Source organism: Corythoichthys intestinalis, chromosome 5, assembly GCF_030265065.1.
Source record: "Corythoichthys intestinalis isolate RoL2023-P3 chromosome 5, ASM3026506v1, whole genome shotgun sequence".
NCBI classification, from domain to species: domain Eukaryota; kingdom Metazoa; phylum Chordata; class Actinopteri; order Syngnathiformes; family Syngnathidae; genus Corythoichthys; species Corythoichthys intestinalis.
In genome coordinates this window covers 17,363,244-18,516,676 of record NC_080399.1, presented here as the reverse complement: position 1 = coordinate 18,516,676, position 1,153,433 = coordinate 17,363,244, and the positions used below count along the sequence as shown (strand labels likewise).

Here is a 1,153,433-nt window from a genome sequence, read left to right as displayed (position 1 = left end):
ACACTTTTGGGCCAGGGAGCGCCGGGAAACGTTCCAAAAACCTGCCAAGACTCTCGGCAGAGCCCAAATATGCAAAAAAAGTGGACTTTTGGCGAAAGTCAATTTTTGACTTTTTCGTAAGGGGGGGTGGTTACGCATTTTTTCAAAATTTCAAAAACGGTCAAAAAACACTTTTGGGCCATGGAGCGCCGGGAAATGTTCCAAAAACCCGTCAGGACTCTCGGCACAGCCCAAATATGCAAAAACAGTGGACTTTTGGGGAAAGTCAATTTTTAACTTTTTCGTAAGGGGGGGTGGTTACGCATTTTTTCAAAATTTCAAAATCGGTCAAAAAACACTTTTGGGCCAGGGAGGGCCGGGAAAGGTTCCAAAAACCCGTCAGGACTCTCGGCACAGCCCAAATATGCAAAAAAATTGGACTTTTGGGGAAAGTCAATTTTTGACTTTTTCGTAAGGGGGGGTGGTTACGCATTTTTTCAAAATTTCAAAATCGGTCCAAAAACACTTTTGGGCCAGGGAGCGCCGGGAAACGTTCCAAAAACCCGTCAACACTCTCGGCAGAGCCCAAATATGCAAAAAAAGTGGACTTTTGGGGAAAGTCAATTTTTGACTTTTTCGTAAGGGGGGGTGATTACGCATTTTTTCAAAATTTCAAAAACGGTCAAAAAACACTTTTGGGCCAGGGAGCGCCGGGAAACGTTCCAAAAACCTGCCAAGACTCTCGGCAGAGCCCAAATATGCAAAAAAAGTGGACTTTTGGCGAAAGTCAATTTTTGACTTTTTCGTAAGGGGGGGTGGTTACGCATTTTTTCAAAATTTCAAAAACGGTCAAAAAACACTTTTGGGCCATGGAGCGCCGGGAAATGTTCCAAAAACCCGTCAGGACTCTCGGCACAGCCCAAATATGCAAAAACAGTGGACTTTTGGGGAAAGTCAATTTTTAACTTTTTCGTAAGGGGGGGTGGTTACGCATTTTTTCAAAATTTCAAAATCGGTCAAAAAACACTTTTGGGCCAGGGAGGGCCGGGAAAGGTTCCAAAAACCCGTCAGGACTCTCGGCAGAGCCCTAATATTAAAAAAAAGTGGACTTTTGGGGAAAGTCAATTTTTGACTTTTTCGTAAGGGGGGGTGGTTACGCATTTCTTCAAAATTTCAAAATCGGTCAAAAAACACTTTTGGGCCAGGCAGCGCCGGGAAATGTTTCAAAAACCCGTCAGGACTCTCGGCAGAGCCCAAATATGCAAAATAAGTGGACTTTTGGGGAAAGTCAATTTTTGACTTTTTCGTAAGGGGGGGGTGGTTACGCATTTTTTCAAAATTTCAAAAACGGTCAAAAAACACTTTTGGGCCAGGGAGCGCCGGGAAATGTTCCAAAAACTCGTCAGGACTCTCGGCACAGCCCAAATATGCAAAAAAATTGGACTTTTGGGGAAAGTCAATTTTTGACTTTTTCGTAAGGGGGGGTGGTTACGCATTTTTTCAAAATTTCAAAAACCGTCAAAAAACACTTTTGGGCCAGGGAGCGCCGGGAAACGTTCCAATAACCCGTCAGGACTCTCGGCAGAGCCCAAATATGCAAAAAAAGTGGACTTTTGGGAAAAGTAAATTTTTGACTTTTTCGTAAGGGGGGGTGGTTACGCATTTTTTCAAAATTTCAAAATCGGTGAAAAAACACTTTTGGGCCAGGGAGCGCCGGGAAACCTTCCAAAAACCCGTCAGGACTCTCGGCAGAGCCCAAATATGAAAAAAAAAGTGGACTTTTGGGGAAAGTCAATTTTTGACTTTTTCGTAAGGGGGGGTGGTTACGCATTTTTTCAACATTTCAAAAACGGTCAAAAAACACTTTTGGGCCAGGCAGCGCCGGGAAATGTTTCAAAAACCCGTCAGGACTCTCGGCAGAGCCCAAATATGCAAAATAAGTGGACTTTTGGGGAAAGTCAATTTTTGACTTTTTCGTAAGGGGGGGTGGTTACGCATTTTTTCAAAATTTCAAAAACGGTCAAAAAACACTTTTGGGCCAGGCAGCGCCGGGAAATGTTTCAAAAACCCGTCAGGACTCTCGGCAGAGCCCAAATATGCAAAATAAGTGGACTTTTGGGGAAAGTCAATTTTTGACTTTTTCGTAAGGGGGGGTGGTTACGCATTTTTTCAAAATTTCAAAAACGGTCAAAAAACACTTTTGGGCCAGGCAGCGCCGGGAAACGTTCCAAAAACCCGTCAGGACTCTCGGCAGAGCCCAAATATGCAAAATAAGTGGACTTTTGGGGAAAGTCAATTTTTGACTTTTTCGTAAGGGGGGGTGGTTACGCATTTCTTCAAAATTGCAAAAACGGTCAAAAAACACTTTTGGGCCAGGCAGCGCCGGGAAATGTTCCAAAAACTCGTCAGGACTCTCGGCACAGCCCAAATATGCAAAAAAATTGGACTTTTGGGGAAAGTCAATTTTTGACTTTTTCGTAAGGGGGGGTGGTTACGCATTTTTTCAAAATTTCAAAAACGGTCAAAAAACACTTTTTGGCCAGGGAGCGCCGGGAAATGTTCCAAAAACCCGTCAGGACTCTCGGCACAGCCCAAATATGCAAAAACAGTGGACTTTTGGGGAAAGTCAATTTTTGGCTTTTTCGTAAGGGGGGGTGGTTACGCATTTTTTCAAAATTTCAAAATCGGTCAAAAAACACTTTTGGGCCAGGGAGGGCCGGGAAAGGTTCCAAAAACCCGTCAGGACTCTCGGCAGAGCCCTAATATTAAAAAAAAGTGGACTTTTGGGGAAAGTCAATTTTTGACTTTTTCGTAAGGGGGGGTGGTTACGCATTTCTTCAAAATTTCAAAATCGGTGAAAAAACACTTTTGGGCCAGGGAGCGCCGGGAAACCTTCCAAAAACCCGTCAGGACTCTCGGCAGAGCCCAAATATGAAAAAAAAGTGGACTTTTTGGGAAAGTCAATTTTTGACTTTTTCGTTAGGGGGGGTGGTTACGCATATTTTCAAAATTTCAAAAACGGTCAAAAAACACTTTTGGGCCAGGCAGCGCCGGGAAATGTTTCAAAAACCCGTCAGGACTCTCGGCAGAGCCCAAATATGCAAAATAAGTGGACTTTTGGGGAAAGTCAATTTTTGACTTTTTCGTAAGGGGGGGTGGTTACGCATTTTTTCAAAATTTCAAAATCGTCAAAAAACACTTTTGGGCCAGGCAGCGCTGGGAAACGTTCCAAAAACCCGTCAGGACTCTCGGCAAAGCCCAAATATGCAAAATAAGTGGACTTTTGGGGAAAGTCAATTTTTGACTTTTTCGTAAGGGGGGGTGGTTACGCATTTCTTCAAAATTTCAAAAACGGTCAAAAAACACTTTTGGGCCAGGCAGCGCCGGGAAATGTTCCAAAAACTCGTCAGGACTCTCGGCACAGCCCAAATATGCAAAAAAATTGGACTTTTGGGGAAAGTCAATTTTTGACTTTTTCATAAGGGGGGGTGGTGACGCATTTTTTCAAAATTTCAAAATCGGTCCAAAAACACTTTTGGGCCAGGGAGCGCCGGGAAACGTTCCAAAAACCTGCCAAGACTCTCGGCAGAGCCCAAATATGCAAAAAAAGTGGACTTTTGGCGAAAGTCAATTTTTGACTTTTTCGTAAGGGGGGGTGGTTACGCATTTTTTCAAAATTTCAAAAACGGTCAAAAAACACTTTTGGGCCAGGGAGCGCCGGGAAATGTTCCAAAAACCCGTCAGGACTCTCGGCACAGCCCAAATATGCAAAAAAAGTGGACTTTTGGGGAAAGTCAATTTTTGACTTTTTCGTAAGGGGGGGTGGTTACGCATTTTTTCAAAATTTCAAAATCGGTCAAAAAACACTTTTGGGCCAGGCAGCGCCGGGAAACGTTCCAAAAACCCGTCAGGACTCTCGGCAGAGCCCAAATATGCAAAATAAGTGGACTTTTGGGGAAAGTCAATTTTTGACTTTTTCGTAAGGGGGGGTGGTTACGCATTTCTTCAAAATTTCAAAAACGGTCAAAAAACACTTTTGGGCCAGGGAGCGCCGGGAAACGTTCCAATAACCCGTCAGGACTCTCGGCAGAGCCCAAATATGCAAAAAAAGTGGACTTTTGGGAAAAGTAAATTTTTGACTTTTTCGTAAGGGGGGGTGGTTACGCATTTCTTCAAAATTTCAAAATCGGTGAAAAAACACTTTTGGGCCAGGGAGCGCCGGGAAACCTTCCAAAAACCCGTCAGGACTCTCGGCAGAGCCCAAATATGAAAAAAAAGTGGACTTTTGGGGAAAGTCAATTTTTGACTTTTTCGTAAGGGGGGGTGGTTACGCATTTTTTCAAAATTTCAAAAACGGTCAAAAAACACTTTTGGGCCAGGCAGCGCCAGGAAATGTTTCAAAAACCCGTCAGGACTCTCGGCAGAGCCCAAATATGCAAAATAAGTGGACTTTTGGGGAAAGTCAATTTTTGACTTTTTCGTAAGGGGGGGTGGTTACGCATTTTTTCAAAATTGGTCAAAAAACACTTTTGGGCCAGGCAGCGCCGGGAAACGTTCCAAAAACCCGTCAGGACTCTCGGCAGAGCCCAAATATGCAAAATAAGTGGACTTTTGGGGAAAGTCCATTTTTGACTTTTTCGTAAGGGGGGGTGGTTACGCATTTCTTCAAAATTTCAAAAACGGTCAAAAAACACTTTTGGGCCAGGCAGCGCCGGGAAATGTTCCAAAAACCTGTCAGGACTCTCGGCAGAGCCCAAATATGCAAACTAAGTGGACTTATGGGGAAAGTCCATTTTTGACTTTTTCGTAAGGGGGGGTGGTTACGCATTTTTTCAAAATTTCAAAATCGGTCCAAAAACACTTTTGGGCCAGGGAGCGCCGGGAAACGTTCCAAAAACCCGTCAAGACTCTCGGCAGAGCCCAAATATGCAAAAAAAGTGGACTTTTGGGGAAAGTCAATTTTTGACTTTTTCGTAAGGGGGGGTGGTTACGCATTTTTTCCAAATTTCAAAAACGGTCAAAAAACACTTTTGGGCCAGGGAGCGCCGGGAAACGTTCCAAAAACCTGTCAGGACTCTCGGCGGAGCCCAAATATGCAAACTAAGTGGACTTTTGGGGAAAGTCCATTTTTGACTTTTTCGTAAGGGGGGGTGGTTACGCATTTTTTCAAAATTTCAAAAACGGTCAAAAAACACTTTTGGGCCAGGGAGCGCCGGGAAACGTTCCAAAAACCCGTCAAGACTCTCGGCAGAGCCCAAATATGCAAAGAAAGTGGACTTTTGGGGAAAGTCAATTTTTGACTTTTTCGTAAGGGGGGGTGGTTACGCATTTTTTCAAAATTTCAAAAACGGTCAAAAAACACTTTTGGGCCAGGGAGCGCCGGGAAATGTTCCAAAAACTCGTCAGGACTCTCGGCACAGCCCAAATATGCAAACTAAGTGGACTTATGGGGAAAGTCCATTTTTGACTTTTTCGTAAGGGGGGGTGGTTACGCATTTTTTCAAAATTGGTCCAAAAACACTTTTGGGCCAGGGAGCGCAGGGAAACGTTCCAAAAACCCGTCAAGACTCTCGGCAGAGCCCAAATATGCAAAAAAATTGGACTTTTGGGGAAAGTCAATTTTTGACTTTTTCGTAAGGGGGGGTGGTTACGCATTTTTTCAAAATTTCAAAAACGGTCAAAAAACACTTTTGGGCCAGGGAGCGCCGGGAAATGTTCCAAAAACTCGTCAGGACTCTCGGCACAGCCCAAATATGCAAAAAAATTGGACTTTTGGGGAAAGTCAATTTTTGACTTTTTCGTAAGGGGGGGTGGTTACGCATTTTTTCAAAATTTCAAAAACGGTCAAAAAACACTTTTGGGCCAGGCAGCGCCGGGAAATGTTCCAAAAACCCGTCAGGACTCTCGGCAGAGCCCAAATATGCAAAAAAAGTGGACTTTTGGGGAAAGTCAATTTTTGACTTTTTCGTAAGGGGGGGTGGTTACGCATTTTTTCAAAATTTCAAAAACCGTCAAAAAACACTTTTGGGCCAGGGAGCGCCGGGAAACGTTCCAATAACCCGTCAGGACTCTCGGCAGAGCCCAAATATGCAAAAAAAGTGGACTTTTGGGAAAAGTAAATTTTTGACTTTTTCGTAAGGGGGGGTGGTTACGCATTTTTTCAAAATTTCAAAAACGGTCAAAAAACACTTTTGGGCCAGGGAGCGCCGGGAAATGTTCCAAAAACCCGTCAGGACTCTCGGCACAGCCCAAATATGCAAAAAAAGTGGACTTTTGGGGAAAGTCAATTTTTGACTTTTTCGTAAGGGGGGGTGGTTACGCATTTTTTCAAAATTTCAAAATCGGTCAAAAAACACTTTTGGGCCAGGCAGCGCCGGGAAACGTTCCAAAAACCCGTCAGGACTCTCGGCAGAGCCCAAATATGCAAAATAAGTGGACTTTTGGGGAAAGTCAATTTTTGACTTTTTCGTAAGGGGGGGTGGTTACGCATTTCTTCAAAATTTCAAAAACGGTCAAAAAACACTTTTGGGCCAGGGAGCGCCGGGAAACGTTCCAATAACCCGTCAGGACTCTCGGCAGAGCCCAAATATGCAAAAAAAGTGGACTTTTGGGAAAAGTAAATTTTTGACTTTTTCGTAAGGGGGGGTGGTTACGCATTTCTTCAAAATTTCAAAATCGGTGAAAAAACACTTTTGGGCCAGGGAGCGCCGGGAAACCTTCCAAAAACCCGTCAGGACTCTCGGCAGAGCCCAAATATGAAAAAAAAGTGGACTTTTGGGGAAAGTCAATTTTTGACTTTTTCGTAAGGGGGGGTGGTTACGCATTTTTTCAAAATTTCAAAAACGGTCAAAAAACACTTTTGGGCCAGGCAGCGCCAGGAAATGTTTCAAAAACCCGTCAGGACTCTCGGCAGAGCCCAAATATGCAAAATAAGTGGACTTTTGGGGAAAGTCAATTTTTGACTTTTTCGTAAGGGGGGGTGGTTACGCATTTTTTCAAAATTGGTCAAAAAACACTTTTGGGCCAGGCAGCGCCGGGAAACGTTCCAAAAACCCGTCAGGACTCTCGGCAGAGCCCAAATATGCAAAATAAGTGGACTTTTGGGGAAAGTCCATTTTTGACTTTTTCGTAAGGGGGGGTGGTTACGCATTTCTTCAAAATTTCAAAAACGGTCAAAAAACACTTTTGGGCCAGGCAGCGCCGGGAAATGTTCCAAAAACCTGTCAGGACTCTCGGCAGAGCCCAAATATGCAAACTAAGTGGACTTATGGGGAAAGTCCATTTTTGACTTTTTCGTAAGGGGGGGTGGTTACGCATTTTTTCAAAATTTCAAAATCGGTCCAAAAACACTTTTGGGCCAGGGAGCGCCGGGAAACGTTCCAAAAACCCGTCAAGACTCTCGGCAGAGCCCAAATATGCAAAAAAAGTGGACTTTTGGGGAAAGTCAATTTTTGACTTTTTCGTAAGGGGGGGTGGTTACGCATTTTTTCCAAATTTCAAAAACGGTCAAAAAACACTTTTGGGCCAGGGAGCGCCGGGAAACGTTCCAAAAACCTGTCAGGACTCTCGGCGGAGCCCAAATATGCAAACTAAGTGGACTTTTGGGGAAAGTCCATTTTTGACTTTTTCGTAAGGGGGGGTGGTTACGCATTTTTTCAAAATTTCAAAAACGGTCAAAAAACACTTTTGGGCCAGGGAGCGCCGGGAAACGTTCCAAAAACCCGTCAAGACTCTCGGCAGAGCCCAAATATGCAAAGAAAGTGGACTTTTGGGGAAAGTCAATTTTTGACTTTTTCGTAAGGGGGGGTGGTTACGCATTTTTTCAAAATTTCAAAAACGGTCAAAAAACACTTTTGGGCCAGGGAGCGCCGGGAAATGTTCCAAAAACTCGTCAGGACTCTCGGCACAGCCCAAATATGCAAACTAAGTGGACTTATGGGGAAAGTCCATTTTTGACTTTTTCGTAAGGGGGGGTGGTTACGCATTTTTTCAAAATTGGTCCAAAAACACTTTTGGGCCAGGGAGCGCAGGGAAACGTTCCAAAAACCCGTCAAGACTCTCGGCAGAGCCCAAATATGCAAAAAAATTGGACTTTTGGGGAAAGTCAATTTTTGACTTTTTCGTAAGGGGGGGTGGTTACGCATTTTTTCAAAATTTCAAAAACGGTCAAAAAACACTTTTGGGCCAGGGAGCGCCGGGAAATGTTCCAAAAACTCGTCAGGACTCTCGGCACAGCCCAAATATGCAAAAAAATTGGACTTTTGGGGAAAGTCAATTTTTGACTTTTTCGTAAGGGGGGGTGGTTACGCATTTTTTCAAAATTTCAAAAACGGTCAAAAAACACTTTTGGGCCAGGCAGCGCCGGGAAATGTTCCAAAAACCCGTCAGGACTCTCGGCAGAGCCCAAATATGCAAAAAAAGTGGACTTTTGGGGAAAGTCAATTTTTGACTTTTTCGTAAGGGGGGGTGGTTACGCATTTTTTCAAAATTTCAAAAACCGTCAAAAAACACTTTTGGGCCAGGGAGCGCCGGGAAACGTTCCAATAACCCGTCAGGACTCTCGGCAGAGCCCAAATATGCAAAAAAAGTGGACTTTTGGGAAAAGTAAATTTTTGACTTTTTCGTAAGGGGGGGTGGTTACGCATTTTTTCAAAATTTCAAAAACGGTCAAAAAACACTTTTGGGCCAGGCAGCGCCGGGTAATGTTCCAAAAACCCGTCAGGACTCTCGGCAGAGCCCAAATATGCAAAATAAGTGGACTTTTGGGGAAAGTCAATTTTTGACTTTTTCGTAAGGGGGGGTGGTTACGCATTTTTTCAAAATTTCAAAAACGGTCAAAAAACACTTTTGGGCCAGGGAGCGCCGGGAAACGTTCCAAAAACCCGTCAAGACTCTCGGCAGAGCCCAAATATGCAAAGAAAGTGGACTTTTGGGGAAAGTCAATTTTTGACTTTTTCGTAAGGGGGGGTGGTTACGCATTTTTTCAAAATTTCAAAAACGGTCAAAAAACACTTTTGGGCCAGAGAGCGCCGGGAAATGTTCCAAAAACTCGTCAGGACTCTCGGCACAGCCCAAATATGCAAACTAAGTGGACTTATGGGGAAAGTCCATTTTTGACTTTTTCGTAAGGGGGGGTGGTTACGCATTTTTTCAAAATTGGTCCAAAAACACTTTTGGGCCAGGGAGCGCAGGGAAACGTTCCAAAAACCCGTCAAGACTCTCGGCAGAGCCCAAATATGCAAAAAAATTGGACTTTTGGGGAAAGTCAATTTTTGACTTTTTCGTAAGGGGGGGTGGTTACGCATTTTTTCAAAATTTCAAAAACGGTCAAAAAACACTTTTGGGCCAGGGAGCGCCGGGAAATGTTCCAAAAACTCGTCAGGACTCTCGGCACAGCCCAAATATGCAAAAAAATTGGACTTTTGGGGAAAGTCAATTTTTGACTTTTTCGTAAGGGGGGGTGGTTACGCATTTTTTCAAAATTTCAAAAACGGTCAAAAAACACTTTTGGGCCAGGCAGCGCCGGGAAATGTTCCAAAAACCCGTCAGGACTCTCGGCAGAGCCCAAATATGCAAAAAAAGTGGACTTTTGGGGAAAGTCAATTTTTGACTTTTTCGTAAGGGGGGGTGGTTACGCATTTTTTCAAAATTTCAAAAACCGTCAAAAAACACTTTTGGGCCAGGGAGCGCCGGGAAACGTTCCAATAACCCGTCAGGACTCTCGGCAGAGCCCAAATATGCAAAAAAAGTGGACTTTTGGGAAAAGTAAATTTTTGACTTTTTCGTAAGGGGGGGTGGTTACGCATTTTTTCAAAATTTCAAAAACGGTCAAAAAACACTTTTGGGCCAGGCAGCGCCGGGAAATGTTCCAAAAACCCGTCAGGACTCTCGGCAGAGCCCAAATATGCAAAATAAGTGGACTTTTGGGGAAAGTCAATTTTTGACTTTTTCGTAAGGGGGGGTGGTTACGCATTTCTTCAAAATTTCAAAATCAGTGAAAAAACACTTTTGGGCCAGGGAGCGCCGGGAAACCTTCCAAAAACCCGTCAGGACTCTCGGCAGAGCCCAAATATGAAAAAAAAGTGGACTTTTGGGGAAAGTCAATTTTTGACTTTTTCGTAAGGGGGGGTGGTTACGCATTTTTTCAAAATTTCAAAAACGGTCAAAAAACACTTTTGGGCCAGGGAGCGCCGGGAAATGTTCCAAAAACCCGTCAGGACTCTCGGCAGAGCCCAAATATGCAAAAAAAGTGGACTTTTGGGGAAAGTCAATTTTTGACTTTTTCGTAAGGGGGAGTGGTTACGCATTTTTTCAAAATTTCAAAATCGGTCAAAAAACACTTTTGGGCCAGGGAGTGCCGGGAAACGTTCCAAAAACCTGTCAGGACTCTCGGCGGAGCCCAAATATGCAAACTAAGTGGACTTTTGGGGAAAGTCCATTTTTGACTTTTTCGTAAGGGGGGGTGGTTACGCATTTTTTCAAAATTTCAAAATCGGTCCAAAAACACTTTTGGGCCAGGGAGCGGCGGGAAACGTTCCAAAAACCCGTCAAGACTCTCGGCAGAGCCCAAATATGCAAAAAAAGTGGACTTTTGGGGAAAGTCAATTTTTGACTTTTTCGTAAGGGGGGGTGGTTACGCATTTTTTCAAAATTTCAGAAACGGTCAAAAAACACTTTTGGGCCAGGGAGCGCCGGGAAATGTTCCAAAAACCCGTCAGGACTCTCGGCACAGCCCAAATATGCAAAAAAAGTGGACTTTTGGGGAAAGTCAATTTTTGACTTTTTCGTAAGGGGGGGTGGTTACGCATTTTTTCAAAATTTCAAAATCGGTCAAAAAACACTTTTGGGCCAGGGAGGGCCGGGAAAGGTTCCAAAAACCCGTCAGGACTCTCGGCAGAGCCCTAATATTAAAAAAAAGTGGACTTTTGGGGAAAGTCAATTTTTGACTTTTTCGTAAGGGGGGGTGGTTACGCATTTCTTCAAAATTTCAAAATCGGTGAAAAAACACTTTTGGGCCAGGGAGCGCCGGGAAACCTTCCAAAAACCCGTCAGGACTCTCGGCAGAGCCCAAATATGAAAAAAAAGTGGACTTTTTGGGAAAGTCAATTTTTGACTTTTTCGTTAGGGGGGGTGGTTACGCATATTTTCAAAATTTCAAAAACGGTCAAAAAACACTTTTGGGCCAGGCAGCGCCGGGAAATGTTTCAAAAACCCGTCAGGACTCTCGGCAGAGCCCAAATATGCAAAATAAGTGGACTTTTGGGGAAAGTCAATTTTTGACTTTTTCGTAAGGGGGGGTGGTTACGCATTTTTTCAAAATTTCAAAATCGGTCAAAAAACACTTTTGGGCCAGGCAGCGCCGGGAAACGTTCCAAAAACCCGTCAGGACTCTCGGCAGAGCCCAAATATGCAAAATAAGTGGACTTTTGGGGAAAGTCAATTTTTGACTTTTTCGTAAGGGGGGGTGGTTACGCATTTCTTCAAAATTTCAAAAACGGTCAAAAAACACTTTTGGGCCAGGGAGCGCCGGGAAACGTTCCAATAACCCGTCAGGACTCTCGGCAGAGCCCAAATATGCAAAAAAAGTGGACTTTTGGGAAAAGTAAATTTTTGACTTTTTCGTAAGGGGGGGTGGTTACGCATTTTTTCAAAATTTCAAAATCGGTCCAAAAACACTTTTGGGCCAGGGAGCGCCGGGAAACCTTCCAAAAACCCGTCAGGACTCTCGGCAGAGCCCAAATATGCAAAAAAAGTGGACTTTTGGGGAAAGTCAATTTTTGACTTTTTCGTAAGGGGGGGTGGTTACGCATTTTTTCAAAATTTCAAAAACGGTCAAAAAACACTTTTGGGCCAGGCAGCGCCAAGAAATGTTTCAAAAACCCGTCAGGACTCTCGGCAGAGCCCAAATATGCAAAATAAGTGGACTTTTGGGGAAAGTCAATTTTTGACTTTTTCGTAAGGGGGGGTGGTTACGCATTTTTTCAAAATTTCAAAAACGGTCAAAAAACACTTTTGGGCCAGGCAGCGCCGGGAAATGTTTCAAAAACCCGTCAGGACTCTCGGCAGAGCCCAAATATGCAAAATAAGTGGACTTTTGGGGAAAGTCAATTTTTGACTTTTTCGTAAGGGGGGGTGGTTACGCATTTTTTCAAAATTTCAAAAACGGTCAAAAAACACTTTTGGGCCAGGGAGCGCCGGGAAATGTTCCAAAAACTCGTCAGGACTTTCGGCACAGCCCAAATATGCAAAAAAATTGGACTTTTGGGGAAAGTCAATTTTTGACTTTTTCGTAAGGGGGGGTGGTTACGCATTTTTTCAAAATTTCAAAAACCGTCAAAAAACACTTTTGGGCCAGGGAGCACCGGGAAACGTTCCAATAACCCGTCAGGACTCTCGGCAGAGCCCAAATATGCAAAAAAAGTGGACTTTTGGGAAAAGTAAATTTTTGACTTTTTCGTAAGGGGGGGTGGTTACGCATTTTTTCAAAATTTCAAAATCGGTGAAAAAACACTTTTGGGCCAGGGAGCGCCGGGAAACCTTCCAAAAACCCGTCAGGACTCTCGGCAGAGCCCAAATATGAAAAAAAAGTGGACTTATGGGGAAAGTCAATTTTTGACTTTTTCGTAAGGGGGGGTGGTTACGCATTTTTTCAAAATTTCAAAAACGGTCAAAAAACACTTTTGGGCCAGGCAGCGCCGGGAAATGTTTCAAAAACCCGTCAGGACTCTCGGCAGAGCCCAAATATGCAAAATAAGTGGACTTTTGGGGAAAGTCAATTTTTGACTTTTTCGTAAGGGGGGGTGGTTACGCATTTCTTAAAAATTGCAAAAACGGTCAAAAAACACTTTTGGGCCAGGCAGCGCCGGGAAATGTTCCAAAAACCTGTCAGGACTTTCGGCAGAGCCCAAATATGCAAACTAAGTGGACTTATGGGGAAAGTCAATTTTTGACTTTTTCGTAAGGGGGGGTGGTTACGCATTTTTTCAAAATTTCAAAATCGGTCCAAAAACACTTTTGGGCCAGGGAGCGCCGGGAAACGTTCCAAAAACCCGTCAACACTCTCGGCAGAGCCCAAATATGCAAAAAAAGTGGACTTTTGGGGAAAGTCAATTTTTGACTTTTTCGTAAGGGGGGGTGATTACGCATTTTTTCAAAATTTCAAAAACGGTCAAAAAACACTTTTGGGCCAGGGAGCGCCGGGAAATGTTCCAAAAACTCGTCAGGACTCTCGGCACAGCCCAAATATGCAAAAAAATTGGACTTTTGGGGAAAGTCAATTTTTGACTTTTTCGTAAGGGGGGGTGGTGACGCATTTTTTCAAAATTTCAAAATCGGTCCAAAAACACTTTTGGGCCAGGGAGCGCCGGGAAACGTTCCAAAAACCTGCCAAGACTCTCGGCAGAGCCCAAATATGCAAAAAAAGTGGACTTTTGGCGAAAGTCAATTTTTGACTTTTTCGTAAGGGGGGGTGGTTACGCATTTTTTCAAAATTTCAAAAACGGTCAAAAAACACTTTTGGGCCAGGGAGCGCCGGGAAATGTTCCAAAAACCCGTCAGGACTCTCGGCACAGCCCAAATATGCAAAAACAGTGGACTTTTGGGGAAAGTCAATTTTTGACTTTTTCGTAAGGGGGGGTGGTTACGCATTTTTTCAAAATTTCAAAATCGGTCAAAAAACACTTTTGGGCCAGGGAGGGCCGGGAAAGGTTCCAAAAACCCGTCAAGACTCTCGGCAGAGCCCTAATATTAAAAAAAAGTGGACTTTTGGGGAAAGTCAATTTTTGACTTTTTCGTAAGGGGGGGTGGTTACGCATTTCTTCAAAATTTCAAAATCGGTGAAAAAACACTTTTGGGCCAGGGAGCGCCGGGAAACCTTCCAAAAACCCGTCAGGACTCTCGGCAGAGCCCAAATATGAAAAAAAAGTGGACTTTTTGGGAAAGTCAATTTTTGACTTTTTCGTTAGGGGGGGTGGTTACGCATATTTTCAAAATTTCAAAAACGGTCAAAAAACACTTTTGGGCCAGGGAGCGCCGGGAAATGTTCCAAAAACTCGTCAGGACTCTCGGCACAGCCCAAATATGCAAAAAAATTGGACTTTTGGGGAAAGTCAATTTTTGACTTTTTCGTAAGGGGGGGTGGTTACGCATTTTTTCAAAATTTCAAAAACGGTCAAAAAACACTTTTGGGCCAGGCAGCGCCGGGAAATGTTCCAAAAACCCGTCAGGACTCTCGGCCCAGCCCAAATATGCAAAAAAAGTGGACTTTTGGGGAAAGTCAATTTTTGACTTTTTCGTAAGGGGGGGTGGTTACGCATTTTTTCAAAATTTCAAAAACCGTCAAAAAACACTTTTGGGCCAGGGAGCGCCGGGAAACGTTCCAAAAACCCGTCAGGACTCTCGGCAGAGCCCAAATATGCAAAAAAATTGGACTTTTGGGGAAAGTCAATTTTTGACTTTTTCGTAAGGGGGGGTGGTTACGCATTTTTTCAAAATTTCAAAATCGGTCAAAAAACACTTTTGGGCCAGGCAGCGCCGGGAAATGTTTCAAAAACCCGTCAGGACTCTCGGCAGAGCCCAAATATGCAAAATAAGTGGACTTTTGGGGAAAGTCAATTTTTGACTTTTTCGTAAGGGGGGGGTGGTTACGCATTTTTTCAAAATTTCAAAAACGGTCAAAAAACACTTTTGGGCCAGGGAGCGCCGGGAAATGTTCCAAAAACTCGTCAGGACTCTCGGCACAGCCCAAATATGCAAAAAAATTGGACTTTTGGGGAAAGTCAATTTTTGACTTTTTCGTAAGGGGGGGTGGTTACGCATTTTTTCAAAATTTCAAAAACCGTCAAAAAACACTTTTGGGCCAGGGAGCGCCGGGAAACGTTCCAATAACCCGTCAGGACTCTCGGCAGAGCCCAAATATGCAAAAAAAGTGGACTTTTGGGAAAAGTAAATTTTTGACTTTTTCGTAAGGGGGGGTGGTTACGCATTTTTTCAAAATTTCAAAATCGGTGAAAAAACACTTTTGGGCCAGGGAGCGCCGGGAAACCTTCCAAAAACCCGTCAGGACTCTCGGCAGAGCCCAAATATGAAAAAAAAAGTGGACTTTTGGGGAAAGTCAATTTTTGACTTTTTCGTAAGGGGGGGTGGTTACGCATTTTTTCAAAATTTCAAAAACGGTCAAAAAACACTTTTGGGCCAGGCAGCGCCGGGAAACGTTCCAAAAACCCGTCAGGACTCTCGGCAGAGCCCAAATATGCAAAATAAGTGGACTTTTGGGGAAAGTCAATTTTTGACTTTTTCGTAAGGGGGGGTGGTTACGCATTTCTTCAAAATTGCAAAAACGGTAAAAAACACTTTTGGGCCAGGCAGCGCCGGGAAATGTTCCAAAAACTCGTCAGGACTCTCGGCACAGCCCAAATATGCAAAAAAATTGGACTTTTGGGGAAAGTCAATTTTTGACTTTTTCGTAAGGGGGGGTGGTTACGCATTTTTTCAAAATTTCAAAAACGGTCAAAAAACACTTTTGGGCCAGGGAGCGCCGGGAAATGTTCCAAAAACCCGTCAGGACTCTCGGCACAGCCCAAATATGCAAAAACAGTGGACTTTTGGGGAAAGTCAATTTTTGGCTTTTTCGTAAGGGGGGGTGGTTACGCATTTTTTCAAAATTTCAAAATCGGTCAAAAAACACTTTTGGGCCAGGGAGGGCCGGGAAAGGTTCCAAAAACCCGTCAGGACTCTCGGCAGAGCCCTAATATTAAAAAAAAGTGGACTTTTGGGGAAAGTCAATTTTTGACTTTTTCGTAAGGGGGGGTGGTTACGCATTTCTTCAAAATTTCAAAATCGGTGAAAAAACACTTTTGGGCCAGGGAGCGCCGGGAAACCTTCCAAAAACCCGTCAGGACTCTCGGCAGAGCCCAAATATGAAAAAAAAGTGGACTTTTTGGGAAAGTCAATTTTTGACTTTTTCGTTAGGGGGGGTGGTTACGCATATTTTCAAAATTTCAAAAACGGTCAAAAAACACTTTTGGGCCAGGCAGCGCCGGGAAATGTTTCAAAAACCCGTCAGGACTCTCGGCAGAGCCCAAATATGCAAAATAAGTGGACTTTTGGGGAAAGTCAATTTTTGACTTTTTCGTAAGGGGGGGTGGTTACGCATTTTTTCAAAATTTCAAAATCGGTCAAAAAACACTTTTGGGCCAGGCAGCGCCGGGAAACGTTCCAAAAACCCGTCAGGACTCTCGGCAGAGCCCAAATATGCAAAATAAGTGGACTTTTGGGGAAAGTCAATTTTTGACTTTTTCGTAAGGGGGGGTGGTTACGCATTTCTTCAAAATTGCAAAAACGGTCAAAAAACACTTTTGGGCCAGGCAGCGCCGGGAAATGTTCCAAAAACTCGTCAGGACTCTCGGCACAGCCCAAATATGCAAAAAAATTGGACTTTTGGGGAAAGTCAATTTTTGACTTTTTCGTAAGGGGGGGTGGTTACGCATTTTTTCAAAATTTCAAAATCGGTCCAAAAACACTTTTGGGCCAGGGAGCGCCGGGAAACGTTCCAAAAACCCGTCAACACTCTCGGCAGAGCCCAAATATGCAAAAAAAGTGGACTTTTGGGGAAAGTCAATTTTTGACTTTTTCGTAAGGGGGGGTGATTACGCATTTTTTCAAAATTTCAAAAACGGTCAAAAAACACTTTTGGGCCAGGGAGCGCCGGGAAATGTTCCAAAAACTCGTCAGGACTCTCGGCACAGCCCAAATATGCAAAAAAATTAAACTTTTGGGGAAAGTCAATTTTTGACTTTTTCGTAAGGGGGGGTGGTTACGCATTTTTTCAAAATTTCAAAATCGGTCCAAAAACACTTTTGGGCCAGGGAGCGCCGGGAAACGTTCCAAAAACCCGTCAACACTCTCGGCAGAGCCCAAATATGCAAAAAAAGTGGACTTTTGGGGAAAGTCAATTTTTGACTTTTTCGTAAGGGGGGGTGATTACGCATTTTTTCAAAATTTCAAAAACGGTCAAAAAACACTTTTGGGCCAGGGAGCGCCGGGAAATAGTCCAAAAACTCGTCAGGACTCTCGGCACAGCCCAAATATGCAAAAAAATTGGACTTTTGGGGAAAGTCAATTATTGACTTTTTCGTAAGGGGGGGTGGTGACGCATTTTTTCAAAATTTCAAAATCGGTCCAAAAACACTTTTGGGCCAGGGAGCGCCGGGAAACGTTCCAAAAACCTGCCAAGACTCTCGGCAGAGCCCAAATATGCAAAAAAAGTGGACTTTTGGCGAAAGTCAATTTTTGACTTTTTCGTAAGGGGGGGTGGTTACGCATTTTTTCAAAATTTCAAAAACGGTCAAAAAACACTTTTGGGCCAGGGAGCGCCGGGAAATGTTCCAAAAACCCGTCAGGACTCTCGGCACAGCCCAAATATGCAAAAACAGTGGACTTTTGGGGAAAGTCAATTTTTGGCTTTTTCGTAAGGGGGGGTGGTTACGCATTTTTTCAAAATTTCAAAATCGGTCAAAAAACACTTTTGGGCCAGTGAGGGCCGGGAAAGGTTCCAAAAACCCGTCAGGACTCTCGGCAGAGCCCTAATATTAAAAAAAAGTGGACTTTTGGGGAAAGTCAATTTTTGACTTTTTCGTAAGGGGGGGTGGTTACGCATTTCTTCAAAATTTCAAAATCGGTGAAAAAACACTTTTGGGCCAGGGAGCGCCGGGAAACCTTCCAAAAACCCGTCAGGACTCTCGGCAGAGCCCAAATATGAAAAAAAAGTGGACTTTTTGGGAAAGTCAATTTTTGACTTTTTCGTTAGGGGGGGTGGTTACGCATATTTTCAAAATTTCAAAAACGGTCAAAAAACACTTTTGGGCCAGGCAGCGCCGGGAAATGTTTCAAAAACCCGTCAGGACTCTCGGCAGAGCCCAAATATGCAAAATAAGTGGACTTTTGGGGAAAGTCAATTTTTGACTTTTTCGTAAGGGGGGGTGGTTACGCATTTTTTCAAAATTTCAAAATCGGTCAAAAAACACTTTTGGGCCAGGCAGCGCTGGGAAACGTTCCAAAAACCCGTCAGGACTCTCGGCAGAGCCCAAATATGCAAAATAAGTGGACTTTTGGGGAAAGTCAATTTTTGACTTTTTCGTAAGGGGGGGTGGTTACGCATTTCTTCAAAATTGCAAAAACGGTCAAAAAACACTTTTGGGCCAGGCAGCGCCGGGAAATGTTCCAAAAACTCATCAGGACTCTCGGCACAGCCCAAATATGCAAAAAAATTGGACTTTTGGGGAAAGTCAATTTTTGACTTTTTCATAAGGGGGGGTGGTGACGCATTTTTTCAAAATTTCAAAATCGGTCCAAAAACACTTTTGGGCCAGGGAGCGCCGGGAAACGTTCCAAAAACCTGCCAAGACTCTCGGCAGAGCCCAAATATGCAAAAAAAGTGGACTTTTGGCGAAAGTCAATTTTTGACTTTTTCGTAAGGGGGGGTGGTTACGCATTTTTTCAAAATTTCAAAAACGGTCAAAAAACACTTTTGGGCCAGGGAGCGCCGGGAAATGTTCCAAAAACCCGTCAGGACTCTCGGCACAGCCCAAATATGCAAAAACAGTGGACTTTTGGGGAAAGTCAATTTTTGACTTTTTCGTAAGGGGGGGTGGTTACGCATTTTTTCAAAATTTCAAAATCGGTCCAAAAACACTTTTGGGCCAGGGAGCGCCGGGAAACGTTCCAAAAACCTGCCAAGACTCTCGGCAGAGCCCAAATATGCAAAAAAAGTGGACTTTTGGCGAAAGTCAATTTTTGACTTTTTCGTAAGGGGGGGTGGTTACGCATTTTTTCAAAATTTCAAAATCGGTCAAAAAACACTTTTGGGCCAGGGAGGGCCGGGAAAGGTTCCAAAAACCCGTCAGGACTCTCGGCAGAGCCCTAATATTAAAAAAAAGTGGACTTTTGGGGAAAGTCAATTTTTGACTTTTTCGTAAGGGGGGGTGGTTACGCATTTCTTCAAAATTTCAAAATCGGTGAAAAAACACTTTTGGGCCAGGGAGCGCCGGGAAACCTTCCAAAAACCCGTCAGGACTCTCGGCAGAGCCCAAATATGAAAAAAAAGTGGACTTTTTGGGAAAGTCAATTTTTGACTTTTTCGTTAGGGGGGGTGGTTACGCATATTTTCAAAATTTCAAAAACGGTCAAAAAACACTTTTGGGCCAGGCAGCGCCGGGAAATGTTTCAAAAACCCGTCAGGACTCTCGGCAGAGCCCAAATATGCAAAATAAGTGGACTTTTGGGGAAAGTCAATTTTTGACTTTTTCGTAAGGGGGGGTGGTTACGCATTTTTTCAAAATTTCAAAATCGGTCAAAAAACACTTTTGGGCCAGGCAGCGCCGGGAAACGTTCCAAAAACCCGTCAGGACTCTCGGCAGAGCCCAAATATACAAAATAAGTGGACTTTTGGGGAAAGTCAATTTTTGACTTTTTCGTAAGGGGGGGTGGTTACGCATTTCTTCAAAATTTCAAAAACGGTCAAAAAACACTTTTGGGCCAGGCAGCGCCGGGAAATGTTTCAAAAACCCGTCAGGACTCTCGGCAGAGCCCAAATATGCAAAATAAGTGGACTTTTGGGGAAAGTCAATTTTTGACTTTTTCGTAAGGGGGGGTGGTTACGCATTTTTTCAAAATTGGTCAAAAAACACTTTTGGGCCAGGGAGCGCCGGGAAACCTTCCAAAAACCCGTCAGGACTCTCGGCACAGCCCAAATATGCAAAAAAATTGGACTTTTGGGGAAAGTCAATTTTTGACTTTTTCGTAAGGGGGGGTGGTTACGCATTTCTTCAAAATTTCAAAATCGGTCAAAAAACACTTTTGGGCCAGGCAGCGCTGGGAAACGTTCCAAAAACCCGTCAGGACTCTCGGCAGAGCCCAAATATGCAAAATAAGTGGACTTTTGGGGAAAGTCAATTTTTGACTTTTTCGTAAGGGGGGGTGGTTACGCATTTCTTCAAAATTGCAAAAACGGTCAAAAAACACTTTTGGGCCAGGCAGCGCCGGGAAATGTTCCAAAAACTCATCAGGACTCTCGGCACAGCCCAAATATGCAAAAAAATTGGACTTTTGGGGAAAGTCAATTTTTGACTTTTTCATAAGGGGGGGTGGTGACGCATTTTTTCAAAATTTCAAAATCGGTCCAAAAACACTTTTGGGCCAGGGAGCGCCGGGAAACGTTCCAAAAACCTGCCAAGACTCTCGGCAGAGCCCAAATATGCAAAAAAAGTGGACTTTTGGCGAAAGTCAATTTTTGACTTTTTCGTAAGGGGGGGTGGTTACGCATTTTTTCAAAATTTCAAAAACGGTCAAAAAACACTTTTGGGCCAGGGAGCGCCGGGAAATGTTCCAAAAACCCGTCAGGACTCTCGGCACAGCCCAAATATGCAAAAACAGTGGACTTTTGGGGAAAGTCAATTTTTGACTTTTTCGTAAGGGGGGGTGGTTACGCATTTTTTCAAAATTTCAAAATCGGTCCAAAAACACTTTTGGGCCAGGGAGCGCCGGGAAACGTTCCAAAAACCTGCCAAGACTCTCGGCAGAGCCCAAATATGCAAAAAAAGTGGACTTTTGGCGAAAGTCAATTTTTGACTTTTTCGTAAGGGGGGGTGGTTACGCATTTTTTCAAAATTTCAAAATCGGTCAAAAAACACTTTTGGGCCAGGGAGGGCCGGGAAAGGTTCCAAAAACCCGTCAGGACTCTCGGCAGAGCCCTAATATTAAAAAAAAGTGGACTTTTGGGGAAAGTCAATTTTTGACTTTTTCGTAAGGGGGGGTGGTTACGCATTTCTTCAAAATTTCAAAATCGGTGAAAAAACACTTTTGGGCCAGGGAGCGCCGGGAAACCTTCCAAAAACCCGTCAGGACTCTCGGCAGAGCCCAAATATGAAAAAAAAGTGGACTTTTGGGGAAAGTCAATTTTTGACTTTTTCGTAAGGGGGGGTGGTTACGCATTTTTTCAAAATTTCAAAAACGGTCAAAAAACACTTTTGGGCCAGGCAGCGCCGGGAAATGTTTCAAAAACCCGTCAGGACTCTCGGCAGAGCCCAAATATGCAAAATAAGTGGACTTTTGGGGAAAGTCAATTTTTGACTTTTTCGTAAGGGGGGGTGGTTACGCATTTTTTCAAAATTGGTCAAAAAACACTTTTGGGCCAGGGAGCGCCGGGAAACCTTCCAAAAACCCGTCAGGACTCTCGGCACAGCCCAAATATGCAAAAAAATTGGACTTTTGGGGAAAGTCAATTTTTGACTTTTTCGTAAGGGGGGGTGGTTACGCATTTCTTCAAAATTTCAAAAACGGTCAAAAAACACTTTTGGGCCAGGCAGCGCCGGGAAATGTTCCAAAAACCTGTCAGGACTTTCGGCAGAGCCCAAATATGCAAACTAAGTGGACTTATGGGGAAAGTCAATTTTTGACTTTTTCGTAAGGGGGGGTGGTTACGCATTTTTTCAAAATTTCAAAATCGGTCCAAAAACACTTTTGGGCCAGGGAGCGCCGGGAAACGTTCCAAAAACCCGTCAACACTCTCGGCAGAGCCCAAATATGCAAAAAAAGTGGACTTTTGGGGAAAGTCAATTTTTGACTTTTTCGTAAGGGGGGGTGATTACGCATTTTTTCAAAATTTCAAAAACGGTCAAAAAACACTTTTGGGCCAGGGAGCGCCGGGAAATGTTCCAAAAACTCGTCAGGACTCTCGGCACAGCCCAAATATGCAAAAAAATTGGACTTTTGGGGAAAGTCAATTTTTGACTTTTTCGTAAGGGGGGGTGGTTACGCATTTTTTCAAAATTTCAAAATCGGTCCAAAAACACTTTTGGGCCAGGGAGCGCCGGGAAACGTTCCAAAAACCTGCCAAGACTCTCGGCAGAGCCCAAATATGCAAAAAAAGTGGACTTTTGGCGAAAGTCAATTTTTGACTTTTTCGTAAGGGGGGTTGGTTACGCATTTTTTCAAAATTTCAAAAACGGTCAAAAAACACTTTTGGGCCAGGGAGCGCCGGGAAATGTTCCAAAAACCCGTCAGGACTCTCGGCACAGCCCAAATATGCAAAAAAAGTGGACTTTTGGGGAAAGTCAATTTTTGACTTTTTCGTAAGGGGGGGTGGTTACGCATTTTTTCAAAATTTCAAAATCGGTCAAAAAACACTTTTGGGCCAGGGAGGGCCGGGAAAGGTTCCAAAAACCCGTCAGGACTCTCGGCAGAGCCCTAATATTAAAAAAAAGTGGACTTTTGGGGAAAGTCAATTTTTGACTTTTTCGTAAGGGGGGGTGGTTACGCATTTCTTCAAAATTTCAAAATCGGTGAAAAAACACTTTTGGGCCAGGGAGCGCCGGGAAACCTTCCAAAAACCCGTCAGGACTCTCGGCAGAGCCCAAATATGAAAAAAAAGTGGACTTTTTGGGAAAGTCAATTTTTGACTTTTTCGTTAGGGGGGGTGGTTACGCATATTTTCAAAATTTCAAAAACGGTCAAAAAACACTTTTGGGCCAGGCAGCGCCGGGAAATGTTTCAAAAACCCGTCAGGACTCTCGGCAGAGCCCAAATATGCAAAATAAGTGGACTTTTGGGGAAAGTCAATTTTTGACTTTTTCGTAAGGGGGGGTGGTTACGCATTTTTTCAAAATTTCAAAATCGGTCAAAAAACACTTTTGGGCCAGGCAGCGCCGGGAAACGTTCCAAAAACCCGTCAGGACTCTCGGCAGAGCCCAAATATGCAAAATAAGTGGACTTTTGGGGAAAGTCAATTTTTGACTTTTTCGTAAGGGGGGGTGGTTACGCATTTCTTCAAAATTTCAAAAACGGTCAAAAAACACTTTTGGGCCAGGGAGCGCCGGGAAACGTTCCAATAACCCGTCAGGACTCTCGGCAGAGCCCAAATATGCAAAAAAAGTGGACTTTTGGGAAAAGTAAATTTTTGACTTTTTCGTAAGGGGGGGTGGTTACGCATTTCTTCAAAATTTCAAAATCGGTGAAAAAACACTTTTGGGCCAGGGAGCGCCGGGAAACCTTCCAAAAACCCGTCAGGACTCTCGGCAGAGCCCAAATATGAAAAAAAAGTGGACTTTTGGGGAAAGTCAATTTTTGACTTTTTCGTAAGGGGGGGTGGTTACGCATTTTTTCAAAATTTCAAAAACGGTCAAAAAACACTTTTGGGCCAGGCAGCGCCAGGAAATGTTTCAAAAACCCGTCAGGACTCTCGGCAGAGCCCAAATATGCAAAATAAGTGGACTTTTGGGGAAAGTCAATTTTTGAACTTTTCGTAAGGGGGGGTGGTTACGCATTTTTTCAAAATTGGTCAAAAAACACTTTTGGGCCAGGCAGCGCCGGGAAACGTTCCAAAAACCCGTCAGGACTCTCGGCAGAGCCCAAATATGCAAAATAAGTGGACTTTTGGGGAAAGTCAATTTTTGACTTTTTCGTAAGGGGGGGTGGTTACGCATTTCTTCAAAATTTCAAAAACGGTCAAAAAACACTTTTGGGCCAGGCAGCGCCGGGAAATGTTCCAAAAACCTGTCAGGACTCTCGGCAGAGCCCAAATATGCAAACTAAGTGGACTTATGGGGAAAGTCCATTTTTGACTTTTTCGTAAGGGGGGGTGGTTACGCATTTTTTCAAAATTTCAAAATCGGTCCAAAAACACTTTTGGGCCAGGGAGCGCCGGGAAACGTTCCAAAAACCCGTCAAGACTCTCGGCAGAGCCCAAATATGCAAAAAAAGTGGACTTTTGGGGAAAGTCAATTTTTGACTTTTTCGTAAGGGGGGGTGGTTACGCATTTTTTCCAAATTTCAAAAACGGTCAAAAAACACTTTTGGGCCAGGGAGCGCCGGGAAACGTTCCAAAAACCTGTCAGGACTCTCGGCGGAGCCCAAATATGCAAACTAAGTGGACTTTTGGGGAAAGTCCATTTTTGACTTTTTCGTAAGGGGGGGTGGTTACGCATTTTTTCAAAATTTCAAAAACGGTCAAAAAACACTTTTGGGCCAGGGAGCGCCGGGAAACGTTCCAAAAACCCGTCAAGACTCTCGGCAGAGCCCAAATATGCAAAGAAAGTGGACTTTTGGGGAAAGTCAATTTTTGACTTTTTCGTAAGGGGGGGTGGTTACGCATTTTTTCAAAATTTCAAAAACGGTCAAAAAACACTTTTGGGCCAGGGAGCGCCAGGAAATGTTCCAAAAACTCGTCAGGACTCTCGGCACAGCCCAAATATGCAAACTAAGTGGACTTATGGGGAAAGTCCATTTTTGACTTTTTCGTAAGGGGGGGTGGTTACGCATTTTTTCAAAATTGGTCCAAAAACACTTTTGGGCCAGGGAGCGCAGGGAAACGTTCCAAAAACCCGTCAAGACTCTCGGCAGAGCCCAAATATGCAAAAAAATTGGACTTTTGGGGAAAGTCAATTTTTGACTTTTTCGTAAGGGGGGGTGGTTACGCATTTTTTCAAAATTTCAAAAACGGTCAAAAAACACTTTTGGGCCAGGGAGCGCCGGGAAATGTTCCAAAAACTCGTCAGGACTCTCGGCACAGCCCAAATATGCAAAAAAATTGGACTTTTGGGGAAAGTCAATTTTTGACTTTTTCGTAAGGGGGGGTGGTTACGCATTTTTTCAAAATTTCAAAAACGGTCAAAAAACACTTTTGGGCCAGGCAGCGCCGGGAAATGTTCCAAAAACCCGTCAGGACTCTCGGCAGAGCCCAAATATGCAAAAAAAGTGGACTTTTGGGGAAAGTCAATTTTTGACTTTTTCGTAAGGGGGGGTGGTTACGCATTTTTTCAAAATTTCAAAAACCGTCAAAAAACACTTTTGGGCCAGGGAGCGCCGGGAAACGTTCCAATAACCCGTCAGGACTCTCGGCAGAGCCCAAATATGCAAAAAAAGTGGACTTTTGGGAAAAGTAAATTTTTGACTTTTTCGTAAGGGGGGGTGGTTACGCATTTTTTCAAAATTTCAAAAACGGTCAAAAAACACTTTTGGGCCAGGCAGCGCCGGGAAATGTTCCAAAAACCCGTCAGGACTCTCGGCAGAGCCCAAATATGCAAAATAAGTGGACTTTTGGGGAAAGTCAATTTTTGACTTTTTCGTAAGGGGGGGTGGTTACGCATTTCTTCAAAATTTCAAAATCAGTGAAAAAACACTTTTGGGCCAGGGAGCGCCGGGAAACCTTCCAAAAACCCGTCAGGACTCTCGGCAGAGCCCAAATATGAAAAAAAAGTGGACTTTTGGGGAAAGTCAATTTTTGACTTTTTCGTAAGGGGGGGTGGTTACGCATTTTTTCAAAATTTCAAAAACGGTCAAAAAACACTTTTGGGCCAGGGAGCGCCGGGAAATGTTCCAAAAACCCGTCAGGACTCTCGGCAGAGCCCAAATATGCAAAAAAAGTGGACTTTTGGGGAAAGTCAATTTTTGACTTTTTCGTAAGGGGGAGTGGTTACGCATTTTTTCAAAATTTCAAAATCGGTCAAAAAACACTTTTGGGCCAGGGAGTGCCGGGAAACGTTCCAAAAACCTGTCAGGACTCTCGGCGGAGCCCAAATATGCAAACTAAGTGGACTTTTGGGGAAAGTCCATTTTTGACTTTTTCGTAAGGGGGGGTGGTTACGCATTTTTTCAAAATTTCAAAATCGGTCAAAAAACACTTTTGGGCCAGGGAGCGGCGGGAAACGTTCCAAAAACCCGTCAAGACTCTCGGCAGAGCCCAAATATGCAAAAAAAGTGGACTTTTGGGGAAAGTCAATTTTTGACTTTTTCGTAAGGGGGGGTGGTTACGCATTTTTTCAAAATTTCAGAAACGGTCAAAAAACACTTTTGGGCCAGGGAGCGCCGGGAAATGTTCCAAAAACCCGTCAGGACTCTCGGCACAGCCCAAATATGCAAAAAAAGTGGACTTTTGGGGAAAGTCAATTTTTGACTTTTTCGTAAGGGGGGGTGGTTACGCATTTCTTCAAAATTTCAAAATCGGTGAAAAAACACTTTTGGGCCAGGGAGCGCCGGGAAACCTTCCAAAAACCCGTCAGGACTCTCGGCAGAGCCAAAATATGAAAAAAAAGTGGACTTTTTGGGAAAGTCAATTTTTGACTTTTTCGTTAGGGGGGGTGGTTACGCATATTTTCAAAATTTCAAAAACGGTCAAAAAACACTTTTGGGCCAGGCAGCGCCGGGAAATGTTTCAAAAACCCGTCAGGACTCTCGGCAGAGCCCAAATATGCAAAATAAGTGGACTTTTGGGGAAAGTCAATTTTTGACTTTTTCGTAAGGGGGGGTGGTTACGCATTTTTTCAAAATTTCAAAATCGGTCAAAAAACACTTTTGGGCCAGGCAGCGCCGGGAAACGTTCCAAAAACCCGTCAGGACTCTCGGCAGAGCCCAAATATGCAAAATAAGTGGACTTTTGGGGAAAGTCAATTTTTGACTTTTTCGCAAGGGGGGGTGGTTACGCATTTCTTCAAAATTTCAAAAACGGTCAAAAAACACTTTTGGGCCAGGGAGCGCCGGGAAACGTTCCAATAACCCGTCAGGACTCTCGGCAGAGCCCAAATATGCAAAAAAAGTGGACTTTTGGGAAAAGTAAATTTTTGACTTTTTCGTAAGGGGGGGTGGTTACGCATTTTTTCAAAATTTCAAAATCGGTGAAAAAACACTTTTGGGCCAGGGAGCGCCGGGAAACCTTCCAAAAACCCGTCAGGACTCTCGGCAGAGCCCAAATATGAAAAAAAAGTGGACTTTTGGGGAAAGTCAATTTTTGACTTTTTCGTAAGGGGGGGTGGTTACGCATTTTTTCAAAATTTCAAAAACGGTCAAAAAACACTTTTGGGCCAGGCAGCGCCAAGAAATGTTTCAAAAACCCGTCAGGACTCTCGGCAGAGCCCAAATATGCAAAATAAGTGGACTTTTGGGGAAAGTCAATTTTTGACTTTTTCGTAAGGGGGGGTGGTTACGCATTTTTTCAAAATTGGTCAAAAAACACTTTTGGGCCAGGCAGCGCCGGGAAACGTTCCAAAAACCCGTCAGGACTCTCGGCAGAGCCCAAATATGCAAAATAAGTGGACTTTTGGGGAAAGTCAATTTTTGACTTTTTCGTAAGGGGGGGTGGTTACGCATTTCTTCAAAATTTCAAAAACGGTCAAAAAACACTTTTGGGCTAGGCAGCGCCGAGAAATGTTCCAAAAACCTGTCAGGACTCTCGGCAGAGCCCAAATATGCAAACTAAGTGGACTTATGGGGAAAGTCCATTTTTGACTTTTTCGTAAGGGGGGGTGGTTACGCATTTTTTCAAAATTTCAAAATCGATCCAAAAACACTTTTGGGCCAGGGAGCGCCGGGAAACGTTCCAAAAACCCGTCAAGACTCTCGGCAGAGCCCAAATATGCAAAAAAAGTGGACTTTTGGGGAAAGTCAATTTTTGACTTTTTCGTAAGGGAGGGTGGTTACGCATTTTTTCCAAATTTCAAAAACGGTCAAAAAACACTTTTGGGCCAGGGAGCGCCGGGAAACGTTCCAAAAACTCGTCAGGACTCTCGGCACAGCCCAAATATGCAAACTAAGTGGACTTATGGGGAAAGTCCATTTTTGACTTTTTCGTAAGGGGGGGTGGTTACGCATTTTTTCAAAATCGGTCCAAAAACACTTTTGGGCCAGGGAGCGCAGGGAAACGTTCCAAAAACCCGTCAAGACTCTCGGCAGAGCCCAAATATGCAAAAAAAGTGGACTTTTGGGGAAAGTCAATTTTTGACTTTTTCGTAAGGGGGAGTGGTTACGCATTTTTTCAAAATTTCAAAATCGGTCAAAAAACACTTTTGGGCCAGGGAGTGCCGGGAAACGTTCCAAAAACCTGTCAGGACTCTCGGCGGAGCCCAAATATGCAAACTAAGTGGACTTTTGGGGAAAGTCCATTTTTGACTTTTTCGTAAGGGGGGGTGGTTACGCATTTTTTCAAAATTTCAAAATCGGTCCAAAAACACTTTTGGGCCAGGGAGCGGCGGGAAACGTTCCAAAAACCCGTCAAGACTCTCGGCAGAGCCCAAATATGCAAAAAAAGTGGACTTTTGGGGAAAGTCAATTTTTGACTTTTTCGTAAGGGGGGGTGGTTACGCATTTTTTCAAAATTTCAAAAACGGTCAAAAAACACTTTTGGGCCAGGGAGCGCCGGGAAATGTTCGGAAAACTCGTCAGGACTCTCGGCACAGCCCAAATATGCAAAAAAATTGGACTTTTGGGGAAAGTCAATTTTTGACTTTTTCGTAAGGGGGGGTGGTTACGCATTTTTTCAAAATTTCAAAATCGGTCAAAAAACACTTTTGGGCCAGGGAGGGCCGGGAAACGTTCCAAAAACCCGTCAGGACTCTCGGCAGAGCCCAAATATGCAAAAAAAGTGGACTTTTGGGGAAAGTCAATTTTTCACTTTTTCGTAAGGGGGGGTGGTTACGCATTTCTTCAAAATTTCAAAATCAGTGAAAAAACACTTTTCTGGCCAGGGAGCGCCGGGAAACCTTCCAAAAACCCGTCAGGACTCTCGGCAGAGCCCAAATATGAAAAAAAAGTGGACTTTTTGGGAAAGTCAATTTTTGACTTTTTCGTAAGGGGGGGTGGTTACGCATTTTTTCAAAATTTCAAAAACAGTCAAAAAACACTTTTGGGCCAGGCAGCGCCGGGAAATGTTTCAAGAACCCGTCAGGACTCTCGGCAGAGCCCAAATATGCAAAATAAGTGGACTTTTGGGGAAAGTCAATTTTTGACTTTTTCGTAAGGGGGGGTGGTTACGCATTTTTTCAAAATTTCAAAATTGGTCAAAAAACACTTTTGGGCCAGGCAGCGCCGGGAAACGTTCCAAAAACCCGTCAGGACTCTCGGCAGATCCCAAATATGCAAAATAAGTGGACTTTTGGGGAAAGTCAATTTTTGACTTTTTCATAAGGGGGGGTGGTTACGCATTTCTTCAAAATTTCAAAAACGGTCCAAAAACACTTTTGGGCCAGGGAGCGCCGTGAAACGTTCCAAAAACCCGTCAAGACTCTCGGCAGAGCCCAAATATGCAAAGAAAGTGGACTTTTGGGGAAAGTCAATTTTTGACTTTTTCGTAAGGGGGGGTGGTTACGCATTTTTTCAAAATTTCAAAAACGGTCAAAAAACACTTTTGGGCCAGGGAGCGCCGGGAAATGTTCCAAAAACTCGTCAGGACTCTCGGCACAGCCCAAATATGCAAACTAAGTGGACTTATGGGGAAAGTCCATTTTTGACTTTTTCGTAAGGGGGGTGGTTACGCATTTTTTCAAAATTTCAAAATCGGTCCAAAAACACTTTTGGGCCAGGGAGCGCCGGGAAACGTTCAAAAAACCCGTCAAGACTCTCGGCAGAGCCCAAATATGCAAAAAAATTGGACTTTTGGGGAAAGTCAATTTTTGACTTTTTCGTAAGGGGGGGTGGTTACGCATTTTTTCAAAATTTCAAAAACGGTCAAAAAACACTTTTGGGCCAGGGAGCGCCGGGAAATGTTCCAAAAACTCGTCAGGACTCTCGGCACAGCCCAAATATGCAAAAAAATTGGACTTTTGGGGAAAGTCAATTTTTGACTTTTTCGTAAGGGGGGGTGGTTGCGCATTTTTTCAAAATTTCAAAAACGGTCAAAAAACACTTTTGGGCCAGGCAGCGCCGGGAAATGTTCCAAAAACCCGTCAGGACTCTCGGCAGAGCCCAAATATGCAAAATAAGTGGACTTTTGGGGAAAGTCAATTTTTGACTTTTTCGTAAGGGGGGGTGGTTACGCATTTCTTCAAAATTTCAAAATCAGTGAAAAAACACTTTTGGGCCAGGGAGCGCCGGGAAACCTTCCAAAAACCCGTCAGGACTCTCGGCAGAGCCCAAATATGCAAAAAAAGTGGACTTTTGGGGAAAGTCAATTTTTCACTTTTTCGTAAGGGGGGGTGGTTACGCATTTCTTCAAAATTTCAAAATCTGTGAAAAAACACTTTTCTGGCCAGGGAGCGCCGGGAAACCTTCCAAAAACCCGTCAGGACTCTCGGCAGAGCCCAAATATGAAAAAAAAGTGGACTTTTGGGGAAAGTCAATTTTTGACTTTTTCGTAAGGGGGGGTGGTTACGCATTTTTTCAAAATTTCAAAAACGGTCAAAAAACACTTTTGGGCCAGGCAGCGCCGGGAAATGTTTCAAGAACCCGTCAGGACTCTCGGCAGAGCCCAAATATGCAAAATAAGTGGACTTTTGGGGAAAGTCAATTTTTGACTTTTTCGTAAGGGGGGGTGGTTACGCATTTTTTCAAAATTTCAAAATTGGTCAAAAAACACTTTTGGGCCAGGCAGCGCCGGGAAACGTTCCAAAAAACCGTCAGGACTCTCGGCAGATCCCAAATATGCAAAATAAGTGGACTTTTGGGGAAAGTCAATTTTTGACTTTTTCATAAGGGGGGGTGGTTACGCATTTCTTCAAAATTTCAAAAACGGTCCAAAAACACTTTTGGGCCAGGGAGCGCCGTGAAACGTTCCAAAAACCCGTCAAGACTCTCGGCAGAGCCCATATATGCAAAGAAAGTGGACTTTTGGGGAAAGTCAATTTTTGACTTTTTCGTAAGGGGGGGTAGTTACGCATTTTTTCAAAATTTCAAAAACGGTCAAAAAACACTTTTGGGCCAGGGAGCGCCGGGAAATGTTCCAAAAACTCGTCAGGACTCTCGGCACAGCCCAAATATGCAAACTAAGTGGACTTATGGGGAAAGTCCATTTTTGACTTTTTCGTAAGGGGGGTGGTTACGCATTTTTTCAAAATTTCAAAATCGGTCCAAAAACACTTTTGGGCCAGGGAGCGCCGGGAAACGTTCCAAAAACCCGTCAAGACTCTCGGCAGAGCCCAAATATGCAAAAAAATTGGACTTTTGGGGAAAGTCAATTTTTGACTTTTTCGTAAGGGGGGGTGGTTACGCATTTTTTCAAAATTTCAAAAACGGTCAAAAAACACTTTTGGGCCAGGGAGCGCCGGGAAATGTTCCAAAAACTCGTCAGGACTCTCGGCACAGCCCAAATATGCAAAAAAATTGGACTTTTGGGGAAAGTCAATTTTTGACTTTTTCGTAAGGGGGGGTGGTTGCGCATTTTTTCAAAATTTCAAAAACGGTCAAAAAACACTTTTGGGCCAGGCAGCGCCGGGAAATGTTCCAAAAACCTGTCAGGACTCTCGGCAGAGCCCAAATATGCAAAATAAGTGGACTTTTGGGGAAAGTCAATTTTTGACTTTTTCGTAAGGGGGGGTGGTTACGCATTTCTTCAAAATTTCAAAATCAGTGAAAAAAAACTTTTGGGTTAGGGAGCGCCGGGAAACCTTCCAAAAACCCGTCAGGACTCTCGGCAGAGCCCAAATATGAAAAAAAAGTGGACTTTTGGGGAAAGTCAATTTTTGACTTTTTCGTAAGGGGGGGTGGTTACGCATTTTTTCAAAATTTCAAAAACGGTCAAAAAACACTTTTGGGCCAGGGAGCGCCGGGAAATGTTCCAAAAACCCGTCAGGACTCTCGGCACAGCCCAAATATGCAAAAAAATTGGACTTTTGGGGAAAGTCAATTTTTGACTTTTTCGTAAGGGGGGGTGGTTACGCATTTTTTCAAAATTTCAAAATCGGTCAAAAAACACTTTTGGGCCAGGGAGGGCCGGGAAACGTTCCAAAAACCCGTCAGGACTCTCGGCAGAGCCCAAATATGCAAAAAAAGTGGACTTTTGGGGAAAGTCAATTTTTCACTTTTTCGTAAGGGGGGGTGGTTACGCATTTCTTCAAAATTTCAAAATCAGTGAAAAAACACTTTTCTGGCCAGGGAGCGCCGGGAAACCTTCCAAAAACCCGTCAGGACTCTCGGCAGAGCCCAAATATGAAAAAAAAGTGGACTTTTGGGGAAAGTCAATTTTTGACTTTTTCGTAAGGGGGGGTGGTTACGCATTTTTTCAAAATTTCAAAAACGGTCAAAAAACACTTTTGGGCCAGGCAGCGCCGGGAAATGTTTCAAGAACCCGTCAGGACTCTCGGCAGAGCCCAAATATGCAAAATAAGTGGACTTTTGGGGAAAGTCAATTTTTGACTTTTTCGTAAAGGGGGGTGGTTACGCATTTTTTCAAAATTTCAAAATTGGTCAAAAAACACTTTTGGGCCAGGCAGCGCCGGGAAACGTTCCAAAAACCCGTCAGGATTCTCGGCAGATCCCAAATATGCAAAATAAGTGGACTTTTGGGGAAAGTCAATTTTTGACTTTTTCATAAGGGGGGGTGGTTACGCATTTCTTCAAAATTTCAAAAACGGTCCAAAAACACTTTTGGGCCAGGGAGCGCCGTGAAACGTTCCAAAAACCCGTCAAGACTCTCGGCAGAGCCCAAATATGCAAAGAAAGTGGACTTTTGGGGAAAGTCAATTTTTGACTTTTTCGTAAGGGGGGGTGGTTACGCATTTTTTCAAAATTTCAAAAACGGTCAAAAAACACTTTTGGGCCAGGGAGCGCCGGGAAATGTTCCAAAAACTCGTCAGGACTCTCGGCACAGCCCAAATATGCAAACTAAGTGGACTTATGGGGAAAGTCCATTTTTGACTTTTTCGTAAGGGGGGTGGTTACGCATTTTTTCAAAATTTCAAAATCGGTCCAAAAACACTTTTGGGCCAGGGAGCGCCGGGAAACGTTCAAAAAACCCGTCAAGACTCTCGGCAGAGCCCAAATATGCAAAAAAATTGGACTTTTGGGGAAAGTCAATTTTTGACTTTTTCGTAAGGGGGGGTGGTTACGCATTTTTTCAAAATTTCAAAAACGGTCAAAAAACACTTTTGGGCCAGGGAGCGCCGGGAAATGTTCCAAAAACTCGTCAGGACTCTCGGCACAGCCCAAATATGCAAACTAAGTGGACTTATGTGGAAAGTCCATTTTTGACTTTTTCGTAAGGGGGGTGGTTACGCATTTTTTCAAAATTTCAAAATCGGTCCAAAAACACTTTTGGGCCAGGGAGCGCCGGGAAACGTTCCAAAAACCCGTCAAGACTCTCGGCAGAGCCCAAATATGCAAAAAAATTGGACTTTTGGGGAAAGTCAATTTTTGACTTTTTCGTAAGGGGGGGTGGTTACGCATTTTTTCAAAATTTCAAAAACGGTCAAAAAACACTTTTGGGCCAGGGAGCGCCGGGAAATGTTCCAAAAACTCGTCAGGACTCTCGGCACAGCCCAAATATGCAAAAAAATTGGACTTTTGGGGAAAGTCAATTTTTGACTTTTTCGTAAGGGGGGGTGGTTGCGCATTTTTTCAAAATTTCAAAAACGGTCAAAAAACACTTTTGGGCCAGGCAGCGCCGGGAAATGTTCCAAAAACCCGTCAGGACTCTCGGCAGAGCCCAAATATGCAAAATAAGTGGACTTTTGGGGAAAGTCAATTTTTGACTTTTTCGTAAGGGGGGGTGGTTACGCATTTCTTCAAAATTTCAAAATCAGTGAAAAAACACTTTTGGGCCAGGGAGCGCCGGGAAACCTTCCAAAAACCCGTCAGGACTCTCGGCAGAGCCCAAATATGAAAAAAAAGTGGACTTTTGGGGAAAGTCAATTTTTGACTTTTTCGTAAGGGGGGGTGGTTACGCATTTTTTCAAAATTTCAAAAACGGTCAAAAAACACTTTTGGGCCAGGGAGCGCCGGGAAATGTTCCAAAAACCCGTCAGGACTCTCGGCACAGCCCAAATATGCAAAAAAATTGGACTTTTGGGGAAAGTCAATTTTTGACTTTTTCGTAAGGGGGGGTGGTAAAGCATTTTTTCAAAATTTCAAAATCGGTCAAAAAACACTTTTGGGCCAGGGAGCGCCGGGAAATGTTCCAAAAATTCGTCAGGACTCTCGGCACAGCCCAAATATGCAAACTAAGTGGACTTATGGGGAAAGTCCATTTTTGACTTTTTCGTAAGGGGGGTGGTTACGCATTTTTTCAAAATTTCAAAATCGGTCCAAAAACACTTTTGGGCCAGGGAGCGCCGGGAAACGTTCCAAAAACCCGTCAAGACTCTCGGCAGAGCCCAAATATGCAAAAAAATTGGACTTTTGGGGAAAGTCAATTTTTGACTTTTTCGTAAGGGGGGGTGGTTACGCATTTTTTCAAAATTTCAAAAACGGTCAAAAAACACTTTTGGGCCAGGGAGCGCCGGGAAATGTTCCAAAAACTCGTCAGGACTCTCGGCACAGCCCAAATATGCAAAAAAATTGGACTTTTGGGGAAAGTCAATTTTTGACTTTTTCGTAAGGGGGGGGTGGTTAAGCATTTTTTCAAAATTTCAAAAACGGTCAAAAAACACTTTTGGGCCAGGCAGCGCCGGGAAATGTTCCAAAAACCCGTCAGGACTCTCGGCAGAGCCCAAATATGCAAAAAAAGTGGACTTTTGGGGAAAGTCAATTTTTGACTTTTTCGTAAGGGGGGGTGGTTACGCATTTTTTCAAAATTTCAAAAACCGTCAAAAAACACTTTTGGGCCAAGGAGCGCCGGGAAACGTTCCAATAACCCGTCAGGACTCTCGGCAGAGCCCAAATATGCAAAAAAAGGGGACTTTTGGGAAAAGTAAATTTTTGACTTTTTCGTAAGGGGGGGTGGTTACGCATTTTTTCAAAATTTCAAAATCGGTGAAAAAACACTTTTGGGCCAGGGAGCGCCGGGAAACCTTCCAAAAACCCGTCAGGACTCTCGGCAGAGCCCAAATATGAAAAAAAAGTGGACTTTTGGGGAAAGTCAATTTTTGACTTTTTCGTAAGGGGGGGTGGTTGCGCATTTTTTCAAAATTTCAAAAACGGTCAAAAAACACTTTTGGGCCAGGCAGCGCCGGGAAATGTTTCAAGAACCCGTCAGGACTCTCGGCAGAGCCCAAATATGCAAAATAAGTGGACTTTTGGGGAAAGTCAATTTTTGACTTTTTCGTGAGGGGGGGTGGTTACGCATTTTTTCAAAATTTCAAAATTGGTCAAAAAACACTTTTGTGCCAGGCAGCGCCGGGAAACGTTCCAAAAACCCGTCAGGACTCTCGGCAGATCCCAAATATGCTAAATAAGTGGACTTTTGGGGAAAGTCAATTTTTGACTTTTTCATAAGGGGGGGTGGTTACGCATTTCTTCAAAATTTCAAAAACGGTCCAAAAACACTTTTGGGCCAAGGAGCGCCGTGAAACGTTCCAAAAACCCGTCAAGACTCTCGGCAGAGCCCAAATATGCAAAGAAAGTGGACTTTTGGGGAAAGTCAATTTTTGACTTTTTCGTAAGGGGGGGTGGTTACGCATTTTTTCAAAATTTCAAAAACGGTCAAAAAACACTTTTGGGCCAGGGAGCGCCGGGAAATGTTCCAAAAACTCGTCAGGACTCTCGGCACAGCCCAAATATGCAAACTAAGTGGACTTATGGGGAAAGTCCATTTTTGACTTTTTCGTAAGGAGGGTGGTTACGCATTTTTTCAAAATTTCAAAATCGGTCCAAAAACACTTTTGGGCCAGGGAGCGCCGGGAAACGTTCCAAAAACCCGTCAAGACTCTCGGCAGAGCCCAAATATGCAAAAAAATTGGACTTTTGGGGAAAGTCAATTTTTGACTTTTTCGTAAGGGGGGGTGGTTACGCATTTTTTCAAAATTTCAAAAACGGTCAAAAAACACTTTTGGGCCAGGGAGCGCCGGGAAATGTTCCAAAAACTCGTCAGGACTCTCGGCACAGCCCAAATATGCAAAAAAATTGGACTTTTGGGGAAAGTCAATTTTTGACTTTTTCGTAAGGGGGGGTGGTTAAGCATTTTTTCAAAATTTCAAAAACGGTCAAAAAACACTTTTGGGCCAGGCAGCGCCGGGAAATGTTCCAAAAACCCGTCAGGACTCTCGGCAGAGCCCAAATATGCAAAAAAAGTGGACTTTTGGGGAAAGTCAATTTTTGACTTTTTCGTAAGGGGGGGTGGTTACGCATTTTTTCAAAATTTCAAAATCGGTCAAAAAACACTTTTGGGCCAGGGAGGGCCGGGAAAGGTTCCAAAAACCCGTCAGGACTCTCGGCAGAGCCCTAATATTCAAAAAAAGTGGACTTTTGGGGAAAGTCCATTTTTGACTTTTTCGTAAGGGGGGGTGGTTACGCATTTCTTCAAAATTTCAAAATCGGTGAAAAAACAGTTTTGGGCCAGGGAGTGCCGGGAAACCTTCCAAAAACCCGTCAGGACTCTCGGCAGAGCCCAAATATGAAAAAAAAGTGGACTTTTTGGGAAAGTCAATTTTTGACTTTTTCGTAAGGGGGGGTGGTTACGCATTTTTTCAAAATTTCAAAAACGGTCAAAAAACACTTTTGGGCCAGGCAGCGCTGGGAAATGTTTCAAAAACCCGTCAGGACTCTCGGCAGAGCCCAAATATGCAAAATAAGTGGACTTTTGGGGAAAGTCAATTTTTGACTTTTTCGTAAGGGGGGGTGGTTACGCATTTTTTCAAAATTTCAAAAACGGTCAAAAAACACTTCTGGGCCAGGGAGCGCCGGGAAATGTTCCAAAAACTCGTCAGGACTCTCGGCACAGCCCAAATATGCAAAAAAATTGGACTTTTGGGGAAAGTCAATTTTTGACTTTTTCGTAAGGGGGGGTGGTTACGCATTTTTTCAAAATTTCAAAAACGGTCAAAAAACACTTTTGGGCCAGGCAGCGCCGGGAAATGTTTCAAAAACCCGTCAGGACTCTCGGCAGAGCCCAAATATGCAAAATAAGTGGACTTTTGGGGAAAGTCAATTTTTGACTTTTTCGTAAGGGGGGGTGGTTACGCATTTTTTCAAAATTGGTCAAAAAACACTTTTGGGCCTGGCAGCGCCGGGAAACGTTCCAAAAACCCGTCAGGACTCTCGGCAGAGCCCAAATATGCAAAATAAGTGGACTTTTGGGGAAAGTCAATTTTTGACTTTTTCGTAAGGGGGGGTGGTTACGCATTTCTTCAAAATTTCAAAAACGGTCAAAAAACACTTTTGGGCCAGGCAGCGCCGGGAAATGTTCCAAAAACCTGTCAGGACTCTCGGCAGAGCCCAAATATGCAAACTAAGTGGACTTATGGGGAAAGTCCATTTTTGACTTTTTCGTAAGGGGGGGTGGTTACGCATTTTTTCAAAATTTCAAAATCGGTCCAAAAACACTTTTGGGCCAGGGAGCGCCGGGAAACGTTCCAAAAACCCGTCAAGACTCTCGGCAGAGCCCAAATATGCAAAAAAAGTGGACTTTTGGGGAAAGTCAATTTTTGACTTTTTCGTAAGGGGGGGTGGTTACGCATTTTTTCAAAATTTCAAAAACGGTCAAAAAACACTTTTGGGCCAGGGAGCGCCGGGAAATGTTCGGAAAACTCGTCAGGACTCTCGGCACAGCCCAAATATGCAAAAAAATTGGACTTTTGGGGAAAGTCAATTTTTGACTTTTTCGTAAGGGGGGGTGGTTACGCATTTTTTCAAAATTTCAAAATCGGTCAAAAAACACTTTTGGGCCAGGGAGGGCCGGGAAACGTTCCAAAAACCCATCAGGACTCTCGGCAGAGCCCAAATATGCAAAAAAAGTGGACTTTTGGGGAAAGTCAATTTTTGACTTTTTCGTAAGGGGGGGTGGTTACGCATTTTTTCCAAATTTCAAAAACGGTCAAAAAACACTTTTGGGCCAGGGAGCGCCGGGAAACGTTCCAAAAACCTGTCAGGACTCTCGGCGGAGCCCAAATATGCAAACTAAGTGGACTTTTGGGGAAAGTCCATTTTTGACTTTTTCGTAAGGGGGGGTGGTTACGCATTTTTTCAAAATTTCAAAATCGGTCCAAAAACACTTTTGGGCCAGGGAGCGGCGGGAAACGTTCCAAAAACCCGTCAAGACTCTCGGCAGAGCCCAAATATGCAAAAAAAGTGGACTTTTGGGGAAAGTCAATTTTTGACTTTTTCGTAAGGGGGGGTGGTTACGCATTTTTTCAAAATTTCAAAAACGGTCAAAAAACACTTTTGGGCCAGGGAGCGCCGGGAAATATTCCAAAAACTCGTCAGGACTCTCGGCACAGCCCAAATATGCAAAAAAATTGGACTTTTGGGGAAAGTCAATTTTTGACTTTTTCGTAAGGGGGGGTGGTTACGCATTTTTTCAAAATTTCAAAAACGGTCAAAAAACACTTTTGGGCCAGGCAGCGCCGGGAAATGTTCCAAAAACCCGTCAGGACTCTCGGCAGAGCCCAAATATGCAAAAAAAGTGGACTTTTGGGGAAAGTCAATTTTTGACTTTTTCGTAAGGGGGGGTGGTTACGCATTTTTTCAAAATTTCAAAATCGGTCAAAAAACACTTTTGGGCCAGGGAGGGCCGGGAAAGGTTCCAAAAACCCGTCAGGACTCTCGGCAGAGCCCTAATATTCAAAAAAAGTGGACTTTTGGGGAAAGTCCATTTTTGACTTTTTCGTAAGGGGGGGTGGTTACGCATTTCTTCAAAATTTCAAAATCGGTGAAAAAACACATTTGGGCCAGGGAGCGCCGGGAAACCTTCCAAAAACCCGTCAGGACTCTCGGCAGAGCCCAAATATGAAAAAAAAGTCGACTTTTTGGGAAAGTCAATTTTTGACTTTTTCGTAAGGGGGGGTGGTTACGCATTTTTTCAAAATTTCAAAAACGGTCAAAAAACACTTTTGGGTCAGGGAGCGCCGGGAAACGTTCCAAAAACCCGTCAAGACTCTCGGCAGAGCCCAAATATGCAAAAAAATTGGACTTTTGGGGAAAGTCAATTTTTGACTTTTTCGTAAGGGGGGGTGGTTACGCATTTTTTCAAAATTTCAAAAACGGTCAAAAAACACTTTTGGGCCAGGGAGCGCCGGGAAATGTTCCAAAAACTCGTCAGGACTCTCGGCACAGCCCAAATATGCAAAAAAATTGGACTTTTGGGGAAAGTCAATTTTTGACTTTTTCGTAAGGGGGGGTGGTTACGCATTTTTTCAAAATTTCAAAAACGGTCAAAAAACACTTTTGGGCCAGGCAGCGCCGGGAAATGTTCCAAAAACCCGTCAGGACTCTCGGCAGAGCCCAAATATGCAAAAAAAGTGGACTTTTGGGGAAAGTCAATTTTTGACTTTTTCGTAAGGGGGGGGTGGTTACGCATTTTTTCAAAATTTCAAAAACCGTCAAAAAACACTTTTGGGCCAGGGAGCGCCGGGAAACGTTCCAATAACCCGTCAGGACTCTCGGCAGAGCCCAAATATGCAAAAAAAGTGGACTTTTGGGAAAAGTAAATTTTTGACTTTTTCGTAAGGGGGGGTGGTTACGCATTTTTTCAAAATTTCAAAATCGGTGAAAAAACACTTTTGGGCCAGGGAGCGCCGGGAAACCTTCCAAAAACCCGTCAGGACTCTCGGCAGAGCCCAAATATGAAAAAAAAGTGGACTTTTGGGGAAAGTCCATTTTTGACTTTTTCGTAAGGGGGGGTGGTTGCGCATTTTTTCAAAATTTCAAAAACGGTCAAAAAACACTTTTGGGCCAGGCAGCGCCGGGAAATGTTTCAAGAACCCGTCAGGACTCTCGGCAGAGCCCAAATATGCAAAATAAGTGGACTTTTGGGGAAAGTCAATTTTTGACTTTTTCGTAAGGGGGGGGTGGTTACGCATTTTTTCAAAATTTCAAAAACGGTCAAAAAACACTTTTGGGCCAGGGAGCGCCGGGAAACGTTCCAAAAACCTGTCAGGACTCTCGGCGGAGCCCAAATATGCAAACTAAGTGGACTTTTGGGGAAAGTCCATTTTTGACTTTTTCGTAAGGGGGGGTGGTTACGCATTTTTTCAAAATTTCAAAATCGGTCCAAAAACACTTTTGGGCCAGGGAGCGGCGGGAAACGTTCCAAAAACCCGTCAAGACTCTCGGCAGAGCCTAAATATGCAAAAAAAGTGGACTTTTGGGGAAAGTCAATTTTTGACTTTTTCGTAAGGGGGGGTGGTTACGCATTTTTTCAAAATTTCAAAAACGGTCAAAAAACACTTTTGGGCCAGGCAGCGCCGGGAAATGTTCCAAAAACCCGTCAGGACTCTCGGCAGAGCCCAAATATGCAAAAAAAGTGGACTTTTGGGGAAAGTCAATTTTTGACTTTTTCGTAAGGGGGGGTGGTTACGCATTTTTTCAAAATTTCAAAATCGGTCAAAAAACACTTTTGGGCCAGGGAGGGCCGGGAAAGGTTCCAAAAACCCGTCAGGACTCTCGGCAGAGCCCTAATATTAAAAAAAAGTGGACTTTTGGGGAAAGTCCATTTTTGACTTTTTCGTAAGGGGGGGTGGTTACGCATTTCTTCAAAATTTCAAAATCGGTGAAAAAACACTTTTGGGCCAGGGAGCGCCGGGAAACCTTCCAAAAACCCGTCAGGACTCTCGGCAGAGCCCAAATATGAAAAAAAAGTCGACTTTTTGGGAAAGTCAATTTTTGACTTTTTCGTAAGGGGGGGTGGTTACGCATTTTTTCAAAATTTCAAAAACGGTCAAAAAACACTTTTGGGTCAGGGAGCGCCGGGAAACGTTCCAAAAACCCGTCAAGACTCTCGGCAGAGCCCAAATATGCAAAAAAATTGGACTTTTGGGGAAAGTCAATTTTTGACTTTTTCGTAAGGGGGGGTGGTTACGCATTTTTTCAAAATTTCAAAAACGGTCAAAAAACACTTTTGGGCCAGGGAGCGCCGGGAAATGTTCCAAAAACTCGTCAGGACTCTCGGCACAGCCCAAATATGCAAAAAAATTGGACTTTTGGGGAAAGTCAATTTTTGACTTTTTCGTAAGGGGGGGTGGTTACGCATTTTTTCAAAATTTCAAAAACGGTCAAAAAACACTTTTGGGCCAGGGAGGGCCGGGAAAGGTTCCAAAAACCCGTCAGGACTCTCGGCAGAGCCCTAATATTAAAAAAAAGTGGACTTTTGGGGAAAGTCCATTTTTGACTTTTTCGTAAGGGGGGGTGGTTACGCATTTCTTCAAAATTTCAAAATCGGTGAAAAAACACTTTTGGGCCAGGGAGCGCCGGGAAACCTTCCAAAAACCCGTCAGGACTCTCGGCAGAGCCCAAATATGAAAAAAAAGTGGACTTTTTGGGAAAGTCAATTTTTGACTTTTTCGTAAGGGGGGGTGGTTACGCATTTTTTCAAAATTTCAAAAACGGTCAAAAAACACTTTTGGGTCAGGGAGCGCCGGGAAACGTTCCAAAAACCCGTCAAGACTCTCGGCAGAGCCCAAATATGCAAAAAAATTGGACTTTTGGGGAAAGTCAATTTTTGACTTTTTCGTAAGGGGGGGTGGTTACGCATTTTTTCAAAATTTCAAAAACGGTCAAAAAACACTTTTGGGCCAGGGAGCGCCGGGAAATGTTCCAAAAACTCGTCAGGACTCTCGGCACAGCCCAAATATGCAAAAAAATTGGACTTTTGGGGAAAGTCAATTTTTGACTTTTTCGTAAGGGGGGGTGGTTACGCATTTTTTCAAAATTTCAAAAACGGTCAAAAAACACTTTTGGGCCAGGCAGCGCCGGGAAATGTTCCAAAAACCCGTCAGGACTCTCGGCAGAGCCCAAATATGCAAAAAAAGTGGACTTTTGGGGAAAGTCAATTTTTGACTTTTTCGTAAGGGGGGGGTGGTTACGCATTTTTTCAAAATTTCAAAAACCGTCAAAAAACACTTTTGGGCCAGGGAGCGCCGGGAAACGTTCCAATAACCCGTCAGGACTCTCGGCAGAGCCCAAATATGCAAAAAAAGTGGACTTTTGGGAAAAGTACATTTTTGACTTTTTCGTAAGGGGGGGTGGTTACGCATTTTTTCAAAATTTCAAAATCGGTGAAAAAACACTTTTGGGCCAGGGAGCGCCGGGAAACCTTCCAAAAACCCGTCAGGACTCTCGGCAGAGCCCAAATATGAAAAAAAAGTGGACTTTTGGGGAAAGTCAATTTTTGACTTTTTCGTAAGGGGGGGTGGTTGCGCATTTTTTCAAAATTTCAAAAACGGTCAAAAAACACTTTTGGGCCAGGCAGCGCCGGGAAATGTTTCAAGAACCCGTCAGGACTCTCGGCAGAGCCCAAATATGCAAAATAAGTGGACTTTTGGGGAAAGTCAATTTTTGACTTTTTCGTAAGGGGGAGTTGGTTACGCATTTTTTCAAAATTTCAAAATTGGTCAAAAAACACTTTTGGGCCAGGCAGCGCCGGGAAACGTTCCAAAAACCCGTCAGGACTCTCGGCAGATCCCAAATATGCAAAATAAGTGGACTTTTAGGGAAAGTCAATTTTTGACTTTTTCATAAGGGGGGGTGGTTACGCATTTCTTCAAAATTTCAAAAACGGTCCAAAAACACTTTTGGGCCAGGGAGCGCCGGGAAACCTTCCAAAAACCCGTCAGGACTCTCGGCAGAGCCCAAATATGCAAAAAAATTGGACTTTTGGGGAAAGTCAATTTTTGACTTTTTCGTAAGGGGGGGGTGGTTACGCATTTTTTCAAAATTTCAAAAACGGTCAAAAAACACTTTTGGGCCAGGGAGCGCCGGGAAATGTTCCAAAAACTCGTCAGGACTCTGGGCACAGCCCAAATATGCAAAAAAATCGGACTTTTGGGGAAAGTCAATTTTTGACTTTTTCGTAAGGGGGGGTGGTTACGCATTTTTTCAAAATTTCAAAAACGGTCAAAAAACACTTTTGGGCCAGGCAGCGCCGGGAAATGTTCCAAAAACCCGTCAGGACTCTCGGCAGAGCCCAAATATGCAAAAAAAGTGGACTTTTGGGGAAAGTCAATTTTTGACTTTTTCGTAAGGGGGGGTGGTTACGCATTTTTTCAAAATTTCAAAATCGGTCAAAAAACACTTTTGGGCCAGGGAGGGCCGGGAAAGGTTCCAAAAACCCGTCACGACTCTCGACAGAGCCCTAATATTCAAAAAAAGTGGACTTTTGGGGAAAGTCCATTTTTGACTTTTTCGTAAGGGGGGGTGGTTACGCATTTCTTCAAAATTTCAAAATCGGTGAAAAAACACTTTTGGGCCAGGGAGCGCCGGGAAACCTTCCAAAAACCCGTCAGGACTCTCGGCAGAGCCCAAATATGAAAAAAAAGTGGACTTTTGGGGAAAGTCAATTTTTGACTTTTTCGTAAGGGGGGGTGGTTGCGCATTTTTTCAAAATTTCAAAAACGGTCAAAAAACACTTTTGGGCCAGGCAGCGCCGGGAAATGTTTCAAGAACCCGTCAGGACTCTCGGCAGAGCCCAAATATGCAAAATAAGTGGACTTTTGGGGAAAGTCAATTTTTGACTTTTTCGTAAGGGGGGGGTGGTTACGCATTTTTTCAAAATTTCAAAATTGGTCAAAAAACACTTTTGGGCCAGGCAGCGCCGGGAAACGTTCCAAAAACCCGTCAGGACTCTCGGCAGATCCCAAATATGCAAAATAAGTGGACTTTTAGGGAAAGTCAATTTTTGACTTTTTCATAAGGGGGGGTGGTTACGCATTTCTTCAAAATTTCAAAAACGGTCCAAAAACACTTTTGGGCCAGGGAGCGCCGGGAAACCTTCCAAAAACCCGTCAGGACTCTCGGCAGAGCCCAAATATGCAAAAAAATTGGACTTTTGGGGAAAGTCAATTTTTGACTTTTTCGTAAGGGGGGGGTGGTTACGCATTTTTTCAAAATTTCAAAAACGGTCAAAAAACACTTTTGGGCCAGGGAGCGCCGGGAAATGTTCCAAAAACTCGTCAGGACTCTCGGCACAGCCCAAATATGCAAAAAAATCGGACTTTTGGGGAAAGTCAATTTTTGACTTTTTCGTAAGGGGGGGTGGTTACGCATTTTTTCAAAATTTCAAAAACGGTCAAAAAACACTTTTGGGCCAGGCAGCGCCGGGAAATGTTCCAAAAACCCGTCAGGACTCTCGGCAGAGCCCAAATATGCAAAAAAAGTGGACTTTTGGGGAAAGTCAATTTTTGACTTTTTCGTAAGGGGGGGTGGTTACGCATTTTTTCAAAATTTCAAAATCGGTCAAAAAACACTTTTGGGCCAGGGAGGGCCGGGAAAGGTTCCAAAAACCCGTCACGACTCTCGACAGAGCCCTAATATTCAAAAAAAGTGGACTTTTGGGGAAAGTCCATTTTTGACTTTTTCGTAAGGGGGGGTGGTTACGCATTTCTTCAAAATTTCAAAATCGGTGAAAAAACACTTTTGGGCCAGGGAGCGCCGGGAAACCTTCCAAAAACCCGTCAGGACTCTCGGCAGAGCCCAAATATGAAAAAAAAGTGGACTTTTTGGGAAAGTCAATTTTTGACTTTTTCGTAAGGGGGGGTGGTTACGCATTTTTTCAAAATTTCAAAAACGGTCAAAAAACACTTTTGGGCCAGGCAGCGCCGGGAAATGTTTCAAAAACCCGTCAGGACTCTCGGCAGAGCCCAAATATGCAAAATAAGTGGACTTTTGGGGAAAGTCAATTTTAGACTTTTTCGTAAGGGGGGGTGGTTACGCATTTTTTCAAAATTTCAAAAACGGTCAAAAAACACTTTTGGGCCAGGGAGCGCCGGGAAATGTTCCAAAAACTCGTCAGGACTCTCGGCACAGCCCAAATATGCAAAAAAATTGGACTTTTGGGGAAAGTCAATTTTTGACTTTTTCGTAAGGGGGGGTGGTTACGCATTTTTTCAAAATTTCAAAAACCGTCAAAAAACACTTTTGGGCCAGGCAGCGCCGGGAAATGTTCCAAAAACCCGTCAGGACTCTCGGCAGAGCCCAAATATGCAAAAAAAGTGGACTTTTGGGGAAAGTCAATTTTTGACTTTTTCGTAAGGGGGGGTGGTTACGCATTTTTTCCAAATTTCAAAAACGGTCAAAAAACACTTTTGGGCCAGGGAGCGCCGGGAAACGTTCCAAAAACCTGTCAGGACTCTCGGTGGAGCCCAAATATGCAAACTAAGTGGACTTTTGGGGAAAGTCCATTTTTGACTTTTTCGTAAGGGGGGGTGGTTACGCATTTTTTCAAAATTTCAAAATCGGTCCAAAAACACTTTTGGGCCAGGGAGCGCCGGGAAACCTTCCAAAAACCCGTCAGGACTCTCGGCAGAGCCCAAATATGAAAAAAAAGTGGACTTTTGGGGAAAGTCAATTTTTGACTTTTTCGTAAGGGGGGGTGGTTGCGCATTTTTTCAAAATTTCAAAAACGGTCAAAAAACACTTTTGGGCCAGGCAGCGCCGGGAAATGTTTCAAGAACCCGTCAGGACTCTCGGCAGAGCCCAAATATGCAAAATAAGTGGACTTTTGGGGAAAGTCAATTTTTGACTTTTTCGTGAGGGGGGGTGGTTACGCATTTTTTCAAAATTTCAAAATTGGTCAAAAAACACTTTTGTGCCAGGCAGCGCCGGGAAACGTTCCAAAAACCCGTCAGGACTCTCGGCAGATCCCAAATATGCTAAATAAGTGGACTTTTGGGGAAAGTCAATTTTTGACTTTTTCATAAGGGGGGGTGGTTACGCATTTCTTCAAAATTTCAAAAACGGTCCAAAAACACTTTTGGGCCAAGGAGCGCCGTGAAACGTTCCAAAAACCCGTCAAGACTCTCGGCAGAGCCCAAATATGCAAAGAAAGTGGACTTTTGGGGAAAGTCAATTTTTGACTTTTTCGTAAGGGGGGGTGGTTACGCATTTTTTCAAAATTTCAAAAACGGTCAAAAAACACTTTTGGGCCAGGGAGCGCCGGGAAATGTTCCAAAAACTCGTCAGGACTCTCGGCACAGCCCAAATATGCAAACTAAGTGGACTTATGGGGAAAGTCCATTTTTGACTTTTTCGTAAGGAGGGTGGTTACGCATTTTTTCAAAATTTCAAAATCGGTCCAAAAACACTTTTGGGCCAGGGAGCGCCGGGAAACGTTCCAAAAACCCGTCAAGACTCTCGGCAGAGCCCAAATATGCAAAAAAATTGGACTTTTGGGGAAAGTCAATTTTTGACTTTTTCGTAAGGGGGGGTGGTTAAGCATTTTTTCAAAATTTCAAAAACGGTCAAAAAACACTTTTGGGCCAGGCAGCGCCGGGAAATGTTCCAAAAACCCGTCAGGACTCTCGGCAGAGCCCAAATATGCAAAAAAAGTGGACTTTTGGGGAAAGTCAATTTTTGACTTTTTCGTAAGGGGGGGTGGTTACGCATTTTTTCAAAATTTCAAAATCGGTCAAAAAACACTTTTGGGCCAGGGAGGGCCGGGAAAGGTTCCAAAAACCCGTCAGGACTCTCGGCAGAGCCCTAATATTCAAAAAAAGTGGACTTTTGGGGAAAGTCCATTTTTGACTTTTTCGTAAGGGGGGGTGGTTACGCATTTCTTCAAAATTTCAAAATCGGTGAAAAAACAGTTTTGGGCCAGGGAGCGCCGGGAAACCTTCCAAAAACCCGTCAGGACTCTCGGCAGAGCCCAAATATGAAAAAAAAGTGGACTTTTTGGGAAAGTCAATTTTTGACTTTTTCGTAAGGGGGGGTGGTTACGCATTTTTTCAAAATTTCAAAAACGGTCAAAAAACACTTTTGGGCCAGGCAGCGCTGGGAAATGTTTCAAAAACCCGTCAGGACTCTCGGCAGAGCCCAAATATGCAAAATAAGTGGACTTTTGGGGAAAGTCAATTTTTGACTTTTTCGTAAGGGGGGGTGGTTACGCATTTTTTCAAAATTTCAAAAACGGTCAAAAAACACTTTTGGGCCAGGGAGCGCCGGGAAATGTTCCAAAAACTCGTCAGGACTCTCGGCACAGCCCAAATATGCAAACTAAGTGGACTTATGGGGAAAGTCCATTTTAGACTTTTTCGTAAGGGGGGGTGGTTACGCATTTTTTCAAAATTTCAAAAACGGTCAAAAAACACTTTTGGGCCAGGGAGCGCCGGGAAATGTTCCAAAAACTCGTCAGGACTCTCGGCACAGCCCAAATATGCAAAAAAATTGGACTTTTGGGGAAAGTCAATTTTTGACTTTTTCGTAAGGGGGGGTGGTTACGCATTTTTTCAAAATTTCAAAAACCGTCAAAAAACACTTTTGGGCCAGGCAGCGCCGGGAAATGTTCCAAAAACCCGTCAGGACTCTCGGCAGAGCCCAAATATGCAAAAAAAGTGGACTTTTGGGGAAAGTCAATTTTTGACTTTTTCGTAAGGGGGGGTGGTTACGCATTTTTTCCAAATTTCAAAAACGGTCAAAAAACACTTTTGGGCCAGGGAGCGCCGGGAAACGTTCCAAAAACCTGTCAGGACTCTCGGTGGAGCCCAAATATGCAAACTAAGTGGACTTTTGGGGAAAGTCCATTTTTGACTTTTTCGTAAGGGGGGGTGGTTACGCATTTTTTCAAAATTTCAAAATCGGTCCAAAAACACTTTTGGGCCAGGGAGCGCCGGGAAACCTTCCAAAAACCCGTCAGGACTCTCGGCAGAGCCCAAATATGAAAAAAAAGTGGACTTTTGGGGAAAGTCAATTTTTGACTTTTTCGTAAGGGGGGGTGGTTGCGCATTTTTTCAAAATTTCAAAAACGGTCAAAAAACACTTTTGGGCCAGGCAGCGCCGGGAAATGTTTCAAGAACCCGTCAGGACTCTCGGCAGAGCCCAAATATGCAAAATAAGTGGACTTTTGGGGAAAGTCAATTTTTGACTTTTTCGTGAGGGGGGGTGGTTACGCATTTTTTCAAAATTTCAAAATTGGTCAAAAAACACTTTTGTGCCAGGCAGCGCCGGGAAACGTTCCAAAAACCCGTCAGGACTCTCGGCAGATCCCAAATATGCTAAATAAGTGGACTTTTGGGGAAAGTCAATTTTTGACTTTTTCATAAGGGGGGGTGGTTACGCATTTCTTCAAAATTTCAAAAACGGTCCAAAAACACTTTTGGGCCAAGGAGCGCCGTGAAACGTTCCAAAAACCCGTCAAGACTCTCGGCAGAGCCCAAATATGCAAAGAAAGTGGACTTTTGGGGAAAGTCAATTTTTGACTTTTTCGTAAGGGGGGGTGGTTACGCATTTTTTCAAAATTTCAAAAACGGTCAAAAAACACTTTTGGGCCAGGGAGCGCCGGGAAATGTTCCAAAAACTCGTCAGGACTCTCGGCACAGCCCAAATATGCAAACTAAGTGGACTTATGGGGAAAGTCCATTTTTGACTTTTTCGTAAGGAGGGTGGTTACGCATTTTTTCAAAATTTCAAAATCGGTCCAAAAACACTTTTGGGCCAGGGAGCGCCGGGAAACGTTCCAAAAACCCGTCAAGACTCTCGGCAGAGCCCAAATATGCAAAAAAATTGGACTTTTGGGGAAAGTCAATTTTTGACTTTTTCGTAAGGGGGGGTGGTTAAGCATTTTTTCAAAATTTCAAAAACGGTCAAAAAACACTTTTGGGCCAGGCAGCGCCGGGAAATGTTCCAAAAACCCGTCAGGACTCTCGGCAGAGCCCAAATATGCAAAAAAAGTGGACTTTTGGGGAAAGTCAATTTTTGACTTTTTCGTAAGGGGGGGTGGTTACGCATTTTTTCAAAATTTCAAAATCGGTCAAAAAACACTTTTGGGCCAGGGAGGGCCGGGAAAGGTTCCAAAAACCCGTCAGGACTCTCGGCAGAGCCCTAATATTCAAAAAAAGTGGACTTTTGGGGAAAGTCCATTTTTGACTTTTTCGTAAGGGGGGGTGGTTACGCATTTCTTCAAAATTTCAAAATCGGTGAAAAAACAGTTTTGGGCCAGGGAGCGCCGGGAAACCTTCCAAAAACCCGTCAGGACTCTCGGCAGAGCCCAAATATGAAAAAAAAGTGGACTTTTTGGGAAAGTCAATTTTTGACTTTTTCGTAAGGGGGGGTGGTTACGCATTTTTTCAAAATTTCAAAAACGGTCAAAAAACACTTTTGGGCCAGGCAGCGCTGGGAAATGTTTCAAAAACCCGTCAGGACTCTCGGCAGAGCCCAAATATGCAAAATAAGTGGACTTTTGGGGAAAGTCAATTTTTGACTTTTTCGTAAGGGGGGGTGGTTACGCATTTTTTCAAAATTTCAAAAACGGTCAAAAAACACTTCTGGGCCAGGGAGCGCCGGGAAATGTTCCAAAAACTCGTCAGGACTCTCGGCACAGCCCAAATATGCAAAAAAATTGGACTTTTGGGGAAAGTCAATTTTTGACTTTTTCGTAAGGGGGGGTGGTTACGCATTTTTTCAAAATTTCAAAAACGGTCAAAAAACACTTTTGGGCCAGGCAGCGCCGGGAAATGTTTCAAAAACCCGTCAGGACTCTCGGCAGAGCCCAAATATGCAAAATAAGTGGACTTTTGGGGAAAGTCAATTTTTGACTTTTTCGTAAGGGGGGGTGGTTACGCATTTTTTCAAAATTGGTCAAAAAACACTTTTGGGCCTGGCAGCGCCGGGAAACGTTCCAAAAACCCGTCAGGACTCTCGGCAGAGCCCAAATATGCAAAATAAGTGGACTTTTGGGGAAAGTCAATTTTTGACTTTTTCGTAAGGGGGGGTGGTTACGCATTTCTTCAAAATTTCAAAAACGGTCAAAAAACACTTTTGGGCCAGGCAGCGCCGGGAAATGTTCCAAAAACCTGTCAGGACTCTCGGCAGAGCCCAAATATGCAAACTAAGTGGACTTATGGGGAAAGTCCATTTTTGACTTTTTCGTAAGGGGGGGTGGTTACGCATTTTTTCAAAATTTCAAAATCGGTCCAAAAACACTTTTGGGCCAGGGAGCGCCGGGAAACGTTCCAAAAACCCGTCAAGACTCTCGGCAGAGCCCAAATATGCAAAAAAAGTGGACTTTTGGGGAAAGTCAATTTTTGACTTTTTCGTAAGGGGGGGTGGTTACGCATTTTTTCAAAATTTCAAAAACGGTCAAAAAACACTTTTGGGCCAGGGAGCGCCGGGAAATGTTCGGAAAACTCGTCAGGACTCTCGGCACAGCCCAAATATGCAAAAAAATTGGACTTTTGGGGAAAGTCAATTTTTGACTTTTTCGTAAGGGGGGGTGGTTACGCATTTTTTCAAAATTTCAAAATCGGTCAAAAAACACTTTTGGGCCAGGGAGGGCCGGGAAACGTTCCAAAAACCCATCAGGACTCTCGGCAGAGCCCAAATATGCAAAAAAAGTGGACTTTTGGGGAAAGTCAATTTTTGACTTTTTCGTAAGGGGGGGTGGTTACGCATTTTTTCCAAATTTCAAAAACGGTCAAAAAACACTTTTGGGCCAGGGAGCGCCGGGAAACGTTCCAAAAACCTGTCAGGACTCTCGGCGGAGCCCAAATATGCAAACTAAGTGGACTTTTGGGGAAAGTCCATTTTTGACTTTTTCGTAAGGGGGGGTGGTTACGCATTTTTTCAAAATTTCAAAATCGGTCCAAAAACACTTTTGGGCCAGGGAGCGGCGGGAAACGTTCCAAAAACCCGTCAAGACTCTCGGCAGAGCCCAAATATGCAAAAAAAGTGGACTTTTGGGGAAAGTCAATTTTTGACTTTTTCGTAAGGGGGGGTGGTTACGCATTTTTTCAAAATTTCAAAAACGGTCAAAAAACACTTTTGGGCCAGGGAGCGCCGGGAAATATTCCAAAAACTCGTCAGGACTCTCGGCACAGCCCAAATATGCAAAAAAATTGGACTTTTGGGGAAAGTCAATTTTTGACTTTTTCGTAAGGGGGGGTGGTTACGCATTTTTTCAAAATTTCAAAAACGGTCAAAAAACACTTTTGGGCCAGGCAGCGCCGGGAAATGTTCCAAAAACCCGTCAGGACTCTCGGCAGAGCCCAAATATGCAAAAAAAGTGGACTTTTGGGGAAAGTCAATTTTTGACTTTTTCGTAAGGGGGGGTGGTTACGCATTTTTTCAAAATTTCAAAATCGGTCAAAAAACACTTTTGGGCCAGGGAGGGCCGGGAAAGGTTCCAAAAACCCGTCAGGACTCTCGGCAGAGCCCTAATATTCAAAAAAAGTGGACTTTTGGGGAAAGTCCATTTTTGACTTTTTCGTAAGGGGGGGTGGTTACGCATTTCTTCAAAATTTCAAAATCGGTGAAAAAACACTTTTGGGCCAGGGAGCGCCGGGAAACCTTCCAAAAACCCGTCAGGACTCTCGGCAGAGCCCAAATATGAAAAAAAAGTCGACTTTTTGGGAAAGTCAATTTTTGACTTTTTCGTAAGGGGGGGTGGTTACGCATTTTTTCAAAATTTCAAAAACGGTCAAAAAACACTTTTGGGTCAGGGAGCGCCGGGAAACGTTCCAAAAACCCGTCAAGACTCTCGGCAGAGCCCAAATATGCAAAAAAATTGGACTTTTGGGGAAAGTCAATTTTTGACTTTTTCGTAAGGGGGGGTGGTTACGCATTTTTTCAAAATTTCAAAAACGGTCAAAAAACACTTTTGGGCCAGGGAGCGCCGGGAAATGTTCCAAAAACTCGTCAGGACTCTCGGCACAGCCCAAATATGCAAAAAAATTGGACTTTTGGGGAAAGTCAATTTTTGACTTTTTCGTAAGGGGGGGTGGTTACGCATTTTTTCAAAATTTCAAAAACGGTCAAAAAACACTTTTGGGCCAGGCAGCGCCGGGAAATGTTCCAAAAACCCGTCAGGACTCTCGGCAGAGCCCAAATATGCAAAAAAAGTGGACTTTTGGGGAAAGTCAATTTTTGACTTTTTCGTAAGGGGGGGGTGGTTACGCATTTTTTCAAAATTTCAAAAACCGTCAAAAAACACTTTTGGGCCAGGGAGCGCCGGGAAACGTTCCAATAACCCGTCAGGACTCTCGGCAGAGCCCAAATATGCAAAAAAAGTGGACTTTTGGGAAAAGTAAATTTTTGACTTTTTCGTAAGGGGGGGTGGTTACGCATTTTTTCAAAATTTCAAAATCGGTGAAAAAACACTTTTGGGCCAGGGAGCGCCGGGAAACCTTCCAAAAACCCGTCAGGACTCTCGGCAGAGCCCAAATATGAAAAAAAAGTGGACTTTTGGGGAAAGTCCATTTTTGACTTTTTCGTAAGGGGGGGTGGTTGCGCATTTTTTCAAAATTTCAAAAACGGTCAAAAAACACTTTTGGGCCAGGCAGCGCCGGGAAATGTTTCAAGAACCCGTCAGGACTCTCGGCAGAGCCCAAATATGCAAAAAAAGTGGACTTTTGGGGAAAGTCAATTTTTGACTTTTTCGTAAGGGGGGGGTGGTTACGCATTTTTTCAAAATTTCAAAAACCGTCAAAAAACACTTTTGGGCCAGGGAGCGCCGGGAAACGTTCCAATAACCCGTCAGGACTCTCGGCAGAGCCCAAATATGCAAAAAAAGTGGACTTTTGGGAAAAGTAAATTTTTGACTTTTTCGTAAGGGGGGGTGGTTACGCATTTTTTCAAAATTTCAAAATCGGTGAAAAAACACTTTTGGGCCAGGGAGCGCCGGGAAACCTTCCAAAAACCCGTCAGGACTCTCGGCAGAGCCCAAATATGAAAAAAAAGTGGACTTTTGGGGAAAGTCCATTTTTGACTTTTTCGTAAGGGGGGGTGGTTGCGCATTTTTTCAAAATTTCAAAAACGGTCAAAAAACACATTTGGGCCAGGCAGCGCCGGGAAATGTTTCAAGAACCCGTCAGGACTCTCGGCAGAGCCCAAATATGCAAAAAAAGTGGACTTTTGGGGAAAGTCAATTTTTGACTTTTTCGTAAGGGGGGGTGGTTACGCATTTTTTCAAAATTTCAAAAACGGTCAAAAAACACTTTTGGGCCAGGGAGCGCCGGGAAATGTTCGGAAAACTCGTCAGGACTCTCGGCACAGCCCAAATATGCAAAAAAATTGGACTTTTGGGGAAAGTCAATTTTTGACTTTTTCGTAAGGGGGGGTGGTTACGCATTTTTTCAAAATTTCAAAATCGGTCAAAAAACACTTTTGGGCCAGGGAGGGCCGGGAAACGTTCCAAAAACCCATCAGGACTCTCGGCAGAGCCCAAATATGCAAAAAAAGTGGACTTTTGGGGAAAGTCAATTTTTGACTTTTTCGTAAGGGGGGGTGGTTACGCATTTTTTCCAAATTTCAAAAACGGTCAAAAAACACTTTTGGGCCAGGGAGCGCCGGGAAACGTTCCAAAAACCTGTCAGGACTCTCGGCGGAGCCCAAATATGCAAACTAAGTGGACTTTTGGGGAAAGTCCATTTTTGACTTTTTCGTAAGGGGGGGTGGTTACGCATTTTTTCAAAATTTCAAAATCGGTCCAAAAACACTTTTGGGCCAGGGAGCGGCGGGAAACGTTCCAAAAACCCGTCAAGACTCTCGGCAGAGCCCAAATATGCAAAAAAAGTGGACTTTTGGGGAAAGTCAATTTTTGACTTTTTCGTAAGGGGGGGTGGTTACGCATTTTTTCAAAATTTCAAAAACGGTCAAAAAACACTTTTGGGCCAGGGAGCGCCGGGAAATATTCCAAAAACTCGTCAGGACTCTCGGCACAGCCCAAATATGCAAAAAAATTGGACTTTTGGGGAAAGTCAATTTTTGACTTTTTCGTAAGGGGGGGTGGTTACGCATTTTTTCAAAATTTCAAAAACGGTCAAAAAACACTTTTGGGCCAGGCAGCGCCGGGAAATGTTCCAAAAACCCGTCAGGACTCTCGGCAGAGCCCAAATATGCAAAAAAAGTGGACTTTTGGGGAAAGTCAATTTTTGACTTTTTCGTAAGGGGGGGTGGTTACGCATTTTTTCAAAATTTCAAAATCGGTCAAAAAACACTTTTGGGCCAGGGAGGGCCGGGAAAGGTTCCAAAAACCCGTCAGGACTCTCGGCAGAGCCCTAATATTCAAAAAAAGTGGACTTTTGGGGAAAGTCCATTTTTGACTTTTTCGTAAGGGGGGGTGGTTACGCATTTCTTCAAAATTTCAAAATCGGTGAAAAAACACTTTTGGGCCAGGGAGCGCCGGGAAACCTTCCAAAAACCCGTCAGGACTCTCGGCAGAGCCCAAATATGAAAAAAAAGTCGACTTTTTGGGAAAGTCAATTTTTGACTTTTTCGTAAGGGGGGGTGGTTACGCATTTTTTCAAAATTTCAAAAACGGTCAAAAAACACTTTTGGGTCAGGGAGCGCCGGGAAACGTTCCAAAAACCCGTCAAGACTCTCGGCAGAGCCCAAATATGCAAAAAAATTGGACTTTTGGGGAAAGTCAATTTTTGACTTTTTCGTAAGGGGGGGTGGTTACGCATTTTTTCAAAATTTCAAAAACGGTCAAAAAACACTTTTGGGCCAGGGAGCGCCGGGAAATGTTCCAAAAACTCGTCAGGACTCTCGGCACAGCCCAAATATGCAAAAAAATTGGACTTTTGGGGAAAGTCAATTTTTGACTTTTTCGTAAGGGGGGGTGGTTACGCATTTTTTCAAAATTTCAAAAACGGTCAAAAAACACTTTTGGGCCAGGCAGCGCCGGGAAATGTTCCAAAAACCCGTCAGGACTCTCGGCAGAGCCCAAATATGCAAAAAAAGTGGACTTTTGGGGAAAGTCAATTTTTGACTTTTTCGTAAGGGGGGGGTGGTTACGCATTTTTTCAAAATTTCAAAAACCGTCAAAAAACACTTTTGGGCCAGGGAGCGCCGGGAAACGTTCCAATAACCCGTCAGGACTCTCGGCAGAGCCCAAATATGCAAAAAAAGTGGACTTTTGGGAAAAGTAAATTTTTGACTTTTTCGTAAGGGGGGGTGGTTACGCATTTTTTCAAAATTTCAAAATCGGTGAAAAAACACTTTTGGGCCAGGGAGCGCCGGGAAACCTTCCAAAAACCCGTCAGGACTCTCGGCAGAGCCCAAATATGAAAAAAAAGTGGACTTTTGGGGAAAGTCCATTTTTGACTTTTTCGTAAGGGGGGGTGGTTGCGCATTTTTTCAAAATTTCAAAAACGGTCAAAAAACACTTTTGGGCCAGGCAGCGCCGGGAAATGTTTCAAGAACCCGTCAGGACTCTCGGCAGAGCCCAAATATGCAAAATAAGTGGACTTTTGGGGAAAGTCAATTTTTGACTTTTTCGTAAGGGGGGGGTGGTTACGCATTTTTTCAAAATTTCAAAAACGGTCAAAAAACACTTTTGGGCCAGGGAGCGCCGGGAAACGTTCCAAAAACCTGTCAGGACTCTCGGCGGAGCCCAAATATGCAAACTAAGTGGACTTTTGGGGAAAGTCCATTTTTGACTTTTTCGTAAGGGGGGGTGGTTACGCATTTTTTCAAAATTTCAAAATCGGTCCAAAAACACTTTTGGGCCAGGGAGCGGCGGGAAACGTTCCAAAAACCCGTCAAGACTCTCGGCAGAGCCTAAATATGCAAAAAAAGTGGACTTTTGGGGAAAGTCAATTTTTGACTTTTTCGTAAGGGGGGGTGGTTACGCATTTTTTCAAAATTTCAAAAACGGTCAAAAAACACTTTTGGGCCAGGCAGCGCCGGGAAATGTTCCAAAAACCCGTCAGGACTCTCGGCAGAGCCCAAATATGCAAAAAAAGTGGACTTTTGGGGAAAGTCCATTTTTGACTTTTTCGTAAGGGGGGGTGGTTACGCATTTCTTCAAAATTTCAAAATCGGTGAAAAAACACTTTTGGGCCAGGGAGCGCCGGGAAACCTTCCAAAAACCCGTCAGGACTCTCGGCAGAGCCCAAATATGAAAAAAAAGTCGACTTTTTGGGAAAGTCAATTTTTGACTTTTTCGTAAGGGGGGGTGGTTACGCATTTTTTCAAAATTTCAAAAACGGTCAAAAAACACTTTTGGGCCAGGGAGCGCCGGGAAATGTTCCAAAAACTCGTCAGGACTCTCGGCACAGCCCAAATATGCAAAAAAATTGGACTTTTGGGGAAAGTCAATTTTTGACTTTTTCGTAAGGGGGGGTGGTTAGGCATTTTTTCAAAATTTCAAAAACGGTCAAAAAACACTTTTGGGCCAGGGAGGGCCGGGAAAGGTTCCAAAAACCCGTCAGGACTCTCGGCAGAGCCCTAATATTAAAAAAAAGTGGACTTTTGGGGAAAGTCCATTTTTGACTTTTTCGTAAGGGGGGGTGGTTACGCATTTCTTCAAAATTTCAAAATCGGTGAAAAAACACTTTTGGGCCAGGGAGCGCCGGGAAACCTTCCAAAAACCCGTCAGGACTCTCGGCAGAGCCCAAATATGAAAAAAAAGTGGACTTTTTGGGAAAGTCAATTTTTGACTTTTTCGTAAGGGGGGGTGGTTACGCATTTTTTCAAAATTTCAAAAACGGTCAAAAAACACTTTTGGGCCAGGCAGCGCCGGGAAATGTTCCAAAAACCCGTCAGGACTCTCGGCAGAGCCCAAATATGCAAAAAAAGTGGACTTTTGGGGAAAGTCCATTTTTGACTTTTTCGTAAGGGGGGGTGGTTACGCATTTCTTCAAAATTTCAAAATCGGTGAAAAAACACTTTTGGGCCAGGGAGCGCCGGGAAACCTTCCAAAAACCCGTCAGGACTCTCGGCAGAGCCCAAATATGAAAAAAAAGTCGACTTTTTGGGAAAGTCAATTTTTGACTTTTTCGTAAGGGGGGGTGGTTACGCATTTTTTCAAAATTTCAAAAACGGTCAAAAAACACTTTTGGGCCAGGGAGCGCCGGGAAATGTTCCAAAAACTCGTCAGGACTCTCGGCACAGCCCAAATATGCAAAAAAATTGGACTTTTGGGGAAAGTCAATTTTTGACTTTTTCGTAAGGGGGGGTGGTTAGGCATTTTTTCAAAATTTCAAAAACGGTCAAAAAACACTTTTGGGCCAGGGAGGGCCGGGAAAGGTTCCAAAAACCCGTCAGGACTCTCGGCAGAGCCCTAATATTAAAAAAAAGTGGACTTTTGGGGAAAGTCCATTTTTGACTTTTTCGTAAGGGGGGGTGGTTACGCATTTCTTCAAAATTTCAAAATCGGTGAAAAAACACTTTTGGGCCAGGGAGCGCCGGGAAACCTTCCAAAAACCCGTCAGGACTCTCGGCAGAGCCCAAATATGAAAAAAAAGTGGACTTTTTGGGAAAGTCAATTTTTGACTTTTTCGTAAGGGGGGGTGGTTACGCATTTTTTCAAAATTTCAAAAACGGTCAAAAAACACTTTTGGGTCAGGGAGCGCCGGGAAACGTTCCAAAAACCCGTCAAGACTCTCGGCAGAGCCCAAATATGCAAAAAAATTGGACTTTTGGGGAAAGTCAATTTTTGACTTTTTCGTAAGGGGGGGTGGTTACGCATTTTTTCAAAATTTCAAAAACGGTCAAAAAACACTTTTGGGCCAGGGAGCGCCGGGAAATGTTCCAAAAACTCGTCAGGACTCTCGGCACAGCCCAAATATGCAAAAAAATTGGACTTTTGGGGAAAGTCAATTTTTGACTTTTTCGTAAGGGGGGGTGGTTACGCATTTTTTCAAAATTTCAAAAACGGTCAAAAAACACTTTTGGGCCAGGCAGCGCCGGGAAATGTTCCAAAAACCCGTCAGGACTCTCGGCAGAGCCCAAATATGCAAAAAAAGTGGACTTTTGGGGAAAGTCAATTTTTGACTTTTTCGTAAGGGGGGGGTGGTTACGCATTTTTTCAAAATTTCAAAAACCGTCAAAAAACACTTTTGGGCCAGGGAGCGCCGGGAAACGTTCCAATAACCCGTCAGGACTCTCGGCAGAGCCCAAATATGCAAAAAAAGTGGACTTTTGGGAAAAGTACATTTTTGACTTTTTCGTAAGGGGGGGTGGTTACGCATTTTTTCAAAATTTCAAAATCGGTGAAAAAACACTTTTGGGCCAGGGAGCGCCGGGAAACCTTCCAAAAACCCGTCAGGACTCTCGGCAGAGCCCAAATATGAAAAAAAAGTGGACTTTTGGGGAAAGTCAATTTTTGACTTTTTCGTAAGGGGGGGTGGTTGCGCATTTTTTCAAAATTTCAAAAACGGTCAAAAAACACTTTTGGGCCAGGCAGCGCCGGGAAATGTTACAAGAACCCGTCAGGACTCTCGGCAGAGCCCAAATATGCAAAATAAGTGGACTTTTGGGGAAAGTCAATTTTTGACTTTTTCGTAAGGGGGGGGTGGTTACGCATTTTTTCAAAATTTCAAAATTGGTCAAAAAACACTTTTGGGCCAGGCAGCGCCGGGAAACGTTCCAAAAACCCGTCAGGACTCTCGGCAGATCCCAAATATGCAAAATAAGTGGACTTTTAGGGAAAGTCAATTTTTGACTTTTTCATAAGGGGGGGTGGTTACGCATTTCTTCAAAATTTCAAAAACGGTCCAAAAACACTTTTGGGCCAGGGAGCGCCGGGAAACCTTCCAAAAACCCGTCAGGACTCTCGGCAGAGCCCAAATATGCAAAAAAATTGGACTTTTGGTGAAAGTCAATTTTTGACTTTTTCGTAAGGGGGGGGTGGTTACGCATTTTTTCAAAATTTCAAAAACGGTCAAAAAACACTTTTGGGCCAGGGAGCGCCGGGAAATGTTCCAAAAACTCGTCAGGACTCTCGGCACAGCCCAAATATGCAAAAAAATCGGACTTTTGGGGAAAGTCAATTTTTGACTTTTTCGTAAGGGGGGGTGGTTACGCATTTTTTCAAAATTTCAAAAACGGTCAAAAAACACTTTTGGGCCAGGCAGCGCCGGGAAATGTTCCAAAAACCCGTCAGGACTCTCGGCAGAGCCCAAATATGCAAAAAAAGTGGACTTTTGGGGAAAGTCAATTTTTGACTTTTTCGTAAGGGGGGGTGGTTACGCATTTTTTCAAAATTTCAAAATCGGTCAAAAAACACTTTTGGGCCAGGGAGGGCCGGGAAAGGTTCCAAAAACCCGTCACGACTCTCGACAGAGCCCTAATATTCAAAAAAAGTGGACTTTTGGGGAAAGTCCATTTTTGACTTTTTCGTAAGGGGGGGTGGTTACGCATTTCTTCAAAATTTCAAAATCGGTGAAAAAACACTTTTGGGCCAGGGAGCGCCGGGAAACCTTCCAAAAACCCGTCAGGACTCTCGGCAGAGCCCAAATATGAAAAAAAAGTGGACTTTTTGGGAAAGTCAATTTTTGACTTTTTCGTAAGGGGGGGTGGTTACGCATTTTTTCAAAATTTCAAAAACGGTCAAAAAACACTTTTGGGCCAGGCAGCGCCGGGAAATGTTTCAAAAACCCGTCAGGACTCTCGGCAGAGCCCAAATATGCAAAATAAGTGGACTTTTGGGGAAAGTCAATTTTAGACTTTTTCGTAAGGGGGGGTGGTTACGCATTTTTTCAAAATTTCAAAAACGGTCAAAAAACACTTTTGGGCCAGGGAGCGCCGGGAAATGTTCCAAAAACTCGTCAGGACTCTCGGCACAGCCCAAATATGCAAAAAAATTGGACTTTTGGGGAAAGTCAATTTTTGACTTTTTCGTAAGGGGGGGTGGTTACGCATTTTTTCAAAATTTCAAAAACCGTCAAAAAACACTTTTGGGCCAGGCAGCGCCGGGAAATGTTCCAAAAACCCGTCAGGACTCTCGGCAGAGCCCAAATATGCAAAAAAAGTGGACTTTTGGGGAAAGTCAATTTTTGACTTTTTCGTAAGGGGGGGTGGTTACGCATTTTTTCCAAATTTCAAAAACGGTCAAAAAACACTTTTGGGCCAGGGAGCGCCGGGAAACGTTCCAAAAACCTGTCAGGACTCTCGGTGGAGCCCAAATATGCAAACTAAGTGGACTTTTGGGGAAAGTCCATTTTTGACTTTTTCGTAAGGGGGGGTGGTTACGCTTTTTTTCAAAATTTCAAAATCGGTCCAAAAACACTTTTGGGCCAGGGAGCGGCGGGAAACGTTCCAAAAACCTGTCAAGACTCTCGGCAGAGCCCAAATATGCAAAAAAAGTGGACTTTTGGGGAAAGTCAATTTTTGACTTTTTCGTAAGGGGGGGTGGTTACGCATTTTTTCAAAATTTCAAAAACGGTCAAAAAACACTTTTGGGCCAGGGAGCGCCGGGAAATGTTCCAAAAACTCGTCAGGACTCTCGGCACAGCCCAAATATGCAAAAAAATTGGACTTTTGGGGAAAGTCAATTTTTGACTTTTTCGTAAGGGGGGGGTGGTTACGCATTTTTTCAAAATTTCAAAAACCGTCAAAAAACACTTTTGGGCCAGGGAGCGCCGGGAAACGTTCCAATAACCCGTCAGGACTCTCGGCAGAGCCCAAATATGCAAAAAAAGTGGACTTTTGGGAAAAGTAAATTTTTGACTTTTTCGTAAGGGGGGGTGGTTACGCATTTTTTCAAAATTTCAAAATCGGTGAAAAAACACTTTTGGGCCAGGGAGCGCCGGGAAACCTTCCAAAAACCCGTCAGGACTCTCGGCAGAGCCCAAATATGAAAAAAAAGTGGACTTTTGGGGAAAGTCCATTTTTGACTTTTTCGTAAGGGGGGGTGGTTGCGCATTTTTTCAAAATTTCAAAAACGGTCAAAAAACACTTTTGGGCCAGGCAGCGCCGGGAAATGTTTCAAGAACCCGTCAGGACTCTCGGCAGAGCCCAAATATGCAAAAAAAGTGGACTTTTGGGGAAAGTCAATTTTTGACTTTTTCGTAAGGGGGGGTGGTTACGCATTTTTTCAAAATTTCAAAAACGGTCAAAAAACACTTTTGGGCCAGGGAGCGCCGGGAAATGTTCGGAAAACTCGTCAGGACTCTCGGCACAGCCCAAATATGCAAAAAAATTGGACTTTTGGGGAAAGTCAATTTTTGACTTTTTCGTAAGGGGGGGTGGTTACGCATTTTTTCAAAATTTCAAAATCGGTCAAAAAACACTTTTGGGCCAGGGAGGGCCGGGAAACGTTCCAAAAACCCATCAGGACTCTCGGCAGAGCCCAAATATGCAAAAAAAGTGGACTTTTGGGGAAAGTCAATTTTTGACTTTTTCGTAAGGGGGGGTGGTTACGCATTTTTTCCAAATTTCAAAAACGGTCAAAAAACACTTTTGGGCCAGGGAGCGCCGGGAAACGTTCCAAAAACCTGTCAGGACTCTCGGCGGAGCCCAAATATGCAAACTAAGTGGACTTTTGGGGAAAGTCCATTTTTGACTTTTTCGTAAGGGGGGGTGGTTACGCATTTTTTCAAAATTTCAAAATCGGTCCAAAAACACTTTTGGGCCAGGGAGCGGCGGGAAACGTTCCAAAAACCCGTCAAGACTCTCGGCAGAGCCCAAATATGCAAAAAAAGTGGACTTTTGGGGAAAGTCAATTTTTGACTTTTTCGTAAGGGGGGGTGGTTACGCATTTTTTCAAAATTTCAAAAACGGTCAAAAAACACTTTTGGGCCAGGGAGCGCCGGGAAATATTCCAAAAACTCGTCAGGACTCTCGGCACAGCCCAAATATGCAAAAAAATTGGACTTTTGGGGAAAGTCAATTTTTGACTTTTTCGTAAGGGGGGGTGGTTACGCATTTTTTCAAAATTTCAAAAACGGTCAAAAAACACTTTTGGGCCAGGCAGCGCCGGGAAATGTTCCAAAAACCCGTCAGGACTCTCGGCAGAGCCCAAATATGCAAAAAAAGTGGACTTTTGGGGAAAGTCAATTTTTGACTTTTTCGTAAGGGGGGGTGGTTACGCATTTTTTCAAAATTTCAAAATCGGTCAAAAAACACTTTTGGGCCAGGGAGGGCCGGGAAAGGTTCCAAAAACCCGTCAGGACTCTCGGCAGAGCCCTAATATTCAAAAAAAGTGGACTTTTGGGGAAAGTCCATTTTTGACTTTTTCGTAAGGGGGGGTGGTTACGCATTTCTTCAAAATTTCAAAATCGGTGAAAAAACACTTTTGGGCCAGGGAGCGCCGGGAAACCTTCCAAAAACCCGTCAGGACTCTCGGCAGAGCCCAAATATGAAAAAAAAGTCGACTTTTTGGGAAAGTCAATTTTTGACTTTTTCGTAAGGGGGGGTGGTTACGCATTTTTTCAAAATTTCAAAAACGGTCAAAAAACACTTTTGGGTCAGGGAGCGCCGGGAAACGTTCCAAAAACCCGTCAAGACTCTCGGCAGAGCCCAAATATGCAAAAAAATTGGACTTTTGGGGAAAGTCAATTTTTGACTTTTTCGTAAGGGGGGGTGGTTACGCATTTTTTCAAAATTTCAAAAACGGTCAAAAAACACTTTTGGGCCAGGGAGCGCCGGGAAATGTTCCAAAAACTCGTCAGGACTCTCGGCACAGCCCAAATATGCAAAAAAATTGGACTTTTGGGGAAAGTCAATTTTTGACTTTTTCGTAAGGGGGGGTGGTTACGCATTTTTTCAAAATTTCAAAAACGGTCAAAAAACACTTTTGGGCCAGGCAGCGCCGGGAAATGTTCCAAAAACCCGTCAGGACTCTCGGCAGAGCCCAAATATGCAAAAAAAGTGGACTTTTGGGGAAAGTCAATTTTTGACTTTTTCGTAAGGGGGGGTGGTTACGCATTTTTTCAAAATTTCAAAAACGGTCAAAAAACACTTTTGGGCCAGGGAGCGCCGGGAAATATTCCAAAAACTCGTCAGGACTCTCGGCACAGCCCAAATATGCAAAAAAATTGGACTTTTGGGGAAAGTCAATTTTTGACTTTTTCGTAAGGGGGGGTGGTTACGCATTTTTTCAAAATTTCAAAAACGGTCAAAAAACACTTTTGGGCCAGGCAGCGCCGGGAAATGTTCCAAAAACCCGTCAGGACTCTCGGCAGAGCCCAAATATGCAAAAAAAGTGGACTTTTGGGGAAAGTCAATTTTTGACTTTTTCGTAAGGGGGGGTGGTTACGCATTTTTTCAAAATTTCAAAATCGGTCAAAAAACACTTTTGGGCCAGGGAGGGCCGGGAAAGGTTCCAAAAACCCGTCAGGACTCTCGGCAGAGCCCTAATATTCAAAAAAAGTGGACTTTTGGGGAAAGTCCATTTTTGACTTTTTCGTAAGGGGGGGTGGTTACGCATTTCTTCAAAATTTCAAAATCGGTGAAAAAACACTTTTGGGCCAGGGAGCGCCGGGAAACCTTCCAAAAACCCGTCAGGACTCTCGGCAGAGCCCAAATATGAAAAAAAAGTCGACTTTTTGGGAAAGTCAATTTTTGACTTTTTCGTAAGGGGGGGTGGTTACGCATTTTTTCAAAATTTCAAAAACGGTCAAAAAACACTTTTGGGTCAGGGAGCGCCGGGAAACGTTCCAAAAACCCGTCAAGACTCTCGGCAGAGCCCAAATATGCAAAAAAATTGGACTTTTGGGGAAAGTCAATTTTTGACTTTTTCGTAAAGGGGGGTGGTTACGCATTTTTTCAAAATTTCAAAAACGGTCAAAAAACACTTTTGGGCCAGGGAGCGCCGGGAAATGTTCCAAAAACTCGTCAGGACTCTCGGCACAGCCCAAATATGCAAAAAAATTGGACTTTTGGGGAAAGTCAATTTTTGACTTTTTCGTAAGGGGGGGTGGTTACGCATTTTTTCAAAATTTCAAAAACGGTCAAAAAACACTTTTGGGCCAGGCAGCGCCGGGAAATGTTCCAAAAACCCGTCAGGACTCTCGGCAGAGCCCAAATATGCAAAAAAAGTGGACTTTTGGGGAAAGTCAATTTTTGACTTTTTCGTAAGGGGGGGGTGGTTACGCATTTTTTCAAAATTTCAAAAACCGTCAAAAAACACTTTTGGGCCAGGGAGCGCCGGGAAACGTTCCAATAACCCGTCAGGACTCTCGGCAGAGCCCAAATATGCAAAAAAAGTGGACTTTTGGGAAAAGTAAATTTTTGACTTTTTCGTAAGGGGGGGTGGTTACGCATTTTTTCAAAATTTCAAAATCGGTGAAAAAACACTTTTGGGCCAGGGAGCGCCGGGAAACCTTCCAAAAACCCGTCAGGACTCTCGGCAGAGCCCAAATATGAAAAAAAAGTGGACTTTTGGGGAAAGTCCATTTTTGACTTTTTCGTAAGGGGGGGTGGTTGCGCATTTTTTCAAAATTTCAAAAACGGTCAAAAAACACTTTTGGGCCAGGCAGCGCCGGGAAATGTTTCAAGAACCCGTCAGGACTCTCGGCAGAGCCCAAATATGCAAAATAAGTGGACTTTTGGGGAAAGTCAATTTTTGACTTTTTCGTAAGGGGGGGGTGGTTACGCATTTTTTCAAAATTTCAAAAACGGTCAAAAAACACTTTTGGGCCAGGGAGCGCCGGGAAACGTTCCAAAAACCTGTCAGGACTCTCGGCGGAGCCCAAATATGCAAACTAAGTGGACTTTTGGGGAAAGTCCATTTTTGACTTTTTCGTAAGGGGGGGTGGTTACGCATTTTTTCAAAATTTCAAAATCGGTCCAAAAACACTTTTGGGCCAGGGAGCGGCGGGAAACGTTCCAAAAACCCGTCAAGACTCTCGGCAGAGCCTAAATATGCAAAAAAAGTGGACTTTTGGGGAAAGTTAATTTTTGACTTTTTCGTAAGGGGGGGTGGTTACGCATTTTTTCAAAATTTCAAAAACGGTCAAAAAACACTTTTGGGCCAGGCAGCGCCGGGAAATGTTCCAAAAACCCGTCAGGACTCTCGGCAGAGCCCAAATATGCAAAAAAAGTGGACTTTTGGGGAAAGTCAATTTTTGACTTTTTCGTAAGGGGGGGTGGTTACGCATTTTTTCAAAATTTCAAAATCGGTCAAAAAACACTTTTGGGCCAGGGAGGGCCGGGAAAGGTTCCAAAAACCCGTCAGGACTCTCGGCAGAGCCCTAATATTCAAAAAAAGTGGACTTTTGGGGAAAGTCCATTTTTGACTTTTTCGTAAGGGGGGGTGGTTACGCATTTCTTCAAAATTTCAAAATCGGTGAAAAAACACTTTTGGGCCAGGGAGCGCCGGGAAACCTTCCAAAAACCCGTCAGGACTCTCGGCAGAGCCCAAATATGAAAAAAAAGTCGACTTTTTGGGAAAGTCAATTTTTGACTTTTTCGTAAGGGGGGGTGGTTACGCATTTTTTCAAAATTTCAAAAACGGTCAAAAAACACTTTTGGGTCAGGGAGCGCCGGGAAACGTTCCAAAAACCCGTCAAGACTCTCGGCAGAGCCCAAATATGCAAAAAAATTGGACTTTTGGGGAAAGTCAATTTTTGACTTTTTCGTAAGGGGGGGTGGTTACGCATTTTTTCAAAATTTCAAAAACGGTCAAAAAACACTTTTGGGCCAGGGAGCACCGGGAAATGTTCCAAAAACTCGTCAGGACTCTCGGCACAGCCCAAATATGCAAAAAAATTGGACTTTTGGGGAAAGTCAATTTTTGACTTTTTCGTAAGGGGGGGTGGTTACGCATTTTTTCAAAATTTCAAAAACGGTCAAAAAACACTTTTGGGCCAGGCAGCGCCGGGAAATGTTCCAAAAACCCGTCAGGACTCTCGGCAGAGCCCAAATATGCAAAAAAAGTGGACTTTTGGGGAAAGTCAATTTTTGACTTTTTCGTAAGGGGGGGGTGGTTACGCATTTTTTCAAAATTTCAAAAACCGTCAAAAAACACTTTTGGGCCAGGGAGCGCCGGGAAACGTTCCAATAACCCGTCAGGACTCTCGGCAGAGCCCAAATATGCAAAAAAAGTGGACTTTTGGGAAAAGTAAATTTTTGACTTTTTCGTAAGGGGGGGTGGTTACGCATTTTTTCAAAATTTCAAAATCGGTGAAAAAACACTTTTGGGCCAGGGAGCGCCGGGAAACCTTCCAAAAACCCGTCAGGACTCTCGGCAGAGCCCAAATATGAAAAAAAAGTGGACTTTTGGGGAAAGTCCATTTTTGACTTTTTCGTAAGGGGGGGTGGTTGCGCATTTTTTCAAAATTTCAAAAACGGTCAAAAAACACTTTTGGGCCAGGCAGCGCCGGGAAATGTTTCAAGAACCCGTCAGGACTCTCGGCAGAGCCCAAATATGCAAAATAAGTGGACTTTTGGGGAAAGTCAATTTTTGACTTTTTCGTAAGGGGGGGGTGGTTACGCATTTTTTCAAAATTTCAAAAACGGTCAAAAAACACTTTTGGGCCAGGGAGCGCCGGGAAACGTTCCAAAAACCTGTCAGGACTCTCGGCGGAGCCCAAATATGCAAACTAAGTGGACTTTTGGGGAAAGTCCATTTTTGACTTTTTCGTAAGGGGGGGTGGTTACGCATTTTTTCAAAATTTCAAAATCGGTCCAAAAACACTTTTGGGCCAGGGAGCGGCGGGAAACGTTCCAAAAACCCGTCAAGACTCTCGGCAGAGCCTAAATATGCAAAAAAAGTGGACTTTTGGGGAAAGTCAATTTTTGACTTTTTCGTAAGGGGGGGTGGTTACGCATTTTTTCAAAATTTCAAAAACGGTCAAAAAACACTTTTGGGCCAGGCAGCGCCGGGAAATGTTCCAAAAACCCGTCAGGACTCTCGGCAGAGCCCAAATATGCAAAAAAAGTGGACTTTTGGGGAAAGTCAATTTTTGACTTTTTCGTAAGGGGGGGTGGTTACGCATTTTTTCAAAATTTCAAAATCGGTCAAAAAACACTTTTGGGCCAGGGAGGGCCGGGAAAGGTTCCAAAAACCCGTCAGGACTCTCGGCAGAGCCCTAATATTAAAAAAAAGTGGACTTTTGGGGAAAGTCCATTTTTGACTTTTTCGTAAGGGGGGGTGGTTACGCATTTCTTCAAAATTTCAAAATCGGTGAAAAAACACTTTTGGGCCAGGGAGCGCCGGGAAACCTTCCAAAAACCCGTCAGGACTCTCGGCAGAGCCCAAATATGAAAAAAAAGTCGACTTTTTGGGAAAGTCAATTTTTGACTTTTTCGTAAGGGGGGGTGGTTACGCATTTTTTCAAAATTTCAAAAACGGTCAAAAAACACTTTTGGGTCAGGGAGCGCCGGGAAACGTTCCAAAAACCCGTCAAGACTCTCGGCAGAGCCCAAATATGCAAAAAAATTGGACTTTTGGGGAAAGTCAATTTTTGACTTTTTCGTAAGGGGGGGTGGTTACGCATTTTTTCAAAATTTCAAAAACGGTCAAAAAACACTTTTGGGCCAGGGAGCGCCGGGAAATGTTCCAAAAACTCGTCAGGACTCTCGGCACAGCCCAAATATGCAAAAAAATTGGACTTTTGGGGAAAGTCAATTTTTGACTTTTTCGTAAGGGGGGGTGGTTAGGCATTTTTTCAAAATTTCAAAAACGGTCAAAAAACACTTTTGGGCCAGGGAGGGCCGGGAAAGGTTCCAAAAACCCGTCAGGACTCTCGGCAGAGCCCTAATATTAAAAAAAAGTGGACTTTTGGGGAAAGTCCATTTTTGACTTTTTCGTAAGGGGGGGTGGTTACGCATTTCTTCAAAATTTCAAAATCGGTGAAAAAACACTTTTGGGCCAGGGAGCGCCGGGAAACCTTCCAAAAACCCGTCAGGACTCTCGGCAGAGCCCAAATATGAAAAAAAAGTGGACTTTTTGGGAAAGTCAATTTTTGACTTTTTCGTAAGGGGGGGTGGTTACGCATTTTTTCAAAATTTCAAAAACGGTCAAAAAACACTTTTGGGTCAGGGAGCGCCGGGAAACGTTCCAAAAACCCGTCAAGACTCTCGGCAGAGCCCAAATATGCAAAAAAATTGGACTTTTGGGGAAAGTCAATTTTTGACTTTTTCGTAAGGGGGGGTGGTTACGCATTTTTTCAAAATTTCAAAAACGGTCAAAAAACACTTTTGGGCCAGGGAGCGCCGGGAAATGTTCCAAAAACTCGTCAGGACTCTCGGCACAGCCCAAATATGCAAAAAAATTGGACTTTTGGGGAAAGTCAATTTTTGACTTTTTCGTAAGGGGGGGTGGTTACGCATTTTTTCAAAATTTCAAAAACGGTCAAAAAACACTTTTGGGCCAGGCAGCGCCGGGAAATGTTCCAAAAACCCGTCAGGACTCTCGGCAGAGCCCAAATATGCAAAAAAAGTGGACTTTTGGGGAAAGTCAATTTTTGACTTTTTCGTAAGGGGGGGGTGGTTACGCATTTTTTCAAAATTTCAAAAACCGTCAAAAAACACTTTTGGGCCAGGGAGCGCCGGGAAACGTTCCAATAACCCGTCAGGACTCTCGGCAGAGCCCAAATATGCAAAAAAAGTGGACTTTTGGGAAAAGTACATTTTTGACTTTTTCGTAAGGGGGGGTGGTTACGCATTTTTTCAAAATTTCAAAATCGGTGAAAAAACACTTTTGGGCCAGGGAGCGCCGGGAAACCTTCCAAAAACCCGTCAGGACTCTCGGCAGAGCCCAAATATGAAAAAAAAGTGGACTTTTGGGGAAAGTCAATTTTTGACTTTTTCGTAAGGGGGGGTGGTTGCGCATTTTTTCAAAATTTCAAAAACGGTCAAAAAACACTTTTGGGCCAGGCAGCGCCGGGAAATGTTACAAGAACCCGTCAGGACTCTCGGCAGAGCCCAAATATGCAAAATAAGTGGACTTTTGGGGAAAGTCAATTTTTGACTTTTTCGTAAGGGGGGGGTGGTTACGCATTTTTTCAAAATTTCAAAATTGGTCAAAAAACACTTTTGGGCCAGGCAGCGCCGGGAAACGTTCCAAAAACCCGTCAGGACTCTCGGCAGATCCCAAATATGCAAAATAAGTGGACTTTTAGGGAAAGTCAATTTTTGACTTTTTCATAAGGGGGGGTGGTTACGCATTTCTTCAAAATTTCAAAAACGGTCCAAAAACACTTTTGGGCCAGGGAGCGCCGGGAAACCTTCCAAAAACCCGTCAGGACTCTCGGCAGAGCCCAAATATGCAAAAAAATTGGACTTTTGGGGAAAGTCAATTTTTGACTTTTTCGTAAGGGGGGGGTGGTTACGCATTTTTTCAAAATTTCAAAAACGGTCAAAAAACACTTTTGGGCCAGGGAGCGCCGGGAAATGTTCCAAAAACTCGTCAGGACTCTCGGCACAGCCCAAATATGCAAAAAAATCGGACTTTTGGGGAAAGTCAATTTTTGACTTTTTCGTAAGGGGGGGTGGTTACGCATTTTTTCAAAATTTCAAAAACGGTCAAAAAACACTTTTGGGCCAGGCAGCGCCGGGAAATGTTCCAAAAACCCGTCAGGACTCTCGGCAGAGCCCAAATATGCAAAAAAAGTGGACTTTTGGGGAAAGTCAATTTTTGACTTTTTCGTAAGGGGGGGTGGTTACGCATTTTTTCAAAATTTCAAAATCGGTCAAAAAACACTTTTGGGCCAGGGAGGGCCGGGAAAGGTTCCAAAAACCCGTCACGACTCTCGACAGAGCCCTAATATTCAAAAAAAGTGGACTTTTGGGGAAAGTCCATTTTTGACTTTTTCGTAAGGGGGGGTGGTTACGCATTTCTTCAAAATTTCAAAATCGGTGAAAAAACACTTTTGGGCCAGGGAGCGCCGGGAAACCTTCCAAAAACCCGTCAGGACTCTCGGCAGAGCCCAAATATGAAAAAAAAGTGGACTTTTTGGGAAAGTCAATTTTTGACTTTTTCGTAAGGGGGGGTGGTTACGCATTTTTTCAAAATTTCAAAAACGGTCAAAAAACACTTTTGGGCCAGGCAGCGCCGGGAAATGTTTCAAAAACCCGTCAGGACTCTCGGCAGAGCCCAAATATGCAAAATAAGTGGACTTTTGGGGAAAGTCAATTTTAGACTTTTTCGTAAGGGGGGGTGGTTACGCATTTTTTCAAAATTTCAAAAACGGTAAAAAAACACTTTTGGGCCAGGGAGCGCCGGGAAATGTTCCAAAAACTCGTCAGGACTCTCGGCACAGCCCAAATATGCAAAAAAATTGGACTTTTGGGGAAAGTCAATTTTTGACTTTTTCGTAAGGGGGGGTGGTTACGCATTTTTTCAAAATTTCAAAAACCGTCAAAAAACACTTTTGGGCCAGGCAGCGCCGGGAAATGTTCCAAAAACCCGTCAGGACTCTCGGCAGAGCCCAAATATGCAAAAAAAGTGGACTTTTGGGGAAAGTCAATTTTTGACTTTTTCGTAAGGGGGGGTGGTTACGCATTTTTTCCAAATTTCAAAAACGGTCAAAAAACACTTTTGGGCCAGGGAGCGCCGGGAAACGTTCCAAAAACCTGTCAGGACTCTCGGTGGAGCCCAAATATGCAAACTAAGTGGACTTTTGGGGAAAGTCCATTTTTGACTTTTTCGTAAGGGGGGGTGGTTACGCATTTTTTCAAAATTTCAAAATCGGTCCAAAAACACTTTTGGGCCAGGGAGCGGCGGGAAACGTTCCAAATACCTGTCAAGACTCTCGGCAGAGCCCAAATATGCAAAAAAAGTGGACTTTTGGGGAAAGTCAATTTTTGACTTTTTCGTAAGGGGGGGTGGTTACGCATTTTTTCAAAATTTCAAAAACGGTCAAAAAACACTTTTGGGCCAGGGAGCGCCGGGAAATGTTCCAAAAACTCGTCAGGACTCTCGGCACAGCCCAAATATGCAAAAAAATTGGACTTTTGGGGAAAGTCAATTTTTGACTTTTTCGTAAGGGGGGGTGGTTACGCATTTTTTCAAAATTTCAAAAACGGTCAAAAAACACTTTTGGGCCAGGCAGCGCCGGGAAATGTTCCAAAAACCCGTCAGGACTCTCGGCAGAGCCCAAATATGCAAAAAAAGTGGACTTTTGGGGAAAGTCAATTTTTGACTTTTTCGTAAGGGGGGGTGGTTACGCATTTTTTCAAAATTTCAAAATCGGTCAAAAAACACTTTTGGGCCAGGGAGGGCCGGGAAAGGTTCCAAAAACCCGTCAGGACTCTCGGCAGAGCCCTAATATTCAAAAAAAGTGGACTTTTGGGGAAAGTCCATTTTTGACTTTTTCGTAAGGGGGGGTGGTTACGCATTTCTTCAAAATTTCAAAATCGGTCCAAAAACACTTTTGGGCCAGGGAGCGGCGGGAAACGTTCCAAAAACCTGTCAAGACTCTCGGCAGAGCCCAAATATGCAAAAAAAGTGGACTTTTGGGGAAAGTCAATTTTTGACTTTTTCGTAAGGGGGGGTGGTTACGCATTTTTTCAAAATTTCAAAAACGGTCAAAAACCACTTTTGGGCCAGGGAGCGCCGGGAAATGTTCCAAAAACTCGTCAGGACTCTCGGCACAGCCCAAATATGCAAAAAAATTGGACTTTTGGGGAAAGTCAATTTTTGACTTTTTCGTAAGGGGGGGTGGTTACGCATTTTTTCAAAATTTCAAAAACGGTCAAAAAACACTTTTGGGCCAGGCAGCGCCGGGAAATGTTCCAAAAACCCGTCAGGACTCTCGGCAGAGCCCAAATATGCAAAAAAAGTGGACTTTTGGAGAAAGTCAATTTTTGACTTTTTCGTAAGGGGGGGTGGTTACGCATTTTTTCAAAATTTCAAAATCGGTCAAAAAACACTTTTGGGCCAGGGAGGGCCGGGAAAGGTTCCAAAAACCCGTCAGGACTCTCGGCAGAGCCCTAATATTCAAAAAAAGTGGACTTTTGGGGAAAGTCCATTTTTGACTTTTTCGTAAGGGGGGGTGGTTACGCATTTCTTCAAAATTTCAAAATCGGTGAAAAAACACTTTTGGGCCAGGGAGCGCCGGGAAACCTTCCAAAAACCCGTCAGGACTCTCGGCAGAGCCCAAATATGAAAAAAAAGTGGACTTTTTGGGAAAGTCAATTTTTGACTTTTTCGTAAGGGGGGGTGGTTACGCATTTCTTCAAAATTTCAAAAACGGTCAAAAAACACTTTTGGGCCAGGCAGCGCCGGGAAATGTTCCAAAAACCTGTCAGGACTCTAGGCAGAGCCCAAATATGCAAACTAAGTGGACTTATGGGGAAAGTCCATTTTTGACTTTTTCGTAAGGGGGGGTGGTTACGCATTTTTTCAAAATTTCAAAAACGGTCAAAAACCACTTTTGGGCCAGGGAGCGCCGGGAAACCTTCCAAAAACCCGTCAGGACTCTCGGCAGAGCCCAAATATGAAAAAAAAGTGGACTTTTTGGGAAAGTCAATTTTTGACTTTTTCGTAAGGGGGGGTGGTTACGCATTTCTTCAAAATTTCAAAATCGGTCCAAAAACACTTTTGGGCCAGGGAGCGGCGGGAAACGTTCCAAAAACCTGTCAAGACTCTCGGCAGAGCCCAAATATGCAAAAAAAGTGGACTTTTGGGGAAAGTCAATTTTTGACTTTTTCGTAAGGGGGGGTGGTTACGCATTTTTTCAAAATTTCAAAAACGGTCAAAAAACACTTTTGGGCCAGGGAGCGCCGGGAAATGTTCCAAAAACTCGTCAGGACTCTCGGCACAGCCCAAATATGCAAAAAAATTGGACTTTTGGGGAAAGTCAATTTTTGACTTTTTCGTAAGGGGGGGTGGTTACGCATTTTTTCAAAATTTCAAAAACGGTCAAAAAACACTTTTGGGCCAGGCAGCGCCGGGAAATGTTCCAAAAACCCGTCAGGACTCTCGGCAGAGCCCAAATATGCAAAAAAAGTGGACTTTTGGGGAAAGTCAATTTTTGACTTTTTCGTAAGGGGGGGTGGTTACGCATTTTTTCAAAATTTCAAAATCGGTCAAAAAACACTTTTGGGCCAGGGAGGGCCGGGAAAGGTTCCAAAAACCCGTCAGGACTCTCGGCAGAGCCCTAATATTCAAAAAAAGTGGACTTTTGGGGAAAGTCCATTTTTGACTTTTTCGTAAGGGGGGGTGGTTACGCATTTCTTCAAAATTTCAAAATCGGTGAAAAAACACTTTTGGGCCAGGGAGCGCCGGGAAACCTTCCAAAAACCCGTCAGGACTCTCGGCAGAGCCCAAATATGAAAAAAAAGTGGACTTTTTGGGAAAGTCAATTTTTGACTTTTTCGTAAGGGGGGGTGGTTACGCATTTCTTCAAAATTTCAAAAACGGTCAAAAAACACTTTTGGGCCAGGCAGCGCCGGGAAATGTTCCAAAAACCTGTCAGGACTCTAGGCAGAGCCCAAATATGCAAACTAAGTGGACTTATGGGGAAAGTCCATTTTTGACTTTTTCGTAAGGGGGGGTGGTTACGCATTTTTTCAAAATTTCAAAATCGGTGAAAAAACACTTTTGGGCCAGGGAGCGCCGGGAAACCTTCCAAAAACCCGTCAGGACTCTCGGCAGAGCCCAAATATGAAAAAAAAGTGGACTTTTTGGGAAAGTCAATTTTTGACTTTTTCGTAAGGGGGGGTGGTTACGCATTTTTTCAAAATTTCAAAATCGGTCAAAAAACACTTTTGGGCCAGGGAGGGCCGGGAAAGGTTCCAAAAACCCGTCAGGACTCTCGGCAGAGCCCTAATATTCAAAAAAAGTGGACTTTTGGGGAAAGTCCATTTTTGACTTTTTCGTAAGGGGGGGTGGTTACGCATTTCTTCAAAATTTCAAAATCGGTGAAAAAACACTTTTGGGCCAGGGAGCGCCGGGAAACCTTCCAAAAACCCGTCAGGACTCTCGGCAGAGCCCAAATATGAAAAAAAAGTCGACTTTTTGGGAAAGTCAATTTTTGACTTTTTCGTAAGGGGGGGTGGTTACGCATTTTTTCAAAATTTCAAAAACGGTCAAAAAACACTTTTGGGTCAGGGAGCGCCGGGAAACGTTCCAAAAACCCGTCAAGACTCTCGGCAGAGCCCAAATATGCAAAAAAATTGGACTTTTGGGGAAAGTCAATTTTTGACTTTTTCGTAAGGGGGGGTGGTTACGCATTTTTTCAAAATTTCAAAAACGGTCAAAAAACACTTTTGGGCCAGGGAGCGCCGGGAAATGTTCCAAAAACTCGTCAGGACTCTCGGCACAGCCCAAATATGCAAAAAAATTGGACTTTTGGGGAAAGTCAATTTTTGACTTTTTCGTAAGGGGGGGTGGTTACGCATTTTTTCAAAATTTCAAAAACGGTCAAAAAATACTTTTGGGCCAGGCAGCGCCGGGAAATGTTCCAAAAACCCGTCAGGACTCTCGGCAGATCCCAAATATGCAAAAAAAGTGGACTTTTGGGGAAAGTCAATTTTTGACTTTTTCGTAAGGGGGGGGTGGTTACGCATTTTTTCAAAATTTCAAAAACCGTCAAAAAACACTTTTGGGCCAGGGAGCGCCGGGAAACGTTCCAATAACCCGTCAGGACTCTCGGCAGAGCCCAAATATGCAAAAAAAGTGGACTTTTGGGAAAAGTAAATTTTTGACTTTTTCGTAAGGGGGGGTGGTTACGCATTTTTTCAAAATTTCAAAATCGGTGAAAAAACACTTTTGGGCCAGGGAGCGCCGGGAAACCTTCCAAAAACCCGTCAGGACTCTCGGCAGAGCCCAAATATGAAAAAAAAGTGGACTTTTGGGGAAAGTCCATTTTTGACTTTTTCGTAAGGGGGGGTGGTTGCGCATTTTTTCAAAATTTCAAAAACGGTCAAAAAACACTTTTGGGCCAGGCAGCGCCGGGAAATGTTTCAAGAACCCGTCAGGACTCTCGGCAGAGCCCAAATATGCAAAATAAGTGGACTTTTGGGGAAAGTCAATTTTTGACTTTTTCGTAAGGGGGGGGTGGTTACGCATTTTTTCAAAATTTCAAAAACGGTCAAAAAACACTTTTGGGCCAGGGAGCGCCGGGAAACGTTCCAAAAACCTGTCAGGACTCTCGGCGGAGCCCAAATATGCAAACTAAGTGGACTTTTGGGGAAAGTCCATTTTTGACTTTTTCGTAAGGGGGGGTGGTTACGCATTTTTTCAAAATTTCAAAATCGGTCCAAAAACACTTTTGGGCCAGGGAGCGGCGGGAAACGTTCCAAAAACCCGTCAAGACTCTCGGCAGAGCCTAAATATGCAAAAAAAGTGGACTTTTGGGGAAAGTCAATTTTTGACTTTTTCGTAAGGGGGGGTGGTTACGCATTTTTTCAAAATTTCAAAAACGGTCAAAAAACACTTTTGGGCCAGGCAGCGCCGGGAAATGTTCCAAAAACCCGTCAGGACTCTCGGCAGAGCCCAAATATGCAAAAAAAGTGGACTTTTGGGGAAAGTCAATTTTTGACTTTTTCGTAAGGGGGGGTGGTTACGCATTTTTCAAAATTTCAAAATCGGTCAAAAAACACTTTTGGGCCAGGGAGGGCCGGGAAAGGTTCCAAAAACCCGTCAGGACTCTCGGCAGAGCCCTAATATTAAAAAAAAGTGGACTTTTGGGGAAAGTCCATTTTTGACTTTTTCGTAAGGGGGGGTGGTTACGCATTTCTTCAAAATTTCAAAATCGGTGAAAAAACACTTTTGGGCCAGGGAGCGCCGGGAAACCTTCCAAAAACCCGTCAGGACTCTCGGCAGAGCCCAAATATGAAAAAAAAGTCGACTTTTTGGGAAAGTCAATTTTTGACTTTTTCGTAAGGGGGGGTGGTTACGCATTTTTTCAAAATTTCAAAAACGGTCAAAAAACACTTTTGGGTCAGGGAGCGCCGGGAAACGTTCCAAAAACCCGTCAAGACTCTCGGCAGAGCCCAAATATGCAAAAAAATTGGACTTTTGGGGAAAGTCAATTTTTGACTTTTTCGTAAGGGGGGGTGGTTACGCATTTTTTCAAAATTTCAAAAACGGTCAAAAAACACTTTTGGGCCAGGGAGCGCCGGGAAATGTTCCAAAAACTCGTCAGGACTCTCGGCACAGCCCAAATATGCAAAAAAATTGGACTTTTGGGGAAAGTCAATTTTTGACTTTTTCGTAAGGGGGGGTGGTTACGCATTTTTTCAAAATTTCAAAAACGGTCAAAAAACACTTTTGGGCCAGGGAGGGCCGGGAAAGGTTCCAAAAACCCGTCAGGACTCTCGGCAGAGCCCTAATATTAAAAAAAAGTGGACTTTTGGGGAAAGTCCATTTTTGACTTTTTCGTAAGGGGGGGTGGTTACGCATTTCTTCAAAATTTCAAAATCGGTGAAAAAACACTTTTGGGCCAGGGAGCGCCGGGAAACCTTCCAAAAACCCGTCAGGACTCTCGGCAGAGCCCAAATATGAAAAAAAAGTGGACTTTTTGGGAAAGTCAATTTTTGACTTTTTCGTAAGGGGGGGTGGTTACGCATTTTTTCAAAATTTCAAAAACGGTCAAAAAACACTTTTGGGTCAGGGAGCGCCGGGAAACGTTCCAAAAACCCGTCAAGACTCTCGGCAGAGCCCAAATATGCAAAAAAATTGGACTTTTGGGGAAAGTCAATTTTTGACTTTTTCGTAAGGGGGGGTGGTTACGCATTTTTTCAAAATTTCAAAAACGGTCAAAAAACACTTTTGGGCCAGGGAGCGCCGGGAAATGTTCCAAAAACTCGTCAGGACTCTCGGCACAGCCCAAATATGCAAAAAAATTGGACTTTTGGGGAAAGTCAATTTTTGACTTTTTCGTAAGGGGGGGTGGTTACGCATTTTTTCAAAATTTCAAAAACGGTCAAAAAACACTTTTGGGCCAGGCAGCGCCGGGAAATGTTCCAAAAACCCGTCAGGACTCTCGGCAGAGCCCAAATATGCAAAAAAAGTGGACTTTTGGGGAAAGTCAATTTTTGACTTTTTCGTAAGGGGGGGGTGGTTACGCATTTTTTCAAAATTTCAAAAACCGTCAAAAAACACTTTTGGGCCAGGGAGCGCCGGGAAACGTTCCAATAACCCGTCAGGACTCTCGGCAGAGCCCAAATATGCAAAAAAAGTGGACTTTTGGGAAAAGTACATTTTTGACTTTTTCGTAAGGGGGGGTGGTTACGCATTTTTTCAAAATTTCAAAATCGGTGAAAAAACACTTTTGGGCCAGGGAGCGCCGGGAAACCTTCCAAAAACCCGTCAGGACTCTCGGCAGAGCCCAAATATGAAAAAAAAGTGGACTTTTGGGGAAAGTCAATTTTTGACTTTTTCGTAAGGGGGGGTGGTTGCGCATTTTTTCAAAATTTCAAAAACGGTCAAAAAACACTTTTGGGCCAGGCAGCGCCGGGAAATGTTTCAAGAACCCGTCAGGACTCTCGGCAGAGCCCAAATATGCAAAATAAGTGGACTTTTGGGGAAAGTCAATTTTTGACTTTTTCGTAAGGGGGGGGTGGTTACGCATTTTTTCAAAATTTCAAAATTGGTCAAAAAACACTTTTGGGCCAGGCAGCGCCGGGAAACGTTCCAAAAACCCGTCAGGACTCTCGGCAGATCCCAAATATGCAAAATAAGTGGACTTTTAGGGAAAGTCAATTTTTGACTTTTTCATAAGGGGGGGTGGTTACGCATTTCTTCAAAATTTCAAAAACGGTCCAAAAACACTTTTGGGCCAGGGAGCGCCGGGAAACCTTCCAAAAACCCGTCAGGACTCTCGGCAGAGCCCAAATATGCAAAAAAATTGGACTTTTGGGGAAAGTCAATTTTTGACTTTTTCGTAAGGGGGGGGTGGTTACGCATTTTTTCAAAATTTCAAAAACGGTCAAAAAACACTTTTGGGCCAGGGAGCGCCGGGAAATGTTCCAAAAACTCGTCAGGACTCTCGGCACAGCCCAAATATGCAAAAAAATCGGACTTTTGGGGAAAGTCAATTTTTGACTTTTTCGTAAGGGGGGGTGGTTACGCATTTTTTCAAAATTTCAAAAACGGTCAAAAAACACTTTTGGGCCAGGCAGCGCCGGGAAATGTTCCAAAAACCCGTCAGGACTCTCGGCAGAGCCCAAATATGCAAAAAAAGTGGACTTTTGGGGAAAGTCAATTTTTGACTTTTTCGTAAGGGGGGGTGGTTACGCATTTTTTCAAAATTTCAAAATCGGTCAAAAAACACTTTTGGGCCAGGGAGGGCCGGGAAAGGTTCCAAAAACCCGTCACGACTCTCGACAGAGCCCTAATATTCAAAAAAAGTGGACTTTTGGGGAAAGTCCATTTTTGACTTTTTCGTAAGGGGGGGTGGTTACGCATTTCTTCAAAATTTCAAAATCGGTGAAAAAACACTTTTGGGCCAGGGAGCGCCGGGAAACCTTCCAAAAACCCGTCAGGACTCTCGGCAGAGCCCAAATATGAAAAAAAAGTGGACTTTTTGGGAAAGTCAATTTTTGACTTTTTCGTAAGGGGGGGTGGTTACGCATTTTTTCAAAATTTCAAAAACGGTCAAAAAACACTTTTGGGCCAGGCAGCGCCGGGAAATGTTTCAAAAACCCGTCAGGACTCTCGGCAGAGCCCAAATATGCAAAATAAGTGGACTTTTGGGGAAAGTCAATTTTAGACTTTTTCGTAAGGGGGGGTGGTTACGCATTTTTTCAAAATTTCAAAAACGGTCAAAAAACACTTTTGGGCCAGGGAGCGCCGGGAAATGTTCCAAAAACTCGTCAGGACTCTCGGCACAGCCCAAATATGCAAAAAAATTGGACTTTTGGGGAAAGTCAATTTTTGACTTTTTCGTAAGGGGGGGTGGTTACGCATTTTTTCAAAATTTCAAAAACCGTCAAAAAACACTTTTGGGCCAGGCAGCGCCGGGAAATGTTCCAAAAACCCGTCAGGACTCTCGGCAGAGCCCAAATATGCAAAAAAAGTGGACTTTTGGGGAAAGTCAATTTTTGACTTTTTCGTAAGGGGGGGTGGTTACGCATTTTTTCCAAATTTCAAAAACGGTCAAAAAACACTTTTGGGCCAGGGAGCGCCGGGAAACGTTCCAAAAACCTGTCAGGACTCTCGGTGGAGCCCAAATATGCAAACTAAGTGGACTTTTGGGGAAAGTCCATTTTTGACTTTTTCGTAAGGGGGGGTGGTTACGCATTTTTTCAAAATTTCAAAATCGGTCCAAAAACACTTTTGGGCCAGGGAGCGGCGGGAAACGTTCCAAAAACCTGTCAAGACTCTCGGCAGAGCCCAAATATGCAAAAAAAGTGGACTTTTGGGGAAAGTCAATTTTTGACTTTTTCGTAAGGGGGGGTGGTTACGCATTTTTTCAAAATTTCAAAAACGGTCAAAAAACACTTTTGGGCCAGGGAGCGCCGGGAAATGTTCCAAAAACTCGTCAGGACTCTCGGCACAGCCCAAATATGCAAAAAAATTGGACTTTTGGGGAAAGTCAATTTTTGACTTTTTCGTAAGGGGGGGTGGTTACGCATTTTTTCAAAATTTCAAAAACGGTCAAAAAACACTTTTGGGCCAGGCAGCGCCGGGAAATGTTCCAAAAACCCGTCAGGACTCTCGGCAGAGCCCAAATATGCAAAAAAAGTGGACTTTTGGGGAAAGTCAATTTTTGACTTTTTCGTAAGGGGGGGTGGTTACGCATTTTTTCAAAATTTCAAAATCGGTCAAAAAACACTTTTGGGCCAGGGAGGGCCGGGAAAGGTTCCAAAAACCCGTCAGGACTCTCGGCAGAGCCCTAATATTCAAAAAAAGTGGACTTTTGGGGAAAGTCCATTTTTGACTTTTTCGTAAGGGGGGGTGGTTACGCATTTCTTCAAAATTTCAAAATCGGTCCAAAAACACTTTTGGGCCAGGGAGCGGCGGGAAACGTTCCAAAAACCTGTCAAGACTCTCGGCAGAGCCCAAATATGCAAAAAAAGTGGACTTTTGGGGAAAGTCAATTTTTGACTTTTTCGTAAGGGGGGGTGGTTACGCATTTTTTCAAAATTTCAAAAACGGTCAAAAACCACTTTTGGGCCAGGGAGCGCCGGGAAATGTTCCAAAAACTCGTCAGGACTCTCGGCACAGCCCAAATATGCAAAAAAATTGGACTTTTGGGGAAAGTCAATTTTTGACTTTTTCGTAAGGGGGGGTGGTTACGCATTTTTTCAAAATTTCAAAAACGGTCAAAAAACACTTTTGGGCCAGGCAGCGCCGGGAAATGTTCCAAAAACCCGTCAGGACTCTCGGCAGAGCCCAAATATGCAAAAAAAGTGGACTTTTGGGGAAAGTCAATTTTTGACTTTTTCGTAAGGGGGGGTGGTTACGCATTTTTTCAAAATTTCAAAATCGGTCAAAAAACACTTTTGGGCCAGGGAGGGCCGGGAAAGGTTCCAAAAACCCGTCAGGACTCTCGGCAGAGCCCTAATATTCAAAAAAAGTGGACTTTTGGGGAAAGTCCATTTTTGACTTTTTCGTAAGGGGGGGTGGTTACGCATTTCTTCAAAATTTCAAAATCGGTGAAAAAACACTTTTGGGCCAGGGAGCGCCGGGAAACCTTCCAAAAACCCGTCAGGACTCTCGGCAGAGCCCAAATATGAAAAAAAAGTGGACTTTTTGGGAAAGTCAATTTTTGACTTTTTCGTAAGGGGGGGTGGTTACGCATTTCTTCAAAATTTCAAAAACGGTCAAAAAACACTTTTGGGCCAGGCAGCGCCGGGAAATGTTCCAAAAACCTGTCAGGACTCTAGGCAGAGCCCAAATATGCAAACTAAGTGGACTTATGGGGAAAGTCCATTTTTGACTTTTTCGTAAGGGGGGGTGGTTACGCATTTTTTCAAAATTTCAAAATCGGTCCAAAAACACTTTTGGGCCAGGGAGCGCCGGGAAACGTTCCAAAAAACCCGTCAAGACTCTCGGCAGAGCCCAAATATGCAAAAAAAGTGGACTTTTGGGGAAAGTCAATTTTTGACTTTTTCGTAAGGGGGGGTGGTTACGCATTTTTTCCAAATTTCAAAAACGGTCAAAAAACACTTTTGGGCCAGGGAGCGCCGGGAAACGTTCCAAAAACCTGTCAGGACTCTCGGCGGAGCCCAAATATGCAAACTAAGTGGACTTTTGGGGAAAGTCCATTTTTGACTTTTTCGTAAGGGGGGGTGGTTACGCATTTTTTCAAAAATTCAAAATCGGTCCAAAAACACTTTTGGGCCAGGGAGCGGCGGGAAACGTTCCAAAAACCCGTCAAGACTCTCGGCAGAGCCCAAATATGCAAAAAAAGTGGACTTTTGGGGAAAGTCCATTTTTGACTTTTTCGTAAGGGGGGGTGGTTACGCATTTCTTCAAAATTTCAAAAACGGTCAAAAAACACTTTTGGGCCAGGCAGCGCCGGGAAATGTTCCAAAAACCTGTCAGGACTCTCGGCAGAGCCCGAATATGCAAACTAAGTGGACTTATGGGGAAAGTCTATTTTTGACTTTTTCGTAAGGGGGGGTGGTTACGCATTTTTTCAAAATTTCAAAAACGGTCCAAAAACACTTTTGGGCCAGGCAGCGCCGGGAAATGTTTCAAAAACCCGTCAGGACTCTCGGCAAAGCCCAAATATGCAAAATAAGTGGACTTTTGGGGAAAGTCAATTTTTGACTTTTTCGTAACGGGGGGTGGTTACGCATTTTTTCAAAATTTCAAAATCGGTCAAAAAACACTTTTGGGCCAGGCAGCGCCGGGAAACGTTCCAAAAACCCGTCAGGACTCTCGGCAGAGCCCAAATATGCAAAATAAGTGGACTTTTGGGGAAAGTCAATTTTTGACTTTTTCGTAAGGGGGGGTGGTTACGCATTTCTTCAAAATTTCAAAAACGGTCAAAAAACACTTTTGGGCCAGGGAGCGCCGGGAAACGTTCCAATAACCCTTCAAGACTCTCGGCAGAGCCCAAATATGCAAAAAAAGTGGACTTTTGGGAAAAGTAAATTTTTGACTTTTTCGTAAGGGGGGGTGGTTACGCATTTTTTCAAAATTTCAAAAACGGTCCAAAAACACTTTTGGGCCAGGGAGCGCCGGGACACGTTCCAAAAACCCGTCAAGACTCTCGGCAGAGCCCAAATATGCAAAAAAAGTGGACTTTTGGGGAAAGTCAATTTTTGACTTTTTCGTAAGGGGGGGTGGTTACGCATTTTTTCAAAATTTCAAAAACGGTCAAAAAACACTTTTGGGCCAGGGAGCGCCGGGAAATGTTCCAAAAACTCGTCAGGACTCTCGGCACAGCCCAAATATGCAAAAAAATTGGACTTTTGGGGAAAGTCAATTTTTGACTTTTTCGTAAGGGGGGGTGGTTACGCATTTTTTCAAAATTTCAAAAACGGTCAAAAAACACTTTTGGGCCAGGGAGCGCCGGGAAACGTTCCAATAACCCGTCAGGACTCTCGGCAGAGCCCAAATATGCAAAAAAAGTGGACTTTTGGGAAAAGTAAATTTTTGACTTTTTCGTAAGGGGGGGTGGTTACGCATTTTTTCAAAATTTCAAAATCGGTGAAAAAACACTTTTGGGCCAGGGAGCGCCGGGAAACCTTCCAAAAACCCGTCAGGACTCTCGGCAGAGCCCAAATATGCAAAAAAAGTGGACTTTTGGGGAAAGTCAATTTTTGACTTTTTCGTAAGGGGGGGTGGTTACGCATTTTTTCAAAATTTCAAAAACGGTCAAAAAACACTTTTGGGCCAGGGAGCGCCGGGAAATGTTCCAAAAACTCGTCAGGACTCTCGGCACAGCCCAAATATGCAAAAAAATTGGACTTTTGGGGAAAGTCAATTTTTGACTTTTTCGTAAGGGGGGGTGGTTACGCATTTTTTCAAAATTTCAAAATCGGTCAAAAAACACTTTTGGGCCAGGGAGGGCCGGGAAACGTTCCAAAAACCCGTCAGGACTCTCGGCAGAGCCCAAATATGCAAAAAAAGTGGACTTTTGGGGAAAGTCAATTTTTCACTTTTTCGTAAGGGGGGGTGGTTACGCATTTCTTCAAAATTTCAAAATCGGTGAAAAAACACTTTTGGGCCAGGGAGCGCCGGGAAACCTTCCAAAAACCCGTCAGGACTCTCGGCAGAGCCCAAATATGAAAAAAAAGTGGACTTTTGGGGAAAGTCAATTTTTGACTTTTTCGTAAGGGGGGGTGGTTACGCATTTTTTCAAAATTTCAAAATTGGTCAAAAAACACTTTTGGGCCAGGCAGCGCCGGGAAACGTTCCAAAAACCCGTCAGGACTCTCGGCAGAGCCCAAATATGCAAAATAAGTGGACTTTTGGGGAAAGTCCATTTTTGACTTTTTCGTAAGGGGGGGTGGTTACGCATTTCTTCAAAATTTCAAAAACGGTCAAAAAACACTTTTGGGCCAGGCAGCGCCGGGAAACGTTCCAAAAACCCGTCAGGACTCTCGGCAGAGCCCAAATATGCAAAATAAGTGGACTTTTGGGGAAAGTCAATTTTTGACTTTTTCGTAAGGGGGGGTGGTTACGCATTTCTTCAAAATTTCAAAATCGGTCAAAAAACACTTTTGGGCCAGGCAGCGCCGGGAAATGTTCCAAAAACCTGTCAGGACTCTCGGCAGAGCCCGAATATGCAAACTAAGTGGACTTATGGGGAAAGTCCATTTTTGACTTTTTCGTAAGGGGGGGTGGTTACGCATTTTTTCAAAATTTCAAAAACGGTCCAAAAACACTTTTGGGCCAGGCAGCGCCGGGAAATGTTTCAAAAACCCGTCAGGACTCTCGGCAAAGCCCAAATATGCAAAATAAGTGGACTTTTGGGGAAAGTCAATTTTTGACTTTTTCGTAAGGGGGGGTGGTTACGCATTTTTTCAAAATTTCAAAATCGGTCAAAAAACACTTTTGGGCCAGGCAGCGCCGGGAAACGTTCCAAAAACCCGTCAGGACTCTCGGCAGAGCCCAAATATGCAAAATAAGTGGACTTTTGGGGAAAGTCAATTTTTGACTTTTTCGTAAGGGGGGGTGGTTACGCATTTCTTCAAAATTTCAAAAACGGTCAAAAAACACTTTTGGGCCAGGGAGCGCCGGGAAACGTTCCAATAACCCTTCAGGACTCTCGGCAGAGCCCAAATATGCAAAAAAAGTGGACTTTTGGGAAAAGTAAATTTTTGACTTTTTCGTAAGGGGGGGTGGTTACGCATTTTTTCAAAATTTCAAAATCGGTCCAAAAACACTTTTGGGCCAGGGAGCGCCGGGAAATGTTCCAAAAACTCGTCAGGACTCTCGGCACAGCCCAAATATGCAAAAAAATTGGACTTTTGGGGAAAGTCAATTTTTGACTTTTTCGTAAGGGGGGGTGGTTACGCATTTTTTCAAAATTTCAAAATCGGTCCAAAAACACTTTTGGGCCAGGGAGCGGCGGGAAACGTTCCAAAAACCCGTCAAGACTCTCGGCAGAGCCCAAATATGCAAAAAAAGTGGACTTTTGGGGAAAGTCCATTTTTGACTTTTTCGTAAGGGGGGGTGGTTACGCATTTCTTCAAAATTTCAAAAACGGTCAAAAAACACTTTTGGGCCAGGCAGCGCCGGGAAATGTTCCAAAAACCCGTCAGGACTCTCGGCAGAGCCCGAATATGCAAACTAAGTGGACTTATGGGGAAAGTCCATTTTTGACTTTTTCGTAAGGGGGGGTGGTTACGCATTTTTTCAAAATTTCAAAAACGGTCCAAAAACACTTTTGGGCCAGGCAGCGCCGGGAAATGTTTCAAAAACCCGTCAGGACTCTCGGCAAAGCCCAAATATGCAAAATAAGTGGACTTTTGGGGAAAGTCAATTTTTGACTTTTTCGTAACGAGGGGTGGTTACGCATTTTTTCAAAATTTCAAAATCGGTCAAAAAACACTTTTGGGCCAGGCAGCGCCGGGAAACGTTCCAAAAACCCGTCAGGACTCTCGGCAGAGCCCAAATATGCAAAATAAGTGGACTTTTGGGGAAAGCCAATTTTTGACTTTTTCGTAAGGGGGGGTGGTTACGCATTTCTTCAAAATTTCAAAAACGGTCAAAAAACACTTTTGGGCCAGGGAGCGCCGGGAAACGTTCCAATAACCCTTCAGGACTCTCGGCAGAGCCCAAATATGCAAAAAAAGTGGACTTTTGGGAAAAGTAAATTTTTGACTTTTTCGTAAGGGGGGGTGGTTACGCATTTTTTCAAAATTTCAAAAACGGTCCAAAAACACTTTTGGGCCAGGGAGCGCCGGGACACGTTCCAAAAACCCGTCAAGACTCTCGGCAGAGCCCAAATATGCAAAAAAAGTGGACTTTTGGGGAAAGTCAATTTTTGACTTTTTCGTAAGGGGGGGTGGTTACGCATTTTTTCAAAATTTCAAAAACGGTCAAAAAACACTTTTGGGCCAGGGAGCGCCGGGAAATGTTCCAAAAACTCGTCAGGACTCTCGGCACAGCCCAAATATGCAAAAAAATTGGACTTTTGGGGAAAGTCAATTTTTGACTTTTTCGTAAGGGGGGGTGGTTACGCATTTTTTCAAAATTTCAAAAACGGTCAAAAAACACTTTTGGGCCAGGGAGCGCCGGGAAACGTTCCAATAACCCGTCAGGACTCTCGGCAGAGCCCAAATATGCAAAAAAAGTGGACTTTTGGGAAAAGTAAATTTTTGACTTTTTCGTAAGGGGGGGTGGTTACGCATTTTTTCAAAATTTCAAAATCGGTGAAAAAACACTTTTGGGCCAGGGAGCGCCGGGAAACCTTCCAAAAACCCGTCAGGACTCTCGGCAGAGCCCAAATATGAAAAAAAAGTGGACTTTTGGGGAAAGTCAATTTTTGACTTTTTCGTAAGGGGGGGTGGTTACGCATTTCTTCAAAATTTCAAAAACGGTCCAAAAACACTTTTGGGCCAGGGAGCGCCGTGAAACGTTCCAAAAACCCGTCAAGACTCTCGGCACAGCCCAAATATGCAAACTAAGTGGACTTATGGGGAAAGTCCATTTTTTACTTTTTCGTAAGGGGGGGTGGTTACGCATTTTTTCAAAATTTCAAAATCGGTCCAAAAACACTTTTGGGCCAGGGAGCGGCGGGAAACGTTCCAAAAACCCGTCAAGACTCTCGGCAGAGCCCAAATATGCAAAAAAAGTGGACTTTTGGGGAAAGTCCATTTTTGACTTTTTCGTAAGGGGGGGTGGTTACGCATTTTTTCAAAATTTCAAAAACGGTCAAAAAACACTTTTGGGCCAGGGAGCGCCGGGAAATGTTCCAAAAACTCGTCAGGACTCTCGGCACAGCCCAAATATGCAAAAAAATTGGACTTTTGGGGAAAGTCAATTTTTGACTTTTTCGTAAGGGGGGGTGGTTACGCATTTTTTCAAAATTTCAAAATCGGTCAAAAAACACTTTTGGGCCAGGGAGGGCCGGGAAACGTTCCAAAAACCCGTCAGGACTCTCGGCAGAGCCCAAATATGCAAAAAAAGTGGACTTTTGGGGAAAGTCAATTTTTCACTTTTTCGTAAGGGGGGGTGGTTACGCATTTCTTCAAAATTTCAAAATCGGTGAAAAAACACTTTTGGGCCAGGGAGCGCCGGGAAACCTTCCAAAAACCCGTCAGGACTCTCGGCAGAGCCCAAATATGAAAAAAAAGTGGACTTTTGGGGAAAGTCAATTTTTGACTTTTTCGTAAGGGGGGGTGGTTACGCATTTTTTCAAAATTTCAAAATTGGTCAAAAAACACTTTTGGGCCAGGCAGCGCCGGGAAACGTTCCAAAAACCCGTCAGGACTCTCGGCAGAGCCCAAATATGCAAAATAAGTGGACTTTTGGGGAAAGTCCATTTTTGACTTTTTCGTAAGGGGGGGTGGTTACGCATTTTTTCAAAATTTCAAAAACGGTCCAAAAACACTTTTGGGCCAGGGAGCGCCGGGACACGTTCCAAAAACCCGTCAAGACTCTCGGCAGAGCCCAAATATGCAAAAAAAGTGGACTTTTGGGGAAAGTCAATTTTTGACTTTTTCGTAAGGGGGGGTGGTTACGCATTTTTTCAAAATTTCAAAAACGGTCAAAAAACACTTTTGGGCCAGGGAGCGCCGGGAAATGTTCCAAAAACTCGTCAGGACTCTCGGCACAGCCCAAATATGCAAAAAAATTGGACTTTTGGGGAAAGTCAATTTTTGACTTTTTCGTAAGGGGGGGTGGTTACGCATTTTTTCAAAATTTCAAAAACGGTCAAAAAACACTTTTGGGCCAGGGAGCGCCGGGAAACGTTCCAATAACCCGTCAGGACTCTCGGCAGAGCCCAAATATGCAAAAAAAGTGGACTTTTGGGAAAAGTAAATTTTTGACTTTTTCGTAAGGGGGGGTGGTTACGCATTTTTTCAAAATTTCAAAATCGGTGAAAAAACACTTTTGGGCCAGGGAGCGCCGGGAAACCTTCCAAAAACCCGTCAGGACTCTCGGCAGAGCCCAAATATGCAAAAAAAGTGGACTTTTGGGGAAAGTCAATTTTTGACTTTTTCGTAAGGGGGGGTGGTTACGCATTTTTTCAAAATTTCAAAAACGGTCAAAAAACACTTTTGGGCCAGGGAGCGCCGGGAAATGTTCCAAAAACTCGTCAGGACTCTCGGCACAGCCCAAATATGCAAAAAAATTGGACTTTTGGGGAAAGTCAATTTTTGACTTTTTCGTAAGGGGGGGTGGTTACGCATTTTTTCAAAATTTCAAAATCGGTCAAAAAACACTTTTGGGCCAGGGAGGGCCGGGAAACGTTCCAAAAACCCGTCAGGACTCTCGGCAGAGCCCAAATATGCAAAAAAAGTGGACTTTTGGGGAAAGTCAATTTTTCACTTTTTCGTAAGGGGGGGTGGTTACGCATTTTTTCAAAATTTCAAAATTGGTCAAAAAACACTTTTGGGCCAGGCAGCGCCGGGAAACGTTCCAAAAACCCGTCAGGACTCTCGGCAGAGCCCAAATATGCAAAATAAGTGGACTTTTGGGGAAAGTCCATTTTTGACTTTTTCGTAAGGGGGGGTGGTTACGCATTTCTTCAAAATTTCAAAAACGGTCAAAAAACACTTTTGGGCCAGGCAGCGCCGGGAAATGTTCCAAAAACCTGTCAGGACTCTCGGCAGAGCCCGAATATGCAAACTAAGTGGACTTATGGGGAAAGTCCATTTTTGACTTTTTCGTAAGGGGGGGTGGTTACGCATTTTTTCAAAATTTCAAAAACGGTCCAAAAACACTTTTGGGCCAGGCAGCGCCGGGAAATGTTTCAAAAACCCGTCAGGACTCTCGGCAAAGCCCAAATATGCAAAATAAGTGGACTTTTGGGGAAAGTCAATTTTTGACTTTTTCGTAAGGGGGGGTGGTTACGCATTTTTTCAAAATTTCAAAATCGGTCAAAAAACACTTTTGGGCCAGGCAGCGCCGGGAAACGTTCCAAAAACCCGTCAGGACTCTCGGCAGAGCCCAAATATGCAAAATAAGTGGACTTTTGGGGAAAGTCAATTTTTGACTTTTTCGTAAGGGGGGGTGGTTACGCATTTCTTCAAAATTTCAAAAACGGTCAAAAAACACTTTTGGGCCAGGGAGCGCCGGGAAACGTTCCAATAACCCTTCAGGACTCTCGGCAGAGCCCAAATATGCAAAAAAAGTGGACTTTTGGGAAAAGTAAATTTTTGACTTTTTCGTAAGGGGGGGTGGTTACGCATTTTTTCAAAATTTCAAAATCGGTCCAAAAACACTTTTGGGCCAGGGAGCGCCGGGAAATGTTCCAAAAACTCGTCAGGACTCTCGGCACAGCCCAAATATGCAAAAAAATTGGACTTTTGGGGAAAGTCAATTTTTGACTTTTTCGTAAGGGGGGGTGGTTACGCATTTTTTCAAAATTTCAAAATCGGTCCAAAAACACTTTTGGGCCAGGGAGCGGCGGGAAACGTTCCAAAAACCCGTCAAGACTCTCGGCAGAGCCCAAATATGCAAAAAAAGTGGACTTTTGGGGAAAGTCCATTTTTGACTTTTTCGTAAGGGGGGGTGGTTACGCATTTCTTCAAAATTTCAAAAACGGTCAAAAAACACTTTTGGGCCAGGCAGCGCCGGGAAATGTTCCAAAAACCCGTCAGGACTCTCGGCAGAGCCCGAATATGCAAAAAAAGTGGACTTTTGGGGAAAGTCAATTTTTCACTTTTTCGTAAGGGGGGGTGGTTACGCATTTTTTCAAAATTTCAAAATTGGTCAAAAAACACTTTTGGGCCAGGCAGCGCCGGGAAACGTTCCAAAAACCCGTCAGGACTCTCGGCAGAGCCCAAATATGCAAAATAAGTGGACTTTTGGGGAAAGTCCATTTTTGACTTTTTCGTAAGGGGGGGTGGTTACGCATTTCTTCAAAATTTCAAAAACGGTCAAAAAACACTTTTGGGCCAGGCAGCGCCGGGAAATGTTCCAAAAACCTGTCAGGACTCTCGGCAGAGCCCGAATATGCAAACTAAGTGGACTTATGGGGAAAGTCCATTTTTGACTTTTTCGTAAGGGGGGGTGGTTACGCATTTTTTCAAAATTTCAAAAACGGTCCAAAAACACTTTTGGGCCAGGCAGCGCCGGGAAATGTTTCAAAAACCCGTCAGGACTCTCGGCAAAGCCCAAATATGCAAAATAAGTGGACTTTTGGGGAAAGTCAATTTTTGACTTTTTCGTAAGGGGGGGTGGTTACGCATTTTTTCAAAATTTCAAAATCGGTCAAAAAACACTTTTGGGCCAGGCAGCGCCGGGAAACGTTCCAAAAACCCGTCAGGACTCTCGGCAGAGCCCAAATATGCAAAATAAGTGGACTTTTGGGGAAAGTCAATTTTTGACTTTTTCGTAAGGGGGGGTGGTTACGCATTTCTTCAAAATTTCAAAAACGGTCAAAAAACACTTTTGGGCCAGGGAGCGCCGGGAAACGTTCCAATAACCCTTCAGGACTCTCGGCAGAGCCCAAATATGCAAAAAAAGTGGACTTTTGGGAAAAGTCAATTTTTGACTTTTTCGTAAGGGGGGGTGGTTACGCATTTTTTCAAAATTTCAAAATCGGTCCAAAAACACTTTTGGGCCAGGGAGCGCCGGGAAATGTTCCAAAAACTCGTCAGGACTCTCGGCACAGCCCAAATATGCAAAAAAATTGGACTTTTGGGGAAAGTCAATTTTTGACTTTTTCGTAAGGGGGGGTGGTTACGCATTTTTTCAAAATTTCAAAATCGGTCCAAAAACACTTTTGGGCCAGGGAGCGGCGGGAAACGTTCCAAAAACCCGTCAAGACTCTCGGCAGAGCCCAAATATGCAAAAAAAGTGGACTTTTGGGGAAAGTCCATTTTTGACTTTTTCGTAAGGGGGGGTGGTTACGCATTTCTTCAAAATTTCAAAAACGGTCAAAAAACACTTTTGGGCCAGGGAGCGCCGGGAAATGTTCCAAAAACTCGTCAGGACTCTCGGCACAGCCCAAATATGCAAAAAAATTGGACTTTTGGGGAAAGTCAATTTTTGACTTTTTCGTAAGGGGGGGTGGTTACGCATTTTTTCAAAATTTCAAAATCGGTCAAAAAACACTTTTGGGCCAGGGAGGGCCGGGAAACGTTCCAAAAACCCGTCAGGACTCTCGGCAGAGCCCAAATATGCAAAAAAAGTGGACTTTTGGGGAAAGTCAATTTTTCACTTTTTCGTAAGGGGGGGTGGTTACGCATTTTTTCAAAATTTCAAAATTGGTCAAAAAACACTTTTGGGCCAGGCAGCGCCGGGAAACGTTCCAAAAACCCGTCAGGACTCTCGGCAGAGCCCAAATATGCAAAATAAGTGGACTTTTGGGGAAAGTCCATTTTTGACTTTTTCGTAAGGGGGGGTGGTTACGCATTTCTTCAAAATTTCAAAAACGGTCAAAAAACACTTTTGGGCCAGGCAGCGCCGGGAAATGTTCCAAAAACCTGTCAGGACTCTCGGCAGAGCCCGAATATGCAAACTAAGTGGACTTATGGGGAAAGTCCATTTTTGACTTTTTCGTAAGGGGGGGTGGTTACGCATTTTTTCAAAATTTCAAAAACGGTCCAAAAACACTTTTGGGCCAGGCAGCGCCGGGAAATGTTTCAAAAACCCGTCAGGACTCTCGGCAAAGCCCAAATATGCAAAATAAGTGGACTTTTGGGGAAAGTCAATTTTTGACTTTTTCGTAAGGGGGGGTGGTTACGCATTTTTTCAAAATTTCAAAATCGGTCAAAAAACACTTTTGGGCCAGGCAGCGCCGGGAAACGTTCCAAAAACCCGTCAGGACTCTCGGCAGAGCCCAAATATGCAAAATAAGTGGACTTTTGGGGAAAGTCAATTTTTGACTTTTTCGTAAGGGGGGGTGGTTACGCATTTCTTCAAAATTTCAAAAACGGTCAAAAAACACTTTTGGGCCAGGGAGCGCCGGGAAACGTTCCAATAACCCTTCAGGACTCTCGGCAGAGCCCAAATATGCAAAAAAAGTGGACTTTTGGGAAAAGTAAATTTTTGACTTTTTCGTAAGGGGGGGTGGTTACGCATTTTTTCAAAATTTCAAAATCGGTCCAAAAACACTTTTGGGCCAGGGAGCGCCGGGAAATGTTCCAAAAACTCGTCAGGACTCTCGGCACAGCCCAAATATGAAAAAAAATTGGACTTTTGGGGAAAGTCAATTTTTGACTTTTTCGTAAGGGGGGGTGGTTACGCATTTTTTCAAAATTTCAAAATCGGTCCAAAAACACTTTTGGGCCAGGGAGCGGCGGGAAACGTTCCAAAAACCCGTCAAGACTCTCGGCAGAGCCCAAATATGCAAAAAAAGTGGACTTTTGGGGAAAGTCCATTTTTGACTTTTTCGTAAGGGGGGGTGGTTACGCATTTCTTCAAAATTTCAAAAACGGTCAAAAAACACTTTTGGGCCAGGCAGCGCCGGGAAATGTTCCAAAAACCCGTCAGGACTCTCGGCAGAGCCCGAATATGCAAAAAAAGTGGACTTTTGGGGAAAGTCAATTTTTCACTTTTTCGTAAGGGGGGGTGGTTACGCATTTTTTCAAAATTTCAAAATTGGTCAAAAAACACTTTTGGGCCAGGCAGCGCCGGGAAACGTTCCAAAAACCCGCCAGGACTCTCGGCAGAGCCCAAATATGCAAAATAAGTGGACTTTTGGGGAAAGTCCATTTTTGACTTTTTCGTAAGGGGGGGTGGTTACGCATTTCTTCAAAATTTCAAAAACGGTCAAAAAACACTTTTGGGCCAGGCAGCGCCGGGAAATGTTCCAAAAACCTGTCAGGACTCTCGGCAGAGCCCGAATATGCAAACTAAGTGGACTTATGGGGAAAGTCCATTTTTGACTTTTTCGTAAGGGGGGGTGGTTACGCATTTTTTCAAAATTTCAAAAACGGTCCAAAAACACTTTTGGGCCAGGCAGCGCCGGGAAATGTTTCAAAAACCCGTCAGGACTCTCGGCAAAGCCCAAATATGCAAAATAAGTGGACTTTTGGGGAAAGTCAATTTTTGACTTTTTCGTAAGGGGGGGTGGTTACGCATTTTTTCAAAATTTCAAAATCGGTCAAAAAACACTTTTGGGCCAGGCAGCGCCGGGAAACGTTCCAAAAACCCGTCAGGACTCTCGGCAGAGCCCAAATATGCAAAATAAGTGGACTTTTGGGGAAAGTCAATTTTTGACTTTTTCGTAAGGGGGGGTGGTTACGCATTTCTTCAAAATTTCAAAAACGGTCAAAAAACACTTTTGGGCCAGGGAGCGCCGGGAAACGTTCCAATAACCCTTCAGGACTCTCGGCAGAGCCCAAATATGCAAAAAAAGTGGACTTTTGGGAAAAGTAAATTTTTGACTTTTTCGTAAGGGGGGGTGGTTACGCATTTTTTCAAAATTTCAAAATCGGTCCAAAAACACTTTTGGGCCAGGGAGCGCCGGGAAATGTTCCAAAAACTCGTCAGGACTCTCGGCACAGCCCAAATATGCAAAAAAATTGGACTTTTGGGGAAAGTCAATTTTTGACTTTTTCGTAAGGGGGGGTGGTTACGCATTTTTTCAAAATTTCAAAATCGGTCCAAAAACACTTTTGGGCCAGGGAGCGGCGGGAAACGTTCCAAAAACCCGTCAAGACTCTCGGCAGAGCCCAAATATGCAAAAAAAGTGGACTTTTGGGGAAAGTCCATTTTTGACTTTTTCGTAAGGGGGGGTGGTTACGCATTTCTTCAAAATTTCAAAAACGGTCAAAAAACACTTTTGGGCCAGGCAGCGCCGGGAAATGTTCCAAAAACCCGTCAGGACTCTCGGCAGAGCCCGAATATGCAAACTAAGTGGACTTATGGGGAAAGTCCATTTTTGACTTTTTCGTAAGGGGGGGTGGTTACGCATTTTTTCAAAATTTCAAAAACGGTCCAAAAACACTTTTGGGCCAGGCAGCGCCGGGAAATGTTTCAAAAACCCGTCAGGACTCTCGGCAAAGCCCAAATATGCAAAATAAGTGGACTTTTGGGGAAAGTCAATTTTTGACTTTTTCGTAACGGGGGGTGGTTACGCATTTTTTCAAAATTTCAAAATCGGTCAAAAAACACTTTTGGGCCAGGCAGCGCCGGGAAACGTTCCAAAAACCCGTCAGGACTCTCGGCAGAGCCCAAATATGCAAAATAAGTGGACTTTTGGGGAAAGCCAATTTTTGACTTTTTCGTAAGGGGGGGTGGTTACGCATTTCTTCAAAATTTCAAAAACGGTCAAAAAACACTTTTGGGCCAGGGAGCGCCGGGAAACGTTCCAATAACCCTTCAGGACTCTCGGCAGAGCCCAAATATGCAAAAAAAGTGGACTTTTGGGAAAAGTAAATTTTTGACTTTTTCGTAAGGGGGGGTGGTTACGCATTTTTTCAAAATTTCAAAAACGGTCCAAAAACACTTTTGGGCCAGGGAGCGCCGGGACACGTTCCAAAAACCCGTCAAGACTCTCGGCAGAGCCCAAATATGCAAAAAAAGTGGACTTTTGGGGAAAGTCAATTTTTGACTTTTTCGTAAGGGGGGGTGGTTACGCATTTTTTCAAAATTTCAAAAACGGTCAAAAAACACTTTTGGGCCAGGGAGCGCCGGGAAATGTTCCAAAAACTCGTCAGGACTCTCGGCACAGCCCAAATATGCAAAAAAATTGGACTTTTGGGGAAAGTCAATTTTTGACTTTTTCGTAAGGGGGGGTGGTTACGCATTTTTTCAAAATTTCAAAAACGGTCAAAAAACACTTTTGGGCCAGGGAGCGCCGGGAAACGTTCCAATAACCCGTCAGGACTCTCGGCAGAGCCCAAATATGCAAAAAAAGTGGACTTTTGGGAAAAGTAAATTTTTGACTTTTTCGTAAGGGGGGGTGGTTACGCATTTTTTCAAAATTTCAAAATCGGTGAAAAAACACTTTTGGGCCAGGGAGCGCCGGGAAACCTTCCAAAAACCCGTCAGGACTCTCGGCAGAGCCCAAATATGAAAAAAAAGTGGACTTTTGGGGAAAGTCAATTTTTGACTTTTTCGTAAGGGGGGGTGGTTACGCATTTCTTCAAAATTTCAAAAACGGTCCAAAAACACTTTTGGGCCAGGGAGCGCCGTGAAACGTTCCAAAAACCCGTCAAGACTCTCGGCACAGCCCAAATATGCAAACTAAGTGGACTTATGGGGAAAGTCCATTTTTTACTTTTTCGTAAGGGGGGGTGGTTACGCATTTTTTCAAAATTTCAAAATCGGTCCAAAAACACTTTTGGGCCAGGGAGCGGCGGGAAACGTTCCAAAAACCCGTCAAGACTCTCGGCAGAGCCCAAATATGCAAAAAAAGTGGACTTTTGGGGAAAGTCAATTTTTGACTTTTTCGTAAGGGGGGGTGGTTACGCATTTTTTCAAAATTTCAAAAACGGTCAAAAAACACTTTTGGGCCAGGGAGCGCCGGGAAATGTTCCAAAAACTCGTCAGGACTCTCGGCACAGCCCAAATATGCAAAAAAATTGGACTTTTGGGGAAAGTCAATTTTTGACTTTTTCGTAAGGGGGGGTGGTTACGCATTTTTTCAAAATTTCAAAATCGGTCAAAAAACACTTTTGGGCCAGGGAGGGCCGGGAAACGTTCCAAAAACCCGTCAGGACTCTCGGCAGAGCCCAAATATGCAAAAAAAGTGGACTTTTGGGGAAAGTCAATTTTTCACTTTTTCGTAAGGGGGGGTGGTTACGCATTTCTTCAAAATTTCAAAATCGGTGAAAAAACACTTTTGGGCCAGGGAGCGCCGGGAAACCTTCCAAAAACCCGTCAGGACTCTCGGCAGAGCCCAAATATGAAAAAAAAGTGGACTTTTGGGGAAAGTCAATTTTTGACTTTTTCGTAAGGGGGGGTGGTTACGCATTTTTTCAAAATTTCAAAATTGGTCAAAAAACACTTTTGGGCCAGGCAGCGCCGGGAAACGTTCCAAAAACCCGTCAGGACTCTCGGCAGAGCCCAAATATGCAAAATAAGTGGACTTTTGGGGAAAGTCCATTTTTGACTTTTTCGTAAGGGGGGGTGGTTACGCATTTCTTCAAAATTTCAAAAACGGTCAAAAAACACTTTTGGGCCAGGCAGCGCCGGGAAATGTTCCAAAAACCTGTCAGGACTCTCGGCAGAGCCCGAATATGCAAACTAAGTGGACTTATGGGGAAAGTCCATTTTTGACTTTTTCGTAAGGGGGGGTGGATACGCATTTTTTCAAAATTTCAAAAACGGTCCAAAAACACTTTTGGGCCAGGCAGCGCCGGGAAATGTTTCAAAAACCCGTCAGGACTCTCGGCAAAGCCCAAATATGCAAAATAAGTGGACTTTTGGGGAAAGTCAATTTTTGACTTTTTCGTAAGGGGGGGTGGTTACGCATTTTTTCAAAATTTCAAAATCGGTCAAAAAACACTTTTGGGCCAGGCAGCGCCGGGAAACGTTCCAAAAACCCGTCAGGACTCTCGGCAGAGCCCAAATATGCAAAATAAGTGGACTTTTGGGGAAAGTCAATTTTTGACTTTTTCGTAAGGGGGGGTGGTTACGCATTTCTTCAAAATTTCAAAAACGGTCAAAAAACACTTTTGGGCCAGGGAGCGCCGGGAAACGTTCCAATAACCCTTCAGGACTCTCGGCAGAGCCCAAATATGCAAAAAAAGTGGACTTTTGGGGAAAGTCAATTTTTGACTTTTTCGTAAGGGGGGGTGGTTACGCATTTTTTCAAAATTTCAAAATCGGTCCAAAAACACTTTTGGGCCAGGGAGCGCCGGGAAATGTTCCAAAAACTCGTCAGGACTCTCGGCACAGCCCAAATATGCAAAAAAATTGGACTTTTGGGGAAAGTCAATTTTTGACTTTTTCGTAAGGGGGGGTGGTTACGCATTTTTTCAAAATTTCAAAATCGGTCCAAAAACACTTTTGGGCCAGGCAGCGCCGGGAAACGTTCCAAAAACCCGTCAGGACTCTCGGCAGAGCCCAAATATGCAAAATAAGTGGACTTTTGGGGAAAGTCAATTTTTGACTTTTTCGTAAGGGGGGGTGGTTACGCATTTCTTCAAAATTTAAAAAACGGTCAAAAAACACTTTTGGGCCAGGGAGCGCCGGGAAACGTTCCAATAACCCTTCAGGACTCTCGGCAGAGCCCAAATATGCAAAAAAAGTGGACTTTTGGGAAAAGTAAATTTTTGACTTTTTCGTAAGGGGGGGTGGTTACGCATTTTTTCAAAATTTCAAAATCGGTCCAAAAACACTTTTGGGCCAGGGAGCGCCGGGAAATGTTCCAAAAACTCGTCAGGACTCTCGGCACAGCCCAAATATGCAAAAAAATTGGACTTTTGGGGAAAGTCAATTTTTGACTTTTTCGTAAGGGGGGGTGGTTACGCATTTTTTCAAAATTTCAAAATCGGTCCAAAAACACTTTTGGGCCAGGGAGCGGCGGGAAACATTCCAAAAACCCGTCAAGACTCTCGGCAGAGCCCAAATATGCAAAAAAAGTGGACTTTTGGGGAAAGTCCATTTTTGACTTTTTCGTAAGGGGGGGTGGTTACGCATTTCTTCAAAATTTCAAAAACGGTCAAAAAACACTTTTGGGCCAGGCAGCGCCGGGAAATGTTCCAAAAACCCGTCAGGACTCTCGGCAGAGCCCGAATATGCAAACTAAGTGGACTTATGGGGAAAGTCCATTTTTGACTTTTTCGTAAGGGGGGGTGGTTACGCATTTTTTCAAAATTTCAAAAACGGTCCAAAAACACTTTTGGGCCAGGCAGCGCCGGGAAATGTTTCAAAAACCCGTCAGGACTCTCGGCAAAGCCCAAATATGCAAAATAAGTGGACTTTTGGGGAAAGTCAATTTTTGACTTTTTCGTAACGGGGGGTGGTTACGCATTTTTTCAAAATTTCAAAATCGGTCAAAAAACACTTTTGGGCCAGGCAGCGCCGGGAAACGTTCCAAAAACCCGTCAGGACTCTCGGCAGAGCCCAAATATGCAAAATAAGTGGACTTTTGGGGAAAGCCAATTTTTGACTTTTTCGTAAGGGGGGGTGGTTACGCATTTCTTCAAAATTTCAAAAACGGTCAAAAAACACTTTTGGGCCAGGGAGCGCCGGGAAACGTTCCAATAACCCTTCAGGACTCTCGGCAGAGCCCAAATATGCAAAAAAAGTGGACTTTTGGGAAAAGTAAATTTTTGACTTTTTCGTAAGGGGGGGTGGTTACGCATTTTTTCAAAATTTCAAAAACGGTCCAAAAACACTTTTGGGCCAGGGAGCGCCGGGACACGTTCCAAAAACCCGTCAAGACTCTCGGCAGAGCCCAAATATGCAAAAAAAGTGGACTTTTGGGGAAAGTCAATTTTTGACTTTTTCGTAAGGGGGGGTGGTTACGCATTTTTTCAAAATTTCAAAAACGGTCAAAAAACACTTTTGGGCCAGGGAGCGCCGGGAAATGTTCCAAAAACTCGTCAGGACTCTCGGCACAGCCCAAATATGCAAAAAAATTGGACTTTTGGGGAAAGTCAATTTTTGACTTTTTCGTAAGGGGGGGTGGTTACGCATTTTTTCAAAATTTCAAAAACGGTCAAAAAACACTTTTGGGCCAGGGAGCGCCGGGAAACGTTCCAATAACCCGTCAGGACTCTCGGCAGAGCCCAAATATGCAAAAAAAGTGGACTTTTGGGAAAAGTAAATTTTTGACTTTTTCGTAAGGGGGGGTGGTTACGCATTTTTTCAAAATTTCAAAATCGGTGAAAAAACACTTTTGGGCCAGGGAGCGCCGGGAAACCTTCCAAAAACCCGTCAGGACTCTCGGCAGAGCCCAAATATGAAAAAAAAGTGGACTTTTGGGGAAAGTCAATTTTTGACTTTTTCGTAAGGGGGGGTGGTTACGCATTTCTTCAAAATTTCAAAAACGGTCCAAAAACACTTTTGGGCCAGGGAGCGCCGTGAAACGTTCCAAAAACCCGTCAAGACTCTCGGCACAGCCCAAATATGCAAACTAAGTGGACTTATGGGGAAAGTCCATTTTTGACTTTTTCGTAAGGGGGGGTGGTTACGCATTTTTTCAAAATTTCAAAATCGGTCCAAAAACACTTTTGGGCCAGGCAGCGCCGGGAAACGTTCCAAAAACCCGTCAGGACTCTCGGCAGAGCCCAAATATGCAAAATAAGTGGACTTTTGGGGAAAGTCAATTTTTGACTTTTTCGTAAGGGGGGGTGGTTACGCATTTTTTCAAAATTTCAAAAACGGTCAAAAAACACTTTTGGGCCAGGGAGCGCCGGGAAACGTTCCAATAACCCTTCAGGACTCTCGGCAGAGCCCAAATATGCAAAAAAAGTGGACTTTTGGGAAAAGTAAATTTTTGACTTTTTCGTAAGGGGGGGTGGTTACGCATTTTTTCAAAATTTCAAAAACGGTCAAAAAACACTTTTGGGCCAGGGAGCGCCGGGAAATGTTCCAAAAACTCGTCAGGACTCTCGGCACAGCCCAAATATGCAAAAAAATTGGACTTTTGGGGAAAGTCAATTTTTGACTTTTTCGTAAGGGGGGGTGGTTACGCATTTTTTCAAAATTTCAAAAACGGTCAAAAAACACTTTTGGGCCAGGGAGCGCCGGGAAACGTTCCAATAACCCGTCAGGACTCTCGGCAGAGCCCAAATATGCAAAAAAAGTGGACTTTTGGGAAAAGTAAATTTTTGACTTTTTCGTAAGGGGGGGTGGTTACGCATTTTTTCAAAATTTCAAAATCGGTGAAAAAACACTTTTGGGCCAGGGAGCGCCGGGAAACCTTCCAAAAACCCGTCAGGACTCTCGGCAGAGCCCAAATATGAAAAAAAAGTGGACTTTTGGGGAAAGTCAATTTTTGACTTTTTCGTAAGGGGGGGTGGTTACGCATTTCTTCAAAATTTCAAAAACGGTCCAAAAACACTTTTGGGCCAGGGAGCGCCGTGAAACGTTCCAAAAACCCGTCAAGACTCTCGGCACAGCCCAAATATGCAAACTAAGTGGACTTATGGGGAAAGTCCATTTTTTACTTTTTCGTAAGGGGGGGTGGTTACGCATTTTTTCAAAATTTCAAAATCGGTCCAAAAACACTTTTGGGCCAGGGAGCGGCGGGAAACGTTCCAAAAACCCGTCAAGACTCTCGGCAGAGCCCAAATATGCAAAAAAAGTGGACTTTTGGGGAAAGTCAATTTTTGACTTTTTCGTAAGGGGGGGTGGTTACGCATTTTTTCAAAATTTCAAAAACGGTCAAAAAACACTTTTGGGCCAGGGAGCGCCGGGAAATGTTCCAAAAACTCGTCAGGACTCTCGGCACAGCCCAAATATGCAAAAAAATTGGACTTTTGGGGAAAGTCAATTTTTGACTTTTTCGTAAGGGGGGGTGGTTACGCATTTTTTCAAAATTTCAAAATCGGTCAAAAAACACTTTTGGGCCAGGGAGGGCCGGGAAACGTTCCAAAAACCCGTCAGGACTCTCGGCAGAGCCCAAATATGCAAAAAAAGTGGACTTTTGGGGAAAGTCAATTTTTCACTTTTTCGTAAGGGGGGGTGGTTACGCATTTCTTCAAAATTTCAAAATCGGTGAAAAAACACTTTTGGGCCAGGGAGCGCCGGGAAACCTTCCAAAAACCCGTCAGGACTCTCGGCAGAGCCCAAATATGAAAAAAAAGTGGACTTTTGGGGAAAGTCAATTTTTGACTTTTTCGTAAGGGGGGGTGGTTACGCATTTTTTCAAAATTTCAAAATTGGTCAAAAAACACTTTTGGGCCAGGCAGCGCCGGGAAACGTTCCAAAAACCCGTCAGGACTCTCGGCAGAGCCCAAATATGCAAAATAAGTGGACTTTTGGGGAAAGTCAATTTTTGACTTTTTCGTAAGGGGGGGTGGTTACGCATTTCTTCAAAATTTCAAAAACGGTCAAAAAACACTTTTGGGCCAGGCAGCGCCGGGAAATGTTCCAAAAACCTGTCAGGACTCTCGGCAGAGCCCGAATATGCAAACTAAGTGGACTTATGGGGAAAGTCCATTTTTGACTTTTTCGTAAGGGGGGGTGGATACGCATTTTTTCAAAATTTCAAAAACGGTCCAAAAACACTTTTGGGCCAGGCAGCGCAGGGAAATGTTTCAAAAACCCGTCAGGACTCTCGGCAAAGCCCAAATATGCAAAATAAGTGGACTTTTGGGGAAAGTAAATTTTTGACTTTTTCGTAAGGGGGGGTGGTTACGCATTTTTTCAAAATTTCAAAATCGGTCCAAAAACACTTTTGGGCCAGGGAGCGCCGGGAAACGTTCCAAAAACCCGTCAAGACTCTCGGCAGAGCCCAAATATGCAAAAAAAGTGGACTTTTGGGGAAAGTCAATTTTTGACTTTTTCGTAAGGGGGGGTGGTTACGCATTTTTTCAAAATTTCAAAAACGGTCAAAAAACACTTTTGGGCCAGGGAGCGCCGGGAAATGTTCCAAAAACTCGTCAGGACTCTCGGCACAGCCCAAATATGCAAAAAAATTGGACTTTTGGGGAAAGTCAATTTTTGACTTTTTCGTAAGGGGGGGTGGTTACGCATTTTTTCAAAATTTCAAAATCGGTCCAAAAACACTTTTGGGCCAGGGAGCGCCGGGAAATGTTCCAAAAACTCGTCAGGACTCTCGGCACAGCCCAAATATGCAAAAAAATTGGACTTTTGGGGAAAGTCAATTTTTGACTTTTTCGTAAGGGGGGGTGGTTACGCATTTTTTCAAAATTTCAAAATCGGTCCAAAAACACTTTTGGGCCAGGGAGCGGCGGGAAACGTTCCAAAAACCCGTCAAGACTCTCGGCAGAGCCCAAATATGCAAAAAAAGTGGACTTTTGGGGAAAGTCCATTTTTGACTTTTTCGTAAGGGGGGGTGGTTACGCATTTCTTCAAAATTTCAAAAACGGTCAAAAAACACTTTTGGGCCAGGCAGCGCCGGGAAATGTTCCAAAAACCTGTCAGGACTCTCGGCAGAGCCCGAATATGCAAACTAAGTGGACTTATGGGGAAAGTCCATTTTTCACTTTTTCGTAAGGGGGGGTGGTTACGCATTTTTTCAAAATTTCAAAAACGGTCCAAAAACACTTTTGGGCCAGGCAGCGCCGGGAAATGTTTCAAAAACCCGTCAGGACTCTCGGCAAAGCCCAAATATGCAAAATAAGTGGACTTTTGGGGAAAGTCAATTTTTGACTTTTTCGTAACGGGGGGTGGTTACGCATTTTTTCAAAATTTCAAAATCGGTCAAAAAACACTTTTGGGCAAGGCAGCGCCGGGAAACGTTCCAAAAACCCGTCAGGACTCTCGGCAGAGCCCAAATATGCAAAATAAGTGGACTTTTGGGGAAAGCCAATTTTTGACTTTTTCGTAAGGGGGGGTGGTTACGCATTTCTTCAAAATTTCAAAAACGGTCAAAAAACACTTTTGGGCCAGGGAGCGCCGGGAAACGTTCCAATAACCCTTCAGGACTCTCGGCAGAGCCCAAATATGCAAAAAAAGTGGACTTTTGGGAAAAGTAAATTTTTGACTTTTTCGTAAGGGGGGGTGGTTACGCATTTTTTCAAAATTTCAAAAACGGTCCAAAAACACTTTTGGGCCAGGGAGCGCCGGGACACGTTCCAAAAACCCGTCAAGACTCTCGGCAGAGCCCAAATATGCAAAAAAAGTGGACTTTTGGGGAAAGTCAATTTTTGACTTTTTCGTAAGGGGGGGTGGTTACGCATTTTTTCAAAATTTCAAAAACGGTCAAAAAACACTTTTGGGCCAGGGAGCGCCGGGAAATGTTCCAAAAACTCGTCAGGACTCTCGGCACAGCCCAAATATGCAAAAAAATTGGACTTTTGGGGAAAGTCAATTTTTGACTTTTTCGTAAGGGGGGGTGGTTACGCATTTTTTCAAAATTTCAAAAACGGTCAAAAAACACTTTTGGGCCAGGGAGCGCCGGGAAACGTTCCAATAACCCGTCAGGACTCTCGGCAGAGCCCAAATATGCAAAAAAAGTGGACTTTTGGGAAAAGTAAATTTTTGACTTTTTCGTAAGGGGGGGTGGTTACGCATTTTTTCAAAATTTCAAAATCGGTGAAAAAACACTTTTGGGCCAGGGAGCGCCGGGAAACCTTCCAAAAACCCGTCAGGACTCTCGGCAGAGCCCAAATATGAAAAAAAAGTGGACTTTTGGGGAAAGTCAATTTTTGACTTTTTCGTAAGGGGGGGTGGTTACGCATTTCTTCAAAATTTCAAAAACGGTCCAAAAACACTTTTGGGCCAGGGAGCGCCGTGAAACGTTCCAAAAACCCGTCAAGACTCTCGGCACAGCCCAAATATGCAAACTAAGTGGACTTATGGGGAAAGTCCATTTTTTACTTTTTCGTAAGGGGGGGTGGTTACGCATTTTTTCAAAATTTCAAAATCGGTCCAAAAACACTTTTGGGCCAGGGAGCGGCGGGAAACGTTCCAAAAACCCGTCAAGACTCTCGGCAGAGCCCAAATATGCAAAAAAAGTGGACTTTTGGGGAAAGTCAATTTTTGACTTTTTCGTAAGGGGGGGTGGTTACGCATTTTTTCAAAATTTCAAAAACGGTCAAAAAACACTTTTGGGCCAGGGAGCGCCGGGAAATGTTCCAAAAACTCGTCAGGACTCTCGGCACAGCCCAAATATGCAAAAAAATTGGACTTTTGGGGAAAGTCAATTTTTGACTTTTTCGTAAGGGGGGGTGGTTACGCATTTTTTCAAAATTTCAAAATCGGTCAAAAAACACTTTTGGGCCAGGGAGGGCCGGGAAACGTTCCAAAAACCCGTCAGGACTCTCGGCAGAGCCCAAATATGCAAAAAAAGTGGACTTTTGGGGAAAGTCAATTTTTCACTTTTTCGTAAGGGGGGGTGGTTACGCATTTCTTCAAAATTTCAAAATCGGTGAAAAAACACTTTTGGGCCAGGGAGCGCCGGGAAACCTTCCAAAAACCCGTCAGGACTCTCGGCAGAGCCCAAATATGCAAAAAAAGTGGACTTTTGGGGAAAGTCAATTTTTGACTTTTTCGTAAGGGGGGGTGGTTACGCATTTTTTCAAAATTTCAAAAACGGTCCAAAAACACTTTTGGGCCAGGGAGCGCCGGGACACGTTCCAAAAACCCGTCAAGACTCTCGGCAGAGCCCAAATATGCAAAAAAAGTGGACTTTTGGGGAAAGTCAATTTTTGACTTTTTCGTAAGGGGGGGTGGTTACGCATTTTTTCAAAATTTCAAAAACGGTCAAAAAACACTTTTGGGCCAGGGAGCGCCGGGAAATGTTCCAAAAACTCGTCAGGACTCTCGGCACAGCCCAAATATGCAAAAAAATTGGACTTTTGGGGAAAGTCAATTTTTGACTTTTTCGTAAGGGGGGGTGGTTACGCATTTTTTCAAAATTTCAAAAACGGTCAAAAAACACTTTTGGGCCAGGGAGCGCCGGGAAACGTTCCAATAACCCGTCAGGACTCTCGGCAGAGCCCAAATATGCAAAAAAAGTGGACTTTTGGGAAAAGTAAATTTTTGACTTTTTCGTAAGGGGGGGTGGTTACGCATTTTTTCAAAATTTCAAAATCGGTGAAAAAACACTTTTGGGCCAGGGAGCGCCGGGAAACCTTCCAAAAACCCGTCAGGACTCTCGGCAGAGCCCAAATATGAAAAAAAAGTGGACTTTTGGGGAAAGTCAATTTTTGACTTTTTCGTAAGGGGGGGTGGTTACGCATTTCTTCAAAATTTCAAAAACGGTCCAAAAACACTTTTGGGCCAGGGAGCGCCGTGAAACGTTCCAAAAACCCGTCAAGACTCTCGGCACAGCCCAAATATGCAAACTAAGTGGACTTATGGGGAAAGTCCATTTTTGACTTTTTCGTAAGGGGGGGTGGTTACGCATTTTTTCAAAATTTCAAAATCGGTCCAAAAACACTTTTGGGCCAGGCAGCGCCGGGAAACGTTCCAAAAACCCGTCAGGACTCTCGGCAGAGCCCAAATATGCAAAATAAGTGGACTTTTGGGGAAAGTCAATTTTTGACTTTTTCGTAAGGGGGGGTGGTTACGCATTTCTTCAAAATTTCAAAAACGGTCAAAAAACACTTTTGGGCCAGGGAGCGCCGGGAAACGTTCCAATAACCCTTCAGGACTCTCGGCAGAGCCCAAATATGCAAAAAAAGTGGACTTTTGGGAAAAGTAAATTTTTGACTTTTTCGTAAGGGGGGGTGGTTACGCATTTTTTCAAAATTTCAAAATCGGTCCAAAAACACTTTTGGGCCAGGGAGCGCCGGGAAATGTTCCAAAAACTCGTCAGGACTCTCGGCACAGCCCAAATATGCAAAAAAATTGGACTTTTGGGGAAAGTCAATTTTTGACTTTTTCGTAAGGGGGGGTGGTTACGCATTTTTTCAAAATTTCAAAATCGGTCCAAAAACACTTTTGGGCCAGGGAGCGGCGGGAAACGTTCCAAAAACCCGTCAAGACTCTCGGCAGAGCCCAAATATGCAAAAAAAGTGGACTTTTGGGGAAAGTCCATTTTTGACTTTTTCGTAAGGGGGGGTGGTTACGCATTTCTTCAAAATTTCAAAAACGGTCAAAAAACACTTTTGGGCCAGGGAGCGCCGGGAAATGTTCCAAAAACTCGTCAGGACTCTCGGCACAGCCCAAATATGCAAAAAAATTGGACTTTTGGGGAAAGTCAATTTTTGACTTTTTCGTAAGGGGGGGTGGTTACGCATTTTTTCAAAATTTCAAAATCGGTCCAAAAACACTTTTGGGCCAGGGAGCGCCGGGAAATGTTCCAAAAACTCGTCAGGACTCTCGGCACAGCCCAAATATGCAAAAAAATTGGACTTTTGGGGAAAGTCAATTTTTGACTTTTTCGTAAGGGGGGGTGGTTACGCATTTTTTCAAAATTTCAAAATCGGTCCAAAAACACTTTTGGGCCAGGGAGCGGCGGGAAACGTTCCAAAAACCCGTCAAGACTCTCGGCAGAGCCCAAATATGCAAAAAAAGTGGACTTTTGGGGAAAGTCCATTTTTGACTTTTTCGTAAGGGGGGGTGGTTACGCATTTCTTCAAAATTTCAAAAACGGTCAAAAAACACTTTTGGGCCAGGCAGCGCCGGGAAATGTTCCAAAAACCTGTCAGGACTCTCGGCAGAGCCCGAATATGCAAACTAAGTGGACTTATGGGGAAAGTCCATTTTTCACTTTTTCGTAAGGGGGGGTGGTTACGCATTTTTTCAAAATTTCAAAAACGGTCCAAAAACACTTTTGGGCCAGGCAGCGCCGGGAAATGTTTCAAAAACCCGTCAGGACTCTCGGCAAAGCCCAAATATGCAAAATAAGTGGACTTTTGGGGAAAGTCAATTTTTGACTTTTTCGTAACGGGGGGTGGTTACGCATTTTTTCAAAATTTCAAAATCGGTCAAAAAACACTTTTGGGCAAGGCAGCGCCGGGAAACGTTCCAAAAACCCGTCAGGACTCTCGGCAGAGCCCAAATATGCAAAATAAGTGGACTTTTGGGGAAAGCCAATTTTTGACTTTTTCGTAAGGGGGGGTGGTTACGCATTTCTTCAAAATTTCAAAAACGGTCAAAAAACACTTTTGGGCCAGGGAGCGCCGGGAAACGTTCCAATAACCCTTCAGGACTCTCGGCAGAGCCCAAATATGCAAAAAAAGTGGACTTTTGGGAAAAGTAAATTTTTGACTTTTTCGTAAGGGGGGGTGGTTACGCATTTTTTCAAAATTTCAAAAACGGTCCAAAAACACTTTTGGGCCAGGGAGCGCCGGGACACGTTCCAAAAACCCGTCAAGACTCTCGGCAGAGCCCAAATATGCAAAAAAAGTGGACTTTTGGGGAAAGTCAATTTTTGACTTTTTCGTAAGGGGGGGTGGTTACGCATTTTTTCAAAATTTCAAAAACGGTCAAAAAAACTTTTGGGCCAGGGAGCGCCGGGAAATGTTCCAAAAACTCGTCAGGACTCTCGGCACAGCCCAAATATGCAAAAAAATTGGACTTTTGGGGAAAGTCAATTTTTGACTTTTTCGTAAGGGGGGGTGGTTACGCATTTTTTCAAAATTTCAAAAACGGTCAAAAAACACTTTTGGGCCAGGGAGCGCCGGGAAACGTTCCAATAACCCGTCAGGACTCTCGGCAGAGCCCAAATATGCAAAAAAAGTGGACTTTTGGGAAAAGTAAATTTTTGACTTTTTCGTAAGGGGGGGTGGTTACGCATTTTTTCAAAATTTCAAAATCGGTGAAAAAACACTTTTGGGCCAGGGAGCGCCGGGAAACCTTCCAAAAACCCGTCAGGACTCTCGGCAGAGCCCAAATATGAAAAAAAAGTGGACTTTTGGGGAAAGTCAATTTTTGACTTTTTCGTAAGGGGGGGTGGTTACGCATTTCTTCAAAATTTCAAAAACGGTCCAAAAACACTTTTGGGCCAGGGAGCGCCGTGAAACGTTCCAAAAACCCGTCAAGACTCTCGGCACAGCCCAAATATGCAAACTAAGTGGACTTATGGGGAAAGTCCATTTTTTACTTTTTCGTAAGGGGGGGTGGTTACGCATTTTTTCAAAATTTCAAAATCGGTCCAAAAACACTTTTGGGCCAGGGAGCGGCGGGAAACGTTCCAAAAACCCGTCAAGACTCTCGGCAGAGCCCAAATATGCAAAAAAAGTGGACTTTTGGGGAAAGTCAATTTTTGACTTTTTCGTAAGGGGGGGTGGTTACGCATTTTTTCAAAATTTCAAAAACGGTCAAAAAACACTTTTGGGCCAGGGAGCGCCGGGAAATGTTCCAAAAACTCGTCAGGACTCTCGGCACAGCCCAAATATGCAAAAAAATTGGACTTTTGGGGAAAGTCAATTTTTGACTTTTTCGTAAGGGGGGGTGGTTACGCATTTTTTCAAAATTTCAAAATCGGTCAAAAAACACTTTTGGGCCAGGGAGGGCCGGGAAACGTTCCAAAAACCCGTCAGGACTCTCGGCAGAGCCCAAATATGCAAAAAAAGTGGACTTTTGGGGAAAGTCAATTTTTCACTTTTTCGTAAGGGGGGGTGGTTACGCATTTCTTCAAAATTTCAAAATCGGTGAAAAAACACTTTTGGGCCAGGGAGCGCCGGGAAACCTTCCAAAAACCCGTCAGGACTCTCGGCAGAGCCCAAATATGAAAAAAAAGTGGACTTTTGGGGAAAGTCAATTTTTGACTTTTTCGTAAGGGGGGGTGGTTACGCATTTTTTCAAAATTTCAAAATTGGTCAAAAAACACTTTTGGGCCAGGCAGCGCCGGGAAACGTTCCAAAAACCCGTCAGGACTCTCGGCAGAGCCCAAATATGCAAAATAAGTGGACTTTTGGGGAAAGTCCATTTTTGACTTTTTCGTAAGGGGGGGTGGTTACGCATTTCTTCAAAATTTCAAAAACGGTCAAAAAACACTTTTGGGCCAGGCAGCGCCGGGAAATGTTCCAAAAACCTGTCAGGACTCTCGGCAGAGCCCGAATATGCAAACTAAGTGGACTTATGGGGAAAGTCCATTTTTGACTTTTTCGTAAGGGGGGGTGGATACGCATTTTTTCAAAATTTCAAAAACGGTCCAAAAACACTTTTGGGCCAGGCAGCGCCGGGAAATGTTTCAAAAACCCGTCAGGACTCTCGGCAAAGCCCAAATATGCAAAATAAGTGGACTTTTGGGGAAAGTCAATTTTTGACTTTTTCGTAAGGGGGGGTGGTTACGCATTTTTTCAAAATTTCAAAATCGGTCAAAAAACACTTTTGGGCCAGGCAGCGCCGGGAAACGTTCCAAAAACCCGTCAGGACTCTCGGCAGAGCCCAAATATGCAAAATAAGTGGACTTTTCGGGAAAGTCAATTTTTGACTTTTTCGTAAGGGGGGGTGGTTACGCATTTCTTCAAAATTTCAAAAACGGTCAAAAAACACTTTTGGGCCAGGGAGCGCCGGGAAACGTTCCAATAACCCTTCAGGACTCTCGGCAGAGCCCAAATATGCAAAAAAAGTGGACTTTTGGGAAAAGTAAATTTTTGACTTTTTCGTAAGGGGGGGTGGTTACGCATTTTTTCAAAATTTCAAAATCGGTCCAAAAACACTTTTGGGCCAGGGAGCGCCGGGAAACGTTCCAAAAACCCGTCAAGACTCTCGGCAGAGCCCAAATATGCAAAAAAAGTGGACTTTTGGGGAAAGTCAATTTTTGACTTTTTCGTAAGAGGGGGTGGTTACGCATTTTTTCAAAATTTCAAAAACGGTCAAAAAACACTTTTGGGCCAGGGAGCGCCGGGAAATGTTCCAAAAACTCGTCAGGACTCTCGGCACAGCCCAAATATGCAAAAAAATTGGACTTTTGGGGAAAGTCAATTTTTGACTTTTTCGTAAGGGGGGGTGGTTACGCATTTTTTCAAAATTTCAAAATCGGTCCAAAAACACTTTTGGGCCAGGGAGCGGCGGGAAACGTTCCAAAAACCCGTCAAGACTCTCGGCAGAGCCCAAATATGCAAAAAAAGTGGACTTTTGGGGAAAGTCAATTTTTGACTTTTTCGTAAGGGGGGGTGGTTACGCATTTTTTCAAAATTTCAAAAACGGTCAAAAAACACTTTTGGGCCAGGGAGCGCCGGGAAATGTTCCAAAAACTCGTCAGGACTCTCGGCACAGCCCAAATATGCAAAAAAATTGGACTTTTGGGGAAAGTCAATTTTTGACTTTTTCGTAAGGGGGGTGGTTACGCATTTTTTCAAAATTTCAAAATCGGTCAAAAAACACTTTTGGGCCAGGGAGGGCCGGGAAACGTTCCAAAAACCCGTCAGGACTCTCGGCAGAGCCCAAATATGCAAAAAAAGTGGACTTTTGGGGAAAGTCAATTTTTCACTTTTTCGTAAGGGGGGGTGGTTACGCATTTCTTCAAAATTTCAAAATCGGTGAAAAAACACTTTTGGGCCAGGGAGCGCCGGGAAACCTTCCAAAAACCCGTCAGGACTCTCGGCAGAGCCCAAATATGAAAAAAAAGTGGACTTTTGGGGAAAGTCAATTTTTGACTTTTTCGTAAGGGGGGGTGGTTACGCATTTTTTCAAAATTTCAAAATTGGTCAAAAAACACTTTTGGGCCAGGCAGCGCCGGGAAACGTTCCAAAAACCCGTCAGGACTCTCGGCAGAGCCCAAATATGCAAAATAAGTGGACTTTTGGGGAAAGTCAATTTTTGACTTTTTCGTAAGGGGGGGTGGTTACGCATTTCTTCAAAATTTCAAAAACGGTCAAAAAACACTTTTGGGCCAGGCAGCGCCGGGAAATGTTCCAAAAACCTGTCAGGACTCTCGGCAGAGCCCGAATATGCAAACTAAGTGGACTTATGGGGAAAGTCCATTTTTGACTTTTTCGTAAGGGGGGGTGGTTACGCATTTTTTCAAAATTTCAAAAACGGTCCAAAAACACTTTTGGGCCAGGCAGCGCCGGGAAATGTTTCAAAAACCCGTCAGGACTCTCGGCAAAGCCCAAATATGCAAAATAAGTGGACTTTTGGGGAAAGTCAATTTTTGACTTTTTCGTAACGGGGGGTGGTTACGCATTTTTTCAAAATTTCAAAATCGGTCAAAAAACACTTTTGGGCCAGGCAGCGCCGGGAAACGTTCCAAAAACCCGTCAGGACTCTCGGCAGAGCCCAAATATGCAAAATAAGTGGACTTTTGGGGAAAGTCAATTTTTGACTTTTTCGTAAGGGGGGGTGGTTACGCATTTCTTCAAAATTTCAAAAACGGTCAAAAAACACTTTTGGGCCAGGGAGCGCCGGGAAACGTTCCAATAACCCTTCAGGACTCTCGGCAGAGCCCAAATATGCAAAAAAAGTGGACTTTTGGGAAAAGTAAATTTTTGACTTTTTCGTAAGGGGGGGTGGTTACGCATTTTTTCAAAATTTCAAAAACGGTCCAAAAACACTTTTGGGCCAGGGAGCGCCGGGACACGTTCCAAAAACCCGTCAAGACTCTCGGCAGAGCCCAAATATGCAAAAAAAGTGGACTTTTGGGGAAAGTCAATTTTTGACTTTTTCGTAAGGGGGGGTGGTTACGCATTTTTTCAAAATTTCAAAAACGGTCAAAAAACACTTTTGGGCCAGGGAGCGCCGGGAAATGTTCCAAAAACTCGTCAGGACTCTCGGCACAGCCCAAATATGCAAAAAAATTGGACTTTTGGGGAAAGTCAATTTTTGACTTTTTCGTAAGGGGGGTGGTTACGCATTTTTTCAAAATTTCAAAAACGGTCAAAAAACACTTTTGGGCCAGGGAGCGCCGGGAAACGTTCCAATAACCCGTCAGGACTCTCGGCAGAGCCCAAATATGCAAAAAAAGTGGACTTTTGGGAAAAGTAAATTTTTGACTTTTTCGTAAGGGGGGGTGGTTACGCATTTTTTCAAAATTTCAAAATCGGTGAAAAAACACTTTTGGGCCAGGGAGCGCCGGGAAACCTTCCAAAAACCCGTCAGGACTCTCGGCAGAGCCCAAATATGAAAAAAAAGTGGACTTTTGGGGAAAGTCAATTTTTGACTTTTTCGTAAGGGGGGGTGGTTACGCATTTCTTCAAAATTTCAAAAACGGTCCAAAAACACTTTTGGGCCAGGGAGCGCCGTGAAACGTTCCAAAAACCCGTCAAGACTCTCGGCACAGCCCAAATATGCAAACTAAGTGGACTTATGGGGAAAGTCAATTTTTGACTTTTTCGTAAGGGGGGGTGGTTACGCATTTTTTCAAAATTTCAAAATCGGTCCAAAAACACTTTTGGGCCAGGGAGCGGCGGGAAACGTTCCAAAAACCCGTCAAGACTCTCGGCAGAGCCCAAATATGCAAAAAAAGTGGACTTTTGGGGAAAGTCAATTTTTGACTTTTTCGTAAGGGGGGGTGGTTACGCATTTTTTCAAAATTTCAAAAACGGTCAAAAAACACTTTTGGGCCAGGGAGCGCCGGGAAATGTTCCAAAAACTCGTCAGGACTCTCGGCACAGCCCAAATATGCAAAAAAATTGGACTTTTGGGGAAAGTCAATTTTTGACTTTTTCGTAAGGGGGGGTGGTTACGCATTTTTTCAAAATTTCAAAATCGGTCAAAAAACACTTTTGGGCCAGGGAGGGCCGGGAAACGTTCTAAAAACCCGTCAGGACTCTCGGCAGAGCCCAAATATGCAAAAAAAGTGGACTTTTGGGGAAAGTCAATTTTTCACTTTTTCGTAAGGGGGGGTGGTTACGCATTTCTTCAAAATTTCAAAATCGGTGAAAAAACACTTTTGGGCCAGGGAGCGCCGGGAAACCTTCCAAAAACCCGTCAGGACTCTCGGCAGAGCCCAAATATGCAAAGTAAGTGGACTTTTGGGGAAAGTCCATTTTTGACTTTTTCGTAAGGGGGGATGGTTACGCATTTCTTCAAAATTTCAAAAACGGTCAAAAAACACTTTTGGGCCAGGCAGCGCCGGGAAATGTTCCAAAAACCTGTCAGGACTCTCGGCAGAGCCCGAATATGCAAACTAAGTGGACTTATGGGGAAAGTCCATTTTTGACTTTTTCGTAAGGGGGGGTGGTTACGCATTTTTTCAAAATTTCAAAAACGGTCCAAAAACACTTTTGGGCCAGGCAGCGCCGGGAAATGTTTCAAAAACCCGTCAGGACTCTCGGCAAAGCCCAAATATGCAAAATAAGTGGACTTTTGGGGAAAGTCAATTTTTGACTTTTTCGTAAGGGGGGGTGGTTACGCATTTTTTCAAAATTTCAAAAACGGTCCAAAAACACTTTTGGGCCAGGCAGCGCCGGGAAATGTTTCAAAAACCCGTCAGGACTCTCGGCAGAGCCCAAATATGCAAAATAAGTGGACTTTTGGGGAAAGTCAATTTTTGACTTTTTCGTAAGGGGGGGTGGTTACGCATTTTTTCAAAATTTCAAAATCGGTCAAAAAACACTTTTGGGCCAGGCAGCGCCGGGAAACGTTCCAAAAACCCGTCAGGACTCTCGGCAGAGCCCAAATATGCAAAATAAGTGGACTTTTGGGGAAAGCCAATTTTTGACTTTTTCGTAAGGGGGGGTGGTTACGCATTTCTTCAAAATTTCAAAAACGGTCAAAAAACACTTTTGGGCCAGGGAGCGCCGGGAAACGTTCCAATAACCCTTCAGGACTCTCGGCAGAGCCCAAATATGCAAAAAAAGTGGACTTTTGGGAAAAGTAAATTTTTGACTTTTTCGTAAGGGGGGGTGGTTACGCATTTTTTCAAAATTTCAAAAACGGTCCAAAAACACTTTTGGGCCAGGGAGCGCCGGGACACGTTCCAAAAACCCGTCAAGACTCTCGGCAGAGCCCAAATATGCAAAAAAAGTGGACTTTTGGGGAAAGTCAATTTTTGACTTTTTCGTAAGGGGGGGTGGTTACGCATTTTTTCAAAATTTCAAAAACGGTCAAAAAACACTTTTGGGCCAGGGAGCGCCGGGAAATGTTCCAAAAACTCGTCAGGACTCTCGGCACAGCCCAAATATGCAAAAAAATTGGACTTTTGGGGAAAGTCAATTTTTGACTTTTTCGTAAGGGGGGGTGGTTACGCATTTTTTCAAAATTTCAAAAACGGTCAAAAAACACTTTTGGGCCAGGGAGCGCCGGGAAACGTTCCAATAACCCGTCAGGACTCTCGGCAGAGCCCAAATATGCAAAAAAAGTGGACTTTTGGGAAAAGTAAATTTTTGACTTTTTCGTAAGGGGGGGTGGTTACGCATTTTTTCAAAATTTCAAAATCGGTGAAAAAACACTTTTGGGCCAGGGAGCGCCGGGAAACCTTCCAAAAACCCGTCAGGACTCTCGGCAGAGCCCAAATATGAAAAAAAAGTGGACTTTTGGGGAAAGTCAATTTTTGACTTTTTCGTAAGGGGGGGTGGTTACGCATTTCTTCAAAATTTCAAAAACGGTCCAAAAACACTTTTGGGCCAGGGAGCGCCGTGAAACGTTCCAAAAACCCGTCAAGACTCTCGGCACAGCCCAAATATGCAAACTAAGTGGACTTATGGGGAAAGTCCATTTTTTACTTTTTCGTAAGGGGGGGTGGTTACGCATTTTTTCAAAATTTCAAAATCGGTCCAAAAACACTTTTGGGCCAGGGAGCGGCGGGAAACGTTCCAAAAACCCGTCAAGACTCTCGGCAGAGCCCAAATATGCAAAAAAAGTGGACTTTTGGGGAAAGTCAATTTTTGACTTTTTCGTAAGGGGGGGTGGTTACGCATTTTTTCAAAATTTCAAAAACGGTCAAAAAACACTTTTGGGCCAGGGAGCGCCGGGAAATGTTCCAAAAACTCGTCAGGACTCTCGGCACAGCCCAAATATGCAAAAAAATTGGACTTTTGGGGAAAGTCAATTTTTGACTTTTTCGTAAGGGGGGGTGGTTACGCATTTTTTCAAAATTTCAAAATCGGTCAAAAAACACTTTTGGGCCAGGGAGGGCCGGGAAACGTTCCAAAAACCCGTCAGGACTCTCGGCAGAGCCCAAATATGCAAAAAAAGTGGACTTTTGGGGAAAGTCAATTTTTCACTTTTTCGTAAGGGGGGGTGGTTACGCATTTCTTCAAAATTTCAAAATCGGTGAAAAAACACTTTTGGGCCAGGGAGCGCCGGGAAACCTTCCAAAAACCCGTCAGGACTCTCGGCAGAGCCCAAATATGCAAAATAAGTGGACTTTTGGGGAAAGTCCATTTTTGACTTTTTCGTAAGGGGGGATGGTTACGCATTTCTTCAAAATTTCAAAAACGGTCAAAAAACACTTTTGGGCCAGGCAGCGCCGGGAAATGTTCCAAAAACCTGTCAGGACTCTCGGCAGAGCCCGAATATGCAAACTAAGTGGACTTATGGGGAAAGTCCATTTTTGACTTTTTCGTAAGGGGGGGTGGTTACGCATTTTTTCAAAATTTCAAAAACGGTCCAAAAACACTTTTGGGCCAGGCAGCGCCGGGAAATGTTTCAAAAACCCGTCAGGACTCTCGGCAAAGCCCAAATATGCAAAATAAGTGGACTTTTGGGGAAAGTCAATTTTTGACTTTTTCGTAAGGGGGGGTGGTTACGCATTTTTTCAAAATTTCAAAAACGGTCCAAAAACACTTTTGGGCCAGGCAGCGCCGGGAAATGTTTCAAAAACCCGTCAGGACTCTCGGCAGAGCCCAAATATGCAAAATAAGTGGACTTTTGGGGAAAGTCAATTTTTGACTTTTTCGTAAGGGGGGGTGGTTACGCATTTTTTCAAAATTTCAAAATCGGTCAAAAAACACTTTTGGGCCAGGCAGCGACGGGAAACGTTCCAAAAACCCGTCAGGACTCTCGGCAGAGCCCAAATATGCAAAATAAGTGGACTTTTGGGGAAAGCCAATTTTTGACTTTTTCGTAAGGGGGGGTGGTTACGCATTTCTTCAAAATTTCAAAAACGGTCAAAAAACACTTTTGGGCCAGGGAGCGCCGGGAAACGTTCCAATAACCCTTCAGGACTCTCGGCAGAGCCCAAATATGCAAAAAAAGTGGACTTTTGGGAAAAGTAAATTTTTGACTTTTTCGTAAGGGGGGGTGGTTACGCATTTTTTCAAAATTTCAAAAACGGTCCAAAAACACTTTTGGGCCAGGGAGCGCCGGGACACGTTCCAAAAACCCGTCAAGACTCTCGGCAGAGCCCAAATATGCAAAAAAAGTGGACTTTTGGGGAAAGTCAATTTTTGACTTTTTCGTAAGGGGGGGTGGTTACGCATTTTTTCAAAATTTCAAAAACGGTCAAAAAACACTTTTGGGCCAGGGAGCGCCGGGAAATGTTCCAAAAACTCGTCAGGACTCTCGGCACAGCCCAAATATGCAAAAAAATTGGACTTTTGGGGAAAGTCAATTTTTGACTTTTTCGTAAGGGGGGGTGGTTACGCATTTTTTCAAAATTTCAAAAACGGTCAAAAAACACTTTTGGGCCAGGGAGCGCCGGGAAACGTTCCAATAACCCGTCAGGACTCTCGGCAGAGCCCAAATATGCAAAAAAAGTGGACTTTTGGGAAAAGTAAATTTTTGACTTTTTCGTAAGGGGGGGTGGTTACGCATTTTTTCAAAATTTCAAAATCGGTGAAAAAACACTTTTGGGCCAGGGAGCGCCGGGAAACCTTCCAAAAACCCGTCAGGACTCTCGGCAGAGCCCAAATATGAAAAAAAAGTGGACTTTTGGGGAAAGTCAATTTTTGACTTTTTCGTAAGGGGGGGTGGTTACGCATTTCTTCAAAATTTCAAAAACGGTCCAAAAACACTTTTGGGCCAGGGAGCGCCGTGAAACGTTCCAAAAACCCGTCAAGACTCTCGGCACAGCCCAAATATGCAAACTAAGTGGACTTATGGGGAAAGTCCATTTTTTACTTTTTCGTAAGGGGGGGTGGTTACGCATTTTTTCAAAATTTCAAAATCGGTCCAAAAACACTTTTGGGCCAGGGAGCGGCGGGAAACGTTCCAAAAACCCGTCAAGACTCTCGGCAGAGCCCAAATATGCAAAAAAAGTGGACTTTTGGGGAAAGTCAATTTTTGACTTTTTCGTAAGGGGGGGTGGTTACGCATTTTTTCAAAATTTCAAAAACGGTCAAAAAACACTTTTGGGCCAGGGAGCGCCGGGAAATGTTCCAAAAACTCGTCAGGACTCTCGGCACAGCCCAAATATGCAAAAAAATTGGACTTTTGGGGAAAGTCAATTTTTGACTTTTTCGTAAGGGGGGGTGGTTACGCATTTTTTCAAAATTTCAAAATCGGTCAAAAAACACTTTTGGGCCAGGGAGGGCCGGGAAACGTTCCAAAAACCCGTCAGGACTCTCGGCAGAGCCCAAATATGCAAAAAAAGTGGACTTTTGGGGAAAGTCAATTTTTCACTTTTTCGTAAGGGGGGGTGGTTACGCATTTCTTCAAAATTTCAAAATCGGTGAAAAAACACTTTTGGGCCAGGGAGCGCCGGGAAACCTTCCAAAAACCCGTCAGGACTCTCGGCAGAGCCCAAATATGAAAAAAAAGTGGACTTTTGGGGAAAGTCAATTTTTGACTTTTTCGTAAGGGGGGGTGGTTACGCATTTTTTCAAAATTTCAAAATTGGTCAAAAAACACTTTTGGGCCAGGCAGCGCCGGGAAACGTTCCAAAAACCCGTCAGGACTCTCGGCAGAGCCCAAATATGCAAAATAAGTGGACTTTTGGGGAAAGTCCATTTTTGACTTTTTCGTAAGGGGGGGTGGTTATGCATTTCTTCAAAATTTCAAAAACGGTCAAAAAACACTTTTGGGCCAGGCAGCGCCGGGAAATGTTCCAAAAACCTGTCAGGACTCTCGGCAGAGCCCGAATATGCAAACTAAGTGGACTTATGGGGAAAGTCCATTTTTGACTTTTTCGTAAGGGGGGGTGGATACGCATTTTTTCAAAATTTCAAAAACGGTCCAAAAACACTTTTGGGCCAGGCAGCGCAGGGAAATGTTTCAAAAACCCGTCAGGACTCTCGGCAAAGCCCAAATATGCAAAATAAGTGGACTTTTGGGGAAAGTAAATTTTTGACTTTTTCGTAAGGGGGGGTGGTTACGCATTTTTTCAAAATTTCAAAATCGGTCCAAAAACACTTTTGGGCCAGGGAGCGCCGGGAAACGTTCCAAAAACCCGTCAAGACTCTCGGCAGAGCCCAAATATGCAAAAAAAGTGGACTTTTGGGGAAAGTCAATTTTTGACTTTTTCGTAAGGGGGGGTGGTTACGCATTTTTTCAAAATTTCAAAAACGGTCAAAAAACACTTTTGGGCCAGGGAGCGCCGGGAAATGTTCCAAAAACTCGTCAGGACTCTCGGCACAGCCCAAATATGCAAAAAAATTGGACTTTTGGGGAAAGTCAATTTTTGACTTTTTCGTAAGGGGGGGTGGTTACGCATTTTTTCAAAATTTCAAAATCGGTCCAAAAACACTTTTGGGCCAGGGAGCGCCGGGAAATGTTCCAAAAACTCGTCAGGACTCTCGGCACAGCCCAAATATGCAAAAAAATTGGACTTTTGGGGAAAGTCAATTTTTGACTTTTTCGTAAGGGGGGGTGGTTACGCATTTTTTCAAAATTTCAAAATCGGTCCAAAAACACTTTTGGGCCAGGGAGCGGCGGGAAACGTTCCAAAAACCCGTCAAGACTCTCGGCAGAGCCCAAATATGCAAAAAAAGTGGACTTTTGGGGAAAGTCCATTTTTGACTTTTTCGTAAGGGGGGGTGGTTACGCATTTCTTCAAAATTTCAAAAACGGTCAAAAAACACTTTTGGGCCAGGCAGCGCCGGGAAATGTTCCAAAAACCTGTCAGGACTCTCGGCAGAGCCCGAATATGCAAACTAAGTGGACTTATGGGGAAAGTCCATTTTTCACTTTTTCGTAAGGGGGGGTGGTTACGCATTTTTTCAAAATTTCAAAAACGGTCCAAAAACACTTTTGGGCCAGGCAGCGCCGGGAAATGTTTCAAAAACCCGTCAGGACTCTCGGCAAAGCCCAAATATGCAAAATAAGTGGACTTTTGGGGAAAGTCAATTTTTGACTTTTTCGTAACGGGGGGTGGTTACGCATTTTTTCAAAATTTCAAAATCGGTCAAAAAACACTTTTGGGCAAGGCAGCGCCGGGAAACGTTCCAAAAACCCGTCAGGACTCTCGGCAGAGCCCAAATATGCAAAATAAGTGGACTTTTGGGGAAAGCCAATTTTTGACTTTTTCGTAAGGGGGGGTGGTTACGCATTTCTTCAAAATTTCAAAAACGGTCAAAAAACACTTTTGGGCCAGGGAGCGCCGGGAAACGTTCCAATAACCCTTCAGGACTCTCGGCAGAGCCCAAATATGCAAAAAAAGTGGACTTTTGGGAAAAGTAAATTTTTGACTTTTTCGTAAGGGGGGGTGGTTACGCATTTTTTCAAAATTTCAAAAACGGTCCAAAAACACTTTTGGGCCAGGGAGCGCCGGGACACGTTCCAAAAACCCGTCAAGACTCTCGGCAGAGCCCAAATATGCAAAAAAAGTGGACTTTTGGGGAAAGTCAATTTTTGACTTTTTCGTAAGGGGGGGTGGTTACGCATTTTTTCAAAATTTCAAAAACGGTCAAAAAACACTTTTGGGCCAGGGAGCGCCGGGAAATGTTCCAAAAACTCGTCAGGACTCTCGGCACAGCCCAAATATGCAAAAAAATTGGACTTTTGGGGAAAGTCAATTTTTGACTTTTTCGTAAGGGGGGGTGGTTACGCATTTTTTCAAAATTTCAAAAACGGTCAAAAAACACTTTTGGGCCAGGGAGCGCCGGGAAACGTTCCAATAACCCGTCAGGACTCTCGGCAGAGCCCAAATATGCAAAAAAAGTGGACTTTTGGGAAAAGTAAATTTTTGACTTTTTCGTAAGGGGGGGTGGTTACGCATTTTTTCAAAATTTCAAAATCGGTGAAAAAACACTTTTGGGCCAGGGAGCGCCGGGAAACCTTCCAAAAACCCGTCAGGACTCTCGGCAGAGCCCAAATATGAAAAAAAAGTGGACTTTTGGGGAAAGTCAATTTTTGACTTTTTCGTAAGGGGGGGTGGTTACGCATTTCTTCAAAATTTCAAAAACGGTCCAAAAACACTTTTGGGCCAGGGAGCGCCGTGAAACGTTCCAAAAACCCGTCAAGACTCTCGGCACAGCCCAAATATGCAAACTAAGTGGACTTATGGGGAAAGTCCATTTTTTACTTTTTCGTAAGGGGGGGTGGTTACGCATTTTTTCAAAATTTCAAAATCGGTCCAAAAACACTTTTGGGCCAGGGAGCGGCGGGAAACGTTCCAAAAACCCGTCAAGACTCTCGGCAGAGCCCAAATATGCAAAAAAAGTGGACTTTTGGGGAAAGTCAATTTTTGACTTTTTCGTAAGGGGGGGTGGTTACGCATTTTTTCAAAATTTCAAAAACGGTCAAAAAACACTTTTGGGCCAGGGAGCGCCGGGAAATGTTCCAAAAACTCGTCAGGACTCTCGGCACAGCCCAAATATGCAAAAAAATTGGACTTTTGGGGAAAGTCAATTTTTGACTTTTTCGTAAGGGGGGGTGGTTACGCATTTTTTCAAAATTTCAAAATCGGTCAAAAAACACTTTTGGGCCAGGGAGGGCCGGGAAACGTTCCAAAAACCCGTCAGGACTCTCGGCAGAGCCCAAATATGCAAAAAAAGTGGACTTTTGGGGAAAGTCAATTTTTCACTTTTTCGTAAGGGGGGGTGGTTACGCATTTCTTCAAAATTTCAAAATCGGTGAAAAAACACTTTTGGGCCAGGGAGCGCCGGGAAACCTTCCAAAAACCCGTCAGGACTCTCGGCAGAGCCCAAATATGAAAAAAAAGTGGACTTTTGGGGAAAGTCAATTTTTGACTTTTTCGTAAGGGGGGGTGGTTACGCATTTTTTCAAAATTTCAAAAACGGTCAAAAAACACTTTTGGGCCAGGCAGCGCCGGGAAATGTTCCAAAAACCTGTCAGGACTCTCGGCAGAGCCCGAATATGCAAACTAAGTGGACTTATGGGGAAAGTCCATTTTTGACTTTTTCGTAAGGGGGGGTGGATACGCATTTTTTCAAAATTTCAAAAACGGTCCAAAAACACTTTTGGGCCAGGCAGCGCAGGGAAATGTTTCAAAAACCCGTCAGGACTCTCGGCAAAGCCCAAATATGCAAAATAAGTGGACTTTTGGGGAAAGTAAATTTTTGACTTTTTCGTAAGGGGGGGTGGTTACGCATTTTTTCAAAATTTCAAAATCGGTCCAAAAACACTTTTGGGCCAGGGAGCGCCGGGAAACGTTCCAAAAACCCGTCAAGACTCTCGGCAGAGCCCAAATATGCAAAAAAAGTGGACTTTTGGGGAAAGTCAATTTTTGACTTTTTCGTAAGGGGGGGTGGTTACGCATTTTTTCAAAATTTCAAAAACGGTCAAAAAACACTTTTGGGCCAGGGAGCGCCGGGAAATGTTCCAAAAACTCGTCAGGACTCTCGGCACAGCCCAAATATGCAAAAAAATTGGACTTTTGGGGAAAGTCAATTTTTGACTTTTTCGTAAGGGGGGGTGGTTACGCATTTTTTCAAAATTTCAAAATCGGTCCAAAAACACTTTTGGGCCAGGGAGCGCCGGGAAATGTTCCAAAAACTCGTCAGGACTCTCGGCACAGCCCAAATATGCAAAAAAATTGGACTTTTGGGGAAAGTCAATTTTTGACTTTTTCGTAAGGGGGGGTGGTTACGCATTTTTTCAAAATTTCAAAATCGGTCCAAAAACACTTTTGGGCCAGGGAGCGGCGGGAAACGTTCCAAAAACCCGTCAAGACTCTCGGCAGAGCCCAAATATGCAAAAAAAGTGGACTTTTGGGGAAAGTCCATTTTTGACTTTTTCGTAAGGGGGGGTGGTTACGCATTTCTTCAAAATTTCAAAAACGGTCAAAAAACACTTTTGGGCCAGGCAGCGCCGGGAAATGTTCCAAAAACCTGTCAGGACTCTCGGCAGAGCCCGAATATGCAAACTAAGTGGACTTATGGGGAAAGTCCATTTTTGACTTTTTCGTAAGGGGGGGTGGTTACGCATTTTTTCAAAATTTCAAAAACGGTCCAAAAACACTTTTGGGCCAGGCAGCGCCGGGAAATGTTTCAAAAACCCGTCAGGACTCTCGGCAAAGCCCAAATATGCAAAATAAGTGGACTTTTGGGGAAAGTCAATTTTTGACTTTTTCGTAACGGGGGGTGGTTACGCATTTTTTCAAAATTTCAAAATCGGTCAAAAAACACTTTTGGGCAAGGCAGCGCCGGGAAACGTTCCAAAAACCCGTCAGGACTCTCGGCAGAGCCCAAATATGCAAAATAAGTGGACTTTTGGGGAAAGCCAATTTTTGACTTTTTCGTAAGGGGGGGTGGTTACGCATTTCTTCAAAATTTCAAAAACGGTCAAAAAACACTTTTGGGCCAGGGAGCGCCGGGAAACGTTCCAATAACCCTTCAGGACTCTCGGCAGAGCCCAAATATGCAAAAAAAGTGGACTTTTGGGAAAAGTAAATTTTTGACTTTTTCGTAAGGGGGGGTGGTTACGCATTTTTTCAAAATTTCAAAAACGGTCCAAAAACACTTTTGGGCCAGGGAGCGCCGGGACACGTTCCAAAAACCCGTCAAGACTCTCGGCAGAGCCCAAATATGCAAAAAAAGTGGACTTTTGGGGAAAGTCAATTTTTGACTTTTTCGTAAGGGGGGGTGGTTACGCATTTTTTCAAAATTTCAAAAACGGTCAAAAAACACTTTTGGGCCAGGGAGCGCCGGGAAATGTTCCAAAAACTCGTCAGGACTCTCGGCACAGCCCAAATATGCAAAAAAATTGGACTTTTGGGGAAAGTCAATTTTTGACTTTTTCGTAAGGGGGGGTGGTTACGCATTTTTTCAAAATTTCAAAAACGGTCAAAAAACACTTTTGGGCCAGGGAGCGCCGGGAAACGTTCCAATAACCCGTCAGGACTCTCGGCAGAGCCCAAATATGCAAAAAAAGTGGACTTTTGGGAAAAGTAAATTTTTGACTTTTTCGTAAGGGGGGGTGGTTACGCATTTTTTCAAAATTTCAAAATCGGTGAAAAAACACTTTTGGGCCAGGGAGCGCCGGGAAACCTTCCAAAAACCCGTCAGGACTCTCGGCAGAGCCCAAATATGAAAAAAAAGTGGACTTTTGGGGAAAGTCAATTTTTGACTTTTTCGTAAGGGGGGGTGGTTACGCATTTCTTCAAAATTTCAAAAACGGTCCAAAAACACTTTTGGGCCAGGGAGCGCCGTGAAACGTTCCAAAAACCCGTCAAGACTCTCGGCACAGCCCAAATATGCAAACTAAGTGGACTTATGGGGAAAGTCAATTTTTGACTTTTTCGTAAGGGGGGGTGGTTACGCATTTTTTCAAAATTTCAAAATCGGTCCAAAAACACTTTTGGGCCAGGGAGCGGCGGGAAACGTTCCAAAAACCCGTCAAGACTCTCGGCAGAGCCCAAATATGCAAAAAAAGTGGACTTTTGGGGAAAGTCAATTTTTGACTTTTTCGTAAGGGGGGGTGGTTACGCATTTTTTCAAAATTTCAAAAACGGTCAAAAAACACTTTTGGGCCAGGGAGCGCCGGGAAATGTTCCAAAAACTCGTCAGGACTCTCGGCACAGCCCAAATATGCAAAAAAATTGGACTTTTGGGGAAAGTCAATTTTTGACTTTTTCGTAAGGGGGGGTGGTTACGCATTTTTTCAAAATTTCAAAATCGGTCAAAAAACACTTTTGGGCCAGGGAGGGCCGGGAAACGTTCCAAAAACCCGTCAGGACTCTCGGCAGAGCCCAAATATGCAAAAAAAGTGGACTTTTGGGGAAAGTCAATTTTTCACTTTTTCGTAAGGGGGGGTGGTTACGCATTTCTTCAAAATTTCAAAATCGGTGAAAAAACACTTTTGGGCCAGGGAGCGCCGGGAAACCTTCCAAAAACCCGTCAGGACTCTCGGCAGAGCCCAAATATGAAAAAAAAGTGGACTTTTGGGGAAAGTCAATTTTTGACTTTTTCGTAAGGGGGGGTGGTTACGCATTTTTTCAAAATTTCAAAATTGGTCAAAAAACACTTTTGGGCCAGGCAGCGCCGGGAAACGTTCCAAAAACCCGTCAGGACTCTCGGCAGAGCCCGAATATGCAAAATAAGTGGACTTTTGGGGAAAGTCCATTTTTGACTTTTTCGTAAGGGGGGATGGTTACGCATTTCTTCAAAATTTCAAAAACGGTCAAAAAACACTTTTGGGCCAGGCAGCGCCGGGAAATGTTCCAAAAACCTGTCAGGACTCTCGGCAGAGCCCGAATATGCAAACTAAGTGGACTTATGGGGAAAGTCCATTTTTGACTTTTTCGTAAGGGGGGGTGGTTACGCATTTTTTCAAAATTTCAAAAACGGTCCAAAAACACTTTTGGGCCAGGCAGCGCCGGGAAATGTTTCAAAAACCCGTCAGGACTCTCGGCAAAGCCCAAATATGCAAAATAAGTGGACTTTTGGGGAAAGTCAATTTTTGACTTTTTCGTAAGGGGGGGTGGTTACGCATTTTTTCAAAATTTCAAAAACGGTCCAAAAACACTTTTGGGCCAGGCAGCGCCGGGAAATGTTTCAAAAACCCGTCAGGACTCTCGGCAGAGCCCAAATATGCAAAATAAGTGGACTTTTGGGGAAAGTCAATTTTTGACTTTTTCGTAAGGGGGGGTGGTTACGCATTTCTTCAAAATTTCAAAAACGGTCAAAAAACACTTTTGGGCCAGGGAGCGCCGGGAAACGTTCCAATGACCCTTCAGGACTCTCGGCAGAGCCCAAATATGCAAAAAAAGTGGACTTTTGGGAAAAGTAAATTTTTGACTTTTTCGTAAGGGGGGGTGGTTACGCATTTTTTCAAAATTTCAAAATCGGTCCAAAAACACTTTTGGGCCAGGGAGCGCCGGGAAACGTTCCAAAAACCCGTCAAGACTCTCGGCAGAGCCCAAATATGCAAAAAAAGTGGACTTTTGGGGAAAGTCAATTTTTGACTTTTTCGTAAGGGGGGGTGGTTACGCATTTTTTCAAAATTTCAAAAACGGTCAAAAAACACTTTTGGGCCAGGGAGCGCCGGGAAATGTTCCAAAAACTCGTCAGGACTCTCGGCACAGCCCAAATATGCAAAAAAATTGGACTTTTGGGGAAAGTCAATTTTTGACTTTTTCGTAAGGGGGGGTGGTTACGCATTTTTTCAAAATTTCAAAATCGGTCCAAAAACACTTTTGGGCCAGGGAGCGCCGGGAAATGTTCCAAAAACTCGTCAGGACTCTCGGCACAGCCCAAATATGCAAAAAAATTGGACTTTTGGGGAAAGTCAATTTTTGACTTTTTCGTAAGGGGGGGTGGTTACGCATTTTTTCAAAATTTCAAAATCGGTCCAAAAACACTTTTGGGCCAGGGAGCGGCGGGAAACGTTCCAAAAACCCGTCAAGACTCTCGGCAGAGCCCAAATATGCAAAAAAAGTGGACTTTTGGGGAAAGTCCATTTTTGACTTTTTCGTAAGGGGGGGTGGTTACGCATTTCTTCAAAATTTCAAAAACGGTCAAAAAACACTTTTGGGCCAGGCAGCGCCGGGAAATGTTCCAAAAACCTGTCAGGACTCTCGGCAGAGCCCGAATATGCAAACTAAGTGGACTTATGGGGAAAGTCCATTTTTCACTTTTTCGTAAGGGGGGGTGGTTACGCATTTTTTCAAAATTTCAAAAACGGTCCAAAAACACTTTTGGGCCAGGCAGCGCCGGGAAATGTTTCAAAAACCCGTCAGGACTCTCGGCAAAGCCCAAATATGCAAAATAAGTGGACTTTTGGGGAAAGTCAATTTTTGACTTTTTCGTAACGGGGGGTGGTTACGCATTTTTTCAAAATTTCAAAATCGGTCAAAAAACACTTTTGGGCCAGGCAGCGCCGGGAAACGTTCCAAAAACCCGTCAGGACTCTCGGCAGAGCCCAAATATGCAAAATAAGTGGACTTTTGGGGAAAGCCAATTTTTGACTTTTTCGTAAGGGGGGGTGGTTACGCATTTCTTCAAAATTTCAAAAACGGTCAAAAAACACTTTTGGGCCAGGGAGCGCCGGGAAACGTTCCAATAACCCTTCAGGACTCTCGGCAGAGCCCAAATATGCAAAAAAAGTGGACTTTTGGGAAAAGTAAATTTTTGACTTTTTCGTAAGGGGGGGTGGTTACGCATTTTTTCAAAATTTCAAAAACGGTCCAAAAACACTTTTGGGCCAGGGAGCGCCGGGACACGTTCCAAAAACCCGTCAAGACTCTCGGCAGAGCCCAAATATTCAAAAAAAGTGGACTTTTGGGGAAAGTCAATTTTTGACTTTTTCGTAAGGGGGGGTGGTTACGCATTTTTTCAAAATTTCAAAAACGGTCAAAAAACACTTTTGGGCCAGGGAGCGCCGGGAAATGTTCCAAAAACTCGTCAGGACTCTCGGCACAGCCCAAATATGCAAAAAAATTGGACTTTTGGGGAAAGTCAATTTTTGACTTTTTCGTAAGGGGGGGTGGTTACGCATTTTTTCAAAATTTCAAAAACGGTCAAAAAACACTTTTGGGCCAGGGAGCGCCGGGAAACGTTCCAATAACCCGTCAGGACTCTCGGCAGAGCCCAAATATGCAAAAAAAGTGGACTTTTGGGAAAAGTAAATTTTTGACTTTTTCGTAAGGGGGGGTGGTTACGCATTTTTTCAAAATTTCAAAATCGGTGAAAAAACACTTTTGGGCCAGGGAGCGCCGGGAAACCTTCCAAAAACCCGTCAGGACTCTCGGCAGAGCCCAAATATGAAAAAAAAGTGGACTTTTGGGGAAAGTCAATTTTTGACTTTTTCGTAAGGGGGGGTGGTTACGCATTTCTTCAAAATTTCAAAAACGGTCCAAAAACACTTTTGGGCCAGGGAGCGCCGTGAAACGTTCCAAAAACCCGTCAAGACTCTCGGCACAGCCCAAATATGCAAACTAAGTGGACTTATGGGGAAAGTCCATTTTTTACTTTTTCGTAAGGGGGGGTGGTTACGCATTTTTTCAAAATTTCAAAATCGGTCCAAAAACACTTTTGGGCCAGGGAGCGGCGGGAAACGTTCCAAAAACCCGTCAAGACTCTCGGCAGAGCCCAAATATGCAAAAAAAGTGGACTTTTGGGGAAAGTCAATTTTTGACTTTTTCGTAAGGGGGGGTGGTTACGCATTTTTTCAAAATTTCAAAAACGGTCAAAAAACACTTTTGGGCCAGGGAGCGCCGGGAAATGTTCCAAAAACTCGTCAGGACTCTCGGCACAGCCCAAATATGCAAAAAAATTGGACTTTTGGGGAAAGTCAATTTTTGACTTTTTCGTAAGGGGGGGTGGTTACGCATTTTTTCAAAATTTCAAAATCGGTCAAAAAACACTTTTGGGCCAGGGAGGGCCGGGAAACGTTCCAAAAACCCGTCAGGACTCTCGGCAGAGCCCAAATATGCAAAAAAAGTGGACTTTTGGGGAAAGTCAATTTTTCACTTTTTCGTAAGGGGGGGTGGTTACGCATTTCTTCAAAATTTCAAAATCGGTGAAAAAACACTTTTGGGCCAGGGAGCGCCGGGAAACCTTCCAAAAACCCGTCAGGACTCTCGGCAGAGCCCAAATATGAAAAAAAAGTGGACTTTTGGGGAAAGTCAATTTTTGACTTTTTCGTAAGGGGGGGTGGTTACGCATTTTTTCAAAATTTCAAAATTGGTCAAAAAACACTTTTGGGCCAGGCAGCGCCGGGAAACGTTCCAAAAACCCGTCAGGACTCTCGGCAGAGCCCAAATATGCAAAATAAGTGGACTTTTGGGGAAAGTCCATTTTTGACTTTTTCGTAAGGGGGGGTGGTTACGCATTTCTTCAAAATTTCAAAAACGGTCAAAAAACACTTTTGGGCCAGGCAGCGCCGGGAAATGTTCCAAAAACATGTCAGGACTCTCGGCAGAGCCCGAATATGCAAACTAAGTGGACTTATGGGGAAAGTCCATTTTTGACTTTTTCGTAAGGGGGGGTGGATACGCATTTTTTCAAAATTTCAAAAACGGTCCAAAAACACTTTTGGGCCAGGCAGCGCCGGGAAATGTTTCAAAAACCCGTCAGGACTCTCGGCAGAGCCCAAATATGCAAAAAAAGTGGACTTTTGGGGAAAGTCAATTTTTGACTTTTTCGTAAGGGGGGGTGGTTACGCATTTTTTCAAAATTTCAAAATCGGTCAAAAAACACTTTTGGGCCAGGCAGCGCCGGGAAACGTTCCAAAAACCCGTCAGGACTCTCGGCAGAGCCCAAATATGCAAAATAAGTGGACTTTTGGGGAAAGTCAATTTTTGACTTTTTCGTAAGGGGGGGTGGTTACGCATTTCTTCAAAATTTCAAAAACGGTCAAAAAACACTTTTGGGCCAGGGAGCGCCGGGAAACGTTCCAATAACCCTTCAGGACTCTCGGCAGAGCCCAAATATGCAAAAAAAGTGGACTTTTGGGGAAAGTCAATTTTTGACTTTTTCGTAAGGGGGGGTGGTTACGCATTTTTTCAAAATTTCAAAAACGGTCAAAAAACACTTTTGGGCCAGGGAGCGCCGGGAAATGTTCCAAAAACTCGTCAGGACTCTCGGCACAGCCCAAATATGCAAAAAAATTGGACTTTTGGGGAAAGTCAATTTTTGACTTTTTCGTAAGGGGGGGTGGTTACGCATTTTTTCAAAATTTCAAAATCGGTCCAAAAACACTTTTGGGCCAGGGAGCGGCGGGAAACGTTCCAAAAACCCGTCAAGACTCTCGGCAGAGCCCAAATATGCAAAAAAAGTGGACTTTTGGGGAAAGTCAATTTTTGACTTTTTCGTAAGGGGGGGTGGTTACGCATTTTTTCAAAATTTCAAAAACGGTCCAAAAACACTTTTGGGCCAGGGAGCGCCGGGACACGTTCCAAAAACCCGTCAAGACTCTCGGCAGAGCCCAAATATGCAAAAAAAGTGGACTTTTGGGGAAAGTCAATTTTTGACTTTTTCGTAAGGGGGGGTGGTTACGCATTTTTTCAAAATTTCAAAAACGGTCAAAAAACACTTTTGGGCCAGGGAGCGCCGGGAAATGTTCCAAAAACTCGTCAGGACTCTCGGCACAGCCCAAATATGCAAAAAAATTGGACTTTTGGGGAAAGTCAATTTTTGACTTTTTCGTAAGGGGGGGTGGTTACGCATTTTTTCAAAATTTCAAAAACGGTCAAAAAACACTTTTGGGCCAGGGAGCGCCGGGAAACGTTCCAATAACCCGTCAGGACTCTCGGCAGAGCCCAAATATGCAAAAAAAGTGGACTTTTGGGAAAAGTAAATTTTTGACTTTTTCGTAAGGGGGGGTGGTTACGCATTTTTTCAAAATTTCAAAATCGGTGAAAAAACACTTTTGGGCCAGGGAGCGCCGGGAAACCTTCCAAAAACCCGTCAGGACTCTCGGCAGAGCCCAAATATGAAAAAAAAGTGGACTTTTGGGCAAAGTCAATTTTTGACTTTTTCGTAAGGGGGGGTGGTTACGCATTTCTTCAAAATTTCAAAAACGGTCCAAAAACACTTTTGGGCCAGGGAGCGCCGTGAAACGTTCCAAAAACCCGTCAAGACTCTCGGCACAGCCCAAATATGCAAACTAAGTGGACTTATGGGGAAAGTCCATTTTTTACTTTTTCGTAAGGGGGGGTGGTTACGCATTTTTTCAAAATTTCAAAATCGGTCCAAAAACACTTTTGGGCCAGGGAGCGGCGGGAAACGTTCCAAAAACCCGTCAAGACTCTCGGCAGAGCCCAAATATGCAAAAAAAGTGGACTTTTGGGGAAAGTCAATTTTTGACTTTTTCGTAAGGGGGGGTGGTTACGCATTTTTTCAAAATTTCAAAAACGGTCAAAAAACACTTTTGGGCCAGGGAGCGCCGGGAAATGTTCCAAAAACTCGTCAGGACTCTCGGCACAGCCCAAATATGCAAAAAAATTGGACTTTTGGGGAAAGTCAATTTTTGACTTTTTCGTAAGGGGGGGTGGTTACGCATTTTTTCAAAATTTCAAAATCGGTCAAAAAACACTTTTGGGCCAGGGAGGGCCGGGAAACGTTCCAAAAACCCGTCAGGACTCTCGGCAGAGCCCAAATATGCAAAAAAAGTGGACTTTTGGGGAAAGTCAATTTTTCACTTTTTCGTAAGGGGGGGTGGTTACGCATTTCTTCAAAATTTCAAAATCGGTGAAAAAACACTTTTGGGCCAGGGAGCGCCGGGAAACCTTCCAAAAACCCGTCAGGACTCTCGGCAGAGCCCAAATATGAAAAAAAAGTGGACTTTTGGGGAAAGTCAATTTTTGACTTTTTCGTAAGGGGGGGTGGTTACGCATTTTTTCAAAATTTCAAAATTGGTCAAAAAACACTTTTGGGCCAGGCAGCGCCGGGAAACGTTCCAAAAACCCGTCAGGACTCTCGGCAGAGCCCAAATATGCAAAATAAGTGGACTTTTGGGGAAAGTCCATTTTTGACTTTTTCGTAAGGGGGGGTGGTTACGCATTTCTTCAAAATTTCAAAAACGGTCAAAAAACACTTTTGGGCCAGGCAGCGCCGGGAAATGTTCCAAAAACCTGTCAGGACTCTCGGCAGAGCCCGAATATGCAAACTAAGTGGACTTATGGGGAAAGTCCATTTTTGACTTTTTCGTAAGGGGGGGTGGATACGCATTTTTTCAAAATTTCAAAAACGGTCCAAAAACACTTTTGGGCCAGGCAGCGCCGGGAAATGTTTCAAAAACCCGTCAGGACTCTCGGCAAAGCCCAAATATGCAAAATAAGTGGACTTTTGGGGAAAGTCAATTTTTGACTTTTTCGTAAGGGGGGGTGGTTACGCATTTTTTCAAAATTTCAAAATCGGTCAAAAAACACTTTTGGGCCAGGCAGCGCCGGGAAACGTTCCAAAAACCCGTCAGGACTCTCGGCAGAGCCCAAATATGCAAAATAAGTGGACTTTTGGGGAAAGTCAATTTTTGACTTTTTCGTAAGGGGGGGTGGTTACGCATTTCTTCAAAATTTCAAAAACGGTCAAAAAACACTTTTGGGCCAGGGAGCGCCGGGAAACGTTCCAATAACCCTTCAGGACTCTCGGCAGAGCCCAAATATGCAAAAAAAGTGGACTTTTGGGAAAAGTAAATTTTTGACTTTTTCGTAAGGGGGGGTGGTTACGCATTTTTTCAAAATTTCAAAATCGGTCCAAAAACACTTTTGGGCCAGGGAGTGCTGGGAAACGTTCCAAAAACCCGTCAAGACTCTCGGCAGAGCCCAAATATGCAAAAAAAGTGGACTTTTGGGGAAAGTCAATTTTTGACTTTTTCGTAAGGGGGGGTGGTTACGCATTTTTTCAAAATTTCAAAAACGGTCAAAAAACACTTTTGGGCCAGGGAGCGCCGGGAAATGTTCCAAAAACTCGTCAGGACTCTCGGCACAGCCCAAATATGCAAAAAAATTGGACTTTTGGGGAAAGTCAATTTTTGACTTTTTCGTAAGGGGGGGTGGTTACGCATTTTTTCAAAATTTCAAAATCGGTCCAAAAACACTTTTGGGCCAGGGAGCGGCGGGAAACGTTCCAAAAACCCGTCAAGACTCTCGGCAGAGCCCAAATATGCAAAAAAAGTGGACTTTTGGGGAAAGTCAATTTTTGACTTTTTCGTAAGGGGGGGTGGTTACGCATTTTTTCAAAATTTCAAAAACGGTCAAAAAACACTTTTGGGCCAGGGAGCGCCGGGAAATGTTCCAAAAACTCGTCAGGACTCTCGGCACAGCCCAAATATGCAAAAAAATTGGACTTTTGGGGAAAGTCAATTTTTGACTTTTTCGTAAGGGGGGGTGGTTACGCATTTTTTCAAAATTTCAAAATCGGTCAAAAAACACTTTTGGGCCAGGGAGGGCCGGGAAACGTTCCAAAAACCCGTCAGGACTCTCGGCAGAGCCCAAATATGCAAAAAAAGTGGACTTTTGGGGAAAGTCAATTTTTCACTTTTTCGTAAGGGGGGGTGGTTACGCATTTCTTCAAAATTTCAAAATCGGTGAAAAAACACTTTTGGGCCAGGGAGCGCCGGGAAACCTTCCAAAAACCCGTCAGGACTCTCGGCAGAGCCCAAATATGAAAAAAAAGTGGACTTTTGGGGAAAGTCAATTTTTGACTTTTTCGTAAGGGGGGGTGGTTACGCATTTTTTCAAAATTTCAAAATTGGTCAAAAAACACTTTTGGGCCAGGCAGCACCGGGAAACGTTCCAAAAACCCGTCAGGACTCTCGGCAGAGCCCAAATATGCAAAATAAGTGGACTTTTGGGGAAAGTCCATTTTTGACTTTTTCGTAAGGGGGGGTGGTTACGCATTTCTTCAAAATTTCAAAAACGGTCAAAAAACACTTTTGGGCCAGGCAGCGCTGGGAAATGTTCCAAAAACCTGTCAGGACTCTCGGCAGAGCCCGAATATGCAAACTAAGTGGACTTATGGGGAAAGTCCATTTTTGACTTTTTCGTAAGGGGGGGTGGTTACGCATTTTTTCAAAATTTCAAAAACGGTCCAAAAACACTTTTGGGCCAGGCAGCGCCGGGAAATGTTTCAAAAACCCGTCAGGACTCTCGGCAAAGCCCAAATATGCAAAATAAGTGGACTTTTGGGGAAAGTCAATTTTTGACTTTTTCGTAACGGGGGGTGGTTACGCATTTTTTCAAAATTTCAAAATCGGTCAAAAAACACTTTTGGGCCAGGCAGCGCCGGGAAACGTTCCAAAAACCCGTCAGGACTCTCGGCAGAGCCCAAATATGCAAAATAAGTGGACTTTTGGGGAAAGTCAATTTTTGACTTTTTCGTAAGGGGGGGTGGTTACGCATTTCTTCAAAATTTCAAAAACGGTCAAAAAACACTTTTGGGCCAGGGAGCGCCGGGAAACGTTCCAATAACCCTTCAGGACTCTCGGCAGAGCCCAAATATGCAAAAAAAGTGGACTTTTGGGGAAAGTCAATTTTTGACTTTTTCGTAAGGGGGGGTGGTTACGCATTTTTTCAAAATTTCAAAAACGGTCAAAAAACACTTTTGGGCCAGGGAGCGCCGGGAAATGTTCCAAAAACTCGTCAGGACTCTCGGCACAGCCCAAATATGCAAAAAAATTGGACTTTTGGGGAAAGTCAATTTTTGACTTTTTCGTAAGGGGGGTGGTTACGCATTTTTTCAAAATTTCAAAAACGGTCAAAAAACACTTTTGGGCCAGGGAGCGCCGGGAAACGTTCCAATAACCCGTCAGGACTCTCGGCAGAGCCCAAATATGCAAAAAAAGTGGACTTTTGGGAAAAGTAAATTTTTGACTTTTTCGTAAGGGGGGGTGGTTACGCATTTTTTCAAAATTTCAAAATCGGTGAAAAAACACTTTTGGGCCAGGGAGCGCCGGGAAACCTTCCAAAAACCCGTCAGGACTCTCGGCAGAGCCCAAATATTCAAAAAAAGTGGACTTTTGGGGAAAGTCAATTTTTGACTTTTTCGTAAGGGGGGGTGGTTACGCATTTCTTCAAAATTTCAAAAACGGTCCAAAAACACTTTTGGGCCAGGGAGCGCCGTGAAACGTTCCAAAAACCCGTCAAGACTCTCGGCACAGCCCAAATATGCAAACTAAGTGGACTTATGGGGAAAGTCAATTTTTGACTTTTTCGTAAGGGGGGGTGGTTACGCATTTTTTCAAAATTTCAAAAACGGTCAAAAAACACTTTTGGGCCAGGGAGCGCCGGGAAACGTTCCAATAACCCGTCAGGACTCTCGGCAGAGCCCAAATATGCAAAAAAAGTGGACTTTTGGGAAAAGTAAATTTTTGACTTTTTCGTAAGGGGGGGTGGTTACGCATTTTTTCAAAATTTCAAAATCGGTGAAAAAACACTTTTGGGCCAGGGAGCGCCGGGAAACCTTCCAAAAACCCGTCAGGACTCTCGGCAGAGCCCAAATATGAAAAAAAAGTGGACTTTTGGGGAAAGTCAATTTTTGACTTTTTCGTAAGGGGGGGTGGTTACGCATTTCTTCAAAATTTCAAAAACGGTCCAAAAACACTTTTGGGCCAGGGAGCGCCGTGAAACGTTCCAAAAACCCGTCAAGACTCTCGGCACAGCCCAAATATGCAAACTAAGTGGACTTATGGGGAAAGTCCATTTTTTACTTTTTCGTAAGGGGGGGTGGTTACGCATTTTTTCAAAATTTCAAAATCGGTCCAAAAACACTTTTGGGCCAGGGAGCGGCGGGAAACGTTCCAAAAACCCGTCAAGACTCTCGGCAGAGCCCAAATATGCAAAAAAAGTGGACTTTTGGGGAAAGTCAATTTTTGACTTTTTCGTAAGGGGGGGTGGTTACGCATTTTTTCAAAATTTCAAAAACGGTCAAAAAACACTTTTGGGCCAGGGAGCGCCGGGAAATGTTCCAAAAACTCGTCAGGACTCTCGGCACAGCCCAAATATGCAAAAAAATTGGACTTTTGGGGAAAGTCAATTTTTGACTTTTTCGTAAGGGGGGGTGGTTACGCATTTTTTCAAAATTTCAAAATCGGTCAAAAAACACTTTTGGGCCAGGGAGGGCCGGGAAACGTTCCAAAAACCCGTCAGGACTCTCGGCAGAGCCCAAATATGCAAAAAAAGTGGACTTTTGGGGAAAGTCAATTTTTCACTTTTTCGTAAGGGGGGGTGGTTACGCATTTCTTCAAAATTTCAAAATCGGTGAAAAAACACTTTTGGGCCAGGGAGCGCCGGGAAACCTTCCAAAAACCCGTCAGGACTCTCGGCAGAGCCCAAATATGAAAAAAAAGTGGACTTTTGGGGAAAGTCAATTTTTGACTTTTTCGTAAGGGGGGGTGGTTACGCATTTTTTCAAAATTTCAAAATTGGTCAAAAAACACTTTTGGGCCAGGCAGCGCCGGGAAACGTTCCAAAAACCCGTCAGGACTCTCGGCAGAGCCCAAATATGCAAAATAAGTGGACTTTTGGGGAAAGTCCATTTTTGACTTTTTCGTAAGGGGGGGTGGTTACGCATTTCTTCAAAATTTCAAAAACGGTCAAAAAACACTTTTGGGCCAGGCAGCGCCGGGAAATGTTCCAAAAACCTGTCAGGACTCTCGGCAGAGCCCGAATATGCAAACTAAGTGGACTTATGGGGAAAGTCCATTTTTGACTTTTTCGTAAGGGGGGGTGGATACGCATTTTTTCAAAATTTCAAAAACGGTCCAAAAACACTTTTGGGCCAGGCAGCGCCGGGAAATGTTTCAAAAACCCGTCAGGACTCTCGGCAGAGCCCAAATATGCAAAAAAAGTGGACTTTTGGGGAAAGTCAATTTTTGACTTTTTCGTAAGGGGGGGTGGTTACGCATTTTTTCAAAATTTCAAAATCGGTCAAAAAACACTTTTGGGCCAGGCAGCGCCGGGAAACGTTCCAAAAACCCGTCAGGACTCTCGGCAGAGCCCAAATATGCAAAATAAGTGGACTTTTGGGGAAAGTCAATTTTTGACTTTTTCGTAAGGGGGGGTGGTTACGCATTTCTTCAAAATTTCAAAAACGGTCAAAAAACACTTTTGGGCCAGGGAGCGCCGGGAAACGTTCCAATAACCCTTCAGGACTCTCGGCAGAGCCCAAATATGCAAAAAAAGTGGACTTTTGGGGAAAGTCAATTTTTGACTTTTTCGTAAGGGGGGGTGGTTACGCATTTTTTCAAAATTTCAAAAACGGTCAAAAAACACTTTTGGGCCAGGGAGCGCCGGGAAATGTTCCAAAAACTCGTCAGGACTCTCGGCACAGCCCAAATATGCAAAAAAATTGGACTTTTGGGGAAAGTCAATTTTTGACTTTTTCGTAAGGGGGGGTGGTTACGCATTTTTTCAAAATTTCAAAATCGGTCCAAAAACACTTTTGGGCCAGGGAGCGGCGGGAAACGTTCCAAAAACCCGTCAAGACTCTCGGCAGAGCCCAAATATGCAAAAAAAGTGGACTTTTGGGGAAAGTCAATTTTTGACTTTTTCGTAAGGGGGGGTGGTTACGCATTTTTTCAAAATTTCAAAAACGGTCCAAAAACACTTTTGGGCCAGGGAGCGCCGGGACACGTTCCAAAAACCCGTCAAGACTCTCGGCAGAGCCCAAATATGCAAAAAAAGTGGACTTTTGGGGAAAGTCAATTTTTGACTTTTTCGTAAGGGGGGGTGGTTACGCATTTTTTCAAAATTTCAAAAACGGTCAAAAAACACTTTTGGGCCAGGGAGCGCCGGGAAATGTTCCAAAAACTCGTCAGGACTCTCGGCACAGCCCAAATATGCAAAAAAATTGGACTTTTGGGGAAAGTCAATTTTTGACTTTTTCGTAAGGGGGGGTGGTTACGCATTTTTTCAAAATTTCAAAAACGGTCAAAAAACACTTTTGGGCCAGGGAGCGCCGGGAAACGTTCCAATAACCCGTCAGGACTCTCGGCAGAGCCCAAATATGCAAAAAAAGTGGACTTTTGGGAAAAGTAAATTTTTGACTTTTTCGTAAGGGGGGGTGGTTACGCATTTTTTCAAAATTTCAAAATCGGTGAAAAAACACTTTTGGGCCAGGGAGCGCCGGGAAACCTTCCAAAAACCCGTCAGGACTCTCGGCAGAGCCCAAATATGAAAAAAAAGTGGACTTTTGGGCAAAGTCAATTTTTGACTTTTTCGTAAGGGGGGGTGGTTACGCATTTCTTCAAAATTTCAAAAACGGTCCAAAAACACTTTTGGGCCAGGGAGCGCCGTGAAACGTTCCAAAAACCCGTCAAGACTCTCGGCACAGCCCAAATATGCAAACTAAGTGGACTTATGGGGAAAGTCCATTTTTTACTTTTTCGTAAGGGGGGGTGGTTACGCATTTTTTCAAAATTTCAAAATCGGTCCAAAAACACTTTTGGGCCAGGGAGCGGCGGGAAACGTTCCAAAAACCCGTCAAGACTCTCGGCAGAGCCCAAATATGCAAAAAAAGTGGACTTTTGGGGAAAGTCAATTTTTGACTTTTTCGTAAGGGGGGGTGGTTACGCATTTTTTCAAAATTTCAAAAACGGTCAAAAAACACTTTTGGGCCAGGGAGCGCCGGGAAATGTTCCAAAAACTCGTCAGGACTCTCGGCACAGCCCAAATATGCAAAAAAATTGGACTTTTGGGGAAAGTCAATTTTTGACTTTTTCGTAAGGGGGGGTGGTTACGCATTTTTTCAAAATTTCAAAATCGGTCAAAAAACACTTTTGGGCCAGGGAGGGCCGGGAAACGTTCCAAAAACCCGTCAGGACTCTCGGCAGAGCCCAAATATGCAAAAAAAGTGGACTTTTGGGGAAAGTCAATTTTTCACTTTTTCGTAAGGGGGGGTGGTTACGCATTTCTTCAAAATTTCAAAATCGGTGAAAAAACACTTTTGGGCCAGGGAGCGCCGGGAAACCTTCCAAAAACCCGTCAGGACTCTCGGCAGAGCCCAAATATGAAAAAAAAGTGGACTTTTGGGGAAAGTCAATTTTTGACTTTTTCGTAAGGGGGGGTGGTTACGCATTTTTTCAAAATTTCAAAATTGGTCAAAAAACACTTTTGGGCCAGGCAGCGCCGGGAAACGTTCCAAAAACCCGTCAGGACTCTCGGCAGAGCCCAAATATGCAAAATAAGTGGACTTTTGGGGAAAGTCCATTTTTGACTTTTTCGTAAGGGGGGGTGGTTACGCATTTCTTCAAAATTTCAAAAACGGTCAAAAAACACTTTTGGGCCAGGCAGCGCCGGGAAATGTTCCAAAAACCTGTCAGGACTCTCGGCAGAGCCCGAATATGCAAACTAAGTGGACTTATGGGGAAAGTCCATTTTTGACTTTTTCGTAAGGGGGGGTGGATACGCATTTTTTCAAAATTTCAAAAACGGTCCAAAAACACTTTTGGGCCAGGCAGCGCCGGGAAATGTTTCAAAAACCCGTCAGGACTCTCGGCAAAGCCCAAATATGCAAAATAAGTGGACTTTTGGGGAAAGTCAATTTTTGACTTTTTCGTAAGGGGGGGTGGTTACGCATTTTTTCAAAATTTCAAAATCGGTCAAAAAACACTTTTGGGCCAGGCAGCGCCGGGAAACGTTCCAAAAACCCGTCAGGACTCTCGGCAGAGCCCAAATATGCAAAATAAGTGGACTTTTGGGGAAAGTCAATTTTTGACTTTTTCGTAAGGGGGGGTGGTTACGCATTTCTTCAAAATTTCAAAAACGGTCAAAAAACACTTTTGGGCCAGGGAGCGCCGGGAAACGTTCCAATAACCCTTCAGGACTCTCGGCAGAGCCCAAATATGCAAAAAAAGTGGACTTTTGGGAAAAGTAAATTTTTGACTTTTTCGTAAGGGGGGGTGGTTACGCATTTTTTCAAAATTTCAAAATCGGTCCAAAAACACTTTTGGGCCAGGGAGCGCTGGGAAACGTTCCAAAAACCCGTCAAGACTCTCGGCAGAGCCCAAATATGCAAAAAAAGTGGACTTTTGGGGAAAGTCAATTTTTGACTTTTTCGTAAGGGGGGGTGGTTACGCATTTTTTCAAAATTTCAAAAACGGTCAAAAAACACTTTTGGGCCAGGGAGCGCCGGGAAATGTTCCAAAAACTCGTCAGGACTCTCGGCACAGCCCAAATATGCAAAAAAATTGGACTTTTGGGGAAAGTCAATTTTTGACTTTTTCGTAAGGGGGGGTGGTTACGCATTTTTTCAAAATTTCAAAATCGGTCCAAAAACACTTTTGGGCCAGGGAGCGGCGGGAAACGTTCCAAAAACCCGTCAAGACTCTCGGCAGAGCCCAAATATGCAAAAAAAGTGGACTTTTGGGGAAAGTCAATTTTTGACTTTTTCGTAAGGGGGGGTGGTTACGCATTTTTTCAAAATTTCAAAAACGGTCAAAAAACACTTTTGGGCCAGGGAGCGCCGGGAAATGTTCCAAAAACTCGTCAGGACTCTCGGCACAGCCCAAATATGCAAAAAAATTGGACTTTTGGGGAAAGTCAATTTTTGACTTTTTCGTAAGGGGGGGTGGTTACGCATTTTTTCAAAATTTCAAAATCGGTCAAAAAACACTTTTGGGCCAGGGAGGGCCGGGAAACGTTCCAAAAACCCGTCAGGACTCTCGGCAGAGCCCAAATATGCAAAAAAAGTGGACTTTTGGGGAAAGTCAATTTTTCACTTTTTCGTAAGGGGGGGTGGTTACGCATTTCTTCAAAATTTCAAAATCGGTGAAAAAACACTTTTGGGCCAGGGAGCGCCGGGAAACCTTCCAAAAACCCGTCAGGACTCTCGGCAGAGCCCAAATATGAAAAAAAAGTGGACTTTTGGGGAAAGTCAATTTTTGACTTTTTCGTAAGGGGGGGTGGTTACGCATTTTTTCAAAATTTCAAAATTGGTCAAAAAACACTTTTGGGCCAGGCAGCACCGGGAAACGTTCCAAAAACCCGTCAGGACTCTCGGCAGAGCCCAAATATGCAAAATAAGTGGACTTTTGGGGAAAGTCCATTTTTGACTTTTTCGTAAGGGGGGGTGGTTACGCATTTCTTCAAAATTTCAAAAACGGTCAAAAAACACTTTTGGGCCAGGCAGCGCTGGGAAATGTTCCAAAAACCTGTCAGGACTCTCGGCAGAGCCCGAATATGCAAACTAAGTGGACTTATGGGGAAAGTCCATTTTTGACTTTTTCGTAAGGGGGGGTGGTTACGCATTTTTTCAAAATTTCAAAAACGGTCCAAAAACACTTTTGGGCCAGGCAGCGCCGGGAAATGTTTCAAAAACCCGTCAGGACTCTCGGCAAAGCCCAAATATGCAAAAAAAGTGGACTTTTGGGAAAAGTAAATTTTTGACTTTTTCGTAAGGGGGGGTGGTTACGCATTTTTTCAAAATTTCAAAAACGGTCAAAAAACACTTTTGGGCCAGGGAGCGCCGGGAAATGTTCCAAAAACTCGTCAGGACTCTCGGCACAGCCCAAATATGCAAAAAAATTGGACTTTTGGGGAAAGTCAATTTTTGACTTTTTCGTAAGGGGGGTGGTTACGCATTTTTTCAAAATTTCAAAAACGGTCAAAAAACACTTTTGGGCCAGGGAGCGCCGGGAAACGTTCCAATAACCCGTCAGGACTCTCGGCAGAGCCCAAATATGCAAAAAAAGTGGACTTTTGGGAAAAGTAAATTTTTGACTTTTTCGTAAGGGGGGGTGGTTACGCATTTTTTCAAAATTTCAAAATCGGTGAAAAAACACTTTTGGGCCAGGGAGCGCCGGGAAACCTTCCAAAAACCCGTCAGGACTCTCGGCAGAGCCCAAATATGAAAAAAAAGTGGACTTTTGGGGAAAGTCAATTTTTGACTTTTTCGTAAGGGGGGGTGGTTACGCATTTCTTCAAAATTTCAAAAACGGTCCAAAAACACTTTTGGGCCAGGGAGCGCCGTGAAACGTTCCAAAAACCCGTCAAGACTCTCGGCACAGCCCAAATATGCAAACTAAGTGGACTTATGGGGAAAGTCAATTTTTGACTTTTTCGTAAGGGGGGGTGGTTACGCATTTTTTCAAAATTTCAAAATCGGTCCAAAAACACTTTTGGGCCAGGGAGCGGCGGGAAACGTTCCAAAAACCCGTCAAGACTCTCGGCAGAGCCCAAATATGCAAAAAAAGTGGACTTTTGGGGAAAGTCAATTTTTGACTTTTTCGTAAGGGGGGGTGGTTACGCATTTTTTCAAAATTTCAAAAACGGTCAAAAAACACTTTTGGGCCAGGGAGCGCCGGGAAATGTTCCAAAAACTCGTCAGGACTCTCGGCACAGCCCAAATATGCAAAAAAATTGGACTTTTGGGGAAAGTCAATTTTTGACTTTTTCGTAAGGGGGGGTGGTTACGCATTTTTTCAAAATTTCAAAATCGGTCAAAAAACACTTTTGGGCCAGGGAGGGCCGGGAAACGTTCCAAAAACCCGTCAGGACTCTCGGCAGAGCCCAAATATGCAAAAAAAGTGGACTTTTGGGGAAAGTCAATTTTTCACTTTTTCGTAAGGGGGGGTGGTTACGCATTTCTTCAAAATTTCAAAATCGGTGAAAAAACACTTTTGGGCCAGGGAGCGCCGGGAAACCTTCCAAAAACCCGTCAGGACTCTCGGCAGAGCCCAAATATGAAAAAAAAGTGGACTTTTGGGGAAAGTCAATTTTTGACTTTTTCGTAAGGGGGGGTGGTTACGCATTTTTTCAAAATTTCAAAATTGGTCAAAAAACACTTTTGGGCCAGGCAGCGCCGGGAAACGTTCCAAAAACCCGTCAGGACTCTCGGCAGAGCCCAAATATGCAAAATAAGTGGACTTTTGGGGAAAGTCCATTTTTGACTTTTTCGTAAGGGGGGATGGTTACGCATTTCTTCAAAATTTCAAAAACGGTCAAAAAACACTTTTGGGCCAGGCAGCGCCGGGAAATGTTCCAAAAACCTGTCAGGACTCTCGGCAGAGCCCGAATATGCAAACTAAGTGGACTTATGGGGAAAGTCCATTTTTGACTTTTTCGTAAGGGGGGGTGGTTACGCATTTTTTCAAAATTTCAAAAACGGTCAAAAAACACTTTTGGGCCAGGCAGCGCCGGGAAATGTTTCAAAAACCCGTCAGGACTCTCGGCAAAGCCCAAATATGCAAAATAAGTGGACTTTTGGGGAAAGTCAATTTTTGACTTTTTCGTAAGGGGGGGTGGTTACGCATTTTTTCAAAATTTCAAAATCGGTCAAAAAACACTTTTGGGCCAGTCAGCGCCGGGAAACGTTCCAAAAACCCGTCAGGACTCTCGGCAGAGCCCAAATATGCAAAATAAGTGGACTTTTGGGGAAAGTCAATTTTTGACTTTTTCGTAAGGGGGGGTGGTTACGCATTTCTTCAAAATTTCAAAAACGGTCAAAAAACACTTTTGGGCCAGGGAGCGCCAGGAAACGTTCCAATAACCCTTCAGGACTCTCGGCAGAGCCCAAATATGCAAAAAAAGTGGACTTTTGGGAAAAGTAAATTTTTGACTTTTTCGTAAGGGGGGGTGGTTACGCATTTTTTCAAAATTTCAAAAACGGTCCAAAAACACTTTTGGGCCAGGGAGCGCCGGGAAACGTTCCAAAAACCCGTCAAGACTCTCGGCAGAGCCCAAATATGCAAAAAAAGTGGACTTTTGGGGAAAGTCAATTTTTGACTTTTTCGTAAGGGGGGGTGGTTACGCATTTTTTCAAAATTTCAAAAACGGTCCAAAAACACTTTTGGGCCAGGGAGCGCCGGGAAACGTTCCAATAACCCGTCAGGACTCTCGGCAGAGCCCAAATATGCAAAAAAAGTGGACTTTTGGGAAAAGTAAATTTTTGACTTTTTCGTAAGGGGGGGTGGTTACGCATTTTTTCAAAATTTCAAAATCGGTCAAAAAACACTTTTGGGCCAGGGAGGGCCGGGAAAGGTTCCAAAAACCCGTCAGGACTCTCGGCAGAGCCCTAATATTCAAAAAAAGTGGACTTTTTGAGAAAGTCAATTTTTGACTTTTTCGTAAGGGGGGGTGGTTACGCATTTTTTCAAAATTTCAAAAACGGTCAAAAAACACTTTTGGGCCAGGCAGCGCCGGGAAATGTTTCAAAAACCCGTCAGGACTCTCGGCAGAGCCCAAATTTGAAAAAAAAGTGGACTTTTGGGGAAAGTCAATTTTTGACTTTTTCGTAAGGGGGGGTGGTTACGCATTTTTTCAAAATTTCAAAAACGGTCAAAAAACACTTTTGGGCCAGGCAGCGCCGGGAAATTTTTCAAAAACCCGTCAGGACTCTCGGCAGAGCCCAAATATGCAAAATAAGTGGACTTTTGGGGAAAGTCAATTTTTGACTTTTTCGTAAGGGGGGGTGGTTACGCATTTTTTCAAAATTTCTAAATTGGTCAAAAAACACTTTTGGGCCAGGCAGCGCCGGGAAACGTTCCAAAAACCCGTCAGGACTCTCGGCAGAGCCCAAATATGCAAAATAAGTGGACTTTTGGGGAAAGTCAATTTTTGACTTTTTCGTAAGGGGGGGTGGTTACGCATTTCTTCAAAATTTCAAAAACGGTCAAAAAAATCTTTTGGGCCAGGCAGCGCTGGGAAATGTTCCAAAAACCTGTCAGGACTCTCGGCAGAGCCCAAATATGCAAACTAAGTGGACTTATGGGGAAAGTCCATTTTTGACTTTTTCGTAAGGGGGGGTGGTTACGCATTTTTTCAAAATTTCAAAAACGGTCCAAAAACACTTTTGGGCCAGGCAGCGCCGGGAAATGTTTCAAAAACCCATCAGGACTCTCGGCAAAGCCCAAATATGCAAAATAAGTGGACTTTTGGGGAAAGTCAATTTTTGACTTTTTCGTAAGGGGGGGTGGCTACGCATTTTTTCAAAATTTCAAAATCGGTCAAAAAACACTTTTGGGCCAGGCAGCGCCGGGAAACGTTCCAAAAACCCGTCAGGACTCTCGGCAGAGCCCAAATATGCAAAATAAGTGGACTTTTGGGGAAAGTCAATTTTTGACTTTTTCGTAAGGGGGGGTGGTTACGCATTTCTTCAAAATTTCAAAAACGGTCAAAAAACACTTTTGGGCCAGGGAGCGCCGGGAAACGTTCCAATAACCCGTCAGGACTCTCGGCAGAGCCCAAATATGCAAAAAAAGTGGACTTTTGGGAAAAGTAAATTTTTGACTTTTTCGTAAGGGGGGGTGGTTACGCATTTTTTCAAAATTTCAGAATCGGTGAAAAAACACTTTTGGGCCAGGGAGCGCCGGGAAACCTTCCAAAAACCCGTCAGGACTCTCGGCAGAGCCCAAATATGAAAAAAAGTGGACTTTTGGGGAAAGTCAATTTTTGACTTTTTCGTAAGGGGGGGTGGTTACGCATTTTTTCAAAATTTCAAAAACGGTCAAAAAACACTTTTGGGCCAGGCAGCGCCGGGAAATTTTTCAAAAACCCGTCAGGACTCTCGGCAGAGCCCAAATATGCAAAATAAGTGGACTTTTGGGGAAAGTCAATTTTTGACTTTTTCGTAAGGGGGGGTGGTTACGCATTTTTTCAAAATTTCAAAATTGGTCAAAAAACACTTTTGGGCCAGGCAGCGCCGGGAAACGTTCCAAAAACCCGTCAGGACTCTCGGCAGAGCCCAAATATGCAAAATAAGTGGACTTTTGGGGAAAGTCAATTTTTGACTTTTTCGTAAGGGGGGGTGGTTACGCATTTCTTCAAAATTTCAAAAACGGTCAAAAAACACTTTTGGGCCAGGCAGCGCCGGGAAATGTTCCAAAAACCTGTCAGGACTCTCGGCAGAGCCCAAATATGCAAACTAAGTGGACTTATGGGGAAAGTCCATTTTTGACTTTTTCGTAAGGGGGGGTGGTTACGCATTTTTTCAAAATTTCAAAATCGGTCCAAAAACACTTTTGGGCCAGGGAGCGGCGGGAAACGTTCCAAAAACCCGTCAAGACTCTCGGCAGAGCCCAAATATGCAAAAAAAGTGGACTTTTGGGGAAAGTCCATTTTTGACTTTTTCGTAAGGGGGGGTGGTTACGCATTTTTTCAAAATTTCAAAATCGGTCCAAAAACACTTTTGGGCCAGGGAGCGGCGGGAAACGTTCCAAAAACCCGTCAAGACTCTCGGCAGAGCCCAAATATGCAAAAAAAGTGGACTTTTGGGGAAAGTCAATTTTTGACTTTTTCGTAAGGGGGGGTGGTTACGCATTTTTTCAAAATTTCAAAAACGGTCAAAAAACACTTTTGGGCCAGGGAGCGCCGGGAAATGTTCCAAAAACTCGTCAGGACTCTCGGCACAGCCCAAATATGCAAAAAAATTGGACTTTTGGGGAAAGTCAATTTTTGACTTTTTCGTAAGGGGGGGTGGTTACGCATTTTTTCAAAATTTCAAAATCGGTCAAAAAACACTTTTGGGCCAGGGAGGGCCGGGAAACGTTCCAAAAACCCGTCAGGACTCTCGGCAGAGCCCAAATATGCAAAAAAAGTGGACTTTTGGGGAAAGTCAATTTTTCACTTTTTCGTAAGGGGGGGTGGTTACGCATTTCTTCAAAATTTCAAAATCGGTGAAAAAACACTTTTGGGCCAGGGAGCGCCGTGAAACGTTCCAAAAACCCGTCAAGACTCTCGGCACAGCCCAAATATGCAAACTAAGTGGACTTATGGGGAAAGTCCATTTTTGACTTTTTCGTAAGGGGGGGTGGTTACGCATTTTTTCAAAATTTCAAAATCGGTCCAAAAACACTTTTGGGCCAGGGAGCGCCGGGAAACGTTCCAAAAACCCGTCAAGACTCTCGGCAGAGCCAAAATATGCAAAAAAATTGGACTTTTGGGGAAAGTCAATTTTTGACTTTTTCGTAAGGGGGGGTGGTTACGCATTTTTTCAAAATTTCAAAAACGGTCAAAAAACACTTTTGGGCCAGGGAGCGCCGAGAAATATTCCAAGAACTCGTCAGGACTCTCGGCACAGCCCAAATATGCAAAAAAATTGGACTTTTGGGGAAAGTCAATTTTTGACTTTTTCGTAAGGGGGGGTGGTTACGCATTTTTTCAAAATTTCAAAAACGGTCAAAAAACACTTTTGGGCCAGGCAGCGCCGGGAAATGTTCCAAAAACCCGTCAGGACTCTCGGCAGAGCCCAAATATGCAAAAAAAGTGGACTTTTGGGGAAAGTCAATTTTTGACTTTTTCGTAAGGGGGGGTGGTTACGCATTTTTTCAAAATTTCAAAATCGGTCAAAAAACACTTTTGGGCCAGGGAGGGCCGGGAAAGGTTCCAAAAACCCGTCAGGACTCTCGGCAGAGCCCTAATATTCAAAAAAAGTGGACTTTTGGGGAAAGTCCATTTTTGACTTTTTCGTAAGGGGGGGTGGTTACGCATTTCTTCAAAATTTCAAAATCGGTGAAAAAACACTTTTGGGCCAGGGAGCGCCGGGAAACCTTCCAAAAACCCGTCAGGACTCTCGGCAGAGCCCAAATTTGAAAAAAAAGTGGACTTTTGGGGAAAGTCAATTTTTGACTTTTTCGTAAGGGGGGGTGGTTACGCATTTTTTCAAAATTTCAAAAACGGTCAAAAAACACTTTTGGGCCAGGCAGCGCCGGGAAATTTTTCAAAAACCCGTCAGGACTCTCGGCAGAGCCCAAATATGCAAAATAAGTGGACTTTTGGGGAAAGTCAATTTTTGACTTTTTCGTAAGGGGGGGTGGTTACGCATTTTTTCAAAATTTCTAAATTGGTCAAAAAACACTTTTGGGCCAGGCAGCGCCGGGAAACGTTCCAAAAACCCGTCAGGACTCTCGGCAGAGCCCAAATATGCAAAATAAGTGGACTTTTGGGGAAAGTCAATTTTTGACTTTTTCGTAAGGGGGGGTGGTTACGCATTTCTTCAAAATTTCAAAAACGGTCAAAAAACACTTTTGGGCCAGGCAGCGCCGGGAAATGTTCCAAAAACCTGTCAGGACTCTCGGCAGAGCCCAAATATGCAAACTAAGTGGACTTATGGGGAAAGTCCATTTTTGACTTTTTCGTAAGGGGGGGTGGTTACGCATTTTTTCAAAATTTCAAAAACGGTCCAAAAACACTTTTGGGCCAGGCAGCGCCGGGAAATGTTTCAAAAACCCGTCAGGACTCTCGGCAAAGCCCAAATATGCAAAATAAGTGGACTTTTGGGGAAAGTCAATTTTTGACTTTTTCGTAAGGGGGGGTGGCTACGCATTTTTTCAAAATTTCAAAATCGGTCAAAAAACACTTTTGGGCCAGGCAGCGCCGGGAAACGTTCCAAAAACCCGTCAGGACTCTCGGCAGAGCCCAAATATGCAAAATAAGTGGACTTTTGGGGAAAGTCAATTTTTGACTTTTTCGTAAGGGGGGGTGGTTACGCATTTCTTCAAAATTTCAAAAACGGTCAAAAAACACTTTTGGGCCAGGGAGCGCCGGGAAACGTTCCAATAACCCGTCAGGACTCTCGGCAGAGCCCAAATATGCAAAAAAAGTGGACTTTTGGGAAAAGTAAATTTTTGACTTTTTCGTAAGGGGGGGTGGTTACGCATTTTTTCAAAATTTCAGAATCGGTGAAAAAACACTTTTGGGCCAGGGAGCGCCGGGAAACCTTCCAAAAACCCGTCAGGACTCTCGGCAGAGCCCAAATATGAAAAAAAAGTGGACTTTTGGGGAAAGTCAATTTTTGACTTTTTCGTAAGGGGGGGTGGTTACGCATTTTTTCAAAATTTCAAAAACGGTCAAAAAACACTTTTGGGCCAGGCAGCGCCGGGAAATTTTTCAAAAACCCGTCAGGACTCTCGGCAGAGCCCAAATATGCAAAATAAGTGGACTTTTGGGGAAAGTCAATTTTTGACTTTTTCGTAAGGGGGGGTGGTTACGCATTTTTTCAAAATTTCAAAATTGGTCAAAAAACACTTTTGGGCCAGGCAGCGCCGGGAAACGTTCCAAAAACCCGTCAGGACTCTCGGCAGAGCCCAAATATACAAAATAAGTGGACTTTTGGGGAAAGTCAATTTTTGACTTTTTCGTAAGGGGGGGTGGTTACGCATTTCTTCAAAATTTCAAAAACGGTCAAAAAACACTTTTGGGCCAGGCAGCGCCGGGAAATGTTCCAAAAACCTGTCAGGACTCTCGGCAGAGCCCAAATATGCAAACTAAGTGGACTTATGGGGAAAGTCCATTTTTGACTTTTTCGTAAGGGGGGGTGGTTACGCATTTTTTCAAAATTTCAAAATCGGTCCAAAAACACTTTTGGGCCAGGGAGCGGCGGGAAACGTTCCAAAAACCCGTCAAGACTCTCGGCAGAGCCCAAATATGCAAAAAAAGTGGACTTTTGGGGAAAGTCAATTTTTGACTTTTTCGTAAGGGGGGGTGGTTACGCATTTTTTCAAAATTTCAAAATCGGTCCAAAAACACTTTTGGGCCAGGGAGCGGCGGGAAACGTTCCAAAAACCCGTCAAGACTCTCGGCAGAGCCCAAATATGCAAAAAAAGTGGACTTTTGGGGAAAGTCAATTTTTGACTTTTTCGTAAGGGGGGGTGGTTACGCATTTTTTCAAAATTTCAAAAACGGTCAAAAAACACTTTTGGGCCAGGGAGCGCCGGGAAATGTTCCAAAAACTCGTCAGGACTCTCGGCACAGCCCAAATATGCAAAAAAATTGGACTTTTGGGGAAAGTCAATTTTTGACTTTTTCGTAAGGGGGGGTGGTTACGCATTTTTTCAAAATTTCAAAATCGGTCAAAAAACACTTTTGGGCCAGGGAGGGCCGGGAAACGTTCCAAAAACCCGTCAGGACTCTCGGCAGAGCCCAAATATGCAAAAAAAGTGGACTTTTGGGGAAAGTCAATTTTTCACTTTTTCGTAAGGGGGGGTGGTTACGCATTTCTTCAAAATTTCAAAATCGGTGAAAAAACACTTTTGGGCCAGGGAGCGCCGTGAAACGTTCCAAAAACCCGTCAAGACTCTCGGCACAGCCCAAATATGCAAACTAAGTGGACTTATGGGGAAAGTCCATTTTTGACTTTTTCGTAAGGGGGGGTGGTTACGCATTTTTTCAAAATTTCAAAATCGGTCCAAAAACACTTTTGGGCCAGGGAGCGCCGGGAAACGTTCCAAAAACCCGTCAAGACTCTCGGCAGAGCCCAAATATGCAAAAAAATTGGACTTTTGGGGAAAGTCAATTTTTGACTTTTTCGTAAGGGGGGGTGGTTACGCATTTTTTCAAAATTTCAAAAACGGTCAAAAAACACTTTTGGGCCAGGGAGCGCCGGGAAATATTCCAAAAACTCGTCAGGACTCTCGGCACAGCCCAAATATGCAAAAAAATTGGACTTTTGGGGAAAGTCAATTTTTGACTTTTTCGTAAGGGGGGGGTGGTTACGCATTTTTTCAAAATTTCAAAAACGGTCAAAAAACACTTTTGGGCCAGGCAGCGCCGGGAAATGTTCCAAAAACCCGTCAGGACTCTCGGCAGAGCCCAAATATGCAAAAAAAGTGGACTTTTGGGGAAAGTCAATTTTTGACTTTTTCGTAAGGGGGGGTGGTTACGCATTTTTTCAAAATTTCAAAATCGGTCAAAAAACACTTTTGGGCCAGGGAGGGCCGGGAAAGGTTCCAAAAACCCGTCAGGACTCTCGGCAGAGCCCTAATATTCAAAAAAAGTGGACTTTTGGGGAAAGTCCATTTTTGACTTTTTCGTAAGGGGGGGTGGTTACGCATTTCTTCAAAATTTCAAAATCGGTGAAAAAACACTTTTGGGCCAGGGAGCGCCGGGAAACCTTCCAAAAACCCGTCAGGACTCTCGGCAGAGCCCAAATATGAAAAAAAAGTGGACTTTTTGGGAAAGTCAATTTTTGACTTTTTCGTAAGGGGGGGTGGTTACGCATTTCTTCAAAATTTCAAAAACGGTCAAAAAACACTTTTGGGCCAGGGAGCGCCGGGAAACGTTCCAATAACCCGTCAGGACTCTCGGCAGAGCCCAAATATGCAAAAAAAGTGGACTTTTGGGAAAAGTAAATTTTTGACTTTTTCGTAAGGGGGGGTGGTTACGCATTTTTTCAAAATTTCAGAATCGGTGAAAAAACACTTTTGGGCCAGGGAGCGCCGGGAAACCTTCCAAAAACCCGTCAGGACTCTCGGCAGAGCCCAAATATGAAAAAAAAGTGGACTTTTGGGGAAAGTCAATTTTTGACTTTTTCGTAAGGGGGGGTGGTTACGCATTTTTTCAAAATTTCAAAAACGGTCAAAAAACACTTTTGGGCCAGGCAGCGCCGGGAAATGTTCCAAAAACCCGTCAGGACTCTCGGCAGAGCCCAAATATGCAAAAAAAGTGGACTTTTGGGGAAAGTCAATTTTTGACTTTTTCGTAAGGGGGGGTGGTTACGCATTTTTTCAAAATTTCAAAATCGGTCAAAAAACACTTTTGGGCCAGGGAGGGCCGGGAAAGGTTCCAAAAACCCGTCAGGACTCTCGGCAGAGCCCTAATATTCAAAAAAAGTGGACTTTTGGGGAAAGTCCATTTTTGACTTTTTCGTAAGGGGGGGTGGTTACGCATTTCTTCAAAATTTCAAAATCGGTGAAAAAACACTTTTGGGCCAGGGAGCGCCGGGAAACCTTCCAAAAACCCGTCAGGACTCTCGGCAGAGCCCAAATATGAAAAAAAAGTGGACTTTTTGGGAAAGTCAATTTTTGACTTTTTCGTAAGGGGGGTGGTTACGCATTTTTTCAAAATTTCAAAATCGGTCCAAAAACACTTTTGGGCCAGGGAGCGGCGGGAAACGTTCCAAAAACCCGTCAAGACTCTCGGCAGAGCCCAAATATGCAAAAAAAGTGGACTTTTGGGGAAAGTCAATTTTTGACTTTTTCGTAAGGGGGGGTGGTTACGCATTTTTTCAAAATTTCAAAAACGGTCAAAAAACACTTTTGGGCCAGGGAGCGCCGGGAAATGTTCCAAAAACTCGTCAGGACTCTCGGCACAGCCCAAATATGCAAAAAAATTGGACTTTTGGGGAAAGTCAATTTTTGACTTTTTCGTAAGGGGGGGTGGTTACGCATTTTTTCAAAATTTCAAAATCGGTCAAAAAACACTTTTGGGCCAGGGAGGGCCGGGAAACGTTCCAAAAACCCGTCAGGACTCTCGGCAGAGCCCAAATATGCAAAAAAAGTGGACTTTTGGGGAAAGTCAATTTTTCACTTTTTCGTAAGGGGGGGTGGTTACGCATTTCTTCAAAATTTCAAAATCGGTGAAAAAACACTTTTGGGCCAGGGAGCGCCGTGAAACGTTCCAAAAACCCGTCAAGACTCTCGGCACAGCCCAAATATGCAAACTAAGTGGACTTATGGGGAAAGTCCATTTTTGACTTTTTCGTAAGGGGGGGTGGTTACGCATTTTTTCAAAATTTCAAAATCGGTCCAAAAACACTTTTGGGCCAGGGAGCGCCGGGAAACGTTCCAAAAACCCGTCAAGACTCTCGGCAGAGCCCAAATATGCAAAAAAATTGGACTTTTGGGGAAAGTCCATTTTTGACTTTTTCGTAAGGGGGGGTGGTTACGCATTTTTTCAAAATTTCAAAAACGGTCAAAAAACACTTTTGGGCCAGGGAGCGCCGGGAAATATTCCAAAAACTCGTCAGGACTCTCGGCACAGCCCAAATATGCAAAAAAATTGGACTTTTGGGGAAAGTCAATTTTTGACTTTTTCGTAAGGGGGGGTGGTTACGCATTTTTTCAAAATTTCAAAAACGGTCAAAAAACACTTTTGGGCCAGGCAGCGCCGGGAAACGTTCCAAAAACCCGTCAGGACTCTCGGCAGAGCCCAAATATGCAAAAAAAGTGGACTTTTGGGGAAAGTCAATTTTTGACTTTTTCGTAAGGGGGGGTGGTTACGCATTTTTTCAAAATTTCAAAATCGGTCAAAAAACACTTTTGGGCCAGGGAGGGCCGGGAAAGGTTCCAAAAACCCGTCAGGACTCTCGGCAGAGCCCTAATATTAAAAAAAAGTGGACTTTTGGGGAAAGTCCATTTTTGACTTTTTCGTAAGGGGGGGTGGTTACGCATTTCTTCAAAATTTCAAAATCGGTGAAAAAACACTTTTGGGCCAGGGAGCGCCGGGAAACCTTCCAAAAACCCGTCAGGACTCTCGGCAGAGCCCAAATATGAAAAAAAAGTGGACTTTTTGGGAAAGTCAATTTTTGACTTTTTCGTAAGGGGGGGTGGTTACGCATTTCTTCAAAATTTCAAAAACGGTCAAAAAACACTTTTGGGCCAGGGAGCGCCGGGAAACGTTCCAATAACCCGTCAGGACTCTCGGCAGAGCCCAAATATGCAAAAAAAGTGGACTTTTGGGAAAAGTAAATTTTTGACTTTTTCGTAAGGGGGGGTGGTTACGCATTTTTTCAAAATTTCAGAATCGGTGAAAAAACACTTTTGGGCCAGGGAGCGCCGGGAAACCTTCCAAAAACCCGTCAGGACTCTCGGCAGAGCCCAAATATGAAAAAAAAGTGGACTTTTGGGGAAAGTCAATTTTTGACTTTTTCGTAAGGGGGGGTGGTTACGCATTTTTTCAAAATTTCAAAAACGGTCAAAAAACACTTTTGGGCCAGGCAGCGCCGGGAAATGTTCCAAAAACCCGTCAGGACTCTCGGCAGAGCCCAAATATGCAAAAAAAGTGGACTTTTGGGGAAAGTCAATTTTTGACTTTTTCGTAAGGGGGGGTGGTTACGCATTTTTTCAAAATTTCAAAATCGGTCAAAAAACACTTTTGGGCCAGGGAGGGCCGGGAAAGGTTCCAAAAACCCGTCAGGACTCTCGGCAGAGCCCTAATATTCAAAAAAAGTGGACTTTTGGGGAAAGTCCATTTTTGACTTTTTCGTAAGGGGGGGTGGTTACGCATTTCTTCAAAATTTCAAAATCGGTGAAAAAACACTTTTGGGCCAGGGAGCGCCGGGAAACCTTCCAAAAACCCGTCAGGACTCTCGGCAGAGCCCAAATATGAAAAAAAAGTGGACTTTTTGGGAAAGTCAATTTTTGACTTTTTCGTAAGGGGGGTGGTTACGCATTTTTTCAAAATTTCAAAAACGGTCAAAAAACACTTTTGGGCCAGGCAGCGCCGGGAAATGTTTCAAAAACCCGTCAGGACTCTCGGCAGAGCCCAAATTTGAAAAAAAAGTGGACTTTTGGGGAAAGTCAATTTTTGACTTTTTCGTAAGGGGGGGTGGTTACGCATTTTTTCAAAATTTCAAAAACAGTCAAAAAACACTTTTGGGCCAGGCAGCGCCGGGAAATTTTTCAAAAACCCGTCAGGACTCTCGGCAGAGCCCAAATATGCAAAATAAGTGAACTTTTGGGGAAAGTCAATTTTTGACTTTTTCGTAAGGGGGGGTGGTTACGCATTTTTTCAAAATTTCAAAATTGGTCAAAAAACACTTTAGGGCCAGGCAGCGCCGGGAAACGTTCCAAAAACCCGTCAGGACTCTCGGCAGAGCCCAAATATGCAAAATAAGTGGACTTTTGGGGAAAGTCAATTTTTGACTTTTTCGTAAGGGGGGGTGGTTACGCATTTCTTCAAAATTTCAAAAACGGTCAAAAAACACTTTTGGGCCAGGCAGCGCCGGGAAATGTTCCAAAAACCTGTCAGGACTCTCGGCAGAGCCCAAATATGCAAACTAAGTGGACTTATGGGGAAAGTCCATTTTTGACTTTTTCGTAAGGGGGGGTGGTTACGCATTTTTTCAAAATTTCAAAAACGGTCCAAAAACACTTTTGGGCCAGGCAGCGCCGGGAAATGTTTCAAAAACCCGTCAGGACTCTCGGCAGAGCCCAAATATGCAAAAAAAGTGGACTTTTGGGGAAAGTCAATTTTTCACTTTTTCGTAAGGGGGGGTGGTTACGCATTTCTTCAAAATTTCAAAATCGGAGAAAAAACACTTTTGGGCCAGGGAGCGCCGTGAAACGTTCCAAAAACCCGTCAAGACTCTCGGCACAGCCCAAATATGCAAACTAAGTGGACTTATGGGGAAAGTCCATTTTTGACTTTTTCGTAAGGGGGGGTGGTTACGCATTTTTTCAAAATTTCAAAATCGGTCCAAAAACACTTTTGGGCCAGGGAGCGCCGGGAAACGTTCCAAAAACCCGTCAAGACTCTCGGCAGAGCCCAAATATGCAAAAAAATTGGACTTTTGGGGAAAGTCAATTTTTGACTTTTTCGTAAGGGGGGGTGGTTACGCATTTTTTCAAAATTTCAAAAACGGTCAAAAAACACTTTTGGGCCAGGGAGCGCCGGGAAATATTCCAAAAACTCGTCAGGACTCTCGGCACAGCCCAAATATGCAAAAAAATTGAACTTTTGGGGAAAGTCAATTTTTGACTTTTTCGTAAGGGGGGGTGGTTACGCATTTTTTCAAAATTTCAAAAACGGTCAAAAAACACTTTTGGGCCAGGCAGCGCCGGGAAATGTTCCAAAAACCCGTCAGGACTCTCGGCAGAGCCCAAATATGCAAAAAAAGTGGACTTTTGGGGAAAGTCAATTTTTGACTTTTTCGTAAGGGGGGGTGGTTACGCATTTTTTCAAAATTTCAAAATCGGTCAAAAAACACTTTTGGGCCAGGGAGGGCCGGGAAAGGTTCCAAAAACCCGTCAGGACTCTCGGCAGAGCCCTAATATTCAAAAAAAGTGGACTTTTGGGGAAAGTCCATTTTTGACTTTTTCGTAAGGGGGGGTGGTTACGCATTTCTTCAAAATTTCAAAATCGGTGAAAAAACACTTTTGGGCCAGGGAGCGCCGGGAAACCTTCCAAAAACCCGTCAGGACTCTCGGCAGAGCCCAAATATGAAAAAAAAGTGGACTTTTTGGGAAAGTCAATTTTTGACTTTTTCGTAAGGGGGGGTGGTTACGCATTTCTTCAAAATTTCAAAAACGGTCAAAAAACACTTTTGGGCCAGGGAGCGCCGGGAAACGTTCCAATAACCCGTCAGGACTCTCGGCAGAGCCCAAATATGCAAAAAAAGTGGACTTTTGGGAAAAGTAAATTTTTGACTTTTTCGTAAGGGGGGGTGGTTACGCATTTTTTCAAAATTTCAGAATCGGTGAAAAAACACTTTTGGGCCAGGGAGCGCCGGGAAACCTTCCAAAAACCCGTCAGGACTCTCGGCAGAGCCCAAATATGAAAAAAAAGTGGACTTTTGGGGAAAGTCAATTTTTGACTTTTTCGTAAGGGGGGGTGGTTACGCATTTTTTCAAAATTTCAAAAACGGTCAAAAAACACTTTTGGGCCAGGCAGCGCCGGGAAATGTTCCAAAAACCCGTCAGGACTCTCGGCAGAGCCCAAATATGCAAAAAAAGTGGACTTTTGGGGAAAGTCAATTTTTGACTTTTTCGTAAGGGGGGGTGGTTACGCATTTTTTCAAAATTTCAAAATCGGTCAAAAAACACTTTTGGGCCAGGGAGGGCCGGGAAAGGTTCCAAAAACCCGTCAGGACTCTCGGCAGAGCCCTAATATTCAAAAAAAGTGGACTTTTGGGGAAAGTCCATTTTTGACTTTTTCGTAAGGGGGGGTGGTTACGCATTTCTTCAAAATTTCAAAATCGGTGAAAAAACACTTTTGGGCCAGGGAGCGCCGGGAAACCTTCCAAAAACCCGTCAGGACTCTCGGCAGAGCCCAAATATGAAAAAAAAGTGGACTTTTTGGGAAAGTCAATTTTTGACTTTTTCGTAAGGGGGGTGGTTACGCATTTTTTCAAAATTTCAAAAACGGTCAAAAAACACTTTTGGGCCAGGCAGCGCCGGGAAATGTTTCAAAAACCCGTCAGGACTCTCGGCAGAGCCCAAATTTGAAAAAAAAGTGGACTTTTGGGGAAAGTCAATTTTTGACTTTTTCGTAAGGGGGGGTGGTTACGCATTTTTTCAAAATTTCAAAAACAGTCAAAAAACACTTTTGGGCCAGGCAGCGCCGGGAAATTTTTCAAAAACCCGTCAGGACTCTCGGCAGAGCCCAAATATGCAAAATAAGTGAACTTTTGGGGAAAGTCAATTTTTGACTTTTTCGTAAGGGGGGGTGGTTACGCATTTTTTCAAAATTTCAAAATTGGTCAAAAAACACTTTTGGGCCAGGCAGCGCCGGGAAACGTTCCAAAAACCCGTCAGGACTCTCGGCAGAGCCCAAATATGCAAAATAAGTGGACTTTTGGGGAAAGTCAATTTTTGACTTTTTCGTAAGGGGGGGTGGTTACGCATTTCTTCAAAATTTCAAAAACGGTCAAAAAACACTTTTGGGCCAGGCAGCGCCGGGAAATGTTCCAAAAACCTGTCAGGACTCTCGGCAGAGCCCAAATATGCAAACTAAGTGGACTTATGGGGAAAGTCCATTTTTGACTTTTTCGTAAGGGGGGGTGGTTACGCATTTTTTCAAAATTTCAAAAACGGTCCAAAAACACTTTTGGGCCAGGCAGCGCCGGGAAATGTTTCAAAAACCCGTCAGGACTCTCGGCAAAGCCCAAATATGCAAAAAAAGTGGACTTTTGGGGAAAGTCAATTTTTGACTTTTTCGTAAGGGGGGGTGGTTACGCATTTTTTCAAAATTTCAAAATCGGTCCAAAAACACTTTTGGGCCAGGGAGCGCCGGGAAACGTTCCAAAAACCCGTCAAGACTCTCGGCAGAGCCAAAATATGCAAAAAAATTGGACTTTTGGGGAAAGTCAATTTTTGACTTTTTCGTAAGGGGGGGTGGTTACGCATTTTTTCAAAATTTCAAAAACGGTCAAAAAACACTTTTGGGCCAGGGAGCGCCGGGAAATATTCCAAGAACTCGTCAGGACTCTCGGCACAGCCCAAATATGCAAAAAAATTGGACTTTTGGGGAAAGTCAATTTTTGACTTTTTCGTAAGGGGGGGTGGTTACGCATTTTTTCAAAATTTCAAAAACGGTCAAAAAACACTTTTGGGCCAGGCAGCGCCGGGAAATGTTCCAAAAACCCGTCAGGACTCTCGGCAGAGCCCAAATATGCAAAAAAAGTGGACTTTTGGGGAAAGTCAATTTTTGACTTTTTCGTAAGGGGGGGTGGTTACGCATTTTTTCAAAATTTCAAAATCGGTCAAAAAACACTTTTGGGCCAGGGAGGGCCGGGAAAGGTTCCAAAAACCCGTCAAGACTCTCGGCAGAGCCCAAATATGCAAAAAAAGTGGACTTTTGGGGAAAGTCAATTTTTGACTTTTTCGTAAGGGGGGGTGGTTACGCATTTTTTCAAAATTTCAAAATCGGTCCAAAAACACTTTTGGGCCAGGGAGCGGCGGGAAACGTTCCAAAAACCCGTCAAGACTCTCGGCAGAGCCCAAATATGCAAAAAAAGTGGACTTTTGGGGAAAGTCAATTTTTGACTTTTTCGTAAGGGGGGGTGGTTACGCATTTTTTCAAAATTTCAAAATCGGTCCAAAAACACTTTTGGGCCAGGGAGCGGCGGGAAACGTTCCAAAAACCCGTCAAGACTCTCGGCAGAGCCCAAATATGCAAAAAAAGTGGACTTTTGGGGAAAGTCAATTTTTGACTTTTTCGTAAGGGGGGGTGGTTACGCATTTTTTCAAAATTTCAAAATCGGTCCAAAAACACTTTTGGGCCAGGGAGCGGCGGGAAACGTTCCAAAAACCCGTCAAGACTCTCGGCAGAGCCCAAATATGCAAAAAAAGTGGACTTTTGGGGAAAGTCAATTTTTGACTTTTTCGTAAGGGGGGGTGGTTACGCATTTTTTCAAAATTTCAAAAACGGTCAAAAAACACTTTTGGGCCAGGGAGCGCCGGGAAATGTTCCAAAAACTCGTCAGGACTCTCGGCACAGCCCAAATATGCAAAAAAATTGGACTTTTGGGGAAAGTCAATTTTTGACTTTTTCGTAAGGGGGGGTGGTTACGCATTTTTTCAAAATTTCAAAATCGGTCAAAAAACACTTTTGGGCCAGGGAGGGCCGGGAAACGTTCCAAAAACCCGTCAGGACTCTCGGCAGAGCCCAAATATGCAAAAAAAGTGGACTTTTGGGGAAAGTCAATTTTTCACTTTTTCGTAAGGGGGGGTGGTTACGCATTTCTTCAAAATTTCAAAATCGGTGAAAAAACACTTTTGGGCCAGGGAGCGCCGTGAAACGTTCCAAAAACCCGTCAAGACTCTCGGCACAGCCCAAATATGCAAACTAAGTGGACTTATGGGGAAAGTCCATTTTTGACTTTTTCGTAAGGGGGGGTGGTTACGCATTTTTTCAAAATTTCAAAATCGGTCCAAAAACACTTTTGGGCCAGGGAGCGCCGGGAAACGTTCCAAAAACCCGTCAAGACTCTCGGCAGAGCCCAAATATGCAAAAAAATTGGACTTTTGGGGAAAGTCAATTTTTGACTTTTTCGTAAGGGGGGGTGGTTACGCATTTTTTCAAAATTTCAAAAACGGTCAAAAAACACTTTTGGGCCAGGGAGCGCCGGGAAATATTCCAAAAACTCGTCAGGACTCTCGGCACAGCCCAAATATGCAAAAAAATTGGACTTTTGGGGAAAGTCAATTTTTGACTTTTTCGTAAGGGGGGGTGGTTACGCATTTTTTCAAAATTTCAAAAACGGTCAAAAAACACTTTTGGGCCAGGCAGCGCCGGGAAATGTTCCAAAAACCCGTCAGGACTCTCGGCAGAGCCCAAATATGCAAAAAAAGTGGACTTTTGGGGAAAGTCAATTTTTGACTTTTTCGTAAGGGGGGGTGGTTACGCATTTTTTCAAAATTTCAAAATCGGTCAAAAAACACTTTTGGGCCAGGGAGGGCCGGGAAAGGTTCCAAAAACCCGTCAGGACTCTCGGCAGAGCCCTAATATTCAAAAAAAGTGGACTTTTGGGGAAAGTCCATTTTTGACTTTTTCGTAAGGGGGGGTGGTTACGCATTTCTTCAAAATTTCAAAATCGGTGAAAAAACACTTTTGGGCCAGGGAGCGCCGGGAAACCTTCCAAAAACCCGTCAGGACTCTCGGCAGAGCCCAAATATGAAAAAAAAGTGGACTTTTTGGGAAAGTCAATTTTTGACTTTTTCGTAAGGGGGGGTGGTTACGCATTTCTTCAAAATTTCAAAAACGGTCAAAAAACACTTTTGGGCCAGGGAGCGCCGGGAAACGTTCCAATAACCCGTCAGGACTCTCGGCAGAGCCCAAATATGCAAAAAAGTGGACTTTTGGGAAAAGTAAATTTTTGACTTTTTCGTAAGGGGGGGTGGTTACGCATTTTTTCAAAATTTCAGAATCGGTGAAAAAACACTTTTGGGCCAGGGAGCGCCGGGAAACCTTCCAAAAACCCGTCAGGACTCTCGGCAGAGCCCAAATATGAAAAAAAAGTGGACTTTTGGGGAAAGTCAATTTTTGACTTTTTCGTAAGGGGGGGTGGTTACGCATTTTTTCAAAATTTCAAAAACGGTCAAAAAACACTTTTGGGCCAGGCAGCGCCGGGAAATGTTCCAAAAACCCGTCAGGACTCTCGGCAGAGCCCAAATATGCAAAAAAAGTGGACTTTTGGGGAAAGTCAATTTTTGACTTTTTCGTAAGGGGGGGTGGTTACGCATTTTTTCAAAATTTCAAAATCGGTCAAAAAACACTTTTGGGCCAGGGAGGGCCGGGAAAGGTTCCAAAAACCCGTCAGGACTCTCGGCAGAGCCCTAATATTCAAAAAAAGTGGACTTTTGGGGAAAGTCCATTTTTGACTTTTTCGTAAGGGGGGGTGGTTACGCATTTCTTCAAAATTTCAAAATCGGTGAAAAAACACTTTTGGGCCAGGGAGCGCCGGGAAACCTTCCAAAAACCCGTCAGGACTCTCGGCAGAGCCCAAATATGAAAAAAAAGTGGACTTTTTGGGAAAGTCAATTTTTGACTTTTTCGTAAGGGGGGTGGTTACGCATTTTTTCAAAATTTCAAAAACGGTCAAAAAACACTTTTGGGCCAGGCAGCGCCGGGAAATGTTTCAAAAACCCGTCAGGACTCTCGGCAGAGCCCAAATTTGAAAAAAAAGTGGACTTTTGGGGAAAGTCAATTTTTGACTTTTTCGTAAGGGGGGGTGGTTACGCATTTTTTCAAAATTTCAAAAACAGTCAAAAAACACTTTTGGGCCAGGCAGCGCTGGGAAATTTTTCAAAAACCCGTCAGGACTCTCGGCAGAGCCCAAATATGCAAAATAAGTGAACTTTTGGGGAAAGTCAATTTTTGACTTTTTCGTAAGGGGGGGTGGTTACGCATTTTTTCAAAATTTCAAAATTGGTCAAAAAACACTTTTGGGCCAGGCAGCGCCGGGAAACGTTCCAAAAACCCGTCAGGACTCTCGGCAGAGCCCAAATATGCAAAATAAGTGGACTTTTGGGGAAAGTCAATTTTTGACTTTTTCGTAAGGGGGGGTGGTTACGCATTTCTTCAAAATTTCAAAAACGGTCAAAAAACACTTTTGGGCCAGGCAGCGCCGGGAAATGTTCCAAAAACCTGTCAGGACTCTCGGCAGAGCCCAAATATGCAAACTAAGTGGACTTATGGGGAAAGTCCATTTTTGACTTTTTCGTAAGGGGGGGTGGTTACGCATTTTTTCAAAATTTCAAAAACGGTCCAAAAACACTTTTGGGCCAGGCAGCGCCGGGAAATGTTTCAAAAACCCGTCAGGACTCTCGGCAGAGCCCAAATATGCAAAAAAAGTGGACTTTTGGGGAAAGTCAATTTTTCACTTTTTCGTAAGGGGGGGTGGTTACGCATTTCTTCAAAATTTCAAAATCGGTGAAAAAACACTTTTGGGCCAGGGAGCGCCGTGAAACGTTCCAAAAACCCGTCAAGACTCTCGGCACAGCCCAAATATGCAAACTAAGTGGACTTATGGGGAAAGTCCATTTTTGACTTTTTCGTAAGGGGGGGTGGTTACGCATTTTTTCAAAATTTCAAAATCGGTCCAAAAACACTTTTGGGCCAGGGAGCGCCGGGAAACGTTCCAAAAACCCGTCAAGACTCTCGGCAGAGCCCAAATATGCAAAAAAATTGGACTTTTGGGGAAAGTCAATTTTTGACTTTTTCGTAAGGGGGGGTGGTTACGCATTTTTTCAAAATTTCAAAAACGGTCAAAAAACACTTTTGGGCCAGGGAGCGCCGGGAAATATTCCAAAAACTCGTCAGGACTCTCGGCACAGCCCAAATATGCAAAAAAATTGAACTTTTGGGGAAAGTCAATTTTTGACTTTTTCGTAAGGGGGGGTGGTTACGCATTTTTTCAAAATTTCAAAAACGGTCAAAAAACACTTTTGGGCCAGGCAGCGCCGGGAAATGTTCCAAAAACCCGTCAGGACTCTCGGCAGAGCCCAAATATGCAAAAAAAGTGGACTTTTGGGGAAAGTCAATTTTTGACTTTTTCGTAAGGGGGGGTGGTTACGCATTTTTTCAAAATTTCAAAATCGGTCAAAAAACACTTTTGGGCCAGGGAGGGCCGGGAAAGGTTCCAAAAACCCGTCAGGACTCTCGGCAGAGCCCTAATATTCAAAAAAAGTGGACTTTTGGGGAAAGTCCATTTTTGACTTTTTCGTAAGGGGGGGTGGTTACGCATTTCTTCAAAATTTCAAAATCGGTGAAAAAACACTTTTGGGCCAGGGAGCGCCGGGAAACCTTCCAAAAACCCGTCAGGACTCTCGGCAGAGCCCAAATATGAAAAAAAAGTGGACTTTTTGGGAAAGTCAATTTTTGACTTTTTCGTAAGGGGGGGTGGTTACGCATTTCTTCAAAATTTCAAAAACGGTCAAAAAACACTTTTGGGCCAGGGAGCGCCGGGAAACGTTCCAATAACCCGTCAGGACTCTCGGCAGAGCCCAAATATGCAAAAAAAGTGGACTTTTGGGAAAAGTAAATTTTTGACTTTTTCGTAAGGGGGGGTGGTTACGCATTTTTTCAAAATTTCAGAATCGGTGAAAAAACACTTTTGGGCCAGGGAGCGCCGGGAAACCTTCCAAAAACCCGTCAGGACTCTCGGCAGAGCCCAAATATGAAAAAAAAGTGGACTTTTGGGGAAAGTCAATTTTTGACTTTTTCGTAAGGGGGGGTGGTTACGCATTTTTTCAAAATTTCAAAAACGGTCAAAAAACACTTTTGGGCCAGGCAGCGCCGGGAAATGTTCCAAAAACCCGTCAGGACTCTCGGCAGAGCCCAAATATGCAAAAAAAGTGGACTTTTGGGGAAAGTCAATTTTTGACTTTTTCGTAAGGGGGGGTGGTTACGCATTTTTTCAAAATTTCAAAATCGGTCAAAAAACACTTTTGGGCCAGGGAGGGCCGGGAAAGGTTCCAAAAACCCGTCAGGACTCTCGGCAGAGCCCTAATATTCAAAAAAAGTGGACTTTTGGGGAAAGTCCATTTTTGACTTTTTCGTAAGGGGGGGTGGTTACGCATTTCTTCAAAATTTCAAAATCGGTGAAAAAACACTTTTGGGCCAGGGAGCGCTGGGAAACCTTCCAAAAACCCGTCAGGACTCTCGGCAGAGCCCAAATATGAAAAAAAAGTGGACTTTTTGGGAAAGTCAATTTTTGACTTTTTCGTAAGGGGGGTGGTTACGCATTTTTTCAAAATTTCAAAAACGGTCAAAAAACACTTTTGGGCCAGGCAGCGCCGGGAAATGTTTCAAAAACCCGTCAGGACTCTCGGCAGAGCCCAAATTTGAAAAAAAAGTGGACTTTTGGGGAAAGTCAATTTTTGACTTTTTCGTAAGGGGGGGTGGTTACGCATTTTTTCAAAATTTCAAAAACAGTCAAAAAACACTTTTGGGCCAGGCAGCGCCGGGAAATTTTTCAAAAACCCGTCAGGACTCTCGGCAGAGCCCAAATATGCAAAATAAGTGAACTTTTGGGGAAAGTCAATTTTTGACTTTTTCGTAAGGGGGGGTGGTTACGCATTTTTTCAAAATTTCAAAATTGGTCAAAAAACACTTTTGGGCCAGGCAGCGCCGGGAAACGTTCCAAAAACCCGTCAGGACTCTCGGCAGAGCCCAAATATGCAAAATAAGTGGACTTTTGGGGAAAGTCAATTTTTGACTTTTTCGTAAGGGGGGGTGGTTACGCATTTCTTCAAAATTTCAAAAAGGGTCAAAAAACACTTTTGGGCCAGGCAGCGCCGGGAAATGTTCCAAAAACCTGTCAGGACTCTCGGCAGAGCCCAAATATGCAAACTAAGTGGACTTATGGGGAAAGTCCATTTTTGACTTTTTCGTAAGGGGGGGTGGTTACGCATTTTTTCAAAATTTCAAAAACGGTCCAAAAACACTTTTGGGCCAGGCAGCGCCGGGAAATGTTTCAAAAACCCGTCAGGACTCTCGGCAAAGCCCAAATATGCAAAAAAAGTGGACTTTTGGGGAAAGTCAATTTTTGACTTTTTCGTAAGGGGGGGTGGTTACGCATTTTTTCAAAATTTCAAAATCGGTCCAAAAACACTTTTGGGCCAGGGAGCGCCGGGAAACGTTCCAAAAACCCGTCAAGACTCTCGGCAGAGCCAAAATATGCAAAAAAATTGGACTTTTGGGGAAAGTCAATTTTTGACTTTTTCGTAAGGGGGGGTGGTTACGCATTTTTTCAAAATTTCAAAAACGGTCAAAAAACACTTTTGGGCCAGGGAGCGCCGGGAAATATTCCAAGAACTCGTCAGGACTCTCGGCACAGCCCAAATATGCAAAAAAATTGGACTTTTGGGGAAAGTCAATTTTTGACTTTTTCGTAAGGGGGGGTGGTTACGCATTTTTTCAAAATTTCAAAAACGGTCAAAAAACACTTTTGGGCCAGGCAGCGCCGGGAAATGTTCCAAAAACCCGTCAGGACTCTCGGCAGAGCCCAAATATGCAAAAAAAGTGGACTTTTGGGGAAAGTCAATTTTTGACTTTTTCGTAAGGGGGGGTGGTTACGCATTTTTTCAAAATTTCAAAATCGGTCAAAAAACACTTTTGGGCCAGGGAGGGCCGGGAAAGGTTCCAAAAACCCGTCAGGACTCTCGGCAGAGCCCTAATATTCAAAAAAAGTGGACTTTTGGGGAAAGTCCATTTTTGACTTTTTCGTAAGGGGGGGTGGTTACGCATTTCTTCAAAATTTCAAAATCGGTGAAAAAACACTTTTGGGCCAGGGAGCGCCGGGAAACCTTCCAAAAACCCGTCAGGACTCTCGGCAGAGCCCAAATTTGAAAAAAAAGTGGACTTTTGGGGAAAGTCAATTTTTGACTTTTTCGTAAGGGGGGGTGGTTACGCATTTTTTCAAAATTTCAAAAACGGTCAAAAAACACTTTTGGGCCAGGCAGCGCCGGGAAATTTTTCAAAAACCCGTCAGGACTCTCGGCAGAGCCCAAATATGCAAAATAAGTGGACTTTTGGGGAAAGTCAATTTTTGACTTTTTCGTAAGGGGGGGTGGTTACGCATTTTTTCAAAATTTCTAAATTGGTCAAAAAACACTTTTGGGCCAGGCAGCGCCGGGAAACGTTCCAAAAACCCGTCAGGACTCTCGGCAGAGCCCAAATATGCAAAATAAGTGGACTTTTGGGGAAAGTCAATTTTTGACTTTTTCGTAAGGGGGGGTGGTTACGCATTTCTTCAAAATTTCAAAAACGGTCAAAAAACACTTTTGGGCCAGGCAGCGCCGGGAAATGTTCCAAAAACCTGTCAGGACTCTCGGCAGAGCCCAAATATGCAAACTAAGTGGACTTATGGGGAAAGTCCATTTTTGACTTTTTCGTAAGGGGGGGTGGTTACGCATTTTTTCAAAATTTCAAAAACGGTCCAAAAACACTTTTGGGCCAGGCAGCGCCGGGAAATGTTTCAAAAACCCGTCAGGACTCTCGGCAAAGCCCAAATATGCAAAATAAGTGGACTTTTGGGGAAAGTCAATTTTTGACTTTTTCGTAAGGGGGGGTGGCTACGCATTTTTTCAAAATTTCAAAATCGGTCAAAAAACACTTTTGGGCCAGGCAGCGCCGGGAAACGTTCCAAAAACCCGTCAGGACTCTCGGCAGAGCCCAAATATGCAAAATAAGTGGACTTTTGGGGAAAGTCAATTTTTGACTTTTTCGTAAGGGGGGGTGGTTACGCATTTCTTCAAAATTTCAAAAACGGTCAAAAAACACTTTTGGGCCAGGGAGCGCCGGGAAACGTTCCAATAACCCGTCAGGACTCTCGGCAGAGCCCAAATATGCAAAAAAAGTGGACTTTTGGGAAAAGTAAATTTTTGACTTTTTCGTAAGGGGGGGTGGTTACGCATTTTTTCAAAATTTCAGAATCGGTGAAAAAACACTTTTGGGCCAGGGAGCGCCGGGAAACCTTCCAAAAACCCGTCAGGACTCTCGGCAGAGCCCAAATATGAAAAAAAAGTGGACTTTTGGGGAAAGTCAATTTTTGACTTTTTCGTAAGGGGGGGTGGTTACGCATTTTTTCAAAATTTCAAAAACGGTCAAAAAACACTTTTGGGCCAGGCAGCGCCGGGAAATTTTTCAAAAACCCGTCAGGACTCTCGGCAGAGCCCAAATATGCAAAATAAGTGGACTTTTGGGGAAAGTCAATTTTTGACTTTTTCGTAAGGGGGGGTGGTTACGCATTTTTTCAAAATTTCAAAATTGGTCAAAAAACACTTTTGGGCCAGGCAGCGCCGGGAAACGTTCCAAAAACCCGTCAGGACTCTCGGCAGAGCCCAAATATGCAAAATAAGTGGACTTTTGGGGAAAGTCAATTTTTGACTTTTTCGTAAGGGGGGGTGGTTACGCATTTCTTCAAAATTTCAAAAACGGTCAAAAAACACTTTTGGGCCAGGCAGCGCCGGGAAATGTTCCAAAAACCTGTCAGGACTCTCGGCAGAGCCCAAATATGCAAACTAAGTGGACTTATGGGGAAAGTCCATTTTTGACTTTTTCGTAAGGGGGGGTGGTTACGCATTTTTTCAAAATTTCAAAATCGGTCCAAAAACACTTTTGGGCCAGGGAGCGGCGGGAAACGTTCCAAAAACCCGTCAAGACTCTCGGCAGAGCCCAAATATGCAAAAAAAGTGGACTTTTGGGGAAAGTCAATTTTTGACTTTTTCGTAAGGGGGGGTGGTTACGCATTTTTTCAAAATTTCAAAATCGGTCCAAAAACACTTTTGGGCCAGGGAGCGGCGGGAAACGTTCCAAAAACCCGTCAAGACTCTCGGCAGAGCCCAAATATGCAAAAAAAGTGGACTTTTGGGGAAAGTCAATTTTTGACTTTTTCGTAAGGGGGGGTGGTTACGCATTTTTTCAAAATTTCAAAAACGGTCAAAAAACACTTTTGGGCCAGGGAGCGCCGGGAAATGTTCCAAAAACTCGTCAGGACTCTCGGCACAGCCCAAATATGCAAAAAAATTGGACTTTTGGGGAAAGTCAATTTTTGACTTTTTCGTAAGGGGGGGTGGTTACGCATTTTTTCAAAATTTCAAAATCGGTCAAAAAACACTTTTGGGCCAGGGAGGGCCGGGAAACGTTCCAAAAACCCGTCAGGACTCTCGGCAGAGCCCAAATATGCAAAAAAAGTGGACTTTTGGGGAAAGTCAATTTTTCACTTTTTCGTAAGGGGGGGTGGTTACGCATTTCTTCAAAATTTCAAAATCGGTGAAAAAACACTTTTGGGCCAGGGAGCGCCGTGAAACGTTCCAAAAACCCGTCAAGACTCTCGGCACAGCCCAAATATGCAAACTAAGTGGACTTATGGGGAAAGTCCATTTTTGACTTTTTCGTAAGGGGGGGTGGTTACGCATTTTTTCAAAATTTCAAAATCGGTCCAAAAACACTTTTGGGCCAGGGAGCGCCGGGAAACGTTCCAAAAACCCGTCAAGACTCTCGGCAGAGCCCAAATATGCAAAAAAATTGGACTTTTGGGGAAAGTCAATTTTTGACTTTTTCGTAAGGGGGGGTGGTTACGCATTTTTTCAAAATTTCAAAAACGGTCAAAAAACACTTTTGGGCCAGGGAGCGCCGGGAAATATTCCAAAAACTCGTCAGGACTCTCGGCACAGCCCAAATATGCAAAAAAATTGGACTTTTGGGGAAAGTCAATTTTTGACTTTTTCGTAAGGGGGGGTGGTTACGCATTTTTTCAAAATTTCAAAAACGGTCAAAAAACACTTTTGGGCCAGGCAGCGCCGGGAAATGTTCCAAAAACCCGTCAGGACTCTCGGCAGAGCCCAAATATGCAAAAAAAGTGGACTTTTGGGGAAAGTCAATTTTTGACTTTTTCGTAAGGGGGGGTGGTTACGCATTTTTTCAAAATGTCAAAATCGGTCAAAAAACACTTTTGGGCCAGGGAGGGCCGGGAAAGGTTCCAAAAACCCGTCAGGACTCTCGGCAGAGCCCTAATATTCAAAAAAAGTGGACTTTTGGGGAAAGTCCATTTTTGACTTTTTCGTAAGGGGGGGTGGTTACGCATTTCTTCAAAATTTCAAAATCGGTGAAAAAACACTTTTGGGCCACGGAGCGCCGGGAAACCTTCCAAAAACCCGTCAGGACTCTCGGCAGAGCCCAAATATGAAAAAAAAGTGGACTTTTTGGGAAAGTCAATTTTTGACTTTTTCGTAAGGGGGGGTGGTTACGCATTTCTTCAAAATTTCAAAAACGGTCAAAAAACACTTTTGGGCCAGGGAGCGCCGGGAAACGTTCCAATAACCCGTCAGGACTCTCGGCAGAGCCCAAATATGCAAAAAAAGTGGACTTTTGGGAAAAGTAAATTTTTGACTTTTTCGTAAGGGGGGGTGGTTACGCATTTTTTCAAAATTTCAGAATCGGTGAAAAAACACTTTTGGGCCAGGGAGCGCCGGGAAACCTTCCAAAAACCCGTCAGGACTCTCGGCAGAGCCCAAATATGAAAAAAAAGTGGACTTTTGGGGAAAGTCAATTTTTGACTTTTTCGTAAGGGGGGGTGGTTACGCATTTTTTCAAAATTTCAAAAACGGTCAAAAAACACTTTTGGGCCAGGCAGCGCCGGGAAATGTTCCAAAAACCCGTCAGGACTCTCGGCAGAGCCCAAATATGCAAAAAAAGTGGACTTTTGGGGAAAGTCAATTTTTGACTTTTTCGTAAGGGGGGGTGGTTACGCATTTTTTCAAAATTTCAAAATCGGTCAAAAAACACTTTTGGGCCAGGGAGGGCCGGGAAAGGTTCCAAAAACCCGTCAGGACTCTCGGCAGAGCCCAAATATGCAAAAAAAGTGGACTTTTGGGGAAAGTCAATTTTTGACTTTTTCGTAAGGGGGGGTGGTTACGCATTTTTTCAAAATTTCAAAAACGGTCAAAAAACACTTTTGGGCCAGGGAGCGCCGGGAAATGTTCCAAAAACTCGTCAGGACTCTCGGCACAGCCCAAATATGCAAAAAAATTCGACTTTTGGGGAAAGTCAATTTTTGACTTTTTCGTAAGGGGGGGTGGTTACGCATTTTTTCAAAATTTCAAAATCGGTCAAAAAACACTTTTGGGCCAGGGAGGGCCGGGAAACGTTCCAAAAACCCGTCAGGACTCTCGGCAGAGCCCAAATATGCAAAAAAAGTGGACTTTTGGGGAAAGTCAATTTTTCACTTTTTCGTAAGGGGGGGTGGTTACGCATTTCTTCAAAATTTCAAAATCGGTGAAAAAACACTTTTGGGCCAGGGAGCGCCGTGAAACGTTCCAAAAACCCGTCAAGACTCTCGGCACAGCCCAAATATGCAAACTAAGTGGACTTATGGGGAAAGTCCATTTTTGACTTTTTCGTAAGGGGGGGTGGTTACGCATTTTTTCAAAATTTCAAAATCGGTCCAAAAACACTTTTGGGCCAGGGAGCGGCGGGAAACGTTCCAAAAACCCGTCAAGACTCTCGGCAGAGCCCAAATATGCAAAAAAATTGGACTTTTGGGGAAAGTCAATTTTTGACTTTTTCGTAAGGGGGGGTGGTTACGCATTTTTTCAAAATTTCAAAAACGGTCAAAAAACACTTTTGGGCCAGGGAGCGCCGGGAAATATTCCAAAAACTCGTCAGGACTCTCGGCACAGCCCAAATATGCAAAAAAATTGGACTTTTGGGGAAAGTCAATTTTTGACTTTTTCGTAAGGGGGGGTGGTTACGCATTTTTTCAAAATTTCAAAAACGGTCAAAAAACACTTTTGGGCCAGGCAGCGCCGGGAAATGTTCCAAAAACCCGTCAGGACTCTCGGCAGAGCCCAAATATGCAAAAAAAGTGGACTTTTGGGGAAAGTCAATTTTTGACTTTTTCGTAAGGGGGGGTGGTTACGCATTTTTTCAAAATTTCAAAATCGGTCAAAAAACACTTTTGGGCCAGGGAGGGCCGGGAAAGGTTCCAAAAACCCGTCAGGACTCTCGGCAGAGCCCTAATATTCAAAAAAAGTGGACTTTTGGGGAAAGTCCATTTTTGACTTTTTCGTAAGGGGGGGTGGTTACGCATTTCTTCAAAATTTCAAAATCGGTGAAAAAACACTTTTGGGCCAGGGAGCGCCGGGAAACCTTCCAAAAACCCGTCAGGACTCTCGGCAGAGCCCAAATATGAAAAAAAAGTGGACTTTTTGGGAAAGTCAATTTTTGACTTTTTCGTAAGGGGGGGTGGTTACGCATTTCTTCAAAATTTCAAAAACGGTCAAAAAACACTTTTGGGCCAGGGAGCGCCGGGAAACGTTCCAATAACCCGTCAGGACTCTCGGCAGAGCCCAAATATGCAAAAAAAGTGGACTTTTGGGAAAAGTAAATTTTTGACTTTTTCGTAAGGGGGGGTGGTTACGCATTTTTTCAAAATTTCAGAATCGGTGAAAAAACACTTTTGGGCCAGGGAGCGCCGGGAAACCTTCCAAAAACCCGTCAGGACTCTCGGCAGAGCCCAAATATGAAAAAAAAGTGGACTTTTGGGGAAAGTCAATTTTTGACTTTTTCGTAAGGGGGGGTGGTTACGCATTTTTTCAAAATTTCAAAAACGGTCAAAAAACACTTTTGGGCCAGGCAGCGCCGGGAAATGTTCCAAAAACCCGTCAGGACTCTCGGCAAAGCCCAAATATGCAAAAAAAGTGGACTTTTGGGGAAAGTCAATTTTTGACTTTTTCGTAAGGGGGGGTGGTTACGCATTTTTTCAAAATTTCAAAATCGGTCAAAAAACACTTTTGGGCCAGGGAGGGCCGGGAAAGGTTCCAAAAACCCGTCAGGACTCTCGGCAGAGCCCTAATATTCAAAAAAAGTGGACTTTTGGGGAAAGTCCATTTTTGACTTTTTCGTAAGGGGGGGTGGTTACGCATTTCTTCAAAATTTCAAAATCGGTGAAAAAACACTTTTGGGCCAGGGAGCGCCGGGAAACCTTCCAAAAACCCGTCAGGACTCTCGGCAGAGCCCAAATATGAAAAAAAAGTGGACTTTTGGGGAAAGTCAATTTTTGACTTTTTCGTAAGGGGGGGTGGTTACGCATTTTTTCAAAATTTCAAAATTGGTCAAAAAACACTTTTGGGCCAGGCAGCGCCGGGAAACGTTCCAAAAACCCGTCAGGACTCTCGGCAGAGCCCAAATATGCAAAATAAGTGGACTTTTGGGGAAAGTCAATTTTTGACTTTTTCGTAAGGGGGGGTGGTTACGCATTTCTTCAAAATTTCAAAAACGGTCAAAAAACACTTTTGGGCCAGGCAGCGCCGGGAAATGTTCCAAAAACCTGTCAGGACTCTCGGCAGAGCCCAAATATGCAAACTAAGTGGACTTATGGGGAAAGTCCATTTTTGACTTTTTCGTAAGGGGGGGTGGTTACGCATTTTTTCAAAATTTCAAAAACGGTCCAAAAACACTTTTGGGCCAGGCAGCGCCGGGAAATGTTTCAAAAACCCGTCAGGACTCTCGGCAAAGCCCAAATATGCAAAAAAAGTGGACTTTTGGGGAAAGTCAATTTTTGACTTTTTCGTAAGGGGGGGTGGTTACGCATTTTTTCAAAATTTCAAAATCGGTCCAAAAACACTTTTGGGCCAGGGAGCGCCGGGAAACGTTCCAAAAACCCGTCAAGACTCTCGGCAGAGCCAAAATATGCAAAAAAATTGGACTTTTGGGGAAAGTCAATTTTTGACTTTTTCGTAAGGGGGGGTGGTTACGCATTTTTTCAAAATTTCAAAAACGGTCAAAAAACACTTTTGGGCCAGGGAGCGCCGGGAAATATTCCAAGAACTCGTCAGGACTCTCGGCACAGCCCAAATATGCAAAAAAATTGGACTTTTGGGGAAAGTCAATTTTTGACTTTTTCGTAAGGGGGGGTGGTTACGCATTTTTTCAAAATTTCAAAAACGGTCAAAAAACACTTTTGGGCCAGGCAGCGCCGGGAAATGTTCCAAAAACCCGTCAGGACTCTCGGCAGAGCCCAAATATGCAAAAAAAGTGGACTTTTGGGGAAAGTCAATTTTTGACTTTTTCGTAAGGGGGGGTGGTTACGCATTTTTTCAAAATTTCAAAATCGGTCAAAAAACACTTTTGGGCCAGGGAGGGCCGGGAAAGGTTCCAAAAACCCGTCAGGACTCTCGGCAGAGCCCTAATATTCAAAAAAAGTGGACTTTTGGGGAAAGTCCATTTTTGACTTTTTCGTAAGGGGGGGTGGTTACGCATTTCTTCAAAATTTCAAAATCGGTGAAAAAACACTTTTGGGCCAGGGAGCGCCGGGAAACCTTCCAAAAACCCGTCAGGACTCTCGGCAGAGCCCAAATTTGAAAAAAAAGTGGACTTTTGGGGAAAGTCAATTTTTGACTTTTTCGTAAGGGGGGGTGGTTACGCATTTTTTCAAAATTTCAAAAACGGTCAAAAAACACTTTTGGGCCAGGCAGCGCCGGGAAATTTTTCAAAAACCCGTCAGGACTCTCGGCAGAGCCCAAATATGCAAAATAAGTGGACTTTTGGGGAAAGTCAATTTTTGACTTTTTCGTAAGGGGGGGTGGTTACGCATTTTTTCAAAATTTCTAAATTGGTCAAAAAACACTTTTGGGCCAGGCAGCGCCGGGAAACGTTCCAAAAACCCGTCAGGACTCTCGGCAGAGCCCAAATATGCAAAATAAGTGGACTTTTGGGGAAAGTCAATTTTTGACTTTTTCGTAAGGGGGGGTGGTTACGCATTTCTTCAAAATTTCAAAAACGGTCAAAAAACACTTTTGGGCCAGGCAGCGCCGGGAAATGTTCCAAAAACCTGTCAGGACTCTCGGCAGAGCCCAAATATGCAAACTAAGTGGACTTATGGGGAAAGTCCATTTTTGACTTTTTCGTAAGGGGGGGTGGTTACGCATTTTTTCAAAATTTCAAAAACGGTCCAAAAACACTTTTGGGCCAGGCAGCGCCGGGAAATGTTTCAAAAACCCGTCAGGACTCTCGGCAAAGCCCAAATATGCAAAATAAGTGGACTTTTGGGGAAAGTCAATTTTTGACTTTTTCGTAAGGGGGGGTGGCTACGCATTTTTTCAAAATTTCAAAATCGGTCAAAAAACACTTTTGGGCCAGGCAGCGCCGGGAAACTTTCCAAAAACCCGTCAGGACTCTCGGCAGAGCCCAAATATGCAAAATAAGTGGACTTTTGGGGAAAGTCAATTTTTGACTTTTTCGTAAGGGGGGGTGGTTACGCATTTCTTCAAAATTTCAAAAACGGTCAAAAAACACTTTTGGGCCAGGGAGCGCCGGGAAACGTTCCAATAACCCGTCAGGACTCTCGGCAGAGCCCAAATATGCAAAAAAAGTGGACTTTTGGGAAAAGTAAATTTTTGACTTTTTCGTAAGGGGGGGTGGTTACGCATTTTTTCAAAATTTCAGAATCGGTGAAAAAACACTTTTGGGCCAGGGAGCGCCGGGAAACCTTCCAAAAACCCGTCAGGACTCTCGGCAGAGCCCAAATATGAAAAAAAAGTGGACTTTTGGGGAAAGTCAATTTTTGACTTTTTCGTAAGGGGGGGTGGTTACGCATTTTTTCAAAATTTCAAAAACGGTCAAAAAACACTTTTGGGCCAGGCAGCGCCGGGAAATTTTTCAAAAACCCGTCAGGACTCTCGGCAGAGCCCAAATATGCAAAATAAGTGGACTTTTGGGGAAAGTCAATTTTTGACTTTTTCGTAAGGGGGGGTGGTTACGCATTTTTTCAAAATTTCAAAATTGGTCAAAAAACACTTTTGGGCCAGGCAGCGCCGGGAAACGTTCCAAAAACCCGTCAGGACTCTCGGCAGAGCCCAAATATGCAAAATAAGTGGACTTTTGGGGAAAGTCAATTTTTGACTTTTTCGTAAGGGGGGGTGGTTACGCATTTCTTCAAAATTTCAAAAACGGTCAAAAAACACTTTTGGGCCAGGCAGCGCCGGGAAATGTTCCAAAAACCTGTCAGGACTCTCGGCAGAGCCCAAATATGCAAACTAAGTGGACTTATGGGGAAAGTCCATTTTTGACTTTTTCGTAAGGGGGGGTGGTTACGCATTTTTTCAAAATTTCAAAATCGGTCCAAAAACACTTTTGGGCCAGGGAGCGGCGGGAAACGTTCCAAAAACCCGTCAAGACTCTCGGCAGAGCCCAAATATGCAAAAAAAGTGGACTTTTGGGGAAAGTCAATTTTTGACTTTTTCGTAAGGGGGGGTGGTTACGCATTTTTTCAAAATTTCAAAATCGGTCCAAAAACACTTTTGGGCCAGGGAGCGGCGGGAAACGTTCCAAAAACCCGTCAAGACTCTCGGCAGAGCCCAAATATGCAAAAAAAGTGGACTTTTGGGGAAAGTCAATTTTTGACTTTTTCGTAAGGGGGGGTGGTTACGCATTTTTTCAAAATTTCAAAAACGGTCAAAAACCACTTTTGGGCCAGGGAGCGCCGGGAAATGTTCCAAAAACTCGTCAGGACTCTCGGCACAGCCCAAATATGCAAAAAAATTGGACTTTTGGGGAAAGTCAATTTTTGACTTTTTCGTAAGGGGGGGTGGTTACGCATTTTTTCAAAATTTCAAAATCGGTCAAAAAACACTTTTGGGCCAGGGAGGGCCGGGAAACGTTCCAAAAACCCGTCAGGACTCTCGGCAGAGCCCAAATATGCAAAAAAAGTGGACTTTTGGGGAAAGTCAATTTTTCACTTTTTCGTAAGGGGGGGTGGTTACGCATTTCTTCAAAATTTCAAAATCGGTGAAAAAACACTTTTGGGCCAGGGAGCGCCGTGAAACGTTCCAAAAACCCGTCAAGACTCTCGGCACAGCCCAAATATGCAAACTAAGTGGACTTTTGGGGAAAGTCAATTTTTGACTTTTTCGTAAGGGGGGGTGGTTACGCATTTTTTCAAAATTTCAAAATCGGTCAAAAAACACTTTTGGGCCAGGGAGGGCCGGGAAACGTTCCAAAAACCCGTCAGGACTCTCGGCAGAGCCCAAATATGCAAAAAAAGTGGACTTTTGGGGAAAGTCAATTTTTCACTTTTTCGTAAGGGGGGGTGGTTACGCATTTCTTCAAAATTTCAAAATCGGTGAAAAAACACTTTTGGGCCAGGGAGCGCCGTGAAACGTTCCAAAAACCCGTCAAGACTCTCGGCACAGCCCAAATATGCAAACTAAGTGGACTTATGGGGAAAGTCCATTTTTGACTTTTTCGTAAGGGGGGGTGGTTACGCATTTTTTCAAAATTTCAAAATCGGTCCAAAAACACTTTTGGGCCAGGGAGCGCCGGGAAACGTTCCAAAAACCCGTCAAGACTCTCGGCAGAGCCCAAATATGCAAAAAAATTGGACTTTTGGGGAAAGTCAATTTTTGACTTTTTCGTAAGGGGGGGTGGTTACGCATTTTTTCAAAATTTCAAAAACGGTCAAAAAACACTTTTGGGCCAGGGAGCGCCGGGAAATATTCCAAAAACTCGTCAGGACTCTCGGCACAGCCCAAATATGCAAAAAAATTGGACTTTTGGGGAAAGTCAATTTTTGACTTTTTCGTAAGGGGGGGTGGTTACGCATTTTTTCAAAATTTCAAAAACGGTCAAAAAACACTTTTGGGCCAGGCAGCGCCGGGAAATGTTCCAAAAACCCGTCAGGACTCTCGGCAGAGCCCAAATATGCAAAAAAAGTGGACTTTTGGGGAAAGTCAATTTTTGACTTTTTCGTAAGGGGGGGTGGTTACGCATTTTTTCAAAATTTCAAAATCGGTCAAAAAACACTTTTGGGCCAGGGAGGGCCGGGAAAGGTTCCAAAAACCCGTCAGGACTCTCGGCAGAGCCCTAATATTCAAAAAAAGTGGACTTTTGGGGAAAGTCCATTTTTGACTTTTTCGTAAGGGGGGGTGGTTACGCATTTCTTCAAAATTTCAAAATCGGTGAAAAAACACTTTTGGGCCAGGGAGCGCCGGGAAACCTTCCAAAAACCCGTCAGGACTCTCGGCAGAGCCCAAATATGAAAAAAAAGTGGACTTTTTGGGAAAGTCAATTTTTGACTTTTTCGTAAGGGGGGGTGGTTACGCATTTCTTCAAAATTTCAAAAACGGTCAAAAAACACTTTTGGGCCAGGGAGCGCCGGGAAACGTTCCAATAACCCGTCAGGACTCTCGGCAGAGCCCAAATATGCAAAAAAAGTGGACTTTTGGGAAAAATAAATTTTTGACTTTTTCGTAAGGGGGGGTGGTTACGCATTTTTTCAAAATTTCAGAATCGGTGAAAAAACACTTTTGGGCCAGGGAGCGCCGGGAAACCTTCCAAAAACCCGTCAGGACTCTCGGCAGAGCCCAAATATGAAAAAAAAGTGGACTTTTGGGGAAAGTCAATTTTTGACTTTTTCGTAAGGGGGGGTGGTTACGCATTTTTTCAAAATTTCAAAAACGGTCAAAAAACACTTTTGGGCCAGGCAGCGCCGGGAAATGTTCCAAAAACCCGTCAGGACTCTCGGCAGAGCCCAAATATGCAAAAAAAGTGGACTTTTGGGGAAAGTCAATTTTTGACTTTTTCGTAAGGGGGGGTGGTTACGCATTTTTTCAAAATTTCAAAATCGGTCAAAAAACACTTTTGGGCCAGGGAGGGCCGGGAAAGGTTCCAAAAACCCGTCAGGACTCTCGGCAGAGCCCTAATATTCAAAAAAAGTGGACTTTTGGGGAAAGTCCATTTTTGACTTTTTCGTAAGGGGGGGTGGTTACGCATTTCTTCAAAATTTCAAAATCGGTGAAAAAACACTTTTGGGCCAGGGAGCGCCGGGAAACCTTCCAAAAACCCGTCAGGACTCTCGGCAGAGCCCAAATATGAAAAAAAAGTGGACTTTTTGGGAAAGTCAATTTTTGACTTTTTCGTAAGGGGGGTGGTTACGCATTTTTTCAAAATTTCAAAAACGGTCAAAAAACACTTTTGGGCCAGGCAGCGCCGGGAAATGTTTCAAAAACACGTCAGGACTCTCGGCAGAGCCCAAATTTGAAAAAAAAGTGGACTTTTGGGGAAAGTCAATTTTTGACTTTTTCGTAAGGGGGGGTGGTTACGCATTTTTTCAAAATTTCAAAAACAGTCAAAAAACACTTTTGGGCCAGGCAGCGCCGGGAAATTTTTCAAAAACCCGTCAGGACTCTCGGCAGAGCCCAAATATGCAAAATAAGTGAACTTTTGGGGAAAGTCAATTTTTGACTTTTTCGTAAGGGGGGGTGGTTACGCATTTTTTCAAAATTTCAAAATTGGTCAAAAAACACTTTTGGGCCAGGCAGCGCCGGGAAACGTTCCAAAAACCCGTCAGGACTCTCGGCAGAGCCCAAATATGCAAAATAAGTGGACTTTTGGGGAAAGTCAATTTTTGACTTTTTCGTAAGGGGGGGTGGTTACGCATTTCTTCAAAATTTCAAAAACGGTCAAAAAACACTTTTGGGCCAGGCAGCGCCGGGAAATGTTCCAAAAACCTGTCAGGACTCTCGGCAGAGCCCAAATATGCAAACTAAGTGGACTTATGGGGAAAGTCCATTTTTGACTTTTTCGTAAGGGGGGGTGGTTACGCATTTTTTCAAAATTTCAAAAACGGTCCAAAAACACTTTTGGGCCAGGCAGCGCCGGGAAATGTTTCAAAAACCCGTCAGGACTCTCGGCAAAGCCCAAATATGCAAAATAAGTGGACTTTTGGGGAAAGTCAATTTTTGACTTTTTCGTAAGGGGGGGTGGTTACGCATTTTTTCAAAATTTCAGAATCGGTGAAAAAACACTTTTGGGCCAGGGAGCGCCGGGAAACCTTCCAAAAACCCGTCAGGACTCTCGGCAGAGCCCAAATATGAAAAAAAAGTGGACTTTTGGGGAAAGTCAATTTTTGACTTTTTCGTAAGGGGGGGTGGTTACGCATTTTTTCAAAATTTCAAAAACGGTCAAAAAACACTTTTGGGCCAGGCAGCGCCGGGAAATTTTTCAAAAACCCGTAAGGACTCTCGGCAGAGCCCAAATATGCAAAATAAGTGGACTTTTGGGGAAAGTCAATTTTTGACTTTTTCGTAAGGGGGGGTGGTTACGCATTTTTTCAAAATTTCAAAATTGGTCAAAAAACACTTTTGGGCCAGGCAGCGCCGGGAAACGTTCCAAAAACCCGTCAGGACTCTCGGCAGAGCCCAAATATGCAAAATAAGTGGACTTTTGGGGAAAGTCAATTTTTGACTTTTTCGTAAGGGGGGGTGGTTACGCATTTCTTCAAAATTTCAAAAACGGTCAAAAAACACTTTTGGGCCAGGCAGCGCCGGGAAATGTTCCAAAAACCTGTCAGGACTCTCGGCAGAGCCCAAATATGCAAACTAAGTGGACTTATGGGGAAAGTCCATTTTTGACTTTTTCGTAAGGGGGGGTGGTTACGCATTTTTTCAAAATTTCAAAAACGGTCCAAAAACACTTTTGGGCCAGGCAGCGCCGGGAAATGTTTCAAAAACCCGTCAGGACTCTCGGCAAAGCCCAAATATGCAAAATAAGTGGACTTTTGGGGAAAGTCAATTTTTGACTTTTTCGTAAGGGGGGGTGGTTACGCATTTTTTCAAAATTTCAGAATCGGTGAAAAAACACTTTTGGGCCAGGGAGCGCCGGGAAACCTTCCAAAAACCCGTCAGGACTCTCGGCAGAGCCCAAATATGAAAAAAAAGTGGACTTTTGGGGAAAGTCAATTTTTGACTTTTTCGTAAGGGGGGGTGGTTACGCATTTTTTCAAAATTTCAAAAACGGTCAAAAAACACTTTTGGGCCAGGCAGCGCCGGGAAATTTTTCAAAAACCCGTAAGGACTCTCGGCAGAGCCCAAATATGCAAAATAAGTGGACTTTTGGGGAAAGTCAATTTTTGACTTTTTCGTAAGGGGGGGTGGTTACGCATTTTTTCAAAATTTCAAAATTGGTCAAAAAACACTTTTGGGCCAGGCAGCGCCGGGAAACGTTCCAAAAACCCGTCAGGACTCTCGGCAGAGCCCAAATATGAAAAAAAAGTGGACTTTTGGGGAAAGTCAATTTTTGACTTTTTCGTAAGGGGGGGTGGTTACGCATTTTTTCAAAATTTCAAAAACGGTCAAAAAACACTTTTGGGCCAGGGAGCGCCGGGAAATGTTCCAAAAACTCGTCAGGACTCTCGGCACAGCCAAAATATGCAAAAAAATTGGACTTTTGGGGAAAGTCAATTTTTGACTTTTTCGTAAGGGGGGGTGGTTACGCATTTTTTCAAAATTTCAAAATCGGTCAAAAAACACTTTTGGGCCAGGGAGGGCCGGGAAACGTTCCAAAAACCCGTCAGGACTCTCGGCAGAGCCCAAATATGCAAAAAAAGTGGACTTTTGGGGAAAGTCAATTTTTCACTTTTTCGTAAGGGGGGGTGGTTACGCATTTCTTCAAAATTTCAAAATCGGTGAAAAAACACTTTTGGGCCAGGGAGCGCCGGGAAACCTTCCAAAAACCCGTCAGGACTCTCGGCAGAGCCCAAATATGAAAAAAAAGTGGACTTTTGGGGAAAGTCAATTTTTGACTTTTTCGTAAGGGGGGGTGGTTACGCATTTTTTCAAAATTTCAAAAACGGTCAAAAAACACTTTTGGGCCAGGCAGCGCCGGGAAATGTTCCAAAAACCTGTCAGGACTCTCGGCAGAGCCCGAATATGCAAACTAAGTGGACTTATGGGGAAAGTCCATTTTTGACTTTTTCGTAAGGGGGGGTGGTTACGCATTTTTTCAAAATTTCAAAAACGGTCCAAAAACACTTTTGGGCCAGGCAGCGCCGGGAAATGTTTCAAAAACCCGTCAGGACTCTCGGCAAAGCCCAAATATGCAAAATAAGTGGACTTTTGGGGAAAGTCAATTTTTGACTTTTTCGTAAGGGGGGGTGGTTACGCATTTTTTCAAAATTTCAAAATCGGTCAAAAAACACTTTTGGGCCAGGCAGCGCCGGGAAACGTTCCAAAAACCCGTCAGGACTCTCGGCAGAGCCCAAATATGCAAAATAAGTGGACTTTTGGGGAAAGTCAATTTTTGACTTTTTCGTAAGGGGGGGTGGTTACGCATTTCTTCAAAATTTCAAAAACGGTCAAAAAACACTTTTGGGCCAGGGAGCGCCGGGAAACGTTCCAATAACCCTTCAGGACTCTCGGCAGAGCCCAAATATGCAAAAAAAGTGGACTTTTGGGAAAAGTAAATTTTTGACTTTTTCGTAAGGGGGGGTGGTTACGCATTTTTTCAAAATTTCAGAATCGGTGAAAAAACACTTTTGGGCCAGGGAGCGCCGGGAAACCTTCCAAAAACCCGTCAGGACTCTCGGCAGAGCCCAAATATGAAAAAAAAGTGGACTTTTGGGGAAAGTCAATTTTTGACTTTTTCGTAAGGGGGGGTGGTTACGCATTTTTTCAAAATTTCAAAAACGGTCAAAAAACACTTTTGGGCCAGGCAGCGCCGGGAAATTTTTCAAAAACCCGTCAGGACTCTCGGCAGAGCCCAAATATGCAAAATAAGTGGACTTTTGGGGAAAGTCAATTTTTGACTTTTTCGTAAGGGGGGGTGGTTACGCATTTTTTCAAAATTGGTCAAAAAACACTTTTGGGCCAGGCAGCGCCGGGAAACGTTCCAAAAACCCGTCAGGACTCTCGGCAGAGCCCAAATATGAAAAAAAAGTGGACTTTTGGGGAAAGTCAATTTTTGACTTTTTCGTAAGGGGGGGTGGTTACGCATTTTTTCAAAATTTCAAAAACGGTCAAAAAACACTTTTGGGCCAGGGAGCGCCGGGAAATGTTCCAAAAACTCGTCAGGACTCTCGGCACAGCCCAAATATGCAAAAAAATTGGACTTTTGGGGAAAGTCAATTTTTGACTTTTTCGTAAGGGGGGGTGGTTACGCATTTTTTCAAAATTTCAAAATCGGTCAAAAAACACTTTTGGGCCAGGGAGGGCCGGGAAAGGTTCCAAAAACCCATCAGGACTCTCGGCAGAGCCCAAATATGCAAAAAAAGTGGACTTTTGGGGAAAGTCAATTTTTCACTTTTTCGTAAGGGGGGGTGGTGACGCATTTCTTCAAAATTTCAAAATCGGTGAAAAAACACTTTTGGGCCAGGGAGCGCCGGGAAACCTTCCAAAAACCCGTCAGGACTCTCGGCGGAGCCCAAATATGAAAAAAAAAGTGCACTTTTGGGGAAAGTCAATTTTTGACTTTTTCGTAAGGGGGGGTGGTTACGCATTTTTTCAAAATTTCAAAAACGGTCAAAAAACACTTTTGGGCCAGGGAGCGCCGGGAAATGTTCCAAAAACTCGTCAGGACTCTCGGCACAGCCCAAATATGCAAAAAAAGTGGACTTTTGGGAAAAGTAAATTTTTGACTTTTTCGTAAGGGGGGGTGGTTACGCATTTTTTCAAAATTTCATAATCGGTGAAAAAACACTTTTGGGCCAGGGAGCGCCGGGAAACCTTCCAAAAACCCGTCAGGACTCTCGGCAGAGCCCAAATATGAAAAAAAAGTGGACTTTTGGGGAAAGTCAATTTTTGACTTTTTCGTAAGGGGGGGTGGTTACGCATTTTTTCAAAATTTCAAAAACGGTCAAAAAACACTTTTGGGCCAGGCAGCGCCGGGAAATGTTTCAAAAACCCGTCAGGACTCTCGGCAGAGCCCAAATATGCAAAATAAGTGGACTTTTGGGGAAAGTCAATTTTTGACTTTTTCGTAAGGGGGGGTGGTTACGCATTTTTTCAAAATTTAAAAATTGGTCAAAAAACACTTTTGGGCCAGGCAGCGCCGGGAAAAGTTCCAAAAACCCGTCAGGACTCTCGGCAGAGCCCAAATATGCAAAATAAGTGGACTTTTGGGGAAAGTCAATTTTTGACTTTTTCGTAAGGGGGGGTGGTTACGCATTTCTTCAAAATTTCAAAAACGGTCCAAAAACACTTTTGGGCCAGGGAGCGCCGTGAAAAGTTCCAAAAACCCGTCAAGACTCTCGGCACAGCCCAAATATGCAAAAAAAGTGGACTTTTGGGGAAAGTCAATTTTTCACTTTTTCGTAAGGGGGGGTGGTTACGCATTTCTTCAAAATTTCAAAATCGGTGAAAAAACACTTTTGGGCCAGGGAGCGCCGGGAAACCTTCCAAAAACCCGTCAGGACTCTCGGCAGAGCCCAAATATGAAAAAAAAGTGGACTTTTGGGGAAAGTCAATTTTTGACTTTTTCGTAAGGGGGGGTGGTTACGCATTTTTTCAAAATTTCAAAAACGGTCAAAAAACACTTTTGGGCCAGGCAGCGCCGGGAAATGTTCCAAAAACCTGTCAGGACTCTCGGCAGAGCCCGAATATGCAAACTAAGTGGACTTATGGGGAAAGTCCATTTTTGACTTTTTCGTAAGGGGGGGTGGTTACGCATTTTTTCAAAATTTCAAAAACGGTCCAAAAACACTTTTGGGCCAGGCAGCGCCGGGAAATGTTTCAAAAACCCGTCAGGACTCTCGGCAAAGCCCAAATATGCAAAATAAGTGGACTTTTGGGGAAAGTCAATTTTTGACTTTTTCGTAAGGGGGGGTGGTTACGCATTTTTTCAAAATTTCAAAATCGGTCAAAAAACACTTTTGGGCCAGGCAGCGCCGGGAAACGTTCCAAAAACCCGTCAGGACTCTCGGCAGAGCCCAAATATGCAAAATAAGTGGACTTTTGGGGAAAGTCAATTTTTGACTTTTTCGTAAGGGGGGGTGGTTACGCATTTCTTCAAAATTTCAAAAACGGTCAAAAAACACTTTTGGGCCAGGGAGCGCCGGGAAACGTTCCAATAACCCTTCAGGACTCTCGGCAGAGCCCAAATATGCAAAAAAAGTGGACTTTTGGGAAAAGTAAATTTTTGACTTTTTCGTAAGGGGGGGTGGTTACGCATTTTTTCAAAATTTCAGAATCGGTGAAAAAACACTTTTGGCCCAGGGAGCGCCGGGAAACCTTCCAAAAACCCGTCAGGACTCTCGGCAGAGCCCAAATATGAAAAAAAAGTGGACTTTTGGGGAAAGTCAATTTTTGACTTTTTCGTAAGGGGGGGTGGTTACGCATTTTTTCAAAATTTCAAAAACGGTCAAAAAACACTTTTGGGCCAGGCAGCGCCGGGAAATTTTTCAAAAACCCGTCAGGACTCTCGGCAGAGCCCAAATATGCAAAATAAGTGGACTTTTGGGGAAAGTCAATTTTTGACTTTTTCGTAAGGGGGGGTGGTTACGCATTTTTTCAAAATTGGTCAAAAAACACTTTTGGGCCAGGCAGCGCCGGGAAACGTTCCAAAAACCCGTCAGACCTCTCGGCAGAGCCCAAATATGCAAAATAAGTGGACTTTTGGGGAAAGTCAATTTTTGACTTTTTCGTAAGGGGGGGTGGTTACGCATTTCTTCAAAATTTCAAAAACGGTCAAAAAACACTTTTGGGCCAGGCAGCGCCGGGAAATGTTCCAAAAACCTGTCAGGACTCTCGGCAGAGCCCAAATATGCAAACTAAGTGGACTTATGGGGAAAGTCCATTTTTGACTTTTTCGTAAGGGGGGGTGGTTACGCATTTTTTCAAAATTTCAGAATCGGTCCAAAAACACTTTTGGGCCAGGGAGCGGCGGGAAACGTTCCAAAAACCCGTCAAGACTCTCGGCAGAGCCCAAATATGCAAAAAAAGTGGACTTTTGGGGAAAGTCAATTTTTGACTTTTTCGTATGGGGGGGTGGTTACGCATTTTTTCAAAATTTCAAAAACGGTCAAAAAACACTTTTGGGCCAGGGAGCGCCGGGAAATGTTCCAAAAACTCGTCAGGACTCTCGGCACAGCCCAAATATGCAAAAAAATTGGACTTTTGGGGAAAGTCAATTTTTGACTTTTTCGTAAGGGGGGGTGGTTACGCATTTTTTCAAAATTTCAAAATCGGTCAAAAAACACTTTTGGGCCAGGGAGGGCCGGGAAAGGTTCCAAAAACCCATCAGGACTCTCGGCAGAGCCCAAATATGCAAAAAAAGTGGACTTTTGGGGAAAGTCAATTTTTCACTTTTTCGTAAGGGGGGGTGGTGACGCATTTCTTCAAAATTTCAAAATCGGTGAAAAAACACTTTTGGGCCAGGGAGCGCCGGGAAACCTTCCAAAAACCCGTCAGGACTCTCGGCGGAGCCCAAATATGAAAAAAAAAGTGCACTTTTGGGGAAAGTCAATTTTTGACTTTTTCGTAAGGGGGGGTGGTTACGCATTTTTTCAAAATTTCAAAAACGGTCAAAAAACACTTTTGGGCCAGGGAGCGCCGGGAAATGTTCCAAAAACTCGTCAGGACTCTCGGCACAGCCCAAATATGCAAAAAAAGTGGACTTTTGGGGAAAGTCAATTTTTGACTTTTTCGTAAGGGGGGGTGGTTACGCATTTTTTCAAAATTTCAAAAACGGTCAAAAAACACTTTTGGGCCAGGCAGCGCCGGGAAATGTTTCAAAAACCCGTCAGGACTCTCGGCAGAGCCCAAATATGCAAAATAAGTGGACTTTTGGGGAAAGTCAATTTTTGACTTTTTCGTAAGGGGGGGTGGTTACGCATTTTTTCAAAATTTAAAAATTGGTCAAAAAACACTTTTGGGCCAGGCAGCGCCGGGAAAAGTTCCAAAAACCCGTCAGGACTCTCGGCAGAGCCCAAATATGCAAAATAAGTGGACTTTTGGGGAAAGTCAATTTTTGACTTTTTCGTAAGGGGGGGTGGTTACGCATTTCTTCAAAATTTCAAAAACGGTCCAAAAACACTTTTGGGCCAGGGAGCGCCGTGAAAAGTTCCAAAAACCCGTCAAGACTCTCGGCACAGCCCAAATATGCAAACTAAGTGGACTTATGGGGAAAGTCCATTTTTGACTTTTTCGTAAGGGGGGGTGGTTACGCATTTTTTCAAAATTTCAAAATCGGTGAAAAAACACTTTTGGGCCAGGGAGCGCCGGGAAACGTTCCAAAAACCCGTCAAGACTCTCGGCATAGCCCAAATATGCAAAAAAATTGGACTTTTGGGGAAAGTCAATTTTTGACTTTTTCGTAAGGGGGGGTGGTTACGCATTTTTTCAAAATTTCAAAAACGGTCAAAAAACACTTTTGGGCCAGGGAGCGCCGGGAAATGTTCCAAAAACTCGTCAGGACTCTCGGCACAGCCCAAATATGCAAAAAAATTGGACTTTTGGGGAAAGTCAATTTTTGACTTTTTCGTAAGGGGGGGTGGTTACGCATTTTTTCAAAATTTCAAAAACGGTCAAAAAACACTTTTGGGCCAGGCAGCGCCGGGAAATGTTCCAAAAACCCGTCAGGACTCTCGGCAGAGCCCAAATATGCAAAAAAAGTGGACTTTTGGGGAAAGTCAATTTTTGACTTTTTCGTAAGGGGGGGTGGTTACGCATTTTTTCAAAATTTCAAAATCGGTCAAAAAACACTTTTGGGCCAGGGAGGGCCGGGAAAGGTTCCAAAAACCCGTCAGGACTCTCGGCAGAGCCCTAATATTCAAAAAAAGTGGACTTTTGGGGAAAGTCCATTTTTGACTTTTTCGTAAGGGGGGGTGGTTACGCATTTTTTTCAAAATTTCAAAATCGGTGAAAAAACACTTTTGGGCCAGGGAGCGCCGGGAAACGTTCCAAAAACCCGTCAAGACTCTCGGCAGAGCCCAAATATGAAAAAAAAGTGGACTTTTGGGGAAAGTCAATTTTTGACTTTTTCGTAAGGGGGGGTGGTTACGCATTTTTTCAAAATTTCAAAAACAGTCAAAAAACACTTTTGGGCCAGGGAGCGCCGGGAAATGTTCCAAAAACTCGTCAGGACTCTCCGCACAGCCCAAATATGCAAAAAAATTGGACTTTTGGGGAAAGTCAATTTTTGACTTTTTCGTAAGGGGGGGTGGTTACGCATTTTTTCAAAATTTCAAAATCGGTCAAAAAACACTTTTGGGCCAGGGAGGGCCGGGAAACGTTCCAAAAACCCGTCAGGACTCTCGGCAGAGCCCAAATATGCAAAAAAAGTGGACTTTTGGGGAAAGTCCATTTTTCACTTTTTCGTAAGGGGGGGTGGTTACGCATTTCTTCAAAATTTCAAAATCAGTGAAAAAACACTTTTGGGCCAGGGAGCGCCGGGAAACCTTCCAAAAACCCGTCAGGACTCTCGGCAGAGCCCAAATATGAAAAAAAAGTGGACTTTTGGGGAAAGTCAATTTTTGACTTTTTCGTAAGGGGGGGTGGTTACGCATTTTTTCAAAATTTCAAAAACGGTCAAAAAACACTTTTGGGCCAAGGAGCGCCGGGAAATGTTCCAAAAACTCGTCAGGACTCTCGGCACAGCCCAAATATGCAAAAAAATTGGACTTTTGGGGAAAGTCAATTTTTGACTTTTTCGTAAGGGGGGGTGGTTACGCATTTTTTCAAAATTTCAAAAACGGTCAAAAAACACTTTTGGGCCAGGCAGCGCCGGGTAATGTTCCAAAAACTCGTCAGGACTCTCGACAGAGCCCAAATATGCAAAAAAAGTGAACTTTTGGGGAAAGTCAATTTTTGACTTTTTCGTAAGGGGGGGTGGTTACGCATTTTTTTTAAATTTCAAAAACGGTCAAAAAACACTTTTGGGCCAGGGAGCGCCGGGAAACGTTCCAATAACCCGTCAGGACTCTCGGCAGAGCCCAAATATGCAAAAAAAGTGGACTTTTGGGAAAAGTACATTTTTGACTTTTTCGTAAGGGGGGGTGGTTACGCATTTTTTCAAAATTTCAAAATCGGTCAAAAAACACTTTTGGGCCAGGCAGCGCCGGGAAATTTTTCAAAAACCCGTAAGGACTCTCGGCAGAGCCCAAATATGCAAAATAAGTGGACTTTTGGGGAAAGTCAATTTTTGACTTTTTCGTAAGGGGGGGTGGTTACGCATTTTTTCAAAATTTCAAAATTGGTCAAAAAACACTTTTGGGCCAGGCAGCGCCGGGAAACGTTCCAAAAACCCGTCAGGACTCTCGGCAGAGCCCAAATATGCAAAATAAGTGGACTTTTGGGGAAAGTCAATTTTTGACTTTTTCGTAAGGGGGGGTGGTTACGCATTTCTTCAAAATTTCAAAAACGGTCAAAAAACACTTTTGGGCCAGGCAGCGCCGGGAAATGTTCCAAAAACCTGTCAGGACTCTCGGCAGAGCCCAAATATGCAAACTAAGTGGACTTATGGGGAAAGTCCATTTTTGACTTTTTCGTAAGGGGGGGTGGTTACGCATTTTTTCAAAATTTCAAAAACGGTCCAAAAACACTTTTGGGCCAGGCAGCGCCGGGAAATGTTTCAAAAACCCGTCAGGACTCTCGGCAAAGCCCAAATATGCAAAATAAGTGGACTTTTGGGGAAAGTCAATTTTTGACTTTTTCGTAAGGGGGGGTGGTTACGCATTTTTTCAAAATTTCAGAATCGGTGAAAAAACACTTTTGGGCCAGGGAGCGCCGGGAAACCTTCCAAAAACCCGTCAGGACTCTCGGCAGAGCCCAAATATGAAAAAAAAGTGGACTTTTGGGGAAAGTCAATTTTTGACTTTTTCGTAAGGGGGGGTGGTTACGCATTTTTTCAAAATTTCAAAAACGGTCAAAAAACACTTTTGGGCCAGGCAGCGCCGGGAAATTTTTCAAAAACCCGTAAGGACTCTCGGCAGAGCCCAAATATGCAAAATAAGTGGACTTTTGGGGAAAGTCAATTTTTGACTTTTTCGTAAGGGGGGGTGGTTACGCATTTTTTCAAAATTTCAAAATTGGTCAAAAAACACTTTTGGGCCAGGCAGCGCCGGGAAACGTTCCAAAAACCCGTCAGGACTCTCGGCAGAGCCCAAATATGCAAAATAAGTGGACTTTTGGGGAAAGTCAATTTTTGACTTTTTCGTAAGGGGGGGTGGTTACGCATTTTTTCAAAATTTCAAAATCGGTCCAAAAACACTTTTGGGCCAGGGAGCGCCGGGAAACGTTCCAAAAACCCGTCAAGACTCTCGGCAGAGCACAAATATGCAAAAAAAGTGGACTTTTGGGGAAAGTCAATTTTTGACTTTTTCGTAAGGGGGGGTGGTTACGCATTTTTTCAAAATTTCAAAAACGGTCAAAAAACACTTTTGGGCCAGGGAGCGCCGGGAAATGTTCCAAAAACTCGTCAGGACTCTCGGCACAGCCAAAATATGCAAAAAAATTGGACTTTTGGGGAAAGTCAATTTTTGACTTTTTCGTAAGGGGGGGTGGTTACGCATTTTTTCAAAATTTCAAAATCGGTCAAAAAACACTTTTGGGCCAGGGAGGGCCGGGAAACGTTCCAAAAACCCGTCAGGACTCTCGGCAGAGCCCAAATATGCAAAAAAAGTGGACTTTTGGGGAAAGTCAATTTTTCACTTTTTCGTAAGGGGGGGTGGTTACGCATTTCTTCAAAATTTCAAAATCGGTGAAAAAACACTTTTGGGCCAGGGAGCGCCGGGAAACCTTCCAAAAACCCGTCAGGACTCTCGGCAGAGCCCAAATATGAAAAAAAAGTGGACTTTTGGGGAAAGTCAATTTTTGACTTTTTCGTAAGGGGGGGTGGTTACGCATTTCTTCAAAATTTCAAAAACGGTCAAAAAACACTTTTGGGCCAGGCAGCGCCGGGAAATGTTCCAAAAACCTGTCAGGACTCTCGGCAGAGCCCGAATATGCAAACTAAGTGGACTTATGGGGAAAGTCCATTTTTGACTTTTTCGTAAGGGGGGGTGGTTACGCATTTTTTCAAAATTTCAAAAACGGTCCAAAAACACTTTTGGGCCAGGCAGCGCCGGGAAATGTTTCAAAAACCCGTCAGGACTCTCGGCAAAGCCCAAATATGCAAAATAAGTGGACTTTTGGGGAAAGTCAATTTTTGACTTTTTCGTAAGGGGGGGTGGTTACGCATTTTTTCAAAATTTCAAAATCGGTCAAAAAACACTTTTGGGCCAGGCAGCGCCGGGAAACGTTCCAAAAACCCGTCAGGACTCTCGGCAGAGCCCAAATATGCAAAATAAGTGGACTTTTGGGGAAAGTCAATTTTTGACTTTTTCGTAAGGGGGGGTGGTTACGCATTTCTTCAAAATTTCAAAAACGGTCAAAAAACACTTTTGGGCCAGGGAGCGCCGGGAAACGTTCCAATAACCCTTCAGGACTCTCGGCAGAGCCCAAATATGCAAAAAAAGTGGACTTTTGGGAAAAGTAAATTTTTGACTTTTTCGTAAGGGGGGGTGGTTACGCATTTTTTCAAAATTTCAGAATCTGTGAAAAAACACTTTTGGGCCAGGGAGCGCCGGGAAACCTTCCAAAAACCCGTCAGGACTCTCGGCAGAGCCCAAATATGAAAAAAAAGTGGACTTTTGGGGAAAGTCAATTTTTGACTTTTTCGTAAGGGGGGGTGGTTACGCATTTTTTCAAAATTTCAAAAACGGTCAAAAAACACTTTTGGGCCAGGCAGCGCCGGGAAATTTTTCAAAAACCCGTCAGGACTCTCGGCAGAGCCCAAATATGCAAAATAAGTGGACTTTTGGGGAAAGTCAATTTTTGACTTTTTCGTAAGGGGGGGTGGTTACGCATTTTTTCAAAATTGGTCAAAAAACACTTTTGGGCCAGGCAGCGCCGGGAAACGTTCCAAAAACCCGTCAGACCTCTCGGCAGAGCCCAAATATGCAAAATAAGTGGACTTTTGGGGAAAGTCAATTTTTGACTTTTTCGTAAGGGGGGGTGGTTACGCATTTCTTCAAAATTTCAAAAACGGTCAAAAAACACTTTTGGGCCAGGCAGCGCCGGGAAATGTTCCAAAAACCTGTCAGGACTCTCGGCAGAGCCCAAATATGCAAACTAAGTGGACTTATGGGGAAAGTCCATTTTTGACTTTTTCGTAAGGGGGGGTGGTTACGCATTTTTTCAAAATTTCAGAATCGGTCCAAAAACACTTTTGGGCCAGGGAGCGGCGGGAAACGTTCCAAAAACCCGTCAAGACTCTCGGCAGAGCCCAAATATGCAAAAAAAGTGGACTTTTGGGGAAAGTCAATTTTTGACTTTTTCGTAAGGGGGGGTGGTTACGCATTTTTTCAAAATTTCAAAAACGGTCAAAAAACACTTTTGGGCCAGGGAGCGCCGGGAAATGTTCCAAAAACTCGTCAGGACTCTCGGCACAGCCCAAATATGCAAAAAAATTGGACTTTTGGGGAAAGTCAATTTTTGACTTTTTCGTAAGGGGGGTGGTTACGCATTTTTTCAAAATTTCAAAATCGGTCAAAAAACACTTTTCGGCCAGGGAGGGCCGGGAAAGGTTCCAAAAACCCATCAGGACTCTCGGCAGAGCCCAAATATGCAAAAAAAGTGGACTTTTGGGGAAAGTCAATTTTTCACTTTTTCGTAAGGGGGGGTGGTGACGCATTTCTTCAAAATTTCAAAATCGGTGAAAAAACACTTTTGGGCCAGGGAGCGCCGGGAAACCTTCCAAAAACCCGTCAGGACTCTCGGCGGAGCCCAAATATGAAAAAAAAAGTGGACTTTTGGGGAAAGTCAATTTTTGACTTTTTCGTAAGGGGGGGTGGTTACGCATTTTTTCAAAATTTCAAAAACGGTCCAAAAACACTTTTGGGCCAGGGAGCGCCGGGAAACGTTCCAAAAACCCGTCAGGACTCTCGGCAGAGCCCAAATATGCAAAAAAAGTGGACTTTTGGGGAAAGTCAATTTTTGACTTTTTCGTAAGGGGGGGTGGTTACGCATTTTTTCAAAATTTCAAAAACGGTCAAAAAACACTTTTGGGCCAGGGAGCGCCGGGAAATGTTCCAAAAACTCGTCAGGACTCTCGGCACAGCCCAAATATGCAAAAAAAGTGGACTTTTGGGAAAAGTAAATTTTTGACTTTTTCGTAAGGGGGGGTGGTTACGCATTTTTTCAAAATTTCAAAATCGGTGAAAAAACACTTTTGGGCCAGGGAGCGCCGGGAAACCTTCCAAAAACCCGTCAGGACTCTCGGCAGAGCCCAAATATGAAAAAAAAGTGGACTTTTGGGGAAAGTCAATTTTTGACTTTTTCGTAAGGGGGGGTGGTTACGCATTTTTTCAAAATTTCAAAAACGGTCAAAAAACACTTTTGGGCCAGGCAGCGCCGGGAAATGTTTCAAAAACCCGTCAGGACTCTCGGCAGAGCCCAAATATGCAAAATAAGTGGACTTTTGGGGAAAGTCAATTTTTGACTTTTTCGTAAGGGGGGGTGGTTACGCATTTTTTCAAAATTTAAAAATTGGTCAAAAAACACTTTTGGGCCAGGCAGCGCCGGGAAAAGTTCCAAAAACCCGTCAGGACTCTCGGCAGAGCCCAAATATGCAAAATAAGTGGACTTTTGGGGAAAGTCAATTTTTGACTTTTTCGTAAGGGGGGGTGGTTACGCATTTCTTCAAAATTTCAAAAACGGTCCAAAAACACTTTTGGGCCAGGGAGCGCCGTGAAAAGTTCCAAAAACCCGTCAAGACTCTCGGCACAGCCCAAATATGCAAACTAAGTGGACTTATGGGGAAAGTCCATTTTTGACTTTTTCGTAAGGGGGGGTGGTTACGCATTTTTTCAAAATTTCAAAATCGGTGAAAAAACACTTTTGGGCCAGGGAGCGCCGGGAAACGTTCCAAAAACCCGTCAAGACTCTCGGCATAGCCCAAATATGCAAAAAAATTGGACTTTTGGGGAAAGTCAATTTTTGACTTTTTCGTAAGGGGGGGTGGTTACGCATTTTTTCAAAATTTCAAAAACGGTCAAAAAACACTTTTGGGCCAGGGAGCGCCGGGAAATGTTCCAAAAACTCGTCAGGACTCTCGGCACAGCCCAAATATGCAAAAAAAGTGGACTTTTGGGGAAAGTCAATTTTTGACTTTTTCGTAAGGGGGGGTGGTTACGCATTTTTTCAAAATTTCAAAAACAGTCAAAAAACACTTTTGGGCCAGGGAGCGCCGGGAAATGTTCCAAAAACTCGTCAGGACTCTCCGCACAGCCCAAATATGCAAAAAAATTGGACTTTTGGGGAAAGTCAATTTTTGACTTTTTCGTAAGGGGGGGTGGTTACGCATTTTTTCAAAATTTCAAAATCGGTCAAAAAACACTTTTGGGCCAGGGAGGGCCGGGAAACGTTCCAAAAACCCGTCAGGACTCTCGGCAGAGCCCAAATATGCAAAAAAAGTGGACTTTTGGGGAAAGTCCATTTTTCACTTTTTCGTAAGGGGGGGTGGTTACGCATTTCTTCAAAATTTCAAAATCAGTGAAAAAACACTTTTGGGCCAGGGAGCGCCGGGAAACCTTCCAAAAACCCGTCAGGACTCTCGGCAGAGCCCAAATATGAAAAAAAAGTGGACTTTTGGGGAAAGTCAATTTTTGACTTTTTCGTAAGGGGGGGTGGTTACGCATTTTTTCAAAATTTCAAAAACGGTCAAAAAACACTTTTGGGCCAAGGAGCGCCGGGAAATGTTCCAAAAACTCGTCAGGACTCTCGGCACAGCCCAAATATGCAAAAAAATTGGACTTTTGGGGAAAGTCAATTTTTGACTTTTTCGTAAGGGGGGGTGGTTACGCATTTTTTCAAAATTTCAAAAACGGTCAAAAAACACTTTTGGGCCAGGCAGCGCCGGGTAATGTTCCAAAAACTCGTCAGGACTCTCGACAGAGCCCAAATATGCAAAAAAAGTGAACTTTTGGGGAAAGTCAATTTTTGACTTTTTCGTAAGGGGGGGTGGTTACGCATTTTTTTTAAATTTCAAAAACGGTCAAAAAACACTTTTGGGCCAGGGAGCGCCGGGAAACGTTCCAATAACCCGTCAGGACTCTCGGCAGAGCCCAAATATGCAAAAAAAGTGGACTTTTGGGAAAAGTACATTTTTGACTTTTTCGTAAGGGGGGGTGGTTACGCATTTTTTCAAAATTTCAAAATCGGTCAAAAAACACTTTTGGGCCAGGCAGCGCCGGGAAACGTTCCAAAAACCCGTCAGGACTCTCGGCAGAGCCCAAATATGCAAAATAAGTGGACTTTTGGGGAAAGTCAATTTTTGACTTTTTCGTAAGGGGGGGTGGTTACGCATTTCTTCAAAATTTCAAAAACGGTCAAAAAACACTTTTGGGCCAGGCAGCGCCGGGAAATGTTCCAAAAACCTGTCAGGACTCTCGGCAGAGCCCAAATATGCAAACTAAGTGGACTTATGGGGAAAGTCCATTTTTGACTTTTTCGTAAGGGGGGGTGGTTACGCATTTTTTCAAAATTTCAAAAACGGTCCAAAAACACTTTTGGGCCAGGCAGCGCCGGGAAATGTTTCAAAAACCCGTCAGGACTCTCGGCAAAGCCCAAATATGCAAAATAAGTGGACTTTTGGGGAAAGTCAATTTTTGACTTTTTCGTAAGGGGGGGTGGTTACGCATTTTTTCAAAATTTCAGAATCGGTGAAAAAACACTTTTGGGCCAGGGAGCGCCGGGAAACCTTCCAAAAACCCGTCAGGACTCTCGGCAGAGCCCAAATATGAAAAAAAAGTGGACTTTTGGGGAAAGTCAATTTTTGACTTTTTCGTAAGGGGGGGTGGTTACGCATTTTTTCAAAATTTCAAAAACGGTCAAAAAACACTTTTGGGCCAGGCAGCGCCGGGAAATTTTTCAAAAACCCGTAAGGACTCTCGGCAGAGCCCAAATATGCAAAATAAGTGGACTTTTGGGGAAAGTCAATTTTTGACTTTTTCGTAAGGGGGGGTGGTTACGCATTTTTTCAAAATTTCAAAATTGGTCAAAAAACACTTTTGGGCCAGGCAGCGCCGGGAAACGTTCCAAAAACCCGTCAGGACTCTCGGCAGAGCCCAAATATGCAAAATAAGTGGACTTTTGGGGAAAGTCAATTTTTGACTTTTTCGTAAGGGGGGGTGGTTACGCATTTTTTCAAAATTTCAAAATCGGTCCAAAAACACTTTTGGGCCAGGGAGCGCCGGGAAACGTTCCAAAAACCCGTCAAGACTCTCGGCAGAGCACAAATATGCAAAAAAAGTGGACTTTTGGGGAAAGTCAATTTTTGACTTTTTCGTAAGGGGGGGTGGTTACGCATTTTTTCAAAATTGGTCAAAAAACACTTTTGGGCCAGGCAGCGCCGGGAAACGTTCCAAAAACCCGTCAGACCTCTCGGCAGAGCCCAAATATGCAAAATAAGTGGACTTTTGGGGAAAGTCAATTTTTGACTTTTTCGTAAGGGGGGGTGGTTACGCATTTCTTCAAAATTTCAAAAACGGTCAAAAAACACTTTTGGGCCAGGCAGCGCCGGGAAATGTTCCAAAAACCTGTCAGGACTCTCGGCAGAGCCCAAATATGCAAACTAAGTGGACTTATGGGGAAAGTCCATTTTTGACTTTTTCGTAAGGGGGGGTGGTTACGCATTTTTTCAAAATTTCAGAATCGGTCCAAAAACACTTTTGGGCCAGGGAGCGGCGGGAAACGTTCCAAAAACCCGTCAAGACTCTCGGCAGAGCCCAAATATGCAAAAAAAGTGGACTTTTGGGGAAAGTCAATTTTTGACTTTTTCGTAAGGGGGGGTGGTTACGCATTTTTTCAAAATTTCAAAAACGGTCAAAAAACACTTTTGGGCCAGGGAGCGCCGGGAAATGTTCCAAAAACTCGTCAGGACTCTCGGCACAGCCCAAATATGCAAAAAAATTGGACTTTTGGGGAAAGTCAATTTTTGACTTTTTCGTAAGGGGGGTGGTTACGCATTTTTTCAAAATTTCAAAATCGGTCAAAAAACACTTTTCGGCCAGGGAGGGCCGGGAAAGGTTCCAAAAACCCATCAGGACTCTCGGCAGAGCCCAAATATGCAAAAAAAGTGGACTTTTGGGGAAAGTCAATTTTTGACTTTTTCGTAAGGGGGGGTGGTGACGCATTTCTTCAAAATTTCAAAATCGGTGAAAAAACACTTTTGGGCCAGGGAGCGCCGGGAAACCTTCCAAAAACCCGTCAGGACTCTCGGCGGAGCCCAAATATGAAAAAAAAAGTGGACTTTTGGGGAAAGTCAATTTTTGACTTTTTCGTAAGGGGGGGTGGTTACGCATTTTTTCAAAATTTCAAAAACGGTCCAAAAACACTTTTGGGCCAGGGAGCGCCGGGAAACGTTCCAAAAACCCGTCAGGACTCTCGGCAGAGCCCAAATATGCAAAAAAAGTGGACTTTTGGGGAAAGTCAATTTTTGACTTTTTCGTAAGGGGGGGTGGTTACGCATTTTTTCAAAATTTCAAAAACGGTCAAAAAACACTTTTGGGCCAGGGAGCGCCGGGAAATGTTCCAAAAACTCGTCAGGACTCTCGGCACAGCCCAAATATGCAAAAAAAGTGGACTTTTGGGAAAAGTAAATTTTTGACTTTTTCGTAAGGGGGGGTGGTTACGCATTTTTTCAAAATTTCAAAATCGGTGAAAAAACACTTTTGGGCCAGGGAGCGCCGGGAAACCTTCCAAAAACCCGTCAGGACTCTCGGCAGAGCCCAAATATGAAAAAAAAGTGGACTTTTGGGGAAAGTCAATTTTTGACTTTTTCGTAAGGGGGGGTGGTTACGCATTTTTTCAAAATTTCAAAAACGGTCAAAAAACACTTTTGGGCCAGGCAGCGCCGGGAAATGTTTCAAAAACCCGTCAGGACTCTCGGCAGAGCCCAAATATGCAAAATAAGTGGACTTTTGGGGAAAGTCAATTTTTGACTTTTTCGTAAGGGGGGGTGGTTACGCATTTTTTCAAAATTTAAAAATTGGTCAAAAAACACTTTTGGGCCAGGCAGCGCCGGGAAAAGTTCCAAAAACCCGTCAGGACTCTCGGCAGAGCCCAAATATGCAAAATAAGTGGACTTTTGGGGAAAGTCAATTTTTGACTTTTTCGTAAGGGGGGGTGGTTACGCATTTCTTCAAAATTTCAAAAACGGTCCAAAAACACTTTTGGGCCAGGGAGCGCCGTGAAAAGTTCCAAAAACCCGTCAAGACTCTCGGCACAGCCCAAATATGCAAACTAAGTGGACTTATGGGGAAAGTCCATTTTTGACTTTTTCGTAAGGGGGGGTGGTTACGCATTTTTTCAAAATTTCAAAATCGGTGAAAAAACACTTTTGGGCCAGGGAGCGCCGGGAAACGTTCCAAAAACCCGTCAAGACTCTCGGCATAGCCCAAATATGCAAAAAAATTGGACTTTTGGGGAAAGTCAATTTTTGACTTTTTCGTAAGGGGGGGTGGTTACGCATTTTTTCAAAATTTCAAAAACGGTCAAAAAACACTTTTGGGCCAGGGAGCGCCGGGAAATGTTCCAAAAACTCGTCAGGACTCTCGGCACAGCCCAAATATGCAAAAAAATTGGACTTTTGGGGAAAGTCAATTTTTGACTTTTTCGTAAGGGGGGGTGGTTACGCATTTTTTCAAAATTTCAAAAACGGTCAAAAAACACTTTTGGGCCAGGCAGCGCCGGGAAATGTTCCAAAAACCCGTCAGGACTCTCGGCAGAGCCCAAATATGCAAAAAAAGTGGACTTTTGGGGAAAGTCAATTTTTGACTTTTTCGTAAGGGGGGGTGGTTACGCATTTCTTCAAAATTTCAAAAACGGTCAAAAAACACTTTTGGGCCAGGCAGCGCCGGGAAATGTTCCAAAAACCTGTCAGGACTCTCGGCAGAGCCCAAATATGCAAACTAAGTGGACTTATGGGGAAAGTCCATTTTTGACTTTTTCGTAAGGGGGGGTGATTACGCATTTTTTCAAAATTTCAAAAACGGTCCAAAAACACTTTTGGGCCAGGCAGCGCCGGGAAATGTTTCAAAAACCCGTCAGGACTCTCGGCAAAGCCCAAATATGCAAAATAAGTGGACTTTTGGGGAAAGTCAATTTTTGACTTTTTCGTAAGGGGGGGTGGCTACGCATTTTTTCAAAATTTCAAAATCGGTCAAAAAACACTTTTGGGCCAGGCAGCGCCGGGAAACTTTCCAAAAACCCGTCAGGACTCTCGGCAGAGCCCAAATATGCAAAATAAGTGGACTTTTGGGGAAAGTCAATTTTTGACTTTTTCGTAAGGGGGGGTGGTTACGCATTTCTTCAAAATTTCAAAAACGGTCAAAAAACACTTTTGGGCCAGGGAGCGCCGGGAAACGTTCCAATAACCCGTCAGGACTCTCGGCAGAGCCCAAATATGCAAAAAAAGTGGACTTTTGGGAAAAGTAAATTTTTGACTTTTTCGTAAGGGGGGGTGGTTACGCATTTTTTCAAAATTTCAGAATCGGTGAAAAAACACTTTTGGGCCAGGGAGCGCCGGGAAACCTTCCAAAAACCCGTCAGGACTCTCGGCAGAGCCCAAATATGAAAAAAAAGTGGACTTTTGGGGAAAGTCAATTTTTGACTTTTTCGTAAGGGGGGGTGGTTACGCATTTTTTCAAAATTTCAAAAACGGTCAAAAAACACTTTTGGGCCAGGCAGCGCCGGGAAATTTTTCAAAAACCCGTCAGGACTCTCGGCAGAGCCCAAATATGCAAAATAAGTGGACTTTTGGGGAAAGTCAATTTTTGACTTTTTCGTAAGGGGGGGTGGTTACGCATTTTTTCAAAATTTCAAAATTGGTCAAAAAACACTTTTGGGCCAGGCAGCGCCGGGAAACGTTCCAAAAACCCGTCAGGACTCTCGGCAGAGCCCAAATATGCAAAATAAGTGGACTTTTGGGGAAAGTCAATTTTTGACTTTTTCGTAAGGGGGGGTGGTTACGCATTTCTTCAAAATTTCAAAAACGGTCAAAAAACACTTTTGGGCCAGGCAGCGCCGGGAAATGTTCCAAAAACCTGTCAGGACTCTCGGCAGAGCCCAAATATGCAAACTAAGTGGACTTATGGGGAAAGTCCATTTTTGACTTTTTCGTAAGGGGGGGTGGTTACGCATTTTTTCAAAATTTCAAAATCGGTCCAAAAACACTTTTGGGCCAGGGAGCGGCGGGAAACGTTCCAAAAACCCGTCAAGACTCTCGGCAGAGCCCAAATATGCAAAAAAAGTGGACTTTTGGGGAAAGTCAATTTTTGACTTTTTCGTAAGGGGGGGTGGTTACGCATTTTTTCAAAATTTCAAAATCGGTCCAAAAACACTTTTGGGCCAGGGAGCGGCGGGAAACGTTCCAAAAACCCGTCAAGACTCTCGGCAGAGCCCAAATATGCAAAAAAAGTGGACTTTTGGGGAAAGTCAATTTTTGACTTTTTCGTAAGGGGGGGTGGTTACGCATTTTTTCAAAATTTCAAAAACGGTCAAAAACCACTTTTGGGCCAGGGAGCGCCGGGAAATGTTCCAAAAACTCGTCAGGACTCTCGGCACAGCCCAAATATGCAAAAAAATTGGACTTTTGGGGAAAGTCAATTTTTGACTTTTTCGTAAGGGGGGGTGGTTACGCATTTTTTCAAAATTTCAAAAACGGTCAAAAAACACTTTTGGGCCAGGGAGCGCCGGGAAATGTTCCAAAAACTCGTCAGGACTCTCGGCACAGCCCAAATATGCAAAAAAATTGGACTTTTGGGGAAAGTCAATTTTTGACTTTTTCGTAAGGGGGGGTGGTTACGCATTTTTTCAAAATTTCAAAAACGGTCAAAAAACACTTTTGGGCCAGGCAGCGCCGGGAAATGTTCCAAAAACCCGTCAGGACTCTCGGCAGAGCCCAAATATGCAAAAAAAGTGGACTTTTGGGGAAAGTCAATTTTTGACTTTTTCGTAAGGGGGGGTGGTTACGCATTTCTTCAAAATTTCAAAAACGGTCAAAAAACACTTTTGGGCCAGGCAGCGCCGGGAAATGTTCCAAAAACCTGTCAGGACTCTCGGCAGAGCCCAAATATGCAAACTAAGTGGACTTATGGGGAAAGTCCATTTTTGACTTTTTCGTAAGGGGGGGTGGTTACGCATTTTTTCAAAATTTCAAAAACGGTCCAAAAACACTTTTGGGCCAGGCAGCGCCGGGAAATGTTTCAAAAACCCGTCAGGACTCTCGGCAAAGCCCAAATATGCAAAATAAGTGGACTTTTGGGGAAAGTCAATTTTTGACTTTTTCGTAAGGGGGGGTGGCTACGCATTTTTTCAAAATTTCAAAATCGGTCAAAAAACACTTTTGGGCCAGGCAGCGCCGGGAAACTTTCCAAAAACCCGTCAGGACTCTCGGCAGAGCCCAAATATGCAAAATAAGTGGACTTTTGGGGAAAGTCAATTTTTGACTTTTTCGTAAGGGGGGGTGGTTACGCATTTCTTCAAAATTTCAAAAACGGTCAAAAAACACTTTTGGGCCAGGGAGCGCCGGGAAACGTTCCAATAACCCGTCAGGACTCTCGGCAGAGCCCAAATATGCAAAAAAAGTGGACTTTTGGGAAAAGTAAATTTTTGACTTTTTCGTAAGGGGGGGTGGTTACGCATTTTTTCAAAATTTCAGAATCGGTGAAAAAACACTTTTGGGCCAGGGAGCGCCGGGAAACCTTCCAAAAACCCGTCAGGACTCTCGGCAGAGCCCAAATATGAAAAAAAAGTGGACTTTTGGGGAAAGTCAATTTTTGACTTTTTCGTAAGGGGGGGTGGTTACGCATTTTTTCAAAATTTCAAAAACGGTCAAAAAACACTTTTGGGCCAGGCAGCGCCGGGAAATTTTTCAAAAACCCGTCAGGACTCTCGGCAGAGCCCAAATATGCAAAATAAGTGGACTTTTGGGGAAAGTCAATTTTTGACTTTTTCGTAAGGGGGGGTGGTTACGCATTTTTTCAAAATTTCAAAATTGGTCAAAAAACACTTTTGGGCCAGGCAGCGCCGGGAAACGTTCCAAAAACCCGTCAGGACTCTCGGCAGAGCCCAAATATGCAAAATAAGTGGACTTTTGGGGAAAGTCAATTTTTGACTTTTTCGTAAGGGGGGGTGGTTACGCATTTCTTCAAAATTTCAAAAACGGTCAAAAAACACTTTTGGGCCAGGCAGCGCCGGGAAATGTTCCAAAAACCTGTCAGGACTCTCGGCAGAGCCCAAATATGCAAACTAAGTGGACTTATGGGGAAAGTCCATTTTTGACTTTTTCGTAAGGGGGGGTGGTTACGCATTTTTTCAAAATTTCAAAATCGGTCCAAAAACACTTTTGGGCCAGGGAGCGGCGGGAAACGTTCCAAAAACCCGTCAAGACTCTCGGCAGAGCCCAAATATGCAAAAAAAGTGGACTTTTGGGGAAAGTCAATTTTTGACTTTTTCGTAAGGGGGGGTGGTTACGCATTTTTTCAAAATTTCAAAATCGGTCCAAAAACACTTTTGGGCCAGGGAGCGGCGGGAAACGTTCCAAAAACCCGTCAAGACTCTCGGCAGAGCCCAAATATGCAAAAAAAGTGGACTTTTGGGGAAAGTCAATTTTTGACTTTTTCGTAAGGGGGGGTGGTTACGCATTTTTTCAAAATTTCAAAAACGGTCAAAAACCACTTTTGGGCCAGGGAGCGCCGGGAAATGTTCCAAAAACTCGTCAGGACTCTCGGCACAGCCCAAATATGCAAAAAAATTGGACTTTTGGGGAAAGTCAATTTTTGACTTTTTCGTAAGGGGGGGTGGTTACGCATTTTTTCAAAATTTCAAAATCGGTCAAAAAACACTTTTGGGCCAGGGAGGGCCGGGAAACGTTCCAAAAACCCGTCAGGACTCTCGGCAGAGCCCAAATATGCAAAAAAAGTGGACTTTTGGGGAAAGTCAATTTTTCACTTTTTCGTAAGGGGGGGTGGTTACGCATTTCTTCAAAATTTCAAAATCGGTGAAAAAACACTTTTGGGCCAGGGAGCGCCGTGAAACGTTCCAAAAACCCGTCAAGACTCTCGGCACAGCCCAAATATGCAAACTAAGTGGACTTTTGGGGAAAGTCAATTTTTGACTTTTTCGTAAGGGGGGGTGGTTACGCATTTTTTCAAAATTTCAAAATCGGTCAAAAAACACTTTTGGGCCAGGCAGCGCCGGGAAACGTTCCAAAAACCCGTCAGGACTCTCGGCAGAGCCCAAATATGCAAAATAAGTGGACTTTTGGGGAAAGTCAATTTTTGACTTTTTCGTAAGGGGGGGTGGTTACGCATTTCTTCAAAATTTCAAAAACGGTCAAAAAACACTTTTGGGCCAGGCAGCGCCGGGAAATGTTCCAAAAACCTGTCAGGACTCTCGGCAGAGCCCAAATATGCAAACTAAGTGGACTTATGGGGAAAGTCCATTTTTGACTTTTTCGTAAGGGGGGGTGGTTACGCATTTTTTCAAAATTTCAAAATCGGTCCAAAAACACTTTTGGGCCAGGGAGCGGCGGGAAACGTTCCAAAAACCCGTCAAGACTCTCGGCAGAGCCCAAATATGCAAAAAAAGTGGACTTTTGGGGAAAGTCAATTTTTGACTTTTTCGTAAGGGGGGGTGGTTACGCATTTTTTCAAAATTTCAAAATCGGTCCAAAAACACTTTTGGGCCAGGGAGCGGCGGGAAACGTTCCAAAAACCCGTCAAGACTCTCGGCAGAGCCCAAATATGCAAAAAAAGTGGACTTTTGGGGAAAGTCAATTTTTGACTTTTTCGTAAGGGGGGGTGGTTACGCATTTTTTCAAAATTTCAAAAACGGTCAAAAACCACTTTTGGGCCAGGGAGCGCCGGGAAATGTTCCAAAAACTCGTCAGGACTCTCGGCACAGCCCAAATATGCAAAAAAATTGGACTTTTGGGGAAAGTCAATTTTTGACTTTTTCGTAAGGGGGGGTGGTTACGCATTTTTTCAAAATTTCAAAATCGGTCAAAAAACACTTTTGGGCCAGGGAGGGCCGGGAAACGTTCCAAAAACCCGTCAGGACTCTCGGCAGAGCCCAAATATGCAAAAAAAGTGGACTTTTGGGGAAAGTCAATTTTTCACTTTTTCGTAAGGGGGGGTGGTTACGCATTTCTTCAAAATTTCAAAATCGGTGAAAAAACACTTTTGGGCCAGGGAGCGCCGTGAAACGTTCCAAAAACCCGTCAAGACTCTCGGCACAGCCCAAATATGCAAACTAAGTGGACTTTTGGGGAAAGTCAATTTTTGACTTTTTCGTAAGGGGGGGTGGTTACGCATTTTTTCAAAATTTCAAAATCGGTCAAAAAACACTTTTGGGCCAGGGAGGGCCGGGAAACGTTCCAAAAACCCGTCAGGACTCTCGGCAGAGCCCAAATATGCAAAAAAAGTGGACTTTTGGGGAAAGTCAATTTTTCACTTTTTCGTAAGGGGGGGTGGTTACGCATTTCTTCAAAATTTCAAAATCGGTGAAAAAACACTTTTGGGCCAGGGAGCGCCGTGAAACGTTCCAAAAACCCGTCAAGACTCTCGGCACAGCCCAAATATGCAAACTAAGTGGACTTATGGGGAAAGTCCATTTTTGACTTTTTCGTAAGGGGGGGTGGTTACGCATTTTTTCAAAATTTCAAAATCGGTCCAAAAACACTTTTGGGCCAGGGAGCGCCGGGAAACGTTCCAAAAACCCGTCAAGACTCTCGGCAGAGCCCAAATATGCAAAAAAATTGGACTTTTGGGGAAAGTCAATTTTTGACTTTTTCGTAAGGGGGGGTGGTTACGCATTTTTTCAAAATTTCAAAAACGGTCAAAAAACACTTTTGGGCCAGGGAGCGCCGGGAAATATTCCAAAAACTCGTCAGGACTCTCGGCACAGCCCAAATATGCAAAAAAATTGGACTTTTGGGGAAAGTCAATTTTTGACTTTTTCGTAAGGGGGGGTGGTTACGCATTTTTTCAAAATTTCAAAAACGGTCAAAAAACACTTTTGGGCCAGGCAGCGCCGGGAAATGTTCCAAAAACCCGTCAGGACTCTCGGCAGAGCCCAAATATGCAAAAAAAGTGGACTTTTGGGGAAAGTCAATTTTTGACTTTTTCGTAAGGGGGGGTGGTTACGCATTTTTTCAAAATTTCAAAATCGGTCAAAAAACACTTTTGGGCCAGGGAGGGCCGGGAAAGGTTCCAAAAACCCGTCAGGACTCTCGGCAGAGCCCTAATATTCAAAAAAAGTGGACTTTTGGGGAAAGTCCATTTTTGACTTTTTCGTAAGGGGGGGTGGTTACGCATTTCTTCAAAATTTCAAAATCGGTGAAAAAACACTTTTGGGCCAGGGAGCGCCGGGAAACCTTCCAAAAACCCGTCAGGACTCTCGGCAGAGCCCAAATATGAAAAAAAAGTGGACTTTTTGGGAAAGTCAATTTTTGACTTTTTCGTAAGGGGGGGTGGTTACGCATTTCTTCAAAATTTCAAAAACGGTCAAAAAACACTTTTGGGCCAGGGAGCGCCGGGAAACGTTCCAATAACCCGTCAGGACTCTCGGCAGAGCCCAAATATGCAAAAAAAGTGGACTTTTGGGAAAAATAAATTTTTGACTTTTTCGTAAGGGGGGGTGGTTACGCATTTTTTCAAAATTTCAGAATCGGTGAAAAAACACTTTTGGGCCAGGGAGCGCCGGGAAACCTTCCAAAAACCCGTCAGGACTCTCGGCAGAGCCCAAATATGAAAAAAAAGTGGACTTTTGGGGAAAGTCAATTTTTGACTTTTTCGTAAGGGGGGGTGGTTACGCATTTTTTCAAAATTTCAAAAACGGTCAAAAAACACTTTTGGGCCAGGCAGCGCCGGGAAATGTTCCAAAAACCCGTCAGGACTCTCGGCAGAGCCCAAATATGCAAAAAAAGTGGACTTTTGGGGAAAGTCAATTTTTGACTTTTTCGTAAGGGGGGGTGGTTACGCATTTTTTCAAAATTTCAAAATCGGTCAAAAAACACTTTTGGGCCAGGGAGGGCCGGGAAAGGTTCCAAAAACCCGTCAGGACTCTCGGCAGAGCCCTAATATTCAAAAAAAGTGGACTTTTGGGGAAAGTCCATTTTTGACTTTTTCGTAAGGGGGGGTGGTTACGCATTTCTTCAAAATTTCAAAATCGGTGAAAAAACACTTTTGGGCCAGGGAGCGCCGGGAAACCTTCCAAAAACCCGTCAGGACTCTCGGCAGAGCCCAAATATGAAAAAAAAGTGGACTTTTTGGGAAAGTCAATTTTTGACTTTTTCGTAAGGGGGGTGGTTACGCATTTTTTCAAAATTTCAAAAACGGTCAAAAAACACTTTTGGGCCAGGCAGCGCCGGGAAATGTTTCAAAAACCCGTCAGGACTCTCGACCGAGCCCAAATTTGAAAAAAAAGTGGACTTTTGGGGAAAGTCAATTTTTGACTTTTTCGTAAGGGGGGGTGGTTACGCATTTTTTCAAAATTTCAAAAACAGTCAAAAAACACTTTTGGGCCAGGCAGCGCCGGGAAATTTTTCAAAAACCCGTCAGGACTCTCGGCAGAGCCCAAATATGCAAAATAAGTGAACTTTTGGGGAAAGTCAATTTTTGACTTTTTCGTAAGGGGGGGTGGTTACGCATTTTTTCAAAATTTCAAAATTGGTCAAAAAACACTTTTGGGCCAGGCAGCGCCGGGAAACGTTCCAAAAACCCGTCAGGACTCTCGGCAGAGCCCAAATATGCAAAATAAGTGGACTTTTGGGGAAAGTCAATTTTTGACTTTTTCGTAAGGGGGGGTGGTTACGCATTTCTTCAAAATTTCAAAAACGGTCAAAAAACACTTTTGGGCCAGGCAGCGCCGGGAAATGTTCCAAAAACCTGTCAGGACTCTCGGCAGAGCCCAAATATGCAAACTAAGTGGACTTATGGGGAAAGTCCATTTTTGACTTTTTCGTAAGGGGGGGTGGTTACGCATTTTTTCAAAATTTCAAAAACGGTCCAAAAACACTTTTGGGCCAGGCAGCGCCGGGAAATGTTTCAAAAACCCGTCAGGACTCTCGGCAAAGCCCAAATATGCAAAATAAGTGGACTTTTGGGGAAAGTCAATTTTTGACTTTTTCGTAAGGGGGGGTGGTTACGCATTTTTTCAAAATTTCAGAATCGGTGAAAAAACACTTTTGGGCCAGGGAGCGCCGGGAAACCTTCCAAAAACCCGTCAGGACTCTCGGCAGAGCCCAAATATGAAAAAAAAGTGGACTTTTGGGGAAAGTCAATTTTTGACTTTTTCGTAAGGGGGGGTGGTTACGCATTTTTTCAAAATTTCAAAAACGGTCAAAAAACACTTTTGGGCCAGGCAGCGCCGGGAAATTTTTCAAAAACCCGTAAGGACTCTCGGCAGAGCCCAAATATGCAAAATAAGTGGACTTTTGGGGAAAGTCAATTTTTGACTTTTTCGTAAGGGGGGGTGGTTACGCATTTTTTCAAAATTTCAAAATTGGTCAAAAAACACTTTTGGGCCAGGCAGCGCCGGGAAACGTTCCAAAAACCCGTCAGGACTCTCGGCAGAGCCCAAATATGCAAAATAAGTGGACTTTTGGGGAAAGTCAATTTTTGACTTTTTCGTAAGGGGGGGTGGTTACGCATTTCTTCAAAATTTCAAAAACGGTCAAAAAACACTTTTGGGCCAGGCAGCGCCGGGAAATGTTCCAAAAACCTGTCAGGACTCTCGGCAGAGCCCAAATATGCAAACTAAGTGGACTTATGGGGAAAGTCCATTTTTGACTTTTTCGTAAGGGGGGGTGGTTACGCATTTTTTCAAAATTTCAAAAACGGTCCAAAAACACTTTTGGGCCAGGCAGCGCCGGGAAATGTTTCAAAAACCCGTCAGGACTCTCGGCAAAGCCCAAATATGCAAAATAAGTGGACTTTTGGGGAAAGTCAATTTTTGACTTTTTCGTAAGGGGGGGTGGTTACGCATTTTTTCAAAATTTCAGAATCGGTGAAAAAACACTTTTGGGCCAGGGAGCGCCGGGAAACCTTCCAAAAACCCGTCAGGACTCTCGGCAGAGCCCAAATATGAAAAAAAAGTGGACTTTTGGGGAAAGTCAATTTTTGACTTTTTCGTAAGGGGGGGTGGTTACGCATTTTTTCAAAATTTCAAAAACGGTCAAAAAACACTTTTGGGCCAGGCAGCGCCGGGAAATTTTTCAAAAACCCGTAAGGACTCTCGGCAGAGCCCAAATATGCAAAATAAGTGGACTTTTGGGGAAAGTCAATTTTTGACTTTTTCGTAAGGGGGGGTGGTTACGCATTTTTTCAAAATTTCAAAATTGGTCAAAAAACACTTTTGGGCCAGGCAGCGCCGGGAAACGTTCCAAAAACCCGTCAGGACTCTCGGCAGAGCCCAAATATGAAAAAAAAGTGGACTTTTGGGGAAAGTCAATTTTTGACTTTTTCGTAAGGGGGGGTGGTTACGCATTTTTTCAAAATTTCAAAAACGGTCAAAAAACACTTTTGGGCCAGGGAGCGCCGGGAAATGTTCCAAAAACTCGTCAGGACTCTCGGCACAGCCAAAATATGCAAAAAAATTGGACTTTTGGGGAAAGTCAATTTTTGACTTTTTCGTAAGGGGGGGTGGTTTCGCATTTTTTCAAAATTTCAAAATCGGTCAAAAAACACTTTTGGGCCAGGGAGGGCCGGGAAACGTTCCAAAAACCCGTCAGGACTCTCGGCAGAGCCCAAATATGCAAAAAAAGTGGACTTTTGGGGAAAGTCAATTTTTCACTTTTTCGTAAGGGGGGGTGGTTACGCATTTCTTCAAAATTTCAAAATCGGTGAAAAAACACTTTTGGGCCAGGGAGCGCCGGGAAACCTTCCAAAAACCCGTCAGGACTCTCGGCAGAGCCCAAATATGAAAAAAAAGTGGACTTTTGGGGAAAGTCAATTTTTGACTTTTTCGTAAGGGGGGGTGGTTACGCATTTTTTCAAAATTTCAAAAACGGTCAAAAAACACTTTTGGGCCAGGCAGCGCCGGGAAATGTTCCAAAAACCTGTCAGGACTCTCGGCAGAGCCCGAATATGCAAACTAAGTGGACTTATGGGGAAAGTCCATTTTTGACTTTTTCGTAAGGGGGGGTGGTTACGCATTTTTTCAAAATTTCAAAAACGGTCCAAAAACACTTTTGGGCCAGGCAGCGCCGGGAAATGTTTCAAAAACCCGTCAGGACTCTCGGCAAAGCCCAAATATGCAAAATAAGTGGACTTTTGGGGAAAGTCAATTTTTGACTTTTTCGTAAGGGGGGGTGGTTACGCATTTTTTCAAAATTTCAAAATCGGTCAAAAAACACTTTTGGGCCAGGCAGCGCCGGGAAACGTTCCAAAAACCCGTCAGGACTCTCGGCAGAGCCCAAATATGCAAAATAAGTGGACTTTTGGGGAAAGTCAATTTTTGACTTTTTCGTAAGGGGGGGTGGTTACGCATTTCTTCAAAATTTCAAAAACGGTCAAAAAACACTTTTGGGCCAGGGAGCGCCGGGAAACGTTCCAATAACCCTTCAGGACTCTCGGCAGAGCCCAAATATGCAAAAAAAGTGGACTTTTGGGAAAAGTAAATTTTTGACTTTTTCGTAAGGGGGGGTGGTTACGCATTTTTTCAAAATTTCAGAATCGGTGAAAAAACACTTTTGGGCCAGGGAGCGCCGGGAAACCTTCCAAAAACCCGTCAGGACTCTCGGCAGAGCCCAAATATGAAAAAAAAGTGGACTTTTGGGGAAAGTCAATTTTTGACTTTTTCGTAAGGGGGGGTGGTTACGCATTTTTTCAAAATTTCAAAAACGGTCAAAAAACACTTTTGGGCCAGGCAGCGCCGGGAAATTTTTCAAAAACCCGTCAGGACTCTCGGCAGAGCCCAAATATGCAAAATAAGTGGACTTTTGGGGAAAGTCAATTTTTGACTTTTTCGTAAGGGGGGGTGGTTACGCATTTTTTCAAAATTGGTCAAAAAACACTTTTGGGCCAGGCAGCGCCGGGAAACGTTCCAAAAACCCGTCAGACCTCTCGGCAGAGCCCAAATATGCAAAATAAGTGGACTTTTGGGGAAAGTCAATTTTTGACTTTTTCGTAAGGGGGGGTGGTTACGCATTTCTTCAAAATTTCAAAAACGGTCAAAAAACACTTTTGGGCCAGGCAGCGCCGGGAAATGTTCCAAAAACCTGTCAGGACTCTCGGCAGAGCCCAAATATGCAAACTAAGTGGACTTATGGGGAAAGTCCATTTTTGACTTTTTCGTAAGGGGGGGTGGTTACGCATTTTTTCAAAATTTCAGAATCGGTCCAAAAACACTTTTGGGCCAGGGAGCGGCGGGAAACGTTCCAAAAACCCGTCAAGACTCTCGGCAGAGCCCAAATATGCAAAAAAAGTGGACTTTTGGGGAAAGTCAATTTTTGACTTTTTCGTAAGGGGGGGTGGTTACGCATTTTTTCAAAATTTCAAAAACGGTCAAAAAACACTTTTGGGCCAGGGAGCGCCGGGAAATGTTCCAAAAACTCGTCAGGACTCTCGGCACAGCCCAAATATGCAAAAAAATTGGACTTTTGGGGAAAGTCAATTTTTGACTTTTTCGTAAGGGGGGGTGGTTACGCATTTTTTCAAAATTTCAAAATCGGTCAAAAAACACTTTTGGGCCAGGGAGGGCCGGGAAAGGTTCCAAAAACCCATCAGGACTCTCGGCAGAGCCCAAATATGCAAAAAAAGTGGACTTTTGGGGAAAGTCAATTTTTCACTTTTTCGTAAGGGGGGGTGGTGACGCATTTCTTCAAAATTTCAAAATCGGTGAAAAAACACTTTTGGGCCAGGGAGCGCCGGGAAACCTTCCAAAAACCCGTCAGGACTCTCGGCGGAGCCCAAATATGAAAAAAAAAGTGCACTTTTGGGGAAAGTCAATTTTTGACTTTTTCGTAAGGGGGGGTGGTTACGCATTTTTTCAAAATTTCAAAAACGGTCAAAAAACACTTTTGGGCCAGGGAGCGCCGGGAAATGTTCCAAAAACTCGTCAGGACTCTCGGCACAGCCCAAATATGCAAAAAAAGTGGACTTTTGGGAAAAGTAAATTTTTGACTTTTTCGTAAGGGGGGGTGGTTACGCATTTTTTCAAAATTTCATAATCGGTGAAAAAACACTTTTGGGCCAGGGAGCGCCGGGAAACCTTCCAAAAACCCGTCAGGACTCTCGGCAGAGCCCAAATATGAAAAAAAAGTGGACTTTTGGGGAAAGTCAATTTTTGACTTTTTCGTAAGGGGGGGTGGTTACGCATTTTTTCAAAATTTCAAAAACGGTCAAAAAACACTTTTGGGCCAGGCAGCGCCGGGAAATGTTTCAAAAACCCGTCAGGACTCTCGGCAGAGCCCAAATATGCAAAATAAGTGGACTTTTGGGGAAAGTCAATTTTTGACTTTTTCGTAAGGGGGGGTGGTTACGCATTTTTTCAAAATTTAAAAATTGGTCAAAAAACACTTTTGGGCCAGGCAGCGCCGGGAAAAGTTCCAAAAACCCGTCAGGACTCTCGGCAGAGCCCAAATATGCAAAATAAGTGGACTTTTGGGGAAAGTCAATTTTTGACTTTTTCGTAAGGGGGGGTGGTTACGCATTTCTTCAAAATTTCAAAAACGGTCCAAAAACACTTTTGGGCCAGGGAGCGCCGTGAAAAGTTCCAAAAACCCGTCAAGACTCTCGGCACAGCCCAAATATGCAAAAAAAGTGGACTTTTGGGGAAAGTCAATTTTTCACTTTTTCGTATGGGGGGGTGGTTACGCATTTCTTCAAAATTTCAAAATCGGTGAAAAAACACTTTTGGGCCAGGGAGCGCCGGGAAACCTTCCAAAAACCCGTCAGGACTCTCGGCAGAGCCCAAATATGAAAAAAAAGTGGACTTTTGGGGAAAGTCAATTTTTGACTTTTTCGTAAGGGGGGGTGGTTACGCATTTTTTCAAAATTTCAAAAACGGTCAAAAAACACTTTTGGGCCAGGCAGCGCCGGGAAATGTTCCAAAAACCTGTCAAGACTCTCGGCAGAGCCCGAATATGCAAACTAAGTGGACTTATGGGGAAAGTCCATTTTTGACTTTTTCGTAAGGGGGGGTGGTTACGCATTTTTTCAAAATTTCAAAAACGGTCCAAAAACACTTTTGGGCCAGGCAGCGCCGGGAAATGTTTCAAAAACCCGTCAGGACTCTCGGCAAAGCCCAAATATGCAAAATAAGTGGACTTTTGGGGAAAGTCAATTTTTGACTTTTTCGTAAGGGGGGGTGGTTACGCATTTTTTCAAAATTTCAAAATCGGTCAAAAAACACTTTTGGGCCAGGCAGCGCCGGGAAACGTTCCAAAAACCCGTCAGGACTCTCGGCAGAGCCCAAATATGCAAAATAAGTGGACTTTTGGGGAAAGTCAATTTTTGACTTTTTCGTAAGGGGGGGTGGTTACGCATTTCTTCAAAATTTCAAAAACGGTCAAAAAACACTTTTGGGCCAGGGAGCGCCGGGAAACGTTCCAATAACCCTTCAGGACTCTCGGCAGAGCCCAAATATGCAAAAAAAGTGGACTTTTGGGAAAAGTAAATTTTTGACTTTTTCGTAAGGGGGGGTGGTTACGCATTTTTTCAAAATTTCAGAATCGGTGAAAAAACACTTTTGGCCCAGGGAGCGCCGGGAAACCTTCCAAAAACCCGTCAGGACTCTCGGCAGAGCCCAAATATGAAAAAAAAGTGGACTTTTGGGGAAAGTCAATTTTTGACTTTTTCGTAAGGGGGGGTGGTTACGCATTTTTTCAAAATTTCAAAAACGGTCAAAAAACACTTTTGGGCCAGGCAGCGCCGGGAAATTTTTCAAAAACCCGTCAGGACTCTCGGCAGAGCCCAAATATGCAAAATAAGTGGACTTTTGGGGAAAGTCAATTTTTGACTTTTTCGTAAGGGGGGGTGGTTACGCATTTTTTCAAAATTGGTCAAAAAACACTTTTGGGCCAGGCAGCGCCGGGAAACGTTCCAAAAACCCGTCAGACCTCTCGGCAGAGCCCAAATATGCAAAATAAGTGGACTTTTGGGGAAAGTCAATTTTTGACTTTTTCGTAAGGGGGGGTGGTTACGCATTTCTTCAAAATTTCAAAAACGGTCAAAAAACACTTTTGGGCCAGGCAGCGCCGGGAAATGTTCCAAAAACCTGTCAGGACTCTCGGCAGAGCCCAAATATGCAAACTAAGTGGACTTATGGGGAAAGTCCATTTTTGACTTTTTCGTAAGGGGGGGTGGTTACGCATTTTTTCAAAATTTCAGAATCGGTCCAAAAACACTTTTGGGCCAGGGAGCGGCGGGAAACGTTCCAAAAACCCGTCAAGACTCTCGGCAGAGCCCAAATATGCAAAAAAAGTGGACTTTTGGGGAAAGTCAATTTTTGACTTTTTCGTAAGGGGGGGTGGTTACGCATTTTTTCAAAATTTCAAAAACGGTCAAAAAACACTTTTGGGCCAGGGAGCGCCGGGAAATGTTCCAAAAACTCGTCAGGACTCTCGGCACAGCCCAAATATGCAAAAAAATTGGACTTTTGGGGAAAGTCAATTTTTGACTTTTTCGTAAGGGGGGGTGGTTACGCATTTTTTCAAAATTTCAAAATCGGTCAAAAAACACTTTTGGGCCAGGGAGGGCCGGGAAAGGTTCCAAAAACCCATCAGGACTCTCGGCAGAGCCCAAATATGCAAAAAAAGTGGACTTTTGGGGAAAGTCAATTTTTCACTTTTTCGTAAGGGGGGGTGGTGACGCATTTCTTCAAAATTTCAAAATCGGTGAAAAAACACTTTTGGGCCAGGGAGCGCCGGGAAACCTTCCAAAAACCCGTCAGGACTCTCGGCGGAGCCCAAATATGAAAAAAAAAGTGCACTTTTGGGGAAAGTCAATTTTTGACTTTTTCGTAAGGGGGGGTGGTTACGCATTTTTTCAAAATTTCAAAAACGGTCAAAAAACACTTTTGGGCCAGGGAGCGCCGGGAAATGTTCCAAAAACTCGTCAGGACTCTCGGCACAGCCCAAATATGCAAAAAAAGTGGACTTTTGGGAAAAGTCAATTTTTGACTTTTTCGTAAGGGGGGGTGGTTACGCATTTTTTCAAAATTTCATAATCGGTGAAAAAACACTTTTGGGCCAGGGAGCGCCGGGAAACCTTCCAAAAACCCGTCAGGACTCTCGGCAGAGCCCAAATATGAAAAAAAAGTGGACTTTTGGGGAAAGTCAATTTTTGACTTTTTCGTAAGGGGGGGTGGTTACGCATTTCTTCAAAATTTCAAAAACGGTCAAAAAACACTTTTGGGCCAGGCAGCGCCGGGAAATGTTCCAAAAACCTGTCAGGACTCTCGGCAGAGCCCAAATATGCAAACTAAGTGGACTTATGGGGAAAGTCCATTTTTGACTTTTTCGTAAGGGGGGGTGGTTACGCATTTTTTCAAAATTTCAGAATCGGTCCAAAAACACTTTTGGGCCAGGGAGCGGCGGGAAACGTTCCAAAAACCCGTCAAGACTCTCGGCAGAGCCCAAATATGCAAAAAAAGTGGACTTTTGGGGAAAGTCAATTTTTGACTTTTTCGTAAGGGGGGGTGGTTACGCATTTTTTCAAAATTTCAAAAACGGTCAAAAAACACTTTTGGGCCAGGGAGCGCCGGGAAATGTTCCAAAAACTCGTCAGGACTCTCGGCACAGCCCAAATATGCAAAAAAATTGGACTTTTGGGGAAAGTCAATTTTTGACTTTTTCGTAAGGGGGGGTGGTTACGCATTTTTTCAAAATTTCAAAATCGGTCAAAAAACACTTTTGGGCCAGGGAGGGCCGGGAAAGGTTCCAAAAACCCATCAGGACTCTCGGCAGAGCCCAAATATGCAAAAAAAGTGGACTTTTGGGGAAAGTCAATTTTTCACTTTTTCGTAAGGGGGGGTGGTGACGCATTTCTTCAAAATTTCAAAATCGGTGAAAAAACACTTTTGGGCCAGGGAGCGCCGGGAAACCTTCCAAAAACCCGTCAGGACTCTCGGCGGAGCCCAAATATGAAAAAAAAAGTGCACTTTTGGGGAAAGTCAATTTTTGACTTTTTCGTAAGGGGGGGTGGTTACGCATTTTTTCAAAATTTCAAAAACGGTCAAAAAACACTTTTGGGCCAGGGAGCGCCGGGAAATGTTCCAAAAACTCGTCAGGACTCTCGGCACAGCCCAAATATGCAAAAAAAGTGGACTTTTGGGAAAAGTAAATTTTTGACTTTTTCGTAAGGGGGGGTGGTTACGCATTTTTTCAAAATTTCATAATCGGTGAAAAAACACTTTTGGGCCAGGGAGCGCCGGGAAACCTTCCAAAAACCCGTCAGGACTCTCGGCAGAGCCCAAATATGAAAAAAAAGTGGACTTTTGGGGAAAGTCAATTTTTGACTTTTTCGTAAGGGGGGGTGGTTACGCATTTTTTCAAAATTTCAAAAACGGTCAAAAAACACTTTTGGGCCAGGCAGCGCCGGGAAATGTTTCAAAAACCCGTCAGGACTCTCGGCAGAGCCCAAATATGCAAAATAAGTGGACTTTTGGGGAAAGTCAATTTTTGACTTTTTCGTAAGGGGGGGTGGTTACGCATTTTTTCAAAATTTAAAAATTGGTCAAAAAACACTTTTGGGCCAGGCAGCGCCGGGAAAAGTTCCAAAAACCCGTCAGGACTCTCGGCAGAGCCCAAATATGCAAAATAAGTGGACTTTTGGGGAAAGTCAATTTTTGACTTTTTCGTAAGGGGGGGTGGTTACGCATTTCTTCAAAATTTCAAAAACGGTCCAAAAACACTTTTGGGCCAGGGAGCGCCGTGAAAAGTTCCAAAAACCCGTCAAGACTCTCGGCACAGCCCAAATATGCAAACTAAGTGGACTTATGGGGAAAGTCCATTTTTGACTTTTTCGTAAGGGGGGGTGGTTACGCATTTTTTCAAAATTTCAAAATCGGTGAAAAAACACTTTTGGGCCAGGGAGCGCCGGGAAACGTTCCAAAAACCCGTCAAGACTCTCGGCATAGCCCAAATATGCAAAAAAATTGGACTTTTGGGGAAAGTCAATTTTTGACTTTTTCGTAAGGGGGGGTGGTTACGCATTTTTTCAAAATTTCAAAAACGGTCAAAAAACACTTTTGGGCCAGGGAGCGCCGGGAAATGTTCCAAAAACTCGTCAGGACTCTCGGCACAGCCCAAATATGCAAAAAAATTGGACTTTTGGGGAAAGTCAATTTTTGACTTTTTCGTAAGGGGGGGTGGTTACGCATTTTTTCAAAATTTCAAAAACGGTCAAAAAACACTTTTGGGCCAGGCAGCGCCGGGAAATGTTCCAAAAACCCGTCAGGACTCTCGGCAGAGCCCAAATATGCAAAAAAAGTGGACTTTTGGGGAAAGTCAATTTTTGACTTTTTCGTAAGGGGGGGTGGTTACGCATTTTTTCAAAATTTCAAAATCGGTCAAAAAACACTTTTGGGCCAGGGAGGGCCGGGAAAGGTTCCAAAAACCCGTCAGGACTCTCGGCAGAGCCCTAATATTCAAAAAAAGTGGACTTTTGGGGAAAGTCCATTTTTGACTTTTTCGTAAGGGGGGGTGGTTACGCATTTTTTTCAAAATTTCAAAATCGGTGAAAAAACACTTTTGGGCCAGGGAGCGCCGGGAAACGTTCCAAAAACCCGTCAAGACTCTCGGCAGAGCCCAAATATGAAAAAAAAGTGGACTTTTGGGGAAAGTCAATTTTTGACTTTTTCGTAAGGGGGGGTGGTTACGCATTTTTTCAAAATTTCAAAAAGAGTCAAAAAACACTTTTGGGCCAGGGAGCGCCGGGAAATGTTCCAAAAACTCGTCAGGACTCTCCGCACAGCCCAAATATGCAAAAAAATTGGACTTTTGGGGAAAGTCAATTTTTGACTTTTTCGTAAGGGGGGGTGGTTACGCATTTTTTCAAAATTTCAAAATCGGTCAAAAAACACTTTTGGGCCAGGGAGGGCCGGGAAACGTTCCAAAAACCCGTCAGGACTCTCGGCAGAGCCCAAATATGCAAAAAAAGTGGACTTTTGGGGAAAGTCCATTTTTCACTTTTTCGTAAGGGGGGGTGGTTACGCATTTCTTCAAAATTTCAAAATCAGTGAAAAAACACTTTTGGGCCAGGGAGCGCCGGGAAACCTTCCAAAAACCCGTCAGGACTCTCGGCAGAGCCCAAATATGAAAAAAAAGTGGACTTTTGGGGAAAGTCAATTTTTGACTTTTTCGTAAGGGGGGGTGGTTACGCATTTTTTCAAAATTTCAAAAACGGTCAAAAAACACTTTTGGGCCAAGGAGCGCCGGGAAATGTTCCAAAAACTCGTCAGGACTCTCGGCACAGCCCAAATATGCAAAAAAATTGGACTTTTGGGGAAAGTCAATTTTTGACTTTTTCGTAAGGGGGGGTGGTTACGCATTTTTTCAAAATTTCAAAAACGGTCAAAAAACACTTTTGGGCCAGGCAGCGCCGGGTAATGTTCCAAAAACTCGTCAGGACTCTCGACAGAGCCCAAATATGCAAAAAAAGTGAACTTTTGGGGAAAGTCAATTTTTGACTTTTTCGTAAGGGGGGGTGGTTACGCATTTTTTTTAAATTTCAAAAACGGTCAAAAAACACTTTTGGGCCAGGGAGCGCCGGGAAACGTTCCAATAACCCGTCAGGACTCTCGGCAGAGCCCAAATATGCAAAAAAAGTGGACTTTTGGGAAAAGTACATTTTTGACTTTTTCGTAAGGGGGGGTGGTTACGCATTTTTTCAAAATTTCAAAATCGGTCAAAAAACACTTTTGTCCAGGCAGCGCCGGGAAATTTTTCAAAAACCCGTAAGGACTCTCGGCAGAGCCCAAATATGCAAAATAAGTGGACTTTTGGGGAAAGTCAATTTTTGACTTTTTCGTAAGGGGGGGTGGTTACGCATTTTTTCAAAATTTCAAAATTGGTCAAAAAACACTTTTGGGCCAGGCAGCGCCGGGAAACGTTCCAAAAACCCGTCAGGACTCTCGGCAGAGCCCAAATATGCAAAATAAGTGGACTTTTGGGGAAAGTCAATTTTTGACTTTTTCGTAAGGGGGGGTGGTTACGCATTTCTTCAAAATTTCAAAAACGGTCAAAAAACACTTTTGGGCCAGGCAGCGCCGGGAAATGTTCCAAAAACCTGTCAGGACTCTCGGCAGAGCCCAAATATGCAAACTAAGTGGACTTATGGGGAAAGTCCATTTTTGACTTTTTCGTAAGGGGGGGTGGTTACGCATTTTTTCAAAATTTCAAAAACGGTCCAAAAACACTTTTGGGCCAGGCAGCGCCGGGAAATGTTTCAAAAACCCGTCAGGACTCTCGGCAAAGCCCAAATATGCAAAATAAGTGGACTTTTGGGGAAAGTCAATTTTTGACTTTTTCGTAAGGGGGGGTGGTTACGCATTTTTTCAAAATTTCAGAATCGGTGAAAAAACACTTTTGGGCCAGGGAGCGCCGGGAAACCTTCCAAAAACCCGTCAGGACTCTCGGCAGAGCCCAAATATGAAAAAAAAGTGGACTTTTGGGGAAAGTCAATTTTTGACTTTTTCGTAAGGGGGGGTGGTTACGCATTTTTTCAAAATTTCAAAAACGGTCAAAAAACACTTTTGGGCCAGGCAGCGCCGGGAAATTTTTCAAAAACCCGTAAGGACTCTCGGCAGAGCCCAAATATGCAAAATAAGTGGACTTTTGGGGAAAGTCAATTTTTGACTTTTTCGTAAGGGGGGGTGGTTACGCATTTTTTCAAAATTTCAAAATTGGTCAAAAAACACTTTTGGGCCAGGCAGCGCCGGGAAACGTTCCAAAAACCCGTCAGGACTCTCGGCAGAGCCCAAATATGCAAAATAAGTGGACTTTTGGGGAAAGTCAATTTTTGACTTTTTCGTAAGGGGGGGTGGTTACGCATTTTTTCAAAATTTCAAAATCGGTCCAAAAACACTTTTGGGCCAGGGAGCGCCGGGAAACGTTCCAAAAACCCGTCAAGACTCTCGGCAGAGCACAAATATGCAAAAAAAGTGGACTTTTGGGGAAAGTCAATTTTTGACTTTTTCGTAAGGGGGGGTGGTTACGCATTTTTTCAAAATTTCAAAAACGGTCAAAAAACACTTTTGGGCCAGGGAGCGCCGGGAAATGTTCCAAAAACTCGTCAGGACTCTCGGCACAGCCAAAATATGCAAAAAAATTGGACTTTTGGGGAAAGTCAATTTTTGACTTTTTCGTAAGGGGGGGTGGTTACGCATTTTTTCAAAATTTCAAAATCGGTCAAAAAACACTTTTGGGCCAGGGAGGGCCGGGAAACGTTCCAAAAACCCGTCAGGACTCTCGGCAGAGCCCAAATATGCAAAAAAAGTGGACTTTTGGGGAAAGTCAATTTTTCACTTTTTCGTAAGGGGGGGTGGTTACGCATTTCTTCAAAATTTCAAAATCGGTGAAAAAACACTTTTGGGCCAGGGAGCGCCGGGAAACCTTCCAAAAACCCGTCAGGACTCTCGGCAGAGCCCAAATATGAAAAAAAAGTGGACTTTTGGGGAAAGTCAATTTTTGACTTTTTCGTAAGGGGGGGTGGTTACGCATTTCTTCAAAATTTCAAAAACGGTCAAAAAACACTTTTGGGCCAGGCAGCGCCGGGAAATGTTCCAAAAACCTGTCAGGACTCTCGGCAGAGCCCGAATATGCAAACTAAGTGGACTTATGGGGAAAGTCCATTTTTGACTTTTTCGTAAGGGGGGGTGGTTACGCATTTTTTCAAAATTTCAAAAACGGTCCAAAAACACTTTTGGGCCAGGCAGCGCCGGGAAATGTTTCAAAAACCCGTCAGGACTCTCGGCAAAGCCCAAATATGCAAAATAAGTGGACTTTTGGGGAAAGTCAATTTTTGACTTTTTCGTAAGGGGGGGTGGTTACGCATTTTTTCAAAATTTCAAAATCGGTCAAAAAACACTTTTGGGCCAGGCAGCGCCGGGAAACGTTCCAAAAACCCGTCAGGACTCTCGGCAGAGCCCAAATATGCAAAATAAGTGGACTTTTGGGGAAAGTCAATTTTTGACTTTTTCGTAAGGGGGGGTGGTTACGCATTTCTTCAAAATTTCAAAAACGGTCAAAAAACACTTTTGGGCCAGGGAGCGCCGGGAAACGTTCCAATAACCCTTCAGGACTCTCGGCAGAGCCCAAATATGCAAAAAAAGTGGACTTTTGGGAAAAGTAAATTTTTGACTTTTTCGTAAGGGGGGGTGGTTACGCATTTTTTCAAAATTTCAGAATCGGTGAAAAAACACTTTTGGGCCAGGGAGCGCCGGGAAACCTTCCAAAAACCCGTCAGGACTCTCGGCAGAGCCCAAATATGAAAAAAAAGTGGACTTTTGGGGAAAGTCAATTTTTGACTTTTTCGTAAGGGGGGGTGGTTACGCATTTTTTCAAAATTTCAAAAACGGTCAAAAAACACTTTTGGGCCAGGCAGCGCCGGGAAATTTTTCAAAAACCCGTCAGGACTCTCGGCAGAGCCCAAATATGCAAAATAAGTGGACTTTTGGGGAAAGTCAATTTTTGACTTTTTCGTAAGGGGGGGTGGTTACGCATTTTTTCAAAATTGGTCAAAAAACACTTTTGGGCCAGGCAGCGCCGGGAAACGTTCCAAAAACCCGTCAGACCTCTCGGCAGAGCCCAAATATGCAAAATAAGTGGACTTTTGGGGAAAGTCAATTTTTGACTTTTTCGTAAGGGGGGGTGGTTACGCATTTCTTCAAAATTTCAAAAACGGTCAAAAAACACTTTTGGGCCAGGCAGCGCCGGGAAATGTTCCAAAAACCTGTCAGGACTCTCGGCAGAGCCCAAATATGCAAACTAAGTGGACTTATGGGGAAAGTCCATTTTTGACTTTTTCGTAAGGGGGGGTGGTTACGCATTTTTTCAAAATTTCAGAATCGGTCCAAAAACACTTTTGGGCCAGGGAGCGGCGGGAAACGTTCCAAAAACCCGTCAAGACTCTCGGCAGAGCCCAAATATGCAAAAAAAGTGGACTTTTGGGGAAAGTCAATTTTTGACTTTTTCGTAAGGGGGGGTGGTTACGCATTTTTTCAAAATTTCAAAAACGGTCAAAAAACACTTTTGGGCCAGGGAGCGCCGGGAAATGTTCCAAAAACTCGTCAGGACTCTCGGCACAGCCCAAATATGCAAAAAAATTGGACTTTTGGGGAAAGTCAATTTTTGACTTTTTCGTAAGGGGGGTGGTTACGCATTTTTTCAAAATTTCAAAATCGGTCAAAAAACACTTTTCGGCCAGGGAGGGCCGGGAAAGGTTCCAAAAACCCATCAGGACTCTCGGCAGAGCCCAAATATGCAAAAAAAGTGGACTTTTGGGGAAAGTCAATTTTTCACTTTTTCGTAAGGGGGGGTGGTGACGCATTTCTTCAAAATTTCAAAATCGGTGAAAAAACACTTTTGGGCCAGGGAGCGCCGGGAAACCTTCCAAAAACCCGTCAGGACTCTCGGCGGAGCCCAAATATGAAAAAAAAAGTGGACTTTTGGGGAAAGTCAATTTTTGACTTTTTCGTAAGGGGGGGTGGTTACGCATTTTTTCAAAATTTCAAAAACGGTCCAAAAACACTTTTGGGCCAGGGAGCGCCGGGAAACGTTCCAAAAACCCGTCAGGACTCTCGGCAGAGCCCAAATATGCAAAAAAAGTGGACTTTTGGGGAAAGTCAATTTTTGACTTTTTCGTAAGGGGGGGTGGTTACGCATTTTTTCAAAATTTCAAAAACGGTCAAAAAACACTTTTGGGCCAGGGAGCGCCGGGAAATGTTCCAAAAACTCGTCAGGACTCTCGGCACAGCCCAAATATGCAAAAAAAGTGGACTTTTGGGAAAAGTAAATTTTTGACTTTTTCGTAAGGGGGGGTGGTTACGCATTTTTTCAAAATTTCAAAATCGGTGAAAAAACACTTTTGGGCCAGGGAGCGCCGGGAAACCTTCCAAAAACCCGTCAGGACTCTCGGCAGAGCCCAAATATGAAAAAAAAGTGGACTTTTGGGGAAAGTCAATTTTTGACTTTTTCGTAAGGGGGGGTGGTTACGCATTTTTTCAAAATTTCAAAAACGGTCAAAAAACACTTTTGGGCCAGGCAGCGCCGGGAAATGTTTCAAAAACCCGTCAGGACTCTCGGCAGAGCCCAAATATGCAAAATAAGTGGACTTTTGGGGAAAGTCAATTTTTGACTTTTTCGTAAGGGGGGGTGGTTACGCATTTTTTCAAAATTTAAAAATTGGTCAAAAAACACTTTTGGGCCAGGCAGCGCCGGGAAAAGTTCCAAAAACCCGTCAGGACTCTCGGCAGAGCCCAAATATGCAAAATAAGTGGACTTTTGGGGAAAGTCAATTTTTGACTTTTTCGTAAGGGGGGGTGGTTACGCATTTCTTCAAAATTTCAAAAACGGTCCAAAAACACTTTTGGGCCAGGGAGCGCCGTGAAAAGTTCCAAAAACCCGTCAAGACTCTCGGCACAGCCCAAATATGCAAACTAAGTGGACTTATGGGGAAAGTCCATTTTTGACTTTTTCGTAAGGGGGGGTGGTTACGCATTTTTTCAAAATTTCAAAATCGGTGAAAAAACACTTTTGGGCCAGGGAGCGCCGGGAAACGTTCCAAAAACCCGTCAAGACTCTCGGCATAGCCCAAATATGCAAAAAAATTGGACTTTTGGGGAAAGTCAATTTTTGACTTTTTCGTAAGGGGGGGTGGTTACGCATTTTTTCAAAATTTCAAAAACGGTCAAAAAACACTTTTGGGCCAGGGAGCGCCGGGAAATGTTCCAAAAACTCGTCAGGACTCTCGGCACAGCCCAAATATGCAAAAAAATTGGACTTTTGGGGAAAGTCAATTTTTGACTTTTTCGTAAGGGGGGGTGGTTACGCATTTTTTCAAAATTTCAAAAACGGTCAAAAAACACTTTTGGGCCAGGCAGCGCCGGGAAATGTTCCAAAAACCCGTCAGGACTCTCGGCAGAGCCCAAATATGCAAAAAAAGTGGACTTTTGGGGAAAGTCAATTTTTGACTTTTTCGTAAGGGGGGGTGGTTACGCATTTTTTTCAAAATTTCAAAATCGGTGAAAAAACACTTTTGGGCCAGGGAGCGCCGGGAAACGTTCCAAAAACCCGTCAAGACTCTCGGCAGAGCCCAAATATGAAAAAAAAGTGGACTTTTGGGGAAAGTCAATTTTTGACTTTTTCGTAAGGGGGGGTGGTTACGCATTTTTTCAAAATTTCAAAAACAGTCAAAAAACACTTTTGGGCCAGGGAGCGCCGGGAAATGTTCCAAAAACTCGTCAGGACTCTCCGCACAGCCCAAATATGCAAAAAAATTGGACTTTTGGGGAAAGTCAATTTTTGACTTTTTCGTAAGGGGGGGTGGTTACGCATTTTTTCAAAATTTCAAAATCGGTCAAAAAACACTTTTGGGCCAGGGAGGGCCGGGAAACGTTCCAAAAACCCGTCAGGACTCTCGGCAGAGCCCAAATATGCAAAAAAAATGGACTTTTGGGGAAAGTCCATTTTTCACTTTTTCGTAAGGGGGGGTGGTTACGCATTTCTTCAAAATTTCAAAATCAGTGAAAAAACACTTTTGGGCCAGGGAGCGCCGGGAAACCTTCCAAAAACCCGTCAGGACTCTCGGCAGAGCCCAAATATGAAAAAAAAGTGGACTTTTGGGGAAAGTCAATTTTTGACTTTTTCGTAAGGGGGGGTGGTTACGCATTTTTTCAAAATTTCAAAAACGGTCAAAAAACACTTTTGGGCCAAGGAGCGCCGGGAAATGTTCCAAAAACTCGTCAGGACTCTCGGCACAGCCCAAATATGCAAAAAAATTGGACTTTTGGGGAAAGTCAATTTTTGACTTTTTCGTAAGGGGGGGTGGTTACGCATTTTTTCAAAATTTCAAAAACGGTCAAAAAACACTTTTGGGCCAGGCAGCGCCGGGTAATGTTCCAAAAACTCGTCAGGACTCTCGACAGAGCCCAAATATGCAAAAAAAGTGAACTTTTGGGGAAAGTCAATTTTTGACTTTTTCGTAAGGGGGGGTGGTTACGCATTTTTTTTAAATTTCAAAAACGGTCAAAAAACACTTTTGGGCCAGGGAGCGCCGGGAAACGTTCCAATAACCCGTCAGGACTCTCGGCAGAGCCCAAATATGCAAAAAAAGTGGACTTTTGGGAAAAGTACATTTTTGACTTTTTCGTAAGGGGGGGTGGTTACGCATTTTTTCAAAATTTCAAAATCGGTCAAAAAACACTTTTGGGCCAGAGAGCGCCGGGAAACCTTCCAAAAACCCGTCAGGACTCTCGGCAGAGCCCAAATATGAAAAAAAAGTGGACTTTTGGGGAAAGTCAATTTTTGACTTTTTCGTAAGGGGGGGTGGTTACGCATTTTTTCAAAATTTCAAAAACGGTCAAAAAACACTTTTGGGCCAGGCAGCGCCGGGAAATGTTTCAAAAACCCGTCAGGACTCTCGGCAGAGCCCAAATATACAAAACAAGTGGACTTTTGGGGAAAGTCAATTTTTGACTTTTTCGTAAGGGGGGGTGGTTACGCATTTTTTCAAAATTTCAAAATTGGTCAAAAAAATACTTTTGGGCCAGGCAGCGCCGGGAAACGTTCCAAAAACCCGTCAGGACTCTCGGCAGAGCCCAAATATGCAAAATAAGTGGACTTTTGGGGAAAGTCAATTTTTGACTTTTTCGTAAGGGGGGGTGGTTACGCATTTCTTCCAAATTTCAAAAACGGTCCAAAAACACTTTTGGGCCAGGGAGCGCTGTGAAACGTTCCAAAAACCCGTCAAGACTCTCGGCACAGCCCAAATATGCAAACTAAGTGGACTTATGGGGAAAGTCCATTTTTGACTTTTTCGTAAGGGGGGGTGGTTACGCATTTTTTCAAAATTTCAAAATCGGTGAAAAAACACTTTTGGGCCAGGGAGCGCCGGGAAACCTTCCAAAAACCCGTCAGGACTCTCGGCAGAGCCCAAATATGAAAAAAAAGTGGACTTTTGGGGAAAGTCAATTTTTGACTTTTTCGTAAGGGGGGGTGGTTACGCATTTTTTCAAAATTTCAAAAACGGTCAAAAAACACTTTTGGGCCAGGCAGCGCCGGGAAATGTTTCAAAAACCCGTCAGGACTCTCGGCAGAGCCCAAATATGCAAAATAAGTGGACTTTTGGGGAAAGTCCATTTTTGACTTTTTCGTAAGGGGGGGTGGTTACGCATTTTTTCAAAATTTAAAAATTGGTCAAAAAACACTTTTGGGCCAGGCAGCGCCGGGAAAAGTTCCAAAAACCCGTCAGGACTCTCGGCAGAGCCCAAATATGCAAAATAAGTGGACTTTTGGGGAAAGTCAATTTTTGACTTTTTCGTAAGGGGGGGTGGTTACGCATTTCTTCAAAATTTCAAAAACGGTCCAAAAACACTTTTGGGCCAGGGAGCGCCGTGAAAAGTTCCAAAAACCCGTCAAGACTCTCGGCACAGCCCAAATATGCAAACTAAGTGGACTTATGGGGAAAGTCCATTTTTGACTTTTTCGTAAGGGGGGGTGGTTACGCATTTTTTCAAAATTTCAAAATCGGTGAAAAAACACTTTTGGGCCAGGGAGCGCCGGGAAACGTTCCAAAAACCCGTCAAGACTCTCGGCATAGCCCAAATATGCAAAAAAATTGGACTTTTGGGGAAAGTCAATTTTTGACTTTTTCGTAAGGGGGGGTGGTTACGCATTTTTTCAAAATTTCAAAAACGGTCAAAAAACACTTTTGGGCCAGGGAGCGCCGGGAAATGTTCCAAAAACTCGTCAGGACTCTCGGCACAGCCCAAATATGCAAAAAAATTGGACTTTTGGGGAAAGTCAATTTTTGACTTTTTCGTAAGGGGGGGTGGTTACGCATTTTTTCAAAATTTCAAAAACGGTCAAAAAACACTTTTGGGCCAGGCAGCGCCGGGAAATGTTCCAAAAACCCGTCAGGACTCTCGGCAGAGCCCAAATATGCAAAAAAAGTGGACTTTTGGGGAAAGTCAATTTTTGACTTTTTCGTAAGGGGGGGTGGTTACGCATTTTTTCAAAATTTCAAAATCGGTCAAAAAACACTTTTGGGCCAGGGAGGGCCGGGAAACGTTCCAAAAACCCGTCAGGACTCTCGGCAGAGCCCAAATATGCAAAAAAAGTGGACTTTTGGGGAAAGTCCATTTTTCACTTTTTCGTAAGGGGGGGTGGTTACGCATTTCTTCAAAATTTCAAAATCAGTGAAAAAACACTTTTGGGCCAGGGAGCGCCGGGAAACCTTCCAAAAACCCGTCAGGACTCTCGGCAGAGCCCAAATATGAAAAAAAAGTGGACTTTTGGGGAAAGTCAATTTTTGACTTTTTCGTAAGGGGGGGTGGTTACGCATTTTTTCAAAATTTCAAAAACGGTCAAAAAACACTTTTGGGCCAAGGAGCGCCGGGAAATGTTCCAAAAACTCGTCAGGACTCTCGGCACAGCCCAAATATGCAAAAAAATTGGACTTTTGGGGAAAGTCAATTTTTGACTTTTTCGTAAGGGGGGGTGGTTACGCATTTTTTCAAAATTTCAAAAACGGTCAAAAAACACTTTTGGGCCAGGCAGCGCCGGGTAATGTTCCAAAAACTCGTCAGGACTCTCGACAGAGCCCAAATATGCAAAAAAAGTGAACTTTTGGGGAAAGTCAATTTTTGACTTTTTCGTAAGGGGGGGTGGTTACGCATTTTTTTTAAATTTCAAAAACGGTCAAAAAACACTTTTGGGCCAGGGAGCGCCGGGAAACGTTCCAATAACCCGTCAGGACTCTCGGCAGAGCCCAAATATGCAAAAAAAGTGGACTTTTGGGAAAAGTACATTTTTGACTTTTTCGTAAGGGGGGGTGGTTACGCATTTTTTCAAAATTTCAAAATCGGTCAAAAAACACTTTTGGGCCAGAGAGCGCCGGGAAACCTTCCAAAAACCCGTCAGGACTCTCGGCAGAGCCCAAATATGAAAAAAAAGTGGACTTTTGGGGAAAGTCAATTTTTGACTTTTTCGTAAGGGGGGGTGGTTACGCATTTTTTCAAAATTTCAAAAACGGTCAAAAAACACTTTTGGGCCAGGCAGCGCCGGGAAATGTTTCAAAAACCCGTCAGGACTCTCGGCAGAGCCCAAATATACAAAACAAGTGGACTTTTGGGGAAAGTCAATTTTTGACTTTTTCGTAAGGGGGGGTGGTTACGCATTTTTTCAAAATTTCAAAATTGGTCAAAAAAATACTTTTGGGCCAGGCAGCGCCGGGAAACGTTCCAAAAACCCGTCAGGACTCTCGGCAGAGCCCAAATATGCAAAATAAGTGGACTTTTGGGGAAAGTCAATTTTTGACTTTTTCGTAAGGGGGGGTGGTTACGCATTTCTTCCAAATTTCAAAAACGGTCCAAAAACACTTTTGGGCCAGGGAGCGCTGTGAAACGTTCCAAAAACCCGTCAAGACTCTAGGCACAGCCCAAATATGCAAACTAAGTGGACTTATGGGGAAAGTCCATTTTTGACTTTTTCGTAAGGGGGGGTGGTTACGCATTTTTTCAAAATTTCAAAATCGGTGAAAAAACACTTTTGGGCCAGGGAGCGCCGGGAAACCTTCCAAAAACCCGTCAGGACTCTCGGCAGAGCCCAAATATGAAAAAAAAGTGGACTTTTGGGGAAAGTCAATTTTTGACTTTTTCGTAAGGGGGGGTGGTTACGCATTTTTTCAAAATTTCAAAAACGGTCAAAAAACACTTTTGGGCCAGGCAGCGCCGGGAAATGTTTCAAAAACCCGTCAGGACTCTCGGCAGAGCCCAAATATGCAAAATAAGTGGACTTTTGGGGAAAGTCCATTTTTGACTTTTTCGTAAGGGGGGGTGGTTACGCATTTTTTCAAAATTTAAAAATTGGTCAAAAAACACTTTTGGGCCAGGCAGCGCCGGGAAAAGTTCCAAAAACCCGTCAGGACTCTCGGCAGAGCCCAAATATGCAAAATAAGTGGACTTTTGGGGAAAGTCAATTTTTGACTTTTTCGTAAGGGGGGGTGGTTACGCATTTCTTCAAAATTTCAAAAACGGTCCAAAAACACTTTTGGGCCAGGGAGCGCCGTGAAAAGTTCCAAAAACCCGTCAAGACTCTCGGCACAGCCCAAATATGCAAACTAAGTGGACTTATGGGGAAAGTCCATTTTTGACTTTTTCGTAAGGGGGGGTGGTTACGCATTTTTTCAAAATTTCAAAATCGGTGAAAAAACACTTTTGGGCCAGGGAGCGCCGGGAAACGTTCCAAAAACCCGTCAAGACTCTCGGCATAGCCCAAATATGCAAAAAAATTGGACTTTTGGGGAAAGTCAATTTTTGACTTTTTCGTAAGGGGGGGTGGTTACGCATTTTTTCAAAATTTCAAAAACGGTCAAAAAACACTTTTGGGCCAGGGAGCGCCGGGAAATGTTCCAAAAACTCGTCAGGACTCTCGGCACAGCCCAAATATGCAAAAAAATTGGACTTTTGGGGAAAGTCAATTTTTGACTTTTTCGTAAGGGGGGGTGGTTACGCATTTTTTCAAAATTTCAAAAACGGTCAAAAAACACTTTTGGGCCAGGCAGCGCCGGGAAATGTTCCAAAAACCCGTCAGGACTCTCGGCAGAGCCCAAATATGCAAAAAAAGTGGACTTTTGGGGAAAGTCAATTTTTGACTTTTTCGTAAGGGGGGGTGGTTACGCATTTTTTTCAAAATTTCAAAATCGGTGAAAAAACACTTTTGGGCCAGGGAGCGCCGGGAAACGTTCCAAAAACCCGTCAAGACTCTCGGCAGAGCCCAAATATGAAAAAAAAGTGGACTTTTGGGGAAAGTCAATTTTTGACTTTTTCGTAAGGGGGGGTGGTTACGCATTTTTTCAAAATTTCAAAAACAGTCAAAAAACACTTTTGGGCCAGGGAGCGCCGGGAAATGTTCCAAAAACTCGTCAGGACTCTCCGCACAGCCCAAATATGCAAAAAAATTGGACTTTTGGGGAAAGTCAATTTTTGACTTTTTCGTAAGGGGGGGTGGTTACGCATTTTTTCAAAATTTCAAAATCGGTCAAAAAACACTTTTGGGCCAGGGAGCGCCGGGAAACGTTCCAATAACCCGTCAGGACTCTCGGCAGAGCCCAAATATGCAAAAAAAGTGGACTTTTGGGAAAAGTACATTTTTGACTTTTTCGTAAGGGGGGGTGGTTACGCATTTTTTCAAAATTTCAAAATCGGTCAAAAAACACTTTTGGGCCAGAGAGCGCCGGGAAACCTTCCAAAAACCCGTCAGGACTCTCGGCAGAGCCCAAATATGAAAAAAAAGTGGACTTTTGGGGAAAGTCAATTTTTGACTTTTTCGTAAGGGGGGGTGGTTACGCATTTTTTCAAAATTTCAAAAACGGTCAAAAAACACTTTTGGGCCAGGCAGCGCCGGGAAATGTTTCAAAAACCCGTCAGGACTCTCGGCAGAGCCCAAATATACAAAACAAGTGGACTTTTGGGGAAAGTCAATTTTTGACTTTTTCGTAAGGGGGGGTGGTTACGCATTTTTTCAAAATTTCAAAATTGGTCAAAAAAATACTTTTGGGCCAGGCAGCGCCGGGAAACGTTCCAAAAACCCGTCAGGACTCTCGGCAGAGCCCAAATATGCAAAATAAGTGGACTTTTGGGGAAAGTCAATTTTTGACTTTTTCGTAAGGGGGGGTGGTTACGCATTTCTTCCAAATTTCAAAAACGGTCCAAAAACACTTTTGGGCCAGGGAGCGCTGTGAAACGTTCCAAAAACCCGTCAAGACTCTCGGCACAGCCCAAATATGCAAACTAAGTGGACTTATGGGGAAAGTCCATTTTTGACTTTTTCGTAAGGGGGGGTGGTTACGCATTTTTTCAAAATTTCAAAATCGGTGAAAAAACACTTTTGGGCCAGGGAGCGCCGGGAAACCTTCCAAAAACCCGTCAGGACTCTCGGCAGAGCCCAAATATGAAAAAAAAGTGGACTTTTGGGGAAAGTCAATTTTTGACTTTTTCGTAAGGGGGGGTGGTTACGCATTTTTTCAAAATTTCAAAAACGGTCAAAAAACACTTTTGGGCCAGGCAGCGCCGGGAAATGTTTCAAAAACCCGTCAGGACTCTCGGCAGAGCCCAAATATGCAAAATAAGTGGACTTTTGGGGAAAGTCCATTTTTGACTTTTTCGTAAGGGGGGGTGGTTACGCATTTTTTCAAAATTTAAAAATTGGTCAAAAAACACTTTTGGGCCAGGCAGCGCCGGGAAAAGTTCCAAAAACCCGTCAGGACTCTCGGCAGAGCCCAAATATGCAAAATAAGTGGACTTTTGGGGAAAGTCAATTTTTGACTTTTTCGTAAGGGGGGGTGGTTACGCATTTCTTCAAAATTTCAAAAACGGTCCAAAAACACTTTTGGGCCAGGGAGCGCCGTGAAAAGTTCCAAAAACCCGTCAAGACTCTCGGCACAGCCCAAATATGCAAACTAAGTGGACTTATGGGGAAAGTCCATTTTTGACTTTTTCGTAAGGGGGGGTGGTTACGCATTTTTTCAAAATTTCAAAATCGGTGAAAAAACACTTTTGGGCCAGGGAGCGCCGGGAAACGTTCCAAAAACCCGTCAAGACTCTCGGCATAGCCCAAATATGCAAAAAAATTGGACTTTTGGGGAAAGTCAATTTTTGACTTTTTCGTAAGGGGGGGTGGTTACGCATTTTTTCAAAATTTCAAAAACGGTCAAAAAACACTTTTGGGCCAGGGAGCGCCGGGAAATGTTCCAAAAACTCGTCAGGACTCTCGGCACAGCCCAAATATGCAAAAAAATTGGACTTTTGGGGAAAGTCAATTTTTGACTTTTTCGTAAGGGGGGGTGGTTACGCATTTTTTCAAAATTTCAAAAACGGTCAAAAAACACTTTTGGGCCAGGCAGCGCCGGGAAATGTTCCAAAAACCCGTCAGGACTCTCGGCAGAGCCCAAATATGCAAAAAAAGTGGACTTTTGGGGAAAGTCAATTTTTGACTTTTTCGTAAGGGGGGGTGGTTACGCATTTTTTCAAAATTTCAAAATCGGTCAAAAAACACTTTTGGGCCAGGGAGGGCCGGGAAACGTTCCAAAAACCCGTCAGGACTCTCGGCAGAGCCCAAATATGCAAAAAAAGTGGACTTTTGGGGAAAGTCCATTTTTCACTTTTTCGTAAGGGGGGGTGGTTACGCATTTCTTCAAAATTTCAAAATCAGTGAAAAAACACTTTTGGGCCAGGGAGCGCCGGGAAACCTTCCAAAAACCCGTCAGGACTCTCGGCAGAGCCCAAATATGAAAAAAAAGTGGACTTTTGGGGAAAGTCAATTTTTGACTTTTTCGTAAGGGGGGGTGGTTACGCATTTTTTCAAAATTTCAAAAACGGTCAAAAAACACTTTTGGGCCAAGGAGCGCCGGGAAATGTTCCAAAAACTCGTCAGGACTCTCGGCACAGCCCAAATATGCAAAAAAATTGGACTTTTGGGGAAAGTCAATTTTTGACTTTTTCGTAAGGGGGGGTGGTTACGCATTTTTTCAAAATTTCAAAAACGGTCAAAAAACACTTTTGGGCCAGGCAGCGCCGGGTAATGTTCCAAAAACTCGTCAGGACTCTCGACAGAGCCCAAATATGCAAAAAAAGTGAACTTTTGGGGAAAGTCAATTTTTGACTTTTTCGTAAGGGGGGGTGGTTACGCATTTTTTTTAAATTTCAAAAACGGTCAAAAAACACTTTTGGGCCAGGGAGCGCCGGGAAACGTTCCAATAACCCGTCAGGACTCTCGGCAGAGCCCAAATATGCAAAAAAAGTGGACTTTTGGGAAAAGTACATTTTTGACTTTTTCGTAAGGGGGGGTGGTTACGCATTTTTTCAAAATTTCAAAATCGGTCAAAAAACACTTTTGGGCCAGAGAGCGCCGGGAAACCTTCCAAAAACCCGTCAGGACTCTCGGCAGAGCCCAAATATGAAAAAAAAGTGGACTTTTGGGGAAAGTCAATTTTTGACTTTTTCGTAAGGGGGGGTGGTTACGCATTTTTTCAAAATTTCAAAAACGGTCAAAAAACACTTTTGGGCCAGGCAGCGCCGGGAAATGTTTCAAAAACCCGTCAGGACTCTCGGCAGAGCCCAAATATACAAAACAAGTGGACTTTTGGGGAAAGTCAATTTTTGACTTTTTCGTAAGGGGGGGTGGTTACGCATTTTTTCAAAATTTCAAAATTGGTCAAAAAAATACTTTTGGGCCAGGCAGCGCCGGGAAACGTTCCAAAAACCCGTCAGGACTCTCGGCAGAGCCCAAATATGCAAAATAAGTGGACTTTTGGGGAAAGTCAATTTTTGACTTTTTCGTAAGGGGGGGTGGTTACGCATTTCTTCCAAATTTCAAAAACGGTCCAAAAACACTTTTGGGCCAGGGAGCGCCGGGAAACCTTCCAAAAACCCGTCAGGACTCTCGGCAGAGCCCAAATATGAAAAAAAAGTGGACTTTTGGGGAAAGTCAATTTTTGACTTTTTCGTAAGGGGGGGTGGTTACGCATTTTTTCAAAATTTCAAAAACGGTCAAAAAACACTTTTGGGCCAGGCAGCGCCGGGAAATGTTTCAAAAACCCGTCAGGACTCTCGGCAGAGCCCAAATATGCAAAATAAGTGGACTTTTGGGGAAAGTCCATTTTTGACTTTTTCGTAAGGGGGGGTGGTTACGCATTTTTTCAAAATTTAAAAATTGGTCAAAAAACACTTTTGGGCCAGGCAGCGCCGGGAAAAGTTCCAAAAACCCGTCAGGACTCTCGGCAGAGCCCAAATATGCAAAATAAGTGGACTTTTGGGGAAAGTCAATTTTTGACTTTTTCGTAAGGGGGGGTGGTTACGCATTTCTTCAAAATTTCAAAAACGGTCCAAAAACACTTTTGGGCCAGGGAGCGCCGTGAAAAGTTCCAAAAACCCGTCAAGACTCTCGGCACAGCCCAAATATGCAAACTAAGTGGACTTATGGGGAAAGTCCATTTTTGACTTTTTCGTAAGGGGGGGTGGTTACGCATTTTTTCAAAATTTCAAAATCGGTGAAAAAACACTTTTGGGCCAGGGAGCGCCGGGAAACGTTCCAAAAACCCGTCAAGACTCTCGGCATAGCCCAAATATGCAAAAAAATTGGACTTTTGGGGAAAGTCAATTTTTGACTTTTTCGTAAGGGGGGGTGGTTACGCATTTTTTCAAAATTTCAAAAACGGTCAAAAAACACTTTTGGGCCAGGGAGCGCCGGGAAATGTTCCAAAAACTCGTCAGGACTCTCGGCACAGCCCAAATATGCAAAAAAATTGGACTTTTGGGGAAAGTCAATTTTTGACTTTTTCGTAAGGGGGGGTGGTTACGCATTTTTTCAAAATTTCAAAAACGGTCAAAAAACACTTTTGGGCCAGGCAGCGCCGGGAAATGTTCCAAAAACCCGTCAGGACTCTCGGCAGAGCCCAAATATGCAAAAAAAGTGGACTTTTGGGGAAAGTCAATTTTTGACTTTTTCGTAAGGGGGGGTGGTTACGCATTTTTTTCAAAATTTCAAAATCGGTGAAAAAACACTTTTGGGCCAGGGAGCGCCGGGAAACGTTCCAAAAACCCGTCAAGACTCTCGGCAGAGCCCAAATATGAAAAAAAAGTGGACTTTTGGGGAAAGTCAATTTTTGACTTTTTCGTAAGGGGGGGTGGTTACGCATTTTTTCAAAATTTCAAAAACAGTCAAAAAACACTTTTGGGCCAGGGAGCGCCGGGAAATGTTCCAAAAACTCGTCAGGACTCTCCGCACAGCCCAAATATGCAAAAAAATTGGACTTTTGGGGAAAGTCAATTTTTGACTTTTTCGTAAGGGGGGGTGGTTACGCATTTTTTCAAAATTTCAAAATCGGTCAAAAAACACTTTTGGGCCAGGGAGGGCCGGGAAACGTTCCAAAAACCCGTCAGGACTCTCGGCAGAGCCCAAATATGCAAAAAAAGTGGACTTTTGGGGAAAGTCCATTTTTCACTTTTTCGTAAGGGGGGGTGGTTACGCATTTCTTCAAAATTTCAAAATCAGTGAAAAAACACTTTTGGGCCAGGGAGCGCCGGGAAACCTTCCAAAAACCCGTCAGGACTCTCGGCAGAGCCCAAATATGAAAAAAAAGTGGACTTTTGGGGAAAGTCAATTTTTGACTTTTTCGTAAGGGGGGGTGGTTACGCATTTTTTCAAAATTTCAAAAACGGTCAAAAAACACTTTTGGGCCAAGGAGCGCCGGGAAATGTTCCAAAAACTCGTCAGGACTCTCGGCACAGCCCAAATATGCAAAAAAATTGGACTTTTGGGGAAAGTCAATTTTTGACTTTTTCGTAAGGGGGGGTGGTTACGCATTTTTTCAAAATTTCAAAAACGGTCAAAAAACACTTTTGGGCCAGGCAGCGCCGGGTAATGTTCCAAAAACTCGTCAGGACTCTCGACAGAGCCCAAATATGCAAAAAAAGTGAACTTTTGGGGAAAGTCAATTTTTGACTTTTTCGTAAGGGGGGGTGGTTACGCATTTTTTTTAAATTTCAAAAACGGTCAAAAAACACTTTTGGGCCAGGGAGCGCCGGGAAACGTTCCAATAACCCGTCAGGACACTCGGCAGAGCCCAAATATGCAAAAAAAGTGGACTTTTGGGAAAAGTACATTTTTGACTTTTTCGTAAGGGGGGGTGGTTACGCATTTTTTCAAAATTTCAAAATCGGTCAAAAAACACTTTTGGGCCAGAGAGCGCCGGGAAACCTTCCAAAAACCCGTCAGGACTCTCGGCAGAGCCCAAATATGAAAAAAAAGTGGACTTTTGGGGAAAGTCAATTTTTGACTTTTTCGTAAGGGGGGGTGGTTACGCATTTTTTCAAAATTTCAAAAACGGTCAAAAAACACTTTTGGGCCAGGCAGCGCCGGGAAATGTTTCAAAAACCCGTCAGGACTCTCGGCAGAGCCCAAATATACAAAACAAGTGGACTTTTGGGGAAAGTCAATTTTTGACTTTTTCGTAAGGGGGGGTGGTTACGCATTTTTTCAAAATTTCAAAATTGGTCAAAAAAATACTTTTGGGCCAGGCAGCGCCGGGAAACGTTCCAAAAACCCGTCAGGACTCTCGGCAGAGCCCAAATATGCAAAATAAGTGGACTTTTGGGGAAAGTCAATTTTTGACTTTTTCGTAAGGGGGGGTGGTTACGCATTTCTTCCAAATTTCAAAAACGGTCCAAAAACACTTTTGGGCCAGGGAGCGCTGTGAAACGTTCCAAAAACCCGTCAAGACTCTCGGCACAGCCCAAATATGCAAACTAAGTGGACTTATGGGGAAAGTCCATTTTTGACTTTTTCGTAAGGGGGGGTGGTTACGCATTTTTTCAAAATTTCAAAATCGGTGAAAAAACACTTTTGGGCCAGGGAGCGCCGGGAAACCTTCCAAAAACCCGTCAGGACTCTCGGCAGAGCCCAAATATGAAAAAAAAGTGGACTTTTGGGGAAAGTCAATTTTTGACTTTTTCGTAAGGGGGGGTGGTTACGCATTTTTTCAAAATTTCAAAAACGGTCAAAAAACACTTTTGGGCCAGGCAGCGCCGGGAAATGTTTCAAAAACCCGTCAGGACTCTCGGCAGAGCCCAAATATGCAAAATAAGTGGACTTTTGGGGAAAGTCCATTTTTGACTTTTTCGTAAGGGGGGGTGGTTACGCATTTTTTCAAAATTTAAAAATTGGTCAAAAAACACTTTTGGGCCAGGCAGCGCCGGGAAAAGTTCCAAAAACCCGTCAGGACTCTCGGCAGAGCCCAAATATGCAAAATAAGTGGACTTTTGGGGAAAGTCAATTTTTGACTTTTTCGTAAGGGGGGGTGGTTACGCATTTCTTCAAAATTTCAAAAACGGTCCAAAAACACTTTTGGGCCAGGGAGCGCCGTGAAAAGTTCCAAAAACCCGTCAAGACTCTCGGCACAGCCCAAATATGCAAACTAAGTGGACTTATGGGGAAAGTCCATTTTTGACTTTTTCGTAAGGGGGGGTGGTTACGCATTTTTTCAAAATTTCAAAATCGGTGAAAAAACACTTTTGGGCCAGGGAGCGCCGGGAAACGTTCCAAAAACCCGTCAAGACTCTCGGCATAGCCCAAATATGCAAAAAAATTGGACTTTTGGGGAAAGTCAATTTTTGACTTTTTCGTAAGGGGGGGTGGTTACGCATTTTTTCAAAATTTCAAAAACGGTCAAAAAACACTTTTGGGCCAGGGAGCGCCGGGAAATGTTCCAAAAACTCGTCAGGACTCTCGGCACAGCCCAAATATGCAAAAAAATTGGACTTTTGGGGAAAGTCAATTTTTGACTTTTTCGTAAGGGGGGGTGGTTACGCATTTTTTCAAAATTTCAAAAACGGTCAAAAAACACTTTTGGGCCAGGCAGCGCCGGGAAATGTTCCAAAAACCCGTCAGGACTCTCGGCAGAGCCCAAATATGCAAAAAAAGTGGACTTTTGGGGAAAGTCAATTTTTGACTTTTTCGTAAGGGGGGGTGGTTACGCATTTTTTCAAAATTTCAAAATCGGTCAAAAAACACTTTTGGGCCAGGGAGGGCCGGGAAAGGTTCCAAAAACCCGTCAGGACTCTCGGCAGAGCCCTAATATTCAAAAAAAGTGGACTTTTGGGGAAAGTCCATTTTTGACTTTTTCGTAAGGGGGGGTGGTTACGCATTTTTTTCAAAATTTCAAAATCGGTGAAAAAACACTTTTGGGCCAGGGAGCGCCGGGAAACGTTCCAAAAACCCGTCAAGACTCTCGGCAGAGCCCAAATATGAAAAAAAAGTGGACTTTTGGGGAAAGTCAATTTTTGACTTTTTCGTAAGGGGGGGTGGTTACGCATTTTTTCAAAATTTCAAAAACAGTCAAAAAACACTTTTGGGCCAGGGAGCGCCGGGAAATGTTCCAAAAACTCGTCAGGACTCTCCGCACAGCCCAAATATGCAAAAAAATTGGACTTTTGGGGAAAGTCAATTTTTGACTTTTTCGTAAGGGGGGGTGGTTACGCATTTTTTCAAAATTTCAAAATCGGTCAAAAAACACTTTTGGGCCAGGGAGGGCCGGGAAACGTTCCAAAAACCCGTCAGGACTCTCGGCAGAGCCCAAATATGCAAAAAAAGTGGACTTTTGGGGAAAGTCCATTTTTCACTTTTTCGTAAGGGGGGGTGGTTACGCATTTCTTCAAAATTTCAAAATCGGTGAAAAAACACTTTTGGGCCAGGGAGCGCCGGGAAACCTTCCAAAAACCCGTCAGGACTCTCGGCAGAGCCCAAATATGAAAAAAAAGTGGACTTTTGGGGAAAGTCAATTTTTGACTTTTTCGTAAGGGGGGGTGGTTACGCATTTTTTCAAAATTTCAAAAACGGTCAAAAAACACTTTTGGGCCAAGGAGCGCCGGGAAATGTTCCAAAAACTCGTCAGGACTCTCGGCACAGCCCAAATATGCAAAAAAATTGGACTTTTGGGGAAAGTCAATTTTTGACTTTTTCGTAAGGGGGGGTGGTTACGCATTTTTTCAAAATTTCAAAAACGGTCAAAAAACACTTTTGGGCCAGGCAGCGCCGGGTAATGTTCCAAAAACTCGTCAGGACTCTCGACAGAGCCCAAATATGCAAAAAAAGTGAACTTTTGGGGAAAGTCAATTTTTGACTTTTTCGTAAGGGGGGGTGGTTACGCATTTTTTTTAAATTTCAAAAACGGTCAAAAAACACTTTTGGGCCAGGGAGCGCCGGGAAACGTTCCAATAACCCGTCAGGACTCTCGGCAGAGCCCAAATATGCAAAAAAAGTGGACTTTTGGGAAAAGTACATTTTTGACTTTTTCGTAAGGGGGGGTGGTTACGCATTTTTTCAAAATTTCAAAATCGGTCAAAAAACACTTTTGGGCCAGAGAGCGCCGGGAAACCTTCCAAAAACCCGTCAGGACTCTCGGCAGAGCCCAAATATGAAAAAAAAGTGGACTTTTGGGGAAAGTCAATTTTTGACTTTTTCGTAAGGGGGGGTGGTTACGCATTTTTTCAAAATTTCAAAAACGGTCAAAAAACACTTTTGGGCCAGGCAGCGCCGGGAAATGTTTCAAAAACCCGTCAGGACTCTCGGCAGAGCCCAAATATACAAAATAAGTGGACTTTTGGGGAAAGTCAATTTTTGACTTTTTCGTAAGGGGGGGTGGTTACGCATTTTTTCAAAATTTCAAAATTGGTCAAAAAAATACTTTTGGGCCAGGCAGCGCCGGGAAACGTTCCAAAAACCCGTCAGGACTCTCGGCAGAGCCCAAATATGCAAAATAAGTGGACTTTTGGGGAAAGTCAATTTTTGACTTTTTCGTAAGGGGGGGTGGTTACGCATTTCTTCCAAATTTCAAAAACGGTCCAAAAACACTTTTGGGCCAGGGAGCGCTGTGAAACGTTCCAAAAACCCGTCAAGACTCTCGGCACAGCCCAAATATGCAAACTAAGTGGACTTATGGGGAAAGTCCATTTTTGACTTTTTCGTAAGGGGGGGTGGTTACGCATTTTTTCAAAATTTCAAAATCGGTGAAAAAACACTTTTGGGCCAGGGAGCGCCGGGAAACCTTCCAAAAACCCGTCAGGACTCTCGGCAGAGCCCAAATATGAAAAAAAAGTGGACTTTTGGGGAAAGTCAATTTTTGACTTTTTCGTAAGGGGGGGTGGTTACGCATTTTTTCAAAATTTCAAAAACGGTCAAAAAACACTTTTGGGCCAGGGAGCGCCGTGAAAAGTTCCAAAAACCCGTCAAGACTCTCGGCACAGCCCAAATATGCAAACTAAGTGGACTTATGGGGAAAGTCCATTTTTGACTTTTTCGTAAGGGGGGGTGGTTACGCATTTTTTCAAAATTTCAAAAACGGTCAAAAAACACTTTTGGGCCAGGGAGCGCCGGGAAATGTTCCAAAAACTCGTCAGGACTCTCGGCACAGCCCAAATATGCAAAAAAATTGGACTTTTGGGGAAAGTCAATTTTTGACTTTTTCGTAAGGGGGGGTGGTTACGCATTTTTTCAAAATTTCAAAAACGGTCAAAAAACACTTTTGGGCCAGGCAGCGCCGGGAAATGTTCCAAAAACCCGTCAGGACTCTCGGCAGAGCCCAAATATGCAAAAAAAGTGGACTTTTGGGGAAAGTCAATTTTTGACTTTTTCGTAAGGGGGGGTGGTTACGCATTTTTTCAAAATTTCAAAATGGGTCAAAAAACACTTTTGGGCCAGGGAGGGCCGGGAAAGGTTCCAAAAACCCGTCAGGACTCTCGGCAGAGCCCTAATATTCAAAAAAAGTGGACTTTTGGGGAAAGTCCATTTTTGACTTTTTCGTAAGGGGGGGTGGTTACGCATTTTTTTCAAAATTTCAAAATCGGTGAAAAAACACTTTTGGGCCAGGGAGCGCCGGGAAACGTTCCAAAAACCCGTCAAGACTCTCGGCAGAGCCCAAATATGAAAAAAAAGTGGACTTTTGGGGAAAGTCAATTTTTGACTTTTTCGTAAGGGGGGGTGGTTACGCATTTTTTCAAAATTTCAAAAACAGTCAAAAAACACTTTTGGGCCAGGGAGCGCCGGGAAATGTTCCAAAAACTCGTCAGGACTCTCCGCACAGCCCAAATATGCAAAAAAATTGGACTTTTGGGGAAAGTCAATTTTTGACTTTTTCGTAAGGGGGGGTGGTTACGCATTTTTTCAAAATTTCAAAATCGGTCAAAAAACACTTTTGGGCCAGGGAGGGCCGGGAAACGTTCCAAAAACCCGTCAGGACTCTCGGCAGAGCCCAAATATGCAAAAAAAGTGGACTTTTGGGGAAAGTCCATTTTTCACTTTTTCGTAAGGGGGGGTGGTTACGCATTTCTTCAAAATTTCAAAATCGGTGAAAAAACACTTTTGGGCCAGGGAGCGCCGGGAAACCTTCCAAAAACCCGTCAGGACTCTCGGCAGAGCCCAAATATGAAAAAAAAGTGGACTTTTGGGGAAAGTCCATTTTTGACTTTTTCGTAAGGGGGGGTGGTTACGCATTTTTTCAAAATTTCAAAAACGGTCAAAAAACACTTTTGGGCCAAGGAGCGCCGGGAAATGTTCCAAAAACTCGTCAGGACTCTCGGCACAGCCCAAATATGCAAAAAAATTGGACTTTTGGGGAAAGTCAATTTTTGACTTTTTCGTAAGGGGGGGTGGTTACGCATTTTTTCAAAATTTCAAAAACGGTCAAAAAACACTTTTGGGCCAGGCAGCGCCGGGTAATGTTCCAAAAACTCGTCAGGACTCTCGACAGAGCCCAAATATGCAAAAAAAGTGAACTTTTGGGGAAAGTCAATTTTTGACTTTTTCGTAAGGGGGGGTGGTTACGCATTTTTTTTAAATTTCAAAAACGGTCAAAAAACACTTTTGGGCCAGGGAGCGCCGGGAAACGTTCCAATAACCCGTCAGGACTCTCGGCAGAGCCCAAATATGCAAAAAAAGTGGACTTTTGGGAAAAGTACATTTTTGACTTTTTCGTAAGGGGGGGTGGTTACGCATTTTTTCAAAATTTCAAAATCGGTCAAAAAACACTTTTGGGCCAGAGAGCGCCGGGAAACCTTCCAAAAACCCGTCAGGACTCTCGGCAGAGCCCAAATATGAAAAAAAAGTGGACTTTTGGGGAAAGTCAATTTTTGACTTTTTCGTAAGGGGGGGTGGTTACGCATTTTTTCAAAATTTCAAAAACGGTCAAAAAACACTTTTGGGCCAGGCAGCGCCGGGAAATGTTTCAAAAACCCGTCAGGACTCTCGGCAGAGCCCAAATATACAAAATAAGTGGACTTTTGGGGAAAGTCAATTTTTGACTTTTTCGTAAGGGGGGGTGGTTACGCATTTTTTCAAAATTTCAAAATTGGTCAAAAAAATACTTTTGGGCCAGGCAGCGCCGGGAAACGTTCCAAAAACCCGTCAGGACTCTCGGCAGAGCCCAAATATGCAAAATAAGTGGACTTTTGGGGAAAGTCAATTTTTGACTTTTTCGTAAGGGGGGGTGGTTACGCATTTCTTCCAAATTTCAAAAACGGTCCAAAAACACTTTTGGGCCAGGGAGCGCTGTGAAACGTTCCAAAAACCCGTCAAGACTCTCGGCACAGCCCAAATATGCAAACTAAGTGGACTTATGGGGAAAGTCCATTTTTGACTTTTTCGTAAGGGGGGGTGGTTACGCATTTTTTCAAAATTTCAAAATCGGTGAAAAAACACTTTTGGGCCAGGGAGCGCCGGGAAACCTTCCAAAAACCCGTCAGGACTCTCGGCAGAGCCCAAATATGAAAAAAAAGTGGACTTTTGGGGAAAGTCAATTTTTGACTTTTTCGTAAGGGGGGGTGGTTACGCATTTTTTCAAAATTTCAAAAACGGTCAAAAAACACTTTTGGGCCAGGCAGCGCCGGGAAATGTTTCAAAAACCCGTCAGGACTCTCGGCAGAGCCCAAATATGCAAAATAAGTGGACTTTTGGGGAAAGTCAATTTTTGACTTTTTCGTAAGGGGGGGTGGTTACGCATTTTTTCAAAATTTAAAAATTGGTCAAAAAACACTTTTGGGCCAGGCAGCGCCGGGAAAAGTTCCAAAAACCCGTCAGGACTCTCGGCAGAGCCCAAATATGCAAAATAAGTGGACTTTTGGGGAAAGTCAATTTTTGACTTTTTCGTAAGGGGGGGTGGTTACGCATTTCTTCAAAATTTCAAAAACGGTCCAAAAACACTTTTGGGCCAGGGAGCGCCGTGAAAAGTTCCAAAAACCCGTCAAGACTCTCGGCACAGCCCAAATATGCAAACTAAGTGGACTTATGGGGAAAGTCCATTTTTGACTTTTTCGTAAGGGGGGGTGGTTACGCATTTTTTCAAAATTTCAAAATCGGTGAAAAAACACTTTTGGGCCAGGGAGCGCCGGGAAACGTTCCAAAAACCCGTCAAGACTCTCGGCATAGCCCAAATATGCAAAAAAATTGGACTTTTGGGGAAAGTCAATTTTTGACTTTTTCGTAAGGGGGGGTGGTTACGCATTTTTTCAAAATTTCAAAAACGGTCAAAAAACACTTTTGGGCCAGGGAGCGCCGGGAAATGTTCCAAAAACTCGTCAGGACTCTCGGCACAGCCCAAATATGCAAAAAAATTGGACTTTTGGGGAAAGTCAATTTTTGACTTTTTCGTAAGGGGGGGTGGTTACGCATTTTTTCAAAATTTCAAAAACGGTCAAAAAACACTTTTGGGCCAGGCAGCGCCGGGAAATGTTCCAAAAACCCGTCAGGACTCTCGGCAGAGCCCAAATATGCAAAAAAAGTGGACTTTTGGGGAAAGTCAATTTTTGACTTTTTCGTAAGGGGGGGTGGTTACGCATTTTTTCAAAATTTCAAAATCGGTCAAAAAACACTTTTGGGCCAGGGAGGGCCGGGAAAGGTTCCAAAAACCCGTCAGGACTCTCGGCAGAGCCCTAATATTCAAAAAAAGTGGACTTTTGGGGAAAGTCCATTTTTGACTTTTTCGTAAGGGGGGGTGGTTACGCATTTTTTTCAAAATTTCAAAATCGGTGAAAAAACACTTTTGGGCCAGGGAGCGCCGGGAAACGTTCCAAAAACCCGTCAAGACTCTCGGCAGAGCCCAAATATGAAAAAAAAGTGGACTTTTGGGGAAAGTCAATTTTTGACTTTTTCGTAAGGGGGGGTGGTTACGCATTTTTTCAAAATTTCAAAAACAGTCAAAAAACACTTTTGGGCCAGGGAGCGCCGGGAAATGTTCCAAAAACTCGTCAGGACTCTCCGCACAGCCCAAATATGCAAAAAAATTGGACTTTTGGGGAAAGTCAATTTTTGACTTTTTCGTAAGGGGGGGTGGTTACGCATTTTTTCAAAATTTCAAAATCGGTCAAAAAACACTTTTGGGCCAGGGAGGGCCGGGAAACGTTCCAAAAACCCGTCAGGACTCTCGGCAGAGCCCAAATATGCAAAAAAAGTGGACTTTTGGGGAAAGTCCATTTTTCACTTTTTCGTAAGGGGGGGTGGTTACGCATTTCTTCAAAATTTCAAAATCGGTGAAAAAACACTTTTGGGCCAGGGAGCGCCGGGAAACCTTCCAAAAACCCGTCAGGACTCTCGGCAGAGCCCAAATATGAAAAAAAAGTGGACTTTTGGGGAAAGTCAATTTTTGACTTTTTCGTAAGGGGGGGTGGTTACGCATTTTTTCAAAATTTCAAAAACGGTCAAAAAACACTTTTGGGCCAAGGAGCGCCGGGAAATGTTCCAAAAACTCGTCAGGACTCTCGGCACAGCCCAAATATGCAAAAAAATTGGACTTTTGGGGAAAGTCAATTTTTGACTTTTTCGTAAGGGGGGGTGGTTACGCATTTTTTCAAAATTTCAAAATCGGTCAAAAAACACTTTTGGGCCAGGGAGGGCCGGGAAACGTTCCAAAAACCCGTCAGGACTCTCGGCAGAGCCCAAATATGCAAAAAAAGTGGACTTTTGGGGAAAGTCAATTTTTGACTTTTTCGTAAGGGGGGGTGGTTACGCATTTTTTCAAAATTTCAAAATCGGTCAAAAAACACTTTTGGGCCAGGGAGGGCCGGGAAAGGTTCCAAAAACCCGTCAGGACTCTCGGCACAGCCCAAATATGCAAACTAAGTGGACTTATGGGGAAAGTCCATTTTTGACTTTTTCGTAAGGGGGGGTGGTTACGCATTTTTTCAAAATTTCAAAATCGGTGAAAAAACACTTTTGGGCCAGGGAGCGCCGGGAAACCTTCCAAAAACCCGTCAGGACTCTCGGCAGAGCCCAAATATGAAAAAAAAGTGGACTTTTGGGGAAAGTCAATTTTTGACTTTTTCGTAAGGGGGGGTGGTTACGCATTTTTTCAAAATTTAAAAATTGGTCAAAAAACACTTTTGGGCCAGGCAGCGCCGGGAAAAGTTCCAAAAACCCGTCAGGACTCTCGGCAGAGCCCAAATATGCAAAATAAGTGGACTTTTGGGGAAAGTCAATTTTTGACTTTTTCGTAAGGGGGGGTGGTTACGCATTTCTTCAAAATTTCAAAAACGGTCCAAAAACACTTTTGGGCCAGGGAGCGCCGTGAAAAGTTCCAAAAACCCGTCAAGACTCTCGGCACAGCCCAAATATGCAAACTAAGTGGACTTATGGGGAAAGTCCATTTTTGACTTTTTCGTAAGGGGGGGTGGTTACGCATTTTTTCAAAATTTCAAAATCGGTGAAAAAACACTTTTGGGCCAGGGAGCGCCGGGAAACGTTCCAAAAACCCGTCAAGACTCTCGGCATAGCCCAAATATGCAAAAAAATTGGACTTTTGGGGAAAGTCAATTTTTGACTTTTTCGTAAGGGGGGGTGGTTACGCATTTTTTCAAAATTTCAAAAACGGTCAAAAAACACTTTTGGGCCAGGGAGCGCCGGGAAATGTTCCAAAAACTCGTCAGGACTCTCGGCACAGCCCAAATATGCAAAAAAATTGGACTTTTGGGGAAAGTCAATTTTTGACTTTTTCGTAAGGGGGGGTGGTTACGCATTTTTTCAAAATTTCAAAAACGGTCAAAAAACACTTTTGGGCCAGGCAGCGCCGGGAAATGTTCCAAAAACCCGTCAGGACTCTCGGCAGAGCCCAAATATGCAAAAAAAGTGGACTTTTGGGGAAAGTCAATTTTTGACTTTTTCGTAAGGGGGGGTGGTTACGCATTTTTTCAAAATTTCAAAATCGGTCAAAAAACACTTTTGGGCCAGGGAGGGCCGGGAAAGGTTCCAAAAACCCGTCAGGACTCTCGGCAGAGCCCTAATATTCAAAAAAAGTGGACTTTTGGGGAAAGTCCATTTTTGACTTTTTCGTAAGGGGGGGTGGTTACGCATTTTTTTCAAAATTTCAAAATCGGTGAAAAAACACTTTTGGGCCAGGGAGCGCCGGGAAACGTTCCAAAAACCCGTCAAGACTCTCGGCAGAGCCCAAATATGAAAAAAAAGTGGACTTTTGGGGAAAGTCAATTTTTGACTTTTTCGTAAGGGGGGGTGGTTACGCATTTTTTCAAAATTTCAAAAACAGTCAAAAAACACTTTTGGGCCAGGGAGCGCCGGGAAATGTTCCAAAAACTCGTCAGGACTCTCCGCACAGCCCAAATATGCAAAAAAATTGGACTTTTGGGGAAAGTCAATTTTTGACTTTTTCGTAAGGGGGGGTGGTTACGCATTTTTTCAAAATTTCAAAATCGGTCAAAAAACACTTTTGGGCCAGGGAGGGCCGGGAAACGTTCCAAAAACCCGTCAGGACTCTCGGCAGAGCCCAAATATGCAAAAAAAGTGGACTTTTGGGGAAAGTCCATTTTTCACTTTTTCGTAAGGGGGGGTGGTTACGCATTTCTTCAAAATTTCAAAATCGGTGAAAAAACACTTTTGGGCCAGGGAGCGCCGGGAAACCTTCCAAAAACCCGTCAGGACTCTCGGCAGAGCCCAAATATGAAAAAAAAGTGGACTTTTGGGGAAAGTCAATTTTTGACTTTTTCGTAAGGGGGGGTGGTTACGCATTTTTTCAAAATTTCAAAAACGGTCAAAAAACACTTTTGGGCCAAGGAGCGCCGGGAAATGTTCCAAAAACTCGTCAGGACTCTCGGCACAGCCCAAATATGCAAAAAAATTGGACTTTTGGGGAAAGTCAATTTTTGACTTTTTCGTAAGGGGGGGTGGTTACGCATTTTTTCAAAATTTCAAAAACGGTCAAAAAACACTTTTGGGCCAGGCAGCGCCGGGTAATGTTCCAAAAACTCGTCAGGACTCTCGACAGAGCCCAAATATGCAAAAAAAGTGAACTTTTGGGGAAAGTCAATTTTTGACTTTTTCGTAAGGGGGGGTGGTTACGCATTTTTTTTAAATTTCAAAAACGGTCAAAAAACACTTTTGGGCCAGGGAGCGCCGGGAAACGTTCCAATAACCCGTCAGGACTCTCGGCAGAGCCCAAATATGCAAAAAAAGTGGACTTTTGGGAAAAGTACATTTTTGACTTTTTCGTAAGGGGGGGTGGTTACGCATTTTTTCAAAATTTCAAAATCGGTCAAAAAACACTTTTGGGCCAGAGAGCGCCGGGAAACCTTCCAAAAACCCGTCAGGACTCTCGGCAGAGCCCAAATATGAAAAAAAAGTGGACTTTTGGGGAAAGTCAATTTTTGACTTTTTCGTAAGGGGGGGTGGTTACGCATTTTTTCAAAATTTCAAAAACGGTCAAAAAACACTTTTGGGCCAGGCAGCGCCGGGAAATGTTTCAAAAACCCGTCAGGACTCTCGGCAGAGCCCAAATATACAAAATAAGTGGACTTTTGGGGAAAGTCAATTTTTGACTTTTTCGTAAGGGGGGGTGGTTACGCATTTTTTCAAAATTTCAAAATTGGTCAAAAAAATACTTTTGGGCCAGGCAGCGCCGGGAAACGTTCCAAAAACCCGTCAGGACTCTCGGCAGAGCCCAAATATGCAAAATAAGTGGACTTTTGGGGAAAGTCAATTTTTGACTTTTTCGTAAGGGGGGGTGGTTACGCATTTCTTCCAAATTTCAAAAACGGTCCAAAAACACTTTTGGGCCAGGGAGCGCTGTGAAACGTTCCAAAAACCCGTCAAGACTCTCGGCACAGCCCAAATATGCAAACTAAGTGGACTTATGGGGAAAGTCCATTTTTGACTTTTTCGTAAGGGGGGGTGGTTACGCATTTTTTCAAAATTTCAAAATCGGTGAAAAAACACTTTTGGGCCAGGGAGCGCCGGGAAACCTTCCAAAAACCCGTCAGGACTCTCGGCAGAGCCCAAATATGAAAAAAAAGTGGACTTTTGGGGAAAGTCAATTTTTGACTTTTTCGTAAGGGGGGGTGGTTACGCATTTTTTCAAAATTTCAAAAACGGTCAAAAAACACTTTTGGGCCAGGGAGCGCCGTGAAAAGTTCCAAAAACCCGTCAAGACTCTCGGCACAGCCCAAATATGCAAACTAAGTGGACTTATGGGGAAAGTCCATTTTTGACTTTTTCGTAAGGGGGGGTGGTTACGCATTTTTTCAAAATTTCAAAAACGGTCAAAAAACACTTTTGGGCCAGGGAGCGCCGGGAAATGTTCCAAAAACTCGTCAGGACTCTCGGCACAGCCCAAATATGCAAAAAAATTGGACTTTTGGGGAAAGTCAATTTTTGACTTTTTCGTAAGGGGGGGTGGTTACGCATTTTTTCAAAATTTCAAAAACGGTCAAAAAACACTTTTGGGCCAGGCAGCGCCGGGAAATGTTCCAAAAACCCGTCAGGACTCTCGGCAGAGCCCAAATATGCAAAAAAAGTGGACTTTTGGGGAAAGTCAATTTTTGACTTTTTCGTAAGGGGGGGTGGTTACGCATTTTTTCAAAATTTCAAAATGGGTCAAAAAACACTTTTGGGCCAGGGAGGGCCGGGAAAGGTTCCAAAAACCCGTCAGGACTCTCGGCAGAGCCCTAATATTCAAAAAAAGTGGACTTTTGGGGAAAGTCCATTTTTGACTTTTTCGTAAGGGGGGGTGGTTACGCATTTTTTTCAAAATTTCAAAATCGGTGAAAAAACACTTTTGGGCCAGGGAGCGCCGGGAAACGTTCCAAAAACCCGTCAAGACTCTCGGCAGAGCCCAAATATGAAAAAAAAGTGGACTTTTGGGGAAAGTCAATTTTTGACTTTTTCGTAAGGGGGGGTGGTTACGCATTTTTTCAAAATTTCAAAAACAGTCAAAAAACACTTTTGGGCCAGGGAGCGCCGGGAAATGTTCCAAAAACTCGTCAGGACTCTCCGCACAGCCCAAATATGCAAAAAAATTGGACTTTTGGGGAAAGTCAATTTTTGACTTTTTCGTAAGGGGGGGTGGTTACGCATTTTTTCAAAATTTCAAAATCGGTCAAAAAACACTTTTGGGCCAGGGAGGGCCGGGAAACGTTCCAAAAACCCGTCAGGACTCTCGGCAGAGCCCAAATATGCAAAAAAAGTGGACTTTTGGGGAAAGTCCATTTTTCACTTTTTCGTAAGGGGGGGTGGTTACGCATTTCTTCAAAATTTCAAAATCGGTGAAAAAACACTTTTGGGCCAGGGAGCGCCGGGAAACCTTCCAAAAACCCGTCAGGACTCTCGGCAGAGCCCAAATATGAAAAAAAAGTGGACTTTTGGGGAAAGTCCATTTTTGACTTTTTCGTAAGGGGGGGTGGTTACGCATTTTTTCAAAATTTCAAAAACGGTCAAAAAACACTTTTGGGCCAAGGAGCGCCGGGAAATGTTCCAAAAACTCGTCAGGACTCTCGGCACAGCCCAAATATGCAAAAAAATTGGACTTTTGGGGAAAGTCAATTTTTGACTTTTTCGTAAGGGGGGGTGGTTACGCATTTTTTCAAAATTTCAAAAACGGTCAAAAAACACTTTTGGGCCAGGCAGCGCCGGGTAATGTTCCAAAAACTCGTCAGGACTCTCGACAGAGCCCAAATATGCAAAAAAAGTGAACTTTTGGGGAAAGTCAATTTTTGACTTTTTCGTAAGGGGGGGTGGTTACGCATTTTTTTTAAATTTCAAAAACGGTCAAAAAACACTTTTGGGCCAGGGAGCGCCGGGAAACGTTCCAATAACCCGTCAGGACTCTCGGCAGAGCCCAAATATGCAAAAAAAGTGGACTTTTGGGAAAAGTACATTTTTGACTTTTTCGTAAGGGGGGGTGGTTACGCATTTTTTCAAAATTTCAAAATCGGTCAAAAAACACTTTTGGGCCAGAGAGCGCCGGGAAACCTTCCAAAAACCCGTCAGGACTCTCGGCAGAGCCCAAATATGAAAAAAAAGTGGACTTTTGGGGAAAGTCAATTTTTGACTTTTTCGTAAGGGGGGGTGGTTACGCATTTTTTCAAAATTTCAAAAACGGTCAAAAAACACTTTTGGGCCAGGCAGCGCCGGGAAATGTTTCAAAAACCCGTCAGGACTCTCGGCAGAGCCCAAATATACAAAATAAGTGGACTTTTGGGGAAAGTCAATTTTTGACTTTTTCGTAAGGGGGGGTGGTTACGCATTTTTTCAAAATTTCAAAATTGGTCAAAAAAATACTTTTGGGCCAGGCAGCGCCGGGAAACGTTCCAAAAACCCGTCAGGACTCTCGGCAGAGCCCAAATATGCAAAATAAGTGGACTTTTGGGGAAAGTCAATTTTTGACTTTTTCGTAAGGGGGGGTGGTTACGCATTTCTTCCAAATTTCAAAAACGGTCCAAAAACACTTTTGGGCCAGGGAGCGCTGTGAAACGTTCCAAAAACCCGTCAAGACTCTCGGCACAGCCCAAATATGCAAACTAAGTGGACTTATGGGGAAAGTCCATTTTTGACTTTTTCGTAAGGGGGGGTGGTTACGCATTTTTTCAAAATTTCAAAATCGGTGAAAAAACACTTTTGGGCCAGGGAGCGCCGGGAAACCTTCCAAAAACCCGTCAGGACTCTCGGCAGAGCCCAAATATGAAAAAAAAGTGGACTTTTGGGGAAAGTCAATTTTTGACTTTTTCGTAAGGGGGGGTGGTTACGCATTTTTTCAAAATTTCAAAAACGGTCAAAAAACACTTTTGGGCCAGGCAGCGCCGGGAAATGTTTCAAAAACCCGTCAGGACTCTCGGCAGAGCCCAAATATGCAAAATAAGTGGACTTTTGGGGAAAGTCAATTTTTGACTTTTTCGTAAGGGGGGGTGGTTACGCATTTTTTCAAAATTTAAAAATTGGTCAAAAAACACTTTTGGGCCAGGCAGCGCCGGGAAAAGTTCCAAAAACCCGTCAGGACTCTCGGCAGAGCCCAAATATGCAAAATAAGTGGACTTTTGGGGAAAGTCAATTTTTGACTTTTTCGTAAGGGGGGGTGGTTACGCATTTCTTCAAAATTTCAAAAACGGTCCAAAAACACTTTTGGGCCAGGGAGCGCCGTGAAAAGTTCCAAAAACCCGTCAAGACTCTCGGCACAGCCCAAATATGCAAACTAAGTGGACTTATGGGGAAAGTCCATTTTTGACTTTTTCGTAAGGGGGGGTGGTTACGCATTTTTTCAAAATTTCAAAATCGGTGAAAAAACACTTTTGGGCCAGGGAGCGCCGGGAAACGTTCCAAAAACCCGTCAAGACTCTCGGCATAGCCCAAATATGCAAAAAAATTGGACTTTTGGGGAAAGTCAATTTTTGACTTTTTCGTAAGGGGGGGTGGTTACGCATTTTTTCAAAATTTCAAAAACGGTCAAAAAACACTTTTGGGCCAGGGAGCGCCGGGAAATGTTCCAAAAACTCGTCAGGACTCTCGGCACAGCCCAAATATGCAAAAAAATTGGACTTTTGGGGAAAGTCAATTTTTGACTTTTTCGTAAGGGGGGGTGGTTACGCATTTTTTCAAAATTTCAAAAACGGTCAAAAAACACTTTTGGGCCAGGCAGCGCCGGGAAATGTTCCAAAAACCCGTCAGGACTCTCGGCAGAGCCCAAATATGCAAAAAAAGTGGACTTTTGGGGAAAGTCAATTTTTGACTTTTTCGTAAGGGGGGGTGGTTACGCATTTTTTCAAAATTTCAAAATCGGTCAAAAAACACTTTTGGGCCAGGGAGGGCCGGGAAAGGTTCCAAAAACCCGTCAGGACTCTCGGCAGAGCCCTAATATTCAAAAAAAGTGGACTTTTGGGGAAAGTCCATTTTTGACTTTTTCGTAAGGGGGGGTGGTTACGCATTTTTTTCAAAATTTCAAAATCGGTGAAAAAACACTTTTGGGCCAGGGAGCGCCGGGAAACGTTCCAAAAACCCGTCAAGACTCTCGGCAGAGCCCAAATATGAAAAAAAAGTGGACTTTTGGGGAAAGTCAATTTTTGACTTTTTCGTAAGGGGGGGTGGTTACGCATTTTTTCAAAATTTCAAAAACAGTCAAAAAACACTTTTGGGCCAGGGAGCGCCGGGAAATGTTCCAAAAACTCGTCAGGACTCTCCGCACAGCCCAAATATGCAAAAAAATTGGACTTTTGGGGAAAGTCAATTTTTGACTTTTTCGTAAGGGGGGGTGGTTACGCATTTTTTCAAAATTTCAAAATCGGTCAAAAAACACTTTTGGGCCAGGGAGGGCCGGGAAACGTTCCAAAAACCCGTCAGGACTCTCGGCAGAGCCCAAATATGCAAAAAAAGTGGACTTTTGGGGAAAGTCCATTTTTCACTTTTTCGTAAGGGGGGGTGGTTACGCATTTCTTCAAAATTTCAAAATCGGTGAAAAAACACTTTTGGGCCAGGGAGCGCCGGGAAACCTTCCAAAAACCCGTCAGGACTCTCGGCAGAGCCCAAATATGAAAAAAAAGTGGACTTTTGGGGAAAGTCAATTTTTGACTTTTTCGTAAGGGGGGGTGGTTACGCATTTTTTCAAAATTTCAAAAACGGTCAAAAAACACTTTTGGGCCAAGGAGCGCCGGGAAATGTTCCAAAAACTCGTCAGGACTCTCGGCACAGCCCAAATATGCAAAAAAATTGGACTTTTGGGGAAAGTCAATTTTTGACTTTTTCGTAAGGGGGGGTGGTTACGCATTTTTTCAAAATTTCAAAATCGGTCAAAAAACACTTTTGGGCCAGGGAGGGCCGGGAAACGTTCCAAAAACCCGTCAGGACTCTCGGCAGAGCCCAAATATGCAAAAAAAGTGGACTTTTGGGGAAAGTCAATTTTTGACTTTTTCGTAAGGGGGGGTGGTTACGCATTTTTTCAAAATTTCAAAATCGGTCAAAAAACACTTTTGGGCCAGGGAGGGCCGGGAAAGGTTCCAAAAACCCGTCAGGACTCTCGGCAGAGCCCTAATATTCAAAAAAAGTGGACTTTTGGGGAAAGTCCATTTTTGACTTTTTCGTAAGGGGGGGTGGTTACGCATTTTTTTCAAAATTTCAAAATCGGTGAAAAAACACTTTTGGGCCAGGGAGCGCCGGGAAACGTTCCAAAAACCCGTCAAGACTCTCGGCAGAGCCCAAATATGAAAAAAAAGTGGACTTTTGGGGAAAGTCAATTTTTGACTTTTTCGTAAGGGGGGGTGGTTACGCATTTTTTCAAAATTTCAAAAACAGTCAAAAAACACTTTTGGGCCAGGGAGCGCCGGGAAATGTTCCAAAAACTCGTCAGGACTCTCCGCACAGCCCAAATATGCAAAAAAATTGGACTTTTGGGGAAAGTCAATTTTTGACTTTTTCGTAAGGGGGGGTGGTTACGCATTTTTTCAAAATTTCAAAATCGGTCAAAGAACACTTTTGGGCCAGGGAGGGCCGGGAAACGTTCCAAAAACCCGTCAGGACTCTCGGCAGAGCCCAAATATGAAAAAAAAGTGGACTTTTGGGGAAAGTCAATTTTTGACTTTTTCGTAAGGGGGGGTGGTTACGCATTTTTTCAAAATTTCAAAAACGGTCAAAAAACACTTTTGGGCCAAGGAGCGCCGGGAAATGTTCCAAAAACTCGTCAGGACTCTCGGCACAGCCCAAATATGCAAAAAAATTGGACTTTTGGGGAAAGTCAATTTTTGACTTTTTCGTAAGGGGGGGTGGTTACGCATTTTTTCAAAATTTCAAAAACGGTCAAAAAACACTTTTGGGCCAGGCAGCGCCGGGTAATGTTCCAAAAACTCGTCAGGACTCTCGACAGAGCCCAAATATGCAAAAAAAGTGAACTTTTGGGGAAAGTCAATTTTTGACTTTTTCGTAAGGGGGTGTGGTTACGCATTTTTTTTAAATTTCAAAAACGGTCAAAAAACACTTTTGGGCCAGGGAGCGCCGGGAAACGTTCCAATAACCCGTCAGGACTCTCGGCAGAGCCCAAATATGCAAAAAAAGTGGACTTTTGGGAAAAGTACATTTTTGACTTTTTCGTAAGGGGGGGTGGTTACGCATTTTTTCAAAATTTCAAAATCGGTCAAAAAACACTTTTGGGCCAGAGAGCGCCGGGAAACCTTCCAAAAACCCGTCAGGACTCTCGGCAGAGCCCAAATATGAAAAAAAAGTGGACTTTTGGGGAAAGTCAATTTTTGACTTTTTCGTAAGGGGGGGTGGTTACGCATTTTTTCAAAATTTCAAAAACGGTCAAAAAACACTTTTGGGCCAGGCAGCGCCGGGAAATGTTTCAAAAACCCGTCAGGACTCTCGGCAGAGCCCAAATATACAAAATAAGTGGACTTTTGGGGAAAGTCAATTTTTGACTTTTTCGTAAGGGGGGGTGGTTACGCATTTTTTCAAAATTTCAAAATTGGTCAAAAAAATACTTTTGGGCCAGGCAGCGCCGGGAAACGTTCCAAAAACCCGTCAGGACTCTCGGCAGAGCCCAAATATGCAAAATAAGTGGACTTTTGGGGAAAGTCAATTTTTGACTTTTTCGTAAGGGGGGGTGGTTACGCATTTCTTCCAAATTTCAAAAACGGTCCAAAAACACTTTTGGGCCAGGGAGCGCTGTGAAACGTTCCAAAAACCCGTCAAGACTCTCGGCACAGCCCAAATATGCAAACTAAGTGGACTTATGGGGAAAGTCCATTTTTGACTTTTTCGTAAGGGGGGGTGGTTACGCATTTTTTCAAAATTTCAAAATCGGTCCAAAAACACTTTTGGGCCAGGGAGCGCCGGGAAACGTTCCAAAAACCCGTCAAGACTCTCGGCATAGCCCAAATATGCAAAAAAATTGGACTTTTGGGGAAAGTCAATTTTTGACTTTTTCGTAAGGGGGGGTGGTTACGCATTTTTTCAAAATTTCAAAAACGGTCAAAAAACACTTTTGGGCCAGGCAGCGCCGGGAAATTTTTCAAAAACCCGTCAGGACTCTCGGCAGAGCCCAAATATGCAAAATAAGTGGACTTTTGGGGAAAGTCAATTTTTGACTTTTTCGTAAGGGGGGGTGGTTACGCATTTTTTCAAAATTTCAAAATTGGTCAAAAAACACTTTTGGGCCAGGCAGCGCCGGGAAACGTTCCAAAAACCCGTCAGGACTCTCGGCAGAGCCCAAATATGCAAAATAAGTGGACTTTTGGGGAAAGTCAATTTTTGACTTTTTCGTAAGGGGGGGTGGTTACGCATTTCTTCAAAATTTCAAAAACGGTCAAAAAACACTTTTGGGCCAGGCAGCGCCGGGAAATGTTCCAAAAACCTGTCAGGACTCTCGGCAGAGCCCAAATATGCAAACTAAGTGGACTTATGGGGAAAGTCCATTTTTGACTTTTTCGTAAGGGGGGGTGGTTACGCATTTTTTCAAAATTTCAAAAACGGTCCAAAAACACTTTTGGGCCAGGCAGCGCCGGGAAATGTTTCAAAAACCCGTCAGGACTCTCGGCAAAGCCCAAATATGCAAAATAAGTGGACTTTTGGGGAAAGTCAATTTTTGACTTTTTCGTAAGGGGGGGTGGTTACGCATTTTTTCAAAATTTCAGAATCGGTGAAAAAACACTTTTGGGCCAGGGAGCGCCGGGAAACCTTCCAAAAACCCGTCAGGACTCTCGGCAGAGCCCAAATATGAAAAAAAAGTGGACTTTTGGGGAAAGTCAATTTTTGACTTTTTCGTAAGGGGGGGTGGTTACGCATTTTTTCAAAATTTCAAAAACGGTCAAAAAACACTTTTGGGCCAGGCAGCGCCGGGAAATTTTTCAAAAACCCGTAAGGACTCTCGGCAGAGCCCAAATATGCAAAATAAGTGGACTTTTGGGGAAAGTCAATTTTTGACTTTTTCGTAAGGGGGGGTGGTTACGCATTTTTTCAAAATTTCAAAATTGGTCAAAAAACACTTTTGGGCCAGGCAGCGCCGGGAAACGTTCCAAAAACCCGTCAGGACTCTCGGCAGAGCCCAAATATGCAAAATAAGTGGACTTTTGGGGAAAGTCAATTTTTGACTTTTTCGTAAGGGGGGGTGGTTACGCATTTCTTCAAAATTTCAAAAACGGTCAAAAAACACTTTTGGGCCAGGCAGCGCCGGGAAATGTTCCAAAAACCTGTCAGGACTCTCGGCAGAGCCCAAATATGCAAACTAAGTGGACTTATGGGGAAAGTCCATTTTTGACTTTTTCGTAAGGGGGGGTGGTTACGCATTTTTTCAAAATTTCAAAATCGGTCCAAAAACACTTTTGGGCCAGGGAGCGGCGGGAAACGTTCCAAAAACCCGTCAAGACTCTCGGCAGAGCCCAAATATGCAAAAAAAGTGGACTTTTGGGGAAAGTCAATTTTTGACTTTTTCGTAAGGGGGGGTGGTTACGCATTTTTTCAAAATTTCAAAAACGGTCAAAAAACACTTTTGGGCCAGGGAGCACCGGGAAATGTTCCAAAAACTCGTCAGGACTCTCGGCACAGCCCAAATATGCAAAAAAATTGGACTTTTGGGGAAAGTCAATTTTTGACTTTTTCGTAAGGGGGGGTGGTTACGCATTTTTTCAAAATTTCAAAATCGGTCAAAAAACACTTTTGGGCCAGGGAGGGCCGGGAAACGTTCCAAAAACCCGTCAGGACTCTCGGCAGAGCCCAAATATGCAAAAAAAGTGGACTTTTGGGGAAAGTCAATTTTTCACTTTTTCGTAAGGGGGGGTGGTTACGCATTTCTTCAAAATTTCAAAATCGGTGAAAAAACACTTTTGGGCCAGGGAGCGCCGGGAAACCTTCCAAAAACCCGTCAGGACTCTCGGCAGAGCCCAAATATGAAAAAAAAGTGGACTTTTGGGGAAAGTCAATTTTTGACTTTTTCGTAAGGGGGGGTGGTTACGCATTTTTTCAAAATTTCAAAATTGGTCAAAAAACACTTTTGGGCCAGGCAGCGCCGGGAAACGTTCCAAAAACCCGTCAGGACTCTCGGCAGAGCCCAAATATGCAAAATAAGTGGACTTTTGGGGAAAGTCCATTTTTGACTTTTTCGTAAGGGGGGGTGGTTACGCATTTCTTCAAAATTTCAAAAACGGTCAAAAAACACTTTTGGGCCAGGCAGCGCCGGGAAATGTTCCAAAAACCTGTCAGGACTCTCGGCAGAGCCCGAATATGCAAACTAAGTGGACTTATGGGGAAAGTCCATTTTTGACTTTTTCGTAAGGGGGGGTGGTTACGCATTTTTTCAAAATTTCAAAAACGGTCCAAAAACACTTTTGGGCCAGGCAGCGCCGGGAAATGTTTCAAAAACCCGTCAGGACTCTCGGCAAAGCCCAAATATGCAAAATAAGTGGACTTTTGGGGAAAGTCAATTTTTGACTTTTTCGTAAGGGGGGGTGGTTACGCATTTTTTCAAAATTTCAAAATCGGTCAAAAAACACTTTTGGGCCAGGCAGCGCCGGGAAACGTTCCAAAAACCCGTCAGGACTCTCGGCAGAGCCCAAATATGCAAAATAAGTGGACTTTTGGGGAAAGTCAATTTTTGACTTTTTCGTAAGGGGGGGTGGTTACGCATTTCTTCAAAATTTCAAAAACGGTCAAAAAACACTTTTGGGCCAGGGAGCGCCGGGAAACGTTCCAATAACCCTTCAGGACTCTCGGCAGAGCCCAAATATGCAAAAAAAGTGGACTTTTGGGAAAAGTAAATTTTTGACTTTTTCGTAAGGGGGGGTGGTTATGCATTTTTTCAAAATTTCAGAATCGGTGAAAAAACACTTTTGGGCCAGGGAGCGCCGGGAAACCTTCCAAAAACCCGTCAGGACTCTCGGCAGAGCCCTAATATGAAAAAAAAGTGGACTTTTGGGGAAAGTCAATTTTTGACTTTTTCGTAAGGGGGGGTGGTTACGCATTTTTTCAAAATTTCAAAAACGGTCAAAAAACACTTTTGGGCCAGGCAGCGCCGGGAAATTTTTCAAAAACCCGTCAGGACTCTCGGCAGAGCCCAAATATGCAAAATAAGTGGACTTTTGGGGAAAGTCAATTTTTGACTTTTTCGTAAGGGGGGGTGTTTACGCATTTTTTCAAAATTTCAAAATTGGTCAAAAAACACTTTTGGGCCAGGCAGCGCCGGGAAACGTTCCAAAAACCCGTCAGGACTTTCGGCAGAGCCCAAATATGCAAAATAAGTGGACTTTTGGGGAAAGTCAATTTTTGACTTTTTCGTAAGGGGGGGTGGTTACGCATTTCTTCAAAATTTCAAAAACGGTCAAAAAACACTTTTGGGCCAGGCAGCGCCGGGAAATGTTCCAAAAACCTGTCAGGACTCTCGGCAGAGCCCAAATATGCAAAAAAAGTGGACTTTTGGGGAAAGTCAATTTTTCACTTTTTCGTAAGGGGGGGTGGTGACGCATTTCTTCAAAATTTCAAAATCGGTGAAAAAACACTTTTGGGCCAGGGAGCGCCGGGAAACCTTCCAAAAACCCGTCAGGACTCTCGGCGGAGCCCAAATATGAAAAAAAAGTGGACTTTTGGGGAAAGTCAATTTTTGACTTTTTCGTAAGGGGGGGTGGTTACGCATTTTTTCAAAATTTCAAAAACGGTCCAAAAACACTTTTGGGCCAGGGAGCGCCGGGAAACGTTCCAAAAACCCGTCAGGACTCTCGGCAGAGCCCAAATATGCAAAAAAAGTGGACTTTTGGGGAAAGTCAATTTTTGACTTTTTCGTAAGGGGGGGTGGTTACGCATTTTTTCAAAATTTCAAAAACGGTCAAAAAACACTTTTGGGCCAGGGAGCGCCGGGAAATGTTCCAAAAACTCGTCAGGACTCTCGGCACAGCCCAAATATGCAAAAAAAGTGGACTTTTGGGAAAAGTAAATTTTTGACTTTTTCGTAAGGGGGGGGTGGTTACGCATTTTTTCAAAATTTCAAAATCGGTGAAAAAACACTTTTGGGCCAGGGAGCGCCGGGAAACCTTCCAAAAACCCGTCAGGACTCTCGGCAGAGCCCAAATATGAAAAAAAAGTGGACTTTTGGGGAAAGTCAATTTTTGACTTTTTCGTAAGGGGGGGTGGTTACGCATTTTTTCAAAATTTCAAAAACGGTCAAAAAACACTTTTGGGCCAGGCAGCGCCGGGAAATGTTTCAAAAACCCGTCAGGACTCTCGGCAGAGCCCAAATATGCAAAATAAGTGGACTTTTGGGGAAAGTCAATTTTTGACTTTTTCGTAAGGGGGGGTGGTTACGCATTTTTTCAAAATTTAAAAATTGGTCAAAAAACACTTTTGGGCCAGGCAGCGCCGGGAAAAGTTCCAAAAACCCGTCAGGACTCTCGGCAGAGCCCAAATATGCAAAATAAGTGGACTTTTGGGGAAAGTCAATTTTTGACTTTTTCGTAAGGGGGGGTGGTTACGCATTTCTTCAAAATTTCAAAAACGGTCCAAAAACACTTTTGGGCCAGGGAGCGCCGTGAAAAGTTCCAAAAACCCGTCAAGACTCTCGGCACAGCCCAAATATGCAAACTAAGTGGACTTATGGGGAAAGTCCATTTTTGACTTTTTCGTAAGGGGGGGTGGTTACGCATTTTTTCAAAATTTCAAAATCGGTGAAAAAACACTTTTGGGCCAGGGAGCGCCGGGAAACGTTCCAAAAACCCGTCAAGACTCTCGGCATAGCCCAAATATGCAAAAAAATTGGACTTTTGGGGAAAGTCAATTTTTGACTTTTTCGTAAGGGGGGGTGGTTACGCATTTTTTCAAAATTTCAAAAACGGTCAAAAAACACTTTTGGGCCAGGGAGCGCCGGGAAATGTTCCAAAAACTCGTCAGGACTCTCGGCACAGCCCAAATATGCAAAAAAATTGGACTTTTGGGGAAAGTCAATTTTTGACTTTTTCGTAAGGGGGGTTGGTTACGCATTTTTTCAAAATTTCAAAAACGGTCAAAAAACACTTTTGGGCCAGGCAGCGCCGGGAAATGTTCCAAAAACCCGTCAGGACTCTCGGCAGAGCCCAAATATGCAAAAAAAGTGGACTTTTGGGGAAAGTCAATTTTTGACTTTTTCGTAAGGGGGGGTGGTTACGCATTTTTTCAAAATTTCAAAATCGGTCAAAAAACACTTTTGGGCCAGGGAGGGCCGGGAAAGGTTCCAAAAACCCGTCAGGACTCTCGGCAGAGCCCTAATATTCAAAAAAATGGACTTTTGGGGAAAGTCCATTTTTGACTTTTTCGTAAGGGGGGGTGGTTACGCATTTTTTTCAAAATTTCAAAATCGGTGAAAAAACACTTTTGGGCCAGGGAGCGCCGGGAAACGTTCCAAAAACCCGTCAAGACTCTCGGCAGAGCCCAAATATGAAAAAAAAGTGGACTTTTGGGGAAAGTCAATTTTTGACTTTTTCGTAAGGGGGGGTGGTTACGCATTTTTTCAAAATTTCAAAAACAGTCAAAAAACACTTTTGGGCCAGGGAGCGCCGGGAAATGTTCCAAAAACTCGTCAGGACTCTCCGCACAGCCCAAATATGCAAAAAAATTGGACTTTTGGGGAAAGTCAATTTTTGACTTTTTCGTAAGGGGGGGTGGTTACGCATTTTTTCAAAATTTCAAAATCGGTCAAAAAACACTTTTGGGCCAGGGAGGGCCGGGAAATGTTCCAAAAACCCGTCAGGACTCTCGGCAGAGCCCAAATATGCAAAAAAAGTGGACTTTTGGGGAAAGTCCATTTTTCACTTTTTCGTAAGGGGGGGTGGTTACGCATTTCTTCAAAATTTCAAAATCGGTGAAAAAACACTTTTGGGCCAGGGAGCGCCGGGAAACCTTCCAAAAACCCGTCAGGACTCTCGGCAGAGCCCAAATATGAAAAAAAAGTGGACTTTTGGGGAAAGTCAATTTTTGACTTTTTCGTAAGGGGGGGTGGTTACGCATTTTTTCAAAATTTCAAAAACGGTCAAAAAACACTTTTGGGCCAGGCAGCGCCGGGTAATGTTCCAAAAACTCGTCAGGACTCTCGACAGAGCCCAAATATGAAAAAAAAGTGGACTTTTGGGGAAAGTCAATTTTTGACTTTTTCGTAAGGGGGGGTGGTTACGCATTTTTTCAAAATTTCAAAAACGGTCAAAAAACACTTTTGGGCCAGGCAGCGCCGGGAAATGTTTCAAAAACCCGTCAGGACTCTCGGCAGAGCCCAAATATACAAAATAAGTGGACTTTTGGGGAAAGTCAATTTTTGACTTTTTCGTAAGGGGGGGTGGTTACGCATTTTTTCAAAATTTCAAAATTGGTCAAAAAAATACTTTTGGGCCAGGCAGCGCCGGGAAACGTTCCAAAAACCCGTCAGGACTCTCGGCAGAGCCCAAATATGCAAAATAAGTGGACTTTTGGGGAAAGTCAATTTTTGACTTTTTCGTAAGGGGGGGTGGTTACGCATTTCTTCCAAATTTCAAAAACGGTCCAAAAACACTTTTGGGCCAGGGAGCGCTGTGAAACGTTCCAAAAACCCGTCAAGACTCTCGGCACAGCCCAAATATTCAAACTAAGTGGACTTATGGGGAAAGTCCATTTTTGACTTTTTCGTAAGGGGGGGTGGTTACGCATTTTTTCAAAATTTCAAAATCGGTGAAAAAACACTTTTGGGCCAGGGAGCGCCGGGAAACCTTCCAAAAACCCGTCAGGACTCTCGGCAGAGCCCAAATATGAAAAAAAAGTGGACTTTTGGGGAAAGTCAATTTTTGACTTTTTCGTAAGGGGGGGTGGTTACGCATTTTTTTCAAAATTTCAAAAACGGTCAAAAAACACTTTTGGGCCAGGGAGCGCCGGGAAACGTTCCAAAAACCCGTCAAGACTCTCGGCACAGCCCAAATATGCAAACTAAGTGGACTTATGGGGAAAGTCCATTTTTGACTTTTTCGTAAGGGGGGGTGGTTACGCATTTTTTCAAAATTTCAAAAACAGTCAAAAAACACTTTTGGGCCAGGGAGCGCCGGGAAATGTTCCAAAAACTCGTCAGGACTCTCGGCACAGCCCAAATATGCAAAAAAATTGGACTTTTGGGGAAAGTCAATTTTTGACTTTTTCGTAAGGGGGGGTGGTTACGCATTTTTTCAAAATTTCAAAAACGGTCAAAAAACACTTTTGGGCCAGGCAGCGCCGGGAAATGTTCCAAAAACCCGTCAGGACTCTCGGCAGAGCCCAAATATGCAAAAAAAGTGGACTTTTGGGGAAAGTCCATTTTTCACTTTTTCGTAAGGGGGGGGTGGTTACGCATTTCTTCAAAATTTCAAAATCGGTGAAAAAACACTTTTGGGCCAGGGAGCGCCGGGAAACCTTCCAAAAACCCGTCAGGACTCTCGGCAGAGCCCAAATATGAAAAAAAAGTGGACTTTTGGGGAAAGTCAATTTTTGACTTTTTCGTAAGGGGGGGTGGTTACGCATTTTTTCAAAATTTCAAAAACGGTCAAAAAACACTTTTGGGCCAAGGAGCGCCGGGAAATGTTCCAAAAACTCGTCAGGACTCTCGGCACAGCCCAAATATGCAAAAAAATTGGACTTTTGGGGAAAGTCAATTTTTGACTTTTTCGTAAGGGGGGGTGGTTACGCATTTTTTCAAAATTTCAAAAACGGTCAAAAAACACTTTTGGGCCAGGCAGCGCCGGGTAATGTTCCAAAAACTCGTCAGGACTCTCGACAGAGCCCAAATATGAAAAAAAAGTGGACTTTTGGGGAAAGTCAATTTTTGACTTTTTCGTAAGGGGGGGTGGTTACGCATTTTTTCAAAATTTCAAAAACGGTCAAAAAACACTTTTGGGCCAGGCAGCGCCGGGAAATGTTTCAAAAACCCGTCAGGACTCTCGGCAGAGCCCAAATATACAAAATAAGTGGACTTTTGGGGAAAGTCAATTTTTGACTTTTTCGTAAGGGGGGGTGGTTACGCATTTTTTCAAAATTTCAAAATTGGTCAAAAAAATACTTTTGGGCCAGGCAGCGCCGGGAAACGTTCCAAAAACCCGTCAGGACTCTCGGCAGAGCCCAAATATGCAAAATAAGTGGACTTTTGGGGAAAGTCAATTTTTGACTTTTTCGTAAGGGGGGGTGGTTACGCATTTCTTCCAAATTTCAAAAACGGTCCAAAAACACTTTTGGGCCAGGGAGCGCTGTGAAACGTTCCAAAAACCCGTCAAGACTCTCGGCACAGCCCAAATATTCAAACTAAGTGGACTTATGGGGAAAGTCCATTTTTGACTTTTTCGTAAGGGGGGGTGGTTACGCATTTTTTCAAAATTTCAAAATCGGTGAAAAAACACTTTTGGGCCAGGGAGCGCCGGGAAACCTTCCAAAAACCCGTCAGGACTCTCGGCAGAGCCCAAATATGAAAAAAAAGTGGACTTTTGGGGAAAGTCAATTTTTGACTTTTTCGTAAGGGGGGGTGGTTACGCATTTTTTCAAAATTTCAGAATCGGTCAAAAAACACTTTTGGGCCAGGGAGCGCCGTGAAAAGTTCCAAAAACCCGTCAAGACTCTCGGCACAGCCCAAATATGCAAACTAAGTGGACTTATGGGGAAAGTCCATTTTTGACTTTTTCGTAAGGGGGGGTGGTTACGCATTTTTTCAAAATTTCAAAAACGGTCAAAAAACACTTTTGGGCCAGGGAGCGCCGGGAAATGTTCCAAAAACTCGTCAGGACTCTCGGCACAGCCCAAATATGCAAAAAAATTGGACTTTTGGGGAAAGTCAATTTTTGACTTTTTCGTAAGGGGGGGTGGTTACGCATTTTTTCAAAATTTCAAAAACGGTCAAAAAACACTTTTGGGCCAGGCAGCGCCGGGAAATGTTCCAAAAACCCGTCAGGACTCTCGGCAGAGCCCAAATATGCAAAAAAAGTGGACTTTTGGGGAAAGTCAATTTTTGACTTTTTCGTAAGGGGGGGTGGTTACGCATTTTTTCAAAATTTCAAAATCGGTCAAAAAACACTTTTGGGCCAGGGAGGGCCGGGAAAGGTTCCAAAAACCCGTCAGGACTCTCGGCAGAGCCCTAATATTCAAAAAAAGTGGACTTTTGGGGAAAGTCCATTTTTGACTTTTTCGTAAGGGGGGGTGGTTACGCATTTTTTTCAAAATTTCAAAATCGGTGAAAAAACACTTTTGGGCCAGGGAGCGCCGGGAAACGTTCCAAAAACCCGTCAAGACTCTCGGCAGAGCCCAAATATGAAAAAAAAAAAGTGGACTTTTGGGGAAAGTCAATTTTTGACTTTTTCGTAAGGGGGGGTGGTTACGCATTTTTTCAAAATTTCAAAAACAGTCGAAAAACACTTTTGGGCCAGGGAGCGCCGGGAAATGTTCCAAAAACTCGTCAGGACTCTCCGCACAGCCCAAATATACAAAATAAGTGGACTTATGGGGAAAGTCCATTTTTGACTTTTTCGTAAGGGGGGGTGGTTACGCATTTTTTCAAAATTTCAAAATCGGTGAAAAAACACTTTTGGGCCAGGGAGCGCCGGGAAACGTTCCAAAAACCCGTCAAGACTCTCGGCATAGCCCAAATATGCAAAAAAATTGGACTTTTGGGGAAAGTCAATTTTTGACTTTTTCGTAAGGGGGGGTGGTTACGCATTTTTTCAAAATTTCAAAAACGGTCAAAAAACACTTTTGGGCCAGGGAGCGCCGGGAAATGTTCCAAAAACTCGTCAGGACTCTCGGCACAGCCCAAATATGCAAAAAAATTGGACTTTTGGGGAAAGTCAATTTTTGACTTTTTCGTAAGGGGGGGTGGTTACGCATTTTTTCAAAATTTCAAAAACGGTCAAAAAACACTTTTGGGCCAGGCAGCGCCGGGAAATGTTCCAAAAACCCGTCAGGACTCTCGGCAGAGCCCAAATATGCAAAAAAAGTGGACTTTTGGGGAAAGTCAATTTTTGACTTTTTCGTAAGGGGGGGTGGTTACGCATTTTTTCAAAATTTCAAAATCGGTCAAAAAACACTTTTGGGCCAGGGAGGGCCGGGAAAGGTTCCAAAAACCCGTCAGGACTCTCGGCAGAGCCCTAATATTCAAAAAAAGTGGACTTTTGGGGAAAGTCCATTTTTGACTTTTTCGTAAGGGGGGGTGGTTACGCATTTTTTTCAAAATTTCAAAATCGGTGAAAAAACACTTTTGGGCCAGGGAGCGCCGGGAAACGTTCCAAAAACCCGTCAAGACTCTCGGCAGAGCCCAAATATGAAAAAAAAGTGGACTTTTGGGGAAAGTCAATTTTTGACTTTTTCGTAAGGGGGGGTGGTTACGCATTTTTTCAAAATTTCAAAAACAGTCAAAAAACACTTTTGGGCCAGGGAGCGCCGTGAAAAGTTCCAAAAACCCGTCAAGACTCTCGGCACAGCCCAAATATGCAAACTAAGTGGACTTATGGGGAAAGTCCATTTTTGACTTTTTCGTAAGGGGGGGTGGTTACGCATTTTTTCAAAATTTCAAAATCGGTGAAAAAACACTTTTGGGCCAGGGAGCGCCGGGAAACGTTCCAAAAACCCGTCAAGACTCTCGGCATAGCCCAAATATGCAAAAAAATTGGACTTTTGGGGAAAGTCAATTTTTGACTTTTTCGTAAGGGGGGGTGGTTACGCATTTTTTCAAAATTTCAAAAACGGTCAAAAAACACTTTTGGGCCAGGGAGCGCCGGGAAATGTTCCAAAAACTCGTCAGGACTCTCGGCACAGCCCAAATATGCAAAAAAATTGGACTTTTGGGGAAAGTCAATTTTTGACTTTTTCGTAAGGGGGGGTGGTTACGCATTTTTTCAAAATTTCAAAAACGGTCAAAAAACACTTTTGGGCCAGGCAGCGCCGGGAAATGTTCCAAAAACCCGTCAGGACTCTCGGCAGAGCCCAAATATGCAAAAAAAGTGGACTTTTGGGGAAAGTCAATTTTTGACTTTTTCGTAAGGGGGGGTGGTTACGCATTTTTTCAAAATTTCAAAATCGGTCAAAAAACACTTTTGGGCCAGGGAGGGCCGGGAAAGGTTCCAAAAACCCGTCAGGACTCTCGGCAGAGCCCTAATATTCAAAAAAATGGACTTTTGGGGAAAGTCCATTTTTGACTTTTTCGTAAGGGGGGGTGGTTACGCATTTTTTTCAAAATTTCAAAATCGGTGAAAAAACACTTTTGGGCCAGGGAGCGCCGGGAAACGTTCCAAAAACCCGTCAAGACTCTCGGCAGAGCCCAAATATGAAAAAAAAGTGGACTTTTGGGGAAAGTCAATTTTTGACTTTTTCGTAAGGGGGGGTGGTTACGCATTTTTTCAAAATTTCAAAAACAGTCAAAAAACACTTTTGGGCCAGGGAGCGCCGGGAAATGTTCCAAAAACTCGTCAGGACTCTCCGCACAGCCCAAATATGCAAAAAAATTGGACTTTTGGGGAAAGTCAATTTTTGACTTTTTCGTAAGGGGGGGTGGTTACGCATTTTTTCAAAATTTCAAAATCGGTCAAAAAACACTTTTGGGCCAGGGAGGGCCGGGAAATGTTCCAAAAACCCGTCAGGACTCTCGGCAGAGCCCAAATATGCAAAAAAAGTGGACTTTTGGGGAAAGTCCATTTTTCACTTTTTCGTAAGGGGGGGTGGTTACGCATTTCTTCAAAATTTCAAAATCGGTGAAAAAACACTTTTGGGCCAGGGAGCGCCGGGAAACCTTCCAAAAACCCGTCAGGACTCTCGGCAGAGCCCAAATATGAAAAAAAAGTGGACTTTTGGGGAAAGTCAATTTTTGACTTTTTCGTAAGGGGGGGTGGTTACGCATTTTTTCAAAATTTCAAAAACGGTCAAAAAACACTTTTGGGCCAGGCAGCGCCGGGTAATGTTCCAAAAACTCGTCAGGACTCTCGACAGAGCCCAAATATGAAAAAAAAGTGGACTTTTGGGGAAAGTCAATTTTTGACTTTTTCGTAAGGGGGGGTGGTTACGCATTTTTTCAAAATTTCAAAAACGGTCAAAAAACACTTTTGGGCCAGGCAGCGCCGGGAAATGTTTCAAAAACCCGTCAGGACTCTCGGCAGAGCCCAAATATACAAAATAAGTGGACTTTTGGGGAAAGTCAATTTTTGACTTTTTCGTAAGGGGGGGTGGTTACGCATTTTTTCAAAATTTCAAAATTGGTCAAAAAAATACTTTTGGGCCAGGCAGCGCCGGGAAACGTTCCAAAAACCCGTCAGGACTCTCGGCAGAGCCCAAATATGCAAAATAAGTGGACTTTTGGGGAAAGTCAATTTTTGACTTTTTCGTAAGGGGGGGTGGTTACGCATTTCTTCCAAATTTCAAAAACGGTCCAAAAACACTTTTGGGCCAGGGAGCGCTGTGAAACGTTCCAAAAACCCGTCAAGACTCTCGGCACAGCCCAAATATTCAAACTAAGTGGACTTATGGGGAAAGTCCATTTTTGACTTTTTCGTAAGGGGGGGTGGTTACGCATTTTTTCAAAATTTCAAAATCGGTGAAAAAACACTTTTGGGCCAGGGAGCGCCGGGAAACCTTCCAAAAACCCGTCAGGACTCTCGGCAGAGCCCAAATATGAAAAAAAAGTGGACTTTTGGGGAAAGTCAATTTTTGACTTTTTCGTAAGGGGGGGTGGTTACGCATTTTTTTCAAAATTTCAAAAACGGTCAAAAAACACTTTTGGGCCAGGGAGCGCCGGGAAACGTTCCAAAAACCCGTCAAGACTCTCGGCACAGCCCAAATATGCAAACTAAGTGGACTTATGGGGAAAGTCCATTTTTGACTTTTTCGTAAGGGGGGGTGGTTACGCATTTTTTCAAAATTTCAAAAACAGTCAAAAAACACTTTTGGGCCAGGGAGCGCCGGGAAATGTTCCAAAAACTCGTCAGGACTCTCGGCACAGCCCAAATATGCAAAAAAATTGGACTTTTGGGGAAAGTCAATTTTTGACTTTTTCGTAAGGGGGGGTGGTTACGCATTTTTTCAAAATTTCAAAAACGGTCAAAAAACACTTTTGGGCCAGGCAGCGCCGGGAAATGTTCCAAAAACCCGTCAGGACTCTCGGCAGAGCCCAAATATGCAAAAAAAGTGGACTTTTGGGGAAAGTCCATTTTTCACTTTTTCGTAAGGGGGGGGTGGTTACGCATTTCTTCAAAATTTCAAAATCGGTGAAAAAACACTTTTGGGCCAGGGAGCGCCGGGAAACCTTCCAAAAACCCGTCAGGACTCTCGGCAGAGCCCAAATATGAAAAAAAAGTGGACTTTTGGGGAAAGTCAATTTTTGACTTTTTCGTAAGGGGGGGTGGTTACGCATTTTTTCAAAATTTCAAAAACGGTCAAAAAACACTTTTGGGCCAAGGAGCGCCGGGAAATGTTCCAAAAACTCGTCAGGACTCTCGGCACAGCCCAAATATGCAAAAAAATTGGACTTTTGGGGAAAGTCAATTTTTGACTTTTTCGTAAGGGGGGGTGGTTACGCATTTTTTCAAAATTTCAAAAACGGTCAAAAAACACTTTTGGGCCAGGCAGCGCCGGGTAATGTTCCAAAAACTCGTCAGGACTCTCGACAGAGCCCAAATATGAAAAAAAAGTGGACTTTTGGGGAAAGTCAATTTTTGACTTTTTCGTAAGGGGGGGTGGTTACGCATTTTTTCAAAATTTCAAAAACGGTCAAAAAACACTTTTGGGCCAGGCAGCGCCGGGAAATGTTTCAAAAACCCGTCAGGACTCTCGGCAGAGCCCAAATATACAAAATAAGTGGACTTTTGGGGAAAGTCAATTTTTGACTTTTTCGTAAGGGGGGGTGGTTACGCATTTTTTCAAAATTTCAAAATTGGTCAAAAAAATACTTTTGGGTCAGGCAGCGCCGGGAAACGTTCCAAAAACCCGTCAGGACTCTCGGCAGAGCCCAAATATGCAAAATAAGTGGACTTTTGGGGAAAGTCAATTTTTGACTTTTTCGTAAGGGGGGGTGGTTACGCATTTCTTCCAAATTTCAAAAACGGTCCAAAAACACTTTTGGGCCAGGGAGCGCTGTGAAACGTTCCAAAAACCCGTCAAGACTCTCGGCACAGCCCAAATATTCAAACTAAGTGGACTTATGGGGAAAGTCCATTTTTGACTTTTTCGTAAGGGGGGGTGGTTACGCATTTTTTCAAAATTTCAAAATCGGTGAAAAAACACTTTTGGGCCAGGGAGCGCCGGGAAACCTTCCAAAAACCCGTCAGGACTCTCGGCAGAGCCCAAATATGAAAAAAAAGTGGACTTTTGGGGAAAGTCAATTTTTGACTTTTTCGTAAGGGGGGGTGGTTACGCATTTTTTCAAAATTTCAGAATCGGTCAAAAAACACTTTTGGGCCAGGGAGCGCCGTGAAAAGTTCCAAAAACCCGTCAAGACTCTCGGCACAGCCCAAATATGCAAACTAAGTGGACTTATGGGGAAAGTCCATTTTTGACTTTTTCGTAAGGGGGGGTGGTTACGCATTTTTTCAAAATTTCAAAAACGGTCAAAAAACACTTTTGGGCCAGGGAGCGCCGGGAAATGTTCCAAAAACTCGTCAGGACTCTCGGCACAGCCCAAATATGCAAAAAAATTGGACTTTTGGGGAAAGTCAATTTTTGACTTTTTCGTAAGGGGGGGTGGTTACGCATTTTTTCAAAATTTCAAAAACGGTCAAAAAACACTTTTGGGCCAGGCAGCGCCGGGAAATGTTCCAAAAACCCGTCAGGACTCTCGGCAGAGCCCAAATATGCAAAAAAAGTGGACTTTTGGGGAAAGTCAATTTTTGACTTTTTCGTAAGGGGGGGTGGTTACGCATTTTTTCAAAATTTCAAAATCGGTCAAAAAACACTTTTGGGCCAGGGAGGGCCGGGAAAGGTTCCAAAAACCCGTCAGGACTCTCGGCAGAGCCCTAATATTCAAAAAAAGTGGACTTTTGGGGAAAGTCCATTTTTGACTTTTTCGTAAGGGGGGGTGGTTACGCATTTTTTTCAAAATTTCAAAATCGGTGAAAAAACACTTTTGGGCCAGGGAGCGCCGGGAAACGTTCCAAAAACCCGTCAAGACTCTCGGCAGAGCCCAAATATGAAAAAAAAAAAGTGGACTTTTGGGGAAAGTCAATTTTTGACTTTTTCGTAAGGGGGGGTGGTTACGCATTTTTTCAAAATTTCAAAAACAGTCGAAAAACACTTTTGGGCCAGGGAGCGCCGGGAAATGTTCCAAAAACTCGTCAGGACTCTCCGCACAGCCCAAATATACAAAATAAGTGGACTTATGGGGAAAGTCCATTTTTGACTTTTTCGTAAGGGGGGGTGGTTACGCATTTTTTCAAAATTTCAAAATCGGTGAAAAAACACTTTTGGGCCAGGGAGCGCCGGGAAACGTTCCAAAAACCCGTCAAGACTCTCGGCATAGCCCAAATATGCAAAAAAATTGGACTTTTGGGGAAAGTCCATTTTTGACTTTTTCGTAAGGGGGGGTGGTTACGCATTTTTTCAAAATTTCAAAAACGGTCAAAAAACACTTTTGGGCCAGGGAGCGCCGGGAAATGTTCCAAAAACTCGTCAGGACTCTCGGCACAGCCCAAATATGCAAAAAAATTGGACTTTTGGGGAAAGTCAATTTTTGACTTTTTCGTAAGGGGGGGTGGTTACGCATTTTTTCAAAATTTCAAAAACGGTCAAAAAACACTTTTGGGCCAGGCAGCGCCGGGAAATGTTCCAAAAACCCGTCAGGACTCTCGGCAGAGCCCAAATATGCAAAAAAAGTGGACTTTTGGGGAAAGTCAATTTTTGACTTTTTCGTAAGGGGGGGTGGTTACGCATTTTTTCAAAATTTCAAAATCGGTCAAAAAACACTTTTGGGCCAGGGAGGGCCGGGAAAGGTTCCAAAAACCCGTCAGGACTCTCGGCAGAGCCCTAATATTCAAAAAAAGTGGACTTTTGGGGAAAGTCCATTTTTGACTTTTTCGTAAGGGGGGGTGGTTACGCATTTTTTTCAAAATTTCAAAATCGGTGAAAAAACACTTTTGGGCCAGGGAGCGCCGGGAAACGTTCCAAAAACCCGTCAAGACTCTCGGCAGAGCCCAAATATGAAAAAAAAGTGGACTTTTGGGGAAAGTCAATTTTTGACTTTTTCGTAAGGGGGGGTGGTTACGCATTTTTTCAAAATTTCAAAAACAGTCAAAAAACACTTTTGGGCCAGGGAGCGCCGGGAAATGTTCCAAAAACTCGTCAGGACTCTCCGCACAGCCCAAATATGCAAAAAAATTGGACTTTTGGGGAAAGTCAATTTTTGACTTTTTCGTAAGGGGGGGTGGTTACGCATTTTTTCAAAATTTCAAAATCGGTCAAAAAACACTTTTGGGCCAGGGAGGGCCGGGAAACGTTCCAAAAACCCGTCAGGACTCTCGGCAGAGCCCAAATATGCAAAAAAAGTGGACTTTTGGGGAAAGTCCATTTTTCACTTTTTCGTAAGGGGGGGTGGTTACGCATTTCTTCAAAATTTCAAAATCGGTGAAAAAACACTTTTGGGCCAGGGAGCGCCGGGAAACCTTCCAAAAACCCGTCAGGACTCTCGGCAGAGCCCAAATATGAAAAAAAAGTGGACTTTTGGGGAAAGTCAATTTTTGACTTTTTCGTAAGGGGGGGTGGTTACGCATTTTTTCAAAATTTCAAAAACGGTCAAAAAACACTTTTGGGCCAAGGAGCGCCGGGAAATGTTCCAAAAACTCGTCAGGACTCTCGGCACAGCCCAAATATGCAAAAAAATTGGACTTTTGGGGAAAGTCAATTTTTGACTTTTTCGTAAGGGGGGGTGGTTACGCATTTTTTTTAAATTTCAAAAACGGTCAAAAAACACTTTTGGGCCAGGGAGCGCCGGGAAACGTTCCAATAACCCGTCAGGACTCTCGGCAGAGCCCAAATATGCAAAAAAAGTGGACTTTTGGGAAAAGTACATTTTTGACTTTTTCGTAAGGGGGGGTGGTTACGCATTTTTTCAAAATTTCAAAATTGGTCAAAAAACACTTTTGGGCCAGAGAGCGCCGGGAAACCTTCCAAAAACCCGTCAGGACTCTCGGCAGAGCCCAAATATGAAAAAAAAGTGGACTTTTGGGGAAAGTCAATTTTTGACTTTTTCGTAAGGGGGGGTGGTTACGCATTTTTTCAAAATTTCAAAAACGGTCAAAAAACACTTTTGGGCCAGGCAGCGCCGGGAAATGTTTCAAAAACCCGTCAGGACTCTCGGCAGAGCCCAAATATACAAAATAAGTGGACTTTTGGGGAAAGTCAATTTTTGACTTTTTCGTAAGGGGGGGTGGTTACGCATTTTTTCAAAATTTCAAAATTGGTCAAAAAAATACTTTTGGGCCAGGCAGCGCCGGGAAACGTTCCAAAAACCCGTCAGGACTCTCGGCAGAGCCCAAATATGCAAAATAAGTGGACTTTTGGGGAAAGTCAATTTTTGACTTTTTCGTAAGGGGGGGTGGTTACGCATTTCTTCCAAATTTCAAAAACGGTCCAAAAACACTTTTGGGCCAGGGAGCGCTGTGAAACGTTCCAAAAACCCGTCAAGACTCTCGGCACAGCCCAAATATGCAAACTAAGTGGACTTATGGGGAAAGTCCATTTTTGACTTTTTCGTAAGGGGGGGTGGTTACGCATTTTTTCAAAATTTCAAAATCGGTCAAAAAACACTTTTGGGCCAGGGAGCGCCGGGAAACCTTCCAAAAACCCGTCAGGACTCTCGGCAGAGCCCAAATATGAAAAAAAAGTGGACTTTTGGGGAAAGTCAATTTTTGACTTTTTCGTAAGGGGGGGTGGTTACGCATTTTTTCAAAATTTCAAAAACGGTCAAAAAACACTTTTGGGCCAGGCAGCGCCGGGAAATGTTTCAAAAACCCGTCAGGACTCTCGGCAGAGCCCAAATATGCAAAATAAGTGGACTTTTGGGGAAAGTCAATTTTTGACTTTTTCGTAAGGGGGGGTGGTTACGCATTTTTTCAAAATTTAAAAATTGGTCAAAAAACACTTTTGGGCCAGGCAGCGCCGGGAAAAGTTCCAAAAACCCGTCAGGACTCTCGGCAGAGCCCAAATATGCAAAATAAGTGGACTTTTGGGGAAAGTCAATTTTTGACTTTTTCGTAAGGGGGGGTGGTTACGCATTTCTTCAAAATTTCAAAAACGGTCCAAAAACACTTTTGGGCCAGGGAGCGCCGTGAAAAGTTCCAAAAACCCGTCAAGACTCTCGGCACAGCCCAAATATGCAAACTAAGTGGACTTATGGGGAAAGTCCATTTTTGACTTTTTCGTAAGGGGGGGTGGTTACGCATTTTTTCAAAATTTCAAAATCGGTGAAAAAACACTTTTGGGCCAGGGAGCGCCGGGAAACGTTCCAAAAACCCGTCAAGACTCTCGGCATAGCCCAAATATGCAAAAAAATTGGACTTTTGGGGAAAGTCAATTTTTGACTTTTTCGTAAGGGGGGGTGGTTACGCATTTTTTCAAAATTTCAAAAACGGTCAAAAAACACTTTTGGGCCAGGGAGCGCCGGGAAATGTTCCAAAAACTCGTCAGGACTCTCGGCACAGCCCAAATATGCAAAAAAATTGGACTTTTGGGGAAAGTCAATTTTTGACTTTTTCGTAAGGGGGGGTGGTTACGCATTTTTTCAAAATTTCAAAAACGGTCAAAAAACACTTTTGGGCCAGGCAGCGCCGGGAAATGTTCCAAAAACCCGTCAGGACTCTCGGCAGAGCCCAAATATGCAAAAAAAGTGGACTTTTGGGGAAAGTCAATTTTTGACTTTTTCGTAAGGGGGGGTGGTTACGCATTTTTTCAAAATTTCAAAATCGGTCAAAAAACACTTTTGGGCCAGGGAGGGCCGGGAAAGGTTCCAAAAACCCGTCAGGACTCTCGGCAGAGCCCTAATATTAAAAAAAAGTGGACTTTTGGGGAAAGTCCATTTTTGACTTTTTCGTAAGGGGGGGTGGTTACGCATTTTTTTCAAAATTTCAAAATCGGTGAAAAAACACTTTTGGGCCAGGGAGCGCCGGGAAACGTTCCAAAAACCCGTCAAGACTCTCGGCAGAGCCCAAATATGAAAAAAAAGTGGACTTTTGGGGAAAGTCAATTTTTGACTTTTTCGTAAGGGGGGGTGGTTACGCATTTTTTCAAAATTTCAAAAACAGTCAAAAAACACTTTTGGGCCAGGGAGCGCCGGGAAATGTTCCAAAAACTCGTCAGGACTCTCCGCACAGCCCAAATATGCAAAAAAATTGGACTTTTGGGGAAAGTCAATTTTTGACTTTTTCGTAAGGGGGGGTGGTTACGCATTTTTTCAAAATTTCAAAATCGGTCAAAAAACACTTTTGGGCCAGGGAGGGCCGGGAAACGTTCCAAAAACCCGTCAGGACTCTCGGCAGAGCCCAAATATGCAAAAAAAGTGGACTTTTGGGGAAAGTCCATTTTTCACTTTTTCGTAAGGGGGGGTGGTTACGCATTTCTTCAAAATTTCAAAATCGGTGAAAAAACACTTTTGGGCCAGGGAGCGCCGGGAAACCTTCCAAAAACCCGTCAGGACTCTCGGCAGAGCCCAAATATGAAAAAAAAGTGGACTTTTGGGGAAAGTCAATTTTTGACTTTTTCGTAAGGGGGGGTGGTTACGCATTTTTTCAAAATTTCAAAAACGGTCAAAAAACACTTTTGGGCCAAGGAGCGCCGGGAAATGTTCCAAAAACTCGTCAGGACTCTCGGCACAGCCCAAATATGCAAAAAAATTGGACTTTTGGGGAAAGTCAATTTTTGACTTTTTCGTAAGGGGGGGTGGTTACGCATTTTTTCAAAATTTCAAAAACGGTCAAAAAACACTTTTGGGCCAGGCAGCGCCGGGTAATGTTCCAAAAACTCGTCAGGACTCTCGACAGAGCCCAAATATGCAAAAAAAGTGAACTTTTGGGGAAAGTCAATTTTTGACTTTTTCGTAAGGGGGGGTGGTTACGCATTTTTTTTAAATTTCAAAAACGGTCAAAAAACACTTTTGGGCCAGGGAGCGCCGGGAAACGTTCCAATAACCCGTCAGGACTCTCGGCAGAGCCCAAATATGCAAAAAAAGTGGACTTTTGGGAAAAGTACATTTTTGACTTTTTCGTAAGGGGGGGTGGTTACGCATTTTTTCAAAATTTCAAAATCGGTCAAAAAACACTTTTGGGCCAGAGAGCGCCGGGAAACCTTCCAAAAACCCGTCAGGACTCTCGGCAGAGCCCAAATATGAAAAAAAAGTGGACTTTTGGGGAAAGTCAATTTTTGACTTTTTCGTAAGGGGGGGTGGTTACGCATTTTTTCAAAATTTCAAAAACGGTCAAAAAACACTTTTGGGCCAGGCAGCGCCGGGAAATGTTTCAAAAACCCGTCAGGACTCTCGGCAGAGCCCAAATATACAAAATAAGTGGACTTTTGGGGAAAGTCAATTTTTGACTTTTTCGTAAGGGGGGGTGGTTACGCATTTTTTCAAAATTTCAAAATTGGTCAAAAAAATACTTTTGGGCCAGGCAGCGCCGGGAAACGTTCCAAAAACCCGTCAGGACTCTCGGCAGAGCCCAAATATGCAAAAAAAGTGGACTTTTGGGGAAAGTCAATTTTTGACTTTTTCGTAAGGGGGGGTGGTTACGCATTTCTTCCAAATTTCAAAAACGGTCCAAAAACACTTTTGGGCCAGGGAGCGCTGTGAAACGTTCCAAAAACCCGTCAAGACTCTCGGCACAGCCCAAATATGCAAACTAAGAGGACTTATGGGGAAAGTCCATTTTTGACTTTTTCGTAAGGGGGGGTGGTTACGCATTTTTTCAAAATTTCAAAATCGGTCCAAAAACACTTTTGGGCCAGGGAGCGCCGGGAAACGTTCCAAAAACCCGTCAGGACTCTCGGCAGAGCCCAAATATGCAAAAAAAGTGGACTTTTGGGGAAAGTCAATTTTTGACTTTTTCGTAAGGGGGGGTGGTTACGCATTTTTTCAAAATTTCAAAAACGGTCAAAAAACACTTTTGGGCCAGGGAGCGCCGGGAAACCTTCCAAAAACCCGTCAGGACTCTCGGCAGAGCCCAAATATGAAAAAAAAGTGGACTTTTGGGGAAAGTCAATTTTTGACTTTTTCGTAAGGGGGGGTGGTTACGCATTTTTTCAAAATTTCAGAATCGGTGAAAAAACACTTTTGGGCCAGGGAGCGCCGGGAAACCTTCCAAAAACCCGTCAGGACTCTCGGCAGAGCCCTAATATGAAAAAAAAGTGGACTTTTGGGGAAAGTCAATTTTTGACTTTTTCGTAAGGGGGGGTGGTTACGCATTTTTTCAAAATTTCAAAAACGGTCAAAAAACACTTTTGGGCCAGGGAGCGCCGGGAAACCTTCCAAAAACCCGTCAGGACTCTCGGCAGAGCCCTAATATGAAAAAAAAGTGGACTTTTGGGGAAAGTCAATTTTTGACTTTTTCGTAAGGGGGGGTGGTTACGCATTTTTTCAAAATTTCAAAAACGGTCAAAAAACACTTTTGGGCCAGGCAGCGCCGGGAAATTTTTCAAAAACCCGTCAGGACTCTCGGCAGAGCCCAAATATGCAAAATAAGTGGACTTTTGGGGAAAGTCAATTTTTGACTTTTTCGTAAGGGGGGGTGTTTACGCATTTTTTCAAAATTTCAAAATTGGTCAAAAAACACTTTTGGGCCAGGCAGCGCCGGGAAACGTTCCAAAAACCCGTCAGGACTCTCGGCAGAGCCCAAATATGCAAAATAAGTGGACTTTTGGGGAAAGTCAATTTTTGACTTTTTCGTAAGGGGGGGTGGTTACGCATTTCTTCAAAATTTCAAAAACGGTCAAAAAACACTTTTGGGCCAGGCAGCGCCGGGAAATGTTCCAAAAACCTGTCAGGACTCTCGGCAGAGCCCAAATATGCAAAAAAAGTGGACTTTTGGGGAAAGTCAATTTTTCACTTTTTCGTAAGGGGGGGTGGTGACGCATTTCTTCAAAATTTCAAAATCGGTGAAAAAACACTTTTGGGCCAGGGAGCGCCGGGAAACCTTCCAAAAACCCGTCAGGACTCTCGGCGGAGCCCAAATATGAAAAAAAAGTGGACTTTTGGGGAAAGTCAATTTTTGACTTTTTCGTAAGGGGGGGTGGTTACGCATTTTTTCAAAATTTCAAAAACGGTCCAAAAACACTTTTGGGCCAGGGAGCGCCGGGAAACGTTCCAAAAACCCGTCAGGACTCTCGGCAGAGCCCAAATATGCAAAAAAAGTGGACTTTTGGGGAAAGTCAATTTTTGACTTTTTCGTAAGGGGGGGTGGTTACGCATTTTTTCAAAATTTCAAAAACGGTCAAAAAACACTTTTGGGCCAGGGAGCGCCGGGAAATGTTCCAAAAACTCGTCAGGACTCTCGGCACAGCCCAAATATGCAAAAAAAGTGGACTTTTGGGAAAAGTAAATTTTTGACTTTTTCGTAAGGGGGGGGTGGTTACGCATTTTTTCAAAATTTCAAAATCGGTGAAAAAACACTTTTGGGCCAGGGAGCGCCGGGAAACCTTCCAAAAACCCGTCAGGACTCTCGGCAGAGCCCAAATATGAAAAAAAAGTGGACTTTTGGGGAAAGTCAATTTTTGACTTTTTCGTAAGGGGGGGTGGTTACGCATTTTTTCAAAATTTCAAAAACGGTCAAAAAACACTTTTGGGCCAGGCAGCGCCGGGAAATGTTTCAAAAACCCGTCAGGACTCTCGGCAGAGCCCAAATATGCAAAATAAGTGGACTTTTGGGGAAAGTCAATTTTTGACTTTTTCGTAAGGGGGGGTGGTTACGCATTTTTTCAAAATTTAAAAATTGGTCAAAAAACACTTTTGGGCCAGGCAGCGCCGGGAAAAGTTCCAAAAACCCGTCAGGACTCTCGGCAGAGCCCAAATATGCAAAATAAGTGGACTTTTGGGGAAAGTCAATTTTTGACTTTTTCGTAAGGGGGGGTGGTTACGCATTTCTTCAAAATTTCAAAAACGGTCCAAAAACACTTTTGGGCCAGGGAGCGCCGTGAAAAGTTCCAAAAACCCGTCAAGACTCTCGGCACAGCCCAAATATGCAAACTAAGTGGACTTATGGGGAAAGTCCATTTTTGACTTTTTCGTAAGGGGGGGTGGTTACGCATTTTTTCAAAATTTCAAAATCGGTGAAAAAACACTTTTGGGCCAGGGAGCGCCGGGAAACGTTCCAAAAACCCGTCAAGACTCTCGGCATAGCCCAAATATGCAAAAAAATTGGACTTTTGGGGAAAGTCAATTTTTGACTTTTTCGTAAGGGGGGGTGGTTACGCATTTTTTCAAAATTTCAAAAACGGTCAAAAAACACTTTTGGGCCAGGGAGCGCCGGGAAATGTTCCAAAAACTCGTCAGGACTCTCGGCACAGCCCAAATATGCAAAAAAATTGGACTTTTGGGGAAAGTCAATTTTTGACTTTTTCGTAAGGGGGGGTGGTTACGCATTTTTTCAAAATTTCAAAAACGGTCAAAAAACACTTTTGGGCCAGGCAGCGCCGGGAAATGTTCCAAAAACCCGTCAGGACTCTCGGCACAGCCCAAATATGCAAAAAAAGTGGACTTTTGGGGAAAGTCAATTTTTGACTTTTTCGTAAGGGGGGGTGGTTACGCATTTTTTCAAAATTTCAAAATCGGTCAAAAAACACTTTTGGGCCAGGGAGGGCCGGGAAAGGTTCCAAAAACCCGTCAGGACTCTCGGCAGAGCCCTAATATTCAAAAAAATGGACTTTTGGGGAAAGTCCATTTTTGACTTTTTCGTAAGGGGGGGTGGTTACGCATTTTTTTCAAAATTTCAAAATCGGTGAAAAAACACTTTTGGGCCAGGGAGCGCCGGGAAACGTTCCAAAAACCCGTCAAGACTCTCGGCAGAGCCCAAATATGAAAAAAAAGTGGACTTTTGGGGAAAGTCAATTTTTGACTTTTTCGTAAGGGGGGGTGGTTACGCATTTTTTCAAAATTTCAAAAACAGTCAAAAAACACTTTTGGGCCAGGGAGCGCCGGGAAATGTTCCAAAAACTCGTCAGGACTCTCCGCACAGCCCAAATATGCAAAAAAATTGGACTTTTGGGGAAAGTCAATTTTTGACTTTTTCGTAAGGGGGGGTGGTTACGCATTTTTTCAAAATTTCAAAATCGGTCAAAAAACACTTTTGGGCCAGGGAGGGCCGGGAAATGTTCCAAAAACCCGTCAGGACTCTCGGCAGAGCCCAAATATGCAAAAAAAGTGGACTTTTGGGGAAAGTCCATTTTTCACTTTTTCGTAAGGGGGGGTGGTTACGCATTTCTTCAAAATTTCAAAATCGGTGAAAAAACACTTTTGGGCCAGGGAGCGCCGGGAAACCTTCCAAAAACCCGTCAGGACTCTCGGCAGAGCCCAAATATGAAAAAAAAGTGGACTTTTGGGGAAAGTCAATTTTTGACTTTTTCGTAAGGGGGGGTGGTTACGCATTTTTTCAAAATTTTAAAAACGGTCAAAAAACACTTTTGGGCCAGGCAGCGCCGGGTAATGTTCCAAAAACTCGTCAGGACTCTCGACAGAGCCCAAATATGAAAAAAAAGTGGACTTTTGGGGAAAGTCAATTTTTGACTTTTTCGTAAGGGGGGGTGGTTACGCATTTTTTCAAAATTTCAAAAACGGTCAAAAAACACTTTTGGGCCAGGCAGCGCCGGGAAATGTTTCAAAAACCCGTCAGGACTCTCGGCAGAGCCCAAATATACAAAATAAGTGGACTTTTGGGGAAAGTCAATTTTTGACTTTTTCGTAAGGGGGGGTGGTTACGCATTTTTTCAAAATTTCAAAATTGGTCAAAAAAATACTTTTGGGCCAGGCAGCGCCGGGAAACGTTCCAAAAACCCGTCAGGACTCTCGGCAGAGCCCAAATATGCAAAATAAGTGGACTTTTGGGGAAAGTCAATTTTTGACTTTTTCGTAAGGGGGGGTGGTTACGCATTTCTTCCAAATTTCAAAAACGGTCCAAAAACACTTTTGGGCCAGGGAGCGCTGTGAAACGTTCCAAAAACCCGTCAAGACTCTCGGCACAGCCCAAATATTCAAACTAAGTGGACTTATGGGGAAAGTCCATTTTTGACTTTTTCGTAAGGGGGGGTGGTTACGCATTTTTTCAAAATTTCAAAATCGGTGAAAAAACACTTTTGGGCCAGGGAGCGCCGGGAAACCTTCCAAAAACCCGTCAGGACTCTCGGCAGAGCCCAAATATGAAAAAAAAGTGGACTTTTGGGGAAAGTCAATTTTTGACTTTTTCGTAAGGGGGGGTGGTTACGCATTTTTTTCAAAATTTCAAAAACGGTCAAAAAACACTTTTGGGCCAGGGAGCGCCGGGAAACGTTCCAAAAACCCGTCAAGACTCTCGGCACAGCCCAAATATGCAAACTAAGTGGACTTATGGGGAAAGTCCATTTTTGACTTTTTCGTAAGGGGGGGTGGTTACGCATTTTTTCAAAATTTCAAAAACAGTCAAAAAACACTTTTGGGCCAGGGAGCGCCGGGAAATGTTCCAAAAACTCGTCAGGACTCTCGGCACAGCCCAAATATGCAAAAAAATTGGACTTTTGGGGAAAGTCAATTTTTGACTTTTTCGTAAGGGGGGGTGGTTACGCATTTTTTCAAAATTTCAAAAACGGTCAAAAAACACTTTTGGGCCAGGCAGCGCCGGGAAATGTTCCAAAAACCCGTCAGGACTCTCGGCAGAGCCCAAATATGCAAAAAAAGTGGACTTTTGGGGAAAGTCCATTTTTCACTTTTTCGTAAGGGGGGGGTGGTTACGCATTTCTTCAAAATTTCAAAATCGGTGAAAAAACACTTTTGGGCCAGGGAGCGCCGGGAAACCTTCCAAAAACCCGTCAGGACTCTCGGCAGAGCCCAAATATGAAAAAAAAGTGGACTTTTGGGGAAAGTCAATTTTTGACTTTTTCGTAAGGGGGGGTGGTTACGCATTTTTTCAAAATTTCAAAAACGGTCAAAAAACACTTTTGGGCCAAGGAGCGCCGGGAAATGTTCCAAAAACTCGTCAGGACTCTCGGCACAGCCCAAATATGCAAAAAAATTGGACTTTTGGGGAAAGTCAATTTTTGACTTTTTCGTAAGGGGGGGTGGTTACGCATTTTTTCAAAATTTCAAAAACGGTCAAAAAACACTTTTGGGCCAGGCAGCGCCGGGTAATGTTCCAAAAACTCGTCAGGACTCTCGACAGAGCCCAAATATGAAAAAAAAGTGGACTTTTGGGGAAAGTCAATTTTTGACTTTTTCGTAAGGGGGGGTGGTTACGCATTTTTTCAAAATTTCAAAAACGGTCAAAAAACACTTTTGGGCCAGGCAGCGCCGGGAAATGTTTCAAAAACCCGTCAGGACTCTCGGCAGAGCCCAAATATACAAAATAAGTGGACTTTTGGGGAAAGTCAATTTTTGACTTTTTCGTAAGGGGGGGTGGTTACGCATTTTTTCAAAATTTCAAAATTGGTCAAAAAAATACTTTTGGGCCAGGCAGCGCCGGGAAACGTTCCAAAAACCCGTCAGGACTCTCGGCAGAGCCCAAATATGCAAAATAAGTGGACTTTTGGGGAAAGTCAATTTTTGACTTTTTCGTAAGGGGGGGTGGTTACGCATTTCTTCCAAATTTCAAAAACGGTCCAAAAACACTTTTGGGCCAGGGAGCGCTGTGAAACGTTCCAAAAACCCGTCAAGACTCTCGGCACAGCCCAAATATTCAAACTAAGTGGACTTATGGGGAAAGTCCATTTTTGACTTTTTCGTAAGGGGGGGTGGTTACGCATTTTTTCAAAATTTCAAAATCGGTGAAAAAACACTTTTGGGCCAGGGAGCGCCGGGAAACCTTCCAAAAACCCGTCAGGACTCTCGGCAGAGCCCAAATATGAAAAAAAAGTGGACTTTTGGGGAAAGTCAATTTTTGACTTTTTCGTAAGGGGGGGTGGTTACGCATTTTTTCAAAATTTCAGAATCGGTCAAAAAACACTTTTGGGCCAGGGAGCGCCGTGAAAAGTTCCAAAAACCCGTCAAGACTCTCGGCACAGCCCAAATATGCAAACTAAGTGGACTTATGGGGAAAGTCCATTTTTGACTTTTTCGTAAGGGGGGGTGGTTACGCATTTTTTCAAAATTTCAAAAACGGTCAAAAAACACTTTTGGGCCAGGGAGCGCCGGGAAATGTTCCAAAAACTCGTCAGGACTCTCGGCACAGCCCAAATATGCAAAAAAATTGGACTTTTGGGGAAAGTCAATTTTTGACTTTTTCGTAAGGGGGGGTGGTTACGCATTTTTTCAAAATTTCAAAAACGGTCAAAAAACACTTTTGGGCCAGGCAGCGCCGGGAAATGTTCCAAAAACCCGTCAGGACTCTCGGCAGAGCCCAAATATGCAAAAAAAGTGGACTTTTGGGGAAAGTCAATTTTTGACTTTTTCGTAAGGGGGGGTGGTTACGCATTTTTTCAAAATTTCAAAATCGGTCAAAAAACACTTTTGGGCCAGGGAGGGCCGGGAAAGGTTCCAAAAACCCGTCAGGACTCTCGGCAGAGCCCTAATATTCAAAAAAAGTGGACTTTTGGGGAAAGTCCATTTTTGACTTTTTCGTAAGGGGGGGTGGTTACGCATTTTTTTCAAAATTTCAAAATCGGTGAAAAAACACTTTTGGGCCAGGGAGCGCCGGGAAACGTTCCAAAAACCCGTCAAGACTCTCGGCAGAGCCCAAATATGAAAAAAAAAAGTGGACTTTTGGGGAAAGTCAATTTTTGACTTTTTCGTAAGGGGGGGTGGTTACGCATTTTTTCAAAATTTCAAAAACAGTCGAAAAACACTTTTGGGCCAGGGAGCGCCGGGAAATGTTCCAAAAACTCGTCAGGACTCTCCGCACAGCCCAAATATACAAAATAAGTGGACTTATGGGGAAAGTCCATTTTTGACTTTTTCGTAAGGGGGGGTGGTTACGCATTTTTTCAAAATTTCAAAATCGGTGAAAAAACACTTTTGGGCCAGGGAGCGCCGGGAAACGTTCCAAAAACCCGTCAAGACTCTCGGCATAGCCCAAATATGCAAAAAAATTGGACTTTTGGGGAAAGTCAATTTTTGACTTTTTCGTAAGGGGGGGTGGTTACGCATTTTTTCAAAATTTCAAAAACGGTCAAAAAACACTTTTGGGCCAGGGAGCGCCGGGAAATGTTCCAAAAACTCGTCAGGACTCTCGGCACAGCCCAAATATGCAAAAAAATTGGACTTTTGGGGAAAGTCAATTTTTGACTTTTTCGTAAGGGGGGGTGGTTACGCATTTTTTCAAAATTTCAAAAACGGTCAAAAAACACTTTTGGGCCAGGCAGCGCCGGGAAATGTTCCAAAAACCCGTCAGGACTCTCGGCAGAGCCCAAATATGCAAAAAAAGTGGACTTTTGGGGAAAGTCAATTTTTGACTTTTTCGTAAGGGGGGGTGGTTACGCATTTTTTCAAAATTTCAAAATCGGTCAAAAAACACTTTTGGGCCAGGGAGGGCCGGGAAAGGTTCCAAAAACCCGTCAGGACTCTCGGCAGAGCCCTAATATTCAAAAAAAGTGGACTTTTGGGGAAAGTCCATTTTTGACTTTTTCGTAAGGGGGGGTGGTTACGCATTTTTTTCAAAATTTCAAAATCGGTGAAAAAACACTTTTGGGCCAGGGAGCGCCGGGAAACGTTCCAAAAACCCGTCAAGACTCTCGGCAGAGCCCAAATATGAAAAAAAAGTGGACTTTTGGGGAAAGTCAATTTTTGACTTTTTCGTAAGGGGGGGTGGTTACGCATTTTTTCAAAATTTCAAAAACAGTCAAAAAACACTTTTGGGCCAGGGAGCGCCGGGAAATGTTCCAAAAACTCGTCAGGACTCTCCGCACAGCCCAAATATGCAAAAAAATTGGACTTTTGGGGAAAGTCAATTTTTGACTTTTTCGTAAGGGGGGGTGGTTACGCATTTTTTCAAAATTTCAAAATCGGTCAAAAAACACTTTTGGGCCAGGGAGGGCCGGGAAACGTTCCAAAAACCCGTCAGGACTCTCGGCAGAGCCAAAATATGCAAAAAAAGTGGACTTTTGGGGAAAGTCCATTTTTCACTTTTTCGTAAGGGGGGGTGGTTACGCATTTCTTCAAAATTTCAAAATCGGTGAAAAAACACTTTTGGGCCAGGGAGCGCCGGGAAACCTTCCAAAAACCCGTCAGGACTCTCGGCAGAGCCCAAATATGAAAAAAAAGTGGACTTTTGGGGAAAGTCAATTTTTGACTTTTTCGTAAGGGGGGGTGGTTACGCATTTTTTCAAAATTTCAAAAACGGTCAAAAAACACTTTTGGGCCAAGGAGCGCCGGGAAATGTTCCAAAAACTCGTCAGGACTCTCGGCACAGCCCAAATATGCAAAAAAATTGGACTTTTGGGGAAAGTCAATTTTTGACTTTTTCGTAAGGGGGGGTGGTTACGCATTTTTTTTAAATTTCAAAAACGGTCAAAAAACACTTTTGGGCCAGGGAGCGCCGGGAAACGTTCCAATAACCCGTCAGGACTCTCGGCAGAGCCCAAATATGCAAAAAAAGTGGACTTTTGGGAAAAGTACATTTTTGACTTTTTCGTAAGGGGGGGTGGTTACGCATTTTTTCAAAATTTCAAAATCGGTCAAAAAACACTTTTGGGCCAGAGAGCGCCGGGAAACCTTCCAAAAACCCGTCAGGACTCTCGGCAGAGCCCAAATATGAAAAAAAAGTGGACTTTTGGGGAAAGTCAATTTTTGACTTTTTCGTAAGGGGGGGTGGTTACGCATTTTTTCAAAATTTCAAAAACGGTCAAAAAACACTTTTGGGCCAGGCAGCGCCGGGAAATGTTTCAAAAACCCGTCAGGACTCTCGGCAGAGCCCAAATATACAAAATAAGTGGACTTTTGGGGAAAGTCAATTTTTGACTTTTTCGTAAGGGGGGGTGGTTACGCATTTTTTCAAAATTTCAAAATTGGTCAAAAAAATACTTTTGGGCCAGGCAGCGCCGGGAAACGTTCCAAAAACCCGTCAGGACTCTCGGCAGAGCCCAAATATGCAAAATAAGTGGACTTTTGGGGAAAGTCAATTTTTGACTTTTTCGTAAGGGGGGGTGGTTACGCATTTCTTCCAAATTTCAAAAACGGTCCAAAAACACTTTTGGGCCAGGGAGCGCTGTGAAACGTTCCAAAAACCCGTCAAGACTCTCGGCACAGCCCAAATATGCAAACTAAGTGGACTTATGGGGAAAGTCCATTTTTGACTTTTTCGTAAGGGGGGGTGGTTACGCATTTTTTCAAAATTTCAAAATCGGTCAAAAAACACTTTTGGGCCAGGGAGCGCCGGGAAACCTTCCAAAAACCCGTCAGGACTCTCGGCAGAGCCCAAATATGAAAAAAAAGTGGACTTTTGGGGAAAGTCAATTTTTGACTTTTTCGTAAGGGGGGGTGGTTACGCATTTTTTCAAAATTTCAAAAACGGTCAAAAAACACTTTTGGGCCAGGCAGCGCCGGGAAATGTTTCAAAAACCCGTCAGGACTCTCGGCAGAGCCCAAATATGCAAAATAAGTGGACTTTTGGGGAAAGTCAATTTTTGACTTTTTCGTAAGGGGGGGTGGTTACGCATTTTTTCAAAATTTAAAAATTGGTCAAAAAACACTTTTGGGCCAGGCAGCGCCGGGAAAAGTTCCAAAAACCCGTCAGGACTCTCGGCAGAGCCCAAATATGCAAAATAAGTGGACTTTTGGGGAAAGTCAATTTTTGACTTTTTCGTAAGGGGGGGTGGTTACGCATTTCTTCAAAATTTCAAAAACGGTCCAAAAACACTTTTGGGCCAGGGAGCGCCGTGAAAAGTTCCAAAAACCCGTCAAGACTCTCGGCACAGCCCAAATATGCAAACTAAGTGGACTTATGGGGAAAGTCCATTTTTGACTTTTTCGTAAGGGGGGGTGGTTACGCATTTTTTCAAAATTTCAAAATCGGTGAAAAAACACTTTTGGGCCAGGGAGCGCCGGGAAACGTTCCAAAAACCCGTCAAGACTCTCGGCATAGCCCAAATATGCAAAAAAATTGGACTTTTGGGGAAAGTCAATTTTTGACTTTTTCGTAAGGGGGGGTGGTTACGCATTTTTTCAAAATTTCAAAAACGGTCAAAAAACACTTTTGGGCCAGGGAGCGCCGGGAAATGTTCCAAAAACTCGTCAGGACTCTCGGCACAGCCCAAATATGCAAAAAAATTGGACTTTTGGGGAAAGTCAATTTTTGACTTTTTCGTAAGGGGGGGTGGTTACGCATTTTTTCAAAATTTCAAAAACGGTCAAAAAACACTTTTGGGCCAGGCAGCGCCGGGAAATGTTCCAAAAACCCGTCAGGACTCTCGGCAGAGCCCAAATATGCAAAAAAAGTGGACTTTTGGGGAAAGTCAATTTTTGACTTTTTCGTAAGGGGGGGTGGTTACGCATTTTTTCAAAATTTCAAAATCGGTCAAAAAACACTTTTGGGCCAGGGAGGGCCGGGAAAGGTTCCAAAAACCCGTCAGGACTCTCGGCAGAGCCCTAATATTAAAAAAAAGTGGACTTTTGGGGAAAGTCCATTTTTGACTTTTTCGTAAGGGGGGGTGGTTACGCATTTTTTTCAAAATTTCAAAATCGGTGAAAAAACACTTTTGGGCCAGGGAGCGCCGGGAAACGTTCCAAAAACCCGTCAAGACTCTCGGCAGAGCCCAAATATGAAAAAAAAGTGGACTTTTGGGGAAAGTCAATTTTTGACTTTTTCGTAAGGGGGGGTGGTTACGCATTTTTTCAAAATTTCAAAAACAGTCAAAAAACACTTTTGGGCCAGGGAGCGCCGGGAAATGTTCCAAAAACTCGTCAGGACTCTCCGCACAGCCCAAATATGCAAAAAAATTGGACTTTTGGGGAAAGTCAATTTTTGACTTTTTCGTAAGGGGGGGTGGTTACGCATTTTTTCAAAATTTCAAAATCGGTCAAAAAACACTTTTGGGCCAGGGAGGGCCGGGAAACGTTCCAAAAACCCGTCAGGACTCTCGGCAGAGCCCAAATATGCAAAAAAAGTGGACTTTTGGGGAAAGTCCATTTTTCACTTTTTCGTAAGGGGGGGTGGTTACGCATTTTTTCAAAATTTCAAAAACGGTCAAAAAACACTTTTGGGCCAGGCAGCGCCGGGTAATGTTCCAAAAACTCGTCAGGACTCTCGACAGAGCCCAAATATGCAAAAAAAGTGAACTTTTGGGGAAAGTCAATTTTTGACTTTTTCGTAAGGGGGGGTGGTTACGCATTTTTTTTAAATTTCAAAAACGGTCAAAAAACACTTTTGGGCCAGGGAGCGCCGGGAAACGTTCCAATAACCCGTCAGGACTCTCGGCAGAGCCCAAATATGCAAAAAAAGTGGACTTTTGGGAAAAGTACATTTTTGACTTTTTCGTAAGGGGGGGTGGTTACGCATTTTTTCAAAATTTCAAAATCGGTCAAAAAACACTTTTGGGCCAGAGAGCGCCGGGAAACCTTCCAAAAACCCGTCAGGACTCTCGGCAGAGCCCAAATATGAAAAAAAAGTGGACTTTTGGGGAAAGTCAATTTTTGACTTTTTCGTAAGGGGGGGTGGTTACGCATTTTTTCAAAATTTCAAAAACGGTCAAAAAACACTTTTGGGCCAGGCAGCGCCGGGAAATGTTTCAAAAACCCGTCAGGACTCTCGGCAGAGCCCAAATATACAAAATAAGTGGACTTTTGGGGAAAGTCAATTTTTGACTTTTTCGTAAGGGGGGGTGGTTACGCATTTTTTCAAAATTTCAAAATTGGTCAAAAAAATACTTTTGGGCCAGGCAGCGCCGGGAAACGTTCCAAAAACCCGTCAGGACTCTCGGCAGAGCCCAAATATGCAAAAAAAGTGGACTTTTGGGGAAAGTCAATTTTTGACTTTTTCGTAAGGGGGGGTGGTTACGCATTTCTTCCAAATTTCAAAAACGGTCCAAAAACACTTTTGGGCCAGGGAGCGCTGTGAAACGTTCCAAAAACCCGTCAAGACTCTCGGCACAGCCCAAATATGCAAACTAAGTGGACTTATGGGGAAAGTCCATTTTTGACTTTTTCGTAAGGGGGGGTGGTTACGCATTTTTTCAAAATTTCAAAATCGGTCCAAAAACACTTTTGGGCCAGGGAGCGCCGGGAAACGTTCCAAAAACCCGTCAAGACTCTCGGCATAGCCCAAATATGCAAAAAAATTGGACTTTTGGGGAAAGTCAATTTTTGACTTTTTCGTAAGGGGGGGTGGTTACGCATTTTTTCAAAATTTCAAAAACGGTCAAAAAACACTTTTGGGCCAGGCAGCGCCGGGAAATTTTTCAAAAACCCGTCAGGACTCTCGGCAGAGCCCAAATATGCAAAATAAGTGGACTTTTGGGGAAAGTCAATTTTTGACTTTTTCGTAAGGGGGGGTGGTTACGCATTTTTTCAAAATTTCAAAATTGGTCAAAAAACACTTTTGGGCCAGGCAGCGCCGGGAAACGTTCCAAAAACCCGTCAGGACTCTCGGCAGAGCCCAAATATGCAAAATAAGTGGACTTTTGGGGAAAGTCAATTTTTGACTTTTTCGTAAGGGGGGGTGGTTACGCATTTCTTCAAAATTTCAAAAACGGTCAAAAAACACTTTTGGGCCAGGCAGCGCCGGGAAATGTTCCAAAAACCTGTCAGGACTCTCGGCAGAGCCCAAATATGCAAACTAAGTGGACTTATGGGGAAAGTCCATTTTTGACTTTTTCGTAAGGGGGGGTGGTTACGCATTTTTTCAAAATTTCAAAAACGGTCCAAAAACACTTTTGGGCCAGGCAGCGCCGGGAAATGTTTCAAAAACCCGTCAGGACTCTCGGCAAAGCCCAAATATGCAAAATAAGTGGACTTTTGGGGAAAGTCAATTTTTGACTTTTTCGTAAGGGGGGGTGGTTACGCATTTTTTCAAAATTTCAGAATCGGTGAAAAAACACTTTTGGGCCAGGGAGCGCCGGGAAACCTTCCAAAAACCCGTCGGGACTCTCGGCAGAGCCCAAATATGAAAAAAAAGTGGACTTTTGGGGAAAGTCAATTTTTGACTTTTTCGTAAGGGGGGGTGGTTACGCATTTTTTCAAAATTTCAAAAACGGTCAAAAAACACTTTTGGGCCAGGCAGTGCCGGGAAATTTTTCAAAAACCCGTAAGGACTCTCGGCAGAGCCCAAATATGCAAAATAAGTGGACTTTTGGGGAAAGTCAATTTTTGACTTTTTCGTAAGGGGGGGTGGTTACGCATTTTTTCAAAATTGGTCAAAAAACACTTTTGGGCCAGGCAGCGCCGGGAAACGTTCCAAAAACCCGTCAGGACTCTCGGCAGAGCCCAAATATGCAAAATAAGTGGACTTTTGGGGAAAGTCAATTTTTGACTTTTTCGTAAGGGGGGGTGGTTACGCATTTCTTCAAAATTTCAAAAACGGTCAAAAAACACTTTTGGGCCAGGCAGCGCCGGGAAATGTTCCAAAAACCTGTCAGGACTCTCGGCAGAGCCCAAATATGCAAACTAAGTGGACTTATGGGGAAAGTCCATTTTTGACTTTTTCGTAAGGGGGGGTGGTTACGCATTTTTTCAAAATTTCAAAATCGGTCCAAAAACACTTTTGGGCCAGGGAGCGGCGGGAAACGTTCCAAAAACCCGTCAAGACTCTCGGCAGAGCCCAAATATGCAAAAAAAGTGGACTTTTGGGGAAAGTCAATTTTTGACTTTTTCGTAAGGGGGGGTGGTTACGCATTTTTTCAAAATTTCAAAAACGGTCAAAAAACACTTTTGGGCCAGGGAGCACCGGGAAATGTTCCAAAAACTCGTCAGGACTCTCGGCACAGCCCAAATATGCAAAAAAATTGGACTTTTGGGGAAAGTCAATTTTTGACTTTTTCGTAAGGGGGGGTGGTTACGCATTTTTTCAAAATTTCAAAATCGGTCAAAAAACACTTTTGGGCCAGGGAGGGCCGGGAAACGTTCCAAAAACCCGTCAGGACTCTCGGCAGAGCCCAAATATGCAAAAAAAGTGGACTTTTGGGGAAAGTCAATTTTTCACTTTTTCGTAAGGGGGGGTGGTTACGCATTTCTTCAAAATTTCAAAATCGGTGAAAAAACACTTTTGGGCCAGGGAGCGCCGGGAAACATTCCAAAAACCCGTCAGGACTCTCGGCAGAGCCCAAATATGAAAAAAAAGTGGACTTTTGGGGAAAGTCAATTTTTGACTTTTTCGTAAGGGGATGTGGTTACGCATTTTTTCAAAATTTCAAAATTGGTCAAAAAACACTTTTGGGCCAGGCAGCGCCGGGAAACGTTCCAAAAACCCGTCAGGACTCTCGGCAGAGCCCAAATATGCAAAATAAGTGGACTTTTGGGGAAAGTCCATTTTTGACTTTTTCGTAAGGGGGGGTGGTTACGCATTTCTTCAAAATTTCAAAAACGGTCAAAAAACACTTTTGGGCCAGGCAGCGCCGGGAAATGTTCCAAAAACCTGTCAGGACTCTCGGCAGAGCCCGAATATGCAAACTAAGTGGACTTATGGGGAAAGTCCATTTTTGACTTTTTCGTAAGGGGGGGTGGTTACGCATTTTTTCAAAATTTCAAAAACGGTCCAAAAACACTTTTGGGCCAGGCAGCGCCGGGAAATGTTTCAAAAACCCGTCAGGACTCTCGGCAAAGCCCAAATATGCAAAATAAGTGGACTTTTGGGGAAAGTCAATTTTTGACTTTTTCGTAAGGGGGGGGTGGTTACGCATTTTTTCAAAATTTCAAAATCGGTCAAAAAACACTTTTGGGCCAGGCAGCGCCGGGAAACGTTCCAAAAACCCGTCAGGACTCTCGGCAGAGCCCAAATATGCAAAATAAGTGGACTTTTGGGGAAAGTCAATTTTTGACTTTTTCGTAAGGGGGGGTGGTTACGCATTTCTTCAAAATTTCAAAAACGGTCAAAAAACACTTTTGGGCCAGGGAGCGCCGGGAAACGTTCCAATAACCCTTCAGGACTCTCGGCAGAGCCCAAATATGCAAAAAAAGTGGACTTTTGGGAAAAGTAAATTTTTGACTTTTTCGTAAGGGGGGGTGGTTACGCATTTTTTCAAAATTTCAGAATCGGTGAAAAAACACTTTTGGGCCAGGGAGCGCCGGGAAACCTTCCAAAAACCCGTCAGGACTCTCGGCAGAGCCCTAATATGAAAAAAAAGTGGACTTTTGGGGAAAGTCAATTTTTGACTTTTTCGTAAGGGGGGGTGGTTACGCATTTTTTCAAAATTTCAAAAACGGTCAAAAAACACTTTTGGGCCAGGCAGCGCCGGGAAATTTTTCAAAAACCCGTCAGGACTCTCGGCAGAGCCCAAATATGCAAAATAAGTGGACTTTTGGGGAAAGTCAATTTTTGACTTTTTCGTAAGGGGGGGTGTTTACGCATTTTTTCAAAATTTCAAAATTGGTCAAAAAACACTTTTGGGCCAGGCAGCGCCGGGAAACGTTCCAAAAACCCGTCAGGACTCTCGGCAGAGCCCAAATATGCAAAATAAGTGGACTTTTGGGGAAAGTCAATTTTTGACTTTTTCGTAAGGGGGGGTGGTTACGCATTTCTTCAAAATTTCAAAAACGGTCAAAAAACACTTTTGGGCCAGGCAGCGCCGGGAAATGTTCCAAAAACCTGTCAGGACTCTCGGCAGAGCCCAAATATGCAAACTAAGTGGACTTATGGGGAAAGTCCATTTTTGACTTTTTCGTAAGGGGGGGTGGTTACGCATTTTTTCAAAATTTCAGAATCGGTCCAAAAACACTTTTGGGCCAGGGAGCGGCGGGAAACGTTCCAAAAACCCGTCAAGACTCTCGGCAGAGCCCAAATATGCAAAAAAAGTGGACTTTTGGGGAAAGTCAATTTTTGACTTTTTCGTAAGGGGGGGTGGTTACGCATTTTTTCAAAATTTCAAAAACGGTCAAAAAACACTTTTGGGCCAGGAAGCGCCGGGAAATGTTCCAAAAACTAATCAGGACTCTCGGCACAGCCCAAATATGCAAAAAAATTGGACTTTTGGGGAAAGTCCGTTTTTGACTTTTTCGTAAGGGGGGGTGGTTACGCATTTTTTCAAAATTTCAAAATCGGTCAAAAAACACTTTTGGGCCAGGGAGCGCCGGGAAACGTTCCAAAAACCCGTCAAGACTCTCAGCAGAGCCCAAATATGCAAAAAAAGTGGACTTTTGGGGAAAGTCCATTTTTGACTTTTTCGTAAGGGGGGGTGGTTACGCATTTTTTCAAAATTTCAAAAACGGTCAAAAAACACTTTTGGGCCAGGAAGCGCCGGGAAATGTTCCAAAAACTAATCAGGACTCTCGGCACAGCCCAAATATGCAAAAAAAGTGGACTTTTGGGGAAAGTCCATTTTTGACTTTTTCGTAAGGGGGGGTGGTTACGCATTTTTTCAAAATTTCAAAAACGGTCAAAAAACACTTTTGGGCCAGGCAGCGCCGGGAAATGTTCCAAAAACCCGTCAGGACTCTCGGCAGAGCCCAAATATGCAAAAAAAGTGGACTTTTGGGGAAAGTCAATTTTTGAGTTTTTCGTAAGGCGGGGTGGTTACGCATTTCTTCAAAATTTCATAAACGGTCAAAAAACACTTTTGGGCCAGGCAGCGCCGGGAAATGTTTCAAAAACCCGTCAGGACTCTCGGCAGAGCCCAAATATGCAAAATAAGTGGACTTTTGGGGAAAGTCAATTTTTGACTTTTTCGTAAGGGGGGGTGGTTACGCATTTCTTCAAAATTTCAAAAACGGTCAAAAAACACTTTTGGGCCAGGCAGCATCGGGAAACGTTCCAAAAACCTGTCAGGACTCTCGGCAGAGCCCAAATATGCAAAAAAATTGGACTTTTGGGGAAATTCCATTTTTGACTTTTTCGTAAGGGGGGGTGGTTACGCATTTTTTCAAAATTTCAAAAACGGTCAAAAAACACTTTTGGGCCAGGCAGCACCGGGAAATGTTTCAAAAACCCGTCAGGACTCTCGGCAGAGCCCAAATATGCAAACTAAGTGGACTTTTGGGGAAAGTCCATTTTTGATTTTTTCGTAAGGGGGGGTGGTTACGCATTTTCTCAAAATTTCAAAAACGGTCAAAAAACACTTTTGGGCCAGGCAGCGCCGGGAAATGTTTCAAAAACCCGTCAGGACTCTCGGCAGAGCCCAAATATGCAAAATAAGTGGACTTTTGGGGAAAGTCAATTTTTGACTTTTTCGTAAGGGGGGGTGGTTACGCATTTTTCAAAATTTCAAAAACTGTCAAAAATCATTTTCTCGCCTAGAAGCACCGGGAAATGTTCTAAAAACATGTCAGGACTCTCGGCAGAGCCCAAATATGCCAAAACAGTTGACTTTTGAGTAAGGGGGGGTACTTACGCATTTTTCAAAATTTCAAAAACGGTCAAAAATCATTTTTTCGTCAAGGAGCGCCGGAAACGTTCTAAAAACATGTCAGGACTCTCGGCACAGCCTAAATATGCCCAAAAAGTTGACTTTTGAGAAAAGTCAATTTTGGACTTTTTTGTAAGGGGGGGGGGGTACTTACGCATTTTTCAAAATTTTAAAAACGGTCAAAAAACACTTTTGGGCCAAGGAGCGCCGGGAAACGTTCTAAAAACATATCAGGACTCTCGGCAGAGCACAAATATGCCCAAAAAGTTGACTTTTGAGAAAAGTCAATTTTTGACTTTTTTGTAAGGGGGGGTACTTACGCATTTTTCAAAATTTCAAAAACTGTCAAAAATCATTTTTTCGCCAAGGAGCGCCGGGAAACGTTCCAACACATGTCAGGACTCTCGGCACGGCCCAAATATGCCTAAAAAGTTTACTTTTGAGAAGTCAATTTTTGACTTTTTTTTAAGGGGAGTGGTTATGCATTTTTCAAAATTTCAAAAACGGTCAAAAATACTTTTGGGCCACGGAGCGCCAGGAAACGTTCTAAAAACATGTCAGGACTCTCGGCAGAGCCCAAATATGCCTAAAAAGTTGACTTTTGAGAAAAGTCAATTTTTGACTTTTTGTAAGGGGGGTGCTTAAGCATTTTTTCAAAATTTCAAAAATGGTCAAAAAACACTTTTGGTCCTAGGAGCCCTGGGAAACGTTCTAAAAACATGTCAGGACTCTCGGCACAGCCCAAATATGCCAAAAAAGCTGACTTTCGGGAAAAGTAAATGTTTGACTTTTTGTAAGGGGGGGTGGTTAAGCATTTTTTCAAAATTTCAAAAACGGTGTAAAACACATTGGTCCTAGGAGCCCCGGGAAACGTTCCAAAAACATGTCAGGACTCTCGGCACAGCCCAAATATGCCAAAGAAGTGTACTTTTTAGGTTACGCAATCCTTGTGCAAATCACTCCTGCTGTTTGCATGGGATACAGATTTCATTCTGTTTCAACATAAATCCAGCGTTAGATCGCTGTCTGGTGTTTGGGAATAGCTCCTCTTGATGTGGGCGGCCCCCTACTTGAATGCGAGGCGCAGTACATGACCAACCTGACCCGTCAATACCATTATGAAGTCTAATGTTGACCTCTTTAAAATGTTAGCATGTCCTGTTAACCAATGCTTAGCAAAATGAAATGCTTCCTCAAAATTAACTTTTTAATGTTTGCATACAAGTAGTTGGAGCTTTGGTGTGCCCGTTCCCCCATTAAGTGTGTAATAAACAACCAAGTAAGTACGTTTTGTGGCAATGTGCTCATACACTGTCATGAAACATGCTTCAAGAATATGTCCTTAGCAGGCCCGGATCTAGGTTTACCCACCAGGGTGGGCACTAAGAAAACTTGAGGGGGCACCCCAAATGTGGGCTTTTTTTTAACCCTCTGCATTTCTCCAGGCTTCGGAACGGCGCAAGTAGGACACTGGCTTGTGTCCCGTTGAGGCTGCATTAATTTTGGGGGGGTTTGTTTTTTGTTTGTTTGTTTTTTTTCATTCTCGCTGTCGGCGTGATGTCACGATGACGTCATCTCGCATAGCAACGTGTCGCCATTTTGAGATGGGGGCACACACAGGTAAACATCCGTAGACAAACGCCTGAAATTCATATATTTCAGGTGTGTTTTGCGTCTTTTTTTCATTAAAAACATCTTAAACATGACTTATTATCAGGAGTCACTGCCGACAGACGCGAGGAGGCGATACAACTTAAAATTAGCGTGTATTGGCCAGCAAATCTGCCTATACAAAGTCGCAGCTGATAGCTGGATAAGCAATCCAAAGGAATTGCCTGCAGTGGAGTTCGGTAACATCTACAACTACCTCACAAAGTCACCCAGTAAGTTGACCTTTACCAATTACGTGGAATATGTACTGTGAGGAACTAAGAAAACTGGTAGTATATACGGAGTGATCATTTCTGCCGTAACCGGTAATTTGCCTCCAAGCGTTATTTAGCTGTGAACACGTCACGGCAAAATAACCAATTCCCACCAGGCCAATAATATACCGATTGACCGATCAGAGCAGTTCATGGCAAAAGAAAAATAACGCTTTGCAAGTTGTCAGTTACGGTAATAATAAAAATGCTTAGTCTATTGAATCCTAGCAGCTAATTGGGGCAAGAAAAATCGATTAAAGTTTACTCACCAGTAATAAAATGTCAGCTGCAAACGTACAGTAAATGTGCCTGGATTTAGGTTCCCACTGGCGAGAATGGTCCACTGAACCGTCTTGTTTTACTGTTCCTTAATTAATTGCTTTCAGCCATTTGCTTGTCCTTTTCTTCTCACGAGGAAGAATAAAGAACTTCAAATGCGGCTCCGAACTCTTCCTTGTGTTACAAACCTCAACACGGCAACTTTTAGTCATTCCGATGGAAAAAAAGACCGCAAATAAGACAAAAGTTCAACGCGTTTGTACTTCAATAAAGGACAGAGCAACTGCTTGTGACTCGTGTTTTGCCCCCATTTCAATATGGCGACGCATTGTTGTGGCTGGTGACATCATTAATGCCCGGATGTCCGACTGCGAGAATGTGTCTGGAGGAGAGAGAGGAAGCGCGCGGATAACAAATGAGGTTGGAAAAACAGCTTGTTTTGGTGATTGCTTGTTCGGCGTGGTTGCGGCCAACAGTAACCGTTAATCCTGCAATAAAAAAGTAGGTGAGACCAACTCTCCGTGCGTTCTCTATATCCAATGCGACGCTAAATAGAGACTGTGCCGTCACGATAGTCGTGGCTATGAACACCTTTCTCGTATCAACGACTCTACAGACGTGGCTATGTCTAAGCAGGTTTATTAACACTCAAAAGGGTGAAACTAAAGAAAACAGACAAAACAACACAATCAAATTATGCACAATATATGAAATCGCATATGTACTGCCCTATCTGTAGCAAACTGCATATGAAAATATGAATAAACAATTAGCAGAGCGCCCGAAACGCCATTTTGCCGACCCTCTAACTCGTGGGTAATTAGCATATCACAAGTTTCATGCTAAGTAAATCTGTCTCACTTTTTTAGCACTTAAGTACACACAATTCACATATTTACGTTTTTAAACACATTTAAACAATACCTACCGGCGATGCAACCTCAAATTCAAGGCAAAGTGGTCACAGAGATGGTGCGAACTGACTGCGGCCGTCGTCGTGTGATTCCCTACTGAACAACTACTGAACATCCGTGTGACAGTTTCTTTCAAATAAAATGCACATGGGATGCAGTAAATTAAGGCGTCCACTAGGTGATGCTAATAAGACGTAAAAGCAATAAACTCAGGTATTCAATCACAAAACCCATCAATCTTTTATGCATAACAGAACACCGACATTTTGATTGGGTGGGCACGACTCACATCTGGGTGGGCCGTGCCCACCCTGGCCCACCCATAGATCCGGCCCCGGTCCTTAGTTCTTGATCCTTGGAGTATTTTTATATTAAAGCAAATTAGAACTGTTTTAAATTGTGAAAAAAAAGTGCCTTTAATTTTTGCACAAAACAATTGGCATATGAGATACAGCGTTTTAGAGCGTGTACAATGCAGGTTTTTTTGAGTTGGGTGCGCATTCAAACATTTTTTTGTGACAGGAATAAATAAATAGAAGATCAAGTGGGATGATTCCAAAAGCGAGATTCCCTATGGTCTTTGACAACACGGTGACTAGTCCCTGTTTGTCACCTCACACTCATAAATAGACAAGAAGGCTTGTGTCAGAGATGCGAGTTGAGCTGTCACTCAGAGTTCTTGTAATTGGTGAACAGGTTGTAAAGGACTCTAAGGGTGGACTTGAGGTTCAGGTTGACCACATCTGCACAAAAGACAATGCAAGTTTTGATCATTCATCAAGAAACAAACAATGGAAAAAATAACAACATTGAACCACAGCTCCTCAATTAATGTAGTGTGCTTCTTATAGAGGACAAACTAGGCCAAAAAAAGAATTTACATGTATTGCGATAGCAACCACCAGGCTTATTTGCATATTGTAATCTTCTCTGAACTAGGTCTTTGGAGATAAATTGTTTGGTTGAATAACATTACGATGGGGTGTAATTAGGATTCAAGGTTAAGCACGACTTGGCCACATAAAAAAATATGCCGTCCCCGCTGAGGTATGATGTTGCGAGAATAGAATGAGCAACAAAGGAAAGGGATTATTCCAACTCGGGTCAGCTCGTCTGATGAAATGCGAGCTCATGCTGATGATAACTTAATACAACAAAATGTATCACTTCATCTTACCATTCCAGTCACTGACTGAAATTACCTTAATGGCATAAAATGTTGATTAACCTTTAAGAAGTCCATCCGTCATTACTATTAGATTGCTTTTCAAGCTAAATAGATTATGATCTATTTGTGTACATTGATGCATGACATGCTACAGGCTGCTGCTTCTGATGGTTCATTCAATTACAAAGAAAAAGCAATGGACAAGATGGTACTTTACTTGGCTGACGCTTTAAACATGAGACAAGGTTTCCCTCTTGTGGAAAGTACCAGAGCATGGCAAAAATCATTAAAAAAAATATACATATGGAATGAATGGCACAGGTACATACAAGTACAAATAAAATCACTTTCTAGAGCAGTGAACTAAAACAAGTAGTTTCAAAGATAACGTTTTACAGTGGCAGAACAAATGTGAACAGGACCCAGGTGCGATGAGCATAAACGTAACCCCCCCAAGTGGATCGCTCGCTGGGATGGGGGTGGGGGGTGCTAGTGGACAATTATTCACGGGCCATTCAAGACAATCGCTCGGTGTATGTGTGTTTGTTGGTGCAAGTGGAATTTTTTTTGTAGGCACCTCCAGACAACCAGTAAAGCAGAGGGGGGGTTGTGTAGGGGGCTGCAGAGATATTTTAACACCTAAAACACTACATTAAAGCTCCGCGCATCCTCTTACCTTTCTGTATGACTGTCCCCTCGCGCAACCGCACCCACTTTACGCCCGCAAACCGGGCCCCCTCGAAGCGAAGTTCTGCCCCTGAAGTTACACTATTACGGAATAAAAGTTGTATTTTCATGACAAAACTACCGTAAATAAAATAAGGCCAAACTTTATTACAAAAATTATAAAGCAATATTACATGAATGTGTCATCCCCCCCATCAGAATTTCATTGTAATAATGCAAGTAAAATGTTGGAAAGCTAAGGAAAATAATCTTGTAATTTGTGGGGAAAAAATACATCATACTAAAATTACAGTTTAGAATAGAGGTATGATGTTATGAGAATACGAATGTAGAAAAGTCATGGTACTAGAATATTCATAATATTACATGAAAAAGTTAACAAAAAATCAATCATGAGGGTTTTTTGAGAGAAAAATATCTCGCAAAAAAAAAAAGCTAATTTAAAAGAGTCTTATGCAACTACACTTCCCATGTTGCATCTAGTTCCTGGACACGCAGACGACCAAGAAGTTAGGAAAAAGTGGGTGAAAAATATTAACGGAAAGGCCTTTGTTGCAAATCACAACAGCTGGGTGAGTTTTCATTATTAAAATTGAATCTTGTTGCACTTGGATAATTTTATTGCGTGTTCTGTCTTTATTATCAAGAACACCAGCATTAGCCACCAGCAGTAATTGTAAATGCAGGTAGTCAGCTACTGTGTGCTTCATATTTAATCGAATAAATAATAATTGAGACGATGCAGCATGTGCAGATGTTTATTTGTTGAACAACACTGAATCTCATAATTGCCCAACGCTGAAAAATGGTATTTCTCAGTGTGGGCATCTAACGTACAGGCTAACGTCATTAGCCATTAGTTGGGCCACCCTGGTTGCTGGTAACTTAGTTTATCTAGAAAGCCTTTGAATAGGGAAAAAATATCTTGACAAAAAAAGATTTTTCATCTTTCATCATTTTTATTTATCTGGGCCAGTGTGGATGGGCATTTAATGATGTATTGCTGGGTTAACTTATTTACTGAATGTATTATTATTTACTGTTCATGGCACCAGGTTTATTGTCGGGATTAAAAAAAAAAAAAAAAAAACAATACGTAATTTTCTCTTTTATAGTTTTCTACTTTAATCACTGCAACCCCCCCCCCCCCCCCAATGGCTATTTCGATCAGTGTGTCTCTACTATTTATGGGTAACCATATCTGTCCATTCTCTTCATAACGTTATCTAGAAAGGTATATATCTTTAAGTTCTTGTTTTAATCTAAATCTAAATGTAATATTTGCATTCCGTCCCTTTATTTCATTTTCTGTGATTCCGGTGTTCGTATGAATCTAAATGTGATGATTTGGTACACAATTACAATGATATTGTTCTATAACGTGTTGATGACAGTGTTGTTTTCTATTCGCTATTCCCCCCTCCCAATAAAGGTCTTTCACAGTCAATCTAAATCTAAATTTAACATTTGCAACCCATCCCTTTATTTCATTTTCTGTGATTCCGGTGTTCGTATGAATGTTAATGTGATAATTTGGTACACAATTACAATGTTATTGTTCTATAACATTTTATGTCATTACTTTATTAATTATTATGTGCTAGAGTTGTCAAATATGGAAAATAATGAAATAATAGTTTAAAAAAAAAAAAAAAAAAAAAACTACTGATAGTGGCTCAGTGAAAATCTGATGTGGTTTGTTCTCAGATGAACAATTTGAGGAAGGAATTTTGATATAGAGGTTGAAGGAAGAAAAGAGGCAAATACTGAGTCACAGCCAGAAAGTTTTGATGACAGTGTTGTTTTCTATTCGCTATTCCCCCTCCCAAAAAAGGTCTTTCACAGTCACAGCCAGTTATACTCTAAAGCTGGTTAAACTAAGTTATGCTGTTGTAAGGTGTTTTAAATTCTTGTTCGAGTGCCCCTTTTGATCTATTTAGCACCTGCCTCTCCATCTGTCTCTGCACGGCCCTGCTACATACCGAATGATTTGTCTTTTTCTTGGTTATTTCACTTGTTGCCACACAGAATTATTGAGGCATGGTCTTTTTGTGCCTCAGCACTTCAAAAATATAATAATTCATTTCAGAAGGTTCTACTTTGCAGAGAAATGTTTACTGTGAGTTTATATTTACCAATTTCTTTCGTAACTTTATAAGATATTTAAAAGCAACAGCAATTGTTTTTTTAACACAGCACCACCAGCTGGGCTGGAACAGTTGTGGAACTTTACCTTCTGGTCTTGCTTTAGGCTTTTTCAGGCCGCCATCCTGCATGAGCTCAAAGGCAAATGCCACATTATGGACCTAAAGGAAAACACACCATAAATGCTCATGACACAACGCATGACAACACAGTTTTTTTGACAGCCAAATTACCTTTTGGTCAAAGTTCTCAGGGGTGAGGAAAAAGTTGTACAGAGGCACGAAGTAGTCCTCCAACAGCCCCATCAAGAGGATCAGGTAAACTCCATCTGCAAACTAAACAGGATATTGAGGAAAAAAAAAAAAAGATTCGTTGATGCAACACAGAAGGCTTCAATAGTATTTATGTATGCTGTCACCATGTGTTGCTATTATTTGCAACACATGATTCATGATTAAATATTACCTCATACTGTAGCTGAAATTTGACAAAATGATGGCTCATCTCTCCAGTGCTTGACAGTCACTCGTAATTTGAGTACTACAACTCAAGAGCGTAGGTTTGGTCTCAACATTGGTCGGGACGATAACCGGTATGTAAACTTTTTGCTCAAGATGGGACACTAATAATACCAAACAGATTGGCTGAACAGGGGTCAGAGCTACATTTCTAACAAATATGAACCTTTTCAATAATTGTTATGCTAAGTCAAGGGTGCTCGTTACGTCGATCACGATCGACCATTCGATCGCAACGCTAGTGTGGGTAGCTCGCGGCAACCCCTCAAAAAAAAAAAAAAAAAAAATTAAAATTTTCTTTAAATGTACGAAGTTAATGATGATTTTGTTGCGTGTATGTTGTGTTGTGTGAGAAACATATGACAACGCTCTCTCTAAGCAGCTTCTTGCTCTCGTTTTTTTAGTTCTACAGTTTCCAGCAGAGTTCACTACATTTCTTCCAGTTTAATTAACGTTAACAGTAGAAAACACAAAAAGAAGGACACCTCTCTAAGGAACTTCCTACTCGAGTTTTGCAGGTTAGCAAGTTCACACAGATTAATGTTATGCTAACTCTAATGCAGGTTGGACTTTCAGTAGCAAAATTAGTGATGTGTTTCCCAACTCCACAACATTGGCGCCTTTAAATTACTTTTAGTGGCTGCTGCTAGCCAAAAAAAAATGTATACTATCCCCTCCTTGGAAGGGGGCGGAGGAGGAAGCATGTGGCTGACATGTATTTCTGTCGGGGCTGTGTGAGCCTGTGTGTGTCGGGGGTGGGTCAAGTCATCAGCAAACAGTGTTGTCAGTAACGTGTTATTTAGTAATCTGTAATCTGATTACTTTCTTCAGTAACGAGTAATCTAACGTGTTCATTTTTCCAAGCCAGTAGTCCGATTAAAGTTAGTTTCCCTAGTGCCTGTGCGTTACTATTGTGTTTTTGCCTCATAATAAATGTAGAATTAAGAATACTGTAGTCATGTACGAAGAGCATTTGTCATCGGGGGGGACGGGGTCACGTGTATTACGGTGGTGACTGAGGCTGAGCGCTGTCTGCCACGGCGGTCAACAACATAGCATTCTGACGAGGCAGCGAGGCTAACAGTGAAAGGCAGAATATATACTGCAAATGGATGCCTTTGCTCACTGGAAATACAGCCATTACTTCACATTTCTGTCCAGTAAAAATGACAAAAATATCTCTGTGCGTTGCAAACTTTACGCTGGCTGAAAATGACTGTCGGTCGCTAAATCAACAAGGAAGCACTTGGAATTACAGTACAACGCGACAAAACTCGAAACAGCTTACAGGTAACAAGACAGCCAGCACTTCTACAGTTTGTAACCAGCCTTTATACACATTTTATTGTCAGTGTTTGTAACCATAGGCGGAGTTTTACGTTTGTGGGGCTGGGGGTAAAGCATGTTGATGACAAACAAAAGTCAAAAGTTTGGACACACCTAAACATTTTTACGTTTTATATATTTTCAATAATATTGTAAATCCTCTCTGAATAAATCAAAACTATGAACGAACATGTGGAATGGCCAAAAAAAGTGAAATAACTGAAAACAGGTGTTATATTCTACATTCTTCAAAGTATCCACCTTTGAGGTGTCGCCAAACTGTATACTACAGTGGGTAGAACAAGTATTTGATACACTGCCAATGGGAAAACCCATTGGCAGTGTATCAAATACTTGTTCTCCCCACTGTATATACATATATATAAAACTGTTCAAGCTCAATTGTTGTTGGTTGCGTTTGAAAGCTTAGGTTTACAGAAATTCTAAATATCCATCTTGCCTCCACAGGTGTAGTTTTGGCTTAGCAAAGCAAAAGCTAGTGTCTTAGGTGCTAGTCAAATGATCTGCTCGAAAAATGATTTTGACCCATTATGAAATATGTTGTAGGATTCTTCTTCATTTCATTAATTTTTGTTGTTTGTTTTATTGCTTTACAACTTTTATAGACAATATTTTAACAACAAGGTATTTATTTTAAAGGGGAAGTTCAGAATTTTTTACATTAGGCTTTATCTTGGAGTTAGCGGGGGTTTATATAGTCGTTGGAGTTGATTTGAACAAATTCCGTGCAGTTTGTCAGTTATTTGTTAGTTTCAGGGCTCCGGGGTAGCTAAGGGGCAGTTTACATGGCGACTCTGCGACACAAAGACGCAATGACTGAGTGGCGGACTCGCCTCGCGTGCATAAGTTGTCGGCGAAAACGGAAGGCAAAGACGAAAAATTCTGAATCCTCCCTCCAAAGTGGAAGAATCTGATTGCGGGGGGTTGAGGGGGGCTTCCTCGGCATGCATATTAAAGGCTTGTGCGGCGCGAGACCGCGTCGTTAACGTCAGCACTCGTACACGTCTCATTAGGCGTGCGCAGCGGTGCTACTAAACATTAAAAACAGCAAAAATGGCGGAATGTCGGCTTTAATTTACTGTTTTGATGATATTTTTAAATATGTTGAACATTTCAATTTTTGTGCCTTTTTGAACAAAAGACAAATGACATTGCTTTGAGTGGGCGGGCATATTTTTTTTCCGGGCTGAGGGAGCTTGGTGGGGTCAAAGTGCATCATTCTCCGTCACCCAGTAAATCTGCACTGCCCCCTAGGGCCTGGCAGGAATACTACATCGTTTTCATGCGGAATCGCGACATTGTTCAAATGGAGACGCAAATGCAAATGCAAATTTGACATTTTTCGTTTTCTCGGAGAGTCACCATGTAAACGGCCCATAAGCTAGCGCGAGTCAATGGTGGATGAAATCAATTCCATTGACTAATTAAACCCCCGCTAACTCAAAGATTAAGCCTTACGTGAAAAATTCAATTACATGTGATGACATTTTTTGTTGTCATTTTTATGTTGAGGCAGCAAAAGGAGAAAAATTGGTACGTTACTTTTAAAGTAACTTAGTTACTTTGATAATAATCGGTAAAGTAACTAGATTACTTTTATGATGTGTAATCAGTAATCAGTAATTAAATTACTTTTTTAAGCAATCTGTGACAACACTGTCAGCAAATCAAACTTGCGTTTGAGGGGGGGAAAATGGACCGGCGCGTTCAGCAAGTGAAAAGGGGTAAATATAAGTTTGAACATCATGAAAATAATTCACTTAAAGGGTATGTAGCGGCAAAGGGGGTGTGAGACATCAATAGAACCGGTATGTGCCAAGATAACAAATATTGATAAAGTTAACAAAAAAAATCAATCACATTAATGAGCAATTATCGAAAATAGATCGAAAATGACGAACATTTCCGAAAGTGTTCCGGAAACAGCCGAATGGGGCGGGGACGTCACGACAAGTGAATGAAAGTCGAGGCGGAGCCAGGTGCCATTGTTTTTTTATCGACGAGAGAGTAGCGTTCGGGTTTGTTTGACCAAAACATCACTAGAATGGTTTAAAACTGCTGTGCTATGTGGTGTACAAATAGCTATTTATCGGAATAGGGTATCCATGAGTTCCTGAACGCGAAAAAAAAAGCTGGACTACGCAGACAATGGGTAAAGTTCGTCCGTGCAAAGAGGGCTAATTTTCTAGACACAGCCTCCGGCACGGTTTTCTATGGTGCGCATTTTCCACCTGAAAGCTTCTCGAACTATGGACAAGTGAAATCGGGTTTTGCTAAAAGATTGCTGCTCAAAGGAGATGCGGCGCCGACCATACACGCGCAGCCACCTAAATGTCCCTAGATATCAAGAGGACGATGACTGGCAAAGGAGGCTAAGGCTAAGCAAAGGAGGGGAGCAGCCAAGCTCGAAATGGCCAGAGTGAGTACTCTTTTATAATAAAAAAATATCACGCATTGGATACAGGACTGGACACATGTATAAATTATCGCTCGTAAAATATATAGAACGAATCCTCTGATCCCATTCATATTTGTGTCTGTTGGCAGAGCGAAAAGCTATGATAGCGCAATAAATGATAATTATTCTATGCATTCCTTTATTTTGCAGTCACGGTGTATCAGCTTCACAAAAAGAAATGCACAACAAATCATTGGTGTTTCCCACACGATCTGCTGCAGATGTTTCATCAGTGTCATTGCTCCCCTCAATGACCGTTTCATTACGCTGCATTGGCGTCGTTTGGGCTCAAATTGGTAACCTAAAACACCACTTAAAGCTTCGTAACTCTCCTCGTCACCATTAGATGAACATTCGTTACGTCCTTCTACGTCGGATTCGTCGCTGAAACTAGAAACGAAATTGTCTGCCATCATCGCCGCCATTCAGTATTAAAGCACTGAGCCTTTTTCTTGTTGAAGAAACACCCCTCACTGTCAATTCTGAATTCTCTTTTATTGACAACGAGGGGTGTTTCTTCATGAGGGAACCTGGAATATGTGCCGGACGAACACAATGCATCAGCATAAACAGCTCAAAACACTCCTAATTCTCCCCTCACTAGAAGGAATTATATTGATGCAGACAGGCGCTGCCCCCCTAGTGGCCGGTGGCACTCTCTTCACTTGTCGTGACGTCACGCACACAATCTGCCAGATCTCGGGCGCCGGTCGTTTTACCTTGACAATCGAGCCAAATTTCTCTCATTTTCTTGTGTGTAATTATACGAAGTGGCATGATATGAATACAAAAGGCATGCGTTTATGGATAAATGATGGAATATTAACATTTTCCCAGGGCCTATATAACCAACCTCATTCCATAATGCATATAAGGTTGCTTAAAAGTTGGTGGGAACAATTTGAGTATCCATAAAATGTGGTAGTGTTATGTCCCTACCGTCTGATTGCAAACCTACGTCCTTGCTACTACTGTATATGGCTGTGGTCATACAGTATGTGTGTGGATCAACTTTTACTACGTACCTGAGATTCCAGCTCAGTGACTTCCAGATTCAACTTGTTCAAGTGCTTGTTTACAAAGGTAATGAGAGACTGATGTAGAAACAAGGGGATCATCATTAAAATGACTAAAAAATCTCATTTTAAAATGTTTGCATCTTTAAAAAAAAATTTGTTTCTTACCGTTTTGACCACATTGAGTTTGTCCGGCGCATGATCCAAAAGTGTGTCAAAAGCATCTCTTTCTGTTATTGAAACAAACACAGAGGAACTTGATGAGGAATACTCAAATGAAGAGTAAACTGTTATTGCCGATTCATTGTTTAAGTTAGCTTAGCATCAGCTAAGCATCTACAGTACATGAAAACAATAATTCAGACTTACCAAACCTTCCCATCATCATCCTGCAAAGTAAACAACACAAAAGAAATATTCAGTTGACCATCTCACAATGTAAACGTGGATACAAAGATGAGCAAAGAGCACTCACTCTGTGGTGCTAGTCAACTCCTTGTTGACAAGGGCAGTCTGCAGCATACCCTCTCGCTTCTGATTAACGACAACAACGGGTGAGCATTCAAGTTGTAAAAGTGACATAACATCATAGCAGTAAGTCGCCTCACCTTGACCACCACCACTTTGACCGATACGTGCTCAGGCAGCCTAATGGCTGCCTGGAAGTGCATGGCCAAAGACACGAGAAGGTACACGATGGCCACCAGGTTTTTGGAGTGGATGGCTGCAGAGAACAGGCACTTATAGTATATGCATACTACAGTCTTTGTTTTTCACTAAAATGTCTGGTGAGTGCGTGCTCGGAGCGAACACTTAATAGCTTCAGGAATACTGTGGGCTACTGGATTTTTGAGAACACACCACAGAGTTGCAGTCAGCATTGGTGGTATAGTGGTGAGCATAGCTGCCTTCCAAGCAGTTGACCCGGGTTCGATTCCCGGCCAATGCATGTATTTTTGGGTAACCTGCCCCGAAAACTCTTTATTTGAAAAAGTATTCTAAAATGTATTTCATTGGGATTTTTTTATATATATTTATTGAGGAATTACAACCTCTCAGTGTCAGTGGCGCAGTCTATAGACTTGGTTTTTCGCTACACACAACACTGGTGAGTGCGTTTCTTAGTGAAGGGGAAAAGATATCGTCATCGCACACACCATATAATTGTTTGCATTAGTCTAACACATATATAGTCTAACACATACATATGGTACAGGTTCTCGTAGGCACCATCTAACTGTTTGCATTACTCTAACACACGTAATATAATTTATCAGGAAATAGTATCATTTTCATATTTACGGTAGGACCGCACTACTAATATAAAATAAATAGCACACCATAGTTTAATGAGAAGAAATGGAAGCAATACACAATGCCGTCTTATCACAGAAGCCCAACGCATGCGTCACGAACAAGATTGACGCACCAACTCTTGCAATCAGCTCTCCCAGCAAACTCCAAGGACAAAGCGCTTTGTCCTAAAACAAGTACAAGCCAGCCCGAACAACAAAGTTGATGGCGGGCATCCCATCCGCGCACGAACCTAAGCCGCCCAAAACCGGCCACAGAGGGGAAGATCCAAAAGCAACGCCCAGACACACCTTCGGACACACCTTTGACCCGGCCCGCTTCAGGAAAGATTTTAAAAAGACTGGACACTGAGATAACACAGATTTTTGCTGCTAGGAAACATGTAGCCTTGTTTTGGATCCAGAATTGTCCCTCTGTCGTCTGTTTTTGCCGTGTTTTTACCATTGTCGACGAATAAATTGTCAACCTGTTTTCGGTGAGTGTTCTTCAAGCTTTTGAAACATGGAGTCAGTACAAAGGGTTAAAATAAGGACGCGCGAAGTTCTGCCTTCCCGGTCGGCGCACGCGGAGGCAGCGTCGGCCGAGTGGCACCTGTTTTGGCTGGTGCTGTTCCTGGGTGTGTCTGGGCCGGGGGGGCGAATTTCAACATTAGTTAGCACTTCGTGGCGTCAGGAATACTATCGACTTTCCGATTTTTTAGAACACACCATGTGAATTTCTCAGGGTTGGTGGTGATCATAGCATCCATACCAAGGAGTTGACCGGGGTTTGATTCCAGGCTGATGCATGTGTTGTTTGGCAACTTTTCCCCAAAAAAACATGATTGGAACAAGTATTGTCTGTTTTTTTCACGTCTCAGAAAAATTGACGTGACAGTCCAATCCATTTGACAGACACTGATATGTATACCAGCAATTGACTGGCTACCAATTCAGGGTCTAGCCCACCTAATGCCCATAGTTAGCTGGGATAAGCTTCAGCACCCCTTTGGCCCGCGTGAGGATAAGCGACATGGTAAATGGGTGAATGAATGAATGTTATGTATGCTGTACAAGTCTTTGTCTTTAACTACCGACAACGCAAAAGACTGTGTAAGCGTAATAAAATGTCTGGCGGGTGCGTGCTCTGCTGTTGATTTACTGATTATTTAGAACATACTTTTTCCATCTAACAGCATTGGTGGTATAGTGGTAGGCATAGCTGCCTTCCAAGCAGTTGACCTGGGTTCGATTCCCAGCCAACACACGTGTTTCTTGTAAAGCTTCATTTGAACAAACATTATTATTAGGATTCTGTGGTTTAGCTGAGCATATTTCTTTCATTTGGGTGTGATGGCTTGATATCGTTGTTGATAAATGATAACGACTCAGTGCCATTGATGCAGTAGGCATAGAATCCATTTGAAATACACTGATATTTATACTCCAGATTTTTTTTTCATGGCACACAACGCAAAAGTTGATGTCGGCGCACCTAATACAATGTCTGGTGAGTGCATGCTCTGAGTTAGCGCTTCATGGCTTCAGCAATGCTGCTGATTTCCGATTGTTTAGAACACACTTTCGCCATCTAACAGCGTTGGTGGTATAGTGGTAAGCATAGTTGCCTTCCAAGCAGTTGACCCGGGCACGATTCCCGGCCATCGCATGTGTTCATAGACCCCACTCACCAACGTTACACAATGACGTGTCGCTGTATCCAGCCACCATATTGTCAGTCATTAGCCACGTTTACATGCTGACTTTTATTCATACCGATTCAAATCATTCTGAATGGAAATTTCACATCAGCTGTTTACATGTCACTTAATCTATTCCGATCCAGCGTTTATATGTGACTGCCTTTATTCCAAAAGGACGTTTGACAACTGCCGTCTGACATGCGCAGATTAATCAAAACAAAGCGTCACGTTGCAAAACATGGAGATCGATCGTCAGATCAGCTGCTGTTTTAACTTTTCGAGTGGAAACAAAACTTCAGAATGACACGCCGTTCATTTAAAAAGTTGTGTGGGTGCGCTGTGCGTGTGCTTGGAAGCCATGTTGCAAGTGACGTTACTTACGTCACCAAGTCACGTCACCATGTCAGTACGGAGCATGCGCAGAAAGAACGCAACCAGACACCATTCTGCTTCCCTGTTTACATGATATAATTTTACTTGTAATTGGTTTGGGAAAAGGAATATTCCACCCCTGTGAAACGGAATGAAATTCCATTCGGTTTGGGCCTGTTCATTCTGAATGAGGTGTTTATATGGAACACATTTATTCGGTTTGAACAAATATTCCGATTGTAATTGGAATATTTGGCTCCATGTAAACGTGGCTATTGTCTATCCGTATTCTCAATGGTTACAATTTGTCGTGCAATTCATGGAAGCCCCGGTGCTTTCAGACGCTGGAAACTCATTGGATGTGTTGCATAAAAAGCGTTATGTGGAAAGCTCCAGTTTATCCATTCGCCAGATACATATTTGATGCCTAAATCGATATTTTTCGACCCGCTGTCTTTGCCGTCTCTGCCTGACATCTGCTACCCTGATATCTACAACTATCTTGTCCATAGAAACAGAGCCTATTCTCACAAAACTTTGAAAAACTTTAAGAGCAGCACTCTAAGCAACATTACCCCGTGTGACCCTTTACTTTCAATTTTCCAAAATGGCGACAATCAATAAAAATAAAGTTGACTGCGATGGCCGACGCTTCAAGGATAGGTGGATATTGGACTATTTCTTCAATACCATACGCAACAACTGTGTCTGCCTCATTTGCAAAGAGACAGTCGCTCTTTTCAAAGACACGCTGACATGTACCACAACATTACAAGGAAGATACGCAGCGAGAAATTATAGCAACTTGAAGCTAGTTTAATTTAACAGCAGCAGTATTTCGCAAGAGCCCGAGTGTCGAAAGAGAATGCCACAAAGGCGAGATTGTTGAAATTATGAATTTAAAAAAATAATAAAGCAAATGTGACACACAGAAGGGCTTGCTAAAAATTGTTTAAATATATTGTTCTACGTAAATCAGCCAAGGTAGCCCCCCACATTTTTACCACACAAAATCTGGCCCCCTTTGCAAAAAGTTTGGAAATCCCTGCTTAACTGATGATCCGTAGACGAGGCCAGCTTCTTTCACTTGGTACCAGCTAAATATTATTCAAAAAATAATGATGGCGGAAGAAATAAACATCTTGAATTTGAAATTGTATGTTGTCGGCGATTAGCCTCGCAATGATCTTAATTGTGATTGTCTGGCCCAAACCCTCTAAATATATATTAAATGCATATTACCAAGTATAAAATGACTACTACATAGTCTGTGGTGATCGTTTGGTGCCCAGTTTTCTCGTCGAATTGCAGCAGTCCATCTCGCGCTCCTCTCCAGATCTCTCGGAATACGGTAGAACTTTAAGTCTCTCTGTCTATCTTCTCTGTTACTGCAACCAACCGCCACACACGCCTTCACCATTTTGATTATTAATGTTAACGAGCAGAAAAACACGCCATAATAGGAAGAATTTACGTAGCGGTTATGCGTAAACACGACGAGCTGACGAAAAATATGGCGCGGAGGTGTGGTTGTGACGTCATGTGAGTAGGGTCTATAGGCATTCTTTCTTGAAAAGCTTCATTTGTACAAATGTTATTATTAGGATTCTTTGGTTTAGCTGAGCAAATTTCTTTCATTTGGGTGTGATGACTTGATATCTTTGTTGATAAATGATAACGACTCAGTGCCGTTGATGCGGTAGACGTGGAATCCATTTGAAATACACTGATATTTATACTCCAGATTTTTTTTTTCATGACACACAACGCAAAAGTCTCTGTCGGCGTACCTAATAAAATGTCTGGTGAGTGCGTGCTCTGAGTTAGCACTTCATTTGCCTGGTACACCAGACTCACCGCTGTTCCAGCTATTGAGTCTGGCAACCATTCACGCGGATACAATTTCCAGGGCGGAGCAAGCCACAGCAAACAGACAGCGAAGTGGACCAATCAGTGACGGGCAGACGTGACGTTAGTAAAATGATGAGGGAAGGACGAGGGACTTGTGCGCGGAAGTAAACATACGAAGAGAGCGGAGTTTATTCAACATGGCTAGCGCGAGACAGACTGTTGTCAATGACTCGTGTCGATGTGTTTTTGGTCATTTAAAACTGATTTTAACATATTCTCGGCTCTCCCGTTCAGCATCTGTGTTGTTGTTGAGACGACTTTCGACGCGCAAGAGTGACGTTGCTGGTTAAGTTCACGTCACGCAAATAAACGAATCTGATTTGTCAATTGATTTTGTACCTGCTTGAGAGGCCGTTAATGGGCTGGTTCCAAGACTGTACTCTCAGTGTTTGAAAAATACAGGGAGAATAGTCTGGCAGAGCCAGGCAAGCACTTCATGGCTTCAGCAATGCTGTTGATTTCCAATTTTTTAGAACACACTTTTACCGTCTAACAGCGCTGGTGGTACAGTGGTAAGCATAGCTGCCTTCCAAGCAGTTGACCCGGTTTCAATTCTCAGCCATCGCATGTGTTTATAGGCATTCTTTCTTGAAAAGCTTCATTTGAACAAATGTTACTATTAGGATTCTTTGGTTTAGCTGAGCAAATTTCTTTCATTTGGGTGTGATGGCTTGATTTATTTGTTGATAAATAATAACGACTCAGTGCCATTGATGCGGTAGACGTCTAATCCATTTGAAATACACTGATATTTATACTCTAGATTTATTTTTTCATGACACACAACGCAAAAGTCTATGTCAGCGTATCTAATACAATGTCTGGTGAGTGCGTGCTCTGAGTTAGCGCTTCATGGCTTCAGCAATGCTTTTGATTTCCGATATTTCAGAACACACTTGCTTGAGCTAACAGCGTTGGTGGTATAGTGGTAAGCATACCTGCCTTCCAAGCAGTTAACCCGGGTTCGATTCCCGGCCATCGCATGTGTTTATAGGCATTCTTTCTTGAAAAGCTTCATTTGAACAAATGTTATTATTAGGATTCTTTGGTTTAGCTGAGCAAATTTCTTTCATTTGGGTGTGATGGCATGATATCTTTGTTGATAAATGATAACGACTCAGTGCCATTGATGCAGTAGACGTCGAATCCATTTGAAATACACTGATATTTATACTTCAGATTTTTTTTTTCATGACACACAACGCAAAACTCTCTGTCGGCGTACCTAATAAAATGTCTGGTGAGTGCGTGGTCTGAGTTAGCATTTCATGGTGGCTTCAACATTGCTGTTGATTTTCCGATTGTTTGGTTCGCACCATTTCCAACACCCAGCGTTGGTGGTATAGTGGTGAGCATAGCTGCCTTCCAAGCAGTTGACCCGGGTTCAATTCCCGGCCAACGCATTTGTTTACAGACAACCTAACCCAAAAACTGCTTTGTAGGAACGAGATTTATCATAAAGATTCTTTGGTCTAGCTTATTCAATTTCTTTCATTCCGGTGTGTTGATTCGATATCATTGTTGATAAAGGATAACGACTCAGTGCCATTGATGCAGTAGATGTCCAATCCATTTGACAGACACTGCTATTTATACTCCAGACTTTGTTTTTCATGAAACACAATGCCAAAGTCTATGTCGGCGTACCTAATAAAATGTCTGGTGAGTGCGTGCTCTGAGTTAGCAATTAATGGTGGCTTCAGCAATGCTGTTGATTTTTCGATTTTTTGGTTCATACCATTTCTACCTCTCGGCGTTGGTGGTATAGTGGAGAGCATAGCTGCCTTCCAAGCAGTTGACCCGGGTTCGATTCCCGGCCAACGCATATGCTTATGGGAAACCTTCCCTGAAAAACTACTTCATAGGAACAATTGTTATCATGAAGTTTCCTTGGTTTAGCTCAGCTAATTTCTTTAATTACGGTGTTTTGGTTTGATATCAGTGTTGCTAAATGATAACGACTCAGTATCATTGATGAGGTAGACGTCCAATCCATTTGACAGACACTGGTATTTATACTCCAGACTTTGTTTTTCATGACACACAATGCAAAAGTCTATGTCGGCGTAACTAATAAAATGTCTGGTGAGTGCGTGCTCTGAGTTAGCATTTAATGGCTTCAGCATTGCTGTTGATTTTACGATTTTTTTTGGTTTGCACCGTCGCAAGTACTCAGCGTTAGTGGTATAGTGGTGAGCATAGCTGCCTTCCAAGCAGTTGATCCGGGTTCGATTCCTGGCCAACGCATTTGTTTACAGACAACCTTCCCCAAAAGCTGCTTTGTAGGAGCAAGGTTTATCATAAAGACTCTTTGGTTTAGCTTAGTCAATTTCTTTCATTCCGGTGTCTTGGTTCGATATCTTTGTTGATAAATGATAACGACTCAGTGCCATTGATGCGGTAAATGTCCAATCCATTTGACAGACACTGGTATTTATACTCCAGACTTTGTTTTTCATGACACACAATGCAAAAGTCTATGTCGGCATACCTAATAAAATGTCTGGTGAGTCCGTGTTCTGAGTTAGCATTTCATGGTGGCTTCAGCAATGCTGTTGATTTTCCGATTTTTTGGTTCGCACCATTTTGAACTTGCAGTGTTGGTGGTATAGTGGTGAGCATAGGTGCCTTCCAAGCAGTTGACTCAGGTTCGATTCCTGGCCAACGCATTTGTTTACAGACAACCTTCTCCGAAAACTGCTTTGTAGGAACAAGATTTATCATAAAGATTCTTTGGTTTAGCTTATTCAATTTCTTTCATTCTGGTGTGTTGGTTCGATATCTTTGTTGATAAATGATAACGACTCAGTGCCACTGATGTGGTAGACGTCCAATCCATTTGACAAACACTGATATTTATACTCCAGACTTTGTTTTTCATTACACACAACACAAAATACTGTGTCGGCGTACCTAATAAAATGTCAGTTATGTGCGTGCTATTTGTGACGGCACTAAATGGCTTCAGCAATTGATGATTTTCAGATTTTTTTTTTTAGAACACGCGACTCCTCGCTAACAGTGTTGGTGGCATAGTGGTGAGCATCGCTGACTTCCAAACAGTTGACCCGGGTTTGATTCCTGGCAAAAGCGTGTGCACGTTGGCAACCATCCCATGAAAAACTACTCTGTTTAATTAATGGCTTCAGCAACGCTGTGGATTTTCTTTATAACACACTATTTCAGCTAACAGCGTTGGTGGTATAGTGGTAAGAATAGCTGCTTAATAAAGGAACAATTGTTATCATTAGGATTATTTGGTGTAGCTCAGATAATTTCTTTCATTAGGAAATCTTGGTTTGATATCTTGATAAATGATAACGACTCAGTCACATTGACACAGTAGACGTCAAGTCCGTTTGACAGACACTGATATTTATACTCCAGACGTTGTTTTTCATGACATACAACGCAAAAGACTGTGTATGTGTACTAGCAGTGCAACGGTTTGCGATTCAAAGCCGAACCGTAGGGTTCAAGACGCCTTTATGAACCGCGCCTTTTCGGTTTTGCAATTTATTCGGAACGCTTATGGAATGAATTGGTTGAGCTCTATGTGTCTGTGTGTGACGTGAAGCACCGCTGTGGAGAAATTCCTGCCCCGCATGTAAATGTCCGATCCCTGTCAAGCACCTGTGTAATAGAAGCCGAGTAACGCCCTCTCTCGCTTACGAGCGAAGTGAAAGTGAAACAAGAAAGAAAACAAAAAGCTATGACGAGCGGAGGAGTGGAGAGACGAATTTTGAGGAAGCATCGGCTTCTTTCAAATCTGTGGTGTGGCAACATTTCGGTTTCTCCATGGACTACAATGCGGAGGAAGAGAAAATATTGAAAAAAAAAAAACAACAATTTGCAAGCATTATTCAGTGCTTGTTCCCTATGCTAATTGCAACACTTATAACATAACTCTGGCACCTCAGCCGGCATCACCTACAGATATCACTTTCTCAGAACAGGACAACCCCGAAGATGACACCAGTGAAAACACACGGCGGACTTCGTTATTTTATTTTTTATTCATTTATTTATTTATTTGTTTAATAACGGTTGACCCACATTACAGTGTTCCCTCGCGGACATATTTCCCCAACAACGTAATCCCGACATTTATGAAATGGAACGCAAAGCCATCGAAGATGATTTCGCTACAGCACATAGTTTCGCCCTGACCACTGATAGTTGGACGTCCCGTGCTATAGAGTGCTACTACCTAACGGTGACGGTCAACAATAATTCATACCTGTTAAGTCGTACGGTCTCGGGGTAATTTGTACAAGTGAGCACTGATTTTTAAGCGTGCACGCCGTACGTTACGTTCAAAATCTGTACGTTTTTCGTGCGTTACGTTTTTTTTCCTCCGTTAGGATTTTGTCACCGTTTCGGCAACGAGACAATGTGCGTTAATTCGTTGGTTGAATGACGCGAGAAAAGTCAAGAGACACGGAGTGTTTGTTGTGATGCTGTAGCAAAAGCGGTGCTAGGCTAGGTGGCTCCAATATTTCCTGACTTTAGCCGACAGCCTACAATCTACGCCTAGACATCTCATGCATATAGAACTACATGCGAGATGACAGACTCTGTAGCGTTAGTAAACAGCCGCCATTGAACAGCAGTAAACTTCTCAGAAAGGCTCTGTTGTAGTGAACCTTCCTGGCGAACCTAGGTAAGTTTTTATCTAAAATACCCCTAAACCGAACCGAAACCGTGATCCCAAAACCGAGGTTCAAACTGAACCGTGCGCAAACTGAACCGTTGCACCCCTAATGTGTACCTTATAAAATGTCCCCAGAGCGCATCCTCCTTTATAGCACTTTGTGGCTTCAGGACTTCTGTCGACTTTTCTTTTTCACAGAACACACCAGTGTAGATTCTCAGGCGTTGGTGGTATAGTGGTGAGCATAGCTGCCTTCCAAGCAGTAGACCCGGGTTCGATTCCCGGCCAACGCATTATCATTAAGATTATCTGGTGTAGCTCAGATAATTTCTTTCATTAGGAAATCTTGGTTTGATATCTCGATAAATGATAACGACTCAGTCACATTGACACAGTAGACGTCAAGTCCATTTGACAGACACTGATATTCATACTCAAGACTTTGTTTTTCATGACATACAACGCAAGAGATGTGGACCTAATAAAATGCCCCCCTGAGCGCACCCTCCTTTATAGCACTTTGTGGCAGGAATTCTGTCGAGCTTTCGTTTTTTTAGAACACACCAGTATACATTCTCGGCGTTGGTGGTATAGTGGTGAGCATAGCTGCCTTCCAAGCAGTTGACCACTACTTTAAAGGAACAAGTATTATCTAATTTATTTCATTCGGGTTCGCTGCCCACATCTCCCAGTTCAACTGGATTGGACGTCTATCACCTTCAATGACAGCTACTAGGTGGACATGAAAGTTTAGTAACAGTGGCACTCACAGTCAACACTCCACTCAATGGACCAGCCGTGAGGACGTAACAGCTCGTTTACGGCCTCCAGAACTGTCTGGAGCTTCTGCTTCTGTCCGATCTCCGACTGGGTCACCTCTGCCACGTTCAGCTTGCGACCCGACAACTTTTCTGTAAGTAAGGAGGAGATTAATATCATAAAAATATACAATACATAAAAATGGATTTGCATCTCACTTCTCACCAAACAGCTTCTGCAACACTTGTCCGTCATAGCAGTCTTCCTCCAAGTCTTTCACAATAATCCTGTCTTCCTCCAGCTCACTATTGATCCAGTCAATGAGGACCTGTCCACATTGTCAGTAGATCAAAAAAAGTCTCCACACCCCTGTTCAAATGCCAAATTGAATTTGTTCTTGCTTCTCCAAATGTTACCTTCAGAAGATCTTTAAATTTGGGGTTCTCCCTCGACGTCGGGTCTAGCATAATTCTTTCGGCATTCTCCTCTGATCAACATCACATGAGAAGAGGATTTTAAAGTGTTGATGCCTCCCCCTTCTATTCACACAAGTTGAGTGCAGACATGTTCCAGTCCCTTGTGAGGATTAAAAATTGCCAGCCGTAAAAGCGTCAAGAGCAATTTTGGCAGTGATGTGAGAAAAAAAAAAGCCTTTGCGATTTTTCTTCATTTCCTGCTTCTCCACTTTCACTACCACCTCCTCATCAATCACGCTTACCTCCGTGACCTCGCACAGGTCTGCTTAAATTAAGTCAAAGTAGAGAAGCTGAGAAAGATGAATACATCTACACGTGCATTTATTTAAAGCTGAGTAGTTGAAAAAAATGGGCAGGTCTCTCATTTTAGTACACATCTTTAAAGCCTAACTGCGGTAGTCCTAGGTTGTGTGCTCCTACCCAGCAGCGTGTCCTCTGGATGGACGTCCGTCCCGGAGGGGAGCATCGGCGCGTTGATGGCATTCTTGCCTTCCTCGTGGAGGTCACTCACTGGTCGCACAAGCATACAATGCACAATTAGTAGGGTCCATATGCAAAACTACATTGTTAGCCCTTTATTGGGCACTCATTTAACTTAGTGGCTGCCAATGACGGAACTAGACATCCAATCCACTTCGACTGGGGTAAGCTGAGACGCTCCTAGTTAAAATGGATTGGACGTCTAGTGCGGTCAATGGCAGTAAAACATGAGCGTTCACAAATCGTACATCTATTTTCATCAATACACACAATTACTTGAATAGTAATTATGAAATTTAAAACAACTGTAATAACTTTAGAGTGTTATTGGTGATCATAACTAAAGATGCACCTCGGCAGGGGAGGCCAATCCGGCCCGAAATGGTGGTATCGATATTGGGGAGTGCCAACAAAGAGGGCGCTGATGCCATTTACCGGTCCACTATTATAACACTTTATCACAGCCGTTTTTTCTCCTGACGCTCACTACACTCTCTGTTGTGTGATGACACGTGATCACTTTGCATGCCAAGCAGCTATCGCTATAGGCCTGCTCCAGACCAATGAGAGCGAGCCAATAGCCGCTCTTAACCAATGCCGGGGCAGCTTTTTTTTTTTTGATATGTAGGAAAAACAAAACTACGACAGGAAAATGTCGGCAGTCTGGAAATATTTCAGTTTATAATATCCGTCGAGTACAATGGCAGCATGCAAGATGTGCGGCCCTAAGGTTTTGAGAGATGGAGTTAAATCAGCCACTTTCAATACCTCGAACCTGATAAAACATTTGAAGATGAAATGTGAACGAACAAAAAGAGTTTGAGGCTACAACAGCAGCAACCGCTACCAAGAGAAAGGGGGGTACATATATATAAATCTCAAACAAAGTGGTATCAGTATGGTATCGGCCGATACTGCACAGCCAGGTATTGGTGTAGCGGCCAAAAAATGGTATTGGTGCAACGTTAGTCAGCAGAATAAACCATAGTGTCTTTCTGTTTTTATCAATTTTAATTTCATTTCATTTGAATACATTATATTCATTTATAATTTTATTTATTCATAAAAATGATGATTCATAATTAGGGTTGTTCCACTCATGTTTTTTTTGCTCCCGATCCGATCGTTTTAGTTTGAGTATCTGCCGATCCCGATATTTCCCGATCCGATTGCTTTTTTTTTTTTTGCTCCCGATTCAATTCCAATCATTCCTGATAATTTTTCCCGATCATATACATTTTGGCAATGCATTAAGAAAAAAATGAATAAAACTCAGACGAATATATACATTCAACATACAGTAAATAAGTACTGTAATTGTTTATTATGACAATAAATCCTCAAGATGGCATTTACATTATTAACATTCTTTCTGTGACAGGGATCCACGGATAGAAAGACTTGTAATTCTCAAAGGATAAATGTGACTTTGTATATTGTGACTAAATATTGCCATCTAGTGTATTTGTTGAGCTTTCAGTAAATGACACTGTAGCCATTTAACTTCTGCCCAAATGCATGATGGGAAGTGCAACCATGACTGTGAGTCGTGGTACCATTTGATATATCTTTTCTGAGTTGGGAAATAACATAGGGTGTTAAGAAAAAGATTAACTACTACCTTTCTGCCCCACATGGCTTCCCACGATTATTCTAATCGTTAGGAGAAGAATTCTAAGGCTTTAGCCATTTAAAAAAGGCTCCAAAGGCTGCCAAAATTCACTCTACTCATTTTACGCTGCCTTTTAGCTCTATATACTGTATGGGTAAAACGGCGCCATTATAGATTAAACGCGATAATGCATGAGTGGGTCGTGCAGCGCATGCATTAATTGCGTTAAATATTGTAACGTGATAAATGTAAAAAATATTAATTCTCGCCGTTAAAGCCAATAATTTGATAACCCTACTTTAAGCTTAAACTAAAGACTCTGGAAGAGTGTGACACATTATGTCTGTAACGTTAAATACAATTAGAAAACGATTTAATTAAAAAATATATATATATATTAAAAAAAGGCATTTCCGATATTTTTTTGCCGATTCCGATACTTTCAAAATGACGTGATCGGACATCTCTAATATACATACTGTATACACTGTTTATAATTTTTCGGTCTCCGTATGTTGCAATGTAAATGAATGTGAATGGAAGGAACATAAAAAAGTCTACACACCGCTGTTCAAAAGCCATTTTTGGGGGTTTAAAAACATAAAAAAGCAGGAAATATTAATAAACAAAAGAGATAACGTGATTGCATAACAGTGTGTATTATCCAGCCACATTTAAACTCACGATGTCAAGTGGCTCCGATTCAATCCAAATGGGGTTGAAATGTTGTAGTATAGTTTTCCTGATAATCCTTTGCCATTAAGTTTGAGTCATCACAAAAAAGATACTTTACATTCAATGCTTTACGTTAAATTTGGCGTGATATCTGCAGAATTAAGACAAGTCCCCACCAAAGTTCCTGGTTTAAAATGCAAAGCCACATCACTGGTGTTGGTACATGAATGGGTTCTATATGTATATAATTTTCTTTTCAGCGAAAAAAATGGATTCCATGATCACTATTACTGTACACTATTTTTTCCAAGTCAACTTTGTTCATCAATCTTGACATAACACCATTTTATCCCAGTCTAATGTCTTTACTTCTGTTTTTCCAAGGATTTGCTAAAGCTGCTGCCAGAGAGAAACACTTGCTCATTTTTTCCACGGGCCACATGATGTTCCATCAACACCTTTATCTCATGATTCTTCCTGTTTGGCCAAAGAAGCCAAGCCTTCAGGAATTTAGATAAAAATTAGGACTTTTAAGTGATGGAAATATATAAAAGCAATGTGAACGGAATTGAGAGATAATATCTGCTTTCACATAAGAAAAAAATAAGCTTTTCCCGTGAACGGACACATTGATTTTATGTACTATCATCAGTTTCTATGCAACACAAATGTTTACTTTCCATGTTTAAAATATACAAAAATGACATCACTGGAAATAAGTAAGGAAATCACAACTTCAAAGCAGTGATTCACATTTGCTCAGAGGGGAAGGCGGTCACCACCACATTTCCCATCTGATACTGCAGTCACTTTTAGCATGGAATCTCCTCATGCATCAACGTTTGGCGACATAATTACAAACCAGCGTTGGTGTATTTCATCCTAATTGCTTTGCTTCCCCCCGCGTGGCCCATTTGCCTGAATTATGCTTGCTTCCATGTAAAGTACAACCTGCCTCAAACAGTCCAACTGTACAGCAAAATAAAGCCAAATAACCACCTATTACAACAAATCCTTATACAGTACATGCACAATGATCACAAAGGCAGTGATACAAAATTCCTGAACCAAAACAGACTTCCTACTTGAACCAAATCTCACCTGGTTTCTTTTTTTTGGTTCCACAAAGCAGCCCCGCCATGTCCCCACTATAAACTCCTGATGGAAGTCAGTGCACCACACAGTTGATGCATGCACAGTATTTTCAATGTGTTCGTCAATATGTGTGAGTAGGATTGAACAGTAGCAGGAGGGGGGGGGGGGGGGCGTGTTTATTTCTGTCACAAATCTCCTCCCTAACTTGGAGGTCCAGTTACTCGAGATGGCTAAGAGTGTCGAAATATGACAGTGGTAATAGAAGAAGACTATCTGGTGTAAGTTATCATGATGTAAAGGTTGAAGATAATCATCAGTAGTCATGCGGATTGAGAAACGAAACTGTTAGTCTGTTATTGCTTTTATTTTGGTAGTTGCCAATTTACTATTTTGTTCCATGTCTATTTTTAAGCAAATGTTTAAATTGGGAATATTTCTCCCAATCAAGTATATGATGTCTAAATCCTTGGCTGCCATTGACGGTAATAGACAGCCAATCCATTTTGACTGGGAGGATTGGCAACGATCATTCACAACTCTTCCCAGTTAAAATGGATTGGGTATCATTTTCTGTTAAAAGGTGTATTTAAAATAATTTTTCTTATCATTTTACTAACTACAACATCACATACTGTACTTTACATACATGTGGGCCTGCAGTACACGAGGTAATTAATATACTGTTATGCATTACAGCACTTTTAATACATCTTCATTCAAAAACACACCTTTTTTCTTCTGAACTGACGGTCTTACTCAGCATAAATGTCGCGTTTCAGCAAGCCGCCAAATGAAGCCTTTAATAGATCTCACAGCAGCACACAATCAATCAGGTAGAGACTCTATTACCGCTAACACAATTACACTAATTCAATCCAGAGCAAAGTTGGCCTCTGAGATAGAACATCTCATACGTACATACGGTGTTTCCATGTTATAAATACACACACGTACACACAATATCATTAGTTTTTGCTTTGTGTAAGTAAATCTTTTTAGAGAAAAGATACAGTATTTGTCGGAAACATGGAGTTCCTACCAGCCACATAAATTTAAATACATAAAGTGATAATTTAAAAAAGTTAAAATAAAAAAATAGAAGCTAAGTAAGCTGTTTTAAATTGCTCACATTTCCCACAAAAAAATGTATATAAAGTAGTGCTGCAATGATTAATCGATTAACTCGAGTAATTAGATTAGAAAAAAAGCGTCGAATCAAATTTTGCTGCTTCGAAGACTCGTTTGATTGTGGTTTGTTTTGAAAGTGTTTGCATTTAGTTTTATTGATTTGGGAGGATACACTACCCTCTAGTGGCTGAGGCTAAATTCAGGTATTTTAATCTATTTTTAAATGCATTAATTACGTTTGTAAAATGAAATTACAATCCTGCATAGTTTGAAGAAAAACTTGGGAATTTTATTGTGTGTTCGCATTTAATACTCTTTTGAAAGTACAATCTTAGCAAGGCTTTATTTTACACCTCCAGAAATGTATTCTGCAACGCATTAAGTGATCGTAAACCGATTACTTGATTGTTCGAACAAGCTAAATGATAGATTAATCGATTACTTAAATAATCGATAGCTGCAGCCCTAATATAAAGTATATATAGACGATATATAAAGTAAATGTACCGTATTGGCCCCACTATAAGACTGTGTTTTTTGCATTGAAATAAGACTGAAAAAGAGGGGTTTGTCTTATATTCGCGGTCTAGACATTATACCCATTCACGACGCAAGATGGTGCCAGATATCATTGAAGCGATGTTCTGTCATGACAGATCTCAGCTACTCTCCCCATTCACGACGCTAGATGGCGCCAGATATCGTTGAAGCGATGTTCTGTCATGACAGATCTCAGCTACTCTCAAGTTTAACCAGTTTGCATTTCTTTATTGCAATGTTTTTCCTTATTCAGATTTGTTTCAAGAATACAGTTACAGTTAGACTTCACTTTGATGGTTAATGCAGTTATTGCAATTTTGTTGTTTTATCACACAATTTGTTTATTTACATTTCAAAAACCAGAAGCCATTCATTTACGAATGTGATTGCACTTTAGTTTACATATTTAAATGATCAGATATTAAGATTTGAATGAGGCAAAACAACATGCTTTTTCTCTCAGATATATTGTTATAATTATTTTTTTCGGATGTACTGTAATTATTTTCTGCATAAAAATTAATTTGGTGTTCAAAAAGTCTTTTTTCAAACTTGAGTCTTGAAAAAGAGGGGGTCGTCTTATAATCAGGGCCGTCTTATATTCGGGCCAATACAGTAATATCGCAAAATAATATAGCAATATATAGCAAATCCACCGAAATGATAGTTTTTTCCATTATTGTTCAGGCCTAATACAGATTGTTATTGGTGTCTCAGCAGGCAGGGCATTTCCATTCATTCTCAACAGGTAAGGTGAGTTGAGATGCAAGTGCTTTGTGTCAATGAATGTACAATAGGTCAAAATAAAAATTAGTTGAGTATACTTGTAGATGAACATTTTGTATAGTCAAAACAGGAGTAACATTAAATAGCATTAAAAATGATATGTATTCTAAAAGTAATTCATTTTGTAAAACGCCAACAGACACCAGTAAAATACAGTTAACGATTCAAAGGCAATGGTGTGAGCAGCATACAAATAAAACAATGAAGCTAAAGTGAGCCCCCATTGGAGCTCTTGTACAGAAGGGGGTGGGAGGCACTTTACAAGGGAAGGATATAAATAAAGTGGCAGTATATGGAGGAGACAGACTGGCTCTTAAATATAACGCTGGTTATTTACACCGGCACGGGATTGGAGAGGAACACAAGCCCTCAGCAGACGACAGCAGGGAGGGGGCTCTGCATATATTTGTAATGATGACTAGAGAATGCCATGGGAAGAGGCGGTGGGACACAATGGAGAAGAACTATAATGGTTCACTAAAGACTAAAATTTCCATGGATGTCAATGTGAATGTTTTTTTTTTTCCTTCATGTGCCCTGTGATTTGCTATTGACCAGACCAGGGTGTACACCCAAAGTAAGCTTGGATAGACTCCAACTCACCCCCCGTGACCCTAATGAGGTTAAGTACTAAAGACAAACAGATGCCTAAAATATGTCCCCTAGCCCAGAGGCAGTCAACTTTTGGGGAAAAAAAGAAACTCGTGCTATAAGTGATTGCTAGTTTGCATTTAATGCCACCTGTTTATAGTAATGCTTACTACTACTGCACTACTTGTTTGCAACCAAACAATCACTAACATTTTAATAAGAACGGAAAATGAGTATATATTTTATTTATTATTTTCTTTTACCTGAAATCTGAAAGCGGTTTTTGATAACTGCTGCGACAAAAGATATCATTACAAGTAAAGATGTCCCGATCGATCGGGTCGGATCACGTCATTTTCAAAGTATCGGAATCGGCAAAAAAATTTCGGACATGCCTTTTTTTAACATATATATATTTTTTAATTAAATCGTTTTCTAATTGTATTTAACGTTACAGACAAAATGTCTTACATTCATCCAGAGTCTTTAGTTTTGGCTTAAAGTAGGGCTATCAAATTTATCGCATTAACGGCGATAAATAATCTTTTTAAATTAATCACATTAAAATATTTCATGCAATTAACGCATGCACTGCACGCCCCACTCACGCATTGTCGCGTTCCATCTATAATGGCGCCGTTTTATCTATATATAGAGCTAATAGGCAGCGTAAAATGAGTAGAGAGAATTCTGACAGCCTTTGGAGCCACTTTTTAATTGGCTAAAGCCTTAAAATCCCCCTCTCAACAATTAGAAATATCGCGGGAAGCAATGTGGGGAAGAGCGGTAGTGGTTGATCTTTTCCTTAACACCCTGTGTTACCTCCCAACGCAGAGAAGATATATCAATTGGTGCAACTACGCAGAGCAATGGTTGCACTTCCCATCATGCATTTGGGCAGAGCAGTTAAATGGCTACAGTATCATTTACTTAAAGCTCAGCAAATACACTAGATGGCAATATTTAGTCACAATATACAAAGTCACATTCATCCTTTAAGAATTACAAGCCTTTCTATCCGCGGATCCCTCTCACAGAAAGAATGTTAATAATGTAAATGCCATCTTGAGGCTTAATTGTCAAAATAAACAAATACAGTACTTACGTGCTGTATGTTAAATGTATGTATTCGTCCGAGTTGTATTCATTTTTTTCTTAATGCATTGCCAAAATGTATATGATTGGGAAAAATTATCAGGGATGATTGGAATTGAATCGGGAGCAAAAAAAAAGCAATCGGATCGGGAAATATCGGGATTGGCAGATACTCAAAATAAAAACGATCGGGATCGGATCGGGAGCAAAAAAAATGATCGGAACAACCCTAATTACAAGTGTTGTCTGTCACGGGGCTATAACATAATTAGGGCTGCAGCTATCGATTATTTTAGTAGTTGATTAATCGATGAACTGGTTAGTTCGAATAACCGAGTAATTGGATAAGGAACATAAAGAATCGAAATACCTGACCTGGGCCTCAAACGGTATAAAAAATAAAGATAGATGTACAACAAAAGAACAATTGGCTAATTTGCATAACAAAAGTTACAATGCTCTTAACAAATAGTTCAAACACATATTCTCACAAAAAACGGCTAAATATACCTTTGAATTACAAATGCTTTAAAAAAAAAAAAAAACATTAGCTGAAACAAAAACTTATGTTGGTCCTAACAGGGAGCAGCTGGATTCAGCCATGTGAAATGAGGCAGATTAGAGGGCAGTGTATCCACCCAAATCAATAAAACTAAATGTGAGCACTTTCAAAACAAACCATTACAAAGTCACTTTAATTAAACGAATACTCGAAGCAGCAAAATTTAATTCGAATATTTTTTTTTCTAATCGAATACTCGAGTTAATCGATTAATCGTTGCAGCACTAAACATAATTACAGTGAACTACATTGAATAAGACACAGTATCTAATTGAAAACGTGAAAAAAACAGTACAATGGTAATTAAGCATGGCCTTTTTGTGCTGAGTGACATCTTTTTATATTACTGCGGAAACAAGTTACTGAATTATAACCATGAAAAATAGGACAATAGTATATATGTACAATCCCCTTGTATAAAGTAACTTACTTTTTGCAGTCATCACTCCAGAGTGAGCAGACGAACAATGTTTGAGTTTAAGAAGTGCATGTCTACAGTAAAATGTGAGATTACATGATCAGGATGTGACTGGCATTTCTTATAACTCATGTTCGTGACATGTCTGCCTTGTCAAAAAAATACACACTTCCTGTCAGTTTTTCCACAATTAACCAAAGAAAACTGCAATCTGGGCCCAATGGGAGAAAGTGATCACGATCAAGTTGTGTACAAGATACATAGAACTAGATGAGGGCTCAAAAACAAGATGTCAATATGCTGACGAGGAAAATGAGTTTTCTGCAAAAAGTTACACAACTTCTCTCGACGCAGCTCATCTTTAGGGTGTTTCCTTTTTAAACTCAAGTCACCACTCCCAACATAAAACCACAACTGCAAGATGATCTATTGAAAATATTAGCTTAACCGTTTCATGCAAAAATTACGATAAAAAAAACAAAACAAAAAAAAAACAACCTTACAGGGCATTCATTTGCTGTCATTGACATGGCATTTAAACATGAACATTACCCGCCAGTCTTTACAGTAGAGCCGGGCGGTATACCGAAAATGTTACAGTTACCGAAATTCTTCACGATGACCGACATAATTTTGACCATGTCGGTAAATTCGGTAATTTAATAAAACACGAAAATATAGTCTTTTCATCCCGCTTTGTCTCTGTGTTGTTCAGCTTTGTTCATTCACCTTTAAGAGAGCGGTCAGTGTGCTTATGTATGAAGTCACGTGGTTATCAGGAAATCAAACAAACAGAAACCCGGTAGTCTAACGATAGCGGCTAACACTACAAGCAAACTTGATGGAGTCAGGCTTAAGGAGGCTTCGCAAAAACTTTCACCCGACATTAAGTAGACCCTTGGCGGCTTCCAGACGGGCTTTCACCCACTGTCCTTCCTAGTAGAGCAGGGCGGTAAACCGAAAATTTACCGTTACCGAAATTCTTCACGATGACCGACGTAATTTTGACCATGTCGGTAAATTCGGTAATTTAATAAAAGAAGAAAATATAGTCTTTTCATCCCGCTTTGACTCTGAGTTGTTCGGCTATGTTCATTCCCCTTTAAGAAAGCAGACAGTGCGCTTACGTTTGGAGTCACATGGTTTTCAGGAAGCCAATCAAACAGAAGCCCGGTAGGCTAACGCTAGCTGCTAACGCTAGCGGCTAACGCTACAAGTAAACGAGATGAAGTCGGGCTTAAGTTAGCTTCGCCAAACTTTCACCCGACATTAAGTAAACTCTTGACGGGTTCCAGATAGGGATGGAAAAACCGAGGCTTTCTGAAACAATGAACCACTTTTAAGACAATTGCCCTAAATTGAATCACTGTTTGACACACTGCAAGAGCCCCATCTACTGGATAAACAGTGCACGTTTCTTTTTAAAAGTAAAGTTGACAAATTGCCTCAGCATTACATATCTTCAATAGAATTAAGTGGATGTCGTCTATTTCAACCAGGAGATCGTGTCGTCATTAAGTGTGATTTACACAATTAAAGTTGACCTCCTTAAGCCTGTGTCATTGCTTTTATCTGTGAAGATGTGTTCAAAGCAGTATTTGTAATACACGACAGTGCTCGTCTTGTAAGTAGCTCGTCCTAGATGACGGGGAGTAACAATGTATTGCTTATTTTTTGTAAAAATTACAGTACAGTAAGCACAGTGCTTGGGAACAGGAATATTATTTATTGCATACTGTAAGGATTTCTAAAATCATAAGATGTAAATAACTGAGCCGAATAAAAGAAAGGGAAGGTTTGTGAAACATTTTATTTTTTAATTAAGTATAATTTCTGGGGGGCGGGTGGATGTGTCGTATTTGTATCTATTCTAAATATCTAAACGCATGCCACTATCTAGTGTATAACAATGCGGAATGAATTTAATGAAATTCAAGTGATGATATTTTTCAAGTCATACAAGCTGTTATAAATGTTCACACAAGAATTCTTATTGTTTACAAGATTTTTTTTCTTTAATACTTAATGTTTAGACTGCATGTGCAACTTTTAAATTGAAAGCTGGTAAATACATTTAACGAGAAACTGTTAATTTGTATTCCATGCATTGATTCAAATTTTCAAATTATATAACAGTTTGCTTGGGCGAATTTATCATCATTTATCGTTATCGAGGTAAATCTGCTCAATTTATCGTGATGGGTACTTAAGGCCATATCGCCCAGCCCTACTTCCTAGTTATCACGATTTCAGGAGAGGGTGTTTTCAGTGCTTTTTACTGGTAGCCAGGCCACAATCTAACGCTAGCGGCTAACGCTACAAATGAACGTGGTGGAGTCGGATAGCGGCTCTAACCTTGTCGAAATGGCTGAACTAAATGAGGGGATTGGGCACAGACTGCATCTAGCAATCAGTATGTTGCGTAATTTGTATCTCTGTGTGTGTGTGATTTCTCTGATAGCTTTTATGATGATAAAGCATTCAGCATAAAGTGCAATCCAACAGTGAACCCTATGATATGGCCACAGCTATTTTTCTGTATGTACTTGCATAATTCTGTGTCATTACTGCCATCATAAAATCTTAAATCTTTCACTGGCATAAGAGCAATATAGCTTTAATGTGGTTATGTCTGTGTGTGGGGTGTATGAATAAAAAAAAATCTATTTATGGAATTTTTTTTAAACATTATATTCTATTTGCACAAATGACGCTGCTAAAATTAGGACAGCATTGCACTATTTCCGTCATGTTCATATTTCAGTCTAAGCTATGCACCTATAGCTCTGGAGCATATATTTTTCTATGTATTTATTTATCAAATACATCATACTGGAGTGCCACGTTCAATTTCGTTGTTCACAATGTTGTGTTGTTGATAATGACAATAAAGATCTATTTTATTCTAAAATGCTCTCGAAAAAAAAAAAACTGAAACCTTGAAGTAAACACTTGTGTTGAGTAATTATGTCACAGCAGCCATTAACAATAAGTTGTCTGTTTGAAGTGTCAAGCTGTAAGTCATTTGTGTTACAATGACATGTTTAAACAGTCGTCGTATTGATTTTTATAATGTTGTACATTGTTCAAGTCATTCAAGCTGTTATAAATGTTCATACTTGAATTCTTATAGTGTACAAGAAAGCCTGCATGTACAATTGTTAAATTGAAAGCTGGCAAATAAATCAACGAGAAACGGTTAATTCGTATTTCATGCATTGATTCAGATTTTCAGATTATATAATAGTCCGCTTGGGCGAATTTATCGTCATTTATCATTATTGAGGTAAATCAGCTCAATCTAACGTGATACGTACTTAAGGCCATATCGCCCAACCCACTTCACAGTTTAAATGAATTGGGGGTATTTCGCCATTCACAGTACAGTAGGGCTGCAGCTATTGATTATTTAAGTAATCGATTAATTCATTGATTAATTAGTCCGATTAAACAAGTAATCGGATAACAAACATTAAATGCTTTGCAGAATAATTTTATGAGATATAAAACAAAGACGTTTTTCCTTGCAATAACATTAATTATGACCTAAGATTGGCAGCAAGATAGCACTTTCAAAAGGGCAAATGCAAATACAAAATTACCTCAGTGTTTCTTCAAACTCTATAGATTTGCACTTTAATTTCACAAGAGCAATAAATGCATTAAAAATTTTTTTGAAATATCTGAGCGTAAACGGTAAAACGATATTAAAAAAAGATTTTTATAAGTACAAAAAAAATTTGAATGAAAACTGGCAATGTATTTTTTAAAAATTAGCGATTTGCTACTTTTTATGCTAATCAGCCATTTAGAATACATCTGTTCTGTCTTCACTGAATGTGACGTAATTCATTTTTTGTAAAGCTGTAATACATGTAAAACTATGAGCATAAAGACACACATTTCGGCAATAAATTATTTAATACAAAACATTTGGGGTTAAAATGTCTAATTAGTCAAACTGATATGTAAATTTGGCAGATAAAATTAACCTAACTTAAATAGCAAATGCCTGCTATCTTAAATGCTATAAAATGTTTTTTTTTTTGTTTTTTTTTTTAATTCTCAACAAATCATTTAAACACATGTCCACCAAAAACTGCTAAACAAACTGCATAAACATACATATTAGCTCAAACGAAAACAGCCTTATATTGGCCTTAACAGGGAGCAGCTGCTCTTCAGCCAGACAAGAGTTATGTCATATTCAAAGTTGCCACCAGAGGGCAGTGTATTCTCCCAAATCCATAAAACTAAATACTGTACAACACTCTCAAAACAGACCATTTCAACGTCACTGTGATTAAACGACTAATCCAAGCAGCAAAATTGAGTTCGAAGTTTTTTTCTAATTGAATAATATGATTTAATCGAGTAATCGTTGCAGCACTACAGTACAGTATGCATTTAGCATGTCCTAATGACTCTTACCAAAAAAGTACACAACTACTATGGGACATAATATTAATAACACATATAATAATATTAATAATAAGGGTATATTTTGTCATGTATAAGTTTAGGAATATAATAGAAGAGTCAGTCAACATCTAAATTGGAAATTCAAACAGTCCCTTACATACAAGTGGACCATGGTAAACTCTCTCACACACACTCACACAAACACACAGGCGCTAAATCTCGCAGCTGTCTCTTTTACCACACATACTCACAGCACTGTGGCTCCAAAAAGTTAAGACAACAACTGGCAAGTGCGTATAAAATCTAACTAAAAACTGTTTTTCCTTTCTCATGACTATGTAGCGTTCATAGGTGGATCTATTTATGTCAATTACCTCATGGTAAATACGAGCAGGGCATACTTTTTCTCCGACATATTGTTTGATGTTATTAAATGAATTCATTATAAACCTGACGTCACAATATTATCATCGAGTCCGCATTTAACGAGCGTACCACGTGATTGCGATACATGAGCATAACAATAAAAAAAAAAAGTAACACTTTAACGAAAATATAAGGAGGAAAAAAACAGTAGAAAATGTAAACAAATGACTTACCTTCTTTAGCTTTTTTCCTCCGAACCAACGTGCCCCCTAGTCTGCCCAGAAATGACTCGTCCTTTTTGCTTTTGGCGGACTGCGAGCTGGCGGACATCTTTCACACTGCAAAAGTATGTCCGTTTGTGTGAGTGTGTCCTTCTCACACACGCAATAGTGATGACAATCAGGGACGGGGCATGTACACAGAGCGGCCAAGCCAAGGACAGGCAGGCAGGCTAGGACGACGTTTTGTGTGACTCACATGGACCAGTGCGTCTGTGTACAGCGTCCCCAACAGGCTACAAGTGAAACTACATATGCATGGATTAAAGCGGGATTTTTTTTTTTTTTTTGCTGAAACACTTTTTCCGTTTTTGTATTTTTATTTTTAAACAATGCCAAGACCAAATTTGAGGGGGGCAATATTGTTGAGGTGGTATTTGTTTGATCTAGCCAAATATTTTACTCAAGTAAGAGTAGCGTTACTTCAAAATAATAATACCTTTACTCAGGGGGGAAAGTGGGCCAGAACGGTCAGGAACGCAGTTCCGGTATAAGATTCAGGGCCAGAACGCAGTTCCGGTATAAGATTCATGATGCTTTGATTCCGAAAATATGACAGCAACTGTCAAAATGCTATGTAAAAAAAAAAAAATGTTAAACTGCCACATGCATTTCAGCTCCAAGAAGAAAACAATCTACCAACATCAGATTTGCATACACAAGTGTTAACAACAAGCATAATAAAGTGCTTGTGTAGCGTAATCCGTCTCCACCAATATCTATTATTGATTTTATTCCACGGACGACATGGAGGTTTCCCCAGCTACTGCAGTTATCTGAGTCTGACAATGATGAGTCATGTCAATGTGCGAATGCACGCAGCAAAGCAAAACGCCTGGACTCATTTATCCGTTCAATCAGCAGAGATGGTTAGCTCTGATTGGTTCAAATGTGCATGTTTTCTGGAACAGCAAAAAAGAAAAAAAAAGCTTGTTAAATTTGTGCGACAAAAAAAGGGCAATGCAACATAAAATGGATCAAACGAAACATTTGAGGAGGCTTATTTATCATATTCATAGTTTTATTTGCTCTGATGGGGAGGTTCAGAACATCTTAGCTGTCAATGTGCACTTTAGACTTAAATTTGTTCATTTATGTTAGGCTATTTATTCATTTCCTCATGATTTAAAAAAGTCAATGTTTGCACGATCTTCAAAATCTATTCCATTTCACTCTGCATAATATGTCATTTGTACTTATTTTTCTGAATGTATGTTACTTATATCTTTATTATTAAAAAAAATGTTTACATTAACTTCAATTTGAGTTCTTAAGTAGTTAAAATTGAGATTTGGCATTTAGTATGTGAGGAAATAAGGGGAAATACAAATTAGGAGATGGAGGTTGGGGTTATTGCTGTTTTTGTTAAATTTTATTTTGCAAATCATTTAAAAATTACAATTTTGAATGGAAAATAAATAAAATTTCTGGCTCCGTGGCGACCTTCACGTCGGGGAGTTCCGGCAAGAAATTCTAGCCACTTTCACCCCTGCCTTTACTCAAGAAAAAGGAAAGGTACTCATCCAAAAATGTACTCAAGTACAAGTAAGAAAGTATTTCATGAAAAGAATACTCAAGTCACGAGTAACATTGAGAGTAACTACTTAGGACAGGCATCTCCAAAGTCCGGCCCGGGGGCCAAATGCGGCCCGTGGTCAAATTTCATCCGCCCCACAGCCTCTGTCATAAAACCCATAACTTCTGGCCTGCACATAGACTTAATAAATTGAGCAGCATATGAAGTAGCTTAGACTAAATGCTGTTCCTCATTTACCTACAAGAGCAGCACTCTGAGTGACATCAATCCGTGTCACGCTTTACCCCAAATTTTCTAAAATGGCGACAAGAAACGAAAAAAAGGAAAGTTGACTGTGAGGGCTGGCGCTTCAAGGGCAGGTGGAAATTAGACTACCGTATTGACCTGAATATAAGACGGTGTTTTTTGCATTGAAATAAGACTGAAAAAGTGGGGGTCGTCTTATATTCGCGGTCTAGACATTATACCCATTCACGACATTAGATGGCGCCAGATATCATTGAAGCAATGTTCTGTCATGACAGATCTCAGCTACTCTTTTTAGTTTAAACAGTTTGCATTATTTTATTGCAATGTTTTTCCTTATTCAGACTTGTTTCAAGACTACAGTTACAGTTAGACTTCACTTTGATGGTTAATACAGTTATTGCAATTTTGTTGTTTTATCACAATAGATTGGTTAATTTACATTTGAAAAACCAGAAACCATTAGTTTACAAATGTGATGGCACTTTAGTTTACATATTTAAATGTTCAGATATTAAGATTTGAATGAGGCAAAATAACATGCTTTTTCGCTCAAATATATTGTTATAATCATTTGTTTCAGATGTACTGTAATTTTTTTCTGTATAAAAATTAATTTGGTGTTCAAAAAGTCTTTTTACAAACTTGAGTCTTGAAAAAGAGGGGGTCGTGTTATAATCAGGGCCGTCTTATATTAAGGCCAACTCGGTATTTCTTTACTGAAATACGCAACAATTGTGTCTGCCTCATTGGCCAGGAGACAGTGGCTGTTTTAAAAGAGTTCAATGTCAAGCGACATTACCAAACGAGACACGCTGACATGATTGTACGACAAGATTGCAGGGAAGGAACGCTACAAGAAATTGAAGCAACTTAAAGCTAGTTTGTTTAAGAAAAAAAAGTTAAGTGAATATTCAACTGCATGTGATATGCATGTTTCAAATGAACCAAAACACATGCTTAAGATACTTAAAATTATAATAAAAAAGCAAATGTGAAACAGAATGGCTTGCTAAAATTTGTTTAAATACATTGTTGTTGTACGTAAAGAACCTCAGCCAAGGTCGGCCCCTGACATTTTTACCACACCAAATCTGGTCCCCTTTGCAAAAAGTTTGGACACCCCTGACTTAGGATGTTTGATTTTTTTTTTTCTTAAACAATATTTTTTTCTTAGCACAAAGATATCTATATAAACTGTTAGTATTATTATACTTTACTATAACAAATTACATAACCACATTAAGTCAGAGAAATACAACAACAACAGCAACAAAAAAAATTGAATTCCGGCGAGAGAAAAAAAATCGACAGAAATTTAGCATTATTCGTCCCAAGAGCATGAGTGCCCTCTAGTGGAGAAAACATTTTCTATTATGAAACTAAAAGGAGCATATCTCCGGTTTTCCGTGGTTAATCGGTGCCAAATAAAAGATTAAAATCCGCACTTTAGAGTCATGTTGATGTCAAATACTTAATTTTTTTTTTACGGTGGTTTAAAGACACCACGTAATGGAACAGGCCTGCGTGATCATAGAACGGCAAGCTTAAGTCTGATTGGTATAATGGAATCACGTGATTATTATTGCATCGTCTCATTGGTGAAACTGATTGAGCCACTGTTGGCGTCTCTGGCAAAAGTCGAATATGTAGATTAAAGAGGTAACCAGTAGTGTAGCCCAAAGTAGGTACAAAGTAGGTAAGAGTAACGTTTCTTCTTAACAAACCTACTCAAGTAAAAAGTATGGCTTAGTAAAACTACTCTTAGAAGTAAATTTTCTCAAAAAATTACTCAAGTAAATGTAACACGTTACTACCCATCTCTGCTTTTCATTAATTTAGTGCTGCAACGATGCTGCTTCCAGTATTCGTTTAATTAGAATGATGTTGTAATGGTTTGTTTTGAAAGTGGTTGCATTGTTTTATTCTATGGGTGGATACACTGCCCTCTAGTGGCAACAGTGAATATGACATAACTCATTTAACATGGCCTGAATCGAGCTGCTCCCTGTTAAGACCAAAATAAGGTGTTATATGTATATAGTATATATAACATATATATATATGGTGTAGGTAATATTTTTTTAAGCGTTCGTAATTTAGTTTACAGGTATATTGAGCTGTTTTTTGTGGGAATATGTGAACAATTTGTTAAAAGAATTGTAAAAAAAAAAAAAAAAAAAAAAAAGTTAGCCTTTTATAGCATTTAAGATAGCAAACTTTTGCTATGCAAGTTAGCCAATTGTTATTTTGTTGTACTTAGATCCTCATTTATTTATACCGTTTGAGGCTGAGCTCAGGTATTTTATTTTTAAATGAAAGTGCAGTTCTGCATTGTTTGAACAAACACTCGAGAATTTTATTTTGGATTTGCATCTAATGCTCTTTCGAAAGTCCAATTTTAGGAAGCCTTTGTTTTACGTCTCCTAAAATGTATTCTGCAACGCATTAAATGTTCCGAATACGATTATTCGAACTAACTAGTTGATAGATTAATTAACTACTAAAATAATCGATAGCTGCAGCCCTACATTATTTGTTTATTTGTTGTATAATGAGGTTTTCAGTGTAACTGCAATAACAATACTTCAATAATGTATGCAGTAATAAAAAAAGTGCTGTTGCAAACCAATTGCATCACTGGAATACTCGCCTTCAGCCTCAAACTTGGAAGTTATTATCATATTTGCTCAATTTCATGACTCGGGACACAAGTTGGCCCTGGACTGTTTTGGAAAAAAGTGCTTTTACAACCTGCGTCATTTTTTGTGAATCGGTGAAAATGGCCAGCCCAATAAGTATTCATAAATGTAGCCACAATCCAACCCGGTCTATCTCAAAGGCCAATGATTAAAAATTTTTTAAAAAGGGCTTGGAGGTAATCATGGGCAAACTGCATGTACACCATAGACTTCATAACATAGGTTATGAAGTCTATGTGTACACACTGGATTGTTTCCAATCGAATAGCTTTATCTTGTGGGTTTATAATAATAGAGCGTAATTAATTAAAGAAATTAGAAGCTAAAGCCCAGCAAAAACAACTGTCACAATCACTGATGCTTGTAAAATACAGGTAGTCCCCAGGTTATGACGTACCCAATTTATGTGATTTCGAGTTTACGAAGCCAGAGTTTCGTCCGCCATTTTGTCTCCAGTCGTTTTTTGTTTTTGTTTTTAAAGTCGCATAACACTGTCTAGTCCACCTCCTCTCAGCATTGATGATAAGTACAGTGTCATGTTTTTTTTCTTCTTTCCTTTATTATATGATATGTAATAAACGTTTTTGGATATTTATTTTGAGATTTAGGAGTACTTAAAGGGTTAATTCTGATTTACGCGGAAATTCGGGTTACCTCGCCAACTGAACTCATTTGTAACCCGAGGACTACCCCCTCATGCATTACCACCCACCAGCACCCCCTGCTGACGGATTTTTGTCACTACGACAGAGAATTTATATTAATCCATGCACACGAGGTTTGCTTTGAGAGTGAAGGAAATATTGTGCAGAACCTGAAAAACTGGGGAGCACACATGATGCAACGAGAGTGAAATCTTTTAATTTGGTATTTAAAAAAAAAAAAAAAAAAAAAAAAAAAAAAAAAAGGTAAATCTGTCTCAAAGTCAAGAAAGACGTCCTGGTTTGAGTTTTGGATCAAATGAGTTTGAAAGTTTGCAGGCTACAGTTCAAAACCATCCTTATGAGGACAAGTGCTATATACAAAATGGAATACAGTACAAAAAATATACCGGCAGCACAGCTGAATATGTGGTTTGTACACATGCCACACAGTTCTCAAATATTAGGTTTGAGTCCAGGTAGTTTGCATGTTTTCCTCATGCTTGTGTGGTTTGTAAATGAATGGACAGAATTAATAGACAGTGAAGCTTCATTTGTCCTCGCCTCCATGTTCTTGAACTGTTTTAAAGCGAAAAGATTTAAGCAACACACAAAATTGTCAGTTAAAAAATAGATACATTTTAAATACATAGGGTAACATACATTTTAATATTATTCAAAATTCTTAAAAGTATTAATTAAACAAGTAAAAAACAGATATAGGTATATAACTCTAGAAAACAGAAAATATTGCTTACAATATTCAAAATATATTCAGTTGCATCATATGGATTGTGCAAGAGTATCTAATGCGGTGTCTGATAATTCATTTGCATTCACCTGACATCCTCAGCAGCATCCAGTTGACCTGAAGGCGGCGTCTCAAACTGTCAAGTGCTTCAACAGTTTCAGCTGGGGGAGCACAAAGTCGACCAAGAGAGGGTGCCGGAGTACCAGTAAGCGAGGATGCCGTTGGCCCGAGTAAAGCCTTGTAACCCTCCTAAAATTTACATCATAAGTAATTATGTTGTCATCGTGTTGTGACCAGGCTATTCTTACCTGCATGAGTACAAGCATGCGAGCCTGAGCCAGGCCTAGCAGGAGGCCGACCAGCTGCTGCCACCAGCTGTAGCTGGGCCGGTCTGTGCAAGGAATTTGTGCCAGCAGAACCAGCCCCGGGTCGTACTCGTAGGCAATAGGCAGCAGGAGGCTGAGTGTGGCCTGCGCCAACTCTGACACGTCCTCGAAGCCGCTCTTAAGACATACCGGTATGTAGTGCTTGCATCTGAGCTCCTCTGGTTCTTCCTTTTTGATGTGCACTGTAAGTGTTGTCCTAAAACAGGACCGTGTCATTAGAATGTTCAATTGGCTGTCATTGAAGGTGCTAGACATCCATCCATTTTGACTGGGAGGGGAGAATGAACATTCATTTATTCGCTGTCTCCCAGTCAAAATGGATTGGAGATTGGACGTCTAGCGCCGTCAATGGGACAGAAAGATGATCATCCACGGCCATTCCTCCCAGTTTCAATGAATTGGACGTCTATCATTGTCAGTGGCATGCAATAAGTTAAAGGTGCATCTAAATGGTGACCATGTCAAAAAAATGAAAATTATTGCACTAATGTAATTTCATATGTAAAAAACAGAATTTGGTACTGAAATCTGGCAGCTTTTTTTTTTATCTCCGCATTTCAGTTATTCCAACCAAAACAATGCATCAGGGAACGCCCACTTTTTCCCAGCAATTCTGGTTGTTCCATCACAACCAGAATTGATGCTCATGTCTAGCTTTCTAGTACTGCGCTAGCTAGCTAATAGATGTTGAATGAATGAGAGAATTGTCAGACGGCAACAAGAGAATAGAAAGCCTATGGATAGCATGCTACCAGACTGTAAAAATATGTAGCTTATTCTGGGTGTGACATTATCTTCTGTCTGGAGTCAAGGCAGCTGAGAAAGAAAGACTAATCACTAATCTTTCACTTTTTTATGGATTTGTGTCCTGCTTTCATTTTAAAGTCCACTTGCTGTAGTATTTCATTGCGCCTTTAAACACTACTATTAGGGTTGTTCCGATCATGTTTTTTTGCTCCCGATCCGATCCCGATCTTTTTAGTTTGAATATCTGCCGATCCCGATATTTCCCGATCCGATTGTTTTTTTTTGCTCCCGATTCAATTCCAATCATTCCCGATAATTTTTCCCGATCATATACATTTTGGCAATGCATTAAGAAAAAAATGAATAAAACTCGGACGAATATATACATTCAACATACAGTACATAAGTACTGTATTTGTTTATTATGACAATAAATCCTCAAGATGGCATTTACATTATTAACATTCTTTCTGTGAGAGGGATCCACGGATAGAAAGACTTGTAATTCTCAAAGGATAAATGTGACTTTGTATATTGTGACTAAATATTGCCATCTAGTGTATTTGTTGAGCTTTCAGTAAATGACACTGTAGCCATTTAACGGTTCTGCCCAAATGCATGATGGGAAGAGCACCCATGACTGTGCATAGTGGCACCAATTGATACAGTGGCTGTATATCTTCTCTGCGTTGGAAAATAACACATGGTGTTAAGAAAAGATCAACTACTATCTTTCTTTCCCACACTGCTTCCCACGATAGTCCTAATTATTGAAAGGGGGATTGTAAGGCTTTAGCCAATTAAAAAAAGGTTCCAAAGACTGCCAAAACTCTCTCTACTCATCTTACGCTGCCTTTCAGCTCTATATGTAGGTGAGACGGCGCCGTTATAGATTGAACGCGACAATACGTGAGTGGGTCGTGCAGCGCATGCGTTAATTGCGTTAAATATTTGGACGTGATTAAATTAAAAAACATTAATTACCGCCGTTAACGCAATAAATTTGATAGCCCTACTTTAAGCCAAAACTAACAACTCTGGATGAGTGTAAGACATTTTGTCTGTAACGTTAAATACAATTAGAAAACGATTTAATTAAAAAATATATACGTATATATATTAAGAAAAGGCATGTCCGATATTTTTTTGCCGATTCCGATACTTTGAAAATGATGTGATCGGACCTGATCGATCTCTAACTACTATGAAACAAAAAATCTAGTTTTGACTGTTTCTTGGGGCTAATTTATCAATTTAGAAATGTATTTACAATAATCTAAAACTAATATAATAATAATTGCTAATATATATAAATATGGCGGAAAATGCAGACAAGGCTGAAAGAGCAGTTTCTGCTCTTGCACCCCTCTTTAAAATAAACTGTTGTATTTTAAGCCAAAACAACTGTTGTGTTTGATAGAACAATATGTCTATATGCTGCCATAGCAGATTAATGGCGCAATAAGCCCCCAAACTATTTTTAATTTGTCCGCTTTATTCTGGAAACACCCGTTTACAACCGCTTTTGTTTCAACCCAGCCATAAAATGAAATTTTTAGCTTAGAATCATTAATTGATGTCTAATATCTCGTTTAAAAACAAAAAAAAAACAACTTTAAAAAATGATTCACTCGCATATTTTAAACTTTTAAACAAATTACATCACAATGAAAAAACAGTATATATAACAATACAGTATATACCTCATAACTATCGCTTAATTGTATTTTATTTTGTTGCTGTCACATTTTCATTGATATGTTAGATGATAAATAATCGATCCAAACAAACAAAAAAAAAAAACGTTAAAAAGGGTAAATATATGGAAAAGAACATCTCGACCACTCCTTGATGTCTGCGATTTCTGCATCGCGACCCTTGTTATATTACCATGTTTCACCCGTAAAATTCCCAAAAAATCCAGCTGTGGCCATTCACAGCTGTGTCTTGACACTCAGTGATACATGCTACATGGAGTTTTTGGATCGAAACAAGGTAAGTACGCGATAATATCTCGTTAAAGTCATGGCGTCTGTAATTCTGCTCTCGTGTGCTCTCACCTCCAGATAGGGTTTTGCTGTTTAAAAAGGTTTTTTTTAATGCCCTCCTGTTCAAAATTGTTCTTCCCCCAGAAAATTGAGATTTTAAGCTTTCCAATGATGTATCACACATGCATATCACAATTTTGAAAGTTGCCCAAACTGGGGGTCTCAGAGCGGAACTTCAAGTCACCTGAGTGTTTTCCGCCATATATATTTTGATTACCTAAAATAATCACTGGCCCTATAAAGGGTAAAGGTCTTAAGTGTCAACTTTCGAATAGTCACTGTAGTGACCCTGAAAGGGTTAATATGGCATTATCTCAAAGAAAAGTATATTATATATCAATAAACATAATAGTGACAAATAATAAGACTATATCGAACAAAAAAAAAAACAACTGGTGCACAAGATGTTCTGAAAAAATTCTGCAAAAGTAAGAATACTCACCCATTTTCTGGCATGTGACTCAGTATTCCAGTCCCTCCAACACAAACTACCAAAACACTGCAAAAAGGCGAGAAAAAACTTGGTGTCATTGCTATTGCTAATCCAGTTACATTTGGATATTTACTGTTTTACCGTTGTTTGAGAGCAGTTGCATGCCAGGCGACGGACGCCATTGCCACAGAGACGTCACCAACCAAAGCTAAGCCATTGCAGATCTTGGCAAGGACAATATAATGTTAGATTTTAACATCCCCCTCCCTCCAAAAAATCCTAAAAAGTACACTTTTAAAAAACATTCTGACAGTACCTCGTTCTCCATTTTCCCAACAAGCGCAGTTAGGGTGGCTAAGGTAGCATCATCTGAAACATTTTCTCTTTTTTGGAAAAAAAAAAAAAAAGAAAATTAATTTTAATGAGTTATTCAACTTTAGTAAAAACAGACTGACTGTTGACTGAGAGCAAATCAACATACTGTGACAAGTTGAAGCGTTTGCATCCATCGGGACAGGTCACGTCCTTGGGGAGAACCACCGCTGTGCGGACAGAGGGAGGACTACACTTTTGTGGCTCAGGCCATGTTATAGCATCTTTGCTATCAGCTGCTTCTCCTCTTTTCATCTTTTCGTCCGTCTCTTCTCGCTTTATCCGCTTTGTGCTTACTTCTAAGTGGTGTGCCTCAGCTGGAGAAAGGTACAAAGACAGATTAGGCACTTTACATTGCATCAAAGTATAATACAGTACAAATATGTTATGTGTTTGAAAGATTAATAGTGGGTAAAACAGTTTGACTGAACAGAAACTATTTTCAATAAAATACTCGTGAGTCCAAACTTACGTGCATGTCTGAGGCAGGACCAATACTTCCGATGTGCTGCACGGACACAGTGAATGGACTCAACTGCACTGAAAGATATAAGAGTTCCACTCTAAGTAACTAGAAGTCATTTACAAGCTCATAGATTGGTGTGGCAGAACCTCTGAGAGGGACTTTGAAGGTTGGCAGGCCGGGGTGCTGGATCACCAAGCAGAGTTTGAACTGTGGCACATACAGACTGGCTGAGTGAAGTCAAGTTGTATCCTCCCTAGAAATAAAATTTGCAGGTTGTTATCAAAAGGTCCAAATACACTATGCTAATTTAGATATCTGACCTCCAGCACCGCACACAGTTTGCCTCCAGCGAGGTTCATTAGCAAGTGTGTCAGATGTGCAAAGATATCTGGTGTAGCGCACATTTCTCCCTGGAAAATAGGGAAACTACACTAAGTTAGCGATCAAGACTGATATACTGTACAATTTGTACCTCTGGGTCACCAATAGCCGAGTCAAATCCCGCACACACCAACACTAAGTCGGGGCAAAACTGTAACAAAAGTCTATAAAGTTCAGTTAATAAGCCCCTTGTACTTTCTTTTCATTCATTTCACCTCGTAGGCGACTGGCAACAGGATGTGAAAGAAGACGGCAAGATAGTCGCTGTTCTGCATCCCAACCTGGAAATGAGACAGAAGAACTTCATAAAAAACAACAGAGCATAAAAGTGTTTAAAAGATACCATATACTGTCACTGACCTTGTTCCATGGCACATTTATATTAAAACCAGCACCTTTATCCTTGCCAACACTGTCATAGTCTGATTCCCTGAGTTCAGGCCAGAATTTCTGATGCTCGTAACGATGCCAAGAGAAGTAAAGCACACTGAGAAAGGTAAAAAGAAATCGAAATCATAATACAGTAGAAAGAAACTCAGTAAATGTACACACTTGGGATCATCCTCAAAGGCATACTGCACTCCCTGACCATGGTGTATATCCCAGTCAACTATTAGGACCCTAAAAATAGGACAAAATTTAAACAGAGTATCAAGAAATTAGTTCATTTTGCAACTATCTTACCTTTGAACTCCATACTTTTGCTGAGCGTATTTGGCTGCTATGGCCACATTGTTGAACACACAGAACCCACTGGCAGCACTGCGCATGCTGTGGTGCCCTGGGGGTCTATTCATAAAACAAAACAAAAAAATGACAGGGGGATGTGGTATAACTAAACCTAGCAAGATGACCTAAACATTCTTACCTGACCAGAGCAATGCCGTTTCTCACAGTCCCGGTCAAAACGCCATCTACCAGCTGCAGTGCAGCTCCCACTGCCAGTGTTGCACAGTGATAACTGTTCTACAGCATAAAATGGAACGGAAATGCAACTTTTGACTAATATATTACAAATGGCTGCTGAGTGAAGTAGAACTACAATTAGGGTGAAGATATTTTGAATTCCAAAAAAGAAAAAAAGTTCATTCAAAAATGACTTATCACTTTAATATATTTAAAGTGTGCCTCCTCGTTCTGGATACAAAAATTCAATGTTGTAAAAAAATAAATAAATAAAAGCTACATAACCAAGACACAACGCAGACGCAGAGGTTAACTAAGAGGCTTTGCTATTCCTAAAATAACACCAAAAAAAATCTTGAATGCTGGGACAAAATAATAGCTGTCTTTTCAATTCTTACTGTACAAATACATAATCTGCAACAATGTTATAAATAATACCTCTTCTGTAGAAAATCCAATGTTCACAAAAAGCTCAATTCTCTTTCCAGTGAAATAATGTGAATTAAATCGTAGCCTCAAGACTATCACTACAATTGTCATTGACAAATTGTTATTCCCACTCAATTATCATTCTCATTCAGTGTTCTAGATTGTACGCAATCAATAACCGAAATAAACAAATTTAACCAGCACGTTTCCAAACGCACCAATTCAAAACTACATATCCCATAATGCCTACCGCGGCTTACCCCACTGACAGCTAGCACTGGTAGCCGAGGCAAAAATCAAACATTGTTATAAAAGTTTACAATCATCAGCAGCGGAACATCAACATAAGTTTAGCAAGTGTACATACTAATAGCCTGTGAGCTCCTGTCGTCACGACTCACGAAGGTTTGTTTGTGAATGAGAATCGACAGTTGACGCCATGATAAAGCCAGTCTGTGACTGTGCACGCATGCGAAACATTGGTATCCAAAGTAGAATAAAGGTATTTTTGACTTATTAACACTTTTAGGTACATGAGAATATGGTTATACAGTATTGAACGCAAATCTTAACAACTGGGCAGGCTCTTTGGGAACATGTCACAGGGAGCACAGTACCGTAGTATTCTGTGCAAATCGTTAGTCAAAAAAACTGGACATTTTCTTTAATTTATTAAAGCCTGCCAGACGCCCCGGACAGGGTTCAAAAAGTGGACATGTCCGGGCTAAAGAGGACGTTTTGTCACCCTAACTAAAATGAACCCCTAAACTGTTTTAACTGTTCAATAAAGAGAAGTAGTACATTGGCTACTCCTTTCCCACGTCAAGGGGTATTACATTAATAATTGTGTATGGTAAAATCCCATTGAAAAAAAACTATCGTGATCTACCTGATAAAAAGGTAACTCTAAATACCACTTACAGGGTGGAAATAGACAGCACCATAATGCTGGGTGAACACCTGCAGGTCTTGCAGAGTCATGTGTGGGGTCTTCTTCACCGCCTCCAGGTACTCCTCACTAAAACAATTTGGTAATCCATTAGGAAAAATAAACGAGAGACAAGATTGGGCGTGCAGGTTTTACCTGTGAATAAGGAGAATTTCAGCATCCGTAGCCTGGCGAACAGGTATGGAAACACATCGTGTAGCCAGGCCACTCTTTAGCAACGCTTCATGACTTGCTGTCAGACGCTCGGGCCTCTCAATCTCACAATCTGGACTGGAATTTTTTATGTGACAGTTTTAATTTCAGAATTAGGAATATATCGAGTATAAAATTGGTAATTTATTGAGTGAATTTGGGAAGTTTCTCCTAAGTAGTAACATTTATAGTGCTGAAACGATTATTCGATTAACTCAAGTATTCGTTTAGAAAAAAAATATTCAAAATACATTTTGCTGCTTTGAGTATTCCTTTAATAAAGTGGTGTTGTAATGCTTTGTTTTGAAAGTGTTTGTATTTAGTTTGATTGATTTTGGTGGATACACTGCCCACCCGTCTGCCTCATTTCACATGGCTGAATCCAGCTGTTCCCTGTAAAGACCAGCATAAGCTAAGTTTTTGTTTGAGTTAATGTTTTTTTAACGCATTTGTAATTTAGTTTAAAGTTATATTTTGCTGTTTTTTGAGGGAGTATGTGTTTGAACTATTTGTAAAGAGCATTGTAAAAAAACGTTGGCATTTTATAGCATTTAAGCTAGCGGACTTTTGCTATGTAAGTTAGCCAATTGTTCTTTTGTTGTACATACAGCATATCCTCATCTATTTATTTATTTTTTATACCATTTGAGGCTAAGGTCAGGTATTTTTTAATGTTCCTTATCCGATTACTTGATTATTCGGACTAACTAGTTTATCGAATAATCAACTACTAAAATAATAGATAGCTGCAGCCCTAAACATTTAACTTTAAAAACTATATATGAGAAAAAAATATTTGGACTAAATAAAGTTTTCCACAATTATGTAATTTATTGAGATTAACCTGTACATACCTCACCAATAAGATTCATATTCTTACATATCGCCATAGCAGTTTGTTGGGAAAATTTCATTGTATAGTTTCGAGTAGAAAATAAATTAATATAAAAATGTCAAATTTATGAAAAGAAAATTATAATAACTAAACAATCCGAAATTTGTGCAGCGTCTTAAACACAACACTGTTGTGATAAATAATAAATAAGTTTAATTGGTTATTTTGAAAAAATGTAAATAATATAAAGCGTTTTATTTGTTACCAAAAAAATAAATAAATAAATAAAAACCGTAAATATTGCTAATAAATTGCATTTATGATTTTCAATCATTCGGGCAACGTTACAGGCTTAATAGTCCGACCAGCAACAATGCACGGACACAAAACTATTCCGACAAAACACAACAGCGGAGTACTGCTCGAGTACAGCACGTGCATTCAAAATGTTAGTACAGCAACAACAACAATATCCATCGTTTTCATCTTTGAAAGAAAAAACTATTTTTTAATTATTGTTCCAAGTTTATAGTTAAGTGCATCAACCAACCAATCCGACCGGAAACAACAACAACCAACGCTACAAACACTTTTCCCGACTACTGTATGAAAATGCGAAATATTATGATACAGACGTTTGGAGGCGACTGTTCACTCAAAAATCCCAGCTTGAATAGTACTAAATTTCAAACTATAATGGCATATTAGTCAAAAAGACCGGGAGCTCAATATCGCTCATTTCTGTCAACCATTGTTGCGTTTGAGGACCATAGCGATGAGAGGTAAATTAGCGATTTATATTTTGAAAAAAAAAAAAAAAAAAAAAGTTTCAAAACATACTCTGAATGAATTGCTTTGTTCCAGTCCCATCTTACACTTACTCCAGCCAAAGCAGTTTGTAGCGAGTCATCTCCTCATCGTAAACCAAGGCTGTGCCCATCGTGGATGTAAAAGTACTGGTGTTCCTGATGGAGAGGGGAGAACTCGAAGACTACTACCGACTCGAGCTAAAACTACAGTGGCCGCGTACTTGCTGTATGGATCATAGCGCCTCCTCTGAAAATATCACGTTATTGCGCTTTGCCTCCAACACAAGTGAATGTTGTTTATTTTGGGTGTCATTTATTTATAAGTGGGGGCACAAAAATATAATGGTTTAATAAACAGAGGGGGAAAATATACTAATAAACTGTGTGTAAAAAATAATAAAATCATTTTACACATTTTAAATTTATACTGCACAACATAGGAAAGATATTTGAAATACAGTTCAAACAATATACACCTTAACACGTTATTACACACCAATAACTATAAATACAAAATATATAACTCGATATAAAATGTTAACTACAATACAATTAAATAACACTGTAAATATGCACATCTTGAGTATTTTTTTCAGGTTTATTTCTTCATTTATATAGAAATAAGTCAAAACGTCTTGAAAAGCTCTTTGGACAAACCGTACTGTAACCATCATTTCATACGTTCTTAACAAAATTTTTCGATAGGAAAATATATAATAAAAGCATAAAATATTTGCAGTATGATAAAAAAATCAGCAAAAAAACTCCACCAATTTAGCTTTTTTCTCTTCTGAAGCAATTCATTGTTCCTCTCGTCTTTCTCATTCACGGTTTCCTCTTTTTATCTACTACCCAGTTCATCTCCGTGTCTCCAGTTGTAGGTTTTCTCTCTAGGTTCTCGCTCCTCTGTTTACATGCTAGCCATTCTCAACAGAAATTCTATCACGGAGACGAGGACATTGACCATAGACTAATAGGTAAGCGAAAGGACAAATATTTGTAGGAATGAGACAATATTTCCTCAAATATGTAATCTTAAGGAGACATTAAGTGCAAATGACAGCAGGCCATTGACGCATGTCACATTATGCTTTATATTTCAAGTGGGATTCAATGGAAATACTGTACAATGAACACTAACTCTTCAAAACTTTCAATGGTTGTGATTGGTTGATTTTGACCTTTGAGGATTTATAACACGTCCAAAGACTAGAATACATCAGAGGTCCCTCGATTTAAGCTAGGTTTTGGAATCCGCTCAGTGCTTGATTGATGATGCTATATTAGGAGTGTGGTTCTTAAGCTGTGCCTTGAGAAAAACTAAACTGCTTGCCCTTCAGTGACCATGTCCGTCTCCTGAATCTTGTCTGCAGTTTCCTCCTGTGTCCTCATAGGGCTGTCTGATCTCCTTTCCACCACCTCCTTATGGGACAAAATTATTTTCACTTCTTTTCTCCTTCGTGCTTCACACAGTAGCATAAGCATCTGCCTGCACCTCTTACAGAAAGATGGGTCGCAAGCGGCGTACAGCAGTGGGTTGAGGCAGGAGTTAAGGTAGGCGACGCAGGTGACGTACGGGTGCGCCGCCAGCAGAATCTGATCCAAAGTGCAAGAGTACGGCAGGTACCCAAACTCCAGGAGTAGGGACAAATTCTTGTTGACGTGCAGAGGAAGCCAGCAAAGGAAAAAGGCCAATACCAGGGTTACGATGACCCTGAGGAGCCTACGCTGGCGGCGGCGGTCAGGTCGAGGTCCACGGCCGAAGTGTCGGCTGAGAAGTCGGGCTAGGGAACAGTAGCACATCAGTAGGATGACTAGGGGCAACAGGAAGCCGGCCAACGTGGACTTGAGGCTCAGGACCGCCGCCCACCACAACTGGGCACGCTCTCTCTCGTCCTCGTCGAGTTCGTCACCTATCAGGGCGGAGTAGTCCATCTGGCACGCTACGGAACCTGACTCATCCGGCCAGTCGGCCTCCTGAACGGAACGCAGCAGCAAGCCGGGAAGTGCCAGAACCCCAGCTAGCAACCATAACCCTGCCAACACCCATGGGGCCTGGCCGGGTGGGCGGCGGCGACGTAGTCCGGTCAGAACCCAGTAGCGCTCCACGCTGAGGACACTCAGGCTGAAGACGCTGGCATACATATTGAGGGCGGTGAGGAAGCTGCTGAGACGGCACAGTGTCTGCCCGAATGGCCAGTGGTACCCCAGGGCCGTGTATACCGCCCACAGGGGAAGGGTCACGAGGAAGCACAGGTCTGCTAAAGCTAGGCTAGCTATCAAAGAGTCAGTCAGGGAGCAAGGCTGAGTTGTGGCGGATGAGGAGGAGCTGGAGGAAGTGTTTCTCCTAGTGCGGTAACCACACTCCTTCTCATTCCAACAACAAGGCCTGTAAAGTCCCTTAAGATTACGCCTCCTCCCGTCGACTCGGTCCAGGTAGGCCCACAGCACCAGAGCGTTGCCTAGGCAACCCAGAGCAAAGGCCAGCAAGTAGACGCAGGGGATGATGGAGAAAGATGGAGACCAATCAGTGTAGTCACATTGGAAGAAAGGAGGTGAAGGGGAGGTCATGTAATCCAAGTCCGACGTGTTCGACTCCATTGAAATGGCAGCTTCGACTCTGATTAGTTGATCGCTCTTCACGTCTACGCAATCAAAATGCAGAACCGTTAGCTAATCAACCAGGAAATGTCTTTTAAATCAGCTTTTTAGACTACTTTTACACAAGCAACATATATTTTAAAACTATTCATAATTTCTTCCACCTCAGTTAAGGCCCCAGGTCTATCTGAAGACAACCCACAAAAAACATTGTCGCGCGATTGTTTGCGGCAAAGAATGAAATCTAAAAAATACAGTTTATCTCCCAAAAACTTTGAATGGTGCATACAGTTAATCTTCTGTTCTTTCCATTTAAAAAAAAAAACTATTGAGTTTTAACTGCCAGAGAAAAAAAATAAAAGACAACCTTTTGTTTTGTTTGATGCTGAATTACCTGTAGGAACTCCATTTGCTTGAGTTCAAATCCAGTGCAATGCAGAGAAAAGTCAGCTTCTCTCAGGCTTTCTATTAGTCTCTGAGATGTGCATAGTAAGGATGGTGCGTCTATCCTTATATAGAAGCTATGAACTCCCCAAGACACACACGCACACACACATCCCTTCTTACAGCAGACCACACCAGTGGAATGACATGACATGCAAACAGCCCCCCCAGCTAGAGCAATAGAGACACAATAAGTCATCCCCCAGCCCCACGGTCTCCTTGCAAACACACATACACACAAATGCAAAACGCTAATTCAATGTATCCAAATACAAGTCAATACGAATGTGTGCTCACTTCGCTGTTTGTTTCTCCCGCGCAACAAAACTCACAAGTTGACAAACACAAAAAGTCAACATGCACTCACGAGCATCGCAAGTTATTGTAGTAAAGACGGAAAAAAAAAGGAAAAGGTACTTTTAGTGTATTCAGATAATATACTGTAGTTATCCACACTGAACTTAAGAAATGAAACATTTTGATATATTTCTTGCCATAACAAAGTATTAAATATTTAATTTTTCGAAAAATAAAAAAAACTTGCCCAAAATCTGAGTTTCAAAAGAACTTTGACTCTGACCAAAACACAAATCTTTTGGAAACATTTATTTTAAATAAAATAATTGAAAAACAACTTTGTTTTTTTCAAAAGCCCCCCCCCCCATTGGAAAAACATAAAAATCAACCTTTAAAAAAACAAAACCAAAACCCAAACAAGAACACTTCTGTGTCTATTATATCTGTGTCCAACATTATAGTATTTTGTTCACCCCAAAATGTTTAACTGTTTAACGCTAATTTTCCCCCCCAAAAAATAAACAATGCTTAATTTAAAAATTCAAAACTAATTTTCTGATAAGATCACACCTTTATTCTAAAGACAGACTTAGAGCATACTTTTTTTTTTCTTCCCAGAGTGCAATAGCCCTTACACTGTTGATACATGACTACGTTAGTTTGGCTTGGGGTTGCTGTGTAAACAAATGAGATGCTCCGACAGTAAACAAAAAGTTCAGAGGTCACGTTAACATCGAGCTGTTGTTACGGGAACAGATGTTTCTACATACATTCCCATCTTTTCTCTGGCGAGTCAACATACGCACACAAACAGTGTAAAAGGAACTAAAGGTAAAGCAAATACTAGCGTTTCCATGGCGCAAGCTAGGCTGGAAGCAACACGGCAGATATACTATGCTTCTCCGCATCTAATGAGATTAAAAATCCAATACAATGTATCCATCTAGTCATTGAATTTTCTGGCGATTCTAATATGCACATGGATGAAAGCACATTGTTTACTCACGACGTGAACAAAAGAAACAATCATCTTCTCAATGATTTTAATTCATCCTCTCAGAGTCACGCTTACAGTTGAATTATATATATATATATATATATATATATATATATATATGTTTTTTTTTTTTTTTAAGAAAGCAAAGTCTCTGCGTAAGCAGGGAAAAAATATCTCTAGACACATGTTTTAGAGTAATTTAAAATGTCAAAAAAAAAAAACCACTGTTATCAGTGCCTTCTATAGTAAAAAGGAAAAAAATAGCTAATCATCTTCCAGCCTGCAGTTGTGCGCAACAGTCACCTTGCACGAAATTAGCATGTGCATGGGTACCTAATATTGTCTGTCATCCCTGAGTCAGTTGAACCACGTGGTGTTGAGCTGTGTCTGTTTCTTGATGCTGGTGTCCAACTTGAGTACTTCCCGAATGGCCATGGTGGCGTACGTCGAAGGCGGCAGCGAGAACTCCAGACGAAGAGCGCGGTATTTCCCTTCTGTTTGGATTGTAAGCCTTCAACTCAGCACTTGCTTTCTGTGTGTGATTTCAAAATTACATTTTGAGTGCTGACCTTTGTTGAACACCGGCGCTGGTTTGTTCTCAATTTTCTCAAAGTCGGTGTGGACGAGAGAGAGCTTGGGGTCATCGTACTGGATCACCTCCCTGCACAGAAAAGAAAACCACTGGTAGTGAATGATTATGTTTCTGTGCTGTTCACGGCAATGGATGTCCCATGGCGCACTGCAAGCAACACGTCACTTCCGCTCATTAATATTCATGATGTTAGCTACTGTTGCTAAGAGGGGACTCGCCACCGTTTGTCCCCCATAGGAAATGAATGGAAATGTTTACAGAGCTAAACCTACCAATTCTCTCCAAAAAATATGTCCCTGGTGCCAAATTCACTCGCAAATATGTGGACGAACATAAAAATGTTCAGTTAAAGAGATGGCTTGAGTGTCGAGGGCTGAAAAAGACGAAAAAAAACGAGCCGACCTTAGCATAGTCTTAACTTTTTTATCGACACCTTTTTCTTCCGCGACTGTCAATGGCATTCTCCTGTTTCAACAAGCTATCCTTTACCACCTCTTTCTTATATATTATATCCTCTGGTTGTCCTACGTCTCTGACCATTCTTGGAGGTAATTTATTTTTTGCGTAGCGATCGCAAATGCTACTCAGTGACAGCCAACGAACACTTTTAATTTTTTCAGTGATGACAAATCTTAATTTGTTTACACTTCCCCCTTACTAAAGTTTTTTTTTTTTTTTTACAACAGAAAAGGTAACAGTGGCAGTCAGATACCATTTTAATTCTTTTCAGGTCATTCATTGTCAGACAGAAGCAGCACGGCACAACGTCACGCTAAAAAATAAGTTAAAAAATATCAAAATGGCTTAATTCTTTGACCTCTGAAAGATCATGCCAACCTTAAAAAATGTTTACTGCATATAAAATGTGAATGGATTCACTGAGCTGGTGTTAAAAGTCCGCGCAAGTTGATTCATTCTTCACATTTTTTCCTCCGAGTTTTTGGTTTTGGGAAACGTATGAAGAAAACATCGTTCATATGTCGTAATGTCTAGAGTCGCTTCAACAAGTTCCTAAAAAAGCAATGTGTGATCGGCATGTTCGTTTTTGAAAGATTACTGGAGAAAAGTAGCAGAATTAACATGGTTTCTATGCGAGGGCGGGTCTATAATGTCCCACTTCTGCTTTACTTCCGCTTTACGATGCGACGTCATGGTCTAAAAATAGCATGGGTGCGGTACGCCATTAATATCGCCATCAATCACACACATTCTCATGACATTTGGTACGATTTATAATCTGAAAAATAAATGAGTGTTTAAAAGAAGCACCCACCAGCTGACATCAGTGGGTCTGATAAGGACTCGTCGGTAGGCTCCTGCCAGTGAGTAGTCCTTAATTTTGTGTCGCATGTTATCGATGTCTAACCCGTCTGCACTCAGCATCTCTCTGTAACCTTTGCCCACTGACGAACACACAAAGACACATTTTGTCATGTCTATTTTTAAAAAACTGAAGTTTAGCACTCTTACCGTGGTGCGTTGGGTAGATGACGTCGAAACCCGGAAGTGGCATCACAATGTCATGGATGGAGTGGCTCTTTGCCTCCTCCTCTGACAATATGTGCGCTTTGGCTTTATAGAAACAAATGCATTGATTCTAGAAAACGTCTGAATTACAATATCAGCTATCCTAGGACAGATACTAACTTCCTCGTAGCACGAGATCACCCTCCACGGCCTTCAGCCCGAAAGCGTCGATCCGGCGGCTCACCATGGTGTTCCACACCACGCTTTGGTAGCTGTGGATGTACATCAGACGGTTGTTCCGGGGGATCTGCACAAAAAGAAGACAGAATATTGTCGAAAAAGGGCCTCAACTCGAAATTTAACAGCACATACCAGGCCAAAGGCAGTGACGATGTTATTTTTGCCATGCTGGGACAGGCCACGTAGAAGCTGGCCTTCTACACAGCGCTTGTTGGGCAGCTTCTTCAAGGCCGCATCCGGATCCTGAGTCTTGGCCCACTCTTCCCTGCAGCGCACCAGGAATTCTTTCTCAGCTGTGAAAGAGGCGGAAAAAAACCCCAACAGAAAACTTTAGCAGGACCACAAAATTCCACTCAAGGCAGATTAGGAATAATTTAGCACCTCCAGGACGAGGTTTGAGAATCAGATCCACCACTAGCTTCCAGTCATTCTTCAGGATGGCCCTGTTATAATAGAGGAAATAGGAAGTAGCATGTTGTGAGACTTTACTCTTTATAAGACATCTAGAGCTGTCTCGACTAGTCGACACTGTCGACGTCATCGATGACGTAAATCCGTCAATGGTTAATGAAGGGTTAAAAAAAATATATGCGTGGAAAGTTCAGAATGTAGGACGCTTGGTATGCAAGCGGGGAAAGCGGCACAATGCCGAAGTGGCACAAAGCCAAAAAAAAAAAAAAAAAAAAACAGAAAAAAAGTCCACCAGAGAGTCCAAAACATTGACTTATTTTTAAAGAAATAAAGGAGGGTACACTGTTGTGTTCTGTCTCATCAATGCCAAGCTTGGTTGCACGTCGGCCGTGAATGATAACGACAGGAGATTGTAAGTGCATCTAACTAACTAATGACTTGTACTATTAAAGTTGCTAAGCCTGTCGCGATATGCAATGATCCATATATCGCATGGTAAATAAAAATTAGGGCGGTCATTTTCACGGCTGCGTTTTATCGCGTGCGTGCGTGCAGATGGCATCTGAGACTCCAGTTCTTTTCTCTCATCAACACGCTGTAGAATTAATGTTCAGACATACAAAATAAGAAAACACATCTATATTAAACACTATATAGGTTAGCATTGCTACACTGAGGTGAATGGGGAAAAAAGATGACCTACTTTAGCTGGCTATAAAACAGGCAGCCTTCTCCAAAACTTGCAGTTAAAAGGTGACATATCATTAGCAGTGCAACGGTTTGCGGTTCAAAACCGAACCGTACGGTTCGCCCTGTACGGTTCAATACGCCTTTATGAACCGCGCCTTTTTGGTTTTGCAATTACAGTAATTTATTCCGAATGCTTGTGGAATGAATTGGTCAAACTCTGTGTGCCTGTGTGTGACGTGAAGCGCAGCTGTGGAGAAATTCCCGCCCCGCGAGTAAATGTCCAATCGCTGTCAAGCACCTGTGTAATAGGAGCCGAGTAAGGCCCTCTCTCGCTTACGAGCAAGGTGAAAGTGAAACAAGAAAAAAAAAAAAAAAGTTATGGCGGAGGAGTCGACAGACCGATTTTTGAGGAGGCACCGGCTTCTTTCAAATCTGCGGTGTGGCAACATTTCAGTTTCCCCGTGGACTACAATGCAGACGGAGAGAAAATATTGAAGAAAAAAAAAAACAATTTGCAAGCATTGCTTAGCGCTTGTTCCCTATGCTAACGGCAACATTTCTAACATGACTTGGGCACCTCAGCCGACATCACCCACAGACATCGCTTTCTCAGAGCAGGACAACCCCGAAGATGACACCAGTGAAAACACACGGGTCTATAGAAGAGGCGTTCCAAAAGCCTTACAATATCAGGTCAGAAAAACACAAGAAAATAACCCACGCAGTGGGGATGTGCATTGCAAAAGACATGCAACCATATTCCGTGGTTGAAGATGCGGGCTTAGTTAATTTAATTGCAACGCTTGACCCGCGTTATATTGTTCCCTCGTGGACATATTTCGCCAACAACATAATCCCCGACATTTATGAAATGGCACGCAAAGCCATCGAAGATGATTTCGCGAAAGCACATAGTTTCGCCCTGACCGCTGATAGTTGGACGTCCCGTGCTACAGAGTGCTACTACCTAACTGTGACGGTCCACTATAATTCATACCTGTCAAGTTTTACGGTCTCGGCGTTATTTGTACAAGTGAGCACTGATTTTTAAATGTGTATGCCGTACGTTACGTTCAAAATCTGCACGTTTTTCGTGCATTGCGTTTTTGTTTTTTTTTCATCCGTTTGGATTTGGTCACGCGTTTGGTTTGTAGCAAACGCGATGCTAGGCGGCTCCAATATTTCCTGACTGTGGCCGACATCATACAATCTACGCCTAGATAACACATGCGAAATGACACACGGTAGCGTTAGTAAACAGCCGCCATTTTAGAGCAGTATACTTCTCAGAAAGGCTCTGTTGTAGTAAACCTTCCGAGCGAACCTAAGCAACTTATTATCCAAAATACTCCTAAATCGGCAAAGTCTTGACTTGAGTCTATCTTTAAAGGATGAAACAGTTTTGAAATTTTCACATGTCGAAAGTAGACAGAAGGGAACTAAGGCAAAAACGGGAGCAATTTTATCAACTTTAACGGTTGATTCACAACATTAAATGACCTCCAAACATAGCAAAGGTTACTATGTTTTGGGGTTTGTTTGGGTTTTTTTTAAATGAAAAAAAAACAAACATGAAAGGTATCACCAGTTACTTTGCCAAGTAACTTTTTTACTACTGTGTGTGTATTTAAGTAGTCAGTCAATACACTTGCCAAAGAGCTAAGAGGCATTTTAACAGTCGAAAATGTTTACATTTTAAGTGTTTATTTCATTTTTAAAAGCAAAATAAAGGCAGTTAAAAAAAAAAAAAAAAAAAAGCAAAACGCAAACCGAAACCGAACCGAAACTGTGATCCCAAAACTGAGGTTCAAACCGAACCGTGGGCTAACTGAACCGTTAAATCTATTACTGACACCATATGCAATCACAAAAAGTGCTAAGCGCTTTGAGCATCTTGAAAGGTGGAAAAGCGCTATACAAGTAGAACACCATTTTTTGCGGAGTGTAAAGCTTAAATTAGCGGTTTAGCGAACGTACTTCCGGTGAGCATTTCAAAATAAAAGCATGTCATGTTCGTCATATAAATAATGATTTCTGGAGTTAATCCCACATACTTTAGATTCTTGACTAAGAATACCTTTAAAACAACACACTTTATGAAAAGTCTGATTGGCAATGAATAATTATTATAACACTATTATATATAGTACTACAATAGTTTAGAATATTAATGCTAGGTATTTTTTTAAGAATTGTTTTGAATCATGTTGGAAAGGAGAAGTCAGTCTTCTGAATCTGTTTACATTCCATTCTTTTGCACAAGTTAATTCTATCAGCATTTGAAGTAATTGTTTATTTGTGATTTATTATTGTTATTTATCTGTTTATTTGTACTTCAATAAAGAATTTAAGTGTTCCAAAATGTTTTTGTGAATTGATAAGCGTCAACAAAAATTTCATTGCTAAATTAGTAAATTAAAAAAATTTTTTTTTAAATTATAAGATTAGTCGACTAATCGTAAAAACAGTCGGCTAACTAATCGGGAGAAAATTAGTCGTTTGGGACAGCCCTAAAGACATCCTATCCATTTTGACTGGGAGCGGCTGGCAGCAAATGATAAAATAGTCACTTGCCCCATAAAGGTGACATCTGTGTGGAATGGTGTTACCTGCCGACTTGGTGCGTGGGCACCGCTGTGGTGCCGAAACGCTGCATGCCGTAGTAGTTGATAAAGCCTGTCTGCTTGAGTGACGACAAGGCCTGATGGACCTGGGCATCCGATCCCGAGATGTTCCTGGTGTGTATTGAGAGAAGTGACAATGAATTCTGTAATATTTTTAAGGCAAGTTTCATTGCCTCATTCACCTTCATTGGCACTAAAACATGGTCATTCATTCAACGTTCTGCTTACCGAATGACCACAGTGAAATGGTTTCCTTGCAGCTCTCCAAGCTTCAGCGGGTGATTCTTGTAAGAGAAATTGCCCAGCTTTAGGTTCATCAGGCACTTGTTGAGGTGGCCTAACCTCTCTGCTGTGATTCTGAGATGGATACAGTTAGCAGTGACGCATTTAATAGCTATATACTTATTACATCCTCAACACTTACTTTAGTACAGCGATTTCCTGCACAGTGATGGCCCTCTTGTCCTTGGTTCCCATATACGAGAACATATTAGGTCTAAGCCTGGCATAAAAAAAAAGAAAAAAATCGTACAGAGGTATCAGCTGAGCTGAAAAGACACCGATGCTGCATTGTAGGAGTAGCAGTAGTAGTAGCAGCACCATAGTGGTAGCTGTCACAACACTTAAGTGTGCGCTGAAATGTCACCGTCATTGCACTGCTAATGCCACAGCATTGTCCCATGAATCTCCCTAAGTAATATGTTCTCAAACATGTGTCTCAATCTGGGTACTGCATAACCTAGGTACTGCACATGCAGTATTTGCAGTTACATTATAGCATTTTTGCACTGTTACTCCTGTCCTGATTACCGGTTTGAAGGTACACCGTGGCATGGAAACGTCACGGTTTCAAAACCGCAACAATTCCTCATGTCCCAAAAAGTCAGGGAGAAATCCCTCGCTTGCATCTGCAAGGCTTAACCCACCCCCCTCGGTTGTTGCTCAGATTCAGTGAGTCAGCTGTGCTACCCAATGGCTGGAGGAGGTGAAACTCCTGAACTTTGCCCCACCCCCCAATCAAAGAAAACGAAATCACTGGTATGGGAATACTTCGGCTACGGAAAAGGCGGCCACGGCTTAGAGGAGGAGGGCCAACCAATTTGTTAAACATGTTTGCGGCGGGTTGCTGCTGAATACCTCCGATATGATTTCTCTGTTATGCAAAATTAAAGGTTAGTAAATACTATCATGAAGTTTCCCACCAGCTACGGGAGTTAACTCCAGCGTGTTTAGTGTGTCTAGCGGTGTTTTTTCCTCTCACGCAACTAGAGGTGGGAATCTTTGGGTACCTAACGATTCGATTACGATTCAGAGGCTCCGATTCGATTATAAATTGATTATTGATGCACCACAATCCCCCCCACCCCCCGCTTTTATTTTTTTGTACACTAGTTCCAAAATTGTTCAAAAATCCTCTCAGGCTAAACCAAACTACTATTTCAGTGTCAAGTTAACCGTTAAAAACAGTAAATAAAATACTCAAGTCCCCATTCTGTATCAGCAGCTCAATTAATTTAATGTTGTGAATCAACCTTTAAAGTTGTTAAAAATGCTCCCGTTATTCCATAATTTCCCTTCTGTCTACTTACGACGTGAAAGTTTTAAAACTGTTTCATCATTTAAAGATAGACCCCACTCACATGACGTCACAACCACGCCTCCGCACCATATTGTCCGTCAGCTCGTCTCGTTTAAGCATTACCGCTACGTAAATTCCTCCTATTATGGCGTGCTTTTCTGCTCGTAAACATTAATAATCAAAATGGTGAAGGCGTGTGTGGCGGTTGGTTGCAGTAACCAAGAAGATAGACTGAGAGACTTTAAGTTCTACCGTATTCCGACGGACCCGGAGAGGAGAGCGAGATGGACTGCTGCAATTTGACAAGAAAACTGGGCACCAAACGATCACCACAGATTATGTAGTAGTCATTTTATATCTGGTAAGATGCATTTAATATATATTTAGAGGGTTTTGGGCTGACAAGCACAATTAAGATAATTGCGAGGCTAATCGCCGACAACATACAGTTTCAAATTCAAGATGTTTATTTCTTCCGCCATCATTATTTTTTGAATATTTAGCTGGTACCAAAGTGAAAGAAGCTGGCCTCGTCTACGGATCATCAGTTAAACAGGTGTGTCCAACCTTTTTGCAAAGGGGGCCAGATTTGGTGTGGTAAAAATGTGGGGGGCTACCTTGGCTGATTTACATAGAACAATATATTTAAACACATTTTAGCAAGCCCTTCTGTGTGTCACATTTGCTTTATTATAATTTTTTAAATTCATAATTTCAACAATCTCACCTTTGTGGCGTTCTCTTTCGACACTCGGGCTCTTGCGAAATACTGCTGCTGTGAAATTAAACTAGCTTCAAGTTGCTATAATTTCTTGCTGCGTATCTTCCTTGTAATGTTGTCGTACATGTCAGCGTGTCTTGTTTGCTAATATAGCGTTAACACATCGGACTCTTTGAAAACAGCGACTGTCTCTTTGCAAATGAGGCAGACACAGTTGTTGCGTATTTTATTGAAAAAATAGTCCAATATCCACCTATCCTTGAAGTGTCGGCCATAGCAGTCAACTTTTTTTTTTAGTTGTCGCCATTTTAGAAAATTGGAAGTAAAGGGTCACACGGGGTAATGTTGCTTAGAATGCTGCTCTTAAAGTTTTTCAAAGTTTCGTGAGAATAGGCTGAGTTTCTGTGGACAAGATAGTTATAGATATCAGGGTAGCAGATGTCAGGCAGAGACAGCGAAGACAGCGGGTCGAAAAATATCGATTTAGGCATCAAATATGGATCTGGCGAATGGATAGACTGAAGCTTTTCCATATAACGCCTTTTATGCAACGCATCCAATGAGTTTACAGCATCTGAAAGCACCGGGACTTCCATGAATTGCACTATAAATTGCACGACAAATTGAAACCATTGAGAATACGGATAAACAATGACGGAGAATATGGCGGCCGGATACAGCGACACGTCATTCTGTGACGTTGGTGAGTAGGGTCTATAGATTCAAGTCAAGATTTTGCCGTTTTTTTTTTTTTTTTTTTTTTTTTTAAAGATAAAAAGTAATTAGGTTCGCTACAACAGAGCCTTCTAGAGAATTCTACTGCTTTAAGATGGCGCCTGTTTACTAGCGCGGGAAAGTGTCATTTCGCATCTAGTTCTTGGTATATGATCTAACATGGCCGACGTCTGTCATTTCACATCTAGTTCTAGATATATGTGATATCTACCATAGCCGTATGTTTGTAGCAACTGGGCGCTGTTTGTAGCGGCTGATGGCCGCAGTCAGTTATGATTGTTTTTTTTAATATCTAGCGGCATGAGTTGAACATGATAGTTACTCTCGGTCCGTTCCTCATTGCGTCCCGAAGATCACGATGACTGTGTTTTATTTCCGCTTTACCTGGTATAATTCAATAATCGGAATTTGGATGTTTGTGAATCGTTCTCCAATCTTCCACGGCCGAATCACGAATAATCTAAGAATCGGAAACTTCGCACGCCTCTACTGGAAACTGTCTCTTTTGAGAAAAGAGTGTGTGTATAATGTTCTTCATATGGTAAGTAATTTTATGGTAAGTAATTAAATTATTTTCATTATGATAGTAATAATGTTGCGCTGTGGCTGTGGGTTTACGCTCGCCCAAAGGACTGAATTTATTATAATTTTATTTAGAATCGTTTTTTTTTTTTTTTTTAATTCATTAACTTAACATTATACTTATGTTGCAATTTGCTAATATGTTTTCAAAATTAAAAATCCTGTTCAATGGAAAAAAGTTTTTATAAACCAAGATATTTCAAAGTAACACATTTTAGAGCTGTAATTGCAAGACCGTGATACCGTGATATTCTTGCTTAAAGTTATCATACTGTCAGAATCTCATACCGACCCATGCCTAATTACATCAATATCTATGCACAAACTGTCATTTGCTCTATCAAATCAAGTCAGCCATCTGCCTCCTAGTCAAAGCACTGTAAATTGCCATACGCACTGTTATATTACCACGACATAACCACTTATTGCTTGTCACATATTTACTTTATTCCCAATCCGTCACACTGTAACCATTTTTTTTTTTTTTTTTTTTTTACTAGTCTTGTTGTACGTTTGCTTTTGTTTTATGTGATGCACGTTATGACGAAGCTTTAAATCTCAGTGTACTCTGTAAGATGACAAAGCTTTCTATTCTATTCTAGTAGATATATTGAGTTAAGTGGCTGGACATTAAATTATTTGCAACCTTTTTTTTTTTTTTTTAAATAAAACATTATTGGAGAAAGTCTGACATTCATACCTGAGGAATTTTGACAGCACATTGATGGCATCCATTGTGTCTTTGTTTTCCTTGTAAAGGACAAAATGGCAGAAATTGCCGCGGTTTTTCGGCCAGGAGTGCTTCCTCGGTGCTTTACAAATACACACAAAGAAAAGCCCACACATAAATATAAAATACTCATTTGAACCCTTGAATGAATCTGTACTCTGCCTAAAAACTTTTAACAGAAGAGCAAAACCTGCTTTAACACCTGACATCTCCTGTCCTTGTTTGTGTGGAGATGGATTTCTTACCTGCAGATGTCTTGACCTCTATCCCAAGAAGAGCAAAATATAAACAATAGGAGAGTGTTACTTCGCAATGGATTTTGGATTGAGGCGCTGAGCTGTATGCATGAATCCATAACTGGATTGGATTGGGTTTGAATGGATTAAAAAAAAAAAAAAGGATTGGGAAGGCATTCACAGTGAGCAACATGGGTCGTGGCGCAAAATCTGAACGTCAATGAGGGGTTTATATGATGACAAAACTCATGCAATTGTTTTGGGCTGGATTTACAGTGCATGGATCAACTGAAATTTTGACATTTGTCTCTCAGGCAGAAGAATTAGTATACGGGGCAGTATGAAATAATAGAATAAAACAAAATGCAAATTAGAATCGGGCATTTTCCAAGTTGTGGAGCTATTAAATATCTTTCGAGTTCAGTATTTGATCAATTGACTACGAATAATCAAGGGATCCGATGTCACTGAAGCGACTGCTTGAAATATACTGTATATAGGAATAGAAAAACACTGAATCTTCACATTAAGTGAAGCTGCACTGAAATTCAGCCTGATAGTCATGCACATGCCGTTTGATTCTCAAAAATGTCTGTAAACATAAGTGCTGTATTGTAAAGTGAAACATTTGTGTCAAATTGGAACGTGACCAGCATTTTCATACCAAATAAGCTTTGACCTTTCGACAGGCATTGTCACTTTTTAGTCAATGTTGTTTTGGTGAACTTCAATTGAGGTTTTTTAACATTATATTTCTTTTTACAATTAAGATGCATTGTTTTGCAACGTAATAATAATGCACGAAACGAAACTTTTTATGACTGTCTTGTGCTTTTCAGATTTGCAATGGGATTCCAATGCCTTCATACCCAATATTTAAAGTTTGAAATGTTCTTGCACAAAGTTCAGTGTGCTTCATCCGAGTTTCCCTCCACCGGCTTTAACCACGCGCTGAACTCAAGCCAAAAATCATTAAATTTGCACTAATCCATGTATGTAACTACTGTAAATCGGTTAAGTTTTCTCCGCTATGACTATGCTAACTAAGTTGTCAACGGGCAACTGCGTGCACACAACAAAACCTGCTTGTGTTGGATAAATTCTGACTGGGCAGCGCGGGTAGTTCGGCTTTACGTTATAGCGTCCTCAAAAATCGATCAATAAATTTTTAGACCTTTTATGAGATTTTAGAAGAATATTAGACATTTTAAGGCCTAAAAAAATCAAATTATTGGATTGAAGACTTTTGACTTTTTAAGACCCCGCGGATACTCTGATGAGATTTATATATTTCCAATGGGAAATATTTTAGTGTTACAGCTTTGTGGTTGCACTTTACGAATAATTTATTGTGTCCACTCACCAGCCAGCGCCTTTTTGCCAGCAGCATGGTAGGCCACAATAAACCTGCGGCCATCTTTCTCCTCCGTCTTTGTTTCCAGGCCAGGGAATTGAATTTTGATAGCTTTGTGTACGAGTGTCCGCTTATCCTTTGACTCATCTCCCTTTTATAAATGGATTTTAAAAGGTTTAAGACATGGTGATGAATTACCAACAGAACATAAGGATACAGTGAGTATGAACTCACCTCGATGGAGACGAAGCTTTCTTTGTTCTTGAACATCTGCAGATCCCCAAGCTGCTTCTTTTGCTCCTCAGTAAGCAAACTACATTCAGGTGCTGGAGATTCTACTTCTGCTGCTGCTGCTTCTCTTTCCTGTTGAGGGGGAGGGGATTCCGATCAGAAAAAAAAGTTTGATTCAACATTTTTCCATTCTTTAGTTTAACAAGGGAATGTTTCGCTTACCTCAACCTCTTTAGGTATAGTTAGGTCATCTAAATGCACTATCTTCCCTTCTTTGCTGATTTCATGCACCACAAAATCTGAGTATCTGAGAAAAATGAAGAACCGTTAGATGTGTGAGAAGAGCAGTGGAGGAAAAGAGTAACTTTGGCGTACAAACCTCTCCTTAAGAATTCCTGAGAAGCCTTCGTGATCACTGACATACTTGCAGATTCCCACATCCAGCTCGGTAAGGCCGTGCTTCATCATGTCGGCAAAGGTCTCACCACTGCAGTCCTCCTCCTCTTCTTCTTCTTCAGCATTGCTAGTTGCTTCCTGAGGAGCTCCATTCTCATGTTCATTCTCAACTCGGGCTCTCTTGGTCACAGCCTCTTCATCATCCTCCGGACAGCCTCTTTTTTCCCCTGGTTTGACCGGAGCCGATTCCGGTTTGGATTCCTCCATTATAAGAAAACTGTGGCACAGAAAGTCATTTTCAAGGTGACAATTTTTTTGTGTGTATGTCAAAATACAGTGGAAAATTTCCATGTCACACGTGTACAATGAATCATTATACTAGGTGTTCTTTTATACTTAGGACACATGGCAAATGCGTTATATTTTGAGGAACATGCATACATTGTCTCTGCATGCAGAAAACGAAACATTAGTTGTTGCATGCATGCATCAAACGTAATGTTAAACAAATGGTAACATTTGAACACTAAGAAAAGACGCATCAAACCTACCCTTTAGGAAGAGCAGCTTAGCATTCGTAGATATTAGCGCAAGGTACCAAAACAAGGGGTGTATTGTATCTAATGGGGTGTTTATCTATGAGTCATGAATTCCTTGAGTGGGCATGAATTGTGCTAAATTCAAATGAATAAAATGGATTTTTAACAATCCATACAAGCTAGTGCAAACAACCTAAAGTGTGGCGCTAGCACAGCAATGATCGAGGTAAGGTCCTCCCCCGAAAAAAGACGCGTGTTCGTAGGCGCATGTGCAAATCCACTTCCGGGTTGTGACAGCAAATCCCCGCCCACTTACAAACTCCTCAGTCAGAAATCTGAAAAAAAGGCGAGATCAAAGCGCGCGCCGTACACGTTCACCTCACATGACGTAAAAATATGTTTCTATGACTAAGACGCTTGAGTAATTGGTGCAGAATCTACCAAATTACGTTTATCTAGAGCTCAAGTTTATGTTTCACCAAATATGGTTCAATACTTGCCTTTAAAAACAATGTGCATCGTTGGGTGAGTCTGGATTTGCGTCAGAGGACGCTCATTTACGGCAATTGTTTTGCTGTGTTATATTTCCTATCGCTCGATGATGTTTTTACGATATTTTTTATAAAATGCGTAAATAATTTTGATAAACAAATGGGCAACCTCGCAGTAGAGTCATTCGTTGACCATAAGAAAAAACGATAAAGACAAGTCGTAAAAAAGGCTTCCATGTTAAATTGTTGCAGATACCAAAACGCGGCCACTCAATATTTGGGCCGTAGCCCTGTTCCTCTTCTTTCTTGATTCGTCAGTCCGCTAGATGACAGTTATTCAACCGTAAAAGCTTCTAAGTTCTCAATAAACACGCCAAATATAAGGGTTTGTCTGCTACTCTTGATTGTCTTCAGGAAATTGTGAACATGAAAACAAATTTAACGTTAAAAGTTTGAGGTTAGTCGCTTTGACACGAGGTAGCACACTCAGTTCGATGGACCTGCCGTGGAATAGTGCATCGTATTGAGATGATGGCTTATGATTATGAATAAGACCCAATTGTAATAATAATGAGAAACGTGTAAAAGGCGCTATAATAATCCGCTTTACGTACTTTACATCAGACAGGGAAGAAATGCATAACCATAAAAAGAAAGTATATTACGTATACACACGTGTCGTTGTTTATTTCCCCCATGTGAGTGCGGAAGGATGTTTTGTTTGAACGACCTTAGTAAAATTTTGAACTAATTGAGACAATGTCAAGTTGTTTCCCAGTAATTGAATTTGCGCCGCCGCGCTCAGTGCATCTCTAAACTCAGTTAATCTCTACTACTTGGAATGCCTTTCTTGCAATTTTGGAGTACCACAGTACAATTAATATGGATGCCGTAGCAGCAGCAGCAGCACAAACTTGAAAACTTTCGTCGTATTTTCGGGTTAGTATACTCGTATTATTATTACATCACAAACTACAAGTTCACGGCCATGTGGGTAACTTCCCCATCTAGGACTTTTTGAAAGATATTTAAGAAATCCCTGCGGAATGGGACCGGCGCCGTGGCTTAGTTGGTTAAAGCGCCTGTCTAGTAAACAGGAGATCCTGGGTTCGAATCCCAGCGGTGCCTTTTACTTTTTTCCCCCATTACAATGACTAACCACGGTTATAATTTTCAAGACTTGGCATCAAAACTCACTATGTCGATGCTCTGGAAATTTATAAATATGTTAATTTATGAATAGTAAAGCGCGAATATGTTAGGCATTATGCTTTATGACATTGCCAAAACAGCAAATCAGTGTGAATTTAGACTTTTGCACATTATTGTATGTTTACTTATTTGCGCTTGTATTTTAATTAATCAATATTCTCTTCGGGGGTTTAGGACCTCTAAATTCCAGATCCTGCAATCGCACTGGATCCCCACTGGAGTCGAGTAGTTGTTGCCCGCAATTCCTATTTTGACCGACAGAGGGAGCAAAAAAGAAAAAGAAAACGCACAGAGTGGATGTAAGAGTGCGTGTCAGTGCTGGCCGCTCCCGCCCAGAGAGCAAGAGGAGGAAAAAACATGATCTCTAGGAAAGGTGCGTTGATCCCCCGCAAATGAACTGAACTCCCAACCTTGCTTTTGCGCCTGCATTTGCGCCGAATCAAACCGGAAGTGGCGCCGCAGATTCATGTCTCGTTCTGACGTGGGTTCTCTCGTTTCCTCTCTCATCCCTTGCTTCCTTGCACCCTTTCCCCTCGGACCGCTCGTGCCATGCCCGGTGCCAACTCACTAGTGTTGACCATGCAGTCCCGGAAGAAGAGGCCGAAGGGGAAGAAGGAAAAGCCGGCTCATTTTCGGAGGTAAGTCAGGATGTGGGTTTGGGGGCTGGGGTAGCCAAATATTTTTCTGCCGGGGTTCGTCTGTGCATGACGTTTGTATGCTGCACATAAGTTGCAAGTGGGCTGACATTAGTGCTGTACATATTAAGGAAAGATTTTTACAAGATAAATGCATTTTGCATTCTACCTTGGCTGTGGAGAATTTTATAAGTGTCTGCAGTGCCTTTGTAAGGTGCATGCGAATTGGAGTGAGTGAGTGTGAGTGCGTGTGAATGTGAGGTGGATTTTTTTTTTTAATGGTGGGTTGGGACTGACACGACGTCACTCAATGACACCCACAGGAAGTGTTCAGTTTTGGTCACATTCGTGTCGTGTATTATGTGCTGAATGGCTCTGCGAAACAGCTTGAGAAGGAGCTTTAAATGAAAATTTACGGACAAATTCTGAAAGTGGTTGCTTAAAGGAGACAAAAATATTCGCCCAACGTGGGGCTCGAACCCACGACCCTGAGGTTAAGAGCCTCATGCTCTACCGACTGAGCTAGCCGGGCGTGAAAGGGTTTAGGATGCTGTGACGTTTTTGTTCAGAATATAAGTACCCCGTTTTGTATGATTAGTTGGAAAAATAGCGTACAAAAGGGGAGTTCGATTCCCGATCGTGTCGCTCCATTTCATTGAGCAACTGTGACTACTAGAAAGTTATATAATGGGATATAAACAAAACTGTTTGTGTTTTATCACCTAATAAGCTAGCTTTAAACTCGCATTGACTCTGTTTCCATGCATTAATTATAAGCAATGTTTGTATTTCATTGTATCATTTATATAAGTTATTTCTGTTTTAAATGATTTATGAGTATTTTCCTTCCCTGATGTTTTGTTTTCATTTTCAAAGCATTTTTGCCCATATATGTTGTTGTAAAATGTGGTAATCAACAAAAACTAGATGCCAATGAAGTAAACACAAGACGACCTTGTCGCAGCACAAGTGCCTCCTGGTTCTTTTCCACTTGTTGTACCTAATGAACAAAATGTGCATAGGTTTTTGTATTTACTATTTATTATTTTGTAAGTATTTGGTATTATGGTAGGACGGGCCCAAGGTCTACTTTTATTTTCCCTCTTGAACTATGCCGCCTCTTGGGAGTCATTCAAAATTATGCACCCATTAGGTCTCCTTTTGAATATTGGATACATCTCGAAGAGATAAACAACACATTAAAACCCCTTATAAATTAGTGAACAAAAAACGTTTTGATATTAAAAGCACATGGTTAACGACTACGTTTGTAACAAATAATACTTACACATTACCTCTGGGGTAAACTACATCTAAAACAGGACTGATTACAAAAACTATTGATCATTTTACTATTTAAAACAACAGGTCAGTAGCCAAACTCAAGCAAGTAAAAGAAAAACACTTTTCAATGAGGCTACACAGAACATCAATATTTATTGTGGTTAGACTCACAATGTTTACAGACTTTAAAAAAAAAATCACTAACAACACGGACTACTTTTCAAAACAACAGGCTAGTAGAATAAACCGGGTGAGTTAAGACATTCACTTGTTGGAACATCAAAAAACATTTAAATTGGTTTGTTTTACTTCATTTACTTTCTTAAAAAGTACCAAAACGCGGATATTTTTTAAAAATAACAGGGTAGAGGGTAATAGCCTTAACTTTGAAATAAACTCACTGTTTTTTTTTCGATTATTTCATTGTATGCCGTCCGTCTAAAAATTGCAAGCCATCCTTGTCTAGTTAATTCTGTTCTCTCTTCCGAAGCTGCCCGAAGCGACTTACAACGCATCTCGTATTGCCATTGGCTGCCACTTTGAGTAACACGCAACGCTATTGGTGGCATTTTACAACATGAAACGCTATTGGCTGACATGGGAGAACGCTATTGGCTGGCATGCCAAGAAATTGAGCTGCCATTCCAAGAAATGGGAGAACGCTATTGGCTGGCATTCCAAAGAATTAACCTTGACTATAAACTCGTTCGCAGTTTTTGCGCCAGCCCGGCTTTAACGTCATTTGAAGTCTGTGGCGTTATTGTCTGAAAAAGCAATAGTTTTCAAACAGGTGTAAAACATTTTTGGATACAATCCAGGCAAACCTTGAACATTTTTATTTCAAAAATGATATTTTTTCTTCCACCGAGTAACATGTTTTCAAACATATTTCAACAGTTATTGGGCCATGCCTTGGCATGAGTTTATGTGGTGATTGTTTAGATGAATTTTGGTTGAATGCACCATTCAGGGTTTCCCATGGTGCTTTATCATTCCAGGCTTTTTTGCCCACTCCCCAGCCAGAATAAAACAGTGCTACAAAAAAAAAGTCGTACATATATTTCCTGATACGTTTGAAGGCACGATGGTGACATCTCATAATTGATATGCAAACAAACCTGTCCTGGTGTTGTGCCATTGCACTGAAATTGCATTGCATTTTTCTTTGGGCGTTTGTTAAAATTACATTTCAAGCTGTGCCTTTTTGTTGGACTCATCATTTAAATATTGTTAATAAATGGCTTGTAATAACACAAAATACTCATGAAGTAAACATTTTTGTCAACTTAACATTTTTATTTTATTTTCCAAAAATTTGGAAGGTGGTGGTGGTGAGGACGCTCACCAAATTAATTAGTATTAGATGGCATGCGCGCTCTTCGGGTGTGCTGATTAGGTCTCTGGGTTGTTGACACGTTTAGGGAGTGAGCCGGGTGGTCATAATTCATTTGAACTAGTTTTTTTGGTAAACATTTCTGTGATTTTTATTTGGAAGGCTGCTCAGTGATCAAAACTACTGCATTACAGGCAACTTTACATTGTTGGTCTCCATCACATGCACAGCTGTCATAGTTAGTCCTTGAATTACAAAATGGCTCCGCGCATTTGTTTTATGTCCCAATTGTTAAATTTACTTTTTGTTCTGTAAAAGATCATGTTTTTGTGTCATTGACGGCAAGCGACGTCCGATTCATCATGAGTGGATGGAGCAGTTGGATGAATTTTTTGACGAGAGATATAATGTTTGTTAAAACTGTTACATCAAACAGCGCTAAATAACAAAAGTCTTCCAATGGTGATGATGCCAAGCAGATACATTTGCTCTACAGTTTCTTATTCCAGAGTAATCCTCCTGTCTGTACGGCATTAGGACTGCTCCCTAAAATAACGTCCTGCCATACTCTTTGCTGTGTGTGTGTGTTGTGCACATTACCATGGAAACATGTTCTCGAGCAGGCCGTAATGCAGCCAGGCTCAGTCGGTTGCTGAGATTGCACTCGCTTGTCCGGACAGTTATTGTGCTTCTCATTTTTTATAAACAGCATGGACCTGTCTGAGGTTCGTTGACGGTGAGTAGATTTGCGCTCTTAAAAAAATACACTCAAAATAATTTGGGTACGAGGTTTGGATGTGATTTTTTTTTTATGGCAGGATGCTTGTCAAGAGATGGATTAACTTCATATCAACAAATATTTAAAATTGACTGGTTGGATGAATTTTGTACATATTAGCTAGAAATCGACTGAATTGTGGTTGAGGGCATTTCTGGTCTTTATGATGGGATTCCAATGCAACACAGTTAGGTATCCAACTAGTCAGGCTTGAATTGTTACCGCAATGGTTAAAAATGACCCATTGTAGTTAAATTGTGCTTACAATGTGAGGACTTTTTAAAAAAATCTTTTAATGATAACATATTAACTTTATCTTGGAAATGTTTATTTCAAATAGTCTCCAAATAAAGTTTTTTGTTTTAATTTCTATGGCATCCCATTTCGGTTGCCAACTAGTCAGGTTTGAATTGATTTCGTTCGTAATTAGTGAAATAAATTTTATAGTGAAATGTCACACTGCCGCAAACCAACAGCAGAAACACTTTATTCTAATTTTATTTGGGTAAAATCCCAAACTGCCTTGATGTTGTATTGACTGGACCGCCAGGCATTTAAACGTTTCTTCCCCCTTCACCGGCTAGTAATAATGAATGCCGGTGCAGGTACAACCCAGTTGATATTCGTTCCTCTGGCTTTGAACTGCTCCGTCCTTTCCGCTTCCTTGTTTTCAGCCCACTTAGGTTATACAGTGGGGCAAATAAGTATTTAGTTAACCACTAATTGTGCAAGTTCTCCCACTTGAAAATATTAGCGAGGCCTGTAATTGTCAACATGGGTAAACCTCAACTATGTACCCATTGTTGGCAATAACAGAGGCCAAACTTTTTCTGTAACTCTTCACAAGCTTTTCACACACTGTTGCTGGTATTTTGGTCCATTCCTCCATGCAGATCTCCTTTAGAGCAGTGATGTTTTGGGACTGTCGTTGGGCAACACGGACTTTCAACTCCCGCCACAGATTTTCTATGGGGTTGAGATCTGGAGACTGGCTGGGGCACTCCAGGATCTTGAAATGCTTCTTACGAAGCCACTCCTTTGTTGCCCTGGCTGTGTTTGGGATAATTGCCATGCTGAAAGACCCAGCCACGTCTCATCTTCAATGCCTTTGCTGATGGAAGGAGATTTTCACTCAAAATCTCTCGATACATTCTTTCCTTTACAGCGATCAGTCGTCCTGGTCCCTTTGCAGAAAAACAGCCCTAAAGCATGATGTTTCCACCCCCATGCTTCACAGTGGGTATGGTGTTCTTCGGATGCAATTCAGTATTCTTTCTCCTCCAAAGACGAGAACCTGTGTTTCTACCAAAAAGTTCTATTTTGGTTTCATCTGCCCATAACACATTCTCCCAGTCCTCTTCTGGATCATCCAAATGCTCTCTAGCAAACCGCAGACGGGCCTGGACGTGCACTGGCTTCAGCAGGGAGACACGTCTGGCAGTGCAGGATATGAGTCCCTGGCAGCGCATTGTGTTACCGATAGTAGCCTTTGTTACTGTGGTCCCAGCTCTCTGTAGGTCATTCACTAGGTCCCCCCCGTGTGGTTCTGGGATTTTTTTTTCACAATTCTTGTTATCATTTTGATGCCACGGGGTGAGATCTTGCATTGGGGCCCCAGATCGAGGGAGATTATCAGTGGTCCTGTATGTCTTCCATTTTCTAATAATTGCTCCCACAGTTGATTTCTTGACACCAAGCGTTTTACCTATTGCAGATTCAGTCTTTCCAGCCTGGTGCAGGTCTACAATTTTGTCTCTGGTGTCTTCGACAGCTCTTTGGTCTCGGCCATAGTGGAGTTTGGAGTGTGACTGACTGAGGTTGTGGACAGGTGTCTTTTATACCGATAATTCGTTAAAACAGGTGCCATTAATACAGGTAACAAGTGGAGCCCCGTAAGACTTCATTAGAAGAAGTTAGACCTCTTTGACAGCCAGAAATCTTGCTTGTTTGTAGGTGACCAAATACTTATTTTCCACTCTAATTTGGAAATAAATTCTTTAAAAATCAAACAATATATATATATTTTTTTCCACATTCTGTCTCTCATGGTTGAGGTTTACCCATGTTGACAATTACAGGCCTCTCTAATCTTTTCAAGTAGGAGAGCTTGCACAATTGGTGGTTGACTAAATACTTATTTGCCCAACTGAAGATGTATGTTTGTGTGACCTTCACATTCTATCAGTACTTTTTGAAAAAGACTCCTGCCATTGAGAACATTAAGTCATTCACTGCCATAGACAGTGATCGATTTCAAATCTATTTGAACGAGGCATTATCTGGCATTGAATGATGATGCTTCAGTGCCATTCAAGACAATTTGGACGTCTTACTGCCGTCAATGGCAGCCAGTGAGTTAATTTATGACGTAACACTAAGCCGTTGGAACAGTAGGAAGCTTCTTAATGTTCATATATCACTGACAGGAGCAGTCAATGAATTAAATTAGTTTCTTCTCAATGTAGTGTTGCATAAAAAGTACAATATTGGCTGTTAAAACAAATGCTATTCCAACGACAGAGGAAAAACTACAGGTAATTGATGGTATATATATATATATATATATATATATATATATATATATATATATATATATAAATTTAAAAAAAAAATATATATATATATATATGTATATGTGTGTGTGTGTATGTATATATACAGTGGGGAGAACAAGTATTTGATACACTGCCAATGGGTTTTCCCATTGTCTGTGTATCAAATACTTGTTCTCCCCACTGTGTGTGTGTATATATATATATATATATATATATATATATATATATATACCATAAATATCTTTATAATATATCTTTATATATGATATTATAATTTTTATTTTTGTTAAACAGTCCATGTCGAATTAGAAAATTATTGTAAAAGCATAGTGCGTATAATTTAACATGATAAATTAACAAAATCAAATGTTATAATTGACTATATAGAGGGTTTTTATGACAAACTATATGACTAAATTCACACCAACTTGCAAAAAATGCCTTGACACTTGTCTCTACACCAATGGACTATTTTTCTTGATGCTATCTTTTGGCATGTTAAGGAATTTTAGAGAGAATGCATTCACTCGTCATAATTTCTCAAATTTCTATTTTCACTAATCAGTTAATGCGAAATTTGAAATAGCTCTCAAAGCATAATTGGCATGATTTAACATGACAAGTTAGTCAAATTAAATGTAAAATGACTCCATCTTGGAGTGGCTATTTAACTATTGCTATATTTTGTAGCAGCAACAACTTGTCATTTATGGACAAGAAATTATTTTAACAATGAAACACTATCAAATCACATGTAAAAATCAGATTGCAGCGATCCCGCACTACTTGGCGCTTCAAACTTCGCACCCTCAGTCCATTGCGGATCTGTTTTTTCAATTAAAAAAAAAAATACATATGAGCTGTCCCGATCCGATCACATACTCTTATTCCCCCTCCTCCTTTTCTTGGTCAGGCAGTGCAATGGACTTGCTTATTATAGTTAACGATGATTGACAGACGTTAAGGTTTGATCTTGCCATAGATGCCCGGAAGCCGAAATTTCAAAGCGCCAATGCGTCTATCATCGTTTTAACTTGTTAAAGAGTTGCTGCGGAAACTCACTGTGTGCAAGTGAGCAGCTTAAGTGGATTTGAGTGGACTCACTCAATGAAGCATTTAATAAAGACAAGCATTTTTCTACTTTATTTTTGTTTAAAAATCATTCTGTCGGACAGTAACATGTTGAAAATGTATCATAATTGTTACATTTTAAAATATTTAAAACCATTTATTAAAAAATATATATACTTAAGTTTTTAAAATTATTTTAATTGATTTATTTTTTTTTAATTGAAAATATCTCGTATGTATCGCTTTCATATGCTAAATCTGAATAAATACATTGAAAACACACACACAAAAAACAAAAAAAATATTTTTGAGGGGGGGCGCTACTTCGCGGTTTTTCTCTTATCGTGAAAAACAAGGGATCACTGTACTCAAAATTAAGGGAAGAAAGAAAGCCCCACTTCATTACTGTTTAGGTTTTGTACTTCTCAATGTGAACGTCAGGGGGCAGAAATGTTCTATCAAAACCCCAGCTACAACTCTCCTTTCCAACAATGATAAATGCCCATCTTCTGAGTGCTCTTTTGTCTCCATTTTGAATTAAGCCTTTATTAATATTGCGTGTGTTCTCCAATGTAGACCTATTCCCCTATTCCTTTTTTATGTGAGTGTAACACAGTGTTGGGGTATGTTTATGTAAACAAACTCCTTTGTAATGGCATCCATCTTGAGTGAGGTGGAGGTAATAAGCCCTTACTCAGCAAGTGAAGTGCTATGACTCTCCCGCACCCCCATCCCCCTTGTCTCCCATAACATGCTGCTGCCATCTGCAAGAATAGTGGTGACCCACATTTGTAAACAGGCGAGAATATTGTGTGGATAAGAACATGGGTGTTCTAATGTATGGTTGAGTTTTATCAATATTGACGAACCATTGAAGGTTTTTAACTCATTCACTGTCATTGACAGCCGTTAGATATGTTTGAACTGGGATACCTATCATTGAATGCTCATGTTTCACTGGTTTTGACAGCAATAGATGTCCATGATTGCTGCCAGCCCCCCTAGTCAAATTGGATGCGATGTCTATGGCAGACAATGAGTTAAATGTTACAATGTTATTAATGTACAATTTGGCCCACATAAAATCACATAATATAACCTTGTATATTATGCTGGACTTTTACATTTAGGCTGTAAATGTGCTTTGGAACCCAACACTGAGCTTAGAAAAGTTGACTATGAATATTATGCAGTCATGTAGGGTTATGTCATTGACTCATCATCATTGTTTTCCAAAGCAAATGTAGATGTTTGAAAATTACAAATAATCATCTGATTTACTTTAAAACCACATAAAAATTGTTCATTGTTTTATTTTTTTTTTTAAACTAAAGTGCCTGTGACAGCATAACAAAAATCTTAAATCACATTATTATGTAAATTAGAATCATATTTTGCGACAATTTGACTATATACAACAATTTGGCAAAGCGCAGATGATGAGAAATTAGTCTTTTAATCTGTCATTTAGCCCTGCCTTTCATTATAGACCCCACTCACATGACGTCACAACCACGCCTCCGCGCCATATTGTCCATCAGCTCGTCGTGTTTACGCATTACCGCTACGTAAATTCCTCCTATTATGGTGTGTTTTTCTGCTCGTTAACATTAATAATCAAAATGGTGAAGCCGTGTGTGGCGGTTGGTTGCAGTAACAGAGAAGATAGACGGAGAGACTTGAAGTTCTACCGTATTCCGAGAGACCCGGAGAGGAGAGCGAGATGGACTGCTGCAATTCGACGAGAAAACTGGGCACCAAACGATCACCACAGATTATGTAGTAGTCATTTTATATCTGGTAAGATGCATTTAATATATATTTAGAGGGTTTTGGGCTGACAACCACAATTAAGATCATTGCGAGGCTAATCGCCGACAACATACAGTTTCAAATTCAAGATTTTTATTTCTTCCGCAATCATTATTTTTTGAATAATATTTAGCTGGTACCAAGTGAAAGAAGCTGGCCTCGTCTCCGGATCATCAATTAAACAGGGGTGTCCAAACTTTTTGCAAAGGGGGCCAGATTTGGTGTGGTAAAAATGTGAGGTGCTCCCTTGACTGATTTACGTAGAACAATATATTTAAACAAATTTTAGCAAGCCTTTCTGTGTGTCACATTTGCTTTATTATTATTTTTTTAATTCATAATTTCAACAATCTCGCCTTTGTGGCGTTCTCTTTCGACACTCGGGCTCTTGCGAAATACTGATGCTGTGAAATTAAACTAGCTTCAACTTGCTATAATTTCTCGCTGCGTATCTTCCCTGTAATGTTGTACATGTCAGCGTGTCTTGTTTGGTGACATCGCGTCACATCGAACTCTTTGAAAACAGTGACTGTCTCTTTGCAAATGACACAGTTGTTGCGTATTTTATTGAATAAATAGTCCAATATCCACCTATCCTTGAAGCGTCAGCCATCGAGGTCAACTTTTTTTTTTTAATTGATTGTCGCCATTTTAGAAAATTGGAAGTAAAGGGTCACACGGGGTAATGTTGCTTAGAGTGCTGCTCTTAAAGTTTTTCAAAGTTTCGTGAGAATAGCCTGTTTCTGTGGACAAGATAGTTGTAGATATCAGGGTAGCAGATGTCAGGCAGAGACGGCGAAGACAGCGGGTCGAAAAATATCGATTTAGGCATCAAATATGGATCTGGCGAATGGATAGACTGAAGCTTTTCCACATAACGTCTTTTATGCAACGCATCCAATGAGTTTACAGCGTCTGAAAGCACCGGGGCTTCCATGAATTGCACTATAAATTGCACGACAAATTGAAACCATTGAGAATACGGATAAACAATGATGGACAATATGGCGGCCGGATACAGCGACACTCACGTTGGTGAGTGGGGTCTATAGTGCTCTAGCGTCCCCAGCTGGAGGATGACGTCGGCAGGGTCACGATTCAGCCCATTGAGGTGGATGATGCAGAATGAGGAAAATTGTGACAGAGTGCAGCAAAATGTCATTGTTTCAATATCTCTACTCCAATATTTTACAGGATATTCTTTTTATCTAAGTAATTTTCCCGAATTGCTAACAAATGGTATGGTCATGACAAATAACAGTCTTGTGCTAAATGGAAAATGAAATATTAAAAATGCATATTTTCTGTACGACAGGGTAAAATTACTGCATAATGGTAAAAAACGTCGACTTCTTGCACCTCCCGAACAGGATTTTATTCCACCGGGGTTAATCAGGCTTTTGTCATTTCCCTGCTTCGGCTTCGAAGGCGGAGGAAAGAGCGTAAAAAAACAGGAGGTGTGACAGCTAGCCGACATGCTAACCCAAACTGAGCGGCGTTTTTAAGTTTTTTTTCTGCGGCGGGCAGGCAGTACTTGTCGCCGGGGAGAGAATGGGAAACGCTGAAAATTACAAATCCCACAAAACTACCCCAAATCATGACACACATGGTGGCGGGGTTGATTGTCCTCACCGATCGGCCAGCCCACGGCGGTGGGTAGGCAGTGCTCGTCGCCGGGGAGAGAAGAGGAAACGCCGAAAATGTAAACAAAACAGGAGTAGTATTATCACCCACAAAATGCAAACCACCTCCTTATTAAAACGCTTGTCATGATCCCAGTATTTGACATAATATAAAACAGGAAGCTTACTCACTTCTTTGTCTGTCCAATAGTTCCTCGGTTGTCGGACTTGTTTTGTCCATCGCGGTGAACAAGAATCTTTTGGAAGATCTTTTCCAAAATGCCTCACACCTCTCTCCCTGGTGCAGCAACAAAAGCTTTCAGCACATTGGGCTGGCGTGACGCAAAAAATAAACAATCCGCAAAATCAGCTGAATCCGCAGTCCATCTGCATGCTATAAAGCAATGGTTGTGTTGTGAGATGGTGACCCGGGTGACGTCACATTCGCATTCTTTCTCAACCTGAGACTGGAGCCGGAAGTCACTCATTTTCATGGCGCAGGATTAAAAGCGCAGAATTTGAAAAACTGAATAAATAAAACGATCGCGTCAATACACATCCAAGCTGACCATTTCATTCAGGAGCATAAAATAACGCGTGAAATATGAAAAAACATGCTTTTTGCTGTCATAGGCACTTTAAATGTATATATATATATATATATAAAATAAATACAACAGATTCTAAGTAGTTTTTTTCCTTTTGGATTTTTAAAATTAAACAAATTGTGAAATATATAAATAAATAAATTAAACAAGTATAGTGGCTCAAAAGAGCATTTGAACAATTTTTAGGTTAACAATTTAAAGTGATGAACTGGCAAAATAGTTGTCAAAATAAATAATGAAAGATCACCTTCAACAGTGTAAAAAAAGAAAATAAATTCTCTCCCGTCTTGGTGATTTTTGTCCACAAAGGCTATAAGGAGCTAATCATTTATATTGTGTGGCCACAATTATCTTTTTGTGCCCGTTGTGTGTGCGTGTGTATGTGTGTCTTTTTCCCACTCGAGGGCAGTGCTTGGTAATTAGACATTACAGCTGCTGACATGAGCGCATTTAGCGTTGACAGACACAAAAAGAGCAATTGGCATATCTTCTCTGTTTTCTTTTCTTTGATTCATTGCTGCTTTGTGTGTCCAGACGTGTGTGCATTTGTGTGTGTGTGCAACTGTGTGTGTACATCCTCTCCCCAGCCAGCATCCACCAGGCAGTATGGAGAAGTAGGCCGCTTAAAGATAGCTCGTGGCAGCCTCAATACTGACTCCTAAAATATTTCTGCTCATGAGAGTCATCATCTCTCTCTCTGCTCATCTCTTAACCCCCTCCCCTTCCCTCTCTTTCCTCATCTTTGGAGTGAAAACTCATCCTCGGAATTTTCACATGGATTTACTGTACATGCTAGACTGCATGAGCGTGTTTCTTACACGTGAGTGAGTGTATGTGTTTCCTCTCATGGGGAAACTCGCTAAGCAACTGTCCCTAAACGCCCTCCCCACACCCTCGCAGCCTGACCTGACCCCAAGAAATGCTTACGTAGAGACTCACAAACACACGGGAAGGGAATTCATGGGCTGGCAGGGAGTTATCATGTTTCACTGCCACTGACGACAATAGACATCTAATCCATTTTGCCTAGGAGTAGCTGGCAGCGATCATTCGATCTATCGCCGTCAATGATAGCCAATGAGTTGAAGCCCTTGTAGGAAACCCCTTTCTACACGCTGGCTTTCCCCAACCATTTACTTAAAAAATATCATTCTTCAGCCTTCACACTGACGTGCATGTACTCATTGCTGAGCTGACAAGAAAGCACTCTAAGAAGGAGACTAGCAGGCTATCGGAAAGGAAGATGCATTTTTGAAGTATAGGGATAGCTAGATAGATAATACCGGGGAACAACATTTTTGTGGAGTTCAGTCTGGCAGCTGCTTTTAATGTCGCTATTTTTTTTCCCAACACTCTTTAGCCGTCCCTCTATGATGTGCATGCACTCATGGCGGACAACGAGGCACCTGATTGAGGCCACTACATCAAGCTTTAGGAAAGTGAAGAGCAAATTTGACATTTGTTTAGGCATGTGCCATTATGAGATTCTGACTGTACGATAACCTTAAGCCAAAATATCACGGTTTCCCAGTGTTGCAATTACAGCTCTAAAATGTCCGTCCGTCCGTCCATCCATCTATTATCTTCCGCTTGCTCCGGGGTCGGATCGCAGGGGCAGCAGCTATAACAGGAAAGGCCAGACTACCCTCTCCCCAGCCACTTTAACTACCTCCTCCGGCGGGATCCCAAGGCGTTCCCAGGCCAGCCAAGAGACATAGTCTCTCCAGCATGTCCTGGGTCGTCCCCGTCCCTCCCGCTGGTGGGACATACCCGGAACACCTCTCGGGGCGGCGTCCAGGAGGCATCCGAACCAGATGCCTGAGCTACCTCAGCTGGCTCCTCTCAACGCAGAGGAATAGCAGCTCGACGCCGAGTCTCTCCCAGATGACCGAGCTTCTCACCCTATCTCTAAGGGAGAGGCGGACACCCTGCGGAGGAAACTCATATCGGCCGCTCGTATCCGGGATCTTGTTCTTTCGGTCACGACCCACAGCTGGTAACCAAAGGTGAGGGTAGGAACGTACATCGACTGGTAAATCGATCCGCCTGTCAATCTCCCGTTCCCTCCTACCCTCACTCATGAACAAGACCCAAAGATACTTGAACCCCTCCACTTGGGGCAGGATCTCATCCCCGACCCGAAGAGGGCACTCCAGCCTTTTCAGACTGGGGACCATGGTCTCGGATTTGGAGGTGCTGATCTTCATCCCAACCGCTTCACACTTCGCCGCGAATCACTCCAGTGGGATTTGGAGGTCACGGCTTGATGAAGCCAACAGCTCCACATCATCTGCAAAAAGCAGAGATGCAATGCTGAGGTCACCAAACCGGACACCCTCAACGCTTCGGCTGCGCCTAGAAATGTGTTACTTTGAGATATCGGGGGTTAAAAAAAAAAAAAAAAAAAAATGATATCGGGGTTTTAAAAAAAAAACTTTTTTTCATTGAACAGGATTTTTCTTTTTTTAAACATATTCACAAATTGGTATAATGTTAAGTTTGAATAAATTTAAAAAAATAAAATATTCTTTATATTTCATATTTGAGCCTAAACCCACAGCCACAGCTCAACATTATTACCATCAAACAAAGTAATAAAATTATTTTCCATAAAAAGCACTTGTGTATGACTCGCATCATGTTTACAATATACACACACTCTCTTTCTCAACACAGACAGTTGCTAGAGAGAAAACATGTTTCACCACCGCTAGACACACTAAACACGCTGGAGTTAAATCTCATAGCTGGTGGGAAACGTTCATGACAGTGTTTACTAACCTCTAGTTCTGTATAAATGCGAAATCATATCGGAGGTATTGCCTCCACGGCAGCCACCCTCCGCAAACATGTTTTAAATGTTGGTTGGCCCTCTTCTAAGCCGCGGCCGTCTCTAACTTCTCTATATTCCCATACTACCGATTTTGTTTTCTTCAATGGGAGTTTCACCTCCTCTAGCCTCTGTGTAGCACAGCTGAATCACTGACACTGAGCAACAACCGGTGGTAGAGGGTTGAGCGTTGCAGCTGCGAGGCATTTTTTCTTGCATTTTTGGGACATGAAAAAATAGCTAATACCGTAGGGACGGTATGTCGGAATTTTTTTGTGGTTTTGAAACCGAGAGGTTTTCATACCACGGTATACCTTGAAATCGGTAATCGGTACATGTCTACATACATTTAGGCATAGCTAGATAGCTAATGCTGGGGAACACATTTTTGTTTAAGACTGACACCTGTTTTTTACACATTTTTGGGTGTTGAATACAAAACTGTGTTGTTGTTTTTTAGTCACCTCAGGTTTTTGAACTCTAGGATCCCTGTTTTGTGTTTTTTTTTTTTTTTTTTTTAATGAAAAATATTTTACTTAGTATTTGTGTTTTACTTATGTTTGGGTGCTGAATCTAGAGTTGAAGCCCTCATAGGAAACCCCTTTCTACACGCTGGCTTTCCCCAACCATTTACTTAAAAAATATCATTCTTCAGCCTTCACACTGACGTGCATGTACCCATTGCTGAGCTGACAACAAAGCACTCTAAAAAGGAGACTCTTGCAGGCTATCGGAAAGGAAGATGCATTTTTGAAGTAAAGAGATAGTTAGATAGATAATACCGGGGAACAACATTTTTGTGGAGTTCAGTTTGGCAGCTGCTTTTAATGTCGCTATTATTTTTTTCCAAAGCGCTTTAGCCGTCCCTCTATGATGTGCATGCACTCATGGCGGACAACGAGGCACCTGATTGAGGCCACTACATCAAGCTTGAGGAAAGTGAAGAGCAAATTTGACATTTGTGTAGGCATGTGCGATTATGAGATTCTGACGGTCTGATAACCTTAACCTTATGTTTTAAATGTTGGTTGGCCCTCTTCTAAGCCGCGGCCGTCTCTAACTTCTCTATATTCCCATACTACCGATTTTGTTTTCTTCAATGGGAGTTTCACCTCCTCTAGCCTCTGTGTAGCACAGCTGAATCACTGACACTGAGCAACAACCGGTGGTAGAGGGTTGAGCGTTGCAGCTGCGAGGCATTTCTTCTTGCATTTTTGGGACATGAAAAAATAGCTAATACCGTAGGGACGGTATGTCGGAATTTTTTTGTGGTTTTGAAACCGAGAGGTTTTCATACCACGGTATACCTTGAAATCAGTAATCGGTACATGTCTACATACATTTAGGCAGATAGATAGCTAATGCTGGGGAACACATTTTTGTTTAAGACTGACACCTGTTTTTTTACACATTTTTGGATGTTGAATACAAAACTGTGTTGTTGTTTTTTTGTCACCTCAGGTTTTTGAACTCTAGGATCCCTGTTTTGTGGTTTTTTTTTTTTTAATGAAAAATATTTTACTTAGTATTTGTGTTTTACTTATGTTTGGGTTCTGAATCTAGACTAACCCCATATTTTCAATATCATATCAAGTTTTTGAACTAGTTTAAAACAAGTGGAAACTACTGTGCTTAATATATTGAGACCTTCTTATAATAGCCACTGAATGATTAAAATGAAATATGATTAAAATTGCTAGAAAATATCAAAAAATTAACATGGTTCAGTTTTTTGCTTCCTAAAAATCAGAAATAATGACTCAAGCAATTATTTTAAGAAGCGGTCACTCTATGTTTTATGAATTTTTGGGTAGAAAATCTGATCTAATTTTTTCTCTACCATGTCAATTTTAGAACTAACGAAAATAAAATGGAAAAATACTGTACCCTATATGTGCTTCTTTTATTTTAAAAAATGACTTACCGTATTTTTCGGACTATAAGTTGCACCTGAGTATGAGTCGCACCACCCATAAAATGCCCAATGAAGAGGAAAAAAACACATATAAGTCACACCGGAGTATAAGTCGCAGTTTTGGGGGAAATTTACTTGATAAAATCCAATACATAGAACAGATATGTCATCTTGAAATGCAATTTAATATAAAAATACAATAGAGAACAACGTGCTGAATAAGTGTACAGTATGAAGTTACATGATGCATGAACAACGAAATGCGAATATACTGTCCTCACCAGGACGCTATGGCTAGGTCCTGGCTATGCAGCGAGCTAAACTCCCAAATGACGATGCTGGATGACCGTATAATTGGCTGAATTAGTTTCGTCCTCGATACCAAACAGGTTCGCATCAACGAACGAATTTCTCTCTCTCGCTCTTTCTCTCGCTCAGAGACGCTGCATAGCTGTCCGTCTTCTTCTGGCGTGTGAGCGCTGATCTTCACGTAAACAAGTGCGAGTGCTCCCCTACTTGGGCGTGAAAGCACATCAAACTAAAAGCACGCATTTCAATATAAAAAAGTCAGCAATACAATTGAACACTCATTGCCAAAGGCAGAACGCGAACGTGGCCATAGCTATTAAGTTATTCAGATAACTATAGCATAAAGAACATGCGAACAACTTTACCAAACCATCAGTGTCTCTCCGAAACACCAAAATAACATGTGAAATGATATCGTAATGTGTTAATAATTTCACACATACGTTTCTCCTGGGTATAAGTCGCACCACCAGCCAAACTATGAAAAAACTGTGGCTTATAGTCCCCAAAATACGGTACAAATGTGTGAGTAGTAACAACATGGCATTACAACAAGTATCGGTAGGTTGGCCCTGGCATGAAAACAACTCAACGTACTAGAAAAAAGTGACGTCAATTTTGGAATCAGTTTGCCCAATTTAGTTTTGATTTAGCATCAAAATCTTATCAGAATTGTTATTTCAAATGTTTCCCCAGTGTTGGATACAAATCTCTGAAGTCACTTTACAGGAAAAGGTAAAGTAAATTGTGGAGCAAATGAAGCGCCGTGAATACTTTAAGCTAAACATAGCTACCACCTATCATACAGCTAGCTTAATTTAATTCTAGGAAAGTACCAGCCTGTCAATGAGATTTTCTGGCAATCCCAAAGTCAGTTCCACCTCATCTGCAACCCAAATGAGGTCAGGTGCTAACAAATGTTTTTAAAATTTCTCCATCATCAGTCATGTGACCCCCAAAAGTAGGTGTGTTAAAATAGGCATGCAGAATAAAAGCATGCGCCCCGCAGCTCAATGTTCTCTTGTCGCCAAGACCCAGTGTGTTCTTTCTATCCGTTGGCCCACATGAGTGCAGAATGAGGACAATAGTTTAGCTAGGAGACATGATGTCGTCCTTTCATGTGGGAAAGTGGAACTCGTGCTTTTTCTTTAAGCGACATGGATATCATTGCTTTTAAGCTGGTGGTCTATTACTAGACACAACTCTTTTCATCATTTTCTGGCATTTCATGAGATTTAGAAACAAAGCCCTCAATCAAGTGTACACTTGTAATTGGAAAGCGGGTGATAAATAGATTGTTAATAGCTGCCCTACTTCCTTCTGCCCTTTTGCAAACATGCTGACATTTGAAATCAGAAAATTGTTTTAGTGGAAAACATATTTGACGTGTTCGACTAAAAAGTTCAAAAGCTTGTTTGTCAGTAATTACGAAAATTATACACCCTAATCACCTTTGAATTGATGCTTATACAATGGCGTTTCGAAGTTTGGTCACGTTCTCACGAGATTCACAATTGAGTGAGACTAGGGAAAAATGAGTGGAATGGAAATTTGCCTAAACTGCGCCTCACTCACCACAGGATAATAACTCAGGATAATCTTTTCGAGTTATCTGATACTTTGACGTTAATCAAAAATGCTTAAATTCGGTGCTGATTGAATGTGTACTGCAATCCATGTTTTACCCATACATGTTCTCTTAAGCCACAAAAGCTCTTTACGTGTAGGAACAGTTGCTTCAAAGACATGTGTTTTTGTGATATATCTGAACTGAGAGATTAGCTTTGTATGTTGAGCAGGAACAAAATTAAGCCTGAGTTGCTACAGAGCGTCTACGCTGCAGAAGGATGGGTGTTTTTGTTTTCCAGATCAATTTTTTAAGGGAATGAATGAACTTTTAGGTGTGTAATGATCTAAGATGGTTTATATATGTCGATTGGTTTGACAAATATCTAATTGAATTGATTGAAATTAGGCATGTGCCGTTCATTGATTTCAAGGTATATGAAAATATACCTTGAAATCCGCCAGCGGGTCACGTACGGATTGCCTGGCTTCGTTCCTTCGTCGCCTTACCGGAGCGTTGGCTCCTGCTCATTTGTCACGGTAAGCGTTTTTCATTGCTAAGGGACACCTGGTTGTACTGTAACGTAGCGCAGGGATTCTGGGATTGACAAACTCAAATCTAGCATCATCGTTACCCTTGTTATGCTTGTTTTTGATGCTTGTTGCTTGCTCTTGTGAGATTGTAATCAATAAATCTCATTCATTCTGCATTTTCTAATCAATAAACATTGTCTATTGAGCAAAAGTGCCTGTTACTGATTCACCGCGAACCTGGAAATTTCCGAAAACAGATACCTACTATGAAAACAGATACCTACTATGAAAGCAAAAACCAAACTTATTGCAGCCCACTTCTGGTGATTTCCAGTTGAAAAACATTGTGAATTTGGGAACCTTGGGACCTTGGGAACTTAACCGTAGCTGGCAAGAAAAGGGAGTAAAATCTGATAAGACAGTCGACAGAAACTCTTTGTATTATGTTCAAAGAAATAGGTAGAGCACACGAACATGAATAAATACAGTCACAGTACAAATGAATATAGAATCACAGCAGTTACGTGTTTTATAAGCATGAATAAAATTCTTTCACATGATCATGTTCGTCGTTTGTGGGTTTGAACTTGTTGGATTGGATATTATCAATATGTGTAGGTGAAATATCATTTTATTTGCTATTGGCAGTAGGTTATTAGCAACATTTACACAAATCCAAATAATATAATAACAGTATTATTGTCCGTCATCCTCTCCCAGTTAAAATGGATTCGACGTCTATTACCTCACACATTTCCACACATTCCTACAGTGGATACCGTTTGTTATCTAAACACGACAGCATCAGCCTCCAGAATTCCCCCACAACTCGCTATACTCACACACACACCTACGCCTAAATGCATGGGTGCACCCACAGACTAATATTGAGGTCAGACCAAGGGATCGAGACGGACACCCCCCACCACTCAATAACATGACAGGCCCTCTGGCTAGCACACAGTGAGCTGATCACTCATGTAGAAGCGCGCCCATCTGCTTAAAAATGGCCAGGGAAAAAAGCTCCCAAGAAGAGGCTGAAATGAAAATGACTTTTAAGAAAAGGCAGGGAGGATGCAAGATAAAGAGGAGAGGGAAGAAGGAGGGGGAGGAAGATCTGTGTCGCGTTGCCCTGAGATACAGGATGTCGTAATAAGGCAATTGGGAGTTAGGAAACGCGAATGAGCGAGGTTGGGGAGGGACGAGGCATAGATATATTTATCAAAGACTAGATGTTTTATTTGTGCTGTGAGCCAATAGGGACGGATGTCGTCACTCGTCGCCCATACTAAGGACCGAAGCATTCAAACCACATCACACTGACGTTAATAGAGCGTTCATTTAGTAATTACTTCAGATTAGGGGTGTGACAAAATATCAAAATGGTGATATACCGTGATACTTTGTATCCCAAAAGGTTATCGATATGCTCCTGCCAAGAATCGAGATATCGTTTTAAAAAGGTGTCAATATCTGAAAAAAAAAAAAGGATTCAACAAGTTGCTACCAAAATCTTCCACCATAATAGTGTCTCAGTTTACTCTACGGCTGCAATTACGGTGCACGATGCCCAATCCATTTAGAGTGGGGGTTTTCAGGGCATTTACATGTCACTTGCTTGCTGTTCATTTTAGGGCATTTATAGGTAATTTCCTGTTGAGTTTGAGTCACTGCCTATTCATTTGGGTGATTCCCAGGTCACTTCCTGTTCTGTAACTCAAAATCAACAGGAAGTGACCCATAAAATACCCCAATATCAACAGGAAGTAACTGAATATCAACAGGTAAATGACCTTAAATGGCCCAAAATTGCCTCATTGCCTGGCATTGGCTGCCACTGACGACCATAGACGTTCAATCCGTTTGAACATTCGTTCATTAGCTGCCACCCTCCCATTTCAAATGGACTGGACGTCTTCTAGTGATAAACTCATTCCAATTCACAGCAGAAGCTTGTTTTTCTATTTATTAGTTGTTGGTCAGAAAATCATTCTATACAGAAATTAAATTAAATATTATCAATAAGCCTCCTCAAGTCTTTCATTGCTCTTAAAGATTTGATCCATTTTATGTTGCATTGCCCTTTTTTTGTCGCATCAATTCAACCTTTTTTTTTTTTTTTTTTTTGCTGTTCCAGAAAACCTGCACATTTGAACTAATCAGAGCTAACTATCTCTGCTGATCACATGTCAGTATGACAGTATGACAGCCAATTGAACGGATAAATGAGTCCAGGCGTTTTGCTTTGCTGCGTGTATTCGCAAATTGACGTGACTCATCATCGTCAGACTCTGATAACTGCAGCAGCTGGGAAACCTCCATGCCGTTCGTGGAATAAAATAAATAATAATTATTGTTGGAAACGGATGACACTACACAAGCACTTTATTATGCTTGTTGTCAACACTTGTGTATATAAATCTGATGTTGGTAGATTGTTTCTTTTCTTGGAGATGAAATGCATGTGTGGCAGCTTAGCATTTTTTTTTTACATAGCATTTTGACTAGGGCTGTCAAAATTATCGCGTTAACAGGCGGTAATTAATTTTTTTAATTAATCACGTTAAAATGTTTGACGTAATTAACGCACATGTCCCGCTCAGACAGATTTAAATGTCAGTAGAGTGAAATGCCCACTTGTTAATTGTGTTATATGGAGTTTTGCCGCCCTCTGCTGGCGCTTGGGTGCGACTGATTTTATAGGCTTCAGCACCCATAAGCATTGTGTAAGTAATTATTGACGTCAACAATGGCGGGCTACTAGTTTATGTTTTGATTGAAAATTTTACAAATTTTATTAAAACGAAAACATTAAGAGGGGTTCTAATTTAAAATTTCTATAACTTGTACTAACATTTATCTTTTAAGAACTACAAGTCTTTCTATCCATGGATCACTTTAACAGAATGTTAATAATGTTAATGCCATCTTGTTGATTTATTGTTATAATAAACAAATACAGTCCTTATGTACCGTATGTTGAATGTATATATCCATCTTGTGTCTTATCTTTCCATTCCAACAATTTATTTTACAGAATATATATATAATTTACAGAAAAATATGGCATATTTTATAGATGGTTTGAATTGCGATTAATTACGATTAATTAATTTTTAAGCTGTAATTAACTCGATTAAAATTTTAATCGTTTGACAGCCCTAGTTTTGACAGTTGCCGTCATATTTTCGGAATCATAGCACCGTGTACCGGAACAGCATTCCGGCCCTGAATCTTATACCGGAACTGCGTTCTGGCCCTGAATCTTATACTGGAACTGCGTTCCTGACCGTTCTGGCCCACTTTCACCCCTGTAAATAACTAATTACTCTTACATTCAGGTTACTGACGCAATTACTTTTTGGGAGAAGTAATTTGTAACTGTAATTAATTACTTTTTTAAAAGTAAGATTAACAACACTGTCTGTGGCTACTCTACCCACTTCTGGTTAAATCACTCATCTTACTTTCGCTTGGACGCATGAGAAATCTTCTGTCGCAAGATGGCCGCAGCGCCTTAGACATCTAGCTGCTACATACGCCAATGACGAGGTCGGAGGTGGAGGAAGGGGAGGGGAAAGTGAGTGCGCCAGAAGGAAAAAAAATGCATTTATTTCCTTGTTGCTGTCACAAGGCGACACCCCTACACGCGCGCACGCAGTGGAATGTTCCACCGGACTCCGGGCTCTGTTGTTGTGCAGAGCTGCAGAAGGCCTGACAAAGGCATTGGAGAAAGTAGTGTGAGAGACAGGAGTGACACTTGGACGTGGATGGGAGTCTTTTTTTTGAAGGGGTCTCCCTTTCACTGGTCTGTTGGACCAGGATCGGAAGGAGGAGGAGAAAGGGAGCGAGCCAAGGAGAAGGAAGAACAGAAGGGAGGAAGAAAGGAAGGTGTAGTCAAAAGCGCCTGACTAACAACACTGGTTCTGTCAGCATCTTAAGCACATTGCTTGTTTTTGTCCTCCATCATCCTTGGAGAAAGAGGACAGAAGAGGAGGAGTAAAAGGAGGATGGGGAGATAGTAACCCACTCCTCTCCTTTCACTCAGACACACATCAGCAAGATCCAAACACCAGGAAAAATAAAGCGCCTCATCAGTTTGCTTTCGGTCCCTCGGTCAGCGAGCGGCTAACAGGCACCGCTCATGTCAGTGAACTCGGAGAAATCCTCGTCCCCGGAAAGGTAACGTCCTTCTCCTTTTGCTGCGTCTCCTCGTGTCCCTCAGCATGTCCTCCTCATGTTTCCGTATGAGCACCTTGCATGCTTCGGGCCTTCATGTCTCTTGTCGTCTGTTGGGTTTCATCATTGTCTGGGTAAACAAAACCTAACAACAATGCAGTGATGCATGATGGAACACAGCATCCTTATACAACGGACGCAGAGCTTTGTCTCGCTCACACGCACACACACAAACCATTCATTTTCTGTTTGTCCTGTTCAGGGTCACGGGGTGCTGGTGTCTTAACCGAGATGATTTAGGGCAAGACCTTGCCAATCAAAGTCCTCTCACATACTATAGAAAGAGAAAGAACCTCACCTTTACACCTGATGACAATTGAGTCTCCAGTGAGCATGCTTTTGTAAACAATGAAGATTGCTAATTGTCTTTATCGTGTCTTGTTAGGTCATTGAGAATCGATCATGTATTTGTGGACCAGAATAGAATTTGTTGTCCAATTGTGTTAGTTTGACTCGAGACTCTAAAATTATTCGGTGTTTACATAAGCGGATAGGATCATAGAAGACAAATATTTATACAAACACGCCTGTTAGGTTTGCTGGAGACCGTATGACAAAAACAGAGATATTACCTCATTGGCTGCCATTGATGGTGATTGTTGTCCAATCCATTTGAACTGGGAGATTTGGCATGTAGTTTTTCAACAAATCAGAACACTGTAAATGTATTAATTTAATGTTTACACGAGTCTATATAACATCTGTCAGGTTCACTGTAGACCAATCCCAGATAGCAGACAGACGTTGAAAAGATGTTGGATGTCGATCTTATATCGTTGAACTAACGTCACTTTTGCACCCTCAATGAAGGTTGTTTCAACGTTGAAATCCTTACAAAACCTATTTTTGTCATTTCGATTATTAATAATATTGGAACAAACCTGAATAAATGTTATGTTTTCGACCAAAACGCCAGCTCATCCATTATTCAATGACTTTTCAATCATATTTCCCGGTCAATCAGAAATCAACTATTTGTCAACATTAGTTCATCAACTGTAAAACAATGTTAACCCAACCATCACCTGACATACTATAGAACAACGTTGTTTCAACGTTACGTGACCAAGACTTGATAACCTATTGACGTGACACTGGAAACTGGGCCGATTCGTAGGAAGCCTATTTTCAAAAACTTCTAATTCAAATATTTTCAAAACCAAAGCTGCTACTGACCTAAAACCAAAACTGGCACCTACCTTAGCCATATATGAGTCTCCATGAGCAGCGGCATAAAAAAATTCAGTGGTTCCCCTATAAAATCCCGATTAATTATTTTTTATATAAGTACAACACTACTTAAAATGGCTATAAACGTCTTAGATTTTACACTAGATGCGCAAAAATCACCAAATGCAGAGATACCTATATTTTCAGTATTGATAGCAATATTTAACATCTATAGTCTTTGCCCAAAATACCAACAGAGTTTTCTTTTATTTACTGCATGTTTTCAACAGCTAATAAATCACTCAAATTTCACATCAGAAACTTAATACTTGAGGAAATAATGCAGAATCAATTATAAATAATATGTTAATAGATTATTAATAAATTCTATATACAATCACAACTTATTATAGAATAGAATAGCCCTTTATTATCATTATGCACTATATACTGTTAGCGAATGAGGCTAGCGGCCGCCTGACGTAAGCAGAGCTTTTCTGGTGAAAATTCTTGTGAATAAATGCTTAAATCCCTGAATTCTTTATAGATATGGAGGTAAAACAGTCTCGATTCTTGGTTAAAAGCAAAGAAACCGTGCAGTTAGTGTTTATTTTACGTATATATGTCGAAGTACAATGCTACTCTGTTAGCCAATGAGGCTAGCGGCCGCCTGCCGTAAACAGCTTTTCTGGCGAAAATTCATGTGAAAAAATGCTTAAATCCCAGAATTCTTCATAAATATCGGGGTAAAGCAGTCACGATTCTTGGTTAAAAGCAAAGAAACCGTGCAGTTAGCATTTATTTTACGTATATATGTCGAAGTACAATGCTACTCTGTTAGCCAATGAGGCTAGCGGCCGCCTGACGTAAACAGAGCTTTTCTGGCGAAAATTCTTGTGAATAAATGCTTAAGTCCCTGAATTATTTATAGATTTGGATGTAAAACAGTCTCGATTCTTGGCTAAAAGCCAAAAAAAAAAAAAAAAAACCCCTCCAGGTAGCCTTTATTTCGTGTGGCCTTGATTATAGGCTAGTCATTTACGAAAATTAGCCACCTCCAGGTGTAAACAAAGAAGAAAATTCCTGCAAATAAATGCTTCAATCACTGAATTCTTTGTAGATATGGACGTAAAGCTGTCTTGATTTTTTGTTAAAAGAGCAAAAAACAGGGCAGTTACGCATCTATTTTATGTATATATCTCGAAGAACGATGCCATTGCCGTGGCGGTTCCCATTCTCCCATTGATTTTTTTCGCAACATTTCAAAATGCATGCATGGTACGAAAAATATAATATTTACCTTGAATCCTCGAACAAATCACTCCTGAGACAATCCTTCCTGTTTGTATGCGGTACAGCTTTCGTAGTTCTTCAAAAATCCAAGCTTGAATCCAGCTTAGACATGAGTGTGTGCCGTCTTCGCCTGACTATTCTAAATGAAACTCGGCCCCCTCTGATAAGGCGTGACGCAAAGAATGACCAAGTGTCACGTTTCACGTCGAAAATTTCGATGTCAACCATACTGATTATTTTGATGGAAAATCAACGTTTATTCAATGTCTGTCTGCTATCTGGGATGTTTACAAAATATAGCGTTTGAACATCGCCATCGCAATATGCGCATGTGCAATAGTCCCATCGCAGGACGTGCTATTGTTCTCATTCTTAGGTCTGTTGCGATAATAAATTCTAGTAGGCGACATATTGACTCATCAATTGTTGCTGTTATGCGATGTTATTGCCATTTAAAAAAACAAAACAAAACAAAAAACAACAACAAAAAACCAAACAATTCAACGACTAATTTTGTGATAATTCATTCTAATAAATCACCCTTTCAACTGCAATAAATTGTGATTCTTGAATAAAACACAAACTACATTAAAGATAATATTTAAATTAAAATAATGCATACAATGCATCATGTGCCATTTGAAAGCAAGCAAAGTGCAGAATATGAAATAGGTGAGAAATCCAACGCCATTTCTGTTCTCTGCCAATTAGGAGCCCATCAAAAGTGTTGATTTTATCCAAAATGACTGTCATCTTGTCCTGCAAAGTGTGCATGTTAGCAAATTGGAAGCCAAATTAATCATTGCCAATCAGATTTTTCATAATGGGTGTCATTTTAAAGTTGCTCTCAGTATAGAATGTGAAGTATGTGAGATTAACTCCAGAAATCTTTATTTACATGTTTAACATGAGATGAGCTTATATCTTGAAATGTTCACCTGAAGTACGTTCGCTAAGCCGCTAACCGTAAGCTTTACACTCCGTAAAAAAAAAAGGACACTAGTCTTCTATTTTCGTCTTGCATGTGGTGTCAGTAGCTGATTATTTCTTTTTTTCGCATCGTTTACAAATGCTGTAAACCAGAGAGTTTTCATGTTTGAAGGGTCGACTTTTAACAGCAAATTTGCGTTTGGGGGAAGACTGCCAATGTTTTATAGCAGGCTAAAGTGGTTATTACTCTATCTTTTTTCTATTAGCCTCAATGTAGCAATGCTAACGTTTTACAATGTTTAATATTGATGTGTTTCCTTGCATATCTTAACTTTAATTCTATGGCATGTTGATAACCAATAAACATCAGTGAAAGGAACTGGAGTTTCACGCTTACGGTAATAAATCGCAGCCGGGAAAATTACCGCCCTCATTCTTATTTACCGTGCAATTAATTTGACTTATTGCATATCGCGACAGGCTTTGTGTTTTTTGTTGTTGTTGTTGTTGTTTTTTTTTTGTTTGGTTGATTTTTTAATGTAAACTTTTTGTTTTTCTTCATAAAAGCAATTGTGCAGAGACATGGCTTCCTGGATCCCTTTTGGATACACAAATCGTCATCATTCCCAGATAAACCCACTTAGCCTGAATTAAACGGTATTATATGAATAATAGGGATGTTCCGATCGCATATTTTTGCACCCAAGCCGGAGTACAAATCACCTGATTTTGAGAATCTGACAATAAAGTCCCGATTCATACCTAAAAAAAGTTTTTTATTTTTTGCTTTGACACGCTGCCGAGAACAGCCTCTCACACAATGAATGAGTTGCCACTGCACTTTTCAGACTGTACAAAGCGATGATTAACACATTTGTGCCTTGGATCATAGAGCTGTCAATCATCATTAAGTTTAAGTACCAAACGCCAGTTGCACTGGAGACCAAGAAAAACAGTTTGGTCACACTGCTTTTCAGGAGGGAGGGTGAGAGGCTGTATGAGCATGAAGCAGAAAAACATAAAGGTATATTTTTTAATTAAAAACTATCCCGATCCTCTGAAAAATCAGATCAGGACATTTTTAATGATGCTTTTCAAGTCTGGTGAAAATTATTTTTTTACATATTGCAATATATGTCGCAATATACCTATCGCAAATCTACAAAAATCGCAACGTCAGTTATTTCCCATATCGTTCAGCCCTAATTTCTACTAAACTGTTAGGTTAGTTAAGTATTGTTTAATACAACACATTTGAGTTACTTGAAGGCTATTGGTTGGAGTCATTTATGGATGTAACATTTGTGTTTTTGTTGACATCAAAGACTCACAAGTAAGTTTTATATGAGTCTTCCATTTTAGAATCTTCATTTACTAAAATAATTGAAGATTCTAAACTCAACATATTTTTGTACACACTGAAGAAATTTTAATCTTTTGACATTCTGCACTGCAACATGTTTGTTATTTTATAAACATCAAGAGCAACTTCACTGAACCGAAATAGCATGATTCAAAGAGCAAAACAAAAATGCAAAGAGACAATATACAACTGCAATAAACAAAGTGTCACCAAGACTGTCAACGCAGGTCAACATTAGCGGCGTTAGGCTCACCCGTTTACACACAACTCCCCTCGGCGCCTAGCGTCGGCCCGACAACGAGGCATCTCCTCAAACGGCATCATTCGTACGCGGCGCGAAGCGCCATGAGGCGAACAAAGCGGCTGTTTGAACATTCTCAGCTGCTCTATTTCATAACAGACAAAGACCGGAAAGATGGGGCTTCTCCAGACAAACGCGGGGTAAATGTAGCTACAATAAGATATTTGTGTTTAGATTCTACTCACACTTTATACACTCGCTTTCATGGTTGTCTTAGAGTAGCAGTGCTTCCTCACAAATTACAAAAATATCAATGTTAAGTTCATTGAAGGCTAAATTTTGATCGTGAGTTGGACGATAGTGTATATATGCTATTTTTACCCAAATCTGTAATTGAATGAATTGATGATACGTTTCGGAGTATATTGGTACCTTGACCTACGAGTGACTTGACTTGCTTTTCTACGTATGAGAAAAGTGACTCTTGGGATTTTTTTGCCTTTGACTTAAAATTTTCAACCACTGCAGTTTTAGTTTACTGCCAAACTAAGTATACAACTCTGAGAATAACTTTGCACATTTGGAAAAAAACACATAACTTTGTTCTAGGAAAATCTGTAAAGTCTAATACGATGAAAAAAATCTCAGTGCTATAACTCTTTAGACAACTATTATTGGAACATAAATGGTGCAATAACACCTGTAGACAGGCAAACTGACAACACTTACATTCTTTATACGTCTCATGACTAATAAGGAAGTTCACGCAGTCAGTTTTAAAACTGTAAAAAATTGTCTTAATGTACAGTGGGGAGAACAAGTATTTGATACACTGCCAATGGGTTTTCCCATTGACAGTGTATCAAATACTTGTTCTCCCCACTGTATATCTAAAGTGGTATGAAAAAGTATCTGAACCTTTTGGAATTTGTCACATGTCTGCATAAAATCACCATCAAATGTGACCTGATCTTTGTCAAAATCACACAGATGAAAAAACGGTGTCTGCTTTACCTAAAACCACCCAAACATTTATAGGTTTTCATATTTTAATGAGGGTAGTATGCAAACCATGACAGAATAGGAAAAAATAAGTGAATCATCACATTTAATATTTTGGGGTCATCTTTGGTGGAAGGCCACTCCTTGGGAGAGAAGCAACAGTGCCAAACTCTCTCCATTTGTAGACAACTTCTCTGACTATCAATTGATGAACATCCAGACTTTTAGAGATGGTTTTGTATCCTTTCCCAGCTTTATACAAATCAACAATCCTTGATCGCAGGCCTTCAGACAGCTCTTTTGACCGAGCCATAATGCACATTAGACAATGCTTCTCATCAAGACATTTCTTACAAGGTGTGGGTTTTATAGTGGGAGGGGAGCTTTAAACCACACATCACCACCACTCAGTGATTGGGCACACACCTGACTTAAATTGTTTGGTAAAAATTGGTTTCAATTGCTCTTTAAGTCTCCTCCCCTTCTGTCATTGTTTGCATGCTACCCTCATTAAAATATGAAAACCTATAAATATTTGAGTGGTTTTAGTTAAAGCAGACACTTTTTTTTTCATATGTGTGATTTTGACAAAGATAAGATTTGATGTCTGGTGCATTTGATGGTGATTTTATGCAGAAATGGGAGAAATTCCAAAAGGTTCAGATACTTTTTCATACCACTCTATCTTACGTTATTTCTCTAGTTAAAACAAGTTGTACAACACATTGAATCTTCAATCGATTGAAAGATCTAAGATTTGTTTTGCGGCGTGGTCATGGAACAAATTAGATTTGTAAGTCAAGGCACCACTGTATTTACGACCCACATTTTTTTTAGATAGATGCAAGCTGACCGAAGCCCTAAATGTGCTGGCGTTGAAAGATCTCGATCTGACGCGCACAGCCGCAGGCTGAGGAGCAGACAAGATGACTCAGGTAGCTTCCGATTGAGTGCCAAGTACGATCAGGCGGCTTTATGCCAGGGCCTTTAGACTGGCTCAAGCATACTCTGAGCCCATATCTATCCCACTAAGAATTACTGTACTGCACCAGACTAGTAGCTTTCTGTAAAATGGGCTGAATAGTAGGTTGAACTTAGGAATCCGAGCATAAAAGCATAATCGCAGCATCGTATTTCCATCCTGGCATTGCTTGGCTCACGGTCTTCTGACTGTAATTAAGAGTTAAGCAGTGGTCCATTGTTGCTCAGCCGTTGTTGGCCAAGAGCTACACACGATGTAGCGATGCCTTGCAACATATCAAATAACAAGACACCCTTGTTTCTTTTTTCTCTATACGCATTGACCAGTTTAGGAGCATCGTGACTGCGGGGGGTCATGAGGCTTCATTTCTGAGTTGTTCCTAAAATAACCAACAAAGATTTATTCATTACTGCAAGACTAGAGGGTGTAAAATAGATATTTGGTTTGGTGTCGGCTGATACTGAACAATTTTTAGTTATTTTCAGAATTTAAAAAACAAATTGTTGACGTTTCAGGCGTCACTAGCAGACATTCTATTAGTGGTCATCAAAAGAAATGTGATACTATGGTTAATAATTTATAATTATGTGGACAAGGGGAATTCTTAAAGAAACGCTGCAGTAGCATTTCTGACAACATGATATGCCGCATGAATGCTGACACGAGGCAATGGTCGGTAAACTACCAGTTTAATCAGTTTGATGCTTCTACAACAGATTCCCAGTTTTATCATACTTCCGGTCCTATGACCTATTCCATGTCTCCAAAGTTAGAACACAACAGTCTATCAATAACTGTTGCGAATGTAATGGCGTACCGCAAGCAACACGTCACTTTCGCTCATAAATACAGTGCCCTCCATAATTATTGGCACCCCTGGTTAAGATGTGTTTTTTAGCTTCTAATATTTTTTTTAATTCAACTAATATGAGACTTTAATGGAAAAAAAGAGAAAAATCCAGCCTTCAATACAAGTGCATTTATTCAGTGGGAAAAAAATCCCACATAAAGAAATAATTATTTGACATCAAATAATGTGTGTCACAGTTATTAGCACCCCTGGTGTTAATACTTTGTACAACCCCCTTTTGCCAACAAAACAAGGTCTGGGGACTGAGATGGCCATGGGAGGAGCTTGATTTTGTGTCTGGTGAACCATTTCTGTGTAGATTTGGCCATATGTTTAGGGTCACTGTCTTGCTGAAAGACCCAGTGACGACCCATCTTCAGCTTTCGTGCAGAGGCCGACAGATTTTGATTTAAAATGTCCTGGTATTTCAAAGCATTCAAGATGCCATGCACCCTAACAAGGTTCCCAGGGCCTTTGGAAGCGAAACAGCCCTACAGCTCAATCTTGGTCTCATCTGACCAAAGCACACGGTCCCAGTGTGCTTTGGTCAGATGAGACCAAGATTGAGCTTTTTGGCAACAAACACTCTAAGTGGGTCTGGCGTGCCACGAAAGATGCGCATGCTGAAAAGCACCTCATACCCACTGTGAAGTATGGGGGTGGGTCAGTGATGCTGTGGGGCTGTTTCACTTCCAAAGGCCCTGGGAACCTTGTTAGGATGCATGGCATCATGAATGCTTTGAAATACCAGGACATTTTAAATCAAAATCTGTTGCCCTCTGCCCGAAAGCTGAAGATGGGTCGTGACTGGGTCTTTCAGCAAGACAATGACCCTAAACATATGGACAAATCTACACAGAAATGGTTCACCAGACACAAAATCAAGCTCCTCCCATGGCCATCTCAGTCCCCAGACCTTGTTTTGTTGGCAAAAGGGGGTTGTACAAAGTATTAACACCAGGGGTGCTAATAATTGTGACACACATTATTTGATGTCAAATAATTATTTCTTTATGTGGGATTTTTCCCCCGCTGAATAAATGCACTTGTATTGAATGAAGGTTGGATTTTTCTCTTTTTTTCCATTAAGGTCCGATATTATTTGAATTTAAAAAAAATATTAGAAGCTAAAAAACACATCTTAACCAGGGGTGCCAATAATTATGGAGGGCACTGTATTTATGATGTTAGCTACTGTTGCTAAGGGGGGACCCGCCGTTTGTCCTTAATAGGAAATTAATGGAAAACGTTTACAAAGAAGATGTTTACAGAGCTAAACCTACCAATTCTCTCTGAAAATGATGTCCCTGGTGCCAAATTCACTGGCAAAGATGTGGAAGAACATAAAAATGTTCAGTTAAAGAGATGGCTTGAGTGTCGAGGGCTGAAAAGACGAAAAAAACGAGCCGACCTAAGCATAGCCTTAGCTTTAGCTTAGCTCACCCTGGCTTCACTTAGCTGGCGTTAAAAAGTCTGCGCAAGTTGATTAATTCTTCACATTTTTTCCTCCGAGTTTTGGTTTCGGGAAACGTATGAAGAAACATCCTTCATATGTCATAATGTCTAGAGTCATTTCTACATGTTCCAAAAAAGCAATGTGTGATCGGCATGTTCGTTTTTGAAAGATTACCGGAGAAAAGTAGCAGAATTAACATTGTTACTATGCGAGGGCAGGACTATAATGTCCCACTCTTGCTTTACCTCCGCTTTACGATGCGACGTCACGGTCTAAAAATATCACGCATGCGGTACGCCGTTGTAAAGTTACTGCATTCACGCTAAGTTGTTTAAGTATAGAGCTTACTCTCTGTCAAACTTGTGATGAAGTTTACCTTGTAAATGATCAACACCATGCTTGTGTCTACAACTCCATCTGTTCCTAAGACGCCCTCATGAAAGGTTTTGCACTGTTTGCCCGGAGTAAGACCGAACAGATTGGTCGACTTATGTGTGTCGGAACAAATGATCTGCTGGATGGATGGACTGAGCTGTGTTTAATTAAAAGGAGAACGAGGTTTCATTTGGAAAGTTTGTTTCCAAAGTAAGATAATGCATTTTGTTATCGTGACTTCTTCATAATTGCAATTTGCTCGTTTCGGTTTAGCCATGTTCAGTTGTGTGTGCGTTAGTGACTGACAGTCATTGGTATGGATGAATAATAGACTGGCCCATCGCATACTGGTTATTTTTTGAAGTTTTTTTTTAATTTCTCCTCCACAAGGCTGTTTACAAGACATCTGTGTGAAGTTTGGCGCCATTCGGTATGCAGTTACTGTCTTCGCCTTCCATGATTGTTTTTCCCTTTTGCATTCCCACAATGAACCGACAAAGTGAGCCGAAGTGGTGGCTGATTAGTGGTCCTCTGGACAGGTTCTCCACCTCCCACGTTCCCAGACATGTGGAAGCCGCGCTATATCTCTGAACCCTTTGCGATTCGTCGAATGCTTCGTTGCGGGAGGCCGCCAGACTACCTGGAACCCGCAAGAAGGCTGCGCTGTCGTCAAAAAAGTGAATGCGGCGCAAACTGCCCGGAACTTAAGGGTACCTTACGATATGATACGATTTGCGATACAAAGCTCACGATAACGATGATCTCATGATATGGCAATACAACGATTATCGTTACATTGGTTAGGAAATCATTCTAGGATATTCTACAAAACAACTAATCAACAGACAAGCTTTCTTCCTCCTTCTGCTGTAAGTTTATCACAAGTAGACGTCCTGTCCATTTGAACTGGGAGGGTGGCTGCGAATGAACCCCCGCCCTCTTCAAATGGGCCGCTCCCACTTCTATGGCCGTCAGTGGCAGCCAATGCCAGGCAACGAGGTCATTTTGGGCCATTTCAGGTCATTACCTGTTGATTTTCAGTCACTTCCCGTTGATTTGGGGGCATTTTATTGGCCACTTCCTGTTGATTTTGGGTTACAGAACAGAAAGTGACCCAGGAATGAATTGGGTTAGACTTCAATTCAATTTTATTTGTATAGCCCTAAATCACAACAAGGTTGTCTCAAAGGGCTTTTCAGAGGCAATATGATAAACAGTCAGAAACAGTAGATGAATTAAATGAAGTCCTGTAGAGGTGTGCAAAATTTCCGATTCTTAGATTATTCGCGATTCGGCCGTGGAAGATTCGAGAATGATTCACAAACATCCAAATTCCGATTATTGAAATATGCTAAGTAAAGCGGAAGTACAACACACTCAGCGCGCCGCGCAGTCAATGAGGAACAGAGCAAGTGTAGCTAAACATCATGCTTATCATTACCCAGCCCCTCCGGGAAATGCCAATGCTCAACTCACGGCTCTAGCTCAACTCATGCCGCAAGATAAAAAAAAGACAACAACATACCTGACTGCTGCCGAAAAGCTGCTACAAAGTACATCCACATAATGTTACGGTAGATATCATTTATATAGGACTAGATGATATAACGGTTCAATAGCGTTAGCAGCACACCTACAAAAAGCTAGATGTGGGCGTTAGTAAACGGCCGCCATCTTAAAGCAGTACTCTTCCCTGCAAGGCTGTTGTAGCGAACCTTCCAAACAAACCTAATTAACTTTTTATCTAAAATACTCCCAAATCGGTAAAATATTGACTTGAATCCATCTTTAAAATAGTTTTAAAACTTTCACATGTCGAAAGTAGACAAAAGGGAAATTATGGAATAACGGGAGCAATTTTAACAACTTTACGGTTGATTCACAACATTAAATTAATTGAATGTAGTTTAAAGCTGCTGATACAGAATAGGGACTGGAGTTTTTTTATTTACTGTTATTTTTGTATATTTGTTTACTGCTGTATGTTAACTTGATACTGAAATAGTAGTTTGGTTTAGCCTGAGAGTATTTTTGAACAATTTTGGAACTAATGTACAAAACATTTAAAACAAATAATAATTTTTTTTTTTTAAAAGGAGGGGGGTGCATCAAAAATCGTTTTATAATCGCATCGGAGCCTCTGAATCGTAATCGTAATTGAATCGTTAGGTGCCCAAAGATTCCCAGCTCTAAAGTCCTGGGCATCCCTCATCCTTAGACCCTCCATGTCGGCAAGGAAAAACTGCAAAAACCCTTTGGAAAAAATGAAAAACCTTGGGGAGAACCACAGTCAGGAGAGATCCACTCCCAGGATGGATAGACAAAATGCACCAGGACTGTTAATGGGAATTAGCAGACGGAGTTACAGTTTATAAAGATGTAATAGAGTGAGGGAACAAGAGGAGCTCCATCTAGCCAGATAAGACGGGGCGGGGGGGCAACGAGGACGTCCATCCAGTCAGGGGTCCGGATAGTCAGGAGGCTGCGCATGAAAAATAGCCCCTCCCCACCGGGTGACTAGTCATGAAGAGACTAGTCAACTAGATATTAGAATTAGAAAAGAGAACTAAAGTAAGACAAGTGGTAGGTAGAGTGAGACTTGAACCCCATTAAGATGCTGTGGCATTGAGATGCTGTGCCATGAACTAAAGACAGCGATTCATGCCAGACATCCCTGGAATCTGACTGAACTACAGCAGTTTTGTAGAGAAGAATGGGCCACGATTACTCCTGATCGATGTGCCAGACTGATCTGCAGCTACAGGAAGCGTCTGGTTGAAGTTATTGCTGCCAAAGGGCGGGCCACAAAATATTAAATGTGACGGTTCACTTACTTATTTTTCCCCTTTCTGTCATTTTTGCATACTATCCTCGTTAAAAAAAGAAAACCTATAAATGTTTGGGGGGTTTTAGTTAAACCAGTTTTTTTCATCTGTGTGATTTTGACAAAGATAAGATCACATTTGATGATGATTTAATGCAGGAATGTGAGAAATTCCCAAAGGTTCAGATACTTTTTCGTACCACTGTAGTACTGTACATAAGTTCAGTAACCCACAACTACTATATTTTTAGAATATTTGTTCAAAGGGTGAGTAGTTATTCACTTGTTGGGTCAGTGGACCAACGTCAACTTGTTTGATCCACCCTTCATTGTGTGTGTGTGTGCTCTGTCAACAGTTGAGCAATCAGTTCTTTTAATGAAGCGTGACGTTCAGGTGAAAGGTGAAAAGAGTACAATCAGAGGGGAAAAAAATTCATGGTTAGACATACAAAGGCTTAGATTTATTGTTGAGCATTAGCACCAGATGACACACACATGCAGCAGGCTAAAATGTTCCGTCTCGTCTCCTCTTTCATCTACTCGACACCCGGCCTGGAACACAAGTTGCAAGTGCTGATATGCTACCTCCTTCTCGTGTAACTGGCTTTTTTTATGTTCATGGTTAACCTGAAGATAAAATTGACTAACTTTGGATGTGAAAGGCAAAGGGATACACGTCTTTTTTTGTGATGGAGTGAACTAATTGCTTTCACTGACCCCTGATTGATTAGTTTGTTAAAGGCTGTGTCCTTAAGCCTTTTTGACAAATCTCCACTTGATAGGATTATTCATTTATCGGGCTGTTCATCTGTTGTTGTACAAACAAGGTTATATTTAAAGGTTGTTTTTAGTTTTTTCTGATTAATTTGCTGCTTGTTCCTACAATGCTGAAGGGACGAAGGCCTGAAATGCTAATAAATCAGTCACAAAACAAGTTTTCTTGGCACAAACATTGTCAGGAGGAAGAGAGAGAGCAAACAACAAAAGAATGGAAGATAATTGAGTGGAAGAGTCAGGAATACGGTAAATGTGGATAGTCTAAAATAGACGACCGTAATGTCATATTAGAAAAACCTGCACAAAATGTTTTCAAGCAGTACATTATGTATATCAGTTAACCTTTCCATGTTAAACAGCTTCACCCGCCACCATCTTCTCTTCCCTGACCCACATTTCTACAGGCACACACGACATACAAACAGTGAAACACACAAAGGCGAGCAGGAGTCAGGAACTAGCCAAGCTGCAACACGACAATATCTAATGATGCAAACAAGCCTGCTTGCCCCACTCGCCTTCTTGCTCCGTGTCCTCCATTACGCCTCCCATTTACGACCCACGCCTCCTACTCATGGCACAGGAGGAACACATAATTGGTTTCCGTTACCTTGCCACCTGCTTTTTACCCATTTATTTGCCTGCATTACTTTCCTCTTTCATTCAGTGAATAACCAAAACTGGATGTCTCGTCGTCCCTATTTTTAGTAATGCGGTAAAATAAGGCATACAGTGCGGCAAATAAGTATTTAGTCGACCACTAGTTGTGCAAGTTCTCCCACTTGAAAATATTAGAGAGGCCTGTAATTGTCAACATTGGTAAACCTCAACCATGAGAGACAGAATGTGGAAAAAAAAACTGAAAATCACATTGTTTGATTTTTTAAAAAATTATTTGCAGATCATGGTGAAAAATAAGTATTTGGTCAATACCAAAAGTTCATCTCAGTATTTTGTTATGTACCCTTTGTTGGCAATAACGGAGGCCAAACGTTTTCTGTAACTCTTCACAAGCTTTTCACACACTGTTGCTGGTATTTTGGCCCATTCTTCCATGCAGATCTCCTCTAGAGCAGTGATGTTTTGGGGCTGTCGTTGGGCAACACGGACTTTCAACTCCCTCCACAGATTTTCTATGGGGTTGAGGTCTGAACAATGTTCCCTCTAAGCTGTGCGCGTGCGCAATCGCGCACTGCTGGCACATACTCTGCGCACAAGAAATGCAATGCTGCGCACAAAAACAAAAAACAAAAAATCAACAGAAACATATAAATTGCGTAGAAACTCGGTGAGTGACAGGTGTCCAGCCAATGATACGATATGGTTCACTTCCGCTACGCAGCCAATCATAGCATTGACATTGCTTGCGTATTGCCCAGCCTACATGCTCGTTGTAGGTTAGCAATAGCAAGCTGACTGCGTGAGTGCGGTGGCGGAGACGCTAAGACCAACCCATGGCGAAACGAACGGGAAGCGACTGTCATATGACAAGGACATATCCACTTACCAAGCCAAAGTAAATAAGAAATGCGGTTCATTTAAGATGGAGTGGCTGTCGGAGCGTGTGCACATAGACGAACAAGCGGGGAAACTGGGTGATATTTGCAGCGAAGCCAAAGTACCAAGTGAGTTTTAAGAGGGAAAAATGTGGACTGAATGGAAGTTGGACTACCTCATCCGTCATATTCAGCAGAAAAGTCATTTGAAAGCTGTTGAAAATTACGAAGACTCAAGATGGGACAGGGGATTGATACATTATTGCGGGAGAATGCAAAAGACCGACAGAAGAGAAACGAACTGTCCCACAAAACAAAATCTGACCCAGAGCAAGTTGAAGTTCTCGTTGACAATATTTTACTTGCCATCAAAATGAATGCGTTAATGGTGTCAGTTCAACAAATACGCAATCACATTGCAAAGTATGTGAGTATACCAAAAAGCTGGCGAAGTAAAAACTATGCCTTTGCATTTGTAAACTCAATCAATGAGATAGTGGAGAATGAGACTATGTGCAGTGTTTAAAATGCCCCCTGGCATACACTGATAGTAGATGAGAGCACTGACATATCAATACACAAAATGCTACTCCTATATGTTAAGACGTGAAAAATAAGGTACAATTTAAGTCAGATTGGTGTGTATTTTGGTGACATTAATTAAGATTTTTTAATAATGGATATCATAAAATGCTGTTACTACTAGATAATTTACGGGCAGTAGAAAGGCTAATCGTCGTGAAGAGGCGTGATGCTGGTGTGTGGCCGCCATGTACCGTATTTTTCGGACTATAAATCGCAGTTTTTTTCATAGTTTGGCAGAGGGTGCGTCTTATACTCTGGAGCGACTTATGTTTGAACTAATTCACAGGCATGTTCTCAGTTCGTTGTTTATGAGTCAGGTAATGTTAGCATACCGTACACTTATTCAGCCTGTTGTTCTCTATTGTATTTTTATTCTAAATTGCCTTTCAAGAGGACATGTCTGTTCTTGGTGGGTGATTCTACCAAATAAATTTCCCCCCAAAATGCGACTTATACACCTGTGCGACTTATATATGTTTTTACCTTTTCATTGCACATTTTTTGGCTGGTGCGACTTATACTCCGGTGTGACTTATATTCCAAAAAATACGGTACACATCTGATGTTGCTCACCGTGGGCCGCATTGTGCTCAGGGAGCTTGTGTGTTTGCTCAGACACATGAAAAATTAGAGGGAACATTGGGTCTGAAGACTAGCTAGGCCACTCCGGGACCTTGAAATGCTTCTTACGAAGCCACTCCTTTGTTTCCCTGGCAGTGTATTTGGGATCATTGTCATGCTGAAAGACCCAGCCACGTCTCATCTTCAATGCCCTTGCTGATGGAAGGAGATTTTCACTCAAAATCTCTCGATACGTGGCCCCATTCATTCTTTCCTTTTCACAGATCAGTCGTCCTGGCCCCTTTGCAGAAAAACAGCCCCAAAGCATGATGTTTCCACCCCCATGCTTCACAGTGGGTATGGTGTTCTTCGGATGCAATTGAGTATTGTTTCTCCTCCAAACACGAGAACCTGTGTTTCTACCAAAAAGTTCTATTTTGGTTTCATCTGACCATAACGCATTCTCCCAGTCCTCTTCTGGATCATCCAAATGCTCTGGCGAACCGCAGACGGGCCTGGACGTGTACTGGCTTCAGCAGGGGGACACGTCTGGCAGTGCAGGATTTGAGTCCCTGGCGGCGCATTGTGTTACTGATAGTAGCCTTTGTTACTGTGGTCCCAGCTCTCTGTAGGTCATTCCTAGGTCCCCCCGTGTGGTTCTGGGCTTTTTGCTCACCGTTCTTGTTGTCAAGGGGTGAGATCTTACATGGAGCCCCAGATCGAGGGAGATTATCATTAGTCTTGTATGTCTTCCATTTTCTAATAATTGCTCCCACAGTTGATTTCTTTACACCAAACGTTTTACCTATTGCAGATTCAGTCTTCCCAGCCTGGTGCAGGTCTACAATTTTGTCTCCGGTGTCCTTCGACAGCTCTTTGATCTTGGCCATAGTGGCGTTTGGAGTGTGACTGACTGAGGTTGTGGACAGGTGTCTTTTATACCGATAATGAGTTAAAACAGGTGCCGTTAATACAGGTAACGTGTGGATCCTCGTTAGACCTCGTTAGAAGAAGTTAGACCTCTTTGACAGCCAGAAATGCTTGTTTGTCGGTGACCAAATACATATTTTCCACTCTAATTTGGAAATAAATTCTTTAAAAATCAAACAATGTGATTTTCTGTTTTTTCTTCCACATTCTGTCTCTCATGGTTGAGGTTTACCCATGTTGACAATTACAGGCCTCTCTAATCTTTTCAAGTAGGAGAACTTGCACAATTGGTGGTTGACTAAATACTCATTTGCCCCACTGTAACTTAAATTGAAGTTAATGTCATTAACTCTAGGAGTGCCACAAAATATCGAAATGGTGATATATCATGATCCTTTGTATCCCAAAAGGTTATCGATATGCTCCTGCCATGAATCGAGACATCATTTTAAAAAGGTGTCAATGTCCAAATAAAAGATAAAAAGGAACAAACAAGTTGCTACCAAAATCTTCCACCATAATAGTGCCTCAGTTAACACTAAAGCTGCATTGATGGTGCTTGACGCCCAATCCATTTAGACAAAGAACGTTCGATCATTCGAAACCAGAACATTCAGTCATTCTGTTATTTTTAGGGCATTTACAGGTCACTTGCTGTTCATTTTAGGGTTTACAGGTCATTTCCTGTTGAGTTTGAGTCACTGCCTATTCATTTGGGTGATTCCCAGGTCACTTCCTGTTCTGTAACTAAAAATAAACAGGAAATGACCCATAAAATACCCCAAAATCAACAGGAAGTAACTGAAAATCAACAGGTAAATGACCCTAAATGGCCCAAAATTACCTCATTGCCTGGCATTGGGTGCCACTGACGGCCATAGACGTTCAATCCGTTTGAAGTGGGAGGGTTCAAATGGATTGGACGTCTACTAGTGATAAACCCATTCCAATTCACAGCAGAAGCTTGTTTTTCTGTTTATTTGTTGTTTGTAGAATATCCTAGAATGATTTCCTGACCAATGTATAGATAATTGTTGTATCGCCATATCGTCAGATCGTTATCGTGAGCTTTGTATCGCAAATCGTATCATATCGCGAGGTACCAAGAAGTTCCCACTCCTAATTAACGTATTGGCAGCTGTTGACTGTGGTTTTTTCACTGCTAGTCTCTGCCAATTAACGTAATTTTCGCACTATAAGGCGCACCTGACTATAAGCCGCCACCCACCAAATTTGACACGAAAACAGCATTTCTTCATACATTAGCCGCTCTGTACTATAAGCCACAGGTGTCCTTATTGTATTATGGGATATTTACACCAAAAGATATTAACCGGTAACACTTTATTTGACAACGGTAATGCGACTGTCATCAGACAAAATTAACCACCCTGAGGCTTTGAACCAATTGGTTGCAAAGCTTTATTGCTTCAGGAAGCTTCATTAGGTCATCACTGTTCCCTTGGAGGAGACAGTCAACTTCGGGTGCCACCTGCTGTCAACACTGTTTTTACCCAACATGCCTCCTAGCATGCATTGCAGCACTAGAGATGTAAATAACAATCAAAATTCATGTTCTGTGATAATTATTTCTTCAGTTACTGTTCCAGTTGTTTCATTATTTGCTAACACTTTGACAATAGCGCCATAAGACTCATTAGTCAATCATAATTATGATATGACACTGTCATGATAGGAGTGGGGAACCTCTTGTTACCTCACGACACAAACATAGGACATTCCAATGCAATGACAATTCTCAAGATGCATTTTGCTGGGCTTTTGTACAAATTTGTTTTTATATTTATTTTTATATTCAATCATAGTTAGGTATGTTATTACTTTTCTTAGTGACTATTTCTTCCCAAGCATCTTAGTTTTGAGACATCTCGTGGTCATTCTAAGTACAGCTGCTGTGCTAAGCTGTGACCAGACCATGCGCAAAGTCTGCCGGCTTGTAAATTAATTTGTAACCTAGCATACGTACAGTCGATATTATCGTGTTGTGGATATTATCAGACAACTCTACATGCAACATTATTTGTTACATTACTGTCCTTATTTTTACGCCACCTGAACTGGAAGTTGTTTGGTTTTGCGGACCTTAACAGTTAACAGTCAACACAAAACCAGTTTTGGTGACGAGTGAGGCGTTTTGACGCGACGGTTTAACTTTGGTCTAAACGTAGCAAATTTTTACCTATCTTCGTCAGTTTTTCCTCTTCTTTGTATGATCGTTTTATGATGTGAAGCTTCGTCTCCATTGTAATTGCTTTTCTTTTTGCTGCACCAGCATAGCCTGAAGACCCATATTTCTTCTTTGGGGCCATAATCATGAAAAAAGGAGGGAGAAAATGGCAAATATACTCCCGGCGCACAAACGCAGACAAGCACTATGCACTAGCTAAGCAGAAACTATGGCACTGGGGACTAAATGGTGGACGAGGCACAGCCGTTGTAAAGTCGAAACATCGTAGGTCATGGACATTGTAACCCGAGGACTCCTTGTAGTCAACGCTGGCTATCCCAGTTCTAATGAATCTCTAAATAAAATCTCAAATGTTGTACACATTGGCATAAAATAAAACATAATTACGGTACGTATTGTATAAAATTTAATACAAGAAAATACATGTATGTTTAAATAAATATAATTCCATTGAGGGGGGAAAAAATAGTTACAAAATATTCAAAAACATTTAACAAAATTAAAATAGACATTAATTGCATTAAAATAAAACTACTTGATTATTATTGAAATGCAGTTGCAATCCATGAGATGAAAAATAATTTAATGGAATAAAATTACAAAATACATTGGAATACACGATCATATTGTACACAATTAAATTTTATTGAATGCACCAATGAATGCATTGAATTAGAATACTGAAACTTAATGAAATTCCAAAAAGTGGCCAGTAAAATATACAGTTCCTGACAATATCTTGTCGCTTATCCATTTTGTAGAAACGATTGCTAATAACTTGTCTTTTTATTACTCAATTGGTTTCAGAAATGGCTCATATGAAATATAAGACCCTCCCAAATGACGTTGAATGTAAAAAAATATATTTGTTTCACTGAAAAAAGATTTATCATTTCATGAAGACATCAAGGTCAAATTCTGGCAAGACAAAAGTTTTGTTGCCTACAAAAAGTAGTGTGAAAATTGAACAAAAAATGTACTTGTAGTGGTGCTGTGAGATCCAATTTTAATATTTTGTATGACTTCCATGAGCTTGAAGGACTACATTCATGCGGTTCGGCAAGGATTCATACAATTTATTGATGAAGTCATCAGGAACATCAAAGAAAGCAGTCTTGCATGACTCCCAGAGTTCAACATTCTTGGGTTTCGTCTTCCATGCTTCCTCTTTCATCCTACCCCAGACATGCTCAATAATGTTCATGTCTGGTGACTGGGCTGGCCAGTCCTGGAGGATGTTGATCTTCTTCGCCTTGAGGAACTTTGAGGGAGAGATTGAAGTATGTCATGGAACAACCTCCTGCTGCAGAATTTGTCCCTTTTTATGGTTAGGAATGTAAGAAGCAGCTAAGATTTGTTGATATTTCAGACTATGTTGCCTTCCACACAGCAGATCTCTCGCACACCCCCATACTGCATGTAACCCCAGACCATGATTTTGCCACCACCAAACTTAACTGTTTTCTGAGTGAATCTCAGATCCATGCGGGCTCCAGTAGGTCTCCTGCAATATTTGCAGCGACTGTGGTGTAATTCAATGAAAGATTCATCTGAAAAATCCACGTTTTGCCACTTTTCCAGCGTCCATCTTTTTGACAGGCTGTGGCCCTTGGCAAATGCCACACATTTTTTTAAATTGTCTTTTGTTTAATGCTGATTTCTGAGCACTGATTCGAACATGGAGGCCATTTCTAGACAGAATTCGACAGACTGTTCTGGTTGACACAGGGACTTCAGGTCTGCCTAACCTGGGCTTGTCAACAACGTCTCCAGTCTGTTCATATCCTTTTTTTTTTTTTTTTTAATCCTCTTTACCTGACGCTGAGACACATTGAAGGTGTCAGTCACATCTGCAGTGGATCTGGTCTTCAGGCTCTTGATAATTAACACTTTGGTCTCAGGAGGAATCTTAGGCATCTGTCAGAGGTCACGTTGCAGTTGATGTGGCAGTCTATTGCACTGTTTTATATACACCTGAGATTTAATTGATCCACTATTGGTAACGGATGAAGCTCTAATCTGGGATTGTGTGCATCATTTGACAAGGCGACAAGATTTATGTCTTTGCAAAAATTGACTCAATTGGCTTTACCAAGCTGAAAACATCAGAACACTTTTCAACAGTTTTGTTTGGCACCGAAATGTTATTCCAAAACCTGTTGGGATTAAATTCATCCATTTCTTGTAAGAAAATATTGATGATAAATATATTAGAGCAGGGATGTCCAAACTTTTTGCAAAAGGGGCCAGATTTGGTGTGGTAAAAATGTGGGGGGCCGACCTTGGCTGACATCCTTTACGTAGAACAATATATTTGAGCAAATTTTAGCAACCCATTCTGTGTGTCATATTTGCTTTATTTATTTATTTATTTTTATTCATAATTTCAACAATCTCACAACTAGCCTTTGTGGGATTCTCTTTCGACTCTCGGGCTCTTGCAAAATACTGCTGCTTTGAAATTGAACTAGCTTCAAGTTGCTTCAATTTCTCGCTGCGTATCTTCCCTGTAATCTGGTCGTACATGTCAGCGTGTCTCGTTTGGTAATATCGCCTCACATTTTGAACTCTTTAAAAACAGCGACTGTCTCTTTGCAAATGAGGCAGACACAGTTGTTGTGTATTTCAGTGAGGAAATAGTCCAATTTCCACCTATCCTTGAAACGTCAGCCGTCGCAGTCAACTTTTTTTTGTTGATTGTCGCTATTTTAAAAAATTGGTGGTAAAGGATCACACGGGGTAATGTTGCTTAGAGTGCTGCTGCCTTTTAGTGGGTCAATGAGGAGCAGCATTTAGTGAGTAAGCTACATATGCTGGTAGCTGTACTGCTGATCAATTTATTAAGTGTGTGCGGGCCAGATGTTATTGATTTTATGACAGAGGCTGGGCGCCGGATGAAATCTGAGCACGGGTCGCATCTGGCCCCCGGGCCGGACTTTGGACATGTCTGTATTAGAAGGACACTTCAGGTCCATGTGTATGCAAGCGACAAGACTTTAGTCAGGTACTGTATTTAAAAATAAAGCAAATTAAAATGACAAGAAAACAAATGTAGTAGACTGAAATACGTTCAAAGAGAATGAAGTTTAACAGAATCATGTTAATTCTAATTTAATTCAAATTTAATGAAATGAAAATTTAATTAAATAGATTCATTTCATTTAACCTAAATACAGTTTTGAATTTAATTGGAACAAAAATTAAATTGGAATCCAATCAAGTCTAACTAAAATTAAATGAAACCTAAATGAACCAAGACAAAATGTTGTTTATATGCCCTAAGAGCAACACCGTGGCAACTTTTGAGCCAGCAGACGGCTCAATTAAAGATGATGCTTGCATGTTAATCAGTAATGGGAATAAGTAAGGGAACAGGACACCTTACCGAGTGGCGTACAGTCGCCACGGTGATACACCTGATCTAACACACCAGGCATCTCAGGCGGGCTGTTTAAATGGGTTCAAAGGTCACCTCCTTGGGAATCTTGTTGGAAAAAAAATCTAAGAAAACTCTTCGGAACTGACGGAATAGGCATTAATCTCACATTCAATCATTTTTTCCCCCCTTCCCGATTTGGTCGAGTGAGTGTCGCCTGTGACATGTAGCTAATTTTCTTACAGTCTTAATCTTTTGACATTTAATCCCCTCGAGATGCAGCGCAAATTGATGCAATGATTGTTATTCTGTATGCGTCCTGTTAGCATTTGAGGCATTCCAGTCTTTTCCGGTGGCTGCAATGTCCCATTGTTGACCTCCTCTGTCGTCTCCTTCTAAAGACTTCTCTCTTTTTTTCTCCTACCGCTCATTGACGTCTCTGTTGCAGCCTGTTATTGTGTCGCCTGGTTTTTACTGTGAGTTTTAACAGCATCGCAAGCTGAGAGAGTGAGCCATTCGTTTTTTAGAATCCCAATTTAATTTCTGCACGGTGGCTTTGATGTGAGATGATAAAGAAATAAAGGCCAAGGAGGGGAATAAATGTGAGAAAGGAAAGATAGCCTTCGAGGAGAGGGATGATAATGACGCCAAAAGGAAAAGGCTTGAGAGGATGGAGGAAAGATGTACACGAGAGGGAAAGGCGGAGGGAGATGAGGGTGAAATGTGTGAAGATGGAGGAAGGAGATAGGAGGCGAGTCTCCGTGGACTCGGGTGATGTCGGGTCAGCGTTGCATTGAGGCGGTGGAATCTTAATAACCTCTTCCTTCATGTGTGTGTGTGTGTGTGTGTATGTGCGGTGTTGCATAATGCCCATGTGCATGGAAAGTAATTACATTTGCAAATTTAAATTAATGTAATTGTTGATGTGACGCATGCAAATGAACTGATGCACACATTTTAAAAAATGTTTTTTATTTTTTTAAAGTTACTTGTGGTATATTGAAGGAATACCATATACAGTGGGGAGAACAAGTATTTGATACACTGCCTTCTCCCATTGGGAAAACCCACTGGCAGTGTATCAAATACTTGTTCTCCCCACTGCCACCAATACTTGTTCTCCCCACTGCCAATGGGGGCAATGTATCAAATACTTGTTCTCCACACTGTACATCAAATGATAACAAATGGATTTAAGTAAATAAGAATTAAAAATCAAATTTGTAAATTTAAATTAGTGTAGTTGTTGGTGTGACACATGCAAATGAATTTGAATGCACAAAATGTTTTGGTTTTTTTTTTAAGTTGATTTTTATATTGATTTAAGTATATAAGAATTAAAAATACATTGAAGTAGTGCTGCAACGATTAATCGATTAACGCGAGTAATTCGATTAGAAAAAAGCTTCGAATCAAATTTTGCCAGCTCGAGGATTCGTTTAGCTCGAGTGGCGTTGTAACGGTTTTGAAAGCGTTTGCATTTAGTTTTATTGATTTGGGTGGGAATACTGCCCTTGAGTGGCAACAGTGAATATGACATAACTCATTTAAAACGGGTGAATCTAGGGCTGCAGCTATCGATTATTTTAGTAGTCAATTAATCGATGAATTATTTAGTTCGAATAATCAAGTAATCGGATGAGGAACAGAAAAAATTAAAATACCTGAGCTGAGCCTGAAATGGTATAAAAAATAAATATATGAGGATCTAAGTACAACAATAAAAAATTGGCTAACTTGCATAGCAAAAGTCCGCTATCTTAAATGCTATAAAAAATGCTAAATTTTTTTTACATTTTTTGAGTTGAGTTAATCACATATTCCCACCAAAAACGGCTAAATATACTTATAAAGTAAATTACGAATGCATTTAAAAAAAAAAAAAAAAAAAAAAGTTAGCTCAAACTCAAAACTTGGCTTAAATTGGTCTTAACAGGAAGCAGCTGGATTCAGCCATGTGAACTAGGTTATGTCATATTTACTGTTGTCACTAGAGGGCAGTGTATCCAACCAAATTAATAAAACTAAATGCAAACACTATCAAAACAAACCATTACAACGCCACTTTAATTAAAAGAACACTCGAAGCAGCAAAATCTAATTTAAATCTTTTCTAATCCAATTACTCAAGTTAATCCAGTACTTCTCAAATAGTGGGGCGATGCCGGGGGGGGGCGCATGTGTCCTCGGGGAACATGCTTTTTTTTTTTGCCGGACTGGAATAAAGTGTACTTGCACATCCACTCAGTGGGTGGCAGTGGCGCTCTCATTTTCAGAGTGCGTGCAGTATTTTTGAACTAAGGAAGAGCACTCAGCACACAGGAAACAGATATGAAGAGCAGTGCGCCGCCGCCGTTTTCGAAAGCCGTTTTCCGACCGGACTCACTCACGCAGCGACCCACTGTCTTGTCCGGTTCTCACGTCGCCGCCCGAGAAGTGCCATTTTCGGCTTGGGATCGTCACGATGACCGCCCTCACCTACGGTTCTACCTCGGCCGCCGAGAATGCGCTTTTTTCGTGCCGTTTGCCTTTTAGCTTTGACTTTTAATACAGTGGGGTGATGAGGAAAGACTACTGTTTACTGTGTCTGAAAATAATTATAGCGGACTGCCAGAAGCCAAATCAATTAAGACGCCACTTAAAGACATTCGACCCCAATCTCATTGATAAACCGCTTGATTGTTTTTCAGTGAATACGTGCCGAATATTGCCAACAATAGTCCTGCTTTGTCAGTGTTATATCAGTAAACCAGTGAGCATTGTTAGCATGCTCATTGCAAAATGACTCCACACCATTGCAAAGGAGGTAATACTGAGTGTGAGCAGCAAAAATAAAAACCGTCCTTCTGTCCAAGGACACTTTTTTTTTTTTCCTTTATTCATTTTTGTTTTTTCCGTCAAATTTTTTGGCATATTGTCCTCATGAGTAAATGTTTGTAATCAATTTGAAATTGTTATTATTTACGGATTTTATTACATTTTATTTTTCTGTATCAAACGGTCAAAAATGTACCTTGAGTGTATTTTTACAGTTTGAATGTGACTTTTTTTTTTTTTAAATTCAGGCAAATTGATGCACGTCAAGTCTTCTCTGTTACAAACAAAACAATGTTAATAAAGTTATACTTTATTATAAGTTGATCTGTTACTTTTTTTCTGTATTAGAAAAAAAGGACACAATGTTAGGCAGATGCGTATTTATAATAGTAATTTTATAGACAAATAATACTATTTACAGTGGCGGCAGAGAGTTTGGGGGTGCGCGAAACATTTACGTCTTGCTTGGGGGGGGCGTAACAGAAAATAATTGAGAAGCACTGAGTTAATCGATGAATCGTTGCAGCACTAGCTGTATGAAGATGCTCTTTGTTAAAGTGATCCTTTGATTTAAATACATGTAGGCTCTAATAAACCACAATTGTTCTCTTGTACTAAAATATGTTGTTAGAAACACATAAAATGGTAAATCAATGGCAATATTTTATAATATTTAGTCCATATTTTGACCGTTAGTTGGCGCCATGGTTTGCGGGCTCGCAGTGATGACGTAATTGGTATCTTTCCGAATGTGTAGCGTGTTCAACAATTGCTTATTGCTGCCTGCAGTCGAGTCTGTCGTTTTGCATCTAGTTCTATATACATATGATATCTACTATCTCCAGTAAAACGACGTTGACGTAGTTTATAGCGGCTTTCAGCAGCAGTGAGGTATTCTTGTGTTTTTTATCCAGCGGCATGAGTTGAGCTAAAGCCGTGAGTTGAGGTTTGGCATTACCCGGGTCTATGACAAGCATGATGTTTACTCTCGGGACGCAATGCGGTCCGTTTCTCATTGCGTCCCGAAGACCGCGCTGTGTATTAGTTCCGCTTTACTTGACCTATTTCAATAATCGGAATTTGGATGTTTGTGAATCGTTCTCGAATCTTCCATGGCCGAATCGCTCAAGGATGTAATGACGGCTGGGCATGTTGTACCGTGGTTCTAAGTGTTGGATGGTGCGTCTTTACTCACGAGAGATAATGGCTCGTCATCCAGAATGAATTCTTCGGCAATGACTCTTGTCATTCCCTGGGGTTTGGGACTGTCGAGTGCCAGTTTGTCACGCATAGCAAAGGTTTCTGCCAGAGTTAGTTGCGTAGGACCTTTCTTTTTGTCTTCGGTTTTCTTTACATATTCCTTATATTGTTTGTGGTGGTATTTCGCTAAATGCTTGATTAGGTTGGTTGTATTAAAACTTCTTACAGTTTTACCACCACGCTTGACTTTATTGTGGCATATGTTGCACTCTGCCTCTTCGTCTTTGTCGTCCTTTAAGGTGAAATGATCCCACACAGACATTTTTACCGATAAAGTCGGTAAATTGGGAGGCGTAATGTAGTTTGTTGAAGGTGTGCCGTAAAATGCGGACCGGATTTTAGGGAAGCCGAAGCAAAAACTGGAATGGATTATGTAAATCAGTGCGCTGGAAAACCCGGACCGGACTCCATCGGTAGTCTGGATCGGACTTTTTCCGTGTCGGCCGATCCGATGCGCATTTTTTTGCCCATATCGGCGTTCGATCCGATCCAAATATCGGATTGGGACATCTCTAAGATTCACTCGTCAAAAGAGCCAGATATGGCTCGCGAGACATAAGTTCCTGACCCCTGCCCTACAGGAAGGCTGGAGCCTGGGATTGAACAGTTGATCTCAACTGTGACGTAGACCTGCTAACCACTCATCACCATGCCCATTCAAATATAATATGTATTAAATTTAGTGAAATTATGCATATGCCTGATAACAGTTCTAGTCACTTATAAAGTAACCACTTTAGTCTGCTTTATATTCTCAGCTAGTCGCATTAATATCACAAATTGACACACGCACTCACAAGCACGCGAACACTGTTTCAAGCTTAGTCACAGTCTGTTAGAGAAAAGTGGTCACGTTGCGTCTAAGAACACTCTTCACTTATTGGTAGGACGTCTTTCTCAAGCACACATGCCTTTCCTCACAAGCCTCCAGTCACTTGCTGTCATCCAATTCGCAGTTCTTATTGGTTTTGGTTCCCTGGACAAGCAGAGTGTGATTTTGCATTGCACGTTTAAAAATGGCTATGGCGTGACATTCTTTTCCTTTTCAGTACAATATTAAATCATTATTTTTGACTCATTGGCCATCACATAGCAGGGCATTCCTGTATATGTATTTCTGTGCTTATGCGGGTCCAAATATTAAGCAGTGTTGGACATTGTCAAAGATCCTTAGCATGTGGGTGTCATAGCATCATGTGACTCAGAGGTGCCACCCAAATTCTGTTGAGTTCTGTTTGTGTGTCACCAAGGAGGACAGTAGGCATTGTTTTCTTGCATTGTTCTTGCTCTATGGAGAATAAATTGGTCTCTAAGACGAGATGGAGTTTGGCTTCCTGTGCGCAACGACTGCGACGCTGGGCCCTTCGAATAAGGTAGCTCAGATATTGTATATAATATTCGGTACTTCCTATAGGTTGCAGTAACACCACACTGAGATGTTTCTATATGTATTGTCCTTTCATGCATCTAAATAATTAAAACAGAAAAAATGGCTTGACCAAGCTTTAAAATGACAGTATTACTTGTGCTACTTTTACTTATTGTGCACAGTTGAGTGAATGTAATGTGAATTGGTTAGATGTCACTAATTATCTGACTGGAATAACATAAGTAGCACAAATTCCAGCATCATGTAGGCCAATTAGTCGTGCTATTCATTAAAGCAAGTCACCCCAAGCCTACTGTTTTTCTTTCTTGTAGGTTTGTGTTAGCATTTAACATGCATGGCTCCATGCTGGTCGCGAGTGGATATGTCATGTCGGTATGTGTAAATACAGAATGTCCAGTGAGTGATTAAGTGCGCTATGCAGAGAGCAAAGTGCGCCACACAATGGAACAAATGGCGGATACCCAGCGGGTATGTTTGTAGATCCCCTGAATGCAAGGCTAATGGATTTTTGCACTATTGTTGCACGTATAGCACAGTGTAATTGTCTCAGGTCATCACTAGCTTTGTTTTTGACTCCATGGCTACCATGGACAGCGATGAAGGGCTAATCCATTTTGACTAGATGGGGTGGTATTGAATGATCACGCTTCAGTGACGGCAATTGACGGCTATGGACGTCCAATCCATTTGAACTAGGAGTAAATGTGAAGTACAGTCCTCGGGATACGATGCCCTCAATCTAGTTTACGATGCCTGTGCCTTGGCCACTATTTAGTCCTAAGCGCTTATGTTTCTGCTTAGCTCATGCTCTGTGTTTGGGCGCCTTTTTTGCGCCGCTTTTTTTTTTTTTTTTACATTATAGCCCGAAAGAAGAAAGCTGGGTCTTTGAACTATGCTGATCCAGCCCAAAAAAAGCAATTACCATGGAAATGAAGCTTAACATTATAAAATGATCGGAGAAAGGATTGTTTTATATCATGTCAAATAAGATTTTTTTGTAAAACATTTTTTTTCCCAAGAACCATAACAAAGACCTATTTGCAAAGTTTGCATCCTGCCCGCACTTGATTTTCCTAAACAAAAGGAAAAAGTTTTTTTAATAACAATTTGAGGGCTCTTTTATAAGGGCAATCGGTGGTCCAAGTTAAGAGTCAATGTGAGGCATGCTTCCAGTCACCCTGCAGCCGGTTCCTAATCTGAAATTAAAATGAGTGACATCTGCAACGAAAAAATGCTATGCTAGGTAGCGACGATTCAGGTCAAAGACACGCCATAAAGAACTTGTCCATATTAAGTTTGTTATTCTTGGCTTAAACCACAAGTTCATTAAGTTGAAATACCTTGCTGCAGATTTTTACCCCTATTTCCAACTCCGCGCCAACGAACTCAGGCGCAAGTTAACAACAGAAGAACCGATGTGATTTTCAAAATAAGGCGTGTAAAGGAACACTTGTATTTGACGTGTTATTTCAAACGACTTATGGCAAATAGTGCACATATAATGAGCTATATATATTCTTTTAGATGTCATTTGAAATTATACAAATTAGAAATTAGAATGAAGATTCTTAATATATAAGAATAAGAATCTTTAAAGCTTAAAAAAAATCTCATTTGCAATGTGTGGCGGTTTTTATTTTGGTGTGGCAGTGCGCCACAATCTTGTCTGTGAATGGGAAACCCTGCAGTTGACGTCTGCAAAACCAAACAACTTCCGGTTCATGTAAAGCAAAAACAAGGACAGTAATGTAACGAATCAGGTTGTCTGTATGCTTCATGTTGTAATGTTGATGTGTCGAGTATGGTGTTTTCTGCGCTGTGCTTAATTACACCTCAACTGAAGTGAGGGAGGGAGGGGTGGACGAGTGGGGGCGAAGGCTCTTTTGACTTTTGTTTTCGTTTTTTTGGCTTCAGTAGTCTTGTTCCGTGCTTTAACTGGGAAATCTGTCTTAGCGGGAATTCTGGTTACATCGCCAGCACTGGAACGGAACTCGGGCGTAATTCGAAGACTCCTTGTGTGTAGTTGCCCTGCTATGCATACCAAAACATTTTTGAGGAATGTCCATTATTTTAGCTTTAGGATGTCAAATTTGACCAGAAAAAAACATGTAACTGAACTTGCATCAGTGTTCATAGTTTCTTATAATAATATCCATCTTTCAATTTGAAATTTCAGTGTATTTAAAAGTTAACCATCATACAAAAAGGAAAAATTTGAAATTGAATTCCATTCTTTTGCAATATGTGCGAAAAATGGACCAGGACTGAGGCTGTTTAACTCATTCACTCCCAGCCATTTTCACCGGTTCAACCCCCTTCGCTCCCAGCCGTTTTACTGGATTTTGACTGATTTTGCAAGGCCCACAGAAAATTCTGTTCTATTGTTATATAAACATGGAACCCACTAAAAGAAAGATTAGACTCTCTTCTTTCAGCAGGAAAAAAAAGTAAGTTCATATCTTTTTCCATTCTTTAGAAATCAGCATTTGAAAATAGCAAAGTTTGAGCAGTTTTTCAATTTCTGATGAAAAAACGGAGAAATTGAGCTTTTTGTGAACGCATACATTTCAAACATAACTTTGACTTTAACGCTGCTATTTACTAGTTTGCTAGTTACATCCCAAATATCTTAATAATGTTTTCCGTTTACAAAATAACATAAACAACAACACAAATAGAGCTTTTGATAGCAAAGTAACAATTTATTTACACATAACTAACTGAGAGATGACGCTGTTGAGGCCGTGACAGCCGGGTAAACTTTTCCCTCATCGCAGCCTGCCTCATAAGGATGGATTTTTTTTTAGTCTCTGCGGGGTCTGCTCGGCGAGCATCACGGATTCAATGGCATCGTCCGCTGCACTGGTGGTCCTGGTCGTTCTGCTCGGTTGTCCAGCGCCTGGCATCCTGAGCGTCCTCTAGGTTGTTCTCCATTTGGTTGTCTTCCATGCGGCCGGGCCGTTCGTTGCCGTTGAATCGGGTAGAGGGTCTTACCAAATGCGCTACTGCCCTCCATTGGCCAGTTTTACTGCTTTAAAATGGATTTTCAGCTTTGTGCTTTGGAGCTAAATTGAATCAAAACTCAGAGATGTCTCTGGTAAAAAATAAATAAATAAATAAATAAATTGTAAAAGATGTATAAATACGTCTTTGGGACACTGAAACAATTAAAAATAGAACGTATTTATACGTTTTTGGGAGCAAATTAGTTAAGGTCAATTTTGACTTATGTCAACTAAGATTTTGGATTGTATACTTTGGACATGTGCAGGTGTTATAAAAATGTGTTGCCTTGGTCACTGCACATTTTGTAACCCTAATAACCTAAACAAGCTCTTTTACAAATGAGTGGTTGAGAAAAATGTCATCAATAGACTGATCATGGCAGTGCTTGTCTGTTCATCATCTTCCACGAACCAGGAAGTGTCTTGCTGACAGATGGACGAGCAAAGAAAAGCACAGATTTTGTTTGGCCTTGGCAAAAATATACACTCTTATGCGTAACAGAAGTTGCTCATGATACCATTGCTTAAACAGAACATCTACTGGTGGCCAAAGACTGCTTCAGTCTTGTGAAGCTTTTATTTTCTTACCATGCAAACATTTTTCCTGATGAGCAGGTTTTATTACACAATTTGACTTGCGCCAGTTGTTTTTGCATGCGCCGCAGCGTTTTGCATGTCTCTCGCTAATGATTAGATTGCCTGTTTTCAGAGCCTCTGTAGAGTTCATAGTCGAATCGTCGCAACGCGTGTGGTCTTGTGTCCGTCGGAAGCCTGCGGGGGGAGTTCAGCATCAGTCAATTCAGCCTGTATAGATCCCCAAAGCCTGGACGCTGTGAAAAACAAAGCCCTGGTTATTTGTTTTGTTTACAGAAGGCTGCAACAAAATGATATTCAGCAGTGGACTGCAATAGGGGACTTTTACTGTTTTTATCTGAGCAATTAATTTAGCGCCATCTAACTAATCAATGCAGAAATAGAAAATAAAGATTATGGAAAACTATCCTTGAATAAAGACCTGTCCAGGGTGTATACCACCTCTCCCATAAAGGAAAATCCCACATTACAGCAAGGCTGCAGCACCGAGGGAACAGTAATGACAGGATGACATAGTACCCGAATTCTGTGTCGGTGCATTTCATACAGCGGCCGATAAAAAACCTGGGGAAAATCCCAGCTATAGCCAACAGTGTAAAAGGGGCTGATGTGTCTTTATACATCTGTGTTCAGACAGGCACAGGCTTCAAAGTGATAAACCTACAGGCAGGTGTATCAGTAAATGGATGTGAAAAAGTCATGTGTGGGCATTTCAAGTGAAAATAATGTCAGGTCTCGGGTCTGAACTCAGACAAATGCTCCAGAGCAGAGCAGGGAATGAGTCAGCTGTCCCGCCGACACAGGCCGAGACGGAGACACTCGGGGAATAAAAAATGGCTGGCACGCAAATCAATGGTAGACCTTTGGAATGTTTGGCAGACCTGAAGGACACCGGCAGTGCGAATCCCACGCCTTAAGACTGAATGCGGAAGATGATGATGATGATGCTCTTGTTACTAAGGAAAAAATACTTGGTTACCTAGGTGATAACCAGACATATTAAAGAATGAGTCATCATGTTTGAACTAGTAAGCCAATGGACACTTGCATGGGTACTAGGGGTGTAACGGTACACAAAAATCTCAGTTCGGTACATACCTCGGTTTTGAGGTCATGGTTCAGTTCGTTTTCGGTACAGTAAGGAAACAAAATGCAAAATATAAATGTGCTAGTTATTTATTACACACTTTTGTGCTTTCAACAATAGGAACATAAGCCTATAGAAAGCTAGAATTCTGCTCAAAAATAGAAAATACAATATTCTGAAATGTAGATATTTTGAAAAACAAAATAAGAATAGATAGCATTGGCTCAGACTTTAAACAAATATCTGATGCGCAAAATTGAACAGTGACAACACTGAACAGTTTCAAGTTTCTCATATTAACTTTATGACCACAGCCTCGAAAAGTAAGGGTTACATTTGAGGCTGTCAAACGATAAAGTTTTTTAATCGAGTTAATCACACCTTAAAAATTAATTAATCGCAATTCAAACCATCTGTAAAATATGCCATATTTTTCTTTAAATTATTTTGGATAAGACACAAGATGGATATATACTTTCAACATAATGTACATAAGTACTGTATTTGTTGATTATAACAAAAAATTCACAAGATGGTATTAACATTCTTTCTGTTGAAGACATTTTCTTTTTCTCTCAACAAAAACACACACAACAGAGCCTTAGAACAGCAACAAAAAAGTATTATTTATAATGTGTGCAAAGTGTGTGTAGTGTACACATAAATGTGGCCCTCTTCTATACTCATCCTCTAGCCAGTCGCTGAGGCAAACCAACTTATTTACATTTTCTGAGAGTTGTTCCATCTATATTCTTTTTTAATTTGACTTCCCCATCCAGAGGGCAAACCTGATTTTCTTCCATGTTTACATTTAACTGTTACCCACGCTGCTCACTGCACTTCTGAGTGGTGCGACGGCCCTGGCCGTTTAATTGTTTTTCCTTTTTTGAGACTGTCAGTCAGCTGATCGTCGCGTCCGCCCCTCCCAACGTGACGTACTCTGATTGACGCCGGTCTGATGGGCCACCCAAGAAAGGGTGCCAACTTCTAAGACTTGAAGCTCTCTGTCATGTATCCATTGTGCAGCGCTTTGTTTACATTTGCGGCAATAACGACACTTGCTTTACGGCAGCCAAGCCGATACAAGGTAATACTATTAGGCTGTTGTTTGAGCTCGCATCCCCGCGTGTGTGTTGTGTTGTGCCTGAGTCTTGTTAACCAAATAAAGGCAACTTAACAAAAGTCATCCGACGGCTTGTCATTTTACAGTCAACACTCTGAGAGTTCGCATTTGACAGCATACGTGCCGTGTACCTCCTCGCCAGCTGTTTGCTCGCCATTCATTCACCTGTGCATTTGATCGCTATTTTGTTACACTCCCTCTTTTTCGGTGAGGTCTTTTGTGTTCATTCGTTATTGGATCGTTTTTGTTCACTTTAAATAAGCACCGCAGCAGCAGGCGTAAACTGCCGTCTTCTTTTTATTTCCTTTTTACGATCAGGGTTTACTTAGCGGGTGGGTTTTAATTGTAGTTTCATTTTGTTTTTTGTTTTGTCCTGGGCCTACGCTGAAGCCAGCTTCTTCCGCATTTTGTATATTTTGTTCGAGTTCGACTTGTGTGAATAAATTTGTGTCCACTTGCAACTTGTGTGTGGCTCGTTTTATGTTACGCCCTTAGTGTGCCGTCCGTGGGATTATGGGAAGCATGAGCGGGTCATTTCGCGCTTGCGTTAAATGCGTCAAATATTTTAACGTGATTAATTCAAAAAAATTAATTACCGCCCGTTAACGCGCTACATTTGACAGCACTAGTTACATCACGTCAGAAACTTGTTCGGTACGCCTCCGTTCCGAACCGAGCACCCCGGACCGAAACGGTTCAATACAAATACATGTACGATTACACTCCTAATATGTACATGCACTAGTATACGTGCTGTTGATGAGTGTGTTGCGTGTGATGTACAGTGGGGCAAATAAGTATTTAGTCAACCACTAATTGTGCAAGTTCTCCCACTTGAAAATATTAGAGAGGCCTGTAATTGTCAACATGGGTAAACCTCAACCATGAGAGACAGGATGGGGAAAAAAGCAGAAAATCACAGTTTGATTTTTGAAGAATTTATTTGCAAATCATGGTGGAAAATAAGTATTTGGTCAATAGCAAAAGTTCATCTCAATACTTTGTTATGTACCCTTTGTTGGCAGTAACGGAGGCCAAACATTTTTGTAAAATGCATGTTAAAATCTTTATAATTGCAATTGTTTTTCTCTTTAGCACAGGAAAGAAAGCCGACCAACATACGGGGTCTGAAAGGCAAATGGTTGTTGTATTGTTATCTTTAACACTAGAAAACCCAGCAGAGGCCGACTTGACCTTTCCCAAGACAAACACTCTTAATATTCCCTAGCAATGGCCGATTTGGCCTCTCCTCCGTGACTCATGTGATAGTTTGTGTCAGTTCAAGTCAAGCTACATTTATTTAGTTACATTTATTTATGAAGTTTGACACTTTTTACGCATTTTTTAATTCACTTCTCCTACACTCCACACATAACGACAGAAAGAATGGCCCAAATGTCTATATTGTTTTGAAGAAGAAGAAAAAGCGTTTTAGAACTGCAATTTGAGTGTAAAGCAGGAATTGTGTCTATAGTTTAGAAGGACTGAATCAGGGGCATGGAGTATGGATTGTGGTCATTGTGTCTGAAGTTAATGTATGTTTAGTGGTTGCATTTCCATATGAACGGCTGTTGTCTGTCCAACAACGACTTGCCAATTCAAAAGCACTTGGGTCATTTTTGCCACCTCTGGGTTTTCCGGGGAAGAGGCCATATCGGCCATTGTTTGGGACCAGTAGGTGTACCAGAATTCTCTGGGACTTAAAGTGTTAAACACCCGCTACTCTCGCGCGATCTTGCAACCCTTGTGTGAACCGATCGAGCCGCTCCTCAGTAAAACGCATCTTGAGGAAATTGTGGGGATGAGCATCAGCAGTGCGTTGGTGCATCGGCAATGCTGACTCGCCTGGTGTATTACCAGAGTAATACACTATGAAAAAAAACTTTGGCTTATAGTCCGAAAAATACTTAATACAGTTTACTTAATTGTACAAGTCATTTTTAACTTACTGCCACACTAGCAAGAGTAAGAATGCTGGCTACAAATGTTTTAATTATTGATGCCTCCATAGCTTTCGATGGTAATCAGCAAAGGTTAACCCAAGTACGGCTCCAATGTGCAAATTTTGCCGCTAGTGAATTGTACAAGAAGCTCAAATAAGAAACAATCAATAAATAGAAAGCTTTTCTACCAAGGAGCAAACCCGCTTGACAAAAAACATGTCAGTCATAGTGACAATGCATCTTGCATGGGCACCTTATTTGTGTTTAAAAGGTCTGCCTGTTTAGAGGGTAAATCTTGGAAGTTGTTTTGACATTTTCAGCTGTGCCCTGCCGAGTCAGCAGTTAACAGCAGTCAAACTGCTCACACATAGACAATCCCGGCACTGTGCAATGGGATTCTGATGCAGGATGATTGACTAAGAGGCCTTTGTGTTCATGTCATCATTGTCACACCCACTAAGAATTGTTAAGTGGCAGGCATCTGATGTGGATCAGCGTTTACTTAAACAAGACACATTTTACTGTAAAAAAAACAATAGTGCTTGCTGGTTGCCAGGTTATGAAAATTCTTAAGTGTTTCAAAAGCTGCCTTCGGAGGGTGTGTCCGAGATCGACTGTAATCAGTTCATTCTGTCCTAACTGGCCGTCCCAGAAAATGGAATTCTCATCTGTTATTGTCTGCCATAAACATTTCATCACGCTTCATCATAACCTCAAGACAAAAACGACAGGCACCACAGACAACAATTTGACCTTGTACTTGATAAATGGCCGAATCTCATTGCTAGATCATAAAAAACTTTCTCCTTGGGTTTTTTTGACGCGTGTTGGTAAATATTTGTACGTCTGGAGGACTCGATGATAACGAACGAAGTTCTACGTCAGTCATTTTGATGTTTGTTGTCAGCAGTCATCATAGGGGTGCTGTTCCTGTTAGAGGAATTTCAAATGTGACAATCTGATGTGTATTCTTTTTCTTTTTTTATGCCTTGTCCCTACCCCCGATGATCCACTTGTGTGTTGCGGTCACTGAATCATTGTAATGTTTACTCAGTATGGTCCTTAGTTTTGGAAGGTCAATCACTGTTAGGAACTGGAGCCAATCACAGTAGCTATGGTTACTGTGTAAACATGTGGTGTAGCAGCAAATTGGTTCTCCTAATGTGAAAATGAGTCCCCATTAGAAGATGAGGAAGTAGTTAGCACTTCTTCATCAAAGGGATTGGAGTGTGCTAATCACAGCTGATTGGCACTGCTGGATGGTATGACTGAAGATGTCTTATCATTGACCTAAGATTCATAATGATACATGTGGTCTAAGCCTCTATATAAAAAGGGAAAATGACTTTTTCGTTTCTCAGTTGTGGGTGTGCTGTCATTGTCTACCGCTGCCTGTTTTTCAAGTGAAGGTTTGCGCTATAGTAAACCCATTTATTGTGCGCAGAATACTTCCTTGACCTAGGGTCAACAACCTATTGAAGCCAAGAGCTACCTCTTAGCAGGGTTCCTGTACGGTTTTAAAAGGTTATTTTAAATAAATTTTCTAGTCTTGATAAAGTGTCTTAAAAATGTATTGTGTTTTGACTCGCTGGTCGTAAGTTCCTTCAATTTTAAATTGCACCGCATTGCGCTAAATGGTGGCTTTAGAAATGTCCACGTGTCAAATGAATATATTTTCTGACATTCTGGGAGTTTGTGATTTTTTTGTTGTTGTTGCAAGGTTAACTATGAGATTTGCCCTTGAAATGGCATTAATTTTTGTTCTTATTCACTCGAAAATGATCGTAAAAAGTCCTAAATTTCACTTGTTGAAACCTGTATGAACCCTGTCTTAGGTACTGATTCAAGGTCTAAGAAGAACTGTATCGAATCGATACATCAATTGTTTAACCAATGATCCAATAAAATAAGTTGAAATTCTAAACTATCAATATCACTGTCTTTCAGTATTATGCTGTTTTATTTCCAAAAACATTTTTCATTCAAATGTCTGAAATGTTCTAACAATAAAGATGTCAAAATCGTAAAATTGCTTCAGAAAATGTAACTGATTGGTAAGGGTGTGCCATCTTAGGCACCCCACGATTCGATTACGATTACAATTCAGGGCACTACGATTCGATTACTGGACGATGATCACGGTATTGACAATTATAGATGCATCATACATTATTAATTAATAAAGTAGCCAAACAAATTTATGTCCATTACTCATTTAAAATATCCTAATGATTCAGCAGGAACGATGGAAACATGCCCATACAAAAAAGTGCAAAAACATTAACCATTTTAAAGGCAGTACTTACTCATCAACATGCCTATACAACACAAAGCTGACCTTGAGATGCTGTTCTTCACACGAAGGTGCCAAAACATTAGCTGCTTCAAAGACAGGACTATTTCTCTTCACAATACAATAAAATTTACTCTCGTGAATTAATTCCACATTTTCTGGAAACAAACAAATTGTCTTTAGAAATAAGATTTCTTTTAACCAATTTACTTTGTTTTCATATTTCTGTACTATTTCCCATGTTTGTAGTGTTACCGCTGTACTTAATCCTGGTTTTACACATTCTGCATCTGGAGTAACTTTTGTACACCACCAAACAACGCGCAAATTGACATGGAAGTATATGTTAGCAAAGTCGCTAATTAGCATAGCGCTCGGTGATAACTAGTGACATCTCAAAAACAACAACAATAAAAGCTAAACACTACAAGAGGGTTTGTGTACTCACCTCTGAGAGACGGACACGTGACTTAGCAAAACCACTAGGGACTTTTTCCAATTAACACGACTTGAACCTACTGCTGGACAACTGAAAGACAAGGGGCAATAAACCCTCTCTCTTCCCCTCTTGCTCTACAAAATAACTAGCGCAGAGAAGAGGACCCAAAGCGCGACCGCCGGGTTCCTGCCTGTCTCATACACAAATTTATTTTCGAGTCATTTGAACAGGTATAAATACGTTCTATTGTTAATTGTTTCAGTGACCCAAAGACGTATTTATACGTCTTGATGGTTTTTTTTTTTTTTTTTTTTTAACAAGACATCTCTGGGTTCTGATTCAATTTAGCTCCAAAGCACAAAGCTGAAAATCCATTTTAAAGAAATAAAACTGTCCACTGGAGGGCGGTAGCGCATTTGGTAAGACCCGCAACCCGATTCAACGGAAAGAACCGCCGGGCCGCACGGCCGGGGTGCCGGCGGAAGACGACCGATTGGAGAACAACCTAGAGGACGCCCGGGATGCCAGGCGCTGGATGACCGAGCAGAACGACCGGGACCACCAGTGCAGCGGACGATGCCATTGAGTCTGTGCTGCTCACCGAGCAGACCCCGCAGAGACTCAAAAAAATCCACCTTTATGAGACAGGCGGCGATGAGGGAAAAGTTTAACCGGCTGTCGCGCCCAAAACAGCGTCATCTCTCAGTTAGCTATGTGTAAATAATTTGTAACTTTGCTATCAAAACCTCTATTTGTCTTGTTGTTTATGGTATTTTGTAAAAGGAAAACATTATTCAGATGTTTGGGAGGTAACTAAAGCAAAAAATAGCTGTGTTAAAGTTAAAGTTATGTTTGAAATGAAGGCTTTCACAAAAAGCTCAATTTCTCTGTTTTTTCATCAGAAATTGGAAAATTGCTCAAACGAAGCCATTTTCTAATGCTGATTTCTAAAGAATGGAAAAGATATGAACTTACCTTTTTCCTGTTGAAAGAAGAGTCTAATCTTTCTTTTGGTGTGTTCCATGTTTATATAGCAATAGAACAGAATTTTCTGTGGGCCTTGCAAAATCAGTCAAAATCCAGTTAAACGGCTGGGAGCGAAGGGGCCTTGCTCCGGTGAAAATGGCTGGGAGTGAATGTGTTAAAGGTGTCAGGGCAACAGACTGGTCTTGAATTTTGTTCCGCTACTAGAGGCTGTCATAAAGTTAGGAGGGAAATCATCCATTTTGAATATTTATGAACCGTAATTGAATTGTCACGTGTCGAATCTCGATGCATCTAATAATCAATTTTTTTGGCACACCACTACTGATTGGATCGGATGTGCACATAACATCTTTTTAAATCAATCAAAGGCCTTTGGATCGCAAAATATTATTGGCAAATATTGTATTGCTGTCCAAAGCAGGAAATTGTATCATCATTAAATTGGTGATCAACATTATTACTAGAGGCGATTGATCGGGTCCGATCACGTCATTTTCAAAGTATCGGAATCGGCAAAAAAATATCGGCCATGCCTTTTTTTAATATATATATTTTGTAATTAAATCGTTTTCTAATTGTATTTAATGTTACAGACATAATATGCCACACTCATCCAGAGTCTTTAGTTTAGGTTTAAGGTAGGGTTATCAAATTTATCCCGATAACAGCGGACATTTTTTTTTTTTTAATGTATCAAGTTAAAATATGTAACTCAATTAATGTATGCGCTGCACGACCCACTCACGCATTGTCGCGCGCAATCTGTAATGGCGCTGTTTTACCTGTATAGAGAGATAAAAGGCAGCATAAAATAAGTAGAGTGAATTTTGGCAGCCTTTGGAGCTTTTTTTGAATTAGCTAAAGCCTTACAATCCCTCTCCCTACGATTAGAAATATCATGGGAAGCAATGTGGGGAAACAAGGTAGCAATTGATCTTTTTCTTATCACCTTATGTTACTTCCCAACACAGAGAAGATATATCAATTGGTAGCACTACGCACAGTCATGGTTCCACTTCCCATCATGCATTTGGGCAGGGCTACAGTATCATCTACTGAAAGCTCAACAAATACACTAGATGGCAATATTTAGTCACAATATACAAAGTCACAAGTCTTTCTATCCATGGATCCCACTCACAGAAAGAATGTTAATAATTTAAATGCCATCTTGAGGATTTATTGTCATAATAAACAAATACAGTACTAATGTACTATATGTTGAATGTATATATTCGTCCGAGTTTTATTCATTTTTTTCTTAATGCATTGCCAAAATGTATATGATCGGGAAAAATTATCTGAATGATTGGAATTGAATCGGGAGCAAAAAAAAAAGCAATCGGATCGGGAAATATCGGAATCGGCAGATACTCAAACTAAAACGATCGGGATCGGATCAGGAGCAAAAAAAACATGATCGGAACAACCCTAATTATTACCAATTCAGTAATGATCAACGTAAAGAGCTACCAATTTGATACACATGCCAGAAATATATATTTTTTTCTCTAATTCTTTTGTTTTTCTATGATTATTAACTGAATAGCTCACAATTATCACTACCAACCTTCCAAGTTCAAACGGATTGGACATCGATCACCGTCAAAGGATGCCAATGATTAAAACGTCACATGACCTTGGTTCTAACAACCTTTCTGTCTTTCCATCTTTCTCTTTATTTGCTGCTAGTTTGATCGCCTCCATTTCGCCCGTCTCTAAGGCTGCGGCGTCTTTGCGGGCCTAATGTTCTAGCGGGGCTCGGCTCGCGTCCAGAAACTTATGAGGGGGTGGGAGGTGTGGCTGAATTGTGGTACCACCGGCCATTCGTGTATAGATGTGATGTAAACAGTCTACGTGACTGCTTTGGGAAAGACACAGCATCCTGTTGTGCAAGGACACGGCGTAAGTTGTAAAAGATGGACAATGAAACGGTGCGCCCTTCATAGCAGCTCCGGGAAAGCCGATGATGTCGTTGCCGCTTTTAACGCTTCGTGTCCCGGATTGCCCAGAAACCACCCCCATAACCCAGCACCCCTTCTTTCGCTGCAGTTGCCACGGCAACACACCGAGAAAGGCTCGATCATGTGTCTGCGCTTGTGACTGCCGTTAAAAGCAGCTCTCACCCGCTGGCTTTGTGTTGATGTTTTGGTTTCCATATTGCAATGATAAGGATGATGGGGATTTACACCATAGGTATAAGTGCCTTATTTAACGATTTAGTGCCTATAGAATTTGGGGGGGGGGGACTGTCTATTTTCGTGTATGTACAGTGGTATGAAAAAGTATCTGAACCTTTTGGAATTTCTCATATTTCTGCATAAAATCACCATCAAATGTGATCTGATCTTTGTCAGAATCACAAAGATTTTAATAAAATACAGTGTCTGCTTTAACTAAAACCACCAGAACATTTATAGCAAAGGTGTCAAACCGATTCCAGAAAGGGCCAAGTGGGTGCTGGATTTTGTTCCAACCGATAACGCGCAGAAAGTTTAACCAATTAACTTCCTGCTGAAACAAGCAGCACCTGACAAAGTTTAACTGATTACACATGTAAAAGATCTAATTGGTGAAAAGGTGTCCTCTTCATTGGTTGGAAAGCGAACCTGCACCCACTTGGCCCTTTCTGGAATCGGTTTGACACCTGTGATTTATAGGTTTTCATATTTTAATGAGGATAGCATGAAAACAATAACAGAAAGGGTAATTATAAATAAGTGAATCCTCCGCCTCAGGAGACTTAACGAGCAATTGAAACCAATTTTTACCAAACCATTTTAAGTCAGGTGTGTGCCCAATCACTGATGAGTGGTTTAAAGCTGCCCTGCCCACTATAAAACACACACCTGGTAAGAAATGTCTTGATGAGATGCATTGTCTGATGTGCATCATGGCTCGGTCAAAAGAGCTGTCTGAAGACCTGGGATCAAGGATTGTTGATTTGTATAAAGCTGGGAAAGTCTCTAAAAGTCTGGATGCTCATCAATTTACAGTCAGAGAAGTTGTCTAAAAAGAGAGAGTTTGGCACTGTTGCTTCTCTATCAAGGAGTGGCCATTCCTCAAAGATGGCGCCAAGAGTTCAGCGCAGAATACTTAGAGAGGTAAAAAACGAACCCTAGAGTGTATGCTAAAGACTTACAGAAATCACTGTGCACACATCAACTATATGTAAAACTATGGCCAAGAATGGTGTTCATGGGAGGACTCCACGGAGGAAGCCAATGCTGTCAAAAAAAAAAAGATTGTTGCTCGTATAATTTGCAAAAAGTCACTTGGACACTCCACAGACGTTTTTGGCAAAATATTTTATGGACGGATGAAACCAAAGTTGAATTTTTTGGGGGAGTAGCACGCAACGTCGCGTGTGAAGGAAAAATGGAAGAGCTCACCAACATCAACACCTCATCCCCACCGTGAAGCATGGTGGAGGGTGCATCATGATTTGGGGCTGTTTTGCTGCCTCAGGGCCTGGACAACTTGTAATCATTAATGGAAGAATGAATTCAAATGTTTATCAGGATGTTTTGCGGGAAAACCCGAGGCCGTCTGTCAGACAGTTGAAGCTAAAAAGAGGATGGATGCTGCACCAAGATACTGATCCAAAACACAGAAGTGAATCAACTTCAGAATGGTTTTAGAAGAACAAAATACACGGTCTGGAGTGGCCAAGTCAAAGTCCAAACTTGAACCCCATTGAAATGCTGTGGCATGACCTAAAGACTGATTCATGCCAGACATCCCAGGAAACTGACTGAACTACAGCAGTTTTATAGGGATGAACAGGCCAAGATTAGTCCTGATCAATGTGCTAGACTGATCTGCAGCTACAGGAAGCGTCTGGTTGAAGTTATTGCTGCCAAAGGCGGGGCACAAAATATTAAATGTGGTGGCTCACATACTTATTTGTCCCCTTTCTTTCATTGTGTGCATACAATCCGCATTAAAATTTTAAAACCTATAAATGTTTGGGTGGTTTCAGTTAAAGCACACAGTTTTTTCATTTGTGTGATTTTGACAAATATTATATTACATTGGATGGTGATTTTATGCAGAAATGTGAGAAATTCCAAAAAGTTCATTTATACTTTTTCATACCACTGTATCTTGGAATAAGTGTTTAATTAGTCTTATGACATTGCTTTTAACTCACTTAGTCATACAGCAAATTATTTTGTTTCCCTATTAATATGAATTTAAAGGGACAGAAAACACCTACTTTAAATGAATTAAATGTGAAAGATTGTCTCTTAAAATATCTAAGTACGCAAATGGTGAATTCCTCAGACCTCTGATTAATAGAGAAAATAAATTTTAACCAAAAAATGGCACCGCTTACGAGCGTAGCCATTTTGTAACGTCACTCCTATCTACGCACATATGCTGCATTCAAGGAAGGTGGGAAGTCCACGCAGATGGTACCAATCGCGATCTCAAAGCGTTCGAAGCGAGTGTAAACAGCAACGATGGCTGATTGCGACAAGTTGTTTTTTATTTTTGGCATTTTGACCACCAACAAGCAGAGACTGTAATTTCTTTGCTTCCTGGGGTTTTTCTATGAGGTTGGGATCCCACTTGTCCTCCACACTCCCTACAACGGCTGACATTCAAAAAGTACTTATAACATATCACAAGTTATTATCAAATCTGAGTCACACTCTTGGTGTGCGTCACAGCCACAAAGACCAGAAAACACTTGAGGCAATCATTTCTATTGTCTGCTCTTTTGTCATCGGCAGGCCTGAGACGCAGCAGAAAGCCTCGGCGAGTGTTCCTCCTCCCCCGCCGCCCCCTCCGCCTCCCCCTGAGCCAGCGGGGCCCCCGGAGCCGGAGGAGGAGATCCTGGGCTCTGATGATGAGGAGCAGGAGGACCCAGCGGACTACTGCAAAGGTCTTGAGAGAAAACAAACATGTATTTGAACACCTATCACTGATTCACTTATAGATCAGGTGTCAAACTCGATGCCTCGATGGGCCTAAACCGACTCCCCTGGTCATTTGTGTGGTCCGCGAAAGTAAATCATGTGCATCGTCTTTACGTTTTTCTGCGAAAATGCAATTTGAATGAAATATCTGTCGTCTTCAATGAAAATTAGAGAACTACAGAAATAATAATTTCTTAAAAAGTAGATATACAGTATATGTACAGTGCCTTGCAAAAGTATTCGGTCCCCTTGAATCTTGCAACCTTTCGCCACATTTCAGGCTTCAAACATAAAGATATGAAATGTAATTTTTTTGTCAAGAATCAACAACAAGTGGGACACAATCGTGAAGTGGAACAACATTTATTGGATAATTTTAACTTTTTTAACAAATAAAAAACTGAAAAGTGGGGCGTGCAATATTATTCGGCCCCTTTACTTTCAGTGCAGCAAACTCACTCCAGAGGTTCAGTGAGGATCTCTGAATGATCCAATGTTGTCCTAAATGACCGATGATGATAAATAGAATCCACCTGTGTGTAATCAAGTCTCCGTATAAATGCACCTGCTCTGTGATAGTCTCAGGGTTCTGTTTAAAGCGCAGAGAGCATTATGAAAACCAAGGAACACACCAGGCAGGTCCGAGATACTGTTGTGGAGAAGTTTAAAGCCGGATTTGGATACAAAAAGATTTCCCAAGCATTAAACATCTCAAGGAGCACTGTGCAAGCCATCATATTGAAATGGAAGGAGCATCAGACCACTGCAAATCTACCAAGACCCGGCGGTCCTTCCAGACTTTCTTCTCAAACAAGGAGACAACTGATCAGAGATGCAGCCAAGAGGCCCATGATCACTCTGGATGAACTGCAGAGATCTACAGCTGAGGTGGGAGAGTCTGTCCATAGGACAACAATCAGTCGTACACCGCACAAATCTGGCCTTTATGGAAGAGTGGCAAGAAGAAAGCCATTTCTCAAAGATATCCATAAAAAGTCTCGTTTAAAATTTGCCACAAGCCACCTGGGAGACACACCAAACATGTGGAAGAAGGTGCTCTGGTCAGATGAAACCAAAATTGAACTTTTTGGCCACAATGCAAAACGATATGTTTGGCGTAAAAGCAACACAGCTCATCACCCTGAACACACCATCCCGACTGTCAAACATGGTGGTGGCAGCATCATGGTTTGGGCCTGCTTTTCTTCAGCAGGGACAGGGAAGATGGTTAAAATTGACGGGAAGATGGATGCAGCCAAATACAGGAACATTCTGGAAGAAAACCTGTTGGTATCTGCACAAGACTGGGACGGAGATTTATCTTCCAACAGGACAATGATCCAAAACATAAAGCCAAATCTACAATGGAATGGTTCAAAAATAAACGTATCCAGGTGTTAGAATGGCCAAGTCAAAGTCCAGACCTGAATCCAATCGAGAATCTGTGGAAAGAGCTGAAGACTGCTGTTCACAAACACTCTCCATCCAACCTCACTGAGCTCGAGCTGTTTTGCAAGGAAGAATGGGCAAGAATGTCAGTCTCTCGATGTGCAAAACTGATAGAAACATACCCCAAGCGACTTGCAGCTGTAATTGGAGCAAAAGGTGGCGCTACAAAGTATTAACGCAAGGGGGCCGAATAATATTGCACGCCCCACTTTTCAGTTTTTTATTTGTTAAAAAAGTTTAAATTATCCAATAAATTTTGTTCCACTTCACGATTGTGTCCCACTTGTTGTTGATTCTTGACAAAAAATTAAAATTTTATATCTTTATGTTTGAAGCCTGAAATGTGGCGAAAGGTTGCAAGGTTCAAGGGGGCCGAATACTTTTGCAAGGCACTGTATACAGTATATATATATTTCTAAAAAAAATAATTTATCTATAGAAAATAGTTTTTTTTGTTTGTTTTTGTTTTATTTAAAAATCTAAATGAATAAAAATTAAAAAATAACATTTCTCTTTTAATTGAAGAAACACAATTAAAAATATTTCAAGAATACTCTTCCCCACTTTTATGTTCATAATTAAAAAATTCAATGAATAAGAATAAAATTAAAATAAAAAAAGAATGAAAATAAATATTTACAGTTTTTTTGTCTTTTAATTTTCTTAATTCTTTTCTGTCTTAATTAAAAAATGTAAAAATAGGAAATTTTAAAAATTGAAAAATATACAAATTGCTATTGAGAGGATAAAAAAGAGGATGGTGACTACTTTTCAACAATGTTGCTAAAAAAAAAAAAAAAAAAAGAATACTAAAATAGTTGATCATCGATTAGATGTGGCAACCCTAGTTGTAAGTTAATGCCATTGACGGCCATGGACGTCGAAATTTTTTTTTTGTGTGATCAAAACAATGTCACCAAATCAACAGGAAAATGACCAGATATCAATAGGGCACGCCCCCAAATGTCCCCAAATGACCTGTTGTAACTAGGCCACACCCTCCAAATGTTGCCAAATGACCTGATATGACCAGGATACGCCCCCCGAATGTTACCAAATGACCTAATATGACCAGGCCACGCCCCCAAATGTTCCCTAATGACCTGATATGACCAGGCCACGCCCCCAAATGTTTCCAAATGAACTGCAATGATGAGGCTACGCCCCCTCAAACGTCCCAAATGTCCTCATTTGACCAGGCCACGCCCCCAAAATGTCCCCAAATCAACAGGAAGTGACCTGAAAATGTCCCCGAAATGTCCCCAAAGCAATCTAGGCTGGGCTAAAATGTGTATCTCCACAGAGCAAAGACCCAGAGTAATTTCTCCAGAAATTGCAGTTTCTAGCTGGTAGACAACATGCCCCTCCGAAGGAAAACATAAATACAGTGTGGCATGTGAGTTTGACAGCTCGGATCTATAGCTTATATGTGTTACAATATTCTGAATTTTGTTCAATAAAATCCACCTAAAACACATTTAATAAGACCACCTTTTTTCTTATTTTGTGTCTCAGGAGGCTACCATCCGGTCAAGATCGGGGATTTGTTCAACGCAAGATACCATGTGATAAGGAAGCTGGGGTGGGGCCATTTCTCCACAGTATGGCTGTGCTGGGACATACAGTGAGTGAAGCACTTTTCACTGCAAAAACACACACACACATGCACACACTGTGCACGTTTGCACTATCGTGGCAGTTTTTTTTTTTTTTTTTTTTTTTGCGTGACATGACCCAAGTGTCAGTTTTCTAACACACTCACACGCAAACGTATTTACCCACGTCATCGGTGTTAATTACAGTAATGGAAGTACAGTGACTTGGCGTAGCTTACATGCAGAGCACCAAGTAATCAGTCTTTATCGTCAATAAGCAACGATCCCCACTTAGATTTTTTGTGTTAATGCTACACATGCCTTAGCACAAATTCAACGGTGAAGTCTCTAATAGTAAAATATTTTCCAGAAGTAACAAAGTATAACTTGAAAAAGCGCCAGTTTTTACTGTAGGCAGTATGTTAAGTAATATTTTAAAACGTAAAAGTTCTTGAGCTTTTTTAACATATTATGGTCACATCTGCTCTTGCCCACATCACAATTGCCCCAATGTTTTGGACTTTGGGTTTTGAGTGTGATTTTCGTAAAGATAAAGGAGCCTTCAAAGGGCAAGTAGTTATTTTAAGATTGCCCCAAAACGGATTTATATTATTGAAAATTAACCCTTTCAGCGACCTTGGTCACTACAGTGGACAGCTATTCAAAAACACTTAAGCTATTTTTGGTCATTTAAAAAGAAAAAAAAAAAACTCTAAGTATCAGGGGTAGACAATCAGGGAAAGCTTTTGAAGTTCACTCGCCCCACTGTCAAAACCACTGACCCTACCTGGCAGCCACAGTAATAGGGCGGTACGTGGGTCCCACACTTTTTCTATGACGTGGCTCCTGGGGCGTGGTCTCCTCTCTGCCTGGGCTGCCGGCCGCGGGGGTGGGAGAGGTCAGGGCTCCAATCTCGGCGCTCTCCTGCTTCCGCCTTCCCCCCTCTTTTCTACCTGGGCGTCCTCCCTGCTCTCCAGCGCGGGTCGCTGGCTGGTTGCCGGCGGGTCGGCTGGGTATTGCCTGCTCCGGTTGTGGATCCTGCCCTGCTGCTGCTGGGCATCCCCGCGGTGTGCCGTGCCGGTTGGGGGCTGTGACGGTGGCTCGTGGACCGGGTGGGTGTGCTGGGGTGGTGGCGTGCCCCCTCCTCCCAACCCTGAAGGCCTGTTGATGGGGGCGCGGATGGCCTGGGGAACCACGCTGGATCCCGTGGGGATGACAGCAGCCCCCTTGCTGGGCTGCAAGAGGAGAAATTGGCTGGGGAAGGGCCACGGCTCTGGGGTATCCCGCCGACATTTCCACTCATCTGCACGACTATCTCGTTTGATGGGATTCACGCATGACTAGGTGTAATTAGACACTCAAGTAGTAAAACTCGGGAGTCAGGATTAACGATCAGATTGCATAGAATTGGATGCCAGCATACTCGCACTCACAAGGGGATTCACACAAATACAGTGATACCTAGGGTTGCAGCCATCGATTATTTTAGTGGTCGATTATTAGATGAACTAGTTAGTTCGAATAATTGAGTAATCGTATAAAGAACATGAAAAATTAAAATACCTGAGCTTAGCCTCAAACGGTAAGGTAAACGGTAAACGGTAAAGTCCGCTAGCTTAAATGCTATAAAATGCAAACTTTTTTTTGTCTTTTAACCAATGCTCTTAACAAAAGATTTAAACACATACTCCCACAAAAACGGCTAAATATATCTATAAACAAAATTACGAATGCATTAAAAAACATTAGCTCAAGCAAAAACTTAGCTTATGTTGGTTTTAACAGGGAGCAGTTGGGTTCAGCCATGTGAAATGAGGCAGACCAGAGGGCAGTGTATTCACCCTAATTAATAAAACTAAATGCAAACACTTTCAAAATAAACCATTACAACACCACTTTAATTAAACGAATACTCGAAGCAATACAATTTTATTCAAATATTTTTTTCTAATCGAATACTCGAGTTAATCGATTAATCGTTGTAGCACTAATGATACCTCTACATACAAAGTTAATTCGTTCCAGGACCTTGTCTGTTAGTCGAAATAGTCCTACGTCGAGCAGGATTTTCCTATAAGAATACATTATAATCCCATTAATTCCACAGCCTGAAAACCTACACTAAATCCTTAATAAATGCTACTGGTTCTAGTGCAAATAGCAATTACACAGAGCAAAACAAATAAATTACGAATAAAAAATCAGAATAATAATATAATAATAATAGTAATAATAATAACTGTAATAATGTAACGAATGGGGTTTTAATGTGGTGGATGTGTTTTGCGTGGTGTACCTTAACACACCACATGGCTGACTTGACAGAGTGAAGGAGGACTTATTACTTTCACTTTGTCCAGCTGCTGTGGACAATAGGCATGTTTTGTTGCACAAGTTCTGAAATAAATGATTAAAAACCTGACGAAGCTGGGGACTTTTTGGCGATGTTACCACAATAATAATTGTAACCTTATAAAGAACGAACGGATGTTGGAGGAGGACTATCAAGATTCTAGACATTCTACAGCGGTATTGTCAAGTCAGTTCACGGACGCTCCCACCATGCTCATTTTTTTTTTTTTATCATTTCCATGGTAAGCCTCACATTTTTCCTTTTTATGTCACCTGCACTAACATTCTTGGAACCCATGTTGATTTCTCTCGCAAGAAAATCCGGTGTCCGTCAGTCATGCGGTAAAACAAAGTAACTGCGGCGCTGTCATAAATCGTCAGATTTCGAGCATGTTGTCGGATGTAGACACAAATGGCGAATCAAATTTTATGTCGGATGTCGAAAAAAAATCATGTGTCGAAGCAATCGTATGTCGAGGTACCACTACACCTCACATGGCTGATTTGTGTACACTACACCCCTCCCAAATACGTATCTTTCTGACTCTCCCCCCCCTCTTCTTTTTACCTTGTTTGTCAGGCACCCCACATGGTGTCAACTCGAAATACCACTGGCTAACGAGAGCCCCAACATATTCATAGTTAGTGTAGGCGTTCAATGTATTTATTGTTGTTGTTTGTACCTCTTATGTCTCTCTCTCCTTCTTTCCGTCTTCCTCCCATAACTCCTTCCTGTTCACTGCTTTCTACTACTAAACAAGGCATGTTGAATAATCACAATGGGAGTATGCCATACTCCCATGTGATACATTAAACACTGTTCAGACCAGAGGTTGCGCTAGACTTTTTCGTTGTCTGTCATTTTGACTGACAGGGTAATAAAAATCCGGTCATAATCTATTTTTACCCGTCACTTAAATTTTTAAAATGATGATAATGACATTATGGTGACCCTTTGTTTGGCATAATTCACCTTCCGTACTTGTGTGTCCATTTGGCCGAGCGCGTTACCGGCTACGACACAGTCACGTGACAGAGACACTTAAGAGCCGCGCGCGTTCCGACTTGAATAGAGAGTTCACAGAGAGCAGCAGAGCTACAGCGGCTGGACACAGCAATTCGAGCTAACAAAACTCTTAACATTGCTTACCGCTTCAACATATTCAATAGTATTTAGTTTTCATTCATTTTAAATTAATATTCTGTCCGAACAAGCTTAACAGAGAATCCACACCGTGCCATCATCACACATCAAGCAGATGAGGTTACATATGGAACAATGAAATTAACAGTTCACCTGCTGTGGCCTGAACGCAGTCTCACACTTTCCTCCTGGTGCGCATGGACTTGAATTGCGTGCCCGCTTGTGCAGTCCCTCTTTTTTCACCTCTTTTATCAACACCATCGTCGTTTTGGGGCTTTTTGAAGAAACTTCGGACACTCAGTTGCCTTGACATTTTTCAGAGTGAGGCCAACGACGTCATGCATCAAGAGAGACAAGAGCTAATTAATATGCTCACTCGCCACCCTGTGGTCTGGGGTGTGAATTGCAACCTGTCAAAATGACTGATGGACTTCAGTTTTTTTCCGTCACCGTTTTAAAAAATCGGTCAATGACGGAAAATATTCGGTTAACGCGACCCCTGGTTCAGACCAATCTGACACTCAGATTTCCATTCTCTGTGTCAAGCAGCTGAACAGGACAGGTTAAAAAAAAACACACACACACAAAAAAACGACTGGACCAGGTCAATGCGTCAGTTGTTGATCCCTGGTTGAACACTGGTCATGGCCCAAAATAATATAATTGATAATTAATGATTGAACGTCTAGCGCTGTCAATGGCAGCCAGTGAGCTAAATGACTTTTAAAAAAAAAATATATATATATATATATATATATATATATATATATATTAGGGCTGTCAAACGATTAAAGTTTTTAATCGAGTTCATTACAGCTTAAAAATTAATTAATCGTAATTAATCGCAATTCAAACCATCTATAAAATATGCCATATTTTTCTGTAAATTATTGTTGGAATGGAAAGATAAGACACAAGATGGATATATACATTCAACATATGGTACATAAGGACTGTATTTGTTTATCATAACAATAAATCAACAAGATGGCATTAACGTTATTAACATTCTGTTAAAATGATCCATGGAAAGAAAGACTTGTAGTTCTTAAAAGAAAAATGTTATTACAAGTTTTAGAAATTTTATATTAAAACTAGGGCTGTCAAACGATTAAAATTTTTAATCAAGTTAATTACAGCTTAAAAATTAATTAATCGTAATTAATCGCAATTCAAACCATCTATAAAATATGCCATATTTTTCTGTAAATTATATATATATTCTGTAAAATAAATTGTTGGAATGGAAAGATAAGACACAAGATGGATATATACATTCAACATACGGTACATAAGGATTGTAGTGGGCATTTCACTCTACTGTCATTTAAATCTGTCTATGCTGTCCTCACTCCGAAGCGTCTACTTTTTCCAAAGCTAGACAGCTAGTGAACGACGCCTCAATAATCAGACTTCTTCCTTTTTCATCTGATTTATTAATAAAATGCCCTTACACCTACGTTGTAATGTTGTGCTTATATGATCCTTGGACAAGATTTGTCCGTAAGTATGGTTGTTGTAAAGAATGTACATATTATGTTAGTAAGCGAAATGTTCTATTTTTTGTATGAGACGCTTTTTGTTTATGTTTAGTGAACCTGCATAGCATGCTAAGCTAACGTTGTTGCTAATGCAATGCTTGTGTACTTTTTGTTGTTGTAGTTTTACGACGGTCTAAAGAGGACAATGGTTTGAGGCTATTTTATTAATAAATCAGATGAAAAAGGGAGAAGTCTGATTATTAAGGCGTCGTTCACTAGCTGGCTAGCTTTGGAAAAAATAGACGCTTCGGAGTGAAGACAGCATAGACAGATTTAAATGACAGTAGAGTGAAATGCCCACTACAGTCCTTATGTACCGTATGTTGAATGTACAGTGGAGAGAACAAGTATTTTATTTTACACTACCAATGGGAAAACCCATTGGCAGTGTAATAAAATACTTGTTCTCCCCACTGTATATATCCATCTTGTGTCTTATCTTTCCATTCCAACAATTTATTTTGCAGAATATATATATAATTTACAGAAAAATATGGCATATTTTATGGATGGTTTGAATTGCGATTAATTACGATTAATTAATTTTTAAGCTGTAATTAACGCGATTAAAATTTTTAATCGTTTGACAGTATATATATATATATATATATATATATATATATATATATATATATATATATATATATATATATATATATATATATACATATATAAAATATATTCTTTCACGAAAGGGTTGATATTGTCTGTTTTATTTTCCAGGGCAAAAATACAAAAAGTGAGCTCGTTAGGGAAAATGGATCACAGTGACTCTACAGCCACATTAAGTCATCTGCTTTTTCAAATAGAATGGTTATACACCATGTAACTAATAAAAACACAACTTTCATAAATATGCATGTGCATTATTAGAAGACTGCTAATAAGTTGCTGCATCATCATTACTGTGTTTATGCGTCCTTATTAATGCGTTTTTTTTCACACGTTTGCCGACTTGGTGTAAGTGTGGGGTGTGAAGAAGGTGACGAGGGAAATTAATGATGCGTGCCTATGTGTATAGAGTGAAGAACTTTGTGGCCATGAAGGTAGTGAAGAGCGCACAGCACTACACCGAGACGGCCTTGGATGAGATCAAATTACTGCGATGTGTAAGCATGTGATTGGTTCTCCTGTCCTTCTCTTTGCATTTCCCCTCCGCTTTTGCTTCCGTCATCTTTTTTTCCGTGCTTCAGGTGAGGGAGAGTGACCCCGCCGACCCCAACAAAGACATGGTGGTCCAGCTGATCGATGACTTCAAGATATCTGGCGTCAACGGCATTCGTATCCTGCTCATGAAAGAGTTTTTATGTACTTGTGCGTTTTCTGCATCTGTATGTCTTTAACTTTCGGTCCAGATGTGTGCATGGTGTTTGAAGTGCTCGGTCACCACCTGCTCAAGTGGATCATCAAGTCCAACTACCAAGGCCTGCCACTACCGTGTGTCAAGAGCATCATCAAACAGGTGTGGACGCATGCTGTGGAACAGTGTTGTTTTCAGCAACAATGACGATAACGAAACTATTTCATCACTGAACAATTTTTTTCATGACAATGACGAGCTAAAAATATGTCTTGGAAGACTATAACAACAAGATGGATTCCAGTTTTCATCTGACTAGACGAGAACATGATGATAGTTTCAGTTAACAGTGTGTGATATTTTTTTACCATATGTGTAGTTAGCACATATCTTAGCAGTGTTTGGTCGTGTCACTCATGTGATGTGCTGCGCATCCCCCCCACACACACACGCTTACTTACCGGACTTGTGCCCCCTCCAGGGTCCTTTGTGAAACATGTTGTAGAAGCCTAAATAACGTTCTGTTAATTATGCATGTTGGTTGGGGATTATTTGATTTGTTTCTATAAGACAGGCTTGCGATTTGTTTGTTTGGTTTCGAGAGACGGGCTTGTGACGTCATGTCGTATGATATAAAGGGCGAGTCATTTAGCGTGAAGGCAGTAAGGAGGAAGCATAAGAGCCCAAATATTTTTTTACCTTTACCTATTTAACTCTCTAGATTGAAGACCAAATGTAATTTCATAAAATGGCAAATAGGGTCACATTTAACGTAATTAAAAATTGTCCAACAAATAAAGCATTAAGAAATAAATAAATATGTTGCATATTTGACAAAATAATCGCGTTTCCAAAGTTCGAGCCTGAAAGGGGACGAACCCGGAAGTGATACGTCACACCGAGAACAGCGATGGGCAGCGCTCCATACGGCTGCCATACAAAGCCCTTCAAACAATGATTCAGACAGCGATATAAGCGATAGATCGAGCGCAAGTGAGGAGATCCAAGTTTTTGAAGAGTTGGAGGAAGAGGAGGAGGTTGGAATTTTATTTTGGACCGTACATGTATTAGCCAGATGCTAATCAGGATGCAAACAATGTGCCCAGACTACCTGACACGGAATGGAGACAAGACCCATCGAGATTACAAGATTGGTAAAATATAGGCTGTTATATTTTTATGATTTGAAGCATGTCAGGTAAATAAACCACCTACTGTTGCCTGGAGACTACCTGACACGGAATGGAGACAAGACCCATCGAGATTACAAGATTGGTCAAATATAGGCTGTTATTATTTTTATGATTTGAAGCGTGTCAGGTAATAAACCACCTACTATTGCCTGGGATAAAAGAAAAGTTTTGACGAATCCCCGATCATGTTGTGGAATGAACAGTAGAAGCTAGCGACGTTAGCTTTTATTTACTTGACATGTTTCGGCGAACACTTCCGCCTTCGGACCCTATGACGAAGGCAGAAGAGTTCGCCTCAACATGTCAGGTAAATAAACCACCTACTATTGCCTGGGATAAAAGAAAAGTTTTGACGAATTTATAAGTGTAGGCAAAATGAACTCAATACAACAATGATCGGGGATTGCCACGAGTTAGCTTTCGGCTAACGTCGCTAGCTTCTACTGTTCATTCCACAACACGATCGTGGTTTTGCCCCGAGTTTACCTTTCGGCTTACGTCGCTACCTTCTACTGTTCATTCCACAACAGTTGGCGGCTCTGCTTTGACAAAGTCATCAGTCATCTATCCAAAAATCACACTTACTTTTTCGCAAATCCTTGATTATAAGCAGACCGGTTGAGGAAGCAGGCATCTTCGAAGTGTTTATAGCAGAGAATACTACTTGATGATGGCGTGAAATTCATTCGCTTCGTGCGAACGAAAGATGTCCATTTATGTGCTCTGCTATCCTTTGGCCACTCATAAATCTTTTCTTTAAATTGAGAACAATACATCACACACCACTATGGCATCTTACCGAGAAGCAATACTGTTCTATGGCGGACTTCCCTCGCAGTTCTCTGTGTTGAGGTGGTTGCAGCTCAAAGTTGCATTCGTAGGAAGAATTGACGGAGAATAAGTTGTCTTTTAGCCAAAACTTGGCGTGTTTAATTTCTACTGACATGCGGATACATCCTCTCTCATTGCGGTCTTCACAGGCAATCCCACAAATCAAAGTCATCAAAGTCAAACACAAAGAAGTAATAAATGTAGCACTTTAGACAATTAAGTCCCATCCTGCCATCTTGTGGCGAAAAGATAATATGTCAATATTAACAAGCAATAGGAACATTATTTCAACATCAACTGAGGACACATTTATGAATACAGAACATTTCCTCCACCATTTCTCTCAACACTCTGTGTGACGTAATTTTCGAAGATTGTCGAAGAAAAGCATTTTAGTTGTCAAGGGCGTTGCTATGAGTTAAACAAACAATCTGGAAGGGTTGCGTTAAAAAAAAAAAAAAACGAAAATATGCTTATAATTGTTTAGCCATTGATATTCAAAAACATGGTTGGCCAACCTTATTTCACATTTGGTCTCTAATCTTCCTCTTTACTCTATATTTTTTATCTCATTTGATCTTTTGTACATATTTTTGGAGCAGTTTTTCTGTTGGATTAAAGGACAAACACATAAAGAGTGGCATGAGAGGTTTTTTTTATTTTTATTTTTTAAGCTGCTGTCCAGCGGTGCGTGAGGAAGACTGAAGAGGAAAGTGTTGGTTTGAGGGTTTTTTTATGTTGTGGATCCTACTCGTGTTAGGTGTGGCTTGGTAAATATTGGTATTTAGCCCCTAAAGGTCTATGCTGAGTGATCATCGCACACTACGTAACTTGGTGGCATTAGCATAGCATTCACGTTAGCATTTAGCGTGGTGAGTGTCGTCTTTAACTCTTGGAAAACTTTTTACAAGGAATTTTTTTGGCGTCCAGGTGAGTTTAATTGAAAATAATGTGCTTTTTTTCCTGCTGAGTGTGTATTATCCTCACGAAGATGGTGATGTCCTTGTAGACTCGACAATATGTGCTCATCTGTCGATGTTCAGTCTAAAGAGTTGAAAACCTTTTATTTATTTATTCATGGACTAAAACTTTTGAAGTTTAAAGACGAAAACATTTTGAGTAATTGTCGAATAAACCTAGACGAAATTTGTTGAGTTTTCGTTGCGAGTGTGACCTATGTTTTACCTTTTTTTTGGAATGAAAAAGACAATTCAACCAGTTAATATAAACATTTGATGTGAAAGACATTATAGGATTGATCATGTAATAACATGTTGAACATGAAAAGTACCATAATTTCTAATCAAAAGTAAGATTAGCAACACTGATCATCACACAATAAATGTAACTCGTCGCATTAGCGTAGCATTCGCGTTAGCATTAGCAGCAACTTTAGCGTGTTGAGCATACTTTTAAATGCTCAGACAACTTTTTTATATATACAGTTCATGGCTTCTAGGTGGGTTTAATTGAAAATATGTACTGCTTTTCATGCTGATTGTGTATTATCATGACAAAGTTGGCTTGGTCCTTGTTGACGCTACAATATGTGTTCATCTATCTTCGTTCATTCGTAATTGTTGGAAAACTTTTCTTTTTTGGACTAAAACGTTTGAATTTTACAAACAAAAACATTTTGAGTAACTTAATTTTGTCAGCTAAAACTAGATAAAGACAAACATTTTCAAATGACTAAGACTAAAAAGTAGGGCTGTCAATTATTGTGTTAATGGGCGGTAATTAATTTTTTTCTAATTAATCACGTTAAAATATTTCAAACAGATTAAAATGACAGCACAGTGTAATGTTCACTTGTTACTTGTTTTTTTGTGTTTTGTCGCCTTCTGCTGGCGCTTGGGTGCGACTGATTTTATGGGTTTCAGCACCGTGATCATTGTGTAATTATTGACATCAACAATGGTGAGCTACTAGTTTATTTTTTGATTGAAAATTTTGAAAATTTTATTAAAACGAAAACATTAAGAGGGGTTTTATTATAAAATTTCTATAAGTTGTACTAACATTTATCTTTTAAGAACTACAAGTCTTTCTATCCATGGATCGCTTTAACAGAATGTTAATAATGTTAATGCCATCTTGCTGATTTATTGTTATAGTGAACAAATACGTACAGTACTTATGTACCGTATGTTGAATGTATATATCCGTGTGTCTTTCCATTCCAACAATAATTTACAGAAAAATATGGCATATTTTGTAGATGGTTTGAATTGCGATGAATTACGATTAATTTTTAAGCTGTAATTAACTCGATTAAAAATTTTTATCGTTGGACAGCCCTACTAAAAAGTATTTTCGTCCAAAAGACTAAGACAAAAATGAACGAGGTTGTCAAAAACAACAGTGATTTCTTCTTATCTTATCAACTCTCATTGACGGCTATAGACGTTCAATCCATTTTTGTTCGCTGCCAGCTTCTCACAGTCAAAATAGATTTGACGTCTATCGCTGCCAATGGCAGATTGAGTTAAAAAAGTGTAATAGTACCTATGTAATTTGTGTGTAGGTCTTGCAGGGGCTCGACTACCTTCACACCAAATGTAAAATCATCCACACGGACATCAAGCCTGAGAACATCCTCATGTGTGTGGACGACACATTCGTGAGGCGCATGGCCATGGAAGCCACCGAATGGCAGAAAGCCGGTGCGCCGCCCCCATCCGGATCGGCAGGTATGACCCGTTTAATATCGCAAAGAAATATGAATACATGCTTTTTTCCCTACACCACACTTCACCACAATTGTGCAGCATTTGTACAGTATTACAGCAGGTTGTATGTATTTTTTATTGCTCTTTGGCGCCCTCTACAGTTGAGAAGTTCACCCTGTCCAAATTGTATGGTATCGCTTGTGGTAAAAATTGGCTACAATTTTTGTTTAAAGCACGCTTTTTCTGTTTAGCATTGTGTGTAAAGCTGCTCTCTTTTGTTTAGTTGCATCTTGAACGTGTCTGATGATTGTTTCTCCTTGTGTGTGTGTCAGTTAGCACAGCCCCACAGATCAAACCGGTGAGTACGACTGATGTGAGTATGACATGAGAGGACACACACAAACATACGCACACTTAGAAAGCTAAATGCTGTCGTTGGACGCACATCTGTAACCTGTATTTGAATAGTTTTCTGGTTTTGTTCCAAGGTGGGAAAGATCTCCAAGAACAAGAAGAAGAAGCTGAAAAAGAAGCAGAAGCGTCAGGCAGAGCTGCTGGAGAAGAGGATGCTGGAGATCGAAGCCTTGGAGAGGGAAGCAGAGAGGAAGGACGGACGGGCCAATGAAGAGTGTGACGAGGAGGAGGAAGAAGAAGAGGAGGAAGGGGGGAACGAAGAAGACGCGCCAGAGAAGGTGAAGCCAGAGACTCCGTCCACTCCGACCTCGGCGCCTCCTCAAACAACGCCGCCGGGCCCCGGTGTGGCCGTCGGGGAGAGCGATGAGGACGACGATGAGGAGGATGGAGAAGAGGAGGAGGAAGGTGGCGAGAGGCCCGCCAGGTTGACCAATCATACATGTGAGTTTAACATGATCTTTTTGCTACAATGTCACACGTACGTTCGGGTGTGAAGTTTGCTTGACAGTCGGAGTTGATTGTGATTGGTTAATTATTTTATTTTTATTTTTAAACCTGTCATGTTCAGCTTCGAAACGGAGAATAGGAATCTGAATGTCCTTATGGTCTAAACAGTTTTATTGCATTCACATGAGTTGGATCTACTTCATTGCAGTTGTTCATTATATTTTATTTACTTCAGTTTACCGGTTTCAAGGTATACCGTGGTATGAAAACGTCAAGGTTTCAAAACCGCAAAAATTTTCCGTCATATCGTCCCTAAGGTATTAGCTATTTTTCATGTCCCAAAAATGCATAGAGAAATCCCTCGCTTGCAGCTGCAAGGCTCAACCCTCCCCCATCGGTTGTTGCTCAGTGTCATTGAGTCAGCTGTGCTACACGATGGCTGGAGGAGGTGAAACTTTTTTTCCCCCATCGAACAAAACGAAATCGCTGGTGTGGGAATACTTCGTCTACAGAAAAGTTACAGACGGCTACGGCTTAGAGGAGGAGGGCCAACCGACATGTAAAACATGTTTGCGGAGGATGGCTGCCGAGCAGGCAATACCTCCAATATTATTTTGCATTCATACAAAATTAAAGGTTAGTAAACACTGTTATGAACGTTTCCCACCAAGTGCGAGAGTTAACTCCAGCGTGTTTAGTGTGTCTAGCGGTGATAAAACGTTTTTTTCTCTCTAGCAAATGTCTGTGTTTAGAAAGGGAGAGTGTAAATGTAAACGTGATACACACTTGCTTTTTATGGAAAATAATTATTTTTCGCCTGATGGTGATAATGTTGAGCTGTGACTGAGGGTTTAGGCTCACCTAAAGAACTGCATTTACTTTATTTAGATTTTTTTTTTTTTTTTTTTTTAACTTCACATTAAACTTATGCTCCAATTTCCTAATGTTTTGAAAAATGAAAATCCTGTTAAATGGAAAAAAGTTTTCTTTTTTTTAAAAATCCCAGATATCTCAACGTAACACATTTCAGAGCTGTCATTGTGATACCGTGAAACCGTAATATTTTGACTTATGGTTATCATGCCGACACATGCCTAATTGTTACAAGCCTATGCTAGCTATGAACATAGTGGTGTCCTCTTTAGCTAATTAATTTAATTACATTTGGTTGTTTATGTTTGTAAGCCGTTCCTCCAAAAGTTGCTTCTCTCAAGGTGGTAAAGTCAGATGACGCCCTTTAAATGGATTTTTTTCTTTTTTTCTTTTTTTTTTTCTTTTTTTTTTTTTTTTTATAAATATAGTGGTACCTTGATATACGATTGCTTCCACACACGATCTTTTCGACGTCCGATGTAAAATTTGACTCACCATTTGTTTCTACATCCAACGAAATGCTCGAAATACAACAATTTATGACAAAGCTGCAGTTTCTTTGTTTTGCCGCAAGATGGACGCACAGCGGATTTTCTCATGACCGAAATCAACACAGGTTACAAGAAGTTAGTGCAGGTGGTGAAAAAAATGAAAACGGTGACGCTTACCTTTGAAATGAAGTCGGAAATGATAGAAAAATATGAGCTGGGTGTGCGCATCCGTGAACTGGCTCGAAAATACAACCAGAGAATGTCTACGACCTCGACGGCCCACCTCCGTCCTCCGTTCGCCAGTCTTAATAAGTTAACCCTTTAACACCTAAGCCTATTTTGGCTGAATTTGCATGCATTTGATGTTGCCTTTATATTTCAAAGAAAAAATTTTTCACAATGGCCAAGTTGGGTCCCTTTTTTCAGGACACCTTGAACTTCATGTCCAAACTGTTGTTTTCTTCACTGACCGATTATAATCCACATTTTGGACCCAAAAAGACAAAAAAATCCCAAAATATTTTTTCAAAATTTGTAATGTTGGTGTCCCATTGACAACCAAACATGCTCGACCAACCGTTTTGAAGCTTGATAATATTTATTCAACTTGTTAGGATAAACATTCAATAGAAAAAAATAAGATTGAGTAGTTTTATGTTTGACTATTCAACACAAACACCGGGTATGGTCATAGGCGTTTTTGGCCTTTACACATACTATGGTCAAAACAGGTTATATACAGTGCAAAATAGTGAGAAAAAAATTATATATATCATCTAACACAAAAAAGGTTTGGAGGATATCTCTTTGTGAAGTTAGGTATTATAGAGCCTACCCACGTACCACGTGCTCGCTGTATGGTTCCGCCCACTTGTCCGTCATTTTGACTCTGTATTAGCATTGTTTTCAATTGATGGCGGAATTTAAAATGCATTTCATGGAAGACCCGGTGCTTTCTGATGCCCCAAACTCACTGGATCTGTTGCATAAAAGGCGTTATGAGGAAAAGCGTCGTTCTATACAGTCGCCAGATCCATATATGATGCCCAAATCGATGTTTTTCGACCCACTGTCTTCGCCCTGTCTGCCTGACATCTGCTACGCAGATATTTACAATTATCTTGTCCACACTAAATCAGCCTATTCTCACGAAAATATGAAAAACTTCAAGAGCTTGGAGGCTTATAAATACTTCGTTGCTGGTTGGGTGAAACAGGTCCTCGTCCACGAAAATTCGGCAGAAATCTATCTTGTGCTTGGAAAGGTGAGTTACGAAATTTTCAATTCAAAATCTTTTGTTATTGCTAACATCCACTGTCAAGTCTAATGTATTTCATGTCGTTTGTCAATGGAGTTAAGGCTTTTAATGTTTATATGGTTTAGCGATAGCACTCTCACTACATACATACGTGTATGTTGTCGGCGATTAGCCTAGCAATGATCTTAATTGTGGTTATTTGTCAGCCCCGTAGACGAGGCCAGTTTCTTTCACTTGGTACCAGCTAAATATTATTCAAAAAATAACGATGGTGGAAGAAAGGGAAGTCACAAACATCTTGAATTTGAAACTATGTCGTACTACGTCGTATGTTGTCGGCGATTAGCATCGCAATGATCTTAATTGTGGTTATTTGTCAGCCCCGTAGACGAGGCCAGTTTCTTTCACTTGGTACCAGCTAAATATTATTAAAAAAATAACGATGGTGGAAGAAAGGGAAGTCACAAACATCTTGAATTTGAAACTATGTCGTACTACGTCGTATGTTGTCGGCGATTAGCCTAGCAATGATCTTAATTGTGGTTGTCAGGCCAAAACCCTCTAAATATATATTAAATGCATCTTACCGGATATAAAATGACTACTACATAGTCTGTGGTGATTTTTTTGGTGTCCAGTTTTCACGTCGAATTGCAGCTGTCCATTTCGCTCTCCTCTTTGGATCCCTCGGAATACGGTAAAACTTCAAGTCTCTCCTTCCATCTTCTCTGTTAGTGCAACCAACAGCCACACACGCCTTCACCATTTTGATTATTAATGTTAAGGAGCAGAAAAACACGCCGTAAATAGGAGAAATGTACGTAGCCGTAACAGGTTAACACTATGTTTTGACGGACAAGTGGGCGGAACCATACAGCGAGCACGTGGTACGTGGGTAGGCTCTATACCCATCACCTTATCTAAAGTATACGTACATGCAATCAAGCTTCTCGAACACACATCTATATAAAAATTGAAAAGATTCATAGAGAAGAAAAAAATATATATAACATTGAAAAAAAGTATTTTCAAAAATATTGACAAGTAGTTCAGTTCAATTCAATTTTTTCAGGCATGCGACCCGATAAAGTTTTTTTTTTTTTTTTGCGCACTCAGTAAAGTTTGGTTTTGAACAGGTCACGGAGCTGCGTCACATACGACGTCACAGTACACACAGCCTACTCTTCTGCCGTTTGAGCGCTGCTGTCACTTCTTCTCACCGAGACGCCGACTAATCCGAGGAAAACAACGACAAATGCAGCTCATCCTATTCCTTGAGTTGATGAAAAAATGCATTAGGTTGCGCTAAATTTAGTTTTCGATTCATTCTGCACGTTTCAAAGTCGCTCGCGCAATCCAACCGGTGTTCATGCCTCCTTTTCCTTAGTTGGCGCCTAGCTCGGCAATTTACTAAAAATGTTCACATTCGGTTCGTCCTTCTTGACATCACAACGGATCTTGGGATATGTAGTCTTTTGTGCTGCTTTTGGTTTTGAAAAAGGACAAGAAATGATGGAAATATGGAGATAGATACATGGTACATGCAGCGTTTTAATGCATATTTATGAGTGCAATAAAACTATAAAACTCAAATGACATATTCTCCCGTTTTTCTTGGTCGATTGACTTCAAATAAAAACTGGCGTGGACATCAACTTCCGCACTTTCAAATGAGACCAACCAGCGGCACGTGGGTGACGTGATTACAGCGTGATGAAGCTTCAAAGACGACATGCATAAACGCGTCGCTGCTGACACGTTCGGTGTTAAAGGGTTAAAGAGCATACGACATGAGAAAAAAAGTCTTAAATAGCATTATTATGTGAATTAGAATCATATTTTGGGACGATTCGACTATATACAACAATTTAGTAATGCGCAGATGACGAGAAATTAGTCTTTTAATCTGCCGGTTAGCAATGCCTACCATTATATTGTTCTAGCGTCCCCAACAGGTGGATGACGTCAGCGGGAGACTGGGCTCATCGGTTTTACTATTCAGCCCATTGAGGGGGAATTGTTCAGAACGAGGAAAACGCGACGAAGAGAGCCGCAAAATGTCATTGTTTCAGTCTCTCCAATATTTTTACAGGATATTCTTTTTATCCAAGTATTTTTCCCCAATAGCTAAATAAATGGCTTGAGAAGGACCAGTCAGCCAGTCGAGGGGGAACTATTCACAACGACGAAAACGCGACAAAGAGAGCTGCAAAATGTCATTGTTTCTGTCTCTTTACTTCAATATTTTTACAGGATATTCTTTTTATCCAAGTATTTTCCCCAATTGCTAAATAAATGGCATGGTCATGACAAATAATAGTCTTGTGCTAAATGGAATATGAAATAATAAAAATGCACTTATTCAGGACGACATGGCAAAATTACTCCATAATGGTCAAAACTGTCGACTTCACATTTACTGTCGCACCTCCCGAACGATATTTTATGACACCTAAATCGGACATATGTCATTTCCCTTCCCCAGCTTCGGAGAATGTAAACAAACCAAGAGGCGTGACAGCTAGCTGACATGCTAACCCGAACCGAGTGATGTTTCAAAGTCTTCGAATCGGAAAGTCACACATAACTAGCCCGGATTATTTGACATGACGACTGGGTTGTCGATTGTTTTCGCGGATCGGCAAACCGCCCGGCGGAGAGCAATTTACAGTTAGTTCCCCGGAGGAGGGCGGCTGCAGTTGATGTGCAGCTAACATGCAGCTAATGTTTTTATATGCCTATCAATGATCAAACGTAAGTAGTCCTTTATTTAAAGAAAGTTTGTAGTGTTTACTTTGTAATCGCTGTATTCGTATTTGACATAATACAAAACAAGATGTTTACTCACTTCCTCCTAAGTCCAATGGTCCCACAGTAGTAGGGCTTGTTTTGGCGAATTCCTACGGTGAATGGGAACCTTTTGAAACTCCAAAAAGGCGCACACGCCTCTCCCTCATAAAGCAAGATTTTTCTGCAGCCGTTTGGCTGGCGTGATGCGAAAAATAAACGTATTAATCTGCAAAATCAGCTGAATCCTTAGTCCTCATACACAACAGTATGGCTGTTTAGTGAAGAGGACGCCTTCACCCGTACACGTCACAGCGCCCTCCTCCTCAATGCAAGACCGAAGCCGGAAGTCACTCATTTTCATGGCGCGGGATTCAAAAATCTAAATAAGTATAGCGATCGCTTCCACACACATCCAAGCGGTCCATATCATTCAGGAGCATAAAATACCGCGTGTATTATGAAATAAACATGCTTTTTCGTGTCACATGCACTTTAAGGTGGCAATTATTATTATGGTAACATCACCAAAGAAATCACCAGCTTCGTCAGGTTTTTAAACATTTATATTCTAGAACTTGTGCAACACAACACGCCTACTGTCCGCCGCAGTTAACGCCAACAACAAAACATTAAAAAAGTAAAATCTCCACCGCACCTTTCTCACTCTGTCATGTCAACCATGCGGTGCGTTCAGGTACACAACACAAAATAGGTCAGCCACATTAGAACCCAATTCGTTACAATATTACAGGAATTATTATTGTTATTATACTATTATTCTTATTCTGATTTTTATTTATAATTTCTTTGTTTTGTGCAATTGCCATTTGTAATTGGGCAGTATTTATTAAGGATTTAGTGTAGGTTTTTGGCCTGTGGAACGAATTAATGGAATTATAATGTATTCTTATGGGAAAATCCTGCTCGACATTCGACCATTTCGACTTACAACAGGCATGAAAATCACTCACCTTTCGGCAAAATTCGCCGTTTTGAAGTCAAAAAGGGTGACCTACGTGAATTGTGTAGATCCGAGGAGAAAATTTTTAGGGGGGGAGGGAGGGGTGGTAAGTCCATCTAACTAACAACATGTTTTATTGAAGTTGCTAAACCTGTCGCGATATGCAATTAGTCCATTTATCGCAAGTAAATAAAAATGAGGGCGGTAATTTTGACGGCTGCGTTTTATCACCGCGTGCGTGCGTGTAGATGACATATGAGACTCCAGTTGTTGTGTCCAGATGTTTATTGGTCAACAACACGCCGCAGAATTACAGTTCACACATTCAAAATAAGAAAACACATCTATGTTAAACACTGTAAACGTTAGCATTGCTACACTGGGAGTAATGGGGAAAAAAGACAACTTACTTTAGCCTGCTATAAAACATTGGCAGTCTTTTCCAAAATGCAAACTTGCGGTTAAAACACTTCAAACATGAAAAATCGCTGGTTTACAGCATTTGCAAACGAAAAAATGGGGGGGGGGGGGGGGGGGAATTATATTAGTGACACCACAAGCAATGACGAAAAGTGGTTTTTGCGGAGAGTAAAGTTGTTAGCGGTTTAGCGAACGTACTTCCGGTGAACATTTCAAAATAAAAGCACGTCACGTCACATAAATAACGATTCCTGGAGCTAATACCACATACTTCGGAATTAAAATGACACCCTTTTTAAAAAATATGATTGGCAATTAATATTATAATTATTATCATACTATTGTATATAGTAGTATACTATAATAATAATGCTCAACATTTCTTTTATAAGAATTGTTTTGAATCATGTTGGAAAGGCAAAGTCAGTGTTCTGAACCTGTTTACATTCCATTCTTTCGCACTAGTAAATGCAATCAGCTAAGCCTGCACAATACATCGTTTGAACATCGCCATCACAATGTGCGCATGCGCAATACTCACATCGCAGGACATGCATTTTTTCCCCTTTTTTTTCAACATTTAAACTTTTGTTTTACTTCATGAACGCAGCAAGTGTGCAGATCCTGGATTAAACTGAGTTATAAAAATTAGGGCCGATGGCGCCATTTTTCAAAGCATCGGAATTTAAAAACAACATACATTCATGTTTTTCTGCTTCATGCTCATACAGCACCACAGTGTCTCACTCTAGTGACGGGATCTGTCGTTCACTTGAGTAAACGAATCCATTCCGGTTCGTTCAGTAAAAAGATTCGTTCAAACAAATCGTTCAACGAATCGTTCGCCCCCCTCATCTCCCACCCCGCCCAAACGAATCGTTCGGTTACTGAACGGGAAGTGACGTTGCCGAACGAATCACCAAAGACCGCTTCGCAGTATAACTGAACGGGAAGTGACATTGCTTGGTCCCTCCCTCTCTTGCACACAGGCACCACTCGTCGTAGTTTCAGAAATGAGTGACAGGCGGTATCGTTCTGCTTTCACAGACAGCCTCGTCTCCCTCCTGCTGCTGCAAAAGCGAGGGAGAACTTTCGCGTCGTCTGTCCTAGTTCTATGGGCTCAAAGTCATGGCTCGTGCTTGCATTTCGATTTAGGACCCGGTTAAACATTTTCCTTTTGTGGGGGGAGTGGGGGTTTGGGGTCGGGGGCACACGGACTTTCTTTAGCATGATCTTGATCACATATGCTACCAGCCAACGCGGCATGCTTGCTGTCACGAAAATAAAAATAAATCGAAAGTTTAATTTCTAAATATGGAACGACCAACACATCATATTTACCTCTCGCGCTGTTGTATTTTTGTTTTTATGCTCATCACTATTATTTTAGGTCACTATTGTTAAAACTGAAGTGTAAATAGCTAGTTGTCAAATGTGCTGCTCTGAAATAAAAACAATACTACATTTTGATATTCGACAGTTTAATTGCAAATCAGTATTAAGATGATCGTATTGAATTTTTGCACTGGTATTAACAAATAAAATAATCCGGTCAGCTCCCCTGTCGCCCCCCCCATCTCAGATTGTCAAATGCTGACGAGAAATAATTGTTTGCTCTTTACGATGTTGTCTTTCTACTCTCATTAGTCTGTTAAGAAAAATGTAAACATATTGCGACATCTCCCGTGTCCGCGTGCGTTGTTTTTGAGTAGCACATGATGGACGGATGGACATAATTTGTCAAATCAACACCCGACACGCTGACACAAAAAAAAAAAAAAAAAAAAAACAGTCGGAAAAAATTGACATGTATATACAGTTTCATTGCAAATCAGTATTATGGTGATAATACTAAATATTTTTTCTGTGCGCATATGAGGTAAATAACGCTGCCATGAAGCCTCCATATAGTGACAGTTCTCTGCCCCCTTCACTGCCGTGAGTGCCGTCACGCGACCGCAGCTCACTTTTGCTTGCCTCGTAGCTACCCGTGTTTTTTTATTTATTTATTTTTAGCTACCCGTGTTTTAACTACTGCAAATTTGATAGTATGTTGTTAGTCATAGGTAGTCCCGAGTCTGTTGAGAAAAGTAGTACACTAAACCATGCTCGCTAGATTTGTGTGGTGTTTTGTCTGTTTGAGCAGCATTTGATAGGCTCCACGTTAACAAATATGTGACAAAGTCATTTCCTTTCATTTTATGACTCGTTCACCGCATAGTCATTACTGGAAAGTCAAGTTAGCAGCAAGCTAGGTCAGGCACCGGAGGACCGAATCACTGAACGGGAAGTGACAAAACTCAGTCTTTCCCCCCTGCCTGCACGCTGGCTGCTTATTGGCCACACGTGGAAATGAGTGACAGACGCCTTGATTCTGTTTCCGCTCCCTCCCCTGCCCGCGATGAGGCTGGCGTCTGATTGGTCGTGTGCGATGTCAGAAGACGCTGCCGCTTGCTCAACGCCCTCCCACGCAGCGAACAAGCGCCACCAACTTCATAGAACGAATCAGTGCAGATGGTGATTAGTTCGGTCTCGTTCACCCAAACAATTCGTTCAAAAAGACCGAATCGTTCGCGACCGATACAACACTATCTCACTCTCCCTCCTGCTAGGCGGCGCGACCAAACTGTTTTTCTTCGTCAACAGTGCAGCATCTCGAACGGAGCTATTCATGTTATTTGGTGAAAATGTTCTCGTTTTAATATCGCAATATAATATCGCAAACTCCCCAAAAATCGCAATGATAGTTTTTTCCAATATCGTTCAGGCCTACTATCAGCATTTGACCTCAGTTTTCATGTGTGATTAATTATTGTCATGTACATGTTTATTTGTACTTTAATAAAGAATTTAAGTGTTCAAAAATGTTTTTTTGTGAATTAATAAGCGTCAACAAAAATTTAATTGGTAAATTAGTAATTTAAAAAAAAAAATAAAAATTATTAGTCGACTAATTGTAAAAATAGTTGGCTGACTAATCGGGACAAAAATTAGTCATTTGGGACAGCCCTACCGGAACATTTTCCTCCACGCCCTTCTCACCTTTTTAGCCCCTGACCCATTTTCATGCCTCTTACAAACAAGTTCCTGGAACGAATTAACTTCGTATGTCGAGGTACCACTGTATATGTTTTCCAAATAATTTACAAATAAACTTTCACTTCGGTTAAATGTTCACCTAAGTCAGAGGTCAGGGACCTATGTCTCGAGAGCCATATCTGGCTCTTTTGATGAGCGCATCTAGCGCCCCGCCAAGCCGTAATTTTAAATGTGGAGCCGGCCAGCTCATTTGACATGAATGAGCGCTGATGAACTGATGGTCCATTCACACATTTTTTGGGCCCTTTAAACATACGTCGCAATAATATGCTTCAATTCAGTGCCAATTGGTGGTCCTCCCGTCGTGGATGGCACGGAGCTGGGTGTAAGTACATGGCTCGTCTTGCGCCTTAAATCTCTGTTCAGCCAGAAGCGGAACTGCCCCCCCCCCCCCCCCCCCCCCCAACTCAATGCCGAGCGATCTGGAGTATATAAAAATGCGTAAGGGAAAATTAAACCACCAAAGTGAACAGCGTGGTACCTCAAATCATAGAATTGCGCAATCAAATGAACTTCCATGACTTTTCAGGCTGTCAAAATTGTTGAGTTCCCTGGTTGTGGTTTTACACTTCCAGGAAATATATGCATATTTGTTATTTTCCAAGTGGTGAGTGTACAACGATTGTAACATACCAAGTAACGATGTCAGGCTTTCGTTGTTGTTTTCTAAAGATTTATTTCGATCACAACTCGGTGACTGCTCGTAAAAGCATGATACGTTCAAATGTGCTTACGAAAAAAAAAAACATTGATCACAAAGCCGACTCGGACAAGCTGGCAACAGAATATGTAGAAGTACACAGTATATACTGTGAGGCAAATAAGTATTTAGTCAACCACTAATTGTGCTCCCACTTGAAAATATTAGAGAGGCCTGTAATTGTCAACATGGGTAAACCTCAACCATGAGAGACAGAATGTGGGGGGGGGAAAAAACAGAAAATCACATTGTTTGATTTTTAAATAATTTATTTCCAAATTAGAGTGCAAAATAAGTATTTGGTCAGTACCAAAAGTTCATCTCAATACTTTGTTATGTGCCCTTTGTTGGCAATAACAGAGGCCAAACGTTTTCTGTAACTCTTCACAAGCTTTTCACACACTGTTGCTGGTATTTTGGCCCATTCCTCCATGCAGATCTCCTCTAGAGCAGTGATGTTTTGGGGCTGTCATTGGGCAACACGGACTTTCAACTCCCACAGATTTTCTATGGGGTTGAGATCTGGAGACTGGCTAGGCCACTCCAGGACCTTGAAATGCGTCTTACGAAGCCACTCCTTTGTCGCCCTAGCTGTGTGTTTGGGATCATTGTCATGCTGAAAGACCCAGCCACATCTCATCTTCAATGCCCTTGCTGATGGAAGGAGATTTTCACTCAAAATCTCTCGATACATGGCCCCATTCATTCTTTCCTTTACACAGATCAGTCGTCCTGGTCCCTTTGCAGAAAAACAGCCCAAAAGCATGATGTTTCCACCCCCATGCTTCACAGTGGGTATGTTGTTCTTCGGATGCAATTCAGTATTGTTTCTCCTCCAAACACGAGAACCTGTGTTTCTACCAAAAAGTTCTATTTTGGTTTCATCTGACCATAACACATTCTCCCAGTCCTCTTCTGGATCATCCAAATGCTTCTAGCGAACCGCAGACGGGCCTGGACGTGTACTGGCTTCAGCAGGGGGACACGTCTGGCAGTGCAGGATTTGAGTCCCTGGCGGCGCATTGTGTTACTGATAGTAGCCTTTGTTACTGTGGTCCCAGCTTTCTGTAGGTCATTCACTAGGTCCCCCCGTGTGGTTCTGGGATTTTTGCTCACCGTTCTTGTTATCATTTTGACGCCACGGGATGAGATCTTGCGTGGAGCCACAGATCGAGGAAGATTATCAGTGGTCTTGTATGTCTTCCATTTTATAATAATTACTCCCACAGTTGATTTCTTTACACCAAGCGTTTTACCTATTGAAGATTCAGTCTTCCCAGCCTGGTGCAGGTCTACAATTTTGTCTCTGGTGTCCTTCGACAGCTCTTTGGTCTTGGCCATAGTGGAGTTTGGAGTGTGACTGACTGAGGTTGTGGACAGGTGTCTTTTATACCGATAATGAGTTAAAACAGGTGCCATTAATACAGGTAACGAGTCGAGCCTCGTTAGACCTCGTTATAAGAAGTTAGACCTCTTTGACAGCAAGAAATCTTGCTTGTTTGTAGGTGACGGAATACCTATTTTGCACACTAATTTGGAAATAAATTCTTTAAAAATCAAACAATGTGATTTTCTGGGGGTTTTTTTCCCCCACATTCTGTCTGTCATGGTTGAGGTTTACCCATGTTGACAATTACAGGCCTCTCTAATCTTTTCAAGTAGGAGAACTTGCACAATTAGTGGTTGACTAAATACTTATTTGGCCCACTGTAAGCACATACACACTGTATGGCTCTGGTGGAATCATATTTTTAAAATATGGTGGGTTGGCTCTCTTGGTCAAAAAGGTTCCTGACCCCTGACGTAGGTTAAGGCTTCACGTTCTCTGTGGTAGGGATTTTTGAAAGGCAAATATTTCTTTCTTGGAAAAAAAAGTGATTACCTGGTCAATCAGATGTCAAATATCTTTGCAGTTTTGGAAAGCTTGTCAAAAGCACAAAAACTCTACACAGATTTTTTGAAAGATTGTATACGTGCTATAGGTCACATTAATTATGGCAAAAGTTCAGGTTTATCACAAGTTTAAGGTTGTAACTATAAACTATAAATCAACTTGTTGTTTAACTAGTTATTGCTGCATTCACAGGAAGTCCGCAAATTTTTATTTTGGAATTTGGAAAGTGACGTTCCTCATACAGTAGCTGGAATATTGACCGCCCATTCTAATTTTTCAGGCGCTGCGCACAACGAGGAGACCGACAGGGAGGAAGAGAACAACCCCTGCATCGTCAATAATGAACGAGAAGAAGAAGAAGTAGAGGAGGAGCCCACGCCCGTGGCTGAAAAAGAAGCCCCCTTCCCTCCTGATAACGGCGATTGGACGCAGATAGAGGAGCGGGAAGAGGAGGCACTGAAAGGGTCTGAAGTGGAGAAGGAAGAAGAGGAGGAGACACGGGAGAGAGTCAAGGACGATGAGAAAGAAAATGAGCTTGACGAAAAGGAGATGGACAAGACAGAAGAGAAGGAAGAGGAGGATGAAGAAGAGGAAGATGACGACACCACCGCTGATCTCCTCACAGACACCAGCTCCCCACTCAATACGCACACGGACAAACCCGACTTAGCCAAAACCAATGGTCACGTCCTGCTAGCCACAGAAGAACCTGATGTCCCCTTACCTCCAACGCCCGAGCCCCTTCTCTGCCCACTTGTGGAGTCTGAACTCAGCTACACCGACAGGGACCTCTCGCTAAGCTCCGGTTACGAGATGTTCAACGGTGAGGCGGGCGAGCCGGGACTTACCAACGGCGAGCGACCCAGGCCGGCCGTGCCCATCTTTCCCGAGTTACCTCTGGATCCCGAGCCAGGAAGTAACACATGCGGGGGGACAGGCGACACTGGAGCGGGGAGGTCGCCCGACAGCCCCACGGCAGACCGCAGCCGCACCGTGTCATCTTCCAGCACGGGAGATACGCCCAAAGGTACGAAATATGCTTGACATAAGCGTGTAATTGGTTCAGTGACAAACCTTGAATGACCATGTTTTAATGACATTGGTGGAGCTCGACCTCCAATTCATTTGAACTGGGAACAATTTGCGGCCAACCCTCCCATTTATAATGAATTAACTATATTAATTATAAGCCCCCACCCACTGAATTTGACACGAAAACCTTATTTGTTCAAAAAAAAGACGGACTGGACTATAATCCGCAGCTGTCCTCACTGTATTATTGGATATTTACCCCAAAAGATATTAACCATTAACACTTTATTTGACAGCGGCATCATAAGACTTTTTAAGACAAAATGAACCACCATGAAACTTTGAACCAATTGGCTGTAAAGCTTCATTGCTTCAGGATGTTTCATTTGCCCGTCACTGCTGCCTTGGGGGAGACAGTCAACCTCTGCTGCCACCTGCTGTCAACATTGTTTTCGTCCAACATGCCTCCTAGCATGCATCGTAGCGCTACAGATGTAAATAACAATCAAAATTTATGTTCTGTGCAAATTATTTCTTCAGTTACGGTTCCAGTTGTTTCATTAATAACAAGTTATGGTACTTGGTAACACTTTATTTGACAGTGGTGAAAGTGGAAGACAATCATAATTATGACATGACACTGTCATGAGCATTAATGAATGTTTATGTCTTTTATAGGGCTGTCAAAATGATCGTGTTAACGGGCGTTAATTAATTTTTTTAATTAATCACGTTAAAATATTTGACGCCATTAACACAGATGCCCCGCTCAGACAGATTTAAATGACAGTACAGTGAAACGCTCACTTATTGTGTTTTATGGAGTTTTGCCGCCCTCTGCTGGCGCTTGGGTGCGACTGACTTTATAGGCTTCAGCACCCATGAGCATTGTGTAAGTAATTATTGACATCAACAATGGTGGGCTACTAGTTTATTTTTTGATTGAAAATTTTACACATTTTATTTTTGTGTCTAAAAACATTAAGATGGGTTTTAATATAAAATTTCTATAACTTGTACTAACATTTTTCTTTTAAGAACTACAAGTCCCTCTATCCATGGATTGCTTTAACAGAATGTTAATAATGTTAATGCTATCTTGTTGATTTTTTGTTATAATAAACAAATACAGTCCTTATGTACCGTATGTTGAATGTATATATCCGTCTTGTGTCTTATCTTTCCATTCCAACACTAATTTACAGAAAAATATGGCATATTTTATAGATGGTTTGAATTGCGATTAATTGCGATTAATTACGATTAATTAATTTTTAAGCTGTAATCAACTCGATTAAAAATTTTAATCATTTGACAGCCCTAGTCTTTTAGTATCATCCGGCAAAATATTTCCCTTTTGAATGGATGAGCTGGACGTTAGTGACATAATTAGCCCGATGACACTGAATACATCTGTCATACGCATATAGTAATGCCCACGATGAGTGTCATAATTATACGGTCTTAATACAGTCTTATGACGCTGCTGTCAAATAGTCTTACCTATTAACCCAAATAAATCAACAAATAAGACGCACTGGACTATAAACTGAAGGATTTATAAAGAATTAGCGGTTTATAGTTAAAAAAAATTACAGCATTTTGGCATTCCACCACTATTAATTAAAAAGCCCTAAGACAAAAAAAAAAAAATCAAGTCGGGTTCCAAGGATTGATGCGTATACATCCCGCGAATATACCTAGCAAACGTCATTCTGTCATTCACAAATAATGGACGCGTATCAATTTTAGTAAAGTGTCCCCCCTGAGAAAAAGAACAACAAGAAGAAAGCAAGCGAGATTTTGAGACCTCCCGGTCTAAAAACCAAAGTAGATTTTCGTTTTTTTAAATAAGGATTGTAGCAATCTAAAGTTTCATGAATGCACTGTAGACTCATAAAAGAAATGTCAAGGTAACCTGATTTTTAACGTCCACTTCCAGTACGAGCCAGAGCCGCAGACCTCCTGATAAACCCACTTGACCCCCGCAACGCTGATTCCATCCGAGTGAAAATTGCTGACCTTGGCAATGCCTGCTGGGTGGTAAGAACCAAACTTTACTTAAATGTGGTGATACTCTTATTTGCTCTTTCACTGATATTGACTGCTATAAACATCAAATCCATTTTAACTGGGATGGTTGACATTGAATCATCTTGTTTTAGTGACATTGAAGGCGTTGAGAAGTGGTAATATGCCATAGACAGTTCAACGTAAAAACTGGCAGCCACTTAGTTAATAGCAGTGTATTTAATTCAATTTTTGAGGATTCAAACAAGTACAAAACAATGAGAAATACGAATATAAGAATGTAATAAGTAGGGATTATCATTTTATTTGAATACTCAGATAAACCTATTGTGACTTGCAATAAAGTCAATCAATCGCACGGTAAATAAAAATGAGGTCGGTAATTTTTCCGGCTGCAATTTATCGCTGCATGCGTGGTTGCATAAATTTGTGCATGCGTGCACTCGGCACACTCATGTGTTGATTGTATATGAGACTCCAGTTCCTTTCATGATGTTTATTGGTCATCAACATACTGTAGAATTAAAGTTCAGAGATACAAAATAAGTAAACACATCTATATTAAACATTGTCTTTAGCCTGTTATAGAACATTAGGAGTCTTCTCCAAAATGCAAACTTGCGGTTAAAAGGTGACACTTCAAACATGGAAACTCGCTGGTTTACAGCATTTGCAAACAACGCGAAAAAGCAAAAAATTTTTTACTGACACCACATGCATGACAAAAATAGAAGACAAGTGAGTGTAAAGCTTACGGCTAGCGGCTTAGCAACCCTCCGGTGACCATTTCAAAATAAAAGCATGTGATATATTATACATGTGAATAAAGATTTCTGGAGTTAATCTCACATACTTCAGATTCTACACTAAGAATAGCTTTAAAATGACACCCATTTTGAAAAATCTGATTGGCAATGAATAATTTGTCTTCAAATTTGCTAACATGCACACTTTGAAGGACATGATGACAGCCATTTTGGATTATATAAACGCTTTTGATGGGCTCTAATTGGCAGAGAACAAATATGCAGGCATGAAAATCTCTCACCTTTCGGCGAAATTCGCCGTTTTGAAGTCAAAAAGGGCGACCTACGTGAATTGCGTAGATCCGAGGAGAAATTCTTTTTGGGAGGGGGGGGGGGGGGTCAGGAGGTTTTATTTAATTATGATTATTATCATCATGTGATTAACTTAGTACGTAAACTGAGCACTTAAGAACACAGTCAGCAAATCCTTCTAGATGCTTCGCTGACGAGAACCAATCATCGGCCCAAGCTGCGTTCCATTATTCCAAACGTGCGCACTCCTTACGCGTGTACATGGAGTGCTCGGAGAGCCTTCGGTTGCATTGCAAAGCAGCGAAAACAAAAAGCAGGCCTTATCCACATCGGGGCAGACCAGAGCACAGCATACACACTTGCCTGTATTTGCCAGCAGATTGAATTTGGTGAGTAATGGTTTCAATCGTTTTCACGTTTTGCGATATAAAAAAGTTACTGCCATTCGTTGCAGCTTGCGTTGAACACTGCCAGAGCTAGCCAAATCTCCCATGAAAAAAAATAGCTCCCGTTAAATTGGCGTCAAGCTTGTGTATTTAGCGGTAATATAAACGAAGAAACACACTGTTGAGTCAAATTAAGCGGCATTCTCTCGGATGGAGGGGGCGCCTCACATCGCTCCCGTCGTCCGCCGGAGACGCGTTATTTTCGGCTTGGATTTGAGCTGACGGCCGGTGTCGGCACAACAGCGGCCCGACGAGTGGTGGGAATGAGTCCTGCTTCTTAAAGCTTTTCAGAAATACAGGGATCCCTCGTTTTTCGCGGTTAATGGGGACCAGAACCCGCCGCAATAAGTGAAAACCGCGAAGTAGTGCCCCAACCCCCCCCCCCCCCCTTTTTTTTTTTTTGGTGCGTGTTCAATGCATTTATTCAGATTTTACATTGGAAAAAAGATACATATATATAAGACATGTTTTTTCACTTTTTTCACCAAAGTATCATTTATAAATGGTTTTCAAGCACTTCAAAATGTAAGAATTATGATAAGTTTTAAACATGTTACTGCCCCACCGAATTATTTTTAAACAAGAATAAAGTAGTTAGAAAATGCTTGGCTTTATTAAAAGCTTCATAGTGAGTCTACTCAAACCCTCTCAGGCTTTGGTAAACGGTGATTGGCACATGTGCAAAGTTTTTCTTTTTATACATATTTTTTTGTTTGAAGCAACTTATTTGATTGAATAATAAAGACACAAATGTCCTAGCCAAAATGTGGCCCAAACGCAAAACATTACTTAAATGGAAACATTTGTTTCAATCAAGAAAAATAGTTTTCAAATGCTTTTTTTGTCTCAAATTTATTATTGGAATCAAAAACATTTTTTTTTTATTGAAGCTACTTTTTGGGATTAAAAGTATATACTGTATTTTGATTGAAGCAACTTTGTTTTTGATAGAAGTAATTTTGTTTTTTGATTGAATAATAAAAACACAAATCTAACTCCATCGTTATTGAGTGAGAAAGAAATTAAGAAAGCTTTAAAACTAAAAGCCACCGGGGAGTCTGTTTGTTTTTTGAAATATTTATATTTCATTACATAGACATGCGTCGTAGGGAAGGGAGATTGAGGGATAAAAAAAGGAGTTAGATGAGGCTGCTAAAGGCAGTGGATACCTCATCAGCTGGGTGAATAGCAGACCTGGTAAGAACAAGTTTGCAAGGATAGTCGGGTATTAAATCCAATTATAAACACAATTACAATGTTATTTTTCTATAAGATTTTTATGTCATTGCTTTATTAATCATTAGGTGCTAGAGTTGTTAAGTATGGATAATAATGAAATAATAGTTTTAAGAAAACTGTGGTGTTGGTGGCTCAGTGACCATCTGATGTGGTTTGTTCTCAGATGAACAAGTTGAGGAAGGAAGTTTTGATGCAGACGTTGAAGGAAGAAAAGAGGCAGACTGACTGAGTCACAGCCAGAAAGTGTTGATGACAGTCTTGATTTCTATTCACTATTGCCCCCTCCCAATTAAAGTATGTCACAGTCACAGCCAATTATTATCCAAAGCTGGTTAAAATTGAAGTTATGTTGTTTTAAGGTGTATTAAATACTTGTTCATGTGCCCCTTTTGATCTACGAGCACCCACCCCTCCACCGGTCTCTGCATGGCCCTGCTGAAACACAGTGTGGGTCGACAGAGCTCAATATTTTGTTGGGGTGTACAATACAGTGTACTGGAACATATTTCCTCCACACCCTTCTCACCTTTTTAACCCCTGACCCATTTTCATGCCTGAATATGGCGTTGAGTTTCTCACCTACGTATATCATATTCTGCACTTATCTAGCTTTCAAATGATTCGTTATGCTTTTTTTAAAATATTATTTTCAATATAGTTTGTGTTTAATTTAGGAATAAAATATATTGCATTTGAATGGGTGATTTATTGAGATGTATAGTCATTACATTAGTGGCTGAATTGGTTAGCAAAAAATTGACAATAATTAGCATATCGGCAACAATAATTATGAGGCAATATATAGCCGACTAAACTTTGTTATTGTGACAGGTTTATACTCAGTTGTTTTTAGTTTTCATATGTAACATATTTGAACACTGAATGGCAGCAAGAAACCACATGGTTTTGATGTCCATAATAGAAATGTTAGCAATTAGTGAAAAATCGTTGTACAAAAATGTATGAATAATAAATAAGCAACTGACAGAGTATTTTAGATCGCTAGAATATCATTCATGAAAGATTAATGACTGTAGTAATAGATTTTGCTTTTATATGACTCAATCTACACTGTTCAAAATGAGAGGAATACATGTTTAATCGTTTTTTTAAATTTTATTATACCAAGTAACTTCACTTATTAGCAGGGGAGAATTTTTTTTTTTAATTATCTCATATTCTCTGGTGTATTTTTCATGGTAGCGTTGCATTCCATGCAAAAGCTACCATCTATAATATTCTGTTTTTTATTATTATTATTATTGTTCTTCTCTTTAATCTTATTCTCACTTTTTTGAGTACACTACTCCCTCCACATGCTTTCACTTATCGACGCCGTTCCAACATCAACTTATCCTGAAAATCCATGCCACGTGGGTTTCTATTGTTTTTGCCAAAATTTCACATTTCTTCTTTATGACCCCCCAAAAAATTTCCGTTCATTTCCTATGGCAAATTCAATATTTCAGCTAGGAAAGCTTCCTAATCCTTTTGCATGGCATTCACATCATTCCATCTTTAATATATTCAACGAAGATTTCACATATTTTCAACTCTTTACATTTTTGACCAAAATTTTACCATATTTTAGAAATTTCGGAATTTTCACAATTTTCCACCGAAATTTCAGTTTCTGACCGAAATTTTACCATTTTTGACCAAAACGTTTTTTTTTTGTTGTTGTTTTTTTTTTACTAAACTTCCCAGGGCAGGATGAGTGCAGAAAAAGTAAAAAATGGGAGCACACTTCCACTTATGCACTTTTAATACACAAAAAAACAAATCTAGCTCAACCACATGACATTCGGGAGTGCAACGGGCCATGCACACATTATCACACTTGACTCCCCAAAAGTAGGTAGCAACTGAAGAGGAAAGTGAACATAAAGAGGCACCACCATGTGGTGGATGTCACAATTTTTTCCCCTGAAATTTCAGACTTTTCCACCAAAATCTGTTTTTCCAACAAAAGTTTACCATTTTTGACCAAAACTTTTTGAATAATGTTTTTTTACCAATATTTCAAAAATTTCTCTCAGATTTCACAATTTTCCACCCAAATTTCACAAATTTTGAACAAAATTTTACCATTTTTGACCAAAACCTGTCAGAAAAATGTCAACATTTTGCACCAAAATTTCAGTTTTCACCAAATTTTTACCATTTTTGAACAAAACTTCATTTATACAAACATTTCAGAATGTTTCACACAAATTTTAGTTTTTCACCAAAATGTTACCATTTTTGACGGAAATGTCACCATTGTTCACCAAAACTCCATAAAATATTTGCCGAATTTTCAGAATGTTACACCAAAATTTTAAAAAGTTTCTCCAAAAAATTACAAATTTTGAGCGAATCTTCACAAATCTTTACCAGAACATTTTTGACTAAAAACTATCAAAAGGAACCTGCCAAAGCAAAACTACCATGGCGATTTCTCCAGAAATTGCATTTTCTAGTTTAAATTACTGTTAGTTTCTCATTGGTTGGACAATAGACATATCAATTTTTTTTAATTATTGACTATGGGTAAAAAAAAAAATCTGACCTCATAATTTTAAATTAGTACCTCTGACTCTGCAGTACATTAGAAAAAACTGCTTACAGTTGAAAACAATTTCTGTCTTGGCTTTTGTAGTACTGTATACGTTGTGTGAATAATTCATTAAAAAAAACATCTTCGACTGGTGCTTTGCAGCACAAGCACTTTACGGAGGACATCCAGACGAGACAGTACCGCTCCATCGAAGTGCTGATAGGAGCAGGTTACAGCACTCCTGCCGACATCTGGAGCACTGCCTGCATGGTAAATACAGCAACACACTTGATATGCGCAACGCGTGCCATGTGCTGTTTAACCAGAGCGCCGTCCGTCTCCTTTTGTTCACGGCAGGCGTTTGAGCTGGCCACGGGAGACTACTTGTTTGAGCCCCATTCGGGCGAGGACTATTCGCGGGATGAGGGTGAGGATTAACGCAGTACAAAAACTTTCCCACATAAAGTTTAAGAAATTTAAGTGCAAAGTGCCATAAATGACTGATGATGTCTGTAACGTTTTCTTGAGCAGGGGTTCTCAAACTAGTGTTCTTGATCCATAGCTTCCAGGTATGAAAAAAAAAAATGAAATGCAATCGAGTGCTATGCTGAAAAAGTCCAACCTTCATATGGGATCTGGTGTTCCCATTAAAACAAATTATAATAATAATTCAATGTAGTTGTACAAAAAGTGATTACTCTGTTTTTATGAAATGATCTTTGACAAAATGACAGTAAAAAAGTTTGAGAACCCCCGTTTTGAAACTGCTTCTGAAAATTGATAGATATGCAAATGACATGTCTACATACCAACTGTACTCGACTGTAAATCCTGTCCTTGAATTCTAGTGCTTTACCTTCGCTGAATTTCATGATATTCTGAAAACTAATGACGCCCACGTGCACTGGAAGGTCCTTAGATGATTGAGGGAACATGTGCAGTTCCATTGACGGCAATGGAAGCCAATGACTTATCAAGCACAACATTTATAAGATTTACTGTTGTCTCAATTTAAACTTGTAGTATTATATTAGGATCTACAATGGAGATTTTACAAAGTTCAATTTTTATGGGATTGATGCTAATTCTGAAGGCCTTGTTTAGATCAACAAGGCAACAGAGGCTGCAATCTGATTGGATGCTTCACCACTGCGTTCCGATGTTCCTGAAGCAAACCACTGTGCAGTTGGCCCCCTATCAAACGCTAGTTCATGTGAAAATTATGTCAATCGTTTGTGCAATTTTGTGCTGTAAAAAGTTTGGTTTGTGCTGCTATTTTGTTTTTCAGATATTTACAAGTCTCTGATAGGTCAATCTGAGGTCAACCAGTCTTCTATTTTGATCTAAGCCGTCTTAAAATGGTGTCGTTTGTGCTGGTTTGTGCTGTAAAAATTTGCGTTTGCCCTGCAACGGTTTAACCTTTAATTTGTAGTAGGGATGTCCCGTTCTCATATTTTTGCACCCAAGTCTGAGTTACCTGATTTTTGAAAATCTGTCGATACCGAGTCCCGATCCTATACCGAAAAAATGTTGCTCAAAAAAAAAGTTTTAAACATGTTACTGTCGCACTAAGCCACCTTCATAATGTGAATTATTTTAAAACAAGAATAACGTAGAAAAACGTATGTCTTTTTTAAATGCTTCACTGAGTGAATCCGCTCACACTGCTGAGAACAGCCTCTCAATTACACAATGAGTTGCCACAGCACACTACCGCTAGTGTTTAACAAGCTAAACGATGATTGACACATTCGGCGCTTTGATGGTAGAGCTGCCAAGCTTCTCTGGCAAGATTAAATGTAGAAACCTGTCAATCATTGTTAACTTTATGGGCCGTTCACATGGTGACACTGTGACCACCAAAGCATCATGCGGCGTAGTTTTTAGCAACGTCGGCATAGTTTGTAGCGGCTGTCGGCTGCAGTCAGGTATTATTGCTTCTTCTTTTACGCGCGTGACGTCAGCGCGTTGTCCCGCATTAAAAGTAGTCCGGGCAAAACGTGATGCTTAGAGCTGGTATAATTAAACGATTCCTCAAAGCGAATAAAATAACGCGGATCAGTTTTTAACCCTTGGGGTTAGAAATAACTTTATCTACACTCGAGGTATTTTGACCATGGAATGTCCAGGCCTTTGGGGTGTTATAACTTTGTCATTTCTGATTTTTTTTTTTTTTTACTTCCAACACTTCAAAATGTTCAGGGGGACCTGAGCTACGCGTACAAATATGCTTTTTTTTTAATTTTTTTTATTTTTTTTTATGCCTTCTATGGACAGTAACAGCTGTGCTATGCTAATAGCAAAATTAACTATGCTGTATATATCTTTTGAAGGTCCCTATTTTTGATACTGGCAATTACTGTCTATATAAAAAGTCACACTACCAGTTCGTCAAACCTTTTCTTTTATCCCAGGCAATAGTAGGTGGTTTTATTTACCTGACATGTTTTGGCGAGCACTTCCGCCTTCGTCAGAGGGTCACTGATGTTGGTGTGACGCGTCTTTATCAAAAAAGACAATTCAATTTTGATTTTTATCAGCTGTTAAAAACGCGTCACACCAACATCAGTGACCCTCTGACTAAGGCGGAAGTGCTCGCCGAAACATGTCAGGTAAATAAAACCACCTACTATTGCCTGGGACAAAAGAAAAGGTTTGATGAATTTATAAGTGTAAGCAAAATGAACTCTATATATAATCACACTACCAGTATTTTGACCATGGAATGTCCACGCCTTTGCGGTGTTATAACTTTGTCAATTCTGATTTTTTTTTTTTTTTACTTCCAACACTTCAAAATGTTCAGGGGGACCTGAGCATTTATGTACATTTATGCTTTTTTTTTTTTTTTTTTGGATGCCCTCTATGGACAGTAACAGCTGTGCTATGATAATAGCAAAGCTAACTATGCTGTATATACATATATATACATATATATATATATATATATATATATGGCGGAAAACACTCAGGTGACTTGAAGTTCCGCTCTGAGACCCCAAAATTAGTCAACTTCCATATTGTCCGATATGCATGTGTGATACATCATTGGAAAGAAAATTTTTGAACAGGGGGCATTTTTTTTTTTTTTATGTTTTTTAAACAGCAAAACCCTATCTGGAGGTGAGAGCACGCGAGTGCAGAATTACAGAAGCCATGACTTTAACAAGATATTATCGCGTACTTCCCCTGTTTCGATCCAAAAACTCCATGTAGCGTGTACAGTGGGGAGAACAAGTATTTCATACACTGCCAATGGGAAAACTCATTGGCAGTGTATCAAACACTTGTTCTCCCCACTGTATCACCGGGTGTCAAGACACAGCTGTGAATGGCCACAGCCGGATTTTGGGGGGATTTTATGGGTGAAACATGGTAATATAACAAGGGTCGCGATGCAGAAATCGCAGACATCAAGGAGTGGTCGAGATTTTCTTTCTCATATATTTACCCTTTTAAACGTTTTAGTTCAATTTTTTTGTTTGTTTGGATCGATTATTTATCATCTAACATATTGGAGAAAATGCAATGGTAACAAAAAAATACAATTAAGCGAGAGTTATGAGGTAGATATCTGTGACTTTTTTACAGACGCCATTGTTTTCATTGTGACATTATTTAAAAGTTTAAAATATGTAAGTGAATAATTTTTAAAGTCGTTTTTTTTTTTTTTTTTTTTTTTTTTAAACTAAATATGAGACCTCAATTAATGATTCTAAGCTAAAAACGACAGACATTTTGAATAATATAATTAATTACCTTCGTTTTATGGCTGGGTTGAAACAAGCTGTTGCGCGACGTCTGTAAACGGGGGTTTTCAGGGTAAAACGGACAAATTAAAAATAGTTCGGGGGCTTAATGCACCATGAATTTGCTATGGCAGCATATAGACATATTGTTCAATCAAACACTACAGTTCTTTTGGGTTAAAATACAGCAGTTTCTTTCAAAGAGGAGTGCAAGAGCAGAAACTGCTTTTTCAGTCTTGTCTGTGTTTTCCGCCATATAAAAAAAATGAAATATTTCATATGGCATAATTAGATCATTGAATAAGTCAATAAGTCATAACGACAGAATTTTTTGAAGGTCCCTATTTTTGATAATGGCAATTCTATATAAAAAGTCACACTACCAGTATTTTGACCATGGAATGTCCACGCTTTTGTGGCGTTATAACTTTGTCATTTCTGATTTTTTTTTTTTTTTTTTTACTTTCAACAATTAGAAATGGTGGGGGCAGAATTTGCCTCAAATTGACCGATAAAAGAATTGCAAAAATCTGAAAAAGGACAGCAGCACTAACGAAATTTTTTTACTGCACAAACAATTGACAGATTTTTTTTATATAAATTTGCGTCTGACGGGTGAGCAACTTCACGGAGTTCTGAAGCATACCTTCTTAGCTTGGAATTGCAGCTTTATACTAACAACTCTTTTCTCCCTTTCACTCTGTATGACTCTCTCCCTCTTTCCCACCATTTTTCAACCAATCATTTCTGTCCTTCCCGTCTATCCCTCCCCTTTTACACCCGACCCCACTCCACCCGACACGTACACAAATCCCTGTCTCCACTTTAGACCACATAGCCCACATCATAGAGCTACTGGGCTGTATCCCAAGGCACTTTGCGCTCTCCGGAAAATATTCACGAGAGTTCTTCAACAGAAGAGGTAGCGCTGGCCTTAGAGCCGGCAGGGTCGACGCACGCGGACGTCTACGGGTGGACACGCGGAGTCCAGGAGGACCCGCCTGGCCTGGTGCCCGGCAGGCGGAAGCGTGTGTCGGTCCCCTTTGCGTGTGTGTTCGTTTGCATGCTGTAATGGTGCCTGTTCCCTCTATGTGGTGGCTTTGGGCGCGCAGACCACATCGCTCTGATCTCGGAGCTGCTGGGGAAGGTCCCGCGTAAAGTGTACGCTGCCGGGAGGTACAGCCGAGAGTTTTTCTCCAAGAAAGGTAAACGGATGGACGCCTGCGCTCGCTGTGAGGAGGCGAGAAAGAGCCAGACGTCGTGGCCGTGCCCACAGACGTGCTAATACTTATAATCATAATGATAGGAGTAATGATCAATTATAAACAAGCAGAGTGACTCATCGGTTCGGATGCAAAAGACATTTAAGTTTATCACATTACACTCAGATTGAAATTTATAGACACAACACTACAGTAGATGTCAAAGGAGCTAATCTCATGTAGTGCTGCAGCGATTAATCGATTAATCAACTCGAGTATTCGGTTAGAAAAAAAGATTCAAATTAAATTTTGCTGCTTCGAGTATTTGTTTGATTAAAGAGTCGTTGTAATGGTTTGTTTTGAAAGTGTTTGCGTTTAATTTTATCGATTTGGGTGGATACACCGCCTTCCAGTCGGCCTCATTTCACTTTGCCGAATCCAGCTGCTCCCTGTTAAAACCAACATAAGTTTTTGTTTGAGCTAATGCTTTTTTTTTTTAATGCATTCATAATTTAGTTTGTAGGTATATTCAGCCGTTTTTTGTGGGAATATGTGTCTGAACCATTTGTTCAGAGCATTGTCAAAAAAATTTAGCATTTTATAGCATTTAAGCTAGCGAACTTTCGATCTGTAAGTTGGCTGATTGTTCTTTTGTTGTACACAGATCCTCAGCTCAGGTATTTAAATTTTTAATGTTCCGTATCCGATTACTCAATTATTCAAACTAACTAGTTCATCGATTAATCGACTACTAAAATAATCGATAGCTGCAGCCCTAATCTCAAGGTTAAAAAAAAAAACTTAAAACAATTTTAGGTCAGGAAAAAATATCAAAATTTGAAATGGGAAAAACACAAATAATTATACATTTTCTTGGTATTTTTGGTTTGAATTTTTTTTTATTTAATATCATTTATCCAACATTGAATATTTTCCTGTGAATATGCGGTCTACTCTTTTGTTTTGTTAGTACAAAAACAACCATCTATAAATTTCAACATTCAGGGGCGGATTCACCAGAGTGGCACAGCATTGCTACCCCAGTCAGCACCAATTAAAACTTAAATTTGAGATTTACTGCCATCAAATTAGTCGTGGTATCAGTGAGGATCCTTATAATAATAATAAATTAATATTAAAAAGGTATATATAGTAATTATACAGTACAGGTCAAAGGTTTGGACACACCGTATTCAATGGATCACAAATGAAGGTCCCAACCCTTTGATAAAGCAATAAATTCCACTAATCAACCCTGAAAAGGCATACCTGTGAAGTAAAAAAAACCTTTTAGGTGACTCCTACTTGGAGCTCATCAAGAGAATGGAAAGAGCATGCAAAAAATGAATCAAATCAAAGGGTGGCTACTTTCAAGATACTAGAATATTACACGTTTTAGTTATGTACTTAACAATAAAAGGTGAAATAATTCAACACATGTTCATCATTGTATTATTACATTCAGTGAGAATTCACAATGTAAATAGTCATGAAATTAAAGAAAACGCACGCATGAAGGTGTGTCGAAACTTTTGGCCTGTTCTATTATGTATACAGTAAATATATTTATGTATAGTGTGCCGTTTTGTTAAAAAAAAAAAAAAAAATCAACAAAATTGTCATAAATCTCTAAAATGATTTTTATTTTTATTGCGTTAGGCAAATTAGAACTGATTGTGGTAAAATTTTTCATAAATATGTATTAAATCAATCAAGGTCTTTGAATCAAATCCCTGCAAAATATCGCATTATTGTCCAAAAAAATACCATCGAAATATTTACCAGCCTCAAAAAGTGCCTGCCCCCCCTATCGCCACCCTATGAATATTTTTTTGAATATTTTTTTAGATCCGCCCCTGTAAACGTTTGGCTACTGATCCAAAAATTAGATTTCTATTACAGTATCATTAGAATTATAATAATCATTCATCTTTTGAGCCGCTTATCCTCTCGAGGGTAACGGGGGAGCTGGAACCTATCCCAGCTGACTATGGGCAGTCGGGGTACACCCTGGATCGGTTGCTAGCCAATCACAGGGCACAAAGAGACAAACAACCATTCAAGCACAGACTCGTACCTAGGGACAACAATTTGGAGTGTTTAATAAGCCTTCCACGCTTGTTTTTGGGATGTTGGAGTAAACCAGAGTACCCGGAGAAAACCCACACAGGCACGTGGAGAACATGCAAACTCCACACAGGAAGGCCAGAACCCGGGATTTAAACCTTGATCTCAGAGCTGTGAGGTAGATGTGCTCAAATAATATTCTGATATAAAATTTTACTTGGAATATTTTTTTTTACAATTTTCATTCGACAATTATTTCTAAAACACAAATAACAATATTGTCTATAATTAATATAATGAATTTAAGTAATTTTTAAAACTGCATTTAAAAAATACTCTACTACAAATCAGCATTGGGAATAAAGTCACTACATAATTAATAAAAGCAAATGTTTGACAAGTTATCTTTTATAACCATTGCTTTCTCTCTAATTATGATTCATCTCCTTGAGATGTTTTTCAAAATTTTGGAGGCAAAAATTAAAAAAAAAAACGCCGTGGGCACAGTGATTGTTGCAGCGACATTCAGCCAATCAAACTTCATCCTGCATGATTGTGGCAATGTGAATAACCAATAGGAAAGAGGTGAAAAAAATCATGCTCTCTTACTAGTTATGAAAGCATAGTAGTCACAACATTTGGTGCATAATCTACCATGGATTTGTATTACATTGTAGTGCTGAAACTATGAAAGTGTAATTTTAGGCTGTTACTAGAGTTTTAAACTTCACTGGGTCATTGTATGGACAGTAAAGTAAAAGCTTCACAACTATATTAAGATGACTATTCAAGGCAACCCAGGAGTCTTTTGTTGAAAGTAAGAGAACATGATTGTTTTCATTATTATTTTATTATTAATGGCCTTGTTTATGAAAGTGTATTAGGGTTAGACTGAAAAGAAAAACATAAGAGTTCACCTAATAATGTAACAATGTTTTAACAAAGAAAGTTTATTTTATTTTCTTGGTGGTAGTAAAATTTTTTTTTTTTTTCAAGATGAAAGATGTATTCATCAAGAAGACATTACACAGTGTTATGAGACCAAGTCACATTTTTTCTTCTTTAGAGTAAATACAACTTATTTTTAGAGCTGTTAGATACTATCGGGTAGCTGATAATATCGGCCGATGAAATAATTTTAAATTGATAATCGGTTTTGGGCTAATATGCATGTTGCCTTCAAAGTGAATGTAGAAGCCTTCTGCCTTTGTACAAGGGCTGGTCTCAGCTTAGCACAGCAGTTAAGCTTATTGATCATTAGATGTCTCCAAACTTAGGGGCTGTTTACATGGTGACGCTGTGACACCACACCAAGACACAACGATTGTGTTGCGGAATGGCCTCGCCTTTACATGGTGACGGCAAAAACGTCCAAAATGGAACGATTCGATTGCGGGGCTTGCAAAGCAAAAGAAAAACATTGTGGACGCCATTGCTTTGTGTTGGCACGTACAGTGGTATGAAAAAGTATCTGAACCTCTTGGAATTTCTCACATTTCTGCATGAAATCACCATGAAATGTGATCTGATCTTTGTCAAAATCACACCGATAAAAAAAAAGTGTCTGCTTTGACTAAAACCCCCCAAACATTTATAGGTTTTCATGTATTAATGAGGATAGCATGCAAACAATGACAACATACGGTGGGTTTAAAAGTATCTGAAGCTTTTGGAAATTCTCACATTCCTGCATAAAATCACCATCAAATGTGATCTGATCCTTGTCAAAATCGCACAGATGAAAAAAAGTGCTTTGACTAAAACCCCTCAAACATTTAAAGGTTTTCGTATATTAATGAGGATAGCATGCAAACAATTACAGAAGGGGGGGAAATAAGTAAGTGACCCCTCTGCCTGAGGAGACTTAAAGAGCAATTGAAACCAATTTTTACCAAAAAAATTAAATCAGATGTGTGCTCTATCACTAATGAGTGGTTTAAAGCTGCCCTGTCCACTATAAAACACGCACCTGGAAAGAATTGTCTTGATGAGAAGCATTGTCTGATGTGCACCATGGCTTGGTCAAAAGAGCTGTCTGAAGACCTGCGATCAAGGATTGTTGATTTGTATAAAGCTGGGAAAAGCAAGGCAAGGCAAGGCAAATTTATTCATATAGCACAATTCAACACAAGGCAATTCAAAGTGCCTTACATCACATGAAGACCATAAAAATCACATTTAAATCAACACAACGTACAAACCAAGACAAAAGATCGCATTTAATCACAGAATAAAAATAAATAAATAAAAATAAAACAAATAAAATTAAAGCAAAAACTACTACTAATAATAATCATTGAAAGGATACAAAACCATCTCTAAAGGTCTGGATGTTCATCAATTGACAGTCAGAGAAGTTGTCTACAAATGGAGAGAGTTTGGCACTGTTGCTTCTCTCCCAAGGAGTGGCCGTCCCCCAAAGATAACGCCAAGAGTTCAGCACAGAATACTCAGAGAGGTAAAAAAAAAAAAAAAGAACCCTAGAGTGTCTGCTAAAGACCTACAGAAATCACTGGCACACTCCAATCTCTGTGAACACATAAACTATGGCCAAGAATGGTGTTCATGGGAGGACTCTAAGGAGGAAGCCACTGCTGTCTAAAAAAAACCCAACATTGTTGCTCGTTTAATGTTTGTCAAAATGCACTTAGACACTCCACAGAGGTTTTGGCAAAATATTTTGTGGACTGATGAAACCAAAGTTGAATTGTTTGGGAGTAACCCCCAACATCATGTGTGGAGGGAAAATGGAACAGCTCACACCAACACCTCATCCCCACCGTGAAGCATAGTGGAGGAAGCATCATGATTTGGGGCTGTTTTGCTGCCTCGGGGCCAGGACAACTTGCAATCATTAACGGAAGAATAATTTCAAAAGTTTTGCAGGAAAACCTGAGGCCGTATGTCAGAGAGTTGAAGCCAAAAAGAGGATGGATGCTGCAACAAGACAGTGATCCAAAACACAGAAGTAAATCACTTCACCATGGTTTCAAAATACACGTTCTGGAGTGGCTAAGTCAAAGTTTAAACTTGAACCCCATTGAGATGTTGTGGCATGACCTAAAGACAGCGATTCATGTCAGACATCCCAGGAATCTGACTGAACTAAAGCAGATTTGTAGAGAAGAATGGGCCAAGAGTAGTCCTGATCCATGTGCCAGACTAATCTGCAGCTACAGGAAGCATCTGGTTGAAATTATTGCTGCCAAAAGGGGCGGGGGGTGGCACAAAATATTAAATGTGATGGTTCACTTACTTTTTTTCCCCCACCTTCTGTCATTGTTTGCATACTATCCCCAATAAAATATAAAAACCTATAAATCTTGGGGTGGTTTTAGTTAAAGCACACAGTTTTTTCATCTGTGTGATTTTGACAAAGATCAGATCACATTTGATGGTGATTTTATGCAAAAATGTCAGAAATTCCTAAAGCTTAAGATACTTTATCATACCACTGTATGTTGTCTTCCGGGCTGAGGAAGTTTTTGTCAAAGAAGTGCATCATTGGCTGTCACCTTGTAAAACTGCACTGCCCCCTAGGGCCTGGCATGAATAATATATCATTTTCACGCGGAATTGTGACATTGTTCGAATGGAGACGGAACTATGTAATGCAAACATGAAATGTGTCATATTCTCAGAGCATCACCATGAAAACGGCCCCTAAGATGTTTGGGAAATGTTTTGTGACAATTATCATTACTAAAGCAACCAATGGGGCATCACGGTACATTTAGTCTTAATACGTTAAGTCCATGACCGCATATACTGGTATGTTTTGATATAGTTATCGGATTTTTGTAGTTGGACAATATCGGGATATCTGTTAAAAGTCATTATCCGACAACTCATTTTCTTAGAAAATAGACCGTTGTGTTTATACTGTATGTAAAATATAAACATAAAAAAGAAAATTTGACTTTTTTTCGCCATTAAAAACAATTTATTTTTAGTTGCAAAAGACAGTAATATTACTAATTTTTTTCTAAACAAAACGAACCAAAATACGACTTCACTCTTCACTCTTAGAGCATTAGAGCATTTTGTTCAATCATGGAAAAGATGTTTTTCAAAATTAAATGATGAAAAAAACTTCTGCAATTTAATGTATAACTATTTCTAGGGATACTATTTTAGTTTTCTTTTCAGTGTGGCTCTAATACTACACAATAACTCTCTAAACTTCTACCTACTAATGCCCACCTTTACTCACAGGCGAGCTGCGACATATCACCAAGCTGAAGCCGTGGTCGCTGTTCGACGTGTTGGTGGAGAAGTACGGCTGGGCTCACGAGGACGCCGGCCAATTCACCCAGTTCCTACTACCAATGCTGGAGATGGTCCCAGAAAAGAGGGCCTCGGCGGGCGAATGCCTCAACCACGCGTGGCTCAACTCGTAGCCACACACACGCCTATTGAACCCCCTCATCCATCAAACCCTCCCTCCTTTTCACCCTCTAATTCCCCCCACCTGGTGGTATTACAGCAAGCCCCTCCATGATGTCCTTAACGGAATGTAAAGACAAACGTGGATAAATAATAAATAGACATCATGGCTGTCTCCTAAAGCGAGAACTCATGAAAAGGACCCCCAAATGGGATTATCGGAGATATTAAGGAAATGGGAAATTACTGCCCAGAGCTGCTCCTGCCATGAACCTTTGAACCCTTGCTTCATACTGGGACCTTCACTGGACGCTCTCGATGATGCGCCGTAAATTTCCTGCGTGGTGGTCTGTCCTACAGGGGGCGCCACTGCAAAACATGTGAGGACTAGTTTAGAAAAAACATGCATGGTGAACGGTTGGAGGTACGACTTTATTGGACATCCGGTGTTGCTGTGACCCCTTAACCCCGCCCCGCCCTAATTTTAATGCTTACCACCCTCTACTTCTCTACTCCTAGTGTCAAAATGGACATTCTTGGCAGAGGTTGCACTTGTCCTTCAGGAATTTGAACACTGTACATAAAAATGAATCCGCGGGAAAACACTTGCACATGCACACTCACTTCAAACATTAATTAAAAAAAAAAAATGAGGCTGTGACCCCCCACCCCTCCCCGGTTTCCTACAACACACCCGTATCTCCCCCTTAACCATTTATCACAACTAGTCCGGTTGCCTATTTTTTGCAATAAAAAAAGTATAAGTAAATGGTGAGATATTTTTCAAAAAATAAAAAAATATTTAATTCATCAAAAAACAAAAACTAGGACAAAAAAAAGCAAGAATTCCGCTTTTCTCTGGTTGTCGTAACCGTGACAGAATCTTATACTGAGGTGATTGTGTTTGTCTATTAGAGATTTTTTGCTGTTAATTAATATAACTATTATTAGATTTTTTTCACACCGATATTGTCCCTCATCTAGCTGATCAGTGCTGCCCTACCTGGGCTCTTTATGGTGATTTAATACACAAACGAAACAAAAAAAAAAAATCAATTTTTTGCATATGTAATATTTTATTTTGATTGCACCAAAACTTCTTTATTTCATTCACTTTTTCTCAGCCATGCTGACTGTTCTTCCTGATGACAAAAGTGCGTCTGTTGTCTGTGTTTTTCATTGACAGATTTAATAAAATGCTAAATGAATGGACCTTGTGCCATTGTGATATTGTCTTTTAAACAAGAGACATGTTTTAGCATGGTGTTGATCCCTTTACCATTTCCTGTTACAGTATTGTGTAATGTAAACAGCTCATTAACCCTTCATAGGGCCCTAACTCAGTTGCTGTTGACGGCACTAGACGTCCAATCGAGATTGGTAGAGGCTGGCAGTTAATGAGTGAATATAATTACAATTCAGACCTGGTGTTAACTAGGGTTGGGCATCGTTTGAATTTGAACGGTTCCGATTCAGATTCTTTTGAAAGGCAAGGTAAAAAAAAATTGCATAGTTTATATTAATTTAATTTTATTAATTAATTTAATTTTAAATTATACGAATTTTCATTTTCATTTAACTGTGCTATGAATTTCTCACAGGGCTATTTTTAACTTGTATATAAATATCAGTCTTTAAACTTGAATTTCCACAGGAGTGCACTTTCACAAAGATGTTCATTTTTCAAAAGCTCACAGAGAAAACATTTACACATTTTCTTTTGCCTATGTTTTAGAGTGTCTTATGCTGCAGGCATTTATTATATTGCATCGTTTGTTTTAGGTGGTATTTCAAAGTTATTTAAGGGCTGACATCTTGCAGATGTCAGGCGGGGAGTGTTCCATCCCTTGATCTCAACTCATTTGCTCCCAAAATCATATAAATAGGTTATATTTTTAAATGCTTCATTGTCCCAAAAACGTGTTTATACGTCTTTTGCGTTTTTTTTTTGTTTTGTTTTTTTACAAGAAGCATTTATAGCTTCCGCTCTATCCGAGGAACAAAAAAAACAAAGCTCCAAAACCATTTTAAAGCAATAAAACTGGCCACTGGAGGGCAGTAGCGCATTTTGTAAGACTCTCAACCTGATTCAACAGCAATGAAAGGCCGGGCAGCACTGTCGGAGCGCTGGTGGCATGATGCCAGGCTGCGGACGACCGAACAAAACGAGAGGACGCCTGGAATGCCAGGCGCTGGACGACGGAGCAAAACGACTGGGACCACCGTGCAGCGGGCTCGTCAAGCAGACCCCCGCAGAGACTCAAAAATAATCCATCTTTGTGAGACAGACAAAGATGAGGGAAAAGTTTACACGGCTGACGCGGCAACAACGGCGTCATCTCAGTAGTAATGTGTAAATATATTGTTACTTTGCTATCAAAAGCTCTATTTGTCTTGTTCCTTATGATATTTTGTAAAAGGAAAACATTCAGATGTTTGGGATGTAACTAAGGCAAAAAAAATAGCTGTGTTAAAGTCAAAGTTATGTTTGAAATGTATGCGTTTACAAAAAGCTAGTTTTCTCTTTTTTCATCAGAAATTGGAAAATTGCTCAAACTAAGCTATTTTCTAATGCTGATTTCTAAAGAATGGAAAAAGATATGAACTTAATTTTTTTCTGCTAAAAGAAGAGTCTTTCTTTTGGTGGGTTCCATGTTTATATAGCAATAGAACAGAATTTTCTATGGGCCTTGCAAAATCAGTCAAAATTCGGTAAAACGGCCGGGAGCGAAGGGCCTTGCTCTGATGAAAATGGCTGGGAGTGAATAAGTTAAATTGACTACTGTTTAAGTTTCTTTCTAAACTGATGTTTTTCATCCGTCCACAAAATGTCACTATTGTAACTCCAGACTTTAGAGTTTGGTTTTGGTTTTGCTATGTACGCTTGCCTTCCCCTAGTGGTGACTTACTGGAAGCAGGCAAAAATAACTTTTCTTTTGCTGGAAAAGAATCCTTGAGGTGTACAGACGCTACACACCTCCTCTGCACTACACATCGTTGGGAACCCTTGATAAACCACAATCTGTAAGTCTGCACGTTTTAACATTTCAGTGTGTTAATTCTGTTACTTTGTTGTCATTTATGTGAAGCGACGCAACACGTTTTTGTGCTAAGCTAAAATAGCCACTTCGTTTGATTTGCTCATAATTGAGCTAGTCTTCATGTGGCTTCTTCTTTGTGGTGTTCGGCAGCTATTTTTTCCAGTCGGCGGTTAGGGCGTCCAAACTTAGAATCGAAATTTTAAAAAATCGAACAGTTCCGGGACAACCGGAGTGTTAGTCCTGGATCCCATCGATGCTCAACCCTAGTGTTAACACATGCATACATCAAATTTTAGGGTCAGCTAGGTCACAATGGTCTACTAAATGTTAATGTTGTGACCTACATGACCCAAAATGTGCTGTCCACATATGTTGACGCCAGGTTTTCATAGGGTTAGGTTTTTTTAAATTACAAAAATAGTCATTTACCCTATAAAGGGTTATAAATATTTAATCTCCTACCATCCCAAAAAATCTGAAAAAGTTCCAAAACAGCTTTTACAGTATTGTTTCCGCAAATACTGACATGTGCTCAAATAAATGCCATACTCCAATTAGTCTAAGTAAAAAAATATAAAAAATAAAAAAAAGCTAAACAAGAAATCACTTATGTCCAACACTATCATAAAACATAAACTGACTGACTGACAAAGTACCATATATTTAAACAATCCGGTAAACATTAGCATTATATAGCAGTTAAGCTAGCGGACTTTTGCTATGCAAGTTAGCCAATTATTCTTTTGTAAGACCCAAATTTTTTTTTTTTTAATCTTTTGAGGCTAAGCTCAGGCGCTAGTTGAGTCCAAGCGTGAACTAAAGCTCAACTAAATCCTGTATTTTTAGTACGCTGAAACTGCTGGTGTCCGATGCACGCCTGACCTAACCCCCAAACGATAAGAAAATTCCTAAATGAGGGTCTTACAATAGAACAATTGGCTAACTTGCATAATAAAAGTCTGCTAGCTCAAATGCAATCTAATGTTAATGTTTACCAGATTGTTTCAAATGGTTTGAATTTATTTAGCCTATTTTGCCTACTTTAGTGAAATATTAGGTTTTATTGACACATTTTTTCCCACTATTACACATCAGGAAAAAAACGTGTCCTTTCACTTTATTTAACAAGATTCTTCCGCTGTGATGAACATGATCATGTTGTTGTCTATCCCTTTAAGTAGCGCTTGAGAAAAAAATTCACACAATTAAAAAACTCCCATCCTTCCCTACCACTATATGAGGAAATATTCTTCTTGTTGCACTTCAATGTTTGTTTGTCCATGATTGAAATTGTTGAGGTATTTATGCGTCAGTGAAAGAATGTGTTAGTGTTGGTTTATACGAGTGAGGCACAGTTTTTGAGCAGCAGCGGTTTGGCCAGCTCCAAGATGTCCAAGTTGGGGTCCAAAGAGCGGCCCAGGCCTTCCAGTACCATGATAGCAAGGACGATGGATGCAAAGTTACTTTCCAGTTTCACCTGGAGTATGCAAAACAAAATGGGTCATTATATAAAAATGACTAATAACTTATTCACAACCCTAGTAATAACACTTGTATACATCAAATTTTGGGTCAGCTAGGCCACAATGGTCTACTAAATGTTAATATTGTGACCTACATGACCCAAAATGTGCTGTCCACATATGTTGACACCGGGTTTTCATTGGGTTACGTTCTTTTAAATTACAAAAATAGTCAACTGCCCTTTAAAGGGTTATAATTATTTTGTCTCCTACCATGCCCCAAAAAAATGATAGCAAGGACGATGGATGTAAATTTACTCTCCAGTTTTACCTGGAGTATGCAAAACAAAATGGTTCATTATATAAAAATGACTAACAACTTATTCACTGCCTTAATGTAGTATATTTTTCATTGGTGGAGGTAGAAGGTTCAATCTTATAATAATTTTTACCTTGTGTTTGATTAGTAGGCCAAAGACTCTAGAGAGCAAGTCGGCTACTTGGATCTGTAACGCACACCAAGTTTAATGGCATCACAGACAAAAAGTCTTTATATATACAGTATAATTTTAAGACAAAAGAACAACCTACCTTTCCCAGGGAGAGGGTGCTGCTGAGGGCAACGTCCACCAGCTGGGCCATCTCCTTCTTAAAGCGTGGCACATCTTGGCACTCGTTAGCCCGAGCGTGATGGAGGATTAGCTCTGCTACTCGTTCACCCTGACGAGACAGAAAATATTAGTTGTTAGTTGACTATGTTATGTTTATCAATTGACACAGACACAAAACGGCCAACAAATGATAACGGATTGTCTCTCTTTATATGTGATATATATGGTTAAGAAGCCGATAAATTGGACTCAAGTAGACTCGAGTCGCAAATTTGATAACTTGCAACTCGACTCGGCCTTAAAGAATAAAAACGAAGACTCAGACTTGACTCACTTGAGCTGGGAAGGTCTAAGAATCGACTTGTGAGGCAATAATTTGAAACTCGACTCGTTAGACAATGACTCGAGAAGCTGACTCAAAAAACTCGAATCAGAGATTGGTTTCCACCTGTTAGTGATCCATTTGGTTGCCTTGGTCATTTTCGCCACACCCTCACGGAACATCGTGGGAATCAAAAATCAATCAAATTCCATACAGACTATAATGCATAGCTGTTGTTTTTTTACACTGACAGATTTCCCTAAATGATAAATCCGAGTGCTTTGTTGGTGGGCTGGGGAACAATGGTGAAGGCCTTGACTAACCTTTGACTCGACTCAACAACTTGACATGAATTGTCTTTACAGTCTTGGGACCGAGACTTGGCTCGACATAACCATGTGACTCAGCTCGACATAACCTTGTGACTCGGCTCGACATAACCTTGTGACTCGACTCGACCTCGTGACTCGATGTGACCTCGTGACCTTGTGACTCGACGTGACCTCGTGACTCGACCTCGTGACGTGACTCAACTCGACATAACCTCGTGACTTGACTCGACTTGACTCAACGAGACTTCGTGACTCGCAAGACCTCGTGACTCGACCTCGTGACTCGACTCGACATGACCTCGTGACTCGACTCGACATGACCTCGTGACTCCACTCAACTTGCCCACACCTGCTAATATTCGGAAGTCGGGACTTACTTGTGACTCGGATCATGGTGATTCATGCAATTGTCAGCTAAGAAGACACAAGAGGCACTAATGGCGAAGGAAAGAGTCAATGCTTACCTGGCGCCGCACAACGGCAGTGAAGACAGCCTTGAAGTTGTCCAGGTCGCGACCGCTCAGCTGCGCCACGATGCCGGCGTCCAGCAGCACCAGCTGGTAAGGACACGTCTCGGGCCTGACGCTCACAACCACTGTATCCCACAGGTCGGTCAGGGTGGTCTTCCCCTGGTCTGCAGCAGGGACATCTGAGGACCCCGCGGGTGGGCCGCAATGCTGTACTAAGATGTTGCCAGGATGGAGATCAGCATGGACGAAGTTATCCACAAAAACCTGGAACAGAATAATCCTTATCCAGTGGGAACTTGACTTATCAGTTTTTCAAGATAACGTATGTGCTGTAGCTTGGACATTTTTTTTTTACTTGCAAATATGAAAGTGCATACACTATGTACACTTTATGAGGCAAGGAGCATCCTAAAAGACTTTACACACCTCAGCATCCACCTCTTTAACCTATTGCCCCCTGGCAGGCTCTACAGGGCCACAACAGCCAGAACAAACAGAATGAGATACAGTTTCTTTCCAAGAGCTGTCATCATACTGAACTCAAGTTTGCTCTGAAATGTCACTGCCATTGCACTGCTAATGCCACATTGTGACGTGTGTCATTACGTAGTATGTCTCCTCTTGTGCTTTATCTCAGTTGCTGATTTCAATTATTATTATTTTTTAAATATCCGATTATTATGTATAATTGCTGATTTCAATTATTATTATTTTTAAATGCGATTCTTATGTATAATTTTATTTCCTGTTTCGATTGTCTTTGTTTTTACGTTCTATTGATTTAATGTGATTTTTATGATCTTCAAGTGATGTAAAGCACTTTGAATTGCCTTGTGTTGAATTGTGCTAAATAAATACATTTGCCTTGCCTTGCCTTTCCTCAGTCTGGGTGCTGCATATGCAATATTTGCAGTTACATTATAGCATTTTTGCACTGTTACATCAATATCTTATCAAGTCAGCCATCTGCCTCCTAGTCTGAAGACTGTAAATTGTCATTTACTCTCGTTATATTACCACTACATCACCACTTGCTGCTAGTCACTTATTCACGCTATTCCTAATCTGTTTACACTTTAACCTTTGTTTTTATATTATTGTACTTCAGCTTCTGTTTTATGTGGTTCATGTTTTGGCGAAGCTTTAAATCTCGTACTCTGTACAATGACAATAAAGGCTTTCTCTTCTATTCTATTCTGAATGGTTGTCTCCTGCGATTGGCTGGCAACCAATTCAGGGTATACCCTGCCTACTGCCCGTTGTTAGCTAGGATAGGCTCCAGGCAAATGAATGAACAACTGTGCTCACCATTTTTAACAGAGTGTCAACTCCCATCCTGGCAATCTTCTGCTTCACCTTCTGTGGAGTCTCTACTCCAAGGTAGTTTGAGATGGGCTCGCTCTCCTAGATGACGGAGAACAACAACTTGTTTGATTAATGACTTGTCCCGCGACCTTATTAAGAAAAAAATAAAACCTGCAGTACTCACTTCAAATGTTTCGACCAGAATTGTCCTGGTGACAAAAGGCCGCAATGGAGTAGGAAACTTCACGTAGTCGACGTTGCGGAAATTCTCGCGAAAGCGCTCAATATTCTTGGCCTCAAAACGAAGGTCAATCTGGAACAAATAAACAGTCGGATTATCTGTCCTGAAATGTAAAATCATGTGACTAGACTACACGCTCAAATGTTTCTGTTAAATCATTGGCTGCTTTTGACAGTGATAGATGTTCAATCCATTTGAACTGGAAGATGCTAGCAGCGATTTATTCGCTTACCAGCCCTCCCAGTTCAAACGTATTGGACGTCTATCGCCGTCAGTAGCAGTCAACGTTAAAAATAAAAACTCTCGGTTCGCTGTAAAGTCCGTGATTACCTGTTTAGTCATGAGATTTTCAAACTCGCTGACAATTTCTGGCAGGCTAAGCCACTTAAGTCCAGGTAGGCAGTGTAAAAGGAAGCTAGCTGCCTTCATCAGCAGCAGGTCCATCTCCACTTGTCGTCTCAGGCCTGGATGAAGCACCTTCAGAACATACATTAATAAATTTAACATTTAGGAATATTTTATTTTTCTTCCTTCAAAAAGTCTTGAGTTTATTTCAACAAATGGTATGACTACAGACAGAAAGATTAAGTTTGTTTGGTCATAGAAGTAGCATTTTTTTTAAGCTAAGAACAGAATAGCGCTGCAACGATTAGTCGATTAACTCAATTCGAATATTTCGTAGTATTTGTGAAATTAAGGTGGCGTTGTAATGGTTTGTTTTGAAATTGTTTGCATTGATTTGGGTGGATACACTGCCCTCTAGCGGCATCAGTGAATATGGCATAACTTATTTCACATGGCTGAATCCAGTCGCTCCCTGTTAAGACCAACATAAGCCAACGTAAGTTTTTGTTTGACCTCGTTTTTTTTAATGGATTCGTAATTTAGTTTATAGGTATATTTAACAGTTTTTTTGGGGGGGGAATGTGTTTGAACCATTTGTTAAGAGCATTGTAAAAAATAAATAAATAAAACCTAGCAATTTAAATAGCGGACTTTTGCTATGTAAGTTAGCCAATTGTTCTCTTGTCGTACTCATTTATTTTTCATACCGTTTGAGGCTCAGCTCAGGTATTTTATTTTTTTATGTTCCTTATACGATTACTCGATTATTCAAACTAACTAGTTCATCGATTAATCAACTAATAATCGATGGCTGCAGCCCTTGAACAGAATTTTACAAGATTTCTTGAGGAGGCCTCACATATTTCACATATTTCTGGAGTTAACCCACCCACCTTAATAGCCACAGGTATCCTGTGATCTTCGTGCAAGGTGTTCTCATGAAGCTTCTCCTCATCTTCCTTGTTTCTTCCTTTCCAGAAATTCCACATAGAGCTCAACACTCCACTCAGACCAGGAATCTCCCACGCTTCTAGAAGATCCTCCCTTTCCATCTCCTCCACTAGCGTTTGAAAGTCCGGGTCCTCCACCTGATCCTTTTTGGCCCAGCCGCGGTAAACCTGGGCCACGCAACCTGAGCCCACCGGTTCTTTGCTCTCGAACATGAGAACTTTCTTCCAGCCTTCTCCAAAAGCCCTTTTGAGGCACAGCTTGGTGTGGGCCCATGAATGAGGACGGACCTTCACGTGAAGTCTGGAAAAACGGTCGCAGAACTCCTGAGGGAAGATGTCTCTCCTGGTGCTGGCCCATTGCCCCAGCTTAATGAAGGCTGGGCCAGAGCTTTCAGTCACCCACAGCAGGGCATCCAACCAGCACGATGCCCAGCGAGCGGAAATCAGAACCAAGGGGGAAAGAAGCAGGAAAGGGGAGAATTTCATGAAAAGCACTAACGCACGCACACCTAGGCGGATGAGAAAGACTAGTTTGTGCACTTGAATCTTGGCTAGAGACTTCCTGTTGGTGATTTGGACTGGCAGAGCAGCTTGTTGGCATTTGGCTGAGGGTACACTTGCTGTACCCCAAAACAGCAACGCGAACTTGGGGATGTTGGTCAGAACGTGCCCCCTCTTGACCAGATATGACCTAGAACTCTGGATAAGTCTGGTTTGACCAAAAAGCCGTACTCTTTGGAAAGTGGACCTCATGTTGACAAGAACCGTTCTAGCTCCTAACACAGCAACAGCCATACTGCCGGCTCACATTTAGCAGTGCACAGCGAAAATGTATTTTAATGAGTAACTAACATTATATGACAAACTAGTAGAAAACCATTAGCTAAAACGCACTCATTCCACTTTTAAAAAATATGAAGTAATTGCCAACATTGGCTATCGTTGACATAGAAAAACAATATAATTTACGGAAAAGAAAAGCAACATAATAGCGAAAGTTAAAGAAATACTTAATGTTAATCTTGTCGATAACCTGTCGCCACCAAAACAAGCCATTGATTCCAACGAATGACAAGTTACGGTTGCATTTCCGGGTTTGACGTTACGTTAATCAAATCACGTGGTTTATCCTTAAAGGAATACCGCGAAACCAACAACGCAACAAAAATGCAATTATTTACATTGTTTTCGGAGGATTTGTTACAAGGCATGTTAGTGTTGTTCTTTTTCAAATCACATTTTAAATAAGCAATTAAAAATGAAAACGCATGTACAGTAATGTAGTTCAGCACACTTGCATGGTTTGGTTAATGCGACAAGTATACGAGACGCTCGAGCCATGGAATGTTCAGGAACGTTTTCCTTCAAAGTAAGTCAAATAAGTACACTAATTTAACACGTTTTGATTTGATAATGCTTTGTTCACTGCAAACTACAGTACTTAAAATTGTAGTATCGTTGACTGCCCGACAGATAGCGACATAATACGCTCAATTTTCTGCCACTTACAGTACTTTTTAAACCACTTTGTTGTTGTCAAACAAAATAAAGGCAATTAGTACTGCATTTGCACTTTGGAGCCTCCCATCTATTGTTTTAAATTAGAACTTGAATTCTGTGTGCCTTCACATTTGACTTACAAGGGAAATACTAAGGAAAATGGACTCCTAAAGGTTTGCAGCTGTACAAATAGTTGGTTGTCCGAGTGGCTGTCCTTCCATCAAGTGTAAAAAAAAAAATATATATATATATATCCAAGTAACTGTGATCTGCCTGTGATCTGTGAATGAGTCCTTCTGCACTCCGACTCTTGGCAACAGTAGGGCCACTAAACAACCACCCAACAGTTTTCCCTTCATTGCCTTGTGAAGGGAATAGTATCTTTTCTCATATTTAGTGTTTGACTGTTTGTATTACTCTAACACACTTATATAATTAATCAGGGAATAGTATCTTTTCTCATATTTACTGTTTGTGTTACTCTAACACACCCAATATAAAATAAATAGCATTTATATCATAGTTTAAGCAAAACAAGCAGAATATATTTGATATTATGAACAGTTGGACTTGAAATGATTAGAATTTGCAGCGCCAAGACAACGGGCATATACAGATACAGGTTGCCTTCTGACCACGGAAGCCCAACGCACGCGCCATGCAGCTGACAGAGCAAGATTGATGCAGACAAGCAGGTAATAGCAAGACATTTACAAGCCCATATCTGCACCACCAAATCCAGCAATCAGCTCTTCTGGACAGTCCAAAACAAATGGCGGGATATCTTGTTTTGTCACAAGGAACATCTGATACGGAGGAACCCGTGACTTGAGATGTGAATACTCAGCACTCACGTGGTGCTGAGGATGGCAAAATCCTTAACTCTCGTTGCCCTGACAACAGTAACGCCCAAATTCTCCTGTCAAACCAACAACAGACAATAATCCTACACAACGCCCAGACACACCCTTCTTCCGGACCACAGCCCGCCTCACCAGAGCCTTTAAAAGACTGAATGTTTAACTAATCGTTGTCATTTTTCTTTGGAATCTTTTGTTGACTTGGGATATGGTGACCCTGGATCCAGTTTGCCTCCTCGCCTGGGTTTCACTGTGCTGTATAATTGCTGCCAACCTGGAATAAATTATCAACTTGTGTTTCAAAGCCTTTTTCCAGCTTTTAAAATGGAGTCAGTACAAGGTGTTAGAACTAAGGTGAACGCGTGGAGTTCGGTCTTTTGGCCGAGTAGTCGGGATCAGCCGGCCCGGGTCGTTGGAATTGCAGTACCGCGGTTGCAGCGGTTCGGCTGGCGTAATTCCAGCAATCTGGCTAAAAGGTCAGATTCCTTCACTTGACAGGCTTGCAGAAGTTCCAGAGTGAAATAATGACTTTGAAGCATTGAGAGAATCAATCATGTCAAAGCCAAAAGGTAACCGAAGCTGTTATGTCAGTGCAGATTAATGTTAGCCAACAGTTTTATCTGCAAGATCCTCTGATGTATGGATGCTATCTTAATTTTGAGAATGTGACATGTAGTGACCACGCACGAGTCATGGAATGTTCACGAACCAGGGGGCCTCAAGACCAGATGCCCGAGCCACCTCATTTAGCTTAACTTTGACCCCTTCCTTAATTGGTAGAACCCTGCACCCATCTCCAGAGAGCCCAGGTACCCTGCGAAGGAAAACATTTAATCTTCATAGGGATAAATAGGGATCTTTGTTTTTGGCTCGATTCTTCTTGAACATGACAACCAAAAACAAAGCCTCCTGCACCATTTTTTTTCCATCACTCAGGCTACACTTGGGCTGGATTCTCTCCATTGCACCTTTTTCCAAGAGGGGACAGGGTTCTGATTTTCATCCCAACCACTTCACATTTGGCTGCAAGCTGCTCCAGGGAGAGTTGAAAACTGCGACTTATGCTAACATCACTGGTCACCTGCAAAAAGCAGAGACGTATACTGAGGACACCAAACAGGATCCCATTATTGCTTTGGCTGCACCCAGATAACTATTCAGTCCATAAAGATATTTATTTTCTGTACAGTATGAATCCAAGATTCATGGTGGCAAATAAAAATTAAGGGTAAGCACAAAACTGCGGTGGTCCAAATGTGTTTTTAAAAGGACAATTATGGTTCAAACGAATGAAGGTGTATATTGGTCATAAAATAACAGCCTTTGTAGTTCCATGTGTTGTGGATATGACTAGAAGTAACACAACTTCCTGTAAGGATACTCCTGTTTCCTGAGTGTAATTCACTATGAACACACTTTAGTGTATCAAAGCAGTATTGGTATGGCAGTGGAATGCTTCTGGGTCATTAAGGACAGGAAACGAAGAGGCAGGGCCCAAATGTAAATTGTATTGTCTCTTTTTCTCTTTAAGAGGAGCTCTTGCATGTACCCTGCAAGGAGGGATGTGAACCTGGTCCCACAGTCTTCCCAGTCACGGGTCGTTTCCCTGGACAGTGCACTCCTGGAATCCCAGCTGTAGGCCTGGTTGAGGACACTGCAACACAATAAGGTGGGATGAACGCCAAACAGATGTTGTTCCCACCACCCCCTCCCTTACCCATTAATGCTCCCCCTGTTCCCACCACAACTGTTGATTGACACCAAAGGCTTTTATTTTATTTTATTTTGTTAAACCTGCTTGCATTTCAAAGGTAGGGTCACAGTTTTGGGCTCAGGGTTCAGCAGAAACGGAGACTTTATGAAGCGGCACATTAAAACTACAGTACAGAGATGCCATTTCTCTTACAGGGTGCAAAGGCTCAGTGAAATGTGACCCAGATGCATGTGCCCAAAAAGTAGTGAGTGCAGCATACAGTTCAATTACTATCATGGTCATTTATACATTTTGTGAAATAAAATACAGCTACATAAAAAATAGCCTAATCAAAGCTTGGCCATGAGGAAGGTTCAATTTTAGTATGCTTAATGTTGGGGCAATTTTGGATTTAACATTCAAATGTGACGGAACTCAGTTCTGAAAGTGATTCCAAAATTGCGATACAATAAGTGAGCAAGTTGATTCCGCTAACAGAGTGTCAATATTTGAATCTAGGCTGAACCTTCGCAATATGGCTCACTTACTAGCAGTGTTGTCACTAACGAGTTACTGTAGTTTGATTACTTTTAGTAACAAGTAATCTAACGCGTTCATTTTTCCAAACCAGAAATCTGATTAAAGTTTGTTTCCTTAGTGTCCGTGCGTCACTATTTTGTTATTGCCTCATAATGTATGTAGAATGAAGAATCTTGTAGTCATGTACAAAGAGCATTTTGAATAGAAAATGCTAGAAAGTTGTCCGCTACTTGTCCATTTCCATGGTAACCGCTAACATTTACGTCCTGTTTTGGCCTCGGGTCACACGTGCTAAGTGTTTTGGGACTGATTAAGGCGTGTGCCAACGCGGTTGCACATTCGAGGCGAGTGCAGCTACCTATTGAGATGTGCGAGGGAATGTTGATCTGTGTACGTCCATGAATGAACGTATTTTTCCTTAATTCTGGAGGGTTCCAGCGATAGGCTGGACCCCCTACATGCTTGGCCGTTTTGTAGCTTTGCCGTTGCAACGCCGTGTAGTCATCGCTCCAAGTTAGCAAGTATTGTTTGCATCATATTCGTGTTGCTCGGGAGGGAGGTCAGGTGACAGCTCCAAAACACTTGGCTACGTTCACACTGCAGGGTGAGATGTCCAATTCGGATTTTATGTTAATCAGATTTTTCTGTGTAAAATAAAAGACATTTTTTGTGCCTTTGACTTTGCCTGGTATACCAGACTCACCGCTGTTCCAGCGATTGAGTCTGGCGACTGTCCGGCGGATCAAATTCCGAGGACGGAGCAAGCCACAGCAACAAACAGACAGCGGAGTTGACCAATCAGCGACTGGCAGACGTGACGTTGTTAAAGCGACAAGTAATTAGCTTGAGCGGAGACTGAAGAAGTTTATTCAACACGGCTAGCGCGAGCCATGTTGAGTGTTGTCAATGACTTTTTTCGATGTGTTTTTGGTAATTTAAAACTGGTTTTACCACGGATTGGAACATATTCTCGGCTCTCCCGTTTGCCATCTATGTTGTTGTAGAGACGACTTTCGGCGCGCAAGAGTGACGTTACTCGTTAAGAACACGTCACGCAAATAAACAAATCTGATTGGACGATTGATTTTGTACCTTGCTCGAGAGGCCGTTAATGGGCTGGGTCCCAGACTATTTCTCACAGTGTTTGAAAAATACAGGGAGAATAGTCTGGCTGTGCCAGGCAACCTTTGACTACCATTTGCTCATCTATTTTTGTTGTTTGTTGTTGAACTGGGGTGATGTATTTCACTTTTTGATGACGTATGGCTGACATTCATACAGATCTGCGTTCTTAGATGCAGAGCTGTCAGATAGATGTCTAATTTTTGTTCACATATGAATCATCCCAGGTTGTGTTTTGGGAGAAAGAAATCATAATTGGAAAGTTTACACAGTTTGAAAAGTATCAGAATTGCCTAAGAGAAGTGACATTTCAAAGTGTGGTACGAGTATCACTTGTGGCAGTTGGGCTTGGTCTAGTGCGGTTGTCAGCAACTTGCGGCTCTAGAGCCAAATGCGGCTGCCCTAGTGGCTCCCTGGAGGTTTTGTTTTTTTAAATGTTTGAAATGGAAACAGATGGGGGAGGGAACTATATATTTGTTTTAATATGGTTTTTGTAAGAGGACAGATATAACACAAACCTTCTTCTAATTCTTTAAAATTGTAATGAAGTTAAACTTGATGCGGCACCATACAACAGAGTCATCACGTGGTGCGTCATTCGCTATGGGATGCACTGCATGATAAATAAACATTTAATCATGAACGCTCATTATGTATTTGTAGCCAGCTTAGTCATTTTGGTATTAGGCTAATATAGATACTGTACATGCAGCACGTGTTGCCTTCATTATAAGGCTAATATAAGGCTTTTAATTCTTTGCGGCTCCGGACATTTTTGGGGGGGCGGGGAGCAATATGGCTCTTTCAACACTTTGGGTTGCCGACCCCTGCGATTATAGTGGCACACAAAAGACTGACATGATACTTTCTCAATAGATCTAGTTTTTGTGTGGAATTCAGGAATAGTTGCTCCGCCTGCTGTAGTTCATCACAAAGTGTGTTTTTTTTTCTATTCCGCCACTGAGCAAGTTACAGCACTTCACAAGCACTTGTCACTGATGTTGACCAGTCCAAATGAAAAAGACAAACATGCTGTCCCAAATAAATAGGAAGGGCAACTTCTTGAAATGTCTCCCATAGGAGGAAGTTATTTATGCGTTTAGTGGTGCCTCTTCCTGATCTCATTCCTGCTATTTTTTGGAACAGGACACTCTGGTTTCCTTGACAACCTGTGCTCCAATCCCCTGTCCAGCTGCAGATTAGTTCAGCAGTGGGGGGTTTTAGTTTTGGTAGGAGGAGTTGAAGAGTCGGGGGGTGATGATGGAAAATAGAGCAGGAGGAGAGAGAGAGAAAAAGACAGGGAGAAAGGGGGGTGGCCTGGGGAATGCAGCGCTGTGAAAACTTTGAGGAATAGAAAGAGAGAAAGCAATAGGAAAAGAGGGAGGCATTACTATTGAAAGAAATAGGAGACAGAGTGGAAGGAAAATGAAAAAAGCTGTCAACATCTGATGCGGCACTACGCTTGGAAGGAGGGATTGTCCTGAAGTTTTGTGCCTTTTTCTTCAAACGCTGGTTAGACAGGCGTTGGAATGCCTGCCGAGAGACGCCGGGGACAGCGGCATAGGGAGTGAGGAGAGCCATGCAAGACTTGGATGCTGCCTTCTGCCGTGTCCGGTTATGCAAAATGAGGGACGACCAGGGGAGCGCTTTATCATGGCTCAGCCAGCTTGGAAAGGTAAGGAGCACTTGTCTAGGCCACATGGCCTCTGTTGAGAAATGAATGAAAATGTGATCCAGGTGAGATGAGCGAGGATGGTATTCTCACCCTTTGCTTTGACTTTTGAGTTAAGTGAGCAAATTCATACTCAGGCAACCTTAATACATGTGATTCACCCCCCACATCCCCCTCTTTCTCATCCTCGATGGTTGGCCGCGCACTGTAACTGAAAACATTTGGATAAAAGTCAGAGCGCATGCTGAAGCCATCACAAATTGGCAGGTTAAAGGAAAGGGGAGGCGGGGGGAAATGGGGGGTGTAAACCGGGATGAGCATTCTTCAGAGTGAACAAAAGCAGCTCTTCAAGCAGGGCCCCTGCGCCTGCATTGTTGCGAGAATACATAGGCAGGCGTGGAAACCTCTCCCAGGGTGCGCGCAAGACTTGTTGCTTCAGGTGAATGGAGTTGAATTGATACTATGGCTGTCAAATTATGGTGAAAAAACAATGTCCTCTCTTTTAAAATACAAGGTGTCTCACAGATAAGTTGAGGTCTGAAATAGTGTAGCGATTGTGAAGTTTACCCTTAAGATGCTCACTGAAGTCCAGAATGGTCATACAAAATTGAGGTTCAGCCTGTAAGTTTGACTTTTGAATCTTATTTCTTAGGCTATTATGTTGTCATGTCACCATAGTACTTAACCCTTTGTAAGGACAAGTGACTATTTTTTGCCATTTAAAAGAAAAACAAATTACCTGGCATGTAGATACAGTATGTGGACATCACATTTTTGGGGCCATGTAGGCCCCAATATTAACATTTGGTATAGAAGTATAGCCAACATGACCCAAAATGTGAGTATGTGCCAGGTGTGAACTGTAATTATATATACTGTTATATATATTATACATGTATAGAATATTTTTTTAAATGAATAATTGTTGTGTTTTTCTTCAAATATATTTTTAACATAATGATGTTTATGAATAAATATATTATAAATTAAGAAAATAAAAACAGAAAAACACATTGGTTATGGCCCCCATTAGGCTTATTTTAGTAATTCATAGTGTTTAACTTATTGTCCCGCCATTGACAATCATAGACGTCCAATTGCTTTAAATTGAGAGGACTTGCTGTAAATGCTCATGTTTCAGTTCTTTTGACAGCGTTAAACGTAGGGCTGCAGCTATCGATTATGTTAGTATTCCATTAATCTGTCAACGAGTTAGTTCGAATAATGGAGTAATCTGATTAGAAACATTTAATGCGTTGCAGAATAAATTTTAGGAGATGTCAAACCAAGACTTGCCAAGATTGCGCTTTCAAAAGAGCATTAAATGCAGTTACAAAGTAAAATTCCTGAGTCTCTCTCAGTTTCATTTAAAATACTTTAAAATACCTGACTTTAGCCTCAAACAGTATTACCGGTAATTTTTTTCCCAAAATGAGGATCTAAGTACAACAAGAGAACAATAGGCTAACTTGAATACCAAACGTCCGCTAGCTTAAATGCTATAAAAAGCCTTTTATTTTTTATTGTTCAAACATTCCCAGAAAAAATGGCTAAATATGCCTATAAACTAAATTACAAATGCAAAAAAAAAAACATATTAGCTCAAACAAAAACTTACCTTATGTTGGTCTGAACAGGGAGCAGCTGGATTCAGCCATGTTAAATGAGTTATGTCATATTCACTGTTGCCACTAGAGGGCAACACCCAAATCAATAAAACTAAATGCAAACACTTTCAAAACAAACCATTAAAATGCCAATCTAATTAAACGAATATTCGAAGCGGCAAAATGTGACTCGAAGTTTTTTTCTAATCGAATTACTCGAGTTAATTGGTTGATTGTTGCAGCAATAGTTAAACGTCCAATCCATTTTGAATGGGAGGGAAATCATTCGCTGCCAGCCCCTCCCAGTGAGTAAAGCCAATAATATGACACAGTTACATTTGGTATTACCAACAATAAAATAACAATTCTCTGTCAACCAATCAATAGACAGCACCCTATATAACGTCACCCCTGAAATATTTTGTACAAAAAAAGGCATTCCTTCAAGTATGCCTGATACTCATACATACATAGACTATGACTCATATTAATAAAAGCCCCCCACCAGGCCGCAATTTGAGTAAATCACACATATGGAAGTGGAATCGCACATTAAAGTCACTTCATGACATCTGTCCGCCACTGCACAGGAAGTGATGCATTTTTAGAATTTAGGGCTTTGTTCAGCATCTGTGGTCAACATCAGCTCACGTGATATCATGGTTGAATGGACATAGTATCTGCTTCAAAGAACTGACACCCCAACTCCTATGAGGAATTAATGTCATCCATATGTATTTTTTGAGTTGCCCTTTCCAAGTTGAAAAATGTGGTTTTAATTTTTCTGTTTTCTTCAGATTCTATTTGAACTCTTTATATAAAGACAACCACTTTAATGTACAGTCGCTAATTAGCAAAAACTGGCCCTATGGCCATTGCCAAGGCTAAACAAGTACAAAATGATGATATTCCAGCAAATGTGTTTAAAATTCAGTGCTGTAGACTGCACTAAATGGGCTCAATATTTACGGTCACAAATTTTATGTATGGTCAAAACAATGGACTGGAGATATTGTTATACAGTCCCTGACAAAAGTCTTGTCGCTTATCCATTTTGTAGAAACAATTGCTAATAACCTGACTTTTAATTTTTCAATTGTTTTCAGAAATGGCTCATATGAAAGCTAAGACCCTCCCAAATGATGCTGAATGTACAATAATATGTTTGTTTTACTGTAAAAAGATTTATCATTTAATGAAGACATAAAGGTCAAATTTTGGCAAGACAACATTTTGGTCGCCTACAGAAAGTAGTGTGAAAATTGAACAAAAAATGTACTTCAAATACAAAAAAATGTTACATAACATAAGTGAATTAAGTAGTAGTGCTGTGAGATCCAAATTTAGTATTTTGTATGACTTCCATGGGCTTCGGCAAGGATTCATACAATTTATTGATGAAGTCATCATCTTGAATGCGCTCCCAGAGTTCATCAATATTCTTGGGTTTCGTCTTCCATGCTTCCTCTTTCATCCTACCCCAGACGTGCTCAATGATGTTCATGTCTGGTGACTGGGCTGGCCTGTCCTGGAGGATCTTGATCTTCTTTGCCTTGAGGAACTTTGAGGTAGAGATTGAAGTATGCGATGGAGCACCATCCTGCTGCAGAATGTGTCCCTTTTTATGGTTAGGAATGTAAGAGGCCGCTAGGTTTTGTTGATATTTCAGACTATTCATGTTGCCTTCCACCCTGCAGATCTCTCGCACATCCCCATACTGGATGTAACCCCAGACTAATGATTTTGGTAATGCTGTAACCACCAAACTTCTGTTTTCTGAGTGAATCTCGAATCCATGCGGGCTCCAGTAGGTCTCCTGCAATATTTGCAGCGACTGTGGTGTAATTCAATGGAAGATTCATCTGAAAAATCCATCTTTTGCCACTTGGCGACAAAACTTTTGTCTTGCCAAAATTTGACCTTTATGTCTTCATTCAATGATCAATCTTTTTTCATTGAAACAAATACATATTTTTGTACATTCACCATCATTTGGGAGGGTCTTAGCTTTCATATGAGCCATTTCTGAAACCAGTTGAATAATTAAAAGTCAGGTTATTAGCAATTGTTTCTACAAAATGGACAGCGACAAGACATTTGTCAGGGACTGTACATCTGGTGTGCTGTTTTGGACATCAACAGCCTACTCAAAAAACAATCAGGTCAATGACAACAGTTGAAAGATAATTTCATAGTAAGCAGAGACCTTAAGTGTTCATACATCAGGCAATAACAAAGAAAAATAAATTATATTGTTTTGTTTCCTTTTGTGTATTTTGTTGTCTGCTTTGATAAGACACACATCGGCACATCATTTTCTGTTCCTTGCTAGCTATCAGGAATGTCTGCTATGTCCTTTAAGTGCTGACCCAAACCAGATTCTTATCAGACAGCCAACATCAGCCAGTCATTTGGCTGATTTTCTGTGATTTTTAACTACCAAAAATAGGAGCGGGACATTTGATTTACTACTCAAATGCTTCAGCGGCGAAGGAGCTCTTTGATTTAGGGACACACATTTGTATTCCCTTTCAAATGTGAGTTAAATGCCAAAAAAACTGTGGCTTTTGGAGCACAGCAATGCACGCACTCCATTTAGTTTTGAAGTTTACTGTGTATGGATGTTTTACAGAGGTGAAGATAAAGAGCAAGGGACTGTCTGTCTGCTCGTCTGCGGGTTTGTAATAAAGAGGCTGCAATCTTGTCATGGCTGGCTTGCATGGAGCCATTTTGTGTCAGAGTGGGTCTGTTGTTTACATTGAAGTTAGGGGCACTGACTAACTGTCTGCAGTTTATACAAATTGTTGCGTGTTCCCCTTTATGTTCCTGCGTTCATGGCCTTCTTGGGCCTTTTCATGGTCAGTGAGACAAGATTTGAAGCATATGCATTTACAGTAGGATGTAAACATACACCAATTCATCAGCATGCATGCTGTTCAAGAGGGAATACAAGAACAACACCAGAGGCTTATTCTCGTGACAAGTAAGTGAATCATGTTTTGGGGGGATGGAAGTGAATACTTGGATTTTGTTGATTAGTCATATGACTTCACAGTCATTCATGAGACAGTGGGTCCTATTGTTGTCATTTAAAATAGTCATGTTTTTATTTTAATAGCTATGGTAAATTCAGGTTCTATGGTTTTAATCAACGGATTATGGATAAAACGTTTGGGACACAATGATTAAGTGATCAGTCAGCAGTTTATTTTGTTCCATTATTATTAAAAAAAAAAAAAAAAACACTCTTAGACACTTGTAAAAAAAAGTTTACACTCAGTTGACTGCTTGTTTAAAAGCCACTGAAACATATCTAAATAGGTTGTCATGCTTAAGTGATTCATTAAGGTCACTCAATGCAGCTGGTAATCTCTACAATTCCTGTGCTTCAGCTGAAAATGAAGAAAACTTTAGCTGTACCTGAATTGCTGCGTGCCGGTCTGACACCTACTGAGATTGCAGCAAATCTGAGAATATCCAGATGTGCAGTCTACAAAGTTAAAAAGAAGCTGAAAGATACTGGAACAGCCTCACGAAAACCTGGGTCTGGAAAACCCGATCTGTGCGGACCAAAAAGTTGATTGACAAGGTGATATGTGGCCACCCCAGAGTCCAGATCTCAATCCCCTGGATTATAGCATATGGGCAACTGTGGAGGACAGTGCCTGTAAGAAGCCACAAACTTCTGTGGCAGCCGTGGAGAGGTCCATTGTTAGATCTTGGGGAAAAGATGACAGCATCCTACATAAAGAAGACCTGTCAAGCGTTCCGCAGGCGCCTGGAGGCTGTTGTGACACTTAAGGGAGGACACATTGAAAAATAGAGTGTATTGTACATGTTCTTTACAATAATGTATAATTTGTGATTAAATTCTAATTCTAAACTGAATAAACATGGCATTTAAGTTGTATTATGGCAGTGTAAACTTTTTTTTGGGTCACCCTGTATGTATGTATATATATATATATATACATATATATATATATATATATATATATATTTTTTTTTTTTTTAATGTGGTTTTAAGCACTTCAAATGTAATAATTATGATAAGTTTTAAACATGTGACTGTCCCACCGATATATTTTTTTTAAACAAGAATAAAGTAGAAAAATACTTGTCTTTATTAAATGCTTCATTGAGTGAGTCCACTCAAATCTGCTCAAGCTGCTCACTTAAATACGAGTTGCCACAGCAACTGTTTAACAAGTTAAACGATTATTGACACATTCGGCGCTTTAAAATTTCGTCTTCCAAGCGTCTCTGGTAATATCAAACCTTAACATCCGTCAATCATCGTTAACTTTGATAAGCAAGTCCAGTGCACTGCCTGAACAAGAAAAGAGGCAGGAGTGAGAGTGAGAGACTACGTGATTGGATCGAGACAGCTCTATAAAATACTGCATTTATTTATTTATTTATTTTTAATTGGGAAAAAAAAATCCGCAATGGACTGAGGGTGGGAAGTTTGAAGCGCGAAGTAGTGAGGAATCACTGTATTGTTATATTATCTGTCGACACATGTTGCCTCATCATTTTTGTTCAAATAGCCATTGCTTCTAAAATCATGACTGGCAAGACACCCATTAGCATGTCAATGGCAATTTGCGTTGTCTGTCAGTAATAAGTTAAATGGCCTTTCCTAAGCAGACCTATTCATTTGTTGAATATACACAACATGAAATAGTCAATTCTATGCTTCCGATTTGGTAGAAATTGTTTGGGGAATGCTCTTTTTTGTGCAGTTCATTGTTTGCTTGGATGAGTTGGTGGCTGAAGACCTTGAGAACCCTAATCTCAACTCCATCAATATTGTTGGCCTTTAAGGTTAGGCCAGACTTCACATTTTCTTTCATTCATAACATTGGAATGGCCAGATGTACTTATACTTTTGTCCGTAAAACATATAGTGGGCGCAACTTGATGATTTTTCTATTCTTTTTGGATCAAAAACAGTGACAGCAGGGTCGGAGGAGGTTCCAACCCCTTGCACCCCTTCCTTCCCTTACAGGAACTGCTCTTTGACAGCCACTCAGCAGGGCGGCCTGCCAGCCTCTGTATTAGGCCGTGCGGTTGTTGCCACGGTGACACTCTGAAAAGAACGTGTCCTGCCGTGACGGCAAAAGAATCCTTCTCCCTGAGCAGATATGGTGGGGGTATTGTCTGTCAGGTTGGCAGATGGCCATGGTTTAAGTCATGATCAAAAACACCCCCAACCTCTTCCTCCACATCCTCTACACTCACACATGTGCACACATGTGCACACATGCATGGATAATGCATACCACATTACACACATAACTTGTCTGAGTTCAATCAAGAAATCTGCATTATTAACTACATGGTAGAGGTGGTGATCATTAAGTGCAGTATACTGTGATACTAAAGCCTGACAACTTTGAATGTGATTCTGTGTGCTTCTCCATGCTTCTTGGTCTATTCTTTTTGTACTCATAACTAGGCATGTGCTGGTATGATATTCTGACAGTGTGATAACCTTAAGACCTTAAGCCAAAATTCCATGGTTTCACGGTATCACTATATTGCAATTACAGTTGTAAAATGTGTTCCTTTGAGATATCTGGGTTTAAAAAAATAAAAAAAACACTTTTTTTCCCCATTGAACAGGATTTTTATTTTTCAAACCATTAGCAAATTGGAACATAAGTATAATGTTAAGTGAAAAAAAAATAAAAAATCGAAACAAAATTAAAATAAATGCAATCCTTTAGCCTAAACCCACAACCACAGCTCAACATTATTACAATCAGAACAAAAATAATTGAATTATTTTCCATAAAAGGCATGTGTGTATGACTTGTATCATGTTTACATTATACACACACTCTTTCCCAACACAGACAGTTGCCAGAGAGAAATAAACAACACATGTTTTACCACCGCTAAACACACTAAACACGCTGGAGTTGACTCTCATAGTTGGTGGGAAACGTTCATCACAGTGTTTATTAACCTTTAATTTTGTATATTTGTGAAATCCTCTTGGAGGTACTGCCTCCTCGGCAGCCACCCTCCACAAAAATGTTTTAGATGTCGGTTGGCTCTCCTCCTCCTTTAAGCCGCGGCCGTCTGCAATTTTTTTGTAGCCTAACTATTCCCATTCCAACAATTTCATTTTCTTCGATAGGGAAAAAGTTCAGGAGTTTCACCTCCTCCAGCCATCGTGTAGCACAGGTGACTCACTGACACAGAGCAATAACCGGTGAGGGAAGGCTGAGCCTTACAGCTGCAAGTGAAGGATTGGGGTTTTGAAACCTTGACGTTTTCATACCACGGTATACCTTGAAACAGGTAATCGGCATATGTCTACTCATAACAGTGTTAATACATCTTTTGGTAGTGCAATAGAAAAAGCAAAATGGAGGAAAAGTGACACAATAGTTTGAAGTTCAGAGTTTTTGTGCAATTTTTGGTTGGTTTCTCAATCATGCGACCTCAGCGATGTTTGGAGGTTCAACAGTTATTTCAACTCTTGGTCCACGTAATATTTGGCTGCAGATGCAAAGACAATGTTACTTACTGTATGGCAAATTTCAGTGCCGTTTGACAGAATTATCACACACACAGAATGATGATCACAGCTAGTTAAAATACCACCTTAGTTTCACCACAGTGTGGACCAATGTGGTGGCAAACACACTCCATTAAATACTTGTATGCAACTTGGAAGGAAGAAATAGGATAGCGAACGTGCATTTAGTCTTTTCAGTCTTGGTTCAAGAGAAGAAGGCTGACATCTGGAAAAGAATGTGGCTATCTGGGTTCAAAGTGGACCTCAAATGTGGCCTCAGAACTCTTTGATTTGGTCCTGGTTCATCATATTATGGAGAGCATTCCAAGCAAAATGGGAAAAGGTTAACATACATTTTGCTAGCTTGGCTTTGCAGAGTACGTACACCACAATGTTTGAGATGGAAACACTGTAAGTTGTTGAAGTAGTTCCAGACGTACTTTGTGAGGACCGAATGCTTAGAATAAGTCAAGTAGGTTGTTATGAATAGAAACTACAATGACACTCTGCACAGTAAAGTACAATACAATGGAGTGCAGACTTCTGGTTAAACTTTTAACAATCATTTTCTGTTTTTGAGTTAGCAATGACTTAGCACTATTTCTTTCCTGGAAAGAAATTATTTTGATCTTGTGTCAAAGATTGCATTGATAGAGAATATTCTTCAAAGACTTTAATAAATGTTTTTTTTTTGTACGGTTAGGATTAGAACCAGGGTTAACTGCAAACATTGGGTTAGAGGTTGTGGGATCGTGTTGAAAATAGAACTGAAAAAAGTGGGACTGGAGCAGGGTAAACTGAAAATAGTTATTAAGATTTGGGTTGGATTTTTGGTTTGAAAGAACGCATATTCGGTTTAGTGTTTGGAAAACTGCCCATTGTGTGTTTATGTTAAAATGTGACACAAGGTCAAATAGCATGTATAATCTCTAAACCCTGAAGACAAAACTGGCTATTTCCCCAATCCATAAATTTAAAGACATAACACATATCAGATCATTTTCTGATTGATTAATCTGATGGATATAAATCTGAGGTAATCAGAATCAGAATGACGTTTATTGTCATTATACAAATCACTTGATAATGAATGTAGAAAATCTAGAAATGTGTTGACATGGGATTCCCAGCTGTAGACTGGGGCATTCCCAGACAAACCATGAGGTATGCTAACCATATAGTCAACACCCGTCTCCATTTGTTTCAATCCACTTTCTTAGCTCAGACCCGCAGATGTCGGTCACTGGGTGTCAGGAGGTCAAAAACGTCCCTCTGACTCTGGAGTTTACACTCCGGAAGTGTACTTTCCCAAGCTCTCGCCTCATTGGGCTCCCCCGGGATGCTGGGTGGGAATGACAAAAATCTGTGTTTCAGCTCAGGCATGTAGGAGAGCAGCGATGGGACCATGAGGGAGCGCTGGTGGGAATTTGCAACGAGGAAGCTGTTAAAACGAGAAGCAGTGGGTTACAGGAAGTCTGATGGAAAGGAGCTTGGCTTTGCAGCTCAGTTGAGAAATTTTGGCTTGGAGGAGAAATCTGATCTGAAGTCCAGAGGATAACGTTAACACGCAGTCAGGTTGTTGAAAAGATTTGGGGCCTTATTTTCATGCGCAAATCTAGACCAACGTGGGCTCCTCCAGGCAAATGGGTATTTTAGATCAGGTTTTCAAAGAGGGCAGGATGTGATCCATATAGATGTGAAAACTGCCAGCTCTTTTGAACCAATAAGCATGCTTCTTTGCATTCCCTTTAACTGTTGTCGAATTGTTGATGCAAATTGCTCTCTACCAGATGAAAGAAGATGCAGACTCGCTCAAGGGAAGGTTGATGTGTGCTTGGTATCAGGACGTAAAAGTAAACCTGCAGGCTGTTTGAATTAGGCACTTCGACAGGGATCCCCTTACAAGGTGTCTAAAAATATTTTGTGTCATTATCAGATTCTTATTACAATGGTTGATAGATCGTATGGCAAATAATTATGTTAAAAGGTTATGCAAACTATGAGCTATACAGCTGATACTAGTTGCAAAATTGCAACATATTGGACTCAGGAATGAATTATTACAAATATGTTTGATCTCAGTTGGAAATTTTTTTTCGAGCAAAGCGTCACAAGTATGGATTGTGGTCAAACTTTGAGTTACAAGTTTGTTTCCAGGATCTTGAATGCATTTCTCTGGGTTGAAGCCTTAATGTCTTAAGCTTTTTGCCTGCATATGCCGCATGAAGTTGTTGGAGCTGTTTAATCTGACACAGAAAGTGCTGTGCAGGAGGTTAAGTGGGCCAAAGTAAGAGCGGTTTAGAGGAGGGCCTGAAAAACCATTGGCTTTGGCCCCCAGTTTGTGGAGCCAGTGGGATAATTGGGAGCAGACTGGGGATGAGTTAAGGGCTCAGCCGATGGGATCTTTTTTGACAGTCAGGAGGAGGAGCTGACTCCCCATCTGCGAGATGTAAGATGATCTCCCAAGATGGAGAGAAGCAAGAGATTTGTTTGTTATGCCTAATAAATATGTCCCCTTCCCAGCTAACTCATTCTTTCCAAGTTCTGCAAGCTTTCTTATGCAACCGATTCTGTGTGCTTAATGCTGATGCTCACGGTCCGACCCACCAATATAACTGACTAATAAACACTGGAAGGCATTTAAATACTGTGTGCTGTCCATTGAATTATAGCCATTTAAACCAAGTGGTTATATAATTACAGGACATTCATTTGTAAACTCCGATAGGCTACTCATGAGGTTTTCTGAAGTTTTCCTTCTGTTTTGTGTCATTTTAACATCGCAGTAGCAGGTGTGTATGAATTAGAGGTTAATCCCATGTCAACAGTTGCATTTTTAAATACTTTTGGACTTATTTTTGCAGCTTGAATTTACAATAATGCTCTGCAAGACACTAAACAATTCCATTCTGTTTGCTGGTACAAAGACAAACAAGAAAATGACCATTCATTACGGAGCAATCAGAAACTCTGAAGTGTAATTTGGTGTTTATTTACGCCTTCGCCTAGGTAATAATTTAGCTCATTCTTATAAATCTCACTGGAAAAGGCAGACACAATAAAAACACCATAGTCTATGGGATCTCAGAAATGCAATAATTGTGTTGTATATCTGATGATGATGGGGCACAGCACAGCAGGACACATGAGTTTTTAATGGTTTGGACTGAGCCTTTGCCTACAGGGAGCATCAATGGATGGAAAACATCCAGTACAGTACCAATAAATGTCTCAATCCCAATTGGACACACATCTACACAGTCATAGTGTTGGCCTGTTTGGCACATGGCCAAGACTTGCAATGAAATCAGCTTGGGAAAGCAGCAGGGCCCTCCGAGCAGGACAGAGACACAACCAGAGAGAGTAAAAGAGTGAGAGAGACTGCTGAGCCGAGATAAAATTCCATTGTTTATTTGCGTGACCCCCTCCTTCCCATCCATACATCTCTTCCTTTGCCATCATGTCTTCTTCCCTGTCTCCTTATTAAGGCAGCTGAAGCAAAATGGTTTGGTAGAAACACCGTAAAGAGACAGTTGACCAGACATTCTGAGTTTAATTACATTGATAGTAGTTTTGGGTTTGTCCCAGGCCAATGTGGACCACATCTTTAAAGAATAGAGTCCTCTACTCAGTGTGGGTGCAGAGCGAAAGTAAAGAAAATACATATTTTCCCCTCTTTTACATTACATAAATTCAAATAAGGCCGATCATGTTGCCTCACTTTTTTGAGTAAAACCTCATTTTTTTATTTGTACGTACGGTTCAAGTGTGCACCCTGACTTAAGGCGCTCGAATGCAGCCAGCGACTTTTGTCCTTTTTAGGCATTTAGAAAGCAGAGACAAGAGAGCAACGGTGCTGTTTCGGGGGAAGGGAAAGCGCGGGACGATGAAGTCACGTTTAGCTGTTTCTGCAGGCCTAGATGGTGCGATGAAGCTTTGGATCTTGATGAGAAGCAGCTGTTCGGGAGAGAAGCAAATCGCTGACAGCAACCCAGAAGCCCGATAAAGCCAGTTATGAAGCACAATGTAAGAAGACAAGAAGTCCTTAAAAAGCAGAGCCATGTCATTTTATCACCAAGCATTAACACCAATGGAAACTAAGTCAAGACATACCAGACCGACTTGAATTCGTGTGTCTGTGGAGCACATTGGCATATTGGCACGAGTCGGCTCTTGTCCTCCCTTCGTCAGCAGCTTTTACAGCCAACAGAGCATGTGGAATCTGTCAGGGAGATAAATCGCTCTCTCAGGTGATCGCTCGGTGAGTGTCAGTGAAGTGAAGCAGTGCTCATGCATTTCCTTTTCATTTCTCATCCTTATCTTATGTAATCACTCTAAGACAGGATGTATTGTTTTCATTGCAGTTTGTTAGATAACTTAGGAAGAGGAGAAAAATATCAATGATTTCATGGAAGCTTAGGTAGTGGTCCAAGAGTCAAGTTACACAATGGCTCAGAGTGGCGTAATTCAGATATGTGTAATGGCAGTGTTAAGTGAAAATAGGAATGTATAAAAACAAGTCAATTATATCCTTAGATTGGAATCAGGCCTCTTGGATGGGACTTGGATATGAATAGGATACCTGGCAGGGTAAACATAAAGACTGATGCTTCCTCCATCAATACGAGTCTGACATTAAACACTCACACTGGTGACCTTTACGGACCTGTGTCTGCTCAGACAACAGAAATGAACACTTCAACAGAGCTTTTTAGTATAGTCTGAATCGAAAGATCATTAAAAAGGAAGATAACAGTCATCTGTTGCCAGCAAGGGCATTTAAAGGGAACCTCGGATGTAAAGACTTGTAGGGTCTAATAAGCCACAATTGTTCTCTTTTACTAAAATATGTTATTAGAAACATGGGAAATATTGCCATTGATTTATAAATCTATAATATTTAGTACATGTTTTGACCTATGGAGGGCGTTGTGTTTTAAGCACGCAATGGACGCTCGGGGTGATGACGTATATTGTCACTGTCACTCGTCGAATACTACCGGGTTACTGCAATTCCTTATACGTGGCAAGACTAGGCATGTGCCGGTATGAGATTCTGACAGTATGATAACCATAAGCACAAAATATCATGGTTTCAGGGTATAATGGTATTGCAAGTGCAGCTCTAAAATGCGTATCTGGGTTTAAAAAAAAACACAACTTTTTTCCATTGAACAGGCTTTTTAATTTTCAAAACATACAAGCAAATTGGAACATAAGTATAATGTTAAGTTAAAATAAATAAAAAAAAAGTGAAATATTCTTAAAAAATTAAAAGACATACAGTGCTTTAGGGAAGCCCAAACCCACAGCCACAGCTCAACATTATTACCATCAGAACAAAAATAATTGAATTATTTGCCATAAAAGGCCCGTGTGTATAACTCAAATCATGTTTACATACATACCAAGCCTCTTTCTCAACAGAGACAGCTGCCAGAGAGAAAAAAAAACACATGTTTTACAACCGCTAGACACACTAAACACGCTGGAGTTAACTCTCGTAGCTGCTGGGAAAGGTTCATGATTATGTTTACTAACCTTTAATTTGTATAAATGCGAAATCACATTTGAAGTATTGCCTCCCCGGCAGCCACCTTCCGCAAACATGTTTTGCATGTCGGTTGGCCCTCCTCCTCTAATCCGCGGCCATCTGTAACCTTTCTGTAGCCGAACTATTGCCATACTAGCGATTTCATTTTCTTTGATGGGGGAAAAAGTTCAGGAGTTTCACCTCCTCCAGCCATTGTGGAGCACAGCTGACTCTTTGACACTGAGCAACAACCTGTGAGGGAGCCTTGCAGCTAGGGATTTCTCCCTGCATTTTTCGGACATAAAAAATAGCCAATACCTTATGGGCGGTATGATGGAAAATTTTTGCAGTTATGAAACCGTGACGTTTCCATACCACGGTATACCTTGAAACCGGTAATCAGCACATGCCTAGGCGAGATGTCCAACACATGCACTCATCGGTTAAAAGCGGCGGATAGTTACTATATATATTTTTATTGAGTCTTTTATTACCTTTTCATTGCCTCAAAATACTTTTTGCATGTGTTTCCCTCTAACAGAGTGTTTTCTTGTGGTAGCTTTAAAGCAAATTGTTGATCTGTTGACCACATTAGTCACGTAGCATATTTAAACCACCCTTATTCGATATTACTACGTTTAAGTATTTTCTTAAGGCATCTTTAGTATGTTCTGTCTGTATGCATCTAAATAAAGCAAGTTGAAAGCGCACAGTAGTGCTTTGGGTGTGAAATTCGCCAGCGTAGCACATTATGCAGAACACTGTTTTTTTCCTACTCTCGTCTCATCTCATCCCGTCTTTCCTCTTCATTTTGCTTTTGCTGCTTTTGTGAAATATCGACAGTGCTGTCATGCTCAATAATGTTCGTCTTGGGTTCAAATTGAAAGAGTTGAACACATGACATGTTTATGTCGCTGAAGTCCTACTCTGGAAGCCCGGCAGCGTAACCGTGTGACATCACCGCCCTGCGATGTCAACAACAATGGCGACCTACTAGTTAAACTAATTTTACAAATTGTGTAAAAACGAAAACAACAAGAGAGGTTTCAATATCAAATTATTTTAACTCATAATAACGTTTATCTTTTAAGAACTACAAGTCTTTCTATTCGTGATTCCCTTTAAAATTATCCATCCATCCATCCATTATCTTCCGCTTGTTCCGGGGTCGGGTCGCGGGGGCAGCAGCTTTAACAGGGAAGCCCAGACTTCCCTCTCCCCAGCCACTTCAACCAGCTCCTCCGGCGGGATCCCAAGGCGTTCCCAGGCCAGCCGAGAGACATAGTCTCTCCAGCGTGTCCTGGGTCGTCCCCGGGGCCTCCCGCCGGTGGGACATGCCCGGAACACCTCTCCAGGGAGGCGTCCGGGAGGCATCCGAACCAGATGCCCGAGCCACCTCAGCTGGCTCCTCTCTACGCGGAGGAGTAGCGGCTCGACGCCGAGTCCCTCCCGGATGACCGAGCTTCTCACCCTATCTCTAAGGGAGAGCCCGGACACCCTGCGGAGGAAACTCATTTCGGCCGCTTGTATCCGGGATCTTGTTCTTTCGGTCACGACCCAAAGCTCGTGACCATAGGTGAGGGTAGGAACGTAGATCGACTGGTAAATCGAGAGCTTTGCCTTTCGGCTCAGCTCCTTCTTCACCACTACGGACCGGTGCAGCGTCCGCATTACTGCAGACGCCGCACCGATTCGCCTGTCGATCTCCCGCTCCCTCCTACCGTCACTCGTGAACAAGACCCCAAGATACTTGAACTCCTCCACTTGGGGCAGGATCTCATCCCCGACCCGGAGAGGGCACTCCACCCTTTTCCGACTGAGGACCATGGTCTCGGATTTGGAGGTGCTGATCTTCATCCCAACCGCTTCACACTCAGCTGCGAACCGCTCCAGTGAGAGTTGGAGGTCACGGCTTGATGAAGCCAACAGCACTAAATCATCTGCAAAAAGCAGAGATTCAATGCTGAGGTCACCAAACCGGACCCCCTCAACGCTTCGGCTGCGCCTAGAAATTCTGTCCATAAAAGTTATGAACAAAATCCGTGACAAAGGGCAGCCTTGGCGGAGTCCAACCCTCACTGGGAACGAATTCGACTTACTGCCGGCAATGCGGACCAGACTCTGACACCGGTCGTACAGGGACCGAACAGCCCTTACCAAGGGGCTCGGTACCCCGTACTCCCGGAGCACCCTCCACAGGATTCCCCTAGGCACACGGTCGAACGCCTTCTCCAAATCCACAAAACACATGTAGACTGGTTGGGCGAACTCCCATGCACCCTCGAGGACCCTGCTGAGGGTGTAGAGCTGGTCCACTGTTCCACGGCCGGGACGAAAACCACACTGCTCCTCCTGAATCCGAGATTCGACTTCCCGACGGACCCTCCTCTCCAGCACCCCTGAATAGACTTTACCGGGGAGGCTGAGGAGTGTGATTCCTCTATAATTGGAACACACCCTCCGGTCCCCCTTTTTAAAAAGGGGGACCACCACCCCGGTCTGCCAATCCAGAGGCACTGTCCCCGATGTCCACGCGATGTTGTAGAGGCGTGTCAGCCATGACAGCCCTACAACATCCAGAGCCTTTAGGAACTCCGGGCGGATCTCATCCACCCCCGGGGCCTTGCCACCGAGGAGCTTACCAACCGCCTCAGTGCCTTCAACCCCAGAGATCGAAGAGCCCACCTCAGAGTCCCCAGACTCTGCTTCCTCAAAGGAAGGCGTGTCGGTGGAATTGAGGAGGGCTTCGAAGTATTCTCTCCACCGACTCACGACGTCCCGAGTCGAGGTCAGCAGTACACCATCTTCACTATACACAGTGTTAATAGTGCACTGCTTTCCCCTCCTCAGACGCCGGATGGTGGACCAGAATTTCCTCGAAGCCATCCGGAAGTCGTTTTCCATGGCCTCACCGAACTCCTCCCATGTCCGAGTTTTTGCCTCGGCAACCGCCGAGGCCGCAGTCCGCTTGGCCAGCCGGTACCTGTCAGCTGCCTCCGGAGTCCCACAGGCCAAAAAGGCCCGATAGGCCTCCTTCTTCAGCTTGACGGCATCCCTTACCGCTGGTGTCCACCAGCGGGTTCGGGGATTGCCGCCACGACAGGCACCAACCACCTTACGGCCACAGCTCTGATCGGCCGCCTCAACAATGGAGGTGCGGAACATGGCCCACTCGGACTCAATGTCCCCCACCTCCCCCGGGACAAGGGAGAAGTTCTGCCGGAGGTGGGTGTTGAAACTCTTTCTGACAGGGGATTCTGCCAGACGTTCCCAGCAGACCCTCACAATACGTTTGGGCCTGCCAGGTCTGGCCAGCATCTTCCCCCGCCATCGGAGCCAACACACCACCAGGTGGTGATCAGTTGACAGCTCCGCCCCTCTCTTCACCCGAGTGTCCAAAACATGCGGCCGCAAGTCCGATGACACGATTACGAAGTCGATCATCGAACTGCGGCCTAGGGTGTCCTGGTGCCAAGTGCACATATGGACACCCCTATGTTTGAACATGGTGTTCGTTATAGACAAACCGTGACGAGCACAGAAGTCCAATAACAGAACACCACTCGGGTTCTGATCGGGGGGGCCGTTCCTCCCAATCACGCCCCTCCAGGTCTCACTGTCATTGCCCACGTGAGCGTTGAAGTCCCCCAGTAGAACGAGGGAGTCCCCAGAGGGGGCGCTCTCTAGCACACCCTCCAAGGACTCCAAAAAGGGTGGGTATTCTGAACTGCTGTTCGGTGCATAAGCACAAACAACAGTTAGAACCCGTCCCCCCACCCGAAGGCGGAGGGAGGCTACCCTCTCGTCTACCGGGGTAAACCCCAACGTACAGGCGCCAAGCCGGGGGGCAATAAGTATGCCCACACCTGCCCGGCGCCTCTCACCATGGGCAACTCCAGAGTGGAAGAGAGTCCAACCCCTCTCGAGAGGATTGGTACCAGAACCCAAGCTGTGTGTGGAGGAGAGTCCGACTATATCTAGTCGGAACTTCTCTGCCTCACACACCAGCTCAGGCTCCTTCCCTGCCAGAGAGGTGACATTCCATGTCCCAAGAGTTAGCTTCAGCAGCTGGGGGTCGGACCGCCAAGGCCCCCGCCTTTGGCTGCCGCCCAACTCCCTACGCACCCGACCCCTTTGGCCCCTCCCACAGGTGGTGAGCCCATGGGAAGGGGAACCCACGTTGCCTTTTCGGGCTGAGCCCGGCCGGGCCCCATGGGGACAGGCCCGGCCACCAGACGCTTGCCTTCGAGCCCCACCTCCAGGCCTGGCTCCAGAGGGGGGCCCCGGTAACCCGCGTCCGGGCAAGGGAAACTGGGGTTCAATAATCTTGCTCATCATAAGGGGTCTTTTTGAGCCATACTTTGTCTGGCCTCTCACCTAGGACCTGTTTGCCATGGGTGACCCTACCAGGGGCTTAAAGCCCCAGACAACATAGCTCCTAGGATCATTGAGACACGCAAACCCCTCCACCACGATAAGGTGATGACTCATGGGGGGCCTTTAAAATTATGGGCCACTTATTGATATTTAGAAATTGAATGTGAATAACTTCAAGTAAAAGGGTGTATAGTCGGTAAATCCAACGTGGCACCAGTCAGCCAGAGTGTCACCCAAGAGAATATATGATTGTCTGTTTGTTTTGGTAGCCTCAGTTGCCAAATTTTCAACAGGAGATATAATCTTCCACAAGGTTTGTTATGCAACTGATTCTTAACGCTGATGCTGTCCGTCTGACCCGCCTTTATATCTGTCTAGTAAACGCTTTAAGGCATTTTAAGAGGGTGTGCTGTGCTGTCCATTGTTCAGTGTTTGTTTTTAGGAAATGATCTTTAATTTGTAGAATGACATCTGACCATCGATGCTCACAGTAAATCATCGTTGTTTATTGCTGATTCAGGGAAGGACAATCTGAAAGCTACAATTTTTGGTATATTGCGCTATCATCCATTGGTAAAATCTGTTTTTTTTGTTTTTGTTTTGTTTTTGATTAAAGATACAGTGGGGCAAAAAAGTATTTAGTCAACCACCAATTGTGCAAGTTCTCCGACTTGGAAAGATTAGAGAGGCCTGTAATTGTCAACATGAGTAAATCTCAACCATGAGAGACAGAATGTGGAAAAAAAAACAGAAAATCACATTTTTTGATTTTTAAATAATTTATTTCCAAATTAGAGTGGAAAATAAGTATTTGGTCACCTACAAACAAGCAAGATTTCTGGCTGTCAAAGAGGTCTAACTTCTTCTAACGAGGTCTAACGAGGCTCCACACGTTACCTGTATTAATGGCACCTGTTTTAACTCATTATCGGTATAAAAGACACCTGTCCACAATCTCAGTCAGTCACACTCCAAACTCCACTATGGCCAAGACCAAAGAGCTGTCGAAGGACACCAGAGACAAAATTGTAGACCTGCACCAGGCTGGGAAGACTGAATCTTCAATAGGTAGAACGCTTGGTATAGGGAAATCAACTGTGGGAGCAATTATTAGAAAATGGAAGAAATACAAGACCACTGATAATCTCCCTCGATCTGGGGCTCCATGCAAGATCTCACCCCGCGGCGTCAAAATGATAACAAGAACGTTGAGCAAAAATCCCAGAACCACACTGGGGGACCTAGTGAATGGCCTACAGAGAGCTGGAACAACAGTAACAAAGGCTACTATCAGTAACACAATGCGCCGCCAGGGACTCAAATCCCGCACTGCCAGACGTGTCCCCCTGCTGAAGAAAGTACACGTCCAGGCCCGTCTGCGGTTCGGTAGAGAGCATTTGAATGATCCAGAAGAGGACTGGGAGAATGTGTTATGGTCAGATGAAACCAAATAGAACTTTTTGGTAGAAACACAGGTTCTCTTGTTTGGAGGAGAAAGAATACTGAATTGCATCCGAAGATAACCATACCCACTGTGAAGCATGGGGGTGGAAACATCATGCTTTGGGGCTGTTTTTCTGTAAAGGTACCAGGAGGACTGATCTGTGTAAAGGAAAGAATGAATGGGCCCATGTATCGAGAGATTTTGAGTGAAAATCTCCTTCCATCAGCAAGGGCATTGAAGATAAGACGTGGCTGGGTCTTTCAGCATGACAATGATCCCAAACACACAGCCAGGGCAACAAAGGAGTGGCCTCGTAAGAAGCATTTCAAGGTCCTGGAGTGGCCTAGCCAGTCTCCAGATCTCAACGCCATAGAAAATCTGTGGAGGGAGTTGAAAGTCCGTGTTGCCCAACGACAGCCCCAAAACATCACTGCTCTAGAGGAGATCTGCATGGAGGAATGGGCCAAAATACCAGCAACAGTGTTAAAAGCTTGTGAAGAGTTACAGAAAATGTTTGGCCTCCGTAATTGCCAACAAAGCGTACATAACAAAGTATTGAGATGAACTTTTGGTATTAACCAAATACTTATTTTCCACCATGATTTGCAAATAAATTCTTAAAAAAAAATCAAACAATGCGATATTCTGTTTTTTTTTCCCACATTTTGCCTCTCATGGTTGAGGTTTACCCATGTTGACAATTACAGGCCTCTCTAATATTTTCAAATGGGAGAACTTGCACAATTAGTGTTTGGCTAAATACTTATTTGCCCCACTGTATTTAGCATCATGTAAAATCTGGTATGTTGCTGTTCAATGTAAGCAACAGAATGGGGGACAGAACTGGACTCACAAGTTTTAGACTTTTAGCAGGAGTATCAGAAGCGTAACATAAGGATATTCCACAGTGCCGAACCCACTTGTAACAATATATCCAATTACAACAATTCCTCAAAAAACAGGGCTTGAAACTGATTACTATAGAGAATGCTGTTTTAATCAATTACAATCTCTGCTGCCAGTTTCAACTCTAAGTTACACCAGGGCTATCAGGAAGAAGAGCCCGGACCATGTTGAGGTCTTCAAGTTTGCAGTTTCCTGCAAAGTTTTTATTGGCCCCAGCAGATGGCTTCCCTCACCCCTTTCTGCATTGTTATGGTGGCCATCTTTCTTCAAGGGTGAGGAGGTCACCATAACGGCAGATAGCCACAGGACGCCGAGCATTAGCGGCCGTTTCCTGAGCAACTAAAAGCTGTAAAACTGGCCAATTGGATAAATTTGGAGGCACTCCTTGACAGGTTCAAGCAAGGAAACAAAATGTAATGTGAATGAGTCCAGTTGGAAACATGCTCAAACATGGTTATATCCAAATTGAAAAGCATTTTTTAAAACGATATTTATTAAGGCATTAAGGTATTTCTTGAAAAGCGCTTTTCCTTCTGGCCTTCGGGCTCAAAACATTGAGGCTGGCAGACTGGAAGAGAGTTGTTTTGGTAGTGTGATTCTATACTTGTATTATTCTTTGCAATATCCATTTTCCTCTTTAGTTTTGACAACCCCAGTTGACCCCACCCCCTCTCAAACTTTTAGTTTCTCCCATCTTTCCACTGACCATTTGATCACAAAAAACTCTAAGGCACTACATATATTTTTCAGAACCCCCCCCCTTGTGAGACCAGTATTTATGTTATTTATGTCATTTAAGACAGAGAAGGGGAGGGAGAAACCATCTATGTTTCCCTTCAAACTTGATCTCTGTTCTGCTTACATCTGAAAATAATTTGGGCCTACACGCTGACTAGTATATGCCTCACAAAAACTCTTGTCTTGTTTGGAGGGGTTGGTGGTTGATTGAGTTAGTGCTAATGACGAAGCAGTGAAGACCTCTATGTTGAACCTTTAGCCAAATGAGCTTGAGTGATAAATCAGCATGCTTCTCAGTAGGAAACAATTGTAAGATAGTTACTCATAGATAGGCCCAATTATATTATGTCTGTATGTCATGGAAGGTCATCCTTTTTTGTGTACCCACACAAAATGATATAAGGAAGGCATGAATGTTTTAAATATGGCAGCATGCAACCATTCACCAGAGCAGTGTAGCCAAATTCAAGCCTGACCTATTTTCTTTTATTTGTTGACATTTTTGCCACACAACTGTTAGAGTTGGCCTAAAAGTAACTAATGCCTCTGCACGACTGGTTTCTAATATGATGAGCCATGTGGCAGATCCTTCCTGCTTTCCAAAAGGCTCTAGTTTCATTATGCTCTGACAAATTAATCAAAAAAATAATTTCAAAGTGGCGAAGCACTCCCACTTGTCTTGGCAGCACATATCTCCAATAAAGTACACCCGGATAACATCAAAGTTATTTTGTGGATCCATAGGAGATTTATAAATATATAATGGTTGGGATGTGAGAACGACATTCTTATTTTTCTCATTGCCTGTCTGTTGCTTGTCATTATTCTTCATTTATAAAATAAATATTTAATATCGACACAATAAAATTATTTATACAGGTAGTCCCCGGGCCACGACGTACCCAACTTACGTGATTTCGACTTTACGACGCCGAAGTCTCGTCCGCTGTTCTGTCTCAAGTCGTGCTTTTTTTTTTGTTTTGTTTTTTGTCGCGTAAACAGTACTCTCTTGCTGCTGCTGCTGCCGCTTCTTCTCTCCCGGCGCCGACTCCTCTTGTGAGTCCCAATCGTTTTTTTTTTATTTTTTTATTTTTTAGTTCGGACGGCGGGCTCGCGTTAGGAGAGGCGACCTGAGCGGCCGTGATATCTCCCCTTTCTTGCCTCCCTACTCTTTCCACAGTGTCCTTTTCTCTCAGCAAAGCGACTCAGTCCCGAGTAGAGCACGAATATTTTTTTTCTCTATTTTTTTAAGCCCTTATAGTCATTCAATATATCGGCATTTAACACAACGTACGTCACAGTATCTTTTTTTTTACTTGATCTAATTAATATGATGTAACATACATGTTTTTGGACAGTTATTTTCTATTTAGAGGTACCTAAAGGATTAATTCCTATTTATGCGGAAATTCAGGTTACATCAACGGCCTAGGAACGGCGTTCGTTTGTAACCCGGGGACCACCTGCAAGTAGTAAAATTTATAAAACAAAACACAAATCCACCACAAATGCTAATAGATTAACAGTTTCAGAGGTTAAGTTTATGGGAACACAAGATTGTCAGCTTGTTGTGGGAGCCTGACTATGGTGCCTCAGACTGAACATTAGGGGTACCTGTTAAAAAAATACAAAAATGATGTATATTTCAGACAAAGACAATAGTTATGTGAATGCCGATGACACAGATGTTGGCTCTGACAGCTGATCTGTAAATCGGTACAAGAATATTACTCTGCAGAGGAATTTAAAAGACACTGCTGCATCATAGCGACAAGGGAAATCTTAAAATGATAAACTAGTACAGGTGGAAATGATATTTTTTGCAAAATCAGATGCAAGGATCTCTTCATGTCTGTTACTGTTTTTCTCAATTGCTTTGGTACGTTACTCAGATCAGAATTGAAATTCTCAAAACTACTTGTTCAATCACTACATGTCGCACAAGTAGCAAAAGAACATGGATTACCTGCAAAACCCAGTTTTCTGTGGAAAATACTTAGTCTATCGCTCAAAATTAAATTTCTGTGTCAATGAACATGTCAGTGTTGTCAGAATTACAAGTCCTTTTTTCATTTTGTACAGACAAGAGAGTCAAATTGCTTAGTTATGCTATCACTTGAACAGTTAGTCTGGTAAAAGGCTCAGATGCTGAAGATGGTGTAGGTTAGTTTTGATGAAAAATGCAAGTTACACCTTTGTGTGTGGGAGATTCATTTCAAGAGACTGGACAAGATTCAGTTGACACTTTTCCTGTTTTTACAATGTCTTGACAGACCGTGTCATTGCAATACAGAAAGCAAAAGACAGCACTGAGTATCACAAAGAAATATAACATAAAAGCAAAATTAGAAATGTGAACATAACACAATCGGCACAACTAAACTTCAAATGCTGTCAGGACTATTCACCCATTCTTTCTACACATCTTGACGTTCCTCTTTGTTTGGCCACAAATTTTCATCCACGTCACAACGGATGTCCTCTCTTGCTATACAGCGTGTAGAGAATCTTCTCGAATGGCTTACCCAGCCTCTGCAGGCATCTGCTGTGATGACATTGCATGCTGCCTTGATGACATCCAGGAGAGTCATCTGATTGTGAGGCTTGCAATCTCCATGTGGAGAAAAAATTTTCTATGGGACTGCGGAATGGGGAGTATGGAAGTAGGAACTGCATGACCATTCTGTTGTGGGTTGCAAACCATTCCCGGATTATGTTGGCATGGTGGAAACTCGCATTGTCCCAAACTATTACAAATTTTTGCACGTTAAAATAAATTACAAAAATTAAGTAATGAAAATGCTCAGAAATACGCACACACATGTTGACATATTCTGACAACATGTTCATTCATTTTGCATGTAAAGGCTTATGCAATGAAGTAACAACTAGATGTTGTGGGTGGTGTGACTATTCATTAGAGACACATGATAATCCATTTTGACCATCATGGCAGATGCAACTGTAGGAAACAGCCGAGAATTGTACAAAATCATTTGCATGAATGCACAACTGCAACAACTGCAACTTGCTCAAAGGAATGAGAAACTGCTTTTTTGATATGAACTAGTGATGCGATGTTGTGAGGATGGAACAAGTAGTTTTGAGAATTGCAAGTCTGATCTGAGAAACGTACCAAAGCAATTGAGAAAAACTGCATTAATGTATGTATTTATTGTCCATAAACAAACAAACAAAAATTGCACATATATCAGATGATACAACGCACCTTTATACCATTATGTCCTATTTTTGTCACAGTTACTATTCATAGTGTTGTATAGCTTAACTGTACTGTGTGTTAACCAATTGTTGTCCTCTTCCTGTCTACCCATTCAGGATGCCAGCTGCTAGCACAATGACTGGTGGGAGGGCACTGCTGCTCTGTACAAACACTGACAACTGTATCTACCAATCAGTCAACGGGTAGGTCTCTCAACTAATTTTTTAGCAGTTTTATTAGCGTAATGTACTTAAGATGTTAGGTAGTTTTATTAGATATTTCTTTTTATAATTAGCATTTAGAAGTTTAAGCTAATTGAGGCAAATTGTCGTTCTATGAACTCAAAATCCGTCAGTAAAATATAATGGAGCAAGGGACAAGAGCAGGGCAATTAGCCATCTAGTTACTGTTATTGTCTATGTGCTCTCACTGTCTAATGACCTCTTGCCATCGGACCATATGTCATTGTTTTTTAACGCTCATTAGCGCTTTTTCGATTACAATGAACAGATTTTGTTCTTTGTGTTGACAGTTGGAATGTCTGGAAAAAGTATTACATGTTTTCAGGTTTTAGGATACTTGTCAATGGATTGTCAGTCAAATTTTTCCTACAAACTGTCAGAATTCTTTTTCTCAACTAGATCAGTGTTAGCTCAGCTGGTTCTTTGTGTCCTTATTTCTATTCCCCTCCCTTTGCTCTCAATGACCCTCATCTCAATCCGTCTGGCAAGTGTTTCTTATTGTTCATCCTAATAGCTACCTCCTAAGTCGCTTGCCTAATCATAAACAAATTCAACATTAATTCAAACCCCCTGCAGGTCCTATGCTTTTCCTTGGATTTTCTCTTTGACCTACTTTTTACGCCCCTCTGTTCCTTCTTCCTTTATAAAAACTGTTGTTTCAACTGAAGGACACGGAGTTGAGTGAAAACTGGACACAAGAAAGGAAATGAACGAGCCAAACTAATAAAACTAAATCCAATTTGGACGAGGATTGCTTGGTTACATGTTCTTGTCGGGCATACTTTTATTTAGAGAAACATTTCATTTTCCCATGAGGTTTCCTCTGGATAGCATAAACGTCAACCAATGCAAGGTCATATTTCCTCTGTTTGTTGGCAATTCAATTTAAGAATGGATTTGGGGATTTGAGAAAAGTTGTTTGGCTTGCTGTAGAAAAGCTCGATCTACACCTCGCCCACTTCTTTTGTAGACTTTTGTTTCTATTGCTTACATAGACTAGCGCTGTGTTGAGCTTGTAAACTTTGACCTTGTTGCAAAAGGTTCAAAGAGTCATGACTCACTAATCTTTACAGAGTTACACAGGCACCGTGCAGATGTCTGGGATTTTTTCCCTTCAACTAGAATTCTTGTTTTCCAAAATGAAGTTCAACCAAGTCTGTTTCAATTGACACTGTGGGACCAAATGCTTTGATATTTGTAGAATATATTTAGCAAATAAACAAAACAAAACAAAACGGAACTTTCGATGCAAGTAAAAATTGCTTGCATGCGTTGCAACTGTTGATCTACTCCAAAACCATTCCAAGTTAGCCTGTTCAAGAGATTTTGTTTAATTGCAGCTAATGTAAATAATGGAAATCATTACGGTGAGTTGCAAAGGCTGCTTTTATAAGAAACGCAAAAATTCAAATTAAATATAAAGCTCTTGGGAAAAAAATAAATAAATAAATTTAGTGTAAAATACTGGCAGCTTTGTAAAGTTTACTGTCAAATGAACTACAAACTCCCATTAAATGAACCATATTTTAACTGTTGTTTCACAGCAAATGACTAGTATGTATGCTTAATCGGTCTGATTGTTGTGATGACATAACTGCATTCTTCTTGTCATTCTGCCCCTGCCAACCAGGGTTTGAATTTGCAATGTCTCTGTGGCAGTTGAGCGCACTGACTACTGAGCTAACAGTCCAGTCTAGGTTTAGCTGCTCGTATGCTTTTGTAAATTCTCGGGGAATAAGGTTTTCCGAACATTCTACATACACAGCAGCTGCTCCAGAGGTGTGGAGGTGTACATGTTACTTTTACTCTGTTGCATTTACTTGAGTAACTTTTTGATAAAAATGTACTTCTAAGAGTAGTTTTACTAAGCCATACTTTTCACTTATACTTAAGTAGATTTGTGAAGAAGAAACGCTACTCTTACCCCGCTACTTTGGGCTACACTAGTCATTACATTTTTCCTCTTTATTCAACATCTTAGATTTTGCTTCTTTTTTTTTGCCAGAGATGCCAACAGTAGCTCTACCACTTTCACTAACAAGACGCCGCAACAGTAATTACATGACTCCATTATTCTCGAGCTTGCCACTCTATGATCATGTCGGCCTGTTCAATCGTGTGGCGTCTTTAAAGCACTGTAAAAAAATTAAGTATTTGACATAAAGCGCTGCAGTCAACATGACTCGAAAGCGTGGATTTTAACTTCTCTCCCTGTTTTTATTTGGCACCGACTGACCACGGAAAACCGCCAATATGATCCTTTTAGTTTCATAATAGGAAATATGTTTTCTCCAGTAGGGGGCACTCATGCGCTTTGGTTGAATGATGCTTTATTTCAGTTTTTTGACATTTTTTTTTTTTTTCTCTCACCGGAATTCAATATTTTTTTGTATTCCTTTAGCCTGCTTTAGCTTAATGTGGTTATGTAATAGGTTATAGTACAGTATAATAATAACAGTTCATTTAGGTGACTTTGTGCTAAAAAAAAATCCGTTGTTTAAAAAAAAAAAAATAATAATCAAATTTCGTTACTCACAGTGTTACTCTTTACTTGAGTATTCTTTTCACCAAAAACTTTTTTACTTGAGTACATTTACTTACTACTTTTACTTGAGTAATATTATTTTTGAAGTAATGCTACTCTTACTTGAGTAAAATGTTTGGCTACTCTTCCCACCTCTGAGCTGCTCAAATTGGTCTTATTTAGTTAAGTAGTCAGCATGCTTGACTGCCAATATGATTATGTGGGTTTGAAATCAGTTGGAAAGAGGGATCACAATAATAGGAGCACAGTGATCTCACCTCCACCATCCAGAGAGACCATGTATAGATCACAATATGAATAATTCATTTTTTTCAACTATGATTAGATTTAAGGAATCTACTGTGAAATATGCGTTTCCCTTTTTTTTTTTTAATCTTCTGTGAATAACAGCTGCCAGTATTTTACTCTTACTTTTTTTCCCCACAGTTTAGAGCCAATGTAAAGATAGTCAAGACCATTTTTGATTTGTGTATTTTATATTGTCTTTCTGTTCTAGGCTCCAGTGCTGTGGCTTGAATATTGGGGAGGCTCCCTCGTCTGTGGTGCCCCAGTGCCAAGAGGTGTGTGGGCTACCAGCAGACAGAGACAAGAGGGACATTGCTGTGCGCACCACTTGTCCCATCTCCCCCTTAATCAGCCAGAAGGACATCCAGGATCCTCCAGACAACATGCTGACTCACAGGAGAGCAGCTAGCACCAGTGACCCGAGAACTTCCAACGTGGAGAACGGACAGTGCGGCAAGCTGAATAGGTGCCAAGCAGGAGTCAAGGCTGCAAGCATCCGTGATAAAATCTCCCAATGGGAGGGCAAAAAGGATCCTATCCAAGCAATTTCAATGGACATTTGTCCATTTAGCACAACACAGAAGGAAATTGAGTCCGTGAGAAAAAAGGAATTCAAAGTTTCGGAGGTCCAACGAACAAACAGCAAGAGGTTTGTAAGCTGGGACAGGCAAGACTCAGGAAAGGAAAATGCCGGAAAGCTCGGGGATGTGAGGGCTAAATCTCCAGAAGGCTCAACAAACAAGGACAAAGAACTGATTTTAGAACGCGGACTGTGGGCTTCTAAGGCAACAGAACAGGCACAAGACAAGAAAACTGTTTTAACTCATGTTAAGAAACTGGAAAAGGCAACAAAAGAAGTTTCTGGTGGAACATCGCTGTCTTTTCCAGGGAATTACTTCAGCCCACCGTCAAAAGAGGAACTGGAAGAAACAGAAAAACGTGGCATTGAACCAATTTTTGGAACTTTCGATGTGTCTCGGCCTGCTGGTTCGCGGTGGAGGAGAGAGGGAGATCCAGAGAACGTATACAGTGAGCCAGGAGCTCCGTCTATTAACCCTTTGCCAAAACCTCAGAGAACCTTCCAGCACCACACACCGCCTTCTACCCCAATTTCAAGGCCTGGCTCTTGTAAGGGCAAGAGGACTTTGCCGCCATTGCCCTCCATTCCCCCTCCACCTCTGCCTACCTGCCCACCTCCTGGAGTTTGCAGGAGACCGTGGAAAGAAAGATCTCATGACAGCAACAACCGGTAAGACTGGATGGATAATATATTCAACTCTAAACATTTCGGCCACAAATGAAGTGGAACAACACACATATAACTGACGTGAAATTTTATTTAATCAGCTATTAGCAATTTACTAATTCACTGCCATTGACGGTGATAGAAATCAAAACCATTTTAACTAGGATGGCTGGCACTGATTGATCATGTGTCAATGCTATTGACGGCAATAGATGTACAATTCATTTGGATTGGGAGGAACTGTCAGTGATCGTTCACTCACTGCCAAATGGATCGACGTCTGTCACTGCCCATGGCAGCCAGTGAATGAATTTATGATTATGAACTAATGTTAAAGTGCCAATGACACCAGAAAAAAAAGTCTTAAATAGCATTATTATGTGAAATAAAATCATATTTTGAGACAAATCGACTATATACGACAATTTGGCAAAGCGCAGATGACGAGAAATTAGTCTTTTAATCTGCCGTTTAGCCCCGCCTGTCATTAAAGCACTCTAGCATCCCCAGCTGGACGATGACGTCGGCAGGGTAACAGTTTCAGCTGATTTAGAATCCAGCCCAATGAGGGGGAAGATTCAGAATGGGAAAATACGGCAGAGAACAGCAAAATGTCATCATTGTTTCAATCTCTGTACTCCAATATTTTTACAGGATATTCTTTTTATCTAAGTATTTTGCCCCGATTGCTAAATAAATGTTAATGACAAATAACAGTCTTGTGCTAAATGGAATATGAAATATTAAATATGCATTTATTCAGTACGACAGGGCAAAATTACTGCATAATGGTCAAAACTGCCAACCTCTTAAAATCTTCTGAACAGTATTTTATGACACCGGAGTTAGTCCGGCTTTTGTCATTTCTCAGCCTCGGAGACGGAGGAAAGAGCGTAAACAAAACACGAGGCATGACAGCCAGCCGACATGCTAACCCGAACCGAGCGGCTTTTCCAAGTCTTTTTCTCACCTTTCGAAAACAAAAAAATCACACAAAACTACCCCGAATCATGTCACACATGGCAGCGGGGTTGATTGTCTTCACCGATCGGCCAGCCCCTGGCGGCGAGCAAGTTACGGCTCGTCGTTCTGCTGCGGCTCCAGCGGGCAGGCAGTGCTCTTTGCAGAGAGTGGAGAGTGGAATGAACGCCGAAAATAGCACATTCTCGGTGGGGTGGACAAACCGGCTGACATTGGAGTGGGTGGCTGCTTGGGGCCAAGCCGAGGAAAGCACTATGTGGGCGGGCACGCGAAGAGGACCAAGGGTGGTGTGCGAAAAGCCGCCGGTCGTCGGCCGTGTGGCCTTCTCAGTGGACAGGGCGCATTGTCACCCACAAAATGCAAGCCACCTCCTTATTAAAACGTTTCCCATGATCCCCAGTATTTGACATAATATAAAACACGAAGCTTCCTTGTCTGTCCAATGGTTCCTCGGTTGTTGGACTTGTTTTGGCCATCGCAGTGAACAAAGATCTTTTGGAAATCCAAAAAGCCTGACACTACTCTCCCTGGTGTAGCAACAAAAGCCTGCAGCACATTGAGCTGGCGTGGCGCAAAAAATAAACGAATTCATCCGCCAAATCAGCTGAATCCGCAGTCCTTCTGCATGCTATATCATAATGGCTGTATTCAGGAGCATAGAATACCGCGTGTAATATGAAAAAAAAATGTTTTTTTTGTGTCACAGGCACTTCAGAGCTGTTAGAACAGTAGGAAGGTGTATTGATGTGTTTCCTTGGTGTGAGTGTTGTAAGTGGTGGTTGTAAAATGTCAGTTACTGTGTCGTCAATAAGGCTAGGTATCGCGGCTTAAGATATGATCGAATATGGCCAAGGCATATTGCACAATGTATTGCATTATAATGTACTGTATTAGGAAATGCTTTTCAAAACTAGCTGTAGCCATGTAGCAAGGCCTACATATTTGGCGTTTATAATAAAAATCGGCTCAGACAATAGTCGTGAGATTATTATAATTGTAGTTGCATCAGGGACTTATTCGATAAGTCTATATCCATTGTCTTTGGGTGCACCTTGTTTTAAACAAGAATCTCGTATTTGCATAACCTTAACCCGGTACGTCACATGGCAAAATGGCGTCTGTGAGGAAAATTGACGAAGAAAATAAATGGATACTTATGAAGTATTTCTCAAATAGATATTTATGCACTATATTGGAAACCCAAAATTGTATTGCAATATGCATATTGTGCCACTTCATAATACAATATACTGAAATACCGGTAATATTTTGTAGCACCAGTGGTCAATGTAAAAGTAGTTCATTCGTAGTTGCCTCCATCATTGTTTGTGTTTCAATGGCAAGTACACATGAGCTAGTTTTGTCAATGTGGAATGGGTTGCCAGATTCGAGCGAATGAAATATAAACCCTATTTTCTTTCTTTAATGGCAACTCGAGTCTAACTTAAGTCATGCCCCACAAAAATACATTCTTATTTGTTCATTTTACTGCTATGTCATTTTCAGGAAATTCACTCATCTACATTCCTCTTACTTGTCTAAACATTGCAAATTATTTCCTTCCCCGTACCGCTATTACTGTACTAATGAAACTACACTACATGAAAAATACTTTTAGGTCTCAAGGCTGAGTAGGATGTTTAGTTCACATTTAACATGCGCAAACCCAACCAAACAGTGACATAAACATCTCCCAACAACATCTGCTGTAAATCACAAACACCAGTGCAGTGACATCACTTAGTTTCTTCTATCCCACAGAATTAGCTCACTGGTTGGATGAGAGGAATGTACATATAACTCACTCTGTCTTCTAAAGCTGGAAGATGTAGCAGTGTGAGCCATGTCAAATAGAGCCCCCCTTGCTTCTTTTAATAAAGAAAAAGTTTTGGCGTAAAAACTTCACATGTAAGGCCTTTTTCCACATTGCACATATGTTACCAAGAATTGATTTTGCACAATAAGAAATTGTGTATGCAAAAGCCCTCCCTCTCAATGACCTGGATTCTTGTGAGCATGAAGCTTGATGTGAAATGGTTGCATTCCGCAGCATATGTGGAAGCTGCACTCTTTTCTACAGTTCTGTGGTTTTTCCCAAAGTTTTTCTTCTTCGGACACGAGTTGAGAACTATCATTTGCACATAAAGTATTTGCAATCAATGGCAGTGAATGGGTTAAAAGAAAAAAGAAAAACTTGACTGGAACGCAATTTATTCACACACAAACTAAATGAAATCCTCATGATCTATCCTCATGAAGTCTCTTTAAAGGTGATAGATAACATTTACTCATTGACATCCAAACCAATTTAGTGTCCCGCTTTATGACCCGAGGAACCAAATTACATTTTCAACTTTTTTACTGCCAGGCATTTTTAAAACAGTTATTGTATTGTCGATTATTTCAGAGCATTTTGACTGATCTAAAAAAAAAAAAAAAAAAAAAACAGAACATAGTCAGACAGAGATCTTAAAAAAAAAAATCAACAGAACATAGTCAGACAGTCAGACACAGACAGTCAGAATTAACCGACTCATGGTCCAAGTTACAACAACACAATACATGAAATGGTTAAAAATACAATGATAACAATTAGTGCTGCAACAATTAATGGATTAACTCAAGTAATTCGATTAGAAAAAAGCTTAGAATCAAGTTTTGCTGCTTCTAGTATTCTTTTACTTAGTCACGTTGTAATGGTATGTTTTGAAAGTGTTTGCATTTCGTTTTATTGATTTGGGTGGATACACAGCCCTCTAGTGGCAACATTGAATATAAAATAACTTATTTCACATGGCTGAATCCAGCTGCTCCCTGTTAAGACCAACATAAGATAAAGTTTTGTTTGAGGTGATGTTTTTTTTTTTAATCATTTTTAGATTCGTAACTTAGTTTATAAGTGTATTTAGCCGTTTTTTTGTGGGAATATGTGTTTAAACGATTTGTTAACAGCATAGTAAAAAAAATGTTAGCATTTTATAGCATTTAAACTAGCGGCTAAGATCAGGTATTTTAATGTAATTTTAAATCAAATTACAATTCCGCATAGTTTCAAGAAACAACCGGGAATTTTATTTTGTATTCGTATTTAATGCTCTTTTGAAAGTGCAATCTTAGCAAAACTTTGTGTAACAACTCCTAAAATTTATTCTGCAACGCATTAAATGTTCCTAATCCGATTACTTGATTATTCGAATTTTCAAATTGATAATAGAATACTAAAAGGTATAAGTATAATTAGCCGTTTTTGTGGGAATATGTTTAGAGCATTGTAAAAAAGTTGGCATTTTATAGCATTCAAGGTAGTGGACTTTTGCTATGCAATCTAGCCAATTGTTCTTTTGTTGTACGTAGATCCTCATTTATTCTTTTTTTTTTTTTTTTTTTTTACAGTTTGAGGCTAATCTTAGGTATTTTAATTTATTTTTCAAATGAAAGTGCAATTCTGTATAGTTTGAAGAAACACTTTGGAATTTTATTTTGTATTCGCATTTAATGCTCTTATGAAACTACAATCTTAGCAAACCTTTGTTTTACGTCTCCTAAAATTTGTTCCTAATCCGATTACTCAATTATTCGAACGAACTAGTTGATAGATTAATCGACTACTAAAATAATTGATAGCTGCAGCCCTAATAGTCATAAAAAGTGAAGTAAAGTGAGACAGCACTGGGTCCCCCACCAACTTACAGTTAAAGGCACCTATACTAGTGCATCCAGAACTTTGACAAGTACCGTGTAAAACTGTGCAAAGTGTTAGTCAGGCCCAAGAAAATCACATTCTAGAACCATCCAAACGACAAAAAAATAAATAGATAAATAAACAGAGACTGTAGTGTTGTTTTGTTAGAATATATGCTCCGAACCTACACTGTGAAAAAAGGAACGTCCTATTTATCATGTTAAAACAAAATATTTTAAATTGATATAACTAAAAATTCTTCACTTGTCTGAAATAACTCGTTATCCGGAGTATTTCCTCAGTGACAGTCTGGGTTCGATTCCCTCTTGGAGCAGAATATTATATGCTAATGTAAACTGACTTCCAGTTTACTTAATATGCTGAGTTCAAGAATGAACTTTACTTATTTATTTAGAACAAACTCTGTTAAAGGGAGCCATGGATAGCAATAATTGTAGTTCTTAAAAGATAAACGTTAGTATGAGTAAAATTATTTGATATTAAAACCCCTCTTGATGTTTTCGTTTTTATACAATTTGTAAAATTAGTTGAACTAGTAGGTCGCCATTATTGTTGACGTTGCAGAGAGGCCTTTCAATTTGAACTCGAGAGGAACATTAATGAGCTGTCAATATTTCACAAAAAAAGCAGCAAAAGCAAAATGAACAGGAAAGACGAGATGAGATGAGACAAGTGTAGGACAAAACTGGTGTTCTGCCAAAATGTGCTACACTGGCGAAACGTCCTACAAGAGGCGAATTTGACACCCAAAGTACTACCGTGCGCTTTCAGCTTGTTTTGTTCAGATGCATACAAGCAGAACATACTAAAGATGCCTTAAGAAAATACTTAAAAATAGTAATATCAAATAAGGGTGGTTTAAATACGCCACGTGATCAACAGATTAACAATCTGCTTTAAAGCTAGCACAAGAAAACACAATGCTAAAAAGTATGAGAGGGAAACACATGCAAAAAGTTTTATGAGGCAATGAAAAGGGAATAAAAGATTCAATAAAAACTAGGGGTGTCAAACGATTAAAGTTTTTAATCGAGTTAATTACTGCTTAAAAATTAATTAATTGTAATTAATCGCAATTAATCACAATTCAAACCATAACCATCTATAAAATATGCCATATTTTTCTGTAAATTATTGTTGGAATGGAGAGATAAGACACAAGATGGATATATACATTCAACATACAGTACATACTGTAAGCACTGTATTTATTTATTATAACAATAAATCAACAAGATGGATTAACATTATTAACATTCTGTTAAAGCGATCCATGGATAGAAAGACTTGTAGTTCTTAAAAGATAAATTTTAGTACAAGTTATAGAAATTTTATATTAAAACCCCTCTTAATGTTTTCGTTTTAATAAAATTTGTAAAATTTTCAATCACAAAATAAACTAGTAGCCCGCCATTGTTGATTTCAATAATTACTTACACAATGCTCATGGGTGCTGAAGCCTATAAAATCAGTCGCACCCAAGCGCCAGCAGAGGGCGACAAAACTCCAAAAAACACAATTAACAAGATGACATTTCACTGTGCTGTCATTTTAATCTGTTTGAGCGGTGCATGTGCAGTAATTGCGTCAAATATTTTAATGTGATTAATTAAAAAAATTAATTACTGCCAGTTAACGAGATAATTTTGACAGCCCTAATAAAAACACAAGTGGTAAGTACTCGCCACTTTTAACCGATGTGCGGATGTGTTGGATGTCTCACCACGTAAAAACCAAGGCAAGCAACGAAGGGATTGAGAATACAAACTGTCAAGCTGTAGCAAGTCGATATCTTGGCACCCTGCCTAAGATCGGTTTAAAGACACTGCTGATGAGCTGGAATTGGATGCAGGTACGACGTCGGGAACTCATCCCACAGCTCTGTAACAAAAAAATCTGACCAGCAGCAGAATGTGACAAAATCATGCCAGTCATCATACTAGCTTCGCTTGCTAGCTAGCACAGCTATTCTTCCAGTCCAGGCCAACTACGTCATTACCCCGAGTGTCCACCGCGCACATAAAACGTGGCGTCCTCCGTAGGTCAAAACATGTACTAAATATTATAGATTTTTAAATCAATGACAATATTTTATTTGTTTTTATTAACATATTTTAATACAAGAGAACAATTGCGGCTTATTAGAGTTTACAAATCTTTAATTCCGAGGTTCCCTTTAATACACAGAGCTTCTTGTAGCATCATTACACTTTTCATTTTGGTGTTTTTCAGAACAAATATCCATGTTTCTGTGTTCTTTTCAGAAAGTCATACGAATTTGAGGACCTGCTCCAGTCATCATCAGAAAGCTGCAGGGTGGACTGGTACGCTCAGTCCCGCCTCGGCCTCACACGCACTTTATCGGAGGAGAATGTCTATGAGGACATAATCGGTAAACAATGCATTATGCATATTAATTCTGTTTATTTAGCATGTGTGCTGCTTAGGTGGAGGTGGGTGGGTAAAGAGGTGACTCCTTGTTTGCTCTGGTTTTAATTTAGAGACACGTTGCTCTAGTTTTATTAAAAAATGAGATGCCAAAACCTGACCTACATTCCTGCCTTATTGTCTGCGGTGTTATGCCAACCCCACCTCGAGCCTGTTTAATATCGTAACATAAAATAGTAATGTCGTATGGTCAAAGTTGACTGCAGGGATAGCTGGCGGAGGGACTTTATTGGCCGGGATCCGCGGCACATTACTGGCAATAGCTTCAATGTTATTCCCCTTGAGTTTGCGTTTACGGTAATTCCTGCTGGTTGAAACAGTCAATTATAAATTGAATTGGATTTAAGTGATGAACATGATTATTGTCTTTCATTTCCTATAACTGACAAGAAGAGGTAAATGATGTTTGGTTGGAAATCCCCCAACCAACGAGTTAAAAAGCTACTTTGTTAGATTATGCAGTTGTTTAATTGAGTCAATCCCAATGTTGTCAAAGCCATTAAAGGTAGACAGTGGGACAGACAGCTCTCTTTAGGAGGCCGCACGTGTAATGTCTTCATGTGCGTTAGTGTTTCCAGATGGAGTGGAAAGCCAGTGTCATCAGTATCTGTATCCTGACACATTCCTACACGACTGATGCAAAGCCACATGTGCACAGCACGCTCGCAAAAACACTCAGAGATTATTACAATGCTAAAAAATAGAATGCTGTTTTCCTCAAGAAAGGAAAAAAAAATCTCAAAAGTCACACTAAATGTAAGGTGTCATGGTGTTTCATTGGCATCAAAGAAATAATATTGCTTTTTAAGTTTCTTTGGTTTAAGTCAAGAGATCCTACATTATACAATTATACATCATTGACATTTTGACTGGTTATAGACTGACTAAAGACTTGTTTTTTTACGATGAGAAGTAGTAGAAATTTGTGGGGATGCTTTTCTCTGCTGGTCGGTAAACTCCAATGGCTCCCTGTTGTTTTTGGGTATTTACAGGTCACTTACTATTTCTTTTTGGGCCGTTATGAGTCATTTCCTGTTGATTTGCATCACTTCCTGTACATTGTAGGGTATTCTCAGGTCACCTCCCATACATTTTTGGTCACTTCCTATTGATTTTGGGGCATTTCCAGGTCACTTCCTGTTGATTTGGGGTAAATTAGCGATGACCTTAACGTGCTTTGCGTTGGTCTTCCCCAAGTCCTCTATTTTTCGTCTGCAACTTGTTCAAAATGCTGCTGCTCGATTCTTAACCAGTACTCCTAGACGTGACTATTATTACCCCTGTGCTATCGTTGCTCCACTGGCTTCCATTTCATTTTAGAATTGATTTCAAACTTTTACTGATTGTTTTTAATTATATTAATGGCCAGGCTGCTTCTTATTTATCGGGTTTAACCCGGCCAGGTTCTTTTGCAAGTTCCAAGGTCGAGACTTAAACAGTGGGGAGACCGATCTTTTGCAGTTGCTGCCCCCAGGTTGAGGAATAGCCTGCCCCCTGAAATTCGCACCATTACGAATCTTGGCCTCTTTAAATCACGGTTAAGAACCCACTTTGTTAGACTCGCTTTTTCTCCAGACTAGAGTAGCCTGGTTTTATTTCTTAAGGGTTTTAATGTTTTTGGATTTTATCTTTTTTATTGTTTTAATTGCTGTTTTGATTACTATAGCGATGCATTTTTTTTTGTTTGTTTGTTTTTTTCCTAATGTCATTGTATAGTAGGGCGGAACCATATTGGAAAAAACTGACATTGCGATTTTTTGGGGAGTTTGCGATCTATTGCAATATACACTATATTGCGATATAAAAACTCGAAGAATTTTCACCCGACTTGAATACTTCTGTTTGGGAAGACTTTGCTTGACTCACTATGGCCACATTGTATTCATTAGAGATGTCCTGATCCGATCACATGATAGAAAATCAGGCTGATTTTTCAGAATATCAGAATCGGGTAAAAGGGATCAGGTTTTTAATTAGGAAAAAAAAAATGTAAGCTTAGTACATACACAGTCTGAAATGTGCTGTTGCAACTCATTAATTGTGTAAGTGAGAGGCTGTTCTCGGCAGCGTGAGCGTAAAAGCAAAAAACGTTTTTTTTCTGTATCGGATTGTATCGGATAGGGACTCTGTATCGGCAGATTGTCAAAATCCTGGACTCAGACTCCGGTGCAAAAATATGCGATTAGGACATCCCTGGTATTCATTTAATACTGTTTAATCCAGAGTAAGGGGATTTATCTGTGAACGATGAATATTGTGTCCATTAAAGGGATTCAGGAAGCCATGTCTCTGCACAATTATTGCTTTTATAAAGAATAACAAATGTTTAAATGAAAATAAATAGCAATTGCACCTCCTGTGATGGGACTACTGCGTTTGCGCACATTGCGACGTTCAAACGATATATTGTGCAGGCCTATGATGTAGTACTTTCCTGCCTTTTATTTATAATGAACTACGTTTGTCGTTGTTGTAAAGCACTTTGAGGACCTTGGGGGTTTTTGTAAATTGCTACAGAAATAACCTGATTGATTGATTGACCTGGGGGCAATCTCTGGTCAATTCCTGTTTATTTTGGGGTATGTTTGGGACACATCCTGTTGATTTTGGGTCACTTTCTTTTGATTTTGGGCAATTTTTTTTCCCCCTCAAAAAAAATGAGCACCGATAGAGATTAATTTTTTTCTGCAAGTCCGAATGAATGAAAATGTTTTTTTTTTTTGGTCTTGAATGTGACATCGGAAATGAATGGAGGTATTGAAAATGAATGGGGTCACTTAAACTGTATGGGGAAATTTTTGTCAAATTTGGAACGTAATCGTATGTTTTTGTCCAAAACTGGCCAATAACATTTGTGCATCCATTTTGTCTTTTTTGTTGTTGTTTGAATTAGAGAAAAACTGTAGGACAAGTAGCAATTTGAAATGTCTTTGCCATTGGAAATGAATGGGGCTTTTTTAGTTGTTAAAAAAAAGTGTTTTGCCGCATCTAGTGTATGGACTTAAGGAGGGAAATCAAGAGATTTGCTACCAGCCTCTTCCAGTGAAAGTGGATTGGACGTCTATCAATGTCAGCGAAACATTAACGGCACCAAAAACAGCTGACAATGAAATCACAAGGCATGTGTATTATACAGTAGGTATGACATCATCCGTGCTCTGCAAGTGATTAGATTGTCTTGGATGACACAATCGCCACATCATTTCCCCCTGTCTTGTTCCTTTAAACTTCCACTAGAATAAAATGTCTCGCATTTCATTTGTAATAATTGTTTGGACAAAGAACAGCAATAACTCACTGGTCCCTGAATGAGACGCACATCTTTTCTTTGAAGTTCTAATCCATTGAGAGGTGGTTATGCTATTATGGGCCGTTAAAATATGAGGTGCAATAAAAGTCAGAAGGAAAATGCTACTTATGTTGGCATTCGCGTGGCTGCTTAATTCTCTGCATTGCCGCAATGAGCTGAGTAAGCACGCCACTATGTCGGTTTGCTCCGCACATCTGGAGTAGGAATCTGGCTGATATGGAAATATTTTTTGATGATTTTATAAGAGGCTATTTCGTAATTTAGGTCTTTTTGTGATTATTTTCCTGAAGATCCCCCATCCAAAGAGAATCCTTACGAAGACATTGAGCTGGAGAGAAGTTGCCTTGGTAGCAAATGTGTTTCACCTGTTTCTTCTTCTCCCATTCCTGACACGCCAACTAAGGTACAACAAAATCCAGGATTAAAAAATCTTTAATAATAGCAAATAAAGTTGAAAGTTAATGTCTGTGTGTCAACAGCTTTGTTCCAAGCCTGGTTTCTTCAGACAGAACTCTGAGCGACGAAGCTTCAAACTCTTAGAATTACGTAAGACCAACAGGGACGCCGGTGTGTCCTCACCATTGCGTGCCAGCCCACCTTCTACACCCAGCAGCCCGGATGATACTCCTTGTCTCTCCGGAGACCCATACAACCGTCGACGGCGGAAAATCCCCAAGGTATTGTTCCACATGATAGATTGTCATGTGTCTTCAGAAAACCAAGAAAAGGCCATTCTAGACAGAAAAAGACAATGGTCAGAAAACAAATTCCCTTTTAACATTATACAGTGTTTAAAAAATATATTTGACAGCTTGAAATTTCAAGCAAACCAATTTCACTTGAATTTTCAAGTTTTCATGGAAAAACAAAAAAAAAAGAGTAATTGATTTTAACTCAAAATTAAAAAGAAAAAAAAACTTTTTTTTTAATGTTGTTAATTAAGAAAAAAAAGATAAGACATAAAGATATGATGCACACATGGACATAATATTTTGGATCATGAAGGCCACAATATTAAGATTTGGTATACAAGTGTTGCCTACATGCAAGGGCATAGGTTTGGTATCAACATTGGTATGGACGAAAATAATAGCATAAAACTTTTTGCTGGCGACGGGACATTAATAAGAACAAACAGATTATTAAACGGGGGTCAGGGCTACATTTCTCACGAATATGAACCTAATTAATTGATTGGCTAAAATTTAGCAGGTCGGACTTTCAGCAGCAAAATTAGTAGTGTTTCCTCTGCCTCCACAACATTGATGTCTTTTTACATTACTTACAGTGTCTATAAAAACTTCTAATAGTCCTCTTCTTCGAAGGAGGCGGAAGAGGCGGTGTCATGTTGTATTCCTGTCGGGCTGTCAGTGGGGCAGTGTGGGTGTGAGTGTGCGTCTGTATGGCGGGAAGGGGCGGAGGTGGGGGGGGTGTCAAGTCATCAGCCGATCAAATGTGCGTTTGAGGGGAAAAAATGGACCAGCACATTTAGCAAGTGAAAAGAGATAAGTGTAATTCTGAACATAATGAAAATAATTAACTTAATAATGGTCGGGTCTATTCTATCCTTACAAAATATGGGAAGACAATCTAAACTGCTTATACAACTAAACTTATCATAATGCAAATAAGGTTGCTTAAAAGTTGGTGGGGACAGTCTGAGCATCCTAAAAAGTTGGTCGTGTTATGTCCCTACCGTCCCTATGCAAACTTACGCCCTTGCCTCCATGACCCAAAAAGGACGCAGACAACTGAGCAAAACACTCCAAATCATAAACACTGAGTTCAGTTTAATCAGAAGTTTAAGTACAAAAAATAATTTGTAATAACTGAAAAACCGTGTCAACTTTTTACAGCACAAACGTAGGACAAACGAACAGCACCACTTCGGGTCCATTTTGCAGTAAATGGGAGGCTGCGAGTGACATCATCACTCAAAATGAATGACACCATTTATAGCCATTTCTGATCAAAATGGGGGGCTGCTTGACTTCAGAAAGAATTGTAAAAACCTCCAAAAACGATAGCAGCACAAACAAAAGTTTTTACAGCAGAAACAAGCAAAAACGTAGCACAAACAATTGACATAATTTTTTAGGTAAATTTACATCTAACGGGGGGCCACAGAGGTGTGTAGAGGTGGTTGAAAGGACCAACGAAGAGTTTGAAAGATATTTTGGACATGTTCAAACAAAATTGCCTTGTAAACATGAAAAATGACATCATATTATGAAAAAATGGGGGAAAATATATGAAAGGCTAACTTTAAGTATATGAACAAAGCTGCCATTGACAGCGGATAGCTGTCAATCCATTTGAACTGGGATGGTTGGCAGCGATTAATTGTGTCAATGGCAGCTTATTAGCTAAATTAATGAGATGAAGTATTTAAAAGGTTATTTTATTTGACCAATTCCAGATGGTGATGAAAATCAATTGCATCTTCGAGGCTCGGAGGGGAAAGAAGCGCATGAAGAAGGTGTCGCAGTCAACAGAGTCCTGCTCAGGCAGAGGTGAAGCATTACTCTAAAATTTTTTAGGGAATTATCTCATTTTGTCTATTTTCAACATAGTGACTGATGACAACAGTGAGTCAGAAAGTGATACAGAGGAAAAACTTAAAGGTGAGAGACAGTACTTACTGTATCTCTGTGTTGACAAGATGTACTGTATAATAATGCCTTTTGCATCCCATGTGGTTTTTGCTGTTCTTTAGCTCATAGCCAGAGACTAGTGTCGGTCCAGTCTATGTTGAGGCAGACGGGACGGTATCGGACATTGGAAAGGGATGTGATTGAGGAGAGAAAACTCTTTGAGTATTTTATTGTAGTGGCTCTCCACAAAACCAAAGCTGGAGTGCCTTATCTGCCGGAGGTCACGCAGCAGTTCCCTCTTAAGGTAACAATACAAATAACTGAATAGTAAGTACAGTACTTTACATGAAAAACATAATTGGATTTAAAAGGAAAACCACACTTGCCAATTAAAAAAAAAATCTACAATTTCCATTCATGCTAACCACTTAACCACCGCAACAGTTTGATGCACTACCTTGCATTGGCAGTGAAACCGCTTATCAAAAAGACTGACGCTATTACAAGTGCTCCTAGAGAAAATATAATGATAACGTTGAATTTTCCAATCCAGCTTGAACGGAGCTTCAAGTTCATGCGGGAGACAGAGGACCAGTTGAAGGTCATCCCGCAATTCTGCTTCCCTGACGCAAAAGACTGGGCGCCTGTCGACAACTTCCCCAGGTTGGTCATAGCATACTATGCATACTAGCATACTAATGACTAATGATAATAAAGGGGGGGTTGATGACTTTGGATGCTCAAGTTTAGTTAGGTATTGCTCGAACAGCTTTTCAATCTAGCAGGTTTTAATTCAAAAGCTGCTCAGTGCTCACATTGTTTTGAGAGACAGGCCCAGACTGCAGTGGCTAATAATTAGCTGCAAGGAAATGATTAGCAGGTGAGGGGTCACAGACCTGCATACCAGTAGATCAGGTCATCAGTGGTCAATGGACACTCAGAACGGTAGTACCAGTACCTAGAGAGCGTGTGTTGTAACAGTTCATAGGGCACTCATTTAACTCACTGGTTGCCATTGGCGGCTCTAGACGTCCAAACCATTTTGACTGGAATGGCTGAGAGAGATCAGTATTCAATGGCCCTGAAAGATGAAACATTTTTCACTATATTCCCCTGCTTTTCCGCGAAAAGCGTGAAAAACAAGGGAATACATTCCCAGCATTTCAGCGAAAACCGTGAAAAATGCGCAAAACGAGGGAATACAGCGAAAAAATATTTCACTGTATTCCCCGCATTTTGCACTGTTCGTGGTTTTTACGAAAAACAAGGGAATACAGTGAAAACATTTTTTCTCTGTATTACCCCGCTTTTCCGAGAAAAATGAGGGAATACAGCAAATTTTTATCACTGTATTCCTCCGCTTGTCTGCGAATACCGTGAAAAACGGGGGAATACAGCGACAAAAAATTCACTGTATTGCCCCGCTTTTCTGCGAAAACCGCAAAAAACTATTCCCTCATGTGTTTACATGTGATTATCTTTTTGTTTCTTTCATCTCCCCAGTGAAACATTCTCATTTGTGCTGACTGGCGAGGATGGAAGTCGTCGGTTTGGCTACTGCAGACGATTACTGGTACGTTCTAAAGGTGTCCTACTGCTGATACTAAGCATTTGATCCACAGTTGGTTTTGTAGGTTAAAAAAATACTCAAATTTTATGGTTGTGTAATGATAATGGAAGTAAAAATTATACCTGTCAAAACTGCATGAAGAAAAAAAAAATACTGTAAAGTTGGAGTGAAATAAGTATTTCAACGTATTTAGACAAGTGATAGTACCTCAACTAATGAGATGAGTGGGATATCGTGTTGTCATTGCTCAGTCAACTTATTGGTCAAAAAGCAGGAGAGGCGGCGGAATGCGTTTCCCTGCATATTCTTGGAAAGCATCATACCAGTACAGTGGTACCTCTAATTAAGAACGTCTCTATATACAGAATTTTTAGGTTAAGACTCAACTCAATGGGAAAATATTGCTTCTTGTTAAGAAAGAAATTTCAGGATACAAAAGGCAGAAATACAGTAGGGATGGTACTCGCAGATCCCAGAGTTTACTGAACGTAACTTAGTTATAGCTGCTCTGCCATTGGCTATTGCTTAGCATTCCTGGCATCTAATTGGCGAAGAGGGACCTCTACTGTATGTGTATGTGTGTATAACAGCATCCTCTTCATTCATCCCTTGTGCTCTGACAGCTTTACATGAGTGTATTAACTCATAGACTTCACTATCAGTTGACGAGACACAGGACCAATCCGTAAGGGGCCAATTTTCAAATATTTGAGATTAAAATATTTTCCAAACCAAAGCCGCTAGCGGCCTAAAACCAAAACGGACACCTCCCTGAGGCATATAGGAGTCTCCATTAGCAGCGCCATAAAAAAATTCAAAGTCGTTCCCTAATAAAATCCCGATTATTTTTTCATCCAAGTATAACAAAACTTAAAATTGCTATATAATTCTCAAATTTTACGCCAGATGCACAAAAATCACCAAATGCAGAGATAATCACCTATATTCTTAGGATCACTAGCAATATTTAACTTATAAGTTTTTGCTCAAAATAGCAACTTTTTTTTTTTTTTAATATGGTGCAAGTTTTCAACAGCTAATAAATCACTCAATTATCACATCAGAAAGTTAACACTTGAGGAAAGCATGCAGAATCATCTTAATTTTACTCAACAAAAGCAAAATTTGCATTTTTCTGTATAAAATCACAACTGATTTAGGTTGAATTCCGCTATTGTGTAGCGATAAAAAAATCCAACATGGCGGCCATCACAAAACAAAGAGCTTTTTAAGGAGAAAATTCTTGCAAATAAATGCTTAAACTGCGTAATTTATATAGATATGAAAGTTAAACAGTCTAGATTCTTGGTTAAAGGCCAAAAACGGGCAGTTAGCGTTCATTTTACATAAATATTTCAAGCCAAAGTTACGGTATTGTTTAATCCAATATGGCGGCCGTCACGAAACAAAGAGCTTTTTAAGTTAAAAATTCTTGCAAATAAATGCTCAAATCGCGGAATTTCTGTAGATATGAACGTAAAACAGTCTAGACTCTTGGTTAAAACCAAAAACACGGGCAGTTCTCATTCATTTTACGCAAATATTTCAAGCTAATTTTTTCCATTAATTTCATTGTATTCACGTTTCTAAGTGCATCGATGGTGCGAAAAATATAATAATTGCCTTGAATCCTCGACCAAATCACTCTTGAGACACTCCTGTCTCCTTGTATGCAGTAAAACCTTCGTCCTATTTCCACCTAAATCTGGCGTTAGAACGCAGCGTGTGTTTGAGTTTATGACAGAGAATGGTGAAAGCCACCTCAGCGCTCTATGGGTCGGTCCTAAAGGAAGGCCAAGTCTGTGGGAGTTGTCTTGTCAACTGATATTGGAGTCTATGATTAACTTTTATTCTTTATTCTTGGCTTTTTCATTATGCACATAACTCAGATTGTATGTTTATTGTACAATAATGTAATTTTTACATGTTTTGCTGCATTTTTATGCTCTGTAAAAGATCTATGTCTGAATTTTGCGGGGCTTGGAACGGATTAGGGCATTTACAAAGAAAACCAGTCTTCAATTACAGGTTTTTCAAGTTAAGAAACTACTTCCAGAACTAATCAATTTCGTCAGTAGAGGTACCACTGTATTCGTTCATTCTACAAATAAGACTATTTTCGAGTTTCATGATAATACAGGATAAAACGCGTCCCTTGAAAGCTCAATACGGGATACATACTTTTGTCTGAATACGAAGATTCCGTTTTTCAAGGGACGGTTGGCAACCATAGTTGAGGCACACTAATGTTTTAACACCTTCTGCCTCTGTCCGTCCCCCCTGCTTATCCACAGCCCAGCGGTAAAGGTCGGAGGCTCCCCGAGGTTTACTGCATCGTCAGCCGGTTGGGCTGCTTTGACCTTTTTTCTAAGGTACAATTCAAGCTAACACACCCCAAATTGCTTCAACATACAAACAGTGATGGTAAAAGAGAACCGGCATGACCACCCTCTGCGCCCGCAAAGGCACACCCGCCCCCGTGTGCGGTCTTGCTCCCTAGCTGAAGCTCAGGCTCCAGCACAGAGGTCTGTGTGTGTGTGTGTGTGTGTGTGTGTGTGTGTGTGTGTGTGTGTGTGTGTGTGTGTGTGTGTGTGTGCAGCTGCTGCGGTTACTACAGTGGAAATGAAAGCTTTACAGGCATTTCCACTTTAAAATGTCTGTTTACACACGCCATCACTTAATTAAAGTGGCGAGTAAATATGTCCTTGAAGTGGTCCTGTGCTTTGCTTTGCAGCTTTGTTCAAACTGCTTAATGATGAGTAAGTTTGATGATATCATATTTAATTGCGCCATAAAAATTCTAGATTTTAATTTGGAACGGGAGACATTCTTTTAGCGCAAACCTATTGAAATAGATGGAAATTACATTTTCAGATCCTGGATGAAGTAGAGAAGAGAAGAGCCATTTCTCCTGCCTTGGTGCAGCCTTTCATGAGAGGCATCATGGAGGCTCCTTTTCCTGCTCCGGGACGGACCATAAGTGTCAAAAACTTCCTCCCTGGATCTGGAACTGAGGTGAGGCATAATCAGTCGCCCTCGTATTCAGTCGCATCACTTTCCCTGTGGTCCTGCTTGCAGGTGATCGAGCTTTGTCGGCCGTCTGATTCTCGCCTGGAACACGTCGACTTTGAATGTCTCTTCTCCTCGTTGAGCCTGCGCCTGCTCCTGCGAGTGTTTGCTTCCCTGCTTCTGGAGCGCAGGGTCATCTTTACTGCTGACAAACTCAGGTTGGCTCAGTGTCCGTATCACTCACCCAAGAAGTATGAAAAGACAGAATGGCGCTGTGTTATACGGTTGTCCGGGGAACAATGGCGTTGTCTTTGGAAAACTGCATGGATGCCAGTGTGGAAAGAAACACGCGCCCACACAGCTCGCTAAAGCTTTTAAAAGTCTGCACCTATTACATTAGCACAGTGGCTCCAAGCTGTGCCACACCTGGTTCAGCTTCAGTGGCAGCAGCCATTTAATCGGGATTTAATGAAAACAACATGCATTTTAGGTCTCATGAACACACAATAATACATAGGGGCTTTTGATATCACGTCCCTTTAAAGGAGAATTAGGGCCATATGGAAAGAGCAAAATACTGTTTTTGCAAAAATAATAAGGCTGTATTTTTTGGAGAGAAAAAAAATCATTGGAAAAAGGTTTTAGGAAGTTGTTTTTTTTGTTTGTTTTTTTTTTACCAAGAAAATATTCATGAAGATCTTTTTCCTACTTTTTATCTAAAATATATATATATATTTAAGACAATATAAGAATAAGAATACATCATTTTATTAAACAAGTTTTTTTAATTCCTAAAAATTTTTTAGGCTCTTCAGAAATAGAAAAAGCTGATTGTGTTGAGAAAAACTTCATATGGGATAAAAAAAAATTCCAGAAAAAGATGCGCTTTGGAAAAATTGTGATTTATTTTAACTTGAAAATATTTTTTTATTTTACATGCTTTCAAAAAAGGTAATGTTGAGGCAATGTTTTAATCATTCACTTATTCATTCACAGCCTTTTTTAACCTAGAAAAAATATCACTTTTACCGCTTTAAATTATGACTTTATTCTCAGAATTGCATGTTAGTAGTCATTGCTTATTTCCAGCAACGGGCGACTAGCAACTTGGTCTCATCAATCAATAAATTAAAATGACAATAGATAAAACGGGCTGTGCTTCCCCCCCCCCCCAAGTGCAACATTCCACTCATACTCAGTGCATAGTTCATCTCCAATTTTCCCGCCTTTAGTGGTTGAGCGCGCACTCACTCAGATTAGTCTACTGCTATCTAGTGACGGAAACGTGCTATTACATTTGTGTTTCTTTAGGCTATTTATCCGAACAACACAATTTCATAGGTTTTTAAAAATGAACATTTTCCATAGTACAAAGTGTTTACATAAAGGACTCATCCAACACACAATGGCTGTAGAAAACACAGTATCAATTGTAACATTTCATATCATATAATGTACAGTGCAATATTTACTATGATGTAACTTCAGTGGTATTAATAGCAATTCCTTATTGTATTTTGGCAGCACCTTGTCGCAGTGTTGCCATGCCGTAGTGGCTCTCCTGTACCCATTCACCTGGCAGCATACGTACATTCCTGTGTTGCCGCCTTCCATGTTGGATATTGTGTGCACACCCACACCTTTCATTGTCGGACTGCTCTCCAGCTCGCTGTCTCGACTCAAAGAACTGCCTATAGAGGAGGTAAAACCAAAAGGAAAATGAGGTGTTCTGCTTCCTTCTCTATCCACATTAACACATTCACTGCTATTGATGACGAGAGACGTCCAATCCTTTTTGACTGGGAGAGGCTGGCAGTGAATGATCGCTGCCAGCTTCCCTCTCAAAATAGATTAAATGTCTTTCGCCGTCAATGGCAGCTAAAGAGAACCGTACTAAGGTTCCTTATCCATTTCATTTATGAGTTGTCCGATAATGACTTTTTAACTGATATCCCGATATTGTCCAACTCCCAAAATCCAATACCGATATCAAGCCGATACCGATACATGCGGTTATGGATTTAACATATTATTGCTAAATGTGTTGTGGTGCCCAGGTCAAATGGTCTGCTCACATAATAAATCCCAAGCATCGTAGTTTGGAGACAACTAATGGTCCGTAAGCATAACTGCTTTTCTATGCCGTCCCTTGTACGAAGGCAGAAGGCTTCTACATTCACTTTGAAGGCCACATAAATATTGGAAATATCGAATGAACATTGACAGACAAACACATAATTGTAGTCCACAAGGACACCAACATCTTCATGATGATAATACACACTCAGCAGGAAAATGGCACATTATCTGCAATTGATTTAATTCACCTGGACGCCACAGACTGTATGTAAAAAGTTTTCCAATACTCCTTTCCCACTGAAACTAGTGGGTCAACGCGTGTTTTTCCAAGCCGATGCATCCCACTAGCAATTGGCATTTGGCACCTTTCCCATTGACGAAAAAAGCCGTGTCTTTTTTAATTCTTTTTTTCACCCGTTTAACCCCCACCCCTCCTCAGCCGTGCGTAAGGTGCGTGACGTCACCACGCTAAGACGCGCTTCGACAAGTGCGACCGAATTCATTCAGTTCAAGGAAGTTAATGCAAAGCAACATGGAAGCCTCCTTTCCGTTTGTGTTCTCTGTTTTCATGCTTTTTACTGCCCGCAAAAAGGTCGAAATGCAGCAAAGGATCAACACTGTGCTTGTGCTGAGGCAACGTAGGCGACGTACATTTTGGTTTGAAATTGAAAGGAGTCGTGTACGTCACAGAAGGAGGAGAAGAGCCTTTGTTTCGTCTCTTATGGCTATTGCTAACGCTGCTACACCGACTGTTCGCCGTATGTGGATTAGTGTTGTATCGGTCGCGAACGATTCGTTCTTTTTGAACGAATTGTTTGGGTGAACGAGACCGAACTAATCACCATCTGCACTGATTCGTTCTATGAAGTTGGTGGCGCTTGTTCGCTGCGTGGGAGGGCGTTGAGCAAGCGGCAGCGTCTTCTGACATCGCACACGACCAATCAGACGCCAGCCTCATCGCGGGCAGGGGAGGGAGCGGAAACAGAATCATGGCGTATGTCACTCATTTCCACGTGTGGCCAATAAGCAGCCAGCGTGCAGGCAGGGGGGAAAGACTGAGTTTTGTCACTTCCCGTTCAGTGATTCGGTCCTCCGGTTCCTGACCTAGCTTGCTGCTAACTTGACTTTCCAGTAATGACTATGCGGTGAACGAGTCATAAAATGAAAGGAAACGACTTTGTCACATATTTGTTAACGTGGAGCCTATCAAATGCTGCTCAAAAAGACAAAAACACCACACAAATCTAGCGAGCATGGTTTAGTGTTCTACTTTTCTCAACAGACTCGGGACTGTGCCTATGACGATATACTATCAAATTTACAGTAATTTAAAACACGCGTAGCTGCGAGGCAAGCAAAACCTGAGCTGCGGTCGCGTGACGGCAGTGAAGCGGGCAGAGAACTGTCACTATATGGAGGCTTCATGGCAGCGATATGTACCTCATATGTGCACAGAAAAAAAATAATATTTAGTATGATCACCATAATACTGATTTGCAATGAAACTGTATATACATGTCAATTTTTTCCGAGTGTTTTTTTTTTTTTTTTTTTCGTGTCAGAGGGTGTCGGTTGGTTTTGACAAATTATGTCAATCCGTCCATCATGTGCTACTCAAGCGCCCCAAAAACAAAGCGCGCGGACACGGGAGATGTCGCAATATGTCTACATTTTTCTTAACAGACTAATGAGAGTAGAAAGGCGAAATCATAAAGCAAACAATTATTTCTCGTCAGCATTTGACGATCTGAGATACGGGGACGACAGGGGAGCTGACCGGATTATTTTATTTATTAATACCAGTGCAAAAATTCAAAACGATCATCTTAATAATAAAAAACAAAAATACAACAGAGCGAGAGGTTAATATGATGTGTTGGCCGTTCCATAATTAGAAATTAAACTTTCGATTTATTTTTATTTTCGTGACAGCAGGCATGCCGCGTTGGCTGTTAGCAGCAGCATTGTATATGTGAGCAAGATCATGCTAAAGAAAGTCCGTGCGCCCCCGACCCCAAACCCCGACTTCCCCCTCAAAAGGAAAATGTTTAACCGTGTCCTAATTCGAAATGCAAGCACGAGCCATGACTTTGAGCCCATAGAACTAGGACAGACGACGCGGAAGTTCTCCCTCGCTTTTGCAGCAACGGGAGGGAGACGAGGCTGTCTCTGAGAGCAGAATGATATCGCCTGTCACTCATTTCTGAAACTACGACGAGTGGTCAATGTGCAAGAGAGGGAGGGACCAAGCAATGTCACTTCCCGTTCAGTTATACTGCGAAGCGGTCTTTGGTGATTCGTTCGGCAACGTCACTTCCCGTTCACTAACCGAACGATTCATTTGGGTGGGGAGGGAGATGAGGGGGGCGAACGATTCGTTGAACGATTCGTTTGAACGAATCGTTTTACTGAACGAACCGGAATGGATTCGTTTACTCAAGTGAACGACAGATCCCGTCACTAATGTGGATCCGGGCTAGAGCACATGGTTTTTGTTTTTTGTTATGACGCATCACGTACTAGCCTACGTCACCACGTAGATTAGGGTGTTGACTGTTGACCCGGGGTTTTGCTTTCACACTGCATGGCGATCAGAGCCGAGGTGATTTTAACGCGGGTCGCTTGGCGGGTTGATTGACATGGGTCGAGGCGGGTCGCTGCACCTTTCCCACTGCCACCAAAAGCCGATTGTTAGCGGGTTGACACAGGTTTTTTGGCCATTGGGAAAGGGGTATTGAGTTTAAGAAGACATTCACAGAGTCACCGCGCTAAATGCTAATGGTAACGTGAATGCTATGCTAGCACTACAAGTTAGTTTAGTGTATGATGAGCACTCAGCACAGACCTGTAAAGGCTAAAGCAACAGGGCATAGCCAAGATAAGAAAACAGCTGGCTGGGATAGGCGCAACACGTCACATGAGTGACACGGCCAAACACTGGTAAGATGCGTGCTAACTACATATACGATAAGAAAATATCACACATTGTGAACTTATGACGGAAACTATGGCGAATTTTCATCTCGTTCTCGTCTCGTCAGACGACAACTGGCATTCATCTCGCTATGTTTTAGTCTCCCAAGACACGTTTTTAGCTCGTCATTGTCATGAAAAAATTGTTCGTTAATGTATTTTCGTTATCATCGTCATTCATGAAAACAACACTGTACAGGAAGTGCCATCACTGATATCAGTGATTATGAAAGCTGTACAGAAACACCCTGAAATGTTCAAATTTTGCAAAAAAGGCTTGAATACAAAAATTAAAAAAAAAGAACTCTGGCAGTAAATGATAATGTTTTGGTGCTATTGATGGAGAAAAATGTGTTAACGTTACAGTGGCCGACAATAATTATTATACTTCTCGGGAATAAAACTTCTGTCATCACTGACTGACTGAAAAGCATTGACATTACTCCTCCACAGGTCCTGGTGGTCGACCTCGGAAACAGCCGCTTCTTACGGCAGGTAGAGACCTGAAAGACATATGGAGAACAGCCTAAATGTGCAAAATAACTCACTGGAGTACATGTTGAGTTTTGATTTATTGGATCTCCCGCATGCAGATGGATGATGAAGACTCCATTCTCCCCCACAAGCTGCAGGCAGCTCTGGAACATGTACTCGAGAAGAGGAGGGAACTGGCCTCGGATAAAGGAGATCTGCTCAATGGTTTCATGCACATTTATGCTTATATAGTAATATAATGGAGGATGATGGAGTGGAATGAGTCTTCCTAATTTAATACTTTTGTCCGTCTCCCCTCCAGACTCCAGCTGTCTGAGCACAGTGGTGTCTGAGGCGTTTGTGCGTTTCTTTGTGGAAATGGTCGGCCATTACTCGCTCTTCACGAGCGGGTCAGAGCGGGAGGATGAGTTTTCTCCCGCCTCACCTAGCCCCACCTCCTCCTCCTCTTCGTCGTCCTGCTCCTTGTCCTTTCAGCGGGAGGCCTTTCGTAAGGCGGTCACTTCCAAGAGTTTGAGGAGGTTCCTGGAGGTCTTCATGGAGACACAAATGTTTACAGGCTTCATTCAGGAGAGAGATTTACGAAGACAGGGCCTTAGAGGTACTTCAAAAAAATGAAAACCTACTACCAACACTGACTAGTAGAATGAATTGCGGTTCCCAAAAGTCATCTTATTGGATTTTTCCTCCAGGTTTGTTTGAGGTGAGAGCACAGGAGTATCTTGATGCACTTCCTGGCAGTGAACACCGAGGTGTCAACAAATTCTTAAAAGGCTTAGGTAAGATTTTTACTGCTGGCAGATTAGTACACTTTTTCTCAAACTGGTGTCCACGGGCTCCCGAATGTCCATGAGACATAGGTAGGAGGTCTGCAGAATAATTAGAATTTTTTTTTTCTTGTAAAAATTATGACTTTTTAGCTCAAAAATATTAATTTGCTATCTTAACATGTTTCTCGACTATAGGCAAGCTATTAATCCCTATATAGGGGCATGCATGGTACAATTATTTTAGGATTTTGAAGCAGTATAAATAAAAATATCTCCTCTCAAATGTTTTGTTTTGCTCTAATATTGTCTTTTTCTTTCCTTTTTTTTTTTAGGAAACAAGATGAAATTCCTCTCCAAGAAGTGATGCCTCCAACATGATAACAAAAGAAGGCAGGAAAAATAATACTGAGTGCTCTTTCCGATGAAAGGAGAACCCTTAAAAGTTGAATAAACTCTTTCCAAGTTGTGTGTGAACTCCTATCCCAGATGAGCTTTCAGTGTAAAGCCAAGCACAGTGTAAATACTTGAGGAACTTTCCAGACAACTCATACATTCCAACTACCGGTCATTCCCATAGAAGTTTTGACATGAGTACAACTTCTTCTTCAACAGGAGGCTTTAAATTAATTTATATTGTTTTCCTTTGTTTTTTTTCCTTTGTTTTTTTTAAATCAACATAATCTCCTTTTTTGTGTGTGTGCAACTAGTTTGTTCATGGGCTTTATTTAACAAGATCTAGACTTTGTTGGCTGTACGTACCACTTTTTCCAAGTAAATTAACTGTGTTATACGTTTATTATCAGAGTAGAAATGAGCACCAAGTGAAAGGCAAAGGAGGAAAATGTGAAAGAAAATGAATGTGAACGCTTCTCTCGAGTGTCAAAAGGTATAATGGATGGATGTGCGTGTTTGTGTGGTAGGTCAATCAGTTTGCCTTAACCTTTGAGAATGGAACTTTATAAATAAAGTTGTAAATGTCTTTTTGACAAATGATGCTTCTTTGGACTGCAATTTTTTTCATGTCAAAACCCTGAGGCAAACAACACACGAAAATGAAAACAATCCATTTAAAATGCTTCTTATTAACCACATTTGTCTACATTTTATAATTCATAGCAGGCTTTTCCTGTCTTTCTTTGGGATTTTATGTGTTTTATTTATTTTTCAAAATGTAGCCAAGCTTTATTGGCCATTGTCAAATTATATTGACCCGTTGTATGTGTTTGCCTTTCTTTCCAATCCATGGGAGATTACCTGATGGTCCATGATGTGGTTTCTACACTCTAAGTGAGGGAAGTAACATCTCTGTACATTATGTAATGCGATTTAAATGTGCTGGACATGTGATCTCAATGAACCACATGATTTATAGTTCTGCATTCAAGGGCAGTAATTCCTAATATCACCACTGGGAGGTCCCAGTGGTTCAGAGGGTGGTTCGTGCTATTCGCAGAGAATTGGCCTTTAACGACGTGAAACAATGTAAAATATATCATATCATTAAAATAGGATAATATATGAACTAAAGATTAATATAAAACACATTTTGATTAACACTATCATTAATGTGCATGCTAGATTCCACAGGGAAGAAAGATAATCATAACTTTTTAACATACCTCAAAATTAATTAGAATGAATGACCTTTAACTTTCACTTGCGAAAACGGTCACAATTCACGCAACCTGGCCACACTTTCAGCATTCATATTAAAAGGTCTTGTTTATTAAGATATTAATTTTAGTTAATTAAAACATTTTAGGTCACATAGTATCATTAGACAATGTTGACAGATGATGACATTTTAATTCTTGAACTTCATCCTTCCACATTACAAAAGGCAACATATTATTGTACTTTATTGTTATTACAATTGCTTAATTTAGCAATAACAGTATATTTGGATGTATTAAATATTATTCATTACTGTACTGATGCTGAACAAGTCACCATGTGTGAAGGGCAGACATCAATATAAACACAAATAATTTCGACTCGCTGTCGGTGAATGATTGACATTCAGCATTATTGTGACTTGATTTGCAGAATATATGCATTAATGTTACGCGTCAACTCGACATGTGCTGATTACAGGTTTCAAGATATACTGTGGTATGAAAATGTCAAGGTTTCAAAACCGCAAAAATTTTCCGTCATACTGTCCCTGAGGTATAAGCTATTTTTCATGTCCCAAAAATGCATGGAGAAATCCCTCGCTTGGAGCTGGAAGTTTCAACCCTCCCCCACCGGTTGTTGCTCAGTGTCATTGAGTCAGCTGTGCTACACGATGGCTGGAGGTGAAACTCCTGAACATTTTCCCCCATCAAAGAAAATGATATCGCTGGTATGGGAATACTTCAGCCGAGAAAAGTTAGACGGCTGCGGCTTAGAGGAGGAGGGCCAACCGACTGTTAGGGCCTCAGCCCCTCCCTCCTGAGACCTGGGTCACCTCCGGCAGGTGTGTATATTTCAATGTAATTTAAAGGTTGGACGTCAGACGGGTGGCGCGACCACAAGTGCAGGCTATCATCATCAGCAGCCTTGAAAAGCCAGTGGACGCCTCACCTTGTAGCCAGATCAACTTGTCTGTTTCCACCGTCAGTTGCTTCTCGCATTCATTTGATACTTTTTTCTGTGTTTCTCGGCTCATGATTTTTTGCACTCGTCCCAGGACCTGTCTCTGTGCGCCCCACGTCGGAGCATCAAGTCTGATTTTCTTCCCGATCCTTGTCAGCCTTCCTATATGCTCTTGCATGTAGCAACAAAAAATCATTTTTGATCACAGTCACTCATGCCATTGTCTGCTTTGGGATCCCGTTCCATCGCGCATCCTTACACCAACATGTAAAACATGTTTTCGGAGGGTGGCTGCCGAGGAGGCAATACCTCCAATATGATTTCGCATTCATACAAAATTAAACGTTAGTAAACGCGGTCATGAGCGTGTCCCACCAGCAACGAGAGTTAACTCCAGCGTGTTTAGTGTGTCTAGCGGTAGTAAAAGGTGGTGTTTTTTTCTCTCTGGAAACTGTGTTGAGAAAGACATTGTATGTATAATGTAAACATGTTACAAGTCATACACTTGTGCTTTTTGTGGAAAATAGTTCAATTATTTTTGTTCCGATGGTAATAATGTTGACCTGTGGCTGTTTTTTTTTTTTTACTTAACATTACTCGAATAGCAGACCGACGTTGAAAAGATGTTGGATCAACATTCCGCCGTCGATCTTATATCGTTGAATCAACGTCACTTTTGCACCCTCAATGAATGTTGTTTCAACGTTGAAATCCTTACAAAACCTAACCGTCATTTTTATTATTAATAATATTGGAACAACACTGAATCAATGTTATGTTTTCGACCAAAACGCCCGCTAATCCATAATTCAATGACTTTTCAATCATATTTCCCGGTCAATCATAAATCAACTATTTGTCAACATTAGTTCATTATCTATAAAACAATGGTAACCCAAACTTTGCCTGACATACCATAGAACAACGTTGTTTCAACGTCACTTGCCGTCGAAAATTTCTATGTCAACCATACTGATGATTTTGATGGAAAATCAACGTTTATTCAATGTCGGTCTGCTATCTGTTTATACTTATGTTCCAATTTGCTAATATGTTTTGAAAAAAAAATTTTTTTTTTTAATTTATTTATTTTTTGAACCCAGATATGGCGGAAAACACAGGCAAGGCTGAAAAAGCGGTTTCTGCTTTTGCACCCCTCTTTAAAATAAACTGCTGTATTTTAAGCCAAAAGAACTTTTGTGTGTGATAAAACAATAAGTCTATATGCTGCCATAGCATATTCATAGCGCATTAAGTCCCCGAACTATTTTTAAGTTGTCTGTTTTACCCTGGAAACCCACGTTTACATATGTCGCGCAACCGCTTTTGTTTCAACCTAGCCATAAAAAGAAGGTAAGTAATTGTATTTATTATTCAAAATGTCTGTCATCTTTAGCTTACAATCATTAATTGATGTCTAATATTTAGTTATATATAAAAAAAAAAAACGACTTTAAAAAATTATTCACTCGCGTGTTTTAAACTTTTAAACAAATACATCACAATGAAAAAATTAGCGTCTGTAAAAAAGTCATGGACATCTATGTCATAACTATCGCTTAATGGTATTTTTTTCGTTACTGTCACATTTTCCCCAATAGTTTAGATAAATTATCAATCCAAACAAAGAAAAATTGGGAAAAAAAAAACCTTTAAAAGGGTAAATATATGAAAATCTCGACCACTCCTTGATGCCTGCGATTTCTGCATGGCGACCCTTGTTATATTACCATGTTTCACCCGTAAAATCCACAAAATATCCAGCTGTAGCCATTCACATCTGTGTCTTGACACTCAGTGATACATGCGACATGGAGTTTTTGGATCGAAAGAGGTAAGTACGTGATAATATCTCATTATAATCATTGCGTCTTTAATTATGCTCTTGCGTGCTCTCACCTTCAGTTAGGGTTTTATTGCTTAAAAAAAAAAAAAAAAAAAAAAAAAATTTTTTTAAATGCCCAGCTGTTCAAAAATTTTCTTACCCCAGAAAATTGAGATTATACGCTTTCCAATGATGTATCACACTTGCATATAGGACAATTTTAAAATTTGGCCAAATTGGGGGTCTCAGAGCGGAACTTCAAGTCACCTGAGTGTTTTCCACCATATATCAATGTAACACATTTTAGAGCTGTAATTGCAATACGTGAAACTGTGGTATTTTGGCTTAAGGTTATCATACCGTTAGAATATCATACCGGCACATACCTAGCGCCAACCATTCACACTAATATTATTTTATTAAAATGAGTGTACGAGTATGCAGGCATTCCAATTTGATTGTCAACAAAAACATACCATGAAACTATTGACCACTTGAGTTCCAGTGTTTGAGTGAGCATTTCCAATTTTACACAATGTGACTGCCTCCGTCAACTCCACTCCCCGACCCCTCCCCTTCCACTCACCCCTCCACAATGACGCGGTGACGGGTCAGACGTGCCTCCCCTCCCGTGGTCTTTTCTGCGGCTTTTTTCCGGGCTTCGTGTCATACCACGGTAATTCCACAAATTCCTGCCTTGCTCTCGCTTCAAACAAGCGGCACTGAGAAGAAGGTCAGAAGGACATCAATAAAAGAAAACAAAAGAAGAGTTTGCAAACTGTTGCTTCACCTGTGAGGATTCCCGCCAGGTAAGCGCTTTCTTGCGTTTTTTGAACATTTACAGCCTGAATAAAGTTTCTCAAATTTGACAGTACGCCACTATTTGTAGTCATTTTTACGCTGATGGTGATTCCCAGTCAACGTCGGCGACAACATTCCTAGAATATTCCACATTGTAAAATGGCATTTTACACATTTTAAAGTCCGCGTCCCGAGTCGCTTAGCTGTTACTCGGCGGGATACTTTGGAGCACTTTACAATGGACTCACGTCATTGTTTTTTGCTTAAATATTAACCGTGTCAACTTTAAGACAGACTAATTGGTTTAACTATTTTGTGTGTAGAATTCCCAGAATGTATTACATGTGTCAGCGCGTGACGTAGTTCATGAAAACACCTGCCGTTGCAGTAATATAGTTAAAGTCATTTATTTAAAAACAGAATTCACATTTCGTGAGGTTCATATTGCTGCCCTAAACAATCGAAGCTGATTTCATACTCATACTACACGCCACAAAATAACGATAAGTTTCTCATTTTGTCGGTGGTGGACTGTGAAGTATTAGTACTTGTAATTATGAATGTCTGTACTTTTGCCCCTGCTTCATTTTAAAATTTAAAGTGAAAAAGTTTACCTAAAGGGTAATCACAACACTCACACTAGGGCTGGAGCTATCGAATATTTTAGTAATCGAGTAATCGACTGAGAATTCTATCGATTAATCAAGTAATCGGATAAAACAAATATATTTTCAGGTGAAGAGCCATTATAAATATACATGAGAAAACAAAACATTTCATCTAATCTTGAACCATTTTCATTCAATCAATGTCTTTATTTTCGATGTATATTGTTGAAAACAGCCAACAATTGCATCTCAAATGTAACTAGAATAAAAAGACTAATTCACTGCTTTCACTCAAAAAACCTTTAGATCTTTTTTTTTTTTTTAAATGGATATAAATATACCTAAAAATGCCGTTCTGCTTGATAACACAAATCACTTAAAAGTTAGGATTTTTTCCCCATGTGTTTCAATTGAATTTATTTGTGTCAAGCCATTTTTAAGTTCTAGTTAAGTTCTAAGTTAGTCTAAACTGTAAGTCCTGATAGGATTTTGAGTTTTTGCAGTGTTCAAAATAAATGTATGATACAGGTTGTATATGGAGCACATTAGGGACCAGTGCTACTTGGTGTTTTATCCAGCAATGACTACTGAGCTAAAACTGATAGTTAGCATTATTAAGTTTTTATTTTACACCCTCATCACTCCACATTAACGCTATGTTATGTTAAAGCCTGTATGTAAGACACGTTAGCCACGCATCGAAAGTGGTCATAATTAATAAAAACCTAGCCCTCCGCAGGGCTAACGTTACTTGAGCTAGTGACAGTATTGTTAATCTTATTTATTAGCGCTATGCGCTCTTTATTAGCGCTTAGCGCTCTACTGCTTTAAGATGGCGGCTGTTAACTAACGCTGCCCAGACGCGGCCGAGTCTGTCATTTCACATCTAGTTCAACATACTACGTGATCTCTATGAGACTCATCAGACGCTACCTGCTACCAACGTAGCATCGTGCGGGCTAGTATTTAGCAAAGTCGGCGTCGTTTGTAGCGGATGTCCGCTGCAGTAAGTTTTTTTTTTTTTTTTTTTGCTTCTTCCTCTACGCATGTGACATCAGCGCGTTGTCACGCATTAAAAGTAGTCCGAGCAAAACGTGATGCTTCGAGCTGTCAAAATAAACGATTACTCGAGGTGAATAAAATTACTCGGATCAGTTTTTAAACTCGAGTTACTCGAGTTGCTCGAGTATTCGTTTCAGCTCTAACTCACACTCTTAATATTTAATTAATAATTATTTCAATCAAACATTTTCATAACTAGGATATTTGTTCTCAACTTTGTTGTGCATGAATACCTTGCTAAAAAAGATAGTATATAAAAAATAGTATAATAATAGTATTTGCTGGTTTCTGTACCAGCAAAGCTAGTACTAAAACACCATTAAGATCCTGCTGGATTTGTTGTTTTTGGTACTGGTCTTGCTGTTTCACAAACCAGCATATGCTGGATTTCTTAGCTAGTCAATATTAAAGATTGAAATCAATAACACTGTATAGTAGGGCTGTCAACACTCAGGTGACTTGAAGTTCCGCTCGGACGCCCCCAATTTAGCCAACTTTCAAAATTGTCCGATATGCACATGTGATACATCATTGGAAAGCTTAAAATCTCAATTTTCTGGGGGAAGAAAAATTGTGAACAGGAGGGCATTAAAAAAAATTCAAAATTTAAACAGCAAAACCCTATCTGGAGGTGAGAGGACACGAGAGCAGAATTAAAGACGCCATGACTTCAACGAGATATTATTGCGCACTTACCTTGTTTCGATCTAAAAACTCCATGTAGCATGTATCACTGAGTGTCAAGACACAGCTGTGAATGGCCAGAGCTGGATTTTTTTGGTGAAACAGGGTAATATAACCAGGGTTGCGATGCAGAAATCGCAGACATCAAGGAATGGTCAAGATTTATTTTTCATATATTTACCTTTTTAAACTTTTTTTCCAATTTATCTTTGTTTGGATCGGTTATTTATCATCTAACATATCGGAAAAAATGCGACAGAAACAAACAAAAAAATACAATTAGGCGACATTTATGAGGTAAATATCTGTGACTTTTTTACAGACACCATTTTTTTTATTGTGACGTAATTCGTTTAAAAGTTTAAAATATGCAAGTGAATAATTTTTTAAATTCGTTTTTCTTTTTCAAACCAAATATTAGACATCAATTAATGATTCTAAGCTAAAAATGACAGGGATTTTAAATAATAAATATAATTAATTACCTTTGTTTTATGGCTGGGTAGAAACAAAAGCGGTTGTGCGACGTCTGTAAACGGGGGGTTTTAGGGTAAAATGGGCAAATTAAAAATAGTGATGGCAGAATATAGACATATTGTTCTATCAAACACAAAAGTTGTTTTGGCTTATAATACAGCAGTTTCTTTTAAAGAGGACCACAAGATACCAAATATGATGCATTGGTGTAAATTAGTACAGGGTGTCCTTAAAATCTCTTGACGAGTTAGCACAAATTCTGTATTACAAAAGCAAATCACTGACCATTGTTGAGTTGGGTGATGGTGTGTATGGTTTTCTGTCTCTGTTTGTACCCTGAAATTGAGTGATGACCATTCCAGGGCGTATAATCAGCTTTTGGATTTTATCTTGGATGAGTGGCTAGCACGCGTGTCTTACAGTTCAGAAGTTCTTGGTTTGAAGACATTGTGACAACAATTTAATCCTATTTAAACTACGGAGACTTCATAATTGTAAAGACTCAGGGCTCATTTGAATTGGTAAATCATATTTCTTAGTTACTTTCTTTTCAACTGTTGAATTTGTTTTACAGTGGTATGAAAACGTTTCTGTACCTTTTGGAATATCTCACATTTCTGCATAAAATCACCATTAAATGTGACCTGATCTTTGTCAAAATACCACAGATGAAAATACTTTAACTAAAACCACCCAAACATTTATAGGTTTTCAGATTTTAATGAGGGTAGCATGCAAACAATGACATAAGGGGGAAAAAATAAGTAAGTGAACCCTCTGCCTAAGGAGACGTAAAGAGCAATTGAAACCAATTTTTTACCAAACATTTTAAGTCAGGTGTGTGCCCAATCACTGGTGAGTGGTTTAAAGCTGCCCTGCCCACTATAAAACGCATACCTGGTAAGAATTGTCTTGATGAGAAGCATTGACTGATGTGCATCGTGGCTCGGTCAAAAGAGCTGTCTGAAGCCCAGCAATCAAGGATTGTGGATTTGTATAAAGCTGGGAAAGGATGCTAAACCATCTCTAAAAGTCTGTTCGTGAATCGACAGTCAGAGACGTTGTCTACAAATGGAGAGAGTTTGGCACTGTTCCATCTCTCCCAAGGAGTGGCCACCCACCAAAGATGACGCCAAGAGTTCAGCGCAGAATAGTCCGAGAGGTAAAAAGAACCCTAGAGTTTCTGCGAAAGACTTACAGACATCACAGGCACAGTCCAATATCTTTGCGCACACATCAACTATATGTAAAACTATGGCCAAAAATTGTGTTCGAGGGAGGACTCCACCGAGGAAGCTACTGCTGTCCCCCCAAAAAACATCGTTGCTCGTTTAATGTTCACAAAAAGGCACTTGGACATTCCACAGAAGTTTTGGCAATATATTTTGTAGACTGATCAAAACCAAAGTTCAATTGTTTGGGAGTAACACACAACGTCATGTGTGGAGAAAAAATGGAACAGCTCACCAACATCAACACCTGATCCCCACCTTGAAGCATGGTGGAGGGAGCATCATGATTTGGGGCTATTTTGCTGCCTCAAGGCCTGGAAAACTTGCCATCATTAATGGAAGAATTAATTCAAAAGTTTATCAGGATGTTTTGCAGGAAAACCTGAGGCCGGGTGTCAGACAGTTGATGTTAAAATGAAGATGGATGCTGCAACAAGACAATGATCCAAAATACAGAAGTAATTCAACTTCAGAATGGTTTCAGAAGAACAAAACACATGTTCTTCTTGCATACTATCCTCATTAAAATATGAAAACCTATAAATGTTTGGGTGGTTTTAGTTAAAGCAGATAGTTTTTTCATCTGTGTGATTTTGACAAAGATCAGATCACATTTGATGGTGAGTTTATGTAGAAATGTGAGAAATTCCAAATGGTTCAGATACTTTTTAATACCACTGTATTTTAGTATTTCTTTCTGGTATCTACATTTTCTGTATGAACGTGGAATCTGCTGTATTTACATAAGCCAAGTTGCACTTACTATGTCCTTTGCTGTTTGCAGCAGTATTTGACTCTGGCCACCACACACATTACAGAAAGATACGTTAAGTTATTTGATTACTCAAAATTGTTCATAGTTTGATTAGGAGAGTAATTGTTCCGCCGTATGCACCCTGCACGCAGACCAGGGTGTATTCCGTCTCTTGGTCAAGGTCAGCTTGCATAAGGTTGATGAGAACAAGCGCTGTTGAAGATAAATGGACAGTATATTTTTAAAATTCGGTGTGAAGTTACTTACCTCATGTTGAGTCATGTGTTGAACGTTAAAAAAACAACACAATCAGTTATAAAATATGATACCTTGGTGTAAATAAATATAGCAAACGGTATTTAAAGCAGCAACAACTACACATGCGAGTTATCCTTTGGACATTTATGTGCAACGTGGATTGGGCCTACTAGCCTGTGGTGTTGTTGTTGTTTTTTTAAATCATTCAATTTTTTTTTTTTTTTGGCGGGTATCATGGGTCAGGAGATGGTTGGGTAGGAAATTGTCAACTAAGGGGTGGATGAGATCTGTATAAATTGGTTAACTACCCAAATCCTCTCAAGCTGCTCACTTAGTTAAACGATGATTGATGCATGCGCAAACTTTTTGTATGATTACCATTTTTTTTTTTTTTTTTTTTTGGATTGAAGTAATTTTTTTTATTTTTATTTTGTGTTTGTTTGACGCAACTTATTTTTGATTGAATAATAAAGACACAAATGCCCTTGCCAAAATCTGGCCCAAACGCAAAACAACATTACTTCAATTAAAAAAGTTGTTTCAATCAAGAAAAATATGCTTTTTTTGTCTCAAATTAATTTTTGCAATCAAACACATTTTTTTTTTATTGAGGTGACTTTTTTTGGATTGAAAATATATATTTTGTTTGAAGCAACTTTTTTTTTTGATTGAATAATAAAGACACAAATCTCCCCTTATAGTTATTGAGATAGAAAGAAATTAAGAAAGCTTTAAAAATAAAAGCCACCGGAGAGTCTAAAATTTAAGATTTTTCATTATGTAGACATGCCTCGTAAGGAAAGGACATTGTGGGATTAAAAAAAAGGAGTTGGATGAGGCTGCTAAAGGCAGTGGATGCCTCATCAGCTGGGTGAATAGCACACTGGGTAAGAATAACAGTTTGCAAGGATAGTCGGGTATGAAATACAATTATAAACACAATGACAGTGTTATTTTCCTATAAGATTTTATGTAATTGCTTTAGTATTGGTGCTAGAGTTGTCAAATATGGATAATCATTAAATAATAGTTTTGAGAAAACAGCTGTTGGTGGCTCAGTGACCATCTGATGTGGTTGAGGAAGGAAGAAAAGAGGCAGACTGAGTCACAGCCAGAAAGTGTTGATGACGGTATTGATTTCTATTCACTGTTTCCCCCTCCCAATTAAAGTATGTCATAGTCACAGCCAATTGTAATCTAAAGCTGGTTAAAGTTGAAGTTATTTTGTTGTAAGGTGTATTAAATACTTGTTCATGTGCCCCTTTTGATCTATGAGCACCTGCCCCTCCACCGGTCTCTACACGGCCCTGCTGAAACACAGTGTGGGTCGACAGAGCTCAATATTTTGTTGGGTTGTACAGTGTACGGGAACATATTTCCTCCACACCCTTCTTACCTTTTTAACCCCTGACCCATATTTTCATGTATGTAACAAACTAGAATGTAATACTTGGTATTTGTAATCTAAATGGCTAAATAATTAGTTTAATATGATTCAAACTCCAGTTAGTAAAAATGTTGGGAAACATCTCGGGCATTAATCCAATGCTTGTCATTAGTCTGTTACTTCAATTGGTACAGTAAAACAGCATTACTTTCATTTACAATAATCCAACTTGTAAATTTTATGAGCTGATACAAGTTTTTGTCTTAAGGTGTGACCAAATATTTAAAGTTACAAATGCTAAATGGAGCTTGAGAACTTAAGTTGCAGCTGATTTTTTTTCTCTCCCCAAACTGAGTGCCACGGGCGGGTTATTGAAACTATAATCAATGCTGCAGTAATTATAACTAGGGCTGTCAAACGATTAAAAATTTTAATTGAGTTAATCACTGCTTAAAAATTAATTAATTGTAATTAATCGCAATTCAAACCATCTCTAAAATATGCCATATTTTTCTGTAAATTATTGTTGGAATGGAAAGATAAGACACAAGACGGATATATATATATATATATATATATATATATATATATATATATATATATATATATATATATATATATATATGTATATATAGATATAGATATAGATATATATAGATAGATATAGATATATATTCAACATACTGTACATAAGTACTGTATTTGTTAATTATAGCAATAAATCAACAAGATGGCATTAACGTTATTAACTGTTAAAGCGATCCATGGATAGAAAGACTTGTAGTTCTTAAAAGATAAATGTTAGTACAAGTTATAGAAATTTTATGTTAAAACCCCTTTTAATGTTTTCGTTTTAATAACATTTGTAAAACTTTCAATCAAAAAATAAACTAGTAGCTCGCCATTGTTGATGTCAATAATTACACAATGGTGCTGAAACCCATAAAATCAGTCACACCCAAGCGCCAGCAGAGGGCGACAAAACACCCAAAAGCACAAGTAACAAGTGCACATGACACTGTGCTGTCATTTTAATCTGTTTGTTTTATCTGTTAACGCGATAATTTTGACATCCCTAATTATAACCTATTAAATGAGCGATATGTGAACACAAACAGTGCAGAAACCACCTAGACAGACATAACAGTACTACAAAGAATTTATTTTATTCATGCTCTGAGAAAAATATTACTGTTTTGAATTGAAAATGTTGATTTGAGATAAGCATTTTAAGTTTTGAATGTGGTCACAGAACTAACTTAACTCGTAAGTCAATGCACAATGCTAGCCTGTGTCATCAACCTGTTGTTACACCATGCCGTATATCTCAGTTGGTACAGCTGCTGGAGCTGAGAGTCCGAGTGTGAGTAATGTCAGTCATGGTTTAAGCTCGCTAGTGTGTGTGTCATGGCGTCCCACAGGGCAGCTGACAGGAGTGTGTGTTGCAACGGGTGCAACAGGTGGAATGGCGCAGGGTGACGGGGCGGTAAAGAACACAGCTGTCAAGCCACTGAGGAATGTGACTGTTTGTCCTTTTTGCAGAATACGTTTTTGTCGCCGCTTTTTACCGCCGTGTTCTGATTATGCTTTGTTGGTGGCTGTGTGTGATGAGTGTGTGGGTGTAAAGACGGAGTCGCTCTGAGACGCCACTGCGCTCATCCCACATAGCGATCATTCCTCCTCGGCTCGCATGAGAATGAAGAATAATGCCTTGCATATGAGCCTTGTACAACAAAGACTTAGTAACCCCTTTCTTTGCTATGTTTACATGTATGTGTTTGTGAGGCAAAAATGCTAAAGAAATTGTTTTGTATCTTCAACCTGTTCAGGTCTGAATGAATGTTATTGTGCTCAGCATATTTGCTATAGAACAGGTGGATCTGGAGCATTTGTTTTCAAACTTTTTACATCAAGTATACAACATCAATGTGGTATGGATGGGTAACTTCAACAATACAACAACAATAATCAACATTAAAGTGCAGAATTATTAAATGTTCAGTCCCCGTTGGAATTTATGGCAATTCCATAAATCCGTTTCAGCCCCACTTTTTTTCCCCCAACAGTTCCTCTCTTGGCTCCTGGCTACGTCAGAAATATTAATTATTCTCTGCAGAGGATAAAGAATGTATTCTATGTGAGCATTAACTTATCTGCCAAATAGATAAATTCTAGAGGTCGATTTGGGATTTTCAAATGCCGATGCCGGTATCTAAAAAAAATTCAGACGATTGCTAATATCCAAACCCGATCTGCTGTTTTAAAGCACGTAAATTATTTAAAAAAAAATATATAAAAATTGCTTCAACATCTCCAAATTTAAAATGACGACCTGAGACATAAAGGATTAATTCTGTCTAGTGCTACCAAACCAAAGACCGCAGCACTTCTTTTGATGATTATACAAACTCAGGGAGAACAGTATATTACTTTCAAATAATTAAATCTATCAGCAGAGGCGTAGCAAGGGTCCCCTGGGGCCCCAGGCACCATCAGCAGAGGCGTAGCAAGGGTCCCCAGGAGCCCCAGGCAACATGGGGCCCTTTGAGAATGTGCAAGTCAGGGGGACAGTTGGACTTGGGGAAATAGCATATTTAATAAAGTATAATAACGCCTCGGTCTCATAGAGTGCTTTTTAGGACACTCAAAGTGCCCAGCTTCTACTACATTAGGACATAAAACTACAGTATCATAGTACACTCACCGCAGTCTTGCTTCCTTTTCTCCTCTTCTGCTTTTATTTTTCTTTCTTTTGTCGCTTCCAGAAGGATAACTTCTCTTCATTTTGGATATACGGCAATTAAAAGAAAGCCAAATCGCCGCTCACTCTCATTCTGAGTCACGTGGGGGGGGGTAGTAGAGCGAGTGAAGGGGCCCCTTCAGGGAACTCAGACACAAGGCTTTCACTGGCACTGTCGCACTTGTCGCTGTGACAGTGCAGTAAAGCTGCGTGTGCTAAATATGTTGGCCCTCTGGGGGCCCCTGCTGGCTGGGGGCCTAGGCAGTTGCCTGGTTTGCCTAATGGGATGCGATGCCTCTGCCCATCAGGACGTCACGACGAGATCTAAACTGATAGGATTCGCGGAATGGAGAGGATCCCTGAGTAAACTCAAGCACGATTTGATGATGGACAAAACAATTTATTTGTGACACGACCAAGCTTTCCGCTCGGGGTAGTTGAGCCATTGTGAAGCGATGAAACTTGAGAAGGTGGCAGCCGTAGAATCCGACAAGAAGCGTGCAAAAACAGGACCTTGGGTGAGAGCAAAGACGTCGTGAGCCGGGATCAGATAAACAAGAGAGAACAGGAGATACAACTGACGTAGTAAACAGACTAGTGGATCTGGCGACGAGGTAGCGGCGTACACTGGCTTTTAAATACTGCTGATTGTCATTTCCAGCACTTGTGGCCGCTTTACCCATCTGACATCCAACCTGCAATTAGGTAGGCCAGGTCTCAAGAGGGAGGAGCAAAGGCCCCAACATAAACAAGTGAGAGTGACAGTTCAAAAGGATGCTCTCCATGCTAATGTTAACACGAATGCTACGCTAATGCTACAAGTTACGTTTAGAGTGTAAGGATCACTCAGTAAACACCTTAAAAGGCTAAAGCAACATTGCATATTCTCTCATGCAAATAAAAAAACAACACATTTACAATGTTAAAATCACAATTACAATCAAGCGGCTGCAGGGTCCTTCCGGGGTCCAACTGTCAGTCAGCGGCGGCCACAGTTGCCCACACAGATGCCTGATCAAAGTCTTTTTTTTATCGGCTTAATTTTTCTTTTGTTAATAGGCCGATGGCCGATGTTGGAAAAAACTCTATATATCAGCCTGATATATCGGCCGGACGATTGTATATCTGTCGACCTCTAACTGTAATTATTAGCCTTGGTGCTTCCTGGTTAGTTTTCCATTGTTTGTTACAGTAAAGGTAGTGACCCCTGTATCAGATAAATTGTAAGTCGAGACCAAACTATGTGAACCTGTGTTATATTTTCCTTCCTTGTTCTTTGGGTTCTATTGGTTTTTGGCAAAGTTTAATGGTGCATTACTGACACCAACTGTTATTTTCTATCTACTGCAAGGAAACCAATATGAGTTGATGGTGGCTGAAAGTTGTAAAGTTTGCTGCTGCAATCTAGTGGTCGAGCACGGGACTGTGCTTGTATCTCAAAATTTCGCTCTCATCTCAAGAGAAAACTCACATCAAATTCGTATCTCGAAAGATTACAATAGGCCACTGTAACATTGTGCACAGTCTGAATATTTGACTCAGTGACAACTTCACGTATCACTACAGGGAGCCCATGTACCACTCTCGCACCACTTATTTAAAAAGATTTGTCAGGAGTACTCTTCATGTTGTCTTTTGGTTATAAGGCAAATTATCTCATTTGTTTTTTACTTGTAGTGTAACCCGATTGTAAGTGGTTTAACAGGGCACAAGCAGGCAGAACCGAGAGAATGAAATGACCAAGAATAATAACAGTTAACTGTGGAAAAAAGAAAACAAACATTAAAACAAAATAAATTGGCAATAAATGGACCTAGATACGGAACTTTGAAATGAACAAGAAACGACAGAGATCAATAACAAAAGTCTTTGCAACTGATGTAAATTGTCATTTCAAGGACATTTTTTCTTAACAAATGCTGTGTTTTTGTGTTCTAATTACAACTAGGCAGAAAAACCAACACGCTGTTCATGGTGCCTCACTGCAACCTTCCATCATTCCAGCTTGATCCCGTACCGTTGCCTTATATACATTTACATTCCCAACCTGATTAGTGCAGTTTGTAACCAGTGGAGACAGTTTTAGATAAATAAAAGTGATATTTCATTCTTTTCTTGGATATTTTTGTATGTACTTTTGTATCTTTAATGCATTTTTCATAGTGATGTATAACCAAATCTAAAACTCATCTGTTTTTTTTTTTTTTTTTTTTTTGGGTCACTATAAATTTGTTTGTTTCGACTGGGTAAGCAGTTGTGTTACCGCAGCACCAGCTGGGGGGATTATCCCCTTGAGCGGATCCAGGCAAGAGGGGCCTCGATGGGGGTGACTGTAGGCCCATGCTTGGGATGTGTCAATGAGTGAGTGTAGAATGGGTGCTTTTGGTTAGTGAACCTGCTATAGGCCTACAGTTTGACTTTGTGAGTGTTAGTGATGTTAGTAACCAGCGATGTCAAAGATTACTTGAAAAAGCAATTTAAATACTGATTACGCCTCAAAAAAGTAACCTAGTTACTTTACTGATTACTTTATCAAAGTAACGAAGTTACTTTAAAAGTAATGTACCGGTTACTTTTCACTAGTTTTTCTCTCTCTGCTGCCTCAACAGAAAAATGTCAACAGAAAAAAGTCATCACATGTAAGTGACTTTCCGATAATTGTATTTAAAGGGGAAGATTATTTACTCGATGGAGTTGATTTCTACCACGTAGAAATACGCCGTACACACACATAGTCAATTTGGCCACAAAATGGGCGGCAACTAAACACGTTACACTCAGTCGGACTTGCAACATATCCCAAAGATGCTAAAAGAACACGTCACCTCACGGCATAAATGTGAAACACGAAAATGATGTAAAAAAGGCAAAACTACAAAACAGCCAAGCATGTAGCGGCCCCACCCTATCGCTGGAACCCTCCAGAATGAAGAAAAATTATGTTCAATCATGGAAGCAAATAGATCAACATTCCCTCGCACATCTCAACCGGTGGCTGCACTCGACTGGAATCTGTAACCGCACTGGCACACGCCATTCTTCGTCCCGAAACACTTAGCGCGTGTGACTAGAGACAAAAACAGAAAGTAACGGTGAGCGGGTAACATGGAAACGAATCCGTAGTGAGAAGATGGGAATCTTTCTAACATGTTCTATTTGAAATGCTCTTCATACATGACTACAATAGTCTTCATTCTACATACATTATGAGGCAATAACAAAATAGTTTAATCAGATTACTGTTTTGGAAAAATGAACGTGATATAGATTGCTCGTTACTGAAAGAAAGTAATCAGATTACAGTGAAGCCTGAGTTATGCTTCTGCGTTGCGGTGACGGCGAAACGACTATGGCGTCAATTAGCATTCGATAGTTCTGCGGCAAGGGAACGCGTTGATCTGTAATCCACCTCCAAGCCACTAGAGGGGGGTGGCATTGTGTTTGTAGAGTTTTGGGGACTCTTGTCGACTTCCTCTAGTTTTCTTCCGGTTACACAACATTCCCAACGGAAATGGAACGCTTGAATGAACAAATGTTGAGGCGCAGGTGACGCAGATGACGGTTTCGGAGGTGGTCTGTCCGACTGTTGATGCCGCACATAGACTTCTAGCCTCGGGTGGAAGCCAGCAAGCTGTGGCGGCTGGCTTCAAACTGGCGTCGAGCACTGTGTCCAGCATTTTGTCCAAGGTCTGCAAAGAATTGTGAACAGCCCTCCAGCCCGATTTTTTTTGCCATGTCCTACAACTAGCCAGTGCGAAGCCTTTCAGATTACTGGGGGCTATGAAACTTCCCAAACTGTGTTGGAAGCCTCGATGGTAAACACGTTATCATAACAGCACCAAGGCACTCTCAATCAGTGATCATGTATCAAGTGTGTGAACTCTTTTGACACCAAACCTGTGCTTTATTCTTCATATACTTGAAGTGTGACATGTAAATAAGTCACAGACTCACAGCAAACATATGTACACAATAAATGATGAAGTGCAACAACCAAAAATATGACACACAGTGATAAAAAGCTGGCAGTTTTTGGCCGACCGGGTCACCGCTTAGGGTGGCCATTCGCTTCTGAACACACACGTACTTATCTTGGTGGTTCTTCCATTTTTCATGCAATCACTGACCTTGCCATTTGACAATCTTTATAATGTCTTGACAAGACTTTGTATAAGATGTCGCACATGCTCTTGGATGATGCTCCCGTTGGCTTGGTCCATTTTTGCATGTAGCAAAACAATGTTTGAAAACGGCGATAGTTTCGTGCTGAACCGGAAACAACAGTCTGAGCGGACTAATCACAGTCCATTTGTGCCACGTCACCATGCGCTGACGCCGCATAAGTCAAGATTTTCTTGAAGTGCACGACAGGCTACGGCGGAGGGTCGTAAATTGGGTCTGCCTTGATGGCGCAGGTCTGCCGCAGAAGCATAACTCGGCCTTAACGCGTGACTGACACTGTTAGTAACCTATTGTAAACCTTAACACTACCTTCTTTTAAAAAATTTTTTTTAAAAACTATCCAGTACCTTGCTCAAGGATATGTAGACAAGGTCACGAGGGTGAGAAATCAAACCCATAACATCTGGATTGGGGAGAGACTTCTCTGCCCCTGAGCCTTATAAACTATACAAATAATCTCAACTGAGATCTGGCGTCCACATATGCGGACATCACATGTGGATTCCTGGTCATTTTTTTCCTTTTTTTATTTTAATTACCAAAAATATTGCCATTACAAAGGGTTAAAGAGGAATTTTACTAAATGTATAGTCATGTTGATAGTATTTACCCGAAGCATCTGTGTTATTTAAGATGTCCTTAAATTTCAGATTTCATTTGAATTAATGTATTCAGTTCACAAATTTGAACCCAAAACCAAGATTGAAAGCCCTTGAGCTCTGATTTCTCTGAAAATCAGCATAGTTGTGTAACCATATTGCCTCATGGGCTCACTGTCAGGTAACACAGTTCATTGCTAAAGCTTGATATTCAAGTAAAAACAAAGTTGAGGTACTTGTTGTGTGGAAACGTAGACAATTGGGTGAAGTCAAGCACCTCTTTGTTGTGATGATTTAGCTTTGCTTGGATATTGTACGATGTGAGAAGAAACCGAACCGAAGTTTTAAGGCTGTATATAAATCGTGTGCTTTTGGTGCAATTTAGTAAGCTCAAAGGAAGAATGGCAGTGCTTTCCAAGAGTTTCTTCCTTTCACTTTACACCCGACTACTTTTGGCCATTCCCCAGTGTAATCTGCTTTGAAGCAGCCGTTTTTCCTCAGCCGTTTTTCCTCCACACGTAACTCACACTCATGTTTGGGCTTATAAATGACGTCGCTTCCCGCCCTCCCTGTCCTTTTCTTGCCCTAAATGGACAGGCAGGGGAGTCCACACGGAACGGACAAAGCTCCAATTGTACTGACTCATGAGCTCCTTGTCCAAAAGGGGCTTCCGTCTTGGCCCGTTTCCATTTTACACGCACATCCTAAACAACATTGTGGTGAGAGCAAACAGGATGTCCATCTGTCGGTGGACTTCTCAGTGCTTCCGCTCCATGCCTGCATATGTCACTGAACAGAACGTCAAGCTCAATTTACCTTATTAAAAGGCTATTAGATTCAGCAGTAATAGAAATTCCACATTAACAATTAAGAGTTTAGACATTTAAAGTGGAAATGATAGAATGGTTGAACTAAATATCCCCCTCGGGCTTTAATAACCTACTATGATCCTGTGCGTGTGTGTGTCTAGTCGGTGATCCCTCTTTAATGTGGCTTCACGTGTATTGACTTTTGCAGCCTCCAGCGCACCCTCCCTCCCCATCCAGCTCATCTTCACACCAGGCGCAGCTTTATTTGTTTTCCTTTGCAAAAAATCTCAAACTCAAATCAAGCTCACTTATTAAATGTGAGTAATGGCAGCTGTGGGATAGTAGTGATTTTTATGAAAATATAGAAGAACCTAACATGTTTTATGTACAATACTGATTTTCTTTCTAGAAGCATTGAGGCTCCCTAGAATTTGACATTGTAACTAATGGTCCAATGTTCCAGTGATTTTTAAACGTTGGTCTGTGATGACTCGAAATGACCTAATCAACTGACCATCAAATGAATTGGCAACTAATTCAGGGTTTAGAGACCTCCTTTGTTTTTATATTGTCTAGACCTTTAGAAAGTCTCATCGAAAAATATTTCACAAATTTCTCGTCTTCCATGAAGACAACCCCAATCTTTGTTTAATCAAAACAAGACATTTTATTGGAACTAATTTTTACATTTAATTGCACAAATTAAAGGCAGAGTGGCACAAAGATTCTCAGTGCCAGGATTAGTGATAAGGTAGCATAAAATCCGATGTCAGCATATCCACACTTTAAGGCGATTTACATAATACTGGGTTCCCCACCTCACATTGCTGAATTGTATAGGCTCCACAGCGCCTAATCACGTCTCCTTTTGATCCACCGTCCCTCCTCTTTCTCCTCATTTATCAGGCCCTTCACATGATGTCCACGGGTAAATGCAATTAGCTAACGAAAGAACCACTACAGTGGAGCAAATAAGTATTTATTCAACCACCAATTGTGCAAGTTCTCCTACTTGAAAAGATTAGTGAGGCCCGTAATTGTCAACATGGGTAAACCTCAACCATGAGAGACAGAATGTGGGAAAAAAAAAAAAAAAGAAAATCACATTGTTTGATTTTTAGAGACTTTATTTCCAAATTAGAGTGGAAAATAAGTATTTGGTCACCTACAAACAAGCAAGATTTCTGGCTGTCAAAGAGGTCTAACTTCTAACGAGGTCTAACGAGGCTCCACTCGTTACCTGTATTAATGGCACCTGTTTTAAATCATTATCGGTATAAAAGACACCTGTCCACAACTTCAGTGAGTCACACTCCTAACTCCACTATGGCCAAGACCAAAGAGCTGTCGAAGGACACCAGAGACAAAATTGTAGACCTGCACCAGGCTGGGAAGACTGAATCTGCAATGGATAAAACGCTTGCTGTAAGGAAATCAACTGTGGGAGCAATTATTAGAAAATGGAAGACATACAAGACCACTGATAATCTCCCTCGATCTTGGGCTCCATGCAAAATCTCACCCTGTGGCGTCAAAATGATAACAAGAACGGTGAGCAAAAATCCCAGAACCACACGGGGGGACCAAGTGAATGACCTACAGACAGCTGGGACCACAGTAACAAAGGCTACTATCAGTAACACAATCCGCCGCCAGAGACTCAAATCCTGCACTGCCAGACGTGTCCCCCTGCTGAAGCAAGTACACGTCCAGGCCCGTCTGCGGTTCGCTAGAGAGGATTTGGATGATCAAGAAGAGGACTGGGAGAATGTGTTATGGTCAGATGAAACCAAAATAGAACTTTTTGGTAGAAACTCAGGTTCTCGTGTTTGGAGGAGAAAGAATACTGAATTGCATTAGAAGAACACCATACCCACTGTGACGAATGTGGGTGGAAACATCATGCTTTGGGGCTGTTTTTCTGCAAAGGGACCAGGACGACTGATCTGTGTAAAGGAAAGAATGAATGGGGCCATGTATCGAGAGATTTTGAGTGAAAATCTCCTTCCATCAGCAAGGGCATTGAAGATGAGACTTGGCTGGGTCTTTCAGCATGACAATCATCTCAAACACACAGCCAGGGCAACAAAGGAGTGGCTTCATAAGAAGCATTTCAAGGTCCTGGAGTGGCCTAGCCAGTCTCCAGATCTCAACCCCATAGAAAATCTGTGGAGGGAGTTGAAAGTCCGTGTTGCCCAACGACATCCCCAAAACATCACTGCTCTAGAGGAGATCTGCATAGAGGAATGGGCCAAAATACCAGCAACAGTGTGTGAAAAGCTTGTGAAGAGTTACAGAAAACGTTTGGCCTCCATTATTGCCAACAAAGGGTACATAACAAAGTATTGAAATGAACTTTTGTTATTGACCAAATACTTATTTTCCACCATGATTTGCAAATAAATTCTTTAAAAATCAAACAATGTGATTTTCTGTTTTTTTTCTGTCTCTCATGGTTCAGGTTTACCCATGTTAAAAATTACAGGCCTCTCTAATATTTTCAAGTGGGAGAACTTGATTGACTTGATTGACTAAATACTTATTTGCCCCACTGTATGTTCATAGGTAGCATAGACATGTAATGATGTATTCCTTGTTCTTGTTTGTACTTCTTCGCTTCTGTCTGCTTCTTTCCTTTCTGTCCTCCAATAACCCCTTCCTGCTCACTTCCTTTCTCCTAAAAAAAGGGAAAGAAACAAGCAACATTTATCTTCATATTTTACTCTATTTTCTTGCTGTTTTTCTTTCACCTGACCAGTTCAGCTGCTTAGACCACATCCGATCTCGTAATTGGAAATCGGGCCGATCGCGCCATTTTTCATGGGATTGGAATCGGGTGAAAAGGATCAGGTTGGGTTTTTTTTTGTTTGTTATTTTTTAAGGGCTAAAAGGTAAAACATAAACCATAAATACAATAGCATTGCCAAAAGAAACAAAATTACAGTATATGTTTTATACCCCGCAACACTCCTGGAAAAAGCCAAATAGGAAGTACTGTAAACAGTACAGTGCTGAAACTTGTTTGGAACTTTTGTTAAAAAAAAATCGGATCGGCAGATATTCAAAATCAGTTGACTCGGACTCGGGTGCAAGAATATGCGATCGGGACATCCTTTTTAAAGTTTGAAAAGGTTTCAGTCTGCTACAACGATGTTTGGTGTACTCTCTTTGTGGTTGTTTATATAGTGTTTATTGCAACTGGACAGAAGCAGGTTAAGTGGGACCGAGAAAAAAACAACATAGAATGGTGAATCAAAAACCTAAATATGTACAGTATGTTACCTGGTTGTAATTAGCGTAACGGCCTTTTTAGGAATACTCTTGCCAACACCAATTGTGGAGAGGGTACACCTAGGAAAAAAAAGGGAAGGGGAAGCTAGGTCATATACGGGTTTGATTGAGCAATGTGATATTTTTGCACGGCTTAAATGAATAGCTCAGAAAAAATTCATGTCTGAGCATTTTCTGCAATGTCAATTTCGAAAGTCATTTTTTTAATAAATGGATGGAAATTAAATCTTTATTTTTCTGGCTGAACTATCAATTAATCGAAAAATAATGAAGAGGTTAGTCGATTATTAACATATTTTCTTGCTTGTCTAGGGCTCCCCCAACATCATCACATTGGTGGATTCTACGCCGTCAATCCAACCGACCTATTTTCTACCCTCACTTGTCCCAAAACAGCACCCCTAACCGCCAAGCACCCACACCTTGCTCCCTGGTCCCCATCCCTGCTTCCCACCACGTCTACGGAGTGGGTGCCGGCTCCCTCCCCCAGGGCTGGGAGCGAGGAGCTGGGGGACGTGTTAGATAAGCCCTTGGAGAATGATGCAGAGGGCGTATGGAGCCCCGACATCGAGCAGAGCTTCCAAGAAGCCCTGGCCATCTACCCGCCCTGTGGCCGCAGGAAGATCATCCTCTCTGACGAGGGCAAGATGTACGGTACGCCCCGCCCCTCTATCTGTTTCACTTTCAGATACCGTTTATGACAGAGATTATTTTACACACGTGCACACACACTCTTTCACCTTCTTGTGTTTCCTGCACAGCTGTCACTTCCACTCGGTCCCACAACATAACAAATTGTTGGCCAAATCCTCACAGATGCTCAGTCTTTTCTCATAAAAATATCAGAATCCAGGCTTGGAATCTAGTGAAATCTATTACAATTTTATTTGGAAATCAAGGTGTGACAGTCTGATCAAATATAAAGCAGAGAAGTACGTAGTGTAGTGGTTCACATATCTGACTTTCATGCAACTGGCGTTGCATTTCAACCAGGGGTGTAGCTCTCATTTGGCCACGAGTCAGCTGGGTTTGGCTCCCGCTCCTATGTGACCCTGAATATGATAAGCGGTATGGAAAATGGTGGATAGATGAAATATGAGGCATAGGACGAGGACCACGTGTTGCATGTCAGGATGGGTATTCATAGATAAAATGACCAAGACAGTTTGTTCTCAAATAGAAACCGTTTCAACAATTTTCTTCTCTTTGAACGTGCTTGTTAAAAACAGTGATGGGGGTGTACATAATGGATGTGTGATTTATATAATTTGTATAAGGCTTGGGTGATAAATTGATTTTATGAACCAACTCGAGTTTTTGTTTGGGATGTCCTGATCCGATTCCGATCACGCGATTTTTCAGAGCATCGGAATTGGGTGAAAAAGATCAGGTTTTTAATTAAAAAAATGTACTGTATTTGATGTTTTTGCTTTATGCTTGTACTGCCTCTCACCCTTCCTCTTGCTGCTTTTCTTGCTCACCGGTGCGGCTTGCGTGTGGTACTTAAAGTTAACGATGATTGACAGGTTTGTAGCTTTGATCTGGTGAGGTAACACCATAATCAAAGGCACAATGTATTAATCATCGTTTAGTCAATCTTCGTTGTCGACAGGCTGTTCTCGGCAGCGTGAGTGAATTTGAGTGGACTCACTGAATGAAGCATTTAAAGAGAATTACAACACCTGGGGAAATGCTAATATTCCATCATTTATCCATAAACGCATGCCTTTTGGATTCATATCATGCCACTTCATGTAATTACACAAATCGCAACACTAAGAAAATGATAGAAATTTGGATCGATTGTCAAGCTAAAACGACTGGCGCCCGAGATCCCGGAAATCTAGCATATTGTGTGCGTGACGTCACAACTAGGAAACACCCGGCTCAGTGCTTAATACTGAATGGCGGTGATGATGGCGGACAATTTTGTTTCTAGTTGCAGCGACGAATCCGACGTAACGAACATTCTTCTAATGGTGACGAGGAGAGTTATGAACTTTTCTTTGGTGTTTTGGGTTATAAATTTGAGCCCAGACGTAAGCCAATTCAGCCTAATGAAACGATCATTGAGGGGAGCAATCACACTGATGAAACACCGGCAACAGATCGTGTGGGAAACACCGAATAGTTTGTTTTGCATTTCTTTTTGTGAAGCTGATACACCGTGACTGCAAAATAAAGTAAGGTATAGAATAATGATCATTTATATGTGTGTAACAGACACATATGAATGGGATTAGAGGATTTGTTGTATATATTTTACGAGCGATAATTTATACATGTGTCCAGTCCTATATCCAATGCGTGATGTTTTTTATTATAAAAGAGTACTCACTGTGGCCATTTCGAGCTTGGCTGCTCCCCTCCTTTGCTTAGCCTGGGGTGGTGGGGTGGTCTCATCAGTGCCAGTCATCGTCCTCTTTCTTGATATTTCGGGACATTTAGGTGGCTGCGCGTGTATGGTGGGCACTGCATCTGCTTCAGCAGCAATTTCTTAGCAAAACTTGATTTCATTTGTCCATAGTTCGAATAGCTTTCAATGCGCACCACACAAAACCGTGCCGGAGGCTGGGTCTGCAAAATTAGCCCTCTTTGCACGGACGAACGTTACTCATTGTCTGCATAGTCCAGCTCTTTTTCTCGCGTTCGGGAACTCATGGGTACTAACTACATTGCGACAAATGGCTATTTGTACACCACATAGCATGACAGGTTTGAACCATTTTAGCTATTTCTTGATAAAACACGAACGCAACTCTCTCGTCGATAAACAACGATGGCACCTGCCTCGACCTTTTGTTGTTGGCTGTGACGTCAAAGCCCCATTCGGCTGTTTCTGGAATACTTTCGGAAATGTTCGTAATTTTTTGATCTATTTTCGATAATTGCTAATGAATTGATTTATTAATTGATTAAATTTATTTTTTTTTGTTTACTTTATTAATATTTGTTATCTTGCAACATAACGGTTGTATTGATATCTCACAGCCCCTTAGTATTATAATTCTCTTTGATAAAGGCAAGCATTTTTCTGTTATTCTTAAGTGGGTTTTCTCCAGGTTCCTGCCACATCCCAAAAAAACCGCGAATGGTATGCTGATTGAACACTCCAGATTGTCCGTAGGTGTGAGTGTGTGCATGAATGGTTGTGTTTCTAAATGTGCCCTGCAAGTGGCTGGCAATCTGTTCAGGGTGTACCTCACTTGCTGCCTGGAGTTAACTTACGTGGTGAGAGGGAACGCAGAGGATTTGGAACAAATGTGGAAACCTTCATTGGACTTTATTGACAAGTGTGGTGTACAACCACCTGTGGTATCCTAATGTGTGGGAAAATTATTTGACTTGTGGAGTTTTTGTTTGTCTGTTTTTGTTTTGTTATTTTTTGTTGTCATGCAAAGTGTGTATAATCAATAAAAATATTGTGTGGGGGTTCGGGGTCTCTGTTAGGCTCAAGCACCCCCGCGACCCTCGTGAGGATAAGCGGTTCGGAAGATGAATGAATTACATGAAGGTTATGGAGAATAATTAAGAGTATGGCGTTAAAGGTGATGCAATGAAAATTGTGTGCGCACCTACATTTTATGTTGGTGCACCTTAAGAAAAAAGTTAGGCTCATCAGTGCAACCAACGCAAAAAGTAAATGTGGACTCTTATATATCGCAATGTTCATTTTTTTCCACTATCGTTCAGGATGATTTTATTTATATATATATTTTTTTTACTTTTTAAGGGCTAAAAAGTAACAAAATAATCCAGAAATACAATGGCAAAGCTAAAAGATTATAAAATGTTTTATACTCTGCAACACTGCCCGAGAAAGCGGAAGTACTGGAAAAAGTACAGTTGTTTGGAACTTTTGTTCAAATAAAACAAAACAAAAAACCTTTATTTTTCGGTATCGGATCGGGACGCGATATCAGCAGATTCTAAAAATCAGGTGACATCCCTTGTTTTTGTTGTTGTTTTGTGCCAATCAAGCAACCAATTATTCATTACATTATTCCATGAGAAAAAAAATTATTTTTTTTTGTTCCGTCATTGCATTGTATTTGGGGCTAGGCATGTGACGATATGAGATTCTGACGGTATTTATTTAATTTATTTATTTTCAGTTCAGGCATGACAAATCCAAACAAACATACAGCCTTTATATGTGTTCACATTTAATTCAACCTGAAAAGAAAAGGGCAGATGGGGGAAGCCGAAGGTATGATAACCAAAATATCACGGTTTTCATGGTATCACGGTATTGCAATTACAGCTCTAAAATGTGTTACTTTGAGATACTTGAGTTAGAAAAAAAAAATTCTATTGAACAGGATTTTTATTTTTCAAACCATATTTGCGAATTGGAAAATAAGTATAATTTTAAGTTAAAATAATTTTTTTTTTTTAAATTTAAAAAAAAACTGATATATTCTAAATAAAATTAAAATAAATGCAGTTTTTCAGGTGAGAACAGCTTAACATTATTGCCATCAGAACAAAAATAATGTAATTATTTTACATAAAAAGCACGTGTGTACGACTCGTATTATGTTTACATTATACACGCACTCATTCTCAACACAGACAGTTGCCTGAGAGAAAAAAAACCCACCAGGTTTTACTACCACTAGACAAACTAACCACGCTGGAGTTAACTCCCATAGCTCATAGCTCATATAGCTCATTACAGTGTTTACTATAGGCGTGCGAAATTTCGCATTCTTAGATTATTCGCGATTCGGTCGTGGAAGATTCGAGAACGATTCACAAACATCCAAATTCCGATGATTGAAATATGCTAAATAAAGCGGAACTAAAGCACAGTCAACGCTGTCTTTGGGACATAATGAGGAACGGACCGACAACTTATGCCGCTAGATAAAATTTTTTTTTTAAAAAGATAATAATTCCTGACTGCGGCCGACAGCCGCTTCAAACAACGCCTACGTTGCTACAAACTGCGTCCACATAATACTACGGTAGATATCACATGTATTTAGAACTAGATGCGAAATGACGGACTCGGCGGCGTTAGCACATGTGTAGAGAACTAGATGTGAAATGACAGATTTGCAGGCTTTAGTAAAGAACCGCTATCCTAAAGCAGTAGACTTCTCTGAAAGGCTGTTGTTGCGAACCTAATTAACTTTTTATCTAAAATACTACTAAATCGGCAAAATCTTGATTCGAATCTATCTTTAAATGATGAAACAGTTTTAAAACTTTCGAAAGTAGACAGAAGGGAAATTATGGAATAACGGGAGCAATTTTAACAACTTTCAGTCCTTTAGGTGAGAACAGCTCAACATGATTACCATCAGAACAAAAATAATTGAATTATTTTCCATAAAAAGCATGTGTGTATGACTCGTATCATGTTTACATTATACACACACTCTCTTTCTTAACACAGACAGATAGTTGTCAGAGAGAAAAAAACCACCACATTTTACCACCGCTAGGCACACTAAACATGCTGGAGTTAACTCTCGAAGCTGGTGGGAAACGTTCATGACAGTGTTTACTAACCTTTAATTTTGTATAAATGCGAACTCAAATTGGAAGTATTGCCTCCTCGATAGCCACCCTCTGCAAACATGTTTTACATGTCAGCTGGCCCTCCTTCTCCTCTAAGCCGCAGCTGTCTGTAACTTTTCTGTAGCCGAAGTATTCGCATACCAGGGATTTTGTTTTCTTCAATGGAGCAAAAAGTTTAGGAGTTTCACCTCCTCCAGCCATAGTGTAGCACAGCTGACTCACTGACACTGAGCAAAAACCAGTGAGGGAGGGTTGAGCCTTGCAGCTGCAAGCGAGGGATTTCTCCCTCCATTTTTGGGACATAAAAAATACGTTAGGGGCAGTATGACGGAAAGTTTTTGCGCTTTTTGAATATGTGACATTTTCATACAACGGTATAGCACACGTCTATTTGTGACTGACAGTACAATTAGGGGTCATCATTCACTGCCGTCCCTCGCAGTCATAATGAATTGGACGTCTATCACTGGCAATGGCAGTCAATTAATAAATCAGGATAACTTTCCTTTTAACTGTCAAGAATCTGAGCGTTACCGCTGCCAAACAGGTGTCTGCAAAGGTAAGCTGGCGTTCCTCCATGACACGTCGCTGAAAGATGTTTGTTAACAAATGGCTTTGGCACGATGTGACCTGTGATGTCTTGGACGGATCCGGTTGTTGGAAAACACGTTGGACAGAAGTATTGGCGCAATCAGACAAGTTCTGTCATCACCTTGTGTTGTGACAGTGCCAAACCGCTACTTTGACGGTTAGCATTGCCACCTGCTGCCTCCTGACACTTTAGCCTTTAAAAAGCTACACAAGATCAACCTGAAGAGGTGTGTTTTAGGTATAACTTTTTCAACAAGAATGATAGGTTATACGGGCAAAGTGTGTCTTAGGGGTCCACAGGGGGCGTGTGATGTGCACCAGGAGCGCACTGGCCTGCCAGGAATGGCATGTGCTCTCGGTAGTCCGGGGGTTCAAGGCAGCTCAGCTGTAACCCTAAACCAGAATAGACGTTTACCCTTTGAGGGCCTGGAGGGGGGGGGGGGCGGACAAATAAACACCAAGGTGGACAGTGGTGTCTTGCATGGCCTTGGGGCCCCCCAGTAGAGCTCTCTCACACCTGTCCACTCAGTGCCGAGCGCTATTTTAGTGGATTTACCTTGTCCTCACTTCCCGGTTTGAAAATTACTCTTCATCTCTTTAACCCTTTACATGGCACTCATTTAACTCAATAGCTGTTATTGACAGTGCTAGCTGTCCGATCTATTTGGACTGGGAGAGGCTGGCAGCTTGGGCAGCCCTCCCAGTCAAAATGGATCGGACGGTTAGCGGCATCAGTGGCACTGTAAGATGAGCATTCACAGCTAATCCTCCCACTTTAAGTGGATAGAGGTCTATTGTTGTCCCTGTTAAACGGTACACTAAAATGTAATTTCGGTTTGGTTTTGGAAGTGAAAAAGGCGAGAAAATGCTTTCATTTTTAAAAATGTAAACAATAGAACTATTCTAAATAAAGAAAAGTTACCCTTTTGGGTTAAACTTTCAAATAAATTACACTCTGAGTTCATAAAAGTAAAACATACATAAAACAATTTAAAAATCTTAAAATTAGAAGTAAACAAGCAAAACTGTAAGTTTTGAATCCTTAGCAGCAACAACCTGAACATGACAAATGTTATTATCCAAGTTTACATGTGGTTGTAATGAGAGGAGGGAATGCAAAGGACAGGGTAAGATGGAGGCATCTGATTAGCTGTGGCGACCCTTGAAGGGAAAAGCTGAAAGGAAAAGAAGAAGAAAGTTGTTATGCCTGTAAAATCTAAACCACTTATTCAGAGCCCTGATTGTTTGACACTTAAAGCGTCTGCGTGAAAACTCTCACAGTCTGCATGCAGCGCTTAGCTAGCGCTAATAATACATTTTATGAGAAAACGGTTTAATGCATCTACTTGAACAGATACCCCCTTAATTTTTATCCGTCATTTCCAATGACAGCTTGTCCATCAAAGCTAATGGGCATATACGACAATGCCAAATATGGCTATACAGTGTTTGTACATTGGTAATATAGAAGCACCTTAGGTATTAGTTATTTTTTATGTCCCAAAAATGCATGGTGCAATTCCTCGCTTGCAGGTGTAAGACTCAATCCACCCCCACCGGTTGTTGCTCAGTGTCAGTGAGTCAGCTGTGCTTGAAGATGGCTTGAGGAGGTGAAACTCCTGCTCTATTTCCCCCATCGAAGAAAACAAAATTGCTGGTATCGGAATACTTCGGCTACAGAAAAGTTACAGACAGCCGCAGCTTAGAGGAGGAGGGCCAACCGACATGTGTCACATTTGGCTGCAATTTTCTCAATTTTCAATTTTCAATGTCAATTTTCTCATTTACAAGTGTGGGCGGTGTTCCCTGGACCCAGGTGCATCCAATGTTCATCAGCTGTGTATTTAAACGCAGGCAACCCAAGCAAGGTGTGCTGAGATATTAACTTGCTGATCGCCATTCAACACTTGTACTTTCGGGGCTTATTGTATTTAGGTAGCTTGTTCGTCAGCTGTTTTTGGTTTTGTGATTCCTCTACCTTGTGCAGGTATTGAGTGTGTTCTTTTTTGTTATCTTATTGGCTCTCTGCCCACCACTTAGTTTAGTGTTATTTGATCCCCGTCGACCCCTTGTCACGGACCCTTTTTGTTATTCCCCCCCCTTTTCTGTGATCGCGTGTTAGTTTTGTTTGTATGAATAAACCCTTGTACGCATCCCCTCAATTGTTGTCTGCTCCTTGGTCCAATCTTGTATTCCGCAGTCGCGGACCGTAACAACATGTGAAAAAACATGTTCTACAGAGGGTGGCTGCCTAGGAGGCAATACCTCCAATATGATTTCGCAGTTACACAAAATTAAAGGTTAGTAAACACTAGAGGTGGGAATCTTGGGGCACGTAACAATTGAATTACGATTCAGAGGCTACGATTCAATAATAAATCAATTATTGATGCAACCCAAGCTATTAGCTGCTTTTAGTGTTTCGTATATTAGTTACAAAAATTTTACAAAAACAGTAAAGAAAATACTCAAGTCCCCATTCTGTATCAGCAGCTTTAAACTACATTCAATTAATTTAATGTTGTGAATCAACCGTTAAAGTTGTTAAAATTGCTCTCGTTATTCCATAATTTCCCTTCTGTTTACTTTCGAAATATGAAAGCTTTAAAACTGTTTCATTATTTAAAGATAAATTCAAGTCAAGATTTTGGAGATTTAGGTGTATTTTAGATAAAAAGTTAATTTGGTTCGCTACAACAGCCTTTCAGAGAAGTCTACTGCTTTAAGATGGCAGTTGACTAACGCCTGCAAATCTGTCATTTGTCATCTCGTTGTTTACACATGTGCTAATGCCGTGAGTCCGTCATTTCGCATCTAATTCTAAATACATGTTATTTCGACCGTAGCATTATGAGGATGTAGTTTGTAGCAACGTGGGTGTAGTTTGAAGCGGCTGTCAGCCGCAGTCAGGTATTATTGTTTTTTTGTTTTTTTTTCATTTGGCGGCATAAGTTGTCCGTCCGTTCCTCATTGCGTCCCGAAGACCACGCTGACTGTGCTTTAGTTCCGCTTTATTTGGCATATTTCAATAATCGGAATTTGGATGTTTGTGAATCGTTCTCAAATCTTCCACGACCGAATCACGAATAATATAAGAATCGGAAATTTCGCACGCCTCTAGTAAACACTTACATGAACGTTTCTCACCAGCTATGAGAGTTAACTCCAGCATGGTTAGTGTGTCAAGCGGTGGTAAAACCTGGTGTTTTTTTTTTTCTTTGGCAACTGTCTGTGTTGAGAAAGAGAGTGTGTGTATAATGTAAACATGATACGAGTCATACACACTTGCTTTTTATGGAAAATAATTCAATTATTTTTGTTCTGATGGTAGTAATGTTGAGCTGTGGCTGTGGGTTTAGGCTCACCTAAAGGTCTGCATTTATTTTAATTTTACTTATAAGATTTTTTTTAAAAATTTATTTTAACTTAAAATTATACTTATGTTCCAATTTGATAATGTTTTTTTAAAACCCAGAAATCTCAAAGTAACTCATTTTAGAGCTGTAATTGCAATACCGTGATGCAGTGAAACGGTGATATTTTGGTTTAAGGTTATAATACCTAAGCCTGTCGCAATATGCAATAATTCCATTTATCCCGCGATAAATAAAAATGAAGGCAGTAATTTTTTCGCTGCGATTTATCGCCTCGCATGCACGCGCGTGCGGCAGACGTGCTGTTAAAAGTTCGGATTCCTCGTTACCAACTGCGCAAAATGCATCTTTGTTCCAGGTCCGGCAAAAACTAGCACCGGAGCCAATCGTTCCCATTATAATCTATTGTTCAACGTATACCGGCCGCGTCAGTGCTCCGGAGTGACTGTGGACCATCAACGGCGCGCCGGTGTTGTTGACGTGTGGGCGCTCCCGTCAGGAGTGACATTTCACGCGGGGCAGCTATTTTTTGGGCACAACACCGGATATTTACAACGAAGTCCGCCAAAACATTGTTACCGACTTGGCTGCTACAAACAACCTCACTTTGACAACGAACAGCTGCTTCAAACTCGTCCTGTTTATGAAAGTTGATTGTCATATGCTGGTGTTGTGTAGTAATGAGTAGACGTGACTTCAGCGGCGCTTGCTAACTTTTTTAATGCGCCCACACACTAGATATCATGAAATAGCAAACTAGATGTGCTACGTACCATGCCATTGGCTACGTGAGCCCAGAGTGATTAAGGGACACGTAGTCCGACTCCATATACTACATCGATGAATTCTAAACTGTCATGACTGAATGGGGCTTGAGCAGGCCAAATCAATCCATACCATTGACTATAGATAATGTTGCAAATATTGTTAATTCAGTATGTGACACAGATGGATTCGGACCACAAATAGGATGTCTTGCTCATGTAGTAAACCTAGCTGCTATGCTAAGAGAGCTGTAGCAATCAACAGTGTGCCCTGCCTCACTTTACAAACAGTAAAGATTGTTCTCAGCACTTTTATACAATCTTTTTTCAGATCAGTAAGAAGTAAGCACATAAATATTATGCACTAAAATGCATGTTTATATGATGGAAATTTAATTTTTGCTCGTTAGCAAAGAAAAAAGAAAAAAAGAAAAAAAAATGAAACAAAAAATATAATTGTTATTTTTTTTTACACAGCATTAAATGTATTGAATCGGATCGAAAATCGTGTCCCCCATATTAAAAATCATACCGAACCGTGACTTAACTGTATCGTTGCATCCCTATGGAACACCACTGCAGAAGTTATGACGGGAAAAGTTTTCATTTGCCTAAATGCTTAAGTTATTAAGTGCATTTTTTTTTTAAACACATTTTATTTATTCTGTGTTTCTGTGGAGTATCAATATTGTTGTTTTTTTACTTAAGAGGCATGGTCTATTGTTTTTAGTTGTGATTTCTTAAAAAGTATTTTTGAATTTAAGAGTAAATATTTATCGCATTTAAATGGGTGTACTTGATCTATTAATATATACTGTATTCTCACTGTGTTATTGTAAATTGGTTAAAAAAAAATGGGGGGGGCACAATAATATCGCATATCGCAATAATTTATGAGAATAATTATCGCACACTAAAATTTGTTATCGCGACAGGCCTAATAATACCATCAGAATATTATACCGGCACATGCCTAATCTCGTCCAATTTTACCCACATATGTACTGTACGTAGTGTGGAATCTGGGTTTGTTGAACAAAAAGCTATGATTCTGTTGCTTGAATCACAACAGTTGAAAACACATATTAACTGTACCTTTGGCCATGTAGTGGAAGTGCATTTAGTATCTGTCCATTTCCGCTTTTGAAAGACTGTCCCAGCTGCTTTCCTGGTTAAACCCAACAGTGTTGTTGTGACGGTTCAAGATTTAGTCGGATGCCGACTTTATGGATAACAATTCCCCTAAAGCAGGCCAGATGTTTCAGAGTTTATTGTCCCTGCAGCTCTACAGGTGTCTACTTAATCACCATTTAAGGTCACCACTGACCAGCCACTCAAGTCATTCAACCAGCTCCAATCAATGCAAAGCAACTTTGTAGGTCTTTAGTGTCGATCATGCTGTCACAGTGGCAACTGGTTGTCCTCTCTCAGGTTTCCAAATCAAATATCGACAAGGCAATGAGCTGATCCTCTTGAAAAGGTTATTTGGTGGCCTTCCACACGCTAAATATGTACTCAAAGACAAAACAGAAAAATAACAGTATCTACTACCGAATGAATGTGACATACTCTGAATTTTAGGTCAAATTCCCGAATGAGGAATGAATGCCATTCTTCGGCTCAGCTATGACATACAAGCGTTGATGGAATGTCTGCTTGTACCCATTGTGATTTCTGTAATTGAACGAAATGTTTTCAGCCGACATCCCCTGTATTTTTGCCACATTTTTTCTGGCACTTGAGCTCATTACTCAACAGGCCCATTAGCTGGCTTATTAGGGACGGTGTCGAGGATATTGCCGCGGTCTGCGCGCTTGTGTTAATTCGACACGCGTCTGCCAAGGAAAACATTTCCTGCCTTGTGTGGCTCAGCAAGGAACATGTCTAGCACTCTGACCAGAGACCACATGCTGGAATAATGGAAAAAAGAAAAAAGTTGCTCATAGTAGTACAATGCAGAACAGTGTGGAATGTAGTGTTGAAAAATAATTATCCTCTCATACAACTGTGAAAGCTTTTTTTTTTTTTTTTTTTTTAATTTTATCATGCCATTATTCATTGTTATTTACTCATCGGGCAGGGTTAAATCTTGTTATTACATCCTGTTTGATGCAGCTGTTTGGTTTCGTCACACTTGATTCGCTAACAGCTGTGAGAGCAGCTCTTACCCAGGATTTCGATGGTTCTGTTCACGTGGGGGGAAAAAGAGGAGGCTTTCATTGCCGTTGTGAATGAAGTCAACAAAGCTTCCCTGAATGCTGACAGGATTTTCACAGTTTCACAAACAAAGAATATGCACACACCGAAACATTATCCCGCTAAGCTTAGCTCGTGAAGCCTGTTATCCTATTGTTGTCTTTTTTGTACGACGATATAAATATGTTAAATGGCTTTCAGGGCATTGGTATTAAAATTTTAATATTAAGGTCAGTGGAAAGCAACAGGGAGTACTCTCACTCAAGTGTAAACGTTGCCAGTCAAGTGAGAGATTCACAGGCAGTCTTGACCTGTGTCTTTTTAAATGGTGCCTCATAGGATAGTTAACTCCTTTGTTGCCATTGACGGTAACTTGGTGGGTACTAGTGACAGCATGTAACACTGGTTCATAGAAAATGATATCTTCATCTGAGCCATCTGTCCATATGAAGTCGACACTAAGGGTGGGAACCTCTGGGTACCTCACGATACAATACGATTTGCAATACAAGGCTCACAATAATGATGATCACTAAGGAGATATCCTGATCGATCGGGATCACGTCCTTTTCAAAGTATTGGAATCGGCAAAAAAAACAAAACAAAACAAAAAAATATATATATATTAACGTTACAGACAAAATGTCTTACACTCATCCAGAGTCTTTAGTTTTGGCTTAAAGTGGGGCTGTCAAATTTATCGCCACAACGGCGGTAATAAAATTAAAATATTAAACGCAATTAACGCATGTGCTGCACTACCCACTCACGCATTGTCGCGTTCAATCTATAATGGCACCGTATTACGTATGCACAGAACTAAAAGGTAACGTAAAATGAGTAGATAGAATTTTGGCAGCCTTTGAAGCCTTTTTTTAATTGGCTAAAGCCTCACAATCCCTCTCTCAGCGTATAGATATATCGTGGGAAGCAATATGGGACAGAAAGGTAGTAGTTGATCTTTTTCTTAACACCCTAATTTATTTCCAAACGCTGAGAAGATATATCAATTGGTACCATTACGTACAGTCATGGTTGCACTTCCCATCATGCATTTGGGCAGAAGTTAAATGCCTGAATTATCATTTACTGAAAGCTCATAAAAATCCACTAGATTGCAATATTTAGTCAAAAGCCAAGTCTCACTTATAATAAATTATCTTTTTTTTTTTTTTTTTTTTAATTAATCATTATGTTTATATAGATTAATATACTTAAAATGAATAAAAGCTAAAATATATTCTGGTTATGGCCACCAATAACACCAATAAAAGACAAAGTCACATTTGTCCTTTAAGAATTACACAACTCTTTCTATCCTTGGATCCCTCTCACAGAAAGAATGTTAATAATGTAAATGCCATCTTGAGGATTTATTGTCATAATAAACAAATACAGTACTTATGTACTGTATGTTGAATGTATATATTCGTCCGAGTTTTATTCATTTTTTTCTTAATGCATTGCCAAAATGTATTTGATCGGGAAAAATTATCAGGAATGATTGGAATTGAATCGGGAGCAAAAAAAAAAAGCAATCGGATCAGGAAATATCGGGATCGGCAGATACTCAAACTAAAACGATCGGGATCGGATCGGGAGCAAAAAAACATGATCGGAACAACCCTAGGTGTAACGGTACATGTATTTGTATTGAACCGTTTCGGTACGTGGTGCTCGGTTCAGAACGGAGGCGTACCGAATGAGTTTCTGACGTAATGTAACCCTTACTTTTCGAGGCTGTGAGTCGATCGGGTTACAGTTTCTTTGTGTAGATTATATTTACTCCGTCTTCTCTACTGCAATGAGGACCAACACGGTAGGACAGAAATGTCAACGGCACCATAACGTGGCCGCCGCGAGAACGCAGTGAAACGCGGGTGTTAAAGTCAATCAGCCAATGCACACCAGTCGCAGTGCGGCCGCGTGTTAGACGCGTCCCAGAAGCGGCTCAACACGACGCACGCGAAAAGAACGGCAAAGTTTATTATTTGACGCGAGACGCGACCCTCCTGCATCAATACTACTACCGGTAGCTAGGATTGGGCAGACCGGAAGTCACTCGTGTAAAAATACGGTGGATCCGGTCGATTTTCAAACTAATATGCAATCGTAACCTACTTTTTGAGTCCATCAGATCTCTTGAGTGGTAGATCGGGGTACAATTGGCTTGTCTTTGTTGATTTACTGCTGTCTTCTCTGCTATAATAATAACCAACATGGCCCTGTGTTCAATACAAAACCCCCCTACCACAACAAAACAAGTAGGAACTAATATTCACATAGGAAGTAAAGTTATACAACATAAAATATACAATATAAATGAATACTACATCACATTTGTAAAATATAAACACATATTAAAATAAATAATAGCCCATTTAAATAAAATAAATTGAAATGAGCTAAAACACCTGTAATTAAATAATAAGAATAATAGACAGATCCTGCTTACACAATTAAATTTATTAATTTCTGTGTGGCTCTTTAACTTGAGAAAATCCACCAATAAAGCTTTTGAAAACCGTTCATAAGAAAAAAAAAAGGGACTCAGTGAGGCATTTCATTTGCAAAATACATGTTAAAATCTTTGTCATTGGGATTGCTTTTCTCTTTAGTACAGGACTTCTTTTTTCTTCTTTCTTTCGAAAGAAAGCTGACGAATACGTTGGGTCTGAAAGGCAAATTGTTATTGGATTATCTTTAAATACCCGTGATTTTTGGGCAGAATTCTAGCTTTGTATAGGCTAATGTTCCTATTGTTGAAAGCACAAAGGTGTGTAATAAACAACTAGCACATTTATATTTTGCATTTTGTTTTCTTATTGTACCGAAAATGAACCGAACCGTGACCTCAAAACCGAGGTACGTACCGAACCGAGATTTTTGTGTACCTTTACACCCCTAAAGATCACACAATATGGCAATATACCGTAATTTTCAGACTTAAAGCCGCTATATTTTTCCTTCATTTTGAATCCTGCGGCTTATAGTCCAGTGTGGCTTGTTTGTTGATTTATTTGGGTTAATAGGTAACACTTTATTTGACAGCGTCAAAATTGTGACATGACACTATCATGGGCATTACTGAATGCTTATGACATGACACTTCCATTAGCATTAATGAATGCTTATGATAGATGTCATTTTGTGTCATCCGGCAAATTACCTCACTTTTGAATTGATGCAAAAGATCCGAGCTGGATATCAATGAACCTGACGCTGTTGTGGCCGTCACCGTCTGTCTCATCAAGATAGATTTTTTTGAATCCTTCTTTGACGATGGTTTCGTTTTCTTTTCAAAACACCCCTTCAATGTCGTTTGCCTTTTTTTCCCCGATCATTCTCCATATTTTTCTCAAATTCTCACGCGTCTTCACAAGATCCCTCCAACTTCCGTTTCCTGACTATTTTTCTTCTTTCTTTCTTGGCCCGAGATGAGTTCTTACAAAATGCGCTACTGCCCTCCAGTGGCCAGTTTTATTGCTTTAAAATGAGTTTTGAGCATTGTGCATTGCAGTTTAGGTGCAACAGAACCTAGAGATGCCTTTTGTCGAGAAAAAAAAAACGTAAAAGACGCATAAATACGTTTTTGGGACACTGAAACAATTACAAATAGAACGTATTTATACGTTTTTGCTGGGTTCCATGTTTATATAGCAATAGAACCGAATTTTCTGTGGGCCTTGCAAAATCAGTCAAAATCCAGTAAAACGGCCGGGAGCGAAGGGCCTTGCTCTGGTGAAAATGGCTGGGAGTGAATGAGTTAAGTGTCATCTGGCAAATTATGTCACCAACTCCATTGATATCCAGCTCAGATCTTTTGCATCCATTCAAAAGTGAGGTAATTTGCCGGATGACACAAAGTATCATATCATATCATAAGCATTCCTTAATGCTAATGGAAGTGTCATGTCATAATTATGAGTCTTATGGTGCCACTGTCAAATAAGGTGTCACTAAATACCATAACTAGCAATTAATGAAACAACTGGAACAGTAACCGAGGAAATAATTAGCACAGAACATGAATTTTCATTGTTATTTACACCTGTAGTGCTGCAATGCATGCTAGGAGGCATGTTGGACAACAACAGTGTTGACAGCAGGTGGCAGCAGAGGTTGGCTGTCCCCCCAAAAGAGCAGTTATGGCCAAATGAAGCTTCTTGCAGCAATGAAGCTTTGCAGCCAATTGGTTCAAAGTTTCATGGTGGTTCATTTGGTCTTCTGACAGTCGTATCATCCCTCTGTCTAATAAAGTGTTACGGGTTAATATCTTTTAGTGTAAATATCCCATAATACAGTGAGGACAGCTGCGGTTTACAGTCCAGTGCAGCTTATTTTTGATAAAATGCCGTTTTTGTGTCAAATTCGGTGCTTGGAGGCTTATAGTCAGGTGCACCTTATAGTGCAAAAATTACGGTAATTATCGATACATGGGTCAAGAAATTCATTCTACAATATTTTACTATGCAAGTAATAAACAGAAATATGGATTGGACATCAATGGCGTTCAATGACAACGAATGAGTTTTATTGTGGGCATTTCAGGTCATTTGCTGATTTCCAGGACTTTGGGGCATTTCTGGGTAACTTCCTGTTGATTTTGGGGAATTTCTGGGTCATTACATGTTGATTGGGTTACAGAACAAGAGGTGACCCATGAATCTCCTCATATGAATAGGCAGTGACTCAAACTCAACCTGTAAATGCCCCGAAAATCAGAAAAACTGGCTGCGAATGCTCTGGTTTCAAATGAACGAACGTCTAAATGGATTGGGCGTCTAGCGCTGTCAATGGCAGCAATCGAGTTAATAGAGACACTATTCTACTGGAAGTTTTTTGTAGCAACCTGTAGGTTGCTTTTTTTTTTTTTTTTTTTTTTTTTCTTAAACAGATAAATCTTTTCAAAATGATACTGTATATCAATTCTTGACAGGAGCATATCGATAACCTTTTGGGATACAAAGTATCACGATGCAGTATATCACCATTTCAATATATTGTCACACCCGTAGTAGGCCCCTTGTAAGAAGCCTCATTGAATTAATTATACCTCATTATCATGACTGCTTTATTCTGTTTTCTGTTTATCACAATACAATCCATCTCGATTGTGTTTGCCATATCATCATTAAAATAGTGTTTGCCTTCAAGCTAGATAGGTAGAAACGTGTATAAGCACAAGGTCAGGAGATGGTAGTGGTAAAGAATGCACAATTGATTTTTTAAAAGAGAATGTTTTTCATGCCTCCACAATACAAATGATGCTAAACTGTAAAATGTAAATGGGTCAAAATGTTTCTCTTGGAAAATACCGGTTTAGAACTCAACAAGAAAATGTGAAGGAAGAACACAAACACTTAGTTAAAATTCCAGAGATCTTGGTCACCTTTGACTGGAACATTGCAGGGCTGACACACACTTCGACACTGATATAGACGGACGGCATCCCCATTGAGAACGGGATAATTAAACCGAGTTAGCTACATACTTCACAAACCAACAAACAAAGGGAGATTCCATATGATTGTGGTTTCATTAACTCATTGCCTCCCATTGACAGCAATAGACGTCCAATTCATTTAAACCAGTGCTTCTCAATTATTTTCTGTTACGCCCCCCCAAGGAAGACGTAAATGTTTCGCGCCCCCCCCAAACTCTCTGCCGCCACTGTAAATAGTATCATTTGTCCATAAAATTTTATAAATACGCATCTGCCTAACATTGTGTCCTTTTTTTCTAATAAAGAAAAAAAGTAACATAGATCAACTTATAATAAAGTATAACCTTATTAACATTGTTTTGTTTGTAACAGAGAAGACTTGACGCGCATCAATTAGCCTGAATTTTTAAAAAAAAGTCACATCCAAACTGTAAAAAATACACTCAAGGTACATTTTTGACCATTTGATACAGAAAAATAAAATGTAATAAAATCAGTAAATAATAAAAAATTAAAATTGATTAGAAACATTCACTCATGAGGACAATATGCCAAAAAATTTGACCGAAAAAACAAAACTGAATAAAAGAAAAAAAGAGTGTCCTTGGACAGAAGGACAGTTTTTATTTTTGCTGCTCACAGTATTTACCTTCTTTGAAATGGTGTGGAGTTATTTTGTAATGAGCATGCTAACAATGCTCACTGGTTTACTGATATAACACTGACAAAGCAGGACGATTGTTGGCAATATTTGGCACGTTCTAAAAGGCAAACGGCACGAAAAAAGCGCATTCTCGGCGGCCGATGTAGAACCGTAGGTGAGGGCGGTCGTCGTGACGATCCCAAGCCGAAAATGGCACTTCTTGGGCGGCGACGTGAGAACCGGACAAGACAGTGGGTCGCTGCGTGAGTGAGTCCGGTCAGGAAACGGCTTTCGAAAACGGCGGCGGGACACTTCTCTTCATACCTGTTTTCTGTGTGTGCTTAGTGCTCTTCCTTAGTTCAAAAATACTGCGTGCACTCTGAAAATGAGAGCGCCACTGCCACCCACTGAGTGGATGTGCAAGTACACTTTATTCCAGTACGGCAAAAAAAAAAAAAAAAAAAAAAAAAAAAAAGCATGTTCCCCGAGGTCACATGCGCCCCCCCTGGCATCGCTCTGCGCCCCCCCAGGGGGGCGCGCCCCACTATTTGAGAAGTACTGATTTAAACTGTGAGGCTAGCTGTGAGTGCTCATGTTTTGAAACCAATGCTGGCGCTAGATGTCCAATTAGACATGTTCCGGTATGAGATTTTGACGGTATGATAACCTTAAAGGGATCCTCTATTTTTAAGACAAGTAATTCTTAAAACATAAATGTTAGTATGAGTTATAATAATTTGATATTAAAACCCCTCTTAATGTTTTTGTTTTAATAAAGTTTGTAAAATTATTTTAAGTGATAGGTCGCCATTCTTGTTACGTCGCAGTGTGTGACGTCACTGGCCCCGAATGCCGAAATTCCTTGCCTGGTACACCAGACTCACCGCTGTTCCAGCTATTGAGTCTGGCCACCATTCAAGCGGATACAATTTCCAGGGCGGAGCAAGCCACAGCAAACAGACAGCGGAGTGGACCAATCAGCGACGGGCAGACGTGACGTTAGTAAAATGACGAGGGCAGGACGAGGGACTTGCGCGAGGAAGTAAACATACGAAGAGAGCGGAGTTTATTCAACATGGCTAGCGCGAGACAGACTGTTGTCAATGATTCGTGTCGATGTGTTTTTGGTCATTTAAAACTGATTTTACCCTGGATTGGAACATATTCTCGGCTCTCCCGTTCACCATCTGTGTTGTTGTAGAGACGACTTTCGACGCGCAAGAGTGACGTTGCTCGTTAAGAACACGTCACGCAAATAAACGAATCTGATTTGTCGATTGATTTTGTACCTGCTCGAGAGGCCGTTAATGGGCTGGTTCCCAGACTATACTCTCAGTGTTTGAAAAATACAGGGAGAACAGTCTGGCAGAGCCAGGCAAGAAATTCCAGCTTGTCACTCGTTAGCTTTCCCAACATGTCGTCAGTTCTACCCTTCCTATTTGAACCAGATCTGAAAAGTGAAGAGCAGGACAGCACTGTCGGTCGTTCACAAGACGAGCTTCAGGGAAAAATGCGTGCAGCAAATACCTGATAAGACAAAAGTTGGGCAAAACTGGTGATGCGAGAGAGTCCTGTTGTGAACTCCAGTTGGGAGCGAGAGTGCATTCTGTTGGGATTCGGGAACTCCAGTTTTTATTAGCAGATATTCAAGGTAAGCATATTGCATTTTCAAACGTTTTCCCAATATAATTATGTATATTGTTAGCATCCAGAGCTGCCGTGTGCTTTACATACAGTACAGGCCAAAGAGCACACCTTGTGTAATCCAGGTCTTGTACATTGTAACACGTGGTAGCTAGGATATGTGTATAAAAGTACCAGAAAGGGGAGAAGCTTCCACTTATGCACATTTATTCACAAAAAATAATATTTCCACCTTGACCACTCTTCACTCGGGAGCTCAGCATTACGCAAACACGCATTCCCTGACCAACTCCAACATTGTTGTAAGGTCCACGTCAGAGTCACTGTCGCGTGCCTTAGTGCTTTAATTATTTAGTATGATTTGGGGAAAACTCCCACGAAGAATAGTCAACAAAAAAGATAGCAATACTAATCCAAATCTGCGTTTTTTACTCACTGGAAGTTCCAGGAATTAGACCGATCCCATGGCAATATCGCAGCCACGATTAGGCTGTCGATTCCACAAAATAGACTGATCCGAAAAGCCGCTGTGGGACTGACGAATAAAAATAAATGGACAGATCCAAAACCATTATTGCAGACGCGATGGGACCCTTACTTGACTGAGGATCCAGGAAAAATGTTGGGCGCCAGTTGTAACGCGTGGTGGGTAGGATACATGCATACAGGGACCAAAAAGGGGGAGAAGCTTCCACTTATGCACATTTATTCAATAAAAATAATAATTCCACCTTGACCACTCACTTCACTGCCCTTTTTTCCATTTGACTGGAAATTGCATCCAAAAGCAGCACATCGTGGCATTTTACTTCATGAGTTTAGGCAGCAATAAGCAATTGTTGAACACGCTACACATTCGGAAAGATACCAGTTATGTCATCACTGCGAGCCCGCAAACCATGGCGCCAACTAACGGTGAAAATATGGACTAAATATTATAAAATATTGCCATTGATTTAACATTTTATGTGTTTCTAACAACATATTTTAGTACAAGAGAACAATTGTGGTTTATTAGAGCCTACATGTATTTAAATCAGAGGATCACTTTAAGCAAAATTAGCGTGGGTTCACGGTATCACGGTATTGTAATTATACCTCTGAAATATGTTATTTAGAGATGTATGTATGGGTTAAAATATATTTTTTCATTGAACAGGATTTTTTTTACATTTTTCATAACATATTTGCAAAATTGAACATCAACATCAATATAATGTTAAAATAAGTAAATGAAATAACAAAAAAATAAATAACTGAAGTATTTTAAATAAAACTGAAATAAATTGAATTTATAGAGAAACCCAAAGCCACAGCTCAAGTTGCTAAACAGTAGAACAAAAATAATTATTTACTACTATTAATATTGATTAGTTGAATATTAATGGAGAGTGAGAGCAAGAGACAGAGCGCATGTGTATGACTCATATCATTATTTACGCTTTATACACTCACCCTCTCTCAACACAGAAAGTCACCAGAGAGAAAAAACACCACAGGCTGTAATATGAAAATGTTATTTTGAACAGATGTTTACAATGGCGGAAGACTTTACAAAAGTACTCTTACAGTGAGGAAACTACTTAGCCGTCTTGCCATGCTAACGAGCGACGTTAACAGCCTCGTTAACAAGCTTACGTTATAGTATTTCTTTTACCATCGTTAGACACACGAAACACGCTGGAGTGAACTCTCTTAGCTGGTGGGAAATGTTCATTACAGCGTTTACGGTACTTACCTTTAATTTTGTGTAAAGTGACAGATTATGGTCTCGTAAATGTGAAATCATGTTGGAGGTGTTGCCTGCACGTCGGCGTTCCTTGCTCCTCTAAGCTGCGTCCGTCTGTTTGTTTTCGGCAGTAGAAATACTCCCATACTAGACTAAACTTTTTTGAAAAAGTTTCGACAGCAACAGCAGTGTCACCGATAGAGCAAAAACCAGTGGGGGAGGGGTAAGCGCTGCCACTCCAAGCTATTTCTAGCTGCATTTTTGGGGCATGAAAAATAGCTAATACCATACTACAGTATGATGGAAAATCTTAGTGGTTTTGAAACTGTGACATTTTCATACCTCGGTAAACCTTGAAACCGGTAACTGGCACATGCCTACGTTCAATCCATTTCGACTGGGAGCACTGTTTATGAGGTGTTAAACATGAACATGTATGTTTAAGTTAAGAATTAGTTTAATCAGAGTTCTGTCAAAAATCCATTTGTTTTGTCTGACCGCTAGTTTACTTATTTATTTTTGAAAAATGTTCATGTTTAAATAATTTAACCAGGCTATGAAAGCAACTTCCCATACAGAAAAACATGCAGAGGTCTGTAGTGGAGTTTTATTGCACGACTTGTTAATGGATTTCCCAATTGAATGTTATTCAAACAATCAAATGTCAAGAGACACAGTATATTATGTAATCATTGCTGAGTTTATGGTAGTGCAAATGTCTGTAGAAATACTTAATTGTTTTACCACAGAAGTATTGGTTGGAACTCATGAGTCACCCTAAAATTTCATGCATTATCGCCACATGTTCTTGTCTCATTAGCATTGATATATGACACACGTCTTTTCAGGCAACAACTGAGCAAACTAGGGGGTCGTGGTGGTGGATAGCACCCAACCAAGACATTCCGTTAGCTTTTATGTGACTTTCCTTAGCAGACATAGTTTAATCGCTGGAAGGTGGCTGCTAGAGAAAAATGGTAGTTTTCATATTTTCAGATTATGTTGCTAGTGTCACATGAGATCTGATGCTGCTGTAGATGTACCGATGAGCGATATAATGTTTTGTCAGTTATTCCACAAAAATTTGTTGTTGAGCACAAACAGGACATGGACCTGTTGAGCAGATGCAGAAGTCAGTGTATAGGAATTTCAGGAATGTACTGAGCGGGACTGATCGCACTGGGCCATTGATGCAGATTTATAACCTGCCTGGTCAAAGGATTGATTCTGGAGGGAGACACCATAGTGTGCCTTTTCTAGCGCTATCTACCTAGCCTATGATGTACAGCAAAATGAATGAGTTAGATCCAACAGTTGGATATGCCTGCAACTGTGATTGAAAAAAAAACGGCTGGCTGTTATACATTTTTTCAGTAATGGGATAATCTAACTAATCATTTTTTCCGCCGTTTCAACGCCGTTAGCGTTACTGACGGTCAAAAGCGCTGCGTTACTTACTTTGAATAAATTGAAGAAACTACCAGCCGTAGCGAGTCTACTCTGCTCTGCTCACTTGTCATCCAAGACTTGGGTTGCGTTCGGGTTCATGGCAATGTAAATAGTAAACACACATAGCCTACCTTTGCTAGAACGATGGAGTTGCCGTTTGATACGGTCATAATGTGCAGGTCCTGCACCCATCCGCAGCAAAACTGTCGTAGCTTTGTAGCAATTTGTAATTTCGGAATCGCTGATGAGTTTAGTAACATACACCAAACAATAAATACAGCAGAATGTCCATTTCACGTAATTGTGGAAGCCCATCGACATCTTTACTCCATTTGTCTTCGGCTTGCTCGTAAGGGTCAACATTGTTCACATCCTTAAGTTTGATCACATATCTGTTCTTCACCTTAGTAACGAGTTTGTCTCTTTATCGAACTGGCAAGTTAAAGTTTAATGTCCAGCGAGCCAGACCTGCTCCCAATATGGCTGCGTTGTTGTCAAATCACACGAGATCCCCCATTCTGTGACGTAAACGCTCGAGCCTAATAGCGCACGTACTTCAGAGCCGGTGTTTTCACACACAAACCGGAACAGCGCGTGCGGCAAACACACACAAGCAAAGCAGATGCAGAGGGATATGATGACAGAGCATTCAGAGGAAAATATGTCCTTTACAAGGTGGAGATATAAACACTATTTCAAATTGGTCGAAATTAAAGGAAAGAAAGTGCATGTAAAGTGTAATTTATGTCAACGCTTTTGTCGACATCTGTGGTAAGCAATTCAAATCTGTTTATTTTTGTTGCACTTCAACTGTATGATAAATCTGTTGCTGGTGAGGTGCAATAAATATTACTAGGTTCTATAACACAACTACCTGTCTGTTCTTCTCTATTCAACTGACTCCAATACTGCTCAGAAAATCTCAAATTCTTTGACATACAACAACTTTTTGTTAAAGTAACGGAAATAGTTACTTTCCCTGGTAACTAGTTACTTTTACTATAGAGTAATTCAGTTACTAACTCCGTTACTTTTTTGGAAGAAGTAGTGAGTAACTATAACTAATTACTTTTTTAAAGTAACGTGCCCAACATTAATGACGTGTGGCTTTTAGCGACAATTTTGTAACGCGCATCACAGCCACCTGTAGAATTGGAGTGGCAGTGGAAATATGCCCAACTCACTGCTCTAATTTTGTGTGCCCTTGAGAAACCCCCCCTTGCGTCAAACTAAGCCTCGGTTGGCACAAGTCGTCTGTCTGGATAATTCTCATCAGATAGCATGATCTCATCACTAAGTGAGTGACTCGCCACTGATCTTGTGAGTGTGTTGGAAAGTATTTTTGATGGGACCTTCCCCAAGCATTAGTCCAAGGAGCATCTGATACGAGACCAAACGCAACACATATATTTGCTTTCAAGGTTACAATATATTACAGTCATTTTCAACAACTGATGCCTTTTTGCCTGTTTTCAGAATTTCTATAAAAGGAATGGACTTGGTCCTAAATTTGAAACACTACCTGCCACTGATCTTTACGTTCTAATGGATGCAAAACAATTTGTGCATTCATATATAACAATTAACAACAAGTAACTCCAAATTTTGGGTTACTTGATGTTCCACTGGAACAGCAAGGTGAGGTTGAAGGAAACCTTGTGACCATTGCCCTCCGGTGTAAGCCGAGCCCCACAACGGGGCGAGTGAGGGTGACTGTGGAGAAGGGAACAAGGCCAAGATTTACTGTGGGCGTAAAGGCATATTCCATAAACATTGACACACACCAGCTGCCTGGCAGTGTCAGTAGACTGGGCCCCCTTTTGGTGCGGTGGCCTGTGCTGTCTGTTCCGTGTCGAGTCCGGAGGATCTGATAGCTGCCGCGGTCGCCACCTGCTCCGCTAGTCTGAGCTGTCTGTCATTAATGGATGTGCACTGATCCACACCCGCTGTGGAAGTACAAGTGTGGACTCTTACACTTTGACACTAAAGCAGGACTTCACAGAGACACTTGTACTGTATATACCAACTGTTTTGAATTAATGCTGTTACAATTTTAATGGGAATTCTCTCTACAACAAAACTAGGTACAAGTACCAGCGTTTTCAGAGTAATGAATTTAACTTGTAAATCAAAGTACTAGTGAATGATCATATTTCAGTGTTATTGTGGCAATAGACACAGTGGGGCAAATAAGTATTTAGTAAACCACCAACTGTACAAGTTCTCCTACTTAAAAAGATTAGAGGCCTGTAATTGTCAACATGGGTAAACCTCAACCATGAGAGACAGAATGTGGAAAAAAAAACCAGAAAGTCACATTGTTTGATTTTTAAAGAATTTATTTCCAAATTAGAGTGCAAAATAAGTATTTGGTCATCTACAAACAAGCAAGATTTCTGGCTGTCAAAGAGGTCGAACGAGGTCTAACGAGGCTCCACTCGTTACCTGTATTAATGGCACCTGTTTTAACTCATTATCGGTATAAAAGACACCTGTCCACAACATCAGTCAGTCACACTCCAAACTACACTATGGCCAAGACCAAAAAGCTGTCGAAGGACACCAGAGACAAAATTGTAGACCTGCACCAGGCTTGGAAGACTGAATCTGCAATAAGTAAAACGCTTAGTGTAAAGAAATCAACTGTGGGAGCAATTATTAGAAAGTGGAAGACATACAAGACCACTGATAATCTCCCTCGATCTGGGGCTCCATGCAAGATCTCACCCCGTGGCGTCAAAATGATAACAAGAACGGTGAGCAAAAATCCCAGAACCACACGGGGGGACCAAGTGAATGACCTACAGAGAGCTGGGACCACAGTAACAAAGGCTACTATCAGTAACACAATGCGCCGCCAGGGACTCAAATGCTGCACTGCCAGACGTGTCCCCCTGCTGAAGACAGTACATGTCCAGGCCCGTCTGCGGTTCGCTAGAGAGCATTTGGATGATCCAGAAGAGGACTGGGAGAATTTGTTATGGTCAGATGAAACCAAAATAGAACTTTTTGGTAGAAACACAGGTTCTCGTGTTTGGAGGAGAAAGAATACTGAATTGCATCCGAAGAACACCATACCCATGATGAAGCATGGGGGTGGAAACATCATGCTTTGGGGCTGTTTTTCTGCTAAGGGACCAGGACGACTGATCTATATAAAGGTAAGAACGAATTGGGCCATGTATCGAGAGATTTTGAGTGAAAATCTCCTTCCATCAGCAAGGGCATTGAAGATGAGACGTGGCTGGGTCTTTCAGAATGACAATGATCCCAAAACACAGCCAGGGCAACAAAGGAGTGGCTTCGTAAGAAGCATTTCAAGGTCCTGGAGTGGCCTAGCTAGTCTCCAGAGCTCAACGCCATAGAAAATCTGTGGAGGGAGTTGAAAGTCTGTGTTGCCCAACGACAGCCCCAAAACATCAATGCTCTAGAGGAGATCTGCATGGAGGAATGGGCCAAAATACCAGCAACAGTGTGTGAAAAGCTTGTGAAGAGTTACAGAAAACGTTTGGCCTCCGTTATTGCCAACAAAGGGTACATAATGAAGTATTGAGATGAACTTTTGGTATTGACCAAATACTTATTTTCCTCCATGATTTGCAAATAAATTTTTTAAAAATCAATCAATGTGATTTACTGTTTTTTTCTCCACATTCTGTCTCTCATGGTTGAGGTTGACCCATGTTGACAATTACAGGCCTCTCTATTATTTTCAAGTGGGAGAACTTGCACAATTAGTGGTTGACTAAATACTTATTTGCTCCACTGTATGGATAAGATACTGTATCTGTATCCACAACTATCCACACTTTTTGCAAACAATTTAGACCAACTTAGTATTCTGCATGTGCTGTAGACCAATATTTCCACTTAAACATTACAAATACAACATGGACTCCATGATAATTCAGATTTTCTTTGAAGATACAGGCAACAAAATGTTCTTTTTCTCCACAGGACGGAACGAGCTGATTGCACGCTACATCAAACTTCGCACTGGAAAAACGCGGACCAGGAAGCAGGTTAGTCCAATGGGCCCAACGCCACTTGTGAGCTGTCCCTATTTTTGAACCCCTCTGAGAACTAGCCCCCGCTGAGTGATGCCTTTGACTCTCCTGGGTAGTAGCTTCTGAACCACTGCAGCGACGACTGATTCAGGGCCAGCCGCCCGGCATACGGCTGCAACGGGATCGTGTGTTGGCGCCGCTTCTTTTGCACCTCGCAAACGTGTTGCTCGTTAGAAGCGGCAAGACGCTGGGGAATATGGTCATGTGGATAGGGCGAGGGATTTGCAACGCCATCCTCAAGCGTGACATCGGATACGCAGAGACTGATGTCAGGTGGCAATGATGGATGTGCGTAGGGAGAGACCCTGCTAAGTCATCTGGCTCGGTCAGTGTGGGAGTAGTGATGAAAGAGGCAGCATGGGACCAGAGATGGGACAGCTTCAGATTCACATAACTTTATTGAACCTAGTGAGGGTAACAAACACCTGATTAAACAAGGTCATATAAGACATGGTAAATAGATTAATAGGCTGTGCGACTGGTTCCAATCACAAGAGGGAGTCATGCCATTTTACCAATGGCAAAACTCCTTACAACTATGCATATCCCTACATCTGGAGGAGAAACAAATTTTATCACAGGACACACACAAGTGAAGTTCAGTACCACTCATCTTTGGAGTCTACATCTAAAATGTATGCATGTTTTTGGACACCCATACAAAATACAGGTAGTCCCCGGGTTACGACGTACCCGACTCATGTGATTTCGACTTTACGATGCCGGAGTCTCGTCCGCCATTCTGTCTCCTGCAATGTTGTTTTTGGCAGCCATTCTAATTTTCGTGTCAGTCTTAGTCTTTTGGACGAAAATAGTTATAAGTCTTAGTCATATTTTAATCATTTCAAAATGTGTTCGTCTTCGTGTAGTTTTAGTCAAAGAAAACTCATACAAATTTCGTCTAGTTTTAGTCGCCAATACTCAAAATATTTTTGTCTATAAACCTGAAAAGTTTTAGTCCATGTATAAATCCCAATAAAAAATAGGTTTCCATAAATTTCGAATGAACATGATAGACGAACATGTAACTGTAGAGTCTACAATGACATCACCATTTTCATGATGATAATACACACTCAGCAGGCAAATAGCCCATTATTTACAAATAATTAATTTCACCTGGAAGCCACAAACTGTATGTAAAAAGTTTTCCAAGAGTTTAAGAAGATACAGTCACCGCGCTAAATGCTAATGCTTACGCGAACGCTTTGCTGACGCTACAAGTTAGTTTAGTTTGTGATGATCACTCAGCACAGACGTTTAAAGACTAAAGCAACATGGCATATTTAGCTAAGATCAGAAAGAAAAACTTACCAAGCAGTACTTGACATATATGTTTCACAAAAGGAGCCTGGAATGGGCACAGGCTTACTCACCTGAGTAAGCGTATTGTGTGGGGCAGGGGGCTCGAGGGGAGGCGCAGCGTGTCACATGAGTGACACGACCAAACACTGCTGAATGCGTGCAAATTACACATACAATGAGAAAATATCACACATTGTGAATTTATGATGAAAACTATGGCAAATTTTCATCTCTTTCTCGTGTAGTTAGACGACAACTTTCATCGGTGACAAAAACAACACTGGTCTCCAGTCATTTTTTTTGTCTGCTTTTTTTTTTTTTTGTTTTGTTTTTTTTGTTTTTTTTTGTCGCGTAAACCGTACCTACAACCCCTAACAAAAAGTATGGAATCACCAGTCCCGGACAAGCACTCACTCAGACATTTTATCATGTAGAACAAACTCAGATAAAAAGCTTGAAAAAATAACGAATTAGTTCAAAAGTGCAACTCTTCAGCATTCAGAAACACTAAAAGAAATGAATAAAAACATTGTGGTGGTCAGTAAATGTTACTTTTATGGAGCAAGTGCAGGGAAATATAATACCAATGCAGAATCTTGACTCTTGACACCTTTTCCAATGCAGATTCTTGAAAAGGTGATGATGCTGGAACTTTGGTTTGGTGCTGTTCCAGTGAGATTTACAAAGATGACTGCCTGAAGAAAACATACAAATTTCCTCAGTCCCTGATGATATGGGGCTGCATGCCAGGCAAAGGCACTGGGGAGATGACTGTGGTTAAATCTTCAATAAATGCACAAGTTTACATTGAAATTTCAGACAACTTTCTTATCCCTTCAATTGAAAATATATTTGTCATTTTCCAAGATGACAATGCATCATGCCACAGAGCTAAAACTGTTAAAGCATTCCTTGGAGAAATACTCATTCAGTCAATGTAATGGCCTGCAAATAGCCCAAATCTCAACCCTATTGAAAACATGTGGTAGAAGTTGAAAAAAATGGTCCACAACAAGGCTCCGACCTGCAAAGATGATCTGGCAACTGACATCAAAGACCGTTGGCACCAAATTGATGAAGAATACTCATCAAGTCCATGCCTCAGAGACTGCAAGCTGTCATAAAAGCCAGAGGTGGTGCTACTAAATACTAGAGATGTGTTTTGATTGTTATTTCTTTGTTTCACATGATTCCATTTTTTTTCCCTCAGAATGGAGTGATTCCATATATACAGTATTTCCCTGCACTTGCTCTATAAAAGTAACATTTACTGACCACCACAATGCTTTTCATTCATTTCTCTCATTGTGTCTGAATGCTAAAGAGTTGCACTTTAAAATAATTCATTATTTTTTCAAGCTTTTTACCTGAGTTTGTTCAACATGATAAAATGTCTGAGTGAGTGCTCGTCCGAGACTGGTGATTCCATACTTTTTGCTGGGGGTTATGGTTCTTGCCATGTCAGGATCCCCTCCTCCCCCAGCAGCGTCGCTGCCGTCATGCAGTTCCTGACGGCGTCAGGTCCAACTTCTTTGTTCTCATGCTGCTTCTGCTTCTACCGCGGCGCCGATTGCTCTTGCAAGTCCCAAGTTCGGATGGCGGGCGTGAGTGACGCACAAATTTAAAGCCCGAATAGTCATTGAATATAATGACATTTTACACAACGTACCTCACAGTATCCTATTTTTTACTTTATCTTATTAATATGACGTATAATACATGTTTTTGGACAGTTATCCTGAGATTTTGGGGGGTAATTAGGGGTACTTAAAGGGTTAATTCCGATTTATGCGGAAATTTGGGTTACATCGCCGGCCTAGGAATGGAACTCGTTCGTAACCCGGGGACTACCTGTACAAGCTCCACAAAGAAAGGTTTCAGCCTATGAGCAAAACCTAGATATTTTCAATGACCACTGGTTTACTGTTCCACACAGACCAAGTAATTTCAGTTTCCAATGCATTGTCACCTTGAGAAATAATAGAAATTAATTGAGGCTATTTCAAACACTGCCTTAAAATATTATGTAGTAACAGTTTAACTTCTCTAGCTAAGGTTGAGCTAATTTATAGTATAACATTGCATTTTTTTAGTGTAGTGTCTGATTTGTGTAGAAGAAGTCAATGGAAGTCCTGTTCAGTGGTCTGGCATTTATTTTAAAACTTATTTACTGGTTAAAATTTGAGGTTTTGGTAATAAAAACCTCCACTAACTAAATACATGATATTGAACAAAATTCCATATTTTTTTGTGTGTTCTTCAGGTGTCTAGTCACATCCAGGTTCTAGCACGACGGAAGGCCCGGGAAATCCAGGTGAAGCTGAAGGTACGCTACGTGAGTCAACCTTTTTTCTTTGTTTCCATTGTTTATTAATACATAACAGTTTGCCAGATGTTTACAGTGTAGTGGTGCTTTGACATATGAGTTCAGTTTGGATCGTAACAACACTTGGAACCTCAAAATATCTTTCCTTATTAAACTGGGTGGAAATGCCAAAACTATAATAGACATGTGCCGATTGCAGGTTTCAAGTAGGGCTGCAGCTATCGATTATTTTAGTAGTCGATTAATCGATGAACTAGTTAATTCGAATAATCGAGTAATCGGATAAGGAACATGAAAAATTAAAATACTTGAGCAGAGCCCCAAACGGTATAAAAAAATCAACGAGGATCTATGTACAACAAAAGAACAGTTGGCTAATTTACATAGCAAAGGTCTGTTAGCTTAAATGCTATAAAATGCAAACTTTTTTTTTTTTTTTTTTTTTTAACAATGCTCTTAACAAATGCTTCAGATACATATTCCCTCAAAGAAATGGTCAAATATACCTATAATCTAAATTACGAATGCATTAAAAAAAAAAAAAAAAAAAAGTGTATGTTGGTCTTAACAGGGAGCATCTGGGTTCAGCCATGTGAAATGAGGCAGACGAGGGGGCAGTATATCCACCCAAATCAATAAAACTAAATGCAAACACTTTCAAAATAAACCGTTACAATGCCACTTTAATTAAACGAATAATCGAAGCAGCAAAAATTTATTCGATTCTTTTTTTCTAATCGAATACTCGAATTAATCGATTAATCGTTGCAGCACTAGTTTCAAGGTAAACGGCGGTATGAAGACATCTCGGTTTCAAAATCGCAAAAATTTTCCGTCATACCGTCCCTAAGGTATTAGCTATTTTTTATGTCCCAAAAATGCAGGGAGAAAGAGCTGCAAGGCTCAAACCTCCCCCACCGGTTGTTGCTCAGTGTCATTGAGTCAGCTGTGCTACATTATGCCTGGAGGAGGTGAAACTCCGGAACTTTTTCCCCCATCGAAAAAAAAAAAGATCGCTGGTATGTGAAAACTTACAGACGGCCACGGCTTAGAGGAGGAGGGCCAACTGACATGTAAAACATGTTTGCAGAGGGTGACTGCCGAGGAGACAATACCTCCAATATGATTTTGCATTTATAAAAAATTTAAGGTTAAATACATGTCGGCTGCAGTCCGGTATTATTGTTTTTTTTTTTTTTTTTTTTTTTTTTTCTTTTCTTTTCTTTTTTTTTTTTTTTTTTTTTTTTTTTAATTCTAGTGGCATAAGTTGTCGGTCCGTTCCTCATTGCGTCCTGAAGACCGCGCTGACTGTGCTTTAGTTCCGCTTTATTTGGTTTATTTCAATAAGCAAATTTAGATGTTTGTGAATCATTCTCAAATCTTCTCGCCCAAATCCCGAATAATCTAAGAATCGGAAATTTCGCACGCCTCTAGTAAACACTGTAATGAAAGTTTCTCACCAGCTACGAGGGTTAACTCCGACGTAGTTAGTGTGTCTAGCGGTGGTAAAACCTAGTGTTTTTTTTCCCTCTGTCAACTGTTTGTGTTGAGAAAGAGAGAGGGTAAAATGTAAACATGATACGAGTCATACACACATGCTTTTTATGGAAAATAATTCAATTATTTTTGTTCTGATGGTAATAATCTTGAGCTGTGGCTGTGGGTTTAGGCTCACCTAAAGGACTGCATTTATTTTTATTCTATTTAGAATGTTTCCGTTATTTTTTAAATTTATTTTAACTTAACATCATACTAATGTTCCAATTTGCTAATGTGTTTTGAATTTTTTTTTTTAACCCAGATATCTCAAAGTAACACATTTTAGAGCTGTAAATGCAATACCGTGACACCGTGAAACCATGATATTTTGACTTAAGGTTATTATACCGTCGGAATCTCATATCGGCACATGCCTAAATTAAAATAAGAACCTTGGCCAACGAGGTTAATTTGATAGTAGACATTGAGACACATACTTAAAAACAGTTGCGCAACTGACACAACAGTGGCTAATTTCTTCAAAACCTCAGATATTTGTTTATTTGTATTGCAAAGCACCACTATACAAATATTTTGTCCTGTACTTGCTATCAAAACAGGGTACTGTTATGACCTCTAATAGAGATTAGCATGTTTTCACATTCCCTTATCACTTGAGCACACATACTATCGTTTGATGCAATTGCAGCCTCTAATTGAAGGTTTTAAATGTGATATTTCATGAAGCATATTTGAGGAAGGCTCTAGGCTTTACTATGTATGATTATGAGTCAATTGAACTAAACACAATTGTCAGGGAACAAATGAATCCCCGTGTTATTCCCCTAAAGGTATTAACACTCAAAAGTGTTCCCATGTCATCCCAGTCTCTCCAATACTTTCTCAGTTTGCATTTCTCCTTCACTTCGCCACGGCGGGGCTCTTCCTCCCCTTGGATGTGCGCCACGAGTCTTCAGTTGGCTTGGCCCCGAGTGGTCACAGGGTTAGAGTATATGATGGAAGGGCACTTTTTAAATACTCCTTCGCTGTAACTGAGATCCAGACCACTTGCAGCCGTGCTCCCATATTTCAGTTATGCCCTTGTGTCATCCAGCTTTGGCAGGAAGAATGCATCGGGTGGCCTTGCCGTTTAAAGTCCACTGTGCTTTCAGGAAACCACTGTGGATTTAGATGGAGGCGTATCACATTGCCACAATGCACAGAAGAGACAGTCGATGAGCAGCTGACTATGTTGTTTTTCTCTTTTTGGTGGCATTACAGCGTTGCCCTTTTTATTTTTTAACATAATGATTATATCTTCTTGTGACCTCGTTCGTCCTCGAAGAAAAGCTGCTTGTCACCACCCTGCCAAAGCAATAAACAAAACTCTTGACTGTAATATCAACTTATCTTCACCTGAGCTGCTAGCTGGCCTTCAGCCCTTCAGCTCCCCTTCGGCGCTCCTCTTGGGTAAACGGCAAAGTGAGGGTGTCTAATGAGGGTTCTCCGTTTGCGTTACTGTGTCCCCCTATCTGTCCTCCACCTATAGGACCAGGCTGCCAAAGACAAGGCGCTACAGAACATGGCCACCATGTCTTCAGCCCAGATCATCTCGCCCACTGCCTTCCAGAATAAGATGGCCCTCCAGGGGCTCTCCAGGCCGGCTTACCCCACAACTGGTGGGGTGAGTTACTCAACAGAGTACTTTAGTCTCTTTTCATGAACCTGATGTTTTTCCATACTCATCGGTTAAAACGTGGAATCACACGCAAAAATAATACAGGTTGTCCCCAGGTTACGACGTACTCGACTTTCGTGATTTTAACTTCACGGCGCTGGAATTTTTTTTTTTCGTTTTAGTCGCATAAACAGTACCTAGTTCTTGCCATGTCAGGATCCCCTCCTCCCCTAGCAGCGTCACCACCATACTGCAGTTCCTGGCGGCGTCAAATTCCACTTGCCTCCCAACTCTTTCCACAACGTCCTTTTCTCTCATCAAGGCGACTCATTTGCGGGTAAAACCTGAATAGTCATTGAATATAACGGCATTTAACACAGCTTACCTCACAGTATCTTATTTTTTACTTTATCTTATTAAAATGACATATAATACATGTTTTTGGACAGTTATTTTGAAGCTAAAGGGATATTTCGGGGGGTACTGAAAGGATTAATTCAGATTTACGCAGAAATTTGGGTTACATCGCCAGCCTAGGAATGGAACTCGTTCGTAACTTGGGGACTACCTGTAATGCCTATGCAGAGATTTTCTTGTAGGTTTGAAAACAGATTACAGGTTTTACTTGATTATTGTTGTTCCAATACCGATACAAGTTTCAGACAGTGCCCCGATATGTCACTAAAATGCTAGTATCGGTATCGCTGAGTACTGAAACATAATGTGCAGTGTTCAATTCAATTACAATTTAATTCAATTTTTTATTTGTATAGCCCTATATCACAATAAGGTTGTCTCAGAGGGCTGCGGGAACCTTTTCGCGGAGGGTCTCCGTAGGGCGCGCCCGGCCCGCCTGCGGAGGGGGGCACAGGCCCTTACAGAGTCAATTTGAAACACAGTCAGATACAGTAGATGAATGAGATGAGTTCATGTCCCGGGCATCCCCCATCCTTAGACCCTCCATGGCGACAAGGAAAAATTAAAAAAACACAGATGGAAAAGAGAAACCTTTGGGAGAACCACAGTCAGGAGAGATCCACTCCCGGGATGGACAGGCTATAGATGCACCAAGACTGATGATGGGAATTAGCAGACGGAGTTACAGTTTGTAAAGATGCAATAGAGTAAGGGAACAAGAAGAGGTCCATCTAGCCAGATGAGACGGGGGGGCAACGAGGACATCCATCCAGCAAGGGGTCAGGATAGTCAGGCGGCTGCGGCTGAAAAAGTAGGGGGGAAAGTGGACACCGGGTGGTAGGTAGGGTGAAAAACAGGATATAAGAGTGGCTGTACTTCCCCCAGCATTATAGCTCCTAGGGCAGCTTAGACTCAACAGTGAGTCCAGTCAGTTTTCAACTAGCCTGACCATAAACTTTGTCAAATAGGAAAGTTTTTAGTCTAATCTTAAATGTACAGACTGTGTCGGCCTCTTTAATATTAGCTGGAAGCTGATTCCATAAGACAGGAGCTTGGTAACTGAAGGCTCTAGCTCCTATTGTACTTTTAGAGACCCTAGGAACTACCAGTAGACCTGCATTCTTAGAACGAAGTGCTCTGTTGGGGCGGTATGGAACAAGAGCATCTGTGAGATAAGATGGCCCCATACCATTAATGGTCTTAAATGTAAGAAGAAGGATTTTAAATTTAATTCTAAAATCGATTGGAAGCCAGTGAAGGGCTTGGAGCACAGGGGTGATGTGCTCTCTTCTATTAGTTCCTGTTAAACGTCTTGCTGCTGCGTTCTGGACTAACTGAAGACCTTTTAGGGAACTTTTAGGACAAGCTGCAAGTAAGGAGTTACAGTAATCCAATCTAGATGTAACGAAGGTGTGAATTAATTTTTCTGCATCGTTTTTAGACAATATTTCTAATTTTGGCTACGTGTTGTATGTAGTTTTTGGGATTTTCTTTCCAGTTGTCATAAAACCACAGAAGCTGGCAAGTAGAGTTGGGTACAGAAACTTGGTGCCTATTGAGTAGCATTTCTGACATAATTATATAATTACATAATTATATTCATAATTACTAATGTCACTAAATAAAAACTATTTTGCATATTTTTTCAAACGGCCACTGTATCAATACTGTTATACCTTTGGCCAATATTACACATAGCCATGTATTGGAATCGTATAAGGAACAACACTAGTCTTGATCATGTACAAATTTACGTGCATAACTGTTATCGAAAAGGTATTATTTAGTGTTTCAAGTTAGGATGTCAAGCTTATAAGTTAAGGCAAAAGTTTCTCCCTTGGGTTCGAATTACAAATTACGGTGCAAATCACTTTGTTGCGAATGGTCCATCACTGTTCCGTTCATTTTGCATCCATGAAGCATTAAAAATAAATTATCCATCAAATATGATGAAAAATTAAGTCATGTATCATTTCTAATGCGTTCATTGTGTGTGTGTGCGTGTGTGTCTTAGAAAGACACGGAGTCTATTCAACAATTAAATCCATGTATAATGGAGCTAATCTCTCGTCTCTCCATTTATTCCAGTTTTGGCACGGGGCTCTTCCAGGACAGCCAGGAGGCCATGAAGAGTGAGTGAGCCCTTCTCCACACTCATGATCGTATCATTCGCATTTCATCTGATCCGCTGAATGCGCATCAGATGCATTTCAGATTGGGTGGACAAATTAAAGCGTGTCCGTGTAAATGATAAAGTCAGCTGTCAGACATTGGGCATGCCGCTGTGCCCCTTTGCGCCTTTAGAGGTCAGGCGGTCCAATTAGTATGTGAGATGGGGTCACAAGGCAGCGCTAGTGCCTAACATGCCTCTCTCTCTTTCTCCCCCTTCAGCATTAAGCCCTTCTCCCAGCAGAGTTACGCCATGCAAGCGTCCGGCCCAGCCCCCATAACAGGTGGGCATGCTCTCTCTTTCTCCTGTTGTGTTGACAGAGTGCCATCATCCCGGAAAAATGATACGAGAATGAGATGATGATACAGAACCTGCACCAATCTTTGCATGTTTTTCACTCAAATGGCCCACCACCTCACTTGTCAGGTTATGAAAGCACTGCAGGGCTGTCCATGTCACCTGGTGCCCCCCCTTGGCAGGGGAGATGTATCGCCAGCTCCAAGCTGCGGATGCTGGAGTTCTCCGCTTTCCTGGAGCAACCTCAAGATCCTGAGACTGTAAGTAGGCAAAGATAACTATTTTACAACTTGAATGTTAGGAATTTGACAATATGTGAATCATGTGTCTTTAAAGGGAACCTTGGACCTCAAGACTTGTAGGGTCTAATAAGCCACAATTGTTCTCTCGTACTAAAATATGTCATTAGAAACAAATAAAACATTTCCATTGATTGAAAAATCTATAATATTTAGTACGTGTTTTGACCTACCGAGGGCGCTATGTTTTATGCGCGTAACGGACGCTTTGGGTGTTGACGTAGTTTGTCACTGTTACCAGACAAACACTACTGGTGATCTGCAATTCCTTCTGATGCGGCGAGACGTCCAACACATGTGCACATCGGTTAAAAGCAGCGAGTACTTACTATTTGTGTTTTTATTGAGTATTTTATCTTTTCATTGCCTTAAAATACTTATTGCATGTGTTTCCCTCTCCTAATTTTAAGCATTGTTTTCTTGTGGTAGCTTTAAAGCAGATTGTTGATCTGTTGGCAACATTAGCCATGAAGCGTATTTAAACCACCCTTATTTGAAATTACTAGATTCAAGTATTTTCTTAAGGCATCTTTAGTATGTTCTGTCTCTATGCATCTAAACGAAACAAACTGAAAGTGCACGGTAGTGCTTTGGGTGTCAAAAGCGCTTCTTGTAGGACGTTTCACCGGTGTAGCACATTTTGGCTGAACACGTTTTTTTCTAGGCAAGGCAAGGCAAATTTATTTATATGGCACAATTCAACACAAGGCAATTCAAAGTGCTTTACATCACATGAAGACCATAAAAATCACATTTAAATGAACACAACGTAAAAACCAAGACAAAAGATCGCATTTAATCACAGAATAAAAATAAATACATAAAAATAAAACAAAAATAAAAATAAAGCAAAAACTACTACTACTAATAATCATTGAAATCAGCAATGGAGATAAGCACAAGAGGAATAGAAGGCAGGTAGATTGAAATATATAGACAGTTATGGATATGCAGTGCTAAACAAGAGCGTTTTTAGCTCTGATTTAAAGGAGCTAACAGTTTGAGCATACTTCAGACGTTCAGGTAACTTGTTCCAGAGGTGAGGAGCATAATAACTAAATGCTGCCTCACCCTGCTTGGTTCTTGTTCTTGGAACATGCAGAAGACCCGTTCCAGACGACCTTAGGGGTCTAGATGTCTCATAGGAATCTAACAAGTCAAGCATGTATTTTGGTCCAAGGCCATTAAGTGTTTTGTAGACGAGCAGTAGTATTTTATAGTCTATCCTTTGACTCACTGGAAGCCAGTGTAGCGATTTCAAAACCGGTGTAATGTGGTCCAGCTTCCTTGTATTTGTGAGGACTCTGGCTGCAGCATTCTGTACTAGCTGCAGCTTCCTGACTGATTTTTTATCAAGACCTGTAAATATACCGTTGCAGTAGTCCAATCTGCTGAAAATGAATGCATGCATAAGTTTTTCCATGTCTTGTTGTGTCAGAAGCCCCTTAATTCTGGTTATATTTTTTAGGTGGTAATAAGCGGATTTAGTGACGGACTTTAGATGGCTATCAAATTTTAGGTCTGCGTCAATAATTACGCCAAGGTTTCTGACTTGATTTGTAGCTGTAAGTGACATTGTGCTAAGTTGGCTGCTTATCTTTGCCCTTTCCTTTTTTGGCCCAAAAATGATCACCTCTGTCTTCTCCACATTTAACTGGAGAAAATTCTGGCACATCCATTCATTGATTTGATGAATGCATTTACTCAGGGAGACTAAGGAATGATAATCATGTGGGGACACAGAAATGTACAGTTGTGTGTCATTTGCATAGGCGTGATAGGAGATGTCATACTGTTCCATTATCTGAGCTAACGGATACTACTCTCGTCTCGTCTCATCTCGTCTTTCCTGTTCATTTTGCTTTTGCTGCTCGTTTTGTGAAATATCGACAGTGCTGTCCTGTTCATTAAAGTTCCTCTCGGGTTCAAATTGAAAGGGCTGAACATATGACATGTTTATGTCGCTAGAGTCATACTCTGGAAGCTCGGCAGCGTAACCCAGTGACGTCACCGCCCTGCGACATCAACAACAATGGCGACATACTTGTTAAACTAATTTTACAAATTATATGAAAACGAAAACGTCAAGAGGAGTTTTAATATCAAATTATTGTAAAATCATAATAACATTTATCTTAATATAAGAAGTCTTTCTATCCGTGGTTCCCTTTAACTACATAAACATGTGGACTAGTTTTTGGCGATATGACTGTGCCATATGTACCGCCAAAATGGTAGTAGATAATGTCTTTTATCATTAGTATTGCCAATTTTAATAATACAGTATATTAAAAAATACACTGTACTTAAGTCTACAGTGCTGATACTTTTTAAATTGATGACACTGAATTGCTAATAGGTGTGATAAATCATCACACAACACAAACATATGGTGCAGAGATATATTATTCAATGTTTACGCAAAACCACAGGTTTCTTACGGGTTTCTTCAAATTAAATTTAAGACTTTTGAAGACCAATTGGAAAATAATTTCATGCCAATTCCAGGCCAACCTTGCAAAAAGACTAAAGCCCCTTTCAGCCATTTATCCTGGTAAATTCCCGTATAACATGACGCAGGACTTACCCGTGTCATAGCTGTCAGACATGGGGAGATATCCTGGGAATAACCCGGGTTGGACACTTTCAGACTTGTCCCGTGTTGGCGACTCGGCGCTCTCTGTGTGGGAATGGCGGGAGACCGGATTTTATAACCCGGACATGACATAATTTTTGGTCAACATCAGCGTCAAAATAAACCACACATTTCCAAAGATGGACGATGGACTGTCTCTTCCTCGGCTCAACAATCCAGTAGCAATTTAATTTCGTTATTGTGTTCAGTTTAATTTTCAGTTTGCCATGTTAATAACTGGGATGTTTGTTTACCACTTTTCGTCTTACTGCGAAGAAAGAGGAAATGATGATTGGCTCGCCATGATATCTAGGTCATCAGCCTTCGCGCTGTGACCTGGGAATTCAACGCCTGCTTCCATACATGCCGCATCCGGATTAAGTCCCGGACATTATACCAGGACGTGACCTGGTAGATGTCCGTGTAATCTCCGTGTTAGTCGACCCGGCAAAATGCTTTCACACATAAGGGCTAACAGTTTAAAGAGTGTTCAGGTATGTGTGAAAGGGGCTTTTCTTAGGGTCTAAGAAGAGTCTGTGTCTAAGACTTAGACACAATATTATGTAATAAGGCACAATCAAGACAAATATATCTTTTTTTTTCAACCTTCAAACCCTTCATTCATTTTCCATCCATACACTGTAATTTTAATACGGCGCATCTGACTACAAGTTGCCACCCACCAAATTCGGCACAAAAACGGCATTTGGTCATAGATAAGCCACACTGGACTATAAATCACAGCGGTCCTCACTGTATCATGGGACATTTAAACCAAAAAATATTAACCGGTATCACTTTATTTGACAGCGGGATCATACGACTGTCATAAGACCAAATGAACCACCATGAAGCTTTGAAACAATTGGCTGCAAAGCTTCATTGCTTCAAGAAGCTTCTTTGGCCTTCCCTGCTCCCTCAGAGGAGACACTCAACCTCTGCCGTCACCTGCTGTCAACACTGTTGTTGTCCAACATGCCTCCTAGCATGCATTGCAGCACTACAGAAAATCTAAATTCATGCTCTGCGCTAATTATTTCTTCAGTTACTGTTCCAGTTGTTTCATTAATTGCTAGTTATGGTATTTAGTAGAGGTGTGCATCGGCACTGCCCTCACGATTCGATTCGATTACGATTCGGAGGGCCGCGATTCGATTCGATTCAGAGGGTCATGATTCGATTCGGTTCGATTCGGCAATGCATCACGATGCATTAAAGCCTGGGATGCATAAAAATTCTAAAGCAAAGCATATTTTTCGTGAATCACGAGGCAACACAAGCGGTCAGACATTAAACAACTTTTTATTGGCTCTTGTGCCACTCCTGGTTGAAGTCAAATGAAAATACTTTCAATATATACATATATATATGTGTGTGTGTGTGTGTGTGTGTATATATATATATATATATATATATATATATATATATATTTAAAAAAACAAACTGATCACAGCTGCTCCTTCAGGGGAGACAATCAACCTCTGCCGTCACCTGCTGTCAACACTGTTGTTGTCCAACATGCCTCCTAGTATGCATTGCAGCATTACAGAAAATAAAAATTCATGTTCTATGCTAATTATTTCTTCAGTTACTGTTCCATTTGTTTTATTAATTGCTAGTTATGGTATTTGGTAACACTTTATTTGCCATAAGACTGTCATTAGACAATCATAATTATGACATGACACTATCATGGGCATTAATGAATGCTTATAACAGATGTCATTGAGTGTTAATTATTATCTAATTACCCCACTTTTGAATGGATGTTAAACATCCAAGCTGGACATAAATGGAGTTAGTGACATAATTCACCGGATGACAGTTCATGACATCTGTCATAAGCATTCAGTAATGCCCATGATAGTGTCATGTCATAATTATGACGGTTTTATGACAGTCTTATGACGCTGCTGTCAAATAAAGTGTTCCCTATTAACCCAAATTAATCAACAAATAAGCCGCACTGGACTATAAACCGCAGGATTAAAAATGAAGGAAAAACGTTGGGGCTTATAGTCCGAAAATTACGGTAATTAAAAATATTCTAAAATTATATGTGATATAAAATGGTCTATATCATAATAGAAGATTTTTTTCCCATAACGCCCACTCTAGTGTGAAATTACCATCTTGGAAGTTGATTGGGAAAAAATTTCCTAGTCTTGGTAACGAATAACTCAATAATATTAATAGTAATGGCTAACTAATAATAACTAATAATTTATAGTAATTAATAGTAATGAATAACTCAGTTTTTTTTGCCTCCCCAGTTCAACAAACACCTTTTCGTGCACATTGGCCAGTCGAACCCCAGCTACAGTGACCCCTACCTGGAGTCAGTGGACGTAAGGCAGATCTACGACAAGTTCCCTGAGAAGAAAGGAGGCCTGAAAGAGCTCTTCGACAAAGGGCCGCACAACGCGTTCTTCCTCGTCAAATTCTGGGTAAAACAACATTTTTTTCATATGTAAATTAGCTTAAATAGTTCATTCATTCTGATCGCTCTTTAAACTGGAAGTGTCACCGCAGCTTATGCTCCCTCCCACGGATAAAGGTGAAGTACAATGCGTACTCCTGTTAATGTTTTCTTGCACCTGTTGGCTGTTAATGGTGCTGCAGTGTTAACTGTGTTGTGAGAGCTTAAATATTGGAGTCAAAGGACATTAAGGACAATTCAGACAGTTAGCACATTGTGATGAGTCGATGAGCCCACTACACACACACCAGACAAGAGGCAGTGATGCCTAGCTTGCTTTTGCAATGTTTGTATTTTCCTCTGAAAATGATGATAAAGTATGTGTGCAAGAAAGAGTATGTGAAAGCTGCCGTTGGGAGACTGGCAGCTCTGAACTTCACCAGAGGAAATGTGAGCCCGGGCACCTGTCCCTGTGCGATTACACCGAGTCCAACACTTTTGCAACCCCCTCCTCCTAATATACTTATTTTTAGAGCAGCTCCACCCCTAAACACATGTACATGACAGAACCACCAGAAAGCAAAGCACGGTGACTAAAGTTAAAAACTGTATAAAGTTCTCATCCACAGAAACTGTCGCAAAACAACATTTTTACTTCTAATGTTATTGTTAAATTCCACATTGAAGATTTCATAAAGTCAGAGATTGATGTACTGTAGTTCTATTGTTCATGTCAGGTGACCATGCCTCCCCATATAGCCCTAGACAAGCTTCAAGCCACTGTAGTGACAAGGAATTAACAGATTATCATGTACACCGCATGGCATGAATGGGAGGGCAATTTGTCAGCCCACCTTGTGTTTGTTTCTTATAAACCTATTTTTAATATCGATTAAAACTTGAGAGCTCAGCGGCGGAACATTAGATGCCTGACAAGCCCATAAGTCCACGTCCACTTTGCAAACGGTCTTTTCCTGGCTGTTACTGTGCAACCTTAGATTGTTCAATTTTATTGTTGTTTGTAAGCAAAATTGGGTGGGTAAATGGTTTACTAAAGAACCTGTTAAGTGAATTCAAAACTTCATGAATATTGAAGTCTGTGGACCTGTAAAGCCCAAACCATTAAATAAGTGACAGAAAATTGTTATTCTTTGAAGTTGAAGCCAACATACTGGCCCCTCAGATCAAACAAAAGGATAATATGTACCGTATTTTCCGCACTATAAGGCGCATCATAGTATAAGGTGCACCTTTTGTAATGAACGGCAAGCCGTTGATGTGGATCCCAATCACAGACCCGGAGACCAGGAATAGTGAATGTTTGTATTTTTAATAAGTACAACAAAGGGAGCACGCCAAAAAAACGTGAGTATAACAAAGTACAATTAAGAGAGCATGCTACAAGACATGACTATAACAGTACAAAAATCTAACTACAAAGTCTGAAAGAGCACAAAAGTAAAAATGATCAAACCAGGACACGACCATAGAAACGTCGGGAAGCACGAAGGATGATGAGGTACACACAGCGATAAGCAAGGCAAGTAGCAAGCAATTCTCCGACACTGGCAGATGGTGGTAGGCGTCCTTAAATATGAGGTATTCCTAATGCGCCACAGGTGTGTCGTATGGCCCCGCCCATCCGGCTCAATCAGGTGCTGAATGAAAAAACAGGAGCTGAGAACACACAAATGACACCTTCAATGAATGGGCTATTTTAAAAGTATCCATAAATAAATAGGGCACATAAGGACAAACAGGGCATTATAAGGCGCAGTTATAGTAGTGGTTGGGGTTGCAATATACATAAACTATATGGTTCTGCGCTACAGGGAATGTCATGCCATGGTTAACCAATACAGGTAGTCCCCAGGTTACGACGTGCCCGACTTATGTGATTTCGACTTTGCCGAAGTCTCGTTCGCTGTTTCGTCTCCAGTTGTTTTTTTTGTTTGTTTTTTTTTAAATCGCATAACAGTGTCTTGTCCGCCACCTCTCAGTATTGGTGTTAAGTACAGTACAGTGGTATGAAAAAGTATCTAAACCTTTTGGAATTTCTCACATTTCTGCATTAAATCACCATCAAATGGGATCTAATCTTTGTCAAAATCACACAGATGTAAAAACTGTGTGTGCTTTAACTAAAACCACCCAAACATTTATAGGTTTTCATATTTTAATGAGGATAGCATGCAAACAATGACAGAAAGGGGGAAATAAGTAAGCGAACCCTCTGCTTAAGGAGACTTAAAGAGCAATAGAAACCAATTTTTACCAAACAATTTAAGTCAGGTGTGTGCCCAATCACTGATGAGTGGTTTAAAGCTGCCCTGCCCACTATAAAACACACACCTGGTAAGAAATGTCTTGATTAGAAGCGTTGTTTGATGTTCATCATGGCTCGGTCAAAAGAGCTGTCTGAAGACCTGCAATCAATGATTGTTTATTTGTATAAAGCTGGGAAAGGATCCAAAACCATCTCTAAAAGTCTGGATGTTCATCAATCGACAGTCAGAGAAGTTGTCTACAAATGGAGAGAGTTTGGCACTCTTGTTTCCCTTCCAAGGAGTGGCCGTCCACCAAAGAATTCAGCGCAAAATAGTCCAAGAGGTAAAAAAGAACCCTAGGGTTTCTGCTAAAGACTTACAGACATCACTGGCACAGTCCAATATCTCTGTGCACACATCAACTCTGGCCAAGAATAATGTTCATGGGAGGACTCCACGGAGGAAGCCACTGCTGTATAAAAAAAATATTGTTGCTTGTTTAATGATCACAAAAAGGCACTTGGACAATCCACAGAAGTTGTGGCAAAATATTTTGTGGACTGATGAAACCAAAGTTGGATTGTGTGGGAGTAACACACAAAGTCATGTGTGGAGGAAAAATGGAACAGCTCACCAACATCAACACCTAATCCCCACCGAGAAGCATGGTGGAGGGAGCATCATGATTTGGGGCTGTTTTGCTACCTCAGGGCCTGGAAAACTTGTAATCATTAATAGAAGAATGAATTCAAAAGTTTATCAGGATGTTTTGAAGGAAAACCTGAGGCCGCCTGTCGGACAGTTGAAGCTAAAAAGAGGATGGATGCTGCAACAAGACAATGATTCAAAACACAGAAGTAAATCAACTTAAGAATGGTTTCAGATGAACAAAATACACTTTCTGGGGTGGCCAAGTCAAACTCCAGATTTGAACCCCATTGAGATGCTGTGGCATGACCTAAAGACAGCGATTCATGCCAGACATCCCAGGAATCTGACTGAACTACAGCAGTTCTGTAGAGAAGAATGGGCCAAGATTAGTCCTGATCGATGTGCCAGACTGATCTGCAGCTACAGGAAGCGTCTGGTTAAAGGTTAAAGTTATTGCTCCCAAAGTGGGGGAGGCACAAAATAATGAATGTGATGGTTTACTTACTTATTTTTCCCCCTTCTGTCATTGTCTGCAACTCTGCATACTATCCTCATTAAAAAATAAAAACCTATAAATGTTTGGGTGGTTTTAGTTGAAGCAGACACAGTTTTTTCATCTGTGAATCTGATCTGAATTTGACAAAGATCAGATCACATTTGATGGTGATTTTATGCAGAAATGTGAGAAATCCCAAAAGGTTCAGATACTTTTTTTTTTTTTTTTTTTTTTTAATAAATTTGGATTTTAAGATTTAAGATTAAGATTACTTTTTCCTGTTTTCCAACAATTTTTTGTTGTGAGCAACATCGTTGTAATGGTCTCCCTCAGTATCAATATTACTGCGCACCCATAAAAATTTATGACCACCTCGTATCATTAGAAATATACAACAAATTCATGCTTGGTTTTAAAATCCGAAGCAAGTAGAAGCTTTATATTGAACAACTATTCAATCTATTATCAACAGGGATTGGTAACTAAAATGCTTGCAGTATTCCAACTTTTTAAAAACTGACAAAAAATAGGCAATGCACATGATTTGCTTTCGCCTACCAACCAAAATCATGTCGGAGGCCAACTCTAACCCCTGGCCTTGAGTTTGACACTTGCCTGATTTTATACATCAGGTTTTAAAGGGGGTAAATATCTAAAAAAACAGTATGTACGTTTGGCGCTTTAGGTTTAAATCATCCATTGGGATGAATGTGGGTGTGATCTTCAGTACATGTATCCTGTGATTGACTGACGACACATCCAAAGTCAAATGTGATGGACGCCAGCTCGCTGGTGACCCTGAACAGGACAAGTGATAGAAAATGAATGAATGGATGCACTGAGCGAAAACCATGAAGGATAATTGTAAAATATACAGAGGACTCTTTGCTTTGCCAAGGAGCGTGAATGTCAAGTTGAAAGTACCGCCTCACCCTGTCATGCCTGCCAGATGGCTTTTGTATGTATGGGGTTACCCTTCTCGCATGTTCGACTTCCGCATTATTTATCGCGGCAGGATAAAAGACATTTGTGAGTGACACCATTTTGGAAGTGGACTTAGGTGGGCCTTTAGGGAAGGGCAGCTGGTCAGATTCCTTGATGGCATTTGAATGAGGGCAAGATGAGACCTGTCATCTATATATCATAGGAAAAAAAGGGGAGTGGGGCTGTAATGAAACTGAGGAGATAGAAATGGAGACTTGGAGTGTGAACCAGAGAAAGAGATCAGTCAGTCAATGAAGTATTAAACTATTGCCAAATCTGAGTTCATCTTAAGCCATGTTTTCACCAAGTTCCAGTTTGGTTCCCTATAGTCCAATTCAGATAAGCGTCATTAAAACTAAATACAGGGAGTCCTCGAGTTACTAACGAGTTCAGTTCCTATGCACGTAACCCAAATTTCCGCTTAAGTCTGATTTCCCTGTTAAAGTCGAAATTTATGTCAAAATGTTTGGTATAAAAACTAAAATACATCAACATAATAATAAAAAAACATTTAAAGCAACTCTATGTACGTTTTCAACCTTTATAAAATATTTTTATAACATTTGTGATAATATGTCGACTCACAACTAGTTGTTTGACACCTTTTTTTATATCTTGAGGGGGTCTGTATCGCTTTCACCGGCACTAATTAACTTTGAGGAGGGTGGCAGGAACCCTGCCACACAAAAAAAACTACAAATGTGCTGACTGCTTTACAGCATACGTCACTTTCCCTTTTCCCAATTCATTATATGGACGAAAGTCGATGCTAACGTTTTCACGCAAATGCTGCACAGATGGCTGACAAGTTTGGGTGGGATAGCCACAAGGTTGCTAACCGTCATATGCATAGGCGGAGTTTGACTTTTGGGGCAGGGAGGGCACAACGTGTTGATGACCCCGAAACGTAGTGTCAGCAATAAAATTAACTTACAAGAATATTTATAATCATAAGTTGACAATGAGTGTTTTTTGTTTCCCATTATTCTTGAGGGGAATTCTAAATCAGGCTGCTTAGGCAATACTTTTCGCCAAGATTGTCATCCATTGAATATGGTACATGCCAATACGGTGTCGTGCCAATGTAGTTACCCCAGCCAAGGCAAAAATTGTATCCTCTGAGTGGAGCCATATGTAGATTTGTGTCGTTATTATTCAACCCAAAAAAATGTCGCTTCAATTAAAAAAAATGTGTTTGAATGCAAAAATAAATTTAACACTCAATGTGTTTGAATGCAAAAAAATACATTTGAAACTCAACCCCCCCCCCCCCCCCCCAAAATGCATGTGAAAGCTATTTTTCTTTTATTTATTTATTTATTTATTTAAGTCAAGCAACTTTTTTGATTGATGTTGATGTGTTTTTGGGCTACATTTTGGCTAGGACATTTGTGTCTATATTATTCAATGAAAAAATAAATTGCTTCAAAAAAATATAGATTTTAAAAAAGAAAATCACTTCAATCAAAAAAAGAAAAATTTCAATCAGAAAATTTTTGAATGTGAAAAAATATTTGAGATTGAAATTTTGTTTGAAAAAGTTGAAAAAAGTTTTCTTTGATTGAAGCAATCCTTTTTGTGTTTGGGACATATTCTGATTATGATATTTGTGTCTAAATCATTCAATCCACCCAAAAAATTTCAGTCAACGAAAAAAATCTTTTTTTAAAATATCTCCCAAAAAAAAAAAAAGAAATGTTTTTTTTTTTTTTAATTATATGCAAAGCAAATGACCGTCTAAGGTGCTCGAAAAATATTTTTGACCCATTATAAAAATATATATTGTTTTTCATTTCATTCATTTTTGTTGCAGTTTTATTGCTTTTCAACTTTTTTATATATAGGAAAGTCAATTATATGCAATGACACTTTTCGGACACCAGGGGGGGCCTGGCCCCCCTGGCAGACCTGTTAAGTTTCACGATTTGGTCGGGAGACTCCCGATTTTGACCCCAATGCTCACGCCTCACGATTAGAAAGCCAAATCTCCCGATTTTCCAAAAATGTCAATTTTTTTTTTTTTTTTTTTTTTTTTACGTTTTCGTTTGTCACCGTTTTGTAAAGATACCATTCGGCCCGATTCGGAAAGTGACCAACAACGAATAGCCTGGCCGTCTCCGACTTCCCTGCCCTCCCTCCCCTTCAGAGCTGGAAGAGCCCAACCCATACATCTGACAGGGAGGGAAGAGGCGAAGCACCACCGACTTCCCAAGATGCTGGCACTAATAAACCGGCTTTTAGACTGGTTCAAGTCTTTATTTTGGAAGGAAGAGATGGAGCTGATTCGGGAAAAACGACATTCATCAACGTAATTGCCGTAAGTCTTACCTGCCAGCGATAGCTAACTAGCCTAATGCTAATAGCATTAGAGCTAATGATGGGAGAACGATGACGAGGAAGAAGTCGCTGCTTTACTCTGTGTTTTCATGGATCAAACATCATGGAATATTAAACCACTGCGGTCCTACCCCCACAATATATGAATTTAAGTGAGAAAGCGTATCGTTACTTACTTGAAGTTTAATCATTTAGATTCGCTATTATGCTAAAGCTAAAGTGTATACTATACACTTTATTACATTATATCATTATTACTGTGCTGAAACAAAAAATATAAAGTTTCAATTCTAGGTTACAATTCAATTAAAAAACTGCCATGACAAAAATACTTTTAAAAACAAATATGATTAATTTTCTAAATGATGTAATTAATGTTTTTAATCTTGCTGATTTAGTCTGACGAAACCCTAATTGGAGTGATGGTTGATGAGATGAAGAGGCTGCTGAGGAAGCTGATGTCCAAATTTGTGCAAATGGATGTGATCAGGAAAGCTGAGGATATCCTAGATGTTGATTACAGGAACAAGGAGAACTGGCATGACACAGGCAACATAGCAGTATCACATGATGCCAGACAATACATGGAGCAAGTTGAAGACTATCTCTGATGCCACCAAAAAGAGGTTCTTTGACAGCGTACTTAATTTTTACACAAGTGTTGTGACCAAAATGAACTTGAAAAAAAATGGTTGCATTTTGTCTTAGCGATTGTCGCGCGAGCGCGCGTCATCAGGGTTGGCAAACAGAAATCTCCCTATTTGCAATTTCTACAACTTAACAGGTATGCCCTGGCTCTTTCATAAAATCCGCTTATGGTCATATGCTATTGTTTAGCCACAACTGGATTCATTACCTTATTACTATTCGTCCTTCACACAGCCGCTGGAAACAGAAATGTTGTTTAATCCATATGCAGGTGAACGAGAGATTGATTTTTGGTTCCTTGATGATTTTACGACACTATTCAGGTGTGCACTGGTCCTCATGGGAAGTGCAGTCTTCCTGAAGGCAAAACATTACCGCTTTTGTCCACCGGCGTCGCTAAAATCGACCAAAACTGAAAAGCTTTCTTTAACTTTCGTCCAAATGCAACTTATCTTCACCAATGTAGTAACGCATAGTAACGTACGCCTTTACATCCTCAGTAACAGTAACGGCATTGCAAAGATGGGAAAAGTACTTATTAGATTACTCAGTAGTGACAAAAGCAACGCTGTTAGCAGTGTTGTCTGACTAAGTAACGCGTTACTGTAATCTGATTACTTTCTTTCTGTAACGAGCAATCTAACGCGTTCATTTTTCCAAGCCAGTAATCTGATTAAAGTTAGTTTCCTCGGTGCCTGTGCGTTACTATTTTGTTGTTGCCTCATACTGTATGTAGAATGAAGAATATTGTAATCATGTACGAAGAGCATTTGAAAATAAAATACTGCGCTTGGGTTTGGGAGTGACATCACATCTCACGTTTTCTCATCGGGGGGAGAAAAACGGGTCACGTGTATTACCATCCTGCCTGCGCGCGCGCCGTCTGCCACGGCGGTCAACAACATAGCCTGGCTAGTGGCTACCTATCAGGATGCTAACAGTAAAGGAGCCGGAGAGATACAACAAACGGCTGCATTTGCTCACTGGAGATACAGCCATTACTTCACATATCCGTCCAGTAAAGATGACAAAAATATCTCAGTGCGTTGCAAACTCTGCGCAGGCTCAGAAAGACTGTCGACCGCTAAAAACTCAACATCCAATTCAACAAGGAAGCACATGGGATTACAGCACAACACGAAAAAACTCGAATCAAAGCCGACAGGTAACGAGACAGCCAGCACTTCCAAAGTTTGTAACCAGCCTTTATAATATGTGTAATTATGTACATTTTATACTTAGAGTTTGTAACCATAGGCGAAGTTTTACATTTGTGTGACTGGAGGAAAAGCATGTTGAAGACTGAAACAAAAGTCAAAAGTTTGGACACACGTCATGATTTTTGCGTTTTATATATTTTCACTACTATTGGAGATTCTCACTGAAGACATCAAAACTATGAACGAACATGTGGAATGGCAAAAAAAAGTGAAATAACTGAAAACAGAGTAGTTTTCAAAGTATTCACAAACTGTCTCCAAACTTTTGGCCAATGCTGTATATATACAGTATGTATATATACATCTTGACACTGTTCGAGTTCAATCAACTGTTCAAGTTGTTGTTGGCAGCGTTTGAAAGCTTAGGTTTAAAGAAATTCTAAATATCCATCTTGCCTCCTCTGGTGTAGTTTTGGCTTAGCAAAGCAAAGGATAGTCTCCGAGGTGCTATTCTCATAATCTGCTCGAAAAATGATTTTGACCCATTATGAAAACTTTACGTTGTAGGATTTTTGTTCATTTCATTCATTTTTATTGTTTGTTTTATTGCTTTACAACTTTTGGAGACAACATTTTAACGGCTAGGTCTTTATTCCAAAGCGGAAGTTCAGAATTTTTTACATTAGGCTTAATCTTGGAGTTAGCGGGGGTTTAATTAGTCGTTGGAGTTGATTTAAACAAATTTTGTGCAATTTGTCAGTCATTTGTTAGTTTTAGGGCTCCGGAATGGCTAAGCTAGGGCGTGTCAATGGCTGGTCAACGAATTAAACCCCCGCTAACTAAAGATTAAGCCTTATGTGAAAAACTCAATTACACGCGATGACATTTTTCAGTTATTTTTATGTTGAGGCAGCAAAAGGAAAAAAAATTGGTAAAAAGTAACTGATAACTTACTTTTAAAGTAACTTAGTTACTTTGATAACAAAGTAATCACTAAAGTAACCAGATTACTTTTTTTTAGGTGTAATCAGTAAACAGTAATTCAATTACTTTTTAAAGTAATCCGTGACAACACTGGCCGTTTTAACGCCGCTATACTCTAACAGCCTTATTAACAACACTGCTCCTGGCGCACAAACACAGATGAGCACTGTCCACTACCTAAGCAGAAGTTATGGTGCTACAAACCAAATGGCAGACCAGGCACGGGCTTTGTAAAGTTGAAATGTCGTAGGTTGAGGACATTGTAACCCATGCACTTCCTACATACAGTATGGGTTGTATATTTGAGATATGTTGGACTTTTGCATGCTCAAATGCTGAAAAATTAAACGGTGCTGTTTTCTACGTATAAATCAAGGGTATCCAAACCCGTCCTCAAGGGCTGCTATGGGTGCAGGGTTTTGTTCCATTGGATCCAGCACAGACAGTTTAATCAATGAGGTTGCTGAAACCAGTAGCATTTTGCAACAAACAAACAGTTAAAGCAGTTAACTGCAATCAACTGATAACACTTGTACGACACCAGATTGGTGAAAAGCTGTCCTCTTGATGGGTTGGAATGAAAACCCCCTGCACCCATTACGCCCTTTGTGGAATAGCTTGTACACCCCTGATATAAATGCTTCTTTTCCAGTCATCATTCCAAAACTGAGATCTGAGAAAACAATCTTTGAATTAGGACAGCAATATTATTCCTGTCCTCATTGAAAAAGTACCTTCTTTTCTTACCCTCATCAAGAACAGCAGGAGGCGCCTTGGGAGGTGGTGACCCCAGGGTGTGCACTGAGGAACAGGTTGGCATGGCGACAGTGACAAGCAGATGGCCCACCACCAAAACTATGGCATTCTAGATTGAATTTCCAGTAAACGCCCCTGTCGGCCACTGGCTGACCTGACAATACCCCCTCCCCGTCTTCCCCTCTCCTTAGCGCCCGTGGCCCTGTCCTAACAGATTGTCGCACGCTTTTGAAGTGCCCAGTGAATTTGATTTGAGCTGCCTCTGCTAAATTGTTGCACAGCCGGCCGGCTCAGGGTGATCTAATCAGCCAATTGTACACCGCTGATTGTAATTGAATGAATTCCCTCGCAGGCCGTAAGGCGAGCGATGGCGCTTGGGTGAGGGTCGCCGGGCCTCGGGGATGAAGACAAATAGAGGAATTACACGAGGCCCATATGAAGATGAACGTGGCGAGGAAGAGATGAGGAGGCTAGGTAGTGTCTCAATGGCCCATTAGAAGGCAGAGTGGGGGGGGGGGGGGGGCGCCAAAGCGAGAATGCACCTCGGTCAGATCTGAAATCGGATAACACTCGTCAACTCCGACATTAACCCATTGGTGCATCTGCATGCACTTCAGATTCAAAATGACCTCAAGAAATCTAATTTTTAATATTTATAGTACATTCAATTGGTTTAGGTCTACTCGGCTTGGACAATTTTCTTCCTTTCCGACTAGCTATCATCTCAAGCACCAATTTGACATCTAAAAAGGGGGTGGTTTGGTTTGGCTCACATGATCAGTGGTCTGCTTCCGTGCCTGGGTCAAAGTATCCTTCAGCGAGATACTGAACCCCCAGTTTTTCCTGAAGCTAAGCAGGATGATTGAATGAAATGTCGGTATGAAAGTGCTTTAGCTGCCTTGAAATGAGATCTATACAGTGTATTCTGTAACTTATTTCTTCATCTTTGCTCAAAACCTCACAGTGTATTTTTGCCCATTTTGTGGAAATCCTTAAGAACCCATGAGCGGTGCCAAAGCTCTGTCTAGTGCAGTACTTCTCAAATAGCGGGGCGAGCCCCCCCAGGGGGGCGCAGAGCGATGCTGTGGTTGGCGCATATGATCTTAGGGAACATACCTTTTTACCGTACGAGAACAAAGTGTAATTTCACATCCACTCAGTGGGTGGCAGTGCCACTCTCATTTTCAGCGTGTGCGCAATATTTTTGAACCAGACAAGAGCACACAGCAAAGAGCACTGGATATATGTAAAGCTAAAACAAGGAAATATGACGAAGCGTATGTAGCATTTGGCTTTGACTTTTAGTACAGTGGGAGACGAGGAAAGGCCAGTCTGTTTACTTTGTCTAAAAATGTTTGCTGCGGACGGCAGGAAATATTTTTTTTCCAGCTAAAACGTGCCGAATATTGCCAACAATCCTCCTGCTATGTCAGTGTTACATCACTAAACCAGCGAGCACTGTCACCATCATATAATGTGGCATACCAAGTTGCTCAGTGCAAAATAACCCCACATCATAAGAAAGGAGCTGATACTGCCTGCAGCAAAAATAAAAACTGTCCCTCTTTCCAATGACAATGTCGTTTTTATTCGATTATATTTTTTGTTTTTTCGGCCTAATTGTTTGGCATATTGTCCTCGTGAGTTAATGTTGCTAATCAATTTGAATTTAATATTATTTATTGATTTCATTAAGTTTTATTTTTCAGTATCAAACGTTCAAAAAATGTATCCTGAGTGTATTTTTACGGTATTCATGTGTTTTTTTTTTTTTTTTTTTTTTACAGTTTTGTAAGTTGATCTACATTACTTTTTTCTTTAAAATTAAAAAGAACACATTAAGTGTTTCCCATAGGATTTTTTGAAACTGTGGTGGTGGGCTGCATCGGAGTCGGACAGCCTCACCATGTCGTGCCACGGCGAATTTTTTTTTTTTTCTTCATTATTTTTTTCCCCCCAAGAAGAACCATAACAAAGATATATTTGAAATATTTCATTAGCTAGGCTAATGTTATAGCTCTCAGCTACGGTATATGTATGTAAAATGCGTAGCTGATTACAGCTACGTTACCCTATGTAATAATGCGACTTTTTTCTCGTAGCAATAGTACGACTTACATCTCGTAGTGACTCAGGGTTGGCAACCCAAACTGTTGAAAGAGCCATATTTGACCCCCCCCTCACAAAAAAAAAAACAAAAAAAACTGATACAGTATGTCTGGAGCAGCAAAAAATTCAAAGCCTTGTACAAGCCTTATAATTATCAATACTAGCTATATTAGCCTACTATAAAAATGACTAAGTTGGCTAGAAATACATAATTAGCCTTCATGATTAAATGTTTATTTTCCCTGCAGTGAATCCTATAGCGCACCACGTGACTACTCTGTTGTACGATGCCACCACAAGTTTAACTTACTTACAATATTAATGAATTGAAAGAATGTTTGTGTCATGTTTGTCCTCCTAGAAATCCTATTAAAACAAAAAATATATTTCCCTCCCCCATCTTTTTCCATTAAAAAAAAAAAAAAAAAAAAAAAAGCAGCGCTAAAGAGCCGCATGCAGCCCGAGAGCCGCGGGTTTCAGACCGCCGTCGTAGTCCTCCTTTTTCCTTTTTATTTGACCCTCGTAAGTACTACATTACCACAACAATAACAGTCCTTCTGTCAACTGACCCATTTACAGGACTGGGGGAATTCTAATAGCCGTGTAAAGAGTTTTACTTGATTCGGTGAGAAGGTGAATAGTTTTTTCCCCGTTGTTCGTGAACTAAATTTCCACACAAACGCACATCGAGGTACCATTAACTTAGCAAGGAGAGGTATGAGAGTCATTTTTCGAGTGTCCCAGAGCTTGCGAAATTGGGAGGGGGGGGGGGGGGGGGGCATTTATCAAAGTTTCGTCAGCCGTAATTTGTCTGAAGTTGGCGCGCCGGTGTTGTGCCGAAAAATAGCCACTCCACGCGAAATGTCCCCCCTGACGGGAGCGCCCACGCGTCACTCGTACAAACAGCCTTTTCTTACCAATCGATGGACACGAAAACGACGTTCTTGTACCGTGAATATGCATCATTTTACTCTGCTTGAACTAATAAATATTTTACTGTGACCAACGCTCTGAAAATAGAGCAAGGCTTTATTTTGGGCCCCGCCTCTCCGCGCAAGTTCAATCAAAGTTTGCTTTACGTCCAAGACGGCCGTCCACCGCTCATTTTCGCCGAAAAGTCCGATCCAAACTATTGTAATGCCCCGGATATGGGGAAGAAGGAGAGAAGTCTGTATTTGCTTACCCACTTGATTGTGGTAACAATAATACAGAAAAACAATAACAAAATAACAGCGTGCTGCTAAGACATGCGACCGCTATCTCTAGCTATCTCGCTCGTTCTCCCATTCTTCCTACTCGTTCCCCTTGAGTCTCTTAAATAAATAAATAAATAAAATACTACTCTAAAATGCTACTCTACTACCCGCGCGCGCTCTCGCGGGTGCGGAACGTTTACGTCTTCCTGGGTGACGCATAACAGAAAATAATTGAGAAGCACTGGTCAAGTCGGAAAGTACTTATTGGTGTCAATAACATTTTTATACATCAGGACTGAAAGACATCACAAGGCAGTTAGGAGCTAAAGTACAGTTAGCTTGCATCATCTGTTGAAGTTTTATATATTCTTTTCGACACAGTATATGCATATACTTTTGTGTTTCTGGTGCATTTTATCCAAATAAAGTCTGTAAAAGTCATTTATATCCAAAGGTAATGTAAGATCAGATTGATATGATGACTAAATCAAAGTGTTTTTAGATTTTTAGTGCTGTTTTATGGCTTCAACCAATAATAGAAGGAATAATAAACTTGTTTTTGGAGCGGATGTTGATTACTCATGTTTACTCAGAGGTGGGTGGAGTAGCAAAATATTCTACTCAAGTAAGAGTAGCGTTACTTGAAATTAATATTACTCAAGTAAAAGTAGTCATCCAAAAAATGCACTCAAGTACAAGTAAAAAAGTATTTGGTGAAAAGAATACTCAAGTAATGAGTAACATTGTGAGTAACTGCGTCCATCTAAAAAAATACAAATAAAAATTTTACCAATGGTATTTTTTCTTCTCAGTACAAAGTTATCTGTATGAAGTGTAGTTACAACAACAACAATGATAATGTACAAGAACTCATGACATAACTACATTAAGCCAAAGAAATACAAAAAACAAAACAAAAAAAACTCAAAAGAATTTCGGCAAGAGAAAAAAAAAAATGACAGAAATGAAGCATTATTCATCCAAAGAGCATGTGTGCCCTCTACTGGAGAAAATAGTTCCTAGTTTGAATAGTAGATACTGTAGTTCCCTCATAGTTACTCTTATGAAATTAAAAGGATCTTATCCCCGGTTTTCCGTGGTCAATCGATGCCTAATAAAAAACTGGGAGAAAGGTTAAAATCCGCGCTTTCGAGTCAGATCTCTATGTGAAATACTTCATTTTTGGATTGAACAGGCTGGCGTAATCATGGAATGGCAAGCTTGCGTCTGATTGGTAGAATGGTGTCATGTGATTATTGTTGCGACATCTCATTGGTGAAATTGGTAAAGCTACTCTTGGCATTACTCGCGAAAAAAAAAATCTAATATGTAGAATAAAGAAGAAAAATGTATGGACTTGTGTAGCCCAGTGCTTCTCAATTATTTTCTGTTAAGCCCCCCCGCAGGAAGACGTAAACGTTCCGCGCCCCCCCCAACTCTCTGCCGCCACTTTAAATATACTGTTGTGTCATTTGCATATAAAATTCTTATTATTATAAGTACATCTCTGCATAACAATGTGTTCTTTTTAATATTAAAGAAAAAAGTAATGTAGATCAACTTACAAAAGTGTAAAAAAAAAATGTTTTTTAAAACACATCCATACTGTAAAAATACACTCAGGATACAGTTTTTGACCGTTTGATACTGAAAAATAAAACTTAATAAAATCAATAAATAATATTAAATTCAAATTGATTAGCAATATTAACTCACGAGGACAATATGCCAAACAATTAGGCCGAAAAAAACATAAAAAATATAATCGAATGAAAACAACATTGTCATTAGAAAGAGGGACAGTTTTTATTTTTGCTGCAGGCAGTATCAGCTCCTTTCTTATGATGTGGGGTTATTTTGCACTGAACAACTTGGTATGCCACATTATATGATGGCGACAGTGCTCGCTGGTTTAGTGATGTAACACTGACATAGCAGGAGGATTGTTGGCAATATTCGGCACGTTTTAGCTGCAAAAAAAATATTTCCTGCTTTTCGCAGCAAACATTTTTAGACAAAGTAAACAGACTGGCCTTTCTTCGTCTCCCACTGTACTAAAATTCAAAGCCAAATGCTACATACGCTTCGTCATATTTCCTTGTTTTAGCTTTTCATATATCCAGTGCTCTTTGCTGTGTGCTCTTGTTTGGTTCAAAAATATTGTGCACACGCTGAAAATGAGAGTGGCACTGCCACCCACTGAGTGGATGTGAAATTACACTTTCTTCTAGTACGGTAAAAAAGTATGTTCCCTAAGATCACATGCGCCACCCCCAGTGTCGCTCTGCGCCCCCCTGGGGGGGCCCGCCCCACTATTTGAGAAGTAGTACTGGTGTAGCCCAAAGTAGCTGAGTAACTGTAGAATTTTTTTCTTCACAAATCTACTCAAGTAAAAGTAAAACGTATGGCTTAGTAAAACTACCCTTAGGAGTACATTTTTCTCAAAAAAAAAAAAACTCAAGTAAATGTAACGGAGTACATGGAACGCATTACATCCCACCTCTGTGTTTACTGTACTATAAAAAAAGCATCATCCATTCATAAGTTGGATCTGTAAAATTATTAATATTCAGTCTACTAAGTACACTTAGAGTCAAAATTGCACCATTGTTCCAATGTGTCTTTACTAGTTAATCCAACAAAGAAAGACATGGGACTCATAAGGAGCCATACATATCTTAGGAATGTTGAGGCTGCATTGGCAGCGTTATCCAAGGTCAACAAGGATCGGCACTTTGGATGCCTCATGGCTTTACAGAGAATTACTTTCAAGCTTGGCTGAGCCGTAAGATTCTTTGTCAAACTGACACGTAAAACATGATGGACCAAAGTAATGAGAAACCTGGCCAGTGCGTAGTCTTGAGGTGCTCTTCTCAAAATAACTTTTTACAAGAATTCGGAGTCCCATTTTTCCATTTATCCACAGGAATCGGTAGTCCACTCCATTTTGGTGGTTTGTTTCATGGCCTTGAGGTCAGGTTTATTAAGTATACAACACTTAGTCGAACCTCTGTGTCTTCCCTGTAGGCGGACCTGAGTGTGAACCTGCAGGATGACAGCAGCTTCTTCTACGGTGTTTCCAGCCAGTACGAGAGCTCCGAGAACATGATTATTACCTCGTCCACCAAGGTCTGCTCCTTTGGCAAGCAGGTGGTGGAGAAAGTGGAGGTAAGAAGTCACAGGGCTCACAACTATAGTTGAGAACTATGGCCAGAAACGGTGCCTGGCAAAATGATGGGTTTACTGCTTCCAGTTACCGGTTCAACACATCTTTTATTGTTTTAAATCCAGACACAGTCAACTGTTTTCAAAACAGTCAATATGTAGTACATAAATAGAAAGAATGGAACCCCCTTCTTTCACTAGGAAATATTTTTCAATTCTTTACTTGTCAGCAGTGTTGTTTTTTGCAACCCTTTTAATTTTCGTCTTAGTCTTTTGGATGAAAATACTTATTAGTCTAGGTCATATTTTAGTCATTTTAAAATGTGTCTTCGTCTAGTTTTAGTCGACGACTACTCAAAATGTTTTCGTCTGTAAAATTCAAAATTTTTAGTCCAAAAATAAGTAAAGGTTTCCAACTATTTTGAATGAACATTGACAGACAAGCACTTTTGCGCAGGATTTAATTCCAACCAGACTAATGACCAGCGTTGTTAATCTTACTTTAAAAAAGGTAATTAATCACAATTACAAATTACTTCTCCCAAAAAGCAATTAGTTAGTAACTCAGTTACCTGAATTTAAGAGTAATTAGTTAATTAGTTACTTGGCAAAGTAACTGGTGTTACTTTTCATGTTTTTTTTTCACTGTGTGTAAGCTACTTCATATGCTAGTAGCAGTACTGCTGAATAATTTATTAAAATCTGTGTGTTGGCCAGACGTTATTGATTTTATGACAGAGGCTGGGTGCCGGATGAAATTTGACCAGGGGCCGCATTTGGCCCCCGGGCCGGACTTTGGACATATCTGATTTAGACTATGAACGTTCGTTCATTCGAAACCAGAGCATTCACAGTCATTCTGTGATTTTTAGGGCATTTACAGGTCGCTTGCTGTTGATTTTAGGGCTTTTAAAGGTTATTTCCTGTTGAGTTTGAGTCACTGCCTATTCATTCGGGTGATTCCCAGTTCACTTCCTGTTCTGTAACTCAAAATAAACGGGAAGTGACCCATAAAATACCCCCAAATCAACAGGAAGTAACCGAAAATAAACAGGTAAATGACCTTAAATGACCCAAAATTACCTCATTGCCTGGCATTGGCTGCCACTGACAGCCATAGACGTTCAATCCCTTTGAAGTGGGAGGGTTCCCAGGAATCCCAGCTCAAATAGATTGGATGTCTACTAGTGATACACTCATTCCAATTCATAGCAGAAGCTTGTTTTTCTTTTTATTAGTTGTTTGTAGAATATCCGAGAATGATTTCCTGACAATGTATCGATAATCGTTTTATCGCCATATCATCAGATCATCGTTATCGTGAGCTTTGTATCGCAAATCGTATCGTATCGTGAGGTACCAAGAGATTCCCACTCCTAGGTTCAAGTATCTGTGCTGGATTGGCAGGAACAAAAACTACGACCCACAAGCGGGCCTTTGAGGACAGGGTTGGAGACCACTGGTGTACAGGACAATGGCAACTTTGTGATGAAAATACACACTCAGCAGAAAAACCGTACATTATTTTCGATTAATTGTACCCACCTGGACGCCACGAACTGTATGTAAGAAAAGTTGTCCGAGAATTTAAGAGACAACGCTTCCCACACTAAATATTAAAGCTAACGCAAACCCGAATGCTATGCTAACCTATGAATTACATTTAGTGCGCGACGCAAAATTGCATATTATCTCTTGCCAAGATAAGAAAATTAATCTTATTATGTTTGAAGCCCCTCCTAACACTGAGGATCAGGGAGGGGGGAGGGACCTCTCACATACGTGGCACAACCCACGTACTCCACGTACAATATGAAAAAGTCATGCTTGTGAAAATATGACAGAAACTATGTCACATTTCATCTCGTCAGACAAAAACTGTCTTTCGTCTAGTTATGTTTCAGTCTCCCAAGCCATGTTTTTATATCAGCATCGTCACGTCATCGTCATGAAGAACTTTTTCATTGACGAAATATAAAGCAATGCTTATCAGCGATAAAACATGTGTTTTTACCAAGAATGTAGTCATTCATCTCAGAAATTTCAGTTTGAACTCATTAACTGAGCTGATCTCATCCAAAGTGGTGCATCACTCATCTGGCCTACTTGTTTTTGTACTTACATGTCAGTTAACTATGCTAAATTGTTACTTAATACGTAGCCAGCATTATACTACAGTTTAACTTGTAGAATTGTTCAATTTTCTATTTCTCATGTAAACTGTACAGTATTTGAAATCAGAATAAACAGAAGGTCAATCGGTCTCATGGAGTGGATTGTTTTGAATTCTGAGGGGTCCAGTGTAATTCCAGGACTGAGCTTCTTAAATCCCGAAGTGAGAGCCAACACCACAATCCTGCATGGGCAAGCATTAAATAAATTCTGTTGTTTGCAGCCAAAGACCTGTGGCTTGTGCAATGCGCTTAAATGGTGTTTCTTTCCACTTGAGACAATAGGCAATTGTCTCCGTGTATTCTAGTTTCATTCTGCTGGAGAACTCTAGAGATACTGGATACACAAACTTGAAACTGGAAGTATTTGCTTCAACTCTTGTTCTGATTTCTCTTTAATCATTTAAAGAAAGTGAGCGGTCATGATGTAAGAATTTTTGGTGAATTCCAGTCACCGAGCGCTGCTGTGGTCAGGAAGTTGACGTGAGAAAAGAAAAAAACCCGAATGACTCACTTACACTTCCCGTTAAATGGACACAATGGAAAGGCAACCCCCACCTGCTCCTGATGGATTGTACAATATACAATATAAACACACACACAGCCTTGGGTTGAGGCCTCAATCCGCCTCATAATGACACATAATGGCTTCATGATTTGATTAGTCTTGTCACGAGAATTATGTTTATTGTCACAACCAACAACATGCTGCATTTCATCTATTGCATTACACATATTACACTTCATCACACAGATGCTAGTATATATCAATGCCCCATTCTTCTTTCACTAAAAAAAAATATAATCCTCTTTATTGACCTTTGAAATGGTCTTTCTCCTTGGCATGGACTGTATGCAAGGTTGGAAATTTCCACAACGCCCAAAAAAATACTTTTTGGCATTTGAGGAAAGAAAAATCACAACATCGAACTCAAGCATACTCCCCATTCATATTCCTATCCTCACAAGTAGGGCTGTTCCAAACGATTATTTTTCTCCCCATTAGTCTGCAGACTTTTTTAACGATTAGTCATCTAGTCTAATAATTCTTTAACAATTTTTTTGTTTTGTTTTTTACTAAACTTGCAATTAAAGTTTTGTTGACGATTATTAATTCACAAAAACATTTTGGAAAACTTAAATTCTATGTAAAAATACAAATAAACACATAAATAAAAATAATAAATCACAAATAAACAATGAGGTCAAATATTGATGGCATTATCAAGTGCAAAAGAATGGAATATAAACAGATTCAGAACAGTGTGACTTCACTTCTCTCTCTACCCACCTCTGGAGGGAGCTATTTCCTCTTCTATTTGTCCAATCGATGAGTGCGCCTTCATTCGCGAGTGTTGTTGCGAGGTAGCTCTCCAACAGGACCCTGGTCCGCTTGGTCTAACACATTATTCTCCCCTTCCCAGGGGGGCACAGAGCGATGCCGGTGGTGGCGCATGTGACCTAGGGGAGCATACTTTTTTGCAGTACTAGAAAAAAAATGTAATTGCACATCCAATCAGAGGGTGGCAGTGTCGCTCTCATTTTCAGAGTGTGTGCAGTCTTTCTGAACCAAACAAGAGCACACAGCAAAGAGCACTGGAGATTTGAAGAGCTAAGACGAGGAAATATGACTAAGCGTATTCAGTGTTTGGCTTTTAGCTTTGACTTTTAATACAGTGGGAGACAAGGAAAGGCCATTCTGTGTACTGTGTCTAAAAATGTTTGCAGCAGACAACAGGAAGCCAAATCAATTAAGATGACACTTAAAGACATCAGACCCCAATCACATTGATGAGCCGCTTGATTTGTTTTTTCAGAGAAAATGTGCCAAATATTGCCAACAATCGTCCTGCGTTGTCAGTGTTACATCAGGAAACCAGCGAGCACTGTTAGCATCATATAAGGGAGCATACCAAGTTGCTCAGTGCAAAATAACCGGCACCATAGCAAAGGAGCTGATACCGGCCTGCAGCAAAAATTAAAACTTTCCAATGACACTGTTGATTTTGTTGTATTAATTGTTTGTTGTTGTTTTTTTTTTTTGGGTCAAATTGTTAGGGATATTGTCCTTATGAGTTAATGTTGCTAATCATTTTGAGTTTATTATTAGAGATGTCCCAATCGATCGGCATCCCGATCGATCGGGTCCAATCACGTCATTTTCAAAGTATCGGAATCGGCAAAAAAATATCGGCCATGCCTTTTTTTGATATATATATTTTTTTTAATTAAATAGTTTTCTAATTGTATTTAACGTTACAAGCATAATATGTTACACTCATCCAGAGTCTTTAGTTTAGGCTTAAGGTAGGGTTATCAAATTTATCCAGATAATGGCGGTAATTAATTTTTTAAAAAATGTATCACATTAATATATTTGACCCAATTAATGCATGCGCTACATGACCCACTCACGCATTGTCGCGCTCAATCTGTAATGGCGCCGTTTTACCTATATAGAGAGATAAAAGGCAGCGTATAATGAGTAGAGTGAATTTTGGCAGCCTTTGGAGCCTTTCTTCAATTGGCTAAAGCCTTACAATCCCTCTCCCTACGTTTAGCAATATCATGAGAAGCAATGTGGGGAAGCAAGGTAGCAATTAATCTTTTTCTTAACACCTTATGTTATTTCCCAACGCAGAGAAGATATATTAATTGGTAGCATCAGTTGGTAGCACAGTCATGGTTCCACTTCCCATTATGCATTTGGGCAAGGGTACAATCATTTACTGAAAGCTCAACAAATACACTAGATGGCAATATTTAGTCACAATATGCAAAGTCACAAGTCTTTCTATCCGTGGATTCCTCTCACAGAAAGAATGTTAATAATGTAAATGCCATCTTCAGGATTTATTGTCATAATAAACAAATACAGTACTTATGTACTGTATGTTGAATGTATATATTCTTCTGAGTAGGGATGGGAATCGAAATCCGATTCCAATTCGGAACCGGTTCCGAGTGTTTCGAGGCCTCGACATCACAATGAAAAAGCCTTAACGATCCCTTTAACGATTCCTAAAGACGCGTATTGCGTCGTGACGTGTCTTGCTGTCCAGACGCATCAAACTAGCATGGCGCCAAGAACCACTCGCTCCAAAGTTTGACTACACTTCACCAGGAAAGAGTGTGAAAATGAAAGGTTACGACGGGTAAGCACGAGCATTGCAGCCATAAACATAACAATGACAGCACGTAGGTTCAAACGCTCGAAAGTATGTCTTCACTTCACGAGGAAAAATTACAACAAAGCGACTTGCAGTCATTGCAAGGTGGAGATAACTGCATCGGGAGGGAATACGATTGCGCTGTCCTCACAGAGAGGCTAAGGCTCAGTCCTAGCTATAAAAAAAAAAAAAAAAAAAAAAAGTCCCGGCTATACAGCTAGCTAAACTCCCAAATGACGATGCAGAAGATGTTGGTATAATTTGCTGACTTTATTCACCCATCACTTGAAGAGTGAAACTAAGAATAGAAATGAAACAAATCAATTTCGTCCCCAATAACAAACAGGTTTGCATCAACGTAAATCAGCGATGATTAGCTGCTAATAACAGTATGGTTAGCATTCGTTCGCTAGCATTAGCACATCTTTCAAACCACTACACAACTGGATTTAAGTGTCCGATCGCGAGTGGAAACACAACAACAACAACACAAAAGATGATACATACAGGCGTTGCCTCTGTAGATATTAACATTAACAAAGAACGTAGGCTCGTAGAAGTGTTTCCCTCTCTCACTCACTTGGATGCGGCATTTCTTCTTTGGGTGTATGCGCGCTCCAGCAGTCCTCAAACTGCGGCCCGCCTCCACATTTGGTCCGGCCATTTTGAATTTTTTTTTTTTTGTCTCAGTCGTGTTATTTATTTTCTGACCTTTTCCTTGAAGAATTCAGAGAGGGTTATTTGGTTATTATCTATTTAATTAATAGTGTTTTTATTATTAATTATTATTATTATTATTATTATTATTATAAATAATCCAGAAAGGGTTATTTGATTGTGGCTTTCTGAAAAACAATAATTTTTTACATTTATGCACTTCTGCAATCGTCACACTTTTTCTGTTACAAACTGACCCCGGCCCCTCATCAGAGAAGGGAAAAGTTATGTGGCCCTCACAGGAAAACGTTTGGGGACCCCTGCTTTAATACATATTGCCAAAGGCAGAACAAAAACCTATCTGCCAATATATACCAATATTTTTTATTTCTATTAGATAAATGTTTCAGTAAAATGTTACACATTCTTGTGTATTTGCCACTTATTGCCACAGTTAACATTGAGGCTTTGGGCCTCTTTTGATCTCGTTGTGAGTTTGTAAGGTTGTGACTTCTGATTAAACAAACTCGATGCCAATCAAAACATTTGTTCTTTTCCCCCAAATTAGAATCGATAAGAGAATCGATAAAGAATTGAATCGTTAAGCAATATCGATAATGGAATCGGAATCGTAAAAATCCTATCAATTCCCATCCCTACGTCTGAGTTTTATTCATTTTTTTCTTAATGCATTGCCAAAATGTATATGATCGGGAAAAATTATCGGGAATGATTGGAATTGAATCGGGAGCAAAAAACAGCAATCGGATCGGAAAATATCGGGATCGGCAGATACTCAAACTAAAACGATCAGGATCGGATCGGGAGCAAAAAAAATGATCGGAACAACCCTATTTATTATTATTAATCGATTTTATTAAATGTTATTTTAAATTAGTGTAATTTTACTGTTTTGATGTGACCTTTTTTTAATTTTTTTTTTTAATTCAGGCAAATTGATGCGCTTTAAGTCTTTTCTGTTACAAACAAAACAATGTTCATAAAGTGATACTTTTTTGTAAGTTGATCTTTATTTCTGTTTCCTTCAATATAAAAAAGGACACAATGTTATGCAGAGGTGTACATATAATAATAATATTTTCTAAATGACACTATTTACAGTGGTGGCGGCAGAGTTGGGGGTGGGGTGCGAAACGTTTACGTCTATACATAACACTGACACTATACAATTGAACTAAACTCACCAATACAGTCACACTGACAACAGAAAATGATCATCAATGGCATTAGAGCAGCGGTCTCAAACCGACTCCACAAAGGGCCGCAGTGGGTCCTGGTTTTTGTTCCAACAGATCCAGCACAAACAGTTCAACCAATGAGGTTTCTACTAACATAAGCAGCACCTGATTGCAATCAACTGATTACACTTGTAAGAAACCAGATTGGTGAAAAGGTATTTGTCTCGTTTGGTTGGAATGAAATCCAGTACCCCCTGCGGCCCTTTGAGGACCGGTTTGAGACCACTGCATTAGAGCCTAGGAGTTGACAGCAGTTCCTACGTGCTTAACATTACCTTTCTGTAGCGATTCTTAATGCAGCAGGCACTCATTAACACACTGGAGTGTTTTGCATTCAGGTCCACCTCCAAAAAGAAGGATAAATAAGTGTCCTGCTTGAAGCCGTGTGAGGCATTTCAAATCATGACTGTCCTGCATAACACACAACGTGTTGGAGTCATATTATTCATAGCAAAGTTGTGTTCATACTAGGGATGTCCCGATCCAGGTTTTTGCACTTCCGATCCGATACCGATTTTGTTTTGCACTTCTGATCCGATACTGATACTTGCCTATCTGAGCATGTATTAAAGTTTAAAGTTATTTAGCCTCCTTATTTAGTTTTCAGACTCATGTTGAAAAGGGTTTTAGTACTCTTGATAACAACTAGTCAGCTGAATTAGGCGAGTTTGAATAACACACAATGGTTGGTAACAAGACACTGACCTGTTTATTCAGTGATAAACACAAAACATTATAAATAACATACAGAAATGGCATATTCAGTCAGTAAAACGTGCATATAATATTGTAAACGGTCTTAAAAAAGCAAAACACACAAACAACCTCAGTGGAAAATAAACTATTAACTCAGCATCAGTTCTCTGCTCCTGAACAACTGTACCAAGACTTTAAAAAATCTGTGCAAATAATACTATTTTAAACCAAAAATGGCTTCTATTCCCCAATCTTCTCCACACTTTGTTGCTCAATCTCCATCTATTCTACACACTCCCTTCAGCTGTTTGCCCTGGATGCAATCCCAGCATGATGGGGAGATTTTTTTAAATTGGGAGACAGTAATGCAAGTGTGCTGAAGGTGTGCCTTAAAATGCAGACCGGATTTTAGGAAAGCCAAAGCAAAAACTGGAATGGATTATGTAAATAGGTGCACTGGAAAACCCGGACCGGGATTTAAAAAAAAAAAAAAAAAACTGGATCGTGAGTCGGGATCAGAATTTTTTTTGTGTCGGCCGATCCGATACCGATGCGCATTTTTTTGCGCATATCGGCGGTTAATCCGATCCAAATATCGGATCGGGACAACCCTAGTTCATACTCTTATACCCCGATTCGGCCGGCTACTTTGTCATCGAAAGCTGCTACACGATGCATGGCCACTCGACTTCTATAGTATCCTCTCATGTGATTTTTTTTTTTTTTCGCTTTCTCAGACAGAGTACGCCCGCTTCGAGAATGGCCGATACATGTTCCGGATCCATCGCTCCCCTCTGTGCGAATACATGATTAACTTCATTCACAAGCTCAAACACCTGCCAGAGAAGTACATGATGAACAGCGTTCTGGAGAACTTCACTATCCTTCAGGTACGTAGGAATACACACACACACACACACTGAAAGTAAATCTTTCGCACTTGTTAACAATGAATGCCTATGGCAGAAAACACAGACAAGGCTGAAAAAGCAGTTTCTGCTCTTGCTTTTTAAAATAAACTGCTGTATTTTAAGCCAAAAGAACTGTTGTGTTTGATAAAACAATATGTCTATATGCTGCCATAGCAGTTTCATGGCGTATTAAGCCCCCAAACTATTTTTAATTTGTCCGTTTTACCCTGGAGACCCCCATTTACAGACAACGCGCAACCGCTTTTGTTTCAACCCAAGGTTAGGTAAGTAATTGTATTTATCATTATATTTATTATTCAAAATGTCTGTCATTTTAAAGTTTAGAATTATTAATTGATGTCTAATATTTAAAAAAAAAAAAAAAAAAAAAAAAAGCGACTATAAAATTATTCACTCGCATATTTTAAACTTATAAACAAATTACATCACAATGAAAAAAATAGTGTCTGAAAATAGGTCACGGATATCTACCTCTTGACTACCGCTTGATTGTATTGTTTTTTGTTTTTTGGTTACTGTCGCACTTTCCCTGATATTTTAGATGATAAATAATCGATCCAAACAAAAAAAAAAAAAAATTAGGGGGGGGGGGGGGGGGGGGAACGTTTCAAAGGGTAAATATTTGAAAAAGAAAATCTCGACCACTCCTTGACGTTTGCTATTTCTGCATCGCGACCCTTGTTTATTGTGTATTACCGTGTTTCATACATAAAATCCCCTAAAAGTCCGGCTGTGGCCATTCACAGCTGTGTGTTGACACTTGGTCGGACATGCTACACAGAGTTTTTGGATGGAAACAAGGTAAGTACGTGATAATATTTCATTAAAATCATGGTGCCTTTAATAATGCTTTCTCATGCTCTCACCTCGAGTTAGGGTTTAGGGGTTAAAAAGATTTTTTTTTTTTTTTTAAATGCCCTCCTGTTCAAAACTTTTCTTCCCCCAGAAATTTGAGATTTTAAGCTTTCCAGTGATCTATCACACATGTATATAGGACAATTCTGAAATTATACATACTGTAGAATGGATTCTCCTAATTTAAATAGTGCCTGTTCAGTGAATAACACTTTTTTGAGCAAAAAAAAAACTTTTCACTTGGAAAAACTGAATTAGTTGGTTATTTAGCGAGTTAAATTCTAAATTTGAAAATTTAGCTATGCTACTGTAGTTCACAGATTAGAGACAGAAAAAGTTTCCTGAATAAAGCCCTAATGCTATTCGTGCGCTTTATTAGCTCTTTTCCCACAGCTTATCCCGGCTCCAAGAATCGGAATATTGGACCTAATCTGCAACGCAACAATTAGACGTCGTGCTATTTGATTTGTTAGTACTGCGAGTTGATCACATACTCGCTTTGCTGTTGGTTGCATGGTAACAGGTCGTTAACAGCTGGTTGTCGGTTGGCCGAAAGGGGGGTTATTAACAGACTCTGATTACACTTGGCCTAAGTTCTCGGAGGTCTAGAGGGGGACTCAAGATGGTGGACAGCAGGGTTCAAAGACACTAGTGGCTGCATTCCTCCTGGCAGACAGACAAAGGCCATATTGAGCCCACGCGGCTGACTACATGACAGCATGTCATCAGGCCTCTCAATGGACTGATTTATTTTCTATTGACTGACACACGCACACACATGCACGCACACGCTGTCTGAGTACAATGGATCAGCATAAAACAAGCAGTGTTTTCAATGTCAGACAATTGTGCATAGTGGACTAACAAAGTGTGTGCTTGTTTTGCGTTGCCTCGTCAATGGCATAGATATCAACAGTATGGAGCCTTTTTGCCTTTTGGAGTCGGTGTAGTTATTGCTCAAGCTCCCTGATGCGTGAATCGGATTTTTGGTCACGAAATTTGCTTTTGGCACCAGTCATCACTTTGACCATTAGGGAACACAGACAATATAAATATTAGAGGTGGGAATTTTTGGGTACCTAACGATTACGATTCAGAGGCTCCGATTCGATTATAAATCGATTATTGATGTCACGCAAACCCCCCCACTTTTAATGTTTTGTACATTAGTTCCAAAATAGTTTAAAAATCCTATTAGGCTAAACCAAACTAATATTTAAGTATCAAGTTAACAGTTAAAAACATTAAATAAGATACTCAAGTCCCCATTCTGTATCAGCAGCTTTAAACTACAGTTGTAGTCAAAAGTTTACATACACTTGTGAAGAACATAATGTCATGGCTCTTTTGAGTTTCCAGTTATTTCTACAACTCTGATTTTTCTCCGATAGAGTGATTGGAACAGATACTTCTTTGTCACAAAAAACATTCATGAAGTTTGGTTCTTTTATGACTTTATTATGGGTTAACAGAAAAAGTGATCAAATCTGCTGGGTCAAAAATATACATACATGGATCTGAAAAAGCGAATCATTGACTTGAACAAGTCAGGAAAGTCACTTGGAGCCATTTCAAAGCAGCTGCAGGTCCCAAGAGCAACACTGCAAACAATTGTTTGTAAGTATAAAGTGGGTTAACAGAAAAAGTGATCAAATCTGCTGGGTCAAAAATATACATACAGCAGCGCTAATATTTGGGAATATGTCCCTTGGCCATTTTCACTTCAATTAGGCGCTTTTGGTAGCCATCCACAAGCTTTTGGCAAGCTTCTGGTTGAATCTTTGACCACTCCTCTTGACAGAATTGGTGCAGTTCAGTTAAATTTGATGGCTTTCTGACATGGACTTGTTTCTTCAGCATTGTCCACAAGTTCAAGTCAGGACTTTGGGAAGGCCATTCGAAAACCTTAATTCGAGCCTGATTTAGCCATTCCATTACCACTTTTGATGTGTGTTTGGGGTCATTATCCTGTTGGAACACCCAACTGCGCCCGACCCAGTCTTCGGGCTGATGACGTTAGGTTATCTTGAAGAATTTGAAGGTAATCCTCCTTCTTCATTATCCCATTTACTCTCTGTAAAGCACCAGTTCCATTGGCAGCAAAACAGCCCCACAGCATAATACTACCACCACCGTGCTTGATGGGAGGCATGGTGTACTTGGGGTTAAAGGCCTCACTTTTTCTCCTCCAAACATATTGCCGGGCATTGTGGCCAAACAGCTCGATTTTTGTTTCGTCTGACCACAGAACTTTCCTCCAGAAGGTCTTATCTTTGTCCATGTGATCAGCAGCAAACTTCAGTCGAGCCTTAAGGTGCTGCTTTTGGAGCAAGGGCTTTCTTCTTGCACGGCTGCCTCTCAGTCCATGGAGATGCAAAACACGCTTGACTGTGGACACTGACACCTGTGTTCCAGCAGCTTCTAATTCTTGGCAGATCTGCTTTTTGGTGATTCTTGGTTGAATCTTCAACCTCCTGACCAATTTTCTCTCAGCAGCAGGTGATAGCTTGCGTTTTCTTCCTGATCGTGGCAGTGACAAAACAGTGCCATGCACTTTATACTTACAAACAATTGTTTGCACTGTTGCTCTTGGGACCTGCAGCTGCTTTGAAATGGCTCCAAGTGACTTTCCTGACTTGTTCAAGTCAATGATTCGCTTTTTCAGATCCATGTATATCCATGTATATATGTATTTCTTCCTTATTTTTGGACCAAGACTTGAATTGTACAGTTACAATTAAAACATTTTGAGTAACTGTCTACTAAAACTAGACAAAATTTGTATGTATTCTTAGCTTTCCACAGATCGATTTTTTAAAAACCCTTCATTAACCGCCGATGGGATGCTGTGCTCGTCGATGGATTTAAGTCATCGATGACGTCTACTACATCGAATAGTCGGGACAGCTCTACATTTGATACACAGAATTGGGTTCTAATGTGACGATTGTGTTTTGCATGCTGTTGTTGAACTTACCGGGGAAGAGTGACTGGCCGAGACAGGCGGTGCCTCTCGGGGGGGCCGTTTCGTGAGTGTCATGCTCCTGGAGGTGGTGACAATTTGACAGTCCAAAAAGTCACGAAAGTGAGAGCAATTGCGCGCCTGTATTTTGGAGTAACACGCGCTTCCCTTTCATTGTTTAATATTCCCCGATGCATTTTTTATACACTCCAGGCAACTTCCTGTGTTATGCTACATTACGGTTTTTGTTTTGTTTTTTAATTAAATAATTTATTAATTATTTAATAATAATAATTGATTAAATAAAAAAAAAAGCTAAATACCAAGGCACCAAGGTAACTGTGCTATAAAATTATATTTAACACCATATGCTTCATGGATAGTCGTTGATGGTGTAGTGCAGTACTTCTCAAATAGGGGGGCGCAGAGCGATGCCAAGGGGGGCGCATGTGACCTCGGGGAACATGTTTTTTTTTTTTTTTTTTTTTTTTTTTTTTTTTTGCCGTACTGGAATAAAGTGTACTTGCACATCCACTCAGTACTGTAGGTGGCAGTGGCGCTCTCATTTTCAGAGTGCGCGCAGTATTTTTGAACTAAGGAGAGCACTCAGCACACACAGACAACAGATATGAAGAGCAGTGTGCCACCGCCATTTTCGAAAGCCGTTTTCCGACCGGACTCAATCACGCAGCGACCCACTGTCTTATCCGGTTCTCACGTCGCCGCCCGAGAAGTGCCATTTTCGGCTTGGGATCATCACGACGACCGCCCTCACCTACGGTTCTACCTCGGCCGCCGTGAATGCGCTTTTTTCGTGCCGTTTGCCTTTTAGCTTTGACTTTTAATACAGTGGGTGATGATGAAAGACCACTGTTTACTGTGTCTAAAAATAATTATAGCAGACAGCCAGAAGCCAAATCAATTAAGACGCCACTTAAAGACATTAGACCCCAATCTCATTGTTAAGCCGCTTGATTTTTTCAGTGAAAACGTGCCGAATATTGCCAACAATCGTCCTGCTTTGTCAGTGTTATATCAGTAAGCCAGTGAGCATTGTTAGCATGCTCATTGCAAATTAACTCCACACCATTGCAAAGGAGGTAAATACTGTGAGCAGCAAAAATAAAAACTGTCCTGTCCAAGGACACTTTTTTTTTCTTCTTTTATTCAGATTTGTTTTTTCGGTCAAATTTTTTGGCACATTGTCCTCATGAGTGAATGTTTCTAATCAATTTTAATTTGTTATTATTTACTGATTTTATTACATTTTATTTTTCTGTATCAAATGGTCAAAAATGTACCTTGAGTGTATTTTTTAGTTTGGATGTGAATTTTTTTTTTTTATTTAGGCAAATTGATGGGCGTTAAGTCTTTTCTGTTACAAACAAAACAATGTTAATAAAGTTATACTTTATAAGTTTATCTCTGTTATTTTCTCTAATAGGAAAAAAAAGGATACAATGTGAGGCAGAGACGTACTTATAGTAGTAATATTGTAGACAAATGATACTATTTACAGTGGCGGCAGAATTTGGGGGGGCGCGAAACATTTACGTCTTCCTTGGGGGGGCGTGACAGAAAACAATTGAGAAGCACTGGTGTAGTGGTACATTTGCCTGACTTTGGCGCAGGCAGCGTGGGATCAATTGGCTGCCTGATTCTAAGCATAAATGGTTGTCTGTTTATGAGTGACTGGCGACCAGTTTAGGGTGTAGTCAGCCGGGATGTTAAGGCTCCAGCACTCCATGACACGGAAAAGCGGTGCTGAAAATGGATGGATGGATGCTTCATGCATTGTTTTCACCATGTCTTGTTACCATCCCGTGCAGGTGGTGTCCAATCGGGACACTCTGGAGACGCTGATGTGTGTGGCCTACGTCTTCGAAGTGTCCACGAGCGAGCACGGCGCCCAACATCACATCTACCGGCTGGTCAAGGACTGACACGAGAACGTTACTGCTCCTCCGAACAACGGTGCACTCTTCTCGGCGAGCCTCAGGCTTGATCGCGACCCGACCTGGGAAGCGCCAACGTCTCCCAGGGATGACACCATACTGGATTTTCAAGATCAGGAACCAGGCCTGGTGTGTTGACAGTGATGAGAAAGGACCATGATGCACTGCGGTTTCCATACCAAAGCCTGGCCTTGAAAAAAAGCCCTGCATGAGAACGTTGTCATTGGTGTTTCATTTGTATTTTTTTTTTTTAAAGACATGATTCTGATAGTGCTTGTTTTGCTTTGATTGTGTCATGCATGTGCAGGAGTTTGGCTGTCTCAGGGTGCCACCTACTGACCGCAAGATGAATGGCACAAACGTAACTGAAAAATGTAGGCAGAAAATTGCACAACCTGTTTTTGTTTTGTCTCAGTGCCAATCGCGTGTGTACTTTTTGAATAATGAGATTGTAAACGTGCTGCGATACGAGAGGCTCAAGACGTTAGTGTGTTTGCTGTTTCAATGTCTCCCGTGTTGTCTTAAGGCTCCCAACAACAAAAATGGCACATAATAATAGTGATAACACTGCTACCTTGACGCACAGCACAGTTGGATCTTTAAGTGGATTGCAGAGGTCAGCTGTTTTATGTCATTTGCCCTGAAGTGTCAAATGAAAATATAAGTGTTTCTTACAACAACAACAAAATAATACTCGGTTGTTTTTTTGTGTTTGTGTGTTTTGTTTACAACAGTTGAGCTTTAAGATTTCATCTAACTTAACTATGATTGATTTGGGTTTGTATTGATAGTTACACGTGTATTTCAGTAAATAGTTATTAGTCAAGCAATTGTGCAAAACACTTTTTTTCTTTCGTGAAATGATTGTTTTATAAAATATTTAAGCATTAAATCTCGGCCAAATTATTTTTACTCCCAATATTTTTAATCAATATAAAAATATTGAAGCATCCATCCACATACTGTAAGTAAACAGATATATATATTAGGGCTGTCACACGATTAAAAATTTTAATCGAGTTAATTACAGCTTTAAAATTAATCATAATTAATCGCAATTCAAACCATCTATAAAATATGCCATATTTTTCTGTAAATTATTGTTGGATTGGAAAAATAAGACACAAGACTGATATATACATTCAACATACGGTACATAAGTACTGTATTTGTTTATTATAACAATAAATCAACAAGATGACATTATTAACATTCTCTTAAAGTGATCCATGGATAGAAAGACTTGTAGTTCTTAAAAGATAAATGTTAGTAAGTAAAGTTATAGACATTTTATAATAAAACCCCTATTAATGTTTTCGTTTTATTAAAATTTGTAAAATTTTCAATCAAAAAATAAACTAGTAGCTCGCCATTGTTGATGTCAATAATTACACCATGCTCACTCATGGTATTAAGCCATAAAATCAGCGCCAAACTTACAAAAAAAAACAAGTAACAATCGGACATTACACTGTACTGTCATTTTAGTCTGTTAATCGCGTCAATTATTTTAACGTGATTAATTTTAAAAATTAATTACTGCCCGTTAACGCGATACTTTTGACAGCCCTAATATATATATATATATATATATATATATATATATATATATATATATATATATATATATTTATTTTTTATTTTTTACCTTAACCCTTATCGGGCACATGTTTAACTATACACCGGAAAACACAGAAAAGGCTGAAAAAGCAGTTTCTGCTCTTTGCATCCCTCTTTAAAATAAACTGCTGTATTTTAAGCCAAAAGAACTGTTGTGTTTGATAGAACAATATGTCTACATGCTGCCATAGCGGTTTCATGGCGCATTAAGCCCCCGAACCCCGAAATGTTTGCATGCTATCCTCATTAAAGTATGAAAACCTATAAATATTTGGGTGCTTTTAGTTAAAGCAGACAGTTTTTTTTTTTTTTATCTGTGTGATTTTGACAAAAATCAGATCACATTTGATGGTGATTTTATGCAGAAATGTTAAAAATTCCAAAAGGTTCAGATACTTTTTCATACCATTAGAAGCTAATCTCAGGTATTTTAATTTTTTTTTATGTTGCTAAGCAGTTTACCCGATTATTTGAACTAACTGGTTAATGGATTAATCGACAACTAAAATAATCGATAGTTGCAGCCCTAATGTTGAATAATTGCTTATGTTGGCTGCGATGGTGTTTTTCTGCCCGACTGGGTCTCCTCCTCCAGGTGAATATTAGACACCCACCTAGGGAGAGTTAGGAAGGGATCAAGTAAACCCTTTGCTCAAAAGTTTCTGATCTTTAATTACTATTCTCTGGTGGGCAAACCATGAACATCGCGCAGGGCTTCCAGATACTTGTAGTTGTAGTTCTCCGGGCCGAATCGCGCTGCTCGCCCAACTCTTATTACAAAAACTGCTGGATTCGGAGCTTCCCGGGAATCCTGGTGGATACCGACGCGTCTGGGAAGCGAGGGGCGCGTCTGCTGAGGACTTACCGGGAGGAGAGAGCGCTGAAATGCAGCCGCAATTGCTGCCTGGCGGTAAATGGTGAGTTTAAAACGAGCCGTTCTTTCTCCAGTGGTTTTCACGCTATATTGAATCTCATTTCTTTCTTCGAGCGTCCTGTAATGTGGCCGTCTTTCATTATGACGCCTCTCAAGACAACTGTTACCACTTGCACTGTCCAACTTTGGAGAGCTGCATCATCAGCCATAGCACTGATGCTGTTCTCTACAACATTACCAAAGGTAAGTATTATTAACCTACGGAGCCCCTAAAGGGACATCGATAGAAGTAAAATAAATTTAAACCATGGTGCAAACTAGAATCTATCTGGTGCGCACCACAAGATAGTATGTGGTGCGCACCAGATAGTATGTGATGTGCGCTAGAAACTTTATGGTGCGCACGAGAAACAATGTGGTGCGCACCAGATAGTATGTGCTGCAAACTAGAAACTATCTGGTGCGCACCACAAAACTGTTTGGTACGCACCAGAAAGTTCTCTTTTGTAGGCCACAAACTGCAGGAGCGCATCGGAAACAAGCAGTTTTGGCGATATAAAAATGATAATACTGTACAGCAGACATGTCCAAAGTCCGGCCCGGGGGGGCAAATGCGACCTGTGGTCAAATTTCATCCGGCCCCCAGCCTCTGTCCTAAAATTTAATAACCTCTGGCCTGCACACAGACCTAATAAAGTGGTCAGCAGTACTGCTACCAGCATATGAAGTAGCTTACACACTAAATGCTGCTCCTCATTTACCCACTAAAAGGCAGCAGCACTCTAAGCAACATTACCCCACGTGATCCTTTACTCCCGATTTTCTAAAATGACGACAATCAACAACAAAAAAAAGAAAGTTGACTGTGACAGCCGACGCTTCAAGGATAGGTGGAAATTGGACTATTTCTTCTCTAAACCACGCAACAACTGTGTCCGCCTCATTTGCAAACAGACAGTCACTGTTTTTAAAGAGTTCAATGTGAGGCGATATTACCAAACAAGACACGCTGACGCTTACAGGGAAGATACATTGTGAGAAATTGAAGCAACTTGAAGTTAGTTTATTTCACAGTAGTATTTCGCAAGAGCCCGAGAGTCCAAAGAGAATGCCACAAAGGCTAGTTGTGAGATTGTTGAAATTATTAATTTAAAAAAATAATAAAGCAAATGTGACGCACAGAATAACTTGCTAAAATTTGCTTAAATATATAGTTCTACGTAAAGGACGTCAGCCAAGGTCGGCCCCCCACATTTTTACGACACCAAATCTGGCCCGCTTTGCAAAAAGTTTGGACACCCCTGCTGTACAGGATTTAATTGAGCTTTACTTCAATCTTGGTCTCAACTATAAAGATATTACTGCTTTACTTGCACATTGTCACCATTACACATACTACCACGTACTATCTTGTGCGCACCAGATTGTTTCTAGTGCGCACCACATACTATTTCGTGCGCACCAGATAGTTTCTAGTTTGCACCAAATACTATCTGGTGCGCACCACATAGTATCTCGTACGCACCAGATTGTTTCTCGTGCGCACCAGATAATTTCTCGTGCGCACCAGACAGTTTCTCGTTTGCACCACATACTATCTGGCGTGCACCATTGTTTCTTGTGCGCACCATATAATTTACTAGTGTGCACCACATACGATCTGGTGCGCACCACGTTGTTTCTCGTTCGCACCAGATAGTTTATAGTTTGCACCACATACTATTTCCTGCGTACCACGTTGTTTCTCGTGCACACCAGATTGTTTCTAGTGCGCACCACGTACTATTTCGTGCACACCAGATAGTTTCTAGTGCGCATCACATTCTATCGAGTGCGCACTAGATAGTTTCTAGTTTGCACCACATACTATCTGGAGTACACCACATTGTCTCTTGTGCGCACCATATAGTTTCTAGTGTGCACCACATACTATCTGTTGTGCACCAGATAGTTTCTAGTTTGCACCACATATTATCTGGCGTGCACCACATTGTTTCTTGTGCGCATCATACAATTACTAGTGTGCACCAAATACTATCTGGTGCGCACCACGTTTTTTCGTGCGCACTAGATAGATTCTAGCTGGTCCCACATACTATCTGGTGCGCACCAGGTTGTTTCTCATGCGCACTAGATAGTTTCTAGTTTGCACCACATACTATCTGGAGTACACCACATTGTCTCTTGTGCGCACCATATAGTTTCTAGTGTGCACCACATACTATCTGTTGTGCACCAGATAGTTTCTAGTTTGCACCACATATTGTCTGGCGTGCACCACATTGTTTCTTGTGCGCACAATACAATTACTAGTGTGCACCAAATACTATCTGGTGCGCACCACGTTTTTTCGTGCGCACTAGATAGATTCTAGCTGGTACCACATACTATCTGGTGCGCACCAGGTTGTTTCTCATACGCACTAGATAGTTTCTAGTTTGCATCACATACTATCTGGTGCGCACCAGGTTGTTTCTCGTGCGCACCAGATCGTTTCTAGTGCGCACCAAATAGTATTTGGTGTGCACCAGATAGTTTATATTTATTTGATTGATATCGATGTCCCTTTAGGGGCTCCGTATTAACCCTTTCACTACAGTGGACATCTATTCAAAAGTTATCATTAGCTTAACTCATTCAGTACCAGGCCAGGTCACAATGTATGTTTTGTGATAATTATATAGTAAAAGGTGGAAATTAATATTGAAAATGAAAACAACTACTGACGGCATTAGATGTCCAATCATTTCAAATGACTGCTTGGAGATATATAAAAAGTACAAACAAAATTAAAAAAAAAATTTTTTTAAAAATCTTTCTTAGCCTATATTTTTTCCCCAATTCATTACAATTTGGTTTAAGCAATTTTTGAAGTTTTAATTTTCCTAATTTTATTTAGAAGTATAGTTTTTATTACTCATGGTTTTTTTTTGTTATTATTATTTGAAAAATACATATTTTTTATTACTGTTTAAATAACTGTCCTCCCCCCAAATGGATCCTTCAATTCATCGATTCATTTATTTAAAATTATATATATATATAAATATATATTTACTGCCCATCGCAAAATACGTGCGGGCAACACAAATTACTACAATTGAATGTCAAATGAATGCAGCAAAACATTGTCCCATGGGCCGAAATTGGTCCCTGGGCCGCATTTTTGACACTCCCTGTCTTATATGAATGTTATAAAAACAAACAAAACCCCCCCCCAAATTATAATTTGGCCACGAAAGGGTTAAAATTTTGTTGTCTCATAATGTGAGGTCTTAGAACTACCAATAGTATATTTTCCAACTGTCTTATTTTTCTTTTTTTTAATATAATAGAAACACTAATATATACTGGTGTGTTTTGACGTCCGTTATCTTGCCTAACAGTCCTTCGAACATGTGTGACTGAAAAGATAACACTTTGGAGGGAAAGTCACTATATGCAGTAATTGAAAAAAAAAAATATTAATAAATATTTTATTCTTCATTATTACTATCTGAATTAAAATATATATTTAATACATTCCTAATAAAAAACTAGCTGAATAAAGACATAAATTTCATAGTACTGTACTTAACTCATTGGCTGCCACTGACGGCACTCGACGTCCAATCCATTTTGATTGGGAGCACTAGCAAGGATCATTCGCTGCTAGCCTCTCCAAGATGCTTAGCGCCGTCAATGGCAGCCAATGAGTGCCCATGAAAGGGTTAATAAGTAAGCAAAAAGATATAAATATTGTGAATGACTTATTCAGGTGTGGATCCTGATCTCTTGGTGTTCGGCAAGCACTTCAACTCCAACATCCGCGTGGGTCGCATCAATGCCTCTGAGCTGCTTCCATTGGACAAACGCCAATTCTTCCATCCGCCTCCAGCTGCTGCCACTGTAAAACCGACCCCCAGCCGGAGATTTTCAACAATCACGCTGAAACCATCATCCATCACAACATTCCAAACAACCATACATACCCTTTCCACTACTATTGTTCATTACCGTACTCCGACTCCTCCTACTTTACGCTCTATAACCAGCACCAACACCAAAGTTCCAAAGACTGAGACTCCGGTTAAAGAGCGAGACACGAACGACCCCAACACTCAAGTATGGACTAAAAAACGAGACATTAATTATCGGAGCACCAAATCATTGCATAAAGAGCTAGGTACCAACAATCCAAGCACCCAAACCTCAGTTAAAGAGATTGACGCCAACAATTTAAGCAAGCAAATGGCGATTAAAGAACAGGAAACTAGTCATGCGAGAACCTTGTCTTCGGTTTATGCACGGCAAACATGGGCTAAAGACCGAGGCACCAACAAATCATTCACCCAATTATCGGTTAAAGAACGCGATACCAACAATCCGGGCACCCAGATGTCGGTGAAAGAGCGAGGTTCAACTCCTGGCAGGGAAGACCCCCTGGCGGATTTGGGGCAAGGGTATCAGGGCCTGCCAGTCGTGCTGGTTGTCTGTGTTGCAGTACTCCTGGGCTGTTTTATCTGGCTGCTTGCACGCTGGAGGACTAAGAGGAGGAGGATGGAATACTATCATACATCTGGGAGAAGAGGGGCCATGCATCTGATTAAGTACCATCTGGTTGCAGAGGGTAACACCTGACTGACGGTTTTAACCGTGAGGAGGGCAGGGTCTGACCTTAATGAACTGTATTAAATCAGTTTTAAAACTTTTTGGATCCAGGGATTTCTTACAGGGAGACATATTTTCACAGACCTCCTTCACAATCTTCATTAAGGTAACAGATAAGGTACAACGAGTAATTAGACTGTACTGAGCCGAAGCTCTGGAGAGTGTGCTAAGAAATCCAGTGTGATTAAGGATGAGTGACGTCACGAATGACGTCGCGGTTCAAGTTTTGCGTGGGCTTTTGGAACAAATACACTCACCGGCCACTTTATTAGGCACACCATGCTAGTAACGGGTTGGACCCCCTTTTGCCTTCAGAACTGCCTCAATTCTTCGTGACATAGATTCAACAAGGTGTTGGAAGCATTCCTCAGAGAGTTTGGTCCATATTGACATGATGGCATTACACAGTTTGTGCAGATTTGTTGGCTGCACATCCATGATGCAAATCTCCCGTTCCACCACATCCCAAAGATGCTCTATTGGATTGAGATCTGGTGACTGTGGAGGCCATTTGAGTACAGTGAACTCATTGTCATGTTCAAGAAACCAGTCTGAGATGATTCCAGCTTTATGACATGGCGCATTATCCTGCTGAAAGTAGCCATCAGAAGTTGGGTACATTGTGGTCATAAAGGGATGGATATAGTCAGCAACAATACTCAGGTAGGCTGTGGCGTTCCAACGATGCTCAATTGGTACCAAGGGGCCCAAAGAGTGCCAAGAAAATATTCCCCACACCATTACACCACCACCACCAGCCTGAACCGTTGATACAAGGCAGGATGGATCCATGCTTTCATGTTGTTGACGCCAAATTTTGACCATACCATCCGAATGTCGCAGCAGAAATCAAATCTCATCAGACCAGGCAATGTTTTTCAAATCTTCTATTGTCCAATTTCGATGAGCATGTGCAAATTGTAGCCTCAGTTTCCTGTTCTTAGCTGAAAGGAGTGGCACCCGGCGTGGTCTTCTGCTGCTGTAGCCCATCTGCCTCAAAGTTCGACGTACTGTGCGTTCAGAGATGCTCTTCTGCCTACCTTGGTTGTAACGGGTGGTCACTTGTGTCACTGTTGCCTTTCTATCAGCTCGAACCAGTCTGGCCATTCTCCTCTGACCTCTGGCATCAACAAGGCATTTCCGCCCACGGAACTGCCACTCACTGGATATTTTGTCTTTTTCGGACCATTCTCTGTAAACCCTAGAGATGGTTGTGCGTGAAAATCCCAGTAGATCAGCAGTTTCTGAAATACTCAGACCAGCCCTTCTGGCACCAACAACCATGCCACATTCAAAGTCACTCAAATCACCTTTCTTCCTCATACTGATGCTCGGTTTGAACTGCAGGAGATTGTCTTAAACCATGTTTACATGCCTAAAAGCACTGAGTTGCTGCCATGTGATTGGCTGATTAGAAATTACGTGTTAACGAGCAGTTGGACAGGTGTAACTAATAAAGTGGCCAGTGAGTGTATATAGACCCTACCCACCGACATCACAAAATCACGTGATCGCTGTATTGTTCCGCCCCATTGTCCGTCATTTTGTGTCTGTATTATCAATGGTCTCAATTGATCGAGCAATTTATAATGCATTTCATGGAAGACCCGGTGCTTTCGGATGCCGTAAACTCACTGGATGCGTTGCATAAAAGGCGTTACATGGAAAAGCTTCAGTTTATCCATTCGCCAGATCCATATTTGATGCCTAAATCGATGTTTTTCGACCCGCTGTCTTCGCCGTCTTTGCCTGACATCTGCTAGCTACCCTGATATTTACAACTATCTTGTCCACACAAAATCAGCCTATTCTCACGAAAGTTTGAAAAACTTTAAGAGCTTGGAGGCTTATAAATACTTCGTTGCTGGTTGGGTGCAACAGGTCCTCGTCCACGAAAATTCGGCAGGAATCTATCTTGTGCTTGGAAAAGTGAGTTACGAAATTTTCAATTCAAAATCTTTTGTTCTTGCTAACATCCACTGTCAAGTCTAATGTATTTCATGTCATTTGTCAATGGAGCTAGGGCTTTTAATGTTTATATGGTTTAGCGATAGCACTCTCACTACATACATACGTGTATGTTGTCGGCGATTAGCCTAGCAATGATCTTAATTGTGGTTGTCAGCCCAAAACCCTCTAAATATATATTAAATGCGTCTTACCAGATATAAAATGACTACTACATAATCTGTGGTAATTGTTTGGAGCCCAGTTTTCTCGTCGAATTGCAGCAGCCCATCTCGCTCTCCTCTCCGGGTCTCTCGGAATCCGGTAGAACTTCAAGTCTCTCCGTCTGTCTTCTCTGTTATTGCAACCGACCGCCACACACGCCTTCACCATTTTGATCATTAATGTTAACGAGCAGAAAAACACGCCGTAAATAGGAGGAATGTACGTAGCCGTAACAGGTAAACACGATGTGTTGACGGACAATTGGGCGGCACCAGTCAGGAGGGCGGAGTTGTGACGTCACGTGGGTAGGGTCTATATACAGCACTTTGTTTAACGATGGAGGATACACTGCCCTCTGGTGGCAGCGTTGGGTCTGGCTGGACTGTCACCTTGTATAACTGAGAAACCGACATCTGGCTAAACAAAGGACAGCTGTGCTCTGGTTTGGCCCACATAAGGCTATACATTGTTTCAGCTTATATGTTTGTGTACGCATTTCTAATTAAGTTTACGTCTACAGTTTGTGGAGTTACGTGTAAGCGATTTGTTATGAGAATTGTAAATACGTTAGCATTCATAGCATTTAAGATAGAGGATTTTTGTTAGGCAAATTAGGCTAATTTAATCTACTAAATTTACATATTGACTAGCTGGACGTTTGAGCACCAATTGTTTTGTGTTAAATGTATTATTGTTAAAATACGTGCCGTTTTGAACATAAGTGTACATATGTGTTACAGCTTTACAAATTGTCAAAAGTGAAGTAAAAAGCAAAGTTGCCTTGTTTGCTTTCTGTAAAGCTGAACAGCTTCACGTTTAGTGAGGACAGAACATGTCATATTGAAAAATTAAAGTAAAAAATAAGATCCTGTGATGTACAATAAGGTATTGTCTCCGCGACTAAAAAAACAAAAAAATGACTGGAGACAAAATGGCAGACAGGACTCCGGCATCGTAAAGTCGAAATCGCGTAAATAGAGTACGTGGTAACCTGGGGACTACCCTTACTTTGAGATTTAGGGGGTATTTAGGGGTACTCAAAGAGTTAATTCCGATTCATGCGGAAATTCGGGTTACGTTGACAGCGCAGGAAAGGAATTCGTTCGTAACGCAGGGAAATCCTTTACTGCACTGCAAAGGTTTCATATTTTCTATCCCAGTTAAATCACATCAATGTTAATCAACTGGCAAAAATGTGGGCAGATTTCTAACACAACACAAGGGTTAAGATAAGTGGCATTTTTATTAGATTTATTTTACAATATATGCTCTAGGTATACTGATGGCTTCTGTTGATATTTCAAAACAAGGATATTTTAGTGGGGAAAAAAAAGTTTTGTTTGGGCGGAGTTTAGCATGTTTTTTTTTTTTTTTTTTTTTTGCTAACAAATCTGAGATACTTCTTCCCTGTTACATTTTTTAAAAATTTGGTCAGGTCAGAGAACTAAATAGAACATGAATGCATTAAACAGTATTGGCGATGTTCCACTAGAACATTACATTTCCTTTTGAAATGTTGCTCCATGTCAGAGCTTGAGCACTTTCTTGACAGCTTCTTTGTACTGCAGCACTGCACCCTCGCTGTCTCCTTGGTTCTTCAGTCTCGTGACCGAGTCCTTGTACGCTTGCATTTCGCTTCTCCCCAGCAAACGCTCGCGTTCCTCCTCACTGCCGTCCGGCTGTCGCAGCAACGTGTCAAGGATGTTCTTCTGGGACGGGCTGTCCTCCCATGAATACTCCTCCATGTCTGCTACAGTCTTATCGGCCTCCCATGCCTCAGTTTTCTGAAGAAAGCAATTTTTATTAGTAGCTATTAAATTTCACGTTACAATTTTTGCAGTGAGTTTGGTGATGTATATTAGGATGAATTGCTTAACACATACAATGTTTTTAGTGGGTGGGACAAAGGCAGCAGAGATAGGAAGACTAGTCACTTCGTTTAAAGGATTTGTGTCAAAATTTTAGTCTGCACTTATTTTAAACTCAATTCTTGTAGTATTTCATCGCACTTCTAAGTCAAAAATAAAGTGAAAATACAGTGGGGCAAATAAGTATTTAGTCAACCACCAATTGTGCAAGTTCTCCTACTTGAAAAGATTAGAGAGGCCTGTAATTGTCAACATGGGTAAACCTCAACCATGAGAGACAGAATGTGGGGGGAAAAAAATCACATTGTTTAATTTTTAAAGAATTTATTTCCAAATTAGAGTGGAAAAAAAGTATTTGGTCACCTACAAACAAGCAAGATTTCTGGCTGTCAAAGAGGTCTAACTTCTTCAAATGAGGTCTAACGAGGCTCCACTCATTACCTGTATTAATGGCACCTGTTTTAACTCATTATTGGTATGAAAACACCTGTCCACAAACTCAGTCAGTCACTCTCCAAACTCCACTATGGCCAACATTTTACTCAAGTAAGAGTAGCGTTACTTCAAAATAATACTAAAGTACAAATAAAAATAGTCATCCAAAAAATTTACACAAGTAAAAAAGTATTGGATTAAAAAACTACTCAAGTAGTGAGTAATTCCTTATAACATCTCATTTTTAAAACAGTAGCATACTTTTTTTCTCAGCATAAGGTCACTTATATCAACTGTTACTATTATTATTAGAGCCGGGAATCTTTGGGAACCTAACGATTCGATTACGATTACGATTCAGAGGCGATTCGATTATAAAACGATTACTGATACACCCCCCTCCTTTTTTTTTTTTTAAATTTTTTTTTATGTTTTGTACATTAGTTCCAAAATTGTTCAAAAAACCTCTCAGGCTAAACCATACTACTATTTCAGTATCAAGTTAACATATAAAAGTAAACAAATATACAAAAATAACAGTAAATAAAAAAACTCCAGTCCCCATTCTGTATCAGCAGCTTTAAACAACATTCAATTAATTTAATGTTGTGAATAAACTGTTACAGTTGTTAAAATTACTCCAGTTATTCCATAATTTCCCTTCTGTCTACTTTTGTCAAAGTTTTAAATCTATTTCATCATTTAAAGATAGATTCAAGACAAGATTCTGCCGATTTAGGAGTATTTTAGATAAAAAGTTCATTAGGTTCGCTACAACAGCCCCTTCTAGAGAGGTCTACTGCTTTAAGATGGCGGCTGTTTACTTACGCCGGAAAGTCTGTCATTTCGCATCTGTTCAATAATACATGTTTTAACACCGACGTCGTTTGTCATTTTTCATCTAGTTCTACATATATATGATATCTACTGTAGCCGTATGTTTGTAGCAACTAGCAACTGGGCGTTGTCTGTGGCGGCTGTCGGCCGCAGTCAGGTATGATTGTTTTTTTCTCGAGCGGCATGAGTTGAACATGATATTTACTCTCGGTCCGTTCCTCATTGCGTCCCAAAGACCGCGCTGACTGTGTTTTACTTCCGCTTTACCTGGTATGATTCAATAATCGGAATTTGGATATTTGTGAATCGTTCTCAAATCTTCCACGGCCAAATTGCGAATAATCTATGAATCGGAAATTTCGCACGCCTGTAATTATTATACTATAACTAGAGATGTCCCGATCGATCAGGTCCGATCACGTCATTTTCAAAGTATCGGAATCGGCAAAAAAATATCGGCCATGCCTTTTTTTAAATATATATATATATATATATATATTTTTTTTTTTAATTAAATCGTTTTCTAATTGTATTTAACGTTACAGACATAATATGTTACACTCATCCAGAGTCTTTAGTTTAGGCTTAAGGTAGGGTTATCATCTTTATCCCGATAACGGCGGTAATTAATTTTTTTAAAACTATCACGTTAAAATATTTAATGCAATTCATGCATGCGCTGCACGACCCACTCACGCATTGTCGCGTTCAATCCGTAATGGCGCCGTTTTACCTATATAGAGAGATAAATGGCACCGTAAAATGAGTAGAGTGAATTTTGGCAGCCTTTGGAGCCTTTTTTAATTGGCTAAAGCCTTACAATCCGTCTCCCTACGAGTAGAAACATCATGGGAAGCAATGTGGGAAGCAAGGTAGCAATTGATCTTTTTCTTAACACCTTATGTTATTTCCCAACGCAGATTAGATATATCAATTGGTAGCACTACGCACAGTCATGGTTCCACTTCCCGTTATGCATTTGGGCATGGCTACAGTATCATTTACTGAAAGCTCAACAAATACACTACATGGCAATATTTAGTCACAATATACAAAGTCACAAGTCTTTCTATCTGTGGATCCCTCTCACAGAAAGAATGTTAATAATGTAAATGCCATCTTGAGGATTTATTGTCATAATAAACAAATACAGTACTTATGTACTGTATGTTGAATGTATGTATATATTCGTCCGAGTTTTATTCATTTTTTTCTTAATGCATTGCAAAAATGTATATGATTGGGAAAAATTATCGGGAATGATTGGAATTGAATCGGGAGCAAAAAAAAAAAAAGTAATCGGATCGGGAAATATCGGGATCGGCAGATACTCAAACTAAAACTATCGGGATCGGATCAGGAGCAAAAAAACATGATCGGAACAACCCTAACTATAACCTATTACATGACCATATTATGACAAAAATATACCAGAATCACTCAGACTGAAAAATTTGAAATTAAAACCTTTGGTGAGCAATACATTTTAATTGAATTCATGTCCAGATGAATTTGCTGTATCCAAGCACAGTGGCTTACATTAATATGAAATATACTTTTTAGGAATAAAACATTTAACTGGATTTGAATACTGCTAATAATGGTGGTTACGTATTTTTGAAGTGATACTTGGTGAAATATTAACAAAAGGCCACTTTGAGGAATTCATTACAATTTCTTAGTTCCCATGAAGTGATGCCCTCTCACTGATCAGCAGATTTCAGCCTCATTCTCAAAGTTGAGGTTTACAGTCACCTCAGCAGTAGCAGCTGACAAGCGCTCTCTTTGTGGGCTAGCGTTACAAAAACACATCCCGACGCTTGCGCAAGGACTGTGCCGCTCATTGTTCGCGCTAAAGGTCAATCGAAGCCATTAGACAATACTTCCTGCCAAGTGCATGATGGGAAATACAGAATGCACAGGATGACTGTGTCTTTTTTTTTTTCTTCTTATGGCACTCACCCAGGATTCGTGATAAACGACGGTCAGCAGGTACATGGCGTAGTCGTAATTCTGTCGTCTTAGCGGACAGCTAAAGGGGACATACAGACCATTATTTTCATTTTTCTTATTTAATACAGTCATCATTAAGTGTCGATGGGGTGTTCACCTGTCAGTTCTGATGGTGAGGACATCTGTGTCTTTGCAGTATCTCTCTCCCACAAGTTTGAGCATTTTCTTTCTGGCGTGGTCATCCAGGTTCAAACTGGACAACTTCACCTGCACAACATTAAAAGACTTAGATCTAAGACTAAATGTGTTATTGTTGGGAATTTGACAAAATATCGAAATTATACTGTGGTATTTTAATATATAAATGGCGGAAAACACGGACAAGGCCGAAAAAGCAGTTTCTGCTCTTGCACCCGTCTTTAGGCAAGGCAAGGCAAATTTATTTATATAGCGCAATTCAACACAAGGCAATTCAAAGTGCTTTACATCACATGAAGATCATAAAAATCACATTTAAATCAATACAACATAAAAAACCAAGACAATCAAAATCGGAAAAAAAATTATACATAAAAATCGCATTTAATCACAAATAGAATAAAAAAATACATAAATAAAAATAAAACAAAAACTACTACTACTACTACAGTGCCTTGCAAAAGTATTCGGCCCCCTTGAATCTTGCAACCTTTCGCCACATTTCAGGCTTCAAACATAAAGATATGAAATTTAATTTTTTTGTCAAGAATCAACAACAAGTGGGACACAATCGTGAAGTGGAACAACATTTACTGGATAATTTAAACTTTTTTAACAAATAAAAAACTGAAAAGTGGGGCGTGCCGTGCAATATTATTCGGCCCCTTTACTTTCAGTGCAGCAAACTCACTCCAGAAGTTCAGTGAGGATCTCTGAATGATCCAATGTTGTCCTAAATGACCGATGATGATAAATAGAATCCACCTGTGTGTAATCAAGTCTCCGTATAAATGCACCTGCTCTGTGATAGTCTCAGGGTTCTGTTTAAAGTGCAGAGAGCATTATGAAAACCAAGGAACACACCAGGCAGGTCCAAGATACTGTTGTGGAGAAGTTTAAAGCCGGATTTGGATACAAAAAGATTTCCCAAGCTTTGAACATCTCAAGGAGCACTGTGCAAGCCATCATATTGAAATGGAAGGAGCATCAGACCACTGCAAATCTACCAAGACCCGGCCGTCCTTCCAAACTTTCTTCTCAAACAAGGAGAAAACTGATCAGAGATGCAGCCAAGAGGCCCATGATCACTCTGGATGAACTGCAGAGATCTACAGCTGAGGTGGGAGAGTCTGTCCATAGGACAACAATCAGTCGTACACTGCACAAATCTGGCCTTTATGGAAGAGTGGCAAGAGGAAAGCCATTTCTCAAAGATATCCATAAAAAGTCTCGTTTAAAGTTTGCCACAAGCCACCTAGGAGACACACCAAACATGTGGAAGAAGGTGCTCTGGTCAGATGAAACCAAAATTGAACTTTTTGGCCACAATGCAAAACGATATGTTTGGCGTAAAAGTAACACAGCTCATCACCCTGAACACACCATCCCCACTGTCAAACATGGTGGTGGCAGCATCATGGTTTGGGCCTGCTTTTCTTCAGCAGGGACAGGGAAGATAGTTAAAATTGACGGGAAGATGGATGCAGCCAAATACAGGAACATTCTGGAAGAAAACCTGTTGGTATCTGCACAAGACCTGAGACTGGGACGGAGATTTATCTTCCAACAGGACAATGATCCAAAACATAAAGCCAAATCTACAATGGAATGGTTCAAAAATAAACGTATCCAGGTGTTAGAATGGCCAAGTCAAAGTCCAGACCTGAATCCAATCGAGAATCTGTGGAAAGAGCTGAAGACTGCTGTCCACAAACACTCTCCATCCAACCTCACTGAGCTCGAGCTGTTTTGCAAGGAAGAATGGGCAAGGATGTCAGTCTCTCGATGTGCAAAACTGATAGAAACATACCCCAAGCGACTTGCAGCTGTAATTGGAGCAAAAGGTGGCGCTACAAAGTATTAACGCAAGGGGGCCGAATAATATTGCACGCCCCACTTTTCAGTTTTTTATTTGTTAAAAAACTTTAAATTATCCAATAAATTTTGTTCCACTTCACGATTGTGTCCCACTTGTTGATTCTCGACAAAAAATTAAAATTTTATATATTTATGTTTGAAGCCTGAAATGTGGCGAAAGGTTGCAAGGTTCAAGGGGGCCGAATACTTTTGCAAGGCACTGTATGTCGTTAAAATCATGGTGTCTTTAATTATGCTCTCACCTCGAGGTACGGGAAAGCCACAAAATGACATACATTGCAGTCCAACACTAGTGCTAGAATTATGGACATAGCAGCCTAACAGACTAGCATGCTGTCCATTAGCTTTCCGACCTTTGTTGCCATTGGGATTGCTTATTATGTGATAATATCGATGTATTAAATGCTTAAATCATAAAGCCTAGGTCCTAGGCTTCAAGGTTAAATACAATAGTGTTATGTACTCACATTTATATGTTCCCTTTATGCGTATAGAGCCTTTTATTCTCAGTATCTTGCATTCACATTCTTTAATCATAATCGAAAAAAATATTTTAAAAGCCCACTGCAAAAATTTTAATATTATAGTATTGGAATTTAACCCCTAAAATCCCCCTGGAAATGTTTTTTCTTTGCACAGATTATGATAAAGCCAAATCTAAAACTGGATGCAGTAAAGTTATCATTAACAATACAGCTAACTCCCCGTTTAGCCATGTTTGTTTAAAAAATAAAACAGGGCTAAATTAAATCTACATTTACTCACACACCAATTTCCTTTATTATTGTACATCCACCCATGTCTTAGTGGATGCATATTGATTATCAAGGACTTGAGTAGACAAAGGGAAATCATCTTGAAGTGTTCGTTTTTTATTATGTACCAGTATGGGTGTCCAAAAACTTTTTTAAATGAGAAAATTTCAAAGGTCTCAAATATGTCTATTTTTCACTCACCTGATTCGACCTACTTTTAAGGTGTCAAAAAATGCCCTCCAGTTCAAAATTTTTCTTCCCTCAGAAAATAGAGATTTGAAGTTTTCCAAAGATTTATCACACATGCATATAGGACAATTTTGAAATTTGGCCAAATTGGGAGTCTCCGAGCAGAACTTCCAAGTCACCCGAGTGTTTTCCGCCATATAGATATCCCAGTTGAAATCAATTTGACGTCTACTAATAATAAAAAAATTCAATTCACAGCAGAAGGATGAAAAGAACTTGTTTTGTTTATTACTTCTATAACTAAAATATAGTAGAATTATTTCCTGACCAATGTATAGTATTGATAACTCATATCACCATATTGTGAGATAATCGCTATCGTGAGTCTTTTATTGTAAATCATACCGTAAGGTTCCCATCCCTTGTTATTATCATATTTCAGTATGATTTATAACCTACAATATAGTGGAGTGCTATTTTCCGTCCCTCCTTTGTAGACCGTCTCGTCACGAGGGCTCCCCCTGGTGTGTCTGCATGAGCAGGGCGATAGGGTTAATGACGGTCACGACTGGAGATCAGCAAGATCCTCTGTGTTTTTTTGATTAAACGCTACTCGTATGTATTGTCCTGTGTGACCCGAGCATGAACTTGTAAACTCCTACTAAAACACAACAGATTAGGCTTGATAATAGTGTCTTGATAATGTACAGTCTTTGTTGTGTGCCTGAAGATGAATGTACGTGTTTGTGAGACTTCCCTCCACTGGACAGTTGAATGTGTTTTCATTTGTTCATCATCTAACAGTTAGATTATCTTTCTGTCTAATCCACATGGATTAATATCGCCGTAATACCCACCTTGCTGGGGGAATCAAATGGTAAATGGTCTTGATGCTGGAGCAGTCAATGATTCAAAAGGTTTTAAAAAAAAAAATTAAAATTACATTTTTTTCCCCCTCTATAACTCCAGGGTTGTTTTTGTCAAGAGTACCGGATATAACGGAAATATTTCTTCCACAAACAATTTTTTCATGACCATGACGAGCTAAAAACATGGCTTGGACCACGAGAACAGTATTTTTCAACCTTTTATGACTACATTAACCCTTTAACACCGAACGTGTCGGCAGCAACGCGTTTACGCATATCATTTTTGAAGCTTCGTCACGCTGTAATTACATCACCCACGTGCTGCTGGTTGGTCTCGTTTGAAAGTGCCGAAGTTGATGTCCACACCAGTTTTTATTTGAAGTCAATCGGCCAAGAAAAACGGGAGATAATGTCATTTGAGTTTTATAGCTTTATTGCACTCATAAATATGCATTAAAACGCTGCATGGACCATGTATCCATCTCCATATTTCCATCATTTCTTGTCGTTTTTCAAAAGCGAAAGAGCACAAAAGACTACTTATCCCAAGAGTCGTTGTGATGTCAGGAAGGACGAACCGGATGTGATCATTTTTAATAAATTTCCGAGCGAGGTGCCAACTATTGAAAGGGAGGCATGCGAAGCAAACAGCGGCCGGTGTCGTGCCGAAAAATGCACAACACCGTTTGGTTTGAGCGAGCGACTTTGAAACGTGCAGAATGAATCTGAAACTGCATTTAGCACAAGCTAATGCATTATTTCATTAACTCAAGGAAGAAGATGAGTCGTATTTGTCGTTGTTTTCCTCTGATGAATCGGCGTCTCGGCGAGTAGATGTGACAGTAGAGCGCAAACGGCGAAAGAGTAGGCTGTGTGACGTTGTGTGTGACGCAGCTCCGTGACCTGTTCAAGAAGCTTTATTGAGTGCGCAAAAAAAAAAAAAAAAACTTTATTGGGTCGCATGCCTGAAAAATTTGAATTGAACTACTTGTCAATAGTTTTTAAAATACTTTTTTCCAATGTTATATATATTTTTTCTTCACTATAATCTTTTAAATTTTTATGTAGATGTGTGTGCGAGAAGCTTGATTGCACGTACGTATATACTTTTGATAAGGTGATGGGTACAACACCTAACTTCACAAAGAGATATCTTCCTAACCCTTTTTGTGTTAGATGATATATATAAATTTTTTTCTCACTATTTTGCACACTATATAGACTGTTTTGACCATAGTATGTGTAAAGGCAAAAACGCCTATGACCATACCTGCTGTTTGTGTTGAATTGTCAAACATAAGACTATTCAATCTTATTTTTTTCGATTGAATGTTTATCCTAACAAGTTGAATAAATATTATCAAGCTTCAAAACGGTTGGTCGAGCATGTTTGGTTGTCAATGGGACGTCAACATTACAAATTTTGAAAAGATTTTGGGATTTTTTTTGTCTTTTTGGGTCCAAAATGTGGATTATAATTGGTCAGTGAAGAAAACAACAGTTTAGACATGAAGTTCAAGGTGTCCTGAAAAAAGGGACCCAATTTGACCATTGTAAACAATTTTTTCTTTGAAATATAAAGGCAACATCAAATGCATGCAGATTCGGCCAAAATAGGCTTAGGTGTTAAAGGGTTAACAGTATAAAGACGTGAACTGAATACGAATCAAACAAACAAAGAAAAGACATTTTATAATGATATATTAACTCAATGAGTGTGATGACCTGGGCCGCGATATTAGAGTAAGTTGCTCTGCATCTCTGTTGAAAGTTAATCACGCTATGTTCAGTTCTATACCTTCTAGCGTGAAATCCCAATGAAAGATACCTTTTGCTTTGCATCCTTTTGACCGCTATTCAATAAATTTTGTCCAGTTCTGAGTTTGTATCTGTCCTTAAAAAAAAAAAAAAAAAAAAAAAAAATGTTTTGCTAGCTAGCCGGTACTGCTAGCCCCAATGCCACTTTTACACTGTAAAAACACACCTCCTTAAAAAGCTAAATTCCCTTGTTTTCAGTTCAAATCTTCTAGGAATAAATTATCTGCCAGTGCTTCAAGTATATTTTACTTAGATATCTTGAAATATGAAAAATAGCGAGCTGAAAATATGCCTTATTTTCAACAATTACTGTATGGCGGAAAACACAGACAAGGCTGAAAAAGCAGTTTATGCTATTGCACCCCTCTTTAAAATAAACTGCTGTATTTTAAGCCAAAAGAACTGTTGTGTTTAATAGAAAAATATGTCTATATGCTGCCATAGCAGATTCATGGCGCTTTAAGTCCCCGAACTATTTTTAATTTGTCCGTTTTACCCTGGAAACCCCTGTTTACAGACGTCCCGCATCCGCTTTTGTTTCAACCTAGCCATAAAAACAAGGTAAGTAATCGTATTTATTATTCGAAATGTCTGTCATTTTTAGCTTAGAATCATTAATTGATATCTAATATTTAGTTTGACAAGAGTTTAAAAAATTATTTACTCATACGTTAAACTTTTAAACAAATTACATCATAGTGAAAAAATTAACGTTTGCAAAAAAGTCATGGATATCTACCTCATAACTATCGCTTAATTGTATTTGTTTTTGTATTTCTTAATAGTTACGGTTTGGTACAATTTACAGTACGAGGGACATGGTTTTCGTTTCGGTTCAATACATTTAATGCTCTGAAACAAAAAGTAAAAGTTTTTTTTTTAATTTTATATTTATGCTTTTTTATTTTGCTAACAAGCATAAATAACAATGCCATCATATAAACATGCATTATAGTGCATACCGTAATACTTATGTGCTTACTTCTTACTGATCTTAAGAAATTTTGTATAAAAGTGCTGAGAACAATCTTTACTGTTTGTAAAGTGAGGCGGGGCACACTGTAGCAGGTATGTTTACCACATGAGGAAAAACATCCCATTTGTGGTCCGAGTCCATCTGTGCTACGTACTGAATTAACAATATTTGCAGCATTATCTATAGTTACTGGTATGGATTGATTTGGCCTGCATAACTTCCATTCAGTCATGGAAGTTTTTAATTCATCGATGTAGTGTATGGACTACGGGTGTGACAAAATATCGAAATGGTGATATATCGTGATACTTTGTATCCCAAAAGGTTATGCTCCTGCCAAGAATCGAGATATCGTTTTAAAAAGGTGTCAATGTTTAAAAAAAACAAAAACAAAACAAAACAACGAAAAAAAAAAAAAAAAAAAAAAAAAAAAAAAAAAAAAACCACCAACAAGTTACTACCAAAATCTTCCACCATAATAGTGTCTCGGTTAGCTGTAAGGCTCCATTACAGGTCATTTGTTGTTCATTTTAGGGCCTGTTGAGTTTGAGTCACTGCCTATTCATTTGGGTGATTCCCAGGTCACTTCCTGTTCTGTAACTGAAAATAAACAGGAAGTGACCCATAAAATATCCCAAAATCAACAGGAAGTAACTGAAAATCAACAGGTGAATGACCTCAAATGGCCCAAAATTACCTCATTACCTGGCATTGGCTGCCACTACCGGCCATAGACGTCCAGTCCGTTTAAAGTGGGAGGGATCCCTCCCACTTCAAATGGATTGGACGTCTACTAGTGATAAACCCATTCCAATTCACAGCAGAACCTTGTTTTTGTTTATTAGTTTGTAGAATGATTTCCTGAATGTATCGATAATCATTGTATCGCCATATCGTCAGATCATCGTTATCTTGAGCTTTGTATTGCAAATCGTATCGTATCGTGAGTTACCAAGAGGTTCCCACCCCTAGTATGGATTGCGCGTCCCATGAGCACTCTGGGCTCACTCAGCCAATGGCATGGGTTCTAACGTAGCACATCTCGGTTGCTATTTGATGATATGTAGTGTATCTAGTGATCTTGTTTTTTCAAGGTAAAGCGGCATTTTAGCGAGACAGACGACAAAAATAAATTCGGAAAATACATTTTGGGAGCTTTTCATTTGGATCGAATGTTTTTGCGTATTGAATCGAAGAGGGCGCATCGAACGGTTCAATATAAAACAGAGTATTGTTGCATCCTTAATGTGGAGTATGTCAGTTTGCGTCGTAGAAGTGTTTGGGTCGTATCACTCATGTAAGATGTGCTGCGCTGTTTCTGACCGGAGTTTAGGATGAGTCTCAAGCTAGGCTGCACTCCATCATGCCGTTTGGAAACACGGTAAGATTTGTTTTCTTATCTTGGCAAGAGAGAATATGCAAAGCTACTATAGGCTTTATAAAGGTCTGTGCTGAGTGATCATCAGATGCTAAATGTAACTTGTCCTGTTAGAATAGCATTCGCGTTAGCATTAGCTTCCGAATGGCGAGCGACCTCTTAAAACCCTGGCCTGTCTAAAGCAGAGCCACTTAAGCTTTTCTGGTCAGTATTTTGCGAAATGGCATTTATTAGACGCTCTTTATACTGTAGTTGCCTAAATGAGGCTAATTGCTTACATGCTCAGAAATTAATACTTTGTATATTGTAGAATGATTTCCTGACCCATATATGACAACTGTTGTGGGGCTGCAGCTATCGAATATTTTAGTAATCGAGTAATCGACTGAAAATTCTATCGATTAATCGAGTAATCGGATAAAACAAATATATTTTTAGGTGAAGAGCAATTATAAATATACATGAGAAAACAAGACATTTCATCTAATCTTGAACCATTTTCAGTCAACCAATGTCTTTATTTTCAATGTATATTGTTGAAAACAGCCAACAACTGCATCTCAGATGTAACTAGAATAAAAAAAAAAACTAATTCACTGCTTTCACTCAAAAAACCTTTAGATCTTATTTAAAAAAAAAAAAAAATATATATATATATATATATGTATATATATAAATGCCGTTACGCTTGATAACACACATCACTTAAAAGTTAGGATTTTTTCCCACGCGTTTCAATTGAATTTCTATTTGTGTCAAGCCATTTTTAAGTTCTAGTTAAGTTTTAAGTTAGTCTAAACTGTAAGTCCTGATGGGATTTTGAGTTTTTGCAGTGTTCAAAATAAATGTGTGATACAGGCTGTATTGGAGCACATTTGGGACCAGTGCTACTTGGTGTTTTATCCAGCAATGACTACTGAGCTAAAATTGATAGTTAGCATAATTGAGTTTTTATTTTACACCCTCATCACTCCACAACGCTATGTTATGTTAAAGCCTGTATGTAAGACACGTTAGCCACGCATCGACAGTGGTCATAATTAATAGAAACCTAGCCCTCCGCAGGGCTAACGTTACGTTAGCTAGTGACAGTAACGTTAATCTTATTTAACATACATGTGATCTCTATGAGACTCATCAGACGTTACCTGCTACCAACGTAGCATCGTGCGGGCTAGTATTTAGCAACGTCGGCGTCGTTTGTAGCGGCTGTCGGCTGCAGTAAGTTTTATTTATTTATTTATTTTTTTTTTTGCTTCTTCCTCTACGCACGTGACATCAGTGCGTTGTCCCGCATTAAAAGTAGTCCGAGCAAAACGTGATGCTTAGAGCTGTCAAAATAAACGATTACGCGAGGTGAATAAAATTACTCTGATCAGTTTTCAAACTCGAGTTACTCGAGTTGCTCAGGTATTCGTTTCAGCTCTAAACTGTTGTATTGCCATACCGTGAGATGATCATTATCATGAGGCTTGTATCGCAAGTCATATTGTATCGTGAGGTATCCAGAGGTTCCCATCGTTTATAGTGACAAAGTGTTAAAGAAAAATAAAATCAAGCCATTCTTACTCGGAGATGAACGACGCGAGCTGCAGGGTTTCGTATGGATAGACCCGCTGACAAGTAGTCGTTGCTCTCCACCTGGATAGGAAAATGCTCCTCACACTTGGCGTCCGTGTCCAGTGCGGACGGCCAAGCGTTGCAGAACGCTAATGATACAATGCCGCCATTTTTATTAATGTTTTGCGGGTATAACGAAAAAGTCTTAGTACTTACGTTTGAGAGCTTCACAGTGTTTCCTAATGGCTGCTGGCGTCAAGTGAAGAAAATTGGGAATCTGTTAGATGAGAAATAATGGTTGAAAGGTGTATTTTTAAATGATGTACAATACATGCGCACATGGACAGAACCTTAATCAGCTCCAAATTGCCCTGCTTTTCTGGGGGCGCTCCTCCTTTTATGGGATAGCCCATTCTCACAGGAAGGGGCACAGTGCCGGCTCTGAAGGGGGCCGCCGCCGGATAGACCACAGTCCAATCCTGGTCTTCTGTCATCTTTTCTGTTCTGGGTGGTCCAGCCTGCCAGCCCAATCACACACACGGTAAACAAGTTATCGCCATTCAAAGCACTGAAATACAGACAGCTTACCTCTGTTCTACGTTTTTTGTTGAAAGTTCCGCTACCATCCCTCTCAGGAAAATCTAAAAAGAGAAAAAAATGGTAATTTTATTTTTTAATCCACCAATATGTGCACACAAGAACGTGGAAACGTTTATGTCGCTTATACCTGCTTTGACCACAATGTCAGAACTTTCTAGCTTGCTCATTAAACTTTAGCTTGGAATATGGCATGCATTTAACTCACGGGCTGCCATTGAGAGCAAACTTTTGTTATTTATTAATAAAAAAAAACGTATACAGGTAGATGCCGGGTTATGACGTACCCGACTTAAGTGATTTCGACTTTAGGATGCCTGTTTGGTCATTTTTTCTTTTTTAAATGTGGACTTTTGTTTTTGTGGTGCAGGCTTTTATTTTGGCGCAGGAAGTGTAGAGCAGGTTGTACTTCCGCACGCAAGGGCATTTACACACCGCCCATCCAACACACGGCACGTACATATGAGTAAGACCACAGCCGAGTGAAGAGGTGACAGCCTGCGCTCACATTTGAGGCTTGTGAAGCATCCAGAGGCAACGATTGTATATAACCTCTTTTGTACTGTTTATTGTGTGTTTTCAATTGTGGTTGAACACTTGGGGAGAGTTTAGGTGATGATTTTTGATGATGTGCCGACGCTAACTGATACATGCTAATCGTTTGTTGTTGCTGTATCAGCTGCTACTTGTAAAAGCAAATTTGAATTGCAGTTATTTAAGATGAGACTGATTGAATTTCATTTTATTTTAGTTTCATTCTGCAAGTGTTGATGTCATGAGCAGCTGAATAAAGTCTGGAAACCATATGGACGTCTCACATCGTCATTTCGGAGCATAGACCGTGTCTAGCTAGGACTTAGCTTCAACGACTTAGCGAGGTATGATCCATATTTTTGGATTTTTTTTTTATTTTTTTAATTTAGAATGTGTTTAGAGGTATTTAAAGGGTAAATTCCGACTCGCGCGGAAATCCGGGTTACATCGCTAGCGCAGGAACAGAACTCGTCCTTCAACCGGGGACTACCTATAATACATTATTTAATTATACAGAGATCCCTTGCTACTTTGCGCTTCAAACTTTGCATCCTCAGCCCATCGCAGATTTTTTTTTCCCAATTCAAAAAAAAAAGAAAAAAAAAAAATACAGATGAGCTGTACCGAGCAGTCTCACACTCGTTCCCTCCCTCCCTCTTCCTGCTCTTTGTTCGTCAGAGATTGAACTGGAGTTGCTTATTAAAGTAAACGTTGATTGACAGACAGTTAAGCTTTGATCTTCCGAGAGACTCGACCTTCAAAGCGCCCCATACGTCAATCATCGTTTAACTTGTTAAACAGTTGCTGTGGCAACTCAATGTGTGTAAGTGAGCAGCTGGAGCGGATTTGATTGGACACTCAATGAAGCATTTAATAAAGACAAATTTTTTTTTTTACTTTTTTAAAATGGATTGAGCGTCTATTTTTTTTCTTGTTCAAAAATAATTATGTGGGACAGTAACATGTTAAAAACTTATCATAATTATTACATTTAAAGTGCTTAACATTATTTATTAAAATATACATTTTTTTAAATTATACTTTGGGGAAAAAAAAGGTAAAATAAAAACATGTCTTATATGTATCTCTTTCCAATGATAGATCTGAATAAATACATTGAACCAAAAAAAAAAGGGGGGGGGGCGCTACTTTGCGGTTTTTCACTTATAGCAGCAGGTTCTGGTCCCATTATACGCGAAAAACGAGGGATCACTGTACATTTTTTCGTGTCATGTCGGCCACGCATGTATTCCAAATATTAATACATTACATTGTGCTAGACGTATGTTTTTTTAAATGACCAAAAATAGTAATTTGACCTATATAGGGTTAAAAATTGGAGATGAGATTAATAACACCGAATTAATATGTACATTAAAATAAAACTAAAATGTGATGGTATAATATATATATCATGTACTGGACCTAAAAGTCCACTTTATTCAACACAGGGATTCAACTTGTTCATTACGTCATCAAAACGTGCCGAAGACGATCACAAAAACTCATATCGATTTTGACACATTCTGCTCCCGTTTTAAATTTGTACATGAAAAATATGTAATAGAAAAGAGTAAAGGTAAATTGTTCGTAGTGAACTCGCTAGAGCGCAACACATTAGCGTAGCAGAAAGCTATTGCACCGATCAAGGTGAACTACAACAAGAACGCGTGCAATACTCACTTTTCTTTCCAGGCATGTTGATTTGGAAAGCTGTCGCGTATGTGAGCCTGCTCGATACATTTGGAAAACCTGCACCAACGACGTTTAATCGACTAAAGCACAGCAGCAATTTCTTGCTTGTGTGAACAGCCATGTTTCTTCAGTCACTCCGGACGGAATCCGATAAAGGACAAACTTCCGATTTGCCACTGATCAATACGGGAGGTTATTTAACCCTCTTGGAAAATTAAAAAAAAAAAAAAAAAAAAAAAAAAGCAAAAATTTTATACACAGCTAATTTTAATTGCAAATCATTATAAAACCGAATGTGTTCGTGAACTCGCGATTAGCTGGTGTCTTCGTTCGCTCGCGTGATATGTTCAATTGCCCTCGTAAAGGGACATTTCCAGCAAAAACTCGCATCTGTCATGCTCCTGCAAAACAAACTATCCGACTTAGCCCTGGAAACAAGTAATTTAATACGGAAGGATAACTGTTTGCCCTCAGTGTTTTAAATGTAACACAAAAGAAAACGCGCGTGCGGAAAAGAAAACTATCGAGTAGCCTTGAACTCACCATAATGTCCAAGCTGTACCAGTGATTCACTTCAAAGTCCTGCAAGCGGACACCGACTTTACGCCTGTGGCTCCGTGTTGATTTTCACTTTACCCCTCGTTTATCGTCGATATCGAGTGATTCTCACAATTCACCGAACTTAAAACGCAAACGAAATTTATTCTGCTGAAGATATTTTAATGATTCTGTCTGCTACTGGCGTTGTTTGCACGTTTGAAGGTAAGCCATTTCACGTATTGATCAGTAATTTTTGCTAATGTAAGACAGCTGATGAGGCGTCACTCGATTTTTTTCCCCCTGCTAGGGATATGCTTTATTATTATGACTTAAATATTTCACTGTCTGCCTCTTGTGCTTCCTATACATTTTAGAACAGATGTACTTTCTTCAAAATCGACTCTAATTTGAATGTAGTCATATTTTTCTCCTTCCATTAAACTATTAAAATAGAAACTGTTTTGTTTACAGAGCTGGTTAAAAAATTTTAATGTATAAAAGTCAAATATCCACTGTCTGTAACTTTGAAAGTGATTTGGTATTTCTGAGCACAGCCTTGGGTAGTTTTGAAATGCAATCTTAGTCCATTTTTTCAGTATAACAAAACAACAGCAGGGGACAAAACAGTTCTTTTAAATTCACTGTAAACGTTTTATACTGTTCATCAAGTCTACTTATTTCAAAGTACGTGACAGTGGATATCATTTAGACAGCAAGTGATCTATCATTGTGACATTCATGATCAAATTCGAAATTCAATCTTCTCAATGACAGCAGTCCATGTGGTCCTTGTCATGGCTTTCTATAGCCGAGAACTGATGTGACACTTTTTTCCCCCATGACATCTTTTCCAATTCCAAGATACAGTTCATACTCGTATCAGGTTCAATGTCTTTTCAGAGACACAATAAACAGTTTTTTTTGTTGTTGACGACCATTCAAAAGTTTGGAGTTACTCAGAACTGTCCGTTTTTTTCTTCTTCAGTAAAGATATCATCGAATTAAGTGTATATGGCGGAAAACACAGACAAGACTGAAAAAGCAGTTTCTGCTCTTGCACCCCTCTTTAAAATAAACTGCTGTATTTTAAGCCAAAAGAACTGTTGTGCTTGATTGAACAATATGTCTATATGCTGCCTTAGCAGAGTCATGGCGTACTAAGCCTCCGAGCTATTTTTAATTTGTCTGTTTTACCCTGAAAACCCCCGTTTACAGACGTCGCGCAACCGCTTTTGTTTCAACCTAGCCATAAAAAGAAGGTAAGTAATTATATTTATTATTCAAAATGTCTGTCATTTTTAGCTTGGAATCATTAATTGATGTCTAAATTTTAGTTTAAAAAAAAAAAAAAAAAACTTTAAAAAATTATTCACTCGCATATTTTAAACTTTTAAACAAATTACGTCACAATGAAAAATTTGGCATCTGTAAAAAAGTCATGGATATCTACCTCATAACTATCGCTTAATTGTATTTTTTTGTTACTGTTGCATTTTCCCCGATATGTTAGATGATAATAATCGATTCAACAACAAAAAAATTGAAAAATAACGTTTAAAAGGGTAACTATATGAAAAAGAAAATCTCAACCACTCTTTGTTGTCTGCGATTTCTGCATCACGACCCTTGTTATATCACCATGTTTCACCCATAAAATTAAAAAAATATCCGGCTGTGGCCATTCACAGCTGTGTCTTGACACTCGGTGATACATACTACATAGAGTTTTTGGATCGAAACAAGGTAAGTACCCGATAATATCTCGTTAAAATCGTGGCGTCTTTAATTCTGCTCTCGCGTGTTCTCGCCTCCAATAGGGTTTTGCTGTTTAAAAAACATTTCTTTTAAAAAATGCCTTCCTGTTCAAAATTTTTGTTCCCCCAGAAAATTGAGATTTTAAGCTTTCCAATGATGTATCACACATGCATTTCGTACAATTTTGAATGTTGGCCAAATTGAGGGTCTCAGAGCGGAACTTCAAGTCACCTGAGTGTTTTCCGCCATATACTAGACACGGTTTCAAGGTACACAGTTATATGAAAACGTCAAGGTTTCAAAACCTCAAAAAATTTCCCGCATACCCTCCCTAAGGTATGAGCTATTTTTTTGTGTTCCAAAAATGCATGGAGAAATCCCTCGCTTGCAGCTGTAAGGCTCAACACTCCCCCACCGGTTGCTGCTCAGTGTCAGTGAGTAAGCTGTGCTACACGATGGCTGGAGGAGGTGGAACTTTTTTCCACCATCGAAGAAAAGGAAATCACTGGAAGGGGAATACTTCGGCTATAGAAAAGTTACAGACGGACATGGCTTAGACGAGGAGGGCCAACCGACGTGTAAAACTTGTTTGCGGGGGGTGGCTGCCGAGGAGGCAATACCTCCAATATGATTTCGCATTTATACAAAATTAAAGATTAGTAAACACTATCATGAACGTTTCCCCCCAGCTACGAGGGTTAACTCCAGAGTGTTTAGTGTGTCTAGCGGTAGTAAAACGTGGTGTTTTTTTTCTCTCTGGCAACTGTCTGTGTTGAGAAAGAGTGTGTGTATAATGTAAACATGATACGAGTCATACCCTCGTGCTTTTTATGGAAAATAATTCTATTGTTTTTGTTCTGATGGTAATCATGTTGAGCTTTGGCTGTGAGTTTAGGCTCATGTAAAGGACTGCATTTATGTTAATTTTATTTAGAATATATACTAGGGCTGTCAAAATTATTGCGTTAAAGGGCGTGAATTATTTTTTTAAATTAATCACTTTAAAATATTTGACGGAATTAACGCACATGCCCCGCTCAAACAGATTAAAATGACAGCCGTGTAATGTCCGCTTGTTAGTTGTTTTTTGGTGTTTGGCGCCCTCTGCTGGCGCTTGGGTCCAAATGATTTTATGGGTTTAAGCACAATGAGTGAGCATGGTGTAATGATTGACATCAACAATGGCGAGCTACTAGTTTATTTTTTGATTGAAATTTTTTACAAGTTTTAATAAAACGAAAACATTAAGAGGGGTTTTAGTATAAAATTTCTATAACTTGCACTAACATTTATCTTTTAAGAACTACAAGTCTTTCTATTCATGGATCGCTTTAAGAGAATGTTAATATTGTTAATGCCATCTTGTTGATTTATTGTTATAATAAACAAATACAGTACTTATGTACCGTCTGTTGAATGTACTGTATATATCCGTCTTGTCTTATCTTTCCATTCCAACAATAATTTACAGAAAAATGTGGCATATTTTATAGATGGTTTGAATTGCGATTAATTACGATTAATTAATTTTCAAGCTGTAATTAACTCGATTAAAAATTGTAATCGTTTGACAGCCCTAATATATACATATACTTTTAAAAATATATATTTTAACTTAACATTATACTTCTGTTCCAATCTGCGAATGTTTTGAAAAATAAAAATCCTGTTCAATTCAAAAAAAATTTTTTTTTTTTTTTTTTAAACCCAGATATCTTAAAGTAACACATTTTCGAGCTGTGATTGCAATACCGCGATACAGTGAAACCGTGATATTTTGGCTTAAGTTTATCATACTGTCAGAATATCATACCGGCACATGCCTAGTATATACAGTATGTCACAAAGCTCAAGGTCTGCACGTACCTATCTTGTTAATGAAAGCGACTCATGAAATGAAATTAGGATGTGTACTATGGTCAATGATGATTATGTTGGAATAGGGCTCTTTGGTACCTTTAGTCATCCGAATGAAATCACTGCTGCTCTGACCTTTTTTCATGTTAGTCTATATTACTGCTGCATTGAACTTTCTTGTTTCCTATCTGGTGTTCTTCTGTCTACTGCACTCCACGTTTTATGTATTTATTTTTTTATTTTTTAACCTATCCTGGTAAGCTGCCTCACAGTCTGAACAGTTTGAATGTCTCACATGGGAGTTATATGATAAACTCCCATTTAGTGCTGTAACGATTAATCAATTAACTCGAGTAATTTGATTAGAAAACATTTTTTGAATCAAATTTTGCTGCTTCGAGTATAGGTTTAATTAGAGTGGAGTTGTAATGGTTTGTTTTGAAAGTGTTTGCATTTAGTTTTATTGATTTGGTCAGATACACTGCCCCCTGGTGGCAACAGTGAATATGATATAACTCATTTAACATGGCTGAATCCAGCTGCTCCCCGTCGAGACCAACGTAAGGTAGGTTTTGTTTGCACTAATGTTTTTTTTAAATTTTTTAAATTTATTTATTTTTATATATATATATATATATATACATTCGTCATTTAGTTTTTAGGTATATTTAGCCATTTTTTGTGGGAATACTGTATATGTTGGAACGATTTGTTAAGAGCATTGTTAAAAAAAAAATAATATATATATATATATTTATATATATATATATATATATATGTATAGCATTTAAGCTAGCCGACTTTTGTTATGTAAGTTAGCCAATTGTTTTTTTGTTCTACTTAGATCCTCATTCATTTTTTTTTTTAAACCGTTTGAGGCTAAGCACAGGTATTTTATTTTTAAATGAAGGTCCAACTCTGCATACTTTGAAGAAACACTTGGGAATTTTATTTTGTATTCGCATTTAATGCTCTTTTGAAAGTGCTATCTTAGCAATCCTTCATTTTACATCTCCGAAAATCTATTCTGCAATGCATTAAATGTTCCTAATCCGATTACTCGATTATTCAAACTAACTAATTGATAGATTAATCGACTACTAAAATAATTGAAAGCTGCAGCCCTACTCCCACTGTGGTTGTTCATTCAGTTTATTTATTAGGAGAGGGCAGCAAACAGGAAAAGGTTATGGGGGACAGAAAGGAAGGAAGCAGACAGTAGTGCAGTACTTCACTCCACATGTGATCACATGAAGACTAACTGATCAACACATAGTAACACAATGGATAGTCGTGGTAATATATGCAGTATACTGTGTTGGTGGTATTGCAATTTTGGAAAATCAGATGGGGATAGCACTCTCCACAGGCCTGTGCATCAATCTTTCTGGTATTAAATCTGAAATGCAGTTTTACGTGTTGGTACTCAGTAGTATAACATGCATTGAAAATAAAAACTTGGAATGAAAACTTGGAAAGGTTCAGATACTGTGCAACTTAAGAATAAATTCTGAAATATCTGAAATCACATTGTGGCTTTAAATGTTCGCAAAGTGCTGTGCATTTATTTTACTTCCCCAGATGGCCAACTTGACAGGTTTTGACCTCCATCAGGGACAGTGCAACATAACACTGTTTGTACGTGGAAAATCCTCAATGATGGACGTGTGTGCGTGTGCATGCAAGTGTGTTGCTGACCCATCTCTGGCTCACACACGGTCTAACTAAACTCTGAGGAAATGACAGGCCTGGAAATGAATTTGTGTCTATTTGCGCCTTTCTAATATGGAAATTCACCTGTTTGCATTTTTTTCTGTGTAACTGATCCTTGGCAATTTGCTGAAATCATTTTTTTTTTCCCTAAAATATTGCACCAAAGCTCTGTCTGAATAATAGAGAGCAGTCATATCATCTCTCATCTCACATCACTTTTTCCCACACCAGGTATGGACACACATGTCGGCTCGCAGAGAGAGCCTTCCTCCGCAGCGGGAAGCTAGCCATGTCTCGCTAAGACCATCATCAGGACTTCCTCTGAGAACTCCCTGCCCTTTGTGGACCCTCCATTGGCTCCATCTCTGAAGTTTGGAAGCAACATGGGAGAGAGACGGGCACGCTCCTTCCATATGACGTGCCACCTACAGCGGGACTATGGGACAAGGCTGGGGGGTCCCTTCGCCAGATACAGCCCCAATGGCTATGCTGGGACCAGTCTGAGTCTAGACCAGGAGATGGAAGCTGACGATTCTCCAGCCGTGGTTGCCGAGAACGAGGCCTCCATGCCCAACAGCAGCCTTTACTCTCCTGTTTCACTGGAACTGGACCCCAGTGCGGTAAATAATGGATCAGACGTCCGCCACTGCTCGACGGCTAAAGACACGGCCCTGCAGATCGCACACGGCCAGCTCCCCGTCGCTTCGGCGCCTCTGCCGCAGTCCAGCTGGCTGCACCACCACCAAAAAGAGTTCCAGCGGCCGTACGTCAAGACGAGCATGCAGGGCGATGTTTACAACTTCCTCGAGAGACCTGCTGGGCTCAAGTGTTTCCTCTACCACTTCCTTGTGTAAGTTGCACTTTTACCTTAAACTCGGCATACATCTGCACCACTTAGGGTACAAGTAGGGTTGTCAAAAGTATTGAATAGTATTGATACTGAAATGTTTTATGCAGAGTTAAGCTATTTGATTGCAAAGTATCGATATTTAGTTCTATTCATCTATTTGTTTTTGAACTGCAACAGGTTACCAGAATTGTTTTTGTCTTGGGAGAAATTTAATTTTGAACTTCTTTTGATAGCAATGGAGGATATTTTAGCATTTTCCTTGTTAATAATAACTAAAAGAAATCATTCATAATTATTTTAAAACGGGTACTTTCACAGGTAACTCTAAAAATTTGGAACTAGAGGTGCAACAATTAATCGATTAGCAAATTAATCGACAACTATTTTGGTAACCAATTAATCGTTTAGGACCTTCTTCACCTTAAACTTGTCTAGATTCTTGAAATTATAACATACATATAACTTCTCAGTTGTAAATATTACCAGATTTCTTCATTATATTTTTGTTAAGTCATAGTAAGACATGAACAAAAATCTGCTTTTACTTTGGAAAACAACAATTTTCGGACATCTTACTGTCTAAACTAGCTTCTTAAAAAGGCTGCAACAACTAATCGATTAAATCGATTGATAAATTAGTTGCCAGCGAATTTGATAATCGATACAGTTGTAGACTACAATTAAGTCAGGAGCTGTAATAAAATATTTTTGACGGAAATAGTCATCCATTTTTTCTTTATTGTTACTTACAACATGCCTAAAACAACTTCAAGGTAAATTGTGAAGGTAGTTTTGGACATTTATCCAATTAATCGTTAAATTAATCGTCTGATTAATTGATTATGAAAATAATTGTTAGTTGCAGCCCTAATTTGAACATGGAAAAGTTATTTAATTTTGGCAATTTAACAGAGAAGATGAAACTAATAAAACGTTATTGAGCCAGAAATACATTGTTTTGCATTTTATGTCAAATATAGTATCGAATTTGGCATCGAAGATTTTTTGTGTATCGATATCAAGCGGAAAATTTTAGTATCATGACATACAAGATGTTATTTTGTCATTAAATAATGATAATTTTTCAGACCAAATATATTTCTGGTTCGGGTGAGTAAAGCTAGGGGGTTAATATCAGGGTTTAGTAATGTAGAATTAGTTTGAAAACTCTTTCTAACAGGTTAGAATGAATTGTTTTGTGTGCTTTTTGGATACCTCTGCTTAAAGGGAAAGTTCAGAATTTTTTACACAAGGCTTAATCTTCGAGTCAGCGGAGGTTTAATTAGTCACTTAATTATTACTGACAGTTAGTTAAATATTTATTACTTTTAGGGCTCCGGAGTGGCTAAGCTAGCGCGAATCAATGGGTCCGTCCTAGCATGTCAATAAAATAACAACATATGCATGCATGAAAATCACCGATGACCCATGCAATCTATAGTGTTGGCTATGTTTCAGGATTAAGTTATTAAAATTTACCATTGCATGTCGATAACTGTAGTATGAATAGCAACATTTGGAATCCAGCAGCTCTGTAGGTACCAGGGTGCAGAGCGGAGTGATGTTTTTTTCCATCGGTGTGTTTATGTCATAGTCAGTAGCAAGTATCCACAGTATTGTTCCTCGTTCTTCAGAGGGAATTTGTGGAAACGCTCATTTGCCCATTTCTTCTGTCTGTTTCCACAGACTCTAAATGCACGTTTCACTATTTTGCCGTTCTTCAGTCAAGACTCCGTAGACTGATGCTGCATTCGATGAAGGTGTGAAGTCAGAATATAAGACGCTGCCCGTTGAAAAGCAGACCGTCAATAGTAAAACTAAAAGAGGCAGTTAACAGTGTGTTCTATTTACCTTAGCCATCGTTTTTGCTCCACTATTTGATTGCTTACGAGAAGGCAGGTTTGTTGCTGGAGGTCAACATTTCTTTTGATGACCAAAATAAAAAAACGCTTGGAACGCTTTGAGGTCGCAACTGGCACCATCCGAGTGGGATAAGTCTGACTTCCCACCTTCCTCGAATGCAGCGTGAGCATGAGTGGCCGAAGCACTCCTCTCTATTGAGGAGTATAAAAACAGTCCTGCAGAAATAAATGAATTACCGCAGTTTGGTGTGACATTGTTTTCCCCACATGGGTATTTTTAACAATGATCTGCATTTTGAATTTATTTGACTTAGATCTGTTAATATCATTTTTATTGGCATGCTAGGATGGGATGGGACCACTGACTTAAGCTAGCTTAGCCACTCCAGAGCCCTTAAATTAATAAATAACTAACAAATTGCACGGAATTTGTTGAAATCAACTCTACTGACTAATGAAACCCCCGCTAACTCGAAGATTAAGCCTAATGTCAAAAATGCTGAACTTCCTTTTCAAGTTTCATAACATTGCAGCCCAAATCAAGATACTGCTTGCCCATCCTTCCTGTATGAACTACATGATCTGTATCATTGAAAAAAATAGAAATACACAGAAGTGATTGAGAGTTAAATCAGTACCTGACTGAGAAAGGATTTCTTCTAACTGAGCAGGTGTGCTAATTGTTTTGGCCATTCGTTGTGTATTAACGTCTATCCTGTGTCCGTCATCTGCAGCCCTCTGCTGTTAATTACATCTTGTACAGTATTAGGTTCTGGCTTCCAGTAACAGAAGTAGTGTGTGTGTGTCGTGCTTGTTTAAAGTGGCCGTCAGAAGCAGGTCAGTGTGATCTGGTCAACCATAGACAGCACCTCTTGCCGAGTCCGAGCTTCCGCCGTCTTGTTCCGCTTCGGCCTGCTATCAACAAATGGGGAGCCTCATGCATGAAACATGGAGGTGTTTGTGTGTGCGTTTGTGAAGTTGACCTGCAATTGGAGCGCAATGACCTGAACTTAAAAGACAGCTTACATAAAGCGTTCAATTAAATGTCACCTAGAAGCTTTCCTTTATTGGTGTGAAGATGTCTGGTGTTTGAGTTGTTTGAACAATATGGTATTGGCTGGGCCACCAAAGGTTGAACTTTGCCTTTTTTACCAAATGAGATTGATTTAAACATATGCCAGCACTGTCCCGCTAAAGAAAACGTAACAGTAGTAATGTAGCAACCATTTGGATTCCCACATTATGTCTGTGTGGAGGGTAATGCCTTTATCTCGGTCATTGTCGGGTTTGCACGTAGCATGGTGCTGACCTGGCTGCTAGTGTCTCACTTTAACAGGATGCGTGTGGATTAGAGCTGCTGTTATTCCACATGTATACTGAACTGGGAATAGGCCTACTGACCATTTGTTTCTCTCACATGAACTTTGGTAGGAAAAAAATGGTAAAAAAGGGCAACATTTTTAAATTCTGGTATTTTTTTTTTTCTTATCAATGTTAAATTTGAAACGTGATGGCTTTGGTCTTAACTAGATGTTAAGTGGCATTACACATTACACCTTTACATGCATGAATTACAACTTTTTCTGGTACCCTTTAAGGGCACTCATTTAACTCACTGGTTGCCATTGACAGCGCTAGACGTCCAATCCATTTTAACTGTTAAAATGAATTGGATGAGCATTCGTGGTGAGTCCTCCTTGCCTGGTATAGACTCTACTCACCAACGTCACAGAATGACGTGTCGCTGTATCCGGCCGCCATATTGTTCGTCAGTGTTTATCCGTATTCTCAATGGTTTCAATTTTTCGCGCAATTTATAGTGCAATTCATGGAAACCCCGGTGCTTTCAGACGCTGTAAACTCATTGGATGCGTTGCATAAAAGACGTTATGTGGAAAAGCTTCAGTCTATCCATTCGCCAGATCCATATTTGATGCCTAAATCGATATTTTTCGACCCGCTGTCTTCGCCCTCTCTGCCTGACATCTGCTACCCTGATATCTACAACTACCTTGTCCACACAAAATCAGCCTATTCTCACGAAAGTTTGAAAAACTGTAAGAGCAGCACTCTAAGCAACATTACCCCGTGTGACCCTTTACTTCCAATTTTCTAAAATGGCGACAATCAATAAAAAAAAAGTTGACTGCGATGGCCGACGCTTCAAGGATAGGTGGATATTGGACTATTTCTTCAATAAAACACGCAACAACTGTGTCTGCCTCATTTGCAAAGAGACAGTCACTGTTTTCAAAGAGTTCGATGTGACGTGATAATGATATTACCGAACAAGACACGCTGACATGCACGACATTACAGGGAAGATACGCAGCAAGAAATTATAGCAACTTGAAGCTAGTTTCATTTCACAGCAGCAGTATTTCGCAAGAGCCCGAGTGTCGAAAGAGAATGCCACAAAGACGAGATTGTTGAAATTATGAATAAAAAAAAATAACAAAGCAAATGTGACACACAGAAGAGATTGCTAAAATTTGTTTAAATATTTAGTTCTATGTAAATCAGCCAAGGTAGCCCCCCGCATTTTACCACACCAAATCCGGCCCCCTTTGCAAAAGGTTTGGACACACCTGTTCAAATGATGATCCGTAGATGAGGCCAGCTTCTTTCACTTGGTACCAGCTAAATATTATTCAAAATATAATGATGGTGGAAGAAATAAGCATCTTGAATTTGAAACTGTATGTTGTCGGCGATTAGCCTCGCAATGATCTAATTGTGGTTGTCAGCCCAAAACCCTCTAAATATATATTAAATGCATCTTACCAGATATAAAATGACAACTACATAATCTGTGGTGATCGTTTGGTGCCCAGTTTTCTCGTCGAATTGCAGCAGTCCATCTCGCTCTCCTCTCCGGGTCTCTCGGAATACGGTAGAATTTCAAGTCTCTCCGTCTATGTTCTCTGTTACTGCAACCAACCGCCACACACGCCTTCACCATTATGATTATTAATGTTAACGAGCAGAAAAACACGCCATAATAGGAGGAATTTACGTAGCGGTAATGCGTAAACACGACGACCTGACGGACAATATGGCGCGGAGGCGTGGTTGTGACGTCATGTGAGTAGGGTCTATACCAGACTCACTGCTGTTCCAGCGATTGAGTCGGGCGACCATCCGGCGGATCAAATTCCGAGGGCGGAGCAAGCCACAGCGGAGTGGACCAATCAGCGACGGGCATACGTGACGTCGTTAAAGCGACAAGTAATTAGCGTGAGCGGAGAATGGAGAAGTTTATTCAACATGGCTAGCGCGTGCCATGTTGACTGTTGTCAAGGACTTTTTTCGATGTGTTTTTGGCCATTTAAAACTGGTTTTACCGCGGACTGGAACATATTCTCGGCTCTCCCGTTCGCCATCTGTGTTGTTGTAGAGACGACTTTCGGCGCGCAAGAGGGACGTTACTCGTTAAGAACACGTCACGCAAATAAACGAATCTGATTGGACGATTGATTTTGTACCTTGCTCGAGAGGCTGTTAATGGGCTGGGTCCCGGACTATTTCTCACAGTGTTTGAAAAATACAGTGAGAATAGTCTGGCTGTGCCAGGCAACAGTCCTCCCATTTTAAATAAATTGGACGTCTATCGCTGTCAATTGCAAAAGGAGTTAAATACTATGAAAAAAAATAATAAATACAACTACAGACGCACTTGGGCCCGTAACCTGAGTGTATTTCTGTTTTTATGCATTTTCATTTCTTTAATTTAGCTTTTATCAGCACTTTATTAAATCATAAATATATTTGTAACTATATAAAGGTAAAATAAAAAAATACAAAATTATTAATAGTACAAAAAATATAATAATAAGTTATAATAATAGTTTTTTTTAATGACCAAAAATAGTTACAGTGAGGAAAATATGTATCTGAACACCCTTGGATTTTGCAAGTGCGAATTTAACTAACTAAAATTCTCCCACTTAGAAACGATGGGCGGGTTTGGACGACCAGGACGCATCAGCAGTGCAAAACTGAGCCTGAAGTGAGAAGGAGGGGAATATTTATTTAAATTTTTTTTTTTTTTTACTTTATTCACTTTATTACTTAGATCTTTAAATCTCATAGTACTCTGTATAATGACAAAAAAGGTTTTCAATTCTATTCTATTCTATTTCTATTCTATTCTATTTAGTACAAGCCTTTAAATTATTATATTTTACCTTAATGGAAACACCAAGTTACCTCTTCTTATGAGTGCTTCATTACTGATGAACCCTGCAATAACTGAGGCTCAAATGTTACACCATGACAAAGGAGTGAGAACCTGAGCCTGTCTGTCATTTCAATTGATAGCCTCCATTTAAGTGACTATCACTTGTTGGTCCCGACAGCAGGGGACCGTCCTTTCACCGGGCAGTTTGAAATGCCATTTTCACAATTCGCAATCCAATCTTTGCAAATTGCTGTCGCAGCATCTCCGTGTAAACTGCCTGTCAAGACTCATGACAGCCCATAATAGACCCGCTTTGTGTTAGGATGGCACAAATGCAAACAAGTGGTTGTTTAAGTCGTCACTAAAGCATGGATCGGCTGCATTTTCCACTGGCAATGCAGACACGGACTACTGTAGATACTTTTTAACAAATGCATTATATTTAACTCATTGCCTGCCATTGAAAAGGACAAACTTCGGATTCATTTAAAGGGGTCCTCGCACTGAAAGACTTGCAGTCGCTAATAAGCCACAATTGTTGTCTTATGCTAAAATATGTTATTAGAAACTAGGCCTGTCGCGATAACAAATTTTAGTGGGCGATAAATTATATCATAAATTATTGCTATATGCGATATTATTGCCCCCCCCCCCCAAAATAAATTTTTTTTGAGCGTTTATTTATTTATTTATTGTCATCATCATCTGTATCATTGACAGTTGCAAGATGTGATATGAGCAACCCGAAAAAAACGAAGAAAAGACAAGGGCTGACGAGAGAAGCATATGCTTATCAAGTCCCATCCCCTTTTAACCGATTTACAATAACAAAGTGAGAATACAGTATATATTAATAGATCAAGTACACCCATTTAAACGCAATAAATGTTTACTTTTAAATTAAAAAATACCTTTTAAGAAATCACAACTAAAAACAATAGACCATGCCTCTTTCAAGTAAAAGACAACAGTATTAATACCACACAGAAACACGTAATAAATAGCTTTTTTCAACAAAAAATGAAATTGCACTTAATAACTGAAGCATTTAGGCACATAGGTATAAAGTTGCAGTAACAGTAATTGCACTTCAACAACAACAGAGGAAAAATAGACTAATTAAGTAGCAGTAACACAAATTTGGCTCCCAAAGGTATCAAATATCATTTAACAGAGGTAAAACGGTCTCATTTCTTCCGCAATGTAGCGTACTTCACTTTCTGTGAGGGAACGCTATTTTGCGCGGTGTCGTCTGTATTTCTCACATCAAGCGAATACCTCTAATTGTCAATTAACGTGATGAGGAGGCTCCGCTTGTTGCGATGCAGTTTTCTTACTAAGCAGTGAAAACTGGAGAGGATGATAGTGTTTCGAATGAGCATGTAGATTTATTCTGTTGGCCATCTTTGTTGAAAATACCTCGAGAAACATTTTGCAGACTGGTTCGTCCTCTTCCTCATTCCGCTCGCTCATTGCTGTGCGCCACCAGTGCACTCGGCCCTGCCTCCATCCATTAAATGACGGTCACTCAAACTCAAATGTATAAAACGAACATACCCAGAAGTCAATAAAACAGTGGCACAAGGAAGCTGAACTTTAAACAGCGCTGTCAAGCACGTCTGCCACACATCTGCCGCAAGCGCGTGCCTCACGCGCGCACGTGCACGCGAGGCGATAAATCGCAGCAGGAAAATTACCGTCTTCATTTTTATATACCGCGCGATAAATGGAATTATTGCATATTGCGACAGGCTTATTAGAAACACTTAAAATGTTGCTATTGATTTAAAAATCTATAATATTTAGTACATATTACAACCTACGGAGGGTGCCAACTGCCATGTTTTATGCGCACAATGGACGTTCATGGTGATGATGTTCAGTGAGGATCTCTGAATGATCCAATGTTGTCCTAAATGACCGATGATGATAAATAGAATCCACCTGTGTGTAATCAAGTCTCCGTATAAATGCACCTGCTCTGTGATAGTCTCAGGGTTCTGTTTCAAGTGCAGAGAGCATTATGAAAACCAAGGAACACACCAGGCAGGTCCGAGATACTGTTGTGGAGAAGTTTAAAGCCGGATTTGGATACAAAAAGATTTTCCAAGCTTTAAACATCTCAAGGAGCACTGTGCAAGCCATCATATTGAAATGGAAGAAGCATCAGACCACTGCAAATCTACCAAGACCCGGCCGTCCTTCCAAACTTTCTTCTCAAACAAGGAGAAAACTGATCAGAGATGCAGCCAAGAGGCCCATGATCACTCTGGATGAACTGCAGAGATCTACAGCTGAGGTGGGAGAGTCTGTCCATAGGACAACAATCAGTCGTACACTGCACAAATCTGGCCTTTATGGAAGAGTGGCAAGAAGAAAGCCATTTCTCAAAGATATCCATAAAAAGTCTCGTTTAAAGTTTGCCACAAGCCACCTGGGAGACACACCAAACATGTGGAAGAAGGTGCTCTGGTCAGATGAAACCAAAATTGAACTTTTTGGCCACAATGCAAAACGATATGTTTGGCGTAAAAGTAACACAGCTCATCACCCTGAACACACTATCCCCACTGTCAAACATGGTGGTGGCAGCATCATGGTTTGGGCCTGCTTTTCTTCAGCAGGGACAGGGAAGATGGTTAAAATTGACGGGAAGATGGATGCAGCCAAATACAGGAACATTCTGGAAGAAAACCTGTTGGTATCTGCACAAGACCTGAGACTGGGACGGAGATTTATCTTCCAACAGGACAATGATCCAAAACATAAAGCCAAATCTACAATGGAATGGTTCAAAAATAAACGTATCCAGGTGTTAGAATGGCCAAGTCAAAGTCCAGACCTGAATCCAATCGAGAATCTGTGGAAAGAGCTGAAGACTGCTGTTCACAAACACTCTCCATCCAACCTCACTGAGCTCGAGCTGTTTTGCAAGGAATAATGGGCAAGAATGTCAGTCTCTCGATGTGCAAAACTGATAGAAACATACCCCAAGCGACTTGCAGCTGTAATTGGAGCAAAAGGTGGCGCTACAAAGTATTAACGCAAGGGGGCCGAATAATATTGCACGCCCCACTTTTCAGTTTTTTATTTGTTAAAAAAGTTTAAATCATCCAATAAATGTTGTTCCACTTCACGATTGTGTCCCACTTGTTGTTGATTCTTGACAAAAAATTAAATTTTTATATCTTTATGTTTGAAGCCTGAAATGTGGCGAAAGGTTGCAAGGTTCAAGGGGGCCGAATACTTTTGCAAGGCACTGTATCGACGGTGCTGTCATACTAATTAATGTTCCACTCGGGTTTAGATTGAAAAGGCTGAACAGATGAGACTTTTGTCGCTAGAGACATACTCTTGAAGCCTGGCATGTAGTGACATCACCGCTCTGCCACGTCAACAACAATGGCGACCTCCAAGTTAAACTAATTTTACAAATTGTATAAAACCAAAAACATCAAGAGGGGTTTTAATATCAAATTATTTGAACTCATAATAACGTTTATCTTAACTTTTAGGACTACAAGTCTTGGTTCCCTCTAAACTGGAAGGACTGGCTGTGCATAACTGTTTTGGTGCAATTGACAGCGCTACGCATCCAATCCATTTTGACTAGGAGGGCTTGCAGCAATCATTGGCTGCGATTGTCTTTATGTCAAAATGGACTGCATGTCTAGCGCCGTCAATAACAGTCGATAAATGAAATAAGTGCTCTATAAAACGTTAAAAATGTCAGAAGTCTCCAGATGTTTCACACTCCTTCTTAGACCATAACTACATGACACCATCTCTTGCATTTTAGTAACACTGGTCTTAATCTTACATAAATTGTGTCCAAGATTTAAGAGATTGCGTGCTGACGCATATGGCCAACCAGGGCCCGAGATCATATTTGGACACTCTCTTTGAGTCTTTTACATAACTGAATAGAACAAACTGTACAGTTATGATTCCTAAATGCCCTCCAACTGAAAGCCTAATCCAACCCTACAATTTACTTCTATTCCTCATCCACAGGTTCTTTATTCTATGGTACTGCTGTAAGAAAGACTAAGCAAAGACAAAGCCATGCCAATCTTTAGCGTTTTAATAATCACAAAGGTCAGTTATAGATATTGACGTCATGAAACGCTAAATAGTAGACGTCACACCTGTCCATCCAAGTTAAAATGCAGACATCCAGCTGTTGTCTGCAATACTTGGTTGTGCTTTGTTTATTTATAACCCTGCAGATTACGGAAATCACCCTCCAGGCTTTAGCCTCCTCCTATGTATTTATGTATGTATGCATGTATGTGGGACTAAACCCATATATTGGATATCTGCTTAGAAGAGATTATCGTCTGTGTGGGTCACTTCCATTTCTTAGCAAGTCATGTGCTCGGGTTTGCTGCTCTTACACAGTGTTTAAAATTATTATTAAATTATTTTTTGGATGAAATTATGGTACATTCGCCTGATTGCAGTGCAGGCAGTACAGGTCCTGCTTTAGAGGGGGTTATTAGCTTTGACATTTGAGTTGAAATTAACCGAAACCATAGCAGAATTAACTTGCAAGCTTAGTCTGTAGTTTGGTAGGCACTATGGTTTAAAAATTAGCCTTCACACTTAAACCAAAATGACCTAAACACTACACATTTGCTTCACAACATCGGTATGCTGGCTTGCTGTGTACCAGGCTTTGGATATTATGTTTACCGTATATTTCGGACTATAAGTCGCAGTTTTTTTCATAGTTTGGCTAGGGGTGCGACTTATACTCAGGAGCGACTTATGTGTGAAATTATTGACACATTATGATATCATTTCACATGTTATTTTGGTGTTTTGGAGTGACAATAATGGTTTGGTAAACTTGTTAGCATGTTTTATATGCTATAGTTATCTGAATAACTCTTAATAACTTTGGCCACGTTCGCGTTCTGCCTTTGGCAATGTGTGTTCAATTGTATTATTGACTTTTTTATATTGAAATGCATGCTTTTAGTTTGTGGTGCTTTCTTGCCCACGTGAGGGCGCACTCGCACTTGTTTACGTGAAGAAGACCGCTCACTCACCAGAAGAAGACGGACAGCCACGCAGCTTGACTGAGTGGGCGAGTTAGCGAGAGAGAAACACAGCTGCAAACCTACGTTCATTGTTTATGCTTGTAAAATATCTCTACAGAGGCAATGCCCGTGTGTATCATCTTTTCTGTTGTTGTTGTGTGTTTTCCACCCGCGATCGGACACTTAAAGCCAGTTTTGTGGCTGTTTGAATGATGTGCTAATGCTAGTGAACGCATGCTAACCGTTTGTGTCATGGCTGTAACAGCACCTAATTATCATTTATTTACGTTGATGCGAACCTGTTTGGTATCGAGGACAAAATTGATTCCGCAAATTATACGGACATCAAGCATCGTCATTTGGGAGTTTAGCTTGCTGTATAGCCAGGACCGAGCCGTAGCGTCCTGGTGAGGACAGTATATTCGCATTTCGTTGTTCATACACTGTACACTTATTCAGCATGTTGTACTCTATTGTATTTTTATATTAAATTGCCTTTCAAGATGACAGATCTGTTCTATGTGTTGGATTTTATCAAGTAAATGTCCCCCATAATGCGACTTATACTCTGGTGCGACTTATATATATTTCTTTTCGTTGGGCATTTTATGGCTGGTGCGACTTATACTCAGGTGCGACTTGTAGTCCAAAAAATACGGTAAATATTCCTACTTTATCAAAGGAAGCGGCTTTCCAAGCAAGCGTACAAGAGTTGATTTCAACAGAATTGAACCTGGTAGGAACCCCTCCTTAGAAGTTAATATGTCAGCTTTACTACATTCCATTTTTCATTCATCGCTCCCTACTACTATGTGAGATGATTTCCCATTCATATCCCAAGTATTGGGCAGACAAGATAATAGCTCAACCAGCATGAAGTATCGGTGCCTCTGGCTGCAGGCTGATGTGCTGTAATCCATCCTTAAGCCCCCCCCCCCCCAGATGGGATGGCGAGAGTTGGACTGTGGGGGTCACGGAGGACTGCTCTGTCACTCACATGCTTGCTGTACAGTCATGGCCAAGGCAATTTGTGCGCTGATTCATGCTTTTGTAGCTCGAATTAAATTGTGAATGAATTTTGCTGAACACTATGAATGTAATTGTCAGTTATGAACATACAGGGTGATCGAAAAGTAACTCCCTATTTCAAAAAATCTTATAATTTATTCAAATGTTTTAATATTGTTCTAATTTTTTGTGTGTGTACCTTGACGTATGGCAAATAAATCTGTGTTGTCATTTTCCCCCCCCAGATCTGTTAATTTGTTGAGATTTGAGAGCCCTACCTACCAAAAAAGACTTTTTCGGGCTACGGGTAAACATTTCTTGAACAACGTGCACTATCCTCAAGTCTCTGGAAGTTGAAGAGTGACGGCTCTTCAGTTATCAGCCAGAGATCCTGTGGTTATGAGTTTTTAATGACAAGTCCTGATTGTCTTAGCCTCAACTTATGCATGTTTTCTTTTAGAGGTTCTCTACCATCTTTGCACTTGAACAACGGATCTCCAAACTAGGTTCAGCCATTTCTGTAGGGCTCTGAAATCTCGAACAAATGAACAGATCTGAAAAGAAAACAAGAACATGAACATACATAGAGAAATTGAGAAATATATTAAAACATTTGAATTATGAAACAGTGAGTTACTTTTCAATCACCCTGTATTTACAATATTTCACACAACTTAGTACAGTCCATACATTTTTGAATACAGTGGAACCTCATTATACCAGCACCTAACTTATGAGTTTCTTAAGATACGAGCATTGCCACGGGAAAAACTGTCTCATTATGCAAGCAAGAGCCTGACAAGCCTCTGTCTCTAGCTCTCTCGCTTGTCTGCAAGAGTGAATACAAGCATATCGCATCAACCACCTTCCAAAATTTCTGGAATTTTTCTAAAATATATTTTTTTAAATGGCGACCACACATAGTGGTGAGAAAAATAATGCTCAGAATTGAAACAAAGCAAGAAATAATAGGAAAACCTGAAAAGCGTGTGAGTTTTAGTGATCTTTGTAAAGAGTATAAGCTTGGCTGGCTCGCACTTTTGTTACATCGCTAAGATTTTAGCTCTCATGGTAGTGTACAAGCTCTCATGCTTGTATTTAGACAACAATGTTTACATTAATGATACACATTCATGTTACGAGCTTGGTCATGGAACGGACTGTGCTCGTATCATGAAGGTTCACTGTATTATTTATAGTTTTCATGGCTCCCTACTGAAAATGTTCAATTTAGTATACAGATATTAAATAGTTTTAGCTCAGTTTTCCAGATATTCTTCATTTTCTCATCAAAATTGTCTTGGTTTTTTTTTTCCCCCAGGTGACAGTACATTTACCCTCTTCTGGAACAGTGAGCTATTTCTTTTGAAAACATTAATTCCATGTAGCATATACATCTAATGTCAAGCATCTTTCTGCCGCATGTCTGGGTATTTTTAAGTCACGTCTGAATAGCAAATACTCATTACAATACAGTTCTTGTTCTCTTTGATATTTGTGAGAGTTAAACCATTAAGCATGTTTACATTAAAGAGCCAGAGTATGAAAGCATAACCCCAAGCAAAAAAAAGAGAAGTCTAAATCTATAATACAGTCTGAAAGCAAAACAGTTATTCCAGCCAAAGCCAGAAGCTGGCTGAAATATGTTCGAAAGTTAATAGGCTTAGTGTATACACACAGTTCTCTCCACACACGTAAATATACAATTTTGAAATAGTCTTCATATTTGAACCAGGTATGTGAACCGGGTTTGTTCTTATTTTTTGGATGAAGCGACATCCTGCATGTCGTCAGTAATTCTCGCTAAAGCCCCAGCTGTTTTGTTTTAATCAGATCCCTGAGGTTTTTGGCCCCGGTCTGCCGAGCAAGGTTGGCTAATGGTTTTGGAGTGACCTCGGCCTGTTCTGCTGTCCTGTATGTCTGTCCACAGCAAAAACATTTCCATGTGCAAGCATTACAGTAATACAGATTCATTCAATGAAATCTTGAATCGACACAAAGCGTTGATCTTAAACCAGTCGAGGAAGGACCACTTACAGTGTATCACAAAAGTGAGTACACCCCTCAGATATTTAGGTACAGTATATCTTTTCATGGGACAACACTGACAAAATGACATTTTGACACAATGAAAAGTAGTCTGTGTGCAGCTTATATAATAGTTAATTTATTTTCCCCTCAAAATAACTCAAAGTATAGCCATTAATTTCTAAACCGCTGACAAAAAAAATGAGTGCACCCCTTAGAAACTACGTACATCCCTAAATCTCCAAATTGAGTACTGCTTATCATTTTCCCTCCAAAATGTCCTGTGGCTCTTTATGGAGGGCTGCCAGCATTGCTGCATAGATTGAAGAGGTGAGGGGTCAGCCTGTTAGTGCTCAGACCATACGCCGCACTCTACATCAAATTGGTGTGCATGGCTGTCACCACAGGAGGAAGCCTCTTCTGATGACTGTACACAAGAAAGCCCGCCCGTCTCATCAGACCATAGGACATGGTTCCAGCAATCCATGTGCTTTGTTGACATGTCTTCAGCAAACTGTTTGCTGGCTTTCTTGTGTACCGTCCTCAGAAGAGGCTTCCTCCTGGGGTGACAGCCATGCACACCAATTTGATGTAGAGTGCGGCGTATGGTCTGAGCACTAACAGGGTGACCCCCCACCTCTTCAATCTATGCAGCAATGCTGACAGCACTCCTATAAACCCCAATCACCAATGTCACAAAATCACGTGATCGCTGTATTGTGCCGCCATATTGTGTGTCATTGTGTGTACGTATTGTCAATGATCGTAGTTTCTAAAGGTGGATTCACTTGCAAATTATGGAAGCCCCGGTGCTTTCAGACGCTGTAAACTCATTGGATGAGTTGCATAAAAGCCGTTATTTGGAAAAGCCTCCGTCGATCCAGTCGCCAGATCCATATTTGATGCCCAAACCGATGTTTCCTCCTGTCCGGTCCCATCCCGTGCGTCACAGCTCGTCCTGAGACCACAAAATTTCCAATCATACTCCAGTTTATGTCACGATGAGGAATCGGGTACCCAAAATCGGCACCGGCCCGAATATAAACCGATATCTGGTCAGCTGAGCGTCACCGTTGTCACGATTGTAAAATGAAACTTGATCGACAACGGGCCGGTGTGTGCCGAAAAATAGCTGCCCAGCGTGAAATGCTCCCCCTGACGGGAGCGCTTATTTGCAACACTTTATTGACGTGAAAACATCAAATGTTTTCATGGATGCATTACAGTAATGGATTTACGACTGTAAGATCAGTTTTAAATAATTAAATTACACAAAATATTAGTACTGTATTTTAGTAACAAATCGTGGACTGGGCCATATAACCATCTTTGAACAGAAATGTATTAGTCTACAGGTTTTCACGACCATATCCCAATGGCAATCACACAGGTATGTGTGTACCCACTTTTGTGATACACTGTATGCTATTCACAACTGTAATTAAACTTTTAAATAGTTTTAAATAGTTTTTAATCACTTTAATTTTTAGCTGCAGGACGTAATGTCAGTATCAAGTATCTGTATATCGACGAGTGCCATTGGCTTGTTGCAAAACAACACACCTGGTCAGGTTTGCACAGTAGCACCAAGGTATGTAGGTTCTGCAGATTATTTTTAGTTTTCTGGCACATGTCAGATGCTGCGGCGCCATATGTCGAGGACACAACAAAAAGTGGTGTACTGGGAGAACCATGTTCAGGACAGGGTTACCCATGACACGTCTCTTTTTAAGGCCTCACCTGCGCCCTCGTCCAGTTTAAAGCAGAGACCTTCGGAGTCAATCATTTTAGCATGAGTTTGGGCTTTTCGTTTGACGGAATCGTGCATACGGGAGGGGAGTGTGGCATCTGTGTGTGTGAGGGGTCAAGTAATCCTCAGTCTGTAAAATCACTGTCCCATCTGCCCAATGTGTCAGCAAGTCTTTACCTTCCATCACCCCACTTGACAAATTTCACACTGCGCCTCTCAAAAATAAGGAATGTCCAGTTTCAGGGCCATATACGTAAACATGGACGTAAACATACTTTGCAGCAGTAATAGCAAAAGAAAACAGCTGGTGATATGTGGTTTTGCAAGACAGAGTGGAGAATGAAAACAAACAGACAAAAAAAGCAGCCCCATTACAATAGCAACCACAACATCTGTTTGTAAACTGTTTGGTGGTTTGTTACTTGCTCTCAATATATGACCTTGTGTGATATGAACACAACATAATCTGTTTTTTAATGTTCTCAAACAAGTTTCGGGTTTTCCATTGATTGATTGTTGTTTTAACAAATAACCAACATAATGTTTTATGTTGAACCAGCTATTTTCTAGCTTGAGTGTGAGCATGCCTATCATGGTGGGTTTTAAAGTGACCGAGGACAATATGACGGTTATGTCTCTTTGAGTTGATAACTTTGGATGTCATCGTTCTCGTTTTCATGATTTTATTAAAATCATAATCTAGGGTGACCAAACGTCCCCTTTTGTCCGGACATGTCCAATTTTTACATCCTGTCCGGGACGTCTGTAAATTAATGAAAATGTCCGGTTTCATTATTTTTCACGGGACAAGTTAGCATGTGTTAAAATTGACTGACGGTTTGCACAGAATACTACGATACTATGCTGTCTGTGACGTGTTCCTGGAGAGCCTGCCCAGTGGTTGGTTCTGCTGTGCTCAGTAACAGAGAAAGCAGACGTTGGAGCAGTGTTCCATCATCCCCCCAAAAGTGCTAAAACACAAAAAACTAAAGACTAAAGTGTCTAAATATTTTTTTTTTTTTTTTTGAATTAGTATTGTTGTGAGGTTATGGTTTGATTTACATTATTTCACTGGAAAGAGAGAGAGTTTTTTTTTTTATTAAAGCTGAGAACTTGAATTTTGTCTTTGGTTATATAGCTATTATTTTGTTATAAAACTAAATTTTCTATCCCTGACACTGAAAAAAATAACAAGTGGATTTATTTGATAAAATCATTGTAACAATTTGCACTTACTTTTATGATGTAAATTTTACTGCTTGCAATTTTAAGTTCATTTCACAAGTTATGTTTTTTCAGTGCAGATGAAGGAGGCCCACTTTAATTATAATAGAGTGATAAGGCATCTTTGAGTGAACTTGGAGTAAAATTTAAATATCATGATGCTGGGCCGAGTATCATTTTTTTGCAAATCAAAATATGGTCACCATATCATAATCCATAAATCGGAAGTTGAACTCACTCCACGTTCATTTTCTCACTAAGGGGTTAGCTCTTCTTGTCATATCAGGGCAGTTTACTGGGTTGCTAGGTTAGCGTGTGCTACACAATATATAACTTTTCTTTTAGAGCAATATCAAACCACACAATCTTAAAAATGCAGATTTTTAAATGTAAGACAAAAAGATGTGCAAAGCCATGTAGTTTATGTCCAGTTGAGACTTTCAAATGCTGTAGCCGCAAACTAATATGGAGATGGAAAATACCATAGATACAGTGGGGCAAATAAGAATTTAGTCAACCACTAATTGTGAAAGTTCTCCCACTTGAAAATATTAGAGAGGCCTGTAATTGTCAACATGGGTAAACCTCAACCATGAGAGACAGAATGTGGAAAAAAAAAAAAAAACAAGAAAATCACATTGTTTGATTTTTAAAGAATTTATTTGCAAATCATGGCAGAAAATAAGTATTTGGTCAATACCAAAAGTTCATCTCAATACTTTGTTACATACCCTTTGCTGGCAATAATGGAGGCCAAACGTTTTCTCTAACTCTTCACAAGCTTTTCACACACTGTTGATGGTATTTTGGCCCATTCCTCCATGCAGATCTCCTCTAGAGCAGTGATGTTTTGGGGCTGTCGTCAACACAGACTTTCAACTCCCTCCACAGATTTTCTATGGGGTTGAGATCTGGAGACTGGCTAGGCCACTCCAGGACCTTGAAATGCTTCTTACGACGCCACTCCTTTGTTGCCCTGGCTGTGTGTTTGGGATCATTGTCATGCTGAAAGACCCAGCACCGTCTCTTCACTCAAAATCTCTCGGTACATGGCCCCATTCATTCTTTCCTTTACACAGATCAGTCGTGCTGGTCCCTTTGCAGAAAAACAGCCCCAAAGCATGATGTTTCCACCCCCATGCTTCACAGTGGGTATGGTGTTCTTCGGATGCAATTCAGTATTCTTTCTCCTCCAAACACGAGAACCTGTGTTTAAACCAAAAAGTTCTATTTTGGTTTCATCTGACCATAGCACATTCTCCCATTCCTCTTCTGGATCATCCAAATGCTCTCTAGCGAACCGCAGACGGGCCTGGACGTGTACTTTCTTCAGCAGGGTGACACGTCTGGCAGTGCAGGATTTGAGTCCCTGGCGACGCATTGTGTTACTGATAGTAGCCTTTGTTACTGTGGTCCCAGCTCTCTGTAGGTCATTCACTAGGTCCTCCCGTGTGGTTCTGGGATTTTTGCTCACCGTTCTTGTTATCATTTTGACGCCATGGAGTGATATCTTGCATGGAGCCCCAGATGGAGGGAGATTATAAGTGGTCTTGTATGTCTTCCATTTTCTAATAATTGCTCCCACAGTTTATTTCTTTACACCAAGCGTTTTACCTATTGCAGATTCAGTCTTCCCAGCCTGGTGCAGTTCTACAATTTTGTCTATGGTGTCCTTTGACAGCTCTTTGGTCTTGGCCATAGTGGAGTTTGGAGTGTGACTGACTGACATTGTGGACAGGTGTCTTTTACACCGATAATTAGTTAAAACAGGTGCCATTAATACAGGTAAAGAGTGGAGCCTCGTTAGACCTCGTTAGAAGAAGTTAGACCTCTTTGACAGCCAGAAATTTTGCTTGTTTGTAGGTGACCAAATACTTATTTTCCTCTCTAATTTGGAAATAATTTTTTAAAAAATCAAACAATGTGATTTTCAGTTTTTTTTTTCCCACATTCTGTCTCTCATGGTTGAGGTTTACCCATGTTGACAATTACAGGCCTCTCTAATCTTTTCAAATAGGAGAACTTGGACAATTGGTGGTTGACTAAATACTTATTTGCCTCACTGTATATATATATATATATATATTTTTAAAGGGTTCGATTTCTTTTTGACCCCGTCATAGATAACCAGTCCAGGTCCACGGAATGGTAGTTAGGGATGATCATTGTTAACTCATTGCTCCCATACATTCTATTTTTAATTGTTTCAGTGTCCCAAAGATGTATTTTTCACAAGAGACATCTCTGGGTTCTGATTCAATTTAGCTCCAAAGCACAACGCAGAAAATCCATTTTAAAGCAATAAAACTGGCCACTCGAGGGCAGTAATGCATTTAGTAAGACCAGCAACCCGATTTAACGGAACGAACGGCGGGGCCGCACGGCCGGACACCGGAGAAAGACGACCGAATGGACGTCCAGGATGCCAGGCGGCGGACGACCGAGCAGAACAATCGGAAGGACGCCTGGGATGCCATGCGTTGGACGACCGAGCAGAACGACCGGGACCACCAGTGCAGTGGACGATGCCGTTGAGTCCGTGCTGCTCGCCGAGCAGAGACAGGCGGCGATAAGGGAAAAGTTTACCCCGGCTTTTGTGGCCACAACAGCATCATCTCTCAGTTATGTGTAAATAAATTGTTACTTTGCTATCAAAAGCTCTATTTGTGTTGTTGTTTATGTTATTTTGTAAAAGGAAAACATTATTCAGATGTTTGGGATGTAACTAAAGCAAAAAACAGCAGTGTTAAAGTCAAAGTTATGTTTGAAATGTATGCTTTCACAAAAAGCTCAATTTCTCCTTTTTTTCGTCAGAAATTGGAAAATTGCTCAAACTAAGCTATTTTCTAATGCTGATTTCTAAAGAATGGAAAAAGATATGAACACACTTTTTTTCCCCAGCTGAAAGAAGAGAGTCTAATCTTTCTGGCTTCCATGTTTATATAGCAATAGAACAGAATTTTCTGTGGGCCTCGCAAAATCAGTCAAAATCCAGTAAAACCGCCGGGAGCAAAGGGGGTTGCACCGGTGAAAATGGCTGGGAGTGAATGACTTAATTACAGGAGCCTATTTGAAATTGTGTTTACTTTATGCGCGACATGAATGGTAATAAACAACAGACACTTACATAACCCCTTTTTCAGCATATGGCATGTAATCCAACTTGTAGCACACAGAAACGCAGCACACCCTCTGCTGTTTGTACTGTATGTGTGCAATGCTGTGTGAGTGTTTTTCTTTTTTTGTGTGTGTTAAAAGTGAGCCCGATCACGATGATGGTGCATGCAAATATTGCTGCCATGTCATGTAAAAGCAAGCCAAAGATGTGTCCAAAGGATTATTTCTGGAATCGTTAAAACACACAACTGATTCTGCTCTTAATCCCGCCAGGGTTTGGAAAGAGACCTGGCAAAGCTGCAAGGCCAACATTTCCCACTAGTCACCCACTTTTTAGCCCAAAGGTCTCTAGAATAGTCAAAATGAAATCAATGAAAGAGCTGTAGTTGGAAAAGAAGTTAGAAAGTGAGCACACGCCTGTTGAAATCATAATGTAATGGGACAATGTGTAATTTTTGCAATATACTAGTACTTCACACCTACTTTACTGTGTGAAAGTAGTGTGAGAACAAGTGGTCGGAATGGCTGATGGCACGGATTGGCTGCCTTGCTTTTGTCGTCTGCCCCAGGGCAGCTGTGGCTATAGTAGTGGCTTCCCACCATCGAGTGCGGAGTGAAGAAAAAACAAAACAAAACAATGTAAAGCGTCTTTGAGTGTCCAAAAAAGCGCTACTTAAATCCAAGGCATTATTATTATTAAGACAAAATGAATAGATTGTTTTGCATAGGCGCGATTTTTTCGCAAAAGTGATCATTTTGTAGTGGTCTGTTTATTTCTATTGTGCAAATTTGTGCTTATCATAAATAAGTGATGTAAAAGAGTGATGTTATTAATTATATCTGTTGTTTATTAATTAATTTAATTATCTTTTTTTTTTAATTTTTATTTTTTAAGGGAAATGTAGTGAGAGAAAATCCAAACTCATTTGAGTGAGACAATTTTGCTCAAAAAATAATAGAAATAATGCTTTGGTTTAGCCACAAATGTAAGATTTTATGCGGATTTATTTCTGCCTATTGCCAAATAGCACACCAGATGGACTGTTCCATATAAACGCTATGAATATATTCCATATATCAATCTGGGAAAGGTACAATCGAGACCTGTTTCATGGGTGGAGCCTCCAAAAAATATACGGCTGCTGATTGGACGATGGCGTTTCTCGCCGCACTCGTGAAAACATTGTTTCCCGTCAAAAAAAGCTTTTTGTGATGTTGTTTTGCACCTCTTTTAATTTAAGTGTATTCCAGACAGAACTTGGAAAATTGACCTATCTACAAAAAAGCTTTGCATTCTGCCATAATATTCAAGCAGATAATCGGTTCCTGGTCATATCTGCAGCTCCCGCCTCTTTTTCATGATTGGCTCGAACATCAGATGACCAGGGAAGTAGTCGAGCAGTTATAATTTGCATGATCAGCCAATAAATGAGAAAGTACCTTCTTGCTTGCCTATTGCGTTGTTTTACTTAACCCTTTAAAACCGAACGTGTCAGCAGCGACGCGTTTACGCATATCGTCTTTGAAGCTTCATCACACTGTAATTACGTCACCCACATGCCGCTGGTTGGTCTCATTTGAAAGTGCGGAAGTTGATGTCCACACCAGTTTTTATTTGAAGTCAATCAACCAAGAAAAACGGGAGATAATGTCATTTGAATTTTATATTTTTATTGCACTCATAAATATGCATTAAAACGCTGCATGGACCATGTATCTATCTCCATATTTCCATCATTTCTTGTCCTTTTTCAAAACCGAAAGCAGCACAAAAGACTACATATCCCAAGAGCCGTTGTGATGTCAAGAAGGATGAACCGAATGTGATCATTTTCAATACATTTCCGAGCGAGGCGCCAACTAATGAAAGCGAGGCATGCGAAGCAAGCAACGCCCGGTTGGTTTGAGCGAGCGCCTTTGAAACGTGCAGAATGAATCTAAAACCACATTTAGCGCAAGATAATGCATTATTTCATTAACTCAAGGAAGAAGATGAGCCGTCAGTGTTTTCCTTGGATGAGTCGCCATCTCGGCGAGTAGAAGTGACAGCAGCGCGCAAACGGCGAAAGAGTAGGCTGTGTGACATTGTGTGTGACGCAGCTCCGTGACCTGTTCAAGAAGAAGCTTTATTGAGTGCGCAAAAAAAAAGAAAAAAAAAAACTATTGGGTCGCATACCTGAAAAATTGCAATTGAACTGAACTACTTGTCAATATTTTAAAAAACACTTTTTTTTCAATGTTATATATATTTTTTCTTCACTATAATCTTTTCAATTTTATGTAGATGTGTGTTCGAGAAGCTTTGTTCGAGAAGCTTGATTGCATGTATGTGTATACTTTTGATAAGGTGATGGGTACAACACATAACTTCAAAAAAGATATATATATACAGTATATATAATCTTTTTTCTCACTATTTTGCACTGTATATAACCTGTTTTGACCATAGTATGCGTAAAGGCCAAAAACGCCTATGACCATACCTGCTGTTTGTGTTGAATTGTCAAACATAAAAATATTCAATCTTATTTTTTTCTATTGAATGTTTATCATAACAAGTTGAATAGATATTATGAAGCTTCAAAACGGTTGGTCGAGCATGTTTGGTTGTCAATGGGACATCATCATTACAAATTTTGAAAAAAGATTTTGGGATTTTTTTGTCTTTTTGGGTCCAAAATGCGGATTATAATTGGTCAGTGAAGAAAACAACAGTTTGGACATGGAGTTCAAGGTGTCCTGAAAAAAGGGACCCAACTCAGCCATTGTAAACATTTTTTTCTTTGAAATATAAAGGCAACATCAAATGCATGGAAAATTCGGCCAAAAAAGGCTTAGGTGTTAAAGGGTTAAACAATAATACCCTTAAAAAAATAAATCCTAAAATATGATTTTTGAAACGCTAGGATTCCAAAAGACAAGTGACAAGGTGATTTTACCTGACCTAGATTGTACTGGACATGTACTTGAAGGCTAATATTTATTCCAATCATGTTTTACGTGCTATTTTGTCCATTTTTTTCTAACCCAGCACTTGTTTTCCTACCCACAGATTCCTCATGGTCCTGGTGTGTCTCATCTTCAGTGTTTTGTCCACAATCGAGCAGTATGCCGATATTGCCACTGGATCCCTCTTCTGGATGGTGAGTAAAAATAAACAATCCGCCGCCCGAAACTCATTTCCTTTAAGAACTAGAATATCATTTGGTATTAAATATAGCAGAGACTTCCTTTAAAGTGGGATTATACAGCCTAGGGGTTGGACAAAATAGTGGAAACACCTAACATTTTGGCATCATAATCATTGAACATAATTGTTCATGAATGGCATGAGGAACATTCTAATGAAGTTGAGCATCTCGAATGGCAGGCACAATCCCCAGACTCAGGCACGTTCAGGGGAGTGGGGGGCGGAGGGTTCTGGAGCACCTGCCCCTTAGCCCCTACATGCCCAAACTTTTGACTGTTTTTTTTTTTTTTTTTTGGGGGGGGGGGGGGGGTAATGTGTGTGCTGACGTCACCAAGTACTTTAATTGAACACCGAAAACACCTAAAAAAAAAAAAAAAAAAAAAAATTAAAGCGTCTGTGTACCTCTAAACCGCCGCATAACCACCCCCTCCTCCCCCTGCACGCTGTTCTTCTGTAACCTGGGTGTGTGGTGAGGAGTCTGAGGACATCTGGTGGTTGAAAACAAACAGTGTTACCCTATTAAACCGTGTTCGAGCAAATACTGTAGTAAAAATTCTTACACCAGGTTTATTGTGGGGATTTAAAAAAATAATATGTAATTTACTCTTATATACAGGGGTGCACATAAGTGGTCCGCATGCGCGCATGCGTACTGGACGTAGACAAACGCGCGGGCACTCAACGGATTCCATACGCTTTTGCGTACCGATGGCTGACCACTGTATTTGCGGCGGACACGAGAAAATCACTTCTCAAAATGTCAAAGAGGCAGGCCCCACGGAGTACCGGTAATTATTTCCGTGTTCCCCCACCCCCGTCAAAAGACAGACAGACGAGAGAGACGTCACCGGAGCTACCGAAAAAAAGGACATTTGCTGAAAAGTGGCTGCAGGAGGTAGGTACCATGGCTAGAAGCAAATGATGCTTGCACGGAAATGTGGTACAAAATTTGCCGTGAGAATTCCAATGTCGCTAATAAAAGCAGCGCATTTTATGTCGTAGGGTCAAAGAATTTCAGCCATCCAAACTTTGAAAAGCACGAAAAAAACAGAGCATGTGGCACTTAAGCAAACTATCGATGTCAGACAGCACCCCACTCGCCCTGCACAGCGCTATGCACTGACAAACGTGTTTTTGCTCGCATTTCACAAAGCTAAACATGTACGTTCAATGAGCTCTTATGAGGAGGAGGGCATCCCACTTTTACAAAGGCTTGGAGTTAATGTGGGAGCCGCATAATGCCCTTTATTTTGAATTGGTGCTTTTATGTTTATTTCTGTACATTTCACTTCGAAGTAATGGCAATTTTGTTGTGCCAGTTGATGTTAATCGAGCATTAATTGTTAATATAATTATTAAAGATAATTGGCTCTAAGTAAAGCTTGTCATAATTTTATCGCATCAGGCGGGTCGGCTCTCAAGCTCAATGAGGACCAAGTCACATCTCCAGGTCCTCCTCTGAGAACCTGGGCAAAAAAATTATGTGCACCCCTGCTTATATAGTTTTCTACTTTAATAATGAATTACTCCCTGCACCAAGGCTATTTCGACCCGTGTGTCTCTACTCTCTATAGGGAACCATATATGTATGTTCGCTTCACAACCTTATCTAGAAAGATACACATCTTTAAGTTCTCTAATAATGATATCATAGTTTTGAAAAAAAAAAAAAAAAACTGCTGGTGGCTCAGTGAACATCTAATTTGGTTTGTTCTCAGATGAACAACAAGTTGTTTAAGGAAGTTTTGATATAGAGGTTGAAGGAATAAAAGAGGCAAAGACTGACTGAGTCACAGCCAGAAAGTGTTGATGACAGTGTTGATTTCTATTCACTCTTCCCCCCTCCCAATTAAAGTCTGTCACAGTCAAAGCCAATATACTTTAAGGCTGGTTAAACTGGAAGTTATGTTGTTTAAGGTGTATTAAATTTTTGTGCATATGCCCCTTTTGATCAATGAGCACCTGCCCCTCCATCGGTCTCTGCACGGCCCTGCCCAGACCTTAGCGTTATTGAGCATTTATGGTCAATTTTAGAGATTCAATTAAGACGTCGATTTCCACCGCCATCGTCTCTAAAAGAGTTAGAGGGTATTGTAATTTAATAATGGCTTAAAATTCCTTTGGAAACAATTCACAAGTTGTATAAATCAATACTTCGGAGAATTGAGGCTGTAATTGCCGCAAAACGCAAACATACACTATATTAAATAAATTTTCGTAATTTTTTGTGGTGTTTGCATTATTTTGTCCAAAAATTGTATTTTTCATCTTTATTTTATTGCCAGATTCCATGTTATTTCGTTGTCCAAATAGTGTGGCTGTGAGATTAAACCAATAAGATGTAGTACCTACTGTTAGCCACATAGTGGTGGTAGAAGATCTCAATTGAGTTGACCTTCTATATGACACGAGAGCAAATTGAAGCCCCCAACTGTGCTGTGTGCCATGTAAGATCCACTCAAGCTTTGTAACACATTTTGCCCTTGTCGTTTACAGCGTAACCCCCCCCCCCCTTTTTAAACAGAGATCACAAGCATTTATTTCACCGAATCCCTTTATTAAGCCTTAAATCTGCAATAGTTTCCTATTTATATATTCCCAAACCACAATTTTATGGTAGCCCTAATTGATTTTAATTGAAACTAAGGTGATTAAACATTCACTGTATATTACTTTCAGTCACATCAGCCCAACATGAAACACCACAACTGTAATATGGCCAACAAGTAAAATGAGTTTCTCATCTCATGCATATGATCACCATGAAAACAACATTATGGAATAACGTGGCTACACAAAGACTACTTACTACTAGTTAAAATGACTTTTCTAAGGCCTATCAGCTGGATCATTATTGAGGCCGTTTAGTGATGCAATAAATCGGGATCTTACAACAGGTGGAGGACGTGATGGCTGCTGGTTTGGAAACTCTTCAAAGAGCTTGCATCATCCGCCTTTTTTTTTTTTTTTTTGCCAGCAGACTGGGAATATAAAGTATAAATACACACGTAGCTACTGCGCCCACACAAACATACACACACACACACACACACAGCTTTTGGTACCACCTCCTGAGTTGACGAGGCCAGCCAGAGGACAGGAGTGAACGCTGTGTTCTGTAAACTTTTGGCCAGTGCCCTTTGAGGACTTTCTATCATGGTTATTCATTTATTTATAGCTGAGAGGAGCTGAATAAAGCAGAACACTGTACGCGCATACAGATATGTTTTGTTCTTCTTTTTCGTGACCGCTTTAAAAAAAACGTTAAGTCTGAGTACAAAGTTCACATGAAAAATTAATGAATAATTATGAAAAATAACATTTATATGACTAAAGTGACACGCTCAACACGTTGCCCCTCATTTTGCGTATGCTACAGTTAATCTTCTCACCCGGATTTTGTTAGTTTTCAAATCACAATCCAACAAGCTGGATTCTTGATCGTTAATGTTGAACAGATTTAGCATTTTTGATTGTTGGACATTTTAGGAGCAGATGGGGGGGGGGGGCGGAAAAATGTTCAAAATTGGCCCGATCATCTCTATGGACTTGTTCAGACTGGCAGTCTAAATTCGATTTTTAGCCCATTTAGATTGAAACTGGATGGCTTTTTTTTTGTCTGAACAGTCACAAAGCACAGAAATCTGATTTTTGCGAGAAGGATTGCAACCACTTATGTGAGGTAGTTTCATGTCAGATATAGACAAGATGCTTCTCAGGCCATTTCTACACCTAGCAGGGTATTTGGCAAAAATAAAAACTTTTTCTATGGTTTAGCCAATCATCCACATGCACACACACATTTAAACGAGGGTTCTTAAAAACTGCGTCCAAAGTAAAGATGAGCGAATTCTGCTTTGTGGTACTCACTTACTTCGACAAACTTTGTCTCTACATCACACATGAGACCAATGTTTACATTTGGAATAAATTAGACAGGTGCTTTTTGGCGTCCATTTATTTACAAACTCTTGCAGTGCTTCATATGAAGAACACGTACAAAAGATGGGTTATTATGGACAATTATTTTTCACGCATTGTTATGAATGTACTTAAAAATGAATGAATGCGATTGGCTGTGGAAGCTTTTTTTTTTCTACAAACGTGCTGGTGTGGACGTAAGTATTTTTTCCCAACGTAATAGGGCAGGATCCTCGGTTTTGAAAACTCCTGCTAGGTGTAGACATGGCCTCAGTCTGAACAGCTCACTCTATGCTGGATGACGCCTTCATTGCCACAGCAACCTTTCAGGTGTAATAATATGTGGCCCAGTCTGAATAGGCCCAGATCTGATTTGGATACTTGCAAATAATTGTGTTAACAGCCAGCTCTAAAACTCTGATTTGAGAAGAAATTTGATTCAAATCAGATTTGCCTGCAGTCTGAATGCAGCCTATGTGTGGCTTACAACTTTTAAAATGCTTAATCCAGGGGTCGGCAACCCAAAATGTTGAAAGAGCCATATTGGAGGGGGAAAAAAAAAAAAAAATCCCTAAAACCAAATATGTCTGGAGCCGCAAAATAATGAGTCTTATAATGAAGGCAACACATGCTGTAAATGACTAAATTGGCTACAAATACAGCCTTCATGATTCAATTTTCTCAAAAGCCGACAGTGCTCCACTAGTCCTTTTCAAAAAATTAGCATATTGTGATAAAGTTAATTATTTTCTGTAATGTACTGATAAACATTAGACTTTCATATATTTTAGATTCATTACACACACACACAACTGAAGTAGTTCAAACCTTTTATTTTTTTAATATTGATGATTTTGGCAAAAAAGACAAGAAAAAACAAAAATCCCTATCTCAAAAAATTAGCATATCATGAAAAGGTACTCTAAAGAAGCTACTAACCTAATCATCTGAATCAACGAATGAACTCAAAACCCTGCGAAAGATTCCTGAGGCTTTTAAAAACTCCCTGCCTGGTTTATTACTCAAAACCGCAATCATGGGCAAGACTGCCGACCTGACTGCTGTCCAGAAGGCCATCATTGACACCCTCAAGCAAGAGGCTAAGACACAGAAAGGAAATTCTGAGCGAATAAGCTGTTCCCATAGTGCTGTATTAAGGCACCTCAGTGGGAAGGAAAAAGTGTGGCAGGAAATGCTGCACAACCAGAAGAGGTGACTGCACCCTGAGAAAGACTGTGGAGAAGGGCCGATTCCAGACCTCAGGGACCTGCAGAAACAGCGGACTAAGTCTGGAGTAGAAACATCCAGAGCCACTGTGCACAGGCGTGTGTGAAACAGCGGCAGAAGCGCCTGACTTGGGCTACAGAGATGCAGCACTGGACTGTTGCTCAGTGGTCCAAAGCACTTTTTTCAGATGAAAGCAAATTTTGCATGTCATTCGGAAATCAAGGTGCCAGAGTTTGAAGGAAGACTGGGGAGAAGGAAATGCCAAAATGTCTGAAGTCCAGTGTCAAGTACCCACAGTCATTGATGGTCTAGGGTCCCATGTCAGCTGCTGGTATTGGTCTACTGTGTTTTATAAAGGGTAGAGTCAATGAAGCTAGCTATTAGGAGATTTTGGAGCACTTCATGCTTCCATCTACTGAAAAGCTTTATGGTGATGAAGATTTCATTTTTCCGCGCGACCTAGCACTTGCTCACAGTGCTAAATCCAATGGTAAATGGTTTACTGACCATGGCATTACTGCGCTCAATTGGCCTGCCAACTCTCCTGACCTGAACCCCAAAGAGAATCTGTGGGATATTGTGAAGAGGAGGTTGAGAGACACCAGACCCAACACTGTGGATGAGCTTAAGGCCGCTATCGAAACATCATGGGCCTCCATAACACCTCAGCAGTGCCGCAGGCTGATTGCCTCCATGCCACGCCACATTGAAGCAGTCATTTCTGCAAAAGGATTCCCAACCAAGTATTGAGTGCGTTGCTGATATAATTAATTGAAGGTCGACTTTTTTGTATTAAAAAACACTTTTTTTGTATTGGTCGGATGAAATATGCAAATTTTTTGAGATAGGGATTTTTGTTTTTTCTTGACTATATTGTCAAAATCATCAATATTAAAACAATAAAAGGCTTCAACTACTTCAGTTGTGTGTAATGAATTTAAAATATATGAAGGTCTAATATTTATCAGTACATTACAGAAAATAATGAACTTTATCACAATATGCAAATTTTTTGAGAAGGACTAGTATACATGGATCAATATTCCGTTTAGCTCAGCTCCATCTTGTGGATGCATAACGCAACACCAACCACTACTACTACTACTACTACTACTGCGCCTTATAATGCAGTGCACCCAATACATGAAAATGGTTTTAAAAGAAGCCATTAATTGAAGGTGCGCCTTATACTCGATGCGCCTTATAGTGCGGAAAATACGGTAAATGTTTATTTTCTCTGCAGTGAATCCGATAGAGAATGATGCACCACGTGACTACTCTTTTGTATGATGCCGCCTCAAGTTGAACTTCATTACAATAATAAATTAATTAAAAGAATGTTTGTGTCATGTTTTTCCTCCTCCAGAAACCATATTAAAACTAAATATAAATTTCCTTTCCCCATCTTTTTCCATTTTCACTCATTTTTGAAAAAGCTCCATGGAGCCACTAGGGCAGTGCTAAAGAGCTGCAGGTTGCTGACCCCCGGTTTAATCTATGCTTTAGCTCATTAAAGGTTGTTTTATGCGTCCCTCCCTGGTAGGGTTGTCAAAAGATCGAAAAGTATTGTAGTATCGATACTGAAATGTTGCGCCTGGATAGGCCCGATGATATCTGATCGCAAAAGAATTGATATGCAGTTATTGAATTGTTTTTGTACTACCATAGGTCACCATGAATTTTTTTATCATGCGGTAAATTTTCATTTTTTTATAGTAATGGAAAATATTCATATGTTGTTAACTCATTGTCTGCCATTGACGGCGCTAGACGACTAATGCATTTGAAATAGGAGGGTTGGCAGCGAGTTCATTTGCTGCCAACCCTCCCACTTCAAATAGATTGGACTAGGGCTGTAGCTATCGATTATTTTAGTAGTCGATTAATCGATGAACTAGTCAGTTCGAATAATCTAGTAATCGGATAATCATCAAAAAAATTAAAATACCTGAGCTGAGCCTCAAACGATATAAACATAAAAATAAAAAATGATCTATGTCCAACAAAAGAACAATTGGCTAACTTACATAGCAAAAGTCTGCTGGTTTAAATGTTATAAAATACTAGTTTTTTTTTTTTTTTTACAATGCTCTTAACAAATGGTTCATACATAGTCATATCATAGTACATATTCCCACAAAAATTGACTAAATATACCTTTAAACTAAATTACGAATGCATTAAAAAACATTAGCTCAAACAAAAACCTAGCTTATGTTGGTCTTAACACGAGCAGCTGGATTTGGCCATGTAAAATGAGGCAGACTAGACGGCAGTGTATCCACCCAAATCAATAAAACTAAATGCAAACACTTTCAAAAACAAACCATTACAGCGCCACTTTAATTAAACGAATACTCGAAGCAGCAAAATTTAATTTGACTCTTTTTTTCTAATCGAATTCTCGAGTTAATCGATTAATCGTTGCAGCACTAGATTGGACGCTTTCTAGTGATAAAATCATTTAAATAGTTTTAATTTACGTTCGGATGATAAGACACTGAAACGGTTCGAAAACAAAAAAAAAATAATTTTGAGTTTTTTTCAATTCATGTAGTATCAAAAATAGTATTTTTGAGTATCGATATCGAGTTGAAAATTAAAGTATCGTGACAACAGTACTCCCAAGTCCTCAAAACATACACTTTGTTTGGCAGCTTGGCAGCGTGAAAATTCTTCCCCCCCAACATGTCGCAATCTAAATGACGATAAGATAAACGACTTATCTTGCTTGTGTGCGTAAAGGGGGGCACGGGCATGTGTTACGGTGGTGGTGATTGGTGGCGGTGGCTATACTTAGAAAGTTCAGGGCCTGCTGTCATGCATGAATCACAGGCTGCTTGTTTTGGATGGCACAGAGAAGGGGTTGGCGTGGGGGGGACGTTGGTCCTTGAGGATGTTTGGCCTTGGGTGCAGCTGCCAAAGTAAAGCAAAGCAAGCTAAGGGCAGGAGGCACACATGCGCGCACACATGCATGGTCTAATGAGGTAGCTCATCTCATGTCTTTTGTGTTATCCACACAATAATGTCAAGGTGCCATGCACTCTAAGGCATTTTTAGGGCAAAGGAAATCTTCTCTAAATCTCCTCTCTAATCACTTTTTCCCCTGATCTCTATTTCTCCCATGATCTTTATCTTACTGTGCAAGATTATCGCTGTTTTCAGTAAACATGATATAGCTTCCACGTATTCAATACGCATATGGGACAAGCATCTGGGTGACCCATTTTATCGAATTATGACTGTAATCCCCTCTCACATTTTTTCCGAATTTGCGGCGTACTGTATACCCTTGACTTGCAAATATTATCCAGATGTTGATATCAAAAACACACTAAAAGGGAGATTGTGTGGAGATTTTGAGTCCTTCTGTTTTTGCATAAATGATGTGGGGATAAATAAATTCTTTAAGAAAATGTATCTATTAAAACTCTCTCTTTATTAAAGCAGATCGTTTTGAATTGTTTATATAATGTAAATTTAAATAGCTATATAATGCAAGTTAGTTACAGTACCATATGTGTATATAATATATATATATATATATATATATATATATATATATATATTCACTCCTTTTTTGAAAATTAAATGAATTCATTAATTTTGTTTAAATATTAGGGCTGTCAAACGATTAAAATTAAAGCTTAAAAATTAATTAATCACAATTAATCGCAATTCAAACCATCTATAAAATATGCAATATTTTTCTGTAAATTATTGTTGGAATGGAAAGATGAGACACAAGATGGATATATACATTCAACATACGGTACATAAGTACTGTATTTGTTTATTATAACAATAAATCAACAAGATGGCATTAACATTATTAACATTCTGTTAAAGCGATCCATGGATAGAAAGACTTGTAGTTCTTAAAAGATAAATGTTAGTACAAGTTATAGAAATTTTATATTCAAACCCCTCTTAATGTTTTCGTTTTAATAAAATTTGTAAAAGTTTCAATCAAAAAATAAACTAGTAGCCCGCCATTGTTGATGTCAATAATTACACAATGCTCATGTGCTTAGGCCCATAAAATCAGTCGTACCCAAGCGCCAGCAGAGGGCGACAAAACTCCCAAAAATACAACTAACAAGTTGGCATTGCACGGTGCTGTCATTTTAATCTGTTCGAGCGGGGCATGTGTGTTAATTGCGTCAAATATTTTACGTGATTAATTTAAAAAATTAATTACCGTCCGTTAACGCGATAATTTTGACAGCCCTATTAAATATGTAATTAAAATTAAATACAATACCACAACTAAAACAGCAAAATATTAAAAATAATATCTGGATTAATAAGAAAAACTTTAACATTATTGATGACAATTTTAGATATTGCATAATATTACATTTTAAAAAATGCGTTTGTTTTCCCAATACATTAGGGTGAAATTTGAAAATTGAGTTTGATTGTTTGTATTATTATCATTTATAGTTTCATTATTGTTATTAAATTAGAAACACCAAATTTGCACATTTTCATTCAATTAAAATTGTTTTTTTTGTTTAAATTAGTTCAAATTGACATATTGTTTGTTTGATACACACACACACACAAGAAAATTACAACCTTATGAGCACTAATTGTACAAAAACACTTTAATAGGTTGTGTGAATCTTATGAACTTTTGATTCAATGTCATGAGAACATAATTATTTTCATAACGGCTATTACAAATCTTTGCTATATTAACTAAATGGAAATACAGTAGAATTACAGTTGAAACAACACACCTATTAGTTTCTACATCCCAAAATGCTTACAACGGTAACCACTGTTTATCACCGCTAATTTGAAACTACACACCATAGTATATTGATAACATAGTTCATTACTTCTTTATGCAAACATGAAGTGATACAGCAGTAGTTAATTATTATACTGTCTACATTTTCTGCTGATAATAAAAGCAACGTTGCTCCTGTCAAAATATTGCTAGTGATGATTGACATCTCATTGTTTTGAGGCTCCACAGTACCGTGTTATTGCAGCAGGGCTCAGAGGATCTAGTTTCATGCGAGGGGTGGCCCTTCACGAGTACCCGACGGCCACCCACACGGCCCTACGCCCGACTCACAGCACGGTGGCTAAATATTATGCATACTTGGTGGCCAGGAACACGATCTCTATCGGGCTGACTTAATTAATCCGCACATCACGTATTTTCAAAACATGCCACACAGTGAAATTTGGGTGGGAAACCTGCCAAAGTACAAAGTAGCAAGGCAGGGGGTAATTAGTGATTAGAATTTAAACTGAGTAGTTTTTTGGGTTCACATATTTAATCTAGAATGGCTGGCAGTGAATGATCATATTGAAAGGTGAGTAGTAAGGCGTTATGTTTACTCTGTTACATTTACGTGAATAACTAGAGTTGTTACTTTTTTCCTCTTCTACATATAGTGTAAGATTTAAATGTATTTTTGCCAGAGATGCCAACAGTGGCTCTATCAGTTTTACCAATGCAACAGTGCAACAATAATCACACGACTCCATCATACCAATCACGCGTAACAATACATTCACATGACCACACGTTAGCTTGCAGTCGGAGGTCCTATTATCATGCCAGCATGTTCAATCGCGTGACGTCTTCAAAGCTCCATAAAAAATAAACAATTTCACATAGGTATGGATGTATGTTTTCTTCTCTACCGAATACTAATGGTCTTTGGTGGAGTGATATTTCATTTCTGTAGATTTTTCTAAACGGAATTCGATGATTTTTGTCCTTTTTTTGGCCTAATATGGTCATGTAATAGATTATAGCAGTGGTCCCTTTTTTGCACTGCGGACTGGTGTGACATGGGCTTTTTTCACGGACCGGCAATGTGTGGTAGAAAATGACAGTAAATATAAAATAACACGACGGGGCTAAAAACAAACTTTAAGTGCAGGGAAAATGTAACACACCATATGTTTAATCAACCTTTTTAACTCATTTGCTCCCAAAAACGTATAAATACGTTCTATTTTCAATTGTTTCAGAGTCCCAAAAACGTATTTACACGTCTTTTACGTTTTTTTTTCCACAAGAGATATCTCTAGGTTCTGTTGTAACTTTCCTCCAAAGCACAACGCTGAAAATCCATTGTAAAGCAATAAAACTGGCCACTGGAGGGCAGTAGCGCATTTGGTAAGGCCCGAAACCTGATTCAATGGAATGAACGGCAGGGCTGCACGGCCGGGGGCATCGGGAGACGACGATCGAATGGACGACCAGGACGGCAGGCGCGGGAAGTCCGAGCAAGACGACCAGGAGGACGTCCGGTACGCCAGGCAGCGGACGACCGAGCAGAACAACCCGGAGGATGCCTGGGATACCAGGCGCTGGATGACCGAGCAGAACGACCGGGGCCACCAGTGCAGAGTATGATGCCGTTGAGTCCGTGCTGCTCGCTGAGCAGAGCCTACGCCTCGGTGCTCGGCCGCTCGCATCCCCTCCAGTGTCCCGCGTTTCAGCCGGAAACACGCACAGCCAGACCAGTCCCCCCCAAGGAACTCTAACCCTAACCCAACACAAGTTCCCCAGGCGAACTCCACCACGAGGCGGTGGTCACCACAAAGAAAGACTAAAAAAAAAATCCATCTTGATGAGACACTACAGGCGGTGACGAGGGAATAGCCCACCCCGTCCGCCGAGACAGCCGCAGCGGCCACAACAGCGCCATCTCCCAGCCCAACAGTCCAGCCATGTGCAAATAAATTGTTACTTTGCTATCAAAAGCTCCATTTGTCTCGTTCTTTATTATTTTATAGCAGGAAAACATTATTCAGATGTTTGGGATGCCCCTAAAGCAAAAAATAGCTGTGTTAAAGTCAGTTATGTTTGAAATGTATGCTTTTACAAAAAGCTCAATTTCTCTGTTTTTTCATCGGAAATTGGAAAATTGCTCAAACTAAGCTATTTTTTTTTTTTTTTTTGTAATCTTTGTTTATTGAACCAATATAGTACAAGCAAATTAAGTAACAACATTTGAGCATTCTTCTTTTTTTTCATATTGAAACTAAATTAAAAAAAACAAACAAACAAAACAAAACAACAAAAAACAAAAAACCCTCACCCACAAAGCTATTTTCTAATCTTGATATCTAAAAAATGGAAAAAGATATGAACTAACTTTTTTTTCTGCTGAAAGAAGAGAGTCTAATCTTTCTGGGTTCCATGTTTATATAGCAATAGAACAGAACTTTCTGTGGGCCTTGCAAAATCAGTCAAAATCCAGTAAAACGGCCGGGAGCGAAGGGGGTTGCACCGGTGAAAATGGCTGGGAGTGAATGAGTTAAACAGCGGCCTCTGCTAAAACTTGACGGCAAATATCCTTGGTCATAGGCATAATGAGTTCTTCTCCAATCGTGAAAGGTTTCTTGGCTTTAGCAATACGATTCTCCATGAGATATGATATTCTTAGTGAATTTGTTGCTGTTGCCTTGTTTGCTAACTTCTAGCCACATATTGTGCAGAATGGACTTGGTTGTAGGCTCCTCTTCTGGCTTACGGCCTTTTCGCCGTAAAAAGCAATCCAAAGACCTCGCCGCCCGCAGCACACAGCCAACTGCAGTTAACGTTAGTGTGTACATGGACTGATGCTGGGCTGCTATAGTTTTGCAAACACCCCAGTAATGTCGGTCAACCACTAGAGGGCGACGTATACAAATTTCTACTCGGATTAGTCAATAGGTGTGCAAACACCCAAGTAATGGCTTTCAACCACTAGAGGGCGATGTACACAAACAGAATCGTCAAGATGCACAGGCCAGATTGTGATGGTTAACAAATTATTTATCATTTCTCCTGGTACCAAATGCGCCAAGGACCGGTATCGATCCCTGGCCTGGTGGTTGGGGATCACTGGGTTATAGTACAGTAATAAGGTCATATAGATGACATTGTAATTTGTAGCCAGTTATTCAGGACTTCAGTATTCTTTTCACCAAATACATTTTTACTTTTACCTGAGTGCATTTTTTTGGATGACTGCTTTTACTTTTACCTGAGTAATATCATTTTGAAGTAACACTACTCTTTACTAATTTTTGTCTGCTCTACCCACCTCTTATCCTGTTTCAGTGCTATTGACGGCAAAAGATGTCCAATCCATTTGGAATCTAACTTTTCGGTCTTTAAATTCTTTCTCTTAACATATCTCACTGTACATTCTCAGCCCTGCTATCAAAGCCCATCTCTCCTCCTCGGTGGTCCACCCCTATACGAGACCGGCACTTTGCTTCTGTCTCTCATACACCTGCTCATACTGCTGTAACGGACAATACTGGGCTCAATGCGTAACATTGCCTTATCTGCATCTCAATCATGTCTTGTTGTAGCCACGTCGAGGTATCTCAGCGCTGATGGAATCATGTTGCCTTGTGTTCTGCAGGAAATCGTGCTGGTGCTGTTTTTTGGAAGCGAGTACGTGGTGCGTTTGTGGTCGGCCGGCTGTCGCAGCAAATACGCTGGCATCCGAGGACGCCTCCGCTTCATCAGGAAGCCCATATCAATCATAGGTGCACATGGCCTTTTCTTTGCTCTATTTGGCAGTGTGGGAGCTCACAATCTACAAATACATTATTACTTAACATATTTAGCTTTTTCATATATTTTTACGTATCTTTATATCGATTTTTTTACACTCATTACTTTCAAAAACAGAACTATTTCAACACACTGACATGATCATTCTCTTGTCACAGATTTGATTGTGGTTATCGCCTCCATCATTGTGCTCGCTGTGGGCTCCAATGGTCAAGTGTTCGCCACATCTGCTATCAGGTAGATTGCTTTATCTCGTCCACTACTATTAACAATAAGACTGTTATATGTGTGTGTTACAGGGGCATCCGTTTCCTGCAAATCTTACGTATGCTGCATGTAGACCGACAGGGTGGAACGTGGCGGCTTCTAGGATCTGTGGTCTTCATTCATCGACAGGTGTGTCGAAAACCACGCAATAGTGGTGAATCAAGATACATGGACAAATAAGTGACCAGAGCACAGGCTTTATATTAGCAGTGTCCATATTGTGGACGCTGCCCAGTTTTTATTGACACGCAGCAAGTTATGAAAATATCAGTGACATAGGCCTGCACAAGAGTCTTAAATTCAGCCTACATTCTTGTGCATTTCTCAGCTTTAACACTAGATGGAGCTAGTCACTTAAAAAATGCTTCTCCGTTAGCTCAATGGTCAAAATCTGACAGTTTGAAATCCATGTAGGAAACTTCCGAATTCCAGTATTTTGTTTTACATAAATACATTTATATATATAAAAAAAAAAAAAAAACATTGTGATGACTTGAGCTACCCTGGTTGTAATTTTCTAGACTTTTTTGCTGTTTCTGGACGTTTTCTTTTTGTTCTGCAAAGTTTGTTTCAGTAGTTTCAAACTTTTTCAACCATTTTTGAGCCACGGCACACTTTTTTCATAAAAAAATCCCAAGGCCCTACACCTGTAAAAAATGTAAAACTAATTTCTGTAGACCAGACATGTCCAAAGTCCGGCCCGGGGGCCAAATGCGGCCTGTGGACAAATTTCATCCGGCCCTCAGCCACTGTCATAAAATCAATAACGCCTGGCCCGCACACAGACTTAATAAATTGGTCAGCAGTACTGCTACCAGCATATGGAGTAACTTACACACTAAATGCTGCTCCTCATTTACCCAGTAAAAGGCAGCAGCACTCTAACATTACCCTGTGTGACCCATTACTCCCAATTTTCTAAAATGACGACAATCAACAAAAAAAGAAAGTGGACTGCGATGGCTGACGCTTCAAGGACAGGTGGAAATTGGACTATTTCTTCACTAAAATACACAACATTTGTTTCTGCCTCATTTGCAAAGAGACAGTCGCTGTTTTTAAAGAGTTCAATGTGAGGCAATATTACCAAACAAGACATGCCAAGATACGTAGCGAGAAATTAAAGCAACTTGAAGCTAGTTTAATTTTACAGCAGCAGCATTTCGCAAGAGCCTGAGAGTTGAAAAAGAACGCCACGAAGGCTAGTTGTGAGATTGTTGAAAATATTAATTTTAAATAATAATAAAGCAAATGGCACACACAGAATGGTTTGCTAAAATTTGCTTAAATATATTGTTCTACTTAAAGGATGTCAGGCAAGGTTGGCCCCCCACATTTTTACCACACCAAATCTGGCCCCCTTTGCAAAAAGTTTGGACACCCCTGCTGTAGACTATCAATTAAAAAACAAAGTCATGTGTTGAACAGGAATCAAACAAACACAAGAAAAAACACATTTTATAATCATTTTTTTCTTCACTCAGTGTAACATCCGGGCTAGTGTATTGTAGGTATCACTGTATTTCCCGGTGAAAGTTAATCACACTATGGTCAGGTCTTCTTTACATTCTAGCGTAAATCCCAGTGATAGATAGCTTTTTTAACCATTTCACTAGCTAGCCGCTACAGCTATCCCCAATACCACTCTTACTGCTTACGAATCACTAAATAAATTAGCTACTATTGACACCTACTGATATGAGTATTGTATGATTACCGACCATTGGATAACACAGATTCCGATTTTGTGCATTTGTGGTTTCATTTTCCAAAAACATTTTTACATCAGTTTTTTTAAACTGAATTTTTTTCCACGGCACACTACACCACGACACATTAATTTGCCGCGGCACAGTGGTTGAAAAACACAGATTTAAAATAGAGATTGACCAATGTGAGTTTTTCATTACCAATTCTGATCATTAATAGTTAGAGCGACCGACAACCGCTTTTCGGAGCCGATATTAATTTGCAGTGAAAGTGTAAAAATTGGTGTAAAAAAATGAATAATGCAAACACTGAACTTCATTGAAATGCCTAAAGAATGTTTATTGAATCACACAAATAAAAAATAATAGCTCCAAAAGTGCCTGCATTTCCGAGACTCAGAAACATTTCTTATAAGGTTAAATAAAAGGTTAAATAAGTAGCTCTCTGGAAAAAAAGTATTGTCGTCCACCCCCCCCACCCCCCCCAATAAAAATTACTGTCCACTCAAATCCTCTTACAGCTGAAAACAGCCGAGCACACACACACAATGAGTTGCCACAGCACACTAGTGTTTAACAAGCTAAACGATGATTGACACATTCGGCATCTTTGAAGGTAGCGCTGCCAAGCTTCTCTGGCAAGATCAAAGCTTCAACGCCTTTCAGCAAAACTTGCAGTGCACTACTGACCATGAAAAGCAATAGGAGGGAGAGTGAGGCTGTACGAGCATTAAGCAAAAACAAACATAAATATATATTTTTTAATTAAAAACATGATCATTTTTCACCCAGTTCAGATTCTCTGAAAAATGGCGTGGTCCCTAATCTCTATCCCTAGTTCTAAATGGACTTTTTCATATCGGCCAGTCGGATTTAAAAAAAAAAAGGCCTATACCGATATACGTCAAATTTACAAATATCAGCCGGATAAAAATTTTTTAAAAATGTTTTCTACCCATTACCGATTCTCTGTTTAGCAAACGAAAGTGGAAGGTTCTCAAGTTGGCACTTGCATCCAGTGACCTTTCTAAAAAAGGCCATTGGAGAAAAAAGTTTGGACAGTCCTGCTTTATATGGATAAAGTAGAGCCTAAAATAGTTATAGTATAACATGAGGTAAAATAGTTATAGTCAAGCTCATGGACTTATACATGGGTCATTACACAATGGCTGAACGCCGTGATCAGACCTGAAGTTTATCTGTCTTTATCGCACTACAAAAGGATTGCATGTTAAGATGTACAGTCTACTCTGCCTTTTAACAGATGATCCTTTTATGAAATGATGTGCTCCGCTTAGTGGAAATTTTTGGTTCTTTGTTCCTAGCGCAGGTTCTGAGAGACCAGAAAATATGATTTCAGATTAACAGGGATGCTAAAAACCTGGTGGATGATCTTGACAACAGGATAGAAACAGTGAAGTATGGGCCATTTTTTTAACGCAAGACAAGACCTTGATCTAGTGCATCCCAGGAGAAAGAATCTTGTTTAGCACAGTAAACACAGAAAGCCATTTTTCCGATGTGTAATCGTGGAGATAAATGCAAATAATAGCCAATTTAAACATTTTTAATCAAATGCAAGTGTCTCAGATTGTCTCGCGTATTTGTCACGCATTGGCTACCCACTGTGGTATGCGCCATCAGTGGCCTCTACATGCTTTAACGGACTGAGGAAGTGAGGCGGGCTTCGTCTAAGTCTCATATGGGAAGAACAGAAAGACAGAGGCATATTGCACAAGTACAAAAGTACAAAGAATATGTGTCTATTTTCTTAGCTACTTTTTATCTGTTTCGAGAGTATCAGCGTGTTTCCTCTGTTATGGTCTAAGAAATTTGTGATTTGCATGCTCAGATTCTTCACGCAACAACATATCCTCATTTTATATTGCCTGGCACGGCCAGACTGTTCTCCCTGTGTTTTTCAAACACTGAGAGTCTAGTCTGGGACCCAGCCCATTAACGGCCTCTCGAGCAAGTACAAAATCAATTGACAAATCAGATTCGCTTATTTGCGTGACGTGTTCTTAACGAGCAACGTCACTCTTCCGCATCGGAAGTCGTCTCCACAAAAACACAGATGGCGGATAGGAGAGCCGAGAATATGTTCCAATCCACGGTAAAATCAGTTTTAAATGACCAAAAACACATCGACACAAGTCATTGACAACAGTCTGTCTTGCGCTAGCCATGTTGAATAAACTCCGCTCTCCTCGTATATTTACTTCCGCGCGCAAGTCCCTCGTCCCGCCCGTTGCTGATTGGTCCACTCCGCTGTCTGTTTGCTGTGGCTTGCTCCGCCCTGGAAATTTTATCCGCTTAATGGTGGCCAGACTCAATGGCTGGAACAGCGGTGAGTCTGTAGTACCAGGCTACATTTTATACTCAGTGGCGGATGCTGGTCTTTCAATGAGGGGAAGCTCAAAATGTGTCCACCTCTGAGTGCTTTGTTAATGATTGAGGGGCTCAGCGGCATCCGCTGCTTGGTAGGGGCAGAAAGTGCAGAGCGATGGAAGTCAGCCCCCAAACGCAAGCAGCTGTAAAAGAAAAAAGAAATTACAAGTGCGATATTTGCTGGTGTCGCTAGGATGATTAGGAAAGACTCTAGTTCATCTCAGAACAACAGAATGAAAACTGAAAAATGCTACCACAGACGTCTCCACAACAATAATGCTGATTCACTCATTTTGCTGTCAAAAAAAAAGGGATTCAGCCTCAGACATCATCCAATGCATAAAGTGCGTATGCCAGGTCGAGCCCCATCCACTGTCCATGGACCCCCAGAGACGCTGAGCCTCCGATGGGCGGGACAAACCCAACCTTAAGCCAATGACTCGTCTCTGACAAAAGTCTTGTCGCTTATCCATTTTGTAGAAACAATTGCTAATATCCAGACTTTTAATTATTCAACTGGTTTCAGAAATGGCTCATAGGAAAGCTAAGACCCTCCCAAATGATGTTGAATGTACAAAAATATATTTGTTTCACTGAAAAAAGATTTATCATTTAATGAAGACATAAAGGTCAAATTTTGGCAAGACAAAAGTTTTGTCGCCTACAGAAAGTAGTGTGAAAATTGAACAAAAAATGTACTTCAAATACAAAAATATGTCACATAACATAAGCAAATTAAGTAGTGGTGCTGTGAGATCCAAATGTAATATTTTGTATGACTTCCATGAGCTTGAAGGACTGCATCCATGCGGTTCGGCGAGGATTCATACAAGTCATCAGGAAGATCAAAGAAAGCAGTCTTGCGTGCCTCCCAGAGTTCATCAACATTCTTGGGTTTCGTCTTCCATGCTTCCTCTTTCATCCTACCCCAGACATGCTCAATGATGTTCATGTCTGGTGACTGGGCTGGCCAGTCCTGGTGGATCTTGATCTTCTTTGCCTTGAGGAACTTTGAGGTAGAGATTGAAGTATGCGATGGAGCACCATACTGATGCAGAATTTGTCCCTTTTCATGGTTAGGAATGTAAGAGGCAGCTAAGATTTGTTGATATTTCAAACTATGTATCTCTCAGGGTGCAGACAATTAAAAAACAGTGTGGCATTTGCCAAGGCCCACAGCCTGTCAAAAGGATGGACGCTGAAAAAGTGGCAAAAGGGGGATTTTTCAAATAAATCTTCCATTGATTTACACCAATCGCCGCAAATATTGCAGGAGACCGACTGGGAACTGAAATCTGCAGCTCCAGAGCCGCATGTGGCTTTTTTCTTACTTCAGCTGTTATTTGAGGTTGTCATTTGATAGTTTTTTACATTAAAGCAACACTTGGTAACTTTTCAGTTTTGGTCGATTTTAGCGATGCCGGTGAACAAAAGCCGCAGTGTTATGCCTTAAGGAAGACTGCGTTTCCCATGAGGACCAGCACACACACATATAGTATCCTAAAATCATGATGGTCCCCTTCAGATGGATGAACTCATTTGCTCCCAAAAACGTATAAATACGTTCTATTTTTAATTGCTTCAGTGTCCCAAAAACGTATTTATACGTCTTTTGCGTTTTTTTTTTTTTTCACAATCGGCATCTATAGGTTCCCATGTATCTCAGATAGAATGCACAAAGCTCAAAACCCATTTTAAAGCAATAAAACTGGCCACTGGAGGGAAGTAGCACATTTGGTAAGACCTGCAACCCTATTCAACGGCAACCAATGGCCAAGCCGCAATGCCGAGGAGAGGGCGGAAGACGACCGAATGGATGACAGGCGGCGGACGACCGAGCAGAACAACCAGTAGAACGCCCGGGATGCCAGGCGCTAGACGACCGAGCAGAACGACCGGGACCACTAGATGCCGTACAGTCCGTGCTGCTCAAATTTTGGCAAGACAAAAGTTTTGTCGCCTACAGAAAGTAGTGTGAAAATTGAACAAAAATTGTACTTCAAATACAAAAATATGTTACATAACATAAGCAAATTAAGTAGTGGTGCTGTGAGATCCAAATGTAATATTTTGTATGACTTCCATGAGCTTGAAGGACTGCATCCATGCGGTTCGGCAAGGACTAGATGCCGTACAGTCCGTGCTGCTCGCGAGCAGAGCCCGCAGAGACCAAAAAAAAAAATTCATCTTTTTAAAACAGGCAGCAATGAGAGAAAAGTTTAACTCGCTGTCGCGGCCAACAAAACGTCATCTTTCAGTTAGTTATGTCTTAATAAATTGTTACTTTGCGATCAAAACCTCTATTTGTCTTGTTGTTTCTGTTTTTTGTAAAAGGAAAACATTATTCTTCTTTTAAATCAGGGCTAAAAACGCTTTTGTTTAGCACTGCATATCGATAACTGTCTATATATTTCAATCTACCTGCTTTCTATTCCTTTTGTGCTTATCTCCATTGCTGATTTCAATTATTAGTAGTAGTAGTAGTTTTTGTTTTATTTTTATTTTTGTTTTATTTTTATTTATTTATTTTTTATTCTGTGATTAAATGCAATCTTTTGTCTTGGTTTTCACGTTGTGTTGATTTAAATGTGATTTTTATGATCTTCATGTGATGTAAAGCACTTTGAATTACCTTGTGTTGAATTGTGCTATATAAATAAATTTGCCTTGCCTTGCCTTGCCTATTCAGATGTTTGGGATGTAACTAAAGCAAAAAATGGCTGTGTTAAAGCTCAATTTCTCCGTTTTTTCATCAGAAATTGGAAAAATGCTCAAACTAAGCTATTTTCTAATGCTGATTTCCAAAGAATGGAAAAAGATATGAACTTACTTTTTTTCTGCTGAAAGAAAAGAGTCTAAACTTTCTTTTGGTGGGTTCCATGTTTATACAGCAATAGAACAGAATTTTCTGTGAGCCTTGCAAAATCAGTCAAAATTCAGTAAAACGGCCGCAGAACACGGGTGCAAAGGGCCTTACTCCAGTGAAAATGGCTGGGAGTGAATGAGTTAAACCAGGGGTTCCCAACCTATTCCACTAAGGCACACTGTGGGTGCAGGATTTCATTCTTACCAAACAAGATGACAACACTTTTTCCCCAATCTGGTGTTTTACAAGTGCAATCAGTTGATTGCAGTCAGGTGTGGCTTGTTTTAGCAGAAGCCTCATTGGTTCAACTGTCTCTGCTGGATCGGCTGGAACAAAAACCAGGACCCACAGTGTGCCTTGAGGACTGGGTTGAAAACCCCTGAGTTAAACAACCTTTCTGTTTCAATGCGGCTGTGTGAAGGATGAAGAGTAATAAGGTAATGAATCCAGTTGAGGCTAAACAATAGCCTATGGCTGGTAGCAACCGTGTTGCTTAGTATGGCTAACCCCCGCACCCCTACAAACTCATCAGCGCTGACAATTTCTGTTGGGGGGGGGGGGCCCGCGCCAGCAAATGAAAGCCGGGCCAATACTTATTCTGTATATCCTGGTCGCCTCCCTTTCTTTTTCCTCCTCAGACAAAACTTTTTGTCTCCTTTGTTGCTCTGCTATCTTTGCAAAATTTGCGCAAAAGCGTTCACATTGACTTCCGTCTTTATAATGAACGAGGAAACGTATGTGACGTATGCCGTAAAACACTCAGCACATTTGTAGTGTATTTTTTATGTGGCAGGGGTCCTCCCACCATCCTCAAAGTTAATTAGTGCCGGTGAAAGTGATACAGAGTCCCTCAAGATATTAAAGAGGTGTCATTCAACTAGTTGTCAGTCAAAACATCACAAATGTTATCAAAATATTTAATAAAGGTTGAAAAACGTACATAGTGTTGCTTTAAATGTTTTTTTTAAATTGTTATTATGTTGATGTGAATGGCAGGCAATGAGTTTAAAAAGATTCAACAAAATGGGTCATGAAATTTGTGGTGATGTCTTTGCCACCGTCTGGTGTGACATATTAAAAGTTCAATCTCCAAGCCCAGTTTCACTTAAGTTATGTTTACCATTTGGTTCTGGTTATGCCAGCATTGTTTTAGGCCACTGTGGACAAAAATTTAAGCAGAAGATTTAGTAGTGATACACCATGAATGCTGTGGCTGCACTAAATTTCCAATGAGAAAAGTCAATGTTTTTGATGTTAATTAATTGTCTTAAACCCTCTTTTAGGAGCTGATTACCACCTTGTACATCGGCTTCCTCGGCCTGATCTTCTCATCTTACTTTGTCTACTTGGCTGAGAAGGATGCAGTGGACGAGGAGGGAAAGACAGGCTTCTCCAGTTATGCTGATGCCCTGTGGTGGGGTGTGGTAAGCAGCCCTTCATTCATTTGTTTTCTATAATGCCTATGTTCAGAGTTGCAATAATCCTACTATGGGATGCAATGCTTTAGTGCTCAGGTGTCAAACTAGTGGCCCGGGGACCACATCCGGTCTGCCACATAATTTTGTCTGGCCTGCGAAAGTGAATCATGTACACAGACTTCAGAGAATGTTTTTTTTTTCTATTTAAAAAAAAAAAAAAAAAAAAAAAAAAACACTGACAAATAAACTCAAAAATAAATTCAAAAAATACAAAAATGAATATATTTTTTAAAATTGAAAAATTAAATTAAAATTAAAAATAATAATAATGAGAATTGAGGAAAGACAGTATTAGCTATTTTTCCCAATTTTTTTAAAATGATGCAAAAAATCTTTAAAAATATAAATTAATAGTCAATTTAAAAAATACAGATCCAAAGAGAATATTTGTTTTTTTTTTTTGCCCGTTTAAACCGAAAAATAATTATAATAAATAAAAAATGAAAACATGTATTTTCACCTGTTTTTTTTTTTCCAAACAAAAAATGAATAGGAAAAACAACAATATTTGCAATTACCAGACGTAAATCAACCCCCTCGCCCCAAAGGTTTAGACAATTACGAGGTCAGCAATATATCTAAGCGATTCATCAGCTATCAAAATAGTTGCCAATTCATTTGCTAAACGATTAGTCGTCGATTAATGGTGGCAACCCTAGTTTCACTGCCATTGACTGCGCGAGACGTCCGGTGTTTTCCATTTCATCTCTGCTTCCTAAAGAGTTTGTTTGTTATGCATCTTTGGCTGGGATCCCTTTAGAGAGCTACTTGGGCTTCCTAACATACTTGAGCGGTCACATCACATGTGGAAAAAGAAAAAAGAGAATCCTTCAGCTGAATAGCTGCAACAAATTATCTGTACAATGCTTTTTCAAGTGCGGGGAGTGAGTGTGGTGCAAATGTCTGACCACCCGGGTGTTTGCAGTTATTGACCCTCTTGTGTTTTTACTCCCGCCCTTTGCTTGGCCTGTTGTGATGCCCCGTTTTGCCTGGGTGCGAGGGCTCCGGTTTCCCGAGCGGTTAATTAAACATTTGAATCGAAAGCGGCCCGTAATGAGAAACCTACTGCGGTCTTGTGCAAGGGATCAGACTGCGACAAAGGGAAGGTAATAAAGCATTCACCTTGAGGCTCTTTGGCTCACACAACTTTTAGAGCAGCCATATAAAGTGTCGCTTCCCTTAATTAAAACTTTAATTGTGGGATTACTGCCTTTAGGGAACGAGGCTCAGAGAGGTCAGGGTGCTCTTTGCTCCCGTTGGTACCGCTCTAGTCACAATGCTCAAAGAAGAATCACAATAACGGAGGGATTTGCACCTTTTTTGTTTTGCTGAAACTGTAAACTTGAGAGTGATGAGCTTGTGTTCCAGCAGAATTAGTGGAGAGCATGTGTGTGCGCACTGACAAGAATGTCAGTGCACTGAGCTTTGGCACAGTTTCCCCCTTGTGCAGGTGCGGGACACAGCTGGAGAGCAAGCCAATGCCAGGATTGGATCACATTCCCCTATTTCTCCCCCACTTTCAACCCCCCAGCTCAATCTCTCCTCTTCATACTAAGGATCTGCTTCATTACGGGGCGGCAGTTCAACTTTCCATTTGCTCGGTTTTGAATTAATTTTCCCTATAAGGAACTATGGAAATAGAATAAATCTGTTCCAGGGGTTATACAACTCACTGTACTGCCAAGGCCTTATCCTCCTTTGGGTCAAAAACTTTCACATGTGCATTTCTTCATCTATGGAAATCAATTCCAAAATAAATTGACTCTCCACACTTTCTATTTTATTTCTATCTCATAAGGAGGGCTTGTGTGTCCCTTGGCAACAAGTGTTGTTTTAGCAGCCCTTCTAATTTTTGTCTTAGTCTTAAGGGCAAAACAGACGGGAGGCGACGCCGCTCACGTTCAATATATTTTCTATGGAACGACTGCGACAATTGGTAACCCTCATGCGGCGAAGCGACACGCAACGTTCGTGCACGTGAAATTTCGCGCTCGTACACATTCACTTGCACACGCGGACCAGTGACGCGATAAAAGAAAATACGAAATGGTTCTATTTCTGTCGGTGTCGCCTGGCACTACAACCAATCAGCAACTGCTTTATTGACCGACAAATCACCTGCAAGACACTGGCCAACCCGGAAATTGGCATTTACACACCACACTTTGTCAACATGGGAAAAGCATTGAATGAATGGCGTACCCGCGCAACATGTCACTTTTGCTCATTGATATTCATGACATTAGCCATTTTTGCTAGTAAACCTACAAATTCTCTCCGAAATGATGTCTCTGGTGCCAAATTTACTGGGAAAGATGCGGAAGAACATACAAATATTTAGTTAAAGAGATGGCTTGAGTGCCGAAGGCTGAAAAAGAGCCAAACTAATCCAGATGTATAGCTTTTTTATCGACACCTTTTTCTTGTGTGCATTGCCTTATGCCACCGAAAATGACATTCTCCTGTTTCAACAATCTATCCTTTACCACCATATGCCCTGTCTTTCTTATATATTACGTCTCTGATCGTTCTTGGGGGTAATTTACATTGCTATTTTTGTAGGGTGACCATATTTTGATTTCAAAAAAAGAGGACACTCGGCGTGGCCTCGAGATACTTGAATTTTACTCGAAGATCACTCAAAGATGCGTATATCTCCCACTTTTTTTTTTACTCAACAGGCTTTATTCTTCCTAAAAAAAATAATCCAAAAAAAAAAAAAAAAAGAATAATTATTTAAAAAATAATAATATAATGCAGACTCATGGAAATGTAGTCCAGTTAATACACACACACACACACACACACACAGTTGGCTATGTGCCAACTCAACATTTTTTAAAATTACGATCATGACAATTGTCGTTGACAAAATGTTATTCCGACTCAATTTTTATTCTCATACAATGTTCTAAATTGTACGCAAACAATAACTGAAATAAACTGACAAGCGATTCAACCAGAATGTTTCCAAACGCAGCAGTTCAAATTAAAAACTACATTGCCCATAATGCCTAGCGCAGCTGAGCTCACTGATTGCTTCCCTATTAGCGAATACGGGAGCCGAGGCAAAATCAGACTTTGCTATAAAAGTTTACTACCATCGGCAGCGCAAAGATGCTACAACAAACGGGATTTTACAGATTACACCAGTACAAATCTCCGACAGAAGTCAACAGTTGCCATTATATACGTATTTATCGTAAAAAAAACTCATAAGCAACACAGCTATTTAGCTATACTAGCATTCAACCACTAACTAACGCAGAACAATTACAAGACTCATACAATATACTGCATCCCTGTGTACACATATAACCCTATGTACAACAGAAAACACGTGATTGACATTAACAGGAGAAACTTACAGAAAGGTGTATGGAGCCACGTCTTTTAGAACTTCTTATTGAACTCCTTACTGTAGTCTGAGCTCTCTCCAAACCGTCAGTAGATGGTGGTAATTCCCCATGAAACAAAGGGTGAACTGCCAACAAAAAAGAAGAAGAAGATCCACTCCTTCTCCCGCCCCTACTAGTAGGAGCAACGTCAACACAGGCAAGCGCTGCCCCCTAGCGGCCGGAGGAATTCTCTTTAAGTTGGTCCTGTAAAAAAAATCATAAAAAAACGGACATTTTTATGAATTTATAAAACCCGCCCGGACAACGAGGATACTGCGTGAAAGTAGGACTTGTCCGGGCAAAAGAGGACGTTTTTGTGTAGCGATCGCAAATGCTACTCAGTGACAGCCAACGAACAATTTACATTTTTTCATTAATAACAAATCTTAATTCTTAATTTATTTACACTTCCTCCTTTCTAAAGTTTTTTTTTACGACAGAAAAGGTAACAACAGTGGCAGTCAGATGCCATTTAAATTTTTTGTCAGGTCACTGATTGTCAGAGAGGAGCAGCACGGCAAAATGCCACGCTAAAAAGTAAATAAACATATCAAAATAGCTTACCTCTTCGTCTGTAGGACCATGGCCCTAACAAAATGTTTATTCCATATGAAGGTGAAAGGCTTCACCTTGCTGGCGTTAAACTGGTCTTTTTGACGTCCACACAAGTTGATCCATTCTTCACAATTGTTCCTCCGAGTTATTGGCTTCGAGAAATGTATGAAAAAAAACATCCTTCATATGTCGTAATGTCTAGAGTCGTTTCTACAAGTTCCATAGCAGTAGGGCTGGGCGATATGGCCTTAAGTACATATCACGATAAATTGAGCAGATTTACCTCGATAACGATAAATGACGATAAATTCGCCCAAGCAAACAGTTATATAATTTGAAAATTTGAATCAATGCATGGTATACAAATTAACAGTTTCTCGTTAAATTTATTTACCAGCTTTCAATTTAACAATTGCACATGCAGTCTAAACATTAAGTATTTAAAAAAATCTTGTAAACAATAAGAATTCTTGTGTGAACATGTATAACAGCTTGTATGGCTTGAAAAATATCATCACTTGGATTTCATTAAATTCATTCCGCATTGTTATACACTAGATAGTGGCATACGTTTAGATATTTAGAATAGATACAAATACGACACATCCACCCGCCCCGCAGAAATTATACGTAATTAAAAAATAAAATGTTTCACAAACCTTTCCTTTCTTTTATTCGGCTCAATTTACATCTTATGATTTTGGAAATCCTTACAGTATGCAATAATATTCCTGTTCCCAAGCACTGTGCTTACTGTAGTGTAATTTTTACAAAGAATAAACAATACATAGTTACTCGCCGTCATCTAGGACGAGCCACTTACAAGACTAGCACTGTCGTGTATTACAAATACTGCTTTGAACACATCTTCACAGACAAAAGCAATGACACAGGCTTAAAGAGGTCAACTTTAATTGTGTAAATCACACTTAATGACGACACGATCTCCTTGTTGAAATAGACGACATCCACTTAATTCTATTGAAGATACTGTATGTAATGCTGAGGCAATTTGTCAACTTTACTTTTAAAAAGAAACTTGCACTGTTTATCCAGTAGATGGGGCTCTTGCAGTTTGTCAAACAGTGATTCAATTTAGGGCAATTGTCTTAAAAGTGGTAAATTGTTTCAGAAAGCCTCGGTTTTTCCATCTTTATCTGGAACCCGTCAAGAGTTTACTTAATGTCGGGTGAAAGTTTGGCGAAGCTAACTTAAGCCCGACTTCATCCCGTTTACTTGTAGCGTTAGCCGCTAGCGTTAGCTGCTAGCGTTAGCCTACCGGGCTTCTGTTTGATTGGCTTCCTGAAAACCATGTGACTCCAAACGTAAGCGCACTGTCTGCTTTCTTAAAGGGGAATGAACATAGCCGAACAACACAGAGTCAAAGCGGGATGAAAAGGCTATATTTTCTTCTTTTATTAAATTACCGAATTTACCGACATGGTCAAAATTACGTCGGTCATCGTGAAGAATTTCGGTAACGGTAAATTTTCGGTTTACCGCCCTGCTCTACATAGCAGTAGTGTTTACTCGGCATGTTCTTTTTTGAAAGATTACCGTCAGAAAACAAACAGTAATAACATGGATTGTATGCGAGGGCCAGTGACGTGCGGTCAGGGGAGGCAGGTGAGGCAGAGCCTCACCTGTCATCATGACAAAAAAATAATAATAGCATCAAATTTATATTAATATTTGTCCATTGCTCTTTATTTATGACTCATTTCAAACATTTTTTATAGTCAAAATCGCTGAATTTGCCTATTTCCTGTTCAAATAATGAAATGAAACGAGAGGTGCGGCAGCAATGAGTAAAGCCTCACCTCTGATTGCGCAATCCTTAACAAACTGGGTTGATACATGGAATTGGAGCGTGCTGGTTGCCGTACATCTGCATGTCGCCATTATAATGTTTCCAGATACTTTATTTGACCTGATTTTCCTCAGTCTGGCTAATGTCTTTAACCCTTAAAGTTTAATGTTTGTTAGCGACATATTTAGTTTTGCTGATGGGAAATAAAACCGCAGTGAAAAGACACAGGCTGCGGCAGATAGTACTCTGCCGCACTGCAAGGGGGCGTACGTGAAACTGGACTTTCCGTTAAAAGTGGACGCGGTTAACACAACGCCGGTGTTGTCCGGAGCTAAAAGGTTTGCTTCAAACTACGGGACCGAGGATAACTCGCGCTTTTCAAACGGACTGGTACACCCGAAAAGACTGTCTATGTGGCTGTCCTTCGAAAAATCGCCTTTGCTGCTTTCCCTGCCTTTTCTTCTCAACTTGTGCCAATGTCTGGACTAACACGAGATATTGTGACATTAAAAAACTACCACGAAGCTTCAGCAAATGGTCGACCACTCACATTCAAAGCCTGTTTGCTTTAAAAACTTTTGGAAGCTCAAGGATCGATTTGGCTTTGACGAACAGCGGAAGCTCAACGGTAGCATCCTCAAAAGCTAAGGTAAAGAAATAGAGTTTGAAAGACCTCATTAATGCAACCTGCATCCTAGCTAAACAGGAGTTAACATTTGGTGGTAACGATGAGCGTGTAGCTCTTCTAAAAGTGGCATATATGTAGAACGATTACATGGTTTTGCTGAGAAAGATGAAAGGTTAGCTAGACATTTGGACACATCCACTGTGTTTTCTGGCTTGTCAAATAGAACACAGAACGATCTAATTGAAGCAATCCTCTCCATTGAGGCGGAGAGATTTTTTTTTTTTTTTTTTAAAGTAAAGGAAAATAAGGAGGACTTTTACTAAAAGGGCGTAGGTTTGCATAGGGACGGTAGGGACATAACACTACCAACTTTTCAGCATGCTAAAATTGTCCCCACCAACTTTTAAGCAACCTTACCTTTTTTGCATGATATAATGTTCAGTTATATAGAGAATTTAGATCTTTCAATAGTTCCGTATGTTGTAAGGATAGAATTGACCCTACCATTATTAAGTGAATTATTTTCACTATGTTTATGTTTGCTAATAAAAACCAGACATTTATTCAGGAAGTTTTCAAAATGTTTCTTTAGTATTTTTTGAAAACAAAGGTTTGAATTGAACAGTGTATCATCTAAACCAATGCACGTAAAAGTTATTATCAGTAGATAAGGATTTATTTTGCATTGATCATTTTGCCAATTAATTAATTAGGTTCATATACATTAGAAATGTGGCCCTTTGCCCCCTTCATCCAATCTGTTTGGTCCAATTAATGTCCCGTCCCCAGCAAAAAGTGTACCTACATGCAGGTTATGCTGTTATATCGTCCCTACGAATGTTGAGACAAAACCTATGCCCTTCCAAAGTAACGCCGATTTTTGTGGTGAAGGACAGGCGCAAGACCACAAACAGTTTTCATTTCAATCTTAATAAAAATTTTTTTTTAAAAAGAGCTTGGACCAAGAAAAATACAATAGAATATTTAAAAACTAAATTTTGGCCTTAAATAAAATATTATTTTTCATTTCACACTTTTTGTTTAGCAATCTGTAATAAATTGATTAAAGTTTCAGAATTAAAAGTTTTAAAAACAACTGAATATTTCACTAAAGGTCAGAATTGAATTCTGTGGTTTTGTACACCACTCTTTACTCTCATTTATGTTGCATTAATTATAGAATGGTGACGGCCAACACATTGAGGGTGTAGAGCAAATGCATGTTATTTTCTTACTTTTACGTATCGATAATATGTACCGTGTGTGCCTGTTTTGTGAAGAATGCTGATGAGATATGAAATAACCAGTAGCCAATTGAATAAGCTACCCTTTTTGGTTTATATATTTGGAAATCTGACACTAAAGGAGTCAGTGCCTCACCAACCATGAACCTCACCGCACGTCACTGGCGAGGGCGTGTCTATGTTGACCCACTTCCGGGTTACAATGGCGACGTCACGGACTAAAAATAGCATTCGTGCAGTACGCTATTGAAATTAAATGAAAAAAATATTCCCTTCTTTTTCTAAGAAAAATATTATTCTAAACTTTTCTGTTCTTTAGTAATCAGCAGTAGAACATATGTACCCAAAACTTTGGAATATAAAAGTTGTTTAATATTGACAATTTAACATAGAAAATATAAACCAACAAATTGGATTGAGCCAGAAATATATTGATTTGCGTTTAATTAATTTATTCAATTTGTCAGATATATATTAAACTCTCTATATGTTTTATATTATATATTATAAATATTCTAATTTTCTCAGTAGTACTAAAATGTTTTATGACATGCACAAATTTCTTCTATAAATTGTCATTGTGTACTCACATATCTAATATGTTACATCAGTAAGATTGTTTCCAAACTTGACGTCTAAATTGGTGCAGCATCATATTACTCTCTTAACCCCTCATCATGAAAAATGTAACTGACGGTCATACAAGTACAGAGGATATAAAATAGTTTTATTCATTCCATTTTAGTTATATAGTAGTTAAGCAGGCATATTCAAACTACACATTTCACCACATTCTGTAAAGTGGTTCCACAAATAACACATTGAACTGAGATATATTTTTTGCAGTGTCAGTCAAAGAACAACAATACCCAATATCCTAATGATACAAAGACTATCATCTTCCCCAAATCTGATATAAAAAAGGTGTAAGAAGAACCTCCTCTCTCTGTCTCTCACTAGGTGACTGTGACTACAATAGGCTACGGAGACAAGATTCCTCAAACATGGATCGGCAAGGCCATCGCATCCTGTTTCAGCGTCTTTGCCATCTCCTTCTTTGCTCTGCCGGCTGTTAGTGTCACTTATTGTTCTCCCCCACATTGTTCCGTCCAATGCTGTGATGCGAGCGTAACCTAATCATCCTTTCTTAGGGTATCTTGGGATCAGGGTTCGCCCTGAAGGTCCAGCAGAAGCAGAGACAAAAGCACTTCAATAGACAAATCCCTGCTGCAGCTTCTCTTATACAGGTAAATCACCTTGTTAATTTTAGGTCACGACCTGCACTCCAGCAGGATGTAGATGTATTTTGTGTATGAACCAAACACAAAATGCAAGTATAAAAGTGTATTTATTGATGAATGTTGTGTGCCTATGGAAGACTGTAATGTGTAAAAATCTTTGTTTTCCAGGTTGTAACGTGACCTTCTAACTATAATTTTTGTTAAGATCTGATATCAATTCCAAACTGTATTGAGTCAACAATGTCCTTTCTCGTTGCTTCTTAGACACTCTGGCGGTGCTACGCGGCAGAGAAACCCAACGGTTCTGCAGCGACTTGGAAAATGTACGTCCTCACTCCGGAAGCCGTCACCGCGGCGGAATCTGAGAACTCCAGCCCCAGCCTCAGGAAGCTGAACATATCGGTATCAATTCATCTATTTGGATTTTATCACATTGGCCAATTAAAATGGATTGACAGGTTTTTTTTTAACACTTACAAGGCACACTTATTACACTTAATTTTGGGGTCAATTAATTGTTAACTCTTGTTTCAGTGCCATTGACAGCACTGGCACTAGCACTAGAGCACTTCCAGTTCATTCGCCCCTCAAACTGGATATAAATCTTGAACATTCACCATATTGCCGATTTATAATGACTTGGACGTCTGTCTCCATCAATGACATGCAATGAGTGCAGGTTTTGACTCTTGTGTTTTTACTCCCGCCCTTTGCTTGGCCTGTTTTGATGCCGCGTTTTGCCTGGGCTCCAGTTTCCCGAGCAGTTAATTAAACATTTGAATTGAAAGCGGCCCATAATGAATACTGTACTATGAAAAAAAAATCAACTTGAGAGAGTTACATGGGCCCGGAACCTGCATGTATTTCTGTTTTTATTCAGTGCAATTTTCCTAATTTTGTTCTTATTAAGTTTTAATTAATTCATAATTGCATGTGTTCATAAAATATATTGATTAAAATAACAATTAATGGTTATTAAATTGTATATATATATATAAATAAAATACATTTTCCAAATAATAATATATAGAAATACATTAAAATAATATACATAAGTCAACGTCAAATTTTAGGTCATGTAGGCTACACTTACTGTATATATCAATTCTTAATATTGTGGCCTTCATAAACCAAAATGTGATGTCCACGTATGTGGACGTATAGATTTAAATAATGCTTTATTTATGTAATGTATGCTTAATGCGGCACATTTTATACACAGGGAAGTGGCAAAATCCTGACATACCAAAATTTGTCACTTGTCCTATAAATACATTATATTTAAACCACCCCAGTTTTGTTGCCTTTAATAATTAAAAAAAAAAAAATGTATTTGGATACATCTCCTAATGCATTGAAAAATATTCATTTAGCATTTGGTCCAAATTTTTAAATCTTCTTTAAATCTTTTTAAATCTATCGTTGTATACTTACAACCAGTGTTGTTTTTGGCAGCCCTTCTAATTTCCGTCTTTGTCTTAGTCTTTTGGACGATAATACCTATTAGTCATATTTTAGTCAATCCAAAATGTGTTTGTCTTCATATAGGTTTTGTTGACAAAAACTCAGACTAATTTCATTTAGTTTTAGTCGACTTTTACTCAATATTTTTGTCTGAAAAATTCAAAAGTTTCACTACAAAAAACAAATAAAATTTGGAATGAACATTGACAGACGAGCACATATTGTATCATCTACAAACATTTACAAATCTATCACGAGATAATACGCCCTCAGCAGGCAAACAGTACATTATTTTCAATTATACCCACCTGGACGCCACGAACTGTATGTAAAAAATGTTGTCAGAGAGTTTTAGAGGACACTCGCCATTAACAATAGCCTAATGCTAATGTGAATGCTATGCTAATGCTACGAGTTATCCGACAGTGCTACGATGCATGCTAACTACACATCAAATGTCACACATTGTGAACATAATGGAAACTATGGCGCATTTTCGTCTCATTCTCGTCCTGTCAGACGAAAACTGGCATTTGTGTTGTTATGTTTTAGTCTCCCGAGACACGTTTTTAGCTCGTTATCGTCATGAAAAAATTGTTCGTCGACCAAATATTTCCGTTATAGTCATCGTTGACGAAAACAACACTGCTTCCAACTTAGCTATGCTCCTCATGTAGCTCACGAGTGTTAACAAAATAGTCGAAAACAATACCAACAATTTATTGCAAGTGATGTATCTTTTGTTCAGCTATCAATGCCAGTGGCAATATGACTGGCACAACATTTGAATGCTCTTCTATGATGATGGCAGAACAAAATTGAAGTATGTGCCCACATTTTGCCAAGTTTTTGTTTGCTTCAGCTCAATTAAAATTCTAAAAGGTCGTAACAGAACACAATTCTGACAGTGAAAAAAATGTAATTAGCGATCAGGGCTGTACAGCGGAAAAGGCACGTAGGCTGCCAGTGCCTCCCACGACAACTGGATTGGACGTCCATCACCTTCAATGGCTGCAAATAAGTTTATGATGTTCCTTATGCTTTTCAAAATGAATTTTAAATTCTACAAGAAAATTAAATTTGATGCAGATTTGTACATATGTTTATCCCGCACTCTATTGTCTGCTACGGCCGTTCCTTCACCTTTCACAACAATATTAGTTGTGTTGCGCCTCAGCCGCACAGCATGAAAGGGCAAGTGGAGTTCCCACAAACACACACACAGGGTCCCCCGCCTCCTGACTCCACCAGGATGACTCGACGCCTTTGTCTAGTGCACACAAAGACTCAGTCAGTTGAGATGATGTCACCGCCGCCTTTCTCATGGGAGTAAACCTTTGTCTAGAAGAACAACAACAAAACAATCTTTGTATAGCATTGAACCCGCACCTAAAAGGGAGGCACACGGGGAGGCCGCTTCCGCTCTTTTCTGACTTTCCGCCGACACCTTTTGTCTCTCGTCCATATTTGCCGTCCTCGTTTGCCCCATCTTTCCTCTTTGCATAATTGGTTTATCTCTTTTTTTATTCTCTCCATCCTTTCATTCCCATTAAATTCTCCACCTCCACCATCACTCACTCCCTTCTAATGGCTCATTCATCCTCATTTGCTTTTTCCGACTGCAGTGCTCGCCACTAAATAATTAAGCCTGTGTATGCAAGGCGTTGGTGTTGGTGAGGTGCTTGTTTTGTTCTGGGAACTCCACTGGGGTCCATGGAAAGTCATTGAATCACACATTGGCTGCAAGAAATGGTTCTCATGAGAACTGAGTAAAATGTTTTATAAATTAATGCTCTCTCTCATTAAAAAAAAAAAAAAAAAGATAGTTAAAACTCGTAAAGACTACGCCCTTTTATAGTGACTATTTTTTGGGGTTAAAATAAAGAAATAAATAAAGAAATAATTACATGGCATCCACATACAGTGAAGAAAATAGGTATTTGAACACCCTGCAATTTTTCAAGTTTGGTTTGAAATTTTCATGGTAGGTGCGTGTCCACTGTTAGACAATCTAACAATTTATTTGTATTATACTGCTGCAAATAAGTATTTCAACACCTGTTTAATTGTAGCTAGAATTGTGAGCCTCAAAGACCTGTTAGTCGCCTTTAAAAAGCCAACTCCACTCGTTCTCCTAAATAAGTGGAGTTGAGGTGGACTTACTGAGTCTGACTTTTGGACCTGTTTGAGGCTGTTAGGTGCATATAAACACCTGTCCACCCCATGCATCCCGAAGAGCTGTCCAAAGACACCAAAAACAGAATTGTAGACCTCTACTAGGCTGGAAAGAGTTGCGGGACAATTGACAAGCAGCTTAGTAATATAAGATCCATCGTTGGAGCAATTATTAGAAAATGGAAGAAGCTAAGCATGACTGTCAATATCCCTCTGACTGTGCCTCCTTGCAAAATCTACCTTGTAGGGTCTCAATGATCTTAAGAATGGGGAGGAATCAGCCAAGAACTAAACAGGAGGGGCTGGTCAATGACCAGAAAGGAGTAACCATTTCCAAGGTTACTGTTGGTAATAGTCATGGTTTAAAGTGCATGTGACACGAAAAAGCATTTTTATTTCATAATACACGCAGTATTTTATGCTCCTGAATGATATGGACCGCTTGGATGTGTGTGGAAGCGATCGCTATATTTATTTAGTTTTTTTAATCCTGCTCCATGAAAATGAGTGACTTTGGGCTTCAGTCTTGCATTGAGGAGGAGGGCGCTGTGACGTGTACGGGTGAAGGCGCCCTCTTCACTAAACAGCCGTACTGTTGTGTATGAGGACTAAGGATTCAGCTGATTTTGCGGATTAATACGTTTATTTTTCGCATCACGCCAGCTAAACGGCTGCAGAAAAATCTTGCTTTATGAGGGAGAGGCGTGTGCGCCTTTTTGGAGTTTCAAAAGATTCCCATTCACCGTGGATATTGGCCAAAACAAGCCCTACTGTGGGACCATTGGACTTATGAGGAAGTGAGTAAACATCTTGTTTTGTATTATGTCAAATACGAATACAGCGATTACAAAGTAAACACTACAAACTTTCTTTAAATAAAGGACTACTTACGTTTGATCATTGATAGGCATATAAAAAGCTCTCCTCGTGCACATAAGCTGCACGTTAGTTACACAACAACTGCAGCCGCCCTCCTCCGGGGAACAAACTGTAAATTGCTCTCCGCCAGGCGGTTTGCCGATCCGCAAAGACAATCGACAACCCAGTCGTCATGTCAAATAATCCGGGCCAGTTATGTGTGATTTTCCGCTTCGAAGACTTTGAAACATCACTCGGTTCGGGTTAGCATGTCGGCTAGCTGTCACGCCTCTTGGTTTGTTTACATTCTCCGAAGCCGGGGAAGGGAAATGACATATGTCCGATTTAGGTGTCATAAAATATCGTTCGGGAGGTGCGACAGTAAAGGTGAAGTCGACAGTTTTGACCATTATGGAGTAATTTTGCCATGTCGTCCTTAATAAGTGCATTTTTATTATTTCATATTCCATTCAGCACAAGACTGTTATTTGTCATGACCATCCATTTATTTAGCAATTGGGGAAAATACTTGGATAAAAAGAATATCCTGTAAAAATATTGAAGTAAAGAGACAGAAACAATGACATTTTGCAGCTCTCTTCGTCGCGTTTTCCTCGTTGTGAATAGTTCCCCCTCGACGGGCTGACTGGTCCTTCTCAAGCCATTTATTTAGCTATTGGGGAAAAATACTTGGATAAAAAGAATATCCTGTAAAAATATTGAAGTAGAGAGACTGAAACAATGACATTTTGCGGCTCTCTTCGTCGCGTTTTCCTCGTTCTGAATAATTCCCCCTCAATGGGCTGAATAGTAAAAACGATGAGCCCAGTCTCCCGCTGACGTCATCCACCTGTTGGGGACGCTAGAGCCCTATAATGGTCAGCGTGGCTAACCGGCAGATTAAAAGACTAATTTCTCGTCATCTGCGCTTTGCTAAATTGTTGTATATAGACGAATCGTCTCAAAATATGATTCTAATTCACATAATAATGCTATTTAAGACTTTTTTTCTCATGTCGTATGCTCTTTAAAATCATGCATGGCACGGAAGGTGCCCTTGCTTAAACCAGCACATATCCAGGGCTATTTTGAGTTTGCCAATGACCATTTGGATGATCCAGAGGAGTCATCGGAGAAAGTAATGTGGTCATATGAGATCAAAATTGAACTTTTTAGTCTTGATACCACCCATAGTGTCTGGAGGAAGAAGAATGATGAGTACCATCCCGAGAACACCATCCCTATTGTGAAACACGGGGGTGGTAGCATCATGCTTTAGGGGTGTTTTTCTGCACATGGGACTGGACGACTGCACTGTATTAAGAAGAGTATGACCACGGCCATGTATTGTGAGATTTGGGGGAATTACCTTCTTCCCTCAGTTAGAGCAATGAAAATGGGTCGTGACTGGGTCTTCCAACTGCAGAGGCAGACAGCCAGAATAACCAAGGAGTGGCTTCGTAAAAAGCATATCAAGGTTCTGGAGGGGCCTAGCCAGTCTCCAGACCTAAACCCAATGGAAAATCTTTGGAAGAAGCTCAAACTCCGTGTTTCACAGTGACACTCCAGAAACCGTGATTGATCTAGAGAAGATCTGCGTGGAGCACTAGTGAAAAATCCCTGCTGCAGTATGGGCAAACCTGATGAAAACTACTAACAGGAAACGTTTGACCTCTATAATTGTAAGCAATGGCTACACTACCAAATATTGACATCGATTTTCTCAGGTGTTCAAATACTTATTTGCAGCAGTATAATACAAATAGTTAAAAAAAAAATCATACACTGTGATTTCTGGATTTTTTTTTAGATTGTCTCTTACAGCGGACAAGCACCTACCATGAAAATTTCAAACCCCGCCCATCATTTCTAAGTGGGAGAACTTGCAAAATTGCTGGGTGCTCAAAAACTTATTTTCCTTACTGTAGTTGGTCATCACATTTAAGCCACAATATTAACATTTGGTATAAGTGTTGTCCAGATGACCGAAAATGTGATGTACACGTACAGTTAGGCCCGATAATATTTGGACAGTGACACAAGTTTAGTTATTTTAGCTGTTCACTAAAACACATTACGAAATACAATAATATAATCAATATGGGTTTAAAGTCCACAATCTCAGCTGCAATTTAAGACTTTCCATATCCACATCGGAATAGGTGTTTAGGAATTATAGCCCTTTATACTCTTTATACCCCTTTTTCAAGGGACCAAAAGTAATTGGACAATTGACCTTGAGGGCTGTAATTGACTCAGAAGGCTTGTCTCTCGGTAACCTGTCATCAGTTAAGTATTGAAAAGGTCTGGAGTTGATTCCAGGTGTGTCGTTTTGCATTTGGAAGCTGTTGTTGTGACCACACATCATGCGTTCAAAGGAGCTCACAATGGAGGTGACGCAGAAGATCCTGAGACTAAAAAAACAGAAAATGTCCATAAGAGAGATAGCTGAAATGCTTGGAGAGGCCAAATCAACAGTTTGGTACATTCTAAGAAAAGGGAATGCACTGGTGAGGTTGACAATTCAAAAAGGCCTGGACGTCCACTGAAGATAACAGTGACTTCAAGGCAGGCTTCAACTGGGACCGTGTGCTTTGGTCAGTTGAGACCAAGATTGAGCATTTTGGCAACAAACACTCTAAGTGGGTCTGACGTGCCACGAAAGATGCGCATGCTGAAAAGCGCCTCATACCCACTGTGAAGTATGGGGGTGGGTCAGTGATGCTGTGGGGCTGTTTCGCTTCCAAAGGCCCTGGGAACCTTGTTAGGGTGCATGGCATCATGAATGCTTTGAAATACCAGGACATTTTAAATCAAAATCTGTTGCCCTCTGCCCGAAAGCTGAAGATGGGTCATCACTGGGTCTTTCAGCAAGACAATGACCCTAAACATATGGCCAAATCTACACAGAAATGGTTCACCAGACACAAAATCAAGCTTGTGAAACATCACAGGAGAAGATTAGGTGCTGTTTTGTTGGCAAAAGGGGGTTGTACAAAGTATTAACACCAGGGGTGCTAATAATTGTGACACACATTATTTGATGTCATATAATCATTTCTTTATGTGGGATTTTTTCCCCCCACTGAATAAATGCACTTGTATTGAAGGTTGGATCTTTCTCTTTTTTTCCTTTAAGGTCACATATTATTTGAATAAAAAAATTATTAGAATCTAAAAAACACATCTTAACCAGGGGTGCCAATAATTATGGAGGGCACTGTAGCTGAAATGCTTGGAGAAGCCAAATCAACAGTTTGGTACATTCTAAGAAAAGGGAATGCACTGGTGAGGTTGACAATTCAAAAAGGCCTGGACGTCCACTGAAGAGAACAGTGACGGATGATCGCCGAATACTCTCCATGGTAAAGAAGAACCATTTACAACATCCACAGAAGTGAAGAACACTCTCCAGGAAGTGGGTGTATCTGTCTCTAAGTCTACAATAAAGAGAAGACTGAATGAAAGTAAATACAGAAGTTTCCCAACAAGGTGCAAGCCATTCATCAGTCCCAAGAATAGACAGTCCAGACTTGACTTTGCCAACAAACATCTCAACAAGCCAGCCCACTTCTGGCAAAGTATTCTATGGACAGATGAAACAAAGATAAGCCTGTACCAGAATGATGGGAAGAAGGTTTGGAGAAAAAAAGGGAACGGCACATGATCCAAAGCACACCACATCATCTGTGAAACACGGGGGAGGGAGTGTAATGGCATGGGCATGCATGGCTTCCAAGGGCACTGGGTCACTTGTGTTCATTGATGACATTACAACAGATACTGGATATACTTTCTGCTCAGATTCAGCCGAATGCTGCGGAGTTAATTGGACGGCGCTTCACAGTGCAGATGGACAATGACCCAAAGCATACAGCAAAATCAACCCAGGAGTTTATTATGGCAAAGAAGTGGAAAATTCTGCAATGGCCAAGTCAATCTCCAGACCTTAACCCAATTGAGCATGCATTTCACCTGCTCAAGACTAGGCTTAAGGCGGAAAGACCCACAAACAAGCAACAATTCAAAGCTGCTACTGTAAAGGCCTGGCAAAGCATCAAGGAGGAGGAAACCCAGCATTTGGTGATGTCCATGGGTTCCAGACTTGAGGCAGTGATTGCCTCCAAAGGATTTGCAACAAAATATTGACTACAAACTTTTTTGTTTAGACTATGCTTTATTGTCCAATTACTTTTGAGCCCCTAAAATGTGATGTGTTTCTAAGAAAATGTATTCAATTCCTTAATTTTCAGTCGGATGTTGTTGTTTGACCACTCGAATTAAACATTACAGTCTGCACTTCAATTACGGTGTATATATTTTATTTCGAGTCCAATGTGTTTGAATGTAGAGCCCAATTTATGAAATTTGTGTGTCTGTCCAAATATTATCGGGCCTAACTGTGTGTGGACACCAGGTCTCAATTATTATTTTTTTCAATGATCATCAATAATCATGACCTTTTTTTTTTTTATGAATTAATAACAATATAAATTGACAAAATTTTAATAAAAACAATATTACCTAAATTAAAACGAATAAGAACAGAAAACCACTCTGATTATGGTCCCCAATAAAATCTAAAGTTCTGTTTTTTTTTAATTTCATAGTAATTAATGTCTTGCTTGGCGTTGACAACGATAGACGTCAAATTCATTTAAACTGGAAGGACTAGCTGTGAATGCTCATCTTTCAATGGCACCATTTTGACTGAGTCAAAATGGATTGGATGTCTAGCGCCGTCAATGGCACTGAAACGAGTTCATAAAGAATTGACCCGAAAATGCCCCCAAATTAATAGGAAGTGACCAAAAATCTGCAGGAAGTGACTCAAGCGAATCATCGCTGCTAGTCTGTTATTCTAGCTCATTTCCAGTTTCAGTTTATTCGCACATCATCAAATACAGTACATAATCATACGCTAGCAGTTCACATGTTAAGATGGGCAAATAGGACACTCCAAAGAAGCTATTCAAAGCTTTTAGCAGGGGCCCAGTTAGACAACACACACATACACACACACGCAGGCACACACACAATTAACTGTGGACAATTTCAAAATTTTGGTTACATTGGATTTGGTAAGAGACATCAGTAGTGTTATTCAAATAATCAGCATATTATATATACATTGCTAGGAGATGAGTTTTGAGTTTTTTCTTAAAGATGGAGATGGAATGTGACATTTTAAGTGTTTCATCCAATTCATTCCAAATCTGTGGCTAAAGCTTGTACACTTTAGCCTTCGTTTTTTCCCTGTGATTTGATGTTTTCTTCTGGTAGTGTGTGTTGAGGAGTACAGACTGGGACGAGGTCACCTAATTTATAATTTAGTCGATAGATAATCTGATACATTACACAAGCATTTTGGTAATAGTTGTGGTCTTTAAGCCTCAGGAGGTGGTGGCGGTGAAAAATTATTTTAGTTGGAGCAAAAAACTCAGACCATGTTAGGGCACGTATAACTTTTTTCTGTAGTATTTCAAGCTTTTTTAAATAAGTTGGATATGTGTTGCACCATATGACATTACAGTATTGTAAGTGTGGTTCAAATAAAGATTTATACAAAATGAGAAGTGCAGAGAGTGGGAGATAGTGTCTCAGTTTAAAGAAAAGAGCAGCATATCTTGACAGTTTATGTGTAAGATCATCAATATGTTTTCTAAAATTAAGGCACTCATCAATATGGACTCCCCAAAATTTTGTAGAGTCGACCCTTTCTATGTTTTCTCCGTTTATGTTTAGGCAGATTTGTTTAGTGGCTTGTTTTTTATGAGAGCGAAACACAATGTAATTTGTTTTATTGATATTTAGACATAGTTCATTACATTTTAACCATGTGTCTATTTTCTTTAATTCACTATTTATGATTTGCTCAAGTGCAGTTGGATTTTTATGGGAAAAAAACAAATTTGTATCATCAGCAAATATTACCTTATGTAAAACGGACGTGGAGTTAACAAAATCATTAATGTACAGGTTGAAGAGGAGCGGCCCTAAGATGGAGCCCTGGGGGACTCCATGTTTGATGACTTTGTATGATGATTTAGAATTGTTAATGTTTACATACTGATGTCGTCCAGACAGATAACTGCGGAACCAGTCTAATGCTAGGCCTCTAATCCCATAATGCTGCAGTTTATTAATGAGTATTTCAGTGTTAATGGTGTCAAATGCTTTGGATAGGTCTAAAAAAATGCCAACTCCAAAGTCACCTTTGTCGATTGCATCATAGACTTTTTCTGTGAAGTCAAGTATTGCCATATATGTAGTATTTTGTTTTCTGAATCCATATTGTGATGGGACAATGATGTTTAGTTTGTCTAGATAGTTATTGAGTTTGTTATGGACTACTCTTTCTAAAACCTTGGAGAGGGTAGGCAGTATAGATATTGGCCGGTAATTGCTCAGATCATTTTTATTCCCAGATTTAAAGATTGGTATGATTCGTGCAATTTTTGCGATTTGGGGCACCACTCCAGAGAGCAGAGACAGATTGATGCAGTGGGTTAGAGGTGCAGTGATAATGTTGGAGATGCTTTTCAGAATTTTATTGGATATTCCATCTGCTCCAGCTGAGTTTGAGTTCTTCATATTCTTGATTATTTTATGTACTTCACCACAGTTAGTTGGGTTCAGAAAAAACGAGCCCAGGTAGTTACCTGACAAACAGTCTTGAAAGGAGGCATTTTGAGGCTGACTGATTTTACTAGAGATGCTGCTACCAATAGAGACAAAATAATCGTTAAATTTGTCAGCAAGACTGTTATTTGTGGTGGTTGCGTTTGTATTGAGATCCTGGTCAGGAAACACAGGAGTTTTTTGTCCTTTATTTAGGACTTTGTTTAGTACTCTCCAAGATTTCTTGTAATCACCACGAGATGTGTTTATCAATTCTGCATTATAATCACTCTTCCTTTTCCTGATAATATGTGTGAGTTTATTTCTATAATTAATATATTTATTTTTATTATCATAATTAGGTTTATTTATATGTTTTTTGTATAATTTATTTTTGTGCTTAGTAGATTTTAATATGCCCTTAGTGATCCATGGATTTTGATTCAATGTGCTGCATTTGATAGTTTTTTCTGGAATGGTTCTTTGTATTGAGTCAGTTATTTCTTTAGTGAGGGTCTCAAATGCAGCATTAGCATCACTACAACAGTATACTCTATTCCACGCCTTGGCCTTTAAGTCCTCATTCAAATGCTGCATGGTTTCTTCATTTAGTATTTTTATATTTATTTCATGGTGAATGGGTGATAGTTTAATCGGAAGGTCAATAAATAGTACAATGGGAAAATGATCCGAAATGTCGGAGAGTACAGCTCCAGATACAAGTGGAGAGTTTTGAATATTTGTGATGATGTTATCAATAATCAACTTTGTGGATTGAGTGACTCTGGTATAAGTATTAATCGTAGCTCATACTTCATATTTCTTGTGTGCTTCAGAAAAAGGGCCCCAAAAGAAGGATGAAGTCGATGCGAGATAACGGCTCCATCGGCGTGTCGTCAGAGAGAGCCGTCTCCATCCCTCAAATCACTTATGATCACATCGACGACGCCGTTGAGAAGAAAGACGTCTCATTCTTCATGGAGGAGCCGAGTAGCGCTGTACAAGGTAAAACTGTTGTGCAATCTTCTTGATTTTGGAAATGTGCTTACTCAATTTACAAGGAGAGCATGCAGTAGAGTATGAAACTTAAATAATGACTAGCTCTCCAAGTACCACTGTCATGTCCAACATTCAAAAGCAGTAGCGTAGTAGGTCTAAGTGTTAATTTGAAACCAAGAAAAAAGTTCCCTCGACAACGATAAAGTGATGACTCACGGCATATCTTGGGGTCTTGTTCACGAGTGACGGAGGACAGAGCAGGAGATCAACAGGCGGATCGGTGCAGCGTCTGCAGTGATGCAGACTCTGCACCGGTCGGTTGTTGTGAGGAGGGAGCTGAGCCAAAAGGCAAAGCTGTAGATTTATCAGTTGATCTACGTTCCTTCCCTCACTTATGGTCACCAGCTGGGGGTCATTACCGAAAGAACATCATCCTGGATACAGGTGGCCGGATTGAGTTTCCTCCGCAGCGTGTCTGGGCTCTCCCTCAGAGACAGAAGCTTGGTCATCTGGGAGGGACTCAGGGTTGAGCCACTACTCCTCCGCGTTGAGAGGAGCCAGCTGAGGTGGCTCGGGCATCTGGTTCAGATGCCTCCTGGAGATGTGTTCTGAGCTGGCGGGAGGCCACAGGGACGACTTCGGACATGGTGGAGAGACTATGTCTCTCGGCTGGCCTGGGAACGCCTTGGGATCCCGCCAAAGGAGCTGGTCGAAGTAGCTGGGGATAGGAAAATTTGGGCTTCCCTGCTAAAGCTGCTGCCCCCGCCGGAGGAGATGTTTGAAGTGGCTGAGGAGAGGGAATTCTGGGCTTCCCTGCTAAAGCTGCTGCCCTCGCGACCTGACCCCTGATTAAGCGGTACGTAATGGGTGGATGTTTCAATTACTTCAGCCTAGGTCTAGAGCAAAATAAACATTTCCTGATTTGAATACATAAAATAAACACACTTTGAAAAATGTTAGTAATGCTGCATTTAATAGTTCCTACTGCGTACATTCGCCATAAATTTCCTAGTAGTTATCAATCATAACTACTTCTTCTTCTATTTGGTTTGTTGTCTTTTTCCCGCAATGTCAGTTGTTGGTTTAGGCACTACCGCCCCATGGATTTGAGGAGGCCCATCTCCGGCATGGGTTATTATTATTATTATTTTTTCTCAAATGTATTCGCCATCTGACTGCATGCACCAAACCGTGATGCCAATACCATGACGGTCCAGGACGAATACGTTACTCAACAGCAGTGTTGGAACTAAAGCCCTTACATTTGTTGCCTTACAAAACGATACTACATTTTGCTGTAACTTCTCCCATAACTCATTATATTTTCTCATTCTGCAGTGCTATGAAAAAGTATCTGAAGCTTTTGGAATTTCTCACATTACTGCATAAAATCACCATCAAATGTGATCTGATCTTTGTCAAAATCACACAGATGAAAATACACTGTCTGCTTTAACTAAAACCACCCTAAAAATTTATAGGTTTTCATATTTTAATGAGGATATCACGTAAACAATGACAGATGGGGGAAAAATAGGTAAGTGAACCCTCTGCCTAAAGAGACTTAAAAAGCAATTGAAACCAATTTTTACCAAACATTTTAAGTCAGGCGTGTGCCCAATTACTGATGAGTGGTTTAAAGCTGCCCTGCCCACTATCAAACACACACCTGGTAAGAATTGTCTTGATGAGAAGCATTGTCTGATGTGCATCATGGCTCGGTCAAAAGAGCTGTCTGAAGACCGCCGATCAAGAATTGTTGATTTGTATAAAACTGGGAAAGGATACAAAACCATCTATAAAAGTCTGGATGTTTATCAATCGACAGTCAGAGAAGTCGTCTACAAATGGAGAGAGCACTGTTGCTTCTCTCCGAAGGAGTGGCCGTCCACCAAAGATGACGCCAAGACTTCAGCGCAGAATAATCAGAGAGGTAAAAAAGAACCCAAGAGTGTCTGCTAAAGACTTAAAGAAATCAATAGCACAGTCCAATATCTCTGTGCACACATCAACTATATGTAAAACTATGGCCAAGAATGGTGTTCATGGGAGGACTCCACAGAGGAAAACACTGCACACAGAAAAAAAAATCGTTGTTGCTCGTTTAATTTGTGCAAAAATGCACTTGGACACTCCACATAAGTTTTGGCAAGATATTTTGTGGACTGATGAAACCAAAGTTGAATTGTTTGGGAGTAACACACAACGTCATGTGTGGAGGACAAATGGAAATGCTCGCCAACTTCAACACCTCATCCCCGCCATGAAGCATGGTGGAGGGAGCATCATGATTTGGGGCCGTTTTGTTGCCTCAGGGCCTGGACAACTTGCAATCATTAATGAATGAATTCAAAAGTATATCAGCATGTTTTGCAGGAAAACCTGAGGCCGTCTGTCAGATAGTTGAAGCTAAAAAGAGGATGGATGCTGTAATAAGACAATGATCCAAAACACAGAAGTAAATCAACTTCAGAATGGTTTCAGAAGAACAAAATACACGTTCTGGAGAAGCCAAATCAAAGTCCAGACTTGAACCCCATTGATATGCTGTGGAATGTCCTAAAGACAGCGATTCATGCCAGACATCCCAGGAATCTGACTGAACTACAGCAGTTTTGTAGAGAAGAATGGGCCAGGATTATTTCTGGCGATGTGCCAGACTGATCTGCAGCTACAGGAAGGGTCTGGTTGAAGTTATTGCTGCCAGGGGGGCACAAAACATTAAATGTGTTTGGTTCACTTACTTATTTTTCCCCCTTCTGTCATTGATTGCCTACTATCCTCATTCAAATATGAAAACCTATAAATGTTTGAGATGTTTTAGTTAGAGCAGACAGTTTTTTCATCAGTGTGATTTTGACAAAGATTAGATCACATTTGATGGTGATTTTATGCAGAAATGTGAGAAATTCCAAAAGGTTCCAATACTTTTTCATAGCACTGTATAACACCCTTATAGTTATTGTACGAGCGTTACCGTTATTCATGTTACGTGATCCTAGTGAAAAGTCTCCCCCTGCAGTGCCGTGGCACCTGAGTCTGTCATTTTACAGACGTCACTGCTGCTCTCTGTGAGTGCGCTATCTGTGGTGTCTAACATAGGGCAAGATGTCAGAGTAAGACAATCAGAAACAGTCAGACAGAGTAGGGGCAGTTTTTGTAGACGAGGTCTTCAGTTGATTATTATTAATACTATTTGGTTTATTTTATATTTCACAACAACTTTTGTTTTGAAGGCAAGTTTGTAAAAATAAAGATGCCTGTCAAAAGTTTTATTCTTCCATTACATATCATAGTGGTAGCGGAACAGAACAACAAAAATGCTTTTTTTCTTCTTCTTTTTTGTTGTTGTAATTTTTTAGAGTAAAGTAACTTCAAGTAGTTACTTTCATGACTGAATAATTAGTAAAGTAATAAGTTACTTTTTCAGTGAACGCTTTCATATTCGTATTCATATCGTTCACTTATCCAATGATAGCTACCAGCCTTTCCCAGTCAAAATTTATGGGACCTCTTGTGCCGTCAATGGTCGCAAATTAGTTCAACGACTCCAAGTACCACATAAAAGTGTTAAATACACAACATGAAGCCGCTTGTTTTTGACACCATGAACAGTCATGAGGATCGCTTCCATGTCAAGATGGCGACCAGGTGTCTCTGGTGGGACATCTGGAAGCCATTAGCATCTCCATGGTGATCAGAGGTCACTGCTGTTGACAGATGAGTGTATGTACGTGTCGTGACTTCTTCCTCCTCTGCGCATGTTGTTGGCACACATGATGCAAACTAGTACATTGTTTTACGACGGTGTGTTAGTGAAGTGGGCAGTGAGTTAACTTCCTGTTGTTAAATGGTGGGTATATTGAACCAAATTGGTGGGTTATACACACACTTTGACTCTTCCCTGTTAGAGCGTGTGAATGGTGACAAGAACTGGTGACACAACCTAAAAGTGAAAACAAAGAGTGTATCCTCGCTAGGATTGGGTATCAATCTTTTTTTTTTCCTGATGCCAATTACTGCTCGATACTTAAACAGTTCTTAACTGATACTTCCAAAAAAGTAAAATAAAAATAAAGCACACAAACTTATGCAAAAAAATTCTCTACCTTTTAATTTTCAATGATTTTTATCCAAGTATGGCAAAAATACTCTAAAGTTTGTGTTATAATTATGTACATGGTCATTTTATTTCAAATCGGTTTTGTGCCATTGTCAGAAAGTGGCTAGAATTTCCCTGACATGAAGGTCGCCACAGAGCCAGAATTTTTTATTTAGGGGGGGTTAAACCTCCTAAAACCACTGAAATGCAGAGAAAACAGCTTTTGGCACAGTTATACTTAAAACACATAAACACGCACACAAAATAACTGGTTTTACACATGGATTAGGCTACTGCATTACACATACTGTGTCACAAGGCATACATGAGAAACTGATTTTCATTCAAAATTGTATGTTATCAATGATTTGCAAAGTAAAAGTTAACAAAAACAGCAATAACATCCTCCATTTTCCCTCAACTCCAGAGATGTAAATGCAAAGCCTCAATTTTAACTGCTTAAGAACATGTACATTAAAATTGAAGAAAAGGAAACATTTATTTATATCTTTATTATTTAAGAAATGATAAGTACAATTGACTTACAATGTACACAGGTAAATTGAATATACTGGACTGTCTCAGAAAATTAGAATACACAATATTCTAATTTTCTGAGACAGTCCTGTATATTGTTCTATGTAAAGGACGTCAGCCAAGGTCGGCCCCCCACATTTTTACCACGCCAAATCTGGTCCCCTTTGCAAAAAGTTTGGACACCCCTGCTTTAAATGGTGGATTAATGTACAGGACTGTCTCAGAAAATTAGAATATTGTGTATTCTAATTTTCTGAGACAGTCCAGTATTTTGAAGATCACGCAAAAATTGACTTTTTATATTATAAGGAAATAACTAGCCTAACATACACAGAGGAGCAGAAGTATTTGCACCCCTTGTGATTTTGCAAGTTCACCCACTTAGAAAATAGGCAGAAGTCTGAAAATTCAATCATAGATTAATTTCCACTCATAGAGACATTATCTAAAAAAAAAAATCCAGAAATCACATTGTATGATTTAAAAAAAAAAAAAAAAAAGTATTTTGTAATTTACTGGGGTTCATAAGTATTTGTACCCCTGAGAATCAGCAATAATAATGACACTCAAAGAGTTGTCAGTCTACCCTAAATAAAGTCCACCATTACCCCATGAGCAACCGCCCACCCACCAGCCGTTAGAGCTCAGTATAGTCACCTGTGCACCCCACAGTCAGTCATAATCCAACTGCTACCACCGGCAAGACCAGAGAGCTTTCGAAAGACACCAAAGAAAAAAATGTTGAGCTCCACAAAGCTGGAAAAGGCTATGAGACAATTGGAAAGCAGCTTGGTGAGAGTAAATCAACAGTTGTAGGAAATGTTAGAAAATGGAAAAGGCTAAACATGACTGATAATCTACCTCGGACTGGGGCTCCATGTAAAATCTCTCCTTGTGGGGCATCAAAGTGAGGGCTCAGTTTAGAACTGCACGAGAGAAGCTGGTCAATGACCTAAAGAGAGCAGAATGCACAGTTCCAAAGGCTACTGTCAGTAGAACATTATGGTGCAATGGTTTAAAATCATGCATTGCTTAGAAGGTTCCCCTGTTGAAGCCAGTACATGTGAAGGCCCGTCTGAAGTTTTCCAAGGACCATCTGATTGATGTAGAGGAGTAATGGGAGAAAGTCATCTAGTCAGATGAGACCAAAGTCGAACTTTTTCGTGCAAACTTTACTCGTGTGTGGAGGAAATAGAAGGATGAGTACAATCCCAATAACACCATGCCGATTGTGAAGTATGGGGGTGAAAACCTCATGCTTTGGGGCTGCTTTTTGGCAAAGGGGACAGGACGACTGTACTGTATAAAGCAGAGGATGAATGGTGAAATGTATCATCAGATTTTGAGCCACTACGTCCTTCCCTCAGTCAGACACTTGAAGAAAAGTCGTGGCTGGATCTTCCAACGTAACAATGATCCAAAGCAAACAGCCAAGCTAACCAAGTAGTGGCTGCGTAAAAAGCATATCAAGGTTCTGGAGTGGCCTAGCCAGTCTTCAGACCTCCATCCAATAGAAAGTCTTGCTTTCTTTATTTTCCTTTCAGGCATGACAAATTCAAACAAACATACAGCATTCATATGTGTTTACATTTAATTCAACCCGAAAAGAAAAGGGCCGACGGGAGAAGCCGAAGCTTATTGAATCCTCCCCCCAGGATACCATAGGACGCAGAAATTATCGGATAACAATTTTTGACATTTCAGATTGTGTGAGTTTTTTTATTCTTTTTTTTTACCCTCCCCTTGATTGTTCATTTTCCCAATGGTCTTTCTCAATCGCGGCTATGAGCTCGTTATGTTGATTAAATCCAGTTGATGAGTTCATAATTCAGAGGTTAGTTCATTCAGTTAATTCGATCCAGAAGATAGGGAATAGCTGAGGACCGATGGCATGCCGTATCCGCTACCCTATTTCGTTCATTTAATCCTCATCAAGGTTTTCATTCCTTGCTGCATTCCGACGAATATTCATCTCCAGGTTTCGCAGCTCCGTAGTAATTTTCATTACCATTTTGGTTGTGGCAGAATCTTAGGATGGAGCTGAAACTTCGTGTTTCTCAACGACAGCCCCGAAACCTGACAGACTAGAGAAGATTTGTGTGGAGGAATGGGCCAAATGCGCACATCGACGGGACTCGTCAGACTCAGATAAACTGTAGCTGGGGAGGGCTCTGTGGATTAAATATTACTTTATTATGCATGTTTTTAACACTTGTGTATGTACGTAAATCAGAGGTTGGTAGATTGTTTTCTTTCTTGAGATGAGATGCGTGTGTGGCAGCCTGGCAGTTTTTTTTATTTAACATAGAGTTTTGAGTCATATTTTCGGGATCAAAGCCCCGTTCCACCTCGTTACGGCCCTAAATCGGCCCATTTTCACCCCTGTTCATTATATGATAAGGCAAAATCATAAAACATATGGCAGAAAACACAGACACGACTGAAAAAGCAGTTTCTGCTCTTGCACCCCTCCGTAAAATAAACTGCTGTATTTTAAGCCAAAAGAACTGTTGTGTTTGATAGAACAACATGTCTATGTGCTGCAATAACAGATTCATGGCGTATTAAGCCCCCAAACTATTTTTAATTTGTCCGTTTTACCCCGGAAACCCGGGGGGAAAAAAAACAAAAACAAATTACGTCCCAATGAAAAAAATGGTTTCTGTAAAAAAGTACCTACCTCATAACTATCGCTTAATTGTGTTTTTTTTGTTTCTGTCCAATTTTTTCCTGATATGTTAGATGATAAATAATCGATCCAAACAAAGAAAAATGGGGGAAAAAAACGTTTCAAAAGGTAAATATATGAAAAAGAAAATCTCGACCACTCCTTGATGTCTGCGATTTCTGAATCGCGACCCTTGTTATATTACCATTTTTCACCCATAAAATCCCCCCAAAATCCAGCTGTGGCCATTCACAGCTGTGTGTTGACATGCTACATAGAGTTTTTGGATCAAAACAAGGTAAGTACCGCGATAATATTTCATTAAAGTCATGGCGTCTGTAATTCTGCTCTCACGTGCTCTCACTTCCAGATAGGGTTTTGCTGTTAAAATTTTTTTTTAGTTATTTTTTTTAAAATGCCCTCCTTTTCAAAATGTTCAAAATTGAGATTTTAAGCTTTCCAATGATGTATCACACGTGCATATCGGACAATTTTGAAAGTTGGCTAAATTGGGGGTCTCAGAGCGGAACTTCAAATCAGTGTTTTCCGCCATATATATCTCTTATTCACTCGTTTATGCTCATTTTAATTTCGTAATAGTGTTATTGAGTTGTAGAAACAGCAATGTGTACAGTGGCTGTTTGAACATTATCTTTTGTGCTTCCATCACAAGATTAATTCTGTCTCTCTACAGGAATCACCAGGATCATCAAACAAACTGGTGAGTTTGCTTAATTTCACTTGTATGTTTAAAGCTGAAATACATTCACTGGATAAGAGTTGCACATAACAAATGACAAAACATGATTTTTTAGGGAAATATGCACTTATAGCTGCACTTCATACAACTTGTTCCTTCTGTTTTTGATGTTGTTGTTGTCTTCTGTGTCTGTTACCATTTTCTTGTCATGTTCTTCCTCGTCTTCACGTTTTGGGTGTGAATCCTTACCCTAAGCCTGCCTTTTCACAAGATCCAGACACTATTTTAATTAGACTTGCAGGCTGGATGGCTCCTTTGTCTTTAAGTGGACAAAACCAGTGCCAAGCAAACTGTAGTACTGGCTTGACCCGGCCCTTTTTCGCTCTAGTGTTTGTTCTGCCAACACAGCCAGACTATCGTAATCGGTGTGGATGACAAATGGTTTATTGACTGGCTGTTATTGTCTGGGGACCAGCCCTGATTGTCTTTCGTGGACCCGTCAATCAAAAAATGTTGGATGAAAAACAATATATAATTTGGGAACTTTTTGGCACACCTTTCTGTTTAATAGGTTGTTATTCTATTACTTTTTTCTTCATTTTTTTTTCTTTGCATCAAAAGGACCCTGTCATCATTCTTGGTCGTCTTTCACTCTGAGCTGCCCTTCCTCTCCAGGTATCTTTTACTTTCCTCTTCTTGTAGAAATATATATATTTTTAAAATACTCAGTCATATTTCAATCATTTCAAAATGTATTCGTCTTCGTCTAGTTGTAGGCAACGAAAACTCGAAAATTTTGTCTAGTTTTAATCGACAGTTACGCAAAATTTTTCGTCTGTAAACTTAAAAAGTTTTAGTCCATGAGTAATAAATAAATAGAAAAAAAGGTTTCCAACAATTTCGAATGTACTTTGACAGACGAGCACAGGAAAACAGTACATCAGTTTCAATTAATTAAACTAACCTGGATGCCACGAACTGTATGTATGTAAAAAGTTTTCCAAGAGTTTAACATGACACTCGCCACACTAAATGCTAATGCTGACGTGAACGCTATGCAAATGCTACAAGTTACATTTAGTGTGTTGTAATCACTCAACACAGACCTTTGAAGGCTAAAGCAACATGGCATATCTAGCCAAGATAAGAAAACAAAACTTACCAATCAGCACCTGACATGAGTCTCACAAAAAGGCAATTCTGAAACCTGGAAAGGACACCGTGAGTAAGTGTCTGTGTGGTGTGGGGGTGGGCGCGCAACACGTCACATGAGTGACATGACCAAACACCAAACACTGCTAAGATGCATGTTTTTAGCATCCTTTTTAAATTTCATCTTAGTCTTTTGGACAATAATACTTATTAGTTTTAATCATCTTTTTAGTCATCACAAAACATGTTTGTCTTCGTCTAGTTTTTGTTGACGAAAACCCAAGACAAATGTTGTCTAGTTTTAGTCGACGTTTACTGAAAATGTTTTCATCTATAAAGTTGAATTTTTTTATTCCAAAATAAATAAATAAATAAAGGTTTCCAACTATTTTGAATGAACATTGGGAGACTAGCGCATATTGTCGTGTCTACAAAGACAACGCCAACTTGATGATAATACACATTCAGCTGAAAAACAGCACATTATTTTCAAATGATTATACCCACCTGGATGGCACAATCTCTATCTAAAAAAAAGTAGTCCAAAAGTTTAAGAGGACACTCGCCGTTAGCATTAGGTTAATGCGAATGCAATGCTAATGGTACGGGTTGAATTTAGCGTTTGATGATCACTCAGCAGATACCTTTAAAGGCTAAAGCAACATTGCATATTCTCTCTGGGCAAGATAAGAAAACATATCTTACCGTGTGTGCAAGCCTTGAGAGGAAATGACACTGGCAAGTTGGGGGTGAGCAGGGCGCAGCATGTCACATGAGTGACACAACCAGACACTGCTAAGATGCAGACTAACTACACATAAAATGTCACATATTGTGAACATGTGATGGAAACCATGGTGCATTTTTGTCTCCTTTTCATCTTGTTGGACGAAAACTGGCACTCGTCCCGTTATGTTTCAGTCTCCCAAAATACATTTTTAGCTTATTATCGTCTCGTCACAGTCATGAAAAAAGTGTTTGTTGACTAAATATTTTCGTTTTTGTCGAAAATAACACTGGTACTAACTACACATATGATAAGAAAATGTCAGACGTTGTGAACTTATTATGGAAACTATGGGAAATTTTTTATTTTCGTCTAGTAAAACGAAAACTGACATTTGTCTTGTTATGTTTTTGTTTCCCAAGACACGTTTTTAGCTCGTCATTGTCACATTATCGTCATGAAAAAATTGTTCGTCGACGAAATATTTTCGTTATCGTCATTGTTGACGAAAACAACCTTGGGCCACAAATAAAAAGTGTTTTTGTTTATTAACAAAACTTTTTATTTTGGTACAATACAGGGAATTGTTTAAGTATCATTTTAGAATTTGTTCATTGACGAAATATTTTCGTTATCATCATCGTTGACGAAAACAACACTAGTAACCGGATTAGGAAAACCCCCAGATAATACCCAACCCTATTCAAAAATGTTCTGTGCGATAATCACTATACTGGATGAAAAACATTGACACCAACTCATATACCATTTTTTTTTTTTTTTGCTGTTTTTTGGTCGAATCTTATTATCGTCTCGTCACCGTCATGAAAAAAGTGTTTGTTGACGAAATATTTTCGTTATCGTTGTCGAAAATAACACTGGTGCTATAACTACACATATGATAAGAAAATGTCACACATTGTGAACTTATTACGGAAACTATGGGAAATTTTTATCTCGTTTTCGTCTCATAAAACGAAAACTGACATTCGTCTTGTTATGTTTTCGTTACCCAAGACACGTTTTTAGCTCGTCATTGTCACATTATCGTCATGAAAAAATTGTTTGTTGACGAAATATTTTTGATATCGTCATTGTTGACGAAAACAACTGTTGGCCACAGATAAAAAGTTTTTGTTTATTAACAAAACTTTTTATTTTGGTACAGTACAGGGAATTGTTTATTTAACATATTAGAATTTGTTCATTGACGAAATATTTTCGTTATCATCATCGTTGACGAAAACAACACTAGTAACCGGATTAGGAAAACCCCCAAATAATACCCAACCCTATTCAAAAATGTTCTGTGCGATAATCACTATATTGGATGAAAAACATTGATACCAACTCATATACCATTTTTTGTTGTTGTTGTTTTTTGGTCGAATCTTTTGCATTAGCGATAGCGTTTAACATTGCACAATCTTTTAGTAACAAAAATAGCATCTCAATTTATATGGTGATATTTGTTGCAGTGAAGAGAGGCCATAGTGGCAGCATGTCAATCGACATTACCCGCGCCAGCAGCCTGACCGACGAATTGGACTGCATGTGTGAGGATATTCCCCTCTCTGCGATGACCGACAACACTCAGTAAGTCCTCCCCCACATATTTGATTCTCCCCATACGATTCATCATCTTCCCCCACGTCCAGTCCATGCGTTGAGGTGAGAGTAATGTCTCAAGTCATGACTTTTAAGTCTCAAGCAAGTCACATTACTGTGGGAAAAAAAATGCCCCGATGCCATGCAACTTACGACTGAGTTGCAAGTATTAGAAATTCATATATGTACTTTGTATAGCACTTTTCTGTTTAAGAAAAAAAGTTGCTCTTTCAATCTGAAAAAAAAATCTACCAACAGAAGAGGTGTATTGGCAGAAATGCCAACACATACACAGAGTATGACATCATTGGTACCGCTGTCCTCTGTTGACCTTGTTAGGACCACTTGTGTTCTCCAAAATGTCATTGCAACACAGTCTTTTTTATCACTTCCTATGCGAACGTGGTGACAAAGAAGCCACAAATAGCCTTCACATGCAACGGGGAAAGGTCATAGACAACAGTTCAACACTGTTATAAAAGAATTGTTTCACTTGACTGTCCTGTTTCTTTATATGTCAAGGAAACTTCATGCAAATACATCAGCAGATTTCAGAGAGAATATTTTCAGGGCATCAACCCGTGCATTCACTTGCTGCCATTCATTATAATACATATGTGTTCAACTAAAGAGGCTAAGAATTCAAACTGAGCATGTACATTTTGTAGGAAAAGAAATAAAAAGACAATCACTATGTTTGCGACATTTTATTTAGTGGCAATTCATGACTTTTCTCATGTAAAACCACTACATGATGATGACAGTCTTTCATTTAACTTCTCTTTTTGATATTTGCATTATTGTGTTATTAGACATTATAAGGCATTATTATTATTATTATTTTAATGGGATATAAGAATCTCTGTTCCTATGACTTTTCTGAACTCATCTAGTCATCTTATGATGTTGTAATTTGAATCTTTTAGTTTTCGAAGGTATTCAACACAATATGTTGAAGGAAACTTTTAAAGGCATTGTGATTTAATCATATGGTTGACTATGGTAATAATCAAGCTCTTTACCTAGGTTTTGATTATGTTTGATCACTTAATATTAGAGTGTGTTAATGTGTGCGAAATTTCCGATTCTTAGATTATTCGCGATTCGGCCGTGGGAGATTCGGGAACGATTCACAAACATCCAAATTCTGATTATTTTGAAATATGTCAAGTAAATCGGAACTAAAACACAGTCAGCGCGGTCTTCGGGACGCAATAAGGAACGGACCGAGAGTAAAAATCATGTTTTTCATTACTAGAGGTGTGCATCGGCACTGCCCTCACAATTCGATTCGATTACGATTCGGAGGGCCACGATTCGATTCGATTCAGAGGGTTCAATTCGGCAATGCATCGCGATGCATTAAAGCCTGGGATGCATTCAAATTCTAAAGCAAAGCATATTTTTCGTGAATCATGAGGCAACACAAGCGGTCAGACATTAAACAACTTTTTATTGGCTCTTGTGTCACTCCTGGTTGAAGTCAGATGAAAATACTTTCATATATATATATATATATATATATGTATATCCCCCACCCCAAAAAAAAAAACAGATCACAGCATTTAATTAGTGCTTTGAATGAGACCAGGGCTTTCTCTTTTTTTTTTTACACACAGCAGCAACCTTTCACACAGTGCAACAGCTGAACTCTTCAGTAATTCAGCTGAACTCTTCAGCAAAATCAGTAATAACAGTCACTGTATTTTAGTCACAACGACCCATCAATAAAAATATTCAAGTAAATATTAAAGAAAACGACAAAGAAAATAAATTGCACTCTAGAACAAAAGTAAAATGTAGGCCTAGCCCACTATATATGTGCAATAGAGGTTAGATCGGGCCTAAAAAATCCAGCCCGACCCGACACGGCCCGCTGGTATTGAAGCCCGACCCGGCCCGAGCCCGATCAATTAACTAGATTTGCACGCCCTGCCCAAAAAACCCGTTTTTTTTTTTTTTATTATTTGTTGAAAAAAACGTAAGTTTTCTTAATGTTTAAATAGTCTATACATTTTTATGATCATTATAAAAGCATTTACACAACGAAATAACGCTGGGAAAGTTTAATATATAAAGAAAAACAAACGGTTTTGCAGACACACAGAGGAGAAGATTCAAAACGATCACATTTCTGTTGCCTTTGTGTGCATAAATAAAAGTGTTCTTCGTAACGAATTCTCAGTTTTCTTAATGTTTGAATAGTCTCCGTATTTTTATGATCATTATAAAAGCATTTACACAACGAAATAACGCCGGGAACAACAGTTCTTTATTCAGTGTGCTTCTCATCACATGTGTACACAACTCATCACTTAGGTTCCTTTTTACCGTAATACCACATCAACAGTGGGCGCACAACTATGGCAACAGCAGTGTGACATAAATATGTTACATTATTTGTTACTGTTGTTCTTTTGATTGAACTGGACTAAAATAGATGGTAATGCTGTACAAACCTTCCTTTTCTTGCTTGCTTCCCCCTCACAGATTCTTCTTTTATGTACAGTACCTCTACTTTTTATGTTCACACTTTATTCAGTGCTGTCTTTGAAAAATGAAGCTTTTTGTTGAACCTTTTGTTCATTTCTAACCTCATCTGTTTATGTTCTCTGCACACGGAAACCATTCAGTAGCTTAAAACCAAATGCATAAATATATGCCTAAATGCATCAAGAGGAGAGTTTCTTGGCGTTAGAATTCTTCTCGTTTCTCTTTGCAGTCTTTTGACCTGCCCGTTCGTGGCATCGGTCCAGGACTCTTTCTCTACACACCACTTGAATTCCACAAGGTACTGTACTACCTTTCATGCTATTCTTATTCTCCTTTCATATGCTCTTCCTTCCTTCCTCTTCTCTTCTCTTCTCTTCTCTTCTCTTCTCTTCTCTTCTCTTCTCTTCTCTTCTCTTCTCTTCTCTTCTCTTCTCTTCTCTTCTCTTCTCTTCTCTTCTCGTTATTGTAACACAATGACTTTATTGCAATTCCTATGGTTAGTGCTACATGTCAAACTGAGGGTGCTCCTCTGTAAGGTGACCCAAAAAGTTTGAAAACCCCTGCCATACTGAAACGAAGAGTACTAAAAACGTGGCGTCTTTGTTGTGACATGATTTGCTGATGCGTGCAAGAGCGCTGGCCCTCGGTGTTTGAAGTGGGCGTTCAGAGACAGTGCACGCTTGTGTCTCGTGCAGCGCCGGCGTGCTCGTAATTCAGCTTTAATGGCCCGGCTCAGACTGGAGCCGTGCTGGGCACTCCCAAAACAGCTGCCTCGTTCCGGCCCTGGTGTCACGCCACTGAGCAGTGCGTTGTCATTTTGGACTCCTTATGTGGATCTCCACCGTAAACTGCCTGAGGGTGCGTCTACTGGTAATCACGCACGCCAGTTTTTCCCTCCTTGACTCCACTGTCGTAGCACGAGCTGGAGAGTTCCACTGTTTGTTTGGATTTGTTGCAGAGGAACCTCTCTGAAATGTGACTGTTGCGTTGCGGTTGCGTGGGAGGAGTTTCTTTTCTGCTTAAATGTGTGAAAGTGTTAGCATCACTGGGCCTATGAAGGTGAAGTAGTCAAGGGTAGCATATGCATCCAATGCTTCTTAAAAACATCCATATAGATACAGATGACATGGATTTTATAAACTAGAGTTGTCAAACTCTATCTAGTTGCTAGGCCTCAATCATGACCCCAAACCTAATTCTCTGTTTCTTTATTCGGATGGTCTCACGGCAGCAGTTCGGCATCTGTTGTCTCGTGACCTGAGGCGGCCAGTCCGAACTCTTCTCTTCATCCTCAGACCTATAAAAGCCTACACTGGCCACCTGCGGGCAGCTCTTAATTAGTTTGCCTTCTCCTGAGCTGGATGGAGATAAATAATGAAAAGCCACCGCCGCAGCGCCACAGGAGGGACTGGAGGCAGAGACGCATGCATCACGGCCCCTGGCCTCTTTAAGTAGGGGGCCCTCTCTGCCGAGCAACTGGCACCTTTTGTGCGGCCGTTGCTGTGAACAAATTGACTTTTTGTCTGTGTGGCCTCTGTATGCTTGTCTTGTACACTGTACTGTGATGTCCACAGAAAGGCAGAGGTGTTGCCAGCATATGGTGTTCCGTCTCGAGCAAAATGTTTGCATAGGAGTCTTTTCAAACCGTGCACGTTGTCTCCTTTGACAAATGTTTATGACGCGACAAGCACTTACTTCTGTATTTTTCATGCTTTCGAAAAGGAAGGACTTCTGAAAATGTGCACGTTTGGTTCATTGAAATCAATCATGTTCATACTAGGGCTGTCAAAATTATCGCATTAACGCGCGGTAATTAATTTTTTAAATTAATCACGTTAAAATATTTGACGCAATTAACGCACATGTCCCGCTCAGACAGTATTCTGCCTTTTTGTAAGTTTTACAGCAAGGTTTTTTGTGCTGTCTGACAGCGAACTCTTGTGGTCACTTTGTGACATGGTTTATTGCTTTCTTGCCAGTTCAATATGGCTGCACGACGTCTCGGGCTGACGCCTACGTTGTAATGTTGTGCTTATATGATCCTTGGACAAGATTTGTCCGTAAATATGGTTGTTGTAAAGAATGTACATATTATGTTAGTAAGCGAAATGTTCTATTTTTTGTATGAGACGCTTTTTGTTTATGTTTAGTGAACCTGTATAGCGTGCTAAGCTAAAGTTGTTGCTAATGCAATGCTTGTGTACTTTTTTTTTTTGTAGTTTTACTACGGTCTAAAGAGGACAGTGGTTTGAGGCAATTTTATTAATAAATCAGATGAAAAAGGAAGAAGTCTGATTATTAAGGCGTCGTTCACTAGCTGTCTAGCTTTGGAAAAAGTAGACGCTTCGGAGTGAGGACAGCATAGACAGATTTAAATGACAGTAGAGTGAAATGACCACTACAGTCCTTATGTACCGTATGTTGAATGTATATATCCATCTTGTGTCTTATCTTTCCATTCCAACAAATTATTTTACAGAATATATATATAATTTACAGAAAAATATGGCATATTTTATAGATGGTTTGAATTGCGATTAATTATGATTAATTAATTTTTAAGCTGTAATTAACTCGATTAAAATTTTTAATCGTTTGACAGCCCTAGTTCATACGTGACCTATGATTTTTTTTTTTGGCTTTTTGGGGAATTAGTGTAGTCACTCAACCTTTATTGCAGTCTTACCTTACAATAAAAATACCATAAAGGTTCTACGGTAGAGAAACGGGAAAAAAAAAAAAAATATCCAAATCACGAGTGCTGCAACGATTAATCGATTAACTCGAGTAATTCGATTAGAAAAAAGCTTTGAATGAAATTTTGCTGCTTCAAGGATTTGTTAATTAGAGTGGTGTTGTAATAGATTGTTTTGAAAGATTTAATTGATTTGGGTGGATACACAGCCTCTAGTGGCGAAAGTGAATAAGCCATAACTCGTGTAACATGGCGAAATCCAGCAGCTTCCCTGTTACAGCCAACATAAGTTTTTCTTTGAGCTAATATGTTTGTTTATGCATTCATAATTTAGTTTAGAAGTATATTTAAAATTTGTGGGAAGATGTGTTTGAATGATTTGTTAAGAGTTTTGTAAGTAAACGTTAGCACTGTATAGCATTTAAGCTAGCGGACTTTTGCTATGCAAGTGAGTCATTTGTTCTTTTTTTGTTCCTAGATCCTCATTTATTATATTTTTTAATACCGTTTGAGGCCAAACTCTGGTATTTTAATTTAGTCTTAAATTCATTTATTACTCTTGTGAAATGAAAGTGCAACTCTGCATACTCTGACGAAACACTCAGGAATTTTATTTTGTATTCGTGTTTAATGATATTTTAAAAGTGCAATCTTAGCACGCGAAATAAATAATGCTGCTAGCATAAACACTTGCTTCTTTAGTTTTTACATCTACTAAAATTTACTCTACAAGGCATCAAATGTTTGTAGTCCGATTACTCCATTATTTGAACTAACTAATCAATAGATAAATCGATTACTGAAATAATTGATAGCTGTAGCCCTACAACTCACCATTAGCCTATTACGACATAGTACTCAGAGCAGGTTTAGTGCCCGGGACTCACTCTATTGATAATTTGGTCAGTTTGCCTTTTTTGAAGAAGCTCTCTAAACACCTGTGTTCCTTTATTGTGTTTGCTAGCTGGCTAGTTGGTTTTGGTTAGCTGATGTGCTTTTTTGATAATAATGCCTTGGATTTATATAGCACTTATTTTGGACACTCAAAGACGAGACTCAAAGACGATTTACGTTGCATTATTCTTTCACTCCGCACTCGATGGTGGTAAGCCACTTTTGTAGCCAGAGCTGCCCTGGGGCAGTCCGACAGAAGTGAGGCAGCCAATCCGCGCCATCGGCCCTTCCAACCACCATTTGACCACTTGTTCTCACACAGGCAAGGAGTTGTTAAGTATCTTGCCTAAAGATACAATGACAACGGGTACAGGTGGGAGCCGTAATTTAACCCCCGAACCTTCAATCAGTGGCTTACACGCTGAACCACCTTCACCACATCACTGTTTATTTCCTAAACCCGTGACCAATTTGACTGAGGCCCACTATGACTTGATGATTAAAAAAAAAAAAAAAAAAAAAAACTTCTGGTTTGTCATTGAAGGTCTTGGTAAAACATCACAGCTAACTTGCTAGCCAACACCACACAACGACAGCAATGGCTCTCTTGAAAACAATTTACCTCACATGTTATGACACTTTTCTCGTTTACCGTCAAGAAGATGCTGTATGCCTTGTTTTCTAATGTCGCTACCTTAAACAGGTGTCATATAGGAGCTTGGAGGGTTGAAAAGGTCTCTTTTCCAACATTTTGCTGACATATGTAAGGTGCACTTAATGGCTCGTCATTACGCTGGCAACTGCAGCAAGCAAGTCAAATTAAAACCCAACCCAGTTCCTACTTGGAAGAGTCCCAGAATTAGCATAGATGCTTCCCTGTCCCTGTGAGGTGTCCCCCCCCAGCGCACCCTTCTTTGGTCTGACATTAGCGCCGACACCTGGATAAATACACTCCATCTTCTCGCTCGGCCTCCCCAAGGATGAAAAGTGCAGTGTACAGCGGCACCTGAGTAGCCTGTTTGTACAGCCCGATCTTGAAGGTTTCCTCCTCACTGCTTTTGGCTTGCCTCTTGTACTCGCAGGATTCCATGCCATTTGATGTGGATATGGAGACTTGATGGTGGAAGGTTGGGGGAGACGTGAGTACAAGGAGGAGAGGGTTTATTCAGGTGTGGCGACCAGTACCGCTGCCACCCGACCTCTGATGTTGCGTCCATAGCCAGGTGCCGCAGCTCTGTCAGAAAGCCTCCTCTGTTGTTCCGGCCCTGGAGATGAATAAAGGGCCTGTTGATGGAACTCATCTGTGAGGGGGCTGTGTCCCCCTACCCTTGCAAATGTCAGAATGAGAGGATATAGAACATGTGGGGCTGTTAACCTACTCGAGAAGAGATGAAACTTTGAAGAAAGGCAGTCATAAAAAAATGTTTCAGTTAGCAAAAAAAAGCTAACCATACTATTGCATACTTAAGTAGCTACAGTATTTGTACTTATAGTAGTTACTGCAATCACTGTTGAAGTCAGATGTGTTCTTGGCTAAATTGGTCTGTTGCCTCTCCGGCTGGTGTACGGCTGAGTTTTTCCACTGCTGTTAAGGAACTCCGCTGTATAAAAGAGTTAATAGTGAGGGACCTCCCGGGTGGGCTATGGCATTAAATGGGACAAATAACCCCCCTATAAAATGCTCCTCTGGTGCTGAAAGGCCATACTCTTTAAATGTATATGTGCTTTAAATGACTCGTGCTGAGCACTCCTGTAATTTTTAAAGCTCGCCTTTTTCATGTCTATCAAAAGCAGAGGTGTCGAAAGGTACTTAAAAAAAAAAAAAAATTATGCAGTGGTTCACTGCCAGCCCTCCCAATTAGAATGGTTTTGACATCTATCACTGTCAATTGCAGTGAATGCTTTAAAAGGGGAATTTCAGAAATTTTGACATTAGTTGATTTCAACAAATTATGTGCTGTTTGTCAGTTATTTGTTAGTTTCAGGGCGTAGTGGCTTAGCTAGAGCGAGTCAATGGTCCTATTTTAGCATAACCAAATATGCACGCATGAGAATCACCGATGACCCATGCAATCAATAGTGTTGGCTAAGTTTTCAGTATAAAGTTATTAAAACCTACCATCACATGTCAATAATTGTAGTTTGAACAGCAACATTTGTAATCCAGCAGTTTTGCAGGGAACAGGCTGCAAAGTGGAGTGATATTTTTACCACTGGTGTGTTTATGTCGTAGCCAGGAAAAATATCAATGGAACCTTCGAACTGAGAGGCCCTAGTCGCGAAGTCAGGGGAAAAAAAAGGTACCCCGACTTCCCGAGTTGCTTCAGTCTGACGTCACTTGACAAAATGGCGCTGGATGTCAAAAAGCAGACCGTCAATAGTAAAACTAAAGTAGGCAGTTTACGGTGTGTGCTATTCACCTCAGCCGTCAATTTTCCTCCACTATTTGATCGCTTACGAGAAGGCAGGTTTGCTGGAGGTCTAAATGTCTTTTGATGGCCAAAATGAAAAAACAACTTGTCGCGATCAGGTCGCAACTGGTACCATCCAAGTGGCATAAGTCCGACTTCCCACCTTCCTTGAATGCAGCATGAGCACGATTAGCCGAATAACTCTCTATTAATAATTAAACTAGTCCTACAGAATAAAATGAAATACGGCAGTTTGGTGTGACATTGTTATGGCAGCATGGATATTTGGAACAATGATCTGCATTGTAAATTTATTTGACTATGTTGGATCAGTATCGTTTTTTTATTGACATGCTAAGATAGGACCACTGACTCATGCTAGCTCACTCCAGAGTTCTGAAACTAACAAATAACTAACAAACTGCACAGAATTTGTTGAAATCAACTCCACTGACTAATTAAACCCCCACTAACTCGAAGATGGAGCCTAATGTAAAAAATTCTGAACTTCCGCTTTAACCATTCATAGTGGATTCATTGAACTCATTCGCTGCTGTTGATGTTGGTAGACATCCAATCAATTTTGACTAGTGCCATCAATGGCACTAAAAGATGAGGATTCACAACCCGATTTAAATGTATTTGACGTCTATCCTTGTCAAAGACAGGCAGTTAGATTACAGGTAGTCCCCGGGTTATAACGTACCCGATTTACAAGTCTCATTCGCCATTCTTCATTTTTTTTTTTTTTTTTTTTAAAAACTGTACCTAGTTCTTGCCATTTCGGGATCCCTACCTCGCCCAGCAGCGTTGTTGCCGTCCTGCAGTTCCTGACAGCGTCCGGTCCCACTTCCTTGATCTGTTTTTTTGAGTTCGGACGGCGGGGTCGCATTAAGAGAGGCGACGCTGGCGACCTGTGTGGCCATGATATGCCCCCTCTCTTACCTCCTTACTCTTTCCACAGCGCCCTTTTTTCTCAGCAAGGTGACTCACTCGTGTGTAAAGCCTGAATAGTTAAAAAAATATATATATATATATTTTTATTAAGCCCGAATAGTCATTCAATATAACGGCATTTAGCACAATGTAACTCACAGTATTTTATTTTTTTACTTTATCTTATTAATATGGTGTTTAATACATGTTTTTGTACAGTTATTTTGTATTTAGGGGTTCTTAAAGGGTTAATTTCGACTTATGCTGGGTTGCATCGCCAGGGTAAGAACGGAACTCATTCGTAACCCGGGGACTATCTGTACTATGAAAAAACTTTACAATGTTATTGATGGCCATAAACAAAGTGTATTTCTGTTTTTGTTCATTTTAATTGTATTCATTTTGTTTTTCTAGGATTCGATTAAATTGTTTTTAATTCATAATAATATACAAATAATGATTGATAATAAAAAAATAATAATATAAGCCGGGCATCCACATTGGTGGACATCACATTTTGGGTCATGTATTTGCATAGTAAATGTTAATATTGTGGCTTATATGATCCAAATTGTAAAGTCTACATATGTGGTCTTTGTTTTATTTTATTTTATTTTATTTTTGATTACCCAATATATATGGTGAAAAACACTCAGGTGACATGAAGTTCTGCTCTGAGACCCCCAATTTGGCCAACTTTCAAAATTGTCCGATATGGACGTGTGATACATCATTGGAAAGCTTAAAATCTCAATTTTCTGTGGGAAGAAAAATTCTGAACAGGAGGGCATTTCTAGAAAAAAAAAAAAAAAATTAAACAGCAAAACTCTAGCTGGAGGTGAGAGCACGCAAGAGCAGAATTAAAGACGCCATGACTTTAACGAGATATCATTGCGTACTTACCTTGTTTCGATCCTAAAACTCCATGTAGCATGTATCACTGTATCAATGTGAAAGGCCACAGCTGGATTTTTGGGGGATTTTATGGTTGAAACATGGTAATATAACAAGGGTCGCGATGCAGAAATCGCAGACATCAAGGAGTGGTCGAGATGTTCTTTTTCATATATTTACCCTTTTAAATGTTGTTTTTGTATTTTTCTTTGTTTGGATCGATTATCATTTAACATATCGGAGAAAATGCGATTGTAACAAAAAAATACAATTAAGCGCTAGTTATGAGGTAGATATCCGTGACTTTTTTACAGACACCATTTTTTTCATTGTGACATAATTTGTTTAAAAGTTTAAAATATGAGAGTGAATAATTTTTTTCAAGTGTTTTTTTTTTTTTTTCCAAACGAAATATTAGACATCAAATCATGATTCTCAGCTAAAAATGATAGACATTTTGAGTAATAAATACAATTAATTACCTATGTTTTATGGTTGGGTTGAAACAAAAGCAGTTGCGTGACGTTTGTAAACGGGGATTTTGAGGGTAAAACGGACAAATTAAAATAGTTTGGGGGGCTTGTACCATGAATATGCTATGGCCGCATATAGACATTTTTTTTTTTTATCAAACACAACAATTCTTTTGGCTTAAAATACAGCAGTTTATTTTAAAGAGGGTTGCAAGAGCAGAAAATGCTTTTTCAGTCTTGTCTGGGTTTTCCGCATACTGTATATAAAGACTTATAGGATACAAATAGGTGTAGGGTTTTTTTTTATTTTTTTTTAGTTATTATTATAATTCTAATAAATATGACATGAGCTCAGTCTAATGTGTATACTGGAAAATATGTATAAAGTAAAAGTTTTTCATTAGCTGATTTTATTGTAAGACACAGCATTAAATAGTGCACCCCAATTTTGATGATTTCAGATCACATACTGTCAGAATTTATGAAATATTGAATAATTGGAGGGAAATATTATTGGAAACTGAACATATTTCTTTTTATGCGATGTGTCCAGTCACCTAGGATAAGCCTGAGAAGAAAAAGCACTTTAGAAAGAGATGTACAGTATATTCCATTGTGGAGGATGGGAACAGCAAATAAATGCACTTCTTTTTATAACCAGCAGGATGCACTGTTGCAGCATCATTCTTCAACCTCTTGGCTCCTTTTGTTTTGGTTCTTTGTTTTAGTCAACTTGCCATCATTTTAGCTCTCATTTCCACCCAGAGCAAAACGGCTAAGTGTAGTGTTTAGATGAAGTGGAAATGTCCTTGTAGAGTTTTTTCCCCCTCTAATTTCCTGCCTGACTTTTGGTGTCGAAAGTCAGGCGTGTCTTGGCGTCAAGTCCATCTCGCACCAACCATTACCGACCGACGTGGCCCTGCTCATTGTCATATTTCTAGCCCACTTTTCCATCCTTCAGTGCGGAGGAAGCAGAAAAAGAAAATAATCAAGGAAACCACACTTTTCCCTCCCTATCAAAGCTGTGTTTTTCTTTGTGCTCCGCTCCAAGCATTCACGGCCTTTGCGGCGGGCTTCGAACAAAAGTTGCGGTCGCTCTCAAACACCCAGCTAACAGGAACCTGATATGTTTTTCTTTCAATCTATTGCAACCACTCTCGGAACAAAGAATAATTGATCAAAATGTATGTGCATTTGATATACAATCTTTGATCTATGATTTGTATCATTTTGTCTCATTGTCTTTCTCATTTCGGGTCAGGCCGCAGCACACATTCTAGCGGTCGTCATTTTCAGGAAATACATTGTTGGGAAGTGAGACGGAGTGTGTGCATGTGTTTAAGCCTCTGCTTACGGGAAGCATATCTGCAGTTGGGGATGAGTGGATGTGTGGATTGATGGCATGACGTGATGCCTGCTTTGTTATTGTCCTTTTAGTAAGTGGTCTGTGGGTGTCCATGCATTCCAATACTTACTGTAAACCGTAATTTTTGGACTACAAGCTGCTATTTTTTTCGTTCATTTTGAATCCTGCGGCTTATAGTCGGGTGCGGCTTCTTTGTTGATTTATTTGGGTTAATATGTAACACTTTATTTGACAGCGGCGTCATAAGACTGTCATAAGATTGTCATAATTATGACATGACACTATCATGAGCATTACTGAATGCTTATGATAGATGTAATTAAGTGTCATATGGAAAATTATGTCACTAACTCCATTTATGTCCAGCTCGGATCCTTTACATCCATTCAAAAGTGAGATAATTTGCCAGACAACACTAAATGACATCTGCTATAAGCATTCATTAATGCTCATGACAGTGTCATGTCATAATTATGATTGTCTAATGACAGTCTTATGGCGCCACTGTCAAATAAAGTGTTAACAAATTCCATAACTAGCAATTAATGAAACGATTAGAACAGTAACTGAAGAAATAATTAGCACAAAACATGAATTTTGATTGTTATTCACTTCTAGCATTGCAATGCATGCTAGGAGGCATGTTGGGCAACAACAGTGTTGACAGCAGGTGGCAGCAGAGGTTGACTGTCTCCCCCAAGGGAGCAGTGATGGCCAAATGAAACTCTTGAAGCAATGAAACTTTGCAGCCAATTTGTTCAAAGCTTCATTGTGATTCATTTGGTCTTATTACAGTCGCATGATGCCGCTGTCAAATTACGTGTTACCGGTTAACTCATTTGCTCCCAAAAACGTATAAATACGTTCTATTTTTAATTGTTTCAGTGTCCCAAAAACGTATTTATGCATCTTTTACGTTTTTTTTTTTTTCACAAGAGACATCTCTAGGTTCTGATGCAACTTTGCTCCAAAGCACAATGCTGAAAATCCATTTTAAAGCAATAAAACTGGCCACTGGAGGGCAGCAGCGCATTTTGTAAGACCTGCGACCCGATTCAACGGAACGAACGGCCGGGCCGCGGAAGACGACCGAATGGACGACCATGAGAACGTCAAGCATGCCAGGCATTGAAGTTGGAGCAGGACGACTGGGAGGACGTCCGGGACGCCAGGCGACGAACGACCAAGTGCGACGACCAAGAGGACGTTCAGGATGCCAGGCGGCGGACGACCGAGCAGAACAACCGGGAGGAAGCCCGGGATGCCAGGCGCTAGACGACCGAGCATAACGACCGGGACCACCAGTGCAGTGGACGATGCTGTTGAGTCCGTGCTGCTTGCCGAGCAGAGCCCGTACCACTGTGCTCGGCCGCTCGCGCGCGTCCCCCGCGACCCTCCAGTGTCCCGCGACTCAGCTGGAAACGCGCACGGCCAAACCAATTCCCCCCCACGAACACAACATGCCCCACACAAGTTCCCCAGGCGAACTCCGCCACGAGGCAGTGGTCACCACAAAAGAAAGACTAAAAAAAATCCATCTTGATGAGACAGGCGGTGATGAGGGAAAAGTTTACCCTGGCTGTCGCAGCCACAACAGCGTCATCTCTCAGTTGAATAGTTTAGTTATGAGTAAATAAATTGTTACTTTGCTATCAAAAGCTCTATTTGTCTTGTCGTTTATGTTATTTTGTAGCAGGAAAACCTTATTCAGATGTTTGGGATGTCACAAAGCAAAAAATACTGTAGCTGTGTTAAAGTCAAAGCTATGTTTGAAATGTATGCTTTTACAAAAAGCTTAATTCCTCTGTTTTTTCATCAGAAATTGGAAAATTGCTCAAACTAAGCTATTTTCTAATGCTGATTTCTAAAGAATTTTAAAAGATATGAACTAACTTTTTTTTCTGCTGAAAGAAGAGAGTCTAATCTTTCTTTTGGTGGGGTCCATGTTTATATAGCAATAGAACAGAATTTTCTGTGAGCCTTGCAAAATCAGTCAAAATCCAGTAAAACAGCCGGGAGCGAAGGGGGTTGCACCGATGAAAATGGCTGGGAGTGAATGAGTTAATATCTTTAATATCCCATAATACAGTGAGGTCAGCTGCGGCTTATAGTCCAGTGCGTGAGAAATTTGGTGGGTGGAGGCTTGTAGTCAGATGCAATTTATAGTCCGAAAAATACGGTATATGCAACAAACTCGTCCTTATTCTTAACTCTTTGGCTGCCACTGATGGCAATAGACGCCAGCTAGCGACAAATTACCAGCAATTTAAATTCACAGCAGAGGGATGAAAAGAGCCACATAATTCTCTACATTTAGTTGTAAAATGTGGCAAGAATACTGCACTTGAATAGGAAATAATATTTGCTCAGAGGTGAATGGAAAATTGTACATGGATAATTCCTGGCTACTATATACAGTATACACAAAAGTGAACATGAACAATGATGAGAATAGTCAGCAGCAATGTGTGTGGCAATTTGACAGGAATAGACAATACCATACTGTACATGAAGATGTAAATGTCAAACCCCTTGAATAAGTAGGTACTACTGTATACAGTTAAAACCTCAAGTTTACATTAGGAATATAAAAAGACATACACTTCCTCTCTCAGTGTGACATGATAGCTGTAAAAAGTGTTCCTCTTTCAGGTGAAATAGGATGACCAAAATTCCTTCTCTCGGCTAAATTAAACAATTAATGAAATGATACAAACCAAGATACCAGAAAAAAATTGGACTTGCTTAATCTTATATAGGGCAAATGACTAATTTTGGTAATTCAACATACAGCCTCATAAATACCTGACATCCATATCACATTCTTGGGCAAGTAGGCAACAATATTAACAAGTGTGGCCTGCTAAAATCGACCTAACAAAGAAAAAGTTCAATCAGATTTCTTGTTGGACAGTGGAGAAAAAAAAAACAATAAAATCAACATAAATTGATCAATTATTTTATATTTGGTTATTTTTCATGACTACACTTTTAATTTTAAACTAAGAACAGACTTACACATTAATTGAGTTAAACATCATTGATTTTTCTCTCCCGTTAGCCCTGTAATGCACTAATTATGATTTTTTGAAAATGTTTTATCCTTGATCTCACTGGCTGCCATTAAATCCATCTGAATCCAGTCCATGTGAATGCTCATTATTCAGGACCATTGACGGTCCCAGACGTCCAATCCATTTTGACTGGGAGGAGTTCATTCTTTCGCCCATCCCAGTCAAAATGGATTGTATGTCTGGCGCCGTCAATGGTCCTGAAACATGTGCATTCACATGGACTCTAGTGTAACGTAATGGACTGGTTGGCAACAGTGTTGTTAATAACATCGTTATTTTTTTCAGTAGGGAGTAATCTAATTAATTACTTTTCCCATCTTTGCAAAGCCGTTACCGTTACTGAGGATGTAAGGGAGCGTGTTACTACATTTTGGTTGAATGAGGCGCAAGTTGTCTGATTTTATCACAATTGCCTAGGAGATATCATAGCGGAAGGGGGGAGGAAGGAAGGCTGTGACGCCGTTGCAAACACGATAATCATTGGCTAGGTGGCTCGGAGCGTAAGCATAGCATTTGCATTCTCATTAGCATTAGCATTTATTTTTTTTTTTACATACAGTTCGTGGCGTCCAGGTGGATACAATTAATTAAAAATAATGTACTGTTTTTCTGCTGAATCTGCATTATCATCACCAAGTTGGCATTGTCCTTGTAGACGCTACAATTTAATAATATATATATTTTTTAATTACCAAAAATAGTCACTTGCCCTAAACTTTTCTTGAGTTACATATCCATGAAACTTTAAAGTGCATGTGACACGAAAAAGCATGTTTATTTCATAATACACGCGGTATTTTATGCTCCTGAATGATATGGACCGCTTGGCTGTGTGTGGAAGCGATCGCTATATTTATTTCGTTTTTTGAATCCCGCACCATGAAAATGAGTGAGTTCCGGCTTCGGTCTTGCATTGAGGAGGAGGGGGCTGTGACGTGTACGGGTGAAGGCGTCCTCTCACTAAACAGCCGTACTGTTGTGTATGAGGACTAAGGATTCAGCTGATTTTGCGGATTAATACGTTTATTTTTCACATCACGCCAGCCAAACAGCTGCAGAAAAATCTTGCTTTATGAGGGATAGGCGTGTGCGCCTTTTTGGAGTTTCAAAAGGTTCCCATTCACCGTGGATATTGGCCAGAACAAGCCCTACTACTGTGGGACCATTGGACTTACGAAGAAGTGAGTAAACATCTTGTTTTGTATTATGCCAAATACGAATACAGCGATGACAAAGTAAACACTACAAACTTTCTTTAAATAAAGGACTACTTACATTTGATCATTGATAGGCATATGAAAAGCTCTCCTCATGCAAATTAGCTGCACGTTAGCTGCATAACAACTGCAGCCGCCCTGCTCCGGGGAACGAACTGTAAATTGCTCTCCGCCGGGTGGTTTGCCGATCCGCGAAGACAATCGACAACCCAGTGGTCATGTCAAATAAGCCGGGCTAGTTATGTGTGATTTTCCGCTTCGAAGACTTTGAAACGTCACTCGGTTCGGGTTAGCATGTCGGTTAGCTGTCACCCCTCTTGGTTTGTTTACATTCTCTGAAGCCGGGGAAGGGAAATGACATATGTCCGATTTAGGTGTCATGAAATATCATTCGGGATGTGCGACAGTAAAGGTGAAGTTGACAGTTTTGACCATTATGGAGTAATTTTGCCATGTCGTCCTGAATAAGTGCATTTTGATTATTTCATATTCCATTTAGCACAAGACTGTTATTTGTCATGACCATGCCATTTATTTAGCAATTGGGGAAAATACTTGGATAAGAAGAATATCCTGTAAAAATCATTGTGAATAGCTCCCCCTCGACAGGGGTGACTGGTCCTTCTCAAGCCATTTTTTTAGTTATTGGGGAAAAATACTTGGATAAAAAGAATATCCTGTAAAAATATTGGAGTAGAGAGACTGAAACAATGACATTTTGCGGCTCTCTTCGTCGCGTTTTCCTCGTTCTGAGGGGGACCTCAATGGGCTGAATAGTAGAACCAATGAGCCCAGTCACCCGCTGACGTCATCCACCTCTTGGGGACGCTAGAGCCCTATAATGGTAGGCGTGGCTAACCGGCAGATTAAATGACTAATTTCTCGTCATCTGTGCTTTGCTAAATTGTTGTATATAGTCGAATCGTCTCAAAATATGATTCTAATTCACATAATAATGCTATTTAAGACTTTTTTTCTCCTGTCATATGCTCTTTAATGAAAACAACAAGAGCAAAGATAGGAGAGGCAGGAGATTCAGAGCCTCACCTACATACTGAAAAAAAAAAAAAAAAAAGATTAGGGGTGTGATGATACACACAAGTCACGGTTCGTACGTATCTCGGGATAGGCGTCACGGTTCATTGCAGATTCAGTACAACATAAAGACAAAAACTTTTTTTTCCTCACAACCTTTTAAAGTTAGTATACTGTGTTTAATTCAGTTAATATAAACAGATTTTTTGTGAAAGATGTTATTGAATGTATAATGTAATAACGTGTAGAACATGAAAGGTAACATCAGTTACTTTACTGAGTAACTCATTACTCTTACGTAGAGGTCACTGAGTTACTCAATTACTTTCATTTGTAACTGTAACTAATTACTATTTTAAAGTAAGATTAACATCACTGGTTGCCAACCGTAGAGACAAACAACCATTTACGCACCCACTCAAATCTATGGACAATTTGGAGTGTTCAATCAGCCTACTATGCATGTTTTCAGGCTATGGCAAGGCAAGGCAAATTTATTTGTATATCACAATTCAACACAAGGCAATTCAAAGTGCTTTACATCACATGAAAATCCACGATCAGAGATAAACTGATTCATAAAAATCACACTAAATCAAAAGAAAGTTAAAACAAAGACAATTGAACCAGGAAATAAAATTATACATAAAATGAATAAAAACTAAATAGCTTGAAATTGGAAATATAAAGAGAGTTATGGACATGCTATAATAATAAAAATTTCTTTAGCCTTGATTTGAAGGAGATAAATGTTTCAGCACACTTCAGACCTTCAGGTAACTTGTTCCGGAGGTGAGGAGCATAATAACGAAATGCTGCCTCACCCTGATTGGTTTTTGTTCTTGGAACATACAAGAGACCGATTCCAGACGACCTTAGGGGTCTAGATGCTTCATAGGGATCCAACAAATCAAGCATGTATTTTGGTCCAAGGCCATTAAGTGTTTTGGAGGAGAGAGCCCCCACAGGCATGGGTAGAATATGCAAACTCCGGAACGGGAGCCTGTACCAACAATCTCAGAACTGTGAGTCAGTCGTGCTCACCACTATGCCAGTTAAAGGTTTTATGTGTCCAAAAAAAAATGTCACTTGCTCTAAAGGCTTAAAGGTATTGAGTACCAACTTTTGAATAGCTGTCCACTGTCCCTGAAAGGGGTAAGCTTAAGAGAATGCTTTTGGGCTATCAGTTTGGTTCTAAGGACAGTGTTCCCCAACTTTTATTGAACCAAGTTCACGTACTGGACACTAGAAGAAATTGCTGAAACCCATGTTACTGTACACAAGCTAAATTCCATCTAGAGAAAGGGTTAGTAATGTTTTTGCTGATGAAAGTCAAAGCTGCTGAATCTCCCCTCCCATGCCACACTCCCAGCCCCAAGCAGGGAAAAGCAATAGGAAGCCAGTGTAATAAAAGGCTCTGACATTGATGGGAGCATTTCCCAAACACTTAGGTCCTTAAGTCGTTTGGGCTGCAGGGGCCCCAGGACTCCACCAGTTATTGTCGACGTGCTGTGGACAGAGCTGGCTGCCAGCGCCTCTTTCTGTTTGTCTGTCTGTCTTGGCGTCAGCTGTGAAACACGTAACATCACCTGTGGTAGCAGTGGCTGCGGGCGAGGAATTTCAGCATGCTTGTTCTTATGTACAACCATGTGTTACGCCTAACCATGCAGAAATTCTACACACAACTGTGAGGGAGACTTCTTGGGATGTGCAGAAAAATATTTCTCTTTAAAGTGAATTCAAAGTGAATTTTTCATGGCAGAGTCTGATGAAGAAACTGCAAAGCAGAAGAAAAACACAACTCATATCTCAAATCATTTTAGGACTATATGAAAATGCAATTACCGTAATTCACGGACTATCAACTTCACTTGACTATAAACTGCACCCATCATATTTTAAAAAAAACAGCAAAAAAAAAAACAAAAACAAAAAACAACAACAAAAAACCATAAGCCACAGGTGTCCACATTGTACACAAAAAAATGTGATTTGTGTAAAATTCATATACAGCATAAAATACACTGGACTATAACCTCGGGGTACAAAGTGGGAGAAAAAAGTAGCAGTTTATAATCCGAAAATTACGGTAATCTATTACACATGACCCCTCTATTAAAGGGGGGCAGAGGGTCATGTTTAGATTTTACTTTCATGATCTTTCAATCATTCTATATGGTCATTCACTTGTTAAAAATACTGTCGGAGTGGTTTCCCGAGCCATTCACATATTTGACAAATTGTCACATTTCACCTGTCTGCCGGTGGGGCCTGCTGAAACGCTCGGTGGTACTTAGCTCCACCTCTTTCCCTCACCTCCCTATACTGGCTAAGCCCTGTACCTAGTCAAGTACTGGATGATAGTTAGGAGTTTGTTATGACGTGCGCCCAGTGCAGTTGAAGAAGCGAAGCAAACACAGCGAGTTCATTTCTCAGTTTCAATAGTTTATTTTGGTGGCGTCTTGTAACTTATCTCAAATGCTCTTCATCCAAATAAAAGTGACAAACCAAAAGACTCAAAAACGTATTTAAAACGGAACACACAAAAATGATACATTCCAGCACACTGCACTAAGCCACAGTCAAAAACTGTTTTGCCCTCCTAACTACCAACACCTGTGACATGATAAGCTGTCATTTTACGCATACCGGGGCTGATTCCAGGTCAGTGGACTAACACGATTTACAACCCCTAGTGGTTAGGTGTAAAATTGCAAATAATAACACAAATCAGGAATATGGCTCTTACACTCCCCATCTGCTCTGACGTGTACGGCAATGCTCCCCTTCCCCGCGCCCCACTTCTACTCCCCTGCGGCTCGCATCCACTCCCCTTCCCCTCAAGACAAGTTTACATGTAATGCTACAGTTTGGCTAATACTTAGCACTTAGGCACACTACAAGTGGGGGGAAATTTTTGATTTGTATTTTTTGATGCAAGAAAAAGCGTGACGAAGGGGGTTAAGTTTGTTAGGGAGACAGTCTCACTTCCAGTCGTTTGAGACAGACATAATGCAAAGACATGTTTATATTAACCGTTTAAGGCCTGGGCCTATTTCGTCGATTTTGCATGCCTTTGATGTTGCCTTTATATTTCAAAGATAAAATTGTTCACAATGGTCTGGTTGGGTCCCTTTTTTTCAGGACACATTAACCTTCATGTCCAAACTGTTGTTTTCTTCAGTGACCAATTATAATCAACATTTTGGTCCCAAAATGACAAAAAAAAAAAACAACATTTTTTGTCAAAATTTGTAATATTGATGTCCCATTGACAAGCCAACATGCTCAACGAACCGTTTTGAAGTTTGATAGAAAACAAAATAAGACTGAATAGTGTTATATTTGGTAATTCAACAGAAACAGCAGGTATGGTCATCTGTGTTTTTGTCCTTTCTACATACTATGGTCAAAACGGCTTAGTATATGCAGTAGACCAACAGTGCAAAACAGTGACATACCATCAAACATAAAATGGTTTGGAGGATATCTTCTTTGTGAGGTTAGGTATTGTACCCATTACATTATCAAAGCATTATACATACAAACGGTAACACTTTATAATAAGTATCCATTTTACTAGTTAATAGATCATGAGTAAACTGTTGATAAATTATTTATTGTTGATTTGTGAAGTCATTTTTAACAGTTTGTTAAGGATTTAATGGGTGTTCCAATATGGTTGACCCCATTCTAAATGCCCATGCTTGTAGATGGATCTTAATAAAACTATATACACTTTATGTTGAAGGTCATAAGTTTTATTGGTTAAATATACAAAGAAAAGTACAAATATTTGTTGGTTCTATGGCAGATTTTCATAAATGTGCAACATGAGCGCTGCCTGCAAAATGCCTTGTCAAAATGCCTTTTCTTTTGAAGTGAACGGCATTTCTTAACCTGAAAAGATAGAAATGCCAAACGTTACACACAAAAACTTGAAACGTTTCTACATAAACTGTGTTTCAGGTTAAGAACACCCTATAAATGCTTAACAAACTGTTAACAAATACTTCACAAATCAACAATAAATCATTTGTCAACAGTTTATTAATGATCTATTAACCTGTAAAATGGATAGTTATTATAAAGTGTTACCAAGTATTTAAAAAAATATTTACAATAAACCAGTTCAGTTTAATTTCTTAAGGCATGCCACTCAGTTTTGTCCTAGAACTAGACATAGGGCTACTACGTCACACAGCCCACACTTCCAGAGGGGGTGTCCTTCTCCTTCAGCCCTTTGCGCACCACTGTCTCTCTTCTCACTTGTGGACTCATCCGAAAAAAAGATGACAAATCTGGCCCATCCTTTTCCTCGAGTTGATGAAATAACACAATTGTTTGAGCTAAATTTATTTTTCGATTCATTCCACACATTTCACAATGTCGCTCGCTCAATCCAACTGGCTGTCGCTTGCTACTTCACCTCCCTCTCATTAGACGGCGCCTCGCTCGGCAAAATATTAAAAGTTTTTGGATGATGTCCGTCTTTTGTGACCTCACAATCGCTAGACTTCAAGTAAAAACGGGCGGGGACTGTTTGCGGGCTTTCTTGTGTACCGTCTTCAGAAGAAGCTTCCTCCTGGGGTGACAGCCATGCACACCAATTTCATGTAGAGTGCGGCGTATGGTCTGAGCACTAACAGGCTGACCCCCCACCTCTTCAATCTCTGCAGCAATGCTGACAGCACTCCTTTAACGAGTCACAGAGTCACATGACATTTTGGAGGGAAAATGACAAGCAGTACTCAATTTGGACATTTAGGGATGTACGTTTTTTCAAAGTGGTGTACTCTCTTTTGTTGCCAGGGGTTTAGATATTAATGGCTATATTTTGAGTTATTTTGAGGGGAAAATAAATTAACTCTGTTATATAAGCTGCACACAGACTACTTTTCATTGTGTCAGTCTCATTTTGCCAGTGTTATCCCATGAAAATATATACTTAAATATCTGCAGACATGCGAGGGGTGTACTCACTTTTGTGATACACTGTAGATGCTTTTAAAAATAATATATCGGCCTTAAATATCGGCTTAAAAAATCGTTTGTGGATATCACCAATCGGCTGAAATTTTTGTAGATACTGTATCTGTATCAGCAACGGCATTTGAAAATCACATATTAGTCGACCTATAGTAACAAGTAACAATTATCGTTTTGTTATTTTTTTGAGGTAAAAAAGACCACCCAACCCACTTTTTTGGAGCTTTTGAGCAATTTCTTAATCCCTCTGTCGTTCCTTTTTCACTGGATTAGGTTCATGCACAAGGCCCCTTCTCATGCTAGTGGATTGCTTATGACAGGCCCTTATGCGGACACCTTGACTGCCACGAGCAATTACTCAAAATACGCAAGAGAGGGCCACAGTCGGGCTGACCCGTGAGGAGGGTCAGTGGTCGAGAGACAGGGGCTAAGAGGCACTTTTGTAGCGAGTGGGTTGAATGAAGGAAAGACAAACACCTCGCTGCTAATTCTTGGTGGAAAAATAGAGAAAAATGCTGTTTTGTCTTTCTCCCCTGCAACACTTGGAACCAATCTTGAGTTTCATGGGGGAATGATTGTTGACAGTTTAAATCAAAGAAAAATAAACTCATGTTGCAAATTGTGAGCAGATCTGAACATGGTTTTGTTTGTTTTGTTTTTTTAAACTCCATTACAGCAGGGGGCACAGTGTTGGCATGGACAACACTGAAATCAAACTTGCACGGTTATTTGCGAAATATGCAAAGTGGGGATTCAATGTGCTCTTATTTGAAAAGGAACATGAACATGCAGAGAAACTAGTGTTTCGTCCAAATGATTATCCCATCGAATGGACAGACATCTTCTTGTGACATCTCTGTAAATGTGAAACCATGAAGATTCCTAATTTTTAACACACATTTAAGATAAATTTAGAAGACCATGTAACTATCTGCAACGATCTTCAATTCTCACACCCTCCCCACTTCATTGAGTAAACCTGACAGGCCTACAGTCTCTCTCTTTCCTACTCTCTGTCTTTGTGTTCTGCTTTATTTCACTTTAAATCAGGGAGGGATTCATGATGAGTGGGCATACCGGGTTGAAAGAGTTCATTGTGCATGTGATACGTGGTGCGCTGTACTAATACAAGAAAGATAATTTGGACTATTTTTTAACTTTAGACACATCAGTAAAGACCTATTCTATTCTATTCTATTCTATTCTATTCTACTCTACTCTACTCTACTCTACTCTACTCTACTCTACTCTACTCTACTCTACTCTACTCTACTCTACTCTACTCTACTCTACTCTACTCTACTCTACTCTACTCTACTCTATCTGACATGGATCCAATTGAGCATGTATTTTACTTGTTGATGACAAAACTCACCTGAAAATGCCCCAGTAACAAGCAGCGTGCAAATAATTAATCACAAAAAGAGAGTTTTGTTGATGATGTTTTATTTGTCCTTTTACTTTTCTTCCCTTTAACCCTTAATGGGGTGGTATTTTAACTCATTTATTGCCACTGACGGCACTAGACGTCCAATCCATTTTGACGCTTACACTTGTATACCAAATGTTACAATTGTGGCCTACATGGCTCATAATGTAATGTCAACATATGAGCATGTATAACCCCCCCCAATTACCAAAAGCAGGAACTTGCCCTCTAAAGTACAGTTGTCTAATATTATCAGGCAGTTAATGATATCGGTCGATGAAAGCATTTGGAAATGATATTGGCTGATATCCCGGTTTGCTTTTCATTATCGGTTTTAGGCCAAAGTGAATGTAGAAGTACAAAATCCTTGAACAAATTCCTTTGCACAAGGTCTGATCACAGCTCAGCACAGCAGTCATGCTTATTGACCATTAGATATCTCCAAACTAAGATGCTTGGGATTTGTTTTGGGAGCAGACCATTTGCATTCATATTGCAAAATTTAAATGAACAATAAATGATTGAAAAATAATGAATTATAAACGCATTACTACGTACTGCATGACCGGAAAGAAATAGTCAGTAAGAAAACTAGAAAAGTAATAAACTACAAAAAATCTGATGGCTTTGGCATGTCCTATGACTGCCTGCCTGTATTTTAATCCTTTTGTCGCACCCTAGTTGCTCTTTGGGGTAACTACTGTAAACGTAATTTGATTTTGAATGTTTCCTTTTATTTAGTAATGGCCATTTTTGCTCATTTCAATTTATGATGACGATAACGAAAATATTTCGTCAACGAACAATCTTTTCATGACGATGACGTCACGATGACGCGCTGAAATCGTCTTGGGAGACTAAAACATAACGAGATGGAGGCCAGTTGTTGTCTGACAACACGAGAACAAGATTAAAATTCGCCATAGTTTCCGCCATAAATTCACAATGTGTGACATATTCTTATTGTATGTGTAGTTACTAGCATGCATTTAGCAGTGTTTGGTTGTGTCACTCAGTTTTGCTTTCTTATCTTGGCTAGATATGCCATGTTGCTCTAGCCTTTAGAGGTCTGTGCTGAGTGCTTATCACACACAAAACTAACTTAACTAGCGTTAGCGTGGCATTCGCATTAGCATAGCGGTCGTATTAACATTAGCATTTAGCACGGTGACTTTTCTTAAACTCTTGGAAAACATTTGACATACGGTTCGTGGCGTCCACTTGAGTATAATTAATTGCAAATAATTTGCTGTTTTCCTGCTGAGTGTGTATTATCATCATGAAGATGTGGATGTCCTTGTAGTCAATTATGTGCTCTTCTGTTATGTTCATTCGAAATTGTTGGAAAACTTTATTTGTTTATTCATGGACTAAAACTTTTGAAGTTTATAGACGAAAACATTTTGAGAATTGTCAACTAAAACTACACGAAATCTGTCGTGAGTTTTAGTTGACTAAAACTAGAAAAAGACGATCACATTTTGAAATGGCTAAAATATGACTAAGACTAATAACATTGTATTTTCGTCCAAAAGACTAAGACGAAAATTAAAATGGCTGCCAAAAACAACACTGATCCAAACTGAATTGGATGTGTGTCAAACGATCAAAATTTTTAGTCGAGTTAATTACAGCTTAAAAATTAATTAATTATAATTAATCGCAATTAATCGCAATTCAAACCATCTATAAAATATGCCATATTTTTCTGTAAATTATTGTTGGAATGGAAAGATAAGACAAAAGATGGATATATACATTCAACATACGGTACATAAGGACTGTATTTGTTTATTAAAACAATAAATCAACAAGATGGCATTAACATTATTAACATTCTGTTAAAGCGATCCATGGATAGAGGGACTTGTAGTTCTTAAAAGAAAAATGTTAGTACAAGTTATAGAAATTTTATATTAAAACCCCTCTTAATGTTTTCGTTTTAATAAAATTTGTAAAATTTTCAATCAAAAAAATAAACTAGTAGCCCGACATTGTTGATGTCAATAATTACTTACACAATGCTCATGGGTGCTGAAGCCTATAAAATCAGTCGCACCCAAGCGCCAGCAGAGGGCGGCAAAACTCCATAAAACACAACAAGTGAGCGTTTCACTGTACTGTCATTTAAATCTGTCTGAGTGGGGCATCTGAGTTAATTGCGTCAAATATTTTTATGTGATTAATTAAAGAAATTAATTAACGCCCGTTAACGCGATAATTTTGACAGCCCTAATGTAAACTAAAGCGCAATCACATTCATAAATAAATGGCTTCTGGTTTTTGAAATGTAAATAAACCAATCTATTGTGATAAAACAACAAAATTGCAATAACTGCATTAACCATCAAAGTGAAGTCTAACTGTAACGGTAGTCTTGAAACAAATCTGAATAAGGAAAAACATTGCAATAAAATAATGCAAACTGGTTAAACTTGAGAGTAGCTGAGATCTGTCATGACAGAATATCGCTTCAATGATATCTGGCGACATCTAGCGTCGTGAATGGGAGAGTAGCTGAGATCTGTCATGACAGGTCATCACTTCAATGATATCTTGCGCCATCTAGCGTCGTGAATGGGTATAATGTTTAGACCGCGAATATAAGACGACCCCCTCTTTTTCAGTCTTATGTCAATGCAAAAAACACCGTCTATATATTCGGGCCAATACGGTAATATTTATGGACATGCATTTCTAAAGCAATGGACCAAGGTTTTTGCACTTCTTTTTCATGCTCTTTACCTCCTGAATCCCTCTGGCCTTGCCTCTTTTTGACACATCATGATGAAAAAGTGTGTGCAGCGGCTCAGCTGTTCCGCATGTGTAGTGTGTACGTCAGATCAAATTAGGCCCTTCTGACAAAAGGGCCTTTTTACCGCAGGTGGATGACGGGGGGTTGTTGTGGAGGGGTCTCAAACGCCAACCAGCCAATCAGTAAGTTAATCAGTGAACCTGCCAGTCAGACTGCAGAACTGCCAGCACTAGGGATTATTTGGACTGGTGGATTTGGACAATTTGTTCCTTTGTTTCTCAAACAAAAATGCCTGAAGAGAGTATCCGTGAGTGTCTAGACTTCCTGAAAATGTCCCAATGTCGTCATCATTATTATCTTGGAACATCTCGGACCGCTGATAGTGATCATCCCCTTGTAAAGCTGAAATATCACCGTTCTTGACTTAGTTGATCGCCCGACAGCAGTTGGCGATCTTTGTGGAAAATGCAACCCGTGAAAGTTCATACCACTCTCGTTATCTGATGAATTACATTCTGTTTCCACCAAGCCATTCAGTTTGTTTCCTCATGGTAAATCCAGTTAATCCTGATTGGTGGTTTAAATATCCACCACAAGGTGTACTAGTGGGATAACGATAGCTGCTCTGGCTAAGTACTGCTAGCGTGACAGCATGACAGCAAGAGTGCATTTGGTGAATTATAGGGTGTCCTTATTTTAAACGTGATGTTTCGAGGTTACCACTAGCAATACACTAAGAGAAAAGTAGCATCATAAATTGTAATATGCTGACTCTTACCCTACTGAGTCAAACCATGCTGGCTGGTGGAAGCAGACGTGTAATATAGGCACATATTACTCACAGCCACCTCACGGGTGTCGTGGAAACCATAACAAGGCTGCAGCAGTGCAGTCTGACTTATTGCGTTTAATCCATCTAATTGTTTAGTTTCATAGAATAGGACTCAGTCTGCCTTGGAACTAATTCTGTCTGGGTATTCTATTTAATTCGCCACACTGGGCTTTAAGCTCTTCGAAAGGCAGGCTGCGCCCTTTACCCTCCTCCATCCCCACCCTTTTAAGAGTATAAACCCATTATCTTCTCCATCCTAAAGGAGCAAGTAGGTGCAGGAGAGTGATTCTCTCAAGGAGTGGTATTGGAAGCAGAGAGGTGACAGGCTGCAAATAAGACTCGATGCAAGCCGCATATTTGCATGAAAACGTGGCAAAGCGTGAAACGGATTCGAAATGAGCTGAAGGGATTCGACCAATGTCACATGCGTGGAATTCAAAAGAATGGGAGAGCTTAAAATCTTAAAAATCCAAATTGTTTCATTCAAAACAATGCTACTCTAAGAAGGGGTTTGGAGGGGGGACTGATTGGTCAGTTGGTTGCGTGGCTGAACGTTGATAATCCACACTTGCAAATCCCATGCGTTTAGTCATATTATTCCAGGCCCTTAAGGCTCCCATTGTGGCCGTCGGCGGGTGCGCTGCTGTCTGATCCCCCCCGCGGGGACAACAATGCCGGCATTCAAGACCGCTCGCCGCTGCTTGACGGCCAAACTTCAGGTGCGAATCGGCTTGACAAGCCGCTGGCTTATATTAAATGACCTGGGAGGTGACCTCCAAGTGTATGAGGGGGTGGTCAAAGGAAGAAACAGTAAGCATTTGTAAGATTAATTGAAAGAATTTCAGAGCGGTAGTTATGCCAAATTCAAGGGAAATTGAAAAAGATGTTGGTGAAGTCGTAGAACTGAATGAAATGCAGATACATTGTATGCGTATATATGAACAAGCAACAGAAAAAGTAATTCTCTTTCTGATCCATTTTTTATTTTTCAGGATTTAACAATTAATATAAATTAAATTTGCTTAAGAGACTGAGGTTATTTTCACGCTTTGTCCTCGAGGTATTTGTTTTCTACCATGACAATCTGTATTCAGTTGACCTGAAATGAGCTCAGTTTGTTTCATGGCTATGGAGGCTTTTACCCTTTGTAATTCAAGTGACTATTTTTGGCAATTAAAACTAACTTCAAACACTTGGTAACGTATCAGTTTTGGTTGGTTTTAGCGACGCCGATGGACAAAAGCGGTAATGTTTTGCCTTAAGGAAGACTGCATTTCCCATGAGGACCAGCGCTGTGTTTCTCATGAGGACCAGCGCACACCTGCAGTGTCGTAAAATGACCAATCAATCAAAAATCAATCTCCCGGCTGCCTGCAAACAATATTTATTTAAAGTGGCTGTGTGAAGGATGAATAGTAATAAGGTAATGAATCCCGTTGTGGCTAAACAAGAGCATATGACGGTTAGCAACTGTGTGGCTTAGTGTGGCTAACACCCCCACCCAGAGGTTGCGCTAGACATTTTTGTTGTCTGTCATTTTGACTGACAGGGTCATAAAAATCCGGTCATAATCTATTTTTACCCGTCACTTAAATTTTTAAAATGATAATGATGACATATTCAATAGTATTTTTAGTTTTCATTCATTTTTAATTAATATTGTAACTCTGCTTACCGCCAACAACACCAACAAAACAACAACTCCGCCCCCAAAGAAAAAGAGGCAACTATATAGACCCCAATCACCAACGTCACACAATTATCTTAATTGTGGTTGTCAGCCCAAAATCTTCAAAATATATATTAAATGCATCTTACCAGATATAAAATGACTACTACATAGTCTGTGGTGATCGTTTGGTGCCCAGATTTCTTGTCGAATTACAGCAGTCCATCTCGCTCTCCTCTTCGGGTCTCTCAGAATACGGTAGAACTTCAAGTCTCTCCGTCTATCTTCTCTGTTACTGCAACCAACCGCCACACACGCCTTCACCATTTTGATTATTAATGTTAACGAGCAGAAAAACACGCCGTAATAGGAGGCATGTACATAGCGGTAATGTGTAAACACGACGAGCTGACACACAATATGGCGGCTCCAGTCAGGGGGGCGGAGTTGTGACGTCATGTGATTGGGGTCTATACACAGGTGGCAATCTAGTCCACCAATTGGATGACGCGCTGGCACACCGGGTGCACCAATAAGAACCTCGCGTTGATGTGTCAATCACGGTGCCGCCGCCAGACCCCGGTGACGCTACAATATTCTGACAGAATAGCCAACGACGTCATGCATTAAGAGAGACAATAGCTAATTAATATGCTCACTCGCCACCCTGTGGTCTGGGGTGTGAATTGCAACCTGTCAAAATGACGGACGGACTTCAGTTTTTTCCGTCACCGTTTTAAAAAACCGGTCAACGACGGAAAATATTCGGTTAACGCGACCCCTGCCCCCACCCCACCCGAACTGGACAGCGCTGACGAGTTCGGTTGGGGGGGGGGGGGGGGGGGGGGGGGCTATCATGGCAGCAAGTGAAAGCCGGACCAATGTTTATTCTGTATATCCTGTTGGCTTCCCTGTTTTTTTCCTCAGACAAAACTTTTTGTCTCTTTTGTTGCTCTGCCATCTTTGCAGAATTCAAATATATTCAAGTATGGCCTACATGACCCAGAATGTGATGTCCACATATATTCTGACGCCAAGTTGCAATTATGTAATTATGTTTTATATATATTAAATATTATATATATGTATATATACATATATATTAATAATTATATATTTTTATCATTATTATTTATCATTCATCAAAATTATAATCAAATACAATTTTATTAATACAAAATGAATAAAATAAAACGCAAATACGATATGGGCCCCAATAGCACCCCAAGGTTGGGTATTTTTATTGTTTATTTGTTTGTTATTTCGTAGTACTTAATTCATTGCATGGCGTTGACAACAATGAACAAATAAAAATCATTTAATTAAGGACGACTGGCTGTGAGTACTCACCTTCCAGCGCCATTGACAGCACTAGACGTCCAATCCAATTTGACTGGGGAGGGTGGCAGGGATCATTCACTTTCAGCTTCCTCAAGTCAAAATTGGACATATAGCGTCATCAATAGCAGCCAGTGAGTTAAAGGAGTGCCCTATGAATGGTTAAGTTGACTGGCTCCAGTTTTCTTCATGTGTAAACACCGTTATTGGTTTAATTTGGGACTGTTTGCGTTTGCTAAGAAACTGTAGACTAATCCTACTGAGTTTGTTAGGACGCCCAGATTAAGTTTGAACAGGTTCAGTTTATGTTTTTGGCTGTTTTACAACTCTAGTGGTTATGTTGAATTGGTAAAACAGCGTCATGTGACGGAGCCCGAGGCAGAAGTCTTGCTGACAGACGAAAACAAAGCTAAAATAGCTGAATAAATATAACAGCAGAATTTGTTTTTAGAAAATTACTAAAGTTTAAGTAAAATGGCTTTAGGGTGAAATTTCAGATTTTTAATCTACAGTGGGATGCAAAATGACCTATGCAAGTTAATTTATTTTGACCCTTCAAATTTCCACCTGTCTTTGGTGTAAAGTGTTGATGAGAGTCAAACATGAGTGGCAACTTGCCTCAGATAAGATCCTGCTTGAAGTCTTTTGTTGTTAAATTGCGAGGTGTCAGGGGTAGACAATAAGGCAAATTAAGAAGTTTAGAAGTTCACTGGCCCCACTATCAAAACCATTGGCCCAGGTCAACACGTCAATTATTGATCCCAATAATCACGAAAAAGAACAATTTGCTTGAATAACATCTTTTATTTAGCTGGCGATTTTATGAAAAAGTGCAGCAAAACAGCATATCTACCTCATAACTATCGCTTAGTTGTATTTTTTTTGTTACTGCCGCATTTTCCCCAATAATTTAGATGATAAAGAATCAATCCAAACAAAGAAAAATTGGAAAAGAAAAAATTAAAGGGTAAACACATGGAAAAGAAAATCTCGACCACTGCTCGATGTCTGCAATTTCTGCATCGCGACCCTTGTTACAATGGGGTAAATAAGTAGCCATGGAGCTACCATGAGAGACAGAATGTGGAAAAAAAACAGAAAATCACATTGTTTGATTTTTAAAGAATTTATTTCCAAATTAGAGTGGAAAATAAGTATTTGGTCACCTACAAACAAGCAAGATTTCTGGCTGTCAAAGAGGTCTAACTTCTTCTAACGAGGTCTAACGAAGCTGCACTCGTTATCTGTATTAATGGCACCTGTTTTAACTCATTATCGTTATAAAAAACACCTGTCCACAACCTCAGTCAGTCACACTCCAAACTCCACTATGGCCAAGACCAAAGAGCTGTCGAAGGACACCAGAGCCAAAATTGTAGACCTGCAACAGGCTGGGAAGACAATCTGCAATAGGTAAAACGCTTGGTGTAAAGAAATGGAAGACATACAAGACCACTGATAATCTCCCTCGATCTGGGGCTCCATGCAAGATCTCACCCCGTGGCGTCAAAATGATAAAAAGAACGGTGAGCAAAAATCCCAAAACCACACTAGGGGACCTAGTGAATGACCTACAGAGAGCTGGGACCACAGTAACAAAGGCTACTATCAGTAACACAATGCACCGCCAGGGACTCAAATCCTACACTGCCAGACATGTCCCCCTGCTGAAGCCAGTACATGTCCAGGCCCGTCTGCGGTTCGCTAGAGAGCATTTGGATGATCCAGAAGAGGACTGGAAGAATGTGTTATGGTCAGATGAAACCAAAATAGAACTTTTTGGTAGAAACACAGGCTCTCGTGTTTGGAAGAGAAAGAATACTGAATTGCATCCGAAGAACACCATACCCACTGTGAAGCATGGGGGTGGGAACATCATGCTTTGGGGCTGTTTTTCTGCAAAGGGACCAGGACGACTGATTTGTGTAAAGAATGAATGGGGCCATGTATCGAGAGATTTTGAGTGAAAATCTCCTTCCATCAGCAAGGGCACTGAAGATGAGACTTGGGTGGGTCTTTCAGCATGACAATGATCCCAAACACACAGCCAGGGCAACAAAGGAGTGGCTTCGTAAGAAGCATTTCAAGGTCCTGGAGTGGCCTAGCCAGTCTCCAGATCTCAACCCCATAGAAAATCTGTGGAGGGAGTTGAAAGTCCGTGTTGCCCAATGATAGCCCCCAAACATCACTGCTCTAGAGGAGATCTGCATGGAGGAATGGGCCAAAATACCAGAAACAGTGTGTGAAAAGCTTGTGAAGAGTTAGAGAAAACGTTTGAACGTTGGCCTCTGTTATTGCCAACAAAGGGTACATAACAAAGTATTGAGATGAACTTTTGGTATTGACCGAATACTTCTTTTCCACCATGATAGGCAAATAAAATCTTCAGTGTGATTTTCTGTTTTTTTTTTTTTCCACATTCTGTCTCTCATGGTTGAGGTTTACCCATGTTGACAATTACAGGCCTCTCTAATATTTTCAAGTGGGAGAACTTGCACAATTAGTGGTTGACTAAATACTTATTTGCCCCACTGTAAATGACCATGTTTCACCCATAAAATCCTCCCAAAATCCTTCTGTGGCCATTCACAGCTGTGTCTTAACACTCGGTTATACATGCTACATGGAGTTTTTGGACCGAAAAGAGGTAAGTGCGCGATAATATCTTGTTAAAATCATGGCGTCTTTAATTATGCTCTCTCATGCTCTCACCTCCAGTTAGGGTTTTGCTGTTTAATTTTTTTTTTTAAATGCCTTCCTGTTCAAAAATTTTATTCCCCCAGAAAATTGAGATTTTAAGCTTTCCAATGATGTATCACACATGCATATAAGACAATTTGGAGTTCGGCCAAATTGGGGGTCTCAGAGCGGAACTCAAAGTCACCTGAGTGTTTTCCGCCTACTTTTTTTGTTCGTTGGAATCTAAAAAAGGTTTACCGACATACTGAGTTGTTCACTGCTTGTGATTCTTTTGAGTCGAGTAAAAACAAGTTAATTTCCCAATGTCTTGAAGCCACAACCCACATAGATTCCTGGTAATATTACCCAGCAATGTTGCAGTATATTATGTCTGAAAGCAGCTATTCTGAATGCCGTACCTGTCTGAATATACGGAATATCATTGATGTAGAGGGAGGTCAGGGAACTCCCGGTAGGTGTGGGGAGTCTCCAACTGTGGGCCTGCTAGCTTTAATGTGTTTGTGTCCAGAGAGGCCTGCGGCATGCCGTACTGCACTGATCTGTCAGTAGCACAGCTGCAATGCTCACATGGGTAGCCCCCCCCAGCTCCCTTTTGGTCAGTCGACTGGCCCTGTGGACGACTTACTCACATCTCAGACTATCCACAATCTGGACTTGTGTCGAGTAAGGTTAACTGTTGTTCTCCCTTGTGAGAGTCTTGTAATGATCCAACCCCATGCTAGCTGCTCAATTATACGCATTTTTAAGTGAACATATGGTTTTATGTCAGGCCAGTTCTCTCTTTCTGCTTGCAGAGAAAAGAAAAATACTTAGCGGACGTCTGCTTTCAACTCTGCGTCCATGTAAAACGCCATTGGGAATTTTTTTGGCGCCCACCGTTGCCAAATGGAATCTGTTTTCTCTGCAGCTGCACAGCTCCGTTAAAAAGACACCATGTGCTCTAACCTTCTTCAGTCAAACTCAACCTTGGCTCACCTCACTACGTGGAGCAGAGAAATGTTACTAAGGCTGTGGCTATTGACGCTTAGCTGAGCAAAGCCAAATTTCTCATTCAAGTCTCTATTATTGACAAGATTGTGTTTTATTGCTGTTTGTTTGTCCAAAAATTTAGAAGATACATAACGTGTTTTCAAGTGCCTTGGCCATGGTACAATTGAGTCAGTATCAGCATGAATCCACATAAAAGCCCAAGTCGTAAAATTTTGGCATCTGGATTTTTTTTGTTCGTTAATTTTATTGACATTAATCATACCCTGTTTTTGCGTCCTTAGCTCTGCAACAGCCTGCTCACCACAGTCTCCATTTTGCTGCAGTGGTCTATATTCTTGTGCCCTCCTCTCGGATATAACTTGTCAAGCGAATACAGGAAGCCCTTTTATTAATCGTTCTTACTAGAGATGTCCCGATCGATCGGCATCGGTCCGTTCACGTCATTTTCAAAGTATCGTAATCGGCAAAAAAATATCGGACATGCCTTTTTTTTAATATATATATATATATATATATATATATATATATACTGTATATATATATTTTTTAATTAAATCGTTTTCTAATTGTATTTAACATTACAGACATAATGTGTTACACTCTTCCAGAGTCTTCAGTTTAAGCTTAAGGTAGGGTTATCAAATTTATTGCATTAACGGCGAGAATTAATATTTTTACAATTATCACATTACAATATTTAACACAATTAAGGCATGCGCTGCACGACCCACTCACGCATTATCGTGTTCAATCTGTAATGATGCCGTATTACCCATACAGTATATAGAGCTAAAAGGCAGCGTAAAATGAGTAGAGTGAAATTTGGCTGCCTTTGGAGCCTTTTTTTAAATGGCTAAAGCCTTACAATCCCTCTCCCAACGATTAGAATAATCGTGGGAAGCAATGCCGGGAAGAAAGGTAGTAGTTGATCTTTTTCTTAACACCATATGTTATTTCCCAACGCAGAGAAGATATATCAATTGGTACCACGACGCACAGTCATGGTTGCACTTCCCATCATGTATTTGGGCAGAAGTTAAATGGCTACAGTATCATTTACTGAAAGCTCAACAAATACACTAGATGGCAATATTTAGTCACAATATACAAAGTCACATTTATCCTTTAAGAATTACACCAAAAAAAAAAGCAATCGGATCGGGAAATATCGGGATCGGCAGATACTCAAACTAAAACGATCGGGATCGGATCGGGAGCAAAAAAACATGATCGTAACAACCCTAGTTCTTACCTTTTTGTTAAGATACATGACATTTGAAGGATAATCTCACTTCATTACGTGAGGGTGCACATAACCGATGTAAAGGTTGATTCTTCCATTGACTATGAACCCTTTCATATGTGCTGTAATGGGTTTGCATAAAGACTAATAGAGGAACCTGTTGCCTGCTTAACTGTGTTTGTTCATTTCCCCTCAAGACTCAGACATAGTGGTTGATATATTCAATGTCAATATTTATTTTATGTGTAAACTAACTGTCCCAAGGCGGCATGGTGGCTGACTGGGTCGCACGTCCGCCTCAGTTCTGAGATCAGGTTCAGTCTTGGGTTTTGGCCTTCCGGTGTGTAGTTCTACCTGTACCTACTGTATGTAGTTGTGTTGCACTAACAGCAGGATCGGAAAGGGCTCCAATACGGCACTATAAAGCTGGTCTAGGTATCAACAAGTCCTAACTAGCGCTATCCCAAACAATTATTTTTCTGTCCCGATGAGACTGCAGACTTCTTTAACGATTAGTCAAATAATTTTTTATGAACTTTTTTTTTTTTTTTTTTTTTTAAATAATCATGCAATTACATTTTTTTAACGATTACAGAACACTTAAATTCTTCACTAAAGTAGAAATAAACACATAAATAACAATAATAAATCACAAATACACAATGAGGTCAAATGCTGATGGCAATAACTAGTGCAAAAGAATGGAATGTAAACAGATTCAGAACACTGTGACTTCACTTTTCCAACAGGATTCAAAACAATTTCTCTTTTTGTGGTATGTCTATATTGTTTTCAGCATTAGAGTGAGCACCAACAGAGTAGATAAATAAATGTCACGTATAGGATTGTTCCGATCATGTTTTTTTTTTGCTCCCAATCGTTTCAGTAAATGATACTGTGGCCATGCCCAAAGGCATGATGGGAAGTGGAACCATGACTGTGCGTAGTGCTACCAATTCATATATCTTCTCTGCATTGGGAAATAACATAAGGTGTTAAAGGGTATGAAATCGCAAAGGGGGTGTGAGACATCAATAGAACCGTTATGTGCCAAGATTACAAATATTGATAAAGTTAACGGAAAAATCAGTCACATTACTGAGCAATTATCGAAAATAGATCGAAAATGACGAACATTTCCGAAAGTGTTCCGGAAACAGCCGAATGGGGCGGAGACGTCATAACAAGGAAACAAAAGGTCGAGGCAGGTGCCATCGTTGTTTATCGACGAGAGAGTTGCGTTCGTGTTTTATCAAAAAATCGCTGAAATGGTTCAAACCTGTCATGCTATGTGGTTTACAAATAGCCATTTGTTGCAATGTAGTACCCATGAGTTCCCGAACGCGAGAAAAAGAGCTGGACCACGCAGACAATGAGTAAAGTTCGTCCGTGCTAAGAGGGCTAATTTTGCAGACCCAGCCTCAGGCACGGTTTTGTGTGGTGCGCATTTTACACCTGAAATCTATACGAACTATGGGCAAATGAAATCAGGTTTTGCTAAGAATTTGCTGCTGAAAGCAGATGCGGTGCTCGGTGAAAGAGGACGATGACTGGCTCTGATGAGACCACCTCACCACCCCAGGCAAAGCAAAGGAGGGAAATGGCCAGAGTGAGTACTCTTTTATAATAAAAAACATATCACGCATTGGATATAGAACTGGAAACATGTATAAATTATCACTCGTAAAATATATAGAACAAATCCTCTAATCCCATTCATTTTTGTGTTGGTTGGCAGAGCGAAACCGATGATAGCATATTAAATGATAATTATTCTGTACATTACTTTATTTTGCGGTCAGGGTGTATCAGCTTCACAAAAATAAATGCAAAACAAACCATTCGGTGATTCTGTTGCCGCCGGTGTTTCATCAGTGTGATTGCTCCCCTCAATGATCCTTTCATTAGGCTGCATTGGCTTTCGTTTGGGCTCAAATTGATAACCCAAAACACCAAAGAAAGGTTCATAACTCTCCTCGTCACCATTAGAAGAACGTTCGTTACGTCGGATTCGTCGCTGCAAATAGAAACAAAATTGTCCGCCATCATCGCCGCCATTCAGTACTAAGCACTGAGCCGGTTGTTTCCCTATAGTGACGTCACGCACACAATATGCTAGATTTCCGGCATCTCGGGGGCGGGTCCTTTTAGCTTGACAATCGACCTAATTTCTATCATTTTCTTGGTGTTGTGATGTGTGTAATTACACGAAGTGGCATGATATGAATTCAAAAGGCATGCGTTGATGGATAAATTATGGAATATTAGCATTTCCCCAGGTGTTGTCATACCCTTTAAGAGAAAGATCAATTGCTACCTTGCTTCTCCACATTGTTTCCCATGATATTTCTAATCGTAGGGAGAGGGGTTGTAAGGCTTTAGCCAATTAAAAAAGGCTCCAAAGGCTGCCAAAGTTCACTCTACTCATTTTATGCTGCCTTTTATCTCTCTAAAACGGCGCCATTACAGATTGAGTGCGACAATGCGTGAGTGGGTCGTGCAGCGCATGCATTAATTGCGTTAAATATTGTAACGTGATACATTTTTAAAAAAATTAATTCCCGCCGTTATCGGGATAAATTTGATAACCCTACCTAAAGCCTAAACTAAAGACTCTGGATGAGTGTAACATATTATGTCTGTAACGTTAAATAAAATTAGAAAACGATTTAATTAGAATATATATATATATATTTTTAAAATGGCATGGCCGATATTTTTTGCCAATTCCGATACTTTGAAAATGACGTGATCGGGACATCTCTAGTCATGTATCACTGGAGTGAAGTACATGAAATAATGCACGTTGATACGATGCTACGATGGAGTATTAGGGCCAAATAAATGAATTAAAAAAGTTTTACACAACGAGAATAAAGTTGTGATATTGCTACGAGAAACAAAAGTCGCATTTTACTAGGGGTAATGTAGCTGTGAGCCGCTACGCACTTTTCATACAAGTACCTTCGCTGGAAGCTACGACGAAGCATTAGTATAAATTCTTCTATTGATTATAATTTGATGTAGATGAAGCAAAATAATAAGGATTTCCTTATTTGTAAAACCGATTCTAAAACACAATATGCTTTCAATTTTGTCAATCTTAACGTAGGCGGCAACGCGCTATGTAAAGTACGTAGCTGCTTATTCGTTAGCCTGACATTAGTCCCTAATACTCTATCGTACGACCCACATTAAGACAACTTCAAATTAAAAATGTCGTTATATGGACTTACGATCCGCCAGCTTGTTGTCTCCTGTCGTCTTTCTAAATTATACCTAGGTGACGGCGCTGCAGGTGATCATTCATGGCCGACATGCTGCCGTGGTATGCAAACTTGGCATTACAGAGACTGCCTAGTGTACCCTCCTTTTTTCGTTGAAAGAATTCCATGCTTTGGTCACTCTGCTGTGCTTTTTTGGCTTTGTGCCACTTTCCCCGCTTGAATGCCGAGTGTTTGCCATTCTCAACTTTCCACGCATATATTTTTTTAACCCTTTATTAACCGTGGACGGGATGGTGTGCTCGTCGACCCATTTAGGTCATCGATGACATCGACTACGTCAACTAGTCAGGACAGCTCTAGTACTAACAAATAAAATGCCGATGCCTTATATACTCTTTGAGATTCCAACTACGATAAAACCATAGAAAAAGAAGAAGACTTCTGCTAGCCTATAGATTTGGTGACCAAAATTTAGTTCTAATTGGGTAGTGTAGTGATATTTTTCCCCATATGTATTTTTTTTGTACTGGTTCACCCATTTCTTTATCGTTTTTCTGTCTGACTGGATAAGATAAAGATTGCAGCTTACAGCTTCGTCTTAAAGCAAGGTCATAAACAGATAACACTGCTGCCTAGTAAAATTCCACTTTCTTGTGAGTCACTTCAGAGTTTAACATGGGGGCCTGCCGATTCGTATTGAAAATAACAAAAAGTGTATGCGTTGACATTTCGGGGCAGATCTTCTCAAAGGCACCTGGGTGGGGCTCTAGGGGGACATTTTCCCTGGCCGTGTAGCTTTTAGTTATTCTTTTTTTAATAAATGTATTTATCGTAGGCGATTATTACTTTCTTTTTCTTCCTGAATTGTGTGTCGTAATTTCCTATTCATTATGAAAATAAAATAACCTGTGAAATAAGAAAATCAACTTTTTTCTTCCTCAGTAGCATTTCTGACATAGCCGTTAGTAGCCAGGAAATAAAAACTACTTTGTACATTTCTTCAAGGGAATGTGGGAATTTCAGTTTGACAGACATATCCGTTATTGGTAGAGGAAATCGGACTTGAAGGCTGGAGGAGTGTCGGGAGACTGCCGTAGAAAGAGCTTCAGAAGGTGACCACATGACATTTAATGTTACTTGCATGCAAAGCCACCCACTCCTATGTGCGCTGTCAGTCAGTTGTTTGGTGATGTATTGGTGATTTAAATTTATAATCAATGAACACAGTAACATGTGCTACAAACTAGGTATGCGGTTTGACCTGGGACTTCATTAAATATTTAGCAGTCCATGTGAATTCAATTCAATCAATCAATTCTTTCTAGTTGACACTTTTCGGGATAGCCTGCCTGCCAGTAAGTGCTTCACACGTGAGCAGATGCATATGGCGGAAAACACAGACAAGACTGAAAAAGCAGTTTCTGCTCGTGCGCTCCTCTTTAAAAGAAACTACTGCCTTTTAAGCCAAAGAACTGTTGTGTTTGAAAGAACAATATGTCTATAGCTGATTCATGGCGCATTAAGCCCCCAAACTATTTTCAATTTGTCCGTTTTACCCCGGAAACCCCTGTTTACAGATGTCGCACGACCGCTTTTGTTTCAACCCAGCCATAATACAAAGATAATTAATTATATTTATTATTCATAATGTCTGTCATTTATAGCTTAGAATCATTAATTGATGTCTAATATTTCGTTTAAAAAAAAAAAAAACGACTTCAAAAAATTATTCACTCGCATATTTTAAACTTTTAAACAAATTACGTCACAATGAAAAAAATGGGGTCTGTAAAAAAGTCACTGATATCTACCTCATAACTATCGCTTAATTGTATTTTTTTTGTTAGTGTCGCATTTTCTCCGATATGTTTGATGATAAATAATTGATCCAAACAAAGAAAAAAAAAAAAAAAAAAAAAAAAGAAAGAAACCTTTAAAAGGGTAAATATTAGGGCTGTCAAAATTATCGCGTTAACGGGCGGTAATTCATTTTTTAAATTAATCACGTTAAAATATTTGACGCAATTAACGCACATGCCCCGCTCAAACAGATTAAAATGACAGCACAGGGTCATGTGCACTTGTTACTTGTGTTTTTTGGAGTTTAGTCGCCCTCTGCTGGCGCTTGGGTGCGACTGATTTTATGGGTTCAGCACCATGAGAATTGTGTAATTATTGACATCAACAATGGAGAGCTACTAGTTTATTTTTTGATTGAAAATTTTACAAATTTTATTATAGCAAAAACATTAAGAGGGGTTTTAATATAAAATTTCTATAACTTGTACTAACATTTATCTTTTTAGAACTACAAGTCTTTCTATCCATGGATCGCTTTAACAGAATGTTAATTTTAATGCCATCTTGTTGATTTATTGTTATAATAAACAAATACAGTACTTATGTACAATATGTTGTATGTATATATCCGTCTTGTGTCTTATCTTTCCATTCCGACAATAATTTAAAGAAAAATATGGCATATTTTATAGATGGTTTGAATTGCGATTAATTAATTTTTAAGCTGTGATTAACTCGATTAAAAATTTTAATTGTTTGACAGCCCTAGTAAATACATGAAAAAGAGAATCCCGACCACTGCTTGATGTCTGCGATTTCTGCATCGCAACCTTTGTTATATTGTTGTAATGTTTCACTCATAAAATCCCCCAAAAATCCAGCTGTGGCCATTCACAACTGTATCTTGACACTCAGTGACACAGGCTACATGGAGTTTTTGGATCGAAACAAGGTAGGTACGGGTTAATATCTCGTTAAAGTCATGGCATCTTTATTTCTGCTCTTTCATCCTCTCACCTCCAGATAAGGTTTCACTGTTGACATTTTTTTTTTTAAATGCCCTCCTGTTCAAAAATTTCATTCCCCCAGAAAACTAAGATTTAAGCTTTCCAATGATGTATCACACATGCATATCGGACAATTTTGACAGTTGGCCAAATTGGGGGTCTCATATAGCGGAACTTCAAGTCATCTGAATGTTTTCTGCCATATGCGCCTGGCCTTAAAGGGTTAAAGCAACAAATTTAAAGGGTTAAAGCAACAAATGTATATCGCGTGCACAGGATAAGCACTTTATTTTATTTTTTAACTTGGTTAACTAACAATGGAGTTCTGCATTATTTATTTGTGCTTTCCAAATTTGACATGTCACTCACCACATATGTCAGCATACAGTACATCACCCCTGCTTGTCAAGCAGGTATAAAGTACTGCTTGTTTGTTCAGTCTGAGCATATGCAGAAGGTATGCTCCTCCTTAGCCACACTCTGCTTCACACTTACGCAGTTGGACCTTTTCACACCTGGACGCCTGCCAGTTTAAAGCTTGGCTCCGGCTGCTTGCGACGTCACTATGGATTGTGAGGAAGGGGCAGAGTTTCCCAGGCGGCCAACAATTCAAACCTGTCAACAAGTGGCTACGAGCCATCAAATGATTTAGCTGCAGTGCATTAAACCACTGCAAAAGCAATGTAGTATGGATTGATGGGCAGATGAATGAGCGCTGCTCCTGTACGAGTTCTTTATCCCACATGGATTATCCGTGACTGTAATGGAAAACGCTGATGGTGAATAGCTATCCTCTTGCTGCTTGTTTGCTGCCTTTTTTCTGGATCCTCCTTCACTAACCACACAATGAAGGAGCATCAGTTAGCAGTAACATCTCGTAGTCTGAAAATGACTAATTATAGTGGCAGTTTTATGTAACTTATCCACTGTGCATGCACAGCTGACGTTGCTCTACTTTTTACTACCCTGTAAATAGAGGAGACTAATGTTCCCTCAAAGCTGCGCGCGTTCACTATCGCGCACGGCTTGCACATACTCAGCGGACAATACAATCTATGCAGCGCACAAAATAAAATTCAACACCAGGGATTGGTGGCGGGGCGGCGCAGGGTCGGTCGCCAACGGGCTTACACTCACTAGGGATTCACACGATTACTGGGTTCTAAATCACAGAGATGATTTGTGTACACTCTACCCCTTTCTATCAATTAGCTTATAAACTCCCCCACCTTCTTCCCCCTCTTTCCCTGGTCAACAGGCCCCCCACATGGTGTCAACCGGAAATACATTTAGCTGACGATAGCACCAACATATTAGTAGTTAGTGTAGTTAGGCGTTCAATGTATTTCTTGTTGTTGTGTTTCTTCTCTTTCTTCTGTTGTATTTCTTTTCTTCTGTTCCCCCATACCCCCTTCCTGTTCGCTGTTTTGTCATAATAAATGACGTATGTTGAATCATCACAAAGGGAGTATGTCAGACTCTCGATGTGAAACATTAAAACTGTTCAGACTATCCGGGCACTTAGACTTCCATTCTCCGTGTCAAACAGCTGAGCAGGACAGGTTAAAAAAAAAAAAAAATCAACAGAAACGTATTGTAGTGTCACAGTCAGTGCTGCAGTGATTTGTCAGCGTGACACTCCTATTGGTGCGTTCGATACAGCCACGCCACGCTCCTATTGGTGCATTCGATATGGCAACGCGACTATTACAAGTGTCGCCGCCGCTGTGATGTTTCAGCCCGACACGCCTATTGGTGCGTTCCATACGGCAACGCGAAGCTCCTTTTGGTGTTGAAAAGTTAGCTTGACTCCTGTGCTGATTTACATTCCGTTGCCAATCTTTGCAAGCACTACATTCAAGGGCGTAGGTTTGCATAGTTTGCAAATTTATAACGTCATAATCAGAGTTTTTTTTTAAAAATCTAGTCAAATACTTTTCTCCATCTTGTTTTGAGTGTTAAAGACTAGTTAACAGATTAATGTGTCAGATTATTCCACTTACTTTAAGTAAGTAAATATTAATATTTGTTTTTATTAAGTCCAGACATCTAAAAGTTGGTCATTTTTCACCTAAATCAAGAAAAAAATGCTTTCAAATAGTGTTTTGGACAATATCTATTCTTGAATTAAGAACATTTCTGACAAGCAAGCTTTTTTTCGATTATCGTATTTTTTGGACTATAAATTGCACCTGAGTATAAGTCGCACCAGCCATAAAATGCCCAATGAAGAGGATAATAACATATATAAGTCGCACCGGAATATAAGTCGCACTTTTGGGGGAAATTTACTTGATAAAATCCAACACATAGAACAGATATGTCATCTTGAAAGGCAATTTAAAATTAAAATACAATAGAGAACAACATGCTGCTTAAGTGTACAGTATGATAATGTTACATGATGCATGAACAACGAAATGCGAACGTGACTGGTAGGAGTGTGACAAAATATCGAAATGGTGATATATCGTGGTACTTTTTATCCCAAAAAGTTATCGAAATATCGTTTTAAAAAGGTGTCAATGTCTAAAAAAAAAATTAAAAAGGAACCAAGTTGCTACCAAAATCTTCCACCATAATAGTTCCTCAGTTAACTCTAAGGCTGCTTTGACGGTGCTCGATGCCCAATCCATTTAGACTGGGAAAGTTGGTTCATTCAAAACCAGAGCATTCACAGTCATTCTGTCCGATTTTCAGGCCATTTACAGGTCACTTGCTGTTCATTTTAGGGCATTTATGGGTCATTTCCTGTTCAGTTTGAGTCTCTGCCTATTCATTTGGGTGATTCCCAGGTCATTTCCTGTTCTGTAACACAAAATAAACAGGAAGAGACCAATAAAATACCCCACAATCAACAGGAAGAAACTGAAAATCAACAGGCAAATGACCTTAAATGGCCCAAAATGACCTCATTGCCTGACATTGGCTGCCACTGACGGCCATAGACGTTCAGTCCATTTGAAGTGGGAGCGATGGCAGCGGTTCATTCGCTGCCACCCTCCCAGTTCAAATGGATCGGACGTCTACTAGTGATAAACTCATTCCAATTCACGGCAGAAGCTTGTTTTTCCTGTTTATTAGTCATTTGTAGAATATCCTAGAATTATTTCCTGAGCAATGTATCAATAATCGTTGTATCGGCATATCGTCAGAGCATTGTTATCATGAGCTTTGTATCACGTATCGTATCGTGAGGTACCAAGAGGGTTAGGGTGAAGCCAGCACTCAAATGACGTGAATTACAATGGATGGACCAGTAGTAAAAAGGAAACTACGGCGTCAGTCAGCTTGATACTAATTTAATTTAAAACTCGCCATTGACACCTTGTTTATTTTTTGCCAGAATTTTTAACAGGGGTTTTAATATAAAATTTGTATAACTTGGACTAACATTTATCTTTTAAGAACTAAAAGTCTTTCTTGTGGATGCCTTTAACAGAAAGAATGTTAATAATGTTAATGCCATCTTGTGGATTTATTGATATAATAAACAAATACAGTACTTATGTACAGTATGTTGAATGTATGTATCCGTCTCATGCCATATCTTTCCATTCCGACAATAATTTAAAGAAAAATATGGCATATTTTATAGATGGTTTGAATTGCGATTAATTACGATTAATTAATTTTTAAGCTGTGATTAACTCGATTAAAAATTTTAATTGTTTGACAGCCCTAATTAAAAGTAAACTAATGAAAATTGCTGCTGTAATTTCATTCTTTTAATAAGCCATATAACTTGCTATTTTCCAAGGTTTTGAACAGGCGTGATACACATCTGATGTTACTCACCGTGGTCCACAGTGTGCTCAGGGAGCTCGTGTGTCTGCTCAGACACATGAAAAATTATAGGGAACATTGGAGGAAACCCTCGTCTTTCAGTGTTGATTGTCAGTATTTCTCATTTGGACTGACACATTCAATGTAGTGGGATTTTTGCGGTTCCTCTTGGTATGATTTTGAAATGGAAAACCGAATGCCAGCAAAATGTACCAGTACTTTGTGGAAATGTGGCACAGTCAGATCTCTTGGTTCAGATATAATTCAGAATCAGTAGGGTCCATGCCTAACACGGTGTGGTTTTCCCCTAAATATCGGTTACAAAGTGCTAGCTCACACAACCAGAACACATTACAGTGCTTCATTCATCTTCATCTTTTTGACCACTACTGATTCATCAGATGAATCATAGTTTGCTCGAACCGTCACTGAGGTTCACTGAGGTCAGTCTGGCACATTCAAGGCAGCATATGAAAAACGAGCTCATCACCGTCGTTGGTACTAACGTCGTGACTTGGTTAGTGTTTGGCTCATCAGATGCCCGCTGCTTGACCCGTGTATGCAAAGCCGCTATCTTCAACACATCTGTGCTTAGTTAAACCAAGGCTGTGTTTTAGGCCTATTATAGTCGAGGAGACAACACGGACTGACTGCTACTCTGACCACTCACCCTTGTCTGACTTGTGCATGTGGTTGGTTGCTATGGCGACTTGCTGAAAGCGCTGCTTCCTGAAACTTTGTTGTGTTTGAGGTTTGGCAAGGCATCGTAACCTAGATATTATTTTTAGTCAGTTAGCAGTCTCCGCGTGTGTTGACTTGTGATGTGAGCTGACTGAGATCCTTTCTGAATTTTTCAAACACATGAAAAACCATTAGGAGGATTCGGATTTATATGGACGTTGGTGAACCCAGACATCTGTCAGCCAACGCCAAGTCATTGAAGTCATCAGCAGACGTGATGGCATGTAGAAAGCTCCTCTGTTTGCCGGCTCGTCAGCGGGGTTGTCCCTCGCCCATCTGTGGCCTTTTATTGCCTCTCTAGCTCTCGCTCTAATAAAGGTCTGACAGGCTGAGCGTGAAGGTCATGGTTATTAAATGCATTAGATGGTAAAGTCGACAGTCACAGCTGTGCGAGGCAAAAGTGATGAGTTGTTGTGTGTCAAGGGGGAGACGTTGGGGCGGGGGCAAACAATGTTTTTTTCTATCGCTCTAGCCACCTGGTTTGCTTAGGGGACCTTGCAGTCTTTTGATAAATGATCAAAAAGGCGATGGAGATTACGAGCAAGCAAGCTCATGAATTTGAGTTTGCTCCAAGGATAAGGCTGAAGATGTGTGTGTGATGATCAGACACCTGCTGATTCTCCAGATCTGTTTGAGCTTCTGTGCTCAAGGCTTCAAGAACTCAGCTGTGACACGTATAGACACAAACGCAGGGTCAATCCCTTTTTGATTAATGGGAAATATGTCTAAATCCGCTTTGCGAATTACCTTTAAGTTAGCTAATGCCAGACCAGAATTTATGATATTCCAATCTTTCTATTCACTTATTTTTTTCCCAAAGGACAATGCGATGTTTGATTTTAAAGAACTGAGTAGGCATGTGCCGGTATGATATTCTGACGGTATGATAACCTTAAACCAAAATATCACGGTATTGCAATTACAGCTCTAAAATGTGTTTTCCGGGTTTAAAAAAAAAAAAAGAAAGTTTTTCTATTGAACAAAATTTTTATTTTTGAAAACTAGGGCTGTCAAGTTTATTGCGTTAACGGGAGGTAATTAATTTTTTTAAAATCACGTTAAAATATTTAACACATTTTACGTATGTGCGGAACGACCCACTCACGCTTTGCCACAAACAGACTACAATGGCGCCGTTTTCCGTATATTGAGAGTGAAGAGGCAGAGACAAGCAAGTGGAGTGGTCACAGCCATACATTGGGTACGTGCTGTTTATTGGCAAAAGCTTTCCCCACAACAATTATATCTGTTGTGGAAAGCAATGATCTTTTTCTTAACACACAGTATTGAACACAACGCAGAGAAGATATACCATTTGCAGCCACCACTGACAGTCATGGTTGCCCCACTTCCCATCATGCATTTGGGCAAACTCTATTCAGAGATTTCGTTTAGCTCAAGAAATACTCTAGATGGCAATATTTAGTCACAATATACAAACCCACATTTATCTTTTAAGAATTACAAGTCTTTCTATCCATGGATCCCTTTCACAGAATGTTAATAATGTTACTGCCATCTTGTGGATTTATTGTTATAATAAACAAACACAGTACTTATGTACAGTATGTTGAATGTATATATCCTTCTTGTCTTATCTTTCCATTCCAACTATAATTTACAGAAAAATATGGCATATTTTAGAGGTGGTTTGAATTGCGATTAAGATTAATTAATTTTTAAGCTGTGATTAACTCGATTAAAAATTTTAATCGTTTGACAGCCCTATTAAAAACATATTAGCAAATTGGAACAAAAGTATAATTTTAAGTTAAAATAAAGAAAAAGAATATTCTAAATAAAATTCAAATAAATGCAGTCCTTTAGGTGAGCCTAAACCCACAGCCAAAGCTCAACATTATTACCATCAGAAACAAAAATAATTGAATCATTTTCCATAAAAAGCATGTGTGTGTGACTTGTATCATGTTTACATTATACACACACTTTCTTTCTCAATACAGTTGCCAGAGAGAAAAAAAACAACACGCTTTGCCACCACTAGACACACTACACACGCTGGAGTTAACTCTCGTAGCTGGTGGAAAACATTCATGACAGTGTTTGCTAACCTTTTATTTTGTATCAATGCGAAATCATATTGGAGGTATTGCCTCCTCGGCAGCCACCCTCCGCAAACATGTCTTACATGTTGGTTTGCCCTTCTCTTCGAACCGGCGGCCGTCTGTAACGTTTATGTAGCTGAAGTATTCCCATAGCAGGGATTTCGTTTTCTGCGATGGGGGAAAAAGTTCAGGAGTTTCACCTCCACCAGCCATCGTGTAGCACAGCTGACTCACTGAGCAACAACCGGTGGGGGAGGGTTTAGCTGTGCAGCTGGAAGCGAGGGATTTTTCATGCATTTTTGGGACAGAAAAAAATACCTCAGGGACGGTATGAAGGAACATTTTTGCAGTTTTGAAACCTTGACCTTTTCATACCACGGTATACCTTGAAACCGGTAATCAGCGTATATAGTGAACTGAGAAGGTGAAAGTGTGTCCCATGAGGGAAATGTCTTACAATTTGACCTGAAAAATTTCAAACATTTAATCTATGACTTAGTATGTGTTGTTCTTCCAGGAAACAAAGGTCCCTAAATGATGGGTTTCAGATAATTAATGGAAGAAATGTGACATAAAAGATATACTAAACTGTCTTGTGACCTCATCATAATTGGATATCATTAACTGGATAGCTTTTTACATCACCAGGGACAGGAATACTTGGGATGTTTCCAGTCATTAGTTTGATTTCTTTTGGTTTGTGGTTTTCTTTATCCACACCTGTGAAAATAATATCTATCCCCAGTTGAAAACATTTGAAACCAGTGGCTATTGGGCCTAATGATTTGAAACATTTCAACCAATCAGAGGTTGCTAGTAAAATACACGTTTGATCTGACTCTTGAGAATGAAGTCATGGTCTTTCAGGTTAGTTTTGTTTTGAACAAATGGCCTGAGAAAAATCAGAGTAATCGTGATGGTGCATTCAGTATTCCATCAACCAATTTTTCCATATGCTTAAACAAAAAAAATCATCACTAGTGCTCTCAAATTAAGTCCTTTACTATCTAATTTGCATTGATATGAAATTTGGACAAACATCTGATGAAGGGGGAGCGGCACTAGGTGATTAAAGGGTCACTGGCCAATCATAAAGGAGAATCCCTACAGGCCGCCACAGCCAAGAAAAAGAAACACCGCGAATACTAGAACTCAGCCGAAGGCTCATTGTGTCTGCTATCTGTCGCTGCACAATGAGCCGTCTCATGCGTGGGGACCAGTGTCACAAGTTCAGCCTTTATCGCCGCGGCCTTCGTTTGACCTCACGGGAGGGTAGAGACGCAGCTGAAGAGACCGTGTCAGCGCTGTGGAGAGACGCATACAAGCCCCGGGTGTTTCATATGGGTTCATCACTCAAGAGGAGACAGACAGCACCCACACACCACATAGACATATTTCAATGCTTTCCACACACTGCTATTTGTGGGTACTGGGAAAACACACGTCAGCCACCTCCCCCATCCCTATAGCACTCACGTCCTGTGATGGACAGATAGAGAGGTTAAGTAAACACCAGCAGTGTAGTGAAGCGCAGCTGGAGAGCAGGTTGGACTGGATATGAACAGAGGAGGTCTCTGGGGCTGACGGCTGACATTGGAGGAGACAAACATCTGCACAATCTCACACGTACACAATGGATCTGATTGTGTTTTGGTTATTTTAAAAGACACTGTACTTAGGTCTGGGTGGGCTCACAGGAAAGGTATCTTTTAACCCCAGATCATTCAAGAATCTTTGCTCACTTCTGCATGCTTAAGAGGTTTGAGGACCAGATCCAGGTTAGTGCTTGGTGGGGGTTACATTACTCATAGTGAATTCAACTATGAACTGAGGTTTGGCACTACATAAACATTGAGAAAATGTGAGCTGAAAGCTTTGAGACAGTTTAATTAGCTATTTACAGAAAAATATCATAGCTTTAAATCCTAAGATTGAATGTTAGAAAAACCTAAAAAAAAAAGTTGAATTGAAAGAATCTCATCTGACTGCTGCTTTGCCCTGCTGTGCTGATCCATCTACTAAGGTTGTGGTCAAATACCCACTGAAGCACGAGAAGAACCTTCAAATGCCACACTTGAAGATCAAAACAGACATGTGTACACCTAGCAGGCTTTTTTTTTGTTTTGGTTTTTAAACCGAGGATCCTGCCCTCATATGTCCTGGAAAAAATAATTTCGTCTACACCACCACGTTTGTAGAAAAAAAGCATCCAAAGCCAACCACATTAATTGGCTTTTAAGAACATTCATAACAATGCGCAAGGAATAATTGTCCATAATCTTGTCCTCCACATGTGTTCCTCAATATGGAGCAATGCTAGACTTTGTAAATAAATGGAAGCAAAAAGAACCTGTCTAATAACTAGATCTAAACCCACTGAAAAGGGATCCGTGTTGACTCTAAATGTAAAAACATAGGTCTCATGCATGACGTGGGAACAAAGTTTGTCGCAGACAGTGACGTTTCCACAGTTAAATCTTCACTTCTCACTGTCCACACGATGGCGCTACAAACGCAAATCTTCACTTTGGCAAGAGTTTTTAAGAACCCTAGTTTTCAATGCCCAAAAAATGCGTGTGCGTTAGGGTGTTCAGCCCTTATATGGTGATTTTTTTATTTCTCGAAATTTGAAGTGGCAAAGTGCTAAATTGATTCCATTTGATAAAGCCGTTAACTGAGGAAACTACCAGATTTTTTCATACATCTATTCCCGTGCCTCATTGTACCCAGGTAAGTGATAACTCCCCTTGCATGCACTGCCAGCAGAGCCCAGTCGAGTTTGCTGCTCCTACAGTTGTGGTCAAAAGTTTACATACACTTGTGGAAAACATAATGTCATGGCTCTCTTGAGTTTCCAGTTATTTGTACAACTCTGATTTTTCTCCGATAGAGTGATTGGAACAGATACTTCTTTGTCACAAAAAACATTCATGAAGTTTGGTTCTTTTATGACTTTATTATGGGTTAACAGAAAAAGTGATCAAATCTGCTGGGTCAAAAATATACATACATGGATCTGAAAAAGCGAATCATTGACTTGAAAAAGTCAGGAAAGTCACTTGGAGCCATTTCAAAGCAGCTGCAGGTCCTAAGAGCAACCGTGCAAACAATTGTTTGTAAGTATAAAGTGCATGGCACTGTTTTGTCACTGCCACGATCAGGAAGAAAACGCAAGCTATCACCTGCTGCTGAGAGAAAATTGGTCAGGAGGATGAAGATTCAACCGAGAATCTCCAAAAAGCAGATCTGCCAAGAATTAGAAGCTGCTGGAACACAGGTGTCAGTGTCCACAGTCAAGCGTGTTTTGCATCTCCATGGACAGAGAGGCTGCTGTGCAAGAAGGAAGCCCTTGCTCCAAAAGCGGCACCTTAAGGCTCGACTGAAGTTTGCTGCTGATCACATGGACAAAGATAAGACCTTCTGGAGGAAAGTTCTGTGGTCAGACGAAACAAAAATCGAGCTGTTTGGCCACAATGCCCAGCAATATGTTTGGAGGAGAAAAGGTGAGGCCTTTAACCCCAAATACACCATGCCTACCGTCAAGCACGGTGGTGGTAGTATTATGCTGTGGGGCTGTTTTGCTGCGAATGGAACTGGTGCTTTACAGAGAGTAAATGGGATAATGAAGAAGGAGGATTACCTTCAAATTCTTCAAGATAACCTAACGTCATCAGCCCGAAGATTGGGTCTTGGGCGCAGTTGGGTGTTCCAACAGGACAATGACCCCAAACACACATCAATAGTGGTAATGGAATAGCTAAATCAGGCTAGAATTAAGGTTTTCGAATGGCCTTCCCAAAGTCCTGACTTAAATGCCATTGAGAACTTGTGGACAATGCTGAAGAAACAAGTCCATGTCAGAAAGCCATCAAATTTTACTGAACTGCACCAATTCTGTCAAGAGGAGTGGTCAAAGATTCAAACAGAAGCTTGCCAGAAGCTTGTGGATGGCTACCAAAAGTGCCTAATTGAAGTTAAAATGGCCAAGGGACATGTTACCAAATATTAGCGCTGCTGTATGAATATTTTTGACCCAGCAGATTTGATCACTTTTTTCTGTTCACCGATAATAAAGTCATAAAAGAACCAAACTTCATGAATGTTTTTTGTGACAAAGAAGTATCTGTTCCAATCACTCTATTGGAGAAAAATCAGAGTTGTAGAAATAACTGGAAACTCAAGAAAAGCCATGACATTATGTTCTTCACAAGTGTATGTAAACTTTTGACCACAACTGTAGGTGAAAGCTCCTATCACGCTGCTACAGGGGCGAGAAGCTGATACCTTTATTTTCACATTACATACATAGGCGGACACCATTACACAAAACCAACTGCCGGTACCGCGTGCAAATATAAGGCCGAGTTCTGCTTCCGCGGCAGAACTGCGCCGTCAAGGAAGACGCGATTTACGACCCTCCGCTGTAGCCTCTCTTGTTCCTTCACAATTTTCTGACTTCGCGTCACGTCAACGTGTGCGATTTGGTGGAAATGGACTGTGATTGGTCCGCTCAGACTGTTGTTTCCGGTTCAACACGAAATCACCGCCATTGTCAAAAATTTTTGCTACACGCAAAAAATGGACCAAGCTGACGAGAATATCAACGAAGAGCAAGTAAGAGAACTTCTACAATGTCTCATCAAGACATTATGAAGATTGACAAATGGCAATGGCAATTCGTGGGAGGAGATTGCTGAAAATACGGGGCTGGAGGTCAGCCAGCGATTGAATTAAAAAATGGAAGAACAACCGAGACAAGTATGTGTGTGCTCGGAATCAGATGGCCACACGAAGCGGTGACCCAGTCGGCCAAAAACTGCCAGCTTTTTATCACTTTATGTTGTATTTTTGGTTGGTGCACTTCATCATTTATTGTGTACATATATTTGCTGTGAATCTGTGACTTATTTATGTGCCACACTTCAAGTATATGAAGAATACAGCACAGGTTTGGTGTGAAAAGAGTTGTTTTGATGTTTAATGTTCAACTAGACAGTTCACACACTTGATGCATCATCACTGATTGAGATTGCCTCGGTGCTTTTATGATAACTGGAGGGCTTTCCACAATTCTTTGCAGACCTCGGACAAAACGCTGGACACAGTGCTTGACGCCAGCTTGAAGCTAGCAGCCACAGCTTGCTGGCTTCCACCCGAGAATAGAAGTCTATGTGCGGCATCAACAGTCTAACAGACCGCTTCCGAGACAGTCTTCTGCATCGCCTGCGCCTCAACATTTGTTGTTCAATGTTGATGAGATCCACATTAAAGTGTTTGATCTTCATTAGCATTTTAGCATTGCAGGTAACCGGAAGAAAACTACAAGTCGTCAAGAGTCCCCAAAACCCTACAAACACAACGCCACGCCCCTCTAGTGGCTTGGCGGTGAATTACAGAGTAACGCCACAGAACTATCGAATGCTCATTGACGTCGTAGCTGCTTCGCCGTCACTGCAACGCAGTAGCATAACTCAGGCTTTAGTGTGAAGTTGCGTTCACTGTACAGACTGTTTCTTCAGTAACTAACTGTTGTAAAGTCACTGTTTTGTTTGCTTGTACTTTCTGGTCTTTGTTCAGTATGCACACTCGGTATACTGAACACGGATCAACAAGGCCAGAATGAGGTCACTAAGCGATGACACACACTAGGCTGATGTTGTGAGGCACGGGTTAGGGACATCGGAGGGCAAATTACAAACTGTGGTGCTAAGAGTGTGACAATATCTCGATACAGCGATATATCGCGATATTTTGCAACCCGATGGGTTATCGATATGCTCCCGCCAAGAATCGATACTTTTATTTAACATATTGGCCATACAATGGAGTATGGATGCTGTAAACTGCTCAATGTTTGTTGAGCAATTCCTTGGCGGTCCACTAGGGGCGCTCGGGAGTGGCGGTGAGGGTAAAGTGCGCACAAGTTGTCTAGAGAAGAAGAGAGGACGCGCCAAGTGGGTTGAAAAAAAAAAAAAGCTCCGTGAGAACGGTGGAGGAAAAAATGAGAAAAATATTGCTACAAATCACACATGGGGACACACTTTAGATTTTACACCAACAAGAAAGGAAGTAAGGTGAACAAGGACTTTGCTGTATGCAAGAATTGTCTAAGAAAAATAAGTTTCACTGGGAGCTGGTGACGTAGTGGACACTGGAGTTTGTGAGCTGCGCTTTCATCACTTGAGGTAAGAAAGTTTTGCAATGTAATTGACTTTTTAATTTAAATGTATTATTTTGATGACATTTGGTGTTGAATGATATAAAATAAACCAGAACCCTAAACTGGATGAAAATGAATATCGAACAAGCCCACATGAATTTACCGATTTATTTGAGAACCAATTTCCATCTAGTATACTACACAAACTGTTATTACTGTCATTTTGATACAATAAGCTATAAAAATGGTTTGAATAGGTTACAAGATATATAAAGTGATGTGCATGATAATTAATGTAGCCTACATATTAAAAATAGGTAATTATTGATGTAGCCTACATATTAAAAATAGGTAATTATTGAATTTTTAATTTCTATACATTCAATTCATATTTTTTTTAATTGAATACTTCCAACACAAAAAAAAAAAAAAAAACAGGATTTTTTTCAGGAAACGCTATGAAGTAGCTAATATTTTTTGTTTTATTTTGTTGTTTTTAAGGTGAGGAAGACTGTGACTGAGCAAGTCTGACATCTTAAATGCTGAAGCAGATAGCGGAAGTGCTCAAACCAAGCAACAAAGTTCATATACGAAGAAAAGACCCACCAATTTTATCATTGCCCCACTCCAAGCTCAACTGCTGACACCTACGGCACTTTTTATTTATTTATTTTTTTAAAGATTTAAAACTTTAAAGAAATTAAGGGTGCCATTCATCATGATCTCTCCAAGCGATATCAGTGGTCGTGGTTGGTTTCCTCTATATGTGCAGGGGCACAATTTGCAGTAGATTTATATTTTACAGCAATGTTGCACAGAAAACGTGTCACTGTTTAATAAATGACTTAAACAGTATTTTTTCTATTTTCAAATATCTTTTTTTTTTTTTTTTCTCGTTTCAACAGTTGTATCGTAGAATGTCATGTATCCAATTTCTGACCAATATATCGATAATCGCTGTATCGTGATATAATCGTTATCGTGAGCCTTGTATCGCGAATCGTATCGTATCGTGAGGTGCCCTGAGGTTCCCACTCCTATGTGGTGCAATACACTTGGGTAGTAGAGCTGAATTAAAACTCAGCCCAACAAATATCACAGCATTTTGTTTTTCCGAACACCCTAGAGCAGTGGTTCATCGAACCCAGTTCGGTGAGTAAGTCTAAGGGGTTCGGCGAAGGTAAAGAAATGCGGAGCTGATTAACACTAGAAGTCCCAGAGAATTCTGGTACTCTACGAGTCCCAAACGATGGCCGATATGCCCTCTCCCCTGGAAAACTCAGAGGTGGCAAAAATGACCCAAGTGCTTTTCAATTGGCAAGTCGTTGTCGGACAGACAACAGCTCTTCATATGGAAATGCAACCACTACATACATTAACTTCAGACAGAATGACCACAATCCATACTCCATGCCCCTGATTCAGTCCTTCTAAACTATAGACACAATTCCTGCTTTACACTCAAACTGCAGTTCTAAGACGCTTTTTTTCTTCTTCAAAACAATGTACACATTTGGGCCATTCTTTCTGTCGTTAGTGTGAAGAATAGGAGAAGTGAATTAAAAAATGTGTAAAAAGTGTCAAAACTTCATAAATAAATGTAATTAAATAAATGTAGCTTGACTTGAACTGACACAAACTATCACGAGTCACGGAGGAGAGGCCAAATTGGCCATTGCTAGGGAATATTAGGAGTGTTTGTCTTGGGAAAGGCCAAGTCGGCCTCTCCTGGGTTTTCTAGTGTTAAATCAAGGCAACCAGACCAGGTTAGACCAGGTTTTGGACTGGTTTGCTCCCAATTTACAATTTACGATTTACATTTTGTTTTTACTGCTAGTCCTTGATCTGATGGGAGGAGGAACTGGTTTGCTCAGTGGAAGGTTGACTTGTAGTTGGTATGAGGGAATACAACAGACCAAAGGGCAGCGTGGTCTCAAACTTTGACCTGTTTATAAAACATGCTGTCATAATGAGAAGAATTATAAACTGTAATTTGCTAAATTATTAACTTGTTATCTTAGATATATTGGTTTTGAATTTGGGGGAAAAAAATGCTTATATCTAATTCCGAAGGTTTCGGTGAATCCACATGTGAAACTTTTGGGGTTCTTAACCTTTAGCAAGGTTACGAACCACTGCCCTAGAGTGTGAATAGATGATGGGCCAAACCGTAGAAAAACTTTTTGTGAAATACCCTGCTCCTGTAGAAATGGGCTAAGATGCTCACTGAGCTCACCAGTAGAGGTTAGATTTTGTGCCCGAACCCGAACCCGACCCGACCCGACCCGACATTCGGGTCTGGTCGGGCCCACATTTTAAGCATTCACGTTCGGGTCAGGTCGGGTCGGGCCGCCATGCCGGACTAATAAATTATTTAAAAAAAAAAAAAAAAAAATGGAGAGCAGGCTCTCTGTATTGCGCTTTTGCTTGTGCGTGTACACGAATGCCGTGGCGCCAGCCGCTTTTTCTTCTTGTCCTCCCGCTGTACCGTTTGTGCACGGCCGAGGCGCCGCCCTCATTTTCATTTTCTCCCTCTCTGCACCGAGTGTACACAACTCATCCTCTTGGTACTTTTCCAATATGGAGCAGAAAGAAGCTAAAAACAAACTGAAGACGGATTTTATTTTATTTCTGCACGACGACGACCAAAAAATATAACCAGTGTAAGTATAAGCCATAATATCCTGCTGTTCAAATCGCCATTTTTAGTCAGAGCCGGTCTAATTATTTCCCTTATTTCACAGTAATAAAGAGCAAGACATGAGGCGGGGGCCGCAAGTTGCCGACTGCAGTCAAGGCCAGCCCGCAGTTTAAAGCTTTTATTTCATTTTTATTTTTTATTTTGGTATTGTTGTCGTTACAATAAAGAATGTTATTTCAAAGCATTTGTAGTTTTTTTTTTTTTTTTTTTTTTTTTTTTGCTGCTGTTCCCTCTCCTTGTCAGAGAGGCGCGTCCATGTGAGAACAATATCCCACACACTCAGAAATATGTTTAACAAACTTTCCCAGCGTTATTTCGTTGTGTGAATGCTTTGATAATTCTCAAAAAAATATGCAGATTATTTAAACATTAAGAAAACTTGCGTTTTTTTCTGCCAACTCGAAGAAATGAAAATAAATTGCTACTGCTGCGTTTTTTCCGCGTCACTCAAAAAAAAAAAAAAAAAAAAATCGGGTTTTTCGGGCTCGGGCCTGCAAATCTAGTTAAGTGATCGAGCTCGGGCCGGGTCGGGCCTCAATACCAGCGGGCCGTGTCGGGTCGGGCTGGATTTTTTAGGCCCGAACTAGGCTCTACTCACCAGTCACCCACCATACTGCTGAACATGATTTCATACCACATAATTGTTACACACCACATCAAGAGTCACAGTACAAGATTCTTGAGCATGAAGTTTGTTCACTTTGTTGTCTTAAAAATGGACTCCAGATCACCTGATCATGACCCAGTAGAGCATGTTTGTGAAAACTCTTTTGACCAAATACTATTGGGGAATGTTTTGATGACTTAAGGCAGCCCAAAAACTAAGCAGTTAGGTTCAGTCGAGTTCTGGCAGTTTGCACATACATATAGCCGGACCTTTAACTTTACTGTAGCATATCCAAAGTTTTACATTTTATAAGACCCAAAGCAGACAATTAGAAAGGCTCTTTTCCCCCTTGAAATGTGGACTAAACGCATGCTGCTTGTTCTCTTGCCCTTACTAAATCCTCAGATTATATGATGTTGCTAAGCGTTTTTATTTATTTATTTTTTTACTATTGTAGTTTTTATTCTGTTTAATTTTGGGAAAAAACAATCTAATTGTGTGTTAAGAAAGTTGATTGGACTGAGATTTTCCTTCTTTTAAGTGACACATTCATAAATAAAGAATGTCTTCTTTAATCCGTGTTCTCCCAAAAGAGACTACTTGTCTTTCAGTGTGATTTTTATATTGTCTTAATATTCACTTCATTTGCATTCCTTGTTGACTCAGCAGCTATACCCTCTCCATCTCGCTCTAGCTCTTGACTCCTAGTGTAAAGTAGGGAGAGGAAAACCAACACACTGTCCAAACTCTGCCAGTCAACTCCCCTCCTCTTGTTTCAGCGTCGCTAAGCAGCCCTCTTTTTTTCTCTCCCTGCACATCCTTTCTCTTCCTGTTTTTGGTGTGTGAAAGGGGTCAGTGCCTCTGTCTGATGGGCTAAAAGTCTCTGGGCCAGACACTGGAGGAGTCCACTACTAATTGCTCTTAGCAGATCCCGATGCATTGTCCACCCGCTGGCTTTTCAATTTGAATTTGAATGGTGCTAGCTGGCTGGTGCTGAGAGTGTAAGGTACACAAATGACTGTCACTGGGAATGGATAGCAGCGTTGTAGGGTTGGTGAACTTGTCCCTTACCAAAGCACTCTTGAATGTTTGGCTCTGCAAAAGGTTAGGGTGTGTTTGCATTTGAAGAAGCGCCATATTGACGCGACTTTGACTGAAGTTGTACTGCAATGACTGAGAGATGTTTTCTGTTTGTTTCTTTTTGGCCTTAGCAGTGGAACCCAACAGACAACAAGCGATATTTGTAAAGAAAATAATTGTTAACTTAAACATGAAAATTGACTGACTTTATCTTATGTTTTTTTTTCACTATTTCGACACTCTAACTCAAGTCTATACTTTCCCTGAAGGTGACAGTGAGACAAACCAGCGAATTCTGTGACGGACAGACAGACAGCTGAACAAATTGGCAGACCTCCCCCTCTCTGCATCTCTCTTGTTCCTTCTCTATAGAGGCCAGGATTCTGGTCCATGTCCCCCCACCAGCCCTCTTGCCCCAGTAGTGGTTAATTGAGCCCCTGCCAGGCCTCGCCCCTTTATTGCCTTCAGTTGTCAAAGTCTACAGGCCTGACTGATGCCTCAAAACGTACAAATGAAGAGTCTTCTTTCCGCTGCACCTCAGTCTCTTTATTGCTTTCTTCATCTAGTACAGTAAACTGGTCTGGCATCTGAAAAAGAAAATTCACTATGACACAATCTTTGCCTCTTGCCACTGAATCTTTTATCAGATTACTTGGCGACAGAGCCCTTTTGTCCTTTCCCAAAGTACAGTACCGTATTTTTCGGACTATAATTTGCGTTTTTTTTTTTTTAATATTTTGGCTGGGGGTGCGACTTATACTCAGGAGCGACTTATGTGTGAAATTATTAACACATTATGATATAATTTCACATGTTATTTTGGTGTTTTGGAGTGACACTGATGGTTTTGTAAACTTGTTAGCATGTTCTTATGCTATAGTTATCTGAATAACTCTTAATAGCTATGGCCATGTTCGCGTTGTGCCTTCGGCAATGTATGTTAAATTGTATTATTGACTTTTTTATATTGAAATGGATGCATTTAGTTTGTGGCGCTTTCACGCCCACGTGGGGGCGCACTCGCACTTGTTTACGTGAAGAAGAGCGCTCACACGCCAGAAGAAGACGGACAGCTACGTAGCTCTGAGTGAGTGAGTGGGCGACTTAGCGAGAGAGAAAGACGGCTGCGAAAATACGTTCATTGTTTATGCTTTTAAAATATTTTTACAGAGGCCACGCCTGCGTGTATCATCTTTTCTGTTGTTGTTGTGTGTTTTCCACCCACGATCGGACACGTAGAGCCAGTTGTGTGGTAGTTTGAACGATGTGCTAATGCTAGCGAACGTATGCTAACCTGTTACGTTATTGCTGTAATAGTACCTAATTATCATTTATATACGTTGATGCGAACCTGTTTGCTATCGCGGACCAAATTGATTCAGCAAATTATACGGACGTCCAGCATTGTCTTTTGGGAGTTCGCTGTACAGCCAGGACTGAGCCGTAGCGTCCTGGTGAGGACAGTATATTCGCATTTCGTTGTTCATGCTCTGTACACTGTACATTTACTCATCATGTTGTTCTCTATTGTATTTTTATATTAAATTGCCTTTCAAGATGACATATCTGTTCTATGTGTTGGATTTTATCAAGTAAATTTCCCCCCAAAATGCGACTTACACTCCGGTGCGACATATATGTTTTTTTTCTCTTCGTTGGGCATTTTATGGCTTGTGCGACTTATACTCAGGTGCGACTTGTTGTCCGAAAAATACGGTAGTTTCCAGTACCTCTGTATATTTGGTGTTACACAACAAATGGACAGATTAAAAGCTTTGTTCTGTTGTAGTCACCATGCAGGCTGATGATAAGACCCTCCATTTGAGCAAATATTCACACTACTGATGAGAGTTATCTTTGTTTGTCTAAGCGAGGCTTGACAACCTTCAATATACATAGACAAACACAAGAGCACCTGTTGAACAATAACAGAATAAATGCGATAACACAATATAGTGGATCAAATAGGGATATCCTCATATGATACTGAGAAGCAATTAGGAGACTTCTTTGCTTTAGTGATTGTCCTTGAACAGCCATTTGAATTGGGACTTACTAGGAGTAATCTGATGTTGCCCATCTGGTTTTTGAGATTGAGTCAGAGGTCCAGCAATGAGAACCCTTGGACAAATAGTAATGGAAAAAGGTTCGTTGGATGCCCAGTTGGAAGGAGAAAGAAAATTTAGGTTGATACTCTCAATATGGGTCTGGCAATTACAATAACTGGAATGAAGCACATTTGTGGGACATGGGCCCAAGAGGAAGGCGTACGTCTTTCGGTCTCTGTTGGTGGTCATTGTACAAAGTTTTCAGTTTTAGGGTTAAACCCTAGCTCAAATTGCTACCCATCAAAGTTTATTATAAAAGGAGTCCGGAGATGAAGGCCAAGTTGGGAGTAATGATAATCTAAGAAAATCTCCGAACATAAATTTTAACCAAGGTGCTACTCCCTAGAGCTCATGATAAATGTTGTCTGAAGCTGGATACCTTAAATTACAAATTCCTGTGGCCGGGGTGTCAAACCGTTCCTCAACGGGCAGCAGTTGGTGCTGGATTTCTCTCCAACCAAACGAGATGAATACCTTTTTACCAACCTGGTGTCTTATCAGTGGATTGCAGTCAGGTGGTGCTTCTTTTAGCAGAAACCTCATTGGTTGAACTGTCTGTACTGGATCTGTTGGAACAAAGACCAGGACCCACTGCAGCCCTTTGTGGAATTGGTTTGACAACCCTGCTCTTGGGTGTCATGGTCATTATACAAGATTTATTACCCTATGAACCCCACTTCGAATCCATGCAGAATGGTGTTATTTCACAAAATAGGGGACAAAAACTGGAGTGCCTTTTGGCAGTTTTTGTGGTCACTGTCACTCATTTTTCAATTGTAAAAACCTTGGGTGCCATTTCAGCTCATTCTATGATTACACCTAGCCATTTTTTAGGGTGTGGAGCAGGGGTTCCCAAACTATTCCACATTAGGCCGCTGTGGGTGCTGGATTTCTTTCCAACAAAACAGGACGACACATGTTTACCACTCTGGTGTCTCACAAGTGTAATCAGTTGATTGTAGTCAGGTGCTGCTTGTTTTAGCAGAAACTTCATTGGTTAAACGGTCTGTGCTCGATGGGTAGGAACAAAAACCAGGACCCACAGCGGCCCTTGAGGACCGGTTTGGGAACCACTGGTGTAGAGGGAGAATATGTCACAAACACCAATTCATACTTTTCGAATACATGTGTCTTTATGATTCAAATTTAACCCTTTCATGCTCGAATTCCGATAACCTTAATCAAGATTCTTTCCTGAAGTGTTTCTAACTATATGTATGATCAGAAATCATAATCTAGCTGTCCATTGTCATCACCGCTATGCCTGAAAGGATTAAAAGGAACCTCGGATTTAAAGATTTGTAGGCTCTAATGATCCACAATTGTTCTCTTTTACTTAAATATGTTATTATAAACACATAAAATATTGCCATTGATTTATGAATCTATAATATTTATTATATGTTTTGACCTACGGCGGGCGCCATGTTTTATGCGCGCAATGGACACTCGGGGTGATGACATAGTGTGTCACTCTCACTAGACCAGGGGTCCCCAACCTATTCCACTAAGGCACACTGTGGGTGCAGGATTTCATTCTTACCAAACAAGATGACAACACTTTTTCCCCAATCTGGTGTTTTACAAGTGCAATCAGTTGATTGCAGTCAGGTGTGGCTTGTTTTAGCAGAAGCCTCATTGGTTCAACTGTCTCTGCTGGATCGGCTGGAACAAAAACCAGGACCCACAGTGTGCCTTGAGGACTGGGTTGAAAACCCCTGCACTAGACGAACACTACTGGTGTTTTGCAATTCCTTCCTACGCGGTGAGATGTCCATCACATGCGCACATCGGTTAAAAGCAGCAGGTACTTACTATTTGTGTTTTTATTTAGTCTTTTATTACCTTTTCATCGCCTCATAATACTTTTTGCATGTGTTTCCCTCTCATACTTTTAAGCATTGTATTTTCTTGTGGTAGCTTTAAAGCACATTGTTGACCACATTACCCACGTAGCGTATTTAAACCACCCTTATTTGATATTACTACGTTTAAGTATTTTCTTAAGGCATCTTTAGTATGTTCTGTCTGTATGCATCTAACCAAAACAAGCTGAAAACGCACGGTAGTGCTTCAGGTGTCAAATTCTCCTCTTGTAGGACGTTTCGCCGGTGTAGGACATTTTGGCAGAACACCGGTTTTGTCCTACTCTCGTCTCATCTCATCCCGTCTCTCCTGTTCATTTTGCTTTTGCTGCTCGTTTTGTGAAATATCGACAGTGATACTGAACGTTCCTCTTGGGTTCAAATAGAAAGGGCTGAACAGATGAAATGTTTATGTCGCTAGAGTCATACTCTGGAAGCCTGGCATGGTAACCTAGTGACGTCACCGCCCTGCGACGTCAACAGCAATGGCGACCTACTAGTTAAATAATTTTGCAAATTGTATAAAAACGAAAACATCAAGAGGGGTTTTATATAAAATTATTTTAAGAAATACAAGTCTTTCTATCCGTGGTTCCCTTTAAAGGACATTAACCCTTTCAGGGACAGTGGTCACTACAACGGGCAGTATTCAAAAGTTGACACTTGAAACCTTTAACCCTTAAAAGGGCAAATGATTAGTTGATCATTAAAAAAAAAAAAAAAAAAATTCTCACTATATATTTTTTGTAAGTTATTAATCATTATTGTATTTTTTTTTCTTTTTTATTATAATCATAAATAACTCAATAAATGAATAAGTGGTTCATAAAAACTAAACTAAATTGATTAAAAATGAACAAAAATAGAAATAGACACTGGTTACAGCTCCAAGTAAGACTAAAGTGGATTTTTTTCTTCATACCATATAACTCATTACATGTCATTGATGATTATAGATAGAGTTCATTTCATTTAAACTGGGCAGACTGGCTGTAAATGCTCATGTTTCAGTGCCATTGACAGCGCTAGACATCCAATCCATTTTAACTGGGAGGGGTGAATGAACACTAGTTCCCAGTCAAAATGGATTAGACATCCAGTGCCGTCAGTGAGTGAAAAGAATTCTCTCTAAGTGGTAAAAAAAAAAAAAAAAAATCATAATTCGTGTATGAAAGAGTTACCGTTCGCCAGAGGACTCACAAATCATGATGTTAACTATCCCAAATATTACAACAAACAAAAGACCTGTATCCTTTTTGCTTTCATGGGGCCTGCATTTGAATCATACGGTTGCAAATGTGCAGCACTAAGGCGTGGATCAATGGTTATGCACGGAATGCATACACCCATGAATCCAGTAATGTAGTATGAATGGGGCAGGGTAGGTGTTCTAATAAATTAGCCTTTATAATATGCTTGAATGGGAGAATCTAACACCGCTGCCTGATGTTATCATGTCAACATAGAGCAGAAACCGGATAAAAAGCCTTGGGCCATATTGTCAGTAGCCGTATCTTAGGTTTTTTGTGTGGGTTGACGACTAAAGAACAGTCATCATGATATTCTCACAGTCATAAAGCAACAAAAACAAACAGACATTTTATGCTCACGTAGGTAGCGCTGTTGTGGTTTATGGCTCAACTCAAGCCATAATATGGTTCCCTCCTGAGCAAATATGACATATCGTTCTTGCGGGTGTGGCTTGGGCCTCTGTCATGTCAGTGTGTGTCTATTCATATGTGTGTTTATTCATATATGTGCACGCTCACGGGCTCCACCCTCCGGGGGTGCCGCGCCCCCCACGCACATGTCTTTGTTGCGGATAGTCTGGCCTGTGGGAATGAGCCTGGCTCTGCTCTCTTTCTCTCTCCCACGCTTTCACCCTCACGCCATCTCGTGCACCTCTGCCTCACCCCTGGTGATGGGGAGGTGGCGAGCACTGTAGTGGAAAAACTCACAAACATATGTGCATCAGACCCTGAGAACTGGGACCAGTGTTTGTGTACGTTCACACTCTTCTAGTCGAGCCCTCTATCGCCAAGGCATAATTAAATCAAATGGGTTTGCCCACAGGACCGCAGTTCATCGCTTGCGTGGGGGCGCAAAACTTTATCACTGATTTCTTTGTGAAACATATGCTCCGTGGAAATCAACAATGTGTGGATTATAGCCATTTTTAAAAGAATTTTTACAACATACTTACTTTGATGCAGTTGTGTGTAGGAAAGGGAAAAAAAACGTTGCTTATGCATTATTTAGCTGTTCATTGAACAGTTCAACAGTAGATAACAGTCAAAACAAACTATTGCCTCATAATTAAATCTCACTAAACAAGTTTTAACACATCTCTAGAATTGGCTGACACCTGTACTGGTCTACTTAATCAATTGACTGTCGGATCTACAGTACAGTCATAAGCGGAGTTTAAGGAGGGGCCAGGGGCCAGGCCCCCTTGGTGGCAAAAAAGTGTCATTGCATGTAATTGACTTTCCTATATATATGAGTTGTAAAAGCTAAAGCAAACAACATAAATGAATGAAATGAACAAAAAAAAGATATTTTATAATGGGTCAAAAAATTTTTTTCGAACAGATCATGTGACTAGCACCTTAGACGTTCATTTGCTTTGCATATGATTTAAAAAAAAAAAAAAAAATTAGGGGAGGGCAATTTTATTTTTCAAATGATTTTTTTCTTTGTTTGATTTTTTTTTTTTTTTTTTTTCGATTGAAGCAACTTTTTTTGGGATCAAATGATTTAGACACAAATGTCCTATCCATAATATGGCCCAAACACAAAAAGGATTGCTAAAATAAAATAAAAGTTTTTAAATTAAAAATTGTGCTCAAATGCAAATATTTGAGACTCAAATATTTTTTCGCATTCAAAAACTTTTTTTTTATGATTGAAAGTTTTCTTTTTTTGTTTGAAGTGATTTTTCGTTTGAAAATATCGTTTTTTTTGTTTGAAGCAACTTATTTTTTGATTGAATGATAAAGACACAAATGTCCTAGCCAAAATGTGGCCCAAACGCAAAACATTACTTCAATCAAAGAAGTTGCTTCAATCAAAAAATAAAATTGTCTTCAATAAAAAAAAAAATATATATAAAATAAAATCAAAGAAAAATAGCTTTCAAATACATTTTTTTTTTTGTTCAATTTTATTTTTGCATTCAAACTAGGGCTGTCAAATTTATCGCGTTAACGGGCAGTAATACATTTTTTAAATTAATCACGTTAAAATATTTAACGCAATTAACGCATGAGCGAAACGATCTACTAACGCACTGCCTCAAAGTCTACAATGGCGTCGTTTTACTTATATACAGAGCGAAGAGGCAGTGTCAAGTGAGTGTAGTAGATACAAGCATTCATTGAGGCCGTGCTCTTAAGTGGCAAAAGCTTTGACATCTTTCTGACGACATTTATAATTATTGAGGGAAGCTACGTGGGGAAATAATAGGAGTTGGTCTTTTTCTTAACATCCTGTATTGAACCTAACGCAGAGAAGATATAGCAGAGGTCATGGAACCGCGGACCTCGGTCCGGTTCCGGACCCCCAAGCCGTCTGGACCGGATCTCAAGCTGTCCGGACTAATACACGTTGCAACAACAAAAATTATTTTTTTCTGCGGGTTTACAGAGCGGAGGGTGGCAACAGACAAAAACCTTAGCGGTGACGCGCGTGAGCCAGCCAGTGGGAGTGAAGCATTTGAAAGTTATTTTTAGAACAGCATGTCTTACACTCGCTTTCCAGACTCCGCAGAGTAACAGCCAAAAACTGAGCCGAATGAAGTTGGAGAAAAGGCGAAAAGGTACGGCAAATGGCGTGCTCAAAACGACGCAAGGTTGATGCAGAAAACAGAGTGTTTAAGGAGGAGTAGACCAACACATTTTTGTTCATTTTACATCTCATCTGTTCAGAGACGGTGTTCTGCCAAAAATCTGCTACATCGGCGAAACGTCCTACATTACTCTAATTTGACACTCAAAGTACTACTGTGCGCGCTAAACTTGTTTTGTTTGGATGCATACAGGCAGAACGTACTAAAAATGCCTTAAAAAAATACTTAAATGCAGTTATACCAAATAAGGACGGTTTAAATACGCTGCGTGACTAATGTGGTCAACTGCTTCAAAGCTAACACATAAAAACTAGGGCTGTCAAACGATTAAAATTTTTAATCGAGTTAATTACAGCTTAAAAATTAATTAATCGTAATTAATCGCATTTAATCGCAATTCAAACCATCTATATAATATGCCATATTTTTCTCTAAATTATTGTTGGAATGGAAAGATAAGACGCAAGATGGATATATATTTTCAACATGCGGTACATAAGGACTGTATTTGTTTATTATAACAATAAATCAGTTCTAAATCAGTTATAGAAATTTTATATTAAAACCCCTCTTAATGTTTTCGTTTTAATAAAATTTGTTAAATTTTCAATCAAAAAATAAACTAGTAGCCCGCCATTGTTGATGGCAATAATTACTTACACTATAAAATCAGTCGCACCCAAACGCCAGCAGAGGGCAGCAAAACTCCGCAAAACACAATTAACAGGTGGGCCTTTCACTCTAGTGACATTTAAATATGTCTGAGCTGGGCAAGTGCGTTAATTGCGTCAAATATTTTAACGTGATTAATTAAAAAAATTAATTAACGCCAGTTAACGCGATAATTTTGACAGCCCTAATAAAAACACAATGGTTAAAAGTATGAGAGGGTAATACATGAAAAAAGTATTTATGAGGCAATGAAAAGCATCTAAAAAACTAAATAAAAACAAAAATAGTGAGTACTCGCCGCTTCTGACTGATGCGCGCATGTGTTCGGTTGCTTGCGCAAGCGCGCTGAGTGCTGTGTAGACGTTTCGCCACATAGTAAGGAATGGCCGAACAACGGGAGCGCTTGTAAAAAGCAGCAATTTGAAAAGGCACTATGAGACGAAGCACGTAGCTTTTTCACAAAGTTTCCCTATGAACTCCTCCATCCGTTCTCAAAAAATAGCGGAATTAAGGACTCAATATGATCGCTTTATTATTTATTACTAATTAATTATTATTAAATATTATTTGTTACTAATTATAAATTTATTTCTTATATTTTATTTACATTTTTGAATGCTGTAATTATCAGCACGGCCACGTAAAGATACGTTTGTATTTTTTATAAAAACAAAAAATCATTAAAAATATTTCCGGACCCAAGATTGTTGTAATTTTTTAATTTCGGACCCAAGAGGATTTTTAATTCATGACCCCTGAGATATAGCATTTGCAGCACCCACACACAGTCATGGTTGCACCACTTCCCATCATGCATTTGGGCAGAACCGTTAAGTCCCTACAGTATCATTTACTGAAAGCTCAACAAATACACTAGATGGCAATATTTAGTCACAATACACAAACTCACATTTATCCTTTAAGAATTACAAGTCTTTCTATCCGTGAAGAAAGACAGAAAGAATGTTAATAATGTTAATGCCATCTTGTGTATTTATTGCTATCATTAAACAAATACAGTCCTTATGTACAGTATGTTGAATGTATATATCCGTCTTCTCTTATCTTTCCATTCCAACAATAATTTACACAAAAATATGGCATATTTTAGAGATAGTTTGAATTGCGATTAATTACGTTAAATTTTTAAGCCGTGATTAACTCGATTAAAAATTTTTAATCGTTTGACAGCCCTAATTCAAACACATTTTCTTGATCGAATAATGAAGACACAAATCTACCTCCATATGGCTCCGCCCAGGGGATACAATTTTTGACAGGGGGTAACTACATTGGCACGACAGTGACGGGCATACCATATTCAATGGATGACGATCTTGGCGAAAAGTATAGCTGTTGTAAGCAGCCTGATTTAGAACTCCCCTCAAGAATGATGTGAAATAAAAAACGCTCATTTTCAACTTATTATTATAGATATTCTTGTAAGTTAATTTTATTGCTGACACTGCGTTTTGGGGTCATCAACATGTTGTGGGCCCCCTGGCCTAAAAGTCAAACTCCGCCTATGAGTACAGTCATTACTCAGATGAAATCATCTCTGACATTTGTTGCCCGTAGCACCACTACTCTCTCTCTGCCTCAATTTGCGTAAGTCAAAAGGGCTAACTCGTGCTGTAGCTCACCACCGTGACATTTTGAAGTGCTGGCACTGCCCACTGATCCCTATCCAGAGCGTGCCATCTGGCTTGCTCAAAGAACTCAGCCCCGGCTGAACTCGATGGCAGCCGCAATACGGGGGATGGTACGCGGCGACGAAACCGCGGCTCCCAGAACCCTCCCCGATCTCGCTCCATCACCCGAGCCTACAGATGGGGGGTGCTGGCCGGGATGTAGAAAGTGAGAGAGGGGCCTTTATCAGCCAGCAGTAAGCACAATTGTGGTGTGCGGTGTGGGAGTTGGGGGAGTTAACTCATTGTATGGATGAATGAATGAATAGGCAAAGGGGTGGGGGGCTGAAACACTAGCATCTCGCTTACCCCTCCTCTCCCTACACACAAATGGTGGAACTCTGTATGTTTTAGGTCGGGGCCATCTCAAGGCCCCCTGGCCCCCTCTTCATGGACAAACCGACAGATACCATCAATTACCAAGGTCGGCCCCTGGCCACCATATGGCCGGTGGCTGTATAGCAAAGGAGCTCGGTGACGTCATAAAACCAGCTCTGCATATGCTGTGCCATAGCCAGCAAAGATGCTGCGGTAATGGTGTGCGACTTTTGTAGTTGGTGTGCATGTGTGTGTGTTAGACACACTGTAATAGTTTAGGATTGTGTTTCAGGGCGGCCTAAATGTCAAGAGGTCAGTGTAGAGTTACACGATTGAATTTTATCTCTGTCAGTGGATGTCATTGGCTTATTGAACATATATATATATTTTTTTAAATATATGTTTAGGCTTAGTAGGTGGAAAGTGAGGACTTTTCCCAACTTTTTTTGTGAATAGCCCATATTGGCCAGTTCTTTGTGGACCTTATGAATGTGTATTGTGGAAACCTGCTGTTTAGAGATAATTTTTTATGAGCTTTTACACTTGCGGAGAGCCATTTATTGAACGTCAGGTGAACAGAGAAGGGACAAAACTAGACAAGAATGGCTGACACATTTTATGCTTGCAGTTTTCCTCCTGTTCAAAATCTGATTCCTTAATGTACCGTATTTTTCGGACTACAAGTCGCACCTGAGTATAAGTCGCACCAGCCATAAAATGCCCAACGAAGAGAAAAAAAAAAACATACATAAGTCGCACGGGAGTATAAGTCGCATTTTGGGGAACATTTACTTGATAAAATCCAACACATGGAACAGATCTGTCATCTTTAAAGGCAATTTAATATAAAATACAATAGAGAACAACATGCTGAATAAGTGTACAGTGCATGAACAACGAAATGTGAATGTACTATCCTCACCAGGACGCTACGTCTCGGTCCTGGCTATACAGCGAGCTAAACCCTCAAATGACGATGCTTGACGTCCCTATATGCATATACGTCCGTATTTCGTCAATTTCGTTCTCGATATCAAACAGATTCGCATCAACGTAAATAAATGATAATTAGGTGCTGTTACAGCACTGACACAAACGGTTAGCATGTGTTCGCTAGCATTAGCACATCATTCAAACAACCACACAACTGGCTTTAAGTGTCCGATCGCAGGTGGAAAACACACAACAACAGAAAAGATGATACACAAAGACGTTGCCTCTGTAGAGATATTTTACAAGCACAAACAATGAACGTAGGTTCGCAGCCGTCTTTCTCTCTCGCTAACTCGCTCACTAAAGCTGCGTAGCTGTCCGTCTTCTTCTGGCATGTGAGCAGTCTTCTTCACATAAAGAAGTGCGAGTGCGAGTGCGCCCTCACGTGGGCGTGAAAGCGCCACAAACTAAAAGCATGCATTTCAATATAAAAAAGTCAATAATACAATTGAAAACACATTGCCAATGGCAGAACGTGAACGTCGTCATAGCTATTAAGAGTTATTCAGATAACTATAGCATAAAGAACATACTAACAAGTTCACCAAACCATCAGTGTCACTCCAAAACACCAAAATAACATGTGAAATGATATCATAATGTGTTAATAATTTCACACATAAGTCGCTCCTGAGTCTAAGTCGCACCCCCAGCCAAACTATGAAAAATACTGTGACTTATTGTCCGAAAAATGCGGTAGTTAAATTAATGTTTTCAAAACGTGGAAGGCAGAGAGCATATACATATGCCACACAGGAAGGTCTGAGCTGAGATTCAAAGTCAGAACTTTAGAACTTTAACACAGACTTGCTAATTACTAGCTATAATGTTGGCATGTGGTAAGTGTAATTCAATCTTATTTTCTCTTAAATCCATTATTTAAACTAACAGTTTATCCAAGAAACTCAATTTCTTGCATGAAATCCCATTATTGGTAAGGCTGCACTTTACATACTGGAATAATTAGTCTTCTGACAGTTACAAATGTTTATGAAAACTCAGTCTGTCCACTTAACTCTACGGAGGCAAAGTGGTTTTTGGTCATAAAAAACAAAAAAACAAAACTAAATTTAACCCCATGAACACCTAATGTCCACATACATAAACATCAAATTTCAGCAGGGCCGAGAATGATAAGTGGTATTTGCCATGTGGCAAAATGGATTTTGCCATGTGGAATATTTTTTTGCCATGTGGCATTTTTTTTGCCTTGCCATATGCCATTTCTTTGCCATGTGGCAAAATGGATTTTGCATTGTGGTATTTTTTTGCCATGTGGCAAAATGGATATTGCCATGTGGTGTTTTTTTTTTTGTACCATGTGGTGAAATTAATTTTTTCCCTTGGCATTTTTTCCCATGTGGCATTTTTTGCCACGTGGCAAAATTGATATTGAATTGAATTGTATTTTCACATGTCGAATTTTTTTTGGTATGTGGCAAAATGAATTTTGGTTTGTGGCATTTGTTTTTCCTTTTTTTTTGTTTTTTTTTTGTTATGTAGCATTTTTGGGGGTTTGAATATTAATGCACTTTAATGGTCAAAAATCACAGCAACACGTTTTTCTGCCATTTAATATGGATAGAAAATTTGGACGTGTATAGCCGTCAATGGCATAGCCTGATTTATATGCCAGTTGAATGTCAGTACGCAGTAATGGTAAGTGGATGATCAAAAATCATAGCCACACATGTTTTTCTGCCATTTAAAATGAATGGAAAATTTGGACGTGGATGGCCGTCAATGGCATCGACTTGCATGGCCTTCAAAAATGCCATATACCCCAAAAAGTGCCAAAGGGGGGAGGAAAGCTCAGGTGTAGATGGGTGAGCACTGCTGCTCCAAGCCATGGATTTCTCGCTACATTTTTGGGACCCCAAAAACAGCTAATACCATAACTACGGTATGACGGAAAATTTTAGTGGTTTGGAAAATGTGACGTTTTCATACCATGGTCAACCTTGAAACCAGTAACCAGCACATGCCTAAGTGTCACTACAGCGAGTGAAAGTTGGGCCAATGTTTATTCTGTATATCCTGGTAGGCTTTCTTTTTTTTTTCCTCTTCTCGGACAAAACTTTTTTGTCTCTTTTGTTGCTCTGCCTTCTTTGCAAAATTCGCGCGAAAGCGTTGGCATCGACTTCCGTCTTTATAATGAATGGGGAAAGGGGGATGTGACATATGTCGCAAAGCAGTGAGCACATTTGTAGTTTTTTTTGTGTGTGGCAGGGTTCCTGCCACCCTCCTTGAAGTCAATTAGTGTCGGTGAGAGTGATACAGACCCCCTCAAGATATAAAAGAAGTGTCATTCAACTAGTTGTCAGTCGGCATTATGTAAAGGTTGAAAAGTTACCTAGTGTTGCTTAAACCCTTCTATAGAGACATGCTGTGAACTTTCATGGTGAAGGGATGAACTCCAAGCCAGATTTGCCAACTCATCAACCAAACATGAGTTGAGAGAAGAGCTGTTAAAATGAGTTTTAGAGCTTATGGGTGCTGCCAAAGCACACGGTGCACGCAAAGCCCCTGAAGGGAACTTAACTAATACCATATTGGAGCCATTTTTTTCTCTTTATACTCCACTATGCCCATCATTGAGTCAAGTTTCTTTTAATAGTAGGGTTGATTCATCAATTCCCAGGAAAGTGTTGTTCTTCATTTTTTATATCGGCACCTAAGGCACTTTTACTGGGAACATATGGTCCCCTTATTCATTCCAGTACCACCGCAGTAGTTTAAGCCATTCGGCTTTAAATGCACTCAGGCAGCTGTGGGGCGAAGCACCTTGCAAAGGAGGGAAAGTGTTACTCACTCAAATTAGACCTTCGTTGGGTTCTAACCGCTAGTCATGCCTGCACAACCCCCGTCTTGCTGTCGTAGTGTTTATGGCAGTGGCAACCCTTACATTTGGTACGCGGGCCTTCAGTAGGGACCTCCCTGATACAACTGCCATTGTAGAAACCATCAATACTCGCCAAAAATGAAATACACAGTGTATCACAAAAGTGATTACACCCCTCGCATTTCTGCAGATATTTAACTATATCTTTTCATGGGACAACACTGACAAAATGGCACTTTGACACAATGATAAGTATCTGTGTGCAGCTTATATAATAGAGATAATTTATTTTCCCCTAAAAATAACTCAAAATACAGCCATTAAAATCTAAACCCCTGGCAACAAAAGTGAGTACACCGGATGGGAACTACGTACAACCCTAAATGTCCAAATTGAGTACTGCTTGTCAATTTCCCTCCAAAATGTCACGTGACCCGTTACAGGAGTGCTGTCAGCATTGCTGCGGAGATTGAAGAGGTGAAGTGGTCATTCTCACCACCATGCTTGACTGTAGGCATGGCACATCTTGTAGTGACAGATCGTTGTAGTCCTCACCTGGTCGCCGCCACACATGCTTGAGACCAGGGGAACCACACAAATTAATCTTTGTCTCATCAGAGCATAGGACATGGTTCTAGTAATCCATGTGCTTTGTTGACATGTCTTCACCAAACTGTTTGCAGGCTTTCTTGTGTACCGTCTTCAGAAGAGGCCTCCTCCTGGGGTGACGGCCATGCACACCAATTTGATGTAGAGTACGGCGTATGGTCTGAGCACTAACAGGCTGACCCCCCACCTCTTCAATCTCTGCAGCAATGCTGACAGCACTCCTATAACGAGTCACATGACATTTTGGAGGGAAAATGACAAGCAGTACTCAATTTGGACATTAAGGGATGTACGTAGTTCCCATGCTGTATACTCACTGTTGTTGCAAGGGGTTTAGATATTAATGGCTAAGCTGCACACAGACTACTTTTCATTGTGTCAAAGTGTCATTTTGTCAGTGATGTCCCATGAAAAGATAAACTTAAATATCTGCAGAAATGCGAGGGGTGTACTCACTTTTGTGATACACTGTAAAACACAGACAATAACACAATGTACATCCTTTGAAGCTGTTAGGAAAATATTCATCTAATATCATGGCAAAGTGTGAAAAAACAAACATATATTTTTAGCTAGTTGAACTTAGATTGCTATGATTAACCAATCAGAGGATAAAATATGCTTACCTCATGTTATGTCTTAAAAATAAATCCAATTGGTTTTATATTACTGCTGACTCTGAACGTCTCAAACAGATTGGACGAATATGTATAGAAAAATAAATCTAGAACAGAGAAACCCTGATGTTGTAAGAGTGTGTGGCAACTTGTGCAAGCACATTATCAGTTTATTTTGAACTCCCATCGCTACAGTAAGACTAGTAATATATTGATTTGTGCATGATTCACATTAGGTCACATTAATACCATAATTTTTGGACTATAAGACCCACCAAATTTGACACAAAAACAGCATTTGTTCACAGATAAGCCGCACTGGACTATAAGCCGCAGCACTCCTCACTGTATTATGGAATATTTACACCAAAAGATAGTAACCGGTAACACTTTATTTGACAGCGACACTGTAAGACTGTCATAAGACCAAATGAACCACCATGGAGCTTTGAACCAATGAGCTGAAAAGCTTAATTGCTTCGAGAAGCTTAATTTGCCCATCACTGCTCCACCTGCTGTCAACACTGTTGTTGTCCAACATGGCTCCTAGCATGCATTGCAGCACTACAGATGTAAATAACAATCAAAATTCATGTTATCTGCAAATTATTTCTTCAGTTACTGTTTGTTTCATTTATTGCTAGAGATGGTATTTGGTAACTCTTTATTTGAAAGTGGCCCCATAAAACTGTCCTCAGACAATCATAATTATGACATGACACTGTTATGACAATTAATTAATGCTTATACCAGATGTCATTTAGTGTTATCGGGCAAATTATCTCACTTTTGAATGGATGTAAAAGATCCGAGCTGAACATAAATGGAGATAGTGACGTAGTTTGCCGGATGACACTTAATGACATCTGTCATAAGCATTCAGTAATGCCCATGATAGTGTCATGTCATAATTATGACGGTCATAAGACCAAATGAACCACCATTGCTTCAAGAAGCTTCATTTGGATATCACTGCTCCCTTGGAGAGACAGTCAACCTCTGCTGCCACCTGCCGTCAACACTGTTGTTGTCCAACATGCCTCCTAGCATGCATTGCAGCGCTACAGATGTAAATAACAATCAAATTTCATGTTATGTACCAATTATTTCTTCAGTTGCTGTTCCAGCCATTTCATTAATTGCTAGTTATGGTATTTAGTAATATTTTATTTGACAGTCGTGCCATAAGACTATCATAATTATGACATGACACTGCGATGAGCATTAATGAATCCTTATGACAGATGTCATTATGTGTCATTGGCAAATTATCTCACTTTTGAATAGATTTAAAAGATCCGAGCTGGACATAAATGGAGTTAGTGACATAGTTTGCCGGATGACAATGACATCTGTCATAAGCATTCATTAATGCCTTTGATAGTGTTATAATTATGACGGTCTTATGACGCCGCTCTCAAATAAAGTGTTACCTATTTACCCAAATAAATCAACAAATAAGCCGCGCTGGACTATAAGCCGCAGGATACTGAGAGAGGGAAAAAAGTAGCGGCTTATAGTCCGGAATTTACGGTAATGGGGGGAAATTTTTATTTTTCGTTTTCGCATTTTTATAAAAAGTTCTAATTTGAACAACATTAGGTTACTTTTCAGTTTTGGTCGATTTTCGCGACACAGGTGGACAAAAGTGGCAGTGCTTCCCATGAGTACCAGTGCACAGTCATAAAATCCTGATCCACATACATAGGTCACACCAAGGGCGTAGATATTCATAGGAACAGTAGGGACATCACACTACCAACTTTTCAGGATGCAGGAAGCCTGGGACCGTGTGGGAGTGAAAGCCGGGCCAATGTTTATTCTTGAGTGTCCTTTTACCCTGGTATCCCCCCTTTTTCTTTTTTTTTTTTTCCTTCAGACAAACCTTTTGTCTCTTATGTTGCTCTGCCGTCTTTGCAGAATTTGCGCGAAAGCGTTCCCATCACAAGGGGGAAGTGGCATATGCTGTAAAGCAGTAAACACATTTGTAGTTTTTTTGTGTGGCATTCCTGCCACCCTGCTCAAAGTTCATTTGTGCCGGGGAAAGTGATACAGACCTCAAGATATGAAAGAGGTGTCATTCAACTAGTTGTCAGTCAACATATCATGACACATGTTATGAAACTATTTTATAAAGCTTGAAAAGTTACCTAGTGTTGCTTTGACTACAACCCTCCGGCGCCCTAAAAGCCCAGAAAAAAGTTAATAATAATAATACATTTTATTTATAACGCACTTTACATTTGAAAAACAAATCTCAAAGTGCACATTACCATGTAATAAAATAAAAAGACTAAGAATAAAAGAGTAAAAGCAAAAATAGACAGAAACATGGATAAAATCAGATGGAAATCAGATAAAATAAGATGGATACAATTAGCCAGGGTAAGCTTTTTTAAAAAGGTAGGTTTTTAGTCCTTTTTTAAAGGCATCCACTGTCTGCGGGGCTCTGAGGTGGTCTGGGAGGGCGTTCCATAGACGTGGAGCAGCAGCTGCAATGGCCCTGTCGCCCATAGTCTTGAGCCGAGTCCTGGGCGGGAGTAGACGGTGCAGTTGGCCTGACCGGGTTCTGGCTGAAGTATTTGGTGTGAGGAGTTCGGTGAGGTAGGTGGGGGCTACACCGTGTAGACAGTGATGGGTGTGAAGGAGGATTTTGAATTCAATACGGAGGTGAACAGGGAGCCAGTGTAGGGTGTGAAGGATGGGGGTGATGTGCTCGTGTTTACGCACCCTCATCACAGGAGGGTGGTTGGAGGGTGTTAAGCACACCCTAAGAGTGTACAACCGAATAGTGTGCCTCTGTTGGCAAAATCTGGACCAACAAGCAACAATAGGTCCTCAATTAATTAATCAGCCCTGAGACAAAAATAATTAATAATCGGTCACTGAGGATGGATGCATATACAACTCTAGAATAAACCTACCAAATTTGACTCTGATCCATTCACAAAAGAAGTGGCGTACCCTAAATAAAAAAATGGCCTGTTTTTTTGTTTTTGTTTTATGGCTTCAGGCCAAGTTAGGCTTGTTGAGGCTAAATTTAGTTAGTTTCCTCACAAAAAGAACAACAACAGACAAAGCGAGTGAACTTTTGAGCCCTCCCAATGTGTGGTATCAAATGCTGGCATTTGAACAGAGGTGTGTAGACTTTTTATATCCACTGATTGTATGAAATTAATAGGCTACTATCTCATTCAATTAAGAATTTCTGCTGCTAATGTAGGTCATTGTTTCTGATAGTGTTCAAGCCAGCAGAGATTGCTTTCTGACAATGTTGCTTTATGTTACACTACATCTCAAAGTGTGGTACACTAAGTTGTGCAATGTCCTCCTCCAGTTCCTTTCCTCTGTTCAGAGGCAATAAATCCTCCAGGAAGCTTCGAATGTTTATTCAATCTAGTGATTTTTGTTATTTACAACTAACTGACATTTGAACAATTATTGAATTGATGTTTACAGTAGGCATACCTGAGCACTCAGTGCTTTGTGGCAAATGGACCAACTGGCCAACTCACACGCAACAACCCCCATTGTGTTGGGGCTTTCCACTCAGACACAATAGCAATAGAGAGTCTCGTCAGGCTTCCGTGAATCCTGCTCCAAAGCCTGAATGCCTCCAATGTGACAAAAAACACACGTGCACATGCCCTCAGCAGTGCATCACAGGGGCTTACACAAAGTGCAATCAAAAGGCTAACAATAAAAACACAAGTGCAGAGGCAGGAAGTGCGGCAATTGTGCTTTTGGCTGTGCCTCTAACCTCTACTGTTCATCGCAAGACCACATCTTTGATGGATGTCTAATTCACCGGATGAAAAGTAGAAGAGCTTCATGTCAATCAACTACTTGCCGTTTGTTCATCTTAATTCCGGATGTTCTCTCCAGAGAGAGTTGGTGTTTTGCATTAAAATCTGCCTAGTTGCATGATTCCTGTCTTTAAGAACAATTTACCATCATTGGCCAGGAGCGATATTAATGATGTACGTATTGGAAAGTTTACATTCAAGTCAACACTACTGATACGTCAGTTCCTTTGCTTCGTCTCCACACAGTCATTTTTCTTTCTTAATGTCACTCATCATGCATAAATTCAGGTCCAGTTTGAACTGTTTACTGTATCATATAGCAGTAGTAAAGTAAATGTTTTCTCAATTATGGAATGGAAAGGCATCCTGTTACTGTTTTGTTTCCTCGCCTGACTCTTAATTCCTACTCAGTGACGAATCTGAATTTTCCTATGATCCTTACGATTGGTTGGCAACCACTTCTTAAGCCTGTAGCCAGCAAGGGGGGAAAGAACTCTTCTCAAACCTAGCCAGCAGTATTCAACTAAACCTTAAGGGATTTTAAATTGAGAAAATATCTTGATGCAAAGTTCCGGATTGTTACTTTATTAACAGAAGTGGGTAATAATGCGTTACATTTACTCCGTTACATCTACTTGACTAACTTTTTGAGAAAAATGTTCTTCGGAGAGTAGTTTTTACTAAGCCGTACCTTTTACTTTTACTTGAGTAGATTTGTGAAGAAGAAACGCTACTCTTACTCCGCCACTTTAGGTTACACAAGAGTCATTACATTTTTTCCTCTAGTCTACATATTTGATTTGACTATTTTTGTGGATGAGACACCAACAGTCGCTCAACCAGTTTCACCAATGACACGCCATATTAATAATCACATGACTCCATCATACAAATCACACTCAAGCTTGCCGTTTTATGATCACGCCGTCCTGTTCAAGCTCATGGGGTCTTTAAAACGCCATAAAAACAGTATTTGACATAGTGCGCCGCCGTCAACATGACTCGTAAGCACAGATTTTAATCTCTCCCCCAGTATTTGGTGCCATTTGACCACGGAAAACTGGAGATATGATCCTTTTAGTATCATAATAGGAATATATTTTCTCCACTAGAGGACACTCATGCTCTTTGGACGAATAATGCTTAATTTCTGTAAAAAAAAAATGTTCTCATTGGAATTCAATGTTTTTTTGTTGTTGTTTTTCTTTGGCTAAATGTGGTTATGTAATATGTTATAGTACAATATAATAATAACAGTTCATATAGATAACATAAAAAAATACCATTGTTTAAATAAAAAAAAAAAAAAAAATCAAACATCTTAAGCAGTAACCGTAATTTTCGGACTATAAGCCGCTACTTTTTTTCCTTCATTTTGAATCCTGCAGCTTATAGTCCAGTGCGGCTTATTTGTTGATTTATTTGGGTTAATAGGTAAAATTTAATTTGATAGTGGTGTCATAAGACCGTCATAATTATGACATGACTTTATCATGGGTATTACTGAATGATTATGACAGATGTTATTAGGTGTCAACTAGCAAATTACATCACTAATTCCATTTATGTCCAGCTCGGATCTTTTACATCCATTCAAAAGTGAGATAATTTGCCAAATGACATTAAATAACATGTGTTATAAGCATTCATTAATGCTCATGACAGTGTCATGTCATAACAGTCTTATGGAACCACTGTCAAATAAAGTGTTACCAAATACCATCACTAGCAATTAATGAAACAACTGGAAAAGTAACTGAAGAAATAACTAGCACAGAAAATGAATATTAATTGTTATTTACATCTGTAGCGCTGCAATGCATGCTAGGAGGCATGGTGGGCGACAGCAGTGTTGACAGCAGGTGGCAGCAGAGGTTGACTGTCTCCCCCTAGGGAGCAGTGATAGCCAAATGAAGCTTCTCCAGAAATGAAATGAAGCTTCTAAAACATTCTCGGTAATGATTGGGGAATTTTCCTCCTCACAAACTTCTCTGTCTTGCGGGGTACCGCAAGGCTCTATTTTAGGGCCTGTTCTTTTTGCGCTTTATCTCCTACCTTTAGGATCAATTATAAAAAAACATGATATCGCCTTTCATTTTTATGCTGATGACCTGCAGCTTTATCTGCCCCTGAGACCTAACAAAAAAACTGCTCTTGCTAAATTGATGGAGTGAGTATCTGATGTGAAGCAGTGGCTTGCACAAAACTTTTTACATCTTAACGAGAGCAAAACTGAATTCATTACTTTTGGCACACCTTCCATGAGGAAAGCCCTTGAGCCCAACTCTGGCGCTCCGGCTGACATTTTTAAGACACACGTTAAAAATCTCGGAGTGATATCCGATAACAGGCTTAACTTTGAAAAACAAATAAGTTCTGTTGTAAGAGCAAGTTTTTTTCAACTCCATCTCTTAGCAAAAGTGAAGCCTTTTCTTAGTCGCTACGACATTGAAAAAGCAATTCACGCTTTTATAAGCTCAAGGCTGGACTACTGCAATGCACTTTATGTTGGCCTCCCCAACTCCTCGAATTCTCGGCTGCAACTTGTTCAAAATGCTGCTGCTCGATTTTTAACAGGTACACCTAGACGTGAGCATATTACCCCCGTGCTATCATCACTCCACTGGCTTCCAGTCCATTTTAGAATTGAGTTTAAACTTTTACTGTTTGTTTTTAATTCTATTAATGGCCAGGCTCCATCTTATTTATCGGAAATTTTAACTTTTCGTAACTCTGGCAGGACTCTTCGCTCGACCGGCCAGCTTCTTTTAGATGTTCCGAGGTCAAAATCTAAACACTGGGGAGACCGAGCCTTTGCTGTTGCTGCCCCCAGGCTGTGGAATAGCCTTCCCCCCGAAATCCGCACCACCACGGATGTAGGTTTTTTTAAGTCACTGCTAAAAACGTACCTTTTTAGACTCACCTTTCACACAGATTAGGTTAGCCTGGTTTTATTTGCGTAAGGGTCTTTTTAATGTGTTGGGATTTTATCGGTTTTATTGTTTTATTTGCTGGACTTTTATCGCAATGCGCCGTCTTTGTTTTATTTTTTTGTTTTATTTCTTGTTTTATTTTTTTAAATGTCATTGTATAACATTTTCCTGCCTTTTATTTATCTTGAGCCATGTTTTGTTGTAAAGCACTTTGAGGGCCTTTCGGGTTTTGTAAAGGGCTATATAAATAAATTTGATTGATTGGTTACCGATTAATATCTTTTGGTGTAAATATCCCATAATACAGTGAGGATAGCCGCAGCTTATAGTCCAGTGTGGCTTATGTATGAACAAATGTCATTTTGGTGTCAAATTTGGTGCGTGGCGGCTTATAGTCAGGTGCGCCTTATAGTGCAAAAATTACGGTACTCATAATGTCACTCATTGCTTGAGTATTCCTTACACCAGCTGCTTTTTTCTACCTTTACTTAGGAGTAATATTATTTTGAAGTAACACTACTCTTACTTGAGTAAAATTTTTGGCTACTCTAGCCACCTCTGTCTATTAATATTTTTGTGACATAAATTTATCTAACCTGATTGCGTTATGAAACGGCGAGCCGTTAAGCATGGATCCAAACACAGAGGTGGAAGTTTGTTGTATTTATTACAAAACGAGAACTAAGGGAGCACGCCAGAACACGAGGCAAAATACAAAACAAAAATGGCACGAACCTAGTCGGCGAGAAAACTAAGGAGAAAACACAAAGGCCAGAAAAAGGCTAAAAGAAATGATGGCAAAGTCCAACAAAAAATACTAGCACAAGAATGTGGTAACAAAGAATACAACCATAAATGGCAAGTAGAACTCGAGATGATGCACACAGCGGTAAGCAAGCAGGTTGGCATGTAATAGTCCGACACTTGCAGATGGTGACACGCTTCCTTAAATATTGAGCCTTCTTAACGCAGCACAGGTGTGTCACATTACCCCGCCCATCTGGCTCAATCAGGTGCTGAATACAGGAAAATGAACTGAGAACCCAAACAATCATGACAAATTGTGAGTATCAGTGCTGTTTTCGTTGGCAATGACGAAAATGAAAATATTTTGTCGACAAACAATTTTTTCATGACAATGACGAGCAAAAAATTGTGGCTTTGGAGACGAGAACATAACGAGACGGATGCCAGTTTCTGTCTAACGAGACAACAACGACACGAAAATGCGACATTGTTTCTGTCATAGGTTCACAATGCATAGTTCAGCGCGACATTTTCATATTGTACGTGGAGTACGTCAGCTTGCATCGTAGCAGTGCTTGTGTCGTGTCACCTGTGTGAGATGTACTGTGCCTCTCTCTTACTGTTGTCATCGAAATTTAGGATATGTTACAAGTAGGGCTGTCAAAATTATCGCGTTAACGGGCGGTAATTAATTTTATTAATTAATCACGTTAAAATATTTGACGCAATTAACGCACATGACCCGCTCAGATTAAAATGACAGCAGTGTAATGTCCGCTTGTTACTTATTATTTGTTTTTTGTTGTTTGGCGCCCTCTACTGGCGCTTGGGTCCAAATGATTATATGGGTTTTGGGGAGTGAGCATGGTGTAATGACATCAACAATGGCGAGCTACTAGTTTATTTTTTGATTGAAAATTTTACAAATTTTAATAAAACGAAAACATTAAGAGGGGTTTTAATATAAAATTTCTATAACTTGTATTAACATTTATCTTTTAAGAACTACAAGTTTTTCTATCCATGGATCGCTTTAAGTGAATATTAATAATGGTAATGCCATCTTGTTGATTTATTGTTATAATAAACAAATACAGTACTTATGTACCGTATGTTGAATTTATATGTCCATCTTGTGTCTTATCTTTTCATTCCAACAATAATTTACAGAAAAATATGGCATATTTCATAGATGGTTTGAATTGTGATTAATTACAATTAATTAATTTTTAAGTTGTAATTAACTTGATTAAAAAATTTAATCGTTTGACAGCCCTAGTTTCAAGCTAGGCTGTGCTCTATCTTGTTTGTTTGAAAAGGCATGGTAAGATTTGTTTTTTTATCATGGCAAGACAGAATATGCAATGTTGCTTTAGCCTTTAAAGGTCTGTGCCGAGTGATCATGACACACTAAATGTAGCATTGTGTTAGCATAGCATTCTGTAGACATACAGTTGTGGTCAAAAGTTTACATACACTTGTGAAGAACATAATGTCATGGCTCTCTTGAGTTTCCAGTTATTTCTACAACTCTGATTTTTCTCTGATAGAGTGATTGGAACAGATACTTCTTTGTCACAAAAAACATTCATGAAGTTTGGTTCTTTTATGACTTTATTATGGGTTAACAGAAAAAGTGATCAAATCTGCTGGGTCAAAAATATACATTCATGGATCTGAAAAAGCGAATCATTGACTTGAACAAGTCAGGAAAGTCACTTGGAGCCATTTCAAAGCAGCTGCAGGTCCCAAGAGCAACAGTGCAAACAATTGTTTGTAAGTATAAAGTGCATGGCACTGTTTTGTCACTGCCACGATCAGGAAGAAAACGCAAGCTATCACCTGCTGCTGAGAGAAAATTGGTCAGGAGGGTGAAGATTCAACCGAGAATCACCAAAAAGCAGATCTGCTAAGAATTAGAAGCTGCTGGAACACAGGTGTCAGTGTCCACAGTCAAGCGTGTTTTGCATCTCCATGGACTGAGAGGCTGCCGTGCAAGAAGGAAGCCCTTGCTCCAAAAGCGGCACCTTAAGGCTCGACTGAAGTTTGCTGCTGATCACATGGACAAAGATAAGACCTTCTGGAGGAAAGTTCTGTGGTCAGACGAAACAAAAATCGAGCTGTTTGGCCACAACGCCCAGCAATATGTTTGGAGGAAAAAAGGTGAGGCCTTTAACCCCAAGTACACCATGCCTACCGTCAAGCACGGTGGTGGTAGTATTATGCTGTGGGGCTGTTTTACTACCAATGGAACTGGTGCTTTACAGAGAGTAAATGGGATAATGAAGAAGGAGGCTTACCTTCAAATTCTTCAAGATAACCTAACGTCATCAGCCCGAAGATTGGGTCTTGGGCACAGCTGGGTGTTCCAACAGGACAATGACCCCAAACACACATCAAAAGTGGTAATGGAATGGCTAAATCAGGCTAGAATTAAGGTTTTCGAATGGCCTTCCCAAAGTCCTGACTTAAACCCCATTGAGAACTTGTGGACAATGCTGAAGAAGAAGAAAGAAGAAGAGAAAAATCAGAGTTGTAGAAATAACTGGAAACTCAAGAGAGCTATGACATTATGTTCTTCACAAGTGTATGTAAACTTTTGACCACAACTGTATATTTCCTTTTATTCACTTCAATATCGTTGCACATAATCATTCTTTGTTCTTATAACTGTGTGTTTATCTTAAGCCTGATGTCAAAAATTCTGAACTTACCCTTTAACGTCTAGGAAAAGGACAAGGACTCTTGCTCTAGGTTAGTCTGAAAAGGCTTTCCACTGTTTTTCGTCGAAGGGGTTGGCGCAAGGCTACCACTTGAGAAATAGACTAATATAAACGTTATACTCTTGGAGGATCAGGGCACATCTTCTTGGGGGTCCCTCATAGGGCCCCCGAGGACGTGTGTCCCAGCTGGTTTCTTTCTTTTCTTTCCTCACGAAATGTACACTCGGGATTTTCTTTTTCTTCCTTAATTGTGTGTCGTCATCTCCTGTTCATTAATAGAATAAAAGAACCTGTAAAAAGAAAAAAATCGACTTTTATCCTCAATTCACGTTAGCATTAGCATCAACTTTAGCGTGGTGACCATCCTCTTGAACGCTCGGGCAACTTTATTTTTTACAAAGAGTTTGTGACTTCTAGGTGGGTTTAATTGAAAATAATGTACTGTATTTCCTGCTGAGTGTGTATTATCATCACCAAGTTGGCGTTATCCTTATGGACGCTACAATATGTGCTCGACTGTCTATGTTCATTCAAAATTGTCTGAAACCTTTAGTTTTGGACTAAAACCTTTGAATTTTACAGATGAAATCATTTTAATTTACTGTCGACTAAAACTAGACGAAATTTGTATGAGGTTTCGTCAACTGAGGGTAGAAGAAGACGAATAAATTTTGAAATGACTAAAATATGACCAAGACTTATAAATTTGTTCAAAACATGGCTGCCAAAAACAACACGGGCTAGTATTGACATCTGTATGTAAACAATAGCACATTCAAATGAATTCAATGCAAGTGAATAGGCAAATCAGTTTTTACCACCTCAAATATTATTCCAATTGTCCTTATTCCAATCTATTTTGTGACTCCAGTTTTCATAGTTTCTACCGTCATATGTCTTGCCCACTACTGTTTGCAAGTTAGCTAACACATTCACTGCTACAACTCTCCCACAGTTGTTCAGGTGGGAGCAGTGAAGCCTGTGTCCCCACTTCCTGTCCTCATTCCCATACGTCTGCCACTCTTCGCTCGCCTGATCGTTCCTGTTGTCCGGGACAAAAAGGAGTCTATCCGGTCACACGCTGTACAAAACCACCTAGTGGGGTCGAGGGGATTGTCGCCGACTGCGACCGCGGCAGATTGTTATCACTGTTTAATCCTGGCTGAGAAGAGCCAAAGACATACACAATGCACATAATAGTTTTTTATCGGCAATACTGTGATCATTTGCATCGTTAATACTCTTCTGGGCTGGTTTTTATGCAGTACAGTCAGGAAATTGCACTGTGTTCAGTTAAACAGGCCCTGATTCCACACTGCCTATGCAAATATATGAGTAAATTGAGACGAGTTAATCATTATTTGGCCATTTGTACAACACTTTTAGTGTCATGTTTGTTTGGTGGCGTGTCTTTAGACCAGGGGTGTCCAAACTTTTTGCAAAGGGGGCCAGATTTGGTGTGGTAAAAATGTGGGGGGCCGACCTTGGCTGACGTCCTTTACGTAGAACAATATATTTAAGCGAATTTTAGCAACCCATTCTGTGTGTCACATTTGCTTTATTATTTTTTTTACTTAATAATTTCAACAATCTCGCAACTATCCTCTTTCGCGCGCTCTTTCGACTCTCGGGCTCTTGCAAAATACTGCTTCTGTGAAATTAAACTAGCTTCAAGTTGCTTCAATTTCTCGTTGCTTATCTTCCCTGTAATCTTGTCGTACATGTTAGCGTGCCTGATTTGTAATATCGCCTCACATAGAACTCTTTAAAAACAGCGACTGTCTCTTTGCAAATGAGGCAGACGCAGTTATTGCGTATTTTAGTGAAGAAATAGTCCAATTTCCACCTATCCTTGAAGCGTTGGCCGTCCAGTCAACTTTTTTTAGTTGATTGTCGCCATTTTAGAAAATTGGAAGTAAAGGGTCACACTAATGTTGCTTAGAACAGGGGGTCCCCAACCTTTTTTGCACCACGGACCGGTGTGATTTGGGTCTTTTTTTCACGGACCGGTGTCCTGTCAAATTTTGCACCCTTATAAAATTTTGCTCCCAAAGCTTTTGTGGCGGTGAAAAAAAACCCTCTTTTATATTCAGTTGGACTCTCAATGTTATCCAATGGTGCTAAAAAACTATTTACATCATAAAAATACATGTGCAACACGGAAGTGGCGTAAATTAATGCTTAACGACACGGCGAAGTCGTTAAGTGAGAGGGCTACGTGCAGTTGTTGTGTGCACCTACACTCTAAAAAATGATTCATGAGGCTAGTTGGTATGACTTGAAAACATGAGCTTTTTCAACATAAAAATGACTTTTTTTTTTACTATTCATTGTTTTATTAAGTTGGTAACTTCTTTTATGGAGTTAATCAAAATTAAATATTAAGAAAGACGTATTAACTTAAAAGTATATTGTTTTTGAATAAGCTTTTCTGCTTTCACGTAACAAAGGGAAAGATTAAGTGAGTGAAATTTAATTTCTATTCCATTATTAAGTTGGTGCAACTTCCTAAATTCCCATCACATGTGCATATTACCACGGGAAAAGAATTGGCCATTTTCTGCCTTACAATATTTGCAGTCAGAAAGAAAATGAAAACAGATTTCATGACCATACATGAAGCAGCATACTCAAAAAATTTAAATTTAAAAACATTTAAATAAATTATCTTAAAACAGGAGTTACTTTTCAATCACCCTATATTGTTTGTACATTTGCAAACATTTTGTTGTACACGTGTTTTGCACTGTGTGTTGTTGTGCCATATCTGTGTATCAAAGTACTGGAAGTACACTTTTCGTTTATACCTGCACCTGAAGTGAACTGTTGACAATGTTTAGGATGTTTATATTGGTTTTGCTCTGCACTTTTATTTTGTCCATTCTTTTGAGTTTTGAAATATATATTTTTTTCCAAATAAAACTGGAGTTGCCATGTCCAATTTATTTTAGAAAAACAAGTTACTCTTAGGCGGCACGGTGGCTGAGTTAGCACGTCCGCCTCACAGTTCTGAGATCAAGGGTTCAATCCCAGGTTTCGGCCTTCCTGTGTAGAGTTTGCATGTTCTCCCCGTGCCTGCGTGGGTCTCCTCCGGGAACTCCGGTTTCCTCCCACATCCCAAAAACATGCATGGTAGGCTGATTGAGCATTCTAAATTGTCTGTAGGTATGAGTGTGTGCCTGAATGGTTGTATGTCTCCTTGTGCCCTGTGATTGGCTGGCAACCAGTTCAGGGTGTCCCCTGCCTACTGCCCATAGTTAGCTGAGATAGGCTCCAGCACCTCCGCGACCCTTGTGAGGAAAAAGCGGCATGGAAAATGAATGCGTTACTCTTACTCAATAAATTTAAGTAGCATTTTGCATCAACTTTTGAGTTGAGAAATTAAAATGAAGGAGTTATAGCAACCTAAATGAAGTAGTTTTATTTCTTATTAATGCTAAAACTTAAAAGACTTAAAAATTGAGTTGGTTCTACACAATAAAGCTTGTGGAGGACAATAAATAATGATGGTTCAACTATACTAATTGGGTTAGTCCAGTTATAAAATTTATAAGGGAAGTACTTAATCATTGCTTAGTTGAATTTACTTAAAAAATTAAATGCAAATTGTTACAACAATTTTTTAAAGTAGAGCCAGTGGATTTTTTTTTTGAGTGTAATATGGCAAACGTAAGTTAATATTCCTTTCTTTAAAGAAAGTTTGTAGTGTGGTCTTTGGAATCGCTGCATTCGCGGTCCTTTTTAACGTTACGCGCATGCCAACTTTGTCAGAACACCGGCAATTTGCGGCAGAAAAATACAGCGAATATAAAATAGCATTTGTTTGTAGCCCCGTCGTGTTAAGTGCAGGGAAAAAATACAACTCACCCGCTGAATCAGTGGGAGGGCTGAATTTGTTTCGTTGAGATGAGATGGTCCCGAGATGGGAGAGTGAGAGAAGCTAGCATCACAAATACACGATGTTGGAAATTGTAGCACAGTTTTCAGCGCGCTCCTAGCGATGTCAGGATATTCCGAAATGACTTTAATCCAGAACTTCGGTGGAGTTGTTGTCTCAAATGTACGTTTAAGTCGCCGTGATTTGCGATCTCTACAAGCTGATATTCCTGTTCCACAGACATGCTCGAATCACTCAGTTTATTCACATACGGGTCACGAATTCACTCCTTCGCAGTTTGTGGGTCTTTAGTGATTGGGAAGTAGCATAAATTTTGTTTTCTTCGAGGTTGTACGCACATCTTCTGGCTTGTCAGGTTCCCTTTTCCCCGTAAAAAGTCTGTCCAAAAACGTCTGTTATTCAGTCATTCTATTGTGGGGGCTAATTATTTCTGGGAAGAAATGTGATTGGCGACGACCTACGTCATACGTTATTATCGAGTCCAAGCGCGCATAGATATACAAAACGAGATTTACTGCTAACAGCCCAATCAATGCTTTTCTATGACGAACTCCTATCCTGTAGTTGTATATCTAGAGTAGACAGGGATATTGGTGTGTTAAGCGGCACAGGCCAAAGTCAATTGGCCAGAATGCCGTCGTTAATAAATTATTTATTATTTCTGTGCGGGCTGGTACCAAATGCGCCACGGACCGGTACCGGTCCGCGGCCCGGTCGTTGTGGACCCCTGGCTTAGAGTGCTGCTGCCTTTAAGTGGGTAAATAAGGAGCAGCATTCAGTGTGTAAGCTACTTCATATGCTGGTAGCAGTACTGCTGACCAATTTATTAAGTGTCTGCAAGCCAGACGTTATTGATTTTATGACAGAGGCTGGGGGCCGGATGAAATTTTACCCCGGGCCGGACTTTGGATATGTCTGCTTTAGACGGAAGAAGAGTGCTTGAATGGAAGTTGTGAAACAGTTGGGTTGAGGATCCATATCATTGTGTGCAGAAAGCGGCTCTTCTCTGGCCTTGTTGCCTTTAGGCAAATCCCTGCTTTTCCGATCCCAGCCACATTACTGCCACTGCGATGAAGCCAGAGCCCTCGATGTGTGGGAGAGCCTGTGAGTTGCCACCACCTCGGTTTGTTTGGATTTATCAAAGTGTGTTTGCATGTGCAAAATCTGCAGCACTTTCCAGAATTTCTCTACAATATTATGTCTATTTGGTATCTCACTTTCAGACTTAAAAACAAAATAAAGACAAAAAAAAAAGAATTTTTCCGTTTTCCACAGTGGTCACCAACCAAAGGCTGATTATGTCGTCGTGGCTGATTAGCATCAAAGTAAACTGGCATGAGCGCTTCACTTCCTCCGCTCTGGCAGTTTGCGCTACGCGGTGACTGGAGTGCGAGCGAGCCGGAGCGAAAACACCACACATGGCTTGAATTTGGAGTTTAAAGCACGCTATTAGGAGATTAAATCGGAGGACTTGCGACATTGGCAGCAAAGCTTGGCTCCCAGCACTCTCAGTCGCCAAGACTTGACAGCAGGTTGACTTTATAGGGACAATTTTACGACCAAGTGGATACGAGTTAGTTTGGGGATATTTCCAGTCACTGCAGAAAATCACTTGGCTAACATTGAAGGGCATTGACTGCTTCTGTAAACTGCCAATAACTTTTGAGCAGCAGTTTCAATCTCATCACTGCTTTTGCTACTGTGTCCTATTGGGTAGAATTTTTGACACACAATTCTAGGGCTTAGGGTTCCAGCATTGGCTCTGGCCTCCCTTTGTGGTATTTGCTTGTCCCCTTTTTTATGGCTTCCTCCCGCATTCCAAAACCATTACTGCCAACCCTCCAAGTTCAAATGTCAATGGGAGTGAATGACGTAAAAATAAAAATACAGTGGTATCTCTACATACGAGGTTAAATCAATCCAGGACCTTGTTTATAAGTCGAAATGGTTGTATGTCGAGCAGGATTTTCCCATAAGAATACATTTTAATTCGTTCCACAGCCGAAAACCTACACTAAATCCTTAATAAATACAAAAAAAACAAATAAATAATGAATAAAAATCGGAATAATAACACAGTATAATAATAATAATACCGTATTGGCCCGAATATAAGACGGTGTTTTTTGCATTCAAATTAGACTGAAAGAGAGGGTGTCGTCTTGTATTTGCGGTTTAGAATTTATACCCATTTACGACACTAGATGGCGCCAGATATCATTAAAGGGATGTTCTGTCACGAAAGATCTCAGCTACTCTCAAGTTTACTTTCAAGTTTAACCAAGTTTTTTTTTTTTTTTAATAAACCTGTCCTGTTCAGCTGTTTGACACGGAGAATGGAAGTCTAAGTGCCTGGATAGTCAAAACAGTTTTAATGTTTCACACTGAGAGTCTGACATACTCCCATTGTGATCACTCAACATACCTCGTTTTTTATGACAAAGCAGCGAGCAGGAAGGGGTTATGGGGGAACAGAAGAAAAGAAACACAAGAAAAGAAAAAACACAAACTACAACAAGAAATACATTGAACATCTAGACCAATTACTAATATGTTGGCGCTATCGTCAGCTAGATGTATTTCCGGTTGACACCATGTGGGGGGTCTGTTGACCAGGGAAAGAGGGGGACGGGGGAGTCTATAAGCTAAATGATTGAAAGGGGTAGAGTGTACACAAATCAGCTCTGTGAACTAGAACCCAGTAATCGTGTGAATCCCTTATGAGTGTAAGCCCGTTGGTGACCAACACTACGCCGTCCCATCGCCAATCCCGGCACCGGGACCCCCCACCCGAGCGCGCCCTATCACATCCAGCTGCACGCGAGCCCCACCAGGCGCGCGACAGCCACGCAGAAGAGCGGAGACGGCACACGGGCGCCAACCCAGGGCCACGGCCCCCATCCAGCCAGCCCGGGGAGGGAGGGCGGGCGGGGGCAGTGAGATAGGTGCGGTAGAGATTTAACTTTCGCTTATAATGTTGTTGTTGTTGGCGTCAACTGCGGTGGACAGTCGGCGTGTTGTGTTGAACAAGTTCAGAAATAAATTATTGAAAACCTGACGAAGCTGGCAATTTCTTTTGCGAAGTTACCACAATAATAATTGTCACCTTAACTCAATTCATTCCAGGAAGTTGTTTGTCAGTCGAAATGGCGAGAATGTCGAGCAGGATCTTCCTATAATAATAAATTGTAATTCCATTAATTTGTTCCACAGCCCCCCCCCCCCCCCCAAAAAAAAAACAAAAAAAAAAACAACAACAACAACACTAAATCCTTAATAAATACTGCTGGTACTGTTGCAAATAGCAATTACACCGAGCAAAACAAATAAATTGTGAATAAAAATCGGAATAATAATAGTAATAATAAAATAATATTTATAATAATACCTGTAATAATGTAATAATAATATAATAGTAATAATAAAATAATATTTATAATAATACCTGTAATAATGTAACGAATCGGGTTCTAATGTTGCGGGTGTGTTTTGCGTGGTGTACCTGAACATACTGCGTGGCTGATGTCACAGAGTGAGAGAGGGGCATTACTTTTTACTTTTACTTTTCATGTTCTGTTGTTGGCGTTAGCTGCGGATAGTACGAGTGTTGTGTTGTACAAGTTCAGAAATAAATGATTAAAAACCTGACGAAGCTGGCGATTTCTTTGGCGATGTTACCGCAATAATATTTGTCACCTTAACTTATAAAGACTGGCGAACGGAGGTCGGATGAGGACCGTTGAGATCATAGACATTCTACGGCCGTATTGTCAAGTCAGTTCACGGACGCGCATGCCACGCTCATATTTTTCTATCATTTTCATCTTCATTTCAATGGTAATCGTGACCTTTTTCCTTTTTTTCACCACCTGCGCTAACCTTCTTGGAACCCATGTTTATTTCTCTCACAAGAAAATTTGCAGTGCGTCCGTCTTGCGGGAAAACAAAGAAACAGCGGCGCTGTCATAAATCGTCATATTTCGAGCATGTCGTCAGATGTAGAAAGAAATGCTGTGTCAAATTTTAGGTCGGGTGTCGAAAAGATCGTGTGTCGAAGCGATTGTAAGTCGAGGTACCACTGTATTCCGAATGACAAAAACTAAAAAAAAAAGAAAAAAATAGGTTGTATATAAGTAAATACATTACCTTAAATATTAATTATTTAAACAGATATATTCAATGTTCATAAAATAGTTAGAATTTTAATTTATGCCATTTTCAATCTTCGACGTGCAAATAAAGTTTTCGCCCATTAAATAAGACCAACAGCACAATTCATATACAGTGGGGCAAATAAGTATTTAGTCAACCACTAACTGTGCAAATTCTCCCACTTGAAAATATTAGAGAGGCCTGTGATTGTCAACATGGGTAAACCTCAACCACGAGAGACAGAATGTGTAAAAAAAAAAAAAAAAAACCAGAAAATCACATTGTTTGATTTTTAAAGAATTTATTTGCATATCATGGTGGAAAATAAGTATTTGGTCAATATCAAAAGTTCATCTCAATACCTTGTTATGTACCCTTTGTTGGCAATAACGGCCAAACGTTTTCTGTAACTTTTCACAAGCTTTTCACACACTGTTGCTGGTATTTTGGCCCATTCCTCCATGCAGATCTCCACTAGAGCAGTGATGTTTTGGGGCTGTCGTTGGGCAACACAGACTTTCAACTCCCTCCACAGATTTTCTATGGGGTTGAGATCTGGAGACTGGCTAGGCCACTCCAGGACCTTGAAATGCTTCTTACGAAGCATCCTTTGTTGCCCTGGCTGTGTGTTTGGGATCATTGTCATGCTGAAAGACCCAGCCACCTCTCATCTTCAATGCCCTTGCTGATGGAAGGAGATTTTCACTCAAAATCTCTCAATACATGGCCCCATTCATTCTTTCCTTTACACAGATCAGTCGTCCTGGTCCCTTTGCAGAAAAACAGCCCTGTATGCTATTTTGTTTCAAATTAAATCAGTACCTCTCAGATAGTGGGGCGCGCCCCTCTGGCAATGCCAGGGGTGGCGCATGTGACCTCAGGGAACATACTTTTTTCCCCGTACTAGAATAAAGTGCAATTGCACATCCACGTAGTGGTTGGCAGTGACGCTCTCATTTTCAGAGTGTGTGCAGTATTTTAGAACCAAACAAGAGCACACAGCAAAGAGCACTGGAGATATGAAGAGCTAAGACAAGGAAATATGACGAAGCATATGTAGCGTTTGCTTTTAGCTTTGACTTTTAATACAGTAGGAGATGAGGAAAGACCAGTCTGTTTACTGGGTGTAAAAATGTTTGCAGCGGACAGCAGGAAGCCAAATCAATTAAGACCTTACTTAAAGACATTAGACCCCAATCATATTGATAAGCCGCTTGATTTTTTTTTCAGCAAAAACGTGCCGAGCATTGCCAACAATTGTCCCGCTTTGTCAGTGTTACGTCAGTAAACCAGCCAGCACTGTTAGCATCATATAAGGTGGCATACCAAGTTGCTCAATGCAAAATAACCTCACACCATAGAAAAGGAGCTGATACCACCTGCAGCAAAAAATTAACACTGTCCCTCTGTCCAGTGACAATTTTTATTTTATTTTTTTTTCAGTCAAATTGTTTGGCACATTGCCCTCATGAGTTACTATTCTTCCTAATCAATTTGAATATATTATTATTTATTGATTTTATAAAATTTTATTTTTTTAGTATCAAATGGTCAAAAAATTGAATGTCTTTTTAAAGTTTAGATGTGACTTTTTTTTTTTTTTTTTTTTTTTTTTTTGCTTGGACAAATTGATGCGCTTTAAGTCTTTTCTGTTCCAAACAAGACAATAGTAATAAAGTTATACTTTATCATACGTTGATCTACTAGTATATATATATATATTTTTTTTTAATATTAAAAAATGACAATGTTATGCAGGGGTTTACTTATAATAATAATTTTTATAAATATTTTATTATGATGCGTTATTTTCGTTTTTTTTTCTTTTTTTTCTTAATTTTATTGTATAATACTTTCCTGCCTTTTATTTATCATGAACTATATTTATCGTTGCTGTAAAGTGAGAACCTTTAAGAGTTTTTGTAAAGGGCTATAGAAATAAATTTTGACTTAGAATTGTGGTGTTTACGTCTTTCTGGGCAGTGCGTAACAGAAAATAATTGAGAAGCACTGAATTAAATGGCATGAAATTATGAAATAATACAAAAAAGTTTTCTAATGCCGTGTGTGTTGATGTACTGTATACTGTATGCAAACTGTATGTGTACTTTGCATACTATTCTGTAAATACAATAAATACTGTATGTTAGACTGCATGTGAAATAATTATGGTAAACGTACTATATAGTAATAAGTAAGAAATACAGAGTATTAAGTTATATTATTGGTGATGAAGGCAGTGGTCCAAATGTAGTCATCTTTAATGTGAATTTCCTACTTCAATAGCACATAAATGCATATATCCACATACTTTGAAAACTGTTTACGTGTATTACACAGGAAACAAGTCGCTCCAATTTCAAAAAGGGGGAGGAGAATTAAGCCCTGTTAAAATGTTGAAAAAATGAGAAAAACAATGAGTCGGGTTCCTCCCCGAGCCCAGCCAAGTGATCTTCAGTTGCTCGGGGGGTGGGTTTCATCTGTAAACCATCATCTGTACAGCGTGCGCACTTGGACAGGCTTCTCACACCTGTCAGCCCCCCCTTTGTCAGTGTGACAAACTCAAATAAACAAGCAAAATTAATCACACCATTACCACTAGATCCAGCAGCCATCTTCCTTGTTTTATTCCTCCTCCTCCTTCCCCTTCTCCACTCCCACAGCAGCTGGGATTTATTGTACTATTATTTCCCTCCGTGTTGCTTCTTCCACTCGCTTGGAATTATAGTAATGGTTATGAGGTCCATGTGTGCTCGGATGTATTTACTGAGCCTAACCTGACCTGTTAACATGCTTGTTGATGTTGTAAACAACCAACCAGCTGTATATTTTGAAATGACAATCATTATATTTATATACTAGTATTTCACATTGGAGACTCTTTCTGAGTTTGTTCCATAGAGAAGCAGGAACAGAGCAAAGAGAAAATAAATATGCAGGAAGTTATGCTTATGTCACTGAGCCTCTTTGACTTTAGATTATTTTGTAATCTAAATTAGACTATGATATATTTTCTTGCTGTGATCAGTTATTGACAATATATCACCATTATGACAGCAAATGAGTCAACTACCTACACCGTAACAGCAGTGGCTCTAAAAGTGTGATCCAAGTACCACCAGTGGTGCGTGGGCTCCCTCTAGTGGTACGCAAAGGTTCAACTTCATGACGCAAACTTTTTTTTTTTTTTTGTTAATCCATGACAGTGCATTTATCAAGTCCCGTTCAGTTGTAAAGGCGCACAATGTAGGGTTGGTGGCCAAAAATGGTACTGCAACTCAATCAAACTATTGACTAGCACCAAATGCCCTCCCAGTTCGGGTTGCCAGAATACCGCTTCACATTGGAGAACCTGCAGGAAAAGAACTTTTAAGTGGCAAGCGACGAGTCCCCTGCAGGAGGTATATCTTATATATTTTTAATTTTCAAGGTGTTTTTGATGTAACAATGCTAGTAGCATTTACAAATGACTATTAAAAGAGCAGTGATACAAGGTCCAAGTTATATTACTTGACCGAAATGAGGAATGGCTACCTTTCTCAATGTATAAGCACACTGGAAAAGAAATGTATAATTTGGTAATGCATGTTAGGGTTTGTTTCCTTCTAGTGTGGCTTGTGCCCGTGATTACCAATTGATTTCACCTGTTGTGCTTGCTCCTTGTGTGTTGACCAATCCGCTGCCTCTTGTGTCACCCACCTTTGCCTCATTGTCTTGTTATCCCATGTCTATATTTAAGTTCCCCATGTGCTGTCTATTCTTGTTGCGTCATTGTCTGTTTGTACGCCCAAGCCCTCGTGTTCGAATTCCTCTTACAAGTAAGTTTTGATACCATTTTGTTTGATTCCCAAGTCTTCTGGTTTGAACTTTGTATTTTTGTTAGCTGCTATAGACCCCAATCACCAACGTCACACAATCACGTGATCGCTGAATTGTGCCGCCATATTGTCCGTATTGTCAATGATCGTAGTTTCTAAAGGGCGATTCACTTGCAAATTATGGAAGCCCCGGTGCTTTCCGACGCTGTAAACTCATTGGATGAGTTGCATAAAAGCAGTTATTTGGAAAAGCGTTGGTCGATCCAGTCGCCAGATCCATATGTGATGCCCAAATCGATGTTTCCTCCCGTCCGGTCCCGTCCCGTGCAAAAACCTCCAGTCATACTCCAATGGATGTCACGATGAGGTGTCGGGTACCCAAAATCGGCACCGGCCCGAATATATACCGACATTTGGGCAGCTGAGCGTCACCATTGTCGCAATTGTAAAATTAAACTTGATTGGCGGTTCGACAACGGGCCGGTGTGTGCCGAAAAATAGCCGCCCCGCGTGAAATGTCTCCCTTGACGGGAGGGCTAATTTATAATGCTTTATTGAAGTGAAAACATCAAATGTTTTCATGGACGCATTACAGTAATGGATTTGTGACTGTAAAATCAGTTTTAAATAAATAATTAAATTACACAAAATATCAGTACTGTATTTTAGTAACAAATCGTGGACTGGGCCACATAACCATCTTTGAACAGAAATATACTAGTCTACAGGTTTTCACGACCATATCCCAATGACAATTACACAGGTATGACATTTATTAGTTCAAGCAGAGTAAAATAATACATATTCGCAGTACAAGATTTATTAGTTCAAGCAGAGTAAAATAATACATATTCACGGTACAAGAAAGTCGTTTCCGTGTGGGCGTTCTCGTCAGGGAGGACATTTTATACGGGGCGGCTATTTTTCGGCACAACACCTGTTGTTGCGTTCACCTTCTTGCTGCGCGATTGTGACGACAAGCTTCGTAGTCTCCGTCTGATGATGTCTGCGATCGTGTTGGCATCACGACTATTGATGTTTTCGTCGCTGTCTGACGGCTGTTGACACAAACGCATCATGGACCGAGATAAACAAACCGTGCTGCTTTAGAGATTTGCCCATTTAACAATGGGCTCACAGTAACTACTAAAATGACCGTTTATCTTTACTGCAACCAACCGCCACACATGCCTTCACCATTTTGATTAATCTATGTTACGATTGTCAGGAAGGTTTTTAGGTTCGTTTACTAGGCAGTGATTCCTTAGACAATCAGAAAAACACGCAGTAATAGGAGGAATGTTCGTAGTGGTAATATGTAAACACGATGAGCTGACAGACAATATGGCGGCACAAGTCAGGGGGGCAGAGTTGTGGCGTCACGTGAATGGGGTCTATTAAAGCATTTTCAATTCCCACATACCCTGCCTTGCCTTGCTTTATTCCCAGCAATTGGGTCCACCTCGTCCCAAAAACCTGACAATGCATTGATCAAACTGTTGCGTTCACACATGCCATGTCCTGGGTAGGTCCCGGACATTATATTAGAACGTGATCCGACTAATGTCCATGTCAGCTCCTTGTCAGTTGACCCGGGAAATTGCTTTCAGACATAAAGGCTACCCGTTTAAATCCCGGGATTTAACCAGAGTTCAGTAGTGCTGCAACGATTGATCAATCAACTCGAGTATTCGATTAGAAAAAAAAGATTCAAATAAAATTTTGCTGCTTCGAGTATTTGTTTAGTTCGAGTGGCGTTGTAATGGTTTGTTTTGAAAGTGTTTGCATTTAATTGTACTGATTTGGGTGGATAGACTTCGCTTGCCCAAGTCCCAGTCCTCGAGAGCTTGTTTTCTATGTCTCCCTCATTTAGCACACCTGAATCAAAAGATCAGCTCATCAGCAAGCTTTGCAGGAGCCTGACAATGATCCTCATTATTTGATTCAGGTGTGTTGGAGGAGGAAGACATGGAAAACAAGCTGGATAAGGGCTCTCGAGGACAGGACTTGGGCACCCCTGGTTAAGAGCATTGTAAAAAAAAAAAAAAAACGTTAGCACATTGTAGCATTTAAGCTAGCGGACTTAAGCCAATTGTTCTTTTGTTGTACATAGATCATAATTTATTTATTTTTTTATACTGTTTGAGGCTTAGCTCAGGTATTTTAATTTTTTTATGTTCCTTATCAGATAACTCAAACTAACTTCTTCTTCGATTAATCCACTACTAAAATACTCGATAGCTGCAGCCCTAGACTTCAGTACACAGTATGTCTGAAGGGGGCTATAGAATGTTTAAAGACCTTTTCTTTTTGAATTTTTAGGAACAACTTTTGAGTAATTCCATTGAACTCGAGCCTTAAATACATGAGGATGTCTCCCCCCAAAATTCAAGCTTTGTGTTATTCATAAACTTGTGGATTATAAAAATACTAGGGGTGTCAAACGATTAAAATTTTTAATCGAGTTAATAACAGCTTAAAAATTAATTAATCGTAATTAATCGCAATTAATCGCAATTCAAACCATCTATAAAATATGCCATATTTTTCTGTAAATTATTGTTGGAATGGAAAGATAAGACACAAGATGGATATATACATTCAACATACGGTACATATGTACTGTATTTCTTTATTATAACAATAAATCAACAAGATGGCATTACCATTATTAACATCAGTCGCACCCAAGCGCCAGCAGAGGACGCCAACACTCCGAAAAACACAACAAGTACACATTTCACTTTGCAGTCATTTTAATCTGTTTGAGCGGGGCATTTGTGCGTTAATTGCGTCAAATATTTTAACGTGATTAATTAAAAAATTAATTACTGCCCGTTAACGCGATAATTTTGACAGCCCTAAAAAATAGAAGCAGGGAACACTTGCACTCACTGTTGGTTTGGCAGCCCTTCTCTCCCTTCTCTCTTCGTCTTTTGGATGATAATAGTTATTAGTCATATTTTATTCATTTCAAAATGTGTATGTCTTCGTCTATTTTTTGTTGACGAAAACTCGTCTAGTTTTAGTCAACGCTTACTCAAAATGTTTTCGTCTGTAACATTAAAAAAATTTACTCCAAAAATAAAGATTTCCAACTATTTCAAATTAGCATTGACAGACGAGCTGATAATGTAGATTCTAGAAGCATCTACAAATCTATCACATAATATTACACATTCAACAGGAAAACAGTACAATATTTTTAATTATTACACCTAGCTGGACGCCACGAGCTGTGTCAAAAAGTTGTCGGAGAGGTTAAGAGGATGCTCGCTGTTAGCATTAGGCTAATTCTAACGTGAATGATATGCTAACGCTACGAGTTACTTCTAGTATGTGATGATCAATCAGCACAGACCTTTAAAGGCTAAAGCAACGTTTCATATGATCTTTAGCCAAAATAAAACAAATTTTACCATGTGAGCAGACAACACTGCACTGGTGAGTGAGGAGGGCCCAGCACATCACATGAGTGACACAACCAGACACTGGTACAATGCAAGCTAACTACACATAAAATTGGCTCACATTGTGAACATGTGACGGAAACTATTGCGCATTTTTGTCTTGTTTTCGTCTCGTCAGATAAATAATGGCATTAGGCTCGTTATGTTTTAATGTCCCAAACCACGTTTTTAGCTCATTATTGTCTCGTCAACCTCATGAAAAATAGTGTGCGTTGACGAAATATTTTCCTCGTTGTCATCGTTGACGAAAACAACACTGCTGGCAGTGAATGCTTATGTTCTAGTGCCATGGACAGCGCTACACGTCTAAACCATTTTAACTAGGAGAGGCTGGCAGCGATCATTCATTCAAATGATCGTTCAAATTACATGACATCTAGCGCCGTGAATGGCAGCAAAAAGTATTTTTTTAGGTGGTAGAACCATCAACCTAGAGTAATATGTTTTCTTAAAGGTTTTATTAAAAAAAAAAAAAAAGTTCCAAAACACAGTATTTCACAGTACTTTGCAAATGTACCATGTTAATTAACTAGTTGTCTCTGTCGTGCACTTGTTTTTGAGACGGGTGTCGCCAAGAGGAAAAGAGTCACTTCCTCCTCAGGATGTGGAAGCTAATTACCTGACGTGGCATAGCTCCTTATAGCGGCCTGCTTGTTTTGTTTTAGGCTGCAGGTGTCATGATGTCATGATTGCGCCCGTTTGGGATCGTGTGAGCGTGAAAGTCATCACAGCTCAGCTTTGTTTTTTGTCACGGATGGCTTCTGCCGTGACATGAAAACTTGGACAAGCGTATACTGCACACCAGAACTTTTCCATTACCTTTGTAAGCTCCCTTTTTTCTTTTTTTTGGGCGTACGAATTGTACAACAGGAAAAGAGCAGGACATGGTGTTTTCTTGTCGGAAATAATTTGTGCGTGTAGCAATCGCTGGTATACTTTTTTTTTTTTGAAGGGGTGTACAATTTGGACAGAGGTCGTGCTCCAGGCGGGGTCTTTGGCTGTACCTGACCCAGCGGCGGATGGGAAAAAATGAGTCAGTGTCTGTTCTAATTTGTGAAGTTGAAAAGGTCAGAAAGAAATGAGTTTGCCTTTTCACCTTTCATCAGAATGATCCACATGTCAGCAAAGGAAATGCCACGTTGAATGAAGGTCAATAAAATAGGGGAAATAACGTAAAACTGCTGTAATGACACTCAGACAAAAACTATAACTAAGGTAATATTTCACTCACGTCATGTATTTTGTTAGTACTTCCAATATATTACTTACCTAATTTATTTAATGGGGGAGAGGATTTGTAAATCACCTTCATGTGAAATATTTCAATTGGCAAATGACTTCTGATATTAAAGAAAAAATCTTTTTTTTTTTTTTTTTTTTTTTTTTTTAATGCTTGCGATTGCAACCATTTTGTGACGTCAATTATATTTACGCCTATATACACCAATAGACTCGAGCAGAGGTGCATACGATAATGGGTATTAATGACATTATGAGGAAGGGGGGGGGCAGTCTGGTCTACTCATATTTATTGGCTAAAGTAGTACTGGTATTAATACTGTCTGCGCCAGTGTCTGGTGTAATTCTGGCTTTTATTTACGTTTTTTTTTTTACTTTCTGTTGCACATCAGAAAAAATTAATTCTGTGATTTTATTATTTTATTAAAGCAACACGAGGTAACTTTTACGTTTCGGTCGATTTTAGCGACGCGGGTGGACAAAAGCGGTAGTGTTCTGCCATAAGGAAAACCCTTTCCCTTAAAGTGATCCTCTAACTTAAATACATGTAGGCTCTAATAAACTACAATTGTTCTCTTGTACTAAAATATGTTGTTAGAAACACATAAAATGTTAAATCAATGGCAATGTTTTATGATATTTAGTACATATTTTGACCGTTAGTTGGCGCCATGGTTTGCGGGCTAGCAGTGATGATGTAATTGGGATCTTTCCAAATGTGAAGCGTGTTCAACAATTGCTTATTGCTGCCTAAACTCGCGAAGTAAAATGCAATTTCCAGTCAAATGAAAACAAGGGGAGTGAAGAAAGTGGTCAAGGTAGAATGATTATTTTTAGTGAATAAATGTGCATAAGTGGAAGCTTCTCCCCCTTTTTGGTCCCCGTATGCACGTATCCGATCCACCACGCGTTACAACTGGCGCCCGAACATTTTTCCTGGATCTTCAGTCAAGTAAGGGTCTATTTTCTGGATCCGACGGTCCCACCACGTCTGCAATATTGGTTTCGGATCCGTCCATTTTTTCTGATTCATCGGTCCCACAGCAGCTTTTCAGATCAGTCTATTTTGTGGAATCGATGGCCTGATCGCAGCTGCGACATTGCCATGGGATCGGTCTAATTCCTGGGTCTTCGAGTAAGTAAAAAACGCGGATTTGGATTACTATTGCTATCTTTTATGTTGACTATTCTTCGTGGGAGTTTTCCACAAATCATACTAAATAATTAAAGCACTATGGCACGCTACAGTGACGACAGTGACTCTGACGTGGACCTTACAACAATGTTGGAGTTCGTCAGGGAACTCGTGTTTGCGTACTGCTGAGCTCCCGAGTGAAGAGTGGTCAAGGTGGAAATATTTTTTGTGAATAAATGTGCATAAGTGGATGCTTCTCCCCTTTTTGGTACTTTTATACATGTATCCTAGCTACCACGCGTTTCAATGTACAATACATGGAATACACAAGGTGTGCTTTTTGGCCTGTACTGTATGTTAAGCACACGACAGCTCTGGATGCTAACAATCTGCATAATTGTTTTGGGATAAGTCTGAATACACAATATGCTTACCTTGAATAACTGCTAATAAAACCGGAGTCCAAAACAGCATACACTCTCGCTCCCAACCGGAGTTCCCAACAGCACTCTCTCGCATCACCAGTTTTGCCCAACTTTTGTCTTATCGGGTATTTGCTGCACGCATTTTTCCCTGAAGCTCGTCTTGTGAACGACCGACAGTGCTGTCTTGCTCTTCACTTCTCAGATCTGGTTCAAATAGGAAGGGTAGAACTGACGACATGTTAGGAAAGCTAACGAGTGACACGCTGGAATTTCGGCAACGGGACCGGTGACATCACGCACTGCGACGTAACAAGAATGGCGACCTATCACTTAAAATAATTTTACAAACTTTATTGAAACAAAAACATTAAGAGGGGTTTTAATATCAAATTATTATAACTCATACTAACATTTATCTTTTAAGAATTACTTGTCTTAAAAATAGAGGATCCCTTTAAGGACCACCGCACACCCGCACAATGTCGTGAAATCATGATTTCCCAGTGGCCTGCAGATGGATTAAACAACATTTCTGTTTCCAGCGGCTATATGAAGGATGAATAGTAATAAGGTAATGAATTTAGTTGTGGCGAAACAATAGCATATGACGGTTAGAAACTGTTTAACTTATTAGGCCTAATTCATGCTTCTGCGTTGCGGTGACAGTTTAGCGACGGCATGGACCTTACGTCGTCAACGAGCATTCGGAGTTCTGCGTCAAGGGAACGCATTGCTCTGTAATTCACCACCAAGCCACTAGAGGGGTGTTGCATTCTGTTTGTGCGGTTTCCAAGGGCTCTTGTCGAATTCCTTTAGTTTCTTCCCATTAGAGAACAATAGCTATGGAGATGGAACACTTGAAAGACGATTTTCAGCTCATCAACATTGAACAACAAATATTGATCATACAAATGTTGAGGTAAAGGCGACGCAGAAGACCGTTGTGGAGGTGGTCTGTCCGACTGTTGATGCCGCACAGAGACTGGCAGTCACATTACAAATTCTAGCATCGGGTGGAAGCCAGCAAGATGTGGCGGCTAGCTACAAACTGGCGTCGAGCAATGTTTTGTCCGATTTCTTTACCATGTCCTACAACCAGCCAGTGGGAAGCTATAGCAGATTTCTAAGCCTTGATAGTAAACCCACTATCATAAAAGCACCGAGGTACTCTCAATCATTGATGATGGCTCAAGTTTGTAAACTGTGTGTTGTTGAAAATTAAACATCAAAACAACTCTTTTGACAACAAACCTGTGCTTTATTCTTCATATATTTGAAGTGTAAGATGTAAATAAGTCTCAGACTCACAGAAAACATATGTACACAATAAATGATAAAGTGCATCAAACAAAAATAACGACATAATGTGCTAAAAAGCTGGCAGTTTTTGGCCGGCTGGGTCACCGCTTCGTGTGGCCATTCGCTATCGAACACACACATACTTGTCTCGGTGGTTCTTCCATTTTTTATGCAATCGTTGACCTCTAGCCACGAATTTCAGCAATCTCCTTCCACGAATTGCTTGCCATTTGGCAATCTTTATAATGCCTTGAAGAAATATTGTACAGGTGGTCGTACTTGCGGACCTCTTCGATGATCCTCTCGTCGGCTTGGTCGATTTTTGAGTGTAGCGCAAAAATGTTTGTACGTGAGACGTGGTCAGGATTTTGTGGCGGTGCACGTCAGGCTAAATCGGGTCTGCCTTGGCGGCATAGGTCCACCGCAGAAGCATAAACCAACTTTAGTGTGGCTAACCCATCCACCCCACCCGACTCGTCAGCGCTGACGAGTTCGGTTTGGGGAGAGTTGGATGGACGTCACGCCAGCGAGTGAAAGCAAGGCTAGTGTTTATTCTTGAGTATCCTTTTATCCTGGTTGCGTTTTTTGTCGTCCTCGGACAAAACCTTTTGTCTCTTTGGTTGCCCTGCCATCTTTGCAGAATTTGCGCGAAAGCGTTCGCATCGACTTCTGTCTTTGTAATGAATGGGGAAAGTGACATAAAGCAGTCAGCACATTTTGCATATAATCACAAATATTATGAAAATATTTTATTTTATTTTAAAGGTTAAAAAGTTACCAAGTGTTGCTTTAACTCTGTGCCATTGACGATGATAGCTGCCCAATAATTTGGCTCTTTTCATTCTACTGGTGTGGATTTAAATAAGTTTGTCACGAGTTGATGTGCAATTAATTTGAAGTGAGAGGGATGGCAGCAAATGAGCAAATGTTTATTCGCTGCCAGCCCTCCTGGTTCAAATAGATTGGACTTATATCACTTTCAATGGCTACGATTAGCAAAGCACATGATGAAGGTGTTGTCTTTACCTTTTAAGGGATACTTGTGATTTTTTTTTTCTTTTCTAGATTTTTGTACTTCAGTGATAATGTGCAGAACTTGTGTTTCACCGAAACTTTCTTATGACTAAAAATTAGCTAAACAAAACATTGATTTTGACACTAATGATTCTCTCAGAGAATATCTGGATAGGGCTTGATATTTTTCAGCATATTGCTGAAACTTGTCCCTGCAATAAATGGGAAAGGGGGTCACTGTATATCCCGTTCTGTTATCTTGCCGATAGCAAAAAAGCTTGTATGTGTGTCTGAGTGGTGGTCATTGGCACACCTGTAGTGGGGGAGGTGTTCATTACAGCAGGCCTGAGTGATGGCTTGGCCTATGGCAAGCCCTTGTTCATTGTCATCTGCCTTTCACTTAATCAGCCCTCACTCACAGCAGTCCACTGAGGGCCCCCTTGTGCATCAATAGTTTCGCACACACCAACACGTAAATGCAGAGGCCAAGTGAGCTGCACTCACGCACACACCCCCACGCACACATAACTAAATCACAGCACCTTATCGCCAACACACCTGTATCTTAAAAATTGATAGAAGCAGACATGTTGACATGACATGCTGTATAACCATATTATATTGTGATGTTACCCAGATAAAAATAAAATCACAGATTGTGCAGTACCTAACAAGTTTGCAAACAAATTAAGTTGAAATATTTTGTTATACATAAATAAACCTATATAAAAAATAGGGTTGTTCCGATCATGTTTTTTTGCTCCCGATCCGATCCCGATCGTTTTAGTTTGAGTATCTGCCGATCCCAATATTTCCCGATCCGATTGCTTTTTTTTTTTTTGCTCCCGATTCAATTCCAATCATTCCCGATAATTTTTCCCGATCATATACATTTTGGCAATGCATTAAGAAAAAAATGAATAAAACTTGGACGAATATATACATTCATCATACAGTACATAAGTACTGTATTTGTTTATTATGACAATAAATCCTCAAGATGGCATTTACATTATTAACATTCTTTCTGTGAGAGGGATCCACGGATAGAATTCTTAAAGGATAAATGTGACTTTGTATATTGTGACTAAATATTGCCATCTAGTGTATGTATTTGTTGAGCTTTCAGTAAATGATACTGTAGCCATTTAACTGTTCTGCCCAAATGCATGATGGGAAGTGCAACCATGACTGTGCGTAGTGACACCAATTGATATATCTTCTCTGCGTTGGGAATAAACATAGGGTGTTAAGAAAAAGATCAACAACTACCTTTCTTCCCCACATTGCTTCCCACGATATTTCCAATTGTTGAGAGAGGGATTGTAAGGCTTGTAAGCCAATTAAAAAAAGGCTCCAAAGGCTGCCAAAATCCACCCTATTCATTTTACGCTGCCTTTTAGCTCTACATATAGGTAAAACGGCGCCATTGTAGATTGAACGCGATAATGCGTGAGTGGGTCATGCAGCGCATGCATTAATGGCGTACCGCATGCAGGCTATTTTTAGACCGTGACGTCACATCGTAAAGCGGAAGTAAAGCCGAAGTGGGACATTATAGACCCGCCCTAGCATAGACCCAACGTAAAAAGTGCTACTTTTCTCCGGTAATCTTTCAAAAACGAACATGCCGATCACGCATTGCTTTTTTGGAACTTGTAGAAACGACTCTAGACATAACGACACATGAAGGATGTTTTCTTCATACGTTTCCGGAAACCAAAAACTCGAGAGGAAAAAATGTGAAGACCGAATCAACTTGCGCGGACTTTAACACCAGCTCGGCGAATCCATTCACGTTTCATATGCAGTAAACATTATGTTGGGTTGGCATGGTCTTTCAGAGGACAAAGAGGTAAGCCATTTTTATATTTTTAACTTATTTTTTTAGCGTAACGTTGTGCCGTACGGCTTCTGTCTGACAATGAATGACCTGAAAAGAACTACAATGGTATCTGACTGCCACTGTTACCGTTTCTGTTATATGTATATAAAAAAAAAACTACTTTAGTAAGGGGGAAGTGTAAATAAATTATAGGATTAAAATGTGTTATCAATGAAAAAATTAAAAGTGTTCGTTGGCTGTCACTGAGTAGCATTTGCGATCGCTACACAAAGCTAACTAAATTACCCCCAAGAACGGTAAGAGAAGTAGGACAACCAGAGGATATATAAGAAAGACAGGGCTGATGGTAAAGGATAGCTTGTTGAAACAGGAGAATGTCATTGTCAGTCGCGTCGATAAAAAAGCTAAAGCTATGCTTAGGTCGGCTCGTTTTTTTCGTCTTTTTCAGCCTTCGACACTCAAGCCATCTCTTTAACTGAACATTTTTATGTTCTTCCACATCTTTGCCAGTGAATTTGGCACCAAGCACATCATTTTCGGTGAGAGATTTTTTAAGTTTAACTCTGTAAACATCTCCTTCGTACACGATTTCCATTCATTTCCTATTAGGGACAAACGGTGGCTTGTCCTTACTTAGCAACAGGAACTAATGTCATGAATATTAATGAGCGGAAGTGACGTGTTGCTTGCGGTACGCCATTGCGTCAAATATTTTAACGTGATTCATTTAAAAAAAATTAATTACCGCCGTTAACGCGATAAATTTGATAGCCCTACTTTAAGCCAAAACTAAAGACTCTGGATGAGTGTAAGACATTTTGTCTGTAACGTTAAATACAATTAGAAAATGATTTAATTAAAAAATATATATATTAAAAAAAGGCATGTCCGATATTATTTTTGCCGATTCCGATACTTTGAAAATCACGTGATCGGACCCGATCGATCGGCATCATCTTTAATAAAAAATATAGGTGGTCATCCAATGTGGGAAACTGAGCTATCTTGGTTGTGATTTTCTTGACTTTACTCGTTGTTCTGCAAAGCCTGTTTCAGCATGTTTATATATACATATATATTTATTTTCTTTAACGCAATATGTTGCATGAAGCCCTTAACTCATTCACTGCCATTGACAATTCTTGACATCAAATCCATTTCAACCATTAAGGGTGGCATTGAGTAATCATGGGTCTATGGAGGATGTGGGGTGATTGAACTATCACTGCCAATCCCTCCCAGTCTAATCGGATTGGACATCTATTGCAGCTTAATGCCAGCCCATGAGTTCATACTTAGTAAAAGAAAATGAATAAACAAATTTAAAAACCCTGATCTTTTACGGCAAATTCCGATCCCCTGAAAATAACATGATCGGGCCCGATTTCCGATGATGTGATAGGACTAGGGACATTCCTATAGTTGCAAGTGCTTGATTCAAATGACAGTGGTATGAAAAAGTATCTGAACCATTTTGAATTTCTCATATGTATTTCTGCATAAAATCACCATCAAATGTGATCTGATCTTTGTAAAAATCACACAGTTGTAAAAACAGTGTCTGCTTTAACTAAAACCACCCAAACATTTATAGGTTTTCATATTCTTATGAGGATAGCATGCAAACAATGACAGAAGGGGGAAAAATAAGTAAGTGAACCATCACATTTTCTGCCCACCCACATCCCATGGGGCAGCATTAACTTCAACCATAGAATTCCTATAGCTACAGATCAGTCTGACACATCGATTAGGCCCATTCTTCTCTACAAAACTGCTGTAGTTCAGTCAGATTCCTGGGATGTCTGGCATGAATCGCTGTCTTTAGGTTATGCCACAGCTCCTCAAAGGGGTTCAAGTCTGCACTTTGACTTGGCCACTCCAGAACGTGTATTTTTTTTCTTCTGAAACCATTCTGAAGTTGATTTACTTCTGGTTGGCTTGGATCATTGCCTTGTTGCAGCATCCAACTTCTGCTTAGCTTCAGCTGTCTGACAGACGGTCTCAGGTTTTCATGAAAACATCCTGATAAACCTTTGAATTCATTCTTTGATTATTGATTTCAAGTTGTCCAAGCCATGAGGTAGAAAAAAAGCCCCAAATCATGATGCTCCTTCCACCATGCTTCACGGTGGGGATGAGGTGTTGATGTTGGTGAGCTGTTCCATTTTTCCTCCATACCGGACGTTGTGTGTTACTCCCAAACAATTCAACTTTGGTTTCATCAGTCCACAAAGTATTTTGCCAAAACTTCTGTGGAGTGTCGAAGTGCCTTTTTTGTGAACATTAAACAAGTAAATGTTCTTATTAGACAGCAGTGGCTACCTCCGTGGAGTACCCCCATGAACACCGTTCTTGGCCATAGTTTTACATATAGTTGATGTGTGCACAGAGATATTGGACTATGCCAGTGATTTCTGTAAGTCTTTAGCACCATGATGTATACCAGACAATGCTTCTCATCAATACAATTCTTACCAGGTGGGTGTTTTATAGTGGGCAGAGCAGCTTTAAACCACTCATCAGTGATTGGGCACACACCTGACTTAAATTGTTTGGTTAAATTTGGTTTCAATTGCTCTTGAAGTCCCCCCCGTCTCTCATTGTTTGCATGCTATCCTCATAAGAATATGAAAACCTATAAATGCTTGGGGGGTTTTAGTTAAAGCAGACACTGTTTTTACATCTGTATGATTTTGACAAAGATCAGATCACATTTGATGGTGATTTTATGCAGAAATATGAAAAATTCCAAAAGGTTCAGATACATTTTTAATACCACTGTATGTTGCGTTTTATGCATGGGTGCCTTTAGTCAGCCCTCATTGAGGAGAAAAGACATAAGTGTGAGGGGATGTGCAGTGTCAAAGCGAAAGAGTGTGACGCGACAACTGGGCGTGTGCTTGCCGTCTTGTGTTGGTGATTCATGTCGATGGTGGGTAAGCCGTTAAACGTGTTGAAAAGACATGTCGTTTGGGAAAGAGAAAGGTGCGAGTTTGGCAGCGCCTGCTGGTAATGATGACTCAACTGCATCTGGGACTACCCTTGTTTGGTTGCTATTGGGGCTTTGTTTGAGCTTGCCACTGCAGCATTACATTGAGAATGCTTTCAACTACATCAAAGATCATAAAATAATGGACTGTATACTTGAAAAATAATAGTATTCTCCTCCACTCCATGCTGATTTTAAATGGTAGTTGTATTCCTATCTTGTATCCCCAAAGCTGCTCTTGGGGTCAATAAAAGTCAGAGAAAGGGAGAAGAAGATTGACAGGAAGAAGATTGCATTTTGGTTTGAGTGGGTGGGTTTCCTCTTCCCCCCTTGCGCTGTCAGGGAGTAATGTGGAAATGTTGGCAGGTCGACGTCGTTGATTAAGTCTGTGCACGCGTCTGCCTAGAGGAGACACAGCCGTCTTCCTTGATTCTCCCTCCTTGTCTGTTCTCTCATTTACTTGCTTTCCACATGTCTATCCCACTAAGGCACTAACTTTTTCTGCGTTACTTTTCAACTTGTACTTGAAACTTGGACGTCAGATACTTTATGAGTAGACCTACAAAAAAATCGCAAGAAGAAATGTATGAAAAGACACAGTCCTCCATCTTACTTCACATTTTTGACTTTTAACATTGTTTCAAAGGTGATTTTTTCCCCCTTCTACACTGTAAATTCTGACAAGTTAAGTTTACTTAAATAAATTGAGGAAACCGATTACCTTGGGAAAAGTAAGTAAACAAACTTATTGTGTTAAGTAGTGTGGAATTATCAAATTTAAGTGAGTGGTACTTTTTTTAAGTTGTGAGAACTTAATGTATCTTAGTAAAGTTAAATTCAAATCAAGTTGTTACAACTCAATTACTTTGAGTCTAATGAACTTTAATATATTGTGCCAAAACAAGTGGGCTTTACTTGAAATTTGTATTACTTTACTTGAGGTATCTTAGTGTAATCCACTTCAGTAAAGTTGACATGAACTCAATAAAGATAAGTAACAATAACTTAATATACTATGCCGAAGTAAGTGGGCAGTACTTAAATTGTCTGGACTTTGCCTACATTCATTTTCAATGGCAAAAAAACAAATGTCCCTAAATCAACGGGAAATTACCAAATATCAATAGGACATGTCCCCCAAATGACGTGATACAGTATGTCCAGGACACGCCCCTTAAATGCTCCAAAATGACCAGGTCACGCCCCCTAAATGTCCCAAAATGACCTGATATGATCAGGACACGCCACCCAAATGTCCCCACATGACCGGATATTTCCGGGACATGTCGCCCCAATCAACAGGAAGTGACCTGATAGGACCAGCACATGTCCCCAAATCAACAGGAAGTGACCTAATATGACCATGACATGTCCCAGAAATGACCCCAAATCAGCAGGAACTGGCCAGATATGGTCTCTGAAATGTCCATAAACCAACGTGGGCGGGGTTAAGATTTCATCTTCACACAGCAAAGTCCAGAGTAATTTCTCCAGAAATTGCAGTTTCTATAACATATCTAGTTTCGCCAACTTTAAAATAAAAATTCACAAAATGGCATTATGAACATGTTTTTAACATTTTTTTTTTTACTTTAGTATTTCCAAACAATATGACAACACAGCAAAAAACAGACTTCGCAACAAAAAAGTTTGGCAACATTTAGTCTGTAAAAATAAAAATACAAACTGATAAATAAAAACTAACATTCAGAACACATCATTTCCTATTACACGTATTCCTTGCCAGAACATCTACGGCCTAGAGCTGCAAGCTGCAAACACTAGGCCAAAAGTACATTCTTTAATGTTTGCAGTTTTGGGCTTAGCTTTTGGTGTCCCAGGTTTAACAAAACCTTCTGAAAAAACTCAAAAATGATTTTCCATAGTTTTTGGGTATTCAAGATGCAGTGCAAAAATTACAGCAAAAACAAGACAAATTGCTTTCGACATTGTGGGAACCTCATCCATAACAAGGTTCCCTTCAAGGATGATCGCAATGCTGCATGGCGTTAGTGGCATGTCCTCCGGTATGACTTGCAGAACCCCAACAGGAACTTGGACAAAGTCATCGGAAGAGTCTGAATCCTGCATTTAAAATAAAAAACACAAATAAATTGTAGTGTGCACAAAATCACAGAGAACAAACCAAAACTCTAATACTGTCTTAGAGAGCTCTTTATGTTACGAGCAGGTGGAAATGGCTACATGTCATCATTAAACCTGCACAAAAAGGTTAAAAAAAAAAAAAATCACATGTGGGACATCAAATTTGTAACTCCCAACTGATTCAGAATATGTCACTTTTTGTGACTTCCCCACTTAAATTGGAAAAAGTATTTTTTTCCCCTTTGCATTTGGCACCTTATTTTTGAAGTAAAACAACATTTAACTCACTCATATCACTTTTTTATCATTTGACACCTTATTTTTTAAGTAAAACACATCATTTCACTCACCCATATAACTTTTTTCGCATTTGGTGCACTTCTCAAGATATTGTGTTGGACGATATTAACTTTAACAATTTTTTGGACGTGTACTGATTCAGAGAAAAGGCTCCTATAAATGTAACATAAATGACGTTACACACGTTTACATTCCAGCACTAGCATGACTTCACGGAGCCCCCCCCCCTCCAAACACGCACGCGCGCGCACACACACCCGCACCCCCGCGTCCACACACACTTCTCACCCGACATTGCAGCTTGTTACACTGAGCTAACTAGTTAACTCAGAAGCATCACGTAAACAGCTAACAGACAGGACCGGCCGGCGGAGACATGTTAGCACAACACGTAGCTTACGGCTACACTGACTGGTCTATGAACCCGCAGGCAGACACACACAGCCGAACATGCCAACACGAAGTCTAAGAGTGGACTTCCTTCCAACAATTCTCATTTTAAACATTAAATGATATTGACAAAGTTGGCAACAAAAGATTTACTTACCGGAACCAAGTCAGGGCAACATTCAGTTGGCGTAATGGTTCTGTTCTGACCTCTTTCTCGAATTTTCCTCCTTTGGTAGATTCAAGCCACCCGGAAATGGACATGCGCACTACAGGTGCGCAGCTCTCATACCACAAACCATGCTACTCACTTCGTAGATTCAAGTTCATACAACTTAATAAAACAAGTAAGCAGGTAAAAAGTGCAGACAACTCAATATGAGAAAGTAAACTTTAAAAACTAGTATGAATTAAGTGATATGGACAATTTAATCTTGAGTCAGGACAATTTTTGCATTTACAGTGTAGAGCCCTTTCTAATCATGACCGACCTCTCGAATTTGAACCCTGTACATGGGGCAGAATTTTCCCTCAAGGCAGTTGTGCAAGTTTTAACTCATTGGCTGCCATTGACGGTGCAAGATGTCAAATCCATTTAGACTTGGAGGATTGACAGCAATCATTCGCCTTTGCTTTCAATGGCATTGAAAGACAAGCATTCACACCGGTCCTCCCAGATTAAATTAATTGGATGCCTATCTGTGTCAATGGCAGGCAATTAGTTGATGACTCAAATAACCCTTTTATAACTCAGCTCCCAGTGACTAGGAATTATGTCAAACTGTCATTTTAGGCCGAGTAATTTGATAAACATTCTTTGCCTTACTGTGGGCAGGGAACATCCGCAACCAATGAGAGCCTTCCTCTTTAACCTATTCACTGCCATTGGCAGTTTCAAACTTAAAATCTGTTTCAACTGTGAGGCCTGGCATTGAGTGATCGTGTTCCATAACTGCAGCAAGGCTTGCGCTGGTCCGAAGTTTAAAATTTGCTGATTTTTACGCTCGAGTTCAAATACAGCTCGCTGCGCAGTTCATTGGTTGTATGGGCCTTTGCCTTGCAGAGGCCCATAAAGTAAAATTCGTTTTTTATTTTTGAATGCTCCCCGCAAAGCCCAAACCGTTTGACTGACCGTCACCGCTCAAATATCAAAATGACCGGAATTTTCACGCAAAGCCGGGAATTTTTCGAATGACCCCCACCCAAAAAAATTTTCTGTTTGCCTGTGAAACACTACTTGTCCTACACTTTTTGACCAAATCACATAATTTACACATAAAAAAAAAAACAGTTGATTACAGAATTTAGCAAAACTTAAGATTCCCCCAAAGATCACCAAAAACTGCCCCATTCATTTCTAATTGGATGCCATTGACAGCCATGTATGTCTAAATTTCCCATTCATTTTCTATAGTAGGAAAACATAAGTTCTCGTTATTTTTTACCATTTACCATTACAGCCCATTGACATTCAACTGGCACCCAAGTAAGTCAATGCCATTGACGGCCATGTACGTCCAAATGTCCCATTCATTTCCAATGGCTTTTGCTTTGCATTGATGACCATGTACACAGATACCAATTAGGGCTATGCACGTCAATGCCATTGACGGTAGGCCTGAACGATATTGGAAAAAACTATTGCTGCGATTTTTTGGGGGTTTGCGATATATTGTGATATTATATTGTGATATTTAAAAAAAATAAAATAAATAAATTATATATATATATATATATTTTTTTAAATACATATTTACTAGATGACTTGAATAGCTGTTTGGAAAGACTTTGGATGACTCATCATGACCACAGTGTACAGTATTCCATCGTTTTTCACGGTTAATAGGGACCAGAACCTGCCACAAAAGTGAAAAACCGCGAAGTAGCGCATATCACCCCCCCCCCCCCCCCATTTTTTTTCTTTGTGTGTGTGTGTGTGTGTGTGTGCTCAATGTATTTATTCAGATCTAGCACTGGAAAGAGATACATATAAGACATGTTTTTTCTCACCTTTTTCCCCCAAAGTATAATTTAAAAAAATGATATACATATATTTTAATAAATGCTTTTTAAGCACTTCAAATGTAATAGTTATGATCAGTTTTAAACATAACTGTCCCACTGAATCATTTTTAAACAAGAATAAAGTACTGTAGTAGAAAAATGCGTGGCTTTATTAAATGCTTCTGTTTACCTAACATGGCTGTGACCCTTGGAGTGACATGTAGAAATTACAAACTCCTCATAATCACTTCTGGCGTTTATTTTTTATGTCTCGAACATCTCCACATTCTCCCCCCACAGACACACACATTCATTTCAGCCAGCGCTTCCTTGCAGAAACTGTTTAACAAGTTAAACGATAATTGACAGATTGTTTCCCGGCTTCTTTGGCCAGATCAAAGCTATCATTAACTTTAATAAGCAAGTGCTGCAGTGACTGAGAGCTGGGAAAGGGGGTGAGAGAGGCTGTACGAGCGAATGAAGCAGAACAAAGGTTTGTGGATTGGGAAATTTTTTTTTTTTTTTTTTTTTAAACTATCGCACGTCCTTGCGATGGGACTATCGCGCATGCGCATATCGCGATGGCGATGTTTAAACGATATATCGTTCAGGCTTAATTGACGGCCATATTTGTCGATTTTATTGATGCGAATGTACTTGGATTCCATTGATGTATATGTAAACCAATGCAATTGATGGTAATGTACATCCAAATTTACCATTCATTTTCAATCGCTTTTACATTGCATCGACGCCCATGTACACAGATGCCAATGAGGGCTACGCACGTTCATGCCATTGACGACCATGAATGTCAATTTTATCGATGCCATTGTACTTGTATTCCATTGAAGTATATGTAAGTCAATGCAATTGATGGAATTGTACATCCAAATTTCCCATTTTTATTGGAAAAAAAAATGTGTGTCCAAATCAACAGGAAGCAGTCTGCTTTTAACAGGACGTGTCCCCCAAATGTTCTCAAAATAAATAGGAAGTGACCTGATATCAACAGGAAGTGTCGCCGAAATGTCCCCAAATCAACAAAAGTGACCTGATATCAATAAGACGTGTCCCTGAAATGTCCCCAAATCAACAGGTAGTGGCCCGATATCAACAGGAGGTGTCCCCAAATCAAAGGGATGTGTCCCCAAAATGTCCACAAATCAACAGGAAGTGACCTGATAGATCTGTACCTACCCCAGCAAAACCCCATCGTAATTTCTCCAGAAATTGCAGTTTGTAGTTAATTAATGAGATCATCAACCGTTCGACTTAAAATCTCCTAATGTCATCAAAACGGCTCAGTATGGGTGTTTTTCAAAAAACATTTCACCCTTATATGTACAATTCTAGTGTATTCCCATACAGCTGGTTGGAAGATTAAGATTTGAAGCTAAAAGCCATAATCTGGCAACCAGTCATGGGTGTACCCTTGGCTGCAGTTCACTTATGACACTAATGACGGCAAAAGCTACATAAAAATGGTTGGATGCATGGATTCCAAATTTTACAAAAATATAAACATGCTTCAAATGATATGAGAGTGGTGTTTCACACACATTGCACGTTTGTTTGGCGACCACTCCAAAAATTTCCGCTGGCTCTGGACCAAATCAGCTAGGATTGCCTCCATCTTAGTGATAAAAGTAACAAAACACATGAAAGAAAATGAAATTATAGGCTCACGTTGAATAGATTTAAATTCAGAAATTAGGAGGGAAATAGGGATTGTGATGAAGGTGTATGAGGAATTAGGCAACCCTCAGATGAGATGCCACAGAAAGGGAGGGCCATCTCAAAACAACATGCTCAGTCATCAGTTTGTGCACACGCACTAATAGACAAGAGGCTCTGTACGACCCCTCCCCCTTTGCCGGGCTGCTGCCAGCGCTTGCATGCATATGCCAGTTTTGAGATGCAGCTTCAAACCTTCAGAAACACACAAACATGCGCACAAAGATGAGTCAGCAGCTCTGACTGATGCAGAGCTTCATCCATCACACGATGTCGTTCTTCAAGTACGCTAAGTGATTCTATTAGTCAGTCACGCTAGCTCCCACCACTGTTCCCTCTCACATAATTTGATCCGGGCAAGCCGGGCGTTGATAATCTGCGGGCTTTGGAGAAAAGCATCCAATCATGGCGCTGTATAGACCTTCCCAGTTCTTCCAAATGAAAAACTTTAAGGACCACTACTGGTAGCTATAATGACCATGCTAATGCACTTCTCGATGAAATCATCAGATCTGACGTATCAGAGTAAATATAGTGTAGCAAACTGATCTTGAATGATTTTTTTCCCTTTCCTTTTTCACTTCGAGGCAGGACTGTTAATAGTTTAAAAGTGACTGATATTTTTTCCCCAATTTTACTTGTGTTTAAAATATAGTGGTACTTCTACTTACAAGGTTAATTGGTTCTGGAAGTAGTCTCGTAACCTGAAAACTCCGTTAGTAGAGACGTGTTTTCCATGTAGATGCCCTAATCCATTCCAAGCACAACTGAAACGCAACATTAAATTATATCATCAGGGTAAAACCGGGATAAAACAACAGCCAAACACATTTGAATCATTCTAAATACCTGACCTAAACGTTAATACCTGTAATGAAGTAGATAATACAACATAATTTGAAGGAAAAAAAAACAAAAAAAATCTTACTTTTCGAGTGATGTCCTCTTCTTTCCTGAGATTGAAAATGGCGTTAGCTTTGTGGCAGATTACCGTCTCGGCAATTTCCTTTTCCTTAACCCTTAGATGCATAAGTGGGTCAAAAATGACCCGGTGAGGTTGTTTTCTTGAAATATCTTCGGAATGAAAAATTGTTCTCAATTCATATTCCAGGTATTCCTCAAAACATGTTTTTGATATAATGCCATTCACATTTTTGATGAACTTTTTATACATTTGAAGAAACTGTCATTTTTGTATTACTACCCCAAGCTTCCACAAGTGGGTCAAAAATGACCCACATGCATTTTTTATTGAATCCAATGGGAATCTTTCATTCTTATCAACTTTGGCTGTCAGGAATACATTTACCGTGGACCACACAGACTAGGTATGTAAAAAGTGACATCCCGTAAGAAGACGTACGTGTACTCTATTATGTCCATATAGTATTTTGTGTGTGTGTGTCTTTCATGACTGTTTTTATTATTATTTATCAACAAATTAACCTACTTCATAACTAGCTAGCTAACTAAGGCTAGGTTCATACCGCAGGTCCTAATGCACAATTCCGATTTTTGTCATATCTGTTTTTTTGGCGTACCCCTTCAGACTGCCTTTGTCCGATGAGCCTGTTCAAGTATCACACATGCGCTCTAATTCGCAGTTCGAGATGCGCTGAGCAAACTGGCCCGCATGCGCAGTAGCATTGGAGCAGAGAGAAAACCGAGCATTGTAAGGCTTATTCTCAACCCATTTTATTTTTTATGACTTGTCAAGCCCGCTCCTTCCCCAAAAGCCGCGTTCAAGCTAGGCGCTAACGCTAATGCACAGCTGCACCGCTACCATAGCACCCTGTCTCTCTCACTCTTTATTGATGTTAATTGCTGCATGAATTCCAATTTGGGGGACTTGACAGTTCGGACATTCTGGAAAAATGTGGCCCGAATGGAATTTCAACCACATATGAAAGTGACCTGGATGGAATCTGAAAATGGTCCACTTTTATGCGACTTTTCCTGTTCAGTCAAGTCGGAAAAAAACAAAAAAATTGGATTTGTGCTAGATTTACAGCTGAAATGGTCCTACAGATGTTGGATGATGGAGAGGCAGTGACGGGATTGGATTCAAGTGTCCGAAATTTCTGATGATGAGGACCCAGACTATTGTCCAGGTGGCAGTGGCAGTTGTCCACCTGGAAATCCAACTGAACAGGATCAATCTGACTCATAAGGTTCCACTTATGTGTCCACTGAAGAAGACAGTGTCCAAATCATGGCCAACAGAATGAGTTGGTAGGGCTCTTACTAGAGGGAATTACCTCCCACCCAGGGCCTAACACAGAGCCACAATATCCTCAGAAATCGGTCAGTGCCTCCAGAAGGGCTTAGCACTGCTGTCTCACCAAAAAGATGCATGGGGGCTCTTCATCATTGTTGATAAAATACAAGGATAAAGTCTATTGCGGTTCTGTTTTTTTTTTCCCCCCAAAAAATGTTAATTGAATCATAAAGATATTTCAGGCAAGAAATCATTCTTGTGTGGCTGAAATATCATACTAAATAATATACAAGTGATTATTGTTAGCCAAAATGGCATGAAAACACATTGGTTCTAATATGGGTCATTTATGACCCACTTATGGAAGAGTGTAGGGTCCAGTAACTTGTGCATCTAAGGGTTAATCTAGAGGAGAAGACGTCTCTCCATCTTATCAAAAAACTCTTCGTGAAAGAAAAACGCGAGGAGACTTGTGCTCTTTTGGCAAAGACGTGGAGCCTGCTATACCAACAACACCACCTGTGACTGACAGCCTGTGCACGTCATCATTCTTTGACACCCAAATTAAAATGTCATCAACAATAGGCCAATAGGACAGCAGAATCGTGTTGTGGCGCGGCATTTAAAGAGAACCTCAGACTAAAAGACTTGTGGGCGCTAATAAGCTAGAATTGTTCTCTTTTACGAAAATATGTTTTTAGAAACACATATATTATTGCCATTGATTTAAAAATTCATAAAATTTAGTACATGATTTGACCTATGGAGGGCACCATGTTTTACGCGCGCAATGCACGCTGGGGCTGAAGACGCAGTTGGGCTGGACTAGGGGAATAGCTGTGCTAGCTAGCAAGCAAAGCTAGTATGATGACTGGCATAATTTTGTCACATTCTGCTGCTGGTCAGATTGTTTTGTTACAGAGCTGTGGGACGAGTTCCGAAACGTCGTACCTGGATCCAATTCCAGCTCATCAGCAGTATCTTTAAACCGATCCTTGGCGGCTTGCCGAGATATTGATTGCTGCCATTTGACAGTTTTGTATATCCTTTCGTTGGTAGTTGCATCATTGCGTTGTTTTTTTCGTTTGTCTGCCTCGACCCGACCTACTGTAAGGGACATTTTTTGTGTCTCTCTTTTCGCGATTGTGTGTTTTTTTTGTGTGTTCAACAAACCCTTTTGCGCAGTCCCTATGTTATTGTTGTGTGCTTGCTGTCTGAAGTTAGCTGCGTTTTCAAATTCCATGGTCAAGCCAGCCGCACTTTCTTTTAAGTTGCGTTTCCCTTGCCATAGGCCCGTTTACCGCGCAGAGACAGACAACGCTTGTGGGTTGCGATTGCTTTATAAGGAAAATCATTACTCTAATTCTGAAGTAAGGTTCTGTGGTGTACACACACATTTGTCGCACAGGAGACGTGGGTTGGAATTCCGCTGAAGACTTTCATTTAATTGCTTTTGCTCCTCGTCTTGTGAAATATCAACAGTGCTGTCCTGCTCATCACTTTTCCGCTAAGGTTCAAATTGGAAGGGCACAACCCGATGACATATTTATGTAGCTAAAAAGTGCCACTGTGGTAGCGCCACCCAAGTGATATCACTGCATAGAGTGCATTGCGTCATCAACAACGATGGCGACCTACTAGTTGAACTATTTTTACAAATTTCATTAAATCGAAAACATTAAGAGGGGTTTTAATATCAAATCAATATAACTCATACTAACATTTATCTTTTAGGAATTACATGTCTTTCAATTCGTGGTACGTGCGTATGACACCAAAAAGCATGTTTATTTCATATTTCACACGGTATTTCATGCTCCTGAATGAAATGGACCACTTGGATGTGTGTGGAAGTGATCGTTTTATTTCTTCAATTTTTTGTATCCCGCGCCTTGAAAATGAATAACATCCTGTTTTGAGGAGGAATGCAAAGGTGACGTCAGCATCTCACAATACAGCATTGCTTTATAGCATGCAGATGGACTGCGGATTCAGCTGATTTTTCAAATTAATTTGTTTATTTTTTGCATCATGCCAGCCAAATGTGCTGCAGACAATTGTTGCTGCACCAGGGAGAGGTGTTTGAGCCTTTTTGGGTTTCAAAAGGTTCCCATTGACCGCGGATGTTGGCCAAAACAAGCCCTACTACTGTGGGACCATTGGACTTACGAGTAAGTGAGTAAACATCGTATTTTGTATTATGTCAAATACTCGGATCATGGCACACGTTTTAATACGGAGGTGACTTGAATTTTGTGGCTGATTGTTAACCGAGAATGCCACTCGGCCGACGACCAGCGGCTTGTCGCACACCCCCCTCTATACTCGGTTTATTGCCCTCTTTGTGTGCCCGTTGTTCTGTCAAATTTTCAGCCCCATCAGAAATTGCAACTTTGAGTTAAAAATGGCCACGAATACAGCGGTTACAAAGTCAACACTACAAAACTTTCTTTAAATAAAGGACTATTTACTTAGGGTTGATCATGAACGGACATGTAGAAAAGTTCTCCTCAGACATATCCTGCCATGTTAGCTGCACAGCAATTGCACGTCGCTCTCGTATGACTCTGTCAATGTTTACGTCATCGCAGTGTAGTAAAGCATTATTTTACGCCATATTCGTGTTGATCATGTGACAGCTACGCGCTCCTCCGATGTCGGCCGGTTTGTCCGGCGGTCATTGTCCAGCGGCTTCCCCGCAGCAGGGAAACGACAAGCTCTAACTTGCTTGCCGCCGGGCGGGTTGCCGATCGGCGAAGACATTCGGAAACCCCGCCGCCGTGTGATATGATTCGAGTTTGTTTTGTGTGATTTTTCGCTTCGAAAAGCGAAAATAAGACATTGAGACGTCACGCGGTTCGGGTTAGCATGTCTGCTCACTGTCACCCCTCTTGGTTTGTTTACATTCTCCGAAGTCGGGGCAGGGTAATGACAGAAGCCGGACTAACTACGTTGGCATAAAATATCGTTCGGGAGATGCGACTGTAAAGGTGAAGTCGACAGTTTTGACCATTATGGAATAATTTTGCCATGTCGTACTGAATAAATGCATTTTTAATATTTCATATTCCATTTAGCACAAGACTGTTATTTGTCATGAGCATACCATTTATTTAGCAACTGGGGAAAATACTTGGATAAAAAGAATATCCTGTAAAAATATTGGAGTAGAGAGATTGAAACAATGACAATTTGCTGCCATAAGCAGATTTTGAGGGGGGGCAGGCCCCTCCTGGTGGCGAAAAGTGTCATTGCATGAAATTGACTTTCCTATATATATATATATATATATATATATATATATATATATATATATATATATATAATTTAAATGATTTTGTTTCTTTGATTAAAAATATTTTTCTTTGATTGAAACAACTTTATTTGGGAATGAATGATTTAGACACAAATAACCTACCCATAATATGGCCCAAACACAAAAAGGATTGCTTCAATCAAAGAAAACTTTTTCGTTGAAAAATTAAGTGTTCAAATGCAAATTTTTCAATCTTAAATATTTTTTCGCATCCAAAAACGTTTTCTACGATTGAAAAAAAAATTTTTTTTTGATTGAAGTGATTTTTCTTTTTGAAAATGTATATTTTTTGAAAAAACTTGTTTTTTGTTTGAATAATAAAGACAAAAACGTCCTAGCCAAAATGTGGCCCAAAACACAAATCAACATTACTTCAATCAAAAAAGTTGCTTCAATCAAAAAAAAAACAAACTTGAATCCAATCAAAAAACAAACAAACAAACAAAAAATTCTATCAAAGAAAAATAGCTTTCACATGCATTTTTTTGAGTTCCAAATTTATTTTTGCATTCCAACACATTTGTTTGGGATTGAAGCAACTTTTTCATTGAATAATAAAGACACAAATCTACCTCCATATGGCTCCGCTCAGGGGATACAATTTTTGACTGGGGTAACTACATTGGCATGACACCGGCGGGCGTACCATATTCAATAGCTGATGATCTTGGCGAAAAGTATTCCCTAAGCACCCTGGTTTAGAAATCCCCTCAAGAATGATGGGAAACAAAAAACGCTCATTGTCATCTTATTATTATAAATATTCTTGTAAGTTAATTTTATTGCTGACGCTGTGTTTTGGGGTCATCAACATGTTGTGCCCCCTCTGCCCCAAAAGTCAAATTCCGCCTATTTTTGCTGCTCTCTTCGTCACATTTTCCTCGTTCTGAATAATTCCCCCTCAATGGGCTGAATTCTAAATCAGATGAAACCATGACCCTGTCTACGTCATCCTCCTGTTGGGGACGCTAGAGCCCTATAATGGTAGGCGTGGCTAAACATCAGATTAAAAGACTAATTTCTCATCATCTGTGCTTTGCCAAATTGTTGTATATAGTCGAATCGTCTCAAAATATGATTTTAATTCACATAATAATGCTATTTATGACTTTTTTATCCTGTCATATGCACTTTAAAAGCAGAAAGCAGGAAGTACAGTTCTGGTCAAAAGTTTACATACACTTGTGAAGAACATAATGTCATGGCTCTCCTGAGTTTCCAGTTATTTCTACAACTCGGATTTTTCTCCGATAGAGTGATTGGAACAGATACTTCTTTGTCACAAAAAACATTCATGAGGTTTGGTTCTTTTATGACTTTATTATGGGTTAACAGAAAAAGTGATCAAATCTTCTGGGTCAAAAATATACATTCATGGATCTGAAAAAGCGAATCATTGACATGAACAAGTCAGGAAAGTCACTTGGAGCCATTTCAAAGCAGCAACAGTGCAAACAATTGTTTGTAAGTATAAAGTGCATGGCACTGTTTTGTCACTGCCACGATCAGGAAGAAAACGCAAGCTATCACCTGCTGCTGAGAGAAAATTGGTCAGGAGGGTGAATATTCAACCGAGAATCACCAAAAAGCAGATCTGCCAAGAATTAGAAGCTGCTGGAACACAGGTGTCAGTGTCCACAGTCAAGCGTGTTTTGCATCTCCATGGACTGAGAGGCTGCCGTGCAAGAAGGAAGCCCTTGCTCCAAAAGCGGCACCTTAAGGCTCGACTGAAGTTTGCTGCTGATCACATGGACAAAGATAAGACCTTCTGGAGGAAAGTTCTGTGGTCAGACAAAACAAAAATCGAGCTGTTTGGTCACAATACCCAGCAATATGTTTGGAGGAGAAAAGGTGAGGCCTTTGACCCCAAGTACACCATGCCTACCGTCAAGCACGGTGGTGGTAGTATTATGCTGTGGGGCTGTTTTGCTGCCAATGGAACTGTTGCTTTACAGAGAGTAAATGGGATAATGAAGAAGGAGGATTACCTTCAAATTCTTCAAGATAACCTAACGTCATCAGCCCGAAGATTGGGTCTTGGGCGCAGTTGGGTGTTCCAACAGGACAATGACCCCAAACACACATCAAAAGTGGTAATGGAATGGCTAAATCAGGCTAGAATTAAGGTTTTCGAATGGCCTTCCCAAAGTCCTGACTTAACCCTTTAAGGTCTGGGCCTATTTTGTCTGATTTTGCATGCCTTTGAAGTTGCCTTTATATTTCAAAGAAAGAATTGTTTACGATGGCCTGGTTTGGTCCCTTTTTTTGTGACACCTTGAACTTCATGTCCAAACTGTTGTTTCCTTCACTGACCAATTATAAATCATCATTTTGGGCCCAAAAAGACCAAAAATTCCAAAATCGTTTTGTCAAAATTTTTAATATTGATGTCCAATTGACAACCAAACATGCGTAACGAACCGTTTCGAAACTTTGTAATATTTATTCAACATGTTAGGATGAACATTCAACCAAAAAAATTTAGAATAAATAGTCTTATATTTGACAATTCAACATAAACAACAGGTATAGCCATAGGCGTTTTTTGCCTTTATACATGCTCTAGTCAAAACAGGTTATATACAGCAGACCAAACAGTGAAGAACAGTGAAAAAATATATACCATCTAACACAAAAAGTGTTTAGAGGCCATCTCTTTATGAGTTTAGGTATTGCGGCCCATCACTTGATGAAAACTATGTACACACAATCAAGCTTCTTGAACACACATTTATATACACAAATTGAGAAGACTGATTGTGGGGGAAAATATATATATATAACATTGGGGGGAAAAAAGTATTTTCAAAAATATTTACAATAAACAAGCTAAATTTTTTTCAGGCATGCCACTCCGAAAAGCAGTTTCGTCCTGGAATTAGACACAGGGCTACATCAGACAGCCCACACTTCCATGGGGTGTCGGTCCTCTTTCCAGCCTTCCATTTTCATTTCACTTTACTTTCATTGTCACTATAAATGTACATGAAGAAAAAGTCAGTATTTATGAAAATAATAAAGTATAAAATAAAAATATATACAGCAATAAATAATAATGGAAATCTATATGTATGACAATAGAAAGAATACCATAGCTGAATATGTGCTACATCCCCAATCTTCATATAGAAAGAAGAACACCACAAATTATAAGTTCCTGCCTGGCATACACACAGTGCACGTAGGACTTTGATCTGATATGCACATTTTATTATTATATACACAAACACACACTTATATTGCATCAAAATTAACTTTGTCTTGCAATATCAAAAGAAACTTTCAAAAGAAACTTTTTCAGCAATAAAAAAAAAAAAAGTGAGTTGGCTTACCTCTGCTCGTCAATGGCGTCACCCACGTGTTCAAATCCGTCACTATCTTCACTCGGGGACTCTTCCAAAGAAGACGATGATGATGAATTTGGACCATCCTCTTCCTCAAGTTGATCAAAAATCACAATTGCTTGCGCTAAATTTAGTTTTCCGTTCATTCTCAAAGTCACACAAAGTCGCTGCTCGATCCAAACGGCCGTCGCTCGCCACCTCGCTGCTTCAGAGCACTCCTCCCTATCGTTCGATGGAACCTCGCACGGCAGTTATATTTATTAAAAAAAAACCATTTTGTGCTTCCACTGTGACTTCGAAAGGGTTTGTTTGATTTGTGTTTTTTTCATGGAGCTTCCGTTTTGAAAAAGGACAAGAAATGATGGAAATATAGACATAAACAAATGATCCATGCAGCGTTTTAATGTTTTTTTGAGAGGACAATAAAACTATAAAACTTAAATGACAATATCTCACGTTTTAGTTGGTCGATTGACTTCAAATAATAACGAGAGTAAACCGCAACTTCCGCACTTTAAAACGAGACTAACCAACGGCATGTGGGTGACGTAATTAAAACGTGAGGGCGCTTCAAAGACGACGTGCGCTGAGGACGCGCCGGCGCGTCCTTCGACTCTCAAGGGTTAAACCCCATTGAGAACTTGTGGACAATGCTGAAGAAACAAGTCCATGTCAGAAAGCCATCAAATTTAACTGAACTGCCCCAATTCTGTCAAGAGGAGTGGTCAAAGATTCAACCAGAAGCTTGCCAGAAGCTTGTGGATGGCTACCAAAAGCGCCTAATTGAAGTGAAAATGGCCAAGGGACATGTTACCAAATATTAGCGCTGCTGTATATATATTTTTGACCCAGCAGATTTGATCACTTTTTTCTGTTCGCCCATAATAAAGTCATAAAAGAACCAAACTTCATGAATGTTTTTTGTGACAAGAAGTATCTGTTCCAATCACTCTATCAGAGAAAAAACAGAGTTGTAGAAATAACTGGAAACTCAAGAGAGCCATGACATTATGTTCTTCACAAGTGTATGTAAACGTTTGACCACAACTGTACATACGTATCTTTTACAGTACTGTAAAGTATTTTTGCCTCTTGTACCCTAAAATTTCTTACGTAACAAGAGGAAATTTTCTGTTTGTAGACACATTCGTAAGTAGAGTTTAAAATACAGGTGTATCTCTACTTACGGAATGAATCGGTCAAATGAAAGTAGTCTCGTATTGTATGGTTTTTAATTTAGTTTTTGTTTACTTTGTGTGAGCTAGTCTTATGACTTTGTCCCAGTTTTCATTGTTGACCCACAGTATCTCTGACACACCCTTATTGCACCGGTTAGCATTTGAGTTTATCTTTTTACCACTTGATTGCACCACTGTGGAAATGAAAGCAATTAGGGAATAATGTGCATTTCCTCATTATCTTGTTATATTTTCCCCTCACTTTATCATATGCTTTTATCTTCCATGTAATCCCAACACAAACTAAAGAGGGATGTTGTTCATTAGCAAAGTAGTTTCCACTTATTTAAATAAAAAAAATTGTGTTTGGCTTGCCTTCTGAACCGTATCGTTTTTATCACTATGACATCATATGCAGTGTTCAAAGCGCTAAATTATTTTTGCATCTGGAGTAATGAGTCCAGATTGCAGTGTATAGTTTACAGTTTGATTTAAATAGCATGTCATAAACAATTTTGTCAAGAGCTTGTGAAGAAACTAATCCTGTATTCTTGGTTCTTGACTTTACAAAAGAAATGGCTATTTTTCATTCATTTACAACAGGAAATATGTTCATGGTGCTCAATGAATAAACCATGATATCACTGTAGTTGGTTGCCTTTAAGCCTTGACGTGACAAGAAGTAATCATAAGCCATGTCGGCCCCCTATAGTGGAAAGCAGGGACAAAGAAGCTGACCATTGTCGCAAAGCCTAATTAAAGAGCCGAATTAAATGTCAGCCAGAACCCCCCTTCCTTCCCCCGCTACCCTACTGAACACTGAAGCACGCATGTCTGCAAAACAGGCACATAATCAACTTGTGTTAAATTCTCCTCCTTGCTTTTCCTATGTGCTCAGCCACTTGGACCAAGAAACCGGGCTGTTCTTTCACCCTTGACACCATCTCCTTCCAAGAGGTGCAATGGGGCGTTGGCCTCACCACAAATGGCCATCCGTGCGTGTTGGCATGACCAAGCATGTGCTTGGATTATTGGAGCGCTATGAAAGAGAAACGGCCAATTTAATCCAATACATAGCGGCTGAGGGGCGTTAGTGTCAGGGGTTATCCTGGAAAATGACTCGGGTAGGGTAGGGGGACAAATTAAAAGCTCCAAACTAGACACCCCCTTCGACAAAAAAAAAATGTCCCCTATGTGTGGGGGACCCTGACTGGCAGCAATAAATAGATTCTTTCTCTAACATGCTTAATCCTGCTAAACAGCAACAAATCCTATTAGGCCATGAATGATAAATCCTTCCAATTCCTCCCCCATGCAGCCGAGGAGAAGGATCCCAAACCACCCTCCTCCTTCTCCTTCCTCATAGAGCACACCCTAACACGCAAGTTCTTCAGTCCACAAGCACACAGGTCCGTGTACCTTTCAGCCATTTATTATATGACAAATTTCAGAAAAAGAAAGCCTTTTGGTTTATTTGTGTATTATGTGTGTCCAGTGTTGTTAATAACGGCGTTAGAATATAACAGCGTTACTAACGGCGTTATTTTTTTCAGTAGTGAGTAATCTAACGAATTACTTTTCTCATCTTGGCAACGCCGTTACCGTTACTGAGGCGGGAAAGGCGTACATTACTATGCGTTAGTATGTTGGTTGAATGACGTGAGAAAAGTCTGAGAGAGACGGACTCATGGAGACGAGAGAGCAGAGCAGGAATGGGGAGGAGGCAAGGGAGTTGGGACGCCGTAGCAAACGCTCCAATAATACCTGACTGTAGCCGATAGCCTACAAACTACGCCCTCATGATGCTACGGTAGATATCACATAATATAGAACTAGATGCAAATGACAGGCACGGCGGCATTAGCAACATGTATAAAGAACTAGATGCATTAGGAAACAGCTGCCATCTTAAAGCAGTAGACCTCTCAGAAAGGCTCTGTTGTAGAGAAACTTCCTAGCAAGAACTAATGCAATAACGGGAGCAATTTTAACAACTTTAACGGCTGATTCACAACATTAAAAGACTCCCATACATAGCAAAAGTTACTATCTAGTTATTGCAATAGCCGCAATACCACTGTGTCTAGTTAAGTTTAGGGTAAAGAATTGGGCTAGGGCCAGTTGTCCCAAAAACCCTTTAAACTTCACATTGTGACCTGTTTTTTTTGTTTTGTTTTTTTTTTTTTTGAGAAAAAAAAAAAAAAAACATCAAAAATTGGGGCTGGGGCGCCGGTGGAAGACAACCGAGCAGAACAATCGAGGGGACGTCCGGGATGCCAGGCGTTGGACAACCGAGCAGAACGATCGGGATCCCCAGTGTAGCGGATGATATTGTTGAGTCTGTGTTGCTTGTTGAGTAGAGTTCGCTTTGCCGTGTTCGGCCGCTCGTGTCTTTCGTGACTGTTTAGTGTCTCGTGACTCAGCCGGACACACGCACAACAGTGTCATCTCTCAGTTCAGTAGTTTAGTTATGTGTAAATAAATTGTTACTTTGCTATCAAAAGCTCTATTTGTCTTGTTGTTTATGGTATTTTGTAGAAGGAAAACATTATTCAGATGTTTGGGATGTCACAAAAGCAAAGAAATAGCTGTGTTAAAGTCAAAGTTATGTTTGAAATGTATGCTTTTACAAAAAGCTCAATTTTTCATCAGAAATTGGAAAATTGCTCAAACTAAGCTATTTTCTAATGCTGATTTCTAAAGAATAGAAAAATATATGAACTAACTTTTTTTCCTGCTGAAAGACGAGAATCTAATCTTTCTTTTGGTGGGTTCCATGTTTATATAGCAATAGAACAGAATTTTCTGTGGGCCTTGCAAAATCAGTAAAAATCCAGTAAAACGACCGGGAGCGAAGGGGGTTGCTCAGGTGAAAATGGCTGGGAGTGAATGAGTTAACCAATAACCATATTTCACAAATTGACAGAAATGACGTCACAGCGGGACAAACTATTTTCCGGCATAAGTTAATTTCAACCAAAGTCAACTGTTTGCTGTCAGCATTGTCAGCAGGTGAGCACATATCTAAATTCCTTTGAAACGTCATTGGTACGTCTTTAATCGATAACATTTGAAAATGGACACAAATATGGTTTGGTTCATACCGCAGGTCTTAATGTACAAATATGTTTTTTTCGTGTATTTCCGACTTGAGTCAGGCATTAACTTGACAGTCTGAACGGGACAGGTCGCATAAAAGTGGACCATTTCAAATGCGATCTAGATCTTTTTTCGAATGTGGTTCGGGCCACATTTTTCCAGAATGTAGCTGCAAAAGTGGACCATTTCAAATGCGATCTAGATCTTTTTTCGAATGTGGTTCGGGCCACATTTTTCCAGAATGTAGCTGCGGTCTGAACTATCAAGTCCCCCAAATCGGAATTCATTCAGCAATTACATCAACAAAGAGCCAGAGAGAACGGCGCTGCGTTAGCGATGGCGCTGTGCATTAGCGTTAGCGCCTAGCTTGAATGCGGCTTTTAGGGAAGAGGCGAGCTTGACAACAGTCATAAAAAAATAAAATATGGGGTTATCTGTACTCCAAATGAGCAATATTTCAAGATTGCTTACACGACCGAGAGTCAGGGCAAACTGTCCATATATGTGTGCATCATACACGCATATAAACTTTGAATATAAAACTAAACGGTTATTATTTATGTCTGTCATCTGGTTTTTCTTTTTGGAAATCAAAATTTGATCACCCTAGAATGCCGTAGAGACAGATTTTGTTTTGATGCTCCTGCGCATCTAGGTCAGTTTGCACATCTCGGACTGCGAGAATGCGTGATAATTGAACAGACTCAATGGACAAAGGCAGTCTGAACGGGCACGCCCAAAAAAAAAAAAAAAAAAAAACATGACAAAATTCGGAATTGTGCGTTAAGACCTGCGGTATGAACCTAGCCTATGACAGCTAGCCAGTGAGTCAGCGCACATCTTCTTTGTATTTACCAAATGGGGGCTTGCCACATTGTCATGCTCTAGAATAGGCTTTGGAATACTCGACTGGAAAATCCATCGGCGAACCAGGAAGTTGTGAAATAGGTTGTTGTCAAATCAGAGGCTTTCTAATCATTTATATTCACATGACATGTTTGCACTTATGCGTGTAAGTTTGTGGTGTATTGGGCCGCCCACTTTTGTTGTTCTCAAACAGAGGTGAGTAGTAACGCGTTACATTTACTCTGTTACATTTACTTACGTAACTTTTTGAGAAAAATGTACTTCTGAGAGTAGTTTTACGAAGCCATACTTTTTACTTTTACTTGCGTGGATTTGTGAAAAAGAAACATTACTCTTATTCGGCTATTTTGGGCAACACTAGTCGTTACATTTTTCCTATTCATTCAACATACTGGATTTTACTTTTTTTTTTTTTTTTTTTGCCAGAGATGATGCCAACAGTGGCTATACCAGTTTCACCAATGAGGCGTCGCAACAACAATCACATGACTCCATTACAACAATCAGACTCAAGCTTCAGGCGTCTTTAAAGCACCGTAAAAAATGAAGTATTTGACATGGAGCATTGCAGTCAACATGACTCGAAAGCACGGATGTTAAACTCTCTCCCAGTTTTTATTTGGCACCGACTGACCACAGAAAACCAAAAATATGATCCTTTTATTTCATAAAGGATTTTTCTTCTACAGGCCACCCATGCTCTTTGGACAAATGATGCTTTATTTATGTAATTTTTTTCTCTCATCGGAATTCAATGATTTTTTTTTTTTAATCTTTGGCTTAATGTGATTATGTAATAGGTTATAGTACAGCATAATACGGTAATAACAGTTCATATAGATATCTTTGTGCTGAGAATAAAAAGAAAAATACAATTGTTTAAAATAAAATCAAACATCGTAAGCAGTTACTCACAATGTTACTCATTACTTGAGTATTCTTTTCACCAAATACTTTTGTACATGTACTTGAGTGCATTTTTGAAATGACTACTTTTACTTGAGTAATATTTTTTGGAAGTAACGCTACCCTTACTTGAGTAAAAAATTTTGGCTACTCGACCCACCTGTTTTCAACTCAAGCCTAGGTTATGTCCGCACTTCTGCAACATACTACAAGCATAATAATGGTTTCGAGAAGGAAACCATGAGTGTCTTATATAGTCTACTCCTAGTTAATATAAATGAAATGGTTCAAATCCGATGGTTTGGAAATAGAATATTTCAGGACAAAAAAGTCTGCACTTATGAATAACGAAGGATCAAAAAATCACAAGAAATAATCAAATTGTTTTTTCTGAGTACAGCAGTATTGGACCAATAACAACAAATCATGGAAGTAGTACTCCATCATTGCTAGCAATGATGCGTTAATATGATTAATCTTTTCAATGATAAGAGATAATTTCTTAACTTATTGTTAGGAACTATTTTATAAAAGTTTAGGTTGGCCATAGCTTCTGATTATTTCGTATTTCCATTATGTCATTTTGGGAGAAATTGGATGTTGGCTGCTGTCCCAGTTTGGCTTTTCAGCCTGACTAGTGTGGGTTTGTATTTCAGATAATTGGAAATGTGGCACATCCAAGAGAGGAATACTTATAGGTTCCGCAACAGGAAAACGTGGAAGCCCCGTGACGGCGTAACCTTCGGACAAAGGGGGTCTATCTTACAAGCAGTGCAGCACAGGTGTCAGTTCTGGTTTTCTGGCCGGCATACAGTGGCCACATTGTTCAAGGAGCACTTGCTATGTGTTTTTGGGTGTGGTCCGGTGCATTACTCTTCATGGAGTGTGCTTATAAAGCAATGTGCCCAATTATGGGCAAAGCGCTTTTAACGTTCCAAGGCTGCTGGATTGTCAGACATAATGTCAATCATGCATGACAAAACTGAGTATTTGGAGCAAAAAGAGCTATGTTTTCACTTCACTTACAAATACTACTTTTTTAACACACTATCTAAAGGGTGTCAAAATGAGTTCAGTCATGTTTAGTGGACAAGATATGTGTTCCTCTCTAATTGTCTGTCAACATGGCAGTGGAACGAACCGTCTATGATCCCCGCCAGTAATAACAGGCTTTGACGTGAACCATGGTCATTAAACATTAATTATGAACACTGACGGGGCGCGTCTCAGGGCGACAGCACGTCCAGTGTCTCATCTGTGGCATTCTTTAGAAGTGTGAGACAGAAAGGTGAGGTAATGACATGTTGGAGGTGTGTGCAACGATAAAATCAACACTCAGGTGGTTTCTTCAGTCCCCTCAAGCATTTAAATAGCATGTCATCTATTGCTCTTTTACATCACAAGACTGAAGTCACTTCCTGGTTCATGGAAAAGACAATGTCAAGATAAATATGTTGTCTGCAGTTAATTCTCTAGCTACAGAAGTCAATCTTACGAGTGGTTTGGGTTTCATTTCAGAAACAATGAAAACTATTTAATTAAGAATTTGTTGTAAACAGATGTGTGCAGGGGCAGCCCAGCTTATAAGCAGACTATGCGGCTGCTTAGGGCCTCTGACCACTAGGGGGCCCATATAGGGGGCAATCTGGCAATTGTACAGTTTGCTTTATTTGACTTTTGTGAGTTTTGATACTTGATTACAAGCTTAAAAAAAAAAAAAGTTCTTTCTTTCCTCTTTTAGAAAAAGGTTTGGTGTTATCTACTGCAAGTACTGACAATCATTTGGGGTGAGAAGTTTGAAGAATGCAGTGCAACAAAATCTGATTAATATACAAAATATGGACATATAGGTTGGATTGCATGTATGGGATTCACAGTACAGTGCGACGAAATGGTGGACCAAAAATATGGGTCCCTTGGCATTTGTTTTGCTTAGGGCCCCCAAATGGCCTGGGCCGGCCCTGGATGTGTGTATGTTGAAAGAGACTATTTCATAATAATTACTTCAATTTATTAACACTATAAAGTGCTTTTTCTGGGAAATCTCGAAATCATAACCAAGCTGAAACCAAATACCGTAATTTTCGGACTATAAACCGCTACTTTTTTTCCCTTATTTTGAATCCTGCGGTTTATAATCCAGTGTGGTTTATTTGTTGATTTATTGGGTTAATAGGTAACCCTTTATTTGACAGAGGCATAAGACTGCCATAAGACCATCGTAATTATGACATGACACTATTGAATTACATTTATGAATGTATTTGACAGATGTCATTAAGTCTCATCCAGCAAATTATATCACTAACTCCATTTATGTCCAGCTCGGATCTTTTACATCCATTCAAAAGTAAGATAATTTGCCCGATGACACAAAATCATGTCTGTCATAAGCATTTAGCAATGCTCATGGCAGTGTCATGTCATAATTCTGATGGTCATATGACAGTTTTATGGCGCCATTGTCAAATAAAGTATTATCAAATACCATAACTAGCAATTCATGAAACAACTGGAACAGTAACTGAAGATATTATTGGCACAGAACATGTGGGTGTTAATAGTATTCCCATCGCAAGTGGTGAATGTGAGCGCGGATTTTCTCAAATGAACTTGATTTGCACGTCCAACCGTGCATCTCTGCTCACATCCACCATATCATCTTTACTCTTCCTAAATCTTGTTGGACCTCCACTGGCTAAATTCAGTCTTGTCCCATATGTGAGGTCGTGGGTGGCCAAAGGACACAGAACTGCCACTGACACACGCAGTAAAACCCGAAACAGAGAGGGGGAGGAGAATCCGGACATGCTCGCGGTGTGGAATGTTCTGGACAACGAAATATGGTAAGCATACTTAATAGGCCGCCGTGCCAATCTTTTAAACAACAGTACACGAGATACTGTTGTTTAACATCAATAGTGGTACGAAAGTGCTGCGTTCGCTGTACTCGAGTACCACCAATGACGTTAAACAACAGCATCACTTGGACTGTTGCGATTATATAGTGGGCCACCAAATTTAAATCAGCATAAAATGTGTTCATAAATATGCTAAGATAAATATGTTTGTAAACCACAGACTCAAGGCACGAATATAACGCCGTAGTAATACATTTGGTGATGAGGCCCTTGCCATGTATTAATCATCTAGCCATGTTATATCGTGAATAATACACGGCAACTGACCAATCAGAGAGCTTTCTCGAACCCACCCGTTATTATAAGTTCCACCTGTGGGCAATGGCGTACCGCACGCATGCTATTTTTAGACCGTGACGTCGCATCGTAAAGCGGAAGTAAAGCCGACGTGGGACATTATAGACCCGCCCTTGCATAGAAACAACTTAATTTGTGCTACTTTTCTCCGGTAATCTTTCAAAAACGAACATGCCGATCATGCATTGCTTTTTTTGGAACCTGTAGAAACGACTCTAGACATTACGACACATGAAGGATGTTTTCTTCATACGTTTCCGGAAACCAAAAACTCGGGAGGAAAAAATGTGAAGACCGAATCAACTTGCGCGGACTTTAACATCAGCTCGGTGAATCCATTCACATTTCATATGCAGTAAACATTTTGTTGGGTTGGCATGGTCTTTCAGAGGACAAAGAGATAAGCCATTTTTATATTTTTATTTTTTTAGCGTAACGTTGTGCCGTACTGCTTCTGTCAGACAATGAATGTCCTGAAAAGAATTACAATGGTATCTGACTGCCACTGTTACCGTTTCTGTTATATACATATATATTAAAAAAAAAAAAAAAAAAAAACTTTAGTAAGGGGGAAGTGTAAATAAATTATAGAATTAAGATTTGTTATCAATGAAAAAATTAAAAGTGTTTGTTGGCTGAGTTGCATTTGCAATCGCTACACAAAGCTAACTAAATTACCCCCAAGAACGGTAAGAGACGTAGGACAACCAGAGGATATATAAGAAAGACAGGGCTGATGGTAAAGCATAGCTTGTTGAAACAGGAGAATGTCATTGTCAGTCGCGTCGATAAAAAAAAAGCTAAGGCTATGCTTAGGTCGGCTCGTTTTTTCCGTCTTTTTCAGCCTTTGACACTCAAGCCATCTCTTTAACTGAACATTTTTATGTTCTTCCACATCTTTGCCAATGAATTTGGCACCAGGCACATCATTTTCGGAGAGAATTGGTAGGTTTAGCTCTGTAAACATCTCCTTCATACACGATTTCCATTCATTTCCTATTAGGGACAAACGGTGGCTTGTCCCTACTTAGCAACAGTAGCTAATGTCATGAATATTAATGAGCGGAAGTGACGTGTTGCTTGCGGTACACCATTGCCCATGCTGTGCAGAGTATAGCCTAAATAATTGTAAATTGTTGTCATAACATTTATACCATGGATATTATCTGAAATTGAGGCTTGTAAGTCCTACAGCAAGTGACATTTGCGTGTTGTTTCAGCACCATTTTCTGCATATGTTCTGGGACTTGTGCCCATCTCGTCACCCCTGCGCTGTCATATGTACTTGGCGTTCCGGCACCTTATGATTTACAAAGCACTTAATTCAGCGTTACCTCGATATAAAGATTCTCTTTTGTTCTGTCTGGATTTTCAGGGGTACAAGCACTACTTCTGAAAATTCTTAGTTTTGAGCACTAGATGGTGGCAGCAAACTTGAAATTCAGGCCAATTGTTGTGTTTTTTTTTTTTTGGTGCTGGAAAGAATTAATGCCATTTTCATTCATTTTAACGGAGAGATATGAGTTGTCCTTGTGATCACAAAACAAATTAAAAGTCAAAAGTCTTGGCACCACTGTATCCGGTATGGCAAAAACAGCCCTGTCCTGGCGTAACGGTTCATTTTGGACGAAAACTCAATATTTTTCATCAGATACCTGAACACATGTCTTAAGGCTCCCCTGATTCAGGTTTAAGGTCAATTGATTACTTTCCCGAGGAGGAGGATCCTTGCTCGTAAAAAAAGATGTTTCCTGTTCCCACTAGGGGGTGCCAGGCCTACTGCATAATATTTCAATGCAGTCCTGTTCAGGCTTGGACACCTCACATGCATGCCAGATATGATGCCCCTGATTCAGGTTTAAGGTCAATTGATTACTTTCCCGAGGAGGAGGATCCTTGCTCGTAAAAAAAGATGTTTCCTGTTCCCACTAGGGGGTGCCAGGCCTACTGCATAATATTTCAATGCAGTCCTGTTCAGGCTTGGACACCTCACATGCATGCCAGATATGAAAAGGATTGCACCTTGTATCAGGAAGTTATTAGTCATTTACTGAATTGGCGTGTTGTCAAGAAAATGCCCGACTTTGGTACCCTGCCCAGGTCAGGCCCGTAATTGAAAACTCACCATTTTCATAACCTAACATCTCATATGTGTCAAGAACAGTCTGACCAATTTTGAGGAGGGTCCAACTAACTGCCTCGGCGTAATGGTCTCAAACGTGCACGCTGGTTTTGGACCAAAACTCACCACTGTTCCAGCTATTGAGTCTGGCCACCATTCAAGCGGATACAATTTCCAGGGCGGAGCAAGCCACAGCAAACAGACAGCGGAGTGGACCAATCAGCGACAGGTAAACGTGACGTTAGTAAACTGACGAGGGAAGGACGAGGGACTTGCGCGCGGAAGTAAACATACGAAGAGAGCGGAGTTTATTCAACATGGCTAGTGCGAGACAGACTGTTGTCAATGACTCGTGTCGATGTGTTTTTGGTCATTTAAAACTGATTTTACCGTGGATTGGAACATATTCTCGGCTCTCCCGTTGACCATCTGTGTTGTGGAGACGACTTTCGACGCGCAAGAGTGACGTTGCTCGTTAAGAACACGTCACGCAAATAAACGAATCTGATTTGTCGATTGATTTTGTACCTGCTCGAGAGGCCTTTAATGGGACGGTTCCGAGACTATTTCTCTCAGTGTTTGAAAAATACAGGGTAAATCCAAAATACCCGATTTCCTGTTGGGTTTGGAATATGGGTGCTGTAGACTTTTTGAGGCAGTTTTAGACAACGTATTGACTCCCCAAATTTCATCGCTCTACGTTGAAAAACATTAAAGGAAAGGCCTTTTTTAAAAATTCAAGGGGGCGCCACTGAGCCATTTGAAGACCTTTTTTTGCAACGTTGAAAAATGATCGAAATTTACGCGAAGCCGCATGTATGTGCAAATTTTGGTGAGTTATCGAGCATGTTCAGGCCTTCAAATTGGCCGTTTTCATGTGCCATGAAAAAAAAAAACATTTGCATTACAATAGGGCCTTCGCACGCTTAGTGCTCAGGCCCTAATTAAAAGTCAAAAGTTATGGCGCCACTGTATCCGGTATGGCAAAAACAGCCCTGTCCTGGCGTCACGGTTCATTTTGGACTGTTAAGTGTATCGCAGTCCGAGCGTGAGTTAGAACTTGTGGCAGTTACGATATGATTACGCTGGCCGTGCACTCTTATAATTCATACCACGCTGGCCTTCTGGCACGCCGCGACTTTTTGAGATCAAACGTCTCTGAAAGAGTGTAGTCATCTTATCCCCGCGAGATGTGATAAAGGGATGTCTGTTTTAGGGGAGAACAGAAGGAGAGCACATCTCTTTGATGACCAAAGCACAGGCCATAAAGCTTATCTCCCCCCGACAAACACACACACAGCAGTAGCAGCAGTACGACTACTACTACTGATGTCTAAGGCCGCCTGACTTCAAAGTTATTGGAAGCACAGGATATTTGCGGATCTCCCGCCAACAGGGGCTGTGAGATTTGACGGTGGTTGTTGGGGAGGGTTTCCATTAACAACTGTGCAATCTCTAAAGTGGCAATCTCAGTGTATTCATGGCTCATGTGCGCGGGGGGTAGTGGAGTACATAGACAAGGCCGCCTCTTGACTCACAGCAACTTGCAGTTGATTAAGAGTGAAGGAAGTGGCCTTTAATCCACGGCTCATCCAGCTGGGAGCGGCCCAAACAGGAGCGGACAAAAGGGGAAGTGTATTAAAGTCGCTGTTTTTGGTGGCGGGCGTATCACAGCCCACTTCCTTCGTCTTTGTAGTGACTGATAGCGGACCGGCCAGGACATTGCATGTGATTTTTTTGAGAGTTGAGCGTGTAGTCGTCAGTCTAGTGTTGCTTTAGGCAGCCCTTTTTTTAAACCCCTTTCACATATAACTGAACATCCCCGGATTCAAACGGGTAGCCCTTGTGTGTGAAAGCAATTTCCCGGGTCGACTGACGCGGAGATTAAGTGGACATTTAATGGGTCGCGTCTTAAACCGGAGTTATGCTACTGTGTTGCGGTGATGGCGAAGCGACTACCGTGTCGATAAGCATTCGATAGTTCTGCGACGTTGCTCTGTAATCACCGCCAAGCCACTAGAGGGGTGTGGCGTTGTGTTTGTAGGGTTTTGGGGGACTCTTGACGACTTCTAGTATTTTTTTCCGGTTACCCTGCTATGCTAAAATGCTAATGGAGATAAAACGCTTAAATGTGGATCTTCAGCTCATCAACATTGAACAACAAATGTTGATCATACAAATGTTGAGGCGCAGGAGACGCAGAAGACTGTTTCGGAGGTGGTCTGTCGGACTGTTGATGCCGTCACATTACGGATTCTAGCCTCGGATGGAAGCCAGCAAGCTGTGGCGGCGAGTTTCAAACTGGTGTCGAGCACTGTGTCCGGCATTTTGTCTGAGGTCTACAAAGAATTATGGACAGCCCTCCAGCCCGATTTTTTTTTTTTTGCCGTGGCCTACAACCAGCCAGTGGGAAGCCATGGCAGAGTTCTGGCAGCTATGGAACTTCCCAAACTGCGTTACAAGCCTTGATGGTAAACACGTTATCATAACAGCACCAAGGCACTCTCACTCAGTGTTCATGTATCAAGTGTGTGAACTGTCTAGTTGAAAATTAAACATCAAAACAACTCTTTTGACACCAAAGCTGTGCTTTATTCTATACTTGTGTGTGACACGCAAATAAGTCAAAGACTAAAAGCAAACATATGTACACAGTAAAGGATGAAGTGCACAAACTAAAAATACGACATAAAGTGATAAAAAGTTGTCAGTTTTTGGCCGACTGGGTCACCGCTATGTGTGGTCATTCGATTCCGAACACACTCATACTTATCTCGGTGGCTCTTCAATTTTTGTATTCAATCGCTGGCTGACCTCCAGCCTCGTATTTTCAGCAATCTCCTCCCACGAATTGCTCGCCATTTGGCAATCTTTATAATGTCTTGACGAGACATTGTAGAAGTAGTCGCACTTGCTCTTCGTTGATACTCTCGTCGGCTTGGTCCATTTTTGCGTGTAGCAAAATAATGTTTGAAAATGGGTGTGATTTCACGCTGAACCGGAAACAACAGTCTGAGCGGACCAATCACAGTCCATTTCCACCACGAGACACGCGTTGACGCAACGCGAAGTCAGAAAATTGTGAAGGAACACTAAATCGGGTCTGCCTTGATGGCGCAGGTCTGCCGCAGGTCTCTAGTATTACCGTATTGGCCCGAATATAAGACGACCCCCTCTTTTTCAAGACTCAAGTTTGAAAAAAGACTTTCTGAACACCAAATTAGTTTTCATACAGAAAATAATTACAGTACATCTGAAACAAATGATTATAACAATAAATTTGAGAGGAAAAAGCATGTTATTTTGCCTCATTCAATTCTTAATATCTGAACATTTAAATATGTAAACTAAAGTACAATCACATTCGTAAATGAAATATAAATAAACCAATCTATTGTGATAAAACAACAAAATTGCAATAACTGCATTACCCATCAAAGTGAGGTCTAACTGTAAGTGTAGTATTGAAACAAATCTGAATAAGGAAAAACGTTGCAATAAAATAATGCAAACTGGTTGAACTTGAGAGTAGCTGAGATCTGTCATGACAGAACATTACTCCTCAAGTTTAGCATTCGCTTAATTGACATCTGGCGCAATCTAGCGTCGTGAATGGGTATAATGTCGAGACCCCGAATATAGGACGACTCCCACTTTTTCAGTCTTATTTCAATGCAAAAAACACTGTCTTACATTCGGGCCAGTACGGTATGTCCGGGACTTTCCCGGAACGAAGCGTGTGTAAAAGTACGCGTTTGATTCCTAGATCACAGCACGATGGCTGATGACATAAATATCATGGCAGGTCGATCGTCATTTCCTCTAAGACGAAAGCTGTAAACAATCATCCCAATTATCAACATGGCAAACTGGAAAAGGGGGAATAACACATTGGGTCCGTGACAGTAGGTCGACGTGGATCAATAATACTAACCTAACCGGAAGGCAAATAGCCGATAACACAACGAAACAAATACACTCAAATACCATCACAACCTAGGGGATTTCGAAACAAAGGCGGCAGACGAAGAAGCTAGCAAATGTACAAAATTCGAGAGAAAAAGGTGTGGAATGGCGCCCAGCAAGTTAATATCTCGGCACCCTTTTCTTGGATTGCCTGGGATTAAATACAGTCTCATAGTCCAAGGATGTACAGTGCCTTGCAAAAGTATTCGGCCCCCTTGAATCTTGCAACCTTTCGCCACATTTCAGGTTTCAAACATAAAGATATGAAATTTAATTTTTTTGTCAAGAATCAACAACAAGTGGGACACAATCGTGAAGTGGAACAACATTGATTGGATAATTTAAACTTTTTTAACAAATAAAAAACTGAAAAGTGGGGCGTGCAATATTATTCGGCCCCTTTACTTTCAGTGCAGCAAACTCACTCCAGAAGTTCAGTGAAGATCTCTGAATGATTCAATGTTGTCCTAAATGACCGATGATGAGAAATAGAATCAACCTGTGTGTAATCAAGTCTCCGTATAAATGCACCCGCTCTGTGATATTCTCAGGGTTCTGTTTAAAGTGCAGAGAGCATTATGAAAACCAAGGAACACACCAGGCAGGTCCGAAATACTGTTGTGGAGAAGTTTAAAGCCGGATTTGGATACAAAAAGATTTCCCAAGCTTTAAACATCTCAAGGAGCACTGTGCAAACCATCATATTGAAATGGAAGGAGCATCAGACCACTGCAAATCTACCAAGACCCGGCCGTCCTTCCAAACTTTCTTCTCAAACAAGGAGAAAACTGATCAGAGATGCAGCCAAGAGCCCCATGATCACTCTGGATGAACTGCAGAGATCTACAGCTGAGGTGGGAGAGTCTGTCCATAGGACAACAATCAGTCGTACACTGCACAAATCTGGCCTTTATGGAAGAGTGGCAAGAAGAAAGCCATTTCTCAAAGATATCCATAAAAATTCTCGTTTAAAGTTTGCCACAAGCCACCTGGGAGACACACCAAACATGTGGAAGAAGGTGCTCTGGTCAGATGAAACCAAAATTGAACTTTTTGGCCACAATGCAAAACGATATGTTTGGCTTAAAAGCAACAGAGCTCATCACCCTGAACACACCATCCCCACTGTCAAACATGGTGGTAGCAGCATCATGGTTTGGGCCTGCTTTTCTTCAGCAGGGACACGGAAGATGGTTAAAATTGACGGGAAGATGGATGCAGCCAAATACAGGAACATTCTGGAAGAAAACCTGTTGGTATCTGCACAAGACCTGAGACTGGGACGGAGATTTATCTTCCAACAGGACAATGATCCAAAACATAAAGCCAAATCTACAATGGAATGGTTAAAAAATAAACGTATCCAGGTGTTAGAATGGCCAAGTCAAAGTCCAGACCTGAATCCAATCGAGAATCTGTGGAAAGAGCTGAAGACTGCTGTTCACAAACACTCTCCATCCAACCTCGCTGAGCTCGAGCTGTTTTGCAAGGAAGAATGGGCAAGAATGTCAGTCTCGCGATGTGCAAAACTGATAGATACATACCCCAAGCGACTTGCAGCTGTAATTGGAGCAAAAGGTGGCGCTACAAAGTATTAACGCAAGGGGGCCAAATAATATTGCACGCCCAACTTTTCAGTTTTTTATTTGTTAAAAAAGTTTAAATTATCCAATAAATTTTGTTCCACTTCACGATTGTGTCCCACTTGTTGTTGATTCTTGACAAAAAATTAAAGTTTTATATCTTTATGTTTGAAGCCTGAAATGTGGCGAAAGGTTGCAAGGTTCAAGGGGGCCGAATACTTTTGCAAGGCACTGTATATGCATCGATTCTCGGATCCTGGTTTTTATTTTTTTTGTCTCAGCACTGATTAATTAATTGCAGACATATTGTTGCCTGTAGGTCCGCACTTTTCCAATTGAGGGCATGCGTGCTCTTTGGGTCTGCTTATCATGTCAGTTAGGGAGCTGGGTGCTCGTTGTTCATTTGATCTTATTTATTTACTTTAGATTGGGACCGGCTTTGGAATAGACTGTTTTATTTAATGTTATTAATACTAACTGGAAAATACTTTTCGATGAAAAATGATGAACGTTTTCTCTTCTTTTTTTTTCGGTTTACCCAAAGCAAAGTCCCATTTAACACATTTTGGGGTATACAATAATGAACATTTCTATCTTTAGTTGTTTCACCTTGTTTTATTTCTTTAAATTCATTCATTTTTCGTGGCGCTTATCCTCACGAGGGTCACGGCGGGTGCTGGAGCCAAACCAGCTAACTGTGGGCAGATTCAGGGTACACCCTGAATCGGTTGCCAGCCAATCGCAGGGCACAAGCAGACAAACAACCATTCACGCAAACACTCATACCTAGGGACAATTTAGAGTGTTCAATCAGCCTACCATGCATGTTTTTGAGATGTGGGACGAAACCGGAGGACCCGGAGAAAACCCACGCAGGCACGGTGAGAACATGCGAAATCCACATTGGTTGGCCAGAGCCCGGGATTGAACCCTTGATCCATAGACTTCATAATTAAATTGATGGATCACAGTCAACATACACTGTGCCACGCTTTCAAGTAGGGGGCCATCCCACATTCCGCTTCAGTTATTCGCAGCAACACATGCAGCGATCCAACACCAGATTTAGGTTGAAAAAGTATGAAAGCTGTACTGCAACCAAATAGGAAGGATTATTTTAGGAGTGATTTGTTAGAGGATTCAAGGTAATTATTATATTTTTCGTACCTTGCGTGCATTTTGAAACATTATGAAAAAAATCAATCGGAGAAATTAACCGCGACGGCATTGGCATCACACGTGTTTTTTTGCTCTTTTAACAAAGAATCAAGACTGTTTTACGTTCATATCTATAAAGAATTCGGGGATTTAAGCATTTATTAAATCATACAAGGGGGTGGGTGTTGTGCAAGTGTAAAAACTATGTTAGGCGCTGTTAATGATGAAATGTGAAAACATTAAATTACAGCTATCTGTAAGATATGACATTCTTTGACTTTCAGTTTATGAAATCATTAGCACGGTGTAACTTCCTAAGTAATTTTGAACTTCGTTTACAATATCAATTAAAAAAAAAAATCCCAAAATGTTTTATTGTTTTTCTTTATGTCTGTGTAAATTTTTTATCAAATAGGACATGGTAATGTGCGAAGGTTAAATTGAGGCCACATGACTCATTTTAGGTCTTTTTATTTTTTGTATTTTATGTATTTATTTTCTGAATAATGTTGAAAAAATTAATGATACGGCTAACGGTAAGCATTTTTTCACAAGAATTTTCAATGTAAAAAGCTCTTTGTTGTAAGGCTGCCGCCACATTGACTAGCATCGTGCTTCGACATATTTACGTAAAATAAATGCTAACTGCACATTTTTGTTTGCATTTAACCAAGAATCAAGACTATTTTAAGTCCATATCTATAAAGAATTCAGGGATTTAAGCATTTATTCACAAGAATTTTCACTGGAAAAGCTGTTTTCATAAGGCGGCAGCTACATTTGTTAACTGACAAGCATCATAGTTCGCAATACTTACGTGAAATAAATGCTAACTACATGGTTTTTTTTGCTTTTAACCAGGAATCAAGACTCTTTTACGTCCATATCTATAAAGAATTCAGGGATTTAAGCATTTATTCACAATAATTTTCACTGGAAAAGCTGTTTTCATAAGGCGGCCGTTACATTTGCTAACTGACTAACATCATAGTTCGCGATATTTACGTAAAATAAATGTTACCTACGCGTTTTTTTTTTTTTTTCTTTTAACCAAGAATCAAGACTTTTTTTACGTCCATATTAGGGCTGTCAAATGATAAAACATTTTAATCGAGTTAATTACAGCTTAAAAAATAATTAATCGTAATTAATCGCAATTCAAACCATCTATAAAATATGCCATATTTTTCTGTAAATTATTGTTGGAATGGAAAGATAAGACACAAGACGGATATATACGTTCAACATACGGTACAAAAGTACTGTATTTGTTTATTATAACAATAAATCAACAAGATGGCATTAACATTATTAACATTCTCTTAAAGCGAAAGATAAATAGTACAAATTATAGAAATTTTATATTAAAACCCCTCATAATGTTTTCGTTTTATTAAAATTTGTAAAATTTTCAATCAAAAAATAAACTAGTAGCTCGCCATTGTTGATGTCAATAATTACACCATGCTCCCTCATGGTACTAACCCATAAAATCAGTTGGACCCAAACGCCAGCAGAGGGCGCCAAACACCAAAAAAACAAGTAACAAGCGGACATTACACTGTAGTCATTTTAGTCTGTTTGAGCGGGGCATGTGCATTAATTGCGTCAAATATTTTAACGTGATTAAATAAAAAAATTAATTACCGCCCGTTAACGCGATAATTTGACAGCCCTAGTCCATATCTATAAATAATTTAAGGATTTAAGCATTTATTCACAAGAAATTTCAACAGAAAGAAGCTCTTTGTCTGTGGTTGCACTCGGTCAGCTTTGACGGCCACGCCAGCAATGCAGGTCTCTTATTAATCGGCCCTGCGCCTCGTGTCACATCAATATATTATGAAGTCTATGCCAGATCTCAGAACTTCGAGGCTGACGTGCTAACCACTTGGCCATTGTGCCAATATGCATTGTTTGGAGAAAAAAAAAAACATTGTTTCTGCTTTCATTTAACATTGTTGCTGAATATTTCAATGGCACTATTATGTAATTACAGCTTTTTTCCTATTTTCAATCACACTGTAAGTGCTCAGTGGTTTGTTGTGTTACTTTTGATTACAATCATATTACCTATACTTTTTAGAAATAAGACCTTTGTCTTGTTTTTGACACAACACTAGCTCTACCATGCTAGTGTATTTTGGTTCCTTGAGAGCACAGTATTTCTTTTAGCTGTTACTTGACGTAAAATGCACGAGAACTACAGTTCTAGTCGCTTGACGTAAAATGTACGAGAACTACAGTTCTAGTCACAGTAGGGCAATGCTTGTGCATCAGTGTCAAATGCAGGAAGCAGGAGGAAGAGGATGATTTCTTCCTACATGTGTTTTCTCTCCCAATTAGTCTTTGACCAACTGGAAAAAAACATCAGCAAAGGAGGGTAAAGAAGGTCATTGGTGGTAGTGGTTGAAGAGGTGAAGAGGCACCGGATGTAATTTTGTTGCTCCAAAAGTAGAGAGGCCCTCATTCCTTTCATGTTTGCTATTGTTTGTGTGCATTTCCTACTATGCAGCCAAGGCAGGAAAAAGAACAGCAGCAGCGCGCACTTTGATGTCAACATTTTATGCTCCCATGTCAACGCATTGTCTCGTAAGTCCTTTTGTTGCTCTGCTGCCTAATTAAGACCTCAGAGCGACTTGTTGACTCCACAAAGACTCGTGTTTGGGCAGTGGGAGGGTTTGTGCATGTGGGTGTGCCTGCCTCGGCTGGGACATAGCAGGAGTGCAACATGGATTAGCCCCTCGCCCCATAACATACAAAGCATGGCTCGGACACAAGAATGGAGTCATTCATTTACTGTTGGAGGGCCGCTCAAGTGGAGTGTAACAGCAGTGGCGCTGAGCGCTCTTGCATCACAAACTCCAGCTCGGAAACAAGCCGCTTTTGGCAGAAAAGAATGGAAGGGAATAAGCCTTTAATTATCCTCCATTGGACAAATTCGGAATTCACTTTATCAATGTAGAGTAAGATTATATCTATAATTTTAAAGGGCCTAATAAAAATATCTATGTGCTCTTGCATCATACAAGGGGGTGGGTGTTGTGCAAGTGTAAAAACTATGTTAGGGGCTGTTAATGATGAAATGTCAAAACATTAAAATACAGCTATCTGTAAGATATGACTTTCTTTGACTTTCAGTTTATTAAATCATTAGCATAGTGTAACCGTATTTACCGTATTTTAGGACTATAAGTTGCACCTGAGTATAAAATGCCCAATGAAGAGGAAAAAAACATGTACAGTGGGGCAAATAAGTATTTAGTCAACCACTAATTGTGCAAGTTTTCCCACTTGAAAATATTAGAGAGGCCTGTAATTGTCAACTTGGGTAAACCTCAACCATGAGAGACAGAATGTGGGAAAAAAAACAGAAAATCACATTGTTTGATTTTTAAAGCATTTATTTGCAAATCATGGTGGAAAATAAGTATTTGGTCAATACCAAAAGTTCATCTCAATAATTTGTTATGTACCCTTTGTTGGCAATAACAGAGGCCAAACATTTTCTGTAACTCTTCACAAGTTTTTCACACACTGTTGCTGGTATTTTGGCCCATTCCTCCATGCAGATCTCCTCTAGAGCAGTGATGTTTTGGGGCTGTCGTTGGGCAACATGGACTTTCAACTCCCTCCGCAGATTTTCTATGGGGTTGAGACCTGGAGACTGGCTAGGCCACTCCAGGACCTTGAAATGCTTCTTACGAATCCACTCCTTTGTTGCCCTGGCTGTGTGTTTGGGATCATTGTCATGCTGAAAGACCCAGCCACGTCTCATCTTCAATGCCCTTGCTGATGGAAGAAGATTTTTACTCAAAATCTCTCGATACATGGTTCCATTCATTCTTTCCTTTACACAGATCAGTCATCCTGGTCCCTTTGCAGAAAAAATGCCCCAAAGCATGATGTTTCCACCCCCACGCTTCACAGTGGATACGGTGTTCTTCGGATGCAATTCAGTATTCTTTCTCCTCCAAACACGAGAACCCGTGTTTCTACCAATAAGTTCTATTTTGGTTTCATCTGACCATAACACATTCTCCCAGTCCTCTTCTGGATCATCCAAATGCTCTTTAGCAAACCGCCGACGGGCCTGGACGTATACTTTCTTCAGCAGGGGGACACGTCTGGCAGTGCAGGGTTTGAGTCCCTGGCGGCGCATTGTGTTACTGATAGTAGCCTTTGTTACTGTGGTCCCAGCTCTCTGTAGGTCATTCACTAGGTCCCCCCGTGTGGTTCTGGGATTTTTGCTCCCAGTTCTTGTTATCATTTTGACACCACGGGGTGAGGAGGGAGTTGAAAGTCCGTGTTGCCCAACGACAGCCCCAAAAGATCACTGCTCTAGAAGAGATCTGCATGGAAGAATGGGCCAAAATACCAGCAACAGTGTGTGAAAAGCTTGTGAAGAGTTACAGAAAACATTTGGCCTCCATTATTGCCAACAAAGGGTACATAACAAAGTATTGAGATGAACCTTTGGTATAGACTAAATACTTATTTTCCACCATGATTTGCAAAATCAGACAGTCCTGGTCCCTTTGCAGAAAAACAGCCCCAAGACATGATGTTTCCACCCACATGCTTCACAGTGGGTATGGTGTTCTTCGGATGCAATTCAGTATTCTTTCTCCTCCAAACACGAGAACCTGTGTTTCTACCAAAAAGTTCTATTTCGGTTTCATCTGACCATTACACATTCTCCCAGTCATCTTCTGGATCATCCAAATGCTCTCTAGCGAACCGCAGACAGACCTGGACGTGTAGTTTCTTCAGCAGGGGGACACGTCTGGCAGTGCAGGATTTGAGTCCCTGGCGGCGCATTGTGTTACTGATAACAGCCTTTGTTACTGTGGTCCCAGCTCTCTGTAGGTCATTCACTAGGTCCCCCCCGTGTGGTTCTGGGATTTTTGCTCCCCGTTCTTGTTATCATTTTGACGCCACAGGGTGAAATCTTGCATGGAGCCCCAGATCGAGGGAGATTATCAGTGGTCTTGTATGTCTTCCATTTTCTAATAATTGCTCCAACAGTTGATTTCTTTACACAAAGCGTTTTATCTATTGCAGATTCAGTCTTCCCAGCCTGGTGAAGGTCTACAATTTTGTCTCTGGTGTCCTTCGACAGCTCTTTGGTCTTGGCCATAGTGGAGTTTGGAGTGTGACTGACAGGTGTCTTTTATACCGATAATGAGTTAAAACAGGTACCATTAATACATGTAACGAGTGGAGCCTCGTTAGACCTCGTTAGAAGAAGTTAGACCTCTTTGACAGCCAGAAATCTTGCTTGTTTGTAGGTGACCAAATACTTATTTTCCACTCTAATTTGGAAATAAATTCTTTAAAAATAAAACAATGTGATTTTCTAGTTTTTTTTTTCCACATTCTGTCTCTCATGGTTGAGGTTCACCCATGTTGACAATTACAGGCCTCTCTAATATTTTCAAGTGGGAGAACTTGCACAATTAGTGGTTGACTTAATACTTATTTGCCCCACTATATATTGGTTACTAGTGGAGGAAAAAACGATGTGACGAAGCATGCAAAAACATCACAGCACATGTATAGTACAAGAGTTCGGTCGGCAAATAAAGTATTGTAGGTAAGTACCAGCTACCGATCAGATCTGTCAAATGAAACTGTCTGTGCTCTACTGGCCACAAAGTTCAACATAGACAGTTACTGTTATAATTACAACATTTCTTGTGAGTTGGCTCAGAAGGCAAAGAAAGCCACATAGAACTATGTTAAAGAACATAACTAGTAAGAAAGATGTAAGATTATATAAGAACGATTATGTTAAAGAACATAACTAGTAAGAAAGATTATGTAAGAACGATTATGAAGCATGATTAAAAAACTTTTTTAATCATTTACTGTGCTCATTGTATTCATGCTGAGCATCTCTTGCAGTCTTTGAGCAATCACCTCTGAAGAGTACCCTTAGGAGCTATGTTTAACTCATTCATTGCCAAAGACGAGTAAACTTCATCAATTACACTTCAAGATTCAATACAAAAGACCAATTTCACGTCAATGTAGTTTTTTTTAAAACATTTTTTTTTAACAAGTTTGCTTTCTCAACTGTGATTTTCCATCTTGGAAACAACATTAGTGAGGCACAAACACCAGTAGATGGTAATAATGTACCATTTCTGAGAAACAGCTGCATTTTGTAAAACTTATCAATGTTTTGCTGATTAAAGTAAAAGTTTGACTCAATATTTCTTTTGCTGATGAAAGAAAAGAGTATATTCTTTCATTTTTTTTTGGTAAATTCGGTGTATGTAATCCCAGAACATAATAATATGTGGGTCTACAAAAATCAGTCAAACTGCTTTAAAATGACTTTTCATAATGGGTTAGCTGCTCTGAAAATAGCGGACAGTGAGTGATTTAATTGGGGTAACTTATTAGAGGCTCCTTGCAATATTTCTACCCTGGACCAAAAAAATGTATGTGTATGGAATAAGTATTACCCCCCCCCCCCCCACCCACCCACCCACCACCTCTCCCTCCAAAAAAGAACTTCAATATATTGTCAATGATGATTTTGCCCGGACGCAAAACACAGCTGTAACTGTTTCCCCCGTTCATGTGACAACTTGACGACTAATGCGATTTGATGTGTTGTATTTTGTGTGCTTGCATTGTATGTTTTTATGGCTCAGATGAACGCCAGCCACACGGTCAACAAAATGTTCCATCCCGGACTTCTATTTACTCCCGCAGGCTACGCAAATCATGCAAACATGCAGCTGTCACACTCTGGCCTCAGAAGGACAAGCGCCTCTGAGAGAAAACAAATACACAAATGCATGCCATACACTTTAACTACACTATGAGAGGATGACTTGTGTGTGTTGTTTGCATCTAGTGGTTTCTGCTCCAGCATTTAACTCCATACCAGTGGGCTTTTTTTTTTTTGTGCGTTGGTGTTGACACAGATGTGCTGCTATGAGACCAGGGGGCACGCTTTTAGCAAGCATTTCAAACCTGGCCTGTTTTTCCTCTTGTTCGCTCTGCGCAGAGCTGGAGATCCATTCGGGAGAGGTCATATTTAAAATTCAAATGTGCATGTCAAGCCACGACACGGATGCTGGCGATTCAGCCAATTTTTCTTTATTTTTGTGTTTTTATATAAGACGTAAATGGTGCTACACCAACCGCATAACAGGGAAATTACAGACCACCCTCACATTGTTAGATATGCTTTTCTTTTTATTATTAATTTCTTTCCCAGCAGAACTGTTTTAAATCACTAGAAAATGCTATTTGTGGAGCATTGCATGGGGGATGCTTTGCTCACACATTCCTATTAATTTGATGGCATTTTTTGAGTTTTCATTAAAACTCATTGGCTGTCTTTGGCAGGCAAATGAACGTTTATTCTTTCTCCTCTTCCAGTCAAAATGAATTGGACTTTCTTATGGCTGCAGCTATCGAATATTTTATTAGTCAATTAATTGATGGACTAGTTAGTTCGAATAATCGAGTAATCGGAAAAGGAACATGAAAAATTAAATTCCTGAGCTGAGCCTCGAACGGTATATATATATATATATATATTTTGAAATGAGGATCTGTGTACAACAAAAGAACAATTGGCTAACTTACATAGAAAAAGTCCGCTAGCTTAAATTCTATAAAATGCTTAAGTTTTTTTTTTTTTTTTTTTTGCAATGCTCTTAACAAATGGTTCAGACACATATTCCCACAAAAAACAGCTAAATATACCTATAAACCAAAATATGTACGCATTAAAAAACCTTATCTCAAAAAAAGCTTAGCTTACGTTGGTTTTAACAGGGAGCAGTTGGATTCAGCTATGTGAAAAGAGGCAGACCAGAGGGCATTGTATCCACCATAATCAAGAAAACTAAATGCAAACACGTTCAAAATAAACCATTACAACGCCACTTTAATTAAACGAATACTCGAAGCAACAAAATTTAATTTGAGTATTTTTTTTCTAATTGAATACTCGAGTTAAGAGCTGAAAAGAATACTTGAGCAACTTGAGTAACTCGAGTTTAAAAACTGGTCCGAGTAATTTTATTCACCTCGAGTAATCGTTTATTTTGACAGCTCTAAGCATCACGTTTTGCTCGGACTACTTTTAATGCGGGACAACGCGCTGATGTCACGTGCATAGAGGAAGAAGCCAAAAAAAAAAAAAGAAAAAAAAAACTTATTGCAGCCGACAGCCGCTACAAACGACGCCGACGTTGCTAAATACTAGCCCACTCGATGCTACGTTGGTAGCAGGTAGCGTCTGATGAGTCTCATAGAGATCACATGTATGTTGAACTGGATGCGCAATGACAGACTCGACCGCGTCTGGGCAGCGTTAGTAAACAGCCGCCATCTTAAAACAGTAGAGCGCTAAGCGCTAATAAAGAGCGCTAAGCGCTAAAAAATGAGATTAACGTTACTGTCACTAGCTCACGTAACGTTAGCCCTGCGGAGGGCTAGGTTTCTATTAATTATGACCACTTTCGATGCGTGGCTAACGTGTCTTACATACAGGCTTTAACATAACATAGCGTTGTGGAGTGATGAGGGTGTAAAATAAAAACTCAATAACGCTAACTATCAATTTTAGCTCAGTAGTCATTGCTGGCTAAAACACCAACAAGCACTGGTCCCTAATGTGCTCCAATACAGCCTGTATCATACATTTATTTTGAACACTGCAAAAAAAACACTGCAAAAAAAAAAAAAAAAAATTAATAAGATCTAAAGGTTTTTTGAGTGAAAGCAGTGAATTAGTCTTTTTTTTTTTAAATTCTAGTTACATCTGAGATGCAATTGTTGGCTGTTTTCAACAATATACATCGAAAATAAAGACATTGATTGACTGAAAATGGTTCAAGATTAGATGAAATGTCTTGTTTTCTCATGTATATTTATAATTGCTCTTCACCTAAAAATATATTTGTTTTATCCGATTACTCGATTAATCGATAGAATTTTCAGTCGATTACTCGATTACTAAAATATTCGATAGCTGCAGCCCTACTCGAGTTAATCGATTAATCATTGCAGCACTAGACATTCCAGTGCCGTCAGTTGCAGTCAATGGGTTCATCTGATCAGTGTTCGGGTTAAGATTATGAATGGACATTTTTCACGGACACTAAGGGGTGAAAGTGGGCTGAAACACAGTTCCGGTATAAGATTCGGAGCCGGAACGCTGTTCCGGTATACGTTGCTTTGATCCCGAAAATATGACGACAACTGTCAAAACCCTATGAAAAAAAAAAAACTGCTAAGCTGCCACACACGCATCTCATCTCCAAGAAGAAAACAATCCACCAACCTCGATTTACATACACAAGTGTTAACAACAAGCATAATAAGGTGCTTGTGTTGCAACATCCATTTCCACCGATATTTATTATTTGTTTATACCACGGACGGCAGAGCTTCCCCAGCTGCTGCAGTTAACTGAGTCGCTTCGATAGGCGCATGCGCTCAGCAAAGCAAACTGTCTTAGACTCAGTTGTCCGTTCAATTGGCTGACATACTTGTGTTGTCTATCTTATTGTTTTAATAAGTAGACGAGGCGGTAAAATCACGCTTTCTTAATAAACACTTTCGGTTTCACCCGCACTAGTTGCGCAGGATACAGTGTATCACAAAAGTGAGTACACCGCTCGCATTTCTGCAGATATTTAAATATATCTTTTTATGGGACAACACTGACAGAATGACACTTTGACACAATGAAAAGTAGTCTGTGTGCAGTTTATATAATAGAGTTAATTTATTTTCCCCTCAAAATAACTCAAAATACAGCCATTAAAATCTAAACCCCTGGCAACAAAAGTGAGTACACTCCTTAGAAACTACATCCCTAAATGTTCAAATTGAGTACTGCTTGTCAGTTTCCCTCCAAAAGGTCATGTGACTCGTTAATGTTACTAGGTCCAGGTGTGCATAGGGAGCAGGTGTGTTCAAATTTGTAGTGCTGAAAGTTCCAACATGGCACTACATGGCAAAGAGGATCTTAAAAGACGTATTGTTGTGCTACATGAAGATGGACAAGGCTACAAGAACATTGCCAACACCCTGAAACTGAGCTGCAGCACAGTGGCTAAGCTCATCCAGCGATTTAAAAGAGCAGGGTCTACTCAGAACAGGCCTTTGGTTGGTTGTCCAAAGAAGCTGAGCGCATGTGCTAAGCGTCACATCCAAATGCTTTCTTTGAAAGATCGTCGCAGGAGTGCTGTCAGCATTGCTGCAGAGATTGAAGAGGTGGGGGGTCAGGCTGTTAGTGCTCAGACCATACGCCGCACTCTATATCAAATTGGTGTGCATGGCTGTCACCCCAGGAGGAAGCCTCTTCTGAAGACTGTACACAAGAAAGCCCACAAACAGTTTGCTGAAGACATGTCAACAAAGCACATTGATTACGGGAACCATGTCCTATCATCTGATGAGACGAAGATTAATTTGTTTGGTTCCGATGGTCTCAAGTATGTGTGGCGGTGACCAGGTGAGGAGTACAAAGATAAGTGTGTCATGCCTACAGTCAAGCATGGTGGTGGGAATGTCATGGTCTGGGGCTGCATGAGTGCTGCAGGTGTTGGAGAGTTACATTCCATTGAGGGAAACATGAACTCCAACATCCATCCATCCATCCATCCATTATCTTCCGCTTAGTCCGGGGTCGGGTCGCGGGGGCAGCAGCTTTAGCAGGGAAGCCCAGACTTCCCTCTCCCCAGCCACTTCAGCCAGCTCCTCCGGCGGGATTCCAAGGCGTTCCCAGGCCAGCCAAGCGACAGTCTCTCCAGCGTGTCCTGGGTCGACCCCGGGGCCTCCTGCCGGTGGGACATGCCAGGAACACCTCTCCAGGGAGGCGTCCAGGAGGCATCCGAACCAAATGCCCGAGCCACCTCAACTGGCTCCTCTCAACGCAGAGGAGTAGCGGCTCGACACCAAGCCCCTCCCGGATGACCGAGCTTCTCACCCTATCTCTAAGGGAGAGCCCGGACACCCTGCGGAGGAAACTCATTTCGGCGCTTGTATCCGGGATCTTGTTCTTTCGGTCACGACCCACAGCTCGTGACCATAGGTGAGGGTAGGAACGTAGATCGACCGGTAAATCGAGAGCTTCGCCTTTTGGCTCAGCTCCTTCTTCACCACAACGGACCGGTGCAGAGTCCGCATCACTGCAGACGCTGCACCGATCCGCCTGTCAATCTCCCGCTCCCTCCTACCCTCACTCGTGAACAAGACCCCAAGATACTTGAACTCCTCCACTTGGGGCAGGATCTCATCCCCAACCCGGAGAGGGCACTCCACCCTTTTCCGGCTGAGGACCATGGTCTCGGATTTGAAGGTGCTGATCTTCATCCCAACCGCTTCACACTCGGCCGCGAACCGCCCCAGTGAGAGTTGGAGGTCACGGCTTGATGAAGCCAACAGCACCACATCATCTGCAAAAAGCAGAGATGCAATGCTGAGGCCACCAAACCGGACACCCTCAACGCTTCGGCTGCGCCTAGAAATTCTGTCCATAAAAATTATGAACAGAATCGGTGACAAAGGGCAGCCTTGGCGGAGTCCAATCCTCACTGGGAACGAATTCGACTTACTGCCGGCAATGCGGACCGGACTCTGACACCGGTCGTACAGGGACCGAACAGCCCTTACCAGGGGGCTCGGTACCCCGTACTCCCGGAGCACCCTCCACAGGACTCCCCTAGGCACACGGTCGAACGCCTTCTCCAAATATTGTAAATTCTCAGTGAAGGTAAAAGAACTATAAACGAACATGTTTGGAACTATGTATTTAGCAAAAACAGGTGAAATAACTACAAACATCTTCAAAGTGGCCACTCGTTGCTCTGATTACTTTTTGCACACTCTTGCCATTCTTTTGATGAGCTTCCAGAGGGAGTCTCCTAGAATGGTTTTTGACTTCACAGGTATGCCTTTTTAGTATTTATAGTGGAATTTATTGCTTTATCAATGGGGTTGGGACCTTCATTTGTGTTGCACTGAATGAGGTGTGTCCAAATTTGGACTGGATGTTACTTTTTTTTTTTGAAACAAAAAACAAAAAACAAAAAAACAAAAAAACCCCAAAAAGTAAATGTATACATTGCTTCAATTTTAATGTTCATCCAATGTTTTTAAGTAGTTAAAATTCAAGTTTTGCATTTAGATGTGAGGAGATGTGAGAGGAAAAAATACAGAGATTGAGGTAGGGATTACTACTGTTTTTTTTAACTTTTATTTGGAAAATTATTGAAAAAATACAATTTTGAATAAAAATCTGTTTTTTTTTGTTTGTACCTTTTATGGGAATAACTGTGCCAAAAGCAGTTTTATCTGCATTTCAGTGGTTTTAAGAGGTTTGGGAAAATATAAAAATAAATATAAATTCTGGCTCAGTTGCAACCTACATGTCTGGGAGTTCCAGCAATAAATTCTTGACACTTTCACCCCTGTGGACACTAAAAATATTGATCCGATTGGGTCTTGCGCAGGGGTGGGCAAACCGGTCCGCGAGGGCCGCAGTGGGTCCTGATCTTCGTTCCAACTACAGCAAGCACAGACAGTCTAACCAATGAGGTTTCAGCAGAAACAAGAAGCACCTGACTGCAATCAACCAATTGCACTTGTAAGAAACCAGATTGGTGAAAAGCTGTCCTCATTATTGGTTTGAACAAAAATCTGCACCCATAGCAGCCCTTTGTGAATATTTTGCCCACCCCTGGTCTTGCGTGTTCATGCCTCTGAACGTCAAATTATTTTGACATGCGTTGTTGCACTTTTTTTTTGACACCATAAAAATAACGTAGTATCTTATTTCTGAACCAAGTATTCACTAAAATGTTCAGTTTCGAACAAAAAATTACCATTTGTCTTTTGACACATGCTCTTCTCATTGTTGTAGATGAATTAACAGGTCTAAAACATTTTTCCCCCCACGCAACAAACCAAAATGAATTCCATGTATGTTATGTCTTTTTGCTACGACAACAAAAGCATATGAACAGGACGTACTCGTAATTACCAATGTGGTAAGGTTCATATTTCCCACAGCATGTGAAAGCAGCATGACCAAATCTACCTGAGAAAATAATAGAAGCGGAAGCCCTACTGACTTTTAAGCATTGTCTTTTCTTGTGGTAGCTTAAAGCAATGTGTTGACCACATTAATCACGTAGCTCATATAAAGTTTTTTTGTTTAAGTATTTTCTTAAGGCATTTTTTTTAGTAAATTCGTCCTGTATGCATCTAAATAAAAAAAGTTGAAAGCGCACAGTAGTACTTTGGGTGTCAAATTCACCTCTTGTAGAATGTTTCGCCAGTCTAAGACATTTTGGTGAGATGGTAAATAGTTTTTTTGTTATTCGTGAACTATATATCCACACAAACGCACATCGAGGTATCATTTAGCTTAGCAAGGAGGTGTGCGAGTCATTTTTCAAGTGTCCCAGAGCTCGCGAAACATAAAAAAAGCGCATTCATCAGGGTTTCGTCGGCCATGAATTGTGTGTATCCGTCCGGCGAAACAGCCCAGTAGCACAGATATTAGTACACCTGCCCCTCTGCTATTGGATGCGTTGTTGAGGTCAGCGTGGCAGCACTGTGATAACAGAACAAGTCTCTCTTTTGGGCCCCTCAAGACTTCCGCTCCGTTCAAAATGGCTGCCACGGCTTTAAAGATCTCAACTTTTGAATAGTTGTCTACTGAAGCAACCACTTTCCCTGAAAGGGTTGAATATTTTTCACTCGCGTGTTGCATAAAACTGCTGTTGCAAAGTGGTACCAAATTTCCCTGGTGCAGCATAACAGAGAAACAGCATCGCTTGAGTGGCACTTGTGGCAGATTTTATTTGTGTGCCTTGAAAGCCTAATGTAACCGTCACTTTGACAAAGGTTTCCACATCAACACGAAGCAGAAAAAGGGACATATAGAGACAGCAGGCGCAGAAAGTGACTGACTGTATTCGTTAATTTTTTTGATTATTCTACTATGAATCATGACCAAATCAACAAACCACCACTCTGCTGAACCTATACTTAATGTGTTTACGCCAGATGTCATATTTCATTATGCCTGGTGTTTTAAAGTGTTCACTATTTGTGTTTCACAGGTTGTCTCACGCCCAGAGGTCTGCAGTGAAAGTCCTGCGTCGCATGCAATACTTTGTGGCCCGCAAAAAGTTTCAGGTAACAGAAAAATAGATAGGGGAAGAGAACGGATACATATTTTGTTGTGTTGCGGTTGCACAGGAAGAGGAGAGGGGGGAGTCCCGAGAGAACACATCAGTCACACTGTTGCTGTGCATATGTAGCTTTGTGTGTGTGTTTGGAGTATGTCATATTTAAATGCCTGAAACTCCTTCATGTGTTTTTTTGTGCTAGGCTTACGTTATCTACCCGTCTTACCCAGGGGTGAAAGTGGCTAGAATTTTTTGCCAGAACTCCCCAACGTGAAGGTCGCCACGTAGCCAGAAATTTTATTATTTTTCATTCAAAATTGTAGTTTTACAAATATTTGCAAAATAAAAGTTAACAAAAACAGCAATAACCCCAACCTCCATCTCCTAATTTTTATTTTCCCTCATTTCCTCACATACTAAATGCCAAATCTCAATTTTAACTACTTAAGAACATAGGATATACAGTATATTAAAATTGAAGTTCATGTAAACCTTTTTTTTTAAATTTTTTAATTTTTTAATAATGAAGATATAAGTAACATACTTTCAGAAAAATAAGTACAGATGACTTATATTATGCAGAGTGCAAATGGAATATATTTCGAACATTGACTTTTTTAAATCATAAGGAAACGAATAAGTAGCCTAACATAAATGAACAAATATAAGTCCAAAGTGCACATTGACAGCTAAGATGTTTTGAACCTCCCCATCAGAGCAAATAAAACTAAATATAAGAAATAAGCCTCCTCAACTCTTTCATTGCTCTTAAAGATTTGATCCATTTTATGTTGCATTGCCCTTTTTTTGTCGCATCAATTCAACAAGCTTTTTTTTTTTTTTTTGCTGTTGCAGAAAACATGCACATTTGAACCAATCAGAGCTAACCATCCCTGCTGATCACATGTCAGTATGTCAGCCAATGGAATGGATAAATGAGTCCAGGTGTTTTGCTTTGCTGCGTGCATTCGCACATTAACGTGACTCATTATCGTCAGACTCAGATAACTGCAGCAGCTGGGGAAACCGCCATGCCAACCGTGGAATAAAATCAAGAATAAATATAGGTGGAAACGGATTACACAAGCTTACTACACAAGCGCTTTATTATGCTTGTCGTCAACACTTGTTTATGTAAATCTGATGTTGGTAGGCTGTTTTCTTCTTGGAGCTGAAATGCATGTGTTCCAGCTTAGCATTTTTTTTTTTTTTTTTTAACATAGCGTTTTGACAGTTGCTGTCACATTTTTGGAATCAAAGCACCGTGTACTGGAACAGCATTCCGGCCCTGAATCTTATACCGGAACTGCGTTCCTGACCATTCTGGCCCACTTTCACCCCTGGTCTTACCTATGTTTTGTATTGCACAAACATGTTAAGATAATTACTATGATTGGCACAAAACACAAACTTGAACCGGAGCATGACAATTACAGTTGGAATAAAAAACAAGACCTGTGTAGTTTTACCGTAACTTTATCGTATCAGGGGCCGTTTACACGACAACGGCATCAGGGGTGACAACGCAAAAACTTTTATCGAGAGCCCTATCCTTTTGGGGGGCTGAAACCATAGGTGGAGTTTGACTTTTGTGGCGGGCGAGCAAAAATGTTGATAACCCTGAAACGCAGTGTCAAATCAACTTACAAAATGTAATCTGTATGCTCGGATAGTAGCTTAGTTCATGCTCGTACATGCAGGCATCCCGGCTGTGTGTGTGCACGTGCGTGTGTGAGTGCACGCGTTTTTCTGTCTTACCTAGCGGAGAAGTAAAGGCCGCATCCGTTTTGACTGAATTTTCCAGCCAGGAACCTATATAAATAATATGTTGAAAATGAGGATTTTTTTTTTTTTCCCCATCATTTTTTAGGGTTAGTAGAGCAAACAAACTCCTCTCAACATTTTGACGGAGCTTTCCGGCATTTCATGGTCAACATTTTCAATCCTTGGTTCTAGCTGAGTAGTTGTCGTCGCATTTGAAAGCTTATGTTTGAAAAAATGACGTATATGGTGGAAAACACTCAGGTGACTTGAAGTTCCGCTCCAAGACCCACTGGCGCCTCCAGAAATTTTTCATAGGGGTGGCCAGATGGGGCCACTTAAAATCTTGGGGTGGCCGAAACTAAAAGCCATAATTTTAGGTTTTCATTTTATGAAAACCTAAAATTAAAATTAAAAAGTGAGTTTATTGCAGTAAAAAGGTCAGGGGAAAACCATCAGAAAGACTTAAGGACACGGCTACTGATATACTTTGGTGTATTGTGTAATATTTGATGTTACGAATGATTTAATGTGCATAGTCCATAACTGTCCAGTCAACATTTTGAGTTCCACAACAATTCTGTTTTATTGTGTTATGTATATATTAGGCATATGGTTTACATTTAACTAGGGCTGTCAAACGATTAAAATTTTTAATCGAGTTAATCACAGCTTAAAAATTAATTAATCGTAATTCAAACCATCTCTAAAATATGCCATATTTTTCTGTAAATTATTGTTGGAATGGAAAGATAAGACAAGATGGATATATACATTCAACGTACTGTACATAAGTACTGTATTTGTTTATTATAACAATAAATCCACAAGATGGCGTTAACATTATTAACATCCTTTCGGTGAAAGTGATCCACGGATTGAAAGACTTGTCATTCTTAAAGGATAAATGTGAGTTTGTGTATTGTGACTAAATATTGCCATTTAGTGTATTTGTTGAGATCAGTAAATTATACTGTAGCAACTTAACTGTTCTGCCCAAATGCATGATGGGAAGTCGTGCAACCATGACTGTGTGTGGTGGCTGAAAATGCTATACCTTCTCTGCGTTGGGTACACTATAGGGTGTTTAGAAAAAGATCAACTCCTGTCATTCTTCCCCACGTCGCTTCCCACAATATTTATAGTTGCTGTGGGAGAGATGACAAAGCTTTTGCCAATAAAAGCACGACACCAATGAATGCTTGTATCTACTCCACTCACTTGACACTGCCTCTTATCTCTGAAAATAAGTAAAACGGCGCCATTGTAGACTGTTTACCGCGAATGTGTTAATTGCGATAAATATTTTCACATGATTAATTTTAAAAATTAATTACAGCCCGTTAACGCGATAAATTTGACAGCCCTACATTTAACAAAACAAAATTAATGCATTCATTTGGGGTTTAAATGCATCACCGATGCTACAACAATCTAACGATATACTGGCAAGTGGGGTGGCCAGTGGGGTGGCCAACCAATTTGTAGGGGTGGCCGTGGCCACCCCCTGGTGGCGCCACTGCCAAGACCCCCAATTTGGTCAAATTTCAAAATTGTCTGATATGCATGTGTGATACATCATTGAAAGCTTAAAATCTCAATTTTCTGGGGGAAGAAAAATTTTGAACAGGAGGGCATTTTTTAGAACTTTTTTTTTTTTTTTTTTTTTTTTTAAACAGCAAAACTTATCTGGAGGTGAGAGCACGCGAGAGCAGAGTTACAGACACCAGATATGATTGGGTACTTACTAGAGGTGGGAATCTTTGGGTACCTAACGATTCGATTACGATTACGATTCAGAGGCTCCGATTCGATTATAAATCGATTATTGATGTCACCCAAACCCCCCCCCCCTTTTTTTTTTTTTAATGTTTTGTACATTAGTTCCAAAATAGTTTAAAAATCCTATTAGGCTAAACCAAACTAATATTTAAGTATCAAGTGAACAGTTAAAAACATTAAAACTCAAGTCTCCATTCTGTATCAGCAGCTTTAAACTACATTCAATTAATTGAATAATTTGAATCATCCGTTAAAGTTGATAAAATTGCTCCCGTTATTCCATAATTTCCCTTCTGTCTACTTACAATATGTCAAAGTTTTAAAACTGTTTCTTATTGAAAGATAGATTCAAGTCAAGATTTTGCTGATTTAGGAGTATTTCAGATAAAAAGTTAATTAGGTTCGCTACAACATAGCCTTCTAGAGAAGTCCACTGCTTTAAGATGGTAGCTACTAAACGGCAAGCATGTCGTTTCGCATCTAGTTCTGCATATATGTGATATCTACTATAGCCGTATGTGGCCGTATATTTGTAGCAACTAGCAACTGGGCGTTGTTTGAACCAGCTGTCGGCCGCAGTCAGGTATTTTTGTTTTTTTTATCTAGCGGCATCTGTTGAACATGATATTTGCTCTCGGTCCGTTCCTCATTGCGTCCTGAAGACTGACTGTGTTTTAGTTCTGCTTTACCTGGTATCATTCAATAATCGGAATTTGGATGTTTGTGAATCCTTCTCGAATCTTCCACGGCCGAATCGCGAATAATTTAAGAATCGGAAATTTCGCACGCCTCTAGTACTTACGTTGTTTCGATCCAAAAACTCCATGTAGCATGTATTGCTGAGTGTCAAGACACAGCTGTGAATGGCCACAGCGGGATTTTGGGGGAATTTTATGGGTGAAACAACAAGGGTCGCAATGCAGAAATCACAGATATCAAGGACTGGTCAAGATTTTCTTTTTCATATATTTACCTTTTTAAACTTTTTTTTTTTTTTTTTTCAATTTTTCTCTGTTTGGATCGATTATTTATCATCTAACATAGCGGAGGAAATGTGACACACACACACACACAAAAAATACAATTAAGCGATAGTTATGAGGTAGATATCCGTGACTTTTTTACAGACACCCTTTTTTAATTGGGACGTAATTTGTTTAAAAGTTTAAAATATGCGAGTGAATAATTTCTTAGTTTTTTTTTTTTTTTAATGAAATATTAGACATCAATTAATGATTTTAGGCTAAAAATGACAGACATTTTGAATAATAAATATAAATAATTACCTTCGTTTTATGGCTGGGTTGAAACAAAAGCGGTTGAACGAAGTCTGAAAACGGGTTTTTTTAAAGTTTTCAACAGCATTTTCTCCACCAGGGGGCAGTCATGCTCTTTGGACGAATAATGCTTCATTTATGTATTTTTTTTTCTCTCATCGGAATTCAATGACCCCCCCCCCCCCACCCCCCCCCCCCCCTTTGGCTTAGTGTGGTTATGTAATGGGTTATTGTACAGCACCATTATAACAACAGTCCACATTGATAACTTTGTGCCGAGAAAAAAAATACCTTGTTAAAAAAAAAAAAAAAAAAAAAAAAATATATATATATATAAGCAGTTACTCACAATGTTACTCATTACTTGAGTATTCTTTTCACCAAATACTTTTTTACATGAGTATATTTTATGGAAGACTACTTTTACTTGAGTAATGTTATTTTGAAGTAACGCTACTCTTACTTGAGTAAAATTTTTGGTTACTCTACCCACCTCTGCTCAGTTGTCCAAAGAAAATTCACCTCTCTTTTTAAGACTTCCAGGCACTCACAGCCAACAACAAGGCACAGAAACAACCTCGCTGTCTTAATGGCCCAACTAAACACAGAAGTCAATGCACATCCCATAATATAGCATTCAAATACAATCGTCTCGTATATGACACACATGTTGCGATGAGTACAACTTGTTGTGTACTGTTTAGCGAGTGTTGTGTGTGCATGTGTGTTTTCAATTAGAGCCCTTATAAGTGATCTCAGCTGCAGCCTAAAGAGTTCACGGGGTTCATTCTTACGCCGCTTGTATCCACGTCACACCAAACAAAGCTGTGAAAGGTTCCTAATACGATTGCTTTCGACATTGCCATGCACTTGTCACTTCACGCGCGCACACACACATACACAGACTAAGTTAACAATGAACCCTTTGCACCCGTGGGGGTTGGGAATGGTTTTTAGGGACAGGGCAATCGCGCAGGGTTGGTTGACAATGGCTTTTGTATACTCATATATGTGTGTTTTGTGTCTCTGTGTGATCCACAGCAAGCACGTAAACCATACGATGTGCGTGATGTGATCGAACAGTACTCACAAGGTCATCTCAACATGATGGTGCGCATCAAGGAGCTGCAGCGAAGGTGTGGCCTTTTTTTCCCAATCACTACTAAGTGTCCTTTTAACTTTGTTGTCTCTTTTATACATTCTTATGAATGTGGGCGCAACGTTTTCTTTTTTTCCCTTTTCTTTCTTTTTCTTTTTTTTTTTTACAAGCTACCACTCTTTAATTAGACAAAGCAGTTGTTTCCCAAAAAAGAAAGAACTTAAAACGTCTCCTTAAAACAGTCTTTATTCGATAGTGATTTCCACCCCACTAGTTGTGAAGCAAGTCTTTGTCATTCAGTCCTCAATACAGAGATGAGAGAAAATGTGACTCATTCGAAGAGGGAAAAAAGACATTCAGAGTCTGACATAAAGATTTTTTTTTTTTTTAAATTTTATTTCAGGAGACTTCTTTAACTCAATGGCTGCCATTGACGGCTCAATGTCCAATGCATTTGGGCATTTGTCGAATGATTCACTATATCCCAGTCCAAATGGATTGGACATCAAGCGTAGTCAATGCCAGCCAATGAGTTAATTAAAACATAAAAACACTCTTAAATAATTGCCTGACACCATCGCATTGAATTATGAGATCACAAATAGTGAGAATGATTTATATAAAATTTGATATAGGGAGCATTAAAACATGTAAAATCCTCAATCTTAAAGGTTCAGATGTGACCTTCAAGTCAACAGATCATAATGACTCATTTAACATCATAAATTATCAAGATCAAGATATTTATAAAAAATGAGAAGTCCAAAAGATCCAAAACAACAATCAAAATTAGAATTGTCCGATATTATCAGTTTGCCGATAATATGAACCGATAAAAGCATTTTAAAACGATATTGGATAATATCGACATCGGTTTTTCATTGTTTTCGGCCAACATGCATATGGCAGTGCTGTCATGTTGTACTTATTGCATGCCTCTGTTTCTGCTGTTTTGTCACCCCCTGCTGGTGCTTGGATGAAATTAGTTTTGATAAGTTCCAGCACTTTCTGCTGACGTAATCATAAGTCGACGCAAGCTCATTGGGAATCAAGAGAGCTAAATGGATAAGCTCACGTCTGCAGCCACTTTACCATAGCAGTTCTTGCCACCTCACCACATTGGTTGTACCCAATGCAAGCATCGCTTATAAATGATACTTTTTGATTTATATTCATGGGCGTTGTGTAGTATATTTGAGATGGTTATATTTCGCTTTGTTTGCACTTGTGGTAATATGTGGTTACATTTTCATTGCTTGCAAGCAGTACCATCTGTTAGTTTCAAATTGACACGTTGTGCATACTTTGCTTTATTTTGTGACTTTATTTCATATCATTAACACAATTCTTTGTTGTTTTCAGTTTTACAAAAAAGTATCAGTGCTCTTGTCAAGAGAAAGATGACCATAGTAAAGCCAATTTGACTTTAGCACCTGATTTGTTCGCTATCTGTCGATGTGTGTACCCACACACACATTGAGGACAGAATAAGTGCCTTATTGGGACTTTGCACCTGCACTTGAACCAAAAACTGATGTTTGCACTATTTTGATTTAAAAAATAAATATAGTGGGGCAATATAGGCACTTTTTCCATAACTTCAGTTGAAGTTGTTCACTTATTTTTCACAGAATGTTTATTTGGAAAACCTTTTTTAAAGTAGTTTGTTGTATGATTTCATAAAAGACTTGTACTGGAAAGTTCTAAAATCTTCATTTAACCTACAAGCAAAATTTTGTTTAAAAAAAAAATGCACAGATGGACCTTTATGCACCCCCCCAAAAAATAAAAAAACAAACAAACAAACAAACAAACAAACAAACAAAATATATATATATATATGGTTGAAAACACGGAAAAAGCAGTTTCTGCTCTTGCACCCCTCTTTAAAATAAACTGCTGTATTTTAAGCCAAAAGAACTGTTGTGTTTGATAGAACAATATCTCTATATGCTGCAATAGCAGATTGATGGCGCATTAAGCCCTCGATTTATTTGTCCGTTTGACCCTGGAACAGAGGTTGCGCTAGACTTTTTCGTTGTCTGTCATTTTGACTGACAGGGTCATAAAAATCCGGTCATAATCTATTTTTGCCCGTCACTTAAATTTTTAAAATGATGATAATGACATTGTGGTGACCAGTGTTGTTAATCTTACTGAAAAAAAGTAATTAATTATAGTTACAAATTACTTCTCCCAAAAAGTAATTGCGTTAGTAACTCAATTACCTGAATGTAAGAGTAATTAGTTACTTGGCAAAGTAATTGGTGATAATTACATTTTTTTTTTTCCTCAAAAAAAAAAAAAAAAAAAAAAAAACATTGGCCACACTATGTGAAGTTTTTTGTGGAGGTTTTTGGTACAATTGGCCCGAGCCCAATTCTTTACCCTAATTTACCCTTAACCCCTGAATCAACTGTTAAAAGTTGTTAAAATTGCTCCCATTATTGCATTAGTTCCCTTCTCTCTACTTTTGACATGTGAAAGTTTTAAAACTGTTTCATCATTTAAAGATAGATTCAAGTCAAGATTTTGCCGATTTAGAAGTATTTTAGATAAAAAGTTATTTAGGTTCGCTAGGAAGGTTCTCTACAACAGAGCCGTCCTAAAAAGCCTACTGCTTTAAGATGGCGGCTGTCTACTAACGCATTTAGTGCCATGTCTGTCATTTTGCATCTAGTTATATCTATATACAGTACGTGTGATATCTACCATGTCTAACATATCTACCATAACATGCGGGCGTAGTTTGTCGGCTATCGGCTACAACATGTATTATTGGAGCTACCTAGCATCGCGTTTGCTCGGCGTCACAACTTTCTTGCCTCCTCCCCGCGCCTGCTCTGCTCTGTCGTCTCGGTGAGTCCGTCTCCCTCAGACTTTTCGACCAATATAGTAACGCATAGTAACGCATGCCTTTCCGTCCTCAGTAACGGTAACGGCGTTGCCAAGATGAGAAAAGTAATTAATTAGATTACCCACTACTGAAAAAAATAACGCCGTTAGTAACGCCGTTATATTGTAACGCCGTTATTAACAACACTGGTGGTGACCCTTTGTTTGGCAAAATTCACCTTCCGTACTTGTGTGTCCATTTGGCCGAGCGCGTTACCGGCTACGACAGTCACGTGACAGAGACACTTAAGAGCCGCGCGCGGTCCCCTCACTATCCACTCGCTCTCGCTATATAATTGGCCGAAGAGTCGAAATGCTCTCCCGTGAAATGCCTGTTTAAAAATGTTCCCGTTGTTACTTCTTGCGTTCGCTTATAAGTGCCCATTTAAAAAGGAAAAGCGATGATTGATACTACACACAGAGCGTATTATTAACAAATGTTAAAGTTGTATAATCATATAGCGAGAATAAGGAATGTCACTGACAAGCGCAGGCCCCCGCGAGTGGATAGTGAGGGGAATAGGATAGTGCGCCTACAGCTAACAAGACTCTTAACATTGCATACCGCTTCAACATATTCAATAGTATTTAGTTTTCATTCATTTTAAATTAATATTCTGTCCGAACAAGCTTAACAGAGAATCCACACCGTGCCATCACACATCAAGCAGATGAATATGTAACTTTTTTCTCCGCAGTGACAAAAACAGCTGACTGTGGCCCCAGTAGGTAGGTAGCCTACCATATGTAGCATATGGAACAATGAAATTAACAGTTCACCTGCTGTGGCCTGAACGTAGTCTCACACTTTCCTCCTGGTGCGCATGGACTTGAATTGCGTGCCCGCTTGTGCAGTCCCTGTTTTTTCACCTCTTTTATCAACACCATCGTCGTTTTGGGGCTTTTTGAAGAAACTTCGGACACTCAGTTGCCTTGACATTTTTCAGAGTAAGGCCAACGACGTCATGCATCAAGAGAGACAATAGCTAATTAATATGCTCACTCGCCACCCTGTGGTCTGGGGTGTGAATTGCAACCGGTCAAAATGACGGATGGACTTCAGTTTTTTCCGTCACCGTTTTAAAAAATCGGTCAACGACGGAAAATATTCGGTTAACGCGACCCCTGCCCTGGAAACTCCAGTTTACAGACGTCGCACAACCGCTTTGTTTCAACCCAGCCGTAAAAAAAAAAAAAAGTAATTACATTTCTTATTGAAAATGTCAGTTTTAGCTTAGAATCATTAATTGATGTCTAATATGTAGTTAAAAAAAAAGACTTAAAAAAATTATTTACTCGCATATTTTAAAGTTTTAAACAAATTACGTGTGAAATGAAAAAATTGGCGTCTGTAAAAAAGTCAAGGATATCTACCTCATAACTATCACTTAATTTTATTTTTGTCGTTACTGTGGCATTTTCCCCAATATTTTAGATGATAATCGATCCAAACAAAGAAAAATTGAAAAAAAGAAAATGTAAAAGGGTAAATATATGGAAATGAAAATCTCAATTACTCCTTGACGTCTGCGATTTCTGCATCGCGGCCTTTGTATATTATCATGTTTCACCCATAAAATTCCGAAAAAATCCCCATCTGTGTCTTGAAACTCGATGATACATGCAATTTGGAGTTTTTTGATCGAAACAAGGTAAGTGCGCGATAATATCTCGTTAAAATCATGGCGTCTTTAATTCTGCTCTCGCGTGCTCTCACCTCCATACTACGAACTGAGTTCAACCTCCCCAGAAGTAATCCAGTTTACCAGCGGGTAACCAGAGTTGACAAAACCTGGTTGTCTAGTTTGTGGTCAGTCGGTGCTACGACGCTGATTATGAGGTTGATTAGTCGAACCTGTGTCAACCCAGTCAGAGTTACTGCGCGTTCACATAAAAGGGGGCGGAGACCAGAGTCAAACACTACTTGTGACGATGGCACGGGCACCTTACTTCATGGAGGAGGAATGCGCGATGATCATGCGGAGTTATGAGGAATTAAAATCCACCCTCACCATGAAATCGAACACCGTTTCAGCGAGTAGAGCGCGACGGGTCTGTTGACAGCGAATTTACAGATCGTGTGATTTGTGAATGCGTCAATATGCCAGTTTACTTATGTCCATGCAAAGAAATAAAGCCTGCTGTCAGGACAATAAAATAAGATTTGGTACGTTAACAGTAAGAAATAATTTATCGCGCATCACCACATGAAGCAGGATAATTGTATGTTTAGTCCCAATGACTGTATGAATACGTATGTCCTTTTTTTTTTTTCCTTAGTTTGGGCCTAAAAAATCAAGCCCGACCCGGCCCGAGCCCGACCCAAACCCCCCCCCCCCCCCTCCCAAATTTTATGTTATCTTTGTGAGGACTCAGGAGAAGAAGGAAATGCGGGGATGCCATGCGTTGTTGCGTGAATTAAAGCCCGTCTTTTGTAACGAATTTTCACAGTTAAACAAGACTGTAAGATGAGTATTCAATAAACATTTATATCTTTTATATTTGTGCGTCTGTCCTATCAGTGGATTTGACATTTAATTTAATCTCTTCGAGTTGGCAGAAAAAAACGCAAGTTTTCTCAATGTTTAAATAGTCTACATATTTCTATGATTATTATTAACTCATTTACACAACGAAATAACGCTGGAAAAGTCCGTTAAATATATTTCTTGTATATGAGAGCAAAGCTCCGCATTCGTTTACATTCAGCAATTTCAACGTTCAATTTGAAGCGTTTCCATACCCCACTTCGAATCGCACGGCATACAGTGTTCTTACGCAGATATTCAGCATCACCATTGGAATGCATATATTGTCCCTGGCAAAAGAGCGCACGGAGAGGCACACAATCTGCCCGTTTGTGAGGGCCTGACTTCGGCGGGTTACATTATAGTGACGTCCGCCTCGATCAGTTGGCACAGGTAAAGAATTCCCTCAGCTGAAAATCTACATCTTTCATGGAGAACATCTTCCGGGTACGCCAGCGGATTCTGGCGGTCTCCAAAAACCCGTGCACTCCGAAGAGAGCCCCTCACAATCCGCGCGCCAATGTCGTATGGGTCGTCCAGGTACGCTGTCATTGTCAGGAGTGCTGTTTAATTATAGCGTGGTTAATTAGAATTCTGGGGTTAAGCAAGATCTAACTCTGAGACGACCAGGTTTGGCGTGTGGCGTGTGTTGCCATGGCAACACTTCTCGGTTCCAACATATCCACCTTTCGTAGTCTCGCTTAGCTGCGAACTTAGGTCGCACGTGATGAAGTTTCTCTCGAAGTTACCCTGCTAAGCCAGAAAACTGGCTTCGTAGTATAGGCCACAGTTAGGGTTTTTCTGTTTATTTCTATTTTTTTAAATGCCCTCCTGTTAAAAAATTTTCTTCCTGCAGAAAATTGACATTTTAAGCTTTAAAATGATGTATGACACGTGCAAATCGGACAATTTTGAAATTTGGACAAATTGGAGGTCTCAGAGCGGAACTTCAAGTCACCTGAGTGTTTTCCGCCAAATATATGAATATCCACGTGTTCACATGAAACCTCTCCTTAAGAATAGTGCTGGAATTTTCCATTCCATTTTTCAGTTTCTTTTTTATGATTTATGATCACTGATATCCATATGTTTCATTTATTGCCACGTTTGTATGTGTGTGTGTTATACCTTTCGACTCATTTTTTTGTTTTTGCTTCCCACCCCCTCCGCTTCCTCCTCCTTAGGTTGGACGGCACACTAGGAAAGCCGGGAATGTTCCTCCCAGGTAAACACACAGAAAGCCATCATTTGTCCTTACTTCCTCTCCATGTTAAGAAATAGGCACGTTCATGATTATTACCAGACTTTAAAGAATATTTGCCTTAGTATTTTTAATATAAAATAGCTTTGCGTATTACAAGTTTAATTAGAGTTATGACCTCAAATCATAGTTCCCAGTAGAATGAATGGAAATACCAATAGTCTGTTCCAGTCAACCACAAAACAACAACTATAATTAATAAAAAGTGGAGTGCTCTGATTACTTTCCGGGTTCTCTAACAGGCCATGTAATTGGCTGGAGACCATTGCAGAACTTAACCCTGCCTTTCACCCGATAGGCTCAAGCTCAACGCAACCTAATGAGAAAAAACCTCTGTAGAAAATTGATGGATGAATACTAACAGAAGTTGACTTGTTTTTACAGTCGTATGACTTAAAACAGGCACAGTTAACATGTGTTTTGATTTTGGTCCCACAAAAAAAAAAAACAGCACTGTATTATGTTAGGATTTAGGGTGAGTTTTGGGGCATATTATTTTCAAGAAATAACCTTTAGAAATGTCAGTTTTGTTCTAAATATAACGCATGAGTGTGACGCCCTAGCTAATCCTCACAGTCTGGCTGCCAAGTGAGTTTGCACACTTGAGCTGTGTGAAATCCACGCACAGCCTCAAGAAACATTACATGTGTCATATCACGTATTTCAGATGTTTTATTGAGCAATGTCAACGTTGTTAATGGCCCCTCGATGGCAATATAGCCTGATCTCCCATGGGCAAGTTTTGTTTATTGCGCTCACTAACTTTAGTATTTTAGAGGGGAACAAGCTAAAAGTAGCTAAAAGCATCCATACGCCCCCCACTCCTCCTTTTATTTTTTTTTCATTTTTTTGGTGGGGGTTGAGAGGGTCCTCAAATATTTGCCTTCTCCCGATTGAGTGCCCCCTATAGCCCTCGAGCAAATGTTGGAGCAGCTTCATTGCGGAAATGACATTTGCAGAGTGCTTTTATTCAGCGCTAAAAAGTAATAAAAGAGTGTGAAATGGTCCCTACCAAAAATTTGGAATTAAATCCTAAACAAGATGAAATATTTGCGCAGCCGTTGCGAGGCTCCAACTACAGTGGTAGACCAAGTGCAGTCCTTACCAAAATATGCAGTTGCAATCAGGACTCAACTTATAAGCAGTGTTAATCTTACTTTTAAAAAGTAATTAATTACAGTTACAAATTACTTCTCCCAAAAAGTTATTGCGTTGGTAACTCAGTTACTTGACTGTAAGAGTAATTAGTTACTTGGCAAAGTAACTGTTGATAATTTTCATGTTTTTTTTCCTCAAAAAAAAAAAAAAATCAAAACAAAACAAAAAAACAGGTCACACAATGTGAAGTTTAAAAGGTTTTTGGGACAATTTGCCCTAGCCCAATTCTTTCCCGTAAACTTAACTACACACAGGGGTATTGCGGATATTGCGATAACTACCGTATTTTTCGGACAATGGACTAAGTCGCACAAGCCATAAAATGTCCAACAAAGAGGAAAAAAACATGGCGGAAAACACAGACAAGACTGAAAAAGCAGTTTCTGCTCTTGCACTCCTCTTTAAAAGAAACTGCTGTATTTTAAGCCAAAACAACTGTTGTGTTTGATAGAACAATATGTCCATATGCTGCCATAGCAGATTCATGGCGCATTACGTCTCCGAACTATTTTTAATTTGTCCGTTTTACCCTGAAAACCCCCGTTTACAGACGTCGTGCAACCGCTTTTGTTTTAACCCAGCCATAAAACTAAGGTAATTAATTATATTTATTATTCAAAATATCTGTCATTTTTAGCTTAAAATATTTAATTGATGTCTCATAGTTCGTTTAAAAAAAAAAGGACTTAAAAAAAGTTATCCACCCGCATATTTTAAACTTTTAAACAAATGACATCACAATGAAAAAAATGGCGTCTGGAAAAACGTCACGGATTTTTTTGTTACTGTAGCATTTTCTCCGATATGTTAGATGATAAATAATCCAAACAATCGATCCGAACAAAGTAAAATAGAAAAAAATGTTTAAAAGGATAAATATGAAAAAGAAAATCTCGACCACTCCTTGATGTCTGCAATTTCTGCATCACGACCCTTGTTATATTACCATGTCTCACCCATAAAATCCCCCAAAAATCCAGCCGTGGCCATTCACAGTGTGTCTTGACACTCAGTGATACATGCTACATGGAGTTTTGGATCGAAACAAGGTGGGTACGCGATAATATCTCGTTAGAGTCATGGCGTCTGTAATTCTGCTCTCGCGTGCTCTCGCCTCCAGATAGGGTTTTGCTGTTTAAAAAACAATTTTTCAAAAAAAAAAAAAAAAATGCCCTCCTGTTCAAAATTTTTCTTCCCCCCAAAAAATTGAGATTTTAAGCTTTCCAATGATTTAACACACATGCGTATCGGGGGTCTCAGAGCTTAACTTCAAGTCACCTGAGTGTTTTCTGCCATATATAAGTCGCACCGGAGTATAAGTCGCATTTTTTGGGCAAATTTACTTGATAAAATCCAACACATAGAACAGATATGTCATCTTGGAAGGCAATTTAAAACAAAAATACAATAGACAACTACATGCTGAATAAGTGTACAGTATGGTGTTACATGATGCATGAACAACCAAAAGTGAACGTGGCCGGTATGTTAACGTAACATAGCTATTAAGAGTTATTCAGATAATTATAGCATAGAGAACATGCTAACAAGTTTACCAAACCATCTGTGTCACTCCAAAACACCAAAATAACATGAGAAATGATATGATAATATGTTAATAATTTCACACATAAGTCGCTCCTGAGTATAAGTCGCACCCCCAGCCAAACTATGAAAAAAAACAACGACTTATAGTCCGAAAAATACGGTAGATAGTAACCTTTGCTATGTGTGGAGGTCATTTAATGTTGTGAACCAACCGTTAAAGTTGTTAAAATTGCTCACGTTATTGCATTGTCCTTCTGCAAGTTTTAAAACTGTTTCATCATTTAAAGAGATTTAAGTCAAGATTTTGCCAATTTAGGAGCAATTTAAATAAAAAGTTACTTAGGTTCGCTACGAAGGTTCTCTACAACAGAGCCTTCCTGAGAAGTCCACTGCTTTTAAGATGGCAGCTGTCTACTAACGAATCTAGGTCTTTATACATATTGCTAATGCCGCCATGCCTGTCATTTGCATCTAGTTGTATAATATGTGATATCTACCATAGATATCGCATCATGTGGGCGTAGTTTGTAGGCTATCGGCTACAGTCAGGTATTATTAGAGCCACCTAGCATCGCGTTTCCAACGGAGTCACAACTCCCTTGCCTCCTCCCCACTCCTGCTCTGCTCTCTCATTTCCGTGAGTCCGTCTCTCTCAGACTTGTCTCGCGTCATTCAACCAACAAAGTAATCCATAGTAACGCACGCCTTTCCCGCCTCTGTAACGGTAACGGCGGTGCCGAAATGAGAAAAGTAATTAGATTACTCACTACTGAAAAAAATAACGGTGTTAGTAATGCCGTTGTACTCTAACGCCGTTATTAACAACACTGCTTATAAGGGTATTGAAATTATTAACCGTCCTATGGGGATTTGGTTTTCTTTAACTTGTGGACACTGTGTAGTGGAAAGTTAAGTCTTCAGGCTATTTACTGCCGCTTCCGGATTAAATTCACTGTTAACGGAACATCAAACAAAGTCGATTTCACATTACGGTTCCTATTTTTGTACACAGTCTGAATATAAGCATGCACGAGTCTGCACCAAGCGACCCAGTTTTGGTCAGTTCGTGGACAAATCACAAGCATACAAAAACTTTAAATTTGTTAGCTTAATGCTAACTATAATGGGAAAGGAACTAAGGGATAGCATCTATCTTGTGATGTGAAAACACTTTAAAATGCACAATGTAGGATTGGTGGCTAAAAATGGTACTGCAACTAGATCAAAATATTGACTAGAACAAAATGTTTTCCCGCTTCGGGTCGCCAGAATACGCTTCACATTGGAGAACCTGCAGGAAAAGACTTTAAGTGGCAAGCGACGATTTCTAATTTTCCTGCAAGATGTTTTCAATGTAGTAATGCCAATATCTAAATATTGGCATTACATGACTATTAGTAGAGTCGTGATACTAAGTCCAAGTTAGTTTATTTCACCATGACCGTGAGGGAGGGCTACAGTGGGGCAAATAAGTATTTAGTCACCCACTAATTGTGCAAGTTCTCCCACTTGAAAATATTAGAGAGGCCTGTATTTTTCAACATCGTTAAACCTCAACCATGAGAGACAGAATGTTGAAAAAAAAAAAAAAAAAAAAAAAGAAAATCACATTGTTTGATTTTTAAAGAATTTGTTTGCAAATCATGGTGGAAAATAAGTATTTGGTCAATACCAAAAGTTCATCTCAATACTTTGTTATGTACCCTTTGTTGGCAATAACAGAGGCCAAACATTTTCTGTAACTCTTCACAAGCTTTTCACACACTGTTGCTAGTATTTTAACCCATTCCTCCATGCAGATCTCCTCTAGAGCAGTGATGTTTTGGGGCTGTCGTGGGGCAACACGGACTTTCAACTCCCTCCGCAAATTTTCTATGGGGTTGAGACCTGGAGACTGGCTAGGCCACTCCAGGACCTTGAAATGCTTCTTATGAAGCCACTCCTTTGTTGCCCTGGCTGTGTGTTTGGGATCATTGTCATTCTGAAAGACCCAGCCACGTCTCATCTTCAATGCCCTTGCTGATGGAAGGAGATTATCACTCAAAATATCTCGATACCTGGCCCCATTCATTCTTTACTTTACACAGATCAGTCGTCCTGGTCCCTTTGCAGAAAAACAGCCCCAAAGCATGATGTTCCACCCCCATGCTTCACATTGGGTATGGTGCAATTCAGTATTCTTTTTCCTCCAAACAAGAGAACCTGTGTTTCTACCAAAAAGTTCTATTTTGGTTTCATCTGACCATAACACATTCTCCCAGTCCTCTTCTGGATCATCCAAATGCTCTCTAGCGAACCGCAGACGGGCCTGGACGTGTACTTTCTTCAGCAGGGGGACAAGTCTGGTAGTGCAGGATTTGAGTCCTTGGCGGCGCATTGTGTTACTGATAATAGCCTTTGTTACCGTGGTCCCAGCTCGCTGTAGGTCATTCACTAGGTCCCCCCGTGTGGTTCTGGGATTTTTGCTCCCCGTTCTTATCATTTTGACGCCACGGGGTGAGGAGGGAGTTGAAAGTCCGTGTTGCCCAACGACAGCCCCAAAACATCACTGCTCTAGAGGAGATCTGCATGGAGGAATGGGTCAAAATACCAGCAACAGCGTGTGAAAACCTTGTGAAGAGTTACAGAAAACATTTGGCCTCCGTTATTGCCAACAAAGGGTACATAACAAAGTATTGTGATGAACTTTTGGTATAGACCAAATACTTATTTTCCACCATGATTTGCAAATAAATTCTTTAAAAATCAACCAGTGTGATTTTCTGTTTTTTTTCCCCACATTCTGTCTCTCATGGTTGAGGTTTACCCATGTTGACAATTACAGGCCTCTCTAATATTTTCAAGTGGGAGAACTTGCACAACTAGTGGTTGACTAAATACTTATTTGCCCCACTGTACTTTTCTCAATGTAGAAGCACAGTGGCAAAGAAATATATAATTTGGTAATGCTTTGACAGCATCCACAAAGACTATTTAATTGCTCCATCCATTTTAATTTCAATTACCGACTAAATGTAAACACATGTAAAGACTTTTATCTTTGTCTTGTTCAATGGATACACAAACTAAATAACCAGGCTATCTGCGGGTTCTTAAAAAGTATTCAATCCAATATTTTGAATTCAAGGCTTTGAAATGTCTAAACTTCTTCTAAAATCTCATAAAAGGTCTTAAAAATGACCATGAGGGTCTTAAAAATCTATTTATCCATGGGTAAGTGGCCAATCACCACTGGCTGTCCTGATTCACAACAGAGAAATTCCTGGTGTTCTCAGGTTAAGCACGTTGTATTACAATGTGAAGTAGCTGTAAATAAATTCATATTCTGTAATTTTCAAACGAAAACGGCACACCTGACTATAGGCCGCCACCCACCAAATTTGACCACCAAATTTTTTCATAGATAAGCCGCACCGAACTATAAGCCACAGGTGTCCTCACTGTATTATGGGACATTTACCAAATGAACGCATATCCTTGTTTTGTCTCTCTTGTTTTGAATCCTTCAAGATTTGTAACAAGGTTTTTTTTTTTTTTTTTGCTGGAGTGGTCAACATTATCAAACCGTTGGTCTAAGTTGGCGTAGTTTTAGTTTACAGGGGCGTACAGAGCTGTGGCAAGACTGGAAACTGGTCTTGTGATTAGCTGATGATGAACACGGAAGCAAAACAGAAACAAATTTGCAACACGCAATTTGTCTTTTAAAATGGGAAAAATCTCCGCTTAACAATTGAGAACAGTTGTAGAATTATTTCCAAAAAACATGTTTCTTTAATTCTATTGAAATATGGCCATTCATCAATAATTGAAGTGCAACTCCTAAACTATGCACCTTTGAATAGCAGTTATATTAACACAAACTAATCAATTCTAAATGTCACACATGTACAACATGAAAATCAACCACTAATGTAATGTAAATACAGTGAAAACTTGACAAACATGCAGTGATGACAGGCATGTGGCTGCTTGCCCAGTGACAATTACGTCAAGCACACTTTACGAAGGATCCAAATCAAAGTCTGAACTATCAAATCACGACAGCATTTGATCAAAACAGAAATTAGCCCTCAGCTATGCACGCACGACTGTAGATAAAAAGGAATGCACAAAACACAGAGTTAATAACTTGGTGTTGAGTGAAATGAGAGCAACTGAACACACTTTATTCAAATTTGCATGGTGTCGTATTATCAAGACCTTACTCTGGATGACTTCTTTGGCATTCCAGCTAAATATTGTCTCAGTTATTCATTGCCAATGTCAAGTTTAAATCCTTGTTTTTGTCTACGCACCAGTCGTAAAATGAAGAAGGAAAAAAAAAAAGAATCAGTGCCAGTGAACACGGCTCTCCATAAGTCTCCCCTCCACCAACTGTTACATTGCTTCCTTCCTTGCCTTCCTTTTGGTCGAGTTCCCAGGTGCTCTGTAAACATCCCTTGGCTGACCTGCACCACTAGCATGGTTAACCATTGAGACTGTAAAAATTACAAAATAACAGCTCAACAGTACTTTAACCCCCTTATGCATATAAATAGTTTGTATATATAGTGGTATGAAAAAGTATTTGAACCTTTTGGAATTTCTCATATTTCTGCATAAAATCACCATCAAATGTGATCTGATCTGAAAATCACCAGTGTTGTCACAGATTACTTAAAAAAGTAATTTAATTACTGATTACTGATTACACCTAAAAAAAGTAATCTAGTTACTTTACTGATTACTTTATCATCAAAGTAACTAAGTTACTTTAAAAGTAACTTATTAGTTACTTATTACCAATTTTTCTCCTTTGCTGCCTCAACATAAAAATGACAACAAAAAATGTCATCGCATGTAATTGAATTTGTCACCTAAAGGCGTCATCTTTGAGTTAGCGGGGGTTTAATTAGGCGATGGAGTTGATATCAACCACCATTAACTTGCACTAGCTTAACCACCCCGGAGCCCTGAAACTAACAAATAACTGACAAACTGCACGGAATTTGTCCAAATCAACTCCAACGACTAAATAAACCCCCGCTAACTCCAAGATAAAGCCTAATGTCAAAAATTCTGAACTTCCCCTTTAAAATAAAGACCTAGCTGTTAAAATATTGTCTATAAAAGTTGTAAAGCAATAAAACAAACAACAAAAATTATTGAAATGAACAAGAATCCTACAACGTGTTTCATAATGGGTCAAAATCATTTTTCGAGCTGATTTTTCTAGCACCAAAGACACTAGCTTTTGCTTTGCTAAGCCAAAACTACACCTGTGGAGGCAAGATGGGTATTTAGAATTTCTGTAAAACTAAGCTTTCAAACGTAACCAACAAGAACTGAGCTTGAACAGTTTTATAGACCCTACTCACCTACGTCACAAAATGACGTGTCGCTGTATCCGGCCGCCATATTGTCCGTATTTTTTAGACTTATTCTCATTGTTTTCAATTAGTCGTGCAAGTTATAGAGCAATTCATGGAAGCACCGGTGTTATCTGACGCTGTAAACTCATTGGATGCGTTGCATAAAAGGCGTTATGTGGAAAAGCTTCAGTTTATCCATTCGCCAGATCCATATTTGATGCCTAAATCGATGTTTTTCGACCCGCTGTCTTCGCCGTCTTTGCCTGACATCTGCTAGCTACCCTGATATTTACAACTATCTTGTCCACACAAAATCAGCCTATTCTCACAAAAGTTTGAAAAACTTTAAGAGCTTGGAGGCTTATAAATACTTTGTTGCTGGTTGGGTGAAACAGGTCCTCGTCCACGAAAATTCGGCAGGAATCTATCTTGTGCTCGGTAAGGTGAGTTACGAAATTTTCAATTCAAAATATTTTGTTCTTGCTAACATCCACTGTCAAGTCTAATGTATTTCATGTCATTTGTCAATGGAGCTAGGGCTTTTAATGTTTATATGGTTTAGCGATAGCACTCTCACTACATACATATATAATATGTAATAAATATGAAGTGCGATAGCACTACTCCAGATTGTCCCTAGTTGAATTTATTTTTTGGCTTTTGACCTCAATAGTGAAATTGTAAATTAATTGAATGACAACTGTCTGATTATCCCCTTATAATTATATATTTTCAGGTAGTTCATTCACAACGTCTGAGTGTATGTTGTCGGCGATTAGCCTAGCAATGATCTTAATTGTGGTTGTCAGCCCAAAACCCTCTAAATATATATTAAATGCATCTTACCAGATATAAAATGACTACTACATAATCGTAGTCGTTTGGAGCCCAGTTTTCTCGTCGAAATGCAGCAGTCAATCTCGGTCTCCTCTCCGGGTCTCTCTGAATACGGTAAAACTTCAAGTCTCTCCGTCTATCTTCTCTGTTTTTGCAACCGACCGCCACACACTACTTCACCATTTTGATTATTAATGTTAACGAGCAGAAAAACACGCCATAATAGGAGGAATTTACGAAGCGGTAATGCATTAACATGACGAGTATACGGACAACATGGCGCGGGGGCGTGGCTGTGACGTCACGTGAGTAGGGTCTATACAGTATTGGCCAAAAGTTTGGGGACACCTCAAAGGTGGACACTTTGAAGAATGTAGAATATAAAACCTGTTTTCAGTTATTTCACTTTTTTTGCCATTCAACATGTTCGTTCATAGTTTTGATGTATTCAGAGAGGATTTACAATAGTAGGGAAAATATATAAAACGTAAAAATGTTTAGGTGTGTCCAAACTTTTGACTTTTGTTTCAGTTATCAACATGCTTTGCCCCCAGCCCCACAAAAGTAAAACTCCGCCTATGGTTATAAACACTGACAATAAAATGTGCATAAAGGCTGGTTACAAACTGTAGAAGTGCGTGCTATCTTGTCACCTCTAGGCTTTTTCGAGTTTTGTCACCTTGCCCTGTAATTCTAAGTGCTTCCTTGTTGAATTGGATGTAGAGTTTTTAGCGGCCGACAGTCTTTTTCAGCCAGCGTAAAGTTTGCAACGCACGGAGATATTTTTGTCATCTTTACTGGACAGAAATGTGAAGTAATGGCTGTATTTCCAGTGAGCAAATGCATCCATTTGCGGCATATAACCTGCCTTTCACTGTTAACCTCGCTGCCTCGTCAGAATGCTATGTTGTTGAGCGCCGTAGCAGCCAGCCTCAAACAGCATCGTAAAACACGTAACCCGGGTTTTTTTCCCCCGCGATGAGAAATGCTCTTCGTACATGACTACAGTATTCTTCATTCAACATACATTATGAGCCAAAAACAAAATAGTAACGCACAGGCACTAGGGAAACTAACTTTAATCGGATTACTGGCTTGGAAAAATGAACGCGTTAGATTACTCGTTACTGAAGAAAGTAATCAGATTATAGTAACGCGTACTGACAACACTGAAAATCACACAGATGAAAAAACAGTGACTGCTTTAACTAAAATCACCCAAAAATTTATAGGCTTTCATATTTTAATGAGGATAATATGCAAACACTGACAGAAGGGGGAAATAAGTTAGTGAACCATCACATTTTATACATAATTCCTGTAGCTGCAGATTAGTCTGGCACATCGATCAGGACTAATCTTGGCCTATTCTTCTCTACAAAACTGCTGTAGTTCAGTCAGATTCCTGGGATGTCTGGCATGAATCGCTGTCTTTAGGTCATGCCACAGCATCTCAGTGGGGTTCAAGTCTGGACTTTGACTTGGCCACTCCAGAATGTGTATTTTGTTCTTCTGAAACTTTTCTAAAGTTGATTAACTTCTGTGTTTTGAATCATTGTCTTGTAGCATCACCCATCCTCTTTTTAGCTTCAACTGTCCGACAGATGGCCTTAAGTTTTCCTGCAAAACGTTCTGATAAACTTTTGAATTAATTGTTCTATAAATGATTGCAAGTTGTCCCGGCCCTGAGTTAGCAAAAGAGCCCCAAATCATAATGCTCCATGGTTTGAGGTGGGGGATGAGGTGTTGATGTTGGTGAGCTGTTCCATTAGTCCTCCACACATGACGTTGTGTGTTATCCCAAACAATTCAACTTTGGTACATCAGTCCACAAAACATTTTGCCAAAACTTCTGTGGAGTGTCTAACTGCCTTTTTGCTAATATTAAACAAGCAACAATGTTGTTTTTAGACAGCAGTGGCTTCCTTCGTGGAGTCCTCCCATGAACAACATTCTTGGCCATGGTTTTACATATAGTTGATGTGTGCTTAGAGATATTGGACTGTGCCAGTGATTTCTGTAAGTCTTTAGCAGACAGTCTCGGGTTCTTTTTTTACCTCTCTGAGTATTCCGCGCTGAACTCTTGGTGTCATCTTTGGTGGACGGCCAAACATTGGGAGAGACAACGTCTCTGACTGTCGATTGATGAACATCCAGACTTTTAGAGATGGTTTTGTATACTTTCCCAGCTTCATACAAATCAACGGTCCTTGACCGCAGGTCTTCAGACAGCTCTTTTGACCGAGCCATGATGCACATCAGAAAATGATTCTCATCGAGACATTCTTTACCAGGTGTGTGTTTTATAGGGGGCAGGGCAGCTGTAAACCACTCATCAGTGATTGAGCGCACACCTGACTTAAAATGTTTGGTAAAAAATGGTTTCATTTGCTCTTTAAGTCTCCTTAGGCACAGGGTTCACTTACTTATTTTCCCCCTTCTGTCATTGTTTGCATACTATCCTCATTAAAATATGAAAACTTATAAATATTCGGCTGGTTTTAGTTAAAGCGGAGCTGTTTTTTCATCTGTGTGATTTTGACCAAGATCAAATCACATTTGATGGTGATTTTATGCAGAAATGTGAGAAATTCCAAAAGATTCAGATACTTTTTCATACCACTGTATGTACAATCATGCATACAAGATCAAGTAAATGTCAATACAGTATTGACTTGAAATAAAACAACAGTCCTAACACATGACTTCACATTTACAACATTTAATCTTTTATCAAATAAGATCTTTAATTTTTATGTAGGGACTAAGCAACCATATTTTATGTAACTAATGTAGCTGAATTATGGGTAACATCAAAAACGATATCCTTGTTATGCCGGTATACCATTACCATGGGTATTAGAGATTTCACCTTGTAAAATCCTATTACTATATGAATTTTCATGGTTTTAATGTAGTGGCTTGAACACCGCACTGAATAATCTTAATCTAAATTGACAAAAATCTGCTCAAAACCAGCCGTCATTAAAGTAAGTAATTTGAGGGTCAAAGACGATAAACTAGTTACAGTATTACATGTCAGGAAAGCACAGCAGTGCCTTTGAAAGTGTTATTCTGAGGTCCCATTATTATATACTGTGGCTTTAATGGAAGAGATACTCACGCTTACTCCACCGGATCATCACAGTCAAAGTTCGTAAAAAAGTACTCCATACCAGCTGTTACTAAAGAGCTTTGGCGTTTTCCGTAGCAACGGGAAAGATGATATTCTTGTTGTTACATGGAGTGCAGAATCTCAATTGGTTTAATGTGAAGGAGTTATGTATAGTCAAGAGTCCCTGTGTGTATATTGACAGGCCCAGTTGGCTTTTGGGATAAAATAAATAAATGATAAAATGAAAAATTACAACACATATTTAATATATAAATATATATATATATATATATATATATATATATATATATATATATATATATATATATATATATATATATATATATATATATATACACCGGTAATTATTTTTTCATTTCATTGTTTTCCGATTAATGCTCTTTGACTTGGCCTGTTTTTTTTTTTTTTTTTTTTTTTCACGATCAGGCGGAAATAATATGCTATATACAGTATATACACTGCTGGCCAAAAGTATTGGCACCCCTGCAATTCTGTCAGACAATGCTCAAATTCTCCCAGAAAAGGATTGCAATTACAAATGCTTTGGTATTAATATCTTCATTTATTTTGCTTGCAATGAAAAAACACAAACGAGAATGAAAAAAAAAAAAAAAATTCAATCATTATCATTTTAACACAAAACTCTAAAAATGGGCCGGACAAAAGTATTTGCTCCCTCAGCCTAATACTTGGTAGCACAACCTTTAGACGAAATAACTGTAAACAACCGCTTCCGGTATTCAATAATGAGTTTCTTACAATGCTCTGCTGGATTTTTAGACCAATGTTCTTTGTCCAACTGCTCCAGGTCTCTGAGATTTGAAGGGTGCCTTCTCCAAACAGCCATTTTCAGATCTCTCCACTGGTGTTCTGTGGGATTCCGGTCTGGACTCATTGCTGGCCACTTTAGAAGTCTCTATTGCTTTCTCTCAAACCATTTACTAGTTCTTTTTGAAGTGTTTTGGGTCATTGTCCTGCTGGAAGACCCATGACCTCTGAGGGAGACACAGCTTTCTCACACTGGGCCCTACATTATGCTGCAAAATTTGTTGATAGTCTTCAGACTTCATAATGCCATGCACATGGTCAAGCAGTCCAGTGCCAGAGGCAGCAAAGCAACCCCAAAACATCAAGGAACCTCCGTCATGTTTGACTGTGGGGACCGTGTTCTTTTCTTTGAAGGCCTCATTTTTTTTCCTGTAAACTCTATGTTGATGCCTTTTCACAAAAAGCTCTACTTTTGTCTCATCTGACCAGACAACATTCTTCCAAAACGTTTTTGGCTTTCTCAGGTAAGTTTTGGCAAACTCCAGCCTGGCTTTTTTATGTCCTTGGCTCAGAAGTGGGGTCTTCCTGGGTATCCTACCATAGAGTCCCTTTTCATTCACACGCCGGCCGATAGTACCGGTTAACAGTGTTGTACCCTCGGACTGTGAGGGCAGTTGAACTTGTTTGCAGCTTGAACTTGTTTGGATGTTCGTCGAAGTTCTTTATCCACCATCCGCGCAATCTTTTGTTAAAATCCCTGGTCAATTTTTCTTTTCTGTCCACATTTAGGGAGGTTAGCCACAGTGCCATGGGCTTTACACTTATTGATGACACTGTGCACGGTAGACACAGGAACATTCAGGTCTTTGGAGATGGACTTGTAGCCTTGAGATTGCCCATCCCTCCTCACAATTTTGCTTGTCTTCTTTCTTTTTTCCATGCTCAATGTGGTATATACAAGGACACAGGACAGAGGTTAAGTCAACTTTAATCCATTTTAACTGGCTGCACGTGTGATTTAATTATTGCCACTGCCTGTAATGCGCCACAGGTAAGTAACAGGTGCTGTTCATTCCACAAATTAGCAAAGCATCATATGTTTTTCAAAGGGTGCCAATACTTTTGTCTGGCCCATTTTAGGAGTTTTGTGTAAAATGATTATGAGTTAATTGTTTTTTTCCATTCTCTTTTGTGGTTTTTCATTGCAAGCAGAATAAATGAAGATATTACTACCAAAGCATTTGTAATTGCAATCAATTTCTGGGTGAAATTGAGCATTATCTGACAGAATTGCAGGGGTGCCAATACTTTTTGCCAGCAGTGTATATGCATATAATATAATCACTCATGAATGTTTCTCTTTATTTTTCAGGTAAAGGAGAAGATAAAGAATTCCCGACAATTGGAGCGCGACTGATCCGGCTGGAAGATAAGGTATGCGCGGCACGCTCCTGGCATTAGTGTGCCTTATCTGTCACACTGACAGATTACATCGCACTCGCTGTTTTTGTGGCGCTTACATATTTCACTGTACATACAGGTGCAAGATCACCATACCAAACCAATCCTCTCTAAATAAGGCAAAATACATGTGCTAATTCTTTTTAAATGCTCAAAATTTGAGATTAAGTTGTTTTAACAAATTTTGGCAAGTCAAATTTTCCTATTGTATTGAACCTGTCTGAATTTTTTAAAATATATTCCTCAGTTCATTCCATTTTTATCATTTTTGTTTTCAACACTCTTTTGGGTTGGCGACAGGGTGATGCCTTTGCGATATCTGCCTGTCTGTCTTTCCGTGCTGTGGTGCCAGTTTTACAGTGTGGCACTTGTACCCGTTGAACCGGTGCGTGCTTGCGCCGCTCGGTTTTTGTTTTCCACGCCCAAATGATAGGGTGTGAAGTGTGTCGCTCGGGCATGCGGCTTGCTGTTTGTCTTTGAGTCACGGACGAACGATGTTTGTGGGGTTTACAAAATTTGTGTTTACATTATGCACACAATAGGACAGTGCTTTTCTACGCATTCAAATCATGTTTCGAAAATTTGACCAAATGCTGCAAGTGATTATCTTTAACAGAGGTCTTCAGACTGCAGGCTGTTCACTGTCTCGGTGATGAGTTATGGTTCAATTGCTTCAGGCTACATGTTACGATTGCAATCTCTCACATTCAGGAGAGCCTCGCCTACCTGTGGCTTCTTTACTTACAACCACACACACTTACAAATCTTAACCCTAAATTCTGACAAATGGAAAAAGTCAGTGACAGTTTTAGAAGGCCTTTGTAATTATTGTCACACTATTATAGTCACTATCTCTTTAAACACAATGCAGTAATTACAAGGGATTACTAATAACATTGGAGTAAGAGAGTGTTTTCACACCTTCTCAGTAAAGTTATGATTTTTTTTTTTTTTTTTTGCCTATGGTTATGTGAATATTTGCTGGCTGTGGCTCAGTTGGTAGAGCGGGTTGTCCACTTACTGACGGCTCGACGGTTGGAATGCTATGCGTGTGTGAATGAACTCTGTAAAGCGCTTTGGGCACTGTAATGTTGAAGAATGACAAAGCACTATAAGTACAGGGTTCCAGCAGTATCTTAAAATTTCTTAAATTTACAAATCTTGTTAAGTTGTCTAAAAAAGACATTTAATTTTATATGGTAAACTACTAAAATTTGAAAGTGCACTGCTTTACATGAAATGGTGTTTGCAAGTTTTTCTGAGGTAGGAGAGGGGTGGGGTGATTGGGATTAAAAATTCTAAATTCTAAGGGATCTTCAAAAGTTCTTAAAAGTCTTGAATTTTACTTGGTAATACCTGTAGGAGGTGTCACAGTGGAAGAGCGGTAGCACGTCTGCCTCATAGTTCTGAGATTGTAGGGTCAATCCTGGCACCGGCCTTACTGTCTGGTTGTTTGCATGTTCTCCTTGTGTTTGCGTGGGTTTTCTCCACTTACTCCTGTTTCCTCCCAAAAACATGCATGGTAGGCTGATTGAACACTCCAAATTCTCCACAGGAATGGTATTTTATCTCTTTCCGCCTTGTGACTGGCTGGCAACCAGTTCAGGGTGTACCCTGCCTCCTCCCTGATGTTAGCTGGGATAGGCTCCAGCACCCTCATGAACCTCGTGAGGGTAAGTGGCTCAGAAGATGAATGAATTCATACCTGTAGCAGGGGTGTTACAAGGGGGGCAGCGGTGGGCAGTGCCCACCCACAGACGCGCTCTGCCCACTCAAAGAAAACTGGATGCAGTACTAACGGCAGTCTGGGCACCGCGTATGGTGTCCCATTCATGTAGTACTGATGTGTTCTAAGTTTTAACCTTTGCGTTGTTACCTCCTCTTTCACCTTAAAAAAAAAAAAAAAAAAAAAAAAAAAAAAGAAATGTTGGTTTTGTTCCTTGGGGGCGCTACACACATTTACGCATATTTTGATTTTATTATTATTATTTTTTTTTTACATTTTATCAAAGTTTTCACCATTGTTCACCTGGCTGTTGAGTTTGGTGAGTTTTGAAACATTCTGAGGGGGTCAAAGTAGGGCTCAAAGCATCAGCGGGACAAAGAATGACTGCTAGGGGGCGCTACATAGTGTATTTGGAATTTGTCTTTACACGGTATCAAAGATTGCACTTGTCTTGACCTGCCTGCCGATTGTGTTGCATTTTGAAGCATTCTAAGGGGGTCAAATTGAGCTCAAAGGGGGTGCAGAACAACAAATAACTATAATAATAATAATAAAACCGAGGAACCACTATTGGTTACCTAAAAAAAAAAAAAAAAAAAAAAACATTGTCACCTGCATGTCATACTGTTCAGTTATGGATGTGTCTAAGTCAAATAAATCAGATCAAATTTTATTTGTTCAGACCAAATCACAACAACAGTTATCTCAAGTAGAAAATAAAACATGTTTTAAGGTGCAGTGGCCCTACGCTGGATTTCGACCTACTTGAGCATTGTATTTTTTATTTTTTATTGTTTGCCTCGCCGGGTAAGACCGGTATCCTGGTAACACCACTGACTGTAGTAACCTTTTATATATGTGGATTCAATTTCCTAGTAGCATGAAACGTACTGTTGAATAACCATCCATTGAAAAAAGAAGAAGAAAAAAAAAACTTAGTTTCAGCATAATGAGATCATGGTGGTAACTAGTGTCAATGGACGAAAGAAAGGATGTTAAATATTACTTAAGCAGCAATTTAAACAGTAAGTCAGTATATTTAATAATTTGAATTTCAATTTATGTATTTTTTTTTTTAATTGTATGATTTGTTAAATATTTTATTTGTAATTTTACCGGGATTCATAAGTATTTGTACCCCTGAGAATCAACAATAATCATGACACTCAAACAATTAGAAAAGTCCACCTTTACCCAATGAGTAACCACCCACCTACCACCTGTTTGAACTCAATATTGTCACCTGTGCACCCCACAGTCAGTCATAATCCAACTGCTACCATGAGAAAGTCCAGAGAGCTTTCTAAAGACACCAGAGGGAAAAAATTGTTGAGCTCCACAAATCCGGAAAAGGCTATGGGACAATTGGAAAGCAGCTTTAGAATAAATCAACAGTTGCAGCAATTGTTAGAAAATGGAAGAGGCTAAACATGACTGATAATCTACCACGGACTGGGTCTCCATATAAAATCTCTCCTCGTGGGGCATCACTCATGAAGAGAGTTGAGAGACCTGAAGAGAGTTTGATGCAGTTTCAAAAGGTACTGTCAGTAGAACACTACGGTGCAATGGTTTAAAATCTTGCATTGCTCGGAGGGGTCATGGGATAAAGTCATGTGGTCAGATGAGACCAAAGTAAAACTTTTTGGTTCAAACTTTACCTGTCTTGTTTGGAGGAAAAATAAATATGAGTACAATACCATGAACACGGAGTAGCTTTTCAATTTCGTTGTTTGCTCTGCTTGCAATGACAATAAAGGAATTGAATTGAATTGAACACCATCCCCACTGTGAAGTTTGGGGGTGGAAACCTCATGCTGTGGGGCTGCTTTTCGGTAAAGGGGACAGGACGACTGTACTGTATAAAGCAGAGGATGAACGGTGAAATGTATCGTCAGATTTTGAGCCACAACCTCCAAGATGAGTCGTGGCTGGATCTTTCAACATGAAAATGATCCAAAGCACACAGCCAACCTGACCAAGGAGTGGCTGCGTAAAAAGCATATCAAGGTTCTGGAGTGGCCTAGCCAGTCTCTAGACCTCCATCCAATAGAAAATCTTTGGATGGAGCTGAAACTTCTCAAAGACAGGCCCAAAACCTGACAGCTCTAGAGAAAATTTGTGTGAAAGTTTGGGCCAAAATCCCTGTTTCCATATGTCAAAACCTGGTGAAGAACAGAATGCGTCTCACCTCTAATTGCAAAGATAAGCTTCTGCACATATTGGAAGTAACTTGCTCACACTTCCCGTAATGATTGTTTCCACACAATTTGCTTACGTTTCTTGCCATGTGAGCGTCTTGTTTTGACGGGGACAGCACACCTGTTCTATGGATGAAGAGAAGGGGGCTACTGGGGGGCTTCCTTTTTGGCCTCGGGCAGCAGGTGGATGAACCGGATGATCCTTTTTTTCTTTCCCTGGTTCTACTGCACTCATCTGGGAGAGGATTTGCGTTTGAAACGTGGGCACTCAAACACCTGGCCATTACGCCCGCAGGATGTGGAAAATTTAGTCCTTTTGTATCCTTTTAAAAGGAGCACTTTTTTCCTCAACATTTACGCAAACTTTACAGGACAATCAGACAAGCACAGAATTACAAGAGGCAGTTACGTAACAAACAATCAAAAATCTCAGGATACCAGAGTCTGCAAAGTAAGAGTGTGACAAAATATCGAAATGGTGATATATTGTGATGCTTTGTATCCCAACAGGTTATCGATATGCTCCTGCCAAGAATCGAGATATCGTTTTAAAAAGGTGTCAATGTTCAAAAAATAAAAGGAACCAACAAGTTGCTACCAAACTCTTCCACCATAATCGTGTCTCATTTGGCTTCCATTGACGGCTTTGGATGCCCAGTCCGTTAAGACTGGGAAGGGGGAATGAACGGTCGTTGATTCGAAATCATTCTTTCCGATTTTCGGGGCATTTGGAGGTCACTTTCTGTTCATTTGACGGCATTTACAGGTCATCTCCTGTTGAGTTTGAGTCTAGGCCTATTCATTTCCGGGTCACTCCCTGTTCTTTATCCCAAAATCAACAGAAAGTGACCCATAAAATGCCCCAAAATCAACCGGAAGTGACTGAAAAGAACAAGTGATGACCTGAAATGGCCCAAAATTACCTTGTTGCCTGGCATTGGGTGTCACTGATGACTATAGAAGTGGGAGTGGCTGCCATTGAGGGTGCTCGACGCCCAAACCATTTAGACTGGGAACATTCGTTCATTCTGAACCAGAGCATTCACAATCATTCTTTCCGATTTTCAGGGCATTTACAGGTCACTTTTTGTTCATTTTAGAGCATTTACAGGTCATTTCCTGTTGAGTTTGAGTCACTGCCAAAGCATTTTAGAGATTCGTGGGTCACTTCCTGTTTGTTAACTCAAAATTAACAGGAAGTGGCCCATGAAATACCCCCAAATCAATAGAAAGTACCGTATTTTTTGGACTATAAGTCAGTTTTTTTTCATAGTTTGGCTGGGGGTGCGACGTGTACTAAGGAGCGACTTATATGTGAAATTATCAACACATTATGATATTATTTCACATGTTATTTTGGTGTTTTGGAGTGACACTGATGGTTTGGTAAACTTGTTAGCATGTTGTTTATGCTATAGTTATCTGAAAAACTCTTAATAGCTATGGCCACGTTCGCATTCTGCCTTTTGCAATGTGTGTTCAATTGTATTATTGACTTTTTCATATTGAAAGGCATGCTTTTAGTTTGTGATGCTTTCACGCCCACGTGGGGGCGCACTCGCACTTGTTTACGTGAAGAAGAGCGCTCACACGCCAGAAGAAAACTGACAGCTACGCAGCTCTGAGTGAGTGGGGGAGTTAGCGAGAGAGAAACACGGCTGCGAACCTACGTTCATTGTTTATGCTTGTAAAATATCTCTACAGAGGCAACGCCTGTGTGTATGATCTTTTCTGATGTGTGTTTTCCACCCGCGATTGGACACTTAGAGCCAGTTGTGTGGATGTTTGAACGATGTGCTAATGCTAGCGAACGCATGCTAACTGTTTATGTAATTGGTGTAATAGCACCTAATTATCATTTGTTTACGTTGATGCGAACCTGTTTGGTATCGAGGATGAAATTGATTCAGCAAATTATACGGACGTCCAGCATCGTCATTTGGGAGTTTAGCTCGCTGTATAGCCAGGACCGAGCCGTAGCGTCCTGATGAGAACCGTATATTCGCATTTCGTTGTTCATGCACTGTACACTGTACACCTATTCAGCATGTTGTTCTCTATTGTATTTTTACATTAAATTGCCTTTCAAGATGACATATCTGTTCTATGTGTTGGATTTTATCAAGTAAATTTCCCCCCAAAATGCGACTTATACTCCGGTGCGACTTATATATGGCGGAAAACATAGACAAGGCTGAAAAAGCAGTTTCTGCTCTTGCACTCCTCCCTTTAAAAGAAACTGCTGTGTTTTAACCCAGAACAACTGTTGTGTTTGATTGAACAATATGTCTATATGCTGCCATAGCAGATTCATGGCGCATTAAGCCCCCGAACTATTTTTAATTTGTCCGTTTTACCCTGGAAACCCCTGTTTACAGACGTCGTGCAACCGTTTTTGTTTCAACCAAGCCATAAAAAGAAAGTAAATAATTATATTTATTATTCAAAATGTCTGTCATTTTTAGCTTAGAATCATTCATTGATGTCTAAATTTTAGTTTAAAAAAAAAAAAACGACTTTAAAAATTTATTCACTCGCATATTTTAAACTTTTAAACGAATTGCGTCACAATGAATAATTTGGCATCTGTTAAAAAGTCACGGATATCTATCTCATAACTATCGCTTAATTGTATATATATTTTTTTTTTTTTTTTGTTACTGTCGCATTTTCCCCGATATGTTAGATGATAAATAATCGATCCAAACAAACAAACAAAAAATAGAAAAAGAACGTTTAAAAGGGTAACAAATTCTTTATTTTTTTTGTTTTTTTGTTGTTGTTGTTTTGTTTTTTTTTCAAGTTATTGTGTTATTTTTTTCTCGTTTCCTTTAAGAGGAAAAGCAATGAATCGAGAAATGGACGATCTTTATTCACTATTGTAAGTACAAAGTACTGTGTATTATTTGTGAGTCGAAAAAAAATAAAAAACTTAAATGAAAAAAATTAATAAATAAATAAAAGGGTAACTATATAAAAAAGAAAATCTCAACCACTCCTCGTTGTCTGCGATTTCTGCATTGCGACCCTTGTTATATCACCATGTTTCGCCCATAAAATCAAATAAAAAAAGTTTTTTTAAATGACTTCCTGTTCAAAATTTTTGACCCCCAGAAAATTGAGATTTTAAGCTTTCCAATGACGTATCACACATGCATTTCGGACAATTTTGAAAGTTGGCCAAATTGAGGGTCTCAGAACGGAACTTCAAGTCACCTGAGTGTTTTCCGCCATATGTTTTTTTTTTTCTCTTTGTTGGGCATTTTATAGCTGGTGCGACTTATACTCAGATGCGACTTGTAGTCCGAAAAATACGGTAACTGAAAATCAACCTGAAATGGCCTAAAATTCCCTCAATGCCTGGCATTGCTTGCCACTGACGGCCATAGACGTTCAATCCATTTGAAGTGGGAGGGTGGCAGCGAATGAACTCATTCCAATACACAGCAGCAGCTTGTTTTTCTGTTTATTTGTAGAGGTGTAACGGTACACAAAAATCTCGGTTCGGTACGTACCTTGGTTTTGAGGTCACGGTTCGGTTCATTTTCGGTACAGTAAGAAAACAAAATGCAAAATATAAATGTGCTAGTTGTTTATTACACACATTTGTGCTTTCAACAATAGGAACATTATACAAATCTAGAATTCTGCTCAAAAAGTAGCGGGTATTTAACATAATCCAGCAACAATTTGCCTTTCAGACAATGTTCCCTCTAATTTTTCATGTGTCAGAGCAAACACACAATCTCCCTGAGCACACTGCGGCCCACGGTGAGCAACATCAGATGTGTACCGTATTTTTTGGACTATAAGTCGCACCAGCTAAAAAATGCGCAATGAAAAGTTAAAAACATATATGTCGCACCGGCGTATAAGTTGCATTTTGGGGGGGGAATTTATTTGGTATAACCCACCACCAAAAACAGACATGTCATTTTGAAAGGCAATTTAGAATAAAAATACAATAGAGAACAACAGGCTGAATAAGTGTACGGTATGATAACATTACATGACTCATAAACAACGAACTGAGAACATGCCTGGTATGTCAATGTAACATAGCTATTTAGAGTTATTCAGATAACTATAGCATAAAGAACATGCTAACTAGCAACAATGATATAATAATGTGTGAATAAGTTCACATATAAGTCGCTCCAGAAAATAAGACGCACCCTCTGCCAAACTAAGAAAAAAACTGTGATTTATAGTCCGAAAAATACGGTACATAGCGGCCACACACCAGTATCATGCCTTTTCACGCCTATTAGCATTTCTACTGCCCGTAAATTATAAGAGCATTTAATGATTGATATCCATGATTAAAATATCTTAATAAATGTCACTGGAATACACACCAATCTGACTTAAATTGTACCTTATTTTTCACGTCTTAATATATAGGACTTGCATTTGGTGTACTGATATGTCAGTGCTCTCATCTACTATCAGTGTATGCCAGGGTGCATTTCTCCACTATATCATTGATTGAGTTTACAAATTCAAAGGCATAGTTTTTACTTCGCCAGCTTTCTGGTATACTCACATACTTTGCCATGTGATTGTGGATTTGTTGAACTGACACCACTGACGCATTCATTTCGATGGTGAGTAAAGTATTGTCAATGAGAACTTCAACTTGCTCTGTGGGACAGCTCGTTTCTCTTCTGTCGGTCTTTCCCATTCTCCCGCAATAATGTACCAATCCCCTATCGCATCTTGAGTCTTTGCAATTTTCAACAGCTTTCAAATGACTTTTCTGCTGATTATGACGTTTGAGGTAGTCCAACTTCCATTCAGTCCACATTTTTCCCTCTGAAAACTCACTTGGTACTTTGGCTTCAGTTTCACCGCTTGTTCGTCTATTTGCACATGCTCCGACAGCCACTCCTTCTTATATGGACCGCATTTAATTTTTACTTTGGCTTGGTGAGTGGATGTGTCGCTGGCCGTTCGTTTCGCCATGATAAGGGGTTGGCCTTTACGTCTCTCAACTCCGCCGCACTCACGCACTGTTGTCAGCTTGCTAACCTACACCGCGCGTGTAGGCTGGGCAATACACAAGCAATGTCAATGCTATGATTGGCTGCGTAGCGGAAGTGAACCTTATCGTATCATTTGCTGGACACCTGTCACTCACCGAGTTACAACATACGTTTCTGTTGATTTGTTTTTTTGTGCGCAGCATTGAATTTCTTGTGCGCAGAGTAGGTGCCAGCAGCACGCGCGCAGTTTAGAGGGAACATTGCTTTCAGACCCCGCGTATTGGTCACCTTTCTTTCTGAAACAAAGAAGAAAAAAGTCCTGTGCTAAAGAGAAAAGAAATCCCAATGACAAAGATGTTAACATGTATTTTACAAATGAAATGCCTCAATTAATCTTTTTTTCTTATGAACGGTTTTCAAAAGCTTTATTGGTGGATTTTCTCAAGTTAAAGCGCCACACAGAAATTAATACATTTTAATTGTGTAAGCAGGATCTGTATATTATTCTAATTATTTAATTACAGGTGTTTTAGCTCATTTCAATTTATTTAAATGGGCTATTATTTATCTTATTATGTGTTTATATTTCACAAATGTCATGTAGTATTCATTTGTATTGTATATTTTATGTTTTATAACTTTAGTTCCTATGTGAATATTAGTTCCTACTTGTTTTGTTGTGGTAGGAGGGTTTTGTATTGAATACGGGACCGTGTTGGTTATTATTACAGCAGGGAAGACAGTTGTAAATCAACAAAGACAAGTCAACTGTGCCCCGATCTACCACTCAAGAGATCTGATGGACTCAAAAAGTGGGTTACGATTGCATATTAGTTTGAAATTCGACCGGATCCACCGTACTTTTACACGAGTGACTTCCGGTTGCCCGATCCTAGCTACCGGTAGTAGTATTGACGCATAATAAACTCTGCCATTCTTTTCGCATGCGTCATGTTGAGCCGCCTCTGGGATGCGTCTAACACGCGGCCGCACTGTGACTGGTGTGCATTGGCTGATTGACTTTAACGCCCGCGTTTCACTGCGTTCTCGCCATGGCCATTTTGTCGCGCCGTTGACGTTTCTGGGTTTTACTGTCGTACCGTGTTGGTCCTCATTATAGTAGAGAAGACGGAGTAAATATAATCTACACAAAGAAACTGTTACCCGATCGACTCACAGCCTCGAAAAGTAAGGGTTACATTATGTCAGAAACTTGTTCGGTACGCCTCCGTTCCGAACCGAGCACCGCGTACCGAAAAAGTTCAGTACAAATACATGTACCATTACACCCTTATTAGTTTGTAGAATATCCTAGAATGATTTCCTGAATCTAGTGATAATCTATATATCGCCATATCTTCAGATCATCGTTATCGTGAGCTTTGTATCTCAAATTGTATCGTGAGGTACCAAGAGGTTCCCACCCCTATTGCAAAGCATGCGGAAGAGGGTCGTATATGTTCTCGCTATGAGCTTGAACCCGTTTTGGAATGACATTTCCCCAAGCATAAAAGTTTACAGGACACGCTAGACTTCAAGTGAAGTTGAGCTTGAGCTGACCTCCAGCAAGCTTGCGGTCATTCCATAACCTTCTTAAGGCGGCGTCACCTCCTGCCTTCTTCTCGTAAATGTCAACCTAATGACACGTGGAGCAAACCCTGTTGTCACAGTCGACTCACTCCTAAGTAGGATCTTTCCCAACAGCGCAGTGAAATCATTCACCAGCTATACCACAGCGTGTGTGTTTGGGTGCACATTTGTGTGTTCCTATGTTCCTATGGCCAGCTTTTCAGACACATTTTTACTCTGACAATGTCAGGAACGAACACATACTTTGTTACTTTTGCCACCGCTCTGACAAATTCCCACTTTAGCCCTTCTGTTAAAATGCCAGATGCAAACTACTCTCGCTAAGCTTTATGTTAGGGTGTCAGCTTGTAGATGAATTTATATATTATGAGCAGAAGGGGGCTCTGCCATTGTGTGTTCAGAACAGGGATGGGACAATGATTTATCACCCTCAGACAAAGACGAATAAGTGGAGTTGATTAATCGTGGATGTGCCCGACCCAACGCTCTCCAGATTGAATTCTCCAGTAGCGGCTTGGAAACGAAGACGGATGGCGCTCGTGACAGAGTGTTATCTTTCTGTCACACACACTTGATGAAAAATGCCCCGGCGACAAGCTCAAACAGTTGCCAGTGTTTCCGAGCTTCAACTTGGCCTTTCACAAGACAACGCGCCTTAGGACCGAGACAAGGCCGATGCTTGTGTTGTGTCGCTCACTTTTATTGAAAAAGGGATGTTTTCGCAGAGTGCCCACGTCAGCAACTGTAAATGTCGTGTGTGTATAAAGTAGTACAAAACGAGCTATAAAAGACAAGCTCCTGAAGAATGAAAGATTAACGGTTAGAAGCCGGTTACCAGTAAGCGGTTGTCTAAAAAAAAATGGAGGGATTTTACGGAAAAGTATGGAAATAATATGGTTGCAGATGAGAACGTTTAGCCTCGCTCGTGTCAATTTTCCCCAAACGCTGCTAGTCTTAATATATTCATACCAATGCTATCTTTGTTACTAAAAATGTTGTGTCCAGTCATGTGTGGTCAAAAACTACAGTGAGGAGCAGAGTTCACCCACTTAGAATATAGGTAGAGGTCTGAAATTTCAATCATAGATGCATTTCCACTCATAGAGACATAATCTGAAAAAACAAGAAAAACAGAAATAACATGGTATCATTTTTTTTAATAAATATTTTTAATTTACTGGGGTTCATAAATATTTGTACCCCTCATAATCAGCAATAATTATGACACTCGAAGAGCTGTCAATCTACCTTAAAAAAAAGTCCATTTACCCCGTGAGTAACCACCCACCAACCACCCGTTTGAGCTCAATATTGTCACCTGTGCAACCCACAGTTAGTCATAATCCACCTGCTCCAATGGGCAAGACCAGAGAGCTTTCGAAAGACCTGGTGGGGCAAAAAATTGTTGAGCTCCACACAGCTGGAAAAGGCTATGGGACAATTGGAAAGCAGCTTCGTGAGAATAAATCAACAGTTGCAGCAATTGTTAAAAAATGAAAAAGGCTAAACATGACTGATAATCTACGTCGGACTGGGGCTCCATGTAAAATCTCTATTCATTGAGCATCACGCATGCTGAGAAAAGTGAGGGCTCTGTGTAGAACTACACGGCAGGAGCTGGTCAATGACCTGAAGAGAGCTGGATGCACAGTTTCAAAGGCCACTGTCAGTAGAACACTGCGGTGCAATGGTTTAAAATCATGCATTGCTCAGAAGGTTCCCCTGTTGAAGCCAGTACATGTGAAGGCCCATCTGAAGTTTCCCAAGGACCATCTGATTGATGCAGAGGAGTAATGGGAGAAAGTCATGTGGTCAGATGAGACCAAAGTCGAACTTTTTCGTGCAAACTATACTCGTAGTGTGTGGAGGAAATAGAAGGATGAGTACAATCTCAAGAACACCATCCCCACTGTGAAATATGGGGGTGGAAACCTCATGCTTTGGGGCTGCTTTTCAGCAAAGGGGACAGGACGACTGTACTGCATAAAGCAGAGGATGAATGGTGACATGTATTGTCAGTTTTTGAGTCACAACCTACTTCCCTCCGTCAGAGACTTGAGGATGAGGCGTGGCTGGATCTTCCAACATGACATTGATCCGAAGCACACAGCCAAGCTGACCAAGGAGTGGCTGCGTAATAAGAATATCCAGGTTCTGGAGTCTTCTCGACAGTCTCCAGACTTCAATCCAATAGAAAATCTTTGGATGGAGCTGAAACTTCATGTTTCTCAACGACAGCCCCGAAACCTGACTAATCTAGAGAAAATTTGGTTTGAGGAATGGGTCAAAATCCCTGTTTTCATGTGTAAAAACCTGGTGAAGAACTACAGAAAGGATCTAACCTCTGTAATTGCAAACAAAGGCTTCTGCACTAAATATTAGGACTCATTTTCTCAGGGGTACACATACTTATGAACCCCAGTAAATTACAAATACATTTGTTGAAAAATAATTCAATGTGAGTTCTGTATTTTTTATTTTTATTTTTAGACAAGACAATGTCTCTATAAGTGAAAATGCATCTATGATTGAAATTTCAGACCTCTACCTATTTTCAAAGTGGGTGAACTTGCAAAATCACGAAGGGTGCAAATACTTCTGCTTCTTACTGTATGTGATGATGCGAACTTACTATATCAATGTGCACCAACATCACGGTGCTGGTGTTGCCGAGCAGCATTCTGTCATAACATTTGTCACAGGGCTCTGCTACAAGCAAAATATTTTAGCAAAATGAGTCTAAACAAAAATGGTGTAACAAAGACTGACATCTCATTGTAGAACATGCTATGCTCCAGAACAAAAAATGAGAAAGAAAAACATTCCATAAATTACAAAAATTTCATTCAGCATACTGATAAATTGTGGTGAGCAGTGTTTTCAGACAGTTGTTTTCATTTGCTTCAATGCTGGTCAAGCATGAAACCAGTCAGTGGAGTAAAAAAACAAAACAAAAAGGTACGGGACGTTGTACTTTGCTGAAAAGAAATAAACATGATATGATAAATTGACTTTTAGTGAACTTGCACCCCGTTTTAGTCAACTACAAACAATCTTTGGTTGTTCAACCCTCAGTTGAACCTACTTCTTAGTTTACCTGGACACACCAAACACACTCACACACACTTAGGAATGCGCTAACACACCAACCTTGGTGATCTCAGTTTCTGTAATCACAAGACTTCTGTAATAAAATTATGCTGATTAAAAACATATAAAATATGATTTCTTTAAAAATATATTATTTTTTATTTTTAATCAGAATTATACAATGAGCATTGTCTATTAAATCTGTTTCTGTGTACACTGCATGGATTGTAAATCACACCTACTGTGCAGTTTTAAAAAAAAAAAGCTCATGCTGAATAATATAATGGAATAACATAGACTACAGTACAATGCTCGTATCATGTGTATTCAGCACTAGGGCCGAAGAATGTGCGGCATGACCTTAATCGCGTCTCAATTAGGTAAGTATGCTGTAAATTACAGCGAGGCCAAATAGTGGGAATACTTGAGGAGCGGGTGTTTGTTAGGAGTCCATCTGTAAGGCATTTAGGTCCCCTCAACTCTAATCAGGGCTTGGGCGGGTGGGGGGCACGGTGTGTGTGTCTGTTTAAACCTACCAAACATGGTGCCAGGCCTTGGATGCAAGGCCGTAGTAAACACGCATTAATTCATTAACATTACATATTTGTATTTGACTCCTAAGTGAATACTTGAACACACATACTGTATGCGTGATTCGCTCTAGCGAAAAGGTCTGCTTGTCACAAGTCATTGTTTGGGGTGAAGGACAAAAACCGAGCGGATGATCCATTTTTTTCAATTTTGAGTTTTTCCAAGAATACCCTCTTTAAGTTCTCTTGTTTCATGTCCCAGCAGATCCAAAATTAAGTCACCATTTTCTGAGTAACTGTTCAAATCTGACCCCGATACAGCCACCTGTTGCTAACTTTTAGGGCTTGCTGTGGTCCCCACACGCTAGTTGTCTAGTTGCTGCAAACAGTTAGCACTTTGGCTTGCGGGTAACAGGAGGCGGTTCACTCAACCGCGAGATGAAGTGTCACTTTGATAATTCTTCGCCTTGTCTTAGCTTGATTTCTACATTATACCTGGAATTGATTACTTTTCTTGTCTCGGTCTCAACTCCCAAAAGGCTTGGTCACGTGGATAGTGTGTGGTCTTCAGCAAAACTATGATTTTAACCCTTTAACACCTAAGCCTATTTTGGCCGAATTTGCATGCCTTTGATGTTGCCTTTATATTTCAAAGAAAAAATTGTTCACAATGGCTAAGTTGGGTCCTTTTTTTCAGGATACCTTGAACTTCATGTCCAAACTGTTGTTTTCTTCACTGACCAACTTCAATCCACATTTTGGACCCAAAAAGAAAAAAATCCCCAAATCTTTTTTCAAAATTTGTTATGTTGATGTCCCACTGACAACCAAACATGCTCGACCAACTGTTTTGAAACTTGATAATATTTATTTAACTTGCTAGGATAAACATTCAATAGAAAAAAATAAGATTGAATAGTTTTATGTTTGACAATTCAACACAAACAGCAGTTATGGTCATAGGCGTCTTTGGCCTTCACACATACTATGGTCAAAACATGTTATATACAGTGCAAAATAGTGAGAAAAAAAATGTATATTATCCAACACAAAAAGGGTTTGGAGGATATCTCTTTGTGAAGTTAGGTATTGTACCCATCACCTTATCAAAGGTATATATGTACATGCAATCAAGCTTCTCGAACACACATCTATAAAAAAAATTGAAAAGATTCATAGTGAAGAAAAAATAATAACATTGAAAAAAAAGTGTTTTCAAAAATATTGACAAGTAGTTCAGTTCGATTCAATTTTTTTAGGCATGCGACCCAATAAAGTGTTTTTGTTTTTTGTTTTTTCTCACTCAATAAAGTTTGTTTTTGAACATGCCACTAAACTGCATCACATATGACGTCACACAGCCTACTCATCCGCCGTTTGCGCGCTGCTGTCACTTCTACTCACCGAGACGCTGACTGATCCGAGGAAAACAATGACAAATACAGCTCATCCTATTCCTTGTGTTAATGAAATAATGCATTAGCTTGCGCTAAATTTAGTTTTCGATTCATTCTGCACGTTTCAAAGTCCCTCGCTCAATCCAACCGGCCGTTGCTTGCTAAGCATGTCTCCTTTCGCTTAGTTGGTGCCTTGCTCATCAATTTATTAAAAATGTTCACATTAGGTTCGTCCTTCTTGACATCACAACGGCTCTTGGGATATGTAGTCTTTTGTGCTGCTTTCAGTTTTGAAAAAAGGACAAGAAATGATGAAAATATGGAAATAGACACATGGTCCATGCAGCGTTTTAATGCATATTTATGAGTGCAATAAAACTATAAAACTGAAATGACATTATCTCCCCTTTTACTTGGTCGATTGACTTCAAATAAAAACTGGTGTGGACATCAACTTCCGTACTTTCAAACGAGAGCAACCAGGGGCACGTGGGTGACGTGATTACAGCGTTACGAGGCTTCAAAGATGGTATGCTTAAAAGTGTCGCATCCGACACGTTCGGTGTTAAAGGGTTAAAGAGCTCACTTGTTCATGATTGTGACACTGCCAGCAACTGAGCTTAATTGTGGAACAGAAATTTATCAGCAACAAACACAGACAAAAATAGATAAATACATCTCGTAATGTAGTTGTCGCATATACTGTATACTCTGTTAGGAGGCAAAATAACCACCTTAATGGGCACTCTTGAGCCCTGCCTCATGCAAGTACTAGTTTCTATGGACCTATGGTTTCAGCCTGTCAACATTAAAACTGCAGTAACTTCCAGACAATTGCACGAGTCACTATGATCCGAGTCACAAGTTCAGAGTCTTACCTGTTGTAGGCAAGTCAAGTCAAGTCACAAGGTTATGTCAAGTCGAGTCGAGTCATAAGGTTACGTCAAGTCGATGCGACTATCGAGGTCATGTCGAGTCGAGCCGAGTCAAAAGGTGTCGAGTAACGCGAGCAGGCAGGTGGACCCATATGCAGGGAAAAGGAGGCGAGGCAGATGAACGGTGCAAAAATGATTTAATTAAAGCCAACAAAAAACCAAGTACAAAACAAAGGCTGTGGTGGTCCAAAGAAAGCACAGAGGCAAACAAAACTGTCAGTAACAAAATACTGGTTTTCAAAAAACTTAGAACACGAGGGGTTGGATAGACGAGAATAATGATGACCAGAACGTGGACAACAAAAACATTCACAATGTCGCGACAAGACTCAACAAAAACGGGGAGCTTATGTAGACACAGAATCAGGGTAAGGAGTCAACGAGGAACAGGTGGGTGACACAGGAGGATGCAGTTTGGAGGATACACTAGGAGCAGGTACAACAGTTGAAATCAATGGGCGATCACAGGGACAAGTCACACTAGGAGAAAACAAAAACAAAACCTAACACAAGGTTGTAAAGACGAGTCGTGTCAAGTCAAAAGTTTGATGAGTCAACTCATTGGTTTCTCCAAGGCGACCAATCAGATCACTGGCAGGTGAGAACCAATCTACGAGCCAAGTTTTTCGAGTCAGCTTGTCGAGTCTGGAGTCATTGTCTCACGAGTCGAGTCGAGTCTGGAGTTATTGCCTCATGAGTCGAGTCTCAGACCCTCCCACCTCAAGCGAGTCAAGCCCAAATCTGTTTTTTTCTACAAGTCCAAGTCGAGTTGCGAGTCATCAAATTTGCTAGACTCGGGTCTGAGTTCATGTGACTCGAGTCCAATTGTCTGGTAACTTCGTTCATTTTTTAGCTACATCTATAATTCGTTTGAGTGTCTGCATAGTAACCATTCAAGGATATGGTCTGCCTTTTGTCCACATTCCACTGGAGTAGACTCCAGTTCTCACCATGACCCCGAACAGGATGGACATTAACCCGTAATTCTTGTTAAATCAACATAACAATGTGTCACTCTTTGATCAAATATCATAATAATGCTTGAGACGATGACACACGTCAGATGTATGCACGCTTCAACACTTTCTCCCCATCTTCAACGTCAAGGCCCACCCCCCTATTGTTTTAGCTCAAAGGCTCCATGGCCATTTGCCAATGTGTCACCATCTCAGATTTTATTTACACTCTACATTTTATTCCCAAAGGGATGTCCCCTTCATTCCACCACCCGCTTTTGCTCATGTTCCCAGCACTTCTTTGCCATGAGAGCATCCTGCCTGTTGTTGTGATGTGTTTTGATATATGTGTGTGTTTGGCCATAGTATGCACAGCGGGGAGCCAGACTAACCAGGCCGCTCTAAACAAAGAGAGGAAACTTGGCAAAGGAAGCACTCGCTCACACACACGCATACACAAATCCTGGAACACGGCATCAGTACTCTCGCTGACCCGCGCTACAGACAAGCACATACTGAACCTTCCTGGCATGTCTAGACTTGACCCTCTGCAACACAACCACCTTGCACTTCCTCCTGTTTGTCCAGATTGGAAATCTTACGTTTTCCTGAGTTTTTTCCCGCTTGTTCTGCTATGCTTTGTTTTGTTCCTCTGCTTTACTGAAACGAGTTTCTTGCCGCAGTCCCGCTTCCACACGGACAACAGAGGTCATTGTCCTCGACAGAGCTGCGCCCTCTGGAGCTTTCACTCGTTGGCACGCAAGCGCCTGGACGGGGCTGAGCCAATGCAATCTTGCATAAAATTTGCAGGCTCCAAATGAATGTCAGTGAAGTGAGCATAAACATAGGCAAGACAAGAGCAGCCAAATGGTTCTTTGTACATTGGAGGAGTAATTAAAATATACTTGTTTCTTCATATTTCACAATATACAGTGCCCTCCATAATTATTGGCACCCCTGAAAAAGATGTGTTTTTAGCTCCTAATAATTTTATTTTAATTCAAATAATATGGGACCTTAATGGAAAAAAAGAGAAAAATCCAACCTTCAATACAAGTGCATTCATTCAGTGGGGAAAAAATCCCACATAAAGAAAAAATTATTTGACATCAAATAATGTGTGTCACAATTATTAGCACCCCTGGTGTTAACACTTTGTACAACCCCCTTTTGCCAACAAAACAAGGTCTGGGGACTGAGATGGCCATGGGAGGAGCTTGATTTTGTGTCTGGTGAACCATTTCTGTGTAGATTTGGCCATATGTTTAGGGTCATTGTCTTGCTGAAAGACCCAGTGACGACCCAGCTTCAGCTTTCGGGCAACAGATTTTGATTTAAAATGTCCTGATATTTCAAAGCATTCATGATGCCATGCAATTGCTAAAGTTTATTAGCAATTGTTTCTACAAAATGGATACGCGACAAGACTTTTTTCAGGGACTGTACTTTTGAAAATTCGATGGAGGAAAACTGATGCAGCGAAACTTCAGTGTGTCACCCCCCCTCCCCAGTTTTCATACATCTGCTTGGTTTGAAAATTGCCCAAATGAAACTGAGTTTGCCTGCTCCAAGAAAGCATTCCATTTGCAACTTTAAATTCCAGTGTTTCCCTGAGAACAAAGGAAATCATTTTTTTGTAGATAATAAGGAATATATGGTGGAAAACACTCAGGTGACTTGAAGTTCCGCTCTGAGACACCCAATTTGGCGTAATTTCAAAATTTTCCGATATGCATGTGTGATACATCATTGGAAAGCTTAAAATCTCAATTTTCTGGGGGAAAAAAATTTTTGAACAGGAGGGCATTTAAAAAAAAATGTAAACAGCAAAATCCTAATTGGAGAAGAGAGCACGCGAGAGCAGAATTAAAGACACCACGATTTTAACGAGATATTATTGCGTACTTACCTTGTTTCGTTCCAAAAACTCCATGTAGCATGTATCACCAAGTGTCAAGACACAGATGTGAATGGCCACAGCCGGATTTTGGGGGGGGGGGGGGGGTTATGGGCGAAACATAGTAATATAACAAGGGTCGCGATGCAGAAATCGCAGACATCAAGGAGTGGTCGACATGTTCTTATTCATATATTTACCCTTTTAAATGTATTTTTTTCCCAATTTTTCTTTGTTTGGATCGATTATTCATCATCTAAAATATTGGGGAAAATGCGACAGTAACGAAAAAAATACAATTCAGCGATAGTTATGAGGTAGATATCTGTGACTTTTTTAAAAGACGCCAAATTTTTCATTGTGACGTAATTTGTACAAAAGTTTAAAATATGCAAGTGAATAATTTTTTTAATTCTTTTTTTTTGTTTGTTTGTTTTTTTTAACTAAGTTTTAGACATTAATTAATGATTCTAAGCTAAAAATGACAGACATTTCGAATAATAAATATGTTTACTTCTTTTTATGGCTAGGTTAAAACAAAAGCAGTTGCGCAACGTCTGTAAACAGGGGTTTCCAGGGTAAAACGGACAAATTAAAAATAGTTCGGGGACTTAATGCTCCATGAATCTGCTATGGCAGCATATAGACATATTGTTCTATCAAACACAACAGTGTTTTTGGCTTAAAATGCAGCAGTTTATTTTAAAGAGGGGTGCAAGAGCAGAAACTGCTTTTTCAGCCTTGTCTTGTGTTTTCCACCATATGCATGTGTGTATTGTTATAATGTCTATCTACAGTATACATGTTGCTTCACTGTTTGTGTTCAAATACCTGGTCCTGAAAACACGGCAACATACTGTACATACTCATTTTTTGCTGGTCTATGAGCGTTATCGTGTGTTAGCATTAGGCTAGCTGACTTCGACGGCAAGTTATGTGATTTCTCTAAATAAACGTATAATTGATTTTTATTTTTATTTTATTTTTTTTTGTAGTTTAGTATTTTATTTGAAGTTGGGATATCTGCAGTATTTCCAATAACTCGTAATTTAGATCACTTGTCTCTCAATTCATGTATAAACAAAATGCTATGTAATTACCATGTCTATACCAACACTGATGGGTTGGTTTTAGCGTGTTTTAAAGTGATGAAGACCTTGTATTTTACTATTTTTCTAACACTCCCTAAACCTGTTCCCCTGCTATATATTTGTGGAGCACACTCATCTAGATCAGACATTCTGACTGCTGAGGAGACCTGGTTTTTGTCACGTCAGTGGGCTCTACGCCGTTCATACGTTACCGCTCGCAATTGATGCATTGCGTAGCATTAGATAGCGTGCGGCCTGGAGTGCGGCCTTGCAGTAAATCACGCCAGGGCAATGCGCCGGTGATGCAGCTCCTGGCAGCTCCCAGACGGCCTTTGGCTCTGGCTGCCTTCTCTTAGCGCCACTCTCTAATTTCAGAGCCGGGCCCTTGCCCACTACTGTGTCTTTACCACATTCCCACAAGCCAGAGACGGCTAGTCTGCATGTCTGGGCCCTCTTGCGCTCCATGTCATAGTGTAACTCAAGCGTGTCCAAAGTCTGGCCCGCGGACCATTTGTGGCCCACCCTGTATATTTTTGTGGTCCATGGCTCATACTAAGAGTAGCATATTGAACATGGATCACAATCCTAACTTTGTTGACTGAACTGGACGATACCATTTGCTCCTCTTGTCAGGTATTCAGTCTCTTTGAATTGGCTAGTAGAAAAGCACACACAAGGAGTAAGTTAGCGAGCAGCACTGCAACAGCCTTAAAGTAGAAGTTAGGAATTTTTTACATTAGGATTAATTTTCGAGTTAGCGGTGTTGTTGATTTCAACAAATTCTGTGCAGTTTGCTAGTTACATATTAATTTCAGGGCTCCGGAGTGGCCAAGCTGGTGCGAGTCAATGGTCCCTTCCTAGCATGCCAATAAAAAAATGATATTAACAGTCAAATAAATTCAAAATGCAGATCGTTGCTCAAAATACCCACCCGGCCACAATAGAGAGGGCTTCTTCGGCCACTCGTGCTCATGCTGCATTCGAGGAAGGTGGGAGTTGGACTTATCCCACTTGGATGGTACCAGTTGCAGCCTCAAAGCGTTCCAAGTATTTTTTATTTTGGCCATCAAAAGACATGTTGACCTCCAGCAAACCTGGCTTCCCGTAAGTGATCAAATAGTGGAGGAATAAGGACGGCTAAGTAGTAAGTAAATAGACCACACTGTAAACTCCCTTCTTTACTTTTACTATTGACGGTCGGCTTTTCAATAGGCAGCACAGTTTTGTCGTTTATGTCTGATTGAAGCAACTTGTGAAGTTGGGGTACTTTTTTTTCTGACTTTGCAACTCGGGCCTCCCAGTTCATGTGCGTTCCAATTATATTTTTCCTGGTCGGAGGTTGGAAAAACTCCTGATTTCCCATCTTCCTCAAATGCAGCATCAGTCTACGGAGTCTGGACTGAAGAACGGTAACAGAGTGAAATGTGCATTCAGAGGCTGTGAAAACAGACAGAAGAAATGGGCAAGTAGAGTTTCCACAAATTCCCTATAAAGAACGAGGAACAATACAAACTGTGGATACTTGCTGCTGGCTACGACATAAACACACAGGTGGAAAAAATATCACTCTGCTCTGCAGCCTGTGACCTACCAAGCTGCTGGATTACAAATGTTGATGTTCATACAACAGTTTTTGATATGCGATGATAAGTTTTATTAACTTTATCCTGAAAACATAGCCAACTCTATTGATCCATGGGTCATTGGTGATTTCAAACGTGAATGTTATTTTTTATTGGCATGCAAGGACGGGCTCATTGACTCGCGCTAGCTTAGCCACTCCGGAGCCCTGAAACTAATAAATAACTAAATACATGCACGCTATTTGTTGAAATCAACTCCACCGACTAATTAACCCCCCGCTTACTTGAAGATTAAGCCTTATCTAAAAAATTCTGAACTTTCCATTTAAGGCAGGAATATTTCAGTTTCAAACTGAATGAGGAAGAAAAGCTCCAATTTAAAAAAAAAAAAAAATTAAAATTCAAGCCCCCAGCATAAACACTCACTGCCTCATTAGGTACAGTGGTATGAAAAAGTATCTGAACCTTTTGGAATTTCTCACATTTCTGCATAAAATAAGTAAGTGAACCCTCTGCCTAAGGAGACTGAAAGAGCAATTAAAACAATTTTTTACCAACAATTTAAGTCAGGTGTGTGTCCAATCACTGATGAGTGGTTTAAAACTGCCCTGCCCACTATAAAACACACAACTGGTAAGAATTATCTTGATGAGAAGCGTTATCTGATGTGCATCATGGCTCGGTCAAAAGAGCTGTCTGAACAACTGCAATCGAGGATTGTTGATTTGTATTAAGCTTGGAAAGGATACAAAACCATCTCTAAAAGTCTGGATGTTCATCAATTGACAGTCAGAGAAGTTGTATACAAATGGAGAGAGTTTGGCACAGTTGCTTCTCTCCCAATGAGTGGCCATCCACCAAAGATGAGGCCAAGAGTTCAGCGCAGAATACTCAGAGAGGTTTAAAAAAAAAAAAAAAAACCTAGAGTGTCTGCTAAAGGCTTACAGAAATCATTGGCAAAGTCCACTATGTCTGTACACATCAACTATATGTAAAACTTTGTCCAAGAATGGTGTTCATGGGAGGATTCCATGGAGGAAGCCACTGCTGTCTAAAAAACAAAAAAAAAACTTTGTTGCTCGTTTAATGTTCGCAAAAAGGCACTTGGACACTCCACAGAGGTTTTGGCAAAAATATTTTTTGGACTGATGAAACCAAAGTTGAATTGTTTGGGAGTAACACACAATGTCATGTGTGAAGGAAAAATGGAACAGCTCACCAACATCAACACCTCATTCACACTACTAAGCATGGTGGAGGGGGCATCATGATTTGGGCTGTTTTGCTACCTCGGGGCCTGGACAACTTGCAATCGTTAATAGAAGAATAATTTCAAAGGTTTATCAGGATGTTCTGCAGGAAAACCTGAGGTTGTCTGTTAGACAGTTGAAGCTAAAAAGAGGATGGATGCTGCAACAAGACAATGATCCAGAACACAGAAGTCAATAAACTTCAGAATGGTTTCAGAATTACAAAATGCACGTTCCGGAGTGGCCAAGTCAAAGTCCATACTTGAACCCCATTTTGATGCTGTGGCATGACCTAAAGACAGCGATTCATGCCAGACATCCCAGGAATCTGACTGAACTACAGCAGTTTTGTAGAAAAGATTAATCCTGATCGATGTGCCAGACTGATCTGCAGCCACAGGAAGCGTATGGTTGAAGTTATTGCTGCCAAATGGGGGGGGGGGGGGCACAAAATATTAAATGTGATGGTTCACTTACTTATTTTTCCCCCTTCTGTCATTGTTTGCATACTATCTCCATTAAAATATGAAAACCTATGAATGTTGGGTGGTTTCAGTTAAAGTAGACACTTTTTTTTGTCATCTGTATGATTTTGACAAAGATCAGATCACATTTGATGGTGATTTTATGCAGAAATGTGAGAAATTTCAAAAGGCTCAGATACTTTTTCATACCAATATATTTGGTCAACAAGGTAAATACAGACAGAACACTGTGTCACAGAAAAGGTTTGGACACTCCTGCTCTAGCTCCTTTATTGCTTTTTGGCTTTCGTCACTGACCCCCCTTGTTTGGGCTCTTATTGTCATAGACTGCATTCTTATTTGAATAGAGGATTGTAGGTTTCCAGCTCCAGTCTCCTATCATATAAATTACGGTATGTCATACACATCTAGAATCTCTCTACATCATATAACAGCCACTTAAGGGTTTTGTCCTTGGCTGTAAATATCCATGTTCCATTTCTGTTGGACAAGCTTTGCCTCATGTTCCTTGACTTACAAGTGTCCCAACTTACAAATTTTTGAATTAAAATCCATCATATGGTCATTTAAATGTGGAACATTTATTTCATAGCGTCAACTGAGTTAGACTCGGTCAAAGTGCTACTGTGCATTTTTTTTTTTACGAATGTTTTATTGCCTTGGCCACACTGGACCGCTAATGTACTCCCCCGCGCACCAGTTCATTTTCAGCAGAGAGGTGCAAGCGTATAAGGAAGGTTACAACACGGTCAAGAAAATGAACTACACGTTTTATGGGCTCCTGTGTTGTAGCTAATGCAGGGTTTTAAGCAGCCCTGGTGCCGCCCTATTTTGGCATACACGGAACGCTGAAAAAATTTGAATCATGCCAAAACTTTGAACAATTCAGATCCAATCCACAAATCTAGCTAAATAAGGTATGATGCAGTGCAGCTCTGCTCCCCTGCTAACTGAAATAAAAAAACATGCTAACTTAAAGCTTCTTTGACTGTGTCAAAACTAGGGCTGTCAAATTTATCGAGTTAACGGACAGTAATTACATTTTTTTAATCAAGTTAAAATATTTAGCGCATGCGCGGGACGACTCACTCATGCATTGCCGCAAACAGACTACAATGGCGCCGTTTTATATAGTACATAAAGAGCTAAGAGGCAGAGACAAGCGAGTGGAGTAGACACAAGCATTCATTTGGGCCGTGCCATTTATTGGCATAAGCTTTGGCATCTCTTCCACAGCAATTATAACTATTGTGGCGAGCGGCGTGGGGTGAAATGAAAGGCGTTAATCCTTTTCTTAACACCCTGTATTGAAAACACCGTAGAGAAGATATACCATTTGCAGCCACCACTGACAATCATGGTTGCCCAACTTCCCATCATGCATTTGGGTGGAACCTTTAAGTAGCTACAGTATCATTTACTGAAAGCACAACAAAAATAATAATTCTATCGCTCCAAAAAAATAATGTTCACAAAAAGAAAAGCGCTCAATGCAAAGAGAAATGGCATTTCCACTCAAAATAGCTATACAAAATAATACTCGGACTTTGGTCAAACTCCATTCAAACATTTCGTTTAGCTCAATAAATACACTAGATGGCAATGTTTAGTCACAATATAAAAATTATTAGCGGTCTCGTACGTGGTGAAGTCAACACTCAAATGAACGTAAGGTACAATGAACCCGGAAACTATGGCGTCAGTCGAGGGGCAAAACGCACTAGAAAAACTTGGCTAGATCTCTAATTAATTCAAAACTCGCCTTTGACACCTTGTGCTGTATTTCAATCACTACCTTCCACAATGGTGTGCTATTGGTGTATTTTTTGATTGAATATTTTACACATTTTATTAAAACGAAAACATACAGAGGGGTTTTAATTAGGGCTGTCAAAATTATCGTGTTAACGGGCGTTAATTAATTTTTTAAATTAATCACGTTAAAATATTTGACGCAATTAACGCACATGCCCCGCTCAACAGATTAAAATGACAGCACAGGGTTATGTGCACTTGCTACTTGTGTTTTTGGGAGTTTTGTCGCCCTCTGCTGGCGCTTGGGTGCGACTGATTTTATGACCATGAGAATTGTGTAATTATTGACATCAACAATGACAACCTACTAGTTTTTTTTTTGATTGAAAATTTTACAAATTTTATTAAAACGAAAACATTAAAAGGCGTTTTAATATAAAATTTCTATAACTCGTACTAACATTTATCTTTTAAGAACTACAAGTCTTTCTATCCATGGATCGCTTTAACAGAATGTTAATGTTAATGCCATCTTGTTGATTTATTGTTCCATTCCAACAATAATTTAAAGAAAAATATGGCATATTTTAGAGATGGTTTGAATTGCGATTAATTACGATTAATTTTTAAGCTGTGATTACCTCGATTAAAAATTTCAATCGTTTGACAGCCCTAGGACTCAAAACTATAGTATGTTAGCACATTTCGTGTATTGGATTGCGCACTTATTTGGGTGGTCAAGCACTGCTTATGTCGACCTCCATTGACACAATTGATTCTGCAATAAGGTGAGGCTTTGATTTCTTTTGATCTTATGATTAATCTGGACATTTTTTTCATTTTTTTTGCCTTATTTTCCCATCTAGCGCTTAGGCTAAATTGCTTGATGGACTGGTTTTAGCACATTTAATAAATTTAATTTAAAGAATCTCAGTGACCCTCCAAGGAAAAACCTTGGACACCCTTGGTGAAGTTGTTATGAGAGGGCGACAGATAAGACGTGAGACAGCCAGGGTGATCTTGACACGTCCCGTCCATGAGTCAGCGTCAAGGAAGTGGGAGGCCGACGGTGTCTGTGCTCCAGTCGGTCCGATAAGCTGTGCAGATAAACTGTCTAAGCCTAGGAGGAGGAGGAGGCAGAAGAGACCAGGAAGGGCACGGTGACTGTTGAGTCCTATCTCCTCGTTCACACCAGGAGGAGGCCTGTCGAGAAGACCAGAGAGGAGAGGCTGGAATCTGCGTGATAAGGCTTCTGATAAGATATGCCACTGTGTTTTATCTTTTCATGGAAGCTAAACCAATGAAGGGTTTGTTTAGTGTCATATTAAGTCACTGAAGGTTTTGACAGTAAATGACATACATTACTGGTGGGCAATGTATTGGGTCCCTGGGCCTTCAATGGGTATTTACAGAATTGATTCACCTCTTTCACGCCACAAATTAGAGTAACCATCAATATCATGCCAACATGCAATCTAAGATATATAGACAGACAGGTCACTGTGTCACAAACATGAGCCATCGCAGTTCTGACTCTATGTGGAGCAACATAGAGGGGAATAAAAATCATCGTTCTTACCAGAGATGCTGATGATCAAGTGTTTTCTTTTTCTGATTCAACTGTAACAGCTAACCGATGGGCCTTCTCTGTCAGCGCAAGTTCTGCGTCCACCTTCCGTGTCCTCTCTGGTCATACTTGTTCAGTGGCCACCATCCGGTATTCTCCCATGGCGCATACCCTGCGGCCACCATTTTTTTTGTTTGTTTCTTTCTTTTAACCTGAAACACAAATCAGAAGTGTTTTTTTGTGTTTGTGACTGGGCACGCTCTGATGGGGGGTCCCGGTGCCGGGAGTGGCGATGGGGCGGCGTAGGGTCGGTTGCCAACGGGCGTACACTTACAAGGGATTCACACAATTATTGGGTTCTAGATCACAGAACTGATTTTTATGTACACTCTACCCCTTTTAATCACTTAGCTTATAGACTCCCCCGTCCCCTTCTTTCCCTGGTCAACAGGCCCACCACATGGTGTCAACCGGAAATACATCTAGCTGACGATAGCACCAACATATTAATAGTTAGTGTAGGCGTTCAATGTATTTCTTGTTGTGTTTCTTTTCTTTCTTCTCGTTTCTTTTCTTCTGTTCCCCTATAACCCCTTCCTGTTCGCTGCTTTGTCATAATAAACGAGGTATGTTGAATGATTAAAATGGGAGTATGTCAGAATCAGAATCAGAATCAGAATAATTTATTGTCATTGTTCCAACACAGAAACAACGAAATTAAAAAATAGCAGCTCTCATGGACCAAAAACAAGGAAATAAATAAAATAAAATAACAGTACTTAAAAGACTATACACTCTATGAGGTGGGGGATATATACACGGGCAAGGATGATTATGAAAAAAAAATTTATATGCATTTCACTGTACATGTGCACATTGATCCAAAACCACATTCAGTGTGAGGCGTTCAGAGCAGCGACGGCTCTCGGATAAAAGCTGTTTTTTGTCATACTCTTAATGGGAAACATTAAAACTGTTCAGACCAACCGGACACTGAGACTTTCATTTTCCCTGTTAAACAGCTAAACAGGACGGGTTTAAAAAAAATATATATTACATATATTTTCATACAAATATTGAATGTAATTATGACTACTACTGCTTTAGTGTAGCTCGTGATGGACAACCGTTTGTAGTCAGTCAATGTGAGAACAGAACTCCATTGTAAACCCAATGACCCACGAAAATTTTCATCCTTTTAGGTCAACTAGGCTCACATTAATATGTTAATAACAGCAAATTGGCATGATATCAATCATTACTTTGAGTCCAATTGGATCTAACTTTACCTCTGTGTAAGTTACAGCTAAACTACCCTTTGTTTCTACTTTGGGCTGACGGCGTACCTACGCCGCAGACGTTACGCTGTTGATGAGCATTTGTAGCTCTGTGTAGAAGTGACGCTTTGCGCTGTAGTTTGCTGTCCAGTCACGAGGGGTGTGTATCCTTATCTTTTTGTGGTTTCACGGGCTTTTGCGGGGCTTTACATCATAGCACTCCTTGGCTTTTTTATTGTCAGAGACAAAGCAGCTGTTTCTCGAGCTGGACCTCATCAAAATAAAAATAAAAAAATTGCTTTTTACACTAAATGTTGAAACACAGAAGACGCAGAGAACGGATGAATTAGCCACACTTGTTCATCCACTGAGGGGCATGGACGAAGAGATACACTTTCGTTATTTTTGGATGTCAGCGGGCAGATTTTCAACCTTTAGTTTCACATTATCAAACACATCATGCCATGAAACAAAATGAGAGCAATCACAGTCCTTGCTGTTCACATAGTAAAGGTTGGTTTTTGCTTCTGCGTTCCGGTGACGGCGGAGCGCATTTTAAGTTCTGCGTCAAGGGAACGCGTTGCTCTGTAATTCACCGCCATGCTACTAGAGGTGTGTGGCTTTGTCTTTGTATGGTTTTGAGGCACTTTTATCGAATTCCTTTAGTTTTCTGTTGGTCATTGACAGCGGAGATGAAACGTGTATTTGCAGCTGCGGCTGATCGATATTGAACAATAAATGTTGTAGCACAGGCAACACAGAAGACGTTTCCAAATGTTTGAAAACTGTGTTGGTGTTGAGCTGACCCGACCCAACGTTCATGTCACCGTATTGATGTGCCGCATAGTGAGGAATTTTTGGAGATGCTGTCACTGCTACGCAGAAGCATAAGTTAGCCTTAATGCATGACCGTGACCTGTATTAGGGAGGTGAATGTCAGGCTACGGTATGCCATTGCATAACAGCCCCTTAAAATGTAAGGTAAACGTCAACCAGGCCCCAGCAAGAATTGAATTTACGACCCCTGGCTTGCAAGACCAGTGCTCTAACCACTGGGCTATGAGGCCTTACAGCTGTACCTAGATCAGGGGTCAGGAACCTTTTTGACTGAGAGGGCCAAAACGCCCAACATATTAAAAGTGTGATTCTACAAGAGCCATACAGAGTGTTTGTGTCTATGTGTGTACTAATATTATATAGTCGCCGAGTTGTGATTGATAATCTAATAGAAACTTGGATTGGCGTTGCGTATATTTCCTGGAACTGGAAACCACAACCAGGGACAACCAGGAGGACGTGTGCATCACACTGGCTGAGACAGGTGAAGCCTCTCAAGGTAGTCGTTTCATGAGTCTCACTCTCCTGGAAGTGGCGACAATTTGACAGGCAAAAAAGTAATGAAAGTGAAACCGATCTCCCGCCTGTGTGACTTGGGGTAATACGCGGTTCACTTTTGTGGTTTAATTTTCCTCTACAAATTTTTATTAGGGCTGTCAAACGATTAAAATTTTTAATCGAGTTAATTACAGCTTAAAAATTAATTAATCGTAATTAATCGCAATTCAAACCATCTATAAAATATGCCATATTTTTCTGTAAATTATTGTTGGAATGGAAAGATAAGACAAAAGACGGATATATACAGTACATTCATCATACGGTACGTAAGTACTGTATTTGCTTATTATAACAATAAATCAACAAGATGGCATTAACATTATTAACATTCTTTTAAAGCGATCCATGGATACAAAGACTTGTAGTTCATAAAAGATAAATGTTAGTTCAAGTTATAGAAATTTTATATTAAAACCCTTCTTAATGTTTTTGTTTTAATAAAATTTGTAAAACTTTCAATCAAAAAATAAACTAGTAGCTCGCCATTGTTGATGTCAATAATTACACACTGCTCATGGTGCTGAAACCCATAATATCAGTCGCACCCAAACGCCAGCAGAGGGCGACAAAACACCAAAAAACACAAGTAACAAGTGGACATTACACTGTGCTGTCATTTTAATCTGAGCAGGGCATGTGCATTAAATACGTCAAATATTTTAACGTGATTAATTTAAAAAATAATTACCGCCCGTTAACGCGATGATTTTGACAGCCCTAATTTTTATATACTGCTAAATTGTACTTTATAGCAACGTTGCTAGCTGAGTGGTGACTTAACATGCGAGGCGAGCTCTGTAATGCCTCCCATCTCCGTGCAATCCGCGATGGGAGGACTACCAAAGGGCACCAAATTGAAGCATATCATTGTGATGTATGTTTGAAATGTCCAAAATCAATCAGCTCATCACAGCTCGTTTATGTCAAGCGAGCCAGCCGGTTCCACATTCAAGATTACTGGATGGCCGAGAGCCAGATGCACTCCTAAAAAGAGCCCGATATGGCTCGCAAGCCATAGGTTCCTGACCCCTGACCTAGATTGTTTAATTTGGCGAAATACTGCGTCACCAGTATGTAACCAAGATCACAGGTTTACACAGACAGTTATAGTCAGGTTTCTGAGGGTTTCCTTTCACCAGTATGATGGTTTCTACAGGAGTCATGTCAGAAGGCCCTGGCCGATAAAACATAGGCTAACGGATGGATGGCATGCTTTGTATTGATATTTGGAGAGAACCGTAACTAGGCACTCGAGTGCATGTTTGAATATTTCGAAAGTCACGCAAGGATTGTATGTGTGTCGGTTGAGAGTGTGCATGTGTTTGTGTGTATAGGAGCTTGCCTCACTCAGTACCTTGACATTGGCACTTGGTCTCTGCTGAAATCTGCTGCTTCAGCTCTGATGTGCTCCCCCCACCCCTACACTCCCTCCCTCGGTGATAAAGTCTCAATAAGGGGGGGGCGCACTGATTGTTGACTCGAACTACTGTGGGAATGCAGATGCTTCGTGCGTGCGTGGGCGAACACCGCCCACCGGGGGGGTGGCCAACCAGCTGGGCTGTCTGACGTCTGTCACACACCAGCCCCTCGTTGGCATGACAACGCGGCAGATGGCAGCCAAAAATGCCTCTTAAGCATCACGCGAGCGTGGCTGTAGCACGACGTAATTAAGTGTCGTCGCGTGTTTTTATTTCATGTGTTAATTCCTTCTGTAATAAACTATTTTGTCTTTCCTGCTGGTGAGGAAATTAGCTACCGTCCGTGCCTGTGAACGAACTTTTAATATCCTATTAAGCTGAAATTGTGATCTAAAAATGATAAAATTATTCCTGTCTTTATGAAAATAACCATCTTTTTGATGATCCAAATTGTGCACAAGGGAACTCAATGTGCTTTTCATGATTTAAATTATATATATATATATATATATATATTAGGGCTGTCAAACGATTAAAATTTTTAATAGAGTTAATTTGAGCTTAAAAATGAATCATAATTAATCGCAATTCAAACCATCTATAAAATATGCCATATTTTTCTGTGAATTATTGTTGGAATGGAAAGATAAGACAAAAGACGGATATATACAGTACATTCATCATACGGTACGTAAGTACTGTATTTGCTTATTATAACAATAAATCAACAAGATGGCATTAACATTATTAACATTCTCTTAAAGCGATCCATGGATAGAAAGACTTGTAGTTCTTAAAAGATAAATGTTAGTACAAGTTATAGAAATTTTATATTAAAACGCCTCTTAATTTTTTTCGTTTTATTAAAATTTGTAAAATTTTCAATCAAAAAATAAACTAGTAGCTCGCCATTGTTGATGTCAATAATTACACCATGCTCACTCATGGTGTAACACATAAAATCAGTTGGACCCAAGCGCCAGCAGAGGGCGCCAAACACCAAAAAACAACAAGCGAACATTACACTGTGCTGTCATTTTAATCTGTTTGAGCGGGGCATGTGCGTTAATTGTGTCAAATATTTTAACGTGATTAATTTAAAAAATTAATTACCGCCCCTTAACGCGATAATTTTGACAGCCCTAATTTTTTTTTTTTTTTTTTTTTGAAAAAGGAAAAACATTTACTTAAAACAAAGTGCAGAAATAAAAGGCAGCTTACTAAAATGATTCAAAGAATATACAGTGCAAACGAATCCTTTAAAAGTGTTTTAAAAAGGCCTCAATATGATGGGGGATAATGAGATTATGTTTATAATTGTGGTTTCTATAATTTATCTGATGTTTTCCTATTAAGCAGTATGAAAGTGTTAAAAAAATCAAAAGTGAGCACATTCTTATTCTTTCAAAGGCAAAAAACATAAAATAACATTTCGTCCAAAATCTTAACTGTGGAACTGGTCTGAACTCATCAAAAATTATTACCAAACTTGAAATTCACAGTTAAGAAGTATCATAAATGATGATACCAGTGAACGAGTTAAAGTAAAAAATGCAATGTATTTGTACTGTATACGTGGTAGGAGGAGACTTTGTAGCTTGTCAACATGATGTTTAGCAAATTCCAGTCGTGCATTTTTTTGTGTTTTTAAATAATTTACATGGCGCAATAGTGACTTGAAAGTTAATGGAGGTGTTCACACTCCAGACAGTACTAAGGACAGGTGCTATATCGTGCAAACCATCTCATCGCCATGCACACAAAAAATGCCAGCTGCATTCCTAGTCTGCATGTAAATATGACACATGGCGGGCGTAGTCGCACTGCCACATGTTTTGTTTTGTTTGGGATTCCAGACAGCGACCCACATACATTGGCGTCTTTCTATTTTGGTCTTGTGACTTTATCACATATGCCAATGAGGTCATGTGGGTTGAACCAAAAAATGACCACATTGATGATATATGCTAAAAGTGAGCGGTAAATCCATATAATGGCAAATTTGCCGTAAATCATTTATTTAGCATGCCATGAAGTAGAAAAACACCCTTAGCTTTAGTGGGCCACTTATTGAAGCAGTAAACCAGATGACACCTGTAATTTAGAATCTTGGTTGTCCCCACTCACCATTGAGGGTGATTACACCTCCTATAATAACACCACAATACAAATCATATAATCAATGTGAAAGAGCCACAACCCCACTTGTCTTGGCTTTATCCATTCTTTTCTTTTTTTACTCTCTGCTGCAAAAATCGCACAACAAGTGGGCCAAAAAGCAGTAAATTAGCCCGAAACCCAATATGGACTCCACCCTGGAGATTACACAGTCTGCTCAGCCAGCGTGCACTAGAATAACAGCCTGGCGTGCCCTCACTGTCCCTTGCCCACATTGCGTGTGTGTGTGTCATTTGTTGCTTTGTGGACACTACTTAGTTGCTTCAAATAATGTGCATCTACTTGCACGCCATCGATACTGCAATCAACATTCAGCCAAACGTGACTGTGTGTGCGTGCGTGCTTGCGTAATTCCCCGTCAGCTGTTGAGCAAGAATGTGTTGGACTGTTGTCTGACACATCTGTTGTGACGCACCTGTCTGCTTCAGTCACGAGTAGACAAATAAAAAGTCGGTATTGACGTATAGACGTCAAATCAATTTGAAGTGGGAGGGCCGCGAAAGATTGTTTCCCTGCCAATGACGGTGATAGACGTTCACTCCATTTTGACTGCCATTAGGTTAATTTATTAAGACATATTATAGTCATTTGAACAGTTGTTGTTTATCTTTAGTCTCCCAGTGTCAGTGTAGTAAGTGCTAATTTGAGTTTTCGTAATTTGAGTTGTTGTGTGGTCTATGTAGAAATAGTTGTTTTTAGTGGAATTGTAGTTCGTCATCATCAATGGCAGCCAATGAGCTAACAACTTCAATTCTAAAAGTCATAAAATTAAATTCCGTAATTTTCGGACTATAGGCCGCGACCCACCAAATCTGACACGAAAACGGCATTTGTTCATAGATAAGCCACACTGGACTATAAACCGCAGCTGTCCTCACTGTATAATGGGATATTTACACCAAAAGATATTAACCAGTAACACTATATTTGACAGCAGCATCATACAACTGTCATAAGATCAAATGAACCACCATGAAGCTTAGAACCAATTGGCTGCAAAGCTTCATTGCTTTAAGAAGCTTCATTTGGCCATCACTGGTCCCTTGGGGGGGAGACAGCCAACCTCTGCTGTCAACACTGTTGTCATCCGACATGCCTCTTAACATGCATTGCAGCGCTACAGATGTAAATAACAATCAAAATTCATGTTCTGTGCTAATTATATCTTCAGTTACTGTTCCAGTTGTTTCATTAATTGCTAGTTATGGTATTTGTTAACTCTTTATTTGACAGTGGCGCCATAAGACTGTCATAAGGCCATCATAATGATGATATGACACTGCCATTAGCATTTATGAATGCCTATGACAGATGTCATTCGTGTCATCCGGCAAATTATCTCACTTTTGAATGGGATGTAAAGATCCAAGCTGGACATAAATGGAGTTAGTGACATAATTAATAATGTCATCAATGCCCATGTGTCATGTCATAATTATGATAGCCTTATAGCAGTGTTATGACGGCGCTGTCAAAGAAAGTGTTATTAATCCAAACAAATCAACAAATAAGCCGCACTGGATTCAAAATGAGGGGAAAATGTAGCATATTATAGTCTGAAAAATACTGTACAGTAATTAATTTAGTACGGTTAGTGGATATAAAAAGTCTACACACCTCTTCAAATGCCAGTTGTTTTTTTTACCAGTTTTAAAAAAAATTAAAATTTCACTGGCATGTGTGCAAATATTTGACCAATTGTAATAACAGATGTTTTTGTATATCCTGAGATGAGAAAAGTAAATTACATTAATAAATCAATTTACACATCTAGGTGAAAAAAACCCTATTGAAGAGTGTCCTACAAAAAGGAAGCTACTGAGCTGTGCAGCCACGCCCTTATTAAAAAAAATTTTTTTTTAATCTTCTAATTGGGCCAATTCAACCAAGTGTGCCACATTTTGTGGCACAATAAGTTGCCTAAGTCCCTAAAGAAATTTAATTGCTCTTAATTTGAACAAAGGGTCGTCATTGCAAGAGACATGTGGTCATGGGCCTTTAAATGTAGTATTACAAACGGTCTTGCAACTACACTGACCAACCTGAAAGGAACTGGAAATGTATAAGTAAAATGTGTGACTTTCTGTTGACACTAGTTGGCGCTGTAGGGTTGATGTAAATAACTCCTACAGGACCCTTAAGGGTACGACTCTCATGTAGTATATCTGCCAAGTTTTGACTGTTCAAAATTTGTGGTGAGACATAATGGCAGCGGTCATTTTCACTTTCCTGTTTGGACCCCTCTGCTTCCATGAAACCTCAGTATTTTTCATCAGGTCTTAAGGCTCCCCTGATGCAGGTTTAAGGTCAATTGATTTTTTTTTTCCCCCTCAGAGGAAGAACCTATCTAGTAAAAAAGGGTGTTTCGTGTTCCCAGCAGGGGGCGGTAGACCTAATAGTTAATATTTAAATACAGTCATGTTCAGGCTCTGATACCTCTCATACATGCCAGTAATGAAAAAGACTGAACCTTGAATCGCAGAGTTATTAGTCATTTAATGAATTTGGCGAGCTGCCAAAAAAAGGCGACTTTGGCACTCCAACAAGGTCAGCCCCGTGAATGAAAGCTCACCATTTTGATCATTTTAGATCTCACATATCTCATGAACAGTCTCACCAATTTTGACGATGATCCAACTAACTCCTTAGGCGCCAATGTCTCAAACGTGCACCCTGTAAATTAAGTAAAATTTCACATGCAATCCAAAATACCTGATTTCCTGTTGGGTTTGGGATATAGCTCCAAGAGACTTTTTGGTAGAGTTTGCGCAAGGTATCTACTCCCCAATTTTAATTGGTGCTCGGGCCCTAATTAAAATCAGCAAAGACTTTGAGCCAAATTGTTTTAAAAGGTTGAAAAGGTTTTTGTCAAAGTGATACCGACCCATTTTTTTGGTCATGATTCTGTCACTAATATGCTGTAATGACTTTACTGTGGCTCACGGCAGTGACTACATGCATACATATGTGTGCGGTGTTCCATATGTGCCTGAACATCATACACAAATCATAAACGTCATCTTGACAGGATATGACAGTCAATATAGTTTACGACAAGCAGAGTGTATGGGTTTGAAAGGCAGGAAAAGGTCTGTGTTGATATGGTTTGGGAGATTACACTTGACCACGTGCATCCAGCGGGAGGCCCCGGCCAGACTGCGGCGGCCGAGGCTCGCCTAATAGCTAGGTCTGACGCTCTCTGGCCTGCCGCTGGGCCGAGCTGGTGGCTGATTGCTCCCGGCCACGCTGGAGGTAATGAAGGCTTGGTGGTTATCACCATGCACACACTAACCCACACTTTTGTGTGTAAAAATTGGCCTTTTTTGTGACCATGCAATTTAAATTTAAATATTTTTTATTGTAATGCACAACATGGCTTGATTGCCCAAGGAAGGGAGTGTAACCCTTTAATGCGCAATTTTTTTTCTTTAATAAAAATACAATTATATAAAGTGTCATAAAGTAATATTTTTGATATGTTTTAGATTTGTGGAAACAAATTAGATTAAAAACTAGTTGACAAGGATCTACTAATAAAAGGCTGAGGTTTTTTTGTGCGCATGTCTGTTATTTCAAGTCTAAAAGTAGCTGAGTCATGTGTGTGTGCATGCCGTATCACAAGATGTAGTGTGACAAGCTTGGAAGGGGAAATGCTGACACATGAGCACACACACACACCGAGCCTCTTACACAATAATAGGGGAACGGAGCATAAGAAGAAGTAAACCTCTTAACCGCACGTGGAAAGAATTAATACAAGATTATATGAGACAAACGACGCCATTTAAAAGTTGTATTTCGCTAAAGGTTTCATTAGAATGATATTGTAAAATTCCTCTGCCGTGACATTGAGCCTTTTTACATACTGCTTTAAAATCCATACATAAACAACTTTCTCCTTACTTTCCCACTGAAATGTCCCATAATGTCTGGAATGTATGTAATGTAATGTCGGGGTGTAGTCATGACAAAACAGGAAATATGAAAAAGTCCCAAAAACCCATCCTTTGGAAAAACAGGAAGTCGGTCGTTTTGGTTTAAACAAACTGTTTCAGGGTCATCTCGGTAATTTCTAAGATGAACAAGTCCTTGAGACTTTGATGGCTTTCTACCAATTCCAAACGGCTACTTGACAAACAAGGCTTTTGCCATTTTTGGCGTTTTCTCGTTCTCCGTTTTAATGGCTAACTATGCAACAAAAGATTCTCTGATTCCCCTCTGAAGTACAGTGCTTAAAAAAATGCTTAACGTATTTTTTTGACTATAAGCCATTACTTTTTTCCTTCATTTTAAATCCTGCGGCTTATAGTCCAGTGCGGCTTATTTGTTGATTTATTTGGGTTAGTAGGTAACACTTTATTTAACAGTGGTGTCATACGACTGTCATAAGACCGTCATAATTATGACATGACACAATCATGGGCATTACTGAATACTTATGACAGATGTCATTAAGTGTCATCCGGAAATTTATGCCGCTAACTCCATTTATGTCCATCTTGGATCTTTTACATCCATTCAAAAGTGAGATAATTTGCCAGATATCACTAAATGACATCTGTTATAAGCGTTCATTAAAGAACGAGTTATCAGACCTGCGCCGTGAAGGAAGACCCGATTTACGACCCTCTGCCGTAGCCTCTCTGGCTCCTTTCTTTTTTTCTGACTTCGCGTCGCTTCAACGCGTGTGACGTGGTGGAAATGGACTATGATTGGTCCGCTCAGACTGTCGTTTCCGGTTCACCGCGAAATCACCGGTATTGTCAAACACTATTTTTCTACATGCAAAAATGTACCAAGCCGACGAGAGTATCAACGAAGAGCAAGTACGACAACTTCTACAATGTGTCGTCAAGACATTATGAAGATTGCCAAATGGTAAGCAATTCGTGGGAGGAAATTGCTGGAAATACGGGGCTGGAGGTCAGCCAGCGATTGAATACCAAAAAAAAAAAAAAAAAATGGAAGAACCACGAGACAAGTATGTGTGTGTTCGGAATCGAGTGGCCACACGAAGCGGTGACCCAATCGGCCAAAAACTGCAGCTTTTTATCACTTTATGTTGTATTTTTGGTTGATGCACTTCATTCATTTCATTTATTGTGTACATATGCTTACTGTGAGTCTGTGACTTATTTACGTGTCACACTTCAAGTATATGAAGAATAAAGCACAGGTTTGGTGTCAAAAGAGTTGCTTAGATGTTTAATTTTCAACAACGGACAGTTCACACACGATACATCATCACAGATTGAGAGTGCCTCAGTGCTTTTACGATAACGTTAACATCAAGGCTTCCAACGCAGTTTGGGAAGTTCCATAGACGCTAGAAATCTGCTATGGCTTCCCACTGGCTGTTTGTAGGACACGGCAAACAAATCGGGCTGGAGGTCTTGCAGACCTCAAAACGCTGGACGCAGTGCTCGATGCCAGATTGAAGCTAGCCACCACAGCTAGCTGGTTTCCAGCCGAGGCTAGAACTCTCTATGCGGCATCAAAAGTCGGACAGACCGCCTCGAAACAGTCTTCTGCGTCGGCTGCGCCTCAACATTTGTATAATCAACATTTATTCAAATGTTGATTAGCTGAAGATCCACATTCAAGTGTTCAATCTTGCATTGTTTATTTCTTTCTTTCTCCGTTAAACTAAATAAGAGGAAGTCAACAAGCATGCCCCAAAACCGTACAAACATAACGTCACATCCCTCTCGTGGTTTAGCGGTGAATTATAGAGCAACGCGTCAACTGGCCAGAGAACCATCGAATGTCGAATGACGCCGTAGTCGCTGCGCTGTCACCGCAACGCGCGAGCATAACTCAGGCTTAATACTCATGACAGTATCATGTCCTAATTATGATTGTCTAATAACAGTCTTATGGCGCCACTGTCAAATAAAGTGTTACCAAATACCATATTTAGCAATTAATGAAAAAATACTGGAACAGTGACTGAAAACATAAATAGCACAGAATATGAATTTTAATTGTTATTTATATCTGTAGTGCCACAATGCATGCTAGGAGGCATGTTGGAAAACAACAGTATTGACAGCAGGTCACAGCAGAGCTTGACTGTCTCAAGGGAGCAGTGATGGCCAAATGAAGCTTCTTGAAGCAATGAAGCTTTGCAGCCAATTGGTTCGAGGCTTCATGGTGGTTCATTTGGTTTTATGACAGTCGTATGATGTCGCTGTCGAATATCATGCTGTCATACATTGTCAAGTGTTACCGGTTAATATCTTTTGGTGTAAATATCCCATAATAGACTGAGGACAGCTGCAGCTTATAGTCCAGTGCGGTTTATGGATGAACAAATGCCGTTTTTGTGCCAAATTTGTTGTGTGGCGGCTTATAGTCAGGTGCGCCTTATAGTGCGAAAATTAGGGTAAACGTTGCTTTACAAGTTCAGTAATTGATCACACCAGTTGTGTTTATCAAGAACCACATCAACTTCAGTTCGTCACAGTGTCACTTAGTGGTGACGTGGCAGGTCAAAAAATGTTCAGGTGTCACGCATCAACCTTATACTTCAAAGGGGTTTATCTAATTACATCAAATTTCTGACAGGGTGTGTAAAACAAACGGATGAGCTGAGACAACTTTATCTCCGAATGCACCTCTAGCATGGCGACTTGTTAGCTGTCATAACTTCATTCCAGGAGCACACATCTTCAAGAAATGTGATACTGTGAGTTCGTGGTAACAAGCTACACATTTGCCATCAGCCACAAAAACGACGTTATCTTCAACGCTGGCTCTTGTGCTCGTAAAAAAATGTATGTCATATGAAAAAAAATCCATAAATATCATTGCTAGTGGAGAAAAGATGAAAACCTCATCCAAATTGAATGCCTTTGGTTACATATTAAACATTCCGTGGAGGCACTTGAATGGCTACATTCACCGGCAGATAGTTATCTTACGTTATGTCAAGTCATGGCTTTGAGCATTAAAACGGCTACAGTTTAAAGATAACTAATAACCTACTCATAAATGCTAATCTTATCTCCTGTTGTTAATTTTCATGTGTGTGAGAGACACAGTAAGGCCTTTTTCTTGAGTTTTATAAAATGTAACTCATTGACTAACGCGCAGGGAGCCTAAAGAAAACAGAAGCTTGGCTTATTATTGACACTCATGATTGCTAAAGATTAGGCATGATCGCAGTATGTACATTTGGACCGGTTGTGTAATAGATGACTATATGTATAAAACAAGGGCGCAGGTTTGGTCTCAATATTGGTAGGGGGGCTATAACAGAGTAACCTGCATGTAAACTGTTTTGCTGGGGATGGGACATTAATAAGACCAAACAGATAGGGTGAACGGGTCAGGGCTACATGTCTCACGAATATGCTGATGTGTTTCCTACTGAATCGTACATAAAAATGAAAAGAAGTTAAAATTGTTATTTCATGGGAGAAAGTCATTTGAGGGGGGATTCACCCTTGTTTCATATATAGAAAATTAGCAGTGGTATTTTTTTGTTGTTGTTGTTGTTTTGGAGGGGGGATGGTGGTAGGAGGTACTACATGTAGTACATGTTAGCCTACATCAGACATGTCCAAAGTCCGGCCCGGGGGCCAAATGCGGCCGGTTGTCAAATTTAATCCGTCCCCCGGCCCCTGTCATAAAATCAGTAACGTCTGGCCCGCACACAGACTTAATAAATCCGTCAGCAGTACTGCTACCAGCATATGAAGTAGCTTACACACTAAATGCTGCTCCTCATTTACCCACCAAAAGGCAGCAGCACTCTAAGCAAAATTCCCCTGTGTAACCCTTCCAATTTTCTAAAATGGCGACAATCAACATAAAAAAGAAAGTTGACTGCGACGGCCGACGCTTCAAGGATAGGTGGAAATTGGACTATTTCTTCACTAAAACGCAACAACCGCGTCTGCCTCATTTGCAAAGAGACAGTCACGATTTTTAAAGAGTTCAATGTGAGGCGATATTACCAAACAAGACACGCTGACATGTACGACAAGATTACAGAGAAGATACTCAGCGAGAAATTGAAGCAACTTGAAGCTAGTTTAATTTCACCGCAGCAAGATTTCGCAAGAGCCCAAGTGTCGAAAGAGAACGCCACAAAGGCTAGTTGCGAGATTGTTGAAATTATTAATTAAAGAAAATAATAAAGCAAATGTGACACACAGAATGGCTTGCTATAATTTGCTTAAATATATTGTTCTACGTAAAGGACGTCATCCAAGGTCGGCCCCTAACATTTTTATCACACCAAATCTGGCCCCCTTTGCAAAAAGTTTGGACACCCCTGGCCTACATCGTCCTTCACCACAAGATTAATACATTGCTTTAATTGGTTGCCTCTTTCATCTTCTTCCACCTATTTTCACCTCTAAAGTGCATCAGTGGGTGGAGCAATTATGGATAAAATCTAAATCGGTATTAACTAAACTTTTTTACCTTGATTACGATTAATATATGATCATCTGAAAAAGTGTCTGCATGTCTGCATGAAAGTAAAAATATCTTTAAATTAGAAATAAATAAATAAATACATTTTAATTAGTGAATAAATAAACTAATACGTATTTGGTTTCAAAAGTTTCTTTCCTTCTAAACCAGGCAGTTTACAAGAAAAAAAGCAGCAGCATGTGTTTTTTTTTTTTTTTTTGACTGTCAACACTTTCCTGTGAAACACAGAATGGGACTTCTCTCTCTAAATAGCTTCTTGCTCATGTTCTATAGTTTCCAGCAGAGTTCACTACATTTTTCACAGTTTAATGAACATTAACAGTAGAAAACACATACAGGAGGACACTTCTTTGTAAGCAGCTTCCTACTCGAGTTTTGTAGGTTGACACAGTTCACACAGTTAATGTTATGCTAACTCTGATGCAGGTTGGACTTTCAGCACTAAAATTAGTGGAGTGTTCCCCACCTCCACCCCACCTCGTTCTCAAATCTTCCACGGCCGAATCGCGAATTATCTAAGAATCGGAAATTTTGCACGCCTCTAATATTTACCTCGTCAGCCATCATGCTGTGACCCAGGAATTTAACGCTTCCTTTCACATAAGCCTCATCCCGGGACTTTCCTGGGCATTATCCTAAAACGCGACCCGTGAAATGTCCGCGTAATCTCCGTGTCAGTCGACCCGGGAAATTGCGTTCACATTAGGGCTGCAGCTATCGAATATTTTAGTAATTGAGTAATCGACTGAAAATTCTATCGATTAATCGAGTAATCGGATAAAACTTTTTTTTTTTTTTTTTAGGTAAAGAGCAATTATAAATATACTTGAGAAAAAAAGACATTTAATCCAATATTGAACCATTTTCAGTCAATCAATGTCTTTATTTTCGATGGACATTGTTGAAAACAGCCAACAATTGCATCTAAGATGTGACTACAAAAAAATCACTGCTTTCACTCAAAAAACTTCTAGATCTTATTAAAAAAAAAATATATTGCTTGCCTAAAAAGGTAATTATGCTTGATAACACACATCACTTGAAAGCTACGTGTTTTTCCCATGTGTTTCAATTTAATTTCCATTTGTGTCAGCTATTTTTAAGTTCTAGTTAAGTTTTAAGTTAGTCTAAACTGTAAATACTGATAGGATTTTGAGTTTTTGCAGTGTTCAAAATAAATGTATGATACCTGCTGTATTGGAGCACATTAGGGACCAGTGCTACTTGGTGTTTTATTCAGCAATGACTACTGAGCAAAACTGACAGTTAGCTTTATTATGTTTTAATTTTACACCCTCATCACTCTACAGTGCTGTGTTTTTACAGATTAAATAAAGCCTGTATGTAAGACACGTTAGCCACGCATCGACAGTGGTCATAATCAATAGAAACCTAGCCCTCCGAAGGGCTAACGTTCCGTGAGCGAGTGACAGTAACGTTATATTTATTAGCGATGAGAAGTCTACTGCTTAAAGATGGCGGCTGTTTACTAACGCTGCCCAGACGCGGCCGAGTCTGTCATTTTGCATCTAGTCCTAAATGCATGCAATATCTATGAGACGCATCGGACACTACCTGCTACCATACTAGCGTATTTTTAGCAACGTCGGCGTAGTTTGTAGCGGCTGTCGGCTCCGGTAAGTTTTTTTTTTTTTTTTTTTTTAATTGCTTCTTCCTCTACGTCAGCGCGTTAAAAGTAGTCCGGGCAAAACGTGATGCTTAGAGCTGACAAAATTAAACGATTCCTCGAGGTGAATAAAATTGCTCCGATCCGTTTTTAAACTCGAGTTGCTCGAGTATTCGTTTCAGCTCTAATATCCATCCTCTTCGAAGGGGGCGAAAGAGGCAGCATGTTGACATGTATCTGTGTCGTTGTGTGAGTGTGCCTGCGTGTAGGGGGTCAGCGTGCATTTGAGAAAGAAAAAAAAATGGACCGGCACATTCAGTAAGTGAAAAGGGGGAAATGTTAGTCTGAACATAATGAAAATAATTTACTTAATAATGGTAGGCTCAATTCTATCCTTGCAATATATAATAAGATCATCAAAATTACCTATAGAACTGAACTTTATTAATAAATATATAATCCAAATAAGGTTGCTTAAAAGTTGGTGGGGACAATTTGAGCATCATGAAAAAATGGTAGTGTTATGTCCCTACCGTCTCTATGCAAACCTACGCCGTTGGTATAAATAGATAAAAATATGACACACTATTGAAATGGAGACAACAATCAAAAAACAAATGTGACTGACGCCTCACAGAAATTGCTTTGTTCACACCACAAAACAAACTTACTAACTGCAGCGGGGGCTGGAAATATACCCATCATGGTGCGGTTAAACGGGTTGACGGCACATCATCTTGTAAAGCGCAAGCCCCCAATTAGAATTCTTCTAAATCTTTCAACCCCGTGTCATTATGTGTGTGTCACTGCCTGGGTCCTACAGAGTAATCAGCCCTTTTCACCCACCGTGAAACGCTCGTTTGGGCCTCATGCAATTTGCCCTCGGTTGGAGTGATGGGAAGTAGAGCTTGCTAACATGCGCTGTCACCGTGACAGACTAAAAGTGAAACTTGGATTGTCTTTTGTGTTCGATAATGAATATTGATAATGTCTTTCATCCCCTTCATCCTATTAAATTGAGGCTGAGAGATAGCAAATGACTACTGCGTTCAAGGATTATTAGTTCAAATGGATTTTTCACATAATTCCCTACATACAGAAAAACTCTCTTACCAAATACATTAGTGCAATGGCTTGCAAGTTTAATCCATTTAGTGAGCACATTTATAACTCACTCGTGACTCAAAATAATCCTGCCACCCCAAAATACAGAAATGTGTTTTATAAAGTACATTGCAAAATATTAGCTCATTCCAGTGTTGTTTTTGGCAGCCCTTTAAATTTTCGTCTTAGACTTAGTATTTTGGACTAAAAAAAACTTATGAGTCTTAGTCTTATTTAAGTTATTTCAAGATGTGTTCATTTTCGTCTAGTTTGGTCGACGAAAACTCAAATTTCGTCTAGTTTTAGTCGACAGTTCTCAAAAGCTTTTGTCTATAAACTTCAAAAGTTTTACAATTGACAGACTAGCACAATAATTGTAGTCTACAAGGACATCAACATGTTCGTGATAATAATACACACTCAGCAGGAAAACAGAACATTATTTGCAATTAAAGTCACCTGGACGCCACGAACTGTATGTACAAAGTTTTCCAAGAATTTAAGAAAACACTCCCGAGTCACCGCGCTAAATGCGAATCCTAACGCAAACACTATGCTAACATGAACGGTTTGCTAATGCTACAAGTTAATTTAGTGTGTGATGATCACTCAGCATAGACATAGGCGGAGTTTGACTTTTGTTGCAGGGGTGACAAAACATGTTGATGACCCCGAAACGTGGTGTCAGAAATAAAATTAACTTACAAGATATATGCTCGGTTAGTAGTTTAGCCCATGCTCGTAAATACAGGCATCCCAGCTATGCGTGGGTGAGCGCACGAGTTTTTCTGTGGAGAAGTAGACACTAATTTTTGCGTTCAGCTGAGATATCCAATTTAATGCGAAGTTTTTCCAGTCACTCACACCCTTGTGAAACGAATCCTTACCATAGTGAGTTTGAAAATGGCGGCAGGCAAAACAGGAGACGGCACCCTTTTTGACTGAATATTCCAGCCAGGATTATTTATTCATACATTGAAAATGAGCACGTTTTTTCCCCCTAATTTTTGAGGGGAATTGTAAATTAGGCTGCTTTGGACAGCTATTCTTTCAAGGTCAAGGACGTCGTCTATTGAATATGGTACACCCGTTCTGGCTCTGTTGTACAATTAGCGCCTTTAGCGGGACAAACTGAAACTCCTCTTGTTGTCGCTTTGAAAGCTTTTGAAAAAAGTACATAGATCCATCTTGTTTCTTCCATCCTGAGATGGTTTTGGCTAAGCAAAGCAAATAACCGTCTCTAAGTGCTGGTCACATGATCTGTTGAAAAATTAATTTTGACCCATTATAAAAAAATTCCCTTCTTTCATTTCATTCATTTTTGTTGTTTGTTTAATTGCTTTACAACTTTTATGGACAACATTTTACCGGAAAAGTCCATTTTAAATTCATATACTGTATCGAGAAGTCAGTTATACGTAATGACATTTTCAGCCACCGGGCCCACCTTAATTTCTACATATGAGAATAGACCTTTAAAAGCTAAAGCAAAATTGGCATAGCCAAAATAAGAAAACAAAACTTAACAAGCAGCACCTGACACAAGTGTTTCACAAAGGAAGCTGGAATGGGCACACGCTCACCGGCCGGTGAATAAAGCCTGTCTGTGGGGCGGGCGGGGCGGACGAAGACTGCTAAGATGCGTGCTAACTACACATACATAAAGAAAATATCACACTTTGTGACTTTATGACAGAAACTAGTGCAAATTTTCATTTTGTTCTCGTGTCTTCAGACGACATCTAGCAACCATCTTGTTATGTTGTAGTCTCCCAAGACACGTTTTTAGCTCGTCATCGTGACTTCATCATCATGAAAAAATTGTTCGTTGACGAAATATTCTCGTTATTTTCATCACTGATGAAAACAACACACTCATTCACTGCCGTTGACGTCCAAAATGGATTGGACGCCTAGCGCCGTCAATGGCAATCAATGAGCGAAACACTTTGCATCTTGATTCCATATATCCATTGTAGGGCTGCAGCTATCGAATATTTTAGTAATCGAGTAATCGACTGAAAATTCTATCGATTAATCGAGTAATCGAATAAAACAAATATATTTTTAGGTGAAGAGCAATTATAGATATACATGAGAAAACAAGACATTTTATCATTTTCAGTCAATCAATGTCTTTATTTTTGATGTATATTGTTGAAAACAGCCAACAATTGCATCTCAGATGTAACTAGAATTTTAAAAAATGACTAATTCACTGCTTTCACTCAAAAAACCTTTAGATCTTATTTAAAAAAAAAAAAAAAATATATATATATATATATATATATATATATATATATATATATATATATATATATATAAACACACCTAAAAATGCCTTTACGCTTGATAACACACATCACTTAAAAGTTTGGATTTTTTCCCACGTTTTTCAATTAAATTTCTATTTGTGTCAAGCCATTTTTAAGTTCTAGTTAAGTTTTAAGTTAGTCTAAACTGTAAGTCCTGATAGGATTTTGAGTTTTGCACTGTTCAAAATAAATGTATGATACAGGCTGTATTGGAGCACATTAGGGACTAGTGCTACTTGGTGTTTTATCCAGCAATGACTACTGAGCTAAAATTGATAGTTAGCATTATTGAGTTTTTATTTGACACCCTCATCACTCCACAACGCTATGTTATGTTAAAGCCTGTATGTAAGACACGTTAGCTACGCATCGAAAGCGGTCTTAATTAATTGAAACCTAGCCCTCCGCAGTGCTAACGTAAGGTGAGCTAGTAGTGACAGTAACGTTAATCTTACATATTAGCGCTTAGCGCTCTTTAGTAGCATTTAGCGCTCTACTGCTTTAAGATGGCGGCTGTTTTCTAACGCTGCCCAGACGCGGCCTAGTCTGTCACTGCCCATCTAGTTCAACATAAATGATCTCTATGAGACTCAATGGACGCTAGCTGCCACTAACGTAGCATGAGCGGGCTAGTATTTAGCAACGTCGGCGTCGTTTGTAGCGGTTGTCGGCTGCAGTGTTTGTTTTTTTTTTGCTTCTTCCTCTACGCACGTGTCATCAGCGCGTTGTCCCGCATTAAAAGTAGTCCGAGCAAAACGTGATGCTTATAGAGCTGTCAAAATAAACGATTACTCGAGGTGAATAAAATTACTCGGATCAGTTTTTAAACTCGAGTTACTCGAGTTGCTCGAGTATTCGTTTCAGCTCTAATCCATTGTACTGCTCCTTGTTGTACACGCTTGCCCAGGAGAGGGCAGTGAAATACCCAAGCATATTACTTGCTTACGTTGATTTAATGATATTGAAGAAAACCAACACAACTATGCTGCCATAATCCTACTCTTTTTGCAGAGGATAAAGAATATATATCAGTAAGTTTTGTTGTACTCTCTGTGTGTTGCTACCATTTGTGTATAAGTTGTTTAGAAAATTGTTGGTTTTATTAGCCTGTCTAATGTGGTTCCCTTTATTTGTCAGCATAAAGATAGCAGATTTTCATAAGATGTATGTGTAGTTATTTATTGTTCAATGTGGAAATCTCTTTGTTTTATGATTAGGATACACTAATGTCAGATGAGATTAGCGATAAAAAGCTTAATGAAAAGTTCACTGCCACCATCATCTTGCTCCTGTAACGCAACTCACAAAAAAGATCTGAAGTTAGTTTATATCCCTCCCCCTAAAAATCCAATGTTTAAGACTCGAGTGACTAGTAAACCCTAAGTCGAAATACTACTGTAACATTAGCATCATAAAGTAGCAAAATAAGTGGTACTATAATAAGAAGCCTTTAAAAACTCTTCCTACATACCGTACCCTCCCCCACTCAGCACCACCAGTATGAGTGTGATGATGTGGTTTGATAACGTCACCATGACATCATTTCACACACAAAAGGTTCACTTATTTCCCAGACTTTTTAAGCCAAGTACCTCCTTTCAACATCTAGACAGTGTCACCCCCCTCCTGCAAAGCTGTTTTTAGACAATAAAGGCATTCTGTTTAGTTACGCAAACCTGCAAATTAAAGTAAAATACTCATGAAATCTTCACCCTACATTCACTATGCAGCAATCTCACTTTGAGTTAAAACATGTTAAATCATAAGAGGTATTTCAAGGCTTAAATAAAATAATTCGGAAGCATACTCAACAGTCTAATTACTCTTTATCGGCGTTTAAGCAAGCCAGCTAGTGTGAGACCCAAGTTTTGTAAGAATGTACAGCTATCACTCGATGTTTGTATATATTTTCCATCAATTTTCCATGTTCAACAGTCCGAGTCTTGTCTTTGCATAGGACCTGTTACTCTTTTGTCCCACGTGTATGTTTGCATACCGGTGCGTCTACGCTTTGCATATCAATAGATGACAGTTCTTCCAAAATGTTCCCATAAAGCAATGTTAGCTAGTTGGTTCCATTCATGCCATTCTAAGGACCAGGGACACCCCCCTACCCCCCGCCTTCCTGCCTTCATGAATGGGCTGTAATTACAGCTTGATGGAAAACACTAATGTGACTCGTAAAAAAAAAAAACAGGACACTTAAGACTGTTACAATTACTCTTTCCAAGAGACAAAGCCAAGAAAACACAGCGTGCACATGCCGCGCTTGCAAGTCAACAAGGTTTCTGAGTGACAAGCACCAATGCCGTCAATACCGACTTGTGTTTGTTTTCTTTGCTTCTTAAAAAGCATAAGTGCACCGCTCCCACTCTTTGTATTGAAGCTAATTTGAAAAGCCACCATGAAAGGAGAGCTCGCCCATCGTCGCATCCTGGGGCTGTTTGCACAGGCAGCCATAAAATGTTTTTGAGATGTCTTGGGTTTTCAAGCTGCTAGACCGTAATTATAAATGGCATTTTGAAACTTTTACTGTCTATCAAGTTCATCTACTCTCAGCTATCCTTTACCATGGATGAGAGGTGGGTAAAGTAGCCAAAATTTTTACTCAAGTAAAAGTAGCGTTACTTCAAAATAATATACTCAAGTAAGAGTAAAAGTAGTCACTCAAAAAATGCGCTCAAGTACAAGTAAAAAAGTATCCAGTGAAAAGGATACTCAAATAATGAGTAATATTTTGAGTAACTGTTTATTTTTGTTTGATTTTTTTTTTTTTTTTTTAAGTTTTTACTGAGAGAAAAAAAATATCTATATGAACTGTTGTTATAATGATACTGTACAATAACCCATTAAAACATTAAATTAAAGAGAGAAAAAAAAGTAACGAAGCATTATTCGTCCAAATAGCATGAGTGCCCTGCCCTGCCCTGCATATTATTTCCTAGTTTGAATAGTGAATACTGTAGTTCCGTCATTGTTACTATTATGAAATTAAAAGGGTCATATCTCCTGTTTTCCGTGGTCAATCGTTGCCAAATAAAAACTGGAAGAGAACTTTAAATCCGCGCTTTTGATTCAAGTTAAGGACAGCGCTCTATGTCAAATACTTCATTTGTTATGGTGCTTTAAAGACACATGATTGAACAGTAGGGGTGGGAACATCTTGGTACCTCACGATACGATACGATTTCCGATATGAAGCTCACGTTAACGATGATCTCACGATATAGCAATACAGCGATTATCGATACATTAGTCAGGAAATCATTCTACCAAAAAAACTAACAAACAGAAAAACAAGCTATCTTCATCCTTCTGCTGTAAGTTTACGTCCAATCCATTTGAACTGGGACGGTGGCAGTAAATGAACCCTTCCCACTTCAAGCAGGACCCTCCCACTCCTATAGCCATGAGTGGCAGCCAATTAATGCCAGGCAAGGTGTTTTTTTGGGCCATTTCAGGTATCACTTGTTGATTTTCAGTCACGTCCTGTTGATTTTGGGGCATATTATGGGCACTTCCTTTTGATTTTGGGTTACAGAACAGGGAGGTGAGCCGGGAATCCACCAAATGAATAGGCAGTGACTCAAACTCAAAAGGAAGTTACCTGTAAATACCCTAAAATGAACAGAAAGTGACCTGTAAATGCCCTGAAAATCAGAAAGAGTGACTGTCAATGGCTGCCATTGAGTAAACTGAAACACTATTATGTAGTAAAATTTTGGTAGCAACTTGTTGCTTCCTTCTTTTTTTTTTTTTTTTAAACATTGATACCTTTTTAAAACGATATCTCGATTCTTGGCATGAGCGTATCGATAACCTTTTGGGATGCAAAGTATCACGATATATCACCATTTCGATATATTGTCACACCCCTATTGAACAGGCTGCGTGATCATAGAGCGGCAAGCTTGCATCTGATTGGTGTAATGGAGTCATTTGATTATTGTTGCGACGTCTCATTGGTGAAATTAGTAGCACTTCTCTTGGCAATAGCATCGCTAGCAAAAAAAATTATAAATGTAATATTGTCAGGAATGAACGGGCAGGCAGGCAGGTTGTTATGGACCCAAATGCAGGGAAAACGAAAAAGGCAGCGAGGCAGGTGGCAGAGAACTCAAAAAGGCTTTAATGATAACTAACAAAAGGCACAAAGTACAAAACAAAGGCTGTGGTGATCAAAAAACTATCAACAAATAACTTAGGTCACTAACAAAGGCTGAATATCAAAAACTTACTGAGACGAACACGAGGGCTAGGACAGGACTTCAACTTTGACGCAGGCACAGACATTGACATAGACATAGACAATGACGCAGCAAGGAGTGAACAGAAAATGGGAGCATATATACACAAGCAGACAAGGGATAACGAGACAAGGAACAGCTGGGTAACACAGGTGGATGCAGATTGCCGAATACACTGGGAAAACACACACAGGTGAGAGTAATGGGTAATCACAGGACAAGTCACACAAGGAGAAACCAAACACAAAACCTAACAGTACCCCCCCCTCAAGGGACGGATCCCAGACGTCCCGAGGAAACAAAAAGTCAGAAGGTTGCTCGGAGGAGGGAGCAACACCAGCCCGTCACGGCCAGTCAGGCGGGCGTCCAGGACGCCAGACGTGGGCCGATCGCACGGGTCGATCGGGAGGGCGCCCGGGGCGCCAGACATCGGGCGACCGCACAGGCAGATCAGGCGGGCGTCCCCGACGAGGTAGTGCTCGGTTGTCCATACCGCCACGTTTTGGCAGGAAACGGGGAGCAGCATCATCGGGGCGAGGGTCCGGAACAGAGTCGGAGTCGTCGTGCGGACCAGGAACAGAGTCGGAGTCGTCGTGCGGACCAGGAACAGAGTCGGAGTCGGAGTCGTCGTGCGGACCAGGAACAGAGTCGGAGTCGTCGTGCGGACCAGGAACAGAGTCGGAGTCGTCGTGCGGACCAGGAACGGAGTCGGAGTCGTCGTGCGGACCAGGAACGGAGTCGGAGTCGTCGTGCGGACCAGGAACGGAGTCGGAGTCGTCGTGCGGACCAGGAACGGAGTCGGAGTCGTCGTGCGGACCAGGAACGGAGTCGGAGTCGTCGTGCGGACCAGGAACGGAGTCGGAGTCGTCGTGCGGACCAGGAACGGAGTCGGAGTCGGAGTCGTCGTCGGTGTCGTCTGCTGGCGGGACAGCAGCGGTGTCGTCTGCTGGCGGGACAGCAGCGGCGTCGTCTGCTGGCGGGACAGCAGCGGAGTCGCCGTCGTCTGCTGGCGGAACAGCAGCGGAGTCGTCGTCGTCTGCTGGCGGAACAGCAGCGGAGTCGTCGGGCACTGGAACGAAGGTCAGACGGCGAGGCGCCGGGACAGGGACTAGGCGACGAGGCGCCGGGACGGGCACCTCGGGCAGCATGGGCGCGGGAGGAACTGGACTGCGGGGAGCCGGCGCGGGAGGAACTGGACTGCGGGGAGCCGGCGCGGGAGGAACTGGACTGCGGGGAGCCGGCGCGGGAGGAACTTGACTGCGGGGAGCCGGCGCGGGAGGAACTTGACTGCGGGGAGCCGGCGCGGGAGGAACTTGACTGCGGGGAGCCGGCGCGGGAGGAACTTGACTGCGGGGAGCCGGCGCGGGAGGAACTTGACTGCGGGGAGCCGGCGCGGGAGGAACTTGACTGCGTGGAGCCGGCGCGGGAGGAACTTGACTGCGTGGAGCCGGCGCGGGAGGAACTTGACTGCGTGGAGCCGGCGCGGGAGGAACTTGACTGCGTGGAGCCGGCGCGGGAGGAACTTGACTGCGTGGAGCCGGCGCGGGAGGAACTTGACTGCGTGGAGCCGGCGCGGGAGGAACTTGACTGCGTGGAGCCGGCGTTGGCGGAACTTGACTGCGGGGAGCCGGCGTTGGCGGAACTTGACTGCGGGGAGCCGGCGCGGGAGCTTCGGGAACCCACGACGTCAGCACCGCCGCCCGCCGTCGGCGTTGACGGCCACGCCGAGGCTTTTGCTGAGGGCCTTCAGGTGGCAGGGGCGGCAGAATAGCCCCATTAGGCCGCAGTGAGCCTGGGCGTCCCCGCAGACCACCCCGGGGGGGTCCCCGATAGATGGCCCACCGGGATCCCAGGTAGGAGTCTTTGGCCAAGATTTCAGAACGGGATATAAAGTGCGACGGGTGGAAAGAAAAATTACCAGGGGAAACGGAGGGCGTGAAATCAAAATCCAGGTCGGAGTCGGAATCAGAATGGAAATCATATGAATCGTGATCTTCAAAATCAGAAAAATCTGAATCTAAAAAAACGTGGCGAGGCAGAATATAATCAGGGGAACATGCGGATGGTCGTCGGCGTGTACGCCGGTGCTGGATTTTTCCCGCTGGGTCCACTAGTGGCTGCGTCATTCTGTCAGGAATGAACGGGCAGGCAGGCAGGTTGTTATGGACCCAAATGCAGGGAAAACGAAAAAGGCAGCGAGGCAGGTGGCAGAGAACTCAAAAAGGCTTTAATGATAACTAACAAAAGGCACAAAGTACAAAACAAAGGCTGTGGTGATCAAAAAACTATCAACAAATAACTTAGGTCACTAACAAAGGCTGAATATCAAAAACTTACTGAGACGAACACGAGGGCTAGGACAGGACTTCAACTTTGACGCAGGCACAGACATTGACATAGACATAGACAATGACGCAGCAAGGAGTGAACAGAAAATGGGAGCATATATACACAAGCAGACAAGGGATAACGAGACAAGGAACAGCTGGGTAACACAGGTGGATGCAGATTGCCGAATACACTGGGAAAACACACACAGGTGAGAGTAATGGGTAATCACAGGACAAAAGAAAACTACCATTAGAAATACATTTTTCTCCAAAAGTAACTCAAGTAAATGTAACGGAGTACATGTAGTTACTACCCACCACTACCATGGATGCAGTACAATGGATCCTCACATTAACGCAATGTGACGAGCAAAACATGACGCAATACGTGTGCAAGTTTTCGTCAAATGAATATGGCGGAAAACACTCAGGTGACTTGAAGTTCCGCTCTGAGACCCCAAATTTACCCAACTTTCAAAATTGTCCGATATGCACGTGAGATACATCATTGGAAAGCTTAAAATCTCAATTTTCTGGGGTAAGAAACATTTTGAACAGGAGGGTATTAAAAAAAATTTAAAAAAATTAAACCGCAAAACCCTATCTAAAGGTGAGAGCACGCGAGAGCAGAATTACAGACGCCATGACTTTAACGAGATATTATCGTGTACTTACCTTGTTTCGATCCAAAAACTCCATGTAACATGTATCACTGAGTGTCAAGACAAAGCTGTGAATGGCCACAGCTGGATTTTTGGGGGGATTTTATGCGTGAAACATGGTAATATAACATGAGTCGCGATGCAGAAATCGCAGACATCAAGGAGTGGTTCGTATATTTACCCTTTTAATCCTTTTTTTCCCCAATTTTTCTTTGTGTGGATTGATTATTTATCATCTAACACATCGGAAAAAATGCGACATGAACAAAAAAAAATACAATTAGCGATAGTTATGAGGTAAACATCCATGACTTTTATACAAACGCCATTTTTTTCATTGTGACGTAATTTGTTTAAAAGTTTACAATAAGCGAGTGAATAAGTCTTTTTTTAAACAAAATATTAGACATCATTTAATGATTGTAAGCTAAAAAAGACAGAAATTTTGAATAATAAATATATTTTATTACCTTCGTTTTATGGCTGGGTTGAAACAAAAGTGGTTGCGCGACGTCTGTAAACGGGGGTTTTCAGGGTAAAACGGGCAAATTAAAAATAGTTTGGGGGCTTAATGCGCCATGAATCTGCTATGGCAGCATATAGACATATTGTTCTATCAAATACAACATTTGTTTGGCTTAAAATACAGCAGTTTCTTTTTAAGAGGAGTGCAAGAGCAGAACATGCTTTTTCAGTCTTGTCTGTGTTTTCCGCCATATATTTTTTTTCTAATTATGAAACCTATTTGACAAAACGTAAAATAAAACAGTCATTTTGTTTATTTTGTTTTTTATTTTTGTGGACTATACTAAAACTATTACATGTACAATTTGCTAAAATGTGACCAGGACCTAACAAGCATTTTCGGCCATAGAACTAAAACTAAAATGACTGCCAAAAACAACAGTGGCCCACCCTCAATGTAAAGCTTGTAAATGCAGAAAAAGAACTTGATTTGGTTTCTATATGTCGTGCTTCAGCAAAATGTCCCAAGGCAAAACGGCTAAAAGTCTGAAAGACTTCTTTGGAGGTTTTGTTATACTCGAGTTCATACACAGAACTGCTAAAGGGCATACACACAGTAGGCATGTTTGATTTGCACAAGGTTATTTCCAGATCTTGAGAAATCTTCAGTGTCGCTGTTGACCTGAATTAGTCACGAGGTGGACTCAGTTGTCTTTGACTTTCAGCATCTGTGTTTGCTGAAGAAAAAAAAACACACTGTCAATAAAAGTTATGTTGGCCCAAAATCGTCTGGATGAATAAAGTCAAACTAAACAGACTAAACAGAGCGGAACATGGAAAATACTGCTTATAGTAGGTGTGCGTTTGTGTGTGTGTGGTTGGACGGCCATTCCCGTCCGGTTCCACCGCACTGTTGCTGACAGCTTGGCCTGACTCACTGTTCCCATGGAGTTCTCTGGACTGACTCTTCCTCCTGCCACTACTGAGCTCCGCCTGCTCCTTTGTTTGGAAGGATGGCCACATTATTTTTATGCACTTGCACTAAATTATGCCCTGTGTCGAGGGTAATGAGTGTGCCTCGCTCCAGGGGCAAGCTTGGGAGGCCTTCCCGATCCCGCCAGTGCGGTTGAGATGCCAAAGCAATTTTGTTAGTTGCAACAAGGAGGAGCTTGTTAGATTCTCACCATCGACACAGCGGACAGCAATTATAATCTGTTGACTCATTAGGAGGGAAAAAAAGTCGGACAAGAGACGAGGAAGTCGCATAATACATGGTTATGGTTTATTGTCCTGATGTTTCAATGCATGAAAGGGTGGGAACCTGCTGAGGCACGCAGTTTACTTATGATGATTTGATGCATACTGTGTGTTGGCTAGTTAGCTAGCTAGCTGCCTATCTAGCTACATATCTACTGTACCTTATTTCATGACTATAAAGCCACTTTCACATACACCAGAGCACCGTTTAAATCCCAGGATTGAAACGGGCAGGCCTTGTATGTGAAAGCAATTTCCCCGGTCAACTGACACAAAGATTACGCGGACATTTTACGGGTCGCCTCTTAGTATAATGTCCGGGACTTTCCCGGGATGAGGTGTATGTGAAAGAAAGCCATAAATTCCCTGGATGCCTGATGAGGGGCATATCATGGCAGGTCGATTGTTACTTCCTCTTTCTTTGCAGTAAGACGAAAAGCGGTAAACATACATCGCAATTATCAACATACAAGCTGGAAATCGCTAAATTAAACTGAAAAAAACAACGAAATCAAATTGCTACTGGATCATAGAGCCGAGGAAGAGAGTCCATCGTCCGTCTTTGGAAATGTGTGGTGTTTTCTGTTGCCGATGTTAGGGTCCGCAACTGCGGAAATAAGGTTGTAGCACAAGCAAAAAAACAACGGAAGGATGCGTTCAAGGGTTTATTAAATACAAACAAAAATACATGCGATCATGGAAAAGGGGCAAAAACACAATGGGTCCGTGACAGTAGGTCGACGGGGATCAATAATACTAACCTAAGCGGTAGGAAGAGAGCCAAAAAGACGAATACACTCAAACACCAGCACAACATAGGGGATTTCAAAGCAAGGTCGGCAGACGAAAAAGCTAACAAATGCACGAAATTCGACAGTACAAGGTGTCGAATAGCGCCCAGCAAGTTAATATCTCAGCACCCTTCTCTTGGATCGCCTGGGCTTAAATACAGTCTTGATGAGCTTGAATTGGCTGGAGTTATGACTTCGGAAATGCTCCCACAACCGGCTACATAACAAAACACGATTTGACCAACATTGTGACAGCCGATGGAGACCAAAAATGACATAATGTCCGGTTTATAAAATTGCGCCAGCAGCCCTCCCCGCACAGAGAGCGCTAGTGGGCAACACGGGACAAGTCTGTGAAAGTGTCCAACGCGTGTCATTCCCGGGATATCTTTACATACGTGAAAGCAAATGCGCGAGTAAATCCCGCGTCACCTTACACGGGAATTTAGGAAAAAACACGTATAAGTCGCACTGGAGTATAAGTTGTATTTTTGGGGTATATTTATTTGATAAAATCCAACAGCAAGAACAGACATGTCATCTTGAAAGGCAGTTTAAAATGAAAATATAATGGAGAAATACATGCTGAATAAGTGTATGGTATGCAAACGTTACATGACGCATGAACAACGAAGTGAGAACGTGCCGGATAAGTTAACGTAACATAGCTATTAAGTTGAAACACAGGCTTTGAGCACCCTCTTGCAGTTTAATATGAAGGATTTAATTATGTGTTAATAATTTCACACATAAGTCGCTCCAGAGTATAAGTCGCACCCCTGGCCAAACTATGAAAAAAAACTGTGACTTATAGTCCAAAAATACAGTATTTATTTACAGGGAGTCCTCGAGTTCCATTCCTGTGATAGCGACATAACCCAAATTTCCGCATAGGTCAGATATCACCATTAACTCATTTGCTCCCAAAAACGTATAAATGCGTTCTATTCTTAATTGTTTCAGTGTCCCAAAAATGTATTTATACGTCTTTAACGTTTTTTTTTTTCACAAGAGACATCTCTGGGTTCTGATGCAACTTTGCTCCAAAGCACAATGCTGAAAAATCCATTTAAAAGCAATAAAACTGGCCACTGGAGGGCAGTAGCGCATTTGTTAAGACCCGCAACCCGATTCAACGGAACGAACGTTATGTTTGAAATGTATGCTTTTACAAAAAGCTCAATTTCTCTAATTTTTTTCATCAGAAATTAGAAAATTGCTCAAACTAAGCTATTTTCTAATGATGATTTCTAAAGAAGGGGAAAAGATATGAACTAACTTTATATTTCCTGCTGAAAGAAGAGAGTCTAATCTTTCTTTTGGTGGATTCCATGTTTATATAGCTATAGAGCAGAATTTTCTGTGGGCCTTGCATAATCAGTCAAAATCCAGTAAAACGGCCGGGAGCGAAGGGGGTTGCACCGGTGAAAATGGTTGGGAGTGAATGAGTTAAAGTTGAAATTTAAGTCAAATTACTTGGTGTACAAAAAACCCCCCAAATAAATTAAAATAACAATATAAGACGCTGTAATGACCATTACTGCTGGGACATGGGTGGATAGTTAGGGTTTTCAAATGTTTATTTGCGACCAAGAGCACGGAGCACTACTTATGACAACAAAACAAAACCAAAAGTCAAAAACAGCCTTCGCGCCCATTTGTCCACCCCTCCCTCTCTCACTCCAGGTGCGGTGCCTTTAGGAAAAGCCCAGAAAACACAATACTCAACACATCAGTATTACAACTAGGAAGCATGCATGCAACACGATTTGTTACATGACTGTCCTTATTTTTATGTTGCGTGAACAAGTTGTTTCGTGATTCGCGGACTTCAGCTGTGAACACAAGACCACGCAACAGTTTAACTTTGGTCTGAATGCACCATATCTTTACCCATGTTCTTCAGTGTCTCTCCTTTCTCCAATTGTTTTATTGATGCTAAGTTTTGTGTCCATAGTAATTGCTTTTCTGGCTGGACCAGCATAGCAAGAAGACCCAGCTTTTTTTTCTTTGGGGAAATAGTGTAAAAAAGGCAAAGATCAAAAATTTTCCCGGAGCACAAACAGATGCACTAGCTAAGTAGAAAGCATAGGCGCTGAGGACTAAATGGTGGACAAGGGACGGTAGTCGTAAAGTGAAAATGTTATAAGTCAAGCACATTGTAACCCTAGGACTCTTTGTGCTGCAAATCAGTGTGTAGCGTACCGTAATTTGGATATTCTTAAATACTAAATGCATTTAGTTTGGACTAGCAAAAATCTTCATTTATGTGGGCGAAGTTTCTGAGCCATGACGATGGCTACCTTCTGTTTCACGTCAGAATCTTCAATCATAAACTGTGAAACAAGGAAGCAGTTGTGCAAATAGACTACAGCATGTAAAGCCAAGCGATTGCAAGCAATGTGGTGTGATCTGATTCAGCCAATGACGACCAAGCAACCCGTGATGTCATGACTCATACGAGTCCTGACCGCCACTGAACCCCTGAGACTGACTCACTGAACCCAGGTTACGGATGACTCCTCTACTGTATTTTTGTAATGTAATCTTTTTTGAAGAGACTAGGAGAAGCAAAAATCTAGCCTATTGCTTGGTTCCGTATTTTCCATAAAACCCAGGTCATAACCACCAGTTCTCATTTGGAAACCAATTTTTCTTTCTTTTTTTTGTTCTTAAATTAATAACTGGATACTGCACTTTGGTAGAAATTAGGATATCCTTTTTAGTATAATGTCCGGGACGTACTCGGGACGTAGGATGAGTGAAAGCAGCAGTTTAATTCCCGGGTCACAGCGCTTATGACGTAAATATCACGGTGGGCCGATTATTATTTTCCTCTTTCTGTCGCATTCTGCTGCTGGTCAGAGCCAGCTGTGGCAGCGTTCCCAACATCGCACCTGCAGCTAATTCCATAATAAACGCAGGCGATCCAAGAGAAGGGTGCCAAGATAGTAACTTGTTGGTCGGCATTCGACACTTCAAGTTTCGAGTCGCTTTGTATTTTGGTAATCTGGCCCCGGGCTTTTGCCGTTTTTGGGTCATCTGCCACTTTCATTTTGAATTCCTCTACATTGTACAGGTATTTGAGTGTATCGAGTTAATTTTAGTTGTCTTATTGGCTTTCTGCCTACCACCTTGGTTTACCCTCGCGTTTATAGTATGATCCCCGATGACCTTCTGTCACAGACCCGTTTTGTTAAATATCACATAAATATCATGGCGGGCCGATTGTTATTTCCTCTTTCTGTCGCATTCTGCACTTGGTCAGATTTTGTTTTGTTACAGAGCCGGCTGTGGGGGCGTTCCCGAAATCGCACTTGCAGCTCATTGCATAATAAACGCAGGCGATCCAAGAGAAGGGTGCCGAGATATTAACTTGCTGGTCGGCATTTGACACTTCAGGTTTCGAGTCTCTTTGTATTTTGGTAATTTCGTCCCGGCCTTTTGCCGTTTTTGGGTCGTCTGCCACTTTCATTTTGAATTCCTCTCCCTTGTACAGGTATTTGAGTGTATTTAGTTAATTTTAGTTGTCTTATTGGCTTTCTGCCTACCACCTTGGTTTACCCTCGCGTTTATAGTAGTGATCCCTGGCAACCTTCTTTCACAAACCCGTTTTGGTATTTCCCCTTTTTCCGCGATCACGTGTTTTGTTTGTTAGTTTGTTTTGTTTTGAATTCAATAAACCCCTGAACGCATCCCTCGGTTGTTTATTAACTTGTGAGGTCCAACTTTTGTTTCCGCATTTGCGGACCCTAACACTTTCGTCACAGTGAGGCGAAAAGCGGTAAACAAACATCGCGTTTACCAACAATACAAACTGGAAATAACAAAACTAAACTGGAAACAACGTAATTAAATTTCTACTGGCTTTTAGACTCAGGAAAGTGAGAGTTCATCTTTGGAAATGCGTGCTTTATTTTATTGCCGATGCTGACCAAAAATGATTAGTGCTGTCAAATTTATCGCGTTAACAGGCGGTCATTAATTTTTTTAATTAATCACGTTGAAATATTTGACGCATTTAACACATGTGCGGAATGACCCGCTCATGCATTGCCTCAATCAGATTACAATGATGCCGTTTTTTGCACATTGAGAGGTAAGAGGCAGAGAAAGGCGAGTGGACACAGGCGTTCATTGGACCGCGCCGTTTATTGGCGTAAGCTTCGGCAACTCCTTCACAACAAACATAAGTATCATTTAGTGAAAGCACAACAAAAATAATATTCCTATCTTTAAAAAAAATCATGTTAATTCCCAATCAAAATAGCTATGCAAAATACACATAAAACTTACTCAGACTTTGGTCAAATTCTATTCAAACATTTCGTTTAGCTCAAGAAATACACTGGATGGCAATAGTCAGTCACAATATACAAACTATCAGAGGTCTCGTACGTTGTGAAGCCAGCACTCAAATGACTGTGAAGTACAATGGAAATGGAACTACAGCATCAGTCAAGGGACAAAACACACTCATTGGCTTAATTTCTAAGTAATTTAAAACTCGGCATTGACACCTTGTGGTGTATTTCAATCACTACCTTATGTTGTTAAAGACACTGTGGAAGAACGGCAGGAATTTTTCGATCGAAAATTTGACAAATTTTATTAAAATGCAAACATTAAGTTTTAATATAAAATTACTATAACTTGTACTAACATTTATCTTTTAACAACTACACGTCTTTCTATCCGTGGATCCCTTTAACAGAAAGAATGTTAATGTTAATGCCATCTTGTGGATTTATTGTTATAATAAACAAATACAGTACTTATGCACAGTATGTTGAATGTATATATCCGTCTTTGCATCTTTCCATTCCAACAATAATTTACGGAAAAATATGGCGTATTTTAGAGATGGCTTGTATTGCAATTAATTACGATTAAAAATTGTAATTGTTTGACAGCCCTAAAAATGATGTAATATCACGGGACAAGTCTTAAAGTGTCCAACCCGGGCAATTCCCGGGACATCTCTCCATGTCTGAAAACCATGACACGAGTAAATCCCGCGTTACCTTACACGGGAATTTACCGTCCATAAGTGTGAATGTATGAATGAATGCTTGTTTGTCTGTTGACCTGTCCAGTTTGTGTCACACTTGCCCAAAATCAACTGGGTTGGGCTCCAGTTTATGTAATTGATTCCCCCCCATCTATGTCCCCCGTAGCCACATTCCCCGCAGTATCGCATTCCTGTCAGGCTGTCCATCACTGGCACAAGGCCTCGCTCAGCAGCAGAGAAAGTCCTCAGGGCCAGCCCATAATGGACCTAAATGCTGCTCATTATCCTGATAAGGAGGGGGGCTGGCCAGGCAGCGTGGGGTGGGGGCAAAGGCTGCCTGACCGGCTGAATGGCAGCAGCGCACCCTGTGACAGGTAGCCTGAGCGGGACGTAGCCGGGATGCCTATCTGATGGGCTGTCGGATCCAGTTGCACCCGCTTGCTGGTCCGAAGCAGTGCAAAGGCAGGGAAGGAAAACTGCAAATCCAGAATGACAGCACCAACACATGACGTGTTGAGAATATGACTCGCTTCAGGCGCCCGGTTTCCAAACATAATTAAAGGATTATAAATTAAAACCTATGTGTTTTGTAAATAAATCATCGCTAGTTGAATTTTCCCTCTTTTTATTAGCGTATGGTTGATTTATGTTGTTCAGAATTCCTATTCCCACACTCCCTCTCTTGTACTTAAGGTTTTATGCATCACTTGGACGCTAATTAAAACAACATAAATCTACAAATTAGGACGGTTTTATTTATTACACTGCTGATTTTCATGAAATCTTGCACATGCATAGGCTGTGGGCCAATGAGGACCATCTGGTGCAGATCCAGGACTAGAGTGTACATGCTTTTGAATTGCACCCTAGGCTTAACAAATTAGGGAGATAATCAAATTATTATTTTCTTTAACCCAGTAGTACATTTGTGTAGTGTTTCTCTTTTTATTGTATTTTTCCAACTGCCCATAATGAATGGTTTTAGAGTAAATGGCCTCTATTATGTGAGATAGGATTTTTCATGTCGAGAACTGCATGCAACTAGACTCAATTTTGCTCAATTTACCTTTTGGGCTCCACATGATAGAAGTATAAAGACGGTGCTTGGACTTATAAATATTTCGTCGACGAACAATTTTTCATGACGATGACGAGACGATAATGAACTAAAAACATGTCATGGGAGACTAAAACAAAACGAGTCTAATGGCAGTTTTCGTCTGACGAGATCATAACGACACGAAAATTTGCCACAGTTTCCGTCACATGTTCACAATGTGTGACGTCTTTATGTGTAGTTAGCCTACATCGTAGCAGTGTCAGGTTGTGTCACTCATGTGACATGCTGCGCTCCCGTCACCCCCACCTGACTGGTGTCCTCTCCTATTCAGGCTTGCTTGTTTGGCAACAAACAGATTTGTTTTCCTATCTTTGCAAGAGAGAATATGAAGTGTTGCCTTAGCCTTTAAAGGTTTGTGCTGATTGATCATCAGACACTAAATGTAACTGGTAGCATTAGCACAGCATTAGGCTAGTGCTAATGGTGAGTGCCCTCTTAAACTTACACAATATGTCATCGAGGAGGGTGTAATTAATTAGATGGGGCTTTGCAAGACAAAGGTCCAGATAGTTTTTTTTTTTTTTTTTTTTTTTTGAGTGCCGTTTGACTGACGATCGCTGTTCAAATATCACATTTTTTGCGCGACACAGGTAATTTTTTGAATGGTTGCCAAAAATTTTCCGTTTGCCCGTAAACGCTGGTTAAAAAAAAAAAAAAATAATAATAATTTTGTTTTTGTTTTTTAAATGTATCTAGTCCTACAATTTTTGACCAAATTGCATTATTTGCACACTTTCACAAAAATTCCAGGACGGTAAGGGTCAAAAGTTATACACAGAATTTGCCAAAAACCTACGGTCCCCTTAAAATTTGCCAAAAACTACCATTTATTTCTAATGGGACACCATTGACAGCCATGTACCGGTACCTCCAAATTTCCCATTCATTTTCAATTGCAAGAAAATATACAGTGCTGCTCAAAAGTTTGTGAACCCCCTCAACATTTTGGAATTTTCTATTATTTCAACCTGATTTCCTAATCAATCAATTCAGTAGTTTTTTTTTTGTTTTTTTAACAGTTGTGTTGTCGAGACTAAATTAAAAAGAGTTTTCATCAACTGATGTAGGTGCAAAATTGAACTGTTTGGTCACAACCAAAACCGCCATGTCTGGCGAAAAGTCAACAATGCATACCACCAAAAGAACCTTCTCCCAACAGTGAAGCATGGAGGTGGGAATGTCAAGATCTGGGCTTGCTTTTCATCCTCAGGACCTGGACAACTCCACATAGTCCAGGGAATCATGAATTCTGAGGAATATTGTCAAATCCTAGAACATAACCTGACGCCATCTGTTTTGAAGTTAAAGCTTGGCAGAAGGTGGATCATGCAACATGATAATGATCCAAAGCATTCCAGCAATACAACCAAGGAATGGCTGAAAAAGAAGAAGATTCGTGTTCTGGACTGGCCCAGTCAAAGTCCTGACCTAAATCCCATTGAAATGCTGTGGCGGGACCTGAAGCGAGCAGTTCATGCCAGACGCCCATCAAACCTCTCTCAACTGACTGCGTTCTGCAAGGAAGAATGGGCAAAAATCCCCCAAAGTAGATGTGAGAGGCTGATTAGTCACTACAGAAACCGTTTGGTTGAGGTAATCTCTGCAAAAGGAGGCGCAATATCCTATTAACTGAAGGGGTTCACATACTTTTGCACACATGATATCTGAGTTTTTCTTAAATCAACCACTTTTGTTAAATAAAGAATGACAATATAACTATTTCTTTTGTTTCAGTCCATTATTTGGAATGTCAGTATTGTGGATTTGGGTATAACTTAACATTTAATAAGGTTATTTTAGTTTTTTTTACAAAAAATCTGACCATCGCTGTGGGGTTCACAAACTTTCGAGCAGCACTGTAGATCGTTGTGATTTTAGACCATTTACCATGATTGACATTAACCTGGTGAGCAAGTCAGTCGATGCCATTGACAGCCATACACGTCCATGCTTGTGACGGCCATATACATCCAAATTTCCCATTCATTTACAATGGCAGAAAAGGCTGTGTGGTTGTGATTTTTGACCAAACCCATTACAGTCCATTGACATTCAACTATCCATGCCATTGACAGCCATGAAACAGGTCTCCAACTGGCCCCAAATAAACAGAAAATGACCTGATTTCAACAGGACGTGTCCCCTAAATGTCCCCAAATCAACAGGAAGTGTCCCTGCAATGTCCCTAAATCAACCAAGTGACCTGTTATATCTGTATCTACCACAGCAAAGCCCCATCAAAATTTCTCCAGAAATTGCTGTTTGTAGTTAAAAATAATGCACTGTATTGCTGCTGAATATGGAATATCACCAAAAAGTTGGCGTTGTCCTTGTAGACGCTACAATATATGCTCTTCTGTCAATGTTCATTCGAAAGTGTGAAACCTGTATTTATTTATGAATTTTTGGACTAAAACTTTTGAATTTTAAGACGAAAACAATTTAAGTACTTGTCGACTAAAACCAGACGAAGTCTGAGTAATCATCAACGAAAAGCAGACAAAGACAAAACACATTTTGAAATGACTAAAATATGACAAAGACTCATAAGTATTTTTGTCTGAAAGAGTAAGACGAAAATTAAAGGGGCTGCCAAAAACAACACTGCTGCTTGGTTATAGGTTTGGGATGGCAAGATAGAAGCAGACTGTGGAGGGGGGCTGGCGAGGACAACTGTCAAAAGCCTCGGGCCCCCGCGCATCTAAGTAGCCGCAGATTCTCTTACAGCCAGATGTCATCCGTAACACGGCTGCAAACGCTCACAAATCAACCTCTGTCTGTCTCGCTCAGCCATCATGCTCTGTCTGCCCTCAGGTGTGTCACGGTGACTGAGATTCTTTCTGAATGTGTGTGCCTGTGTGACCTGTGTGTGACAGCCGTGGCGCGGAGGGCGCAAATTGGATTCCTTTCTCTTGCCTTTGGCACACAATGCTGTCGTATGTGATGACAGGGTAAGCGATACGCTTTGGAAAAAACACACATCATACAGGCGGACGACTCAGCAAGGGAAAGACTAAGGGATCACGTTAATGGTTTTATCCTTAAAGCAACACAGTGTATTAGTGACTTTCAGCTCATATATCAAGTTGCAGTCGGTTGTGGTAAGTTGCTGTCCGTTGTCACGGAGACCCCTAATCACTTATAATGTGGTTGGACCTGCCAGGACACTGCTGAACTTAAGCTTTTTTTTACTATTGACCGTACTGTTTTACAGGGTCATACTGTATACAGTGATATCCCTCGTTTTTCAGGGTTAATTGGGACACCCCCCCAAGCGAAAATTGAAAATTTGTGAAGTAGAAGCGTAGCTTATTTACATAAAAATAAAAAATAATGTATAATATAAATATACCATATGACATGTTTTTCCCCATTTTTCCCCAAAGTATAATAAGAGAAGAAAAAAAAACTTATACAGTGGGGCAAATAAGTATTTAGTCAACCACTAATTGTGCAAGTTCTCCCACTTGAAAATATTAGAGGGGCCTGTAATTGTCAAAATGGGTAAACCTCAACCATGAGAGACAGAATGTGGAAAAAAAAAAAATAATAATAATGTTTGATTTTTAAATAAGTATTTGGTCAATACCAAAAGTTCATCTCAATACTTTGCTATGTACCCTTTGTTGGCATTAACGGAGGCCAAACGTTTTCTGTAACTCTTCACAAGCTTTTCACACACTGTTGCTGGTATTTTGGCCCATTCCTCCATGCACATCTCTCGAGCAGTTATGTTTTGGGGCTGTCGTTGGGCAACACGGACTTTCAACTCCCTCCATAGATTTTCTAAGGGGTTGAGATCTGGAGACTGGCTAGGCCACACCAGGACCTTGAAATGCTTCTTACGAAGGCACTCCTTTGTTGCCCTGGCTGTGTGTTTGGGATCATTGTCATGCTGAAAGACCTAGCCACGTCTCATCTTCAATGCCCTCGCTGATGGAAGGAGATTTTCACTCAAAATCTCTCGATACATGGCCCCATTCATTCTTTCCTTTACACAGATCAGTCGTCCTGGTCCCTTTGCAGAAAAACAGCCCCCAAAGCATGATGTTTCTACCCCAATGCTTCACAGTGGTTATGGTGTTCTTCGGATGCAATTCAGTATTCTTTCTCCTTCAAACATGAGAACCTGTGTTTCTACCAAAAAGTTCTATTTTGGTTTCATCTGACCACAACACATTCTCCCAGTCCTCTCCTCTTCTGGATCATCCAAATGCTCTCTTGCAAACCGCAGGCGGGCCTGGACGTGTACTGGCTTCAGCAGGGGGACACGTCTGGCAGTGCAGGATTTCAGTACATGGCGGCGCAACGTGTTACTGATAGTAGCCTTTGTTACTGTGGTCCCAGCTCTCTGTAGGTCATTCACTTGGTCCCCCCGTGTGGTTCTGGGATTTTTGCTCACCATTCTTGTTATCATTTTGACGCCACAGGGTGAGATTTTGCATGCAGCATCAGATCGAGGGAGATTATCAGTGGTCTTGTTTGTCTTCCATTTTCTAATAACTGCTTCCACAGTTGATTTCTTTACACCAAGCGTTTTACCTATTGCAGATTCAGTCTTCCCAGCCTGGTGCAGGTCTACAATTTTGTCTCTGGTGTCCTTCGACAGCTCTTTGGTCTTGGCCATAGTAGAGTTTGGAGTGTGACTGACTGAGATGGTGGACAGGTGTCTTTTCTACCGATAATGAGTTAAAACAGGTGCCGTTAATACAGGTAACGAGTGGAGCCTTGTGAGACCTCGTTAGAGGAAGTTAGACTTCTTTGACAGCCATAAATCTTGCTTTTTTGTAGGTGACCAAATACCTATTTTCCACTCTAATTTGGAAATAAATTCTTTAAAAATCAAACAATGTGATTTTCTGTTGTTTTTTTCCCCACATTCTGTCTCTCGTGGTTGAGCTTTACCCATGTTGACAATTACAGGTCTCTCTGATCTTTCCAAGTAGGAGAACTTGCACAATTGGTGGTTGACTAATTACTTATTTGCCCCTCTGTATGTATATGCATGTTTTAATAAATGGTTTTTAAGCACTACAAATATAATAATTATGATATAAATGTATACATATATAAAAGAAAACAATGATTTGTAGATGTATGCATGCATATGTCTTAATTTTAAACAACTGTATTTGAAAAATCCACGTTGGACTGAGGGTGCAAAGTTTTAAGTGTGATATAACGAGGGATCACTGTATTTCTTCTTTTTTTTTCAGCTCCCAGAAATTGAGATTTCAACACTTTTATTGTCATGGCATAGCATTCTGGTCAAATCCAATTGTTTTTTTTTTTGTTTGTTGTTTTGGGGAGGGGGAAAGGTCTGATTTGTGCAAAAGAATAGAGTTAGTCACTTCATACTCAGTAATTGCTGACTGATGTTTAGCAAATTTTTTGATTGATTTTGCAAAATTTTTGAAAAGAGGAGCTTCAAATCTAGCAACATTTAGTGACGTTATCAGAGACTTATAATGATTCTGAGACTCCCTCCAGAGCAGAAGTTCATTGCACCGCATCCAAGCATGAAATGAATGGCACTTGCGCAATGCCTAATACTGGCTACCGATAATTTGAACATGTTTTTAGAAATAGGAAGTTACCAAAAGATTGGGGGGGTTGTTTGTTTTTTAAAACTAAATCCTAACCCTTCCAGAACTGTTGCACCAAGTAAATGACAACTATAGAGGAGCTCTCAAGAATAAGAAACTTTTTTTTTTTTGTTCCTAAATATTTTACAAACAGTCAGCATAAGCCGTTTTGACGCGTGTTTAAAACATAATTGTTTTTCCTTCTTAAGCTTTTTGATTATCAGCTGCAGACTCGCTCACCGCCAGCCCCAAAGTACTTAATTACGGTTTTCCTTCAGACGTGCAATTACAGCTGACTTGACTGGCTTTGGTCTGTTTGCGCCTACTGACACTTTTAAAAGTGCTCATCTGTTATTTTCATTTGAATCCAAGCCAAGATGCCTGTTTGAATATGAGTGGTGGTGATGCCAGGGATTCTGTGGAAAATATGAACTCAAATAAATCAGGTGTCAATCTACAGTATTTTTTTAGCAACTTTAATTGTTGAATAAAATTCAATTTCATTCAATAATATCGATGTAAATTATGAAATATACATGCAGTCCAACCAATCAGAAATGAAATTATTTCATCAATAGCAATTTTAATCATTAAAATGCTTTGAAACATTTTTTTAATGCTCAAAATTGGTTACTGCGGTTAAAGTTGCATTAAATGAATGAATGAATTATTTTTCAACTAACCTAATTAACTAACTACAGTGGTACCTCGACATACGATCGCTTCGACACACGATCTTTTCGACGTCTGACGTAAAATAGGACTCACCATTTGTTTCTACATCCGACGATATGCTCGAAATACGATTTATGACAGCGCCGTAGAAGGACGCACAGTGCTTCCATGAGCTGGCTCGACAATACAGCCGTAGAATGTCTACGATCTCGACGGTCCTTCCCCGACCTCTGTTCGCCACTCTTTATAAGTTAAGGTGACAATTATTATTTTGGTAACATCAACAAAAAATCGCCAGCTTTGTCAGGTTTTTATAATTTATTTCAGAACTGGTGCAACACAACACGCCTACTGTCCGCCACAGTTGACGCCAACAACAAAACATTAAAAGAAAAAGTAAAACCTATACCACACCTTTCTCTCTCTTTCATGTCAGCCAAGTTGTACGTCCAGGTAAAGCACGCAAAACACGTCCGCCACATTAGAACCCGATTCGTTACATTATTGCAGGAATTATTATAATTGTATTATTTCGGTTTTTATTTATAATGTATTTGTTTTGCTATATGTAATCAGTGTTGTTAATAACGCCGTTAGAATATAACAGCATTATTTTCTTCAGTAGTGAGTAATCTAATTAATTGCTTTTCTCATCTTGGCAACACCGTTACCGTTACTGAGGCGGGAAAGGCGTGCGATACTATGCGTTACTATGTTGGTTAACTGAGACGCGAGAAAAGTCTGAGAGAGACGGACTTACGGAGACGAGAGAGCAGAGCAGGAGTGGGGAGGATGCAAGGGAGTTGTGACGCCGTTGCAAACGTGATGCTACTATGCTAGGTGGCTCCAATAATACCTAACTGTAACCGATAGCCTACAAACTACGCCCACATGATGCTACGGTAGATATCACATATATTCAGAACTAGATGCAAATGACAAACACGGCTGCATTAGCTACATCTATAACAGTGCTTCTCAATTATTTTCTGTCACGCCCCCCCAAGGAAGACGTAAATGTTTCGCGCCCCCCCCAAACTCTCTGCCGCCACTGTAAATAGTATCATTTGTCTATAAAATTACTATTATAAATACGCATCTGCCTAACATTGTTTCCTTTTTTTCTAATAAAGAGAAAAAGTAACATAGATCAACTTATAATAAAGTATAACTTTATTAACATTGTTTTGTTTGTAACAGAGAAGACTTGACGTGCATCAATTTGCCTGAATTAAAAAAAAAAAAAGTCACATCCAAACTGTAAAAAATACACTCAAGGTACATTTTTGACCATACAGAAAAATAAAACGTAATAAAATCAGTAAATAATAAATTTAAATTGATTAGAAACATTCACTCATGAGGACAATATGCCAAAAAATTTGACCGAAAAAACAAAACTGAATAAAAGAAGAAAAAAAAAAGTGTCCTTGGACAGGACAGCTTTTATTTTTGCGGCTCACAGTATTTACCTCCTTTGCAATGGTGTGGAGTTATTTTCCAATGAGCATGCTAACAATGCTCAGTGGATTACTGATATAACACTGACAAAGCAGGACAATTGTTGGCAATATTCGGCACGTTTTCACTGAAAAACAATCAAGCGGCTTATCAATGAGATTGGGGTCTAATGTCTTTAAGTGGCGTCTTAATTGATTTGGCTTCTGGCTGTCCGCTATAATTATTTTTAGACACAGTAAACAGTGGTCTTTCCTCATCACCCACTATATTAAAAGTCAAAGCTAAAAGGCAAACGGCTCGAAAAAAGCGCATTCTCGGTGGCCGAGGTAGAACCGTAGGTGAGGGCGGTCGTCGTGCCGATCCCAAGCCGAAAATGGCACTTCTCGCGCGGTGACGTGAGAACCGGACAAGACAGTGGGTCGCTGCGTGAGTGAGTCCGGTCGGAAAACGGCTTTCGAAAACGGCGGTGGCACACTGCTCATCATATCTGTTTTCTGTGTGTGCTGAGTGCTCTTCCTTAGTTCAAAAATACTGCGCGCACTCTGAAAATGAGAGCGCCACTACCACCTACTGAGTGGATGTGCAAGTACACTTTATTCCAGTACGGCAAAAAAACAAAAAATGCATGTTCCCCGAGGTCACATGCGCCCCCCCCTGGCATCGCTCTGCGCCCCCCCAGGGGGGCGCGCCCCACTATTTGAGAAGTACTGATCTATAAAGAACTTGATGCGTTAGTAAACAGCCGCAATCTTAAAGCAGTAGACTTCTCAGGAAGGCTCTGTTGTAGAGAACCTTCCTAGCGAACCTAAGTAACTTTTTATCTAAAATGCTCCTAAATCGTAAAAACTTAACTCTACGATGAAACAGTTTTAAAACTTACACATGTAGAAAGTAGACAGAAGGGAACTAATGCAATAACGGGAGCAATTTTAACAACTTTAACGGTTGATTCACAACATTAAATGATTTCCACACATAGCAAAGGTTACTACTATCTAGTTATCACAATATCCACAATACCCCTGTGTTTAGTTAAGTTTAGGGTAAAGAATTGGGCTAGGGCCAATTGTCCCAAAAACCCTTTAAACTTCACACTGTGTGACCTGTTTTTATTTTTTATTTTTTTGTTTTTGTTTTTTTTTGAGAAAAAAAAAAACATCAAAAATGATCACCACTTACTTTGCCAAGTAACTAATTACTCTTACATTCAGGTAACTGAGTTACTAACGCAATTACTTTTTGGGAGAAGTAATTTGTAACTGTAATTAATTACTTTTTTAAAGTAAGATTAACAACACTGTAATTGCCATTTGTAATAGTACCAGCAGTATTAAGGATTTAGTTGGGTTTTCAGGCTGTGGAACGAATTAATGGAATTATAATGTATTCTTATTGGAAAATCCTGCTCGACATACAACCATTTCGACTTACAAACATGGTCCTGGAACGAATTTATTGCGTATGTAGAGGTACCACTGTATTTAGAAATTTCACATTTTAAATGTATTAATTGAAATGTCAGCGTAATTGCCTGCAGTATTTTCAAATCTTCAACCTTTGTAGATCAAATGATTGGCTGAAAATAGATTAGATTAAGAGACAACACAATTTCTTTGCCTATCAGTGTGCATGTGTGTGGGTATAACTGATGTCACAAAATGGCTGTGTGCAAGCAGTGTCATTTTCTTTTGTGTTTAACTCTCTCAGTTCAATTGATGGTCTTAGACGTCCCATCGTGTGGGTCTTTCCATCCTTCTGCTGTGAATTCAAAATTTGTTTGTAACTAGTAGACATTCAATCCATTTAAAATGGCAGGGCCAACCCTGCCAATTCAAATGGATGAAACGTCTATCGCCGTCAGTGGCAACTATTGAAATTGTTGGCATTTGACCTCTAGCCCAAATATCGCACATTTATGTTTTTGTAACAACTATCTGACTCCATGAACACCAACTTTGATTCTCCGAAAACAACCACTTTAAAAAAAAATTTAATCCAAGTCGAGAACAGTAAAATAGAGGGGCGGTCGGGGCAGTCCCCAGGGGTGTCGCCGGTCTTGGATTGGGCAAAAGAGTTCGTGGCCACTGCTGTTGGGGCGACGCTTGTTATTTTCTTTCTGCGTCAGCCAGAAGTCTGCTGGCTGTGCGTAAGACGTTAGCTTATAACTATCTCTATCCGTTATCATACCGCGAGGGCGTGACGTGGATCATCAACTATCTGCATACTGGCCTGTTCTTATCACTTAGTCATTAATTTCTTGCATAAAGGGCTCTTTTGTCTCCCCACAGAAACTCAAGACTCTTTCTCATGCACTCGTATTTTAGACGTATTTTATTGTTGGTTGGTAATATATTTTATTTTGTGCTGAATCAATAGAAGCAGGCATGTCAATGATTATCGATTAGCATGATGGCAAAAATAGCATTTCCCTTAAAAATGCATACATTTGTGTTTTTAGGATATTTTGCATTAAAGCAGTTCATTAATATGGCATGTGGCACAAAACGGACCACGGCAGCCTTCATCATGTCTTTCCACTGGCAGAAAACACTGATACTATTTCACACATCAATCTCAAAAACTGTGTTGTTCACCTCGAATGGGGGACTTTGGGGGGTGCGGGGGGGTAAGTAGGGATATAGAAATGCGAGAAAGGGTGAGATTTGACCTTGGGCTCTTGTTGAAGCAAGGCCCTGTAAGTGAGGGGGTGGGTGGCTGAACTAAGTGGCTGATTCATTCCCCCCATTCACCACTCCCTATGCCTCCCCCTCAAAAACACACAAATGCAAGTTGTAAGTCCAGCAATCCAGGTGCTGGCCTCCGCAGAGACGGCAACACGACCTCTCGTGACCCCTATAGTCAGCCCCTGCTGGGTGAAATGTCACGGTGGGATCCACCCACTGTCTGTGTGTGTATGTTTTTTGGCTGAAAAGACATGAGGCGGAGCCTCAGAAAATATGGCTGCCACCAGGCCCTGCCTGAAGCCACTGCCATTTATTTTCCTCATCACGAGACAGCAGACAAGGAGGAAGGACGAAGTGAAGCTTGCAGGGTTCATTCCGCAAGTAGGACGCTATGCCTGATCGCAACATAAGGCAGCTTTAAAGAAGATGTATCCCTATACATTTTTAGTTTTTACACTTGAAAACAGTTGCAGGGTGTCATCATTATCATTATTGTTATCCTGTTTTTATTCTAATTTTATGATTGTTTTGTTATTATTGTGACTCCATCTTTCTTGTAAAACGTCTTTGTGTAGCTTGAAAAGTGCTGTTGAAATTTATTATAATTATTTATCATAAGAGTTATTACTTCTCTGCTAGGGCTTGAACGACTATAGCCCATTTCCCGTGTAAGGTGACGCGGAATTTACTCGCGTCATTGCCTGCACACATGGTGAGATATACCGGGAATGACGCGGGTTGGACACTTTCACAAACTTGTCCCATGTTGCCGAATTGGCGCTCTATGTACGGGGAGGGCTGCTGGCGCAATTTTATAACCCGGACATTATGTGATTTTTGGTCGGCACCGGCTGTCATATTCTGTTGGTCAGATTGTGTTTTGTTATAGAGCCAGTTGTGGGAGTCTTCTAGACGTTGTACCTGCAGCCAATTCAAGCTCATCAAGACTGTATTTAAGCCCAGGCGGTCCAAGAGAAGGGTGCTGAGATATTAACTTGCATCTGCTAGCTTGTTTGTCTGCCGCCCTTGTTTGGAAATCCCCTACTTTGTGCTGGTATTTGAGTGTATATGTTTTGTTGGATTATCGGCTCTCTGCCTACAGTTTAGGTTAGTATTATTGATCCCCGTCGACCTACTGTCACAAACTCATTTTGTTATTCCCCCTTTTCTGCGATCGCTTGTATTTTTGTTTGTATTTAATAAACCCTTGAATACATCCCTCCATTGTTTTCCGCTTTGACGTACAACCTTGTTTCCGCAGTTGCGGACCCTAACATCGGCAACAAAATAAACCACATATTTCCAAAAATGGACGATGGAGTCTGTTGAAATTCGCCTCCCCAGACAAGCCGCACGGAAACAGTGACAGCTGAACAAAGTGCCGCTGTGCCGATGCTGCCTCCGCGGAGCTTCACGCGTTCATCTCTGATATTAACCCTTTGTACTGACTCCCATGTTCCAAAAGTTTGAAAAAGACGATTCTGGATCCAAAACAAGGCTACATGTTTCCGAGCAGCAAAATCTGTCTTATCTCAGTGTCCAGTGTTTTTTAAGTCTGCGGGCTGACCAAAGGTGTGTCCAGGCGTTGCTTTTGATTCATCCCTCTCTGGCCGGTTTCGGGCTGCTTAGGTTCGTGCGTGGATGGGATGTGGTTACCGCAGCGACCGATGCTGATCTTGACGTTACAAGCGCCTGCTATCAACTTTGTTATCCGGGCTGGCACTACTTGTTTTAGGACAAAGCGCGCTGGTCTTTGTCCTTGTTCGTTTGTCGGGAGGACTGATTGCCAGAGTTTGGTGTGTCAATCTTGCTCGTGGCGCACACGTTTTGGGCTTCTGTGATAAGATGGCATTGTGTATCTATTCTGTTTCTTTAAACTATGGTGTGCTATTTATTTTACATTAGGGTTGTTAGAGTAGTGCAGTCCTACAGTGAATATGAGAATTGATACTATTCCCTGATTGATTATGTCACGTGTGTTCGAGTAATTTAAACAGTTGGACGGTGCTTACGAGAAACGGTACCATTTTTTCTTTTCCCCCTCATGAGCGCCGATAAGGTGATTCACTTTACTGTGTTCAAGGCCACTGAGTGGAGTCTGCCTAAACTATAGTTAAATGAACGTGTTATACTAATGCAAACAATTATATGGTTTGTGCGAGAACGGTACCGTTTCCCTTCAAGTCTCTTCCTCGGCTGTACGATCCAGTAGCAATTTAATGTCGTATATTTTCAGTTTCAATTTTGCTATCTTTCCAGTTTGCCATGTTGATAATTGCAATGTTTGTTTACTGCTTTTTGTCTTACTGCGATGAAAGAGGGAATGACGATCGACCCGCCATGATATTTACGTCATCAGCCATTGTGCTGTGACCCGTGAATTTAACGCTTGCTTTCTCATGTCCTGGACAATATACTAAGACGTGGCTCGGTAAATGTCTGCGTCATCTCTGTGTCACTCGACCCGGGAAATTGCTTTCACAGCTACACGTTTAAATCCGGGGATTTAAACGGTGTTCAGGTGTGTGGGGAAGGGGCTTGTATTTTGTATTTGATAATATGCTGAAAGTCGAGTTGATGTGATTTAATTGATGATGTCATTGACAAATTTAAAGCAAAGTTCAGCAATCCACAATATTTTTTGGACTGGTTTCTTACCTATAAACATTAAGGCTGAGCAAGTTCACTAGTTTACTCTGAGTTAACTTATTAATGAATTAACGCAGTTCATTATTTTAATCGCACATTAACATTAGAGTCACCGGAGAAAAAGTGTCATTACTCAGCTTCATCTTTCTTTGTTTTGAACTGTTTAAATTGAAAAAGCATCACTTCAGAGTACTGTCCTTAAAGAGTGGTGGAGCAAACATGTAGGCTCCTGAAAGTGTGCTATTTGTCTCTATTACCAGATAGACTACTATACATGCTACCCGGCTATAAGTAGCTTTACAGTCTCATACAAGGAGGTACACCTAATAACCGATGGGACAGGAAGAGGGAAGTGAGGACAGACTTTGGTATGACTGTCAATCCTGTAAATACTAGTTTTCAATTTATTATAAGTTTGTGTGTGTGTGACAATGCGAATAATCGCAGTTAATAGTAAGACTCTCATGCTGTGACTCCTGATTGTTAATTTTTGTCCAGCACTACCGTAATTTCCCGAATATAAGGTGCACCCGTGTATAATGCGCACCCCAAATTTACTTGTAAAATCTAGGGGAAATTATTGTACCCGTTTATAACGCGCACCCTAATTTTAGCACCAATAAATAGAAGAATACAAGAAAACAGAGCTCGTGTACAGATACAGAAATGTCATTTTACTGAATGGTGAAACACAGCACAAGCATAGCATATTGGTAGTTCAAAACATTACCATAAACTGACAATATTTACGGTAATAATATGAACTTCTCCAGCTTACCAGAATCTAGGAGAAAACAAAACAGATGTGACTTTTCTTTTAAAGGCTGCTGTATAACTTGCTCGTTTCATCATGATAAATAAATGTTTCTTCCATGGATTGATACAGTAAAATGAAAGTGACAACGTAAGTCGGAAATCCGAGAGCGCTCATCGCTGTCAACACGACAGTAACAATAGGAACTATTGTTATTTGGGTTTGAGTTTCCCGAGGGACAGATATAGTTGACGGACACACACAGGAAGTCTGTTGTTATGTTTGTTATGGTCCCAGTTGCGGAGCTGCAATAAACGTTGACTCAAATGAGTTCAAGAAACTAAATTCTGTGCTTTATGAAGAGTGAAAAAAGCAGAATTTAACACAGACGAAATCATTCGGCCGATCAGAGTGAAGTATTACCGAAACAAAATGGTGACGTCACGTACCGTAATGGTCGGCAACGGATCGCCGCATACGTTTCTTCAACACAACGTGGCCGTGTCAATTAAAAAAAATCTGTTTATATATATTTCTGTCTCCATCCATGTACCCGTTTATAATGTGCACCATGATTTTACAAGTTTACAAATTTTACCAAAAAAAAAAAATGCGTGTTATATTCGGGAAATTACGGTAATACGTATTAATTTGTTTCAATTAATAGGCACAGAAACACATTTTAAAATACCAATGTTTAAAAAAAAAAAACAACAAAAAAAAAAAGCATGACACAACTGTTGGGTTTATAATTTTCGTGAGCCCTGCACAGTTCTTCTGTTCATTCTTGCCTTGTGTTTTTCATGTGGTGTCTTTAAAGCACCGCAAAAAATGAAGTATTTGATATAGAGCGCTGACCTCAACATGACTCGAAAGCACGGAATTTATCCTCTCACCCAGTTTTTATTTGGCACTGATTGACCACAGAAAACCAGACATATGATCCTTTTAATTTCAAAATAGTAATGAAGGAACTCTTCACTATTCAAACTCTGAGCTATTTTATCCACCAGAGGGCAGTCATGCTCTTTGGAGGAATAATGCTTCATTTATGTATTATTTTTTCTCTCGTCAGAATTCAATGATTTTTGTTTTGTTTTGTTTTGTTTGTTTTTTTTTGTTTAATGTGGTTATGTTAAAAATCCAAGCAGAAACTCACAATTGCCACGTTTACATGGAGCCAAATATTCCAATTACAATCGGAATATTTGTTCAAACCGAAAAAATGTGTTCCATATAAACACCTCATTCGGAATGAACAGGCCCAAACCGAATGGAATTTCATTCCGATTCACAGGGGTGGAATATTCCTTTTCCCAAACCGATTAGAAGTAAAATTGTATCATGTAAACAGGGAAGCGGAATGGTGTCTGGTTGTGTTCTTTCTGCACATGCTCCGTACTGACGTGGTGACGTCACTTTGTGACGTAAGTAACGTCACTTGCAACATGGCTTCCAAGCACAGCGCACCTAATTGGAGTCCGGCGGAACGATTGTATTTAATTCAAACTTTAAAAGAATTGAATATAATTGCTCGCTTAGACGGGCGTAAAACGAGGAACAGTGAACTATTTAAAAAAGTTCACGAGAGGTTAGAGCAGGGCGGTAAACCGAAAATTTACCGTCACCGAAATTCTTAACGATGACCGACGTAATTTTGACCATGTCGGTAAATTCGGTAAATTAATAAAACAAGAAAATATAGTCTTTTCATCCCGCTTTGATTCTGTGTTGGTCGTCTATGTTCATTCCCCTTTAAGAAAGCAGTGAATGTGCTTACGTAGGAAGTCACGTGACCATCAGGAAGCCAATCAAACAAAAGCCCGGTAAGCTAACGCTAGCAGCTAACGCTACAAGCAAAACGTGATGGAGTGTGGCTTAAGGGAGGTTCACCAAACTTTCAACCGACATTTAGTAGACTCTTGGTGGCATCCAGACGGGCTTTCACCCGCTGTCCTCCTTTGTTCTCACGATTTCTGGAGATGGTGCTTTCAGTGCTTTCTACTGGTAGCCAGGCTAACGCTAGCTAGCGGCTAACGCTACAAATGAACGTTATGGAGTCGGATAGCGGCTCTAACCTTGTCGAAACGGCTGAATTTAATGAGTGGATTGGGCACAGACTGCATCTAGCAATTACTATGTGACGTTATTTTGTATCTGTCAGTGTGTGATTCCTCTGATAGCTTTTGTGATGGTAAAGCATTCAGCATAAAGTACAATCCAACGGCGAAACTTATAATGACCGAGAAATGGCCCCAGCTATTTTTATTGTGCGTGCATTTATTAAAAAATGCACTGGGGGGAAAAAACCCCTTAAACCATAAAGTAAACACTTGTATTTAATAATTATGTCACAGCAGCCATTAACAATAAGTTGTCTATTTGAAGTGTACTGTTCAAGCTGCAAGTCATTTGTGTTACAATTACATGTTTGCACAGGCATATTGATTTTGACAATGTACATTGTTCAAGTCATACACGCTGTTATAAATGTTCATACTTGAATTCTTATTGCTTACAATACATTTTTATGAACTTAATGTTTAGACTGCATGTACAATTGTTAAATACAGTATATCAAATTGAATGCCGGTAAATAAATCAACAAGAAATAGTTAATCTGTATTTCATGCATTGATTCAGATTTTCAAATTATATAACAGTCCGCTTGGGAGAATTTATCGTCATTTATCGTTATCGAGATAAATCTGCTCAATTTATCGTGATACATGTTTAAGGCCATATCGCCCAGCCCTACGAGAGGTTACACGAAGCCGGAATAGACCGGAGCGTTGATCAGATTAGAAAAACCGGTGGAAAACCGGCTACTACAAGGCAAAAGAGCAAAACAGCAGAAGCGGATACGACCCCACAAACACAACAAGTGGGTAAAGTTAAAACAGCAGCACTCCGACGATCGATCTCCATGTTTTGCAAAGTGACGCTTTGTTTTGATTAATCTGCGCATGTCAGACGGCAGTTGTCAAACGTCCTTTCGGAATAAAGGCAGTCACATGTAAACGCTGGATCGGAATAGAAGAAGTGACATGTAAACCGCTGATCTGAAATTTCCATTCGGAATGATTTGAATCGGTATGAATAAAAGTCAGTATGTAAATGTGGCTAATGTTACTGATTACTTGAGTATTCTTTTCACCAAATACTTGTTACTTGTACTTGAGTACATTTTTTTGGACGATTATTTTTACTTAAGTAATATTATTTTGAAGGAACGCTACTCTTACTTGAGTAAAATTTTTGACTACTCTACTCACCTCTGCCTACCACAGAATAGGAACCTAAATGGTTCTCAGAACTCGAGATTCCTAGTAACTAGTTCCTACATGTGCGAGCACGCAAAATAACATCATCGTCCCCCAAAAGGTTCTAGGAAATGCGAATACTTCATACAGTCCGAAAGCGACTATAAAGTGTCCCACAGATTTTTTTGTTTTTAGAAGAATGTGTCTACTTGACTGTTATAGCAATCCACACTATATCGCAGGAATCTTGGGTTAGCTGTCAGTTTTTCCCCCGTTGGTCTCTATGTCATACATTTTCACCAATATATGCTGAGACTAGATTGTATCCCCTAAATGAATGGGGGTTCACTGTAATTACACACTGAATGGGACTGAAATGGCAACAATCTATATATGTGTGTGTATGTGTGCGTGTATTTGCACAAACACACATTGTGAACTCTAGCGGGGGTGTTTTAAGGATAAAGAGGAATGGACATTATATACTCTAGCACCTTCTATGCTCCCCCCCTCCTTGGCCCAAAGATAGCTTTACCAAAGATGCTGACTGACAGGAAGAACGAGAGAAAAGAGTCTCAAAGGAAAAAAGACAGAGTGGCACCTCGTAAAGGAAGAGACAGCACGGTCTTTTACTACTTCCTGCCGCCTGGCAGCCTGAGACGGGAGGAAGATCCTCGTCGCCCCTGTGCCTCCTTTTAATGACGGCCAATTACACGGCCAGCCCGCCAGGACTTATTACACGGCAGCATAAGAGACCCCTTGAGTGTGTTTTTTTAGGGCAGAGGCGCACATTATGGTGGTTTGGCATAGTGAAATCTCCGAGGCCCTGGCTCCGAGGGGCCTGCACCTTTCTCTTTTTGTGCTTTTTAATGAGAACTGAAAGCATGAAAATTCAGCCGAGGGACATGGCCCCCCGACATAAATGGGCAACCCATTTCCCAAGTCCACCAACGAGCTAGCTTCGGAGCTATCTGGGACAATGCTCCTAAACACGTGTCATTCATGCCACTGTGGTGTGGCACTTGCTAATGTCTTTATCATAATTGTGCATGATAGAGGGTGAAAGGTTACGGGGACAAAAGAGCTGCAAATCGGTCTCTGGGTTGTTGCATAATGGGAAAAGAATTACATGAATTGAGACACATATTGGTCATTATAGGCCCACTCGGCCTTCTTTGCTGGAGTCTTGTATTCACTGCTATGGTGAACATTGATGTTTGACTACCTAAGAATATCGTAGGACCCATTAACTCCAATTAAGGACCTTCTTAAAGACTAACCGAGGATCTCTTTTGGATTAACTAGGGAACTTTTCAAAATCAAGGATTACTTGGGGCTAACCTATGCGCTTCTGGGCCTAAGTAATGACGCCGTGACTTTTTTAGGAGTTGCCAAGGACCCCTATAGACCCCACTTACATGAAGTCACAACCCTGCCTCCGCGCCATATTGTCCGTCAGCTCGTCGTGTTTACGCATTACCGCTACGTAACCTCCTATTATGGCGTGTTTTTCTGCTCGTTAACATTAATAATCAAAATGGTGAAGGCGTGTGTGGCGGTTGGTTGCAGTAACAAAGAAGATAGACGGAGAGACTTGAAGTTCTACCGTATTCCGAGAGACCCGGAGAGGAGAGCGAGATGGACTGCTGCAATTCGACGAGAAAACTGGGCACCAAACGATCACCACAGACTATGTATTAGTCATTTTATACCTGGTAAGATGCATTTAATATATATTTAGAGGGTTTTGGGCTGACAATCACAATTAAGATCATTGCGAGGCTAATCGCCGACAACATACAGTTTCATATTCAAGATGCTTATTTCTTCCACCATCATTATTTTTTGAATAATATTTAGCTGGTACCAAGTGAAAGAAGCTGGCCTCGTCTACGGATCATCAGTTAAACAGGTGTGTCCAAACCTTTTGCAAAGGGGCCAGATTTGGTGTGGTAAAAATGCGGGGGGCTACCTTGGCTGATATACATAGAACAATATATTTAAACAAATTTTAGCAAGCCCTTCTGTGTGTCACATTTGCTTTGTTATTTTTTTTAAATTCATAATTTCAACAATCTCGCCTTTGTGGCGTTCTCTTTCGACACTCGGGCTCTTGCGAAATACTGCTGCTGTGAAATTAAACTGGCTTCAAGTTGCTATAATTTCTCGCTGCGTATCTTCCTTGTAATGTTGTCGTACATGTCAGGGTGTCTTGTTTGGTAATATCGCGTCACATCGAACTCTTTGAAAACAGCGACTGTCTTGTTCCAAATGAGGCAGACACAGTTGTTGCGTATTGTATTGAAGAAACAGTCCAATATCCACCTATCCTTGAAGCGTCGGCCATCGCTGTCAACTTTTTTTTTTTTTGATTGATTGTCGCCATTTTAGAAAAATGGAAGTAAAGGGTCACACGGGGTAATGTTGCTTAGAGTGCTGCTCTTTAAGTTTTTTCAACTTTTCGTGAGAATAGAATTTCGTGAGAGTTTCAGTGGACAAGATAGTTGTAGATATCAGGGTAGCAGATGTCAGGCAGAGACGGCGAAGACAGCAGGTCGAAAAATATCGATTTAGGCCTCAAATATGGATTTGGCGAATGGATAGACTGAAGCTTTTCCACATAACGCCTTTTATGCAACGCATCCAATGAGTTTACAGCGTCTGAAAGCACCGGGGCTTCCATGAATTGCACGATAAATTGCACGACAAATTGAAACCATTGAGAATACGGATAAACAATGACAGACAATATGGTGGCCGGATAAAGCGACACGTCATTGTGTGACGTTGGTGAGTGGGGTCTATAGGCATTAGGACAAACTGAAGACCAGTGTTGTGCAAGAGCATGTTCAATGAATGATCGTTCATGAACATATTCATATTTTGGGCAAATGTGAATTGTACGCATCATATTTCTGTCTCACGAATATTACTGGGAATGCCTTCATTCGAACTGCTGCAAGTGGCGTTCATAACCTCGTTCATGAGTAGGGTTGGGCATCGTTTGAAACTGAAGGATTCCGGTTCCGATTCCGGTCCCATGTTTTGATTCCAGTTCCGAACGATTCTCGATTCCGATCCTTTTTAGAGGCAGATCATCAAAAACGATCACATAAACTCGCCCCAAGTAATCTACTACAATTGAAAAGCACATCAAACAGTAAAAAAGGCGTTATATACTGTACAGCCGTCGCCTCTAGATGCTTCACAAGCAACAAATGTGCGTGCAGGCTCTCACCTCTGTCACTCGGCTGCTCTATGTGAGCGTATGTGGGGTCGGCGCGTCTGTACATGGGCTCTCTTCCTGTTCTACGCTTCCTGCACCAAAATAAAAGCATGCATCACAAAACAAAAGTCAACATTTAAAAAAAAAACACACAAAAAAACGCGGGACTCAGGCGTCATAAAGTCCAAATCGGGTAAGTCCGTCATAAGCCGGGGACTACCTTTATAAAAAACAAGCCTTAATAATGGGAAAACTATCCAACCTAGCAACCCAAGCTGCCTGTCACGGCTGTGTTGTTTTAGCAAATCCAGCAGCTTTTGCTCTCGAAGTTTTTACGACGGCTAATAAGCATTCTTCTACATTCACTTGAACTCTCACTATTATCCAAAGATGTGCGTATTCATGTGCAACATGAACACGCCGTAAATAAATTTTTAACAGGATGGTGAAGACGTTAACGGTGAGAGAGCGGTGTGTAGTTGAGTTACGCACAGCCACATGGTATGTGAGCATGGAATGGCGTGGTGTATGAGGAGAACTTTCCTTCGTGTGCGTCCATGACCAAACGTAAGTACATATTCCTTTCTTTTTACGTTTTGGTGTTTATTTTGGAATTGATCCATTCGTGGCCATTTTTAACGGTACACGCATGCACAGGATTGCAAAGTTGCAGTTTCTGATGGGGTGCAAAATCTGACAGAACACAGGCCCAGTACCAACATTTAAGCGAGTTTTACGAACAGGTCAGTACCTACGTGGATTTGAAATTGAATATGAAGATCAAGCTGACACAGTTTCAGTGTTAAAGTGGATACAATAATTGCTGTCTGTTGTTCTATATCAACTATGTCAATAATAGCTTGCAGCAATTATTGGGGATAAGAAACTACAGAACTACGTAAGATGTTTTTTTTTTAACCATGAACTTCAAAAATTTGATTATGAGCTATGAACTGAACAGTTCATTTTTAAATTTGTGAACTGTGATTTAAAGTAGTTCTTGTAGAAAATGAACTTTCCCAACCCTGCTGAGGACCACATAAAGACGAACTAATGACCGAAGATCAAGGGCTTTTTAGTACTAACACACGTTTTTTAAAAGGACAGGCAACACCATTTATAAATGATCTAAATAAGTAAGTTACAACTAAGTACAGTTGCTCAAAGTTTATAATTTTGCAAATCCTTTAAACATCTGATAATGGGAAGTGTAACGTTGGCATTTATTGTGATTGATGACCAGTTCGTATGAACTGGGATGACAGGCAGTTTATGAATGAACTTTCATTCGTTGCCAGACCTCTCAGTTCAAATGGATTGAATGTCTTTTGGCGTCAATGGCAATAAACATGTTTGAAACTACATGTTATGTGTTCATCTCTAGCACATGAACTCTATGAGGTTCTTGGCGCAGCTGCACAGTCACACTAATCTATAGAGGCGTGCGAAATTTCCGATTCTTAGATTATTCGCGATTCGGCCGTGGAAGATTCAAGAACGATTCACAAATATCCAAATTCTGATTATTGAATTATACCAGGTAAAGCGGAAATAAAACACAGTCAGCGCGGTCTTTGGGACACAATGAGGAACGGACCGAGAGTAAATATCATGTTCAACTCATGCCGCTAGATAGAAAAAAAAAATCATACCTGACTGCGGCTGACAGCCGCTACAAACAACGCCCAATTGCTAGTTGCTACAAACATACGGCTACAGTAGATATCATATATATGTAGAACTAGATGCAAAATGACAGACGACATCGGTGTTAGAACATGTATTATTGAACAGAGATGCGAAATGACAGACTTCCCGGCGTAAGTAAACAGCCGCCATCTTAAAGCAGTAGACCTCTCTAGAAGGCTCTGTTGTAGCGAACCTAATTAACTTTTTATCTAAAATACTCCTAAATCGGAAGAATCTTGTCTTGAAGCTATCTTTAAATGATGAAATAGTTTTAAAACTTTGACAAAAGTAGACAGAAGGGAAATTGTGGAATAACGGGATCAATTTTAACAACTGTAACAGTTGATTTACAACATTAAATTAATTGAATGAAGTTTAAACCTGCTGATACAGAATGGGGACTGGAATTTTTTTTATTTAGTGTTATTTTTGTATATTTGCTTACTGTTATATGTTAACTTGATACTCAAATAGTTGCTTGGTTTAGCCTGAGAGGATTTTTGAACAATTTTGGAACTAATGTACAAAACATTTTTTTAAAATTTAAAAAAGGAGGGGGGTGCATCAATAATCATTTTATAATCGAATCAGAGCCTCTGAATCGTAATCGTAATTGAATCGTTAGGTGCCCAAAGATTCGCAGCTCTACTAATCTATCATTGTCAATCGCTGTCAGACCTTCATAGCTCAAAGGAATTGGATGTCTATCAACATCAATGCAAAGCAATAAATTAATATATGAGATGTTTCTTAGTTGAAGTGTTTAAAAAAAAAAAAATATGCCAAAGGTACAATGTGGTCAATGTATAAACAGCTCATTTTTAGATCAACTCTAGTTCATCCATTGCCATCAACAGCAGCCAATGAGCTCATATGGTTTCATGATGTCTTTATTTCATCTTAAAGGTAGAAATACAGATTGGGAGTTGTAAAATGACAGCCAAATTTTAAATATAGACATATGGTCACCCTATTTACATTCCGCTGATTTGGTAGCAGACTGTCGAGGAAACTTCCTTCCAGAATGTCACCAAAGTGAAAGAGAAGCAACCACAGACATAGTGAGAAAATGGAAAGAAAAGAGAGCCAAGGTGAATTATATATTTAGAAGCGTGAGTGAGGGACTGTTGGTACAAATAGGAGAAGAAGAACCAGATGTGGTTGCTGACTCTGCTTTGCCAGCCAGCAAATAGCAGTAAGTCGTGCGCCTGCCGCTCTGTACGACAAATCACTCCCAGGATTAAGATCTGGTTCTGAAGCAAAAAAGGAGAGGAAATTTCCACTAACACTTAATGTGTCAGGAAGTAATTAGAGCGCTAAACTGATACTTGACATCACTGTCTGCTAAGGGACGGGTGCGAAAAGTGAGAGCATTAGCAGCTCTTTGGACAGAATGAACTGGGATTCTCAAACTGACAGAAGTGGATTTAAAATGTCTACACACCCCTGTAAGAAAATGCCATTTTGTCAGTGGTCCTTCCTATCCAGAAACTGGACGTTTTTGTACTTGAGATGCACTTCATGATCATTTTCAGACTATGAGGCGCACCTGACTATAAGCCGCCACCCACCAAATTTGACACGAAAACGGCATTTATTCATAGATAAGCTGCACTTGACTATAAGCCGCAGCTGTCGTCACTGTATAATGGGATATTTTCACCAAAAGATTAACCAGTAACTAGGGTTGTTCCGATCATGTTTTTTTGCTCCCGATCCGATCCCGATCGTTTTAGTTTGAGTATCTGCCGCTCCTGATATTTCCCGATCCGATTGCTTTTTTTTGCTCCCGATTCAATTCCAGTCATTCCCGATACTTTTTCCCGATCATATACATTTTGGCAATGCATTAAGAAAAAAATGAATAAAACTCGAACGAATATATACATTCAACATACAGTACATAAGTACTGTATTTGTTTATTATGACAATAAATCCTCAAGACGGCATTTACATTATTAACATTCTTTCTGTGAGAGGGATCCACGGATAGAAAGACTTGTGACTTTGTATATTGTGACTAAATACTGCCATCTAGTGTATTTGTTGAGCTTTCAGTAAATGATACTGTAGCCATGCCCAAATGCATGATGGGAAGAGGAACCATGACTGTGCGTAGTGCTACCAATTGATATATCTTCTCTGCGTTGGGAAGTAACATACGGTGTTAAGAAAAAGATCAATTGCTAGCTTGCTTCCCCACATTGCTTCCCATGATATTTCTAGTCATAGGGAGAGGGATTGTAAGGCTTTAGCCAATTAAAAAAAAGGCTCCAAAGGCTGCCAAAGTTCACTCTACTCATTTTACGCTGCCTTTTATCACTCTATATAGGTAAGACGGCGTTTACAGATTGAGCGCGACAATGCGTGGGTGGGTCGTGCAGCGCATGCATTAATTGCGTTAAATATTTCAACGTGATACATTTTTTAAAAAATTAATTACCGCCGTTATCAGGATAAATTTGATAACTCTACCCTAAGCCTAAACTAAAGACTCTGGATGAGTGTAACATATTATGTTTGTAAAAATTAGAAAATGATTTAATTAATAAATATATATATATTAAAAAAAGGCATGGCCGATATTTTTTTGCCGATTCCGATACTTTGAAACACATTATTTGACACCGGCATCGTAAGACTGTCAAATGGACCACCATGAAGCTTTGAACCAATAGGCTGCAATTCTTCATAGCTTCAAGAGGCTTTATTTGGCCATCACTGCTCCACCTACTTTCAACACTGTTGTCCTCCAACATGCCTCCTAGCATGCATTGCAGCGCTACGGATGTAAATAACAATCAAAATTCATGTTCTATGCTAATTATTTCTTCAGTTACTGTCCCAGTTGTTTCATTATTTGCTAGTTATTGTATTTGGTAGCACTTTATTTGACAATCGTGCCATAAGACTATCATAATTATGACATGACGCGGCCATGAGCGTTGATTAATGCATATGACAGATGACATTTTGTGTCATCTGGCAAATTATCTCACTTTTGAATAGATGTAAAAGATCCTAGCTGGAAATAAATGGTGTTAGTGACAAAATTTTCCAGTTGACACTCAATGACATCTGTCATAAGCATTTATTAATGCCCATGGCAGTGTCATGTCATAATTATGGCGGTCTTATGGCAGTCTTATGACGCTTTTATCAAAGAAAGTGTTACCTATTAACTCAAATAAATCAACCAATAAGCCGCACTGGACTATAAACCAGAGGATTAAAAAGGAGGGGAAAAAACGTAGTGGCTTATAGTCCGAATATTACTGTAAGCACCGAGGCATAAATAAAAGGACTTTTTACCAAAAAAATGTGAACTGAAGAAACATTTTGGATCCAAGGTAAAACCATCTTAAATGAACTAGAAAGTCCAGTTGCCTTTAATGTACCTTTGTGGATTGTATTGGAGGTTGTTAGTTTCGTGCAGGTGTACCTAATGAAGTGTTTGCATACATCACTGAGGAATGTCTTGTTTTTCCTAGCATCCCACAGACATTGGCCCAGTATACAGTAGAGAGACGTTGGAATGTGGCATTTGGAGAGAATGTCTGAATGAGCGCCGCTTCGAAGGAGGTGGGCGGGCTGGATCGGGAATGTTCTATTTCGGCGGAGTCCCTATTCTGGGAATCCAAACAACTCCTGAGTCATAACATAGGCACACTCACGAGATGGCTGATAAGATGCCGGTAAGCTGAGCTCAGTCTCAATACGTGTGTGTGCGCTCGTAGCGCTGGAAGAAGGGAGAGGCGCTCGTGCGAATTGCCAAGAATTTCAGTTTGAGAAAACAAAACAACAATAGAATGTGATAAGGCAGAACATGAAAAGCGGGCAGGAGAAAAAATGAGTGTGATGTTTGGTGACAGTCATGTGAAACTTGACGTCAGAGTGGCTTTCATGTCTGATGTGAGTTTCCTGTACAACTGCTTTCCACAAGGCATTAGGGGGAGAGGGGAGGGCGCCTTGCATGCACAAAAACAATCCCAAACCTTTGGGGAAATATATTTGTAGTACAGTGGTACGCTGCTGTTTCTAAGTCTGAAATTACATGAAAAACAAGTATTTTCGTTGAAAATGTTCTAATTGGGGTGAAGTGAAAGGAGCTGTTGCAAAAGAATAGCATCACACTGGTCTAAAGAACGGTCTCAAATTCGAGGATCAGGGGCCAATTGAGGTCTGCAAGACAATGTTTTGCACCCCCACATTTGACAGCAAAAGTGTCACCCATGCATATTTTGCCATGGGTAATAAAAATATATAGTTTTTATGTAAAACCATACATCCCTTTCAGCTATTCTCCTCATGGGTTGCCACAGCGAAACAGTCGATTCCCATATTAAATTTGACACACCAGTTTTTTTTTTTTTTTTTTTTGCTGGACGTCCTTCCTGACACAACCTACAAGCGAGAATTAAAACGCGACCACAAACAGCAGTAGGTTGCTCAGACTATTGAGATAACAACCACGTTTGTTAATTTTAATTAAAATGAATAATTAAATATAAAGTAATAAAAGATTTTTTTCTTCAAGTGTGTCCCATTTAGCCATGGATAATAAAAAAGTATTAATAATTCTAAAAAAAAAAATTAATAATAATAATAATAATAATAATGATAATTATAGTAATAATAATATTTAGAAAAACTTTAAAAATAAAAATGAAAAACTATAAAACAAAATTGTAATACATTTTTTAAAAAATGCAATAAATACTTCATTTGTCCTTAGACAGCTCAATAAAATGATTTTTGCTGGTAAGTTAACAGGTGTGAAACCAAAACTCACCCATTTTCAGTGCCCCACCAATCGAGTTTGAGACCACTGCACTTCAGAGTGCATTTTCCCCGTGTCTTTTGCAGTGTTGTTTTAGTCAATGATGACTAAAACGAAAATATTTCGTCGACCAGCAGTGCTTTTAAGATGACAATAAGACGATAACGAAGAAAACGAGACGAAAATGTGCCATAGTTTCAGTCACATGTTCACAATGTGTGACATTTTATGTGTAATTAGCCTGCGTTGTTGCAGTGTCTGGTTGTGTTACTCATGTGACATGCTTCACCAACTCACCAGTGTCCTCTTCAATTTCCAGGATTGCTTGTTTTGAAACACACGGTAAGATTTGTTTTCCGATCTTGGCAAGGGAGCATAATGCTCCCTTGCTTTAGCCTTTAAAGGCTTGTGCTGAGTGATCATCACACACTAAATGTAACTCGTAGCGATAGCGTTAGGCTAATGCTAATGGAGAGGGTCGTCTTAAACTCTCGGACAACTTTTTTTTTTAGATAACAGTTCGGGGCGTCCAGGTAGGGATACTAAATTGAAAATGATGTACTGTTTTCCTGCGGAGTGTGTATGATCACAAAGTTGGCGTTGTCCTTGTAGACACTGCAATATGTGCTCATCTGTCAATGTTCATTTGAAATACAGTGGTACCTCTACATACGAAGTCAATTCGTTCCAGGACTTTGTAAGTCAAAAGCAGGACTTTCCCATAAGAATATATTATAATTCCATTAATTCGTTCCACAGCCCAAAAAACCTACACTAAATCCTTCATAAATACTGCTGTTACTATTTCAAATAGCAATTACAAAGAGCAAAACAAATAAATTATGAATAAAAATCATAATAATAATATAATAATAATAATAATAATTATACCTGTAAAAATTTAACACATCGGGTTCAAATGTGGCGGAATTTTTTTTTTGCTGTACCTGAACGCACCATGTGGCTGACGTGACAGTGAGCAATAGTTTACTGTCTGTTTTGATGCTGGCGTCCGCTGCTGTTGCACAACTTGGTGGAATAAATGATTAGAAACCTGATGAAACTGGCGATTTCTTTGGCGATGTTACCACAATAAGAATTGTCACCTTAACTTATAGAGACTGGTGAATGGAGGAGGCCAAGATGGACATTTCACGGCCATATTGTCAACCCAGTTTATACAGTTGTGGTCAAAAGTTTACATACACTTGTGAAGAACATAATGTCATGGCTCTCTTGAGTTTCCAGTTATTTCTACAACTCTGATTTTTCTCTGATAGAGTGATTGGAACAGATACTTCTTTGTCACAAAAAACATTCATGAAGTTTGGTTCTTTTATGACTTTATTATGGGTTAACAGAAAAAGTGATCAAATCTGCTGGGTCAAAAATATACATACATGGATCTGAAAAAGCGAATCATTGACTTGAACAAGTCAGGAAAGTCATTTGGAGCCATTTCAAAGCAGCTGCAGGTCCCAAGAGCAGCAGTGCAAACAGTTGTTTGTAGGTATAAAGTGCATGGCACTGTTTTGTCACTGCCACGATTAGAAAGAAAACGCAAGCTATCACCTGCTGCTGAGAGAAAATTGGTCAGGAGGGTGAAGATTCAACCGAGAATCACCAAAAAGCAGATCTTCTAAGAATTAGAAGCTGCTGGAACACAGGTGTCAGTGTCCACAGTCAAGCGTGTTTTGCATCTCCATGGACTGAGAGGCTGCCGTGCAAGAAGGAAGCCCTTGCTCCAAAAGCGGCACCTTAAGGCTCGACTGAAGTTTGCTGCTGATCACATGGACAAAGATAAGACCTTCTGGAGGAAAGTTCTGTGGTCAGACGAAACAAAAATCGAGCTGTTTGGCCACAATGCTCAGCAATATGTTTGGAGGAGAAAAGGTGAGGCCTTTAACCCCAAGTACACCATGCCTACCGTCAAGCACGGTAGTGGTAGTATTATGCTGTGGGGCTGTTTTGCTGCCAATGGAACTGGTGCTTTACAGAGAGTAAATGGGATAATGAAGAAGGAGGATTACCTTCAAATTCTTCAAGATAACCTAACGTCATCAACCCGAAGATTAGGTCTTGGGGGCAGTTGGGTGTTCCAACAGGACAAAGACCCCAAACACACATCAAAAGTGGTAATGGAATGGCTAAATCAGGCTAGAATTAAGGTTTTCGAATGGCCTGACTTAAACCCCATTTAGAACTTGTGGATAATGCTGAAGAAACAAGTCCATGTCAGAAAGCCATCAAATTTAACTGAACTGCACCAATTCTGTCAAGAGGAGTGGTCAAAGATTCAACCAGAAGCTTGCCAGAAGCTTGTGGATGGCTACCAAAAGCGCCTAATTGAAGTGAAAATGGCTAAGGGACATGTTACCAAATATTAGCGCTGCTGTATGTATATTTTTGACCCAGCAGATTTGATCACTTTTTTCTGTTCACCCATAATAAAGTCATAAAAGAACCAAACTTCATGAATGTTTTTTGTGACAAAGAAGTATCTGTTCCAATCACTCTATCAGAGAAAAATCAGAGTTGTAGAAATAACTGGAAACTCAAGAGAGCCATGACATTATGTTCTTCACAAGTGTATGTAAACTTTTGACCACAACTGTAGATGCACACACCATGCTTATATTTTGCTATCATTTACATCTTCATTTCATTGGTAAGTGTCACCTTTTCTTTTATTTTTCCAGCTACACGAACCTCCAGTGTTGATTTCACTGACAAGAAAGTCAGTCGTGCGTCCATCTTCCGGCGAAACAAAGAAACTGCGGCGCTGTCAAAAATCATCGTATTTCGAGCATGTCGTCGGATGTAGAAACAAATGGCGAGTCAAATTTTCCGTGGGATCGTGTGTCAAAGCGATCGTATGTCGAGGTACCACTGTAGTTGGAAATCTTTATTTATTTTTGGAGTTAAACCTTTGAATTTTACAGACGAAAACGTTTTGAGTAAACGCCGACTAAAACTAGACGAAATTAGTTTTTCGTCAACGAAAACTAGACGAAGACAAACACTTTGAAATGACTAAAATATGACTAAGACAACTAAGTATTATTGCATGAGGTCATTTATTAGTTCTTACATCCATAAATACCCCAAAATCCCACTCAGAGTGTAAAGGCGATGGCCTCAGTCACCTCTGCATTACATGTAAACATACCTCATTTGCCCCATCACTCTGTCCTCAACTCGCTCTTCTTGTGCATTTGCCAAAATCAACAGGAGACGCCCATGACCTCAAAGAACTTATTTGAACACACGTACGACAGTTAGGAATGCATGTTACTTAAAACAGTTCCTGTACCATACAGATTCTAAAAAATAATCCTCCAGTTTTTTTTTCCCCAAATGACAAGCTAGCCTTCTTTGTTCCACCATTTTCTATGACAGACCTCACATGAGGGCATGACACTATGAGCATAATTAAGGTGCGGTAACTGTGGTTGTTATTTAAGGGTGAACTCACTCCACCATCATCATCATCATCTGCTGTCAAACTCCGAAGTGATCAAAATGGCACGGTGGCATTAAAAAAACCACCTACCTGACATCACACTGCTCTGCTGTCACACCCTGGCACATGACTAACTCTCTTTTGTGGAATCAGAACACACACATCCACTGAACTGTTAGCATGCTGCCAAAGAGGTGTCCCAACACTCAAAAGCCACAAAAGAGGCTTTAATCAGCACTGCGTGCTAACTGCTGCCAACAAGAAGAGAGATGCTGAATGAAGTATTTGCTTCCCATTTGTGCGCTTTCACAGCAATGATACACTGGTCACTGGACGCCATCGCACAACAAATAAATGCCTCGCATTTAACCCCAAAATGATTAACAGGCATGAAGATGAACCTCCGTAGTCACCGTTTCTGTTAGCCAAGCAGGTGATGGCCGCATCTGCGTGTTTTGTTGTTTGTTAGCACAATTATGCAAAAATGCTTGATGGAGGGGACACATTCAGGACGTTTTGTTCCAGCAATCATTGCGGAAAGCTTAAAGGCCAGTCACACGACCCTAGTTTACGGGTTTGAATTATTACAAAGTACATTCGTTTATTAGAATTACATTATTTAGATTGTTTGAAGAATCGTGTTTTTTGTGTTGTTGTGGGGTTTTTTTAGACACAAGTGTCACCCAATCTGCACGTGGCTCAAGTCTACATGCAGAAAAAACAACTGGGATAAACCACATTTGTTCCTCTGGCCTAATTAGTGAGCAGTACTCGTCACGCTTCGGTCTTTTGTTCCAGATGGTTCCCAGGTTCATCAGGATGCAAGCTTTGTTCAGGACCGCCAAAGCATGCCCAGCTGTGTGCAATACACTCCGCTCGGTGTTTCAACCATAAGAATGTGTTCAGACACATTTAGGGAAGTGTTGCACCTCTTAATGATGCATTTTAAGCCTCAGTTATACTCTCGCGTTGCGGTGACGGCGCAGCGACTACGGCGTCATTCGATAGTTCTGCGGTGAGGGAACGCGTTGCTCTGTAATTCACCGCCAAGCCACTAGAGGGATGCGGCGTTATGTTTGTACGGTTTTGGGGCATGCTTGTTGACTTCCGCTAGTTGGAGAAAAAATAAACAATGCAAGATGGAACTCTTGAAAGTAAATATTCTGCTCATCAACACTGAATAAATATTGAACATACAAATGTTGAGGGGCAGGCGACGCAGAAGACGGTTTCGAGGCGGTCTGGCCGACTTTTGGTGCCGCACAGAGAGTTTTAGACTCGGGTGGAGAGAGCTAGCTGTGGCGGCTAGCTTCAAACTGGCGTCGAGCACTGCGTTCAAGGTCTGCAAAGCCCTTCAGCCCGATTTGTTTGCCGTGTCCTACAACCAACCAGTGGGAAGCCATAGCAGATTTCTGGCGTCTATGGAACTTCCCAAACTGCGTTGGGAGCCTTGATTTTACCGTTATCATAAAAAGCACCGAGGCAATCTCAATCAGTGATGATGTATTGTGTGTGAACTGTCTGTTATTGAAAATTAAAGATCAAAACAACTCTTTTGACACCAAATCTGTGCTTTATTCTTCATATACTTGAAGTGTGACACGTAAATAAGTCACAGACTCACAGCAAACATATGTACACAATAAATGATGAAGTGCACCAACCCAAAATACGACATAAAGTGATAAAAAGTTGGCAGTTTTTGGCCGACTGGGTCACCGCTTCGTGTGGCCACTAGATTCCGAACACACACGTCTCGGTGGTTCTTCCAATTTTTTTTTTTTTTTTTTTTTTTCAATCGTCGACCTTGCCATTTGGCAATCACAATAATGTCTTGACGAGACTTGCTCTTTGATGATACTCCCGTTGGCTTGGTCCATTTTTGCGTGTAGAAAATAATGTTTGATTCTATTCTACAATGGCGGTGATTTCGCGCTAAACCGGAAACAACAGTCTGAGCAGACCAATCACAGTCCGTTTTCGCCACGTCATACACGTCTACGCGACGCGAAGGTTAGAAAATTCGAGAGGCGTGCGTCAGGCTACGGCGTAGGGTTGTAACTCGGGTCTTCCTTGACGGCGCAGGTCTGACGCGGAAGTATAACTCGGCCTTTAGGAAGTTAAGATCTTTGATTACTCGTGTGGGAGAGAATAAACAATACAATACAATGAATAATCATTGAGTTGAATATTTGCAGCTCACCTCCAAATATGGTGCCGACATCCTCCCAAAACACTTTTCGCCTCTTAATTTTCCATAAGACAAAAGTGGTTAAACTGAGCGCTTTGGTAATATTGTTAAACTCATACTAATTGTGACTACACATGAGGCAGTGGGGATTGCTTTAAGATTGCAAAGGAAGCGCAGCTCCCCCAAAACAGTGTTGTTTTTGGCAGCCGTTTTAATTTTCGTCTTAAAGCCGAGTTATGCTTTCCCGTCAGACCTGCGCCGTCAAGGAAGACCCGATTTACGACCCTGCGCCGTAGCCTGACGTGTTCCTATTGATTTTTCAAACCCTAGCGTCACGTCAACGCGTATGACGTGGCTGAAATGGACTGTGATGGGCAGCTCAGACTGTTGTTTCCGGTTCAGCGCGAAATCGCCGCCATTGTAAAACATTTTTCTACATGCAAAAATGGACCAAGCCGATGGGAGTATCATCGAAGAGCAAGTCTCGTCAAGACATCATAAAGATTGCCAAATGGCAAGGTCAGCGATTGAATAAAAAAAACGAAAGAACCACCGAGACGTGTGTGGTCGGAATCAAATGGCCACACGAAGCGGTCGGCCAAAAACTGCCAGCTTTTTATCACTTTATGTCGTATTTTTGGTTAGTGCACGTCATCATTTATTGTGTACATATGTTTGCTGTGAGTCTGTGACTTATTTACGTGTCACACTTCAAGTATATAAAGAATAAAGCACAGGTTTGGTGTCAAAAGAGTTGTTTTGATGTTTAATTTTCAACAACAGACAGTTCACACTCGATACATCATCACTGATTGAGAGTGCCTCAGTGCTTTTATCTTAACGTTAACATCAAGGCTTTCAACGCAGTTTGGGAAGTTCCATAGACGCCAGAAATCTGCTATGGCTTCCCACTGGCTGGTTGTAGAACACGTCAAACAAAACTGGCTGGAGGGCTTTGCAGACCTCGGACGAAACGCTGGACGCAATGCTCGACGCCAGTTTGAAGCTAGCAGCCACAGCTAGCTGGTTTTCACCCGAGGCTAGAACTCCATGCGGCATCAAAAGTTGGACAGACCGCCTCGAAACAGTCTTCTGCGTCGGCTGCGCCTCAACATTTGTATAATATACATTTATTCAATGTGGATGAACTGAAGAGCCACATTCAAGCGTTCCATCTTGCATTGTTCATTTTTTTCTCCAGTAAACTAGACAAGAGGAAGTCAACAAGCATGCCTCAAAACCATAAAAACATAACGCAACACCCCTCTAGTGGCTTGGCGGTGAATTACAGAGCAACGCATCACCTGGTCGGAGAACCAATCGAATGTCGAATGACGCCATAGTCACTGCGCCGTCACCGCAATGCGGGAGCATAACTTAGGCTTTAGTCCCAGTCTTTAGGACGAAAACACTTATTGGTCTTAGTCATATTTTAAACCTTTTCAAAATGCGTTTGTGTTTGTCTAGTTTTTGTCGACGAGAACTCAAACAAATTTCTTCTAGTTTTAGTCTACAATTCTTAAAATATTTTTGTCTATAAACTTCAAAAGTTTTAGTCCATGAATAAATCAATCAATAAATAATGTTTGACATTGATAGACGAGCACATAATTGTAGTCTACAAGGACATCTATTTTCATAGACTATTTTCATGATGATAATACACGCTCAGCAGGAAAACAGCACATTATTTGCAATTAAACTCACCTGGACACCACAAACTGTATGTAAAACGTTTTCCAGGAGTTTAAGAAGACACTCACCACGCTAAATGCTAACGCTGATGCTATGCTAACGCTACAAGTTAGTTTAGTGTGTGATGATCAGTTATAACAGACCCTTAAGGCTAAAGCAACAAGGCAGATCTAGCCAAGATAAGAAAAGCAAAACTTACCAAGCAGCACTTGACACATTTTACAAAAGGAGCCTGGAATGGGCACATGCTTACTCACAGGTGTGGTTGTGTGTGCGAGGGGGGGCGCAGCACGTCACGTGAGTAAAACAACCAAACATTGCTAAAATGCATGCTTACCACACAAACATAAGAAAATGTCACACATTGTGAACTTGTGACAGAAACTTTTCATCTTGTCAGACGACAACTGGCATCCATCTTGTCATATGTTTTAGTCTCCCAAGACAAGTTTGTAGCGCGTCATCGTGACGTCATCGTCATGAAAAAAATGTTCGTTGACGAAATATTTTCGTTATTGTCATTGTTGACGAAAACAACACTGCCCCAAAATGTCAAAACTCAACTTTTGTTCAGAATTAGCTTCTTTTCACTGGTTACGATTGCTTTTCATTAATTCGTGAAACTTCACAGTCCTTTAAACAGTGTGGAAGCTGTGCTTCTTCAGAGTTGAGAGTACATTGCTCCACTACAGAGAAATGAGACGTGGCATTGGCTAAAGCCTCGGTTTATCCCGACCATTAAACGCTCTGTGTCTATGGGGGTCTATGGGTCTATGGACATTGTGGTTCTCTGTATGATGATTGGTTGATCTGTCTGAGAGTTAATCCCTTTTTGATTGACAGGGAAATGAGTGAATCAGTGATCTTGTCATATTAACATCCACGGGAGACATTTTTCGATTTTCATTCCGTTGTTCCGAGTTGAACTGGACATTTGCTTTAGCGGAAAATCAAACTTATTTCTGGTGGGGTTTTTTTTCCAGTGGCGTACTGCAAGCAATACGTCACTTCTGTTCATTAATATTCATGACATTAGTTACTGTTGCTAAGTAGGGACAAGCCACCTGTTGTCCCTAATAGGAAATGAATGGAAATCGTGTACGAAGGAGATGTTTACAGAGCTAAACCTACCAATTCTCTCCGAAAATGATGTGCCTGGTGCCAAATTCACTGGCAAAGATGTGGAAGAACATAAAAATGTTCAATTAAAGAGATGGTTTGAGTGTCGAAGGCTGAAAAAGACGGGAAAAAAAACGAGCCGACCTAAGCATAGCCTTAGCTTTTTTATCGACGCGACTGACAATGACATTCTCCTGTTTCAACAAGCTATCCTTTACCATCAGCCCTGTCTTTCTTATATATCCTCTGGTTGTCCTCTGACCGTTCTTGGGGTTAATTTAGTTCGATTTGTTTAGCGATCACAAATGCTACGCAGTGACAACCAATGAACACTTTTAATTTTTTCATTGATAACACATCTTAATTCTATAAATTATTTACACTTCCCCCTTACTAAAGTTGTTATATATATATAAACAGAAACGGTAACAGTGGCAGTCAGATACCATTGTTAATTCTTTTCAGGTCATTCATTGTCAGACAGAAGCAGTACGGCACAACGTTACGCTAAAAAAATAAGTTAAAAATATAAAAATGGCTTACCTCTTTGTCCTCTGAAAGACCATGACAACCCAACAAAATGTTTACTGCATATGAAATGTGAATGGATTCACCGAGCTGATGTTAAAGTCCGCGCAAGTTGATTCGGTCTTCACATTTTTTCCTCCCGAGTTTTTGGTTTACGGAAACATATGAAGAAAACATCCTTCATGTGTCGTAATGTCTAGAGTCGTTTCTACAAGTACCAAAAAAGCCATGCGTGATCGGTATGTTCGTTTTTGAAAGATTACCGGAGAAAAGTGGCAGAAATTACGTTGTTTCTATGCGAGGGCGGGTCTATCATGTCCCACTTTGGCTTTACTTCCGCTTTACGATGCGACGTCACGGTCTAGAAATAGCATGCGTGCGGTACGCCATTGTAGCTGCTTGTGTTTGGAGACTTGACTTCTGGCACTCTTGTTTCTTTGTCTACCAAGCAGCGGGTGCCTCTGAGCCCCTCCACTGTCACAGGTAGGCACACTTTGAGCATCCCCCAATTGAAAGAAGAGCATCCTCCACTGGCATGAGGGTTGTTTGATCCTTTTGAGGGTTTACCATGAGGGCTCATTGATCACTGCTTAAAATACCAACAACCAACCTTTTACATTAACCTGAATACACCTATGAAAGTCTTTAGTGCCTGAAAACAGTCGTCAAGTTGTCCTAAGCTGAGCTGCAAACGCAGAACCTCTGAAGTTGTGCAGACAGGAAATTCTACGACCCCAAAATGAAAAACGGAAGTGGAGCTAAAATTATAATGCGTGGCAACATCTCGCTTAGCACCTAAGAATACAAGCTTGGGTTGATGTGAGAATGCGAGCTATTCCTGCTCCCTTATGAACAACAAGCTGCGGTTAAAATGCACCCACCGTTGGGTGTTTCCCCTCCCTTCTGATTGTATGTACTCACTCAGGAGAAAATTTCACAACATATTTACCCCCTTCCAGTCCGTTCTGAACACCGATGACTCAGCTCTATATGTATATATTAGGGCTGTCAAACGAGTAAAATTTTTAATCGAGTTAATTACAGCTTAAAAATTAATTAATCGTAATTAATCGCAATTAATCGCAATTCAAACCATCTATAAAATATGCCATATTTTTCTGTAAATTATATATATATTCTGTAAAATAAATTGTTGGAATGGAAAGATAAGACACAAGATGGATATATACATTCAACATACGGTACAAAAGGACTGTAGTGGGCATTTCACTCTACTGTCATTTAAATCTGTGTATGCTGTCCTCACTCCGAAGCGTCTACTTTTTCCAAAGCTAGACAGCTAGTGAACGATGCCTTAATAATTAGACTTCTTCCTTTTTCATCTGATTTATTAATAAAATGGCCTCAAACCATTGTCCTTTTTAGACCGTTGTAAAACTACAAAAAAAAAGTACACAAGCATTGCATTAGCAACAACATTAGCTTAGCACGCTATACAGGTTCACTAAACATAAACAAAAAGCGTCTCATACAAAAAATATAACATTTCGCTTACTAACATAATATGTACATTCTTTACAACAACCATACTTACGGACAAATCTTGTCCAAGGATCATATAAGCACAACATTATCAGCCCGAGACGTCGTGCAGCCATAATGAACTGGAAAGAAAACAATAAACCATGTCGCAAAGCGACCACAAGAGTTCGCTGTTGGACAGCACAAAAAGTTTTGCTGTAAAACTTACCAAAAGGCAGAATACTTTCTGAGCGGGACATGTGTGTTAATTGCGTCAAATATTTTAACGTGATTAATTTAAAAAATTAATTACCGCGCGTTAACGCGATAATTTTGACAGCCCTAGTATATATATATATATATATATATATATATATATATATATATATATATATATATATATATATATATATATATATATATATATATATATATATATATATATAGTATTTTTGGACCATATGTCACTCCAGCACTCCTAAAATAATTCAAAATAAAGAGGCAAAAACATATTGTATAAGTGGCTGGAAATAAAGTGCGACTTATAGTCCGAAAAATACAGGATAAGTTTGGTGACAAGCTTCCTCCAGTACACCCGCGGATCTGTTCGCTTTTTTTTTTTTTTTTTTTTTTTTTTTTTTTTTTTTTTTTTTTTTTTTTTTAACATATTTACCCAACCCGAAATAGACGTTATTTTTCCAGCTCAACATTTACTGAGGCAGCGCGTGTCTGGCGCTGCGTGCCAACATGTCGGCCTTGTAGATTTAGCTACCTGCGGATATTTCCCCAGTCGAATTTCCTCCCGTCTTCTACATCAACATTCATCTAAATATGGACTGTCCTGTCTGCTTCCCTTGAGGGGAGGGGAATGGAAAAGGAGATAGACGGGTAACAAAGTGATGCAGAGGACGGAGGTTGATGTTTGGCTCTTTGTATACTACATGCTAAAAATACTACTTGGCCTTATTTGCAGCAGGCGTGAGGATAAGGACGTTGTGTGTGTGTTTATACGTCTGCTGCTCCACATTCAACAGCTGGTGGGTCACTGTGTTTGTGTGCTGAGGGTGGTGGGGGGGCAACAGGTGGATGTGTAGTTCTTTGTGTAGGGGAGACTGGGGCAATGTGAGACATTTTTTTTTATATTTGCTCTCCTCCAAGCAAGCTAAAACAGTAAACCAGTTAAATTGACATATTTCCCATTGATTTAGGATGTTTTCGAGCAATAGACATTTAAAAAGTGGTATTGTGTCTTCCTTACTTTACCCCATTTAAAGTGCAAACTGAGACAGACTAGAAAAATTAAATGGGAAAAGTGAGCCAATGAGGGTAAATCAGATTCAGTTACTTTTTCCATTTTAATATAAAAAATCATTTTAGCAAATGTTGTGAAATTAAGCCCCTTTCAGACTTACAGTTGTGGTCAAAAGTTTACATACACTTGTGAAGAACATAATGTCATGGCTCTCTTGAGTTTCCAGTTATTTCTACAACTCTGATTTTTCTCCGATAGAGTGATTGGAACAGATACTTCTTTGTCACAAAAAACATTCATGAAGTTTGGTTCTTTTATGACTTTATTATGGGTTAACAGAAAAAGTGATCAAATCTGCTGGGTCAAAAATATACATACAGCAGCGCTAATATTTGGTAACATGTCCCTTGGCCATTTTCACTTCAATTAGGCACTTTTGGTAGCCATCCACAAGCTTCTGGTTGAATCTTTGACCACTCCTTTTGACAGAATTGGTGCAGTTCAGTTAAATTTGATGGCTTTCTGACATGGATTTGTTTCTTCAGCATTGTCCACAAGTTCTCAATGGGGTTTAAGTCAGGACTTTGGGAAGGCCATTCGAAAACCTTAATTCTAGCCTGATTTAGCCATTCCATTACCACGTTTGATGTGTGTTTGGGGTCATTGTCCTGTTGGAACACCCAACTGCGCCCAAGACCCAATCTTCGGGCTGATGACGTTAGGTTATCTTGAAGAATTTGAGGGTAATCCTCCTCTTTCATTATCCCATTTACTCTCTGTAAAGCACCAGTTCCATTGGCAGCAAAACAGCCCCACAGCATAATACTACCACCACTGTGCTTGACGGTAGGCATGGTGTACTTGGGATTAAAGGCCTCACCTTTTCTCCTCCAAACATATTGCTGGGCATTGTGGCCAAACAGCTCGATTTTTGTTTCGTCTGACCACAGAACTTTCCTCCAGAAGGTCTTATCTTTGTCCATGTGATCAGCAGCAAACTTCAGTCGAGCCTTAAGGTGCCGCTTTTGGAGCAAGGGCTTCCTTCTTGCACGGCAGCCTCTCAGTCCATGGAGATGCAAAACACGCTTGACTGTGGACACTGACACCTGTGTTCCAGCAGCTTCTAATTCTTGGCAGATCTGCTTTTTGGTGATTCTCGGTTGAATCTTCACCCTCCTGACCAATTTTCTCTCAGCAGCAGGTGATAGCTTGCGTTTTCTTCCTGATCGTGGCAGTGACAAAACAGTGCCATGCACTTTATACTTACAAACAGTTATTTGCACTGTTGCTCTTGGGACCTGCAGCTGCTTTGAAATGGCTCCAAGTGACTTTCCTGACTTGTTCAAGTCAATGATTGTTCAAGTCAATAATCACTCACAAGAAATTGCCAATTCATGTTGCTGTAATGTATATTTTTGACCCAGCAGATTTGATCACTTTTTCTGTTCACCCATAATAAAGTCATAAAAGAACCCAACTTCATGAATGTTTTTTGTGACAAAGAAGTATCTGTTTCAATCACTCTATCAGAGAAAAATCAGAGTTGTAGAAATAACTGGAAACTCAAGAGAGCCATGACATTATGTTCTTCACAAGTGTATGTAAACTTTTGACCACAACTATATATCCCGGTAAATTCCCGTGTAAATTGACGCGGGATTTACCTGTGTCATGGCTTTCAGACATGAGGAGATATCACGGGAATAACCCGGGTTGGACACTTTCAGACTTCTCCCATGTTGTCGACTCGGCGCTCTCTGTGCGGGGATGACTGGGGAGGGAATTTTATAACTTGGAGATGACGTTATTTTTGGTCGGCCACAAAATAAACTGCACATTTCTAAAAATGGACAATGGACTGTCTTTTTCTCAGCTCAACGATCCAGTAGCAATTTAATTTTGTTGTTTCCAGTTTAAGTTAGCTATTTTTAGTTTGCCATGTTGATAATTGGGACCTTTGTGTACCACTTTTCGTCTTACTGTGAAGAAAGAAGAGACGACGATGAGCCCGATGATGTTTACGTCATCAGCTATTGTGCTGTTACCCGGGAATTAAATGCCAGATTTCACACATTGCCGCGTCCCGGGTACGTCCCGGACATTATACTCGGACACGACCCGGTAAATGCCCTAGTAATCTCGATGTCAGTTGACCCGGGAAATTGCTTTCACACCTAAGGGCTACCCATTTAAATCCCGGGATTTAAACGGTGTTCAGGTATGTGTGAAAGGGGCTTTAGAATCCTAACATGTAGCTTGACAACAAGACAATTCAGAATAAATGTCAGAATAGTAACAACATACTCGGGTTTGATCAATTAAACACATTTTTTCAAACACCTGAACGCAAGTCAAGATCTGCACGACCATAATAGATATCATCATATATCATAATATAGAACAAAATTACCCATGGCCAAATCTGTTTCCTGGATCAGGGGTCCCCAACCTTTTTTGCACCACGGACCGGTCTGATTTGGGTCTTTTTTTCACGGACCGGTGTCCTGTCAAAATTTGTAACCTTATAAAATTTTGCTCCCAAAGCTTTTGTGGCGGTGAAAAAAGCCCTCTTTTATATTCAGTTGGACTCTCAATGTTATCCAATGGTGCTAAAAAACTATTTACATCATAAACATACATGTGCAACACGGAAATGGCGTAAATTAATGCTTAACGACACGGCAAAGTCGTTAAGTGAGAGGGCTACGTGTAGTTGTTGTGTGCACCTAACATGGCAAACGTAAGTTAATATTCCTTTCTTTAAAGAAAGTTTGTAGTGTGTACTTTGAAATCGCTGCATTCGCGGTCCTTTTTAACGTTACACGCATGCCAACTTTGTCAGAACACCGGCAATGTGCGGCAGAAAAATACAGCAAATATAAAATAGCATTTGTTTTTAGCCCCGTCGTGTTAAGCGCAGGGAAAAATACAACTCACCCGCGGAATCAGTGGGAGGCCTGAGTTTGTTTTGTTGAGACGAGATGGGAGAGTGAGAGAAGCTAGCATCACAAATACACGATGTTGGAAATTGTAGCAGTTTTCAGTGCGCTCCTAGCGATGTTAGGATATTCCGAAATGACTTTAATCCAGAACTTGGGTAGAGTTGTTGTCTCAAATGTACGTTTAAGTCGCCGTGATTTGCGATCTCAACAAGCTGATATTCCTGTTCCACAGACATGCTCGAATAACTCTGTTTATTCACATACTGGTCACAAATTCACTCCTTCGCAGTTCGTGGGTCTTTAGTGATTGGGAAGTAGCATAAATGTTGTTTTCTTCGAGGTTGTAGGCACATCTTCTGGCTCGTCAGGTTCCCTTTTCCCCGTAAAAAGTCTGTCCAAAGACGTCTGTTATTCAGTCATTCTAGTGTGGGGGCTAATTATTTCCGGGAAGAAATGTGATTGGTGAAGACCTACGTCATACGTTATTATCGTGTCCAAGCGCGCATAGATATACAAAACGAGATTTAGTGCTAACAGCCCAATCAATGCATTTCTATGACGACCTCCTATCCTGTAGTTGTATATCTAGAGTAGACAGGGATATTGGTGTGTTAAGCGGCACAGGCCAAAGTCAATTGGACAGAATGCAGTCGTTAATAAATTATTTATTATTGCTGTGCGGCCCGGTACCAAATGCGCCACGGACCGGCACCGGTCCGCAGCCAGGTCGTTGGGGACCCCTGTCCTGGATCATTTCTTTCATGTTCAGAACTCTCTTCAACAGACAAGTGGGACAAGGACACCAATCTCCTCAGAGCGGCTAACTACAACTTTCTTCTTGGTTGCTTTCTTGTTAGGGTTGGTCTTTACTTGAGTAGTTTTTACTCATCGATTCGATTCTAATTACGATTCAGAGGCTACGATTCGATTATAAATCAAATCTTGATACCCCCCACACACACGCTATTAGTATCAAGTTAACAGTTCAAAACAGTAAAAAAAAAAATACTCAAGTCCCCATGCTGTATCAGAGCTTTAAAATACATGCAATTAATTTAATGTTGTGAATCAACCGTTAAAGATGTTAAAATTGCTTCCGTCATTCCATAATTTCCCTTCTGTCTACTTTCGACATGTTAAAGTTTTAAAGATACTGTAGATTCAAGTCAAGATTTAGCCGATTTAGGAGTGTCTTAGATATAAAGTTAATTAGGTTCGCTCGGAAGGTTCGCTACATCAGCCTTCCAGAGAAGTCTACTGCTTTAAGATGGCGGCTGTTTACTATGCCAACGAGTCTGTCATTTCGCATCTAGTTTTCTATACATGTGCTGCTAACGCCGCCAAGTCTGTCATTTCTCATCTAGTTCTTTATACATGTGATATCTACCTTAGTATTATGTGGGCGTAGTTTGTAGCGGCTGTCGGCAGCAGTCAAGTATTATTGTTTTTTTATCTAGCGGCATGAATTGAGCCAGAGCCATAAGTTGAGCATTGTCATCACCCGGGTAATGACATGGATGATGTTTACTATCGGTCCATTCCTCATTGTGGCCTGAACACTACGCTGACTGTGTTTTAGTTTCGCTTTACTTGGCATATTTCAATAGTCTGAATTTGGATGTTTCTCAAATCTTCCACGGCCGAATAATCTAAGAATCGGAAATTTTGCGCATCTCTAGTCTTTACCAACTTTACCTTTTCTCAACTAATTTCTGACTGGGATCTTGTGACACATCTGAGTCAGCTGACCAGGCTTATCCAGGTGGGCTATGTGCATTGGATGGATTAGTATCAGTCACAGTCACTGTCTGAAGTGAGTAGTTTATCTGCAGGTGGATCATCTGCATGGGTTGGCCATCCAGATCTTCTGCAGTGGCAGGCTGCAGCTCAGGGTTTGGCCTGTCTGACATCACGGATGGTGCAAATGTGATGTTGTGTAGTGTGAGTGCTGACATGAAGAAGTGAAGTGAGACATCTCACGTTACCCCTTCGCCAATTATGTAAAAAAAAAAAAAAAAAAACTCTCCTAGCCACACAGGCTAATCTTAAAATAGCATTACCTCATGGTTTTATATGTTGCTAGTTCACCAACATGTGGGATAAAATATTTTCGAACTAAATCCATTTGCTTTAGCACAACAGCTGATTAAGTTGATCGACGAAAAATACTTTTACATGCAAAAAAATATATTTTTGTGGGAAAAACATGTTTACCACAGTAAGAGGAGGATCTCTTCTGCATGGACAAGTTGAATTAGTAGGGGGTTGAAAACATGATTGTTGCATGATCACAAATGTGCTCCCTCACTTATAAACAGGGGTGTCTCACATTACCCCAGTCTCCACTATGCAAATGTCATTGACTAATTTGCTCTTTATCAGTTAAATAATGACCACAGATCCCAGCCTTCCCCCATGGCCAAACTGTTTACAGTTACATTTATTAACCTTGGTAAATTTTCTTACTAAGTTTGATAATTTGTCCTGAAAAGGCATTGAATTTCATTTTAAAATCCTTACATTTTAAATTATACTACATGTCATGAAACTGCAGCTAAAAACTAGGGCTGTCAAAATTATTGCGTTAACGGGCGTTAATTAATTTTTAAAATTGATCACGTTAAAATATTTGACGCAATTAACGCATGCAATGAATGACCCGCTGGCATATTGCCTCAAACATTACAATGAGGCCGTTTGTGGACATTAAGAGTGAAGAGAATGCCACCGGCCGCTTGGGGGCAGCGCCGTTCCATACTCATGTTATGTCTTCTAAACGTGGGAGAATTAGTAGGTGTGAGACGTTTATGCTGTATTCACAATGCAATGCAAATTGCTATTTGTGCTCCACACATATTTCGGTAAGTTTTCTTTCTTTTAGTGGCAATTATGTGTCTTTTGTTTTATTTTGGGTAAGATATGTACAGATATATGTTATACAGTAAAGGCGAGTGGACACAGGCGTTCTTTGGACCACGCTGTTTATTGGCATAAGCTTCTCCTTCACAACAAACATAAGTATCGTTTAGAGAAAGCACAACAAAAATAATGTTCCTATCTCTCAAAAAAAAAAAATAATGTTCACAAAAAGAAAAGCACTTCAGTCTATAGTAATGAGGCCCTATTCTGACACACAGTTAAACAACAATGCAAAATGAACTGGCATTCCATATCAAAATAGCTATGCAAAATACATGTAAAACTTTTCACTCTATGTTTATTATTGTTATTTTTATTCTTATTACTATTATATTAACTCTACTTTTGATTGAAAATTTTACAAATTATATTAAAACGAAAACATGAAGAGGGGTTTTAATATAAAATTACTATAACTTGTAACTATAACATTTATCGTTTAAGAACTACAAGTCTTTCTATCCGTGGATCACTTTAACAGAAATAATGTTAATAATGCCATTTGTGGATTTATTGTTACAATAAACAAATACAGTACTGATGTACAGTATGTTGTATGTATATATCCGTCGTGTGTCTTATCTTTCCATTCCAACAATAATTTACATAAAAATATGGCATATTTTAGAGATGGTTTGAATTGCGATTAATTACGATTAATTAATGTTTAAGCTGTAATTAACTCGATTACAATTTTTAATCGTTTGACAGCCCTACTAAAAACATAAACTAAAAGTCTGCCCATCCCAAAACAATCATTGCAACTGAATTGATCAATATTACTTACGCACACTGGAAGGTTATTGTTCAGTTTCCTCAGTTTCAGTGTTGTAAGTGGTAATAGGCCAAAGTTACTTAAAGTGCCTGTGACACGAAAAAGCATGTTTATTTCATAATACACGCGGTATTTTATGCTCCTGAATGAAATGAACCGCTTGGATGTGTGTGTGGAAGCGATCGCTATATTTTATTTAGTTTTTTGAATCCCGCGCCCTGAAAATGAGTGACTTCCGGCAACAGTCTCGAGTTGAGAAAGAGGGCGCTGTGACGTGTACGGAGGAAGGAGTCATCTTCACTATACAGCTGTACTGTTGTATGAAAAGGACTAAGGATTCAGCTGATTTTGCGGATTAATACGTTAATTTTTCGCATCACGCCAGCCAAACGGCTGCAGAAAAATCTTGCTGTACAAGGGAGAGGCGTTTTGGGGGTTTCAAAAGGTTCCCATTCACCAGTGGATATTGGCCAAAAGAAGTCCTACTACTGTGGGACCATTGGACTTACCAGGAAGGGAGTAAACATTGTGTTTTGTATTATGTCAAATACTGGGATCATTTTAATATGTAGGTGGCTTGCATTTTGTGGCTTGCATTTTGTGGCTGACATGCTCCTTGCCCCCCTCGGCCGACGACCGGCTCTCCCAGCGGCAGCGACAAGCCGCACATCCCCCCGCTGGGAAAGCACTATACTCTGCTTTTTCCCCTCTTCATGTGCCCGGTGTTCTATCAAATTTTCCGACTGATCAGAAATTGCTACTTTGTGTTAAAAATAGCCACGAATACAGCGATTACAAAGTAAACACTACAAACTTTCTTTAAATAAAGCACTACTTACATTTGATCATGGATGGGCACGTAAAAAGCTCTCCTCATACACATTAGCTGCCATGCACATTTGCTTTTCCGGCGAGCTCTCCTGTCCGTAGTAGCAGGGAAACGAGCTGTAAATTGCTCTCCGCCGGCCGGTTTGCCGATCGGCGAAGACAATCGACAACCCAGTCGTCATGTGAAATAATCCGGGCTAGTTATGCGTGATTTTTCGCTTCGAAGACTTTGAAACATCACTCGGTTCGGGTTAGCATGTCGGCTAGTTGTCATGCCTCTTGGTTTGTTTACATTCTCCGAAGCCGGGGAAGAGAAATGACATAAGCCCGATTTAGGTGGCATGAAATATGTTCGGTAGGTGCGACAGTAATGGTGAAGTCGACAGTTTTGACCATTATGGAGTAATTTTGCCATGTCGTCTTGGAAAAAAATGCATTTTTATTATTTCATATTCCATTTAGCACAAAACTGTTATTTGTCATGACCATGCCATTTATTTAGCTATTGGGGAAAAATGCTTGGATAAAAATAATATCCTGTAAAATTATTGGAGTAGAGAGACGGAAACAATGATATTTTGCGGCTCTCTTCGTCACGTTTTCCTCGTTCTGAATAATTCCCCCTCAATGGGCTGACTGGTCCTTCTCAACGACGTTGTGGACGCTAGAGCCCTATTATGGTAGGTGTGGCTAACCGGCAAATTAAAAGACTAATTTCTCGTCCTCTGCACTTTGCTAAATTGTTGTATATAGTTGAATCGTCTCAAAATATGATTCTAATTCACATAATAATCCTATTTAAGACCTTTTTCTCCTGTCGTACACACTTTAGAAGCAGTTCATTTTAGGACCTACTCATCCAATGAGTTATTAACGTGTTGTGGAAAGCAGGAAAACTGTTTAAAAAAAAATAAAAATACTTATAACACACTGTTGTCCTCATTAAGGAAAGAAAATTAAATACCTTTTTTAAAAAGTTGTGACTATGTTGAACCCAGTTAAAATAGGAGCATTTACTGCTATGAAATGCCTTTTTATCAGATAAGGCCAACCACAGGGAAAATGTGGGGGCTGCATTGACAGTAAAGCCATTGCACTCCCTTCACACAGACTTAGTTTGTTGACATACCTGGAGCGCTTGGCAGGTACCAGCACCCACGCTGGAAAAGTATTTAGTATTGTGCAACTCGGCAGAGATTAGGAAATGTTCTCTCAAGTGTTATTCATGCAAGGTTGCTACTTCCTGGGGTGTTTGGACTGATATTTGTCTCGCAGTGGAGATTTTGGGAAAGTGTCACCCCAAACTTGCAGTGTCAGTGTAATCTTCTTTGAAATAATAGACAAGTAGTAGACCCCAGGTTGCGACTTACTCGATTTATGCAATTTCGACTTTACGACACCGGAGTCTCGTCCGCCATTGTCTCCAGTCTTTTTTTTTTAAATATATATATAGCTGCATAAACAGTACCTTACTGTACCACTCAGTATCTTGTTTTCAACTTCATTAATTTGACGTGTTCTGTCCTCACTAAACGTGAAGTTGTTCAGCTTGACACCTAATGAGGGAATTGTGGGTTTTGAAGCTTTCTCCTTCCTTCACTTTTGACAGTTTGTAAAGCTGTAGCACACGTACTGTACACGTATGTTCAAATCGACACACATTTCAAGAATAAAACACCTGACATAAAACAAATGGTGTTCAAACTTCCATCTCCTCTGATCAAAATGTAAATTTAGTGGATTAAATTAGCCAAATTTGTCTAGCAAAATCCGCTAGCTTAAATGCTATGAATGCTAACGTGTTTACAATTTTCATAGCAAATCGCTCACATATAACTCCCCAAACTGCAGCTCTAAACTTAGTTACATATGCATACAGTGGGGCAAATAAGTATTAGTCAACCACCAATTGTGCAAGTTCTCCTACTTGAAAAGATTAGAGAGGCCTGTAATTGTCAACATGGGTGAACCTCAACCATGAGAGACAGAATGTGGGGGAAAAAAACAGAAAATCACATTGTTTGATTTTTAAAGAATTTATTTTGAAATTACAGTGGAAAATAAGTATTTGGTCACCTACAAACAAGCAAGATTTCTGGCTGTCAAAGAGGTCTAACTTCTTCGAATGAGGTCTAACGAGGCTTCACTCGTTGCCTGTATTAATGGCACCTGTTTTAACTCATTATCGGTATAAAAAACACCTGTCCACAATTTCAGTCTGTCACACGCCAAACTCCACTATGGCTAAGACCAAAGAGCTGTCAAAGAACCCCAGAGACAAAATTGTAGACCTGCACCAGGCTGGGAAGACTGGATCTGCAATAGGTAAAACACTTGGTTTAAAGAAATCAACTGTGGGAGCAATTATTAGAAAATGGAAGACATACAAGATCACTGATAATCTCCCTCAATCTGGGGCTCCATGCAAGATCTCACCCCTTGGTGTCAAAATGATAACAAGAACAGTGAGCAAAAATCCCAGAACCACACAGGGGACCTAGTGAATGACCTACAGAGAGCTGGGACCACAGTAACATAATGCGCGCCAGGGACTCAAATCCTGCACTGTCAGACGTGTCCCCCTGCTGAAGCCAGTACACATCCAGGCCCGTCTGCGGTTCGCTAGAGAGCATTTGGATGATCCAGAAGAGGACTGGGAGAATGTGTTATGGTCAGATGAAACCAAAATAGAACTTTTGGTAGAAACAGGTTCTCGTGTTTGGAGGAGAAAGAATACTGAATTGCATCCGAAGAACACTATACCCACTGTGAAACATGGGGGTGAAATTACAGCGCTTTGGGGCTGTTTTTCTGCAAAGGGACCAGGACGACTGATCTGTGTAAAGGAAAGAATGAATGGGGCCATGTATCGAGAGATTTTGAGTGAAAATCTCCTTCCATCAGCAAGGGCATTGAAGATGAGACCTGGCTGGGTCTCAGCATGACAATTATCCCAAACACACAGCCAGGGCAACAAAAGAGTGGCTTCGTAAGAAACATTTCAAGGTCTGGGAGTGGCCTAGCCAGTCTCCAGATCTCAACTTCATAGAAATTCTGTGGAGGGAGTTGAAAGTCCATGTTGCCCAATGACAGCCCCAAAACATCACTGCTCGAGAGGAGATCTGCATGGAGTAACGGGCCAAAATACCAGCAACAGTGTGTGAAAAACTTGTGAAGAGTTACAGAAAACGTTTGGCCTCCGTTATTGCCAACAAAGGGTACATAACAAAGTATTGAGATGAACTTTTGGTATTGATCAAATACTTATTTTCCACATGATTTGCAAATAAATTATTTAAAAATCAAACAATGTGATTTTCTTGGGGGGGGGGGGGGGTTCCACATTGTCTCTCATGGTTGAGGTTTACCTATGTTGACAATTACAGGCTTTTCTAATATTTTCAAGTGGGAGAACTTGCACAATTAGTGGTTGACTAAATACTTATTCGCCCCACTATACATAAACATATATTAAACATATAAAAAACGTACAGGCCTATGTGGGCCAAACAAGAGTTCAGCTGTCCTATATCCATATCAGACGAGTCTCCTACTCAGTCGTAGAAGCCAAGGCGACAGTCCGGTCACTCCCAACGCTGTCAGCAGAGGGCAGTGTATCCTCCATCATTAAACAAAATACAATACTTTTGGACTTTTTGGATGATTATTTTTTTAAAGGGTTTATTCCAACTTACGCGGAAATTCAGGTTACGTCCCCAGCGTAACGGAACTCGTTCGTAACCCGTGGACTACCTGTACCTAACGTGAAAATATTAATGTGGTTCCTTCCTCTTACGAAACTTTAGGAATTTAGTTAGGAAGTAAACAAACCAAGCGGTAAGAGAAGAAATGGAGAGAGTTAAGATAATTGCGGCGAGGAAAGTTGACAGTTTAAGGTGCAAGACAAGAGACCTTGATCAAGTGCATCCCGGTGCAAAGACTCTAGTTTAATAAAGTGAAAAGACGGATTTTATTTTTTCGGATGTGTAATAGTGAAGAAATACAGTATGTATATAATAGCCAGTATGGGCGAAACAGCTTTTGTTGGACATTTTGAATGCCAGTACTATTATCGCCAATCAAATGCAAGTATCTCAGATTGTCTTGCCTAGTCGTCACACATTGGCTACCCACTATACTTGCAGGGTTCGGCAACCCAAAATGTTGAATGAGCCATAGTGAAGCAAAAAAAACAAATATGTCTGGAGCCGTAAAAAATTAAAAGCCTTATATAATGAAGGCAACACTTGTTCTATGTACAGAGGCGTCGCGTTCCATTAGGCAAACCAGGCAATTGCCTAGGGCCCCAAGCCAGCAGGGGCCCCCAGAGGGCCAAGAGACTTAGCACACGCAGCTTTACTGCACATTCGCAGCGACAAGTGTAAGGAGTGTTTCAATACCATGGAATCATTTAGCAGTTTATCTGTTGATTCTGTTATCACTCCCAATCAGCACTAACCATGTCACGTTGATTTTCACAGGCCACCTCATTATTCATGTGACTACTTAAAGAAATGGTGATTTTTCCCAAAAAGTCTATTAATGGGTCTATCATATTCCTCGTCAAATACTCTATAAGAAAAATATAACATATATGCATCTAAAATAATCCTAAACTATTTTATTAGCATTTTTAATACTCCTTTTAGCAAGGTTCCTTGGGTATGCTTACGTTCCCATAGCAACCAGTCCTGTTATTGTCCTACGTCAAAAGCGCTGCGTATTCTGGGACCGAGAACAGGCGTAAGGTACGCATTTGGAGCAGAGGACGGCCACCTGTTAAAATGTGAGCGTCCTTGAACGAATGCAAGTACATACATATGAGTCAGTGTAAAGTGCTTAATTTCGCCACTTTTATGGCCAAGATGACCGCATGTGCACGCAGCGCGCACTCACATCCCCCCCACCTTTGTGTTCATTATACTGCGCGAGTATGTATGTGTGTCACATGACTCAGAAGGGCCCCATGTTGCTTGTTGCCTGGGGCCCCCGGGGACCTTTGCTACGCCTCTGTCTATGTATCTATATTAAGTATATTAGCCTACTGTCAAAATGACTACATTGCCTAGAAATACAGCCTTCATGATTACCGTATTTTCAGCACTATAAGGCGCACTTGAAAGCCTTCAATTTTCTCAAAGGTCTAAAGTGTGCCTTAAAATCCGATGTACCTTATATATAGATCATTATTAGTTAATCCTGGCATGAAATTAGCTCAGCTCCATCTTGTGGATGCATAATGCAACGCCAACAGCTACTACTACTAGTACTACTACTACTACTACTGCGCCTTATAATGCAGCGCGCCATATACATGAAAACGTTTTTAAAATAGGCCATTCATTGCAGGTGCAGCTTCTACTCGAATGCGCCTTATAGTGCAGAAAATATAGTAAATGTTTCTTTTCTCTGCAGGGAATCCTATAGAGAACGCAACACTGTTGTAAAATGCCGCCTCATGTGTAACTTCATTAAAATATTAATGAATAAGAAGAATATTTGTGTCATGTTTTTCTTCCTACAAAAACCACATTTCAACTAAAAATATATTTTCCTCCCCCATTTTTTTCCATTTTCAAACATTTTTGAAAAATCTCCAGGAAGTTACTAGGGCAGCGCTAAAGAGCCGCATGCAGCTCTAGAGCCACGGGTATGGGATGTGTGACTATTGGAGAAACAAGCTTTAATGGAGCCAGAAAAGAAAGCAGGCTTCATCTGAGTCTCAGACGGAGTAACATGAAAGTCAGTGACATATTGCACAGGTACAGAAACTATATATAGCCTGTGTCTATTGTCCTAGTTACTTTTTACCTGTTTCGAGTGAATCAGCGTTTTCGTGCTCCATGCGTGTTGGCATCATTGGCGTCAATGTTGTCACACAATGGCTGCACTCGCAAGCAGTGTCATTTTCTTAATTTATACATTACTTTCACCGTAACCATAGTTTTAAGAAATTCTTGATTTGCAGATTTAGGTTGTTTGAGCAACCATCCTTCACATTAAGATCATTTATTCTAGTCTTTTCCATTACTTTTTTTTTTAAAGAAGTCAGTCCTAAGAAGTCTGTTAATATCATATATGTCATGTCACAGAAAATGGACCAGAGTCAACGTCTATTATTAGTAGGATCATGTTTATTAAGCGACTATGTCCACCCCCGGGCAGTGGCCGTACAAGTTGAGTGGAATAGTTTCATCTGGCCTTATCAGTTTCATGTCTGGTTTTGTCTGCCAGAGCAGGCGGACAGAGCGATGGTCTTCAGGAAGGAATGTAGCGTGGGTCATCATGCCAAACTTAACGGAGTTGTTTTCCAACATGTCTCCAAAATGCCAGACAAGAGGGGAAATAGCAGTCTGTCAGCATCTCTTTCCAGCAGCATTCTGTGCATGTACGTGAATGTTCTGTTTCATCATTCAAGTTTTCTATTATTAAACTCAAGTGGTGCTAGTCGAGCACATACTTCTAAACAATTATGTTTCTCAGAAATGTATCAATAATAATAATAAATTAACCAAACTAAGTAATAATAATAATAATTAGAGGTGTCCGATCACGTCATTTTCAAAGTATCGGAATCGGCAAAAAAATATCTGACATGCCTTTTTTTCATATATATATATATATATATATATATATTTTTTTTTTAATTAGTTCGTTTTCTAATTGTATTTAACGTTACAGACATAATATGTTACACTCATCCAGAGTCTTTAGGCTTAAGGTAGGGCTATCAAATTTATCCCGATAACGGTGGTAATTATTTTTATTTAAATGTATGACGTTAAAATATTTAATGCAATTAATGCATGCCCTGCACGACCCACCCACACATTGTCGCGCTACATCTGTAATGGCGCCGTCTTACCTATATAGAGATAAAAGGCAGCGGAAAATGAGTAGAGTGAATTTTGGCAGCCTATGGAGCCTTTTTTTAATCGGCTAAAGCCTTACAATCCCTCTCTCTATGATTAGAAATATCTTGGGAAGCAGTGTGGGGAAACACGGTAGCAAATGATCTTTTTCTTAACACCTTATGTTATTTCCCAACGCAGAGAAGATATATCAATTGGTAGAACTGCGCACAGTCATGGTTCCACTTCCCATCATGCATTTGGGCATGGCTACAGTATCATTTACTGAAAGCTCAACAAATACACTAGATGGCAATATGTAGTCACAATATACAAAGTCACAAGTCTTTCTATCCGTGGATCCCTCTCACAGAAAGAATGTGAATAATGTAAATGCCATCTTGAGGATTTATTGTCATAATAAACAAATACAGTACTTATGTACTGTATGTTGAATGTATATATTCGTCCGAGTTTTATTCATTTTTTTCTTAATGTATTGCCAAAATGTATATGATCGGGAAAAATTATCGGGAATGATTGGAACTGAATGGGGAGCAAAAAAAAATATCAGGATCGGCAGATACTCAAACTAGAACGATCGGGATCGGATCGGGAGCAAAAAAACATAATCGGAACAACCCTAATAATAATCATTTATTGTCAGGAAATGCAAAGTCTGCAAAAGCCCGAACAAACAGAGTTTTCCTGATTGTTTTTATGGAGCAAAAGCCTACGAGAACATCTGTAACCTACACCCGCAGTCATACGTTTTGAGACATTTCACCTCTCAGTTGAATCAGAAAGAGTCTCAAAACTTTTGACCAAGTTCAAATATGGTGTTAAATGGACGTAGAGTTCACTCGAGCGCAAAATAATTTAGCAGCAACAATTACTTGCAAAAACAATTCAGGCCAAAAACATAGCACTAGGGTTGTTCTGATCATGTTTTTTTGCTCCCGATCCGATCGTTTTAAGTTGAGTATCTTCCGATCCCGATATTTCCCGATCCGATTGCTTTTCTTTGCTCCCGATTCAATTCCAATCATTCCCGATCATTTTTCCCGATCATATACATTTTGGCAATGCATTAACAAAAAAATGAATAAAACTCGGACGAATATATACATTCAACATACACTACATAAGTACTGTATCTCTTTATTATGACAATAAATCCTCAAGATGGCATTTACATTATTAACATTCTTTCTGTGAGAGGGATCCACAGATAGAAAGACTTTTGACTTTGTATATTGTGACTAAATATTGCCATCTAGTGTATTTGTTGAGCTTTCAGTAAATGATTCTGTAGCCATGCCCAAATGCATGATGGGAAGTGGAACCATGACTGTGCGTAGTGCTACCAATTGATATGTCTTCTCTGCGTTGGGAAATAACATAAGGTGTTAATAAAAAGATCAATTGCTAGCTTGCTTCCCCACATTGCTTCCCATGATATTTCTAATCGTGGGAAGAGGGATTGTAAGGCTTTAGCCAATTAAAAAAAGGCTCAAATGCTGCCGTAATTCACTCTACTTATTTTACGCTGCCTTTTAACTCTCTATATTGGTAAAATGGCGTCTTTTCAGATTGAGCGCGACAATGCGTGAGTGGATCGTGCTGCGCATGCATTAATTGCGTTAAAAGTTTTAACGTGATATATTTTTTAAAAATTAAATACCGCCGTTATCGGGATAAATTTGATAACCCTACCTTAAACCTAAACTAAAGACTCTGGATGAGTGTAACATATGTATATATGTATAAATATTATGTCTGTAATGTTAAATACAATTAGAAAACGATCTTTTTTTAATATATATATATATATATTTAAAAAAGGCATGGCCAATATTTTTTTGCCGATTCCGATACTTTGAAAATGACGTGATCGGACCCGATCGATCGGGATGTCGGGACATCTCTACATAGCACCTTCTTAGACAGGGATAGAATTGACTTTTCTTTATTCCTCTATCACTCACAGCCTCTGTCAGTTGTCCTTGTGTCCCTCACGTGAGGGCCAGCTGTGCTCTCCTTCCACAATGTAGGCCTCTTTGTCTCAAGCAAATAACTTTAATGCTTCTTAAAAGGAACGCTTGCTTCAGGGGGCGCCGCGCCCACGAATCACTTGGCACGCCGTTGGAGCCCCGTGGCACCAGGCGCGGCCACACTGTCTGGGCAGGACGGACAGCTGGCAGGAGGTGGGGCGTCCACACGCACACATGTACACACGGCATCATCATCTTTAATCCCTTAAAAGGTATCACGACAGTTGTTTACATCATTTGTGTGGCTCCCAATTTGAATCCCTTTGTGCCACATGGCTGCTTCTTTGTAATGCAGTTGATTGATTTTTGGGGTGCTTAAATGGCTACTGTATTGTGGTGTGTGGTACAGCAGGCCTCACATATTCATAAAGTCATGTAATAACTTTTTTTTTTTTTTTTGTATTTGCAAATCGTAAGATTTCAGAGCAAAGATCTATCTTAGTCGTGAAAAAATTAGGACACCCCATTAAATATTCAGTTCTTTATTAAGAAATGTTCGCATATCATTGTCTGATCTTGTTTTTCTTTATCTCAGGAAAAAAGTGATTTATTTCCAGGTAAACAACAAAAATTAACATTGTTTTTCTCATTAAACCAAATATATCAACAAAAGGCATATTCTAACTGAAGAAAAAGTTAGGACACCCTACTACCTTATTGCTATTGTTACCCCCTTTGGCTGAAATAACATCAGTGAGACGCTTTTTGTAGCCAACTACCAGTCTTTGACATCGGTCTGAAGTTTGCCCCACTCCTCAACACAGAATACTTTCAGCTGTGAGATGTTTGAGGGGTTTCTTGCATGTACAGCCCGTTTGAAGTACCCCACAGCATCTCAATGGGATTCAGATCTGGGCTTTGACTTGGCCATTCCAGGACTCTCCATTTCTTCCTTTTCAGCCAGTCCTTGGTGGATTTTCTGGTATGTTTTGGGTCATTGTCATGTTGCAGGATGCAGATTTGCTTCAGCTTTAATTTTTTCACAGATGATCTCACATGTTCCTCAAGCACACTCTGCTACACGATAGAATTCATGGTGGATTCTATGATGGTGAGCTGGCCAGGTCCTGCTGTAGCAAAGCATCCCCAAATCATGACACTTCCACCTCCATGCTTCACAGTTGGTATGACGCTCTTTTCCTGGAATGCTGTATTGGGTTCACGCCAAACATGTCCTCTGTTATGGTGTCCAAATAATTCAATTTTAGATTCATCTGTCCAAAGAACCATATTCCAGAAGTCCTGGTCTTTGTCTACATTCACTCTAGCAATTTTCAGTCTGGCCTTCATGTTCTTCTTGGAGAGTAAAGGTTTCCTCCTTGCACACCTCCCGTGAAGGTTAAACTTGTGAAGTCTCTTTCTGATTGTAGAGGCATGGAATTTCACATCAACAGTAGCAAAAGCCTGGTGTAGGTCCCGTGATGACATTTTAGGGTTTTTGGAGACTTCTTTTAGCATCTTGCAGTCTGCTCTCGGGGTGAACTTGCTTGGACGGCCAGATCTGGGCATGCATGTTGGCAGTTCTTTTGAATGTCCTCCACTTGTAGACTATTTTTCAGACAGTGGAATGGCTGATTTTATATTCCTTTGAGATCTTTTGAAGTCCCTTACCTGACTCATAAGTGTCTACAGTCTTCTTTCTGAAGGCTTTGGACAGCTCCTTTGATCTCACCATGGTGTTTTCTCTCACTTCAACAGTCAGGGGCGCACACTAAACTAAATGTGAGGTTTAAATAAGGCAAGCCTCCTTCAAAACACTGGGTGATGATGTTCTAATCATGTGCACCTGATGTGATACCCCTGTGTTTGGTTTTAGCCATTTTAAGTGGGACTGAATGTGGGGGTGGCCTAATTTATTCCTCAACAGAAATTGCATTTATTTAAAATTACATTCTTTTTGTTTAGTTCTATTACTTGAATCTCTCAAGACTGTTAAAATTGATATCACATTTCCATATGACCAAATATGTTAGAAAACATACAGGCTTCCATAGAGTGTCCTAATGTTTTCACATGACTGTAAATATAAAAAAGTGAAGTATATGACGCCAAAGGAATGCAGTGTTGATTTGGCTTATGATTTTTCTTTTTTGTCCTGGTATTGAGCTTGTTTCCTTTACATGTATACCAAATCAAATTTCCTCTGTGAGAATGGGAAAAATCACCATTGATATTACTTTTTTTTTTTTTTTAATGAGAAGAAGCACGAGTGTGCCACAGCTAATTCGTTACCAAGGGCAACACAGGCATCAGTAAGTCCGCAATTAACTCATTCACTCCCAGCCATTTTCACCGGAACAAGGCCCTTCGCTCCCGGCCGTTTTACTGGATTTTGACTGCAAGGCCCACAGAAAATTCTGTTCTATTGCTATACAAACATGGAACCCACCAAAAGAAAGATCTTTTTCCATTCTTTAGAAATCAGCATTAGAAAATAGCTTAGATTGAAGAAAACATCCTTCATATGTGGACAGTAGTAATGTCTAAAGTTGTTTGTACAAGTTCCATTGCAGCAGTGTTTACTCGGCATGTTCTTTTTTGAAAGATTATTGGCAGAAAACAAGCAGTACTTGCATGGGTTGTATGCGAGCGCGCTTCTATGTTGACCCCCTTCCGGTTAACGATGGTGACGATGGTAGCCTTGCGGTCTAAAAATAGCATTCGTGCAGTACGCTATTGCAGAAGGATTAAGATAGCTTGGTTTTCTTTTTATTAGTTGTTTTGTAGAATATCCTAGAATTATTTCCTGACCAATGTATCGATAATCGTTGTATCACCATATTGTGAGATCATTGTTATCGTTGGCTTTGTACCGCAAATCGTATGTCGAGGTACCAAAAGGTTTCCACCCCTAATGTCAGTAGTATGGAACAAAATAAAAATAATAAACGTAATAGGATTTTTTTAAAAAAAGTTTTAGTTAAGATAGCTGTGTTGTTTTGTTACGTTATGTTACCTTAAGTTATGTTGCAAGTTTCCAAGAATTGGCAGTCATAAACAGTTTTGAATTAGTGCATCGATTAACTGATAGGCAGCCAGTGAGTTCATCTATGAAATATCATTAAAGCTGTTGGGACAGTAGGAAGGTTGTTTACGTGTTTTCTTACTTTGAGTTCTCTAAGTGGTATTATACCAATGTTACTGTGTAGTCAATGTAAACATCTATCACCCTAAAGGTCTCCATAACTGTACCAAAACACCATATCCTGGAATTTATGGCACATCATACAGAGTCCATTTCAATACTTTGCCCAGGCTGACACGCTTGGTACGCCCACAACCCCTTGCCATCTCATTTATAATATCAGGCTGACTGGCCTATTGACAGTACCAACAAAGCGGCAAGTGTTGCTAACCTACAACAGCCGTTGTGGTGAAGCGGCACCTCCCCCGGCATTGGACAGTGCCACGCCGGCTGCCACCACAGCCTGGCAAAGAAATGGGAGGGGGATTGCATGAGGGTGTTGTGGTTATATGGGGGGACATGGGTATTCGATTCTCGTGGCAGCTGGTGGAGGAGGAGGCGAGTCATTTATAAGATGTGGCCTGTTTTAGGGGATGAGTCAAACATACAGTCGCTATAATATGTTACATTCTACCCTGGTGCTTATTGTTTCCAAACTTCATGAAGTAGGCTATGTAACTCCCAGAGGCATGCGAGCCATAGCTTCAGGGCCCAATAATTTGCAACAAATTATTATGTCTTTATTTTAATAAGTACATACCTCCAGATGGGGCCCAGCTTGCCATAAAACAAACATAATTAAACAATTACTTTCTTCCCTCAGGAATATAGTCATATTTTTTTTACAAGTATAATTAAGTCTTTTTTTTTTTCTTTTCTTTTTTTATTAAGTAGTTAAAATTGGACTTCCCCTATTAAATGTTGATATTATTGCAGCATGAGTTCATCTTGGGAAAATTGAACCAAATATATTGTTGTTCTTGTAAAGATGACCACTTTATATCTTCAAGGGGAATAAAAACATTCTTGCAATGTAGCTCGTCAATTGTTGGTTCCAAATTTAAAACTCAACTGCAGTGCAAAACATAGTGAAGACAACTTCCCAAAAGTGGTGGTAACTCTGCATGTGGTGTGTTTTTATGATTGCATGATGACATGTGGCATATGCATTGAACACATATGATTACGTTTATGTAGACGATGTTTTGTGTCGTCAGAAGTCTTCTTCTACTTGTTGACCTTAACACGCGTGCACACACCCGCGCACCTCTGGAGTGTGTTGTCATGTTGCTGAGCTTTTAATTAAGTCTGAGTGAGACAGAGCCATGCGCCCGCGTCTTCTTTGCTGACTGATGAAGTGGTTGTTCATCTCGCCACATCAAAATGAATGTTGTTACATTTCTTTGAAATACTACCAGGTAGAGAATACGGAAGAATCTGTTTTACAAATAGAGAAAAATCCTGCTTCGTGTTCCCAAGTGAATAAAGGTGATCAAACCGATCAGGGACAGTTGTTACTACAGTGGACATCTATTGAAAAGTTGCTGTCTCCAATTTTAGAGGTCTCAAACTAAATGTATTGGGGGAAGCAGCCTTTAAAAGAAAAGTCACATGTTTTGTTTTCTCCTAGATTCTGGTAAATTGGAGAAGTTGTCAAATCATATTATTACCGTAAATATTGTCAGTTTATGGTAATGTTTTGAACTACCAGTATGCTATGCTTGTGCTGTGCTGTGTTTCACCAGTCAGTAAAATGACATTTCTGTATCCGTACACGAGCTCAGTTTTCTTGTATTCTTCTATTTATTGGTGCTAAAATTAGGGTGCGCGTTATAAACGGGTACAATAATTTTCCCTAGATTTTACAAGTAAATTTGGGGTGCACATTATACAAGGGTGCGCCTTATATTCGGGAAATTGCGGTATTTGTTATTTTTGGGAAGTGTTTGATTTAGAATTAGTTATATGTGGTGAAAAACACTCAGGTGACTTAAAGTTCCGCTCTAAGACCCCCAATTTGGCCAAATTTCAAAATTGTCCTACATGCATGTGTGATGCATCATTGGAATGCTTAAAATCTCAATTTTCTGGGGGAAGAAAATTTTGAACACAATGGCATTTAAAAAAAAACAAACAAAACTTAACTTTAGGTGAGAGCATGAGAAAGCATAATCAAAGACGGCATGATTTTAGCGAGATATTATCGCATACTTCCCTTGTCTCAATCCAAAAACTCCATGTCGCATGTATCACCGAGTGTCAAGACACAACCGTGAATGGCCACAGCCGGATTTTGGGGGGATTTTATGGGTGAAACATGGTAATATAACAAGGGTCGCGATACAGAAATCGCAGACATCAAGGAGTGGTCTAAATTTTCTTTTTCATATACTTACCCTTTTAACCTAATTTTTTTTCAATATTTCTTTGTTTGGATCAATTTATCGTCCAAAATATCGAGGAAAATGCAACCGTAACAAAAATAAAAAATACAATTTATCGATAGTTATAAGGTAGATATCTTACTTATTTACGACACAATTTTTTTCATTGTGACGTAATTCGTTTAAAAGTTTAAAATATGCGAGTGAATATTTTTTTATAAAAATGACAGACATTTTGAATAATAAATATAACTACTTAGCTTCTTTTTATGGCTGGGTTGAAACAAAAGCAGTTGCGCGGTGTCTGTAAACGGGGGTCATCAGGGTAAAACGGACACATTAAAAACAGTTCTGGGGTTTATTAAGCCATGAATCTGCTATGGCAGCATATAGACATATTGTTCTATCAAACACAACAGTTCTTTCTTCTTTTGGCTTAAAATACAGCAGTTTATTTTAAAGGGGTGCAAGAGCAGAAACTGCTTTTTCAGCCTTGTCTGTTTTCCGCCATATATACTGTATATACAGTGCCTTGCAAAAGTATTCGGCCCCCTTGAACCTTGCAACCTTTCGCCACATTTCAGGCTTCAAACATAAAGATATAAAATTTTAATTTTTTGTCAAGAATCAACAACAAGTGGGACACAATCGTGAAGTGGAACAAAATTTATTGGATAATTTAAACTTTTTTAACAAATAAAAAACTGAAAAATGGGGCGTGCAATATTATTCGGCCCCCTTGCGTTAATACTTTGTAGCGCCACCTTTTGCTCCAATTACAGCTGCAAGTCGCTTGGGGTATGTTTCTATCAGTTTTGCACATCGAGAGACTGACATTCTTGCCCATTCTTCCTTGCAAAACAGCTCGAGCTCAGTGAGGTTGGATGGAGAGTGTTTGTGAACAGCTCTTTCCACAGATTCTCGATTGGATTCAGGTCTGGACTTTGACTTGGCCATTCTAACACCTGGATACGTTTATTTTTTAACCATTCCATTGTAGATTTGGCTTTATGTTTTGGATCATTGTCCTGTTGGAAGATAAATCTCCGTCCCAGTCTCAGGTCTTGTGCAGATACCAACAGGTTTTCTTCCAGAATGTTCCTGTACTTGGCTGCATCCATCTTCCCGTCAATTTTAACCATCTTCCCTGTCCCTGCTGAAGAAAAGCAGGCCCAAACCATGATGCTGCCACCACCATGTTTGACAGTGGGGATGGTGTGTTCAGGGTGATGAGCTGTGTTGCTTTTACGGCAAACATATCGTTTTGCATTGTGGCCAAAAAGTTCAATTTTGGTTTCATCTGACCAGAGCACCTTCCTCCACATGTTTGGTGTGTCTCCCAGGTGGCTTGTGGCAAACTTTAAACGAGACTTTTTATGGATATCTTTGAGAAATGGCTTTCTTCTTGCCACTCTTCCATAAAGGCCAGATTTGTGCAGTGTACGACTGATTGTTGTCCTATGGACAGACTCTCCCACCTCAGCTGTAGATCTCTGCAGTTCATCCAGAGTGATCAAGGCCTCTTGGCTGCATCTCTGATCAGTTTTCTCCTTGTTTGAGATGAAAGTTTGGAAGGACGGCCGGGTCTTGGTAGATTTGCAGTGGTCTGATGCTCCTTCCATTTCAATATGATGGCTTGCACAGTGCTCCTTGAGATGTTTAAAGCTTGGGAAATCTTTTTGTATCCAAATCCGGCTTTAAACTTCTCCACAACAGTATCTCGGACCTGCCTGGTGTGTTCCTTGGTTTTCATAATGCTCTCTGCACTTTAAACAGAACCCTGAGACTATCACAGAGCAGGTGCATTTATACGGAGACTTGATTACACACATTTGGATTCTGTTTTTCATCATCGGTCATGTAGGACAACATTGGATCATTCAGAGATCCTCACTGAACTTCTGGAGTGAGTTTGCTGCACTGAAAGTAAAGGGGCCGAATAATATTGCACTTTTCAGTTTTTTATTTGTTAAAAAAGTTTAAATTATCCAATAAATGTTGTTCCACTTCACGATTGTGTACCACTTGTTGTTGATTCTTGACAAAAAAATTAAATTTCATATCTTTATGTTTGAAGCCTGAAATGTGGCGAAAGGTTGCAAGATTCAGGGGGGCCGAATACTTTTGCAAGGCACTGTATATACTGTATATATGCACTTTGCCCATTGCAAAATATGTGCAGGCAAAACAAAGGGGCAGTTTACATGGCGACTCTGCGACACAAAGACTTAATGACTGTGTTGTGCAGTGGCCTCGCGTGCATATAGTGTCGGCGAAGACGGAAGGTGAAGAAGAAAAATTCTGAATCCTGCCTCCAAAGTGAAAGAATCCCATTGCGGGGGATTGAGGGGGGGCTTCATCTGCATGCATATCAAAGGCTGATAACGTCAGCACTCGTACACGTCACATTGGGCGTGCGCAGCGGTGCTACTAAATACTAAAAACAGCAAATATGGCAGAATGTCGGCTTTGATTTACATTTTAATAATATTTTTAAATGAAATATGTTGAATGTTTCCATTTTTTTGTGCCTTTTTGAGCAAAAGAAAAATGCCATTGCTTCGAGTGGGCGGGCATATTTTTTCCGGGCTTAGAGAGCTTGGTGGGGTCAAAGTGCATTATTCTCTGTCGCCCTGTAAATCTGCACTGCCCCCTAGGGCCTGACAGGAATACTACACCGTTTTCATGCGGAATTGCGACAGTTTGAATGGAGATGCAAATGCAAAATTTGAAATGTTTCGTATTTTCGGAGAGTCACCACGTAAATGCCTCTGATACTACAATTGGATGTGAAATTGTGGCCGCAGCCCCACACCCCCGTTCTATACGAATATAATGGAATCATTTTAGAAAACAAATAATTAGAATTCGTGCATGAAAGCGTAAAAATAAACCTTTGTGCCCCAATTTCAATAGTGTTGAAACACACCGCTCCAGGGGCCCATTAGGAGCAAATCATGTTCCGCTGTCCTTGAGGACAAATAGTCTATTAGCCTCCTCCCTCTCCATCGTCTTTACGATCTATTAAGCCATTCAGAGTGCTTTTATCAATTGTGAGTGGTGACACAGACTTGTTGAAAGGTGGGATTCATTTAGTTCTAAATGTGTTTTGAAGTTGGGAATGTACGAGACAGATTTGTCCAAAATTACTCATTGCTTGCAGCTATCATAAGACTGTTTGGGAAATGAAAGGTTAAACAGAGTACAGTCATATATTGTTATTTGCTATTATCCAAAAAACATTTTTTTCTGGGAGGGCTTTTCGAAAAATCTAAGGAAAATGCTTTCTCTTTTCATTTGTCAAACAGAAGATACCCGTACTGGCTGGAATATAAGACGGCCCTGATTATAAGAGGACCCCCTCTTTTCAAGACTCAAGTTTGAAAAAATACTTTTTTAACACCAAATTAATTTTTATACAGAAAATAATTACAGTACATCTGAAACAAATGATTATAACAATATATTTGAGAGAAAAAGCATGTTATTTTTGCCTCATTCAAATCTTAATATCTGACCATTTAAATATGTAAACTAAAGTGCAATCACATTCGTAAATGAATGGCTTCTGGTTTTTGAAATTTAAATAAACCAATCTATTGTGACAAAACAACAAAATTGATATAACTGCATTAACCATCAAAGTGAGGTCTAACTGTAACTGTGGTCTTGAAACAAATCTGAATAAGGAAAAACATTGCAATAAAATAATGCAAACTGGTTAAACTTGAGAGTAGCTGAGATCTATCATGACAGAACATTACTCAAGTTCAGCATTCGCTTCAATGATACCTGGCGCCATCTAGCATCGTGAATGGGTATAATGTCTAGACCGCGAATATAAGACGACCCCCACTTTTTCAGTCTTATTTCAATGGAAAAAACACTGTCTTATATTCGGTCCAGTACAGTATTAACTCATTGGCTGGCATTTTGACTTGGAGGGTTGGTGTTTAGCGCCCCAGTCAAATTAGATTAGACGTCTATCGCTGTGAATGGCAGTGAATCATGATCACTCAATAACAGACTTCCCAGTTGAAATGGATTTATAAGGATATTGCAAAATATATATTTAGAGTCCAGTGCCAGACAAAAAGTCAAGAAAATCACAACCAAGACGAATGTATCACATTGGATTTTTTGTAACATAGATTATGCAAAACAATATGCTGAAATTCTACACCGTTTCTTACATTGATTTCAACATGTTGTCAGGTTTTGACCACTGATCTAATGCAGAGGCACTAGTTAAGTGATTTAGGTGGAAACAGGACGAAGGTTTTAGTGCATAGAAGCAGGCAGGAGTGTCTCGAGTGATTTGGTCGAGGACTCAAGGTAATTAATATATTAAATAGGCACCATGCATGCACGTTGGACGTTGTGAAAAAATTTAATAAATGGGGAAAAATTAGTGTAACTTTACCTTGAAATATTTATGTAAAATGAATGATAACTGTTCGTTGTTTTTATTTTTATTTTTTTTTTGCTTTTAACCAAACACCTAGACTGTTTTATGTTCATATCTATAGAAATTCTGGGATTTACAAGAATTTTTAACTTACAAAGCTCTTTGTTTTGTGATGGCTGCTATGTTGTATGCATACACAATAGCGTAACTTTACATTCAAATAATCAGGTAATTTTCAGCCAACTGTCCGTTTTCTGGCAAAAAAAAAAAAAAAAAAAATGTAATTTTGGAATTCCTGCATCCATACAAAAAACAATTGGCTTTTGCGTGTTTTATTTTATGTAACATTTCAATCTACAAAAAAAAACAAAAAAAAACGAGGGCCAGATAGCCAGCTGGACGTGCTGAGGCAACAGTGACATCGGAATTCAACCTGAATAAATTGTGATTGTAGATAGAAAAATGCAAAATTTGCACAGTAATTTGTACAGTAAAATCAAGATTACTCTACATGTTTTCCTCAAGTATTACATTTCTAATGTGAAAATTGAGTGATTTATTAGCTATTGAAAACTTATGTCCAATTTGCACTAAAAAAAAAAATTTTTTTTTAATTAAGTCACTATTTCGGGCAAAAACGTATATGATAGGTTAAAGATTCCTATTGATACTGAAAATATAGGTGATTATCTCTGCATTTGGTGATTTTTGTGCATCCAGCGTCAAATCTGAGAATTTTATAGTCATTTTAAGTTTTTTTATAGTTATATAAAAAATAATTGTTATTTAAATTTTATTAGACTTTCATTAGGCTTTGAATTTTTTATGCCGCTGCTCATGGAGACTCATATATGCCTAAGTGAGGTGCCTGTTTTGGTTTTAGGTTACTTTGGTTTTGAAAATATGTGAATTTTAAAATTTGAAAATCGACCCCCTATGGAACAGCCCCGCGCCCCGTTTCCCGTCAACTGACAGTGAAGGGGCAGTTTACATGGCGACTCTGCGACACGAAGACGCAATTACTGTGTTGCGGAGTGGCCTCGCGTTTGTATGGTGTCGGTGAAGAGGAAAGGCAAAGGTGCAAACCTTGGAATCCTGCCTCCAAAGTGGAAGAATTTGATTGCGGGGGATTGAGGCGGGCTTGCTCCGCATGCATATCAAAAGCTTCCGCCGATAACGTCAGCACTTGTACACGTCACAATGGGCACGCACAGCGGTGCTACTAAACATTAAAAACAGCAAATATGGTGGAACGTTGCCTTTAATTTACTGTTTTTATGATATTTTTAATGTAAATATTTAAAATGTTTCCATTTTTGTGCCTTTTTGAACAAAAGAAAATGCCATTACTTGGAGTGGGCGGGCAATCCGGGCATGTTGTCTTCCGGGCTGAGGTCAAAGTGCATCATTCGCTGCCGCCTTGTAAATCTGCACTGCCCCCAAGGGCCTGGCATTAATACTACATCGTTTTCATGCAGAATTGCGACATTGTTTGAATGGAGACAGAACCATATAAATGCAAACATGAAATTTTTAGTCTTCTCGGAGAGTTACCATGTAAATGGCCCCGAAGTCTATGCAGTGAACATTATTGAAGCCCGGACAGTTTTTGCCTGTTGTTGTTGTCTTTCTTACTTTCTGATGTCATAATGTCTCATTCAGCATTCACACCCGATAGACACCAAAAACGTTTTAAATGCTTCCGATGAATGCGCCATGGGTCACTCTTGTTAGGAAGTGCTCCACGCCCTAACAGAGCAACATTTTACCATGCCTAAGTTCTACAGGAAAAAGACAAAGGCCTGTAAACAAACTAGTAAACAAAAGCCTGATAGCATCTAAGTGGGTGATGTGGTCATAATGCAATAACACGTTCCAAAGCACGACAAGAACACTCATTAAAGTTGTTCATGTGATGTTATTGTCGGAGACTCAGGGCAGGGTTACCCTTTGATGGCAACAGACTGGAAAAGGGATTGGCACAACAATTAATTCATTAGTTAATTATTCGTGAAGAATGATGTTGATTGTCTGCATAACCTGTCTGCAATTATTTCATCCATTTATTTTCAATAGTGTTTGCAGTCATTAAAATTGATAATTGGAACCCAGCAGTCAGTAACTTTCTAGTTTTGGGGAATGTAACTGAATGGCATGATGCAAATTTCTTTACCCACCCTGACATACTCTACTGACAGACGCTCCATCTTTTGGCAGCTGCAATTTTCTTCCTTGGCAGCAGTCCATAGGGTCATTTACAGAAGATAAGCGGACTAATCTATCTGATTGGCAGAGGCTGTTTAAAAGATTGGAAAGCCCCTTAAGGCCTTTCGCCAGTCATTCAATAAAGACAAGAATGTATTTATAAAATCGTTGTGATTGTGTTGTTTTTGGCAGCCCTTTTAATTTTTGTCTCAGTCCTAGTCTTTTGAACAAAAATACTAATTAGTCTTAATCAGGGGTGAAAGTGGGCCAGAACGGTCACGAACGCGGTTCCGGTATAAGATTCAGGGCCAGAACGCAGTTCCGGTATAATATTCATGGCCGGAATGCTGTTCCGGTACACGGTGCTTTGATTCCGAAAATATGACAACAACTGTCAAAACACTATGTAAAATTTTTTTTTAAATGCTAAGATGCCACACATGCATTTCAGCTCCAAGAAGAAAACAATCTACCAACATCAGATTTACATACACAAGTGTTAACAACAAGCATAATGAAGTGCTTGTGTAGCGTAATCCGTTTCCACCAATGTTTATTATTGATTTTATTCCACGGACGGCATGGAGGTTTCCCCAGCTGCTGCAGTTATCCGAGCCTGACAATGATGAGTCACGTCAATGTGCGAATGCACGCAGCAAAGCAAAACGCCTGAACTCATTTTTCCGTTCAATTGCCTGACATACTGACATGTGATCAGCAGAGATGGTTAGCTCTGATTGGTTCAAATGCGCATGTTTTCTGGAACAACAACAACAAAAAAGCTTGTTGAATTGATGCGACATAAAAAGGGCAATGCAACATAAAATGTAAATCTTTAAGAGCAACGAAAGAGTTGAGGAAGCTTATTTATCATATTTAGTTTTATTTGCTCTGATGGGGAGGTTGAGAACATCTTAGCTGTCAATGTGCATTTTGGACTTATATTTGTTAATTTATGTTGAACTACTTATTCATTTCCTTATGATTTAAAAAAGTCAATGTTTGCGCGATCTTCAAAATATATTCCATTTCACTCTGCATAATATAGTCATTTGTACTTATTTTTGGAATGTATATTACTTATATCTTTATTATAAAAAAAAAAAAAAAAAGTAAATGTTTACATTAACTTCAATTTGAATATACTAGTATATCCTATATTCTTAAGTAGTCAAAATTGAGATTTGGCATTTAGTACGAGAGGAAGTGAGGGAAAATAAAAATTAGGACATGGAGGTTGGGGTTATTGCTGTTTTTGTCTTTTATTTTGCAAATCATTGAAAAAATTTTGAATGAAAAATAAATTAATAAAATTTCTGGCTCTGTGGCGCCCTTCGTGTCGGGGAGTTCCGGCAAGAAATTCGAGCCACTTTCACCCCTGGTCTTAATCATATTTAAGTCATTTCAAAATCTGTTCGTCTTCGTCTCGTTTTAGTTGACAGTTACTCAAAATGTTTTCGTCTGTAAAATTAAAAAGTTTGTTTACGTTTCCAAAAATTCTGAATAAACATCGACAGATGAGCACATATTGTAGCATCTACAAGGACAACACCAACTACACACTCAGCAATAAAAGCATTACATTAGTGATCGTTTTTCACGGTTCCTGCGGACCCCCCACACCACAGCCGCGATAAGCTTATTTTCTTTTTTAAAAAAAATACTAATTTTTTTGGTGGAGTGTGTTCAATGTATTTATTCAGATTTAACATTGGAAAGAGATACATATACTGTAAGCAGGGGTGAAAGTGGGCCAGAACGGTCAGGAACGCAGTTCCGGTATAAGATTCAGGGCTGGAATGCTGTTCTGGTATAAGATTCAGGACCGGAATTCTGTTCCGGTACATGATGCTTTGATTCCGAAAATATGATGACAACTGTCAAAACGCTATGTTAAAAAAATTTTTTTAAATGCTAAGCTGCCACACATGCATTTCATCTCCAAGAAGAAAACTATCTACCAACATCAGATTTAAATACACAAGTGTTAACAACAAGCATAATAAAGTCCTTGTGTAGCGTAATCCGTTTCCACCAACATTTATTATGTATTCCACGGACGGCATGGAGGTTTCCCCAGCTGCTGCAGTTATCTGAGTCTGACGATGATCAGTCACGTCAATGTGCGAATGCACACAGTAAAGCAAAATGCCTGGACTCATTTATCCGTTCAATTTGCTTACATACTGACATCTGATCAGCAGAGATAGTTAGCTCTGATTGGTTCAAATGTGCATGTTTTGTGGAACAGCAAAAAAAAAAAAGGGAAAAAAAGGTTGTTAAATTGATGCAACAAAAAAGGGCAATGCAACATGAAATGGATCAAATATTTAAGAGCAACGAAAGAGTTGAGGTGGCTTATTTACCATATTTAGTTTTATTTGCTTGATGGGGAGGTTCAGAACATCTTAGCTGTCAATGTGCACTTTGGACTTAAATTTGTTCATTTATGTTAGGCTACTTATTCATTTCCTTATGATTTAAAAAAAGTCAATGTTTGCGTGATCTTCAAAATATATTCCGTTTCACTCGGCATAATATAAGTCATTTGTACTTATTTTTCTGAATGTATGTTACTTATATCTTTATTATTAAAAAAAAAAGTAAATGTTTACATTAACTGAATTTTAATATACATCCTATGTTCTTAAGTAGTTAAAATTAAGATTTGGCATTTGGTATGTGTGGAAATGAGGGAAAATGAAAATTGGGAGATGGAGGTTGGGGTTTTTGCTGTTTTTGTTAACTTTTATTTTGCAAATCATTGAAAAGATACAAAGTTGAATGAAAATCAGTTTTTGTATGTGTTAAAGAAATAACTGTGCTAAAATAGTTTTCTTTGCATTTCAGAAGATTAAGAGGTTTGACCCCTCCCCCCAAAAATTAAAGAAAAAAATAAATAAGTAAAATTTCTGGCTCCGTGGCGACCTTCACGTCGGAGAGTTCTGGCAAGAAATTCTAGCCACTTTCACCCCTGCATATAAGACACGATTTTCCCCTTTTTTTCCCCCCAAAGTATAATATTTATTAAATGCTTCATTGAGTGATAATTTTGACAGCCATAGTTGAAACACATCCTTAACTCTGGTGAGGAGAGTGAAGGAGAGGTGCAGCACATCTCACGAGTGACACAACCCAAACACTGTTACGATGCAAGCTGACGAACACGTACAGTATGAAAATGTCACGCTAACTCACACATTGTGACTATATGATGGAAATTATGTCGCATTTTGTCTCGTCCTCATCTCATCAGATGAAAACTGGCATTCGTCTCGTTATTTTCTAGTGTCCTAAGCCACGTTTTTAGCTCATCATCGTCATGAAAAAATTGGTCGTCGACGAAATATTTTCGTTAGCGTCATTGATGATGAAAACAACACTGTTTCCCTGTTTATAGTGTGTTGCTTTATAGTATGTTAGTGTTAATCCAGCGGCCGTTCATTCCTGGAAGTTTTATTGTTTGTTTGGGCATTTTTGTGTGTTTTTAAAGTACAATGTTGAATTTGCTTTGAGTAAACTGAGGATGATAATCTGTTTTAAGCAAGCACACTAAGCTTCTTATTTGAAGAATCTTGCAATCGAGAGAATAAGACTAACCACTATGGCTAGGTTCATACTACAGGTCTTAATGCAGGAATCCGATTTTTTTTCGTGTTTTTCCGACTCGAGTCAGGCATTAACTTGACGGTCTGAACGGGACAAGTTGCATAGAAGTGGACCATTTCAAATCTGATCTGAGTCACTTTTGTATGTGGTTCAAATCCGATCTGGGCCACATTTTTTCCAGAACGTGACTGGCGGTCTGAACTGTCAAGTCTCCCAAATCGGAATTCATGCAGCAATTACGTCAGCAAAGAGCAAGAGGCACGGAGGACGACAGCCATGTAGGCATTAGCGCCTAGCTTGAAGTCGTTCATTCCTCGCACGAAGCGGGCTTGACCACAGTCATAAAAAAATAAAATGAAAAAAAGAATAAGACTGAAAATTTTCGATTTTCATTCTGTGCGCTGAATGAACAATATTTCATTATTGCACACATGGCCGAACCGGGGCAAACTGACGCACCCACGTCATTTCATGCACACACGTCAAGGCTCATGTGTGTGCGTGTATGCGTTCTATCAGTCCATATAAACTTGGAATATAAAATTAAACGGGCATTATTAATGTCTGTTATTTGTGTCGTCTTTTTGGAAATCGATATATGTTCACTCTGGAATGACATAGAGCTAGCTTGTGTAATTTGTTTTGATGCTTCTGCGCACGCGGGTCTCTTTGCTGAGCGCATCTCGGACTGCGAATTAGTGCGCATGTGTGATACTTGAACGGTCTGAATGGACACGCCAAAAAAACAGATTTGGCAAAAAATCGGATTTGTGCATTAAGACCTGTAGTATGAACCTAGCCTATGTAACTTGTTGAAAGTGTCCTTTAACAGAGCTGCCAACTCTCACGCTTTGAGCGTGAGACACACGCAATTGCCTGTTTTCTCACACACACGCCACACATCCAATTTCTCACGCAAAAAAAAAAAAAAAAAAAAAAAACAATCTGATTTTGGGCCGAGACTCGTTCGACAGTAGTTGGTGCTACTCGCCACTGTAACCCTATTCGCTGCATAAACATCCTAGTTGCGACAGAAGAAGACCTCCAAGAAGACAATCGCGGGAGAAACTCGAATGGCGAAAGAATCTCTGAAGAAAGTCACAAATTGAAGATTAGATTAGAGAGATGAGAGATTAGACAGAGATTAGTTTTGTTATAATTAGTGACATAAATCGTCAATTAAGGACCCACTCTTTTAAACTTTAAATCTTGAAAGAAATTTGTGTTTGTTCGTGTGAACTTGATTTTGTGATGTAAATGTAAACTCAGTTCCCATAACAAGCAGCAGGAGATAACCTTGTTAGCCTCGTTGTATTTTGCTCCTGCAAGCATGCTCAAAACATCAGCTCATATAGAAGTGTTTATTTAGTATAAGGCCGTGTTCACTAGAGGTGTGCGAAATTTCTGATTCTTAGATTATTTGCAATTCGGCCGTGGAAGATTCCAGAACGATTCACAAACATCCAAATTCCCATTATCAAATTATACCAGGTAAAGCAGAAATAAAACACAGTCAGCGCGGTCTTCAGGACGCAGTGACGAACGGACCGAGAGTAAATATCATGTTCAACTCATGCCGCTAGATAAAAAAAAAAAAACAATAATACCTGACTGCGGCCGTCAGCCGCTACAAACAGCGCCCAGTTGCTAGTTGCTCCAAACATACGGTAACATACGGCTATGGTAGATATCACATATATCTAGAACTAGATGTGAAATGACAGACGACGGCCGTGTTAGATCATATACAGTGCCCTCCATAATTATTGGCACCCCTGAAAAAGATGTGTTTTTTAGCTTCTAATAATTGTTTTTAATTCAAATAATATGGGACTTTATTGGAAAAAAAGAGAAAAATCCAACCTTCAATACAAGTGCATTCATTCAGTGGGGAAAAAATCCCACATAAAGAAAAAAATATTTGACATCAAATAATGTGTGTCACAATTATTAGCACCCCTGGTGTTAATACTTTTGTACTTTGTACCCTTTTGCCAACAAAACAAGGTCTGGGGACTGAGATGGCCATGGGAGGAGCTTGATTTTGTGTCTGGTGAACCATTTCTGTGTAGATTTGGCCATATGTTTAGGGTCATTGTCTTGCTGAAAGACCCAGTGACGACCCATCTTCAGCTTTCGGGCAGAGGGCAACAGATTTTGATTAAAAATGTCCAGGTATATCAAAGCATTCATGATGCCATGCACCCTAACAAGGTTCCCAGGGCCTTTGGAAGTGAAACAGCCCCACAGCATCTCTGACCCACCCCCATGCTTCACAGTAGGTATGAGGTGTTGTCTACACACCAACAAGCTTGGGAGGCATGCACGGAGAAAACTTTTCCTCACTCACAATTATAAACGCAAACGTCTGGAGTTCGCCAAGCGGTATTGGGGCTTCAACTGGGACCGAGTGCTTTGGTCAGATGAGACCAAGATTGAGCTTTTTGGCAAAAAACACTCTAAGTGGGTCTGGTGTGCAACAAAAGATGTGCATGCTGAAAAGCACTTTTATGGCCATATAATGGCCATATGAATTGGTTGGCCACCCCGCTTGCTAGTATATCGTTAGATTGTTGTAGCATCAGTTATGCATTTCTTCCCAAATGAATGCATTTTTTTTGTTTAGTTAAATGTAGGGCTGTCAAATTTATCACATTAACAGGCGCTAATTAATTTTTAAAAATTCACATGAAAAATTTTATCGCAATTAACGCATTCGCGGTACGACTCATTCACGCATTGCCGCAAACAGCCTGCGATGGCGCAGTTTTACTTATATACAGAGATAAGAGGCAGAGTGGAGAAAACACAAGCATTCATTGGGGCCGTGCTTTTAATTGGCAAAAGCTTTGTCATCTCTCCCACAGCAACTATAAATATTGTGGGAAGCGAGGTGGGGAAGAATGACAGGAGTTGATCTTTTTCTTTACATCCTGTAGTGCAGGGGTCCCCAACCTTTTTTGCACCACGGACCGGTGTTATTTGGGTCTTTTTTTTTCACGGACCGGTGTTCTGAAAAATTTTGCAACCCATCAAAAATTGCAACGATGCGGTTCTGCGCATGCGCGTAACGTTAAACATAGCTGCAAAATGCGCAAATGCAGCGATTCCAAAGTAAACACTACAAACTTTCTTGAAAGAAAGGAATATTAACTTACGTTTGATCATGGAAGGACTTGTAGAAAAGTTCTCCTCAGATTCATCCTGCCATGTAAGCTTCACACAACAGCTGCACACCACGCTCACTATAACGACTTCGCCTTGTCGTTAAACATTAATTAAGAAGCCCGCTTCACAAAGATACGATGTTGGAAATTGTAGCAAGGTTTTCAACGCTCTTGTTGCGATGTCAGGATATTCCAGAATGATTTTAATCCAGAACCTCGGTAGAGTTGTTGTCTCAAATGTACGTTTAATAAGGTCACCGTCATTTGCGATCTGTTTATTCACAAACAGGTCACGAATCCACTCCTTCGCAGTTTGTGGGTCTTCGAGGTTGTAGGCTTGTCAGGTGCCCTTTTCGCCGTAAAAAATATCCTTTTCGCCGTAAATATATTTCCAAAGACATCTGTTTCCCTGTTATCTTCACTCGTGTGGGGGCTAATTATTTCCAGGAACAAATGTGCTGCGCCGCGGCCTAGTAATACGCTATTATCGAGGACAAGCGCACATAGATATATTATATACACAAGATGTACTGCTAGCTGCCCAATCAATGGACTTCTATGACAACATTGTAATCTATCCCGTAGTATTATATCTAGAGTAGACAGAGATATTGGTGTGTTAAGCAGGGGCACAGAGTTAATTCGGCCAGAATGCGGTCGTTATTAAATTCTTTTTTTCTTTGCCGCCCGGTCGCAAATGCGCCACGGACCGGTACCAGTCCGCGGCCCGGCAGATGGGGACCCCTGCTGTAGTGTACCCAACGCAGAGAAGATGTAGCATTTGCAGCCACCAGACACAGTCATGGTTGCACCACTTCCCATCATGCATTTGGGCAGAACAGTTAGGTCGCTACAGTATAATTTACTGAAAGCTCAACAAATACACTAGATGGCAATATTTAGTCAAAATATACAAACTCACATTTATCCTTTAAGAATTACAAGTCTTTCTATCCGTGGCTCCCTTTTACAGAAAGAATGTTAATAAAGTTAATGCCATCTTGTGGGTTTATTGTTATAATAAACAAATACAGTACTTATGTACAGTATGTTGAATGTATATATCCGTCTTGTCTTATCTTTCAATTCCAACAATAATTTACAGAAAAATATGGCATACTTTAGAGATGGTTTGAATCGCGATTAATTACGATTAATTAATTTTTAAGCTGTGATTAACTCGATTAAAATTTTTAATCGTTTGACAGCCCTAGTTAAATGTAAACCTTATGCCTAAAACAGTACTGTATATACATAACACAATAAAACAGAATTGTTGTGGAACTCCAAATGTTGACTGGACAGTTATGGACTATGCACATTAAATCATTAGTAACATGAAATATTACACAATACAACAAAGTATATCAGTAGCCGTGTCCTTAAGTCTTTCTGATAGTTTTCCCCTGACCTTTTTACTGCAATAATATAATGAAAACCTGAAATTATGGCTTTTAGTTTTGGCCACCCCAAGATTTTAAGAGGCCTCATCTGGCCACCCCGATGAAAACTTTCTGGAGGCGCCACTGCACGTCCTGCCTGCGTGCGGGGCAAAATTTTGGTCACCCCCAACAAAATCTCACTCCAAGGTTTTTCTAAAAGTTGGCAGCTCTGCTTTAATAAGTTTACTTGTGTGGTAAAAGGATTATGTGTGATGAGTACAGGGATGGTAAAACCTTTTCAGAATCTACTTTTCTGCACAATGTCTCTATTATAGTTTTTCACATCGTATGAGTCCTTTTTTGGGTTATGTGAACAGCCCGATCTGTCTGGGACAAAGTGAGAAAAAAAAAAAGGAAGAGAAGGAAATCGGGAATGTGAAACGAAAGAATCTATGTGAGATTATAGCAGGCCTCAACACATGCTCGCCCTTTTGGACGGCACGTGGCAGACCGGTCCTTGATTCTTTCTCATTGTGTGATTCAGGTGCATTCAAATCCAAACCCAACGTCTCTCCTTCCTCTGATCGCTGCCAACCCTCCCAGTACAAATGGATTGGAATGCTATCTTCGTAAATGACAGCCAATTAGTTCAGTTTTTAAAAAATTTACATATCAGCAGGAAAAAACAGGCGTCTGGGTGGTATACTATACTTATAAATTCCTGAAGGGAAACTGTACAAATAGGTCAGATGGTTACATTAGGGATTTTTTCACGTTGGCTACGTTAGCTGGTGGTTTACAGTTGCTCCTCTCCATTAGTATGGAAACCAGAGAGGAAGAGCATTTTAAGCTCACGGAAGCGCTCCAATTTAATTGTGGAAAAATCCTGGAAAATATCATGGAACTTTGTGGGGACAACTTAAAACACGAGAGGGAAAAAAAACATCAGACATCTTTACATGCAGACATGTTGTCACTACAAATGAGCTTGGAATAGGGAACATTTTTTGCTGTTTTTTTGTTGTTGTTTTTTTTGGTACATTTTTCAAGTAATCTAGTGTGAGTCTGGTTTGCATGTCTCAGGTGGTAGACCTCGTCCTCCAACCTACTGTTGGGGTATTAAAAACTGTTTTTAAAAAAATGTTAATATGCTGTCTTATCATTCTTCGTGTACATTTTTAAGATTCTGTAGTAACGCAACCCTGTCAAAATTACAAGATTACGATACCTCATTATTATTGTGTGCCATTTGCAGAGGTTGGTAGTAACACGTTACATTTACTCAGTTACTGTACATTTACTTGAGCAACTTTTTGAGAAAAAAGTACTTTGCGAAGAAGAAACACTACTCGTACTCGTACTTGCATTTTTCCGCTTTATTGTACATATTACATTTGACTTTATTTTGGCCAGAGATGTCCACAGTGGCTTTACAAGATTAACCAATAAGATATTGCAACCAGTGCCAAAGACAGCCCTTTTTAATTTTCGTCTTAGTCTTTTTGGAAGAAATTACTTATTAGTCTGAGGCATTTCAAAATATGGTCTTTTTCTAATGTACAGTTACTTAAAATGGTTTTGTCTGTAAAATTTAAAAATTTAGTCCAAAAATAAATGAATAAATAAAGGTTTCCAACAATTTCAAATTAACATTGACAGACGGGCACATGTTTTGTCGTTTACAAAGAACTTAGAGATACTACACACTTAGCAGGAAAACAGTACATTATTTTCAATTAATTAAACCCACCTGAACACCACAAACTGTATGTAAAAAAAAAAAAAAAAAAAAAAAAAAAAGTTTAATAGCGAGTTAATAGGACGTTCGCCATGCTAAAATTTATGCTAATGCATAAATGCGAGCACCAATGCTATGCTAATGCTACATGTTACATTTAGTGTGTGATGATCACTCAGCCCAGACCTTTACAGGGATCCCCAGACTTTAAGACTTGTTGGCTCTAATAAGCTACAATTGTTCTCTTTTACTAAAATATGTTATTAGAAACACATATATTATTGTCATTTATTAAAAAATCTATAATATTAGTACATGTTTTAATCTACGGAGGACACCATGTTTTATGCGCTCAATGTTCACTGGGGGTGATGACTCAGTTGGCCTGGACTGGGAGAAAAGCTGTGCAAGCTAGCAAGCGAAGCTAGTATGACGACTGCCATGATTTTGTCATTCTGCTGCTGGTCAGATTTTTTTTGTTACAGAGATGTGGGATGAGTTTCCAACGTCGTACCTGCATCCAATTCCAGCTCATTAGCAGTGTATTTAAACCGATCCTAGGCAGCTTATATTGACTTGTTGGCATTTGACAGTTTGTATACCCTTTTCGCATCTCCCTTTTTGCGATCGCGTGTGTTTTTGTGTGTTCAGTAAACCCTTTTACGCAATTCCTTTGTTATTGTTGTCTGCTTGCTGTCTGAAGTGAGACGCATTTTTTAATTGTGGTCAAGTCAGCCACACTTTGTTTTTAGTTGCGTTTCCCTTTCAGGTTTTACCACACACAAATAGCGCATGTTCGTTGCGATTGCTTTAAAAGGAAAATCACGACTCTAATGTCACGCGAAAGTATAGTCCTGTGGTCTTAGTGTCGTCTGTCATACGGGAAATGCGGGTTTGAATCCCGCTGGAGACTTTCATTTAAATGCTTTTGCTGCTCATTTCTTGAAATATCGACAGTGCTGTCCTGCTCAACACTTTTCTGCTCGGGTTCAAATTGGAAGGGCAGAACCGACGACATGTTTACTGTATGTAGCTAACGACTGACACTGTGGAAGTACGGCAGCGCTGCCCAGTGACGTCACATCAATGCGTCGTCAACAAAAATGGCGACCTACTAGTTAAACTAATTTTTCAAATTTTATAAAAGCGAAAACATTAAGAGAGGTTTGAATATCAAATTATTACAACTCATACTAACATTTATCTTTTAAGAACTACAAGTCTTTCTGTTCGCAATTCCCTTTAAAGGCTAAAGCAACATTGCATATTCTCTGTTGTCAAGATAAGGGAACAAATCTTACCATATGTTTCAAAACAAACAAACCTGGATTGCAGCTCAGCTTGATGCACAACTTAAGCATTGGTGAGATGAGGTGGGGGGTGCAGCACATGTCACATGAGTGACACAACCTAAACACTGCATCAATGCATACGTACTTATTCCACGTACAATACGTAAATGTCACGCACGGTGAACATATGACGGAACCTATGTGGCATTTTCTTCTCGTCAGATGAAAACTGGCATTCGTCTCCTTGTTTTAGTCTCCCAAGACACGTTTTTAGCTTGTCATCGTCATGAAAAAAATTGCTTGTCGACAAAATATTTTCATAATCGTCGTCGTTGACGAAAACAACAATGGCCGCAACAACAATCACATGATTCTATTCATTGGATTCATGAATCCAACGTAAGAATACAGTCACATGATCAGACAAGAGTGGGAAGTCCTATGATTACACCGGACTGTTCAATCACGTGGCGTCCTAAAAGAACTGTCATAGACTTCATAATGTATTGGCGATAATGTATTGGCGGGGCGCGGGGCCGATTCATAGGGGGCCTATCTCCGTCAAAGCTGACCGAGTGGAAACACAGACAAAAAGCTTTTTCTGTTGAAAATTCTGGTGAATAAATACTTAAATCCCTGTATTATTTATAGAAATGGACGTAAAGCAGTCTAGATTCATGGTTAAAAGCAAAAAAAAAAAAATGTGCACCTAGCATTTATTTTACGTAAATTGTGAACTATGAGGCTAGTCAGAAAGGAAATTAGCGGCCGCCAAATTTAAACAAAGAGCTTTTTCCGTTGAAAATTCTTGTGAATAAATGCCTAAATCCCTGAATTCTATATAGACATGGACGTAAAACAGTCTCGATTCATGGTTAAAAGCAAAAAAAAAAAAAAAACGTGCAGGTAGCATTTATTTTACGTAAATTGCGAACTATGAGGCTACTCAGTAAGGAAATTAGCGGCCGCAACATGTAAACAAAGAGCTTTTTCTGTTGAAAATTCTTGTGAATAAATGCTTAAATATCTGAATTCTTTATAGATATGGACGTAAAACAGTCTCGATTCTTCGTTAAAAGCAAAAAAAAATATGTGCGGGTAAGATTTATTTTAGGTAAATATTGCGAACTATGAGGCTAGTCGGTTAGGAAAATAGTGGATGCCATATGTAAACAAAGAGCTTTTTCCGTAGAAAATTCATGTGAATAGATGCTTAAATCCCTGAATTCTTTATAGATTTACATTACATTTTAAATGAGTCTTGATTCTTGGTTAAAACGCAAAAAGAAAACAGTGCAGGTAGCATTTATTTTGAATAAATGAATGAAATATTTATCGTCATCATCATCGGTATCATTGACAATTACAAACTGTGATATGATTTGCCCGAAGGAAGAAAGAACCGAAGAAAGACAAGGGCAGACGGGAGAAGCATATGCTTATCATTTTACGTATTTTACGTAAATATTGAGAACTATGAGGCTAGTCAGTAAGGAAATTGGCGGCTGCCATATGTAAACAAAGAAGTTGTTACGTTGAAAATTCTTGTGAATAAATGCTGAAATCACTGAATTCTTTATACATAGATTTGTACGTAAAAGAGTCTTGGTTGAAAGCAAAAAAACCATGCAGGTTGCATTTATTTTACGTAAATATTGCGACGTATAATGCCAATGCTGTAGCAGCTAATTTCTCCCATTGATTTTTTTTTACCACAACGTTTCAAAATGCATGCATGGTACGAAAAATATAATAATTACCTTGAATCCTCGAACAAATAACTCCTAAGACAATGCTTCCTGTTTGTATGTAGTACAGCTTTCATACTTTTTCAACCTAAATCCGGCATTAGATCGCTGCATGTGACCGACTGCTAATAAATGAAGCGGCGTGTTGGACGACCCCCTTCGAGAGGGCACAGTGAATGGGGAATGTGTCATGTCAATACATTATGAAGTCTATGGCACTGTTAAAAATAAACTATTTGACATAGTCAACATTACTCTGGAGCTAGGATTTCAACCACTCTCCCAGTTTTTATTTGGCTCAATAGACCACGGAAAACCACAGATATGATCGTTTTAATTCCATTGTAGAAAATGTTTTCTCCACTAGAAGGCACTCATGATCTTTGGGCGGGTGATGCTTCGTTTCTGCAGATTTTTGTGTATTTTGTTTGGTCTAATACATCCATGTTATAGGTTTAAAGGACAGTATCATAATAACAGTTCATATAGATTACTTTGTGCTGAGAAAAAATATATACTTTTGTTGAAAAAAATTCTAAGCAGGTACTCACAATGTTACTCATTACTTGAGTATTCTTTTCACCAAATTTTACTTGAGTAAATGTTTTGAATGACTAATTTTACTTAAAGTAATATTATTTTGAAGTAACACTTCTCTTAAAATTTTTACCTACCCTACCCACCTCTGGTCATTTTTGTATCAGAGACAAATTGAGAGCAGGTTGTGACATAAAAGTTACATCTCACATGTCTGCAATTGTGCAAAGCAGTCACATGTTTGAATATAAGGTCTTGTGACCAGATGCCGTTTATGAAGAAAGAAGAAGTTTCTGAGACAGCTTTAGAACTGTCGATGCTTGATTTTATGCCTTAAGGTTTCTAGTTTAAAATGTTACCCATTCAGACTCGATACAGATAATGTAGTTGAAAATCATTAGGATTCTCGCTGTGAAAAAGATAAATAATAGCTTTCATATATTCAAGTGCAGCACTGGTAAGGTAACGTTTTAAATGTGGCTGACTTCGGACATCCCAGGCATAAGTTTTCCATAGTGGGTTAAGCTCACGTGTGGTTTAATGAGAATAAAAAGCCTTCCCGCTGGGGCCAAGTGTGTCCAAATGACTAATGACTCACGGGGTGCTGCCCTGTTACTAAGTCGTCTGCCATCACTCAGCATGTTGGGTGCTGAAAACACGTAATGGGTTCAGCATGTCAGCAACATGCTAGGTTTGTACTTTTTCCCCTTCCTTTTTGCATTTCTTCCTCTCCATTCTCCTTTTATTGCCAATATGTAGAATAGGAATACTGTAGCTCTATATATGGAAAAGCCTACCTGGAGTGACCCTGTGCTACTGAAAAAGTTACATAAAATTCAATTGATTACATAACTTAACAGTGGAGTGGACCTTTCACAACCTTGGATAGCACTCAAGTCAATGCATTTTTTTTTTTTTTATGCTTTGGCACAAAGAATAGTCACATTTAGTTTAAAGGTTACTTATAGAGAACTGCTGATTTAAAGACTTGTAGGATCTAATAAGCCAGAATTGTTCTCTTTTACTAAAATATGTTATTAGAAACACATAAAATAATGCCATTGATTTAAAAATATAATATTTAGTACATGTTTTATGCACACCTAGGGGTGATGACACGGTTGGGCTGGACTGGGAGAATAGCTGTGTTCTATACTAGCGAGGCTAGTATGACATCTGGCACGATTTTGTCACATTCTGCTGCTGGTCAGATTGCTTTGTTACAGAGCTGTGGGAAGAGTTCCTGACATCGTACTTGCATCCAGTTCCAGCTCATCAACAGTGTTTTTAAACCGATCCTAGGCGGCTTGCCGAGATACTGACTTGCTGACATTTGACAGTTTGTATTCTTGACCCCTTTGTTGCGAGTCGCATCCTTGCCTTGGTTTTTTCGTTCGTCTGCCTCTCAATGCGGTTTTCTCTCGTTTTTTTTTTTTTAATCCAACCTACTATCACGGATCCATTCTTTTGTCTCCCTTTTCGCGATCACGCGATTTTTTTGTGTTCAATAAACCCTTTTACGCAATCCCTCTGTTCTTGTTGACTGCTTGCTTGCGCATTTACGGACCGTAACAGATTTGTTGGTTTTCATCTGAGGACTTGTTACAGATTGCAGCTAATAGATCGATAAACAATACACATGCTATTGATGTAGAAAAAAATAATGTGGTCCTTGTGGTGTTAGTTAATGTTACTAAACACTAACAGTGTGGTGTTCAAGACCACCTGCATGCAGCGACAGTCCGCAGCTGTCACTCTCACTAGACGAACTTGAACACTACCGGTGTTCTGCAATTCCTTCCATGCGGCGCGATCAATTCTGAGTGTTATTGGGGGTCAGAACCAGAGTGTATTTCTATTTTTATCCATTTCAGTGTTTTTAATTTTGCTTTTAATAATATTTTATTTATTTATACATGTATTGATTCATTAAAAAATAAAATATATATCATAAAAAACAACCACAATAACAATTATTATTATTACTACCATTTTTAATTTAGACATCAAGTTTGGGTCAAGTAGGCTGCACTTGTAACCCTCATGTTAATATTGTGGCTTACATTAAATGATGTGTCTTAATGAGATGAATAAAATTAGATTATTAGATTTTTTTTTTTTTTTTAATCAAGCAAAAATAGTCACCTGCCCTATAAATTTGAAAATCTCGAGCAATATCAAAACAATGGACAAATACATCTCATTTGATGCTATGAATTATTTTTTTTATTGAGCAAAAATTGTCACTTGCCCCATAAATTTGAAGCAATTTCAAAACAAGTACATCTCATTTGATGCTAAACAAGTCTAAATGTTGACATGTATACTCATCAGCCATGTTTTTTTTTTTCACTAGAAAGGACAGAATTTCAAACTAGGACAAAATTTGAGTATTTATTAATGAAACGAAGTTTTATGGTTCTTCAAAATCTGTTAAAACACTCTAAAATAATGGTAAACACAGGTTTGCTGCTCTGAATGATGTAGTCTTTGATCCATTATTGTTACAGATACATTTTAAAACAAAGTTTTTAATGCATTTTTATTCATGTTTTGGGCACACAAATCAAAATCTAATGGCTGTTAAATCAAACAAAAAATGCGGTTTATTCCGTTGTTGGCTGCTACAAAATGATCAGAGCAATCGATTTTCACTGTAATGTTCATTTTTCTCTTCCACTAAAACTTTTTAGTTTCATCAGTTCATACAATAAATTTGGATCTTGTTAAATCCTTGCCTCTGAGTGCATAGAATATGAAAGTATGTAGTGTTTTATTACATTTCATTGTATTTTAAATGAATTGGAAGGCGTAAAACTAGACATCTTTATTTCCTTAGTCATTATATGCCGTCAGAGGCCTTAATTGCTCATAAAACAGTCTTATCTTTTGTACTGGATTACTCAATACAACACCTCATCACAATTGGTTGCATGTGAAGGCCCCCGCATCCATTCATGACACTTCATCCACTTTTCTTATCCACTTCGTTCCATTTGTCAGCTATCATGGGAAAATTTAGCAAGCGTCCGCCGGGGTACCCCCCAACAGATGGCAGTGTGACTCGCTTGGTCAGCACTGGCCAGCTCTTGAAGACCAGATGAAGGGTGGCTCTTCTGCGGAGAACCGACAAAGCAACGTGTTGACTCCTATTTTGTCCCTAAATCACTTAAGTAGCTTTAAAGCCGTGTTTACTTGTCTCGAACTCTGTGTGCACATGGCGAAGTGTTTTTTTTTTTCCTTGCTTCCCAGATGCTGTCTTTGGAAACTTCACTGTGATCTGCAGTCGAATAGTACAGCGTAACATTCACAGCACACCGCATGTATAATGACGGGGCCTCTCATGTCTCCAGCAGGGCTTTTAAAATCAGTCCATGTCAGATGTGAAAGTATGTCATAATTTATAGTTGACAATTCACTGCTCTTGGTTTCATACAAGCCCCTTTTCACTGTCAAACTGTCCTGCCGGGACAATCACTTTGATGCTACCTGTCTCATTCCATTAGCAGTCCTCATGAATCTGCTTTGAATTAAAATGGAATTTTCTGAATCTCATTCAATTTATTTACTAGAGGTGTAACGGTACACTAAAATCCTTTTCAATTTCTGCCCTTAATTTTAATTCGTTTCAGTTTCTTCAAGTGCTTGGTTCGGTTAATTTTTGAGAGACGGCGAGAGCAAAAAAGTCGTTTTTGGTATGTGGCAAAATGGATTTTGGTATGTGGCATTTTTGCCGTATACCAAAAAAATGCCGCAATGTCATGGCCTTACTTAGGTGTCAGTTGAATGTCAATGCACTGTTATGATAAGTGTATGGTCAAAAATCACAGCCACACGTTTTCTGCCATTCAAAATGAATGGAAAATTTGGACGTGCATAGCCGTCAATGGCATGGACGTGCATGGCTTGTGAAAAATGCCCCAAAAAATGCTATACTGTATCCATCCAAAATCCATTTTGCCACACACCCCCACACACCAAAAAAAAATGCCACATGCCAAAAGCAATTTTGCCACATACCAAATAAAATGCCAAATACCAAAATCCATTTTTGCCCATACCAAAAATAATGCCACATACCAAATAAAAATGCCATATACCAAAACCATTTTACCACATACCTAAAAATAATGCTATACCAAAATCCGTTTTGCCACATACCAAATAAAAATCCCATATACCAAAATCCATTTTGACACGTACAAAAAAAAAAGCAACATACCAAATAAAAATGCCATATACCAAAACCATTTTACCACATACCAAAAATAATGCCACATACCAAAATCCATTTTGCTACATACCAAATAAAAATGCCATATACCAAAAATCCATTTTGCCACATACCAAAAATAATGCCACATACCAAAATCCAATTTGCTACATACCAAATAAAAATGCCATATACCAAAAATCCATTTTGCCACATACCAAAAATAATGTCACATACCAAAATCCATTTTGCCACATACCAAATATCAATGCCATATACTAAAATCCATTTTGCCACATATCAAAAAAATGTCACGTGCCAAAAGCCATTTTGCCGTGTACCACCACTTTTCGTTCTCGCCCCTGCTGGAATGTTTTAATACAAAAAAGACGGGGAAAAAATCCCCTAAAATTATTTTATTTTTAGAAATGTAAACAATAGATCTACACTGGTACATTTACTTACAAAATGAATTGATTCTGGAAGTAGTTTCTTAACTTCAGTTTCTAAAATTCTGGAAGTATAGACGCGTTTTCCATGTAAATTCCCTAATCCGTTCCAAGCCCCCAAAAATTCTTACATAAATCCTTTTTAAGTGCATAAAAATGCGTCATAACATGTAACAAATATATGTTACAATTACATTATTGTGCAATAAACATAAAATCTCAGTTGTGCATAATGTAAAAAAAAAACCAACAAAAAAAAACAAGAATAAAGAATCAAAGATAATACTCATGTAAAGCTGTCAAACACATGGGGCAATTGAAGAGAACTCTGGTATACACACATACAGTAGGGGTCCCTCTTAGCTAATTGGATGCCAGGAATGCAAGGCAATAGCCAATTGCAGAACCACTAAGTATGTTACGTTCAACTCTGACAGCTGTGAGTACCAGCCATACTGTATCTTTATCTTACGTATCCTGAAATTTCTTAACAACAAGAGGCAATATTTTCCCATTGAAGCGTGTGTTAACCTTAAAATTCTGTATGTACAGACTTTCTTAAGTAAAGGTGCCACTGTAGTGTAAATAAATAAAAGCTACCTAACTATTTGGGTGATATTTCACATACCATAATTTTCTGACTATAAGCCAGATCTGACTGTAAGTTGCGCCCACCAAATTTGACCGAAAATAATTATTTGGTTGTGTATAAGCGACATGGGAGGGCTCCACGGAGGAAGCCACTGCTATGTAAAAAAAAAGCAACAAAAAATATTGTTGCTTGTTTAATGTTCGCAAAAATGCACTTGGACACTCTACAGAAGTTTTGGCAAAAATATTTTGTGGACTGACGAAACCAAAGATAAATTGTTTAGGAGTAACACACAACGTCATGTGTGGAGTAAAAATGGAACAGCTCACCGACATCAACACCTCATCCCCAGTGTGAAGCATGGTGGAGGGAGCACCGTGATTTGGGGCTGTTTGCTGCCTCAGGGCCTGGACAACTTGCAGTCATTAATGGAAGAATGAATTCAAAACTGAGGCCATCTGTCAGACAGTTGAAGTTAGAAATAGGATGGATGCCGCAACAAGACATGTGATCCAAAACACAGAAGTAAATCAAGTTCAGAATGGTTTCAGAAGAACAAAATACATTTTCTGGAGTGGCTAAGTCAAAGTCTAGACTTGAACCCCATTGAGATGCTGTTACATGACCTACTGACCATGTCAGACTAGGGCTGGGCGATATGGCCTTAAACATGTATCACGATAAATTGAGCAGATTTATCTCGATAACGATAAATGACGATAAATTCGCCCAAGCGGACTGTTATATAATTTGAAAATCTGAATCAATGCATGAAATACAGATTAACTATTTCTTGTTGATTTATTTACCAGCATTCAATTTGATATACTGTATTTAACAATTGTACATGCAGTCTAAACATTAAATTTATAAAAAATGAGGGCTGTCAAAATTATCGCGTTAACTGGCGTTAATTATTTTTTCAAATTAATCACGTTAAAATATTTGACGCAATTAACGCACTTGCCCAGCTCAGACATATTTAAATGTCACTAGAGTGAAAGGCCCACTTGTTAATTGTGTTTTGCGGAGTTTTGCTGCCCTCTGCTGGCGTTTGGGTGCGACTGATTTTATAGTGTAAGTAATTATTGCCATCAACAATGGCGGGCTACTAGTTTATTTTTTGATTGAAAATTTAACAAATTTTATTAAAACGAAAACATTAAGAGGGGTTTTAATATGAAATTTCTATAACTGATTTAGAACTGATTTATTGTTATAATAAACAAATACAGTCCTTATGTACCGCATGTTGAAAATATATATCCATCTTGCGTCTTATCTTTCCATTCCAACAATAATTTAGAGAAAAATATGGCATATTATATAGATGGTTTGAATTGCGATTAATTACGATTAATTAATTTTTAAGCTGTAATTAACTCGATTAAAATTTTTAATCGCTTGACAGCCCTAATAAAAATGTATTGTAAGCAATAAGAATTCAAGTATGAACATTTATAACAGTGTGTATGACTTGAACAATGTACATTGTCAAAATCAATATGCCTGTGCAAACATGTAATTGTAACACAAATGACTTGCAGCTTGAACAGTACACTTCAAAAAGACAACTTATTGTTAATGGCTGCTGTGATATAATTATTAAATAGAAGTGTTTACTTTATGGTTTAAGGGTTTTTTTCCCCCCCCCAGTGCATTTTTTCATAAATGCACGCACAATAAAAATAGCTGGGGCCATTTCTCGGTCATTTTAAGTTTCGCCGTTGGATTGTACTTTATGCAGAATTCTTTACCATCACAAAAGCTATCAGAGGAATCACACACACAAATACAAAATAACGCCACATAGTAATTGCTAGATGCAGTCCGTGCCCAATCCACTCATTAAGTTCAGCCGTTTCGACAAGGTTAGAGCCTCTATCCGACTCCATAAAGTTCATTTGTAGCGTTAGCCGCTAGCTAGCGTTAGCCTGGCTACCAGTAGAAAGCACCATCTCCGGAAATCGTGAGAACAAAGGAGGACAGCGGGTGAAAGCCCGTCTGGATGCCACCAAGAGTCTACTAAATGTCGGTTGAAAGTTTGGTGAACCTCCCTTAAGCCACACTCCATCACGTTTTGCTTGTAGCGTTAGCTGCTAGCGTTAGCTTACCGGGCTTTTGTTTGATTGGCTTCATGATGATCACGTGACTCCCTACGTAAGCACATTCACTGCTTTCTTAAAGGGGAATGAACATAGACGAACAACACAGAATCAAAGCGGGATGAAAAGACTATTTTCTTGTTTTATTAATTTACCGAATTTACCGACATGGTCAAAATTACGTCGGTCATCGTTAAGAATTTCGGTGACGGTAAATTTTCGGTTTACCGCCCTGCTCTATGTCAGACATCCCAGGAATCTGACTGAACTACAGCAGTTTTGTAGAGAAGAATGGGCCAAATTTAGTCCTGATCGATGTGCCAGACTGATCTGGAGCTATAGGAAGCATCTGTTGGGCGGATTTAGTTAAAGCAGACACTGTTTTTTCATCTGTTTGATTTTGACAAAGATAAGATCACATTTGATGGCGATTTTATGCATAAATGTGAGAAATTCCAAAAAGTTCAGATCCTTTTTTTATCCCACTGTACATTACAACAATGCGGAAAGAGGTTCTCCAATGAAGTGCTCTTCATAGAATGTAAAACGAGAAGGGGAAAAAAGCAACAGTCACTGGCACTGATGCAACCAAAGTCACAAATTAGTGACTCTTCTGTGCGCCCAGAAACAAAAGAAAAATGTTGAGGAGAAGGGGGTTGCAGGAAAATTGCAGCAGGTGCTGGGGACTAATGAGCCACAACTCGGTTGAGTTTGTTTGCTGGAGGACACTTCAGATATGGGTGGATGGAGAACAAACACCAGGCTGGAATGTTTGACTTAATGGTCAAAACTAGAACAGCGTCACTAAAAATTTCAAAAAACAAAAATTATTTCAATGTATCTAAATTTCTATATGTATGTATGAAGCAATATTTACAAGACTGCAGTGCATACGTGGACATAAAGCCATTGCAACTCATATTTCATATTTTATGCATCCTACTATAGCGATCGTATTTCAACAAGAACTAATAGCTTCTAAATGTCCTGCTCCACCATAAAAACGTCCTGCCTGTCAGACGCACACTCCTAATAGATGGGAAAGAGGGGGAAGGCGTATATGCAGGAGCCGGTGAAAAAGCTCCATTGATGTTCAACGACAGAGCGCTGGGCATATAGTTGTGAGTCGTTTGTGTCTCGTGAGGTCTTGCGGCTCTTTCATGTTTGTCACTGTTGAAAAAGCGCAGTATTTCTAGAAAGGGCTGTTAGGTATATTATCCTGTCATATCCAATACAGGAATGTTCTCATTTGACTGAAACAGTTAATATACATTACTGAAACTTAACCTTTTATACGGCACTTGTTTAACTCATTGGCTGCCATTGACGACACTAGAAGACCAATCCATTTTGACTGGGTGAGGCTGGCAGTTGCCAGGCCAGTAAACATAGCTTAGCAATTAATGAGCAATTACAAATGAATTTCAGAGCGTGGGCCATACCCAGTTTTTTTTTATTTTTTTTATTTTTTAACATTTTTATTTTTATTAATATTTTTCATTTATAAATTAGTTTATTGTGATTGAGGGCTATACAAATTGAATTGAATTGAATTGAATATTCACGAAAGAGTGCGTAAGGGTCGTAGGGATTCATCATTGAAAAAAAATATAGAGAATATACAGTGGGGCAAATAAGTATTTAGTCAACCACCAATTGTTCAAGTTCTCCTGCTTGAACAGATTAGAGAGGCCCGTATTTGTCAACATGGGTAAACCTCAACCATGATAGACAGAATGTGGAAAAAAAAACAGAAAATCACATTGTTTGATTTTTAAAGAATTTATTTCCAAATTAGAGTGGAAAATAAGTATTTGGTCACCTACAGACAAGCAAGATTTCTAGCTGTCAAAGAGGTCTAACTTCTTCTAACGAGGTCTAACGAGGCTCCACTCGTTACCTGTATTAATGGCACCCGTTTTAACTCATTATCGGTATAAAAGACACCTGTCCACAACATCAGTCAGTCACACTCCAAACTCCAAAATGGCCAAGACCAAAGAGCTGTCGAAGGACACCAGACACAAAATTGTAGACCTGCACCAGGCTGGGACGACTGAAGCTGCAATAGGTTAAACGTTGGTGTAAAGAAATCAACTGTTGGAGCAATTATAAGAAAATGGAAGACCTACAAGACCACTGATAATCTCCCTCGATCTGGGGCTCCATGCAAGATCTCACCCCGTGGCGTCAAAATGATAACAAGAACGGTGAGCAAAAATCCCAGAACCACACAGGGGGACCTAGTGAATGACCTACAGAGAGCTGGGACCACAGTAAGAAAGGCTACTATCAGTAACACAATGCGGCGCCAGGGACTCCAATCGTGCACTGCCAAATGTGTCCCCCTGCTGAAGAAAGTACACGTCCAGGCCCGCCTGCGGTTCGCTAGAGAGCATTTGGATGATCCAGAAGAGGTCTGGGAGAGTGTGTTATGGTCAGATGAAACCAAAATAGAACTTTTTCGTAGAAACACAGGTTCTCGTGTTTGGGGGAGAATGAATACTGAATTGCATCCAAAGAACACCATACCCACTGTGAAGCATGGGGGTGGAAACATCATGCTTTGGGGCTGTTTTTATCCAGAGGGACCAGGAAAACAAGGACCAAACAAGAAAAGAACAACAAGGAAAGAATGAATGGGGCCATGTATCGAGAGATTTTGAGTGAAAATCTCCTTCCATCAGCAGGGGCATTGAAGATGAGACATGACTGGGTCTTTCAGCATGACAATGATCCCAAACACACAGCCAGTGTAATAAAGGAGTGACTTTGTAATAAGCATTTCAAGGTCTGAGAGTGGCCTAGCCAGTCTCCAGATCTCAACCCATAGAAAATCTGTGGAGGGAGTTGAAAGTCCGTGTTGCCCAACAACAGCCCCAAAACATAACTTCTCTAGAGGAGATCTGCATGGAAGAATGGGCCAAAATACCAGCAACAGTGTGTGAAAAGCTTGTGAAGAGTTACAGGAAATGTTTGACGACGACTCTATAAACCGTATTATTCAGGATATAAGTCGCACCTGAGTATAAGTCGCACCAGCCATAAAATGCCCAACAAAGAGGAAAAAACCATATATAAGTCGCACTGGAGTATAAGTTGCATTTTGGGGGGAAATTTACTTGATAAAATCCAACACATAGAACAGATATGTCATCTTGAAAGGCAATTTAAAATAAAAATACAATAAAGAACAACATGCTGAATAAGTGTACAGTATGATAATGTAACATGATGCATGAACAACAAAATGCGAACGTGGCCGGTACGTAACATAGCTATTAAATGTTATTAAGAAAAATATAGCATAAACATGCTAACAAGTTTACCAAACCATCATTGTCACTCCAAAACACCCAAATAACATGTGAAAAGATATAATAATGTGTTAATAATTTCACACATAAGTTGCTCAAGAGTATAAGTCACACCCCCAGCCAAACCAGTCCACCTCCACTCCATGTATTATCCTGAATCAGAAGCACTTGTTTGAGGTGGATGGCAGCATAAAGACACCTGTCCACCCCATGCAGTCTGTAAGACTCGAACTTGTAACATGGTCAAGACCAAGAAGCCGTCCAAAGACACCTGAGACAAAATTGTTCACCTCCACAAGGCTGGAAAGGCTTACGGAGCAATTGCCAAGCAGCTTGGTGAAAAAAGGTCCACTGTTGGAGCAATGATTAGAAAATGCAAAAAGCTAAACATGACGGTCAATCCCAAGCGGAGTGAAGCCCCATGTAAGATATCACCCCGTAGGGTCTCAATGATCCAAAAAATGGTGAGGAATCAGCCCAGAACTACACCACAGGAGTATGTCAATGACCTGAAACGAGCCAACGTTTCGAGGCTTACTGTTGGTAATACACTCAGACATCATGGTTTGAAATCACGCATGGCACGGAAGGTTCCCCTGCTTAAACCAGCACATGTCAAGGCCTGTCTTAAGTTTGCCTATGACCATTTGGATGATTTAGAGGAGTCATGGGAGAAAGTTTTGTGGTCAAATGAGAGTAAAATAGAACGTTTTGCTCATAATTCCACTAACCGTGTTTGGAAGAAGAAGAATGATGAGTACTATCTCAAGAACACCATCCCTACTGTGAAGCATTACCTCTCTCACAGTGAACATGCACCTACGATGAAAATTTTAGACCCCTCCATGATTTCTAAGTGGGAGAACTCTCAAAATAGGGTGTTCAAATACTTATTTTCTTCACTGTATTAACATAGTCACATGCCATATAAAAGGTTTACTTTAAACACTTTCACAAACACAAGTGACAATTTCTATGCTCGTTCACCAAGTTTTGTTGCTCTCCCACAAACTACTGAATGAGTATTTTAATATACGTATTATAAAAGTGTATTTAGCAGTGGCGGATGCTGGTCTTTCAATGAGGGGAAACTCAGTGTGTCCGCCTGTGAGTGCTTTGTGTCGGTGGAGGGACTCACTGGTCATTAGGGTAAGAAACTAGAGTGCTAGAAGTCAAGTCTTTAAACACAAGCAGCTACAAAAAAAACACCAGAAATACAAGCTCAATTTTTCGCTAGTCGTTTTCAACAAAGCACATGTCGCTAGAATGATTATGAAAGTCTTTAGTTCAATGTCCACACTGTTTAAAGGACTGTGAAGCTGCAGAAATGAATGAAAAGCAAGCCGCAGTGATAAGAAGCTAATTCTGAACAAAAGTTGAGTGTGTTGTAGCACATATTTAGATAATGACATGTACACTCAACAGTATACATTTCATCACTTTTTTTTTTTTTTTGACATTTTGGGAGCAGCTGAGCTTCCCTTGCAGTCTTAGAGCAATTGCCACTGGTATTTAGTTTAATGTGTCAAAGGATTTCCACTAGGTACATCACAGAATTTCAATTGTGCATTTGGAGGTTACTCACGTCTTTCAGTCGTTAGCAAAGTTGTAGACGCAGCTACGTGTGCATCTCTGTCCCTGTTTGTACATTCTAGGCTAACCAAATAAGTAAGGAGGTAAAAGAAAGGCCAAAGCTAAAGTCTATGCAAGACCCTTTGGAGTACATGTCAAATATATTTGTGCGGCTTCTTCTGTGTCTTCTTTGTACACAGAATGTGCTCAACAAACACACATGTATTAAGACATCGTGTGGTGCGGGTAGTTTTTTGTGCGAATGTGCGGTCTAAAAATGCACTCAAAATTGTACACTTTAGAAAGAAACTTTGTTATTTTTCTCTTGAGCCATGGCTATCAACCCATGATTATAGGTGTGTATTATGGTCATAAAGATGTGAATTTGCTCTTTTTATTAGTTTACATTTTCCTTGAAATAATTTTAATTTATATTTTTATTACAGTGGTACCTCTACTTATGAAATTAATTGGTTCTGGAAGTCTTGTAACCTGAAAATTCCGTAAGTAGTATGTTAATGCCCTAATCCGTTCCCAGCAATACTGAAAAGCCACATTAAATTTTATAATCGGGGTAAAATATACCTAACCTAACCGTTAATGCCTATAATGAAGTAGATAATAGAACATAATGCAAAGGAAAAACGAAGAAAAAACTTTCGCCTGAGGCGAAAGTGTTCCTGCTTTGAAGGCACAGAAGGAAAGATTGCTTCAGCAACAACCTCCAACACCTAGCCCCGGGAAAAGGGAGAAGTGTCTTATAGTGCCTTCCATAATTATTGGCACCCCTGAAAAAGATGTGTTTTATAGCTTCTAATATTTTTTTTTTTATTCAAATAATATGGGACCTTAATGGAAAAAAAGAGAAAAATCCAACCTTCAATACAAGTGCATTCATTCAGTGGGGGAAAAAATCCCACATACAGAAAAAATTATATGACATCAAATCATGTGTGTCACAATTATTAGCACCCCTGATGTTAATACTTTGTACAACCCCCTTTTGCCAACTAAACAAGGTCTGGGGACTGAGATGGCCATGGGAGGAGCTTGATTTTGGCACGCCAAACCCACTTAGAGTGTTTGTTGCCAAAAAGCTCAATTTTGGTCTCACACAAAAAGCCTGGGACCGTGTGGTTTGGTCAGATGAGACCAAGATTGAGCTTTTTGGCAACAAATACTCTAAGTGGGTCTGGCGTGCCACGAAAGATGCGCATGCTGAAAAGCACCTCATACCCACTGTGAAGTATGTCGGTAGGTCAGTGATGCTGTGGGGCTGTTCCGCTTCCAAAGGCCCTGGGAACCTTGTTAGGGTGCATGGCATCATGAATGCTTTGAAATACCAGGACATTTTAAATCAAAATCTGTTGCCCTCTGTCCGAAAGCTGAAGATGGGTCGTCACTGGGTCTTTCAGCAAGACAATGACCCTAAACATATGGCCAAATCTACACAGAAATGGTTCACCAGACACAAAATCAAACTCCTCCCATGGCCATCTCAGTCCCTAGACCTTGTTTTGTTGGCAAAAGGGGGTTGTACAAAGTATTAACACCAGGGGTGCTAATAATTGTGACACACATTTTTTGGTGACAAATAATTTTTTCTTTATGTGGGATTTTTTCCCCCACTGAATGAATGCACTTGTATTGAAGGTTGGATTTTTCTCTTTTTTGTCCATTAAGGTCCCACATTATTTGAATTAAAAAAATATATATTAGAAGCTAAAAAAAACACATCTTTTTCAGGGGTGCCAATAATTATGGAGGGCACTGTATGTCAACACATAAAAAATGTTTTGTTTTTTACTACACTGTCCCTTGTACGTAGGCAAACTGCAGCTTTTGGAAGATGTAAAAAGGTTGTCCGCCTGATTGCCTGCCCGAGCGGTCCACTGTCCAACATAGCGACAGCACCCCTGCCCTGCAAATACTCAAGATGCTAATTAGAGCAATCCAACCCTGTGGTTTTGCGAGTGTGAATGGTAATGACTAATGAGGACCTCAATGCTCACAAAAGATATGCTGATTAGGGTTGGATGATCCTTCTATGGATACAAAAGGGATTTGTATCAACTGATCCACCCTTGGTAGTTCTTGTTTAAGCTACCACAAGAAAAATAAATCGTTAAAAGTATGAGAGGGAAATACATGCAAGACGTTTTTTTCAGGCAATGAAAAGGTGATAAAAAACTCAATATAAACAAAAAAGTGAGTAGTCGCCGCTTTTAGCCGATGTGCGCATGCGTGTGGATGCTTGCACAATCGCACTGAGTCGCGTAGGAAGGAATTGCAGCAAACGGGAAACTAAAATGGTTTTACAATTCTAGTTTTTGTCATTTTGTTTGTTTTCGTCAACAATAATGACCTCGGTTTGTACTCTTTTGTTTTTCAGGTTTACCAGATGGACCAGAAAATGGAGTCGGTTCTCCGAATCCTCACAGAGCAGTTCGTGCATAAGCCCGAGCTGATATCCAAGCCTTCCATCCGCAGGGTGACCATCCAGAAGCGAATGGGTGTTAGCATTGACGAGGGACCCTGAATGATCTTTCCAAATTTGCCCTTTTTGAGTTTTGTCATCGACTTATGAACAAGAGCCTGGAACACATAGGGAGGCACCAAGAGCAGGAATCATGGTGTTTTGAGAAAAGCTAACTCACCTTCTTATGCTCACTACTGTAGCCCCTTCTGGGGTCTTATTTTAGCATCTAAATCCCATTACATTCCCTAGCACCTCCCAAAGCCGTGACTCCCTCATGAAGGGAATTTATGCTTGCCTGCTCTTCTCGTCCTAATATTATTCCTAAGCTAACGAGCAAGCAATCAAAGCGCTGACGTTTTCCAAATGGGAGTCCATGCTGGGGCGCGCAGGCATTCCACAAATCATTCTATTTATCTTGGCACCGTCTACACACACACACACACCAAAAGCCATCTCGATTTAGACTGTGTAAGAGGTGATCAAATAACACGTAGAGGGGAGGACTTCATTTAGCCCACGCAATCGTGTCCTGTTTGGAAATATTACTAGCATTGAAGCTAATAAAAAAAAGGTTGAGGCAGTGAAGGACCTCTTGGCAGATTTTATAAATGTCCATCAATCATTTTTAAGCAGCACCAGCAGGAGTCTTCTTTATCTCCTCCAGATTCCCACTTTTTGAAGTTTGACAGAAACTTCAATAAAAATGGGACAAGAATTCAGTGCGTAAACAAAAACAGGGTGAGATTCATTTGTACTGTGATGTGCTATCCAAAGAGTAATGTGATGACTCTCTCTTCAGTTATATTATATATACTGTATACAGTCCCTGACAAAAGTCTTGTGGCTTATCCTTTTTGTAGAAACAATTGCTAATAACCTGACTTTTAAGTATTCAATTGGTTTCAGAAATGGCTCATATGAAAGCTAAGACCCTCCCAAACGATGTTGAATGCACAAAAATAAACTTGTTTCACTGAAAAAAGATTTATAATTTAATGAAGACATAAAGGTCAAATTTTGGCAAGACAAAAGTTTTGTCGCCTACAGAAAGTCTTGTGAAAATTGAACAAAAAAAGTACTTCAAATACATAAATATGTTACATAACATAAGTGAATTAAGTAGTGGTGCAGTGAGATCCAAATTTAATATTTTGTATGACTTCCACTGGCTTGAAGGACTGCATCCATGCGGTTCGGCAAGGATTTGTACAATTTATTGAGGAAGTCATTAGGAACATCAAAGAAAACAGTCTTGCATGCCTCCCAGAGTTCATCAACATTCTTGGGTTTCGTCTTCCATGCTTCCTCTTTCATCCTGTTCATGTCTGGTGACTAGGCTGGCCAGTCCTGGAGGATCATGATCTTCTTTGCCTTGAGGAACTTTGAGGTTAGAGATTGAAGTATGCGATGGAGCACCATCCTGCTGCAGAATGTGTCCCTTTTTATGGTTAGGAATGTAGGAGGCTGCTGAGATTTGTTGATATTTCAGACTATTCATGTTGCCTTCCACCCTGCAGATCTCTCAGGATGCAGACAATTAAAAAAACGTGGTATTTGCCAAGGCCCACAGCCTGTCAAAAGGATGGATGCCGGAAAAGTGGCAAAAGGTGGATTTTTTCAGATGAATCTTCCATTGAATGACACCACAGTCACCGCAAATATTGCAGGAGACCTACTGGAGCCCGCATGGATCTGAGATTCACTCAGAAAACAGTGAACTTTGGTATAGCAATTAGAGATACAGTGGTACCTAGACATCCGATCATTTCAACACACAATCTTTTCGACAACCGACGTAAAATTTGACTGGCCACTTGTTTCTACATCCGACGACATGCTCGAAATAGGACGATCTATGACAGCGGCGCCGTTTTTTTTCCCCCACAAGACAGACTCACGGAAGATTTTTCTATGAGAGCAATCAACATGCATTCCAATAATGTTAGTGCAGGGGGTGAAAAAAAGGAAAAGGTGATGCTTACCATTGAAATGAAGGTGGAAATAATAGCGTTGTTTGTTGTTTGTTGTATTTGAAGTACATTTTTTGTTCAAATTTCACTCTACTTTCTGTGGGCGACAAAACGTTTGTCTTGCCAAAATTTGACCATTATGTCTTCATTAAATGTTAAAACAAATATATTTTTGTCCATTCAACATCATTTGGGAGGGTCTTAGCTTTCATATGAGCCATTTCCTAAACCAATTGAATAATTAAAAGTCAGGTTATTAGCAATTGTTTCTACAAAATGGATAAGCGACAAGGCTTTTGTCAGGGACTGTGTATATTTAAACAGAACACGAAATAATCAAGCAGGATCAGAAATCGAGGAAAAATCTCAGCACAGTTCAAATGGATCAGCATCAGCAGAACTCAAACCATGTTTTTAAAGTGATATTCCTCAAAAGTTGGATTTTCTACATTGTTTTTTAGCTTTACTATTCACATTGCTTACATGTTTTAACTCATTTTTACAGTCTGTTTAAGTGTTATTTAATGCATTACCTGTACAGTATTTAAAAGTTTTGTCAATGAATGAAATCCTGTACTTTTGGTATGTAATGCCTCATCATTTCTTACACACACAACAAAAATGAGTAATACTTTTATTTCTTTTTATGCCTCAGTGTTTCACCATGTTGCTGTGTTTAAAATAATTTGCGTAACTTTAAAAGCCCCTAATTTTTAGGAATATGATTTTAAATCTCTAAAATTGATGCCCCCCAAAATGTTAATACAGATAGTTCCCGGTTTAATAATGAGTTCCATACAACTCAGAATTAACCCCTTAAGTACCCTTATTCTCAAAATAACTATCGAATCACAGGAATAATAGGTCATATTAATAATATAAAGTAAAAAAATCCCTCACTTAACGTCGATCACACAATTCTTCTTACAACTGACATTCATTTATTTGTCACCGTCAAATTATGAACACACATTTAGAAAATATAATCAAGACAGAGCATACAATCATGCTATGAAGTAAATGCATAAAAACATATTTGCTTAGAAAAACGAAACTCATTGGCTGCACATTAATGCCGAGGGAAATAAGGTCCAAATCTTGGGCAATTTAACAAGGAAAATGGCAGCTATTAGTAGGTGATAACCAACGCTGCTCAACAAGCTAGCGGGCTAACAGCAAGCTATCAGGGGGGCATCGCAGAGTCTGCGCCGTTTACCCTTTCCTTGCCTTCTTTAAATGTTAAGCTTGAGTTATGCTCCTGCGTTGCGGTGACGGCGAAGTGACTATGGCGTCAATGAGCATTCGATAGTTCTAATTCATTCGATAATTGTAATTCATCGCCAAGCCACTAGAGGGGTCTGGCTTTCTGTTTGTATGGTTTTGGCGCAAGCTTGTCGACTTCCTCTAGTTTAACGGAGAAAAAAATAAATAAATAATGTAAGATGGAACGCTTGAATGTGTATCTGCAGCTCATCAACAATGACTAAATGTTCATCATTCAAATATTGAGGCGCAGGCAGCGCAGAAGACTGTTTCGAGGCGGTCTGTCCGACTTTTGATGCCGCACAGAGAGTTCTAGCCTCAGGTGGAAACCAGCAAGCTGTGGCGGCTAGTTTCAACCTGCTTCAAATTTCGAGCACTGGGTCCAGCGTTTTGTCCGCGGTCTGCAAAGCCCTCCAGCACGATTTGTTTGCTGTGTCCTACAACCAGCCAGTGGGAAGCCATAGCAGATTTCTTGCAGCTATGGAACTTCTCAAACTGCATTGGAAGCCTTGATGTTAACATGATCATAAAAGCACCGAGGCACTCTCAATCAGTGATGATGTATCGAGTGTGAACTGTCTGTTGTTGAAAATTAAACATCAAAATTCTTTTGACACCAAACCTGTGCTTTATTCTTCATATACTTGAAGTGTAACACGTAAATAAGTCATAGAGTCACAGCAAACATATGGACACAATAAATGATGAAATGCACCAACCAAAAATACGACATAAAGTGATAAAAAGCTGGCAGTTTTTGGCCAACTGGGTCACCGCTTTGTGTGTCCATTCAATTCCGAACACTAAAATACTTGTCTCGCTGGTTCTTCCATTATTTTTATTCAATCGCTGGCTGACCTTGAACCCCGTATTTTCAGCAATCTCCTCCCACGAATTGCTTGCCATTGGCAGTCTTCATAATGTCTTGACAAGACATTGTAGAAGTTGTCGTACTTGCTCTTCGTTGATACTTTCGTCGGCTTGGCATGTTTGACAATGGCAGTGATTTCGCGCTAAACCGGAAACAGCAGTCTGAGCGGACCAATCACAGTCCATTTCCGCCACGTCATATGCGTCGACGTAAGGCAAAGTCACAAAATACTGGAGGTGCACGTCAGGCTACGGCGGAGGGTCGTAAATCGGGTTTTCTTTGACGGCCAAGGTCTGACGCGGAAGCATAACTCAGCCTTTAACTGGCTTCCCACCATGAAAGCAACACTTGAATCTAACAGAAAGTAGCGCTGGCTTGACGTCAAACAAGTCCCAGTGCAACAAAAAAAAAAAAGCGGACCGCACATGTAGTATAATGACATACAGTGGGGCAAATAAGTATTTAGTCAACCACTAATTTTGCAAGTTCTCCCACTTGAAAATATTAGAGAGGCCTGTCATTGTCAACATGGGTAAACCTCAACCATGAGAGACAGAATGTGGGAAAAAAAAAAAAAAAAAAAAGAAAATTGCATTGTTTGATTTTTAAAGAATTTATTTGCAAATCATGGTGGAAAATAAGTATTTGGTCAATACAAAAAGTTCATCTCAATACTTTGTTATAGTGTAAAGCGCTTTGAGTGCCTTGAAAGGTGGAAAAGCGCTATATAAGTATAACACCATTTACCATTACCATGTACCCTTTGTTGGCAATAACGGAGCCCAAATGTTTTCTGTAACTCTTCACAAGCTTTTCACACACTGTTGCTGGTATTTTGACTCATTCCTCCATGCAGATCTCCTCTAGAGCAGTGATGTTTTGGGACTGTCGTTGGGCAACACGAGCTTTGAACTCCCTCCACAGATTTTCTATGGAGTTGACATCTGGAGACTGGCTAGGCCACTCCAGGACCTTGAAATGCTTCTTACGAAGCCACTCCTTTGTTGCCCTGGCTATGTGTTTGGGATCATTGTCATGCTGAAAGACCCAGCCACGTCTCATCTTCAACACCCTTGCTGATGGAAGGAGATTTTCACTCAAAATCTCTGGATACATGGCCCCATTCATTCTTTCCTTTACACAGATCAGTCGTCCTGGTCCCTATGCAGAAAAACAGCCCCAAAGCATGATGTTTCCACCTCCATGCTTCACAGTGGGTATGATGCAATTCAGTATTCTTTTTCCTCCAAACACGAGAGCCTGTGTTTCTACCAAAAAGGTTTTTTTTTTTGTTTTTTTTTTGTTTCATCTGACCGTAACACATTCTCCCAGTCCTCTTCTGGATCATCGAAATGCTCTCTTGTGAACCGCAGACGGGCCTGGACATGTACTTTCTTCAGCAGGGGGACACGTCTGGCAGTGCAGGATTTGAGTCCCTGGCGGCGCATTGTGTTACTGATAGTAGCCTATGTTACTGTGGTCCTAGCTCTGTAGGTCATTCACTAGGTCCCCCTGTGTGGTTCTGGGATTTTTGCTCACCGTTCTTGTTATCATTCTGACGACACGAGGGGAGGAGGGAGTTGAAAGTCCGTGTTGCCCAAAGACAGCCCCAAAACATCACTGCTCTAGAGGATATCTGCATAGAGGAATGGGCCAAAATACCAGCAACAGTGTGTAAAAAGCTTGTGAAGAGTTACAGAAAACATTTGGCCTGTTATTGCCAACAAAGGGTACATAACAAAGTATTGAGATGAACTTTTAGCATTGACCAAATACTTATTTTCCACCATGATTTGCAAATAAATTCTTTAAAAATCAAACAATGTGATTCTCTGTTTTTTTCCCACATTCTGTCCCCCATGGTTGATGTTTACCCATGTTGACAATTACAGGCCTCTCTAATATTTTCAAGTGGGAGAACTTGCACAATTAGTGGTTGACTAAATACGTATTTGCTCCACTGTAAAAACGACTGGAGACAAAACGATGGACGAGACTCCAGCGTCGTAAAGTCGAACTCACGTCAGTCGGCTACGTCTTAACCTGTCCCAAATAACCTGTCCCCAAATGCACGACGTGCCATACTAAAGTGAGAGAGGGAGGTGTGGATGAGTTTGTCGGCTATGGTCTACAGTAGTCATGTTTCGTGCTTTCGGTTGCAAATAACTTGAAAACACTAACTCTCCCTCCACCTCTCAGCAGTAATGACAAGTTCAGCCTCTATCTTTTAATTTTTAATCTATTTTATATATAACATATACATTTTATATATATATTTTTTTTTAATTATATATATATTAGGGTTGTTCCGATCATGTTTTTTTGCTCCCGATCCGATCCCGATCGTTTTAGTTTGAGTATCTGCCGATCCCGATATTTCCCGATCCGATTGCTTTTTTTTTGCTCCCGATTCAATTCCAATCATTCCCGATAATTTTTCCCGATCATATACATTTTGGCAATGCATTAAGAAAAAAATGAATAAAACTCGGACGAATATATACATTCAACATACAGTACATAAGTACTGTATTTGTTTATTATGACAATAAATCCTCAAGATGGCATTTACATTATTAACATTCTTTCTGTGAGAGGGATCCACGGATAGAAAGACTTGTGACTTTGTATATTGTGACTAAATATTGCCATCTAGTGTATTTGTTGAGCTTTCAGTAAATGATACTGTAGCCATGGCCAAATGCATGATGGGAAGTGGAACCATGACTGTGCGTAGTGCTACCAATTCATATATCTTCTCTGCAATGGCAAATAACATAAGGTGTTAAGAAAAAAATCAATTGCTACCTTGCTTCCCCACATTGCTTCCCATGATATTACTTATCGTAGGGAGAGGGATTGTATGGCTTTAGCCAATTAAAAAAAGGCTCCAAAGGCTGCCAAATTTCACTCTACTCATTTTACGCTGCCTTTTATCTCTTATAGGTAAAACGGCGCCATTACAGATTGAGCGCGACAATGCGTGAGTGAGTCGTGCAGCGCATGCATTAATTGCGTTAAATATTTTAACGTGATACATTTTTTTTTAAATTAATTAGTGCCGTTATTGGAATAAATTTGATAACCCTACCTTAAACCTAAACTAAAGACTCTGGGTGAGTGTAACGTATTATCTGTGTAACGTTGAATACAATTACAAAACGATTTTATTAAAAAATATTTACTGTATATATATTTAAAAAAGGCATGGCCGATATTTTTTTTCCGATTCCGATACTTTGAAAATGACGTGATCGGACATCTCTAATATATATATATACAGTGGGGAGAACAAGTATTTGATACACTGCCAAAGGGAAAACCCATTGGCAGTATATCAAATACTTGTTCTCCCCACTGTGTATATAAATATATATTTATATATATATATGAAGTATTTTGACTCAAAAAAATCCGATTTAGGTGAAAATTTGGGTTATGTCGCCAGCGTAGAAACGACACTTGTTCGTAAGTTAAACTCCCTATACAAAGCTTGTCTATCAGTAAAGATTTATTTGTTCAACAGAGTCTGTGTACACCAGGGGCAACACAAATCGTTATTTTACTTTAAAGAAAAAACTGAGGTTAGGTTCCATGGGAAATAAATCAGATGAATTTGTGAATAGTAATCTGCAGCTACAGGTAGGTTTAAGATAACTATATTATCATTTTAAGCTACTTTCCTGTGTATAAAACACCTTGATGCAATAATCTTTCTCATCCACTCTTCTGTACAGTTTTATAAGAGATGTAAATAGAGACGTTGCCTTACTGCACTGTATAAATTATCATGTGGAAACATGGAACCGGATTCTACTTTCTTCTTGAGAGTGATGAGAAACACAGAGCGAGGCTCCTGTGCTGCAGATGGATGGAAATGATTGTAAATGATACTCGCATTACACACACCCTCTGCACTGTAGTCATGGTGTAAATAATAATATAGGAAAAGAGGGGGGGAAATCCATTTCATTACACGCCGCAATGCTAAATTTCCTGTCACACAGCAATCCCAACAAAAGGGAAAAAGAACACTTCCTCTGAGCCTACTTGGAAATTTTAATATATCACCCCACCCTTTTTTAGGGGTTCTCATATTACCACTCCACTGTAGTTGTCTTCAAAGGCCAAAGACGATTGGGGATGTCCAAGGATCAGCGAAAAAGACGAGGGGAGGGAAAGATGGAGGGTCACGGAGGAAGAAGCGCGGCGGGAGCAAGAGGGGATAAGCGCCAAGCCACTTTCAATTAGCCGGCGGGATGGGGCGTGCTTGGGGTAGAGCTCGCCCTCTGGTTTCCATCACCACAGAGGGAGAGAGAGGGGAACCTCCGTCTGCAGAGGCCAGCGCTGAGCTGGCCCTCGCTTTCATCTCAAGACGAGAGAGATCAAGAATAAGAGAGAGAGGGAATCCCACTTCAAAAGACAGTTTGATCTCAGACCTTCTCTAAACAAGCATAAGAGTGGGGACACGAGGGCCAGATTGTCACTGGCGGACATTCCAGTCTGGTCATGCCTTGCCTGGAAAAAAGAATGAGTGTAGGTGAAGTGAAAAAAACTTCGACTGAGGATGATAGATTCACAATCCATTTGAACTAGGAGGGGTTGGCAGCCTATATTTTTATGACATATTCAGTGGGGCAAATAAGTATTTATTCAACCACCAATCGTGCAAGTTCTCTTACTTGAAAAGATTAGAGAGGCCTGTAATTGTCAACATGGGTAAACCTCAACAATGAGAGATGGAATGTGGAAGAAAAAAACTGAAAATCACATTGTTTGATTTTTAAAGAATTTATTTCCAAATTAGAGTGGAAAATAAGTATTTGGTCACCTACTAACAAGCAAATCTTGCTTGTTTGTCTGGCTGTCAAAGAGGTCTAACTTCTTCTAACGAGGCTCCACTCGTTACCTGTATTAATGGCACCTGTTTTAACTAATTATCGGTATAGAAGGCACCTGTCTGCAACCTCAGTCAGTCACACTCCAAACTCCACTATGGCCAAGACCAAAGAGCTGTCGAAGGACACGAGAAACAAAATTGTAGACCTGCACCAGGCTGGGAAGACTGAATCTGCAAAAGGTAAAACGCTTGGTGGAAAGAAGTCAACTGTGGGAGCAATTATTAGAAAATGGAAGACATACAAGACTAGGGGTGTGACAAAATATCGAAATGGTGATATATTGTGATACTTTGTATCCCAAAAGGTTATCGATATGCTCCTGCCAAGAATCGAGATATCGTTTTAAAAAGGTGTCAATGTTTCCACCACAGGTTATCAATAGGGTTGGGATCTGGGCTATTTGTAGGCCATGACATGACTGGATAAGTCTTTCTCCAAGGACTGCTTTAACGGTTTTAGCTCTGTGGCATGATGCATTGTCATCTTGGAAAATGACATTTTCAATTGAAGGGATAAGAAATCTAAAATGTCTAAAATTTCAATGTCAACTCTTGAAATTTATTGAAGATTTAACCACAGCCATCTCCCCAGTGCCTTTGCCTAACATGCAGCCCTACATCATCAAGGACTGAGGGAATTTTGATGTCTTCTTCAGGCAACCATCTTTGTAAATCTCACTGGAATGACACCAAACAAAAGTCCAGTGCAGATTCTTGGCTCTTGACACCTTGTCCAATGCAGATTCTTGACTCTTGACAAGGTGATGATGCAGATTCTTGGCTCTTGACACCTTGTCCAATGCAGATTCTTGACTCTTAACAAGGTGATGATGCTGGCTCTTTTGTTTGGTGTCATTCCAGTGAGATTTACAAAGATTGTTGCCTGAAGAACCTGTTCCAGTGAGACCTTAAATGGCCCAAAATTACCAAATTGCCTGGCATTGACTGCCACTGACGGCCATAGACGTTCAATCTGTTTGAAGTGGATTGGATGTCTACCAGTGATAAACTCATTACAATTCACAGCCCAAACTTTTTTTTCTGTTTATTAGTTGTTTGTACTATCACCTTATCATCAGATCATCGTTATCGTGAGCTTTGTATCGCAAATTGTATCGTATCGTGAGGTACCAAGAGGTTCCCACTCCTATACAAGCCCACTGATAATCTCCCTCGATCTGGGGCTCCATGCAAGACCTCACCCCGTGGCGTCAAAATGATAACAAGAATGGTGAGCAAAAATCCCAGAACCACACGTGGGGTCTGTCTCTCATGGTTGAGGTTTACCCATGTTGACAATTACAGGCCTCTCTAATATTTTCAAGTGGGAGAACTTGCTGAATTAGTGGTTGACTAAATACTTATTTGCCCCACTGTAGTTAGTCTTGATTGAATGTGATTGAATGAGCAATTTTCCCATTTCTGATGAAAAAACATAACTGACTTTAACACAGCTATTTTTGCTTAAGTTACATCCCAAACATCTGAATAATGTTTTCCTTTTATAAAATAACATAAACAAGACAAATAGAGCTTTTGATAGCAAAGTAACAATTTATTTACACATAACTAAAGTATTGGACTGAGAGATGACGCTGTTGTGGCTGCGACAGCCGGGGTAAACGTTTCTCTCATCGGCGCCTGTCTCATAAAGATGGATTTTTTTTTAGTCTTTCTTTTGTGGTGACCACTGCGTCGTGGCAGAGTTCGCCTGGGGAACCTGTGTTCCTGCGGGGGAACTGGTTTGGCCGTGTGCGTTTCCGTGCAGGACACTGGAGGGTGCAGGGGACGCGAGCGGCGGAGCACGGCAGCGAGGGCTTTGCGCTGCGAGCAGCACGGACTCAACGGTATCGTCCGCTGCACTGGTGGTCCCGGTCGTTCTGCTCGGTCATGCAGCGCCTAGCATCCCGGTCGTCCTCCCAGTTGTTCTGCTCGGTCGTCCGCCTCCTGGACGTCCATTCAGTCGTCTTCCGCCGGCGCCCCGGCCGTGCAGCCCAGCCAGTCTTTTTCCCTTGAATCGGGTTGCGGGTCTTACCAAATGCGCTACTGCCTTCCAGTGGCCAGTTTTATTGCTTTAAAATGGATTTTTTAAGCTTTGTGCTTTGGAGCTAAGTTGAATCAGAACCCAGAGATGCCTCTTGTGAAAAAAAACATAAAAGACGTATATACGTCTTTGGGACACTGAAACTATTAAAAATAGAACCTATTTATACATTTTTGGGAGCAAATGAGTTAAATGGTCACAGCGAAAATAGAAGACGAAGACGCAAACTATTTATTCCGGTCTGCAAAGTGGAACAATTCGATTGCGGGGCTTGCTTTGCAACCATGTGAATGGAAAGCTCTTTGATGATGCAATGGAGGTAGATTTGTGTCTTTTATAGTCAATCAAAAAAAGTTTCTTCAATAAAAAAAAAAAAGTTTTTCTAATCAAAATATATATTTTCAATTAAAAAAAAAATTGGTTCGAACGCAAAAATAACAATAATTAATATTTTTTCGCATTCAAAACTTTTTTTCGATTATTGAAGTTTTTCTTTGATTGAAGTGATTTTTCTTTTGAAAATTTTTTGTTTGTTTGTTTGAAGCTACTTATTTTTTGGTTGAATAATAAAGACACAAATGTCCTAGCCAAAATGTGGCCCAAAAGCAAAGCATTACTTTAATCAAAAAAGTTCACTCGGAGTTGACTTGAAGTTCACTTCAATCAAAAAAAAAAAAGAAAAAAGAAAAAAATAGTTTTCGAATGTTTTTTTTTTTTAAGTCTCAAATTTATTTTTGCATTGAAACACATTTTTTTTTAATTGAAAATATACATTTTGATTGAAGCCACTTTTTTTTTTTTAATTGAACCAACTTTTTTTTGATTGAAGCCACTTTTTTTTGATTGAATAAGACACAAATCTACTTCCATAATGATGTCAGCACTCGCACGTGTCACTCTGGGCATGCGCAGCGCTGCTACTATAGACCCTACTCACCTACGTCACAAAATGACGTGTCGCTGTATCAGGCCGCCATATTGTCCGTATTTTTTAGACCTATTCTCATTGTTTTCAATTAGTCGTGCAAGTTATAGAGAAATTCATGGAAACCCCGGTGTTATCTGACACTGTAAACTCATGGGATGCGTTGCATAAAAGGCATTATGTGGAAAAGCTTTAGTTTATTCATTCGCCAGATCCATATTTGATGCCTAAATCGATGTTTTTCGACCCGCTGTCTTCGCCGTCTTTGCCTGACATCTGCTACCCTGATATTTACAACTATCTTGTCCACACAAAATCAGCCTATTCTTACGAAAGTTTGAAAAACTTTAAGAGCTTGGAGGCTTATAAATACTTCGTTGCTGGTTGGGTGAAACAGGTCCTCGTCCATGAAAATTCGGTAGGAATCTATCTTGTGCTCGGGAAGGTGAGTTACGAAATTTTCTATTCAAAATCTTTTGTTCTTGTTAACATCCAGTCAAGTCTAATGTATTTCATGTCATTTGTCAATGGAGCTAGGGCTTTTAATGTTTATATAGTTTAGCGATAGCACTCTCACTACATACATATATAATATGTAATAAATATGAAGTGCGATAGCACTACTCCAGATTGTCCCTAGTTGAATTTATTTTTTGGCTTTTGACCTCAATAGTGAAATTGTAAATTAATTGTATGACAACTGTCTTATTATCCCCTTATAATTATATATTTTCAGGTAGTTCGTTCACAACGTCTGAGTGTATGTTGTCGGCGATTAGCCTAGCAATGATCTTAATTGTGGTTGTCAGCCCAAAACCCTCTAAATATATATTAAATGCATCTTACCAGATATAAAATGACTACTACATAATCTGTGGTAGTCGTTTGGAGCCCAGTTTTCTCGTCGAATTGCAGCAGCCCATCTCGCTCTCCTCTCCGGGTCTCTCGGAATACGGTAAAACTTCAAGTCTCTCCGTCTATCTTCTCTGTTTTTGCAACCGACCGCCACACACGACTTCACCATTTTGATTATTAATGTTAACGAGCAGAAAAACACGCCATAATAGGAGGAATTTACGAAGCGCTAATGCATTAACATGACGAGTAGACGGACAACATGGCGCAGGGGCGTGGCTGTGACGTCACGTGAGTAGGGTCTATACATTCAAAACGGCAAACATGGCAGAACGTCTGCTTTAGTTGAATGTTTTTATAATATTTTTGTAAGATTGCCAAGAGCCTCGGGTTGACGGGTATGATAATGTCTTGACGAGACATTTTAGAAGTTGTCGTACTTGCCTTTTGTTGATACTCTCGTTGGCTTGGTCCATTTTTGCGTGTAGAAAAATCATGTTTGACAATGATTTGTGATTTCGCGCTGAACATGAAACAACAGTCTGAGCGGATCAATCACAGTCCATTTCCACCATGTCACATGCGTTGACGTGACACGAAGTCAGAAAATTGAGAAGGAGCAAGAGAGGCTACAGCGGGGGGTCGTAAATCGAGTCTTTCTTGACGGCGCAGGTCTAACGCGGAAGCATAACTCAGCCAGCAGTCAGCAGTAATAGCTAGCTAGCTAGCTAAACAGCTATTGGAAAGAAAGCTAACATTCGTTTGGATTTGCTATGTTTGCTTTGATGTGCTTCTACCAAGTTGTAAACACTAAATAAATTATGTCATAAACACATTACAACTGTAATATGAGCCCATCAAACCTTTGATTTGTTAACTAATATTGATGATTATGTAATACAAAATCTGAAAAGTGAAGGTTAGTTTTTCAAGACTTTTGAAGCCCAAATGTACTCAAATTCTGGAATGACTCATGAAACGAAACTGTCCAATTACTTATTTGGTCTCAATATAATGATTTAACTACAAGTGTGTGTGTGACCGTCAGTATAATGCAATGCTCTACCACTAGATGGCAGAGGTTACAATAAAGCTATGTATCCACTCTTTGTAATTTATTGGCTGTCAACAGAATAAATCACTGTATCGACTTTTGTTTCACAAACAGAACAAGGTTTCAGCCCGAGGAAGCACAATTGAGAGTAAATTGAGAAATGCTCTCTGCTTTTTATGACATTTGTGGCATGCCGTGAAATTTTTCTAATTCAAAATATGTGCCTTGGCTCCATAAACATTTGGAAAGATAGATGTAACAAAAAAAAACAAGCTTATATACCTCAACGTCAAATTTGCCCTGGAAGAGGCTCTTACGCCGCCGAAAATAGGTCTCTGCAAAGAGCAAATTACACGAAACGCCTGCTGTAAATCAGATGCAAACAACTACAATATAAGCGGCCATGTCAGCGGTTTGTACAGCAAGAGAAAACAACAGCGCAGCCTTCAAAACGAGCAGCCCTTTCTCATTACGCTGCAACATGTTACTCAATATAAAACTCCAAATCAAATTGATGACACTCAGAGAGCGCGGACCTCTGCCAAGGCCGACAAGCCGCTCGATTGTTTTGTAGCAGCCGTTCAGAGAAAAGTGGCGGGGTCGGCTTGGGAGGGGGTTAAGAAAAACTCAACTAAGCACAGATACACATTTCTGCTGGAGTTACTGCAAAACAAAGTGGAGCATTTACCCGCTAAAGAGCCAGTTATGGATACCACATGTCTCTCTGGCCAAGACCCAAACAAGCAGGGCGAATATCGCCTCTGCCAGGTGGACCCAAAATTAACCTAAATGGATGCTAATGTTGCTTCGTGTCTGGTCGCGTGTGAGGGAGGCTTTGTTTGCTCTCTCTCACCACTATGACTTTGCATGTGATGGTAGTTGGCCGGTGTACTGAGTTAATGAAGCCCACTGTTTTATTTGATTGTCTTTTTTATATATTACATATATGGCGGAAAACACAGACAAGACTGAAAAAGCAGTTTCTGCTCTTGCACTTCTCTTTAAAAGAAACTGCTTTATTTTTAAAGGTCTCTGTAAGCACCACTACTGTGCTAGGCTGTGACCAGCCCATGCACCAAGGCTGCAGGATTATTTATTTATTGTCATCATCATCGATATCATTGACAGTTACAAGATGGCTTTGTGATATGGTTAACCCGAAGAAAAAAACGAAGAAAAGACAAGGGCTGAAGAGAGAAGCATATGCTTATCAAGTCCCGTCCCTTTAGACCAGTACTTCTCAAATAGTGGGGCGGGCCCCCCCAGGGGGGCGCAGAGCGATGCTGGGGGTGGTGCATGTGACGTTGGGGAACATACACTTTATTCTAGCAAAAAAAGTAATTGCACATCCACTGAGTGGGTGGCAGTGGCGCTCTCATTTTCAGCATGTGCGCAGTATTTTTGAACCAAACAAGAGCACACAGCAAATAGCACTGGAGATATGAAAAGCTAAGACGAAGAAATATGACGAAGCTTATGTAGCATTTGGCTTTGCCTTTTAGTACGGTGGGAGACGAGTAAAGACCAATCTGATTATTTTTGTCTAAATATGTTCGCAGCGGACAGCAGCAATTTTTAAAAAAATTTTCTTCAGCGAAAACGTGCCAAATATTGCCAACAATCGTCCTGCTTTGTCAGTGTTACATCAGTAAACCAGCGAGCACTGTCAGCATCACATAAGATGGTTGCTCAAGTTGCTCAATGCAAAATAACCCAACACCACAGCAAAGGAGCTGATACTGCCAGCAGCAAAAATAAAAACTGTCTCTCTGTCCATTGACACTGTTGTTTTTGTTCTATTAATTCTTGTTTTTTCAGTACAATTATTTGGCATATTTTCCTCTTCAGTTAATGTTGCTAATCAATTTGAATTATTGATTATATTGTCTTTTTTTTTTCCAGTATTAATCGGTCAAAAAATGTATCTTGAGTCTATTTTTACAGTATGGATGTTTTTTTTTTTCCACTTTATTTTTATTTTCTTCTTTAATATTAAAAAGGACAGAGAGTTGGGTGGGGGGGGGAGTTTGGTAACAGAAAATAATTGAGAAGCACTGCTTTGGACCAAGGATGCACAATCAATACATGGTAGAGTAGGCATTATACATTGTGGTACATGAACAGGTTTTTTTGGGGGGGGTTCACATGTATTTTCTTCCCAAAAGTCATTGATTCGACGTAACACTTAGGTAAAGATGTCAATCAATTGTAAGTTCATTGATTAGGGTGATTTTAAGCCAAAACAACTGTTGTGTTTGATAGAACAATATGTCTATATGCTGCCATAGCAGATTCATGCCACATTAAACCCCCGAACTATTTTCAATTTTTCCGTGTTACCCTGGAAACCCCCATTTGCAGACGTCACGCAACCGCTTTTGTTTCAACCCAGCCATAAAACGAAGGTAATTAATTATATTTATTATTCAAAATGTCTGTTATTTTTAGCTTAGAATCATTAATTGATGTCTAATATTTCGTTATAAAAAAAAAAAACACTTAAAAAAATTATTCACTCGCATATTTAAATTTTTAAACAAATTATGTCACAATGAAAAAAAAAACGCTGTCTAAAAAAGTCACGGATATGTACCTCATAACTATTGCTTAATTGTATTTTTTTTTGTTACTGTCGCATTTTCTCCGATATGTTAGATAATAAATAATAAATCCAAACAAAGAAAAATTAGAAGAAAAAAAAGTTTAAAGGGTAAATATATGAAAAAGAAAATCTCGACCACTCCTTGATGTCTGCTATTTCTGCATCGCGACCCTTCTTATATTGCCATGTTTCACCCATAAAATCCCCCCAAAAAATCCAGCTGTGGCCATTCACAGCTGCTGTGTCTTGACACTCAGTGATACATGCTACATGGAGTTTTTGGATCGAAACAAAGTAAGTATGCAATAATATCTAATTAAAGTCATGGTGTCTGTAACACTGCTCTCGCATGCTCTCACCTCCAGATAGGGTTTTGCTGTTTAAAAAACATTTTTTTAAAAAATGCCCTCCTTTTCAAAATTTTTCTTCCCGCAGAAAATTGAGATTTTAAGCTTTCCAATGATGTATCATACATGCATATCGGACAATTTGGAAATTTGGCTAAATTAGGGGTCTTGGAGCGGAACTTCAAGTCACCTGAGTGTTTTCCCCCATATATAACATATTGTATATATATTGTTCTGATGACCACATATGTCTTTCGGTACGTTGAGCAACTTGTTGCTTGCAATTTTTAACAGATAACCAATATACCGATATTATCTGACACCAAAAAACTAACTCCAAAATCAAACCGATACCGATATATGCTGTCGTGGACTTATGATAATTTGGCTAATTGTATTATGATTCCCCACTTGATGCTTTAATAATGATAAATGTAACAACTTTTTCCCAAAAAAGCTATTTTGGAAAAAATAAGAGAACAACGTCAACTAAGTTATGGAAAAGTGCCTATATTGCACCACTATAGTTATTGTTTAAATCAAAATATTGCAAACATCGCTTTTTTGGCTCATGTGTGGATTAGATGTTTATAAGTTTATAATTCATTGTTTTAAATCATTTGTTGTTCATTTATTTTTTATACCATGAATGCAAATGTCTGTTCACATAACAAATCCCAAGCATCTTAGTTGGTAGACATCTAATGGTCAGTAAGCATAATTGCTCTGCTAAACTGTGACCAGCCCTTGTACAAAGGCAAAAGGCTTCTGCATTCACTTTGAAGGCAAAAGTGCATAATGGCCCAAAACTGATGGCAACATTATCCGGTGTCATTTTAAAATGCTTTGATCAGCCGATATTATTGGCTTTCCGATAATATCAGACCATCTACTTGCAATTGTTATAAACAAAATTTTGGTCAGCTCCAACCAAACTACATTCATAATGTGAATATGGGTGATTATTTACAACGTGAATTTGGGTGATTTCAAGTGTTTCAAGATTTTAGAAGCGAATTTGAACTGTTTTTCATCAATACAGTGATCGCTCGGTACTTTGCGGCTCAACTTTTGCGCCCTTTTATTTTGTATCTTGATATAAGAATAAAAGAGTTTTAAAAACATATTTACAGTTTATTTACATCTACATATGTATGTACAGTTACACACACAGAACCACACAGACGTATCATGAGAGAGTGAGCGAATGAATGAGCAGTATGTATTATTTATATTATTTATACAATAATTTATGAATATTATTCATGTTATTATTTTATTTACTTGTTTCTAACTATAATGATCTTAAGATAACATGTGCATGTATAGTTTTATATGCACATATAGATATTATACGAACACAAAAATGTATGTAAAAAAATGGGTGGGTGACACTACGCAATTTTTCACTTTACACAGTCGGTTCTGGTCCCCTTTAACAGCGATATATTATTTATACAATAATTTATGAATGTTATTCATGTTATTATTTTATTTACTTGTTTCTAACTATAATGACCTTAAGATAAAATGTGCATTTATAGTTTTATATGCACATATAGATATTATACGAACACAAAAATGTATGTAAAAAATGGGTGGGTGACACAACTTCGCAATTTTTCACTTTACACAGTCGGTTCTGGTCCCCTTTAACAGCGATAGGTGAGGGATCACTTTAATTCCAAAATTTTGTAATTATGTATTAGTTGTGTTTCCATTGCGTTTCCTTTGCTTTCAATGACTTGTAATGGAACTGGCTGAATTTCTTAAAGAAACACTCAAATATCGCAAAAAACAAAGTGAGAATGTTTTTTAGATGATTTTAAAATATATTGCAAGAAACACTTTTTTTTTTTTTTTTTTTGTGTGCAAATTTATACACCACGGTTCATTCAGTTACATGAGCACGTCTCCACACGCAACAAGTTTTGGGCATCCGTCTTTCTTGAGTAAAATATCACGGGATGAGACTACAAGAGTTACAAGCCTGTTAAAAGATTTAGGTTTAAAAAATAATTAAAAAAAAAAAAAACTTTCATAGAAATAGAATATGTTCCAATTTTTGAAATATCCCTTTTATGAAATTAAAAGGGAAGTTTTTACAAAATATAGTATTGCAAACGCTGCTATTAGCAAAAAATATATATATTTCAGGGAAAGGTTCCTAGAACATTTAAATGTAAGTCAAGGGCACTTTAAATTTGTCCTATTTCATATGTTTAAATGTGATTGTCTCATTCTTAGGACAGCCACATGCCAGTTATGAGGGAGTGCACACGTTTGCATTTTCTAAGTTGTTTATAACAATTATAGATATATACATGGTGGCTTTTTACCTTGGTCTCATTTTATTTCATAACAATCAAACAAGTGGGGTGTGTAGACCCCCCCCCCCCCCCCCCCCCCACACACACAAATTGCTAAACTATTTTCTTTTATAGTAGATAAGATATGCTAGTTTTTTTTGTTTTTGTCCGTTTCATATTTTTTTATCACTCATAGTTTTTTTGTAACTATTTTTGATTTAATTTTATAAATATGATTATATTAGAAAGAAAAAAAAGGCAGCTCAGAAAATAATTACACTATTTTATTACTCCAGTTGCTGAAAGTGAATCCTCAAACAGTCTTTTACTTTGATACATTTGAGTGAACCTTTGCTCTTTGACTCCTCCCAACACAGCCCAGCTGGGTGCGTGCACTGGGTACGAACGGCCGCCACCTGCTTGGTGAGGCCCTGCGTCGTGCTACGTGATAGCAGATAGCGGCCGACAGGTGCGCGCCCGCATGTGTTTGCCGGCCTTTGTGACCAAAAGAGTCGGCGGCAGCTGAGGGTGAGGGGCTTCTGTCAACCCTCGTCCACAAATAGATGAAGCAGCAGTTGCTTGCGCCGCAGTTGTCTGCCCTGCTGCAGTAAATGATCATGTTACATTGCCATTGATGGCAATAGACGTCCAGTTAATTGTGATTGGGATGGATGCCAGCGAGTAACCAGTCAACCATGTCTATTGAACGCACACTGATAGAAGATGCAAATTGAGGAAGAGGGGCTTGTTGGCTAATGTCTTTTAACCCAGACAGGGAGAAAATTCCGGGCGAGGGAACTGGAATGGATTCAGTGGCGTGCTGGGCTTTGGTCTGGCATCAAACCGACCGAACAGCTGCATCATGGAGATTCTGTAACATAGGGAGAACACTTGTTGTACAGTAGAAGCATAGCAACCACACACGTACTGGTTATTTTTACATGCAGTACATGTGCACACTATGTACTAAATATGTAGGCCACTGGAGCAGCGAGGTCAATTTCTTTGTTTTTGCTGTATGCTGATAACATTTGTTAAACATTTTTTTTTTTTTTTTAAAGCCAGCATCCTCACTTTTTTATGCTAAGCGTAGCCTCTGGACCCCTGCAAGATGACGATAACCTCCAGACCTGACACACCATGTGAGGTTGTTGGCGCAAAATGATGGAATGTGGAATGTTTTCGTTAGGTGGAAATATTAAAGGAATATAAAACTATTTTGGAAGCAGGAAGTCTTTGCGAAATCTTACCTCCCGACTCACATACGCCTCTCTCCGCGCAAGTGCACACGGTACGAATAGAGTGGGTAGTTAGTGAATATTTGATTTATGTATAGTTGTGAGATTGCGAGGACAAAAAAAAAACATGAAAGGTAACACCAGTTACTTTGCCAAGTGACTAATTACTCTTACATTCAGATAACTGAGTTACTAACTCAATTACTTTTTGGGATAAGTAATTTGTAACCGTAATTAATTACTTTTTAAAAGTAAGATTAACAACACTGGTCATAAAGATGAAGTCTGCAGAATGAAAAGTGACGAAAGCGGAGATTTCATTCTGCCAATTTGTTGCCGAACACAATTTGCCAGCAACTATTGCTGATCACGTCTCAGAATTAGCAAAAGAAATGTTCCCTGACTCAAAGATTGCATCGGTAAGTTCATTTTATCAATTCAACGTTTTAATTTACTGTATAATTGGACACACTAACGAACTACCTTCAAGTCAAACTGAATTGAGAGCTGAAGTGCCATGAAAGGCAGCCATCAAGACATGATAGAAATTGTCAAAAGTGCTACATACAATTGTAACAAATGTCACTGTTAAATTTTAGTAATCATGATGTACTGTAGCTGAAGATATTGATTGTTCTTTGATTGCACCAGGTTATGTTACAATATTACCAATAAATTCATATTATTTCAAAAATTGAGTTTTTGTTTCATATTGCACGCTACATACAAAGTTGTAAGATTAGTCACCAATTTGTAAGGGCATACGTCACTATTTGTAAGATTGCCAACGGCCTCGGGTTGACAGGTATGATATTGCCTTGCTGGTCGCCATCGGATGTTTTAGTAGTCTCAAGCTTGGTATACGCAATTGGCTAGTTTTGCCCTGCCTTGGTTTGTTCATCTGCCGCCTTCGTTTATTAGCTTCTACCTTGTTCAAGTATTCGAGTGTATTTGTGTTATCTTTATCACCTTGGTTTATCCTCGGGTTATTTACAGTGATCTCCTTAGACCTGTTGTCACGGACCCATTTTGTTATCTCTTTTTAGCGATCGCGTGTTTTCTTTGGTTACAATAAATCAGTTTATGCACCACCCTTGTTGTCTGTTTTTGGAGCCAACCTTGTTCTCCGCATTTGCGGACCCGAACAATATCCACTTTAGATGATTGTCAGTTTAATAGCTGTGGGCGTGATTTGTTGGCATAAATTTGTTCTTAACACACATTTGTATCATTAACTTTTTTAATGATAACAACAAAACAAATTAATACACAGACTTTATAGTGCATTATGGTAACAAGTTCAAGCACGGTCTGGACACAAGATTGTGCACGCTTGTCATTTTTACATGAGCCAATTTTTAGTCCGGGATGGGGAAGCAAATATTGAAAAGGCTTCACAACTCTGCTATGGTGTAAAATGATTTCATTACTCTGACTCACAGATTCTGAAAAGTGATGTGGCCAAGGTTTTCATGTGTACACTAATTTGTCATAATTCTAGTGAAATGAGGAACCAGAAAGTTGAGTCCAACCCCTGGCATGTCCATTCTGTCTGTAAAATCGATCTATTCTGACTTCTTCCTACATCTAACAACACGCATGACATATTGAGTGAAGACTCGAAATCAGACGTCCAAAGACTTGCTTCAATTTGGTTTGTTTTTGAGCAGCATAAAATATAAGATTCTTTCAAAAGTAGCAAAGATTCCAAAGAAGACATTTGAAGAGAAGTGATACATTTCCTCTGAAAAATAAGCTTTGTATGTCAGGAAAGTGTTAGGTTTAGCCTGGTTTGCAATTAGAGGTGTTTCTCGCATGTGCACTCTTGTTTTCTGTAGTTTGGGTAAATAATCTTTCATCATGGGGTACTTATTTTTTAACTTATTCGCTACCTTTGACAGCAATAGAACTGGGAGGATTGACAGAGATTTGTTCGTCTGCCATTCCTGATTTATGTCACTTTTTTTCCGACTTGGAAAAGCAAAAAGGAGCAATTTGATTGTACATCTGCTTACATTTCCAGAGCGAGGCAACCTAATATCCCTCTAGGGGCGAGACCCCTTTTATCCACCAGTGAAAAGCAAAACCCTGGAAGAAAAAAATTGAATATAGTGAAGCCAGTGCTGCTCATCCAGGGAGTGCAGATGAGTTTGGTATCTACAGTATAGTACTGTACTCATTTTTCACATTGAGCATGTTCTTTCCTTTTTATCGCAGGGATATTTTCATGACTGCACAAATGGTCGCCGTGCGCCTCTTGATGAGAGCAACAGACCCAAAAATGAAGAGAGACAGAGAGAGAGCAAAAGAGAGAGGGGCAAAAAAACTTTCATACGCAGTCGGTGTTGTTTTATTACAGCAAAAAGAGAAGCGCACCAACTTTTGGATTCTTTTTCATTTGTTGCTGTTGTTTTTTTTTGTTTATATATATATATATATATATATATATATATATATTAGGGCTGTCAAAATTATCGTGTTAACGGGCAGTGATTAATTTTTTTAAGTTAATCACGTTAAAATATTTGACTCATTTAACGCACATGCCCTGCTCAAACAGATTAAAATGACAGCACAGTGTCATGTGCACTTGTTACTTGTGTTTTTTGGTGTTATGTCGCCCTCTGCTGGCACTTGGGTGTGACTGATTTTATGGGTTTCAGCACCATTGTGTAATTATTGACATCAACAATGGCAAGCAATGGCAAGCTACTAGTTTATTTTTTGATTTTTTGGTTACAAATTTTATTAAAACGAAAACATTAAGAGGGGTTTTAATATAAAATTTCTATAAGTTGTACTAACATTTATCTTTTAAGAACTACAAGTCTTCCTATCCATCGCTTTAACAGAATGTTAATAATGTTAATGCCATCTTGTTGATTTATTGTTATAATAAACAAATACAGTATTTATTAGGGTTGTTCCGATCATGTTTTTTTGCTCCCGATCGTTTTAGTTTGAGTATCTGCCGATCCCGATATTTCCCGATCCGATTGCTTTTTTTTTTTTTTTTTTTTGCTCCCGATTCAATTCCAATCATTCCCAATAATTTTTCCCGATCATATACATTTTGGCAATGCATTAAGAAAAAAATGAATAAAACTCGGACGAATATATACATTCAACATACAGTACATAAGTACTGTATTTGTTTATTATGACAATAAATCCTCAAGATGGCATTTACATTATTAACATTCTTTCTGTGAGAGGGATCCACGGATAGAAAGACTTGTGACTTTGTATATTGTGACTAAATATTGCCATCTAGTGTATTTGTTGAGCTTCCAGTAAATGATACTGTAGCCATGCCTAAATGCATGATGGGAAGTGGAACCATGACTGTGCGTAGTGCTACCAATTGATATATCTTCTCTGCGATGAGAAATAATATAAGGTGTTAAGAAAAAGATCAATTGCTACCTTGCTTCCCCACATTGCTTCCCATGATATTTCTAATCGTAAGGAGAGGGATTGTAAGGCTCCTAAGGCTGCCAAAATTCACTCTACTCATTTTATGCTGCCTTTCATCTCTCTATATAGGTAAAACAGCGCCATTACAGATTGAGCGCGACAATGCGTGAGTGGGTCGCGCAGTGCATGCATTAATTGCGTTAAATATTTTAATGTGATACATTTTTTAAAAAATTAATTACCGCCGTTAACGGGATAAATTTGATAACCCTACCTTAAGCCTAAACTAAAGAGTCTGGATGAGTGTAACATATTATGTCTGTCATGTTAAATACAATAAGAAAACGATTTAGTTAAAATATATATATATATATTAAAAAAAGGCATGGCCGATATTTTTTTGCCGATTCTGATACTTTGAAAATGACGTGATCGGACCCGATCGAGATGCCGATCGATCGGGACATCTCTAGTATTTATGTACAGTATGTTGAATGTATATATCTGTCTTGTGTCTTATCTTTCCATTCCAACAATAATATACAGAAAAATATGGCATATTTTATAGATGGTTTGAAGTGCGATTAATTACGATTAATTAATTTTTAAGCTGTGATTAACTCGATGAAAAATTTTAATCGTTTGACGGCCCTAATATACAGTGGGGAGAACAAGTATTTGATACACTGCCAATGGGTTTTCCCATTGACAGTGTATCAAATACTTGTTCTCCCCACTGTATATGCCAATGGGTTTTCCCATTGACAGTGTATCAAATACTTGTTCTCCCCACTGTATATACTGGACTGTCTCAGAAAATTAGAATACACAATATTCTAATTTTTTGAGACAGTCCTGTGTATATATACAGGACTGTCTCAGGAAATTATTCTAATTTCCTGAGACAGTCCAGTACAGTGCCTTGCAAAAGTATTCGGCCCCCTTGAACTTTGCAACCTTTCGCCACATTTCACGCTTCAAACATAAAGATATAAAATTTTAATTTTTTGTCAAGAATCAACAACAAGTGGGACACAATCGTGAAGTGGAACAACATTTATTGGATAATTTAAACTTTTTTAACAAATAAAAAACTGAAAAGTGGGGCGTGTAATATTATTCGGCCCCCTTGCGTTAATACTTTGTAGCGCCACCTTTTGCTCCAATTACAGCTGCAAGTCGCTTGGGGTATGTTTCTATCAGTTTTGTACATCGAGAGACTGACATTCTTGCCCATTCTTCCTTGCAAAACAGCTCGAGCTCAGTGAGGTTGGATGGAGAGTGTTTGTGAACAGCAGTCTTCAGCTCTTTCCACAGATTCTCGATTGGATTCAGGTCTGGACTTTGACTTGGCCATTCTAACACCTGGATACGTTTATTTTTTAACCATTCCATTGTAGATTTGGCTTTATGTTTTGGATCATTGTCCTGTTGGAAGATAAATCTCCGTCCCAGTCTCAGGTCTTGTGCAGATACCAACAGGTTTTCTTCCAGAATGTTCCTGTATTTGGCTGCATCCATCTTCCCGTCAATTTTAACCATCTTCCCTGTCCCTGCTGAAGAAAAGCAGGCCCAAACCATGATGCTGCTACCACCATGTTTGACAGTGGGGATGGTGTGTTCAGGGTGATGAGCTGTGTTGCTTTTACGCCAAACATATCGTTTTGCATTGTGGCCAAAAAGTTCAATTTTGGTTTCATCTGACCAGAGCACCTTCTTCCACATGTTTGGTGTGTCTCCCAGGTGGCTTGTGGCAAACTTTAAACGAGACTTTTTATGGATATCTTTGAGAAATGGCTTTCTTCTTGCCACTCTTCCATAAAGGCCAGATTTGTGCAGTGTACGACTGATTGTTGTCCTATGGACAGACTCTCCCACCTCAGCTGTAGATCTCTGCAGTTCATCCAGAGTGATCAGTTTTCTCCTTGTTTGAGAAGAAAGTTTGGAAGGACGGCCGGGTCTTGGTAGATTTGCAGTGGTCTGATGCTCCTTCCATTTCAATATGATGGCTTGCACAGTGCTCCTTGAGATGTTTAAAGCTTGGGAAATCCTTTTGTATCCAGATCCGGCTTTAAACTTCTCCACAACAGTATCTCGGACCTGCCTGGTGTGTTCCTTGGTTTTCATAATGCTCTCTGCACTTTAAACAGAACCCTGAGACTATCACAGAGCAGGTGCATTTATACGAAGACTTGATTACACACAGGTGGATTCTATTTATCATCATCGGTCATTTAGGACAACATTGGATCATTCAGAGATCCTCACTGAACTTCTGGAGTGAGTTTGCTGCACTGAAAGTAAAGGGGCCGAATAATATTGCACGCCCCACTTTTCAGTTTTTTATTTGTTAAAAAAGTTTAAACTATCCAATAAATGTTGTTCCACTTCACGATTGTGTCCCACTTGTTGTTGATTCTTGACAAAAAAATTAAATTTCATATCTTTATGTTTGAAGCCTGAAATGTGGCGAAAGGTTGCAAGATTCAAGGGGGCCGAATACTTTTGCAAGGCACTGTGTATGTATATATATATATATATATATATATATATATATATAATATTTAGGCTTATATACCTGAATATTTGAATGTAATGTTTCCCTTTCATATGAACTGCAGTGAAAGATGAATTTTAAATTCCTGGAATGATTGTTACCGAACAAACATGCACTTCTGCGAATGACACAAAATGTTGCATAATGTCTAACACTTACACACCCATGCTGTCGTCATGTCTTTGCCTAATCCATGCCTATGTGGCATCCATGCCTATATATAAATTCAAATTGATAGATAAAGCCGTTATTGGAATTGACAGATATTCCCAGCATTAGAATGGACAAATATAGTAGTCATTAGATCCAAAAATATCAAAGAATGACTACATACCTCAGTTCCAAAGAGGGCTGTATACGCCATTTTAAATGACTGATGAATCTGCCAATTCCAAAGACAGCTCTATCAGTCAATTCCAATAACGGAAATATCCAACAATTCCAATCTGGGCTATATCTGTCAATTCCAATGACTTCTATATCTGTCAATTCAAATTACGAAAATAACCATCAATCCTAATACAGTATCTATTAATTCCAAAGAAGGCTATGTACATCAATTCAAACGACGGATATATCCGTCAATTCCAATGATGTCTATATCAGCGAAGTCCAGTGACGGATATATCCGTCAATTCTCTTAATTCCAACGACCTATACTGTATATCTGTCAATTCCAATTAGGGCTTGAGCTATCGATTATTTTAGTAGTCGATTAATCTCAACTAGTTAGTTACAATAATTGAGTCATCGGATTAGGAACATTTAATGGTTTGCAGAATAAATTTTAGGAGATGTAAAACAAGGGCTTGCTAAAATTGCACTTTCAAAAGAACATTAAATGCGAATACAAAAGAAAATTCCCTGTGTGTTTCTTCAAACTAAGCAGAAATACACTTTCATTTAAAAAAATTAAAATAAAATACTTGATCTTGATCGGTTTCAAAACAATAAATGAAGCTCTCAGTACAACATAAGAAAAATTGGTTAATTTGCCTCGCAAAAGTCCGCTAGCGTAAATGCTATAAAATGCTAACATTGTTTTTTTAATAATGTTCTTAACGAATCGTTCACATATTCCCACAAAAAACGGCTAAATACAACTTTTAACTAAATTATGATTGCACTAAAAAAAAAAAACTTATGTTGGTTTTAACAGGGAGCAGCTGGATTCAGCCATGTTAAAAGAGTAATGTCATATTCACTGCTGCCACTAGCGGGCAGTGTATCCACCCAAATCAATCAAACTAAATACAGACAAATTCAAAACAAACCATTACAACGCCACGATGATTAAACGAAAACTCGAAACACAAAAATTTTATTCAAAGCTTTTTTTAATAGAATTACTCGAGTTAATTGATTAATCATTGGAGCACTAACTCCAATGATGACTATATCGGTCGTTTCCAATCAGTGTTGTTTTTGGGAGCCCTTTTAATTTGCGTCAGTCTTTTGGACGAAAACCCTGATTAGTCTTGGTCATATTTTAGTTATTGTGTGTTCATCTTCGTCTAGTTTTAGGCAACAAAAAAGACAAATTTCCTCCAGCTTTAGTTAATTCTCAAAATGTTTCCATCTATGAACTTGAAGTTTTAGCCCATGACTAAATAAATAAAAGGGTTCCAACAATTTCGAATGAACATTGACAGAAGAGCACATAATTGTCCACAAGGACATCAACATCTTCATGATGAAAATACACACTCAGCAAGAAAACAGCACATTATTTGCAATTAATTAAACTCACTTGGACGCCACAAACTGTATGTAAAAGGTTTTCCATGAGTTAACAAGAGTCACTGAGTCACTGTGCTACATGCTAATGCTAACCCGAATGCTATGCTAGCTCTTCAAGTTGGTTTAGTGTGTGATGATCACTCAGCACAGACATATAAAGGTTAAAGCAATATGGCATAGCCAAAATAAGAAAACAAAACTCACCAAGCAGCACCTGACACGTTTCACAAAAGGAGCCTAAAATGGACACAAGCTTACTCACTTACCGGCGGGGTCGGAGGGAGGCACAGCACGTCACACGAGTGACACCACCAAACAGATAAGATGCGTGCTAACTACACATTCGATAAGAAAATATCACACGTTGTAAATTTATGATGAAAACTATGGCCAATTTTCATCTTGTTCTCATCTTGTCAGACAACCACTGGCATCCATCTCGTTTTAGTCTCCCAAGACACGTTTTTAGCTCGTCGTCATGACGTCATCGTCATGAAAAAATTATTCGTTGACGAATTATTTTCGTTATCGTCATCGTTGACGAAGACAACACTGTTTCCAATGACGGCTATATCAGTCAATTTCATCAATTCCAAAGACAGCAATATCCGTCAATCCCAATCCCATCCAAGTCAGCCATGACGGATATTTCCGTCAATTCTATCAATTCCAATGATGGTTATATCTGTCAATTAAAATGACAGCTATATCACTCAATTGCGTCAACTATCCGTAGTTCCTAGAACCTTTTTGGGGACGATGAGGTCATTTTACGTTTTCACACATGTAGGGAGTACAGACCAGGAACACACAACACAACATACACACAACATAATCAAAATCAACTATGTACATTGAAAAAATATATATAAATATTATTTTTAAAATATATATATATATATATATTAGGACTGTCAAAATTATCGTGTTAACAGGCGGTAATTATTTTTTTAATTAATCACGTTAAAATATTCGACGCAATTAACGCACATGCCCCGCTCAGATTAAAATGACAGCACAGTGAAATGTCATGTTGTTAATTGTGTTTTTCAGAGTTTTGTCGTCCTCTGCTGGCGCTTGGGTGCGACTGATTTTATAGGCTTCAGCACCCATGAGCATTGCGTAAGTAATTATTGACATCAACAATGGCGGGCTACTAGTTTTTTTTTTTTATTGAAAATTTTAAAAATGTAATTAAAACGAAAACATTAGAGGGGTTTTAATATACAATTTCTATAACTTGTACTAACATTTATCTTTTAAGAACTACAAGTCTCTCTATCCATGGATCGCTTTAACAGAATGTTAATAATGTTAATGCCATCTTGTTGATTTATTGTTATAATAAACAAGTACAGTACTTATGTACCGTACGTTGAATGTATATATCCATCTTGTGTCTTATCTTTCCATTCCAACAATAATTTACAGAAAAATATGGCATATTTTATAGATGGTTTGAATTGCGATTAATTGCGATTAATTAATTAATTTTTAAGCTGTAATTAACTCGATTAAAAATTTTAATCGTTTAACACCTCTAATACATATATATATATATATATATATATATATATATATATATATATATATATATATATATATATATATATATATATATATATATATATATATATATATATATCGACGTAATGACCACCCCTGATTTAGCCTCTTAATTTATTAGGTTCGTATTCGTGATAAATGTAGCCTTGAAGCCCTTTCACCCAAACGGTTTGGTTTTATTAATGCCCCATCCCAAGCAAAAAGTGTACATGCAGGTTATGCTGTTACATTGTCCTTACCAATGTTGAGACCAAACCTACGCCCTTGCTTCAAACATTCAAAAATTGTCGCTGTGTCCTTGACGGTCTCTATTTCGATGTTTTCCGTTCAGCTTTCTGTTGAGCGAAGGATAATTCCTATAAGTATTGGAAAGGACTCAAGTTCCTACAGTTCGAAAGTGACTTATATCTGTCAATCTATGTGGATTGAGAAAAAGTTAATGACCAGAAGAGCAAAGCGTCCCTATGCAATTTTTCAGGACATTGCATTTACTCATTATGTACAGTACTAGCAATAATAAAGTATATGAAATCTATATGTTGGCTGCTTTGATTTGCAAAGAATTTCCGCAATAAAGTTCACAGTCCGCACAAAAAGCATAAATGAGCAAATAATGCATTTATCTCTAGCTAAGGATGGATAGATTCTTTCAAATTATTTTGCTGTATGTTTGCTTAAAATACTTGATCGCAGCCATGATCTAAATTCTGCTCTCGAGTTTTGCAACACAATATACATGCATAGACGTCATTCTTTGCGTCACGCCTTATCAGAGGGGGCTGAGCTTCATTTAGTTTTGTCAGGCGAAGACGGTACATGCTCATGTCTAAGCTGGATTCAAGCTTGGATTTTTGAAGAACTACGAAAGCTGTACGGAATACAAACAGGAAGGATTGTCTCAGGAGTGATTTGTTCGAGGAGTCATGGTAAATATTATATTTTTCGTACCATGCATGCATTTTGAAACGTGAAAAAACTCAGTGGGAGAATGGGAACCGCAACAGCATTGACGTCATTCTTCGACATATACTGTATGCGTAAAATAGATGCGTAACTGCCCATTTTTTTTTTGCTCTTTTAACAAAGAATAAAGACAGTTTTACGTCCATATCTACAAAGAATTCAGTGATTGAAGCATTTATTCACAGGAATTTTCTTTTTTGTTTACACATGGAAGTGGCTAATTTTCGTAACTGACTAGCCTCATAGTTGGCAATATTTACGCGAAATAAATGCTGCCTGCACGTTTTTTTGCTTTTATCCAAGAATCGAGACTGTTTTACGTACATATTTATAAAGAATTCGAGGATTTACTCAACATTTATTCAAGAGAATTTTCGCTACAAAAAGGTCTGTTTATGTCAGGCGGCCGCTAGCCTCATCGCTAACATATTAGCATGGTACTTCGACAGATATACGTAAAATAAATGCTAAATGCAAGGTTTCTTTGCTTTTAACCAAAAATCGAGACTGTTTTACGTCCATATCTATGAAAAATTCGGGGATTTAAGAATTTATTCACAAGCGTTTTCGCCAGAAAAGCTCTGTTTACGTCAGGCGGCCGCTAGCCTCATTCGCTAACAGAGTAGCATTGTACTTCAACATATATACGTAAAATAAACGCTAACTGCACGTTTTCTTTGCTTTTAACCAAGAATCGAGACTGTTTTACGTCCATATTCATGAAGAACTCTGGGATTTAAGCATTTATTCACAAGAATTTTTGCCAGTAAAGCTCTGTTTACGTCAGGCAGCCGCTAGCCTCATTCGCTAACAGAGTAGCATTGTACTTCGACATATATGCATAAAATAAACACTAACTGCACGGTTTCTTTGCTTTTAACCAAAAATCGAGACTGTTGTGCGTGCATATCTATAAAGAATTCGGGAATTTAAGCATTTATTCACAAGAATTTTCGGCAGTAAAGCTCTGTTTACGTCAGGCGGCCGCTAGCCTCATTCGCTAAATGAGTAGCATTGTACTTCAACATATATATGCTAACTGCACGGTTTCTTTGCTTTTAACCAAAAATTGATACCGTTTTACGCCCATATCTATGAAGAATTCGGGAATTTAAGCATTGATTCACTTGAATTTTCGCCAGAAAAGCTCTGTTTACGTCAGGCGGCCGCTAGCCTCATTCGCTAACAGAGTAGCATTGTACTTCGACATATATACGTAAAATAAACGCTAACTGCATGGTTTCTTTGCTTTTAACAAAAAGTCGAGACTGTTTTATGTCCATATTCATGAAGAACTCTGGGATTTAAGCATTTATTCACAAGAATTTTTGCCAGTAAAGCTCTGTTTACGTCAGGCGGCCGCTAGCCTCATTCGCTAACAGAGTAGCATTGTACTTCGACATATATGCGTAAAATAAACACTAACTGCACGGTTTCTTTGCTTTTAACCAAAAATCGAGACTGTTGTACGTGCATATCCATGAAGAATTCGGGAATTTAAGCATTTATTCACAAGAATTTTCGGCAGTAAAGCTCTGTTTACGTCAGGCGGCCACTAGCCTCATTCGCTAAATGAGTAGCATTGTACTTCGACATATATATGTAAAATATATGCTAACTGCACGGTGTCTTTGCTTTTAACCAAACATTAAGACCGTTTTACGTCCATATCTATGAAGAATTCGGGAATGTAAGCATTGATTCACTAGAATTTTCGCCAGAAAAGCTCCGTTTACGTCAGGCGGCCGCTAGCCTCATTCGCTAACAGAGTAGCATTGTACTTCGACATATATATGTAAAATATATGCTAACTGCACGGTGTCTTTGCTTTTAACCAAACATTAAGACCGTTTTACGTCCATATCTATGAAGAATTCGGGAATGTAAGCATTGATTCACTAGAATTTTCGCCAGAAAAGCTCCGTTTACGTCAGGCGGCCGCTAGCCTCATTCGCTAACAGAGTAGCATTGTACTTCGACATATATACGTAAAATAAATACTAACTGCATGATTTCTTTGCTTTTAACCAAGAATCGAGACTGTTTTATGTCCATATTCATGAAGAACTCTGGGATTTAAGCATTCATTCACAAAAATTTTCGCCAGAAAAGCTCTGTTTACGTCAGGCGGCCGCTAGCCGCATTCGCTAACAGTATATAGTGTATAATGATAATAAAGGGCTATTCTAATCTATAATAATTTGTGATTGTATATAGAATTTATTAATTATGTATTTACACATTATTTTTAGTTAATTCTGCATGTTTTCCTCAAGTATTAAGTTTCTGGCAGTAACTTAAACATGCAGTAAATTAAAAAAAAAAAAAAAGGTATTTTGATGAAGAACTTATATGATACAGTACTGTGCAAAAGTTTTAGGCAGGACACCTGCCTAAAACCTTTGCACAGTACTGTATATATATATATTTTTTATTATTAAATTTATTAGGATCATGGAAGCTTCCACTTGGGGAAAATATATACATACAGTATATCCTGTATATACATAATATAATAAAAATATACAGTACTGTGCAAAAGTTTTAGGCAGGACGCCTGCCTAAAACTTTTGCACAGTACTGTATGTTAAATATTACTATTGATCCTGAAAATATTGGTGATTATCTCTGCATTTGGTGATTTTTGTGCATCTAGTGTAAAATCTGAGACTTTTATAGCCATTTTAAGTTGTGTTATATAAAAAATAATTAATCGGGATTTTATAAGGGAACGACTTTGAATTTTTTTTTTTATGCTGCTGCTCATGGAGACTCAAATATGGCTAAAGTAGGTACCTGTTTTGGTTCTCGGTCAGTAGCAGCTTTGGTTTTGAAAATATTTGAATTCGAAGTTTTTGAAAATAGGCCCCCTAAGAATCAGCCCCGTTTCCCGTGTCTTATCAATAGGTTATGAAGTCTATGATACATGCTAAAACATTTTTATCCAGCTGGCAGGGTTAAAAAAAAAAAGTGAGGTTAGCAGAAATGACACCATTAAGCTAATTGCTCTGACCACCGATAGGCAAGCATCGACTAAGCCTGAAGCGTGGGAAGGAACTTGCGGCTTTATATGCAGTGCTGGGGAGGCTTACAGGAAATAACCAGGAAGTGCGACACTCGCACGCTGCAGACATTGCGGGGAAAAGGTTGGTACGGAACGGCCTCTGACAGCATGCCTTCCCGGAATCTCTTCAAAGCTGGCTGTAGTTTTGTGTTCAGGTGGGCCTGATGGACTGCGACAGACATTGCTGATGCAACAGAAGAAGTGGTGACTATATTGCGCAAGCAAACGCAATGTTGCATCATCACGGCTGCACTTTGACCTCTTCGCTAGTATTATGTTATTCACTACACTGAGGTGGAGGAGAAAGCAATCGTGCATGTAGTACTGTGCCTAAGGCTTTATTTATTGTGTTTGTCCATATTACACATAAGTGTAATAAATAAATGTTTGTCCACTCATTTACAGATGTGAATATTTGTAAGATGTCACTTCACATGGACACAAATACTCACAAAATGTACTCAGACCTTAGTGTCATTGCATTTGCTATCCGGTTATGAATAATGAAGCGCTTGTTATTACTTTCATTGTCTAATATTGAACTTCAATATCAAAAACTGGCTGCTCTGAAAAAGCCTGAACGGTGGTCCGTTGTAAAATACGGAGGCAACTTCAGCATATTGGACTTTTTGTTGTCACTGCGTAATTATTGCATCAGTGTTGTGAGTTTGCCGCCGGTTGTCTGCAGTCAAATAAGCACACCCACAAAAAAGTCATGTTCCACCTAAAAGCGTGTAATTACAGGTTGTTGAACACAATTCCTATCATGGTGCATGTGTTCACTTCACAACATAAAGCTATTACCTCAATAGATGGATTAAAAGCTTACTGGTTAATGGCTAGCATGTGTCTGTCAGATGTGTTCAAAGGGTGTGAAGGTTTTTTTTTTTTTTTTATATATATAAGTGGTTAACTTTTCCGCTTCAAATTTTTGATTTGTTATGAACAATGAGGATGCAATCAATAATTTTGTTCATTGGTTATTATTGGATAGCTTAAAGTTACTTATTTTGTGGTCACAAATTATTATTGAGTGTGTGTACAATTGTTTGTATTTAGTGGCGACAAATTTGTATTTTGTACACAATTTATACCACAATTAGATATTTTGTGTGCATGTTTTGTCTACTTTTTTGCCTAAATGGAGTAATCTGTACGCATATCTACTGTATATTTCATTGTCACATATTAAAATTTCATGTGTATGTTAAACTTGCTTTGTTCCCATAGATTAACACTTTGTGTGTTACATCTTTCTTGTGACAGGTTCATCTTTTCTGCTCCATGTCATGTCTGGGTCTCCGTAATAAACAAATGGGACTTTTGCATAATAGCCCTTTTTTATGGTTGTTTGCTGATTCAGACAAAATCAGACATGACATCACAGGCCTGCTGACACATAGACAATTGCAGTCAGTTAGTCAAGCAGCAAGCCAACTAGTCAAGCAGTCAGTCCGAGGTTGGGGAGGTGGGTGTGTAAGTTTGTAGACAGCCCGCTTCACCACCACCACCTTTGTCTGTCCAGACACAACAGTGGTCGGCCCCTTGCCCCTCACAATGGCCCTCCATACAAAGGCCCACACACGGGGACAATGGGCCCAGCTCAAGGTGGGGGTGGACGGTTTAGGCTGAGGTTACCCACTTGCACACTTCAGGATCGGACCCCGGCTTGTGGCCCCACCTAGCATACACACATGGCTGCAGGTGTCTTCCTGTGGCTGGCTCACAGGAAGTGGGGAGACAACAGAAGACACAGGTGGAGCGTCATACTCTAAAGAGGGGATGGATCTTTGACGATTACAACAAAGACAATTTGTCTACTCACAGCTGTTTCTTTAAAGTCACGCATCATATAGTTTTAGTCATTATTCACTTAGATAATTCATATAATTCACATAGGGATTTAATTCAAATAGTCTTTTCTTTCACATTTATGCATGGTTTTCTGCAATCTTCATATATACGTAATGAGAACATTTTTTTGTAGCATTCACACATTGTAATATTCCATTCCCGGACACGAAAAATAAAAATATTCCATTCACACACATACATTCATGTCTTTGTGTTCAAATACATGAAAACTATTTCTTATAATTCGTATATACACACATCATTTAAATTTTTTTTTTTCATTCATACACACAAATAATTTAACCCATCGGCTGTCACCGAGGGATACACGTTCAATCTATTTTACCTGACACCAGTGAATGAGTTAATATAATCCCCAGATTCTCACACAGTGTAAATACAAATATGAATGTTAAATTTAATCATGGAACTGTTTATAAATTCATGTAAATCTTGGTGACACACATACAAGGGCCCTATAAGGCCAAATTGTGTAATGACAACTTTATATAAAACAGCCACTACATTTGTTTTCAAAGTTTAAAACTTTCTTTGCCCATTATATATCTTTTAATTCTGTTTATTTCACCTCTGCTGTCATTGGCTCAAATTTTACCTCCAGGAATGCTGTTCCAGTGAAAAGTTACACAATGTTACTGGTTGGAAAGAGTGGTGTGCTCGCTACTCGCGCTTTGATTGGATGAGCCACCAATCAATCATAGCACTCCTCGTAGTTTACTCATGGGAGGAAAGATTTCCCCCTCGGATATGTAATTGTTTAGAACAAAACAAAAACAAACCACAAAAAATATTAAATTTCAATTTCAACTTTTTTAATGGATTGCAACACAATACAAAAAACAATGCACATCAAATATTTTAATGGGCTCAGTTTGCAACCTTGTTGATAAGAAAAAAAAAAAAACTACCACAAATATGCTTAAAAAAAATTATAATAAAGTAAATGCCACTTTGGATAACCGTGAATTTAAAAAACAACCTTTTTATGTTCTAATTTGAAAAAAAAAGCTTGACATAAATAAGTTAGTATAATTTCTCAGTTTTTTTGTTTTTGTTTTTTTACAAAACAATGTACAAAGCATATATTTACACCAAATTACACAGGCAACGTGACTGCATTTCTGAGACGACCTGGTGTTCCTCTATCTGGTCCAGTTGGACTAAAGGATCGGAACATTAGGCCACGCCACAGAAAAAAAATAAAACAAAATAAAGGAGAAGAAAAAAAAATAAACGCTTTTAGATACCACAATGAGCATCCTCAGCAGGCTAAACACATATATATAAATGCTGATTTAGTTCAAGGTTATCACAAAGTCAAACTATGTGAAGTCAAAAGAAGCACTTTGTGGCCATCAGTTTGGTCTTGTAAGAACATTCAAATGCAGAGTTAAGGCAGGCGACTTGACAAACTGGAGGACTAAACCACGCGGCCAGCGAATTTTCGCACCGTTTTTTCTTCAAAACGTACCCCACAACTCTATCGAATAAAGGCTGAGGTGTGCAAGGAAAAAAACGAGGAACTCAAAATTCCGAGAAACTGTAAGGGGGAAAAAAATCCTCCATCACAAGTCTAAGGGCCATTTAAATAAAATACAATAAGACAGTTTTGCAATCCTGTGAGGGGAACATAAAATAGTCGCTACATTTGTACCGTTCTTCACTGAATTTTTTTTTTGAAGATGAACAAGTGAAGATACACTGTTGAGAAACTGAAGCTAAATATACGTATATATTGAACTTATATACTTCTATTTGTTTTTATTGTGTCAAAGTCAAAAACTGCCTTTAAGTAAATAATAAAACAGCATTTTGGAATCAAACTACACTGCAATTCTTCAAGTCAAATCAAAATTCACACCTTGTTTTTTTTTTTATATATAATATATATAAGTATAAAGGATCTGTTTTTCAAATCACAAAGTTGTCTTATGTGCTACATATGGAGAAATTATAATTTATATAAACACAGGTAGTACAAAAAGGAGCAAATAAACAGAAATTAAACCTAATTGCACACTGCTACATTGACTGCTTTTCAGAGGCAGTAACTTTACATAAAATAATTTGCTTTTGAGTGCCACAATTTGTATTTTTTTTCTTCTTTTAGTGTTTTTTTTGCTTATTCAGTGCTTCAACAGCGTCCTCGCTGATATGTTTCTCATAATGTGTGTATTTCCTCTTCTTCCATAATGAGAAAAAAACAAAACCGAAAAGTCGACCAAAGCTGGAGGGTTTCCCCACCGGCGCACGCCGAGGAAGTGCATCTTGAGCTCTGCGTGAGGCAAAAAAATAAACACATTAATTCAAAAGAGGCTCGGCACGTGAAGCTGTACATGCATAGCATAATGCATAAATCGATTATAGACCATTAATAATATAACGAGGAATGCATGGAAGATAATTACGAGATTTTTTTTTCCCTTACCTTTTCGGTACATTTGTATTTATGTTTATGACGTGAACAGGATTACTTTAACAAGACAAAGCAAGTGGCAGCAAAAGTAATGCAACATTTAAAGTACGACAAGGACTTTAAAAGAAACCCTAAAAAATTTGAGTTTTACATTTTTTTTCTGTACTAAAAGATGTTAAAATAAAAAATAATCAAAACAACATGTAATCACTCTGAATAAAAATAATATCAAGGGAAATATGATATTCTGGGCATGCATTACTTATCCTAAAATAACTACTAAACTAAAAAGTACTCGATTTGGACTTAAAAAATACACTATTAAGTACAGTAATATTAAAAACCATTCAAAATAATGATAAAAAAAAACACTAAGCAGTTTCAGACTACATTTAAAAAAAAAAATCAAGTTTAAAACTCTCCACAGGGACAAAACTTGCAAATAGACTTTTAATTTACGAGCATATTCTATCCTTGCATGCAATGCATCGCCGTGTAAATTGTGCAAATATACTTTAAATGAAGCCTAGAAGCACAAAACTGTAAGTTTGTGGCGTTTTACAGACAGGGGCGTCGACAGATGTGCGCGTAGAGAACAGCCCCCTCCCCCAACCTCCTCCTTGCGTGCACGCGCGTGAGGGCAGTGGCTGCTGACGTGTTACTACTACTACTACTACTACGCTCTCCGTCGCGCACGCGAGTTGTTTACAACTTTTAAACCAGGTGCAGCGGAAAAAAAAAAACTTCTCGCGCACACGTTTGTGCGTGCACGTACTGTACGTGGCCAAAACAAGAGTTCAACTACTAGCAGCACTTTAAAGCGTAGTAGTAAAATCTGACTACATTTCCACCGTATGTAATTTATCAGCTCCTTTACTTGCTTACACAATAAATGTATATAGTTTAATTCTTTAACGCCTGAATTTCCCCTCCAGCAATTAATAATATTATTTTGCATTTACATTTACAATTAGTTGTCGTAATAAAGTGTTGGCACGCCATTTTATGATGACAACAGTCACGTGAAGCCCTTTACAACCAAAATAAATCCTCACCGTCCGTCTCACGTTTGTCTCCCCGGGCTTCCGCTGCTCTTTCTGGGCGTGTGTTCGGAAGAGCGGCTCCGGTTCGGACACTCACTCGGGCTGCTGTGCGACCTCTTACTCTGCGTTGAGGGCTCTGGGAAAAGCATTAAAAAGTGTCAAAAAAATAAAAAAAAATGGAGGACAAAATGTGAAGTAGTCCGTTAGGGGGATTAAGTACCGGGACACGCAGGTCGCTTTCTAGCTGGGGTGCACTGCTCCGGGCATGACGTCGGCCCACCGGTTCGCTCGTCCGCTGGCGGCACGACAACACAGCGGTGGTTCCCGTTTACATCCACACCGTTATAGCCCGTAGCCCCCCGCCCCGTCCGCGGCGGGCGAGTATAGAAGTCCGGCACGTCGCGACAGTCCACCAGCTCCCAGCGGAGCCCGCCGTCGTTTTCCAGCGGGTCGTCCGAGGCGAAGTCGAAGCTCCACTTAGCCGCGGCGGCCTCCTCCAACTCCCGCAGGTGTTCTTTTAAATCCCGCCGGAGCTCGTCATGGTCCACCGAGCCGAAGAGGTTGCGGCATGCTGACGGCTTCGGGTGCACTGACAAACGCGACTCGCTCCGCTCCAACGTCGGGCTCCCGCTGGAAAGTCGAACATCTGACATTTTTGCGTTTTGATTTTATCCCCCACCCCCCCACCACCACCGAAAAAACACACAAAAACAGCCGGGAGCGTCCACTTTTTTCGGGGTGAAAAAACAACAACTCTTCGCTGGGCAAAATGAAAAAAATGAACGCGATGTAGGATGAAAATGGGGGGGAAAGCCGTTCACGCCATTCAAACGTTAACTAAAAATGCTGTACGTCGCTTCCACCAACTCGCAGCCGCTTCTTGTCACTTTAAATCCGATGAAAAAAACAAAACAGTGAAAAACTGCTCACAGGACCTTCTCTGAAGCCAATATGGCGATTGAGTAGCCCTACTTTGCGTTGGAGAGGTTGACTGCAACGGAGGGGAGAGGCGTGGACAAGAAAAATGATTGACACGTGGGCGCCGTTTAAATATAAGACGAGCGCTGATTGGTCCAAAGCACTTTAACCCCGCCTACTTTTCTTAAGGTGACCCACGCAAGAAGAGAGGGCGTGACCAAACAGCCACCTTGTTTGTTTTGCTCAACTCGCACCCATTTTTGAGGAAACAACATGTGACGTACAAAGGAACTTTATAATTTTAAACTTTATGGACTGGCTATTTAATAACTACTGTTAAAGCGCAGTTTTAAAACGTGCTTAAATAAGGAAAACTTCATACAAGCACAACGCTGGTTCAATTTTGGTAATTTTGTACACATTTAGTCTACAATCATCTTGTTCAAATACATTTTAAGTACAATAGTGAATGATCATGTTTGTGCCATTGACGGTCATCGACGTCGAAGTCATATTGACTAGGAGAGGCTGGCAGGGAATAATGGCTGCTCACCCTCCACGAGTCCTAGTCAAAATGAATTGGACGTCTATCGCCGTCAATGGCAGCAAATCAGTTAAGAAGCTGTTCAGTCTTCCAAAAACGATACAATTTTCTTCCATGTGAGCTCATCTACTGTACCTTTTAGGGCATGTCCTTGTCCCAAACCATTTTTAAGGGCAATGCCTCCCCCTGCTGGTCGTCTCTCAAACACTTCCAGCAGCAGTTTAAAAGTGAGCAGGCGAAGGGAAACTTTTAAATTAAAATACATTTTAATTATCATGATTAGATAAATACATTATCCCTGTACAATAGTTATACACAAACAAAAAAGTCACTTTCAAACACCTTTCAGATACTAAGCCATTTGATAATATAGTAGTTCCTTTTGCCCACTCGTAGCAGTGTTAGCCCATTACCAAGGATGTGGATTTTGGGGATCAGTACTTGCTCCGGGTTGTCCGTCCGCTTGTGGTTGAGCCACACAGCTCCCTCCGAAACCATCCGATACCTACAAATTGGGGGGGAAAAAAATAAAGCTCTGACACCAACATCAGCAATCCAGGGTCTTTGCAGGGTTCAACAAGCCAAATTTAAGCCTTTTAAAGACTTTTTAAAAATACTATAATGAAAAAAATGTAAGACCCATTTCACATTGATACAGGCAAAAAACTTACAAAGGATTTGAAGGAAAATTGGAGGCCCAGAATTACTTGCAGAGTATATAAATTTATTCCCAGCTCTTTCACATCCTGATACAAAATGCTTAACCTGAACAAAAAACACTAGAACTTCTGTGAACCAACATGTGAACCACAAACGTCGTTTGCTGCTGGCATTATATGACTGCCTTGTCCTTTTCAGATTTGCAATGGGATTACAATGTCTTGATACCAATGCTTCAAGTTTTAAAATGTTCTTGCAGGAGTGTGGTTCTAGGAGTGTATCTCTATCGGCTTTAACCATGCGCTGAACTGTACGTTAAGCCACAAATCATTAAATTTGCACTTAACCATGTATGTAACTACTATAAATCGGTTCTGTTAAGTTTTCTCCGCTATGACTATGCTAACTAAGCTGTCAACACGCAACTGAGCGAGCACACAGCAAAACCTGCTAGTGTTCGATAAATTCTGACCGGGCAACACAGGTAGTTCCGCTTTGTAGTTACTGTAGTTATCGTTTTATTTCATTTGTATGTTGATGACTGTCAGATTTATTTTCCAATGGCACAAAATCGCACTTTCTGTGAACTCGTTGAATGCCTCAACGATATAAAGTCGTGGCTTTCACTTAATTTTTTAAGTTTGAATGAAAGCAAGACTGAAGTCATGGTGTTTGGACCAAGTAGCCAGGCCTCCCTGATTGTTTACCTCGGTTCATGGTCTCTGTTTCTTAAGAACTATGTCAACAATATGAGGGTCAAATTTGATTCCGATTTTAAATTTGAGAACCAGATTTTTTGTGTTGTACGGGACTGTTTTTATCAGCTTCGCCAGATTGCTAAGGTGAAATCTATTGTTTCACTCTCTGATTTGGAGAAATTGATTCATGCTTTTGTCATAACTCGGCTGGATTATGGTAATTCTATGTATGCAGGCGTCGGTCAGGCTGCACTGGCTCGTCTGCAACTTGTACAAAACTGCTGCTCGACTCCCAACTAGAACCCACAGGTGCGAACATATCACCCCGATTTTAGCATCTCTTCACTGGGCTCCCAGTACATTACCGGATACATTTTAAGATATTATTATTTGGTTTTAAATGTTTGAATAATCTTGCGCCGCCATCTGTCAGAACCACTACAGTCCAACCAGAAGCCTCAGATCAGCTGACCACCTGCTTCTAGAAGACCCAAGATCAAGGCTGAAGCTTAGGGGTGCCCGTGCATTTGCAGTGATGGTGCCCAGGCTGTGGAACCAATTACCTCTTACTATTAGACAGGCCCCTTCACATACAGATTTCAAATCACGCCTCAAAACATTTTATTTTTCTTCAGCTTTTAATGTGCAATGACTGTTTATGACCCCGTCTTTTATTTATTTTATTATGTGTTTCTTTTATCTTTGAATGTTAACTTATTTTGCTGTTTTATGGTATGTAAAGCACTTTGGACTCCTTTGCGGATTTTTTAAATGTGCTATACAAATAAAGTTGATTGATTGATTACTTTATAGTGTCCTCAAAAATTGAAACATTTAAAAAATTTATGGGTGTTTGAAATAAAAGTAACGTCAACAGATTTTTACGACCTTTCATAAGATTTTAGGAGAATTTTAGACATTTTAAGGCCTTAAATTCAAATGATTCGATTTAAGACTTCAGACTTTTTAAGACCCCGCGGATACCCTGGCAATCAATTCCTGTGCAACTTGTTTTCCTGAAGACAAAAAGTGTGTTGACGTGACAAATCAAGAGATGGATGACTTCCAAAGGCTCAAAATAAGAGCTTTTGTGAATGGATTGTGGTGAAGACCTGCCTGACGCCACACTCAAGCGGTGATGAAATTGTAAGTGTATATAATTAGCATGCTCTCCCATGTGAAATGACTGTTTTGGTGGTTGCAGCCAGCGCCTCATGACTTTTATTATCCGTTTGGGTGCTCAAGTGCAACAAAGCGTGAAATATGGTGCTTTTCACTATTATTTTTGTTTGTTTGTTTCAACTGTTCCTTTAAAACTCCTGTTAATATTGGAAAATCCACTACATAAGAAGAGGGTTAAACATTTAGCAGAAAAATATATATGGCGGAAAACACAGACAAGGCTGAAAAAGCAGTTTCTGCTCTTGCACCCCTCCTTAAATAAACTCCTGTATTTTGTGTTAGATAGAACAATATGTCTATATGCTGCCATAGTAGATTCATGGTGCATTAGCCCCTCAGCTATTTTTAATTTGTCCGTTTTTCCCTGGAAACCCCCGTTTACAGATGTCGCGCAACCGCTTTTGTTTTAACCCAGCGAAGGTTATTAATTATATTTATTTCTCAAAATGTCTGTCATTTTTAGCTTAGAATCATTAATTGGTGTCTAACATTTCGTTAAAAAAAATAAAATAAATTATTCATTCACATATTTTAAACTTTTAAACAAATGACATCACATTGAAAAGGTGTCTGTAAAAAGTCACGGATATCTACCTCATAACTATCGCTTTATTGTATTTTTTTTGTTAATGTCACATTTCCTCTGTTATGTTAGATGATAAATAATCGATCCAAACAAAGAAAAAATGAAAAAAAAGTTTAAAAGGGTAAATATATGAAAAAGAAAATCTGGACCACTCCTTGATGTCTGCGATTTCTGCATCGCGACCCTTGTTATAGGACCATGTTTCACCCATAAAATCCCAAAATAATCCGTCTGTGGCCATTCACATCTGTGTCTTGACACTCGATGATACATTGAGTTTTCGGATCGAAACAAGGTAAGTATGTGACAATATCTCGTTAAAATCATGGCGTCTTTAATTCTGCTCTCGCGTGCTCTAGCCTCCAGTTGGGGTTTTACCGTTTACATTTTTTATTTATTTATTTTTTTTAAATGCCCTCCCGTTCAAAAATTTTCTTCCCCCAGAAAATATAGATTTTAAGCTTTCCAATGATGTATCACACATGCATATAGGACAATTTTTAAATTTGGTCAAACTGGGGGTCTCAGAGCGGAACTTCAAGTCACCTGAGTGTTTTCTGCCATATAATAAATCAACACATATGTACCCTTTGGGACCCTCTGGGATGGCGTTGACCATGCGGCACGCGTTAATGACGCTGGTCCCCGGCTCCAGCAGCAGTTCATGAAAGGGAGCCTCTCTGAAGAGCTCCTGCAGCTCAAAGTCGCTCATCTCCTCCAACGCCTGCACGCTGCTGTGGTACAAAATGTTGGTGCATCTGCAGAAATAACATTTAAAACAGTGTTGTCAACCAAACATCAAACTTCGTTTAGGACTTTTTGGTACAAATACTGTATTTAACTAGAGCTGGTTATTGTTAAGAATATCCCAATTTGACTTAGATTATTGAGGTTGTGACTTTATTACATTTTACATTGATTGAAATAGGTTAAAGTCAATCAATTCAGTAAGAGAAGAAATAGATCCTCCTGTAGACTGTGACTTCAATGTTCGGGGAATCTACTGAAAATTGACTTTTGACCATTGTTGTTTTGTCAACAAAAACAATAATGAAATATTTTGTTGACAATTTTTTTTTTAATGACGATAACAAGGTAAAAATGTGCCTTGTGACTAAAACATAATGCGACAAATGCCTGTTTTTGTCTGACGAGACGAAAATGCGCCATAGCTTCCATCAAATGTTCACAATGTGTGACATTTTCTTATTGAATGTTTAGTTAGCCAGCATTGTAGCAGTGTTTGGTTGTGTCATGTGACATTCTGCTTCCACCCCCAATAGAGGTGGGAATCTTTGGGCACCTAACGATTCGATTACGATTCAGAGGCTCAGATTTGATTATAAATCAATTATAGATGCTACCCACCCGCTTTTAATGTTTTGTACATTAGTTCCAAAATTGTTCAAAAATCCTCTCAGGCTAAACCAAACTAATATTTCAGTATCAAGTTAACAGTTAAAAACAAATAAATAAATAAGTAAATAAAATACTGAAGTCCCCATTCTGTATCAGTAGCTTTATACTACATTCAATTAATTTAATGATGTGAATCAACCGATAAGTTGTTAAAATTCCTCCTGTTACTCCATAATTTCCCTTCTGTCTACTTTCGAAATGTCCAAGTTTTAAAACTGCTTCATCATTTCAAGATAAAGTCCAGATTTTGCCGATTTAGGAGTATTTTAGATAAAAAGTTAATTAGGTTCGCTACAACAGAGCCTTCTAGAGAAGTCTACTGCTTTAAGCCGTCGTCTGTCATTTCGCATCTAGTTCTACATATATGTGATATCTACCGTAGCCGTCTGTGGCCGTATGTTTGTAGAAACTAGCAACTGGGCGTTGTTTGAAGCAGCTGTCGGCCGCAGTCAGGCATTATTGTTTTTTTTATCTAGCAGCATGAGTTGAACATGATATTTACTCTCGGTCCGTTCCTCATTGCGTCCCAAAGACCGCGCTGTGTTTTAGTTCTGCTTTACCTGGTGTAATTCAATAATCGGAATTTGGATGCTTGTGAATCGTTCTCGAATCTTCCACGGCCGAATCGCGAATAATCTAAGAATCGGAAATTTCGCACGCCTCTAACCCCCAGGCACCGGTGTCCTTTCCAGGCTTTGTCTTAAAACACTTGGTAAGACCTGTTTTCTTATCTTGGCTAGAGAGAATATGCAATGTTGCTTTAGCCTTTAAAGGTCTGTGTTGAGACATCATCACACACTGAACGAAACTCGTACAGTTAGCATAGCAGTCGCGTTCTCGTTAGCATTAGCATCCAGTGTGACAAGCGTCCTCTTAAACTGTCGGGCAACTTTTTTTAACGTGGTGTAACATGGCGTTCAGATGGGTATAATTAATTGAAAATAATGTACGATTTTCCTACCTAGTGTGTATTATCATCAGCAAGTTGCTTTGTCCTTGTACAGGTTTTCTACAGGTATCAGCAAATCTTATTTAATGCTTATTAATGCCACTTTTAATTCCACTTTAAACAAATTTAATGCCTATTCCCAAATGCAGAGTTTCACACACACAAATTGTAAGTAGTTATCCGATTATGAATTTTTAACCGATAATTAATATCCCGGTATTGTCTTAACTCTGAAAATCCGATACGGATATCAAACCAATACAGATACTGTGCATGTGGTCGTGGACTTAACATATTATGGCTCATTGTATAGTGATGCTCCACTGGTTACTTTAATAATGATAAATGTAACAACTTGAAAAATAAGAGAAAACTAACTGAAGTTATAGAAAAATGGCCTATATTGCACAACTGTATTGTTGAAATCTCCGAAAATTTGCTGAAAACAGTGCAAACATCAGTTTTTTGGATCAAGTGTAAGTGCAAAGTATAGCACTGCTATATCCCACTTGGCTCACACAGTACTTCTGGCTCAATATAAAGGCACACAGCTTCCTTACAGTGAATGACATATGTCATGAGTTTATAATTCATTATTTTTAAATCATTTATTGTTCATTTAATTTTTGCAACATGAATGCGAATGGTCTGCTCACATAACAAATCCCAAGCATTTTAGTTTGGAGACATCTAATGGTCAATATGTTTAAGGCTTCAACATAACTGAAGAAAACATGCATGCTGGTCCACTACCAATTATGAAAAACCGATGTTCATATTAGCCTATATCATTTTAAAATGCTTTTATCGGCCGATAATATCGGCTAACAGATAATATCGGACAACTGTAATAAATCATGTAAAAAAATTATTAAAAAATTGACTGTCAAGTTTACATAATTTTTAACACTTCCAACATTTAGTTGAATGCTTTTTAAGGCCTGAATTTTGACAAAATCAATTTATTGACTTTTAATGCTTTTTAAAGACCCTCATAAACCCTGTTGTAGACGCTACAATATGTGTTCGCCTGTCAATGTTCACTTCAAATTGTTGGAAATCTTCATTTACTTTTGGATTAAAGCTATTTTAGCTTTTAATTTTGCAGACGAAAACATTTTGAGTATGCATCGACTAAAGCTAGACAAAATTTGAGTTTTTGTCAACGAAAACTAGATGAAAACAAACACATTTTGAAATGACTAAAGTATGACTGAGTATTTTCGTACAAAAAAACTAAGAGGAAAATTAGAAGGGCTGCCAAAAACAACACGGCTTTTGACCTTACTTTTAAATATACCCCTGCGTTCTGCAATTACACAGTACTGTAATTCAAATAGTCTCAAAAAGTAATTTTTAAAAGTTGAGGGACCGTATTACTCCTTTTTCATAGTATTGGTGGATGACTACAATCATGCACTCTTTTGAAGAGTGAATGGAACTTGCCCTGCCGCCCCCCAAAAAATCAATCTACAATACAGATGTGGAGAGCAAAACAGGTTCTACCTTTTGGCACTCTCCAAGCCATCCTTCCCGTGAACCAGTTTTGTGACCTCGGCTGCCAGTCGTTTATGTGCCAGTCGTTTGCCAGGATCAGCTCTTTGTTGCTCCATGAGGCTCTCCACCTCAGCCAGAGGAAGGAAGGTGAACAGTTTCAGGTACCTTCAGGCAATACGGATGAGTACGTCATGCAGACACGTTGCTTGGTAGTTTATCAATTTTGGTTCACCCACCTTTCTATGCTGGCATCAGGCTGCCGTAAGAAAAACTGGTAGAGATCAAACGGAGACGTCCTGTCACGGTTGAGCCAAATTGCATTTCCTGCAGTCTTGCCCAGTTTATCGCCTGTCGTGCTTGTGACCAGCGGGAGGGTGAGACCGTACACCTCCTCACCACTCACTCTGGGAGGGGAAAAAAAAAAGCACTTTTCCGTATTATGATTTTTCGTTGACGGGCAGAGGACATTAGTACTAAATGCTACCTATCCAGGTTTGCAAGGACAAGGGACATACACTGAAGTTTATTTGCTGTTCCAGAGCATTGTTTCGAAATTTAATAGTTAGGGTTGTTCCGATCATGTTTTTTGTTCCCGATCTGATCCCGATCGTTTTAGTTTGAGTATCTGCCGATCCCGATATTTCCCGATCCGATTGCTTTTTTTTGCTCCCGATTCAATTCCAATCATTCCCGATCATATACATTTTGGCAATGCATTAAGAAAAAAAATGAATAAAACTCGGTCGAATATATACATTCAACATACAGTACATAAGTACTGTATTTGTTTATTATGACAGTAAATTCTCAAGATGGCATTTACATTATTAACATTCTTTCTGTGAGAGGGATCCACGGATAGAAAGACTTGTAATTCTTAAAGGACAGATGTGACTTTGTATATTGTGACTAAATATTGCCATCTAGTGGATTTTTATGAGCTTTCAGTAAATGATAATTCAGGCATTTAACTTCTGCCCAAATGCATGATGGGAAGTGCACCCATGACTGCGTAGTGCTACCAATTGATATATCTTCTCTGCGTTGAGGACAAACTCAAGGTGTAAAACAATGATCAATTGCTAATTGGCATCCCCACATTGCTTCCCATGATATATCTAATCGTGGGGAGAGGGATTGTAAGGCTTTAGCCAATTAAATGGAGGCTCCAAAGGCTGCCAAAATTCACCCTACCCGTTGTACGCTGCCTTTTATCTCTCTATATGGGTAAAATAGCTCCATTACAGCTTGAGCGCGACAATGCAAGGGTGGGTCGTGCAGCGCATGCATTATTTCCCTTAAATATTTTAACGTGAAACATTTTTTAAAAAATTAATTACTGCCGTCATCGGGATAAATTTGATAACCAAACCTTAAGCCTAAACTAAAGACTCTGAATGAGTGTAACATATTATGTTTGTAACGTTAAATACAATTAGAAATCGATTCAATTAAAAAATATATAAATGTTAAAAAAAGCCATGTCCAATATTTTTTTGCCGATTCCGATACTTTGAAAATGACGTGATCGGACCCGATCGATCGGGACATCTCTATTAATAGTCATGGTTTAATGACCCCCATAAAATGAGTTCGAGATTACAGTACAGGTAGTCCCTGGGTCATGACAGACCCGATTTACGTGATTTTGACTTAATAATGCCAGTCTCTCTTTTTTTCTTTTTAATAATGTTGACATTTGTTTTGTGATGCATGCTTTTATTTTGGCGCAGGAAGCGGAGAGCAGATAGTACCTCCGCACGCAAGTAGGAGCTCATGTACACACGAAGAAGAACGTATTTTCACACACAAAGAAGAGCGCATGTACACAAGAACGTACTTGCGCATGCGCACACACACGAGGAAGAGCCATTTGCTCCCACGAAGAAGTCGCACAACTGTGTGAGACAAAGTGTCGCACTGCAAGCCTGCGCACACATTTGTTGCTTGTGTAACATCCACAGAGGCAAGACCTGTATATAACACCTTTAGTACTGTTTATTGTGCATTTTTAATTGTGGTTGAATACTTGGGGCGTGCTGTTGTGTTTGTTTTTGACGATGTGCGGACGCTAACTGAGACACGCTTATTGTTTGTGTGAATTCTTTTTGCTGTATAAGCAGCTAATTATAAACGCAAATTTGAATTGCTGCATTGAAGCATAGACTTCATAATTATATTGATGGGTCACAGTCAACAGGCACTGCGCCACGCCTTCAAGTAGGGGGCCATCCCACACGCCGCTTTAGTTATTCGCATTCGGTCGCAGCTACACATGCAGCGATCCAACGCCGGATTTAGGTTGAAAAAGTACAAAAACTGGACCCCATACAAACAGGAAGGATTGTCTCAGGAGTGATTTGTTCGAGAATTCAAAGTAATTATTATATTTTTCGTACCATGCATGCATTTTGAAATGTTGTGAAAAAAATCAAAGGGAGAAATTAGCCGCTCCGGCATTGTCGTCATAGTTCGCAATATTTATATATAATAAATGCTAACTGCGCGGTTTGTGCTTTAAACCAAGAAATGACACCGTTTTTCATCCATATCTATAAAGAACTCAGGGATTTAAGAATGTATTTACAAGAATTTTCCACGGAAAAAGCTCTTTGTTTACATAAGGCCACCGCTACATTTGCCTACTGACTAGCATCATAGTTCACAACATTTACGTAAAATAAATGCTAACTGCACGTTTTTTTTTGTTTTTTTTTGCTTTTAACCAATAATTGAGACTCTTTACGTCCATATCTATAAAGAATTCAGGGATTTAAGCATTTATTCACAATAATTTTCAACGGAAAAAGCTCTTTGTTTACATAAGGCCGTCGCTACATTTGACTACTACCGTCATAGTTGTGAAAAAAATCTATGGGAGAAATTAGCCGCTACGGCATTGGTGTCGTAGTTTGCAATATTTACGTAAAATAAATGCTAACAGCATGTTTTTTTTGGCTTTTAACCAAAAATCGAGACCGTTTTATATCCATATCTATAAAGAATTCAGGGATTTAAGCAGTTATTCACACACATTTTCAACGGAAACAGCTCTTTGACGGCCACACCAACAATGCAGGCCCCCTATTAATCGGCCCCGCGTCCTGTCAATATATTATGAAGTCTATGATTAAAGATGAAACGGATTTAATTTCATTTTTATTTTAGTTTTATTCTGCAAGTGTTGATGTCGTGAGAAGCTGAATAAAGTCAGCAAACCACACAGATGTCTGACGTCGTCATTTCAGAGTAGGGCTGCAGCTATTGATTATTTTAGTAGTCGATTAATCGATGAACTAGTTAGTGTGAATAATCGAGTAATCGGATAAGGAACATGAAAAATTAAAATACCTGAGCTGAGCCTCAAACGGTATAATTTTTATTTTTAAAAGAGGATCTATGTACAACAACAGAACAATTGGCTAACGTACATCGCATAGGTCCGCTAGCTTAAATGCTATAAAATGCTATCGTTTTTTAAAATTTTTTTTAGAATGCTCTTAACAAATGGTTCATATTCCGACAAAAAACGGCTAAATATAACCATAAACTAAATTACTAATGAATTAGAAAACATTAGCTTAAACAAAAACTTGGTTTACGTTGGTCTTAACAGGAAGCAGTTGGATTTAGCCATGTGAAATGAGGCAGACCAGAGGGCAGTTTATCCACCCTATCAATAAAACTAAATTCTAACACTTTCAAAATAAACCATTACAACGCCACTTAAACTGAAGAAATACTCGAGGCAACAAAATTTAATTCGAATATTTTATTCTAGTCGAATACTCAAGTTAATCGATTAATTGTTGCACCACTATTTCAGAGCTTAGCTCGTGGTCTAGCTAGGACTTAGCGACAACATCTTGGACAGTACAATGACGTATAGTACATGCTATTAAATAGTTATTTTGAGATTTAGGGGGTATTTTGGGGTATTTAAAAGGTTAAGTCCGACGTACGCGGAGATTCGGGTTATGTCGCCAGGTAGAATGGAATTTGTTCGTAACCCTGGGACTACCTGTATATGTAAATGATTAGGTATGATGTGAGACTAGGGCTGCAGCTATCGAAAGTTTAGTATTCGATTAATCGATGGACTAGTTAGTTCGAATAATCGAGTAATCGGATAAGGAACATGAAAAATTAAAATACCAGAGTTGAGCCTCAAACGGTATATATATATATATATCTTTTTTTTTAAATGAGGATCTATGTACAAAAAAAGAACAATTGGCTAACAAACACAGTAAAAGTCCACTAGCTTAAATGCTAGTTTTATTTTTACGATGCTCTTAACAAATGGTTCAGACACATATTCCCACAAAAAAACTGCTAAATATACCTATAAACTAAATTATGAATGCATTAAAAAACATTAGCGCGAACAAAAACTTAGCTTACGTTGGTCTTAATAGACCCTACCCACGTGACGTCACAACTCCGCTCTCCTGACTGGTGCCGCCCACTTGTGCGTCAACACATCGCGTTGACCTGTTACGGCTACGTACATTCCTCCTATTTACGGCGTGTTTTTCTGCTCGTTAACATTAATAATCAAAATGGTGAAGGCGTGTGTGGTGGTCGGTTGCAATAACAGAGAAGACAGACGGAGAGACTTGAAGTTCTACCGGATTCCGAGAGACACGGAGAGGAGAGAGCGAGATGGGCTGCTGCAATTCGACGAGAAAACTGGGCTCCAAACGATTACCACAGATTATGTAGTAGTCATTTTATATCTGGTAAGATGCATTTAATATATATTTAGAGGGTTTTGGGCTGACAACCACAATTAAGATCATTGCTAGGCTAATCGCCGACAACATACACGTATGTATGTATTGAGAGTGCTATCGCTAATCCATATAAACATTAAAAGCCCTAGCTCCATTGACAAATGACATGAAATACATTAGACTTGACAGTGGATGTTAGCAAGAACAAAAGATTTTGAATTGAAAATTTCGTAACTCACCTTCCGAGCACAAGATTCCTGCCGAATTTTCGTGTACGAGGACCTGTTTCACCCAACCAGCAACGTAGCATTTATAAGCCTCCAAGCTCTTAAAGTTTTTCAAACTTTCGTGAGAATAGTCTGATTTTGTGTGGACAAGATAGTTGTAAATATCAGGGTCAGGCAGAGACGGCGAAGGCAGCCGGTCAAAAATCATCGATTTAGGAATCAAATATGGATCTGGCGACCAGATCGAAGCTTTTCCACATAACGCCTTTTATGCAACACATCCAGTGAGTTTACGGCATCAGAAAGCACCGGGTCTTCCATGAAATGCATTTTAAATTCCTCGATCAATTGAAAACAATGCTAATACAGAGACAAAATGACGGACAAGTGGGCGGAACCACACAGCGAGCACGTGGTTTTATGACGTCGGTGGGTAGGGTCTCTAGGGAGCAGTTGATTCAGCATTGTGAAAAGAGGCTGACCAGAGGGCAGTGTATCCGCCCTAATCAATAAAACTAAATGCAAACACTTCCAAACTATTACAACCCCACTTTAATTAAACGAATACTCGAAGTAACAACATTTAATTCGAATATTTTTTCAAATCGAATACTCGAGTTAATCGATTAATCGTTGCAGCACTATGCGAGACTATTTACTTGTGAATAAAGTCGTGGCCGGACATGAGGTTTCCCAGCTGGTCGGTGCCCCCCAGTTGGATTTTGCAGCCGTATATTTGGTTCAGGTGGTGGAAGTCGTAGGCCTGAAACGCTTGGTAGGTGAACTCGGTCAGGCTCATGCCCTCCGAGCTCCGCAACCTGGACTGGACGCTGTAGCGGCTCAACATGGTGCCCATGCGAAAGTGCCTCCCGGCCTCAGCAAGGAACCTCACCACATTCCAGTCCTTGTACCAGCTCAAGTTGTTAAGTACCGTCACGGTCCCCAGCTTCTTGGAGCTGTCGTGGAAGTTCAGTTCGTGGTTGGTGAAAATTCTGTGAATGCCATCACGGATGCCGCGAGTGTTTGCCTCCGCGGTGTCTGCGGACAGCCGCTCCCGCTCGCTTGTTTTCCCGCTCGGGTCGCCTATCTGCGCCGTGGCCCCACCGAGCACCGCGATCACATGGTGGCCGGCGCTACGGAAGTGTAGCAAACCGATGAGGGCCAGCAGGTTGCCCACGTGAAGGCTGTCGGCCGTGGGGTCAAAGCCGCAGTACACGGTCTGAGCACCGGACTGCAGCAAGCGCGGGAGTCGGTCGCACGCTGCGTCATCCGGGAAAGACTCCTTTAAAATTCCGCGTTTATTAAGAGCGTGAAGTAGTCCCTGACATGCAGGGACGGTACGGTGAAATTTGCATTCGAGCGCGAAACACGTAGTTGGTTGAAAACAAGACCTACGTCTTAAAACATAGCGGCAAAGTTGAGCCATGGACGCCGCCATATTGACCACGAGCCTGCAAAAGGGAGGAGGAGTTAAGGTGGTGTGCCGGGTGGACAGACGACACAGAGCGCCCTCTAGTGCAGTGGGGAAGTAATGTTTATGTATATTTATTTATTTATTTTTTTCATTAACGAACAACAACATTACAACTAGGGCTGTCAAACGATTTACAACTTAAAAATTAATTAGTCGTAATTAATCGCAATTCAAACCATCTATAAAATATGTCATATTTTGCTGTAAATTATTGCTGGAATGGAAAGATAAGACACAAGACGGATATATGCATTTAACATACGGTACATAAGTACTGTGTTTGTTCATTATAACAATAAATCAACAAGATGGCATTAACATTATTTACATTCTCTTAAAGCGATCCATGGATAGAAAGACTTGTAGTTCTTAAAAGATAAATGTTAGAACAAGTTATAGAAATTTTATATTAAAACCCCTCTTAATGTTTTCGTTTTATTAAAATTTCTAAAATTTTCAATCAAAAAATGAACTAGTAGCTCGCCATTGTTGATGTTAATAATTACACCATTGTTGATGTTAATAATTACACCATGCTCACGCATTGTGCTGAACGCATAAAATCATATGGGCCCAAGCGCCAGCAGAGGGCGCCAAACACCAAAAAACCAGTAACAAGCGGATATTACACTGCTGTCATTTTAATCTGTTTGAGCGGGGCATGTGCGTTAATTACGTCAAAAATTTTAACGTGATTGATTTAAAAAATTATTTACTGCCCATTAACGCGGTAATTTTGACAGCCCTAATTACAACATAAGAGGCATGATACAATGTTAAACAACTTTAAAAGTAACAGACAGGAGAGAAATGGAGGAAAAAAAAAAAAAAGATACATAAAACAAATAATAAAAGAAAAACAGTTCTAGGGTCTACTAGCCAAGTCAAGCCGCTCAACAATTTCACACAGTTTCACTGCATTTATCCCCTACATATATTTCAAAGAAGAAAAATAGTGACATAATTCTTTGTGAAAAATATTAAAATTAGGAATAGATTTGAAATATTTATTCTTATGTATGAAAAATTTCCCAAGAATTATAATTGTGTTGATAGCCAGGCCATGCGATGACTCTAATACAGAGATACCATATAAAACATTTTCTTTTGTGAAACTAGATAAATTTGCCAATTTAACAAATAACCAGGCATACAAAATTCTTCCCAGAATGCATTAACATATTTACAATCAAAAAATAAATGGTCAGTCGTTTCGATGTCATCATTACAAAAAACACAAGTTGTTGTGGTCCAAATTAAAACGGAGCCCTAAAAATTCTGCTGAGAGGTACACTTTGTTAATAATTTTATAATGATCTTCCTTTGCCTTCGGTAAAATTGGAATTTTAAAGAACTTGGATCTCTTAATTTCATCATCTTTCTTAGGAAAAAAAAAAGCAAAATAGAAGTTCTGTTTGACGAACACAGGTACATTTCCTCCACAAATTTTTTTCGAATTTTGACATTGGGTAATTTACAGTCCCTGACAAAAGTCTTGTCGCTTATCCATTTTGTAGAAACAATTGCTAATAATCTGACTTTTAATTTCTCAATTGGTTTCAGAAATGGCTCATATGAAAGCTAAGACTCTCCCAAATGATGTTGAATGTACAAAAATATATTTTAGGGCTGTCAAAATTATCGCGTTAACGGGCGGTAATTAATTTTTAAAATTAATCACGTTAAAATATTTGACGCAATTAACGCACATGTCCCGCTCAGACAGATTTAAATGACAGTAGAGTGAAATGCCCACTTGTTAATTGTGTTTTATGGAGTTTTGTCACCCTCTGCTGGCGCTTGGGTGCGACTGATTTTATAGGCTTCAGCACCCATGAGCATTGTATAAGTAATTATTGACATCAACAATGGCGGGCTACTAGTTTATTTTTTGATTGAAAATTTTACAAATTTTATTAAAACGAAAACATTGAGAGGGGTTTTAATATAAAATTTCTATAACTTTTACTAACATTTATCTTTTAAGAACTACAAGTCTTTCTATCCATGGATCGCTTTAACAGAATGTTAATAAATTTAATGCCATCTTGTTGATTTATTGTTATAACAAACAAATACAGTCCTTATGTACCGTATGTTAAATGTATATATCCATCTTGTGTCTTATCTTTCCATTCCAACAATTTATTTTACAGAATATTTATATAATTTACAGAAAAATATGGCATATTTTATAGATGGTTTGAATTGCGATTAATTGCGATTAATTACGATTAATTAATTTTTAAGCTGTAATTAACTCGATTAGAAATTTTAATCGTTTGACAGCCCTAATATATTTGTTTCACTTTAAAAAGATGTATCATTTAATGAAGACAAAGGTCAAATTTTGGCAAGACAAAATTTTTGTCGCCTACGGAAAGTAGTGAGAAAATTTAACAAAAAAATGTACTTAAAATACAAAAATATGTTACATAACATAAGCGAATTATGTAGTGGTGCTGTGAGATCCAAATGTAATATTTTGTATGACTTCCATGGGCTTCGGCAAGGATTCATACAATTTATTGATGAAGTCAACTATGAGGAATTTTGAGGTAGAGATTGAAGTATGCAGTGGAGCACCATCCTGCTGTAGAATTTGTCCCTTTTTATGGTTAGGAATGTAAGACGCAGCTAAGATTTGTTGATATTTCAGACTATTTATGTTGCCTTCCACCCTGCAGATCTCTCGCACATTCCCATACTGGATGTAACCCCGGAAAATGATTTTGGTAATGATGTAACCACCAAACTTCACTGTTTTCTGAGCGAATCTCTGATACATGCGGGCTCCAGTAGGTCTCCTGCAATATTTGTGGCAACTGTGGTGTAATTCAATGGAAGATTCATCTGAAAAATCGACCTTTTGCCACTTTTCCAGAGTCCATCCTTTTGACAGGCTGTGGGCCTTGGCAAATGCCACACGTTTTTTTTAATGGTCTGCACCCTGAGAGATAATCTGAAATATCAACAAATCTTAGCTGCCTCTTACATTCTTAATCATAAAAAGGGACACATTCTGCAGCAGGATGGGGTCCATCGCATACTTCAATCTCTACCTCAAAGTTCCTCAAGGCAAAGAAGATCAAGATCCTCCAGGATTGGCCAGCCCAGTCACCAGACATGAACAGGTTGAAAGAGGAAGCATGGAAGACGAAACCCAAGAATGTTGATGAATTCTGGGACGCATGCAAGACTGCTTTCTTTGATGTTCCTGATGACTTCATCATTAAATTGTATGAATCCTTGCCAAACCGCATGGATGCAGTCCGTCAAGCCCATGGAAGTCATACAAAATATTAAATTTGGATCTCACAGCACCACTACTTAATTCACTTATGTTATGTAACATATTTTTGTATTTGAAGAAAATTTTTATTCAATTTTCACACTATTTTCTGTAGGCGACAAAACTTTTTCTTGCCAAAATTTGACCTTTATGTCTTCATTAAATGAAACATCTTTTTCGAGTGAAATATATTTTTGTACATTCAACATCATTTGGGAGGGTCTTAGCTTTCATATGAGCCATTTCTGAAACCAATTGAATAATTAAAAGTCAGGTTTTTAGCAATTGTTTCTACAAAATGGATAAGCGACAAGACTTTTGTCAGGGACTGTAGAATCATTGATATTGTGTCCATTTACCAAAATGTTTATGTAAATTGTTAGCCTAATAGTATATATATATTTTAAAATGTTCGGAAAAGTGCAGGGGCGGGGGTTACAAACACTTTCATATTTTTATGACTAAGGCAAAGAGTGTTTTTGAACAGTTCTGTCTTAGGAGAAAAGCAGTAGGCCTAAGTTTTCTGGCAATTTGGCAAAAATAGGATTTAGTCAATTATGCTGTTTCGCTAACAAAATAAGCTACTAAAATTAATAACACACTACTAAAAACACTAACACACTACTACAACTACTAATCATACTACACAATCTCTCACACAAACATACATTATTTCATAAACGGTCACACACTACACACTTTCATTGCTAATTTGACATGAATTTTTTGAGATACAAGCCGTCCCTGGCTAAATGATTTTAATTATTTGGGGTAGGCTATGTGTGCGAGCTATAGTGGTAGCAAACTTCACAACGTATGTGGAAAAAAGTGCACAGAAGCTAATTTAGTGTTTTTTATTTTTTGAAATCCATTCGATGTCAACTTATCATATCATTTGAATGACTAGTGATACATTCCTCACATACATTTACAGTATCAACAATACACAGTATCACATCTTCCTTGCATGCCTTCACTGTACAAGCAGTCTAACAGAAACAATCACATTACTTTACTCCTATCACAACTGCAACCCAAAGTAGCATTTTTCCAGGATTGGTGCAAGAAAAATAACAAAGGTTTTGTGAATCAGTATCGTTGGAGTACTATAAGGCAGAGAACTATCGATGTCAAAATAGGTTACAAGATGAAAAACAGTACCTCTATGTATCCTGAGTTCAACGAAGAAACACTAAGTTCCTTTGATATGACTTGAAAAAAATCCCTTTCAAAACACACGCACAAAAAATCCTGATATTAAGCAGTCAGTCACAACATATTTTCCTCTTGGGCCCAGTTTGTGTTCATTCTTTTCTATTCATCCAACTTTAAAGCTGTATTTCTTTACTGTTACCGTGTTATGGTCTTACACAGGATATTTACCCTAAAGCTCTGACATACTATCATTTCTTGCCACATGTGCAATCCCGTCCGTGCACAGAATTGTGATCTCTATTTTAAAGTTTTTTTGCACACTTGGTAAGGCACAGACTGTTTGCAGCTTCCCCCCCCAAGTATTCCTGATTAGGAATCCGTAATTAGGAGGAACAAAAACTGCATAGTTATGTTGATATAGGAACTACTGTATGTGCATTCAGTGAAATGATACATCCTATTTCCTCAAACAGTGTCTCAGAAGTGGACACAGCAGTTGTGCGATCTGTAAAGCTGACAATGCAGAAGATCGACAAACCTCTCAGTGAGTGATAAATGTCAGTTTATCACTAGGATATGCCCCCTCCGCAGTTCAATATCGATTTAGCAAATGCTCTGAATCGATTCACTTCCTGCCAAGTGGGAGCTCAACTTTTAAAACTGACATTTAGCAACATGTTTTGTCAATTTTCAGATGTTTTGTTTGTTCAAAAATGTTAGGTGACATGCCAAATTGGTTCACATGTACAGTGTATCACAAAAGTGAGTACACCCCTCGCATTTCTGCAGACATTCAAGTATATCTTTTCATGGGACAACACTGACAAGATGAAACTTTGACACAATAAAAATGTAGTCTGTGTGCAGCTTACACAGTAGACTTTATTTCCCCCTCAAAATAACTGAAAATATAGCCATTAATATCTAAACCCCTGGCAAAAAAAGTGAGTACACCCCTATGAAAAAATGCACATCCCTAAATGTCCAAATTGAGTACTGCTTGTCATTTTCCCTCCAAAATGTCTTGTGACACGTTACAGGAGTGCTGTTGGGATTGCTGCAGAGATTGAAGAGGTGGGGGGTCAGCGTGTTAGTGCTCAGACCATACGCCGTACTCTGCATCATATTGGTGTGCATGGCTGTCACCCCAGGAGGAAGCCTCTTCTGAAGACGGTAAACAAGAAAGCCCGCAAACAGTTTGCGAAGACATGTCAACAAAGCAAATGGATTACTG

At 40.5% G+C, this 1,153,433-nt stretch overlaps 14 protein-coding genes and 10 non-coding genes across 49 annotated transcripts; 13 read left to right on the top strand and 11 right to left on the bottom strand.

Annotated features, from left to right (window-relative positions):
- Positions 1-289,454: 289,454 nt before the first annotated feature.
- Positions 289,455-325,461, bottom strand: parvb (parvin, beta). Of its 3 annotated transcripts, none has more exons than XM_057837687.1 (13): positions 325,231-325,461; positions 311,648-311,737; positions 311,168-311,238; positions 310,977-311,079; positions 310,763-310,903; positions 300,669-300,784; positions 300,536-300,594; positions 300,430-300,449; positions 300,229-300,290; positions 300,070-300,138; positions 294,955-295,056; positions 294,810-294,882; positions 289,455-291,464 (listed from the first exon to the last, which is right to left on the bottom strand). In XM_057837687.1, the coding sequence occupies exons 1-13, from the start codon at positions 325,325-325,327 to the stop codon at positions 291,388-291,390; spliced, it is 1,080 nt and encodes a 359-aa protein (XP_057693670.1). In that variant the 5' UTR covers positions 325,328-325,461; the 3' UTR covers positions 289,455-291,387. The 3 variants fall into 3 exon arrangements, with proteins under 3 accessions (XP_057693670.1, XP_057693673.1, XP_057693671.1); XM_057837690.1 differs by lacking the exon at positions 325,231-325,461 and adding an exon at positions 320,222-320,290; XM_057837688.1 differs by lacking the exon at positions 325,231-325,461 and adding an exon at positions 315,096-315,220.
- On the top strand, positions 300,938-301,009 carry trnag-ucc (transfer RNA glycine (anticodon UCC)). The gene has a single exon. It is a non-coding gene; the product is annotated as a tRNA-Gly (tRNA).
- On the top strand, positions 302,548-302,619 carry trnag-ucc (transfer RNA glycine (anticodon UCC)). Its single transcript has one exon. It is a non-coding gene; the product is annotated as a tRNA-Gly (tRNA).
- trnag-ucc (transfer RNA glycine (anticodon UCC)) lies at positions 306,250-306,321 on the top strand. The gene has a single exon. It is a non-coding gene; the product is annotated as a tRNA-Gly (tRNA).
- Positions 306,670-306,741, top strand: trnag-ucc (transfer RNA glycine (anticodon UCC)). Its single transcript has one exon. It is a non-coding gene; the product is annotated as a tRNA-Gly (tRNA).
- On the top strand, positions 307,092-307,163 carry trnag-ucc (transfer RNA glycine (anticodon UCC)). The gene has a single exon. It is a non-coding gene; the product is annotated as a tRNA-Gly (tRNA).
- On the top strand, positions 307,514-307,585 carry trnag-ucc (transfer RNA glycine (anticodon UCC)). Its single transcript has one exon. It is a non-coding gene; the product is annotated as a tRNA-Gly (tRNA).
- Positions 310,214-310,285, top strand: trnag-ucc (transfer RNA glycine (anticodon UCC)). Its single transcript has one exon. It is a non-coding gene; the product is annotated as a tRNA-Gly (tRNA).
- Positions 325,462-330,690: 5,229 nt separating the features above from the next.
- Positions 330,691-340,320, bottom strand: hdac10 (histone deacetylase 10). Of its 2 annotated transcripts, none has more exons than XM_057837835.1 (19): positions 340,178-340,320; positions 338,405-338,539; positions 338,242-338,338; positions 336,854-336,951; positions 336,670-336,774; positions 336,538-336,606; positions 336,346-336,472; positions 336,201-336,266; positions 336,077-336,136; positions 335,925-336,014; positions 335,751-335,857; positions 335,611-335,678; positions 335,248-335,455; positions 335,083-335,149; positions 334,908-334,990; positions 334,776-334,832; positions 331,461-331,734; positions 331,242-331,401; positions 330,691-330,980 (listed from the first exon to the last, which is right to left on the bottom strand). In XM_057837835.1, exons 1-19 carry the CDS (start codon positions 340,234-340,236, stop codon positions 330,952-330,954), a joined length of 1,959 nt encoding a protein of 652 aa, XP_057693818.1. In that variant the 5' UTR covers positions 340,237-340,320; the 3' UTR covers positions 330,691-330,951. The 2 variants fall into 2 exon arrangements, with proteins under 2 accessions (XP_057693818.1, XP_057693819.1); XM_057837836.1 differs by having other exon boundaries at positions 340,137-340,271.
- An 8-nt stretch (positions 340,321-340,328) lies between these two features.
- Positions 340,329-344,921, bottom strand: aplnr2 (apelin receptor 2). Of its 3 annotated transcripts, none has more exons than XM_057837843.1 (2): positions 343,074-343,173; positions 340,329-342,750 (listed from the first exon to the last, which is right to left on the bottom strand). In XM_057837843.1, exon 2 carries the CDS (start codon positions 342,704-342,706, stop codon positions 341,426-341,428), a length of 1,281 nt encoding a protein of 426 aa, XP_057693826.1. In that variant the 5' UTR covers positions 342,707-342,750; positions 343,074-343,173; the 3' UTR covers positions 340,329-341,425. The 3 variants fall into 3 exon arrangements, with proteins under 3 accessions (XP_057693826.1, XP_057693825.1, XP_057693824.1); XM_057837842.1 differs by having other exon boundaries at positions 343,101-343,172; XM_057837841.1 differs by lacking the exon at positions 343,074-343,173 and adding an exon at positions 344,778-344,921 and having other exon boundaries at positions 340,330-342,750.
- On the bottom strand, positions 343,823-358,553 carry pus7 (pseudouridine synthase 7). 3 transcript variants are annotated; one of them, XM_057837838.1, is made up of 17 exons: positions 358,072-358,553; positions 357,016-357,309; positions 356,859-356,943; positions 356,640-356,768; positions 356,415-356,556; positions 355,061-355,078; positions 354,786-354,897; positions 350,893-350,970; positions 350,697-350,825; positions 350,454-350,579; positions 347,125-347,186; positions 346,876-347,036; positions 346,684-346,810; positions 346,507-346,608; positions 346,310-346,439; positions 345,014-345,105; positions 343,823-344,938 (listed from the first exon to the last, which is right to left on the bottom strand). In XM_057837838.1, the coding sequence occupies exons 2-17, from the start codon at positions 357,297-357,299 to the stop codon at positions 344,802-344,804; spliced, it is 1,914 nt and encodes a 637-aa protein (XP_057693821.1). In that variant the 5' UTR covers positions 357,300-357,309; positions 358,072-358,553; the 3' UTR covers positions 343,823-344,801. The 3 variants fall into 3 exon arrangements, with proteins under 3 accessions (XP_057693821.1, XP_057693820.1, XP_057693822.1); XM_057837837.1 differs by lacking the exon at positions 358,072-358,553 and adding an exon at positions 357,584-357,847; XM_057837839.1 differs by lacking the exons at positions 355,061-355,078; positions 358,072-358,553 and adding an exon at positions 357,584-357,847.
- On the top strand, positions 357,980-475,140 carry srpk2 (SRSF protein kinase 2). 6 transcript variants are annotated; one of them, XM_057837831.1, is made up of 17 exons: positions 357,980-358,096; positions 359,449-359,647; positions 359,846-359,912; positions 426,463-426,614; positions 429,613-429,721; positions 435,751-435,838; positions 435,923-436,010; positions 436,085-436,191; positions 440,581-440,746; positions 441,058-441,098; positions 441,214-441,580; positions 454,353-455,099; positions 457,047-457,147; positions 462,580-462,687; positions 462,775-462,844; positions 466,996-467,088; positions 473,651-475,101. In XM_057837831.1, exons 2-17 carry the CDS (start codon positions 359,632-359,634, stop codon positions 473,833-473,835), a joined length of 2,505 nt encoding a protein of 834 aa, XP_057693814.1. In that variant the 5' UTR covers positions 357,980-358,096; positions 359,449-359,631; the 3' UTR covers positions 473,836-475,101. The 6 variants fall into 6 exon arrangements, with proteins under 6 accessions (XP_057693814.1, XP_057693817.1, XP_057693815.1 ...); XM_057837834.1 differs by lacking the exons at positions 357,980-358,096; positions 359,449-359,647; positions 466,996-467,088 and adding an exon at positions 467,279-467,371 and having other exon boundaries at positions 359,780-359,912; positions 441,058-441,083; positions 473,651-475,140; XM_057837832.1 differs by lacking the exons at positions 357,980-358,096; positions 359,449-359,647 and having other exon boundaries at positions 359,780-359,912; positions 441,058-441,083; positions 473,651-475,106.
- trnat-agu (transfer RNA threonine (anticodon AGU)) lies at positions 359,117-359,190 on the top strand. The gene has a single exon. It is a non-coding gene; the product is annotated as a tRNA-Thr (tRNA).
- trnak-cuu (transfer RNA lysine (anticodon CUU)) lies at positions 360,369-360,441 on the bottom strand. Its single transcript has one exon. It is a non-coding gene; the product is annotated as a tRNA-Lys (tRNA).
- Positions 413,412-438,371, bottom strand: LOC130916822 (acidic proline-rich protein PRP25-like). 5 transcript variants are annotated; one of them, XM_057837845.1, is made up of 4 exons: positions 438,022-438,371; positions 432,728-433,493; positions 430,480-430,927; positions 425,983-426,616 (listed from the first exon to the last, which is right to left on the bottom strand). In XM_057837845.1, exons 2-4 carry the CDS (start codon positions 432,807-432,809, stop codon positions 426,604-426,606), a joined length of 543 nt encoding a protein of 180 aa, XP_057693828.1. In that variant the 5' UTR covers positions 432,810-433,493; positions 438,022-438,371; the 3' UTR covers positions 425,983-426,603. The 5 variants fall into 5 exon arrangements, 4 of the variants coding, with proteins under 4 accessions (XP_057693828.1, XP_057693829.1, XP_057693827.1 ...); XM_057837846.1 differs by lacking the exon at positions 438,022-438,371 and having other exon boundaries at positions 432,728-432,796; positions 433,342-433,988; XM_057837844.1 differs by lacking the exon at positions 438,022-438,371 and having other exon boundaries at positions 432,728-433,988.
- Positions 474,490-483,981, bottom strand: adck2 (aarF domain containing kinase 2). The gene is made up of 8 exons (XM_057837840.1): positions 482,845-483,981; positions 481,937-482,083; positions 481,550-481,678; positions 481,369-481,464; positions 480,055-480,324; positions 478,917-479,045; positions 478,778-478,831; positions 474,490-478,339 (listed from the first exon to the last, which is right to left on the bottom strand). The coding sequence occupies exons 1-8, from the start codon at positions 483,694-483,696 to the stop codon at positions 478,199-478,201; spliced, it is 1,818 nt and encodes a 605-aa protein (XP_057693823.1). The 5' UTR covers positions 483,697-483,981; the 3' UTR covers positions 474,490-478,198.
- A 185-nt stretch (positions 483,982-484,166) lies between these two features.
- Positions 484,167-543,881, top strand: si:dkey-82f1.1 (DENN domain-containing protein 2A). 2 transcript variants are annotated; one of them, XM_057837255.1, is made up of 21 exons: positions 484,167-484,270; positions 486,793-486,930; positions 514,765-514,851; positions 517,932-518,969; positions 525,915-526,042; positions 529,699-529,811; positions 529,888-530,085; positions 531,828-531,921; positions 531,982-532,032; positions 532,125-532,306; positions 532,556-532,665; positions 533,506-533,575; positions 535,867-535,944; positions 536,447-536,587; positions 536,651-536,799; positions 538,106-538,283; positions 542,087-542,128; positions 542,227-542,332; positions 542,430-542,726; positions 542,818-542,904; positions 543,228-543,881. In XM_057837255.1, the coding sequence occupies exons 3-21, from the start codon at positions 514,766-514,768 to the stop codon at positions 543,257-543,259; spliced, it is 3,180 nt and encodes a 1,059-aa protein (XP_057693238.1). In that variant the 5' UTR covers positions 484,167-484,270; positions 486,793-486,930; position 514,765; the 3' UTR covers positions 543,260-543,881. The 2 variants fall into 2 exon arrangements, with proteins under 2 accessions (XP_057693238.1, XP_057693237.1); XM_057837254.1 differs by lacking the exons at positions 484,167-484,270; positions 486,793-486,930 and adding an exon at positions 489,931-490,291.
- A 3,821-nt stretch (positions 543,882-547,702) lies between these two features.
- LOC130916238 (transcriptional enhancer factor TEF-3-like) lies at positions 547,703-640,303 on the top strand. 2 transcript variants are annotated; one of them, XM_057836778.1, is made up of 11 exons: positions 547,703-548,106; positions 593,504-593,568; positions 597,182-597,253; positions 600,273-600,407; positions 602,907-602,950; positions 603,210-603,271; positions 603,415-603,545; positions 608,493-608,666; positions 625,254-625,394; positions 634,082-634,234; positions 639,923-640,303. In XM_057836778.1, the coding sequence occupies exons 4-11, from the start codon at positions 600,306-600,308 to the stop codon at positions 640,034-640,036; spliced, it is 921 nt and encodes a 306-aa protein (XP_057692761.1). In that variant the 5' UTR covers positions 547,703-548,106; positions 593,504-593,568; positions 597,182-597,253; positions 600,273-600,305; the 3' UTR covers positions 640,037-640,303. The 2 variants fall into 2 exon arrangements, with proteins under 2 accessions (XP_057692761.1, XP_057692760.1); XM_057836777.1 differs by lacking the exon at positions 547,703-548,106 and adding an exon at positions 566,688-566,830.
- A 1,974-nt stretch (positions 640,304-642,277) lies between these two features.
- LOC130916007 (uncharacterized) lies at positions 642,278-647,162 on the top strand. Its single transcript, XM_057836333.1, has 3 exons — positions 642,278-642,585; positions 642,657-642,785; positions 646,300-647,162. Exons 1-3 carry the CDS (start codon positions 642,366-642,368, stop codon positions 647,160-647,162), a joined length of 1,212 nt encoding a protein of 403 aa, XP_057692316.1. The 5' UTR covers positions 642,278-642,365.
- Positions 647,163-650,578: 3,416 nt separating this feature from the next.
- Positions 650,579-667,103, bottom strand: mrps35 (mitochondrial ribosomal protein S35). The gene is made up of 8 exons (XM_057836479.1): positions 666,893-667,103; positions 664,667-664,719; positions 664,429-664,596; positions 664,295-664,355; positions 664,088-664,227; positions 654,615-654,724; positions 654,467-654,536; positions 650,579-651,148 (listed from the first exon to the last, which is right to left on the bottom strand). The coding sequence occupies exons 1-8, from the start codon at positions 667,023-667,025 to the stop codon at positions 650,891-650,893; spliced, it is 993 nt and encodes a 330-aa protein (XP_057692462.1). The 5' UTR covers positions 667,026-667,103; the 3' UTR covers positions 650,579-650,890.
- Positions 667,104-667,230: 127 nt separating this feature from the next.
- On the top strand, positions 667,231-1,097,801 carry kcnq1.2 (potassium voltage-gated channel, KQT-like subfamily, member 1.2). Of its 8 annotated transcripts, none has more exons than XM_057836474.1 (20): positions 667,232-667,666; positions 673,001-673,619; positions 696,886-696,976; positions 710,565-710,691; positions 710,878-710,956; positions 711,019-711,115; positions 719,236-719,376; positions 728,026-728,136; positions 728,217-728,312; positions 728,571-728,708; positions 740,261-740,429; positions 748,425-748,451; positions 749,052-749,105; positions 751,788-751,905; positions 754,640-754,708; positions 909,202-909,277; positions 915,132-915,226; positions 921,797-921,837; positions 936,044-936,105; positions 936,212-937,948. In XM_057836474.1, the coding sequence occupies exons 2-20, from the start codon at positions 673,153-673,155 to the stop codon at positions 936,248-936,250; spliced, it is 2,097 nt and encodes a 698-aa protein (XP_057692457.1). In that variant the 5' UTR covers positions 667,232-667,666; positions 673,001-673,152; the 3' UTR covers positions 936,251-937,948. The 8 variants fall into 8 exon arrangements, with proteins under 8 accessions (XP_057692455.1, XP_057692457.1, XP_057692453.1 ...); XM_057836470.1 differs by lacking the exon at positions 936,212-937,948 and adding an exon at positions 1,093,757-1,097,801 and having other exon boundaries at positions 667,233-667,666; XM_057836472.1 differs by lacking the exons at positions 749,052-749,105; positions 936,212-937,948 and adding an exon at positions 1,093,757-1,097,801 and having other exon boundaries at positions 667,231-667,666.
- trnaa-ugc (transfer RNA alanine (anticodon UGC)) lies at positions 965,442-965,514 on the bottom strand. Its single transcript has one exon. It is a non-coding gene; the product is annotated as a tRNA-Ala (tRNA).
- A 32,392-nt stretch (positions 1,097,802-1,130,193) lies between the features above and the next one.
- cdkn1bb (cyclin dependent kinase inhibitor 1Bb) lies at positions 1,130,194-1,133,865 on the bottom strand. Its single transcript, XM_057837907.1, has 3 exons — positions 1,133,083-1,133,865; positions 1,132,875-1,132,998; positions 1,130,194-1,131,678 (listed from the first exon to the last, which is right to left on the bottom strand). Exons 1-2 carry the CDS (start codon positions 1,133,513-1,133,515, stop codon positions 1,132,883-1,132,885), a joined length of 549 nt encoding a protein of 182 aa, XP_057693890.1. The 5' UTR covers positions 1,133,516-1,133,865; the 3' UTR covers positions 1,130,194-1,131,678; positions 1,132,875-1,132,882.
- Positions 1,133,866-1,134,331: 466 nt separating this feature from the next.
- Positions 1,134,332-1,147,763, bottom strand: yars2 (tyrosyl-tRNA synthetase 2, mitochondrial). Its single transcript, XM_057835723.1, has 5 exons — positions 1,146,938-1,147,763; positions 1,141,552-1,141,719; positions 1,141,325-1,141,480; positions 1,138,038-1,138,208; positions 1,134,332-1,134,829 (listed from the first exon to the last, which is right to left on the bottom strand). Exons 1-5 carry the CDS (start codon positions 1,147,714-1,147,716, stop codon positions 1,134,670-1,134,672), a joined length of 1,434 nt encoding a protein of 477 aa, XP_057691706.1. The 5' UTR covers positions 1,147,717-1,147,763; the 3' UTR covers positions 1,134,332-1,134,669.
- Positions 1,147,764-1,153,433: the final 5,670 nt, after the last annotated feature.

What these genes read in the sequence shown, in the direction of transcription:
- kcnq1.2 (XM_057836470.1), top strand. Translation starts at nt 673,153, where the DNA reads ATGGGAGAGAGACGGGCACGCTCCTTCCATATGACGTGCCACCTACAG. An exon ending in GCCGAGTAGCGCTGTACAAG is followed by an intron (nt 740,430 to 748,424) that starts GTAAAACTGTTG and finishes GTCTCTCTACAG; the next exon opens with GAATCACCAGGATCATCAAA. An exon ending in CACCACTTGAATTCCACAAG is followed by an intron (nt 754,709 to 909,201) that starts GTACTGTACTAC and finishes TGTGTTTCACAG; the next exon opens with GTTGTCTCACGCCCAGAGGT.
- adck2 (XM_057837840.1), bottom strand. Translation starts at nt 483,696, where the DNA reads ATGGCTGTTGCTGTGTTAGGAGCTAGAACGGTTCTTGTCAACATGAGG. An exon ending in TTGACACTCTGTTAAAAATG is followed by an intron (nt 480,325 to 481,368) that starts GTGAGCACAGTT and finishes ATTCTGTTCCAG; the next exon opens with GTTTTTGTGGATAACTTCGT. An exon ending in GCACCCTCTCCCTGGGAAAG is followed by an intron (nt 478,832 to 478,916) that starts GTAGGTTGTTCT and finishes TGTGCGTTACAG; the next exon opens with ATCCAAGTAGCCGACTTGCT.
- cdkn1bb (XM_057837907.1), bottom strand. Translation starts at nt 1,133,515, where the DNA reads ATGTCAGATGTTCGACTTTCCAGCGGGAGCCCGACGTTGGAGCGGAGC. An exon ending in AAAGCGACCTGCGTGTCCCG is followed by an intron (nt 1,132,999 to 1,133,082) that starts GTACTTAATCCC and finishes TGCTTTTCCCAG; the next exon opens with AGCCCTCAACGCAGAGTAAG.
- hdac10 (XM_057837835.1), bottom strand. Translation starts at nt 340,236, where the DNA reads ATGGGCACAGCCTTGGTTTACGATGAGGAGATGACTCGCTACAAACTG. An exon ending in GAAATTCTCCTTATTCACAG is followed by an intron (nt 338,339 to 338,404) that starts GTAAAACCTGCA and finishes AAATTGTTTTAG; the next exon opens with TGAGGAGTACCTGGAGGCGG. An exon ending in GCCTTTGAGGATGATCCCAA is followed by an intron (nt 336,473 to 336,537) that starts GTGTGTACATTT and finishes TACCTTTCTCAG; the next exon opens with TGTGCTTTACTTCTCTTGGC.
- parvb (XM_057837687.1), bottom strand. Translation starts at nt 325,327, where the DNA reads ATGTCCGCCAGCTCGCAGTCCGCCAAAAGCAAAAAGGACGAGTCATTT. An exon ending in GAGGAAAAAAGCTAAAGAAG is followed by an intron (nt 311,738 to 325,230) that starts GTAAGTCATTTG and finishes TTGTGCGACCAG; the next exon opens with TGAGTGACCTCCACGAGGAA. An exon ending in TCAAAGTGGTGGTGGTCAAG is followed by an intron (nt 300,595 to 300,668) that starts GTGAGGCGACTT and finishes GTCGTTAATCAG; the next exon opens with AAGCGAGAGGGTATGCTGCA.
- pus7 (XM_057837838.1), bottom strand. Translation starts at nt 357,299, where the DNA reads ATGGAGGAATCCAAACCGGAATCGGCTCCGGTCAAACCAGGGGAAAAA. An exon ending in CATTTCACTGTGGTCATTCG is followed by an intron (nt 350,580 to 350,696) that starts GTAAGCAGAACG and finishes AATACACACCAG; the next exon opens with GAACATCTCGGGATCGGATG. An exon ending in TGATCTCGTGCTACGAGGAA is followed by an intron (nt 346,609 to 346,683) that starts GTTAGTATCTGT and finishes GTTTCTATAAAG; the next exon opens with CCAAAGCGCACATATTGTCA.
- yars2 (XM_057835723.1), bottom strand. Translation starts at nt 1,147,716, where the DNA reads ATGGCGGCGTCCATGGCTCAACTTTGCCGCTATGTTTTAAGACGTAGG. An exon ending in CCTGATGCCAGCATAGAAAG is followed by an intron (nt 1,141,481 to 1,141,551) that starts GTGGGTGAACCA and finishes TATTGCCTGAAG; the next exon opens with GTACCTGAAACTGTTCACCT. An exon ending in ATCCCAGAGGGTCCCAAAGG is followed by an intron (nt 1,134,830 to 1,138,037) that starts GTACATATGTGT and finishes CCCAATTTGTAG; the next exon opens with GTATCGGATGGTTTCGGAGG.
- LOC130916238 (XM_057836778.1), top strand. Translation starts at nt 600,306, where the DNA reads ATGGCCACCATGTCTTCAGCCCAGATCATCTCGCCCACTGCCTTCCAG. An exon ending in CAGCCAGGAGGCCATGAAGA is followed by an intron (nt 602,951 to 603,209) that starts GTGAGTGAGCCC and finishes CTCCCCCTTCAG; the next exon opens with CATTAAGCCCTTCTCCCAGC. An exon ending in CGGCCCAGCCCCCATAACAG is followed by an intron (nt 603,272 to 603,414) that starts GTGGGCATGCTC and finishes CTCACTTGTCAG; the next exon opens with GTTATGAAAGCACTGCAGGG.
- si:dkey-82f1.1 (XM_057837255.1), top strand. Translation starts at nt 514,766, where the DNA reads ATGCCAGCTGCTAGCACAATGACTGGTGGGAGGGCACTGCTGCTCTGT. An exon ending in TCTCATGACAGCAACAACCG is followed by an intron (nt 518,970 to 525,914) that starts GTAAGACTGGAT and finishes TGTTCTTTTCAG; the next exon opens with AAAGTCATACGAATTTGAGG. An exon ending in ACGAAGACAGGGCCTTAGAG is followed by an intron (nt 542,727 to 542,817) that starts GTACTTCAAAAA and finishes TTTTTCCTCCAG; the next exon opens with GTTTGTTTGAGGTGAGAGCA.
- srpk2 (XM_057837829.1), top strand. Translation starts at nt 359,824, where the DNA reads ATGCCCGGTGCCAACTCACTAGTGTTGACCATGCAGTCCCGGAAGAAG. An exon ending in AAGCCGGCTCATTTTCGGAG is followed by an intron (nt 359,913 to 426,462) that starts GTAAGTCAGGAT and finishes TGTCATCGGCAG; the next exon opens with GCCTGAGACGCAGCAGAAAG. An exon ending in TTGGCAATGCCTGCTGGGTG is followed by an intron (nt 457,148 to 462,579) that starts GTAAGAACCAAA and finishes GGTGCTTTGCAG; the next exon opens with CACAAGCACTTTACGGAGGA.
- mrps35 (XM_057836479.1), bottom strand. Translation starts at nt 667,025, where the DNA reads ATGGCTGTTCACACAAGCAAGAAATTGCTGCTGTGCTTTAGTCGATTA. An exon ending in ACAAAAAACGTAGAACAGAG is followed by an intron (nt 664,597 to 664,666) that starts GTAAGCTGTCTG and finishes TTGGGCTGGCAG; the next exon opens with GCTGGACCACCCAGAACAGA. An exon ending in TCGTTTATCACGAATCCTGG is followed by an intron (nt 651,149 to 654,466) that starts GTGAGTGCCATA and finishes TGCTTTCTTCAG; the next exon opens with AAAACTGAGGCATGGGAGGC.
- LOC130916822 (XM_057837845.1), bottom strand. Translation starts at nt 432,809, where the DNA reads ATGCCTTGTTTAGTAGTAGAAAGCAGTGAACAGGAAGGAGTTATGGGA. An exon ending in AGGAGAGAGAGACATAAGAG is followed by an intron (nt 430,928 to 432,727) that starts GTACAAACAACA and finishes CTCCTCTTGCAG; the next exon opens with CCCAGCAAGGGGGCTGCTGT.
- aplnr2 (XM_057837841.1), bottom strand. Translation starts at nt 342,706, where the DNA reads ATGGAGTCGAACACGTCGGACTTGGATTACATGACCTCCCCTTCACCT.
- LOC130916007 (XM_057836333.1), top strand. Translation starts at nt 642,366, where the DNA reads ATGAACATCGCGCAGGGCTTCCAGATACTTGTAGTTGTAGTTCTCCGG. An exon ending in TTGCTGCCTGGCGGTAAATG is followed by an intron (nt 642,586 to 642,656) that starts GTGAGTTTAAAA and finishes TCTTTCTTCGAG; the next exon opens with CGTCCTGTAATGTGGCCGTC. An exon ending in TCTCTACAACATTACCAAAG is followed by an intron (nt 642,786 to 646,299) that starts GTAAGTATTATT and finishes TGACTTATTCAG; the next exon opens with GTGTGGATCCTGATCTCTTG.